This window comes from Sciurus vulgaris (genome assembly GCF_902686455.1).
Source record: "Sciurus vulgaris genome assembly, chromosome: 2".
Lineage (NCBI taxonomy): Eukaryota > Metazoa > Chordata > Mammalia > Rodentia > Sciuridae > Sciurus > Sciurus vulgaris.
In genome coordinates, this window is record NC_136462.1 from 101,967,473 (window position 1) to 103,120,905 (window position 1,153,433).

Sequence of the window (1,153,433 nt, forward strand, 5' to 3'; positions counted from 1 at the left end):
GTTTGGTTGTTTCTGACAAAGCCAGAATATATATCTACTCTATGACCCAGCCAAACCATTCCTAGATCTTACCCACAAGGGGAAAAAAAGGTCATGTTCATAAAAAGGATGCTGAAAACTGGAAATAACCTAAATGTCAGTTAATATGTAACAAAAAATTGTGGTATATCCACACAATGGGTTACTCTTCCAAAAAAAAAAAAAAAAAAAAGAAAAGAAAAAAGAGTAACATAATGATTCGTATAACATGAATCTGAAAATAATTACATTAAGTGAAAAAAGCAAACAAGCAGAATAAAACTGTATGGTTTTCTTTGTATAAACTTCTAGAAAACTTAAATTAGTCCACAGCAACAGAAAGCAGGTAAATAATTGCTTGGGATGTGAAGAAGGAATAGAAAAGAATAAGATTACAAATGGGAAGGAGGAAACTTTTAAGGGTGGTAAATGGGTTCATTATTTTAATTGTGCTAATGTGTTCCTTAGTGTATGCATATGTTAAAACTTATAGAATTTTGATTTTGAATACATACAAGTATCCTACATTCCAACTATACTTTGAGAAAGTTAATTTTGAGTTTTTGTTTTTAAAAGGCATTCTGGAAGACACTCCAATAGCCAAGACTGAATAAAATTTCAATAGAAACCAATAACTTCAACAGCAAATAAATTCAAAATCAAATTATGAAACATTCAAGAAAACAATAAACCATGAGCAAGCAGAGGGATAAGGACCTCAGGAACTAATGATAAGAGAATAATCTAAAAGTACTGCAAAAGAACAAATGTATTAAGTTATTATAAACTACTAAAATGACAAAAGAAAAAGGAAGATATTAAAAACCTTAGAAAATATGCAACCTATGAAAACATACAGGTAGATCTTTAAAAGAAATAAATGCTACTTCTAGAAATAAAATATAATCATTTTAATAGAGCAAATGTCAATTAAAAGAATAAATCAAAATAGACTCAAGTAAGAGAGAATAGAAGGCTTAGAAACAATTCTCAGGAAATAATCCAGAATATAGAAAGGAGTTAGTAAAGACATAAAAATTGCTGAGTAGAAAAACAATATTAAGAGTAATCAGAGATATTAAATGAGAAGAACCAATATTTATCTACCATAAAAAAAAAAAAAAAGGAGCTCATTCTCTTCCTGGGTAATTCAGTCTATAATCATCAGACTGAATAAGTGGGGTGACATGGCTGAGTTTGAGGAAGGCATCTGCACAGGATATTCAGAGTCAGAGGCTGTGGAAGTAGATAGGGTGCTCAAACTTGGGGCAGCCCCTTTTGAGTTACAGAACTCCTAACCAAGTGAAAAGGATTACAGGGCTATCTGGTACTAGGCATTAAAGCCATAGCAAGGAGAGGAAGTAGCTCACTCTATGAGGAACCTCCACATGGGGTATCAAGCAAAAGAGGAGCCAGGTCCCAAAAGGAGTGCTCTGGTGGGTTTGAGGGCAGAGCCTGTGCAGGGTGAGAAGGGAGATCCAGTGTAGAATGTAGAGCCCAAGTAGAGGAATGGTGGTGTTCACTGGAGGTAAGGAAGCATTGATATAGGGAGTCAGGACCCCGGAACGTTGAAGAGGGCATCCATCTATTTGATGGTCTGGCACAGAGTGTTGAAGTTCAAGGAGAATAAGAAAAGCATGTATACTAGGGGATGTTCAACACCCTGTATTAGAGCCCTGGTGGAGTAAGGAGAGCTACTACCCAAAAGTATAACCAGACATAGTAAAGAAATGCAGTGGGGTTAGCAGGATGTTCATACACAGGGCAGCAAACAGCTCTGCGGGAACTGTTGAAGTCATAAAAATCAACAAGTTTCCACATCAGGGAAAAAGTGGCAGAAATAACAAAATAATGGTTACATATAAAGTATTTGATCAATCACTATATTGATTACTTATAATAGAACCAGTTGTCTTCTTTTTTTTATTTTAGAACAGGGAGTTTGAAACTTGAAAAAGAATAAAACCAGAATGATCCAACTGTGGTATAGAGTGGAATCAGAGGAATTGATGTGAAATAAATGTAGATATAAATACACACACACACACACACACACACACACACACACACACACACACACACTTCCTATCTTGTTTGCTGAAGACCTAAGAGCAGCAACACTCTAAAAGCAATAAGTGTACTTGGCATCTTCTAAATATCCTCTACTAAAGGATGCAGTTTTTCTTGAAAAATGAAGATAATGGAACATGTTGTTAAACCATGAAGATACTGGAACATATTGTCAAACTCAAAGAGTGAGGTTACATCAAAAAGATGGAGGGCTGCTTGAACGGGCTCAAATCATGGATGATTTGGGCATCAAAGTAAAAAAATGCCAGTAATAGATTATAATTTCTTGAATAAATTAGGAAAACATGAGTTCATGCAAATAATTATTAATTTCAAAGTAAAAAAAAAAAGGAGAATAAATATGTAGTGGAGAAGCTTGGTAGTCAACTCCTTGATCAAGTGGTGAAAGGAAACATCATGAGTGATGGGACAAGTCCATGTGTCCCATGATTGGATGCAATAAGAACTCAGTGACACTTCTGTGATAGTCCTGCCAAGAATGCATAATCTGAATCCAATAATGGCAAACACAGATTGAAGAACACCTGACAAAATAGCTGTTCTATAGCCTTCAAACATCAAGGTGATGAAAGTCAAAGAAAGACTGAGCAACTGCTCCAACTAAAAGACTCAAGAGACATGACAACTAAATGTAGTATGTAATTCTAGACTGAACTTTTCAGGTATAACAGACACTAATGGGATGACTGGCAAAACCTGAATGGGGTCCACAGATTGGTAATAATCCACAGATGTTAATTTCCTACTTTAGATGGGTTTATAATGATTGTAGAGAGGAGAGTGTCTGTGTTCTAAGAAATATACACTGTTCTCAGAAGAAGATGCAAGAGAATGGCAAATTATTCTCAGTGTTCATGAACAGTTCCATGCATTATACGTGCTACTTATCTGTAAGTTTGAGATTATTTAAAAATTTCATGGCAGAAAATTCCCTAGGATGTATCAGAAATATGAAAATTTAGACTTCAGAATTTTAATAAGCTTTTGAGTGGAATAAAATAAAAATAAAAGGCCACCGAAATACATCTTAGGGAAAATGCAATGTACTAAAGGCAAAGCATGAAAAACATGAAAGGAAATGACCTAGAAGGGAAAGAGCAAGTGGGTTCATAGAGGGTTTCTCCACAGTCAATGAGGGGCAGAGTACATGCAAAATGCTGAGGAGCAAATGTCATCCTAGGGTTTCATGGGGGCAATAGGAGGACATTTTCCTCAACAAATAAGGCTTGACAAAATACATGTACAGGCCCTACTTAAAGAATTACAAAAGACTGTGCTTGAGTAAAAATATATTACATTAAAAAGAAAGAAATGAAGTGGAATACAAGACACAGAGGTGAGCAAAGAGCTCAGGGAACGCAATCTAAGTACATCAGTACAATAACAACATTAATAATGATGAGGGGGATTAATTGGGAGGCAAAAGAGAAAAACTAAGAGTTTAAATAGTAACAAGAAAGAAGAGGAAGAGGAACCTGTGTTAAATCACTCTAATGTTATTGCAGGTGTGAGAAGACAGCAAAGATGCTGGTTAACCTTAAAGGCAAGAATTTATAAGAGATAAGAGGACACTAAAAAAAAAAAAAAAAAAAAAGAGGGTGTGACTTCCAAATCCCTGAGGTGGTAAAAGGAAATAAAGAAAACTTACCAATCCTATAGAATGGGGGGTGGGGGAAGCAGCACAGTAGAAATAGAAACTGCGAAGTGAGTAAATTTACATCCAAAAAAACAGAAATTACAAGTAAATGGATTAAACTTAGAAGTTAAAAGACAAAGAGTCTCAGAATTTATCCTATTTACAAAAAGTTCCTAATCTAGTAACATACAGAGGCTGAGAATAAAGAGATGGACAAGGATGTGCAAATCAAACAGTAATGAATGAAAACTGATGAACTATGGGAAAAAATCAGTTCTAAAGCAAAACCACTATAAGCAGCTGAAAGGGTCACTATAAATAATCATTCACCAGAAAGGTTGATAGTCTCTAGGAACCCAATACCAGAGACTCAAAATCCAGAAAAAACAATCATATATGATTTACAAAGAAAAGTTAATGTTCACTATTAAAGAGGATGATGACTGTTATCTCAGTCAATAAAAAAGCAGACAAAAATTATTGTACAACAGTTGACCCAAATAATTTATATTTATAATATCATGGACATAAATAGGTCTCTGCATCCAGGTAACTAAAAAAGCACATTCAATTAAATTATTTGTAAAACTTTGATCATGGTAGACCAGGAACAAGTCTCAACAAATTGCAAAGGATTAATATTATATAAGTATCACTATTTGACAAAAATGAACAAAAACCTAAAATTCCTTCTTCTCCAACTGCTCAACACACAGAGTTTTATATATTCCCTCTCCAAATACTGGGAAACTTAAAAAAATATTCTATATGATACTTGGGCAACCAAGAAAATATAATAAAATTATGCATTATTAAGACCCAATGGGAGTAAAAACCTCGTCTAAAAATTTTTTGCCAGATTTAGATCTTCATATTAGAAGGGAAAGTATTTTTTTAAATGCATGCATTAAGAAAAGCATGAAAAATTAATAAGCTAAACATTGAAATTAGAATCTTATATAAAAGAAGAATAGGGTAAATCCAAAGAATGCAGAAAAAAAAAAAATGCAGACAGGATTTCACATTATAAAAAAACAACAATCTACAAAGTGAATCCAGTTCTTGGAAAAAATAAATAATGTCAATATGTCTATGGCAAATTTACTAAGGAAATAAAGACATTAGAAACATAAACAGAAAAAGTAATATTTTAGTAAGAATATTAATAATTTTATGTCAAAAATTTGAACTTAAGTGAAACAATTTTATATAAAATATAAATCACTAGAACTGAATGAATATAAAATAGAAACACAAATATACCTGTAACTACTGAAAATATATAAAATTATATGTAAAATGCACATACTGAACTTAGCAAAAACTTTTAATTGGGGTATCAGGGAATTAGCAGATACATTTTTATTAATACAAAAATTTTATAATTTATTATAAATTCCCCTAAGGAAACTGACAGCTCATTTAACAACTTGCATATTAAAATCAGCAGATTAGAAAGGCTGAGAGCAAGAAGCAAAAAACCAGGAACCCAGTGACTTCCAAGGGAAGCAAGCACAGGAAAACAAAAGAACCACACTGAAGCCAAAGGAGAACAAACACACCAAAAGGCTGACTTAGAGCTGCAACATCTGGTCATCTTGGGGCTCTTCATGTAACAGCAAATTGGCCTGAAATCTGACTTTTCAGGATTTCAGTCCAGGACAATTACTGCCCATCATTGGACTGATCTTGCTGAATAAGATAAGAAGCCCAAAACACTCTGTTTAAGAAGGCAAGAATGCAGAAATTTAAAATAGTCTTCAACAATTAGAGTTTAGTAGAAAATGTTTCATTTGCAAGGAAAAGCACTTTGGGGGAACAAGCTCACTACGGTGAAGATCAAATAAATGGGATATAAGTGAAGACTGCAGAACTGCTGCTACTAAGAAGGACCTCTATGGGGGGTGTCTTAATATCAGCTACTAAGAAAGACCACTCTTGACTTCTGCTGTTTTCACTACACACTTCTAGGATTCCTACAAGTCACCATTCAAAAATCACTTAGATTTTGACCTTCGCTCTTGGCTTTGCTAATGTGTGCTTCTGGGCACTAAGAAGTGGTTTAAAAAAAAAGGGGGGGGGGTGGGGAATGCTCATGGTCACACAACTCCAAAGAAGCCGGAAATTTCTGTTTATGGGCAATGTGCACTTGGGCTCTTGTCCAAAAACTTACCTGCCACCTTTCAAACTTTCCTTAGGAAACTAGTCAAGGACATTCATCATGCCTACTAGGCAGAACTGTAGGACAAAAAAGTATAGGGGAACACTTCCCAGGGAATTAGTGTATTTGTAATGAATAATATTATACTTAAGGTAATTCCTAAGGTGTATTATTCATATCCCTGGAAAATTAGCTTCTCTTATTTGAGTCATCACAACTTTGTCTAGCCAATAATTGGCCACCTGTTATTATTTGGGTTTTGTATCTCCTTAAAATTATCTACTTCATTGATGTCTCCTTAGTGGAATGATACAATTTTCCCAGAGTCCAGACCTCTCCCTAGAGCCTGGTCCAGAGGGGGAACTTGAAAAATATTCTTTTGACTGAGTTGATCTTGATGTTTCTTCCTTCTACATTCTTTGTGAAAGATGGAAATCATTTCTTAATCATTGTTATATTTCCTACCCTGCCCACAGCAGAGTGCTTTGAACACAAGGAAACAATAAATATTGGCTGAATAAATTATTTTCTTCATTTTATTTAAACTCTGTATCTGAGAAGGGAGAACATTAAGATTAATTTAAATCATATGAGATTTAAATCTGAGACACTTAATCCTCTTAGCTTCAGTTTCCTCATCTCTAACTTGGGAATAATAGTGATACCTATCTCATAGTGTTGCTGTGAGAATGAAATGGGGAGGGCAGAGAACAGTAAGTAAATCTGTGCTCTTATTTTTATCTTAGTTTCCTTACTTCAGGAAAATAGCAACTGTTACCCACAGATCACACACTTTTACCATTGCTCTGTACTTTATTCTCATACTTCTGCCTCATTTGACTACTGCTATATTTTTAGGACCCACAACAGGGTGAAGTACCAATAGGTCCTTAGTAACTTAGTACTTGCTGAATGAATGAATTAATTAATTAATGAATGAATGAAGCCTACCTGTTCAGTTTTAATACAGTCTCTATCCATTTAACTATTTACAAATGTTTTAAATATCTAGCAAAACACAAAGCACTTGGAGCTTACTAAATCAAATAAATCAAAGCATTTCATAGATTAAAATCCTTCATAGCCATGATTTCCAACACAGCCAAATTAGAAAACAAAACACACTAAAGCAAAAGTCATAGGAAATCAGATCCCAACCAGAATTCATCCTGAACAATTCTGATTGCAAAGCATAATGAAAACACTCTTGGAATGTGGAGACCTAATTCTAGGACTGCTTTTACCACTTTTCTCCTTTATTACCACATCATAAAGATAATATATCATATAATGAGAATACTATCACCTGCCCTATCTACATCTCAACATTCTTATGAGAAATAAATTCAATCACATAATTAAAGTAGATGAGTATTAGTATACAAACTACGCTATACTACATCTCATGTCTTTCACTCATATTACTTACTCCTATAATTCTAGAATTTGGATCAAAGATGGCCTTGGGGGATCATAAATCTAATTGCTTTCACTTATAAGAAAGGGGTTTATGATGAGAAATGTGGTCTAGATAACTCTTAAGATCTCTTCTGATTCTGAGAGACTAAGTGAATCATATGGTGGGATAAAGAATTATATCATTTATTTTATTTATTTATTTTTTTGCAGTCACTTTTTAAAAAATAACCCTGGAAAGTTAGTACTTTGTTATCAAGAGGTGAGACTAAATCCATGTTTTAGAGATTCCATATAATTCTCCAGAAATCTCTAATAAAAAATAAACCTAAAGAGAAAAAACAATTTTTATTCCAGAATCTCTTTAGTTAGACAAAAATCTCCGGTGTGGAAAGTTAACTCTCTGAAAGAAGAATACCTGTTTTGTTTTAAATAATTATGTGTCTAGACAAGTTTTAAAACCGTTGGTAAGGGATTACAAACCTCTATTTTACTGCCCTCAATTTATAATTATTGTACCTCAAGTTCAAGTGCCTGAATGATATTTTAGAATGTCTGAAACAGCTTGAAACCCTTCAGTGGTTTCTAAATCTGGTTTACTTAAATGCAATTTAAATCAAATATTTCTGCTGGAGAAAAAGATAAAACAAAGCAGACGTTTTAAGAGGCATAGTCTCAGGGATAAAATTACAGATTATACTGTAATGGGCAAATATCTTTCCCTCCTTGTGAATCTCCATTCACAGCACTAAGTACAACATTTGAGATTTTGACAATGTATAGTATAAACTTACATATAAGCAATGTAATCAGTATCTTATCATATAGTAAATATAGCTATGGAAATAATTATATAAACATGAACAAATACACACAAAAAGCTATACTCTTAAGTGAATCTCAAATAGTTTCTCCCAGTTTTCTTACCGTAGTTTACTTACATATCTCGATAGTAAAATGAGAAGATTAATGTCCTTCAAAAAGCTCACAGCAGCAGGCAGAATACTCATTTAAATGAATTACCCACTAGTTAAGTAGTTTTATACATATGTAATACTACTTTGTATATATTTATTTCTTTATATATATATATATATTTATTTATATTTATTTCTCCCAAAGAAGCTTTAAGACCATGTAACAAGTGCTCAGACTAACACAAGTACTCAAGTACCGTGGGAACATGGCATAAGTGTGTTGTGACTTGTAGAAAGTGACTGAGTCACTTAACCTTCCCACTCTTTTTTGATTTTTGCTCCCATCTTTAATAATAATATATAGTCTCTCAAAACCTCTTTTGTGTGAGTATGTGTATAAAATGTTATAATTTCTCAATGATATAATAAAAAAGCTTAAAGGAAAAAACTTTTAGATTCATTAATTAAAGGGTGTATTATAAAGCTGGTTTTGATATAATTTAATTATATATGAAGACAAGTGCAATTCATATATGATTTAAGTAAAAAATATTAAATTTACTTTTTAAAATATTAAATATTTAAATAGAGGTCTAAATTTAGGTACATGCCAAAGAAAACCAAATTTCATTTGTGACATGTTTGAATTTACTACCACTTATGGTTAATAAAGTCAAACTGCTTATTTTCCTAAGCTCCACATTTTGTTTCTAAACAAGAGAGGTTTTAGACTGTTGCTTGAACATGGTTTTGAATCTTTCTAGAAAAAGTGAAAAGCTATATTCAACAAAAGCACTCATTTCCCCCTTTCTACTACTGATTTTAAAAAAGTAATAGTCAATGTTCTGTATAAGAATCTTTATCAGAGGAAGGTACCCCACAGATGGAGAGTGGTCTACCTTCTTGTAGTGAAATCTGTAGAATCCACTGTTCTAATTCTCGCAGACACAGAATATCAACCACTGTGATCTACTATGATAAAAATTAAATAAGTTGGAACTTCTCAGCAGTGGGCCATGGCACATATGGGGCCATGAATAGTTTATATAAAGGTGTGTGAGAAATCGAAACTCTCAACCCTATAAATACAAAAATAATTATTTTCTCTTTTTCTCTGTTTATGCTTTGATGTGAAGAAGGATTGGAAGCACTGAATTAAGTAAAACTTAACAAGGGACATAAATGATTTAAAGGTAGTGAGAGTTTAAATCATTATAGAGTCTGCCAAACCATATGTGTTCCAAAGACACAGGCCTCCTGGTGATGCAGCCATGGTGGTAGCCGCTGACTGCTGGGAACCTACAGGACGAGCTCCTAGGGGCTCCCAAACTACTCAGATCCGAAGTGAAAATGTATTAAACAGCATGTTTTAAAGCAGAAATAGCAACCATCTACCTACTCTTAACAATAAGAATTTCTGGATGACAATCTAAACCCATAGGACTCTTCAGACATCAGTGAGGACGTGTTTGGCAAAGCTGTAAAGGTGCATCTGGCAAACAGTGGGTATTCCGATCATTGTTCCATCACTGGTCCCTAGCATACTGCCAGCCACAGAGGTGACATTCATTAAATATTTCTGAGGTGACTGTATTCAGCGTAGAGAAGTGGGAAGAGATTTGAAGAGTGTGGAGTTAAACTCCTATTTTGCTGACATGGCAGCAGAGGAAAGCTGAGGTGACTTTCAGAAAACCAGAGAGACTTCCTCTGTTGAAACTTTTATATTCTGGGGGAAGTAACCACTCTCTAATTCCTTACCTTTTTTCACCAAAGCAAATGGAAATCTAAGGTTTGGGATTCTAGATGGATCATTAGTTTGAATCCATCTCATTACCATCTCTATTACTATAGTTCAAAATATTCCTTCTTATGAAGAAAATAGAATGAGTCAGATAAACTTGGTCTTCTCTCCCTCCTCTACCTTAGTAGCTAGAAAATATTCTTTAAGTCTCGTTTTTCTCATAAACAAAATGAGAAAAATATTTACCTTGGAGGATTGCTGAGAGGATAAGCAATTCCATACAGAAAATTCTTATCATTATTCCTCATTCATAACCAGCACTCAATGAGTGCTACTTAATGAGTTATGGAGGTAATGGATCACTAGAGTTTGACACTATGGCTAGATCATGCACTATTGCTTTCTAGTGATACCTTCATGAACAGGAGAGTATTTCCTTTATTTTTACAAAGTTGTCACTATAATTTCTCTTCTCAAAAGTACTGTGTATATAATATTTGTGGCTATTACCTTGGTTCATAACAATGTATAACTTATTATATTACTTTCAAACTCTAATGGTCTTCAAGTCAACAACTCCAGGATAAACTGGGGTTCATAAATTTAGTAAATAAAAATATAAGATACCAGTTAAATATGAATTTCAGATAAATAATCATTTTTTAAAAATTTTAAGTGTGTCCTGTGAGTATTTGGGACATTCTTACACTACAATAACAATAGCAAAAATAAACTTAATTATTTTCATTGCATGGACTATTCTTATAAAAACATTTATTGTTTATCTGAAACTCAAATCATAACTGGGTCCTACAGGCATCCTAGGGCTTCTGGTAACCCTAGCCTAAAGACAAAAGTGAGACTTGAGATCACAATCACCTCTTCCTTCTTCTAAAGATGAAGAAACAAAGGCCTAGGAAAGTTGATTACATGGTCAAGGTGACCCAGGAAAGGAATGGCTAAGCCAGAACCAGAAACAGTTCACCTAACAACCCATCCAGAACTTGACCCCTGAACCAGGAAAAAGGTGACCCAGAATCCTTCACCAGAAAACCTTAGTGCTATTCAAAGGAAAACTCCATTGTTATTTTGGTTGTTCTTGGGGAAAAAAGAAAAAAGTCAAGCAAACAACAATAAAACCTGTTACTCATCCAGACTCCAACATAACCTCCATAGCTTTTTAAAGCTGGGTTAGCACTTCCTGATCTTCCTCCATAAACACAGTAGCCAGAAAGCCCAAGGAAGGACAGCACACCATTATAGCTCCTGTCCTCAAGTCCACCTTCACCTTCTTCCCTTAACAATTTGTTTTTACCTTTCTGACTTGTCTGGGGCCAGCAAAATAATGAGTCTGATGCAAATGTGGTTTTGTGGCTGGTGTCTACTGAACACTAGAACTTTTAATCTTGTCATAAATAGCTTTGTACAGGGACACACCCAGATAATGAGTCTCTCTACCTTGCCACCTTCAAACATTGACAAATCTAGAACCTTTGACCAGTGACAGTCAACCAGAAAATATGAAGGATAAATTTCCCAGTTACAAGGCATGGACTTTCACAATAATGTCTTGAAAGTAAACATCTTTGAGGAAAGTAAAAATAGTGTGGCCATTAATAATTGAGCTTTGGGATAAAACAGAGCTGAGTTTGAATTTTATATCTAACCCCTACAACTATGTGACCTCTCTGAATGCCATTGGTTAAGTGGAGAAGAATCTTGCCCATTTTCTTCAAAATGGTGAGTGATGAAAATCAATCACTTCAAGATTCTTTTCTTCAAAACAGAGAACTTGGTCATCTTGAGGCCAAAGGAAGGTTTGCTTTTGAGTTTAGGTGGGGATTGAAAAAGCTTAGATATTAAAATACACTGAATTACAAACTCTAAATAGGTGCAGTGTATTGTGTGTAAATTCTACCTTCATAAACTTGAAAAAAAGGGAGAGATGAAAGAGCAGAGCCAAGTGGCGTGCCAACACGACACAGCTAGCTATTAAATGACAATAGTTTGGGAGAGGGTACAGTAGAGCTCCATAAAGGAACAAAAAGCAAAAGTAAACTGAAGAAAGCTGAAGAAAGTAACTGGATATCTGTGTAAGCCAGAGTGAGATCTGCTTTAACCACATGGAAATGCAAGGCCAGCAGTCCCTGGAGTCCCTGGGAACTGGAGGTTCCCAAACGGTTCTCAGCAGAAGCCCTGTCCCCTGCACATGCTTCCTGAAGCAAAAGTTCTTATTTTATCAACAGACTACAATCAGATCATTCCTTAGAAAAGGTAAAAAACTGTTTCTACTAAGTCAAAGGCTGCCTGAGGCATATTTGAATAACACAAAAAATTCTGTCTAGTCTACCCACTGGAGCATGAATATATCAGAATTAACCCCTAACCAACTTCAAAGTCAAGTTCTTCAAAAATTATTATTATTAAGTGATTAACTGCTATTTAGGAATCTTCAGAAAGTAATGTGTTTTAGGCAAGGAATATCTTGGCAGGTAAATGTTAAAATAACCCAGAGATCAAGGGAGACATTAAACATATATGCAAATTAATCTTTGACCTGCAAAGAGTCATGACATGGAACATGTATAATAAAAGCCAGCCAAGAAATCACATCCTTATCATGACACAGATGAAGTTTCCATCACAGCACACAGCTCTCCCAGCATGTGACTCAAAGATTTTCACAAAGTGCTACCCTCAAGCATCACCTGCTTACTTATTAAGATGCAGTGTCCCTTTTATAGCCACAGTTAAAGAGATGGGCATTAGGGTGGCAAGGAAAACATGAGACTAACAGGGCAGTTTCCGGGTGCCACCTTTATTTATAACCTCAAAGTGTTAGGCTTTAAGAGGGCTTTTGGTTTGGTTTGGTTTTTATTGTTTTAGTCCATTTTAAATTACATTCAACACATAAGAGGACTAAAGAGACAGATGCAAGCTATTGGGTTGGGCTGTAGAGAACACAGAGTAGAAAAACAGAGTCCCCGCCCTCAAAGTATTCACAACTGAATCATCTTATGGTTAACTTTAACTTAAGTATTTGTATTAATTGGTAAAGCAGTTGTGTGTGTGTGTGTGTGTGTGTGTTTGTGTGTATGTGTGTGTGTGTGTGTGAGAGAGAGAGAGAGAATCTGTAAACCCATTTCCAGTCTTGAGTCATATATATTCCCCATATCCAAGAATGATCTGAAAAACTATGAGCCTAATATATTTCTTTAAATTAATGTGCTTTAATTATTAAACTAACCTATGTAAAAACAAATTGCTCTGGTTTCCTTTGGGTATGGGATCTTCCATCCATACACACCCCTGCCAGCCACCTCACTAGAGCTGACCTGATGCTAGTGGCCTTGAATCTCTATGCTGAACAAAATAAACTTCTCTTCATAAGTTTTTTAAAAATAATACATAAAGTTATATAAATGAGCATATGCTCTGGAATCATGAAGGTCCCTAAATTTACAGAATTTGATGTGCTGGTTATATTTTTCAAAATGCCCATTAAAATAATTTTTTGCCTAATTAACATAAATGCTGGCTGTATACCACCTAAAATAGCAATGGGAAAAATGGCTGCAATTAATTGCCATAGTCAAATCCATGCAAAACCTCACCCCAACTAAATGCATTCCATGAACCCCAACATTCTTAATTGATGATCCTTTTGTTATCAAGCAAATGAGCCACTTGAACTTGTACTTCCTCTCATCACTTTGTTCTCCTCCTTCATAAAATGGGAATAATATCTACTTCACTTGGCTGTACTAAGAGTGAGGAGCCAGCATGAGCCTTGGGTTACTCCCTGAAGGAAACCAGCATGGACTAAAAGGTCAACTGTATCACGTATGTCTTTGGGAAGGTTATTTTATGACAGCAGGTTAGATTCCTCATCAACAAAAAGAGGATAAATAGTATCAGTCTAATAGGATTAATGTGAGAGTCAAGTTAGACAATCCACAGGGATCATTAAATAGTAAGTATCCAATAAATACTAGATGCTATTATTGGAAGACTTTTTAAATCATAAAATGTGTATATAAATCCTGCTAAGTAAAATAGTACTAAGAGGAGCCTTGTTATTTATAATCCTTCATTTTATTTTTTGTAATTTATAGTAGACCCAGCTATTAAGTCAATTAAGGAAGAAATGAAGGTAAGACTTCAAAGATATCTAACTGGAAAAGTAAAATAATTTGAATTTTTGAAAACTGACTTAAGTTATCTACCATCTTTTCATCTTTTATGGGTTTTATTGAATCCACCTCAAAATTAATATGATGAAATTCTAACTGCGGGTACTTGAGAATATGACATTTTTTGGAAATCGGTTTTATTGCAGATATAATTAAGTGAAGATGAAGTCAAAAAGGCTTAGGGTGAGCTCTTAACTCAGTATGACTGTTGTTAAAAGAAAATGGGGAAATTTGGAGACAGACACAACAGAGAGAGAAAGTCATGTAAAGTTGAAGGCAGAGATTGGGATGATCATTTTATAAACCAAGGAACATCAAGATTGCTGCTACTAGGGAGGTTGAGGCAGGAGGATTACAAGTTCAAGGCCAGCCTCAACAAGTTAGCAAGACATTGTCTCAAAAAAAAAAAAAAAGGGCTGGGAATGTAGATTAATTGTAGAGCTTCCTGGGTTCAATCCCCAGTACCACTTGTGGGGTGCGGGGAAGACTGATTATAAACCACTGGGAGGTAAGGGAGAGCCAGGAACAAATTTGTTCTCACAACTCTTGATCTGGGACTTCTAGCTTTAGACTTTTAAAATAAGGTATTATTGTTTAAATCACTCAGTTTGCGTAATACTATTATGTACAATTCTAAAAATCTAGCAGACAATTGACAGATTTCATTACTTTCTAGTCAGAAGTTAGTTCTACCTTTCTGTGTATTCTTGAAACATATTTGATCTGAATTACAGTTGGTCACATAAAAAATTCTATTTTCTTCTTTTGTATAAAAAATCTCCTTTTCATGATACTACGGGCATCCTAAGAATATATAAATTTATTTATCAATAAATACTTATTACTTTCCTACTAAATGAAAGGTTCACAACTCCAAGTCCTACACATGAAAACAGCCAGTGGGAGGCTGATTGACATGAGGGTTCCTTAGGTACAACAGCCAGGGGGCTTCTCTCCCACAGTTGTCAGTGGCTCATTCCTATACCTTGGCTTCTCTTGGGGAAATTCTGGATTTTTCCAAGGGTCAGTTATCCCTTCCGTGATCCTGACACTCACTTCCCTTCTCTCAGCTCCAACACAAGTGACACTAGAAGTCAGTCCACACTCATGTCCATCCTTCTTTCCTCCCCAAGCAGATGACAGCACTCCGGGGGCAGGAATATGAGGTTATGTGGAGGAAGTCTGTCTGGAAAAACCTCCCCAGTGCCCATGATTCCAGTGTTTTCTGGTTCTGCCCATCAATTGGGAATACCTTCCAGGGAAGACTTAAAGCCGATCCCTTGCACTGGAGGTTTATGAAAGCAGAATCCCATGGCATTTTGTAGAGATGGTAAAAAAGAACAGGGCCTGAGGGTTATAATAAAAAAAAAAAAAATTAGCCTTACTGGGATATTAATTTTTTAAAACAATATTTTCTGGGACTCCCAGCTCATTCTAACACGAGTTCCAGACCCAGCAGTTGAACCACTTACAACCATCCTTATCTTTATGTATGTTCTGTCATGAGTCAAGACAAGCTTCATTTCCTGCTCATTGTCCCTGCCTCACCTCTTTATTACTCAGAGAATTTTCCCTGTCCTGGTTCTTCCCATTTTCCCTTATTTCAGAACACATCCCACCTCTGCCTTATTGTGTTTTCTTCTTTTTCCAAGTCTTAAGGCACAGTGCTAACAAATTTCACTGAAAAATGTTTACTAAACTCCAAATATGCACTGATGCTCTGTTGGGCTTTGCCATGCATTTTCTCATTGAATCCACATACCTCACGTTAGTATTACCAGGTTGCGTAAATCTGAATCCTTTGGCTAGGATTAATTACATCCTAAGATATGTCTGACTTCAAGGCCCCACCCACGTCTCCAAGGGCCTGAGAGGGAGCTAGCATCATGTGACACCCTCACCTGTACACAGTTCAGGCGGGCAAGCCAACCCATCTATTTCTTCAAAGAAAATGAAACAAAGCAAAACAAATAAAACTTAGATTCAACCACAGTGTGGTTAAGGTGCCAAATCACTCTTGTCTGTGGGTGAGCCTATAAGTAGATTTTTCTTAATATACAAAACCTATTTATTATACAGGTAGAAGAGCATGCATGGGCAGGAGTGTTTTCAAACATCAGACTTAATACAAAAACAGCAGAAAGCCCATTGTAACACTGGGGTCATGAAGCAAGAGTCATCATGCAAAGCAAGATTTCTACTCTGAGAAGATGTCAACTCACTGTATATCATATTAGGTAGCTGGGAGAGACAGGGAGAGTCTTCACTAGACCTACAGGCCAAGAGATACCAAACCATTTTCTCAGTTTCAGCTTGTTCCAGAAATAGTCCCCACCCAGTAAGGGAGATCCCTCTTGTCTCTACTCTGCTAGGTTTCTACTGACCAAAAAAGTCACTATCCATGATATCAAGAAATTATGTCCCTGGAGCATCAACAAATGGCCAAATCCTAAAGTTTGTGGGTATATGAGAGCCTTAGAGGCCTACAATTGATCCACCCCATTCTAACCAGCAAGAAACTACTTAGTAATACCTTGTTTGTATTTCTTGGAGGAGGGACACCAGAAACACTTATTTCATTCCGCACAATAATTCACCACAATCAGAGGGAGCACAGCAAGGGCAACGCCATCTCCCAGCTGCTGATTACATCAAAGGCTTGCAGCACAGATTCAATTTTATGATGTTAATCTCAGCCTGCCACTCAGAAATTTTCTCTGAGGGATATGATTTTTCTCAGAATTTCATTTTAAGAATGATTTTCTTCATCCACAATCAATAAAGATATGTTTTCATCAAAAGACTCTATCTTGGCAGAATTCAATTGGCTATTTCAATCCCTTTTGGTGACACAATATTAATTAAAATAGTTTATGTTGCACCTCAACTGGAAAAAGAGGTACTGAAAATAGCAGCTACTCAGAACACATGTTCTATTACACATCAACATGGAGGGCAGAAAATAATTTTCTCCTTCTCCAGGCGACAGACATTAGCTATTCAAGAGAGTTGCTCTATTTTGGTTTATCTCTGTGACCTCACTGGGAAAAAATAATAAAAATGAAGCTCTTTCTGTTCAAACACATCTTCAAATCCTCCCTTCCCAGAGCTTCAAGAAGAGGAATGATAATTATTGTGTGCCTCTGTGGCATGATGGGCTATTTAGAGTCAGTGTTTCTTATAACTAAATAAAGAAGAATAACAAGGCTACTAAAATTTTTATCTCCAATTTTGAAATAACGACTGCAAGTGAACATATATTTCTCAAAAGCAAGCACAGACAAAATTTTCACATTTAAAAAGAGAAGGAATTTATGAAATGTTACGGAAAATAAAGGAATTATGTTTTAATAGTCATTTGGAAAGTGGGTGTTACTTCACCTAACAAATGTTTATGAACTACCTGACTGTTCTCTACCTAAGATTGAAGACCCCAGTTTCTTTCCCCAAATTCTGTCAAATCATGTACCTATTCTCCCAGGTGAGAAAGACCAAGGCTGGTTCCTACAAGGTATGTGGAGAACCCAAAGCATGAGGTGCTTAACTCAGCCTGGAGAGCAGCTCAAGGAGGGAAGATAAGTTACTAAAATACTCAGTGAACAATTTATATCCACATTTTAAAAAAGAATAAAGCGACTTAATCTAATAAAACATGCAATCTTCATAAATCAAACGTTCTCATCTTCCTATCCTGAACTCATCCATCCATTATACTTAGGAAGGTGATAATAAAGAAAAAAGGTGTTTTGGATACCTTAAGAAGTCCAAGCATTTCACGGGACTCAAGAGACCACTTTTGTAAAGAGAAGCCTTAATCTAATTGTTCAAAGAACACTCTTTTAGATGAAACTGGATTTATACCATAAATAGAGAAAAAGCATCAAATTAAGGAACAGTATGGAAATGTATATAAATTTAGCCCAAGTCCATACTTATTATTAAAGAAAACAACCAGAAGGTAAGGCGACTTGCTTAAAAACAGAGTGGGCTGGGGTTTGGATTTGGTCAGTAGGTAATACATCCTAGATAGAGAAATGACACTGTTCTCCAAGGACTCTACATGATGTATAACACGGATACCAAAGTTGGGAAAAACACTGGTCAAAAACAGAAGAAAGCTTCAGTCAGGATCAGTATCGCCTTAGAGGTCTGTTAAAATTCAGATTCTTGTGCTTCACACTGTATGTAATGAACCAGAACCTCTAAAGGATAGAATACAGGAATTTGAATTGAGACTAATTCTCCAAAGACATCCACATTTGAGGCTAAGGAACTAGAATCAATCTCAGCATGCCTCCTGAACAGCACAATTAATGAAATATTCAAATTAACTGATTATATTTTTCAAATTCACTGAACAAAGAATGAGTAAATGATCAAAAAGAACAACTCCCCCCAAAATGTTCTTAGGCCAGGTATTCATGGCCCAGTAAGAATGCCAGTACTTGGCCTGATCTGGGCACTCCATAAAGAACAGGCCTGACCTGGCCCTTAGAGAACTCTTTTTTTCCTACAATGACCAAAATCTAACATAATTAAATTATTTTGCTATCTACTGATGTCTACATTCATAGAATTTTTCCATGCTTTGTAGGGTACTGCAACACAGTTATCTTTTCTTTGAAACCCACATGGGAGAAGAGTTAAAAAGGAAAAAAGTCTAGGTATAAAGTTATTCAGCAAATCTGTACAATGTTTGCAAGAAAGGTAACTCATGTGTGATCAAGTTAGAATTTTAAGACAAATTCTTCCAAATTTAAAGAGATTTTAAAAAAGCTAACAATGCCAAAGAAAAGTCAATGGAGTAAAACTGTATAATAAATTCCTCTCAAAATAGTCAGTTTGCATTTTGGTGCCCCAAATGAATCCATTTTCAATATCTCTTCCACACCAAAATATTTTCTAAGACTCACTTCAGTAGGTAAGACTGAGGCAATGACTTGGAGCAAAAACCTGGATGTAAAATGGCCAGAGATCCTATCATGCAAATGTAGGAATGCAAAACTTTTTCAGCAAGAAAACACTCAAAGTGGGTGGAATTCCTTTCACGAACCTGGCTCCAAAGCACAGGTTAACAATGCAGCCTAAGATGGAGGAAAGCCTGCAGTGGTTGAAGAAGAAGAGAGCAGTGGTTGTGGAAGTATATATAACCTCACCCCTCATTTTAAAGCAAGAAAATAGTTGAAAACATTTCTTGGTCTCCTTTTTGTAATATGCAAGAAAGCCATAAATGCCACCTGTATTCAAGTCTAGGTTAGTGCTCACCTGTCTCTAGTCAGGAGAAGGAGATGGGTGGAGGGTATTACATTGCTGGAATGCCTACTATACATCAGATGGGAAAGTGTTTTATATACAACTAAGTCTTCTAACCAAGCTGTAAGGGAGACACCCTCACAGGATACACTCAAAGATTAAACTAGTACCTAATAATGTAAAATAATAGTGAGATCCCCATTTTACATTTGAGGAAATCAAGATTCTGAGGTAAAATAATTTGCCAACATCTTGCCAGTAGCCAGTAAAGGATGGGACAGCTTGACATGATTGGCATTTGTAGGTGTCTTTTCACCCTACCAAACAAACTTTATACTTGGCTTGGGACACTTTCTCAGCATTTCCACCTGACAAATGCCCACAAAACTGGAGTCTTGAAAATTGGAACTAAATTTTAGTTGCTTTGAGACTGCTCTGGTTGATGTTTAGTACTTTTCAACTCTCAGCCTTCCCTTTTCTAGTTACCAGAGTATTTATCACTCTGCTCTAGTATTTTCTGTCTGTTACCTGAACTCTACCATGAATGCTTAAGGGAGGACTTGTAGATTTTCTTCTTTGCAATCTTTTGGCAGGGAATTTTATATATGAACAAAAGAACAAAATAGGCTGAGTGGTGGGATGGGGATGTGGCTCAGTGGTAGAACATTTGCCTGGCATGCCTGAGGTTCCAGGTTTCATTCCCAGTACTGCTGTAAACAAACAAACAAAAGTTTATACAGAGTGAACAAACAAACAAAATACTAAGTGGGAAGTCAAAGAATTAATTATTGTATCAGTCATGAGTCACCTCTCTTCTTCCTTCTTCCCCAGACAAATCAGTTTGTAAATGTTCATCTTAAAAGAATAACTGAGCTCTACACAAAAAGCAAAAGAAAGAGATAGAAAAATATCCTTGGCTGATGATGTGTATTCTGATATCTACCAAAGAAGCCTAAAACCATATGAGTTTTCTGGACCTTCACTGCTCACTGCTAACTCACAGGTAACACATCAATTAACCATAAGGTTAACTGGTTCAATAACACTTACTTCTCCTTCATCCTGTACTTGCTCATTTTTCTAAATGCATAGGACTTTATATTTATCCCAATTAAGTTTCATTTGGCTAAAATAAAAAAGCAGGAAAGTAAGCAGTAACAAAAATAATGCTACCCCTTATTGTATGTTTATTAAGTGGTAGACACTATGCTGCTTACTTTAGGTAATCACTTCACTGTATTCTTATGTCCCTAGCCATTATTATCACGTCTACTTTAAACATGAGGAAAATGAGACTTGAAGAACTTAACTTGCCTAATGTCAGAGATGGAAAACAGACCTGCCAGTCTACAAATCTCATCCTCTTGTACACTACACTGTACTGCTTACATGGGGCTAGGGTAGTGTCCAGCATGTTAGAACATTTTCTGCACACATTCTTCTAGGGTGATGATTCCTAGCTGTAGACCTTGGTTTGTATTTTCAAAACGAGTTCCAAGGAACCCAAATGTCTTTTCTGTTCAAAGACACGTCCCTTATTTTGAAGATTAAAAATGGCACATAAAAGGTAAGGGAATTGCTGAGAACCCAAAATTAATCACAGGACTTGTCAGAACTTCAAAGTTGATCTGGGGCTAGAACTCCATGCAGTTAAATATTTTTAGTCCAGGTTCCCATCATATGCCCCTACCTCCAATTTTGCCTAGAAGAAGAACTGAATTGAAAAATTTTAACCACTGGGAAACAATAACCATATATACAAAACAGTATTCCAGAGACATGCCCTTTATGACATGCCAAAAGAATTATTAATAAGAGAGCCCCCCCTTTTGCGAGCAATAATATTGAGCAGCATTATTAACTTTATTACTACATAACACAAAGAATAAGTGAATTGTCAAGTCCCAAAGTCATATGAACGTAGGCATCTTGAAACCTTGAAATACTCCTGATACTATTATTTCAAGGTTCCCTCAAGTTATTTCATAACTTAAATACACTCTTCTATTCCTGCAGGCCTCTATGAACTAGAACTTCAGGTTTCTAAAGTATTTCCTCTATTGGGTAGAGTTAACACACACAGGGAGACGTTGATATTGTCTTGATAAAATAATCATAATTCATAAATATCTAGCCCCCAAAGTGGAAATAGTGAAACTCAACTAAGAGTATCATTTTCTGTGGTATAAAAAAAAATTAATCACTTTGTCAGTGGGGTAGCACTCCCAACCACTGAGGAGGCTGAGGGGGTAGGACTGCAATTTTCGGGTCAGCCTCAGCAACTTAGGGAGACCCTGTATCTAAAAAAAAAATAATAATAATAATAAGGTTGGGGATGCAATTAAGGGGTTAGGAGTAAAGTGTCACTGGGTTGGATCAGTACTGGCAAATAATAAGCACTTTACTAGCCTATTTCAAGGAGAGTTCCTCTTTCTCCTTCAGCCCTTTGTATTCTTTACAGAAAACACTATGGCACATTTTAATATTCAAGGAACTAAAAGAAGGCTAAGTAACAAGTGATGTTTGCCAGAAAAGCCACAAGACCAAATTAACCACAAATACTTCCATGACAAAAGTGACTGCTTTCTTCCTTCCTGGTCTTCCGTGAGAATTAAGAAAAGTATAGAGAGGAAAAGTCCTGCGGATGAGCAGTGGGGGCAGGGGTGAGGGCGGGGTGAAAGAAAGAAAGGAACTAATAAATGTTTCCAAACACGTTCTTCTGGCAAAAATATCACCAACAGGTGACCCAGACGCCAACAGTTGACCTTGAAGTCATTTAGAATAATTCTGGGAGGAGGAAGAAAAGGTTTTATGTAGAGCAATGTTCCCTTTACAAACCATTGATAACTGTAGGCAAAATGCTATGATCTGTGAGGAGGGCATGTTAAGAAAGCACCGGCCCCTGAAGGTAATATTCCCAGTATGTCACCTTGCCAAGGTTTTTGTGAATGCAGACATCCCCATATGTTTTCCTGATCTCCATCCAACCTGACAAATGACAAGTCTTGTGCGGGCAGTGCTTATTGCTGGCTCAGCCACAGGTGCGCGCTCAGGGAAGTTTTCACCAGATCTCCGTCCGCAGCACCTCTAGACTGTCCCAACCGAGTACGTCCGTCCACCCGGTCTTTTGTTTCTTGACAATAAACTCAGTTGTAAAAGTAATTCAATACACTCCCGTTCCAGACAAAACTACTGACACCCAGTAAACTCCCAATAATGACAAGCAGGTCCCTAAAAGTACCCAGAACACGATGTAAGGATACCGACTCACCCTCAGCAATTCCCCCACCTCCCAACCAAAAATCAGTTTGACAGATGAGCGGCTTTGCAAAGTACCGCAAAGAGTTGAGGGATTTTCCACGTGCAAGAACTTGGAGCAAAAGGAAAAGGTTTTAGCAACAGCTACGCGCGCACGCCCACCTTCCTTTCGCGCCCTGTAGTCCCCGTTCTGCTCCGGGTTCTGAAAGAAGCAAGCCGAGGGGGGCACTAGCTGGGGGACTGCCGAGGACCCACCGCTTGGGACAAGGAGCCTGAGCCAAGCCCCCGGGCGTCCACCTGACGCGAGCTGTGGCACTGCCGTGTAGCAGAGGACCGGCAGCTTGACCGCGGAGCCGCTGAGCAGCTAGCGGAGGGCAGCTGGGTGGCCTTTGGGCCAGAAGGGAACTCTCCTCGGCCCCGCCCCGGCCCGCCCCCGGCCCCGCCCCTGTTCGCTCCGGCGGCAGCAGCTCTAGGCTGGCTCACCCACCGCCCGCTCCTCCCTCCCCGTGGCGCCGGAATGGGCCGGTCCGCAACCAGCGAATGCCTGGTCCTTTCGGTTCTGGCGAGTTGGAGTTCAGGTGAAGAAAATCAAAGTAGCTCAGGCGCACTGAACTCTTGGCCCCGGGCGTTGGGGGCGACCGGGAGCTCCGGGAACTTTGATGAGGAGGTGTGTGAGGAAGTTTTCCACCTGACTGCACTCCCGGAGCAGGCAAAGCGAGATTCCGAAACTGCAAGAGTAGGTAAAAAATTCACCATTGACGGAACCAGCACGGAACCTCCTACGGGTGGGCAAGCACCACGATTGATTGCTTTTCTCAGGTTTCTCAGTTACTTTACCTCCAAACCCTGAAGGCGCCTTTGGCTTCCAAGGCCCCTGGAAACAGGTGAGGAGATATGTTAACCCCTCAGCCCCCTTTATTTTCACGGACACCTGAGTTCCCAAGTTCTACGGTTCTTCTAGCCAGGCCCACGACAGAGCACAAGTTGTAGGTCTCCCCCAGTGGTCTTCCCCTGTGCAGTCTGACAGGGACACTCCTCTGCTTCTGCATCCTCTGTGCCTCCTTAGTTCCTGTTCTGGAGCCTCACTTCCCCAAACAGGTTAGGTGTGCGCTGTTCACTCCTAAGGTACCTCACTTCTGTCATAAACACTGTCACATAGTTTATGCATTGATTTCCCCTGCTACATTACAAACTGTGTTAGGCAGGGACACCAAACACAAAGTAGATACCCCCTAAATATTGTAGAATAATGATCTGCATGTGACAGTCAACTGTTAAGGCTCCCCCAAGCCCACAGCTCTCCAGTGAACTTCCCTCACCAATCCTGACTTTCTAGGTCTGCAGGATCTTACTTAAAAGGTAATACCCTCAAACATACCTCCTCCTCATGCCTTTCTCCTACCTCTTGAGCAAAGCCTTCTCCGGAGACTGAAAAAGGTGTGGAAAAAGATCAGGAGCTATTTTCGATTGTTTGAGCTCTACCATAACTGACTTAGTGACCTTCAAGACCCTCAACTTCTCTGGAACTCAGATTAAGGGTGATGTATTTATTAGGTGCAGTGCCTAGGACCTATGATATTTTTACAAAGAACAGAAATGTGGAGAAAAGGAGAAAGGGAGGGGAAAAAAAAAACTGCTGGATTGAAGAAAGTATTGTAAAAATATAATTATAGCTTATTGATCTTTAAACCAAGGTAGTCACTGACATTGTTGAACTTTATCTTTGCCCTGTGATCTTGGAAAACTGCAAAGGTTAAAGAAACCCTCCCACCCCTTGGAGTTCCAGGAAAAACTTACTACAAGGAATCATCCTTTACCATATGGCTTAGGTAAAACTCACCCATGCCCCTCTTGTTTACCTGTAACCAGGCTGGACATAGACCCTCCAATTCCTCATAAATGATTAACTGAATTACGGGTACCCAGTGACCAACCTGGAGAAAATACCACTTTTACTTGACCAAATTCTCAACCTTCTCTTGGCCCTGAAGTTTGATCCACCCTCAGCTCAACTGTTGCATAACCCCCTACCAATCCCTCCTGAAAATAAACTGACCTTTAAATAAAACTTTTTCTTTCCACTGTAATATCATACAAACTAGCTTGGCCCACTTTTCTACATCCTGCTCTGTCCAGTGTTGTTTACCCCTTCCTAGAAAATACTTTTTCTGCCTATTTTTTTGAGAGGTTTGCCTATCCCAGGATCAAAGCTTTCTCCCTGTTGCAATAGGCCCCCCTCCCTATTACAAGTCTCTTCCTCTCTTTTTGTAGAAATCCTTTCGAATAAAGTCTCTCCTTACCTAGGTATGAGTTTCTAAAATTTAATATTAATATTGCTTTTGAGGAAACAGGCTCCCCAAAATGAAAAAGCCCAAGGTTCAATAAAATCATACTGTGAACATATTTCAGACTCCTGTATGTAATATGGACACATTGGATACAAGATCCCTTGTGTCCTAACAATGAATGAATTCAGAAATACAACTGGCAACTTCTTAGTTTGTCAGTAGGTGCCAACTGAGAGCAACTTATTCACCTCACTTATTCCACATATTACCCATATAGTATGGTTTGTATTGATGGATTTGGAGCAGTTCCCCTGCTTGGTTCATGGGGTGAAGAGGTATTCCAGGGTTTTTTTTCTGTAAGTCCCACTCTGTGGGTAAGGATGTTTGATCCTGCACTGACTTACATACAGTTCTTTGCTTTTGACACAGTAGATATTGCTTAAGGTAATGGTATGGACTTCCCTCCGCCTTTCCCCATTTTTTTTCCGTTTTCTGCATTATATATTATAAGTAAGATGCTATAACTAAAAAAATCCTCTGTAATTCCTAGAGAACAAACCACAGGACAGGTATGCAATGTTATTTCTCAGCCATAAAACTAAAATTTCATAATTTCCCTAAATTCTTTTAAAGGAGCTGACTTGGCTGAATTTTTGGTATAAACTAATTTTTCTAAGATTTATACATTAAAATTAATATATGGAAGAGGGGGTCCATCTTTGTAGGTTGATTTCCAAGCGTTAAAGCAGTTGAGTTCCTTAGAGTTTAAGAGAGTCAGTTTCTCCACTCCTAGCACAGGGACTTGAGTAGGCATATCTTCAGTGTTTGCTATTTTGATATACTAGATGGACTGTTAACTCCATGAGAGGAGGGGCTGTGTCTGTTTAGTCACCATCCTATCTCCTTACTCAATAATAATTTCTTATTTTTAAATTGGATTTAAATGACAGAGACCTCACCACTTTCATCTGCATCACTTTTTGGCTCCTGATTGCCTTTAAGTTTGGGTCTCTAGAATACTTTTGTGCTCTAGGAAATGTACCTTAAATTACAAAAATATCTCCTCTTTTTCCTCCCACTACATCAATAGGGATAGCCAACCCAGTATGTGCTACTTTTTAATCTGCTCATCTCTAAACTGTGGGATTCAGGAATCTGAACAAAAAGAAGTACAAATATTTCATTTGCTGCTGAAATGTGTTTCTTTGTTGATAAGGTGCTATCCAGTGTGAACTCCTGTCTTTAAGAAAAAACAGATTTTTACTAGATACATAAAAATCCCTGGAGGTATGTTGTGATTTGACTTCTGACATGCTATAATGGAAAATGACTAAAAATAATAAGGAAATTAGATTGGACTATCAGTGATTTTTTTTAATACTTCTGATGGTGTACTGTATGTCCAAAAGTCCTTTGCCACTCTTCTCTTTGGTGGAGACTTAGCTCCCTTCCCCTGGAGTATGGGGCTTAACTAAGTGACTGCCTTCTAGCAAATAAAACATGGTGGAAATGATGGAGAATAATTATCAAATGTAGATCATAAAATGACATTGTAACTTCCATCTTGTTCTCACTGTCTGAGGAAAGACATGCTGTGAAGGCACATATGCAACTCTATGCAAAGACCCTGTGGTTAGGATCAGAGGCCTCTTTCTAGTAGCCATCAAGGACCTGAGGCCTCCCTGTGTGAAGGTGCCTGCTTATAAATCTGGCAAGTAGATCCTCTAGCCCCAGTCAGACTATCAACTCCAACTAGTACCTTAACTGCAATTTCCTGAAAAATCTAGCTCAGCCACTCCAAATCCCTGATTATACATACTCTGTAGTAATAAGTGTTTATTGTTTGTAAGTCACTAAGTTTTGTGATAATTTGTGACACACCAATAGGTAGTAATAGGGAACTCATTTAAGAATGTTCCCAGATGATGATATGTTGAAGAGGGTAATGCTAATAATATATGACATTTTAAAGTTGTCTGCATTATAATGTCTTCTGTATCTTCCAAAAACCTTTTGATAGTCTGAACTATTTGGGTATTGCTCCTCTTTTTTATTTTGACTGTCCAGTATTTGACTCTGTTCTCTATGTATACAAAATCCACCTTCCTCAGGAGGTAGAGCCGATTTCTTCCTGGAGAAGCTGTAAAATGGCATTATTGCTTACTGTTCAGTGCTCCATTAAACTTAGGACATGGATCCATGCTTATGTTCTTCCAATCAGATTCACAGCTTCAGACAAAATGTATCCTTATGAGGGAGCACCACAGCCACACCTGTATTCCAGAGTCAGTGTATAGTGTTTCTAGTGGTTGCCTCTAGAAGGACAAGGACCACTAGCTGAGTATCAGTGGTGCAAGCTCCAGTATCTGCACCTGGCTGGTGGCAGCGATGTTTCAGTGGGGCCAGTTCTGTGGTATAATTTTGGAATTTTTCATGACCTCATAACATCCAAATTTACATTTCAATCTCCTAAGAGAGATTGATATTCTTTTATAAAATCCTTTCTGTTCAGATTATCAAGTGTTGCTTTCTCTTATATACAAGTAAAAACCCTAAGACAGATATTATCCTCATTTGTACAGATGAGAAAATTTAGAATCAAAGTTGTTAAATGATGTGTCACTAGATACAAGTAGCAAGTGATACAGTTGTAATACATTGATTAGAATGGATTGAGCTAAACTGGCTGCAGTGGTGTACACCTGTAATCCCAGCAACTGGGGAAGCTGAGGCAGGAGATTACAAGTTTGAGACCAGTCTCAGCAATTTAACAAGATCTAAGAAACTTAGACTTTGTCTCAAAATAAAAAGGACTAAGGATGTAGCTAGTTCAGTGGCAAAGTTTCCCTGGATTCAGTCCCAGGTACTAACCCCTCCCCAACAACAACAACAACAATGAAACAATAACAGATTGATCTAAACAAACTAACATTCAAGTTTAGAATTTAAAACACAAGGTTTTCATTAGTTTTTTTTTTTTTTTTTTAAGAATTGTTTTTCTTTAAACCAGGTAAAATTCTAGTTCTCTTCCCTGACTCATGTATTAAGCACAAACATCATGACATTGAACCCCTTATTGTTTCAGAAATTGACCATCTTCTCCCAGCCTTTCTTTATTTTGCATAGATACTTGTTCCTGCAAATGCTTTTTTCTTCTCTGTCTCCCACCCACTTTTGTCAATTTTCCTTGTCTTCAAAACCCAGGTTTAGTGGTTCATCTTTGCTACCTCTTTTGGGTCTTCAAGAAAGGGTAATTATTCTCACCCACCCTGAGTTCTCTCTCAGAGTTCTGTTTCTGTCCAAGATAGAAATGATTATTAAGCCTTTTTGTCTACCTAGCCCATGCATCCCAAAGAAAGGAGTAGACTCTAGACCTTGCCCATGTGATAAAGGGAGTTAAGGATGAAGTTTACTTATTGAACAGGGACCCCAGAGCTATCTGCTGTAATACATTTTTTCAAAAGAAGATGTAATGAACACTGTGCAAGGCCTCAAGAAGATGCCATTTGCAAGTTCCTTGAATAGATGCTGAATACTACTCTGATTGTAAAAGTCATTAATTGCCAAGTCCAGCCCACTTAAATTTTACTACCTTATTTTTTACATTTAATGCAAAGTGTCTCTGGAATTATGTAGAAAACTTTCAAAGTTAAAGAGGTTAAAATGTATCAGTTAGAAAAGGGAAAGGAGAGAGACAGACAATTCAGGGAGCAGAATAAACTTTCAAATAAGAAAATGATATTCTCAGAGAAATTGAATTTATAAAACAAGAGTTAGATTAAACCTAAAATGATACTAAAATGTATACATTTTTATTGAAAGGTTGGAAAATAAATTTAAGGTAATCTTTCTGAAAGTAAAAATTAAATATAAAGAGATCAACAATAAGAAAGTAAAGATGAGTAAGCTAGAGGATGAATCCAGGCATTCCAGCACCTTAGCAATCACATCAGAAGAAAGAACAGAGAAGAAGATGGGAATGACTTAACAGAGAAATAATAGAACCACCCTACATGGTGGCACCTGCCTGACTCAGGAGACTGGGGGTATTGTTCACTGAGTCCCCACTCCCAGGACTGCAAAGAAATATCACAGGGAAACTTCCTGGAATAAAGGATATACATTTCTAGGTAGATGGAAAGGGCCCACTGAGTAACCAGATAAGTAAAACTTGTATGCAAATGTCCAAGTTTTATTCACAACCATAAATAATTTACATATCCTTTGACTAATGAGTATACGAACTTTGATATAACCAGAAATATACCAAGGAAGGACTTAATATTGTAAAAATTCTCCCCAAATGAATGTATAAAACTAATGTAATTTGAATCAAAATTCCATCCAGAATTTTTATGGAAATTGGCAAACTGATTCTAAAAGTATATGAAAAAGCAAAGAACTAGAATAGTCAACACTTTTAAAAAAGAACAGGTTTAGAGTATCATATTCTCTCATTTCAAAACTTACTATCAAGTTGTAGTAATCAGACAGATTGGTAGGAGCAAAAAGATGGATGTATAAATCAGTGAAACAAAAAATGTCCTGAAACAGACCAACACATACACAGTCGATGAATTTTTCCAAAGTTCAAAGAAAATTGAATAGAGAAAAAAGTCTTTACCACAAATAGTGGCTATTGTAATCCATATGCCAAATGAATGAATGAGCTTACACCCTGACTTGTGTCTTTCACAAAAATTAATTCAAAATGGATCATAGACCTACATGTGAAACATGAAACTTCAAATCATCTGGAAGAAAACAGTAAAGTATTTGTTACTTTGAGTTAGATAAAAAGCATGATCCATAGTAAAAAAATTTAAAAATTTGACTTCCTTAAAGTTAAGAACTGCAGACCTTTTGAAAAATACTGTGAAGACAAAGAAAAGCCACAGATTCAAAGAAATTATTTGTCAATTATATATCTGATAAATATCCAGCTATTTAAAAGAAATAGCCAAACTCAGTAACAAATAAACTATCAACTAAATTTTTAAAATGCCTAAAGATTGGGCTGCTTCACCAAAGATCATATTACAGATAGAAAATGAGCTTAAGCAACAATGTTCAAGCAAACTAACTCGTCTATCTCTATATTAGAATGCGACTCAGGAATAAAAAAGAACAAATTATTGGTCTGTGCAAAAACTTGATTAAATCATGAAAAAAAAGTCATTCAAAAGGCTACAAACTATCTTATTCCATTTATATGCCCTTCTGGAAAAACAAAACTGAAAACATGAAACAGATTAGTGATTGTCAGGGAGACGGGATAATTTGGGGTGACAGTGGAACTATTCTATATCTTGAAAATGTTTGTGGTTATGCCTTGACTCTATTTGCCATTTTTCACAGAAATATATTCCAAAAAGTGTTGATTTTACTATATATAAATTTTAAAAAGTAGCTAGGAACTGAAGAGTCTTTCATTCGACCTTGTAGCACTTACTATAGCTTGATAGTAAGTTTTGAAATGAGAGAAAATGATACCCATGTGCTTATCATGAGTGTAATGATAAGTCACCAAAAGAATGCAAAACTCTTCAGTGCCTACGGAGGTCAAGGATCTTTTTAAAGAATATCACATCAAGATAACATTTAACAAATAGAAAAATTATAGAGTCAGATGATTTATTTATGCAACTCTTACAATACTCATTTGAAATTTTTTGCAATTTTGGTGGCTCAGAATTAATCCCAGAGCCCTCTCTAAAACAGAACCTCTTTCTCTAAGCCAAAATTATATGAAATTTAGGAGTCAGAGATTTGTAATCTGTAAATTCAATGTTTGCTATTAACTATATGACCATAAACAAATCACACAGTCTTCAGAGAATGATTTTTATCAGTGAGGGAATCCTTTGTAAACTATAAGCAATATGCACATGTGAGACATGAAAATTGTTAAAATAATTCTTTATAACTTTTACCGGTAAATGGATGGATCTAGAGATTATCATGCTAAGTGAAATAAGCCAGTCCCCCCAAACACAAAAGTTGAATTTTCTCTCTCATGTGTGGATGTTAACACACAACAAGTATGTGTTGGGAGGTGAGAATAAAAGTTCAATAGATTAGACAAAGGGAAATGAAAGGAAGGGAGCGGGTATGGCAACAGGTAAAATGAATTGGACATAACTTTCCTATGTTCATACATGAATACCCCACTAGTGAAACTCCACATCATGTACAACCATAGAATCAAATCCTAATTAAAATGTAATACTCCATTTATGTAGTGTACATCAAAATACACTCTACTGTCATGTAATCTAAAAGTAACAAATAAAAAATAATTTTATCCCTGCAGAAGTTCTTTTTCTTCTCCTCCACCTTCCCTTCCTCCTCCTACACCTTTCTTCCCCCGTCTCATTCTGACTTGCTATTAGATGACTACAGAACCTAATAATGGGGTCCTAATAAGGAGCAGTACTACAACTGCAGAGCTCTACACATAATGCCTACAAAGAAGTGCCTTGTCCACAGGGCAGGATCTCTCCACTTTATTTATAAAGCTGTGTAAGATTATGATGCATGTACATTAATTTTTATTGACATGGGACTATGCTAGCATTGAGACAGAGGACTTGTTAGGAATTGTGACTCTAAGCAGTTCCCAAATGATAAGTTTTCATAGACATGTATTTCTTCTTTATCACAATAGGACAACTATTTTAAAAAACAATCTATAATACATTTCAAAATGTCTAGAAGAGTATGATTTCCCAAGTCATAAAAAAGACTGAAGAAATGGAAATGCATATTACCTTGGTTTTATTATTAAGAATTACATATATGTATTTAATTACTATAACTTACCCCATAAGTTATGTTAATCAAAAATGAAACATCAACAAAAAAATCATGGATATAAATAAAATTTTAAGGAAAATGAAGAAGAAAAAGCAGGGTGGCTAATTTTTCTTTTGCAGTTAATATCATTAAGAATAAAACAAATGAAAATCATTAAGCAAAAATAAAAACATCATTGGGTACATTATTATGAAGTTATAGAATGCCAGGGGATAATCAGATTCTAAAACCTTCCTGAGAGAAAAACTAAAGGTCAACTGCAAAGGAAGAAGTATCACTGTCTTGGTCTTCACTACAATGAGGATGCTAGAGAACAGGGCACTGAGACCTTCACAATTTTGAGAATTGATTTTTTTTCAAATTAAAGCTTTATATCCAGCCAAGTTATCACACAATTATAAGATGTCTTCTTTTCATACATGCAAGAACAAAAAGTTAAATCTGTACATACTTTTGTGGAAAACATGGAGGAAATTGTCAGTGAAACAGAGAAATGTACCTAATAGAGGAAAGCATGATATCCAGGAATTATGGGAACAGGAGCCAGCATGAGAAAGTGGTGAAGGGAAAATCCAGTATGAGACACCCGCCCAAATCCTGCAAAGTAGCCCATCTATGCAGGAGGAAAAGAGAAATGCAGGAGGGCATCTCTAGAGGAGAAGAAAATGGACTGGGAGGATTACTTGACACATAGTCATTTGAAAGTATTTGCTATACATTTGATGGTTCTATTTGAACTCTGGCATGAAAACCCGTAAAAAATTCAGCAAACCCAAATTAATACAAATCCTTAAATAAATTAACATCATTCAGCTATAGTTCTAAGAACTAAAAAATTCTAAACAGTAACAATACCACATTTTAGCTAGATGAAAAGAAATTGTAAGGGTTTAATTCAAAATTGTGTATTTTGTCATGAGAAACCTGGGCTCAAACATCACCCTCAATGACCACTCATCCTTCCCCACCTCACTTGGTCCTAGTGAAGACTTAGATCATGCTTGTAACTGTTTGTGCACTGCTCAAATCAAGGACTTAGTGTTTTTATAAATACATCTTTGAAAAAACATTTGAGTAAAAAAAAAAATTTAGATAGATAACCAATTTGTGCTGGAGTGTGTGTGTGTGTTTTCTTAACTGTGGGACTGAAGGTCCTTGGACTGACTTTTAAAGAAGTTATAAACCTGTATAACTTGGAGTTTAAAAAAATGATGGCAGATCCTTGATTATAGCAGTGCCATTGAGCAGCCCTATAATATAATATTTTAGGTGAAAAGTAACATTTGGACAGGCTATTTTTCTAATACCTGATTTCAAGGTCAAATACATTTCTTCCTCATGTTTTGGAAATACCTGCATTGAAAGAAAAATGAGAAAAGACAAGTCAACGTGTTTTTTAAATGGTGGAATTCTGGGCCTTATAAAAAGGTGAGCATCTGATAATTTGAAACTATTTCTACAACAGTGATTAAATCTAGTTGTTTTCCATGCTCTAAATGCTTCATATGAGAACAGAATAATTACCTGAGACCACGTGATAAAATGAATGACCCAGATGTGGCTTGGGTTTGGCAGTTGCTGTGAATTCTTCTCAGCTGTCTATATAAATGACTACAACATTGTGTATTTAATCATCAGCAAATGGAAGTTTTCAGAAGAAAAACTGTCCCATAGATTTTAGCACACTCTGACATGACTGAAAATTAATTCCCAGGATTTAATTATATTAACATCCCAGGAAGGATCAAGGAACCAGAGTAGTCTGTAGTTGGTATCCTACTGCTTTATTTGTTATCCTGAGATGATCAATCTAGAACTAGGAGTGAACTTCCATTTATAACAACAGAAAGGGGTTTCATTTGGTAATGCATCTTCAACAAACTCATATATATATATATATATATATATATATACACTCTATATACATATATAGATACTCTAATGAGAGGAAAAATGCATAAAAGATGAGGGATATAATGAAAATCATTTGCTTTTGACTGTAGTTTTTTAGCAATTTTGTCTGATGTCATCCTTTGGAGGTAAACTAGTGGCCTTTGTGGAAAGTTGTTTCCTTTGGGTTATCTTTCATGTCTTGATACTTTTAAATGAAGCTGGCTTATTCCATGGATAAACTTCTCTTCAGTTATCAATTACTCATTTCAGAAATATTTCAGATCACCTCCCATTTATCTACTCTCATCTGCTGATACAGCCTTTCATGTTCTCTAATTCTTCAATCTACTCTCACTCCACACCTTATTTGGTTTTAAGTTTCTATTCTCATTATTTCCCTTCTTGTTTTTTCATCACAGTTCTCATTTTTTGTCCTTTATAACAAATATCAAAATTGTAATTATGTTCCTTTGCTTCTTTATTTCCTCACTGAACTATTAGAAACTCAACAAATGACTGTGACCTAATCAGTGTCATTCACCACTGTACAATTACTGATTATCAGAGCATTTAGCAAGCACATCATATATATAATAATATTTGTTAAATAATAAAATGAATAAACTTCTATTACTAGTTAACTACCTACACATAAATTCAGATCCTAATTCATGTCTTATAAATTCCAAATAAATCTTTGGAAGTGAGAAAACAAGTTACAAATATTTCTGTGTTAAAATTCACTAAACATTTTAAAATATTGGTGTAACAGTGTTTTTTTTTATGTATATTTCTTCCATTTTCTGCCTCTGTTTTTTCATTACTTCTTTTTCCTCCTCTTCTTCCTTTACTTCTGTTTTTAGAAAGAAAACTTATAAGCATCATACACATTTGTTGTCTTTATAATATCTCAAAGATTACCAAGAAAATGATAATCCCCTCACAGTCCATTTCGCCTACCCAATCACTTCCCACCCTACACAAATCAAAGTAACATTTTTGTTTGCTTTTCATTTGAGAAGGGCATGTGGGCTGGGAGCTGGAATCATCTAGGAAAAGAATGATAAATTTTAACTGCATGTAATTTCAAATCATTTGTACATCAACTCCACTAAAAATAAAGTTAAAAGGCAAGTGACTAATCTGAAAACATGTTCAAATTGTGTTTAAACCATTATCAACTACATGGCATTAAAGATAGCAGCAGATCCTCACTCTTCTATTGAGAGATGGAGCTATTTCCCTATCTCTTTTAGTTGGGCCCACTCTGTGACTGCTAAGTTCTTAGAAGGTAGCACAAGTGACACTGCCTGTTTGGGTATAAGCTTTAAGAAGACCTTCTGGCTTTCCCTTGTGTCTTTTGAGCAGCCCTGAAATATCAGTCTTCACCCAAATTTAGAATAGTAATGAGGGGCTTGGGGTGTAGCTTGTGCAAGGCCCTGGGTTAAAAAAATGTGGTGATATTTCAGATATTATAGCAGTGTTTTAATTATAAGAAAGATTCACATTCAGAAAGAGAATCCAATGTGCTCATCTTCTCAGATGGCCCTGTGGAGACAAATAGAAGTGATGGTTATAAAAAACAATGCACATTAAGAGACTTCTGTTTAATATTCTGATTTCCTCGGATGTTATTTCTCATATTCTGAATCCTCCTTTGGGAATGATTTCAGTGATATTTCTAAAATCATGCACAAAAATCAGCCTCAGTATTTTATAGTTGTAATTTTTTGAAGACAGGGAACTGTTATGTTTTTTACCCCCTAAAAATGCTTTATCATTCATTTTACTTCTATTACTTGAAAAAAAATCAAACTTCCCTTTGACTATATAATGCTGTTTTTATGTATGGAATATATAAAATATGTTGTTTTTATGTACAGAAAGGAATGAGCATGTGGTTCTTATTTGACATATTTGTTGTAATAGGTACCAGGTTTTGTGTTAGATTCAGGGGGTGCAAAAGATATAATGTTAAAGTAAAATGTGTAGTTCCTGACTCAGAAAGCCCTCTTAGGCAGAACAGACATGAAAGAAAGCAAGTCCAATGTAGCAATCCTGAGATAGGAGGGCACTTCACTGCAGCATAATCAGAAAGCCCTGGGGGGCCGGGGTGGCATTCAAACTGACCAGATACATGGTAGTAAAAAGTGTGGGATAATATAAATAGGAAATAGTAATCTTGGCAGAGATAACAGAATTTGCAAAGTTTGTGTGTAAAAGAAAACCTTACATTTGTAGAAAAGCAAGTAGTTCGATTTGACGGAAACAGTAAGTTTGCATGTCAATCAGGGAATGGGGATCCAGGGGATAAGAAGCAAAGATGATACTGGGACAGACGGATCTTATAAACCAGGCCAGAGATTTTAGTTTTATTTTGAGAGAAATAAGTAACTGTTGAATGGTTTTAAGAAGAGAATTGGTTTTATCAAAACTAGAATTTTTATATTTTACTAGAATAAGTAATCAGCTTCTGGATATGAGGCCTTTAAAGGCAACACTTACTTGTTTCAGACTATATGGTGTGAATGTCTTGTTAAAATTTATCACATATCTAAGTTTATGAGTCTGGACTGAGTTTGTCAAAGGTCCTCTCCTCCCTCTCCACTCCGTAACAGTCCCCTGTTCCAACCTGCAGCCCAATTAGTGCTTATCAACCCAGGGAAGAGAATGTCATAGGAGAACACAAAGAAACATTATTTCATAGCACTTTGGGACAGTGTCAAAGAGGGAAGATTTACTACGTTATCACACACACAACATAGTAAAATGTAGATGAGAAATGTCACTTTTCCTGTCATCAGGTTTCTGTTCAGCAAAAATAATCTACTGGACCATAGAATAAATGCTGGAGATGTAATTAACAAGGTTTAAAAAAATGTGATTACACAATTTCTCAAGGGTAGATAAGCAAAAAGTGACCACTGGAGATACATAGGATTATTAAAGGGGAGTTTTTGATTGCTGCCCAAGGAATGATTTTATGTGCAACAATAGAAACACTATTGACCTTTTGCATTAAATTAAAACACCAGCTGCATGCATATTTGCTTCATAGGAGCAGTGAAATTTTGCACCCAAATATACAAGTGAAAATTCAGTTTGAGTCTCATTAGAAGAAAAGTAAGGATTCCTCCAGATGACTGACTATGAAAATAAAGTAATAAGCATGGTTATACTAAAAAGGCAAAGTTTCTCTGAATATAGAAGAGCCTTGTATTTCTTTAAAATCAGAGAATGACAAAAGAGGTGTTAAGAGACTAAAGATACTGGAGAAGGAAGAATAGGACTTTCTTTCAGAGACAACATAAAAGAAAGAAAATAAATTGAAACAGGAGAATGTAGAGGCAAATGGATAAGAAACAGAAAATCATTGTTCATTTATGCTTCATCTACCTTCTAAATAATTTAAAGTGGCCTGCAAATACACACACACACACACGCACACACACACACACACCACACACACCACACACACACACACACACACACACACACACACACCACACACACACATAGAATATAGTTAATAACCAGAAAAAAAAACAGAACTTAGAAAGGAAAAAAGAAGCAAATATGATAACCATGAGAGTTAGGATAGCTGAAATGACTGAGTATCAAATTTGGCTCTCAAATTCTTGGCTGTCAGAGTAAAGGGGAAACATATTTCCAGTTACCTCTATTGCATAATAAACCACTTCAAATCAGGGACGTAGAACACTGACAATCACTTCTTATTATCTTTTATGGCTCTGTGAGTTGCTTGTGGCTCAACAGGGAGTTTCTGGCTCTGGGTATTTGTGCAGTTGTAGTTAAACGGTGGGTGGGGCTTTGATCTTACAAAGACTTGCTCATTCTTACATCTTGTACCTGGCCTAGAAAAACCCAAACAGCTGGACTGAAGAGGTTGGTCTCTCAGATGTTTCTATATCAATGTAGTTTTTCCAACACCATATTTCCAAAGGCACCTGGTCTAAACAGAGGCAAGCAGAAGCTCTATTCCCTTTATGACTCAGCCTTGGGAGTCATAAAGCAGGTCTGTAGAGCTGATCTTTGTTAAAGAAAGGGACATCATTTTCCCTTTATGAAGGAAATAATCAAATAATCTGTAACATTTAAAACTACCACATGATGTAATGCCTCATTGTCAAAGGGTAGTAATATATCAAATTGTACAAGCTCACACCTGATGTGTCAATCATTTGTTTTAGGTAAACCATTAGGAAAGATCATCAAGCATTAAAGTGGAGGTAAAAGGAGAAAAAGATTAAGGAGAAACATTTTTGGAATATTTTCACAGAATACCTGTACCATATGACCTTGCTTCTTAAAATGTGACATAGGATCGGCAACATCAGAATACTTGGAGCTTGTTAAAAATGAAAAATCTCAGGTTGCATATGACGTATACTAAATACAAATTTCATCTTCACAAGAGTGCAGGTGATTCTTTTGCAGAGTAAAATTTGAGAAATACAAAAATAATTGATGGGTGCTGGGGAGTGACAAATTTTGCTGTGTACATACTTAGGCCACGTGTTATCCTTCATTGGATAAAAACAGAATATGTTGGGAATTAAAAAATATTAGAGTTCACCTAAGATTGAGAATTCCATGCACTCATTGACCAGGATATTTGGAATGAGTATTGTATCCTTAGGTAGAATTGAAATGGGAATAAGACTTAAATGAGAGGGGTTGCCATTATACAGGAGGAGGTTTGAAGAAATGATGGTTGGATGATATTGCAGAAATATGAACAATGGTATACAAATAAATGGTAGTCAAATGGGAAAACCCCAAGTGAGTTTTCAGAGATAAATATTATTCTGATATGTTGGAATTGTGTTATATAGAATGTTATTTAAAGCAAGTCAATTTTTGAGTGAGATATTAACTGTGTTTTTATAGAAACATTCAGTAATGACATTTGTCACCAGGGTAAATATTCCATATATAGATAGGTAAAGGTAGACAGCAAAAGAGAGTGATTTCAAATATTAGCTAATCTACTCTTACTCATATTTCAGACTGTCTTGCATATGTGGTTTGTATAAAGAGGGTGTGACTTGGAGAATGTAGAAATTCTTGGAGAGTTGGCCGATACCAGTTTTGGACTAGGAAATGTATAAAATATGCCTGAAATATCCTGTCATACTGAAAAAACAAGGAAGCTATTACAACAGTGCTCAGGTGAAATGGACACCACCACCAATTTGAAGAGAAAGGCATTGGATAAAGATGGGATCATATTAACAACAGAAAAGAATAATAATGATAATGGGCTAAAAATACTTCAAATATGCTAAAACACATTAATTCTTTTTTATTGTTAATTTCTTTTTAAAAATTATTTTAATTTGCTCTATTTTTTGTTATACATAAAAGTAGAGTATATTTTGCATATTTATACAAACATGGAGTACATCTTATTCTAATTAGGATCCCAGTCTTGTGGTTGTACATGATGTGGACATTCACTGTGTTGTATTTACATATGTACATGGGAAAGTTAAGTCAGATCATTCCACTGTCTTTCTTATTTCCTTTCTCTCTTCAGTTCCCCTCATTCCCCTTTGTCTAATCTATTGGACTAATATTCTTCTCCTCCCCCAGTTATTGTGTATCACTACCTATTAGTTTCTATTGGTACACACAGAAACTCTCATTGGTCACTTTCAGAAGATGTATGGAACCAATACTTTTTCTGAATACTGTTAAGTGAAATGATCAAGCTTTTATATCATGTATCTTATATGGCTAGTATTTCCAAGTAGTTAATTTGGAATAAACTTTCAAAGAATTGCAGCAGATAAATATGGAAGCAATGGTAGAATTAGAATATTACTGACTTCTAAAGAAATAATGGATTTAGGCTATGATCATTGATGTCTATTAAAACCATTAATTGAATTGCTAATGGGTAGCTTTATACTCATGGATTGGACTGACAAACCATACCCCCTGGTTAGTCTTATTGCCATAGAAGAGGGTAATAACTAGACATTAAGTGCCTCCCAATGGAGGTATACTGTACCCTATGCAATAGTCATGCCATAAATCTATGCTGAATCTGATCAAGGCTCCAACTTCACAGAAAACATAAGATCCAGAAGAATGTATAACTTCCAAAGGGAGGCAATCAGCCAATTTTAGAATATGGGAATCCACAATGTAATGGTCTACTTTCTTTAACAAATAATTTGTGAGGAAATTAATAAGAGGGAAAATTTATAGATTAAAATATATGTAAGACATTTCCAGTTTCAGCTCTGATGTGTACAAAGCTAAGAAATCACTTCTGTCCTTTCAACAAGGAAAAAATACTGAGTAAACTGAAAATAATTTCTTTTCTTCAATCCATTAGAGAACTGAGATCACAAGGCAAGCTCTACCCCTAAATATGGAGAGGCAGAAATAAAGAAAACCCCAGGCAAGATCGGTTTACCTGGAGCAAAACCTGCTGGAGCTACAAACAGGTAAGAACACTGAAATACTAATTTTGATGAATTCCTGTAGGCTGTGTGGACTAGCTTGATAGTGATGAATCCCTTGAGGCTCAGGCTTAGGGTCACCCTACACTTCTAGATTTTGCATCTACCCAGGAGGTTCTCAAAGTGAATATTTGAGGAGAAATTCCAATTTGAAAAGGGGTTGGGAAATTAGCCACTTGAAATACTCCCATAGTGGATTCTATGACAAAAGACTGTCCTCCTCAATTTAAGTAAGGGAATAATATTTTGCCTAGAGCCTTATTTGACCTGGGGGGCGGGCATACAATTAGCCAGTTCTGTATCCTTCCACTTTCCTGTCTCATTTAAAAGGAGGGAAAATAAAGGCTAAGAAACACCTGTGAAGGGCAAAGCCCAAGGAAACAATCTAGTAATAGCCTGAAATACATGATTATAGGATTTTTTCCCTTCGTACACCTTACCATCATGTTCTCAGTTGTCCACAGATCCAGAAATCTTAGAGAACACCAAATAGGATAAATAGAACAAATAAGCATATCACATCCAACAGAAAAATCAAAAACAAAGAGAAATCTTGAAAGTATTCAGAAGAAAAACAAAGTACTTTACTATTAAATAAACAATAATAAGAAATATAATGAAATTCTTACCAGAAATCATGCAAGCAAGAACAGAGCAGAATAAAATGTGTTGAACAAACAAAAAAACCCCAACCTAGAATTCTATATTCTTCAAATTTATCCTTCACAAAGTGAAGGATAGAAATAAAGACTCTCAGAAAAATAAAACTGAGAATGTCCATTAATAGTGGATCTGTCCTGAAAGAAGTGTTACAGAAATTCTTATGAGAAAAGGAAAATGGTTTACATCAGAGATAGATTTTTACTTAAAGAAAGTGAGTGTCAGAGAAGGAATGATGGTAAATAAAAATCTTCTATTTTTCTTATTTTTGATTGATCTAAGAGCTGTCCACAGTAATAATTATAACATGGTGGGTTATTATAGCATATGGATTAGTAAAATTAATGTCAGCACTGTTAAAAGAGGTAGGAAAGAGAAACTGGGAATACTCAGTTGTAAAGTACCCCCCTATTGATTAAGCAGCACAATGTAATTTGAAAGTGAACTTAGGCTAGGGCAACCACTAAAATGTGGGAAGCAGGGCCATGAAGTATAATTTATTTGCCAAGACAGGAAAGAAAATAGAATCCCAAAGAATGCTAAGAAAATAAAACAAAACAAAGAGCAAATGCAATGAATGGAAAATAGTTAAAAATATGGTAAATGTTAATGTCTATGTCAATGGCCACTTTAAAGGTGAATGTCATGACTATAGTAATCAAATGACAGAGTGATAGAGGATAGAAATGCTTGACCTAATTATATGTTGTCTGTAAGAAACACATTTTAAATGTAAAGACAAATACCAGTGATAAAAATGGGATGCAGTTGGACATACTATTCCAATACTAATCAAAGGAAAGCTATAGTAGATATATTAAAATCACACAAAACATACTTCAAGACAAGGAGCATTACCAGGGATAAAGATGGTTTTATATATTGTTAAATTCTCCAAGTAGACATAATAATACTTCATATGTATTCACCTAATAAAGACTACCAAATTTTGTAAAGCAAAATCTGATAGACATGCTAGGAAAAATGCAATAAATCCATTATTATAGATAATTCAAAGGATAAAGGATAGTATCCACAACAAAGGATTTCAGTGCAAGTGGATATCAACTTACAAAAAGAAAAACAATATAGACACAGACTTTTCATCTTTTGCAAAAAATTAAAACAAAATGCATGATAAAAATAGAGGTAAGGGGTGATCCATGATGGTGGACTAGAGGGTGACTGCATCTTCAACCACTCCAGAACCCAGGATTCAAGAAGGGGAGACATTGAGAGACTCGGACTAAAATAGAGACACGGGGTGAGTCTCCCCCACCCGGTGAAGCTTGGCCCGGGCGGCAGGCCCAGATTCGGGCAGCTTATTAGGGTAGAGCAGGGCAGCTAGAGTCTCCCCCAGGCAGCCCTGAGCACTCCAGCAGTGGGCTCCTCCCACAGGGCCAGATTCTCCAGCTTCTCAGAGCAGGCCCCCCAGTGAGAGCCTTTCTGCACAGAACCAGCTCCAAGTCCCTGAGCCAGCCCGCTGCAAGCTCCAGCCCGCCCACAGGTTGCTTCAGAGACCAGGACAGGGCAGCCAGGGACTTCCCTAAGCAGCCCGGCTCCCTCCAGCAGGAAGCGCCTTTCTAGGCTAGCTTCTCAGAGCAGACCGCCCAGTGAGAGCCTTTCTACACAGAGCCAACCACAAGTCCCCAAGCCAGCAGAGACCTCCGACCCGAAAGAGGCCTCTGGGACCAAGGCAGGGCAACCAGAGACCTCTCCAGGTGGCCCTGCCCCTCCGGCCACAGGCTTTTTCCATGGGGCGATCTAAGATGGTGGACTAGAGGGTGACTGCATCTCCAGTCGCTCCAGAATGCAGGATTCAAGAAGGGGAGGCATTGAGAGAGACTCGGACTAATATAGAACCACTGGGTGAGTCTCCCCCACCGGTGAAGCTCGGCCCAGGCAGCAGGCCCAGATTCGGGCGGCTTATTAGAGTAGGGCAGGGCAGCTAGAGTCTTCTCCAGGCAGCCCTGGGCACTCCCGCGGTGGGCTCCTCCCACACGGCCAGCTTCTCGCAGCAGGCCCCCCAGTGAGAGCCTTTCCACACAGAGCCAGCTCCAAGCCCTGGAACCAGTAGCGGGCTAGGGTCAGCTTTCTTCGGAAGCACTGCATTATCAAGTTACTCCAAGACTTCAGGCTACTGAAGGCTGGGAGGTGATACACTGGAAATCTACAGGGACACTTTAAGCCAATAGAGGAAATCTGCAATATGTCAGAGTCCCACTGACATCTGACCAATATGAGAAAACAAGGGAAGAAAATGTCCAAAACAAACCTAGATACTATATCAATAAAACCCAATGACAGCACAGCAGAAGAAATGTCAGAAAGGGAGTTCAGAATGTACATAATTAAAACAATCAGGGAAGCAAACGAGGAGATGAAAGAGCAAATGCAGGCATTGAAGGAGGAGATGAAAGAGCAAATGCAGGCGTTAAATGATCACACCAATCAACAGTTAAAAAAGCAAATACAGGAAGCAAGAGATCATTTCAATAAAGAGTTAGAGATACTGAAAAAAAAACCAAACAGAAATCCTTGAAATGAAGGAAACAATAAACCAAGTTAAAAACTCCATAGAAAGCATAACCAATAGGATAGTACACCTGGAAGACAGAACCTCAGATATTGAAGACAAAATATTTAATCTTGAAAACAAAGTTGACCAAACAGAAAAGATGGTAAGAAATCATGAATAGAATCTACAAGAATTACAGGATATTATGAAAAGGCCAAATTTAAGAATTATTGGAATTGAGGAAGGCTTAGAGAAACAAACCAAAGGAATGAAAAATCTATTCAATGACATAATATCAGAAAATTTCCCAAATCTGAAGAATGAAAGGGAAAACCAAGTGCAAGAGGCTTATAGGACTCCAAATATACAAAATTACAACAGACCACACCAAGGCACATTATTATGAAAATACCTAACATACAAAATAAAGACAGAATTTTAAAGGCTGCGAGAGAAAATAATCAAATTACATTCAGGGGGAAACCAATAAGAATATCAGCAGATTTTTCAATCCAGACCCTAAACGCTAGAAGGGCCTGGAACAACATTTTTCAAGCCCTGAAAGAAAATGGATGCCAACCGAGAATCTTATACCCAGCAAAACTTACTTTCAGATTTGACGATGAAATAAGATCCTTCCATGATAAACAAAAGCTAAAGGAATTTACAAAAAGAAAGCCCGACATTACAGAACATTCTCAGCAAAATATTCCATGAGGAAGAGATGAAAAACGATGCAAATCAGCAACAGGAGGAACTAGCCTAAAGGAATAGCCAAATAAAGGAGAAACCAAATCATGTCAAAAAACAAAAATGAGTCAAATGACTGGGAATACAAATCATATCACAATAATAACCCTGAATGTTAATGGCTTGAACTCATCAATCAAAAGACAAAGACTGGCAGATTGGATGAAAAAGAAAATTCCAACAATATGCTGCCTGCAAGAGACTCATCTCATAGAAAGAGATACCCATAGACTGAAGGTGAAAGGATGGGAAAAAAACATACCATGCACACAGACACAGCAAAAAAGCTGGAGTATCCATCCTCATTTCAGATAATGTGGACCACAAGCCAAAACTAGTCAGAAGGGATAAAGAAGGACATTACATACTGCTTAAGGGAAGCATAAATCAGCAAGACATAACAATCATAAATATCTATGCCCTGAACATTGGCTCATCCATGTACGTCAAACAAATCCTTCTCAAGTCCAGAAATCAAATAGACAACAACACAATAATACTAGGCGATTTTAACACACCTCTCTCACCACTGCATAGATCGTCCAAACAAAAATTGAATAAAGAAACCATAGATCTCAATAACATAATCAACAATTTAGACTTAACCGACTTATATAGAATATACCATCCAACAAAGAACGAATACACTTTCTTCTCAGCAGCACATGGATCCTTCTCTAAAATAGACCATGTTTTATGCCACAAAGCTACTGTTAGCAAATACAAGAAGATATACTACCTTGTACTCTATCAGATCATAATGGATTGAAATTAGAAATAAATGACAGAATAAAAAACAGAAACGTCTCCAATACCTGGGGATTAAATAATACATTATTATATGATGAATGGATAACAGAAGACATCAGGAGGGAAATAAAAAAAAATTCTTAGAAGTAAACGAGAACAAAGACACATCATAACAAAATCTCTGGGACACTATGAAAGCAGTACTTAGAAGAAGATTTATTTCATGGGGCACATTCAACAAAAGAAGTAAAAATCAACAAATAAATGACTTAACACTACAGCTAAAAACCCCAGAAAAAGAAGAGCAGACCAACACCAAAAGTAGTAGAAGACAGGAAATAGTTAAAATCAGAGCTGAAATTAACAAAATTGAAACAAAAGAAACAATTGGAAAAATTAACAAAATAAATAGTTGGTTCTTTGAAAAAATATACAAAATTGATAAACCCTTAGCCACACTAACAAAGAGAAAGCAGGAGAAAACTCTAATTACTAAAATTCAGAATGAACAAGAAAATATCACAACAGACACGAGTGAAATACAAAACATAATTAGAAGCTATTTTGAAAATCTATACTCCAACAAAACAGAAAACCTGGAAGACATCAACAAGTTTCTAGAGACATATGAATTACCTAAACTGAAACAGGAGGATATACACAACTTAAATAAATCAATTTCAAGCAATGAAATAGAAGAGGTCATCAAAAGCCTACCAACAAAGAAAAGTCCGGGACCAGATGGGTTCTCAGCCGAGTTCTACAAAACCTTTAAAGAAGAGCTCATTCCAATACTCCTCAAAGTATTCCATGAAATAGAAGAGGAGGGAACCTTCCCAAACTCATTCTATGAAGCCAATATCACCCTGATACCTAAACCAGACAGAGACACATCGAGAAAAGAAAATTTCAGACCAATATTCTTAATGAACATCGATGCAAAAATTCTCAACAAAATTATAGCAAATCACATACAAAAATATATTAAAAAGATAGTGCACCATGATCAAGTGGGTTTTATCCCAGGGATGCAAGGTTGGTTCAACATCCGGAAATCAATAAATGTCATTCACCATATCAACAGACTAAAAGTTAAGAATCACATGATTATTTCAATAGATGCAGAAAAAGCATTCGATAAAATACGGTATCCCTTCATGCTCAAAACACTAGAAAAAATTAGGGTAGTGGGAACATTCCTTAACATTGTAAAGTCCATCTACACTAAGCCCATGGCTAATATCATTGTAAATGGTGAAAAACTGAAAGCATTCCCCCTAAAAACTGGAACAAAGCAGGGATGCCCTCTTTCACCACTTCTATTCAACATCGTTCTTGAGAATCTAGCCAGAGCAATTAGATAAACTAAAGAAATTAGAGGGATACAAATTGGAAAAGAAGAACTCAAACTATCCCTGTTCGCTGATGACATGATTATATATTTAGAGGAACCTGGAAATTCCGCCAGAAAACTCTTAGAACTCATAAGTGAATCAGTAAATTAGCAGGTTACAAGATCAATGCTCATAAATCCAATGCATTTTTATACATACCTGATGAATCTTCAGAAAGAGAAATTAGAAAAACTACCCCATTCACAATAGCATCGAAAAAAATAAAATACTTGGGAATCAATCTCACAAAAGAGGGGAAAGACCTCTACAATGAGAACTACAGAACACTAAAGAAATAAATTAAAGAAAACCTTAGAAGGTGGAAATATCTCCCATGTTCTTGGATAGGCAGAATTAATATTGTCAAAATGGCCATACTACCTAAAGTGCTATACAGATTCAATGCAATTCCAATTAAAATCCCAATGACGTACCTTACAGAAATAGAGCAAACAATTATGAAATTCATCTGGAAGAACAAGAAGCCCAGAATAGCTAAAGCAATCCTCAGTAGAAAGAGAGAAGCAGGGGGTATCCCAATCCCAGATCTTCAACTCTATTACAAAGCAATAGTAACAAAAACGGCATGGTATTGGTACCAAAATAGACAGGTAGATCAATGGTACAGAATAGAGGACATGGACACAATCCCAAATAAATACAATTTTCTCATACTAGACAAAGATGCCAAAAATATGCAATGGAGAAAAGATAGCCTCTTCAACAAATGGTGCTGGGAAAATTGGAAATCCATATGCAACAGAATGAAATTAAACCCCCATCTCTCACCCTGCACAAAACTCAACTCAAAATGGATCAAGGACCTTGAAATCAGACCAGAGACCCTGCATCTTATAGAAGAAAAAGTAGGTCCAAACCTTCAACTTGTTGGCTTAGGATCAGACTTCCTTAACAGGACTCCCATAGCACAAGAAATAAAAGCAAGAATCAATAACTGGGATAGATTCAAACTTAAAAGCTTTCTCTCAGCAAAGGAAACTATCAGTAATGTGAAGAGAGAGCCCATAGAGTGGGAGAATATCTTTGCCTCTCATACTTCAGATAAAGTGCTAATTTCCAGAATCTATAAAGAACTCAAAAAACTCTACACCAATAATACAAATAATCCAATCAACACATGTGCTAAGAAAATGAAGAGACACTTCACAGAAGAAGATGTACAAGCAATCAACAGATATATGAAAAATGTTCAATATCTCTAGTAATAAGAGAAATGCAAATCAAAACTACCCCAAGATTCCCATCTCACCCCAATGAGAATGGCAATTATCAAGAACACAAGCAACAATAGGTGTTGGCAAGGATGTGGGGGAAAAGGTAGGCTCATAAATTGCTGGTGGGGTTGCAAATTAGTGCAGCCACTCTGGAAAGCAATATGGAGATTCCTCAGAAACCTTGGAATGGACCCACCATTTGACCCAGCTATCCCAAAGGACTTAAAATCAGCATACTACAGAGATACAGCCACATCAATGTTCATAGCTGCTCAATTCACCATAGCCAGATTGTGGAACCAACCTAGATGCCCTTCAGTTGATGAATGGATAAAGAAACTGTGGCATATATATACAATGGAATATTACTCAGCCATAAAGAATGATAAAAGTATGGCATTTGCAGGCAAATGGATGAAATTGGAGAATATAATGCTAAGTGAGATAAGCCAATCTCAAAAAACCAAAGGACGAATGATCTCGCTGATAAGCGATTGAGGACATATAATCAGGGGTAGGAGGGGTTAGCGTTAGGGTTAGGGTTAGGGATAAGGAGGGTGGTAACAATGGAGGAAGGAAGGACTGTATAGAGGGAAAAGAGGGGTGGGAGGGGTGGGGGGGAAGGGAAAAAAATAACAGAATGAATCAAACAACATTGCCCTATGTAAATTTATGATTTTTAATTAAAAAAAATAAAGCAGCATAAGGAAAAAAATAGAGGTAAAACAGAAAACTAGAAAACATCTACAAGATAACAGAAAATTTAGGTAATTTTGGATTTAGCAATGAGTTTTAATAAAAGACAAAAGGCATGATCCATGAAAGAAAATTTGATAGGTTGGACTTCATGAACATTTAAAACTTCTGCCTTGCAAGATACTAAGAGGATGAAGAAACATCATAGACTAGAAGAAATATGCGAAACATACTTCTAATAGAGGGCATATATTCAAAATATATAAAAGCTCCTAAAACTCAATAATAATGAAACAGACAATCTCATTTAAATGGGCAAAAATATAAACAGACACGTCACCAGCTGAGATATACAGATGACAAATAAGCATATTGAGATATTTCATATCACGTGTCATTAGGAAATTATGATTAAAAATAATAATGACATACCAGTTTATATATATTACAATGGCTAAAATTCAACACACTGTCAACACTAAATGATGATAATGGGAAGCAAGAACTCTCATTCACTCTTGGAAGTAATGAAAATTGAAACGGTCACTTTGGAAAACAGTTTGATCATTTACTATGAAACCAAGTATAATCTTTCTGTATGATGTGGCATTTGTGCTCCTGAATATTTACCCAATATGTTGTATTAAAATTTTTCATTCACACAAAGATTGTATGCAACTGCTTTTAGTAATTTTATTCATAATCACCAAAAACTATGACTAGTCAAGAGATCCTTCCATAGATTGAGTGACTGATACAAATAGTGATGTATCAATACAGTAGAATATTATTCCGCAATAAGATGAAATGAAGTATCATGCCATGAAAATAATTGATAAAACCTACACTGTGTATTTCTAACTAAAAGAAGCCAAATTGAAAATGCTTACTTATTCCATATATGACACTCTGAAAAAGCTGAAACTATAGAAACAGTGAAAAGATCAGTAAGTAGCAGGAGTTTGATGTGTGTGTGTATGTTCGCACATGTGTGGGTTGGGGAATGAATAGGTAAAATACATGAGATTTTTTAGAATGTTGAAACTATTTCATAGGATACTGTAATGGTAGATACATAATATGTACTTGTCAACATCATAGAACTTCATAGCAAAAGAAGTGCATGTTAATGTATGCAAATATGAAAAATATTTTAAGATGTTTTGGAATCACAGAAAAAATGCAGATTGTGACAAGAGAACCTAACTGCATTACAAATGTATTAAACAAACTCATAGCTGATCTAAGTAACTTTCAAGATGAAAGGAGTCTGTAAGATGAAAAGATAAAGGAATTGCATGTAAGCACTACACTCTAGTTAATAAATTTGTTTCCCTTGGGATTAGCAGTTCTCATTGTGCTATACATGTGTACTAGAATGGAACAACTCAACAGATACATGGTGGATGATGGATGTCAGTTTTTTCACTGCTGCAGGATTTTACAGATAAGCAGGGGAAGAAGGCTAGACAAATTCCTGTATACATATATTTCTTTGTTGTGTCAGTTTTGAAGGCCTAAAAGAAACAATATTCCAGTAAAAACAAGTATACCTAGCATCTGGATCATGGTTTCTAATACCATTCTCCAATAAAATAAACCAGAATTCCTTAGGAAAATGGCTTATTCTAAGACCATGCAAGGAAATGAATATACAGGATGCACCTGGAGTGTCCCATACTGTCAGACTATAAATGAGTCCTCATAACAAGCACACAATCAAAATAAAACAAAATCAAACTCCAAGCTATATTGAGGCATGCCAAAAGGTTACAGAAGCTGTAATAGTTGAAATAATGCCCCCCACAATATTAGATTCTAATCCCTGGAACATGGAAATGTTAAGAAGACATGAAGAAAAAGGGTCTTTGCAAATGACTAAGGAAGAAAGATTATCCTAGATAATTTCATTGGACCCTATATGCAACTACATGTATCCTCATAAGAAGGAGGCACAAGGAGATCTAATTCAATAAGAGGAGGCAATATGCTAGTGGAGGCAGAGGTTGGAGTGAGGAAACTACACATGAAGGATTGTTGGCATTCCTCAGAAAGTAGAAGAGGCAGGGAGTAGACTCTTGTCTCCAAAGATGGCATAACTTGACCTGTTTTTTTTTTTTTTTTTTTTTTCTTTTAGCCCAGTGAAACTGGTTTTAGAATTCTTGCCTCTGGAATCCATTTTTATCATTTTAGCAATCAAGGTTGTGATAATGTGTTATAGCAGCTTCAGGAAACTAATACAGGATCCAATTAAAAGAGCTCTTAATGACCAAAATTGGAAAAATTTGAGAAAGAAAACAAGAAGTCTCCAACTTGTGATGATTTGACTTGTTATTTTTCAACTTTCTGATGGTGTAAAAGTGACACATATTCAGTAGAAGCCACATTTCGAATTTTGAATTTCGGTCTTTTCCTGGGCCAGTTCAATGTTTCGTTGCCATGCTGGGCAGAGCAGAAACCCCAGCTCCCAGTCAAAAATGCAACCACAGTGGTAAACAAACTGAAACTGCAGTGTTCTATGTTGCTAGGCTACGGTGTTCAGCAGATTAGTTGCACTAAATGTATTTTGACTTATGATATTTTCAACCATGATGGCTTTACTGGGATGTAACACCTTGTAAGTCAAGGAGCATCTGTGTTGGGTTATAACCTAAAGAATAAAATAAATACCTATAAGTGCATACTGATATAAATAAATGACTGAATAAATATATATGAATGTGAAAGAAGAGATAAAGTTCCCATGTAGAAGAATTCCAAATAAATTGTATAGATATTTCCCCATTCAGTGAGGTGGAACTTAACTGCATATACCTTAAGGTTGAGTGTGCCTGGTGATTTCCTTCTAAAGAGTACAGTATTTAAGGGAGGAAGAAAGAGTAGCCTTTCAAATGCTTTTTCAGCAAATGACCAAGGTCAACATTAACAGTCATAAACCATGTTAACATTATGCATCCTTGATATGATGTAATGAAAATGATCCTTGATATGATGTAATGAAAATGACACTTTACCCGTTACTTGTGGAAGCCTATAAGCCTCCTAAAATCTTGTGAAAAGGCATCAGACAAATTTCTAATAGAGCACATCATACCTGACCAGTACTTCTCAAAAATATTAGGGTTATGAGAAACAAGATTGTTTAAGAAACTGTCCCAGTCAAGAGGTTATCTGTTATATTTTTCCCTTTAACTTCTGTGCTAACTCTACTATTTTATCTATCTTGAGATGGATTATCTTTCCTTTCTATTCCTGGGCAAAGTTCACATATTTCTTTGTATGTCTATGGAGTTTTGATTGGATACCTGATATTATGCAGTATACATTGTGGACACATGGATTAGTGACTTACTCTAGTCAACAGTCAACTTAGCTGGGCTCAAACTCCATACTCTGTCCTTCCCTTGAGGTCAGTAGCTGACATTTTACTCAGATGTTTAGGTTCTAGATGATGCTTTCTTGCTAGTTCTTCTGAGTATCCCCTATGGATATTAGTTAATGGTCAGAGAACACATCAGGGCAATATTGGCCACAAATTTGGGGATTCATTCCATATATGACTCTTTTTTTTTCTTTTAATTTATTTTTATTGTAAACAAATGGGATACATGTTGTTTCTGTTTGTACATGGAGTAATAGCATACCATTTGCGTAATCATATATTTACATAGGGTAATGATGTTTGATTCATTCTGTTATTTTTTCCTTCCCACCCCCCCTCCCACCCCTCTTTTCCCTCTATACAGTCCCTTCTTCCACCATTCTTGCCCCCCTGCCACCCCCCATTATCTGTCATCATCCATTTATCAGCGAGATCATTCATCCTTTGGTTTTTTGAAATTGGCTTATCTCACTTAGCATGATATTCTCCAATTTCATCCATTTGCCTGCAAATGCCATAATTTTATTATTCTTTATAGCTGAGTAATATTCTATTGTGTGTGTATATATATATATATATATATATATATATACCACAGTTTCTTTATTCATTCATCAATTGAAGGACATTTAGGTTGGTTCCACAGTCTGGCTATTGTGAATTGAGCAGCTATGAACATTGATGTGGCTGTATCTCTGTAGTATGCTGATTTTAAGTCCTTTGGGTATAGGCCGAGGAGTGGGATATCTGGGTCAAATGGTGAGTCCATTCCAAGTTTTCTAAGGAATCTCCACACTGCTTTCCAGAGTGACTGCACTAATTTGCATCCCCACCAGCAATGTATGAGTGTCATACATGACTCCTCTTCCAAGATATCTGGTTACTTTCCTACCAATGAAATCTGGCCTCTTCTGTAAACCTGTGGTTTTCTGCTACTCTTATCTGCTGTGTAGATTGGAGAGTGTCTTCAGGCAAGGAGCTGTAAATTCCCAATTTCACCAGGTACAATTCCTGTTTTTCAAGGTTAGACGTTCTTCCATTTTCTATCTGTTTCTGATCATTCTCCAGAGCCACAAAATAAGTTTTCTTCTTAAGTAATTTGTTCAAAATTTAAAACTTTAAACTTTGGGCACTTCATCTATCTGAGAGAGAACAGTAGAACAGTTAGTTGGTTAATGAACTCTTTCAGAATGTTCAGCAAAGTTTAGTCCAGTTTAGACCATTGACCTATTCCTTGCTGATTTTTATTCCACAAACATTTGTTTAGTTCTTACCAGAATATTCTGCATACTTTGGAATTACTCTTTTAGTCAGCTTTCTGTTACTGTAACAAATACCTGAGATAATCAACTTATTAGAGGAGATGTTTATTCTGGCTCATTTTCCGAGGTTTTAGCCCATGTTTAGTTGGCTCTTTTGCTTTGGGCCTAAAAAGCACAGCACTTTATGGTGGGAGCAAGTGCAGAGTATGTCTGTTTGCTTCAAGGTATCCTGGAAGCTAAGAGAAAGGAAAGGAACGGGGTCCAGATATCCCTATCAAGGCCCCACCCTCAGTGGTGCCACGGCTGGGGACCAAACCTTTAACACATGGAGGACATTCAAGTACCAAACGTAGAAAATACTCATTTATTTCTTACAGAATACCCCCTGTGGAGAGTGCTATTATTATTTGCATTTGTCAAAAATAAATAAATAAAGAAAGAAAGGTCAAGTTAATTCTCAAAGGTCACACAGCCAGTAAATGGTAGGGCTGGGACTCAAAATCAGGAAGTTTTATACCAAACTTTGCACTTTTAACTTCTGGCACTGTGCTTTCTCTCAACTTTACTTTCATTGAAGTTGAAACCCTAAGGCTAATTAATGAACCCAGCTTACAACTTTAGTCATAGGTCATTTTTTTATTTCATTAAGAAGAGATAGGGGCTGGGCATAGTGGCACATGCCTGTAATCCCAAAGACTGGGGAGGCTGAGGCAAGAGGATTACAAGTTTGAGGCTAGCCTCAGCAATTTAGCAAGACCCTAACAACTTATGGAGACTCTGTTTAAAAAAGTAAAAAGGACTGGGAATATAGCTCAGTAGTAATAAAGTACCCCTGGGTTTACTCCCCAGTACCAAAAAGTAGCAGGAGGAGGAGGAGAAGGAGGAGGAAAGATGGGTGGAGGAGAAGGAACAGGAGGAGATGACACAGGGGATTGACATGGGGATTGTGAATGTCTCTCAAATCACACCATAATGCTTCCTTTTATAGCCTATGTGAATAGACAATGTAGAAATCTAAACCAAGATATCCTGATTGTAGGGCCAGCTCTGCTATTCACTTTATATGGGGCTTTGGTGAGTCATTTCTCTCTCAGCTCCAGTTATATATCTATAAAATGGAGCAGTAGTATGTTTTACTATAATAGTAGGTATATTCCACAAAGACCAGAAGACAAAAATTCATTTACCTGTGTGTTTCCTTTTTGTCTCCACTAGAGGGAGAAGCAATACCAGATATACGTGTTTAAAAGCCATTCCAGTGGTTTTTTTTTTGGTTTTGTTTTGTTTTTTTCCTGATAGTTTAATGCTATTGATTGGTAGAAAATGGAGAATATATGGGAAGGTATCAAGAAGAAAAAAAAATCATGTAAAATACCACTGTTGTAAACATTTCCATCGCTTCTGGTTACCTGACATCCTTCACAGTAAAGGTGGAAATACCTGTTTTTCCAACCTCTCCTTAAGCCTGAAGCACGGGCACAATAAGGAGGTTACACCCTAGAGTTGTTCTGAAGACTCAGGAAAGCACACTGGTGTGACTCAATCTGCCCTCACACTGGAGCTAGAAAGACTAAAATCTGAGGGTGAGTGTAGCTTACATGCCCTCCCAGTCTTGAGAATTCTGGAGGTATCCAGCTTCTCAGATGTCTCCCAGATTTGTCTTTTTCTCTCTGCTCCCCTGCCACTGCTTGCATTAAGCCTTCATCCCTTCTCACGGAGACCACTGTGCCAACCTCTTAACCTGGATCTTGCTTCTCTCTCTCCTCAAGTTACAATCCGTTCTCCACATGAATGCCAAATTGATTTTCTAAGGCACAAATTAGACTTATGTTACTCTTCTGCTTTCAAGTTCCAATGGCTCTCCATTTTCTTTGGAGAAGTATCCAATCTCCAATGTTAATTTAAAACCTTTTCCCCATGTTTTAACTTCAGTTGTCCTATGTAAACCTTTCTTTCTGCCCTCCTATCTTTTACCTTATGCTTAGTCATACTTAACTGTTTGCAGTTTCATGAACTGAACATGCGTTTTACTTTTGTGCATTTCAGTGTCCTCTTTGTAGACAATGAAGGAATTAAATCAAATCATTTGATGTACATTTACTTTATGTGTGTATAAGAATCATGGTTTTACCCTTTTTCAAAAACGTTTTCAGCAAGACAAGCCAATGCTTCTTTATTCACAGCCATGCTGTTTCCTGGAAATGTGCATTATCAGTATATGTGGCGTCTCTAGATCCAATTCTTCAATTGGGAGGGCTCTTCTTGAGTCGTTTGTGTTTGGCATTAAGCATCGAACTTTTCTGCCCAGTTGAGGCCCAAATTCCTTTTCAAGTTTTCAATTCTTTTACAACGTTTAAAGAAGTGAAAGTCAGGTACAAACGTACACTGTCTTGCTAGATGTGTTAGGACTGTGTCCACCAGATGTCGCCCTTACATCTTAGGCTCCACAAAAACAAATCTAACCTTCCTTTTATAGGTGAAACTGGGGCAGAGACAAACCCAGGTTTTTTTGTGCCTCCATGTCCCTGCTTACCTGAGAGAGGCGCTTGTCTGGATAAGCCTGTGGATTTTTCTCTCACTCTTTAGTTATAATAGAATTCTTAAAGTACTCTTAATTAAACTCACAGCTTAAGACGAAACCTCTAAAAACAACCTGGGACACATGGCCGTTTTCTGGATCATGTAAAGGTCTTCACTTGGTAGTATCATCCATTCAGACATTATCCATGGTGGGACTTTGGATAGAGGACATTTTCACAATGAAGTCAGCATTCTGTACCATGCCACACAGACGCAACATGTATTTTGCTACTGTTAGTCTCTGTAATTTTCAATAATATATTCCACTGTCAAAAATTAGTATTGTTTTACTCTGCCCCATTTTCCCCTTTTCTGAAACTTTGTGTGTGTGTGTGTGTGTGTAATGATAAACTACTACTATAATGATAAACTAGTACTGCCTTTTCTCTTCAGAGACTTTTCCACCATCTTCCAAAGTTTGTACTTTGATGTTCTAAGATTTTACATGAATATCCTGGATTTTAAAGGCAGCTGATTAAATAATTTGTTTGTTAAAGATTATTCCTAAAGAAAAAATAGAAAATGTGTTCAGAGAACCAAAATTTATATAACATTTAGAATATATCAGGTAATTTATATATATGATCTAGATATTGGTCAAAGTCTATTTGGTTTTGAGATTTCTAAGATCAATAGAAAATCCCATGCCATACATAATGAGAAAGCCATCTGCCTCAGGGTTTTTGTGATGAGGGGGAGAGTTAGGTGACTCATCTTTCTCACTTTTCTTCTTTCTTTTTTAAAAAAAAAAAAAAAGCTTTATCAAGGAATAATTGATACATATGATACATAAAATCTGCATATATTTAAAGTATACAATTTGATGACCTTGGATATAGCCACATATGAGAAGCCATTACCAAAATCTAATAAGAGAAATATTTATGACTGCTGACAGTTTCCTTGTGCCTTCTAATTTTATTTTGTTGCTTTTGTTGTTGTTGATGATACTGTGGTAAGAACATTGAACATGAGATCTGCTTACTTAACATTTTCTTTCTTTTAAATTTAATTTTATTAGTTCTTCTTAATTATACATGACAGTAGAATTCATTTTGATAAAATTATATATAGGCTGTATCTTATTATAATTAGGACCCCATTCTTTTGGGTGGGCACCATGGTGGGGTTCACTTAGGTGTTTTCATAGGAAAATTATGTTAGATTTATTCTACTGTCTTTCCTATTCCTATACCCCCATCCCTTCCTTTCATTCCTCTTTGTCTACTCTACTGAAATTATCTTCTTCCCTTTCTCCCCTCTTTATTATGATTGAGCTTCAACATATTGGCAAAAAAATTCAACCTTTGGTTTGGGGGATTGGCTTATTTCACTTTGAGTGATATTCTCTAGATTCATCTATTTATAGTCAAATGTCATGCGGTCATTCTTTGTGGCTGAGTAGTATTCCATTGTGTATATATACCACAATTTCTTTATTCATTCATCTGTTATTTTTAAATTTATTTTTATTGTAAACAAATGGGATCCATGTTGTTTCTGTTTGTACATGGAGTAACAGCATACCATTTGCACAATCATACATTCACATAGGGTAATAAGGTTTGATTCATTTTGTTATTTTTTCCTCCCCCCCCACCCTCCAACCCCTCTTTTTACTCTATACAGTCCCTCCTTCCTCCATTCTTGCCCCCCCTCCCACTCCCCATTATCTGCTAATCAGTGAGATCATTCGTCTTTTGGATTTTTGAGATTGGATTATCTCACTTAGCATGATATTCTCCAATTTCATCCATTTGCCTGCAAATGCCATAATTTTATTATTCTTTATAGCAGAGTAATATTCCATTGTATATATATACCACAGTTTCTTTATCCATTCATCAATTGAAGGACATCTAGGTTGGTTCCACAGTCTGGCTATTGTGAATTGAGCCGCTATGAACATTGATGTGGCTGTATCTCTGTAGTATGCTGATTTTAAGTCCTTTGGATATAGGCCAAGGAGTGGGATAGCTGGGTCAAATGTTGGGTCCATTCCAAGTTTTCTAAGGAATCTCCACACTGCTTTCCAGAGTGGCTGCACTAATTTGCAACCCCACCAGCAATGTATGAGTGTACCTTTTCCCCCACATCCTCACCAACACCTAATGTTGCTTGTATTCTTGATAATCGCCATTCTCATTGAGGTGAGATGGAATCTTAGTGCAGTTTTGATTTGCATTTCTCTTATTACTAAAGATGGTGAACATTTTTTCATATGTCTGTTGATTGCTTGTAGATCTTCTTCTGTGAAGTGTTTGTTCATATCTTTAGGCCATTTGTTGATTGAGTTATTTGTATTCTTAGTGTAGAGTTTTTTGAGTTCTTTATATATTCTGGAAATTAGTGCTCTATCTGAAGTATGAGTGGCAAAGATATGCTCCCACTCTGTAGGCTCTCTCTTTGCATTGCTGATAGTTTCCTTTGCTGAGAGAAAGCTATTTAGTTTGAATCTATCCCAGTTGTTGATTCTTGCTTTTATTTCTTGTGCTACGGGAGTCCTGTTGAGGAAGGCTAATCCTAAGCCAACAAGTTGAAGATTTGGACCTACTTTTTCTTCTATAGGATGCAGGGTCTCTGGTCTGATTCCAAGGTCCTGGATCCATTGTGAGTTGATTTTCATGCAGGGTGAGAGACAGGGGTTTAGTTTCATTCTGTTGCATATGGATTTCCAATTTTCCCAGCACCATTTGTTGAAGAGGCTATATTTTCTCCATTGCATATATTTGGCACCTTTGTCTAGTATGAGAAAATTGTATTTATTTGGGTTTGTGTCTGTGTCCTATATTCTGTACCATTGATCTACCTGTCTATTTTGGTGCCAATACCATGCCGTTTTTGTTACTATTGCTTTGTAATAGAGTTGAAGTTCTGGTATTGCAATACCCCCTGTTTCATTCTTCCTGCTAAGGATTGCTTTAGCTATTCTGGGTTTCTTATTCTTCTAGATGAATTTCATGATTGCTTGCTCTACTTCTGTAAGGTACATCATTGGGATTTTAATTGGAATTGCATTGAATCTGTATAGCACTTTAGGTAGTATGGCCATTTTGACAATTTAATTCTGCCTATCCAAGAACATGGGAAATCTTTCCATCTTCTAAGGTCTTCCTCAATTTCTTTCTTCAATGTTTTGTAGTTTTCATTATAGAGCTCTTTTACCTCTTTGGTTAGATTGTTTCCCAAGTATTTTTTTTTTTTTTTTGAGGCTATTGCAAATGGGGTTGTTTTCCTCATTTCCCTTTCAACTGTTTCATCGCTTGCATATAAAAATGCTTTAGATTTACGTGTGTTGATTTTATAGCCTGCTATTTTGCTGAATTCATTGATGAGGTCTAGAAGTTTTCTGGAGGAGGTTCTTGGATCCTCTAAATATAGAATCATGTCATCCGCAAATAGTGACAGCTTAAGTTCCTCTTTTCCTATTCGTATCCCTTTAATTTCTTTGGTCTGCCTAATTGCTCTGGCTAGAGTTTCGAGGACAATGTTGAATAGATGTGGTGAAAAAGGACATCCCTGTCTTGTTCCCGTTTTTAAAGGCAATGGTTTCAGATTTTCTCCATTAAGAATGATGTTGGCCATGGACTTAAAATAAATAGCCTTTATAATGTTCAGGTATGTTCCTACTATCCCAATTTTTCTAGTGTTTTGAGCATGAAGGGGTGTTGTATTTTGTCGAACGCTTTTTCTGCGTCAATTGAAATAACCATATGATTCTTATCCTTAAGTCTATTGACATGATGGATTATGTTTATTGATTTACAGATGTTAAACCATTCTTCCATTCTAGGGATGAACCCCACTTGATTGTGGCGCACAATTTTCTTAATATGTTTTTGGATACGGTTTGCCAATAATTTGTTAAGGATCTTTGCATCTATATTCATCAAGGATATTGGTCTAAAATTTTCTTTCCTTGATGTGTCTTTTCCTGGTTTGGGTATGAGGGTGATATTAGCTTCATAGAATGAGTTTGGTAGGGTACCCTCCTCTTCTATTTGCTGGAATACTTTGAGAAGTATTGGAATGAGTTCTTCTTTGAAGGTCTTGTAGAACTCGGCTGAGAATGCGTCTGTTCCTGGGCTTTTCTTGGATGGTAGATTTTTAATGGCTTCTTCTATTTCATTGCTTGATATTGATCTGTTTAAATCACGTGTGTCCTCCTGGTTCAGTTTGTGAGGAGCGTATGTCTCTAGAAATTTGTCAATGTCTTTGGTAGTTTCTATTTTGTTGGAATACAGATTTTCAAAGTAGCTTCTCATTATGTTCTGTATCTCAGTGGTGTCTGTTGTGATATTTCCTTTTTCATCACGAATTTTAGTAATTTGAGTCCTCTCTCACCTTTTCTTTGTTAGTGTGGCTAAGGGTTTGTCTATTTTGTTTACTTCCTCAAAGAACCAACTTTTAGTTCTGTCAATTTTTTGAATTGTTTCTTTTGTTTCAATTTCATTGATTTCAGCTCTGATTTTAATGATTTCCTGTCTTCTAATACTTTTGCTGTTATTCTGTTCTTTTGCTAGTGCTTTGAGGTGTAATCTTAGGTCATTTTGTTGTTGACTTTTCATTCTTTCTGGAATGCGCTGCATGTAATGAATTTTTCTCTCAGTATCACTTTAATAGTGTCCCAGAGATTTTGATATGTTGTATCATTGTTCTCATTGACCTCTAAGAATTTTTTTTATCTCCTCCCTGATGTTTTCTGTTATTGCCATGTTTCATTCAATAGCATATTATTTAGGCTCCAGGTGTTGGAGTAATTTCTCTTTTTTATTTTGTCATTGATTTCTACTCTCAGTCCATTATGATGTGATAGAACACAAGGCAGTATCTCTATTTTTTTGCATTTCCTAAGGGCTGCTTTGTGGCATAACACATGGTCTATTTTCGAGATGGTTTTATGTGCTGCTGAGAAGAAAGTGAATCTGCTTGTTGATGGATGGAATATTCTATATATGTCCATTAAGTATAGGTTTTTGATTGTGTTATTGAGTTCTATGGTTTCTTTGGTTGGTTTTTGTTTGGAAGATCTATCTAGTGGTGACAGTGGTGCGTTAAAGTCACCCAGAATTATTGTGTTGTGGTCTATGTGATTCCTGAAATTGAGAAGGATTTGTTTGATGTACAAGGATGCATCATTGTTTGGGGCATAAATATTTACTATCATTATGTCATTCTGATTTATGGTTCCCTTAAGCAGTATGAAATGTCCTTGTTTATTCCTTCTGACTAACTTTGGTTTGAAGTCCTCTTTATCTGATATAAGGATGGAAACCCCCACTTTTTTTACTGAGTCCATGTACGTGGTAGTTTTTTTTCCCATCCTTTCACCTTTAGTCTGTTGGTGTCTTTTTCTATGAGATGAGTCTGTTGCAGGCAGCATATTGTTGGGTCTTTCTTTTTAATCCATTCTGCCAGTCTATGTCTTTTGATTGATGAGTTCAGGTCATTAACTTTCAGGGTTATTATTGAGATATGATTTGTATTCCCAGTCATTTGGCTTATTCTGGTTTTTAAGTTGGCTTGGTTTCTCCTTTGAGTGGTTTTTCTCTAAGGTAGTTCCTCCCTTTGCTGGCCTACATTGTTGTTTTTCACTTCCTCCCCATGGAATATTTTGTTGAGAATATTCTGTCACACAGGATTTCTATTTGTAAATTCTTTTAAATTTTGTTTATCATGGAAGGATTTTATTTCATCTTCAAATCTAAAGGTTAGTTTTGCTAGGTATAGGATTCTTGGTTGGCAACCATGTTCTTAAAATACATTGTTCCGGGCCCTTCTAGCTTTTAGAGTCTGGGTTGAGAAGTTGGCTGCTACCTGTATTGGTCTCCCCCTATATGTAATCTGATGCTTTTGTCTCGTGGCCTTCAAAATCCTATCTTTATTTTGAATGTTAGGCATTTTCATTATAATGTGCCTTGGTGTGGATCTGTTGTAATTTTGTGCATTTGGTGTTCTGTAAGCCTCTTGTATTTGATTTTCCATTTCATTCTTCAGGTTTGGGAAATTTTCTGAAATTATTTCATTGAATAGTTTGTTCATTCCTTTGGTTTGTATCTCTGTGCTTTCCTCAATCCCAATAACTCTTATATTTGGTCTTTTCATGATGTCCCATAGTTCTTGGAGATTCTGCTCATGATTTCTTACCATCTTCTCTGTTTGGGCAACTTTATTTTCAAGATTAAATATTTTGTCTTCATTGCCTGAGGTTCTGTCTTCCAAGTGGTCTAGTGTTTTGGTGACGCTTTCCATTGAGTTTTTTATTTGGTTTATTGTTTCCTTCATTTCAAGGACTCCGGTTTTTGTTTGTTTGTTTGTTTGGTTGGTTTTAGAATCTATATCTCTTTGTTGAAATGATCTTTTGCTTCCTGCACTTGTTCTTTCAGCTTAGTGGTATTATCATTCATTGCCTGCATTTGCTCTCTTATGTCATCTTTTGCTTCACGAATCATCGTAATCATGTATAATCTGAAGTCTTTTTCTGACATTTCTTCTAACTACTGTCATTGGATTCTATTAATATAGAATCTAGATTTGTTTGAATCATGTTCTTCCCTTGTTTTTTCATGTTGTTCATGTATCTTCCCCTCTAGCAGTGCAGATCTGGGGTATTGCAGATTTCCCCCTATAGGCTTATAGTAGCCCTATAGGTTTCCAAAACCCTTTCTTCAAGGGGAGATAAATATTAGCAGTGCCCAATTCAGACAGTATGCAATCCTAGACCAAATAGCCCCTATGAGGACAATAACAAAATTGTCATAATAAAGAGAATGAGTTCAAATATTATCTTCAGTAAAACAAACAGATTTGCAATAAGGTCTTCTATTTCAAATGGAGGACAAAGAGGATGCCGAGGGATGTAGAATTTGGCTATTATGGAATAAGAAAAGAATATACAGAAGTTCTAGATGATAGAAAGGGTGAGAGTGTAATCAAAAGATATTGGATGTTAGCATGCAAAAAAGGGAGAAAAAGGCTCTGAGGGAACAGTTAAACAAAAGGAAAAGAGAACAAGAAAAGTAAAGAAATAAAAACTTAAATTTTCTCAATTAGGAGAAAAAAGATAATCTACAGGATAACACTCATATAGTAATGAAACCTCTCAGAGTTCAGTAGCCTGATGCATGAGAGGTACCTGACAATGAGCTTCAAGTCTCCAGCAGGCGTCTCAGGATGGGTTTTGCCCCACTAAAGATCGGAGCTACGGCTTCCAGGATTATCCAAAATGGTCACTCTGGCTTCGAGTTTTGTTGGCAAATGGGGGGCTGCAGCTCAGGGTGTGGGCATGGTTGACAGGAGGTCCTGGAGGCGGTATGTGGTTGGTCAAGCAGATGTCCTGGAGGTTGGGTGTGTTTGGTGTGGTTGTGGTATCCTGAATGCCGGGTGCAATCAGTCAGTCTAGGGTCCTGGTGATAGGGCGCAGTCAGTTGGTCTAGGGGTCCTGGCGCAGGGAGCAGTCAGTTGATGTGAGGGCCCGAGAGGCAGGGAGTGATCAGTCAGGCTGAGGGATCCTGGAGACGGGGCTCAGTCATTCCGGCCAGGGGTCCTAAGGGGCCTGGCTGTTGTCTCAAAATGGTGGCAGCCACGTGTAATCAAATCTGCAGGTACTGTAACAGTGAACTTCCAGGCCATAGCAGGCAGCTGGTGCTCCACTAGAAGTCATCAATCAGTTTGTTGACTGTTGTCGGACGATCGGGAGGTCAATCTCATGCGTTGGGTGATGGATAGGTGTAAGGCAGGCAATGGACAGGTGAGAGGCAGGCAAATGGTGGATGATAGGCACCTGATAGTGAGCGATCTGCACTCAAAAAACGTGTCGATATGCTGGCAGACTGCAGATGATCACAGCAGACAAATTGGGTAAACAGCAGGGGATCGATAAGCAGCAAAATCCGTCTTACCAAGAAACAGATATCCTCTGCTTGAAACCAGAGTTACAGAGAGACAAGGAATGCAGCCTCCCTCTAGTCCGCCATCTTGGATTCCCCCATTCATCTATTGATGGGCATCTAGGTTGGTACCATAGCTTAGCTATTGTAATTGTACTTCTGTAAACATTGTCGTGGCTGCGTCACTGTAGTATGCTGATTTAAAAGTCCTTTGGATATATTCCAAGGAGTGGGTAACTCGATCAAATGGTGATTCCATTCCTACTGCTTTTAAGAGCAGTTGCACCAGTTTGCAGTCCCACCAAAAATGTATGAGCATTCCCTTTTCCCCACATCCTTGCTAATATTTGTTATTACTTGTATTCTTGATAATTGTCATTCGGACTGGAGTGAGATGAAATCTCAGTGTAGTTTTAATTTGTATTTCTCTAATTTCTAGTAATGTTGAACATTTTTCATGTATTTGTTAATGGTTCATATTTCTTCTTTAGAGAAGGGTCTGTGCAGTCCCTTTGTCCATTTATTGATTGGGTTATTTGTTTTTTATTTGTTTGTTTGTTTTTGGTGTTAAGCCTTTTTGAGTTCTTTGTGTATCCTAGAAATTAACACCCTATCTGAGGTGGAAAAGATTTTCTCCCATTTTGTAGGTTCTCTCTTCATCCTCTTGTTTTTTCTTTTGCTGCAGAGAAGCTTTTGAGTTTGATGTCATTCCACTTATTGATTTTATTTCTTGTGCTTTATGAGTCTTATATAGAGAGTCAGTTCCTGTGCCAATATGTTAAAGTGTTGGACCTACGTTTTTCTTCCAATAGGTGCAGCATTTCTGGTCTAGATCTTTGATCCATTTAAAGTTGATTTTTGTGCAGGATGAGAGAGAGGGATTAACTTTCATTCTATTACATATGGATTTCCAGTTTCCTAGTACCATTTGTTCAACAGGCTATCTTTTCTCCAGTATGTGTTTTTGGTACCTTTGTGCAGTATGAGGTAACTGTATTTATGTGGGTTTTTTCTCTGTGTCTTCTATTCTGTTCCATTGACACTCTTGCCTATTTTGGTGCCAATATCATGCCTTTTTTTGTTACTGTAGCTCTGCAGTATAATTCAAGGTCTGCTATTGTGATGCTTCCCGCTTTATATTTCTTGTTAAAGATTGCTTTGGCTATTCTGGATCTCTTATTTTTCTAAATGCATTTTATAACTGCTTTTTCTATTTCTATGAAGAATGTCATTGAAATTTTGATGGGACTTGCATTAAATATGTATAGCTCTTTTGGTAGTATGACCATTTTTACATTATTGATATTAACTTTAGGTTCTTTGTTGCACAAAGTTTCTCTAGAACTTATTCATTTTACATAACTAAAACTTTTTACCCATTAAACCATTCCCCTTCCGTCCAGCCTTTTCTACTTTCTGCATTTGTTATAACTATCATTCACATAGTGGATTTATACAATATTTATCATGTTGTGACTAGCTCATTTCACTTATCACAATAACCCCCAGGTTCATCCATGTTGACACAAATGGCAGGATTTCATCTTTTTCAAGACTGAACATTCCATTGCATAGATACACTACATTATTTACTTATTTATATGTCAATGGACATTTGGTTTGTTTCCATATCTTGGCTATTGTGAATAATGCTGCAATAAATATGGGTATGTAGATATTGCTTTAAGAACCTATTTTCAATTCTTTTATGCTTAAAAGTAGGATTGCTGGATCATATAGTAGGTCTATTTGTAGCCTTTGAGGCACCTACATGCTATTTCCACAGCAGTTCCACTATTTCACATTCCTGCCACAATGCACAAATGTTCTCTTTTCTCCACATCTTTTTTATTATAGTAGCCATACTAAGAGTTGTGTGGTGATATCTCATTATGGTTCTGAGTTATATTTCTCTACTGATTAGTGACGTTGAGCACCTTTTAATGTATCTGTTGACCATACACTGAAAAACGGATAGACTTCCATAAATTACAATGGAAAAACTAGATATCTACATGAAAAATGATTAAATTGAGCCATTACCTTACACCACACAGAATAATCAAGTCATAATGAATTAAATTTTTAAACATAAGCTCTAGAACTCTAAAACTCCTCAAAGCTATCGGAGAAAAAGCTTATTGACATTGGTATTGGCAGTGATTTCTTGGATATGACCACAAAAGAGCAGGCAACAAAAGCAAAAATAGACCAGTGGGACTACATTAAACTAAAAAGCTTCTGTACAGCAAAGGAAACAATGACCCCCATGAAAGGGCAATCTAAAGAAGGGAAGATGTCTGAAATGCAGATAATATCTAAAACATATAAGAAAGACCTGCAACTCAGTAGAAAAGAATCAAAGGTCAAATTTTAAAATGGAGTTAAATGGGTATTTCTGCAAAGATGTCACATTTACTCATCTCTGGATCCATTTTTCTGCTTCCTGCTGATGCCCTGATCTCACTTGTATCTTCTTTTCTATGATTAGTCTTCTCCATAGTCTTCAAAGACCTAGATATGGAACAGAAAATATTTTCCTCTAAATGCTAGTCAGAGGAGATACAGGGGAAAAGTTTAAGATATTGATGATGAACCAGGGACATATTTCAAGGTTTTCTGTCTCCAAAACCAGAGCTGTTTCTATTCACCTTTATTTCTGAAATATTTACCAAATACTTAGGGTGGACAGGGAACTAGTAAGGTGAATGAATTTTATTTTTTTGTGAGATAGCAAAATATTTCAAATGGTGAAAATTTATGATTTTTTTCCAAAGGGAAAATGTTTACTGTTTAGAGTGTTAATACTTTTACTAATATCCATTAATTGAGGATATTGATCTCACCACCAATTATGTAAGAGTAACTTCATATAAAATTATCTGACATTCAACATTTGCCACAGTGTGTGATCTGTCTCTCTCTCCATAGAATTAGTCACTTCCCTCTATCACTGCCTACACCAGAACTGACCACTTACATGTGAGTTTGGCACTGAAATTATCCAAAAAGGTTTTAAAATATAACAAATGAGCTCACTTTCAAGATACAAAGATATTCTCAAACACATACCTGACTTTTGTGTTCAGTCACTTTTGGATATCCATCTACCCTGGGGGGAATAATTAAAATTATACTGAAGTGTGGCAAGAGAAATGACTTTTGGCATTTTAAATGGGAGCTATTTGCAACAGATGTAATTTTTTAAAAATCTCTTTTCATACAGCAACAAAAAAAGACAACATATTTAGGAATATACCTGACAAGAATATGCAAAACCTATGTCAGGAAAACTGCAGCAATCCTGAAGGACACAACGACATGAACAAATTGAAAGACATCCCTTCTTAGGTAACACGTCTTAATGCTCACCTCATGAATACATAGTTTAATACCATTAGTTTTTATGGAGTGAGATAAACATGAAACAAAAGTGCAGGAATAGCTGTCAAAGCTCAGCTTCAAAAATGTGAGGACTAGCCTTCTTAAAACACACTGTAAAACCTCTCTAACTAAAACATTATACAAATGGATAGTAGACAGCCTATTAGAATATTATGTCTAGAATTAGATTCAAATGCATAGAAAAGAATATTATAAAGATAAGGTGACTTCTCACATCTCTGGGGGTAAAGATTAGCTTTTGTATAAATGATATTATGACAACTTGATAGTCATTTGGAAACAGATAAAATTTTATCACACACAAAACCAAAATCCAAATTAATCAGATATATCAATTTTAAAAAATCATACAAGTTAGAAGAAAATTGGGGTGAATCCCTTCAAATTTTGTAATTAAGATAACTTCCTGTATAACTTCGTAATTATGAATTTTTTTAAAAAAATGAGATTAAAAATCCAGGTGAATTTTTTCAGAAAGATAATTTGAGTTCAAAAAAAATGTTTTGCATGCCAAAAAAGAAATCACAGATAAAATCAAGTGACAAATGACTCACTGTGATAAACTGGTTACAAATATATTATAGTTTGTTTAGATACGAAAAATGTGTGTGTGTATTCGTATGTTTTCTATAATGAAATACATGAGACTGAGTAACTTTATAAAGAAAAGAGGTTTATTTAGTTCACAGTTCTGGAGGTTCATGTGCATGGTGCCAGGTGTGTGGTGAAGGTCTTCTGGCAGATGGCATCACATGGTGGGAGCATGTGTGGGGATATGACTGGACAGGGAGCCAGAGAGCTGTTCAGGGGTCAGGCTCAGGTTGTCTCTCATGAGAACTCAGAGTTCCATTAGAACTACCTTAAAGCCTTCCAAGGGCAGGCCCCCAACGATCCGAAGACTTCCTTTCAGGCCCCAGGTCAATATTGCCACACTAGGGATCAAGTTTCCAACACATGAAGCCTTGAGGAACAAACTCAAACCATATCCAAACCAAGGCAATGCTATTTTCTGGATATATGATAAACTTCTTAGTATATAACAGAAAAATATTTTTAAAAAATGCCAAACATTTAGTGGAAATATGAGGAAAGGACATGAATACAGAGTTCATAGAAAAGTATTTACAAATGCCTGTATATATGGCATATGTTCAAATTCACCCACAATGAAAGAAATGCAAATTAAAAAATGTTATATATTATTCACCATTAAAAATGGAAAAGATTGACTAGGTACTTTGTTGGTAAGGCTGTAGATAAACAGACACTTAAACGTTACTAACAGTAATGTAAAATGGTCAAACTCTTATGAAAGGCAATTTGACAATATTGAATAAAATACACCATCTTCATGTATCTTTTAACCCAGAAATCCTAACTTCTAGGAATTTACCCTGAAGTTCCCATTAATTTGAAAAAAAAAAAAGAGAAATGATTATTCATTTTACAATTATTTATAAATATAAAATTTCAGAAATGATTTAATGCACATTCATAGGAAAATGAGTGAATAGACTATGGCACATCTGCCCAATGGGTAACGGGTGACTAAAACATGAAATAAATTCAATTCCACAGAAACCGATATGGTATTGTTGTGCCCAGCGGCTCGAGACCCCACAAAGACCACCAGAGACCACGATCAATGCAGGCAACAAAGAGTCATTTATTAGCAAGCTCGAGCCTGGTCCTCCGCGCACTTGGTAACCAGTGACGCTAAGAGGCCCTGAGCCTTTGTTCAACAGGCCTTTTATAATGAAAAGCAAACAGTTTTACAGTGTTCTTTTTAATTGGTTAACATTTGAACAGCTAAACATTAGTCCTCCTCTGGTTGGGTCCTGCCAATCTATTTGATTCTCATTGGGTCCCACCAGAACTGAAAGGTCCTAGAGGAAGAAGGGAGGAGGGAAGGGGTGAACTGTGCAGGAGATGAGTTGGCGTTAGGCCCCCCTGTCCTTGATAGATAAGGTTTCTAGGCAGCTGCACATTTCTCAGGCAAATATTTCTTAACAACCTCGGTAAGCACGGGGGCCCAGCAGTCCTGTTTGCACTGAATTGGCTTTTGAAGGCGTAGTCGCAACTGCCTGCATCCTGGTAATTAAGACAGTTAGCTGCACAGATATCACCCTGTTCTCAACAGTATGGATTCTAGATACATTAAATTGAAAAGAAGAAATGAAAAGAATATATATAGAATGCTAAAAAATAAGGGGGAAATGGAGATAAATATATTTATATCTGTTTAAAAAGAAGGAAAAAGAAATTCAGGAATTACAAACAAGAAAATAATGAAAATGGTTGCCTAAATTCAAAGGATAATAAAAAGATAAAAATTTGACTTTCAGATGTTTACATTTTTAATTAGTGTTTGCTTTTTTTTTGTAACAGGAAAATATTTTACACATTCAAAAAAATAAATAAAGCAAATTTTATTAGAAATTTAAACAAGTGCATACCTATATAAAAAGTTGATAATATAACCTAACTCATTTAATTTAAAAATAATTTAATTTGAATACTATGACTATATATACTTAGTGAGTTAAATTCTAAGGACACAAAGTTACAAGTATATCTTAAATTCAACTTAGTACATTTATTTTGGTAATGATAGCAGAATAGTAATACTAGTTATGCTTTGTGTATATTGCTGGATAGAGAAAATGAGCAAATTGTGAACTATAGGGGTCTTGCTGTGAGAGAAGAGAAAAATGAATATGGAAAAGGGAATGGAGAGGAAGAACAGATTGGTATTGGATTAGCACTGGAGGTATCAACATGTATCACGCATGTCCCATTTCTATCCACTGAAAGTGCCTTGAAACAGTGGCATCCTAACAGTAGTATGCAAACCTAGCATCCAGTTTTCAATTTTTAAAGACCATTCATTACTTAAAAGGACTCACCTTGAAGAAATAGTTGACTCTAGGGCTCTGACTGAGAAAGCACAGAGAAAGTTCAAGATATTTTGTAGTTTCATAAACTAGGGAAATGCTCAAGAAATGAGGCAGACAGGCAAAAGGACTCAGCATTAGTTTAAAGAACTCCCACTACCCAGATATGGGACAATTGGAGAACCCAATGACAAAACCTAACCTTATCACATGGACTATATAAAAGAATCCGTGAGTCCATATTTACATTAACATTATAAAAATAAAAGGGGAGAAGTATGACAGCTCTTCTTTAGAGAAGAGTGCCAATAAAATGTAGACGGTATGACAAATTAAAAATCACAACTAATGTAGTGAAACTGATTAAAAAAGTCATCAGCAGAGAGTAAGTCATTGGGTCAAAGTTTGTTCAAGAACAGGGTGTTATCCTACAGGCTGATTATTTAGTATAAAGACGGCAAGTTACTGTAAGCTCAGGGGCACAGTTAGCGGCCAAATAAAATCTGACAGAAAGGGGCGGAAGCAAGCTTTACTGGAACTTGGCTCCCAGGCGAAATTTCCAGCCCCCTGGGGTACAGGTAAGGGTAGGGAGCTGGAGAAAATCTGCACATGGCTCTGGCTGCCCAGGGTCTTTATGGGCCAGAATGGGCGGGGGTCCTGCTGAGTGACAGGTAGATGTAAGGGTCAGTGGAGTTTTCCTGCTCATTTGATTGGTTGCTGTGTGGCGTGCTGCCATTTGCCTCAGTTGCTCCACTCTCTGACCAAATTCTGACCTAACAGTTACCATTATAAGAAATCTGACAGATATCACCTTTACAAATGACCAGACTTGACATCACCAATATAGGTGCAAACCGGCATCACAGGTTGCTTGAGATACACTAAGAAGGGCATGATATAACCTGAGTAGAAATTCTGCCAGTCTTCTAATCTGACTCTACACTTGAGGAAGCAATCAGACAAATCCAAATTAAGGGAGATTTTGCAAAGCAATTGATATGGGTTCTAAAAATATCAATGTCATTCGAAATGAAAAAAGAAAAAAGGCAGGAGAATGATTATAGCTTAAGGGAGATTATAGAATAACCTTTGAAAACCAAATTCGTAGTTTATAAAGAAGAGCTGTCCACTTTTGATTTATGTACTTCAATGAAAATTTAAACATAAAAGATATAAAAATATATGAGTTCTTTATGATGCCTCCAGAGAATACTCTTAAAAAGGTTTAATAACCTTTCTCTTATTTTGCTGGTACCTTTAACTAGTTATCGGTTCTGTATTAAGGTTAGGGGGCATGAAAAATAATAAGAAAAAAATACAATAAGAGAAATTGCTCCAATAAGAAAAAACACAACGGTGTGTGTGGGGGGGGGGATGTAGGATTCCATCTTCTCAAATTTGACCTCAATTTGAAACTCAATCAGTTAATTTAATATTTGAAAGTTAATCATGTTCATTGGGAAATAAAACCATGTTGGAATTATTTGAGTTGAAGATAGAAGAGACATCTAATTATTAAAAAAAAAAAAAACACTAGTTCAACAAAAATACTTGTGAATACTTCTAAGTTTTCTCAAATGAAAAACATATTTTGTGTGAATTTTGGAATAAAAGTACATAACTGGAAAAATGGGGCATATATTTAAAGAGTTTGGTAAATTACAGATAACATTTTTTAATACTTCAGAGCTCTGAATAAAGTTAAAGACAAAGTTTGTTAAGATGATGGTATTTATGAGAGAAACTTTCTACTTTGGAAGAGTATTGGAAATCAAGATGTTAAGTTTATAATAGTCATAATAGATATTCCTTTTAGTTGTCTAATCTATCAAATTAAATGTAAAGTATGCTTCTTAATTAAATATATTAGAACCCCAAAAGGAAACTGTAAATTTTATGAACTCCATTTAAGAGTTAAAATTATGTATTAACTTTTAAATTATGATAAATTTCAAACATTCACACAAGTAAAGATAATAATATCATTAATCGACATGTACTCATCACCAGCGATAATATGCATTAGCTAATGGATGCTCTTATTTTGTCTTTACTGACATTTATATCTCCTCTAACTTATTATTATTTTTTTAAATTTATTTTTATTATAAACAAAATGGGATCCATGTTGTTTCTGTTTGTACATGGAGTAACAGCATACCATTTGCATAATCATACATTTACATAGGGTAATGATGTTTGATTCATTCCGTTATTTTTTCCTTTCCCCCCACCCCTACCACCTCTCTTTTCCCTCTATAGAGTCCCTCCTTCCTCCATTCTTGCCCCCTCCCACTCCCCATTATCTGTCATCATCCGCTTATCAGTGAGATCATTTGTCTTTTGAATTTTTGAGATTGGATTATCTCACTTAGCATGATATTCTCCAATTTCATCCATTTGCCTGCAAATGCCATAATTTTATTATTCTTTATAGCTGAGTAATATTCCATTGTATATATATATACCACAGTTTCTTTATCCATTCATCAATTGAAGGGCATCTAGGTTGGTTCCATAGTCTGGCTATTGTGAATTGAGCAGCTATGAACATAGATGTGGCTGTATCTCTGTAGTATGCTGATTTTAAGTCCTTTGGGTATAGGCCAAGGAGTGGGATAGCTGGGTCAAATGGTAGGTCCATTCCAAGTTTTCTAAGGAATCTCCACACTGCTTTCCAGAGTGGCTGCACTAATTTGCAGTCCCACCAGAAATGTATGAGTGTACCTTTTTCCCCACATCCTCTCCAACACCTAATGTTGCTTGTATTCTTGATGATCACCATTCTAATTGGGGTGACATGGAATCTTAGTGTAGTTTTGATTTGCATTTCTCTTATTACTAAAGATGGTGAACATTTTTTCATATGTTTGTTGATTGCTTGTAGATCTTATTCTGTGAAGTGTTTGTTCATATCCTTAGGCAATTGTTGATTGAGTTATTTGTATTCTTGGTGTAGAGTTTTTTGAGTTCTTTATATATTCTGGAAATTAGTGCTCTATCTGCAGTATGAGTGGCAAAGATATGCTCCCACTCTGTAGGCTCTCTCTTTGCATTGCTGATAGTTTCCTTTGCTGAGAGAAAGCTATTTAGTTTGAATCTATCCCAGTTGTTGCTTTTATTTCTTGTGCTATGGGAGTCCTGTTGAGGAAGTCTGATCTTAAGCCAACAAGTTGAAGATTTGGACTTACTTTTTCTTCTATAAAATGCAGGGTCTCTGGTATGATTCCAAGGTCCTGGATCCACTGTGAGTTGATTTTCATGCAGGGTGAGAGACAGGGGTTTAGTTTCATTCTGTTGCATATGAATTTCTAGTTTTCCCAGCACCATTTGTTGAAGAGGCTATCTTTTCTTCATTGCATATTTTTGGCCCATTTGTCTAGTATGAGAAAATTATATTTATTTGGGTTTGTGTCCATGTCCTCTATTCTGTACCTGTCTATTTTGGTACCAATACCATACCATGCCGTTTTTGTTACTATTGCTTTGTAGTATAGTTGAAGATCTGGTATTGCAATACCCCCTGTTTCATTCTCCCTGCTAAGGATTGCTTTAGCTATTCTGGGTTTCTTATTCTTCCAGATGAATTTCATGATTGCTTGCTTTATCTCTGTAAGGTACGTCATTGGGATTTTAATTGGAATTGCATTGAATCTGTATACCACTTTTGGTAGTATGGTCATTTTGACAATATTAATTCTGCCTATCCAAGAACATGGGAGATCTTTCCATCTTCTGTCTTCCTTAATTTCTTTCTTCATTGTTTTGTAGTTTTCATTGTAGAGATCTTTTACCTCTTTGGTTAGATTGATTCCCAAGTATTTTATTTTTTTTGGAGGCTATTGCAAATGGGGTTGTTTTCCTCATTTCCCTTTCAGGTATTTCGTTGCTTGCATATAAAAATGCTTTAGATTTATATGTGTTCATTTTATAGCCTGCTATTTTGGTGAATTCATTGATGAGGTCTAGAAGTTTTCTGGAGGAGGTTTTTGGATCCTCTAAATAGAGAATCATGTCATCAGCGAATAGTGATAGCTTAAGTTCCTCTTTTCCTATTTGTATCCATTTAATTTCTTTGGTCTGCCTAATTGCTCTTGCTAGAGTTTTGAGAACAACATTGAATAGAAGTGGTGAAAGAGGACATCTCTGTCTTGTTCCCATTTTTAGAGGGAATGGTTTTCAGTTTTTCTCCATTAAGAATGATGTTGGCCATGGGCTTAGCATAAATAGCCTTTATATTGTTCAGGTATGTTCCTCCTATCCCTATTTCTTCTAGTGTTTTGAGCATGAAGGGGTGTTGTATTTTGTCGAACGCTTTTTCTGTGTCAATTGAAATTACCATATGATCCTTATCCTTAAGTCTGTTTTTCATGATGCATTACGTTTATTGATTTATGAATATTGAACCGTCCTTGCATTCCAGGGATGAACCCCACTTGATCGTGGTGCACAATTTTCTTAATATGTTTTTGGATAAGGTTTGCCAATATTTTGCTAAGGATCTTTGCATCTATATTCATCAAGGATATTGGTCTAAAATTTTCTTTCCTTGATGTGTCTTTGCCTGGTTTGGGTATGAGGGTGATATTAGCTTCATAGAATGAGTTTGGTAGGGTACCCTCCTTTTCTATTTGCTGGAATACTTTGAGAAGTATTGGAATGAGTTCTTCTTTGAAGGTCTTGTAGAACTCAGCTGAGAATGCGTCTGTTCCTGGGCTTTTCTTGGATGGTAGATTTTTAATGGCTTCTTCTATTTCATTGCTTGATATTGATCTGTTTAAATTGTGTATGTCCTCCTGGTTCAGTTTGTGAGGAGCATATGTCTCTAGAAATTTGTCAGTGTCTTTGGTAGTTTCTATTTTGTTGGAATACAGATTTTCAAAGTAGCTTCTCATTATGTTATGTATCTCAGTGGTGTCTGTCATGATATTTCCTTTTTCATCATGAATTTTAGTAATTTGAGTCTTCTCTCGCCTTCTCTTTGTTAGTGTGGCTAAGGGTTTGTCTATTTTGTTTACTTCCTCAAAGAACCAACTTTCAGTTCTGTCAATTTTTTGAATTGTTTCTTTTGTTTCAATTTCATTGATTTCAGATCTGATTTTAATTATTTCCTGTCTCTACTACTTTTGCTGTTATTCTTTCTTCTTTTTCTAGTGCTTTGAGGTGTAATCTTAGGTCATTTTGTTGTTGACTTTTCATTCTTTCTGGAATGCGCTGCATGTAATGAATTTTCCTCTCAGTATCACTTTAATAGTGTCCCAGGGATTTTGATATGTTGTATCATTGTTCTCATTGACCTCTAAGAATTTTTTATCTCCTCCCTGATGTTTTCTGTTATTGCCATGTTTCATTCAATAGCATATTATTTAGGCTCCAGGTGTTGGAGTAATTTCTCTTTTATATTTTGTCATTGATTTCTACTCTCAGTCCATTATGATGTGATAGAACACAAGGCAGTATCTCTATTTTTTTGCATTTCCTAAGGGCTGCTTTGTGGCATAACACATGGTCTATTTTCGAGATGGTTTTATGTGCTGCTGAGAAGAAAGTGAATCTGCTTGTTGATGGATGGAATATTCTATATATGTCCATTAAGTATAGGTTTTTGATTGTGTTATTGAGTTCTATGGTTTCTTTGGTTGGTTTTTGTTTGGAAGATCTATCTAGTGGTGACAGTGGTGCGTTAAAGTCACCCAGAATTATTGTGTTGTGGTCTATGTGATTCCTGAAATTGAGAAGGATTTGTTTGATGTACAGGGATGCATCATTGTTTGGGGCATAAATGTTTACTATGGTTATGTCATTCTGATTTATGGTTCCCTTAAGCAGTATGAAATGTCCTTGTTTATCCCTTCTGACTAACTTTGGCTTGAAGTCCTCTTTATCTGATATAAGGATGGAAACCCCTGCTTTTTTACTGAGTCCATGTATGTGGTAGTTTTTTTTCCCATCCTTTCACCTTTAGTCTGTGGGTGTCTTTTTCTATGAGATGAGTCTGTTGCAGGCAGCATATTGTTGGGTCTTTCTTTTTAATCCATTCTGCCAGTCTATGTCTTTTGATTGATGAGTTCAGGTCATTAACTTTCAGGGTTATTATTGAGATATGATTTGTATTCCCAGTCATTTGGCTTATTTTTGGTTTTTAAGTTGGCTTGGTTTCTCCTTTGAGTGGTTTTTCTCTAAGGTAGTTCCTCCCTTTGCTAGCCTACATTGTTGGTTTTCATTTCCTCCTCATGGAATATTTTATTGAGAACATTCTGTAGTGCAGGCTTTCTGTTTGTAAATTCTTTTAACTTTTGTTTATCATGGAAGGATTTTATTTCATCTTCAAATCTGAAGGTTAGTTTTGCTGAATATAGGATTCTTGGTTGGCAACCATGTGCTTTCAGAGCTTGAAATGTGTTGTTCCAGGCCCATCTAGCTTTTAGAGTCTGGGTTGAGAAGTTGGCTGCTATCCGTATTGGTCTCCTCCTATACGTAATCTGATGCTTTTCTCTTGCAGTTTTCAAAATCCTATCTTTATTTTGAATGTTAGGCATTTTCATTATAATGTGCCTTGGTGTGGATCTGTTGTGCTTTTGTGCATTTGGTGTTCTGTAAGCCTCTTGTATTTGATTTTCCATTCCATTCTTCAGGTTTGGGAAATTTTCTGATATTATTTCATTGAATAGGTTGTTCATTCCTTTGGTTTGTATCTCTGTGTCTCCCTCAATCCCAATAATTTTTAAATTGGTCTTTTCATGATGTCCCATATTTCTTGGAGATTCTGTTTATGATTTCTTACCATTTTGTCTGGGCAACTTTATTTTCAAGATTCAATATGTTGTCTTTATTGTCTGATGTTCTGTCTTCCAAGTGGTATAGTCTTTTGGTGATGCTTTCCATTGAGTTTTTCATTTGGTTTTTTGTTTCCTTCATTTCAAGGATTTCTGGTTTTTTTTTTTTTTGAGAATCTCTATCTCTTTGTTGAAAAGATCTTTGCTTCCTGCACTTGTTCTTTCAGCTTATTGGTATTAGCATTCATTGCCTTCATTTGCTCTCTTATCTCATCCTTTGCTTCACGAATCATCGTAATCATGTATAATCTGAAGTCTTTTTCTGACATTTCTTCTAACATACTGTCATTGGATTCTATTAATATAGAATCTAGATTTGTTTGGAGATCATTTTCTTCCCTTGTTTTTTCATGTTGTTCATGTGTCTTCCCCTCTAGCAGTGCAGATCTGGGGTATTACAGATTTCCCCCTATAGGCTTATAGTAGCCCTATAGGTTTCCAGAACCTTTTCTTTAAGGGGAGATCAATATTATCAGTGGCCAAATCAGACACTATGCAATCGTAGACCAAATAGCCCCTATGGGGACAATAGCAAAATTGTCATAATAAACAGAATGAGTTCAAATATTATCTTTGGTAAAACTAAGAGGTTTGCAATAAGGTCTGCAGTTTCTAATGGAGGACAAAGAGGATGCAGAGGGATGTAGAATGTGGCTGTTAATGGGATAAGAAAGGAATATACAGAAGTTCTAGATAATAGAAAGGGTGAGAGTGTAATCAAAAGAAATTGGATGTTAGCATGCAAAAAAAGGAGAAAGAGACTCTGAGAGAATAGTTAAATAATAGGAAAAGAGAGCAAGAAAAGTAAGGAAATAAAAACTTAAACTATTTCAATAGGGAGACAAAAGAAAATCTACAGTATAACAGTGATATACTAATGAATCCTCCCAGTGTTCAGTAGCCTGATGCATGAGAGTTACCTGACAATGAGCTTCAATCTTCCAGCAGGCATCTCAGGATGGGTTTTGCCCCACCTAAAGATCGGAGCTATGGTTTCCAGGATTATCCAAGATGGTTGATCTGGCTTTGGAATGTGTTGGCAAATGGGGAGCTGCAGCTCAGGGTGTGGGCGTGGTCAGCAGGAGGTCCTGAAGGCAGGGTGCGATTGGTCAGGCAGGGGTCCTCAAGGCCAGGAGTGTTTGGTGTGATTGTGGGATCCTGGAGGCTGGGTGCAATCAGTCGGTCTGGGGTACTGGTGATAGGGGGCAGTCAGTTGGTCCGGGGGTCCTTGCGGCAGGGAGCAGTCAGTCGATGTGAGGGCCACTGAGGCAGGGAGTGTCGGTCCGGCTGAAGGATCCTGGAGACGGAGCTCAGTCAATCTGGCCAGGGGTCCTACGGGGCCTGGCTGTTGTCTCAAAATGGCAGCAGCCACGTGTAATCAAACCTGCAGGTACTGTAACAGGGAACTTCCAGGCAACAGCAGGCAGCTGGTGCTCTACTGGTGGTGGGTGAACAGTTTTCTGACTGTCGTTGGACGATCGGGGGGTGAACCTTGTGTGTTGGGTGATGGATAGTCATAAGGCAGGTGATGGACAGGCGAGAGGCAGGCAAATGGCAGATGATAGGCACCTGACAGTGAGCAATCTGCACTCAAAAAAGGCATCGATATGCTGGCAGAGTGTAGGTCATCACAGCAGACAAATGGGGTAAACACCAGGGGATCGATAAGAAGCAAAAACTCTCTTCTGAATTATTTTAAAGCAAATCGCAGACATATATTTTAGGGATTATACTGATATTAATATCTTTATAATTATTCCTATGATTATAATATATGTTAAATCTAGGACATTAACCTTAGTAGGCATCTGTACAATAGTAATTCATTGCTAGTTTACCACACTTTCCTACTACCTTGTGTTATATGCCAGGTGAACTTAAACAACTTCTAAAATACTTAGATGCTTTTCCAGTGTGATCTGTAGTGATAATAACAAATCTGATTTTTAAAATATTATATAATGAAATGTGTCAGTTTTTTGAAGATTTGCATAACTTTTTGGATTAATGTTACAAACGAGTAATGTATGATATTATAAAATCATGCTGAGTAAAAGATATTCAGAGTGTAAGATAAATAGTTTGGTGGGTTTTAAAACAATAAATTATGATATATATATATTCGTATTCTACATTTCAGCGGAGCTAATATTTCCTATCTGTTGACATTGGTACAATATGACAAATGAATATCCAGAGGTATCTGAAAAGATTATTAAAATGCTACTCCCTTTCTAACAACGTATCTTTGAGAGGTTGTATTTTCATTATATACCCAGCTGCAATAGCATATTAAAATAGACTGAACATAGAAGCAGATGTGAATATTCCTCTATTAAGCCTGACTAAGGGAGTTTCCAAAAGTATAAAACAATACCACCTTTTCTACTAACTTTTCTTGAAAAATAAGGTGATTTTCTAAAACTAAGTTTTTAAATTGCTAAAACCTATTATGATTTTTTGAAGTAAAAAATTACATTTTAGTTTTACTTCCTTATATGATGAATGTTAATAGACATAACTAATTTTAAACAAAATTCTGTGTAGATTTCAATAACTTTCAAGAGCTTATTGTGGTCATAAGACCAAAAAGTTTGAGAACTGCTTCCTAGCTGCTACTGAATCAAGGTTTTCAAGAGAATGGATAGAAATGGATACTTAATGATTTCTTGCCTCATACCAGAGATTTTACATATTTTCTCATGTCGTATGTATTTTCTCTTTTCTAAATTCTCCTAACAACATTGTGAATTTTATGCCCATATCATAATTGAGGAACTCTAGATTTGGAAATATTACTTAAAATTCTAAAGCTACCCAAATAGCAGAGGAGAATTTCACACTAAATCTGAATGATTCTGTCTTATATTGCATTTAACTGTGTAGAGTTACAACTGCAATGTGAAATGGATGGAGTTCAGACACTATGTACAGATCTAGAAAAATTTAAAATAATACTAGAGTCCCAAGCTTAGCAACTGTGACTCAAACTGAATGCAAACGCTTCTTATACTGACTTTTTTTTTCTTTTTTCTTTTGGGGGGTACCGGGGATTAAACCCAGGGATGCTTTACCACTGAGCTACATAACCAGAACTTTTTATTGTTTTCCTTTTGAGACTGGGTCTTGCTCAGTTGCTGAGACCAGCCTTGAACTTGTGATCCTCCTGCTTCAGCCTCCCAAGTTGCTGGCATTACAGGCTTATAACTTCATTCTCAACAAAAAGATAAAAAAGAATCTTGTTTGGAATAGGAAGTTACTTTGGATGCATTTTGTGGTTAGGAGGACAAATGGGAAAGCTGGGTAATCATTTTGTTTTATTTCTTCTAGTTCTGCAGATTTTCACTAGAGTATATGGGCAAAGGATACAGTTCGAACTACCTTGAGTTTAAAATTCCTTTTCACATTTTACATTAAGAAACTGTGAAAGAATGGACATCTTTTTAAGCTGTCTGTTTTATCTCAACTCCCTAAGGTCTCCCTCCCAGTGACGGGAACAAAGCCCTTAAAGCTGTTCCAGGAATCAGCCCCAAACAGGGAGTAAAAGGGTAAATTGAGCCAGATAGCCAGATAGTGCTCAGACAGTAGGATTACCAGAAACTATTGACCAGAATCTATGCCCTGTTGTAAAACATTGTGAAACATGTTGTATGTTATCAGCAAACCCAGACCCCCTTTGGAATTTCCCGGCAGCTTTGTTCCCCATTTTTCCTTTTTTCCCCCCTTTTCCCCCTTTCATGTGTGACCCCTCCCGATGTGTGGTTTCTGCCTTTATAAACCTACAAGATTTTCTGCTAGGGACTCGACTCCTGGACTCCTGCGTGAGTCATGAGTCGGGTCCCAGCGCGCTGGAATAAACACCTCTTGCGGTTTGCATCAAGTGACGCCTCTTGCGGTTGATTGGGGTTGCCGTCGATCCATGGGACAGAGTTGGGGTTTCCTTTTTGGAGGCCTTACAACTGTTTCTTGCTAGACATGGTGGTGCATGCCTGTAATTCTATGGGCTCAGGAAGCTGAGGCAGGAGATCACAAGTTCTAGACAAGCCTTAGCAATTTAGGGAGGCCCTAAGCAACTTACTGAGATCCTGCTTAAAATTAAAAAGTAAATTAATAAAATAAATTCTAAAAAATGGGGGGCTGGGGATGTAAAGAACCTGAGTTCAATCCTTAGTACCCAAAAAAAAAAAATTTTTTTTTGCTTGTTCCTGTCCTATGTTTTTACTTTATTACAAAACTACTCCTTCAGGACTGAGATACATAGGAATATTTTCCATTTTAGTTTCTTGCTTAGTGTTTTAGTATCCCTTAATATCATAATTGGAAAAACACTAAAAATATGAAATAAAAGTAAGGCGATTGAAAATACAGGTAGAATAATAAATCATCTCTCAGATAGTTAAGCCATTCCTGTTAGCACGAAAAGACCAGGCCGGATGCAAACCTCAGGTGTCATCTCAGCTCTTTATTCAGGGTAAAAAATGGTGCTCATGGACCCACTCATGGAAAATGAGTCACTGAACAAAGAAAGGGACTGGGTTTATATAGGTTATGTTGAGGGGAGGTCTAGTGAACATATATCAGTTTGCTTAGATACTCAGAAATGTGAGATTTTTTGGTCAAGGTCTGCAGGAAGGATCTGAAGAGGATTTACTTTGGAGATGGTGAACACCTCCCAGAGACGGTTACCTTTAAGGGTGATAAAAACACCTCCTCCCTGTCTGCAGCTGGCTGGCACCTGGAAAATATTTGTCCTGGGAGACAAGGCTATCAGTGCATGAACTTCATGTTTTATTTCTTTTTCTCAGGCCTCATTATTTTGGGAATTTCTTATTCTCCATATCCATTAATTCCTGCTTATTACTTTTTATATAGAAAAATCTTTGTATTTTTATATATACAATATTTATATTAACAAAATAGTTAATGCAACTATTGCTTAGCTATATACGTATATGTACAAAATCAGTTAAAAGTTGTAACAGACCTCTTCCCAGCTAGACCCTGAGCACGGTCAGAATAGGCTGTGTCATTCTTTCTGGTTAGCCCACTGTCTGCTCTGCAACTGAAATATCAGAAGAACTTTGCTTAACTATCAATTATAATTGATATTATTTAAAAAGCACTTTGAATTTAAATGACTTTTGTTATGGTTTGGTATGAGGTGTCCCCCAAAAGCTCCTGTGCTAATGTAGGAATATTCAGAGGTAAAATACTTAGATTATGAGAGCTGTAACCTAGTCAGCCCATCCACCTGTGATGGACTGATTAGGTGGTCACTGAAGGAAAGTGGGGCACAGCTGGAGGAGGTAGGTCACTAGGGGCGTGCCCTGGAAGGACTGTTCTGTGTTCCCTTTCTCTCTGTCTCTCTCTCTTTCTCTTTCTGCTTCTGTACCCTATCATGAGCTGAGCAGTTTTTCTCCCCTGGGTCTCTCCCTGATGTGCTGCCTGACATTGGTCCCAAAGCATCTGGCTGAGACTGAAATAGGAGAGAAGAGGCTGGACACCTGAAAATTTTTCAGGAAGCATGTTTATTGACTGCAGGGTTCAGAGAGGGTCTCACCTAGAAATTCATCCTCTGAACAAAGATTTTGGAAATTCTTTGACCTTTATGCTTAGTGGGAGGAGGGGCTCAAAGGTTTGCATGACAAGTGTTTTTGTTCCATCCTCTGGACCAGACAGAGGTTTCACAGGTTTTTTTTTTTTTTTCTGTAAACTTGGCATTTACAAAAAGAGGAAACTACCAACCTTAATATCCTCAATACCCTCTGCAGAAGTTTTTGCTGATAGCTGATATCTTCTCTGACAAGATGAGGAACTTATATATTACAAATATGGTGGGAATTTTTCCTTAATTATGGTAAGGGTCTTCTGGGTGGGGTCTCTGGCCTGCTTCAGAAAAGACCTCTAAATACGTGATCTCCCAATAAACTTTTCCTCCTTAAGCTTTTCTGTCAGGTATTTTGATCACAGAAATGTAAAACCTGACTAAAAACACCTTTATTTTCTATATAATTTATCTCATTATATAGCATAAATACTCATTTCTATGTCACTTAATTATTTCAGAAAAAGAATAAGGAAAGCTGTCTGCTCAGGATCAATGATTTGAAAATTCGTAGTTTTCTTGTCTATAATCTAGCTTCCCTAAAAGTCTTTAAATTTTTCCTGTATCAATTAGTAAGAATTTTTAACAAATAGAAAAATTTTTATTTTAAAATTTAAGTAAAGCAGATGGTTAGTGTAAATGTTAATGGTTATCATTGGAGAAATATAAGTAAAATCAAGATCTTTTCCCTATCCAGAAACTCTTACTAGTACTGTAAGCTTGGATGGGCGTGGCGGGCACAGTTAGCCGCCAAATAAAATGGGACGGAAAGTGGCCGAAGCAAGCTTTATTGGAATTTGGCTCTCGGATGAAATTCCCAGAACCCCCACCCCCACTATAGGGACCAGGAGAAAATGGCATGTGGCCCTGGCTGCCCAGGGTTTTTATAGACTAGGATGGGAGGGGGTCCTGTTGAGTGATAGGTAGGTGTGAAGGGTCAGCGGAACTTTCCATCCACCTTGCTGCAAACTTTCAGATCACCTTTGGCGGACTGGTCTTTGTTCCAGCTGCTCAGCTTTTTTGTTATGGCTGCTCAGCTTTGTCCCCTATAGTTGCCTAATTTCAAACCTAACAAGTACAAAGAGAAAAAAAAAAAAAAAAAAAAAAAAAAAACCTTTTATTTTTGAATAAGCACTAAAATAGAATTAATGTGTTTTACAGACAATCCTCTAAAAGATCGTTAAAACAAAGAAGCCACACCCTTTTATGAGCCAAGCAAATACAATCCATTACATGCATGTTTTCACTATAAACAATAACTTAAGAGGACTTAGAGCACTATTTGTCACACATAGTTCATCCTAACTTTACCTGTTAATTAGGTCAGCCATCTCTGCTAATCAATTTGCTATCCAGAGCAAATTCTAACTCTTCCATCTTTAGGACAGGAAGTAGTTTTACTCCTGGGAGCAAGGCAACTACCACCTATGTGAGTTAGGCTCTTACCACAGAATTAGGAGATAGAGGTATCTCCCTTGATATTTGCATTTCAAAGAAATGACTCTTGAATCCTTGAGAAGGACCTTCAGATATCACTAAGGTGACAGAAGCTCTATTTAGTCTTCAAGAGGTTTCATATACATTTCAAAGAGAGCAGAAAGTACTTACAACATGTTTCCTAAAGAAGATGCTCAAGAGATAAAAGAGGAGGAAGAAATATCTGGCCCCCTTTTTTTTCAACAGCCAGGAAAAAGCTTCTTATTTAAAAATTGACCTTACAATAGTTGCTGTTTGATTGCTTCACACAAATCATGGTAATTGATTGGAGTGTGAGGAAAGGGAGCACTGCTTGGCCTATTCATGAGTTAAGTACTGCTATGCAAGTGAAGATTCCTTTAACTTTGTTCTTCAAAATTGTGGGCCTGCTGAGAGACCTGTAAGCAGCTTTCTTGACCTCCTACCTGGACTCATTCCACAAAATGTTTAAAAAAATTACGTACAAAGGAACCTGGGTAACCATGGGGGTTTTCCAAGACACTCCCTCCCGCCACCACCACTGTGGATGCCTAGGCCTGGGGATACTCAAGATGATTGCATAAAATGGTATAGTATCTGCATAGTACCTATACACATCCTCCCTGTACTTTAAAACATATTCAGATTACTTATAATAGATGACACAATGTAATACTATGCAAATGCATGTAGCTTAGTTGTTATGCTATATTGTTTGAGGGAATGATGACAAGAAAAAAAGTTGTACATACTCAGTAGACCTAGTTTTTTTCACAAATATCTTCTGTCTGTACTTGTTGAATCTGTGGATGCAGAACCCATGGATACAGAGGGCTAATTATACTTCATTATTTTTAATAATACAAAATTAACAAACAAAGTTAAATTTAGCCTTTTTAGTCATTACCCAGATGATTTCTTTTTTCCTTCTTTTCTTTATAAAATAATTCTGTTATAATTTCCTACTTTAAACTTTTGTGGTAGGGGCTATAACTGGCACATTTCTGGTATAGGCTCATGGGAAGTCTGGGTAAGATAGGTACTTCAATGAATGTCTAGAGATTCTTGATTCTCTGGCCTCCTGTGACACTCAGCTCCCTGGTGTTCCTCCTGCTTCACTGACTGACACTTAATTCAATTTCCTTACAAGATCATCCTTCTCCGCTTGACTCCAGTATGCATCAGACATAGTCAGGAGTTCTCTGCTCACCATAACTCGGTAGGTTTAAATGCCATTTGAGATTGATGAATCCAAACTTAGACCTTCAGCTCTGACCTCTCCTGTCAGTTCCAAATTTTAGTAGCCAAGTCATGCAAAATGTAGAAGTGGAATTCATGATGTCTCCAAGTCCATATTCTTCTAGGCTTTTTAACTGAGTAAACGTCACTAAATGTATCCATTCACGTCATGAGCAGTGAGTAAGAGAGGAATCAAGTTTGGTTCCAACAAGTGGATTTTATTCATGCAATGCACACTCAACATTTCTAATAGCAAGTCACAAATACATTGAAGATTCACTCCCTTGTTCACCTAGAGTTCACTCCCCATGGACTTACTCAATGCAACGTCTCTTAGCCAAGAAGTCAGTCAGCAAGACCCAGGGGATTCTTCTCAGCCCTAGCCTCTCTCAGCTCCTCAGATGTCTTTGGATGTCCTTTGGTGTCCAATAAGCCTGAGGCTGGGTGGCAGTTGTCGCCGTGAGAGAGGTGATCAGTTCTCTGGCCTCAGTGACAATGGTCAATCAGCAATCAGTGATGGAGTGGACAGCAGCCAGGGCAGTCAAGAGACAGAGCGACGTGGAGTCCTCTGGTCACGGTGCTGCTGACAGTTTGCTCCAAAATCCAGGGATTTAAATAGTGATTTTCAGCCCAGTCATGCTCTGGTCTTCATTGATAAAGACCAGAACACAATAGATAAAGGTTCATATCAGCATTGTTCAGGAGTGTCATCCTGCCACACAGCAAGTTTGTCACCCGGCACCTTTATTTTAGTTTTACAAGTCCAGGCAAATACCAAAATACAAGACAAAAAAAATTATTAAGACCAAACAGAAACAAAAATCTTGGAGTCATTGACTTACATGGTCTGTGTGAAACCCACAAGTGAGTACTGTAGATTCTGTCTCTAAATTCCATATCCTCTTCCTCCCTCTGTCCTTATAGCCACTATCCCAGTCTACACCACCAGCCTTTCTCATGAAAACTACAGTTGACTGGCTACCAGTCTCTTTGCTTTCACTCTTCAAACTTCCTCCCATTCTTTCCCCATGTATCAACCATCCTGACACTTTGAATATATAAATCTTATTAGTTCAACATTCTCCAGGTAATACTTTAAGGATTTTCCATTGACTTAGAATAAAACTAAAACCTTTATTGAAATGTTCATCACGCTTTTTATTCAAATGCCCTAGATTTTTAAAAATGGACATCTAAAAGTTATTAACATTTAAAAGTATTAATGTTTTAAAATAAAATGTTTGCATGATTCTTCTAAATATATTCAATTATGTATAACAAACAAAATTATTTTGTAATATTGTCTCGGTGAGATGCATAGGACTTTTTCCCCCATTAGATCCTAGCTTTATAGATTAACATTTTTAAATAAATTCTAAATGAAGAAAATAAGACAGGGTTCAGGGGTCAGCATTAGTTTGGTCCCTAATGTGTACTTTTGGATTTTTTATTTTTTGTATAGCCAAATTTCAAATAGGTTATTCAGATATGCCTTAGTGAGCTTAATAAAAAGATAAGCCCTTGATAATTATTTCATATGATTGATTATGTTTGCAATTTCATTTCATGATTTAAATGATTGGATTTACAACTATGCATTTGACTGAACAAGCACATCCTATGAGCATCCTAGATGGAGGAGTTCATTGTAATTGAACAAAACTGGTTTTCTATAATCCAGAGCATAACATTCTTGGTTGCAAATTTAGAAACATTTTGTTCTACATGTACACTTAAATGAATATTTAAAATGTGATTTAATCAACTTTGTAGAAATCAACAGCAAAAAAAGGGGAAAGCATTAAGTATGTGCTTGCAAAAGGTGTGCTGTTTACTTACAGTAGAACCTACACATTCAAATAGATTACTAACTTTATATGTAAAATGAAATCCAAGTAGTGAGTCATGAAGTACATAAAATAAATAGCAGATGAGTGGTTGAATGACAATAAGCAGGAGGATTTTACTCAAGTAAAACTAATAAGGATGGCTTTAGAAAATCCAGTGATCTTTTAGTAACAGTTAATGAGATGTATCTTTTCCAACTCTGACTGTATTAAGAATTTTAGAAACCTCAATTTTATCTGTATTCCATGCATATTTTGCTTATGTTATAATATTGACTGGAGGGAAGTAAAAAATATTTTCTTGACTAACTCCTGGACAGTAGCAGAATATAATCTTGCTTGCATGTATTATAAGAATCACCCCAAATTATGACCTTGCTTATATTGGTATATGAACTGGGTAGTTTGTAAGATGTTACTTACATTCACTGATTCTCAGAATATACACCAGATAGAGATTCCAAGTCACTCCTTTCTTTTTAGGTTTCTTTCTAATAAGTTTTATAGTTTGAGTGTCAATTGACAAATGACACTTTGTTTAATTTATCCTACTAAAAAAAGTTAAATATCTCATTCAGGAAAGTATAAGATTTTAAAAATATGTAATTCTTAAAAGATGTATTTTCCCCAGAAAAAAATATTTAAAAATTTAAAGAGAATTGAATAATTATTTTTAACTGGATAAGATGGTTTCACTATTTCTTTTTCTAAATCAAATGTTTCATGCCATTATTGTTTCCTTTTTATTATTTAATTCTTTTGAAAACTATGATTCAGATTTCAGGTGCAGTCACAGCAGGCTACCTTTCTAAGGCATGGGTCATTCCATTAGGATGTGTGCATTTGCCTGTTCTCTAAAAACAGTCTCAGCAAGAAATGAGCCATGGCATTTTATTCATGCAAGGCAGAATTCCATAAATCAGATTGTACTTTTATGAATATATTTTCTATATAACCTTGAATATGGCATTTTGGTCCTTTAATGCTCTGTGGTTTCTCTATATGAAAAATAAGAAATATGGAGAATCTTCATCATAAAAAGAAATCATATTTATCATATAAAAATGGGGAAGAAGAAAAAAAAAAGTATCATACCTTTGGCAGTAGGGGTAAAGATTTGGAGCACAGTCCCTATGTCTAATTGGCCAGATTAAAATCCTATGTCTTTTACTAACTGTATGCATTTGGAAATGTTGACTTGTCTGGGCCTCAGTTTCTTTAGTTGAAAAACAGAGATGGTGTTAATAATACCTGTACCATACTGTCATTATGAGATGAAGTAAATATTCAGATTAGCCATCTGGCTCCAGTCAGCATTCACTAAACACTGGTCATCAGCATCCAAGAGTAACTCTGTTGGTGATTTGTTGTTAAACTTTTTCCTCAAATAACTTAAACATTTGTTATAATAACATGGTTATGTGCATTCTGATTTTCTTTCTTTTAAAATTTATTTTTAATAATGTTTGTTTTTTATGACTAAAAAGTTCTTTGAGTGAAAAAAATTCTGGCTACACATTGGCTCAAAAATCTTGTTCCGGACTGGGATCTAGCTCAGGTGGTAGAGTGCTTGCTCACATGCAGAAGACCCTGGGTTCAATCCCCAGCATGAAATAAATAAAATAAAATGAAATGAAATGAAATGAAATGAAATGAAATGAAATGAAATATAAAATAAAATAAATAAAATAAAATATAAAATCTTGTTCCAGTCATGTCTTGGAACACTGATATAGTGCTTGCCTCACATGCACAAGACTCTGGGTTCAATCCCCAGCACCAAAAAAAAAAAAAAAAAAAAACTTGTTCCAATCATGTCTTGGAACACTGATACAAGCCACTGAGTGCAGCCCTGCATATCTCTGAGAAGGACAACATAACTGAGAATTGAATGCTTGTCCCAAGGGAAATTATACATCCCTCCCCATAACGCAGCTTCTGAGGGCACTTACATTGGGGTCTTTATGCTGGTTGCCTCTGTGATAGGTATGTGACTACAAGTCACCATCTCTAAGGGAGACAGTTCCATTTCTTCCTTTCACCAGTTGCTGCCATGTTTCCTGTAGGGTAGACTTTTCAGAGGACTCCCTGAGCTGGGAGGCTCTAATTATCAGAAGGTAGTTATATTCTGTATGAATGAAAAGGAATTCAGAGGGACCCAATGGTGAACTAGGGGGAGGCTGTGTACCTTGTCACTCCCTAACTTGAGTTTCAAGCAGAGGATATCTCTTTCTTGGTGAGGCAGTTTTTGCTGCTTATCGATCCCCTGCTGTTTACCCCATTTGTGTACTGTTATCGCCTATAGTCTGCCAGCATATCAACTATTTTTGAGTGCAGATACTCCCTGTCTGGCACCTTTCATCCGCCATTTTCCTGCCTCTTGCCTGTTCATTGCCTGCCTTTCACCTATCCATCATCCACCACCCAAGGTCCACCTGCCGATCATCCGCTGGTAGCCAGCAGATCGACCACAGACCACCAGTGGATCACCAGCTGTCTGCTGTTGTCTGGAAGTCCACTGTCACAGTTCCTGCAGGTTTGGTTACATGTGGCTACTGCCATTTTGAGACAACAGCCAGGACCTGTAGGACCCCAGCCGGACTGACTGAGCCCTATCTCCAGGACCCCTCAGCCCAACTGACTACTCCCCACTACCAGGACCCCCAGACCACTGACCACACCCTGCCTTCAGGACCCCTCAACCAGACCAACCACACCCTGCCTTCAGGACTACTACTGGACCAACTGCACCCCACCTCCAGGACTCCTGCTGGACCAACTGCACCCCACTTCCAGGAACCCATTTGTCAACACATTTGGAAGCCAGAGCAGCCATTTTGGATTATCCTGGAAGCGGTAGCTCTCATCTTTAGGTGGGGCAAATCCCATCCTGAGATGCATGCTGGAGACTGGAAGCTCATTGTAGGTACCTCTCATGCATCAGGTTACTGAAGACTGCAAGGTTTGAATATTATATGACTGTTATTATTTTTTCTTTTCTTTTTTTCTCCATTTTGAAAAATTTTGTTTTTATTTTATTACTTTTCTTGTTTTCTCTATTTTCCTTTTGTTTACCTGTTTTCTCAGAGTCTCTTTCTCCCTTTTCTCATGCTAACAACCAACTTCTTTTGATTATACTTTCACTCTTTCTATGATCTAGAACTTCTATATATTCTTTTCTTATTCCATTAACAGTTAACATCCTACACCCCTCCCCATCCTCTTTGTCCTCCATTAGAAACTGTAGACCTTATTGCAAATCTATTTGTTATTCTGTAGATAATAATTGAACTCATTCTGTTTATTATGACATATTGTTAATGTCTTCATAGGGGCTATTTGGTTTAGGGTTGCATTTTGTCTGTACTGGTTGCTGCTAATTTTGATCTCTCCCTTAAAGAAAAAGTTTTGGAAACCTATAGGGACACTATAATCCTACAGGGGGGAAACTACAATACCCCAGATCTGCAATGCTAGAGGGGAAGATACATGAACAACATGGAAAAAAACAAGGGAAGAATGTGATCCAAACAAACCTAGATTCTATATTAATAGAATCCAGTGACAACATGGTAGTAGAAATGTCAGAAAAGGAGTTCAGAATATGCATAATTAAAATGATTAGTGACGCAAAGGATGAGATAAGAGAGCAAATGCAGGCAATGTATAATCACTCCAAAAAGCAATTGAAAGAGCAACTGCAGGAAGCAAAAGATCGTTTCAACAAAGAGATAGAGATTCTCAAAAAAAAAAAAACTAAAAAAAAATAAAAAATAAAAACCAAAAAAAAAAAAAAAACCCAAAAAAACAAAAACAGAAATCCTTGAAATGAAGGAAATAATAAACCAAATAAAAAACTCAATGGAAAGCATCACCAAAAGACTAGACCACTTGGAAGACAGAACCTCAGACAATGAAGACAAAATATTTAATCTTGAAAATAAAGTTGCCCAGAGAAGATGGTAAGAAATCATGAACAGAATCTCTAAGAAATATGGGACATCATGAAAAGACCAAATTTAAGATTATTGGGATTGAGGAAGACATAGAGATACAAACCAAAGGAATGAATAACCTATTCAATGAAATAATATCAGAAAATTTCCCAAACTTGAAGAATGAAATGGAAACTCAAATGCACAAAATTACAATAGATCTACCCCAAGGCAACATTATAATGAAAATGCCTAACATACAAAATAAAGATAAGATTTTTGAAGACTGCAAGAGAAAAGCATCAGACTACATATAGAGGAAAACCAATACAAATATCAGAAGATTTCTCAACCGAGACCCTAAAAGCTAGAAGGGCCTGGAAAAACATATTTCAAACTCTGAAAGAACATGGTTGCCAACCAAGAAACCTATACCCCGCAAAACCTTTAGATTTGAAGATGAAATAAAATCCTTCATGATAAACAAATGTTAAAAGAATTTAAAAATAGAAAGCCTGCACTACAGAATATTCTCAGCAAAATATTCCATGAGGAGGAAATGAAAAATAACAATGTAGGTCAGCAAAGGGAGGAACTACCTTAAAGGAAAAATAAATCAAAGGAGAAGCCAAGTCAAGTTGAAAACCAAATATAAACCAAAATGACCAGGAATACTAATCATATCACAATAATAACCCTGAATGTTAATGGCCTAAATCATCAATCAAAAGACAGATGGCAGATTGGATTAAAAAGAAAGACCCAACAATATGCTGCCTTCAAGAGACTCATCTCATAGAAAAGGACATCCACAGACAAAAGGTGAAAAGATGGGGAAAAACATACCACACACATGGACTCAGAAAAAAGCAGGCGTTTCGATCAGTATTTCAGATAAAGTAGACATTGAATGAAAGTTAAAAGGTATAAAGAAGGACATTTCATACTGCTTAAGGGAACCATAAATCAGGAAGACATAACGACTATAAATATTTATGCACCAAACAACAGTGCATGTACATCAAACAAATCCTTCTCATTGCCAGGAATCAAATAGACAACAACACAATAATTCTGGGTGACTTTAACACTCTGCTGTCACCACTGGATAGCTCTTCCAAACAAAAACTAAACAAAGAAACCATAGAACTCAATAACATGTAGACTTAACAGACATACACAGAATATTCCATCCATCAACGAGCAGATTCACTTTCTTCTCAGCAGCACATGGAACCTTCTCAAAAATAGACCATATGTTATGCCACAAAGCAGCCCTTAGTAAATGCAAAAAAATAGAGATACTGCCTTGTGTTCTAGCAGATGATAATGGAATGAAATTAGAAATCAATGACAAAATAAAAAACAGAAATTACTCCAACACCTGGAGACTAAATAATACGCTATTGAATGAAGCATGGATAACAGAAAATGTCAGGGAGGAGATAAATTCTTAGAGGTAAATGAGAATGACAGTACAACATATCAAAATCTCAGGGACATTCTGAAAGCAGTACTAAGAGAAAAATTCATTGCATGGAACACATTCAAGAAAAGAATAAAAAGTCAACAACTAAATGACCTAACATTACATCTCAAAGTCCTAGAAAAAGAAAAACAGAACAACGCCAAAAGTAGTAGAAGACAGGAAATAATTAAAATCAGAGCTGAAATCAATGAAATTGAAAACAAAGAAATAATTCAAAATATTGGCAAAGCAAAAGGCTGGTTCTTTGATAAAGTAAACAAAATAGACAAACCCTTAGCCACACTAACAAAGAGAAGGAGAGAGAAAACTCAAATTACTAAAACTCATGATGAAAAAGGAAATATCATGACAGACACTACTGAAATACATAATATAATGAGAAACTACTTTGAAAATCTATACTCCAGCAAAATAAAGAAATATCGAAGACTGACAAATTTCTAGAGACATATGATCCTGCCAAACTGAACCAGGAGGACATACAGAATTTAAATAGATCAATTTCAAGCAATGAAACAGAAGAAGCCATCAAAAACCTACCAACCAAGAAAAGTCCAGGACCAGATGGATTCTCACCTGAGTTCTACAAGACCTTCAAAGAAGAATTCATTCCAATACTTCTCAAATTATTCCAGGAAATAGAAAAGGAGAGAACCCTTCTGAACTGATTCTATGAAGCTAGTATCACCCTCATACTCAAACTAGACAAAGACACATGAAGAAAAGAAGATTTTAGACTGATATCTCTGATGAATACAGACACAAAAATCCTTAACAAAATTCTGGCAAATTGCATCCAAAAACATATTAAGAAGATAGTGCATCACGATCAAGTGGGGTTCATCCCAGGGATGCAAGGTTGGTTCATCATCCAAAAATCAATAAATGTAATTCATCACATCAGTAGACTGAAGGTTAAGAATCATATGATTATTGCAATAGATGCAGAGAAAGCATTTGACAAACTATAACACCCCTTCATACTCAAAGCGCTACAAAAAATAGGGATAGTAGGAACATACCTCAACATTGTAAAGGCTATTTATGCTAAGCCCACAACCAACATCATTCTTAATGGAGAAAAACTGAAACCATTCCCTTTAAAAACTGGAACAAGACAGGGATGCCCTCTTTCACCACTTCTATTCAACATCATCCTTGAAATACTAGGCAGAGCAATTAGACAGACTAAAGAAATTAAAGGGATACAAATAGGGAAAGAGGAACTCAAGCTGTCAGTATTTGCTGATGACATGATTCTATATTTAGAGGATCCAAAAAACTCCACCAGAAAACTTCTAGACCTCATAAATGAATTCAGCAAAATAGCAGAATATAAAATCAACATGCATAAATCTAAAGCATTTTTATTCATAAGTGATGAAACATCTGTAAGGGAAATGAGGAAAACAACTCCATTCACAATAGCCTCAAAAAAATAAAATACTTGGGAACCAATCTAACCAAAGAGGTGAAAGTTCTCTACAATGAAAACACAGAACATTAAAGAAGAAATTGAAGAAGATCTTAGAAGATGGAAAGATCTCCCGTGTTTTTGGATAAGCAGAATTAATATTATCAAAATGGCACTTCCAAAGGTGCTATACAGATTTAACACAATTCCAATTAAAATCCCTATGACATTTCTCATAGAAATAGAGAAAGCAATCATGAAATTCATCTGGAAGAACAAAAGACCCAAAATAGCCAAAGCAATCCCCTGGGCATGAAGAGTGATGCAGGAGGTATCACAATACCAGACCTTAAACTATTCTACAGAGCAATAGCAACAAAAAGAGCATGGTATGGGCACCAAAATAGACAGGTAGACCATTGGTTCAGGATAGAAGACACAGAGACATATCCACATAAGTACAGTTATCTCATACTAGACAAAGGTGCCAAAACTTACAATGAAGAAAAGATAGCCTCTTCAACAAATGGTGCTGGCAAAACTGGAAATCCATATGCAGTAAAATGAAATTAAACCCCTATCTCTCACCCTGTACAAAACTTAACTCAAAATGGATCAAGGATCTGGGAATTAGACCTGAGACCCTTCACCAAATAGAAGAAAAAGTAGGCCTGAATCTCAATCACATTGACTTAGGACCAGACTTCCTTAACAAGACCCTCATAACTCAAGAAGTAAAAGCAAGAATCAATAAATGGGATAGATTCAAACTAAAATGCTTTTTCTCAGCAAAGGAAACAATCAATAATGTGAAAAGAGAGCATATAGGGTGGGAGAAAGTGTTTTCCACACACACCTCAGACAGAGCACTAATCTCCAAAGTTTATAAAGAACTTAAAAAACTTTACATCAAAAATACAAAGAACTCAATCAATAAATGGGCCAAGGAACTGGGCAGACACTTCACAGAAGATATGCAGATTATCAACAAATATATGAAAAAGTGCTCATCATCCCTAGTAATTAGCAAAATGAAAATTAAAACCACCCTAAGATTTCATCTAATTCCAATTAGAATGGCTATTATCAAGAACACAAGCTATAATAAGTGTTGGCATGGATGTGGGAGAAAAAGCACACTCATATATTGCTGATGGAGTTGCAAAATTGGTGCAGCCACTCTGGAAAGCAGTATGGAGATTCCTCAGAAAACTTGGAATGAACCCACCATTTGACCCAGCTATCCCACTCCTCGGTTTATACCCAAAGGACTTAAAATCGGCATACTACAGTGATGCAGCCACATCAATGTTCATAGTAGCTCAATTCACAATAGCTACATTGTGGAAGCAACCAAGATACCTTTCAATCAATGAATGGGTAAAGAAACTGTGATATATGTATACAATGGAATATTACTCAGCCATAAGGAAGAATAAGATTATGGCATTTGCTGGTAAATGAATAAAGTTGGAAAATGTCATGATAAGTGAAATAGACCAAGCCCCAAAAACCAAAACCAAGGTTTTCTCTGATAAGTGGAAGACAATACATAAGAAGGGGGAGTGGCAGGGGGAAAGAGAAGAATGAAGGACCTTTGGATGGTGTAGAGGAAAATGGGGTGGGAGTGGGTGGGGATCGGAAAGATATAATGAAACAGTATTACATGAATGGTGTGAATCTACATTGTGTACAACCATAGAAATAAAAAGTTGTACCCCCTTCGTGCATTTTGTGAATCAAAATGTAGTCTATAAAAATGAAAAAAGTTTAATAAAAATGAAACAGGAATTCAGAGAAGTTAATTTTATAGTCTGGGTAAGTGCATTTTCCTTGTTCTGGTATGGAACAGGAAAGGGATTTCTTCATTTTGTTTGGCACTTAATATCATGTCATCATAAGATATTTAAAAAACACCTACTGTGTTCTATGAACTATTCTGGGTCCTGGGGATTAAAAATTTAGAAACTCTAGCACCTCCATATCCAGACTCATTCCATTTTTAAAGTTTATCAATGATTTGGCTTTGCCTGAATCACCTCCTACATAATACTCAAGGGTGAACCAGTCACTTCTCTTCATTGTTCATTCTACAAGTGGTGTTGAGGACTTACCACATGCTGGGAATGTCAGAGATAAGAAGACCCTGCTTAAAACCAGAGTGGAATTCAGATTGTATGTGAATAGCATGATATCAGTTATTAACTTTTAATGTGAAGAAAGAGTAAAATAGAAGGAGAGAGAACAATCATATATGCACTATTTCGGGTAGGGTAACCAAGAAAGTGTTCTTGGATCAGGGGTGTATGAGTAGCGACTTGAATAACTGAGGACAAGAATTGTGTCAATATTTAGGGGAAGACCATTTCAGGTGTGCTCCACTATAGAGCAAGTGCAAAGGTTTCGGAAGTGGGGGCATGAATGAGGTATTTGTGAAACAGCCAGCTGATAAGCAGAAAAATCTAGGAAAGAGTGGAAGGAAAAGTAAATGAAAAGATATCCAGGGACCAAACTATACAAGGACAAGGAGCATAGTAAAGTAAGTCTTTGAGTTTTCTTTCAAGTGTGATGGGACGTCCTTGGCAGGGTACAGAGGGGGTTGGTGACTATGTTGGGAATTGAAGGTAAGGGGTGAATGTGGAGGCAGCAGGCACTGTTGGTTATTGCAGTCGTCCATCTCAGAATGACATCTCCTAGTTTGGCAGAAGACCCATCTCTGTCTCAATATTTTGTAGGCATACATTCCTCCTCCTTCCCCTTTTTTCTGATTCTCTTTTTCCGCCTTACCCCACACCCCTCTCTTTATTCAGTCTTTTGTGATCCACTTATGTTACTGACTGATTTCTTTCCTGTTCAGTGTATCTTACACTAGGAAAACTATTGCAGGTGAATTATCTTCAGATATTTCAAATACTTTAACATTCCTAGGTTCTACCAACTAAATCTGTAATTTTGAAAATGACTTCTTTTTTTCACTTCAAAAAGGACTGGAAAAATTTTTCATTATAGTAAATTGAAAAGAAATACAAAACGAGTTTAAATGAACTTGATGCTAAATGTTTCAAGTTTAACCAAATATCTGTTTCTTTTTTCACCTCTATGACTTTTAAAATATTTTTTACTTTATTTTTTTATGATTTTATCTTGCTAAAATAACATTTTTTTTAACCTGGAGATTTCTGATTCCAAAACCTTATGCTGATGGAATCAAATGAGAATTCTGAAGAATATACCTATGGGTCATCAGAAAGATGATCCAAATCCATGTCCTAATGTACACATACTTTCTTCTGACAGCCTCATTTCTGCAAATGACATTTATAAGTGGTACATGATAAATGTGGTAGGAAGTTTTCCTTTTTGCTTATTTCTGGGGATCCTTTTTTTTTTTTTTTTTTTTTTTTTTTCTTTTTTCCTTTTTCTTTTCTTTTTTTAATAATTCTGGGGACTGAACCCAGGGCCTTTCACATGTTAGGCAAGTACCACACCACTGAGCTATGTCCCTAACCCTTGGGTATTCTACTTATTATTCTACTGGGTATGAGGGGCCCTGTGTCTTTCCCTAGCTGTTGGGATGGAGCACTTGGCACACTGAGCATGATGTAGAGTGGCGTCAGTTCCACTCTGTCCCAACCACTCAGGAAATAACTGGGGACACCTGAAAGAGCAGATTGGGATGTTCTGACTGGAAAGAGCAAAGGAGATTGTAGCATTTCTTTTTTTAAGTTTAGAAGTTAGAGATTTTGGGAGAACCGTGGTGAACAAACCAGCATTTTTAACTCTCAAATTTTCTGTTATTCTCCTCTGAATATGTTTCTTTTTCAAAAATATGTTTTGTAGTTGTCAGTGGATCTTTATTTTATTTGTTCATAATGCTGAGAATCAAATCCAGTGCCTCACACATGCTAGGCAAGCGATCTACCACTGAGCCACATCTCCACAGCTCCAGCCCAAATTCTATATCTTTTTACCATCAATCTTCATCTTTGTCTGTTTCCTTTCTATCTCCCTTCCTGGGGGATGAGAAGCTTGGTTTTGTATAACATCCTATCTAATCTATCCACAAGAACTAAAGAGAAATTTCTAGAAAGAATGGAAATATACAAAATGCCTACAAGTATCTCAGGGATTCCTGCTAAAGCATTACTGTTTATAATGGTTTCTGCACGATGCCTTTACATACATTTAGCATCTATTTTTTATGCTGCAGAGCTGGCACCTGAATTAATGAAGATTAATGAGCTGGTACTGCAAATAATGAGTGGTGTCTAAATGACTGTGGCGTAGGTTCTCAATGAATGCCTATCAGATTGGATACAATTTCAATAATAATCTATCTCATTAAATGGATGACACAAATCTTGAAAGAGGCAACTTGTATATTCTGTTTGTAGTCAGGACAGCTGTAAGCAGGTATCAAGGTCCTTGTGGACTCTTTTGGGCATTTTACTGAGGTTTTCAAAAGGAGGCAATGTATCCTAATAGTAACAACGTGGCTTTGAATTTTAACACATCTGGACAGAGCCTTGCTATTATTAGTTTTCAGTTGCTTAAGATATAGCTTCTCTAAGTCTCAATTTTGTCATCTATAAAATGGTCATGATTGTTATTTCTCTTAGACTTCAACAATAAGATCCTATACCCTTGTGCATGATGTGAAGAGTTAGTAGGGCCAAGCAGATGTGCCTACTGAGAGGTTAAAGCACGCCATCCTTCCCTGCAGACCAGCCTTGAGTATCTGGGATCTAGAATTTCACATTCCCAGGGTTTTGAGCTTGTTTTCACAGCTTGCAGGAGGTAGCCAAGGAGGGTCTGCTTGATAGGCAGAAGGGGTATGGTTCTGCAGATATGGTCATCCACAAATGTGTATTTCAGACACCTTGCTCCATTAGGTGGAGCCTGAGGAAGAAAGGTACATCCAGGTAAGGTAACCACACACCTATAAAAAGACTCAAGGAGTCAGAGAGCTTGAAATTTGAACATGGAATTCTAGGCAGTTATGAAGTGCATTTCTCAATGTGGGAGTTTATAATATATTTTATTTAGCAGATTGTTAGATTGGTTTTTGAAGATCCAAAAAATGAGATTAACTATAGATTAACAGACAGTTATAAAAAACAGTACAGAGAGCTCTCGTGAACATTTTGCCTCATCTTCCCTAGTGGTAATGTGTTATAAAACTACAGCACACCACCACAACCAAGGTTTATACAAGCCAAAGATCTTATTTCAATTTCACCAGTTTTATTTACATTAAGTTCTACTACATTTTATCACTGGTAAGTTCTTATATTTGCTATCACAGTCTAGACAGAAGAGTTCTAATACCATGAGGAGTCTTTGTGAATTTATTACTTTTAAATAGATAGACATACAGAATGTTCCAGCAAATGAGAGAGAATAGTGTTACAATTAAATGTTTGACTTATGTTGAAATAAGAATAAAGTATTAGTTCAGAATGGAAGACCCTGTTCAAGGGGAAAATCTTCCTGAAGCAGAATCTTTGTATTAGCCCATGGATTCTACTGAGAGGTTTTCTTCCCACCTGCCTTTAGAGCTGGGGATTTGGGAAGGGTTGTGCTTCAAACCATTGCCTCTAATTCCTGGAACACGTTATTTCTCTGTCCCTTGATTCCTCAATACCCACATCTACATATTGTTTGCTCGATGCTTTTATTCTTTATCATTCACTATCCCACATCTATGAATACAGGGAAACTAACCTTAGATAATCCTAATTTTTTAGCCAAGCCCTTTGGCTTCCCAGGGGCTCTGATTTCCATAGAATTTGTAGCAGTGTGTAAAGCCATTCTGCCCAATCTTCTCAGGTATCTCTGTACATCTCAGTCTTATACTCTCTATTTAGACAATGGGAGCAAATAGGCCCACTTATGTTCTGCTGGGGCAGTTAACAAGGCAGAAAGGAATTTTGTTACCTTTGAATAGTGGGAGTTATTATCAAAGGATATGAAAATGTACACAGCACCATGGGAGGAGTGGATCGAAGGTTAGATATCCGTGAGACAATCAAATGAAAAGACCTGCAGGTAGGATACAGTCAAGATTCAGGTTTGAAACAGTCTTGTGTTGAACTCCCCATAGCTTGCCCCAGATGTCTGTGCTCCACCCTGGAGTCCCCTTCATTGTTGGCAGGGACTGTTGTTCTGCTTCTCGTCACCAAATCCAGCCTGTTAGCTAGTTGACAGGCTGGCTCACTTGGTAAGCTCTTCTTTTCCAGTCTTTTGGCTGTGAGTCTCTGCATTTTCCACAGTTGGTTGACTCCTAGCAGGAGCCAGCATCTAATCCGGGAATGAAGCCAGCACCCAAGGCAGCCAAAAGGCAAACATTAACTGTGAAGATAAATCTAGTATGCCTTCAAAGACTCTGGGATGTTTAGTGATGCTATAGAAACAAACCATTTATTTATTTTAGGGTTCATAGTCTTGGTGTATGCATATTTGGGGTGTGTGTGTGTGTGTGTGTAAAATAAATGACTAAACCCCAAATTTAATACAGAATTTCAAATATGTCATGAGTAGTTCCTCAGGATATTGTTTTAGGTAGCAGAATTATATTGGGCAGAATGGGGAAGAACAGGTTGTTAAAGCATAATTTGGGACAGTTTAATTCATCTCAGTCTCATAAGCCTTTCTGATTTGTTTAATTTTGAAAATAAAGCATGATTATTAATAAATAAGTAGCATATTATTTTGCCATACAGAGAAAAGTCACTATTAATATTTTGGTTTACTTTCTTGTATTTTATCCATATACTTAACACAAATTATATTTGTAAGAATTTTAAGAAATATATAATTATTGAAAACAAGAAAAAAATAAAAGTGGAAGAAGCAAAAATAAAATCATTCATAATTCTATTACTCATAGCACTACCATTGGCATTTTGGGATATATTCTAAACTTCTGTGTTCCTCTGTGTGGATAGCCTTTACTAAAATATAGGCAATATATACTTTAATAAAGTTAGGATCATAATATATTTCCTTTGCTTCCTTTCTTCACGATACATCTTGAATATTTTCCCAGATTTTATAAAACATGACCTTTAATGACTAAATAATATTATATAAAATAAGTATGCCATAATTTCTTTAACTACTTTCTTATTTTGAATATTTACAGGGATTCTCATTTGTCACTGTGGAGTGGAGAATGGCAGGAATTCAGCACTTCTGCATTCAGTGTCAGATGGCCTTGCTAAAAATGACTCTTCATCCTGTCCGTTGCTTCCAGCCCCTGCTGGTTTTGGAAACTCACTCTATCAACCTTCTCCCCTTCATCCATTAAAAACACGGATCTTATTATGAGATGGTATAGCTTAAGGGCTAAGAGTGCAGCTGCAGCATGGCAAGGCAGACCTGGGCTCAGATCTCAGGCCTACTATTACCTACCTCTTAAAGACCCAGTTATCTTATGTTTAAAATAGAGTCGTTGCGAGGGTTACATGAGACGGTTCATTCATATGCTCTTATAGGATAGTGGTATTACAAATTATTGGTTTTCTGTTTTAGACATTTACTTATTATTTTTACAGACTGCATTTTGATTCACTGTACACAAATGGATACATCATTTCGTTTCTATGGTTCTACATGATGTAGATTCATACCATTCCTGTAATCATACATGTACATAGGCTAATGATGTCTGTCTCATTCCACTGTCTTTTATACCCCTGCCCCTTCCCACCCTCAGTTCCCTCAACGTAATCCAAAGTTCCTCCATTCTTCTCTCACCCCCCCACCCCCATCATGTATCATCTTCCACTTATGAGAAAACATTCGGCCTTTGTTTTTCTGGAATTGGCTCAGTACAATATTTTTGTAGACTTTAAGAACTGGGTTTTACAACATACTTGTGAGTGAGTGAATTAAAAATACAAACCAACTCTATCTTTTAAAGTCTGCTTGTGAACTAGAACCTGGTCATCTATTTTTGCTGTTGAACAAAAGTCCAGTATTTTTATCTGTGTTTTATACTTGGGTTTTAATTTTTTACTTTTCTGATGGGTCACTTTTATTATTTTTTATTTTTACAGACTGCATTTTGATTCATTGTAGACATATTTATCGAGCATTTTAATGTGGCAGGCATTATATCAGGTGCTGAAGATACAAAGCTGGGAAAACAGAATAGCCCTACCTTGTGAGTTTTACAGTCTAGCATTTTAAGAAATAAAGAAATGGCTGGGCACGGTGGCAAATCCCTGTAATCCAAGCAGCTTGGGAGGCTGAGGCAGGAGAATGGCAGGTTCAAAGCCAGCCTCAGCTGTTTAGCGAGACTGTAAGCAACCTAGTGAGACTCTATCTCAATATAAAAAATAAAAAAGGACTAGGGATGTGTTTCAGTGGTTAGTGCCCCTGGGTTCAATACGTGGTACAGAAAAAAAGAAAGGAAGAAAGAAAGAAATGGTCATGATCTTAAAATTTCAAAATTATAGCTATTCTAGATGCTCAGAAGGAGAGAGATTGCATGTAGTATGGAAGGTCTCTTGCATTTAATAGGGAATGTGCATCTTTGCCTTATATATTAGGCAAGCTGAGAGGGCTACAGGAAGATAGTTATCTACCAGAGAACACACTACTGGCTCTAAGATGATTTGTGTCTTCTTTCCTAAGTGAATACAAAGTGTATGAATATGACTGAAATGAAGCATGGGAAATTAGTACCAACAAGAAATGTCCTTAACTGCTTCCTGCTGTGGTATATGGTTGGTGATCATCTTTCTGGTTTGTAGCATCTGTGCTCTTTAATCCTTTGGTTCATGCCTACAGGATGAACTAGTGGCATATACCTCTTTCCCCAAGTGTCTATTGCCTCCCACCTTCTTTACTCTCACCCACGTATTGCCAGGGCTTAGGAGGCTACATATCACACAGTGATTCTCACAAAGGGCAAAGCCAGGTGATTTAGAAGCTAATTTAGAAGCCACTTCAGCGCAGAGCAGCCAACACGTGTCCTGGAAGATGTTGGAAGAAAGGAAGGGACCTCTGGTCCCTGAATATATCAGAGACATGAGACAATTCAGTGTGAAAAGGAGTGGAAAGAAAGTATCAGGGAGTTGTTGCTAGGAAGTTTGGTGAATCACTTTTTGAGGAAAACATAAAATATTTTTAAATGTCTCCGAGAAGGGAGAAGACATTCCAGGTACAGGAAGTATCAGGTCTACAGGAAAGTCAGGAAGAATGACATTACCTACAATAGAAAGTATCAAGATGTGACTGCCAGGAGCAGCAGGAAGGTGAGGAAATCTTGGAATAGGACAGGACACCGGGGAAGTAGCTGGAGCTGAGTCGTAACATGATTTCTGTCAATAATATTAAATTTTTAATATTAGAAACAAATACAAAACACATGGGAGAAGAGCACAGTGTTTCACAAAATAAAATTTGACAATATAGATATTTGGTAATATTTGCTAGAATAGAAAACCAACAGTTAGTAAAATAAATCTTCCCAACTGAATAAGCATGATTTAGGATCTTGAATTTCACTCTGAGGATACCTACATGATCTGGTACCTTTTCTCCTGACCTTGTGCTCACAGACATAACACAATCTTCACTGTCTGAAAGTAGACAGGTCTTGGCACCAATAAAATATAGCATCTTTCTTGTTGTTTTGTTTTTATTGGTGCACTATAGTTATGCATAATAGTGGGATCTTTATGCCATATTCATACATACACGTAACATAATTTGATCAGTCTCATTCCCTGTACTCTTCCCACATCCACTTGCTCTACTCTACTGATCTTATATTATTATTATCTTAAATACAGCATTATAATTTCATACACATAAATTATAAATATATATCTTTATGTGTGTATATATATGTATATATATACATATACATATGTGTGTATATATATATATATACATATATATATATATATATAGAGAGAGAGAGAGAGAGAGAGAGGGAGGGAGGGAGAGTCAGGTTTATTCGTACATGGATATTGTATAATTTGGTAGATTTTGTTGTCCATATTTCTCCATGGTCTTCCCACCTCTCCTTCTCTAGATCCTCTTCCTCTGCTCTATTGGTCCCCTTCTATTATTATCAGATTCCTAATTTTTATTCCTATTTTTCCTCTAACATTCACATATGAGAGAAAATAACACTGAAATTTCTGAGTCTGGTTTATTTTACTTAGCATAATGTTCTCCAGTTCCATCCATTTACCAGCAAAGACATAATTTCAGTATTATTTGTGACTGAGTATATATTCCATTGTGTGTGTGTGTGTGTGTGTGTGTGTGTAGGTGTATTACATTTTCTTTATCCATTTATCTGTTGACAGCCACTTGGTCCAGGTTGTGCTCATATCAACATGTTATACCTGTATCAGTATAGTATGCTGATTTTAATTTTTTTTTTTTTTTTTTTTTTTTTAAGACAGGGTCTCGCTAATTTTCTCAATGCTTTGATAAGTTACTGAGGCTGGTTTTGAACTTGAGATCTTCCTGCCTCAGCCTCCCGAGTCCCCTTACAGGCCTGGGCCACTGTACCCGGTCTGATTTTGAAATACCAAGGAGTAGGATAGCTGGGTCATACAGTGGTTCCAGTCCTAGTCTTTTGCGGAATCTCCATACTGCTTTCTAAAGCAATTATACCAAATTGTATTACCATCAAAAATGTAAAAATGTGCCTTTTCCCTCACATACTCACCAGCAATGATTGTTATTTGTATGGATAGCTGCCATTCTGCCTGGAGTGAGATGAAGTCAGTAGAGTTTTGATTCGCATTTCCTGGTTGCTAAGGATGTTGAACATTTTTTCATATATTCGTTGGCCACTTGTATTTATTCATTTGAGAAATGTCTACTTAAATCATTTGCCTTTTATTGATTAATTTGGTTTCTTTGAATTCTGGATATTAATCCCCTGTCAGAAGAGCAGCTGGCAAAGATTTTCTTTCATTCTATTGGCTCTTTCTTTATGCTCTTGTTTCCTTTGTTTGAAAACCTTTTTAATTTGAAGCCATTACACTTATTTATTCTTGGTTTTATTTCTTGAGCTTTAGGAGTCTTGTTAAGTAGGTTGTTGTCTGTGCCAATATGTTGTAGTGTTGCCTTTTGTTTTCTTATAGCAGTTGCAGTGTTTCTGGTCTAGGTTTTTGATTCATTTTGAATTGATTTTTTGCAGGGTGAGAGAGAGAGAGAGAGATCTAATTTCATTCTTCTACATGTGGATATCCAGTTTTCCCAGCACCATCACCATTTATTTAAAAGGCTGTCTTTTTCTCCAACATGTTTTTGGCACCTAGTCAAGGATCAGATGACTGTATCTCCATGGATTTTCTCTTTGTTTCTTGTATTTTCCATTAGTATTCATTCCTATTTTTATGCCAGTACCATGCTTTTTTTTGTTACTTTAACTCTATGGTATAATTGGAAGATTGGAGATTGTGATACCTCCAGCATCATCCTTATTGCTTAGTATTACTTTGGCTATTCTGGGTCTTTTATTCATCCAAATGAATTTCAGAACTTTTTTTTCTAGTTTTGTGAAGAATGCCTTTGTTATTTTGATGGGGATTTGTTAAACTTGTAGGTTGCTTTTGGTAATATGGTCATTTTGACAATATCAATTCTGCCTATCCAAGAACATGAGAGATATTTCCATCTTCTAAGGTCTTCAATTTCTTTCTTTAGTGTTCTGTAATTTTTGTTGTAGAAATCTTTCACCTCCTTGGTTAGATTTATTGTCTTTCTCTTTCTTTCTTTTCTTTCTTTTCTTTCTTTCTTTCTTTCTTTCTTTCTTTCTTTCTTTCTTTCTTTCTTTCTTTCTTTCTTTCTTTCTTTCTTTCTTTCTTTTTTTGAGACTATTGTGAATGGCATTATTTTCCTGATTTCTTTCTCAGAAGATCCATTATTGGAGTGTAGGAAAGCTATTGGTTTTGTATGCTGATCTTGTATTCTGCTACTTCACTGAATTTGTTTGTCAGCTCTCAAAGTCTTTCAGTAGATTTTTTTGGGGGGGGGCGGGTTTTCTAGGTATAGGATCATGTTGTTAGCAAACAGATAATGTGACTTCTTTTCCTATTTGTATCCATTTAATTTATTTATCTTGCCTTATTGCTGTAGCTAAAGTTTCAAAATTTATATTGAATAGGAGTGACAAAAGAAAACACACTTGTCTCTTTCCTGATTTTAGAGGAAAGACTTTTAATTTTTCTCCATTGAGTGTGACATTGGCCCTGGGTTTGCCACCTATAGCCTTTATGATGTTGAAGTAAGTTTCTTTTATCTCTAGTTTCTTCACTGTTTTTAACATGATTGGGTGCTGGGTTTCCTCAAAGACTTTTTATGCATTTATTGAAATGGTCATGTGATTTTTATTCTTAATTCTACTTATGTCATGAATTACATTTATTTATTTGTGTATGTTGAACCAACCTTACCTCCCTTGGAGGAACTCAACTTGATCATAGTGCATAATCTTCCTAATGTATTTTGAATATAGATCGCTAATATTTTATTTAGGATTTCTGCATTCAGTTTATCAGGGAATTGTCCATAGTTTTCTTTCCTTGATGTGTCCTTCTCTGCTTTTGGTATTAGGATGATAATTATCTTCATATAATACCTTTGGGAATGTCCCCTCCTTTTCTATTTAATGAAATAAGATGAGGGGAATTGGCATTAGTTCTTCTCTACAGATATGGTGTAATTCAGCTGAGAATCCATCTGGTTCAGCTCTTTTCTTTTTTGGAAGACTATTTATCATGGTTTTAATCTTGTTGCCTGATATTGGTTTGTTTAGGGTTTTTAATATCCTCTTGGTTCAATTTTTGTAGGTCGTATATGTCTAGAAACTTGTCAGTGTATTTTAGATTTTTCAACTTATTGAATATAAGTTTTAAATAATCCCTAATTATCCTCTAGATTTTAGAAATGCCTATGGTGATATCTCCTTTTCATCTCTAATCATGTTGATTTGGGTCTTCTCTCTTTTTTGGTTAGTTTGTCTAAAGGTCTATCAATCTTATTTATCTTTTCAAAGAACCAACTTTTTGTTGTTTATTTTTAAACAACATTGTTTTTTGTTGTTTATTTTATTATCTATAGAATTTAATTGGGTTCTGATCTTAATTATTTCCTGTCTTCAACTGGTTTGGGCATCTTATTTTTTATTAAATCTGGTTAGTTTTCATATTTTTGTTTTACAATGTATAATAATAGATTTTGAAAACTTCCTCATGAAGTAAGTAGCAAAGTTATTGTTATTATATTATTCATTATTAACAAAGTTATTCATACATGAACAGACTAAAATTTTTATTTATATCCACTATGAAGTTAGTACAAGAAAGCAAGAAATCTGTTATTGAAATAAACAGGAGCCTAATATGCCTGTTCATGGGTAGCTTTATGTGAACATATTTCTGTGTGTGGAACAGTGGTCCCTGAAATCTCTCTTCATCACCTCTCACTCCAATCCTGAAAATACACTTAGGGACTCATACTGGCAAGGCTGTCAGAGTGCCAGGTATCTAATTCTCCTTTACTCTGAGAGTTCATGATTTCAGACCTCAGGTAGAACAGATTACACCAATTTGTGAACTCTTATGTAGATTTTGCCACCAAACATTCTGATTTGATACCATGCCTGGGAAAAATAGGTATATAATTCATACTAAGTGCCTTATCAACTTTGAGGTGGGCCAGCTTTTTGTTTAATAAGGAAGTTCCTTCTATTTTATCCCTATAAGGACAATAACTTTGAGATGACCAAACTGTTTTTAGTTTTGTTCTGTATTTCTTCCTAAAAGAAAAACAATAAAAGAGGAAAGAAGAAATAAAATTGTGATTTGTGATCACTATACAATAACTCCTCTAATAGATTGTCTTTAGCATTTATTTTATCTCTCTTCACTTTAGTTGTACATAAAGTAACTGATGTATGGTTTATAGGTGTGAAAGCATTTCTTAGCTGTTTTACATCTATAAACCCAATCTCTGTTTCTCAGCTCATTGGGAACACTCACTCTGTTTTATAGAACAAGATGTTGCTCTGTTCTGGAATCACAAATAAAAACCAATTAGATCTTTAAACCAAATTTGTAATTTTGGCCTCTTCATAATATTGTTTACTTGGAAATTAAAAGGCAACATATCTGCATGCATATATCAGTTACTTTATATAGAAAATCTGATATGGCAGTAAGATTATGTATGTTGACCTGTTGACCACAAATAACATCTTTATTTCTTCCTTCCTTTTTGTTTTTTCTTTTTGTTCCTGGGGATTGAACATGGGGCCTCAGGCATGCACTGTACTATACCACTGAGCTACACCACCAACCCCAAATCATAGTTTTCTAATTTAGAATATATCATCTTCCACGGGAGCAGAGTCCAAGTGGAAAGCAGCAAGTTTTTTCCTCTGTTGAGTAAATACCCATGTGCTGCTGGAGCAGACCATATGTCATTCTCCTTTTCCAGCTCTGCATATTGAAGGCTGCCCACCAAATCAGGAGCTGATTTGCCTTATTGAAAAACCCCAAGGTTCCAAATTGTTTTCAGTAGTGTACTAAGTGTTATAAACCTCTTAAAGTGCATGACAGCACCTGCCCTGACACTTCAAATGAACTTGATACTTTTTCTCATTCTTGATGCAGTACATGGGCCTTTCCTTGGCCAAGGTAAATGATAGGGTGGTTTCAGCTGTTTTATATGATCAGTGCCAGTCAGAACCAAACTAGCAGAAAGACAACATTAAGAGATAGTAGGAGAGAGAGGTAATGTTGTCTTCTAAAACTCTTATTATTTTGCTTTTACATATTTAGTATAACTGGAATTGATTTTTGTGTATGGTATGATATGGAGATCAAATTATATTTTTATAATTTGGTATTTCTACCTAGCACCAGTTTCTTCATTGATTTGCAATACCACAAGTGTTAGATATCACATATATTTATATATTGATCAGTTTCTGAGCTCTGTACTGTGTTTTATTGGTCTGCTTTAATAAAATCAGTGCATTACTTTTATTAAAACTATGCAACACTACTGACTCTAAACAATTTTAGTTAAATAAATCTTACTACTTTGTTTGATAACATTCCCTGGCTTAATCAGTTTTTGGAATTAAAAGAAGTTGCTGTTCCATAAAATTAGTCTATAATTTTCCGTGAAAAAAACTTGTTAGAATTTCGGGTGTAATTAGATAAATTTGTAGGTCAATTTGGGAAGGAATGATACATTGATTTTCTTCTTATATAGAAATTTAATATATTTAAACATTATTTATGTCTTTAATACTTTTAGAATTTTCATAATTTTCTGTATGGCACACATATCTTTATTTTACTATTTATTCACTTCTTTATAAAATTTGTCTACATGACAATAGGATGCATTCTGATACATCATACATAAATGGAGTATAATTTCTCATTCTTCTGGTTGTACATGATGTAGAATCATGCCAATTGTGATAATGTCCAATTCATTCTTCTATCCTTCCTACCCCATATCCCCCTCTTCCTTCACTCCCCTCTTCCTAATGCAAAGTACCTCTGTTTTTCCCTAGCCTCCACCCACCATCTTATTGTGAATTAGCATCCATTTATCAGAGAAAACATTTAGCCTTTAGTTTTTTCAGATTGACTTATTTTGCTTAGCATGATATTCTCCAACTTCATTTACCTGCAAATGCCATGATTTCATTCTTTTTTAAGGTTGAGTAATATTCCATTGTGTATATGTACCACATTTTCTTTATCCATCTATCTGTTGAAGGGCACCTACATTGGTTCCACAATCTAGCTACTGTGAATTAAGCTGCTATAAACATTGATGTGGCTACATCACTGTAGTATGCTGATTTTAAGTCCTTTGGGTATAAACAGAGGAATATAACAGCTGGGTCAAATTGTGGTGCATTCCAAGTTTTCTGAGGAATCTCCATACTGCCTTCCATAATGGTTGCACCAATTTTCAGGCCCACCAGCAATATATGAGTGTACCTTTTCCCCACATCCTGGCCAAAATTTATTGTTTCTTGTATTCTTGATAATTGCCATTCTGAATGGAAATTTTAGAGATTTTCATTTCTCTAATTGCTAGAGATATTGAACTTTTTTTTTAATATTTGTTGATCAATTGTATATCTTCTTCTGTGAAGTGTCTGCATAGTTGCTTAGCCTGTTTATTGTTTAGGTTTTTTGATTTTTTGGTGTTGAGTTTTTTGAGTTCTTATATCCTGAAGATTAATGCTCTGTCTGAGGTGCATGTGGTAAAGATTTTCTCCCATTCTGTATGCTGTCTCTTCACATTATTGATTGTTTCCTTTCCTGAGAAGAAGCTTTTTAGTTTGAATCCATCCCACTTATTGATTCTTGATTTTAAAACTGTTTGCACTTTTGGTATTTTGTTAAGGAAGTCAGTTCCTAAGCTGACATGGTGAAAATTTGGGTCTATTTTTTTTTTTTTTTTCTTCTATTAAGTGTAGGGTCCCTGTTCTAGTACCTAAGTCTTTGATTCACTTTGAGTTGAGTTTTATGTGAGTTTTATGTAGGGTGAAGATAGAGGTTTCATTTCATTTTGCTACATATGGATTTCCAGTTTTCCCAGCACCATTTCTTGAAGAGGCTACCTTTTCTCCAATGTATGTTTTTGCGACTTTGCCTGGTATGAGATAACCATATTTATATGAGTTTGTCTCTGTGTCTTTTATTCTGTACCATTGGTCTATGTGTTTGTTTTGGTGCCAATACCATGCCATTTTTGTTACTGTGGCTTTGTAGTATAGTTTGAGGTCTGGAATGGTGATGCCTCCTACTTTACCCTTCCTACTAAGGATTGCTTTGGCTATTCTTGGTCTCTTATTTTTCCAAATGAATTTCATGATTGCTTTTTCTAGTTCTACAAAGAATGTCATTGGGATTTTTATTACATTAAATATGTATAATTTTTTTGGTAGTATGGCCATTTTGACAATATTAATTCTGCCTAAGAGCTTGGGAAATATTTTCATCTTCTAAGGTTTTCTTTAATTTCTTTCTTTAGTGTTCTGTAGTTTTCATCCACCTCTTTTGTTAGATTGATTCTCAAGTATTTTATTTTATTTTTTGAGACTATTTTGAATGGAATATTTTTCCTAGTTCTCTTTCAGTGGATTTATCACTGATATATAGGAATGCATTTGATTTATGGGTGTTGATTTTATATCCTGCTACTTTGTTGAATTCACTTATGAGTTCTAGAAGTTTTCTGGTGGAAGTTTTTGGACCTTCTAAACATAGAATCATGTTATTGGCAAAGTGATAGTTTGAGATCTTCTTTTCCTATTTGTATCCCTTTAATTTATTTCATCTGTCTGATTGCTGTGACTAGAATTTCCAGGACTGTGTTGAATACAAGTGGTGATAGAAGGCATCCCTGTCTTGTTCCAGTTTTTAGAGGGAATACTTGAAATTTTTCTCCATTTAGAATGATGTTGGCCTTGGGTTTAGCATAAATAACTTTTACAATGTTGAGGTATGTTCCTACTATCCCTAGTTTTTCTAGTGTTTTGAACATGAAGTGGTGCCATATTTCATCAAATGCTTTTTTTTACATATATTGAACTGATCAAATGATTCTTTTCTTTAAGCCTATTGATGTGATGAATTAGATTTATTGATTTACTCATGTTGAATCAACCTTGCATTCCTGGGATGAACCCCACTTGATCATGGTGCACTATCATTTTAATATATTTTTGTATGTAATTTGCCAGAATTTTATTGAGAATTTTTGCATCTATGTTCATCAAGGATATTGGTTTGAGGTTTTCTTTCCTTGATGTGTGTTTGTCTGGTTTTGGTATCAGGGTGATACAGGCCTCATAGTTTGGAAGTGTTCCCTCATTTTCTATTTCATGGTATAATTTGAGGAATATTGATGTTAATTCTTCTTTGAAGGTCTCGTAAAACTTGGCTGAGAATCCATCTGGTTCTGTGATTTTCTTTTTTGGTAGACTTTTGATGGCGTCTTCTACTTCATTGCTTAAATTTTGTATGTCTTCCTGATTCAGTTTGGGTAATTCATATGACTGTAGAAAATTGTTTATGTCTTTGACATTTTCTATTTTATTGGAGTATAAATTTTTGAAATAGTTTCTAATTATCTTCTGTATATCAGTAGTGTTCATTGTGAGATTTCCTTTTCCACCATCAATTTTAGTAACTCAGGTTTTCTCTGTTTCTCTTTGTTAGCATGGCTAAGGGTTTACTGATTTTATTTTATTTTTCCAGGAACCAACTTTTTGCTTTGTTAATTTTGGGGGGTGCAGTTATTTCTTTTCTTTCAATTTCATTGATTTCAACTTGGATTTTAATTATTTCCCATCTTCTACTGCTTTTGATGTTGATTTGTTCTTCTTTTTCTAGGACTTTGAGATGTAATGGTAGGTCATTTATTGGTTGACCTTTTATTCTTTTAATGAATGAGCTCAGTACAGTGAACTTTCCACTGCCGTCATAGTGTCCCAGAGATTTTGATACGTTCTATTGGTGTTCTCATTTACCTCCAAGTATTTTTTTTTATTTCATCCCTGATTTCTTCTGCTATCCATTTGTCATTCAGTAGTGTATTATTTAGTTCCAGGTGTTGGAGTAACTTCTATTTTTTATTTTATCATTGAGTTTTAATTTCATTCCACTATGATCTCATAGAAATCAGGATAGTATCTCTATTTTTTTGTATTTGCTTAGAGTTGCTTTTTGACATAAGATATGATCTATTTTAGAGATGGATTCATGTGCTGCTCAGAAGAATGTGTATTTATTTGTTGATGGATAAAATATTCTATACATGTCTGTTAAGTCCAAATTATTGATTATTTCATTCTATAGTTAGTTTGTTTAGTTTTTGTTTGGAAGATCTATCCACTAGTGAGAGAGGTGTGTTAAAGTCACCCAGTAACATTGTGTTGTGGTCTATTTGCTTCTTGAAATTGAGAATGGTTTGTCTGATGTACATAGATGCTCCATTGTTTGGGGGCATATTTATGATTATTATGTCTTTTTGTTGTATAATTCCTTTAAGCAGTGTGAAATTTCCTTGCTTGTCCCTTCTGATTAACTTTGGCTTGAAGTCCACTTTATCTGATATCACAACAGAAACCCCTTCTTGTTTACATGATCCATGTGAGTGATGTGTTTTTTCCCATCCTTTCACGTTCAGTCTGTGGATATCTTTGCCTATGAGGTAAGTCTCTTGGAGACAGCATATTGTTGCATCTTGCTTTTTAATCCAATCTGCCAGTCTGTATCTTTTAATTGATGAGTTTAGGCCATTGACATTCAGGTTTATTTTTGAGATATGATTTGTATTACTGTTCTTGTTGGCTTATTTCCAGTCTCAATTTGAATTTTTTTTCCTTTGATTATCTTTTCCTTTAGTGTAGTTCCTCCTTTTGCTGGTTTTCACTTTTCTTTTTTTCATTTTCATCTCATAGAATATTTTGCTGAGAATGTTATGAAGTACACACTTTCTAGTGGTGAATTCTTTTAACTTTTATTTATCATGGATGGTTTTTATTTCTTCCTCAAATCCAAAACTTAATTTTGCTAGATATAGGATTCTTGGTTGGCATCCATTTTCTTTCAGAGGTTGGTATATGTCATTTCAGGACCTCCTAGCTTTGATGGTCAGAGTTGAGAAATTGGCTGAAATCTGAATTGTTTTCACCCAGTGTAATGTGATACATTTGTCTTGTGGCCTTTAACATTCTACTCTTATTCTGTATGCTAGGCATTTTCATTATAATGTGCCTTGGTGTGGATCTGTTGTAATTTTGTACATTTGGGGTCCTGTAAGCCTCTTGAATTTGATTTTCCATTTCATTCTTCAGGTTTTGGAGATTTTTCTGATATTATGTCATTGAAAAGATCGTGCATTCCTTTGGGTTGTATCTGTGTACCTTCCTCTATCCCAATAAATCTTAAATTTGGTCTTTTCATGTTATCCCATAATTCTTAGAAGTTCGTTTCATGGTTTCTTACCATCTTCTCTGTTTGCTCAACTTAATTTTTTATAAATCTATTTATTTTGGTCAACTTTATTTTCAAGATTATATATTTTGTTTTTATTGCCTGATGTTCTGTCTTCCAAGTGGTCTAGTCCATTGGTGATACTTTCCATTGAATTTTAAATTTGTTTTATTGATTCCTTCATATCAAGGATTCCTGCTTTTTCTTTTCATAATCTCTATCTCTACTGAAGTGATCTTTCACCTCCTGAAATTTATCTGATTTCACTCCTTACATCATCCTTCATGTTGTGAATCAGTTTAACTATGTTCATTCTGAACTATGATATTTCTTCTACTGTGTTGTCAATGAATTCTATTATTGGAGCATCTTGGTTTATTGGGCACTTTGTTCCCTTGTTTTTCATGTTCTTTGTGTGTCTTTCCCTCTAACAGTGTGGATCTGAGATAGTACAGTTTCTACCCTGTAGACTTATAGTGTCTCTGAAGGTTTCTAGGACTTCACTGTTGAGGAGGAGATCAATATTAACAGCACCAAATGCAAACGATATACAACCTTAAACCAAATAGTGGACTAGTGCCAGGGTCCAGTGAGTGCTGGACTGAGTGGGCCCCAGGAACCTGGTGGGTGGTGAACCAGTTGGCTGGGTGAACTGAGAGCAAAATGCCCTCACACTCTCCTGCAACCTTCTGGCCCACTTCAGCCAGCCCTATCCATCTGTCTGCACTTCAGGACTCATGGAGTTGGGGAGAGCCCAGCTATCTTCTGCCTCTGCAGCAAGATGATGGTCACCAGCACACTGAGCAGGAAGACCCCAGGTACCACAAACCTGCAGGCACCTTGATAATGAACTTCCAGTCCCTGGTAAGTATCCCCAGATGGAGGTGGTTGGACTTGGAGATGGGGTAGTGGCAACAGGTGGTGTGGTGGCAGGCAGTGCCTCATTGACTTCTTTATTATTTTTAGAAAACTATCACAAAATGGAAAAATTGAGAGACTATTTGTCTAATATTGATTTTTTAAAAAAATTTAAAAATTGTGATGGTCACTCTAAGTTTTTATAAATGTGATTTTGTCAGGGTAAGTAAATTTTTTTTAGACAATTTTTAATATGAATAGATGTCCAGTTTTCCTGAATACTTTAACTCATCTGTTGAGGTGGCTATATGGTTTTCTTCTTCAGATTTAACATAGAAATTATACCAATTAATTTTCAGATATTAAATGTTCTTTGTTGCTGTTTGCGTGTGTGCTACTAGGGATTGAACCCAGGGGTGGTCTCCAATAAGCTACACCCAAAGCCCTTTTAAATTTTCATTTTGAGATGGATTCTCACTAATTTGCTGAGACTACCCTCAAATTTATAATCCTCTTGCCTCAGCCTCCTGAGCCACTGGGATTACAGGTAGGAACCACCATGTGGGAGTTAATATTAAATGTTCTTAAATCCCTTACTCTACTTTCAACTTGATAATGATGAACTATGTTTTAATATATTTAAATTTGACTTGACAACCTCTTTTTAGGACATATGTGGTATTTTTATAGAGAGATTGACCTATAATTTTCCATTATCATAGTGTTTTTGTTTCTAATTTTTGGTCATTTTGGTACTCTAATAAAACAATTAATGGAAATTTCCCACTTTCTGTTCTTTGGAAAAGTATGTTAAAACATTTGCACATTCATGGGTGTGAAGCTGGGATTACTGGCAACACAGAGAAATCCTGTTTCAAAATGCATACAGATGTACACAACACACATATAGACAACAAAAACAAAACATTTGCACATTAATATGCAGAGTCTTAGCTCTTTTAAAAGTCAGTTACTCTTAAAAGTATTGGTAATTTTCTGATGAGGGAAGAGCAGAAGTTTGGGGTATAACCTACTCATGCTCAGGTTAACATGATCTTGGGTATCAGGATCCAGAGTGCTAAGCATAAGCATATGCCCACAGGGGCAGTCCAGCTCAAAACCATCTGTGAGTCCTGAATACTGCAAAGTACAGGAGTCACAGAATTATAAAATAATGCACAGAAGTTCTCATAAACAGTGATGGTTTGCTTTCATTTGCCTCTTTTGATCACCTATTGTGTGACAAACAATTCATAAACATTATCTCTAATGTTCCCAAGAAAGTTGAAAAATTGGGATACTACTGGTTCCTATTTTATTAGAAAATGAGACTGTAAGGTGTTAAAAGACTTAATCATTTTATAATTATCAGTGCAGCAGAATTGATATATGAGTTTATTTGACTCCATAGTCTATGCTTTTCCCTCTGCAACCTGTCATCTCCCAATGAAATTAACTCCTGTTCCTTCCAGTTGGGTCTTGAGATCTCCATCCACCAGTGAAGCTGAAAAACACACATTGTACTTTTTAAAGATGTAATGGGTAGATTTTCTTATCGTGCACTCTTATTTTACAAAAATAAGACACATTAGCTCAGAACCACTATGTGAAAAGATTACCTACTTTATGCAATTAAATAAAAACTATGGCTTTTTTGATGAATGAATCTTTCCCATAAAGTGGCCCAGGAATAGAAAGTTTATGATTTTGTTTTGGGTTTCCTAAACATAGACCAGTGGTTTTATTTACTGAAAATGGACTAGAGCATTGTCAGGGGTCTTATTGGGATTTGCACTACTTGCCAGAGATAGTAAAAAAGATTGCTACTGCAGCTGATTAATTTTCAGGACAAAATTTACATCTCCTTTCTTCAGGGTTATTGTTGCCATGGTAATATTATGACATCAAGCTTTGCACAGAGGGATTCTGCTCCCTGCCTGTTGACTGTGATAAGAGCTGAGTAGGAAAGGTTTTTGGACCATAAGGGGAAGATCGTTATATATTAGACAGAATAAGGGTAAAGTGTCAGCTAAGATATTGACTCTCACTGTGTTAATACCTCTTTTTATTTCAATGTCCATTCTAATATTCCAAACATGAGTGAGTATCAAACTATACTTGGATTTGCAAAATGTGAAGGTTTCAGTAAACTCCTTTTCTTTGACACTGTGTAAAATGGAGGGTCTCATTCCCACAGAGCAGGAGAATGGAAAGCATTGCCTAGTGGAGACAATCTTGTCAACTGATTCTGAGTCACAAACTCAGTCAATGATGTGAAGAAATTGTCTGACTTGATGTCCTATGCCCTTTAGATGTTTCTCAAAATTGAGTATTTTTTTTTCCTGTCATCTTAATATTTCTTTTTCAAAAAAATGAATGGGTCAGTTATTTGATAGATCTAGTTCATTCTTTAGGGTGGATGCTTTTTTATTTGATTGTGTTTCATTTATATGTTTACAATAAGCAATGGATCCATGAGATCAGTGCTGTTGCTCATGGAGGGACCTGCATGTGAGAAGGGAACCAAAATAGAAGCCTGAAGATAATAATATGTGTACATGGAGAAAGAAAAGTCCATTAAGGTGATTGGAAATGAAGTCCAAAAGTGTAGCCCAAGATCAAGAGGTAAATGAACACGTTCGGAACGCACCAGTGGTTGGCATATTAAAATGCAGCACCGAGGCCCACTAGGATGGGAATGAAAAGTTTCCCATTAAGGAAGCCATGAGTAATTAGTGAGAAAAATTCCATGAGATTTGTCAAGAGGCTGTATTGCAACGGAGAGAAAAACAGGTGAATATTAAAAAGTGGGAGTCAAAAAATAGAGATAACTGAAGAATCAGAATAAGAAGAGAAAGAGATAAATGGAAATAAGGAGAAGAGTGTAGGATAGGGTGGGGGGGAGAACTTAAAATCTTTTCAGAATGAGTCTGAGTCTATTGATAGGCTGAGAAGCCAGTTTAAAGGGGATGTTATATCAGAAGGAAGGAATTGGTAAAGGTAGGCCCCAGTGAAGGGAAAATGAATAAGTGCAAGGCAGCATCCATGACCAGCAAATAAAACCAGGTTTGGCCGAGCTATCAGACACAGAAATCTGGCTCTCAGGATCTGACAATCACGAGAGATTGTTCCAGATTGCCTGGAGTATGTGCTTTCCACGCAGTGGCTCACCGCTGGAATTTGTAGGGCCTGCTGGGATAGCCCGCTGGTGCAAAATGGCTTAACTCCACCCCATCCTGTTTCTCACGGAAGAAGCTCCTCCCAATCCCCCATTTACCTGCCATACTATAAATAAAGAAAAGGTGGGCTTCTCCATTCTGTTAGAGTCAGACTCTTTAGCATGGTTCAACCCCTCAAGCCCCCTGATTCAAAAGATAATTGTCTCCTGTGGTTTTTTCTATTAAGTAAATTTCTTAGTAATTAATTTGCAGCCTGCCCATCTTTCCAACAGGAACCTTTTCTCTCACCCATGTGGGACATGGGGCAAGAAATAAGAGTGATGTGAATGTGTTGGTCTTGAACAGGAGAGATACCTCTTCTGAAATCACTGGAGAGAAAAGAAAGCAAGTGTGTATCACTGTGGACACGCTTGTCGGTTGGGAAGTGGGAAGCTGGGGGAGATTCATCACTAGTCATTTAATTTTCTTGGTGAGGCAGAAGACAATGTTGTCAATGAGAAGAGGAAATTTGGCCACTGTCAGAAGCAGAGCTAGGAGTTTGTTAAAGGCAGTGGGTAAATTTAATTCGGGCTACTAAATAGGAGAGAGACTTAAGTATTAGCGGAGCTCAGTTCTGGTGAAACAAAAGGTGGGAGACTTCTGAAGTGCTGGAGTGTGCTAAAGAAAAGTGCAGAAGGACCCTGGGGGTGAAGGAGGTTGGAAATGGGGTTGCATCATCTGTTTGTCGACTGGTGCTTCCTAGTCCAGTGCTCCTGTCCTTTTCACAGAGACTGGGAGACAGAAGCATTATCTTCCCTGATGACTACATCTCAAAGTCACAAAGAAAGGTTTTACAATTGTTAAGTCTTCTAAAGAAGACTTTTCTAAGAAAAGAATGGTCAGGGGAAGAAGCAGTAAATTCTTTTGGCAGCACTGAGCTTTCTCAGACAGGCATGTTAAGGAGTATGGGGCTGTCATCTGAGGGTACAGCCTTGAGTGACAGTTTGCTAAGGAGAGAGTGTTTGTCACCAACTGAGTTCAACTTTCTCAAGATCATACTGATGATACCAGTGATGAACAGTAAGCTTGAATGAAGGGACTCAAGTTTAAACAACCTCAGAGAAAATTCTCTAGTCATGGAAATTGATAACAGAAGTTTCAGTTAAGAGCAGTGTGAAAAACTGTTAAGACAAGTAAGTAAAAAAGAAAACCACACAACTTATGATTCAGGTTTTATGAATCATAAAAGCAGACATTCTGGAGCGGAGCTGGAGGACTGGCAAAATCCTCCCACTCATCCTCTGGCCTTCAATAAAATGTCTTGTGATATGAAGTTGGCTTTAACACCACAATGCATTATTTCATCAGGCATTCAATGTTTCCGTCATTCATGAAATTTACTGAATGCCTACTGTATGCCAAGTATTGGCCTCGGTATGCAAAATTCAATATAATTGTGATGGTTTATTGGGTGCTACTTGCATTTATGCTTAATTTGACTGTGGATGTGATTCAGTCCATGAAGTGCATTATTCTATTAATGAATCTTTTTCTTTCCCATAATATCCTATATTCAGAGAGCTTATAGATATTTATTAGTGAGTTGGATTTGAACAGGGACTAACACAGCTGATATTTGCAGGCAGAATCCTCTTTCCTTTATTGGGCAGAATCCTTATACTGAAATGGTTTGATCAGACTTTTGTGTTCATTGAGTAATGTGAGGTTTGGAACACATGGCTAATGAATCTATGAGATTAGGTATGCTCTTCATTTGATAAATAAAATTCAATTTTTACTATAGACTGTGTTTTAGTTTGTTTACATGCATTTCACTTAGTTATCATCACTAATGTGTCCATGAGATCAGTGATGCCACCAACAGGTTTATATTTCTGCAGTGTATAAATGTAGGCAATTTACTTAATTTGCAAATTTATAAAAAGAGTTTGAGTGTTCACTTTCAGATCCGTATGTTTGTTCAGTGAAACGGTTTTTTAGGTTACTCAGACAGCCAAAGATGAGCATATTAATGTATTAATATGGTAATATCTTTTTGCTTTAAAACATTTTAAAATTTAAGTTGGCACTTTTAATTTTTCCCCAGATTGTACTATATAGAAGAGATACTTCATCCTATTCAAATTTATTTTCAGAAATAATAAAATAATATTTCTGGAAAGATATGTCATTTAAAATTTCTAAGGTCCTTTAGGAAGAGTCTTTAGTTATATCATGGTGATGCATAATGTGCAGACTACAAGGAAGAACCAGGGATGTACTGGAGCCTTCTTGTGGGAGAGCAAAGCTCAGTAACTTTAAGTACCAAATATGGGGGCTGGGGAGATAGCTCAGTCAGTAGAGTGCTTGCCTTGCAAGCACAAGGCCCTGGGTTCGATCCCCAGCACCCAAAAAAAAAAAAAAAAAAAGAGTAAATTTAAGTACCAAATATGGCTTCACTTGAGTCAAATCTCACAGGGTGGGCCCAGCTAGGGATCTTAGGGCTTCTAGAGAGCCCAAGGCAGAGCCATTGTCCTGGCCTACAGAAACTTAAGCACAGTATTAGTCTATGTCAGTAACAATAAAACTGTGGTATATATACACAATGGAATATTGCCAAGCCATAAAGAAGAATGAAATTATGGCATTTGCCAGTAAATGGATGGAAATGGAGACTATCATGCTAAATGAAATAAGCCAATCCCAAAACACCAAAGGCCGAATATGTTCTTTCTGATATGCAGTTGCTAATACACAATAAAGGGGGAAAGGAAGAATAGAAGTTCATTGGATTAGATAAAGGAGAATGAAGGTAAAGGAGGGGAGATGGGAATAAGAAAGACAGTAGAATGAATAACTTTCCTGTGTTCATTTATGAATACACAACCAGTATAATTCCACATCATGTACAAACAAAGAATGGGAAGTTATACTCGATGTATATGTAATGTCAAAATACATTCTGCTGTCATTTATATTTAAAAAGAAAAATTTTAAAAAAATTTTAAAAGGAAGGTGAATCTGGATCCCAGTTCAGAAAAAGATAAACCACTAAAGAGACATCATACTAAAATTCCTGACTTTAAATTTCTACTGACAAGGTTCAGGATTGATCCTAAAATTTAAAGTACAGCTGAATTTGCAGGTTTTTAACTCTTACCATTTATCAATTTGTGTATCAAGAATTGTGGAAGGGAGCTGGAAGGTAGCTCAGTGGCAAAGCATCTGCCTTGCATTCACAAAGCCCAGGGTTTGACTCCCAGTTCCAAAAAAAAAAGAAATTAAAAAAAAAAAAAAGCTGTGGATGGTGTCAAATAACCTTTACTAGCAAAAAGAAAAGATGGAATATGATCTAGGTAAGGCATTTCATTAGCTGATTATCTATATCCTGCCTAGACCTAAAGAATATGACCTTCAGACACAGGAAAATCAACTATAGAACAGCAACTAGGTAATGCACAGATGCCGCAGATGGAGTAGTGAGGTTAAACGTGGACCACAGTAGGCATGTATTTTCTTTGCTTACTCTGTACCACTCTGCCATTAATAGTCTATATGATTGGATGAATTTGAACCATCAGTTCAAAGGTAAATATGTATCCCAACTTGGACCAATCAGAACACTCCAAAATCTTGATGTGATTAGTTGAAGAGAAACACGTGGGATTTCATCTCAATTGTCTTGTTAATGTTCATAAAGTTGCTCATAATATTCCCTTAAAACCCTTTTAATGTCTGTAGAATTTCTAGTGATGTGCCCTCTTTTGTTCTTGATATTGGTAATTTATTATTCTCCTAATCCTCATTGTCTTTTCTTGATCAGTATACTTTCTTGTTTATAATTTTTTTTTTCTTGAGAATCCAGAGGTGCTTTACGATTGAGCCACATCCCCAGCTCTTTTCATTTTTCTTTCGTTTTGAGACAGGGACTCACTAATTTGCTTAGGCCTCACTAAATTGCTGAGGCTGGCCTTTAACTTGTGATCCTCCTGGTTTAGCATCCAAAGTCACTAGGATTATAGGTGTGTGACACTGTCCTTGGCTAATTGGCCTTTTCAAAGAACTAGGTTTTGGATTGATTTTTTCTATTACTAAGATTTCATTGCTTGATGCTTTGATTTTTTTTGTCTTTTTTTAAAATTTAAAAAAAACTTTTTACAGACTGCATGTTGATTCATTGTACACAAATGGGGTACAACTTTTTATTTCTATGATTGTGCATGGTGTAGATTCATACCATTTGTGTAATCATACATGTACAGAAGGTAATGATGTCTGTCTCATTCCACCATCTTTCATACCCCCACCCCCTCTTCCCTCTCATTTCCCTCTACATAATCTAAAGTTCCTCCATTCTTTTGTCACACACCCCCACCCCCATTATATATCATCATCCACTTATCAGGGAAAACATTGAGCCTTTGGTGTTTTGGGATTGGCTTATTTCACTTAGCATGATACTCTCCAATTCCATCCATTTATCTGTAAATGCCATAATATTAGTCTTCTTTATGGCTGAATAATATTCCATTGTGTATATATAGCACAGTTTCTTTATCCATTCATCTGTTGAAGGGCATCGAGGTGGGTTCCACAATCTAGCTATTATGAATTGAGCTGCTATAAATGTTGACGTGACTGTGTTACTGTAGTATGCCGATTTTAAGTCCTTTGGGTATACCAAGGAATGGAATAACTGGGTCAAAAGGTGGGTCCATTCCAGATTTTCTGAAGAATCTCTATACTGATTTCCAGAGTGGCTGCACCAATTTGCAACTCCACCAGCAATATACAAGTGTGCCTTTCCCCCCCCATGCCAACATCTATTGTTACTTGTGTTCTTGATAAATAGCCTATTGGAGTAAGATGAAATCTTAGAGTTGTTGTAATTTGCATTTCTCTAATTACTACAGATGTTGGATACTTTTTCATATATTTATTAATCGTCTATATATCTTCTTCTGTAAAGTGTCTGCCCAGGTCCTTGGCCCACCTATTGACTGGGTTCTTTGTGTTTTTGGTGCAAAGTTTTTTAAGTTCTTTATAAATTGTGGAGAACAGTGCTCAATCTGAAGTGCATGTGGAAAAGATTTTCTCCCACTCTATAGGCTCTCTTTTCACATTATTGATTGTATCCTTTGTTGAGAAAAACTTTTTAGTTTAAATCCATGTCATTTACTGATTCTTGCTTTGATTTCTTGTGCTTGGGAGTCTTGTTAAGGAAGTCTGGTCCTAAGCCAATATGATGAAGATTTGGGCCTACTTTCCTATTTGGTGTAGGGTATCTGGTCTAATTCCTAAGTCATTGATCCATTTTGAGTTGAGTTTTGTGCAGGGTGAGAGACAGGGGTTTAATTTCATTTTGCTGCCTATGGATTTCCAGTTTTCCCAGCACCATTTGTTGAAGAGGCTATCTTTTCTCTAATGTATATTTTTGGCACTTTTGTCTAGTACCTTCATAGTTTCTTATAGTGCAGGTATGTCTTAGTTTTCTACTTGCCTTCATTTCTCAAAGATTTTTTTCTGGATATAGAATTGAGTGACATCCCTCAAGTCACCTTAGTTTCTTTAAAGATTACCATTTAAGTTTCATATACCATATAGTTTCTGATGTGAATTTTCAATAGTTCCTTGTTGCCCTGAAATTATTTGTCTTTTTTTTTTTTTACTGCTATTTTTCTTTTTTTTTCTATCACTGTTTTTAGCAATTTGATTATGATTACCTTTGGTATGATTATATTTATGTTCATTCTACTTGAAATTAATTCAACATTTTCATCTGTGGATTTATCATTTTCACCAAATTTGAATAAATTTTGACCATTATTTCTTTTATTATTTTGTGGTGCTGGGGATTGAATCCAGGGCCTTGCACTTGACAGGCAAGCACTCTATGAACTGGGCTATATACCAAGCCCTGACCATTTTTTCTTAAAAAAACAAACAAAAAAAAAACTTTTTTTTTTTTTTTTTAGTTGTAAATGGACACAATACCTTTATTTTATTCATTTATTTTTATATGGTGCTGAGGATAGAACCCAGTACCTCACATGCGAGGCAGGCACTTTATACCACTGAGCTACAACCCCAGCCCTTGACCATTATTTCTTGTTCTTCATTTTGTGTTATGCCTTTTTCTTTTGGCAGCTTCAATTCCTTCTGCATTAAATCTTTTCATATTTTTCCACATATCACAGAGGCTGTGGTCATTTTACCAATCCTTTTTTTCCTCTGCATGTTTCATTTTGGGAAAACTTATTACTAAGTCTTCAGGTTGATAGGTCTTGGCTTCTTCAGAGTCTAATCTGCTGCTAATTTTATCCTATGATGTTTTATTTTAGAAAATTTATTTTATATCTTTTGATGTTTTCTTTTAATATCTTCTAATTCTCTCATTGTTTTCATACTTTTTGAGTATATTTTAAATAAAAAAATTTTTTTTTGTAGTTGTTGATGAACCTTTATTTTATTTCTTTACTTATTTACTTGCAATGCTGAGAATCAAATCCAGTGCTTCACACTTGCTAGGCAAGCGCTCTACCACTGAGCCACAACCCCAGCACCATATGTAGCATTTTTAAGTAAGCTTTTCAACACCCTTATCTGTTTATTCAATCATCTCTGCCAAGGCTTAAGTGTGGTTATGGTGTTTTCTTTTCTTTTTTCTTTTTCCTGGTTATTGGCCACAGAGTTTTTCTTCTTTATGTTTCTAGGTTTTCTAGGTTGGTGGGTTTTTATTGTTGTCATTGCTATTGTTGAATGCCAGGCATTTTAAATCTGTCTTTGAATGACTGTGTTTTGTGGCTTTCCCTGTAAAGAGTACTGGACTTTGTTCTGAAAAACAGTAAGGTTAACTGATTATCATTTTGATCAATTTTGAAGTTTGTTTTAAAATCTCCTTTAGGATGAGTTTAGAGTAACTTATTAGCCCCAATTCTAATGTCTGACTTTTATACAGTTTCTAATTAAATACTGTTTGTGTTTACTGAAGCTTTTTACCCTGCTGATGGGAACTTGAAAGATTCCATGCCATATGTGACTCTTGAATTTTTCATTTACAGCTTTCTGCAAATTGCTCCTTCCCTTGAAGTTTTTTTGGTTTGGCATCATGGGATTTCCCCGTACATATGCACATATTACTATGCAGCTACAGACTTAACGTTTCCTCAAGATAAATTTCTAGAACTTTTTCTCTGCATATACTCTCTCTCAGATCTGCCCTGGAAATTTAGCCAGTTCTCCCTCCCCAGAATCCAGATTCTTTCTTGAGGCTTTTTTGGATTCCCTCCACCTATGCCACTGTCTGATAATCACCTCGATGTAGAACATATAGACAATTATAGGGCGTACCTCACTTATTTTCTCTTTCTCTGTCATCACAGCACTGCACTACCCATAGTCTAATGTCTGAAAATAATTCTTATTTTCTGTAGTTTTTCTACTCTTCTGTTGTTTATGGAAGTAGTTTATTTCTGGGGTCTGGTATGCTTTCATGATTGGAAGTGAAAATCTTCTTACCTATTTTTTGGTGGGTACCTAATTGTAAATATAAAAAATATATTATACATCTGAGTAAATTTCTGTATAGCTCATTAGAACATTAAAGGACAATTTTAATAAGTAGTTTTCCCTACTATGCTTGGGCATATAAAGAAGTGGTACAAATATTTAACTCAGATGGATACATATACCAAACACATCCAGAGTTTGTGAACCTTGCTTTCTGCCTACACACTCCCTTGGCTTATTTCTTCAACTCCCTGGGGTACTGTCACTCTTTCATAGGGCCTAATTGCCTGAAGTCATCTCCAGAGGAATATAATAACTTTAGGCTTTACCATACTAAGTAATTTTGAATTTTAATGGGAGACTTTAAACCAAGAAACACCTTTAAATCCTAAAAAAATGCCTTTTTGATGTTGGTTTTGTTAGACACTGTGGAAGGCAGCACTGTTAAGAGGAACTTGAGTTAGTCTGCTTAAAAAAATGTAAGCTATTTATATTTTACTTTCTTGAGGGTCAAACATGACAGGAGTATAGCATAGATAAAAAGAAGAGAAGGGAAAAATTGAGGCTAAAACATCATGGTGGGAGACTGGAGCTCAAGTTATTGATTTCTACAAGTGGAAAATAAGTAGTGGAAGGAGAAGAGGAGAAGAATACAGAACAAGGAAGCATTTAGCAAATGACAAAGCTTAATATTAAGTTTTGCACTGTTTATGTTTCTGTGACATAAATATTTCAAATATCTCAAATCTTTAATAGAGTTTGCTAGACACAGGCATAAATAGGTGAGTGGATCTTGTAGAAATTAAGGAATTGAGTTGGTTTGCACATTTGGATTGGCACAAGGGAGAACAGGAGTAGCACACATAAGATGAAAAGGTTACCCTAACATGAGCTAGTACTACAGCAGGAGCTGAGAGTCAAATTTGGGAAGGTAAACTTTCAGAAGTCTTTGGGAAGACATTAAGTTTTTCAAACTCCAAGGAATAGAGATTTAACAAAAGATTATAGATCTGTTCAGCAGAATGACACTAAATGACCTCTGTGTTAACCCCAGGCTCTCTGCTGCCTAATACTAGGAACATTCTCAGAATCGCAGAGCAACTATTATTAACCTAAAACTCCTGGCAATGGCAGTCTGCTGGGGGAAAATTATGCAGAGAAAAGATTCCATTTTTTTCCCTCAGATTTTGGCAGAGGATTAGTAAGAAAATTATCTAAAAAATGAAATGGTTTAATATAAATGTTTTGTGATAACCTAACTTCTTTTCAGTGACACTTGAATTTATTAGGCTCAAAGTACTATGGTGAGCTGGAGTTAAGATTTTTGAATATTATTTAAAATAATGAAGGCAAAGTTATTTTTAAAACAACTTAGTCACCCAGAATTTATTTTATTCCCAAAGGCAGTTCATATATTCAGACTTATGCTTAACATGCTGCTTTCTTAATTTGGAAAATGTGAGTATAAGAAAATGACACATTATTTTGGAGGTTTCAATATAGCTCTTGCAGAAATGGTATTTTTATACTCTGTATGAATGTCATATGTCATATTTAAGTTTTTATTTTTGATATTTACATCTGTAATATGGTAGCTAGATGGAAATGAAGATAGGCAATATATTATCTAGAATTCTATTAATTGGAACTATTTTATGCATTTATACATGCAATGAAAATTGAAGATAGTAATTTAAAACATTAAGATTTTGATATGCACTTGAATCACTTGCTTGGGAATGTTATTTAATTAAATTATGCTTGACTTCATTTAGTATTGTGACATGACATATAATTTTCAATGATAAAAATAACTTACAATTGTATATAATTTTTTCCCATAATGAGATTTAGAAACAGGCTCAAAAAATATTCTTGTCTATGGCCTAATGGCTAACATATTGCCTTTTAAATGTTACGAGTGCAAATATGCATATTATTAATACTCATGATTTATTTTAATCCTCAAAAAATTGGCACATGGGTTAGATTAAGTACCCAGCAGGGTGCAGTCATAGTTGTATGATTCCAGCTAACATTTTATGCCAAAGGCACATTTTATTTGAGAATGAAATATTAAGAGTTCTTGCATGGGTTTAAAATACCTATGAAAAATGGTATTTAATATTTGAAGTCTGCTAAATTTAAATATTGAAAATTTTTAACTGATTTCTTTCTTTTTTCTTATTTGTATGTTGCAAATGAGCATGTACAACTCACAGAACATTAAAAATAGTTAGCCAGTATTAATCAAAACAGTTAATAAATAGTAATAAACAAATGAAATGAAAAATTCTTATGCAGTCTTTATAATATTTTGATAACAATTTTAAAAATTTGAATATTTAAATGTTAATAAAGTTTTATTTAAAAATTAGAACATTTAAATGTTAATAAATTTTACAGCTATTGATATTGCACTTGAAAGATGAGTTAATTTTTTCTAAACTTTATCCTGATGGCCTTGCAAAAGCAAGTTGTAAGCACAAATGGATATGCCCAGGCCAATTGTCTTCAGATTTTTAACTTTTACAGACTAGGGAAATTAGAAGGGAAATGAAGGAAGCCATTGGCCCAGTTTGTTAGTAATTCCTTCAGTAAGAATGTTAAACAGAATAAAGTTACATGTAATTATTATTTCAGAAGAGAGAGGAATCTAAACACCAAGAAAAATAAAATGAGAAAAAAATTAATAATCATATACTCAAGAAGTGTTGATAAGAACAGATAATTGTAAAAATGCTACACATCTGCTCTCTTATTTTTGTGTTTAATTTTTCACACAGTGAAATATTATAAGACTCCAGCCACATATTATTAGACTTATCTGTGTGGGTATCCAGAGAACACAGTTCTTGAATGTTGCCCAGATCCCACCTTTATCACCTTGGCCAGATTCTAGGCTCTGCATCTGATTTCCCCCACCCATTCACGTTGTCTCTTCATTGATTCGTTTTTCTGATTCCACTCCTGGCTTTAGAGACCTAGGTCTTGTGTAAGGCTTTCAGACTGTGCACACTGCCTTGGTTTTGTCCTTGTCTGCTGCTTTACAGAAATCTCTTTGTGAATGTTTTCTTTTTGTAATCTTCACTATAGTTGTGATGGTCCCAATTTTGATAGAGAATCCAGACATGGTTTTTTCCACATGAATTAAGTTTTATTTCTTGTAGTTATATCAGCAAGGTGCAACTTTTCCCCGGATGTTAATGCTTCCTTGTGTTCACTGACACTTATAAGAATGCATTTCATTCAGTTATATAATAGCTGTCTAAAGCTTTGAGGATACATGTGAAGTTTTTTTTTAACTAAAACACACTTATGGGCAGAAGTAAAGGCCCATCTAGTATGTGTGAGGCCCTGGGTTCAGTGCCTGGAATCACAAAACAATCTAATTAATTTAAAAATTTTTATTAAAATAAGATTCACATGGTGATGTACTTTTAAATGATATAGGGTAGTTGTTTTGACCTGAAAATCTCAAATATTTAAAATTTTAAAAAGACTGTTTTGAGGATTATCCAGCAGATAACTTAGGATTGAAGGGGGCCACAGAAGTCATTGGTCCACTGTCACAGGCACATTACAGGATTGGACAATGGTTAAAAAAGAAAAAAAAATTTACAAAGCTGAGCATGATAAAATATCACACTTGGGTCATCTGGATAACATGTTTCTGGTAATATATTTCTTTAAGAATATGTTCACATGAATTTTGTGATCAACTAAAATCCTATGATTAAATTTTTGATGCCAAGATAATTCTCTTTGTACCCAGTTCTTGTAATATGAATCAAAATGTAGGACTTTGGATTTTTTTTTCTGTTTACCAGTTTATTTTAAAGTATATCTCAAAGGACATGGATGAAGAGATGCATAGGACAAGGTTTGGGGAGTGGTATAGAGAAGAACCTCCAGTGCTTAGCTTTCCTGAAGCTCATGGAGACTTCAGGGCATATCTGATGCCAATAGATGGGTGGGGGAGGCCAGCAGGATCCTGGCCTTTAGCATCCCTCCCTCCTGGGCACTGGGCATTGGGGATAGTCTATGACTATTGGTAGATGAGGTTGGTCTGGGAATTTTTTTTTTTTTTTTTTTTTTTATGGGCAGCTAAAGGCAAAGGAAGACCTGCCTTGGGGAAGAGAAATTCTAGTTTTCACAACCACCATGGGCAGAGGGTAATGAACCAAGAAACATGGATGAAAACTAAAGGATAGATCATGATATCAAAGGCCCTGATCCTGTCATGAGGGCTCATGATCTAATCACTGTTTTTTTTGTTTGTTTGTTTGTTTTTTTTACAGTCCTGGAAATGGGACTCAGGGCCTCACACATGCTAGATAAGTTCTCTACCACTGAGCTGCATTCCCTAGCCCTTAATCACCACTTGAAAGCTCACCTCCTAATAGTATCACATTGTTGATTAAATTTCAACATGAATTTTAGGGGGGACACTATTCATTCAAACTGTAGCAGTGGACTGGTTTGTACGAGTATCTATGACCATGTGTGGTTATCTCAAGCACATGCTACTCAAATGTCACCACATACACCATAGCAGTTTCCCAAAGTCTCCCCTCCTATCCCACTTGAACCCACAGGATCTCCGGTTCCTATCCCAAATGACACATATTCTAGTCAGGGTTCTCCTGTGTTTTAGTCATTTTTTTTTTTTTTTTATTTTCACTACCATAACCAAAAGACCTGACAAGAACAATTTTGGAGGAGGAAAAATTATTTGGTGGCTCATGGATTCAGAGATCTCAGTTCATAGACAGCTGGCTCCATTCCTCATTGCTCAAGGTGAGGCAAAATATCAAGGTGGAAGAGGGTAGTAGAAAAAGTGGCTCAGGACATGATGACCAGGAAGCAGAGAGAAGGACTTTGAATTTATTATTGATAAAAGAAACCTTGTTAATACATGTTTTTATTGTACCAGAAATTTACCCCAGGAGCACTTAACCAGTGAGTCACATTCCAACACTGTTTTGTTTATTTATTTTTATGTTTTATTTTGAGACAGGATCTTGCTAAATTTCTCAAAGTCTTGCTAAGTTGCTAAGGTTAGCTTTGAACTTGGGATCCCCCTGCCTTAGTCTCTGGAGCTACTGGAGTAGAGGCGTATGCCATTGTACCTGCCTTGTCAATACATTTTCAACTTTATTTAAAATAGAGACTTATCAAATTATATGAGATCATTCAGAAAATTAATTTTATTTATAATTATCTTCATTAACTATTATTTACACAAATTTAGTTTTTAAAATAAATCTATTCAATGATAACTGTAAAATGAATATGTTGAAGATTCTATATTTAAAAGATTTTAACAAGTTAAACTTCATCATTAAATTGCATTATTTGGGTATAGTTGTCTAAAAATCATGAATTTGGTTAAGTATGTTTTATTATTCAGTTTATGATTTTGTGCAGGGATATTATTGGAAACTTTATCACTTGCTTTCTAAAAGGTAACGACATTTGAATAGCCATATCAAACATGAAATGACCCAACTCGATAATTTTTGCATGTCACTTTTGTTTTTCACGGTTACTGGATTTTTTGTTACAATAAAAATTTATTATTTTTACAAAAAATATGTTTTTTAGCATAGTCCTCTAGAAAGCAGAGCCTTAGGCCACAATTAGTGTTGCTGCCTGAAGAGCTGTAAATATATGAATGTTAATATAGAGGAAAAATGAGAAGCGAAGCAAAGACAGACATGAAACCCCTGAGCTGGAAACAGATCCAGCAGTTTGTTCAATGGGTATGTTTGCTTGGCATTTAAAATTTCTCCACAAGGAGTGTAAAGAGGAGTCATACCTCAGAATAATCCACAGAAGAGCGTTAAAAGCAAAAAGTACATTTGCTAACTTCTCTTTTTTGTAATAGTTAAGGTTCACCTACACTAACTTCCTATATTCCCATTATTCTTCTATTTTCTACCTGCAGCTCAGCCTTGCTTGGTATATTTATAGCAGCTTATATATTGTTAGGAGACATCAAATCTTCATTATGGAATTATACCAGATATACTAGTTTTCTTGGATTGCTATAACAAAATGCCATAGACTGGGAGGTTTAAACAATAGAAATTCATTTATCAAGTTACAGAAGTTGAAAAAGCTTAAATCAGGGTGGCAACATGGTTAGGTTCTGGTGAGGGCTCTCTTCTTGGGTTGCAGAACACACTCTTTGTGTGTTTCCACATGAAGGAAAGAAGGGAAGGAAAGGAAAGGGGAGAGAATGAGAGAAAAGAGACAGAGAATACTCTGGGGTATCTCTTCTTATAAGGCCATCATCAGGTATGGATGAAACCAGAGGTATAATTTATCCTGAGATGAAGTTCTCAGCTGTTAACCTGTGAAACCAGACAATCTATGTGCTTCTAAATACAATGGTGGACAGTCCTGGGGTAGATATCCATTGACAAGAAGTCAGAAGAAAGGGATGATAAGTCCCTAAGCAAGTTCAAAATCTAGAAAGGCAAATTCCTCTAGACCTTACAGCTCTAGAATATTCTTCTCTTTCTCTGCTCTGCAGTTTAGGCCCTCTGGGATGGCACTGATGCCTTCAAGTCTCTGTGGGGTGTCCCTGTCCCTTTTGCTCAAAATTGGACAGGAAACAATAGAAATGATACCTATGCTAAGTGTGTAAATTAGTACAATCTATCTGAAGATTGATTTTGCAATGAAAATCAAAAACCATAAAGTTTTGCATATCCTTTATACAATATTTCTAATGCTAGCTGTTTATCATAATGATATTGCTTATATGCATAAAATATTTCAATACAAGAATGCTTCTCACATTTGGAACATTATGGTAGAAAATGCTGAAACTCCAAATGTCAACAGTTGGAGATTTATATAGTCATTCAGTAAACTAGTATGTAGCCAAAAGGAGTGATAATTAATATCATACTCATGATTTAACATCAAGTAAAAGATTCAAGGTACAATAAATTACAGATTTAGCCAGGTGCTGTGGTGTATGCCTGTAGTCCCAGCTACTTGGGAGGCTGAAGTAGGAGAATCACTTGAGCTCAGGGTCCAGGAATTCAGATTAGCTGGGACATCATAGTCATGTAACTTATCAAAGACATAAATGAACAAATTAACAAAGCAAGCAAGTTCCCAAACAGCATTGCCATTGTGATAAATGCTGTGAACCACACTCACACATCTCCACCTTTACTGCATCATATGCTTGCTGTACTTCCAAATGCCAGCATCCAATTCTTCTCATGTTTCTTTTCACCCAATTCTTTTCAATGTTTATACTTATGCATTTAGGAGACTGGAAGTGCCCCTGGGTGAGCACCTATTCAGAGATTAATGAAGTTCGTGTCTAAATACCCAGGTTACTGTCCTGTTTGTTAAGAGAACTTCTAGGTCCAGGTTTGATATTGGCTTCCAGAATTCCTCACTGGGTTGCTTCTGTAACCTGCAGCAGACACTTCCACAGTTATTTTCCCTTTTGTCTCTTTCTTTCCATGTTTTACATTTCCACTTTCCTACCTGCATTTCCTGACACCTGCACCTAAATGGACTATTAGCATTTGAATCCTTGTCTCAAGGTCTTCCAGAGAAACACAGGCTAACACACCAATTCAAATAGAATTTTATTTAAAAAACTATACTTATAGAAGACTGACTGGAAATATATATATTTAATTAACACTATTGGTTATTACTAGGAATGATGAGCTTATAGGTGCTTATTTTGTTTCCTTTTGCTTATCTCCATTATCTTTAATGAACCTGGAAGATGGGGAAAATAATACAAGTTGTTTCAAACAGGAAAAATCAATCAGTGCCTTTTACTCTGTTCACTTTCTCAATCTCATGCTTTTTTCAACTTCTTCAAAAGAAAACTACTTAATATGAATTCCATTGATTTATATTGCAAAACTGTATTGCATAATTATATAATGGCTCTCAGTCAAAGGAACATTAAAGGAAATACAGGCCTCAAGCAGTTCCTGTATCAAGTGAATTTCAATTTTAAACTTTCAGTATTCTCTCTGCCTTGGCCACCTCCTTAAATATTTCAGACGTAAGAAATCATTTATTTTCACCAGAAGAGGATTGACTTGTAGTAAATACAGTATTTGCAGAATTGTAGGTATAGATATATGAAGAAGCATTCTCATACTAGATTGTGTTATTTATTATAGTGTAACCTCAATTCCTTCTAGATAAAAATGTCATCAAACCCTATGATGAACTTCAGAAATACTAATTTCACAAAATTTTGAAGACAATTGTTTGTGTATCATGTAATTCTGCTGTGGTAATAAAAAAGTACATTTTCTAGACAAAACTCAAGTCTATATATATTGAATAGTGTATTGTGCAAGAAAAGATGATCACCAGGTGTCTGAAGGCCTAAAATTTATCCTTGAAATGTTACTGACCTCAGTGTGTTTAACTATGGGGTGGTAAATTTTAGGCAGAAAGACAAGAATGAGCAAATTGAAGGAAAGTTAGTGTTTGTTGGCAACAAGTTACATAAGCGAGTAAAGTGATCTAACTTAAATCATCTTTTGTTTTTCAACTTTTGATGGAGACTTCGATACTGAGAAATAGTTCTTCAGCTTAAGAAGATCAACAGGGCAGGTGTGTCTGAAGAACAACGAATGTACTTGACCTCAGATGTAAAGGTGTGGAGGGATTGTCTTTCCATGAGTGACTGTGTTAGTCTGAAAGAGCTAGCATAGCAAAATACTACTGACTGGGTGGGTTAAGCAAACAAAAGTTTGTTTTCTTGCAGTTCTGGGAACTGAAAATCTAAGATCAATATATCTGCAGGTTTGGTTTATCTAGGACCTCTCCTCTTGTCTTACTGATGGCCACCTTCTCACTAGCTTCTTCTCTATGTGGCTGTGCATGTGCCTCTGGTCTCTTCCTGTTCTCATAAGGACATAGTATTAGGTTAAAGACTCAGCCTAATGGCCTCTTTTTAACTTAATCACCTTTTTAAAGACCTTAACCCCCAAAGGGTAATATTTTTGAGGTACTGAGGATTGGGACGTTGAAATGACATGTGAATTTTAGTAAAATACAGTTCAGTTTAAACAGTGTCATTAGTAGAAAGGTGGCCAAATCCTGAAGACTGAAGTAATGAGATCCACTGAACTCCATGATTCAATGTCAATAACAGTACAGTTTGAATCACAGGGTTTATTATTTTTGATGTAGCTATTTACCTAAAATTGTTTCTATTGTATGTTCATTTTCTTTTCAATTGTGAGTACAGAAGTTCACTAAAAATTGTCTCCTAACTTCATAGTAAATATACTGTGAGACATTCACATAAAGAATTTGTTTACTATGTATTAGACAAAAAGAAAAAAAAAAAAAAAAGTCACTAAATCCCCCATAGTAGAAATTCTGAACCTACAATGCAATGGAGTAGGAAATACATTTATAAAAGATGGTTAAAACAAAATAAAGCAAAGAGGAAAGTAACTGCAAAGAAATTATTTTAAAAACAAAACCTCTTAATAATTCAGGTTAAAATAGTGAGCAAAAACTATGTGGTGGACAGGGATAGTAAAGAAAACCTTTCAGCTGCTGTTTTTTCAGTACTCAGATTACTTATGAGATATCACATTTATAACAATAAATTAACAAATACTTAAAACTTTCAGGCATTAAAGTTTATCTTTTTTGAAAGAAAAAGTAGGTTAAAAATGAGCTATACATTCTATTTCGGAAAACGTATTAAGTGCAATGCTAAAGAAATAAAAATATAGGAGTTAATGGCAATCGGAGCTGAAATTAATGAAATGGAAAACAAAAATATTGTCTCTAGAACTTTTTCCTTGAAAAGACCATATAGACCACACAAATATATAACATCAATAATGAAGAGACATTTATGCAGATAATGAAAAGATTTAACCATTTCAAATGAATACTAACTACATATTTATACTAATAAATTTGAAGAAATACATAAATTTTCTGACAAAAATATAATTTGGGTTAAAGAATAGAAAGCATAGATACCAAAAAGTTCTCTCCTTCACTTCAACCCTGACCACAGATACCAGATCCAAATATTTGGACAGTAAATACAATCCAGTTTCAGTGCACAAAATTTTTGAGACTTATTAACAATTACAAACCATACATAAGTTAGGTATTCACAATTCAATCAACTCATATTACTTAGCAATGAAAGTGGTCTGTTATGCCTTACAAAAGTATTGAAGAAGAGCATCAAAAAAGACATTTGTATACTTATGTCACCTATGAGCATAATAATATCAAAATATCCATCTAACATAATTTAGCAGACTATTAAAATAACACTATACTGTATTTCAGAAATGCAAGGATAGTTCAACATTCATAAACCTATTGAGGCAATTCACTTCTTAGTAATTTAGGAGACAAAATATATGATAGATGCTAAACAAGCCATTTGATGAGGTTCATTATCTCTTTCTGAGGAATGTCTTAGTAACTTGGAAATCAAAGGTAATATGCTCAACTTAAAAGGGATATTTTATCAGCAATTAATGTGAGAAATCATAGTACATGAGGAAACAAGAGAGGAACTCCCAATAAATATTGGGAAAGTCCAGGATGCCCACTGTCATTACTATTGTCTAATTTTGTACTGAAGATTAAAAGATACAGAAGGGCAGATGCAGAAGAAGAAATGCAGGTGAACAATAAACATGAAAGAAAACTTGCTCATCTGTACTAAATAGGAACAAAAACTAAAACTACAATAAAATACAATTTTTACTTCAGATGAGACATCAGCAATGTTCAGTTTTGATGAAATTGCTCCTATTACTTAAAACCTCCTCATGTCTTAGGAGGTTACCACATTCTGCCCTTCTCTCTTGACTCCAGCTTCTCTATGGATTAATGAAAGTCATCCTGTAACTGGTTCTTTATTAATTTTGGAGCCTCAAGCCATTCATTAAAAATCAATTGTTTGACTTTCTGGAAAACACTCTGAAAGTAGGAAAGTTCCAAGTAATTGAAAGATGGAAAGAGAGTGATGGGCAGAGACCACTGGTGATGGTGGCTGTATTTTTTCTTTAAGACATATTTCCTGTAATATAATAAACTTTTTACATTTTTTGCCAAAGTTTGCTTTTGCCCACTTTCTTTATGATTCTATTTCAAACCAGTGCTACATTCAGCTACCAATGAACAGAAAATGGCCAAGGTACTGTTTTCTAATGCCCAGACATCTCCAATGACTTCCTGGATGAATTCTCAGGCATGCATGCAGGCAGTGAAAGACAATGTAATAATGCACTCTGACATCATAGCAAGTGGAGGAGCAACTGAAGTATATTCTTGGACTGGTCAACCAAAAGCACAGTCTGGGGCCATTTGGAATGGTAGTCTATGTTCCTTTATATGATCATTCCGTCTGTTATCTTTCCTAGATCTGGAGTTGAACACTGGGCTTGTGTTAATTGACAGAGGGGTCAGAAGAGAGGTACCCTGGGGGACCTGACAGCCTTTGCAGCCTGCCCCAGCAGGGTTATTATTAGCTCTTATTGCACAAGGTTTTCCTGTTTAGGAAAGTGTTCTATATGCAATAAGTCATGTATCTCTTCTTGTTTAAACCACAGGTAGCTCAAATGGTTAATTTTACTTTTGGCTAATGCTTAAAGAGTAAAAATTACCCCAATGAGTCTGGAAGAATGAGAATAAGTGAATTCTAAACCAGAGATTTCATCATTCATAGATGTGAAAGTGCTATTTGAAGTTTTCTATAGCATTGTCACTTGAAGCCATGTTTGAAAACAGTAATAGTTATCAGGACAGAAAGCAAACCGATGACCCAACAACATTTTAGTAGGGAGAGACAGAGACCTTGCATCAGTCTGGGATTTGAAGGAATAAAGTTTAAGGTAGTGGTTGACCTGCAGCTAAATGGAGTACCGCATGGGGGCAGTAAACCCTTATAATCATGGACTGTCCAGTGCCACTTGCTTCAATAGTTGAATGACTTAGTAAAGAGAAGAATATAGCTCATGAGCTACCTAATAAGTGTTCATAAACTAGCATAAACATATACAACTTTGTTTTCTTTTAAAGACATTTTATGAACAGAAAAAACTCATTAATATTCCCCTCAATGATATCAATAAAAAGGGTAATTCCTGGAAACTCCCTTGTGGGTTTAATTATTTTTCTTTCAGTAATATTAGAAGATATGTATTCCCTCTCCTTGAAACAATTCCTTAATAAATTCATGTATTCCCATAGCTTTTATACAAATACTCAAACTGATTCTCACAATTCCTCTGGATTTGTGAAGATGAATCCTTTGGGTTTCTTATTATCTTATATAATGTCAATTTTTAAAATAATTTTCCTTTAATAAAATTAGAAACATATTACAATTTCAAACATTCTTTTGATTTTAGTTTACCAATTCTCATTCACCAGAAATACATTATTCTTACTTCTCTCTTATGACTAGTCAGTTTCTATCTTTATAAAATATTTATTTTGAGTACTGTTTAGTGGATAAGAATTCCCCTGATGTGTATTCTCCCCCTTTCTATAATAAAGGACACAACACCTGAATTTTAGGTGGCAATGCTATACTCATTCGTTTTATTTTTTCTATTGCTCACCAGCTGGAATTGAATTGTCTTGGGCCATGTGGAGGAGTATATCATCCTGATGATGACAGAATGGCAAGGCTGAAAGTCCTGAGCCACCCAGATTGCCTTCCTACTACTGCTTACATGTGGTTATTAAAAAAACACATTTATATCTTATTTAATCCACTGGAATTTGAGGCTTCTATGATAGCAAATGATACTATGTCCTAATAAAACAAGCATCTAAATTTTTTCAAGCAATGGTTCAGTACTTTATGTGCTTTATCACATTTAATATTCACAGTTCCTCTGCTCAGTGGATCTGATGATTATTTCCATTTTACAAATGAATAAACCAAAAGACAGAGGTTTGAGAAATTTGACCAATTCTAATTCCTTCTCATTTAGCCTTTAAATTATCTGCTTCCCCAATTTGATGCAACAGTTAACTAGGAGAACCAGAGCATTTGCTTAGACCTACTCTTTATCTCTACTCAAGGATGACTCCTTCCATTCCTTCATTCTTTACCTACGTAATGAAGCCCTGAGAATCACTCCTGACAACAGTGTTAGTCTCTTCCTTCCTTCTCAGCTCTGCTATTGCCAGAGCTGTTCATTGCCTCTAATTGGTTTTCTAGCTACCCATTGCATTCTCTTCTAATTCCTTCTCATTTAGCCTTTAAATTATCTGCTTCCTCAATGAATTTGATTGCTGTGTGTTGTTCCTGATTTTTTTCTGAAATTCATTTACAAAGTTCTTCATTTGTTTTACTTAAGGATGTCTACACGACTTTCTTATTCTCACAGATCTTTTTCTGTCAAGCTTCTCTGTCTCCCATTCTCTAGGCTCCAGGGATACTAATTGACCTTACATGCTCATGCCTTGTTGTGCCACTTTTATTTTATTCTTGCCTTGGGGATTTTGCATAGGTCTGGAATTTTTTATCACTTCTCGATTCCATTTGGTTGGCTCATCCTTTCTCCTTCAGGTTCAGTTTGCATCTGATTTCTGGGAAACATTGCTTGACCTTCATCAAGACTGGCTGACAACTTCCATAGTAACCTATACTTGTTTATATCAGATATAAATGTGTATTTCATATCTTTGACATCTTCATTATGATTCTGTGAGCAACTTTCTATTAAACAGTATAGGTCTAATAATAAAACCAGGCCTATTTTGCTTATTTCTGTATTCCAGTTGAGAAAATAGTGACTGGCACATTTTAGGCCTTTAACAAATATATTTGGAATGAGCAGATGAATGAATGATATGGAGAGGGGACAGCATGCATCCTTAAGTTTCCCTGGACCTGAGCCTGTGACCTTAGTTCAGCTTCAAAATTGTGAATCTTAGAAAATGAAAGTATTGGTTTCTCATGCCTTCTTCAACCTAGGGTGTCTACATCTATTCCAACAGTAAATATGTGGTGGGCTCATACAATTAACCCTAGGAATCCGATAGATCTACCACTTTGATTCAAGCAAGTACTTAGAATGGCGCATCCCAACATCAAGTGCTATCAATGGGAAACAGTACAGTGGATTATTGTAGAGTTGGGTATTTGAACTTTAACTCTTCAATTCATAATTATGCACTTTGCTCCCTCCTCCTGACAAAATGTTATACAAGGAAAAAGTTCCTTTGTTTCCAGTTTTGACAGCTGGAGGCATGGGAGAATGTTCCTGCAGAGAACATATAGAGTAGATGGAGCCCCGAATCACCCATATATGGGAGAAGCCACAACGAGCAACTATTGTGATGTGTCGTGATGACCTCTCATCTACAATACAGGAAATCTGGCTCATGGTTCGTGTCTCTGGAACTCAATCTCTTAGACAGCCATGTGTCTGCACCCCCTTTGCCTCATATTCAGGAACTTCCGTCATAATGCACCAGCTTGGGGAAAGGGAGAACTAGTGGTGATACTAAGAGCATCTCTGGGAAGGAGATGTTAGACAGGGAGTGCTGAAGTTTTCAGACTTGAAAAGGAAAAATGGCTCTAGACCACACAATCTCTTCATATTTCTCTTAAAATGATCACTATTAATATATTATGTATTATTTTCTTTGGGGAAAGGGGTTGGAGGAGTGGGGAGGTAAGTAGCCAAAGGTAATCATGATGTAGCTTTAATAACTAAAAAGCAAGTCAGAGTTATCTTTTATTCTTACTTCCTTTATTTGGATAGCTGTCAAGATCTTTAAATCCTACACATAAAGAACCACTGCTATCTGTCCCCTACATTCCATTTCAATAGTCATCAATCTGGTGTAGGCTTCAGCGACTATGAATTATCAAATTATTGTGACAACTTCCTTGCTGGTCTCCATAGCTCTAGGCTCTGCATCATCTCATTTGCCCTAAACAGTACAGTTTGAGTAATTCTCTTAAAAGTATATACAATCTGGTCTCAGAACTTAACTATTCCCCATTACCTTCAGAATACATATCAAGTGCTAATAATTCAAGGTTCTGAAAATTTAGACACATTTACCTTTTCAATGTTATCTCTCATTATTCCTCTAGGCCAACTATACCTAAAACTTTGGCACGTATAGGAAATCATCTTGTTTTCTCTAGTCACTTTGTTTAGCAAGTTTTAAAATCTCTAAATGATAACTTCATCAGGTTCCATGGTTTTTGGGCCCTTTGGTTGCTCCAAGTGTTTAAAATACTTTGAACTCTCACTTCCTTCTTTCCCTTCCATGAGCTTCATGCCCTAGGAGATCTTCAGGATGGTAGGGTATTGCCTACTGTTGTCTTCCTTTTCCCTTCCTCCTGAGGTTCTAGACCCTTTGGTATGTTAAGGAGGAAGAAGGACAGGGAGCAGTCTCTGTTTCTTTAGTGGTCAGTGTTGTAGTCATCTCTCTGAGAGTGTCCCTATTTCTCTGTGTAACTCTAGTTCACTGTCAATAATCTGAGTTCCAGGCTTCCAGTTCTACAGGGTGAGTTGTGAGTTTCTGGGGTGTCCAGTAAAGGCTTGGGTTCTTATAGAAGATCTATTCTGGACCTATCTCTTTGTCCTTTTACCAAAATAGTACTTCCATAGCTTCCTGCTTCTGGCATATTCTTCCTTTGTTGCCTGCAAGATGACTCAACTCAACTCCTCTTCAGTGATGTTTATATGACCCATAGTAACTTATGCAGCAACTTTGATTTGGCAATTTGTGGTGGACTTGTGAATTGACCACAACCAAATCCCTTATTATTTCCCTCCCTCTTTGTTCTTTTCCTCAGCTCAAAGAGATTTGGAAGGTAAAGAGTCTATATAAAAAATACTTCCCATCATGAGGTGAGATATCAGTTACTTTTATGTACTCTTTAATTCTTTTGGAGACCCACTCATTTGGTGTTGGGTAGTTTGGGGGAGTGAGCACACTCCCTTCCATGGGGAGGAGTGGGAACAGTATTACTTTAGTATATCACTTATATTTTTGACATTTCCTCTACCCTTCTCACTCCTTGCTGCCATCACACATTTCTCTGCTTGTGCTGATTGGACAGGAGAGTTGGAATGAGTTGCTGGCTGTTGTATAGATGAGATTGCTTCGACTTCGTCACCTCTAAAAATCCTCAAAGGGATGTCTGATCTTCTAAGAATTTTCAGTAATAAAAGATAGCTAGATTTAAAAAAAAAATTTAGATGTTGATAGGCCTTTATTTTATTCATTTATTTATATGCAGTGCTGAGAATTGAACCCAGTGCCTCATGTTTGATAGGCAAGTGCTCTACTACTGAGCCACAACCCCAGTCCAGATATCTAGATTTTAATAAGCATTTATTCTGTTAGATACCATATAAAGTACTTTAATGCACTGTCTCATTTAACCCTTCTGATAATCCAATGAGACATGCATCATTAGTTCTATTCTCATTTTATAGATGAAAGGAACTGTGGTTTAAAGAAGTTATAAACATTTCCAAGACTATGGTTGTCTGACTTCTATGTCTGTGCTCTCCACCTCTATGACATATTTTCTTCAAACACACCATGTACTGTCTTTACTTACATTATTGAAATTGAGTCTCAGAAATTATCCAGTTAGATATTTCCATCACACAGATGAGAGAAACTTCACCTAGAGAGGGCAGGTAAATAATAAGATCACACATCAGATCTTTCCTGAAATAACTCCTTTCACATCCTACATATCAGACTTAATTCCTGGTTCAGGTCCCCTTCTACCCAAAGTCTTTCCTGTCCAGCTTGATTCTCCATGGTCTCATATTCATCTGAATGTTATACCACTTACCATGACACCACTCATTAGACAATTCCATGTATACTGTCTTGGCATTTTTAATTGCCATGTAACTAATTTAAACAATAATTTCATATGAGCATGACTTTCTCCCCTCACATTTATTGTAAATGCCTCATGTAATACTTTAAAATATTCTCTCCTGGGGCAATTTCAATTCAGTTTAACAAAAGTATATTGAGCATATACTAAGTTTAATACCATATACACAGAGTTAAAAAATACCCAATTTTAAGGAAATTTCTACTTAATAATGAATTTAAGTGCACAGATATTATTTTAAAAAGAATCAATTATGTAATTACATAACTATGAAAAGGCAGAATACATTGATTTGAGGGGATTTGGCAGGATTCTCAGAGGCAGTAGATTTAAGATTGGCCTTAAGGGTCAGATTAAGCAGTCAAGTCCAAGAGAAAAGCAAAAAATAATGAGGGGAAAGAAAAAAGAAATGAGGACGAGCACTCTGTCTCTCTCTCTGATGTTGTATGGTATCTCACCAGGTAGACTGAACCACACACTTGTTTTGTTTGACCAACAGAAGATTGTGTTTGCCCAGTTGTGATCCAGATACTTTTATATGCGTCCTGCTTGGTCTTTCTAGTCCCTGTATTTTCATAGCAAGCTGCTGCACATTTTATCTTGTCTGTCTAGACAGTGAAGGTGCTTTAGTGAGAAGAGGAGGTTGGTGGCAAGGTGCCCAGGCAATCAGTGTTGTTTTAGGGTAAAGATTACCAAACAAGTCACTGGGGAGTGACTCAAGCTTTTGACCTAAAGGATAATGTGATGGGGGCTGCATTTTAGGATGTTAGGTCTGGCAGTGGTCTGTAAGACTGTGCAGAGAGGTAGAAATCAAGTAAGAAAGCAATGCTTCCTTTGTTCCTTATCAGGCTATGGTCCTGTAGCTATACTTCTTCAGTGGTTCTTATGGTTTTCAAAATACAATTCAGCACCTCCTGTGTTCTCCAGATTTTCTGTTGTGGCACTCTTTACTCAGGCACAAGCTCTCTGGGGTTGTGCTGCCAGTGCTGATGCATGGCAGACATTCTGTGGAGAGTTGTTTGGATGATGCTGGAGAGTCAGTGCTACTTTCCTAGAACAGAAAGTGGCAAGGAAGTGACACTAATTCATGTGCCATGTCAATTTAAATTAGAATATCTATCAGATAGTTGAGCACAGGGCATATATTTTAAAGTGCTTTTATTTGGCTTTGGTCTTGATGACCATTTATGCAAAATAATCTGTCCTGTTCAAGATAAAAATCTTCTCTTTTCTAGTCTGACCTAATGATGTGATATGAATCATTCATGATTTTAGTTTACCAGCATTTCACAGGTAATCTTTAGTACAGCTAGAAAAGCCTCCTGTTCTCCTTCATCTTACCCTCTGCATCTTACTTCCCCCACCCCATCAGTCCCTTCAGTGCCCTGTTGCTTCTGGAGTGAGCAGAAGCTCTTGGTTCATGGGCTAAGGGAAGACACATCCTAGTTCAGGGAAGTTTCTGCTGGGAGTTTCTGAGGGCTATGTATCATTAATCTGGCCTAAAATCTAGGTCAGTGTTCATAGAAATTAAAGAAGAAAAACTTTAACTCCTCAGGGACTAGGAAAGGTGATGGGGGTAAAAAAGTGGAAAGCTCTTCCTTTTATCTTGTAAGAATATATTGAGGTAAAAGGTGCATGTAGAAAAGGATACTGATCTTCAGTGTAGAACTGGATGAGGTAGGCACAGGTGTACACCTATATAAACTTCACCAGTAGAGACAAGTTCTCTGCCTCCTTCCTCTGTTCAGTGCAACCCTCTTGCAACTATGCTGTTTTCAGGCTCTATAATTAGTTTGTTCTTGAGCTTCACACAAATGAAATCGTATGGTATGTTCTCTTTTGTGACTTATGTTTCATTTTGTTCAATATGAAGCTGTTTTAGATTGATCTATATTCTTCATGTCATACTTATTTCCTTTTCAGTGTGAATTGTGATTTTTCTTTCTGAATATATTGCCTTTATTGGTCATGAAACTTGCCTTGTTGTTTTGTTTATGTCTTAACTTGTTTGTCTCATTTTGTTTTCTGGTTGCTGCCATTTCAGTCTTTGAACTGAACACAACGGAGTTCACAGTGACCATTTGGAAATGAATAATCACTGAAATTCCCAATCAACTTGGCAACCTCATCTGTGCCCACTACTATTGCCTCCTTACCACCAGAATTTAAACCAAAGCAGTGCCATCTGAAAAGCCTGACCTACTTGGTAATAATACTTCACCTCTGTGCAGGACTAAACAGTGGATGGCACATCCTCATATACACTTTCCTTAATCTTGAAAGCACTGTTCCTTTATCTTGAAAGAGGAAGAGTTTCCAGGTACTAGATTTTGAAATAGAGAATCAGGCCTATGGCCTTTCTCCGCCAAGAGTTCTAATTGTGTGATGTGATGTTCTGTCTGATTTCTTTGGATTCGTCATAGGAATTATCAATTCCCTGTGTTGCCATGGGATTCAGCTGGGATTTCAGTGCAGCTAAACCTAATGTCCAGTGAATAGTTCCTATAGCAGCCACGTGGTTCTTGTCTGGACCTTTCTTGCCTACTCTTGAACTTTACAAAATACTTTTAAAAGTAATGAGTCTTTAGAAACTTTTCTAAAACAATACATGAAAGAGCCGGTTGCTTTAAAAAAATCAAGAGATTTTTAATTCGCCTTAGTTTTGAAATCACTTAGGGAGAAAACAGCATTTATTATTAGTTCCCTATAGCATTGTTGAAGGATTTCTATTTTTTTTTAATGGAAGCAGCTGAAAATGAGCTTCTGAAACAATGAATGTATATGTGAAAGTCTTTAGACAGCTGACATGGCAAACTTCAAGAAGTTTACTATATTGCATTATGTGCTCTTCAATTTCACTTGTTAAACAATTTTTGCTTGAACAATTAAGTTGAATCTGGGTATAAGTCCCTAAAAAAGAGTAGCTCCAAATTCTCATTATAAAGAAGATACACCTGTACATTTTGATTTCTTGGTAAAAACAGCATATCTTAAAAGTAGATTCTTCCTTTTTAGCAAAGAAAGTAGTCTTATGAGGTTTTAAAATATGTTCAATATTCTTCTTTAATTTTTATATCAAATATATGTGTAGAAATAGCATTTATGTTAACAGATATATATAGACTCCATCAGTATGAATTAACTTTGTGCTTATAGCCATTTTAATTGTGCTTAATGTGTCCAAAAGTAAATGCTGACTCTATTTTTAAATTACAAAGAAAAACAGATGCAAATCATGGAATCTAATGATAAAATATAATAAAAACATTTAAATAGATTTCTCATTTTGCATATATGTGTGCATTCTTGTGTGTTTGTGTGTTTATATGTGTATTTATACAGATGTTTATATGTAATTTAATTATATATAATTAAAATATGTATTTTATATATATAGTTTTTCAGTTTTGTTTTCAGTCAATACAGTTTATCCAGGATCACTGGTTTTTGTTTAAATCCTGTATTTACTCTATGAAACTGAAATGAGCAGGGTAAATTGTGCCTGTTTTACAAATATGGGATGATGATCCTTCCCTATTTAATGACTAGAAAGAGATGAAGTAGGAATTAAAATACAGGCCCTCTGAAGGACATTTTCCAGTGTTCTCCCTGCTACAAAGAGGGTTTGCAAGTGACAGAATGAGAGCTCTTGAGGAACTCTAATTTTACTCAGACCTGAGAAATACAAAGTTGGATGGAAAATTGTATTATAAAGATTTTAAAAACTAGATAGTAAATCAATATTCACACAGAGTAAACTATAATGACCAATTACTCCAATTTCAAAGAAGTTAATTTGTGTTGCAGAAGCTTTGCAGATATTTTCCTTTAGAGCTGAAGAACTAGCCCAATTGTTTTTGAACTGTGTGTTTAGTTGTCAGAGAGGACTGTGTGCAATATGTTAGAATACAACCTTGGATCAACATTTTGGTGACAGAATGAAAGACTCAGCTTCTAGAAGATTTCTGTGAGGTCACTGGGGGCTCCCATGGGACCAAGTCCTGATCTATGATCTGGATTACCTGCTCTGCTCTGGAAATAAGTGGATTTCTAGCAGGAATTCCTCTTTTCTTCTCTTTAAAAGAAAGGTGTTTTATTATTTTGTTTTTCTCCATTGAAATTATCACAAGAGTTTGAGCATTTTTTCTGCTTATGATATTGTAGCAATTAATAGATGAAATAAGATGCAAGGTTTTCCTTTTCCCTCCAATACTATTGCTTCTTTTTCCCCTTCTAGAATACCCAACTGAGTTCAAGGAGTACTGGGTTGGTTTTCACATCCAAGAATAAAAGAACCCTGTGACGGTCTGAATGTGGAAGGCAATAAAGGAACATATAAAGAGAGAAAAGAGGGCTGGGGTTGTGGCTCAGTGGTAGAGCACTTGCCTAGTATGTGAGGCACTGGGTTTGAGTTTCGGCACCATGTGTAAATAAATGAATGAAATAAAGGTCCATCAACATCTAAACGAAGATTTTTAAAAATTTAAAGAAGAGGGAGAGAGAGAGAGAGAGAGAGAGAGAGAGAGAGAGAGAGAGAGAGAAAGGAACTTGGGACTGAGTTGGAGAGGAATAGAAAAGAAGCAATATTTCAATACTTTTTCAGTATTGCCTGAAGTAACGTTGGCCTTGTCAAAGGGATCACAGCTTAAGTTTTCAGCTGTGGTGGAGGCATAGCAAGAAAATTGGCTCATCATTGAAGAGCTGTGTTGATGCCTCCAAGCTTCTTGAAGAAGTTGGAGATGTGTGTGTATGTGTGTAAATTTAAATCAAATTGCTTTGTTATTTGTACTTGATTGAAAGGGGAGAAGTTGAACTTACTAAGTGTGTTAAGTTCTTTATTCAGAGCCTCAAAGTAGTTAGGTAATTTAAAGAGATTGTTGCTTACCCAAGTTTCCATGGTTAGGGAATTTTTAGAGCTGAAATTTGTGTCTAAGTCTGTGAAATGGTACTCTATCCCAATATTGTCAAAGTAGTCATTTAAAATATCTTAAAATCAAGCACTTTGTTCTGCATCAGGATAATAACTTCTGATTTGAAGAAATTTTGAAATCAAATTCGTGAGCATTTTAAAGACATTCTGAATAACCACACCTCACTTTCACCCACTTTAAACCAGATTGACATGCATGAGAAATACATGAAGAGGGGTACTTCAGAGCATGAATCAGGGTTGGTAACTTCATCCCAACCCTGTTCCCTGGTCACTGTTTAATCATCCAGAGGCAGGCATCTGATTTCAGTCAGCAATTGGACACTTTAAATACCTGATTAGGAAGTCTTAAGCCAATTTTGCTTTTTCATGGAAATTGTAAGATGTGGACATTGAATTTTGCCACTTCCAGAGTCCTGGCCTATACTTTTAATGTGCAGGGGTTCATTATTTGGAGGATTCATGTTTTCATGTTTTCAAAAACCTCTCAGCGACATTCCAAAAAGTGGAATATTATTACATTAGTTACATAAGACCATAAAGGATATTGTTAAAATACAGACATTTTCAGGAAGAACTACACATTACAGCTTTAACCCTCATGATCATGTTAGCATGTGAATTATCTTCTGCTCTGGAGGCAGCGTCTCCATAAGCATTAACAGAAAAGTCAGCATAGATCAGTTTTGAAGGATAAGAAAGACTTGAAATGAGTATCATAGGATGTATGGTCAGGACCTTAAGATTTGAGGACATTCAGAACATATAGCATTGTGGAAAATTACCCTCTTTAAAATGTGTATAAATGGTATTTACCTCTATATTATAGGATGTAGGTTTGGACCTCAAAAATGAGGAATTTGCTTTTTTTCATGTAATACAACAAATGTTGCTGTTTGCTTGAAAGATTTCCTCACAGTATCAGTCATGGCTCTGCAAGGGCTGACAAGGAGAGCACATGTCTTAGGATTTGGGATGGAGTCACAAGTGAAAATCTTAATAACTGTCTTTTTGCATCATGTTCAAGAGTTACTTTAATTTCCTTAACCTAGGAGGAAAGAGCCAATGCAAATTCAGGTCTATCACATGTCCTCACAGAACTGTTGCTAAAGCAATTAAATACCTAAATGACAGAAATGATAGATGTTGGTTCCATTATTGCTATATAATGCAGGCAGGGTAAGCGTTTTTCCATGATTAGAATTTATGACTCGATTCTTTTTTAGTCATCATATCATGCAGAACTGTTATTTGTCAAAGAAGTTCTATTTGTTTTTGGCTGTTGCAGAAATCTCAGAGGAAAAACTCCCAGGTTCCATTTTACTTTTAAGAAGTACATAAACCTAAACAGTGAGTTCTTTCTCTTAAAATAGGTTTTATTTTGAATTTGAAAGCCTCAGACTTCCTCAAAGAATTCTAATATTTGGAATAAACATATAAGACATTTCAGGGCACTCACATTTTTCTTCCCTCACAATTCTGGGCAAACATTCATGGGTAAAGTCAGAGGGTAAGTCTTTTCCATTTTTTCTCCACTATTTGTAGTTTTTCTTAGTTGTTTTGGAAACAGAATTTGGTTCAGTGCTCTGCTGAGTCAGGGTGTCTACTAGACCATTGAGATCATCATAGTTATTATGGTGATTAATAAAAGAAAGTCACAGAAGTGCTTAATGCTGGAGTGGAGAGTCCCGTCAACTACACAATCCTGTCACTTTTCAAATGGAAAACTGAGGTGCAGAGAGATGACAGGATTTGTCAGTGTCATATGATCAGCTGGTGTCATGGTTGTGATCAGGCTGACTGGTCCTCCACAGGGTACTTTTCTCAGTGATTTTCCAGGATCCATTTTACTTCATTATTGACTTGCTTCCTTTCCATTCCATTCCATTCCATTCCATTCCATTCCATTCCATTCCATTCCAACTGACCTGGGGTCTAGACCACATTACTGCTTTGCCATCAGTTCTGCCCACTGGGCTTATTGACTAATGGTATTTCCCCATCTCCAAATTTGCATACTCTGGAGCAAGTTTTGGCTTGAACTTACTCCTTTGGGGGCTTGGTTCCTCTAACTCAAATCCTGTTTTCTTTTCCTCTGCTGCTATAGCTGTTGCTACCACAATTGATTCATTTAAATTTTCTGTTGGACACTGTGCTTAGCATTTTATAAAATCAAACTAATTTACTTCATAGAAAAACTCTTTTTTTAATTAAAATCTTTTTTATTTTTACAGACTGCATTTTGATTCATTGTACACAAATGGAGTACAACTTTTCATCTCTATGGCTGTGCACAATGTAGATTCACAACATTCATGAATCATACATATACATAGGGTAATACTGTCTGTTTCATTCTACCATCTTTCAGTCCTCCACCTGCTTCCACCCCATTTTCCTCTACACCTTCCAAAGTTTCTTCATTCTTCTCTTACCCCTTCACCCCCCTCTCATTATATATTGTCATGCACTTATCAGAGAAAACATTTGGCTTTTGGTTTTTTGGGCTTGGACTATTTCACTTATCATGATATTTTCCAACTTCATCCATTTACCAGCAAATGTCATAATTTTATTCTTATTTATGCCTGAGTAATATTCCATGTGTATATATACCACAGTTTCTTTATTCATTCATAAATTGAAGGGCATCTAGGTTGGTTCCACAATCTAGCTATTGTGAATTGAGATACTATGAACATCGATGTGGCTGCATCACTGTAGTATGCTGATTTTAAGTTTTGTGGGTATAAACTGAGGAGTGGGATAGCTGGGTGAAATGGTGGGTTCATTCCAAGTTTTCTGAGGAATCTCCATACTGCTTTCCAGAGTGACTGCACCAATTTGCAACTCCACCAGCAATATATGAGTGTGCCTTTTCCCCCACATCCATGCCAACAATTATTACTGCTTGTGTTCTTGATGGTAGTCATTCTAATTGGAGTTAGATGAAATCTTAGGGTGGTTTTAATTTTCATTTCGCTAATTACTAGGGATGATGAGCAGTTTTTCATATATTTGTTGATCATCTGTATATCTTCTTCTGTGAAGTGTCTGCCCATTTCCTTAGCCCATTTATTGATTGGGTTCTTTGTATTTTTAGTGTAAAGTTTTTTAAGTTCTTTATAAACTTTGGAGATGAGTGCTCTGTCTGAAGTGTATGTAGAAAAGATTTTCTCCCACTCTGTAGGCTCTCTTTTTACATTATTTATTGTTTCCTTTGCCGAGAAAAAGCTTTTTAGTTTGAATCTATCTTATTTATTGATTCTTGCTTTTATTTCTTGTGCTATGGGGGTCTTGTTAAGAAAATATGGTCCTAAGCCAATGTGATAGAGATTCAGGCCTACTTGTTCTTCTATATGGTGAAGGCTCTCGGGTCTAATTCCTGGGTCCCTGATCCATTTTGAGTTGAGTTTTGTACAGGGTGAGGGGGTTCAATTTCCTTTTACTGCACATGGATTTCCAGTTTTGCTAGCACCATTTGTTCAAGAGGCTATATTTTCCTCCATTGTAAGTTTTTGGCACCTTTATCTAGTATGAGATAACTGTACTTCTGTGGGTATGTCTCTGTGTCTTCTATCCTGTACCATTGGTCGACTTGTCTATTTTGGCACCAATACCATACCATTTTTGTTACTATTGCTCTGGTATTATGATACCTCCTACATCACTCTTCATGCCCAGGATTGCTTTGGCTATTTTGGGTCTTTTGTTCTTCCAGATGAATTTCGTGATTGCGTTCTCTGTTTCTATGAGAAATGTCATAGGGATTTTAATTGGAATTGTGTTAAATCTGTATAGCACCTTTGGAAGTGTGGCCATTTTGATAATATTAATTCTGCCTATCCAAGAACGTGGGAGATCTTTCCATCTTCTAAGGTCTTGTTCAATTTCTTTCTTTAATGTTTCGTAGTTTTCATTATAGAGATCTTTTATTTCTTTGGTTGGATTGATTCCCAAGTATTTTGTATTTTTTGAGGCTATTGTGAACAAAGTTCTTTTCCTCATTTCCCTTTCAGATATTTCATAGCTTATGTATAAAAATGCTTTAGATTTATGTGCATTGATTTTATATCATACTATTTTGCTGAATTCATTTATGAGATCTAGAAGTTTTCTGGATGAGTTTATTGGATCCTTTCAATAGAGAATCAGGTCATCAGCAAATAGTGACAGATTGAGTTCCTCTTTTCCTATTCATATCCCTTTAATTTCTTTAGTCTAATTGCTCTGGCTAGTATTTCAAGGACGATGTTGAATAGAAATGGGAATGCTTTCAGTTTTTCTCCATTAAGAATGATGTTGGCCGTGGGCTTAGCATAAATAGTCTTTACAATGTTGAGGTATGTTCCTACTCTCTGTATTTTTTCTAGTGTTTTGAGCATGAAGAGATGTTGCATTTTGTTGAATGCTTTTTCTACATCAATTGAAATAACTATATGATTCTTATATTAAGTCTGTTGATATAATGGATTACATTTATTGATTTATGGATGTTAAACTAAACTTGCAGTCCCAGGATGAACCCTACTTGATTGTGGTGCACTATCTTCTTAATACAGTTTTGAATACAGTTTGCCAGGATTTTGTTAAGGATTTTTACATATGTATTCATCAAGGATATTGGTCTAAAATTTTCTTTCCTTGATATGTGTTTGTCTGGTTTGGGTATGAGGGTGATATTAGTTTCATAGAATGAGTTTGGTAGGATTCCCTCCTTTTCTATTTCCTGCAATACTTTGAGAAGTATTGGAATGAGTTCTTCTTTGAGGTCTTGTAGAACTCAATTCAGAATCCATATGTTCCTGGGCTTTTCTTTGTTGGTAGGCTTTTGATGTTTTTTCTATTTCATTGCTTGATTTTGATCTGTTTAAATTGTATATATCCTCCTGGTTCAGTTTGAGAGGAGCACATGTCTCTAGAAATTTGTCAATGTCTTTGGTATTTTCTATTTTGTTGGAATATAGATTTTCAAAGTAGTTTCTCGTTATGTTATGTATTTCAGTGGTGTCTGTTGTGATATTTCCTTTTCATCACAAATTCTAGTAATTTGAGTTTTCTCTCTCTGTTTGTTTGTGTGGCTAAGGGTCTGTCTATTTTGTTTACTTTTTCAAAGAACCAACTTTTTGTTTTGTCAATTTTTTGAATTGTTTCTTTTGTTTCAATTTCATTGATTTCAGCTCTGATTTTAATTATTTCCTGTCTTCTACTACTTTTGTTGGTGTTCTGTTCTTCTTTTTCTAGGGCTTTGAGCTGTAATGTTAGGTCATTTAGTTGTTGACATTTTATTCTTTACTTGAATGCACTCCATGCAAAGAATTTTCCTCTTAGTACTGCTTTCAGAGTGTTGCAGAGATTTTGATATGTTGTATTGTCATTCTCATTTACCTCTAAGAATTTTTTATCTCCTCCCTGATGTTTTTCTGTTACCCATGCTTCATTCAATAGCATATTGTTTAGTCTCCAGGTGTTGGAGTAATTTCTGTTTTTAATTTTGTCATTGATTTCTAATTTCATTCCATTATGATCTGATAGAACACAAGGTATTATCTCTATTTTTTTGCATTTACTAAGGGCTGCTTTGTGGCATAACATATGGTCTATTTTTGAGAAGGTTCCATGTGCTGCTGAGAAGAAAGTGAATTTGCTCGTTGGTTGTATATATCTGTTAAGTCTACCTTATTGATTGTGTTATTGAGTTCTATGGTTTCTTTGTTTAGTTTTTGTTTGGAAGATCTATCCAGTGGTGACAATGGTGTATTAAAGTCACCCAGAATTATTGTGTTGTGGTCTATTTGATTCCTGGCAATGAGAAGGATTTGTTTGATGTACATGCACTGTTGTTTGGTGCATAAATATTTACAGTCATTATGTCTTCCTGATTTATGATTCCCTTAAGCAGTATGAAATGTCCTTCTTTATTCTTTCTGACTAACTTTGGTTCGAAGTCTACTTCATCTGAAATACTGATGGAAACCCCCTGCTTTTTTACTGAGTCTGTGTGTATGATAGGTTTTTTCCCATCCTTTCACCTTTAGTCTGTGGATGTCTTTTTCTATGAGATGAGTCTCTTGCAGGCAGAATATTTTCGGGTCTTTCTTTTTAATACATTCTGTTAGTCTGCCTTATGATTGATGATTTAGGGCATTAACATTCAGGGTTATTATTGAGGTATGATTTGAATCCCATTGATTTGGGCTTATTTTTGGTTTTTAACTTGACTTGGTTTCTCCTTTTATTGTTTTTTTCCTTTAAGGTAGTTCCTCCCTTTGCTGACCTCCATTGTTGTTTTTCATTTCCTCCTCATCGAATATTTTGTTGAGAACATTCTGTAGCACAGGCTTTCTATTTGTAAATTCTTTTAACTTTTGTTTATCATGGAAGAATTTTATTTCATCTTCAAATCTGAAGGTTAGTTTTGCTTGGTATAGGATTCTTGGTTGGCAACCATGTTCTTTCAGAGCTTGAAATATGTTGTTCCAGGCCCTTCTAGCTTTTAGGGTCTGGGCTGAGAAATCTGCTGTCATCCATATTGTTTTCCCCTTATATGTAATCTGATAGTTTTCTCTTGCAGTCTTCAAAATCCTATCTTTATTTTGTATGTAGGCATTTTCATTGTAATGTGTCTTGGTGTGGATCTGTTGTGATTTTGTGCATTTGGTGTTCTGCAAGCCTCTTGTATTTGATTTTCCCTTTCATTCTTCAGGTTTGGGAAATTTTCAGGTATTATTTCATTGAATAGGTTGTTCATTCCTTTGGTTTGTATCTCTGTGCCTTCCTCAATCCCAATAATTCTTAAATTTGATCTTTTCATGATGTCTCATAGTTCTTGGAGGTTTCATTCATGGTTTCTTACCATCTTTTCTGTTTGGGCAACTTTATTTTCAGTTCTAAATATGTTGTCTTCATTGTCTGAGGTTCTGTCTTCCAAGTGGTCTAGTCTTTTGGTGATACTTTCCATTGAGTTTTTTTATTTGGTTTATTGTTTCCTTCATTTCAAGGGTTTCATTTTGTTTTGTTTTTTTTTTTTTTTTTGAGATTCTCTATCTCTTCGTTGAAATGATCTTTTGCCTCCTGCCGTTGCTCTTTCAACTGCTTATTGATGTGATCATTCATTGCCTGCATTTGCTCTCTTATCTTATCCTTTGCTTCACAAATCATTTTGGAAAAACTCTTGAGTGTTAAGATTTTCATGTCCTGCTTTCAGTTAACAGTTAAGGAAATTAAAGCTCAGAGATGTTAAACTATGTCCCCATAATCTTATGAATCAAAGGGTGGATATAATATTAATACTCAGGGATGTCCAAAGCCCATTTTCTTTCTATAAAGCCTTTAATCCCGATTTGAACTGCTTAAAGCCCAGATTTTAAGTAATAAATTATTGCCAATCAAATGCTTAGGGGACTTTGGTTTCTACTTATATTCTCTGCAAAGTATCTTTATTATTCATTGATAAATGAGGCTTTCCTTTTTCAGTTTGTGTGGTGCTTGAACATCCCATCTTTTTGTTCTTAGGCTTCTGGTATTTGCTGTTCTGTCCTGCTGTATGTTCACGGTGTGGGCATAGACGCAGTTCTATAATAAATGACAGATTTGGGGTTTGTTTATTCATTTATTTATTTGCTAAAACAATAAATCCCTTTTGCTGAACCTGTAGTTTTTTGATTGAGGCTGGAGTTGAAAGCACCCACTCCACATAGTGATATTTTAGCATGCCCTGCTAAATTTGATATATACTACGGCACATTTCCATCTTCCTCCCTACTTCCCATTTCTACAGTTTAACAAATCCCTCTTTAACCATTTCATATCCAACATCACAAAAAAATCATGGTCAGAAGGGGTTGGGGTAATCTTTTTTTCCTACAGCTACCAAAAGTTGTGTACTATCTTGTCAACTAAACCAATTTTCCTCCATCTACTTTGCCACTACTCATTACCAACTACTCAGATTGAAAAGTACTTAGAAGGGTCTCTTCTGGCAGCCTGACATACATTATTTCCTCATAGGGTACTTTACTACATGAATGGAAAAGGAGGAAATGTATGTGTGGAGTGCATATTATATGCACAGAAATATGCCAGAGAATTTTACATATATTGCCTCAATTGATTCCCACAGTAATTGTATAAGGTATGGAATATTACCCTCACTTTAAAGAGACACTAAAGGGATTATTCAAGATCACATAGTTATAAATGGCTTGAGATGGCACTTGAATCTAGATGAGATAACTCTATCTACTAATTATATTACCAGGCTACCCTGAATATTCCAGAGTTCTGGGTCTTAGGCCTCCTGCCTCCTACCTGTCTTTCACTTATAAGGATGGGACAGGGATCCTGGCCTCAGAATTTCTCCTAAGAATTTTTACCACTCTTTGAAAATCTTATCAATATTTATTAAAGAATGATGGTTTTGGGCTGGGGAGATAGTTCAGTTGGTAGAGTGCTTGCCTTGCAAGCACAAGGCCCTGAGTTCGATCCTCAGCACTGCAAAAAAAGAATGATGGTTTTAAATTTACACGGAGACTGAATTAGAAAACTGTGCCTTCCAATAGTTTCCATATCCCTACCCAGCTGAGGGGCTATAGGATTTTAATGAGGGTACCCTTGGTCTAGTATGCCCTGGTGGCTTAGGGAGGGTGGCACATTTTCTTCTTCACCTTTGGCCAGACCTAGCAGATTCTTCAACCTGGGGGTTTAATAAAACAAACAAACAAACAACAACAATAACAAACAAGGTGACATCCCAAGGCAGTGGGTAGAATTAGCCAACTAGCATATTTGATTGATTCTGCTTTCTCTGGTTTAATAGCTTCAAACTTGAACTTGAAAAGGAATCCTCTCCCTAAGGATTGCTTGTTTAGGACTGTCTTTCTTGCTGTCACCCTGTATGGCAACTCTTGCCATCTCAGCAACACCTTAGCCCATACACACTGCCAGCATGCACTAGTTCCTTTAAAAAAAAATGTTTCCATGAAGCTGAAGATAGGTCATACAATTTTCAAATAACTCAAGTCACCTTTCTAAACTTGGGTTCCTTTATCTGAAAAATAACAGGGTTAAATGTACAGTATTTTAGGATTAAATACATTTATTAGAATGCTTAAAATAAGTGAAACTTAATGAGCACTATTTGCTATTTCACTCTCTGTACAATTTTATCAGTGACCTGCTCCAGCTAGCCTTGTGGTGACTGCCTCTGTCCACCACTGTGAGGTACCGACTTGGCCCATTGCTCTCAGCTTCAGTTTGTGTGAATCTTCCTTTCTCTTCTCTCTTCATGAACACACTGTTCTCCCCATAGTCCCCTTACTTATTTCTCGGTCACCAGTAATTCTTCCTCTACCCTCAGGGCTAATTGGGCAGCGGCTCTGTCCTAAACTTTCCCCTAGATCCCTGAGTAAGGCCACTCCTGTCCAGACTCTTTACAGATCTCCCTAGACCATAAGCAATTCATGGCTATTTTCTGGGGCTGACTGTGTGCAAGCCTGTGATGGTTGCTGTTTCCATTCCAGGAGGCCAAAGCCACCAAAGGGGGAATTTGATAGAGGGAAAAGCTGGAGATAATTCTTTAAATTCTTCTCCTCTTTCAAAGAACATTTATATTTTTCTCAATATCCAAATAAAATATGCTTGAAAATAAAATATTCTATATTATAGAAATCTTAAGAAAAAATATATGCCATGGGTTACTTTAGTTAAAAATCCATATAGGAAAAATAATCTATTTGTATATATTTTACATATTTTTCAAGTCTATAGCAAAACCCATTTTATTTTTTAACTTTGTTTGAAGCATAGCAGGCATGAAGAAAAGGGAAAAACTCCTGACCAAACGGCTCAGTGAATACCACAACGTGAACTCTCTTATAAACAAAAGCAGGTCATTAAATCAAATATTTTAACAGCTGGAGGGTCTTTTGTGTCTCCTCCCCATCACTAACCCTTACTCTTCTCTAAAAAAAATAGCTATCATAAACCCTAAAATAGAGTTTACCTGTTTATGACTTGAAATAAATTGAATCATAAAATTGTAATTCTTTTGTGATGAGGATATTTTAGAAAAGATTTTGAGATTATTTAAATTATTACATGTAGCTATCATTTTTTTTCTTCCAAATGTTCAATAATAAGCATTCCATTGCACTTCTAATTAACATTTAGGTACTTAATTTGGTTTATTGTTTCCTTCATTTCAAGAATTTCTGTTTGTTTTTTTTTCAGTATCTCTAACTCTTTATTGAAATGATCTCTTGCTTCCTGTATTTGCTCTTTTAACTGTTGATTGGTACGATCATTCAATGCCTGCATTTGCTCTTTCATCTCATCATTTACTTCCCTGATCATTTTAATTATGTACATTCTGAACTCCCTTTCTGTCATTTCTTCTGCCATGCTGTCATTGGATTTTATTGATATAACATCTAGATTTGTTTGGGGCATTTTCTTCCCTTGTTTTCTCATATTGTTCAGGTATCAGTGGATTGCTGAGATATTACAGATTTCCTCTATTGACTTATAGTGTCCCTGAAGATTTCTAGTATATCCCCTCCTAGCCTTCAGTAGCCTGAAGTCTTGGAGGAAGTTGATATGCAGTGCTCTACAGGAAGCTGCCTCTCTAGGGGTGGTGGCCTTCAGGTGGGATATATTCCCTGCTAGTGGGCAGAGGTGCCTCCACTTACTGACCAATGGTCATGCAAAGGGGAACTAGGCTGAGGCAAGGCCTGTTTGGGCATGTGTCTCTGGTTTTACTGTCCTTGTGGGAAAACCTCACCCTGCAGAGAAGACTCACCCAGTGGGGAGGTCTGGCTGGTCAGTTCCCCTCCTAGAGGTTCCCCTTAATCCACAACTTACACCTGGGCTGAGCAGCCTTCGTCTGCAACATTCCCAGGTGCCCGGACCTACCTCTTGGGCCTGGGAGCTTCGCCCTGGGCAGAAGAGTCTCCTTAGACCGCCCCTCCTCAGAGAAGTTGCCTGCAGTCCTGGAACCTTCGCTCTGCCCCTAAGCGTCTCTCTGTGTGGCTCTTCCACCAAGAAGCCGCCTAGGTCCTGGGACTGTGCTCTGCACCTAATGGCCTGGCTGTGTGGCCCCTCCTCTGAGCAGCCACCTGGAGCCCTGGTACAGTTGCTCCCAGTCTAAGCGACCCGCCACCTCCTCTGGGCAGCCCCCGGGTGTTCTGGTGTGGTCACTCTGAGTCCAAACAACTCACCACAAGCCTCCTCCTCTGGGCAGCCACCCAGTGCTCCGGTGCGGTTGCTCTGAGTCCAAGCATTGTGCTAGTGGCCCTCCTCTACAATGCTCCCAGTTGTCCAAGTTCACTGCTCCGGGGCGGGGGGAGGGGTGTCTTGTTGGGCAACTCTACTTCACAAAGTTCCTTGCGTTCTGGGACTACCGCCCCATCCGGGACACCTCCCCAATGGGAGAGACTCACCTGGCAGCTTTGAGTTGGTCCCAAGTCACTCAATATCTCCTCTTCTTGAATCTTGAGTCCCGGAACAGCATGAAATGCAGCCACCCTCTAGTCTGCCATCTTGAAACTCCCCCTAGGTTCTTTACAGTACTTGACTACTGTGAATAATTCACCAATGAACAATTTTGTGCATATGTCTTGATATATGCGTGCATTTTAACATTTTTGTTAAAACATATTGATGTGTAGAATTACTAGGTTTCCACATATAATTATGTGCAATCCAGGATAAACTGACTGACACATGTCCTTCAAGCAGTTGTATCAATGTGCATACTCACGAGTTGTATGGGAGAGATTTCCTGTTTTATCATTTTGCAAATCATAGGCATGGTGAATAGTCTTTGTCTTTAATCGTTCTGGGGATATATAATGATAATGCCTGTGAAATGTATTGATCACCTTTGCAGTTGCTCATTCAAGTGCTTTCGTCTTTGAGTATTGGATTGTCTGTATTTTTCTTATTGTTTGGGAGCATTTAATTATTCTGGCTATGGGCCATTCTTCAGTTATATGTCTTGCAAATTGCTTCCCTGGCTCTGTTGCTCACCTTTTCAATTTGTTTAAGGTGTTTTTATTTTTGATGAAGAGAAGTACTTATTTTATATAGTTTAATCTAGCAGTTTTTCACTTTACCAGTATTTTCTCTATAGTGTAACTTCTTTGTCTTTTAAAGTATATAATTATGCATTATATGTATTATAGATAACAGTGTGGTTCATTGTAACATATTTATGTGTGCACAGGACGTGATTTGTTCCATTTCATTCCCTAGTATTTCCCTTTCCTTCCCCTTCTGCCTCTCCCTCCTCTCCTTTCTATACTCTCCAGTCTTCCCTCTATTTATCTATATAAATAAATGAAAACAAACACATTTCATTGGTGAATTATAGCATAATTTGGTCAATTTTATCCCCCAGTTCTTTTTTGTTTCCTCCATTCTCTTCTTTCCCTTGATCCGCTCGCTACCTCTACTCTACTGATTTCCCTTCTATTTTCATCAGATTTTCCTTTTCTATTCTTTTTTCTATCTTCCACATATGAGAGGAAAACATTTGACCTTTGACTTTCTTAATCTTGCTTTTCACTAAGCATGACGATTTCCAGTTTCATCCATTTATCACTGTATGAATAAGTAGAACTCCATTGTGTATATTTACCACATTTACTTTTTCTATTCATCTGTTGACAGACACCTAGGCTGATTCCTCAACTTGACTATTGTGAATTGTGCTGCGATAAATATTTTTATGCATGTATCACTATATTATGCTGATTTCAGTTATTTTGTATAAATACCAAGGAATGGAATATCTACATCATATAGTGGTTACATTCCTATTTTTTTTTTTTTTTTTGGCACCAGAGATTGAACCCTGGGTCACTTAACCACTAAGCCACATCTCCAGCCCTCTTTTTAGTTTTTAAGGCAGGGTCTCACCAAGTTGCTTAGGGCTTCACTAAGTTGCTTTGCTGAGACTGGCTTTGAATTTTTGATCCTCCCGCCTGAGCCTGCTGAGCCATTGGAATTACAGGCATGAGCCACCACACCTGACCATTCCTAGTCTTTTGAAGAAGCTTCATACTGATTTCCATGGTGTTTGTACTAATTTGCAGTCCCACCAACAATGTAAAATTGTTCCTTTCTATCCATATCCCCACCAGCATTTACTATTATTTATATTCTTAATGGTTGCCATCATAAGAAATCTCAGTGTAGTTTTAATTGACATATCCCAGACTGCTAATGATCTGGAACACTTTTTCACATATTTCTTGGCCATTTGTATTTCTTGTTTTTAGAAATGTCTGTTTTATTTGCCTATTTATTGATTAGGTTTTTGTTTTTTGATATTAAGCTTTTTTTTTTTTATTTTTATTTTTTGAGTTCTGTATTATTCCGGATACTAATCTTTTGTTGAAATAGTAGCTGGCAAAGATTTTCTCCCATTCTGTAGGTTTTCCTTTCATGTTCTTGATGATTTCCTTAGAGCTACAGAATCTTTTTAATTTAATGCCATCCAACTTATTGATTCTTGTTTGTATTTTTGAACTTTAGGGGTCTTATTGAGGAAGCTGATACTTGCACCAATATGTTAGAGTGTTGACTATGTTTTTTCTTCTATCAATTGCACAGTTTTTAGTCTAATTCCTTGGTCTTTTATCTACCTTGAATTCTTTGTTTCTTAAGAAACAGTTTTCTTTGCCAGCTCATCAAGTTATTCTATATTTTTTAAAAAGTATGTGTGCGGATGTATATGTGTGTACACACTTTTTTATTTTTATGCCTGTGTCAGGATTTCATATCAAGACTACACTGTGAAAAAGAAAAATATTTGTAGAATATTCACTATTTTAAAGCAAATTTCTTAAAGAGATATTTAAGATTGACATAATTTATTTCTTAAATGTTTACTTAGATCTCAAAGTCATCTGCACCTCCGTGAATTTCTTTGTTGTGAGATGTGTAAGTATACATTCTATAGATTATAAATCATTCAAATTTCATTTGCTCTTTGATAAGATTTTATAGATTTTCTTTGTCGATAACTTCAGTTTTCAAATCTATGGGTAAATTATTTTGGTTTATTTTTATTTATTTTTGTTTATTTTGATTTATTTTGGCTCTTGGATTCAGATGACTCAGTCTGTGGTTAGCAACTTCATTGATCTGGCCCTGAGGTGAGGCAGAATATCATGGTGAAAGGGCATTCCAGCAAAAAGCTTCTCTTGCCATGGCAGCTAGGAAGCAGACAGAAAGAGAGGAAGGGGCTAGGGAGAAGACAACCCTTCCAGGGCACACCACCAGTGATCTACTTTAACTAGGACCCACCCCACAGTCATTCATTCAAGTATCAGTGGACTGCTCTATCAGATGACGTAATCCACTGAACATCAGGGCCCTCATGATCCAATCATTGCCTAACAGCCAAACTGAACCTTTCTGCATTGGGAACTGTTAATATTTGGATACAAGCTATCCTTTAAAAGTGCCCGTGTTAATGCAGGAATGTTTGGAGATAAAATGGATTGTGACAACTGTAATCTAATCAATGTGTCCTAGTTTGAATGGATAACTGAGGGGTAACCAAAGGCATGTGGGGTGTGGTTGAAGGGAGTGAGTCACTAGGGGTGTGCCTGGGAAAGGTTCATCTTCCTGTGGCCCTTCCTCTTGCTCTCTCTCTGCTTCCTGACTGCTATGAATGGAGGAGGGCTTCATTACACCCTTCCACCATGATGTTATACCTGATCTTAGGCCCAGAGCAATGGAGTTGGCGCACCATGGATTTAACCTCTGAAACCATGAGCCAAAATAAACTTTTCCTGTTCTAAGTTTTCCCTGAAAGTTTTTGTTCACAGTGACAAAAGTTTGACTAACACAGGGACTGGTATCAAGAAGTGAGGTTTTTGCTGTGACTAACATGACTATATGGTACAAAATCCTTTGGAATTGATTTCTGGGAGGAGTTTGGAAATGTATTGAGGTCCCGGCTAGAGAAGCTTTAGAAGGTTGTAAACTAATCTCTTTTTTTCCATTATAAAAATTTATCAAAGGAATCATTTGAGTTTCATAGGTTTGGTGTAGCAAGGTAAAAGACTAAAAAAGCAAGCAAGCAAGCAAACAAACAAACATTAAAACCATTTAAATTCATTTTCAACCTTCCAAGTAGAGTCTAAATTAAATAAAGCCTCTGTTATCCTAGGTAAGAGACTGCTTTTCTAAATATGAAAAATTGATTTCTAAGCTATACTCTTACCTCACTGTCTTATAATCTTAAGAATGAAACCTATCAATAGTGGCTCTTCTGGAAGTTGGCAGTTAGTATCCTGGCAGGCTGGATGCAGACTCTGAGCCAAAAGTAGAGTCTGGTATAAGTAATGTGATCATACATTGAGTATCCAATCAAGACACTTTGAAACTGAGAGGATGCTGTTAATTACTTGAGAATAAAAAATGCTGAGTCCCAGCTACTTAAGAAGCTGAGCTAGGAGGATTGCTTGAGTCCAGGAGTTTGAGGCCAACCTTGGCAAAACCCCCACACACCCATCTCCAAAAAACAAGAGACATATGACAACACTAGTGGTAAGTCAGTGTGGGAAACTACATTTGCAGGTATGCCCTGCCCTAGAAATCAAAACAGCACCCTAGGACCCGAGGTTATCACCATTTAAGATAAGGGGTCTAGGGCTGAGGAGACAGCTCAATTGGTATAGTGCTTGCCTTGCCAAGCACAAGGCTCTGGGTTCAATCCCCAGCACCACAAAATAATAATAATAATAATAATAATAATAATAAGAAGAAGAAGAAGAAGAAGAAGAAGAAGAAGAAGAAGAAGAAGAAGAAGAAGAAGATAAGGAGTCTAGGGCTGGATTCTGACATGGAGATGTCCCCCTTCCATGGGACACTTAACTAGATACAGGACACAAGACTTGAGGTGAAATTTCAATGGATATTAGGTCTGGGGTAGAGTTTTTCTCCCCAGAAAGTCTAGTTTCCACAGGTGTGAAGGTGGTAGAGACTGCCTTGTTTCTCCTGAGTGCTTCCTCTGTCTCTCCACAGCTACAGTTGGCCTTCTGGTTGAGGGGGGACATTTGGAAGGTGTCTCAGGTAAGGGACTTGGGGTGAAAGTACTATAGGGTTTTGAAGTCTTTGTGAATAGCATGTCCCACCATTATCTTCCCAAAGAGTATCTTCAAGATCTGGCTCTGAGCAATCTTGAAGGGTGTAGTATTCACCATGGCTCCTTACAGATACTGCTCCAATTGGTCTAGTAGTCCACATTGTGGCAGGGGAGAAGGATGTACTTGTCGTAAAGCACATCTCCATTGTAGTTGACAATGCTACTTTGAACCATAGAACTAATATGCCCTTTGGTCCTGTGCCCACCATCTCACAATTGCTACCAACTTCCCTGGCAACTTCTGGGATGCTGCAGATCACTTATTCTCTTAGTGAGCTCTGGTAGAATGCTGTGTAGCATTGTTCTAAGGAGGGTTTTTCTTCTAGGTGCCCTTCCTCTGGCAGCAAGTTGGGTGGCTCTTAATCTTTAGAAGGGTACTCTAGAACTCCCCCAGAAAATCTACTTTAGCTGCAACAGAATAAGCCTTCTTTGAAGGGGTAGGGGTGAGTCAAGACACTGCAACTTTCTTGTCCAGGGACAACCGTGGCCCATTCCTGGGTGCAGTTGTCTCTTTTTTGAAAGGGGAATGATCTTCCAAATGCCATTTGCTCTCACATTTCCCCCTTTCTTTTGGAGGTTCTGAGTGCAACTTAGGCACCTTGCTAGAAGTCTGCTTCTTTTTATTGAGAAAGCCCCTCTGTTCCAAGAGCCACCACTTCTTAACAAAATTTTTATACTTGACATTTCCTTCTGACGCCTTTTTTGGTGGAGATTCCCCAAATCCAGAATCAGAAGTATAGCAGATATGAAGATGGTAGATGATGGAAGAACATTTGGGAAGAGTGGCTCATGGATAGGAAGAGAATGAGGGACTCTTTCTCTGATGAATCACATTGTCCAACATGAAAAGGTCTTCAGAAAATCCTGGGAAAGAAAGTGATCCTGGTAATTGTATCCCCTGGCCTAGGGGAAAAATGAGATAAGACCAATCTCTGCAGGATATAAGAGAGCAAAGACATCAAAACAACTTCTCAGAGGGGCAATGAAACTTTACCATGAAAATGATGGAAGGATACTGATATGAGCCAGGAATCCCCACATTAACCAACTGCACAGTCTTAGTAATGTCATATCCCTCTTTAGGTCTCAGTCTATTTGTAAAGTGAAAGGGCTGGGCTCAGTGGTAGAGTGCAGTGCTGACCATGACAGATGTCCTGGGTTCCATCTTCATCACCAAAGAAGATCAAGGACCCAGAGGGCCCATCAAGTTTGAAGCCTGAGGTTCAGGAAGCCAGAACAGGTGAGCTCTGTAATCTGATTAGAAAAAGAATGTCTAATATGCCTGAAAGCAGTAAGGAGTATGGCACAGGTGGTATCCAAGTCATGGGTCATGAATAGAGACGCAAATCCAGGCACCACTCCATCTCAGATTTGCTTGGGGGAGGTAATCTCCACATGAATCTTACCCGAGTCCTCCCAGGCAAGACCTTTGACACCACATGCCAGAGGTGCTGGGTGGAAGGGAGTTAACTCCAGGCAGCCCACTTTGCAAGCACATTTTGGCTGTATGCTAGGTGGGGACTGTCCCCACAAGCCCACATACATACCTCCAAGATGGGCTCCACTAGAAAGAGTAAACTGATCTTAAAGGACAATTCTAATGGGAGCTCAAAAGACCAGAATGCCAGTAAGGATGAGGAAAGTAAAGACTGTGCCCATGAAATTTTGGAGTGGAACAGGGGCTTGATTGGGGGTTGGCATAGATGCCATTTGTGTTATATTCTGGCAAAGAACTTGTCTACAATTTCTGAGGACATAGGAATTTAAAAGTGATAGATTAATTAATCTGGCAGAGGAAATTTCAAGGCAGCATAGCATTCAAGTGGTGGCATGGATATGGCTGTCAGCCTTTAGCCAGGTTTACTGTGATAATTAGGAGCAGAAAAAGAAAATAAGGATTTTAAAAATTCACATTTGGCTAGAAGAATGTCTAAACGGGACAAGAAAGATATGGTTGTTGAAGAGATTATAGTCACTATAGAGATGAAAAGTGTTTTGTACAGAGATAGTAGGAAAGATGCTTTAAGGTCACCTCATTATTTGGCAAGACCACAAGCATGGCAGGCTCAAGGTTGTAAAAGTAAAATTCCACTGAGTAGACTGTGAGGGAACCTTGCTCAGAACCTTGCTTAGGAAGCTGTTTCAGCATACTCAGATGCTATTGCTGCCATGATCCAAGTAGGCCTACCTTCTGTATGAGCTGGTAGCAGAACTTGGCATCATCCAACATGATACAGGTTCTGCAGGAATGCAGAATACTAAAGTTAAAGGGTTATGGAGGCTTTCACCAAGATTTAAAAGAAAGGCCAGAGAGGTCAGGCAAAGTGTAGTAGGGTCAGAATTCTGTAGGATGTCCCTGAGAGGTCAATGCATGATACTGTGGGATGGAAGCTGAAACTGGAATGGAGATCCCAGGAATTAACTTATGACAGTTATGTGGACTGTCTGCTGGAGAAAATTGCTGACTATGGAGAGTCAGGCTGAGAGAGGCTATGAGTGCTGTAACCAGCAAGGACAAAGGTATGGAACTTATCAAACCCCTTTGAGAATATATCTTGCCACCATGCATGATAGATGCCATACATTGAGTTACAGAACCTGTTTGCCTGACTGGGTTTTGGTTTTGTTTTGGTTCCATCCTTCCTTTGTCTTGCCCTATTCCCTTCATTTGGAATGAGAGTGTTTGCTCTGTGCCACTATATATTTGGGTATATATCCACTATATATTTGATATCTCACAGCCAAGAATTTGCCTTGAGTCTTAAACAAGACTTTGGACTTAGTAGTGCAGTACTGGGACTGTTAAGACTATGAAGATTCTTGAAGATGATCTAAATGAGATGGACATAAGCATTTGGAGGTCAGGGGTGGAATGTTATGGAGTGGATATGAAGTATCCCCCAAAGCTCCTGTGTTAATGCAGGAATGGTTGAAGGTCAAATTACTGGAGTCTGAAAACTGTGATCTATTGTAGTTTAAATGAACTGAGTGGTAACTGTAGACAGGTGGGACGTGACTGGGTCGGGTGGATCACTGGGGATGTACCCTGGAAGTATTCATCTTCCTTGTGGTCCCTTCCTTTTGCATTTTGCTGCTTCTTGACCTGATCTGAGAGACACAGATACTATCTTTTCAAAGTCCCAAGAAATAATAACAAGCGATCCCAGGGTGTTTTTTGGCTCAGCAGCTGTGGTGTGAAGTCCATGGTCTGTGGAGGAGACCCTCTACCCCAGGTCCTGTCGGTTAAGCACAGGTGGTACTGGGGCTTCTGTTTCTGGTATCTATAATCCTGGATCTGGGGCAGTGATGGAGGAATCACTGTGGGGCAAGCTCTGGTGGTGACCAGGCTGGTAGCATTGGAACCTATGATAGAGCAGTTATAGGACATGGATAGGACCTTCCTCTGATCCCAAGGGACCAACTTGGGTGATGCCAAGGCTTTTTGCACTGGAAACTAGAGTCCTGGGGCTGTAGTTTAGGAATGAGACCTTCTCTACATCCTGCTGGGTGAATGCAGATGGTGCCAGAGATTGGAGATTGGTAGCCACACTTCTGGAGCTATGAACAGTACCTAGGTCCTTTCTCATCTCCCAGTGGACAGGTACAGGTGAATCTAGGACTTGGCACTATTGGCTATAGACTGAAGGATGTGACTTTGGCAGAGACACTCCCTAATTCTCAGCAGACAAGTGCAGGTGGGACTCAGGCTTGTGGCTCTAGCGGTCACTTCTCCTAAAGCTGCAGTCTGCTGAGGGACCCTGTCTTCTCCCCACTGAAGTATGTATCAGCTGAAGACTTCTACTCCTAAGGCATGATGGTATCTAGCAGTGGCTGTTGTAGTAGCTTATGTCTGAGGGCTGAAGGTCAATCAAAATAAGTTCCTTCTTTGGAGCAGAGCAGTCCTTAGACCACCTAGCTCCCCAAACTGGATTTAAAGCCTATTGAAACTTTAGCACTCTTCTGCAATTCAGACTGTCAGTCCACTGCTTTGATGGGTTCCTAACATTTTCTTCTTACCTTTACCTGGTGGTACTGGGGTACTCTCTCAGTCAGGTAGCTGGTATCTAAATAATAATTTTCTTTGTTCCTTTCAAAGTCTTTATGCTATTTAGAGTTCCCATCACTTCATGCTGACTTAGAGAGTTCTACATTGTTTTAAAGAACATTTAAATCCTTATCATGAGAATTAGAGTTTTGAAACCTCCATTTCATGCTTAAGGAACTTGGTGAATTATAGAAAAATAGAGTTAAGTGAGTGACACTCTGTGTAAACTATGAAAGGATTTATTAGTATATTTGTTCACTAAAATTATACCATACAGGCAGCCTATTAAATAAAGAGAAAGTTGACTATAGTTCCCTCATCTTTAATTAGAAGTAAGGGATAATATGCCATTTCTTGTTTGAAGAAACCTATTTTAGAACTTTACTCCCACAAGTTTTAATTATATAAATTATTTGGCTTTGGTTGAATTTATGTGGGGTATGCCTCCTGAATTTGGCATTCATTTCAAAAGTTATAGAGTGAATTTTTTGATTTTTATTTTCAAGTTCCTTACAGTGATTCCAGAAACAGAAAAATTAACACAGTATATGAAATAAACAAGGCATTGGAAAATTCCTTAGTATAGCTAAGTAGGCATGACTCCACCTTGATAGGTCATCACTCTTTGCTATGGATTGAACTATTTCTACCTCACATGCATATGTTGAAGCCCTAACCCAATTTTAAAAAATCTAAAGCAATTCATTTCACTGTCAGAAATGTGAAGAAATAATGTAAATTAAGGATGAAATTACACCCCAAATCATTATAATAACATAACTCTTTTGACACTATAGTGTGGATTTTAGGATTTAGTGCGTAAATTAGGATTTATTGTTTTTGTTTTGAACTAGCTACAGTAATATTAGGTAGATATAAAGTTAACATTAGGCTATTGGTATTTTCCCCCTGTTATTGCATGATGATTTTTGTTTTCCTTGTTCCTTTTTTCCCTTGCTGTTGCATTTTTAATCATTTAATAATAATCACTTTAATGAATTGTACCAAATGTTTGCCCAATTATTTTTTATAGTTGCTGTAGACACTACAGGTTTGGCTTACCCAGCATTCAAATTTAACCTCATTCTCCCTTTCCTGATGCTAGAGAGAATGTAAAATCCATATATGAACTTTCCCAGCTTTTCTTACAGCAAAGAGTGGTCATCCAGCTGACCTGGAATTGTAAGCACCACCACTTTCCCTTCCTATTCCTTCAATGATGGTATAATGGTTGAGATAGGAGCAGCTGTTGAAACAATAATGAAGACAGTCATGGAGACCTAAGTGTCTTCAGATCCTCTTGCCATAACAGAAATAAACCCCTATTTAGATCGCTTCGATTGGGTTTTATTTTGTCCCTAAAATATTAATTTCTAAAATAGTTAGAAATTTATTTATTAATTTATTTGATTGTTTGATTTTTCAAATTATTTTGTAGAACTTTTATTATAGAAAACTTCTACATTTGCTGTAGAAGACTAATATAAATTAATTCCTGTGAACCCAGTAAGAGTTCACTGATAATACGTTCATGGTCTACCTTCTTTAAGAATTCTCCCTCACATTTTGCAGTACACAGTATTATACTAATATTCAACTTTAAATCTGATATAAAATTATCTAGTGATTATTTTAATGAATAAAGCTTTGCTGCTAATAGAATTATTTGCTGTAAATGAAATCATTGGGTCAATATGTAATGGTCTTTTTCTTTTGGAAAGTAGGTGGTAAAAGACTCACCTGTGGTCTGATACTGATTAAATCTTAGATGAGATCATTAAATATCCATAGACTAACAAAATAAAAACATATTTTCTATAACATATTTCAGAATGCTTTTATAAACATAATTAAAATACATTAAGGCATAAGGAAGCCGTAAATCTAACTGATAATGTATGTAATCCCTTGTAGATGAGTTTTGTATACTCCAGCTGCCTGAGAGATTATAGTGTGTACAGATAGCTCAAGAATGAATAGTGCTTTCTGTGTTTCTTAGGAGCTACAGATGAGAAGGATTTACCCATCTCTGAATTCATTATGTTATTAATATTTCTACCAGTTGTACAATATCTGTACCAAATCATTCAAAAGTTTGAGAAATCACTGCTCTTTGATGAGCATTGAAATCATAAATTAAGACTAACATTAATACATTTCTTAAGGTCTTTAACAAAATTGGACTCCCCCAAAATGAAAAAAATTAAGCATTTCTGAGTCTGTAGATGAGGTTGAGGCCATTCAGTCCAGCATTTTTTTTTTTAATTTCTCATTTCTCTGAGTTTTTTCAGAACTCTGAAAGTATTTATTTGACCTTTAGTTAAAAATACACCTCAAGTAAATTAAAATTATAATTAATAGATAAATGGAGTACCTGAACTTAAACATGCTGGTATCAAATATGACACATAAGTAATCATTATCAATTTAACTTGAGTTGCCAACATCATATACTTTTGTGGAGTCCCTAGAATAACATTTTTCCAGTCATCTCCGGTAATTTGTTTTAAATGTTATAAATGTGTTCTTTGGTTGAAAAGCATGTAACTATCATTGTTTCATTTGGTGTTTTATTTTTTATTTACTTGTGACAAATGTGAAAATACACTATTTTATTTCATATGTGCCAAACACAATAAAGCAACAGTAAGGCTAGATCTAGTAAGGGATTATACTGTAGTCTTCCATTATAATGTTAGTGCTTTGAGTGCTGCTTTGCACTTCTGGTTCAGTTTGTTTACTCTAAGAATGACCAGTAGAAGCATCAAAGGTACCCAGAACACTGACAACATCATGAAACCACCCTATCAGCCCTACATAACATACCTTTTAACTTCTTGTCAAATGGGAAAAATAAACTTGTATAGGTTTATTGTATAGGATGTTGGGATAGTCTATTACATGCAATTACTTAAAAACTAAAAATTGCTGAAATTTCAGAGATGACAAGTGATTCCTTTTCTTCTCCTTTTAATAATACTTCATCCAAATTTATTTTCTTCCTGATGCCCATGATCAGGTGATATTGTATATTTCTTTATTTGTTCATTCTCTGTCATCCACAGAATGTGATCTCCAAGAGGTTAAGGACTTGGTCTTTCCCTAGAATTTGGAAGACTGTCTCACATTGAAGAGATAATTGATGTTCATTGACTGACTGAGTCATTGAGTCCTCAGGGCCTTCAGGGACTAAAGCAAGGGAATAGTGCAGTAGGGATCGAGATCTGGTCTTCTGATTGCCAGCTCAGTAGTGTTTCATTATGTTACTTGATGCTTTGGGGACTTTTTTCAATTCCTTAGATAGCGACATTTAAGTAGCAACCCATTATGATCCAAGTGGATCTGCTCACAAGGTCATCGAGCTCATATGGCATCACCTGCTAGGTTGTCCCCTTACACAATGCCATTTTTGCCACTTTTTCTGAGTTGCCGTGATTATAAGCTATCCCTTAAATGACTTTGTACCTGGCTTCAATTCTTAGAATTTTATAAGCACATCAGCATACAAAAGGTTCTGATATGCCTACACTAAGAAATTCATTTAACTTTACTGTTAGATTTTCCAAATTTGTTTTTCCTCAGAATTCCCATCCAGCCTTCATTTTCTCTCTAATCCCTGCTAAAAATTCCAAGAGATTAATATACTTTGAAAAAAAAATCTCAGGTCTTCACCACATAGTTCTAGTTGAGTACCTTAAGTCCTTCTATTTCTATTTCCTTTTTTATTAGAGCTTTATAATTAGTAGTTTGGTATAATAAAAACCTGACTGAACATTGAGTCTGATGTTAAAAACAAATGTTCTCTTGCTCAGTTAACTCTTCCGGCTGTGAGACTCCTGCTCGTGGGTTCAATATAAGAGCTTGGATATGACTTCCTTCTACTGAAGCATACTGTCCTGCAAATGTAGCCTATTCTCCTTTAATACTAAGATGATGACCACCATCACCATCCCAGCATCATCATCATCTCTTCTTCCTCCCCTCCACTCCTTCTTTTAGTGTGAAAGTTGGGACTAGGCAATTATTTTTAAACTACTAATGCTTATGTTTTAACTATGGTGTTAATAAAATTATTTTAAATGGAGGATGATATTATAAAATTATGAGCACAGTTTTTTGGTACTGGGAATTGAACCCAGGGATGCTTAACTACTGAGCCACATCCCCAGCCCTTTTTCTCTTTACTTCGAGACAGGTTCTTGCTAAGTTGCTGAGGCTGGTCTTGAACTTGAGGTCCTCCTACCTAAGCCTTTGGAGTTTATTGGGATTACAGGCATGCAGTTTTTTTTTTTTTTTTTCCAACCTAACAGATTTTGAAAGTATATCCTCCATAGACACTCTCTCTCTCCCTCTCCTCTTTTCTCTCTCTCTGTCTCACTCACATTCACACACATTCTTTTTCCTCTAATAGCCATATATACATATGATGATATGTATACATGTATAACTATTAGCCTAAGGAGGGAATTCACCTTGGCCTCTTCTGATTCCCTAGTAAACAGGAAAAGAATCAAGAGGCATCCATTCCCTGAGGGAGCACACTATTGACTGCTCCACTTAAGCTAATAGAGGCTTTTCCAACTTTGCTTGTGTACAGTTGATTAATAAAAATGTACATATTGAAGGGTACAACATGATAATTTGATATATGTATACATCGTGAAAGGATTACCACAATGAAGCTAATTAGTATGTCTATTACTTCACATGTTAACTTCTGATGGTGAAAACAATATTCTCATAGCAAATTTCCAATACACAAAATGGTACTATTAACTTTAGTTGCCTTGTTTTATTTTATATAATTTATTTATCTTATAACTGAAGATTTGAACCCTTTTATCAACATCTTCCCATTCCTCTACCACAACTGCTGGTAACTTTCTGCACTCTGCTTCTAAGAGTTTGGCTTTTAAAAGATTCTTTAAATAAATAAATTTGTCTTTCTGTGTCTGGTCCATTCACAGGTTATCTGTGTTGTTTCAAATGGCAGAATCTCCTTTTTTATGGTTGAATCATATTCCTGTGTGTGTGTATGTGTGTGTGTGTGTGTGTGTGTGTGTTTGCATGTGAGGGCAAGTGTACGTTTGTGTGTACCACATTGTCTTTATACATTTATCCACTGATAGACACTATAGTTTTCATTTTTGGTTAATATGGATAATGATACTATGAGCCTAGCTCACCTTTTACCACTCTTAAAACTTTCCAGCGGCTTCACAGGTAAATTAGAAGAAAATCCAAGTCCTTGCCCTGGCCTGCAAGTCTTTACACCACCTCGTTCTGCTTACCAATCTGATCACATCTCCTGCCATTCTTCACTGTTCTCATAAAGCTGCTGCCGACTTGGTTATTTATTTATTTATTTATTTATTTATTCATTTATTCCTTAAGCATAGCATGCTCTTTCTTCCTGGGCCTTTGTGCTTATCCTTTCAGGCTGATGTGTTTTCATCGTCTCATTTTCATCACTGAAGAGATCAGTGTCATTTCTCCCATAGTTCCTCTCTGATCACATCAATTCCAGCAGGACTCTGTGCACTCTGTCCTGTGCATGTGGATCACCCTCCTGCTGCACTTATGTGCTTGATTATGTGCATCTTCACCTGCACAGTACATGGCCTCTTGTAACAGTGCTCTGTAAGAATCTCTTTATTGTCTGAATAATCTAAACTGTGACACATACTTCACTGTCCTCTCTGATATTTCTTTCAAACCATTCTTCTTCCAAATTAGAGTTCTTCAAACATCAGTTTCTTGCATTCAAGTTCCAAGCTCCTCTTCCTAAACATCTAGACACTAATTTTCTTAACCTATTCTTCTTATATGAATTTTTAGGTATTATTTCCTAATGAACCTTTAGCTAGAGGACTCACTTTCCTATACTTAATAAAAATCCCTTTTTAGACTCTAGCTTTGTTATTGTCCTTTCCACTAGGAAATCTTACCAAATTCCACATGGTTTACGGCCCACCTCCTCCAAGCTTCTCCACCCTCTAGAAAGCGTTTCCTTTCTCCCGTATGTATCTTATGATTGATATTGTTTTCAGGTTGATATAATCTATTCCTATCCTACTTCATCTGAGTGTAGGTAATCCTCTGCACATAAAGACTAATCCTAATATTGAAATGCCCTCCTTATTTTCTAGCACAATTGTCCCACAGATAGTCTATTTAATTCATAATTAATGATGAGATAGAAATTATAACCTATAGGTTCAATTAAAAATTATAATTTTAATATTATAATAAAATAAGCATTGATGTTATTAACAATAATGTAGCCTCATACTTAGTGCAGTAATGCAGGCACAAGCTCTTCATCTATTGAAGTTATGCAAATTAGAGAAGAGAGCTTGGTGTGTAAATATCAGACATTTAGAAATATTCTGAACCTCCACAGATAAACATGCTCTTTACTTTTCTTAAAACATGTGGACCTTTCAGGTTATTTAAAAAAAAATTTTAGTGTTACTAGAAATGGGAACAAAAAATTACTTGCTGTCAACAATATTAAGAAAGCAAGGGTGATGACATTTGACAACTGACATTTGCTCTTTCTGAAGGCAAGGGATATTTAGATTCATTGTAGAATAGCAGGAAAATACAGGGGGATTCTGGATAACTACTGTCATCCAATTCATCTAAGAAAGGCAGCCACACTGCACTTCCAGGGCATCATTACTGTATAAGAACAAAGGCCCAGTGTTCATTGAGCTGCTGCTTCTTCCTTTTTTTCTCCAGCATGATTTAGAAATGAGTATTTTCTATGCTTAGTGACAATTTTTAAATGTTCAACATATCTGATCCCAAATCTTCAACCTTGATTTTGTACTTTTATAATGTAGATTCAGTACATACCCTATGTTATTAATTAAGCTGAAGGAATCTGCACTCCATTCTCTCCTTTTATCTTCACTTTCCATAGGTGCTTAGTAAATATTACTTTTTTCTCCTTTCCAACATTAGTCTTGATAAATCACCAATGATTGAAAAGGATTGGTATGTGTTTTCCTGATGACAAAAGTAATGTATACCTCTAGAAAACTTGAAAACTGCTAAAAAGTATATATCAGGAAACTTCTATAAGTTGCTATAACTTTCTTTTTTTATATTAGCGAATGATATGTTTACTTAGCTTAATAAAATCCTTGGTTATTTTCATCAGAAGAATTTTTCCATGAAATTAAAAATTCTTGTAGGCATCATTAGAATATTTGCACAGATTTGTATTACTTAGGTGCAACTCTAGCCTCTTTTCTATCATTGGACAATTAAGTAGTTTCCAATTTTTTCTCATAATGAATAATGTTGCAATGAACATTTTCTGCATAAACTCTGTCTGTAATTTTAATTATTTCCTTAGAATGGAATCAATGCATTTTTAAAAAATGTGAATGTTTTTGAGAACAAGTTTATTTCCAAAAGATTTTGCAATTTAAATATTTTGCCCACAATTTGAAAGCATATATTTTCCTGCATACATAATATTTGGAAAAGAAATTTAAAGCTAATTGATTTTCTTCCTGCTTTGCTACATCTTGTCTTTATCTCTGTCTCAGCAGATGACCTTTAGTCCTACTTAAAAATGAAGATTCAGGATTTTCATTTATTCATAGCCTCATTCCTTTGGATTTACCCTCGATGGCTGATATTGCCACATGTGCTTAATCTTTCATTTCTTTCTCCCTTGTCCAAGATTTTGTTTTCCCCAACCATTTCTTTTGTCTTCAATGTTTTAAATATCTACCACTCTTCTGGTTCATTCCTAACAGCTTATAATATATTCATATATTTTATGTGCAAAATGCTTTCCTCCTTTTAGTTTTACCTTTTACTCTTACTCTTTCTCTTCTTTCTTTTATAGCCAATTTTCTGAATGAGCAGTCTTAATCCATTACCTTTACTTTTCTACTTCTAATATCTTCCTGGGCACGAATGTATTATTTCTCTGGGAAAAAATTTTCTCAGATCATCAGGGATATACTATCTGTAAATTAAATGGGCTCTTTTAAGACGCAACTACTTGTCATTTATGATCTTTTAATGCCCTCAAATCCTAATCACCACCTAAGTGTACTTTCCATAGAGATTGGAGTCATTTAGAGTGAAGGAGGTTGCCTCCAGCTTTTTACCTCAATTTCCAGTTGTGAGTAAGACTTGACTATAGTAGAAGAGAAAGAAGACTGATGTGGTCGAAAAAATGCAATGAAGGCTGGTTGCGGTGGCACATGCCTATCATCCCAGTGACTCAGAGGACTAAGGCAGGAAGATCACAAGTTCAAGCCAGCCTCAGCAAATTAGCGAGGCCCTAGCACTCAGGGAGACCCTGTTGTTAAATAAAATATAAAAAAGGGCTTGGGATTTTGCTCTGTGTTTAAGTATCCCTGGGTCCAATCTCTGGTACCCCCCCCCCCAAAAAAAAAAAAAAGTGCACTGAAGAAAGGAATAATCTATCAGTTAATGATCATGGAATATGAGAACCTCACATAAGTAGTTTGTGGCAGCAGAAACCTAACATGGTAGCAGAAAGAGTAATTAGGGAGAAAAAGACAATAGTAATGATAGATGGACATCAGAAAATAATTGAGACTAGAAAATCTGTTTTTTCATTAATTTTTTAGTTGACTCATATTAAATGCTTCCTACATGCTAGAAACAGAGACTGTAGTGCTTAAAGGGAATAGATAATTGTCCCTATAGGCCAGAAGCAAAATATTTGTAATAATAGAAGCTAGTATGAAACAAACTGGTAAAGTATTTTCAGGAAGTTCAGGGGGTGAATATTCATAGTGACTATAGCATCAAATGAATACAGGTAGAGAAGGTCATCGAAATTTGTCTTCAAATAATATAAGGGCTGAAGGAAGGAATGCTGTAAGAATGGATGATAGGAAAGACGGAGGGGAAAATCAGAAGCAGTAGAAATTTCAAAGTGTTAGCATAAATAGTGGTGAGATTGCAAGACTGGGGAAGGGGTCCCTGATGAATGTTTCTTAGGAAGATGCCAATGATGATCATAGTCAATCTGAATACTGGTTATGTTTGAAATAAAGAGAAGATAAAGCCAAAGCAATTATTTGTTTTTCTAAATAGTGTTCTGTAATATAGGGGATAAAATCTTCATTAAAAATTAAAACAGTTCATGTTGATATATGACTTTTAGCCTTTTTGCTTGAGGGAACTGAACTTTTTTGGCTGAGATGGGTATTGGATTTTTTTTCAGTTTAGAATAGTTTAACATTTATCAAATATTACTTTAATTAGCATTTCAGAATTTATGGATCATGGCTTTTCCTCATTTGTAAATATGGAACCCATATAGTCAACAGGTTCTGTAAAATAAAAGGATATTATAAAGCATAATAATTTAAAATAAAAACATTATAATGGGACAATTCATTTTATTTTTTCCATATGCAATATGCTCTTGCAATGTGCAAATGCAAAAAAAAAACCTTGTAAATAATTTCAATAATTTCAATAAAAACAAAATCACTTCTGTGTTTGCTGGATTAACTCTAAACTCTTGTTTACCTTTAGGTAATGATGGATGTCACCATATTACTTTCAGAAGGTAATATTATATTTTGAAGAATTCAAGATATATTTGCAGGTTATTTTGAACTTTATAGTGAAATCACAAAATCTTAATATCTGTTTCTTATACTTAAATATGATGTTCTTTTTCACAAACCTGTGGTCATATAATTGAGAAAAGACTACATTTCTTGGTCATGAGCAAAACCTTTGTAATGAACTTCACAGTAGATGATGTCTGAAACAAGGAGAAAGTAAGGATTTGTGCTTCTTCAATTTTAATTCAAATATGGAACTTTCCTCTGTTCGTTTTTTTTAAATTTATTTTTATTATACACAAATGGGATACATACTGTTTCTCTGTTTGTACATGAAGTAAAGGCATACCATTTGTGTAGTCATACTTTTACATAGGATAATAGTGTTTGATTCATTCCGTTATTTTCTCCTTCCACCCACCCCTCCCAACCCGCTTTTCCCTCTACTCAGTTCCTCTTTCCTCCATTCTTACCTCCTTCCCACCCCTCACTGTGTGTCATCATCCACTGATCAGGGAGATCATTCGTCCTTTGAATTTTTGAGATTAGCTTATCTCAGCATAATATTCTCCAATTTCATCTATTTGCCTGCAAATATCATAATTTTATTATTCTTTATAACAGAGTAATATTCCATTGTATATATATATACCACAGTTTCTTTATCCATTCATCAATTGAAGGACATCTAGGTTGGTTCCACAATCTAGCTATTATTAATTGAGCAGCTATGAACATTGATGTGACTGCATCTCTGTAGTATGATGATTTTAAGTCCTTTGGGTATAGGCCAAGGAGTTGGATAGCTGGGTCAAATAGTGGTTCCATTCCAAGTTTTCTGAGGAATCTCCACCCTGCTTTCCAGAGTGGCTGCACTAATTTGCAGCTCCACCAGCAATGTATGAGTGTACCTTTTTCCCCCACATCCTCGCCAGCACCTGTTGTTCCTTATATTCTTGATAATCGCCTTTCTAATTGGGGTGAGATGGAATCTTAGGGTGGTTTTGATTTTCATTTCTCTTATTACTAGAGATGTTGAACATTTTTTCATATGTCTGTTGATTGTTTGTAGATCTTCTTTTGTGAAGTGTCTGTTCATTTCTTTAGCCCATTTGTTGATTGGTTTATTTGTATTAGTGTAGAGTTTTTTGAGTTCTTTATAGATTCTGGAGATTAGTGCTCTATCTGAAGTATGATTGTCAAAGATTTTCTCCCACTCTGTCGACTCTTTCTTCACATGCTGATAGTTTCCTTTGCTGAGAGAAAGCTTTTTAATTTGAATCTATTCCAGTTGTTGATTCTTGCTTTTATTTCTTGTGCTATCGGAGCCCTGTTAAGGAAGTCTGATCCAAGCCGACATGTTGAAGATTTGGACCTACTTTTTCTTCTATAATATTCGGGATCTCTGGTCTGATTCCAAGGTCCTTAATCCATTTTGAGTTGATTTTTGTGCAGGGTGAGAGACAGGGGTTTAGTTTCATTCTGTTGCATATGGATTTCCAGTTTTCCCAGCACCATTTGTTGAAGAGGCTATCTTTTCTCCATTGCATATTTTTGGCACCTTTGTCTAGTATGAGAAATTTGTATTTATTTGGGTTTGTGTCCATGTCCTCTATTCTGTACCATTGATCTACCTGTCTATTTTGGTACCAATACCATGCCGTTTTTGTTACTATTGCTTTGTAGTATAGTTGAAGATCTGGTATTGCAATACCCCCTGTTTCACTCTTCCTGCTAAGGATTGCGTTAGCTATTCTGAGTTTCTTATTCTTCCTGATGAACTTCATGATTGCTTGCTCTATTTCTGTAAGGTATGTTATTGGGATTTTAATTGGAATTGCATTGAATCTGTATAGTACTTTTGGCTTCTGTTCTTTTTTTTTTGTGGAGAATCTTGTCTGAGTCACTTAACCTCTATTTATGAACCACTTTCCTTGTCTATAACAAAAAGATAATAATAGAATACTTTTGTGGAAAAGTTATTGTACTTATCAACTCAGCTGATGCTTATGAAAGTGCCTGGTAATCTCATACAAACATTTTGTAAATAATATTCATTTATTATTTTCCATTTAATTATTCATGTCTTTCTCCTTTACCGGAGAGCAGGGCTATGGTTATTTTCTTGGCACTATTGGACTAGTGCTTGATAATGCTTGATATAAGTGGTTCAAAATATGAACAAAAATTCAGTGGAACCCTTGAAACACTAGGGCATAATTCTCACACAAATACAGATCTAACTCCCTGTTTTACAGATAGAGGTGATGTTAAAGTGAAATAGTAGCAGAGCAGGGACTAGAACAGGTATTCTGGTTCTCTTTCTTCTGATTTTGCATCGTACCCTAAAGGTATGTTCACAGAATATTTGCTGGATTAACTCTAAACTCTTTTAAAACACTTTAAAAAAAGAGATGAAAAAATTCATGAGTGATAATTATGGTGAGCCATTCACACTGTTAAATTAAGAACAGTTCAGAGGTCCTCTGCAAAATGTTTGGTCTGGAGTGGCCTGTATTTCTGACTCAGTTACTGATAAAAACCTGGAGCAGATATTTAGAGACCCCTGGAGTTTTTCTGTGGTTTGGGTCTGCGTGAAATGAAACTATGCTACAATACAAATTACTCAAAGACCAGCCAGCTAAAAGGAGAGGAATTCCGTGTTCCTCCTAGCCCTACAACTGTCCCTCTGACTGGATATGCCTAACTTATACAAAAGTGGGTCAAAGGATCTTCACTGGAAGCAATAGAGAGTCTAGGCTGATTCCAATAAGGGTTGCTGAGTTCAACCTGAGCCATGGGCCCCAGTTCACCCATTCACCAATTGGAACTTCAGGGGCTCTTTTCATAGGCATACTCTAACTAATTATGCAAGATATCTTGTAGGTTTATAAATCTGTGGAGATGCTGCTTTATTATACACATTGGGAGACAACCATTCTCTGTTATTTTTTAACACCTCACTTTTCTTGTAGGCCAAATGAAGTCTCCCATGGTATGTAATTTCTATCTGGAAGTGTATCTGTTTTCTACAGAAAAGACAAACTTATAAGGACACTTTTCTGAGCTATCTTTAGCATCATACCATTTAAATTTACATCTTAATGTAAATTTTAAGGTACAAAAATTTTATAGAGTACTGTAGTTTACTAGAGTTAGAAATTAAAACATTGACAGTATTTAATAAAGACAGTGGATACTAATTTCTGTTTCAGTTTTGTAAATATACTTTTAAGCCCATAGCTAGTATATATAACAAGTGAGGTATGTTCTGGAGGTCCCTGTTCTGGGGTGCCAACTCTTCTATTACCATTCCTTGCACTGTCTAGTTGTGCTCTCAGACTGTATTGTGGGGTGCTGTTCCCTGCCCACCACAATAATCTATGTCTAATTTACTACATTTAGGCAGCATGGTTGGGTAGGGTGAATGATCAGTGTAATCTAGTTTCTGCCCCAAGGAACCCACAGTCAAGCAAGGAGTCCAATCCAAGCACAAGTAACTATAACACAAAGCACACTTGAATTATCACTTATGCTTTTTGAGTTTTCAGAGGGGAATACAATAACCAGGCTCTAGAGAAGGCAGTGTCTCAGATATTATAGAGACCTAAAGAGCAAATGTGAAACAGATATGAACCTTACTTCAAATTCTAATAGATTTAATATTAGTTAATTAACATAGTAACTGTGATCAACAATTAATACTAAAACATTAATTTTTAATATGTAAAATATCCATATAACTAAAGCTCTCAAAGGCCTCATAAGACAAATGAAAATAAACAGCATTTGAGTGGGTACGTCACAAGTGAAGGAATACAGTCAATAGACAAGTATTTGGAAAACATGATCATCTTCACTACCAGGAAAAGAAAGGCAAACAAGGTTGTATCATATTTTGCTTATTACATCAACAAAGTTTTAAAAGAATAGTATACATGAATCGAAATATCACATTGTACCCTAAAAGTGTGTATGTACAATTTTTATGTGCCAATTTAAAACAGAAGTAAACTTTAAAAATTAAAGCTGTATTGTTAGGAAAAAATGGTTACAATCCAGTTGAGTCATAGTATAGTATAGTAGTAAATATTGTTAAATAAATAAATGGAGAGATGGTTTGATAAATACTGGAGAAAATGTACCCAGTTATTGAAACAAATTATCATCCCATTGTTGAAATCTAGGGATATAAATATGAAAAATATTAATGGAACAATATTCATTACTCTTATCTCAGTTTTATTATCTATACAATGAGGAAAAAGCAATGCATTACTTAAGATTCTTTATTTTCCAAAACCTTTTTCCTCAAATTTCTGTTATAGTATTATATTCATTAAGTTTTTGACATGAAAATCTGTGAAATGGGACTTTTAAAAAAACATGGTAAATTGGACATAGATTATTATGGTGGATGAGAGACTAGATACAATAAAGGGAATGGATTTAAAATGATAGCTGGGAATCTAGAGCAGGGGCTTGTAGTACAATTTGTCATTAGCTATACCTGAGTGTGGAAGGCAGACTAGGGTGAGCTGGGTCTAAGACTATAATCCAAATGTCAGGATCTGGTGGCAAGGCCCCCATGTCATTTGGGAGTATTACAGCATAGTACTCCATGAACCTTACTTCATTTGAGAAGGAAATCCTGAACAATGAATAATTAATATTTTAATAATTATTTTAATATTAATTATTGGTCACAGTTGCTATGTTAATTAATATTTAATCTATTAGAAGGTCCATGGAGTACTACATTTGGGAAGGACATCCTAAACAATGAAACTTCTTTTGGTGATTTATCTTTACAGTAGCATTATTTCCTGAAATATTCAAACTCTACGCTTGAATCTAAAGAGGAAGCTGGCCTGGAATGGGAAGGTTGGGGGCATGGAAATAACTCTGGAGAAGGAATCAAAGAGAAATTGGGAAAGGCCAGTACTTACAAAATATAAGAAACCTGGGACTCATCAGTAATCAAAGAGCTGGGAAGTAGAGCTTCCTGCATTTTCAAGTATCTAGAAACTCTACATAGTGAAATTAAGAATGTACTCCTATTACAGAACTATCAAAATTTGCTTTCTAAAAGTGCAGATTGTTTGGGCTTAATGCTGACTGCTGAAATCCAGTTCCTAAGAATGTGTGTTTTTTCTCTTTCCATTTTTTGTTGGTTCTTTTGAGTTATACATGAGAGTAGAATCCATTTTGACATAATTATAAAAGCATGGAATATATCTAGTTCTAATACAGTTTGCAGTAATTTTCCCCTTCTCTCCCCCACTCCTTGAGTGCAAGAAGTAAAATCAATAATAAATAAATGGGATGGCATCAAACTAAAATGCTTCTTCACAGCAAAGGAAACAATCAATAATGCGAATAGAGAACCTACAGAATGGGAGAAAACTTTGCCACCTGCACATCAGATAGAGCACTAATCTCCAGGATGTACAAAGACCTCAAAAAACTTAACACCAAAAAAAAAAAAAAAGAAACCAAATAACCCAATGAATAAATGAGCAAAGGAACTGAACAGAACCTTCTCAAAAGAAGAAATACAGTCAACAAATATATGAAAAAATATTCAACATTCCTAGCAATTAGAAAAATGCAAACCAAAACTACACGGAGGGGCTGCAGTTGTAGCTCAGCGGTAGAGTGCTTGCCTACATATGTGAGACATTGGGTTTGATCCTCAGCACCTCAAAAAAATAAGTAAAATAAAGGTGTTGTGTCCATCTACAACTAAAAAATAATTTTAAGAAAACTACACTGAGATTTCATCTCACTCCAGTCAGAATGGCAACTATCAAGAATACAAGTAACAATAAATGTTGGCGAGGATGTGGGGAAAAGGGAATGCTCATACATTGTTGGTGGGACTGCAAATTGGTAGAACCCCTCCTGTAAGCAGTATGGAGATTTCTCAAAAACTAGGAATGGAACCACCATTTGACCCATTTATACCACTCCTTGTTATATATCCAAAAATTTGGATATATGCTACATACTACATCCTACAGTGATGCAGCCATATCAATATTTATAGCAGCTCAATTCACAATAGTAAACTATGGAACCAATCTATATGCCTTTCAACAGATGAATGAATAAATAAAATGTGGCATATATGTACAATGGAGTATTTCTCATCCACAAAGAAGAAAAACTTTATGATAAGTGCCAATAAATGGATGGATCTGAAGACTACCATACTAAGTAAAATAAGCCAGTCCCCAAAAGCCAAAGGTTGAATGTTTCCTCTGATATATGGAAGCTAACAAAGTGCATTTTAAACATCTTCTCAAAGTGATTTTCATACACTTTAGAAAAGTTTGAGAACCAACAAATGTTAGCATGCAACAGGACAGGCTTACTTTGTTTTGTTTTTGGTCATGAAAGCCACTTAACTGCAGAAGCAACAGGGACTCAGAGTCAGTGGAGTAATGAGGCCCTGTTAGTGCTTGCTCTCACAGGCTGAGCTGCAACTCCAGGGAGATGAGTAGGTATTTGGCTTCAGGCCCAGTTGCCTTCTTCCCACTGTCAACAAACTGTTTATTTCCCTACTCAGATTCTTTCTGTATTTCTCACCATTTTGTTACAAATCACACTTATTAACAGCTTGTTAACAGTCTTTTTGGTTAAAGCAGAAATGAAAGTATTATCACAACTTCTAGCCTTTCATAGTTTGCAAATTCTTCCTCTTCCTTAGTGCATTTTTGTCCCTGATTGGCAAATCTTTTTATGTTCATCTCCTGCTATGACAGCCAAGTCAAAGCTAAAGCACAGGGACTGCCCTAGTCCCTGCAGCTGATGTTACATACTGACAGGCTAGTAGAAAACTGCACTTCCATGGTCTTACGCCTTCTGGGTCCTGCAGGGACTTAGGAATTGGCTGTTTCCCAAGGCATAACTAGAGGTAAAGTATGGATCATGAAGCAAGGTACTTCCTCCCGCAAATGCCTGTCATCCCAAGAGTCTCTGTCCCATCTACCATGAAATTTGTTTGGTGGTATACTTCATGGACTTGTGAATTTGGTCAGCACATTGCATAGAAATTTGGAGTACTTTTTATAAAGATGAGGGCATGAGCAATTTTTTTTTTAGTCATATTATATGTGCTTCCTTGGTTATGCAGCAGGAAGAAGTGAAAAATGGAATTTCCTTTTCTTTCCCATCTTTGTTATGATATATGGAGACAAAGGAAGTTCTGTAATTGTGTGGATTTAACAATATAGAGTTGAAGCAAGTGTTTTTTGACTTGCCAAATTTTTTCTAAAGTTTTGCAAATCTCACATTCTTTTAGATAAGTGCAATGATTAAATACATGGATTTTTAATTCCTTTACTGATTTTCACACTTACTGGCTATGTGACATTGTGCATGTTACATAATAATTACAATGTCTCAAGCTTGTAATTAAAAAGTGGGTGTTAGACCAAGTGTCATGGAGCACACCTATAATCCCAGAAATTTAGGATGCTGAAGCAGGAGGATTGCAAGTTCCAGGCTAGCCTAGCAACACAGAGAGAGATGTCTCAAAATTTAAAAACTGAATTTAAACGGTGGACTGGGATGTAACTCAGTGATAGAGCACCCCTGAGTTCAATTTCCAGTACCAAAATAATGTAAAATAAATTGGGGAATGAAATGAATTAGCATATTTTGTGTGCTCAGAGATGTGCCTGGCACATCATCAATGAACATAACAGTCATGGGCATGGAGATTAGAAAAGCCTGCTTGTTTCCTAGGAGACCCTTTGTGCCTCAGTGAATCATGCTTTAAGGGTAGACCATCTGGTTGAGTAATGAATTAAATCCCTGATTAGAATCTGAGAATAGTTCTGAGAGCTCAGAGAACAGATCCTTAGAGCTGCTTGGATGCTGATTTCTCAACAGAACACAACTGAGCTCATCTACAGTCCAGGCAGCACATGTCCATCTTCAGCACTATGGTATAATTGGAGGTATACTCTAGCATGCAAGAAGCTGACAACCATCTTTTACTAATTTTAGATTATAGTCAGGTATACTCCATAGTTATAAGTCACAGAGTCTTCAAGAGTAATATGAAGAGTCTGTTAGTACATTCTTCATTCAAAAGCATAACTCAGTGGTTCTTTACGCTGGAAAATATGCTGCATGTACCATGATAGAGCATTCTCAAGAGAGATACCTAAGTGCTGGTTCAAAATATTCCTCAATCAGCCTCTGACTACTTTCACATATTTTCAAACTATACAAATGATATCACAACAACAGTAGAAATAATATTTATTATAATCTTGTCACAGTGCCATATTGTTTTATTTTCCATGTTCCTCTCCAATTCATATTTATAGATCAACTTTGTATATTAGAAGGTAATTATAGGATTTTTCATTTTTATCCTTATTCACTCAGTCTTGTTTTATGTATTCTTTTTCATAAGAAAGTCTTAATATTTATTTTTTTCAATTCATAGGTAACATTCTACTGAATAGATCTATCTTTTTTTATCTTTTCCTTCCTTTTGGATAGTAAGATTGTTTCATATTATTATTATGACAACACTGCATTATGGAAATTTGCATACAAACTCTTCATATTCTTTTGCATTCCTTCTCTAGGCAACAATTTAAAGCAGTGATATTATATTCATATTTGTTCATTTGATTATTATGAAATATTATTTCCTTGATATATAGGCCCTTTAGGAATAATGACTCCAGAAATAGAGTTTGGAAGAGGGTATATATGAAGTATGGTAACGAAGAGCAGGTAGAGTCTTCTCCAGAGAAAACCATTTATTTTTTTTAATTAGCAGTATTTTGCATATTTCAGGCTCAATGGTAGGCCCTCCAGATAGAATGGTGAGCAAAAAGACATGGTTTCTATTCTCTTAGAGTGAATATATTGAGGCAATTATTTTTAAACAGATAATTACACAAATAAATAATAAACCACACTTCTAATAATAGCTTCAACAATAACATGTGCATATGCCAGGAGGGGTTAACCATGGGGAGTTATCAAGACAAGAGGCTCAGGAAAATTCTCTGAGGAAAAATATTTGAGTTGAATTTTGAAGGTTAAATAGTAATTAAATTAGAAGACTGGGATGTTTTGTTGGCATTGAGAGAGCACCTGAACTGGTCCTGTGGCAGAGGGGAAAAGCTCATTGGAGATAAGGAAGACATGCCAGGATATCCATAATTCAGACATTAATTTCTTTAATTTTTTTTTGTAATAGGAAGGCATGTGGTTCTAGAACACTGAGTCCAGATGTGAATGAGGCAATTGACTCAATGTTTTTATTACTTGTTATTCTGTATGACTTTCAGCACTACTGTAACTGGCTCTTATATTGGTAAAAGTCTTCAAGTTGTTTGGTGATCTATTTATGCCTATAGGAAATAATATTCAATTTACAACCAATATTAAAAGAAGTTGGCATATATTTATATAACTCTTTTCTAGAGAGGGAATTCATACCTTTTAAGTCAGTAAAAGTCATTTCATTTCCAAGATAACTTTTTTTTTATTGTAAACAAATTGGATACATGTTGTTTCTCTATTTGTACATGGAGTAAAGGCATACCATTTGTGTAATCATAAATTTATATAGGGTAATGTTGTTTGATTCATTCTGTTATTTTTTCCCTTCCCCCCCACCCCTCCCACCCCTCATTTCCCTTTATACAGTCCTTCCTTCCTCCATTCTTGCCCCCATCCCTAACCCTAACAAAACCTAACCCTAACCCTAACGCTAACCCCTCCCACCCCCCATTATGTGTCATCATCCGCTTATCAGCGAGATCATTCTTCCTTTGTTTTTTTGAGATTGGCTTATCTCACTTAGCATGATATTCTCCAATTTCATCCATTTGCCTGCAAATGCCATAATTTTATCATTCTTTATGGCTGAGTAACATTCCATTGTATATATATATATATACCACAGTTTCTTTATCCATTCATCAGTTGAAGGACATCTAGGTTGGTTCCACAATCTGGCTATTGTGAGCAGCTATGAACATTGATGTGGCTGTATCTCTGTACTATGCTGATTTTAAGTCCTTTGGGTATAGGCTGAGGAGTAGGATAGCTGGGTCAAATGGTGGTTCCACTCTAAGTTTCTGAGGAATCTCCATACTGCTTTCCAGAGTGGCTGCACTAATTTGCAGCCCCACCAGCAATGTATGAGTGTACCTTTTTCCCCACATCCTCTCCAACACCTAATGTTCCTTGTATTCTTGATAATCACCATTCTAATTGGGGTGAGATGGAATCTTAAGGTATTTTTGATTTTTGATTTGCATTTCTCTTATTACTGGAGATGTTGAACATTTTTTCATATATCTGTTGATTATTTGTACATTTTCTTCTGTGAAGTGTCTGTTCATTTCCTTAGCCCATTTGTTGATTGGATTATTTGTATTCTTGGTGTAGTGTTTTTTGAGTTCTTTATATATTCTGGAAATTAGTGCTCTATCTGAGGTATGATTGGCAAAGATTTTCTCCCACTCTGTAGGCTCTCCCTTCACATTGCTGATAGTTTCCTTTGCTGAGAGAAAGCTATTTAGTGTGAATCTATCCCAGTTGTTGATTCTTGCTTTTATTTCTTGTGCTAGGGGGGCCTGTTAAGGAAGTCTGATCCTGGGCCGACATGTTGAAGATTTGGACTTACTTTTTCTTCTATAAGATGAAGGGTCTCTGGTCTGATTCTGAGGTCCTTGATCCACTTTGAGGTGAGTTTTGTGCACAGTGAGAGATAGGGGTTTAATTTCATTCTATTGCATATGGATTTCCAGTTTTCCCAGCACCATTTGTTGAAGAGGCTATCTTTTTTCCATTGCATATTTTTGGCCCCTTTGTCTAGTATGAGAAAATTGTATTTATTTGAGTTTGTGTCCATGTCCTCTATTCTGTACTATTGATCTACCTGTCTATTTTGGTACCAATACCATGCCGTTTTTGTTACTATTGCTTTGTAGTATAGTTGAAGATCTGGTATTGTGATAACCCCTGCTTCGCTCTTCCTGCTAAGGATTGCTTTAGCTATTCTGGGTTTCTTATTCTTCCAGATGAATTTCATAATTGCTTGCTCTATTTCTGTAAGGTATGTCATTGGGATTTTAATTGGAATTGCATTGAATCTGTATAGCACTTTAGGTAGTATGGCCATTTTGACAATATTAATTCTTCCTATCCAAGAACATGGGAGATCTTTCCATCTTCTAAGATTTTCTTTAATTTCTTTCTTTAGTGTTCTGTAGTTCTCATTGTAGAGGTCTTTCACCTCTTTTGTGAGATTGATTCCCAAGTATTTTATTTTTTTCGAGGCTATTGTGAATGGGGTAGTTTTCCTAACTACTCTTTCTGAAGATTCATCACTTATGTATAAAAATGCTTTGGATTTATGAGCTTGATCTTGTAACCTGCTACTTTACTGAATTCACTTATGAGTTCTAGAAGTTTTCTGGTGGAATTTCCAGGTTCCTCTAAATATATAATCATGTCAACAGCGAACAGGGATAGTTTGAGTTCTTCTTTTCCTATTTGTATCCCTTTAATTTCTTTGGTTTGTCTAATTGCTCTGGCTAGAATTTCAAGGACGATGTTGAATAGTAGTGGTGAAAGAAGGCATCCCAGCCTTGTTCCAGTTTTTAGGGGGAATGCTTTCAGTTTTTCACCATTTAGAATGATATTGGCCATGGGCTTAGTGTAGATGGCCTTTACAATGTTAAGGAATGTTCCAAGATAACTTTTGATCCAACTAAGGCAAATATAAATATTCTGGTTGATATTTAAGTTTGACAAGTCTCTGTAGAAACTTTATATTGCATAATGAAAATAAATAAAATTGCTTAAAAATCTATTATTTTCAGTATTCTTCAAACTAAAATCTTCAGTGAGATATCAACTTTCTAAATGTCAGGACAAATTACAGCTATTTATGATTTAATCATCCCATGGGCTATAAAGGACTCAAAATGCCTGCCCTCTCACTCTGGCATATAGCCAGTGATGGGTGGACTGCTGAGAGTCCACACAGACAGAAAGACATGATTAATAGCTATGTTATGGCCACCCTCATATTTTCATGGCACTTTAAATTTACTTAAGCATTTTCATGTTTCTTATTTATTAAAAGTCCAGTTTTCCATACATGGTAGACTTTATGTCTTTTCATGGAAAAAGCCTGAGTACCATATAACATAAGGCAGTATTTGATAACTGTACATCATGAAATTTTTTGGTCACAAAAATCAACTTGCTGGGTTGTGACTATCATTATAAAAAATAGACCAGACTATATCAGAGTGTAGTGAGAATAATGTAGCTTTCTGAGACTTGCTTCAGTAGAGTTTATATTCATAAACATGTAAGTGATTTATTTGGCCATGCTTGGAAACAAATGCCATGATAAAGTAAATAAATGATAGTATTGATTTTTAAAAAAGCAGTGGGCTTGGTGAACCACATTCAAACTGCAGTTCTGCAACCTACAGGCCAACTACCTTTGAGAAAGTCACATAAACTCTCTCCTAAATAGGCTAATTCCAAGGGTGTCAATTTGGCTTGAGTAATAATTGAGGGCCTATATGAAAAAGGTTCCCAGGAGATGTTTAATCTATATAAATCTTTTTAGAAATGCAGCACAGGTTCATAAACAGAGGCACAGGAAGACATACAAGGAAATGGTCAGGTTTAGTGGACTTAATTTTACATGTGATTAAAAGGAAGCTAACGGGGGCAGACAACTTGTTCAAGACCACTAGTAAGAATGAGTCCCAACAAATCCAAGTCTCCTGACTCTTGACCTTTCATATTTACCTCTATTCCTGACCCTTCCCTTTGGAATTTCTTTCTCTGCCTCAGATTCTCCTCTTCAGGGAACATTTCTTTTTTATATTAAGTAGAAAACAATCCTGTGGGTTTCAGTCACCTCACTCTCTGACTACAGACTATCAATCTCTTATGTCTTACAAAGGACATCCTTCACTATACACTATTAACTTAAAGCAGCAAGGCAAACTGAAGAAACAACTAACCTAGATGTCACAATATGTAATTTTGAATCTTCTTAATTTCAGTGATTATGTGATGTTTTAAATAAGACTGTCTTCCTATGGCTTATAAAAAAGTGATATTGGATTAGGCTTTAGCTAAGAAGTTCTCCACGTGTCATATTTTGAGACTCCATTCGTGGAATTGATGAATTACCTGTTACTTACCAGACGTAATTATTAACAGTAAAATATATGACGCGATTTGCAGTCCTTTTTAATAAGTTGTTCTATACATTGTTCTGGAGGTTTTGCCTTTCTGTTAAGTTTACCTTAAGTTGATAGAAACTTCACATGGAAATTGATGTGTTCATTTGTATTTTTGTTTGTGAACATAAGGCAGGAATAAAATACTACCCTTTGCATTTCTTATTACTGAGCTAGTACTTCTATAAGAAGCAGATTAAATGATATGAGTTCTGTGAAACTTTTCCACTCACATCGAAAAGATATCACACCCAGAGCACTTAGTTACCCTGTCCACTGAAAAGCAATGCAAATATACATTTTTCTGACTCTTACACAAGGTAGTTGTGCCCTCAGCATGTAGTGTGGTGTCTGGCACGTAATAAATGCCCAATTATTTACTGCATAAAAAAAGACTGGAAAAATAGGTAAGTCTCTGTGTGTATGTTAGTGAATGTACTTGACAGAATAATTTTTCAAATTTTCTAGGATGTCTTCATTGACGCTGCTATGTTCATGTAGAAAAAATAGTGACTACTAATGTGACAACCTGAATAACCAACATTTGCAGTTAGTTGCTTCTATGACCCTTGACTCATCTTCAGAAAACCATTCTGCAACCCCATATATTGCATCTGCCTTCTAGATAAACTATCACTACAGAGCTTACATTGTTTTTATGCTTCTCTGGTGAAAATTATTAATGTCGGGCTGCAGAGAGTTGGATTCATTTGGAAAGAGGAGTATACAGAGAGCATCAGACATATTGGGGGAGAGTATGGTTCTTCCTTGGAATGGAACTATCAACCCGAGTATCATCTTTCAGTTTATAAGTGCTCCTCAGCTGCTTCATGGGAACTCTTTACCCAGGCTTACCAAACTTGTAGAGCTATTGCTAGGGTTAATTTACAGCAAATGAGCAGCCTGCAGCACTTTGGGCACTAACTTAAATTCTCTAGATAAGGACAAGTTTATTCAAGAGAGGCAACATGGTACAGTTCATGGACCATAGGCTAGATTTGTTTCCAGTTCTGCTGTTTACAAACTGTGTGACTTTGCAGAAGCCAGCTAGTTTTCTGAGACTCAACTCCTCATTCATAAAATGGGAGGAAGGACCCCTTCCCATTGTCATGAGGCTCAATTTAAAATAAATAGATAAATGTTTATAAGATAAGATATTATTAGTAACTTCTCCTATTTTTTATTTTCATGCGTAAATAAAATAATGACAGGATGCACTATATTTTAAATATGTATATAAGGAGAAATTAGTTTGGGATAACACTGTTTTATGGTCTTATGCTTAGCTTACTCTCAACAAATATTTAATTTTCATGCAAATTTAGTAGACTTGATGTGCCATATGTACTGCCTTTTAGTTAGAAGAACAAAAAGAAAGACACATTCTTTTCTAATCCCGAAGAAAGCCTATGTTTTGATTGACATCACAGAATTTTGAATACCGAGTCATCTAATTATTATCACACTCAAAACTTATTTAAGCAAAAATAAACAGATCCTGTTGATTACAAAAATGATGTCCTCTTCAAGTTGAATGTTGTTTACAAACTGTGTGTCGAGAATGTGTGGCTTTATGTGCTTTTGAGCCTGCCTCTAAGAATCCCAAGGTGAGAGGAAAATTAAGCTATCAATAGAAAATTGTGCTTTCACAGCTGTTCTGAGCCAAATATTGAGTCAGAATATTGTTTCAGTCAATAGTTTTTATAAAGAGAGCAGCACTTAGTTTCATGGGGAATGTCCCAGAACAGGAGAAATTTGTTTGCATTATTCTTTTTTCAGTGGAGGGGATAAATGTCACTAGGTGATTTGATTGGGTATTCATGGACTTTTATAGTGATTGCATTAGAATTTATTTCAGATAGTTTCCTATACAGTATGCATCACTCTAAATAAAATAGTGTACATCTATTGTATCTTTTCCTGTTGCAAAAAGTTAAATGTTGCATTCTATGAAGAGGAAAAAAAACCACAAGACACTTTTGTTTGGGCCTGTCAACATTGAAAATCCCTCTTTAACCATTTCATATCCAACATCACAAAAAAATCATGGTCAGAAGGGGTTGGGGTAATCTTTTTTTCCTACAGCTACCAAAAGTTGTGTACTATCTTGTCAACTAAACCAATTTTCCTCCATCTACTTTGCCACTACTCATTACCAACTACTCAGATTGAAAAGTACTTAGAAGGGTCTCTTCTGGCAGCCTGACATACATTATTTCCTCATAGGGTACTTTACTACATGAATGGAAAAGGAGGAAATGTATGTGTGGAGTGCATATTATATGCACAGAAATATGCCAGAGAATTTTACATATATTGCCTCAATTGATTCCCACAGTAATTGTATAAGGTATGGAATATTACCCTCACTTTAAAGAGACACTAAAGGGATTATCAAGATCACATAGTTATAAATGGCTTGAGATGGCACTTGAATCTAGATGAGATAACTCTATCTACTAATTATATTACCAGGCTACCCTGAATATTCCAGAGTTCTGGGTCTTAGGCCTCCTGCCTCCTACCTGTCTTTCACTTATAAGGATGGGACAGGGATCCTGGCCTCAGAATTTCTCCTAAGAATTTTTACCACTCTTTGAAAATCTTATCAATATTTATTAAAGAATGATGGTTTTGGGCTGGGGAGATAGTTCAGTTGGTAGAGTGCTTGCCTTGCAAGCACAAGGCCCTGAGTTCGATCCTCAGCACTGCAAAAAAAAAAAAAAAAAAAAAAAAAAAAAAAAAATGATGGTTTTAAATTTACACGGAGACTGAATTAGAAAACTGTGCCTTCCAATAGTTTCCATATCCCTACCCAGCTGAGGGGCTATAGGATTTTAATGAGGGTACCCTTGGTCTAGTATGCCCTGGTGGCTTAGGGAGGGTGGCACATTTTCTTCTTCACCTTTGGCCAGACCTAGCAGATTCTTCAACCTGGGGGTTTAATAAAACAAACAAACAAAAACAACAATAACAAACAAGGTGACATCCCAAGGCAGTGGGTAGAATTAGCCAACTAGCATATTTGATTGATTCTGCTTTCTCTGGTTTAATAGCTTCAAACTTGAACTTGAAAAGGAATCCTCTCCCTAAGGATTGCTTGTTTAGGACTGTCTTTCTTGCTGTCACCCTGTATGGCAACTCTTGCCATCTCAGCAACACCTTAGCCCATACACACTGCCAGCATGCACTAGTTCCTTTAAAAAAAAATGTTTCCATGAAGCTGAAGATAGGTCATACAATTTCAAATAACTCAAGTCACCTTTCTAAACTTGGGTTCCTTTATCTGAAAAATAACAGGGTTAAATGTACAGTATTTTAGGATTAAATACATTTATTAGAATGCTTAAAATAAGTGAAACTTAATGAGCACTATTTGCTATTTCACTCTCTGTACAATTTTATCAGTGACCTGCTCCAGCTAGCCTTGTGGTGACTGCCTCTGTCCACCACTGTGAGGTACCGACTTGGCCCATTGCTCTCAGCTTCAGTTTGTGTGAATCTTCCTTTCTCTTCTCTCTTCATGAACACACTGTTCTCCCCATAGTCCCCTTACTTATTTCTCGGTCACCAGTAATTCTTCCTCTACCCTCAGGGCTAATTGGGCAGCGGCTCTGTCCTAAACTTTCCCCTAGATCCCTGAGTAAGGCCACTCCTGTCCAGACTCTTTACAGATCTCCCTAGACCATAAGCAATTCATGGCTATTTTCTGGGGCTGACTGTGTGCAAGCCTGTGATGGTTTGTTTCCATTCCAGGAGGCCAAAGCCACCAAAGGGGAATTTGATAGAGGGAAAAGCTGGAGATAATTCTTTAAATTCTTCTCCTCTTTCAAAGAACATTTATATTTTTCTCAATATCCAAATAAATATGCTTGAAAATAAAATATTCTATATTATAGAAATCTTAAGAAAAAATATATGCCATGGGTTACTTTAGTTAAAAATCCATATAGGAAAAATAATCTATTTGTATATATTTTACATATTTTTCAAGTCTATAGCAAAACCCATTTTATTTTTTAACTTTGTTTGAAGCATAGCAGGCATGAAGAAAAGGGAAAAACTCCTGACCAAACGGCTCAGTGAATACCACAACGTGAACTCTCTATAAACAAAAGCAGGTCATTAAATCAAATATTTTAACAGCTGGAGGGTCTTTTGTGTCTCCTCCCCATCACTAACCCTTACTCTTCTCTAAAAAAATAGCTATCATAAACCCTAAAATAGAGTTTACCTGTTTATGACTTGAAATAAATTGAATCATAAAATTGTAATTCTTTTGTGATGAGGATATTTTAGAAAAGATTTTGAGATTATTTAAATTATTACATGTAGCATTTTTTTTTCTTCCAAATGTTCAATAATAAGCATTCCATTGCACTTCTAATTAACATTTAGGTACTTAATTTGGTTTATTGTTTCCTTCATTTCAAGAATTCTGTTTGTTTTTTTTTCAGTATCTCTAACTCTTTATTGAAATGATCTCTTGCTTCCTGTATTTGCTCTTTTAACTGTTGATTGGTACGATCATTCAATGCCTGCATTTGCTCTTTCATCTCATCATTTACTTCCCTGATCATTTTAATTATGTACATTCTGAACTCCCTTTCTGTCATTTCTTCTGCCATGCTGTCATTGGATTTTATTGATATAACATCTAGATTTGTTTGGGGCATTTTCTTCCCTTGTTTTCTCATATTGTTCAGGTATCAGTGGATTGCTGAGATATTACAGATTTCCTCTATTGACTTATAGTGTCCCTGAAGATTTCTAGTATATCCCCTCCTAGCCTTCAGTAGCCTGAAGTCTTGGAGGAAGTTGATATGCAGTGCTCTACAGGAAGCTGCCTCTCTAGGGGTGGTGGCCTTCAGGTGGGATATATTCCCTGCTAGTGGGCAGAGGTGCCTCCACTTACTGACCAATGGTCATGCAAAGGGGAACTAGGCTGAGGCAAGGCCTGTTTGGGCATGTGTCTCTGGTTTTACTGTCCTTGTGGGAAAACCTCACCCTGCAGAGAAGACTCACCCAGTGGGGAGGTCTGGCTGGTCAGTTCCCCTCCTAGAGGTTCCCCTTAATCCACAACTTACACCTGGGCTGAGCAGCCTTCGTCTGCAACATTCCCAGGTGCCCGGACCTACCTCTTGGGCCTGGGAGCTTCGCCCTGGGCAGAAGAGTCTCCTTAGACCGCCCCTCCTCAGAGAAGTTGCCTGCAGTCCTGGAACCTTCGCTCTGCCCCTAAGCGTCTCTCTGTGTGGCTCTTCCACCAAGAAGCCGCCTAGGTCCTGGGACTGTGCTCTGCACCTAATGGCCTGGCTGTGTGGCCCCTCCTCTGAGCAGCCACCTGGAGCCCTGGTACAGTTGCTCCCAGTCTAAGCGACCCGCCACCTCCTCTGGGCAGCCCCCGGGTGTTCTGGTGTGGTCACTCTGAGTCCAAACAACTCACCACAAGCCTCCTCCTCTGGGCAGCCACCCAGTGCTCCGGTGCGGTTGCTCTGAGTCCAAGCATTGTGCTAGTGGCCCTCCTCTACAATGCTCCCAGTTGTCCAAGTTCACTGCTCCGGGGCGGGGGGAGGGGTGTCTTGTTGGGCAACTCTACTTCACAAAGTTCCTTGCGTTCTGGGACTACCGCCCCATCCGGGACACCTCCCCAATGGGAGAGACTCACCTGGCAGCTTTGAGTTGGTCCCAAGTCACTCAATATCTCCTCTTCTTGAATCTTGAGTCCCGGAACAGCATGAAATGCAGCCACCCTCTAGTCTGCCATCTTGAAACTCCCCCTAGGTTCTTTACAGTACTTGACTACTGTGAATAATTCACCAATGAACAATTTTGTGCATATGTCTTGATATATGCGTGCATTTTAACATTTTTGTTAAAACATATTGATGTGTAGAATTACTAGGTTTCCACATATAATTATGTGCAATCCAGGATAAACTGACTGACACATGTCCTTCAAGCAGTTGTATCAATGTGCATACTCACGAGTTGTATGGGAGAGATTTCCTGTTTTATCATTTTGCAAATCATAGGCATGGTGAATAGTCTTTGTCTTTAATCGTTCTGGGGATATATAATGATAATGCCTGTGAAATGTATTGATCACCTTTGCAGTTGCTCATTCAAGTGCTTTCGTCTTTGAGTATTGGATTGTCTGTATTTTTCTTATTGTTTGGGAGCATTTAATTATTCTGGCTATGGGCCATTCTTCAGTTATATGTCTTGCAAATTGCTTCCCTGGCTCTGTTGCTCACCTTTTCAATTTGTTTAAGGTGTTTTATTTTTGATGAAGAGAAGTACTTATTTTATATAGTTTAATCTAGCAGTTTTTCACTTTACCAGTATTTTCTCTATAGTGTAACTTCTTTGTCTTTTAAAGTATATAATTATGCATTATATGTATTATAGATAACAGTGTGGTTCATTGTAACATATTATGTGTGCACAGGACGTGATTTGTTCCATTTCATTCCCTAGTATTTCCCTTTCCTTCCCCTTCTGCCTCTCCCTCCTCTCCTTTCTATACTCTCCAGTCTTCCCTCTATTTATCTATATAAATAAATGAAAACAAACACATTTCATTGGTGAATTATAGCATAATTTGGTCAATTTTATCCCCCAGTTCTTTTTTGTTTCCTCCATTCTCTTCTTTCCCTTGATCCGCTCGCTACCTCTACTCTACTGATTTCCCTTCTATTTTCATCAGATTTTCCTTTTCTATTCTTTTTCTATCTTCCACATATGAGAGGAAAACATTTGACCTTTGACTTTCTTAATCTTGCTTTTCACTAAGCATGACGATTTCCAGTTTCATCCATTTATCACTGTATGAATAAGTAGAACTCCATTGTGTATATTTACCACATTTACTTTTTCTATTCATCTGTTGACAGACACCTAGGATGATTCCTCAACTTGACTATTGTGAATTGTGCTGCGATAAATATTTTTATGCATGTATCACTATATTATGCTGATTTCAGTTATTTTGTATAAATACCAAGGAATGGAATATCTACATCATATAGTGGTTACATTCCTATTTTTTTTTTTTTTTTGGCACCAGAGATTGAACCCTGGGTCACTTAACCACTAAGCCACATCTCCAGCCCTCTTTTTAGTTTTTAAGGCAGGGTCTCACCAAGTTGCTTAGGGCTTCACTAAGTTGCTTTGCTGAGACTGGCTTTGAATTTTTGATCCTCCCGCCTGAGCCTGCTGAGCCATTGGAATTACAGGCATGAGCCACCACACCTGACCATTCCTAGTCTTTTGAAGAAGCTTCATACTGATTTCCATGGTGTTTGTACTAATTTGCAGTCCCACCAACAATGTAAAATTGTTCCTTTCTATCCATATCCCCACCAGCATTTACTATTATTTATATTCTTAATGGTTGCCATCATAAGAAATCTCAGTGTGTAATTGACATATCCCAGACTGCTAATGATCTGGAACACTTTTTCACATATTTCTTGGCCATTTGTATTTCTTGTTTTTAGAAATGTCTGTTTTATTTGCCTATTTATTGATTAGGTTTTTGTTTTTTGATATTAAGCTTTTTTTTTTTATTTTTATTTTTTGAGTTCTGTATTATTCCGGATACTAATCTTTTGTTGAAATAGTAGCTGGCAAAGATTTTCTCCCATTCTGTAGGTTTTCCTTTCATGTTCTTTGATGATTTCCTTAGAGCTACAGAATCTTTTTAATTTAATGCCATCCAACTTATTGATTCTTGTTTGTATTTTTGAACTTTAGGGGTCTTATTGAGGAAGCTGATACTTGCACCAATATGTTAGAGTGTTGACTATGTTTTTCTTCTATCAATTGCACAGTTTTTAGTCTAATTCCTTGGTCTTTTATCTACCTTGAATTCTTTGTTTCTTAAGAAACAGTTTTCTTTGCCAGCTCATCAAGTTATTCTATTTTTTAAAAAGTATGTGTGCGGATGTATATGTGTGTACACACTTTTTTATTTTTATGCCTGTGTCAGGATTTCATATCAAGACTACACTGTGAAAAAAAAATATTTGTAGAATATTCACTATTTTAAAGCAAATTTCTTAAAGAGATATTTAAGATTGACATAATTTATTTCTTAAATGTTTACTTAGATCTCAAAGTCATCTGCACCTCCGTGAATTTCTTTGTTGTGAGATGTGTAAGTATACATTCTATAGATTATAAATCATTCAAATTTCATTTGCTCTTTGATAAGATTTTATAGATTTTCTTTGTCGATAACTTCAGTTTTCAAATCTATGGGTAAATTATTTTGGTTTATTTTTATTTATTTTTGTTTATTTTGATTTATTTTGGCTCTTGGATTCAGATGACTCAGTCTGTGGTTAGCAACTTCATTGATCTGGCCCTGAGGTGAGGCAGAATATCATGGTGAAAGGGCATTCCAGCAAAAAGCTTCTCTTGCCATGGCAGCTAGGAAGCAGACAGAAAGAGAGGAAGGGGCTAGGGAGAAGACAACCCTTCCAGGGCACACCACCAGTGATCTACTTTAACTAGGACCCACCCCACAGTCATTCATTCAAGTATCAGTGGACTGCTCTATCAGATGACGTAATCCACTGAACATCAGGGCCCTCATGATCCAATCATTGCCTAACAGCCAAACTGAACCTTTCTGCATTGGGAACTGTTAATATTTGGATACAAGCTATCCTTTAAAAGTGCCCGTGTTAATGCAGGAATGTTTGGAGATAAAATGGATTGTGACAACTGTAATCTAATCAATGTGTCCTAGTTTGAATGGATAACTGAGGGGTAACCAAAGGCATGTGGGGTGTGGTTGAAGGGAGTGAGTCACTAGGGGTGTGCCTGGGAAAGGTTCATCTTCCTGTGGCCCTTCCTCTTGCTCTCTCTCTGCTTCCTGACTGCTATGAATGGAGGAGGGCTTCATTACACCCTTCCACCATGATGTTATACCTGATCTTAGGCCCAGAGCAATGGAGTTGGCGCACCATGGATTTAACCTCTGAAACCATGAGCCAAAATAAACTTTTCCTGTTCTAAGTTTTCCCTGAAAGTTTTTGTTCACAGTGACAAAAGTTTGACTAACACAGGGACTGGTATCAAGAAGTGAGGTTTTTGCTGTGACTAACATGACTATATGGTACAAAATCCTTTGGAATTGATTTCTGGGAGGAGTTTGGAAATGTATTGAGGTCCCGGCTAGAGAAGCTTTAGAAGGTTGTAAACTAATCTCTTTTTTTCCATTATAAAAATTTATCAAAGGAATCATTTGAGTTTCATAGGTTTGGTGTAGCAAGGTAAAAGACTAAAAAAGCAAGCAAGCAAGCAAACAAACAAACATTAAAACCATTTAAATTCATTTTCAACCTTCCAAGTAGAGTCTAAATTAAATAAAGCCTCTGTTATCCTAGGTAAGAGACTGCTTTTCTAAATATGAAAAATTGATTTCTAAGCTATACTCTTACCTCACTGTCTTATAATCTTAAGAATGAAACCTATCAATAGTGGCTCTTCTGGAAGTTGGCAGTTAGTATCCTGGCAGGCTGGATGCAGACTCTGAGCCAAAAGTAGAGTCTGGTATAAGTAATGTGATCATACATTGAGTATCCAATCAAGACACTTTGAAACTGAGAGGATGCTGTTAATTACTTGAGAATAAAAAATGCTGAGTCCCAGCTACTTAAGAAGCTGAGCTAGGAGGATTGCTTGAGTCCAGGAGTTTGAGGCCAACCTTGGCAAAACCCCCACACACCCATCTCCAAAAAACAAGAGACATATGACAACACTAGTGGTAAGTCAGTGTGGGAAACTACATTTGCAGGTATGCCCTGCCCTAGAAATCAAAACAGCACCCTAGGACCCGAGGTTATCACCATTTAAGATAAGGGGTCTAGGGCTGAGGAGACAGCTCAATTGGTATAGTGCTTGCCTTGCCAAGCACAAGGCTCTGGGTTCAATCCCCAGCACCACAAAATAATAATAATAATAATAATAATAATAATAATAATAATAATAAGAAGAAGAAGAAGAAGAAGAAGAAGAAGAAGAAGATAAGGAGTCTAGGGCTGGATTCTGACATGGAGATGTCCCCCTTCCATGGGACACTTAACTAGATACAGGACACAAGACTTGAGGTGAAATTTCAATGGATATTAGGTCTGGGGTAGAGTTTTCTCCCCAGAAAGTCTAGTTTCCACAGGTGTGAAGGTGGTAGAGACTGCCTTGTTTCTCCTGAGTGCTTCCTCTGTCTCTCCACAGCTACAGTTGGCCTTCTGGTTGAGGGGGGACATTGGAAGGTGTCTCAGGTAGGGACTGTGGGTGAAAGTACTATTAGGGTTTTGAAGTCTTTGTGAATAGCATGTCCCACCATTATCTTCCCAAAGAGTATCTTCAAGATCTGGCTCTGAGCAATCTTGAAGGGTGTAGTATTCACCATGGCTCCTTACAGATACTGCTCCAATTGGTCTAGTAGTCCACATTGTGGCAGGGGAGAAGGATGTACTTGTCGTAAAGACATCTCCATTGTAGTTGACAATGCTACTTTGAACCATAGAACTAATATGCCCTTTTGGTCCTGTGCCCACCATCTCACAATTGCTACCAACTTCCCTGGCAACTTCTGGATGCTGCAGATCACTTATTCTCTTAGTGAGCTCTGGTAGAATGCTGTGTAGCATTGTTCTAAGGAGGGTTTTTCTTCTAGGTGCCCTTCCTCTGGCAGCAAGTTGGGTGGCTCTTAATCTTTAGAAGGGTACTCTAGAACTCCCCCAGAAAATCTACTTTAGCTGCAACAGAATAAGCCTTCTTTGAAGGGGTAGGGGTGAGTCAAGACACTGCAACTTTCTTGTCCAGGGACAACCGTGGCCCATTCCTGGGTGCAGTTGTCTCTTTTTTGAAAGGGGAATGATCTTCCAAATGCCATTTGCTCTCACATTTCCCCCTTTCTTTTGGAGGTTCTGAGTGCAACTTAGGCACCTTGCTAGAAGTCTGCTTCTTTTTATTGAGAAAGCCCTCTGTTCCAAGAGCCACCACTTCTTAACAAAATTTTTATACTTGACATTTCCTTCTGACGCCTTTTTTGGTGGAGATTCCCCAAATCCAGAATCAGAAGTATAGCAGATATGAAGATGGTAGATGATGGAAGAACATTTGGGAAGAGTGGCTCATGGATAGGAAGAGAATGAGGGACTCTTTCTCTGATGAATCACATTGTCCAACATGAAAGGTCTTCAGAAAATCCTGGGAAAGAAGTGATCCTGGTAATTGTATCCCCTGGCCTAGGGGAAAAATGAGATAAGACCAATCTCTGCAGGATATAAGAGAGCAAAGACATCAAAACAACTTCTCAGAGGGGCAATGAAACTTTACCATGAAAATGATGGAAGGATACTGATATGAGCCAGGAATCCCCACATTAACCAACTGCACAGTCTTAGTAATGTCATATCCCTCTTTAGGTCTCAGTCTATTTGTAAAGTGAAAGGGCTGGGCTCAGTGGTAGAGTGCAGTGCTGACCATGACAGATGTCCTGGGTTCCATCTTCATCACCAAAGAAGATCAAGGACCCAGAGGGCCCATCAAGTTTGAAGCCTGAGGTTCAGGAAGCCAGAACAGGTGAGCTCTGTAATCTGATTAGAAAAAGAATGTCTAATATGCCTGAAAGCAGTAAGGAGTATGGCACAGGTGGTATCCAAGTCATGGGTCATGAATAGAGACGCAAATCCAGGCACCACTCCATCTCAGATTGCTTGGGGGAGGTAATCTCCACATGAATCTTACCCGAGTCCTCCCAGGCAAGACCTTTGACACCACATGCCAGAGGTGCTGGGTGGAAGGGAGTTAACTCCAGGCAGCCCACTTTGCAAGCACATTTTGGCTGTATGCTAGGTGGGGACTGTCCCCACAAGCCCACATACATACCTCCAAGATGGGCTCCACTAGAAAGAGTAAACTGATCTTAAAGGACAATTCTAATGGGAGCTCAAAAGACCAGAATGCCAGTAAGGATGAGGAAAGTAAAGACTGTGCCCATGAAATTTTGGAGTGGAACAGGGGCTTGATTGGGGGTTGGCATAGATGCCATTTGTGTTATATTCTGGCAAAGAACTTGTCTACAATTTCTGAGGACATAGGAATTTAAAAGTGATAGATTAATTAATCTGGCAGAGGAAATTTCAAGGCAGCATAGCATTCAAGTGGTGGCATGGATATGGCTGTCAGCCTTTAGCCAGGTTTACTGTGATAATTAGGAGCAGAAAAAGAAAATAAGGATTTTAAAAATTCACATTTGGCTAGAAGAATGTCTAAACGGGACAAGAAAGATATGGTTGTTGAAGAGATTATAGTCACTATAGAGATGAAAAGTGTTTTGTACAGAGATAGTAGGAAAGATGCTTAAGGTCACCTCATTATTTGGCAAGACCACAAGCATGGCAGGCTCAAGGTTGTAAAAGTAAAATTCCACTGAGTAGACTGTGAGGGAACCTTGCTCAGAACCTTGCTTAGGAAGCTGTTTCAGCATACTCAGATGCTATTGCTGCCATGATCCAAGTAGGCCTACCTTCTGTATGAGCTGGTAGCAGAACTTGGCATCATCCAACATGATACAGGTTCTGCAGGAATGCAGAATACTAAAGTTAAAGGGTTATGGAGGCTTTCACCAAGATTTAAAAGAAAGGCCAGAGAGGTCAGGCAAAGTGTAGTAGGGTCAGAATTCTGTAGGATGTCCCTGAGAGGTCAATGCATGATACTGTGGATGGAAGCTGAAACTGGAATGGAGATCCCAGGAATTAACTTATGACAGTTATGTGGACTGTCTGCTGGAGAAAATTGCTGACTATGGAGAGTCAGGCTGAGAGAGGCTATGAGTGCTGTAACCAGCAAGGACAAAGGTATGGAACTTATCAAACCCCTTTGAGAATATATCTTGCCACCATGCATGATAGATGCCATACATTGAGTTACAGAACCTGTTTGCCTGACTGGGTTTTGGTTTTGTTTGGTTCCATCCTTCCTTTGTCTTGCCCTATTCCCTTCATTGGAATGAGAGTGTTTGCTCTGTGCCACTATATATTGGGTATATATCCACTATATATTTGATATCTCACAGCCAAGAATTTGCCTTGAGTCTTAAACAAGACTTTGGACTTAGTAGTGCAGTACTGGGACTGTTAAGACTATGAAGATTCTTGAAGATGATCTAAATGAGATGGACATAAGCATTTGGAGGTCAGGGGTGGAATGTTATGGAGTGGATATGAAGTATCCCCCAAAGCTCCTGTGTTAATGCAGGAATGGTTGAAGGTCAAATTACTGGAGTCTGAAAACTGTGATCTATTGTAGTTTAAATGAACTGAGTGGTAACTGTAGACAGGTGGGACGTGACTGGGTCGGGTGGATCACTGGGGATGTACCCTGGAAGTATTCATCTTCCTTGTGGTCCCTTCCTTTTGCATTTTGCTGCTTCTTGACCTGATCTGAGAGACACAGATACTATCTTTTCAAAGTCCCAAGAAATAATAACAAGCGATCCCAGGGTGTTTTTTGGCTCAGCAGCTGTGGTGTGAAGTCCATGGTCTGTGGAGGAGACCCTCTACCCCAGGTCCTGTCGGTTAAGCACAGGTGGTACTGGGGCTTCTGTTTCTGGTATCTATAATCCTGGATCTGGGGCAGTGATGGAGGAATCACTGTGGGGCAAGCTCTGGTGGTGACCAGGCTGGTAGCATTGGAACCTATGATAGAGCAGTTATAGGACATGGATAGGACCTTCCTCTGATCCCAAGGGACCAACTTGGGTGATGCCAAGGCTTTTTGCACTGGAAACTAGAGTCCTGGGGCTGTAGTTTAGGAATGAGACCTTCTCTACATCCTGCTGGGTGAATGCAGATGGTGCCAGAGATTGGAGATTGGTAGCCACACTTCTGGAGCTATGAACAGTACCTAGGTCCTTTCTCATCTCCCAGTGGACAGGTACAGGTGAATCTAGGACTTGGCACTATTGGCTATAGACTGAAGGATGTGACTTTGGCAGAGACACTCCCTAATTCTCAGCAGACAAGTGCAGGTGGGACTCAGGCTTGTGGCTCTAGCGGTCACTTCTCCTAAAGCTGCAGTCTGCTGAGGGACCCTGTCTTCTCCCCACTGAAGTATGTATCAGCTGAAGACTTCTACTCCTAAGGCATGATGGTATCTAGCAGTGGCTGTTGTAGTAGCTTATGTCTGAGGGCTGAAGGTCAATCAAAATAAGTTCCTTCTTTGGAGCAGAGCAGTCCTTAGACCACCTAGCTCCCCAAACTGGATTTAAAGCCTATTGAAACTTTAGCACTCTTCTGCAATTCAGACTGTCAGTCCACTGCTTTGATGGGTTCCTAACATTTTCTTCTTACCTTTACCTGGTGGTACTGGGGTACTCTCTCAGTCAGGTAGCTGGTATCTAAATAATAATTTTCTTTGTTCCTTTCAAAGTCTTTATGCTATTTAGAGTTCCCATCACTTCATGCTGACTTAGAGAGTTCTACATTGTTTTAAAGAACATTTAAATCCTTATCATGAGAATTAGAGTTTTGAAACCTCCATTTCATGCTTAAGGAACTTGGTGAATTATAGAAAAAATAGAGTTAAGTGAGTGACACTCTGTGTAAACTATGAAAGGATTTATTAGTATATTTGTTCACTAAAATTATACCATACAGGCAGCCTATTAAATAAAGAGAAAGTTGACTATAGTTCCCTCATCTTTAATTAGAAGTAAGGGATAATATGCCATTTCTTGTTTGAAGAAACCTATTTTAGAACTTTACTCCCACAAGTTTTAATTATATAAATTATTTGGCTTTGGTTGAATTTATGTGGGGTATGCCTCCTGAATTTGGCATTCATTTCAAAAGTTATAGAGTGAATTTTTTGATTTTTATTTTCAAGTTCCTTACAGTGATTCCAGAAACAGAAAAATTAACACAGTATATGAAATAAACAAGGCATTGGAAAATTCCTTAGTATAGCTAAGTAGGCATGACTCCACCTTGATAGGTCATCACTCTTTGCTATGGATTGAACTATTTCTACCTCACATGCATATGTGAAGCCCTAACCCAATTTAAAAAATCTAAAGCAATTCATTTCACTGTCAGAAATGTGAAGAAATAATGTAAATTAAGGATGAAATTACACCCCAAATCATTATAATAACATAACTCTTTTGACACTATAGTGTGGATTTTAGGATTTAGTGCGTAAATTAGGATTTATTGTTTTTGTTTTGAACTAGCTACAGTAATATTAGGTAGATATAAAGTTAACATTAGGCTATTGGTATTTTCCCCCTGTTATTGCATGATGATTTTGTTTTCCTTGTTCCTTTTTTCCCTTGCTGTTGCATTTTTAATCATTTAATAATAATCACTTTAATGAATTGTACCAAATGTTTGCCCAATTATTTTTTATAGTTGCTGTAGACACTACAGGTTTGGCTTACCCAGCATTCAAATTTAACCTCATTCTCCCTTTCCTGATGCTAGAGAGAATGTAAAATCCATATATGAACTTTCCCAGCTTTTCTTACAGCAAAGAGTGGTCATCCAGCTGACCTGGAATTGTAAGCACCACCACTTTCCCTTCCTATTCCTTCAATGATGGTATAATGGTTGAGATAGGAGCAGCTGTTGAAACAATAATGAAGACAGTCATGGAGACCTAAGTGTCTTCAGATCCTCTTGCCATAACAGAAATAAACCCCTATTTAGATCGCTTCGATTGGGTTTTATTTTGTCCCTAAAATATTAATTTCTAAAATAGTTAGAAATTTATTTATTAATTTATTTGATTGTTTGATTTTTCAAATTATTTTGTAGAACTTTATTATAGAAAACTTCTACATTTGCTGTAGAAGACTAATATAAATTAATTCCTGTGAACCCAGTAAGAGTTCACTGATAATACGTTCATGGTCTACCTTCTTTAAGAATTCTCCCTCACATTTTGCAGTACACAGTATTATACTAATATTCAACTTTAAATCTGATATAAAATTATCTAGTGATTATTTTAATGAATAAAGCTTTGCTGCTAATAGAATTATTTGCTGTAAATGAAATCATTGGGTCAATATGTAATGGTCTTTTTCTTTTGGAAAGTAGGTGGTAAAAGACTCACCTGTGGTCTGATACTGATTAAATCTTAGATGAGATCATTAAATATCCATAGACTAACAAAATAAAACATATTTTCTATAACATATTTCAGAATGCTTTTATAAACATAATTAAAATACATTAAGGCATAAGGAAGCCGTAAATCTAACTGATAATGTATGTAATCCCTTGTAGATGAGTTTTGTATACTCCAGCTGCCTGAGAGATTATAGTGTGTACAGATAGCTCAAGAATGAATAGTGCTTTCTGTGTTTCTTAGGAGCTACAGATGAGAAGGATTTACCCATCTCTGAATTCATTATGTTATTAATATTTCTACCAGTTGTACAATATCTGTACCAAATCATTCAAAAGTTTGAGAAATCACTGCTCTTTGATGAGCATTGAAATCATAAATTAAGACTAACATTAATACATTTCTTAAGGTCTTTAACAAAAATTGGACTCCCCCAAAATGAAAAAAATTAAGCATTTCTGAGTCTGTAGATGAGGTTGAGGCCATTCAGTCCAGCATTTTTTTTTTAATTTCTCATTTCTCTGAGTTTTTTCAGAACTCTGAAAGTATTTTATTTGACCTTTAGTTAAAAATACACCTCAAGTAAATTAAAATTATAATTAATAGATAAATGGAGTACCTGAACTTAAACATGCTGGTATCAAATATGACACATAAGTAATCATTATCAATTTAACTTGAGTTGCCAACATCATATACTTTTGTGGAGTCCCTAGAATAACATTTTTCCAGTCATCTCCGGTAATTTGTTTTAAATGTTATAAATGTGTTCTTTGGTTGAAAAGCATGTAACTATCATTGTTTCATTTGGTGTTTTATTTTTTATTTACTTGTGACAAATGTGAAAATACACTATTTTATTTCATATGTGCCAAACACAATAAAGCAACAGTAAGGCTAGATCTAGTAAGGGATTATACTGTAGTCTTCCATTATAATGTTAGTGCTTTGAGTGCTGCTTTGCACTTCTGGTTCAGTTTGTTTACTCTAAGAATGACCAGTAGAAGCATCAAAGGTACCCAGAACACTGACAACATCATGAAACCACCCTATCAGCCCTACATAACATACCTTTTAACTTCTTGTCAAATGGGAAAAATAAACTTGTATAGGTTTATTGTATAGGATGTTGGGATAGTCTATTACATGCAATTACTTAAAAACTAAAAATTGCTGAAATTTCAGAGATGACAAGTGATTCCTTTTCTTCTCCTTTTAATAATACTTCATCCAAATTTATTTTCTTCCTGATGCCCATGATCAGGTGATATTGTATATTTCTTTATTTGTTCATTCTCTGTCATCCACAGAATGTGATCTCCAAGAGGTTAAGGACTTGGTCTTTCCCTAGAATTTGGAAGACTGTCTCACATTGAAGAGATAATTGATGTTCATTGACTGACTGAGTCATTGAGTCCTCAGGGCCTTCAGGGACTAAAGCAAGGGAATAGTGCAGTAGGGATCGAGATCTGGTCTTCTGATTGCCAGCTCAGTAGTGTTTCATTATGTTACTTGATGCTTTGGGGACTTTTTTCAATTCCTTAGATAGCGACATTTAAGTAGCAACCCATTATGATCCAAGTGGATCTGCTCACAAGGTCATCGAGCTCATATGGCATCACCTGCTAGGTTGTCCCCTTACACAATGCCATTTTTGCCACTTTTTCTGAGTTGCCGTGATTATAAGCTATCCCTTAAATGACTTTGTACCTGGCTTCAATTCTTAGAATTTTATAAAGCACATCAGCATACAAAAGGTTCTGATATGCCTACACTAAGAAATTCATTTAACTTTACTGTTAGATTTTCCAAATTTGTTTTTCCTCAGAATTCCCATCCAGCCTTCATTTTCTCTCTAATCCCTGCTAAAAATTCCAAGAGATTAATATACTTTGAAAAAAAAATCTCAGGTCTTCACCACATAGTTCTAGTTGAGTACCTTAAGTCCTTCTATTTCTATTTCCTTTTTTATTAGAGCTTTATAATTAGTAGTTTGGTATAATAAAAACCTGACTGAACATTGAGTCTGATGTTAAAAACAAATGTTCTCTTGCTCAGTTAACTCTTCCGGCTGTGAGACTCCTGCTCGTGGGTTCAATATAAGAGCTTGGATATGACTTCCTTCTACTGAAGCATACTGTCCTGCAAATGTAGCCTATTCTCCTTTAATACTAAGATGATGACCACCATCACCATCCCAGCATCATCATCATCTCTTCTTCCTCCCCTCCACTCCTTCTTTTAGTGTGAAAGTTGGGACTAGGCAATTATTTTTAAACTACTAATGCTTATGTTTTAACTATGGTGTTAATAAAATTATTTTAAATGGAGGATGATATTATAAAATTATGAGCACAGTTTTTTGGTACTGGGAATTGAACCCAGGGATGCTTAACTACTGAGCCACATCCCCAGCCCTTTTTCTCTTTTACTTCGAGACAGGTTCTTGCTAAGTTGCTGAGGCTGGTCTTGAACTTGAGGTCCTCCTACCTAAGCCTTTGGAGTTATTGGGATTACAGGCATGCAGTTTTTTTTTTTTTTTTTTCCAACCTAACAGATTTTGAAAGTATATCCTCCATAGACACTCTCTCTCTCCCTCTCTCTTTTCTCTCTCTCTGTCTCACTCACATTCACACACATTCTTTTTCCTCTAATAGCCATATATACATATGATGATATGTATACATGTATAACTATTAGCCTAAGGAGGGAATTCACCTTGGCCTCTTCTGATTCCCTAGTAAACAGGAAAAGAATCAAGAGGCATCCATTCCCTGAGGGAGCACACTATTGACTGCTCCACTTTAAAGCTAATAGAGGCTTTTCCAACTTTGCTTGTGTACAGTTGATTAATAAAAATGTACATATTGAAGGGTACAACATGATAATTTGATATATGTATACATCGTGAAAGGATTACCACAATGAAGCTAATTAGTATGTCTATTACTTCACATGTTAACTTCTGATGGTGAAAACAATATTCTCATAGCAAATTTCCAATACACAAAATGGTACTATTAACTTTAGTTGCCTTGTTTTATTTTATATAATTTATTTATCTTATAACTGAAGATTTGAACCCTTTTATCAACATCTTCCCATTCCTCTACCACAACTGCTGGTAACTTTCTGCACTCTGCTTCTAAGAGTTTGGCTTTTAAAAGATTCTTTAAATAAATAAATTTGTCTTTCTGTGTCTGGTCCATTCACAGGTTTATCTGTGTTGTTTCAAATGGCAGAATCTCCTTTTTTATGGTTGAATCATATTCCTGTGTGTGTGTATGTGTGTGTGTGTGTGTGTGTGTGTGTGTTTGCATGTGAGGGCAAGTGTACGTTTGTGTGTACCACATTGTCTTTATACATTTATCCACTGATAGACACTATAGTTTTCATTTTTTGGTTAATATGGATAATGATACTATGAAGCCTAGCTCACCTTTTACCACTCTTAAAACTTTCCAGCGGCTTCACAGGTAAATTAGAAGAAAATCCAAGTCCTTGCCCTGGCCTGCAAGTCTTTACACCACCTCGTTCTGCTTACCAATCTGATCACATCTCCTGCCATTCTTCACTGTTCTCATAAAGCTGCTGCCGACTTGGTTATTTATTTATTTATTTATTTATTTATTCATTTATTCCTTAAGCATAGCATGCTCTTTCTTCCTGGGCCTTTGTGCTTATCCTTTCAGGCTGATGTGTTTTCATCGTCTCATTTTCATCACTGAAGAGATCAGTGTCATTTCTCCCATAGTTCCTCTCTGATCACATCAATTCCAGCAGGACTCTGTGCACTCTGTCCTGTGCATGTGGATCACCCTCCTGCTGCACTTATGTGCTTGATTATGTGCATCTTCACCTGCACAGTACATGGCCTCTTGTAACAGTGCTCTGTAAGAATCTCTTTATTGTCTGAATAAATCTAAACTGTGACACATACTTCACTGTCCTCTCTGATATTTTCTTTCAAACCATTCTTCTTCCAAATTAGAGTTCTTCAAACATCAGTTTCTTGCATTCAAGTTCCAAGCTCCTCTTCCTAAACATCTAGACACTAATTTTCTTAACCTATTCTTCTTATATGAATTTTTAGGTATTATTTCCTAATGAACCTTTAGCTAGAGGACTCACTTTCCTATACTTAATAAAAATCCCTTTTTAGACTCTAGCTTTGTTATTGTCCTTTCCACTAGGAAATCTTACCAAATTCCACATGGTTTACGGCCCACCTCCTCCAAGCTTCTCCACCCTCTAGAAAGCGTTTCCTTTTCTCCCGTATGTATCTTATGATTGATATTGTTTTCAGGTTGATATAATCTATTCCTATCCTACTTCATCTGAGTGTAGGTAATCCTCTGCACATAAAGACTAATCCTAATATTGAAATGCCCTCCTTATTTTCTAGCACAATTGTCCCACAGATAGTCTATTTAATTCATAATTAATGATGAGATAGAAATTATAACCTATAGGTTCAATTAAAAATTATAATTTTAATATTATAATAAAATAAGCATTGATGTTATTAACAATAATGTAGCCTCATACTTAGTGCAGTAATGCAGGCACAAGCTCTTCATCTATTGAAGTTATGCAAATTAGAGAAGAGAGCTTGGTGTGTAAATATCAGACATTTAGAAATATTCTGAACCTCCACAGATAAACATGCTCTTTACTTTTCTTAAAACATGTGGACCTTTCAGGTTATTTAAAAAAAAATTTTAGTGTTACTAGAAATGGGAACAAAAAATTACTTGCTGTCAACAATATTAAGAAAGCAAGGGTGATGACATTTGACAACTGACATTTGCTCTTTCTGAAGGCAAGGGATATTTAGATTCATTGTAGAATAGCAGGAAAATACAGGGGGATTCTGGATAACTACTGTCATCCAATTCATCTAAGAAAGGCAGCCACACTGCACTTCCAGGGCATCATTACTGTATAAGAACAAAGGCCCAGTGTTCATTGAGCTGCTGCTTCTTCCTTTTTTTCTCCAGCATGATTTAGAAATGAGTATTTTCTATGCTTAGTGACAATTTTTTAAATGTTCAACATATCTGATCCCAAATCTTCAACCTTGATTTTGTACTTTTATAATGTAGATTCAGTACATACCCTATGTTATTAATTAAGCTGAAGGAATCTGCACTCCATTCTCTCCTTTTTATCTTCACTTTCCATAGGTGCTTAGTAAATATTACTTTTTTCTCCTTTCCAACATTAGTCTTGATAAATCACCAATGATTGAAAGGATTGGTATGTGTTTTCTGATGACAAAAGTAATGTATACCTCTAGAAAACTTGAAAACTGCTAAAAAGTATATATCAGGAAACTTCTATAAGTTGCTATAACTTTCTTTTTTTATATTTAGCGAATGATATGTTTACTTAGCTTAATAAAATCCTTGGTTATTTTCATCAGAAGAATTTTTCCATGAAATTAAAAATTCTTGGTAGGCATCATTAGAATATTTGCACAGATTTGTATTACTTAGGTGCAACTCTAGCCTCTTTTCTATCATTGGACAATTAAGTAGTTTCCAATTTTTTCTCATAATGAATAATGTTGCAATGAACATTTTCTGCATAAACTTCTGTCTGTAATTTTAATTATTTCCTTAGAAATGGAATCAATGCATTTTTTAAAAAATGTGAATGTTTTTGAGAACAAGTTTATTTCCAAAAGATTTTGCCAATTTAAATATTTTGCCCACAATTTGAAAGCATATATTTTCCTGCATACATAATATTTGGAAAAGAAATTTAAAGCTAATTGATTTTCTTCCTGCTTTGCTACATCTTTGTCTTTATCTCTGTCTCAGCAGATGACCTTTAGTCCTACTTAAAAATGAAGATTCAGGATTTTCATTTTATTCATAGCCTCATTCCTTTGGATTTACCTCGATGGCTGATATTGCCACATGTGCTTAATCTTTCATTTCTTTCTCCCTTGTCCAAGATTTTGTTTTCCCAACCATTTCTTTTGTCTTCAATGTTTTAAATATCTACCACTCTTCTGGTTCATTCCTAACAGCTTATAATAATATTCATATATTTTATGTGCAAAATGCTTTCCTCCTTTTAGTTTTACCTTTTACTCTTACTCTTTTCTCTTCTTTCTTTTATAGCCAATTTTTCTGAATGAGCAGTCTTAATCCATTACCTTTACTTTTCTACTTCTAATATCTTCCTGGGCACGAATGTATTATTTCTCTGGAAAAAAATTTTTCTCAGATCATCAGTGATATACTATCTGTAAATTAAATGGGCTCTTTTAAGACTCAACTTACTTGTCATTTATGATCTTTTAATGCCCTCAAATCCTAATCACACCTAAGTGTACTTTCCAAGAGATTGGAGTCATTTAGAGTGAAGGAGGTTGCCTCCAGCTTTTTACCTCAATTTCCAGTTGTGAGTAAGACTTGACTATAGTAGAAGAGAAAGAAGACTGATGTGGTCGAAAAATGCAATGAAGGCTGGTTGCGGTGGCACATGCCTATCATCCCAGTGACTCAGAGGACTAAGGCAGGAAGATCACAAGTTCAAAGCCAGCCTCAGCAAATTAGCGAGGCCCTAAGCAACTCAGGGAGACCCTGTTGTTAAATAAAATATAAAAAAAGGGCTGGGGATTTTGCTCTGTGTTTAAGTATCCCTGGGTCCAATCTCTGGTACCCCCCCCCCAAAAAAAAAAAAAAGTGCACTGAAGAAAGGAATAATCTATCAGTTAATGATCATGGAATATGAGAACCTCACATAAGTAGTTTGTGGCAGCAGAAACCTAACATGGTAGCAGAAAGAGTAATTAGGGAGAAAAGACAATAGTAATGATAGATGGACATCAGAAAATAATTGAGACTAGAAAATCTGTTTTTTCATTAATTTTTTAGTTGACTCATATTAAATGCTTCCTACATGCTAGAAACAGAGACTGTAGTGCTTAAAGGGATAGATAATTGTCCCTATAGGCAGAAGCAAAATATTTGTAATAATAGAAGCTAGTAATGAAACAAACTGGTAAAGTATTTTCAGGAAGTTCAGGGGGTGAATATTCATAGTGACTATAGCATCAAATGAATACAGGTAGAGAAGGTCATCGAAATTTGTCTTCAAATAATATAAGGTCTGAAGGAAGGAAATGCTGTAAGAATGGATGATAGGAAAGACGGAGGGGAAAATCAGAAGCAGTAGAAATTTCAAAGTGTTAGCATAAATAGTGGTGAGATTGCAAGACTGGGGAAGGGGTCCTGATGAATGTTTCTTAGGAAGATGCCAATGATGATCATAGTCAATCTGAATACTGGTTATGTTTGAAATAAAGAGAAGATAAAGCCAAAGCAATTATTTGTTTTTCTAAATAGTGTTCTGTAATATAGGGGATAAAATCTTCATTAAAAATTAAAACAGTTCATGTTGATATATGACTTTTAGCCTTTTTGCTTGAGGGAACTGAACTTTTTTGGCTGAGATGGGTATTGGATTTTTTTTTCAGTTTAGAATAGTTTAACATTTATCAAATTATTACTTTAATTAGCATTTCAGGAATTTATGGGATCATGGCTTTTCTCATTTGTAAATAATGGAACACAATATAGTCAAACAGGTTCTGTAAAATAAAAGGATATTATAAAGCATAATAATTTAAAATAAAAACATTATAATGGGACAATTTCATTTTTATTTTTTCCATATGCAATATGCTCTTGCAATGTGCAAATGCAAAAAAAAAAACCTTGTAAATAATTTCAATAATTTCAATAAAAACAAAATCACTTCTGTGTTTGCTGGATTAACTCTAAACTCTTGTTTACCTTTAGGTAATGATGGATGTCACCATATTACTTTCAGAAGGTAATATTATATTTTGAAGAATTCAAGATATATTTGCAGGTTATTTTGAACTTTATAGTGAAATCACAAAATCTTAATATCTGTTTCTTATACTTAAATATGATGTTCTTTTTCACAAACCTGTGGTCATATAATTGAGAAAAGACTACATTTCTTGGTCATGAGCAAAACCTTTGTAATGAACTTCACAGTAGATGATGTCTGAAACAAGGAGAAAGTAAGGATTTGTGCTTCTTCAATTTTAATTCAATATGGAACTTTCCTCTGTTCGTTTTTTTTAAATTTATTTTTATTATACACAAATGGGATACATACTGTTTCTCTGTTTGTACATGAAGTAAAGGCATACCATTTGTGTAGTCATACTTTTACATAGGATAATAGTGTTTGATTCATTCCGTTATTTTCTCCTTCCACCCACCCCTCCCAACCCGCTTTTCCCTCTACTCAGTTCCTCTTTCCTCCATTCTTACCTCCTTCCCACCCCTCACTGTGTGTCATCATCCACTGATCAGGGAGATCATTCGTCCTTTGAATTTTTGAGATTAGCTTATCTCAGCATAATATTCTCCAATTTCATCTATTTGCCTGCAAATATCATAATTTTATTATTCTTTATAACAGAGTAATATTCCATTGTATATATATATACCACAGTTTCTTTATCCATTCATCAATTGAAGGACATCTAGGTTGGTTCCACAATCTAGCTATTATTAATTGAGCAGCTATGAACATTGATGTGACTGCATCTCTGTAGTATGATGATTTTAAGTCCTTTGGGTATAGGCCAAGGAGTTGGATAGCTGGGTCAAATAGTGGTTCCATTCCAAGTTTTCTGAGGAATCTCCACCCTGCTTTCCAGAGTGGCTGCACTAATTTGCAGCTCCACCAGCAATGTATGAGTGTACCTTTTTCCCCCACATCCTCGCCAGCACCTGTTGTTCCTTATATTCTTGATAATCGCCTTTCTAATTGGGGTGAGATGGAATCTTAGGGTGGTTTTGATTTTCATTTCTCTTATTACTAGAGATGTTGAACATTTTTTCATATGTCTGTTGATTGTTTGTAGATCTTCTTTTGTGAAGTGTCTGTTCATTTCTTTAGCCCATTTGTTGATTGGTTTATTTGTATTAGTGTAGAGTTTTTTGAGTTCTTTATAGATTCTGGAGATTAGTGCTCTATCTGAAGTATGATTGTCAAAGATTTTCTCCCACTCTGTCGACTCTTTCTTCACATGCTGATAGTTTCCTTTGCTGAGAGAAAGCTTTTTAATTTGAATCTATTCCAGTTGTTGATTCTTGCTTTTATTTCTTGTGCTATCGGAGCCCTGTTAAGGAAGTCTGATCCAAGCCGACATGTTGAAGATTTGGACCTACTTTTTCTTCTATAATATTCGGGATCTCTGGTCTGATTCCAAGGTCCTTAATCCATTTTGAGTTGATTTTTGTGCAGGGTGAGAGACAGGGGTTTAGTTTCATTCTGTTGCATATGGATTTCCAGTTTTCCCAGCACCATTTGTTGAAGAGGCTATCTTTTCTCCATTGCATATTTTTGGCACCTTTGTCTAGTATGAGAAATTTGTATTTATTTGGGTTTGTGTCCATGTCCTCTATTCTGTACCATTGATCTACCTGTCTATTTTGGTACCAATACCATGCCGTTTTTGTTACTATTGCTTTGTAGTATAGTTGAAGATCTGGTATTGCAATACCCCCTGTTTCACTCTTCCTGCTAAGGATTGCGTTAGCTATTCTGAGTTTCTTATTCTTCCTGATGAACTTCATGATTGCTTGCTCTATTTCTGTAAGGTATGTTATTGGGATTTTAATTGGAATTGCATTGAATCTGTATAGTACTTTTGGCTTCTGTTCTTTTTTTTTTGTGGAGAATCTTGTCTGAGTCACTTAACCTCTATTTATGAACCACTTTCCTTGTCTATAACAAAAAGATAATAATAGAATACTTTTGTGGAAAAGTTATTGTACTTATCAACTCAGCTGATGCTTATGAAAGTGCCTGGTAATCTCATACAAACATTTTGTAAATAATATTCATTTATTATTTTCCATTTAATTATTCATGTCTTTCTCCTTTACCGGAGAGCAGGGCTATGGTTATTTTCTTGGCACTATTGGACTAGTGCTTGATAATGCTTGATATAAGTGGTTCAAAATATGAACAAAAATTCAGTGGAACCCTTGAAACACTAGGGCATAATTCTCACACAAATACAGATCTAACTCCCTGTTTTACAGATAGAGGTGATGTTAAAGTGAAATAGTAGCAGAGCAGGGACTAGAACAGGTATTCTGGTTCTCTTTCTTCTGATTTTGCATCGTACCCTAAAGGTATGTTCACAGAATATTTGCTGGATTAACTCTAAACTCTTTTAAAACACTTTAAAAAAAGAGATGAAAAAATTCATGAGTGATAATTATGGTGAGCCATTCACACTGTTAAATTAAGAACAGTTCAGAGGTCCTCTGCAAAATGTTTGGTCTGGAGTGGCCTGTATTTCTGACTCAGTTACTGATAAAAACCTGGAGCAGATATTTAGAGACCCCTGGAGTTTTTCTGTGGTTTGGGTCTGCGTGAAATGAAACTATGCTACAATACAAATTACTCAAAGACCAGCCAGCTAAAAGGAGAGGAATTCCGTGTTCCTCCTAGCCCTACAACTGTCCCTCTGACTGGATATGCCTAACTTATACAAAAGTGGGTCAAAGGATCTTCACTGGAAGCAATAGAGAGTCTAGGCTGATTCCAATAAGGGTTGCTGAGTTCAACCTGAGCCATGGGCCCCAGTTCACCCATTCACCAATTGGAACTTCAGGGGCTCTTTTCATAGGCATACTCTAACTAATTATGCAAGATATCTTGTAGGTTTATAAATCTGTGGAGATGCTGCTTTATTATACACATTGGGAGACAACCATTCTCTGTTATTTTTTAACACCTCACTTTTCTTGTAGGCCAAATGAAGTCTCCCATGGTATGTAATTTCTATCTGGAAGTGTATCTGTTTTCTACAGAAAAGACAAACTTATAAGGACACTTTTCTGAGCTATCTTTAGCATCATACCATTTAAATTTACATCTTAATGTAAATTTTAAGGTACAAAATTTTATAGAGTACTGTAGTTTACTAGAGTTAGAAATTAAAACATTGACAGTATTTAATAAAGACAGTGGATACTAATTTCTGTTTCAGTTTTGTAAATATACTTTTAAGCCCATAGCTAGTATATATAACAAGTGAGGTATGTTCTGGAGGTCCCTGTTCTGGGGTGCCAACTCTTCTATTACCATTCCTTGCACTGTCTAGTTGTGCTCTCAGACTGTATTGTGGGGTGCTGTTCCCTGCCCACCACAATAATCTATGTCTAATTTACTACATTTAGGCAGCATGGTTGGGTAGGGTGAATGATCAGTGTAATCTAGTTTCTGCCCCAAGGAACCCACAGTCAAGCAAGGAGTCCAATCCAAGCACAAGTAACTATAACACAAAGCACACTTGAATTATCACTTATGCTTTTTGAGTTTTCAGAGGGGAATACAATAACCAGGCTCTAGAGAAGGCAGTGTCTCAGATATTATAGAGACCTAAAGAGCAAATGTGAAACAGATATGAACCTTACTTCAAATTCTAATAGATTTAATATTAGTTAATTAACATAGTAACTGTGATCAACAATTAATACTAAAACATTAATTTTTAATATGTAAAATATCCATATAACTAAAGCTCTCAAAGGCCTCATAAGACAAATGAAAAATAAACAGCATTTGAGTGGGTACGTCACAAGTGAAGGAATACAGTCAATAGACAAGTATTTGGAAAACATGATCATCTTCACTACCAGGAAAAGAAAGGCAAACAAGGTTGTATCATATTTTGCTTATTACATCAACAAAGTTTTAAAAGAATAGTATACATGAATCGAAATATCACATTGTACCCTAAAAGTGTGTATGTACAATTTTTATGTGCCAATTTAAAACAGAAGTAAACTTTAAAAATTAAAGCTGTATTGTTAGGAAAAAATGGTTACAATCCAGTTGAGTCATAGTATAGTATAGTAGTAAATATTTGTTAAATAAATAAATGGAGAGATGGTTTGATAAATACTGGAGAAAATGTACCCAGTTATTGAAACAAATTATCATCCCATTGTTGAAATCTAGGGATATAAATATGAAAAATATTAATGGAACAATATTCATTACTCTTATCTCAGTTTTATTATCTATACAATGAGGAAAAAGCAATGCATTACTTAAGATTCTTTATTTTCCAAAACCTTTTTCCTCAAATTTCTGTTATAGTATTATATTCATTAAGTTTTTGACATGAAAATCTGTGAAATGGGACTTTTAAAAAAACATGGTAAATTGGACATAGATTATTATGGTGGATGAGAGACTAGATACAATAAAGGGAATGGATTTAAAATGATAGCTGGGAATCTAGAGCAGGGGCTTGTAGTACAATTTGTCATTAGCTATACCTGAGTGTGGAAGGCAGACTAGGGTGAGCTGGGTCTAAGACTATAATCCAAATGTCAGGATCTGGTGGCAAGGCCCCCATGTCATTTGGGAGTATTACAGCATAGTACTCCATGAACCTTACTTCATTTGAGAAGGAAATCCTGAACAATGAATAATTAATATTTTAATAATTATTTTAATATTAATTATTGGTCACAGTTGCTATGTTAATTAATATTTAATCTATTAGAAGGTCCATGGAGTACTACATTTGGGAAGGACATCCTAAACAATGAAACTTCTTTTGGTGATTTATCTTTACAGTAGCATTATTTCCTGAAATATTCAAACTCTACGCTTGAATCTAAAGAGGAAGCTGGCCTGGAATGGGAAGGTTGGGGGCATGGAAATAACTCTGGAGAAGGAATCAAAGAGAAATTGGGAAAGGCCAGTACTTACAAAATATAAGAAACCTGGGACTCATCAGTAATCAAAGAGCTGGGAAGTAGAGCTTCCTGCATTTTCAAGTATCTAGAAACTCTACATAGTGAAATTAAGAATGTACTCCTATTACAGAACTATCAAAATTTGCTTTCTAAAAGTGCAGATTGTTTGGGCTTAATGCTGACTGCTGAAATCCAGTTCCTAAGAATGTGTGTTTTTTCTCTTTCCATTTTTTGTTGGTTCTTTTGAGTTATACATGAGAGTAGAATCCATTTTGACATAATTATAAAAGCATGGAATATATCTAGTTCTAATACAGTTTGCAGTAATTTTCCCCTTCTCTCCCCCACTCCTTGAGTGCAAGAAGTAAAATCAATAATAAATAAATGGGATGGCATCAAACTAAAATGCTTCTTCACAGCAAAGGAAACAATCAATAATGCGAATAGAGAACCTACAGAATGGGAGAAAACTTTGCCACCTGCACATCAGATAGAGCACTAATCTCCAGGATGTACAAAGACCTCAAAAAACTTAACACCAAAAAAAAAAAAAAAAGAAACCAAATAACCCAATGAATAAATGAGCAAAGGAACTGAACAGAACCTTCTCAAAAGAAGAAATACAGTCAACAAATATATGAAAAAATATTCAACATTCCTAGCAATTAGAAAAATGCAAACCAAAACTACACGGAGGGGCTGCAGTTGTAGCTCAGCGGTAGAGTGCTTGCCTACATATGTGAGACATTGGGTTTGATCCTCAGCACCTCAAAAAAATAAGTAAAATAAAGGTGTTGTGTCCATCTACAACTAAAAATAATTTTAAGAAAACTACACTGAGATTTCATCTCACTCCAGTCAGAATGGCAACTATCAAGAATACAAGTAACAATAAATGTTGGCGAGGATGTGGGGAAAAGGGAATGCTCATACATTGTTGGTGGGACTGCAAATTGGTAGAACCCCTCCTGTAAGCAGTATGGAGATTTCTCAAAAACTAGGAATGGAACCACCATTTGACCCATTTATACCACTCCTTGTTATATATCCAAAAATTTGGATATATGCTACATACTACATCCTACAGTGATGCAGCCATATCAATATTATAGCAGCTCAATTCACAATAGTAAACTATGGAACCAATCTATATGCCTTTCAACAGATGAATGAATAAATAAAATGTGGCATATATGTACAATGGAGTATTTCTCATCCACAAAGAAGAAAAACTTTATGATAAGTGCCAATAAATGGATGGATCTGAAGACTACCATACTAAGTAAAATAAGCCAGTCCCCAAAAGCCAAAGGTTGAATGTTTCCTCTGATATATGGAAGCTAACAAAGTGCATTTTAAACATCTTCTCAAAGTGATTTTCATACACTTTAGAAAAGTTTGAGAACCAACAAATGTTAGCATGCAACAGGACAGGCTTACTTTGTTTTGTTTTTGGTCATGAAAGCCACTTAACTGCAGAAGCAACAGGGACTCAGAGTCAGTGGAGTAATGAGGCCCTGTTAGTGCTTGCTCTCACAGGCTGAGCTGCAACTCCAGGGAGATGAGTAGGTATTTGGCTTCAGGCCCAGTTGCCTTCTTCCCACTGTCAACAAACTGTTTATTTCCCTACTCAGATTCTTTCTGTATTTCTCACCATTTTGTTACAAATCACACTTATTAACAGCTTGTTAACAGTCTTTTTGGTTAAAGCAGAAATGAAAGTATTATCACAACTTCTAGCCTTTCATAGTTTGCAAATTCTTCCTCTTCCTTAGTGCATTTTTGTCCCTGATTGGCAAATCTTTTTATGTTCATCTCCTGCTATGACAGCCAAGTCAAAGCTAAAGCACAGGGACTGCCCTAGTCCCTGCAGCTGATGTTACATACTGACAGGCTAGTAGAAAACTGCACTTCCATGGTCTTACGCCTTCTGGGTCCTGCAGGGACTTAGGAATTGGCTGTTTCCCAAGGCATAACTAGAGGTAAAGTATGGATCATGAAGCAAGGTACTTCCTCCCGCAAATGCCTGTCATCCCAAGAGTCTCTGTCCCATCTACCATGAAATTTGTTTGGTGGTATACTTCATGGACTTGTGAATTTGGTCAGCACATTGCATAGAAATTTGGAGTACTTTTTATAAAGATGAGGGCATGAGCAATTTTTTTTTTAGTCATATTATATGTGCTTCCTTGGTTATGCAGCAGGAAGAAGTGAAAAATGGAATTTCCTTTTCTTTCCCATCTTTGTTATGATATATGGAGACAAAGGAAGTTCTGTAATTGTGTGGATTTAACAATATAGAGTTGAAGCAAGTGTTTTTTGACTTGCCAAATTTTTTCTAAAGTTTTGCAAATCTCACATTCTTTTAGATAAGTGCAATGATTAAATACATGGATTTTTAATTCCTTTACTGATTTTCACACTTACTGGCTATGTGACATTGTGCATGTTACATAATAATTACAATGTCTCAAGCTTGTAATTAAAAAGTGGGTGTTAGACCAAGTGTCATGGAGCACACCTATAATCCCAGAAATTTAGGATGCTGAAGCAGGAGGATTGCAAGTTCCAGGCTAGCCTAGCAACACAGAGAGAGATGTCTCAAAATTTAAAAACTGAATTTAAACGGTGGACTGGGATGTAACTCAGTGATAGAGCACCCCTGAGTTCAATTTCCAGTACCAAAATAATGTAAAATAAATTGGGGAATGAAATGAATTAGCATATTTTGTGTGCTCAGAGATGTGCCTGGCACATCATCAATGAACATAACAGTCATGGGCATGGAGATTAGAAAAGCCTGCTTGTTTCCTAGGAGACCCTTTGTGCCTCAGTGAATCATGCTTTAAGGGTAGACCATCTGGTTGAGTAATGAATTAAATCCCTGATTAGAATCTGAGAATAGTTCTGAGAGCTCAGAGAACAGATCCTTAGAGCTGCTTGGATGCTGATTTCTCAACAGAACACAACTGAGCTCATCTACAGTCCAGGCAGCACATGTCCATCTTCAGCACTATGGTATAATTGGAGGTATACTCTAGCATGCAAGAAGCTGACAACCATCTTTTACTAATTTTAGATTATAGTCAGGTATACTCCATAGTTATAAGTCACAGAGTCTTCAAGAGTAATATGAAGAGTCTGTTAGTACATTCTTCATTCAAAAGCATAACTCAGTGGTTCTTTACGCTGGAAAATATGCTGCATGTACCATGATAGAGCATTCTCAAGAGAGATACCTAAGTGCTGGTTCAAAATATTCCTCAATCAGCCTCTGACTACTTTCACATATTTTCAAACTATACAAATGATATCACAACAACAGTAGAAATAATATTTATTATAATCTTGTCACAGTGCCATATTGTTTTATTTTCCATGTTCCTCTCCAATTCATATTTATAGATCAACTTTGTATATTAGAAGGTAATTATAGGATTTTTCATTTTTATCCTTATTCACTCAGTCTTGTTTTATGTATTCTTTTTCATAAGAAAGTCTTAATATTTATTTTTTTCAATTCATAGGTAACATTCTACTGAATAGATCTATCTTTTTTTATCTTTTCCTTCCTTTTGGATAGTAAGATTGTTTCATATTATTATTATGACAACACTGCATTATGGAAATTTGCATACAAACTCTTCATATTCTTTTGCATTCCTTCTCTAGGCAACAATTTAAAGCAGTGATATTATATTCATATTTGTTCATTTGATTATTATGAAATATTATTTCCTTGATATATAGGCCCTTTAGGAATAATGACTCCAGAAATAGAGTTTGGAAGAGGGTATATATGAAGTATGGTAACGAAGAGCAGGTAGAGTCTTCTCCAGAGAAAACCATTTATTTTTTTTAATTAGCAGTATTTTGCATATTTCAGGCTCAATGGTAGGCCCTCCAGATAGAATGGTGAGCAAAAAGACATGGTTTCTATTCTCTTAGAGTGAATATATTGAGGCAATTATTTTTAAACAGATAATTACACAAATAAATAATAAACCACACTTCTAATAATAGCTTCAACAATAACATGTGCATATGCCAGGAGGGGTTAACCATGGGGAGTTATCAAGACAAGAGGCTCAGGAAAATTCTCTGAGGAAAAATATTTGAGTTGAATTTTGAAGGTTAAATAGTAATTAAATTAGAAGACTGGGATGTTTTGTTGGCATTGAGAGAGCACCTGAACTGGTCCTGTGGCAGAGGGGAAAAGCTCATTGGAGATAAGGAAGACATGCCAGGATATCCATAATTCAGACATTAATTTCTTTAATTTTTTTTTGTAATAGGAAGGCATGTGGTTCTAGAACACTGAGTCCAGATGTGAATGAGGCAATTGACTCAATGTTTTTATTACTTGTTATTCTGTATGACTTTCAGCACTACTGTAACTGGCTCTTATATTGGTAAAAGTCTTCAAGTTGTTTGGTGATCTATTTATGCCTATAGGAAATAATATTCAATTTACAACCAATATTAAAAGAAGTTGGCATATTATTTATATAACTCTTTTCTAGAGAGGGAATTCATACCTTTTAAGTCAGTAAAAGTCATTTCATTTCCAAGATAACTTTTTTTTTATTGTAAACAAATTGGATACATGTTGTTTCTCTATTTGTACATGGAGTAAAGGCATACCATTTGTGTAATCATAAATTTATATAGGGTAATGTTGTTTGATTCATTCTGTTATTTTTTCCCTTCCCCCCCACCCCTCCCACCCCTCATTTCCCTTTATACAGTCCTTCCTTCCTCCATTCTTGCCCCCATCCCTAACCCTAACAAAACCTAACCCTAACCCTAACGCTAACCCCTCCCACCCCCCATTATGTGTCATCATCCGCTTATCAGCGAGATCATTCTTCCTTTGTTTTTTTGAGATTGGCTTATCTCACTTAGCATGATATTCTCCAATTTCATCCATTTGCCTGCAAATGCCATAATTTTATCATTCTTTATGGCTGAGTAACATTCCATTGTATATATATATATATACCACAGTTTCTTTATCCATTCATCAGTTGAAGGACATCTAGGTTGGTTCCACAATCTGGCTATTGTGAGCAGCTATGAACATTGATGTGGCTGTATCTCTGTACTATGCTGATTTTAAGTCCTTTGGGTATAGGCTGAGGAGTAGGATAGCTGGGTCAAATGGTGGTTCCACTCTAAGTTTCTGAGGAATCTCCATACTGCTTTCCAGAGTGGCTGCACTAATTTGCAGCCCCACCAGCAATGTATGAGTGTACCTTTTTCCCCACATCCTCTCCAACACCTAATGTTCCTTGTATTCTTGATAATCACCATTCTAATTGGGGTGAGATGGAATCTTAAGGTATTTTTGATTTTTGATTTGCATTTCTCTTATTACTGGAGATGTTGAACATTTTTTCATATATCTGTTGATTATTTGTACATTTTCTTCTGTGAAGTGTCTGTTCATTTCCTTAGCCCATTTGTTGATTGGATTATTTGTATTCTTGGTGTAGTGTTTTTTGAGTTCTTTATATATTCTGGAAATTAGTGCTCTATCTGAGGTATGATTGGCAAAGATTTTCTCCCACTCTGTAGGCTCTCCCTTCACATTGCTGATAGTTTCCTTTGCTGAGAGAAAGCTATTTAGTGTGAATCTATCCCAGTTGTTGATTCTTGCTTTTATTTCTTGTGCTAGGGGGGCCTGTTAAGGAAGTCTGATCCTGGGCCGACATGTTGAAGATTTGGACTTACTTTTTCTTCTATAAGATGAAGGGTCTCTGGTCTGATTCTGAGGTCCTTGATCCACTTTGAGGTGAGTTTTGTGCACAGTGAGAGATAGGGGTTTAATTTCATTCTATTGCATATGGATTTCCAGTTTTCCCAGCACCATTTGTTGAAGAGGCTATCTTTTTTCCATTGCATATTTTTGGCCCCTTTGTCTAGTATGAGAAAATTGTATTTATTTGAGTTTGTGTCCATGTCCTCTATTCTGTACTATTGATCTACCTGTCTATTTTGGTACCAATACCATGCCGTTTTTGTTACTATTGCTTTGTAGTATAGTTGAAGATCTGGTATTGTGATAACCCCTGCTTCGCTCTTCCTGCTAAGGATTGCTTTAGCTATTCTGGGTTTCTTATTCTTCCAGATGAATTTCATAATTGCTTGCTCTATTTCTGTAAGGTATGTCATTGGGATTTTAATTGGAATTGCATTGAATCTGTATAGCACTTTAGGTAGTATGGCCATTTTGACAATATTAATTCTTCCTATCCAAGAACATGGGAGATCTTTCCATCTTCTAAGATTTTCTTTAATTTCTTTCTTTAGTGTTCTGTAGTTCTCATTGTAGAGGTCTTTCACCTCTTTTGTGAGATTGATTCCCAAGTATTTTATTTTTTTCGAGGCTATTGTGAATGGGGTAGTTTTCCTAACTACTCTTTCTGAAGATTCATCACTTATGTATAAAAATGCTTTGGATTTATGAGCTTGATCTTGTAACCTGCTACTTTACTGAATTCACTTATGAGTTCTAGAAGTTTTCTGGTGGAATTTCCAGGTTCCTCTAAATATATAATCATGTCAACAGCGAACAGGGATAGTTTGAGTTCTTCTTTTCCTATTTGTATCCCTTTAATTTCTTTGGTTTGTCTAATTGCTCTGGCTAGAATTTCAAGGACGATGTTGAATAGTAGTGGTGAAAGAAGGCATCCCAGCCTTGTTCCAGTTTTTAGGGGGAATGCTTTCAGTTTTTCACCATTTAGAATGATATTGGCCATGGGCTTAGTGTAGATGGCCTTTACAATGTTAAGGAATGTTCCAAGATAACTTTTGATCCAACTAAGGCAAATATAAATATTCTGGTTGATATTTAAGTTTGACAAGTCTCTGTAGAAACTTTATATTGCATAATGAAAATAAATAAAATTGCTTAAAAATCTATTATTTTCAGTATTCTTCAAACTAAAATCTTCAGTGAGATATCAACTTTCTAAATGTCAGGACAAATTACAGCTATTTATGATTTAATCATCCATGGGCTATAAAGGACTCAAAATGCCTGCCCTCTCACTCTGGCATATAGCCAGTGATGGGTGGACTGCTGAGAGTCCACACAGACAGAAAGACATGATTAATAGCTATGTTATGGCCACCTCATATTTTCATGGCACTTTAAATTTACTTAAAGCATTTTCATGTTTCTTATTTATTAAAAGTCCAGTTTTCCATACATGGTAGACTTTATGTCTTTTCATGGAAAAAGCCTGAGTACCATATAACATAAGGCAGTATTTGATAACTGTACATCATGAAATTTTTTGGTCACAAAATCAACTTGCTGGGTTGTGACTATCATTATAAAAAATAGACCAGACTATATCAGAGTGTAGTGAGAATAATGTAGCTTTCTGAGACTTGCTTCAGTAGAGTTTATATTCATAAACATGTAAGTGATTATTTGGCCATGCTTGGAAAACAAAATGCCATGATAAAGTAAATAAATGATAGTATTGATTTTTAAAAAAGCAGTGGGCTTGGTGAACCACATTCAAACTGCAGTTCTGCAACCTACAGGCCAACTACCTTTGAGAAAGTCACATAAACTCTCTCCTAAATAGGCTAATTCCAAGGGTGTCAATTTGGCTTGAGTAATAATTGAGGGCCTATATGAAAAAGGTTCCCAGGAGATGTTTAATCTATATAAATCTTTTTAGAAATGCAGCACAGGTTCATAAACAGAGGCACAGGAAGACATACAAGGAAATGGTCAGGTTTAGTGGACTTAATTTTACATGTGATTAAAAGGAAGCTAACGGGGGCAGACAACTTGTTCAAGACCACTAGTAAGAATGAGTCCCAACAAATCCAAGTCTCCTGACTCTTGACCTTTCATATTTACCTCTATTCCTGACCCTTCCCTTTGGAATTTCTTTCTCTGCCTCAGATTCTCCTCTTCAGGGACTTACATTTCTTTTTTATATTAAGTAGAAAACAATCCTGTGGGTTTCAGTCACCTCACTCTCTGACTACAGACTATCAATCTCTTATGTCTTACAAAGGACATCCTTCACTATACACTATTAACTTAAAGCAGCAAGGCAAACTGAAGAAACAACTAACCTAGATGTCACAATATGTAATTTTGAATCTTCTTAATTTCAGTGATTATGTGATGTTTTAAATAAGACTGTCTTCCTATGGCTTATAAAAAAGTGATATTGGATTAGGCTTTAGCTAAGAAGTTCTCCACGTGTCATATTTTGAGACTCCATTCGTGGAATTGATGAATTACCTGTTACTTACCAGACGTAATTATTAACAGTAAAATATATGACGCGATTTGCAGTCCTTTTTTAATAAGTTGTTCTATACATTGTTCTGGAGGTTTTGCCTTTCTGTTAAGTTTACCTTAAGTTGATAGAAACTTCACATGGAAATTGATGTGTTCATTTGTATTTTTGTTTGTGAACATAAGGCAGGAATAAAATACTACCCTTTGCATTTCTTATTACTGAGCTAGTACTTCATCTATAAGAAGCAGATTAAATGATATGAGTTCTGTGAAACTTTTCCACTCACATCGAAAAGATATCACACCCAGAGCACTTAGTTACCCTGTCCACTGAAAAGCAATGCAAATATACATTTTTCTGACTCTTACACAAGGTAGTTGTGCCCTCAGCATGTAGTGTGGTGTCTGGCACGTAATAAATGCCCAATTATTTACTGCATAAAAAAAGACTGGAAAAATAGGTAAGTCTCTGTGTGTATGTTAGTGAATGTACTTGACAGAATAATTTTTCAAATTTTCTAGGATGTCTTCATTGACGCTGCTATGTTCATGTAGAAAAAATAGTGACTACTAATGTGACAACCTGAATAACCAACATTTGCAGTTAGTTGCTTCTATGACCCTTGACTCATCTTCAGAAAACCATTCTGCAACCCCATATATTGCATCTGCCTTCTAGATAAACTATCACTACAGAGCTTACATTGTTTTTATGCTTCTCTGGTGAAAATTATTAATGTCGGGCTGCAGAGAGTTGGATTCATTTGGAAAGAGGAGTATACAGAGAGCATCAGACATATTGGGGGAGAGTATGGTTCTTCCTTGGAATGGAACTATCAACCCGAGTATCATCTTTCAGTTTATAAGTGCTCCTCAGCTGCTTCATGGGAACTCTTTACCCAGGCTTACCAAACTTGTAGAGCTATTGCTAGGGTTAATTTACAGCAAATGAGCAGCCTGCAGCACTTTGGGCACTAACTTAAATTCTCTAGATAAGGACAAGTTTATTCAAGAGAGGCAACATGGTACAGTTCATGGACCATAGGCTAGATTTGTTTCCAGTTCTGCTGTTTACAAACTGTGTGACTTTGCAGAAGCCAGCTAGTTTTCTGAGACTCAACTCCTCATTCATAAAATGGGAGGAAGGACCCCTTCCCATTGTCATGAGGCTCAATTTAGAAAATAAATAGATAAATGTTTATAAGATAAGATATTATTAGTAACTTCTCCTATTTTTTATTTTTCATGCGTAAATAAAATAATGACAGGATGCACTATATTTTAAATATGTATATAAGGAGAAATTAGTTTGGGATAACACTGTTTTATGGTCTTATGCTTAGCTTACTCTCAACAAATATTTAATTTTCATGCAAATTTAGTAGACTTGATGTGCCATATGTACTGCCTTTTAGTTAGAAGAACAAAAAGAAAGACACATTCTTTTCTAATCCCGAAGAAAGCCTATGTTTTGATTGACATCACAGAATTTTGAATACCGAGTCATCTAATTATTATCACACTCAAAACTTATTTAAGCAAAAATAAACAGATCCTGTTGATTACAAAAATGATGTCCTCTTCAAGTTGAATGTTGTTTACAAACTGTGTGTCGAGAATGTGTGGCTTTATGTGCTTTTGAGCCTGCCTCTAAGAATCCCAAGGTGAGAGGAAAATTAAGCTATCAATAGAAAATTGTGCTTTCACAGCTGTTCTGAGCCAAATATTGAGTCAGAATATTGTTTCAGTCAATAGTTTTTATAAAGAGAGCAGCACTTAGTTTCATGGGGAATGTCCCAGAACAGGAGAAATTTGTTTGCATTATTCTTCTTTTTCAGTGGAGGGGATAAATGTCACTAGGTGATTTGATTGGGTATTCATGGACTTTTATAGTGATTGCATTAGAATTTATTTCAGATAGTTTCCTATACAGTATGCATCACTCTAAAATAAAAATAGTGTACATCATATTGTATCTTTTCCTGTTGCAAAAAGTTAAATGTTGCATTCTATGAAGAGGAAAAAAAACCACAAGACACTTTTGTTTGGGCCTGTCAACATTGCAAACCCCAAAAGGTCTGTTTGGCAAACAGCCTCTTCTTCCCAAGGGAGAGGCTTGTTTTCTCTGTGGCAATGAACATTTGCCATACCCCTGAATTTGGAAGGACTTTAGAGGTGAGAGAAAACTCATTTTAGAGCTTTGATAGAAAGCCCTTTAGTCAAGCAAATAGAAATGTTTTTGCATGTTAAATTCTGGCTTTTTAAAAATTGCCTGGAAAGGCAGGCTAGTCCTTTCGTTTAGATTTTAAACACACAGCTCTCCCAAGCCAGTCAAATTGCAGGTTCTGAATCTGGCTGCCTCATTTCATTTGTGGTGTCGGGAGAAACAATCCCTGGTGAAAATGTAAACACCAGACCATTATTTACCTGTGACTCTAAGCCTAATCTTCAGGTGTCTCCAAAGACTTTTTTTTTTTTAAACATTTTCCTTGTTTAGTTCTTAGGAAAAATCTTCATGCCTGGCCAGATACTTTGTTTTTGTGGCCATTTCTGGCTAGGTCTGTAAAATATTACATTTCAGGTGAGACTTCCTTATCTGACTCCAAGGACTTGGTACCCTTGAATAGCAAGCATTTGGGTCACACTCCGATGGGAGTACATGTTTTTAAAAGACATCTGTCTGGGAGTTTACGAGACATATTTGTAAGTAATGAATGCATTTGATCAGGAACAATACTATTCTTATTAATTTATATGAAATGTTTGTTGTGTGTAGTTTTTCAGTTTTGTTTATTTGTTTTAATATATAAGGAAAGTGAATCTTGCAGACATATTAAGGCAGAGATATTTTGTAAGGGGGTATAGGGAATAGTGTCATTCATTTTCTAGAGTTTAGTATAAAATGGTCATCTTAAAGGGAGTTTCCATGGCTGTGGAGAGAAAAAAAAGCACAGGATTTTTAACTGAAAATTTTGGAGTGTAACAGTGGAAGTATGATCCTAAGCAAACCACTCAATTCCTGAGACCCATTTTATCACCAAGAAAATATATTTAACTTTTTGTGTCTTGTATCCTGTACATCAAAATACAATTATGTGTTCCATAGGGTTTCATATATATTAAGACAGTATGATATTATTACTGCTAATCCTACTGAGAGAGGAAAGACAGAACATAAAAAATAATTAAATAAAATATCTAATTTGTAGGACTGGGAGTTAGGTCAGTGGTAAAGTGCTTGACTTGCATGTGGAAAGACTCTGGATTTGATTCCTGGCACTGAAATGAAAACCAAACAAATATTTGTTATATCCAGCTTTCCATGCTAGGTATTCCACTGTGTGTTGAAGATATAGAAATGTAGGAAATTGTCCCTAATCCCATGTTTGTCATAAATGATTGCAAGGCAGTGTGGTAAGTTACATAATAGAGATATCTGCTAGATTCCACAACAGTACCAAAAAAGTAATTTGACTTGAGTGAGTTTAGAATGCTTTTTAAAGAAGCAGATACCAATCCTTTCCTGCTTGAAGGATTGATGGAAGTTCAACCTGCATTCCACAGGGAAGGGGAAGAGACAACAGAACAACAAGACAGATTGGGAAGTATGCCAGTGGTTTTCCATGTGTACAGCTTTGCGCTTATATGCGATAGAGTGTGCAAAGCTAGACATCTAACAGCTTCCATATTATGGAGGGCCACCTTCTCTGAGGAAGCACTTTTTCTCTAGAGAAATGTTGTAAGCAGATAAATGGCATCCCTTTATTTAACATATTCTTCTATTGCACTTTCTATGTCCCAGGCACAGTCCCAAGAGCTTTGTAAATGTTAATTTATTTCATTTTCATAACAACCAGGTGAAGTAGACATTATTTTTATTGCCACTTAGCTTTAGAGGAAAGCAAGGCATGGAGAAGTTAAGTAGCATTCCCAAGGTGACACAGCTAGTAAGTGATGGAACCAGGATTGCACTCAGCTCTGGAGTCTACATTCATAATCATACTACTGTGCTGCCAGTCAAGATTAGTTCCATGTTTCAGAAAGATCACCCTGGCTCCTATGCAGGTGATGGATTGGAGAGGAGGCATGACTACAGGCAGGAGAACAATTGGGATGTGGGTACAAGAGTCCAGATAAGAAAAGATGCATCAGTGAGGTAAGAGAGAGGGAATGGATACATTTAAAGGATAGGTTGAGAGGACTGGGGATGTAACTTAGTGGTAGAGCATTTGCCTAAAACGTGCAAGGCCCTGTATTTAATCATCATTTCTAAAAAGAAAAGGTAAAGAAAATGTTTGGAGACAGTTTGTAGTGACTGGTATGCACTGACTATGGAGTGTAAAGGAGAATGAATTAAGGGTCTCAGGTTTTAGAGTTGGGGGATGATTCTTCTAATGGGACAAGAAGTGCAAGAGTATGAATGCAAGCAGAATGCTTATGTGAATTTTAAAGTAGCTTTGGAATCTGTAGGTGGTCATGTACTGAACAGAGATGATTATATTATGAAGCTGGAATTCAAAGGAAGGGTCTGAGCCTGACGTTTAGATTTGGGAGTAACATTAGAAGCTGTGGGTGTGTATGTGATTGCCCGAGGAAGTTTTAGAAACAGATTCATGTTGGTTAGATCCAGCTTGCAAATGTAGGTATTTGATTTTCCCTCATTTGGCATAAAGTGATAAGAGCAGAAGGCTTGGAAGAAAACTCTAGGGAGACCAGCTATCATGGTAGCTTTAAGAGTAGAAGAATAAAAAGCATAGGAAATGATAAAATTAGCAAAATCACATTTATCTGTTCTGTCCAGTTAGTTGAAATGCACATGTATGACAACTCCAACTTCAGAAAGTATAGTTTATAAAAGGAAGTCATAAAGTATGTCTTCATGTTGAGTATTCAGCATAGAGATAGAATATCTGGATATTCAAGAATAAAGTTCTTTTTAGAATCTCCTGGGAGAACACTGGATCATATCTGCTACCAGTTTGATTATGAGAAAGTGTCACTGTGACTCTTGCTGCTGGGATTTATAGTACAGTTTGGTTTACAGTAAATTGCTTTCTAGGGGCAGGCTAGAGTGTATTCCTGGGGCACTGCATTCTTATCAAATACTGGAAGTTCTGGCTTACTACATAAGCATTGTGTCTAAGTAATATTAATATACAAATGATTCTTTAAGTCAGTGGAAGAACAAACATTTTCAGGAGTGGGTCATGCACTTTATGTTCCCATTGGGAAGACTCCAGATTGAAATTTGCCCTGAAGAAACAGGTGAGGACTTTATCATGATAGAAATTATTGAACAAAAGGACCATAGTGTTTGCTGGAAGGTTTTATAAGAAGTTTACCTCATTGTACCATGTTATTTTGAAATGCCAGTAAGTAAAATGCAACTAGATAATTTTTTGATGAGTATATCTACCCATGGTAATACCAAAGCACCTAGTACTGAAGTTTTGAATGATATGAGAAGAAGCCATTTCTGTTTGTAAAAAATTTTAATATTTAGACATATAGTTAATTACACAATAAATCAGAACAGAACAGGTTTTTAAAGTGCACGTGGAGGGCAGGCTACATTAAATTTGGTCATTGCTTTCTTGTACTCACTACTTGAATATCAGCAGAAATTTAAGAGTAAAACTTCCTGTGCATTTGAATGTTTCAAATACAGCAAATTTGATTATAAACACTTTAGAGACAGACTGTCTCTATAATAAAAGTCATGTTATCTGGCACTGTACCCATTGGAAAGTTTTAGAAACCATCCTTTTCCAAGTACAGCTATTTATGCAAGAAAGTGGTTTCAACACTCCAGTGAAAGTAAACAGGGTAGAATTTCTTTGAGAAAAATATGTTTTTAAAAAGATACTAATGGTGATATAGAAGGGGCGAACTGTAATGTCACTTGTTTTAGTTATCTATTACTATGTAATGAATTACCTAAAACATGAGGGCTTCAAACAACAGTGGCTTATTACTTCTCACCATTCTATGGGTGTTCTGGGGATCCTTCTGCTGGGGTCAATGACTCATAGGACTCAGCTGTCAACTGGGCTGGACTGGGGACAACCAAGATGGCCTTTCTCAAATGTCTGTGACCCTGATGCTGACTATCAACTGGCCAATTCTGTTATCCTCCAGGGTCCCACATATCCTTTTCCATCACCACTTTCTAGCAGGAAAGCATGAATTTCCTTAAAGCATAGTGATTGAGAGTCAAGACAACAGGAGTGGATGCTACCAGCCCAGCCCTCTCAGTGTCTTAATCCTGAACTCATGCAAGTCCCTACCACTGCATTATTTTGGCCACAGCAAATCAGAAACCCAGCTCAGATTCAAGGGAAGGGGAAATTATTCCCACCTCTTGATGGGAAGTGGCCCATAACTAAAAGGATGAGCAATTATCTTTGGAGATAATCAGGTACATCTTTGAAAGAAGATTTTCTGGGAAGAGGCCTGCTTTAGCTACTTCTAGGGCAATGGCAGACTAAATATGGAACTCTGAGATTTAAGAAGAACTATACTGGAGTGGAACTGTGTCTCAGTGGTAGAGTGCTTGCCTAGTACATGTGAGGCACTAGGTTTAATCCTCAGCACCACATGAAAATAAATAAGTAAAATAAGCAAAATAAAAGTATTGTGTTCATCTACAACTAAATATGTATATACATATATGTGAAGAAGAACCATATTGGTTGCCTATATCTTTCCCCTCTATACCCACATTATATTCATCACATGACAGAATCATTAAAATGCACCAATTTTTTAAAACTTCAGTTTTCATTTGGAAATTATTAAGGGCCTACTAAATGTTAGATGCATATTGGGGAAATAATCATGAACAATGAAGATTGCGTTTCTTCTCTCATGCATTTTAATACTAATATCTTACTATGCTTTTTCAGTGTTCAAATTTCTAGAGTAAGGAAATGGAAGTAAGATTTAAACCCAAATAAAGTTATTGTTACTCTCTGCAGAGAACACTTAGTCCTGTCGAATGAAAAATGCTCTCTAGCTATTATTTAATGGGTTCTTCCGAAATTGAATGTTCTTAATTGAAAAGGACATTTTAGAGATTTTTCAGTGAATAAAAAACTAGGTGACAACTGTCTAACTCCATTTAATGACAGGGACTTAGAGAGATGAGCTCACCATTTCAGTAGGAAGTTTATTTTTCTCATTGTTTTTCTTATTAATAATGAAATTTGCATTACAAAATGTGTGCATGTGTGTGTGTGTGTGTGTGTGTAAATTATTTGATTCTTTGATCCTAATCATATATGTTTACCTAGGTGACTAACAGTGAGGGTTTGATTTAGAGGGCCCTTGACTTCTGGCTTATGAATCTAGCCTAAGGTTTAAAACACATTAAGGCACATAAACCAAGGAAAATACTCAAATGAGTTTTGTGAGAGCCTGTGACTCTTCTCTTAGGAAGAATGAAGATGATGAGTTGTATTTTGGTTAAAACCATGCCCTATAATTTGGTAGTAGTAAGTATGCCTAATGCCACATATAGTCTGTGTGTTTTAAGTCAAGTGAAGTCCCTGATGTCAACCATGTTGTGAATGATTATTATAAATCAACTCTTTAGTTTCCACATACAGGTGAGATCATGTGATACATGTCTTCATGTGTCTAGTTTATTTCTCTTAACGTAATGATCTCCAGTTCCACCCTTGTCATTGCAAGTGACAGGATTTATTTCTGTTTTATGGCTGGATAGTATTTCTTTGTATTTATGTATTATGTTTTTTTCATCCTTTCATCAATCAATGAATATTTGGGTTGCTTCCTTTTCTTGGCCATTGTTAATACTGCTGCAATGAACATGGGAATATAGATGTCTTTTATGCATACTGATTCATTTCCTATGGGTATATATCCAGGGGTGGGAATGTTGGATCATAAGACAGTTCTGTTTTCAACTTTTTGAGAAACCTCTGCACTGTTTCCATATAGCTATATTAATTTACATTTCTGCCAACAATGTACATAATTTCCCCTTTCTCCACATCCTCACCAGTACTTGTTATCATTAATCATTTTGGCAAAAGTCATTCTTACTTGGTCAAGGTGATGTCTCATTGTGGTTTTGATTTGCATTTCTCTGACGATTTGTAAGGGTGGGCATTTTTCCTGTATCCATTGCCTAAATGTCTACTTAGACATATTGTTCATTTAAAATTTTTCTTTGGTTTTTATGATATTGAGTTTTTGGAGTTCTTTATATATTCTGAATATTAACCCTCTATCAAATAAATAATTGGCAATTATTTTCTGCCTTTCTGTAGGTTATATATTCATGATGTTGATTGTTTCCTTTGCTGTGCAGAATCTTTTTAGATTGACAATCCCATTTGTTTATCTTTGCTTGTTGTCTGTGCTTTTAGAGTTCTTGTCTAAAAAAACCCTTGCCCCTTCTAGTCTCTTGAAGTACTTGCCTGCTTTTTTCTAGCAGTTTCATTGTTTAAAGTTTTACATTCAAGTCTTGAATGCATTTCCAGTTGATTTTCGTATTTGGTGAGAAACAGAGTCTACTTTTATTCTTGTGAATGTGTATATATCCAGTATTATTACTTGAAAAGACTATCCTTTTTCCACTGGGTATTCCTAGCACCTTTGTAAAAACTCAGTTGGCTATATAGATGAGTGGGTTTACTTTGAGACTCTCTGTTCAGTTCCATTGTCTACATGTATGTTTTATGCTGATCCATGCAGGTTGATTATTGCAGCATTATAGTATGTATTTAAGTCAGGAAGCATGATGCATCCTGCTTTATTCTTTCTGTTCAGAATGTCTTTGATATCTTTGATAATTCGGTGTTTTGTTCTTTTTTTTTTTCTCATTTGTGCTTATGTTTCCATTTAAATTTTAGAATTGTTTTAAAATTCTGTGAAGGATGCCATTGGTATTTTGACAGAGACTGAGTTAAATCTGTAAATCAATTTGGTCAATATGAATATTTTTAAAACAATGATTCTTCCAATCCATAAGAATGGGATGTAACTCCACTTTTTGTGTTTTTTTCAGTTTCTTTCATCAATGTTTTATAAATTTTGTTGTAAAGAGCTTTCACCTCTCTAGTGAAATTTATTCCTAGAAAAATTTTTGTAGTTTTTGTAAATGGGATTGACCTGTTGTTTTTTATTTTAGATAATTCATTATTAACATGTAGCAACACTATTGTTATTGTTTGTTTGTTTATTTTTTTGTTTTGGGTACAGGGAATTTAACCCAGTATGTAACTGAGTTACATTCCCAGCTCCTTTTATTTTTTATTTTTTATTTTGACATAGGGTTTCACTAAGTTGTTTAGAGCTTCACTGAAATACTGAGGTTGACCTTGAACTTTCAGGCCTCCTATCTCAGCCTCCCAAGTTGCTGGAATTACAGGTAAACTATTGACTTTCATATGTTAGTTTTGTGTTCTGAAATTTTGATGTACTCATTTACCTCTTCTGGGAGGTGTTTTTAAAATTTTTTTGAGGTGTCTATGTATCAAATCATATCTTTTTCAATCAGAAACAATTTGACTTCTTCTTTTTCAATTTGCTTTTTATTTTTTTGCTGTTGCCTGATTGCTCTGTCCAGGACTTCCAGAGATACGGTAACTAAAAGTGGTGAAAGTGGGCATCCTTGTCTTGTTCCAGATGTTAGAAAGAAAATTTTCAGCTTTTCTCCATTCAGCATAATATTAGCCATTGCCTTATTATAAAAAGCCTTTATTATATTGCAGTGTATATGCTTAATTGTTCATCATTTTTATCATGAAGGGATTTTGAATTTCATCAGATACCTTTTCTACATCAATTCAAGTGAACATATGGACTTTTGTCCTTCATTCCATACCCTAAACCATCCTTTCAATATGTTGAACCATCCTTGCATCTCTGGGATGAATTCTGCTTGATCATGCTGAATAATATTTTTGTTGTTGGATACAGTTGACTAGTTATTTTGTTGTAAGTATTTGTATCTGTCCCTATCAAGGTGAAGGACTAAAGTTTTCTTTTTCATTGTGTCTTTATCTAGTTTTGGTGCCAGGGTAATGCTCTCCTTGCAGAATGTGTTGGGAGAATTCCTTCCTCTTCTATTTTTTAGGATAACGTAAAGAGAATTGGTATTAGTTTGTCTTTCAGTGTTTGGTAGAATTCTGGTTGTGGGCCATCTGGTTGTGGGCTTTCTTCGATGGAAGACTTTTTATTACTGATTTAATCTCATTACTTGCTTTGGATATGTTCAGATTTTCTCTTTCTTTATGAGTTGGTCTTAGTAACGTATTTGTGTCTAGAAATTGTCCATTTCTTCTGAATTATCAATTTTTTTAATATATAATAATCTCTAATGATGCTTTTTATTTCTGTGGGGTCAGTTGTAATGTCTCCCTTTTCATCTATGATTCTATTTGAGTCTTCTTTTTCCTTTTCTTAGTGTAGCTAAGGGTACATCTATTTTATTTGTTTCTCAAAGAACCAGCTCTTTGTTTCCTTTATCTTTGTATATTTTTAGCATACATTTTAAAAATTTATGTTCTAATCTTTATTATTTCTTTCTACTAGTTATTTCTACCACTAAATTCTAATAATTTCTGGTAGTTCTTTATGCTACTGTATGTCTTTCAACTTTGGGTTTGGAGTGTTCTTTGGTGTTCTTTTTTCCCCCTATTTTCCTTGAGATTCACTGATAGTTTGCTTATTTGAGAACTTTTTATTTTTATTGTTGGGTTGACTGCTATAGAGATCTTTTTTTTTTTTTTTTGTGGTACTGGGGATTAAACTCAGGGGCTCTCAACCACTGAGCCTCATGCCCAGCCCTACTTTTTTTTTTTGTATTTTTTTTTAGAGACAGGGTCTCACTGAGTTACTTAGTGCCTCACTTTTTCTGAGGCTGACTTTGAACTCTCAATCCTCCTGTCTCAGCCTCCTGAGCTTCTGGGATTACAGGCATATGCCACTGCACCCAGCTACAAATGTCACTATTAAGAGTGCTTTGACTGAACCACATAGGTTCTGGTACATTGTATGTCCATTTGAAGTTGTATGTCCATTGTTTTTTAAAAATTCCAAATATGAGAGAAAATATAGGGTACTTGTCATTTCGTTTCTGGCTCATTTCACTTAACGTAATGTACTCGCTTCCATCCAATTTCCTTCAGATGACAGGAATTTATTCTTCTTTATGGCTGAATAATATTCCATTGTATGGGCACACATTTGCACACCCCCACCCCACATATACACATACCCCACATGTTTATGATTCATTCTTCCATCAATTGGCATCTTGGTTGGTTCCATATCTTGGCTATTATGAATAGTGTAACAATAAACATAGATGTTCAAATATGTATTTAGTATGCTAATTTAATTTCCTTTGGATATATACCCAGCAGAAGAACTGTTGAATTATATGGTAGATCTATATTTAGTGTTTGGATAAAACTCTACACTGTTTTCTAGAAAGGTTGTATAGTCCCACTAACAGTGTACAAAACTTTCTTTTTATTACCATATCTTCACCAACATTTGTTTTGTTTTGTTTTTATAATAGCCATTCTAACTGGGGAAACGATGTCCCATTGTGATTTTGACTTGCATTGTCCTGATGACTAATTATATTGTGTGGTTTCCCACATATTTGTTAACCATTTGTATTTCTTCTTTGGAAAAATGTCTGCTCAGATAATTCCCATTTTCTAATTGGATTACTTAATTTTCTTTTGTCAAGTATATTGAGTTCCTTGTATACTCTGGATATTATTTCTTTGTCAGGTTAACAGTTAGTAAATATTTTCTCCTGTTCTGTAGGTTGTCTCTTTTCCCTGTTAATTGTTTCCTTTGCTGTTGTAGAGCTTTTTAGTTTGATAGGATTATTCTTATTGGTTTACTTTTGCTTTTGTTTCATGGACTTTTGGGGTCATATCCAAAAAATCATTGCCTATATCAATTTCTTGAGGAGTTTCCTTGTTATAGTTTCATAGCTATAGATCTAATCTTTAGGTCTTTATTCCATTTTCAAGTTGATTTTTAAAACAGGTAAGAGAGGGGGTCAAATTTCGATTTTCTGCATTTGGCTATCCAGTTTTCCCAGCACCATTTATTGAAGAGGCTGTCTAGCCTCCAATATATATTCTGTGTGTGTTTGTGAAGAATCAGTTGGTTGCAGATGCATGGGTTTACTTTTGGGACATCTATTTTGTTCTGTTGGTTTATGTGTATGTTTTTATGTCAGTACCATGCTGTGTGGTTACTGTAGCTCTTTAGTATGTCTTGACATTAGAGGCAATTCCTCCATTTTTGTTCTTTTTGTTCAATATTTCTGTGGATGATCAGAGTCCTTTGTGCTACAACATTAATTTTAGGATTTTTAAAGTTCTGTAAACAATGTCATAGGTATTTTGATGGGGAATGGATTCAATCTGTGTGTTTCTTTGGGTTGTGAGCTCTTTCCAATTTTTGCATCTTTTTATTTTTTTCCCTTAGTGTTCCATAATTTTCATTGTAGGGATCTTTCACTTCCTTTGTTAAATTCATTACTACTTGCTTTTGTAAGTATGGTTAATGGGATTGCTTTTATGATTTCTTTCTCAGCAAATTCATTATTGGTGTGTAGAAGTCACTGAGTTTTTGTATGTTGATTTTTATCATAGAACTTTACTGAATTTATAAGTTGTACTTGTATTTTGGTGGACACTTTAGGATTCCCATAAATAGTGCCATATTATCTGCAAGCAGATAACTGTTTGCATGCCTTTGATTTCTTTCACCAAATTGCTCTGGTTAAATCTTCCAGAATTATATCAAGTAAGAATGGTGTGAGTCAGGTGCCCTTGTCTTAAAGGAAACACTTCCAGTTTTTCTCCATTTACTATGATGTTGGCTGTGTGTTTTTAATATATAGCTTTATTTATGTTGAGGTACAATCCTTATATACTTCATTCATTTAATGATTTTATGGTGAAGGATGTTTAATTATATTAATTGCTTTTCCTGTGTCCGTTGAGATGATCACACGAGTTTTATCCATTCTGTTGGTGTGATATATTACATATATTGATTTCTACATGTTGGTCCATCCTGCTATCATGGAATAAGTCCAACTTAACCATAGTGAATGATCTTTTTGATGTGCCATTGTATTTTATTTGCTTATATGTTGTCAAGAACTTTTACATATATACTTATCAAGGATATTGAGAAGAATTCTTCTCAACTACTCTAAAGTATTGAGAAGGTAGGAACCCTTCCAAACTCATTTGTTGAGGGCTTATTACACTGATAACAAAACTTGTTATGGAGATAACAAAAAAAAAAAGAAGAAGAAAAAGGAAAGAAAACTACAAACTAATATCCCTGTAATACAAACTAAAAAATACAAAAAAACGAATGAAACAAAGTGGGTTTTTTGAAATGATAAACAGTAATGACAATCCTTTAACTAAATTAACTATAAGTAGTGTTGAAAAGAAGATAAAAAGACTCATAACATACATTTCATTTACTTTTAGTTTAATCCTTGTTATTTCTTTTCTTCTACATTTTTTCTAGGTCTTTGAAATGACTAGTTACATTTTTATTTTAAATCTTCCTGATTCTTCAATGTAGGGATTTATTGCTATAAACTTTTCCTTTATTAATATTTTTGTTTTATTGCTTAAGTTTTGGCAGGTTTTGTTTTCATTTTCATTGGTTTCATAGAGGTTTTAAACTTGTATTTTGATTTCTTCAATGACCCAATGTTCATTCAGTAGCATGTTGTCTTTTGTTGTTATAGTTTTATTCCACTGTGATCGAGGAAGATACACAATATGATTTAGATTTTTTTAAAAAATTGTTGACTTGTTTTGTGGCCTATTATCTGAACATTCTAGAGGATGTTCCATGTGCTAAAGGAAAAAAAAAAATGCTTTCTATAATTGTTGAATGCAAGGTTCTACAAAGATTAAGTTCATTTAATCTACAGTATATTTTAATTCTGCTGTTCCTTTTTTGATTTTCTATCTTAATTATATGTCCATTGATGAAAGTGCAATTTGAAATCTCCCACTATTATTGTGCTGATTTTTATTGTTCCCTTTAAATCTGATAATGTTCGTGTTAGGCTTTTTGGCATTAGTGCATATATATTTACAATTATTATTTGCTCTTGTTGAACCAATCCCTTGATAAATATAAAATAATATTTGTATCTTTTTACAGTTTTTGTCTCTCTCTTTCTGTGTGTGTGTGTGTTTTGCTGGGCATGGAACCCAGGGCCTTGTGCATGCTAGGCATGTGTTCTACCATTGAATGACATCTCCAGACCATAGTTTTTGTCTTTAAGTGTGTTTTCTCTAATATAAGAGTGGCTACTCCTGCTCACTTTTGGGTTCCATTTGTAAGGAATAACATTCCTACCTCTCATCTCCAGTTGGTACATGTCTTTACTTGTAAAGTGATTTTCAATATTTTATAGGCAGTATATCATTTTTTTTATAGTTTTTGAATATTCTTTGTTCTATTTATCCTCTCCATCTTCATGATAATTTATTTACAGTATCGATAAGATTTGATTCTTTTGTATATTTTTCCTTTGTCTACTTTATTAGGGGTTTTATACTTTCACGTTTTCATGATGGTAGTTATCTATCTTATGCTTCTGAATATAGGACTCTTCTTTTAAGCATTTGTAAAACTGATTCAGGAGTGATGAATACAGGTTTTTCCTCTAACTGCCTTGCAAGAATAAGGTAGCTTTTGAAGCTTTCTGTTGGCTAGGGTTGCCAGTGTTCATGTTTATGGAGTTTGCTTAGATTCACCTATTCACTTTTCCTCTGCAAAGTGTGGTCTCCACTCCTCCTGGTTTGTGAGCTGGGGGGTAGTCGCCTGAGCACATTGTTCCTCTTTATGTTTTTTTGGCTATTGTCCCAGATCCCTAAGTGTTATAAGGTTTAAGTCTTTCAGTTATTAAGTTCCAGAATTCTTCCATAGTCACTCACTTCAAGCTGATCTTTTGGTTGCTTGTGGAGGAATGTGTGAGTATTGGGCTCTTTTAATCAGCTATCTTTGAGATCTGTAATGTCTTAAATTGACATTATCTCAAATTCTTGAAATGATCTCAGAAAATATGTATCTTCATTCATTTGGGCAGCTATAGGAGAATCCCAGAAACTAGGTGGCTTATAAACAACAAAAAATTATTTCCCATAGCTCTGGAGGTTGGGAAATCCAAGATTAGGAGACTACTAGATTCAGTGTCTGATGAGGCCCTACTTTCTGGTTCATGGAAGGCCACTTTCCCACCATATCTTCTCATAAGAAAGGGGATGGGGATCTCTCTGTGGCCTTTTTTATGAGGACACTAATTCCATTTATGAAGGTCAACCCTCATGACCAAATCTCCTCTTTAAGATCCCATCTCCAAATACAATCATATTAGAGGTTAGAAATTGAACATATAAACTAGGGAATGGGTAGCACAAACATTTAGTCCATAACAATATATATTCTCATTTCCATGTTATATATGAATGAACTGAGATGCATTGATGGGAGGAGCAACCTCAACATCCTCCAAGAAATCTAACTATACCTATTACTGGTGGTAGTCACTGTTAGAACTTTTCTTGTTTTAACACTTTTCTCCACCATTTTGGAGAAATCATAGTGAATGTGAATAGTACTCAGTCATTAACTATATCCTCCTCTGTTCATTTATATAGGAAATATTAAGTGACTTTTCCAATGAACTAGGACTTTAATTTGTTTTTATTTTCTGCACCCTGATCTATATCCATAAAAATTGCTTTCTCTAGATTAATGTTCATATAATGTATCCATTTATTAATCATTTTCTTCCACTGTGTATAACTGGTTATATTTGAAGTTAATTTCTTATATAACTGGGTCATGTCCTAAAATCCACTTTATCAGTCTGTCTTTAATTGGATGATTTACATTTAATATCAGTATTTATATTTAATATAAAGTGACTTATGTCTGTCATTCTAAGATGGCTCCAGTCTACCAATCTATTGTTCTAAAATTTCAGAAAGAAAATAAATTAATTAGTTATTTGATTATTTTGATAGCTTAATTTGTTTGACTTGCTTTTTCAAAAGTCATTACACTGAACATAATAGGCTGAATGAAGATTCTAGTTTGTTATGCTTGGTATGTGAGCAAACAAATGAAACTTTTTTTGTCTTCTTTTCCCTGTTTTCCCAAATATAAGTATAAAGTTGGTCTCCAACCTACAATGATGACTTAGGTGCAATCAATCAATCCATATGACTGCCTACACTCATGAATCTAAGCTCTGATGAATTCTAGAAATTTGTACTCCAACAGACTTCTAAATGAAACAATAAGACCTAAGAAGGGTGGATAGAGGATATTGGATTTCAAGTTCCAAATTAGAGGCCGTGTCTCTTTTGTTCACCACTATGAGCTTAAGGCATAGCATAGTGCAGCAAATGGAAGACATCTGATTATTATTTCTCAAATGAATGAATAAGCAAATGAGGTAGAAAACTGATTTATTGGGCCTCAGCTTAAGAGCAGTCCTCAGTTCAGTCAGGATACCTTTCTTACATCCTCTGTCCATACCCAGTCACCATCCTCCAAGGCACAAATTAGAATCCAAGTCCTTTATAGACTTTTATACTTTCTTCCAACTTAAAGTAGCCTCTCCTTTCCTAACTCTTACTATCCCTCTTCACGCCTCTGATCACTTTCTACCTTTTGTTGGAGTTATTTATTCACATTTTTTTTATGATGTGGGCCTCTTTTTTCTTAAAAGGGACATCTATGTCCTTTTAATATGATCAGTCTTGTCCCTCACATAGTTTTGTTGTAGTCACTTGGAGGCTCTTACATGTCTACTGCAGACGCATGACTACAGGAGGTGGATATGGCTGTCATCCGGGAATTGTTCCATGATGCTGGTGGAGAGTTGTCAAGGTTAGAAGGTGATCCTTTAGGCTTCACTGCAGAAAAAAACAGATGGGCAAAAAATATCTAGAACCAAAACTTCAGAAGTATTTTATAACAGATTTCAGAAGGGGCCATGAATTACTTCTGAGTAAAAATCAGCCATTGTTTAAACTTTGTGAGTAATTTAAGAACAGCAGAAATTCATTATATTCTATCAACCTGGGTCCTTTTTATTTTCTGAGCATTAATAAAAAAACATGTGTGGGAAACTGAAATGACCCTAGAAAGATGCATAGAAATCATCCAGTGGCAGTGATAGTAGTCTTTCAAGCAGAGGAAAGTAGAATGAAGGCACACAGTTGATACAGAGAGTTATGTGGAGAGACTAGAGGCTGAAGTGAAAGGGAGGAGAATGGTTAAAATGTACAGCTAGAGAGAATTCAGATCCTCAGTCATACTGTGCCTACAGAACTGGAAGTGTATTCTTATCTAGGATAAACCATTAAAGATATTTTCCATTAATTCATTCATAACTGATTTGGTGCTAGATGTAGGAGATAGAGCAACTGGCAGGACACCTGCAGGGACTTCCCTGCAGGGACTCATGCTGTAGTGAGGGAGTCAGAGAATTGGACAGGTGATTAGAATATAGTAAAGGTAAACCATAGTCTTCAATGGAGAAGCTTGGTGCATATTAAACAGTTATCAATATTTTTGGTGTTCTCTCATGGTTTAGTTTGGAGGATAGCCACAGGCCACCAGATACAGTGCCTTCTTACTTAGCAGATGTTTAGTCATTTTTCTGAATTATTGATCACTTTCAACTTCTTGGAAAGGAGATGGACAGATAGGTTTAAAAATTTAGCATCTATTTGGGAATTAGTCTTTGAAGTAACCAGGAAACCTGTGGAAGATTCATTTGGATTTGTGCAGTGTTTATTGTTTTAAGAGAAAAGTAAGAAAGTAAGTTGCATATTATCTAAAGTATTTTGCACAGAATAATTTTTGTTATGGTTTAGATGTGAGCTTTCCCCCCCCCAAAAGCTCATGTGTGAGACAATGAAAGAAGACTTAGAGGTGAAATGACTGGGATATGACAGTCTTAACCAAAAACATCAAATTAATCCCTGATAGGGATTAACTAGATGGTAACTATAGACAGGTAGGATGTTGCTGGAGGAGGTGGGCTTTTGGGGTTGCCTTTTGGAGATATATTTTATATCTAACAAGTGCCATCTCTCTGCTTGCTGATCATCATGTGAGCCACTTCCCTCCACTACACTCTTCCACCATGATGTTCTGTCTCATCTTGAGCCCCAAGGAATAGAGTTAGTTGTCTATGGATGAGACCTCTGAAACCATAAGCCCTGAATAAACTTTTCCTCCTCTAATTGTTCTTGTCAGGTCTTTAGGTCACAGCAGCAAAAAAAAAGATTAAAATAGTTTCTCAAAGATTGCTAATTATGCTGTGGAACACTTTGCCATTTCCCCCCCCCCTTTTCTCCCTAGCACCCTCTGTATACCTTCATCAGTACTTATTTCTGTGTGGTAATCATCTAATTATACAAGCCAAATCTGGAAGACAGTGAGTTTAGGATTCTGAGTGGAATCCTAAGGCGTAGACTTGGCACATCAGAGATTTTTCTCAAAGCATCTTCCCAGGGCACTAGAGGGACTTGCAGAAATGCAGATTCCTGTAGCTCTATTCCAAACATATTAAATCAGATTTTATTCATAAGGTTTGGGAATTTGCATTTAAATATCTCTCTCAAAATGATTCTTCTATACACTTTAGCCTGAGAAGACTCAATCTGATGTTGGCTGTTGAACTGATATTTAAGAACTTAATTCTTTTTGAGTGGAGAAGGCATCTTATAATAAGGTTTAACTAACATTATATTTGACCTTAAAAACTCCACTATCTATTTTTGTTCTTTTCATATTTTTGGAACCACTATCCTCAATGTCGGAAATATGAGCAGGAAGAAGATATAAATGTCAATACAGAGAAATGTATCCAGAAAAACATTTCCAACACTCTTGCCTTAATACATTATATCGAAACACGTTGGAAAAAAAATCAACATAAAAGCCAGTAAGACAACTCAAGGTCATCTCTATGGCAACTTTTAAAACTTCAAACACAGGGAATGGTGCTGGATACTAATCAACTATCAAGAGCTGTCACGTGGTATACACCTTATATTTATGAATTTGTTTAATATTCACAACAGTGGTGTGAAGTGAACAATTTTGTTCCTGCGTTATACACACCAAAACAAGGATTAGAGAGGTCAAGCAATTTTGCCCAGAGGTCTCTTTGATTTTTATTTCCTTTTTTGTTAAGTAAGTTGTTATTTTTACATTTTCCTTTGGTCAAAATAGCATCATCAGCAACAAGAACAGAAGCTAAGATTTTTGCTTCTGTAGAATGTTGTCATGTTTATTTAATGTTTAGCAGTTGATTTAATGAATATAATTCTTCAGTACTAAATTTTATAGTAATTTTTCATATTAGCAAATGAAGACAATGGTTGGTGATTCACAGGTGTCAACAGACATTCCAGGGTTTTTATATTTAATTAGGGATCGTGTTCAGTAAGTCCTCCCCTAGCATCCAGCTGCACTATAAGACATGCAATGTAGAAAGTCAAGTTGGATTCTGAATTCAGTACTGATGATAGAAACAAGGTAGCAGACAATGATTATGCATTTTCTTCTAAGTGGGGAGAGCAAGCTCAGGGTTGTCATTAGGCTGCAGCTCTGTTATACTTAAGTAAGACACATTTGTGCTCAGAAGGCTTTTAGGAAACCTGCTAAGGCAAGGCAAGTGCATTTCTTCATAAATATTTCCAAAAGTTTTAGGTCTTTATGTAATAACATTTTGAGTATATTACAGAGAAGTTTAATGTAATAAGCTGGTGAAAAGCGTCCCGGAGTTATATACTCTGTTCTCTGATGCTCATGTTGAGGAGAACATGGGGAGATAGATGATGCCTTTTCTCTGAAGCTATTTTTTTTTTTTTTTTTTTAAGTACCAGGGATTGAACTCAGGGGCACTCAACCACTGAGCTACATCCCCAGCCCTATTTTGTATTTTATTTAGAGGCAGGGTCTCACTGAGTTGCTTAGTGTCTTGCTTTTGATGAGGCTGACTTTGAACTCTAGATCCTCCTGCCTCAGCTTCTGGAGCAGCTGGGATTACAGGCGGGCACCACAATGCCCAGCCTGAAGCTATTTCTTGAACTGTAAAAGATGAGTAGTGGACTGAATGATTTTCTTTTTCTTTTTTCTTTTCTTTCTTTTTGGTACCAGGGTCTGAGCCCAGGGGTGCTTAACCACAGAGCCACATCCTCAGTTCTTTTTTATATTTTATCTCAAGACAGGGTCTCTCACATTGCTTAGGGCCTCACTAAGTTGCTGAGGCTGGCTTTGAACTTGCAATCCTTCTGCCTCAGCCTCCTGAGCCGCTGGGATTACAGGTGTGTGCAATTGTGCCCAGAAGAGTGAATGATTTCTAAGGGCTCTTGCTAAATCTCTTTTAATGGTTATTTTATATATGTCTGCAACAAGTGCAAAAATTTATAATTTGTGTCAATCCTGATTCAACTCAATACATGGATGGGCAACTTGGCAGCAGGAATGCTCTGTAGAGAAGTCAACTTACCTGCTGAATTGAGTCTACTGAACTCTAATTCTCATATTTTACCCTGACTTTGCATCTGTCATGCCTAAGAGGGCTTTTTTTGGTATTTGTCACAATAATGTGCATAACCAAACCATTTTTGGGGGGGACTGCCCATCTGGCTTAGGTTTGCCAGGGACTGATCTAGTTGAACTCTGTCACAGAATAATTACAACCTGTTAATTATTGTGATGGCTCTTTTCACTCTCAAAATTGTCCTGGTTTGAATAAATTATACAGTCACCTTATTCTTCACAAAATCTTGTGAAACATGTATTGACCTCTAATTCCACAAATAAGAAAATGGTAGCTGCCTTTGATGGGTTAAGTGACTTGCTTAAGCTATTAAGTTTCAGAGGTAGGATGAAAACTCAGTTTTATTTGATTCCCAAACTCCAAACTCCTGGTCTTAATGACTTTTTTTTTTTTTTTCCTAGCAAGCATGAGGAAAAAAAGTTACTTGTAACATAACACAAAAATGAACATTACATCCTTTATTTTTAAGTGCAAATAACCTTCATTCCTAGGACATTCCTACGTTAAGAGCAAATCTATCTTGTTGCAAGTTCAAGTGATTCCTTTGGCTATGTCCCAGCAGAGCTGCAGACCAGCTGGTCACGAGGATTTTATCTTTGTCCAAAGTGTACTTACCCTGTAAGTCTCAGTAAATGGAAAACTTTGCAAAGAACAAAGGACAGAGGTTGTATAGGATGATATGTTTATGCATCTACCATTGAATGGTGTGAGGGTTGGGGCAACGTTTAGGCTTGTAGTGGTGGGCTAAGGTGATATTCCGGTAAATGGCACAATATTCCTTAAGCAGTCATTGTCTTGACAAGAAAAGAAGAATTTTCCCCAAAGAGTAGGTATTCAGAGGGCCTTGAACATAGCCTGGGGATATGTGGTCATTACTCTAACATGTGTAGATACGGATCAAAACAGGGTGGTTAAGAAATAAATATAGTACTGGTGGTTAAGATGATGATGTTACATGACAGTAGAATGAATTTATAAATTTTGATAGATTATACATAAATAGAGTGTAATTTCTCATTTTTCTGATTATACATATTGCAGGATCACCTTGATCATGTAGTCATTCATGCACATGAGGTAATAATGCCTATTTCACTCTACTATCATTCCTTCCCCTCCCTTCTCTCCCCTCTTCCTAATATAAAGTAACTCTATATTCTTCCCTATCCCTCATCCCTTATTGTGAATTAGCTTCCTCATATCAGAGAAAACATTCGGCCTTTGGTTTGTGGGCTTTGGTTTATTTCACTTAGCATGATATTCTCTAACTCCATCCATTTACCACTAAATGTCAGAATTTCATTCTTCTTTAAAGCTGAGTAACATTCCATTGTACCTATATACCACATTTTCTTTATTCATTCAGCTGTTGAAGGGTATCTAGGCTGTTTCTATAGTTTACCTATTGTGAATTGAGCTCCTATAAACATTGATGTGGCTTTAAAAAATCTATGCTGTTACTTGCTGCTCTTTGATAACCTTTTATTTATGATAATTAATGTGATTAGTGTGCTAATTTTCTACAGTTGCGCCCTGGGGCAATCGTGCAACAGTTGTAATTTGAAAAATTGGGCAAATAAGTAAATGTCAACCTGTAATAAAATCCAAATGAGTCCTTAAAAAAAAGATGACTTGTTAGGGCACTCTCATCTTAAATTGTACAGCAAACAAAATAGATGCATACAGCTTTTGACTTGCTTGCTCAGTGCTGCACAGAAATAAACTAGATTTTGAACTAGGACTTCGAAGTATAAATTATTCTCCCATTCATTTCTCTTCCTTCAAATCATCTTCTCAACTAACTTGTATTTCCAGCAATTGTACATAATATTATCAAACATTTGAGTGCCACATTTGGCTTGGCCAGGGGTTTCCAAATTTTTATGCCCATTTTGAAACATCTTGGAGTCTTTCAGAAACACTGATTCCTGCCTGGCTGCTAGACTAGATGTTCTGATTTAATTGACATGGCTCCTGATCTGGTCTTCAGAATTGTTTTTAAGAAAGCTTCTCAGATAATTTTAATGTGTAACCAAATTAGTACTATAGTGTGCTGTCACTTCATTAGGAGCTAGATGACCAAGGCAAACTGATGACCTTTAAAAATTTAAATGAAATTGGAGATTCAAAGTCCTATTACTCAAAGTATGTAGAGTAATAAGGAACCTACAATGCTACAATATTAAAAAATACTTAAAAGTTGTTGAAATTTACAGTCTCTTACAGTATCAGATTTTTTTCTCAGAGGTTTGGGGAAGAAAATAGCAAACTGTACATAATATTTCTGGAGTGTCTTGCATTTCTGTGAAGTACAAAATGTGAAATGTATATCCCTTCTATGTTCAAAACATTAAGTGAAGTAGTAGAAGTGAGGAGACCAAATTGTTACAGAATTAGCACCTCACAACAACTGTTCTCAGGGGGTAATTTAGGCGTCTTTTTATATTGTGTTTCAGACTTTGATATGTTGAAAATATTTTGAAATGTACTTTAAGAATTATTCTTTTTCCTCAGATTCACATAGCTAATAAGAGAGCACATTTTATTTCTATATGTAGAACCTCCATTAATTTGATGCACATCGGATGCTTTTGAATCTAAGGGAAATAAATTGATGGTTGTCCTTATACACACATGAGGGATAAGCAGGAAGCTAGGCTGTGCCAACAGGCATCTGCTGAGTGGCCCTTCCCATTTCCCTCCTGGGAGGGGCTTCAAAAATCAAGGCACATTAGCAATGAGTCTCCAGTTCCTGTCCAACTCAACCCTCAGGAATCTTTAGACGTAGGAATGTTTCTGGAATAGCAATATTAAGGCATAACTCAAGTATTACAAGACCAGCACGATAAAGATTCTCCTTTATGGACTTGGTTAAAGTTTGAACAAATTTGCTCTAAAAATGGATGACTTATAAATTGGTGGTAGTTGCTCTATGGCAGTGACTAGAGGCAATGACCCAGAGGCAGAATGCATATTTAGATAAAATCTTCATGTCCCGTTTCATTTGTCATTACAGATGCCACTGTATTAGACACTAATTTTGCCTGTGCAGTCATAAAATTGAGCTGGATATGAAGAGATCTTAGGTCTTTCTGGTTGCCTGATAAATTGCCTGTAAGTCAAGTAGAGTTGATAGCTTTCCTCATCACCAGTCACTCCTTGCTCTTACATCCCCTAGAAGCAATATCAGAGCAGAATCCAGAACTTCTTAAGATACTGTGTGCAGTTGGGCATGAACAGACACGTATTGTGACTCTGAGGGACATGCAGCAGACAGGGAAGGATGCATGTGCAGCAGAGCAGCACAGTCCTCCTTATTGAGCCCTGTCTCCTTTCTTTGTCATCTATTACTTCTACCCATCCTTAAAAGAGCCTGGGTTTCTTATAGCCATGGATTGTGGGAGGAATGACTACTATGTATCCATTCACTTTCTGTGCACCATCTCACTTAATTCAAACTGTCAAAAACTATTATCATCACTTCCTTAGCTAAAATCTGGGCTACATTTTTCCCTGCTGCATTCTTGTAGCATGCTCCATGTCAGAATTTATGATAACCCAACATTTTGACTCTTTGTCCTACTAGATTGTGTTTCTTGAGGCAGTGCTTCTCTTCAAACTTACTATTGCTTAGCACACATTTTCACTTTATGATAGGTGCTAAGCATGATTATAAATTTATTTAGAAGTTCAGTGCTTGACATTTGATAAGGAAGTAAATATTGAGTGAATAAAGGAAACTAAAATCCAGTGAGTTCAAAAGTGGTTTGCACTTGGTATATACAGTTGTATATTTGGTCAGCCTGGGATGCCAACCCCAAAGCTAGCTTCAGTACCAGGGCTCTTCCTGCCATCGCATGGTGTCCTTTGATGGTGAGAATGATATTCTAAATCACATGTCAGCATTCAATTTTACAATTTGCTACTGTGTGGTCCAGGTTTCATCTGCTATCTGTAGGCTTCAAATGGCCTATAGTTATGAATCAGATTTGCCTGTTTTAGAACTAAAAATTTAGACAGTTCCCAGGACAAACTTAGGGAAGAACAGTATGATTTCTCCTCAATGTTTTGGTTTATGTGTAAGAGAGAGGGTATTCTTACTCTCTCAGATTTAAGGAGGAATTTTATATGAATGCATATAAAATGCTATGGCTCTTTATATTTCAAAAACTTATAACAAGCAAACTGTATGTTTTTAGTCAGTGTACTGATCTTGTTACCTGAAGACTTTCATACTTTGTGGTGATATCAAAGTCAAGATTAAAGGTCAATGCTAAAGATCAAAATGACTGAAAAAATAGCATATTCAGAATCCACTTATAATGCTTAAAAGTGAGCTGGTTCATATACCTAAAATTCATCTCATGATTTAACTTATGATATTTTGAGTAATATAAGAAGATAATTAGAATGTATATGATGAGAGAAAGAAGCACCAAAATATCAGTGCCATTAAGTGCAAAGCAATTTCAGACAAATATATATTTTTGGTGTAAGTTTCTGGATGTTATTTTCAATTATGTATAGTATTTCCCTTACCTAGACAATGATCCAAACTGCTTTGGAAAGATATCTGCCTCTTTTTATTTTATATCATTGATTTGGATTTTTACACACACACACAAACTGTGAAAAAAGTCGTAATGAGAAAAGAACAACCTAGAAATATTTTTTAATATCAAAGATGAATTAAGGAATACAAAATTATCAGAGACAGCGTTAGTAAGAGACATGACTTTCCAATTGCTGTATTCCTGTTATTTCATTAGAATGAAAGGAAGTGGGAAATAAGAAAAATTGAAACAGTTCCAGCCAAAATAATGTGAGTAATTAGAGCACTCTACATTTGGCTAAAATACAATCAAAGAGACAGGGCTGTTGAAACTCCATCTCCAAAACACTTAAATACATTTATAGTATTCTCTACAGAAATTTGGGTCATTCCTGATGTGGTGGAGTGTAAATGGATGGTGGCAATAGCTCAAGAATACATGGAAAGTGATGGAGTGCACAGAGACAGAGTTGGTTCTAAAAATCCGGAGGTTTTGTTAAATGCTGTCAACTTGGTGATCTAGCAATGGCTCGGCCAGTTACCTTCCCCATCCTGATGTCTCCTCATGAAGATCATTTTCACTAGATCTTGCCCATTTAAGAATATTGAGGATATGTATTTGCAACTTACAACATGGAAGTACTATGCTAGGTACTTAGAATATTCAGTGATCAAAAACAGATATGCACTGTCTTGATCCAAACTCCTGTTCTTAACTATTATGTGACAACATCTTAGATGGGGTTTGTCTGCAAAACAGAGAGACAAAGGATAAGATATTGACCAGAATGTTAATGAGATGATAGGCTTTGGAATTTAAGTTGTATTATGGTTTGGAGATGAGGTGTCCCCCCAAAAGCTACTGTGTTAATGCAGGCAGTATAATGATTAGGTTATGAGGGCTGGAACCTAATTAGTGGATTAATGCATTTGATGGATTAATGACATGAGAGGACTACTGAGTGGTAACTGCAGGTAGGTGGGGCATGACTGGAGGAGGTGGGTCACTGCAGCATGCCTTGGGGATGATATATTTTGTCCCTGGGTCCTCCCATTCTCTCTCTGCCTCCTGGATACCATCAGGTGAGCAACTTTCCTCCTCCATGCTTTTCTGCCTTGATCTTCTGCCTCACCTTGGGCCCAGAGCAATGAAGGCAGCTAATCATGGTCTGAACCTCTGAAACTATATGCTCAAAATAAGCATTTGCTCCTGTACGTGTTCTGTCAGATATTTTGAACACAGTGTCAAAAACTAACATAAACTGCATATGTTGGCACATGAAAAATAGGAGAAACTTGTGAATTTGGGGAAGATGAGAGGCTTGAAGGGATGGGTAGCTTATTTAGTTTGCAAATTTGATACACACAAAGCAGACCCATCCTCTAGGAAATCAGTCTATTGATAAGGGATGAAGTATCAGTAAATCTCTCTCTTAGGAAGCAAACTGTTGCTAATGTTTGCTGCTTGGTCTCAAACATTTTTCTGAGAGAAGAATGAGGAGTCTGAGAATAATCTTGTTTCTGATTTCCAGAGCATTTTAAAGAGGTAGTAAGAGTTATGTTTCCTATATAAATTAATGGGACCATGAAAATCTGTAGAGATACTGCCTAAAGAAAGCTGATGACCTAAAGAATAATAAAATTATGGCATTTGCAGGCAAATGGATGAAATTGAAAAATATCATGCTAAGTGAGATAAGCCAATCTCAAAAAACCAAAGGACAAATGATCTCGCTGATAAGCAGATGATGACAGATAATGGGGGGTGTGAGGGGGGCAAGAATGGAGGAAGGAGGGACTGTATAGAGGGAAAAGAGGGGTGGGGGTGGGAGGGGTAGGAGGGAAGGAAAAAATAACAGAAGGAATCAAACATCATTATCCTATGTAAATGTATGACTACGCAAATGGTATGCTGTTACTCCATGTACAAAGAGAAACAACATGTATCCCATTTGTTTACAATAAAAATAAATTTTAAAAATTATGGAAAAAAAAAAAAGAAAGAAAGCTGATGACCTGCAGAGAATTTTAGTTTGTCACCCAATCCAGTTTCTTCTCCCTAGCTATGACAAAGTTTGAAGAATTGGGATCAGGTTACTATAATTCGAACAGCCTCACCCTTGGGCAGCTCTAGAAGTACATTTTACATTCTTTCTCTCCAAAACTTCATTCTCTGTATTTCAAATGGACCCAACCTCAGGATTCCAAATGACTTCTTGATTTAGAATATTGTTTTTCTCCCTGTTACTTCTGCTGCCAAAATCAGAGTGAATGAATACCTGTTCTCACCACTGCTGCCTTTTTAGCTGTTCTTGAAGACTTTGTGCTACCTTTCTTTCAAGGATAAAGAGCTGAGACTCCAAGGAAGATTAGCAAGTGTTGAATGTAGATGCAAGTCCTGACTTGCTGAGAGTTATATCCATGCTTTGATGGTGGAGTAATGAATGATAAGACTCGGGCTCCATTATCCATCCCAGCCTCCTCCTGCTGCCTTTGCTTCCTGTCTCCCTGTTACCCTTGCTGGTATTCATGCTAGTGGCAATCTCAGTTTAACCCCCATCATTGATTTTCTTCCCTCACCTACTAGCTTGCTCACAATTTTGTAAGGCTCCAGGTGCTCTCTTTGGTTTTCAGGACTCAGAGATTTTCTGACTCAGTTTGATAACTTATCACTTGCAGTGTTACTTGATAGAGATTTCATGTGTGTGTATTAAGTTTCACAACAGAAAACAGATCCAAACTATAATAGTAAAGTGGGATTCTCAGTATGATATAGATGAACCATGTTGAGCAGAATAAATTTTACAGACAAGTTTTTCATAAAGTGAATTTCTATTTATACTTTTCTGTGGACTTTATTACAATTTCTGATCTGAGTATCACTGTAATCAAATTAAATTTAAGAAGAGAATCTTCTCCAATTGTATTTTAGAAAAGAAAATAATGGCATTTTAATAAATGTAGTGAAATGGCTAAAAGGCAGCATTTAGGACTCTCTGGATAAGTATTTTTTTTTCATTATTAAAAATTTGCAGTCTTTATATACTTAAACAGAACAATGGGATCACTCTCTTACCCTGGCTTACTGAAAGCAACCAGGAAGTGTACTGTCTCTAAGTTATTGTGCCATTTTCTCCCATTTCATGCAGTCATTTCCATTTGAGTAGAACCAGGTCTGGGTTTGGATCTCCATTCTGCCATTGTCACCTGGGGTATATAAGTAACCTCTGTGTGACTGTTTCTTTGTGTAATGAGTCAGTGCTTGCCTTTGAGGGTTGCTGTAAGAACTGTATGTGATCCTGTGGCAGACTAATCAAGTTTGTAGTCTAACCACTCTCTCTCCTCTAAATGGTAACTTGGGTTTCCTGGGATCCCAGGAGTGTAACCAGAGTGTCCCTATTCTTTAGGAGATAGTTTGTATTATTTGTCTTGTCTAAAGTTTAACTGACCTTTAAGGCCACCAGTGTACCATTTAATGAAAAGTTTGTAAAATAAGAAGCCAAGAGCTCTCTCTTGGAATGTACACATAAACTGACAAAAATATAACTTCTTATTTGCAACTACTATGAATGTGTATTGATACAATATAAAATAAGGATGTGGTCTGGATGTGATGCAAGTTACTAGTTGAATAGTAAACAACCATTCTGACAACCTAGATCCTAAAGTAAACTCTTTTTGGAAGGTAGAGCATAATTTGGTCAGTAGAATCATTTTAATAGTTTTAATACTTTCATATCTATTCCAGCCAATCCCAGATTCAATCATACCAAGTTTTTCATTAAGTTACATTTGATGAATACTTTTGTCTTCTCTGTAGCCAATGTGTCACCCTCTTCTCAACTTTATACCTAGTGAATTACTTTACCCCTACATATCTTCCCTAGTTTTATATATTATATAACAGGCAAAAACTATAATGTGGGTATTAGAAATAATTCTTAGGTAATGAGTAAATTATAAAATTACAAAATTTTAAGTTGTTTACTGTGTGTGTGTATTCCTTTATCTAAAATGTATATATGAGCAAAATTCACCTTTTGAGTAACTGCCTACTTTTTAATGGTCCCCAGGTCTCCTGTTCCTAATCCCTGAGGTGTTGTGCAACCAATAGTCAGTGACCGATTCTATAGAACTCCCTGGGGACGCTCCAGACGCTGCAATACTACTCTGCAGAGGGATGTCTGCTCCTCCCATGACTTGCCTGTTTGCCTGGCACCTGGCTATAAATCCCTTGAGAGTTTAACACTTGTTCCTTCCCTAGAGGACTCCACTCTTGCTGACCTCCTCTCTGAATTGTTCTTACCACTTAGGAAATTACCCTGTTTTCACTTGATTTTGGCCAAAAGGCCAAGAAATGATAGGAAATTGCCCTGATTTCAAAGAGGGCTATGGAATATAGAAGCTAGGCGTCTAGATCTTTCATCTGAAATATACTGCCCTTGTCTTCATGATGAAGGATCAGAATGTAAGTGGTCATTACAGTGTGCTCACCACTGCCACCTTGGAGGGTGTGGTGCACAGTGGTTTAGAACAAGTTTAGAATCAGAAAGAGCAACGCACTGTAGTTAAGAGTTCAGAAATTCTTTGAATCTTGATTTCTTTACTCTGTGACATTGCTAAGCCTTCATTTTTGTAAAAGAGAGAAAAATTAGGTTGTTGATAGTGTATTAAATTGGTTAATGCATGTAAGTGCCTAGAATTAAAGGTTGTTTTAATCGTCAGATAATATTACTGCTATAACAAAATAGGCATCCCTAAAAAACCTTGTGACTCGATCCTATCTGCCACACAGGTAAGATGATTCATCTTACACAAATACTTACTGTAACAGAACAAACTGCTTTTCTGGATGGCGCATCAGCCTGAGAAATCTCACAATGTCAAGAAGTTTGGGGAAAGAAGAAGGCATAGAAGTTGCAAACATCTTTCCTACTATTCACTTATCTTTCTTCAATGCTTTCCTTTCATTTCTTCACTTCTGTTTATATTATCACATTTTAGGAGTTACTAAGTTAATGAGGTATAAGTGTCCTCTAAGAAATAACCCTCCCTTTCTTCTTCAAGTAACTTATGAATTTTGAAGATTGTTTACTATTAGATTATTTGCATTTTTAATATCCGACATTAATGACATCAATAGTCTTTGATCACTGCTTACATTTTTTTAAATCAGGTATCTAGTTAATATCTGACAATACTAAGCATTTTGCTGACTGAAGGAATGTATTTTTTCATACTAATGACTTTAATAAGGATATAAGACAAATGAATCATTATATGAGAAACAGAACAGGCAGCAAAGATTTGAATACAATAATATTTAATATATTCATATCTCAATATAAAGTTACAGTTTCCTTCCAGTATCTTTGAAATTATTTTCAAGTGTGTGTGTGTGTGTGTATGTGTGTGTGTGTGTGTGTGTGTGTGTGTGTGTTTGAGTGTGTGCTTATTGTATTCCAGGACCACTCATTTCTTGCAGAGCACAGGTCTGGTTTTGTAATCATGTCAAAAAGAAAATTATGATCCTCTAAGTTCTAGTGGATACCACAGCAAACTTAGTGAGTCATCTATCTCAAGCAGCACCCAGACTTATATGGTGCTGACTGAACCATTTCAGTGTTGCAGTACTTAGCAAGTAGTTAGATGCAAAAAATAATACTGCATCAGTAAAGACAAGAGGAGAATGGATCGGAGCAAATGCCAAGATTTCTTTTCCTTCAGACATAAAACGGAATCACAGAGGTGAGCCTCTGCTCTAATTAATTCTTTCCTCAGAATATCGGCTTTCTCCCCTGCCTCATCAGAACCACCTGAAGGGAATAGTTAATAAGAGTTCATCTGCCACCTTTTGTACATGAGAAAATTTCAACTCCTTTGAAATCAAAGGTAGCAAGTTATACCCAATGCAAAGAAATTACAATAGAATATATTCATGTCATTCTCTCTATGGCATGTCCCCCTACCAACTCACACACATTGACTTGTGGAGATCAGAAAGTAGATTTTCTAAAACTATAGAAGTAGGTTATGTTTTAATGTCCCTACAGAAGTGTTCTGATCTTGCAAAGAATGCTTGCTTACTTATTCATTTCACACACATAATTGTATGTATCCATCATATGCAATAGGATACTTTAAAGTTCATCTGGTACTCCGTATCCCATGGGTTCCTCATCCCTAAAGTCAACTGATTACAAATATTTGCGGGAAAACCTGCATCTGTACTAAGCACATATTCATTTCTCTTTTCACTAATGCAGTATAACATTTACATAGAATTTACATCATAGTAGGTATCATAAGTAATCTAGAAATGATTTAAAGCATACACAATATGTGCATAGTTCATATGATACACTGTGCCATTCTCTTTAAGGGATTTGGGCATTCACAGATTTTAGTGTCTGTGGGAATCCTGGAACCAATCCCTCTTAAATACCAGATCCTCAGGGGATGTCTATGTACATATTGTGCAATGATTAAATCAAGTTTATTAGCATATTCGTTACCTCACATAGTTATAACTTTCCGTGATAAAAACATTTAAGGGAGACTATTAGTGTAAAAGAAGAGAACCAGAAGGAGGAGGTAGAGGTGGGATGGGGAGGCAATGGGGAATGAATTTGATCAAACCATGTTATAAGCATGTATGAACATTCCACAATGAAATCTACCATTCTGTATGATTCATATGCACCAATAAAAAACATTTACCATCCACTCTCTTAGCTTTTATCAAGAATATATTTCTTGTTATAGTCACCATGTTGTATAATAAATCTCTAGAACTTAGTTCTGTCCTTTTGTATTCTTTGACCCAAAATTTCCCAGTCTACCCCTGATCAATATTCCCAGCCTCTGGTGACAACCATTCTACTTTCTAGATCTGAGAGATCATTTTTTTTGGAGTTTCTATATATGAGTGAAATCATTCAGGATTTGTCTATGCCTGGCTTATTTCATTTAACATCATGTATTCCAGGCTGTTTGTGGTAGATGACAGAATTTCATTGTGCAGCACAAATTAGATACTCCAGCAGGGGGCAAGCATCAGCCATGAGAAAGGCCTGGGTTTCCATCAGGGTTTACAGAAGCAAGCACACATCTCATGTGCACTCACATCTTTATATTTAATTCTTCTGGGAACTTTATTTGAAAAGGTTAAAAAATTAAAAATTATTGTATTTCTTATGCAATAAGAAGACCAACTGCTGTCTTCACAGTTCATCGATATTATGCCCTGGCTTAGGTTGAAAAACCAACAACGTTTAGAGTTGGGAAAGACAACCTGGCACAATGTAATGCACTAAGCTTTGAAATAAGTCAAGCAATAAGTGAACTGCAGCAAATGTGTTGGCTTTTCTGAGCTTTGTTTCTTCATGAGTGAAATGGGGATGAGAAGGATACCAAACATCATTGTGTTGTAGAGATACCTATATGAGATAACATGGAAAGGATTTAGCTTAGTAACAGCCATGCGATAAACTCCTGATAAGTATTACATATCACTAACTCTTAGAACAAATCCTAGGAAAGTGTACACCCTCAAAAAATAATACTATCTATTAACAGAAGCCCTGCTCAGAGTATATTTTGGAAAGTTTATTACAGAATGTGTCTCCAGAAAAGATGAGATGCTCAAAGAAGAGAGATGCACATTTCAGGTAGCAGAGGTGAAACTCCTAGAGCAAGGAGCCAATGACTAAAGTTCACGGTTCACAAACCTAAAATGACTAAGAAATTGTCAGGGGAATTGAATGTTACACTTGGGAATGGAAATCAAATAGGCTGGATGGTTTTATATCCAGAAATATAATTTACAGTCAAGCAATTGTGTCAGGACAGAGGGATTTGCTGCAACTATTTTAGTGCCCAAGTCCTTCCTGGCAGGATTCAGGGAAGATCGTATCTTCTGGACTTTGGCTAATCACAAGCAGGTCCATCTGTCCGTAGAGGAATGGTCTTCACCTGTTATTCATTTATAGCTTTAGTTTGGCAGATGAAAGATATGACCTTGATGAAAAAAATATGAATTACAATTTCTGAAAGTAAAATTAGAAAGGACCAACTTGTTTTGGGAGTAGAATGAGCATTGAGAAATTGCCTGACGAAGACTGTACTTTTCATGCATAACTTTGTACTGGGGACTACTAAGTCTAAGAACATGATGAAAAACGTTTGAAAGCAAATTAACAATTTTGTTAGGATGCAATCTATTAACTGGAAAGAGTCAATATGGTTGATCTGCTCCCTGAATCCTAAATACTCTTTGGATGTAGTATTTTAAGTCTCAAAATATTTTAAGTCTTAGTACAAACACTATATTTTTACAGCTATTTGTACAGACAATAAGATCTATGAAAAGTAGATAAAATGGTCTTTTTCAAATAATTAGTGAGTAGCCCATAATTCTTTATACTCCAAGGATATGTAATACATCTCAATAAGGTAAAATAAATTTTACAGTGATGCTCAGATATTCTACTGAGATGTTTAAATTCACATCTAAATAAAACAGATCTGAATACATACCTGAGTTATCTATGGCATCATTATTAAAGATGATAAATGAAAGTATGAAAGTAAAAACCCATTTTTTTTTCAACTCCAAGTAATGTTTTTTGAAATAGCATCCCATCTAGAATTGGATGACGATATGACAAGCAGTAAGACAACTTAAGGTCCTTTGGCCCCTTAGAGGCTCTAATAGCAGCCAGTGTCACTGGAGGGACATAACAGCACAGCTTCAAGCCATGTTGTCAGTCACAGTCATTCACGGATCTCAGGAACCAAGGTGATTTCTGATTTGCCACGCTTTTTATGGAGGCAGCACCTTGGAAAAGACATTTTCCCCAATGGTGGAGGTGCATTTGTCATTCACAGTGTAGCTGTCACAACAGAGTTGTTGTCGTCAAAACTTGTCTATGTGAGGCTTGTTAAATATTGCACTAGGTCCCTCCAGTCACATCTCATCAGCACTGAGAAGTAGTTTCTGATCTTTTGAAGGCTGAAGTAGTGTTGGCTATGTTCTGCCCCCATCTTATGGGCAAGGACACCCAATTGTGCAGGAAAGAAACACTAATGACATTTTAAATTATCATCTCTGAATATGCTAATAAACTCAGATAATTTTTACTTATAGTGGTCTAGAAATACTTGGCATGTTACACTCAGATGCGGGCAACATAACACAAGGGAAACTAGTTCCTTTATGGTGTGATTATTTGTCATGACTTGAACTATATTTTATTATACATAATTTTAAACATAAAAAAGTAGGCAGATTATTCAGATGAACTCCTGCATATCTATCAGATGACTTCAGTGATTATTAACCTATGACCAGCCAATCATTCATCTCTATGCCTCTACCCTACTCCTTAGTCTATATTAATTTAAAATCATCTGAAATATTATACCATTTTACCTGTATATATTTTATTATACATCTTAAATATGTCAGCTATTTTAACACAACTTTTTATATAATTACTTAATAATTAGCAACAATTCTCTAATTATCAAATATTAATTTCAATATTTAAATTTAGAATTATTTCCCCCAAATTCTCTTTTTCTCCTTTTTAATCAGAATTACAGAAAATATCTAACTAAGGGAATCTGTTATGTTTTTTACATGCACTTTTATCTTTGGGTTCCCCTTTCCCTCTCTTATGTTTCTTATTTTTTTTTTTTTTCTTCTGAAATGTATTTGTTGAATATACTGAAGGGTTGGTTATTTTATAAAGTCCCCACATTCAGAGTTTGGCTGAGCAGATTCCTGTGGAATAGTTAACATATTCTTCTATTATTTAAATTGTCTTTGAATCACTCGTTGAATCTGCTGACTTGATTAGTTTAAAGTTCAATTTTCATTGGTGGAACTATTTCACAGGTATCTTTAAATTATTCTGTAAGAAGGTAGAAGACATCTGGCTATTTCTCTTTTTCTTTAACAACCATCAGTGCTCAAGGTCACCAGTTTTTTTATACGGGCATGTCCTCATTTGCATTGGTTGTCTCAAGTTCTTTTTAGAGTGTATTCCTCAGGAAGAGATCACAGAAATAATATTCCTTTAGTTTCTCTCTGTTTATTGCAGATTACACTCTTTAGCCTTCAAAGTCAGTTGGTCTGAATATCAAATTTTTGACTCATATTTTCTTTGTTTAAGTACCTTATTCTTGAAACTGTGGCTTTCTGGTATAAAGCTTTAAAAAAAAAAAAAAACCAAAAACACTGAAGACCTTCTGACTTTTTTCTTTATAAGTAAGTTGGTCTTTTTGTCTGGAAGTCCAGACAACTTGCTAGAGTTATTCTGGAATTGCTCTTTTATTGATTGTTTTTTTTTCAGGCATGTAGTATGTGCTTTCATAACAACATATTCCAATTACCTTTTTTTGTTTTAAATTTCAGTAAATGTCCTTTGAATTAAAGTTTTACCTTTTTTTCTTCCTTGCGGGTTCCCATTACGTGTATGTATGTTAAATTTTTTGCCTCACTTCCATAATTGTCATTTTGTCATAAATATTTTTTATCCTTATATATCTCTTACTTAAACATTTTACTTATTTTTAACATATCTCTTGAAGTGACATCAGCTTTATCTATAAACTTTTGCCTTCTCCAATTTCTGAAACAATTTTGCTTCTAATTATTTTTCTATCACCTTATTTATAGTTTTTCTAATTCTAATTTATGCTATTCTTTTATATTTTATTTTCTATGAATTTCCTTAAGTTTTTAATGCTTATTTCAAGTATTTTGTTACTTTTTAATCTGTTTTATGGTCTTTTTTATGTTATGTTTCCATTTTCTGGAGGGATATTTATACTTCTATAAACTCATTTTTTTTCCTCTAACAACTTTGTATGGGATTTGAATGTGTTCCTTTCCTATTCCTTGCTTTTATATAAAATTAATTTTGTAGGATACAAACACTTTGCACATCATACTGAGTTGATGCTCTTCTCAAATGGCCACCCTGCTTTCAAGAAAACATGTTTGCTTAATCATTTTCTTTTTACTTTGAATTTTCCTGTTCTCAAGTCTTTCACGTTCCTTATTGCTTCTTCCTATTTCTTTACAAAAGTGCACATTAGGTTCAGATAGCTATATTCGGCCCCAATCTGATTATGTTAAGGATTGGTGAGGATCTCTTGTCAAGTACTTTTTACTTGTTATCTGTGGATTTGTTTGCTCTCCTACTTAATCCGACCAGCTTCAAGAGATGCTTCCTTGAACTACTATTAAAGACAACTCATCATGCAGTTCAAGGTGGTGGAGGCAGGGAAGTAAGAGGAAACATAAATTACATGAAGCTGTTTTTCTTTAATGAAGTATTTGTCTTTCTTGGGTATTAATAAGATTATCTGACAAAAGCCAATTTGTTGAAATTGATTTGTGGGTTCATGAGTTAGTAAAATGTGAAACAGCATTGATTGGTTTAAAAAAATCTGCCCATAGATCCTGTGAAGATTTTGTTCTTGAACAGTTGGCTTCAACTTTTTCGTGACTTCTCTCTCAAAACCTTTTTCATTTTAACTAAATTTAGAGAGGTTAAAAAATTTAACTAAAGTCAGAATAAAGTACTTGCTAGAGCCCAAATTAGCAACAGGAACCCTGATGCATACATAGTATGAGCTCTCTGATGTTGTGCTATATTGCTAATCATGGTTTCCTGAACCAACACAAGTGAAAAGAGTAAGAAAAATGGAACAAATTCAACTTACTACTGTCCAAATGTTGTATCTCTTAAAAAATTTAGATATTCTTTTAGAATACCTTCATTTGATGATTTGCTGGAATACAGTGCTGACTCTAATTTTACTAAAGGAAAAAAGTAGCTGAAGAAAATTATAGATGCTATTACACTCAACAACATTCAACATCTAATGATCATTACCCAAAGTCTAATAATGATCATTACCCAGGCAGAAATATTCTACGAGTGTCTTCTTGAATAATTTCACTCCCTTTAATAATTAAAATTTTTAACAAAACTTACAAATTGTGCCATCTATCATAATGTCAGATTTGCAGTGGAATCAATTTTGAAGTAGAAGTTTTTTATCCATTCTCTAACATTTACTAGTTCTGTACAATCAGATGCACTATACAACCTGAGCCTATTTTATCACTATTGTGTGGAACAGTAAAAATGTCACTGTAATCTTTTATAGGTTTTTAAAGATCAGTATCAAATAAAAAATAAATGTAAAAGCATTGCTAAGGTTGTTGAACTTTAGATATTATTGTGATACCAGTGACTGTTGGAATATGTACTTAGTTTGTTCTCATTTATGTGTGAGGCAGCTGGTGAGAATTTAGGGTGCCATTTGGACCAATAAATAGAAGAAAGCTAATAGGCTACATAGAAATTCAACCCATGTCTTAAACCTCATTAACTTTGTGCTTTTATAAGCACAATGTTACTCACTTAAACTACCTTTAATGAGTCTGATCTTCAGCTGGGTGTTGGGAATACAAAGATGAGTGGACCATAGTCTCCGCCCTCAATGAGCCCACTGTCTAGCAAGGAAAGATAGACAGACAAGTAAATTAATGGTTTAACATACATGATAATAAACCAGTGGTAAAATAGAGATTTATAAAACTGCTAAGAAATACACAGACAAGAGTGCTGCCAAGCATAATTAGAGAAGTACGACACTGTCATCTTGTGAATGAATTTGTTGAACCTAGATTTATTTAACACTTAGGTGCATTGAAATCCCACAGTTAAATAATAGGCAACCTAATTCCTCTTTTGGAAATTTCAAAAATACTGTTTCTTTACTTCAATAGTGAAAATTTATTATTTTAGTTTTTCTTGGTCAGCGATAGCTTACATAAGTATCTCTACCTTACAGTTTCTTGTACTCTTCCATCAAGTGTGTCAGCAATGACTTTGGTCATTTCAAAGTTTGAATGTATTTCGAGGGTCATCTTCTGAAATGGCTCGTTCACTTGACTGTGTCTAGGAGGGCTCTGTTTCTGAGTAGCTATCTTAGGAGATCTTAGTTCCATGCCAGGTGGGCTTCCTCCATGAAGTCACCATGACATGAGAGCTGACTTTCCCAGAATGAACAAACAGAGAGAGTGGGCAAAGAGGAAGCTGCACTGCATTGTACTACCTTATCTCTACAGTTTCACACTCTCACTTCTGCTCAAAGGTGAAATCTTTAAAGGACCCATAATTTAATGGAAAGTTTTAATAATAGAACTTAATGTGTGTATTGCATCATGCAATTCTCATTAATTACATCTTTCAAATTTGTTAGATGATTTAGTCCCAAATATTTGCTTCTCTATAAATTATCTACTTATATAGATTTGACAACTCAGCTTGCTACTTTAAAAGTAACTATGGTTTTTGTTCTCAATTATCTTGAAAATGAACCATTTTGCCAATTCATTTACATAGATACAGAAAGGCAGTGACTTTCAGAGAGATTTTTGTTTGTTTAAAGAGTGAGCCGCAAGAATTGGTTATCAGTTCTCCAAAAGAAACAGAGAGGTCTTCTAGAAAGGTGAAAATCTAATTCAGTGCACACAGGTTTGATGTATGCTTTTTCAAGAATTCCTTGGTTACTTAAATTCAGGTACACAGATAATATCAGAATTCTACCAGAATTTCTTTATCCTTTTGGTTTTGTGGTTTTACTAATAAAAAATGATCAATGATCTGGACACTTACTTTTTCCCCCCAAACCATACATGAGATCAATGATATGGCCCAATTTATGCCTTGGGATATGAGAGGTGAATAATGCCCCAAGGTTTTATTCTTCCTGAAATTACTGCTGAAGTTTGGAGGATAAATGATTTTATAATTTAATCAATCTTTTTAGTAAGTTTGGGGGCACGTGCCTGTAGAGTGAAATGTAAGTAAGTGGAAATTACTCATTTCTTACACTGTATTGTTTGGTGTTACTAATCTGAAAAGCTCTTTGCAGAAATGGAATGTATGTGTTGATAAGAATATGCAGGATTCTAACTTGTATTTGCATCACTGTAATTATGTATCATTAACCTCAGGTACTCAGCAAGTGAAAGCTACCCATCAAGAGCCAAGGAAGTCCTGTTAGGAATTTCAGTGTCTCCAGAGGTCAATAAAGTCGTAAATTCCTGTTACTCTTTCTAGAAGTGAAATTTTAATAGCAGTCAGTGTCCCTCAAGTATATGATTCCTACCACTCGCAGAGATGCAAACAATTTCCATTTTTAAATATAGGACCGGAATCCTGATCATTAGGGCTAAGGAGTGTATTAATTGGAACACACATTGGCATTGCAGTGTCCATGAAGCATTTCTTCTTACCAGTAAAGATGGATGATCACCACCTCTGGTGTCATTGCCTTTATGTGAATATTTGAATTACAGCAATATTTTCACAACTTTTCATATACTACAGACATATTCTATAGACCACATATTTAGAATCATCTTACTTATATTCCTTCAATCAGCTTAAATCCTGAAATCACTGATATTATACTCAGTGTACCGAGGACTCACATATATTGCACAATATTGGGTCCTGGGTGTTCTTGGCCTAGCACAGCTTCAGCATTTTGATTTTGTTATTGAAAACCAAAAACAAAACCATGAATACATGCTCCTTCCTCTATGTATTAGAGGATCTTTTTCAAAATAGTGTATTAACTACCATGAATTTTTCTGTATAAAAATGTCAAGTTTTGCCCTATCTTGTACTTTTAGGTCTAAAGAGTTTTCCTTTCCGACTCTCAAGTGCTTACAGCCGGGGGCAGTAGAGCTTTTTCCTGGTTGGCCACTCTGGTGAGTACTGAAGGCAGGGATCACACTGCCCCAGAGTTTGCCCCCTGATGCAGATCATTAGACTGAGCAGCTGCTCAAGTCCTTAACAGTCACTTAAGCAGCAGGTTGGGAAAGCTGTGCTTCTATGAGCTAAAGTTGGGGCTGAAAGCTAGGGATGGAGAATGCTCAGCTGTCAGTACCTAGACCAAATATTTTATCAAATTTGGGGACATTCTTTTTTAAATCATGGAGAAATTATTTATGGTAAGTATGGTAGGTAGAATATGTTTTGGCAACGTTTTTGTCCCAAAATGTTCTATTTGTTTTATTGGCAGCTATTCTATATTAAATGTTTATGGAGAAAATAGAGTCAATTCTAAAATTGATCTAAACACATTCATCCTTAAATGTACTGAAAAAATGTCATGCAAATCTGAAAACATGCTTCTTATACTGTTTAATCTCAGCTACTAGTTGATTGTTCTTTAGTCCTGGAAACATCCTCCCATTTTCTACAAAGCAAAGAAGAAAGAACTAAGCCAGTAGACCAGATGCAGCTTAAAACCTACAAATTATTCCAGGACTTGAGCTTCTTTAAGACTCTATTTTAAGATTCAGTGCTTTTTATATTTGTTTCAACAGGAGGGTTAGAGGATTGAAAATGCTTAATTGATGGAAGTAGGAGCTGTTACTCCCCCACCTCCTCTACTCAGCAAAACTAAAAAAGAAAGCAAGCCCATTCAATTCCTAGCCAGATCTTTAAAATGTTAACATCAAATGGGAAGACATTATTCCTAAGTGAGAAGCAAAACCTTTGTATCACTATGTCTTCACCTTTTCCTTCTTTGATATGGATATGTGTTTTTAATTCACATCGTTGAGGAATCACCTTCAAATGTAATTTCACAAAAACTACAAGAAAAAAGAAAAACCACCTGGGATGGGATATCAGTATCTCCCTCATCTAAATAAGGAGTTCTTCAGCAGTTTCTTGTGTCTAACTGGGAATTATACTGAAGACTGAGTACTTTTCATGATTCCAGGCACAGTCAACTAAATCTAAAACAGTTATTATTAAATAGCATAGTTAATTTAATAATTGCCCATGTTATTCTAATGCAGCTAGCAGAATTGGGTATATGATTGTTTCTTAGGTCAGCTTCCAGTGATAAAGGGAAGATTAGGCATTCAGGCATTTCCCCAAAGATGATGTGTGCCCCACACAGTTAGTTGTCAGTGCAGTGGTGATGGCCACACCTGGCAGCGTCCACTGTGTATATCTTCTGTGAGCTAGGGCTGTGGCTCACTCTCACAGAGCAGAGGGAGCTACAGCAGCAGCAGAGGGAGCTGAGCCGCTCTCCATGCAAGAGGCTGGGAATCTCTCCGTGTCGCTGCTGCATTCCGAAAAGCAGTGGTCTCTGCGATGTGTGAAGTTCCTCGCACGCACTGAGCCAGGCTGCTCTTCACCCTCAATTGTTGATGAGCCTGTGTACTCCGGAGAGATCTCATTTTGCTTTCTTAGAGAAAGGGATGAGAAATGAGCTGCCCAAGGAATTTGGCAATGGGAAGAGTGAAAGGCACTTTCGTGCCAGCAGCTAAGTTGTAAAATTGCTTTGGAGGCTACCCAGGGAGCACGAAAGAATTGACAAGAAAAGAACAGACACCGTTGCAGACCAAAGGCATGCCTGGTTGCTCATAGTCGGGTTGCTGGGACGCAGCCTCTGCTCCTGCTCTAACTATTTGTGGCTGAATAAAGGAAAGGAGACTAGAAACACAATTGCAAGTGGTTTTTCTGAGAGAAAAGCACATACACCCCAACAGGAGAGGAGGAACAACCCAGCTGGCGTGCACATTTTTTTTTTTTAAAAGGAGAATCCCTCAGGTATGTTCTGTATCCTCACTGTCTGTGCTGCCTTATCTGCATGTGATTTTGCGTCTGTCTTTTCTTGTTGATTCTTTTTGTTTGCACTTTCAACCACAAAACTGGGATTTTCTTAGAGTAGTAGATGCATTTGTAAAAGCTCAGCTGTCCTGCGTTTATGATAATATGACTGTACTGAGGATCACCTCAGTTTCCTCAGTCATTCCTTTATTTTAAGTGCAGAATGACAAATGCTTGCTTAATTCCCAGTCAACTTTCAGGGGAATATCTGCATTGGGATGAAAAGGGCTGGGATAGAAGGCTGAGATATTCCCTAATCTCTTGAGTTTTGGTGGGAAAATTAGAGTCAAACAGAGAAGAAAAGTTAATGGCTTCTAGAAAAGGGTTAAAAGTCAAAATGTCATGGATGAGTGTTATGTCAGCCAAGTGTTTTTCCAGCTCAAAATCCAGTCTGGAACAAATTGAGCTTTACTGTGGTTCTGCATTTATAGCTCTTGATCAGTCCTTCAACATGAAGATCCTGCAGATTTACTTTCAGATGAATTGCTTAAATTATGTGCTTCGTTCTTTTTTACAACTGTTCTATGGGGCTGAAGGAGGCAGTCTAAAAAAATCCTTTTAATCCAGCAGCATGAATAAACCTGAACTTCTGCAATTACATCATCAATATACTTGTATAATAAAGGGAAAGACAGATATGGCAACAATAGTAATGTTGGCTGCCTTTACTACCTAGGCTGAGATGACAATGCTTAAAGTCAATTTTCCTTATTAGGCTTTTAGAGAGAAAAATGAAAGAAGTGGGTGGGTAACCCACATAAAAATGAGTTTTTTAAAAAAGAACTCTGTATTTCAATAAAAATTAAGAATATTATATGATTGTATAATCATGTAATGATTTTTTAAAAATAATCTTGTCATCTATTACTCTTTAATACTTTATTTTCATAAAAGTGGGTTAAATTGGCAATAAGTTATATGTTCGTGTATTTAAATAAACTTTTCTGAGGGAAAGAAACAAGAATATAAAAAACTTTGTTACATATCCGTATGTATAAAATACTTTATAGATTTTAGTGTTTTGTTAACACAAATATTTAATACTAAAACTCTTGGAACCTGATTTTTAATTATTGTTGGTCCTACTTTTTTATGATTTAAAAGTCCAAATGGAATAGTGATTAATGGTATTTAAATAATCATTTATGTTTACTATAAAGTAAATCACCACCCTGCTCTTTTAAAACTAAAATCTCATTTTTGCCAAATGGTAGAGACCTGGAGCATTGAATTGGCTATACAATGAAATGACATATCATTTGTTTTAAAATTTTACACATTATTATAATAATAACAATGTCAAAATATGGTAAGTCATTACAGGCAACTTTTGAGACCATAATAATGATAGAAGATGGACAGATGATAAGTTTGCATTCATTAGTAGAAAGTAAAAAATATTGTATTTTTCTTTCTTCTATGTTGGCATCTTGTATGGGGAAGGTAACTGTAAATGAAACACTACAACAATAATACAACAATAATTTTACAGAATCCTATAAAGGATTATTTTTGAAATTCAGAAATTGATGTAAGATAATCTAAAAGGATATTTGAAACTCTCATTGACAAATGAGAGTTGCTTTTTTGAACTATAAAAGTTTATCTTTTCAAACGTCTATGAAATTTTCTTGAGAAAGTAATTTCAGCAGAATTGTGGACTGAATGTGAGGGTGGATAAGTAGATAGAGGTTTAGTTCCTAAGCATTCAATTATTTGGTTTTAGACTTCCATCAGAGAGATTTGGAAACTTTTCTATAGATCATCATTACCATATGCTTGGTAAACCAATGCCCAGGTGAAACAGGAAGTAAACACATTAGATAAGCCTAGAGAAGTCACTTTTCATGTGCTCATTATTAACAATGTAGACTGTATTCCTTCCTAGATCCTGTAATAGCGTCTATCACTGCTAGTCTTTAAATATCAAGCAATGAAGTATGTGAAGCACAGAACTAGCTGCTTAAGAGTGCATACATCATTGCAGACAGATTAAAGTACAATAAATTTCCTTTCAAAGAAAAATTACACCAAGTATATGTGTGTGTGGTGGTAGTGGAGTCAGTGGAGAAGGGAATGTACTTTGATGTCTTCATCATGTAGAACAAACCTGTGTCTTTGAATATCAGCTCACTTTTGGTGAGATGATATCTTTTCTCCAATGAGATGCTTTGAGTACTTTCATTTTGGTTGACCTTATCAGCTATACAATGTATAAACCCTATCATGAGCTCTTTGAGGCATTATGCCACCTGTACCTTGTCTTCTGATTTTAACACCATGTACTTATCTTATGCATTCTTCCCATCCCGTATTTCCTTTTTTTTACTACATAAGGACTTTCTCCAGAATTTTTGAAGATATTGAAATCACCTTGCCACCTGACAAAAGTACTCCTACTTCTATGTGAGAAATTTTAGGAATTTCAAATGCATGCTTAAATTTGTTTCTAAAATATGCTTTTACATATCAAAAGCTGCTAACTATATTATAACTTATATACCTAGTAGCAACTTACTTGGTTTTAGAATAACATAATTCAAACTGTAATTACAAATTTAAAGAATCATATTTTCATCTTTTTGTTGTTGTTACAAATTACTTCTGGATATCAAATTGTATTTCATGTGTAAGACTGCAGTTCCTTTCCAACTTTAAAAAAAAAAAAAAAAAGGATTTATTAATAGCTCTCTCAGCCTGCAGCTTTTGAGTGTGCAGAAGACTGAGTACCTAGTTCTGTAGTCTCCACAGAGATAATGGATGCCACAGCAGTATTCACTTCATTGTGGCCTTTTAAGATACAGTTAGGAAGACAGGAGTAAGTGTTCTAGCCTCCAGAGCAAAAGTCCTGCAGAGGAAAATGAACATGAAGACACACTGAGTCACAACTCCTTCACTTGAAAATCCGGTTCTGATCCAAGAGATATATGTGTTTACTATCTCTTGTGTACTCTAGTTATATTGTATAGTTTAGTCTCAACATACAGAATTTATTATAGTTTTGATATATGAGTTTTATATTGCTCTTCCTATATATAGAGTTAGAAAAATATTTTGTAGAAATAAATGTTGGATAGGAATATAAATTTAATGTTATAAATTTTACTCATGGTTTTTAAAGTATGTTTAAAATGTAATCGAAAGAGATGGGTTTTCCTTCAAATACTTTCTTGTCTGTCCTAGGCTTTTGCTATCCCATCTTTAACCTGTCTCTACTACTAACAGTCAGTCTTCATTGGCTCATGTCTTGTGTTCAGGATAAAACATATTTTGTTTCTGAGCATTCTGGCTCTTGAGAATCTGGGTGCAATATGTCTTTTTGATAGAGGAAAAATATTTTTCATGGAAATATTTTGCTTCATGTGTTTTATAACTGGAAATAACATACTCTAGAAGTAGTTTTTCCATTCATAAACAACCTAAAAATTTCAATTAAAAAAGAGAAAGGGAAAGAATAATTGATGGACAGGGTCACCTTTTCTATTTCACAGGAGAAGAATGGATGACTGAGGCATGTTCCTGGCTAGGACACTGTTGACATGATCCCATGAAAGAATGGACATGTTTTGAATCATAAACTGTTAAGTGTCATGCAGTTGAAAAAATAGAAAAGATTGTTTTATCAATGAGAAATTGTAAGTAAAATTTGGTAGTGAGTTAATTCTAGAGAATGAAAGCACACAGTTCTAAGGAGCCAGAGTTTTTGCTATCTAGTAGAAAACACTGACATGTATAAAATCCTGGCTCAGTCTCCAACTTGCTAGGTAAACTTGGGCTGTTGCTTTCCCTGGAAGCCTTGGTATTCTCATCTGTAAGTCTGTCTAGATGCTCATGCAGATAGATCCTTTCTAGTTCTTTGACTCAGAAATTTTATAAAATCTACATTATACAGACTCTGCAGGATGGGCTTCATTTGAAATGTAGCTACAAAATTATTTGGCTCTGATTAACTTCTCTTGAGAGGCTAGAAATGTGTAAATAGCACTTGCTTGCCTGATAAACTAAAGAAATTATATTCATCCTTTTAGAATTGAGCAAAAATGTGTTAACTTGTTTTCCTTCAGACAACTACACAAAAATATTGGCTTAATCAAATTCCATGTAACGATATACCATCATCCCCAAGTTTCTGATGGGGGGTTGTTCCAAAACCCCCCCCCCCCCCGACACACACTGACATCAGAAATATGTAGATCCTCAGGTTCCTTATTTAAAATGGTGTAGTATTTTTATATAGTCTAAGCACGTCCTCCTGAAAACTTCAAACTATCTATAGATTACTAATAATACCAATACTTTAAAAATGCTACATGAATAGCTGCTATACTAGATTGTTTAGGGAATAAATGACAAGGAAAAATTTGTACAACTCACTACAGGCAAATTTTTAAAAGATAGTTTTGATATGCAGTTGGTTGAATCCACGGAAGTGGGACATGTCAATATCAAGGGTCAACTATGTACTGTAGAAGGCCCTTTATCTGGTGAGTCTTAAAATATTTGCTGCAGTTTTGATAGATGTTAAAATGCTGCTGTTTGGTTAACAAGAAACAAATGGTGTTAGGGTACTTAGCTGCTCCCAATTTCACAGTCATGCATAGAGCACTGTTTTTAAAATTAAAGTGTATTCACATACTCTACTTAGTAATTACACTAATTTCCTCTCTCTTCCTCCAGCTTTCTTCCTCTCTGGATGGTCACACTCAATAAGAACATGCTAGAAAAGAGGGTCTCTTGGCTGAAGAGGCAAACTAAACTAGGGAAACTCCTTAAACCTAAGGAGCATTTATATTTCTTTTAATTTCAAAGGAGTTTAATTGGCAGGAAGCAAAATATATAGCTAATTTCATATATATATATATAAATAAAATTTTAATTTATTCCTTCTTAAAAAGGTAATCCATAGGAGATAGTGCTTAATTACCCAGTAAAGTGCCACAATATTATTGGAGAAATATTGCAGAACATAGTTTTAAAAATAATAAATGGTAAGAAATAGAATGCTTAATAAATAAATACAGAAATTATAGTAGATGCACAAACTCATTGTTATCTTTCTCCCTTTAGCTTTGAATCCTACTCGAGCATTCCCTGTTTCTATCTGCTGTCTTGGTGACCTGAATTTTGTCAGTGACTACCTCTTTGGAGGGCTTTCCACTAACATGTCTCATCAAGTTAAGAGATTTCGACTCCAGCAGTTTTCCCCCAAACAGCTACTCTTCCTGATTTCCTCCTTCTCTTAGTCTCTAACCTCAAGGTGTTTTCACTGTCCTTTTCTTCCTCATGGCTTGTGTCCAGTTAATCACCAACTCTTTTAGCTTCTTTTTTATACATCATCTTCAGCCATACCTTATTTACCTTCTCTTCCTATTGTCACCACGATAGTTGACTTTCTTATCAAGTTATGCCTAGAATACTGCTGGAATCTCCCAAACATTGTGCTTGTTATGAACTTCTCTGAGCATCTGACTGCATGTTACTGCCAAACTCGTTGTCATAAAAAAATCATGACTAAAACTTTCAAGAATAGCATATTGTTTATAAAATAGAGCCTAAAATCCTATGCACAGCAAGAAACACCTTTTACAAGCAGATCCAAGACTGTCTTTCTAGCTTTACACTTTTCCCTCTAGTCCTTTATCCAGTCTCTGCCCGAATTACACAGATTACTTGTAGACTCCAAATATTCATGTTATACAATTCCATAGTACTAAATGAATTTCCCAGTTCATTTCCTAATACATTCTCCCATGGTGTTGACCTTCAGTTTAAACCTTTAATGTTGCATGCAACTTTTAAAAACTAGCTAAAGTTTAAACCACTTAAGTACAGTATTTATGCAAACTTGCTCACTTATTTAAAATTTCTACATCTTAATTCTCAACCAGAAAAATAGCGACACCATAAAGATCATTGCTTCACAGATTTTTCATGAGAATTAAGAAATAATATAGAGTGAGTGTTCAATGAATACCAGCTAGAATTAATTGTAGTTATATTTGTATTTGTAACTTTTGGCATGTAAAAGGTGGTTACTCAGTAAATATGTGTTGGATTTTATATTTACTCTTTATTCTGTGCTCTTACCTATTATTAGAGGCAAAGAGTGGTTGGTGAAGGAGAGAGTCTGGTATACCAAGTAGAAAATAACTAGAAGGAAAAAACTCATTAAATTCAGAGGGAAAACTTAAACCTTTCCTATGTCCCGAGATAGTAATGATCTCACAAATTACATTTAAGACACATTGAAATAGCTTTTAACAGCCTATTTTTGATGAAATCTAGTGCCCTGAGATCCCAGGATAAGCTTATGTGTGCTTTCCTTAGAATTATGGCAGCAAATTTTAATGACTTCATATATTCAGTTGATGTAGGCTTCATGAAGAATCTACCACTGACAAATGCTTCTGGGAATTAAGAGAGATTGAAATTGACCAGCAGCTTTGATTTATTCTCCGAGTTCAGAGCTCCTGATCTCAGGAGACACTCACTGATTCTACCATGAATTCCCATTCAACTCATGGGCACAACCATTACAAGCAGAATAGGTAGAGCTGCAAGGGAGGTGGAAAATTGACATTTAAAAATAAGGGAGCTGAGCCAAATGATAATAAAATTCTTATGTCTTAAAAAAATAAGGGAACTGTCTACCTGATGTTATCTAGATCAGATAATTTTGTCACAAGGGAGGTCCATGTCAACTTCTTTCTTCTTGGTCCAAGCTCTACTCTTTTTCTGAGTTTGGTTTAGGTAGTAACAATGTTTTCTTCATTGATTCTATATTCCATAGCCTTCCTGACTTCCTCTGATGTAAATCTTCCCATTTTGACTTCAGCTGATAATCAAAATTGTAATCTAACTCTCTCCTATTTTATTTATTCTACATGCCCCCATTACTGGTCTCTATCAATGTGTCTCCTGTCCTATGGCACCCAGTTCCCAAATAGATTCACCAATATCCATAGTTACAGAAATAAGTACAGCAAACATCCAATGATCTTTTAGTTTTCTGGAAGGAATTCTTGGAGCATCTGCTTATTTCAAAATAGAAGGCAATGTGCTTGATTATAGATAGGTGCATTCATCTGTGAAATTTCATAGGGGAAGGAAATTTGTCAAAAAATGGTGAATGAGGAATCTGAGCAAAATAAGCCTTGAATTCTTCCTTTGAGATCGAAAGGGCAAGGAATGTTGGCTAGGAGAGATGAAGTATGGACAATTCTAGAATCTACAGAGAGATAGCTTGATCTTAGCTTTGTAAGCTTTTCTTGTGAGTTTCAAATCCTCACGGTACCTTCTTCTTTAGACACTGGGCATGATAAGCCTTGATAAACTTCTTTTACAGCTGGATCAAGTTGTTTGTAGTTCAGGCCATGTACACAAGATATTATTTGCTGGTTGTTGTAAACATGATATAAAACATCTTTATATGAGAATGAAGAAGATATTTCTTAAAATTCAAAAAATTTTAAAAGTCACAGGGTGTGATGCAAATTCCAAATTTCAAATTGAGTTAAAATCATAAAATACCAGATATGGCTTTTAAGATTTATACAGCACCAAGAAAGTTTTTGTCAAAGTCATTAGATTCTAGATGTCTATTTTTCATTTGCTTCTCAGTTAATCCACAGTTTGTCTCATTTTCCATTGTGAACTGAGTCTCAGTTCAGTTACCTAAAACTTATAGAGGAGAGATGATTTACTGTAATACTTAATACCAAATGAAAATGGACCAAAAATCAATACCTATTTATATTCTAATGCAAAAAAATTCTGCTGCTATATGCTTATGAAAATTACTGTTGAAGACAACTAATTTGGAATCTAATAGACATTATGGACTCCTGCTTATCAGGCATTCAAATACTAGTGAACATTTAATTTATGAAGTTATTTTAGAAGGAAGATAAATGTACTAGTGATAGTTGAGGATATTATTAATATATTAAATTAAGACTTGCCATCTTTTGTCTGCAATATTGTATAATAATTACATATTCATTATGATATCATGAATACTTTTTTGCTTCCCCTTAATAATTTCTGTATTATAAAATATTAAATTATGTTTATCATAATTGTTTTTCAATTTAAAGCTTTTGATTATTTGAAATGCATAAGCAGATATTTTGGATAAATAGGTATTTTCTGTTTGGTAAATAATACAATGCTAATGATAAGGAATGGTTAGTGGATAATTATAATTTTGTTTTATTTATTTTGGGAAGTCATAGAAGTGATCCTTTGGAAAGTAAGTTAATTTCTACATGTATTGATTATCAGCATTGAGGGAAATATTCTATACTAATATCCCATACCTGTATCCAACCATCCTTGAAAAGGAATAAGAAAGAATAAAATTATTCAAGAATAAAATTATTATTTTTCCCAGAAAAATAACTCAAAGCCAGCATCCTACTGAAGGGAAACAAGAGCTGAAAGACAGTGCATTTTTCATATTCCTGCGTACTATTAGATTTATCTTAACTGCATTTTGCTTAGGTTAGTACTGAAATGTGTCTGTGGCTCCTGAGGACTCAGCAGTTGGCCATGGAAGAAGGTGGACAGGAGTGTTACAGACAACAGGAGAAAGTCCAGCTTGGATCAGAAACATGACCACAAAGTTCACACTGTAGCATACCAAGGTTGACTGTTCACATTTTCTGTCCTTGCTGTATGCCTTAGGCTATCTAAGGGACATCTCTCTATGTTTCTGTTTGAGAAGTGTATCTCCAGTCCCTTGACCTAATGCTTTTGTCTTAATTAGATTACTTATAAAACACTGGGAGTCTGTGGGTTCTTTCTGGGTTAATTACAGAGCTGTGAGCAGCTTTTGCTGGCAAAATGAAGTTCAATTTCAGACCAGATGTGTCTGGGTAGGTTTAATGTGTAGTCACCTGTGCGGAGGCTCAAAGGTATGACTTTCCAGCACCCCTCCCTCACCATCCAGTGTGGTTTGAATTTCTAGTGCCTGTCCATGTCTTCTCCTTTACTCTGCGCTAGATTGTGAGATTCTAGAAAGCCTGGCCTTGTGCTATTTTTCCTCTTACTGTGAAACTGTATTAGCTACAGGGATGGGTGATTCAAGTAAAATGTTTCTAAGGGGATACAATATAACAAATTTCCTGTGTTTAACACTCCTAAGAAAAATAGTTCTTGATATTTTAAATAAGAGGGGATGACCTTTATTATACCATTTGGACAGAGAGAATATTCCAGACAGAAGAAATGCTTGTGGGGAAGAAGTTGTACATGGAGCACTGGAGAACATTTTTGTCATTATGTAAGAGCCTTTGGGCACTTTTTAAGGCTTTTCGGAAGAAGTGTGGAAATGAATAAAAGGAAACCTATGGTCAAAAATTCTTAGATCTGTTGTGGGAGGGAAGCATGAACATGGAAGGACTGAATTATAAGATTCCATGTTGCAACAGTGATGGTCCAGTGAGGAGGAAATGAAAATACCATCTATCCCAGCAGATTGGTAAAGCGATGTCTCAGATTAGAATAAAGAATATTTGGTAAGGACTTAGGGCTATTGGTAGGTCTGAAGTTCATGGAGCAGACATCAAAGAGCCATAGTATTATTTATTGAATTGTTCCCTTAAATAACTCTGTTTGGATATTACCAAGGGAAGGAACTATTGCTATTTTGCTCACCATGTATCCCCCAATTCTATGATAGTTCACAATGCATAGATGACACCCAATAAATAGTTATCAGATGAATGATTAAAGTATTGCTCTCTTCATATTCTAGTACGTTTAAGAGCTTTTGATTTAAAATCTATATTTTGGGCTTGTTAGATGTCTCTTGAGTCTACCTTTGTCATCACTAGTAACCTACTTTGCACTGACCACCATGCAGGTACTGGGGTTACAAAGTATTGTTTCTTAAATGAAGTGTTTATGGGCTTATGGAGAGAGGAAGACAACGATGCCATGTATGGTCTCAGGAAAACCTTACAAGGAAGTGTGAGCTATTTCTGTAATATTAGCATACTGTTTAATATTTTGGAATCTGTTAAATACCTCCTCTCAAATGGGATCAGATATTTCTTATCTAAACACTGGCTCAGTTCACACTTATCAATGAAGACATGGTTCTGCCACCTCAATTACAATCTATCAACAAGCTATCAACAAAATCTGATTAATGAACACTACTTAATTGCTTTTAAAAAAATTGAGGCAATCTTTTTTGGTTTCTGCCTGAAAAAATAGCCTGGTAGAAAATTCAGGAATAAAAATAGGAAAAAAAAATATATATATACATTAGTACAAACAGTTCCTGAAGATAACACAGCAGGGCAGTAAGTAGTCTTAAATTAAAACTACCATTACTCATGCTTCACTTATTTTGCCATTAAGCATATAGATCTAGTTTTGTGCAAATATAAGATGTTTATGTTTTGTTTATTATATCATATAGAACCTGTTCTTTTGTTCTACTGTTGGATACAAAAACAGCCAAATACCCACCAAAGTGAGTGTTATTTCTTATATTTTGTTTGGATGTTTCTTAATTGATATAATATATGGATTTCCAAAATAAGTGCAAGTTAAAATCAGTGTTAAATTCCCTAGGGAACTGACTTTTGTTTTTCTGGAGAATTGTGCTAAAAATGTCTGTAAATCAGTACCCATGTGTTGATTTACCTATTTTTTTTAAGTATGAAGTTGCTTATGTTAATGTATATCTGGACTTAAAAAATATATTTGGCAGCATGGCTACTCAGTTAGCTGGTTGGCTTTAAAGGAGCTGAACCTTGTGCTAACAGGTTGCACTATCTTGGTCTTGCAACTAAGTTTTGGCAAGGATTTCTCATACTGTCACAATAAAGAAAGGAGAGGAAAAACTGGCTTGAGAAATCTATTGATATTCTGTATCATGTTTCTTTTGGTGATCTTGGCCATTATCCCTAAGCAGGGAAATGAGGCCACGGTTACTTGGTTGGGGAAGAACTAGTAAATGAAATGCAGACTCACTTATCTGAAAGACCAACAGTTCATGATAACTATATCTCTGCTGAACTTGCCTTCTTACCTTAACCCAATTCTTCATGACATTTTTTAAAAACTAATTTTCTATTAAAACATATCTGTTTTTATATCCCATTCTCTTATTTGATACTTTTTAATTGATTCTAAAAATGCAGATAATTATTCCCTGTATTAGTGTGGCCATTTACGAAAGAGAGGCCATTGTTAAAGAATTATAGGGCTTCTATTGAACTGAACAAAAAATTAGGAAGAAAAGTGCTGAGCAGGAATGAATGGAACCAACTGTCTTGCCCTCTGTTGGCCCAGAAATTGGTGACAGAACTTCAGCTTCAATTGGTATATTTGTATTTGTGTATAAAGGATATTTGGAATCATACCTAAGTGGCATATGATGAAATTTTAAAATCTTTTGTTCTATTATTTTTTCAGTAGTGATAGATAAGCATGTTTTTCTACCTCTTATTCCCTTCCCCAAATTATAAATTGTCTTTATACTTCCTCTTCTATAGTTTGGATAAATTCTAGTAAAGTCTGAACCTCTAATGAAAGAAAACTGTCTTAAAGGGAAATAAACTAGATGTGTTAGGAGTAGCAAAATAATTTTTGCTTTCTCAGAAAGATTTCAGGCCTATGAAGTTCTTATGATTGGGATAAAATTAAAAACACCCAAACACCCTTATCCTCCTTCTCAACATGCTGATGCTTTGTTACTTTCAAAGTCTTCCAATATCTCAGTAATGAATTTAGATTGCATAAGTTATTAATATCTCTGGTTATCAGATTCCTCCAAAGAGTTGCAGTAGGTTAGAGAAGACCTGAGTATATTGAGCACTGGAGGCAGAGAAAAGAATCATCAAGGTAGAAAAGATATCTACAGAGGAGGGTAGGGTTTGGGTAGCAAAATTCATTTCACAAACCCTTGTATTTTCAGGGATAAGCATGTCTGTGTCCCATAATTCCAAGATTCAGGCCAACTGGGTAAGCTACATTTGATACTAGTAAACCTTTCATTTAGGATGGTGTTCCATAATTGAGATACCATTTTCCAATTGGAAAATGGAGAATCTGCCTTGAAGAAACAATTTATAATAAGGATCCATCAAGAATAATTTCTTAAGTTTTGGACAAAATAGCAATGCAGGGCCTTTAGAATATTTAGTATATTTATATTTAATATATTTAGTAGTATAATTAAGGGGATAAGTAGGCAATTTAGATTTAATTCCCTAGTATACATAGGTACTTCTTATATTTTTCAGCTTAACCGTGCAATACAATGAAATATAGGTTTATGATCTGTATTTTAGAATTGTGACAGGCTAAAGATATTTTCCTCTCTACAATAAGTATAGTGCATTTTGTAGATTATTGTCATGATTAAAAGATAAACATTTTAAATGTTTAAGATGTACCTCAAACAGAGCAAATAAATATTACAGGACAATTATAATTATTCTTCATTAATCTTTAAACTATGTATGCTACTTATGATATGTTGTGAAAGTAAAATATATTTTGTAGATCTAGAGTCACTTAACCTTGAAACCCAAAACTAGGGCATGTTCAAGAATGAGAATGGAAAAACTGAACTAGTATCTGTGCCAGTTCCCCTCATTTGAAGGCGATTCCTAGAGGTTGACTCAGCAGAATGAGCACCTTCATCCTAAAGGCATTACACACTGGCATTCATTCCATCCACTCTGGGTGCCTCTCAAACCCACTTGCTTCTCTCCTCCAAAATCTGGCTGTTTTATTTTCCTGGGGAAATTCACATGAAGATGAGTATTGAAATAAACTAAAGCCCTCTCTAATTGTAGATGATCTCAAGGCCACAACTATTATACTTTCAATTCTAGATACCTCACGCACACCTAAGGCTAGTGTCTCTGCTGATCTAGATGACCTACCTGATGGGGTGAGCTATATTATGATCCCAGAAAAATCTGAGACTTTGGTCATCTTGCTCTTCTTGTCCATTTACACTCAAATTGGGAAAGAAGTTCTGAAGAGTTTTCTCAGTGGCTTATCTGAGTGTCAAATGGATTGATCCTTGTCCCCATTGTGCATTTTTTAGCCCTACCGTCTCTTAATAATCAGAGTCAATTCTTCCTGCTTTAGAATTACTAGTGATGACCATATCTTAAGGTGGCATGTATTTTCCTCATGTCTCTTGAAAGACACAGTCTCTTTCTGGGATGCAATGCAGGTCACTTATAAGCACAGAAAATGAAATTGTGGGGATGGGAAATGCAAAAATTCCAACAATACATGATAATGAGAATGATAAAAAGTAGGCTCATTCCTACTTTCACACCTTGGTTCCTAAATCTATGTATTCTATCTTCTGGGTATCTGATAGACACAGATTTAGAGTAGACACTGCATTCTGAATTATGGGACTCATCATCAGGGTATCATTTATAAGTTGGTGCTTCAAATGTGCTTTCAAAGGCTACTTCTTTATCAGGCTGGAATCTTCTAGGCTTTGATGTGACAGGACTAGTAGAGTCCATGGTCATGGACTCAGTACTGTATGTCTACTACTGTTCAGTAGACCCTTAGTGCTAAAGTAAAGTTTTGTGAGTGGGAAAGTCAAATTTTCATCTGAAATTCTGTTGATGTCAATTAAAACAAGGCATTGTCATTTTCAGAGTAGAAGTCCAGTGAAATCATTTGCTACCAAATAGCTGCCCAGTCTTCTCGGAAGGCATTGTATCATTTGTTCAGCATTGGTCTCAATTGCTGGCAGATTGTATATTTTGCAGCATCGCCCCCTAGGTCAGCCTTGTAAATATCTTTAGGGAGGATGTACTCAACCTCCTGATCATTCATCCATTATTTCTTTCACTTCTATAAGTTAAACAAAATCTGTGGATATAGGAACAACTCTCCCCTATTTAAATTTGTATAACTCCTATTCAGTCAAATAGTAAAAAGAATCCAGAGCATAAATACTCTCCCAGTTCCCACTTGTGCATATATGTTGATGAAATCCTACAGCTTCTTCAAGATGTTGTCTCTTCCTTCTCTTAACAGACTCTGTGATTCATCAATAGGATTATGCTATGACTTTTATCCTAGTTATTGGTCTGGAGGTCCAGGGGATGTTTGTGGTAGATCTTGATGGTAGATTAACAGATTTCCTTTCAAATAAGGTAAAATTATGGCATTTGCAGGCAAATGGATGAAATTGGAGAATATCATGCTAAGTGAGATAAGCCAATCTCAAAAAGCCAAAGGACGAATGATATTGCTAATAAGTGGAGGATGACACATAATGGGGGGGAGGGAAGGGTTAGTGTTAGGGTTAGAGTTAGTGTTAGGGAGGGGGGCAAGTATGGAGGAAGGAAGGACTGTATAGAGGGTAAAGAGGGGTGGGAGGGGTGAGGGGAAGGGAAAAAATAACAGAATGAATCAAACAACATTACTCTATATAAATTTATGATTACACAAATGGTATGCCTTTGTGCCATGTACAAACAGAGAAACATGTATCCCATTTGTTTACAATAAAAAAAAAAAAAAGAGATCTTTATAGGGTTTTCAAACAAGGATGGATTGCTAGCCCCTAAGAGGGGTGAGAGGACCACTTTAGTGTCTCAGAGGATTAAGAGAAATTTACCCAGATGTCTCATCCAATGATGCACAGTCCTATTTTTCCATTTAGGGCCCAACCTCAGCATAGCCAACCTGTTTGAATTGAGAATTAATCCTTGTCTGGAGTTATGTACTCTTATGATTAATTCCTAGGCCTAGTGCTCAGCTTTTCCTGTACCTGCAATAAGAAGTGATAATCCATTTGTATGGTAACATGGTAGTCTGCCATCTTTGCATTTACCCCTAAATTAATGATTACTCACTCTTGGCCTTTCATTGTCTCTCTCCGCTCACCAACAATTATTCTATTTCACAGTGCCAATCACTCCTTCCCATGAAACTCTCAAATACCTGAGATAAGTATACATTAGTTCATTTCTTTCTCCAAGTATCCCATCCCAGTCTATACCAGGAAAGTACTAACAATTACACTATTACAATATGCCACAGGCATCAGTTTTCTACATAGCATCAGTGGTTAAATCCTCATAGAGATGAAGTAACTCATTTAATGTCACCTCCTTAGTGTTCTCTTGGTACCAACTTTCTTAGGTCATCTTCCTTCGGAAACAGACTATGAGACAGAATTATATTTCTGTGCATAGCTTCTTTTGGAAAATACAGAGAAAGAAGTTGAACTGCAATGCATTTGCAGTAGAATTCTCTTCCAGTCTTCGTAGGAAGCTCTGTCGCTGGAGTGGTCTCTGCTAAAGCAAGAGGGCCAGGAATTTGAGTCCCCTACATCAATTTGTCACTCAAATGTGGGTTGCCCTTGAGGAGGGAAAATGACCTCTTGACCAAGGATTATCCTCAGAGAGTGACTTAACTATGAGCCCTTAGTAACCAGTACAACTCTCTTGGAAGTAGAAGCAATGAGTAACTAAATCTTGATGATATTATTTGAGTGGCACACCACAACTATGCCACATCATATGTTTCCATTGATTCTGAGGGTAGGCTCAGATGGGAGAATGAAATGCAAATATTGTGATTGACATTACACTAAATTTAATTCCATGGTGTTCAAAAAGTCTACAACCTCAGAGCTATCCCTTCCTTGTCCTTCTTTCTTCAAAGACACATTTACTCAGAGGATCTTCTCTTATTTAAAAAAAAAAAAAAAAAAAAGCTGTTGTACTTTAGAAAATTAGCAGATTGTGATCCCTGGGTTGAAAGACAGTCTTTCTAAGTTCTCGTAGCTTTCTTGTGAGTCTTTGATTTATAGTTATAGACAAGACCTAGGTAGAGTTTAGGCTGAGTAAGAGGACCAGAAATACATAGTACAATCAGAGGCTTAACCTTAAAGCAGTTTCATGAGAGAGTTTACCTTCTTGGTGAGAAGGGGCTTCATATAGGTGAACATTGTATATTGTTACCTTTGTGGTAATTATAGATATAAAAATTTTATATTGCTTAATTTCTATTTTCTTATTTCAATTATCTGAGCACCTAGTCTTGCCATAGATCAAGCTCTAGTCATGATTATTTATTCCAGGGTATTCTTTGAGGTAAAAGTTGGCTGAATGCCAAGCATGTTTTAAACTAAAGAAATGTTACATTTATTATTCAGTATTCCATAATAAAAATATCAGAAATTTTTAAAGAATTGAACTCTATATTTTTTATTGGGGGGTATGCATTATATGAACTAGGCTATCTTGCCTGAAAAATTTAAAAGATGTCTATTTGGTATTTTGAAATAATATCCTGTCATATTTACTTTAAAAGCACTCTGTGATATAGGAAAAAGGATGAAATTGTAGCTCTGTTTAGTGACACTAATTTAAATTTTAGTTAGAAGTGCCACACCCATTTTGCTTGAGTGCCTTGAAGCAGAAGTAATTGACTTTCATCCCAGAATTAGAATCAAATGCAATTTCATTGTGTGAAGAGAATGGCACCAGGTCTAATAGTCTAAAGGGGAAGAGAGGGAGGAGGATATAATTATGCAAGCATTTAAGTTCTGGGCTGTTGCCATGCTGTACAACATTCATGAAAATTTAAAATTCTCACTTTTACTACCCAACAAGGACACATCTAGAGATTGCTGTGAGGTGAGAAGAACAACTAGGAAGCTATGACAGTACTCAACTGTGAAAGTCTGTGGTGAGGGTGAAGTGAATTTGTGTTTTTCAAACATGTACAGTGCAACATGTGGAATATTTTAGAACCAACCTAAAACGTTTTATTTTTGTGGACTTTATTTGTTAAAAGAAGATCATAACATTGAGTGAACATTGATGAGGGACTGAATCAATGCATATCTGGGAATGAAAAGGAGGTGTGGGGAATGAGAGAAATAGTAAAGCCATAATATTTAGAAACTGGTTAGATGTGTGGGACAAAAAATGGAGGAATCAAGGATAAAACTGGAGTTCCAGTCTGTATAGCAAGCAGAATGTTGGTTCTGTTAATAGCACTGTACATGAAATTTAGAGAACAGTGTAGCTCATGGATGAAAATATATTTGAAAATTTGTCTCCACTTATTTAAATACCACAATTACTACAGCTATTAGTAAATTCTGAAATTAAATATTAATACTCCAAAATTGTTATTTTAATTCTGTTTTAACTATTCTAGATTCTTTCAAATTTCACATAGAGTTTAGTATTTTCTTTCCAAATTCAGACATGCAAATGTACTGTTATTTTGGTTGGAATTGCATTAAATCTATAGATTAATTTGTAGAGAATCAACGTAATATTAATATTAAATTTTTCAACTTATGAACCTATATTATCAGTTTTCATGAGGTTCATTCTTCTTTAAGTTCTCTCACAATATGTTATAATTTTCAGTACAGAGATCTTGTGCTTGTTTTGGTAAATTTATTTCTGAGAATTTCGTTATTTTAGTGGTATCATAATTGAATTTTTTTAAAGATGTTTTATTATTTTTTGTTGCTTTTAGCAAGAAACATAATTGATCTATTTTGCACTTATGTTTTGTGAATTTGCTAAATTTACATTTTAGCTCTAATAGCTATTTTGAAAATTCCTTATGAATTTCTCAGAAATAATATGTTAGCTGTGAAATAAAGCACTTTTTTCTTTTCCAATGCTTATGACTTTTGTTTCATTATCTTGATTCCTTGAGCTATCTAAATCCTTCATTTAAATATTGAAAACAAGGGGTAAGAATGAATATACTAGGCTAGATATCATCCTGGCTAAGAGCATTAAGTATCTTACCAGTAGTTATAATCTTTGTACTAAGACTTAGTTGTAGATTTCATTTTATCCATTAGAGAATATTTTCTTCTATTGTGCTAATAAACTTCTATGACATAAATAGGTGGTTGATTTTGACAGTGCCTTTTTTCTTTACCTGTATTAAGGTGATTATATGTTATTTTCCCCCTCTTAAATTTTAAAATGTTTAGTTACATGAGTGATTTTCATAACTTTAATTAGCCTTACATTCCTAGAATACACCATACTTGATCATCATGTAACAACCTTTTTACACATTTCTAGATTTTGTTTGCTAACATTTTGTTAAGGATAATTCACCTGTGATCATGAGGGATGCTAATCTGACTTTTATTCTTTAATAACATTTTTTGTCAGATTTTGAGATCATGAATTTGCGATCAGGTAAAACAAGCTGAACAGTGTTCCTTGCTCTATTTTCTGAAAATTTTAATTGAATTACAATTTTTAAAAATGTTTGCTAGAATTTTCTGAAGCTTCCCTTATGGAAGGTGTTTGAAAAAATATACATACCTGTGTATATTTTATCTATTTTCTCAGTAGTCTAGATCTAGATTCTCTCTCTCTCTCTAGAGAAATTCTTCCTGAATTTGTATGATTTATAGTTTTCAAGAAATTGGTGTACTTTTTCCGTTATTGAATTTATCGACATTGAGATTGTACAATAGTCTCCTTGTCTTGTTATACCTATATGATTTGTAGCTATAAACCCTCTTTCATTTCTGACATTCCAAATTTATGTTTCTCTCTTATTTTTTCCATTGTTTTTCCTAGGAATTTATCCATTTTTATTTTTGTCTCTCATTTCTATTATTTTCTTGATTTTTACTTGCTGTAATTAATATAGTCTTGCTATCTTCTAAGTGTGAAACTTAAAGATTTTCAGAGTACTTAAAGCTATAAATTGCCTTTTAGCATTGTTTTAGCTATTTATCATAAATTTTGTTATGTTTTTAAAGTATCAATCAGTTCAAAACATTTATATTCTCCCTTGTTTCTTTTTTGACTCATAGTCTGTTTACAGGAATGCTGCTTGACTTCAAAATATCATGGGGAGCGGTTAGGCATAGTGTAGTATTAATTTTTAATTTTATTTTATTAAGGTCACAATATATGTTCTATAAAATATCAGTCTTTTTGCAAATGCTGTTTGTTTCAAGACCCAGTATACAGTCTATTGTTTAGTGGGCTATTTGCACATGAAAAGAATGTGTGGCTCTCATTTTTTTGTATATAATGCATACATGATTTTTTGACAGAAAAAATTAGATGATTTCTATATATTTCCAATTTAAAAGATAGGCAGACTGACTGAGATAATAATGTTGAGAGAGAGGTTATGAACTATAATGGAGATTGTTTCCTCAAATAGAGTCCCAAACTATGATCCACAGACTTAAAAAATGTCCTATAGCTATCAGAGGTGAAGAACAGCCCTTGATTATAGTAAGAGTCAGTTTCCACAAGTCAGGACTACAGGAATTTAGCTCTGTGATTTTGGCTAAGTCAACTAATTCCTCCAAAGCTTGATTTTGGGGGATAATCCCCGCCCCCCAGTAAGTGTTCTAACTATTCTTAGAATCAATAAGAGAATATATATGGACACACTTTGAAAGTTATGTCATATAAAACTCAGGTGGTGATATTATTATACCATAATATAGTAGAAATCCATAGCTAGTTTTAGTCTAATCAATTTTAGATTATCCATCAAGTGCTTTTAACATTGAAAGAATTCCTAAGTCAGAATCTTGTCCTTCACAGTCTTAGATAACCAGTTAGAAATCAGTCTGAAATTGCCACTAATTGCTAAATCAGTGTATTGCTTTTAAGGGTATGCTCTTGGCATTAGAGTGAATTTATGGACAGATCAAAAGTAATTAAACTTGGTAAAATGAGCAAGCAGCACCTAATCATCTATGAAGACTACCTTGTGAATAGATTTTTACTGAGACACCCAAAGTGCTGAGCTCTTTAGATTTCATTAATTGGACATGTGGACATCTAATCAATGTACCAATTTGCCAGCAATATTCATAATTTGTTATAGATATGTTTAGTGTAGCTTTAGCATAAGATATTTTTGGCTGAAGTATTTTATCATATAGGCAACTTGTAAAATTATAGTAAATATTATAAATGTGAACTTTACTCTTTCAGAATATAAGATAATTCCTACAACTAGGTGGGTAATAGATTTGCATTAAGAACAGGGTTACTTTTGTCCTTTTCCATCCTAACAAAAAGGTCAAATTCCATTTACAGTTGAGCAAATTAGTGATAGTTCATGATAGGTTTTGACACATTTGTTCATTACTTATTTTTTTCAATGAAAAGTAATTGAACAGCTATTAAGATATGAGATACCTTGATACATTCCATTAGGGAAAACAGATGCAAAAAATGAGGGCTTATTTTACCTCATATTATATGCCATAATACAGTCACTGCAGTATGTAAAGGTGTGTGTGTGCTGCAGAGGTGTCATGATGTTCAAAATGAACCCTGGACACAGATAGAGTGTGTAAACTCCTGTCTGGGTTACCAACCAGACTTTTGTAGGAGGAATTTCTTGATCTGGATCTGAAATCCAGCTTTCCAAGTAAGGAATTCAGGACCCTTGGGCTGTCTTAGTGAGTTTTGATATAAATAACATTTTTCCAGGGTAGAGAGGGAGAGAGAAGGAAGAAAATAGATTTAATGACACCAATGTGCTGCACCAAGAAACGCGATAGTTATGTTCACTCCCATTACCTCATCATCTGACATCCCTCACAAACACCCCCATGACATAGATCACGTCATTTCTGGTTTCTGGGGAAGGGGAGCAAAATTCCTGTGGTCCCAATCCCAGTTTCTGAAATGTTCAAATGTGCTAGTACGTCTTGGAGTCCATAAAATACAAATAATATACTTGTCATGAGTTTATCTACACCTTTGGAGTATGTAGCATTTTAAAGGATATAACTTTTAATTACATGAAACACCCCAGTTTTTATCTTCCTCCAAACTTTCACAATTAAATTGAGAAAGATATTGAACAATTTGTATTAGTCTAAATAAACACAAAAGAGAGGCAGAGAGGCTGTTTCACTGTGAGGTTTTTTTTTTTTTTTTTTTTTTTGGCTGCCCTGCAGTTGGAAAAGAACTGGGAGTAGAGGAGGGACTGCTCAGATGCAAATCTTATTATTTATTAATAATGATAATAATAACTCATGTTTATTGCTTCTGTCTTAGTTATCTTTTACTTAATCCTTAAAACAACCTGAGGAATTTGGTACCATTATTGTCTCATTTGTCAGATAAGGAAATTTAGGAATAGAGAGATTAAATAATTTGTTCCATGCGTACAGCTGGTACACGGCACAGCCATGATTTAAATCAGGCAGTCTGGCTTGATTCTTCCCCATGCATTATCTCCTCAACCCAAGAATGGTGTATCTTGGAGCTAAACTGGGCTCCAAAGGACATATGCTGCTTACTCAAAAGGATGGAAATGCTCCTTGATTTAATTGATATTATTCCACTTAAATAATATGATATAGTATGTTTTGGTATCCACACAGAAATTGTTCACATCCTAATTCTGTCATTTGAATAAGTGCTTTGGATCTCAGAGTGTAGATTTTCTTCTTGTCTTTAAAGTGAAAGTGATGTTTGCCTGTGGGTTTTTTTTAAAGGTATAGATTAACCCCTCATAACATACTGAAAACACAGCATTGCTCTTATAGGATGATGATAGTAAAATGATATACACAGGAGGGACTAATTATTCTCACAGAAATCTGGGACCTCTGTCTTGGCACAGAACATTGAGGTGGTAATATGTTCAACATGGTGGGACAAAAAACAGGAAACATTTTAACTAGTAGTGACTTTTGCTCCAGAATAGTGCTATTCCTCCGTGTCTTTACTTTATGCAGTCAACTCTCTAGTAATACTTATAACAGATGTCAAAATTGCTACAGGATTTCCTTTCAGAATCCCTTTTAATCTCAAAGGACTTTCCATTTCTGGAAAATTACAGACATTGACTACAGAGACTCAAAGTAAAAGTCAAATTATTTAAGGATAGAGTTAGATTGCCCTATCAAAGAATACTGGACACAGATTATGTCCCAACCCCTGGATGTGATTGCTTTAGAGAGAAGGTAGCACAGCAAGAAAAGAAGAGTGAGATGGGGAGACCTGCATTTCTGTTCAAACTCTGCCATATGAACTCTAGCAAGTGTTTTGACATTTCTTAGTTTACCTTTCATGATGTGCACAATTTGAGGATTAGTGTTAATAAAACTGTACTCCTCAACCCCCAGGACTCTGTCAAGGGCTAAACAGGCTGTACTTCATGTGGGTGCAGCAGGATAAAGTGGGACTCCAGCCCTGCTCCCTTAACTCAAAGTAAAGAAGCTCTGTTTTTAATCAATCATTTGCACTTAGTTTCTACATCTGAATCTGTTGAGAATGAGAAGGAGGGGAGAGGTCAGTGGTGGTTTCAGAGGATAAAAACAAAGAAACTCAAAACAAACAGTTTGGGTCTACAATGATGTCATTCTAAATGACTCCTCTGTAAGCTGTGATAATCATGTTCTGATTTCTGAGAAATGATTTGTATTCCCAGTCATTTGGCTTATTTTTGGTTTTTAAGTTGGCTTGGTTTCTCCTTTGAGTGTTTTTTCTCTAAGGTAGTTCCTCCCTTTGCTGACCTACATTGTTGTTTTTCATTTCCTCCTCATGGAATATTTTGTTGAGAACATTTTGTAGTGCAGGCTTTCTATTTGTAAATTCTTTTAACTTTTGTTTATCATGGAAGGATTTTATTTCATCTTCATATCTGAAGGTTAGTTTGCTGGGTATAGGATTCTTGGTTGGCAACCATGTTCTTTCAGAGCTTGAAATATGTTGTTCCAGGCCCTTCTAGCTTTTAGAGTCTGGGTTGAGAAGTCGGCTGCTATCTGTATTGGTCTCCCCCTATGATAATCTGATGCTTTTCTCTCGTGGTCTTCAAAATCCTATCTTTATTTTGAATGTTAGGCATTTTAATTATAATGTGCCTTGGTGTGGATCTGTTGTGATTCTGTGCATTTGGTGTTCTGTAAGCCTCTTATATTTGATTTTCCATTCCATTCTTCAGGTTTGGGAAATTTTCTGATATAATTTCATTGAGTAGGTTGTTCATTCCTTTGCTTTGTATCTCTGTGCCTTCCTCAATCCCAATAATTCTTAAATTTGGTCTTTTCATGATGTCCCATAGTTCTTGGAGATTCTGTTCATGATTTCTTACCATCTTCTCTGTTTGGGCGACTTTATTTTCAAGGTTAAATATTTTGTCTTCCTTGTCTGATGTTCTGTCTTCCAAGTGGTCTAGTCTGTTTTTGATGCTTTTTTGAGTTTTTTATTTGGTTTATTGTCTCCTTCATTTCAAGGATTTCCATTTGGTTTTTTTTTTTTGTTTGTTTGTTTTTTTTTGTTTTTTTTTTTTTTGAGAATCTCTATCTCTTTGTTGAAATGATCTTTTGCTTCCTGCAGGTGCTTTCAGCTTATTGGTATTATCATCCATTGCGTGCATTTGCTCTCTTATCTCATCCTTTGCTTCGTGAATCATCTTAATCATGTATAATCTGAAGTCCTTTTCTGACATTTCTTCTAACATACTGTCATTGGATTCTATTAATATAGAATCTAGATTTGTTTGGATCATTTTCTTCCCTTGTTTTTTCACATTGTTCATGTATCTTCCCCTCTAGCACTGCAGATCTGGGGTATTGCAGATTTCCCCCTATAGGCTTATAGTGGCCCTATAGGTTTCCAAAACCCTTTCTTTAAGGAGAGATCAATATCAGCAGTGCCCAATTCAGACAGACACTATGCAATCCTAGACCAAATAGCCCCTATGGGGACAATAGCAAAATTGTCATAATAAAGAAAATGAGTTCAAATATTATCTTTGGTAAAACAAACAGGTTTGCAATAAGGTCTGCAGTTTCTAATGGAGGATAAAGAGGATGCAGAGGAATGTAGAATGTGGCTGTTAATGGGATAAGAAAAGAATATACAGAAGTTCTAGAAAATAGAAAGGGTGAGAGTGTAATCAAAAGAAATCGGATGTTAGCATGCAAAAAAGGGAGAAAGAGACTCTGAGGGAACAGGTAAACAAAAGGAAAAGAAAGCAAGAAAAGTAAAGAAATAAAAACTTAAATTTTTTTAAAAAGGAGAAAAAAGAAAATCTACAGTATAACAGTCATATACTAATTAAACCTCCCAGTGTTCAGTAGCCTGATGCATGAGAGGTACCTGACAATGAGCTTCAAGCCTCCAGCAGGTGTCGCAGGATGAGATTTGCCCCACCCAAAGATTGGAGCTATGGCTTCCAGGATTATCCAAGATGGCTGCTCTGGCTTCGAAATGTGTTGGCAAATTGGGAGCTGCAGCTCAGGGATGGACGTGGTCAGCTGGAGGTCCTGGAGATGGGATGCAGTTTGTCCAGCAGGGGTCCTGGAGGCCCAGTGTGTTTGGTGTAGTTGTGGGATCCTGGAGGCTGGGTGTAATCAGTCGGTCTGGGGTCCCGGTGATAGGGCGCAGTCAGTTGGTCTGGGGGTCCTGGCGGCAGGGAGCAGTGAGTCAATGTGAGGGCCCCAGAGGCAGGGAGTGATAGGTCAGGCTGAGGGCTCCTGGAGATGGGGCTCAGTCAGTCTGGCCAGGGGTCTTACAGGGCCTGGCTGTTGTCTCAAAATGGCGGCATGCTCTGATTTCTGTGCATGTGAATGGGCAGAAGTCAAGAAGACAAAAAAAATATATAGTGCTTATCATCAAAGAGTGTGCTAGTGACTGGAAACAGCTCATTCCACAACAAGACGAAGTGAACCAAGCTTATTCTAGGCTCCTCAGTCTCTCACTTCTGGACTACCTTCTTACCTATATATCTTTTCATGGTGGTCTCTACCTATTTTTCATTTATGTTCTCTCTGTTCTCCCTTCTAGTCTTGACACTTATACCAAGGTATAAAATTTTATAAGCCTTAAAATATGAGGGCTCCATAGTGAGACTTTCATTTCAACAAGGACCAAAACTTTAAATGAAAGGAATAAAAATTGAATAGGAGAAACTACTATAGAGTCTTTTTCTTTTTTGGGTATTAATTAGAGACTAATGGGTTTCACTGTGTTTTATTTGTGCATGCAATAAAATACATTGATTGCATCACCCTCTTACCTTCTTATGGCCTCTCTTCCACTCCTTCCTTTCTCTAATATTCTCTGTTACTTTCATATCCCCCCCACCCACCACACACACACATAGTCCAGATTCTACATATAAGGGAAAACATGATATTCGCCTTTCTGAGCCTGGCTCATTTTAGTTAACATTATTTTCTCTAGTTCCACCCATTTTCCTAAAAATTACATAATTTCACTTTTTATGAATGTCTGAATTATGGTGTACTTTGTATATATACCATATTCTTTGTTTATTCATCTGTTGCTAGGCATCTAGACTGATCACATAACTTGGCTATTGTGAGTTGTGCCATGTTAAACATGAATATGCTGGCATCTCTATTCTGACTTTAATTTCTTATTAAAGGTATATCCCCAGGAGTGGTACAACTTGATCATATGGTAGTTATTTTTAGCCTTCTGAGGAACTTTTGTACTGATTTCTATAGTGGTTGTACTAATTTACATTTCTCCCCACAGTGTATAAGAGTTCCTTTTCCCATACTTCCTCATCAGCATTTATTGTTTTTTATTTTCTTGATGATTGCTATTCTGACTGAGGTGAGGTAGAATATCAGTGTAGTTTTGATTTGCATTTCCCTTATGATTAGAGTTCTTAAACTTTTTCCTATAATTATTGAATTGTTGGCTCTTTGAGAATTATTTGTACAGTTCCTTTGCCACTCCATGATTGGGTTAGTTTGCTTTTGTGTGTGTGTGTGTGTTATTTGAGTTCTTTATATCTTTATATATTATGAATGTTAATCCTCTGTCAGAAGAGCAGGAGCTGGCAAATATTTTTCTCCCATTCTGAAGGCTGTCTCTTCACCATGTTGTTTTCTTTGCCCTGAAGAAGCTTTTTAATTGGATAAGTTTCATTCATTGACTCTTGCTCTTTCTTGAGCTATGAGAGGCCTATTCAGGAAGTCATTGCCTGTGTTATGTATGTTCACCTATGTTTTATTCTAGCAGTTTCAAAATTTTGAGTCTTTCATTAAATCTTTGATCCATTTTGAGATTTCTTTTGTACTGGGTGAGAAATAGGAATCTAGTTTTAATATTTTACATATGGTATCCAGTTTTCCCAGCATCATTTGTTAAAGAGTCTCTTATTTCCAATGTATGTTTTTGACACTTTAACAAGAATAAAATGGCTGTAATTATGGGGGTTTGTTTCTGTGTCCTCAATTCCATTCCATTGGTCAAAATGTCCATTTTTGTTAGTATCATGCTGGTTTTTGTTACTATGGCTCTCTAGAATATTTTGAGATCAGTATTTATAAAATCTCCTGCATTTCTGTTTTTGCTCAGAATTATTTTTGCTATTTGGAGTCTTTTTTTGCCTTCATATGAATTTGAGGATTGCCTTTTCTAATTCTGTGAGGAATGTCATTGGTATTTTGATGTGGAGTGCACTTAATCTGCAGAATGCTTTTAGTAATATGGACATTTAAAGAATATTAAGCCTTCTGATCCATAAAGATGGCAGGTATTCCCATATTCTGGTGTCTTCCTAATTTTCATTATCGAGGTCTTTCACCTTCTTGGTTAAATTAATTCCTAAGGTTTTCTTTGAGCTAATTATGAATTGAATTGTTTTCCTGATTTATTTCTTAGTGGGCTCATTATTGGTACATTAAAAAATTATTGATATTTGTATGTTGATTTTATATCCTGATATTTTGCCAACTTTGTCAAATCTAAAGACTTCTGTCTGTGTCTTAAGGTCTTCTAAGTATAGGATCACATCATCTGAAAATAGGGATAATTTGACTTCTTTTTCTTTGCTATTTTTGTGTCTTTGATTTATTTCTCTTACCTAATTGCTCCGGCTAAAATTTCAGTTACTATATTGAATATGAGTGGTACGAGTTGACATCCTTATTAAAGTCTTTCTCTTAAAGGAAATACTTTTATTTTTTCCCCATAGTATGATGTTAGCTATGGGTTTTTCATATGTAGTCTTTATCGTGTTGTGAAAAGATGTTTATTTACCTAGTTTTTTTTTTTTAGGACTTTTATTATGAAGGGATGTTGAATTTTGTCAAAGGTTGTTTTCTTTTTTTCTGCATGTTTTGAGATGATCACATGATTTTTATCCATGGTTCTATTTATGTGGTGTATTATGTTTATGTGTTGTTGTTTAGTAGTTTAGTAGTGATTCTTTGCACTCATGGAATGATTCCAAGTAGATTGTGGTGTAATCATTTTACTGTGTTGCTGAATTTCATTTTGCAAGCATTTTATTGAGAATATTTGTGTCTGTGTTCATAAAGAACATTGTGTCTCCCCCATTTCTTCAGTGACCTACTGATCATTTGAAAATGTATTATTCAATCTCCACGTGTGCATATAGTTTCTGTAGTTTCTCTTGTTGATTTCTAGTTTCTTTGCACAGTAATCTTACAAGATAGATATGTTGCTTTGTGATGTATTTTGGAGAAAGTTCATGAGTTATGAAAATTTGTATACTGCTATTGTTGGATGGAATTTTCTGTATATGTCTGTTAAGTCCATTTCATCTATGTTGTACTTTAAATCTGATTTTTTATGTTAATTTTATGTTTTTATGTTGATTTTTTTTGTTTGACCTATCTATTTGTGAGAGTGGAATATTGAAATCACCTGCTATTATTGTAGTGAGGCTTACCTGTTCCTTTATGGTAATTAGTGTTTGTTTTGTGGAATTCGGTGCATTGATATTTACAATTGCCATATCTTCTTTGTGGATTGTTTCCTTACTAATATGTAGCAACCATCTTTTCTAATTTTGCTTTAAGTTTTCTTTGTCAGAGATAAGTGTAGCTATTTCTTCTTACTTTTGGACTTCATTTGCCTAGAATATAATTTTCCTTACTTTTACTTTAAGTCCATGTATGATTTGCTGGTGAGATGTGTTTCTTGTAGGCAACAAAAGTTGATTATTGATTTTATATCCACTCAATCAGGATTTTTTTTCATTAAGGTGATTTGTATTCAAGGTCATTATTGAAAGTTATTAGTTTGTCATGTTGTTGTTTAGTAATTTGATTCTTTCCTATTTCTCTTTTACAAACCTACTCTCCTATTAAGATTTACTCTTTTCTGAGGTCTTGTGGTTACTTATTTTTCTATTCTATGTGTGGAATTTCTTTAAGTATCTTTTGCAATACTGGCCTAATGGTCATGGATTCCTTTAATTTATGCTTATCTTGGAAAGACTTTATTTCTTCTACAATTCTGAAAATGCCTTTGCTGGATATAGCAATCTAACTTGCAGTTTTTTCTTCCAGGGCTTGAAATATATCATTTTATGCCCTCTTGGCCTTTAGAGTTTCTTTTGAGAAATCTGATATTATTCTGATAGGTTTTCCTTTATGGCATGTATTTCTCTCTGATGTTTTTACTATTCTTTATTTTACTACAATATGTCATGGGGAGTTTCTTTTCTAGTCTATTTGGGTTTCTAAATGACTCTACTGCTTGGGTGTCCATTTCATTCCTAAGATTTTAGAAACTGCATTAAATAGGTTTTCTGTTTTGTTGGCCTATATTTATAGTCTTTCCTCAAGACCTACAAGGCTTAAGGTAATTATTTTAATGTTGTCCCATAGACCTTGTATATTTTGTTTCTTTTCTCCTTTGTGGTATGAATTTTCTAGTTCATTCACATCATCTTCAAGCTCTGAAATTCTGCCTTCTGTTTGATCTAGTGTACTTGATAGGCTTTCCATGGATTTTTTAATTTGACTTGAACTTTTAATTTCTAATACTTCTATTTAGTTGATTTTCAAAGTATCTATTTCCTGATTGAATTTTTCACTCATATCCTTTATTGTCTTCCCTAAACCATTCACTTATGTTTCTATATTCTCTTGGAATTTATGATATTTTTCATAATCTTTAATTTGAAAAATTTTGTATGATACTTCATCCACTTTGATATCTTTGGAGTCAGTTGCTAGTAAATTATGAGCCTTAGGAGGAGTAAGAGCAACTACCCTACAAATTCAAGTGTCGTGCTCAATCCCCTCTGTCTTGAAGAAAATGAGAAATGAACAATAACAATAACAATAAATAGCAGTGAACCAGATACAGCAATAAAGTAAAAGCCAGGTACCAACTAAAACATCCTCAACACTTACAATCACAACGATTAGAATGGTGGAGGCAGAAAAATCCTGTTGTTTTAAAGAGAAGATAATGGTGGTAGAAAGGCATAATAAAAATTAGAATATTCAACAAGTGAGAAGAAAAAAAGCAAAAGAAAAGTAGAGAGTGAAAGCTGTGATGAAAGAAAAATAATTTTAAAAGAAAATAAAAACAGAACAAGAAAATTTGAATATTAGAAGGAAAATAATAACCAAGAAAGAATAATAAAAACAAAAAATGATAAAAAAGAATATATATGTGAATATATGTATGAACCAATTGGTAAATACAAAAAAAAAGTCTTAATAAGAAATGAAAGAATTATCTCCACTAAAGTGATCAAAACTGCAGACAAGAGTGACTATTCACTATCCATGCCAATCTGCACTTCTATCCATGTCCTTTTGGGCTATGCACCATTTATAGAGAGCAAGGGATCTCTCATTAACCCTTCCTCTTATTTCATTGCTTGCCAGGCTGCCAGCTCTGTCTAAAGCTGGTTGAAATGGCTCTCAGCTTCCCTGATCACCTCAAGGTAGTGTGGAATGGGAGATACTAGAGTTTACTCTAGACGGATCAGATTAATACACTTCCAAGCCTTGGCTGATACTGAGCTTTGAACAGGACATTCTGTTGATTGACACTGGGTTCTGGATGTGTCAGCTGGAGTCTACTCTTCACAGGTTAGATTGATGAAACCCCAGAGTCCAGCTGACTGCTGAGTGTCTGGGTCTTATTTGCCCTCAGTCCTGAGAATCCTATTTAGAGGGTAGGTCAACCAACTACCCTGGTATGCAGGACACGGCCAGTCCTATACATGCTACCATCCATGACTATGGCCTTTCTAGACCCAGTCCTCACATGTAATCATGCATGCCTGTCTTTAGCTAGTGAACTCAAAGGGAAATGAACTATACTCCCTTCCATATTATGACCTGAATCTCACTGCATGTAATCGTTATGTCTGCCTCAGTAGTGTTCCACCTGGACCACACCTGTCCCCTAGGTATATGCTGGTGGGGACAGCTTGGCAATAATTGCTGCAATATACAGGGTTCCTCCAGTAGCAAGCTCCACCTCACAGCCCTCTACTTGTAAGTTAAGAAACACAGAACACTTCTCAAGTACCAGCCTGTTGCACAGCTCCCAGGCAGCTAAGTTAAGACTACCTTTTTGTTCTACAGCTGTTTCTTAAAATTTATACATTTTATCTGTTTTTCTTTCCCCCCATATTACCCTCCCCTCCTCTGTGCCCTGGCACTGTTACAGCAGACTCAGTGTGGTTGTAGTCTTTCTTGCCCTAAGTCAGAATTTCTGGATCTAAGTCTCTCAACTGTCCAATATTGAACTTCAGTGAATTTTCTCATTCACCCACATTTCTGAGAATCTGTTCTGCTGATTTAATTCTGAGCCTTGAGGGAGCTGGAAAGTATAGCTTACAATGACTTTGCCATCTTGGCTCCTCCAGATTCTCCTTAAGGAGGAAGCTCCTGAAATATACTATATCAGTGACCACCTGCTCCTTAAGGTTTATCCTCCTAGGAGTAGTACTATAATGTGGTGTTTATGAGAAAGGACTCAGAACCAGTCAAATTGGGTTGCAATTCTAGCTGCATGACTTCTTAGCTACGTGGTATTGAGAAGGTAGTGAGCTTTAGTCTCTTCATTTGCAAAATGGAGACTAACAACATAACTTACTGCATAGATAACTATCCAATATTAATGTAGTAACATATGCAGATCCACTCAAGGCAATGTCTGACATACAGTAATCATTAAAAATGAAAAAAAAATTAGTAAACAATTATAAAATAAAAGACTTAATATCATGGTTTGGATTATAATGACTAAAAAAAGAAGATAACAGTGAAGAAACTTTTGTGGAGAAAAGGTCTTGATTTTTCCATTGAATCATTTGAGAACATATTAGGGGATATTTTAGGCAGGGTGAAGAATAAGAATAAAGAAACAATGAAGCAATAAACATAGTACATCCATGGGACCAGAAATGCCCTAGAGTAGAGGGTATATGATCCTCCAACATGGGAAAATGAAAAGAAGGAAATATTTAAGGAAAATTAGATGAAAATCAGTTCATGGGATAGTTGGAATTAGTGGGAAATATTACTTCAGGGGTTTAGTAAATTATTGGAATATTTGATGTCTAAGGTAAGAAGTGTTTAAATTATTTTTTTCTTTTTTTTCCTTTTGATTCATTTTACACAAATGGGGTACAACTTTCATTTCTATGGTTGTATGTGAAGTAGAGTCACACCATTTGCATAATCATACATGTACACAGGGTAATGATGTTTGTCTCATTCTCTTATCTTTCCTTCCTCCCACCTCTCATTTTCCTCTATACAATTCATCCTTTCTTCATTCTTGCTTCCCCCCACACCCCGCATTGTGTATCATCATCCACTTTTCAGAGAAATCATTTGGCCTTTGATTTTTTGGGATTGACTTATTTCACTTAGCATGATACTCTACAACTCCATCCATTTCCCTGCAAATGCCATAATTTTATTCTTCTTTATGGCCAAATAATATTCCATTGTGAATATATACCAGTTTCCTTGTCCATTCATCTATTGAAGGGCATGTAGGTTGTTTCCACAATTTAGCTATTGTGAATTGAGCTGCTATAAACATGGATGTGGCTGTGTCACTGTAATATGCTGATTTTAAGACCTTTGGGTATAGAACAAGGAGTAGGATAGCTGGGTCAAGTGGTAGTTTCATTCCAAGTAGTCTAAGGAATCTCCATACTGCTTTCCAGAGTCACTGCACAAATTTGCAACCCCACCAACAATATATGAGTGCACTTTTTCCCCACATCCTTGCCAATACCCATTGTTGCTTGTATTCTTGATAATAACCATTCTAATTGGTGAGATGAAATCTTAGGGTAGTTTTGATTTACATTTCTCTTATTACTAAAGATGATGAACATTTTTTTTTTCATGTATCAGTTAATTGCCTGTAGATCTTCTGTGAAGTGTCTGCTCATTTCCTTAGCCCATTTATTGATTGGGTTATTTGTATTCTTGGTGTAAAGTTGTGTGAGTTCTTTATAGATCCCGGAGATTGGTGCTCTATTTGAAGTGTGTGTGGCAAAGATTTTCTCCCACTGTCAGCCCTCTGTTCACATTGTTGTTTCCGTTGCTGAGAAAAAGCTTTTAAGTTTGAATCTATCCCAATTATTGATTTTTGCTTTTATTTCTTGTGCTTTGGGAATCACAAATTCAATCCAATTCCATTTAAAACGTCAATGAAGAACTCAGGATTCAAGAAGGGGAGGTATTGAGAGACTTGGACCAACATAGAGCTGCAGGGTGAGTCTCTTCCACAGGGTGAAGCTCGGCCCGGGCGGCAGGCCCGGACAGGGGCAGATTCTCAGAGCAGGGCAGGGGAGTGAGTCTTCCCCAAGCAGCCCTGCTCTCTCGGGCGGCAGGTGCGATCCACAGCCAGCTTCTAGGAGCAGGCCCACCCAGTGAGAGCTTTTCCGTACAGAGCCAACCCCAAGCCCTGAACCCAGCAGTGGGCCCTGGCCCGCACGCAGCTACTGGGACCAAGGCTGGACAGGGAGAGGCTTTCCCCTAGCAGCCTGGCTCCCTCAGGCAGGGGCAGGCCCTGTCTATAGTCAGCTTCTAGGAGCAGGATTGCCCAGTGAGAGGATTTCTACGCAGAACCAGCGCCCAGCCCTGGACCCAGTAGCAGGCTAGGGGCAGCTTTCTTCGGAAGCACTGCATTATCAAGTTACTCCAAGACTTCAGGCTACTGAAGGCTTGGGAGGGATATACTGGAAATCTACAGGGACACTGTAAGCCAATAGAGGAAATCTGCAATATCTCAGAGTCCCACTGACATCTGACCAATATGAGAAAACAAGGGAAGAAAATGTCCCAAACAAATCTACATACTATGTCAATAAAACCCAATGACAGCACAGCAGAAAAAAATTCAGAAAGGGAGTTCAGAATGTACAAAATTACAATCAGGGAAGCAAACGAGGAGATGAAAGAGCAAATTCAGGCATTAAATGATCGCACCAATCAACAGTTAAAAGAGCAAATACATGAAGCAAATGATCATTTCAATTAAGAGTTAGAGATACTGAAAAACAAACAAACAGAAATCCTTGAAATGAAGGAAACAATAAACCAAGTTAAAAACTCCATAGAAAGCATAACCAATAGGATAGAACACCTGGAAGACAGAACCTCAGACATTGAAGACAAAAAATCTAATCTTGAAAACAAAATTGACCGAACAGAGAAGATGGTAAGAAATCATGAACAGAATCTCCAAGAACTATGGGATATCATGAAAAGGCCAGATTTAAGAATTATTGGGATTGAGGAAGGCACAGAGAAACAAACCAAAGGAATGAACAATCTATTCAATTAAATAATATCAGAAAATTTCCCAAATCTGAAGAATGAAATGGAAAACCAAGTACAAGAGGCTTATAGGACTCCAAATATACAAAATTACAACAGAACCCAAACCAAGGCACATTATTATGAAAATACCTAACATACAAAATAAAGACAGAATTTTAAAAGCCGCGAGAGAAAAGAATCAAATTACATCCAGGGGGAAAACCAATAAGAATATCAGCAGATTTTTCCAGACCCTAAAAGCTAGAAGGGGCTGGAACAACATTTACCAAACCCTGAAAGAAAACAGATGCCAACCAAGAATCTTAAACCCTGCAAAACTTACTTTCAGATTTGATGATGAAATATAATCCTTCCAAGATAAACAAAAGCTAAAAGAATTTACAAAACGAAAGCTGGCATTACAGAATATTCTCAGCAAAATATTCCATGAGGAAGAGATGAAAAACCATGATGCAAATCAGCAACGGGAGGAACTAGCCTAAAGGAACAGCCAAATAAAGGAGAAACCGAGTCGTGCCAAAAAACAAAAATGAGTCAAATGACTGGGAATACAAATCATATCACAATAATAACTGTGAATGCTAATGGCCTAAACTCATCAATCAAAAGACATAGACTGGCAGATTTGATTCAAAAGAAAACTCCAACAATATGCTACCTGCAAGAGACATATCTCATAGAAAGAGATACCCACAGACTAAAGGTGAAAGGATGGGAAAAAATATACCATGCACATGGACACAGCAAAAAAGCTGGAATATCCATCCTCATTTCAGATAATGTGGACATGAAGCCAAAACCAGTCAGAAGGGATAAAGAAGGACATTACATACTGCTTAAGGGAAGCATAAATCACACATAACAATCATACATATCTATGCCCTGAACATTGGCTCATCCATGTATGTCAAACAAATCCTTCTCAATTCCAGAAATCAAGTAGACCACAACACAAAAATACTAGGCAATTTTAACACACCTCTCTCACCACTGGATAGATCTTCCAAACAAAAATTGAATAAAAGAAACCATAGATCACAATAACACAATCAACAATTTAGACTTAACGGACATATATAGAATATACCATCCAACAAAGAACGAATACACTTTCTTCTCAGCAGCACATGGATCCTTCTCTAAAATAGACCATATTTTATGCCACAAAGCTACTGTTAGCAAATACAAGAAGATAGAGATACTACCTTGTACTCTATCAGATCATAATGGATTGAAATTAGAAATAAATGACAGAATAAAAAACAGAATCTTCTCCAATAACTGGAGATTAAATAATATGCTATTATATGATGAATGGATAACAGAAGACATCAGGAGGGAAATAAAAAAATTCTTAGAAGTAAACGAGAACAAGGACACATCATATCAAAATCTCTGGGACACTACGAAAGCAGTACCTAGAGGAAGATGTATTTCATGGGGCATCAACAAAAGAAGTAGAAATGAACAAATAAATGACTTAACACTACAGCTCAAAGCCCTAGAAAAAGAAGAGCAGAGCAACACCAAAAGTAGTAGAAGACAGGAAATAGTTAAAATCAGAGCTGAAATCAACAAAATTGAAACAAAAGAAACAATTGGAAAATTAACAAAATTAAGAGTTGGTTCTTTCAAAAAATTAACAAAATTGATAAACCCTTAGCCACACTAACAAAGAGAAGACGAGAGAAAACCCAAATCACTAAAATTCGGAATGAATAAGGAAATATCACTATAGACACAAGTAAAATACAAAACATAATTAGAAGCTATTTTGAAAATCTATACTCCAACAAAACAGAAAACCTGGAAGACATCAACAAGTTTCTAGAGACATATGAATTACCTAAACTGAATGAGGAGGACATACACAACTTAAATAAATCAATTTCAAACAATGAAATAGAAGAGGTCATCAAAAGCCTACCAACAAAGAAAAGTCCGGGACCAGATGGGTTCTCAGCCGAGTTCTACAAAACCTTTAAAGAAGAGCTCATTCCAATACTTCTCAAAGTATTCCATAAAATAGAAGAGGAGGGAACCCTCCCAAACTCATTCTATGAAGCCAATATCACCCTGATACAAACCAGATAGAGACACATCAAGGAAAGAAAATTTCAGACCAATATCCTTAATGAACATCGATGCAAAAATTCTCAACAAAATTTTAGCAAATCGCATACAAAAATATATTAAAAACATAGTGCACCACGATCAAGTGGGTTTTATCCCAGGGATGCAAGGTTGGTTCAACATCCGGAAATCAATAAATGTCATTCACCATATCAACAGATTAAACGTTAAGAATCACATGATTATTTCAATAGATGCAGAAAAAGCATTCAATAAAATACAGCATCCCTTCATGCTCAAAACACTAGAAAAAATTGGGGTAGTGGGAACATTCCTTAACATTGTAAAGCCCATCTATGCTAAGCCCATGTCCAATATCATTCTAAATGGTGAAAAACTGAAAGCATTCCCCCTAAAAACTGGAACAAGGCTGGGATGCCCTCTTTTACCACTTCTATTCAACATCGTCCTTGTAACTCTAGCCAGAGCAATTAGACAAACCAAAGAAATTAAAGGGATACGAATAGGAAAGTAAGAATTTAAACTATCCCTGTTCACTGATGACATGATTATATATTTAGAGGAACCTGGAAATTCCACCAGAAAACTTTTAGAACTCATAAGTGAATTCAGTAAAGTAGCAGGTTACAAGATCAAAGCTCATAAATCCAATGCATTTTTATACATACGTGATGAATCTTCAGAAAGAGAAGTTAGGAAAACTACCCCATTCACAATAGCCTCGAAAAAAATAAAATACTTGGGAATCAATCTCACAAAAGAGGTGAAAGACCTCTACAATGAGAACTACAGAACACTAAAGAAAGAAATTAAAGAAATCCATAGAAGATGGAAAGATCTCCCATGTTCTTGGATAGGCAGAATTAATATTGTCAAAATGGCCATACTACCAAAAGTGCTATACAGATTCAATACAATTCCAATTAAAATCCCAATGACATACCTTACAGAAATAGAGCAAGCAATTATGAAATTCATCTGGAAGAACAAGAAGCCCAGAATAGCTAAAGCAATCCTTAGCAGGAAGAATGAAACAGGGTATTGCAATACCAGATCTTCAACTCTACTATAAAGCAATAGTAACAAAAACAGCATGGTATTGGTACCAAAATAGACAGGTAGATCAATGGTACACAATAGAAGACATTGACACAAACCCAAATAAATACAATTTTCTCATACTAGACTAAGGGGCCAAAAATATGCAGTGGAGAAAAGATAGCCTCTTCAACAAATGGTCCTGGGAGAATTGGAAATCTATATGCAACAGAATGAAACTAAACCCATATCTCTCACCATGCACGAAACTCAACTCAAAATGGATCAAGGACCTCGGAATCAGACCAGAGACCCTTCATCTTATAGAAGAAAAAGTAGTTCCAAATCTTTAACATGTAGGCTTAGGATCAGACTTCCTTAACAGGACTCCCATAGCACAAGAAATAAAAGCAAGAATCAAGAACTGGGATAGATGCAAACTAAAAACCTTTCTCTCAGCAAAGGAAACTATCAGTAGAGAGCCTACAGAGTGGGAGAAAATCTTTGCCATTCATACTTCAGATAGAGCACTAATTTCCAGAATATATAAAGAACTCAAAAAATACTACAGCAAGAATACAAATAATGAAATCTACAAATGGCTAAGGAAATGAACAGACACTTCACAGAAGAAGATGTATAAGCAATCAACAGATATATAAAAAAGTGTTTAACTTCTCTAGTAATACGAGAAATGCAAATCAAAACTACCCTAAGATTCCATCTCACCCCAATTAGAATGGCGATTATCAAGAACACAAGCAACAATAGGTGTTGGTAAGGATGTGGGGAAAAAGGTACACTCATACATTGCTGATGGGGTTGCGAATTAGTGCAGCCACTCTGGAAAGCAGTATGGAGTTTCCTCAGAAAGCTTGGAATGGAACCACCATTTGACCCAGCTATCCCACTCCTTGGCCTATACCCAAAGGACTTAAAATCAGCATAGTACAGAGATACAGCCATATCAATGTTCATAGGTGCTCAATTCACAATAGCCAGATTGTGGAACCAACCTAGATGTCCTTCAATTGATGAATGGATAAAGAAACTGTGGCATATATATATATATATATATATATATATATATATATATATATATATATATGTATACAATGTATACATACATACAGTGGAATATTACTCAGCCATAAAAAAATAATAAAATTATGGCATTTGCAATTAAATGGATGAAGTTGGAGAATATCATGCTAATTGAGATAAGCCAATCTTACAAAACTAAATGATGAATGATCTTGCTGATAAGCGGATGTGACACATAATGGGGGGTGGGAGGGGTTAGTGTTGGGGTTAGGGTTAGGTTTAGGGTTAGGGTTAAGGAGCAGGGCAAGAATGGAGGAAGGAAAGACTGTATAGAGGGAAAAGAGGGGTGGGAGGTTGGGGGTAGGGAAAAAAATAACAGAATGAATCAAACAACATTACCCTATGTATATTTATGATTACACAAGTGGTATGCCTTTACTCCATGTACAGAGAAACAACATGTATTCCATTTGTTTACAATAAGAAGAAAGAAAGAAAAGAAAAAAAAACCTCAATGATAGAATTTCTCATTGAATACAGAAAGCAATCATAAAATTCATTTGGGAGAATAAGAGACCCAGAATAGTTAAAGCAATCCTTAGCAAGAAGAGTGAAGCAGGTCGTATCACAATACCAAACCTTAAACTATACTACAGAGTAATAGTAACAAAAACAGCATGGTGTTGATACCAAAGTAGGTAGACCAGTGGTACAGAATAGAGTACACAGAGACAAACCCACATAAATACAGTTACTCATACTAATCAAAGGTGCCAGAAACATACAATGGAGAAAACATAGCCTGTTCAACAAATGGTGCTGGGAAAACTGGAAATCCATATGCAGCAAAATTAAACTCTCTCACCCTGTACAAAACTCAACTCAAAATGGACTCAGGACCTAGGAATTAGACCAGAGACCCTGCACCAAAAAGAAGAAAAAGTAGGTCCAAATCTTCATCATGTCAGCATAGGAACAGACTGTCTTAACATTACTCCCAAAGCACAAGAAGTGTTTGAATTATTTTAGTGAAAGAGACTTAGATTCAGGAGAGTCAGGCGACTCTATTAGTATTTCTTAGACCCGGCGTCCTAAGCATAGACAGGAGGTAATGTCCTTATGATGTTTCCATGAAGATTATATGAACTGATGGATGCAAGAGTACTTTGTAGATTCTAATGTGCTGTAGAAGCATTAGTGATGTCAGTGTTCATTCTTAAACCAATGTAGCAGCATTAGAAGTAAGACTATATGTAGGTCATAGTTTTAAAAATCCAGAAACTACCTTATTAGCAAGAATGAACAGTCATTTGGCCCTGATTCCACATTAAATGTATCTTTGTTTCCTTAAGAAATCTGTTAGCTTAGGATAAGTCTTTTAAAAACGTCTTGGTTTGATCATTTTTGTTGAAGTATTTAATAGGTATTTACCTGGTATCTTTATTTAAAATAAATCAAAAAACTAATAGTTTCCTTCAGCATTATTTCATGTGTTACTGCGTGTGTTAGCCAACTTTCTGTTACAATAACAAAATATCTGACTAATTAATTTATGAAAAGCCTGGGTCATTTGGGTTTGGATGCTCCAGTCTGATTGAGTGACCCCCTTTGCCTTGGGCCTCTGATGATGAAGCATATTATGGCAGGAGTGTGTGGTGGAATAAATCCCCTCACCACATGACTAGGAAGCAAGGAAAGAGGAAGAGACCAGTGTCCCACAGTCCTCATCAAGAGCATGTCCCTAATGATCTAAAGACTCCCAGTAGACCCCACCTATTAAAGGTCCCACCACTTCCCAGTGGCACCACTTTGGGGACCAAATCTATAACACATGGACCTTTGAGGGACATTTATACAAACCTTAGCTGTATTCATTTTCATTGCCACAGTCATCCTTGTGATCATCAGTCACATTTTATACATCATCTTTTTACCCTTTTATATGTAAAAGACATATAAAACAGGTATAAATTTTCAGTGACCCAGTAAAGACATTTTAGAAGTTTCTTTTTAAAACTTGATCTTTATTATCAGCTTACTCAACATCTGTGTCACCTCCATTTGTTCTTTCTCATCAGTGCCTGTAGCTTATGGCACTGGATATGGGTATGGCTGGCTTGCTCTTCCATCTCCAGCTACTCTTCTTTTCACCTTTGCTGTGCCTGCAGGACCCTGCTGATAAAGTCACCTGGCCAACATCATGGTCAGTACTGCTTTCCCTCTGGTCCTTTCTTGCTCACATGCACCTTCTCTGCACAGTTAGGTTTTTTTTTCCCTTCTCTGTTCCAACAACTCTGCCTTCCCATCTGATGAAAAGTGTCTTTGAGTCAACTATTTTCCAAATCACCAAGAATTTACTATTAAACAGATATTTGGTGAAACTTATTTATGTAACACTCATATTTAATTTTGGAATAAATTATTTTAAGTCAGCAATCGTAATATGTAGTTTAAGACATTTTCCTAGTGATGAGCTACTACGGAAATAAGAATCAGGGGCTTTCTTTCTGTGTTCTGTGGAAAATGCATTACAATCCTAAATGCAGTGCAGGATGCTTAACATAAACTTAGTGCAACTGAAGGAGTAGTTAAGCATGAAGATACCCTACTATCCTATTATGTTAGGATTAAGCAGATAATACAGAAAGAAACTCAGGTGGTAAGTGTAAGGTTCCTATGCCAAGGACAGAAACCCAGGAAGTCAGAGTCAGGGCCCTTGAGACAAGCATCACATTCAAGTCCAGAGGGCAGGACCTAGGGAGGTGGGCTTGCTGGTCTGCATGATGGCAGGTCTTGTCTCTTTGTCTTGAAAATTTACTTCTAATTACTTTGCCCACCTATTTCAATGCATTTGATAAGGAACATGGAATCGCTTATTGATCTGAAAGTGCTTTAACTGAATTCTGGTAGTGATTTTGCAATAAATTGCTGACTAGTTAAAGGTTAATTAGCTCCTTTAGTCCACTGGGACACCTAGTTTTAAACCTATTAAATAGTTCTTTTACAAATGGATTTGCTAACAAAAATAGAAAAATAAAGATTAATTTACCATTAAATGCTAATACTATTTTCAGAGCTCACATACTTGTAGTCCAAATCTGGGGCTCAGAGTCAAAGAGATGTTGCTTGTTAACTGCATGATGTAAGACAAGTTGCCCAAATCTCAAAACCTCAGCTTCTTTTTCTGGAAAATGAAAATACTTTTTTGATCCAATTATTATGGGAATGAAATGAGGTAAATTTCAGAAAATTACATTAACAATGTTTGGCACAAAGTGAGTAATAATTAAATGTTATTACTAGGGCTTCCCACAATAACATGTTTTAATCTCCTTCAAAGATTTCATTCTAAAAACCTTAATTCTTACTCTGAAATTTCCCTACTGAATGCAATGTGTGGTTGTGTAATTAAAGTTAACACAACTGGGGAGTGGGTATGACTTTTGAACTCAAGTGGTTGCTAAGTAGAGGTTGCTATCCGGGTGCGCTGGTCCTCTCCATGCCCCCTAGCCATACTACTCCTATTATATAATTTTGCTGTGATATGAGCTCTTTCCTTTTAAAAAAACATGAACTGCAGAGAGAAGAGTAAGTATGTGGGTTTGCATGGGTGGTGTAAGAACATATGTCAATCATCACTGGTAATATTCACTTTACATACAAAGTGAAACACTTCAGAGACTCCAGGACCAAGGACCAAGCTGTGTTTTTACTTTATTTATATGTATGGTTTTAGGCCATGTCCCATTTATCTCTTTGAATCCATTGTCTACTTATCCTACTAACAGGCATAATAATGTCTTATTCAGGGTTTCCATGAGGATTATTGGGATAGTTGTTTCTGTAGTATAGTAGGTGTACATTAAATGTCAGATTCCTTCACTATCCCAGTCAATTGTCTGAAAGAAGTACCACAGTTGGGACATTGTTTCACTATTCCTTTTCCTAAGGCAGCTGTGTTTTTATGATGGGATTATAGCACACACACACACACACACACACACACACACATACACACACACACACAACCCACCCTGTGTTGTCATTTGGATTGGAGGCATCTCCCAAAAGTTCCTGTTTTAAAGGAGGAAGTTTCAGAGGTGAAATGATTAGATTATAAAAGCTGTAACCTAATCATCATAAAAATCAATTAGATGGCTTAGTAATTTGAATGGACTAACTGGGCGATAACTGTAGGCAAGTGGGGCATGGCTGGAGAAAGTAGGTCACTGGCAGTGTGTCCTTAGAGATTAAGTCTTCTCCCCCTGACTCCTCTTTCAAACATACTCTTTCTCTGCTTCCTGTCTTCCCTGAACTGAGCAGTTTTCTTCCACCATAGCCTTCTGCCATGATGTCCTGCCTTATCTCAGACCCAGAGCAATGGAGTTGACTAATTATGGACTGAAATCTCTGAAACCATGAACCCCAAATGAACTTTCCTCCTCTAAACTGTTCTTGTCAAGTATTTTGGTCACATCAATGCAACACGCCCAATAACTGAGAAGGTGAGATTTTAGTATCAGAAATTTGTCACTCACTAAACCATAGAGAGCTAAGGCATTGTTCTTTGTTTTCCAACTGCTTCTCTAGAATGTATGTATTATTCATCTTTCAACTGAGAAGGATTCCTAAATTGCCTTCTGCTTTTCACAGAAAATATCACCCAATTCATCTGTAATTGCTTTTAACTACCCTTGTATCTTTTAACTATCCTTCTTAGTAACAATGATAATGAATATTTGGGGGCTGTACTACATTCTAGATGCTGCTCTAAGAACTTCATGAATGTTAATTCATTTAAACAAATACCCTATGAGGAGATATTCTTCCTGTTCTGATATAATGAATGTACAAGAGAAGGCAGTACAGAATTCAAGTATCCTTCTCAAGATCATATACCTGGGGTGTCTGAGTTAGATTCCCAGTTCAGGTAAGATGGATCTAGGGACCATGCTGAAAGCCAGTAACCATTGAGGTGTCCTCATCAAATGGAAACCCTTAATTTAAAGTTAACATTTTCTTTTTTAAAAATTTAAAAAAAATTTTTATTGTTTATTGTTTTTTAATTTTTACAGACTGCATTTTGATTCACTGTACACAAATGGGGTACAACTTTATGTCTCTATGGTTGTACACAATGTAGATTCACACCATTCATGTAATCATACATGTACGTAGGGTAATGATGTCTCTCTCATTCCACCATCTTTCATAGCCCCACTCCCTTCCCCCTCTCATTTCCTTCTACATAATCTAAAGTTCCACCATTCTTCTCTTACCCCCAACCCTCCCACCCCCATTATGTAACATCATCCACTTTTCAGGGAAAACATTTGGCCTTTGGTTTTTTGGGGGATTGGCTTATTTCACTTTGCATGATATTCTCCAATTCCATCCATTTATCTACAAATGCCATAATATTCTTCTTTATGGCTGAATAATATTCCATTGTGTATATATACCACAGTTTCCTTGTCCCTTCATCTACTGAAGGGCATGTAGGTTGGTTCCACAATCTACGTATTGTGAATTGAGATGTTATAAACATTGATATGGCTGTAGCACTGTAGTATGCTGATTTTAAGTCCTTTGGGTATAAACCAAGGAGTGGGATAACTAGGTCAAAAGGTGGGTCCATTCCAAGTTTTCTGAGGAATCTCCATACTGCTTTCCAGAGTAGCTGCACCAATTTGCAACTCCACCAACCATGTAAATGTGTGCCTCTTTCCCCACATCTACGCCAACACCTATTATTGCTTGTGTTCTTAATAATAGTAATTCTAATTAGAGTAAGATGAAATCTTAGAGTTTTTTTAAAATTTGCATTTCTCTTATTACTAGAGATGTTGAACACTTTCCTCTATTTGTTAATTGCCTATATATCTTCTTCTGTGAAGTGTCTGTCCAGTTCCTTGGCCCATTTATTGATGTGGTTCTTTGTATATTTGGTGTAAAGTTTTGTAAGTTCTTTATAAATTTTGGAGATTATTGCTCTATCTGAAGTGTGTGTGGCAAATATTTTCTCCCACTCTGTAGAATCTATTTTCACATTATTGATTATTTCCTTTGCTGAGAAAAAGCTTTTTAGTTTGTATTTATCACATTCATTGATTCTTGCTTTGATTTCTTGAGCTTTGGGGGTCTTGTTAAGTAAGTCTAGCCCTAAGCCTACATGATGAAGATTTGGACCTACTTTTTCTTCTATTTGGTGCAGTCTCTGGTATAATTCCTAGGCCTTTGATCCATTTTGAGTTGAGTTTTGTGCAGGGTGAGTGACAGGGGTCTAATTTCATTTTACTACATATGGATTTCCAGTTTTTCCAGCATCGTTTGTTGAGCTGGCTAGTTTTTCTCCATTGTATGTTTTTGGCACCTTTGTCTAGTATGAAGTAACTGTATTTATGTGGGTTTGTCTCTGTGTCTTCTATTCTGTACCATTGGTCTTCATGTCTCTTTTGGTGCCAATACCATTTCGTTTTTGTTACTATTGCTCTGTAGTATAGTTTAAGGTCTGGTATTGTGATACCTCCTGCTTCACTCTTCCTGCTCAGGATTGTTTTGGCCAAATTTAAAATTTTCTATATTCTGTTTACACTTTCCCATCCTTTAGTCTCCATCATAGGTATTTTTTGGCCAAAGTAGAAACTCCTCTATCTATGGATATAAATTGAGCATCTGTGTTACTTGCCTTCTGCTTACAGTTCCTACTCTGGGTTTCTTAAGACCCAGTTCAAGATTTTTGGGACCTTTATTGTTTACCTGTTAATTCATGGAATTGTTATTTGTGCACTAATTTATTTGTTTCTACATTAATTCATTTATTCAACAAATACTGTGAGTGTATTATGTGTCAAGCAATGGATATTTAAAGTTAAGTAAAACATGGCCCCTACTCATCAAGAATTTAGTCAGATTGGGAAGGCAGAGGTAAGGTATTTCATGTGACTAATTATTGTGGGCATTACTTTAACCAAATTACATTCAGGATATTGTGGTAGCAAAGAAGTGTTGGAATTTGAAGAGGTCTAATGCTGTCCCATTGCTGCATCCAAGATGCACAGGTATCATATAGATATTCATCACAGCGATATGTGTATGGAAAGGGGAAGGGGAAAGGAATTGGAGGCAGAAGGAAGACCATGGGAAAAGGTACACTGTTGAGACAAAAATATGGTAGTCAGGGAGCTGCTATCACCTGAATCTCACTGGGGCAGGTATGCTTCTGGGAGTGACAGGAAGTGGACTTCTAAGGTAGTGTTTTAAGTAGATGGGTTCATGTATTTTTTAATATATTAATTTTAGAGAAATTTGGTATTTGAAACAAGGGTCAAATTAGCGTTAGGAAGACTATTTAGGACACAATAGTAACAGTCCAGATAAGAAACTATGAAGTTTGAAATTGCTTCAGTAATGGGATGTGACGCAGTCACCTCAGGTGTGGATCTGGATGGATCCTATGGAATCTGAAGTGTGTCCTGGGTAAGTGGATGATTGTGGTAACATTAATAGTGATCAGTAATTCAGGAAAATGACCAAGTTTTAAACAGTTTAATTTTGGGCGACGAGGGAGAAATACTTAGCAAGTAGAGGAAATGTGCTAATTCTTCAATAAAAATTTGAGTGTTCATTAAGTGCGCTGAATTTTTGATGTTTAAAATTTGGGATGTTTGTTACAACATAACTTTTACCTTCAAGAGGACATAGTCCACTGGAGGGAGGCAGATATTGGATTGCAGTACAGAAGAATAGTGACCAATCAATAGGGTCTTTGGAGCATGTGGCTGAGGAGAGCTCAGTATGGGTGGTGGATGAAGTGTGCACTGGGCAAATGATGTTAGAGTTCAAACACAATTTTTACAGAAAAAGAAGGCTGGATATGAATGATATTCTAGTTGAGGGAACATCAAAATTACTGAGGTGTGAGAAAATGTAGGGCCTTTAGGGAGGTCATTCTGTGGCTGGGATGTAGACATATATGCAATTGTGGACAGATGCTTGTGGATTTGGTTTGTTACAGCAGGGCTTCACCTCAGATTCAACTTTCCTGCTCAAACTTTTTCTAACAGTTATTGCCCCAAATAGTAACTCTAAATTAGTAATGCAAGTCAGGAAGTATAGACATGAAAACATCAGAAGCATTAATAGGATTGTCACTTTCATTTAAACAAAAAAGCAAATATGTATTTCTAGGTTTGGGAAACCCAGGATTTTTGATTGAGTGGTTGGTGGAATGCTTTCCTGTCAAAATTGTCTTTAAAACAATTTATTTACCCCATTGTTGTCCCACTTTCCAAAACCTTTTCTTTATAAGCAGCAGTTAAAATGGGCTATAATAAATGTCCTTGGAACTTAATCTGGGAGTCAATTTCATGACATTTGCATTAGTAGAAATCAGGTCCTAGGTTGTAATTGCAAATGAATTGCAAATTGTTGTAGAGAAGAGGAATTACCTTCTGACAGCTTACAAAACCAAGAAAGACACAGGCTTTTTTTTGTCAGCCTCCTTCCCTCCCCCACCTTTCCCCCTCCCTTTCTCATTTACACTCCCCTGTCTCTTGAGAAGCTTGGATCTTAGCCAGAGCATGTGTTCTCCAAGTCCCTGCAGAACCTGATTGAAGTGAAATTGGCAGATTTCCAAGTGGAAGGAGCTGATAAAGAAATTACGTTTTATGCATATAGAAATATGCCACAATGAAATGCATTATTCTGTATAATTATTATGCACTGATAAAAAAGGGTCAGTAGACTCCTAAAACAATTTGTGATTTATGATTTATGCTTTGGTGAATTGGGCAGATGGTTTACCTACCCAAATGCATACTTCAATACCAGCAAGGCTTTTGACTGTTACTTTTATTCTGGGAGTCATTTCAGTGATAAAATATTCAGTTCAAGTCAACAAAACTCTAGTACCTGAAAGGCACTGTACTAGTAAACCAATAAACCTGTAAAAAAATATGAATTTATTTTTTTCTTCGAGAAAGTAGCCATTTTAATGATTATGTAATTGTGCAATTACTTGCATTTCAATACAACAAATTATAGAGTTAACTCTGGTCAACTAGTTCTTGATTACCTGTATGCTTATTTTATCCATAGCACAATTATTTTATATGTGTGATTTGGTACTCCATTTCCTATCATGGCTCTGACCCCCAGCATGGGTTTTCAGCCATCCCGACAAGTTTGAACTGGGATTAGCTGGTTTCTGCTGCCTCAAGTCACCTATTTTTAAAATTTGCACGTATCACCTGTAGTTTCAAGTATATTTTGCTATTGTATTTTTACTATTTTTACGATGCCTAATCTGATGTAACCCAGAAATTTTTTTAAGTCATGATATTCTGTTGAGGAGTTTGGTAGCTATATAAGATCTATTTTCTCTTGGTACTTATTCATCATATGAAGTATGTTTATTTGGGTTACTTTAGTCATTATTTAAGAGATTGCCAACATTAAATAGCTAGAAGAGATTACTTGTGTAAGAAAAAGTCTTTCATACATGAATAATATAAATTTGTTAATTAAAAAAATCTGGGGGAGGGAGAATATACTTAAATTTAAGTCTCTTTGTTTCTGTGAGCAAAAACAATTTTAGGAAAGGAAATAAAGTAGAAATGGCATTACAAAGTTAATATGACTATCTGAATTGTCATTTGAAGTTTTTCTTTTTATTCTTTTTAGCTATGAATTGTCATTCTATTAGCATATTTTTAAGAATAGTCTTTATCGCCTTTTTTTACTACTTCAATTATGCCCACCCATAAGTGATTTAGGAAAAGAAATAAAAATCTCTAAGTAAATTTGTATTTAAATTCAGATTATTCCCTTGACCCCTCTGCAATTTTTCAAGCGTTTTGTGTTATAAATACTTTTGGAAAATTTTGAAAGTGGGATGGAATTTATATATTCATTTTAACATTCCTTTCTTTTCAAACAGTACATGAAGACATGTGGAAATGAGAAAGATTCGGGAACCCCTTCCTCCAGGAATGTCTTTCACAAATGGAGCTTCGCTTCGGGTTTTCACTGGACACTGACCTTGTGGCAGAGCCACAACTGCCTTTCCTGCTATTTCCAGTGATTCACAGAACATTTGAATAGTGATGCTTGCCTTGGCTTTACCGATTTTCATCCTGATACCTTGTTTACTTTGTTGGGGCAGAAAAGCTTGCACTAATTTCTCTCCATGGTGGCTAATCTTATCAAGAGCTTGATTTTATCTTATATACATAAGCTTTGCAAAGGAATGTTTACAAAGAAACTGGGAAATACAACCAAAAAAAAAGAGAATCGTCAGCAAAAAAAGGATCAAGATTTTCTTACTGCTGGCCACACCAAACCCCCCAAATTTTCTAATACCTTGAAAAGCACTGTAAAGAAGATTGCAAAGTGTTCATCCACTCACAACTTATCTACTGAAGAAGACGACGCAAATAAAGACTTTTCCCTCTCACCAACATTCAGTTACCGAGTGGCTATTGCCAATGGCCTGCAAAAGAAAATTAATGTAACTAACAGTGATAATGAGGATCTATTTCAAGAGCTATCTTCAGTTGAGAGCTCTTACTCAGAATCATTAAATGAACTAAGGAGTAGTACAGAAAACCAGGTACAGTCAGCACACACCATGCCAGTTAGACGCAATAGGAAGAGCTCGAGCAGCCTTGCACCCTCTGAGGGCAGTTCTGATGGGGAGCGCACCCTGCATAGCTTAAAACTGGGGGCTTTACGAAAGCTGAGGAAATGGAAAAAAAGTCAAGAATGCGTCTCCTCAGATTCAGAGTTGAGCACCATGAAGAAGTCCTGGGGAATAAGAAGCAAATCTTTAGACAGAACTGTCCGAAACCCAAAGACAAATGCTCTAGAGCCGGGGTTCAGTTCCTCTGGCTGCATCAGCCAAACACATGATGTCATGGAAATGATCTTTAAGGAACTTCAGGGAATAAGTCAGATTGAAACAGAACTTTCTGAACTACGAGGGCATGTCAATGCTCTCAAGCACTCCATCGATGAGATCTCTAGCAGTGTGGAGGTTGTGCAAAGTGAAATCGAGCAGCTCCGTACAGGGTTTGTCCAGTCTCGGAGGGAAACCAGAGACATCCATGATTATATTAAACACTTAGGTCATATGGGTAGCAAAGCAAGCCTGAGATTTTTAAATGTGCCTGAAGAAAAATTTGAATATACTGAAAGTGTGGTGTACCAAATTCTAATAGATAAAATGGGTTTCTCAGATGCACCAAATGCTATTAAAATTGAATTTGCTCAAAGGATAGGACACCAAAGGGACTGCCCAAATGCAAAACCTCGACCCATACTTGTGTACTTTGAAACCCCTCAACAAAGGGATTCTGTCTTAAAAAAATCATATAAACTCAAGGGAACAGGCATTGGAATCTCAACAGATATTTTGACTTATGATATCAGAGAAAGAAAAGAGAAAGGAATTCCATCTTCCCAGACATATGAGAGCATGGATATGAAGTTATCTACTCCAGAGCCCAAAACCAAAAAGAACAATTGGCAGTCACCTGATGACAGTGATGGAGAGCTGGAATCTGACCTCAATAGAAACAGTTATGCTGTGCTTTCTAAACCAGAGTTTCCAACAAAAGGAAGTACTTCCAAGTCAAAATCACACAGTGCCAGATCTAAGAATAAAACTGCTAATAGCAGCAGAAGTTCAAATAAATCAGATTATGATAAAATTCCCTCACAATTGCCAGAATCAAATAACTTGGAAAAGCAAACCACAACCCAATATGCAGATGCAACGCCTCTCTGGCATTCACAGAGTGATTTTTTTACTGCTAAACTTAGTCGTTCTGAGTCAGATTTTTCCAAATTGTGTCAGTCTTACTCGGAAGATTTTTCAGAAAATCAGTATTTTACTAGAACTAATGGGAGCTCCCTCCTGTCATCTTCAGACCGGGAGCTTTGGCAGAGAAAACAGGAGGGTGTACCTACCTTGTATGACAGTCCTCAGGACCAGCGTTTGAATGAGAGTGCTCAAGGTGTCCAAGTACAGAGTGAAATTGAGAACACAGAAACTGTGGATAGTGGAATGAGTAATAGCATGGTGTGTCCATCTGGAGACCAAAGTCATTACAGTGATTCTCAGCTCTCTTTACATGAGGATCTTTCCCCATGGAAGGAATGGAATCAAGTAGAGCAAGGAGCTGATTTAGGTTTAGACTCATCCACCCAGGAAGCTTTTGATTATGACACAAACAGTTTATCTGACCAACAGCTGGATGTCTTCAATAAAGACCTAGAAGACTTGGGAAAATGCCACAGTGACGTTCAAGATGACTCTGAAAGCTTTGATTTAACCCAAGATGACAACTCTTCTCCGTGCCCTGGCTTAGATAATGAACCACAAGGCCAGTGGGTTGGCCAATATGATTCGTATCAGGAAACTAATTCCAATGAGCTGTACCAAAACCAAAGCCAGTTGCCCATGATGTATCGAAGTCAAAGTGAACTACAAAGTGATGATTCAGAGGATGCCCCACCCAAATCTTGGCATAGTCGATTAAGCATTGACCTTTCTGATAAGACTTTCAGCTTCCCAAAATTTGGATCTACACTACAGAGAGCTAAATCAGCCTTGGAAGTAGTATGGAACAAAAGCACACAGAGTCTTAGTGGGTATGAGGACAGTGGCTCTTCTTTAATGGGAAGATTTCGTACGTTATCTCAATCAACTGCCAATGAATCTAGTACCACCCTTGACTCTGATGTCTACACAGAGCCCTATTACTACAAAGCAGAGGATGAGGAGGACTACAGTGAACCAGTGGCTGATAATGAAACAGATTATGTCGAAGTCATGGAACAAGTCCTTGCTAAGCTAGAAAACAGGACTAGTGTTACTGAAACAGATGAACAAATGCAGGAATATGATCACCCTTCATATGAAACACCCTATGAAACCCCACAAGACGAGGGTTATGATGGGCAGGCAGATGATGTGGTTAGTGAAGGAGAACTGGAACCCTTACATGACCCAGCATCTGAAATGGAAATAAGGGAAGATGAAAACCAAAACATCCCTGAGCAGCCGGTGGAAATCACAAAACCAAAAAGAATCCGTCCTTCTTTCAAAGAGGCAGCTTTAAGGGCCTATAAGAAACAAATGGCAGAGTTGGAAGAGAAGATCTTGGCTGGAGGTACTCATGTTTAAATGCTACTTTATGAATTAATAGTGTTTTGCCATTGAGTGTTGCTGTTTAGAGCGTGGTCTGTTTACCTGGATGAAGAGTGTACTTGTGATGAATTTGCATGTCTTTTTTGAGAAGGATTGGATTTCATGCAACTAACTCTCTCAGCAAGTTGGGTTTGATAATCTAAAGTAAAAACATATTTCAAATAGATCAGATTAAAAGGGCTCCAAATTTAACCCTACTCATTGGAGTATGATTCTTCTGCTAGGCACAAACCCCATTTCATATTAACCGAGTGTGGTATCAGTTGTCAAGAAAATGAGGAGTGAAATGAAAGGATAGCCCCTTAAGACAACAGCTGGATGTCTACTCCTTGGTTCCATTAGGCTTATAGGGATGGGGAGAAAGGTGCAGTTAATCTTTAAAAAAAATTGAGAAGACGAACTCTCTGACTTAACCACTCCTCCCATCCAACTCACCATTTGGAGCCTGATGATAGGAAAAGTTGGGTTTCCACTGTCAATCTTAGCCAGTCCCACCAGAAACTTCCTTACCATCTGCTGATGCAGCTGAGGGAGGACAAGAAAGCCAAAGCCCCAGGCAGTGCCTGAGTGGTCACAAGTCATTCTCTGAGGATAAATTAATAAGGGAATAGAACAGTGAAGCTTCCTCTTTGAGAGAGGAGTAGAAGTCTCTTCCCCATTATGGAAATGAGAAAAGCACCTTATCTAACACTTTTTCTTAATTTCCTGGGGAAACAATTTTGAATAATATACGTGGTAACTGTATATAAATATGAGTTTAGTGATTTTTTTTTTTTTTACTTCTCAAACTTTATCAGTATCCACAGCCTTTATTTGCATGCTTTTCACTTAATCTCAAATATTTATTCAACATACTATTTTATGAAGGTGTGGATTTATGTGATCAAGTTTACTTGATTTGGGGCAATAATGTCATAATATTTTACTTTGTAGTTTGCAGCTTCTTTGCCTTGACCAATAGCCTCCAAACTAGCTATTTTCTGGTTAATATGGGTGGATTATTGAATAATCAAGTATCTTTATTGTTAAACTGTTTCAGGCCCTAAGAAAATTGAAATCATAATTAGTCTTCTCTGTTCTAAAAATCCATCTGTGTAGCACAAGACAGCCTACGTAATTTAAAGAACAATATAAGTCAAGGGGATCTTGGGTGCATTGGCTAAGACTCTGTTTTTTTTTTTTTTTTTTTCAGTGAGGGGGTAGTTAACTATCCTTAAAGTTGATTTGAAAATGAAAAGTAATTAAATTTTATGTAAATAGAACTTAGAAGAATATCTATCTCATATCAGAGTAAGTTTTGGTGGTTAGCTGTCCTTATTGTTGAAATTAAATTGATAATTTCTAGGGATAGAAGCCAGAAGTTTGACATTGTTTTTTATTTGCTATTGATTCAGAAGAGTCTACTCAAGGATAAATTAAGTCTAAACTGTGTGTGTGTGTGTGTGTGTGTGTGTGTGTGCGCGTGCGGCGCACGTGTGTGTGTGTGTGTGTGTGAGTGTGTGTGTGTTATGACGTAATAGTTACATGTTTTAATGTCAACTAGTTCAGGGATCTTTTTGATATATCAGTCAATATCATAAATAGCACTGGACCACAAATTTTAAATAAATAAATAAATCTTCAAATTTTAAGAAAGAAACTGATATAAATAATGGATCATTGTTTAACTTTTAAAAAGAAGAAGATCCTGCCATTTATTACAGTAAGGGTGAAATTGGAGAATAGTATGTTAAGTAAAATAAGCCAGACACAGAAATAAATATTGCATGATCTCACTTATATGGAGAATTGTTTTTTTTTAAAGGTTAAATATATAGAGGTAGAGAATAAAACAATGGTTATCAGGAGTGGGATGGGGGGAGATATAGGTGAGAGAATTCTAAACAGCAGATAGGTAGGATGAACCAAGTCGAGGGATATAATGTACAATATGAGGACTAGAGTTAATAATAGTGAGTGTACCCATGTTATATGAGTAAATTGTAGCTGTTTCTTACACACACACATACACATACACACACACACAAGATAATGTGAGATGATAAATATGTTAATTTGTTTATTATATTAACCATTTTACCACCTATATGGTTCTCATTATGTTGTAAGCTTTAAATATATACAATAAAATTTATTAAAAATTAAGAAATAAAAATCCCAAATTAGCAAGTCTCTACAAAGTAGATTATTACTTGTGATGAACTTCAACTAGCTAACAAACCTAGTCATGCAGTGGCACTTTTTGAAAACACAAATGTACTTGGTTAACTATGTACTAAAAATGGAAGAATTCTAAAGTAGAGACAATAATCTTCTACCATTGTCCTGACACAGTAGACCTGGCAAGAGAGGTCCTAGGTCCCTCTACCATCTTGGAACTTGGATTGTTGTCATCCTATGTACCAACTTTGAATGGAATGTTGGATATCATCTGTCCTAGAGGAAATCAGCACACACATCTTTAAGATGCTCTCTGTTACTGAAAGGCACCAGATTGACTACCCAGGAGGCTACAGTAGCCTAGATTTTAAAGGCCATCTCTGCTCTCTTTGGCAGCAGTCAGGCAGTTTTCCCATCCTGTGCTACCAATATGCTTCAGAAGGAAGGGCGGCCAAAGAAGGACATTTTCCAGGCCCTTTCTCTGCTCAGAGCATTCCAATGAGATGCCAATTGTCATGATGTTTTTTGTGCCCATGGCCATCTGCTTGTTGAGTGTTGGGCAGGTGCCAATAGATTTTTCTCTCCATGGCTACCCAGTTGTCATTAGGTAGCAGTGCTATCTTTTCTTCTTAACTAACCTGGCCAGATTGGTCCATAAAGATCTTGCTCTAAAATTCTCTGTGAGATTCTGTTCTCTTGACTTAGCTTTATGAAATTATGTTCAGATATTTGAGTTACTTATCTCAACTCTTGTCTTAGGGTTTGGAAGACAAGAAAATAATTTTTTGTAGATGTGGGTAGTAAGTGAGTGTTTTTGAGGACTTTTACTTTGAGCATCATTACAGTAGGGTAAGAGATTTTAGAATGTGGATTGCCACAGACTTATCTATGAAGTAAAATTCTTCCCTTGTTGTTGGGCCTTGTTGAATGGAACCACTTTTATAGCTGGCCTAAACTGAACAGCATGATAGAAACTTTCTTATCCTTACTTCCAGTTGGATACCACCTACCATGTAGGATTTACTCTTGTCTCAAATTTCCAATGTCCCTGCCTCTTATGGCCCTGGATTCCACCTTATATTTATGCACATTTCTCATTTTATCTTCTAAACTTTTAACTAGAGTCAGCAGGGGGTGGGGTTTGTCTTATTCATCTTTACATTTGCACTGTGCTTAGAACAGCACTTTATTCAGAGATTACAGTGAGTTAATATGTGTTGGATAAATATCTGAATGAAGGTTGGAAGGATACTAAATAAAAAGCACAAATTTCAAAGTCAAATCCAAATTCAAACTGTGACCTTTCATGGCTAAGGCTATGACTGTATTCTGAGAACTCAAGAATGCTAGAGATAAAAACTTAATTAGCATTATGATGTTCTAGCACACTTCAGGCAGTTTACCTGTTTTCATTCTTCTACCACCACTGTGAATTTGATTCTGTTATTATTCCACTTTACAGATAAGGAAGCTGAGATGCTGAAAAACTTGCATAACTTACTCAGCATCATACAACTAATAGGTGATGCATCCAGAATCAAATGGATGGGTATTTTGGTTATTTAGAGCAGCGATATGCTCGCTCACGTCCAAGGTTGCATTTTACTCATGTTTTTAGTTGGAAAAACATAATAAAAGATGGATAAAAGTGTCAGCCATGACATCTATTTCAATTTGGGATTTTCATGAGAAGCCAGTACTAATATGAAAAATCACTAAATTCTCTGGAACACTGAGATTTTGATATGAAATGGCTCATTCTGTTTTTCTGCTTCAAATATTTGGTCCACTTTATAAATGAAAGTTTGAAGTACTCAATTAATATTATAGAACATACTTCCTCAAGGATGATATAGTTCAAGTGTGAGTATGCTTTACCTGGATTTGAAGCCTAAAGTCAGTTAAAAGTAATTTTTTCTTAGCAGAAAATCAAATATCTTATTCTTAAGAGACTGTGACATTTTAATTATCATGATTACTAATTTTTTCCATGGTGTGTATTTTGTCTTCTAAGTGCCTATAGGACTTTGTGAGAATATTCTGGTTCCCACATAAGAATATGACATTGAATGTAGAACAATTTCCCAAGGTTGGCTCTTTCTTATGCTGAACCCAGTAGATCTCAGTCTGACTGGTTGTTAGAATCATCTGGGAAGCTTTTGTGGTAGTTGTTGCTGTGGTGGTATTTTAAAATTACCAAATCACTGAACATTATGATTTGGTGATCCTGTGTAGGGCCAGAGATGTGTATTCAAAATTGTATGAATTACTTATAAAATAATATATGCCATTGTAATAAAACCACCACTACCACACAATGCATGACTAAAAACATAATGAAGACCATCTAAGTGAAAAGTACAGTATAGTATATAGAAGAGACATTTATACTCCCGTGTTCACTGCAGCACTATTTATGATAGTCAAGAAACGGAAACAACCTAAGAGTCTATGAGCTGATGAATGGATACAGAGAATGTGGTACTAGGTAGCAAAATATTGATTTACCTGACAGCAGATTTGTCAGCAGAGCTGCAATTACAAGCTGTTCTCCCAAATCATAAGCCGGTGTTCAAGCTCTCAAACCATTCTCCCCCTTTACATGATACCACGGGCAACATGATTATTCAGGTATCATTTCTGTGCAACCTGAAATAAAAAATTGTTTACTACATATAATAGTGACAATAAGAAATGACAGCATGAATATTATTTTTATTTTCCAAAGATGTAGGTTAAGCATCCCTTTTTCTTAGTACCTTTACTGATTGCTTCTATGTCTTGAGTATAGCCCATGGTTTTAGGTTTTATATTTTTATTCCTCAGTGATTAAAGTGGAAAGTACCCACACATGCAAACACAAAATGGAAATTTACTTAGTGCTTAATTTAATGGTATTTTACAATCTAAAAGAACTGAATAGGAAATTCTCAAGTTGATAAACATACTTTGCCAACATTAACGGATTACATTAAAATGTTCGCTATCATATATGTTGAATCCTCATAAAATATCAATGAGAGGGACTATATCCAAAGTCCCCAGATTTCTCTTTTCTCAAAGTAATTACCAGTAGTTGTGTAGGTTGTGAAACTAGCGTGAGATAGGACCCAGTTTCTGCCTCAGTGTTTTGAAATCCTCCTCTGATATTCTCTGCATAACATGTTCTTAGCTACCTCTGCATGTTTCATAAAGAACTAGAACACCTATTCTGTAATACATGCTTTTGAGAATGCTTCAAGAATATTTCTCTGTTGACTTCTACAAATAGTGACTTTCAGATGTTAGAATGCATGAGACTCATCTGGGTTCACTTGCTGAAAAATATAGATTCCTTGATGCTATCTCCAGTTGATTCTGATACAGGGTGACTCCTGGATCACATTAAGAATGCTTCATATTCGGTAGTGAATAACGCGTCCTAAGTCTTCTTTTCATTCTTTCTTGTGTGACATAATTTACTCCTTTGACTTGAGTCACCATCTGTGGTGATGATTCCAATCAGTGTCTTTGGGCTGACTCTTCCCCTCTTCAAAACACAACTATTACATACAATATTGTTTCAGTTTTTAATTCATGGACTAATATTAATATTAAATATTAATAAATATTTAATTTTCTGGCTGGGCATTTGGGATATAGTAATAACAAATCATATTTGGTCTTGTCATTATTAAGTAGATGAGGTGAAGCTTATTTCTAAGAATTACATGAATATATAATTTTAAACTTTGATAACTGCTATAGAAGTAAATGTGACATGTTAAGAGAGCATTTGATAGTTTAGATGTTAGAAAAGGCTTCTTTGAGGCAATGATATTTGGTCTGAGAGCTGAAGAACGAGTACACTGAACTAAACTAAGACAAAGGAAAAAGAGCATTTGAGGCAGAGTAAATGGTGCAGGCCCAGGATCCTGAGACCAAAAATTACATGATATGACAGATTTCAGGAACTAAAAGAAAGCCAGGTATGGTTGGAGTAATACAGCAAGGCAGAGGATGGTGTGAAAAAAAAATCTGATGCAATGATTAGAGGCAGATTTTTCTGAGTCTGGTGGATCTCTTGGAGATTGTTTTTCTTTTTCCCTCCTAGAAGCCATGAAAAGCCAGTAAAGTGAGTGGCATAATAAGTAGTAAGAGTTATATCAAATATAATATTCTACAGGCCTCAAAGCCAAAGGGTCTGATGCTAAATACTTTTCTCCCACCATATCCTTAACCTGATTCTCTTCCTGGTTCCTCTATATTGACAAATGTCACTACCATCCCTCTGTTTACTCAAGAATCACTCTCCTTGGCTCTTTCCTTGCCACACTGTATGGACATTTGCCCTTTTATTTTTGGCTGCCTAGGTTCTGGGTTCCTTATTGGAAGTACTAGGTAATCCATGGAGGGAAGTAATATGTTCTTCTACAAAAGCAAGGGAGCTAGTAATCTCTTTCTGTCCCCTGGCAGCCATGCCTTGAGCACATGGCAAATTCAGCTACCTGAAAGTTCCTGCCCAGAACTTTGAATTTGAAGGGAGTGATTGGAAATAGGGTTGATTAGGTACATGGAGACATGAGTCCAGGCCAGGGTGGCATTGTTTAGGTGTCAGTAGTGGGCAATCAACCATAGTGAGCCTTGGTTGGTTTCTGTGTCTCTTTGACTCCAATATCTCAAATCAAGTTCTTCAAACTTACAGCTGATTCTCTCTATGATCTACTCAAAGATATTCTTTATTTTTCCTTTTATTAGTCAAAGTTAATTTTGTTATGTGAGACACACATCACTACAGATTCATTCATTTAAGACGTCCTGGCATTTTAACCTCCTAATTATCTTTCAAAAACAGTAAATTCTCTTTTTTTGTGTATCTGTATGCCTAGAGAGATGTTTATTTTAACAAGGTGACTCATATTATTATGGAATCTATCAAGTCCAAATTCTGTACAGTGACCCACATGCTGGAGAGCCAGGTGAGAGACCATGTTACAGTTCAAGTCTGAAGTGTGTCCTTCACTCTTGCTCAGCAAAGTTAAAAACAGGAAATTCTTAACCTCCATTGCTTCTACACTAGTTCTAGCAACCTCCATCTCTAATTAGTTCTGAGTAAATTCTTCTAATTAGTCTTCCTGTCTCTTTGCCCTCCCCTCTCTCAAACTTTGACTTTGCTGTATCCATAGATAAATATAAATCTACAAAATTTTTTTAAAATATCTTAGTATTACTTTAAGGGTTCCAAGCAAGCAGTGAGCCTATGTTACTGAAAAGATCTCCTTCCTTGTTGCCTCCATCACCAGCTGCAAGCTCCTGCAAGGTAGGTTCAGTGCCTAGGACCACAGGCATCTTTACCCCTGTACCAGTAGTTAACAACAAGGCCACATGGCAATGGTTATGAGCATGACCTCTGGAGTCAGCCTACAAGTCATGTGATTATTGGCAACTTAGTTAACTTCTTTGGCCCAGTTACCTCATTTTAAAAATGCAGATAATAATAGTACTTCTATGTGATTAAAATAAAATAAATATATAAAATTATGGTAAAATTTCAGCCAAACCAGTAAATCAGTGGGGAGCCAACCTTTCTAAAAGGCACAGTGACTTTTTCTGTTGAAATTAAACTATTTCTGAGAAATATGATCCAGAAGCCAAATGCTGTAGTTATCTTCCTATTTTTTAGCTGAACTAAAATAGCCATCCAGAATGCATTCTGGGAAGTGATCAATTATGTTATTATTTCTATGGTTTCAATCCTTGAAAGACTCTGGGCACAGGCAGCTTGGCAGAACTGGACATAGCATTAATCACTACTGTTATTGATATTTTCATGAAACATAAAACCATGCAATTGCCTGAACTCTCTTGCTTGTTAACTGCTTTGCCTAGGGGAGTACCAATGCAGAGAACCAAATAAGTCCATGAAGATTTATCAAGTGTCCAGTAGTGTGATGAACTCTTGATTAGGGCATGACCATGATAAAAAATATATGGATTACTTCCTTCATACCTTTACAGTGTGATTCAGGTTAATTGAAAATTATTTCTTTAGCTGACTGTTGAGAGGCATGTGGATAAGTATATAATATAATTCATATATTTATTAGCATTTACCTGAATCTACAGTGTGAAAGACATAATGCTTATAATTAGAAGACAGAGTAAAATAATTAAATCATTGGATGGCTAATGGTATTACAATTTAATTGTTATTTATTAGCTATTAATTATTAATAATAAGCTTAGAAATAAACAAAGTCATAAAATAACTAACATTTATTCAGTCCAAACTATGTGACAGACAGAAGTGAATACTTTGCCTGTATTTTTCCACTAACATCTCCATACGACTTCAGGAGATTCAGCAGATGTCTCCAGAACCCCATGTGGTCCCATTCAACCTTCCTCTGATTTCAGCAGCAGCTGTGGTAAACCATACCATCAATCATGATCAGCTCCATCTTTCTCTCAAATGGGCACCTTCCTCTTTTCAGATTTCTGCTTCAGAGTCTTCCCTGATGTTGAGGAATTCCCTGCAGCAAACATCATCCAGTAGAGGACAGTAGATACTGCACAAAACCTGCACTTTTTCACCCTTCTGAGGTCAGTTCAGGGCTGCACACTGAACACACCTCTGGAGGGTGTAGCCCAGTCAAGCCCTTATTGATAAGTCTGCGGTAGCCACCTCAATAATGTACTCTTATGTCGGCCTTGTTTCTTTCTCTGCCTCGTTCTAGACCCTCATTCCTTATTCCAGGGACTACTTCCCCAAAATACTAACTACCATTTTGCCCTTATCCCAGGTCTTATTTTTAGCAGGACCCAAATTAAGACCTGAAGTCATGACTATTAATATGCTTATTTTGCTGATGAGAATACAGAGCCATAGGCCATTAAACTGAAAGTCAGTTACCTTGTTGATGCAGTGAAATGAGGTTCAAATATTAGCCCTTTCTGTTAATTTTTATACAACTGCTTATAAACAATAAGAAGCAAACTGTGAAAAGGTCTAATTAATTGCTATCCATATGCCCAGATTTGAGAGCATTTAATTTCAGATAGTAAGACCAATTATGTTAGAAATTTTTTTTTGTATCTGTAGTAAGTGAACAAAAACACATTTGTATATGTTAAAAAGCATTAAGGTAAAATTGACTAGAAAAAAGTGGGATGTCCATCATCTTTTTCACCTTCTGTTTTAGTTTGATAGTACTGCTATAAAAGGTACTAAGTATATGTAATTCATAAGGAACAAGAATTTATTCTTCACAGCTGTATAGGCTGGGAATTCAAAGATCAAGTAAATGGCAGGTTCAGTTGCCTGCTTTGTACCTCTAAGATAATGCCTTGAACATTTTGTCTTCCAAAGGATAGGAATATTGGGTCTTCACATGGTATAAAGAAAGAAAGAAAAAAAAAACATAAAAAGGAATGTATTCCCATCAAACCCTTTATTACAATAATGGCATCTAATCTGATTCATGAGGGCCCTGCCCTGATGACTCAATCACCTCCAAAGATTTCTATCCCCCACGGGGTTACATTGGGATTAAGTTTCAACATAAAATTTAGAGGGGGTGAAAGCATCTCCTTTTCCCTTCCCTCTCACCCCAATCTCCTCTGCAGCAATGCTATGTCTTCTAGCTGTCAGGCATCTGGTGGACCAGTTGCTCTTTACTGTATCCCTCAATCCTATATCATTACTTTGTAAAATGACTCTAATATTTATTATAATTGATTTTCAGCTAATAAGCTGTATCACCCGGGGATGTTTGCATTTTTTTTTTTTTTTTTTTTTTTTGCTTTTTCTCTTCCCTTATATAATGAAAGACAAAGACTTTCCTGCTGATAAAAGCAATTCAGTCATTGACAAGTCTGTAGGAAAACAGTTTATGGCTATAAGAGTTTGTATAGATAGCCTGAAATCACATCATTTTAGCAACTAAATGCATGTAAGGTTAGGAGTGGATGAAATAATCTTTAAACAATTTGAAGTCTCTACTTTTTGAGGTAGAGTTAGTTCTGATAGAAGGACATAGAAAAAAACAGAACATTAGTTTTGCACCAAATGTTTGGGAAGGGGCAAATATTGGGTGAGGTAAGAGATTGGGAAAAGGGAGGTTCCATGGTTCGAATGTTTTTAAAATTCATGTGAAACTCAATCACCAATGCAGCAGTATCAGGAGGTGTATTCTTTGGGAGGTGTTTGAAATCATAAGGGATCTTCATGAAAGAGATTGGGTGCTCTTATTAAAGTCTCTCTGTTTCCCTGTGTACACACTGCATGCACCGCATAACGACCTAACTGTACTTACTGATAGCTGGGCATGGTTTTCACTGATGCCTTTTGTGGATACAATATTAAGAAAGATCAAATACTGTAAAATTTTGATATGGTTGCATAAAATTCACTATGATCATGGTCAAGGATTCATTATTTTACATGCTCACATTATTGTCAAAACCAATTATTACACAGACCAATTTTTGAATATTACTAATGAATTTTAATGTCAATTTTGTTTGTTACCATACTGACTCTTTACACAGGCACGGGATTCTTATGATCTGAGGTTTAAGCAACTCGTTTTTCTTTCCCTGATATAGTCATTGTGAGTATTAATTAGAAGGATTTTCTTTTCATATGGCAAAGACATGACTCTGTATAAAAATGAGATGATTATAGAAGGAGAAAATAAATCCACATTTCAGTTCAGGTCAGATAGTTACTATATCTCGAGTTTAAGTCATTATTGTGATTGGATTTTATTGGTAGTTTTACCATCTTTGGCATTATTCAATTTTATTTTTTAATTTTTTCCATATTTTTATCAGAGGATTATAGTTGTATATAATGGTGGGGTTCGTGTTAGATATTCATTCATACACACAATACTAACAAAATAATTTGGCCAACATTATTCCCTAGTATTTCCCCTTTCCCTTCCCTCCTCCCTCTATTGTTTAGTTTCAGTATGATTGATTAAGAAAGGAAAGCAGTTTGTGTAGAAGGCAGTCATTTCCATGTCAAGAAAAATCAAGTCAATTGATGAGAAAACACTCCTTTGATTATCTGCTTGAATGAATGTGAGGAATGCTCGGACAGGCTAGAGGCCAGCTCCTGAAAGAAACTTTTTCCACCTCCTTGAGCTTCCTCATTGTGTTGTGAAGTTGAAACCCACATTTGTCACATTTGTAAATAACTATTAAAGTTGTTTACTTGTCATACTCTGCTTAGCAGAAGTTATTAGGTTTTGAAGATGCTTTTAATGTACAACAGCAGACAAGGGAAGACATGTAGATTTAATATGGGTTTTTCTTAGACTCATGGGTTTTTAGATTGTAGGGCACCTTATAAATCATTTAGGTCAATGCTGTCATGTTGGTCAAGATTACACAGGTAATTGTGTTCAAGAACTTACTAAAAACTGATTTTCCTCATGTAGTCAACTGTAGGAATAACTTTTTAACTGCAATGAAAGGAAGCCTATATTAAAACAACTACTTCCTTAGGGACTGGGGATATAAATCAGTGGGTAGAGTGCTTGCCTTGCAAGCATAAGGCCCTGGGTTCGATCCCCAGCACCACAAAAAACAAAACAAAACAAAACAAACAAACAAAAAAAAAAAAACAAAAACAAAACAAAACAAAAAAAAATAATGGCATAAATAAAGTTAATAATAGGAATACAATAGGAATACAATAGGAATACAATAGGAAACAAAAAAAAATAATGGCATAAATACAGTTAATAATAGGAATAAGTACCTCAGAGCTTGTCTCCTAATTTATAGAATGAAACACAAATGCAAAATAACCAGTGCTCTTCTATTTACCAATAATAGATGAAAATCTGAAAATGCAAAGAATTAAAAAAGAGGACAAATTAAAATATTTTTGAAAGAAGTAAATATTTCAGAACTTTTAATTTTCTCTATTGACTGATGAAAAAAATGATCCTTTAGTTTATCTTTCTGAATTTATCGATGTCTTGGAATTTGGAAGCTGGGCTGGGTCTTGGAGAACACTGACTACAGTTGAATTCAAGTCTGGATCCATGGCAGCATCACCTAGAGAAGATTTTATATACTAAGGTTCTGGGATTTCCCATCTGAGGACTCAGATTCAGTGGATCTGGGGAAGGACTTCGGGATATGTGTAAGCGCAAAAGGATGGGAAGCAGACCTGGATGGATTCAGAGAAGCCTTTATTCCTTCACAGACTCGGATGCCATTGGGGCCCATTTTCCAGATGGGGAAAAAGACCATCAGTTACAGAGGGGATTTGGTTTTATAGGGTACAATGATGTAATAATTGGGAGCTGTGCACATGCAGTCTTGACAGTCGGGGGCTAGTTGAACAGGTAAAAACTTTAATTTAGACAGGTGGTTGTTAAAAGCTTGAAACTCAGTTTTGTCTGGGGAGATAAGAGTCCAGATCTCAGGAATGAGTCCACACATCTTGTCCATTGGTATTTGCTGTGTCCGTTCAGAACTAATAAGCCATGGGAGAAGGTCGTGGTTTAGGGCCCAGCATTTAGTATGCGCCCCTTACCCCAGGGCCCATTGTTCCTTGGCTGGTTTCCCCTCTCTCCTCTGGAGCCCAGCCTCTCTCCGTTTTTCTTTGGGGGCTGTGTTTCAGGGATATTATTTTCCATAAGCCTTCGATATATATTGTTGGTAGGATCCCCTAAGTTTCTGAAATTGGTCAAGTTGGAGAATCCCTGTCTAATCCCATCCCCTTGTTTCACAAAAGAAAAAAGCTGAAATCCAGAGATAATGCATGCCTGAGTCATGGTTTCTCCTTCTACTGCTGCTGCTTCTCCTCCCCATGCACCTTACCTTCCTCGCCCCTCTCCTCCCTCTTCTTTCATTATTTCTTCTTTTTCTTTTTTTGAATAGCACATGGAGTGTGAAAGAGAGACGTAGCATATAGCACCTTTTCAGAAACTGACCCACACTTAAACTTCATGAAGGCTTTCACAATGAGTCTCTTGAACCTATGACACATCTTTTCATTTTTATTTTCATGGGCTCATAAAATAATCCAATAGCAATGAGGTTTCTAAGTATGATCCTCTATTATATGCAGTGGACTCTCCTCACAAGACCATTGAATTTAGTTCAACTCCACTGGCAAAAGGAAGGAAGGGAGAGATGCAGAGAATAATCGAAATTGTGCCAGAGATGATTCCTATTGCCAATCCATTCAGTGAGCTTTTGTCCCACAATGGACTTCCCTGGCTTCTCTGCTGCTATAGGCTGACCCCTGCCTAGTGCATCACTGGGTCATCTATTCAGCAGGTTTCTGGGCAGGTTAGCAGGAGGTTAGCAGGCAGACGGGAAAGGTCAGAGTATCTTTTCTGGGTCCCAGTTTCTGCCTTAACTCTAGCTGGAACTGCATCTCCACTGTTCTCTCAGCCTGCAAAACAGCCTGCACTGGCACACCCCTTCTCTTTTGGTTCTCTGATGCTGGCAGGGTTACCATGTCCTGGGGGCTGGGCTCTGGGGTTTTGCCATCCCTTTTTGTTCCTCTAACTCAGCTCATACCTCTGAAATGTATCTCTTTCATAGGAAGCTCGTTTTAACTACTGTTATTAATTGTTTCCTTTAAGCATCTAGATAAATATAAGATGGAGAATGTAATTATTTGTTTCTCTTAGTAATTATGTTTTTGAGTACCCTTAAAGTGACAGTATCTCCTTCAAATGAAAAGGATTAATCTTTAAGGATACAGTAATGTGAGATTCTACTTTGTATGTTTACTTAATGTACATTGTACATTGCTATAAATTTTATCATTTTTGCATACATATTAATGTCAAATTTGTTGATACAAAATTATATGCAATGTACTTCTGAGCTATTTTAGGACATTTTCTAAGATAATTTTGACTACATGGTCTTTTCTCCTTAGAAAGTACTTCAAAACCTTCTCCAATGGCTAAGTGCAACTTAACCATTTGCTGTAGGTATTAAAAACATTTTAATGATTGGAGGGAGACCATAGAGCAAGAGGACAAGAGCAGAAAGAACCCAGTTTATCTAATTCCTATAACCTGCAATTTGCTATGACCCATAAGTCTGAAACTTTTCTTCTCACGGCTGCCTCAGAATGCCCCCAGAAGAGTATAAATTGGTGCAACCACTTTCAAGGACAATTTAACATTCATTACCAGTTTTAAAGAAATATACCCTCTCTTTCATTTGAATGATTCATCAGCTATACATGTGTAAGTCTGTTCATCACAGCATTATCATATGAAACACAAAACTTAAACATCCATAAAAGGTACTTGTTAAAAGTGTATAATGTGTTTGGATAAAGGATTATTCCACTTTCATCAAAAAGATGAGGAATATCCAGCTGCTTGAGCTATTTTAGGTTGAAAAAGCAGCAAGTCCTGTGACTCTGTATGTGTGTGTGTGTGCTGTGTACACATACATAGAGATTTTACTTTATATCCCTTATGTTTTGATTTTGAAAATTCTCATAAATGTATTAAGTAATAAAAACAAACAAAAATATTTTGGTGATGGTGATGAGAATTTAGAAACATTCAGTAAATACTAATTGCTAATTTACTGACTAACTCCATAAAAGCTCATTATCTCTTATAGAGACACTCCTGTATTTGGGAAGCTCTCTTCAAATTCCACTGACCTTATTCCATTTACGCTAAATCTAAAACCCAATGCTGGATACACACATCTTTGTCACTTGGGAGGTGACTGGAGCTCTGATTTTATTTACAGAGAAATGCCTTTGCCACAGCTCCATCACTCAGAGAGGAATGTGGGAGCACATTTCCACAGGTGATGAGAAGCTTTTCATCATCCAAGATGGCAGCAACACAAATGAGAATGAATGAGAGCATGAGACTAGGAATCAGAGACTAGTTTCCAAAAGCCAAGCCACTCACAGAGAGGTTTCACACAGGGAGAAGGTATTAAATCAAAGAGAGGAGGATTTAGATTCTTAGATGAAGCCACTGGATGTCAGAAAGAGGTAGGAAAAATGATGAAGCAGTCATAAATTCCTCTGTCTTAAGAAACAGGTCCCTTTGCAATACTTCAGTGATATTATAGTGTGGCCCTCTGAGACTTATGGTTATAAAGAATTATTATCATGTTGAGGGCTCTGCATGCTAAATTGAGAGATTTCCCTAAAATATAACCCCTTTCTTTTCTAAGGACACTAGCTTATCTCTATCTAACTTTGCTCTTGTGTGCTTCTTCCAAAGGAGCTTAGCATTTGAGAATTTGATCAACTAATCAAAAGTTTTCCCAGAATATAAATATTTCAAAACTGAAGGGGCCTCAGTGATGTCTCATTCAGTGATTCTCCTCTGTGAATGCTAGTAGTGCTAGTGAAGAGAGGCCAGGGATGCTCTTAATTCTGCCAGAGCACACAGGACAGATACCCTAGAAAATAATTATCTGCCTCTGGTGGAAAAGTCCTCCTCTAGTTCAAATCCTTCAAAGGATGGAGAGAGAAATGAACCTCAAGGAAGTTATGAATTTCCTAAAGGCATCAGTGATTCTATCTCTCATTTGTTAACATTCAAAAGTTGATTCAGTTCTTTAGATGCTTCTTTAGGGGGCACATTTCAATGTGCTGTTAATATGTTGCTCAGTCAGGAATCTACTCTAAACTTGGCTTCAACAGATATAAAAAGAGGGGAGAGAGGGAACCTAAATAAATTTCTTGCCTTAGTGTGAACCTGCCCAGGTAAATGTTCAAATAAATAATGACTCGCTCTACTTAAGCTAATGAAATCTGTCTTTACTTAAGTCACTAGAAGCAGGCCACTCTACCCACATAGAGGGAAAGACCTCCAAGACATTGAGCTTTATTTGAAAACAAAATATGATTTATTTTATTTTGTTTGAGCTACCAAAGTATCAAACCAGGGAGATCTATTATGGATACTCTGCTTTCCAGTTAAAACCACATCCCTAAGTCTTAAAAAACAAATACCTGACTTGAATATAGTATCACTTCTTCTATCTCTTTTAAGTACCAGCCACCCTATTTAGTATCCACATAATTTTTCAGTTTTCCTGTTTAGCAGAAGTCGCACTTATATACCCTGCATGATGTGATTAAAAGCAGGTGCTTCATAGTCCAAAAGATAGAGTTGTTCCATTCTGAGCTTCTCCACCATGTGCCCTTGAAAATAGTGTAAACTTTCTATTCCTTGCTTTCCTTAGCTATAAAATTGGAATAATAATATTTTTGTCATTAAGTTATCATGTAAAAATAAAAATATATCTAAAAAGCTTAGCATATTGCTTATCATTTGGAAAATAATCAGAATATGCCAATAACTATTTTGCTATTTTAGCATCTATTAATTACAGGAAAAAAACTTTGAATTTATTTATACTTTAAAATGAATATACTTTTTTTATTATACTATTAGCATCTATATACGTTAGATAGGTAGTAACAGCTATCACTTTGATGGAGTAACCACTAAACTGAATTCCTAAAGGAAGATATTAATTTGATCTCTTTATGGATGTGGTGTTCACATTATAAAATAGTTGTCTGATTTATGCAAGACATTCCTAAGAATTTGCTTATATGTGTTCTAACACTAACTGGTTAGCATTTAGAGGGAAAATGGTCTAGATTTATCAATTGTAGAAGTATTTAGGAATATATTTATCTGGTGGAATTCTTTTTTGTATCCTATAAAAGAAAAATTTTTTTTCCAAATAAAATTTTTGTATGTGTCCTATGTAAAGTTTAACCAATATAAGAGAATTTGTGTTCATTTATCAAAGACTGGGAAGTATAAAAACAAGGGTTGATATTTTTAAATATCTTTGAAGGTAACTTTTGAGTGAAGGCATTCTATTTAGATATAATATTTTAAAATTAATATACAATTTGTCACAAGCATTTAAAATACAGATTATTTTTATGCTTTCAAGTTAACTTGTATATCTTACTCTCTTTTAGATGTAGTAAATTTTTTAACAATCACTTGTTAGAATCAAGAAGGCTGTGAATTACTTATATATCCCATTTATAAATGAGATTAGTAAAATTCTGAAGTTTAAAAACTACATTTATACATAAAACTATTTGGTTTTCTTTTTAACAATTGTAATTGACTAATAAGCAAAAAATTTCCTAAGTAATTAATTGATTTTTAAAGTAATGACAAGTTAAACTCTTAAATATTTAGGCGACTATCAGATTTTCTTAGATAGTCCAACACTGTTCCAACTCTCTTTGAACAAGATCACAATTCTAAAATTAATTATCTTTAAATTTATAATTCTAAACTCATGTTAGTTTAATAAATCATTCTAAATATTTCTAATTCTTTCCTAAATGGAAGTACTTTCCAATTTCACAGGAACTGTGTTCTGGAACTTACTAAGTATGGATCTGATTTATCCTATGATATCATCTCAGCCTTCCTGTTTAAAGGACAATTGTTCTCTCTCAGGCCTGTGGAGGTTGAAAATCAAGGGAGGTTTGGGGTCTAGGCTCAGAATTTGGATTTCCCCATGTCCTTACTTATATAAACACCTGTTTTTTATTGTTCTATAATAATGGAGTCCTTGTAGAAGTCGTAATCCTCTCCTGGGTTCAGGTTATTTTTAGGCATCATTTCTGTCCACTGAATTGAGGTTGTGTATATTTTTCTTCTTGATTAGGTTTTATACTTACTTGATTTTCTTCATGCAACTTAATATTTTCTTATCTGGCTCAAAACACATTTTATTTCCATTCCATCAGATATCTTACTTACTTATAATACTTTTGAAATTTCATTTAATTTTATTGCCTGATTTGAATTGTCAGAATTCTTTATTCCTTTCATATGGTTCCCAACTGGCAGGGCCACAGTAAGACAGAATGACAAGTCATTGGATGCTGCATTTACCTTGGGTCTTTGGCTCCACAGACATAACACTGGAGACAAGATAATGACAGTTAAAAAAATAATAATAATAAAAAGAAGAATAAGAATAACAACAACAACAACTACCTAAAATCTCAGCACACAGACATTGCTACTGTTGAGTTGGAACATAACCAACCTCCAGTTCCTCAGACTGAAGTTTAGGGCTCAGTTCTTAGACTGTTTCTTTTTTTTCTATTTACACTTACTTTCTGTTTCATGATCCCATGACTTTAAAAGTCACTAACGTGCCAATTTTGACCACTTTCATATTTCCTAAACCCTGTTAGATACAATTGTTTACTGCTTCATTTGGATGTCCAGAATCTGATCACTGGCATACCAAGAGAAAACAGATTCAGTTTTCTTCTCAGCCCTTCATGTTCCTCCTTCATCTCACCTTGTGTTTCTGTAGTAACCTCTAAACTGATGTCTGCTTCTACCCTTGACCTCATTGGTAGCCAGAGGATATTAATGTCAGAGCACATTGTCTTGTCATCCTTGGCTCAAAACTCTATTAAGAGCCCCTTGTTTTACTGTAGCAAACTCCAACACTTATGGTTGTCTTGTATGATTTTCTCTTATTACCTCTGCAAATTCTTTTCCTTATCCCACTACTTAACCTACTCATTCAGCTCCAGGCCCTTGTATTGATTATGTTCCTCTAGCTCACCAGGTACATTCCTATCCTAAGGGCTTTCCCAAAAGCAGTGCCTAAGATAAAATGAATGCAACTAGCTTATTTTTGAAGGTGATGCCAAGATAACACTTTATGGGAGAGGGGAGATAGCTGATAAAAGATTTGTTTATGCTATGTGCAAGGGAGCCCAATCCCACTGAATAACTGTGTGACCTTGCTACTTAAGGTATGACTGGGAGACTGAAGCATTGACTTTGCCTAGGAGTTTGTCGAAATGAGATTGCCCAGAATTGCAGGTCCTTACCAGATAGGGCTTTAGGGAATTTGTATGCCCCAATTAATATTTGACAAACATTGCTCTAAATGACAGTGTAGAATTTTGAATTTACCTACCAAATTTTGGTATTGAATTATCCTACCAAAGACAGGGAGCTGGGGGTGTTTTCTTCAATTCCTTAGCTGATCAAGTCCTTAGCTGGTCAAGTCCTGCTTCTGAGGCCATTAATTTTCAGCTTGCCCTGTGTATTGGTTTAGCATGTTCTACAACCTGGATATAAAGGGTTTATAGTTTGTAGTAAACTGCCTCTGGTGTGTTCATAGGGAAGCATACAGTACCAATAACATCTGCTACTGAGCCTTTCCTCTAGCTTTTCTCTCTCCCTAAAATGCTCTTTCCTCAGATGTTCACTTAGCTAAACCTCCTACCTCCTCAAAGTTCTTGCTCAAATCATAGTAACTCAAGGATGCTAATATCACACTATCACAGTGATGCATCCTTCATGTGCCAACCTACCATTTACAGTTCCCATTATTCTGCCCTTTTCTTTCTCTTTTTAATTGTACTTAGCTTTCTAATTTTTGTACAGTTCATTTATTTAATATGTTGTTTGCCTGCTCCATTGGAAAGTTAGTTTCACCGGAACAGTGGACTTTGTGTATAGATACCACAGAGGAGATCTTTAATATGTAAATTTCTGTGATTTTAAATAAGTGAGTAGTATGCATAAAACTTTGTATTCTGCATTCTGTTTAACATTATAAATGTTTCCTGTCATGGAACTTGGGTGATGTCCTGAATAGGCCATCACAAAGACAAAGAGAAGCAGCAATTAGTAGAGTTTATTGAAGTAAGATACCCTGTACCCTCATAGCAGGGACATGACAAAGATATCTGAAGCAGACTCAGAGGCTGTCTGGGCTTGTATGTATTTCTGAGTTCTTTGTTCAGCTTTGGGGGGCTTTTTCTAGGAGTAGTTTATGTTTAAACAAGGGTTGACAGACAGATACCTGTGCCTTGCCCGTAATGCTTATTGCACATGTACCAAATATTTTTTCTCAAGTTTTACATTGGATGCATGAGATGCAAATAATATGTATAAAGTTTTAAATAGGGAATTCTCCCTTCTATGTTATTATAGGTCAAACTGGTGGTTCTCTGAGCATACTCCATGGGATGTGCAGGCAATCATTTTGAAAAAAAAAAAAAAAAAAAAGGATTCTATTTACACTTTGGAAATGTTAGCTTCTTGGATAACAGAAATGGGGCAGGATGAAAAGGAGGTCATTAGCCTCATGTCAGTTCTGCGGATTGAGGTAGCATGGGACCTGGGACAAAGGTTCCTAATCTATCCTGCCTTATTTTCCATCTCATGAAAACTCTGAAATGTTACCTTCATTTGCTGCTAAATATTTCCTTGTTTCTACAAATCATAATTAACATAAAAATTCTCATAACAGTTGGCATTTAGATTGTTTCCTATTTTTGTTATAAAAATATCGTCACGAGTGTCTTCTGTTGCTAAACCTGTTTCACTTTAAATATTACTTTTAGGGTAGATTCCTAGAAGTCAAAATATTGAAACAGAAACTAAAAATTAGTTGAGATTATTGATAGATACACATAAAATATATTTCAGAAATTATGTCTCTATATACTTCTAAGCAGTAATGAATGAGTATGCCTGAAATGTCATATCCTTTCTATCTACCTGAGGCAATGGAGCTTAGTGGTTAAGAGAATGATTTTGGAAATGAACCACCTTAAATATTAACTTAAAGTTAAGTTAACTTATCTGTACCTTTCATCATTTGTTCAATTGTAATGATGAAAATAATATTGCTTACCCATAGGATTATTGTGAGGCTTAAATTTATAAATAAAAAAGAGAACTAAGATGAATAATTGAGACATAATAAGTACTATAGAGTTGTTAGCTACTAGGATACTGAAGCCTTTTTAAACTGATTAGTGAATAAATGGTACTTTGGTTTGACTTCATTTGCATTTTGAAATTGTAACTTAAGGAAGTTGAAAATGTAATACTCAGCATTTGTATTTTCTCTTTTGAGAATTTCATATATAGTAAGATATTAAACTTGCACATTTGGAACAAAGATTTTCCTAATGTTATTCATCTTTGCTATTCATAGATTTATATATGCCATGTGATAAATTTCCCTGTGTGATATCTTCATTTTTTAAATTTGGAAGGTTTTCTTCATTCAGATAATCAGAGATATGTTTACCTATATTTTAGATTTTATCTTTATTGTTATAGTTTTACTTTTTGCTTCTTTCTTCTCACTAAAATGCATTTTACTGTTTTTGTTTGTTCATTTGTTTGTTTGGGTTTTTTTTTTTTTTTTTTTGGTATCCGGAATTGAACTCAGGGGCACTCAATCACTGAGCCACATCCCCAGCCCTTTTTTATATTTTATTTAGAGACAGGATCTGAGTTGATTAGTGCCTTGCTATTGCTGAGGCTTGCCTTGAACCTGCAGTCCTCTGCCTCAGCCTCCCAAGCCACCATGCCTGGCTCATTTTAATGTATTTTAAGAGCTAAATTCTAACTTGACTTAATTTGTGTCTAATACAAATTAGCCTATGGCTCCTGAAGGAAATTTGATTAAGAGCAGAGAGGAATTCAGACCAATTCTCTAATTCAGGCACCAGAAGCAATGGTAACTTGAGTCTTTCAAAATTTTTGCCAGAATTCCATGACATTCCTCAGAGTTGAGATGTGAAGTCTCTCATGACATTTCCAATTGGCAGGAGGATTAATTCTACGTCCTTGACAGTTGAGACAGTGGTACCCATATAGTTTAACTTGAGGGTAAGTTTGGAGGAAGCTGTGAAATAATGGTTCTCAAATGCACATGTGACATCTGATTCCATATGAATAATTTCATGTTATCTGTCAAAGAAGGCTATCACTGGGCACAGTTCTGGAAGTTGGAATATTCCTAGCACTTCATCCCTGATGAAGTGTGTCTGTCCTGGGGGGATAGTGTTGTCAGTGCTGAGGAGGATTAGTTGGTAACATTTATGGAAGCCTAATGTTTCACAACTGGGTCTTGTACATCTCAATTTAGCATGATGGAGTTGGGCTTGGCATTATAAGAAATCATAAGCCTGCAGAGTCAAATGTTGGAGCCTAGATTCAAATAATTGCCAGAACATTTATCTTATTTTCTAAAGTTTTAATTTTTTACATAGAGCATCAAATGAAAGTAAATAAGAATTTGCCAGTGATAAGTTGTGAACTCCTCATTGAAAATGTGAGTTTGTAAGTGTAATCTTAACAGAGGTATTTCAATCCCAGCACACCTACAGGTTTGAGCAAATGGGTCAATATGATGATATTGCTAAGAACCAGAGTTATTCCTGTGAATGAGAAAAAATATAAATACCAATGATAAAATGAATGAAGGAGAGCTTATATCTCAGAGAAGGACAACAGATTAAACAGTAAACACATTCACTGTTCATTCACTTAGTGGCTTAAATTTTTTAAAATTTTTTTTAGTTGTCAATGGATCTTTATTTTATTTCTTTATATGCAGTGCTAAGCATTGAACCCAGTACTTTACACAAGCTAGGCAAGCACTCTACCACTAAGCCACAACCCCAGTCCCTTAAATTTTTTTAGTAAGTATCTGCTCTTCATAGTGCTAGACATGGTGCCTATAAAGTGGGTCTATCACAGCTTCTGTTCTTAAGGAACCCACTGAATGCTACCTATTCAGTTTGGAAACATGGCTGCTCCTCTGTGCTGCAGCACAATAATAGCTTCATCCCAGAAAACTACTGGGGTAAGTTTTTGGTGAATTTATTCTATCTTATCTCTGTATGGAAACTGGAAATCTACTTTTTAAAATGGTCATTGTTTAAGTATCTTTATCATACAGTGGCTAAATTCATTTTGGACTTGGAAATTTCTTTTAATGTATTTACACTGTACAGGAGGAAGGTTTATGTAGTATGTGAATTTCATAATGAGAACACTACCTAGCAGACAGAATTTGAGCAATACTTACTTACATTGCAGTTTGGGGAGAGAAAAATAATCAGGCACAGGAATTTGCATCTCTTCAGGCCTGGCTACTGAGATGTGCAAGGACTTTGAATTTTAAAGCCCAAGTCAAGATTTCCAAGTTCTTTTGGTATCAGTTTATTTTCACTCTGAGTTAATCCACAGCTTAAATCACAGAAATAGAGGCTGGCGAATTGTGTCTTCTCTAAGCAAGTTTGAACTTCTTTCCTGTTCTGGCTTCTCTCTTAGGAAATAGCATGGGGAAGAGTCTGTAAACAACTAGTTATTTGGGGTGGCTCAATTGGTTCTTTTGAAGGGAAGCAGATTCCTGTTGGTGCCAAAAGATCTGTACAGCTCTAGGTTCTTACTTGCGTAGACTTGCAGAACTTGGGCATGAATACTATCATTGGAGTTGCCCTATCCTGGGTTTTCTTCAAGAATGTTTCCTCTCTCCATTGAGGGTTCTCATCTTTTCTTCTTTCCTTTGGGCCTTATATCACCTACAACTTGGTCTTCAATTTCAGAGTGCTTTCTTTTTAAATTGTAGCTTTATTGAAATATAATTCATATATCATAAAATCCACCATTTTAAAGTGTACAATCAGTAGGTTTTGTATATTCAGGGTTGTGATATCACCTGATTTTAGAAATTTCTTCATCCTAACCCACTACACATATTTAGCAGTTACTTCTCATTGGCCCCTCCTCTCAGCCTCTGGAAACTACTGTTCACCTTTTTCATCTCCACAGAGCTAACTATTTTGAACATTTCATGTTAATCCATATTGAAGCATACATCTGTACTACATTTCTTTTTGTGGATGAATAATATTCCATTCTATGGATATACCAGATTTGCTCATTAGTTGATAGACTGATGGAAAAATTGTTTCTATGGTTATTGTTAACACTGCCATTATGAATGTTCATATGTAGGTTTTTATGTGGACATAGGTTTAAAATTCTCTTGGTTATATATCTAAGAGCCGAACTGCTCAGTCATATGGAGCCTTGTTTTTGTTTGTTTGTTGGTTTTGTTTTTTATACTGGAGATGGAACCCAGGGTCACTTAACCACCAAACCACATCCTCAGAACTATTCTGTATTTTATTCAGAGACATGGTCTCACCAAGTTGCTTAGGGCCTTGCTAAGTTGCTGAGGCTGGCCTCGAACTTGCGGTTCTCTACCTCCACCTCCCAAGCTGCTGGGATTACAGGCATGCACCACTGTGCCTGCCTCATATGGAATTCTATATTTAACTTTTTGAGGAATTGCTAAACCATTTTCCAAAGTGATTACAGAATTTTCAAATCCTTCCGGCAATGTGTGAGAGCTCTCATTTGTTCACATTCTCCCCAAATCTTATTATTATCTGATTGCTTCATTATAGACATCCTGTTGAGAGAGAAGTAGCATCTCGTTGTGTTTTTAAACAAATAAATTATATATTTAAGATTTACAATGTGTTTTGGGATTCACAGAGATAGTGGAAATTATTATATAGTGAAGTAAATGAACTTAACTCTCATATCACATAAGGTAAATTATTGTAGTAAATAATCTCTGGGAAAATATTTTTGAGATTCAGGGAATATTCTTGTCAGTCTTCTACAAACTAGTTTTAGCATTCTTTAATAAATCTTGCTTGAATTTATAATTACCATAATGATCACAAAAGATGATTTTTCTGTCTTTTGCCTTTATTAATGAGCATTCTTCAGTAAAGAAGAGCTTCTTTTCTCTTTTTCCTTTTAACCCCCTTAAAAAAACCATCATATTGACTTTTTGACTTAAAAAAACTTCAGGTGGCATTTTATGTAGATTGCAATAAATATAAATGAATTGAATTATAAATGACATTGTTATGGTATTGAGATATCCAAGAAGGATGACACTTCCATCTTAAATATTGGTATTTAAATCTTTACATGCTAAAGTCTATGTTATGGGTTGTTCACCTTCCTGAACTGTAAAGGCTATACTTTTCACTTCTATTTAGGACAATGTCTTTGCTATAGATTGGGTTTTTTATTTCCTCCAAAGTGTTCAAGTCTTGGTCTCCAGCTTGGTGCTGTTGCAAGGTACAGGAATGTTAGGAGGTAAGACCTAGTGAGAGGTCTTTAGGCCTTAGGGGGTCATAACCATGAAAGGAATTCCTTTCTCTCTGCTGCCTAGTTCTTTTTCTCCCCATGGAAATCCTCCATGAATGTATGTATTTTGGTTAGAAAGGACACTATAGAAATATCTGGTAAACTCTGAATAAGGTTTTTGGATTAGATATTAATTTTGAACCAAGATGAGTTTCCTGATTTCAATCATTACACTATAGTTATATAATCCCCTTCTTTTAAGAAATACAAGTATTTATCAATAAGTAAGCTTCATGTTTGCAATTCACAAATAGTTCAGAGAAAAGAAACTTTGTTCTGTACTATATTTATATATTATCTAGAAAAAGAAGAGGAGAAGGGATAAAGCAAATGTAGTAAACTGTTAAAATTTGGGGAATGTTTCCTAGGAATTCTTTTTACTACAGTTACAAATGTTCTAAAAGTCTGAAATTGTCAAATTAGAACATTTCGAGGAAAATGAATTTTAAAAATTATCTTAAATAAGTCACTCAATAGAATAAAGCATGGATCCATATAGATACAATTAAATGAATAAATTGAAAGTTGGATGAGGAATAGAGAAATTTACATAATCTCAAATTATCTCTCTATAGAACACTAACTAAATAATTACAAAGAGAAAAGGCAACATCACAGAACAGAAACGCAGCAGATCCCGCCTTAAGTGATCAATGTTAACATCATCAATAATGGGAAATTAAAATTATAGGTCACATGATGGTTTTCAGAGAGTAAATTTGAGAATCACTTCTGTGATATTTTTGTCACAAAACATGTAATCTGGTTGCGATCGTGAATAAATCAGAAAAATCCATCTGAGTTACATTGTACAAGCCTTTTCCCTTGAAAGATTAAAAGTCATGAAGGTCAAAGAAAGACTGAGGAATGTTTGAGTCTGAAGGAGACTACAAAATACAATTAAGTGCATTTCAGAGATCTGAATGAGATGCTATTGTTATAAAAGACAATAATAGGAAAGTTACAAAACTTGGAAAGAATCTGATAACTAAGTGGTAGAATGTATTAGTATTAACTTTTCAATTGTGAAGCTTGCACTGTAGTTAGGTAGCATGTTCTGACTTGTAGAAAATATTAAAGTAATCATGAATGATGGCAAATGTCAGCAATTTACTCTCAAATGGTTCAGGAAAAAAGGTTCTTTATATTAGAACCTGGAACTTTTCTTTAATATTAAAACGATTTCCAAAAATATAAATCAAGATTATCCAAACCAAGAGAAAAGGTATAAGTCCTTAGACAAATGTTATTTATCATCAGGATAACTCTATAAGTTAATATGATGTTTAGATTCACCAAGGTAGTATTGCCCACTTGGTTATTTGGATGCTATTTAAATAACTGGCATTGGGCAGTTTGAATACATAAAATTAAATAATACTGGCTTGTACTTAAACTTCAAATTTAGCTATACATAAAAAGAAACAGTTTCAAGTGTTTATGAATTTCAACCTACATATATGATACATTTTCCTTCAATAAAGTTTTCATATCACACATTTAATGGGACTTGGAGCTGGTTGTATGCAGAAAGGCTCTCACTGGGGGGCCTGCTCTGAGAAGCTGGAGTATCTGGCCCTGTGGGAGGAGCCCATCTCCGGAGTGCTCAGGGCTGCCTGGGGGAGACTCTAGCTGCCCTGCCCTACTCTAATAAACTACCGGAATCCGGGCCGCAGGCCCAGCCGAGCTTCACCAGGTGGGGGAGACTCACCCCATGGTTCTATTTTAGTCTGAGTCTCTCAGTGCCTCCCCTTCTTGAATCCTGGGTTCTGGAGCGACTGGAGATGCAGTCACCCTCTAGTCCGCCATCTTGGATCACCACACATTTAATGGGAAACAATTAAAATATAGATATGTCAACAGTCAGAAAGATAATAACATTATTTTTCAGATCAATATTCTTTTCCTTAAAATCTCTGTGTTTTCTTGTGAGTCTTCCAAAAATTGATGTGTTTTTTGACTTTTTAGTAGATCTAAGGTCACAAGTTTTAGCAGGTCAAGATTCAAATTTTTATTTTAGTTATCTAGTTAAGCTATTCTCCATTTCCTGCTTCATCCGAAGGCTCATGGTTTCAGAGGTCTTGGTCCATAGCTGGTCAACTGTGTTGCTTTGAGCCCAGGTAAGATAGAACATCATGTGGAAGAGTGTGATGGAGGAAAGCACCTCAGGACATGGAACCAGGAAGCAGAAAGAGAGAGATTTCTACTCTGATTATGGACAAACTATATATCCTGAAGGCAAGCCCCCAATGACCCACCCACTCCAGCCACATCCCACCTTCCTACAGTTACCACCAGTTAATCCCTATCAGGGGATTAATGCACTGATTAGATTAGACTCTCATAACCCAATCACTTCTCCTATAAATTTTTTTTCATTGTCTCAACACATGAGCTTTTGGGAGACACCTCATATCTAAACTATATGGGGGAAAAAAAATAAAAATAAACTATATGGGGGGAACACCTCATATCTAAACTATATCACAAGATATTTGATTTTTATATTCGTTTCTTATTTTTCTTATTGAGTTCTTAATGAAGGGTAGGCATATACAGAATTGACTTTTACATGGCTGATTTTTATTTTTGTTCAGTATTCTTTATTTATATTGCCCAATGATTTAGATCAGCTGCTCTAAGATCTGAATGAATCAACTGTGGCTTATGTTGTTTGACCAAGTTGTTAGATTGCATTATCTATTTTTCTTTTTAATTATAGTCTACAGATAGATAGGCTTTTTATATGTGTGTGATACTAGGGATCAAACCCTGGGCCTCATGCATGCTAAGAAAATGCTCTACCTTGAACTACAACTCCACTCCTTTTTATTGTATTTTAATTTTATATTTTGATTCATGATTTCACTGAGTTGCCCATTCTGGCCTTGAACTTGCAATCTTCCTGTTTAAATCTCCTGAGTTAGCAAGCATTACAAGTGTACACCACTACACCCAGTGAGACATTGTATGAGAAACTGAATTTGGTTATGCAACATATTTGGTTCTGCAACTGCCAGAACTACTCTGTCTCCAAAGGCAAATTAATTTAATTAAGTTCACAAAGAGGCAATACCAAATTATTTATTTATTATAATCAAATACTCATGTTTGACTTCTCAGTTAGAACAACTCAAAGTAATGCTTCTGCATATTTAGATTTCTTAGAAAACTAAATTAGCTGCTTAGAAGCTGGTCTTTGCCAATTTGATCATCATATCTTTGTCCTGTATTCTATCATTTCCCTGATGAAGTTATTATACCAAACTGACCATTCAATTAGAAGTTGGTAATTGTTCATTTTGGGAAAATATGTTTTTTGAGAGTCTATTATTTTATTTTGATATTCCTTTTTTGATATGTACTGCTACAAAATATACAACTGAGTGTTATTGTACTGATGTCAGAGATGTAGCTTGCAGCTGATCAACAGGGATTTTCATCTGTAATCGTCTAGACTAAATGCAAATGTGGGAATTTGATTTTTTTTTTCTTACTGTCAGTATGCATTTGAAAAGTTTGGAGCATACTTCTCTGAGTTGTTTAAAGAACAAATTATGAAGTCTTTTAAACATCTTTACATGGATGGTATTTTAGTCAACTTTTCTGTTGCTGTGATCAAAAGACCTGAAAAGAACAATTAGAGGAAGAAAAGTTTATTTGGCACTCATACTTTCAGAGTTTTTGATCCACAGGAGACTGACTCCATTGCTCTGGGCCAGAGGGGAGTCATCATGGTGGGAGGGTGTGGAGGAGGATATCGCTCAGGATATGGCAACAAGGAAGCAGAGAGAGCTCTGTTCACCAGAGACAAAATGTGTACCCTGAAGGTATGCCCTCTGTGACCTATGCCCTCCAGCTATATCCTATGTGCCTATAGTTACCAACCAGATAATCCATTCAGGTGGATTAATCCTCTAATTAGGTTAAGGCTAAACCAATCATTTCACCTCTAAAAAATTTCTTGCATTGTCTCACACATGAGCTTTTAGGGGACATAGCTAAACCATTAACAGATGGCATTTTATTTTTTAGAATAAATTTATTCCTGCATACGTTTCTAAGAAGACATTGATATAATTTATTAACAGGATAAAATACAAGTAAGGTGGCACTAGTAGAAAGTTAAACACCATGAAACTGAAATATGTTTAACTTCCCATTGGTGCAATTTATTACTGACACCTAAGATTTAGGACAACTGAATGATAGAAAAGGAGAAATCCCCTATGGACTATGAGAAATTTGTGAGTACTCTTGACATATCAATCAGACACATTCACTTAGCGTCTGTGAATCTTTGTATAATTTCTCTGATTATAAAAGCATGCATGGCCCTTTTCAGAGTAGGTCAGAAAAATCAGTAAAATTAACACCCTGAGAGCAAACCTTAACTAATAACTATAGGGAATTGATAGATATGTTTCCTTACACTTAAGTCAGGAAACTCAAGGCATGTCCTATGCCATTTTCCAGAGATGGTCCTTAGTTCCTCATGGATCTAACATTTCTCTGTTGGTTTCCTTCTTTTCTCTTTTCTACTTTCAACTCCTCTGTCAATATGTTCTCTGAAATAAATTAACTACATATACCTCTTAGTTCAGAACCCAACTTAAGACTGTGACCAGGGACTGTACTCTCTCAGAATTTAGGTTGCTGGAAGAAAAGTAGTGCTCTATTCAGTACATTTTACGTGTACAAATGAAGAAACAACTTTGCTTTGCTACTGGAATCTTGCCTGCCTTTTCTCTTGGATGAGAGATTTTTTTTTTTTTCACTAATTGGATCACTGCCCAGTGTCCCTTCATACCTGATCTCTCTGTCTGAAAGCAAGTTTGGAACACAAAGACCACATTAAGACTGTCAGAAAGTATACTGTACCCTGTGCACAAATCCAGATCTTGGAATATTACCTCCATTATTAGCAAAATGCCATGGCAATCCCGTGCAGGCAAGCTGAAGTGGGAGAGAGTAAAGGTGGAAAGATAGTGAAGAAATGAGGGTATGAACCTCTCAACTCAGGAATGAGAGAGCATAGAGGAAAGAGATCCCTGTCTACAAAATCCTTCATGTGCAGTGAGGTTGCTCAGAATAAATGCTCAGTATAAATGCCTGATAAAGGTTACTCAATGTCTTATTGTTTGGAAGGATCAAGGAGAAAGGAAAACGAAGGGAGTGGAAAGTGAGTGGGCAGAGAGGCTTTCTCACCCTTTCCTTCTTACCACAGGTTTGCCAGTCAAATCTCTTCATACATTTTAAAGGTGATCTGAGAATTTGAGCAACCCGTATTATTTAACCAGTAACTTATTCTTAGTTTATGTCTAATGGGAAGTGATTAAGATGACTTCCTGCATGTTTTATTCCTCTAATACCACAGAGGTCACAGTTTTCTCTAGAGGAAAACTACAGTTCCACATTCTAAACCAAAATGATTTTTCACTTGTTCCCTCAACTCCATGTTCCTTGTCCTTCTTTTCACAAAACTCAATCTCTGGGGAAATCAAAATGCCCCTAGCACTAAACAGAAAACTCTTTTCCACATCACTGTTTTGTATGCCTTCTCTCTCTTTGCAATATTCTTTCCATTCTGCATGGAAGGGAAGTTTAGTATAGGGCAAGGGTTTTTAATGTGTTTCCCTAAGACCAGCATCACTGGGGAATTTGTTAGTCATGTAAAATCTTGACCTCACCCAAACAGACTGACTCAGAAGCTCTGTGGGTTTGAACCCATTAATTTGTGTTTATCGAGCCCTATAGGTGATTATGATCCACCATAAGCTTTGAGAAAAATTGTATAATTGTTGTTAATTGCAAATATTGGGAAGTTAGGCAAGGAGGTCCTGCTCTAGCTTGTTATAAAAGTAGGCTATCCCAGGCTGGGGTGTTCCTTAGTGGGACAGTGCTTGCCTAGCATGTGTAAGGCCTGAGATTAGATTCCCCAGCACCTCAAAATAATTTCTTTTTCTTTTTAAGTAGGCAACCCAAGTATTCTACCCTAATGTCTTTTACTGAGAGACAAAATTGTAATTAGGGAGGCTCATTGATCTTGACTCTTAAGTTACTAAGAGGAGAAGAAAAGGCTCATAATTACCATCAGAACAGGCCTGGGGAAATGTGGTAGGAAGAGAATAGGTCCAAACCTGCAGTTTTGGTTTTCTCCTTCCTGAAAGAATGCAGATGTCTTCCTATCCCAAAAATATCTCCTCCACACCAACTGAAATTTCTCCAATCAGAATTAATAAGAAAACATTCCTGAGTAGGTTAAGGTTATGTGGGGAGATGATTAGTCATAAAATTAATGGGAATCAGCCTAATTAACTTTCTGTCTAACCTGGCTGAAATACCTAATGATAGTTTCAATTTAGGGAAATGACATGCATGAGGTTGAGTAAGAGGCACGTGGAACTTCTTAAGGGTGTTTGTGCTATAGAAGGGGTACTGGGAACAGATTTAGGCAGCTAGAGTCCTTGGTGGGTTTGGAGAGGGCACCAAGAGGAAGGAAAGTACTGAAGGTATGCCAAAGAAAATATCATCTGTCTATTGTTTTTATTTTACATATCTTTTTAGAAACCATTGGCTCTTAGTCAAGGATTGTGATCATTTGATCATTTTTTAATATCTCCATTTACCTCTACCTCATTCATTTTCATTCTCCTGAATTCAGATTTTTAAGTGTATGGAACAGACTAGCATTTTATTTTTGTCAATAACATGGAGGGAAAATGTTAAAGAAGACACTATCATGGATTAATTCTATGAAGTCATATGATGTCCAATAAATGCTACAAGAATAACATGTTTGAACATGGCTGAGTGTTTGAACATAGCCATTAGCAATGATGGTCTCCATCATTCCTTTTATATTTCAATTTGATCAGAAATTGGACAAGGAAAAGGGATGCTTTTGAGGAGCCTCATGAAGGCTACCACATGCCCCATAAATGTAAGTTCCTTGAAGATAAGAATCATGTCTGTCTTGCTCACCAGTGCATTCCCAGAATGGAACTTAAGCCCCCCAAATGAATAAATGACACAAATAGTGTCACTTAAAAGCACATAATGTGTCTGTGTGTGGTGACATAAATGTGATTTACTTTATAGAGAGGAAGTAGTACAGAAAGTGGCCTTTTCCATGCAAAACTACTGAAATGGTTTGGATTTTCTAACCATCTTAATAGTATTAGTTATTCGATAGTTAGAAACTAGCTATGTAAGGTTATTGGGAAGCATAAGTAGCTTTGTGTTCTGCTTTATACTTTCTGGATTAAAATAAACATTTTAAGAGAAATCCTCACTAGAAGGAAAAGGAAGGAAGGAAGACCCATGGCAAATCCTTTTGTAGAATGAGTAATCACTCAAAAGTCAGGGTTCGTGGTCAAAAGAAAAAAAAAATTTCTAGCTTCATTGAACAGAAAGGGAATTCATCTAAGGCATCAAACAGTTCACAAAATAGATGGGGAGGCTGAGGAGCCAGCTAAAAACTGGGCAGGGTGCAAGGCAACCGGGAGCTGCCCCAGGAACTTAGGACATTACCACAGATGGCCACTATGAATGTCCCACTTAGTCACATAGCCTTAACTCTTTGACACTCCTCAAGGTTCAAAGTTCAGGACAGGAGCAGTTGGTCAATCCAGATGAGGACATCTGCCCAAGCAGAGGGTTTGGTCTTGAGTAGGATTAGGGACACACCACACCTTATTCCCTGCAATAGGAGGGTAGATAGTTTGGGTATAGATGCTGACAGGAGGTGGGTTTGGGTGGCAGGGGTGGTGAAGGAATCTGATCACTTGCTTCTGTTCTCTCAATGGATTATGAGAAAAGACAAAGTGTGAAATAGTACTTCTGAAGGATGATGTTCCCATTATCTACTGCTATATAATAAATCACCCCAAAACAGTGACTTAGAAAAATAACCATCACTTATTTTGCCCATGAATCTGGGGGTTAAGTGTGCCCAGCTAGGTGGCTCTCATTCAGGGTCCCTCATAAGTTTGAACTCAGATGGTGGGTGGGGATGGGGTCATCCTGAAGGGTTATTCACACACAATTCTGGCTCCTGGGCTGAGAAGGTAATAGCTGGCACTCCTCAGACATATCTTGTTTATTTTTATTTATTTAAATTTATATACGTTCATATATACAGCATACACACATATGTATACATGTATGTGTGTATACATGCATATAGATAAATAATCTGTGTTTGTATAGATATAGACAGGTAGATAGAGAGATAGATGATAGATCGATAGATAGATAAATTCACATAGTTGAAGGTTCTTATTGTCCCAATGAGTAATCAGAAGAACCTTCATGGCCCTTTCTAAACTGGCCTCAGAAATCCTATGATGTCCATTCCGCTAGCCATGGAGGACTAGAAAACAAAGTTCCATCCAGATTCAAGGGCAGTGAATGTAGACCCTATCACTTAGTTGGAGAAATGTCAGAGTATTTACAGAGATTTATAAACCAATAAAGCATAAGGCTCCATTGGGGTTTACTTGGAATAAGTGGTCATGGATTAGAGAGATCACCTGGCAGAGTTCTGCTTTTGTACACTGACTCTGGGCTGTTTGGGTTCACACCCAGGGGAGACGATGGCCTTTGTACTGTGGGTTCGTCCCTTCCTCTGGTCTCTATGAGAAGGTAAGTACCTTGTCTGTCTGATTTATGACTAAACCCTGGAGATTAGAGCTGGGCCCCCTACAAAGGGGTCCCTTGATATATCTGTATTGTGGATGAACCTGGCTCTTTTCCACAGCTTTGGTTCCAGCTGTTCTTTCTAATCAGATGCCTCCCTGCCTCCCTGCCACCAATTTCTGTGTAAGACTTTGCACACAGCAGCTGACTGCTTAGAGCTTTAGTCTTCACACGTATAAAATGAAAATTTTTTACGATATTTAAGGTCTCTTTCAGGCATAAAAATCATATCTTGCTATCGCACCCCTATCATTTGGTGACTTCCAACAATGATGCCAAAGTGCATCAGCTCAGACGACGGCACTAAGTGCCGGTGCCCTCGGGTTTTTCCCTCTCAACTGATCCACTTAAGACGCAGCCTCTGGAAATATACTGAATCTAAAAGCAAAGTCTCCTACACCCAATAAATCCTTGTTGGATTTGAGCATGAGCCCACAGAAAGAGAAGTATTGATGGTGGAGCTGTAAAGTATCTAAACAAAGACAGATCCAGCCCATTCTTTGCCCTCTCCAGTGTTCACACCCTTTCTTAGCCATCACCCGCCCAGTCAGATGAATATATCTCTTTTTATCTTTCCACATACATCAACCCTTTCTTTCCTGAATCATTTTTGTTGCTTTTCACTGAAACTTCCCCACTCTGTCTCTGCCTCTCCAATACTTAATGTCGGGGCCATCCACGGGGTAGGTTGGGGGAGTGGGGCGCTGCAGCAATGGAGGAGTCAGGGAAATAGAAACAAACAACATTTAGAAAGGCAGCAATATTGACTGAGTATTCACCGTGCCCTGAAGGCTGCGGCAGACCCTGGAGTCAGATGTGCAGAGCTGGAAACTGCCTGTGAAGTGGATTTGGGGGCCTGAAGTGAGGTCACCTACTCCAAATGGCTAGCTGGGGTTCAAATGCCTGCTCCATCACTAACTAAATATGTGTGTGAGACCTTTGATATGTTAGTCCCTAACCGTTTTGTTCCTCAGTCTCCTCTAAAAAGTGAGAATGAAGCCAGGCAGGCTGGCTAATGCCTGTAATCCCATCAGTTTGGGAGGCTGAGGAAGGAGGACTGCAGGTTCAGGGCCAGCCTAGGCAACTTAGGAAGACCTTCAGCAACTTAATGAAACCCTGTCTCAAAATGAAAAATAAAAAGGACTGGGATTATTATGCATAATTTTAAAAATGTGGAAGAAAAAATGTCTTTTTTAAAAAAAATTTAAAGGATGGTTGTACATAGGGTGGTTGTGAGGATTAAATGAAATAAAACATATGAAGTGCTTTGAATAATACTTAGCACTCAAAAAATGCAATATATTATTTATCTTTCATGGTGCCTGAAATTCTACCATCATTCCTTGGGATTAAGATAAGAGATCTGGCCTTGCATATTTCAAGCCCAGATGTGCTCCTGCATTATTCTGCATGAATAAGATTCCTACCTGGACCCTTGTAACTGATCCTGTCTTGATAAACCACCCAGTGTCCAATTATTATACCATCAGTTCCATCCCTTGGGTCTCCTTCTTGTGATTAAAATCCAGCTCCTAAAATGAATGGAGTTCTGCCATGTTTGAAGTAGCTACTCAATAATTACTATTTGGTTAGCTGACCAGTTAACCTTCTGCTGGTCTTCTTGATACTTCCCCCCAGCAAAAAAAAAAAAAAAAAAAAAAAAAAAAAAAAAAAAAAAAAGAATAACTTAACCTCTATAAGAATGATCTCTTTCTTATGTTATGTGTGTGCTATACTTCCACTGAGTTCTACAAATATTTTTGTGGGGTACATGCAGAAAAATCACAGTGGGATGCAGCACAGATACTCAAAGATGGGAGACTCAAGAGCTACCTGGAGCATATGTGTTTGAGGAGAAGGGGAGAAGACCAGTAGGCAAAAGATGTAATTCTGGAAATAAGGGAATTCAGTGACACTAAGGTCATGGAAACTCCTGTTTGTGGCCACCCATGAATTTCTGAGACTTGTTCTGTAGTCAGGCTAAAACAAAACAAACACAAACAAAAACAATGGAACCAGATGGAGGCCTTCTTGCATCACTATAGATCTAATTTCTTCCACCTGCCTCAATTTTTCTCCTACTTCATATACATATATTTATTTTTTTCTTTTCTTTCTTTCTTTCTTTCTCTTTTTTTGGTAACAGGGGTTGAACCCGGGGGTGCTTAACCACTGAACCACATCTCCAGCCCCTTCTATTTTGTATTTTGAAACAGGGTCTCACTAAGTTGCTTAGGACCTCTCTAAGTTGTTGAGGCTGGCTTGGAACCTGTGGTCTTCCTGACTTAGCCTCCAAAGATGCTGGGATTATAGGCGTGTGCCACAGCACCCAGGGCCTTTATATTCTTAAGATATAACATTTTGTGTGCAACTCTTGGTGAAATCACTCTCACAAAGGCTGTTTAACCTATAAAGGCACAGATAATTCTTTGGAGAAACTCAAGGACGACGGACTAGTTTATGAAATACAGAGATCCATGACTCTATCATCTTGCTATGATTTCATTTCTCTTATTACTTTTGCCTATAAATAGGCTTACTGGATCCACATACATGTAGTCAAATTTTTACTAAAAAGCCTTTAAAGAAATTATTGCAAACTTGAAGTTTGATAAAATGTAGTTCTCTGAAAAAGAGGGAGACTATGGTGAGGCCTTTCTTCACCATACAGGACTGGCAGGCCAATGCCTGACGTTTTCACTGTGTTTCCCTTAGTTAGAATCAGTATAGAATACATTCATAATGAGTCTGCACAGTTTCATTCAATATGCAGGTGGGAACAGTGAAACAAATGCACTGTGGCTGATTTCCCAAGAGATGTTGCTAACGCAAAACAGAAGCTCATTCAAAAGAATTAAATGGAAATCTTCCAAATACATATTTATTCACATCCTTCACTTCCCTTACCCATTTCTGGTCCTTCTCACTCCTATGCACTCAATCTATCAGCAGGAACCACCACCTAAAATCTTGTCAGGAGCAGTTAAGTAGGAACAACTAGACATACTGTTTAATTTGCCATCATGAAATAGAGCTTAATTGAAGACTTCCCATCTCTTTAGATGTGCTTGCTGAAATCTTAGAGGTTTTAGTTTGTCTTTGCTGACCATCATCAAGACTTTTGAAGAAAGTCTTATATTAAGTTCTCAAAATTGGAAAGGGATAAGTATACTTGAGAAGTAAAATAAGTGAAAAAAAATCACTGTACAGTATTTCTAGCCTTTATTATTCTTGTTATAGAAAACTGCCTGAATTTAAGATTCATTCACTCCAATTTCATGGTACTCAGAATTCTCAGCTAATATCTAGGTCTCCAAATTAGATATGCAAACCACACTTTTTCTCAGAGCTCTCTTTGGCAATATGCATTTCAACAGGTCTGGCTACTCAGGAGTTTATCTTTTAACCTGGACCTGAGAAATAGGTACTAGGTATAGCCTGTAGAGTCCTCAGGGGCTTTACTCTCTATTGGTGGCCTGTCTTGCCATTCCTAACAAAGGAGCCAGCTCTAGGCAATATTTTTCATCTCTGCCTTTATTTCTGCTATTTTTGCATTTGATTTGCCAAGTCTCATATTCTGTAGGTTCCTAACTCAATTCTCTGTTTTGTTTTTTTCTGCATTGCATGAACTCTGCTACCAATTCACACTAGTCACCATTTCCCTCCTTGCTCCCTTTTGGATCTGAGACTACTTTTCATTGATCGTGAACCATGCTAAGGTGACACAGAATATTGAATCCGAACCACTTCCTTGATATAAAAGTAATGCTGGTAAGCTCCTTTAACAACACCCAAATCACAATGGCTTAACACAACAAGGATTTATTTCTTGCCCACATCGTATCTCAATATAGAGTAGGAGGATATTATCCAAGTGAGGATGTGAAGATGCAGGCATCTGGGCTTTTGGTTCAGGGTGGCTTTACCATCTAGATATTCTTCACTTTCAGTTAGTAGGGAAGAGTTGAGGATCTGACAGGAACTTTCAAGGAGGAGGCCATTCTATTGGCTAGGGCTAGTCCTATGACCCAATTTTAACTTCAAGAGAGACTAAAACAGGTACCCTTTCTATGCGTATAGGAAGAGGAAATAGTATTGGTGAATCTGGCTATACTCTACGGCATCTATCAGTAATGACTTATTGACTTCCAATAAAGGGACTACTATTAAGTAATTATAATACTTGTACCATAATTATAATTTGAATGTGTCCCCCCAAAGTTTATGTGTCATATGTTGATTGTATTAGGAGGTGGGGCTCTTTGGGAGGTAATTAGATCTAGATGAGGTCATGAGGGTGAACCTCCAAGATGGCATTAGTGGCTTTTTAAAAAGAGGAAGAGAAATGTGTGTTTGCACCTTTGCTGTGTCTCATGTGACACCTCCCACCGTCATAATGCCACTTGAAGCCCCGCAGCACATGCCAGCACCTTGATCTTGGACTTCTGAGTCTTCAGAACTGGGAGAAATAAATGCATTTTCTTTTTAAATTACCTTGTTTGTGGTAGTCTGCTATACCCATGCAAAACAGACTATGACGAGATGATATATAATGGGGGTGTGGGGATGGGGAGTGAGAGAAGAATGGGGGAACTTTAGAATACATAGAAGGAAACGAGAGGGGGTATTAAAAATGGTGTAATGAGACAGACATCATTACCCTATGTACACGTATAATAACATGAGTGGTGTGAATCTACATCGTGTACAACCATAGAAACAAAATGATGTACCCCATTTGTGTACAATGAATCAAAATGCAGTCTGTAAAAAATTAAAAGCTAAATAAAAAAATAAATATAACTTCCTATAAAAAATAAAGTAAGAACTGTTTGCATGATTAATTAGCCATATCCATAAATGTTACTGTTAGTATAAACATCCATGTAAAATTCTGGAGATAAGAATTAACTTTTCTCTATGACTTTAATTCTACTTGAGAAGTGTTAAATAGAAAAATAATTAAAGCAAAAAACAAAAACAAAAAACAACTCAACCCAATCAGCAAACATAACTCCAGAGCAACTTTTGGGAATAATTTATTTTGCTTTTATAGTTAATGTCAATAAAAGATACTCATGGATCTAATTTAATAAGTAATTGTAGAGTGATTAAGATTATATCTAGGGCTTTTCCTGCCTGCTATCATGATGGTAAGTAGCCTAGCACATAATCAGTACTGTATATGTCTTTGACCCTGTTCTGATGAGTAACTTCTCAAGTCAATCTGGGGATAGACTTTTGAAATCCTTTATTAATAAATCATTACTGATGTTTGTTTAGAGTCAAGTCATCTTGTGCATACTATTTTCAAACATTTTTTTCTAGGCTTGGAGGTCCATGTTCAAATTCAATGTCATCTACACAGTTAAGTAAAACAGACACAGGGAGATGTGCTATAAGCTGAGAAATTTTGTTCAGCTCCAAGCCTGATCCCTACCTCTGGGTGGCCACAGGCTTCTCAGAGAACTTCACACCTGAGGAAATTGAGGCCCACCAAAGTGGGATTTGTGATGATCAGAGGAAGTCACATGTTATAATTAAGATGATTTCAGGAAGTTGAAGATCAAACTGACAGACCATTTCTCTATTATGAGGAGTAGAAACCAAAAATGAGGCCAGTGGCATATGTGAGCACTCAAAATTGAGGAACTGGGAGAGAAAGTCCTGGGGATGTTAGTGTCAAGATGTCTATCAGATTTTGTGCAGTACAATATTCTGGGAGGCAAAATATTCGCTCAATATCCAAATTTAATGCCTAGATTTTAAGGTCAGTGTTGAAAGAAAACAGAAACTTACATTTGGTTATTTTAAATCTTGACAGAATAGATTTTTGCCATGCCAATTCATGAAGTGTTAACCATAGTCACTCTATCTAATGCTTGGCTTGTTTTGACAGTCTTTTAGCCTAAAACCCTGATCAATGCTGATATTTTTCAAGATAAATGAGTTACTTAGATTATTAACAATAGCAATTCTTCTCCATACCCCTATTTACTTCAATTCAATGATTATTAGCTCAGTCATGGTCGAGTCTTCCTGAAAGTAATGTTGCCTAAAGTAAGAACATTTACCTCAAGGAAAACTGGCTTCTCTTCACATAGACATCATTGAATATTTATTTAGGTCAATACTGTACTTAAAATGCCTTTTAATTATTGTGTCCTGAAAGAACAACTGTGACTATTAGTTTGTCTTTTAGGGCAACAAAATCCACACCTAACTCTGTATTCTCTATTCTCATATGTAATTAATGTGTTTATAAAATTGTTAAATGTTTGGTTTCAATTGATTTTTTTTAAAAAAAATTGTTTTCTCCAGAAAAGAAGAATTCATTGTTTCAGTCCATAAGTCATACTGTGACAAGAAAAAAAAATGCCCCTATGATGAATCATTTGAATATTGTTTTAGGAAATAGTGTTTTATTTATGCTGCATAAATAAAACAGAAGGGTAAGTGGAAGTTTACACTTTTGACAGGCATATCTGTATGAGTGCCTGTTGTACAAAGTAGACAGCAATTCCATAATGAACTAGGTGTTTGTGTCTCTGTGAAGTTACTAGTGAATACTTAGCTTATTTGTCATTAACTCTCTGAGCCTGCATTATTCATAAATCCTGGCACCTCAGCCCTTACCTGATTAGAATGAAGATAATGTTCCCAGTGCTCCACAGGTGGAATGCTATGAGACATAATAAGGTCAAATACTTGTGAAAATACTTAAGTAGAAATGTATACAGTCTGACTTCTTTCCCATATTAAAGAATTGGAGTAATATGTATTGCCAGATAAAATACAGAATGCTCAGTTAAATTTAAATTTCAGATGGAAAACAAGAGTTTGTATTTGGTAAACCTGGGATTCTTAGATTGGAGTTATTGAGAAGCAGGCTCCATCACTTTCCCAAGGGAAGAGAAACTTCTTGTTTCTCTTCCATACTAAATATACAATTTTCTTTTCAAAAATGACAATGAATGAACTATAGAAATACATGAAAGACTATAAAGACTACTAAAAATATAGTGGCCACTGAATTTCAAAAAAAGTACACTAGAAATGTCAATTTTTTTTCTTGTTACATATCGATCCCATAATAAGGAAGAATATAATTGAAGGATAATAAAGTTAGTTGTACAAAAGGCATTTTGTCTATTTTAGGTGTTCTCAAATAAGGCACAATGCATGTGTTTTGTCATCAAATAATGATGACTCATTTAACAAAGTGCATTACATTTATTCTGTTTTATCTCTCATGCATAAATAATTCCAGAAACACAACAGGATATCCAGTACTTATGCATACAAATATGCATGTTACATTAAGCTATTTTGTGTGTCTACGGAGATCAGGCTTGGGAGAGAAAAGGAAACAGCTCTAAGGTCTTGTCTAAATTTTATTCCTTTTAGTGTGGCAAATATTATAACTAGAAGGACTGAGTTCTCCTTGGGATTGAAAGTGAGTAATTCCAGATTAACCATCAGGAGGTTGTAGAGATAAAGGTTGGATCACATGGCTGTTAGTCCCCATTTTCACCATATTTTTATTGGTTCATAATAAACATATATTACATTAGGATTAAATTTGATATGACTATAAATATATGGAATATAATTTGCTCCAATTCACACCCCAGTATTTTAGAGGCATTCTGTGATGAAATGCCTCTGCCATTTTGGAAGCTCTGTTCATAAGCCTCCTTTTTATCCATCACTGGCAGTCTTCTGCTCACGCAGCTCCCGTGCATAGACATTTGGAAGTTCAGAGTGCACCTGTGAAAACCAAAACACTGTTTACGCTTTCTTAATATGTCTTTTTATTTTTAATATTTATTATATTTGGCATAAAACAATCTTGGGGACCATATAGTTTCTCTCAAACTTTTCTTTATTTTCTTCAAAGCTACAAACATGTTCTTGCCACAGACCATACATTAGCTGAAGTATTTTGATTGCTTCGAAGAAGTATTTTTCAAGTCAACTCAGAAAACCATACTTGATTTGAAATCACAAGTTAGAGTGTAAAACCAGTGTCTTGGACTATGGTTACATAGGTGTACTTGATCCCTGGGTATTCCACAGCAGTTACTACACTTGATTTTCTATCCATGATGAAGAGCAATATGAGGAATAATCTTAAATCTCCTGTAAGAACCCTTCTCTTTCCTTGGTCAGAGAAGCAAGGAAAAGAATCAGTGGTTATTGGCACATCCTGTATGCTATATACTTTAAGCATCATTTTATTTAATACACCAAATCAGGTGAATGTGGTTAACATTTTGTTTTACAAATGAGCTAGGTGTTTCTTGGTCAGTTCTATGATAACTTCAAGGTCATATAGCTTCAAGAGCTGACATTCCTGCTTAGGTTTTAAATTTTTTTTGATGCATTATAATTATACATAATAATGGGATTCATTGTGATTTACTGGTACATGCACATAACATAATTTGGTCAATTTTATTCCCCATATTTTCCTTTCCTCACCTGATCCCCTTTATATATTCTGTCCCCTTTATATGCTCTACTGGTCTCCTTTCTATTTTCATGAAATATCTCTTTTCTCTGTCTCTCTCTCTCTCTCTCCTCCTTCTCCCCTTTATTCTCTAGCTTCCACATATGCGAGAAAACATACAACCTTTGATTTTCTGAATCTGGCTTACTTCATTTAGCATTTTGTTCTCCAAGTCCATCCATTTTCTTTCAAATGACATAGTTTTGTTCTTCTTTATGGTTGAGTAAACTTCTTCTTTTATATAAACTACATTTTCTTAATAGATTAATCTGTCAACAGATGCTTAGGCTGGTTCTGTTATCTTGGCTACTGTGAATTGAACTGCTATAAACATGTATGTGTATTTATGTTTTGCTATAGTCTGCTGACTTTCATTCTTTTGAGTAAATACTGAAGAGTGGTATATCTGGGTCATATGATAGTTCCATTCATCTGAGGCACCTCCATAATGATTTCCATAGTGGTAGTACTGATTTGCAATTCTGCCAGCAGTATATAAATATTCTTTTCTCCCTACATTTTCTCTAGCAATTATTGTTGTTTATATTTTTGATGGCTGCCATTCTAACGGCAGTGAGATGAAACCTCAGTATAGTCCTGATTTGCATTTCCCTGATTGAAAAAGATATTCAAAAATTTTTTAAAGTATTTGTTTTACCATTTGTATTTCTTCTTTTAAGAATAAAATGTGTCTTTTTAATTCATTTGCCCATTTATTGATTGGTTTATTTGCTTTTGTTGTTAACTTTTTGAGTTCTTTATATATTCTAGATGCTGATCCTCTATTGGAAGAGTATCTGGCAAAGATTTTCTCCCATTCTATAGACTCTCTCTTCATACTCTTACATTTCCTTTGCTGTGCAGAAGCATTTTAATCAATGCCATCCTGTTTACTAATTCTTGGTATTATTTCCTGAGTTTTAGGAGTCCTACTAAGAAAGTCATTGCCTGCACTTGTATGTTCAAGTGTTAGCCTTACGTTCTCTTCTAGAAGTTGCAAAGTTTCTGGTCTAATTCCTAAGTCTTTGATCCCTTCTGAGTTGTCTTTTGTGTAGGGTCAGAGATGAGGATCTAACTATGTTCTTCTACATGTGAATATTCAGTTTTCCCAGTAATATTTTTTAAAAACCTTTCTTTTCTCCAATGTATGATTTTGGTTCTGTTGTCAAGGATCAGATGACTGTATATATAGATTTGTCTCTGTGCCTTCTATTGTATCCCATTGTAGTCTGTTATGAATGAAATTGTTTTCTTACTTATTTTTCAGATCTTTCATTATTGGTCTATAAAAAGTTATTGGGGATCATGAACTGAAATTGATTTCCATGCATGTATGACTTTGTCAGGATGAACTCACGTGCTATTGTATAGACATCCCATGTCTATTTTTATGCCTGTATCATACTACTTTTATTACTACAACACTGAAACTTGATTGGAAATAGGGTATCATAATGCCTCCAGCATTGCTCATTTTGCTCACAAGTATTTTGATTATTCTGGGCTTTTTATTTTTCCATACGAATTTAAATCATTTTTTTCTTGTTTTCTGAAGAATGTCATTTATATTTTCATGGGGATTACATTAAGTATGTAGATTGCTTTTGATAATATAGCCAGTTTTGTTTATCCACGAATATGGGAATTCTTTCCTTTTTCTAGCATTTTCTTCAGTACTCTATAGTTTTCATTGTAGAGGTCTTTCACCTTGTTGGTTAGATTTATTCCACCATATTTTTTGAGTCTGTTATGAATGAAATTGTTTTCTTACTTATTTTTCATATCATTCATTATTGGTCTATAAAAAGTTATTGGGGATCATGAACTGAAATTGATTTCCATGCATGTATGACTTTGTCAGGATGAACTCACGTGCTATGTATAAACAGAAAGTGCTAACAAAATTTTTTAAGAAACAAAAAATGTTATTGATTTTTGCATGTTGATTTTGTTTCCTGCTACTTTGATGAATTTTTAAATCAGTTTGAGAAATTTCTGGTGATTTTTGGAGCTTCTAAGGATAGGATCATTTCATCTGCCATCAATGATAATTTGATTTCTTCCTTTCCAATTTGTATCCATTTTATTTCCTTCCCTTGTCTAGCTTAGGCTTGCTGTATTCCAAAGTCCCCATTTGGTCAATTTTATTAGTGTGTACCACTATCAATGAAGAATCCAAGTAACTCAAAATTGGTCTTTCTGACTTATCTAGGGCTATTTATAACATATTTCTACATCAATCCAAATGATTTCATTAAGCCCTTACTGTGTTTGAGGCATTGAGCCAATTGTTATGGAAATTGAGATATTTCACCATGCTCAAGGGTCCTCAAGGATCTTATAATCTAGTTAGGAATACAGGACATGAAGAATGAAAAACAATAACTGAACATGGAAGGCAGTCTATGCCAAGAGCTGACTGAGTGGAATATATGTGCTACAAGCATTTAAAAAAAGGCAAGTCACTGCACATGGACCTCAGGGGGAAAAGAATTTGAGTCTGAATACATATATATATATATATATATATGTATATGACAATATTATATCCCATCAGTCAGTTGAGGGCTATGGCCTGTACATCACACTCACTTAGCCTACAGACCTACATTTTTTTAGACTGTATAGGATTTCATTTTTTCATCTGTTGTTTTTATAAAAAAAATTTAGGTATATTCACATGAAAATCAGATGTTTTATTTTTCTCAAATAAGTTTTATAATATTTGAAACATGCATGTCCATGGGACAAGTTTCAGGACCTGTGTTTTTCAGTTTGCTGCAGCCTCTACCTTCTAGGGGCTCTAGTTTCTCTCCTTCTTTGCTTAGATTTCTTGCCTGACCCTCTGAGTATTTGAGATGATAATCTCAAAATGAAGAACCTGAGGTTCAGAGAGGGAGGAATGACACTTTCAAGGTCCCAGTTGATTAGTTAACAGGCTGAATTAGATTCAAGGATTTATAACTATTAATCTAATATTTTTGTTTCTGTTCTGATTCTTTTTTTTTTTTTTTTTTTTTTTGTTTGGCTTGGTTTGGTTTTGTTTTTGTTTGAACCTAGAAGTGCTTTACCAATGAGCTCTATTCCCAATCATTTTTATTTTGAGACAGGGTCTAAGTTACTGAAGGTCTCACTAAGACCCTAAGGCTGACCTCAAACCTCAAATCCTTGTACCTCAGCTTCTCAAGTCACTGGTATTACAGGTGTGTGTCACTATACCTGACTAATATAGTTTTCTTTCATAAACTGCACTATCATTCATGAAGATCAATACAAAATTTGGCAGTGAATATGGGGGTAAAACGGAGTACAATATATTGACCAATATCCATACATTTAGATATATTTGGAAACTCAGAGTGGTTTAGACCTTTGAAAAGTAATACTATTAATATATTAGCTATTATGGAAAAGCATGGCAGGGTCTAGAATTACATTTGATAATAAAACAAATTAATATTTATGCAATGGAATGTATGAATACTTCCCCTAATTGGGTAAAGTAAAGACTACATATATAAACACCAATTCAGGTCAGATTTAACTAAAAATTTGCAGTATTATTTTTTGTTGGTAAACTTCTAGAATTCCAGAATTACAGATAAATTATAAACAGCTAAAAATCTTAATGTTTTGTCTGTTGCTTAGTTTCCTTATCTATAAATGGAGTAATAATAATTTCCACTTCAAAGATAATGGACTGAGACAGACATTATTACCCTATGTACATGTATGATTACATGAATGGTGTGAATCTACATTGGGTACAACCATAGAAATGAAAAGTCGTACCCCATTTGTGTACAATGAATCAAAAGGCAGTCTGTAAAAATAAAAAAAATAATTTCTACTTCATCAAATATTCAATATATATAAAAAATAGTGCTCAATCTGGGTGCAAGTGGCACATGCCTATAATCCCAGCAACTCAGGAGCCCAAGACAGGAGGATAGCAAGTTCAAAGCCAGCCTTAGGGAGTTAGGGAGGCCTTAAATTTAGCTAGACCCTGTCTCAACATAAAAGTTAAAAAGGGTTAGGAATATTGGTTAGTGGCCAAACACCCCTGGGTTCAATACCTGGTACCAAATAAATAGATAAACAAACAAACAAACAAACAAACAAACAAAGCAGTGTTCAGAACATAGTAGCATCTAATAAGTAATGGTCATTGTTAGTATAATTTTCTATTTTTGTGTAAAATGTGCATTTCATGAATCAGATCCTCGGTTTATTCATCTGCCATCACTTCATAAGCAACTACTTTTAAGCATACAGAACCACAGCAGAACAAGGAAAGATGGGAGGGAGAGGGAGGGAAGAAGTAAAGGAAGAAGGAAAAAAGAAAGGAAGGAGTGAGCTCTATACAATTCATTCTGAATGATTTACGCTGAACCAGGTGTCAACAAATAATTTCCTATGGGCCAAATGTGCCCCGCCACTTCTTTATAACTGCAACAAGGTAACAGTGGTCTTTATATTTTAATATAGTTGAAAAAACATAAAAAGAATATATCATGAAAATTACATTTCAGGGTCCACACGTAGTTTAGAACACAGCCACACCCATTTTCATGTTGTCTATGGCCAATATAATGGCAGAGTGAGTAGTTTCATCAGAGACCACTTACTCCCACAAAGCATAAAATATTTATAATCTTGCCCTTCATAGAAAATGTTTGTCACCCTCTGTCCTGATCTATTCCTGGTCACCTATTCCCTGCTGTTCTCAGTGTTTGTGGCTCCTGACTTATTTGCCCTTCACCTCGAGTGTCTGACCTTGCAAAGGAAATTCATTTCACTCCAAATTTCCTGAGACAAAATTGAATTTATTTCTGTTACCATTAGGGTCTCCCTCCTTCTCTGTTGCAGAATTTGATCCTCTCTGTCTTTCATTATTTCTTCTCTCAGAGACTTTGTATCTCCTAGCTTTCCCAATTCCAGAAGTGGAAACCAGGAACTTGATATATGTCTGATCTATAATATTAATCTGTAGAAGATGGGGCTGGGAACCTGGAGTGTATTTCATAAGAGATAATACATGCAGTCTGAAATATCAATTGTTATTTTAAACTTGTCCAAGATGCCAAAGCCCACTCCCAAATAACTCTCCTAGATCTTTTTTTTTTTAGAAAAATTTATTATTTTCATACTATAGGTAGTTTGTCCTAAAGATTACCTGTAAATAGATGCAATTGGTGATAAACTCAAATATATGGCAAGCTGAATTTTCCATTAGAGAGCCTAGCAAAGGTTCTGCTAACTGCTGAGGCTATCCTTTATATTCATTTTTTCTTAAATACAGGCAATAGGGCATGAGAAGGGGGAAATTATGCATATCACTCAAAGAGCTTGGCAGTTTGCCATGTTACTATTGCATGGGTCTTGATTTGCATAGACAATACAAGGCCTTTTTGTTTCTCCTTTCTTCCAAGCCACTACATTTTCTTTTTTTCAAACTGCAGTGATTTTAATTGAAAGTTCAGCTTGGGCTAGGTGGAGGTAAATTGAGAAAGGGATTTAAATTATCTAGGAACTCTTAACAAGAGAATTTTGTCCTCATTTCTCTTGGGTAATATGCACTTTTGAATCTTTCAGAATAATCTATATAAAAAGAACATTTTACTACTTGTGGGTGTAATTATATGTGAATAATGGTTTTACTAGCTAAACCTTGACCTTGCCAACAGTTTAAACTGCAGTAGATACACAGCCTCTTCCTATTCACAGTTCTTTTAAGAACTGGTCACCTGAAAGGACTGCCATCAATGTTGTATAGCTGGAATCAGACTCATACCTGTGCTCCAACACTTATTAGTTGTTTGAGCCTCAATTTCTGTATCTGTAAAGTATCTTAATATTCAAAGAATAATAAGAGAGTTAAGGAAGAAGACATATAAACTAATTTGTTCAGCATCTAAGGCTTTTTGAGCTTTCCACAAGCAATGGCTATTAGCACTATTAAAAGTCTTAAACCGGAGGTTTCAAGATGGCGGCCTAGAGGGTGGCTGCATTTCATGTTGCTCCAGGACTCAGGATTCAAAAGAGGAGATATTGAGAGACTTGGGACCAACTCAAAGCAGCCGGGTGGGTCTCTCCTGTTGGGGAGGCGTCCCGGATGGGATGGTAGTCCCGGAACGCAGGGAACTTTGTGAAGTAGAGCTGCGGGCGCGACACCCCTCCCCCCGCTGGAGCAGTGAACTCGGACAACTGGGAGCGTTGCAAAGAGGGCCGTTCAGCACAGCGCTGGGACTCGGAGCAACCACTGGGGCTCCGGCGGCTGCCCAGGGGAGGAGCAGGGAGGAGAGCTGTGTGAACTCAGAACACCGGGGCCTGCCCTGAAGAGGAGGAGGAGGAGCGCGGCCACTTGGATTCGGAGTGGCTATACCAGAGCTACAGGCGGTTGCCAGAGGAGGGGCTCTGTGGTGAGCTGTTTGGCTCAGACCACTTCTGAACACCAGGGCCTGCCCAGAGGAGTAGGAGGAGGAGGAGGAGCGCGTCGGGTCGTTTGGACTCACAGTGACTCCATTAGAGCTCCAGGCGGCTGCGCAGAGGAGAAGGCGATTGGTGAGTTGTTTGGACTTCAAGCAACTGCTCCTGAACACAGGGGGGCTGCCTGGAGGAGAAGCGCGGTAGGTCGCTTGGTCTTGAGTGGCTGCACCAGAGCTCTGGGCGGTTGCCCAGAGGACGCGTGCAGCAGGTCACATGGATTCAGAGCCACTCAAAGCGACCGCTCCTGAACACCCGGGGGGTTACCAGGAGGAGGAGGAGGAACGGGGAGGGTCATTTCAACTTGGAGTGATTGATTGCCCAGGGCTATGGGTGGTTGGTGGGAGGAGGCACGCAATGAGTTGCTTGGACTCCTAGTGACCGCACTGGAATACTGGGCGGCTGTCTGGAGGAAGAGGTGTGTGGTGGGTCTCTGGGACTCAGAGCGATTGTACGGGGCCCCAGGTGGCTGCTCAGAGGAGGGGCCACATAGCCAGGTGATTAGGTGCACAGCAGGGTCCCAGGATCTAGGAGGCTTCTTGGTGGAAGAGCCCCACAGAGACACGCTTAGGGGCACAGCAAAGGTTCCAGGACTGTGGGCAGATTCTCTGAGGAGGGGAAGCCTAAGGAGATTCATCTGCGAAGGGTGAGGCTCCCAGGCCCAGGAGATAGGGCTGGGCCCCTGGGAACTTTGCAGAGGAAGGCAGCCCAGCCCAGGCGGGAGCTGTAAATTGAGGGGAACCTCTAGGAGGGAACTGACCAATGAGACCTCCCCACTGGGTGAGTCTTCCCTGCTGGGTGAGGTTTCCCCACAAGGACGGTAAAACCAGAGACTCAGGCCCAAACAGGCCTTGCCTCAGCCCGCAGTCTAGTTCCCCTTTGGATGACCATTGGTCAACAAGTGGAGGCACCTCTGCCCACTAGCAGGGGATATACCCCATCTGAAGGCCACCTCTCCTAGAGAGGCAGCTTCCTTTTGGAGCACCGCATTATCAACTTCCTCCAAGACTTCAGCCTACTGAAGGATAAGAGGGGATATATGTAGAAATCTTCAGGGACATTGTAAGTCAATAGAGGAAATCTGCAATATCTCAGCGGTCCTCTGATACCTGAACAATATGAGAAAACAAGGAAAGAAAATGCTGCAAACAAATCTAGATGTTACATCAATAAAACCCAATGACAGCATGGCAGAAGAAATGACAGAAAAGGAGTTCAGAACGTACATAATTAAAATGATCAGGGAAGCAAACGATGAGATGAAAGAGAAAATGCACGCACTGAATGATGAGATGAAAGAGCAAATGCAGGCATTGAATGATCGCACCAATTGACAGTTAAAAGAGCAAATACAGGAAGCAAAAGATCATTTCAATAAAGAGTTAGAGATAATGAAAAAAAAAACAAAGAAATCCTTGAAATGAAGGAAACAATAAACCAAATTAAGAACTCCATAGAAAGCATATCCAGTAGGATAGAACACCTGGAAGACAGAACCTCAGATATTGAAGACAAAATACTTAACCTTGAAAACAAAGTTGAACAAACAGAGAAGATGGTAAGAAATCATGAACAGAATCTACAAGAACTATGGGATATCATGAAAAGGCCAAATTTAAGAATTATTGGGATTGAGGAAGGCTTAGAGAAACAAACCAAAGGAATGAAGAATCTATTCAATGAAATAATATCAGAAAATTTCCCAAATCTCAAGAATGAAATGGAAAATCAAGTTCAAGAGGCTTATAGGACTCCAAATACACAAAAGTACAACAGACCCACACCAAGGCACATTATAATGAAAATACCTAACATTCAAAATAAAGACAGAATTTTAAAGGCTGTGAGAGAAAAGAACCAAATTACATACAGGGGGAAACCAATACGGATATCAGCAGCTTATTCAATCCAGACCCTAAAAGCTCGAAGGGCCTGGAACAACATTTTTCAAGCCCTGAAAGAAAATGGATGCCAACCAAGAATCTTATACCCAGCAAAATTTACCTTCAAATTTGATGATGAAATAAAATCCTTCCATGATAAACAAAAGCTAAAAGAATTTACAAAAAGAAAGCCAGCATTACAGAACATTCTCAGCAAAATATTCCATGAGGAAGAGATGAAAAACAAAGAAGCAAATCAGCAAAGGGAGGAATTATCCTAAAGGAATTGACAAATAAAGGAGGAACCAAGTTGTGTCAAACAAATAAATGAATAAAATTTAAAAACTGAACCAAATGACCGGGAAACCAAATCATATCTCAATAATAACCCTGAAGGTTAATGGCCTGAATTCATCAATCAAAAGACATAGACTGGCAGATTGGATTAAAAAGAAAGATCCAACAATATGTTGCCTACAAGAGACTCACCTCATAGAAAAAGATACCCATAGACTAAAGGTGAAAGAATGGGGAAAAACATACCATGCACATGGACTCAGCAAAAAAGCTGGAGTATCCATCCTCATTTCAGACAATGTGGACTTCAAGCCAAAGTTAGTCAGAAGGGATAAAGAAGGTCATTTCATACTGCTTAAGGGAAGCATAAATCAGCAAGATATAACAATCATAAACATCTATGCCCCAAACAGTGGCTCATCCATGTATGTCAAACAAATCCTTCTCAATTTCAGAAACCAAATAGACCATAACACAATAATACTAGGTGATTTTAACACGCCTCTCTCACCACTGGACAGATCTTCCAGACAAAAATTGAACAAAGAAACCATAGATCTCAATAACACAATCAATAATTTAGACTTAACGAACATTTATAGAAGATACCATCCAACCAAGAGCGAATACACTTTCTTCTCAGCAGCACATGGATCCTTCTCTAAAATAGACCATATATTATGCCATAAAGCTAATGTTAGCAAATACAAGAAGATAGAGACACTAGCATGTATTCTATCAGATCATAATGGATTGAAGTTAGAAATAAATGAAAGAGTAAAACACAGAAACTATTCCAACATCTGGAGATTAAACAATATGCTATTATATGATGAATGGATAACTGAAGATATTAGGAAGGAAATTAAAAAATTCTTAGAGGTAAATGAGAACAAAGAAACATCATATCAAAATCTCTGGGACACTATGAAAGCAGTACTTAGAGGGAAATTTATTTCATGGAGCGCATTTAATAAAAGAAGTAAAACTCAACAAATAACCGACCTAACACTACAGCTCAAAGCCCTAGAAAAAGAAGAACAGAACAGCACCAAAAGTAGTAGAAGACAGGAAATAGTTAAACTCAGAGCTGAAATCAATGAAATTGAAACAAAATAAACAATACAAAAAATTGACAAAATAAATAGCTGGTTCTTCGAAAAAATAAACAAAATTGATAAACCTTTAGCCACACTAACAAAGAGAAGACGAGAGAAAACCCAAATCACTAAAATTCGGAATGAACAAGGAAATATCACAACAGACAGGATTGAAATACAAAACATAATTAGAAGCTATTTTGAAAATCTATACTCCAACAAAATAGAAAATTTCGAAGACATCAACAGGTTTCTAGAGACATATGAATTGCCTAAACTGAAGGAGGAGGACATATACAATTTAAATAGACCAATTTCAAGTACTGAAACAGAAGAAGTCATCAAAAGCCTACCAACATAGAAAAGTCCGGGACCAGATGGGTTCTCAGCCGAGTTCTACAAAACCTTTAAAGAAGAGCTCATTCCAATACTTCTCAAAGTATTCCATAAAATAGAAGAGGAGGGAACCCTCCCAATCTCATTCTATGAAGCCAATATCACACAGATACCTAAACCAGACAGAGACTCATCAAGGAAAGAAAATTTCAGACCAATATCCTTAATGAACATCGACGCAAAAATTCTCAACAAAATTTTAGCAAATCGCATACAAAAACATATTAAAAAGATAGTGCACCATGATCAAGTGGGTTTCATCCCAGGGATGCAAGGTTAGTTCAACATCAGGAAATCAATAAATGTCATTCACCATATCAATAGACTTAAAGTCAAGAATCACATGATTATTTCAATAGATGCAGAAAAAGCATTTGATAAAATACAGCACCCCTTCATGCTCAAAACACTAGAAAAAATAGGGATAGTGGGAACATTCCTTAACATTGTAAAGGCCATTTATGCTAAGCCCATGGCTAATATCATTCTAAATGGTGAAAAACTGAAAGCATTCCCCCTAAAAACTGGAACAAGGCAGGGATGCCCTCTTTCACCACTTCTATTTAACATCATTCTTGAGACTCTAGCCAGAGCAATTAGACAAACCAAAGAAATTAAAGGGATACGAATTGGAAAAGAGGAACTCAAACTATCCCTGTTCGCTGATGACATGATTATATATTTAGAGGAACCTGGAAATTCCACCGGAAAACTTTTAGAACTCATAAGTGAATTCAGTAAAGTAGCAGGTTATAAGATCAATGCTCATAAATCCAATGCATTTTTATACATAAGTGATGAATCTTCAGAAAGAGAAATTAGAAAAACTACCCCATTCACAATAGCCTCGAAAAAAATAAAATACTTGGGAATCAGTCTCACAAAAGAGGTGAAAGACCTCTACAATGAGAACTATACAACACTAAAGAAAGAAATTAAAGAACACCTTAGAAGATGGAAAGATCTTCCATGTTCTTGGATAGGAAATATTAATTTTGTCAAAATGGCCATACTACCTAAAGTGCTATACAAATTCAATGCAATTCCAATTAAAATCCCAATGACGTACCTTACAGAAATAGAGCAAGCAATTATGAAATTCATCTGGAAGAATAAGAAACCCAGAATAGCTAAAGCAATCCTTAGCAGGAAGAGTGAAACAGGGGGTATTGCAATACCAGATCTTCAACTCTACTACAAAGCAATAGTAACAAAAACGGCATGGTATTGGTGCCAAAATAGAAAGGTAGATCAATGGTACAGAATAGAGGACACGGACACAAACCCAAATAAATACAATTTTCTCATACTAGACAAAGGGGCCAAAAATATGCAATGGAGAAAAGATAGCCTCTTCAACAAATGGTCCTGGGAGAATTTGAAATTCATATGCAACAGAATGAAACTAAACCCATATCTCTCACCATGCACGAAACTAAACTCAAAATGGATTAAGGACCTCGGAATCAGACCAGAGACCCTGCAGATTATAGAAGAAAAAGTAGTTCCAAATCTTCACCTTGTTGGTCTAGGATCAGACTTCCTTAACAGGACTCCCATAGCACAAGAAATAAAAGCTAGAATCAACCACTGGGATAGATTCTAACTAAAAAGCTTTCTCTCAGCAAAGGAAACTATCAGCAATGCGAAGAAAGAGCCTACAGAGTGGGAGAATATCTTTGCCAATCATAATTCAGATAGAGCACTAATCTCCAGAATCTATAAAGAACTCAAAAAACTCTACTCCAAGAATTCAAATAATCCAGTTGACAAATGGGCCAAGGAAATGAATAGACACTTCACAGAAGAAGATCTACAAGCAATCAACGAACATATGGAAAAATGTTCCACATCTCTAGTAATAAGAGAAATGCAAATCAAAACCACCCTAAGATTCCATCTCACCCTAATTAGAATGGCGATTATCAAGAATACGAGCAACAACAGGTGTCGGCGAGGATGTGGGGAGAAAGGTACACTCATACATTGCTGGTGGGGCTGCAAATTAGTGCAGCCACTCTGGAAAGCAGGGTGGAGATTCCTTAGAAAACTTGGAATGGACCCTCCATTTGACCCAGCTCTCCTACTCCTTGGCCTATACCCAACGGACTTAAAATCAGCATACTACAGAGATACAGCCACATCAATGTTCATAGCTGCTGAATTCACAATAGCCAGACTGTGGAACCAACCTAGATGCCCTTCAATTGATGAGTGGATAAAGAAACAGTGGTATATATATATATACAATGGAATATTACTTAGCCAAAAAGAATGATAAAATTATGGCATTTGCAGGCAAATGGATGAAATTGGAGAATATTATGCTAAGTGAGAGAAGCCAATCTCAAAAAGCCAAAGGACGAATGATATCGCTAATAAGTGGATGATGACAGATAATGGGGGGAGGGAAGGGTTAGTGTTAGGTCTAGAGTTAGGGTTAGGGAGGGGGGCAAGTATGGAGGAAGGAAGCACTGTATAGAGGGAAAAGAGGGGTGGGAGGGGTGGGAGGAAGGGAAAAAATAACAGAATGAATCAAACAACATTACCCTATGTAAATTTATGATTTCACAAATGGTATGCCTTTACGCCATGTACAAACAGAGAAGCAACATGTATCCCATTTGTTTACAATAAAATAAAAAAAATTTAAAAAAAAGTCTTAAACCGCTATTATGGAATATAAGTATGTTCTACCATGTTGCAAATTACTATAAAATAGCTCATGGGTAATCTGGATAAATCCATATATACCTCATCAGTGTATTCATGTGTGCCCACATTTAAAAATATTTTTGTGTCACTACTATCTTCAGATTAGTCCCAGAAAACAATTTTCAAATTTTTAGTGATAAAATGCTAATGAGAAGTTGTTTAAATCTGAAAGCTCAAAGGGTATTTAGAGATCATTCAGTTGATTGCCTTTGTCTTATAGATGGGGTGCTCAGTAATTTATTAGTACATGACAGGGTCCAGTTAGGCACAGGGTCTCAGAGTCTAGGACTCCACTTTCTACTTCCCCATTTAGATTCTTACATGGAGTTTAACTTCCATTTAAATACTCCCAACTCCTACCACCCTCTATTATCTGTACATATAGAAACATTCAGGTAAATACATTTTTCAGTGCTTTCAATTTCCTGGAAAACACCACATTTGTTGAATGGTACAAACGATAGGAGGCTGCTGGTCAAGTAGAGGTGGTTAGTTCTGCCTCATAATGACTTTGCTCAATTTAAGGACACTAGAGATTGGAAATTTTGCCATTACCTCCCATCCCCTCTTTTCCCCAACCCTGTACACACACACACACACACACACATACACACACTTTAATGTCACACACTTTAATGTCACTCACTCCAATGTTTTGGGTCTGGTTCCTGTGGGAATATTCTTTGCTATGGAATAGGAATAAAGGGGAAAGATAGAGAGCTGAACCAATATAGCAACTCACTTTTTTTCCTTGAGAGTTGAACTTAATTAGAGGGCTTTAAATAAATAATCATTAAAAATTCGCTTTGTATGGTGGTACTTACAATTTATTTGAATGTGTTTTTCTAATCCATAGAATGAACATTTTATCTTCAAGTTTTAGCTTAGAAAAGCAGTGTCTGAGAGAAGAATGCTTTGTCAAGGTCATATGGCTCCTCAGTGATGAAACTGAATCTTGGGTTCCCACCTTGAAGCCACAAGTGCAGGGTTCTTCTGAGAACACAGTCTTTTACTTCCCTGTACTCATGATTCCAAAAGCCTTGGAGGCAAAGGAAAAGAAAGAAGGGGAAGGACTGCCCATCATGAATAGACTATTTCTCACTGCACACATTGCTAAGGAAGTTCTAAAGATGCATTCTTAATATAGATTATTAAGCATGCTGTTTGTCCTATGTTGCATTTCAATGCATTTTCTTATTTGAAAATTATATTTCTTCAGCAAGACTCTCATTCTTAATACAGCTTATTCTGTATATGACACAAATAGTTGCTGTTTTATAGTCCCATAATATCTTTTTAAATTTAATAACAATAATTACAGACAAACTAGGTGAATAAGAAACTGCTACTTAAACAAATAAGTCTATTTAGTTTTCTTTCTTTGTTTAAAAATGTGTTGTTTTTAGATATACATATACAGTAAGGTTATTTTGACATATTATACATACATGGGGTGCAACCCATTGCAATTTTGACCCTATTCTTGTGGTTGAACATGATGTGGAGTTACACTGGTTATGTATTCATATGTGAGCTAGCAAAGCTATTTCCAATTCATTCCACTGTCTTTCCTGTTCCCATTGCCCCTCCCTTCTCCTCATTCCCTTTGTCTAATCCAATGAACTTCTGTACTTCCCCTCCCTACCCTCCCTTGTTATGAATTATTATCCAGATATCAGAGAGAACATTTGACCTTTGGTTTTTTGGGGATTGGCTTTTTTTGCTTAGCATGATATTCTCCAGGTCTATCCATTTACTGGCAAATGCCATAATTTCATTCTTCTTTATAACTGAGTAATATTCCATTGTGTATATATACCACATTTTCCTTATCCATTCATTTGTTGAAGGGCACAGAGGGTGATTCCATAGCTTGGCTATTGTGAATCGAGCTGCTCTAAACATTGAAAAAACCTCTGGGTCTAAGCTGAGGAGTGGGGTAACTGGGTCGACTGGTGATTCCATTCCAAGTTTTCTAAGGAATCTCCTATTGCTTTTCAGAGTTACTCCAATTTGAAGTCCCACCAGCAATGTATAAATGAATCATTCCCTCAAAATCCTTGCTAGCATTTATTGTTACTTGTGTTCTTGATAATTGCCATTCTGACTGGAGTGAGATGAAATGCATTTTTAGAATTTCCTAAGCAAGTAGTTTTAATTTTTGTTTCTCTAATTGCTACTGATGTTGAACATTTTTTCATATATTTTTTTGACCATTCATATTTCCTCTGTGAAGTGTGTGTTTAGTTCTTCTGCCCATTTATTGATTGGATTGTTTTGTTTTGTTTTTTTGGTGTAGATGTTCAGAGACAGGTTTGTTGAGGTGAGGACAAACAATGCCTACCTTACCTGGCCTTACCCAACCCGCTTACTCAGGCACCGGAGATGGAGCTCTGAAGGCATGGATCTAATTTTATTTAGGGTTGCACAGGACCTATATAGGCACATTATCCAATCAGGTTAACACACTTGTTAAAGTATAACAGAGTCAGCCTATAGGCGAACTATACGTCAAGGGCCCAGGTAGTGTAAACAAACCAAGCACGCCTAAGCAATTCTGCCCAGCAACAGGTCTGAGACCAAGGACTTGGGGAATGGCAAGCTCCTGCTCACAGCATGAGGCAAGGCAGTGCGGGCGAGCTCACAACACAGCTTTCTGTGATGCATGTCAGAATGAGGCCTCCCCTCAGCTCAAACTCAGCCTCAGCAAATGCAAAGACCTTCATTCCATGGCGAGTCTTTACCATTACCTCAGTTTCTCTGTTCAGACTGTTTGGCTTATTTAGACCATGGTGTCAGTGACTGCTGTCTGATAAGCTTGAGGAATGTTCCCTACATTTTGGTGTTAAGTTTTTTGAGTTATGTGTATATCCTGGAGATTAGTGTTCTATCTGAAGTGCCAGGTGGTAAAGGTTTTCTCCCACACTCTATAGGCTCCCTGTTCATGTTCTTGATTGTTTCCTTTGCTTCTTTCCCCTGACCTTTGTTGTTGTTGTTGTTCCCATATTCTTCCTACTCTATTTCTTTTAGTCAGTTTGGTCTTATTTCATTCTTTGCAACAGAATGCATGAAGTAGTATTCTCTCAAAGACCCTTTTGGCAACTGAATTTTATGGGTTCATGAATTATCTTTATAACTCAGAAGTCATAGATATTGGGGATATCTACCTTCCTTCCTTCTTAAATGACTTTCATTTAAACTATTGATTTCTGGCTTCACAAATCCCCAGGCTCATGTTTAAATTATTTTTACATACTTTTCTAAAGTCACAATTTCTGGGTCTGTATCTGTTCTCTCTGTTATCATTGCCATTTGGAGGCATGTATCCTTGGGTGGGTTAGGTGACTCATCTGAGATTTACCTTTCATACTAATAAAAGAGGAATAATACTAGTTCAGATGTATTATATTTATTAGAGAAAGTATAAATAAAACAGGTAGCACATTCAGTTTATATGCTAAGGCATCTACAAATTTTATTGATAGTCAAGTGACTTGAAAAGATTACCTTCTCTGTCAAAAGAAATTCTCTTCTCTACTATAGGTGAGATGATAATGCCATCCAGGTACTATTTATTATTTACAATCAAGGACCCTAGCTTTAATATCATAGTTGGAAGAATTAACAAAACCATGCTTTGTTTTACATTAAAAAGTAGTAGTGTGTTTGAACAAGTGCATTATAATTATTACTTACAAGTAATTTTAGTGTTTGGTAGGTATATACCTATTTTAGGCAATTTATAAAAATAATTTATTACTTATAAAGGTAAATAATTCAATTCATCCAAATTATAATTATTTTAAGTAGACTTTTAAGTGTGAGTTATGGAGATTTCTGCTATTATTATTGGTGGGTTAGAAGTTTGGACTAACTCTTCTATGACAGCAGATAAAAAAAAAACTTAGAATCAAAGCATCAAAGAACTAACAATTTGGTAAAGAAATATAAGACTAAGTTTCTGGAGAAGACAAAAATTCACAGAGATGTGCCCAGAATTTTTTTTATCTTATTATAAGAGCTTTCCATTTCATTTATAGGTTCTTTTTTTAAAATTTTTAAAAATTTATTTAGCTTTTAATTTTTTACAGACTGCATTTTGATTCGTTGTACACAAATGCGGTACATCATTTCATTTCTATGGTTGTACACAATGTAGATTCACACCATTCATGTAATCATACAAGTACACAGGGTGATGATGTCTGTCTCATTCCACCATTTTTCATACCCACCTCCCTCTCATTTCCTTCTACATATTCTAAAGTTCCTCCATTCTTCTCTCATTCCCCATTCCCCAACCCCCATTATATATCATTCTCCACTTATCAGGGAAAACATTCGGCCTTTGGCTTTTTTGGGCTTGGCTTATTTCACTTAGCATGATATTCTCCAATTCCATCCATTTATTTGCAAATGCCATAGTATTCTTCTTTATGGCTAAATAGTATTCCATTGTGTATATATACCACAGTTTCTTTATCCATTCATCTGTTGAAAGGCATCTATGTTGGTTCCATAGTCTGCCTATTGTGGACTGAGCTGCTATAAACATTGATGTGGCTGTGTTACTGTAGTTTGCTGATTTTAGGTCCTTTGGCTATAAACTGAGGAGTGGTATAACTGGGTCAAATGTGTGTCCATTCCAAGTTTTCTGAGGATTCTCCATACCTAGGTATGTTTATTGATTCACGGAAAGTCACTTGTAGATTTAGTTGCACTTTTTACAGGTTCCTATGGCAAGGGATATACAATACTGTCTCAAGGAGGGATTCCAGCATTTTAGTTTGGGATCCCTCAGAATTTGGCTTTCAAAAGACTTGCCCATGCCTCCAGTCATCTCAGTTGCTGAATTTGGATTAAGGAGATTCTGGATTACCTGTGCCCAAATGCCATAGCAGACAAAAACATAAATCTCTTAAAGAAAACATACCATCCTTTGCCTCAAATTATTTCTACAATTTTTTTCAAGTGCAATATTTATCACACAGTAAAAAATGACTAGACACATGAAGAAAAATGATCATGCGAACCAAGGAGGGAAAAGTCAACAATAAAACATATCCATTGAGATTTCAAATGGTAGAGTTATTAAACAAAAACTTCAGTATGCTTTGATGCTCATAAAAATAAAAGACAAGATTGAGAACTGGGAACTATAAACATGAAAAATGAGATTGGAAGCAGGATCAAATGGAAATTATAGAGTTGAAAAATATAATACAAATGGTTTTGACTTGTGAATTTTTCAACTTTATGATGGTGTGAATATGATATACATTCAGTAGAAACCACACTTCAAATTTTGAATTTGAACTCTTCCCAGGCTAGTAATGCATGATGTGATATGTTTTTGGAATGCTGAGCAGCAGTAACAAGCTCTAGCTCCCAGTCAGCCATGCAACTCTGGGGTTGAAACAATGATTACTCTACAGAGTACTGTGTTGCTTAGCAAGTTATGATGTTTAGTAGGTGAGGTGTATTAAATGCACTTTTTTTTTTTTTTTTTAATGGGGCCTCACTGTATTTCCCAGACTGGTCTTGAACTCATGAATTTAAGTGATCCTCCTGCCTCACTGTCCAAGTAGAAGGAACTGGGACTACAGGTGTATGCTCCTATGCTCAGCTTAAATACAATTTTGACTTGTGATATTTACCACTTACTAAAGGTTTATCTGGTCTTAACCCAAAATAAGTTGGGAGCATCTGTATGTGAAATTAGTGATGCAGTGGATGGTTTCCAAGAAGATCAGACACAGCTGGAAGGAAAAGTTGTGCATTGAAAGGTAGATATTAGATTTTTGGCCAAAAGAAGTAACCAAAATTGAACACAATAAATGGATAAAAAGAGAAAATTCAGAACTGATAATATTAGTTATTAAAGGGTCAGTGAGCAAGACAAAATGTTAAGAAAATTTGAAGAAGAAAGAATGCGACAGAAGTAATATTTAAAAAGATAATGACTGAGAAATTTCAGAAGTGATGAAGTTATTAAGTCCAATTTCCCTCTTTTAAACACCTCATAGTATGTATGAAATTAATTCCAATTTAGGCATATCATAGTAACATTGCTAAGAAAAAATAGGAGCTATTGAACAAGATATTTAAATGAGCAGTATACTAACATCTGATCCCCTCAACATAAATAATAGAAGCCCCCAAACAAAAATATACCTTTAGTGTACAACAAAACAAAATCTTCCAACCTAGTACTAATACCCAGTGAAAATATTCTTAAGGACAGAAAGATGCATAGATAATTGTAGACAAAATAAAAGCAAATAGAATTCATTACCACTAAGAGAAATGAATTTCTGCATGCAGTTTGAAACAGAAAAAAAACCCAAATAGAAACACAGAGATAAAGAAGGGAATAATGGTAAATAAAATATTAAATATAGGGTTGATTTATAAGGATTACTACTAATATGGTATTTTTTTAAGGGATTGAAGATACACAACAGTAACATTGAAGCTGGGTAACAGTGGGGATTGTCAATGAAGTCAAATTATTTGAAGTTTCTCAGAATTTTAGAAAGATAGTAAAAATAATAATGAAGACCTGAATAAGCTAATGTTCTAATTGGGATTGGTATAAAATAAAGCATTCCAAAAGTTAAGTGAAATAGAATAACTTTTCTTATGCCCATAGATTCTAACAATGAGGAATTCTAGCCAATCTCTGTTTGGATGGGTGACATCTGGGTTCTTTTCTTCCTTCTTTTTTTTTTTTTTTTTGTACTGCGGAGCCACATTCCCAGTCCCTTTTTTACTTTTAATTTTTAGACAGGGTTTTGCTAAGTTGCTTAGAGTTTCACTAAATTTCTGAGGTTAGCTTTGAAGTTGTGATACTCCTACCTTAGCCTCCCAAGTAGCTGGGATTATAGGCCTACACCATTGCACCTGGCTGCAATCCATTTCAAGCTGTCTCATTCATGCATCTGACAAAATGGTACTGAATGTTGGCTGCAGATCAGTTAGAGCTATGGGTCAAGGGTAAGTTTTCTGTTCCTGTAAGACTCTTCCCAAGCTTTCTCAAAGTCTGGCATCTGGGTTCAAAGAACAAATATCTCAAGTGATTAAATCAGAAATACATGATATTTTTACTACTTAGCCTGAGAAGGCATATAAAATCATTTCCACAAACTGTATTATTGAGTCATGAAAGCTTGCCCATGTTCAAGGTGATGGTATATAGACGCTGTTTCCTATTAATTATTTAGCAAGATTCTAGAAAGAGCACATGAAATGGAAGATATTATTGAGGCCATTTTGTTTAAATAAAATCTGCCATAGTAAAGAATCCCTAGTAGAGTAACAACTATCTGAAAGAAGAGTGAAAACATCAGTATATTTCAGTAACTCGGAAATTTTAGTCTATTTAAAAACAGACAAGAAGACAAGGAAAGAAAAAAGATCAGCCAGAAAACCTTCAAGATAAAAAGTAACACAACAGATAAAAAAGCAAATATATGAGAGTCTAATGACAAAATCAAAAGGTAAAAAATATTACCCTTTATTTTTTTAAAAAAAACACCATCACAGAGACACAGCTAAAATAAGACTCAGATAGTTTAAGAGTAAAGGCATGGAAAAAGCAGTATCATGCAAATACTACTCAAAGGAAAGATGTCATGGTTTCATTGATATCTGGTGAATAGTCATCCAGGCAAAAAAGATTATTAAAGCAAAAGGAAGATAGTCCATATTGACAAAATGTTCTACACACCAGACAAATAATCCCAAATTTGTATGTACATGATACCTTTAGCTTCAAAATATACAAAGTAAAATCTGATAGAAATATCAGAATAAATATACAAAGTTACAGTCAGAATGGTAGATACTGAATATGTTTTCTTCAATAACTTATAGAACTAGCAGAAAACAATGAGGAAGTACAATGAAGATTTGAAACGCATGCTAGGTCTAATGCATATGTTTAGATTTCTCTAACCCCAAACTTTAGAATACACATAGAAATTCTTCTCAAAAACACATGGCATATTTCCAAAAGTTGGCTGAATATAGGGCAAATCTAATCAAATTCCAGAGTAATAAAATCAGAGAATGTTCTCTAATGCAATTAAGTAAAAATAATAGTTAGAAATGAAGAAATAAAATTCCAATATATAAAGAGTTGTGAAATAAGGACATCACAGCTTATCTGCAGATAAACAGATAAAGAAACTGTGGTATATATACACAATGGAATACTATTTAGCCATAAAGAAGAATAATACTATGGCATTTGCGAATAAATGGATGGAATTGGAGAATATCATGCTAAGTGAAATAAGCCAAGCCCAAAAAAGCCAAAGGCCAAATGTTTCCCTGATAAATGGAGAATGATATATAATGCGAGTCTGGGGGCGGGGTGGGGAGTGAGAGAAGAATGGAGGAACTCTAGATTATGTACAAGGAAATGAGGGAGGGTATGAAAAATGGTGGAATGAGACAGACATCATCATCCTATGTACTTGTATGATTACATGAATGGTGTGAATCTACATTGTGTACAACCATAGAAATGAAATGATGTACCGCATTTGTGTACAATGAATAAAAATGCAGTCTGTAAAAAATTAAGAAATAAATAAATAATTTAAAAAATAAATTTACATATAAGTAGGAAAAAAGCATAAACATCTAAAACTAAAAAAAAATTAAGTCACGAAAATTGAGAATATGTAAACAGACTTGATGTTGTGTTATATTAAAGAATTATTGTGATTATGTACTTTAAAATAATCCTTATATATTAAGCTATTTACAAATGAAATATTTACAAATGATTTCTTTCAATCTAATCATGAGGGGGAAGGTGTAGATGAGTACTAAGATGAAAAAAAATATGCCAGTGAGGTGTAAATCACTGGGTCTGGATTTCGTGCAAGGTGGATTTGTTAAGCTATTCTTTCAATATTTGTATGTTTTTGTTTTGTTTTGAAAGTTTTTATGATAAAAAATTAAGAGGAATGCATTTAGAAATAACTCCTGAATCAAAGAATAAATTTCAGTGAAAATTAGCAAGTATTTTAAACTGTTTAATTTAAAATGTGATATGAAAATGGCAGAAGGTAAATAAAACCAGATTTAGAGAGAGATTTATGATATTTAATGGCTACATTAGAAAAGAACTATGGCTAAAAATTACTGATATAAGAATTTCAAAATATGTGGGAAAAACTACACACTGAGAAAATGAGTAAAGGAAATAAAGATAAGAGGAGAAATTAATGGCTACAAAGCAAATATAAAACAGGATTAAAAAATTCTAAGAGGTGATTCTTTTAAGAGACTATTAAAAATTCTAAAACCTAGTGAAATTGATATTGTTCATATTATAAATATATATTGTTCATGTATTGTTCATATACTGTTCATATAAAAGATGATAGTAGTGTAATATATATATTTATATATATATCTTATATATATTTATTTATATTTTATATATATATTTATCTTTATATATATATATACATATATATATATATATATATATATATATATATATATATAGTCAGCATCCATCACTGGAAAACCCTGCCTAACTTTTAAAGAATTATACTAATTTTCACAAACTCTCCTAGGTTCTTAAAAAAGAGGAAACATTCCAACTGATTTTATGAGGACAGCACACACAGTATTGATACAAAAACCTGATAAGGGCAATATAAGAATAAAATACAATAATAAAAATCCACGAATATTAATATACCACCGTGAATCTCACCATCATGCATATTCACAAGAAATTAATTAAAAAATAACTGTGGGTAAATAGCAGAAAGATCAGAAAAGTAGAGGGAAGGGAACGTGGGGTAGGGAGAGGAGAGAGGAAAGAGATACTGGAGATTGAATTAGAACAATATATATTACATGCTTTCATAATTATGTCAAAATGAATGCTGTCATATATTACTGAAATAAAATGATAAAGAAGAAACTATCAAAAAATCCAGGAATATAAATGCAAATATTCTGCATAGGTATTAGCAAATCAAATCTTGCAATATATAGAAAGGATAATATCATACACAAGTTTGGTTTTTTCTAAGAATACAAATTTGGTTGTTGTTCCAATACTAAGCCATGGAACTCATCATTACTAGAATGAAGGAGAAAGGTTATATAATCATCTTATTAAAGAAAAAGTATGAGATAAATATAATCTTTCATTTATGCTTATAAGTGTCTAGTGAAATGGTAAAAATAACTTCCTCAGGGTATCTATAAAATGAGATACAAAGTGTCATTTTACAGGCAAAATGCTGAAAAATTTCCTAGATCAGGAACAGGACAAGTATATTATTGCCACTGCTATAGTAAAGCAAGAAAAAAATAATACATGAGCATCCCTCAATATCTGTGGGGGACTAGTTCCAGGGCACCCAAGGATTCCAAAATGCACAGATGCTCAATTCCCTTATATAAAGGTCATAGAATTTGCACATAACCCTAGCACATGTATACTTTAAATCATCTCTAGATTACTTATAATGCATTATACGATGTAAATGCTGCACAAATGCTTTATTATTTAGAGAATAATGAAAAAGAGAAGTGTCTACACATATTCAGTAAATACACAATATTTTTTCAGTAAAGTTTTTATTTATTTGCTTTTCTTTAATTTTCCATTGTGTTCCAGAAAGAGTTGTATTTTGTTTTTTAATTTGTTTTAATTAGTTATACATGGTAGTACAATGTACTGTGACACTATGTACATAAACAATATTAGAAATATTTTTGATCCATTTTTAGTCAGATCTGTGAATGCTACAGATACATAGGGCAATTGTATATTCAAAAATAAACTAAAATAATGTTGTTACTCACAGAAGCTGTCATTGTAGAAAATGTAAAATACATTAAATTTTCAGAATTTAAGACTGAAGTTAGGGCTGGAGGTATAGCTTAGAGATAAAGCACTTGCCTAGCATGCACAAGGCCCTGGGTTTAATTCCCAGCACTGCAAAAAAATAAAAAGCTGAATTTAGCAAAATTAGTGAACACAAGACCAATATATAAACACAAAGGTAGTTATTTCCTTATTCCAATAATATATAATAAATAAAGTGAAAATGCAATATAATTTATGAACATTAAAAGAATCACCTAGAAATAACTATAGGAAATGTTGCATAGAACCTACATACAGAAAACTGTAAAATATTATTAGGAAAATTAAAAGATTACCTAATTACTATAGCCACATAATGTAATTTAGAAAACTCAATATTGTTAAGATTTTAATTTTCTCCAAGAGGTCTGTAGATTTAATGCAATACAATCAAATTCAAATACCAACAAGTTTATTTATGACTTTAACAGGCTTTCTTTCTTTCAAACAGCTTTAGTGAGATATAATTCACATATCATACTATTTACCCATTTTAAATGTACAATTTGATGATTCCCAGTTAATAAACTCTTATTAAATAAGCTCTCTTTAAAGACTTTTCAACATATCAATTTGGTTATACATAAGATAGTTTTTAATTTTAACTTATAAAATTTTGAAGAATATAGAACAGTAAAAAAATATATTATTGCCCATTCACATACTTCCTAGATTCAACAATTATTTTAACACTTTACTGATTTTGTTTTGTCCTCCTACCCTATATCATTTTGCTAATGTATTTTTAAAGTACTCAGTAATCAGACAATTTCACCTTGAAACATTTATTTATACCTCTGACAGATTAAGACTTCCAAGACAATGTGTACAAAGGAGAATAAAGGAGGATTTGTTTCTAACTCAGAGATAAAATATGGTTATAGTACTTAAGTTAGAGTAGTATTGATCCCAGAATTAAAATATAGATCAATAGGTGAGACTCAAGAGCCCAGAAATCAACCAATGAATCATAAATGCTTGATAATAACAAAGTCCTACAGAGCTATGGGGAAAGGACAATATTTTTCAATAAATGGCAGTGGTTAACATGAATATTTATGTGGGAAAAATAAGCTTCAATTCCATCCTCACATCCCACACAAAAGTCACTTGTATTATACATACAAATGTAAGAGGTAAAGCAATACAATCCTGAAAGATAATATAGAAAATTACCCTTATGACTTTCGAATAGGAAAAGAATTCTTAAAACACAAAGAAGCATTGATTATAAAGGAGAATTCTGATATATAGGTCTACCACTAAAGTGAAGATATTCTTCTCATCAAAAGATAGTATCAAGAGAGTAAAAAAGTGAAGCCACAAAGTAACAAAATATTTGGAATGCATGTGATGTGGATTGAATTGTGTCCCTCTAAAATCCATTATGCTAAATCCCTAACCCTCAGTGTTATTGTATTTGAAAATTAAGGAAGAATTAATATTAAATGAGGTAATAAGTGTGGAGCTCTAATCCCAAAGAACTGGTGTCCTTATAAAAAGAAGAGGAAGAAGCAGGAGTGAACTTTCCTTGGGGAAAGTCCAGATAAGAATGCAGTGAGAAGCCATTGCTTCTCCAGCCAGGAGAAATTTCACCTGAAACCAGTGCTCTGGTATCTTCATCTTGGACTTCCAGCCTCCAGAGCTGTAGGAAAATAAATTTCTGTGATTTAAACTTCCTAGTTTGTGGTATTCTGTATGACAGCCTCCATAAACTGACACAGTATGTAATTATCAATCTGTATTCAAAATAGGTAATGAATTTCTACAAATCAAATAACCCAGTAGAAAAATGGGCAAAACATATGAATAGGCACTACACAGAAAGGATAGCCACTTCATCAAAAATCTTACCAAAGAAGGTATACAGCCTTGTTAGTAGGCAGTAGTGTGCTAGTTTTAACTACAGCATACAAAACTATTTTTATGCTGCCTGCAGAGTTAAAATGAAAGCAAGTGTTGGTGAGAGGTCGAAGCGGCAGGGGCCCTCATGCACTGCTGACCCACATGCCAATAGGTTTAACTGGTCTTTATGAATCACAATTAAAGAGTCTCTGTGATGTTGTGAAAATATAAAGTTGCTCTGTGTCCCCATTTTCTGACATGATTCCTGCCTCTTGGGGAATTTCAGCAGTGAACTTTTGTATCTCAGTGTCTTGTATGGTAGCAAGATGACTAGACTCTGGCAGCCCCCAGATAGCATCTGGATGGGCCGGGCTGGACTAGAAGCAGAAAAGACCAAGAAGGCTGGGACTTCCAACCCCACCTAAACCCAACCTCCTGGGAAGGAAGGGGGACTGAAGATTGTTGATCTACAATGGCCAGTGGTGGTAATTGATTATACCTAAGTAAGGAAGCCTCCATAAAACCCCAAAATCATAGGTTTCAGAGAGCTTCCAGATAGAGGAACACTTTGAAGTGCCTGGAGGGTGGCACACCCAAAGAAGGAATGGGAGCTCTGTGTCCCTAAGCCTATACCTTGCCCTGTTAGTCTCTTCCATATGACTGTTCATCTGTACCCTTTGTTATATCGTTTATAAAATACCAGTAAACTTAAGTATGTGCTCCCTGAGTTCTGTAAAACACTCTAGGAAGTTTATTAAACCTGAGGATGGGGTCTTAGGGACCCCAATTTATAGCTGTTTGATTATATATTCCTGAAATCCCAGAATTTTCAGGTGACATCTGAAGTGGGCAGCAGTCTCCTGATAGTGAGCCCTCAACCTGTGGGATCTGATACTACCTCCAAATAGTGCCAGAATTGAATTTCAGCCAGTGTCCCCTGAATCTGCCACAGAACCAACTGGTTCCTGGTTGGGAAAAGACCCCATTTTTTTTTTTTTTTTGTGATCAGAGGTCACAGAAGTATCATGTGTTGGTTGTGTATAAAAAATAGGAGAAAGGTTTTTTTTTTTTTTTCCCAGTAACTTTACACTCACACCTTATGACACACTAATTTTTCTAGATATGCATAAGAACAAAAATGGTGGAATGAGGCAGACATCATAACCCTATATATGTGTATGATTACACTAATGGTATGAATCTACATCATGCACAACCATAGAAATGAAAAGTTGTACCCCACTTGTGTACAAAGCATCAAAATGCAGTCTGTAAAAATAAAAGAAAAATTTTAAAAAGAACATTCCTAGACGTAAAATGGGTAAGAACATTCATAGTAGTTCTATTTTAATAGTTAAAGTGGAAACCACCAGATGTCCATGATCAGTAGAATGAGTAAATTATGGTATACTGAAACAGAAAATATATATATATATTTTGTTCCTGAAATCTTCCTGTTCCCTGTTCTTTTCTTTTTATTAAAATTCATAAATTTACATAGGGCAATGTTGTTTGATTCATTTTGTTATTTTTTCCCTTCCCCCCCACCCCTCCCACCCCTCTTTTCCCTCTATACAGTCCTTCCTTCCTCCATTCTTACCACCCTCCTTATCCCTAACCCTAAACCTAACCCTAACCCTAACATTAACCCCTCCTACCCCCCATTATATGTCCTCATCCGCTTATCAGCAAGATCATTTGTCCTTTAGTTTTTTGAGATTGGCTTATCTCACTTAGCATGATATCCTCCAATTTCATCCATTTGCCTGCAAATGCCATAATTTTATCATTCTTCCTGGCGGAGTAATATTCCATTGTATATATATGCCACAGTTTCTTTATCCATTCATCAACTGAAGGGCATCTAGGTTGGTTCCACAATCTGGCTATGGTGAATAGAGCAGCTATGAACATTGATGTGGCTGTATCTCTGTAGTATGCTGATTTTAAGTCCTTTGGGTATAGGCCAAGGAGTGGGATAGCTGGGTCAAATGGTGGTTCCATTCCAAGCTTGAAACAGAAAATATTTTACAGCAGAAATTCCTAGTCTGGACCTCCAGAGGACATTTGACAATGTCTGGAGAAATTTTTCTGTTGTTATGCCCGAGGGGGTTGATTACTGGCATCTAGCATGTGGAAGTGAGGGATGCTGCTAACCGTCCCACAAGGCTCAGGATAACCACCTAACAAAGAATTATCCGACCTCGAATCTCAACAGTGTCAAGGCTGAGAACACTTGTTATATATTTACTGAAATGAATGGGGAGCAGCAGCACAAACAACTTGGATGACTGTCACAAACATAATTTTGAGGGAGAAGCCAATCTCTAAAGAATGAATGCTGTATGACTCCGTTTATATAAATTCAAAAACTAAATACATTAAAGGGCTGGGGCATACCAGGTCACATAGTGAAACTAAAAAGAAAAGCAAAGAAATGATTAATGTAGATGTCAGGATTGTAGTTACCTTTGGGGAAGGAGGTGAAAAGATATCTGGATGAGACACAAGGTGAGTTTTAGGCCTGCTGGCAATAATCTACTTGCTAACCTGTGAGGGGGTTGCGAGGATGTTCACTCTGGGATAAATATGGAGCTTTTCAAACACTTTTGTGTGATGCACTTTTCTGTGTGTACAATTAAAAATGGTTAAAACATAAGAAATCATGATGAAATTTTTGATGGTGAACTCTGGGGATATGTTTAGCTTGTCCTTTTTCTCCATCCCATGAGATGATCTGATTTAAGAGACTGAGTGGAGACGGATACGTAGATAGTAGGGAAATCTGTAAAATACAGGTATTTTTAAGATTCTCAGAAATTGTGTTCCCTGTCTCCTTAAGGGCGACATGCTATGACCAAAACTCTTTCAGTAGGATCACAAAATCAAAGCTGTTAGGTGTCTCAAAATAAAATGCTCATCAAAGGGGTTGGAGCACAGAAAATGTGTTTGATACTCTGCTAACAGAGAACAAATCTCTTCTCAGCTGTTGTGTTTGTTTTGTAATTTTTTTAAGATGAGAATTCAAAAGAAGAAGTGGTTAAAAAAAGAATCTTAAGTCTGGTTGAAATGTAGCAATGTACTGCCATAGAAATGGTATTATTTTTGTAGATTTGAAATATCACTTTTCAACTCACATGTACTGTGTGTACTGCTAATTTTCTACCTCAGTGCTTATCAGTTGCTGGAAGTGCTGTTTTCCTCTTCTCCTAGCAATGTAAATTGAACTTACCTGATTCAGACAAGTGTCACTATTATGTGTTTTTAAATTATTCCCACACTAAGAACCTTTTTTTTTTTTTTTTTTTTTTTTTAATGAACTCCACTTCAGAAAGTGGAACGAGATTTAAGTTAGGATGTTTCTGTATTAAATATAATGTAAATCTCAATTCTGGGTATGTATCACTTGTCTTTTTGCATGTCATACTTTGGCAAGAGGGCAAGAAATCAATTTAATTTCTTTATAAAATCAAAAAAGAATCTTCAGATTTAATCAGCCCTTAGAAATTACTAGTTCATCACTGAAGGTCTCTTTCAATAACACCAGTGGCAGCTGGGTTTCTAGCCTACACTTGGGCATAACTGGAGTCAGGGAACTCAGGAAAGCTCTCTGCACTGTTGAGAAGCTTTGTTTATGAAAAAATTATTTTCTATAAAATTGGAGTGTAAAACCCTGTATTTGCAACTCATTCTTACCCACTTCATTTTATCAGTAGTATGACGTGATCATTGTGATCATTTTCATTTCCTTTCTCAGTAGTAAGCATATGCTAATTTGTGTATAAACTACCAAGGATTCACTGAAGTCCATCGCTGTGCAGGTTACAGAATTAAATTAGTTTGATGTATGTTTCTGCTACAGGTATGCTTCCTGTGCCATAACCCTCCTGTTGCCACTGAGAGATCCTTAGGGAGTACTTGGTTTAGACATTATTCTTGTCTGTGTCACAAAGGAGAATTATAATAGATGAGCTAAGAAGCTGGATTAAAAATGACTTTCTGTTTCATTTTCTTCCAGGACATTTTCTCTAGTGACCAAGATTTTATCCCTGCCAGGGGCTCTCTTGACTAAGGAAATTATCAAATAATTTATAGCTACATCTGTTTAACTTGGGTATTAGGAAGAAAAGAGTTTGAAGACACTCTCCAATGTTATTTCAAATGAAACGTCATATGTAGACCTTAATGGAAAAAAATGTAATTTTACTTATTTATAATTGCATCCAATATTTAAAAACTCATTTATGTGTTCTAAAAACACTATTGAAATGTATACAAATAACAACTACATGATGTAGGAATCTAGAATAATACACATGTCCCTTAATTTTAAAAGGTCTTAAAATACTCTGTTAAAATGGGCTTCCACAGTATTTGTGTAAATGAACTATCTTGCACACACACACAGACATCTTTTCTTTTCCTAATCTATTAGACAAAATGTAGAAGCAGACACAAGAACCCTCGTTCTTCTTTTTCCTCATCCAATCACCTGCTTCCTCTCATTTCACAGTCCTAATTTTTCAGGACACTGGCCCCAGGCATCAGCACATGCTTACTCCTGCTTATATCCTTCATGTCCAGTTTAAGGCAAGTCATTCACTTTCAGGAGAGGCTGGCAGGAGGAGGCTATGTTATTCCAACTGTGAAGGGAAAGAAACATTTTAGTCAGCTTTGACCAAAATGTCACTGCAGATATAGTTCCAAATAATAGATGCTTTTAAGTGGGTAGGTTATTGTGCCAATTGATAGGAATTTTAATCTCTTCCTGCCAAAGCACTATTATTGTTGTTGTGTGTTGTTGTCGGTGGTGTTTGAAGCAGAGCTCATCTACGGACAAGTGTATTTACTCCCAGGCTGTAGCTCTTATCAGTGCATGCTGTTTCCTTCCTCTCAATATTTTCTTAAGGTTAGAATTGATGTGGAAGTTGAAATCATAGGTTAAGCAGAAAGTGACTGCTCTCTGTGTGTCCTTTTATCTCTAATTTTATAGAGGGTGGAGACCATGTCATGTGTAATTTAGTAAATGGAGATATGAGCATTTTCTGCTTTTCCTTGCATATTTTTTTTTTCTTCCAGTGAAGAAAGAGGTTTAGAGGAAAGGGAAAACTTATTGCACATTAGTGAAACAGAAGAAAACTTGGGATTGGTCACCCCTGGCTTTGAGGCCTGGAACTAGGGAGGAAAACATCACAAAAAATTCTGGGCTTAGTAACATTGAGATCCCATCATATCCCACACACCCCTGGCCCTGGACATTCTCAGCAACCCTGTTCCTACTATATTTTCCTGTGTTACATTCCTATGCCTCTCTCTCCTGCCTCTTTTCTGCTCCTGCTTTACAACTCCTTTTCCATGTGGTTCATGGACCTGCCAAGGGTCTGATTTTGGGCAAACCACTTATCTCTCTTAGGTGAATAAGATGGGGCAAAGCTGTGCTTTGCTCAGCTCTTGTGAAAATTAAAGGAGAGGTTGCCCAGAACAACAACAAAAAGCTCATTCCGTAAACTGAAATTCATCATTGAAAGAATGTGTCCACAGTTATCATTTCCTCTGATATTTTAAAGAGGATAAAGAACCTGATATGTTAATGGGTTTCCTGGGTTTAAAATGTGATAAAGAAGAGGGGAAAGAGAAGCTAGATTTCAAATTCATCATGTACAGATGTTAGATTGTAGCACTTTTCTGATTGTTCCCTCTCTGAGGCTAGAAGATTAAGTGTGTATGTGTGTGTCATGGTATATGCACGTGGGTCTACTTTGAAGGAGGTGCTGAACCACATGGAAAAGATGTATAGTCTTTTCACATTACTTCTAATTCCTAGATTTTGAATTAGTTCAAGGAAAGAACTTCAGGTTATTGCTTTCTACATTTTTTTTCCAATCTAGATACCTAACCTAGTTGTGTGTTTGATGTACTTCACACATGAATTCAGAGTAGAATATTAATTTCTGCTGTCTGGAGAAAAAACTTAAAAATATAGCTCTAATTTCACTCAGAAATCCAACTCATATTAGAGATAATTATAAAGGTATAAATAAAATACCTGAAAATGAGATTTGGTCCCATGTTTTCCAGACTGACTGTCAGAATGGGACCAAGACAAGCAATAGGACTTGTAAATGTGCTACTTCAGTCCTCAGGGGAATGTATGACACAGAATGTGTGTTGCATCACAGCTGACCCATATTATTGGGAAGGACTTTGAACTCACCCAAATAGCCTGGAGCTTACATGTGTTTCCTTTGCGGATGTACAGAGGAACTCTGACATTGGTTAAATTTTTTTCTCTGAAGACATGCATCACCTATAAATGTCAAGTGATTATTTTGTGCTAGCTAAAGGGAATCAGCTCACTGGAAATGGACCTATTTCAGGAATGTTCAGGAGGATTTATTCTGTATGGGCCTTCTCTTGGGGGTCTTTTAAGCTGTGCTAAAGGTTTTTTTTTTTTCAGGTGCTGTTAGAGAACAGGTCTGTCAGTTATGATTCTGTCATTTCTATAGAAAACAAAACGTGTTGAAAAAAAGCTTATGGATGAGGGATAAGTCCTGTCTACCCAATACCAAATGTCAAATTTAAAATAGGAATAAAAGAAAATGCTTTTAAGTGCTATTTTATAAGCATACTTCTAAATGCTTTATATTTTTATATTTTTTTTTTGTAACAACAATCTTATAAGATATTGATCCCGATTTCCCAAAAATAGGCCCAAGAAGTTAAGTGATAATTCTCACTTAAAAAGTAGTAAAGTCAGGATTCAAATCCATACATTCAGGCTCAAGTTCATCCTCTTAACTAATTATGTTACATTTAGCCAGTCATCAAGAGGTTTATCCTGCATACTGCCAAACAGTGATCTATTTGAAAATATCTGAAGAACTGTAGTTACCCACCTCCTTTTCCCATCAGGATGTTGAACTTCTATGACGATGTTGGGTAACGCAGCATATGATACCTCTTTATACAGGGGCTCTCAGCCTGGGAGCCTCTGTTTGGGGGTTAAGATGTCTGAGATTTTAGCAAGTGCATTTCTTCTGTGAAGCATCAACTTGGTTCTGTCCCTCCATGGCTGGGAATGCTTGGGGGACCAGTACCTGTCAGTAGTGGACCTGATAATATGATTGAGGAGCACTAAGAGAAATTTGAAGTTTGCATAGAAAGGTGAGAATGCATTGTGTGTCCACTTAGACTGAATTCAGTAAGCTCTAAAATCCATCCCCAAATGCTTGTCAATCACACACCATCCTTAGGGCCAGCAGGGGTTGCCATCCTTGGCCCTTCTCAGTCAGTCTTCTCTAATGATCTCCTCTGGCTCATGCTGAACTTCTTTGTGATGCTAGCTAGTTTGATTTTGCCTGTCATTTTAGCTTAGAATTTATTTTGGTCCTCTGTGCTTGGGACCTCCTGTTTTCCTAAATGACCCTCTCTTGACATATCTTCCTGTTTTTTTGTCTGTTATTGTCTCAGGTAAAACCTCTCCCTCATTCTGCTAGGGAGCTTCAGTTCCATTTTTTAGATATTTTTTTCTATTTATTCTTCCAGGATGATTTTAGAATCCATTCATAGGTTCTAAATCATCAATTGAAATTTGAATTGGGGATACTTTATATTTGTGGATTGATTTGGGAATAATTGATATGTTTATAGTGATGAATCCTCTCATACATGCTATTCTATCCTGTACACTTGTTTTCTGTTTATTTTATATCTCTGCATTTTTATATAAATTTAAATGTAGTTCCTATATGTTTCTTGATGTATTTCTATATATTTCATGTTTCTTTTGTTTCTTTGAATAGGATAGTTTTGGCATATCTTTTCTAACTGAATACTACTAGCATGTAGAGAAACAATGTGTGAATATTTATTTTTTAACTAGTTCTATTTCTGAAAACTTTTATTAGATCTTACAGTTTTTCAGTTGATAGACTTTGTTCCATGAACCTAAAGTTTTCCTTTTGGTTTGGTTTCTGCTAACAGCAGTTTCCTGTTGAGATTTATCCCTTAATTTTAAGTGTTCTCGCTGGTGGAACTTTGTTTATTATGCACCAACCATTTTTCTTTCTATAATATTATCAAAAATATGAAAACATATTTTAAAGTTTGATATCAATATTGGCTGGTATTGCAGCCACATTGACTGTACCTCTGGGACTTAGGAATTTAGCTGTGTTTCCTCCCTTTCAGGAACTGTACAAAGAATTGTTTTTTAAAATATTTTCCTCCATAATTCCAACTTTTTGAGGCCTTTGTTATGATTTGCATGCCTCACCTCTGGGATATAAGATTCAAGAAAGCTCCTTACCTGAGGCTATGCAGTTTAAGAATGAACTTGGCCCAATCACCTCCATCAACTCAACCAATAGACAACCAACTTTCAAAAGATCATCCCGGATCAGCTAGTCCTCAACTGACTCCAGATGCATGAGTGAACCCAGCAAGGCTCAGATCAGCAAAACATGATTTACTCACAGATATTTGGGTGATAATAAATACTTGCTGTTAAAAAAAAGAAAAGGAAAGGAAAAAAATGCTGCCTGAACAAATACATCAAGGATGACAGGGTATGGTATTATGGAGTTGAGTGTTTAACATGATATATTTTTATTGTGAACCTCTGTGATGTCCAAATTTGGGACTTACCCTTGGACTCATTGGGTCACAAAATGTATTTGTTTAACAGATATCCACAGAGCACCTAATTTTTTTTTAAATTAAAATTGTGTAGTAGTAAAAGATAATAGAACAATTTTATAATTATCTGGTACAAAGTCTTTGCATACATTATTCCATTTATCCTCACAATGACACATTTAAGTAAGTCTTGCACCCTCTCCTCTAAAACATATCTTGAGCAGGCATACTAACTAGCTTGAGAAAGCACATTTTCATGTTGGAGAAAAGATATGCATTTAGCACAATCTTTCCTCTCAATCACCAAGAACAATATTCTTGCCAGTTATGGAAAAATGTCAAGAACTACTTAAAACCTTCAATATGTTTAAAGTGTATTGGGGAGGTAGACATTCAAATAACATGTTATAATTTAGATATGAAGTAACCCCCTAAAGCTCACATGTGAAACAATGTAAGAAAGTTTGGATGTGAAATAATCGGGTTATGACAGTCTTAATCAATATGCTAATCAACTAGAATGGATTAAGTGGAATGAGGGTAACTGTAGGCAGTTAGAGTGTGACTGTAGAAGGTAGATCATTATGGGGTGTGCTTTTGGAGTTTATATTTTTTCTTCAGTAAGCAGAGCTCTCTGTCTGTTTCCTGATTGTCATGTCCTGAGTTATTTTCCTCTTCCTCTATGATACTCTGCCGCACTTTGAGCCCAGAACAATGCAGTCAGTCATCTATGGACTAAGACCTCTAAAACCATGAATGCTAAGTAAACTTTTCCTGCTATAAATTGTTCTTGTCAGGAATTTTGGTCACAGAGTGAAAAAGCTGACTAAAACAATATATGATATGAAAACTATTCATATACTATAAACATATACAAGATGCACTGGGACTATTGGGGCATAGATCACTGCAACATCACTTCATCTTTGTACTTGAACATGAATCTTCTATATTACATCACTGAATACAGCCCAAACATATATTTTTAAAAATTTTCATTTATTCTATGAAAGAGGTGAGTTTCTTTGCCTAAAGATTAAGATCTGAAAATGTCATCCTCTCAAAGGAAGATGAAGTAACATAATTTGGCAAGAATCTCCTTGCTTTTAAGATTGAAGTGTCCCAGTACACAGATCCTTCTCTAAAATAGACCATATCTTATGCCACAAAGCAACTCTTAGTAAATACCAAAAAATTTAGATAATACCCTGCATTCTATCAGATCATAATGGAATGAAATTAGAAATTAACAATAAAATAAAAAATAGAAATGACTCTAACACCTGGAGACCAAATAATACACTATTGAATAATGAATGGACAGCAGAAGAAATCAAGGATGAATTTAAAAAAATACTTAGAGGTAAATAAGAATAATGATACAACATATAAAATCTCTGGGACACTATGAAGGTAGTACTAAGAGGAAAATTCATTGCATTGAGTTCATTCATTAAAAGAATAAGAAGTCAATGAGTAAATGACCTAGCTTTACATCTCTCAAAGCACCGGGAAAAGAGGAACAAATCACACCAAAAGCAGTAGAAGACAGAAAATAATTAAAATCAGAACTGAAATCAATGACACTGAAACAAAAAAATTTCAAAAAATTTATAAAACAAAAAGTTGGTTCTTTGAAAGAATAAGAAAAATAATAAACACTTAGCCATGCTACCAAAGAGAGAGAGAGAGAAAAACGCAAGTTACATTTGTGATGAAAAAGGAACTATCACAACAGACACTACTGAAATACAGAAGATAACTAGAAACTATTTTGAAATTTTATACTCCAATAAAATAGAAAATCTTGAAGACACCAACAAATTTCTAAAGACGTATGGTTTACCTAAACTGAATCAGGAGGATATACACAATTTAAACATATCAATTTTAAGTAATGAAATAGAAGATGCCATCAGAAATCTACCAACTAAGAAAATTCCAGCACCAAACAGATTTTCAATCGAGTTCTACAAGACCTTCAAAAAATTAACACCAATCCTCCTCATATTATTCCATGAAATAGAAAAGGATGGAACCCTTCCAAAATCATTCTATGAGATAGTATTACCCTGATACCAAAACCAGACAAAGACACATTAAGGAAAGAAAACTTCAGATCAATATCCCTGATGAACATAGATGCAAAAATTCTCAACAAAATTCTGGCAAAGTGCATACAAAAACACATTAAAAAGATAGTGTACCACGATCAAGTGGGTTCATTCCACGGATGCAAGGTTTATTTAACATTCGAAATTCAATAAACGTAATTCATCACATCAACAAACTTAATGACAAGAATCATGTTATCATCTCAATAGATACAAAAGCAGCATTAGACGAAATACAGAACCCATTCATGTTCAAAACACTAGAAAACTAGATACAGTAGGAAAGTACCTCAATATTATAAAAGCTATTTATGCTAAACCCAAGGTCAATATCATTCTAAATGGAGAAAAATTTAAAGCATTCCCTCTAAAAACTGGAACAAGACAAGGATGCCCTCTTTTACCACTTTTATTAAACATTGTCCTTAAAACTCAAGCCAGAGCAATTAGACAGATTATTAAAGGAATATGAATTAGAAAAGAAGAACTCAGACTGTCACTATTTTTGGATGACATGATTCTATATTTAGAAGGCCCAAAAACTTCCACCAGAAAACTTCTAGTACTCATAAATGACTGCAGCAAAGTAGCAGAGTATAAAATCAACACCCATAAATCAAACATGTTCCTATATATCAGTGATGAATCCACTGAAAGAGAAATTAGGAAAACAACCCCATTTGCAATAGCCTCAAAAAAAATTAATTGCTTGGTAATCAATCTAACTAAAAAGATGAAAGACCTCTACAATGAAAACTACACAACACTAAAGAAAGAAATTGAAGAAGACCTTAAAAAATGGAAAGATCTCCCATGCTCTTGGATAGATAGAATTAATATTGTCAAAATGGTCATACTGCCAAAACATTATACAGATTTAATGCAATTTCTGTTAAAATTCCAATGGCATTCTTCATAGAACTAGAAAAAGCAATCATGACATGTATTTGGAAATATGAGACTCAGAATAGCCTTCTCCTTAGCAAGAATATTGAAATAGGAGATGTCACTACCAGACCTTAAACCATACTACAGAGCCATAGTAACAAAAACAGCATGGTATTGGCACCAAGAGACGTGTAGACCAGTGGTACAGAATTGAAAACACAGAGACAAACCCATATAAATACAATTATCTCATACTAGACAAAGGTGCCAAAAACATACATTGGAGGAAAGAGCCTCTTCAACAAATGGTGCTGGGAAAACTGGAAACCCATATGTAACAAAATGAAATTAAAACCCTATCTTTTACCCTGCACAAAACTCAACTCAAAGTGGATCAAAGACTTGGGCAATAGAACAGAGATCCTGCACCTAATAGAAGTAAAAATAGGCCTAAATCTTCACCATGTAGGCTTAGGAGCTGACTTCCTTAACTAGACTCTTAAAGCACAAGAAGTAAAATCAAGAATCAATACATGGTATAGATTCAAACTAAAAAAAAACTTCTTCACAGCCAAGGAAATATCAATAATGTGAAGAGAGCACCTACAGAATGGGAGAAAATCTTTACCACGTGCACTTCAGATAGAGCACTAATCCCCAGGGTATATAAAGAACTCAAAAATCTTATCACCAAAACAAAAAAAAAAAAAAAAGGAAAGAAAGACAATAACTCAATCAATAAATAGACTAAGGAAATGAGCAGACACTTCACAGAAGATGATCTACAAGTAACCAAAAGATATATGAAAAAATGTTCAACAACATCTCTGGCAATTAGAAAAATGCATCTCAAACTACTGTAATACTTCATCTCACTCCAGTAAGAATGACAATTATGAAGAATACAAGCAAAAATAAATGTTGGCAAGGATGTGGGGGAAAAGGTACACTCATACGTTGCTGGTGGGACTGTAAATTGGTGCAACCATTATGGAAAACAATATGGAGGTTCCTCGGAAAACTTGGAATGGAACCACCATTTGACCCAGCTATCCCACTCCTCTGTTTACACTCAAAGGACTTAAAATCAGCATACCACAGTGATGCAGCCATATAAATGTTTATAGCCGTTCAATTCACAATAGCTAAACTATAGAACCAACCTACTTGCCCTTCAACAGATGAATGGATAAAGGAAATGTGATATATATATATATATATATATATATATATAAAAGGATACTATTTAGCCTTAAAGAATGAAATTATGGCATTTCCAGTTAATGGATGGAGCTGAAGAATATCCTGCTAAGCGAAATAAGCCAATCCCCAAAACGCAAAGTTCGAATATTTTCTCTGATATATGGATGCTAATTCACAATGAGGGTTGGGGGGCATCTAGGGAAGAATATAGTTACTTTTGATTAGATAGAGGGGAGTGAAAGGAGGGGAGGGGACATAGAGGTAGGAAGGATAGGAGAATGAATCAGATACTATTACCCTATGTACATATATGACTACACAACTGGTGTAATTCTACATCATATACAACCAGAAGAATGAGAGGTTACACTCCATTTATGTATGATGTGTCAAAGTGCATTCTTCTATCATGTATAATTAATTAGAACAAATTTTAAAAAATGATCTTAGTGTCCCAATTCCCTTTGCCTCCACTCATTCTTACCTTCTGACACTAGGTTCCCAGGGGTCCTTCCTTTTTTGGCAGTTATTCTTGATTATCTGTTCTCCGGTTTATACTTAAGCTTCTTTCACTCATCCCTAAAGCTGTGTGAATCTTGTCTATTTTGGAAATACAATTGAAGGCTTATTCCAAGCAAAATTTGAGCTAGTCAAATGTCTTTGTCCTACTTATTCCTTAGTGCACAGATAAAATGACTGATAGGATTTTTTTTTTTTTTTACTTTTCAGGGGTCCTTTACTTTTATACTGGTTTATACAGAATTGACCTAAAGATTTAAAGTATTTGTGTTTGCATCATTCTTAATCATTAAATTGTTCTTTGCTTTTATGCAAAGTTGTGGTTTAATGATTAGCAATTTAATAAAAAGCATGAATTAGAAATTTGTTGAACTGAATATTAATGTTGCCTTCTTGAATAACTTAATGAGAATCTTTTATTTTTAAATGAGCATTCATCTTAAGATATTTATATCAATGGATAATTTCTAACTGCTATATAGGAGCTTCAATTGTCTGGAAATAGCAGATAATAGAGAGTCCTTAGAGAGCCATACTCTTCTTCCTGCTGCAATTTAAGTATCTTTTGGACCTACTGTGACTACCTCTTTCTATTGTTGATTTAATACCCATATTTATTTTATTGAGCCATAAAATTATCATTATGGAGTACATTATGGTAATTTGACACTTGTATACAATGTGTAATAATCAAATCAAGATAGTAAACATTTGCAACTCTTTGAACATTAATCAATTTCATGTGTTGGGAATTTCATGCACTTTTAGTATTTTGGAAAGATAGCATAGGTTGTTCTAAACATGTTTACCCTACTGTGCTAAAGAACTACTTTCTGAGTTGGTACTCTTACTTAGATTCCTTCAATTCCTCTGCCCTCCTGCCCATCCCAGTCCCTAGTGATCACGATTCCCCTCCTTTATTTTATAAGATTGACTTCTTAGTTTCTGCAAATGAGTGAGAACATGTGGTATTTGTCTTTTTCTGTTTGACTTAGTTCATTTAAATGTAATGACCTTGGGTTCCATCCTTGTTGCCACAATTCATAAGATTTTATTTTATATGGTTAAATATACCCCCCAGTGTGTGTGTGTGTGTGTGTGTGTGTGTGTGTGTGTGTGTGTGTAGGTGTATAAAATGGGCAAAACAAATTTATACGTATATATTATACACATATATATAGCCGTATTTTAGCTATTGTGAATAGTGCTACAATAAACATGAAAATGCAAGTATCTTTTTGATGTACTGATTTTGTTTCCTTTGGATATATAGCTAGTAATGGAGTTGCTGAAGGTTTTAGTCAGTTTTTATGCCACTGTGACCAAAAGACCTGGAAAGAACAATTTTAGAGGAGGGAAAATTTATTTAGTGTTCACAGTTTCAGAGGTGTTATTCTGGGTCAGAGGTGAGGCAGAACACCATGGCGGAAGGATGTGGTGGAAGAAAACAGCTCAGGACATAGCACCAGGAAGCGGAGAGACATCTTCACCAGGGACAAAACATAAACCCCAAAGGCAGAACCCCAGTGATCTACCTCCTTCAACCACACCCTACCTTTCTACAGTAACCACCCAGTTTTTCCATTCTAAGTGCACTAATGCACTGATTAGATTAAATCTGTCATAAATGGGTTATTTAATGTTTTATTTAGCTTTCTTTCATTGTCTCACATATGAACTTTTGGGGGACATCTCATATTTAAGCCATAACACTAGATCATATTGTGGTTATACTTTTAGTCTATTGAAGGTCTACATATTGCTTTCCATAGTGACTATACTAATTTACATTCTAACTAACAGTACATAAGATTTCCCCTTTCTCTGCATCTTTATCAGTATTTGTTATTGTCTTTTTGATGATTGCCATTCTAACTGGAGTGAGATGATATCTCATTGTGGTTTCGATTTGCATTTTCCTAAAGATTATTGATACTGCATTTTGTTTCACATGCTTATTGTCCATTTATAAGTTTTCTTTTGAGAAGTGTCTGTTTAATTCTTTAGCTCATTTTAAAATTGGAGTATTTGCTTTTTTGGTGTTCAGCTTTTTGAATTCACATATATTTTTGGATATGTCTCTTGTTAGATGAATAGTTTGCAGATATTTTCTTCCAATCTGTAGGTTGTCCCTTAATTCTATTGATTGTTCCCTCTCCTCTACAGAGCTTCTTAGTTTGATATGATCCCCTGTTTCTATTTTTAGTCTTGTGACTTTGCCTTTGAGATGAGGTAAATGGAATGAACTAGAGAATATCGTGTTAAGTGAAATAAGCCAGACTCAGAAAATATAGGGTTGTGTGTTTCTTTCATATATGTAATATAAAGAGAGATGAAAAGGGGCAGACAGTATTTTCATGAAAGTAGAAGAGACCAATAGAGTAGAGGATGGGTATTTGGGCCTGGTGAGGAAGAAACACGGGACAGGGAAAGTGGTACTGGACAATAAAATTGACTAAATTATGTTATATGTATATATAAGTGTATCACAATAAATCTCACTATCATGTATGATTTTAATGCAGTAATAAAAATAATAATTGACTAAACCAATATCTTAAATTGCTTTCCTCATGTTTCCTTACAGTAATTTCATAGTTTTAGATTTAATATTTAGGACTTTGATCCATTTTAAGCTGATTTTTGTGTAGGGTGAGAGGAGAGGATCTAGATTAATTTTTTAGCATATAGATATCTAGATATTTTAGCATCATTTGTTGAAGAGACTACCTTTTCTCCACCATATGTTCTTGGTGTCTTTGTCAAAAAATCAGTTTGCTGTATAAAAGTGAATTAATTTCTGGGTTTTCTATTCTGTTCCTTTGGTCTGGACCTGTATTTCTGATTTTATGCCAGTATGATGCTGTTTTTGGTGTTATAGCTTTGTAATATGTTTCAAAGTTGAATACTGTGATACCTCCAGAATTTTGAGTCTCCCCACCCTCAGAATCCCTTGATTATTTTGAGTGCTGTGGTTCTGTATGAATTTCAGGATTCTTTTTCTATTTCTATGAAAAAAGTCATTGCTATTTTGATGGGAATTGCATTAAATCTATAGGTTGCTTTGGGTGATATCATCATGTTAATTATATTAATTCTTGTAGTCCATGAAAATGGCTATCTTTCCTATTTTGTTTATCCTCTATAATTTCTTGCATCAGTGTTTTTATAATTTTCATTAATAGAAACCTTTCCTTTCTCTTTCTTACATTTATTTCTAAAATTTTATTTTTTCCAGCTACTTTGAATGGGATTGATTTTTTAATTTCTTTTTTAGGAAGTTCATTATTTGTATATAAAAATGCTCCTATTTTTTATTTGGTTTTTGTATCCTTCAATTTACTGAAGTCATTTACAAATTCAAATAATTTTTATAGAGTATATAAGATCTTTCTATTTATAAAATAATGTCAACTTTAAACGGGGATAATTTAACTTCTTCCTTTCCAATTTGGATGCTTTTAATTTTTTCTCTTGCCTAATCACTCTAGTCAAGATTTCCAATTATATATTCATGTTGACAGTGGACATCCTAGTCTTGTTTCTGAGCTTGAAGAAAATACTTTCAGCTTTTCCCCATTTAGTATGATATTGGCTGTGGGGTTATCACATATAGCTTTTAGTATTTTGATCTAAGTTCTTTCTATACCTAATTTGTTGAGAGCTTTAAGCATGAAGGGATGTAGAATTTTATTGAATGCTTTTTATGCCTTTTTTGAAATGATCATATGGTTTTTGTCTTTCACCCTGTTGATATGCAGTGTCATGTTCATTAGCTGATTTGCATATATTGAATAATTCCTGCATCCCTGGGATGAATACCACTTGGTAGTATATGACCTTTTTGATGTCCTATTGAATACAGCTTGTTTGTATTTTATTGAGCGTTTTTGCATTTATGTTCATCAGGGATAAGGATCCATAGCTTTCTTGTTGTTCTTTGGTTTTTGAATCAGGGCAATGCTGGTTTTGTAAAAAGTTTGGCAGAGGTTATCTTTTGTAGAAAAAATATTTTTATATTTAAATGGGATACAGGATCTCAATTGTATACATATCCTGAGTTTAGTTACAGGGGAGCACATAAGCAGAGTTTCTGTGTGATTCCTTCAGTTGTGATTGATGTCAGCAGTGTCTAGGAGTGCCTCAATAGCCTAGACTGAGGCAGTTCATGAAGGTAGTTGCATGACTTCATAGAGTATGTAAACTTCCAAAGGAGTGTGACTTTAGGCTTTGCAGAGCTGAGCCCTGATGGCACTGGAGTTTGTTGTGACAGCTGCCACAGTCTTTGTGTTGTAGGATGTGAACAGGACTGTTCCTGGCTCCTTCAGGGCAAAAGTTGCCACCAAGGCTGTGGTACCAGAAGCCACCATACCTGAATCACAGGAGGTGAAGGAGAAGTTCCCTAGGACCCTCTGGATGAATGTGAGAGATGATAAGCCAGGTACCAGTAGTCACAATTTTGGAGCCACAAGAAGTGATGAGATAAGCATAAGTGATACTGGGTCTGTCATACCAGTAACTATGAACTTGAGGTTTTGAAGTACAAAAAGGACCCATGGGCCTATTGCACTTGGTTCCAGGGCTTATAGCACAGTTATCCACTTTTCTGGAGCTTCAGGATTCAGATGATATCTTCCCAGATGCCAAGGTGCAAGCACAAATGGTATGAGTGCTTTTTTCACCAGCAGCTGTAGTCTTAAGTCTGTAGGCTGTGAAGGATACCTTCCCTAGGTCTTCTGGAGAATGCACAAGTAATGTTTGGGTTTACAGTGCTAGTATTCATGTTCCTTGAGGTGTGGGACATGGAGGAGACCTTCCCTAGATCCCATGAATTGAGCACACAAGGTGCTGGAACTTTTGGTTTTGGTATCTGTGGTCATGGGGGCCACAGAATATGGACGAGAATGTCCCTAGGTCATATGGGGCACACACCAGTGGGGTGAGGCTTATGGCATTGCTAGTCACAGTCCTGGAGCTGCAGTACATGATTAGGACCTTCCCTTAGTCCTCAGATGCCAATTTGCATAATACCAAGGCTATCTGAACCAGCAGCTGAAGTCCCAGGGTTGAGTAGATTTTCTAAGAGCAGCACAGATGGTACTTTGGATCAGGACCACTGGCAGTGGCATTCCTGGATCTGTGGAATGCAGCTGGAATGTTTCCCACCTCCCATTGGGTAGGAATGAGGAAAACTTGAACTTTACACTAGTAATTATACTCCCAAAGGTATGGGCCAGGGAAGGAGACCTTTCCTGAGTCTATGCCTTTATTAATAACACCTTTTCAATTCTTATGAAAAAAAGTAGTCACATTAATCAATAAATACATTGTCCAAGAGTGATTTCATAACACCCAAAAGTATAACAACACGGACCATGAATCATCCTCAAAATGCTGGTTTTTGAGTTCAAGGTCTCTAGGCAAAAATTAGTAAGTAAAGTAAAAGTCAGCATATCACTGTAGCAATCATGAGAATTCACCTCTTATATGCAGGGAGCACAATGGATCTGTATATCCAACTGCTGAGCTTTGAATGCATTACTGTATTTCTGCTGAGAACCTGCTTCCATGGACTGTGCCCACCAGTGACTGACCAGGGCAAAGATGCAAAGGCAGACCTGTGCTGGGTAACAGGGAACTTCTCTGACAGGTAGCTTTGGTATCCAAACTCTCCAAAGAAATTGCCAAACTCCTAGAACTGTACTAAGAAAGACACTTGTACCCAAACTTCCTTCCCTTTCTCCTTCACCCAGGGTGGGAGTCAGTTCCCAGTTCTGTACAGTATTTTGACAGCTCTCCCAGCCCCTCCTGTCTCCCTTTTAATTTTCCCTTACAGATGCTGCCACTCATTAATCTTTATGCAGCTAATCCCCTGTTGACACCTGCCTCTTGGAGGACCTGATCCAGCACTCCCATCTTTTAAGTCATGCTGGCTTAATTTTAAGACCAACTGAGACTCATGGATTTGTGCATTTTGTATTGTGCTTTGAGGTAACTGTATAACTATATCTTTAAATAAACTAGACTCATAGTGCAAAACTTTAAGACAAATTTATTTTTGTCTTTTGTCATTTCAAACTTTTTTTTTGTGGTTTGTTTTTGTGACCTCTCAAATGTGAGCAGATTCCATTGTCTTTGATGTTATTCTCAGACAACAAAAAAGTTCTTGGAAATTTGAGTCTTAGTTCATCAGTTAAAGGGCTCACTCCAAGTAATAATCAAAAGGTATATTAGAGATTTGCCAAAATATTTCTCCCTTCCATTTCAGTTCTATGGAGCCATCTTGGATTTGGTAAGTGTTTACAGCTGAGCCCTTCTGTCTTGGATTGTTAAGGAAAACTGTCTTTGTTGCAGGTCCTTCATTTTTGTTTCAATGATAGAGTTAAATACAAAGTGATGCTGGTTGTTGATCTAAATTCTCCCTCAGTCCTGAAGGATGCACCCCGATAGGTTTAACATCTTTCTGATGAGGTATTTATGTCCATTCTGATGACCATCTTGGGCAGATTCTAAGAAAACCCCACAAAGACTTACTCATGATTGTGGCCCTCATACATTCCATAGGATAAACTCACATATCCTTTTGTCTAGTGAACTCCAGACATGTGGGCTAGCCCAACACAGAAAACTTTTTGCCAGTCACTGTCCACCCAGCAGGCAGACTGTTAGTCATTTTTTTCCTCTTATGTTTCTCATAAATTGTTCCTCATGAACTCTAAGAGATACTAAGCAAGCTGTGTATCAGACCCATTCAAGATCTTTTCTCTAAATTTGAAGGGTGAAAAAGCATCAACTCTCTATTGTCCACATAGCTTAGGGTAGTAAGGGCCTTCTTTGTGCAACATACTCTTTAAAATTCCTCTACACTCCCTACCCCTGCTTGGTCACTCCAGCCTTTCTTATGAGCTGGTTATGCATTTTCTCCTCTGTGTCTGTGTCACTAAACTAATGCCAAACAAATGTTTTTATAATTTTAAGTATCCTTCTCCCCTTTTGTGTACCCACTTTGGAACATGGGAATAATTGGTACCTCTTCAAGATATTGGTAATCAGAATATAGTCCAAGTACCAGCAGCATCTTCACCTGGGAACTTGAAGAAAATGCTGAATTTCAGGCTCCATGACAGACCTATTGAATCACTGTTTTGAAGAAGTATCAAGTTTTCTGCTCTCCTTTGCAGCAACATTTTTCTACTTGCCTATATTTATTATCTCCAGTTCTTCAACTCTTTTTCTGTCTTTAACCTGGATTATATCCATTCAGAGATAGTCTCCGCTCTGTTACCAGAGTTGTTAGACATATTTAGATCATGGCAATTCCCTGCTTTAAGCATTTAAAAACAACTCCTAGTAAATGCTAACTTACTTACTATTTCCTGTTGTTTAGCATGTTCTGACTTCTGCTGTTCTGTCCAAACTTCCCTCACACTCTTTCACCCCTCATTCGCTGTCATCTAGACTCGTAGGCCAGAGACAGGCAAAGAATAGCATGAAGAAAGAGATATCTGGAATAAAAAACACAATCCTGTCAATTTCTAATCTCTCTCTCTCTCTCTCTCTCTCTCTCTCTATATATATATATATATATATATATATATATATATATATAAAATGATTGATAATTATGTTCATATTAGGTGTAGGGGAGAGAATATTGAGATTAAATTGGGAAACTTTTATCTATAATATTTGAATCCAATTTTCTAAAATATATGTTCATATATTGGTGAGTAAACTTTTGGAGTTTAAAAGAGGTTGCTAGGCTAAAGCCTTTTCCTTCTCCAAATGCCCCCAAGTAAAGATAATTTCATCAGTTGTTTCTGCGTTCTCCTCGTAGTGTGGTTATAGCTCTTTTCTAACATTCTACTAGTCTACAGATTTTCATGGAATAGTCCCTGCTCATTTCTCATGGAGCTTACATTGTATAATTATTTTAATATTCAGTTCTTCTTTAAAATTATTATCTCTTTTACCACATGTGCTGTTTATTAATCTGTTTTTCTTCATTTTAGGAACATATCTCAGAGGTCTTTTTCATTCTTACCAATGCATGGGAAAATTAATTGTTTTAATGGAAAACTTTAGATAGTTCTTTGTAAGACTATGAGATGGTGATAAATTGCAGTAACTGGTATTTTGTATAGCTTAATGACTCTCAGACACTTTTTCACTTATTCTTTAACTTGTGAAGGAATCTGAGCCTTAGCAAAATAGATTATTTTTTAGAAAGGAAATATTTGAGGCATAGAAGTTTAAACAGCCTCATCTTCTTGGTATCTTCTAGGAATGAACCCAAAGAAGGGGTGGTCTCACGTCTATTTGTAACTCATCTAGTGCTGAGTCACTCATCATTTATTTGTCTACCCTCCCATCCCCCTTGGTCCACCAAGGATTCAAAATGGTTATTGTGTCTGGTTATAAGACATATTCTTATATGATTTGTAAACCATCTTTAAAAGGAATGCATCAAAATATCATTGAGATGGAATCTTAGGGTAGTTTTGATTTGCATTTCTCTTATTACTAGAGATGTTGAACATTTTTTCATAATCTGTTGATTGCTTGTAGATCTTCTTCTGTGAAGGGTCTGTTCATTTCCTTAGCTCATTTGTTGATTGGGTTATTTGTATTCTTGGTGGAGAGTTTTTTTAGTTCTTTATTCTGGAAATTAGTGCTCTATCTGAAGTATGAGGATAAAGAAACTGTGTGTATATATATATATACATATATATATACATATACATATACTTACATACACATGGAATATTACTCAGCCATAAAGAATAATAAAATTATGGCATTTGCAGGCAAATGGATGAAATTGGAGAATATCATGCTGAGACAAGCCAATATCAGAAAACCAAAGGATGAATGATCTCACTGATAAGCAGATGATGATACATAATGGGTGGTGGGAAGGAGGCAAGAATGGAGGAAGGAGGGATTGCATAGAGGGAAAAGAGGGGTGGGAGGGGTTGGGGGGAATAACAGAATGAATCAAAAACTATTACCCTAGGTAAATGTATGATTACACAAATGGTATGCCTTTACTTAATTTACAGAGAAACAAGTTGTACACCATTTGTTTACAATAAAAATAAATCATTGAGATCATTGTTAGAATAACTTGTTTGAAAGGTAAGTATTATGAACCCAAATTTATATGTGGACTGTGATTTTAAGAACAAAATTATCTCCCTCCTATAAGTCATTTTACATATGCTAATTGTAAGGAATCCCACGGAAACCACGCCGGACACGGGTAATCACAAGTTTATTAAGCAAACAGAGTGTCTCCCTGCAGGGTAAGAGAGAAAATGAGAGGAAAAGAGAAAGGAAAGAGAAAGGGTACATGCTAGAGAGAGTGGAAATCGAGGAGGAGAAAGAAAGCAAGTCAGGGGAAGAGAAAAGCAAGTAAGAGAAAAGATAGCGGTGAAGCTATCTTTAAGAATCCCTCCGGGCTAACAGGAGACCAATAATGGAGACGGATACTTGCAAGCTGACTGATGAACCAATAGCTAGCTAGGATGTTCACAGACTCACAGTAGTTGGGAGGTGGGGAAAATGGCTGCACCGGAAAAGGCGGGGAGAGCAGCTTTCAGACTGGCAAGCTAGGTTGTGATGCAACGGAAAGGGTGGGGGAGCAGCATTTTTTACACTAATGATTATGAAAGTTTCTGTTCTGTACCTGTTTCATTTTTCACAGACTATTAGAGAAGAATACACTTGAATGTGCTTTTGCCAGTGCAGAGGTCCATAGGAGTCATGGAGAACTCAGTGGACTCAGCAGAACAGGGTGGCCAGGGCAGGTCCTTCTAGAGATAGTGTATGCCACTCTCTTGTCTCTCTCTCTCTAGTTTCCCTCCCTTCCTCTCAACTTCTAGAAACTTCAAGAAGTATCTGACCCCCCAGTCTACTTTAATGCACATGCCTCTGTATTGTTGCCAGGGAAAAGGCATTAAATTTTACCTTACATGGATTTGTTCCTGACAATGGATTATAAAGAAAGGCACAGTGGCATAAGGTGTATGTGTCACAATGAATTACACATTTCCAATTTATAATGCAGCAGAAAAATATCTGCTCTTAAAACTTTCCACACGTCCATTTTTAAAATATTTATCAGGAAAATATTTAACCAAGGTTTTAATGTGTTATATTTTTGATAACTTAAAAATGATCATGATAGAGATTTCCATCTTTATCAAATGTCAATGGATGTCTAAAGAATATTTTTATTCTTCAACACTCTGCTGAAGTGGGTCAGCCAAGTTTAAGGCAGTCAAGGATAGAAGATCTCACCACAGCTGCCTCTTTGAGAGGGCCAGGAAAATCTATCATCATTTTACAATTTGTCACTGCTTTATGTATTTTATTGATCTAAATAATTCTTCTGAGGGAAGACTGACCAAAGGCTCAGCAGTACCTTTGCTTTTTAAATCAAAGATGTTCAAAGATCTTGATACCACTTGATGAACTCGTAGAGTTTTATACTTAGTAAAGGGCAGTTTCGTCAGAGTAGAACCATGAAACTTGATAGTAAATTCAGATTTCTCATTCCCAGCTTCTCCTTGTCTTGAGGTGACAAAACTTTCCAAGGTACTTCAGTGTATGTAACATCTAAGATGGATGAAATACCCTGCTTTCTTTCCATCTTTATGGGTGGTCTTATTATAAACCTATGGCCACACCTCTCAGAGGGGCTCTCTCAAAGAATTTTGCTCCCTAACACCCACTATGAACACATTTTCCAATCCTGGTTCCTCTGACACACTGCTCACCTGGCTTTTCTCCTTCTCATTGGCCAGTCCTTTTCAGGAGTGCATCTAGCTCTTGCCTCCAAATTCTAAATATTGGCATATTTCAGGTCTTAGACCTGGGTCCCTTTCTCTTCTCCATTTGTATTCTTTCCCTGCATGACTTCACCCTGTCTTAATGACTTTATCATTTTCATGCTGCGACTTGGATCTTCAGCCTACATCTCCACTCTGAGCTTAATACCTACATGTTCAATTACTTATGTGGCAGATGTTACACACTAGTATCAAACTTAACAACAAAAAAAAAACCTCTCAAAGCTTACAAATATGCTAATGATCTAATTAATGTTATTTCAAAACCTTGACACTTGTCATTTTCTGTCTTTTCCACCTAATCCATTCTGTCACCCCTTCCATGACATGATTTCTTAACTGTTCTTCCTGTTTCACTCTCGCTCATCCTTCTCATTCCACAGCTCATTTCCCACAGAGTAGGAGGAACACATTTACAAGTACACTTATTGAAGTACTATGTATAATATACATAAAGTGCATAAATCTTACATGTACACCCAAGTAATCAATATCCAGATTAATATCTATTTTAAATCCTTTTCATTTTTATGATTTTTAATTTTAGAATGTCATTTGGCTTGGTTAATTTAAATGTTTATTTATTTTTAGTGAAATCCTCCATCTTATGTATTTCAGCATATTATAGTTTTAAATCTAATATCTACATAACTGGTTTAGGTCTATTTCTCTTTTTTTACTTTGGTTTTTAGTTATTTGACTGATAGCACAGGTCAGGAATAAAATTCAAGTTTCCTAATTTACAGATTGTTACTATTTTTACTTCTTCTCTATTACTATTTTTCTGTCTCCCTCTTTTGCTGCCAAATTATTTTCTGAGTGAGAGTCCTCATTCTTTCCCCATTTTTTCATGGCTATATTCTTTATATTTTTAAAGCAGAAGAACCTATATCCTTTTCTAAATAAAAAAAATTACTCAAGTATCTAATATATAGACAAAAATGTAATTCCTCCAGTTCAAGTATGAATCATGAAAGTCCATTTCATTTGCTCCTCCTAATTCACCACCCCTCCCAGTACCATTTTTACACTTCTCCTTGGTAACCTACAGAACTAAAGAATAGAATTTGAAAAAAGAAATGATATATTGAATCAGTTTAAATTAGTAAGCCATTTGTCTTTGCATTATAAATTCTTGTGCATATCATGTCATTTAATGCTTGATATATCCTATGTGAGATATCTTAAGACATAGAATTTGAATAACCCATGGTATAGGTGAGAAAACTAAGACTTAGGTAGAGCAAATATCTGTGCATCATAAAAATAAAGAAATGAAAGAAGTGAAACCAAAGTATTACAACTTAGAATCCAGTTTATTTTCTTCCACATTTAATGCGTCATATAAACTCTTGCCATATAATTCCTAATATAATTAAGATAGTGCTAGAGGCACTGTCTAACCTGAGAATATTTGTATTACTTTCCAGTGTTTTTTGATAACATTCACTTTTAAAATTTTCCAAGAAGATGTCAAGGACTATGCAGAAGTACCTGGAGGGCCTCATGTCCTGGCTGAAGGATTTTCAAGTGAAAGCTTTCTTGCCACTATAGAGTTTGTTCATGTGCTTTACTCCCAGAATACAGAGCCATTACCTACCCACCTCTGTCCCCTTACCTCTTGAGGCAGTTCTGCAGAACTGTGAATATAGAGATTGTTTATTACCCTTTTTTGGAGAATGCAGGAGCAAAAACAAACAAACAAACCCATAAATAATTATAGTAATTATTTTCTGTGTTTACATTCAATATTTTCTACTTTCTTAATATGAAGTATTTTTTGAAAAGCTATATCTTGTTAAATGTTTAAATTATATGTTTCTGAGTGTCAATTCTGATGTTCAGAATGCTGCCAAATTGTTTTCTGAGTGAGAGTCCTCATTCTTTCCCCATTTTTCATGGCTATATACTTTACATTTTTAAAGCAGAAGAACCTATATCCTTTTCTAAATAAAAAAATTACTCAAGTGTCCAATATATAGACAAAAGTGTAATTCCTCCAGTTCAAATATGAATCATGAAAGTCTTTCCTTACCTGGACTTTCCTCACATTCTAATAACATGAACCCTGATGGTGGTCACTCATTCCTGGTAACTCATGTCTCATGGGCAAAACAACAACAACAACAACATCAACAACAACAAATCTGATTGGTCCTTCTCTTGGAGCACAGCATTTTCTGCAACTGTTGTTGCCATTGTACTGGTCAACTGTCAGAAATAAGTGGTCCATTGGCCATATCCAGTATGTGTCTCTTGCTGGAAGCCTGTTGGTAGCTTTAGCAAATTAATACTCCCAGCCATAGCATTTGTTGGAATGAAAATGGAGTCTATGACTGAAGTTCATGGTCTGCTAGATATTTAGTGGGCAAATCAGAGAATGAAAGCCCTCCTTTCAATAGTGTATTGCACAGAAAAGTAGTTGTTTTAGGCTCACTGTAGTCCATTCATTACAGCTATGTAGTGATTGACTCACACACATACGCACTCATAATACATTCTTACAATAGACTTTCTATTGTCTCTCTCCCTTCCTCCCTCCACACACACACACACATGCACACACACACACACACACACACACACACCTACCTATCTACCTATACTATCACACTTTTCCTTAAGAGTACCAGGACAATTGAGCACAAACTTCATTACTGTAATATCCAAGCCTTTTGAAAGCTGAATATTTTTTATTGTCACTATATATGACAAAAGAATTCATTTTGAAATAATTATAAAAGCATGGAATATACGTTGTTCTAATTCAGTCCCCAGTATTTCTGCTTCCCCTTCCTTCCTCCCTCCCTGTTCCCTTCCCTTTTCTTTACTGGTCTTTCTACTATTTACTTATTTTTTTTTAATTAAGAGAGCTGAAAATTAATCTCCTTAGACCCAAAGTCTACTCTGTTTCCTGAAACAATATGGATAGTATTTCTTCCAAGAAAAAGTCATATGTAGCGATGTGTACAGATCATTTTATAGGTCAGAAATTTAATAATCTGATCAAGTTTGGTTATAAAACACTGGATATTTTGAACCTTATATCATTTTCACAACTCTATATTGCTCTTTTGGTGCAATAGAACCCTTCATTCTTTTCATCAACTTTTTCTCAGACATAGGACTATGTGATTTTGATCTCTTCAATGAGGCCCATTTGGCATCTTGGATTTGCTTTTCAATCTATTTAGGCCTGAAGGTCTAGGATATTGATTTAGGAGCTCAGATACCTAAAACCATTATTCCCATCAGAATTAAAATAAACTAAGGAAAGAAAAAGGACATCAATTCACTTTAATTGATTAATATTAGGAAACATTCCTGATGTGATGCACACACTAAGGACTGATAGTCTTAAACATGGCGCGGGCTCTTTCCTTGTCATAAGAATAATGGGACAAAGTTGAAACAACAGTGTTTTTGCAATCATTTGATAGATGGGGGAATTCTCACGTATTTGACTTGAATTTTTTCAACTGTAATAGAGAATAATGTAGAATTTAGGTTTCAGTAAACATAGGTAATAGGTAATAAATATGAACAATATACTATCTGGAATGCTATAGATTTTTAATTATGTAATAATTTCCTTCCTCTTTAGAAAAACTAATTTCAGAATGTCTTGCCCAAATCTTTGCTGCAAATGATTTAACTATTGAAATACCAACAGTAATGGCTCAATTAATTATTAATGACTACACTAATAGCTCAACTAATTTTTAATACATTTTCTTTTTTAGTATATAAAGCTTTAAGAAAATGTTAGGCTTTGGAACTAAATGTTCCTTTCTTAGAATTCTTACTTTACTGTTTATTTAAGTAGTAAGTGAACTGAAGAAGACAGTTTTCTTATTGGTAATATGGAGATGATTCCTTTAAGATCTTAATGAATATTGGAGTTAGTAGATTCAAATCTCCCCCTGCACTGCCTGCTATAAAATTGTGTTTAATAATTAGTAGTTACTATTTTTACCATTTCATAGTATTAAGTCTTCAAATGCATTGGCATAATTACAGGAGGAACTTCTAAATCTTCTTACCTGCTTGAGAACAGTCTCACTGAGATAAATTCCAGTGAATAATAATTCATTTTTCTCTCATTAATGAATGGAGACCTATGGCCTGAAATTTTCATAGTATTTTACACAGTTATCATTCAACAAGTGCACATAGAATAAATGGGATCATGAAGAATAGATGATTGTTTACCTAGTTGTTATTATCAGATATACATTAGTTATTAAACAACAGTCTCATCAGCATAACTGCAAAGATTAGCATATGCATCAGTGTTATAATACTTTGACCTCTGGAATTCCTACAGTAGGAAATAAAGAAGAGATTTTGGACTTCTTATTGGAGGAACATTCTAATTGACAAAGAATCATCAGCAGGAATTCAGGAAAGGGACATGGGCACATTTTTATAACCTCTTTCATAGAAAAGAAAAAAAGAGACTTAAAATTCAAAAAAATGGTATGGAATTTTCCCACTTTTTCCAGAACACAAACAGGAAGAAAGCTACAGCAAGACATATAGTAATCACACTGCTCAACCCAGTTTTTAAGAAAAATGAATTTGGCATGTAAAAAGACTGAGCTTCCAAGAAATGTGAACAGAAGTCTTTCAAGAAACACAAAAAAATTATACTGGTTAGAAATCTAGATTAACACAAAGGAATAAAGAGCACCAGAAGTGCAAAGTACATGGGAAACTTAAGATACTGTCCTTGCTTACAAGAGATTTGAATCTATTAGGGGAATAAAATCCTGGGTTGAATATGTTACCACTCAATAAAGCTTTATTGTCATCAAAATTTATATTTTAACTTAAAGTATATTTTTAATCAGTAGCCTGTTTTTGTCAGTTTTTCACTGTTGTGACCAAAAGACTCTACAAGAACAACAGAGAAGAGGAAAAGTTTATTTGGGGCTCACAGTTTCAGAGGCCTCAATCCATAAATAGATGATTTCATTCCTTGGGTCCCGAGGTGAGACAGATCATCATGGTGAAAGAGTGTGGTGGAGGAAAGCAGCTGGACTCATGGCACCAGGAAGCAGAGCAACTCCCCTCACCACAGATAAAATACACACACCTTAAAGGAATACCCTGCCATGGGCCTACAGGTACCACCCAGTCAGTCCCCATCAAGGGATTAATTCACTGTTTAGGTTAAGATGCTCAAAATCCAATCAGTTCTCCTCTGACACTTCCTGCATTATCTTATACTTGAGCTTTTGGGGTATACTTCACATCTAAACCATAACATAGCCTAAAAGTTTTTTAATGAAATAGAGTAGGCCCTTACTCTCTCTTTTCTTTTCAGAAGTTTACTGCATAGCAACCTCTTGAAAGTACTTCTCAAGTATACTTCCATATATCAAAATAATGTGCTCATAGTGCCATTCCTTAATTCTCAATTTTAATCATATTTATTGATTTTTATAGTAATGTAGATTCAAATATTCACCATCTTTCTCCTCTACTCATCTATCCCATTACTCTATATTTTACATTTTTATTGAAATAGTTCTTTTTCATGTTCATCATTATGTTTACATTTTTCCTGCAAACCCAGTAGAATCCTTTTATCAAGTTTACTTACTTGAATACTTTTGATTTTCCCTAGAATTATTGATTGACTTGTTCTGTCATTTGTTTAATTTTCTGTGCCTATTTTATTTCTATATGTATTATTAGAATTATCAGATTATTCTCAATATTTTTTTCCAAACTCATAGATCTTCTGAGAGATTATTATCAAATTATTTGAGTCCCCAGGCCTCATGAATCAACCAGTGCTCATCACTCAAGAAACATACTGTACACACATCCTTTCTCTTTCGAGTTTTATTGGCAGCTATTCAGGGAATGCCCTTCACTATCCTCTTAGGATACCTGAATTCCATCTCTTGTATTTGTCTCTTTGTTTTCATGGAGGTTAGTAACGTTCTGAGGATGAACCTATGTAAAGCTTACTATTTCATATTTCCCTTTTTTTAATTGGAAATGCTTTTATCTATGGTTACTTTTTTTTTAACTGGGGCTTGATCTCAGGGGCACTCAGCCACTGAGTCACATCCCAAGTCCTATTTTGTATTTTATTTAGAGGTAGAGTCTCCTTGAGTTGTTTAGAACCTTGTGGTTTCTGAAGCTGGGTTTGAACTTGTGATCCTCCTGCCTCAGCCTCCAGAGCTGCTAGGATTACAGTCCTACACCACTGCACCTGGCTTATCTATGGTTACATGTTTTAAAAGTAAATTTTATTATGTATGTTGAGATTTACAAGACAAAGACCAAAGTTTCAAAACAGCAGTTATGTAGATGTATCTGTGGTAACCTTTTTAAAAGTCCCCATGTTGTCTTTTCTCCCCCAACCCCAAGTTTCTTCAGTCTTTTTCTCTGAATTTCCTATAATTTGAGATTCAAAATTCAGGACCAACCTCTAATTTTCTCATCTGTTTTATTTCCCATCTTTTTTGTTATTATGTGTTATAACTGGTAAGAAATTCTCTGCACTGTTTTTCAGTCCTTTATACATTTATTTCAGCTACCAGATTTTTAATATCCAAGAGCTCTCTCTTATTTTCAGAAAGGTTCATTTTAATAATATCTTACTCTTATGTTTTGATGTGATATTACTTACAGTTTCGCTAAAGAATTATATTTATTGTTTTTATTGTTAAATTCTACATCCTGACCATTCGATATATTGACCATGGTTCACCTGGGTTCCTTTCTAATTCAGTTATGTTCACCTGTTTTATTAGCAGTTTGTTCTTCATTGTCTTCCAATCTTTGTCTTTTGGTTCCTAGGTAAGAATGAGGCACTGGGAAGATGCTACAGGCCCTGTGTATGTGGGTGGGGGTCAGTAATTTGTGGGTTGCACTATAGGCTTATACAGTGGCAAGCCTAAGTGTTCATTATGTGTAAGTGGGTGTACAAAAGCATTCAGAGGTCATTTTCTGAAATCTTGTCTCTGAAGCTCTTTACTTTATCCAGAGGAAAATCCCCAGTTACCCTACCTGAGGGTCTTCTGTAGTTCTAGTATGAGAGAGAGAACAAGGTGAACTAATAGTTTGTCTCCGTAATCATACATAACTTTTTAATTTTTATCTTATTCTCAACATTTACCGGGAGTTTCTGGGTCCATAGCTTCTTAGATTCAATTTCTCATGAGAATTAACTTTTGGCATCCTTTCTGAAGCCATGGGAACCTTGCATAGTGGTGAGAAGAACTTGGGGTCCAAGCAATATATTTTGATTGCCAATCATTCTTCTACCTTAAGCCCTTCTATCTTGTCTACATTTTTTGGCAACTGGTAACTCACAGTGTGGAGGCTGACAGGGTTCTTTTGTTATGAATAAATACACTTCTTGAAGTAACTGCCCACTAATGGCTTTTTCCTATAGCTTTCTTAATTCCTTTATCTTTTTGTGTATTTTAATTTTTAATTACCATTTTGTGAAGTCACAAAGAACAAAAGAAATGTATGTATGTGACCAACATATCTGGTTTAAACAAAAGCCCCACGTTGCATGTGAGAGCCCCAGGTGAATAACAAACGGAGAGCTATACACCACCTCAAGTGGCAGGGACAGAGGAGTGGCTGGAAGAGTTTGAGAAGTATTCAAGAGGAAGTTTCAGCCAGACTGGTAAAATATGGCAGTGGGAGTAATTGGAATAAAAATTTTAAGATAACTTCTTGGCTTTGACTTGAGGACTGGGTGGAAACACTGCCATCTTTTAAACAAAGAGAATGAAGGGGAAGACTGGCAAGGATCCACTCAGTTCCAGAGAAAACTTACTGAGTCTGAGATGCCTAGGGTTATCCCAGGTAGAAATGGTCACGGGGTGACGCTTTCCTCTGGAATCTTGAAAAGCTGCACCTGCCAGGTGCACTGGAGTCCTCTTCAAAGCTGTAGTTATAATGAGCCCCGTTTTCATGAACTTTTACAATAGTAGGCCCAAAATCCCTTACAAGAACAATGTAGAGAGGGAAAAGTTTGTTTGGCATTCCCAGTTTCAGAGGTCTCAGTCCATAGACGATTGACTCCATTGTTCTGGGTCTGAGGGGAGCAGAACACCAGGGCAGAAGGTTGTGGTGAAGGAAAGCAGCTCGGGTCATGGCACCTGGAAGCAGAGGGAGAGAGAGGAGAGAGAAAGAGAGAGATCTCGCTCGCCAGGAAAAATATAAACCCCAAAGTCAGAACCCCAATGACTCGCCTCCTCCAGCCACACCCTACCTACTTATAGTCACTACCCAGTTAATCCATTCAAATGGATTAATGCACCAATTAAATTAAGGCTCTCATTACCCAATTATTTTACCTCTAAACTTTCTTGAATTGTCTCACAGGTGAGCTTTTGGGAATACCTCATATCTAAACAATAACAAGGCCCTATAATTCTGTTTGTTGGTACAACTGTCGTTCTGGATCCCTTGACTCATTAAGCAGATCTGAGTAATGTACTGATTACAATTCAGCAACATCTACCTTTATTTGAAATGAGAAAGATTTATAAGACTTCTGAGACTCATGTTTATAGAAGCAGGGAATAATATATGAAGAGCAGGCTCTGAAGCCTAGAGTTGGGTCTTGTCAGAATGGATAATTTTCTTTCATATAAAAATGAATTATTACTGATGCTCAAGTCATCTTGAAGAGAATAAATATTGAAACCAGAACTTGAAATACCCTAATGACTACCTAAACTCCTCTAAACCTTAAAAAAAGTCACATCAAGTAAGAATATTTTCAGTTTTGCTGTTTAAAAGTGATTCACATTTGAAAGTTTACACAGAATGACTTTCAGTGAACTTGGCTCAGAATAAAATTAGCATAAGCATCATTTCACACATATTTCTGTTGTCTTACTTTTATTCTTTAGTTTCAGCAGAAAAGTCATTTCTTCTTCTTTCTTCAAATAAAGTTAATCCTTTCTGCTTCATGTGTTATCTCTTAATTCTTTCCCACCAGTTTCTTTTTCTGCAGTCATTCTTTTCTTCCATCCCACCTCTAAAAAGACATTTAGTAGATACCTGCCATAGGATTTAGATTTAAACTGGCAATAAATAAATATATAAACCCATGTGTTAAATGGTAATTGGATTATAGTAAAAGTTGAATAAAGAGTAGCACTGGCAACTGGCAGTCAGGCAAGAAAGGAAAAGTATTGTCTTGTTTCTGACTTTTCATACTAAAATCCACTTTGTAAAATACTGACTTGTGGGGACCTCTTGTTCTTGTATGTCCCCCTCATGTGTGTAACAAAGGATATTTTTTAAGGTGAAGTTGCATTCCTGAAAACAAATTATCTTATTTGTTTCACAGGTTAGTATACAGTAGGAATTATTCAACTATATAGAAATTAAATGTATTTTTAACAGAATAATATCAGAAAGTTGGCAAATACTTATTTGTTGGCATTAAAAGAAAATTGTGACTGACTTTATTGACAGTTTTATTTCAATACTTAATCCCATAATGCAATTATCCTTTGGTCTTTAACTTAATTTTAATATGCCAATAAGTCAGTAGAATACAGATGAAAAATAAGAACTATTGAATCGCATGGGAGAATAAAAGGCTACAATAAAAAGGACCTATATTTGTATTTTAAATGATAATCATTCAACCAATGCAAACATTGCCAAGTCAGTATCTTAATTTAGGTTTTGACACATGTAAAGTACTTTTTTATGTTGCTTGATGAACACAAATATGTACCAAGCAGTTAATTAGTATTTGGAGTCTGATATGAAGATGTACCTGGTTCCCATCCTTCAAGGAGCTTACAACAGAAGAGGCAGTGAAAAGAGGCAGTCTTTCCAATTTGTGATACAACTTTGGAACCCAGCTGAAAACAGAAGCAGTACTGATTTTCAGCAGTGCTACACTTTTTACAGAATAAGGACTCAGCTCTTAGTTTAAAGGGAATTAGTGTAATATGTAACACTGAAGGTAAAATGACTCTTCTATCAAGTTTTATGTTAAATAGTCTCATTCCCATTACCTTAGCATAGTTTTGCTGTCTACCTTCAAGGAAACAGGGAAATAGATGTGATCATCTTTTAGGGACCCTTTATTTTCATTCTAGAATTATATAAACAAGGGAAAAGCATCCATTAGAATGAAACTCCCCACTGAAAGATTAGAGTTGAGTTTTGAGAGGATTGACATTTTAATTCTTTACTCTAAAAGTTCCTGAAGATTGGTCTGAGCAAAGGTAAGAGAGTGATGGTTTCTGTGACTCTGAGATCACAGTTTATAAAATAGGAAAAAACAAACTTCAGAGAGAAAAATCTTCAAGAGGTCAAAAAAGTGCAAGGATTATCTGGGTTTTTATTCTGTTTTGTGGTGATGCTTGTTTGGGGACTGTTGCAAGTATTTAGAGATAATGGCTTGATACTAATTTTTTTTTCCTGTTGTTATTTCAGTAAAATGTATTTTACTAAATAATACCTTAAAATCACTAACCAATGCAGGTAAAGCAATTGGTAGAATAATTATGGCATTATGGTAGCTTTAAATATCAAACCTCAAATTATAGCAAGTGAAAGCAAATGAAAGAGAATACAAAAAGAAAAAGAAACAGAGATAGACCTTGATGGATCAGTGATGCTTTATTAAACAATGGAAGGGTACATTTTCAAAGAAAAATGGAGATGTCTACAACAAGGGTCTGAATTTTATAGGGTTAGCAGGGCCAGAGAAAAAGGAGGAATTTTGTCTGCCCACTGGTGGTGGGTTCATTTAGGGTGGAGCCGGAGGGGGACAGGGGGACAATTGTAGATAAGAGAAGTTCCCTGGGGCCTATTGTTCTCCTTTTATGGTGCGGGCCAGGTTCAGTCCCTTCTGTGCTCTCCCCATTTTCCCTTCATGCCTTCCCTCTGGCTGAAGCCTGGGCTTCTATTTTATCCCACTGCCATGACAAAAGCTCCAATTTACCACACACATCTTCCCACACACATGGCAGGAGGGTGGGTAGGGGAATAGCTGCAGATAAGGGAAGTTCCCTGGGACCTATTTTCCATATCCTCCATCAAATTCCTATAACTTTTTTTTTTTTTTTTTTTTTTTTTTTTTTTTTTTAACTATAGCAGATAGGTTTATCTCTAGGGCCAAACAAGAATTAATGACCATCAAAGAAAGAGACTTGTCTACTCTAAGTTGTAGTTTGACATTTTCACTCTTTTCCTATTATTTTGATTGGAATATAGGGAAGACAGATTAAAAAGAGGTGAAGATATATAGTGAGCTGGATTTCTTTCCATTGTTTGATTTAGTGATAACCAGGAGGAGTTTGTTACTGAAAAAAAATGTGCAGATTCAAGCTACTCCTTCTATGTAATCACTCCTCAGCAAATTCAGAGGCAAAAGCATTTTCTATTGCTTAGAGTGGTTTGCTCTTGTATGCTGGGGTAGGAGACTTCCTGACAAAGGTATGAGAGTCAGAACCTGGAACATAGGTGGAAGCCTTCAGTGCTCTCACCTAGTGTGGGATTCCTACATTCCCCTCCTCCTCGCCGGGATGATTCCTTCTTTCTCTTCCTCACCCAAGCATTGTTCCCTACTGAGGATCACAGATGTTTTTCATCAGTGGCTGTCTTAGCCTCCAACTAATGCTTATAAAACTGAAAGCAAAAAATGCCTAGCAACCTCTCTGCCATCAGAGGTGAACTTTTTACAAGCTATATTTTCCAATATAAATAACTATTTTACTTTATAATCTTCATCTGGAATAATAATTCACACTACCAAAATTATATGTGTATGGTCTCTCTTGATAAGAGGCAGAATCATTATAAAATAATGTGGGCTGTGCATGGCTGGGATAGGAATGGAGATATTATGCATGAGTACCTCTCCACCCCTGCAGACAGAACAGACTTGGTGATCACCCTTTCACCCGTCACATTCACTCCAAAGGAAGTGAACATCATCTTCAGGTTGGTTGCAGGTCCCTCTGTTTATAGTATGAATATTAATAGATAACTCCTAACTCAACCTAGGAAGTTCTCCAGGAGACAAGCAGTGTTCTTCAAAGATTCTATACTAAGAAGAATGGATGAAAACATTGTTATCATCTGTTTGTGAGATGGAATGAGACCTGAATATACAATCAAGTTCTGTCTATAGTTTATAACCTTGGGAGTAAAATTGCTTCCTGTGTTTAGAAGACTTATAGTGAGGATATTACGGGAATAAAACAATGAAATTTTTTGGCAGTTGGCTTCAAAGAAGCTTCCACTTATTAGGAAAAATATACAATTGCATATTGTTTGAACATTATAGCTACAGCCATGTGACATCTTTTTTTTTTTTTTTTTTTTTTTTTGACAATTAATGGTTATGAGTTTTCCAGACCATTAAGCCAGACCTGGAGTAGAGATCAAAGGTGGTTTTAGTGATTTTCTTCCTTACTAGCTACAGGGTCTAATATAATTGTCCCTGTCTTTTCAGTGATTTCCCTGTACAGAACTGACAGCTTCGTGCATGACCTCCATAAGAGGTCTAATGGAAACACGAATGGAAACTTGATGACTTAGTCCTTCCTACTGGTACAGACTAAACAATTGCCTTCTAAAAGTTCGAATGCATTATTGTTCTTCTTTTGATGAACAGTACCAATTTTCTAGCATATGCTTAGGCTCAATGATCTGAAAGTTATCTCCACACACTTGATGGCGACTCCCATTCTTCTGACTTACAGCAGAAGGTGATGCCCACTAAAAATCTGTGGGAGTGAATTCGAGCTTCTCCTTGATCCCTGACTTTATTCCAGAATTTGTGAATTGGAAAAGTAGGCATAATTATCCTTTCGTGTCTGACTTGACACTTGGAGGATCATCCTCATGCTAATATGGTATGACAATATGGATGACAGAAACCTAATTCTCCCACATATCTTCCTAAACAGCTTCCCAGAGTGCTGAGAATTCTTCTCTGAACATCAAATGGGTTAAACATAAAGAACTTTGTGACCTTTTTATAAAATGATTCACTTAACTTTTTATTTCCTCATTAAAAATAAAATTGATGCTTAAACTCAATGGTTATATCTTCCTTTTTAAGAGAGGTGCTGTTTTTATAAACAAAGTCTTATTTGGAACCCTAATTATAAAGCAAATAGTATCATAACTGCTATACTTGAATCTCTACAAGAGGTAATGAATGCACAGCCCTAACTTCCAGGACCCTGCTTCACTTCTGAAACCTGGGGTTTCTAAGGTTCATCAGAACACAATTTGAAAACCATTGGGCAGTATAATCTCTAAAAGACCTTTTATTCTGAGGTACTACAATTTCAACAAGTAATCACTAAATGTTTCCATGTTATCAGCACTGTGCTGTGCTGTAACTCATGGGTAATTGATAGAAAACCTGCCTGTCATCAAAGAATGGCATATGGCATGATTTGGGCAAAGAGAAAGTCAAGAATACTTGAGGGTGTGCAGAGGCCTTTCCTAGGGACCAAATAATAGTATTGTGTTTAGCAGTGAACAGTGAAACATGAAAAGAGATATTGCTCTTTCTTAGAACTTAAAGCAAGAATCATCATTCATTCAAAGATGGCAGTTTTGGATTTATAGAAGTGGTAGTATCACTTTTGCTTCAGAGGTTGAGATGGTGGGTGGGGTAGCAGTGAGGGTGCAAAGTATCAACAAAGTTTCACTTCTTACACTTAAGCCACTGTGATATAAAGCCATCTGCCTAAAGCCAATGGCACAGGTGTTATTAGGGAATCTAGATATGAAAATTCTCTCTTAAAGCTCTACTTTCTACCAGAGTGATGAAGAGTTACTATTTACACGTTGCCTCTTCCACAAACTGGATCTCACTGCTCAGGACTTACTTGCTTAGTTATAAGTAGAAACAGTGCCATGCTCAAGTCTGGTTTTTCCCTCACTCCAAAAATCAGAAATAGAATTAAAATATTCTGAGAAAAAGTCACAACTTGACAGAACATGCAAGACCTCAGACTCAATAGTGGATGGGAACCAGAGTATGAAAGAATAGTGTTGTAAATATGCGTAGTAAATAGTGTTCTTCAAGTTAAACCAATGCAAATGTTTGTTTCTTGATAAATATTGTTGTATTTTATATTTCATCATGTTCTCTTACTTTTTGCCACCATTCCTTTGCACTAATCCCAACATACACCCCCATCCCTGAAAATGCAAACTTTGGAGTCCTTTGGAGAAAGGACTATTGCATACATAGACACAATGAATGCTGGTTAAGAGAATGAATGAATAAATAATGAATGAATGAATTTTACAGCAGCTCTCCTCTGTTTCTTTTGCATTTGTGATCGCCCAACTTCTAGCTTAGTTAGAGATATTAGGAAGACAAATAGTGGGTAAATCTGTGGGCTTTAACAGCTAGTTAGAGAAATCAAAGAGTAGCACCTGCAAAGAAGAGAGAAGTCAAGTCAGGTATCTGTGGCTCTGGGAGGAAAGAACCATTCTTAACAACTGACTTAGTCCTGGGAAAACTTCCAGAGAGTATGTTCACAGGAAAAGCTGTGAGTTACAGACTGTTGCTTGTAAAAATATTAAAACTCTATTAGAAATATATATAGTTTTATTTTTAACAATATTTTTTAGAATTCATTTTGATATAATTATACAAGCATGAAAGATATATGTAGTTTTTAAAAGTGATTCATAACAATTAATTATATATCTACTCTTGGATTTTTGAAGCTTCCTTAAAATCCCTGTTAGATAATTCTAATATCTGTATGGCCATATTGGCATGTATTGATTAATTTTTCCCATTCAGTTTACAACCATACTTGTTCTTACAAGTTCTCATGGAAACCTGAATATTTTAAGTTTTTAAGACTTTGCATCTTATTTAAATCTTACCTTCTTACAGGCCTTGTCTGACACTAATCTACTGGTTGAAGGGGAGTTCTGACCCATTTTTGTCAGGTGGGCCCGAAAGTCCAGTTTCTCTACTCCTCCTCCATAGATATCTAAGAGAAGGGCCTTCTTATTACTATTTAAGGTGGCTGGGAGTTGGGACTTTCCATTGTTTATCTGCTTTTACCAGTCTAGTTGGAATTCGAAAGGATGTCTGACTGCTGCTTCCCATGTGGCTACCACTGACTTCATGGAGGTGACCCCCTTACCATTATGAAGTGGTGAAAGTCCTCAGTGAAACCTTTCCAATAGTATTCTGAGAAGAAGGGAAGGGTGGAAGTTCAAGCTTTGGATCCCAAGATCTCTTAACGAATCTGCCTTCTCGCCTCTAGTGTTCAGGGTTTCTTATGTTTATCTTATTTGTGATGACCAGGCTTTTGTGCATTTAATGAGAATAATAGGAAGACTAGGTATATCCATTTTTACCGAGAACAGAAGTCTCACTAATAGATTTTATATTGTTGAAGTGCTATTTTATTTATTAGAAAAACATAACTTGGTTAAATGTGCATACACTTGCACATGGATGAATTAATTGCAAACATTATATTTAGGATTTTGCTCATCTGTGATATGGTTGTATAAACTTAGCATGTGCTATCCTTTTCTGATTCCTTTATCTTGCCTATACTGCCCTTAGAAAATTAACTGCATACATTTCCTCCTCTTTTATTCTGTGTCCATCCTACTTTTATAGTCACATTTGTAAAAAACTGAAATTATTCATTTTGTATAAGCTTGATAAATTTTATTTTTAAAACTATTTGGTATCTTTCTTAGGGAGCTTATTCTACTGATTCTATTTCTTTAGTAATTTTTCTTTAGTAAGTCTTGGAAATCTGCATCTCTAAGAAAACTTATTTTTTTGGTAATTTAATGGTCTCAGAAAATTATCCATTCATTCCCTTTAAGTTTCAGTATAAATTGTCATAAACTTAGAATGTTTCAAAATCCCTACTACATCTTTAATTATATCCTTATAATAATATTGTTGACATATGCATTCTATCTTCTTAATCAATCTTGTTAAAGATTTTAAATTTTATTAAAGTTTTAAAAAAACTGTTCTTTGTTTTGCCCATCATAATTTTACATTATTTTTTTATCTCTTTACTACCCTGATTTTTACTTTCTTTGCCTTTATACTGTGATTATGGTTTAGACTCTTGAATTGTATTTTAACTTTATCTACTTTAATTTTTTATAATATTTAAAGTATGTATTAAAAGCTATTTTCTTCCTTCTGTTACATTAGCTTTAACTGACTCATACATGTATATGTGATGTTCATGTTTATTTAATTTTAAATTAATTCTAAACGTGATTTCTACTTGATTTTTCTCTGTAAATTATCCTAAGGAATGCTTATAAGTTTCCAAATGTAGTTTTTAAGTATTTGGACTTGTTGTCTTTTAATTTGCTAATCAATTGTTGATTTCTTACTTAAATGGTATTTTTGGTGTCACTTAAGTGGAATGTTTTGAGACTTCTTTTGTGGCCAGGTGCATCATTTCATTTTAGTGTTTTATGTGAAAATCATAAACGAATTTCAGTTTGGTATTAATTCTGAACCATACATGTACTTATGCACTTTGCACAGGCTTGAGTTTCCTATTCTTCATTGGTAAATATTTCCATTTATGTCCCTAGATGGATGCACAGTTTCCTTGTTTATTCTCTATTTTCATATTGCTAGTTTTTGACCTCATACATTTGCAGTGAATGTGTAACTTTCTGCTTTATCCAGAAAGTTCAAGTTTTTCTGGTTTATAGATTCTGTCATGTGGGTTTACCTTTAATATAAAAGTTTTTTTGAGGAACAGTGGCACTTATACTTGTTTCCCAGTGTCTCATTCCCAGTCCTTAGCAAAGTGCCTACCTCTCAGGGGACAAGTGGATGATGAATCAATGAATGAAATGTTCCACATCCACGTAAGCAATTTTGGCTTTTTCTCTACTTTCTCTTAATTTTGAACTGATTGGAAGATAATGGAATTTTCTTTTTGGAGCTTAGATATATTTTAAATATAAAGAAAGTCTGATACCTAGCATTTGTGTGTTTTTATTATGTTATATATGAACCAGAAGGCAGAACCTTTCTCTATCATCTTATTCTGACTTATTTTCCAGAAGACTGAAATGGATGTTTAAAAGCAGAAAATAAAATTTTCATCATGTTATATGTTATTCTCTTGCTTGAAAGCAATCTTGATTACACATTGCACTTAAGGTATAATTTAAATTTCTTAATAGGATTATGAGGACTTTCAAGTTATTTACCTTGCATTACTTATAATTCATCATTGTTGTATTCCCATGTTTTGGTTTCTAATATTCTACAGCCTTCCAAGCTTCAATGCCTTTTTAAATCCTTTTTCCTTGACCTTGAATACCTTCCCAAACTGAGAAGCACCTACTCACACATCAACTCTCTCATGAATCCTTGCCAAACCTAATGTCCTCTCTCACTGAAGAGTTAAGGGATCCTTCTCTGAGCTCTCTTGTTACTTTGTATCTTTCACAAATCCTTTTTCTATTATATTGTCATTATGAACTGAGCTTCATATTCTATTGTTGTTGTGAACTGAGTTTTTCAGTTTACTTCCCACCCAACCCCCAAGCCATAAGTGAGCAATCTGATTTGTGAGATTCCACTTATATCAACATTAACCTCTCAGTACCTACCTATTGCTTCCTTAATCATGACTGAAATATGTGCCATGCCAAACTGCTTCCTCTGTTCTGGCAGCTTGTAATGAATATTGATACTTCACAAGACAGTTGAATATAGTTTAATAAAACGATTTTCAGATTATCTAGCACAAAATAGATACTTTCTGAAGGTTCAGCAACTCAACAATCCTCTGAAAAAATGAATAGTTTTTCTTTCTACTGTTTTCAGTCCCCAGGAGATAACTTTCAGGTAGGTATACTGTACAAATTCTAAAGCCATGTCTAATTTACGTTTTTGTAAATAGAGCAAACTATGTCCACAGATAGTGAGCAATATTATCATCAGTGAGACATTTAGGTTATCATTGAAGGACTTTAAAGAAAAGAAGTTAAAGGAAGTTCTTAAGCTAGATTGAAATCAAATTATTTACAAACTTAGAAATTTCTTCAGTCCAAATAGGTGTAAAATATCAAGAGATTTCTAACTTTTGTCTTAGAAGATTGAAAATTAATTATATATATTTATATCTAAAATTTAAAGCTTAGGTATGACTTCTTAACATTTGGTGTTAATGGATGAATAAATACTTCTTGTTATAGTGAAACTTCACTATATGTATCAAAATAAAGTCATAGAGTTGAGAGCGACGAGCTTCAAAAGCCAGTGAAATCTTGTGAATTTTCTTATAAAAGATGGAAAACTGAGGATTAGTTTTGAATTTTCTTCTCAGAGAGGCTCACTCACTCAAGAACTTCTGATGGATCAGGAAACACACACGTATTTATTTTAGGCAATCCTACCCTCAGGATTTAGTTATGTAAGTTCCCATGTGGCATGATTGAATAGAATAATGTTGTCACTCGGTAAGTATTTTAGCAGCTTTTAAAATTATGAATAACTAGTTTATGGAATTTGGGGGCATTAAAAATGTACAATAAAGTCCCAGGAAGGATCCAAGATGGTGGACTAGAGGGAGGCTGCATTTGTTGTTTCTCCGTAACTCTGGTTTCAAGCAGAGGATATCTGTTTCTTGGTAAGGCAGTTTTTGCTGCTTATCGATCCCCTGCTGGTTACCCCATTTGTCTGCTGTGATCACCTGCAGTCTGCCAGCATATCTACCCATTTTTTGAGTACAGATTGCTCACTATCAAGTGCCTATCATCTGCCATTTGCCTGCCTCTCACCTGTCCATCACCAGCCTTACACCTATCCCTCACCCAACACACAAGGTTCACCTCCCAGTCGTCCTACAACAGTCAGCAAACTGATCGCCGACTGCCAGTGGAGCACCAGCTGCCTGCTGTTGCCTGGAAGTTCACTGCTATAGTAATTGCAGGTTTGATTACACGTGGCTGCCGCCATTTTGAGACAACAGCCAGGCCCCTTAGGACCCCTGGCCGGACTGACTGAGCCCCATCTCCAGGATCCCTCAGCCTGACGATCACTCCCTGCCTCTGGGGCCTTCACATTGACTGACTGCTCCCTACCACCAGGACCCCCAGACCAACTGACTGTGCCCTATCACTGGGACCCCAGACTGACTCATTGCAACCAGCCTCCAGGATCCCACAACCACACCAAACACACTCGACCTCCAGGACCCCTGCCTGACCAACCACATCCCGCCTCCAGGACCTCCTGCTGACCACGGCCACACCCTGAGCTGCAGCTCCCATTGACCAACACATTTCGAAGCCAGAGCGATCATCCTGGATAATCCTGGAAACTGTAGCTCCGATCTTTAGGTGGGGCAAATCTCATCCTGAGATGCCTGCTGGAGGCTTGAAGCTCATTGTCAGGGACTAGTTGGTCTAGGATTACATAGTGTCGAATTGGGCACTGCTAATATTGATCTCCCCTTAAAGAAAGGGTTTTGGAAACCTATAGGGGGAAATCTGCAATACCCAAGATCTGCACTGCTAGAGGTGAAGATACATGAACAACATGAAAAACACAAGGGAAGAAAATGATCCAAGCAAATCTAGATTCTATATTAATAGAATCCAATGACAGTATGTTAGAAGAAATGTCAGAAAAGGACTTCAGATTATACATGATTAAGATGATTCATGAAACAAAGGATGAGATAAGAGAGCAAATGGAGGCAATGAATGATAATAACAATAAGCTGAAAGAGCAAGTGCAGGAAGCAAAAGATCATTTCAACAAAAGATAGAGAATCTCAAAAAAAAAAAAAAAAAAAAAACAAAAAAAAAACCAGAAATCCTTAAAATGAAGGACACAATAAACCAAATAAAAAACTCAATGGAAAGCATCACCAAAAGACTAGACCACTTGGAAGACAGAACCTCAGACAATGAAGACAAAATATTTAATCTTGAAAATAAAGTTGCCCAAACAGACAAAATGGTAAGAAATCAATGGTAAGAATCTACAAGATCTATGGGACATCATGAAAAGACCAAATTTAAGAATTACTGGGATTGAGGAAAGCATAGAGATACAAACCAAAGGAATGAACAACCTATTCAATGAAATAGTATCAGAAAATTTCCCAAACCCGAAGAATGAAATGGAAAATCAAATACAAGAGGCTCACAGAACACCAAATGCACAAAATCACAACAGATCCACACCAAGGCACATTATAATGAAAATGCCTAACATTCAAAATAAAGATAGGATTTTGAAGGCCACGAGAGAAAAGTATCAGATTACATATGGGGGAGACCAATACGGATAGCAGCTGACTTTCAACCCAGACCCTAAAAGCTAGAAGGGCCTGAAACAACATATTTCAAGCTCTGAAAGAACATGGTTGCCAACCACCTCCAGAAAACTTCTAGACCTCATTAATGAATTCAGCAAAATAGAAGGCTATAGAATCAACATGCATAAATCTAAAGCATTTTTAAACGCAAGCGGCAAAAAACAGCTGAAAGGGAAATGAGGAAAACAATCCCATTTGCAATACCCTCAAAAAAAATAAAATAAAATAAATAAAATAAAATACTTGGGAATCAATCTAACCAAAGAGGTAAAAGATCTCTACAATGAGAACTACAGAACACTAAAGAAAGAAATTAAAGAAAATCTTAGTAGATGGAAAGATCTCCCATGTTCTTGGATAGGCAGAATTAGTATTGTCAAAATGGCCATACTACCAAAAGTGCTATACAGATTCAATGCAATTCCAATTAAAATCCCAATGACGTACCTTACAGAAATAGAGCAAGCAGTCATGAAATTCATCTGGAAGAATAAGAAACCCAGAATAGCTAAAGCAATCCTTAGCAGGAAGAATGAAACAGGGGGTATCACAATACCAGAACTTCAACTCTACTACAAAGCAATAGTAACAAAAACGGCATGGTATTGGCATCAAAATAGAAAGGTAGATCAATGGTACAGAATAGAGGACACGGACACAAACCCAAATAAATACAATTTTCTCATACTAGACAAAGGTTCCAAAAATATGCAATGGAGAAAGGATAGCGTCTTCAACAAATGGTGCTGGGAAAACTGGAAATCCATATGCAACAAAATGAAACTAAACCTCTATCTCTCACCCTGCACAAAAATCAACTCACAATGGATCAAGGACCTTGAAATCAGACCAGAGACCCTGCATCTTATAGAAGAAAATGTAGGTCCAAATCTTCAACTTGTTGGCTTAGGATCAAATTTCCTCAACAGGACTCTCATAGCACAAGAAATAAAACAAGAATCAATAACTGGGATAGATTCAAACTAAATAGCTTTCTCTCAGCAAAGGAAACTATCAGCAATGCAAAGAGAGAACCTACAGAGTGGGAGAATATCTTTGCCACTCATACTTCAGATAGAGCACTAATTTCCAGAATATATAAAGAACTCAAAAAACTCTACACCAACAATACAAACAATCCAATCAACAAATGGGCTAAGGAAATGAACAGACACTTCACAGAAGAGATCTACAAGCAATCAACAAACATGAAAAAATGTTCACCATCTTTAGTAATAAGAGAAATTCCAATCAAAACTACACTAAGATTCCATCTCACCTCAATTAGAATGGCGATTATCAAGAATACAAGCAACAATAGGTGTTGGAGAGGATGTGGGGAAAAAGGTACACTCATACATTGCTGGTGGGGCTGCAAATTAGTGCAGCCACTCTGGAAAGCATTATGGAGATTCCTTAGAAAACTTGGAATGGACCCACCATTTGACCCAGCTATCCCACTCCTTGGCCTATACCCAAAGGACTTAAAATCAGCATACTACAGAGATACAGCCACATCAATGTTCATAGCTGCTCAATTCACATTAGCCGGACTGTGGAACCAACCTAGATGCCCTTCAGTTGATGAATGGATAAAGAAACTGAGGTATATATATACAATGGAATATTACTCAGCTATAAAGAATAATAAAATTATGGCATTTGCAGTCAAATGGTTGAAATTGGAGAATATCATGCTAAGTGAGATAAGCCAATCTCAAAAATCCAAAAGATGAATTATCTCACTTATAAGTGGATGATGACACATAAGGGGGGGTGGGAAGGGGGCAATAATGGAGGAAGGATGTACTTTATAGAGGGAAAAGAAGGGTGGGAGGGGTGGGGTGGAAGGAAACAATAACAGAATGAATGAAACATCATTACCCTATGTAAATGTATGATTACACAAATGGTATGCTGTTACTCCATGTACAACAGAAACAACATGTATCCCATTTGTTTACAATAAAAATAATTTTTTTAAAAAAGTACAATAACTGGGACCTTACTTTAATTCCATTTATAGAAATAAAAAGTATAAAGTAGGTGAGTACATCACTTTCTGGCATTAATGACATTAAGTCAATGAGCTGGCCATGTTGAGATGATATGATTTTCAGGACAAAGATAACAGGGTGCCAGCATTAAGGATATTTTAGTATAAAATTACAGAAGTTTAACTGCAATTTAATTAAACAAAACAATTTTAGGAAGAATTAAAGGTAACAAAGCTTTTGTATATTAGTACTTCTGAAGTAATATTCAGGACTTTGCCTATTATATCAACTTTATTTTAAATTTTTTCCTCAGAATAATTTGCATATGATTGATATATAAAAGTTGTATATATTCAGGGTCTTAAAATATATTGACTCTATATATATATATAAATATAGTGATATATTTTTTATATATATATATATATATATATATATATATATATATATATAGTGGAGTGATGGAGTGATTACCACAATAAAATTAAATTAACACATCCATCAGCAGACTGAGTTACCATTTTTTGTGTGTGGTGAGAACATAGAAGATTTACTGTCTTAGCAAATTTCAAGAAAACATTATGGTATTATTAACTGTAGTTACCATGCTCTACATGAGTTCTCCAAAACTTGTTCATTTAATAAATGAAAGTTTGTACACTTTGATCCAAAATTCCCCACTTTTCCCACCTCCCAACCCTGGGAAACAACCACTGTAAGTTCAACTATTTTCTTTAGATTTCCCACGTAAGTGAGATTGTATTTAATTTGTCTTTAATTGTCTGGAGTACTTTAAAAAAATTTTTGGACATATTCTTTTTGTTTATTTACTTATTTATTTAAACATTTTAAAATCAACATGTGTTAATTCTACATATTAATGGAGTTCAGTGTGATATTCTTTTCCATGCAGGTAGCATCCACCAATCAAATTCAATCCTTCCTTTTCTCACCCAACTCCTACATACCCGTCTCAATCTCTTATACTCACTCTTCTACTTTTTGGTCAGCTTGTTTTAGCTTCCACATTAAAAGAACACGTGGTACTTGTTTTTCTGTGTCTCCCAAATTTGACTTAACATAATGTCCTCCAGTACCATCCGTTTTGCTGCAAATGACAGGATTTCATTTTCTAGATAGTTCAATAATACTCCATTGAGTATATGTTTTCTTTATTCATTCACCTATTGATGGATCCCTAGGTTGATTTCTTATCTTAGCTCTTGTGAATAGTGTCACAATAAACATGGGCTGCAAGTGTTTCTTTGTTATGCTGGTTTATTTTCCTTTAGATCTCTATGCCACAGTTTCTTTATCCATTCATCAACTGAAGGACAGCTAGGTTGGTTCCTCAATCTGGCTATAGTGAATTGAGCAGCTATGAACATTGATGTGGCTGTATCGCTGTAGTATGCTGATTTTAAGTCCTTTGCGTATAGGCCAAGGAGTGGGATAGCTGGGTCAAATGGTGGGTCCATTCCAAGCTTTCTGAGGAATCTCCATACTGCTTTCCAGAGTGGCTGCACTAGTTTGCAACCCCACCACCAATGTATGAGTGTACCTTTTTCCCCACATCCTCGCCAACACCTATTGTTGCTTCTGTTCTTGATAATCGCCATTCTAATTGGGGTGAGATGAAATCTTAGGGTAGTTTTGATTTGCATTTCTCTTATTACTAGAGATGTTGAACATTTTTTCATATATCTGTTGATTGCTTGTACATCTTCTTCTGTGAAGTGTCTGTTCATTTCCTTAGCCCATTTGTTGATTGGATTATTTGTATTGTTGGTGTAGAGTTTTTTGAGTTCTTTATAGATTGTGGAAATTAGAGCTCTATCTGAAGTATGAGTGGCAAAGATATTCTCCCACTCTGTAGGCTCTCTCTTCACATAGCTGCTCAATTCACTATAGCCAGATTCTGGAACCAACCTAGATGCCCTTCTGTTGATGAATGGATAAAGAAACTGTGGCATATATATACAATGGAATATTACTCCGCCATGAAGAATGATAAAATTATGGCATTTGCAGGCAAATGGATGAAATTGGAGGATAGCATGCTAAGTGAGATAAGCCAATCTCAAAAAACTAAAGGACGAATGATCTCACCGATAAGGGGAAGAGGACATATAAGGGGGGGTATGAGGGGTTAGCGTCAGGGTTAGGGTTAGGTTTAGGGTTAGGGATAAGGAGGGTGGTAAGAATGAAGAAAGTAAGGACTGTATAGAAGGAAAAGAGGGGTGGGAGGGGTGGGCGGGAAGGGAAAAAATAGAAGAATGAATCAAACAATATTGCCCTATGTATATTTATGATTTTTAATTAAAATAAATAAATAAATTTAAAAAAAAACTCTATGCCTAGAAATGGTGTAATTCAATATTATGGTAAATCTATTTTTAATTTTTTTGCGGAAGCTCTGTTTTGTTCTCTATAATGGCTGTACTAGTTTACATTTCTCTAACAGTGTAGAAGTTTCTTTTTCTCCACATCATTGTCATTATTTATTTATATATGTATTTGTTTTGATAATAGCCATTCTAACTGGAGTAAGATGGAATCTTGTAGTTGTGGTTTGTATTTCCCTGATGTCTAATGATTTTGAAGACTTTTTTCATATATTCATCAGTCATTTGTATTTCTTCTTTTGAAAAATGTCTATTCAGATCATTTGTTAAGTATTTTTGAGTTCTTTATATATGTGTGGAAATTAACCCTCTGTAAGATGATTAGCTGGAAAATATTTTCTCCTGTTCTAAAGGCTGTATCTTTACCTTGTTAATTGTTTTCCTTTGCTGTGCAGAAGTTCTTTAGTTTGAGGTAATCCATTTTTCTGTATTTGCTTTTGTTTCCTGTGCTTTTGTGGTCCTATATAAAATTATGACCTGTACCAATGGTTTGAAATATTTTCCTTGTATTTTCTTTTAGTAGTTTCAAAGTTTCTGGTCTCACATTTAGATCTATGTTCCATCTTGGATTGAGTTTTGTACAGGGCGAGAGATAGGGATCAAGTTTCAATCTTCTACATTCAGTTTTTCCTGCACCATTTGCTGAAGAGGTTATCCAGTTATGTTTTTGGCACCTTTGTTGAGAATCAGTTGACTGTAGATGTATTTATTTCTGGGATTTCTGCTCTGTTCCATTGATCTATATTTTTCTTTTTATGTTAATACCAGGTTGCTTTGCTTACTGTAGATTTTTAGTATGTTGCAAAGTCAGATATTGTGATGCCTCCAGCTTTGTTATTTTTGCTCAAAATTGTTTTGGCTGTTTGGGATCTTTTGTGTTTTCAATGTGAATTTTAGGATTGCTGTTTTTCAGCTCTGTGAAGAATGTCATCAATATTTTGGTGTTAATTGCACTGAATCTACAGATCTCTTTAACAATATTAATTCTTCTAAATTTAGGTATGAACATGGGGAATCTACCCATCTTTCTGTGTCTTCTTCAATTCCTCTCATCAATGATTTTGTAATTTTAGTTGTAGAAGTCTTTCATGTCCTTGGTTAAGTTTATTCATATTTTGTGGCCATTGTTTTCATGATTTCTTTCTCAGCACATTTGTTGTTGGTATATAGAAATGGTACTGATTTGGGTATGTTCATTTTGTACCCTGCTACCTTATGAAGTTTATCAGTTTTCCTGGTCTTTTGGTGGAATTATTGGAAATTTCTATGTACAGAATAATATCTACAAACAGAAATAATTTGATTTTCTCTCTTCCTATTTTCATGTCTTTTATTTCTTTCTCTTGCCTAATGCCTCTGGCTAAAATTTCTAGTACTACATCATTTAAGTATGATCTTTCACTGATCTTTACAAATATTTTTTATTCTCTTATTTATTTCTTCTCTGAATTTACTATTTCTTTCCTTCTGTTAATTTTGGGCCTGTTTTTTTTTTTTTTTTTTACTTTTCTAAATCCCTGAGATGCAGTCTTAGGTTGTTTTCTTAAATTTTTCTTTTTTATTTTAAGTAATCAGTCACATTGCTATAACTTCCCTCTCAGTACATCTTTTGTAGTATTTCATCAGTTTTGGTGTTGTGTTTGCATTTTCATTTGTTTCAATAATTTTTTAAAACTTTCCCTTTTGATTTTTTTGGATGACTCGTTTCAGCAGTGTGTTATTTGTCTCCATATCTTCATATAATTTCTAAAATTTCTTTTGATTTTTCTAATTTTATTCCATTGTTTTCAGGAAGAATATATGATATGACTTCAGGGTTTTTTTAATTTCTTTCTTTTTCTTTCTTTTTTTCTTTTGTCATTGTTAAACCTTCCTTTGTAGTCTAATATATGATCAATTCTAGAGAAAGTTCTATGTATTGGTGAAAAGAATTTGTAATTTGTAGCTGTTGGATGGAATTGTCTGCATTTGCCTATTAAGTCCATTTGATCTGTAGTATGGTTTTATTCTCATATTTCTTTGTTGAATATTTTAATATGGATAATATGTCCACTGAGAGTATACCAGTAATTATCCACTATTGTATTGCAATTTATCTCTCCCTTTTGGCCTAATAGTGTTTGTTCTATAAAATTGGGTGTTCTGACATTTGGGATACATAGATTTAAAATCCTTATACTGACTCCCCCAAGCAGCCCAGCCCAATCTGGTGGGAAGCGCCTCTCTAGGCTAGCTTCCCAGGGCAGACCGCCCAGTGAGAGCCTCTCGATGCAGAGCCAGCCACAAGTCCCCAAGCCAGTGGAGATATTCGACACTCAAGCAGCTTCTGGGACCAGGGCTGGGCAGCCAGAGACCTCTCCAGGCAGCATTGTCCCCCTCCAGCTGTAGGCTTTTTCCATGGGGCGATCCAAGGTGGTGGACTAGAGGGTGACTGCATCTCCAGTTGCCCCAGAACCCAGGATTCAAGAAGGGGAGGCATTGAGAGACTCAGACTAAGATAGAACCACGGGGTGAGTCTCCCCCACCCAGCGAAGCTCAGCTGGGTGGCAGGCCAGGATTTGAGTGGCTTATTAGAGTGGGACAGGGCAGATAGCGTCTCCCCCAGGAAGCTCTGTGCAGTCTGGTGGTGGGCTCCACCCAGAGGGACAGATCCTCCAGCCTCTCGGAACAGGCCCCCCAGTGAGAGCACTTCTGCACAGAAGCAGCACGGCCAGCTCCGGCCCGCCCTGGCCAGCTCTGGCCCGCTCCGCTGCCAGCTCCAGCCCACCCGCAGGTTGCTTCAGTGACCAGCACAGGGCGCCAGGGACTTCCCCAAGCAGCCCAGCCCCCCTCCGGCGGGAAGCGCCTCTCTAGGCTAGCTTCTGGGGGCAAACCGCCCAGTGAGAGCCTGTCTACACAGAGCCAGCCACAAGTTCCCAAGCCAGTGGAGACCTCCGACCTACAACCAGCCTCTGGAACCAGGGCTGGGCAACAAGAGACCTCTCCAGGTATCTCTCCCTGGAACCAGTAGCAGGCTAGGGGCAGCGTTCTTTGGAAGCACTGCATTATCAAATTAATCCAAGACTTCTGGCTACTGAAGGCTGGTAGGTGATACACTGGAAATCTACAGGGTCACTATAAGCCAATAGAGGAAATCTACAATATCACGGAGTCCCATTGACATCTGACCAATATGAGAAAACAAGGGAAGAAAATGTCCAAAACAAACCTAGATACTATATCAATAAACCAATGACAGCACAGCAGAAGAAATGTCCGAAAGGGAGTTCAGAATGTACATAATTAAAACAATCAGGGAAGCAAATGAGGAGAGAAAGAACAAATGCAGGCATTAAATGAACGCACTAATCAACAGTTAAAAGAGCAAATAATGGAAGCAAAAGAGCATTTCAATAAAGAGTTAGAGATACTGAAAAAAAAAAAACAAACGGAAATCCTTGAAATGAAGGAAACAATAAACCAAGTTAAAAACACCATAGAAAGCATAAACAATAGGATAGATCACCTGGAAGAACGAACCTCAGATATTGAAGACAAAATATTTAATCTTGAAAACAAGGTTGACCAAACAGAGAAGATGGTAAGAAATCATGAACAGAATCTACAAGAATTATGGGATATCATGAAGAGGCCAAATTTAAGAATTATTGGGATTGAGGAAGGCTTAGAGAAACAAAACAAAGGAATGAACAATCTATTCAATGAAATAATATCAGAAAATTTCCCAAATCTCAAGAATGAAATGGAAAACCAAGTACAAGAGGCTTATAGGACTCCAAATATGCAAAATTACAACAGACCTACACCAAGGCGCATTATTATAAAAATACCTAACATTCAAAATAAAGACAGAATTTTAAAAGCGCGAGAGAAAAGAATCAGATTACATTCAGGGGGAAACCAATAAGAATATCAGCAGATTTTTTAGTCCAGATCCTAAAAGCTAGAAGGGCCTGGAACAACATTTACCAAGCCCTGAAAGAAAATGGATGCCAACCAAGAATTTTATACCCAGCAAAACTTACTTTAAGATTTGACGATGAGATAAAATCTATCCATGATAAACAAAAGCTAAAGGAATTTACAAAAAGAAAGCCGGCATTACAGAACATTCTCAGCAAAATATTCCATGAGGAAGAGATGAAAAACAACAATGTAAATCAGCAACAGGAGGAACTAGCCTAAAGGAATAGCCAAATAAAGGAGAAACCAAATCATGTCAAAAAACAAAAATGAGTCCAATGACTAGGAATACAAATCATATCACAATAATAACTGTGAATGTTAATGGCCTGAACTCATCAATCAAAAGACATAGACTGGCAGATTGGATTAAAAAGAAAAATCTAACAATATGCTGCCTGCAAGAGACCCATCTCATAGAAAGAGATACCCATAGACTAAAGGTGAAAGGATGGGAAAAAACATACCATGAACATGGACACAGCAAAAAAGCTGGAGTATCCATCCTCATTTCAGATAATGTGGACTTTAAGCCAAAACTAGTCAGAAGGGATAAAGAAGGACATTACATACTGCTTAAGGGAAGCATAAATCAGCAAGACATACCAATCATAATTATCTATGCCCCGAACATTGGCTCATCCATGTACCTCAAACAAATCCTTCTCAATTTCAGAAACCAAATAGACCACAACACAATAATACTAGGTGATTTTAACACACCTCTCTCACCACTGGATAGATGGTCCAAACAAAAATTGAATAAAGAAACTATAGATCTCAACAACACAATCAACAATTTAGACTTAACCGACTTATATAGAATATACCATCCAACAAAGAACAAATATACTTTCTTCTCAGCAGCACATGGATCCTTCTCTAAAATAGACCATGTTTTATGCCACAAAGCTACTGTTAGCAAATACAAGAAGATAGAGATACTACCTTGTACTCTATCAGATCATAATGGACTGAAATTAGAAATAAATGACAGAATAACAAACAGAAATTTCTCCAGTACTTGGAGATTAAATAATACACTATTATATGATGAATGGATAACAGAAGACATTAGGAGGGAAATTAAAAAATTCTTAGAAGTAAATGAGAACAAAGACACATCATATCAAAATCTCTGGGACACTATGAAAGCAGTACTGAGAGGAAGATTTATTTCATGGGGCGCATTCAACAAAAGAAGTAGAAATCAACAAATAAACGACTTAACACTACAGCTCAAAGCCCTAGAAAAAGAAGAGCAGACCAACACCAAAAGTAGTAGAAGACAGGAAATAGTTAAAATCAGAGCCGAAATCAACAAAATTGAAACAAAAGAAACAATCAGAAAAATTAACAAAATAAATAGTTGGTTCTTTGAAAAAATAAACAAAATTGATAAACCCTTAGCCACACTAACAAAGAGAAAAAAGGGAGAAAACTCAAATTACTAAAATTCGGAATGAACAAGGAAATATCACAACAGACACGAGTGAAATACAAAACATAATTAGAAGCTATTTTGAAAATCTATACTTCAACAAAACAGAAAACCTCAAAGACATCAACAAGTTTCTTGAGACATATGAATTACCTAGACTGAACGAGGAAGACATACACAACTTAAATAAATCAATTTCAAGCAATGAAATAGAAGAGGTCATCAAAAGCCTACCAACAAAGAAAAGTTAGGGCCAGATGGGTTCTCAGCTGATTTCTACAAAACCTTTAAAGAAGAGCTCATTCCAATACTTCTCAAAGTATTCCCTTAAATAGAAGAGGAGCGAACCCTCCCAAACTCATTCTATGAAGCCAATATCACCCTGATACCTAAACCAGACAGAGATACATTGAGGAAAGAAAATTTCAGACCAATATCCTTAATGAACATCGACGCAAAAATTCTCAACAAAATTTTAGCAAATCGCATACAAAAATATATTAAAAAATAGTGCACCAGGATCAAGTGGGTTTTATCCCAGGGATGCAAGGTTGGTTCAACATCCGGAAATCAATAAATGTCATTCACCATATCAACAGACTAAAAGTTAAGAATCACATGATTATTTCAATAGATGCAGAAAAAGCATTTGATAAAATACAGCATCCCTTCATGCTCAAAACACTAGAAAAAATTGGGGTAGTGGGATCATTCCTTAACATTGTGAAGGCCATCTATGCTAAGCCCATGGCCAATATCATTCTAAATGGTGAAAAACTGATGGCATTCCCCCTAAAAACTGGAACAAGGTAGGGATGCCCTCTTTCACCACTTCTATTCAACATTGTTCTTGAGACTCTAGCCAGAGCAATTAGACAAACCAAAGAAATTAAAGGGATACGAATTGGAAAAGAGGAACTCAAACTATCCCTGTTCGCTGATGACATGATTATATATTTAGAGGAACCTGGAAATTCCACCAGAAAACTCTTAGAACTCATAAGTGAATTCAGTAAAGTAGCAGGTTACAAGATCAATGCTCATAAATCCAATGCATTTTTATACATAAGTGATGAATCTTCAGAAAGAGAAATTAGGAAAACTACCCCATTCACAACAGCATCAAAAAAAATAAAATACTTGGGAATCAATCTCACAAAAGAGGTGAAAGACCTCTACAATGAGAACTACAGAACACTTAAAGAAAGAAATTAAAGAACACCTTAGAAGATGGAAAGATCTCCCATGTTCATGGATAGGAAGAATTAATATTGTCAAAATGGCCATACTACCAAAAGTGCTATATAGATTCAATGCAATTCCAATTAAAATCCCAATGATGTACCTTACAGAAATAGAGCAAGCAATTATGAAATTCATCTGGAAGAATAAGAAACCCAGAATAGCTAAAGCAATCCTTAGTAGAAACAGCGAAGCAGGGCGTATCGCAATACCAGATCTTCAAGTCTATTACAAAGCAATAGTAACAAAAACGGCATGGTATTGGTACCAAAATAGACAGGTAGATCAATGGTACAGAATAGAGGACACAGACACAAACCCAAATAAATACAATTTTCTCATAGTAGACAAAGGTTCCAAAAATATGCAATGGAGAAAAGATAGCCTCTTCAACAAATGGTGCTGGGAAAACTGGAAAACCATATGCAACAGAATGAAATTAAACCCCTATCTCTCACCCTGCACAAAACTCAACTCACAATGGATCAAGGACCTTGGAATCAGACCAGAGACCCTGCATCTTATAGAAGAAAAAGTAGGTCCAAACCTTCAACTTGTTGGCTTAGGATCAGACTTCCTTAACAGGACTCCCATAGCCCAAGAAATAAAAGCAAGAATCAACCACTGGGATAGATTCTAACTAAAAAGCTTTCTCTCAGCAAAGGAAACTATCAGTAATGTGAAGAGAGAGCCTACAGAGTGGGAGAATATCTTTGCCAATCATACATCAGATAGAGCGCTAATATCCCGAATCTATAAAGAACTCAAAAAACTCTACACCAAGAATACAAATAATCCAATCAACAAATGGGCTAAGGAAATGAACAGACACTTCACAGAAGAAGATGTACAAGCAATCAACAGATATATGAAAAAATGTTCAACATCTCTAGTAATAATGAAATGCAATACAAAACTACCCTAAGATTTCGTCTCATCCCAATTTTAATGGCGATTATCAAGAACATAAGCAACAATAGGTGTTGGCGAGGATGTGGGGAAAAAGGTACACTCATACATTGGTGGTGGGGTTGCAAACTAGTGCAGCCACTCTGGAAAGCAGTATGGAGATTCCTCAGAAAGGTTGGAATGGACTCACCATTTGACCCAGCTATCCCACTCCTTGGCCTATACCGGAAGGACTTAAAATCAGCATACTACAGCGATACAGCCACATCAATGTTCATAGCTGCTCAATTCACTATAGCCAGATTGTGGAACCAACCCAGATGCCCTTCTGTTGATGAATGGATAAAGAAACTGTGGCATATATATACAATGGAATATTACTCCACCATGAGGAATGACAAAATTATGGCATTCGCAGGCAAATGGATGAAATTGGAGGATATCATGCTAAGTGAGATAAGCCAATCTCAAAAAACTAAAGGACGAATGATCTCGCTGATAAGCGGATGAGGACATAAGGGGGGGTAGGAGTGGTTAGTGTTAGGGTTAGGGTTAGGTTTAGGGTTAGGGATAAGGAGGGTTGTAAGAATGAGGAAGAAAGGAATGTATAGAGGGAAAAGAGGGGTGGGAGGGGAGGGGGGAAGGGAAAAATAACAAAATGAATCAAACAACATTGCCCTATGTAAATTTATGGTTTTTAATTAAAATTTAAAAAAATAAAATAAAATCCTTATACCTTTTCTTTGAATTGATCCCTTGATCATTATAAAGTGACTGTCTTTTTTTACTATTTTTCTCTTAAAGGTTCTGTTTTCCAATATGAATACAGATATTCCTGCTCATTTTAGATTTCCATTTCTTGGAATATCAATTTCAATCCATTTATTTCCAGTCTCTGTGCATTTACTGGTGATATGAGTTTCTTGTAGGCAGTATATTGTTAGTTTCTATTTTTTTATCCTTTCAATCAGTTTTTACCTTTAAATTAATTTACATTCAAAGTTATTATGGTAGGTAAATACACATTTCTGCCCTTTAAATTTCATTTTCTGGATGTTTTGAATATTCTTTGTTTTTTTTCCTTTCTCCCTTATTCCTCTTTTTGGTTTGATGGCTTACTATACTGATAAGATTTGATTCTTTTTTGTTTCTCTTTTATATATCTGTTCTTTGAGTGAGATTTACATTTCACATACTTTACCAATGGCAGTTAACTGTCTCACTTCTGGATATAGATGCCATAAGCATCTTTTATAAGACTGCTGATGTATTCTTAATGTAGGACTTTAGCACTATAAATTTACCTCTTAGAATGGCTTTTGTAGAATCTTACAAGTTTTGATATATTACCTTTCTACTTTTTTTGTCTCAAGATATTTTTTGATTTTCCTTCTGATTTTTTCTTTGACACATTGGTCATTTTAGGAGTACACTGTTTAATTTCTACATAGTTTGAAATTTTCTAAATTTCTCCATTACTACTAATTTCTGGTTTCATACTTGGTAGTCAGAGAAGATACTTAATATAACTCAATCTTTAGATTTGTTAAGATTTGTGTGTGTGTGTGTGTGTGTGTGTGGACCAATATAATGTATCTTGGAGAATGCTCCATGTGTACTTGAGAAATATATATATATTATATTGCTGCTGGATGAAATATGTTGTCATTTTTATGTTTTTAAATAATGTTACAAAATGCAAAAGACAGTAGAAATGAATATTTTATCCTACTACTGAAGATGAACAATTGTTGACATTCTGGTAATGCTCATTTCAAAATTTTATCTGTGTAAAATGTTTGTTTTATGTAGATAAAACAAAATTAGTTTTATAATTACAATACTACTTCTTTAAGTTTTATTTTGTGTGCTATAAACATTCCTTACATTTAATATATTTCTTTTGATGCATTGGTCTTAATGGCCACAAATTATTGATCAAGATTGGGGAACATAATTTTCAACCTATACTTCATGTGTGTTTATCCGATTTTTTTGCTGTGATTAATGAAGCAGTGCTCATCTTTGCCATGAGTTATTTTTTGATATTTAAGGTTGCATTAGTTTATTAAGGCTACCATAACATCATAACATAGTGCCAAAAACTGAGTGGCTTAGAATGGTGAAAATTTATTTTCTCAGAGTTCTGGAGGTAAGATGCCTAAGATCAAGATGTTGGCAGAGCCATACCCTGAGGCAGTAGGAAATAACCTGCCTAGACCTCTCTCCAAGTTTCTACTGTTTTTTTTGGTTTGTGGCAACATAATTCCAAGCTTTTCATGATGTTATTTCTGTGTGTACATCTTTCTTCATATTTTCCCTTTTAATAAGAATACTATTTTCATTGGATTAGGAGTCTACACTTCTTGAATACTGCTTCGTTTTAATTAATCACACCTATAATGATCCAATTTGCAAACAAGGCCACCTCCTAATATATTAGAGGTTAGGACTTCAACACATTAATTTTGGGAAGACACAAATTAACCCATAACAAAAATAATTTCCTTAACATCAACGTTCAAAATATCACTAAAATTTTGAAACTTTAGTTACAATTTTCACTCTTATCAACTATTCATGATAGAGTTTGATTTATGATATCCTCAACAGCCTTAGTAATTATTTTTACTATTAAAATTAATGTATTTGTTCTTTGTTAATTTTATAATAATGATTAGGCATAGTTTTAATAAGTCGGATAATTTTTTTTCACTTAATTACCATTGTTGTATTTTAATTTGTAAATTACCTATTATCTTTAAATTTGAAGATTTGTTCTCATTCATAGGTTTAATTAATATTCCCTTCTCTTCACTTAATTTTTCTTTAGTTATTATACATTTAATTTTAAATACACATGGAGCTTTGTGGAATATATATGAAATGAGTATGCAGACGGATATTATAGATACTCAACTGGTTGTCAAAGCACCATTCACTGACTAGTGGTTCTCTGTGTCTCTGATAAAAAGATGTCCTTTCTTGGTGGTTAAATTCTTAAGTATATAGTATATTAGTTTCACTTATGTCTCACTCATATTCTCTCTACTATTTTTCTGGGACCATAGTCCTCATAATGCTCTCTTTTATAAGTTGAAGATGTTTCACTTATATGTAATCCAGTTATACTTGAATTAGCATAATTTCAAGTTGCAATGACTGCCATTAGTATTCCGATTATTAAACCTATTGGATAACAGTCTATTCTCCCTATGTAGGAAAATGAAATAATATTTTCCTTTATTCATATTTTTAGATATTCCATAAATTTGTTCATTATTAAATTTGTTCATTAAATTGTCAGGAAACATTTATTGGTCATCTACTGTATTTCAGGAATGTGGTAGAAATTTTAAAAATGAGATTAAAAACCTACTAATATTGAGGAGCTTAATATTCTAGGATTGTGGATGAGGAAACTGGCAGAGATGAGGATTAGCAGAGAGAAATGCTCAGTGTGCAGAGCTCTGTACAAGGACCATGAATCCTTGATAAATGACCAGTTTCCAGGAGAGGGGCTTATGAGTTAGGTGAGTTTTAGAGGCTCACAGTCAGTTTGCAAGGTGGGAAGGGGAACAACTGTTACAGAGGATGGAAACAGCAAATGCAAAATACATTTTAAAAAGTGTGGCACAGAACTAATTTAATTCTGACTCAAGTTTAGGATGTGAAAAAAGAATGATGAGCCATGAGCCTATAGTACCCCTGGATCTGATTTTCTTTCATGAGGGCATTGAATATCATTGGTGGGCTATAAAAAGGGGAGCAACTGATCATGTCTATATTTCAGAACATTGTAGGGGTAGAATATAACAGGGAGATAAGAAAGAAGTCACAGTGAATAAAAAGGGCTCATTGATAATAAATGTGTTGATCGAATGAATGGAACCTTGAATGAATCAATGTATTGACAGATTAAGCAGCTTAATAATAATTGATGATGTTCATAAAATTACTTTACTTTTATTCAGTGGAATGATTGAGATAGAAGATAAATACCTACAGGAAATAATGAATACAAATTGCCCCTACAAAATATTGAATATTTGAAATAAGATCTTATTTCATTGTTTTAAAAATAGTTATTGTATTAACAATATAAGAAATATTATTTTATATTAGAAATGATATTTTATTGTTATAAAATATATTACTAAATTGATTATATATTATTATTATTATTTTATTTATAATAAAATATTTGCTTTGTTAGCTATTTTATTAGCCCTTACAGTATTCCAGGTGATTTTGATTTTGTTTTCTGGATGTAAAATTATCATTACTGAAAATAGCAACTTTGTATTTTGACTTCTAATATTTATGTTCTCCCTTTCTGTTCATGATTAAATATATTGGTCAGAACTTCTGGATATAAGTTAAATTATGTAGTGGAATGTTTAGCGTTGTCCTTGATAGTCGAAATGTGCTAATAAGTCACACTTAAGTTGGCAACTATGAAATTAAGATTTTTTAAACATATTAAATTTAAGGCAGACCCATTCAAATCCATTTTAAAGAGGTTTTTAATAATTCTTTGAAGGCTTGAAATTTTATCAAATGACTTTTTGTACCTATTAAAATTCAGGTATATATTTACTGACCAATTGATGTATGATCAATTGATATGTCATATTAAATTGGTCATTTCATGATTTTAAATGATTCCTAGGGTAAAATCTTCTGGATATAACCTATTAGTCTTCCAAAATAATAGTGAATTTTATTTGCTATATTTTATATAGTATTTAAAATAGTTATGTCAATAAGATCCATCTTTTATTACTTTATAATACATCTTTCCATGTTTTATATTTGAAGATTAAATTTGAGATATTATAAAATGTGTACAAAGATGTTAAGTTATGAAACTCAATCATTCTATACCTAGTGATGGGTCATGGTTGAGCTACATGACATTGCATAAATTATCATGCTGAGGCTCATCTATATTTTAAAAACAGGGAGGGGTTAAACTGAATTCCAAGTCACTCCAACTCTAGTTTCTTGCTTATTTGTAGCCCTAGAGATGTCCTTCCAGCAGTGAACTAATAAGCAAAGCTGAATACATTTAAGAACAATAGTTCTATATAAGGTGAAAATATTCGCTTAAAAGTAAAAATAAACCATGTCTTATGACCTGGAAGTTTAAAGTAAAAATAAACCATGTCTTATGACCTGGAAGATTTAGACCGGAGTTTGAAAACAGCCACAATAACAACCACCACCACTACAAGCACACAGCAGTCCATTGTCCATCTACCTGGGCCCATACACACTCAAAAACTGAAAACTATTGTACCTATGGTTTATCTGAAATTGCATTGTCAGACTCTGGGCCAACCACCCCATGCTGGTTTGTGCAAATCACATAAAGCATTGGATCTAAAAAGCACCAAGTGGAGCCTTAGGAGACCTGGCTTCCTGTCTCAGTTCTGCCATTTACTAACTTTGTGATTTTAATCAAGGCTCTTAATGCTTTAAGTCATCAGTATTTGTAAGATGAAATCATTTAAATTATTTTTAGTTTTAGTTCTAGATAAGGAACCATAAATAAGTAATCTTTTAATAAAATTAGTTTAGTTTTATAGACAGCTGAGGTATACTTTAAAAAATATTGTTAGTTGATCTTCTCAACAAAGTTGTGAGGTAATTAGGGAAAATCTTTCTGACTTTATTTCAGAGCTGAGTGTAGACTCTAGAGAATTTGGTAGTTTGCCCGGTGTGCTCAGTAAGTGGCAGAGCCCCAGCTAGAGCCCAGGACTTCTGGTTCTGCAACTGTCCTTTTTTTAATATGATACATTTTCATTCATTAAATCCAGCAATACTTTTCAAGCATTCTCTCACATTTCTCCAGCTCTTTAAATTATGAGGACTTACTCTCCCTATACCCATGGGGTTTAGCCTTGAAACTGTTCACTTATGATTTTTAACAATGTAACAATAACACTTTGTTCATGTATATGTTTAAATGGTTTCTCGAAAAGTAATCCATCTAACATTTATCCCTTCTTTTCCTGATTCTCTTTCAGATAGCAGTTCTGTGGATGAAAAGGTTTTAAATCATACTTTTTCTTCCCTCCTGAGGGATCTGTCTTTTGTACATGTTTGTTTGTTTACATATTAGACCTGTTTGGTTTCTCTGTTTTAGTTGTGAAATGTGCATGTCACCCCAGCTTTCCATTCTTTGGTTGTCCTTTAAGTGTGCCCTAATCTGTTGCATTTATGAAGAGGTTACACATTGCCAGCTGCGCTTACTTTAGCTTACCTTGCCAACCCTAGGGGTCTGCTTCGGTCAAACACAGCATCTGTTCTTAAGTCTGGCTAAGTCATGACCTTCCTGACTGATTCATGAACTTCACTGCACATACCAAGTTTTAAGGGCAATGGTATTTGGAATATGATGTATTATCCTGGACTCTGCCAGTGCTTTTTTTAAAATGCTGACAGCTAATTTCAAAACCTCCACTCACAAAACACAGCTTTGACTTGGAGCTGACCCTGCTTAGCATCTGTCCATACTAGGTGTTACGTGTGTAGTGCAGTTGACCTGTGTTCCAATTTCACTTACATATGCTACGGTATGCTAAAATACTGTTTGTTTTGTTTTGTTTTCTCTTATTCTTCATTTAAGGCTCGAATAGTAAGTGGCAATGATTTGGATGCTTCCAAATACTCTGCACTCCAGGTGTTTGGTGGGTAAGTAGTTCATAATCTTTCTAATTCATTCTGTTCATCCATAGCACTTGACTGTGCTTCTAGCACACATTTTGAATTCAAAGTATTGCATGATGGTATAGTTAACCTCATTGTTGCTTTATTTCTTTCAGAATAAAGTAGCTTTTATACTGTTTTCTTAAAAAGTAATAAGACACATGCTCATGACAAAAGGTTCTAACTTGAATGTGTATGTATATAATATATATATAATATATATGTAAACAGCTATATATACATATGCATATATATGTGTATGCACATGAAGAAGATTGAAATAATCTAACCAGTTAGCTTTTAACATTATTCCATATACAAATGCAACCACACAATTTTACATAATTAAATTTATACTAACACAATGCTGTTTTGATTTGCTTATTTGCACTTAGTGATATGTGCATGTACATCTTTCTGTCAATAACTCAATGAATGTAATCTATATTGTTTTTCATACTTGCATAGTATTACATTTAATGGATATATCAAAATATGTAACATTTAGTCACAAAAATAATATATGAATTGTATTCTCCATGTGAAATGTTGAAACAAGAAGCATCCTCTCTATAAGGCCTAAAATTACAGACTGGTATCACTTTGGCATGTATGTTCATAAGGCCTCTTTCTGTGTGCTTGCATTCATATCTATGTTCATATAAAATCAATAGTTTTGTGATCTCAGTGCATTTTAGCATAAATTAGTCTAAATTGCTTTCTATATGCAAATAAGTAAGCACTAACAATGCAGATCTTATACCAGCAATTGTAACTGTTTCATATATAATGACTCATTTGATCCTCATAATGGCCTGTGAGGTAAGTACTATTTTGACATTCATTTTACAAATGAGAAAATCAATGCACAGAGCACTTAGAAAATTCTCCCTTAATACAGCTAGTAAGTGGCAAAGTCAATAATTCAGCTCAGATAATCTAATTCAAAGTCTATTATCTTAATCGCTGTACTATATTGCTTTTGCAACTTGCAGTTTTCTTTTTTCTTTACTTTTTTGTTTAACACTGTGCCTTGCAAAAACTTTCTCTTCATTATATCTAAGTAATCCAAGTGTTTCACAATACTTATGCAACATTTATTAGTAAATGATTTCTAGGTGCCATTATTGTAAATACTATAATAAACCCTGTGGTAGTTTTTTTAAAGATATGATTTGTGGACTAAAGTTTATACATAGGTCATATATCTGTATGTATATTGATAGAGAGATAAAGATCTATATTAGGTGATATGTGAGTATTGAAATTTGAATATATTTTTCTAATATAAGTAGAAACAGGTTATATGCATACTTTGGGGTGTTTTGGCAAAAAGTTTTACAATTCTGTCTTATGATACTCTCATACTTTTAAAATTAATATTTTGTTAAATATATCCATATGTTCCTTATTTTAAATGAAACATTGGTAAGATTTAGAGCTTCAAATTTAAAACTCCTGAAAAATTATACACATACACATAATTTTTATTCTTATTTCCCAAATAGAAGGGATTAAGAGGTAACTTCTGTTATGATTTTAATGTCGATATCCTCAAATATGTGAAGAATTCCTCTCATTTCTATTATAATGTCATAGTGATTTAAATAGCTATAAAAACAGACATGTTGAAAAATCACTATGAATTATCCACAAAAAATTATGTGATAAATCAACTATTTTTACACTATCCCACACATACTCTTTCAGTTTACTAAGAATGATAACTCAAAAAATTGAATAAGATGGCTATCTTAGAAAATAATTGAGTTGAATTTCAATTTAATTATGAAGAAATGTTGGGACATAGTTTCATGATGTTGGAGGTTTATCTGAGTTTATGATCTTATAGACCCTTTATCTTCTACCATAGCATCCATCACTTTGAAACAACTTGATTTTTTAACTCATGTCTAAATATGAACCTTTATCATTGCTAAAGCAACAGATTTAATCTACATCAATGTGTTTCTCAAATGCACTCTGAGTAACCTTCTAGCTGAACATGGGTCATTTTTGTATTTCCAATAGATACTTTCCACATCCTTCTTTTTTTCCAGAAAATGCCTATTTAAAAGGACTCTCCCAGGGATTTTAGAATTGTGATTGCATGAGAAGGGGATAATTTTCAGTCTTAGAGAATTTGTCATAATACACATGCTTTGACATTGGAAGCTTCATGCACAGAACAAAATGACATGAGACCTGGAGAAAATGTGAGAGAAGAGTGAGATTGGGGTTGAATCAAAGAGACAGGCCCTGGGTAATCAGGTACTGGGGTTAAAAAAAAAAAAAAAGAAGTAGCGAGTTACATTTATAATACTGACTCCAATCTGGTAGACAGAGACCTTCTTTACATGCAGATTGCACATTGTTTTTGTTCATTTATTTGTTTCTTGGCCTTCCTGGTAGGTGTCACCAGTTTTTTTCTGTCTTTTCTATGCCTTCTCCCATCCCTTTCTACTCTCATCTACATCCTGGGGAACCTGTTTCACATGCTGAATTTATGACATGATTTCACTCTCATTTCATCTTTGGAGGAGTTTAACAGGTACCTGTAATAGATCCCCTCCCCACTCCTATATTCACACCTACAGTGCCAGGGGACAGCAAGGGATCACCCAAAAGCAGACACCCATAGAAAGAAACATGAATATCTGAGTCCTTAGTTTCCTGACTAGCTCAGATGGAACTGGAGGGATATTGTATGACTGTTCCATCCCTGGTCTCCCTTGAGGGATAGACAGGACTCAGATTCTGCTCTGGAGGTAGGCAGGTGGTTGGAATGCTCTTTGTGGCACAGTCACTGTTATATATTTTTAGTTATTTTAAAGCAACTTAAAGGAGAGGGGTATCATTCTGGGTTCCAGGTAGTTGTCAGTTCTTCACCAGAAGGGGACCACACTCCTCTGCAACCACTCGGTCCTCTTTGGCTACCCCTACCTTCCTCCAAGACAAAGCAAGGCCTGTTTTTGGCTTCACATTTAATTTTTCTTCATTACTTTCTTTTTGTGCCTAATTTACTAAAATATTGCTGCATAACTTGTTCTCATAAACTACAAAAATTTACTAAATCATTAAAGTAGATTTGCAAAGCCAATCTTAAATGGGGCGAGGGACGGCCCTGAGTGTGGAATGGAAAAGGGAAAGATGATTTGGTATAAATAAAACAAATACACTAAGGTGTGTTTTGGTATTGTTCTAGGGTTAGAGAGGTATGTGTTGAAATGTCCCTGTTGGTTAGTCCCCAAATGGAGTGTCTGGCATGTTTGATTCTTTAAAAGAGATTAGTAGCCACTGTAGGTCCTCTTTGGAAAACCCATATACAACTCCTGTGGTTGGTTTGTTTGTTTGTTTGTTTTGTTTTTGGTGTCAGTGTGGAGATAGTTGACAAGATTCTTGTAACGTATCTCCTTTGTATCTTCCTTTTATGATTGCTACTGACTCATGTGTTTTTGGGAGAAGGGTTAAAGGAGATTTGAAATAAAAATGCTCAGTAATTTTCTTAAAAACAGATAATTTATCATTGCAAAAATGCTTATTTTCTCTTGAAGAATATGAAAAGAGCATCTATAAATGAACTTTGGATCATAAGCTTTTAGAAATATTTGCTTATGACTGGGCACAGTGTTACATGCATACAATCCCACCAGCTCATCTGCCTGAAGCAGGAGGATCATAATTTTGAGGCCAGCCTCAACGATTTAGCAAGATCCTAAGCTTATTGGGACACTGTCTCAAAATAAAAAGTATGAAGGGCTGGGAATGTGAGTCAGTGGTAAAGCACTTCTGGGTTCAATCCCCAGTGCCAAAAAAAAAAAAAAAGAGAGAGAGAATTTTTTTTATTATGCTTTTCCTATTAATATTTTAAATATTATTAAAATAATTATTTAAAAACAATATTATAAATATCTGTCTTAATAAATGGAAGTATTACTATCATTCCTCTAAAAAATCACTACTACTGTCCTAGAAAACTGAGATGGGAAAAAAATTAGAAAACACAGCAACATTGCTCCTTGGTGACAGTAGACCTCATCTTTCACTTTTCCACCTTCACCATCTTTAACCACTGCAAAGTCATACAGCATTCATACCTCCCTCCTCTTTCTTGGGTATCAATGAAAAGAACAACCTGAACACATGGAAAAGTAGATTATGGAGTCAATGATTCTGCTTTCTAGTTTTTGCTTAGCTCTCTGTACATTTTTTTATAAGAATTTCTGGAAACAACATGCCAAACTTCATTCTATTTTTTCCCATCAGGTTCTGGGGGAAAAAAAAAAACCTGGAGAGGGAGAGAGAAAAGGTAAAGAGAAAAAAACTGTGAAAAAAGGCTAGAAGGATGTATATTTCAGTGAAATTCATAACAGCATTTCACAATTTTTAGCGATTTTAAAAGATTTTGATAATTTTTGTCCTATGTATAAACAATGAAGCATACACAAAGACATTACTAATATCCAGGAGATTGATTGGGGGGAATACCTCAGAGATAGAATGGAGAAAGAGCAGGAATATGCAGGAGGAACCCATGATAGGGATCTATCATCTGTGAAAGAATAGAGGAAAGGATGGAGGATTAGGTGTAAAAGCATTAAACTAAATGTAAGAACAAAGTGTCAGGTAGACCGATGGGAAATCCTAGAGAAGAGTCCAAAGGGAGTCCTGCATTTGGCATAAGGAGCCAGTTTTCTTACCTCTACCATGTTCAGTCATGGTTGGGAGCAACTTGTAGAGAATGTGGCCCCGGGATGAATGCCATGGTGGATTCTGGAGGGTAGCAGCTGGAGGCTATCATCATACTATCCTGCTCTCAACAGTCACTCTCTAAGGGATATGTGAGTCTTACACATCTATGGAAAACTGCATCAATTCAATGAAATGACTTTGATAAATGAAAGTGAATGAAGTGATTTAAGAAACTTACATGAATCATCTTTTACATGAGAATGATACCTTTTGAGGCTTTGAGCACATCTAAGTTTACCCTTCCCTGGACATTTATAGTCAGAATTCCACTGGTTGTATTATAGGGGACATTGGAAAACTCCCATATATTTTATTCTCTTTCTAATTCTAAAGTACAAACCTTATCAGCACCAGAATTAAGAAAGGTCTATAAAACAGCGGTGGAGTTAGAGAAAGGCATCTTAGGAATGGGGGTTATCATCTTCTTTTCTCCTTTTCTCTGCCAGTCCAAGCTTGTCTCTGTAGAGTGGTTCTCAAGGGCACCAACTCTCTTTGGCCTGGATGAAGGAGGGTTTAGCCCCGTCCATGGTTCTGCACTAGGCTGTGGCTGCTTTTCTTAAACCCAGGAACTGGGTCCCTCCTGATTTACCGTCACCAGGAAGATTGAAACTTATCAGGAAAGAGTTGGTGATGAAAGGGGAAACCCTAAAGCAGAGACAGAGAAAAATGGAGAGAGGAAGGAAGGACCCTGAGGGATTGCAATGGACCAAAGAAAGAAAAAAAAAACTCACCTGTTCTGACTTCATTTTCAAATAGGTACAATTGCCAAAAAAAAAAAAAAAAAAAAAAAAAAAAAAAATATATATATATATATATATATATATATATATATTTCCAAGGTTGTTCAGTTATTGCCATGAAAAATAACTTAGTGAATGTGAACAAGACAATTATCAAAGTTCTTCATAATTTGTTTTATAATTGATCTTGATTGAAACAGCAAATTTGTTATTGTAGAATCTAAAAGGGGTTAAGTCGCATAAGGTATGAATATAGCTGGCTTACTTTACTTGATATTTCTGGCATATCTCTGACATTGCTTTTACATTCTTCTAAAAAGTTTAGGAGGTCGCATACTATCTTCACGCCCTCGTCCTAACCTTAACTTACGTTTAGCCAGGGCCTAAAATAATTCATGTAACATTGAGGCTAAGGTGGCTCTTACTTTCTAGGGGCTCTTAACTTACTTTTTCTCATGGCATTGGTCTTCTCTCTAGTTGCTGAGAAAGTTTAAATTTAGTTTTCCCAATCAAGTTAGTTCCACAAACTTAAAGGTTCTTGTCCTCAAACAAATCGGATCTATCCCAGTCCCCTTAATTAACTTCCCTCCTTTGGAACAGTCAGAAAACTTCCTCCACCTAGAAAATGGCTGTTTTCGCTGCTATAATCCCTTCCCCATGGGTCAACAATTGACCCTGCACAAACATCTTTGCAATCTCTGGACCAAGTTTGCCAAGTATTGAAAAAATGACACCTCTCAAATAACACATAAAAAAGTTATCAGATACAAACAGGGCTCACTTTCACAATGTATTACTGCATATAATTTAGTCACAGGGTCCATGTATTTTTTATTTAATTATGTTCACACTCACATCAACCTTAACTAAAACTTAGTTTTAGTCCTCAGTGCCTGTTACCTAGGCAATTGCAAACTGATCTTCTTACTAATCTTCCTTCAATTTCTTGCTCCATGTTAAATCCAATCTCTATATTCTTAGAGATTAGTCTCTTTAAAACCTATCTTTGCTACTTAAATGTATTTGACATAAGCTCTTCTTTTCCTGGGGTGTAAAATACAGATCTTTCCACATAAATTTGAACATCTTTCTCCAATTTCCATTTCTCTCTCTTTTATGATGGATAAGTATTATCTCCCTCTTCTGTGTGGCTTCTGTCATTTCAACATCATATTCATTACTTAAGTTCCACAAACTTAAAGATTCTTGTCCTCAAACTTAATCTCTTGCGATATTTAAGGGAATTTGACTTGCTGAAACTATTATAGGAAAGCAACCCCTATCATCTCCTAGGTAGTGTCAGGCACAACCAAGCTGGAATGTAGTGACAAACACTAAAATAAGCTCAATCCTCTCCTGGACTCCTGATCATACCAGACCTATTTATTAGTTCTCAGCATCCTCCCTGCAGTCTTCCCACAGAGCAGACACATTACATCCTAAATGCCAATCACACTCTTACTTCCATTATTTGATAATACATAAGAATATGAAACTTCAGGTAGTTTTGTGTTGTGGGCAAAGGCATCCCCAAAGCAACTCTTCACTCTTGGGGAAAATAGATTTACTCTTTAGATCCTGAGAATGCAGGTGACCCCACATCCACATCAACCTGGGATGCAGACAATGGTTTCACTTCAGGAAAGGAAATTATAGCCATTATCAACTCTGCCAACTGTTTTCTAACCACTGCTGGCTCCGAAGACTTTCATGATTGATGAATAGCATTGGCTAGCTCCTCTGAAGCAGCCTGAAGTTGGCTGCCAATCAAAAGCACACCCAACAAATGTTTTCTTTCATATGTGGAAGAAAAGGGAAAAGACAGTAGGGAGATCTCCTTAAAATCAAAGGTAAATCAGTAGAATAGGGGGAAAGGGACCAAGGGGTGGAAGAAGGGGAGGGAGAGGAGAAGTGCTCAGAGCAAATTGGTCAAATTATGTTATATTGTGTGAATGTACTAATATGTAATGACAAATCCCACCATTATGTACAACTATAATGCACCAATAAAAATTAGAAAAATTTTAAAATTTTAAATTTTTAAAAATCATACCCAATAAGAAGTTGCCATTCTCCGTTTTCTATGAGTCACTAACTCTACCTCTTACATACTTTAAAGGAATACTAAATAATTTACTTTAAAAAGACTGGCATTTGTTAAGGTCAACATGGTGTTAATGACTTAAGTTATATCATACATTCCAATTCCTAAGGCTAAACTTTCATCTGAAAGTTAAGGCTATCGACATAAGCCTAAGCACAGTGTTACTTTTATTTACAACATCATGACTCTCAATCAAGTTTTCTTTTCTGACGTGGTATATATATATATATATACAATAGAATATTACTCAACCATAAAAAAGAATGAAAATTATGGCATTTGCATATAAATGGATGGAAATGGAGACTGTCATGCTAAATAAAATAAGGCAATCCCCCAAAACCAAAGGCCAATGTTCTCTCTGATATATAGATGCTAATACACAATAGGCAAGTGGTGGGGGCAAGGAGTGGAGGTTGACTCAATTGTACAGGGGGAAGGAGGGGGGAGGGAAGAGGAACTGGGAGGAAGAAAGGGGGAGTAGAAATGGGAAAGACGGTAGAATGAATCGGACATAACATTGCTATGTTTATATATGAACACATGACCAGTGTAACTCCACATCATGTACAACCACAAAAATGTCCATGTATGTATGATATGTCAGAATACATTCTACTATCCTGTATAACAAAAAGGAACAAATAAAACATTTTTTAAAGTATTCTTTTTTCACTCCAGGATCTACCACATAAAACCTCTCAATCCAGTGCTAGTCACCTTCCCTTCTAGCTTGGAGAATCACCAAGGGCCACAGGGGACAATCCAACCTCAGAAAAATAAAATTCCTAGTTGAGAAACCTGAGAGAAAGTATATTTGTAGAAACACTACATTTTTCTAAAGCCTCTGTGTTCAGCTTGCTCATTGGTCATTCACATATGACTATATATTTTCAGTTCTTCTAGATTCTTAATCATGATTTTTACATTTCTGCCTTGGTTTAATTTTATTAGGAAATCAATGAATCTTAACTACATCACACAAAATCAAGTTTAATCTTATAATGCTTTCCAGATATCCTATGAGTTTGAGGATACATTCTTAATGACAATAACTGTCTTAAAACAGTACAAGTTCAGTCACTAGAGAAAATATCATATTATATTAACCAGAAATATAATGTTAGAAAACTCCCAGCTATTTAGGCAAAAACCATTGAAAATAGTCCCACTCACCAAGATGAAACTTAAAATGAATACTACAGTTACTAAACCCATAGATTCTTTCCAAAAGGTAATGAATATGGCTATTATGTCTAACATACACAAAACATCTTGTGAAAAAAATGCATGCACTGAAGCTGTTGCGTGATGAGTGTATTTTCCAAGAAAGCATATATAGAGTATGTTTTTAAGTTTCTTTTAATAAATAATACCACATACCACATTCTATGAAGGTAAATAATAGATTGTGTCTTATAGGGAAGATTGTATAAGCATGAGACAGAAAAATAGCACAATCACTACTAATAAAATAGATGCTTCCATACCTCATAATTTCTCACTCCTTCTTACTCACTTAAAATAACAGTTTTGCTCAATACATAATGGTTTCTTAAATATATAACAGCATGCTGCCAGAACTGCACTATAATTCTCAGACACTATGAATTCTAAATCTAAGACTAGAAGATTAATATATTTCTTGGTTTTTAGTCTTGCTTAGCATTTAGAAACAGCAAGAAATATAATAGGGGGTGAATATGAAGAGGTACTTTAAATGCTATTTTAAAATAGAATTATGTCTCATAATTATTACATATAACTAATACTTGTTGAAATGTTAAATTAAGCTAATATCTGAATATTATGCATTTATTTCTTTAATCCTCAAAACAACTTTTTGAGGTAGGTAGTAACTATAATTTTATGAACAAGGTAACTGAAGCTTAGAAACATTATGCATGGTCAAGGTCAAATAATGACCAAGTATCAGAGCTGAGATTTGAACTAGTTCAACCTGATTCCAGGACTTAATTGTTTCACTCCATGCCAAAAAAAATAAGGTGTATTTCTGGACCTGTTTTTCTATATGTTACTATAACTGCTCAATTCAGGACATACTTGAACAGAGAGCAAAGAAAAGAAAAAGCTTACAGATTGAACCAATAGATTGTAAAGGGATCTCAGACAATAGCAATCGCAAATAAAGAACAAACAAGATGTTGAATCTGAAAAATAGAAGGTCAGAGAAGATTCTTTATCTCTTCTTCCACTCTTAAGAGTCTAGTACATCATATTCTAATATCCTATCCTATCCTAACATAATTGCTGTGTCTTTTAGATGTTGCTGTGTAATGAACCACTCCAAAACTTGGTGTCTTAAAGCAATGAATCTTCTGGTCTCATCTGCATTCACTCAGGCATGTCAGCTAAAGAGGAGCTGGCTTTCACATGCATTGTGGTTGTCTGACTGTTGTCTGAGGCAACAGGGAGGAATTGAACTGTGTGCCACTCATCCTTCAGCTGGCCAGACCAAGCTTGTTTATGTGGCAGAAACAGGATTCTTAGGCAATAAGTGGAAGCATACAAGATCATTTGAATCCAAGGCAAGAGCTAATGCCTGTCACTCTTCTGTGCAAAACTAATTGTAAGTCCATCTGGGACTCACAGAATGTGAAAATAGACTTTCTCTGTATGAGAGAAGTGCATAGCTATACCATATTTTTATGATCTAACGTAATCATGGCTATCAACAAATATTCTTCAAATTATATATTTCTATATTTTCAAAAAAATAGAACATTATTTAATGTTTTTATTTCTACTTACAATTTAGCATTCTTTATGTTTGAAATAATAAAAATGGTGATTGCTACAAAAATATAAGTATTTCATTTTTGATATTTATCCAGTTAGCTCAGTTACAATACATCGTTGAGAGTGATTGCTTTCCAGATGATTGGATACAGTGCTCTAGATTTAAGAAAGGAGATATTTTTAATTTGGCATTATCAGGGCAGACTATTGAAAAGAACTATGGATACAATTTGACATGAAGATAAACAAAAGAAAATGCAAACCAAGCTAATAATCAGTACCAAAACTTGTATAGCATCATGAGCAAGAAAATGTGTTGGGCGATATTGTCAGGACACAGAGAACAGAGAAGAGGAAAATGTAAGAGGTAAGTTGGAAGTCTGAATGCCTGGCTAGCAGTATTAAGTGTACATGTCAATCTTTGAATAATATATCTATTACTTGGAATACATGTAACTTGTGAAATACAACTCAGGCGTTCTGGGAGCATAGTGGTTGAACAGTCATTACCACGTGGTGATGACATGAGAGAGAAGAAGCTGGTGGACTTGTATCATCAGATGGTATAGTTTCCATTAGTAGGCACAGAGTCATTTGTTAAATGCAAAGAAACTTAATTTTTGGAAAGACACATCTCAGAAGCAAGAGCTCTCAGGCATAGCAGGCATCTCTTTTGGTTTGAGGACTTTTACACAACTCTGTCAACCATGATAAACATCACTGTAACTCCTGGTCATTATGTTGATGTTTAGACTCTAAAGTGCCAGCCTGGAAAAGGCCTGAGATCTGTAGAAACCATCACTGCTAGAGTGATCTGAGTACAAATCTTTTCACACAAGGTGACACCCCATCTGTGATATAATCTTTACATATAAGGTCCCTTCAGGAGACAATACTTGAAAAAGTTGTTTCAGATTTACAGAGTGACAACTACAGTCTCTCTTGGGTCTGAAATTCTCTTTTGAAAAATGTGGATAATAATCACTTTACATTATAATATAGTCACAGGATTATTTAGTTTGTCTCAACTTTTTCCTGTAGCATACATTATAGAAAATAATAGTTTAGACACATTATAGAAAAAGCAAATCTTTGCTCATTATGATCAGAGGTAGGGTTTTCTGGATACAGAAAGTGGTTTACCCAGGATGCTGAACTTGCAGTGATAAAACTGGCGAAATTCTGAGGAAACAGATGATCTGATCACTCTCAGGGATCTAGGAAACTCTACCTGCCCCAGATGACCACTGGAAGAGTCCCTCCGAGATCAGCATACCTGCAACATGAATATAGCCCACTGAATCCAGAGAATTCAATTAAGCAGTATACTTCTATTCATGCAGCTACAAAATGCATGGATTCAAGCTTGGAAAAGAAATTGCCTGTTCCAGCCCCCTACTTGGCATAACTTCATTAGTGTAATTGTTTGCCCCTTTGTGGCAGTCTTTTTCTTCCTATTACTGCAAACAGGAGCATGAGCAAAGTTTTATTTCACTATCTTTGGCAGGAGGCCCCACTTTTTGTTGTTTTCAAAGCTGAAAACCTCTTTCTACTGCCTGGAAGCCTGACACTCACTGCATCACACCATTAAACATTTCCCTACTGGCAATGTGTCTTTCTTAGTATACTTTAGCTATTTTATTATCACTGTTGAATGGGCTACAATAGAACTGTCTAGTAAACATGCTGATATAATAATTTCTCAGTCTCTCTAAGCATTTAGATTCTATTTAGACCAGTGGTCCATACAGAATGAACAGAGTAGAAGTCTGACACAATATTAATATTTGAACAGAAAGGAAAACTGAAGAGAGAGGCCTGCATTGTTTCAATCAAGTCGACACATTTATTAAGGGCACACCAAGTGTGAAAGCACTGTTCATTCTGTGGGTCTTTTTTGATTAGAGTAGAGGGTGCAAAGCAGAAAGCCCTCTCTCTTCTTGTATATGTTGTTTACAGCTAAGATAGTTGAGAAGATGAGACAGACAAGGGACCAAGGGAACCAAAAAGAAAAACCAAGTGACCTGTGACTAGAATGAGCCTCAATGAGATCCTGATATTGAAGGCTTTACTTCAGATCTCAACACTCACTTGGACACATGAGTTAGTGGTCCAGTTTGAAAGAAGCATTGGGCTCATGAGAGGTACTATTAAAATAAGGATTTTGTGGGGGGGAAGGGAAAAAATAAGAATGAATCAAACAACATTACTCTATGTAAATTTATGATTACACAAATGGTATGCCTTTACGCCATGTACAAACAGAGAAACAACATGTATCCCATTTGTTTACAATAAAAAAAAAATAGAGAAAAAAAAATAAGGATTTTGAAGTCAGATTCATGCCAGTTATGAAGGGCCTTAAACACCTGCTAAGAAGCATGGGGTTTTTTTGCCTATATATTTTTTTCCTGTAGTTTTTTAAACTCCAAATACCTTAGGAATATTTTGGTTCTCCATTGTGGCAGTGGTGCCCTCGAGAAAGTACAAGAATTGTGGAAAAGCAAAGATTCATGTGTACCTTCCTCTTCCTTTAGATTATATCACCTGCATGTCTTGTCCTTCCCCAAGCAAAATTTGGAATACTTTTGACAAAAAGAGAATACAGGGGCTACTGTGTCAGAATAAATGATGACCTCAGCCATTAATTATTCATCCATATCTTTAAATATCGTTCTGTATCTATTTTCACTTGATTGATTTCTGATCATGAGGTTATATTTTAAAGATCAAACTATATTTTAATAAGAGCTTAAGTGCTCATACCCATGGGAACAGAAAAAATATCTAAATTTGAGTAGTTAGATCAGACTATGATTTTTCAGCCTAAGGGAGGCAAAGAAAAGCCAATGTGAACAACAAGTTCCTCAAGTGTACAAGAGAGCTCCACCAATTCATTTTCAGTAGCTTGTCATGAACAACTACTTGATCTGTATTTCATCTCCACATCATTCCACAAATTGAATAATAACCAAGAGCACTAAGTTGGCTGATCTGGGCACAGAAAGTGGAATTCCTGCATTTGCATGTTTGTCATAGGGCTGTGACTGACTGTCAGGCACATGTACCCAGTTTGACGATGGTAGAAGACATCCTGAGGCTGATAATTTTCTCCAGCCAAAGAGCAGGTAGAAAATTTAAATTTGTATTAGTATAATCTGCTTTCAGTTAATAATGCTACAGTTTCCTTGATGGAAATAAACATTTTAATATTTAATTTTATAAATTTAGAGTTCTTCTCTTTCTGTTTTCGTGTTTTGTTTTCTATTGGACACAGTAAGCCTTTTTTCAGTTATCATTGAATATTTGACATTTTCTAAGTAATTACATCTTTGTGTTTTGGAAAGATTTGTGAATTTGCTGAAGCACAAATTTTAGTTGGTTATCCAAAATTCTCATTTCTGTGTTTTCTTAATCTCTCATAATTAAGAAGTTACATATGATAGAGCCATATTGTTGCTATTGCTTATATATCTGTGTATATGGATGTGTGTGTGCATATGTGTGTATGGCAAGTATCTAATGTTCAAGATCTATTTTTTATAGCAGATAACTATAATATATAGTTGTCTATCTATAAATATATACATATTTGTAAATATAAATATTTATAACTACACTTATATACTGAATCCTATTTAGTGGATTTATAAATCTAATTATTTTCACTTAAATGTATTAATAAAAATAAATAATAACTAATCCCAAAAGAATTTTTCAAATCCTTTTGGAAAAGGATTAAGGCAAGTAACTAGCATAAAATTTCAATAAAAAGCAGAGACTTATCTATTTTTCTCTTTGCTTCACTCCTGGGCTTATCCCCTGTGATTGCAGAAATCTAGAGACCTGACTACTTTGGCTTGTCTCTTGTGAATCATGGATGGATAGACCAGAAGATATCCAGAGACATTACCTGGACTAACCCTTGCAATCAGAGAGAATATTTGAAATACTGTGACCTCATTCTGGAAGGTCTCCTAGTAATAAGATTTAAAAACTATCTTCTTCTCAAATATATTCTGATATTTAATCATCTTCACTGATGAAGATTCTTTTTGTCAAAGCAGATTCTGGCTTTTAAATCAATTTCTGTTATTAAGTGTTCCATCCTTTGAGACTAGTTCCTGGAAATAGTTTCTAACCTATTGGTCAGAAAGTTTAGCAGATTATTTTTACCATCCCCTTTCATTGCATTCAAGCAAATTAGTTTATAGTTTGGTTAACATATATTTAAATTTGAATTTAATTTATTATGTATCTAAACTCTTACACAGATATACTCTTAAAAACTTCTAATCTAGGTTAAAGTAGTTCCCTAAATAATGCTTATTAGAACTCAGGATTGAGCATGAGGGAGAAATCAAGAGATCAACAGATATTGAACGAATCAAGGTCACTGAATTTAACTTTTTCATGGTCAATGAACAGGTGAAACAAGAAAATTGTAGATGAAGTTATACTGTGTTTTAGGATTTTCTTTTCTTTTCTTTTCTCTCTCTTCCTGTCTTCTTTCCTACCCAGTGTGCTTTATATTATAACCAGACTCTCTCCTGTAAATTCCCAAGCATCTCATCTTAAAGATGGGGATTGTTTCTATCATCAACCCAGCAGTATCTACTAGGTGCTTAATGTTGTGCTGTGTCATTTTAATATTTCCATTCCTCTGAGGAGTAACAATCTCTTTTTAAATCATGAGTTGAAGAATAATGTTGGTAAGTGAAATTACTTGGAATCTGAAAAAAAAAATATTTTCTTTTCAGCTACCTGGCATAGAATTTTTTTATAGCTGGAAAATTATGTTCCAAGAATGTAAATTACAAGTCTGATTTATTTTGAAACTTGTATAATGAATAAACTTAGAGATCTAATGTACAACATGGTGAATATAGTTATAATATTTTATTGTACACTATAAATTTGCTAGGAGAGTAGATTTTAGATATTCTTACCACCAAAAAATGTAATTGTGAGTTGATGGATATATTAATTTGTTTGAACATAGTAATTTCACTATGTGTATTAAAGCATGTTGTACACCTTAAATATATAGACCAAGAAAAAGAGGAGGAAGGAAGGAAAGCTGGAAAGCAGGAAGGTTAAAGGTTAAAAAATTAGTCTTTATGTATAATTAAATTTTAAATTATGTTTAATAGATAAACATGGAATTTAACTGTATAAATACACTTTAAAATATGTCTATACCCTGTTTTTAAAAAAATATATAAGTAACTATGTATGAATACAGTTTTTTGTTGTTGTTGTATTCTTTTTTTTTTTTTTTAGTACTAGGGATTGTACCCAGGGACACTTCACCACTGAGCCACATCCCCAGCCCATTTATTTTTTTATTTTGACATATGGTCTCTCTAAGTTGCTTAGGGCCTTGCTAAGTTTCTGAGACTAGCTTCAAACTTGAAATTCTCTTGCTTCAGCCTCCAAGTCACTGGGATTACAAGCATGCACCACTGCACTGGGGCACATATAGTTTTTACTTAAATGTGATAAATCACAGATAACAGGTTTTTAATTATGGCAAATAACATTGCTACTGATTTAAACCACGTTAAAAATATTGTCTTCTTAGAAATGTGGTATGACCAAGTCTTTATGTGAATTCTAAAACTGAGAAATCAAGAAGTAAACAGAACATCAGTAGTACAATGTTAAAACTGAAAAGTCAAGGATCATGGATCTAGCATCTAAATTAAAACAGGTATTACAAGTGGCTGCAGCCTGTTCTGTCAATATCTCTGGGTTTGCAGAGCTATTAGCCCTTTGGGAGGCTGCTTTCACTAAATGATTTTGGAATGTATGCTTGTTATTAAATTTGAAGTTCAGTGTCAAATACTCTGGATTGATGTCAACTATGTGGTTTAACTTAGAATGTTGGTTGAAACTAAAGAGCTAGAAAACAATGAGAATTCTATGGTTTTCAAGCATAAAAAAATAATATGCAGTTCTAGTGTAGAATAATTTCATCATAGTATTTTATAACTTGATATTTTAACTGATAGAGTAGTAATTTGTTTATATTTAGGCTTTGGTACATCTCATCATATTATAAAATAATTTTCAAATGGAAAGTATAAATAAGTTTTAATCAGAATCACTTGTAAAAATGTGATCATCTAAACTGGAATCAATAGTTTGGGATGTGTGTTGGGGGTCATTTTCAAATAATACGTGCTCATTTAAAAATTTTGAAGAGCCTCAAGAGTGAAATAAGTAAAAACTTCTCTTCTCTGTACTTTCAGCATCCCATTTCTCACTTCCCACAATTAAACCACTGTTTATAATTTTGAATATTCAAAAGAAATACCAGTATTTGTGTATTTATTATATATGTGCCATTTTATTAAAAACATGAAATTAGGCAAATTAAAACCATCCTAAAATACTACCATACAGTCACTAAAATGGATAGATTTAAACAGAGTACAGCACGAAATTCTGACAAAGATGTGGAACAATCAGAAATCTGTGGATAGAGGGAGCATTGTTCCATGGATAGTGAGGTGGACATATGGATAAATATGAAGTCAAGCAAGTGACAAAAATGATATTGGTGGACTCTCAGTTTTGCATACAGTGTATTTTCTTATACTTTTTTCATCTTTAATAAAATTTAAAATATTTCATAATAAAATATAGGAAAAGCATATCTTTAAAATGCATTTTAATGTGCTGTCAGTTACTTGTTTATATTACCATTCTCAAAAAATATCATTTAAAGATTTGTTGGACTTTTGTTTATTCAGATTACTGTGACAATTTCTTCAAACCTTAGAAGGTGAAATATGTAATTTATAATCTGTGTTTACATTTACTGTTAAGTTTGTTGCTAGGTACTGAATATTTTTTTCTTTCTTATTTGCAATTTCACACTAAATTTTTATTATAATTGTTTCTTTTTAATATAGACATTCTTTTATCTAAGAATTCTCAGCTTGTAGGCTTTATTGCTCCAAAAGTGGGTCTCTCTGTCCATTGACTCAGATAGAGGGAGATTTTGTCCAGTCATTATTTTCTTAGACAGTTTAGGGGTGGATTTATTCTTATGTTTCATTTTATTTGAGGTAGTTCATGAATAATATAACCCCAATAGTCTTGTTAAATTCAATAATAGTGAGAGAATCAAAAAATTAAGACCTCTAGAAAGAGTTCTAGGATTAATTTGGAAATTAAATCGAAAAATCAGAGAAAGCTTTTAAAAATATAATTATTATAAATGCATATGTAATAATTTTTTGATGAGATAAACATTTGGAGAAACATGAATCCTAAAAAATAACAAGTGCTATGTCTATGCAATTCATAGTGATCATCAAGAATTGATAAAAGTGCATAATGCAACTTTTGTCACAGGCTGAACAGGCTAATGTTCCAGCCAAATAGATGGAATATCAAACGCCAAGTGAACTTTTGTAGTTAACCCAGACATTAAGGAAAGAGAATCTGATTGACACCATCAAAGACAGTGGACAGTTAATGAAATTTTTCAATATAGATGAAAATTAAAATTAAAAAGCCAAGAAAGTTTTTAGAAGACCATTCAAAGTTTAAACACTTAAATGAACTACTTCACAACCTTGTTGAATACAAATGCATCTAATGACTATAAGCTTAAATTTCTCTTAGCCATTTTGAATTTATGAACTAATGGAATTAACAGATTTTTAGAACCTAAATTATTCCTAAATTTGGGATTTTCTCTATGTAGACTAGAATAGCTACTGTTTTTTTTTTTTTTCCTTTTTGTTTACCTATTATTGCCCTAATTACTAAGCTCTGTAACTGATTTCAGTAGTTTTTGACTACAGGGGATATTCTTTGTGAATAAGCACCCCATGGCACTTAGAAATAAGCTGACCCTGGAAAGCCTAGGCTACTTCTGCAACTTCATCTCATGCCTTTCCTTCCTTCCTACTTTCCTTCCTTCAGAGCACTGCCTGCCATTCGGGTCTGTTTTGTTTCCATGAACATAACAGTTGCACTCTGTAGCATCAGGACTTTGAACTTGCTGTTTCTGCTGCCCAGGTGCATTTTGGCATGCCTACCACACTCCTCACCATCGTCTGTCTACACTTTGGGTCTCTGCTTAGGAACCCTTCTTCCGAGTGTCCCTCCTGGCCTTATAGTTTATAGTAAGTTCTTCTACTTGTTCTTATAGCAGCTGGTACTTTTCCTTCAGGGAAGAGTTCTTTCTTTGTGTCTGTATCTTTTATGTGATAATGTGTTTGATATCTAAACCCTTAACCAAGGTTGCAAGTTTCATATCAGCAAGGACAATAAATTTCGTCTTAAATCACTATATTCCAACACATATTATGGTACATGGTATATAGTGCAAGATACATAAGCATTTTGTAGAAAATTGAATGCTATCAAAATGTGTTCCTGTTTCTTTCAGACAAGATTTTGCTCCCACATATCTGTTTAGAAAGAAGTACTTGTCTCTATCATGCTATTCATGTCTGAGAATAGCTTAATAGATTTCTACTTGACAGGCATTTGTGTTTGAAAAATATACAGCATGTTAATGGGCTAGAAAGTCTTTCTCTTGATGGAATTCTCAGGCATAAAACTACAGGATACTAAGGAGAAAAATAGGAATACAAAATCATTTATTTCATGGTACACAGGGGATTATCAATTCTGAGTTCTACATTTGGTTAAAGACAAATATCTGGTACAGAAACAGTACAGAGGGAGTATAAATAAGTAGAAGAAAATGGTCTACATATTTCAGGGAATTTCAAACATCATTATTATATATAGCACTGATATACTGTCAGATTTCCTGTTTTTAAATTTACAATCCTGGTAAAAATGTTTGTTTGTATTTTTAATCTTTTTTGAAAAAAAAAGTTTTATTTTTATGAGAAAGAGACAGCCCTTTAATTGACTGGTTTACAGGAGATTTTTTCTTCTATCTTCTTCTTTTTTTGGTTATAATATGTAGCTTGCACCTTAAACTGCATTAGATTAGAGATGGTGCTTGGCAGAAAAAATAATCTTTTACAAAGGGATGTATAGGGAGTACTTCACAGGTGATTCCTTTTCAGTGAGTTTTTTTTATTTATTTATTTTTTAACAGCAAAGACACTTCCTTTCAAGAATTCCTATTTCCCCACAAATATCTAATGAATAAATTATCTTAAGGAGTTAAATACCTGATGCATTTCTCTCAAGTTCTTAACAAAAACAGATGACATCCACAAAGTAGAGGTGAGGTTTAAGAAGGGAGTATTTACAAAGTGTGAGTACAGGAAAGTCACAGGGACAGGGCACAGTGCATTATATACAGTAATACAAAACCATTTCAAGTGTACAACTTAATGAATTATTAGAAATGTGTGCATACTTCCATAATCAGCAACCTGATAAAAATTCACACAATTGCATTATGGCAAAATATTGTATTCCTTTATGTTCAACCCCATGCCTTGGGCTCTAGACAATCACTGACCAATTGGGACTTTCTGTAGGTTAATTTTGCCTATTCTTGAATTTTCTATAAATAGGGTAATACAATAAGTATTCCTCAACTACCAGCTTCTTCACAATACTGTTGCTCTTAGGAGTAGTTGGTCATTTTGCATTGCTGAGAAGTATACTCCCATTTGAATATATCATAGATTATGAGTCCTCTACTGAAACACACCTGGAATGTGTCCAGATTAAGTTTTGTATTTCCCATCCTAAGCTTGTGAACATTTTCTCCTATGGTGTCCATACTATGTATAGCTTTAGCTTTTATAGTGAGAACTGTGATCTTTTTATATCTAATTTTGGTGTATCTTATAAAGGTAAGAGACAAATTTCCTTATGTCCCTGTGAATATACAGTACTTCCATGATGGTTTGTGGAAACTATTAGCATTTCTCAGCGGAATTACCTAGATTTTTGTGTCTGTGTTCATGCAAATAATTTTCCTTTCAACTGATATCTGTTTGGGGGTTTAGGGCTGGGATTATGCTATCCTTGTAAAATAAGTAATGACATATTCTTTCTTCATTTTGAGTGTAGGTGGTGTTGTTTCCTTCTTCAGTGAATGCAAAGCAAAATATAAACATTTCTGCTACTAGTCAATTGGCTCATTTGTTAGGTCAACTTAATTATTTGTGAAGGAATTATTCATAGCAAATATTACTTTTGATTTTTAATGATAAATTTGCGATTTCAACTGATATCAAGAAAATTCAACACATGGTTTGGTAAGCATTGTAGTCTCAGTTATATCTTACAGTAGCATCAAAAAAATAAAACTATGAAATGAGTGGACAAAAATCTATTTGTATTTAGAACATTCCAACTTCTTCAGATACTATTAATATGATTCACTTTGTCCTAAATTCTCAAAGTAAAATGAAGCCTGGACTATACATTAATTCCATCAGACTATGAAAGAATTATTTCCTCTGAAATAACAGCATCTCACAGTAAAAGGCTATGCCAATGATGATGTCTTTTCCACTCTACTAATTTATAATACCAGCAACAGTGTATAAGGCTTCCTTTTTCTCCTGCATCCTCACCAGTATTTGTTGTTTATTGTGTTCTTTATGATAGCCATTCTGTCTCTGGTGAAATGGAATCTCAATATATTTTTGATTTGCATTTCTTTGATCACTAAAGATGCTGAACATTTTTTCATATAATTATTGACCATTCAGATTTCTTTTGATTCTTTTGGCACTTACTGATCCCAGGGGCACTCTACCAGCAAGTTATACCCCCAGCCTCCTCTCCCCATACCCCAACGTCATCTTTATTTATGAGACATGTTCTCACTAAGATGCTGAGGCTGGCTTCAAACTTGCAGTCCTCCTGCCCCAGCTGGGATTACAGGTGTGCACCACCTTGTACTACTTCTTTAGAGAAGTGACTGTTCAGTTCATTTGCCCACTTATTGACTGTTTTTGCTGTTTTTATTGTGGTTGAGGTTTTTTAAATATATTTTGTCTATTAATTCTCTGTTAGAAGAGTAGTTGGCAAAGATTTTCTCTTATTCTGTTGGCTGTCTATTCACTCTGTGTTTCCTTAGCTGTGCAGCTTTTTAGTTTGATGTAATCCCATTTGTTGGTCCTTGCATTATTTCCTGAGTTATTGAAGTCCTATTCAGGAAGTCATTGCCTGTGCCTATATCTCAAAATGTTTCTCCTGTTTTCTTCTAGCACTTCAAAAGTTTTGAGTCTTACATTTAAAGACCTTCAATTTTGAGTTAAGTCTCCCCTGGTATTAAAAGAATCCTCTTTTTTATGCTATTGATATCAATTATACCTGTTAGATTACTTAAGTCAAAGAATTGTTCTTTCAGTCAGGCACTTTGTTATCAAAGGCAGTTCATCAACTAAGCTCTCAAAGGTCTCCCTTTGTTATTTATTTTTAAACAATATTTGATGGTATAATAACCAGTAGTTGCCAAAATTTCTAGACCCCATATGTCAGTATTTCTTTATATGGAATTCCAAGTTGCTAATATAAACAAAATATTGCTTTCTTAATATCCAGATCAGTGTTTGATACTACTATAATGTACAATTCTTGGACCAACCTGAAATAGAGCACAGCTCTCAGGCCAAAGATCTGTTTTTCCACCTCCCCTGTAAAGCCTAAATATTAATATTGAAATAATTTTGTTGACTTCAGAGGAACTTCACCAATGGTGTTCAAATAGATAGAAGGTGATAAGTTGTGTAGAACTTGAATCCATCAACTTTCATGGAGTAGAAATTGGGAGGAGAGTAGAAGGAAGAGGAGAGGTAGAAAAGAAAGGAAGAAAATACAACCTTTACATAGAAGTCGTGATTTCTAACCCAAAATGATCCTAGCCTACTATGAATGTAATTGACCTTATACCTTGATCATGACCAGTTGGGATAGGATTCCTTTTAGAAGGAAATGAAGACAGAGTTGAGCAAAAAAAGAGGTCAGAGGAAGAGTGTCCCCTAAAACACTGTTTTGATTCAAGAAATTCTAAGGAAAGAAATATGCAGAAACTGAAAGTAAGAATACAGAGAATTTTATAGTGATTTCAAACTGCTTTGATGTTCAAACCCATGATCAGCTAGTTGATTCATCTGATTAAATAAGGGTGTGGATCATGTGTTACAAATGTCATATAATAATTCAGAGTATGATAACATACTGATCTACCAAGGATAGGAGCAACAACAACAAAATAACCCCACCCTTCACCATAGTTTGTGAAGCATTAATATAGAATAAATTTTTAGTGCCTAAATGTGTGTGTCATACATAGAACTGATTTTTTTCCCATCTCTTAGACAAACTTTGTGCCCTTATGATTTAGTATAGCTGGGTGTGGTGGTGCACACCTGTTAACCAGGAATGGGAGAGGCTGAGGCAGGAGAATCACAAGTTCCAGGTCAGTCTCAACAATTTAGTGAGCCCCTCAGCAACTTAGTAAGACCTTGTCTTTAAATAAAAAGTAAAAAAGGCTGAGGATGTAAAGTACCCCTGGGTTTAATCCAAAAAGAAAGGACTAAGTATAGCTGTTTATCCTTATAAAAAGGTGGTATTTATATTTTTATAACATACTCCTTTTCATTTCAACCTCATGGAATCATAAAATGAAACATCCTGAAGTGAATCCGGATGGACACAGTCTAATATTCCTCTTGCTACAGTCTTCAAAGCAGATTTTTGTTTCTCTGTTGAATTTTTATGGTTGTTGTTTACAATCATGTACATGAACGTGTTCCCTGCTTTTTAACAGCAATTTTATATCACATTGTGGGCCAGTGGCTTCTAGATGTTAAAAGCCAATTTAGGAGGAGGCACTGGATTTATTGTCTTCCAACAAAGAAACTATATGCCTATTTACCTGGTTTTTAGTTTTGTAGGGTGGCTTGCCTTGGTTTTTGCAATCTACAGTCATTGTTTCTAATAACTCCTTTGACCCCTGTTCACCTCTTATAATGTTTATACAAATATCATATATCAAAAGCAAGGTTGGAACATTATCAAAAGACTTGAGCCTTTTATCAAAAAGTTCTTAAGGCTGAAGTTATAATTCTAATAAATCATATCCACAGTAAGACTAGAGAGATTGAAAAAAAAATACCATAGCCTATAAAGCTATCTTTCATGAAAGTCTGGCATTGAAGAATAAATTTAATATTACCAGATAGTACCTTAAAAGCACAAATATGATATGGGCTTAATATATGAGGACTAAGATATAGATCTTAAATTATGTTTTTTTTCCCACCATGAGTCATGATTTCCACCCTGTTCTGTGGAGCAAAAAGACTAATCATTTATGGGATACAACTTATAATGCTATAAAAGAAGCATGAAAATGCTACCAATGATGAATCACCAAATTAAGATGAAGAGAGTTTGATATTCTTCATCAAATGAACACCACTAGCATTGAGATTGATATTATCACACTGTTTTTAAAACAGGCAGATTGCAGATGTGAATGGGTTGCGTAACTCTAACTTTCCAAATGAACACTTTTCTCTTATTAAAGCCTAGAAGTCTGAGAACCTAAATTGTTTCAAAGGCATTCTAAAGAACCTTTTTAAAAGTAGCTATATTTAACAGTATGCACACATATTTTATTACTCCACTATGCACATTTGGAAGGGGTAACATAAAGAAAATTAATCCCATGCAGGTACAGTTCTATAAACCATGTCTATCTCTATCACCAACAGTAGTAAAAAATGATGGTGATAGTAATCATTACCAGAGATACTGTCGTCTAGACTCAGGTAACAACTACATAAGTCATTTAGTTCTCCTTTTAAAATACCCAAAGAGGTTCTTTATAGCTTAGGATTATTTTTAAGTACTTGCACTCAAAAATCCCATTTATTGGGGAAGACTAATGCAACTTGCTACATAAATATGTATGTGATCATCAAGTACAACATGACTATCACCACAGTCGTTCCCATGTGTCCGTAAGTTCTGCATCCCTGAATTCAAGCAACTACAAATCAAAAACATTTGGGAACAAATATTTTACCCATATTAAACATGTGCAGACTTGCTTTTGTTCTTCCCAAAACAATGAAGTATAACGACTATTTCAATAGCATTTATGTAGTATTAGGTATTATAAGTAATGTAGAGATAATTAAAAATACCATGCCATTTTATGTAAGGGACTGAGCATGCATGGATTTTTGCTTCTGTGGTTGTCCTGGATCCAAATCCAAACAGATGACTGCACACTATAGTTCTGGAATGAGGCACCAGTCTCATTCTGGAGGTTAAAAAGAGGCCATAGACCTTCTCAGGAAAAGCAGAATACAGACAGACCCTTAATTTTCACTTTCACCTCTGTATACAATCTTCTATGGGTTTGTTTTCTGATAATTACTTTCAAAGTAAGTTTTTTTTAAATGAAAGTAAACTGTATATAATTTCATGTATCACAATTTTTAAATAAAACTTGTAATTGATGTACTCTCTAAGCCAGTTATTATAATACAATAATATATAGATATAATATGTGAAGTACAGATACATGACAATGTATCTATACTTATTACTATATATTTATCCTCTTTTTGAGTTAATAAAGAATAGCCACTGTTATTTCATTTCCAAGAAAGCAATTTTCTATTATTAAAAGACAGAATCCTGCTTTCTTCATTTTTATGTTAGTAGTATTAAACATTCAACACTCTTTCTATCCTTCTATCCTTTTTTGGGGGGGAGTGGGTATCGGGGATTCAACTCAGGGGCACTTGACCACTGCCACATCCCCAGTCCTATTTTGTATTTTATTTAGAGACAGGGTCTCACTGAGTTGCTTAGTATCTCACTGTTGATGAGCTGGATATAAACTCTCGAACATTCTGCCTCAACCTCCCAAGCTGCTGGGATTACAGGCATGTACCACTGCACCTGGCATCTTTCTGTCCTTTTTAAAAATATTTTCTCAAAAGTTTCTAACCTGTGATCCTACAATAATTTATCAGTCTGAATTTTTTGTTTATGTAACATTTCTTTTTGCCTGCTGTTTTTATTTTTTAAAATACAAATATTACAGTTTCTTCAGTCTTTAACTTTCAACTTTCACCATATTTTTCCTTTAAGCCAAAAGGAAGCAAAAAAAAAAAAAAGAAAAAAAGTTTTAACTCCAGAAATCCAAGTGTTTGATCACCAAGCACGATTTTCAAGCTTTTGAATCCTATATTAAGTGGCCCACTGGCTGTAAATTGAATATGTAAAACCACTTAAAGCAGAACTATTTTGTTTGAAGTAGAATTTAAGGAGGTAGGTTCTGCTTTCTCCCCATTTCTTCTTGCCACACAGTCTTTCTCTATCCAAATCAGGATAGCCTTCATAAGTCTCCCAGGAACTTCTGATGACTTTTAAAGCTATTCATAAGTTATTCCAATGCCAAAATAAAATAAATCAAGAAATACACAGAAGATTAACTTTTGGAATCTTAAATAACCTGTATGTAGTAAGTAGTCTTTGAAAGGACAGAGTTGAAGAAATCAGAGAGTTTAATGAACAGAAATTCCAAGAGGGGCAAGACTTTCCAAGTTGCAAAGTGGAACATCTATTGTTTTTCTCCCTGGGAGTAATTACCAGTTATTATTATGAATTAAGGGTCAGGGATTTGCTCCAGAGGAGAAGTTAAATTAACAAAATTTCTATGCAAGGTTCACAACATATTAGAAACGAAGTGCCCAGAATCCTATTGTTTTTTCACAAGATCTAATTTGGGGGCCATGCTGAAGGCTTTATAGGGAATCATCATTCTATGCTTTCACAGAATTAAGGAAATACAATCCCACTTGAGGAACAGGTTTTCTTTAAACACTGTTTGTCTCTTCTGAAGACATTTACCAGATTTGGAAGAATCATGAATGCAAGGCCAAGGTGCAAAACACAAAATCTACAAAGGCTAGTTAATTTCCATAGTCATTTAGAGATAAGGAGAAAGAAACCTGTTAATCTCTCAGGCAAAACCCTGGGACATGCCTGAAGAACAAGAAAGATACAAGAAACAAACAGAAAGAAAAAAAAATTCTACTAAAACACAAACTCAGCCAATGATCACTGCAATCCACAACTGAGTAGAAGTAATTAGCACTGCCCCCACATTAGTCCTGCCTTACTTACAGAAAAAGGAAGAAAAACAATTAACCTTTATGTTTCCTTAGTACATGATAATACACATACAATAAAAAAAAAAATCACTGGACATGTGAATAGGCAGGAAACTGTGGCCAATAAACAAAAGAAACAAACCAAATAAGCAGACCAACAGATAGCTCAATACTGGAGTTAGTGGGTAGATACTTTAAATAAAAAGTATTATGCATATATTAGAGAACAGAAGTATAGGTTCACTAAATATTTGGAAATGTGAAGAATTTCACCAGAGAATTGAAATATTGCAAGTTGACATTCTAGAGTTGCAAAATATAAAATTTGAAAACCTCATCTTATAAGATAAACAAATGAACAGACCCAGAGAAAATATTACAAATGTACTTAAAGGTAGACTGATAGAAAATATCTATCTAAAGCTCTGGGAGAATTAAAGAATTATAATTTTAAAAAGAAAGCCTAAGTTAGCTACAGTGAGAAATTTAAGTTCACATACAATATATATAATTAAGTTATTGGTGGGAATGTAAAACAATATTTTTATTTTAGTCAACATTTTTACAGCTGAGACTAAAAGACTTGATAAGAGCAATTATAAAGAGGAAAAGTTGGGGGCTCACAGTTTGGGAGGTCTTATCCATGTACATGTCTTATCCATGTACAGCCAGCTCCATTCTTTCAGGCTTCAGGTGAGGCAGAGCTTTTTGGCAGAAGAGTGGAGCAGAGGAAAACATCAGGAGACATGGCACCAAGGAGCAGAGAGAGAGAGCTTGCTCAACAAAGACAAAATATATACCCCAAAGGACCCACCTCCTCCAGCCACACCCTACCTATCTACAGTTATCACTCAGTTAGTTAATCTATATCAGGGATTAGTGCACTGATTAGGTTGAGGTTCTCATAACCTAATCTCTAGACCTTCTTGCATTGTTTCACAAATGAGCTTTCGGGAACACCTCACATCACAACCATAACAATAGCCATTGTGGAAAATAGTATGGAAATTTCTTTAAAAACTACAAATAGAACTATCATATGATCCAGCAATCCCATTCCTAGATGTATTTCCAAAGGAAATGAAATTAGTCTGCCAAGACATCCACTCTCCCAGGTTTGTTGCACCATTCTTCACAATTGCCAAGCAATAGAGACAACTTAATTGTCCAACAACTGGTGAGTGGATAAAGAAAATGTACATATACATAGTGGAACACTCTTTAGCCATGAAAAGAATGAAATTCTGTTACTTGTGCCAAATGGATGAAACCGAAGATCATCATATATAATGAAATATGTCAGGCCCCAAAAGACAAGTACCACATGATCACAGTCATATGGAACATAGAAAAGTTGATCTCATAGAAATGGAGAGTAAAATGGTGTTGCCAGAGGTCAGGGACAGTGCATGAGGAGAGTGAAAGACTGACCAATGGATTCTGTAGTTAGGGGAAAGAAATTCTGCTGTGCTATTGCACAGTATGTTAACCATAGGCAACAATAACATATTGTACACTTCAGAAAACTAAAAGAAAAGGTTTTAAATGTTTTTACTATAAAGAAATAACAAATGTTGGGAAGATATATCTAACATGCTTTAAATATTACATAAATACATAAAACTTTTAAAACATTGTGTTACCCTGTCAATATGCAAAATGTTCATTTTTTATGTGTCATTTTAAAATAAATTTAACTGAAAAATTGGGAGTAAGTAGATTCCTAATTTGTAAAACATAAAATTATCTGAAAATAGATGATTCAATTTTTAAGTGTTATAATCTGTGGAATGCGGACTGTACATTTTCATCACATGAAGTTTTATCTGGTTTAGTTTGTTTTTCAGGCTTATTTTGTTTCTGAGTGTTTGTAATTAACTGGTGCTAATAAGAAAGTTAAAAAGAAAGTACATTCAAATGCCTTCCTATGTTCACATATTTGGTATTTATTTGGCTTATTGCTTATTTACTTTTCAATTTAAATTTCTTTCACTGAGTATGTGGAGAAGAGAAATTCTGACGTATACTTGGCACTTTAAGGACATATACTATGTCTTTAAAATATTTCCTTCCTAATATATTATATAGTACATTTTGGGATTCTAAAAACAAATTGATCTCTTAATTTATTGTCACACAATATCATTTTTCTCAGGGGGAAATAAATTATATTATCATTATATATTATAAGAGAGAACAAATTCACCCTTGCTATGGAAAAACAAATTATAATGGATTATAGTAAGGACAGATCAATGCCTTCTCCATGTAAGCACAGCTTAATACCTTTAAGCTTTGAAGAAAAATTTCATTAGTGTCATTGAGAAATAAGTGTGCTTTTTACTTGCACATTATTTGTTGTGCATTGCCCTTAGTCACCAAACTATTAGGTTTGATAATACACACACACACACACACACACATACACACAAGCATACATACATGGTTGGTATCATTTTTACAAATAAAAGTTTGTATGAGCTCACACACATACATTTCTAAGAGTGATTTTTCAAGTAAACCAAAGGCCAAGTGTTTTCTCTGATATGAGGATGTTTACTCTCAAAAGGCAAGGGCTTGAGGGAGTGGAGGTTCACTGGATTGGATGGGAGTGGGGGTAAGGAAGGGAGGATGGAAATGGGAAAGATAGTAGAATGAATCAGACATAACAGTCCTATGTTCATATATGAATACATGACCAGTGTAACTCCCTATCATGTATAACCACAAAAATGAGAGGTTATACTCCATGTATGTATGATATGTCAAAATACATTCTACTGTCATGTGTAACTAAAAAGGACAAATAAAAAATTTAAAAAAAAAAAAACAACATCAACCCTAAAGCATAGTTTTAAATACCTCTTAGACCTCTGTTTTTCTCCACCACTGCTCCCCTACCCTGACTTGGACCTTTATCTAGTCTCCAAAATAGCAGCTCTGCATCCATTCTTTGTCCACACCAAGGTGTTCTATATACCATGACCAGAAATGGGCTATTTCAAAATGCAATTATGATCATATCATTCTAGTATTTAAAAGTCTTTAGTGACTTTCCATTGCTCTTAAAATGAAGGTCAGTACAATCCACAAACATCTTGACACTGCTCCATAACTCCTTATGCAGTTTGTGTTCCAGTCACATGAATTTTCAGTTTCTAAACTGTCTAGTTCTCTACTACAAGTCTTTTGTGTCTAATTCCTCCTCTGCTCTCGGTAGTCTTTCTACTTTTCTCTACATAGTTGACTTCTGTTCATTCGTTAAATCTCTGTCAGAACAACTCCAGGAAATGCTTTTCCCGACCATCGTAACAATGGTCTTCTTTTATAAGAAGTTCTCCTGATACCATGTGTATCTCCACAGCACTCAGTCAGCTGTATGCATACCTTCTCGGTGTAGTGATTCAATCTTCTCTCTCCACCAGAATCAGCATGTGGGTTTTTTGTTTGTTTGTTTGTTTGTTTTGTCTCCTGGCTCTTTATGATCTAGCAGAGTGAGCTCAGTGCATAGTAGAACTCAATTATTTCATCTTCTTCTACCACTTAAACTAAGTTTAAAGTCTTCATATTTACAGTTAATTTAAATAGTCTAAGAAGGCACAAACTGACCTTGTCGTAAACTAAAAATTTATTAAATGATTTTCTAGTTGTGATTTCATTAAAGTATAGAAAAGTAAACTACATGTTGAGCTCAATAATGATGGTACCAGATAATAATTATTTTAAATTAAATTATTTTTATTGTCAGAATTACACAATTTTGGTAGAATTGCATAAATATGTTTTATGGTAATGATAATTCGGTATATACAATTATTTATTTCAATTCATGAAATGGGTGGGCCTCTGCTAAACAATTTGCAAACTTGTTTAATTTAATCCACTTAAGAGTAACTTGGGGATTCAAAACAAGATTTTTCTGACCCCAGAGCCTAAGTTCTTAATAATTACATTACTGCTTTGCTATGGGAATTTTATGTACATAATGTTAGCTCTCATTTGCTAAGTAACTTCTCTGTGTCAGATGCTGCTAAGGGCTTTGTGTACATGACTGCACTTGATTTTAGCTGGATAGGTATGTATTACTAGTGTACTTATTAGATACCCTCTTTGGGTAATTGCATTTATTAGACATTAAAATTTATAATTACAAAGAGGGGGAAATCACTAATACTTGGATATTGCCTTCTCCAAATAGGAGCTTTTCTCAGAAAGAACTGCAAGCTTCCTTTGTTACAGCTTCCCAATTCCCCAGCAACAAGCATATGTTTCCATAATACTGTTTTAGTAAAATTGCATTAAAAATTAAAGCCATTGCTTTTCCTGTTGTTTTTGGTTAAATGGTATTCCAAAAAGTCAACTGTTACTGGTAAGTTGAGATCCATGCAATAATAATAATAATAACAATAAAATAGCAAGGCTATCCCATTGGCTATTATAAGTACGGATCATCTGTCCTCCTATGAGCAGATCTGAGAAGATTGTTTTCTTCATCCCAGAAGTCAGCATCTGGATCAGAGTGGGATGTATAAAAGTGTCTCAGGAGATTATGTCTTCTCAACCAGAAAATAAACACTCCCTGTGCACAAAAAGGAGAGACAAGTTGGAGGATGTGGGTGTTCAGTTTGCCTGTTCATATTCTATTTAGAATTTCTTATAAAGTGAGCCCCTTGATGTTACCATTTTTAAAAATTCAATTTATTTTAATAGCACTTTCAAGAGAAGCAGCACCTTCACAGCACCAGTTGCCTACTGAATCTTTAATAACTATTAGGAAAATGAGCTCCATAAGTAGTAACTAGTTCAGGAGAAGTTATTAGGAAAACTTTAAGAGTGTATTGGGGTGTGTAGCTGTGTCTGCAGAGACAAAATGAAAGAGACAATTGAAGCCATTTCTAGGTGTGTTACATAAATGCAAACTATAATTAAGGTAACTTGATCAACATGGATTATGTTTGAGCTTATGAAGTTTAATGGTCATGAGTCAATGTCAGTGGTGGCAATCATCATAGGACAGGTTCAGATCAATTTTCACAAAGGGAGAAATGCCACCAATGGCTGTTTCATTTGGCATCTTTATTCTTTGATGCCACTTAAAACCCATTTCAGATAAAATCCTGTTTTGGAAAGAATGCTACTGAAAAGGATGGAATGGATTTAAATAATTTGGAAAAATAGAAAAACATTATGTAATAGTTCAGGTAGATAGTCCTATTTCAGATAATGTTTTTGCATTTGTAAGAAGGCCTCAGGAACTGAACTGACTCTACAAAATTGTCTAATGAGGTGATTGATGCTTTACATTTAGGGGAGATTTATAGGGTAATAATGAGTAAGGTCAGTCTTCCTAGCCTCCTGGCCCCTTCATGTGGCTTAATCCTATCCATTGGTTGATATTCTTACCCCCATTCATGTAATAAGGAAACTGACTCAAATTTGCACAACCAGTAACTGACACAGTCATGGCTCAAATCCCAGAACTTACTAACTTTATAGTTATTGCTTAGGAAGAAAAAAATTAATTAACAAGACAGGTGATTAATATGCTTAAAAGAAAAGGTGAAAAGAGCATATGGTGCAGTTGGGTTCTGGGTCTGCAGGTTCAATCAATCATAGATTGAAAATATCCTGAAAAAACTGCATCTGCACTGAAACTGTTTAGCCCTTTCTTTTTTTTTTTTCCTTGTCATCACTCCCTAAACAAAACAGTACTAACATTTATTTGAATACTGTTTACATTATTTACATTATATTAGGTAACCCAGAGATGATTTAACATATACAGGAGGCTGTGCATTGGTAATTTAAAATACCATGCAATTTTACATAAGAGGTGTTAGCATCCCTGGGTTTAGGTATCCATGTTGGGGATGGAGTGGATCCTGAACCAATCCCCCATGTGTACTGAGGGAGGAGTAATATAAAAATATCTCCCTTTCACCTCTACTTTCAACTACCCATTCCATTTCCATAGAATCATTCCCATTTACTAACATATCTTGCTAGTGCTATTCTGTGCACTATAGACATTTTTTAATTATGTTAGTATGGTTGCAAAATAACAAATGATAGAATCCAATATAAATTATTCTGCATTAATTTTTAAAAACTCTACTTAACACATCATAGAGCTCCTTCAATATTAATGGAGAGCTTTTATAGAAGCTATATTTCATTGTATATCATAATATCCATGAGGGACATTTAAGTTGTTTCCTTTCGTATTTCATTACTGATAATGCTGTGAAGGCACTTATTTCTATTTATTCCATTTAGTAATTGTTTTAGGTATATATTTTTGAATAGTGCATAATTGTGATTTGCTTTTCTCCCTCTCTTTCTCTTTCTCCCTTTTTTCTTTCTTCCTCCCTCCCTTCCTTTCTCTCTCTCTCTTTCTTTCTTTCTTTCTTTTTCTCTTTCTTTCTTTCTTTCTCTCTCTCTCTCTCTCTCTCTCTCTCTCTCTCTGTCTCTCTCTCTCTCTCTCTCTCTCTCTCTCTCTCTCTCTGTCTCTCTCTCTCTCTCTCTCTCTCTCTCTCTGTCTCTCTCTCTCTTTCTTTCTTTCTTTCTTTCTTTCTTTCTTTCTTTCTTTCTTTCTTTCTTTCACTTTTTAAGTACTGAACATGGAACTTATGGCCTCATACTGCAAGGCAAACTACCACTTACGCTACATCCCCAGTCCTTTTTATCTTAATATTTTTTAAAAAAATTTGAGATATGGTGTCACTAAATTTCTGAGGCTGACCTTTAACTTGAGATCCTTAGCCTCCCAAGTAACTTGGAATACAAGTGTTTGATTACTGAGCCGGGTCCAGCAATTTCTTTTGTTGACTTAGTGATACCATGTTGAAACCACTTATACTTGTTAAAATAACAGGCCTCCTTCTATAATTTTCACTCATTTTATGTTTTCACTGTTTATGGTCTTTATTTCCCCTCTTGTAGTCTCTGTGTAATTTATTTTAGTAATTTGGAAAGTCAGTTTTTAAAATCTATGAAATACTTATTTTTTGATTTGAGACCTTACCTATATTTTTCCCATGATAAACAATGATGAAATTAGCTTATCCTGTATCGTTTTGGTCCCACAATTTTCTCTTGTTCACCACCCAAATGTAATACATTATTTTCCTTTCAAATATTCTTCTTTACTTTTATTTAGCTCTAAGTAGTAGATCTGCTCCTGACTATAAAAATAAGAAAGTCAGCATACTTAAACCACTTTTCACTTTCTATTTCCCTTCCCCTCCCAACTTTTGTGAGCTACATCACTTTTGAGTAGTCATTCATTCTTTTTTCAATCTTAGTGTTAATACTCATTAATACTTATTGGTTTTTTTCTTTGTATACAATTAAAATGATTCCCTTCTAGTTTGTTTTTAAATATGTATATATAGCTTTTCCATTGACCTTTTGGTTAGTTGAACCAAATTTCATGAAGGACTACAATTTCCATGAAGGACGCACGTAACTGTATCCCTAACTTTAAAAAATGTTTGTTTATTATTTTTATACTTGTTTGTTTGGTATTTGCACAATCACACAGGGCTGGGGACTCGAACCTGGGTCTCCAGCATGAGAGTCAGGCACTCTACGAGAGGAGCTATACGGCCAGCACTTATTATTTTTATACTTGACAAAAATTTAATCAAGAGTTCAATACAGGATAACGAAAGCCACTGTAATTACTTTATGGAGTCTTAAGAAATGTTTCATTCAGTGGTGCAAAACTCTTGCAATGTTGCAGAATGTGTGTGCTGGTGCTTGCTAAAAAAGCAGAATGATGAACTTGGCAGCACCTCTCCTTTCCAAATTTCATATGAGTATACCTAACTTGTGAATCCTCATTTGAAATGAGAACCATATCTGTACATGAGTCTGGGAAATACAGTTCACCTTTACCTCATTTATACTATTGGGATAAATGCAAAAGGAATATGAAATTCCAACTAACAGTACTCAAAATCTGGGTATACAATTTTGAGATCATATTTTCATTTCTCAAAGAACTTATAAGCAATTACATATTCTCAATGTTAAAGTGAAGGAACCTGAAAGATAATAACCTCCTTTCCCCAAATAGGTGTACATTAATATCTTCGCCTTTATGCTCAAAGCATGCTTTAAATTTAAATAATTCTAGTAAGCTTTATCTTAATGTTAATCTGAGTCTTTTTAATTCTGAAGCATAATGCATTTTCAACATGTTTAAATTTCATTTGCTTCAGGAAAATTAAATTTACTTTTATTGTGATTATTCCTTTACCTTTGAGAATTGAATATATTTAAGTGGGATCTCTAGTCATTGTTCTTTATTATATGCCTTTTATTTGTAATTCTTTAATCATTTAAATCCATTTCCACCTTCCTTTGCTCACTCTTCTCAATCTGATCTTACTTCTCTCTTTATTTTCAGCAATATCTGCTCCCTTTTGTTCTAGTTCATTTCTATGAGGGTTTTTGTCCTTTTTTTTAACTTCCTCTTTTCCTTACTTCTGCCTACCAATGATTCATCTCTAGAAGTTACTACATTATGTGTTCTGTAAGCTCATGTATGTTTCCACTGAGGTCTTCTTTTGTAATGGCAAATGCTTTATTATATTCTTAAATTATTTCTTGAATGTAATTTCTTGCTTATAACAATGTTTACTTCTTTAAGGGAAACTTTATATTTTATTAAAATTCTTTCTTGTTAATTGTTTTTCTTGTTCATTTTCTCCTTTATTTTTATAGTATCTTTGTACCTATCTTTTATTGGTTTGTTATTGTTGTTGTTATTATTATTTGTTCTTTTTTTAAAAAGAGACGAATTATTTGTGTATGATCTACTAGTAGAGGAGCATCCCTGGCAAGAATGGATTCATTATGATCCACTAGTGGTATCTGATGATGTAGGACTGTGTGTGCATTAATTCTTTTCCCTTCACCTCTCCCCAGATAATTTAGGTTGAAAGCCGCCAGTGTCCTCAAAATGCAGCCTTTTTTCTTCACATCAAATCTAACACATTCCTCAAATTATTATGTGTGGGTAATTCCCCCATTTGTTAGTTCTTCCTTGATTTACTCTGTCATCATACAGTCTCCACAGCATGTCTTTCATCATTCCCAAGAGTTACTAGTTTTATAACATGGAGTGGGACGTTTAGTCTAGGACACTATGTCCTATTCGCTTCACCTGAGATTTGTAGACAGCTACTTGCTGTGCCTTTTTATCTTCATTGCATTTGGCAGTCCTTTCTCCTATTGCTGACTGAATTACAGATACCTCCTGTTTTTTCTAAAACAAGCCCCACCCCCATGCCTTTAGTTCTACTCCACAAAGTCTAAGTGAAATATTGCTGAATATGTGGTAAATGAGAAAGAAGTGAAAGATTTGTGCCTTTAAGACACTATTCAGAGTTCAAGGTCTTCACTTATCTTCTTAGATATCAGAAATTCAACCTCAGATACCAATGGCTCCTAATGACTATGTGGTATGCTCCAACAGTCATGACTCACTTCTCTAGGAAGCTGAGGATACAAAGCACGTGCTTCCTCTATGTATCCAGTGCACATCCACAGTGTCTCTGCATTGAGACGGCTCCTTGTTTCCAAAACCTTAACCTTTTTCATTTTTGCCCTAAAACCTGCCACTCCCCATAGCCTTTTTATTCTTTCTCCGTATTCCCCATCCACTTCTACCTGGAAGCCTCTATGTAGAGGTACCTATCAGCTTTACTGTTTGTCAGTGTTCCCTCCTGTTCTATCCACCAAAACCTCTCACCCACATTTTCTGGCCCTGAAGTTTACTCTGCCATTCATTTAAACCCTATTCAAAGTGTGTAAAAGCAGGCAATCTGCTCCCATTAGCTCCATTTACTGATAAGGATTTGAGGCAGTAAGAGGTTAAGTGACCTGGCCTTACCTTAATGAAAGTTCCTAAGGAAAAGTCTGCCTGCAGAAGTTTCCCGGTTATTTGGATAGCACCGATCACTGAACGTATGAATCTTTACAATATGGGGTAGAGAATTTGATTTTGCAGTCCTACTTAAATCTACTTTATTTTTAATGAATTAATAATTAGCTTTCCCACAAACAAAATGATCATTTCTTCATTCTATTTTCATGCACAGAAAATAATTTATAATCTTACCCTTTCTCTCCCAGGTACAACCCTTCTTAACCTGTTTCCTAGAGGTTCAGACCCTACTTCCAAATTGTTCAATGACAATACAGATTCTCTGAGTGAACTTTCTTTATTTAAATTCACTGTAATAATGCAAACTACCGGGATTTCTGTTAGCCTATAGTGTTAATCTCTTTCCAGTCTAAACATATTGTTATCCGCTGCTCAGTGTATGTGAACAATGTATCACCCCCTCCTCAAAAAGCATAGGTTATTTCTCCATGATTCTTGGAGGATATTTTTTTAAAATTACCATTCAACAAATAGTTATTAACCTCCTACAATGTTTTAGGAACTTTTCAAGGCCCTGGTAAAGCTGTCAAATAAGATAAATAGGATCTCATTCTCATGGAACTTAAATTCTAATACATTGAGAGGAAAAAATAAACAAGAAATTTATCAGATATAGCTAAATGTCGTGGAGGAAATAAGAAAATAGCAGAGAGTGCCTTTTGTTGGAATACTTTTCAAGATGGTGTTGAAATAAATACCTGGACAATGAGATCTGGAGCCAATAAGGCCCTAGCAAAGAAGACAGAAGTGAGAATAAGCATATCCAAGTAGGAGAACAAAAAGAAGGCTAGTAGGGTACAAATGCAGTGACCCAAGGGGAAGAGTGGCTGAAATTGAGTGTATAGAGACATAAAGGTGAGATCACTGAGAGTCAGGCAGGACTTTATGCAGGGTGTGAACTTCATTCTAAGCAGAAAGCAAGGAGGACAGTTTGGAGAATTTGGTATACAATTGTAGGGATCACTCAGACTGCTCTGTGCAGACCTGCTAGGAGATTAGCAATAATCTGACCTGCAGTGACAGATGTAGAAGTTACATTCTGAAGACCCTTCAGGATCTTTAGCCAAATCCTGTTTTATCAATCTCATTTCTTGATTTCCCTTCTACATGCTTCTGAAACATCCTTATGTGAAGGGGTAAATTATTGTATGTGGTAGTAATAACATCTTCCCTTTGTAGCATATTTTTATTCTACAAAGTTCTTTCACACCTTTTGTGGCAAAAACATTGATCCATATTTTAATCATGAAATGCTTTTAGAGTTAAAAGTGTTCAAACAAGTTTTAAGACTGGCACTCTTGGATCAAGTTTTGTCATGGAGAGTGAACCTTTAAAAGAACATTTCTATATCAACTGCCATGGAAGATTTAGAAAACATTGGTTGATCCTATAGCTGAAAACAAAATGATTTAAAAATCTCCCTTGTAATTATATGATTTCAAATATAGTTTGTGCTATTTAAATGTGAAGTCTAGGTAAAACGCAATGAATTGCATCTAGAGGGAGATGAATGTCGAAGTGAAATGAGCCAAATATTGCATGGGAACATAGGAACATGTTCCCACATGTTGGAAAAATGATACTCCCTTCCTTGTGAGCACCAAGCCAGCCACACAGATGGCTTGTTGTCATAAACAGAGTTGCATGCCTCTGGGAATGATGCTCTGAAGATTAGGTTTAAAAGCTTTTAATAATATGTATTTTTGAAAGCAATAGTAAGCATGTTTAATGAGAAAGGAAACAAGAAAACAAAAATCCCCAGTGAAACACAAGCAGGAAATGATGATAGAATCTATAATTTAAAGTTCCTATTCATATAATTTGTCATCTCTAATCAAAAAATACATTTCCCTATTGACCTTCTATGCATAAAATATTGAGTTCAGTTAGCTTGTTGGAAATGGAGTTTTGTGTGCATGCATTTACAATTTTTTTGGTTCTTTTACTAATCTCTGATATTGTGCATAAAAGAAACATAAATTTTCAATTCTCATTATTCTCTAGTAACCATTCAAAAAAAAAAAAAAAAAACTCCATTAGAAGAGTGAAAAAGTACATGGTAGCCCGGCATGGTGGTGCATGTCTGTAATTCCAGTGGCTTGGGAGGCTGAGATAGAAGGATTGGGAGTTCAAAGCCAACCTTAGCAAAAGTGAGGCACTAAGCAACTCAGTGAGACCCTGTCTCTAAATAAAACACAAAATAGGACTGGGGATGTAGCTCAGTGGTTGAGTGCCCCTGAGTTCAATACCAGGGTATTGAGTATAAAAAGTATATGGTTATGGTAGGAAGTAGGTTTATGCTCTACATCTCTAAGTGGAAGCCTGGCTGGCAGACAAAATGTAAGTAGAAAGAATAGTAATTTGATAATTTAATGATTCAAACACTACCATTCTAAGATTCTAAGATCACAGCTTTGGTAGGGAATCAAGGTATACAACAAATAACTGAAGAGCGTCAAGGGTATAACCATCCTTTATTCATTTGGTAAATAATATTATGTAGCCAACTCTGTCCTTTTAGATCAGAGAGGTGGTATAGTGGCACGAGAAGCCCCCTTATGTACAAGAGAGACAACAGAGGGATCAAGAAATACAGCATTAATACTCTGTTAGTTAGGTTTTCATCACTGTAACCAAAAATACCTAAGAATAACTTAGAGGTTGTTCGTAGAGGGCTCACACTTTCAGAGGTTCAGCATGTGGTCAGCAGACTGTTACTTTAGGCCTGATGTGTGAGGCAGAACATTATGGTGGAAGGGCAACTTGAGCAGAGGAGAGCTGCTCACCTCATGGCCACCAGGAAGAAGAGACAGGAGAAAGGGCTGTAGGGCAGATGCACCCTTCCAGGACAGGCTCCCAGTGACCCACCTCCTCCAGCCACACTTCACCGGTCTACAATTACCACCCACTTAGTCCGTTCAAACTAGGATGGACTGATTAGGTTATAGCTCTAATCCTTCCACCTCTGAACATCCCTGCCTTAGCACAGGAGCTTTGGGGGAGCACCTCATATCCAACCATAACAAATACTTTGAAGTTTCTCAGGTAAAAGATAAGTCAAACTTGATGCTACCTAAATTCCTCCTCTGCATACTCAGAATTCTCTGCCATTCTTCAATTTTCATAGTCACCAGATCAGTCTCTTATTATACTTCTATTTGTACCTTCTTTTCTGCAATGATTATCAGTATTGTTTGCTCTAAGTTACACAATATGAGGTTTTAGGTAAGTGAAGCAAAAAAATAGTGTGCTGCTGAGAGAGAATCTTATAGGTTGTTAAAATTGTTCAAATTAACCTGTTGCTTCAAAGTACATTGAAAGTGAGTTAATTTAAAATGAGCCAACCAGCTTACTTTATTACAGCTCTTATTTTGTCCAATGACTCCTACCTTGTATTACACAAGGTCTTCCCCTTTCTCATAGTGCCACATGGTCATGGCCATCTTACTCTCATCTCAAACTCACCAACTCTATGAATACTTCTCTGTAATCATTCAAATACATGATGTCTCCTCATGTGGGAAAGCTCTCCCACAAATAGAAGATAATGTTTATATTTGCCCCTACAAAGAGTATGTGCACACTCTCCTTTCCTAAATAAAATATAGAAATCATTCCCTTAAATGTCTGGCTGAACAAGAAAATAACAGAAATTCTCTTTGGTCAAAGAGGAAGTGGGAATGTAAATACCAAGAGACAAGCAAGCATAAAGCTGTCAGCTGCCCCGGGGGCAAATTATGGTCCCTAAAGCCTAGATCTTCTGCTTTAGCAGCAGGCAGGTCAAAAGATAAAGAACTATGAGGTCTCTAAAAATGAGATTTGTACTGGAAATCCCTGAGGAAAGCAAGATTCTAGATGGATCCATCCTACACTCATTTTTACACACACACACACACACACACACACACACACACACACACACACACACACAAAGAAATATTCACTAACATAATTATAAACTTGTATGTCCTGAATTCTTATCTTATAAAGGAAAAGAATAAATAGGAAAGTTGTAGATTATGCTCACTTATGAGTGTAGATAGAAAATTACTAAGTACAATATTAAACAACATTCAGAAATACATTAAAAGATAATATATCTTGATCAAGTTATTTATTTCAGGATTGCAAGTTTGATTTAACAGTAGAAAATATGCTAACCTACATTAGCTGATTAAAGTATGAAAAGTACAAAATCATTTAAATAGATGATAAAAGTCATTCAATTAAGATTAAAACCCATTTGTAATTTTGGAGGAAAAATATCCTTGCAAACTAGAGAGAAATTATGTTAACCTGATGGATTTATATAACAAAGACCTCTAGTAAATGCCATGCTTAATGGTAAAGAACTGAAATATTTAAGACCATAAATATGAAAAGATATCTATTATATCATCATTTCCATTTCTCACTACTTTGGAGATTCTAAGCAACACCATTTAAAAAAGAGAATATATAAACGGTATACTTTTTGGAAAGTAGTAAGCAAAACTTTTATTATTTTCATATGATATGATGATCTACGTGTAATGCTCAAAAGAAATTTCAGACCAGAGTATGAAGGTTTTATGAATAAAGTGAACTTGTGGATATTTATGCCACTTATGAAAAATAATATTAAACAATTGAACTCACTTAAGAAGACACAAATAAACGGAGAAACATACCGTGTTCATAGATACAATGAGCAAATGCAAAGATATCTATTTTCTCTAAGTTGATCTACAAGTTCAATGCAGAGACAATTATTACTTCAATAAGTTTTTTTTAAAACTTGAAATAATGATCTAAAAATTTTATGTAAGACAGAGGATAGAGATGATTAACACATACTATAGGCAAAGAAACAAGTTAGAGGTACCTGATCAGATAAATAACATATCTTAATGCTTATAATTAAAATGGAACAATGTTGAGGAAGACAAGGGAATTATTATCACAAGATTCAAGATGATGATTTCCTCTAGAGGAGAGAGGGGAGAAAAGACTGGGAAGAGCCAATAATATTGTAATTATTTTTTGAGCTGAGTAGTAAATCCATGAGTTATTATAATTTGTTCCATACATACATCACCTACATAATTACAGGTAAATCATTTCAGAATAAAAGAGCTAGATGACACATTCAATAATTTTAATCTTCAAATATGCTTTACTCTTTTTGACATTTTCTCAGAGTATGATTTAAAATGCAAACACCTCACCTTTCAGAGCACCCTTGTCAGAGTGTACTATAGGGTACAAAAGTCATATCCCTCCAAAATTAGTCACTAGTGAGGTGACAAGGAAGAAATGCAGTGAATTGAAATGTTATCTGTGCTTTTGAGAATTAATAGCTGGCATAAGATTAAACTGGGTTTAGCTAACACAACGTTGCCTACCTGAACTATTAAGCTGTTTCTTTGAAGGGTGAAGACAAAATTAATTTTTAAACAAGAAATTGCTATTTTTAAAGAGAGTATAATGAAATCAAATATTTTATGAGTGCATAACAAATTGTGGATTTGTAGTACATATTCAATCCTATGAGGGTACCATCTCCTTAATGTCATGCACATCCCCCAAACTCAAAAATTACCCTCCTAAAAATATTTACTAACGATTTGTTGTTTCCCCCATGATAGCACCTTTCCCTCCTATTTGCTCTGTTTATTTACTACCCATTTTCTCTTGCCTAAAGAGCTTCATAAGGCTCCAGTCCCTCATCCTCTAATTAAGTGATCATTTACATGAGTAGAAATTATTTTCTACAATATTGAAGATTTGGGTTTTTTTCCACTGAATTATTTTGAACTTGTCTACATCTTCTTCAAGCAGTTCAAGAAGACCTAGCATTCCTAAGAGAAAGTGGTGAACAATTGGAATACTAAATCATTCCTCTTTTGAAATTTAAATGGCTGATGGTTACTGTAGAATGGGCCACAAATCAATGTCCACAGTATTTGAAAATTCTCTCACCTTGCTTCTACAAAGCAGACAAAGCAGATCATCCTCACAGTTGGGCAGTAAACCGGGATCAAGTGAAGGAAATTCCTGTGAGATATGATTCTGTCTAGACCAGACAATAAATTGTGTTAAGGTATTTGTGGCACTTGTCAGGAAGTGTGTTGTGAAAATGGGAATCTTACGGTGCTTCTAATAGATATATTTACAGTCAATATAAAGAGTCAACTCTGGGTGTTGTCAAAACAATCATATTCCGGAAATTACAACAAAGTGAAACTGCAAGGCAAGGGCTCTGGGTTTATGAAATTGCTCTGGCAAGATCACAATTCTTGAATGTCAGAAGTCTGTAACATGGTGACCTCCGGTTGTGTTTACAACTCCCAATAAAAACACATTGTGCTGGGGTTGTTATATAACCCACTCCTAATGGAAAATAAAACCCAAGGTATCTGACTTAGGGAGAATTACTTGGGTCTTAAATAAAAGTTTATACCTTACAGTCTCAGAAAGGAAGCATCTTTATTCAGTGCATTGTGCCAGTTTAATGCTGCACTATGGAGGTCATGTTGGTGGTGATATGAAGATGATGATATTGATGATGATGATGATGATGATGGGAAATTAGAGGAGAGGGAGGACAGGAGTGAAGCTGGAAAGGAGAATGATTGGTGGGGGGAGAGAAGGAGAAGAAACTATGGAAACAACTATACCTGCTACATTCTATAATTAGATTTTTGAGGGAATAGGGTACTCTATGCAAGTTAACTATCCAGATAAGTGCCCATTAAAGATATATAAATAATTAATATTTTGTCAGGGTACTTTTGATCATAAATCTTTCTAAAGTATACTGCATGGATCTTGTTTTCTTAAATGAAATATTTAAAATGTAAGGTGTATATTTTCTAAAAATGATCCAGTCCCCATTATGAATACAATCAGTACTCTGGTAGTCAAGAAATGTGCTCTGAAATCAACTAGGTTTAAAACTCAAATCTGTATTTTCTAGTTGTATAATTTTAATATCTAGTAATTCAGTATGCTAACCTATAAAATAAAGAAAATAAAAGCTTTGTCCCTTAAATTTTCTGTGTGAACTCAATGAGTTAATAAATATACATATTGGTAACAGTACCTGCCTCATAATGTGTTTAACAGTTTATTATTATTGAAGAGTTTAAGATTGCTGATTCATCCATTCAAACTTGTGACATTTATTGAGCAACTGCTATATGCTAGTTGTTGTTCAAAGCACCTGGAAATAAAACAAAGATCCCTGCCTCATGAAGCTTGAATTTTAGTAGGGTGACAGATAAAAGTAAGTAAAGATGGTCATAGGAATGGCAGAAATAGAACAGGTAAACGTGGGATGAAGGGATTAGGAACAATGAGTTCAGGTGAGTTTGGCCGAGGAGAGGGCAAAATGTAGGCAGCAGTACTAACTAGGGTGTGAAGGTTATGCAAGGCAGATAAAAAAGATGTTATTTAAACAAAAATCATACATACACAGTAAGTGGCCCTAAACGATAGGACCTTTGAATTTTGTCTTTGATTTTGCTCCAAATACTTTTACATTTATCAGTGTTTGTCTATACAAACAAAATGAAGCAAGGATCCCTTACCCTGTGTGATTCATGGCAGCCAAAAAGAGCAGTGACCCTTTTTCTGCAATGTCAATTTTTGTTAACAAGGCAAGTCCTGGACCTTGGGCACCTTGCCCTAGCCTTCCTTTGGCTCAGGGTCCCTGTATTGAAAGCAGGTGTCTTTGGGGTACTCCTCTTCTCATTCCATTCCACTCTGTTTGGCTACATAAAGATTAAAGTGCCAGAGAGGGCTTCAGGAGAGAACTGAAGGAGTGTGTGGCAGAACTCCAGGAAACCCTCAAGATGGAAAAGGTATTTCCTAACTCTTTCATTTGAAGTTCTTATTCATTTTATTTGAGTAATTAGAGGCAACCTGAGGCCAGAATTCTATTCTCCAATTATAAATCAGCCTAAATGGTTCAAAGATAGACTGACACATTTCCTCAATTAATATGTAAGTATTTTATGTGTACAAATATCTAAAAGGTCCTACCACTGGCTATTTTTGTTTAAGCATGTGTTATATGCTTTCCATTTTGCTGTCAGGATGATCAGACAAATCTGTGTAGCTACTTTAGAATTAGACATCCAACTTACTCACCAAATTTAATTAAATACAATAAAATGAGACAATGTGGGCAAATGTTAGTCAGTATATGTTTATTTCATTTAAAATATGTATAAGACTGTTTCATAAGTACTTTATTTTAATCAATTTTATGCTATTTAATAGCTAAATTAATATTAATCACACTGTCTTCTTTGAGCCAGTTTCCTCTTCTATAAATTAAAAACAATAATTCCTACTTGAAAGGTTAGTATGAGTATTACAAGAATACTTATAAAGATCCTTGTACAGTACCTGACATACTTGGTGTTCGGTAAATGGAAGAAATGCTTATTGTAATTTAACAATATTAGGCAAAGAAAAACTTAGAAACTATATGTTTTGACTAGGAAAAAAAGTGATAATTTTCTATTAGTGATTTTGTTTGAAGGTTATTTCCATCTTGGTTCTTAAATTAGTTGGTTCTACAGTAATTAGATGATTAATACTTTCTTCTAAGAAACATGATTGTGAATAAGAATTCTGTGACTTAAAATATTTATGTTTATACTGAAAGGCAATGGTGTAGGACTTCATCTATTTCAGTTTTATTCAACTCAGTGTTTTATAATTACATACATCATAAAATATTTTAAGTTTATGTCTCCTAAAGTGCAAGAAATAACTTGTTTTGGGCTTTTCCTGTCAAAAACCTGAATGGCTTTGGTACTTTACCCACTTGCAGACTGAGAAGTTAGCCTATTACAGTTGCATAGCTGTCAGAAGATAGCAGTCTCTTGGGTCAGAGACAAGAGATTTGATTACTCATGCCACAGCAGGCAGCATGAACTTCATGTTTGCATCAGTTTTCCCGTCCCCTAGGTCTCACAGTGTCACTTGGAGGTGGACCTAGGTTGACACATAGGTAGGTGGTGGATTTGCATTAGTTTCTAAGCCTGATGTACTTACATTCTTAAAAGCAAATGAAGCTGGACTTTGACTCACAGAGAGAATCACATTTTTATACTGCTGAACAAATAAATCCAGAATAGACCCTACAAAAGTCCAAAAGTCAGTGATTCCATGAGCAAGATGCACAGAAACTCAAAAGGTCTTTCAGAATAATTGTCTTTCACTACAGCACTTAGTCTATATATATACTAGTAACTCAATTAATGCTGAAGTGAATTAATTTGACCACAGAATCAAACCAAAAGAGTCCCAAATTGAAGTCATCACTGTAAAGTATATGACTCTTTCTGGATACATATATTCTGACTTCCCTTTCAATTGAGTTTCTGAGAAAGATGCCTATTTTTAAGAACTAAGTCATTTGTACAAAGATAATTAGAAAGATGCTAAGAGATCATGTCAATCAAAGGCAGAGATAAAGGGGAACAAAGGAGTTAGTTCTTTCAGTGAAGTGGCAAATTGCAGAAGTTATTATTGGGATATTAGCAAGAGTTGTGGTTAGTACTGTGCTGGTTGATTTTTCACAACCAACTGTCCAGTTAAAAATGAAGGAATAAGGGATCCTAAAAATAAAAGGCCTATTTGACTGGTCTAAATTATCTAACCATGGTCAATTGAAAGCTATCAGTGTAGCATCTCTGAACATGGAAATGAGGAAATACATGCAATCTGCTCTCCAGAGTCATGGGACTGGCTGTACTACATAGGATCAATGCACTACTGTCTGTGTTTGTACAAAGTGGAAGTGACAGCACTGAGGAATCATTCACCTCAATCTCTCTTCCTTTTTCCAAATGTTCTTCCTCAGTTTGAACAAAATGGTGGGTGCATTGCTACTGGGGTTTCTTGTAATATATCATCTTTGGCAGATCCCATTGGAGTTGCTTTTTCTACGTGAAGATTAAAGGGAATCAGTTTGCATCACAGCTGTCTAGCCTCTGAGCAGGACCTACATTGGATCAAACCGTAGTTTCCATCCCCTACAACACTATTATGATCAGAAGCAAGGGATTACTTCTTATTGGCTCATTCACCCTTAAAACCCAGTTATTTTATGTGGGGTCCTAATTTTCATTGGCTCAAAAACTTTAGCTTGCACCAAGAGACAAAGTGGTTAATTTGTGATTCCAGGAACTTTTTTTTTTTTCCAGGAACTTTTATATTCTGTGACCAGCATTGGCAAACTGGTGTAAGTTTGCTACTTTTGTTTGCTTCTATATTGTCTCCAGTTTATTTTTTAAATTTGACAGTTGATCTCTCTACCTTGTTTCCCAAGGTGAATTAATCACAAAAAGGTAAGTAGGTAAGCTTTCATCATGCCAAACTGCTCAAGAGAGATACAGGTGATAGATGTTGTAGACAAATCAGGCAGGCATGCACCTAAGGGAAAGGTTTATATATATATATATATATATATATATATATATATATATATATATATATGTTTGTGTACATATATAAAAATCATTTTGTGTTATTGATCACATTCATAAACATGCTGTTTTCACGTTACCATACTGGCCAGGTGATTGTTACCTGAATCTGGAGAATCAACTGAGAATCAACTCCAGTATCAAGATAACATTGAAAGAAGATAGAAAATTATATATGTGATAAGCTGCATCTTATAGGATCTGAGCAGAGTAAATGAGGTCTTCCCTTTTTGTGCTTTCTGAGTCAGAACAGCCAAATCCTCCAAATCTGCATAGTCCAGTTCCCTCCTTTTACTTCACCCTAATTAGATCTAGGTTTGTTTGTTTGTTTGAAGTATTGTCTTTAAAAAAGGTTTCGTAAAATACTAGTTTGACAGTCTGCAAGCAGGGTTGATTACACATTAAGTTAAACATAGATGGATTTGTTTGTTTTTAATAGCTGTAATTACTTTTTGGTTGTGTGTGTGTGTTTAATAAAGCATCATTTTAGTTGCAGCCGCTGTACCTGAAAATGCAAGGCATATCCACTAGGAACAAATAGTACTTATTCTGTTTAACTCCTGATTTCCTCAAGGAAGCAAAATTGCCCTTATGCTAAGAACAGTAAGAAAACATTTGCATTCAAGAAATAATGGATTTGTTTGTTTTCCAATTTTCAGAGACTCATACCTATTAAAACAATAATCTTCATTCTAAACCATGAGGCAAAATACTGGGACAATCTTTAATTTCTAATTACTCAAGATTTCTGTGCGTGTGTATGGGTGTGCACAAGCATATATGTGTGTGTTTTAGTAAGGAGTCTTTCATGAAAGAAAGGGATTCTATTCATTAATTTTATTATTTATTTACTAGGTAATATTTGCAAAGTCCTGTGCTAAATACCAGAGAAAAAAATTATATTGCACATTTTTTCTGTTTTTGAGAAGTCCATAATCTAGAGGAAGTCATATATGAGCAAACACCTTTAGCTACCTGTATGTTATAAAAGGAATAAATCAAGTGCAGTGATAGCATGGTTGAATTGGTCCTTGGCTATTAAATAAAGTTATTTAAGAGCATGCAGTTGAATCTTGTTAACTTTGTAAGCTTCTGATCATTCGCACAATTCTGGGTAATCACTCCCTTGAGTATCTTTGTGGGTTGCAGACAAATTATTTTGTAGCAGGTAATTATTTTGTAACTTTCCAAGCATAACAGGTAGCCATGCTTGACAGTTTCAGAGGTGAATGTTCTCTTTAAAACGTGCCAGAAGGCTATCAGTTGTAGGAGTTGAGATCACATATCCAGGGAAGAAAAGGTGCAGGATGAACTATTGAGCGATCTAAATTACAGAATAGGAACAGTGGTTAGAGAATCTTTTAAAAAATACAATTGATACTATAATATTCTAATATTCTATCCTTGAATGTTTGGATCATTTAGAATCCCTATCACATCCATTCATTGTTTGGCAATTGATTAAGGCAATATCTAGTATGTATGTTGCTTTTGCAAAATCAGATTTTAATTTTAAGAATCCCATAATTTTCTTAAACTAACAAGCAATCATGGGATAGCATACAACCAAGATGTGAGTCAGTTGTCTCAGTGGTAAATGCAGTACTTACAGAAGGATACAGAGTACAAGTTGACTTTACTCTTCTTCACTCTTTATCATTTGAGGTGAACCGGGCCTGAAAGGCCTTTTTTGGTACTATCCAGTGATGTTAAAACCACTGGGTCAAATGTGACTTGAGTCTGTATTAAAGCAAGGCTTATGTTTTGTGTTCCTGTCAGCATGGAAGAGGGTATAGGGGTTGGAAGGGTAGTAGAGTGAATAGATCATTATTACCCTATGTACATATATGACTACATGACTGGTGTGATTCTACATCATGTACAGCCAGAAGAATGAGAAATTATACCCCATTTATGTATGATTGGCCAAAGTGCGTTCTATTGTCATGTAAAACTAATTTGAACAAATTAAAAAAAATACAAAAAGAAAAAGAAAAAAAGAAACTTTGTCTAATAATTGGAGGTACTTGGGCTATGAAAATCTGTGAACTGCCTAATAGCCTTATTCTCTGCCATTTAGTGCTGATAATTTTCATTACTGGTAGGAGGGGCATTGGGGCATTGTTAAAAACTTCAGGAGTTTGGCTATGCAGCAAACTTCTAAATAACAGCATAACTAGAAGAACTGTACTTTGTGAAATAATAGTTTTTTTTGCTATTGGATATTTGATTCTACTTATTGACATTTCAGTCAAGCCTATTAAGAAGCTGGTTTTTGTTAATTATGAGTGATTATGCTTTAAAAACTATGTGTAAATGGATGGTGAAATTTTCTAGAGATTACTAAGAAAATTAGCTCTGAACCAAGGATCATTTATACATGCAACTGTATATTTACTACAGAAGGTTAAAAACTAGCATCCTAAATCAAGATCTGACATAGCATGAATTTTAATTAAAGAAAAATGCTTTCAAATAATAATTAGTCCTTAATTATGAGAAAGCTTGGGGACTGCATTTTTATTTGTTTTCTTTTCTGTGGCCTATGATAATGGCTTCAAATACATGATACTTATATGGGAGGGATAAAATAGGTTTTGGGCATTTCAAGCCTAAAAAGGCTATATTGTCTACTTGATAAATAATTTGTTAAGGAAAAGAATCCTTGTAGGTATATATTGTAATTGTATTGTTAGAAGCCTATTCCTCCTGACATCTGACCTTGTCCCCAGGCCTAACATTGAGAAAAATTTCAGAGAGTGTTAAAAACTGCACTTAGGTTTTTACTTCCTTAACTCAGAAAAAAACCTTGAACAATTTGGTTATTTGTCTCACTATGAAATTTTTTTTAATCATTGGAAATATAATTTGCAATCCCCCCTTGCACCAGAATAGATCTTTCACATCCCCCTTATCTCTTTGAAAGTTTTAAAAAGGCATTTAGCTTTTTAAAAATAAAGTTGAAAAATGAGATAGTCAGTACTTCTGAAACCATGTTTCAAAGGAACAAGCATTGGGAAAAAGAAAAGAAAGAAAGAAAGAATGAATGAATGAAAGAAAGAAAGAAAAGAAAGAAAGAAAGAAAGAAAGAAAGAAAGAAAGAAAGAAAGAAAGAAAGAAAGAAAGAAAGAAAGAAAGAAAAAAGAAAGAAAGAAAGAAAGAAAGACTGCCTAAAGTGTTAAAAGCAGTATGGAGCTTTAAGAGGTCAAATGCCCAAGAAAGGAGAAAGTAATTTAGTAGAATACAAAGCCTCTCTTTGACAACAAGGCCATTTACTCTTTAAAATATTATAGCAGCTTGAATTGAGAATTTTACTAAGGTTCAAAAAGTGGAATAGGAGGTTTAAAAAGAAAGTGGTAAAGCCATCCCAGTCAAGACCCTTATTAGAAACCCATTAAGGAATCCAGGATTACTTCAACAGTCTTTGAGACCATCTCTGTCTCCTTTATTCGTCCTCCAATCCATCATGAACAGTGCTACCAGACTGGTCTTCTTAAAACATTGCTTTCACCATGTTAGTCTCACGGCTAAAAACCTGGAAGATGGATGTGGCAGTTTTGTTTAAAATGAATCAAAACTGATAAAGCAGAGTTGGGGAAATTGGTTAGTAGAAAGTCAATGAAAATAATTCCAGGCATAGCTCTATAAAATTCACAACTAATATATGTGATGATCCCAAAATAAAAGAAGGTGCAAGTGAGAGACTGAGATATTGAGATCATGAAGTAAGATAGATAAGGCTCAATTCCTCTTGGATATTAGGGACAAAGAAAAGGTCAGAACTGAAGTAGATGTCTGGAGGCCTGAGTATTTCTAGCTTGTTGACAATAATCCAGGTATCTTACATGAACTTTTAAATTCATTGTAGTTCAGTTTTCACATCACTAAAATACAAAAATTTAGAATATATAATTCCCTTGGTTGCTTCATTTTTGACACAGATTAACTGTTACCTAGAATTTTAGAACTCTTTGTTCAAGTGATATTCAAAACAGTGAAATCAAAAGGAGACATTTTAAAACATGCAGGGGAAATAATTGGTTCTAAAATTGATTCATTGCCTCGAAAGTGCTCCTAGGTTTGTGGAAATGTTTTAAAACATTTAAAAACTAATTATTGATGTTTGCTATATTCCTAGCAGTCAGCAGAATAGATATGCTCCTTTATTTCAATGGCATCACTTCATATACAAATGTGCTACGTGAATTAGAGAAAGGGCAAGAGAGGGAAAACAAGACAGTGAGAGAAAAGAAAACATTTTTGAATGATGGGTCATGCCTGTTCACTATTCTATTAATACATGCCCAGAATGCATGAGATAAAAGATATGGATATGCTGTACCCTCTTTAAGTTTCAATTTTGTCTTGCTCCTCAGGCATGAACAGTATTGTTCAACTAAGCATAATTTTATTATATATTTTCCATATAACCATTGTCTCTAAATGCATGCCAATTAATTCACTTTGTGTTCAGCCAAGGAACTAGTGATTACTCCATGGAAAGAGGAAATATGACCATGCTGCTATTATTGAGAGATAGCACATTTGTCTCTAATCAAGATTATTTTAGAGTACTGTGGGTGATTTACAATGAAAAAAAAAAAAAAAAAAACAACCTACTTTATGATCACAGTTAAGAAAATCTGGGAGCTACTGAGAGAAAATGGGGAGTCTAGAATGGTTAATGCTGGAAAGAAACTTTATTCCTTGAAGTTTATTTCTATTTTGATACCAATCTCAAAAAAATATTTGAGTGAATAAGAGCAGTGTTTTTCAGAGATTAGAATTAACAGAAAAATGAATTTACTTGAGTCATCCATGAAACTTGCTTGATAAAAATTAAATGACTGACTAGATGATAGATAGGGACTTTGCAAACAACAAGCTAAGGAACAATGTTGCATTTTTAAGGCTAAGGTGATAGCCAAAGACCAGCAGAGAAATAAGTCTGGACCAAAGCTGAATCAAAGAGGACGTTAACAGCTCAGAACACAATGTAGGGCACTATTATAACCTTGACTTTCTGCTCCTCTCTTTCTTTTTTATGTAAATAGCTACCACAATTTCATGTCTGCCAGAGACTCAGTTGCTAATCTAATCCTTAGTTTGGAGGGATGTGACTAACTCTAAGGCTGCAGAGCACCAGCATACATTCAATTAAATTCAGTATTATTCTTGTCTACACAATCCTGTAATAAAATAATTGCTACCAATATTACAGTCTACTTACCTGCATTATCTCAATGTTCTCAACAATGCTGTAAAGCAGGTATTGTTCCATTTTCCATAGGAGATAACTGAGATTCATAGAGGTTTAAAAATAATTTGCTGCCCTAGTCCATCCTAGGTTGTCTTTTTCCCTGTGACCAAATCCTTGCTAATAATCCCCCTTTAGTTTGAGTCCCCTGACTTTATTCCTGATCCACAGACTTCCTTCTTGCTCTTTCCAGATATTATTTCAGAGATAAAAATCCTAATTTTGGAACAAAGACCTTGATTTACTTACTGTGAAATTTCGCTGGGTCAAGGCTTGTTTATTTACCCTATCAGTTTCCATTCATCCCTTCTACATGCCAGAGTTGGTTCTAGGGAAGGACAGATGAGTAAAATATATTTCTTAATTTTTTGAATTATCTATTTTAGTGGGGACATTTTTTGTAATCAAATAAATAGAATGAAGTATTCCAGAAGCTGTTACAGAAGACTTAGAACAATTGTTCTCAGACATTTTGGGCCTCAGTTCAACTAAAATGTAGGACATTCTCCTGTCAATAACAGATACCATTCAACCCTCATGGGAGCTGAAAGCACTTTGGAGAGTCAGGAGCCTTCATTTCTCCTTCCTCTCTTCCCATTTCCTCCCACTGAGAATGCCTGATGTTAAAGCATACTCAGAGGATACTTGGTTGTAATGGGGAGAAGGTACTTACATGTACAATATGAATCAATGAATGTTATGTTTTGTTTGAGAAATAAGTTGACATTGTCCTATGCTAGTGTCAATAGCGGGGACCCTGTAGTACAAACAGCCAAGTGGAACAGTATGATACCTCAGAGAATCTGCGGGGAGTTCAGAATGGCTGCAATAGGGAGTAGAAATCAGAGGAGATGAGACTATAGAGGCAACCCTACCTCACTGGGATGTACAGGAATTTGTTCTAGTTCCTGTAAGCAATAACACATATTAAATGTGAAAAAGACATGCTTAGATTTGTTTTATAGGGAAAGTCTTTCTGATGGCAATTGGGAAAAAGGTCTAGCAAAAAATTTAAAAAAGGAGCGATGGGGCGTGCAGACAAAGCTTAGAGATTAGGACCTGGGATAGGGCATTAGTAGGGCTCAGGAGGGAACAGATGCCCAAATACTCTATTTTAACAATTCTGCAACATACATCTTTATACATTGTAACAAACTAAGATGCATCTTAGTAACCGATGTGTTTTAAATTATCAACAACCAAGCAACAGTTGTCAGAGTGTCATTGCCTGCACATCTGCAAACTCAGGTAAAAATGTCTTGGAAGATGTATTTACTGGTGGCATAGCCAGCCAGGCAACTCCGGTGTCCTAATATTTTAGTTTTAAGAAAAAAGGATGATGTGAGGAAGCATAGGAGTCCATTTTGTCTCCTTTGGGCTCTTGGTAAGATCAAGAGACTTCCAGCATCAAAACCAGCAGCACAGCTATCTGCTGCTTGAAGCAAGGAACACAGGGGCATAATACCAATGAACAATGCTTTTAAGGACTTAGAAGACATTGATTTAGAAAATTTCCCACACATTGAAAAATCTGATTTGAAAGTTACTCCAAAAGGTTGGATTCTGAATGAGAACTAAAGGAATAAAAATTAATTTTGTTTATACTTTGCTTTACATAAATATGCAAAATGATTAATAAATGACAAAAATCTGTTTCATAGATTAGGTAGCTTTAAAAGTACTCTAAATTTGAATTAAAATTGCTAAGAAAGCCTGGTGTTATAATTTAATTGGATTTTTCATAATAGTATATAAACAAATGCTGTATTGTACAACAGATGGTATCTTAGCTTTGATGAAAATGGAATAAAAAAAACTTCAGGAATTAGTGATTAATCCCATGTTGTGTGGGTGAAGCATCAATTATACAGACACAGATATTCATTCAGTTTTGATACTAATAGAAAAAGTGGGGTGGGTTGGAAGAAAACATTTTGATTAGCTAATATTTGGCAGGTGAATAAATAAAATATATAAAGATCATCAGGAAAATCTTGCTAAGTGTTGGTAAAATATGTGAAGTAAAATGAGGTATTGTGTGTTTAGCACTAAATAACTAGATGGATACAAAGATTTGTCTTCAAAAGTCTGAAATAAATAGCTATTTAAAAAGGGTTGTTTTCAAAATATAGTTGTATTAAGGGAAAACGATTTAGAATGATTCATTATTAATCTTTTACAATGCCTTAGTGTTCCATAATGCTAAAAAGATTAATTGCACAGCCCTATCTGATTGACTTGTAACATAGAAATAAACAAGTGCATATAAACAATACATTTGGTATTTTAGGACTGTATTCTTTGATTAGCTTGACAACTATTTTGAAATAAACAGAGTCTACCAATTTTCGGATTTCCAATGGAAATTAGCTGTCTATGAATATTAGCCAATTCATCATTAACCATTCACTTCTGGAAATAAAATAACTTTGTCCCATATGCAGAAAGATTGACTTTGAAAAACCTGCTTGACTTTTTTTCTTTTTAAAATCATCTCATCTTTGGTTCATTTTCATTGCTTCTTAAATTGAGAGATGTTTGTACGTATTTATAGTGTGCAACATCATGTTGTCAAGTGCACATACATTGTGGATGACAAAATCTGCTGATTAGCATAGGCATTACATCATTAGCATAGGCATTACATCGTATAGTTATCCTTTATGTGTTAAGAACACAAGGTCCACTTAGTATTTTTTAAGAAAACAATATAATATTTATATCACCATGTTGTAGAATAGATCTCTTAAATGTGTTCTGACTAACCGAAATTTTAGGGTAATTTTATGGGAATCTGGGCTGGTTCCATAATTTGGCTATTGTGAATTGTGCTGCTACAAACAGCAATGTGGCTGTATCAGTATAGTATGCCAACTTTAGTTCTTTGGGATAAATACTGAAGAATGGGTTAGCTAGGTCATTATGATGGTTTCATTTCTAGGTTTTGAGGCATCTTCATACTGCTTTGCAGAATGGTTGCACTAATTTTCAGTCTCACCAACAACACACGAGAGTACCTTTTCCCCCACATCCTCACCTCATTTATTATTATTTGTACTCTTAATCATTGGCATTCAGACTGGAGTAAGATAAAATCTCAATGTAGTTTTGATTTCAATTTACCTGATTAGTAGAGGTGTTCAGCATTTTTTTGTGTATTTATTGGCCATTTGTATTTCTTCTTTTGAGAAGAGTCTGCTTAGTTCATTGCCCATTTATGATTTGGGTTATTTATCTGTTTGTTTTGGTGTTAAGTTTTTTGAGTCCTTTATACATTCTAGATATTCGTCCCCTGTCTGAGGGTGCATGTGGCAAAGATCTTTTTCCATTCTGTAGGCTCTTTCTTCACACTCTTGTTTCCTTTGCTGTGTAGAAGCTTATTAACTTGATGCCATCCTATTTATTGATTCTTGTGTTTGTTTGGTTTTTTTTTCCCCTTGCACTTTAGGAGTCTTGTTAAGGAAACCAGTGCCTATGCCGATATGTTGAAGTGTTGAGGGCAGGCATCTCTTTGACATATTGATTTCACTTCCTTTGGATATACTCCTAGTAGTGGACTGCTGGATCATATCATAATTGTAATTTTTAACTTTCTGAGGAAACTCCATATTTTTCATAATGACTAGTATTTTATATTCCTATCAGCATGCAAGGGCTCCTTTTCTCCACATCCTCACTGTTTTGTCTTTTTGAAAATAGTCATTCTTCAGGTATGAAATGCTATCTCATTGTGGGTCTCACTAATCCCTGCTGATTAGTGATGTGCACTTTTTTACATACCTACCTTTTTTGTATGTACTATCAATTTTCATGTGATACTATCCTAGTGCCTTCTTGGAGTTCTTTTCCAATCTCTAAACATTCAATAGGTTATCAGATCAATTTTGATTGAAAATAATTAATATGTGCTTTAATCAGTAAAATAATCCTTTTGTTATCTAAATATTGTATTTTTAAAAATTTGCAGAATATATTTAAAGAATTTGCATTATGTTTATTTGTACCAAGATGACTAATACTCTAAGTCAAGCATCATATTTTATTGAATTCTGTACATTATGCTTAATATTATGAAAAGAACAAAGAAATAAAAAATACTGAAAATACTAATATTGGGTGAGAGTTCATTTTAAAGGTCTCACCATGAAAATAATAAATGAATGAGATGATGGACATATTTACTAGCTTGATTTAATCATCCTTCATTGTATATGAATCAAATCATCACATTGTATACCATAAAGGTGAAACTATGGTTTTTTAATTAAAATATTAATTTCTAAAAACTAATAGAGCAAATATTGAATTAGAACTCATCTTGATTCATCTATAAAATAATATCCATTTTTTTCAATTTTACGTGATTCTTGTCTTCTCAGATATTTCCATAGATCTCCTCACCTTTTTACCCATTTGTGATGCCTGTAGTCTGAAAGTCCCTTTTAGATTTGTTCCTAGAGAGAACAGTAGAGTAGTTGGAGGAGAGTCCTCTGGGGAGAATTGTAACCACTTACACAGTGAAATAGGAGTTCTGATGAGAAAGTATTACTCTATTGAAATATTGAAAAATAACCAAATGATAGCAGCACCCCTGGATCAACTGGGCATGCCACTTATTTCCTTCTAGCAAAAATCTTACTTGCTCTTAAGAACATTAGATTTAAGACAATGTAATCCTGCAATGGAAATCTGCCATATTCTGGGTGTTTGATTCAGACCTAGATATGTTGTTTAACTTTAGTCTCATTAAATGTAAAATAGGATTTTCAGCCCCAATGCATACCAATGTCGTAGATATTGGATGATCCAATCATTTAAGCAGTGGCGCATGAGGAGCCATAGAGCATAGGTTCAAATCCTGCCACTGCCATTTCTAGGTAGTGCCTTTTAGACAGTTCTGAAGGATTCTGTGTCTCCATCTCCTCATTTATAAAATGAAGGAAATAATTGTTCCTGCATTTCTTTGGAATTTTATAGAATAAACTGAGGCAATCCAAGCAGAGTGCTTAGAACAATAAGTATTGGGTCAATGTTTACTATGATTGTTAACATTTTATTTGGTACCTGGTAAAACTACATAAATATTAACCATTTTCAGCTAGCTTGTTGTCTACAATCTATAGTATCCAATCTATATCAAAAAGGGCTGAAATAAAACAAATTCTTCCCAGAAACAGACCTCACCTTCAGAGTTACTTGTCTACAATGGCTGGTTTTTATGACTACCTCCTGACCCCCTCATCATTAATCCTAGATAGTTTCTTCTAGATTTAACTAAGTGCATGAATCTGACCTCTTGCTTACAAAGTCAATGATTTATTTATCTACTGATATTTCCAGATTTCACCAATTTTTACTCTTTCCCATATTTCTCCCGATTAGAAAGTATCATAATAAATATTACAAAAGACAGTTTTACATTTGTGGAGAGCTTCACAATACTTATCAGTGCTTCTCTACTCATGAGGTTTGGCCAGTAGGGAAGACTTTTTTAAGGTCTAGGTTTGCAATAAAAGCTTTATTATTATTTGATGGTCAGCCTTGGGAAAATGTTTATTTCAACAATTTATAGTAATGATGAAAATGTAAAAGAAAGAGGGAACACAACCTGATTTTTTTTTTAAAAAAAGGGGGCATTTTTGAGCCTGTGATGGTTAATAGCACATTTTTATTGTGTTTCAACTTTCCAAGATACAAAATTTAAGTGAAATTAAATGGCAAGATCAGAAAAGCCAGAGGTGAATTTTGGATGCCTGCCTTCCAACTTGGGCTCCTTCTCCCATTCAGCTCAAATTTAGCCTTGGTCCTTGAATATCTGTGCTCTGATGAGACAAACATAGGTGTGATATGTCAGGCTCATGAAAACACATGTGTGCAATTGTTTGTATAGGACTGGATCAAAATTCAGAGGACACTTTTGGAATCTGAATTAAGTTCAATGAAAAGAAGGAAATGATGAAAGAAAAAATTATCAATAGAAAGGAAACAATCACTTAATTTATATAACACTTTACAGTTCATAAAATCACTTTCTCAATCATTATCTCAATTGATTGTGTTTCTTTACATAGCTATAAAAGTTACATTAAGAGTCAAAACATTTCAAAATACTTGACAGCAAATTATAATTGATATGCAATGTAGTGGAAGGATATTTGTTAATATATACTTAATATTATTAGTATTATTCACAGACCGGAGAAAGTAGAAATTAACTGGAATCTAGACTAAGAGTGGAGCAAACAATACTGGAAGAATCATTCCTTAAACCCATTCACATAACTGACTTCCCACATGCTTGATGTTTTAGATGTGAGAGTATCAAGCCTTGAATTGGTGTGGAGAGGACAAATATGGAAAGAAGACAGGAGTGAAGGAAGAGCTTACACTAATGGGTTGTGGGTGTGCTTTCTGAAGATGGGTGTTAAGAAAAAATAAGATCATTTGTTTATTTCCCTTTCACAATCTGACAGTTTCTTGAAGTTCAGAAGAGCTTTTAACATTCTTAGCACAACATGATGATTAGTTGGTGAAATGAAGGATGTGTCATTTAGCTTGATTGAATCTTTCCACAATGTGTACATAGATTAAAACATCACATTCCACCCCATAAACATACACAATTATTATTTGTCAACTAAACATGTAATAATGATAAAATGGAAACTATGAAACACAAAACTATTATCAAAAGATGAAAAAAAGGGGGAAAAAGACAAAGAAATAGTTCTTTTTTGTGACCCAAATTCTTAAGCTTTAACTCCCTGTGATTTTTAACAGCACTTGGCTTAGTGTGCCCATTGGCATTAATCTGGGCAATGAGAGGAAAAAATATTAAATTCATTTTTTTCTTTATTTTTTGAGAAAGGGTCTGTGTTGCCCAGGCCAGCCTCTGACTCCTAGCCTCAGGAAATTTTTCTGTCTGAGCCTCTCAAGTAGCTAGGCATACAGGCATAGTACAGAGCCTGGCTCAAGCATCAGCTTCTTTAGCATGCAATAATGGAGTGTTTGTTAAATGTCGTCTCTACTCACTACACATGTTCTCATCCCTTCTTTTCTTCTTTCTCTCTTTCTTTCATCTTTCATAATGTCTGCTTCACATTTGCTCCTCTCCTTTATCCTGTGATCTAAAGGCAGCTTTCTACTGAAGTGCATGAATGTAGGAATGACTTGTTGAACATCGACATCCTTCTTACACGTCTGCAATAGTTTTAATATTTCATGTTTGATTTTGCATATCCATAATGACACTTTACTACTCATGCATTACCATTTTCTTCATTACTATTGTTTTCATTATATTATTATTTTATACAAGTTGTATGATGAAGTTAGTGATTTCTCCAAAATTACCAATCTAGTAGTACTTGAGACCACAAAAAGTAGTGGAGTTAAGGCTATAGCTACAAAGAAAAATCCAGTAAGAAAAAAATGTTGCCCTTTATCAAGATAAGCAGCAGCAACATAGAGGCCATCTATGGAAAATTGGAGTCTAAAATACTGATAAGTTGTTGTTGCTAGTTATATCCCATTACAAAGGCAGAACTCTCCAGCTGCCACCACGAGGCATGAACTGTTGCTCATGGTGAATAAGCTGATCCTGAGCAAGAGATCTGCAAGAGGTTTGCATATCAAGTGGAATAAGGAGAAATTACCTGTTATTTTAACACCTTCTTGATCGTACAAGGTGGCTAGATTGATGCAGTAAAATAATTAAACTCGGTTAAATTCTCTTCTCAAGAAACATAAAGATTCATCTTTTAAAATTCTTTTATTTGCAAAATGACACATTTATTCCACATCTATAACATAGCAAGAGTCTTCTTTATTTCTTATCCTATTTTACTCCATGGAGGTTAAGTACAGTTTTAAGTTTGATAAACATCCTTTAATACTTTTGCATTTATATAACCATACACACATGTGATCTTACTAAAATTATTAAAATGCAAATATTGTTTTCTCTGTTAGGAGTATTTTTCATATACATGCGTAAATTTTCACCTCATCCACTTTAATTATTGCATTCTTCCCATAAATGTATTTAATCAATGTACTATCAGTGACTATTAGCTTTTGTTGCTATAATGAAAAAAATGCTTTAGTGAACATCCTTATACAATAAATTATCTTAATCCCATGCATTTATCCATGAGATAAATTCAGGTAAGTGGATCTTCCAATTTAAGGGCAATCACTAATATTTTAAATTTGTCCATGGCTCCTTGAAATGCCATTTTGGAATTGAATCTGTGAAGATGCAGCACACAGAAAAATGTTATTTTTATAATAAAGGTAATTTCCATTGCAGACAGACCAAAGTTGCAAAGGATGCTTTGATTCTGTTTCATTCTGGAGCTGTAGACTTCTATATGCCTAACAATTTTGATTCACCTCTGTGATAATGAAGAAAAAAAAATAGTGTATCTAACTAGGCTATGTACATCTTAAAATTCTAACACATTGAGCTCCCTAAGCAAGAAAGTTCAGCTTACATGGTAGTTAGAGTTTCTCTCAGACACTGCTTAAAGTCCTGGAGTCTGTTGGATCTGTTACTTTAGGAATTAATTGAAAACCATGGCATCCATGTGACCTTTTTTACAGCCTTTATACAAATAACAGTGGATTTTTTTCTCATACAAAGTCATTGTACTCATTAAAATCACTTCTTTTTGCCCTCTTTCAGGGCTGGGAGGGGACTTTATGGTATTGACAGTATGCCAGATCTTCGCAGGAAAAAAACTTTGCCTATTGTACGAGATGTGGTAAGTTACTCCTGTTTAATTTTTTTCTGATTGCATGTATTGACTTTTTCTTTATTAAACTATAATGTTGTCCTTCTTGTTTAACTATCTAGTTTGTAAATACTTCATGGAATAAAATATATGAGGTCAGAGTCTACCAAGTCTTTCATTTATTATTTCTTTAAAATGTATTTAATGGGAGAAATAACTCTAACCTTTCAACTACTTTTGATATTAGTTAGAATTACAAATTGAGTTAAAATGACTCTAAAATTGAGTTAAAGGAAAACACACAGCATGCCAAATGAGTTGCTGGACTTTGATGTGTTCAGTGTTGTGAAGGACTACAAGTTTAGTAGGCTAAGTCTAATGGTTGATTTAAACTTCTTCAACTTAACTCAGTAGACTTGAATACTTTGTAAAGGAAGCAGATAATATTAATCATTTTTTATAATATATTAAAGCCAATTCTAGCCAAATTAATAAGCTCTTCTCCTATGCCAAGAAAACCATGGTTCCCAAGTCATTAACATTTTTATTAGCTCTGAACATGATTCTGAATAACTTACTCTGCTTTATTGAAATATTCTGGGGAACTAGTAGAAAAGCAAAGAACTGATAGTGGGATAGTGGTCTGTATTAGAGTATAAAGAAAGAAGCCCATCAACATGGAAAAATAGTATTTATTTTCTATCATTCAAAATGTTGCCACATTGTATGGTCATATAGTATTCTTAATAGTTTATGACATGAAAAATGTATTTTCCCATAAAGAAACATAAATATACATGTAGGCAATAATATGCACAATTTTTTGTACCAGCAGTTTTTAATTTTCTAAAAATACCTTTATCTGAAAGCCTTCAATTTGATTTTAAAATAAGATCCTGCCTGGAAAGCATGATGTGTCAGTACAATTATCCAAGATTCCTGTCATTATAGTGTAGACATAATTTTAAAGAGTTAAACTAATTTAACATTGTTATAATCTTCTTATCTTTTCTATGTTTAATTATTTAAACTTTTTTCCTTTCACTCCCGGAATCTTCAGGCCATGGTAAGTGCTTTTCAATTTATTTGATTACTATTTGACACTCTTCTCACATATACTCTGCCCTTACTAGAGGTAAAAGAGGGAAAGATGGGAAAATAAAAGACAGAAACCTACAAGAATCAAAAATGTGGGTTCTCCAAGAATTTAACATCTAGTTCAATTCTGAGAAACTCAATTATGTATACAAGAAAGGCAAGCAGACTAAAATAGATTACAGACATAAATTTAGGGGCAATTACTGATCAGAGATGAATATTATCTTGAATAAACCTTTAGAAATAAGCCTTCTCTAGGTTGACACAGTATGGGGGAAGAGTGACTTTCTTACTTGGATACATGCAGAACTTTAGGACTTGGCTTCATAACCCTTAGGAGATATATTTAAGACCAGGTGGTACTATAGGTATGATCAGCAATGTTTTATTCCACTATGACTTCCCTTTGCTCCTAAAGGAATAGCCTATTTAACATACCCACTTGGAACTTCTGATTTTCAAAGTTCTCTATGGCATTGCTGAGTTACTATATCACACATATTTTGGATAGGAGCAGTTAATGATGGCTCTAATTTAAAGGTGTGGAAACTAAAGAAACTTGACTTATTTAGGATTACTTATATTATCAGCATTAAGTGAGGAATGTGAATCTGGGTATAATAACTCTTGGTAAATAAAATGGGCAACTGGAAGAAAATTTCCTGGCTACATATGGAGGAATATTCTAGAGAGCTGTAAAGAACTCAAAGAACCACCCAGAATCAACTATGATTCAGGCCCATTCCACAAGTCGGGCTAGCTCAGTTTACATGGTCATGTTTTATAAGAAATGAGACCATGAATAGGTTGAGGAATAACAGGTCTAGAAACTAGCCTGGAAACTTTGGGCAAATCACCTGGCCTTGTTGGTCCTGAGTTTCACATGTACCAAGTAGAGGTTGTGTTTGATGATCTACAGGGTTCTTTCCAGCTTCAATGTCCTCTGAGTGCATGTTTTGAATGAACGAATGAACTAATGAACTACTGAGCAAGCAGGTCCTTGTTGACTAAAAAGTGAACAGAGATACCTTCTATTCTTGCATTTTCACATTCTGCTGAGCATGATGTCCGTGACAACCTCCCCATGTATTAATAAGTCATAATTCTGTTTATTTTAGACCCTGGCTGCGCGGAAATCTGGTCTCTCCCTGGCTATGGTAATTAGGACATCACTAAACAATGAGGAACTGGTAGGTGCAGTATCAATTACTAATTATATATTGATCTTGGTCACAGGAGCAAAACCATTCTGCTTGAATCACTCATTTGTAATGTTTATTCCAATGTTTCGGGAATAACTGGGGGCTTGGAAAGCCTGTCCCAAAATATCGCCTTAGGACTTTAGCTTTACTATTATTCCAGTTCTCCTCTGCTTTTCATATATATATGAAACCCTAATAACATTATATTTAGGGTTCAAATTTTACCTCTTTTATGACGCTTTCCCCAAATACCCCCCTACCCTCCTGGTTGAGTTATTAGTTTCTTCCTATGGGCTTTGATAGCATTTAATCATGACCTTCATAGTATCAGTATGGTTACAAGTGAAGGCTGCTATATGTGTGTCCTCCAGTGCATTGTTGTATCCTACAAGTTTGCAAGTTCTGAGTCTGAGTTACGTCACCTATAAAGTGAGGTGATAATAAAACTGAGAGGATTAGGGTGGGATGCTTAATGCTTGGCATAGTATAGGGCATAGTGAACAATACCTATGAGACACTGTCTTTATTTTTATTATATTTAATTTGATTATTTTACATAATATTTTGTTCAGGGTAGCACTGAATCTTTTTTATTGCTCTTATGAAATGCTTTCATCATCATTGCTTAGTATACTGTCAGGCATGAGGTCAATGCTTTGTAAATTCTTACTGAATGAAAGAACCAGGCTGATTAGAAGATAAAGTAGGCTGCAAATATCTAGGTCAGCAATTCTTAAGTTTGGCTCATTAGAACACCTGAGGGAGCTTTAAAACATATCAATGCCTGGGTCTCACTCCCAGCAATTCCAATTTAATTGGCTCCAGGTATAGCCTGGGCATGAGGGATGTTTTTAAAACTCCCAGTATTTGTGCCTTGTGTACTGTGCAGTGGTAGCACCATCCTTCACACTCAGATGGGGATTTATTTACTCAAGACGATTTATCTGTGAACTCCCCTCTGGGAACTAATGTCTCCTACCTTTCCCAATTTTAGCAACTTTGTCATTTTTATAGAATAAAAATGCTGCCAATATTGCATTTCTTGTTTGAACTTTCTATATGCTTGTCAACCTAAGATAATTATTTATATCTGTATTTCTCATTCTCCCCTCCATCAGTGTCACCCACCATCCCAAAGTCAACCTCTCTTAGTTCTTTCTATCAACAAGATCTCCCTACCCCAATACATGCAAACCTGTTCAGAAGTAGGAAAGGACTCTGGGTGTGGTGGCACACACCTTTAATCCCAATCACTTGGGAGGCTAAGGCAAGAGGATCGCAGGTTCAAGGCCAGCCCCAGCAACTTAGTGAGAACCTAGACAACTTAGTGAAATCCTGTCTCAAAATAAAGTTTTTTAAAAGGGCTGGGGATGTGGTTCTGTGGTAAAGTACCTCTGGGTTCAATCCTTGCTACCAAAACCAAAACCAAAAACAAGTGTGAAAGGATGAGGAGGCCCTTTATATTCATTGATCATGTCCATTTGAATATTCAGGGTCTACATCGAGTTAATATATTATCTATTGTGCGAGAAGATTATAAAAAGTGACCACATTCCCAGGGTTTCAGTCTTATGTATGAGATTTATGATGCCTTACAATATTTTGAGTATAGTTTGCATACAAGACAATGATGCATCTTCTGGTGTAAACCCCATGGTACATAGTTGCTGAATCTTGAAGCATCTGTTCTTTTGTTTCTGAGGAAATAATCAAAATTCAAGAATTTTATTGATAAATGCCTGTACATTTTCTTTCTTATATTTTGAAATATGGCATTTGAACTATGAATACTGATCCCTATGAAAAATTAACAGGAAAGCAGTATAAGTTGGTGGAATGCTGCTACATTTTCTGAGTCCCTGAACAGGGAATATATCCTCACATCATGGGTAAATTAGCTACTGATACACTTAACAGCAACTTAAAAAACATCACTTTACTTGCTTAGTTTCAGAAGACCTAACTAAACAACATCTCTGTGGGTGTTGGTTGGATGAATAGAGTCCATTAGCTCCCTCTCAGATTCACAAAGCCCATTTTCCTGGGGCCCATGTCTCAAAAAGTAAATGAAATATGACTTCTGTACAACAGGCATATTAAATGTCACTTTTGACAAGCTGTCATATTCAGTCATTATATGGGCAGCTAGCTCACGCAAATGCTGAAGTGAACAACTTCCACACTTCAGTGCTGAAAGTCTTCCTAGGTACCCTCGAAGTGAAAGCATGAAATATTTGCCTTTACATGAAGAAAAATGACTTGGTCATGTGAGAAATATCAAATGATTGCAATTCAATTTTAATTAAAGAAATAGATGATAAAAACCTCAGTCATCCTTTTCAAGGAAAGAAAGGGCTCTCATGTCAAATGTCAGATGTGGGTCAGTACTGCCTTCATGAATGCTAATGTGTCACTCTGTCCTTTGAAGTTGAGGCTTAGGTTCCTGTTCAAGGATTGCTGACATGGAAACCAGCAGTAATCATGCCCAGTGTAAATATTATGTCTTGTTTATAAATATTGCTCTTGATCCTAATTCTATCTTTCTTCATGAGCATAGTCTTTGGCTTGAGGTTCATGTTGGTTGAATTCCACCATTAATTAGCAGTGAGGCCTCAGTCAAGTTATGGAAACTTTCTTGGCCTTGATTTGCTCTATCATTACTAACAATACAATTTTTTAACTCTATGTGCATAAGTAAAATTAGCATATGGTTTGCTGTATCTTTGAATAATTTTTACATCAATATTAAACTAGTTTTTGTAAAAGAAGCTGGGGAGCTTTTCTTTTTTTGAGATTCTCTGGAATGGTTTGCATAAATAAATTGCTGTACCTTGAAGGGCTGGCAAAACTTGCCTCTGAAACCATCTGGACTTGATGTGTATTCGATGCTTAATTTGAGGGTGGTTATTTGACTACTGAATCAATTCATTTGGTATAGTGATTATAACCCATGTTCTTTAAACATTTGCTCTTGAGTTAGTGAATTCATTTCAATCATTTACATTTGTTCCAGAAAGTCATCCTTTTTTCCCCTATTTGTGTGTGTGTGTGTGTGTGTGTGTTACTGGGAATTGAATCCATGCCTTCATGCATGTGAGGCAAGTACTTTACTACTTACCTGCATACCTATGCCCCTTTTCCTAGACTTTCAAATTTAAGATCACTAAATTAATATTATAAGTGTGATTTCTAAAATACTTGTGCCATTTAAATCGTACTCTTATTTATTTGCATTTCTTCCTTTTCCTGCAAAATCAGTGCTATAAGAAATTTTTCTGGTATTTACTTTGTTGACTCCAGATTGTTCCTCCATTTTCTGTCATATTTATTTTTCTTTTGTCTATTTAGATTCATTCTTTACTCACCTGTGTTCACCCTAAAACTGGTTTTCTAACATATAGAGTTGAATATATAAATTTTTATTTTAATTGTTCTCATGAATTATACACAAAGGATATTTACAACATAAATGAAAGGGATAAATAATAGTAATTATACACTCATGTATCCATTGTGGACACATGATAAGTACATAGTAAATATGTTATTTTTATGATTGACTGTTTTTCACTGTACAATTTTCTAGCTCCATAACTGGCTATGCTACCTATGCTATTAATATGACAAAAGTTTCCCCTGGTAGAGGAATTCACATAATTTTTGTTTTTTTATATTTACCAAGTGAATTATCTGACACCATCCCCATTCATTACTCTGAAATTTTCGTTGAAAGTTTGAATTGGAGAAAAAAGTGACATTTATAGTACATGAAAAATCTATAATAGTCTGCTTTCAGAGCATGTACCATGTCATAACAGATGGCATAGGCTGTTGTGCTGTTTTTGAATCAATGAGTTAGCCACTTTATCATTGTTCTGTCCTCTTTACTTGGACTCACCCCATTAGAAAAACGATAATTAGCATCCATTATGAAGCAATACAAGTAAAATCAAATTACTTACATTCTTTCATGAATAGGCATATAACTTTTAGTTTTTATTTGTACTTTCTGCTATTGGAAAAATGTACCTGAATAATTTTAGCTTTTAGAGTTGGTCTTACATAATGATTATTATGAAGACTAAATCAACACTGAAATTATATCTGTTTTTAGACTCAGGAACTTTTCTAGTATTTTTGTCTTCATGCTTAAAACAAATTTCAAAGGTCACACTGTACCTAATATTTGCTCTGCATATCTCTCTGATGCTTTTGTCCAGAAATAATAAACTATACCTACAGAAAAGTGAATATATTTTTTTCCTAAAACTGTGTATCAAGTATATAAAAAAAATGCTTCTAAACCAGAATAATATTTTTGTTGAAATTATTCAAATGTGATTAGTTAGGGTATGAGAAGTAGTTGGTTTACATAATCCTATGAGAGGAACATACAGGATGTGGGGGAGAAATAGACCTGCATTGGGTGTGATCACTGGTTAACATGGTAGGTGAAAAAGAATGGGTATGGCAGATGGAGGCAGACAAACTTTGCTGCTAATATAATTATTAGCAGTATTATTAACATATCATTACAATTTCAGTGGTCTAAAAACATTTGTCATTGCTTTTGGCAGAAAGTCTGATTGATTTAACTTTCAGACTCTAGTTTCCTCAGACAGTTATGAATAGAAAAGGCAGTTTATTTCCTTCCAGGGTCCTAATTGTTCAAAAAGTGATATGTCAGTGAAAGTCAACTTAAATTCATTTCTTGGAGCAAGAATTTTAAAAATATCCATTTGTCTGGGATCTGAGCATCCACCCCTTTGTACTCTATGGTTTGCTCTTGCCTAGAAAGGCTTGTCAGAAAGTCAAACATCCCTTACTCTCATTTCAACAGTTTAAAGCAGTATCTACACACATTAAAAATTGTTTTCTTTGTTGGAATCATCCAGCAATGTAAAATTAATATTGCTCTTGATTTTCCTAGTTACAAAAGTTTTATATCCAATTTATACATAGGAGAAATATTGAAAGGATATGCAACAAACCTTACTTAACTTTGAAACATTATATTGTATATTATTTTATATTCATTCTTTAGTACATTTCTATTTGATAAATTATCTTTTCAATAAGCATGTGCTTTATCATAATCAGAAAATGCATATCTTTTAGAAAAGAGTTTGTTATAGAAGTTTTGAAAAGTTTAAAAACATTTAAAATAGATAGGCAGCAAGTCACTCATGTTGCCAAATCCTTTAGTCTTTGAGATCTGATGACAGTAATTAGAGGTCTGGTTATTCTTTTGACAGCCCCTCCTACATTCAGTCATCCTGTAGTGTCCATGGGGCATTGCACTTACTCCAAATCCACCTTATACCAAAATCCTCAGATGCTCAATCCCTTATATAACATGCCATGGTACATGCATAGAACCTACACAAACCCTCCCATATACTCTGTCATCTCTAGATTACTTGCAATACCTAGAACAATATTAAGTACTGCATAAAAAGTTCTTATATAGGTTCAGTTAGGGATTTACAACCAAAAGAATGTTGTATACATTCAATAAGGATGCAGTATTTTTCCAGGTACTTTCACTCTGTGGCTGGTTGAATGTATTGCTGCAGAGTCCAGGGCTGTGAAGGGCTGTCTGTCTGTTCCAGCTGTGCAGTAAGGTACAAGATCTGCACTGGATGAAACCCCAATCCAACTCTTTCCCTTCACCAACTACCTAGTATCTGTAGCCAATTACCTATCTGCCAGCTTTAACTTCTACATTAAAATAAAAAAAAATTGTTTCTAATTCTTACTGATGAGCAGCAGATTTCCATTTGCCATGATCCCTTGTTGTTTTCTGCTGTGTTTTTTATTCAGTGCTACTTGATCTTTTTTTTTCTTTTCCTACAAAATTCCCACATTCTCTGTCTTTCTTACAATCTTGTTTGAATTTGGTCTGATTTTGCTGCTGAGAAAGTACTTTCTTTCCAGGAGATGCGGTATTCTAAGATGTCAGACTCCTATTCTATCAAATGACTTTTTAAATATTTTTTAATTTTTAATTAAATGAAATGTATCATATATGCTTTCCTTGGTTATAAAACTGATGATCTTTCTATTTTATAATCATCATATGCTATTTATCTCAGAGTAATTTTCAGCTTTGATAAGCACAGCCCTGTATCCCAAAAGTCCAGATTGAAAAAGATACTATCATTTATTTGGGACTGAAATAAGTTATCTGAAGCTTTTCTTTAGCATCTATACTGTTAAATATTGGGATTTGTTTCATGTTCCCATTCAGTTGGTTTCCAATATGCTATTAAATTTTTCCTATTTCTTAGTTTTTGAATCCACTTTCTTTCTCCCTTTGCATGAAATGGATCATGGCTCTTTAACAAAACCAAGCAAATGAAACATGTCAATGAACTTCCTCAAATATATGTTCAGCATGTTTTCTTCTACAAATATTAATTATACTTACTGTTTCTACTGTAGACTAAGATTTATAGGACTGACTGTACATTAAAGAAACAGAAAATAGATATAGAATATTAGATAAAATAGATTAATCACTTATTTAAATTTGAAATATGTACATAAACTCATGTTCAAAACAACCCATTGATCAGCTCTACTTTTAAAATTCATATTTCTTGTTTTTCTTGAGCTCAGTAGCAAACTGCTCTATCCCCATAATAGAATAATGGTTCTTTTTCCTAAATTCTGAAAACTAACAAAATGCCTGATGCAATTATTTCAGGATTACTGAATTTTCTTCTAGTTTTTAAGGTAAGCCAGAAATTCTATATTACACACACACACACACACACACACACACACACACACACACACATTCCCTAGTCCCTCAAACCACTAGAACAGGAGACTATGAATGGCTGTAGAAAATCTGTTATGCCAAAGATCATTCAATTCACTTTAATGATATTGCAGATACTCTGCTGGGCAGCAAAGGGGAGGAAAAGATGAATAATACATGCTCCTAATTCTCAAAGGATTCTCAATGCTTTTCTGTAAAACATCTTCATTCTGACATGAAGCTAAGAGCTTTACTTGGTTCAGATTATCATTATTGAAAAGGGGTACATCCAGTTCTATCTGTACAAACCCTGACACTGAGGCCTCCCACTTAATTAATTCCCATATTCAACCATGCTACTGTTCTGTAGATTCATTTGAAGTATTAAAAGTTTTGGATTGACCAGACCCTCCTGTAATGGTAAGAAAGGATCTAGCCATTCAAAGTTAGAAAATTTTGAAGCAAAGCTTAATTTCCCGGTAGGGGACCCCCAAAACCATTATCAAATATATTCTGGGAATACAGTGAGGAGAATTACTTATAAAGTAAAATAATGTTGACATTGAAAAATAATGTTCAGTTGGCCATTTCAACAGAGTAGGAAAATATTCTGAAATGAGTCTTAAGGATGATTAATGCAAAATATGAATGCTTCCTTTCTAGCATTCCTTATCAGTTAGACTCCTCTGGGATTTATGTAAAAGTCTATTCATTTTGCAACAGAGAGGCATGAGAAATTATCAATAAATATAACCATGAAGAGTACTGGTGTGTTTCAGAAAGGCATTTGCATAATGGGCTGTGAGAAGAATACAGAAGCACTCATCCAATCACTTCTCTTTTATTGCCTCTGTTTTTTAGTTTTTGAAAATCTCCCATCAATACTAATACTTAGTATATTTTTATTTAGTGTTTTGAAATCTGGAGAACAGTTTCGTTATCATTATATAATTTAATCTTCAAAATAATACCCTGTGAAAGGCAGGGTGCATGAGGAAAGCAAGTCTTAAAGACGTTATATCTCACTCTAGATTAAAAGACTGGTAAATGGCAGGACATTTATTCATTTATGAAACAAAACAAAAAACATACCTCCCTTCTATATACCAGGATTCTATATGTAGAGGATCCAAGAAACATCATCAGAAAACTTCTAGAACTAATAAATGAGTTAGCAAAGTAACAGGATATAAAATCAACACTCATAAATCTAAAGCATTTCTATTCATAAGTGATGAATCCTCTGAAAGAGAAATTAGTAAAACTATCCCATTCACAATAGCCTCAAAAAAATAAAATATTTGGGAGACAATCTAACAAAAGAGGTGAAAGACCTCTACAATGAGAACTACAGAACACTAAAGAAAGAAATTAAAGAAAACATTAGAAGATGGGAAGAGCTCCTGTGTTCTTGAATAGGCAGAATTAATATTGTCAAAATGGCCATATTACCAAAAGTGCTATACAGATTCAATGCAAATCCAATTAAAATTCCAATGATGTACCTTATAGAAATATAGAAAGCAATTATGAAATTCATCTGGAAGAATAAGAGACCCAGAATAGCCAAAGCAATCATTAGCAGGAGACATCACAGTACCAGATCTTCAACTATACTACCAAGCAATAGTAACAAAAATGGCATGGTATTGGCACCAAAATTGACCAGTAGATCAACAGTAACAGAATAGAGGACACAGAGAAAACCCCACATAAATACAGTTATCGTATACTAGACAAAGGTGCCAAAAACATACAATAGAGAGAAGATAACCTCTTCAACAAATGGTGCTGTGAAAACTAGAAATCCATTTGCAATAAAATGAAATTAAACCTCTCTCCCTATACACAGAACTCAACTCGAAATGAATCTAGGACCTAGGAATTAGACCACAGACCCTGTACCAAATAGAATAAAAAGTAGGCCTGAATCTTTATCATGTTGGCTTAGGAACAGACTTCCTTAACAAGACTCCCAAAGCATAAGAGATCAAAGCAAGAATCAGTAAATGGGATGGATTCAAAGTAAAAAGTTTTTTCTCAGCAAAGGAAATAATTAATGATGTGCAAAGAAAGCCTACAGAGTGGGAGAAAATCCTTTCCACACACACTTCAGATAGAGTGCTAATCTCCTGAATTACAAAGAACTTAAAAAACTTTACACCAAAAACCTAAACAACCAAATCAATAAGTGGGCTAAGGAACTGGGCAGACACTTCTCAGAAGAAAATATACAAACAATGAACAAATGTATGAAAAATGTTCAACATCTCTAGTAATTAGAGAAATGCAAATCAAAACTACCCTAAGATATAACTTAACTCCAATTAGAATGGCTATTATTAAGAATACAAGCAACAATAGATATTGGCAAGGATGTAGGGGAAAAGGCACACTTGTACATTGCTGGTAGAATTGCAAATTGGTGCAGCCACTCCGGAAAGCAGTGTGGAGATTCCTCAGAAAACTTAGAATGGACCCACCACCATTTGACCCAGCTATACCACTCCTTGGTTTATACCAAAAGGACTTAAAATCAGCATACTATAATGACCCAGCCACATTGATGTTTATAGCAGCTCAATTCACAATAGCTAGATTGTGGAAAAGACCTAGATGGTTCAATAGATGAATGGATAAAGAAACTGTGGTCTTTATACACAATGGACTATTACTCAGCCATAAAGAAGAATACAATTATGGCATTTGCAGGAAAATGGAAGGAGTTGGAGAATGTCATGCTAAGTGAAATAAGCCAATCCCCAAAAACTAAAGGCTGAATGTTTTCTCTGATAAGTGGATGCTGATACATAACAGGAGTAGGGGTAGGGGAAGGGTGTAAGGGAAGAATGGAGGAATGTTGGATTGTGTAGAGGGAAATGAGGGGAGGGAGGTGGGTGGGGGAAGGGAAGATGGTGGAATGAGACAAACATCATTACCCTATGTACATGTATGATTACATGAATGGTGTGGCTCTACCAGAAAAATGAAAAGTTGTACCCCATTTGTGTACAATGAATCAAAAAATGCAATTTGTAAATATAAAAAAATGATAAAGAATATTAGAGAAAAGAAAAACTCATGATATTGGGGGAGAGGAAATGAGAACTATATTTTTCATTTTATAAAATCATTATTCATGAAATATTTTAAAAGAATCCTTTCCTTATACCTCACAATTTTACTAAAAGTCATCTAAGACTAAAAATAGTAATATAAATTGATTTTCTTGAATTATTTCCTGAATACCCATATTAAGCCAGGAGCTAGGTTGAGCTATAAGGATCGGTATAGTAATGAGTGAGATGCTCATCACCCTTCGCCTCGAGGAGTCAGCAGTGTAGCGGGAAGTGGGCTTTATTAAGTAATCAAAGCTGCTGGCTGCTATGAAGGAAGCTGGGTGACGGTGGCGCCCAATCCAGGTTGGAAAGTCAGGGAGTCCTTTGTGTTCAAATAACTGAGGTGGGTTCTAGAATACAGAGAAGAGTAAGTGGGCTCTCTCAAAATAGCATTTTCAAGGAAAAATTATAGACTAGTTTGTTTTATATTGAAATTCTCCAAATCTACTGACATGGCTTGCAATGGTAACTTTTCTCATCCTCACAGAAAATGCACGTCTTCAAGAAGACCTTGCAGGCCCTGATCTACCCCATGTCTTCCACCACCCCACACAACTTCGAGGTCTGGACTGCTACAACACCCACCTACTGTTATGAGTGCGAAGGGCTTCTGTGGGGCATTGCGCGGCAGGGCGTGAAGTGCCTGGAGTGTGGAGTGAAGTGCCATGAAAAGTGTCAGGACCTCCTGAATGCTGACTGCTTGCAGAGTGAGTACTTGGCTAGGCTGAAAACATGGTACGCCTCCTCCACCTTATCCCATGTACTTCCTGGTGGGATTTCTTCAGCTCTCATTTTCATCACATCCCAGCTACCTCCTTCCTACCAGTTACACAAAAGATTCACACTTTGATCATCAGGTTGTGTCGTTGATAATGCATTTCTACAGTGCCGGACTTGTTACTATTGGAATCTTGGAGTGAAATTGCTTCCTCATCGAGTATAAAACCTCATGGTGACTTCCAATCTGTTTTCTTACTCAGATCTCATAACAGCCCTTTGCAGGAAGTGGGAATAGATAATGCTCTAACTGGAGCCAGCACACCCCTGCAATTACAGTAACTGAAATTCTTTCCTGAGCCTGTTTGATGCAAGCCTGACAGGAACATCCTTCTAGAGCCCCTGACAAGCCTTGGAATTGAGGGTCTTGTTTTTGAATGTTGAAGAAAAATGTGACTTAACATATATGTCACTCGGGTGAATGTTTTTAACTTCTCAGGCCTCTGTTTTCCTCTAGTGAGTGAAAACAAATAATAAAATTTATTTCACAGTCATCAGGAAGGCTAAATGAAACATTTTGTACTTAGAGTCTGGCACATAGTAGATGCTCTAATATGAATAGCCTCTCTATCCTTTCACATTTCTGCATAGATACATCCTACTGTGATTTTTATTATAATTTTTCTTAAATTTTCTATTTCCAACAAACCCTTTGTCTGACTTTAGGTCCATAAATGCCAAAACATTATACTCTAAAATACATATAATTGAATTTTCACTACTTATCTTCTAAGTGTTCCTAAAAAGGCATTCCATAGAAATCTGTTCATGCATGGGTATTCACTTGCAAATAATGTGGTTTTTTTCATATCTGAATATTGTCTCCTCTGTTGTTGATATGAATACAAACAATGTAAGGTGTATGGATTGCCTGAAATTGAGTAGGGCAGAAGAAATTGTCACAATAAACATGGTCAGAAATGTTGTCAGAGCTGGCTTGTTGCAGGCACAAAGTCTCTAGCTTTCTTTGCTGATTAGCATTCTTCCAACACACTCACATCAGAGTGAAGCTATGTTAAGGGTAATAATGCTTTTTTTTTTTTTTTAAAGGTGGTATCACTTCATTGAAAAAACTTTTTAAAAGTTTATTTAGGAATAATTGCTTAAAAAGTAAAAGGATTGACAATATTACTTATCAAACATAATTATAAAATCCAATTGAAATTTAATCCATGTATTTAAAAAGTGAATTATAAACAGATATGTTAAGAAATATATCTTAATATGCCTAAGGCATATTAGGCAGATATTTGAGAAGGCAGATAGAAAAAAATATTGCTAACTAAAAACAAATGGCTTACATTTCTTACAGAAAAAAAATGATGTAGTTCCTAGCTAAGAAATGTAGTCATTCCTTATTTCAGTTTTCAAAAAGTAGAGATACCACCTACCCATGAAACTTTAGAAATATTTTTAGTCTATTTCCATTTTCTAATCAGCATTTATTATTTGATATTGGCTAAGTCAATTATATTATCCAATATTTTCATTGAACTTATTCAATAAAATTCACATGGAAATTGGAAGAATCAAAAATAGTGCAGAACAATGAGGGTGGATATGTAGGCATTTTCTTTAATAATCCTTATTTTTTAAGTGAAAGTAACGCTCTCACATTAATGTGAAAGAAATTCTGCAAATATATGTATTTAACTTCTTAACTTTTCATGAGAACTATCAATGAAATTTGAAATTCTTCCTTTTGAATCAATAACCTTTCTTTAAGAAATTTTTCTTCATTGGTCTAAGCAAGACATTTGTAATAGTAACATGGTGTATGACATGTCTCTATGCAGACCAACAGTGAAGAGGAAAGAATAAAAAATTAAGAGAAATCAGAGTAGAAGGTACACAAATTAAGCCACCATTACATTTAAGAAGAGTCTATATTATTGTCTTATTTTTTTTATTGGTTCTTTTCAGTTTTACTTAACATTAGGATTCATTTTCACATAATTATAAAAGCATGGAATATAATTTGCTCTAATTCGGTCCCTGTACTTCCCTTTTTCTTCCTCCTGCCTCCTCTGTTTCCCTTCCTTTTACTGTGCTGATCTTTTTGCTAATTACTTACAGTTTTTCTTTTTAATTAGTATCTTTTGGACATACGTGATGGTGAGATTCACTGTGGTATATTCATATATGTACATAGGAAAGTCAGATTCATTCCACTCTTTCCCTATCCCATTCCTCCTACCTCCCCTTCATTCCCCTTTGTCTACTCCACTGATCTTTCTTCTACGTTCTAAACAACAGCCCCCACCCCATTTTGGATTAGCTTCAGCATATCAGAGAAAACATTCAACCTCTGACTTTTTGGGACTGACTCATTTCACTTAGCATGATAGTCTTTAGTTCTATCCATTTACCAGTAATACTATAATGTCATTCTTCTTTACGGCTGAATAATGCTTCATTGTGTATATATAACACATTTTTCTTTATCCATTCATCTCTTGAAGGGCACCTAAGTTAGCTTCTTTATGAACACCTTTTGAATACTGTGCAGCTTAACTCATTTTTAGAACATTTGAATGCATAAATTAAAATCTGTCTTCTACTCAGTAAGGCATATCTTACCTCTTGGAGAAAATATTTAATAAATTGACTTCCCCATTGTGTATGACAATTTTTCAAAACTTGACAATAATGATCTATTATTTGGATTACTGGAACCCTCATTATTCTAGTAATCCTTTTCTGAAATCATTGCAGTCTATCAACACACATACACTAAAACAGAAGAAAAGAAGTTCTCTACCTGTGGTCTTGAGAGGCCATGCAAAAGAGAGAAACTTAGAGTTACTTCAAATTGATTTGAGTTTGGTATTACATTTTCATGGAGTCTTGGGTTTGTGACTTGCATACTTTCCACCAAGTGTATTTACAAGGTGGTTGTACTTGCTGGTTTGGTGCTTCCTTGCATGTTCAGAGATGCATGGAAACATCCAGTACTCTCAGTTCCTGTATAGTTGGTCATGCTTACTGGTGGTTCCTACACTTTGCTCTCTTCCTCACTCAAGGCTGACAGACTGTGTGGTGGGTAGAACAGAGGCGGGTCAAAGGGAAACAGAGAAAAGGGAATTGATTTGCTTTATCCTTTCAGTTCCAAGTCAGTGGCAGCAGAGTCCACCTACTTTTCCTTTTAAAAAAAATATATATTCCATTCTTTTCAGGAAAAAAAAAAGTATTTAGTCATGGAAAAACTGAATTAGAGAAAATGGAGGAGCAGATTGTGACCCTGAATGAGGTTAACAAGGGATGGGGATTGTGTACAGAGTGAGGCATGCATAAAAGAGAGATCACATGTAAAATATTTCCCTTAATCATCCTTTCAATGTAGAAGAGACAACCAGAGAAATTTGGGAAATGTGCAAATACTAATGGCATCTAACTCAACTGGCCTATACTTTCTTACATACCTCCAAGAAAGAATCTCAGAGTCCCATATAAGCATCTTGCCTAATTTTGATTCCTAACTAAAAAAGTCAAGTAAGTGCATAAGGCTAGAGAGTTCTTTTTCCAAGAGCACAACAAAACAAAATCTTGTGTGTCTTCCCTGCTGGTGTTATACATCAAGTTTGGGTGTCCTAGTGTAAGCTATTGCAAATTCATAACATTAATAAAATCTGGCTAGCATACTTTTATTTGCAAATTGAATATTGATTCCTCCTTCTTGTCCTAATAGCACATTTTGCAGCCATGATATTTTAAAGCAGTTAGTATTTGTACATATTGAATACCTACAGTGGCTGGGAGCTTTATTCCAGGCCTTTAGAGCTAGGAATAAAGTATGCAAATTTTTTTCTAAAACCTAACTGATGAATAGGTATGAACATTTATCTTGGAAACTTTGAATCTTCTTTTGAAAGGAATTATATGAAATGTGTTTATGTAATAAGTACTAAGGAAGCTTCTAAATAGGGTTCTGTTCAGGCATTGCTACAGGGTGAGACCAGATTACGTTCCTAGAAGTTAGCACACATTTAATCCCTGGAGCTGCTTAAAACATGGGTATATGATGGATGAAGGCACAAAAGCTATGATCACCTGTCCATATGAGCATATACTATTAGGGAGCTTCAGATTAGTGGATTGGAGAACCCAGTGGACTTATTTTACTGAGTTTACAAGATCTAGTATTCTGTCAAGAAGAATCAAATAAATAGTACAGTCAGGGTCAGAGCCCAGGTCTCTGAACTCCTAGACACGTTCTTTCCTAATTTACAAATAAATAAGTTAAATTGGTCCTAACACAAAATGGAGTTGTTTAATTTGCAATGCTTTCAGAGTCCCATTTAGACACTGTCACCAGCTTTGACTTTGTAGAGTTCTCCGCCATGGCTTCTCAGGCCCTGCCATCCATAGCCACCCCGCAATATACTCTACTCCGCCAGCCTGTCTCCATGTGAGCATTGACTTTTCAACAGTACTGAAAGTAATAAGCTGATAAATGAATGTGTGTAAAAATGGAATTAGTTAAGTTACTTCAATACAATGGTCAGTTCTGTAACCCAAAGAAATAGACTAATAATGGAGCGTTTTCAGGTGTTGAAGCCAGCCACTGAAGAGGGACAAGGAGGAAGCATATGGCTTTACATGATGCCTCAGAAGTATTCTATGTACATATGCAATGTTTATAAATGTATACATTTTCACAGCCTTGAGCTATTTTTAAAAAGTCTGACTTCCTCTTGCTATTAGACTTTTTAAAAAACCTTTCTGACATCATTTTCCTAATATATGAAGAGAGTTAATAATACTTGTTTATGCCCTCCAGCTAAAGACCACCAGGAACACACATGCAGTTTTAAAAATTTTCATTATTACTTATTACTGTGAGGGATCATATCCCAGGGTGAACTGTAGGATATCTCAGCAAGTAGTATGAGAAAACAAAGTTCACTCTAAATAGGATGCTGTCTAGAAGTAAGGATAATTCTATGGCTGTTCCTCTTTAAAACTCTTATCTAGCAAGCACCCTTGTAATTCCAGCTATTTGGAAGACTGTGGCAAGAGGATCTCCTGAGTCCTGGAGTTCAGGGCCAGCCTGAGCAATAGATATAGCAAGACACTGTCATTTAAACAAAATAAAACAATAACAACAAAACTTATCTGGAAAGAAAGCAAGCAAACTATAGAGAAGCTATAATGTACTTGGTGAAGAAACAATCGTCACTTTCTTATGAAGGGAATGTTTGGTATTTGTTGGTTTGCATTGCAATCTTGTTTTTGTGCTTAGAAAAAAACAATGAAGTGGCCTGCCTGTATTACTTCAATGTTTTCACAGAGCGACCAGTCTGAGGTTGGTGTTCTGTCAGAATTTTATGTTCCACAGGAGGATAACATGACCTTGGTCCAAGCACCAGGCTGGCTTCCAACAGCAGGGTGAAATAGTTGTGTCAGCTAAGCTGCCAGATGCTACTTAAAAGAAAACATAACGAGAACGAAATCTTGTGCTTAAATTTTGTGTCTGTGTTATTTTCTTTCATTTATTTTTTAATAAGTGAAGTAATCTATATAGCTATATGTGATAAGAACATAATTATCTTTCCTCCTACCATCTCTTTCTTGTTTTCTTGTTTTCCTTGCTTGGTAAAAATAGTTTGAAAATTAAGCACATACTTTTATTATCCATTTTTTCCCTCAATCCTTTATGACTGGAAAATCTCTAGAATGTAATGATGAGATACAACAACTTTAACATACAATTATAAGAGTATGTTTCAGTTTCCATACTTTAGAAAATATGTACATGTTCACAAACTCTTTCTGAAAGTTTGCATTTACCACTGATGAGGTATGATTGAAGACCATGGTGATGGTCTAGCCAGAGGAGCAGGAAAGACGTAGGGGTTTTATGTTCTTTGTGGGTGGCAGGCTTACTGACAGTGTAGTCACTTTAGAGAAGATGGTGGTTCCTTGGAGGGGGCTACCTGCCCACACTCCCCCACTGTGATGACGAGTCACCTACAGAAGTGGGAGATGATGGTACCTCAGATCTATGCTCCTCCAATTACCCTCCTGCTAAATGTCAGTCCTTTGTTGTTTGCAAGAAATGTGGAGTGTGTAGCTTTGATTGTATGAGAAAAAGGAGGCGGTTGACTTGAAGGCTGGGGGAGTTGCAGGTCTGTTCCTTGAAAAGATTGAAGACATGTTAAAAGAGGAGGGTTAAAGTTATCTTGAATGTAAAACAACTAATGGAAAAGAGTACAAAATGCCAACTCTATGCCCTCCTACATGATTTCATGGGAAAGAAAAGCAGGCACGCAAAGCAGACCCACCTACATGGTTTTAGTGAAAAATAAAGGAAAAGGACCCATTTCTATGCTTAAGACTCCTAGAGAGGAAAAGCAATATTCAAATGCCTCAGCATCAGACCCTCTGCTTGCTTTCCATGTGTGTTGCTCACATACCTTCTCTGGGCTCATTAGTCTCAAATATAGATGAGGGTTTGTGAATGTTTAAAAAAGAAGAAGAAGCAAAGAAAAATTATTTTCAGTTTTTTTAAACTCTAATTTCTTTTGTCTTCAAGGATTTCATTGCTCCCCCCCATTTGGCAAATAATTATAGAACATTTAGCAAGTGATGCACTGGGTATGGTCAGGTCCATAGGACTCTCAAGGAGTTGTTCCATAGTGATTGTGAAACTCAAAGTCTTAAAATTACTCATTAAGGAGAAATTCTTTAAAAAATGCCTCTGTCTTCACTTCTTTAATTTTCTGAAACCATTACACTTGATTATTATCATTATACCTAGATGAACTATGTCCTTCTATCCCCAGACAATACTATTAAGGGGGGCATTACTGTTGTTCCTTTTTGTTTTTCATATGAGGCTTAGAGAGATGAAAGCTAGCCCAAGTACAAATGGCTAGTATCTTAGTCCATCTGGAATGTTGTAACAAGAACCATAGACTGGGTTAATGAACAACAAAAATTTATGTCTCAGTTCTGGAGGTGGGGAATCCAGATTAGGGTCCCAGCATAGTTAGATTATGCAGATTGCATACTACTGACTTCTTGCTCTGTCCTCACACAGTAGAAGGGGAGAAGAGCTCCCTTGGGCCTATTTTATAAAGGCACTACTGCTATTCTTGATAATTTTGCCCTCATGACAGTCCTTCATTCTGAAGGCTTCACCACCTAATATTATAACCTTGGGGATAGGTTTCAATACATGAATTTTAGGGATCACAAAGATTCAAATCATATCAGATAGATAAATTTACATTCAAGATTGTCTCCTCCAAAACTAAGGCATCATTAACTACCATGCACTTTTGCCTTATTTAAAAGTAATTTTCTTAATGTGTTTCTTCAATTTATAGTTGCTTTATGCTGACTATGAAATCCATGTAGTATGTAGGTCAAACAAATTCTGCTTTCTAATGATGGGCAAACAATATTTGTTTTCTGAGAACTCCAAGGAAAGAGCCAAATATATTTTGTATCTTCATGATATGAATTCCACAGCATGATTATACTTTTAAATTGATGTATTCTTGTTTCTTCCAGAATTGTGGCCTTAGGGTCAAAGTTTGCAACAAGTACAGATGAAATTAAATTAAACATAGAGCCAAATTAAACACTCAGTTATGGTCATCATTTTATCTTAAGTTCCCCCAAGAAATAATTTGGCTTCTCTACATATTGAACGTAAGCTATTATCCAAATAGTGTGCTTGGAATACACATTTAATAGAGGTTGGCCTTGCAGTCTAGCATGAGAGATGTTCATGTAGGTTACTGATGATTGTTTAATCCCCAAGAACTTTGTGAGATAATTGCTTAAAATCAGTCAAGTGATTTTAAATTAGGAGTATTTACATCATAGAAATCTCCCAGTGCTACAAATCAAGTTAGGGCTTCGCATTTTTTTTTTTTTTCCTTCTTCTTATCTGTAACAGAAGAGAGAAAAGGTGACCATTGAGTTTATAAGGCCTCTGCTTTTTTGCTAAGGAGGAATACATCATATGCTGAGAAGGAGGGTAAAAGGATTGAGTTAGATGAATTGAACAGAATAGAAGTGTTTTGGATCAGCTAATGAGGAAAATAGGAAGGAAAAAGATTGAGAACAAAGGAGAATATTGAAATTGTTATGTACATCTAGATGCTTTTTTGGAAAAAAACATGAAAATCATAAATGGTCATGGAAAGGTGGTAAAATTATGAATTTCACATGAAATTTGGATGTTTTGGCTAATACATAATAAGTAAAGAACATGGCAGGTCTGGTTAATTGGTTATCCCATTAAATTTTATAAAAGGGAAGCTGATTTGCCCTGCCTGTAATAAGTTTGCTTCTTTCTAAGGCTGAGTAATCTTACAGTTTTGTTGTTCATGATTGTGTTATCTGATCTGTCAGTTAAGTGTTTTTAAAAATAACAATGATACAGTTCATTTGGGCAATGTGTTACACTTTACAAAGTGCTTTCACTGTACATTATCTCTTTTCATCTCATTTGTTGTTGTTCTCCAGTTGGCATATTATTGTATTTCAATGAAAATACTAACTATATAGCACACATTTTGAAGGAAGACTTATATAAATACAAACTTAAAGTTATCTCTGATTGCTTTGGAATAAAATGAATAGGACTAAAGGAAAATATTAAACCCAAAGGACTTGAAACTCATGAAAAATTGCAATTACTTAAGAAATAGTTCAATTATAAAAATCAGATGAGTTATATGGGTTTAATAAACAATGGAATGTACTTGTAAATCGGTGACAAAAAAATAAGAATTTGTGTCTGTAACGCTGAGCTAAACAAATCCAAGTCAAATCATTTTATTTTCTTTAGGATAAAAATATTTTTAAAAAATTTTTTGAAAAGCTAAATATCTTCTCTGCAATGATAGACAAAAGGCTTAAACTTAAGTCCTTGTCAACCTGCTGTCCCTAAATTGACAATTTCAGCTCATGGATCTTTCTGTTTTCTGTGCACACTGGAATGCATACTCTGTTGCAACATTCAGCGGATAGGTGAAAGATTCCAAACTCAATTGATAAGATTTTCTAATTAATTTTAAATGATTCAAGAGACAGTTATTAAGGTTAGAGATTTGATTCCTTTGTATAAAAAAAAAAAAAACTTTCAATAGTTGAATTTGAATTTGGTAGTTATTTGCTTCTGTCAGTATCTATTGTATGAGTAGCTGGATACTTCCTGAATTTAGAAAAATAATCCAAAGTATATATAATTCTATAGGAATGTAGCACTCTTTCCTAGAACCTTTTGTGTACAAATAGCCACAATAATAACATCATAACATAACCATTTAGAAATTTTGGGGAGAGTCAAAGATTTTATAATCATTTTAATATATTCAGTATACCTGTCAAAACCCAAACTTTTGGGGCATTTAAATCCTGGAGATAATGTCTTCTAGACATAATTACCCTTTATATTTAATGACTATTCCAGTACTTGAAGCAAAATATGCCCACTGAGTAGTTGCAACTATTTAGTACCACCTAAGCAATTTTTATGAAGAATTATGAATGGTGTAGTTAAACCATTATTATAAATTTGCAAACATGTTTAATTACTGAAGGGTACATAGTTTGCATATCTGTAGCTGTAATAGTGCATCTTTCAACAGGTGAGTAGGGCATTTAGAATATTCTTTAAAGCTGCCTTACATAGAATTCATTTCTTTTTAAATTTTCTTTCATTTAAATGAGATTTAGATCTTTCAACTAAAAAATAAATAAATAAAAACAAGTAATGTGCTCTTTCTATTTGAGCTTTTGTTTTCTCACTTCAAACACACAAGTTGTGAGACTTGGAATTGTGGTTCATGATTCACTTGTGTAATAGTGTATACCTCAGGACATCACACACAGAGGTGAATATATCTGGCTGGTAGATGGAGAAGGTTAAGGAGGGCCCAGAAATTAAATTTTGGAAATTCTTCACTGCCAGAAGGATTTGTTTTGCAAACAAATACCCAGAAAGTTGAGAGCAATCACAAAAAAACAATGTCCTAGAAATCAAGAAAGGTTTTTGAGTTGAAGGTGAAAAGTCAGCATGTTTAAAACTATGGATATGTAAAAGAAAGAGAGTTCGGGTCTGTGGTCTGTCAGGTACTACATAGGTCACCCAGCCCAGTGATTTCCATATCTTTTTTCAATAGCAATAGCACTTGAATTTCAAGTGAAATATTACCCTATTTCAATGTATAATGTGCAAAAGAGAAAATTTAAAAATAAAAATTTTTGTACTATTTATTTGTAGGAATTCCTCTAGAAAATTAGATAAGTTGGATGAACTCAAGTGTTTGAACTATCAATTTATGAGCAATATTTACCATTTATATTTGATCTTTTGCTCAATTTTGTTTTGAATACTCATCGAGTAAATACATGGTAAAAAACATGTTTGTGTGAACTTTATTGTTTTTAGAATTTTATTTTTTTGAAATTCAAATCAAATATTTGTGTATTGCCTAATTTATTCCAGTATGACTTATGAGAAAACCAGGAATCACGGAGGTCCCTTTACCAGTGAAGTTTAATTGTTCTGTATCTCAGCATAGTTTTCCCAAGAATTGCTGCCCCCAACTCCTCAGAATGAAAGCATTCATTCATTCCCATATTTCTTCTTCTTTATCTCCCTCATTTGAACCATCAAAAGGTAGCTCATGAGCATTAACACCACCCTTGATCTCTCCATTATAGGAGCAGCAGAAAAGAGTTCTAAACATGGCGCTGAGGATAAGACACAGACCATTATTACAGCCATGAAGGAAAGAATGAAGATCAGGGAGAAAAACAGACCAGAGGTATTTGAAGTAATTCAGGAAATGTTTCAGATTTCTAAAGAAGATTTTGTGCAGTACACGAAGGCAGCCAAGCAGAGTGTACTGGATGGAACATCTAAGTGGTCAGCAAAAATAACCATTACAGGTAAAAAATCTTCCTCAAAAGTTGTATTCTATATTGAGATTTCTTTGTGTCTCAGAAATCACCTCTAAAAGTAATTATAGGTAAAATATACAGATTTTTTCCATCTTGTCAATATTGACAATTCTGTGACTTTGTCTTTCCAAAATATATACTAAATAATTGGAGCAACTTCAGTCTGTCTTCTTCTAATATACTAATCTATACCCTGAAAATTAGAAGAAATTAGCTTTGTTACTGCCTGCTACTGACAAATTATAAGTGTAATAACCTCTTCAGTGAGTTTTTTTTTTTTTTGATATATCATTTTAGTTACTACTCACATATCCCCATTTGATCCTTGAGTAGAGGTCATTTGCATTAAGTGATATCTAGTAATTGAAACTTGTGAAGTTTCTTGTGATGTTAACAGCAAGTGCCTATGTATGTTAACATTTACAAAATTTCTTAACTCACTTGTATTTATAAGGTAAAATACAGATCCATCTTTTACTGGATTGAATTGATCATTACTCACAGAACATTGTAAATCACAGGCCTTTGAATTATAGTAGGTAACTTTTCACATATTATACATGTCTCATCATCTTCATATATGTGTATATATAATAATATGTATATGAGTATAGAGATATGCTTTGGTAAGCTATTATTATTTTAGCTATTATGTAATAGCTATTATTCTTTAGAGGCAGAATCAAATATTAGTCAAAGAAAGATATTTACTTTTTAAAAAATTCACAGGTAATGTATGTTTTTAACTATACAAAACATGGTATTTTTAAATATAATTAATTATATATATCTACATATATTTATATATATATATATACACACACACACATATACATATGTTATGCACCAGTTAACTCTAGCTATTTAAATGCTTTACCTCACATCATTATCATTGTTGTGGTAAGATCATATAATACACATTCTCTTTACATGTTTTAAGAACATAGTATATTGTCATTAACTGGAGTCACCTTCCTGTGCAATATGTCTCTTGAAATGCATTTCTCCTACCTCACTATAAGTGTATATTCTGACAAATTTCCCATCCCACTTTCCCCAGCCACCTAGATTCTAGTAATCACTATGGTTCTCTTCTTCTGTAAGACCAAACATTTTAGATTATACATATGCATGACTTCATATGTTATTTTTCTCTTGGTATCTGGATTATTTTCATTTAACGTAATTTATCAATAATTTATCATAATTTATCCTCCAAATTTATCAATATTGTTGCAAATGGCAGACTTTTAATCTTTTTAAATTTCTATTTAAACTGAGCAAAAGGACCTAAATGACATTTCTCAAAAGAAAACTTACAACTGACCAACAAGTATATGAAAAAAATGCTCAGTATCACTAATGATCAGGGAAATGCAAATTAGAACCACAATGTCATATTATTTCATAGATATTAGAATGCCTATTATCAAAAAGAAAAAGATAAGTATTGGCAAGAATGTGAAGAAAAGGGAATACCTATATACTGTTGGTGGGATGTAAATTAATACAGCCACAGTGGAAAATCTTATGAAAATTCAAAGGAAAGAAATCAAGTAGAGCTAACAAATTATCCAACAGTCCCATTACTGGATACATAGCCCAAGGAAATTAAGTCTATGTATGGAAGAGACACCTGCATTACCATATTTATTGTAAAGTCCTATTGGTTGTGGGAATGAAAGCAATGGGGATGTATCTGCAAACCCAGGAGACAAAATGATAGCAAATAATTTCCTTAACTTTGTTTCAGAAAATGTCATTATATTAAAATGTTTATTTTGGTTTATTTCAGTGGTTTCTGCACAAGGCTTGCAAGCAAAAGACAAAACAGGGTCAAGTGACCCATATGTTACAGTTCAAGTCGGAAAAAACAAAAGAAGGACTAAAACCATTTTTGGAAACTTGAATCCAGTATGGGATGAGAAATTTTATTTGTGAGTATATAAATGTAAAGCTTTTACACATATTAAACTCTTTGAGGAAAAATTTAAGACAGTCATGCAAAGAATGCAAATAAATATCTTATATTTTAATAATCATTTATGTGGAAATTACAAAAAGTAAAACCAATGTTATAAGCCTACCTAATATTCTCATAACATTCATTATTTATTCTTCATCTTTAGAACCACATGAATAAAAGGAATACTTAGGCAAAAAGAAGATAACACAGTTAGATGACTTTGTAGAGGGAAAACACAAGATTCACAGCATCATCTATAACCTGGGAATGACCCAACATAACTAGGAATTTTCAGGCTTCCTTGGGCAGTATCTTAACAATGAAGGTTTATGACCAATGACAGTAAAAAGGTTTTGGACATCACCTTGCCTGTCAGCTGGGAGAGAACCATACCTACATTAGCCTGCACTGATGAGATGGCTGATGAGAACCTTTATAATCTCTTGTTTTCTATGAGCACATTTATTTTTAAACCTCTTATGTCTTGCACCTAAATGGCAAGATATCATTTTTCTCTCAAGGGTTCTTTGCTTTCTATCACTAGACTTTTGGGAGCTAAAACAAAAAAACAAAAAAAGTGAAAAAAAAATCTCCAAATTATGGTTTGGTAGAAATAGGAATCTCTAAGTGGATGTAAAGGCAGATCTTTTTATTTCATCCTCTCTTTGCAAATGGTTTAAACAGGAATCTCATTAACTTGCTAAGTAAACAAACCCAAAACGCAGCTTATTTGGGAGTGTGGGCAAAGTGGGAAAGAAGTAGAGTCTCTTGTGGATATGGGCTGATGAAAGAAAGTGTTAAGAAATAGGTCTAGGAAATTAGTTGGAACCAGGAAACAATGGAGTGAGTTACGGGATTTAGATGGCTTCTCCCTTCAGAATGATGGTAGAGACCACTTTAATATTCCTTTGTTTTAAAACAGAAGACAGGAAATCAATTGGTAGTTGTAAATTCAGATTCCTACTGGAGTCAAACAGATGAATAAAGCAGGGTAAGGGCACAAAGGGGGAGGAATGGAAACCATGGTAAACAGGGAACATACCTCTGAGAAAAGAGACGACTTGTGTTGCCATGCCATTAACAATGCAGTCAGAACGCCCCGATTCTCAGGAGAAGCTAGATAGTTTAAAAACAGCTTTATTGAGGTATAATTGACATAATATAAATTCCACATATAAATATACAATTTGTTAAGTTTTGATGTATGTGTAACTCATGATAACTTCACCACAGATGAGATAATGAACATATCCATCACTCCCCAAAGATTCTTCCTGTCCCACTGGAAGTCACCCCTCCTAACTTCCCTTGTGCAAGGCAATCCCTGATGTTTCCCGTTGCTGTGGAATACTTTCCCTTTTGCATTTTCTAAAATTTTTATAAATGCAATCATGACATATGTGCTTTTCTTTTGTGTGCTTCCGTTCTCTCAGCATAATTATTTTAAGATGGGTCTAAGTTGTATGACATATCAGTAGTTCATTTCTTTTCATGCTGTGTAGCATCCCAAGTGGGTTTATTTATACTACAAATGTGTGCAAGTTCCAGATCTACCACAGCCTTCCAATATTTGGTAAGGCTAGTCGTTTTAATCAGCCTTTCTAATTGGTGTACAATGGTATGTAAGGTTTTAATTTGCATTTTCCTAATAATTTTAAACATCTTTTTTTCAATGTGTTGATATGCTGTGTATCTTCTTGGATTGTCTGTTCAAAGCATTTTGACTATTTTGTAATATTTTTTATTTGGTACTTGCATAAGTTTTATAGTTTTAAATTTTACATTAGGCTTATGAACATTTTGAAGTAATTTTAATATGCTGTAAGCTATAAGCTCATTTTATGCATATGGATATACAATTACTTTTGTCATTTTTTTAAAGCTAAATTCCTTTCTCTGATAAATTGCTTTTGTACTCTTGATAAAATTTAGCTTTCTGTATATGTGTGGCTAACTTTCTGGGCTAGTATTCTATTCTATTAATCTGTTTATCTGTATTCTAATACCACATAGTCTTGAATATCATATCTTTGTAAGGCTGAAAATAAAATAGTATTCATCTTCCAACTTTCTTCATTTTTATCAAAATTATTTTGACTGTTTTAGGATCTTTTAATTATGTCTATACTAAATTAAAATTGGTTTGCCATTTTTCTACAAAACAAAAATAAACAAAAAATACCTGATAGAATTTTGACTACCTTATATTACTGGCTAAGATTTTCAGTAAAAAGTCAAATGGGAGTGATCAGATTAAACATTTTAGCCTTGTCCCTAGTCTTAAATGTAAAAAATTCTTTTCTTGATTGACTATGAAATAATCTGTAGCATTATTGAAGTTGCTCCTTATTAAAGTAAAAAAGCCATCTTCTATTCCCAGTGTGTGGAGGGTTTTGATGAGGAATGGATATTGGATTTTGTCACATTTTTTTCTGCATCTATTGAAATGATCATGTGATTTTGATGTTGTTTTTTTTTTAAAAATGTTTAAGATCTTGCTGCATTGTCTTTGATTTTGTGCATTGTTTTCTATGAGAAGTATACTGTTTTCTTCATTTTTCTTGCCCCTACATATGACATGTCTTCTTCCTCTTAGCTGCTTTTAAGATTTTATTTTTTCTCATTAGTCACACAATTTTATTAGGATATGACATGATATAATTTTCTTTGTGTTTCTGATTCTAAGGTTTTGTTGAGCTACTCGAGACTATGGGTTGTTATTTTCTTTCAAATTTGGAAAAATTTCAGTCATTTTTTAAATAGCCTTTTTGCTCCCCCCACCCCACTTGGGAGACTCTACTTAACCTATACATTAGGCCTCTGGAGCTTATACCACTGCTCACTAATGTTCTGGGTTTCTTTTTTGTTATTGTTAATGTCATTCTTGTTCTTGTTTTGTTTTTCTTTATTTCTCTTTCTCTTTATTTCTGTGTTTCACTTTGATTTCTATTCCTATGTGCTTAAACTCACATTTATAATGTCTAATATCTACAAATCCAAGCCCCTTTATTTTTTTATATTAGATTTTTCCATCTTTGGAAACTCAAACTAAGTCTTTTCATCTTATGTATCAAATTAACTTCTTAAACCCATACAGTTCTTCATAGTAAATGTTTCGATGCCCTTGACTACCAATTTGAACGTCTGTATCTGTCCTTGGTCAGCTTTGATAGGTAAATTTTATCTTCATTGTACAATATGTTTTTCTATATGTTACATGCCTGGTAATTTTAGATTGTGTGCCAGATATCACAAATATTGCTGTGCTGATCACTGGATGATTTGGCATCCTATAAATATTCTTTATCTTTTTCTGTATAGAAAGTTACAGGGAAACACTGGTTCCTTGGATCTTGCTTTTAAAATCTGTTAAATATGAATAAAATCATGCTCAGTTTCAGCTAATTTTGTCCCACCTTGGAGGTGAGATTCTTCAATATATTCTGCCTACTGACTCATGAATTATGAGGCTTTCTAGTGTGCTCAGTATTTCTGATCCTGTATGAACACTGGACACCATTACATCAAATTCGTTAGATGCTCTCAAGTTAGCCTTGGGTAGCTTCACCACATGCATGCACTTATCATTATGAAACTGACAACTGACTTCTCAAGGGGAAGCTTCCGCAGATTGTTAAAGGCTACTTCTGTTCAGTTCTCTCTCTTTTTTTTTTTTCTTCCTTTTTTTTTTTTTTTTTAATATTATGCCCTTTGACCTCTAGCTGTCTTTGTCTCCCCAGACTCTAAGTTTTGTCTTCTAAACTCAGAATCTAGTGGACTCCACCTGGATTCCTATTCCTTGAACAGTATAGGTGAAACTCTCATAAGGCTGTTCTCTGAAGATATGGTAGATTACACTTAGTTTTCTGTCTCTCAAGAATCACCGTTCTGGGCTGGGGATATAGCTCAGTTGGTAGAGTGTTTGCCTCGTAAGCACAAGGCCCTGGATTCAATCCTCAGCACCGCAAAAAAAAAAAAAAAAAAAAAAAAAAGAATCACTGTTCTTCATTGACAAATTTCCACATCAGAAACAAGTATTTCATATGCTTTTAATTTTTGATTTTTTATATGTGAGGATATTCTTACCCCTGTTACGTGCCCTTAAATGGAATAGAAAAATCTGGTAATCTGAATTTAATTGATAAACCAAAATAAAATAATATGAAACCTAACCTGAACCTACTAGTGGCAAACTATAAAAGAAAAAGTTCATTCAGAGGAGTACAGTAATGAAAATAGTTGTTGAGTATTTTAATCCTGGAAGAATCAGCAGAATAGTAAATGCAGACACAGGAGGAAGCCACCCAAGACCAAGGTAAGGTCCAGCCAAAAGGCCTAGATGTGCTAGTGACCAGTGTTTGTCTGAGTTAGACAAGCCAGAAAGAATCATGGTTCATGGGACAAGTACACAGAAGTACCTTGGAGTGGACCATTGAAATATGAATTATCTATGTTCTAATTGGCAGCTTTTAAAAATATTTTTATACCATATGCCTTTGTTTTCCTTCTGATAGGAGGTACCATCTGTACTGTCAATAACAACACATACATTTTTAAAACAACATTATTTTCAATAAAAATAATTCAAATATAAATCCATTGTACCCTACCATGCATGAAATATATATAACTCATAAGTTTTTCACAATATTTTTTATTTTATTGGCAGAATATTTGACCTTTAAGTAAAGTTACACTCACAATTACTTTTTTCTTCTTTCTATAACATCAAAAATGAATATAAAATTTTCTTTGATATTAATTTTTTTAGTCATCACTTTCTTGAACTCTGAAATTCCATTCTTATTTTAGAAGTGTTGGGTCACTGGTTCCAGAAATACCATGTTGAAGCTACCTGTGTGTGTTTTCATTTTACCTTGAAAATGATAGGATAAGAGAAAAATTATCTTTCTTTTAGAAATGGTTCTCTTTTGTCAGAGAAAATTAGTTTATTATGAATTTATGTGCAGATTTTTAAAAATGCATACATATCATAGATAAATTAATCCATGCCTACCCCTACCCTAACAATTCTGCCTATGAACTGTGGCTTAAAAATGTGTTCTTCCATTCTAAAACTAGAATGTCTTATAGTATGGCTTTTGTGTCCTTTGGGACAATTTATTTCCAGTTTTTTGTAATATGAAAAATTAGGATAGTATTTCACATACCACAGAATTATAATATTTGTTCTGATTATATACATAAATCTCATGACATGTGTGTAATTTTCATTAACATAATAAGATAATAACATCCTATTTATTTATTTTTTTGAAAATAACATAGCTACTGTTTTATTGAAAGATCCTTGTGTACATTCAAATTGTGTGCTGAGAGCTTTTTAAAAATTTTTTTTAATTTGTTCCAATTTGTTGTACATGACAGTAGAATGCATTTATACATTTTGATAGATCATACATAAATGGAGTATTATCTCTCATTTTTCAGATTTACTTATTTATTATTAGAGCTTTATAGTTATACACAGTACTTGGGTTTGTCCCAACAAATTCATACATGCATGGAAATCCATTTCAGTTCATGATCCCCCCTTTTCCCTTCCCCTTTTGTGTCCCGTCTTCCCTCCCCTCTCCCATTCTCCTTCCTCTACTCTATTTGACCTTCTTTCATTTGTCTATTAATTTATATTTGATTGGTTCTTTACATCATTTTATCATTCCCTCCCCCTTTCCTTTATTTTACTCTAGTTTTCACATATGAGAGAAAACAATCTTGGAGTTTCTGAGTTTGGCTTATTTCACTAAGCCAATGATATGCTCTGTTTCCATCCATTTACCAGCAAATGCTATAATTTCAATCTTTTTTATGACTGAGTAGAATATAATTTCTTAATTCATTCAGCTATTGATAGGCATCTGGGTTGAATTCGTAATTTAGTTATTAGAACGCATCCTTCTTTTGAGCTTCAGGACTTTACAGTAAACATGACAGTAATATTCTAATGTCAGAAAAATTCTAATCTGATTTAGTGAGGCGAAGAGAGGATCGATGACCAGGGTTCTGTACAAAGAAAAATAAAGTACCGGTGAAATAGAATTAATGATCTGAGATTGGGCAAAGGATCTGAAAGATTGCTTTGCCTTGCTCTCTCATTTGTCTGAGGAGAGAACTGAAGCTGGATGGGTTACAGTAGAGTCAACTCCACAAAGTAACCTTCTGCTGTGAAGCCACACATGAGAGACAAGAAGCAACTAGGAAGTGTGATTTTTCCTATATCCAAATTCTTTGCTGAAAAAAGTCCTATTAACCTGAACAAAACAAGTAGACACAAAGCTGGTAAAATGAAAATGCAATTAAAATAACTTTCAAGTTTTGGATTTAGTTTAAAACTTTAATTGTCCCTCTATTAAAGGCAATTTGATGCCCTTCAGAGATTTAATAGTAGTTTCAATTTTAGTTTTACTTCTCTTACCATAGGTTAAAACAAGAATTGTGAAATTTTAATCCTCAAAAGACTGTAAATGTTGTGTGACCCCACAATGGGACACTCTGGAGAGCATTTGCAAAGAACAGAGGCATGACCCACCAAGCCCTTCCAGGAGTTGGGGATGGGAGGGCATGTAAACACACCTCTAATTTCTAAAATACCACATGAAGATTAGTTAAGATAATGTCTGTTAATGTGCTTTGAAGATAATAAAGCATTGTATAAATCTAAGGTGCTCATTATCTTTGCTCTTTGATCCTAATACACTTTATGGTTGATCATTTCCTGATTAATTATGACATTTGATTTCATTTTCCTAAGCTATCACTAATGAAATGTTTTATGCTTCTCATAAACCATTTCCTCAGGAGGAAAAGGAGTAAATTTCTCACAGTGAGTTTTATAGAGAAAATTTGAGAGTTAGGAGGACCTACATTTTATGTATATGTTGATGCTGTGTTTCCTGAGGGCTCTATATTAGATCCTTGGTGCCTCATTTTTGCCAATTTCTGAAATAAAAACAAAATTTTGTGCTGATTCTCTCCTAGAGGTCATAAAGTTGATAGTAGGGGGTGTTGATTAATATGTTTCCCATCAGTATTAACCTTTGAAATAGAGAACCGTACTAACAGAAATCTAGTCAATAACTGTGGTAGAAGTGCAAACATGCACTTATTGTACTGAATAAGCATGGCACCAGTGTTTAAACATTCTGTTTGTGTAACTGACTAGACAATTTCACTTTCTCCATGGGCTATCACTTAGACACCACCTACTTTGCCCAAATGACCATTGCATGCAAAACACTGTGCTTGATGCCAATGGAAATAACCAGCCACATGTTTTACAAATTGACAAATATGAGTTCCAGCACTGTTCTGGATCTAACATGCTTCTTTACTTCTAGGAAACCCTTTAGGCTCTTTGAATCTCAGTTTCATAATGGGAATGTACACAAAAATTATTTCCCATCTTACTTTAATAAAGTTATTGTAAAAAGCAGTGCAAAACTAAGGCACCATAAACTCATAATGCTCTTTGGAAGCATGATTGCCTTGGCCCCTTTGAGGAGTCTGTCAGCCATGTTCAATTCCCAGCTACCCAACTGTGGTGGCAGACAGTGCCTCAGGCCCATGACTTTCCACCCTGCCATGTGCTGAGGGATGAGCCAGGGATGAGCATGAATTAAACATAAACTAAGCACTATAGGAGATAGGTTACTTAACACTACAATTAAATAAAAATGTCTGCATAGCACAGTAGGCTAATATTTTAAAATGACAGTCTGAACATAATTAAGAATTTGATTTATTGCCTAGATCACTGGCATTGTTCCTTCTTGGGATACATGGAAAGGGAGCATTTCCTCAGTTACCTGAGGCCGATTACAGTGATTGTATCAGCAACAAGTTGTTTGTCATAGAAAATGGTCAAACAATTGTTTAAATCAAAGAGGAGTTTAAATAAAATACTTCATGACATTAGAATCTCTATTGTTTGTGTTAATCATTGTCTACTTTAGAAATAGTTAGCATAAAGAGATCTAAAAGGAATACTTACTAAATGACCTTGAGCCACTACACAGTGGAGCCAAATAGGATTGACTTTATTGTTGCTTCACCCTAGAACCTAAGGACTTTATAAGGAGAGGAAGGGAATATAGAATGTCTACAGTGAATGTCATGAAGTATGAACTTAGGGTCACCAAAGAAAATTAATTCACAGTCAACAAGCCATAAAATATCATATCAGAATGTATCTCTACAGATAGCACTGTGATATTTGATAGGCAGAGCTACAGGGTGCCATCAACTTTAATTAATTTTATGTTGAAAATCAAGTGGAATACGAACAAAATCCTGTAAATATTTAGGGATCAGTCGAATTACAAATAGTAATTCTTGGAGCAATGAGAATTATTCTGTAAGGAACTGTCTTGATCAGAAGAAAGATAATCTGCCATACTTGAACTATTTCATGGAAAAGGGATGGAGAGGGGACAAATTTTATTATAAATTTATGTGTGGAGGGAAAATTAGAGAATCCTGAGGGTCATTCATTTATGGATTAAAGTAATTTTCCTTCAGTTTTATATGTCTAGTGAGAACACTACAACTAACATGATCTAGTGAGCATTTTCAGGATCCAAGCACCACACTGCCTATTGATTTCTATTTAACTCATTCCTCCATCTCTTGTATGTACCCCATGTGTGGACCAACCATTTGACAGCAGTATGAGATCAACATGCTACCACTACTCCGAGCTGAAAATCTGAAGATTTCTATTGACTCAGATCCATAGAATACAAAATCCAGCTTCCTGGGCAAAATTTTCCCCTACTCTTCAGAGAAATAATTTATTGAACATGAATACATGAAACATTCTCTTAAATGCTACTGACACTTAGGTAAATGTAAAAGACAAGTGCCTTTCTTTCAGAGCTTTCATTCTAAATGGAGTAGGGATGAGAGACTAATATCAGGAGTGAGGGAGAGCCAATCACAGGAAGCAGGGGTTTGGGGGAGAAGTAGGCAGTTCTGCTTGGTGCTGCCATCTTGGATGAACTTATCAATTGAATAGGTGTTTGGTCTAAATAGTGTTTATAGCAAGGTAATACTTGAAGGCTGGGAAAAAGAAATTCTAGATCTGTCAGCAACTTGTTGAAGATTTATTATTGCTTATGAAGAAAATCCTAAAGCCCAAGTCACTACAAGTTTTGTCATAATTATAAGCACTGATATTTGTGTGGCCATGTCCTCAAATCTTGTCACATGTATCAAACTTCACAATTGACTTATGAAAAATTATGATGATCATTGTTAGCATCGTTTTACAAATGAGAAAGGTTTTTGCTAAAGAAGCCATCCAAAAAGCAAAACAAAACACAACTCATTGGTATCTATCTTCTCTTACCAAAATAAATGCCCTTTCCACAGTAATTCCTATTGTGGTGTGAGTTGTTCAAAACAGCCACTAAAAAAATTAGTACATAAAGCTCCCACAAAAAATGGATAAGTGGGAGACATGGAAGCTAGAAAACAGATGAAAATTGAACCTCAAGAGATTGAAACCCACAACATATAAAATGAAAAGCACACAGAATAGAAATGACAGATTAGACATTACATAAGAAAATACAATAGAATCCATAGAATTTACAAGAGTAATAATAACAACAATATGAAATGAAACACAAAAATAGTTTTATAAAATAAACAGTAGCAACGAGACACTTCCAGCAGCCTAATAAATGTCTTATTGGAGCCCCTAAAGGAGAGGAGAGCAAAGACTACCAAAAAGTTATTTCAGAAAGGAATGACCAATTTTTTCCAAATTTAATCAAAATTATAAACCTGCAGACCTAAATGTGTAATGAATCCCAAGCAAAAGAAACCCAGAAAAAGTTACACCAAGACACATCATAATCAAAACCCATAAAGAGAAAATAGCTCAAAACCTCCAAAAGACTTAAAATCAGCATACTACAGAGATACAGCCACATCAATGTTCATAGCTGCTCAATTCACCATAGCCAGATTGTGGAACCAACCTAGATGCCCTTCAGTTGATGAATGGATAAAGAAACTGTGGCATATATATACAATGGAATATCACTCTGCCATGAAGAATGATAAAATTATGGCATTTGCAGGCAAAAGGATGAAATTGGAGAATATCATGCTAAGTGAGATAAGCCAATCTCAAAAAACTAAAGGACGAATGATCTTGCTGAAAAGCGGATAAGGACATATAATGGGGGGTAGGAGGGATTAGCGTTATGGTTAGGGTTAGGTTTAGGGTTAGGGATAAGGAGGGTAGTAAGAATGAAGGAAGGAAGGACTGTATAGAGGGAAAAGAGGGGGGGTAGGGGTGGGGGGGAAGTGAAAAAAATAAGAGAATGAATCAAGCAACATTACCCTATGTAAATTTATGGTTACACAAATGGTATGCCTTGACTCCATGTACAGAGAAACAACATGTATCCCATTTGTTTAAATAATAAAAAAAATAAAATAAAAATAAAAACAATGTTGAGTATGAAAAAAAAAAAAAAAGAAAAAGAAAAAGAGCAAGTCCTGAAAGCAGCCAGAGAAAATGGACACATGATAGAGAGAAAAATATTATTGATGGAGAGTTTTTGTATTACTTGATATAAGCAATAATACAGTAGGGGGCAGCACACTGACTGACAGGGTCAAACTAGAATTCTATATTCAGAGAAACTATATTCTAAAACCGAAGATAACAAATAGATTTCAGAAAACAAAATGCAAAATAAAGACTTTTTCTTAAATAAACTAAAAGTTCCTGCACTACAAAAAATTTTAAACTCCTTTAAATGTAACAAAGCTAATATCAGATAAAAATATAGATGTATGTAAAAGCATGAATAGAAATGACAAATATGGGAGAGTAACTACAATGGTAAATATAACAGACCATTAAGTCATTATAAAGATTTCTGTTAAAAAATTGGTGAATGTTAAGCAAAAATAATAATGAATTCCTCGGTTTATATCACAATGTAATCATTAAAATGTGTGATAATGATTGCATAAATGCCTAGAGGACAAACCCAGGAATATATTATTTTAAGATTCTTTTATTATACACAAAGAGGTATATTTATAGATGATGAAAATTTAAAGATACATATTATAAGCCCTAAAAAAACCCAACAAATTGATAAAACAAAAAGTTATAGCTAAAAATTTAACAAAGTATGCAAAATCTAATTCAAAATATTCAATAAATCCAAGTAACAAAAAAAAAGTTCAAAAAATAGATGAGGAGCAACAACAAAAAAGCAAGAGGATATATATTAAGCCCAAATATGCCAACGTTCATATTAAATGTAAAACATCTAAAAACTCCACTTGAAAGATAGATTATCAGACTGAATATAACTCAAGACCCAACTATATTCCACCTATAATAAATACACATTAAATATAAAGACACAAATAGGTATTCTGCTACTTAGTAAACTTCACCCAACAGAATACACATATTCTTAAGTCCACATAAAACATTTGCATAGCTAGCAAATAAATACAGGAAAATATGCTCAATGTCATTAATCATTAGAGAAATGTAAATTAAAACACAGTGAAAACCATTGTGAATAGGGGTGTGATTTTTATTCCTTATTATTGTTTCTGTCACTTTTGGACAATTTGAGTATTTTTATAATTTAATTTGATCTGCTTTTTGAGTTATTACTTATATATATATCATTATTTTGTTATTTCAGTGAGTACTCTGTGGTTTCTAGTACATATCTCTGAATATCACAATCTACCAGTGATATTGTACCACTTATCACACAGTAGAAAGAACTTCCTATTTTCTTCTCTAGGCCCTTATGGTATTGGTGTGAATTTTTGGTAAAGATATGGCATTAATATGAACTGTTGAATCTGTAACTCATTACTTGTTGGAATAGAGAATGGGAGAACCACTTGGGAAGACAGTTCATTTGTTTCTTAGAAAGAAAGCAAATGTCCACAAAAAAATATACAAATATCCAAACTGCTTTCTTTGTAATACCTAAAAATTGAAAACAACCCAAAACATTCAATAGGTGGATAGATAGTTAAGTTTTGGTATATTCATAAACTATAATACTACTCAATAATGAAAATAAATGAACTATTGATATACATAACAAAGTGGATAAACATTAAAATAACCACACTAATGGAATTCATAAAATTATAGAAAATACTAATATATTTTGTAGAAAATCAGATCAGTAGTCATCTGGGAAGGGAGGGATAGAGTGGATAAGAAGATACCATTACAAAGAAGTCCAAGGAAACTTTTGGAATGATGGATATAAAAATGATATTGCTCATGTGATGGTTCCCTGGGTGAATATATATGCCAAGTCTTAACAAATTGTACATTTTAAATGTGTGCACTCAAGCATATGTCAGCTATACTTCAATAAACTGTTAAGTTAAAAATTCATGGAAAAATTAACTTCATTAGGTGTTAATAGAGTCAGCGTTCCATTATTTTTTCATATTCCATAAATTCAAGATGGTATAGAATTGCTGCTTCTAGCGTATAAATGATGACAAACAACAGCACCACAACAATGGCGTCAATGACTCCCACCAACAACAACCTTTGTGTTCCGGCAGTTTATGGTTTCCAACATTCTTCTACATATCTAAAGCTACTTAAACCTTAGAAGAATCACAATGTTACAGACATTTCTATTCTCACATTTATAGATGTGAAAAAGTAGTCTTTTCAGACTTTCCTGAAAATACAGGTGGAATACCAGAACCCCAACTTTTGTCTTCTTCTTCTAAATGTTTGATTCTCACTAAAGGTCCCTGAAGAGTCTAATTGGTACATAATAATGTTGTAAATTTTTCACATCTCACTTCTATATAAAAAGACATTGCTCAAAATAATGTGCTATCTTAGTATACATGTGTTTATCTACTTGCATCTACCATTTTTCCCATTAGTCTTACAACATTTTTGAGCATTTTAAAATAGCTTTATCTCGATTTTCATGTTTTTGTATATGTTGGTGTTGCTTTCTTACCTAAGTTTTGGATTAGCAACCTCCTGAAATAATTTTGGGTACAAAGTAATCCTAAGAACCTACTTCATGACTGTTTTGAAATGAAAGTTTCTCAAGTTGATTTCTTACCAATGAAAGTCTCCATTTGCTTGCACCATTGCTTCACCCTTATTTTTCCCTTTTTTCTATGACATTCTTCTGAGAAATTCCAAAGGCATGTCTTTCTTCTCTGTGCATATTACCTTCACATTACTTTGGTGAACTCAGATATTAACTTTTAATTAGTATTCCTAGAATGTTCTCTTGCCTGATGATATATTAACAGTGCCTTTAGTCTTCACAACATGTTTGCTGATTTCTTTCAATTTTGTCTCGATCCAATAAACTTGGATGATGTTTTTGACTGGAATTGAACTTGGAAGAACAATAGAAAGGATGAAATTTATTCTGACTTAGTTGAAGCACTGAAATAAGTGGTAGAAAGTAACATCTTGAACTTTTTCTATAACTAGATCCATCATTCTTTTTCAGTGTGTCCTCTCAGAACTAAGTATAAGACTAAGAAAACATGGTAGAAAACTAACACTAACACCGGGGAGACATTTGGCATGTTCTTTCATCTCAGGATGATTTCTAAGGTCCTCTCTGACATCATAGGTTTATTAATTTAAGAAACCCTAGTATTGAGAGATAAGTATATCTGTTGGTAAAATTCCATCATAAAAGAGACTTACTTTATCTTTTTAACATTGCCAATACAGGGGTAATATTTAAAATAGTTTAAAGTACGCTTTATTCAATGCTTAATTTTAAGTTATTGCTTATTTATGCCTTGTTTTGCTCCAAAAAGGAAATGAAACAACTAATCTAGTTTTATTTTTCAGTTGTATATTCACTTGTAAGGATTGAAATGAAAGTAAATGATTCGAACACAAACTATTTGTAATACAGGAGTAAATGGTATATTTTTAGAAAATTAAGGTGCTGATACTTTTTGAATTAACTCTCTAGTGGTTTTCAGAGCTTGAAGACTACTCTAAAGTGAGGTCTTTAGGTCCAGGTAGTTGCCAGTGAACAGTCAGACAGAACAGGTCCCCTGAGAAGACTTTCTATTCATGGCAAAGGGATCATATGACATTGCTGATACTTGTCTCTTTTGAAGTGCAAAAATGGCAATTTCAAATAGTTCAACCCAAAGTAATATCTTTTATTAAAGTGAATTCTTCCTGAATAATCAATCCTGTATGTTTTTATCATCTAAATCAAAGTATTTTTGTACATTTTAAAATTGAAGCTATGTTTATATTTGGTCAAATTTTATTGTTACTTTCATTATATAAACTTACAAAATTATCAAATATATTCAAATAGATGTTTAGTAAACTTTTCATCCAGATGTTCACAATTATATATATTCAATTTGTTTTTATGGCATTTAAGTTTGCATTTTGATGATAAATAGTAACTATTCTAGCAGATAGATACCAACACCAAAATCACAATGGGTTTTTTTTTTTTTTGTTGTTGTTGTTGTTTTTTGGTGGTGCTGGGGATTGAACCCAGGGTCTTGTGCATGCGAGGCAAGTCCTTTACCACCTGAGCTATATCCCCATCCCTTATCATGGAGGTTTTATCACGTATTTTGTCATATCTGTGCAGTGACTTGTTTGTTTTCTTTTTGTATTCCATGTATTTGGATTTTACATAACATCCAGCAAGTGTTCTAGAAATGAGTAAAGTATAAACAACATTACTGTTTATGAATTCTTAAGCACAGTTGCTCTATTTCTATTAATTTGTTGAAGTTCAGATTTAAGTGAAAAAGTTAATTGGAATGTTAGATTTCCTAATATTTCTTTAGCAATTCCTTGATGATTAGTGCTAAAGTTTTCTTTGAGTTTTTGCTGTGTTGGTTTACTGATGATATTTGGGATAAGAGGGATGCTTGTTAATAGTGTTCACCCTTAAGATTACCTATAGATGTAAGTTTGGTGGTCAGATAAATTCTGATCAGAAAAATGATACAACTGCAACTTGACTACTGACACTTCTGTTATTGCTTCAGTTTTTTGGGGGAAATGGTACATTTTCTTTTCTACCAAAGAATGAGGGGGAGAACCTAAGAGAAAAGCTGGTTGGGTGACAGTAGAAATGATTGCTGATTGATTTATTGCCAGAGATAAGTTCTGGCTACTTATTTACTTTTTAACTCTTTTTCTGTACAGAAAATATTTGCCAAGTCTTTGGAGGTCTCTTGAATATGAGAGGAGGCTTCTTATTAGTTTCTTTTCTTTTCAAGTCCTCTGGTATGACACAGAGCAACTCATTGCATCAATACTGCACACACATATACTAGTTCATGTATCATATGCTCCCTAAAAAAGTCAGTATAACATAAAAAGGTCAGTTTTTTTCATTTTACCTGATTAGAAAAGATTAAATTGTGATAATTCTTATATTAATGAGAATATAGAAAATCAGGTACAAGGGTAAGCTAAACATGCTTCCTAGAGACAATTATTTAGTAGCATGTGTGTGTATCTGTATGTACATGTACATGCAATCACTATACACACCATTCAACCTAGAAATCCACTTTTATCAATTTTTCTGACTAAAATATTTTCAGATATTCATTAAGATACACATACAAGATGATATGTATAAGATAATCTGTATAGTACTGTTTGTTATAGTAAATAACTAGCAACCATCTAAATGTCAATCTATTTTATATAGGTATTGAATGAAATAAGTTCAGACACATTCATACAATGAAGTATTATATAATAATTAAAGAGTGTTGTGAATGTATTTATGTCAGAATGTATGTGATATATTAAATATAAGAAGTCAAAGCACCAAATGGATATAGAGTATCATCCCATATTTATCACAATTTTAAGCAGATACATGTAACTATTTTGAAAACAAATGTTCCAACCTTTAAAATGTAAATACTAATGCCAAACAATAACTTTTTGCTAAAATATTGACAATAATGTTCGGTGAGCTCAGTAGTTATTATTGTGATATCTGTATGCAATAATAATTGTGATATTATTAGGGAAATTGAGAAAGTGTGCTCTTTCTGAAAACATTCAATATTTTTCAGACTTTTTAAAGTATCCATGTGCTTATCCAGCGTGGCTATATAAGTATAAAATAATGATAATAAAGTAGACTATAAAGCACTATTATTTTCCCAAAGCAGTTTTATGTATTATCCAGTGCAACAGAGGGTTTTTTTTGTTTTTTTGGTTTTTTTTTTTATTCTTTATCAGTATTCTTTCTTAAGAGGTTTGGATGATAGGCTCTAAAAAATTGCTTGTAGCATATGAGAATTTTATCTATCAAGATGCACATGCTTTCAGGGGATTGAAATGGAGCAAACTGTTATATGCATTTATGAATATGTCAAAATGAACCTCACTATTATGTATACTTATTATGCTCTAATAAAATATTTTTAAAATATTCAAATGTTAAGACCTTCCCAGGAAGGACAAAGAAATATTGAAAAGTTCTGTCTAATTGTATAGCTTTATATATCGCTCCATAGTAATTTTTGTATGAATCTGGCCTATGTCCTGGTCATTTTCCTGTTTCCTCTTCTATTTATTCTCTGAAGCTAATTTTCTGTTTCTCGGGGAACTGAACTCTGCAGGCTACCTTTTGCAGACTTCCAGCTTGATAGATCTAGCCATGGTGAGCACATGCAGTGAGATTAAAATTGGAAGGAGGAAATAAGCCAAGGTTATTCCTTCTCTGCCCACTCTGCCTTGGAGGCCACCACCAGCAATGTCTGGTTCTCCTCCATGACTCCAGCTCCCATTACATGGCCTTCCTCTGTGGGGCCAACCCCCATCTTTCAGCTCCTCCTATGGTTCCATTCCCTGCATCCAAGCTCTTGTAACACTACCTCTTCCCAGCATTCCTCCAACAGAGACTTAGTGTCAGTTTCCAATTGGTGCTAATCTTTGAAGTCCTTTATACCATCATTTGGCTACTCAGCTATTTTATCGTAGTGTGAGCAATTTCCTGTATTCAATTCCCTGGAGAGTTTTCTGGTATTGGCTGAATCTTGACTGAATTAATACATTCTGTAGTATTTATACAAGTGTACTTTTTCGTACTTTAATTGGGGTCACAAAATCAGGCAGAGGCAGTGTCTGTTTCATCAATTCCTCATGGTTTATGACCACAAAGGAGCGCTAAGGTACATCTTTTTCTGTGTTAGTTATGTTTCACTTAACACCAGTCCATAAAAATACTGTAGTAATCTGAAATGATTATGCAACTGAACAGCTTAGATTGAGTGTCTTGAACTACATTCATTTGTCCTGTGCATCTGATATCTTTGTTGGTAGGTACTCACTCATTTCTATACGCCTCAAGTATGGGGTACAGAAATGAGGGATATAGAAATGAGCCATTGGGTCCTGCTCAAATAGTATTGTCTTAATTCATTTGTACAATACATGCGGTGAATGTGCAAGCAGGAATCAGAGTCTTCCCATTTAGAAATCATCACTTATCTGAAACTCTGAATCTGCTAAATAGGAGCACAAATCTAGAACAATTGTCCACCAAACTAGAAAGAGCAGTACTGACTGTTGCTGTCCTCACACCCAGGATGCTTGGACTTTCTGTCCCTTGATGAGACTTCTTACCTTCCTGGCCACAGTGCATTGAGTTTACAAAAAAATTGTGCAAAGTTCCATATTCTCCAAATAAGCTTGTACAATTATTCTAATTTGACTTTTTACTTTAACAAGGATGAATTAACTTAACAAATAACTAAGTTATAGTTAACAAAACTTATCAATTGAGGCAAACTGAATATACATTTTTTAACTGTACTGGGGATTGAACTCAGGGCTTCATGCATGCTAGACGTGCATTTTACCACTGAGCTATAACCCCGGTCTTTTCAAAATTTTGTTTTGAGATAGGGCCTGGAAAAATTGCCCAGGCTCTCCTTGAACTTGTGATCATCCCGCCTCAACCTCTTGAGTAGCTGGGATGACAGGTGGGTGCCACCACACCCAGTGTACAAAATTATGTTTTCTTAAAAAATAAATTTCTTTCTTGGAAGTTAATTGCTTTTACAGATTCCATGTAATTCAAAGAATGCAGTAATGGAATAAAGTTTGAAAACACAGACTTTCATCAGTCAAATATGAGACTGAAAGAATGCACTCTACAGATATTTACAATATATATGGTACCTGTACTTTCCTGAGTGCTGTTCCAAATGGCACACATACACACATTAATTCATTTACTTATTATGGAAGTATTATAACATAGGTACCATTGTTATAGTCATCATTAAGTAGAATTATAAAACTAATACATGGAGATGTTAAATAATATAATAGTTAATAAATGGCAGAACCAGAAATCAGTTCTCATTTTTTGTAGCAATATTATTGTGGCATAATTTACATAGGATACTGATCATACATTCTAAGTGTAAAAATCTGGATTTGTTCTTTTAACATCATGATTTTGAGTTTTATTCATTTTATGGCATGTCTCATTAGGTTATTTCTTTTTACTAGTAAATGATATCCCATTGTGTGGTTATACCACATTTTTTAATTCCTCATTTGGTGAATTTGTATTGATTCCATATTTATGACATTATGAATTATGCTACAGGAGCTCTCATTCTTAATCAGTGCTCTGAATTGCTTCTCCATAGTATATCCATGCCATTTTATATAACCACCATAAGAATAACCACTGTAAGAAATCTTGATGTCATTATCTCTCTAATCATACATGTAACTAAATGTGTAAAATCATATATCTATAGGCACACACATACGTACACACATGTGTATGTATGATCATATATACATATACAAAAATATGTATGAATATATAGTCATGCACTGCTGAATAACAGGGATATGTTTCAAGAAATGTATCCATAGGTGATTTTGTTTTTGTGTGAGCATCATAGAATGTACTTATGCAAACTAATATGATCACAATGACCACTGCCATATATTTGGTTATTGTTGCCCAAAACATCATTATGTGATGCATGACTATATATAAAGTATGTGAAATTTAAAAATTAAAATTATTACTACTGTACTTCCTGCACTGATATTTTTTCTTAATGAACTATAGTAAAAATTCCTACATTGCAAAATATATCCCTAAAACAGCATTATTAATAATTACATAAAATATTTTTGTATTAGTTTACATCAACTATTTAATCAATTTCTTGTGTTCAGATAATTAGGCTAATTAAAAATTTCCTTATATAACTGCATTGGCTTATCCTTTGCTGTTAAAGGCAGAGGACATTATACATTTTAAAATATATAATTAGCAACAATTTAGTTAGCTGTGATTAAAACCCTACGAAGTGCCTAATACAAATATGAATATTTTGTATATATTATCTTTAATCATCTTAAAGTTAATTATTTGTATTTTAATTTTATTAATTGGCAATAGAGGCTCTGTGGAAATGAGTAACTTGCCTAAAGTCATATCGCCAGTAAGTGACTCAAATGAAATTTGAACAAGCAGGTACTTTCTTACAGATTTTATTATTCCAACACATGTACTGCACATTAACTTTGAAAGTAAAATGCAGTCAGGTAAGTGGCGCACACCTGTCATTCCAGTGACTTGCGAGGCTGAAGCACAGGATTCCAAGATACAGGCCAGCCTCGGGAACTTAGTGAAGCCCTAAGCAACTTGTGAAATCCTGTCTCAAAATAAAAAATAAAAAGGACTGGGATGTAGCTCAATGGAAGAAAACACCTGTTTTTTTTTTTTTTTTTTTTCAGAAAAACTATAGATAAATAAATAAGAAAAAAGTAAAATGCAAAAGGGCATAGTTTATAGTATGAATCACGGATGTTGATATATTAAAGATACAAGAGGATAACCACAAAACAATATCAGTGTATACTGTTCTGGACCCCTTAGAATTATATTATCTTTTGCTCCTCATTACAACTGGGAACTTTAGAGATCACTGATATGTAACTCTTCATTTCTTGGATAAATTAGTTTAAGTAAAGAGTACATATCACAACTAAAAGAAAACTCAGATTTTGGATGATAAAGTCTTTATTACAATGTTTAATGAATGCCAAACATATATTCAAAATTGACCTTATTTCCAACTTCAGATAAATGATCCATTTTTTTCTACAGTATTTATTCCCCTAGTTGGGACATGCATATTTGTAACATTTAAAAAAGGAACAAAATGAAGGGCTTGGTTCCTCTTTCCTATGATATTTCTCTTAACTCTTTAGTAAACAAATTTTAAATAACACTGGCAACAGGTACTAGGAGCTGAAAAATGAAAAAAACAAAATCAAGAGCTCAAAGGGAACTTTGGGAATGACTCAAAAATGACTTTTTTTTTTCTGGATTTCGAAAGACAGGTAAGTGTTCACCACACAAAAGAATAGTGAAAGACATCCTTATTTTAAGAAACACTATTAATATAGATTCTGAGCTGGGAAAATATATGGTGAACCAAAAGTAGTGGTGGATAGAAACCACCCCACACTGTGTGCATACACGCTTCTGGGCAGACACACACACACACACACACTCTCTCTCTGTCCTATTTTCTTCAGAGAACAATTTGATTCTCCTATTTTCTGATAACACTTTTCCTTTCTTGTCTTTCTTTTCACAGCAAAATGAGCAATATTTTCTTAAACAATTTGCTTGTTAATCTTTATTTTAAATATTATTTTTATGAATTCATGTAATTTTACATTTCACCTTACAATTTTATGATACTGTTTTAATATTTTAGTAATTATTTTAAATTACTATTTTTATCCCTATTTTTTAGTATTTAAATTTTAATATTTATTTTTAATAATTATCAAACTGTTAAAAGTTAAACAACAGTGAGGTGCTGAGAACAGTTTATCCTAACAGTCATATAAATGTCCTTGTTAAATTCAAATGGGAAAGTTTCTCTGCATTGTCACTGAGTGTGTCCATCTACTGTAATAGAATTCAGAGGTAACAGGGTTAGGGATCCTGATTCAATAACAAGTGAGACACCAATATTGCAAGGGAAGTGGGTTACATAATTTATAATAAATCACTAAGAGGAAATGTAGAAGTTGAGCATCTCATAGTATTTCCATTTAGTGGGTCAGAGTTTAAGGAATTAAGCTGTAACTAGAGAATTTAAAGGCTGCCTTAAAATGGCTTTTAGAGGAGGTTTCTGGCTGATGATTTTCTGAATCAATGCCCTGCCTTCCAGCCTAAGTTGAAATGAAATTATTTACAGTTGCTAGAAGATATTTTAAAGTATTTTTTATTATAACAGAAAACTATAAAGAATACAATACGAATTTTTCCTAAATCTATCACTTATATTTTGGCACATACCCATATAGCTCATTTGAATGTATATACATAGGTACGAGTATTCAAATATGTTTAATATTTCAGTCATCAATGCGTCTTTAATAAAGCCTGGTACAATACAAATTAAAATATTACAGAATCTTATTTGAGCCACTTAAAATATGTAACTAGAAATTGTACATATTCTTAAGTAGCATGATTTTTTAATGAATATTTTATTTATTCTAATTAGTTCTACGGACAGTAGAATACATTTATACATTTTGATAGATCATACATGGAGTGTAATTTCTCATGTTTCTGATTGTTCATATTGTAGGATCACATTGTTCAAGGGAGCATGATTTTTAATGGTGACTTTATTTACTAATTTTTCTGATGTAGTTGCTGTGTGAAACATATTTTAATTGCAACTTTATGTCTATCTCTGATGTAAATGCAGTGTCTATTTTTCTGTTTTTTCATTTGAACAGTTGATCCCTAGTACACTACTTCACTGATAACTTTGCTTTGTGGAGGTTACTTGAGCAGGACCTTATTTTTGTCAATGGAAACTAGACAATCAGGCTTTATTATTTTGTGTAGTTTATAGACATCTTTCTAAGAATAATTCGCCTCAGATTGGGTTAAACTCTGATAGCTTAAATAAGGAAAAATTTTTCTTTAATAATGAAAGATACATACGTGGGTCACATCTAGAAAATGAAATCTAAAAATATTTGCAGTGAGATCATTTGAAAACTTGGAATAAATAAACTAGTTAAATGGATGAGTAACAAAAGAAAACTGGCCAACTATCTCTTTAAAGAAATAAAGTAACTGCAAATTAAAAAACAAACCAAAACACACACACACACACACACACACACACACACACACACACACACACATACATACACACATACAAACCCTGAGTCCAGAAAGGAAAAATGTGTTCTTTTAATTTGGGAAAGAAGAAAATATCTTAATTCTATAGGAACAATATCAGGCCTCTCTTTAACAATGAAAACATATAAAATTAGACATGTGAATGCATGTCGATGTATGTATGTCGATGGAGTGTATTTTTAATTAAAGGAAATCTAGAAAGCAAATCACTTGGGTCTAGCAGTACATATTTTTAAATGAATCATTTGTGCTGTAAAATATTTTATTTTCTATTAATTAAAGAGCCAAAATCACAAACTGGTAAAGTAAGCCAGAAGTCATGGCTAGTTGATTAATCAAATGGAAAAGGTCTAATAGAGGAAGATTTATTGAGAAGTTGCTTTCGCTCTCTAGTATATATGGATGGTAGATTTTTTTCTCTTATATGTGGAGATGTTTCTCTTGCTATCAAATTCTGCTTACTATTTTTATTTAATTTCCCTGAAATGCAAACATTTCTTTTTTCATTAAAGTCGAGGTTTGTATAACACATTTTAAACAGTTAAGGAACTCCAAAGAACACATCAAGTTTAAGAAGTGATAATGGTTCATAATTTAAATTTATTTTAAATCATTTCAGATATTATAAAACAAAATGAACATACTTTTTATGCTTTTCATATTTTACTCAATTAGAATTTTATTCAGTTTCATATTAAACCACAATTGTGACTTAATTGAAAAAAGATTCATTGATTTCATTCAAGAATAATTCCAGTATAAGTATTTCTGATATTGTTTGGAAGTTCAATAATTCTGTAAGTTTATCCCATCTTCCTGATTTCACAATTTTACTTAAGGCTGTTCACACCACTTTCTAGGGTGGTGATATTGGTGTTGAGAATCAGGATCAAGTTCCATTCCCCCTGTGTTGAAGGCTGAATATCAGAAATGCCTAGGTGAGAGCAAAAAGTTTTATTTAAAGGATAAAACAGAGAGAAAGAGAAAGAGAGAGAGAGAGAGAGAGAGAGAGAGACTCCGCTGCAGAGGGGAGGGGGTCCAAGTCAGTGCCCAAGGGAGTGGAGGTATCCTGCCCCTTTTATAGATTTTAGATTTCTTTTATTCTCATGCCTCCCTCCTCCCCTTATCTTGCCTGTGTGCTGGAAAGGTAAAGTGATCCAAGGGCTGCCCAGGGGTACAGGCAGGAAGGGAGCTGACCATGGGGCATTCAATAACCTCCTTGCAGGGAGGAACAATTCCCTGGAGGCAAGTAACCTTGGCAACAAGTTGGAGGAAGAGGAGGTGCTTTGGAGGTATTAGCATTATATTTCCTCCTGAAGCAGTCCCCATATTCCTTACCCAATCATTCATTACCTACACTGACTGTCCTTTTGCCCCACCCCCACTTTCTCACCCCCATCCCAACCCCCACCTCACTAGTAAAGGAGAAAAGAGAACAGACTGCAACACAAGACTCTTGCTTATATCTCATTCGCAGATCTTCGTCAAACGTCCATCCCTTGTTGCAAGAGTGATTGGGGAATTATGTAAAATTAGGAAAGGAAAGGGATGTGGTTTGAAAGATTATTATATGAGCAGACACATAGTGTCTGCCACCTTGAACTCTTTGACCACTCAGTATTTATATGCAACTTTTCTACTCCTCTGTTTAAGTAAAATAAATACCTTTCCAAGATAAGTGATCTCAAAATTACATCTAGTGTGCTCTAATTAACTTGAACTCCAGGATCTCTGGGTAGTCTACTCATAAACTCCAGATTTGGTTCTTTGTTGAATCTGTGACCTATGAATTAAAAACAAATAATCCTTCTCCAACACTCCAATATATTGTAGAGAGAGAAGATAGGACAACAGCAATTTCTTATTCAGTAAGAGAGAAAATGGAAACTACAGGACAGTTATTACTACATAGAAAATAAAGAGTTCTGTTGAACAGGTATACTCAGTACTTCTTGATCCCACTAGCAGAAGTGGTTATTTGAGTAACTAGTCTGGCAGGCCCTGGTACTTCTTTCTGGGTGAACTTCTTTTATTAATTTTCCTCCAGATCCTTGAATCCACATCTGCATAGACTTCCTATGCCTATTTTGTTAGTGCCTACATTCAAGGTGGGTACTGTGTAAATTAAAGTAAATGAAAAAGTCTCTAAAAATAACTAAAAGGCATTACGTTCTTTATGATACCCACAAATGGGGACCTTCCCAGGAAATCTGGGCACATAATCTTCCTAGTTAGGAAGACACTCCATTTGAAGCCCACTTCTCATTGCTATGAGTTCAGAGACTCAGGAAAATAAGTTCAGCTGTAGCCAAACATTTGACAATATAGCCAAACATTTGACAATAATGTTTCCCAGAAAATTTTCCAGGCTTCCAGGAGATGGGCTTTAAAAACAATTTTATGAGTGAATAGACTCATAAACCTGGAAAATTTAACTCTAAGCTATTAGCTGAAATTCTTCTCCTTTAACCTAATGGTTGTAGCTTCAGGCCCTGCAAAATAATATGCTAGGTTGAAGACACCTTTAATTTGCTCTTTGTTACCAAACTCTGCCTTATCGTTATTTAGAGACCCAGGAAAGGAAAGTGCTAGAAAAGTCTGGGGTAACGATTTTCTCTATTTGAAGTTGCACTTGGTCACCTCTGCTTATATAGGCATATTTTTGGATACAGAAAAAAAAAAAAAAAAGTCTTTTTATCAACCCTGCAGGGTTCTAAATTATGATATTCTCAGTCAATTTACATTGAAGGACATGAGCAGAGTGAACCTCTTTTGGTACAGTTGTGCTCCCTTGCATCTCTCCTTTCACACTGTGGCTCTAGTTTGCATCTCTATTGCTGTAGGTATTTGAAAGTAGCAAGATTTAACAAGCACATGCCAACATTCTGGATTTTATTCCCACCATTCTCACTAAAGAAAATGCCTAGCTGGCCTGTCATTGGAAATCATAGGTATAGCAGGCAAAAGGTTGACCAGCTCTTCTGCTCTGGCATATCAAAACGCATTGTCTTTCCATCCTGCAGTAATTAAATCTTTCCTATCTGTCTCATTATCTCCTCCAGAGGCGATTCCACATTTTAGGTTGTTTTAGTTGTAGCTTACTTCATACTTTAAAATTTATTACAGTAGTCACAGCGGCAAACAACAGTCTACTCTGGTTACTTTATGCAAAAAAAGATTATTTCATAGACAATTACATTGTTCAAGAATTGCTAGAAAGGTCAAAGTGCCAGTTGCTGAAGCTACTATATAGGAACAATGTCCAATTATGTAATGTGGTTTCTTTGGGAGAAACACCATGACTACCATTCATCAATACTTTTGCCCCTCATGACTAAATACCAGAAATTCCATATCAAAGTCCCAAAGCTTCCACACCATGGTTGCGAAAAAAGTAGGTCCTTAGAATATGGCCACTGATCACTTTACACAATTTGAGGCCACATCTCGTTGGACTCCAAAGAAAATATGTGAACCTTATAAGAAATCTAGGAAGGTGGGTTATCTAACTTCTTAAAAAGGAGGAGCTTCAGGAAGTATTCAATCAAACAGGAAGCAGAATGCTGAGAGATGATGGGCATCCCTATTTGGTGACTCTTTACACCATCTTAAACTAAATCTCTAGTATTAATCACAAAACCCTCGTGCAATTCCTAGTACTTGAAACAAGCTGCCCCACTATTGTCTTTATTCTATGGAGATAAAAATACAAGTTTCTGATGACAAACATGAAACACGTTGGCAGCTTTGTTTAAATAGTCCTCAAAATAGCTCTGTGGGAAAAAAAAAGAATGTAGGACCTGGCTGTCTTTATAAGGAAAAAAAAAATGTTAATTGTATATGAGCAAATAGAAATAAATATAAAACATATATATTTGACAATTTTAAAGATTGCCTTTTACATGAAGAACAAGAGCCTCAAATTTGTTTTCTTCAAAATGAGACAGGATATTTTGTTAAGGAACAGATAGTAATGTTTACCAATATTTATTATCTAGAACTTGCTATACATTGTACTTCCTATTTACAGGTAAAAAATATATTAGATCCTTGTCCCCTGTGGTTTTTATGAACTCTGCTGAGGCATTTTATCAAAAGGTGACATAAAATTAGGGTGGCACATGCCTGCAATCCCAGCTATGGGAGAAGCTGAGGAAGGAGAATCCCAAGTTCAAGACCAACCTCAGCAATTTAGTAGAATCTGTCTCAAAAGTTAAAAATACATAAACAAAAAGAAACAGAGAAGTAGTTCAGTGTTAGAGTGCCTTTAGGTTCTACTCCTAATACAACAATAAAAGATGAAAAAAGGAGATATCTTTCTGCTTTTGTAATGGTTTAAGGGTTAAGTTTATAATAATGGTAATTAAAATTTTCCTGTTGTTCTAAAATTTTATTTCATCTCTTTATAAGATAACACTTAAGAAAATAGACTGGAAACCGGGTTTTAGTTTCTACCTAAACTTTATTTTTTCTTTTTGATAGCAAAGACATTAATATATTAGCCATTTTTAATATAAATTCTTGGGCGAATTATCCAAAAGTTTGGCATACAATTATTCTTGTCACAGCAATTTCAGGTGTGTCTTTATGGAGTTACTTGGCATTCTAAGTAGATGGGTGAGAACTGGCTATCGTCATCCATATTGTTCTCCTTGTTGACAGTGGTCTTTGTCACCTGCTATCAACACAGTATCCTGAATCAATCCTTCCCACCTCACTTTTCCCACCACCACATTTTACTAATAAAATAACTTTCAAACTTAGATTTATTTTGATGAACACATTTCTGAGAATGACAAAACATATTTTCCTCAAAATATAATAAAAGGGATTTTATTATGATGAAATTTATAATTTTTAATGTGTATTTATTGAAAGATACCTGCTATAATTGTCAAGAACAGCTATATAAACAAACAGGCTTTATCTTCAAAGAGAACTTATGGAATAGTAACATTAAAATAATGGGTAATATGAATCAAATACTATGTGTTTGACACTATGCTATTATATTGTCTCACCTTTTTCCCATAATTATGTTGTAAGATAGATGATACCCCCATTTTATAGTTAAAGACACTGATATTCAGTGTAGTTAAATCAGGTAGAAAGTCATTACTAATTCTCAACCCTATTGGACCAATGAAATATTTTATATAAAATAGTTCATAATAACCCATTTATGCTAAACAAAACATAATTTATCATATCTATATAAATATATACACATCTATATATAATTTGAAAAATCAGTAAAATGTTCTAATTTTTATATAAAGGAAAAATAAAAGTATCTTAAAATGTATTTTGATATATGTAAGAACTCTGAGACTACTACCCTAGAATACATAGACTGTTTGATACAGGCTTTTTATTAATATTTGGTTAGGTCTTTATAGTTACACATAGTAGTTGGGTTCATCCCAATGAACTCAGACATGCATGGAAATCTATTTCAGTTCATAATTCCCCTTTCCCTCCCCCTTTTCTCTTCCTTCCTCCTGTCCCCCTTCTCTTTCTGCTACTCTACTAGACTTCCTTTCTCTTATCTATTAATTTGTATTTGATTGGTTCTTTACATAATCTTATCGTTCTCTCCCCTTTATTTTATTTTACCCTAGCTTCCAAATATGAGAGAAAACATTAGACCTTTGAGTTTCTGAGTTTGGCTAATTTCACTTAGCATGAAATTTTCTATTTCCATTCATTTACCAGCAAATGCCATAACTTCGTTCTTTTTCATGGCTGAGTAGAACTCCATTGTGTGTGTGTGTGTGTGTGTGTGTGTGTGTGTGTGTGTGTGTATACCACAATTTCTTAATCCATTCATCTATTTACAGGCATTGGGTTGATTCCATAATCTATCTGTTGTGAATCGTGCTGCTATAAACACTGACGTAGCTGTGTTGCTACAGTATGGTGATGTTAGAATTTGGGGAAAATATTCAGGAGTGGGATCCCTGAATCACATGGTGGTTCCATCCCTGTGTTTTGAGGACTCTCCAAGCTGCTTTCCAGAGTAGTAGTACTAGTCTTCAGTCCCACCAACAATGTACAAGTGTTCCTTTCTCCCCACAGCCTTGCCAACATTTATTGTTATTTGTATTCTTTTTTTGGGGGGAGGGGAGGGTACTCGGGATTGAACTCAGGGGCACTTGACCACTGAGCCACATCTTCAGTCTTATTTTGTATTTTATTTAGAGACAAGCTCTCACTGAGTTGCTTAGTTCCTTACTTTTGCTGAGGCTGGCTTTGAACTTGTGATCCTACTACCTCAGTCTCCCAAGGTACTGGGATTACAGGGGTGCACCACCAGGTCCAGCTTGTTATTTGTATTCTTGATCATTGCCATTTTGACTGGAGTGAAATGGAATCTTAGTGTAGTTTTGATTTGCATTTCCCTAATTGCTCAAGATGTTGAACAATTTTTCGTGTATTTATTGGCCTTTTGTGTTTCTTCTATTGAGAAGTTTCTGTTTAGTTCCTTTGCCCACTTATTTATTGGGCTATTTTTTTTTTTTTTTTATTCAGTGCTAAGCTTTTCGAGTTCTTGTATATTCTGGATATTAATCCCCTGTCAGAGCAGTAGCTGGTCAAGATTTTCTCCCATTCTGTGAGCTCTCTCTTCATGCTGTTAATGGTTTCCTTAGCTGTGCAGAAGATTTTAGTTTAATGGCATCCCATTTATTGATTGTTGGTTCTATTTCTTATACTTTGGGGGTCTTGTTAAGGAAATCTGTGCCACCACCTATATGATGGAGTGTTGACCCTGTGTTTTCTTCTAGCAATTTTATGGTTTCTAGCCTAACTCCTAAGTCTTCGATCCATTTCAATTTGAGTTTTGTGCTGGATGAAAGCTAGAGGCCTACTTTTATTTTTCTACAAATAGCTATTCAGTTTTCCCAGTACCATTTGTTAAAAAGGCTGTCTTTTCTCCAAGATACATTTTTGGCACCTTTGTCAAATATCAGACTGCTATAGGTTTGTGGGTTTGTCTCTGTCTTCTTTTCTATTCCATTGGTCTTCAGGTCTACATTTGTGCCAATATCATGCTGTTTTTGTAACTACAACTCTGATAATTTCAGATCAGGTATTATGATGCCTCCTGCTTCACTTTTCTTGCTTAATATTGCTTTGGCTATTCTGGGTTTCTTATTCTTCCAAATGAAGTTAATATTTTTTTTCTAATTCTGTGAAGAATGTCATTGGCATTTTGATGGGGGATTGCATTGAATCTGTATATTGCTTCTGGAAGTATGACCATTTTGACAATATTAATTCTGCCTATCCAAAAACATGAGTTGTCTTTCCATCTTCTAAGGTGGTCTTCATTTTCTTTCTTCAGTGTTCTATAATTTTCATTGTAGAGCTATTATATCTCTTTAGATTAATTCCCAGGTAGTTGGGGTTTTTTTTAGGTTTTTGTAAATGGGCCAGTGTTCTTGATTTCTTCCTCAACTGAATAACTGTTGGAGTATAGGAAAGCTATTGAATTATGGATGCTGATCTTGTAAATACAGGCTTTTAACCTATTCTTAGAATTAGAAAGAATAAGCAGACCAATACATCTTCTTTGATTCAAATACTTGAGTAGTTTCGAGATTGGTGATACAATTTCTCAAAATGGAACAAAACCTTACTTTGGTAAAGTTCTGAACAGTAACACAAAAAGGAAAAAAAAATCCTCTTTTGGTTTCCATGAAATTTCAGTGTCTAGTAAAACATGCAAAACACTTGAAGTTTTTGTGTAAAAGAGTTAGTTCCTGAGCGGAGATCATTATTAATGGGTACTCTGCTTTAATTAATGCCTAGTAGGAAATTTTAATTCACAAAGATTCTCCTGCATATGACAGGGTGTCTAAATCTCTGGCCTAGCTCACTGAATGCCAATAGTGCCCTCAAAGTTTGTGACAACCAAAAAATGTTCCAGAAATCACCAAAATATTCTGTATAGAAAATTCCTTCATTACGATGAACTATTAGGACTACAATTTGCACAAGGCATTTATACTCCAACTATTTATTATATGTCCTCATATCTTGCCTCAAAGTTAAATTGGACAGTTATTTTACTGTCAGGAGTTTTTAAATAATTTTTTTCCATGAACCTGTTTCACAGTTTAGTGAATGCTGTGGATTTCTTTATAAAATTAAGTGTATTTTTAATGCATAAAATAAAAAACAGATTTGAAAAGAAAAGCAATTATGTTGAAATATGGCTTTAGAATCAAAATAATAATATATTTTATATATATATAGTTTCCTAGTATTTGTAATGTTACATGTAAATAACTATAATTTCATTAATAACACAATATTGCTGGGATTTGTTGCCTTTATTCAAAGTTGAAAAAAATTATGATGGGTTTGTTTGCTTGTTTTTAATCCAAGTTCAGGAATGCCCAGGACTATCCATAAACACCAAGTTAAAGACTCCAGTTCTAAACAGGACACACATGTACAATGTTTTGGAAGCACACAGCTGAACATGACTAACTGGTTCAAAAAGCAATGGGAAGAGAGCACATGACTAGCTGATTCTTAAAGAATGCTTACCAAATAGAGAAGGATAGGGAAGAATATATACAAAAATCACAGTGTCAGGAAAGACCACAATATGTGTGGACAATACCAAGTAATTTGCTTCAATAAAAGAAGGTAGAGGAAGCCTAGAAATGAGATTGGACTAGAATGTGCAGTTTCTTCTTATTTTTTCTCAGTTAATTCCTAAAATCAGAAATAAGTTACTTAACATATTTAACCTTATCTGTGTGTATACTTGGATTTTTATTTTATCAAGTACCTGCACATAACTGTATCATTTTTTTTTACTGTGAAGTCAACTTTCTCAAAGCCCATTGCAATAAAATCAGGTTTATATTTTTGATAAAGAATTTTCTGAGCATGAATATGTTGTCCAAGATAACTGTTGCAAATAGGAAACATGGCACAAATGAAAATATACAAAACAAAGTTCTGTCCTACATTTGACCATATCTAGTTGAATTAAAAGAAGTAGAACAGTAGGAGACAGGATTTTAGCTTATAACATCACTTAATTAATCAAACTTTTGTTCACTATATACCTACAATATCCCATGGTAGGATGGGTCAGTGGGATGGTAGGATGATCTCATTTATCATGTGATATGCTATGTCTTTCTGAATTAGATAGATTTACAATAAGGTGCTAATATCAGATGTCCCTTAGAACTGTTTTCAATGGTTGCTAATTTATTCACATTTATTTTCAGTGAGTGCCATAACTCCACAGATCGAATCAAAGTCAGAGTGTGGGACGAAGATGATGACATTAAATCCAGAGTCAAGCAACATTTCAAAAAGGAGTCAGATGATTTTCTGGGACAAACAATTGTAGAAGTAAGGACATTGAGTGGAGAAATGGATGTCTGGTACAACTTAGGTGATTATCTTTACATCTACTTGAAAACAAGTTTAAAAAGTTCCAGAATGTCATCTATTATATTCCCATGTAGATAAAAATAAGCAATGCCTAAAGATCATCCTGTTGGACTTTCAGGTGGGGTAGTTTATTGGCAATTAAAAGGTAACTATTTATTCAAATTCAGTATTACTGAAAGACATTTTAAATTGGAGATGAAAAGAGAAAACTCAAAGAACCGACTGAATGTCTTCAGAGAAAATTCTTCATCTGTAATTCATAACATGGTTTCGGAAACCTCTGCTCAATGTTTGGGGGAAAATAATCTAGTTTTGACTTAGTGCTGTTTGACTGGTTTCTTCTGGTTTATTAATGGAATTTTGGCAATAAAAATACATTTTTGATTTCTCTCAAACAATAACATAAAAGAACACTTTAGTTGATGAAGTCAAGTATTCATGTGGATTCAGTGATGACTCTGATGATGAAGATATTGAGAATATGTTTATTTCATAATTTTAAATTAAATTTTATTATATAAATAAAGACAAGTTTTAATTTGACTTTTACTAGGCTTGACTATTACCCTAGAATCTTCATTGATGGTTTAATAATAGTAAAAATACATTGATTATCTCAGTTTCTACAAAGAACATGATACAAAGATCTTTTATTGATATTTTCTGACATGCTTTAATTGAATTTTTGAGGACTGGCTGCTCATGAATCAAAGAGTTGACATAGTTCCAGGGTTACAAAAAGTTACCACCCACGATACCCATTTACTTTGGCAAATTAAAATGTGATTTTAGCTCTTTAAAGCATGCTAACTGAGTTACATAATAGTTGACAAAGTAAAGGAAGAATGTCATAGAATTAACAAAGCTCTAAATTATATAATAATTTAAAGAAATTTAACCTATCTGGACACAAACAATTCAAGCTATACTTCATTCAAGCTAAACCATTACCGTTAAAAATATTTTCGAAATCCTCCTTAAAGAAATTGTTATTTCTACATTATTGGGGTAACATTTTAAATCTAAGTTATAGTGAGCATCCTACTACATCTTGTCTAAATTATTAAGTGACTTTATATATGAAAGCAGATGTTAAGTAAGGGTAAATTTCAGACCATTAACTGGGTGCAATAGTTATAAATTATATTTTTATTTAAGAGGCTTACGTGTACATGTGGACTTTTATTTTTCTGTAGTAACAGCATGCCCTTGAGTTGAGGCAGTGAAGTTATAAATCAGACTAAAACTCCCTAATTTGTTCTTTTGGCAAAACATATGAGAATATGTTCAGTTTGCTAAGGAATATGAATGTGCTATTAGTGAAATCAGCCATCCAGTTTTCATGCTGGAACTGTTCTTTAGTCTATGAGTGGATTATGTCATGTAACACAACCTCCTCTGCCCAGTCACCCTCAGGAAGTTCTTTTGTTCCCTCATTGCTGATCCCTTATTGTTGATATGTAATCTCAGGGAGGGAGAAGGTGGAGAAAGAGAAACAGGTTTCATTTTTCTTAGCACTTTGTAAAATCTCTCAGTAGTTTCAATCTCTTCATTCTTTGTACACCTTTCTTCCTTCTTCATGACTTAGAATTCATTTCACCAAAATGAGACTTGGCCAAAAGTTCTGGGTGTCCAAGGGCTTCCCGTGGATCTGATGGGATAATGATAGTTAAGAATCAAAGACCCAGAAAGCTCCCCTGGAGCTCTGGAAGAAGTGGATGGCAAGAAGATTCCAGGACTTCCATTTCTCTAAACACCAGTAGAGAACTTTAGTATTTGTTGAGAATCAACCAGTTCTCAGCCAGTAGGAAAAAACTATCATGATCCTGGCACTAAGAGAAGGATCTTCACAACAGAAGGACTATTGAATGATAAGGATGAGAAATCAGCAGGCATTCTACAATGAGAAAGGAGTTCTCTTGATTTAACTCCATCTTGTGTAGCTAAAAAAATAAGTATGTTGAGATAAGTACCCCCGCCCCCGGTACTGGAGATTGAACTAAAAAGATAAGTATGTCTCTACCACTGACTTGGTGCTACCTTACTTAGATCCTATTTTTCATTCGTGAAGTGGGTTGGCATGCCGCTTCATATTTTGTCTATGAAATAGGTATCATATAGGTCCCCACTTAGATTCACACACTAGAAATTTTGTGACTAAGACTTTATTTTTTTCAAACCTATCAATCAGTTCATATTGTACATGCTCATACACATACATTATTTAACTCAATTCATTATATGTTGAAGCCATTCAAACAAGCTATTAACCCAGTATTATAAATAAACACAGATTATAGACAGACTGTAGGTCTTACGAATTACTGACAGTGGAAAGTGTCAACTGATTTTTGTTGTAGTTAACCAAAACTTTGACTATCTTTTCAAGCCCAGAAAGAAGAAACTGAGAAGTAAGAGCTTTTCACCCACCCTGGTACTGGAGACTGAACTCAGGGGCACACCACTGAGCTATGTCCCCAACCCTAGTTTTGTATTTTATTTAGAAACAGGGTCTCACTGAGCTGTTTAGCACCCTGCCTTTGCTGAGGCTGGTTTTGAACTTGGAATCCTCCTGCCTCAGCCTGCAGAGCCACTGGGATTATAGGTGTGTGCCAGGGTGCCTGAGAGCTTTTAAGTGAAATAATTTCCTATGTAATATTATATTTCATTAGTGATTAGACAAAGGGGAATGAAGGGAAGGGAGGAGGATGAGAATAAGAAAGAATAGAATGAATCAGACATAACTTTTCTATGTTCATATATGAATACACAACCAGTGAAACTCTACATCATGTACAACCACAGGAATGGAATCCTAATTAGAATAATTTATACTCCATGTATATACCATATGTTAAAATACACTTTACTGACATGCAAATTTGAAAAGAACAAACTAAAATAAAAACTATACTTTAGCCATCTTACTTTTGATTGCAAATATTGTATTTAATTTCATCGTATAAAGTGATCAATTACACAGAAATTTATATCAGAAGAGTAGTGTCTTCTGATTGACTTTTTTCTGTTTCTACAGGGCAGTTTAACAAGCAAAATGATACAACTAGCAAATCTTTTGAGTTGTATTTAGGGGAATCATGGCTATTTACTCAAATCCGACCTAGAAAAGTAGATTTTTAGCCACATAAACCTTTTTTTAAGCTTTTGAAAACTTGAATAAGAAATATGATTTTTTTGCTTTATCAGAGAAACGGACAGATAAGTCAGCTGTATCTGGGGCCATTCGATTGAAAATCAATGTGGAGATAAAAGGAGAGGAGAAGGTTGCTCCATACCATGTACAGTACACATGTTTGCATGAGGTAAGTAAATTATATTTTATTAAGAATAAAACCTAGAAAAGAAAGTTATCTTGATTGTGGGTCATAAAATGGTATTATGTTTTAAGAAAACATAGAATTGTGTTTGTGGAGCAGTTCCTAGAGTTGACTTTCTGTTATAACAGGTAACGTGCTCAGGTGCTGTATATCCCAGGTATTAACCCTGAAGAATTTTTCCTCTAACAAAACTTCAGAACAAGCCCATGATGCAGATTTTTTAAAGGGCAGACTCGCCAGTTTCCTATGTGCCTCTGTATAAATAAACAGACCAGTAACCTTGGGCTTCTATTGGATGTTTTGCATTGGAGGAGTTAGTTTGAGGTGACACTAAAGACTTTCTTAGATCCAAATGATACTTGTCCCAAATATCACAAAAGATAAGGTGAAACTGAGAAACGTATCATTCCCCATATTCAAAGTGCTTAAATACTCTCCTAGTGACAAAAAACATTTGAAAGACAGTTTTGCTTTTCTTGTATACTATTTTTTCTAAATATTTCTATGAAATTTATACCTATATATATTTGATAAATATAAGCATTTGCACCCAATTTTACTAAAGTAAAAATGAATGAGAAAGTCACTTGTCTTTTATACAATGATTAGCCATAGGGCCTAAACTTCTTCACCTCAATCCAATTAGTGATCTCATTCCTTCAAGAAAAGTCATTTAGTTTTCAGACTAGTAAAAAGAAATACATTGAATTAGCATGATGGAGGAGTCTTGCCTTAAAGTATAGGCAGAGAATATTTGGGTTCAGAGAAGCAGCATTGTGTTTCTCTTTTCAGAGTCTTTTCTAGTGGTTCAAGAATCCGAAAAACTGAAATCTAAGAAAAGTTTCTTCAGTTGATTCATGCTGCATCTATACAGTAGTTCCGAAATTGTTAGAAGCAAAAACTAACCTGAGGGTACTGATTTTTTTTCATTATTAAGTTCTCAAACATTCATTTTCAACCTCAATTCATTGCCCATTGGTATCATTATGCAACTACATTCTGTATTAATGTAGCCAAAATTACATTCTTCCAGAGCACTCAGAGTCTATGAATGCAAATTATGTTCTATCATGTACCTATGCTTACATGCAAACATATTTATTTCCTTCTGAAAATGGTTGGGTATGTACAAAACATGTGGATCATTGATTCTCTGCAGTCCTAAGCAGAAGTAAAGGTATATTTTGAATAATAAGTGAAGTGAGTTAAAATAAAAATCTAAGCTCTTCCTCTGCTTTTAGATGTCGATGAAACATTAGAAAAGATGGCAATGCAAGTTTATTTTACTGAAAGTTATAGTTAAATATTTCTAGCTTATTCTGAGGAGTCACTGAACAACTGAAAACCACTTGCTTTTAGAATCTGTTCCATTACTTAACTGAAGTGAAATATAATGGTGGAGTGAAAATCCCAGAGGTCAAAGGGGATGAAGCCTGGAAGGTTTTTTTTGATGATGCATCCCAAGAAATAGTTGATGAATTTGCCATGCGCTACGGAATTGAATCCATTTATCAAGCCATGACGTAAGTACTGTCTAACTCTTACATGGTGAGCAATCCCTGTTGAAGTCTAAAGAAAAAGAAAAGGAAGAGAGAGAGAGAGAGAGAGAGAGAGATCATTCATCTCACTTCTAATTCAAAGGAAACGTTGCCTAAGAAGATGGTCAGTTTATTGTGTATGATTGATACGGGCTACCTGCTCCTATATATATGGCACTGAGGATTTGGTAATGCCCTCTCATCATCCTCCGCCTTGATTCTGTTCTCACAGTGTGGTCCCTTGACAGCATACACAGCACCCAGGACCTTGAAAAAAGCAAATTCTCTACCTGAATCAGAAATTCTGAGGGTGGAGCCCAGAAGTCTGTTTTAACAATCCTTTCAGTTGCTTCTCACAACTTTAATGTTTAAGAAATAGTACCTGATTTGATATTTGAGGAAACTAAAGCCCTGAAGTATCCAAAGTTATACAGGAGGTTAGTGTCATGACCTATCCAGAAACATCGTAATATTTTGTATCAAATATTAGAGTAATTAATCCTCCCTTTGTTACTTAGTTCAGTGTCCCTATTTCAGTAGGACAAAGATTTATTGAGTACTAATAGAAGTCAAACACTTCAGTAAGTACAGTAAAATAGAATTGACTTTGATACTCCTAACCCTTTCTGAGGAACTCAGTCAGGATCCAGAACTGGGTCATTACTTCCTGTACTTACATTCTGATATCTAGTCCAAGTTTGTACATGCATTTGGTTCACATATCTACCATGTATAATATATAAACTATGTGCATATATTAGATAATTTATCTTTTTTATTGATGACAGGGTCATACTTACATGTGAATTGAACAGATGTTGGCCCAGATAATCAGTATCATTAATTTTAATGAGAGGTGAATCAAACCCAAATCAGTATTCCTCTTTAAAGTTTATTGTTCATAATACTTAATCACTATTTATCATTCCTAAATAGCATAACTTAAGAATAAATGAGTTTTTAAAAAGTAGTGATAGAGAAATTGTGTGTTTTACAGTTTTCCGAGTGCCTGATGCTAAATAATAAAGAGAAACAGGTTCTTAGACATGAAGAATTTAACCTCCAGGTCAAATCTGGAAACTCTGTCATTAGATCTCTGACTGATGGTCATTGTCCATTAGCTTGCCCATATCCAGTAACGAGGGCTCACATTCCATGCAACCTACCTTGTAATGGTGTAGCTATAAGGAAATCTGTGACTTTGCCATCTGTTTTGTCCCATGCCAATGGTTATAATTCAGCAGAATACCTAGTATAAAATTTGAGTGCGATTAAAATGAAACTGTGATTAACAGTATAAAGTAAATGAGCTGTTCTTTCCAAGTCATTTGAGGTTAAAACAATCAAAGCAACCTGCATCTGGAAAGAATTTCAATAAAAGATCGAGTTGAATTTATTACAAACTATTTCTAATGATGTCAGATTCCTTCATTTCTATGTTTTTTATATTCTAAGAAGCACAGTCATGTTAATATAGAAAAATGGTTAATATATGGTAGTTGAAAAGGGAATCAGACCTCATTCACATTTCTCTTATCTCTCAATCTAAATAAATAATAAGAATAAAAATATTCATTACACTTATTTGATATTAAGTGACATGCAGGTAAATTGAGTTATATTATATTTGTAAAACTCAGGTTTGACAAAGTCCCTGGTCACACATGTGATGATCTAAAACAGATCAGCAAAAAACTTTTTCTGTGAGGGACCAGATAATAAATACTTTGTGGGCCCTACTGTCTCTGTCATGTTTGCTCAACGCTGTAGTCCTACTCCAAAACAATCTTAGATATAAGCAAACAAATAGGCATGAGTGTGTTATGATAAAACTTTTTCTTTAAAAAATATATATATATGATCAGGATTTGATGAAGACCTTAGATGGCCAACCTTTGGTCTATGTATAACAAGGACTTAGACTCTTCACTTTTGCCTGCAAATAAATATCCAGCAGGTAGTTACAAGCAGAATTAAAGACTTGGCCTCTCTGCTTCCACTTGCCCTTATCTCCGTTGCTTTGAACTACCTCGGATTCCTAGAACAAAGGCTGCTCAGATAAATTTCTTGGGATGAACAGAAGCTACCACTCCTCCCCAGTTCCAGATAACAGTAACTTTCTTATCTGAGAAGGTCTCACCTGACCAGTGCTGGGATAATAATGGACAGACCACACTTATCAAAATCATCTGCTTTGGTTGCTAATGAAAATCTCCTCGTTATGTAACCCCCAATCCTTGCCCTCATTCTCCTTTCTATGTAATCTCAAAGGCATTGTCAGTGCCTCCAAGACAAGGTTAAGGACATAGGTCCCCTTGTCTTCCCAGAGTAGTTGTACTGATCAAAGTTCCTTTCATGTTTTTCACCATTACCTATTTTATTTGGTTTTTGAGGTGAGTTGTATACCCAATTTGTTCAATCCCTAGAATCAGGCTTCTGGCTAGGATCCCATAACATAAGCAGTGAAAGCAAGGCAGAGAGACATAAGGAAAAAGAATGTATCGTTTTTAATGATAAATTGACTAACACTTCAATGATAACATGATATGGTAAATTATACCTACATGTGGTTATACATTTTATTTTATATTGATACTTTATTTATTACATATTTTAGCATTATGACTGATCAAGAGAGCCATAATTTTTCCCCAAGCTTGACAAAGCTTTAGATAGTCTTCTTTTGCCTCTAGTTTCTTGATCTCCCTCTCATCCTGACCCTTGCAGAGTCCAGATGGCCTAAACCATAGGAGCCCCTGATCCCCTTTCTTTAGAGCATTTATTTTAGAAAACTTGCAATTATGATTTCTTTCTCTCCTCCTTTGAGATGTTAATTTTTAAAAAAAATATGTTGCCTATTGTCATAATCTTTCTAAAAATTCCCCTTGCCTAATAAACTTTATCCAGAACGATTTTTGCTTTGATAGTACTGTTTGCCATTACCTTGCCAGAAGAAAAAAATTTTCTGTTGTTTGACAATTTGATAACCCCTTTATAAAATTTCTACCAACATAGAGGCAATGTCTTCATTTACTGCTTATTGATAATCATTAGTTGTTGGAAATTAGTGATTTTATAGAAAAATGTGCATGTATGCATTTTAAATAAATAAAATATGTTAATATGATTTTATCTCTATGTTTAAGCGAGACAATGTAATAGAATACCTTAGAGGTGCGTTTGAATTCTATTCAAGGATTCACAATTGAAATCCTGAGGAGAAGAGTTGTAACTTTCGTTTCTGCTTTTAAGAAGTTTTGGGTACAGGATTTAAACTCAATACACATTTGTAATTGAATCAGAAGTTGTTTATCAGAATTATATTTATCTCAACTTTTCCTTCTGTATCTTTGGATGTCAGACATCTTCAGTTGCCTAAAGCAAATAAAGTAAATATGAAAGTTTTAATTAGGCTGATATAGGTATCTGCTTCATCATTTATGTTGTATTTCACTGCTATGGCACATACCACATTGATCATTTCTAATAATCTGAAGAAGTTCAAATACGAGCATTTTTTGGTTAGGTATTGAAACGTGTTTCACAGATGATTAAACCACACTTGCAAAATGATATTTCTGCAACTGAACTGTAACTTGATTCCTAACCTATTGTTGGCCAACAATACACCTGTTCTGACACTAAATTTGTTACCCTATAACAGTATTTTTCTGTTTTGAAACCTTGCTTCAGGGAAACAAAAACAAAAACTAAAAACCAGAAAATCAACTAACAAACCATTACTACCACCACCACCATCACCACCACCAAAAATGTAGAACTAAGTATTTCAAGCTTATCTCAGAATTACTTTCTCTTAGTTTTGAAAAACATGAAATGGGGGAACTCTGCTTGAAGGAAGAAAGCATGTCCTTTCTGTTTCATATGGATACTAACAAGTTTGGGAAAGGATAAACATACTTAGTTCTTGTAGATTTTTCTAGATACAATATTGGAACAAAAACAGAAATCAAGTCACAGTTTCTTTTCATATTTAAATACCCCAAGTGCTTAGCCAAATTCCCAAGTACCTTCATAGTCCTCGTATTATTAGAGATTGATTTTTTAAAGTATATTCCCATTTCTTTGAAGATGGACTTGGAGAAGAAATAAACACAGGGAAGTGTGTATTAAGACAGAGAGTCTGACAGTGCATTATTACATTTTTCTCTTGTGTATTTCTCATCACAGAAAGGAAACTGAATATATTTTGCTGGTAAATAACCCAAACATTAAGACTCAACTTCCCAGTCCTGCAGGATGCCTCCTGCTTACTGTAAATGCACTCCCCTTCTACCACAGACATTTTCTGGGGGCACGATTTGTTAGTTCTATCTGTTCCATAAAAGTGTGTCCTTTCTTCTGGAGTCCCATGAGAAAGGTAGGGATTATAGTTTCCTGTTTATACAAGTGATTGATCAAGATCAATTTATACCCACATAGTGAATAACATCAACCATTTGAAATAAAAACAACTTACTAATTTATTATAGTAAGAATGAAAGTCTGTTCCCTTTTTGCAAAGAGCATGATATTCCATATATTTTGTGTCATGGGATCAGACATAGAAATTGTCTCCATCATGAGAATTTGAGGAGTTCATGGTAATTTTCGTCTATTCATGCTAACATATATATTCCTAATAATGTTGTAATAGACTAATTGTCTATCTCTGAACACATACAGGAAATTTCATGGCAGGCATTAAGGATTAAATTGTCTTCCAGAAGTGACTTTTATCCAACAAATACATTTTAATTGAGTGTTTAATTAGTCATTGTTTTATTAATTGAAGCTCAAACTGTCTTACAAAATGCAAGATTCCATTAGACAGTGGTCTTGTGTCTACCATACCAAATGAAAAAAAAAAAAAGCCCTAGGCCAATGTCTTTTACTTTGGTCTGCTTAACAAATAACCACTTTGGCACTTAATCAATAATTTGGCACTTAATCACCTTAATCACTTAATCACCTTAATCAATTTATCTTTGAACCAGAAATTTTGGGATGTAGTTTACTTTGAACCCAGTCTATTTTAGCTGCTTGAATCACAAGCCTATTTTCAAAGGAGAGCACTGCTTAATTGTTTTATTTATTCATTTAAGAAATATTTACTAAGGATCTGCCATGTACACAAGCATTTCTAGAAATGGAGGATACAGCAGCAAACTGGAAGTCAAAGGTTAGACTCTTATGGAGCCCACATTCTAGAAGGTGAAATGTATTCGTTCAGTAGATATTTCTACTGTATAAAAATGAGGACTTACACGGGGAGTCTTAGACTATAAATGCTACCATAACAAAATACAATGAACTGGATGATTTATAAGTTATAGGAACTTATTTCTCTCATTTACATAGGCAAGGGAACCCAAAATGATGGTGCCCACAGATTTGGTGTCTAGTGAGAACATTTTTCTGGTTCATAGATGGCTATCTTTTTACTGTGCCTTCATATTGCTAACAGGGTGAGAAATTTCTGGGCCTCTTTTGTAAGGGTATTCAAATCTCAATCCTGAAAATTCCACCTTCATAACCTAATTGCTTACCATGGGCCCTCCCCCAATACTATCATCTCAAGGGCAAACTTTTAATATGGTAATTTTGTGGGGACACAAAAATTCAGATCACAGTACAGAGTCCTTAGGATATAGCAATAAAGGACAGCTCTAGCTTCCAATGGGTTCCTAATTTAGAGGAAAGAGAAAGAAGAATTAAATATTAATAAGACAGTATAATACCTATTTGGGAGTTTTGTAAGCATAGAAATGACTGAACCCCATCCAGATACAGAAGAGGAGAGATATGAGAGAAATTCAAAGTGCAGCCTGAGGTCCCACTAAAACTGATGCTTTCTGTTCTCTTCCTTTTCCACATCCCTGCTCTTTGTAGTCAAAGTCCCCATAATTGAACTCCAGGAATCCATAGCATCTATGAGCAGCTATTATGCCTGGGCCTAAGGAATGTGATCTTTAATTCTCCAAGTCCCTCTTTAGTGACAAGAATGAATAAAACATTTATTTATCACTGAAATACACACTGATCTGAATTTGGGGAGTCAATTTTTAGTGTATATTTTAACATCAAGAATGCAGGTAGTCTTCCCTTTCATCTTACTTTATATTTTTCACTGAACTCTCTTCCATAGATGTAAGAATGTCTTCTCATTGCTTCTTTCCAATCATTTGCTGCTCTATTCATTAATTTATTTTTTAATTTTTGAAACAAAAGCATGTCTATCCCTTAAAAACTAAAAATTAATGTGATTATGAACAATTTTTCACAACATGGCATGTAAGTTAAATGATTATTTTTTCGTATCATGATGCTTATAAAACAATAGCAACTGAGGTAAATCCAAATATATAATTTGATACACATGACTTCCCAATATTTACCAATTTTTTTTGAGATTTAATGGTCAATAAACATTGTAGTGATTGCTTCAGCTGTAAACATTCCAGAAGCTCTATCATCAAATAATTATTTATTTGTTATTATAATTTGTTATATACAAATTGTTATTATTTTATTACATTTTAATTAATAAAATTTTATGTATTTTTTTATGTATGTGGTGTACAACATGATGTTTCGAAGTATATACATTGAGGAATAAGTACATCTAGCTACTTAACATATATATTACCTCACATAATTATCATTTTTTAATAAGAATATTTGACATTTTTTAAGAATAACTTAAATACAGTCTCCATGTTGTGCAACAGAACTCTTGAAATTATTACTCCTAAAAGTTTATCTCCTTTAGCCAACATCTCCCGACACTCCACCCCTCACCAACCATTCCCAACACCAGCTACCCTACCATTCTTCTCTTAGAGATGCATGATCAACTTTAGATTCCACACATAAAGTGAGATCATGTGGCATTTATCTTTCTGTGACTGCCTTATTTCACTTAAGATCATGTCCTCCAGGTTTATTCATGTTGTCAGAAATGACAGGGTTTCATTTTCCTAACTGAGTAGCATTCCATCGTATATATGTGCCACGTTTTGTTAGCTTTTAATGTCTTTATGAATGCTTAGGTTGATTTCATATCTTGTCTCTCATCAATAGCCCTTAAAAGAACGTGGCAGGGTGGATGTCTCTATGCATATTTTAGTACTGGAATTGGTGGATCTTATGGTAGTTCTATTTTTGAGAAACCTCCATCCTGTTTTCCACAGTGGCTTTGCTAATTTACACAACAGCCTGCAAGGGTTGCCTTGTGTCCATACTCTCTATTCTTATCATCTTTCCTCTTTTTTGTAAATGCATTCTAACATGTATGAGGTGATATCTGATTTTGGTTTTCATTGCATTTTCTTGATTATTAGTGATATTGAGCATTTTTCAATACAAATGCCTATTTGTCATTTGTGTGTCTTGCTTTTGCTCTCTGTTCTTTTGGGTTCATATCCAAAAACAAAACAAAACAAAAAATGCTCCCCCCCAAAAAAAAAAAAAATCACTGCCCAGATCAATGTCATAAAGATTTCCTCGTATTATCATTTAGTAGTTTTATAGTTTGGGGGTCTTATATTTAAGGCTTTAACCCATTTGATTTTGTATGTAGTGTGAGATAAAGGTCTAAGTTTATTGTTTTTCATGTGGATTCCCAGTTTTTCAAGCACATTTATTGAAAAGACTATCATTCCACAATTGTGTGTTTTTGGCACTTTTGTGGAAAATCAGTTAGCTATAAATGTGCAGATTTATCTCTGAAGTTTCTGTTCTGTTCCTTGGGCCTATTTGTTTTTATGCCAGTACTATGCTTCATTATTCACAATTTAAACATTATTTGTGGGGCTTTGTTATTCTAGCTTTTCCAGTGAAACTGAAATTCCATTTGTTAAATTGTTTTGACACTAACCCCATTTACTTGCAAAAGTAAAGTCAAGTGCTCTTAGCATTATTAATCCATTTTTTTAATCTTGTCCTGAGGGGAGAATGTTAAACATTTCTAGTGATTGCTGGAGTAACTTTTGACCTAGATTTTTTAAAGGGGTACCTTTTGAAGGGTTGGTTTGCATCAGAGATCTACTTGGTCATTTTAAATTGCTGATTATACTTTTAATCCAGTTCCCACCTTTAAAATAGTTTAAGTAATATTGGAACTGTAGCCTTTGAAAGCAAATTATTTTTAACAAATAAAAGCAAGAACTTTGCCGTGGCTATAGCTTCACATAAAGAGAGGACACATAAATGCAGAAGCAAAGATTTTGCAAATTGCATACTGTGTAGAAGCCCTTTAACTGAGAGCTCTGTAAAAAGCAAGAATTGCCTCAGGCTGACTTCCCTTGCTCAGTGCCTTTTTATTATCCTTTCAAATCCTAGATTCCAACACAATTGTTAGTGGTAGTAAGAAGTGATGCATATAACTGGACACACCCAATGTGTTATCTATATTCAGAGATTGATAGCATGGGGGAGCTTATAAGAATTTTATTTTCTAATGGTGTTTTCATTTTACACGTGGAAAATGGAAGGTAAGTATGGTGAATTTACTTTTCTAAGTTCATAAAAGAGGGTCAAGCTTAGAATGAAATCTCTTTTGCCTTGGTGTCTTTAACTCTAAACTGGCCAATCAGACTCTATCCCCCTGCAGAGCTTAAAAGAAAGAAAAGAGAACTAAAGAAAAGAAGAAGAAAAAGAAGAATTAAAAGCACTTGCTAAACATTTCTTCAAATTTCTTCAAGACTTCCAGTAGCCGCTAACCCAAATTAATACTTCTCCTTTGAAATTTAAATCTTTTTGCTTTAATTCTTTGATCATCTAAGAAATGTGTCCAACTTTATCATATCAATTTCCTAATTGTTTTCTATTCGGGGTTACAAGTGAATGTAAAAAAGGCAAGTTTAGTATATACTATTTTTTGGTACCAAGAGGTACTATCTTTGACTCGCCACACTCATACATAAAAGTACAATTCATTGTGATATGTTTACAGATATACATGTCATAGTTTGGTTAATTCCATTTTGCTGTTCCTCCCCTTTCCCATCCTTCCTTCTTCCCCGTCATTCCCCTTCCTCGACTCCATGGGTCTCCCTTCTATTATTAAGAGTTCCCCACCCCTTCTTTAAATTCCTTATTTTGCTGGAGCTTTTGCATGTAAAGGGAAACATTTAATCCTTGAATTTCTGATTTTGCCTTATTTCACACTGAACTAGTCTCCAGTTTCATCCGTTTACCAGCAAACAACATAATTTCATTTTTCTTTATGGCTGAATAAAACTCCATTGTGTATATATGTCACATTTTCATAATACAGTTGTCTATTGAGGGACAACTAAGCTGGTTCCATAACTTGGCTATTGTGAACTGTGCTGCTGTAAACATTGGTATGATGTATCACTACAGGATGGTCTTGCTAAGTTGCTGAGGGTCTTGAACTTGCTATTTTCCTGCCTTAGGTTCCTGAGTTTCTGAGATGACAGGTGTGTGCCACTGTCCCTGGTATCTTCACCATTCTCATACCTACAGTTTGTCTTATGAATTTACACACAAAGATCATTCCATTAGTATCTTAAAAATTTATTCTTCATATGTTTAATTTTGCAAAATTAAATTGGCATTTACTTTTTAGAAATTTTATAATATTTGGAGGGCATATTAACTCAATATTACTAAGGTCTATGATAAATCTTGAAAAAAATAAACCATTTTATGGGTGATTTGTTTGCCTTTTTTCCACAATTTTTTTTAAATGGTACTTTAAATTATCAGTACAAGTTATATAATTCTACATTATATACTTCAAAGGTTATATAGTTTTCATTAAAAATGAAAAATGTTTTTATAGTTTAACATCTTAAATGGTCCCAAAATTCATGAGTTGAAAGTTTGCTTAGTGACCTCCTTATGGTGCTATCATTAGGTGGTGGAACTTTTAGGAAGTGAGCCTAATGGAAGGAATTAGATCACTGGCAGCATGCCCTTGAAAGGGTATATTGGAGTCTGTCCACTCCTTTCTCTGACTTTCCTTCCTGGATGCCAAGAGGTGATGGGGGTTTGCACTACTAAATGCTCCCACCATGATGTTCTACCTTATTATAGGCCCAAAGCAACAAGGCCAAGCAGCCATGGACTGAAACCTCTTTAATGGTGAGCCAAAATAAACCCTTCCTCCTGTAAGTTGTTTTTCTCAGGTATTTTGTTAAAGCAACAGAAATCTTAACTAACATCCATATAAAGGAATTTTTACTTTAGTTACTCAAACAAGAATTTAATAAAGTTGAAATATCTTTGATTCTCATGAGTACCTAAGTTTATAAAAGATTTTAGCAACAATAGTAAACAACAGGCAAAATCAATAATAGGTCAAAAGTTGAACTAGCAAAACTTAAAATGCAATTTTTTTTTCTGATTAGGATAATAAAATATGCTAATAGTATATTTCTGAAACATAGTGTACTTTTTATATTTTTATTAGCACATTATAGTGATTCGTAATATCATGGTTCCTTTTGACATAATCAGTCAAGCATGGAATACAATTTGTTCCACTTCAGTTTCCAGTGCTTCCCCATTCTTTCCCTTCCTTCCTCCTCCATTCCCCTTTCTCTACTGTACTGTTCTTCCTCCTATTTATTTACAATTTTTTTAAATTATTGCTCTCTCTCTCTCTCTCTCTCTCTCTCTCTCTCTCTCTTTCCATATATATATATATTTAAAGGTGAAATTCACCTTGGTATATTCATATACATACATACCATAATTTGGTTAATTTCATTACATTCTCTTTCCTGTCCCTCTTCCCTCTCTCTCAGTTCCCTTCCTCTGCTCCACTGATTTCCCTTCTGTTTTCATGGGACCACTCCTACGCCCCATTTTCTTATTTTGGTCTTGCTTCCAAATGAGAGATGATATTCAATCCTTGACTTTCCCAGTCTGGTTTATTGCACTTAGCATGATATTCTCCAGTTCCATCCATTTGCTGGAAAATGCCATAATTTCATTCTTTTTAATGGCTGAATAAATCTCCATTGTGTTATATACCACATTTTCTTTATCCATTCATCTGCTGATGGGCACCTGAGCTATCTCCATAAGTTGGCAATTGTGAATTGCCATGCTGTAAACATTGATGTGGCTATAGTACCGTAGTATGTTTTCTTTAGTTATTTTGGATAAATATGGAGGAGTGGGATAGCTGGGTCACATGGTGATTCCATTTCGAGTTTTTTGAGGAATCTCCATACTGTTTTCCAGAGTGGTTGCACTAATTTTCAGTCCCACCAACAATGTATGTGTGTACCTTTATCCCCATATCCTTACCAACACTTAGTATTTGTATTCTTGATAATTGCCATTCTGACTAGAGTAAGATGAGATCTAAATGTAGTTTTGATTTGCATTTTCCTGATTTCTAGAGATGTTGAATGTTTTTTCATATATTTGTTGACCATTTGCATTTCTTTTGAAAAATGTCTGTTTAGTTCATTTTTTTCCATTTATTAATCAGATTTTTCTGATCTTTCTTTATATATTCTATATATTTCCTGTTCCAGAAGCAGGTGGCAAAGATCTTCTCCCATTCTGTAGGCTCTCTCTTCATGCTCTCAATTATTTCCTTTTCTGTGCAGTATTTTTTTTTTAATTTGATGCTGTCAAATTATAGATCTTGGTTTTATTTCTTACATTTTTAGGATTCTTGTAAGAAGTTGGTGCTTATGCCAATATGTTAAAGTGTTGAGCCTATTTTTGTTGAACAGTTGCAGAGTTTTTGGTCTAACTACTAATTCTTTGATCCACTTTGAGTTTTGTGAAGGGTGAAAGACAGAGATCTAGTTTCATTCTTCTATATGTGGATATCCAATTTTCTCAGGCTCTTTTCTACTATGTGTTTTTTTTTTTTTTTAACATCTTTGTTGAACATCAGATGACTATATCTAGGTGAATTTGTCTCTGTGTCTTCTATCCTACTGGTCCTCATGTCTGTTTTGATGTGAGTATCATACTGTTCTTGTTACTATCACTCTATATTACAAAAATGTACAGATCCATCCAGAAATAATAACATGACCATCTAAGTTAGTTGTGTTTCCCACTAGGTATTATTTTTGCTATATGTACCTATGTGCTGTGCACACCCATGTGTATGTGTTTTGAGCTAATAACACAAAAATGTTTACATCTGCTTATTTTGGCAACTTGCAGAGTACCTTTGAATCCATATTTGCTGACCATCTGAGTGTTGTCAGCATCTACCTTCAAACTCAAAAGGCAAACCCCTAAAAATTTTCCACTCTTTGCTATATCTTTATTCAAATGAAACTCTCCTTTAGTCAGGGGAAAGATATTCACCTGTTCCTTTTGAGTAGATTATCTCATTCTTAGATCATTTATAATAGGAAGAACAATGTAAACAACCTTGAATTTTTTCTTGCAGAACATAAACAGTAATAATATAATCCCCAGGGTACACTGTTCCCAGTGTTCTTCCAGTCCTTTCCTCTAACTAACTCCATATTCCATTGCCCATTCCCCCATTGCACAAGCTGTATTGCAACCTTGGGAATTGTATACTCTCTAATGGATACAGAATAAGAAGGTGTGGGAAGTGAAAAACATCTTACTGCCTCTGGAGGCCATTACATGGAATAGGGACTGATTGACAGTAATGCCGGGCATCAGCCTTAGTCACATATCTACAATGCAGAGGCTTACCATGAAGGTTCCTGGAAATATCCTCCCTTTTCTCTTTTCTGATAAATGTTTTAGAATTTTATACACACAGCCACTGGATATTTCTAAATCTAGCCAGCTGCTCTAAAATTAAGGAAAGTTCTCCTAGATATCAAGAAATATTTGATTGGTAGTTTTTCCTTCCAAAGGTGTAGTGATTTTACATCATCTTTGACTTTCTTGGAAGTTTCCATGGGAGGCTTAGATGGATGACCTATGCAGCTGGCCACCACCCATCATTTCCCTGAAAGCACCTCAATTACCTTTTAATCAGAAAGTAAAATATTTCTGTCAGTTCTCTAAGACAAATACATGCCTAATGCTCTGGAAAATTTAAAATACTGCTCTCAGCATACTGATGTTAAGTAGAATACTATTAACCTTCAAAGTAGCCATCATTGTTATAGTATTACCTGCTATATACTTTGGCCAAATGTTCATAAAGTAATTGGATATGGTAATATTCTGTCACATTCAAGGTAACCAAGCATATGTCCTGTACTCTTTAACTCTACATAAATACCTTGACTCATATTGCTTTGTTTTCATTAAGAAAAAAATTATTGGTCAATTCCGGGGTTCAGGAAATATCTATGCTAAATGTACACTGGATAAAAGGACAATGCATAGTCAAACATATTTCCAAAGAAACAGGTACATTCACAATATACAACCTTGAAAAGAAGGGAGGTGATCCAAAGGAGATAAAACTCAGTGTGCAGAAGAGATGTCTGCACTCACATGTTTATTGCTGCATTATTCACAATGATCAAGACAAGGAGTCAAACTGTGTCCAACAACAGATGAAGAAAACATAGTATATATTTATAATATAATATTATTCAACCTTGAAAACAAAAAGAAAGAAATCCTGTCATTAATGACAACACAGTTGACCCTGGAGGAGACTGTGTTAAATGAAATAAGTCAGACAGAGAAAGGCTAATACTGCATGATCTCATTCAATTGTGGACTCTAAAAAAGTCACACTTGTGCAAGTAGAGAATACAATGGTGGTTACAAGGGGCTGCTTGGAGTGGGAGGGTTGTGGAGAAGTTGATATAAAATTTCAGTTAGATAGGAGGAATGAGTTCAAGAGATCTATTGTACAACATAGTGACTATAGTAAATAACAATATATTATATTCTTGAAAATAGCTAAGAGAGTAGTTTTAAGTATTCTCATCACATACAAATGATACGTATGTGAAGCAGTGAACATTCAGTAATATGACCATTCTGTAACTGTCATTATTTAATGAGTAAATAAATATATCATTATAAACATATGTATACATAATTTTATTTTATTGATTAAAAGTAAAGAAGGAATGAAAATTAGCATAGTCACTATGGAAAATAGTATGGAGGTTCCTCAAAATCTTAAAAATAGTGTTACCATATGATCCAACAATCTCACTACTACATATATGTACCCAGAGGATATGAAATGCCTGCCCAAGGGACATCTACTCTTCTATGTTTGTTGTAGTACTGCTCATGATAGCCAGGAAATGGGAACAACCTGGGTACAACAAGGGAAGGGTAAATGCAGGAAATGTGGTACATGTACCCCATTGAATTATTGTTCAGATGTTAAAAAAAGTTGGTGAAAACCTGTCATTTGTGACAACATAGATGGAACTGAAATAAACCAGGCACAGAAAGGCAAGTGCCACATAAACACCCATGAATATAGTAGATAATACAGTGATTTCAGAAATGTTGAAAGAATGGTGATTACCAGAGGCTGGGCCAAGTGAGGAGGGAGGGATGGGGAGAGGTTGATATGTGGGTGCTTAGTTATGGTTAGGTGGGAATAGAATGTTCTCTTGTGCTGTTGTGCAGTAGGATGGCTAGAATGATAATGTGCTGCTTATTTCAGAAAGCTAGAGGATTTTGAATATTTTTACCATAAAGAGATAAAAGTGAGGAGATAGATAATGTTTAACCTGATTTACACATTATGCATTGTATATGTGTATCTAAATATCACATGGCATACTATAAACATGTAAAATCTTTTTTTTTTTAGTTTTTAAAAATAATTCTTATTGCATATAATTGATATATGATGTTGTGGGATACATACAAATAGTAAAATGGTCACTATATAATTAAGCAATTAACATAACCATCATCTCAGTTACCTTTTTGTTGTTTTAAGAGCAGCTAAAGTCTACTTATTCAGCAAGAATCCCAAATACAGCCCTCTTTTTTATTTTTTTTTTATTTTTACAGACTGCATTTTGATTCATTGTACATGAATGGGGTACAACTTTTCATTTCCATGGTCGTACACGATATAGATTCACAACATTCGTGTAATCATACATATACATAGGGTAATGTTTGTCTCATTCCACCATCTTTCATACCCTGCCCCCTTAATACTTACTTAAATAAATTTAAATTTTAAAAGACAGGGAGGCATATAAATTTTAATTTTTAAAAGGTATACTTCGTGGTTAGAAGAAATTGTTCTCAATTTGACATTGCCTCAGCTCCACGCCTTGAGCACCCTACTAGCTTTAGGCTCTTGGGGGACGTAAGTTAGGAAAAGAAAGAATATGTTTAATTACAACAAATATAGGGAGGAATGTCGGACTTCAGAAACAACAATAAAAGTTTTAATAACAACAATATTAATAATAACAACAACAAGTAAAACCAAGCAAGGATTTAAAAGAAAAACTGTAATTTTTATGGTCATTTATTTAGCATGGTGTTTTCATGCTGTTCCTTGTGAAAATAGCAACTTTCCCAGCTGCTTTTTGCATTTTGAGATCACAATAGATTTTCGCTTATAACATGGTCAAAATGAGGTTTAAAACTATTTTGTAAGGAATGTGTACTCAAGGTTTTTGGAGATCAGAAGCAACAGCATAATTCTATGACTTTTGGATTATCTCAGGCTGTAAAATTGTTACTTCTGACTTTATGGAAAGAATTTATCCATGTTGGAAGCAGGGCAGGAGTGTCAGTTTTCAGTTTCCCCTCCTAAATTGTTTCTCTGCTTCCAATACCTATGCATCTCAATCCAGCTTTATACCAGTTTGAGAGACATTTTTCCGGATTCATGCTCTACTACTAGTTCCCTCTGCAAAGATATAAGGTAAATGTTAAAACTGATGCAAACCTCTAGAAAAATTCTAATTCTAATCAGTTTTAATAAGAGAAAATATAACTGCTATCAGTTTCTAAATTAAAGTTTTTTATTTTAAACAAAAGTTTAATTTGTAAACCAAAGTTTGACTTCATTGTTTTCCCAATTTTTCTGTGGATGCTGTACATTAACAGGATTGGTGAATGCATAGCAGAGATTGCATTCAACTAGATAACGTTGCATTCATTTACCTGGCATTCCTGTCATCCATAAATTTTCATATGTAACCTATAAACTATTTGCTAAGCCTCCCATTTTAGTTGTGAAAGCCATAATTTCTTAGGGTATTTTCATCATCAATTTATTTATGCTTCAAAATATCATGTTGTGCATGATAAATACATACAATTTTACCCGCCAGCTTATAAAAGTGACCTATTAACAATTAACAAAATTGGTCTTAACCAAAACCAGGAAACCCTGCAGGTTCTGGATAATTAATGCCAGATTTTGTGTATCTTAACAGTTTGACAATTACCCTTGACATTGCCTCCTCTGTGTTTCTCCTCCTTCAACATTTGCCTTTCACAGTCTTCCATTATATTTAAGCATTGCATATTACAAAACCATGATTTAGATCTAACAATTTTAATAACTTATGATTTATTGAAAAAACAAGAAACATTATGGCTTAGGTCTAGAGTTTTAAAATTTCTTCTCAAAAATAATTTTATATTATTGCGACAATCTTAACAAATTCATTATAAAATGTTCAGTATATAATGAAATCGCATTCTATATCGTTTATATTAAAGAAGGTAAGCAATCAGTGATGATCTCATTACAAGTCATGTATTTCTGTGTATGTAAATGTTATTTTTGACTCTCAAAGATCGATGTTTAAAATTTTAATTTTCATTAGCGAGTATCATGAAGAGCTGGGTGGCAAGATAGCCTGGCTGAGTTCTAAGAACCACAGTTTTTAGGAGTACTGTTCACTAACTTGTGTTTGTACATTCTACGTTGCTATTCAGTAGTTAAAATGGGGGATGACTGGGTGGAGGATAAATTACTAAGATGAGAGAAAAATAGGATCAGATTATATACTGAAAATTTCTTTTCTCCATGAATATTTGATCTTCTACTTTTCTACTTTTATCATAAGCTCTGCTTTCAATTTCCAAATCTTTTGTTACAGTTCAAATGAAACAGGTTTCCTTGAGAGAAGTAACAGAATTGAACATTTGATGCTTTTGATGATTATAAATGGTACTATTATTTGGGGTTTAAAAGAAATGATTTTTAAACAGAAAGCTGGCATAATTCAGTGTGTCCTCACTATTCATCTGTTTGTCTAATTAATTCCTGTCTGTAACACAGTGCTCAGAAAACAGAACTGCTTATAGAAAGTAGGCCTTTTTGAAAAAAACTCACAAACTGGACTCTAGTCAGATATGGAGTTGAAACAACGTGTAATAAGAGGAGGGCCTCTTGGTATTTCAGTGAGGGGAATACAAAGGCAAAAGAACATTTTGGCTGGAATGTGGGATTTTAGGAACTGAAATAGAGTGGGGGGGGCAATATTAAGTGAGAGAAAGATTTCTTTGGCATTTCTTTCCGGCAATGCTAAATTCCACTGGAAGCCCTTTAGAGATGTGCACACAACATTCTTAGAGTTGAAAGGAATTATACATAACAATGTTTCAAATCACATTCTGATTAAGCAACTTCATATTTGTGAATGAGAAATTTTCAAAAGGCTGAAATTGTTTTCTCTTTTCAGTTAGAGATTGTGGGAGTTCTCTTTTCTTAGATACAGTTGAGGAATGATTTAATTGCTGACAATAGAAGATAGGCTGTTATGTGAATTAATTAGTGTGTTTTAAAAGCACTTTATATTTTTTCATCTTGCAGGCACTTTTCATGTCTGTCTTCTAAATACATGTGCCCTGGTGTTCCTGCTGTCATGAGCACCTTGTTGGCTAATATAAATGCTTTCTATGCTCACACGACAGTTTCAACAAACGTACAGGTTTCTGCCTCAGATCGATTTGCTGCTACTAACTTTGGCGTAAGTATAATTTCTTTTTTCTGAAGTACTTGGGATCAAACCCGTAACCTCATACATGCTAGACAAGCCCTCTCCCACCGAGTTGCATCTTCAGTCCACTATAATTTCTTTAAACTTTAAAATTCTAAGTAGCTTATGGGCGTTACATTTTAAAGGGACTTTGGATTGAAAATATTCTTCAATGATATTGCATACAAGATATCTTAGGAAATGTCTCTCGTATAATGGATTGCAGTTCAAGTTCATTTGAACACTTTATTTATTTAGATTGAACCTCTATATCTGGAATGATCTTTTTCAGTGGGGAAAACATACATTCTATAAGAAAGAACACAGTGGGATTCTATAGGTAATTTTGCAAGTATGCAAATTTGGGATTTTAGATACAGTTCTCTGGTAAGTATGAGTTTGGCTGCCTTCTCCAGAGCCTGGAAGGCTCTATTTGTACTCCCTAGTGGTACTGTTAGTACTGCTAAGTAATAACATGTCTTCTAAGTTAAAAAAAAAGTAGCTGTATAAAGAGCCCAAGAGAATTACCTGTATCTAATTAAAGTGGTCTACCTGAAGTATTGAAAACATCAGCAACACATGAAAAGCAGAAATACAGGAATACTAAGGAGTCTGTTACACCCATCCCTGAAACTCTTTCTTTGCAAATGTAATACAAATTGAAATTGACAAGACTGGAAATAGGATGTAAATGAACAGTAATTCCAATAAGGTGGTAAGAATCTAAACCAAGACAGAATTGGTGGAGATGGAGAACAAAGAGCAGATTCCAAGCTTCTCAGGGCATAAAATCAGCAGCATCTACAGCACTTGTTGTCTTTGTGTCACAGCCAGTGAGAGGATGAAAAAGGTGCCTGGCAAGATTCCGGGGTTTCTGGCAAGGGCCACTGGGTAGGCAGTAGTGCTGTTTAGTAACCTTGTGAGACAGTTATTTTTATTCTGATTTTTTTTTTTTTTTTCATAGAGGAAACTGAGATCCCTTGTAGGAAAATGATTTCCAAGATACCATAGTTGATTTTTCTACTGTACTTTCAGTTTGGTTCACTGAATAGATTTTTATTTAGTAATGCTATTAAAAATCAAGTTTTGGAATATGTGTCACAGAATAGAAACAACTAAGGCACAGCAAGTGAAAGGTTGAAAACCCAGTCAGAAGGAAAATGTGCTGCTGTGTTTACTCTTGTTCTGTGCTTTTCATCAAAGATAGTGCTCATGAGGTGCATAAGGAAAACGTAATTGCTGTTTAATAACAAGTCAACAGAAATACTAATAACAGAACACTTTTGGGACCAGAAGTCATAAAAATTAAGATTTTATTGTAATTTAGCAAATCAGTTCAGTCGTCTAAACCTGAATTTCTCCATCTGCTCAATGAATATAATAGTTCTTGCTCTAACAGGTTTCTCAAATTTAACATGAAAATCAAACAAGATTTAAAAATGGTAAGCCAATCTGTCAAAGTTGAAAGTGAAAGAATTAAATAAAGTATGAAGAGTTTGTCCCTCTTGCCCTACCTGTAATATAAACAGACCACCAGCTACCTTTGTCAGACAGATGACTCTTGTAGGACCTGGGACCAAAAACCATTCCCTAGCCAGTTCAACAAAATAGTATTATAACCAAATACCAAATCATAGAACACTTTTGCTATAAAACCCTCAACTTGGTAACAGAACTCATTGGCTTGGGATTTCACCTATAACACAAAACATTTTGTGTTACGAAATTGTTTTGCTTCTGACACTCTGCTGGTGTACATTGTGGGGAATGAGCCAACCTTGTAGAACACTGAGCCTTTTTACCTCTGAGAAAGAAAATGTGTTTATATGATTAATACCTGCCAGAGAAGCTACCTGGAGGGAAATTAGATAACATGCTCCTTTACTCCATGCTGACCCACAGAAGAAAAAGTGGGTTGATTTCAACACTTTTCAAGTTTCAGTGGCATCATGATTATAACAAACTTCATTTCATAAATCAAATAACTTCTTATAGAATAGGGATTTTTAAAAAATGTTCTGATCAAATTCTTGCTCGATAAGTTGGTAATTTGGCATGTGAATTTTTATTTTTCTCTAAGTGTTGAAAATAATGCTATTTGCAGAGTTAAGTATATTACATATAGTAACTCCCACCTCCACTTTGGAGCCCCAGCTTTTTATTGCACCTCACTACTGAAGCTAATACGTGACTTGGGACCCAAGGATAATCACTTGGTCTTTTCTTCACTTTTCTTAAAGCTGTAACCCAGACATGTAAGTCTTCTGCAAAAAATTGAACTAATAGAAAAAGCTTTCTTACCTAAGATAATTGTTAAAACAAATAAAAACTTAAACAAACCATTACTTTCACAAATTTAGACTTTTTGCATGTAAATGTTATTTAAGTCATGGTGTGGATGAAAATGCTCAAGAAGAAAAGAAAAAAAAAAGGACAGAGCCTTGAATGTACAGAGGAAAGACAAGCAGCGCTTACTGAGGAAAGTGGCTAGAGAAATTGAGTGAGAGTGATAACAGAAATGTGATATTGTGACAGTGGAGATCAACTGTTTGGGGAAAAGGGGAAGGCACCACTAACTGTCATTTTAGATAGTTCAACTTAGTTGGGAAAAGGAATGAGCACATTGGATTCAGTGAGTAGAAGGTCACTGGAGAAGCAGTTAAGGCTGAAGGCTGATTTCATGGGTTGGTTAGTGAATGGCATAGATGAACAGTTGTATAAATCAGGGTTCATGTATTCACCAAAATATAAGGCAGTCATCAAAAATCAAGTTTTAAAGGGGAGTTTGTGTAATTGAATAATAGCCATATAGAATAACAAATGGAAAAAAAAATGCTACAATTCTACAATCTAATTCCAACATTAAAGACACACACAGGATTATTAGACTGGAAAGAAATGTATAAAATGCCAATACATCCATCAGGTAGGATTAATGCTAGTATTTTATTGGTATTGTTTTGTAGTCATTTTACAATAAAATTTGAAATTTTTCATTATTACATTTTTATTAATTTTATAATAATGGGAAAAGCCAGTGAATGAGATAAAAGAAATAAAACTGTTCTTTCAAGGAAATTAGAAATGAAGGAAATACGAGAAATTGGGCAAGAATAAGAAGATTTTGTCTTGTAAAAACATTTTGTTTCTACTTTCTGACAAAGTAGGATTTTTAAAATTATTTAATCAGGTAGATTTGAACATATCTATAGACGGCTAGGAAAGGAGTTAGATTATGGTTCACATTTACCAGGAGGGAGATGAGGGAGATGTGGTAACATCACCGAGCAAAAAGAAGGGAGTGGTCAAGAGGACAGATGCAGAGGTTGTCCTTAAGAACAAGACAGGAAGAGCTCTATTCTAAAATTTGAGGAAATAATATGAGGGTCCTTGCAAAGAACATTAAGTTTTTGATAAAGGAGTGCAAATTTTTTTAATCTTCCTTACAGTTGTCTACAAGGACAAGGAAAGCTCACCTACAATACTAGGGCTATGTTTTTAGATGCTGAGGTGAGGGAGGGAGGAAAGGTTTTGGTAAGCTACCGATGGGAATACAAAGACGAAAGTTTCAGAGGCATGGAAGAAGATTTTCTAGTAAAGGTAGCATTTGCTATTGGGCACCACAAATTTGTTGTCACAACAATTCCTGTGTTGTGAGGTTTTGTCAGAGTTTGTCAGCATTCTGATGCTGATGTAGTAAGAGAAATGTCAGGTGGTTGGATGAACTCTGGGTGGATTTTGCAGAAGAGAGGCAGCCTATGTAGATAGTGCGGAGAGGAGAAAAATGATTCTCCATGGAGCCTATATTTGATAAGTGGCAGCAGGAGAAACATGGGGAGCTGTGGAAGAACATCATACATTTCAGTTAACACTTCACAGGGGAAATCTGGGGTCCAAGTATTATTTCTGAAAACAAGTTGAATTATTGAAAAGTGAATGTGAAGAATACCACTTTAACATACCTGCTCACAAGAATTGACTGCTCAATTTTCAGGAATATTGAAAACTGATTGTTAAATACAGATATCATTGAAATTGAACATATTGAGAACATTTACAACATATAAATTGACAGATGATAAAAATCAAAGCATTTGACTTCCAGAGAACCAGTTCACCAGCACATCATTGTTTGGAGTAATGATCAAAGAATCTTATTGGAGAAAATGTCTTCATGAGTGTTAAAGAAACTCCTGGGTTGGAAAGGGAAACAATTCCCTGAGGTGGTGGCGAGAGGATAAATATTTCAATTTTTCAGATATCTTTAGGAAATTTATTTAGTGAGTTATGATATAAATAGTAAACAAATTATTAGTAAAATTGGTGTTTATCTAGCTCTGTTTTTTCCCTGAGGGTATGCTCTCTCTTTGACAGAGTCAGAGCTAGGCAAATGCAAATATGCTAGTAAGTATTTATTTATATTATGCATGTTCTTTCTTTGTCCATTTATTCTTTCAAGGCACATTTATGTGATATTTCATGTATGCTACTATGGCAGGTAATAGAAATACTGAAAGACAAATGTTGACCTTACTCTTTGAGGCTTATACTCTAGTAAGGTAATCACATAAACCTGTAAAAGCAACCATAAATCACTCCCAATATGTAATAAGTCTCAAAGGAGTTCATATAATACTCATAAATGGTTTGAGATTAAAGAGGAAGAAAGGACTGATTCTCTTCAGGAACTCATGGTATCTTGACAAAGGAATGACAGATAGTATTTTCAAAATCAAAGCTGTAGTAGAAAAATTACCATATTTCTAGGAATGTATTTGAGTGGACAAGTAGAACCAGAGATGCAAAATAAGTTCAAAAAAGTATGGAATGCAGCCTGCCTATTGAGTAGGACAGATAGAATAAGAGATGGAAGTTTAAGAGGAAGCTTTGTTATTGGATTGGCATGAGAATATTGAAGACTTCAGTACTCACTAGAATGTTTGCTCTTTAATCTTAAGATATAGGATATAATAAAATAAATTTTCTGATTGAGAGTGATTATTCTGTAGAGAAAATGATGGAAAGGGGTAAACAGAATGTGTATTAGTGTTCAGTTGTAATAATAGAAGGCATCCTAGTCATTGAAAGTAGAAGGGAATTTAACAGAGAATTAGATGTTTACAGTATCATCTGAAGGACTGCAGGAGAGTCTCTCCATAATAATTTGAAGAATATTCAGAATATGAAAGTGAAACTGATTTGCAAGACACATTATAAACTTTCTTACAATCAGAAATGTAGGGATCCAGGAGACTGCCTCTATTGTCAATGCAACCATCTTTTCAAAACCACAAGAGACTGGAAAACAAAAGTCTCCATTACTTGACTTAGTAGTAGAAATAAGCCAATTAATAGGCAGCGAGCCCCCATCTCAGACCTGTTTCCTAAATAGAGTTGTCACTGCACATGCATCCAATAGGCAGAAACTAAGGTAATTATGGCAAACTGAGGGTAAAGTATGAGAGAGAATGATGTTTAGTGTTCCAATCAGAGCTACAGGGAACCACAGAGCAGGAAGGAGGAATGAGTAAACAGTCTTTGGAATTGATCACAGGAGGACTAAATGGAAGCTAGGGAGAGGGCTGATGTGCTTGTCCTAACATGGCAATGTGCTGCTGAATCTAGAAAATAGTTTACAGGGAAAATGTGGTGTTGTGAAAGAGAGAATGAATATGGGAAACATTTTGGAAGACATTATTTGTTCATGACTTGACAAAGGATTAGTGTGGGCAGAGGCAGTGTTGCCTGAACCTTCTATAGTTTGAGAGGATGGTCTTTAGGAAGAATGCAAGCTTCTCAATGAATATTTTGGTTAAAATTAGTATGTATGGCAAACACCATAGGAATTACAAAATGCAAGAAAACAACAGAATATTTTCGTTCCCTACCCCATGTACCTCTTCTTTTACTTTTCTATAGTTTGGGGGTATCGAATTTTCTTTATCATTTCTTCATATGACAAAAGTCCTGACAAGTTTTACAGAAGGAAAAGAAAGATAATTCAGTCTTTTTTCTACAGAGTTGATAAAAAAAATTGATAGCTTAGAAAAGTTTGTTTTAGCTTCATTGTTCATTGATAATGACGCATGCTTTTTAATGTCTATTCTCAAATTTGGGAAAGTATTATTATATTTTTATACATGATGTCAAAGAAAAACAGCACACAACAAAATTAAACAAGTAAGAATGACTTTATTCAAGGCTGCTGCAATAGAGGAGAGAGAAACACCGGACCTCAGTCTGACTCAACTCCACTAAAGCAAAGGAGGGAGGGTTTTAAGGGATGTGAAAGGTTAGGGGGAACATTCTGGAGGCTGTGAGGTGAGAGGCTTGATGTATTTTTGGAGGTGAACCTTTTGTGTTTGCTAATGGACATCCATCAATGTTTGGCTCATATCCTCCCAAGGACACAGGGAGATAGGGGTGCTCCCTCCTTGATGAGGACATTTCAAAGGGACGGCTGCCTACTCTTTCAGGAACATTCATGGATTACAAGATTTGTAAGTGGCTTTAAAGAAAAGCTTTACATATCGAGGGATAGAGAAGGAACATATAGTTACAAGTTTCCAAAAAAGATTCTCCAAAAAGAGGGTGATCAGGGCCTAGGATCAGGGAGATGCCTATGAAAAGTCTAGCCAGGCTGAGGGGAACTTTAAGTATCTTGGTGAGTGAAGAATAACAATTTAGTTACCCCAGGTTTTCCTATCAAGAAACTCTAAAGACACAGAATTGATGTAAATTAGTAATTGATTTGAAATTTCAAACATCCTTGTAGTGGCATTTAATAATTTTGAAGTATCTGTTGGTATCAGTATTAATTTCAAATCAACAAGAAATTCAAATAATTTCCACTATGTTCACAAGATTAACATTAATTGAGTTGTCAAAATTTATTAAAGTAGCCTCTGCATGACTTCTATTTGAAATGTGTCTCTTTGTAATGAATTTCTATTTTTGGTACGATCTGTAAAAACTGTTAAAATTTGCTAATCAAAGAATACTTTTTATCTCATTTCTGAAATTTTTACAAAAAGATCTCATGAATAAAATGGCTAGGCCTCTTCCCAGGAACACTGAAGCAAATGAGTACCCAGAGCTTGTGCATCATTAATTTCTGACAGAGAGAAAGATAATAAAGGAGAAGATGTGAAAGTTTTCATACCTCTTCTTTACTAGAGCTTTTCTTTCCTCAGTTCCCAGGACCCTGGGGGAAATTTCCTGAGCATGTACTTGTCCGGTAGCAACTGCCTTTGCCCAGGTCAAAATCCTCCCTCTGCCTGCCCATGAGCCCAATCCAACCCACTCAATGGTTTTGTATAGACCATTAACCAAGAATGGTTTTTATTTAAAATATTGAAAAAAATTCAAAAGAAGATTATTCTTTGGTGATATTTGAACCATACATAAAATTCCAATTTTAGTGTCCATAAATAAAGTTTCATGCCCATTTATTTATGTATTTTCTATAGGAGCTGTCTTGCTATAGTGTTGGGGCTGAGTACTTATGACAGTCCCCAAAGTCAAAACATTTTCTTTCTGGTCTTTTGTAGACAGTTTGCTGACCCCTGGCCTACTTATTCCAATCAACAAATAAAACATAAATTTTTGATAACTGATAATACTTAGCATTATTATGATTGATTTGTCTCCTACTTGACATATGTGGCCTTCACCTGATATAAAGAACTGAATAATGTGGCAGTTTCCAATATGGTAACATGCCCTTCAGGGGAAGCATGTTTTAATCACTCAGTCGTCTTCACTCTTCAAATCATGCCATGCAGACAGTAGGCATCCTCTGTTTTTGCAAAGGCAATCTCACTCTAGTTAAATAGAAATATGGTAAATAAAATTACATCTCAAGCTGTCCCTGCTGTTTAAAGAATCTCTTTGAAAATTCAATCAGCAGCACACTTTTAATTTCACATCATCTGATATTGTTTGGATTTCTTTGACAACAAGCCCAGCAGTCTTCTCCACAGCTTTCTATTTTCCTTGAATGTAAATTTTCCAGCTGGGCCCCAAAGACCTAGGTGGGGAGACAAAATGAGAGATCGTATCAGTCAGAATTTTGTTCAACTGCATGAAACAGAAAAATAAATAAGCTTAGGTAAGTAAGTGCACTGCCCCGCCATGTAACCCATGTCTGAAGTCTACAGATAAGGAATTCAGGACTAGTGTACTGCTCAGGACTGTAATTTTTAATAAGGGTGGGTAAATGTGGGAGCTCCTTATACCTTGAGGCCTCACCATTCTTGCCATTTGTTTAGCTTTTCACCTTATAGGAATGATAGGCTCTGCCCTCCAGCATCTGTTTGAATTGAAGATGAGAAAAAGGGAGACCCACAAAGGGCAAAAGGAAAAAAGCCTGAAAGTTGTATTTAACAAGTAATTCCATAGCAAATACTAATCAAACAAACTATCTGCCAAGAACTCTTTTAGGATCTTTTCAAATCAGAATTGAGTCCTTCCTCCTTAATAAGATGTATATATCTCATTGCCCAAAAACATGCTTCGTGGTCATACCAGGAAGAAAAACGATTTGGGAAGGTAAGCATTTCCAATTGACACATGAGGCTCTATTATAAGGAACTGTGGAAGAACTGACACTGGGCAGCTGGCCAGAGTAGTTGGCCCCAGTGGGCATAACAGGGTCAGTGATTTGGGTCATGGCATGGTTGATAAGAGTCACTTCAGCTGTCTGGATGATTTGTGCCAATCACAGAGGTCAGGTCCAGAGACATGACATGAATCAGACTGACTTTTACAATCATCTGAGTGATTAACTTTACTTAGCCCTAAACTGATTATTGGTGTGGCTCTTTTGCTTTTTTCATTTTGATGGAGAGCCATTGACCCACATGGATGGAAGCTGAGGAGTTAGCAAAGGGCAACATAGGTTGCCTCCACCCCTGGCAAGGTATGATGGCGAGTGGAAAGGAAAAATCCAAGACATCCAGCTCATCCATGTATTTTCAGTACCTTTGCTGGGAGAGAGAGTCTTAATCTGCCTAACAAGATTGTAAGTTTCTAGAAGGCAAAGTTCATCCCTCAGACTTCTTTATGTCCTCTATAGGGATTAGCACAGAGGCATGCTCCAATTTTGTTCAGAGATGTGTGAATCTCATGAAGGAACTTAACTCAGAAAAATGAAGTTCCAATTTAGGAATAATTCACCACTTCCTGTTAATACTCAGCCCACTCCATTAAGATCAGTAACATCAAGGAATAAGAGATCCATACCCTGTAAACCCGCCTTCTGTGCAAAACTACTTAGAAAATAGCCCATTTTTGTTCATATCTTCCAAATGAAATTTGGTGTTTATATAGTATTACCGTGTGCAGAGAACTTTTCTCCCAATCCTCCACCCCTTGTTTTTTAGTTTCAATTAAAACGTAGAATAGTGGGGGACCACTTATAGGGTCTCTGTATGACTTTGATGTTTTTCCCTTGTTTGTCTTTAATTCACAAAATTTCAACCTTACACTTTTCAGCAAAACTCTTTATTCTCACAGTCTTCGAGTACTTAGCAAGAGGACAATCCAACAATGATATTGCATTGAAAGTCGGCAGCAGCAATCTTGCAGGGCTTAATTTTTATACTACTTTTAGCACTAAATCATAAACATCCTTTAAAAGTAATTGATCTTTCAGATTAAGTCTGTATTTGCTTCCAAAAAGAAAATGGTTTTTGAAATTGTTTTTAACACAAAACAACAGCTGTTCCCCCTTTCATAGGCGGGAGAAGTTTGGAAATCTAATTCATTTTCTGGAGGGCCATGATGGTGTGCTGGAATAAAATGAGGGGTAGGTTGTATTTTCTCTTGCTGACACATTATATTGCTGTGAGTCATTACATATGGAGAAGTATAGCTGCAATTCATTTGTATGAGCTCTTTGTATGGAACACAGCTCTCTAGATAATTTTGTTAGAACATTTACTCTTTTTTTCATTCATTATAGAAAGACTGTGTGATTTTTAGGGAAGAGCATAGATTTGATGTGAAAGAGACTTGAGTTTGAATCACTATGATGCTACGTACTAGCTCTGAGGTCTTGAACAAATCTTTGATCTTTCCTTTCTATTAAAAGAGAATAGCACCTTATATAGAATAATTGCAAAGACATTTAGAGTGGCCATTTATTTACCTTCTATTATTTTGTGTTTTCTTGGTACAGAGGGAAAAGTTCATAAAACTACTGGACCAGTTGCATAACTCTCTAAGGATTGACCTGTCAAAATATAGGGTGTGTACAAAATTATTTTCCTAAAGGTAAACTGTTGTGTTTGCTCCAGATGATTTCTTGCCATATTGTAAAGTTATCTATTGTGTAATGGAAAAGTAAACATTTTGATTTCAGGTGCCATCACACTAGAAGTAACTTACAGATTTCCTTTGTTGTTTGTATGTTCTGCCCCACTTAAACCTACAGCAGTCATTATACTCTGTGTATACAGCTTTCACTGTATAATTTTTAAAATAATCATCAGATATGCTAGCACATGAATATGACTCAGTTCTGATTTTGAAAATTCACTCCTTGTTACTGAGATAGTCTGCTGATATTTCCCCAAATTTTGAGATTCCTCTTGGTATTTACTGTTCAATTCTCTTTTCCTAGATCAGTATGCTTGTTTAACACTGTCCACAGTTCATTGTCAACAATTCTATTATTTTACCTATAGGTGAAACAGATACACCTGTGCATATGTATTCATGAATTAATGTGCATAAACACACACACATGCAATTTTAATTTTAAAATGTCTTACAAAAATTGAGTTATAAATTTTAGTTTCAAAAAATATATAGTCACAACTATATAGATGCTCTTGTACCTCTTCACTCTTTTTGTTTCTGTGTGAGTACTGCTGGGGATCAATATCAAACTAGGTAAATGCTTTACCATTTTACATTCCTTAACAATTTATCCTAAATCTTTTTTTCATATTTGCATACATGCATCTCTTCTGCATCGTTTTTAAATTAGTCTCTTACTGACAGTGTCCTTAATTGCATAGTTCTGGAAATTAGAACCCAAATTCTATTAAACATACATTTCATGTTGGAGCTGGGGTAAAACTATGAGGAAAGAATTGCCACACCAGCCATTGAAAAGATAATTTGGGTCAAGAAGGGTCTTGGGGCCACCACATTCAACCATCCTTTAAACACACCAGCTCTACTTGAGTTCATGAGAAAGTTAGTTGTGGTTTACCTGTGGCTCTTTAGAAAGCCAGTCTGAGAGCAAGATGAAAATTTTTTCAATGTTTAAATAAATTCTTTCTTTAAACATTTTCATACATATACATCTTCTTTTCTTCAAAATTCTGAACATCTGTGTTTTTAATGATACTTCTCACCAAACTTCACTAAAACTTCATTTTAACTTTTTAAAATGATACTTAACTTTTGTAAAGGAGAGACTATGCAATGCAATCTTATTCTTTAAACTTTTAAGTTTCTTTGTGACAAAAAGTAAATAGATGTACAGTGCTCAAAGTGTTTTTGAAAAATGTACCTATATTTAGAAAATAATGAGGATATTTTCAAATATATACCAATCTCTTTTCTTTTAGTGGTAAAATAATTTTATGAGCAAGGATTGACATCATAATATTGCCATAATGATATTGTTTTGTATGTTTTTATTGAATTGTGATTATAACTAAAAGGGTATGCTTTCTAATATGAAGAAAATTATTTTTATATCTTCCATTTTCTATAATACTTTATGATAAAAATATTTTGAGAATACTTTAGGGATCTTTTAAAATTTTATGCAATTTGACTTACCATTTTCTTTCACAGTAAGCTAGTTTTAGTTTATTTTCCCACTGAAGGTGTAATGCTGGCAACTTAACTCTTTTTTCTTTCCCATTTCTTCAGGAAAACTTTCCTGCCAGTAATAGTGAAAGACTTCAAGACCTGAAATCAACTGTTGACCTGCTAACAAGCATCACCTTTTTTAGGATGAAGGTATCTCATTTTATTTCTGTCAGTGTCTTGGTGTGACATACGAACATATTTATTCCCTGGTAAATTCTCTTGATCGGCACTGTTCAACATCAGCAATTAAGTCTGAGCTAAATGAATCTTCCAGCATAAGTTGTAATTGAAGAAGGAATTCTCCTAGTCACAACATATTCTGATTCATTTGGTTCAAATTTAGTCTTAAATTAAATTTATTTTAAACAAAGCTCTCTAGTAAGTGGACATGGCACTTAAGAAAAAACCCCAAAGAATGTTAAATGGAAATGGAGTTCATTTGTTTTAGTTTTAACTTAAATGTTTTTCTGACTTTTCACTGCAAGAGAGTAACTGACTCTTACCTACCTCAGTGCGGCAACTTCTGTTTTCAGCCTTAGCAATGTTTATGTTGGAATATATCTGATCATCTAATTCATCAAACTATCCAGGCATTTCTTTTTGGACATATCCCCTCTGCTTTAATAGTAAGATATCTGTAATCATAATTTTGCCCAGCAACTTAACATAGGTTTTCCAAAAATAGTTTGCAAGGCTGTGGACTAAACATTTTTACTCTGAAACACAGCATTGTGACGGTTATTCAGAAGCCTCCTGGATGGAAGCTGTCCGTGATTTTTTTTTTTTTCACTCAAAGCACTAAAAATGGCATTTTATAAGAGATATAAAACAAAAACATACTATAATAGTAGCCATTTATATTCTTTTGAATTTAATTAAAGTCATTTGACTTAAAATCAGGATAAATTGGGTGACTGGGGTAAATGAAACTGGTGTCTATTCTGATCCACTGGCAGTAGCTGTTGGAACAGTGTGTAGAGGCAGTTAAGGATCAGTGGGAAAGTTGACTCAGATTGACAAGTGACACCTGCCACTGACACTGAGGGGTGAGGAAATGGGAGTGAGGGTTGGGAGTGCTATGCATCTGCCATGCTTTGGTCACAAGCCTTTCAGTGCTTAGAAAACAAAGTGTCCTAAACTTGCCACTCTTCTTCCCACACCCTCACTACCAGCTGATGACTTTGCTTCCTATGTCACTAAAAAAGATAGGAGCATCATCAAGTTCCTTGCATAAAAGCCCACCTCCTACTCCATCTTGCTACTTGTCTGACTGCATCCATATATTCTTCCTTTTTATTGCCATTGATGATCCATTCATTATCTGAGAAATGGCTGTCCCTTCCACCTTTGCAATTGATCTCATCTCCTCTTGTGTATTAGCAACATTGGTGCCGCAATCCTTCTGAATCTCCTGAATTATAAATTTTCCCTTCTCTGCTGAATATTTCTATTACCAAACATGCTGTAATTTCTTGTTCTTCAAAATACTGCTTGACTTCACTTTCTTCTATAGCTGCTACCATAGCTATTTTCCTTAATGAAAGTTCTCAAAATAGTACTTTACACGTTTCCTTTCTCTGCATTCTTTTAAATAATTGTTCTCATCCCTTTATCTTTTCCCTCATTATAGCTAATAAAATAACTCCTTTTGTTGCATAATTATGTTAATTTTGACAAATGCATAGTTGCATAACTACCATCACAATAAGATACAGAACAGTTCCATGAGTCTACAAAATTCTTTTGTGCTGCCTCTTTATAGTCAATACTCTCTACCACCTGGCAACCCCTGATATCCTCTGACTAGTTTACTGTTTCCAGAACATCATGAAAATGAAATAATATTCTAGGTAGCATAACATATCGGAGATCCATCCATGTTGAGTGTATCAACAGTTCACCCTTTCGTGTTGCCGAGTGGTAATTCTTTGTTATGTATGCACAGGTTGTTTATACATTCAATAATGGACAGACATTTGGATTGTTTCCAGTTTGGAGGTTACTAAGAAGAACTGTTATAAATATTCATGTACAGGTTTATTGTGTAAACATAAGTTTTCACTTTTCTTGGGTAAAATCCCCATTCACAATGTATGATATAGTTCTATCTGTTCTCCATCTTCTAGAGAAGCTTTTAGTATTTTCTTAAATCATCTATCTATCTATCTACCTATTGATCTATCTATCCATCACCTATTTTTTCTTACAGGAATGAAATTACATCATATTGTAGCCTTAATTTTCTCTCTAAAAATTAATAATGTTGACCATCATTTCTTGGACTGATTTTCTATCTGAATAAATCCTTCTGTAAGAATCTTTGGAAATTTTGGCCCATTTTCATCAACTTATTTTGTTATTGTTTAGTTTTTAATTTTTTATTAAAAAATTAATTTAATTTTTTATTAAAAATTAATTTAATTTTTTATTAAAAATTAATTTAATTTTTTATTAAAAATTAAATTAAAACTATTTATTAACTACATGTTTTTTTAAATAGGTATACATTGGAAATGGCTAAATCTAGCAAATTAGCATTTGCATTACCTTATAAAGTTATCATGATAACCCTTAAAAAAACTGCCCTGTTGGCATTTTTCAAGACTATAATGTTCTTGAGTTTTGACAGTTCTTTGTATATTCTGTACACAAGTCTCTTGTCAGACATACGATTTACTAATATTTTCTTTTTATTCCCAAGCATGACATTAAACAGTGAAAATTTTTTAAATTCTGTCTAATTTGTCAATTTTTCCATTCATGGATAATCCCTTGGAGGAATAGAAATCACAGTTTTTCCTATGCTTATTCTAAAAGTTTTATTTTAGAAAAAATAAAGTAAAACAAAAAGCAATGATCAAAATTTTTAGATATTTATATTTAATTTTTCCAATTCCATTTATTGAAATGATTTTCCAATCCTCATTAAATTGCCTTTGTAGTATCGTAAAGTAATGAGAGAAAGGGGGTATGAAAAATGGTGGAATGAGACAGATATCATTACCCTATGTTCATGTATGATTATACAAATTGTGTGAATCTACATCATGCACAACCATAGAAATGAAATGATGTACTCAATTTGTATACAATTAATCAAAATGTAGTCTGTAAAAAATAAATAAAATTAAATTAAAAAATAAAAAACACAATTGACCATGTGTGTTTGAGTCTTTTTCTGAATTTTATAATCTTTATACTGTTCAGAATAGGTCAGGCTCAGAGTTCCACCGCCACCATACTGTCTTGATTACTGTGGCTTCATAGCAAATCTTAAAATCACAAAGTATGAATCCTTCACCATTTTCTTCACTTTCAAAATTGTTAAGATGATTTTAGCTTTTGCTGAGATTTTGGTTGATACTGTGTTAGATCTACAGATCAATCTGAAGAGGGTTGATATTTTTAACGATAAATAAATCTTCAAACCCAGCCTCATTTTTTTAACTTACTACAATAAGACTTTTATCTCATCTCTTCATCAAATTTTTTTTTTTTTAAAGTCACCAATGGCTACCGCTTCACCAGCTCTAGTGGTCAGTTATGGATTCTTACCTTACAATATTCAGCATTTGCCACATTTTGTCACTTTTTCTTCCAAGACACCCTCTTCTCCCTAAATCTTCAAGACACCCATCTTGACTTGACTTCTATTTCACTAGATAATTCATCTGGTCACCACTTCTTTGTTCTTTCTTCTTTGCCAGATACCTTAAGATCAGAATCGCACAGGTTTAGCTCTTGGTCCTCTTCACTGTGTGTGCTCATCTAGTGTTGTTTCCTTAAATTTTCCCGTAAGCCAATAATTTCCAAATTTATACCTTAAACCAAGAAACTGCCATAATTCCAGGCTTATTTATCTAAATGTTGGCTTTAAATCTGCTTATATACCTATTATTCTTCTTAATCTTAAAATGTCCAAAACCGAGCTCTTGATCTCTCTACCACAGTCTTCCTCACTTAAGAGGAAACCACCTCCATTGTATCAGTTGCTCAGACTGAGAACTTGGGACCAACTGGACTCTTCTCTTTCTCTCACATCAATCATCTAATTTATCAGCAAATCGTATGTTTTTTTTTTCCTGATGTAATTCATCAGAATATGATTTCTTCAAGCAGTTTTTCCTCAATCACTTTGACCCAAGACACCTTCTCTGGCCTGCATTTTTACATTATTCTCATGGCCTTTCTACTTTTTCATAACTCACCTTAAGGCATCATAAGGGAGACTTTTTAATTTAGAGTTTTAAAAATAAATGCATAATAGTTATACATATTTAGAACATACAGTGTGATATTTCATTATATGTATATTATGTGAACTGATCAAATCAGGGTAATTAGCACTTCTCTCTCCTTATCATGTCTTTATATTTGATGTCTTTGAGCTCCTCTCTTCTAATTCTTCATGAAAAATAAAATAAGTTATTGTGATCTAAAGTTCCTCTATTGTGCTGTAGAAAACTAGAACTTATTCCTCCTGTATAATTATTATCCAACTCCCCTCTCTCCCTCTGTCCTCCTCCCTTTCCTAGACTCTAACAATTATATTTTATTTTCATTTTAACTGTTTTAACTTCCACATATGAGAGAGAGAACAGGTGGTGTTTATCTTTTTGTGTCTTGTTTGTTTCACTCAACATAATGTCTTCCATGTCAATCCATTTTACTACAAATGACAGAATTTCATTTTCTTGTTTGGCTGAATAGTTCATCATATATAAATCACCACAATTTATATATCCATTCATCCATCAATGGACACCTAGATGATTCCATTTCTTGGTTATTGTCAAGCATATAGGAGTGCAGACTTTTCAACATACCTATTTCATTTCCTTTGCATAAATACCCAGAGTAGTATAGCTGGATTCTATACTACTTCTATTCTGAAGAAAACCCAGACTGTTCCTCATAATGATTGCACTAAATTACATTACCCCAGCCACATATAAGAGTTCCTTTTCCTCTGCTTCCTCACCAGTATTATTTTTTGCTTTTTGACAATAGCTATTCTGACTGGGTTAAGTTGATATTGTATTGCAGTTTTGATTGACATTTTCTTAATGGTCAAAAATGTCGAGTACTTTTTCACATATAGGGCCATAAGTATTTCTTCTTTTGAGAAGTGCCATTTAATTGGATCATTTGAATTTTGAGTTCCTGTGTTTCTTTCATATTCTAGATAGAGCTCTCTTTTCAGATTAATTGGAATTATAAGTTTTTCCTCCTAGTCTTCTTTTCAATCTGTTCATTGGTTTCTTTCTGCACAAAAGCGTCTTAGTGTGATATAATCCCATTTATCAGTTTAAAAAGTCATTGCCTATACTAATGTCTTGAAATGTTTACCCATAGTTTCAGGTCTTAGATATAGGTCTTTGATCCACTTTGAGTTGATTTTTATATAAGGTAAGAGATAAGAACCATGTTTCATTCTTCTGTAAGTGTTATTCATTTTTCCCAGCACTGTTTACCAAAGAGGCTGTCCTTTCTCCAGTGTATGTTTTTGGTGTCCTTGATAAGTGTCAGTTGGTTATGAGTGTGTGGATGTATTTCTGTTTTCTCTATTCTGTTCCATTGGTATGTGTGTCTATTTTCATGTCAATACTATGCTGTCTTGGTTGCTATATCCCTACAGTACATCTTGAGTTCCAAGTATTGCAATGTCTCCAGCTCTTTTCTTTTTGATTGAAAAGTACATGAGTATTTGGGCTTTTTGTGCATCCATATGAATTTTGGAGCTTATTTTCTTGTTCTGTGAAGACTTACTGATATTTTGAGAGGAACTGCATCAAATGTAGAAATTGCATTGGGTGATATGAAAATTTCAATAATATTATTTCTTTTAATTTATAAAAAGAGGAGGCCTTCCCATGTTTTTGTGTCTTCAATTTATTTTATCAGTGTTTTGTCATTGTAACTATAGAGTTCTTTACTTCCTTGGTTAAATTTATTACTAAGTATTTTATGTTTTTGTACTATTGTGAATGGGATTACTTTTATGATTTCTTTCTCAGCAAGTTCTGAGAAAAAGCTACTGATTTTTTTATGTTTATTTTGATCCTGCTACTTTATTGAATTCATTCATCAGTTCCAATAGTCTTTTTATGGAATCTTTAGGTTTTCTATATTTAAACATGTCTTCTGCAAAAAAGAACATTGTGACTTCCTCACTTCCTATTTACATGCTTTTTATTTCTTTTTCTTGCCTAATTGTTCTGGCTAAAACTTCTGGTCCTATGCAGTTAGAGTGGCCATTCTTATCTTCTTCCAGATCTTAGAGAAAACACATTCATCTTTTTGATGGTTTCTGTGTGTTTCTCATGCTTGGCCTTTATCATATTGAGGTACATTCCTTCTATATCTAATGTGTTCAGAGTTTTATCCATGAAAGAATTTGGAAATGTATTCAATACTTTTTCAGCATCTATTGAGATGATCACATATTTGTGTCCTTCATTCCACTGGTGTAATGTAATATATGTACTGATTTGTATATGTTTAATCATTCTTGCATCCCTAGGACAAATCTCACTTAATTGCAGTGCATGATCTTTCTGATGTGTTGTTGAATTCTATGTGCTATTAGTTTGTTGAGAATTTTTGCATTTATGTTCATTGGGGATGTGGCTCTGTAATTTTCTTTTATGTTGTATCTCTTTTTGGTTTTAGTATCAGAGTAATGCTGACCATGTAGGAGAAGTTTTGAAGAGTTCCCTCCCTTTTAATATTTTGGAAAACTTAGAGAAGATTTGGTATTAGTTCTTTTTTAAAAGTTTGGTAGAGGTTAGCAGTGAAGCCATCTGATTCTGAGCTTTTCTTTGTTGAGAGACTTTCTACTACTAACTAATTTCAGTCTCATTACCAATCAGTAGTCCATTCAGCTTTTCTGTGCCTTTGTGCTTCATTTTGATAGGTTATATGCGTCTTTATCCATTTCTTCTAGATTTCAAGTTTGTTGACTTATACAGGTTCATTTTATTTCCTAATGACTGTACTACTATGGTATATGCAATGTCCCTTTTTCATCTTTAATTTCATTTAATTGGGTTTTTCTCTTTTTCTTCTTCATTCATCTAGGTAAAGTTTGCCAATTTTGTTTATCTTTTTTGAAAAAACCTCTGTTTCATTGATCTATGTTTTCTAAACTATTTTGTTTACTTCTGCTTGCATCTTTGTACTTTCTTTCCTTCTACTAATTTGGAGTTTGACTTGTTCTTATTTGTATCCCCTTGAGATGCATTGCTAGATTGTTTATTTGACATCCTTCTGTTTTGTTTTTGATGTATGTATTGCTATAAATTGCTCCCTTAGCAATTTTTGCTATACTTCATAAATCTTTGTTATGTTTTGTATAAATTTTCACTTGTTTCAAGACAATTTAATTTCCCTTTTGATTTGTTCAGTGACTCATTTTGTCTTTCACTGTATGCTGTTATTTTCCTTGTATTTGTATAATTACTAAAATTTCTTTGTTTTTTTTTTTACTTCTAGTTAATTCCATTATGATCAGAGAATATATGTAGTTTTTTTTTTATTTTTAAACATTTGTTAAGACTTGTTTTATGGCTTTGTATATGGTCTTATAGAAAATTATACATGTACTGATGAGAAGAGTATGTATTCTGTAAATATTCTATTAATGTCTGCTAAGTCCATTTTATCTATTGTATTGCTCAATTCTGATGATCCTGTGCTGATTTTCTCTCTGGATCTGTACACTGATGAAAGCTAGGTTTTAAAGGTCCCCTTATTATTATATTAGAGCCCATCTTTCCCTTTAGGTTTAACAATATTTGTTTTATAAAACTAGGTTCTACAACATTGGCTATATGAGTGTTGGTGATTATTATATATTCTTGTTGAATTGGTCTCTGGATAATTATATAGTAGTCTTCTTTATTTCTTTTTATAGTTTTAGACATAATATTCATTTTATCTGATACAAGTATAGCTATTTCTGCCTGTTTTGGATTTCCATTTGTGTGGAATGTTATTTTCTATTCCTCTACTTTCCATCTGTGTGTCTTTACTGATGAAATAAGTGTCTTATGGGAAGCATATTTTGTGTCTTTGTGTGTTTGTTTTGTTAATCCATTAATCCAGTCTATCTTTTAATTGAGAGAGTTAATCCCTTTCCATATAGTGATTTTATTGATGTGTAAATATTTCCTCCAATCCTTTCATTAATTTTCTTCTAATTATTTTGATTATCTGTCCTTTTTTTTTCTTCCTCTATTGTTTTTCTGGTGTTTAGTTGACTTTCTGTATTCATAAGGTCTGATTATTTTCTTTCTCTTTTGTGTATTTGATCTAGTGAGTTATATACTTTGTGTTTTCAAGATAGTATTTATCTTTCTTCCCTTCTAAATAAAGCAATCCCTTAGGCATCTTTTATAAGACTAATCAAGTGATGATAAAATAGGGAAGTTTTAAAAAGACAATTAGTTTAGTTCGCTTTGCTATTAAGCTCTAAGTATCCAATTCTTTCCCACCTTAATCAAAACTAGATTTATGCAGTGATGTATATGTGATTTTTCACATTACCATTATCATTCTGTTATTCCTCTGATTTCCTCTACTATCACTGTCCCTTGTATTTATTCTGTTTCATTGAAACACATCCTATCCCATCTCCACTATTTTATTTTTGGTTTGCATTATCATATAATTTATTTTGCTTACTTATTTTATGCATTATCTACTAGAGTTTAAGACAGTGACAAAAGGAGTTTTTGTTTCTTTTGCTCATTGTAGTATCACTACTGCCTATCATATAGTAAGTGGTAAATATTTGTTAAATAATTAAATAAATGGTGTTGCTACTGATTACATTTAGTGTTACTATTTGAATGTTTCTAACAAGGAATATTCACAATGGGTTTTTATCATCAGAAAGTTAAAATGAATATGTATACATTTAAAAGATTTGTAAGACTATGTGTCTTGAACACAGACAAATCAACTAAAAGCATTTATTGAATATTTTTAAGTTGTTTTATTGGATTATGGTATTCTACTTTGTTTAAGAGAAATAATTTTCCTGTTAGGTTCTGGAGCTGCAGAGTCCCCCAAAGGCTAGCACAGTAGTGAAGGACTGTGTCAGGGCATGCCTGGATTCTACATACAAATATATTTTCGACAATTGCCATGAACTATATTCCCAGCTAATAGATCCGGTAAGAAAATATGTGTGTCTTTTATGTGCTCCACTTTTCTGTTTCTAATGTCCGTTTCAATAAATTTAGAATGACAGTAGATGGGAAAGTATGCTCATCTAATTTCACATTAAATGAAGGGTTGAAAATTTCCATACAATTTCTTCATAAACATCATTTTGTATATATAAATCAATTCACTCCTCACAATAACTTTATGTAGTGAAGGCAGATGATATTGTTCAGGTTTTTCAGGTGAAGAAACAGTTTTAGAAGAATTGAGTGATTTTCTCAAAGTCATACAGTAAGTGGTATATTTGGGATATTAGGATGCCCAAATCCTGTTCCTATGTTCTTACCCTAAATTAATACTTCAATTTTTATCATTTGATCTCATAAAAGTGGTAAGTAGAGAAATTTTATTGAACATGACAGTAAAATAACTATAATGTTTATTTGTTATTAGGAAACATTTCAAAAATACAAAAGAAAGTAGAAGATATATCAAGCATATATATAATTATCACCTACATTATCAAATGTGAACACTTAGTAATGTTTTCTCTTCTCTTGATTGCTTAAAGGTGCAAAACATTCGATGAAAAGTAGCATTTCACTTTGTACTCCTTCTGCATTCTATCTCCCCCCTCATTTTTCAGAGATGAATATGGTTGTGATACTCATGATTTTGAACATCCTTTCACACATGCTCAGAGAACTTGAATTTTACCTTCTGTGAACTGCCTGTTGATACTTTGCTATTGTTTTTCTTTTGACTTACTTGTCTTTCACCTATTGATTTGTAGAAAATTCTAAAACATATTCTGGGTACTTCTCCTTTGTAGGTTATGTGAATTTCACATAATATTTATCCCTTTATGAGATATCTTTTTTATTTTTTGCACTGGAATTTTTAAAATATATTGCTATTATTTCTATAAAACTCACATTTAGGTTTGGCTTTTCATAGTTTGTTTAATGCCTACCTTCTTTTCTGAAGAATGCAGTTTTTCAATGTGTTGAGAACTATGTGATTACCCATGAAACTTTCTGGTTACTTAAGTGAAACAACTTCTAGAAAGCAAAGAGTAGATGAAAGCAAGAAGGACTCCTCCATGCTGAGTTTAAAGCTAGATTTCATATAGTCCTGTAACATTCTGGGATCATTGATTCCTTTGCCTAATAGGAGAAAAACATTAAAGCTGGAATCTGGCATTATATAAACAAAGCAACATATAACCACATACTTGTTCATAATTTTAGTTTACAAATTGTGCTAAATTTGCTCTAGTCTAGAAACTAGATTTTCTTGGTTTCCTACAGATTAGAGTGGCTCTTACTTTTATTTTCCTAGTGGCTTGCTTTCTAATGGCGTACCTTTTTCTGTACTCTCTCTCTCTCTCTTCCTTTCACTACACTTTATCAATGATTTTTTTTTTTTTTTTTTTTTTTTTTTTTGGTACTGGGGATTGAACCCAGGAAGGCCTTACCACTGAGCTATATCCCCAGGCCTTTTTTATTTTTTATTTGAGACAGAGTTTCACTGAATTGCTGAGAACCTTGAAAAATTGCTGAGGCTGGCCTTGAACTGTGATCCTCCTCCCTCAGCATCCTGAATCTCTGGGATAACAGACATGCACCACTGTACATGGAAGCTTTTTCAATTATTCTACATTTTTAACATCATTGTCCTTATTCTACCTAAAGGGTAAAATTCCAACAGGAACTGAAGCAGGGGAGTGATAGGTCGAGTTTGGGATCACTGAATGGAAATAACTAAGAGGTAACTCAGGGGTAAGGGGGGACTCTGGCTAAAACTGACATGCCAATGTTTGCTGAATATAGACCAGAGTGATCAGATATCAACTAGGGGTCATAGAAAAAGGAACTTTGATTGGATATTAGAGGATAATCAAAATATCAAGGATAGGGTATTCTGGCTAACCAGAGTTAGCAGAATTATTGCTGAAATTTGATAATGAAGAAACTACATGGAAGCCCCAAAGTTGAGGCCTATTTACAAGAAACCTCATAAAAATCCAGCCAAATTTTGGTCAAAGAAAGGATCTTTGTTTAATTACTTCACAGAGTGGATGAATCAAACTTCCTAAATACACTGGCATACCTGAATTAGTGTCTTCCTAATATACAAATAATTATAATAATAAACTAACAAAGCAGTTTCTCTCTGTAAGAAATACTTATAGTTTCTATAAAGCAAACATGCCCCTTACAAAAAATAAAGTGTCATATAAAAATAAATTAAAATAGCTTAATATTTTCTGAATCAGCCTTCAAAAGATGTTTACTTAAAGACATTTAAATTTCTTTGTAAATAGTTTTTAGGTAAACAATTCTGTGGATTTTATATGAAATCTTGCAATGTAGAGAATGTTAGCTTTACATTTAAGGAAAAGATTTTTTCACAAACATTATTATCATTCAAAGAGGAAGTACCTATCATACCTATGGAATATGAATAATTTAGGAGACTGATAATCTCCAGAGCCTTTCTGAAGCCATCTAGGCATAATCCAAATGATGAAAATCATCTCCCCTCTGTTGACTTCATCACCCTCCTCATGGGAGCTCATCCTATACATCTGACCAAGATGCATCCAGAGCCTGACCATGTTTACCGGTTACATGCTTCACCCTCCTCTAATCCACCAGCTTGCTCACTTGATCTCTCCGTAACTTTCAAAGAGACTCAGTCCTCTTACCCTACACCTTTCCTATGTTCTCAATAGAGAAGCTGGAGTAATGCTTTAAAAAAGTAAATCAAGTCATTCTTCACAGAATGCTCTAAGTACCTTTCATTTCCATCAAATTCAAACTCTTTATGATGACCTCCAATCCCCCATGTGATGGAGCTCACGTTATGCTGTCCACCTGCTAACTCTACATCTCTCCCTTTTGGATCTATCACCAGTGACTAAGAAGCCAATGAAGAATTTTCCCATCAGGAATTTTGGCCCATAGTGCCTCACCCCTGGTACTCATGACCATATTTATGACAGTGCTTTGTAGGTGCTCAAGAAACTATTTTTTGAAAGATCGAAAAACGAATAAACGATGATTTGTTCAGACAAAACATAAGTATTTATTGGCGTATGTGCCCTTTATAAGCAATACTGAAAAAGTTCCCTTTTCTGTAGGGGATGCTTCATGCTTGCCTAATGCCTCCTGCAGAGGTGACACTGGGACATGTGGCAAGGTCCTGGGCAATGAGAAGGGGGAAGAACTGATGAAAGTCACTTCTAGTCCCAACCTGTTAAACCATCCTACAGTATCCTCTGGCTCTCTCTTCTGCTGTAGTAACACAGAAGGAAACAAATTCCAGAAGGATTAACTACCAGATGGAGAAGGGCTGCAAAGCCAGCTTCAGATTTTAGACGTTTAAAACATAATCCTGTATTTTATTAAGTCACTGATATTTAGAGATTTATTTGTTACCATGGCACAAGCTGGCTTATATCAATTTCTAACCTGCCACCCAAAGTATTTAAAATATATCATTGTTTATGTGACTCCTATTTGAAACATTTGACTGGTTCTTCATTTACACATGAGATTAAGTCTGACTCTGCCATTATCAAAATGATCTGTGATGTCTCAGCCCTGACCCTCTTTCCTTACTTCTACATCATCTCCACCTTACATTCTTTGTTTCAGCACTCCACACTCTATAATGTCTTTGCCTGCATTATCTTTATCTGCCTAGAGAGTGCCTCACTCTCCCATATGCCCCTCCTCATAGCTAACTCCAGCTAATCAGACCTTTATAACCTCTCCTTTCTAGAGAAGGTGTTTCTGTTTTCTGTTCTCATAACACTCTGGCAGGTCACTATTCATGTACATACAGGCTGAATTAGGCACATATATGATATTCATTACACCTGTTTTCTTCATTGGAGTGAGAGTTTCCTCTTTGTATCCCCAGTGCACAGTGGTAGGTTGATAAAGTAATTATCTAAAAACAATTTTAAATAAAAGCAATATTACCTTACTTATTTATAGTCTCCTTCAGTGACTCCACTTGAAAATCTGTGGTAAAGAACATGATCTCTAACATCAAAACCCCTGAGTTCAAATCTCAACACTGTTGCTTAGTTTTGAGGCATTAGATGAGCTGTTTAATCTTTTCATGGCTCAGTTTCTTCATCAGTACATATATTTTATATTCATGCTACTCTTCTTGATCTGTGTTCTTTTTAGATGATACATAGCCTATAATCAAAAATTAAGAAATCCAGGGCTGTTAGATATACTACGATTCTGATTATTTAAATGTAGAAGCCTTCTTTTTCTCTCCAAAGGGATTTTGAAGGACCATGAAAAAATAAAATACTTGGAATAAAAAAGTGAAACACACTTATTAGAAAAAGTTGAAATAGCTGCAGTTAGAATGAGGTCTTAATGTGGTCTCCACAGACTGACTGCATTCTTGACTGATGGCTCACATTTTGGCTGAACTGTATGGCTCCATATTTGTCCTTCAATTCAGCATGACACTGAGAACTCAATGTGTCAACAAGTACAAAGGTGATTGGTCTTCTTCACAGAGAGATGTGAGAGACAGGGCTATACACTAGCCTAGATATTCAATCAGCTGACATAAATTCAGTAGTATTTTATACCAGGCACTGGTGTAGATTCTGAGAGGCCTCAAGGAACCAACAAATGGTAGATGCTTTTCAAAATAATAGTAATAAACATTTCAAACAAAACTGAAAATGTTTCAGCTTATCCTCTCCCACAACAACATTTATGTAAAAAGAAAATCTGTAATTTGAAGGCGGCTTTAAGAACATGAAACAAGCAGAAAAAAAATTAGTTGGATAAGTTAAATAGTGATATCTCTAAGCTGGAACACATCTATTTTACTAAAAATTTACATAGAGAGACCATCTACTGTGGAATGCAGAGGATGTAGAAATTTCTCCTTAAATACACATCTAAAGGAATGATTCTAAGCTAATGCCACAGCAATAACTCAGCTCCTTGGAAATGAGTCAGTGAAAGAACTTACTCTGTAGACCAAAGAAAAGGTTTGTCAACTGATTTCTGCTTTCTCCTCTCACCCCATCCTGGGATGGAAACCTCTTTATGCCCAGTTAATCCACAGGAAGACAGAAACCAATACCCTTTTTTTGACTAAAGATGTTGCTCTATTAACTTTAAATGTTTTGTTAAATTTATATGGTTCTTCAAATGCATACAGAAATTGTACTGAGATACACGTTTACTAAAACTAATCTACACTTTAAATTTTAAAGCACATTTAGGGACAAATTTCTTCTTAATCTGATTTTTAATATGATTGAAAGATTTGACTAAAAATCAAATAATCTAGAGTGCTTGCCATTTGAGTGATAATTTCTTTTGAGACTCATTTCCCTAAGTGACTGTTTTGTTACAGAGAGCATGAATATAAGAAAACAGAGAAAAATGTGTTACCTAACAGAGAGAGACAGATGTAAAGTCAGTAGGAACACATTTTCCCCTTTATTATACCATCATACCGTGCATGTGTGTTAAAAATTACATGGATTAACTTAGTCTCTTTGGTCTCTGTTTCCCTCCCAAATCCTATTCCCTTACCTCTTGCTTCAGAGGCAGTCTCTACTATGAGTTTGATAGTAACTTTATGATTTATCTTTGTGTACATTTATTATACATGTTTCTTTTCCATTTGTGACATAGTCTTTATCATCATCAAACTGTGATATACTACCAATAGAACTAGGCAGTACAATGGCACAGTGGTGTGGTTGTACGTATTAATTCCAGAACCAGAATGTTCAGATGTCATTATTTGTATGGATTGCTTTAGAATTTTTAAAGTTCAGTATAACTTTTTGAGTAGGGCAGCTTTCTATGCTAATACATATAAGCACAGTTTATTGATTTTTAAAATATTTTTTCTTACTTATTTAATTATTTATTTTGTACCAAGAATTGAACCTAGAGGTGCTTAACCACTGAACCACATCCCCAGTACTTTTTATTTTGAGACAAGGTCTCACTAAGTTGCTCAGGCTGGCTTTGAACATAGGATCCTCCTGCCTCAGCCTTCTGAGCTGCTGGGATTATAGGATGTGCCACTGCACCCAGCTGCCTTTTTATTTCTTATCTGATACATTAAAGCATAATACTAGTTATGTGATAGCCCTATAGCATAAACAAACTTCAATTTCTACATCAGCTGTAACTTTTCACAAATAAGGATGCAATGAATATCTGTGTGGAGAACTGATGAGTGCAATCTCCAGTCTCTTAAAGGACAGGAGAATGTCCTCTTTTCCTCTGATTTTCTCTCTCTACTGGAAGAATGTGTTTGATTTTGAGCCATCCTATACCATGTGAATGAGAGCAGCCTCTTCTACACACGCAGTAAGCAGCTCTTTTTAAGTATCTGATTCTCAGAGTAAACATTCATTATAGCGAGGACAGAACTCCATGTGTCTTCTTATTGAACTCAATGCTCAAACACTGTGCCTCAGAGAGTAGCAGAAATCAATAAATGCCTACTGAATGGAACTTCTCTCCAAAACTATTTCTTTGTATTATTCAGCATGTGATATGTATACCACTATATAAAATTTTGGGTATTTTTTGGTAATTCCTTGAAAAAAATATACTCCTAGAATACTTTAAACTGTCAATTTACATAAATTTAAATATGAAAAATTTTAGAAAATCTATGTTTGGTTTGTGGTTTTAAGTTTTCTGCTCCTGGATCTCATGCATGCTGTGCACTTGCTTTACCACTGAGTTATGCTCCTATCCCTTTTAGTTACTTGAACCAAAATAAGGATTTATCCATTGATCTTTTATTTTTTTCATTTTGTTTTTTGTTGCTTTTGTGGTTCTGACCAAGGTCTAAACAATTTGGTAATAAAAGGAAAGTTAAATAAAACATGCCCATGAAATTTATAAACAGAAAAAATCTACCTATGTAATTCTTAACTTAAAAGATAAGATAGTTATGATTAAGAAACTGGTTACAAAGTGTCCTCTACTTTTCCTAGACATTTTCCCCAGAAATTGACTTCTTTATGTAGTCATTAGACTAGTTAGGGCATGATGTTCTTCCTGAAAGGAAAGTGCATTTCCATGACTTCGTGTGATTACTGTTTAGGAACTAGATCTGAGTAATTATAAACACATTTTAGAGTTAATTTTATTTTATAATTGAAAATGTATAGAAAAAAAAGTCATGAATGGGAGATTACTTCTTAAATATAAAATCTTGCAAAAAAAGAAATTGCCCCAAGTGATCGTGTATTTGCTATATCTTGTATGTTGTGAAAAAGAAAGAAATATGAAAATTTGAAGCCCCCCCAATTGTTTCCACTAAGGTATATTTTTAATTTTTCTAACCAATGAAGTCAATAAATCAAGCCACAAATGAAACCTTAATACATTCTAAAAGAATCAATTACATAGTGAACACATTGTGCCAGTGAAACCAGTGCAATTTTTGTTCCAAAACTGGCAAAGCCAATACATAAAAAACTTTTGTAAAACAATTTTGTTAATGAATGTTGATGAAAAATGTCTAAATAAAATAAAATAATATATTTAAGGATATACCCTGGTCAAATAATTTTGCAAGGATTGTTCAGCATTAGAAAACATCCTTTAATATAATTAATTCACTACAGTCATCAGCTATAGAAAAAAACGTGTATTTTTTTTTGCCCCAAATATAGAAATAAAATACAGTAAAATTTGATTCTTCTTTATGATTAAAAACACACTATCACTTTTAGGCATACACTGTTGCCAAAGGAAAGGAAGGGGAAGCCTTGGCTATAGTTATCACCCCAAACCCAGGACACACAGCCAAAGGGGACCTGAGAGACACTTGGCCCAACTCAAGTTGTAGCACTTCTTTGGGCATGCATTGCCACCAAAGAGACAAAACCACTACCACCTCATCTACATAGTTACTGCTACTGACCTGCCCTATACCTTGTTATACCATGCGGCACTAATAGGACTGGTCTGTGTAACACAGAAGGGGTGCTGTCATTCCTTTCACCTTCTCTTCCTGTGCATGTCTGGGTTGACTGATCACAGGGCAAGTACTTAAGACCCCTCACCACTGCTGGGACTGCCAGTGCCAGAAACTATTGCTAGTAGCAGAACTAGCATCAACAGTGCCTGAGAAAAATCCAACCAATAGAGGACACCACTCACATAGGGCTAGCCACACTGTGGGTACCACACACACACTACTGTCTGTGCTATGCCTGATGAACTGCTAGAGTGTCCCCATTCTTCCATAGCCTGAAGAGACACTGGGTCTCTCCAGTTACACTATAGAAGTATGCACTATGCCCTAATTCATTATTCACACCAACAAAGCTATAAGGAGACTTCATTATTGTGCCCAGTTGTAAATGGAGTTAACATTGCATAACAAACCAGCACCCCAGAACATATCTTCTGAAAAAAAGTAATTAAGAAAGCTACCCTATAAAATTGGTAAAGACTACTGATCCACCAGATGTGCAAATCTCAATGTAAGATCACAGGAAATATGAAACACAAGGTAATATGATGGCTCCAAAAAACAGTAAGAACTCTCCAGCAACAGATCTCAAAGCAATTATTATGGATGTAATGCTGATAAAGAATTTGAAAGAATGGTTTCTTAAAAATATCAAGACCTAAGAAAATACAAATAAACAGTTAAATGGAATTAGGATACAACATAGAATATGAATGAGAAATTCAGCAAAAAGAGAATCTGAAAAAGAACCAAACAGAAATCCTAGAAAGGAAGAGCTCAATAAGTCAATAAAAAATACAATTGAAAACCTAAAAAATAGACTCAATCAACAGAATAAAGAATATCTGAACTCGAATGCCGATCTTTGAAATGTCCCAGACAGAAAGAAATAAACAAAGAATGAGGAAGGAATTCAAGGCCATTGAAACATCATTAAATGAATGAAATATCCATGCAATACCTGAAGGTGAGAAGGAAAACAAGGTTAAGGCATTAAAAAAAAAAACCTATTTAATAAAATATCAGAAAGTTCCACCACTGTTAGTAAGCAGATGGCCATCCATGTACAGGAGTCTTAGAGATTCCAAATAGACATGATTAGAAAAGATTTTCACTATGTTATATTATAGTCAAACTGTCTAAAGAACAAGACACATAATTCTAAAAGCTGCAAAAGAAAATTGCCAAGTCCCATTTAAGGGTATCCTCATTAGACTAATATAAAGATTCCTTACAAGAAAACCTATAGGTAAGGAGGGAATGCAATGACTTAATCCATGCCTTGAAAGAAAATAATTGCTAACCAAGAATACTATACCCAGCAAAACTATCCTTTAGAAGTAAGGAAAATCAAAATCCTTTCCAGACATGCAAAAACTGAAGAAATGCATGACCAGTAGGCAGCCTTACATAAGGGACTATGTTCAGAAGTGAAAGAAAGATAACTACAATCATGAAAGCATGTGATAGAGAAGAAAAAGAACAAAGAATATTGAAAACCACTAAAAGAAAATCAAAATACAGTGGAAGAAATAGTTCCTTACCAATCAATAATAGCCTTGAATATAAATGGACTAAGTTCTTAAATTAAAAGATACAGAGTAAATGGATAAAGAAACAAGATTTAATATGCTGCCTGTAAGAAACTCAATTCATCAGTAAAGATGAATAAACTGAAAGTGAAAAGATGCAAAATGATATTCCAAGCAAATGGAAAAATGGAAATCTAAACTGGAGTGGCTATACTTGTATCTAACAAAACAGTCATTAAAACAAAAACTATAAGAGAAAAAGAAGGTCACTATATAATTATCAAGGGATCAATTAAATAATAAGATACAACTATTGTAAATATATAAGCACCTAATGTCAGCACACCCAATTTTATAAAACTAATTCTATTAAAGAGAGAAATAGTTGGAGACTGCAACATCCCATTTTCATCAATAGATTATCCAGACAAAAACCTCAACAAATGACATCAGAATTGAGCTACACCATAGATCAATTGAACCTGATAGACATTTATAGGACATTTCATCCAATAGTTACAGAATACACATTCTTATCAGAATATATAGCATTTTCTAGTATAGATCATATATAAAGTCACAAAAAAGTCTGAATGAATTCAGAAAAATTTGAAATCATACATTTGCCTTTTCTGATCACAAAGGTTTAAAACTAGAGGTTGGCAACAGCAAAAATTTTAGACTTCATACAAATACATGAAGACTGAACAACACTTTTGAAAAAACAATGAATCATTGAGAAATCAAAAGATAAATTTTAAAAAGTTGTCAAAACATGTGAACTACAGAAACAACATACCAAAATTTATGGGATATAACATAAGTAGAGGGAAGTTTACAGCAATGAGTACCCACGTCATAAAGAAAAAGTAGAAAGATTTCAAATAAACAACGTACCAAGGTATCTCAAGGTCTTAGAAAAGCAAAAACTAACTAGACCTGAAATTAACAGATGGAAAGAAATAAAAAAGATTAGATCAGAAATAAATGAAATGGAGACTAAAACAGCAATACATAATATCAATGAAACAAAGAGTTGGGTTTTTTGAAAAGATAAGTAATACCCAGAAAATCTTTATGTAGATTAACCAAGAGACAGAAAAGATAAGACTCAAATAAATAAAATCAGAGATGCAAAATGACATAGTACTACTGATACCACAGAAATACAAAGGCTCATAAGGGAGTAATTTCAAAAAACTATATGCTAGCAAATTTGAAACTCTAGAAGATGTGGACAAATTTTTGGACACAAATTACCTATCAAATTGAACCATGAGAATATAAAAATCTGAATATATAAACACCCCATAATGAGATGAACCAATAATAAAAGATCTCCCAACAAATGTAAACACAGGACTGAATTGCATCACCACTGAATTCTACAAACATTTTAAAGAACTAACAACAATTCTTCTCTAACTACTACAAAGAATTAAAAGGAATTGAACTCTTCCAAACTCAATCTACAGATCAGCTTTACCTTGTTATCCAAACTGAACAGGGACACACACACACACACACACACACACACACACACACAAGCACTATAAATCAATCTCCCTGATGAACATAGATTTAAAAGAAAAACCCCAAGGAAATACTATCAAAGCAAATTTAACCGAACATCAAAATGATTACTCATTATGATCAAGTGGGTTTGTTCCACAGATGCAATGGTGATTCAACATATACAAATCAATCAATATAATGGATCACATCAACAAACTGAAGGATAAAAATCTTTTGACCATCTAAATAGGTGCATAAAATTCATTTGATAATATTCAACATCCCTTCATGACTTAACAAATAGATAATGAAGAAATATACCTCCACATAGTAAAGACTATAAAAGGACAAATCCATAGCCAACATCCCAGTATTTGGAGAGCTCAAGTATTTCCTCTATGATGAGAAAAAATACCAGGGTATCCATTCTCATTGCTCTTATTTAGTATAGATCTAGAAGTTTTAGCCATAGCAGTTGGGCAAAAGAAAGACAAGAAAGGCATACAAATAGGAAGAGTGTGAAATTATCTCTCATTGTAAATACTATGATTCTGTATAGAAGGAAATGTAAAGCCTCCACAAAAGACTGAGATTTGAATAAATAATTTGGTAAAGTAACAGGATAGAAAATCAACATACACAAATCAGTAGCTTTTATATATACTAGTAAAGAATTTGTTGAAAAAAATCATGAAAACAATGCCCTTCACAGTAGGTACAGAATAGCTACAATACTAAGCAATAAACTTAAGCAAAAAATAAATGAAAGACAATGACAAAAGACTGAAGACATACATACACGGAAAGACTTCCAATGTTCATGGATAGGAAGAAAAAATATTGTTAAAACACCTATACTACTCAAAGCGATCTACATATTCAGTGCAATCCCCATCAAAAGACTGATAACATTCTTCACAGAACTAGAAAAAAGAATCTTAAAATTCATATACAAGCACCCTGAATAGCCAAAATAATCTTGAGAAAACCAACAAAGTGTTAGGTATCACGATGCCTGCTTTACAAACATATTACAGAGCCACAGTGACCAAAATATGATACTGGCATAAAAGCAGACATATACACCAATGAAACAGGATAGAGATTCCAGAATACACCTATATATTGACAGTTAATTGACTCAAGAAAAAGACCCCAGAAACATTTTGGAGAAAGAACAGCCTCTTCAATCAAATGGTGGTGGGAAAATAGGTATCCACATGCAGACAAATGAAATTTGACCCCTGTCTTTCACCCTGCACAAAAAAAAATCACTTCAAATATTGTCAAAGACCTAGACTTGAAACTCTGAAACTACTCCAATAAAACAGGGTAACACCGTAAGACATTGTCATAAGTGATGATTTTCTGGATAGGACTACGAAAAGGAAACAAAAGCAAAAAGTTGACCAAAGAGTCCCTTCCATACTTTTCTCTGTAGTGGCTATACTAATTAAATTCTCACCATTGTATGAGCTCCTGTTTCCTCACATTTCCTGCCAACATTTGTTATTTTATTTTGTTTTACTTTTTTATATTTGGTAAGAGACATTCTAACTAGGGTGAGGTGGTATTTTATTGTAGCTTTGATTTGCATCTAAAAATAAATGTACCATGATTCAGCTATCCCACTTCTGATTTTATGTCCAAGACAAATTAAATAAGCATATTAAAGAGATACCTGAATGCCTACATGTATTGTGGCAGTGTTCACAACTGCAAAGATATGGAATAAGCCAAAGTGCCTATCAACACATGAATGGATTAGGAAAAAGCGTCCATATGCCCATATAATATAATGGAATATTATTTAAATATTATTTATCCTCCAAAGTGAAATCCTATCATTAGCAGCAAAATGGCTGGAAATTGAGGACGTTATGTTAAGACGTTATTACAAGTTCTCCCTCATCTGTGGATACTAAAACAAGTCTAACTGAAAGTAGAATAGGCTTTATTAGAGATTGGAAAAGATGTGGGGCCTTTCAAAGAAGAAGGTTGCCTTTGATCAGTGCATACTACATGCATGTATGGAAATATCTCAATAAACCCCATGAATATATAAAATTGACACATGATAATAAAAATAAAGACTCTAACTTTCAAGAATGCTCACTACATGCTAGGATTTACACATATTGCCTTTAAAATCAACAAAGTAGGAATAGAGCAATAGAATTTGGGTAAGGTTATTTTTCCAAAAATGCAACTGTCGTTAATGTTTAACAGATAAAATATAGATGCATTCTTAAGAAATCTACAAAATGTACAAAAGCAAGCTGTTCTTTTTTTTTGCAAAAGAAGCAATTTCATTCAACAACTAGAATAGCATTTCTTTGCACTAGAAATTGTGGCATACATATTAGTAGAGAAAAGAACAGACAGTTCAGCATATTAATGATAGGAAAATTGTCTCACCATATAGAAAAGGAAAAAAACTGAAATTTTACTAATACCACACGTGGTGTGAAGTAAAGGGTCAAATGTGAATGTTAATTATAATGATAGTATAGAATAATAGCTTTCTGACATAGGTTAGGAAAATTTTCTAAAAATCTCACAGTATAAATTTTAAATAGAAAAATTGACCCATTTGATTAAATAAAAATTGAGGACTTTTTATAAATATAAAATTCGACTAAAGTATAGGAAGATGACACATCATGATACACCTTTGCCATGTCAAAACTGAACAAGGGACTGAGAAACTCCAGTATCAACCAGAAAGAGAGATTTTATTTGAAAAATAACTATATACTATGAACAGGCAATATACAAGTTACCCCCAAAAAGCTGCCAATCTTATGAGAAGTTTCTCAAACTTATTAAATAATTATAAATAAAACATCCTTAAGATATTATTTTATATCCATCGAGTTGGCAAAAGTTAGTAAATTAGATAATGCTGATTTTCCTGGGGATATGGAAATCAGAGCCCTCATCCTCTTTTAGTGGCATGCATCCAGGAACTAGCAAGTGAGAAAAACTTAGAGAAATCCTCACCAGTTTCATAAGGTATTCCTGGGATTTTCAATACGGCACTGTTAGCAAAATTGAAGAGTTTGAAAGAACCTGAAGGTCCTCCACAGAAGACTAGATAACTAATATTCATGTTGTGAAATATTGTCTCACAAGTAAAATGGGTTATGTATTTACATAGTAACATGGGTACAAATTAAAACATCATGTTGAATGGGAAAAAAAAAGGATGAAACAGAAAGTCACATACAGCATAATACCATTTATGAAAATTTGAAATAGACATACAAAACTTAATAAGCATTTTATGAGTAGAAAAATTGGCAATTACCAAGGATAGTATGTGGTCCTGCGCTGGGTGAGGAGGTGGTGGAATTGCAGAATGCTGGTAAAAACACAGGCAGGTAGGTAGGTAGTAGATAGATAGGTAGACAGACAGATGAATAGATGACAGTATTGATGAATAATGAATGAATTTATAGGCATAGGGAGAACTTACAAGTTCTAAACCTCTGTATTTGAGGTTCCACCATCTCACTGCAAATATTTTTAAAAGTCAGTTTCTGGAGCCAAATATGCTGAATTTGTGATACATTTGGAATCAAGTGCCTAGTCTTCACAGAAGTTTTTAATTAGTATAAATTTAACATCTGACAAGTATAGAACTGGGTTAGATTCTTTCCTTCTTCACATATATATGCACAATAACTTTCATTTGAACCACTAAGGTTGTACAAAAGTGTACCCATAAAACCACTGTAATAGAGTCAAGAAATAGTTACTATAGCATCAAGTGATTTTTGTTTTACTCTGTTCTCACTTTAGAAACCTTCGTTTTTAAAATTCTTCATTCAAAAGTGATATCAGGCAAAAGTGAAACAATACATGACATGCTTCTTTGTGTTTGGAAAATACAGTGTGTTGTCAAAAGTTATATATTAAGTCCTCTCATTTAAAATCTATTCTGTTACACTGTAGCTTTTGCAGTTACTCGGGAAGTAAGCCGGTCTCAATTCTGTTAGTGTTAAAATATAATTGATTCAGGTGGAACATTTTAGTAAGTCAAATTATTCCAAATTCATGAAAAGTTCAGAAAATGTAAAGAAATAGAAATATACAGTTCCATTTAAGTGTTTAACTATAGGCAAGTGCTTCCCAAACTTCTTTTTTACTAAGTATCACTTAGAGAACTTGTTGAAACACAATTTCTTAGATACTTCAGACCCAACAAAATAGGATGTCCAATTAAAAAGTCCCAGGAAACTGTATTTTTAACAAATTCTTCAAGTGATATTTGATATTATATCTATTTAAGTATTACCTTAAATAGAACTTTGTCACTACTCTAATTTCTTGCTTTCTTTTCATTTTTTCTTTTAAGTAACCATAACGAAAGAATAATAGAAACTTCTACTGAAAGTTGAGTTGTGCAAGACCTATATATAGTACGTGAAAAATCTGCTTGAGGACCATTTTGGTGTAGCAATCTGCATTATTTTCTAAGGCTTAGGCTTCTCCTTCCCAGTTTCACAAAATTTACACAATTCTTAATTTAATTATTTTCCAAAATAAAAAAAGAGGTAGTTAGTATCATTGATATTATTGAATCCTTGATCAAATAACACAGAAATTAGGATCCAGGGAGGCAATATGGCAGACCAAACTGTGAACCATCCATACCAGACCAAGAATTTTGCCTCTCTGCCTCACCAATGAAGTCTTCATATGCAGTACTCACACATAAGAGGTGTTCTATACATAGTGGATATAGTGTGAGTGATTTGCATTTATATGTAAATCAAAACCACAAGACTTATTTCGATTTGTGATTCTGCTACTTACTAATTTGAAAGAATTAGCAAAGAAATTGCTCAGCCAGTTTTCTATCTCTAAAATAATCATAATACCTTTCTTATGTACTTCAGAATTAATGGGTGCTAAAGTCAAAAAGATATGTATGAAAGTACCTAGTAAATTGAAAATGCACTTAGAAGCATAAGTAAGCAGAAGAGAGATGTATGAGGAAGATAAAATTCAAGTTAAAAAATATAACTTAGTGATCTCAGTGAAATATACACACTGTGGGTTGAAAGGTTAATGTGAAATTTTAAGAGAAGTCAGGAACTCTGAACCATCTAAAAGAATTCCTAAATGATTATGTTTGATATATATTTTAAAAACCACTATTTATAACCTTCCATGAAATACTGACATTGTTGTTATCTTCCTTGATTTGATTTTGTTTATAGGAACATAAAAATGTATAAAATTTTAGAGGCAGGTTATACTCTCCTAAGAATATTCTAATCTATAATCAGCAAAATCAACTTCTTCAGCAACATCTTGGCTATACTCATCATCAGCAACAATAAAATATATGAATAAAATCATGCCACATTAATAAAAATGGATTTAATATTTTGGACATGGTCACTTTTATTAGAAGAGTCTTATATAGCCCCAGAGTCTTTATTAGCAGTTTTGTTCTAATGATCCTAAATCTTCACAAGTGTCAGATAAAAGACATAAAACAAAAGTACAACAATTATCAATTCTACTACCTTCCAGAACATACATATATATATATATATATATATATATATATAGAGAGAGAGAGAGAGAGAGAGAGAGAGAGAGAGATTAGCTATCACCTATAAATGGTGTCTCTATATATTCTCTAACTGGTGATTATGAAGGCAGAGTAGACTGCAATATCCAGTAATCCAATTTCCCCATGCTGTTCCCAGAGCAAGTTGAAGAATAATGGAATCTCACAAATAAATAAATTGATCTTTTTCTATTTCCTTGCTGCAATTTTTTGCCTCAAATATGCTACATGACTCTCCATAGAGGTGTTTGGTTTCCTTAGCATTCTTTCAAAAATGCAGTTTGTGTATCCTGCTTCATTGTTTTTTAAAATTTCATCTAGAGTAAAATTCTATCTTTGAGGTTTCTTTCTTTCTTTCTTTCTTTCTTTCTTTCTTGGCAATGGTAAAAATGGCAACAAGAAACATTTGAAATCATATAAGAAGACTGGTTCTCAATTCTCTATCCTACATAGGTAAAATGGTTTATTAGTTCATTCATAGATGATAATAATTAAAATTTGTTGAGTGTTTGTTCTATGCCAGACACTGTCAGAATAAGGCAAAGTGAAATAAACAAGGCAACTTCAGTCACCATCCTCAAGGGGCTCGCAGTCTCGCCAGAGAGAGACATTAAAACAGTAATTACACCAATGATTCAAATAGTGTCAGATGCCAGCAGGGGAAACGGCAAAGCAGTATTAAAGGACATGAAAAGAACCAACCTAGTCTGGAAGGTAGGGAAAAGTAGAACTTCAAATCATATGGTTTCTGCCGAAGCTGTGTCTCCAGAAAGGTAAGGGAAATCTTACAAAACAAAAACTAAATAAAACCTCATCTTACCTTCATTCGATAAATAGTACCTGGAATATATAAACAGTACTGGTTTTCACCTCAACAAAAGTTGGGCTTGAGATTTCCACCCCTATGAAAGCTTTCTCCCCTATGAAAGCTTTTTCCCCAATGAAAGCAGGGTCACCAGTCACCCACTTTGTCCAAACCCGAAGCTTCATAGCATTTGTTACATTTGGTCACTCCATCCTTCCTATTAGCTTTTTTATAAGTATCCACTCACCATCCTTACTTACTTTCTTTTGCTCTCACTGGTTATTCTCTTTTGAATTTTTTTTTTTTTTCAAAATCCCCTCTTTTTCTAGTCCTTAAACTGATAGTATCCCCAGGGTTTTGTCCTTGGCTTTTATAGCTATACTTAGTGCTTCAAAACAAGACATTCCTTTAAAACCAACCAACCCACCAACCAACTAAACAAAACAAAACCTGGAGATGCAACCTTTTAGAAAACAGGGATTATATGTGATCTGGGTTGAAGGAGCTGCATACAAATTTTTCTTTAATTTTGGAGGTAGCTCTCATGAATCCTATGGAAGAGTAGGTTATCCTGCCTACCTTGTATCAACAAAGAACTTTGTTTCATTTGAGTTGGCATTAGGAATGTCTTAGGAAGAGATGAAGCTTTGAAATAAGATTCACTTGGATTCATGTACATCAATCACATAGGCAGATTTGTTCTTCCTACATGAAGAACCATCAGTCAGGAAGCTATTGAGTCTTGGATATTTTATTCAATTCCTTTAAGTCTCAATTTCTTCATTTGAAAAAATATATAGTAACAGTTACTTCATAAGATTTCTGTGAAGATTAAATGAGAGAGTACTTATGAATCACCTTAGTTATAATCAGGAGGTAATCTTTTCTTTTTTTTTTTTAATTCCATCAATACTTTCCTTGTTCTTGTGCTATGATCATAAAGGGCCTGGGAGTTGACGCTGCAGCATCACACACTGAAACAGTATTTGGTTCAGTGCTTCTTTTACTGATTCTGTTACCCTTATAAGGAAAGAGATTTTAACACACAAAATACAGTTTGCTGTACCCATCAGGCTTTGAAATGCATATGCTGTTACTTTCCATCTGCTGGCAAAGCAACTTTCAGGTATTTGAAAGCACTGAAATGTGTTCTGTAATTAAACTTGGCACCAAAGCCCTGTCAGAATCACGACTGCTGGAAATGTACTTTACTGTTCTTTCCTTCTTTTTGGTGGCTTAGTTTATGGCTTAGGTTTCTCTCTAAACTAGTAACAGCAACAAAGTTCTACAAGCCAAAGTATCATTCTCAAATAAAGGAAAATCTTAACTCTGCTCTTCTCCCAGGAAAACCACTTAAATTTTTGCATAAGATTATGATACTATGATTTTGCTGTGTATCGTTTCAGGGACACTGCATTTATAATTGAGTTTATATACTTCCTAGGTACACATGTCTTATAGATGCATATACAAATGAGTTTTTGTACATATACAAGCAGATACACAGATATATGCATAACTTTTAATACAAATGGTAGCATTCTATGCATATTGTACTGAGCTTTGTGTTGCTTAGCACATCTTTGACATGGTTTCTTAAAACATTAAAATATTCTTTTTTTATGCTTGTATTATATGCCATTGGATATTTCACAATTTGTTTAGCCCACATCTATTAATGGAAATTCAAGTCATTCTAATGCTAGGTTATTACAAACAATGCTGAAAAAAAAATACATACATTTTGTAACTTGTTAAAGTATATCTGCTAGATAAAATCGTAAGAGGCATATTTGATTGGTGGAACACAAGACATAAAGATTTGAAATTTTAATAGACACTTAGTAAATAATCTTCCCAAGAGGTATAAATTTTTAGTCACTCCAGTATTCTATAAAAGTGCCTTTTCTAGATATCTCCTCCATATACTGTTCTACCAAAGTTGTTGTCCAAGTTCACTTGGATTACTGAATTTTTAAAAATACCGTAGACTAGGCAATTAATAAGAAATACGGTTTTATTTCTCACAGCCCTGGAGACTGGAAAGAACCAGATTGCAACTTGCGCATGTTAGGTACCTGGTGAGGCTTGCTGTCTGCTTCCAAGATGGCACCTTCTTGCTGTGTCCTCACTTGGCAGAAGGGCAAAGCAACTCCCTTCACCCGCCTCCATAGACACTAGTCTCACTTATGAGGGCAGAGTTCTCTTGTCTTACACTTCCCTAGAGGCTCTACCTTCAATACTATCTCACTGGGTACTAGATTCCAACATGTGAATTTTAGCAACACTAACATTCAGGTCATAGCGTTTTTAAAAATTATTTTCTTAATTGAATAGATGTAATTGCTTACAAGTGTCAATGTACATTTCTATCGTTGATGTATTTAAATATTTTAAGTATACTAAAGTCAATTGTTGATCAAAATTTTGTACAGATTGTTTTTGGTTAATGGTATCTTGTTAAATAGGATATTAATTATATTAAGGAGACTTGATTTTTGTCTTTAAAGGTGCTAGAAATGTAATTTCTTTAGGTTATCCTTATGGCAGTTTTTCTTTTTTAAAAATTTTATACCATCAATAGTATCGACTTACATCTTAGAGGATTTATGTCATATTGAGAACTACCAACCATAATTTGACATTATTTTAAAATTTTTATCCCAATTTTCTATCTAGAATTTTTATAGATTTTGTTTAAAACATAAAATTTCTGGCACAATGGAATTTATTTTGATATATGGCACAATGTAAACATTGTCACAATGTATTACTGAGACTTTGGAAATAAAAGTTAAATATGAATAATAGAGAAGAATCAAACCAACAAATTATGCTTTTGCATTGCATTTCAACCTCCTAAAATATAGCCTGGAGTACTCTAAAAAGACTTTCTTGTCTTCTTCCACTATCTAACAGACCCTTCTGTAAACAGTTTTCATGAAATATTAAATTTGAAAATAGTTGTCAAGCTTAGCTTTAGGAATAAAATGATTTTTTTTTTCCATTCTACACTTACTACTTGAAATTCTAAAAAAGTAAGAGCTAAGTTTTATTACTGTACATTTCTACATACTTTTTCGTAACATTGATTTTTTTTTTAAAAAAAGCAGGAATTAGGACAATTTTAAACAAACTCACTTATTAAAAAAACTTTCAGTGTCTAAAGTTAGCATAAAAATTAACAAGTATAAACTGGACATAGTTACTGAGAAAAACAAGGGGAAAACATGAACAAATAGTTCATTCACCATGTAATAAACTATTCTTTAGTTACCATGTATCTTCCCTTACTCCTGTAATAGCCCTTCTTATAAAACACATCTTTCCTTTTTAAAAAAATGTTAGTCTTTCCTTGATTTTCATCAAAAAACATGTAGACTTTTTGGCTATGGTAATCATAGTCTTGCTCAGACACACTTCTAAATTTTAAAAGTGAAAAAAAAATGATCAAGATGATTTGTATTTATTTCATAAAAAAATCTAGATTAGTCTCAAGATTAGCTTAAATGCTGAAAATTTGACCATGTGAAGATATAATGGTGGTAGTGATAAATTATATTTTTATCAGGAAATATGCTCAGTTGATATTGAGCTAAGGAGGGCTGCAAACATAAATTTTTGCCTACTTCATCATTATCTTTTTATGTAAAGTGATATTTAACACCACCCCCCAATTGTGAATTGTATTGTGAATTCATACAATAAATACTTGGATCTTTCCTCTTGCATATAAAACTTTAGGCTAGATGCTAGCTGTTGGGTGAATAACTCAAAGCCTTGCCTTCAAAGTTTATTTTCTGTTGCAAGATCACAAAATGGAGCCACTGACCCATAGTATCATCATCTCTGGGAACTTTGGAAAAATGCACATCCCCAAGGCCCATCAGGAGATCCTGAATCACAAACTCTTAGGGACGATGCACAACAATGTGTGCTTAGGAAGCCCTATAGGTGAAAATCACAGACTCAGAAAAGTGAAGGGGGCAGTTATAATAAAGGATGAGAAGTGCTCTTCAAGGAAGAGATGAGGGTTCTGTGAACACATAGGTGACTCATGATGCCCCACTGGGAAGGAGATTGTGAAAGGGTGAATGAACTCCCAGAAAGATGTATCAAGGCTAAGTGAGTTAAGTAAGGAGCACATGTTACAGAAAATAATTCTCCAACAAGGTGAGGATCACAGGGCCAGACGTATCACAGTAAAGGAGAGCCCCACATACACAAAATCCCTGAGACAAGAGAGGGCACATCAAGGATGAGGGTGTCACAAGGCCTTTGACATAAATAACAGTGAAAGTCGTAGAGACTACCAATGGTTTCCTTTTACTGGTGAGAGATTAAGGATGAAAAGGAAAGCAGATGTTTTAGAAAGGAAGTTAAGGAGTTTGGATTTGTCTTGAAAGAAATGTGCAGCCACTAAGAATTTTAAGCAGGAGTGTGACATGATTGGATTTGTGTTTATAAAAATGAATCTAGCTACAAAATAGAGAATTAATTGGAGGGGTGAGACTGGAAGCAAGGAGAGCAGCTAATAGGCTATTTAGGTAATCTGACTTCACTACATTTCCTAATAGATCCTGATTTGTTCTTGCTCGAAGAATTCATTTACAAAAATGTGACCTAACTCTTTGGTGTATGTGAGTAAGAATAATATATATACAGAAAGATTAATATCTTATCTCTTAAGTGATATTTTCCAATTTGGATCCTGGGCAACTATAGGTATAGAAAGCAGGGAAAAATAAGCTATTTTTAGTATATTAAAAAGTGTAACAAGCATCATACATTTGTGTAAAAACAAGTTAAAACTTCATGTTTCTTTCATTTTGACTGAAATTATATCCACTTGGTGTAGGCACTCTGTTCATTTAATGCTGATTAGAAATTCCAGCTTGACCTTTACGTATCACTGAAGGACAAAAAATAAAATAAAAAGAGAAAATGAGGTTTTTGCTTAACTGATGTGGTATGAAAGAAAAAAAAGTAGGACTGAATAGAAGGAAAATAAGTACACGTATCTGTAGTTAAATATTACAACCCATGGCATGTTATCTATTATATGATGTATTTGGACCCAAGTGAATTAGGTGATCACTCATGCGTTTAGGCAGAAAAATGACCTGCAATGAAAAGAAAATTAAATTGCATGAAAATAGTCCAATTTTTGAGGTAAAGTCATGCTTTATTTGTAAGTAATTATACTCAGAGCTGTTATGAGAGCAAAAGGCATCAGCTTTCAAAAACAGCCCCTTACCCTCAGAATTGAGCAGAATCCCAAATCAGTGTTCATTTTTGGAAAGCATAGGGGAACTACTGGAGTTTAAAGACATTTCATACACATTCAAATTCAATTCGGTATTATCTTCTAACTGGCAGGATCTTTTGTAATTTGATTGAGCTGATGACAGTTCATACTTTTAGTAAGGAACAGTAAGATTTTAGTTTTGTAAGACTTTTTTTTTTTTAATGTAAACAAACACATATAAATCTAAATAAAAACTCCAAAACCTTTATGAACAATATAGGCCCCTTATTTAAGGTTCTCTACAGGCCACTAACGGGGTGATACAGCACTGATTGTACTTACTGTGTTCCCATTAAATGACATAATGCACCTCAGTCAATATAATTGGTGTCTAGAAAGTGTTGGAAACACATTTATCTGGTGATTGTATTCTCACTGATCAACAGTTGTCTGAATTAGAATACCATGAATGAGTCTAATTGTGGCATGCTAGAGCCACTATTGGCTGGATGTGAATAATGCCATCCAACCAGATCATAACTACTATGCAGGCTACTGATTTCCATACGTTGCTACTGATGCTGATTAGCACTGTGTTTGGGGCAGTAGCTCTGATTGGATTCAAAGAATCCAGCCCCAGAGTGTCTTGCAGAGGACATTCCATTCAGAGGACATTCCATTCAGAATTAAACTGCTCTTCCAAATCCACAAAACTGAAGAAGCTGGTCACAAGCCTGGACTGTTTGCATGGTTTTCTCAGCATTTTTCTGTGTTTAAACTGTTTCTGACTCCATTGGAAGGAAGTAGACTCTGTACTGAGAACCTTCCCTCCATATTACTCTCCCGCTTCTGGCCAGCTGGTCTTCTACACAGACTTGAGTTCATTGTATCCAGTGGAAGTCTTCCCCTTAACTTCATGGTATCTTGGGGAAAGCCGTTTCTCTGATTACTGCCCATTAACTGATACCGAAATAGCCTTCTTTTTTTCAACCATTGTATTAAGGTGTGATCAATATATTTTTTAAATTGTACATATTTAATACATACAACACAATGAATTTGGGGATAAGTATACACCTGTTAATCTATCATCACCAACAACACCATAAACATATCCACCACAGTCCCCAAAGTTTTCTTTTTATATGCCCAAATCTATTTCTCTTGGATTTGCAAAACATTGTGTGTATTACCTAGGAATCAGGGATAGCATAGAGATCAGTGTTGATTTATAATTTTACATGTTACCTGTGAGTTTTGGGAGATTCAGGCTTTATGATAGAAGAGGTTGAGTCATCCCGATCAGTCCTTACATGACAATTTTCTAGGCTCTCCACCTGCCTTGTTCTTATCCCCCAAACAATATCTAACCACAGGAAAAAAAAAAAATCCCATTTTGTGAGCATTACAGAAACATTCTTTAGAAATTCTTATGTTACACTGTCTTCTTGGAGCCTCAGAACCTGGACTATTCATCTTATTTATCTGTCAACACATCATGGGCTTTTATAAGGGAAAAGAAAAATAAGAAATATAAAATTTTCAGTTTCTCATCATGGAAATATTTAGAACTATCTTTTCTGATCTTTTTACCACTTTAGGCAGACATGTGCTAGGAAATTTTGTGATTGTTGAATCGCTCCATAGAAGAAATGCAATTTGGGATATTGCCTAGTGTGTTATTTTATATCCTATTTTTATTAATGACTCCCTTTAAAATTAAACAACTCTTAAGCACAAAGGCTTTATTTTAAAAGCATGTGCTTATTATGATTACTGTTATTCAGAATTAATTATTAATGTTTCATCTGCATAATATTTTGATGATGCATTTTTACCTGTTATACAACAGATTTTCTGATTTTGTTCCATCACATGGCGAAATGTTAGAAAGCAGCCAGCAGCTTGTAGTACTTATGTTCAGGCCTTTCAGATTTCCCTATGGCTTTACAGATGTGTATTTTAATCCTGCTTTATATTTTGCCTGAGGTTCATTTTCTAGCCCAATTTCAGATCCCCAGGATAAAGAACACCCTCATCCACAAGCATTTTATTATATTTACTTATGATCACATGAACACTCACCAACACAGACATACATATACTCATGCACACATGCACCCATGCCTGGTACATTTAACCCACTGTAGTTTTTTTTATGTTGTTTGATATCTTCAGTTTAAATGTTTATGTGCTAAAATGATATTATTTATTAAATCATATTGTTTTGAAAATAACCATTGGATTCAGGATACTAGCTGTAATTGAGAAAAATCAGGGTTTGCTAGAAGAAACAAATTTGACATATTGATGGAAAGAGAAGTTTCTCAATGATATTTCTATTTAAACAATATCTTAGCAACCGATGGTGTTTTATTATTGCAGTGTGCCTGAGTGTTCGCAGATATTTTACAGAAAATACATAGAAGACATTTTCATTTTTTCCAGAAAATGTCTAACCAGTCTTTGAAGTATATTTGGACAGCTCTTGTTTATAAGCATAGAATACATCCAGTCAACTAGTGGCTGTAGAGTAATACATTCTGGTTAAACCAGTGCAGCGCACTATGCCCTGAGAACCAGTTACATCAGGAATTATTGGATCCTAACACCATAATCTTGTCAGAAAACCTGGCTAGCTGTCAACAACATTCAGTGTACAAAAGGGACATTACATTTATGGAATTTAATTATGCATAAGTTCAGATATTAGTGACATGATCATTATTAATTTTAATCTATTTACATTAAAATCTATTTATATTAAAGTTGTTTCTCAAAAACTATTAGAACAGGAGGTACCAATAAAACATAAGAGATATGCCAACCCCACATACACTATGTTTCAAGCAATTCAAACAATTCGTTGCATCCTTGGCTCACATTTTCCTTGAACTTCACCTCTCTCTACAGACTCTCTCTGGGGCTAACATAATCACCTTTCCCAACCCTACCTATCCCCAAAGCACAACTTCGATACCACCTTTTAAGACTTCTTAACAGAAAATAACTTCTCCCATTTCTAAATTCCTATTTGGAAATATGTTCCACTTCATATTTATTTTTGCACTTCATATTATTATTACTTTTTCATACTATTACATTTATTTTATAAGACTTCTTGGCTCATCTGTTCTGCCTCAGCCCCTTTGGAGGGAGGATTTGAGTCTGATTCATCTCTAAGAATCCCTTTCTCACCCTGGCTCATACACAGTGCCTTGTACATGGTATCTTCTCAATAAATACTAGTTAGAATTAATGAATTAAAAATAAACTTTTAATAATTTCTAAAGTGAATATGCAAATGGCTCAACAAATTATAGCATAGTAAGAGCTGCTCTCATCATCTCCTTCATTTTGGAACCCATTCTAGCATCTATTCTCAAATAAAATTAAGACATTTGCTCAGATTGTGAACTGAGCCCAGCTCTAAACAAGAGCTTTCTGTAATGATATAAATATTTTATATCTGTATGTCTTATACTGTAACCACAAGCTACATGTACCTGGTAGCACTTGTATCAATGTAAAAGAAATTGAAGAAATTAATTTATATTTTATTTAACTTGTTTAGCCAGGTACGGTGACTTAAACCTATAATTCCAGCACCTCCAGAGGCTGAGGCAGGAGGATTGCAAGTTCAAAGCCAGTTTCAGCAAAAGTGAAGTGCTAAGCAGCTCAGTGAGACCCTGTCTCTAAATAAAATATAAAATAGGACTGGGGATGTGGCTCAGTAGTCGAGTTCAATCCCTGACACCCAAAAATTAATTAATTAATTAGTTAGTTAGTTAATTAAGTTTAAATTAAATCAACTACATTTGGCTAGTGGTTCTTGTATTGGAAAACACAGCTCGGGAACTCAGAGCAACTGATGACATTCACACTGTGCTAAAAAACTTCATCTGGGCCAGGATCAAGGTCTTCTAGTGTGAAACTCTCCGAGCCATTCGAGTACGTGGTCAAGTCTTAATTCTACAATGAAAGCCAGATTCTACTCGCAGACTTGAGTTTCAGTGACTAATAACTAGAGTTTCTTATCACTGACAATTTACCTTGTGATTTGGGGCCCATGTTAAGCCACCGATGGCACTGGGACCCCATGACTGACTATTCAAGAGCCACATTATCAATAGAATAGATTGTTCACAGACCTAATATCCCCTCTGCTATTGTGAGAATCAAAACATGTGTCCTTCTATCCCTTCTTTTACCTAATAGAGTCTTAAAAACCCCATTCTTTTTTTAAATAGTCAAATCTAATATCAACTTCTGTGCGAAGTGACTTTTGGAGCTTTACATATTCACTTCTGACAAAATTGAGTTTAAACAGTGCATAAGCAGTGTGATCTACACAAGTTATTAACTTTTCTTAGTCCCCCCCCCCCCATATGGTGATGCTAACATCTAATTCATGCTGATTTTCTTAAGGGCTATTTAAAGAGTGCTTGCTCTTTTCCTGGTATTTGCACTAAAAATGCAGTGATTCCATTCAGCAAGGAAGATTCATTCTTTGTTTCACATAATATGCCCAGATAAATAATTGAATAAGCAATTCTAATAAGTATCTATCATAACTGCAAAACTCTTGCTTTAGTAATCAAAATAGAGTTGATGCTCATTAAGTGCTAATTTTAGCACTGTCCTCCCTATTATTATTAAGGTAGGAATTCATTTCATAAAGTCTAAAAATATGAATTAGTATGGCACATCTGTGTTATTTGTAGATTCATTTCACCATAGTTTGTTGATACAGGAAGAACCACTAGAATCATCTGCTCCAGGAAGTAATGAGCTGCTCAATATAACTTATTAGATCTTCCAAAGTGACACATAAAGGGAAAAATAAATTTTATCACAATTAAAAAAATTGAACGACCCTGTACTTTTACATCTACATATAGAGTACAGGCATAGCTTTTGTGGGTTGAAGGATCGTTAATCAAAGAAACATTGAAATTTGAATCCTGGCAGACACCAGTTAAATGATAGGATGAATATTCCATTTTAATATTGAACTGCAATTATTTGGGGTAAGGTTAGCTTGGAAATTTTCTTTCTCAACTGAAGTGTTGACTTTGCTGAAGTCTTCTTTTCTTCCTCATGTATTGCAATCCAGCCCAATAGTCACATTAGAAATTAACTATTTAGATCATTGTTCCCCATGCAACACTAAACTCACCAGGGATGATTCGGGCATTGATAAGAAGCCATACATTTCAAAGAATGCACCACACATTTTATGCCTACCCAATGAATTGATCGATCCAGAAGGAAGTTCTAGATGGGTGTTTTAAGCCATAAAATTAAAACCAGGGTATTAAGAAACACACCCTGTTTTTGGTTATTGACAGATGAGTTACCAAATTTCAAAGGTCTTTAGTTTCCCCTTTTTTCTATCACAATTTCACTGATTTGTTTCCACTGATGGATGGACGAACAATGAGGAAAAGTGACACTCAGCTCAGTCAGCTCGGATGTCTATAAGGAGCTTGCAGTGTTGTGGAGCATGAGACAAAGAGGAGAGCCAAATGGAGCCAGGGACTGTGCTCTTCCAGTCACCCTTCTTTCTTTTTTCACTGCATTTAAGGAAATTTCTGTTCAATCAGGGGTCCTCGTTAGTATCGACTACATACGCTTCTTGTGTCTTTAAGGGTCATAAGAAAAGAAATAATAGGTGATAATTGTTTCTTACGAGCTCATTAGACTTATCTGATTTCATTTGTTGAGCTTATCTGTACCATTGGCACTGATGGATTGTGATTCTGCTACAGAACTAACACTTGGTATTTATACAACACTTAATATTTTCTTAGGACTTTAAAATTAACTCTCTTTCATCACTCTCTATACACAGATGGAAAAGAAATTCCAATATGCTTATTTATTACACCTACTCAGTACATGTCAGAAGTGAGCAGATGTCCATTCGGTTGACTGATTCAGCATGTCTAGGAAGCATTGAGAGACAGGTTAAAAAAATCAAGTCCTACTGACTGTGTCTTTGCTGACTCTGACATAAATTCTGGAAACTTCAAAGATTTAGTTCACTGTATAAAATCAAGAAATTTGATTTTATAATGATATTTCATAATGAAATAACAGCATTTAGGCATACATATAAAGCTCACTTGTCTTTAAGCCTAGAATGTGGGGGGGGGGGGGAACTTGACATCTTTTTTTGTGTGGGGGGGGTCTTGCTATGTTGCTCAGGATCGACCTTCTGAATAGCTAGCATTACAGGTATGCTCCATGCTACACCCTGTCTAAGACTTGAAATATTTAAGGCCCCTTTCAACTCTAAAATTGACCACAAGCAATCTGACGGTTATATCATGATATGATAATGTCTGCTACTACCCTGGTAGTAATTCACATCCAATTACTGCTGCTGACATTTTTGTTTTCAGTCTACTTTTGATGAAACAAGAATGTGGTTTTTTCTAGTTGACCATTCTGATTTCTAACTTAACATCTTGTCATGTTTTTATTTATAGATTTCAAGTCAGCCTTCCAATTATTTATAACTTTCTGGTCCTTTGGCCTTCAGTAAATATCACCTTCAGATACTATTTGAACAGAGTATAAATACCTAAATTTCTCATTGTTATAAGAAAAATAATATCTTAAAAATTCCTACTGAATTATAACTCTAAAAATTAAAATATGATTCTTCATTATAATGTAAATTTTAACTAATTATTTTTGGAAATTTTTTAAAACTTTGACAGGTATAGTCGTATATATTTATCATGTACATAATGTTTTGAATTATATGTACATCATATCATGAAAAAATATAACCAGCATTTATATGCATTACCTCTCATAGTTATGAGTTTTATTTTACTTTTTTATGTTCATGTAATGACAAAATCTAGCTAACTAGCTTATGCATTACTTCATATAGTCATATTTTTAAAATTTTTCATTTGTTGTTTTGCAGCAGAAAATTTTTTTTTATTGGAGTCATAGAGTAAAAGGAGGCCAAGATGGGGGGAACATATAATCATTGTCAGTACCATGAATTGGAATCTGAATTTCACACTAGGAAGAGTTGACACATCGTATTTGAGCATGTGGGTGCCCGTGATGAAATGGTTATAAGCTTCTGAAATAAAATTGATGTGGGTGTCAGATAGTGGTTAGCAGTCCCTATATAGTAACTTCAAGGTGTTTTATCAGCTGTGAAGGCAAAGCACCTACTTATGCCAATAGCCCCCACGAAGCCATTATCCAACTGAGTCCTCTTAAAATATCCAATTGTAGAAATGAGAAAACATAGCCTTCTAGATATCAAATGGCTTCCCAGCAGCATGTCAGAACTGAGAACTGCCCCAGGCAGAACTGTATGAAATTCCTTCTAAGGAAGGTTTGCTTGCTCCTGATATAGGGGATGTCCAACTGGAGAAATATTATTCCTTCCCATTTTAAAGAGAGAGCATGGAGAAGACATCCCAGGAGGTTAGTTTGACTTGAGAGACTATTGTTTATCCATACATCTTTCATGTTAAGAGAAGTAGTTTTTAATTTGTTTTTTGTAGTTATCCATGGCAGAATGTATTTTGACATATTATACATACATGGAGTATAACTTAATTTGGATCCTATTCTTGTGGTTGTACATGATGTGGAGTTACCCTGGTCATGTATTCAAACACATGGCTAGGAAAGTTATGTCCCATTAATTCTACTACTGTCCTTCCTAATCCCCTCCCCCCCTTCCCTCCCTTCACTTTATTTCCTTTTGTCTAATCTGATGAACTTCTATTCTCCCCACCCCCTTGTTGTCAGTTCTCATCCACATATTGGAGAGAACATTTGGTTTGAATTTTTGGGACTGACTTATTTTACTTAACATGATATTCTCCAGTTCCATTCATTTACTGTCAAATGCCATAATATCATTCTTCTTTATGACTGAGTAATATTCCATTGTTTATGTCTATCTATCTTTATATATAAGTAATATATATAAAGATATAAATATATAAAGGCATATATATATATATATAGAAAGAGAGAGAGAGAGAGAGAGAGAGAGAGAGAGAGAGAGAGAGAAAACAAGAGAGCACATTTTCTTTATCCATTGATCCATTGAAGGAAACCTAGGTTGGTTCCATAGCTTGGTTACTGTGAATTGAGCTGCTATAAACATTGATGTGGCTGCATCACTGTAGTATGCTGATTTTAAGTCCTTTGTGTATAGACTGAGGAAATTTTTCATATTTTTTATTGGTGAGTTATAGTTGTATATAATGATGGGATTTGTTGTTACATACATGCACACAATATAACAATATAATTTATCCAATATCATTCCCCAACTCTTCCCCCATAATTTTTATTTTATTTTTAATTTAAAAAATTTTGTGGTACTATGGATCAGACATAGGACCTTTGCAATTTAGGCAACTTCCCACCATGATCTATATCCCTAGACTCAATTATGATTTTTATAGTGAGAATACTTCTACCCTCTTAAACATTTTCAAATATACAATTTGTTGTTATTAATTATAGTCACCATGATTCTCAATAAATCTCTTAAACTTATTGCTCCTAACTGAAATTTTGTAACTTTTGGTCAATAAATTCCCAGTTCCCTCCATTACACCCCACCTCCTGCTATCTGCCTTTCTACTCTCTGCTCACATGAGATCATCATTTTTTAGATCCTACACTTGAGTGAGATCATGCAGTATTTATCTTTCTGTACCTAATTCATTTCACTTAGCATAGTCTGAATTATTATCAAGTATTTGAAGGAAATATATGGATTATAAACTCTTAGGTCCAATTAAACACATGTACTACTCATCCCCATTCTTGCTACAAACAAGGTACCCTAATAAGTTTTCAAGTTGAACAAAGTGTCATGTCAAACTCATCTCAAAACTTTTTTTTCTGACCCAACTGGCTTATCAGCAGTTCTTAGTTCACTAGAATATTTTGAGATTATACCTTTTTTTCTGTTCTAGAGTCTGAACCCAGGACCTTGTACATGCTTAGCAAACACTCTGCCACTGAGCTACATCCCCAGCCTTTCACTAGTATATTTTAGATAAGAAACTTTACTACAAAAGGTTTTAAAATGATATGATTAAGTGAAAGATCTTGCAATTCTGTTTTGTTTATCTAATATTTTTCCCTGGTATAAACAAACCTATCAACAGTGGTTATACAAACACACACACACATACATACATACACACACAGAGAGACAGAGAGAGAGAGAGAAAAGGCTATTGAAACTCAAAAAATAAGGAAATCTAATTTTTGTAACAGTATGGATGAATCTAGAAGATATTATTTACATGAAATAAGCCAGGCACAGAAGGATCAATGCCACATGCTCTCACTAATATGTGGAATGTAAGAGTCAAACTGATAGAAACCAAGCAATATCATAGTAACCCAAGGCTGGGGAATGGAGAATCAGGGAGATATTGGTGAAAGGCTGCACCAGTTCAGTCAGAGAAGGAGGAGCCAGTTCAAGCAATCAACTGCACATCATGTAACTACAACAAATAAAAATATATCATGTATTTGAAAACCATGAAGAGAATAGATTTTCAGTGTTTTCACCATACACATGTGCTAAATATATGACATAATGCATTTATTAAAAAGCTTGATTTAACCATTCCACAGCAAATAAATATAACATGCTATACATCATAACTATATATAATTTTTACTTATTCAATTTTTTAAAATTACAAATGATAATAATGTCATATTAGTATACTCTATCTTATTTATATGTAACTATTCTCTAATAGAAAATGAATCAATATACTTTTCCTTAAAAGCCCAGATTATTTTTAATTCTTTATATTACACCATGTCCTAAGTAAATATCAAGAATATATTTTTTTTAAAATGGTAATGAAATGAACTCATAAATACTTATAACTAGGTTTAGAAAGATATGGTGAAATCATGTAGTCCCCATAAATAGCTACTTAATGATTCCTGAGCTTTTTATTATAGTTCTACCCCATATAAATATTTTTCTCTAAAGTTTATTGTCTAATTTTGTTTTCAGATTGGTATAAATGGGATAATTCTGAATAAATTCTTCTGTATTATGTCCTTTGACTTCAGCATGATGTGAGATTTTTCCATGATTTTCACAGTTTGTTTCAATTTGGATTCCCTGAAGACAGATTCTGAAGTGAACAATTGTATCCTAGCATACTCTAAGCAGTACTGTCCAAAGGAACTGTGCACAGTGATGCGGGTATTCTATACCTGCTCTGCCTGATGGACTAATCTTAGCTACCAGCTGAATGTGACTGTCACTTGAATTAACTCAATGAAAAAGCAAATTTAAATATCTGCATGTTGCTAGTGAACTATGGTGTCCAACAGCAGAGCTCTAGAGAGATACATCTGTAAGGAAGTAGAAAAGCAGATCTGGCAGAGGCAGAAGCTGATTCATCCAATCCTCCAGGAAGGTCTGGAGTCAGCGTGCTCCTTCAGAGCTGTCCCCAACGAGGGCAAAGCAATTGAACTTTAGCATCACACCATCAGCCAGTTAGTGGTGCTGACTCCTTGGGTGATTCAGTTCCGTACCTCTAAACACAACTGTAAGTCATCAGCAGCCACTGTTCCCAGCAGCAAGGGCATTGGCCCAGGTCCATGACAGGGAATCTGAGCAGAATACCACAGAGTCAAATGCATAGTTGGTCAATCACTTCTACTGCACTGTAGGGATCCCATTATATAAATAAAACACAATTTATCCATCAATAGATAATAAAGTGTTGGGTTATTTTCACTTTGGGGAGGTATGGGTTTGGTAAACAATATTTCTCTAAATAGTCCTACATATCATTCCTGGTAGATACATACAAAAATTAATCTAGAGTGTAGGCATATAAATGGAATTACAAAAAGTTAGAACGTGTGCATAATTTACTCCCCTTGACAATACTAAACTGTTTTCCACAAAGATTTTCTATTTTATAGATTCTAACCACTTATTCAATATCTCCATTGAGATTTGATTTGGAATTTCTAATCTAGTATGCAGAAAATAAACTATAAACTTGAAGTTTTTGATATCATTTTTCCCTGAAGAAATTGTGTGTGTGGTGGGTGTGCTAGGGATTGATCCCAGGACCTCACATATGCTAGGCAGCCACTCTATCACTGAGGTACATCCCCAACACCCAGAATAAAGTTTTAAAATAAGTTTTACCCTACTACTATCTGCAGGATTCTTAAATAATGCCGAGTGAGTCATGTTCCTGTGTAATGCTCTTCCCTTGGGTATGAACAGAACCTGTGACTTGCCTCTAGCCAGTAGAACATTGCCAAATCATAAAACAAAAATCAGAACTTACATTTAGATTACGTGTTAAGGTCCCCACTCAGTGTTAATTGATAAAAAGACAAACAACACTGGGAGGGACTGACCTAATCAGGTAACCTTTTAAAAAAGAAGGCTCCAGACATTGTTTAGATTAGGAAGAATGTTCTGCTGACTTTAAGAGGTCAAGTTTCCACGAAACCTACAATCACAAGGAAAATAATTCTGCCAACAACCACTTGAGTTGCATGAGAATTCCAAGTCACAGATAAATCCCCAGCCCCAGCCAGTGCCCAGGTTGCAGCTTTCTGGATCACAGAGTAAAGAACCCAGTGGGTCTGTGCTTAGAATCCTGACCCATGAAAACTGAAACAACAAACATGTGTTGCTTACAGTGGCTAAAACTGTGGAATTTGTTATACAGAAATAGAGAACAAAATTCACATATCAATAGCTAAATTCTCTTCTTTTAATGACGATATTTCATTTTTTCCATCTGACTGTTTCACTTCCCTGGGTCATTTGATTTGGAGTAAAATTTTTATTTCTATCTTATTTAAGATAATTATTAATTCCTTGAAAAGAAGCAGAATATCACTCAAATAGCTACAGTATGATATCTAGACTTAGGGACTGTATCCTTTCAAAGAAATTTCATTCTCTTTCCATGGATGAGTGTACCTGTAGAAACTCAAGGCTTAGAAAGAAATTATGCATGTCAATTTCAAGGAAAAATACCTAAAAATACCTAAGCTTGTGAAGAGGAAAAGTAAGGGTTACTCACAGTTTTTCAAGACTCTCTTAAGGACAAAAAGTAGATTTGAGCAGATAATGGTGACAGAATCATATAAAAAGTGTAAGTGACACCTGAAATATAGCCAGAAAAAGCCTGTAAGAGTTAAAGTTTATAAAGAACAATGGGCTGGCTTTATTTTAGATTAAACAATCTGCTAAAACAAATAAACCTAAACTTAAATGTGATTGTTAAGTTTTATTCTCACTCATGTAAAGTCTTTAAAAATCAGTCTGCCTGCTATTCAAGTGGTCTTCCTTTTAGAGTGTGAGTTTTCTGAAAGTAGGGCCTGTGGAAAAAGACTTATAGTCTATGTGAAATATAATCCCAGAAAACAGAATTTGAATATATAAAGAAAAAGTGATTAGGAAGAGAGGAAATCCACACCAGTTTATTTAATGAGATAGTTACTTGCATGGTCAACTGAGTCATTCACGGTTCCTGAGAACCTGCTGGAAAACCACACACAGAATGTTTCTCAGATCTGACCCAATGGAGAATTGGGAAAGTAGTGGGTTTAATACTGTCCCTCCCAAAACTCATCCATCCAGAACCACAAATCATGTTCTAAAATGGAATACAGGTCTTCGTGAATGCAATTAAGGTAAGCATCTTGTGGTGAGGTCATTCTATTAAGCAGGTCTCAAATGCACTTGCATCTGTTCTTAGAAGAGCCAGAAAAGTAGCAGATACATGGACAACAGAGAAAAGACAGCCATATGAAGGTGGAGGCAAAGATTTGTTTTACAGCCACACTCTGAAGAATATCCAGGATTGCTACCAGCACTTAGAAGTTAGAAGAGGTATCAGCTGAATTCTCCCCCAGAGCCTCCAGAAAGAACCTAACCCTAAACATCTTAATTTTAGATTTTTTTTTTACATCCATGACTAATGAATTTTTTTATGTTGTTGCAAGTCACCAACTGTGTACTAATGTGTGATAGCAACTTGGAAACTAATACAAGGGTGCCAAGCTGCTAACTTCCAATCTTCCGAGTCCCACCTGGATGTGACATCATGATCTTCTGTGACTTTATATTTAAAAGTCCCCTGTAGCAGAACAAAGAGCAGTTGCAGCCAATGCTTGAGGTGGGACTGTGAGAACATGCACTGAAATCAGGTTTGCCAAATGGACGTGACACAATTTATTCACAAACAACAGATTCACAAAGCCAGGTAGACATTTACAATTCCAGTTCCCTTTTATCTGTGGTTCTGTCATCTTAAACATAGTACCAAGGTTGTAGTCTTTTCACATGTCAAATTTAAAGAAGGAACAAAGGCATGGACACTTAGGTATGGCAGATTTAAAATCTGGAGCTCTTCAGCTCACATTCTGTTGGCTGAAACTTAACACATTTTGGCAGCTACCTGTAAAGGAGCTAGGGAGAAGAGTTCTGATTATATATTGCTGTTTAGTAAACAACACAAAATCTCAAAGTCTCAGAAAAAAATCAATACTTTATTTTACTCATGGATCTGCATTTGCAATTTGAACAGGGCTAAGTTGGGATGGCCTATCTGCTCCATGCAGCACTAGCTAAAGTAACTCATCTAGATGGGACTTCTAAGGTGGCTTGTATGACATGGCTTGAAAATTGTTAACTCGGTCTAGAAACTCAGTTGAAGTTGATAGCCAGAGGCCTTAGTTCATTTCTGTGTAGGCCCCTCCATAGACTCTTCAGGTTTCTGTGAAATGCAAAAAGCACTTATTCACCCCCAATGCTTCACCAAATTCTCAACATATTACAGCATTAGGCTCATACTTGAGGTTCAGGATTGCTCTAAACAGATCCAAATAAAGATGAGGCTTCTTGTGTACAAATGTCTCAAATATGGTTCCCTTTATCTGAATATCCCAAACCTCTAGAGCCAGGTTGTCCCAACCAATTCCATATCAAGTAATGTGACAGAAAGGACAACTGCAGTAAGCATTTCTTTTCATAACAGAAGAGAATAGGAGATGTATAACAGTTCTTTTCCATAGAAATTCTGAATTCTAGTCAGGAACATGATGCCAGTCCTGCTGTCAATAAACGATTCTTCTTGACTCCTGGTTCAATTCTCTAAGCTTTTGATCTTAACTTGAGTCTCTCTCTCTCTCTCTCTCTCTCTCTCTCTCTCTCTCTCTCTCTCTCTCTCTCTCTCACACACACACACACACACACACACACACACACACACACACACAAACAGACTCATGATTACAACTAAGTAGTCGGCTAGCCTATTCATTGCCCATAGATATTTAGAGAGTCAAATATTTGTTTTCATTTTATATTGACTTAATCCCTTTCAGTCCAAATTTGATATTTTTATTGCAAATATCTGTGTAAAGTTAACTAGATAAAAGCAACATCCATATTTCTTTCTGAGATTGACTACTATCTAAGATTAAATGTCATAAGCCTGTACACTTGAGATTATTATTCATTCTACCAGATATACATCCTAGACATTCATGAACCTCTCAGAAACTATCCTTTGGACCCAGACATATTACAAGGATTTTACAACTATGTAGGTAAAGCACCTTGGATTTGATGTGCTTCTTGGAGAACCTTGCCTTATGGAGAGATTGAGGACAAGAAAAAATAACTTTTGAATCCAAGAAATTCTGGTACTTTCACATTCTTCTGAATTCTGCTTTGAAAATGATCCTTTTGTTTTTTGGTTGTTCTCTCCCTACAGCTGTATCTTATTCTACATAGCTATGAAGAAACAGGTGGCAGTTTTAGCATGTTGCCGAATTCCCATTATATTTTCTGCTTTCCACACTTACTGCAGATGACAGCGTTCATATTTTCCCCACTAAATAATGGGCATCACCCTTTATCTGGCCTAAGGAAACAATTTCTTCACTGTCCTTCAAGTTCCCACCACAAGTCTTGTGATTTCACAAGTGATCTTGAAACTCTTTGAGCTTTGACTAGTCCCAAATCATTGTCACATGTTTTTAGGTTTTTATTATAATTATGCCACTTCCAGCATCCATTTCTGTCCCAGTTATCCATAGAATAACAAACCACCACAAAACTTAAAGTTTTAAAATAATAACAGTAGCTAACTTGGCTTGCAAATATTGAATTTGGGAAAGGTTGGTAAGGGTCATTTCTGTGGCTTTGGCTTGTAGGGCTGGGCTGGCACTGGAAGTCAGACTTTTTTTTTTTTTGTGGTACTGGGGATCCAGTCTTCTGATATGGCATACTCTGTTGGTTCACAAGTAAAACTGGCTGTTGGCTGGGAACTCCACCAGATCTGACCTTACTTCTCTACATGACCTCTTCCCAGGGTTACCTGTGCATTTTCAGAGCATAATGATTGCACTGTAGGGTCAGATAGTCCAAGAGACAAAAATTAAGAGTTGCTATTTTCTTAAGATTTTAGCCTGGAAAGAGATATGTTACTTCTGTTGTATTCTACTGATTCAAGTCACCCATATTCAAGGGAAGGAAACAAACATACTTTTCAACAAAATATCTATAAAAGGATTTGAAACTGTCACTAACCCTCCACAGTAGTGTACCTATGTATCCAAGAAAAAGGGAACAGATTTGGTGAGCAAATATCCATTCTTTGCCACAATGCATTTTGAACTTGTTTATACTTTTCAAACAGTAACCAATTTTTTTCATCAATATCTTATCCGTGAGGGTTATTGATATAATCACCCGCAGAAGCACCTCCTTCTTAATCCTATTGCACTGACAATTAAGTATCAATATATGAATGGTGGGGTTGTGTGTAGCATGACACAAACATCCGGACAATAGTACTTGTGATAATTTACTTTTAAACATATAATCATAGAATGTGTACTAAGAAGCTAGCAGACATGTGGTCAATGTTTAGATACAATATAGAGAAGAGAATAGTTGTTTAGCACTTCCTGACCATGAATGGGGTATCTCTATGTTGTTTTATCTCTAAGTGACAAGGGTTGGGAGTGAATATAACTTTTAGAGACATATGATATTTTTAAATATCCTTTATGTTGTATTGAAATTTTCCCTAATTGAAAATTTTACTCACAAGTATTAATTTCTTGACAACATAAGACAAATCCAATTTATCCTTTAATCTTTTTTCTACATAATAGCCCATCAGGTATTTGAAGTCAGCTACCATGTTAGTCTTGTTTTTCCTATCTTTGGTCCAGTTCTTTTAAAGATATAATATCTCAAGTGGAAAATAAGTGCCAGCCAGATGTGAACCATTGAATATTTCTTTTTTAATCTCAGTTTTCTATAGAAAGAGAAACATCAAACCAAGAGTTTACTTATGAAAATAGCAGTGTTTTATATTCAAGAAACTTTAATATGCACCTGTCCTGAGATACTAATAACTGTGTCACTGGGTGCTATGGCACACGCCTGTATTCCCAGTAACTTGGGAGGCTGAGGTAGGAGGATCATATGATCAAAGCCAGCCTCAGCAACCTAGTAAGGCTCTACGTAACTTAGCAAGACCCTGTCTCGAAATAAAATATAAAAATATTGGGAATGTGGCTCAGTAATTGAGTGCCCCTAGGTTCAATTCCTAGTACCAAAAAAAGCACACAAACACAAACATACACACACACACACAAAAAAAAATCTTCTCAATTAGTTAGAGCATATGCCATAATTTTTTAATGTGATTAGTATTCATCTATTTATCTATTATAATAAACATCTTATTAAAATATTCTATAGATATATTTGCTAGAATTTTAAGAAATAAAGAAGTATATACATATTTATAATATTAATTTTAATATTAAAAATACTAAATTTGAAGAGATTAATTCCATGCTCAAATTTATATAATAAATTAATTGTAAATTGAGAGCAGAATGTAAGTTTCTTATCCCATATCCATGTAGTATTTTTTCTGATATATACCATGCTATTACATGATTTGTATTTCTAAAATTCCATATTCAGAATTGTGATATTTTATAGTTACATAAAGATTACATACTCAGGTATGGCCTATTCAAATTCAAGCATATTAAGAGCTATTAAGAACTGCTTACAGTGTCCAAACACTTTGGAATGAAGTTCTGACAATGTAAATGTCAGGATACCTCTGACTTGTCGAAACTGAAAAGACCCAGTGAATGTTCTTTGAATAGTATCAAAACTGAAAAGACCCAGTGAATATTCTTTGAATATTTTGCTGTCATGAAAGTGAAATATTCTAATGTATGAACATTTCTTTTTTTCTAACCAGATCACTGTAATTTTAGTTTTGAATGGTTACTCTTTTTAAAACCTGCTGTTTGCTCAATAATTTTATTGTTCCCAATTAGCAACAGTATATTATTTGAGAATATCAAGAATTTCCTAGTGAATGTTCATTTAAAATCTAATGCTTTACAAAAGATCTGGCAACGGAGTCTATCAACATCTGGAAGGAATACCACGTAAATATCCAGTAGCATATTCCACCTTCTGTTAAAATTAAGGAACTGTGTATAGTTGAAAATTTGTCAGATATACTGGCGAAAACAAAGTCTTTTATTATCATGATAGAATGCAAAATCTAGCAAATCCATTACTGACACTGGCATCCAGGAGAAATTAGATAGTTTTTTTCTAAAACTTGAGGCCTATTTTGACCTGATTTAATTACAGGTTAATAGTGACTTCCTATGGGCATGAGAATTCCATAAGAGCAGAGCAGAGATTACCAGGTAATGTTTCTAGTCATCCTGATTTAAGGTGGTCTGGAATAAGGGATCTAAAATCAACTGTGTTTCTAACAGGTGATTCTGATGTAGATAATACCTGTACCAGACTTGGACAAATACTGATAAGTAGAGATTTGAACACAGTCTCAAATATCAGTCCTTGGTATGTTTCTCTTAGATTCTCTGTATAAGTTGCAATTCATGTTTTCCTAAGGCATGTTTGAAATGAATTCTAAAATCCAATTTTAGAATAAATCAGCAATTGGAACATTGACCCTGCCCCTACTCTTCCAGAAAGATTAAGGTGCCACTGCTTTATCTATAATAAAAGTAAGTCAAGATTTATCTACAGGATCAGAACAGGAAGTGCTAACCATTAAGCGTATATGATAAAGAGTCAGTCAATTATAGAATTCAGGCACCTAACTTCATTCATCCTAGTTTCCTAAATCCCTCCCATGCCTGGGCACCACTGAAGTGTCTTACCATGTGTCAGTAAAATTCACTGGGTAAGAAAAGCAACTTTGACAGTGGCATTAAAGATTAATAGTAGAAGCAACCATTGATGTGAGGAGATCAAATGGTCTAAGTAAGAGATGGAGTGAACTTTTCCAAAGACAAAGAAAAAATTAAATAAAATATTGGCATGATCTTTAAAGGATGCCCCATTGATTTTACATGGTATAGAGGGAGACTTGTTCAGTCATCAATTAAAAAATACTATTGTTTCCATTCAGCAGTAGTTCTCAAACTTCTTAAGTGGTGTGTGTCGGGGGAGGGTCATAAACCCCCATAAGCAATACCTTAATTTCCTTCTTTATCTGTTGACAAACAAAATATGACTATATTTTCTATCAAACTTCAGTAATCTTTAACTCTAGGAGAAGGAAGATAGAGTGAATAGGCACTAAAGAACATTTAAGTTTTCAAGGTCTGTTTTCCTGACCTTGTATGACCTTGAATGGCCCACTCAGTCTTAGTTCCTTTATCTGTAGTGCACAGAAATTACAGGAGGTGTTGTTGGTAGTCTTTTTACCCACAGTGTAATTAAAGAACAAAGAAAAGAGGTACAATGCTGTGGGTGAAGCTAAAAGGTGTTGGCAAAAGTTGAGACGGGTGAGGGAAAAAATGTTTGCATTTAATTATTGTGTTGGTATTTTCTCTTCTTTTCTTGTTTGTGTACAGTCCCCTTGATTCATTACAGATTCAAGATCCTGGAATCTAGACTGTCTATCTTTTTCTGAGTGGAAAAAGAGTAGGTGTTGTGTACCTAGTGTGATACCAAGGTACTCACATAAAGTTAATACATCTTGATTATACTTCTTCCTCTTCCACTTTTTTGTCTGCTAAGTAGAAGCCTCCATAAGCACTTTCATACCCTGTTTTTTTGGTCTTCTGTTCACCCTTCACACTGAAAGCAGATTCATGTCACTATGCTTAAGTATAATTAAACAATTGAGCTTTAGACTTCTAGGATTTCAAAGAAAGGCAATTTTCACATGGTCACTCTAGAAGCCATCTTACCATTTTGATGACTTTCTTTTTGGTGGGAGTCTGTGAAGAACTGAAAACTGAATTCCCTGGGTCATCCCATTGTGTCCACGTCTGGCAATTTATAGTGCCCCAAACTGAGCAGAATGAAACCAACAGTAGTTGGGAGAAGCAGATAAAACAGTTATGGTGATATGAACAATAAAATTAAATAATTTAGTGGGAGACTTTGGGATAACAGGGAACTGAAGATAAAACAGTGACAATAATTAAGAATGCTCTAAAACTGGGGGAAAATCAAATGGAAACAAATTTAGAACTAGATCCTGTTTGTACCTATAACTCTCAAACTACAAATGAATGCTCTGTAATTCTGGCAGTCAGGAGCATAAGGAGTGCTTAGAGATTTCACATAAGCATGGATAACTTTGTTTAATGAAAGATTTCTTTCTCATGCAAGATATATAACTCCAAGAAAAAATTATCTTAGTGTTATTAGTGTGGAGGAATAGTTTCCATCTGGGTCTATAAATCTTATAACTAGGTCTTGGCAATGAGGCTAAAAAGTAAGAAATGAAGACTATTTATTTTTAAATATAGTCTACATGTTTTGTTATCTGTTAAGAAAAATAGGTGGAAATTAAGGCAATCCTCAATTTTCTTATCTTTAAAATGAAGATAATATTTGGCATTAATATTTGGAAATATATGAAGACCATCCAAACGGGAACAAAGTAATTTTTTTTTCCTTTTTCATTCAGTTCTTGCTATAGCAAGTCAATTAGCTACATCACTTACCTTTCGCAAAGACTCAATGGCAGATAGGAAGTAGCAAAGTCTCAAAGTAACAAACAGGGAGGGCTTCAGGTATATCATTATATTAGTCAGGGTTCTCTAGAGGAAAAGAATCAACAGGAAGTATGATTATAAAAAGGGAATTTATTAGACTGGCTTACACAGCAAGAAACTAGTTAGTCCACAATGGCCATGGACTGACTATCTGCAGCTGGAGAACTGGAAAAACGAGCAGCTGCACAGTCCAAGATGCAGAAGCCCCAGAACAAGAAAGATCAACAGTGCTACCCTAGTCTTAGATGAAGACTTCTGGAAACTACCTGGAGAATCACTGGCTCCACTTTGGAAGAGTGAAGAAGTGAGAGTCCAATATCCTCAGATGATCCAAGCAGCATTCAAGAACCCATTCAGGAGCTCGCATCTGCATCTCCTTCCTTGTTTTTCCATCTTTTATTCCATCCTATTGGGCAGTGCTGCTCATGCTTAGGGAGGGTCTCCAGTTCGCTATCCCACCTTCCAATCATTCCTAGACACACCCTCATGGACACACCCAGAAGCCTCTTAATCATAGGCATATCTTAATCCAATCAAGTTGACAATTCAAATTAACCATTACAACCATGATTAGAGGCTGTAGGCATAAGGAAGCGGGAATTCAGTTAAACAGAAGTACACTCTGTGATTGGTTTGGAGAGCATATTGGGCTTTCTCTGGCTGATCCTGAGTTGGAAGTGAGGACAAAAAACAAGGAATTGGAAGCCATTGACCAAGTCGTGACCATTCTGGGTCAATTATATCAGCTGTCATTTGTCTTTTTAGAATGATCTCTGCAGATTTTGAGTCAGAATTCTGTCATATATGGTCTCTTCAAGGATAACCTGGTGTGTGTGTGTGTGTGTGTGTGTGTGTGTGTGTGTGTGTGCACGTGTGCATGTACGTATTGAACTTGGAATGTGTTGAACAGATGCCTGTTGCTGGTTTTGGAGGTAAGAGAAGTATGATTGGGCAATAAGGGGGAAGTTGCAATCTCTGGAAGACTGAAGCAGGAAGGCAATTCCTCTGATGTCACGAATGTCCCCCAGATTGCCTTGAAGCAGTAAAGGGCACTTGGAGAAATTCTCTTCCTCAATCCTGTCTAAATATAGACTAGGATAAATACTCTCCCTTTTCCTCACTGACAAACTGACCATATCAACCTTTGCAAGGATATTAGATCCCTGAGAGTCTGAAACTTTGTTTGCCTCTTAAAGCAGTGACAGAGTTCCTTTTCTCTAATCTATGAAGTTTTAGGACTAAGATTTCTTTATCTCAGAAGTATGAGGAGGTAAATCACCAACTCAGGGCCTGAGGAAGTTACAAAACACATTACATACAGAGCCATAGAGTTCATGGTTTAAAATTGATTTATCTTGCCATATTTTATTATATTTTAAAGTTTATTTTATTTCTTTTTAAATGTTCAGGTTCAGCTATTACCTCATTGTATTTCCTTTGTATCCATGCTGTGCTGACTTTTCAAATTGTTAGCATCAATAAACCTTGTTGTCAGACCTTTCATCATTGCTTTCTAAAGCCATCTCCATTATGCACATGTCAGCAGTCACCTAAACACACACACACACACACACACACACACACACACACACACAGATTCTGGAAGTCCTGTTCAGAGACATTATAGATTTACCTTACCTCGAGGGTCACTTCTCTCTGCTCTCCTAGATCTAACTCCACAGTCCTTCATCTAACCTCTCCTTGCCTCCCACTCATGGATTGAATGCCTAAACACAAACGACCTGCTGACTACAACCACCTGCCTACCTGACCTGCTGACTACAACCACTTGCTCACCTGCCCACCTGCCGTTCTGCCCTTCTCATGCCTTACTCACCTCTGGATCTGTTTATCCATCTTCTTTCCAATTCCTATCTTCCTTCCTTCACCTCATCCCCCTTTCCTGCTTTTATTGTGCACTACCATACCAACTCCAACACTCTGTTCTTTGGTTTCTAGATCCAATACTCAAGAAAATCCATGATGGTCCAGAGTAGTATCATTGTAAGTTCTCTAGAGCTGGCAAGGTGCCTAGTAGGGCCACTATGGGTACAAATCAAGACTAACTCTTATTCCTTTCAGGTGCAATACCTCCAGAACCATGTCTTAGCACCTCTTCTCTTAGATGAAGGTCCTAGCTGTGCTTCCTGACCATCAACAATATTTGCCTCTGTCATCTGACTCAGAGAAGAAGCCAGCTTCTTCATTTACTCTTGAAGCTAATCCTCCTACCTGTACTCTTGAGTCACATTCCCTTCTATCTCAGCAGAAGACTTTCTCCATCACTTATTCATCTCTTTTATAAATTTTTTTTCTTTTTTAGATTTTTCCCCACGGTTTTTTCCACACCTGTGTGTTCTTCTCCCTCTCTTTGAGTAAACTTTTTTACTCCATAATTTCAGCTGTTTCATGCATTACTCCTGGAATTCTTTCTACAGTTCAGAATGATTTTGAAACTTCAGACTTTCCTACCTTTTGGATAGCTCCACTCAATTCTTCCATTTCTCTCTCTCTCTTTTTTTTTTTTTCTTATCAACAAATCAACCTGTTCTTCCAATTTCATTTAATAACTCTTTTCAAAATGTTTCCCTTCCCTTCAATTAAACTTCTGCTACTGCCATGTCATATAACACAAATGTACCCAAGTACTCCCATGTTTAATGATCCCTATCAAGTTTGGTTAAAATGAAGCCGGCTTGACATGACACAAGTTCCTTTAAGATTTGATCACTGAGTTTTTTTTTTTTTTCCCCCCCCTCAGTCTTTCATTTCCCAAGTATTTTCAGAGGAATACTTTCTCTGATATGTGGATAGTAATCCATAATGGGGGGACGGGGAGGAAATGAAGGAACTTATTTTGTGGAAAGTTTTGTAAGATAAGGAGAGGAATAGGTAAGAGTGGAGGATCTTACCAAATTCATATACATTTGAGAAATAATGTTCTAGTGTTAGCTCTTTGAGAAGTAGTTCTTGAATCCATTCCTGGACCAGCAGCATGGGCATTACATGCAGATGCTCAGACTTCATCATAGATCTGAATCAAGAACTCTGCGAGTGGGATGGAGACTAGAAATCTGTGTTAACACGCTTTACCAGGAATGATTACACAAAGCAAATAGAGAATTGCAATGTATGTTAGCATATTGAAGGCTTCAAGAAGTCTGGAAATAATTAACTTCATTTAAGCAAATGTTTTCTTGAGTTATTTGAGCATGGACTATGTATGCATTCTTGTGTGTGTGTGTGTGCATGTGCGTGTGTGTGTGTGTGTGTGTGTGTGTTTATATGGAAGAGAGAGACAGAGAGAAATACTAGGCTGTTTTTATGCATCTTCCTAGTAATTCTCCAAATACACAACTGGCATGTGTTTTTGTATTTAAATTATGCATCTTTGCATTTCTCTCCCCTTGGCCATTTTCCAATCAACTCCGGAGAAGAGGTATTTCAAAATTGTATGTTCATTGAACAAATCTATGAAATTCCACAGAAATATTTTATACCAATTTTCATAGTGTTGCATTAAGACCCATTAAGGTGAAGATGTCATCTGTTACTTTAGTATTTTTTTTCTGCATGTCATGGTTCTCTATATTGATCTTTTCTTGATGGGATATGCTTGTATTTTCATATTTGGTGTCATGAAAGTGTAGTGTACATCTTATCAGCTTGTCTGCATATACTATTCAGTAGTAAAATATCCTTTGTGAACAACCATTGAAAGCCTTCGTCAGCCAATTCTAGACCCTAGCAACATTCTACTTCAAAAAATTCTCTCCCCATTGCACCCTCACAGACTTTCTTTCAAATCTCTTATCATAATAATCCTTCAATAAAATAATTTTTAGCCACTATTAATAATAATCACCTTAACTTCAATTGATCTAATAAGCTATATTTTATGAACATGTTATAAACTTTTGTTGTATTTAAACAGTCTATAATGGCTATATATTCTTTTTATGATAAATATTAATACAGAGGAATTTTAGTAAATATGAATATACTTATTAGCTTTCCTAAGTTTTCTTATCATCAATTACCTTAATTTTTCCAATGATAAGGTGAAATATCTAAGAGGTTTGTAGGCTATATTAGTAAGTTACTTAGAAAATTTAATTCTTAAGAAACTCAGTAAATATCATAATACACCTGATTTTAAACATGCCATCTCTTAAAGTGGAGAAAGCCTGATTTATGCTGCTGCAGTGTGCTGTGTATAAAATTAATGATTCAGCATCCAGTTTGGTTTATTCTGATGCAATATATATGGAATTTGATGCAAAAAAATTGCACTATTAATAATCCTCTGGTGTCATAGAAAAGAGCAATGGAAGTACAATATGTGACACCTAAGGGGATTTAGAATTAATGCATATTCAATTACGCTGTCTCTACCCTTTTCCATATCAGTCTTTGCAGTTGATGATAAGTGGTATGATGTTAGACATATCATTTATAATAATTTCCTTTTATTTAATCATACTACTTAAAATTTGTAAGACATGTTGTTTGGCCATGTACACATCATAGTGATTAATGATAGTATCCTAATATAGCCCACTGTGGCCATCAGAACTAATTTTATTTACAGCCTTCACAACTCACCAGGTTGTCCAAATTTCTAAATGCTTCAGAGAGAGAGCAAGAGAAGACTGTGAGCAAGTGAGTGAGAGAGATATATTGGGTTTAATATAATGAGTCAGTAATTACATCACTGTGGCAATAATAAAGTTCTGTTCACAAAATAAAGATAAATTTTGATTTAAAAAATCTAACTTAAAAGTCGGACAAGCTGGGTATTTTGTAAACCTGCCTCGTTCTTCTTAAAGACCCACTGATAGAACCTGATATACCTCAGGAGTTGAAGGAGGAATCCTGCCAAGGAGTTTCAAGTGGTTCTCAGGGATAAGATATAAGCAAAGTTCTTAATATTCTGAAGATTTCTTATGGTTCATTTTGGCCATTTGGAGTAATTTATGTCGACAACTAATTTTTTTTACCATTTTAATTTAGCTCTGCAAGTTTTAACATCCTTTGTTTTCACCATAAATAGTTTTTGGAAGTGCCCTAGAGAAATATGTGTCCCTAAAAGTACATTCTAATCTGTGTTCAAGTCTGTAGTAATAAGTAAATGCACTATGGGGCCATATTTTAACTTAAGTGAGAATAATAATAGGGTGAGGATTTACCCAGGTGTATGTTTTAGCTGACATTGGAAGATATACATATATAGTCATTCAACATAGGTGATTGATCTAGTCATGACAAAAGACATGGCAATTAAATGGGACAATAGATTGGGCCATATAAAACTGAATATGCCATTTTCATCAGAGTCTTTGTGTTTTCTTAGCCACAAATTAAAGTTTTCAGATGTCTTAGACCTATAGGCTTGTAGATGATTTAGCAAAAATAGTCATATAAGCCATATGCTTCCCACTTATTTGCATACTTGAGTAGAAATTATCTCTGCCTATATTTTTCACCAAATTTTAACAGTAAATGTGAAAAAAGTGCTGTAAGAAAACCCACCAAAATAAATAACCAGAATAAATTTTCTGTATATTGAAAGGAAGTGTATAGGTTGAGGTAAATTCAGATCATGCCAGGCCACATTCTACTTTCTAGAGGTGAGAGTTAAAGAATTCAGGAAGTATAGTAAATTGAGCATTCAAAGATTATTTAAATGAATAGGAAAAAAGAAAAGGATAGATATACTAAATTTTAGTTAACTGGATAAATTTGTGGGCATACTGGGAAAATTCCAGATGTTCATGTAATAGGTATACATTGTAGAATTTTGCAGTATGATTTTGTAACCAGGCAGTTTTGAATTCTGCACACTCTGTGACTTTGGATAAAATATTTATGCATGATAAGTTACACGCACACATACACACACACACACACACACACACACACACACACACACCTTTACATACATGAAGTTCAATCTCTATTTGTGAAAGAAGCCACATTGAGGGGATACTTTCTGCAATAATTTCTAAGAGCATAAATCACAGTAGTTCGAGGGAAAAGAAATGTTTATTCTAGAACCAAATAAAAAAGCACTTGGAATGTAAACCAAAACAAAAGAGTGATTAGAAATACAGGCCTGGCCTCTCTGAATTTATCCTGTGAGATGCCATTCAAATGAAGAAAGGAAACCTGAGTTTACTAGCTTTGTCTCAGATGATGTAGGAGTTTCTCATAACATTTTTATCTGATCCCCCTATTTGACAGTGACATTTAACTGAAGTCATCCCATTTAACCTTTTCTTTTGTATGTTGTGTGCCTTGTGAGCAGAATAAGAAACAGGACATTCCTCGGGAAGATCAGGGGCCAACCACCAAGAATTTGGATTTTTGGCCCCAACTGATTACATTGATGGTCACTATCATTGATGAGGATAAAACAGCCTACACACCTGTGCTGAATCAGTAAGTACTCTGTTTTAAAAATGAATGGGTTTCATTCCACTAAAGTTTAAAAATGTACATTTTTAAGCACAACCTATATTTTGATGTCAGTGACAAACTTTTCTAAAATTAAGCTTCAGAAAACAGTACTTATCAATTCAGGAATACTATGAATTTTTCAGTTTCAACCCTGTAGAGTATGTCTGTTTGGACATAGGGACAAATATTTCTCAAGACTTTATTTTTATTTCATCTAGATAAGTTCCCTCTTTCCTCTGGTTCTTTTCATAACCATTCCATTGTTTCCAAAGATAAATAAAAAGTACACTGCTCCCCAAACTGAAAAGAAAGATAATATTAAACATATTCCATTGTGGCTTTTTAATAATAAAGATTTGGCTAAAAGATGCTTTCAAAGTAGTTGTGCATGTTGAATATAATAAAGTCAATGCAATATTTAGTAGAACAAGTCCACTTTTGCAAATTACATCCTGTGGTCCTATTCCTCAAGATAGGGTAGATGGGTTAAATTCATGACCATTCCTCTATTCTTTAAAATAATCATGACCTCAAAATGCCACTGTTTGTGAGACACTGGGCAGATTGTCTAATATTCCTTGAGTTTTTTTTTCTATGTGAGATAAAGACATATTACTAGATAATTTCCAAGATCCAGTTCCATTTAATGTCGAGGGTGAAAAGTAACAGACTGAGAACCAGGTTGTGTTAACTGGAGTAGGCATCTAACCTATTGGTAAGACATGAAATGATGTGGGCAGCAAGGAGAGCAGAAGTAGGCAAACCATGAAGTAGCTCCACAGAAAACTGGTTTTATAGACTTAAAATAGTCAAGGGATCCAATTATAATTCCAGTTACAGGAAAAATTAAGTATCCCAATTTTCATCCTATCTGCCTCTCAGTCATCCATCGCCACCTGCCTCAGTTTCCTCCTAACTGTGGAGGAAATAGTCCTATCTTCTGTATGCAACCACGGTAGCTTCCCACTTGCCTTTTCACTTTTTTCCTCCTCTTTTCTCCAGACCTAATCCTCTACCCACGTTTGCTTCCTGCTCGCCGTAATTTCTCCTGATCACCACCTGTAGAAACCTCACTCTTTTATTCTGCTCTGTTTTGACCGGTGACCTCTCTTAATTCACGGCATGTCTTTCTCACATCATGGGGCCTGGGAAGTACTTTGTCTACTGGATCTCTACTAGTTTCTTGGAATAGATTTACTTTCTCATTCACTCTTTGGATCTTTCTTGAGGAAGAGTAGGTTGTTCTAAAGATTGGGAGAGCAATAGCGTAAAAACAAACATTTTCTGAGAAACACAAATTAAGCTATTTGATTATATTATGACTATATTGGATTCAATCATGATATAAAAGTTATATAACATAAAACATATAAAAGTGATATGATTGCATTTGTTCAGATTTTAAGGATATTCTAAAGCCTTTTTGCTTAATTGAGATCATTCAATTTTGTTTCTTACTCATTTTTAATCAATGCCTTATGGCAAACTCAACTGGATATTGACATGTGGTCTTGGTGACCCATGTTGCATTTGTATAATTTGATGAGATTTTTGTTCACATCTGTTTTATTTACATGATGCATTATCACATCAAGCTTCATTACTCATCTCATTGGCTACTTGGCCTGTGTTTCAGCGTAAGAAATACAGACCACAGGTCTGGATCGGCAGTGGCACTGAAGTCTGTAATATTAATGAAGAGTCTCTCAAGTGCCCTATGTATACTAACACATGAGGGCACGAACCAATTTGTGAAAGATATGTCAAGCTAAAACAGTTTTGGGTTTTATTTTGGAAGACATGGCCAGTAAATAATTCAAAAATACAGGACATTTTAAAATCTTCTTCTGTGTTTTCTGGGATTATTGATATAAATAATGTATTAACTGCAGTTTTTATTCCTTTTATGACTGAGAAATAATCGTAAGCTTTTGCTAGTTCAAATCCTATAATAAGTTTATAGTAATTGTATAGTGTAAACATGAAGGAAAGGATTCCTTCTATTTCAATCACTGTATATATCCAGGAATATATACTTATTGAATAACTAAAGTAAAATCCTTATATGTTTTCTCTGTTCCTACTCCATTGATTTATCAATCAGTTCACTTTTTGAGTAGTAGTCTCTCAATTTTAAACATTATTTTTTATGAGGTTGCTTTTTAGAGGCTTATACAAATTTTACTGAAACTGAAAAATATTAAGCGGAATATTTGCAGATTTATTTAGATATAGGGTTCTCTCTCCCTAACAAGTTTATTGAGGTACTATTAAATATAATAAAACTGCACATTTTAAAGCATGTAATTGACTAGTTTTGATACATGAATTTAGCCACAAAACCATAACCACAATTGAGATAATGAAGAAATCTCTTCAAAATTTCCCACATGCCTTTTTCAATCTATTCCACCCATCCCGCCACCATCCCCAAGCAATCACTGATTTGCTTTCTGATGCTATAAATTCATTTGGAAAGTTCATTATTACACAAATATAATCATATATTCTATGCACTCTAAGATCTGTCTTCTTTATCTCATTTTATCTATTTCAAAATTCATTCATATTGTTTTGAGTTTTTCTTTCTAATATTCCATTGTATAACACAATATATTTACCTATTCACCTGTTAATCACTTTTTGGATTTTTTTAAGATTAAGTTGTTGTGGTTATTGGTATACAAGTCTCCTATAAACATATTATTTCATTTCTGTTTAGTTATTTGGCAGGTATGTACTTAATATTTCTAAAACCCGCCTAAGTGCTTTCCAAAGTTGACTGTACCTTTCCAACACTTGGGACTATTAGTCTTCTAATTTTACCCTTTTAAAAAGGTGTAGAGTAGTATCTCATCATGGCTTTAATTTGTTATTTCCTGAATCCTAATGTAATTGACATTCTTTTCATGTGTTTATTTGTAATTCATATTTTTGATGATTTCTGTTCACATCATTTTCCCACTTCCAAATTGGAGTGTTCACTTGGTATTGTATTGTTTTGCTGATTTATATATTCTAATGAAGGTCTATTGTCAGATAAAAATATTATAATATTTTCTCCTCCTTCGTAACTTTCTTTTCCACTTTTAATTAGTGTCTTTTAAAGAACAAAGTTTGTGTGTTTTATAAAAATTTTGATTGAGTAATCAAATTGATTAACAGGATTCTTTTGTTGTTTGAATTTTTCATATTCTATTTAAGAAATTCTAGCAACACCCAGAATCAACTTGCAACATCACAGTTGTATCCTAGATATCTCATGTTGAGGTCTCTTGTTCATTTCCAGTTAATTTTTTTGCATATGTATGACAAGAGATGTTAGGTTTCATTGATTTGCTTGCATATTTTTAACTCAATTTTTTAGTTCCACTTGTTGAAAAATTATCCTTTTTTAATTGAATTGGTTTGACACCTTTGTCAAAAAGAGTTGACTATTTACAAAAGAGTCTAATTCTGTTCTTTCTATTCTGTTCTGTTGATTAATCACTACATTAGTACCACACTTCGTGGTAAAGGTGGTTTTAAGCTATGTCCCCAAATATTATAAGTTCATTAAATTTGTATTTTAAAAAGCTGTTTCATTATTCTAGCTCCTTTGCAATTCCACTTAAATTTTGGCTTGTCAATTTCTAAAAGAAAAATGCCTGGTGAACTTTTGATTGTAATTATGTTGAATATATAAATCAATTTGGAGACAATCAAAACTATAAATATAACAATTCTTATGGTCCATAAGCATTGCATATATCTCCACTTATTAACATCTTAATTTCTCAAGGCAATATTTGTCATTATTAGTGAATAGGTTTTACATATCTTTTTCCAAATTTGTTTCTAAGTATATTATATCTTCATTGTTAATTAAAATGATATTTTTTTCAATTCCCTTTGTTGGTAAAAAACAATTATTTTTATATATTCCTTTTGCATTGTCAGCCTTTCTAAATTTACTTCTTTTTTGTAGATTTCTAACGATCTTCTTGTCAACAATAAAGACAACCTAACTCATTTCTTTCCAATCTGGATGTCATTTGTTATTTTTCTTGCATTATTACTCTAGTACAATAAAATCTCTAGTATAATATTGGCTAAAACTAGTAAGAGCAGATAAGATATCCTTGCTGTATTTCCAATCTTATGGGAAAGCATGGTATTAGTCACTGTTAAATATATTGTTAATTGAGGGATTTTCACACATAATTCTTCATCAAACTGATGAAGTTTGGTCCTATATCTATTATTCTGAGAACTTTTATTATGAATAGTTATTTTACTTTGTCGAATATCATTTCAACTTAGAATAATTATATAATTTTTCTCTTTGAGTCTACTAGTATGATGAATTGTACTTAATGATTTTTAAATTTTAAATTGAGATTACATTTCTGGGGCATATTTCCCATAGTCTTATTAATTAGATTACAACTTTTGCGTCTGTGTTCATGAGGATATTAGTGCATGTGTTTCTTCTTATATCCCCTGCTTGGTATCCAGCCAGGGCCCCACACATGGTAGGGAAAGGTTCCACTCATAAGCTATTCTCCCATCTTTTCTTACAATGTCTTTTTATGGTGTTTATATCAATATAATTATGGGTTTATAGAATGAGTTAGAAAGTATTGCCTTCTTTTTGATTTTTCAGAGGAGTATTTAGAGAATGGGAAATCTGTTTCTTGAGTGTTTTGTAGGATTTACCAGGAAAGTCATCTGGGCCTGAAGTTTTCTTTGTAGAGATTTTTCAGACTTAAACTCCAATTTCCTTATTAAATGCAAGGATAATCAGATTATTCATTTGTTCTTCATTAAGATTTTGGAAGTCATGTCTTTCAAATAATTATTTTCACTACATCTTAGTCTTCAGATTTCCTATCATATAATTGCTCATGACATTCTCTTATTATCCTCTTAATGTCTATAAAATCTGAAGTGCTTTCCTCTCTCCTCATCCTTAATATTGACATTTTATATCTTACCTCTTTTTTTGTTCTACTGGCTAGATCAATTTTATTGATCTTTTTAGACAAAAATACAGTTTTTGGTTTTATTAAATTTCTTAATTATTTTTGCTATTAAATTTATTTCTTTCCTTTATTACCGTCTTTGTTAGTGCAGATAACTACTAAGTAACTACAGCAGGAACCCAGTGAGAAAATGTGAGAGCCTTGTACGTAACGATGCAGTATTTGGGTCAAGTTTATGAAGTATTGAGAAGATAAATCAAGTAATATTTCTGACTGTATTGACTGGAGTGTTAAGGAAGGAGGTCCAAAACAATGGAAGTGCTGTATTTATAGATATAACATTAATTAAGATAATAAATACAGAAGGACCTATCAATAAAAGAAAATACTGAGGGACATAAACTTAGTTGTAGAGATCTTTATTTTTTTTCAGTATTTTTTATTGTTTGTTCTATTTAGTTATACATGATAACAGAATGCATTTTGATTCATTGTGCACAAATGGGGTACAACTTTTCATTTCTCTGGATGTACACAGTATAGAGTCACACCATTCATGTAATCTTATTTGTAATGATATTTGTCACATTCCACAATCTTTCCTTCCCCCACCCCTCCTCTCCCCTCCCCTTATTTCCCTCTATACAATCCAAAGATCCTCCATTCTTCACTTATGCCCTCCCCCCACCATTACATATCAGCATATCACCTGTCAAGCTATCAGAGAAAACATTCTGCCTTTGGTTTTTTGGGATTGGTTTATCTCACTTAGCATGATATTCTCCAGCTCAACCCATTTCCCTGCAAATGCCATAAATTTATCCTTCCTTATGACTGACAAATATTCCATTGTGTATATATACCACAGTTTCTTTATCCATTCATCTATTGAAGAGCATCTAGGTTGGTTCCACAATCTAATAATTGTGAATTTAGCTGCTATAAACATTGATGTGGCTGCATCACTGTAGTTTGCTGATTTTAAGTCCTTTGGGTACAGACCCAGGAATGGAATAGCTGGGTCAAATGGTGGGTTCGTTTCAGGTTTTCTAAGGAATCTCCATACTGCTTTCCAGAGTGGCTGCACCAATTTGCAACTCTATCAGCAATGTATGAGTGTGTTTTTTCCTTATATCTTCGCCAACACCTATCGTTGCTTGTATTCTTGATAATAGCCATTCTAATTGGGGTGAGATGAAATATTAGGGGAGTTTTGATTGGCATTTATCTAATTACTAGAGATTTTGAACATTTTTCATATAGTTGTTGATTACTTATATATCTTCCTCTGTGAAGTGTCTGTTCAGTTCCTCAGCCCATTTATTGATTGGGTTCTTTGTGTTTTTGGTGTAAAGTTTTTTGAGTTCTTTATAAATTCTGGAGATTAGTGCTCTATCTGATGTGCATGTGGTAAAGATCTTCTTCCACTCTGTAGGCTCTCTCTTCACATTATTGATTGTTGCCTTTGCTGAGAAAAAGCTTTTTAATTTGAATCCATCCCATCTTTTGATTCTTGCTTTTATTTCTTGTGCTTTGGGACTCTTGTTAAGGATGTCTGGTCCTCAAAGGGGCCAAAAATATGCAATGGAGAAAAGATAGCCTCTTCAACAAATGGTGCTGGGAAAACTGGAAAACCATACACAACAGAATGAAATTAAACCCCTATCTCTCACCCTGCACAAAATTCAACTCAAAATGGGTCAAGGACCTTGGAATCAGACCAGAGACCCTGCATCTTATAGAAGAAAAAGTAGGTCCAAACCTTCAACTTGTTGGCTTAGGATCAGATTTCCTTAACAGGACTCCCATAGCACAAGAAATAAAAGCAAGAATCAACTACTGGGATAGATTCAAACTAAAAAGCTTTCTCTCAGCAAAGGAAACTATAAGTAATGTGAAGAGAGAGCCTACAGAGTGGGAGAATATCTTTGCCACTCATACTTCAGATAGAGCACTAATTCCCAGAATATATAAAGAACTCAAAAAACTCTACACCAAGAATACAAATAATCCAATCAACAAATGGGCTAAGAAAATGAACAGACACTTCACAGAAAAAGATATACAAGTAATCAACAGATATATGAAAAAATGTTCAACATCTCTAGTAATAAGAGAAATGCAAATGAAAACTACCCTAAGATTTCATCTCACCCCAATTAGAATGGTGATTATCAAGAACACAAGCAACAATAGGTATTGGTGAGGATATGGGGGAAAAGGTGCACTCATACGTTGCTGGTGGGGTTGCAAATTAGTGCAGCCACTCCGGAAAGCAGTATGGAGATTCCTCAGAAAGCTTGGAATGGAACCACCATTTGACCCAGCTATCCCACCCTTGGCCTATACCCAAAGGACTTAAAATCAGCATACTACAGAGATACAGCCACATCAATGTTCATAGCTGCTCAATTCACCATAGCCAGATTGTGGAACCAACCTAGATGCCCTTCAGTTGATGAATGGATAAAGAAACTGTGGCATATATATACAATGGAATATTACTCCACCATGAAGAATGATAAAATTATGGCATTTGCAGGCAAATGGATGAAATTGGAGAATACCATGCTAAGTGAGATAAGCCAATCTCAAAAAACTAAAGGACGAATGATCTCGCTGATAAGCGGATGAGGACATATAATGGGGGGTAGGAGGGGTTAGCGTTAGAGTTAGGGTTAGGTTTAGGGTTAGGGATAAGGAGGGTGGTAAGAATGGAGGAAGGAAGGACTGTATAGAGGGAAAAGAGGGGTGGGGGGGAGGGAAAAATAACAGAATAAATCAAACAACATTGCCCTACGTAAATTTATGATTTTTAATTAAAAAAATACTGAGAAAAAAAGTGAAATGAGTATATTAATAGGATGAAACTGTCAATCCTGGGGAAGATTTGTCATATTCTGTTAATATTTGAATCTACTGCTGTGTGGTGTTGAGATCTAACTTACATAAAGTTTTCATGTTTTAATTAAAAAAAAAATGCCACTGATTCCCAAAGGTAAGCCAGGATTGCAATTAACATTCTTGTACATGTCATTTAGTGTTCATATATATGCATTTTTATTTACCTAATAAAAGTATCCCTGGGCCATAATAAAAAAAAAAAAAAAAGAAACTGTGGCATATATATACAATGGAATATTACTCCGCCATGAAGAATGATAAAATTATAGCATTTGCAGGCAAACGGATGTAATTGGAGAATATCATGCTAAGTGAGATAAGCCAATCTCAAAAAACTAAAGGATGAATGATCTCACTGATAAACGGATGAGGACATATAATGGGGGGTAGGAGGGGTAAGCATTAGGGTTAGGGTTAGGTTTAGGGTTAGGGATAAGGAGGGTGGTAAGAATGGAGGAAGGAAGGACTGTATAGAGGGAAAAGAGGGGTGGGAGGGATGGGGGGGAAGTGAAAAAAATAACAGAATGAATCAAACAACATTACCCTATGTAAATTTATGATTACACAAATGGTATGCCTTGACTCCATGTACAAATAGAGAAACAACATGTATCCCATTTGTTTACAAATAAAAAAAAAAAGGATGTCTGGTCCTAAGCCAACATGATGAAGATTTGGGCCTACATTTTCTTCTATTTGGTGCAGGGTCTCTGGTCTAATTCCTAGGACCTTTATCCATTTTGAGTTGAGTTTTGTGCGGTTATAGAGATTTGATTACCTATGTGATAGTTAAGTGTTATATGCAGGAAGCAATTGTATATTTAGATATGAAAGCATTTTACATTGATATCAATTAAATACATAATGTAAGAGCACTTTACTGTATATGCCTAAAGAAATAATATTCTTCCAATATATTCATAAAATTTTACTTCATTTAATGTATTATGATTTTAATTTCTTTTTATAATCCTTATCTAAACATAAGCCAAAACATATCCCATCCATTTCATTATCCCTTTGCTTTACTCATTGTACTATCTGTGGTTTCCTTTTAGCTTCCTTCAAGACTTTACATACGGTGAAATTGTAGCTTATTTAAAAATATATATTAGAGTATCAAATGCATTGAGTAGAAAATGAACAAACTTTAAAAGATTTACTATTTCATTTACAAAGAAGTATGCTGCTTTTCTTTTCTTGGGGTTATGGGAAAAACCAGAACATTCTTTTCAAATTATATATTTTAAAGGGTAATGTGTTTCATTTATTGTGGTGAGGGAGGGGTATGTATAAGTTACTTTGATCAGAGATTTGCATTTTGTTCTTTCTCTTTTGGAATGTTGTTTAGTATGTTCCTCATACTAAAAAATACAGAGAACTGTACAATAGAACATCATATATCCATCTCTTAAATTCAACAATTATCAAATTTTGTCAATTTTTTCAAATATACTCTTGATGTTTGTTTTTTCTGAAATATTTAAACAAAATTCAAGACATATTTCATTTAATTCCTCCATATTTCAGAATTTATCTCTAAAAATCATAACTAATTTTTTTGCAAATCACAATAGCATATCACAATTGATAATGATAAAGTTGTTATTGCATAATCCCTGTTCCATAGTTAAATGCCCTTGGTACTATTTCCTATTTGGTAATCAAATGTCCCCAGTTTTCATCAAAAAATGCCTTTTTATATTTGACTTGTTTCAATCAGGACTCAAGTCTACACATTGCATGTGGTTACTATGGGTCACAGGTCTCATTGGTTCCAGTTCACGTGTCTTGTGTCCATCCATTGACTCTTAAAGAAGCTATGTTCACTGTCCTCTAGAGAATGCCGCTTTCTGGATTATTCTTTTTCCCTCTTTGTTTACCTTGTTCCTGCATATTCAGCACTTCTTAGAGTTGAACACCAACTTTAGAGGCTAATGTTCAGTTTTATTTCTTCCTTCCTTTCTTTTCTTTACTTTTTTTTTTTTTTAAAGAATACTTCTTCATGGTGGCTCCACCTACTTAGACCCTGTCACATCAGGTAATATAGTTAATCTTGTTGTTCCCCTGTTTTGATGTTAGGATTGATCAGTGCTGACAACTGATCTCTCCATTTCATCCTTTGCACTAATGATTTCATTTATTGATAATGTCAGAATCAGTTATTTTACTAGGGACTACAAAATGATGGTTTTGTGATGTTATAATTACTTCAACATTTGTTAGAATTTTTTGCAAGAAGAATTTTCTTTTATTAATTAGGACTATTTGGTTATCATTATATATGGAAATATAGAAAAGATAGGGTAAATATTCTTTCTCTTAACCTAGAATATTTTTATTCCATTCTTTTATTTCCTGTTCCATTTACTTTTTTATTTTTCATTTCAACTCAATAAAAGCTAGACACTAAAATAATGCTAGAAGACTTATGGCTAGACACCAAAAGTTGGGGTCACATGGATTTAATTAGAAAAAGAGATATGTACAGTGTTAATCATGAGTCTGAAACTGGTTAATCATTTTGACTGCCACATTCAAATGTTGTTCTAGGATTAAACTCCCCTACATACTTGCTTAGACAACTTTTTGAGAAAAATTTTACATGAAAGGAAAAATTATATTCAGGGGATGGGATTGTAGCTCAGTGGAAGAGCACTTATCTAGAATGCACGAGGCCCTGGCTCATGATCCCAGGCACCAAATAAACAATGAAAAGAAAAACTAGATTCACATTCTATACTCAACTCAAAATCCAGAGAATGAAATAGTTGACAGGGAGAAGAGACATCAAAAGGTCACAAATTTGAGGATGACTGTAGTGAGTGATCCAAAATTATGAATAAATAACTGAAGTATATAAAGAAGCCAGGAGAAAACAGAATTGAAGGAGAAGAAGGTAGTTGATAGTTTAAAGGAGAGAAAGGATGGCTAGAAGGAACAGAAGTGTCAGTAGCAGCATCATGGCATTGGTGGACTCTTGGAGTAAAGATTCCCATTTTCAGTGCTTATTGTACTCCCCACAGTGCCCTTCAAATCTGAAGAAGCTTTTGTCCAAGATTCCCGGAGGCTGACTCCACTGGCTGCCATGCCATCCTTTAAGTCAACTTCAGCTTTTCTTGGGTTCTACTACAAACATGGCGAGTCAGTTTAGTTTGCTTTACTATCACCAAGAATCCTCTTGAAAATAATCTTTTAATTATTTGTAGTTACTCAGGTCTCTGATTCTTACACCCCAGGTAACATAGCTACCCCAGTGTGATACTATCTGGAATGACACATATATTCCAGTCTCTGATTACTGTTCAAGTGTAAAGAAATGCATCAATTTGACTTCACAGCATCTAAACAAACCGTTCAGTTCTTGCAAGTATACACTCCTGAAGACTTAGGATTTACAGTGGGGAGAAGGGATAGCTTCCCAAACCCAAATATTTGTACCAAAAAGATACTTGACATAAATGGTATAAAAGAGACCATAACCAATTTTGAAAGTTTTGACTCATGCCAATTATAGTCATTTAAAAATAGATCAATTGTTTCTCTGTAAATTCCCTAAACAATACATCATATGAAAAGAATAAGAATATTTTTCTAAATCCTTAAGGGTATGATCATGCAAATGTTTACTAAGGATTAGTATTAATTCAAACATTTGTGAAATTTTCAATTTTTGCCTCCCTAATTACACATCACAGATAATAGAAAAAGTTGGTCCTGGATTTTTTTAAGGTTTTGATTTGCTTGTTAGAAAATTTAGACACGAGTAAATACTTATATGTTACATACATCATCATCTTCATATAGGAAACTATGAGAATTGAATGGAAATAGGCATTGTATTAAGCATATTCATAGTTTATGTAATTTAACACAAATAACATCAGTACCATTATTTTTCCTGAATTGCAGATGATGAATCTGAAGCACAGAGTGGATTAAGTGACTTTTCTTTCTCTAGACCACACATCTAGTAAGAGGCAGATTCAGAATCTGAACACCCTTTGCATCAACAAAAGTATTGATTATAAGGAAAATGATTCCAGGAGTAAGATGATGGACATTGATCATTTAGTCCAACCCAAACATTTTCTGATGTTTAATGACTAATCTAGATCTGGTTATGATTATTTATAACACGATTTTTTACAAGATGTTAAAAATTCAGGATTTTATATGGCACCAGTTGCAATGGGATGTAAACGAATAGAAAAAAGGTATAAAATGTGTTATCACAAGAATAAATAGCAAGTTATGTAGGCTGCCCTTGTCCATCTCCACCTCCTTTCCCACTTCTGGAAAGCATTTCTGTTGTTTTACAAAATGTAAATTTCAGTAGTTAAACTAAATTCATTCCAATTTTATTTTTCGTATTAAAATTAAATATGTTCTTAAAGATTCAAGTTTATTAAAATAATACCTTAAGTCATAAATGCAAATAAAGAGAAAAAAGATAAAAGGGTGATTGGCTTTAAATAGTGTTCAGAATTGACTTGTTTTATGACAAGAGAAACCTAACTGGAAATGGAAAGCTCGTCAATATAGTAAGTGTCCAATTTGATGAGCTCAATCACCAATCCATAAGCTCATTTTCAGCTTTAATTGCAATGTTATGATGTTTTAGTTTCTCTTTGATGCAGCTTTCACTTACAAGATTAGTTTATAATAAACTAGTAGAGTCCTGCTCAGTAAAATTCATCCTTCCTGGCTGTTCTCTCTCTGTTCATGATAATGTCAGTTAATTGCATTCATGTATGTCAAGTGTTCATAAATGCAGAACATACTAACAGAGCCTATTTTAATAAGGTGAAAGAGCATAGCAAACTAAATGTCTCTTGAGTTCTAGCTTCGATAATAAAGTTTCCATTGCATACAGAGCACAGACCCACTGCTTAGTCATCTGTTACAATGAACATCCTTCTTCAAAGACAACTTTGCATATCACAATAATACTTCACATTTAATGGATTCTAATTTTATCTGTTGTGACTAATGAATCAGAATGATCAAATTTGGCAGTGGTAGATTATGTTTTCCTTATTTCACTAAGAGATTTGCAAGATAATAAATTGGTTTATTAAATTGTGTCTCATATGATTCAAGGTTTAAAACATTTATGCTTTCTGTTAATTGCTGCAAATTAAAACCAGGAGATATACTTATAATGGTAGAATGGATCAGTTATTTAATTAAACCTCCTTTTTATAAATTATAGATTAAGTTAAGCTATGACTGCATGGAAAATGAAGAAGTGGGCTTTAAATTAGAGAATTTGATTTGTATATAGAAAATGTAACAAATTCAGATTAGTGTTGTACCAGAAGGGGGTTCAAGGAGGTCCCTGGGCAGAGGAGACCTCTACCTGGGCCTTGCAAGCTCTTGAGACAGAAAAGAATTTAAGAATGTATCAGGTTTTATCATAGGAAAAGTTTTATTAGACAGTGAAAGGTGAAAATCTACAGTCACAAAGCAGAATACCAGCTATCTGAAGAGTGGGAAGCAATGTTTTTGGGGTCACAAGTTCTTCTTTTAAAGAAAACTTGTGAGGGTTGGTATAGGGAGGTACGTGGGGGTAGAATCAGCCTGGTGACACAAGACAATTTATGGTGATCTGGCAGGTCTCAGGATCCTTGGGTCTATGTGGTCTCCCCTACTTGGTCCATAGGTAACATTGCGAATGTACCTATATTATAGGTTCTTAAAATAGCCTATCTTTATACAAAGAAAAAAGATTACATTATCCTTTGTTCCGCCTTTCTAAAAGAACAGTGTTAGTACATTGTATAGGCTCATTAACAGTACAGAAGGCAATCTTCATAAAGGAGTGAATTTGTAGTCACATTAAGATTCACAGAGTTTTTGAGTTTGGTAGTGACAGGCCTAGGAGAAAAACTGGCCTCCAGAGAAAAAGTTCAGAGGAACTTCAGCACAAGGCTTTTGGATTAAAGTTGCAGTCTCCTCTTTTTCCTTTTTGTCACATTTCTACCTATATTTCATCTTTTTCCTATCCTACCTCAATATATACACACACGTGCACACACACACACACACACACACGCATGCATATATATGTATACATTATATAATGGAATAGGAGCATTAATACACCATTTTTATGTATACTTTTTTAACTTTTAAATATGTATATATAATAATTCCTCTGAGTTGCAAATAGGAAATGGTTGCAGAGAGTTAATAGCTTTTTCAGTTCTGCTTCTATAGCAGTTTGGAATTTATTTCTGATTAGCATATGAACTGCTAGTGTGTCAGTGAGGATTTCTGAAGCTGTAAAACTAGTTTACTCCTATGAGTACATAAAACATTTCCTCTGCAATCAAGTTTTTTGCTATTAATTCTATTAACATTTTTTTCCTGGAGACTAAAAAACAAGAAAACACTAATATAAACTTCCATTCATTTTGTGTGATAATTATGTTTTCATTAGAAATCAATGGAATCTGAATAAGATGCTCCTTTATATCTCACGTATAATTAAATTTTATTATCAACAGTCACAGAAATTTATTGAATGCTCACTATGTGCTAGTGAGTATACAAAATATTTACATATAAAAATCTCATTTAATCCTAACAACTGCCCTAGAAAAACTAATAATAAAAATAATAATAGTCTTGCCCATAACACTACCACGAACATGGTGAATGTTCCTAAGACCCACTGGACGTTCTGTAAGAAGTGTGGTAAACACCAACCCCATAAAGTGACACAGTACAAGAAGGGCAAGGATTCTCTGTATGTACAGGGAAAGTAGCATTATGACAGGGAACAGAGAGGTTATGGTGGGCGGACAAAGCCAATTCTCATGGAAAAGGCTAAAACAACAAAGATCTTGGTGAGGCTTGCGTGTATTGAGCCTAACTGCAGATCTAAGAAAATGCTGGCTATTAAGAGATACAAGCATTTTGAACTGGGAGGGGATAAGTAGAGAAAGGGCCAAGCAATCCAATTTTAAGCTTCATTGTTTGTTTTGTTATGAAGATAATAAAATATTGAGGTTATCGTCACTTAAAAAATAATAATACAATTATTATCATTCCCATTTGCAGATGAGATCATTGAGATTTAAAGAGACTACTAACTGTTCTGCTGGGTAAATTAGTTAAGTAGCCAAGGTAATATCAAATATTTCTCTTCTGAACTTCATTGAGGTTTAGCCACATGCTCTCACCATTGTGGATTTTATAGAAGAAATAGTCAGAAAGGTGTTAAATTGTGGAAAATTAGCCCCTAGCAAATATGTAAATGATGTAGACTTCTTAGCTACCAAAAAAAAAGGCAGTAGTAATCAACAATGGATGGAGTTGGAAGAAAACAACTCTACTTTGGAACTGGGAATGAAGCATAAATTAAGCATTTAAGATTTGGTGCCAAACTGAAAGCATATATTTACAAATCTATGAAGGAAATTTGAACACAGTGCAAAAAAAAATTATTATGAAAATATAATGATTTGTGACCTCTTAAAATTTGGAAACGTAAAGCCTAATCAGCAGTTACTAGGTACTTGACAAAAATCTACATTGTGAGAAAAATAGGATGTCTTTCCTTTTCAAGCACCAATTTTCTTTACTTTTTAATGTCGTATTTTGCTCACAATTTTGATTTCTTTTTCTCCATTTTTCCGTAGGTGGAATAGAGTAAAGAAATTGTTTTGGAAACAGTTTTGTAAATATCACCAGGTTATGTTCTGGCTTTGGAGATTACTTAAACCATTTGGGATCACTTAAACCATACATAAACACATATATGTGTTTCCTCTCTGTGTTTCCTCTCTCCTCTCCAAATGTGTGTGTGTGTGTGTGTGTGTGTGTGTGTGTGTGTGTGTGTGTGTGTGTGTGTGTGTAATGTTGGTGATGTAGAGACACTAAGTGAAAGAAGTTCAAGGGAAGGAAAATAATTTTTCCTTCTAACTTTCTGAGTTCTTAGCCAAGATCCCCGTAACAAAAGACAGGTTAACAAGAGAAAAGCTCACAGATTTATTTACTGTCAGTATTATGGGACATAGGAGCTTTTATAAGAACATGAAGAGCCAAAGAAGTGGTTAAATTTGAGGTTTTTTTGTGCTAGATTTGGTGAAGAGTACAATTGTGGACAGCTGTTTCAGAAAAAAAAAAAACTATACTAAGTATGAGATAAGTGTAGTCACGGGGAAAATAGAGAGGCCTGTTCACTCAGATTCCTTTTCTTCCTTATGTACTCAGACATAGGATGCTCCTTTCCTCTTGGGGGTGGGGATGACTCCTCTCACCTCTCATGTGAGGGAGAGCCTTCAGACCTGCTTCAGGGGAAAATCCAAAAGTCCTCCCTGCACATGCCATTTCTCAAATTGCTTCAACTAACAGTATTCAATATTTGAAGGTCTCATATTTTGGGGTAGGATGTTCTGAGCCCTATCAAAAAATGTTTTATAATGCTAGGGAAAATTGGCTAAAGAGATAAAATGTAGTTTTGATCAGTTCTAAACCCTAAAGCAAATGTCAATAAAATCATGCTAGGTAAGTTAAATCCTGTGTCAAGAGAAATTATGAATTTACACAATATATAACACTGTTGCAAACTTAATATTCAATGAGTTATGATCCAGTTTATAGTGACTCTGCACTTTTCTATGCCCTTATCTGTTCTAGTAATCTAATCATTGCTAATTTTCTTTGAGTACTGCAGACAGTTTTAGAGGGAGGTGATACCTGGGCTGTGTTTTGAAAAGAGAAAGAGTACTTATAATTACACAGAAATTAAGGAGGAGAGAGAAGAGAAAAGGTGAAATGACCAGAAGATGTATCATCAGACATATCAAGAAATAAAGTAATGTGGGTAGTTAAGTGTTGGGGAATGGAGATGGAAGAAGTGAGATTTGGAGTCAGATGGTCAGGAGCCTAGATAGTCATGTTAGGAGTAATTGATGGTTTTACAGGAGTGGTTTGAAATATTATGGTCTTTGTTTTTAAAAGATTAAGTAGGTGGTACTATGGAGGGTTCCATATATTGAAAGTAGAAGACATAGAGTCAAAGAGATGACCTAACAGTCTAGGTCAATTCTTGAGGCAAATAAGGACAACACCTGGAGTTAGGACTAATGGAAAGACAGAAGCAAATTCCATAGGTATGCCAAAGAAGAATCCACAGGAGAGCAGAAGGAAGAGAAGCTGTGGAGTGTGGCAGAGGTTGATGACTACAGGGGTTATCTATATTCACAGGACAAATAGTGTTGCCTTTCATTTAACTAGAGTATATATTAGAAAGAGTCACAAGTATTTCCAAATTCACCCAAAATGCCATAGACAGGCAGTAAAATAAAAATATAGGATTTAGAAGAACATTTGTTTAATTAGATAAGCAAATTAAGGAACTTTGCAATTTTTTTAAATTTCATCAGTGGATGTCTGTTATCTCCATAGGTAACAGAAAGCACAGCTAAAGTTGAAACAGCTTATCATAGGATGCTATATTGGAGTAAATGTTCTACAACAGCAGAAAGACATCTCAGACATGAAAAGTTTTTTTCTGTATTAAAGTGTATCGTAGCAAAAATTACATTTTGATATTTAAATTTAAAAAGGATATGACACAAGAATTGGAGGTCTATGGAGAATCATCAGATAACTATGAGAAAATCAGGTTCAAAAAAGGCCTGAATGTTCATCAGGAGGTTTTTTAATGGCTTCTATTTGGATAAGTAATAATTTTTCACTGTCATTTTCATTGAAATATCTGATATTTGAGTGGGTGAACATCTTTTTTCCTATGATTATTAGGTTTTTGTGTTTTCTTCTTTTTAAATTGCCCATTTATCTCATCAGCCACTTTTCTAACATATATCTCCTTCCTGTAGACTTATTTTCATATGAATAACATGATCATATGAATAACATGATTACTTTTTTTAGAGACTGTGTGTATTTTTCCAGTGTGTTGTTTTTATTTTAAATGGTGGTTTGATTTTGGTTTAGGTTTTGCCATGTTAAGGCAAAATGATGATAAGAACCCTTTAACCACAGTTTTCCAAGAATGAAAGTCAAACTTGACAGTGCCTATGTAACTGAGAAAACCCTGAGACAAACTCCTTATTTTTAGATTCTGTTTTGAAATTATCCAGTTGAAGCTTCTAGATTAAAGAAAAAATATTTCAGAAGTCACAGGCAGAGTCTTTTGTATAATAATTACAATCATTAATTGGAGTGCACAGTTTGTCTCTTCTACTCATTAATCTTTATTTATCCTCCTTCAAAAGTCCACACAAATCTCACTTTCTTCAACTAACTTCTGTGAATGACCATACCAGTATGTTCTGCATTTTATATTTTGGGCTTTATCATATTCAGTAGTTTCCACTTACTTCTGCAATACATCCTTTTCAATTGTAAACCATGTTTCTTGTTATCACATCAACTCAAGATTGGGAAACAGAATGTAAAAGCAGCCCAAAGAATATCTTTGGCTCCTGTAGCTTGAGCTTTTGGGCTAATCCTCCAGTGTCCCTCGGTTACATCAGACATTCTTCATTCTCCCTTTCTATTCTCCATGTTCCTACTCTCTGTGTTGATCTTTTTCTGATCCCCTTTGATATCACTGTGGGCACCCTACAAGCACCCTACCATCACCTACAGCACCCTCCAAGTTCCCTATCACTACTGGTGCCTCATAAATGAAGCTTCAGAATCCCTTGTTGCCAAAATTATTCTCACTGCTGGCCATTTCTGTAGACATTATAGGAATCATTCTTAGTGACTGCTGTTACTTCTGGTGAGAACCAGTCATGATCACTGTTTTTCTAAAATTTGATGTAATAAAACCGCTGTTTCCCACAACCATTTGTATCCTTTCATCTTGTAATTTCTTTCATAGCACATATCCCACTTTTTAAATTTTGGGTGTGTACTTATTTTTTAAATTTCTGGTCCTATTAGATTGTAAGGTTCAGAAAGCCAGAGACCCTGCCTATTTTATTTAGTAGCAAGTAATCTGCCCTCAGCACTTGCTGGGCTTTGGGTAGTAGCTACTTGTTATAGGGATGAACAAATGACATTAGCAGTCATTTGTTCATCAGTCATTATCAGTCAATTATCAGTCATTGCTGATAGTTTCCTATGCTGAGAGAAAGCTATTTAGTTTGAATCTATCCCAGTTGTTGATTCTTGCTTTTATTTCTTGTGCTATGGGAGTCCTGTTAAGGAAGTCTGATCCTAAGCCAACAAGGTGAACATTTGGACCTACTTTTTCTTCTATAAGATGCAGGGTCTCTAGTCTGATTCCAAGGTCCTTGATCCATTGTGAGTTGAGTTTTGTGCAGGGTGAGAGATAGGGGTTTAATTTCATTCTGTTGCATATGGATTTCCAGTTTTCCCAGCACCATATGTTGAAGAGGCTATGTTTTCTCCATTGCATATTTTTGGCACCTTTTTCTAGTATTAGAAAATTGTATTTATTTGGGTTTGTGTTCGTGTCCTCTATTCTGTACCATTGATCTACCTGTCTATTTTGGTGCCAATACCATGCTGTTTTTGTTACTATTGCTTTGTAGTATAGTTGAAGTTCTGGTATTGTGATACCCCTGTTTCATTTTTCCTGCTAAGGATTGCTTTAGCTATTCTGGGTTCCTTATTCTTCCAGATGAATTTGATGATTGTTTGCTCTATTTCTGTGAGGTACATCATTGGGATTTTCATTGGAATTGCATTGAATCTGTATATCACTTTTGGTAGTATGGTCATTTTGACAATATTAATTCTGCCTATCCAAGAACATGGGAGATCTTTCCATCTTCTAAGGTCTTCCTTAATTTCTTTCTTCAGTGTTTTGTAGTTTTCATTGTAGAGATCTTTTACCTCTTTGGTTAGATTGATTCCCAAGTACTTTATTTTTTTTGAGACTATTGCAAATGGAATTGTTTTCCTCATTTCCCTTTCAGCTGTTTCATCGCTTGAGTATATATGAGTATAAATGCTGTAGATTTATGCATGTTGATTTTATAGCCTGCTATTTTACTGAATTCATTGATGAGGTCAAGAAGTTTTCTGGAGGAGGTTTTTGGATCCTCTAAATATAGAATCATGTCATCAGCATATAGTGACAGCTTCAGTTCCTCTTTTCCTATTCATATCCCTTTAATTTCTTTAGTCTGCCTAATTGCTCTGGCTAGAGTTTTGAGGACAATGTTTAATAGAAGTGGTGAAAGAGGACATCCCTGTCTTGTTTTTAAAGGATATGGTTTCAGTTTTTCTCCATTAAGAATGATGTTGGCATCCCTGTCTTGTTCCTGTTTTTAAAGGGAATGGTTTCAGTTTTTCTCCATTAAGAATTATGTTGTCCATGGGCTTAGCATAAATATCCTTTACAATGTTCAGGTATGTTCCTATTATCCCTACTTTTTCTAGTGTTTTGAGCATGAAGGGGTGTTGTGATTTGTTGAATGCTTTTTCTGCGTCAATTGAAATAACCATATGATTCTTATCCTTAAGTCCATTGACATGATGGATTACGTTTATTGATTTACGAATGTTGAACCATCCTTGCATTCCAGGGATGAACCCCACTTGATCGTGGTGCACAATTTTCTTAATATGCTTTTGGATACTGTTTGCCAATATTTTGTTAAGGATCTTTGCATCTATATTCATCAAGGATATTGGTCTAAAATTTTCTTTCCTTGATGTGTCTTTTCCTGATTTGGGTATGAGGGTGATATTAGCTTCATAGAATGAGTTCGGTAGGGTAACCTCCTTTTCTATTTCCTGGAATACTTTGAGAAGTATTGGAATGAGATCTTCTTTGAAGGTCTTGTAGAACTCGGCTGAGAATCCATCTGGTCCTGGGCTTTTCTTGGATGGTAGGTTTTTAATGGCTTCTTCTATTTCATTGCTTGATATTGATCTGTTTAAATTGTGTATGTCCTCCTGGTTCAGTTTGGGAGGAGCATATGTCTCCAGAAATTTGTCAATGTCTTCAGTAGATTCTACTTTGTTGGAATACAGATTTTCAAAGTAGTTCTAATTATGTTATGTATCTCAGTGGTATCTGTTGTGATATTTCCTTTTTCATCACAAATTTTAGTAATTTGAGTTTTCTCTCTCCTTCTCTTTGTTAGTGTGGCTAAGGGTTTGTCTATTTTGTTTACTTTTTCAAAGAACCAACTTTATGTTTTGTCAATTTTTTGAACTGTTTCTTTTGTTTCAATTTCATTGATTTCAGCTCTGATTTTAATGATTTCCTGTCTTCTACTACTTTTGCTGTTATTCTGTTCTTCTTTTGTTAGGGCTTTGAGCTGTAATGTTAGGTCATTTAGTTGTTGACTTTTCATTCTTTTCTGGAATGAGCACCATACAATGAATTTTCCTCTCAGTACCACTTTAATAGTGTCCCAGAGATTTAGATATGTTGTATCGTCATTCTCATTGACCTCTAAGAATTTTATCTCCTCCCTGATGTTTTCTGTTATCCTTGTTTCATTCAATAGCATATTATTTAGTCTCCAGGTGTTGGAGTAATTTCTGTTTTTTATTTTGTCATTGACTTCTACTCTAAGTCCATTATGATCTGATAGAACACAAGGCAGTATCTCTATTTTTTTGCATTTCCTAACACTGATTTCTGGCATAACATATGGTCTATTTTCGAGAAGGTTCCATGTGATGCTGAGAAGAAAGTGAATCCGCTCATTGATGGATGGAATATTCTAAATATGTCTATTAAGCCTAGATTTTTTGTGTTATTGAGTTGTATGGTTTCTTTGTTTGATTTTTGTTTGGAAGATCTATCTAGTGGTGACAGCAGTGCATTAAAGTCACCCAGAATTATTGTGTTGTGGTCTATGTGATTCCTGAAATTGAGAAGAATTTGTTTGATGTACAGGGATGCACCATTGTTTGGGGCATAAATATTTACTATCGTTATGTCTTCCTGATTTATGGTTCCCTTAAGCAGTATAAAATGTCCTTCTTTATCCCTTCTGACTAACTTTGGCTTGAAGTCCACTTTATCTGATATAAGGATGGAAACCCCCGCTTTTTTACTGAGTCCATGTGTGTGGTAGGTTTTTTCCCATCCTTTCACCTTTAGTCTGTTGATGTCTTTTTCTATGAGATGAGTCTCTTGCAGGCAGCATATTGTTGGGTCTTTCTTTTTAATCCATTCTGCCAGTCTATGTCTTTTGATTGATGAGTTTAGGCCATTAACGTTCAGGGTTATTATTGAGATATGATTTGTATTTCCAGTCATTTGTCTTATTTTTGGTTTTTAAGTTGGCTTGGTTTCTCCTTTGAGTGGTTTTTCTCTAAGGTAGTTCCTCCCTTTGCTGACCTACATTGTTGTTTTCCATTTCCTCCTCATGGAATATTTTGTTGAGAACATTCTGTAGTGCAGGCTTTCTATTTGTAAATTCTTTTAACTTTTGTTTATCATGGAAGGATTTTATTTCCTCTTCAACTCTGAAGGTTAGTTTTGCTGGGTATAGGATTCTTGGTTGGCAACCATGTTCTTTCAGAGCTTGAAATATGTTGTCCAGGCCCTTCTAGCTTTTAGATTCTGGGTTGAGAAGTCGGCTGCTATCCGTATTGGTCTCCCCCTATATGTAATCTAATGCTTTTCTCTTGCGGCCTTCAAAATCCTATCTTTATTTTGAATGTTAGGCATTTTCATTATAATGTGCCTTGGTGTGGATCTGTTGTGCTTTTGTGCATTTGGTGTTCTGTAAGCCTCTTGTATTTGATTTTCCATTTCATTCTTCAGGCTTGGGAAATTTTCTGATATTATTTCATTGAATAGGTTGTTCATTCCTTTGGTTTGTATCTCTGTGCCTTCCTCAATCCCAATAATTCTTAAATTTGGTCTTTTCATGATGTCCCATAGTTCTTGGAGATTCTGTTCATGATTTCTTACCATCTTCTCTGTTTGGGCAACTTTATTTTCAAGATTAAATATTTTGTCTTCATTGTCTGAGGTTCTGTCTTCCAAGTGGTCTAGTCTTTTGATGATGCTTTCAATTGAGTTTTTTATTTGGTTTATTGTTTCCTTCATTTCAAGGATTTCCGTTTGTTTTTTTTTTTTGAGAATCTCTATCTCTTTGTTGAAATGATCTTTTCTTCTTGCAGGTGCTCTTTTAGCTTATTGGTATTATCATTCATTGCCTGCATTTCCTCTCTTATCTCATCCTTTGCTTCGCGAATCATCTTAATCATGTACAATCTGAAGTCCTTTTCTGATATTTCTTCTATGATACTGTCATTGGAGTCTATTAATATAGAATCTAGATTTGTTTGGATCATTTTCTTTCCTTGTTTTTTCATGTTGTTCATGTATCTTCCCCTCTAGCAGTGCAAGAACTGGGGTATTGCAGATTTCCCCCTATAGGCTTATAGTGGCCCTATAGGTTTCCAAAACCCTTTCTTTAAGGGGAGATCAATATTAGCAGTGCCCAATTCAGACACTATGCAATCCTAGACCAAATCGCCTCTGACTATGAGCTTCAAGCCTCCAGCAGGCGTCTCAGGGTGGGATTTGTCCCACCTAAAGATCGGAGCTATGGCTTCCAGGATTATCCAAGATGGCCGCCATGTCTTCGAAATGTGTTGGCAAAAGGAGAGCTGCAGCTCAGGGTGTGGACATGGTCAGCTGGAGCTCCTGGAGGCGGGATGCGGTTGGTCAGGCAGGGGTCTTGGAGGTCGGGTGTGTTTGGTGTGGTTGTGGGATCCAGGAGGCTGGGTGCAATCTTTCGGTCTGGGGTTCCGGTGATAGGGCGCAGTCAGTTGGTCCTGGGGTCCTGGCGGCAGGGAGCAGTCAGTCTATGTGAGGGCCCCAAAGGCAGGGAGTGATCGGTCGAGCTGAGGCATCCTGGAGACGGGGCTCAGTCAGTCTGGCCAGGGGTCCTACAGGGCATGGCTGTTGTCTCAAAATGTCGGCAGCCACATGTAATCAAACCTGCAGGTACTGTGACAGAGAACTTCCAGGCAACAGCAGGCAGCTGGTGCTCCACTGGTGGTCGGTGATCAGTTTTCCAGATGCCCATTTTTAAATTGAATAAATATTTTCCTGTAACTGAGACTTGAGCGTAATTTGTATATTCTGGATGCAAGTTCATCAGACTCATTTACTTGGGTTCATCTCAAAAAACTCATACATGTATGGAATTTGATTTCAGTTCACAAACCCCCTCTTCTGTCCCCTTTTCCCTCCTTTCCTCCTTCCCCTCTCCCGTTCTTCTTCCTCTACTCTACTAGACTTCCTTTTATTTGTCTATTTATTATATTTGATTGGTTATTTTTACTTATGCATATAGGTGAAATATCCTGTGTTATATTTATTTATGTGCATAATTATGTGCATGAGTTTTTAAGTGTCCCTTCTGCATTGCCTCCCCTTACCCATCCCTGCACTTTGCCTCTTGATCTCCTTCTTCTACATTACTGATCTTCCCTTCATCTTTATGTTATCCTATTCTTCCCTCCCACTTTCCTTTATTATACTCTAGCTTCTGCATATGAAAGAAGATATTTGACCCTTGATTTACTGAATCTGGTTATTTCACTTAGGGTAATGTTCTCCATTTCCATCCATTTATGGCAAATGCCATAATATCCTTCTTCTTTATGACTGTGTAGAAGTCCATTGTATGTATATACACCACAATTTTTTAATCCATTCAACTATTGATGTTTGCCTGGGTTGATTTCATAATTTAGCTATTGTGAATCATACTTCTATAAACATGGAGGTAGCTGTATTGCTATAGCATGCCAATTTTAGTTCTTCTGGATAAATACCAAGGCGTGGGATAGCTCGGTCTTATGGTGGTTCCATTCCTAGTTTTTTGAGGAATCACCATACTACTTTCCAGAGAGGTTGTTCTAGTCTCCATTCCTACCAACAATGTAAAATTCCTACCAACAATGTAAATGTTTTTGCAATCATTTTTCTCCTGATCCATGTCATTCTCTCCATTTTCTCAGTAGTATCTTTTGAAAATTAAATTTTATCTAATTTATGAAGTCCAATTTATCACTATTTTATTTTGTGGATTGCACTTTCTGTGCCACATCTCAGGAAATTTTGTCTAATACAAGGTCACAAACAATTTCTACAATGTTATCTTTTAGAAGTTTCATAGTCTTAGGTGTGGTAAATAGATCCATGATCCATTTTGTGTTCATTTTCATATATTATAAAGTAGGGCAAAGGTTCACTTTTCTTTTATGCACGCAATACCAAATTATTCTAGCATTACTTCTTGAAAAGAGTGTATTTTCTCTATTGACTTACTTTTGCATCTTGTTGAAATTTGATTGATTTTGTATTTGGAGATATACTGCATTGATTGCCATAGTTTAAAGACATAGAAAGCTTTAGAAAGCTTTAAAGACAAGTGATGTGAGTCTATGTGATGTGAATTTTTTTTTTTTTTTATTTCATCTTGACTCTTCTAGTTGTTTGAGTTCACCTTGTCAGTTTTAGAATCAACTTGTCAATTTCTACAAAAACTTCCTCTGGAATCTGATTGTGATTGCATTGAATCTATACATCAATATGGAAAATTGATATTCTAATAATATTAAAGTACCAATCCATGAAATTCATGAGTAAAATATTTTCCTCTATGTAGGTCTCCTTTGATTTCTTATATCAATACTCTGTAGTTTTCTTCATTTGTATATCTTGTATATATTTTTATATTTATACCAAGTGTTCAAAACATTTTTGCAATTATAAATAATACTATCATTTTATTTTTATTTTTTTTATTTTTTTATTTTTTTAATGTAAACAAATGGGATACATGTTGTTTCTCTTCTTGTACATGGCATAAAGGCATACCATTTGTGTAATCATAAATTTACATAGAGTAATGTTGTTTGATTCATTCTGTTATTTTTTCCCTTCCCCCCACCCCTCCCACCCCTCTTTACCCTCTATACAGTACTTCCTTCCTCCATACTTGCCCCCCTCCCTAACCCTAACTCTAACCCTAACACTAACCCTTCCCTCCCCCCCATTATGTGTCATCCTCCACTTATTAGCGATATCATTCATCCTTTGGCTTTTTGAGATTGGCTTATCTCACTTAGCATGATATTCTCCAATTTCATCCATTTGCCTGCAAATGCCATAATTTTATCATTCTTTATGGCTGAGTAATATTCCATTGTATATATATACCACAGTTTCTTTATCCACTCATCAATTGAAGGGCATCTAGATTGGTTCCACAGTCTGGCTATTGTGAATTGAGCAGCTATGAACATTGATGTGGCTGTATCGCTGTAGTATGCTGATTTTAAGTCCTTTGGGTATAGGCCAAGGAGTGGGATAGCTGGGTCAAATGGAGGGTCCATTCCAAGTTTTCTAAGGAATCTCCACACTGCTTTCCAGAGTGGCTGCACTAATTTGCAGCTCCACCAGCAATGTATGAGTGTACCTTTCTCCCCACATCCTCGCCAGCACCTGTTGTTGCTCGTATTCTTGATAATCGCCATTCTAATTGGGGTGAGATGGAATCTTAGGGTGGTTTTGATTTGCATTTCTCTTATTACTAGAGATGTTGAACATTTTTCCATATGTTTGTTGATTGCTTGTAGATCTTCTTCTGTAAAGTGTCTATTCATTTCCTTAGCCCATTTGTCGACTGGATTATTTGAATTCTTGGAGTAGAGTTTTTTGAGTTCTTTATAGATTCTGGAGATTAGTGCTCTATCTGAAGTATGATTGGCAAAGATATTCTCCCACTCTGTAGGCTCTTTCTTCGCATTGCTGATAGTTTCCTTTGCTGAGAGAAAGCTTTTTAGTTTGAATCTATCCCAGTGGTTGATTCTAGCTTTTATTTCTTGTGCTATGGGAGTCCTGTTAAGGAAGTCTGATCCTAGACCAACAAGGTGAAGATTTGGACCTACTTTTTCTTCTATAATCTGCAGGGTCTCTGGTCTGATTCTGAGGTCCTTAATCCATTTTGAGTTTAGTTTCGTGCATGATGAGAGATATGGGTTTAGTTTCATTCTGTTGCATATGGATTTCCAATTCTCCCAGCACCATTTGTTGAAGAGGCTATCTTTTCTCCATTGCATATTTTTGGCACCTTTGTCTAGTATGAGAAAATTGTATTTATTTGGGTTTGTGTCCGTGTCCTCTATTCTGTACCATTGATCTACCTTTCTATTTTGGTACCAATACCATGCCGTTTTTGTTACTATTGCTTTGTAGTAGAGTTGAAGATCTGATATTGCAATACCCCCTGTTTCACTCTTCCTGCTAAGAATTGCTTTAGCTATTCTGGGTTTCTTATTCTTCCAGATGAATTTCATAATTGCTTGCTCTATTTCTGTAAGGTAGGTCATTGGGATTTTAATTGGAATTGCATTGAATTTGTATAGCACTTTAGGTAGTATGGCCATTTTGACAATATTAATTCTTCCTATCCAAGAACATGGAAGATCTTTCCATCTTCTAAGGTGTTCTTTAATTTCGTTCTTTAGTGTTGTATAGTTCTCATTGTAGAGGTCTTTCACCTCTTTTGTGAGATTGATTCCCAAGTATTTTATTTTTTTCAAGGCTATTGTGAATGGGGTAGTTTTCCTAATTTCTCTTTCTGAAGATTCATCACTTATGTATAAAAATGCATTGGATTTATGAGCATTGATCTTGTAACCTGCTACTTTACTGAATTCACTTATGAGTTCTAAGAGTTTTGTGGTGGAATTTCCAGGTTCCTCTAAATATATAATCATGTCATCAGCGAACAGGGATAGTTTGAGTTCTTCTTTTCCAATTCGTATCCCTTTAATTTCTTTGGTTTGTCTAATTGCTCTGGCCAGAGTCTCAAGAACGATGTTGAATAGAAGTGGTGAAAGAGGGCATCCCTGCCTTGTTCCAGTTTTTAGGGGGAATGCTTTCAGTTTTTCACCATTTAGAATGATATTAGCCATGGGCTTAGCATAAATGGCCTTTACAATGTTAAGGAATGTTCCCACTATCCCTATTTTTTCTAGTGTTTTGAGCATGAAGGGGTGCTGTATTTTATCAAATGCTTTTTCTGCATCTATTGAAATAATCATGTGATTCTTGACTTTAAGTCTATTAATATGGTGAATTACGTTTATTGATTTCCTGATGTTGAACCAACCTTGCATCCCTGGGATGAAACCCACTTGATCATGGTGCACTATCTTTTTAATATGTTTTTGTATGCGATTTGCTAAAATTTTGTTGAGAATTTTTGCGTCGATGTTCATTAAGGATATTGGTCTGAAATTTCCTTTCCTTGATGAGTCTCTGTCTGGTTTAGGTATCAGTGTGATATTGGCTTCATAGAATGAGTTTGGGAGGGTTCCCTCCTCTTCTATTTTATGGAATACTTTGAGAAGTATTGGAATGAGCTCTTCTTTAAAGGTTTTGTAGAACTCGGCTGAGAACCCATCTGGTCCCGGACTTTTCTTTGTTGGTAGTCTTTTGATGACTTCTTCTATTTCAGTACTTGAAATTGGTCTATTTAAATTGTGTATATCCTCCTCGTTCAGCTTAGGCAATTCATATGTCTCTAGAAACCTGTTGATGTCTTCGAAATTTTCTATTTTGTTGGAGTATAGATTTTCAAAATAGCTTCTAATTATGTTTTGTATTTCAATCCTGTCTGTTGTGATATTTCCTTGTTCATTCCAAATTTTAGTGATTTGGGTTTTCTCTCGTCTTCTCTTTGTTAGTGTGGCTAAAGGTTTATCCATTTTGTTTATTTTTTCAAAGAACCAACTGTTTATTTTGTCAATTTTTTGTATTGTTTCTTTTGTTTCAATTTCATTGATTTCAGCTCTGATGTTTAACTATTTCCTGTCTTCTACTACTTTTGGTGCTGTTCTGTTCTTCTTTTTCTAGGGCTTTGAGCTGTAGTGTTAGGTCATTTATTTGTTGAGTTTTACTTCTTTTATTAAATGCGCTCCATGAAATAAATTTCCCTCTAAGTACTGCTTTCATAGTGTCCCAGAGGTTTTGATATGATGTTTCTTTGTTCTCATTTACCTCTAAGAATTTTTTGATTTCCTTCCTAATATCTTCTGTTATCCATTCATCATATAATAGCATATTGTTTAATCTCCAGATGTTGGAATAGTTTCTGTGTTTTACTCTTTCATTTATTTCTAACTTCAATCCATTATGATCTGATAGAATACATGCTAGTGTCTCTATCTTCTTGTATTTGCTAACATTAGCTTTGTGGCATAATATATGGTCTATTTTAGAGAAGGATCCATGTGCTGCTGAGAAGAAAGTGTATTCGCTCTTGGTTGGATGGTATCTTCTATAAATGTCCGTTAAGTCTAAATTATTGATTGTGTTATTGAGATCTATGGTTTCTTTGTTCAATTTTTGTCTGGAAGATCTGTCCAGTAGTGAGAGAGGCGTGTTAAAATCACCTAGTATTATTGTGTTATGGTCTATTTGGTTTCTGAAATTGAGAAGGATTTGTTTGACATACATGGATGAGCCACTGTTTGGGGCATAGATGTTTATGATTGTTATATCTTGCTGATTTATGCTTCCCTTAAGCAGTATGAAATGACCTTCTTTATCCCTTCTGACTAACTTTGGCTTGAAGTCCACATTGTCTGAAATGAGGATGGATACTCCAGCTTTTTTGCTGAGTCCATGTGCATGGTATGTTTTTCCCCATCCTTTCACCTTTAGTCTATGGGTATCTTTTTCTATGAGGTGAGTCTCTTGCAGGCAACATATTGTTGGATCTTTCTTTTTAATCCAATCTGCCAGTCTATGTCTTTTGATTGATGAATTCAGGCCATTAACATTCAGGGTTATTATAGAGATATGATTTGGTTTCCCGGTCATTTGGTTCATTTTTTAGATTTTATTTATTTATTTGTTTGACACAACTTGTTTCCTCCTTTATTTGACAATTCCTTTAGGATAATTCCTCCCTTTGCTGATTTGCTTCTTTGTTTTTCATCTCTTCCTCATGGAATATTTTGCTGAGAATGTTCTGTAATGCTGGCTTTCTTTTTGTAAATTCTTTTAGCTTTTGTTTATCATGGAAGGATTTTATTTCATCGTCAAATTTGAAGGTAAGTTTTGCTGGGTATAAGATTCTTGGTTGGCAACCATTTTCTTCCAGGGCTTGGTAAATGTTGTTCCAGGCCCTTCTGGCTTTTAGGGTCTGGATTGAAAAATCTGCTGATATCCGTATTGGGTTCCCCCTGAATGTAATTTGGTTCTTTTCTCTCACAGCCTTTAAAATTCTGTCTTTATTTTGTATGTTAGGTATTTTCATTATAATGTGCCTTGGTGTGGGTCTGTTGTAATTTTGTGTATTTGGAGTCCTATAAGCCTCTTGAACTTGATTTTCCATTTCATTCTTCAGATTTGGGAAATTTTCTGATATTATTTCATTGAATAAATTGTTCATTCCTTTGGCTTGTTTCTCTAGGCTTTCCTCAATCCCAGTAATTCTTAAATTTGGCCTTTTCATGATATCCCATAGTTCTTTAGATTCTGTTCATGATTTCTTACCATCTTCTCTGTTTGTTCAACTTTGTTTTCAAGGTTAAATATTTTGTCTTCAATGTCTGAGGTTCTGTCTTCCAGGTGTTCTATCCTATTGGATATGCTTTCTATGGAGTTCTTAATTTGGTTTATTGTTTCCTTCATGTCAATGATTTCTGTTTGGTTTTTTTTTCAATTTCTCTAACTCTTTATTGAAATGATCTTTTGCTTCCTGTATTTGCTCTTTTAACTGTCGATTGGTGCAATCATTCAATGCTTGCATTTGTTCTTTCATCTCATCATTCAGTGCATGCATTTGCTCTCTCATCTCATCGTTTGCTTCTCTGATCATTTTAATTATGTACATTCTGAACTCCTTTTCTGTCATTTCTTCTGCTATGCTGTCATTGGGTTTTATTGATGTAACATCTAGATTTGTTTGCAGCATTTTCTTTCCTTGTTTTCTCATATTGTTCAGGTATCAGTGGACCGCTGAGATATTGCAGATTTCCTCTATTGACTTACAATGTCCCTGAAGATTTCTATATATATCCCCCCTTAGCCTTCAGTAGGCTGAAGTCTTGGAGGAAGTTGATAATGCGGTGCTCCACAAGGAAGCTGCCTCTCTCGGAGTGGTGGCCTTCAGGTGGGGTATAATCCCTGCTAGTGGGCAGAGGTGCCTCCACTTGTTGACCAATGGTCATCCAAAGGGGACCTAGGCTGCGGGCTGAGGCAAGGCCTGTTTGGGCCTGAGTCTCTGGTTTTACCGTCCTTGTGGGGAAATCTCACCCGGCAGGGAAGACTCACCCGGCGGGGAGGTGTCGCTGGTCAGTTCCCTCCTAGAGGTTCCCCTCAATTTACAGGTACCGCCTGGGCTGGGCTGCCTTCCTCTGCAAAGTTCCCAGGGGCCCGGCCCTACCTCCTGGGCATGGGAGCCTCACCCTTCGCAGATGAATCTCCTTAGGCTGCCCCTCCTCAGAGAATCTGCCCGCAGGCCTGGAACCTTCGCTCCGCCCTAAGCCTGTCTCTGTGCGGCTCTTCCACCACGAAGCCTCCTAGATCCTGGGACCCTGCTCTGCACCTAATCGCCTGGCTATGCGGCCCCTCCTTTGAGCAGCCACCTGGGGCCCCGTACAATCGCTCTGAGTCCCAGAGACCTGCCACACGCCTCTTCCTCCAGACTGCCGCCCAGTATTCCGGTGCGGTCACTAGGAGTCCAAGAAACTCACTGCGTGCCTCCACCTCCCACCAACTTCCCGTAGCCCTGGGCAATCAATCACTCCGAGTCGAAGTGACCCTCCCCGTTCCTCCTCCTTCTCCAGATATCCCCCCGGGTGTTCAGGAGCGGTCGCTCTGAGTGGCTGTGAATCCACGTGTCCCGCAGCACGGGTCCTCTGGGCAACCGCCCGGTGCTCTGGTGCGGCCACTCAAGACCAAGCAACCCACCACGCTTCTCCTCCAGGCAGCCCCCCTGTGTTCAGGAGCGGTCGCTTTAAGTCCAAACAACTCACCACTCGCCTTCTCCTCTGAGCAGCCACCTGGAGCGCTAATGCAGTCACTGTACGAGTCCAAACGCCCCGCCGTGCTCCTCCTCCTACTCCTCCGGGCAGGCCCCGGTGTTCAGAAGTGGTCTGAGTCCAAACAGCTCGCCACGCAGCCCCTCCTCTGGCAACCGCCTGTAGCTCTGGTGTAGTCACTCTGAATCCAAGTGGCCATGCTCCTCTTCCTCGTCGTCCTCAGGGCAGGCGCCGGTGTTCAGAAGCAGTCGTTCTGAGTCCAAACTGCTCGCCGCGCGGCTTCTCCTCTGGCAACTGCCTGTAGCTCTGGTGCAGTCACTCCAAATCCAAGTGGCCATGCTCCTCCTCCTCCTCCTCAGGGCAGGCCCCGGTGTCCTGAGTCCACAAAGTTCTCCTCGCCACTCCTCCCCTGGGCAGCCGCCGGAGCCCCAGTGGTTGCTCCGAGTCCCAGCGCTGTGCCGAGCGGCCTCCTTTTTGGCGCTCCCAGTTGTCCGCGTTCACTGCTCCAGCGGGGGGAGGGGCGTCTCGCCGGCAGCTCTACTTCACAAAGTTTCCTGCATTCCGGGACCACCGTCCCATCCGGGACGCCTTCCCATCGGGTGAGAGTCACCCGGCTGCTTTGAGTTGGTCCCAAGTGTCTCAATATCTCCTCTTTTGAATCCTGAGTCCTGGAGCAACATGAAATGCAGCCACCCTCTAGGCCGCCATTTTGAAACCTCAATACTATCATTTTAATTTCAATTTTAATTGTTCATTGTTGATATATAGATTTTATATGGTTTATATTTAATATAAATTTATATGCTAAGAAATTATTTTAGTAGCTTTTCTTAGTAATTTTTTAAACATTTTCAAAGAAGACAACATTTCAGCAGTATTTTCACCATTTTCTGTGTACAAAATCATGGTGATCACAAAATGCTATCCATAGGTCATTGGACCTATCCTCAAAATCAAGACATAGAAAAATGGAGAGTTTATTAAAACTTAAGGGGCTCTTTAGGCACAAATACAAGAAATTCATGGAGAGGCCTGAGCATCATTACTTTGACACTAATATAATAAAATAACAACATAATAAAATCTATTTTCCCATCACCCAATACATTTTTTCACAGTACACTGGGGTGTGTGTGTGTGCATGTAGTTTCTTTACCTTGACCTATGAAAGTCCATAAGGAGAAATTTCATAAGCAAAAGTATTTAAAAGTATTTATGAACTGCTGTGAGATACTTTTGCTTATGAAATTTCTCACAACAGGTATCTCACAGCTGGTTATTTTTATACTAACAAAATAAAATGTAATGCTAAAAACTAATGTGTATGTATTTAGTTTTATTAAGTTTCAACCATAAGAAAGAGTTCTGAGTTTAAATAGTTGATCAATGTAAAACTTCTGCATTTGTTTTAAAATACGAATTGAGACCATATCTGTGTGTGTGTGTGGTGCTTGTTGTTTTTGTTGCAGGCATGTTCCTCTTTTTGATACACTAATCAAATGTACTTCATTTTAGGTTTCCTCAAGAACTAAATATGGGGAAAATAAGTGCTGAAATTATGTGGACTCTTTTTGCTCTAGATATGAAATATGCACTAGAAGGTAAGTACAAATGTCTATAATTATTAGAATATTTGCCTTAATTAAGCTGTGATTTACCTTCTTGACTTTAAACATGAGGAATTAGTTCATTTAAACATTGACTGTTGTGATCAGCTTAGTTTGAAAATGTAATTCCCAGTGGTAGGAAGATAAAGGTCTTGGAGTATTTGAAAGTCCTAAAGAAGTAGTTACATGCTTTAATCAGGTGGCCTAAATTGCAGGATCATAATGGATAATTTGCTGTAGGACAATGATCAGACAGGAATATTTTATGGCAGCTTATTTACTAAGGCTGCCATATTGAGAAGTGGGTAAATAGTACAGGTTTAGGTATTTATCTATATGGACTTGGAAATAGTATCCATGGGAAGCAGGTGAAAGTATGATCAAAGCTCACACAAGACAATAGCAAGGCTTTTCATCAAAACATTCCACCCTCAACAAGTTCAAGTCATACAATGTAACACAAGAGAAATATAGCTCTGAGTTCAAATGTTTCTATAAATATTCTTTGAGCATCTACACTGTTTAGGGTTAGTGATAAAAACAAAAACCAGCTTCCTGTCTTCTAAGAACTCACATCCTATAGGAAAAATTTCTTTGTACTTTCTCAACAAACATATATTGAGCCCATAGATACTAAATTATTGTAGATGTACTCAGTGTGTGGGATACAGCAGTAAATAAGAAAGCCACAGTCCCTGCCTCCAACAAGACTATGGAGAAAACTGCAAGTGTTGCTGCAAGCAGGCAGCTGCAATGTGGAGTAGTCAGGGCTAATGATGATGGAGTGTCCAGAGGAGAAGAACCTACATCAGACTTCAGAGAAGAGGGCAAGGCAGGTTTTCTAGAAGAACTTCCTCTAAGAAAAGTTTATCTTGAAAAAAGCATAAATGAGAAGTAGGAGCAAGAAACCTTCTGGTAGAGGACAAAGCATTAACAATTAGTACAAGCACAAGATGCATCTGAGAACAGAGAATGCAGTAGACCTGAAAGAAAGAGGTAATATGAAATGAGTCTGGGAAAAATGGCAAGGATCAGCATACCTATAAGCATACCTTGTGGGCCAGGGTGAGGAGTTTAATTCTCCCCTAAGAGAAATGAAAGACCATGAACAGTTTTCAGCAAGGGCATGTCTTATTTAGATGTGCAGCTTCATTTTGATTGGTAGGGTAAGCCTGGTTGGGAGTTCATGCTCCCTAGGCTATTGCTTTTTAACTTGGCTCAAATGTAAGCTTGAGGCTATCAGATGCAGAGGGAACATTCAAAAGTTTTCCTTGATTGAAAAATAAGATACGCAATAGTTTATAAACTGATATTCTGGTCAAGTCAGGGTCTCCCACACACAAATAGAGAGGTTTATCTAATCTTTAAAATTGCACCAGTATTGCTCAGAGGTAGAATCTCCTTATTGTGCAACAAGGGGAGGTGTTCCTTCTCTAGTGTGTAGATGGCCCAACCCTCTCTACCTCTGCTTCCATCTCTGCCTCCTAATAACCACATCCTTTTACACCACTCTGCTTTTTAACTGTCTCTTGGAGATCCAAAAATTCTCCAAAACATCAGCAAGAATCACCAGACCACTAAGCCAGGAAGTTTCTTAAGATGACATGTATTCCCCTGAGTCTATCCCCTGTACACTCCCACCCTCCTTGAATATCTATCAAGCATCTCTAACATTATAGAATCAGCATAGAAGTCTTAATCTCCTCTGTCAAAAACTACTTCCTCTTCCCTACTTCCTACTGGAGTTAGGAGCACAACATTCACCCAGTTACTTAAGCCAGCATATGGGGATAGTCATCGATTCCTCTCTTGTCCTCACCACATTCACAGTTCACTCCTCCATTAGGGTTTTTACACCAGCTGTTCCACTGCCTGGCTTTCTCTTCCCACCAACCTCCACAAGCAGCTGTGCAGAACTCAGCAGATGCTACAGAGTATCTATAACTGCCAAATAACTTTATTTTAATCTTTCGTAGAGCAACAAATTATTGTCTCTTATTTGTTTATTTGTGGTTGTTCCTTTCATTATTTCTTGTGTGTCTTCCTCACCATGTTGCCAAAATCTTGTCTATGGTTTTTACTGATATAACTATGTTGTTTAGAGTGATGCCTAGAAAGAAAAGCTACTCATTAACAACTACTCATTGAACCGAGACTTTACCAGATAGTTCCTTCTTAATGGAGTAGTGGACAGGGTAATAATGAAGTAGATGTGCATTCGGGATCTTTTGCTTCATGATCTTGGAAATCTTCAAGTATTGTGCTTCATTGACTTCACCTGAAAAGTGAAGGGTGCCTGTGGGATCAGAGGACTAGGTAGGCGCAGGATGGCTCCCACCACATTACAGAGGCACCTGACTACTTGGAACTGTTATAAACAGGTGCTGGTTGCTAGTACACATTTGGCTGGGCTGAGTCCCTGTTTTGTTTACATAGAAATGTGTGCACAACTATGTGAATATGTTATGTTATCCTTCTTTTAAAAGAAGTAGTAATTTTAGACAAGTATACTGCACTCAATGAAATTAGGAATGCTGCAAATGAAACACCTGCAATTTTGATTGGTTACTTATTGATTATGGGTTAATTCTGTACTAGGTACAAAAAAATAAAGGATGAGGTTGTGTGATCAAAAACTGGCACAATTTCAAGGAGTAATTAAGATTTTGTGATTTTTTTTCTTGGCCTTTTGGTTCAGAATTTTTATTTGTTGACTTCTTCACAAATAATATGTCACGTACTAGTACAATTCAATAGCTGTTACATTTGCACATTTACACCTATTTTCAGGAAGGCATATTAGTAATATGAGGGAATAACTTGGAATGCAGTTCATGGTTTAACCTTCTTCCATTAGAAGAGAAGGCCTTTTTTTTTTTTTCGGGGTTGTATGTCACCTTTGTATTCACTGAATCTTAATAGAAATTCAATATGTATTTATTTATTTCAGTCGAATTGCAATTGGGACAACCCTGCACAGAGAATCATGCAAACAAACCCAGAATACTTACCATGTTCCAACTGAACATGTGTAAAGATTTGAGAGTCAGGGAACACAATTCAGAAAGCTTTTTCATTTAACTCGCTGTACAGTTTGGGCAATTCGTGCATAACCTTTCCAAACATTAGTTTTCTTATCTATAAAATGGTGATAATAGTTCCCAGGTTTGTGTGAAGGTCAAATAATATTTTAATGAACTTTGCAAACTCTGAAGCACTGTGTTAATGGAGGGTGATGTTGCAGTTAAGCCAAAGTAGGAAGACATGTCATAAAATGATCCCCTATAGGGGTCATTGAAGGTTTTACCTTCTAGGAGGAGGTTTACAACACACAGCAATCTGATCACTTATCTCATTGTCTTCCTTTATGCCATTTCAATCTAGGTGACTTTAAGAAATATGTCTTTATTTTAATGTAGAATGAACAATAATTATTAGAGATAAATGAGAACTAAGAGTATCTAAGGAAGTGGAAAACATAAACTTAAAAACAGTCCTCTAGCAAGCTGTTTTATGCATTGATAGTAATGTTCTTACTCTGCCAATTTGCCTTATAGAACACTGTAAAATTAATTGACTGTAGAGCAGTGCTTCAAGCTGCTGACCTAGAAAGACTGTGTTGTTATTATATAATTTGGGCTACATAATTCGTCTTGTGATTAAAGCATTTGAGTCTGACTCGTGAGCAACCTCTGATGAAGTCAGGTCAACAGAGCAGTGCTGGCTGGAAGTCATGGACTTGTCGCTTTTGGGTGTAGCTTTTTGTTTTACTTCATACTCTTCAGCTGCTACAAAAGAAATAATCTGATTAAAAGATAAAATGACCTTACCCACAACTTTGTTCAACCTATATGAGCCCACTTTGTTTTTATACTTGAAATTAATCACTGTACAAATTTGATAAACAATAAGTGATATGATCACTATGAAGTTAAAATTTACTGAGTGAAAATATGATAAATTATCTTATGGAAAAAAATATTTACTCATGAGAGAAAAATTATAGGAAGGAAAAAAATTCCTATAAAATGTCTTATTTTATATTGAAATGGAGTTGGTTATACAGACTTTCTAAAGAATTTATTCTGAAGATTTCTATAGTCTTTCCCCTGCAGGTGTAACTATGGGTTTTGCAGTTATTTAGACCAAGATTTGACTTCAGGCTCTGCTACTTTTCATTCACTTATTAGTGATAATTTTGGACAATTTAGTCAATTTACTAATCTTGTTTTTGCATTTGCAAACTAGGGACAAAAATACATAATTTAAAAAGGATTTGTAAGAAAGACAGTTATGCGGGTTAGGGAGAATAATTTTCTAGCACATAATAAATATTCAACAAATACTAGTCATTATGGTAATAGTGTGGATTATAATTTTCTAAACAAGAACTTGGGAACAATTGATAATAGCCTCATAATGTGTAGATGCTTATAAGTGACTAAAATGTTTCACTGGTAACTCCTGCAAACATTATATTTGTCATCTTGGTATCTCCCAAACTTGGTTGCTTGGTGATTCTTAAGTTGGTCACTTCCTTATAGCACCTTATTTGTGTAACATATCTGTTTCTTCAAAGTCTTTATAAAGTCCTGAGAAGTACCAAGATAGTGGCCAGATGGTAGGTTGGGTTCACAAGGATTTAGGGGTTTTCTAATTAACAATTGTGTAACAGTGCTTGAGATTCCCTAAAACACTCATTCTTAAGTGGGTTTTTGACTGAGCTTCAAGTCATATTCTCAAATTGCATCCATGTTTGAGTATTAGTAGGGTGAGGGAGGGGGGCCAATTATACTTGCCAAATTCTCAGATGATTTCTAAGTAAAAGAAAACAATTAAAAGTCACTGAAAACAAATTATTTAAAAATGACTTTTACTTGAATAACTTAGACAGAAATTAAATTAGTTGTCATATGTACAATACAATCATCTTTCACCTGGCATTATTAAAGTCTCTCAGATCAATGCTCCTCAAACTTCAACGTTCCCAGGAATCACCTGGGAATTTCATTACAATACGGCTTCTTACTGAACAAACTTAGAATTGAGGGGGAGAATGATTTTCTCCATTTCTAATAAATCTTGAGGTAATGGTCACCACAGGTTGAGTAGCATCAAGGTTTCAACACTGTAGTTAGATGTAATATCTAAATTCAGGTCATTCTTGTCTTCTAATCACTAATCTGTCATCTGTTGCTTAGGTATCCTGTTGGACCTCACCACATGGTAGTGATTGTCAGACTGGCTCCTTAATGTTTTTAGCAGCTCACCCTCCTAACATGCACAGCTGTTGCCATGAACTTTGTATTTATTGCTTCATGCACAGTCCTTTTTTGACTTATGAATGTTTGTGTACTGTGTGCCTTAGGAATGTGCTTTCCTCCCCTCATATGTATGTTGGGGGTGGTTCTCTAAAAACGCTGTGATCTCTTTTGATTGCCATTTACCCACATACAGGTCTCAGATCACCCACTGAATTTAAGAACATTGCTCTTGACCATGTCACCACAAAGATAATGGGCCCCCAAAGGCATGGTCTGTCTCTCCTTGTCTTACTGGCCACCCTAGTTATAGAACTGACCTTTTGCCACATAAGTTTCTCTAGCCTCACTTTTAGTATTCTCAGACCTAATATCTTTCTGGTCAACCTTATACTTGGTCAGCCTCAGGGTAGTATTTTTATATGTGACATCTTTTTGGCTTACATGCTGATCCTCAGGACTACCATCACAAATCACTCTCAGAAATTTATCTTCTCCTCATCTTTTGGTAGAAAAAAATATTAATTTCTACAGTTAATATTACCTCATTGGTAATAACTGACATTTCTTATTTCTATACACTGAGAAGTATGATACTGAGGAAAGAAAGGAAGAAGACATGAGTACATGGGAGGATATCCCATTTTCACGGATTGGAAGACTTAATATTGTTAAAGTCTTCATATTAAATATTTTAAACATTTTAAAATATTAGTTTTATGATATTTATAGAATTAATGCAATCCCCACCAAAAGTCCAAAGTCATGCTTCACAAAAATAGGGGAAAAACAAAACAAAACACTAAAATTTGTATGAAGCCACAAAATATCCCAAAGAGCCAAAGCAATGCTGAGCAAAAAAGAACAAAGCTGGAGGCATCACAAGTCCTGACTTTGAAATCTACAAAACTATAGTAATAAAAAAGTGGCAATAGAATTTTTCAAAAGGCACACAGACCAGTGGAAAAGAATAAAGAGCCCAGAAATAAACCAACACATATGTAGTCAGGTAATCTGATAAATTCACCAAGAATATACAACAAGGAAAAGATAGTCTCCTCAAAAAATGGTGCTGGGATAACTGAATATTAACATGAAAAAGAATGAAATTGGACTCTTATCGTACATCACATAAAGACTCAAATGGATTAAAGACAAACATGAGGCCTGAACCTCTAAGATGCCTAGAAAAAAATAAAAGATAAAAGGAAAAAAATCCTTGTCTTTGGTTTTGGCAATTATTTCTTTGGATATGACCCCAAAAGCATAGAGAATAAAAGTAATAATAAACAGGTAGAAGAATACAAAGAAAACAAGCAACAAAATAAAAATACAGCATATGGAATGGAAAAAAATATTTTCAAACACATATCCAATGAGGTGTTAATATCCAAAATATATAGGAAACTTATATAACTCAATGGCCATAATACCCTGATTAAAAAAGGGCAAAGGACCTGGACAGAGATTGTTCTAAAGAAGGCAAAATACATACCCAAAAGGAATAAAAAAGGTGCTCAGCATCACTAATCTTCAGGAAAATCAAAATCAAAATCTTAATAAGTTATCACCTCAAACACATTAGGAATACCGTTGTCAAAAAGACATGAGGTAATCTTTGATGGGATGGAGAGAAAGAGAACCCTTGTGAAAAATTGAAAACAGAATTTTCATATGACCCAGCAAGAAAGAATTAGTATCTCAAAGAGATACCCAGCTGCCACAGTTTTGTGTCATTATTTGCAAAAACCAAGATGTGAAAACAACCAAAGTGTACACCTACAGATGAATAAATAAGAAAATGTACACACACATACACACACACACAAACAGAATAATATTTAACCAAAAAAAGAAGAAGAATCTGTCATTTACAACATGGATAAAGCAGAAAGACATTATGCTATGTAAAATAAACAACACTCAAAAAATATTATGTGATTTTACTTATATGTGGAACCTATAAAACTTTAATTCATATATACAAAGACTAGATTGGTAGTTGCCAAGGATCGGGGGTTGGGAAAAATATGGAAATGTTGGTTAAAGAGTGTGTAATCTTTCGGATATGAAATGAAAAAGTTCTGTGGATCTAATGTACAACATGGTGACCAGATTTAATAGTACCATTTGTATGCTTGAAATTTTCTAAGACAGTGGGTCTTAAGAGTCGCTACCATACACACCACCGACAAACACAATTTTAACTTCATGAAGTGCTATGTGTTAGTTAACTTGATTGTGGTAATAATTTCACACTGTACATTATGCGCCATTACATTGTGTACCTTGAATATATACAACTCTTATCATCAATTATACCTCAGTAAAAACGAAGAGAGAAGCAAGGAATCTATTCCTATTAATTAGTGTTAAAATGGAAGAGCTGGAATGAATATGTTAAACAACTGCATAGGGAAATAGAGGTTAGTGCAAATGAATATTGAGAACCAAGCTAGATAAGTGTATTTCAGCCCCACCTTCCTTGGTTTGTTCTGTTTCTTATTTGTTTTGTTCTATTTTCTCATCTTCTACTTGCTCCACTGTCCACGCCCATCTCCTGAACACCTGGTACACTCAGGGATTTTGAGCCAATTGCATGCTCTCTGGTGTTGGGACATCCTGGTTACTGCTTTCAAAAAAATCCAAAATCAGAAAAAGAAAGGTAAAGTATTTAAATTTAAAAATATGCCAAAATACATTCTACTGTCATGTATATCTAAAAGGAACAAAAAGTCAAGCCAATGAAAAATGTTGAAAGCATAGTACAACAAATACCTATATACTTTTTACCTGATTAAAAAAAAACAAACAAACTGGGAGAGTGAAAGTGGAAAATGAACCCTGTGTGCACTGGTAAGTTGGACATGTCCACAGGGGAATAAAAGTCGAAGACAGTGGAATAGAACTAGGATTGAGCTACCCTCTGTATTTCAGAAACTTGGGAGAGTCTTGTCTCCTTTCCTTCCTACTTTGAAGGAAAAGCTTCTGCGTTCATTCAGTTGAACTAACCTGAGCAGCATAGAGCCTCTTTCACACGTTCCTCCTCTGGCAGGTCCATTTCTTTTGTCTCACCTCCCTTCCACCCCAGACCTGGTAATTAAGTTGAAACTACTTGTATTATACTCTGGGAGTAGATAGAGATTGCAAGCCTTGTGTGTAATTGATCTACAAACGTGCTGATATAAATATTTGGCTTCTAAATAACAGGAAAGAAAAATAGACATCCAGGAGTGCTGACAATGCTATTATTCATCTTAGCCTTTAATAATTTACCAATTCACCTTATTATCTATTTTGGTAGGGTAATTAAAATATTTTGACCTGAGTAATATACTGTGTTCCTTTGATAGAAATTAGAATAAGTATGTACTTAACTCACTTATTCTGAATCCAATTCAAAAAATAATTAACAGTAAAAAACAGGGCCAAGCTAACTTCTCAGATTATGAATGTGGTCTCACTAGCAGTATAAACAAATCCATTTCCTGAACACACCCCTGTGTGTTCTGAAATTAAGAGCAATGGCTTTTTAAATCTGTTTTCCCATGATTGTGAACCTTAGCAAAATCTCAAGTAAATGGAGATGAGTTTCCAGAAGCCCAGTGGCCTCCTTTGTTAAAACTGGGAGATGCAGCCTTGCCTCCCAGATATTTCTCATTGTTACATGGTCAGTATATAAATAGTAGATCAGTATATAAATAGTAGGTCAGTATATAAATAAAGGTTTTGAGGAACATTTTCTCTATGCCTGAACTCAGGCTCTAACAAGAACATTCTAGTTATATCTCACAGAATTTTGCTTTTTTATTTGGCTTTGAAATAAAGAACAGTGAACATGGACAATTCAAGGGTTTAGTTATGCAAACCTGCTCATCAGTACTAACAAACAAGGGGCTAGGGATATAGCTCAGTTGGTAAACTGCTTGCCTTACAAGCACAAGGCCCTGGGTTCGATCCCCAGCACCAAAAAAAAAAAAAAAAAGAATGGGTCACAGTACTAAGAAACACTGAACTTCACTGAACTTCTTACAGTTTTCCATTTGAGATGGTATTAGAATTTAAACTCCTTGTTAGCTCAGTTCAGATTTCTTGTCATCATGAGCACAGCTGGCCTCTGACTTTTGAGCTTGGTGCTATTGAAGAGTCACTACCTTGTCTTCCTCTCACATGTGAGGCACTAGGAGACAACAAGGCAGGAGACTGGGTTCCTGTTCTCTGTCCCTTCTACAACATGCCCACCATACCAGCTAATCATTTCACTAGCTGATCATCTTAGGCAGGCTTAAACAGTCAGGGAAGATTAAAATGAACAGATCACCTGCAGTAGCGCTGAAACAGTAAGAAACTGTCAAGTCAGATATCTGAAAAAGCACACAAGTTTGGGATTTTACATTGGTTATCTACCCTGATATAACTAATAATCCCAAAATGTGGTGGCTTACAATATAGTTCATATATATAGTTCAATATAGTATGTAATATCTGCATCATTTCTGTAGATGGGATGTTCTGGGATCTCTTATATTTTACAATCAAGATATTGGCCAGGTCTACAGTCACTAAACACCAGACTAGCTAAAAGATCCTCTCCCAGGTACTGAACCCATGTGCCTGCCAAGAAGTTGTGGGCTGTTTGTGAGAGACCTCAGCCATTCTCAGCATAGATCTCTCCACAAACTGTGATTATTCCCAAGGCTGGGCAGCCAGCATCTCCCAAAGTAAGCAAGACAAGAGAAAGGGCATGTCTTTAGTGGCCTAGCCTGGGAAGCCACTTTCCACCACTTCTGTAGCACCTTGTTGTTCATACATTCCTCTGTTCAGTGTGGAAGGGAGTATTCAAGGACACAAGCTCCAAAAGCCAAAGGTCACTGGTGTCATCACACAGCCTTATTAGCACAAGTAGTAGTACATCCCCCTCTGGTCATTTCTTTATAATATTAGCATATGCTTATATTAGGACAGGTTTTGTTTTCTACATTGGTTTTAAACAAAAATAACAACATGAGTAAAGCCAATTTTCTTCCTTTTGTTTCTTCCTCTCAGTTCCTTCCTCTACCTCAAGAGAAGGAGGTGAGCATGAACCAAGTTGAAATTGTACAAAGATAAATTCTCTTCCAGGATACTAAGGTTCTTGTTAGCCTCTCCAGTTTTTCTAGCTAAGCTCCTCTGAGAAGGGAAGTGTGGTTTACCAAGGAAGGTAGCTCCCACTCTTCAGAAAGGCATTCATTCATCTCTCCTGGTCTCTTCATTTCAATTTCAGAACAGTGGTTTTCAACTCTAGCTGTATGTTAGAATCACCAGAGATAGAACCTAGGCTTTTAAAAAATGTTCCTGGATTTTAAATCTCACTTAGAAACTACCTACTTAGCACTTATTAGGCACTATTCTAAGTGATTTATAAGTATTAACTTATTTTAACTTTATAGCAAGCCCATGAAGTAGCTATTATTTTTCCTCCACTTAAAGATGAGGAAATAAGGCACAGAAAGTTTATTTTGCCAATACCAGACAGCAATTGAATAGAAGAGCAAAGATTCCAGGTAGTTTTAATATATTCCATGACTGGGTACTACTACTCTGTTAATTAAATATTGAAATATGCAGACTCTATTACCAAGAAAAAATGCACATAGAAGGTACATAAAAATGTTGCATATATTCTCTCAAGAAAGTGTACACACAAATGCCCTGTAGCCCATTTTTAGATTCTTCCAACGGTTCATGAAACTCAGGGTCAGAACCTTTGCTTGCTAGAAGAGTGGTTCTCTTGGAACCAGCAGCATCAGAATTACCTGGGAAGTTGGTAGAAATGCAAATTCTGAGGTCCCATCTCAGGTTTACTAAATCCAAAATTCTGAAAGTGAGGTTCAGCAATCTGTTCTAAAAGAACTTCCAAGTGAATATAATATGCACTTAATTTTTGATAAACAATTATTTACATTTGGATGTGAAGTGTCACTCAAAGCTCCTTTATTAATGCAGGAATGTGGATTGTGAGAAGTGTAACTTAATCAGTCCATCCTCATTTGAATGACTAAGTGGCAACTGTAAGCAGATATGGCAAATAGGGTACAGCTGGAGGAGATGGGTCACTGGCTCACTGGTTGTGTGCCCTAGAAGGGTGCATCTTCCCTATGGCCCCTTCTCTCCCTCTCTCTGTCTCCGTCTCTGTCTCTCTCTCTCTCTCTGTCTCTCTCTCTCTCTCTCTCTCCTTTCTGATCCCACCATAAATTGGAGCAGCTTTTCTCTGCTAAGCCTTTCCCCCATGATGTGCTGCTGCCTTACCTTGGACCCAGAACAATGGAGTTGGCTTTCTTTGGCCATCTATGGATGGACACGTCTGAAACTATAAGCCCCAAATAACCTTTTCATCCTCTAAGTTGTTATTGTTTGGTATTTTGGCCACAGCAACACAAAAGCTGACTAAAACAACTGCCATAGAAGGCTTCTGTGTAGAATCAGTGGTTTAACTAGTGAATGAACCTAGCTTCATGGTTCTTTGCAGACTTCTCATTGCTCTTAGATCACAGAGATGCAATAGAAATTTTCTTGCACTAAAAATGATTTCTTTAATAAAAAAGATCATCAAAAGATAGTCAATCACAACTACTTGTTCAGTGTTTCATTAATATAAACTTGTGTTTCCAGAATTCCTGTTCTGTTTCAGGCATCATGAAAGCAAGTCTCAATTGAACATACAGAAACAACAAAATAAGCATGACCCTGCCTTGAGGACCTTTTGACTTTACAATAAGCAAATAATTATACCACTAAATATAAAATTATAAAATTTAATCAGGATATGAATGAAAAGTATCTTAGATTTCTCAAAATTACATGTTAAAAAAATACACCTCTGTAAATAAAATCACCCACCCAAATCCTATTCCTATCCTGGCTTTCCAGTGGCAGCAAAACATGCTGTCAATTATGTAGTGTCAGACATTGTCTTTGATTCATTTATTTATCTTATTCTACCCCATCTGCAAACACACAACATGTACAAATCCATAAATAAATTATAACTATTCTATCTTTAAAATGTGTATGACTCCTTTCTCTCCATCTCTACTACCTCTAGCCACATACCCACTTCACTTTAATATCTCTAATAGCCCACTAAGTAGTTTACACACTTCCTCTCTTGCTATCCTATAAATCAATAGCTCAGAGCATGCAGATTGATATACATAAATGTAAACTAAATCAAGACATTCTTTATAGATAAAAGCTTCCAAAGGTTTCCTCTTTCAAAATCCAATATTTATTTTTTTTTGTGCCTGGTTTACATTACATCATGAGTTCTGGACTTTACCCATTCCTACAAGTTCATCTCACTCATTGTCCCTCTTACTCGTCTGTACTCATACTGTCCTCAGCCATGTTCCTCAAGTAGTCCAACTTTTTCAAACACCAGAACGTTCATACAAGATCTTTTTTTTATTTAGTTTATTTTTTTGAATCTGTTATACATGACAGCAGAATGCATTTCAATGCATTGTACACAAATGGAGCACAACTTCTCATTTCTCAGACTGTACACAAAGCAGAATCACACTGCTCAAGCAATCATCATGTACATATGGTAAAAATGTCCATTTCACTCCACCATCTTTTCCAGCCCCCTCCTTTCCCCTCCCCTCACACCCCCCTGCCCCATTCTAAGTTCCTCCATTCCTCCCTAGCAGCCCTCCATTATGTATCAGCATCCACATATCAGAGAAAACATTTGGCCTTTGGTTTTTTGGAATTGGCTTATTTTACTTAGTATGATATCCTCCAACTCCATCCATTTACCTGTAAACGTCATAATTTCTTTCTTCTTTAAAGTTAAAGCAATATTCCATTATGTATATATACCATATTTTCTTTATCCATTCATCCTTTGAAGGGCATCTAGTTTGGTTCCATATTTTAGCTATTATGAATTGAGCTGCTATAAGCATTGATGTGGCTGCATCACTGTAATATGCTGATTTTAAGTCCTTTGTGTATAAACCAAGGAGTAAGAGATTTAGGTCAAATGGTGGTTCCATTTCAAGTTTTCCAAGGAATCTCCATACTGCTTTCCAGAGTGGCTGCACCAATTTGCATTCCTGACAGTAATGTATGAGTGTACATACACTCATATGTATGAGCTATTGTGAATGGGTAGTTTTCCTAATTTCTCTTTCAGAGGATTTATCACTGATATGTAGAAATGCATTTGGTTTATGGGTGTTGATTTTATATCCTGCTACCTTGCTGAATTCATTTATTAGCTCTCAAAGTTTTCTGGTGGAATTTTTTTGGATCTCTAAATACAGAATCATGTCGTCAATAAATACTGATGGTTTGAGTTCTTTTCCTATGCATATCCCTTTATTTTCTTCATCTATCTAATTTCAGGACCATGTTGAATGGAAGTGGTGAAAGAGGGCATCCCTTTCTTGTTCCAGTTTTTAGAGGGAGTGCTTTAAATTTTTCTCCATTTGGAATGATATTAGCCTTGGGCTTAGCATAGATAACTTTTACAATGTTGAGGTATGTTCCTACTATCCCTGGTGTTTTGAACATGAGGGAGTACTATATTTTGTCAAATTCTTTTTTTTTTTTTTTTTTTGCATCTATTGAGAGGATCATGATTCTTTTAAGCAATTAACATTCAGGGCTATTACTCAGATACAATTTGTATTCACAGTCATTTCAGTTTTTAACTTGACTTGGTTTGTCCTTTGATTGGCTTTTCCTTTAGTGTAACTTCTCCCTTTGATTTTTGTTGTTGTTGTTGTTTCCTCCTCATGGAATATTTTGTTGAGAATATTCTGTAGTGTGGGTTTTCTAGTTGTAAATTCTTTTAACTTTTGTTTATCATTGGATGTTTTAATTTTATCATCAAATCTGAAGCTTACTTTTGCTGGATATAAGATTCTTGATTGGCATCCATTTTCTTTAGAGCTTGGTATATGTTGTTCTAGGATCTCCTAAGCACTGAGAGTCTGGGTTGAGAAATCTGCTGAGATCGAAATTGTTTTCTCCCTATATATAATCTGATACTTTTCTCTTGCAGCCTTTAAAATTCTATCCTTATTCTGTGTGGTAGTTATTTTCAGTATAATGTGCCTTGGTGTGGATATATTGTAATTTTGTACATTTGGGGTCCTTTAAGTCTCCTATATTTTATTTTCCAATTCATTCTTTAGGTTTGGGAAATTTTCTGATACTATTTCATTGAAAAGATTGTACATTTCTTTAGTTCATATTTCTGTGCCTTCCTCTATTCCAATAAATCTTAAATTTGATCTTTTCATGTTATTCCATAATTATTGGAAGTTCTGTTCATGGTTTCTTACCATCTTCAATTCAATTTTATTTTCAAGATTATCTATTTTGTCTTTGTTGCCTGAGGTTCTGTCTTCCAAGTTTGTTGGTGATGCTTTCTGTGAGTTTTAAATTTGGTTTATTGTATCCTTCATTTCAAGGATTTCTTTTTTTTTTTTTTTTTCGGAATCTCTATCTCTTTATTTAAGTGATCTTTTGCTTCGTGTATTTGTTCTCTAACATCATCCTTTTCTTCATGGATCAGTTTAATTATGTACATTCTTAACTCTTTCTCTGACATTTTTTCTACTGTGTTGTCAATGGATTCTATTATTGCAGCATCTTGTCTTGTTTGGGCACATTCTTCTCTTATTTTTGCATGTTGTTCATGTGTCTTCCCATCTATCACTGTAGGTTTGAGGTATTACAGTTTCTATCATATAAACTTATAGTGTTCCTGCAGGTAATATCTCAGCTTTAAGGGGGAGATCAATATTAACAGCATGCAATGCAAATAATATGCAACCTTAAACCAAATAGCTCCTATTAAGATGTTTACAGTTTTCTCACAATAAACAGAAATGATGTGTTCAATTATTGTCTACAATATAAACAATAGATTTGCAAAAGTGTCCACAATTTCTAATGGTAGACAAAGAGAGAACAATGGTGATATAGGATGTGATATTTATGAGGTGGGGGGAAAGATAGAAGTATTAGATCATAGGAAAAGTGAAATAGGAATCATCAGAAGTTGGCTGTTATCATGAGAAAAGAGAGAAGGAGAATCCAACGAAATAGATAAATGAGAGGAAAATAGAGAGAGAGAGAGAAAAATGAATAGAATTAAAGAATAAAATAAAAAGAGAAAAAAATTAAAAAGAAAAATATAAAAATAAGAGAATATACAACAAAACTTTAATATACTATTCAGACATCCCAGTCCTCAGTAGCCTGATGCATGAAAAGTACTTGGTTTCAAAAATGGTGGGGATGTGAGAGTGGGAAAAGAAAAGGAAAGAAAAAAAATCTCAAAGAAAAATTGAACAGTTATTTCTGAGTTCAGTAGTTTCTCTGCTTTCCTTCTCATCTAATAGGTGGGGTTGTCTGGAGTTTGCTGGTATCTCTATCCTCAGGAAGATGAGGGTTACTAGAGTAAGAGGGTTAGTTTTGGAGGCAGAACTCCTAGAGGTGGGGTATAGCAATTGCCAGTCCCCATTGGAATACTGAACCTCAGGAATCTCCTTTGGGGTCCACTCATGTGTTGTAGGAACCTGGTCTTAGCCCCTTATGTCACTTGCAGACCCCAAAATTCCTCATCTCTAATTTAGTATCTAAACAGTATCTCTCCTGCTCCTCCCATTTTGACTTCCCAGAGGTCTGAGGTCTGAGTGCCAGGACCTGTCAGGGAGAACTGTTTTTGAATCAGGCAGATCAGGACTGGGAAGTGAGATCTTCAGACCAGCCACAAAGCTGTAAGCCTTGGGCTGGATTGGTGGCTAGGGATGGGTTGGAAGACTGGGGATTGGAGAATTGGAGGGCCTTGTTCATTGCCAAACTGGTAGGACTAGGGGATTGGTGGATGCTGGACTGCATAGGGAGTTGGGTACTAGCAAATACTGGTCCTAGTTGGCCCTGGAAATCCTGTGGGTGCCAGACTGGTTGGCTGGCAAGCCAAGAGTAAGATTCCCTCATGCCCTCTTCCAATCTATTGTCCCTGTTCAAGGCTCTCTACTGCCTCTGCAGCAAGATGGTGGCTATACGCATACCTAGCAGGGAGAAGCCTATAGGCACCTTGATGATGGTTTTCTAGACCCTAGCTGTTGCCCCCAGGCGAAAGCGGTCATGTCCCTAGATGGTAGCGGTGGCAGTGGCAAACCTGTAGGTACCTTGATGTTGGGCTTCCAGGACCTGGCCAGCATCCGAAGATGGAGGCTGCCTTAGCTAGAGATGGCAAGGGCAGTAGCAGCAATAACCCAAAATGGCAGCAGAGGTGTCCCAAGATGAAGGTGACTACTTTCAAAAATGCATCAGTGAGGGCTGGCCATGTACTAATGGTGGGTGGCCACATTTGGACATACAGCACTGTAGTAGTGGTAGAAGGCACTGTGGCAGGTGGTTGCCTCCAGGCCCTGTCTGGTGTCCCAAGGTGGAAGCTACTACATGGAGGTGGCTATGGTGGCAGCTGCAGTGTCCCAAGGTGGAGGTAGCCACATTGGGAGATGAGGCAATGGTGACAGGTGACTCAGTGTTGGTGGGTAGCTGTGTTGGTAGATGGGGAGCCCACAGCACAGTATGTTCATGGAGGGCCAATGCTAGATCTTTCTTCAACCTATGCACCTCTTTCCTGCCTTGTTGTGGCCAAGTCCGTCCCATCCTTCAGGTCTCATTTCACATCATGTCCTTTAACGACCCTATCCTGACCACCCTGCCCCTCACATTCCCACACATCTCCACTTCCCTTTATCCCCCCAAAAGTTACTAAATCTGAATCATGTTATTTAACCTGGTTTATTTGCTCACTTATTTGCTCATTTTTATTTGTTTTTAGAACAGTATAAATGTTTTGATTACACTCCAAAATAAAAAGTATGTTTTTATAGTCATTCAGTACACATACAGATACAAATTAAATCAATTAAAAATTTTATGAGATATGGAAGAAGAAACATCTTGATAAGGATTGGGTGATAAATTCTAAAACTTTATTGCTGTGTGTGTGTGTGTGTGTGTGTGTGTGAGCATATGTGTGTGTGTGTACACATGCAGGCATGTTCATATGTTGTAAAATCTATACAAATGATATACATATATTTAAATTATAGTCATAATGCTATAAATTTATGTCATGACCCACTGATAGGTTGAAGCCAGAATTTTAAAAGCATTGCTCTTAATATAATAGGCTTCACAAAATCTGAACGATTTCAATTCCATTTACAGCTGAGTACTTACTCCTATGTAAAAAAAAATAATCATTGAATAATTCAAAAATATACTATGTAGTAGTACATTCTTAAGTATTACAAAATATATAATCATATATATTTCCATACTCATAAATTTGCAAAAATAATAGAGCATATATATGATTTTCTCAATAATATTTGATAAATTGATACAATTTATAGATTTTTATATATTTGCATCTTTTTAAAATATATATAATGAGAATTTACATTTAAAAATATTTTTCTCTTAAGATTAATTAAGATACTCCTGGCTAATTATAATATCCCTTGGGCAAGGTATTTGAAGGAAGTATTCCAATATGGAAATCTGTAATAGGTGATAATTTCCAGAAGGAAAATGTAATATTAAGAGTATAATGAAGAAAATAAAGTTGGCACTTCCTGTAAGAAAGGCAATAAAGGTAACAGCAATTTTCATATGTCAATATAATAGTATATGATCATTTATGTGAAAAGTATATATTTAAATTTTCATTTTCCCTCTATTATTTTTCTGCAACTAATCATTCAGTCATGTCCCATTTGGGAAAGATAAGGGGAGAAAGGATTAAAAAGAAGTGATAAAACCTCAGTAACATTTTTGTTCCTTAATAGTGATCTCTGGGGAAAAAGAATTTAGAGAAATAACAACTTGAAAGTTATTTTTAAAATTAGTTTAGAAAAACTCAGTTTAAACAGGAAATTGAAATATTTAAATGCCATTGTCTTAGATACTAATTGCTGCCTTGCTGCCCCTTGTGAATATTAAGGAACACAAAATCATGAACAAATGAACAATATCTAAACTACTTGAACTTTAATTGTGAAACTTGTAAATTTAGTTATCTTCTCATTAAATCAAAGCAATCATAAGCCCAGCAAAGCATATGGATATGCAGACGCAGTCAGATACTAAAAATAGCCATGACTATTTTTGTAATACTTTGGTGAAAACTTTGTCTTTGGAGATTGCTAATACCCAGCCAGTTAAAATATTTTGGCAACAAAGGAAAACTGAAAGAAGTCAGTTGGCAAAGCATCAACTTTCCAGAAGTTTCTCCTGACCAGGAGCCCAGGAAACCATATCTTCTGTTCCGTTTTTGTTTTTGTTTTGTTTTGGAGGCCTTCCAGGAAGGCTCTGAAGTAATAAACCTCCTGTGGGTCCTCTTGGGGTGATGGTCCGGTATGTATGTTATAAACACAACTTGGTACATGCATGTGTGTGTTATAAAATCAAGAAATATGCTGAGAAGCACAAGTACTACCTGATCTCATTCTTATGTGGAATGTAAAAAAGTTAATCTCATGGAAGCTGGGAGTGAAAAGGGAGTTACCATGGGGGACAGGAGTGAGAGGAGTAGGGAAAGGTGATCAGGGTGAAAAGTTACAGTTAGATAAGAGTAAGAAATTCTGGTGCACTATTGCCCTTCAGGGTGGCTTTAGTCAGTCAGTATGAACACAAAATCTGTCTATACCACTTACCAGCAGGCAACATTGAGCAGTTGTCATGTCAACTCTATGCTTCAATTTTCTCCACTGAAAAATCAGATTGCTATAAACAGCAAATGAAATCCTACATTTAATATGGATATAGAATTTATTTGTGCCTAGTTAAAAGTGCTCGGTACATGCTAGTTTTTGCTATGTCCTTGAAATGATTATTCAATGCTAAAAATTTATCTGAAAAAGATTCAATTCCCTGTGCTCTGAAGCCCCATGTAGATTAATAATCTATGTGTTTCATTAATAACCTAAAAACTCAATTTTTTAGCCTCTTATAAATACACAATATGTGAAGCAACATTTTACTGAACTTCAAAGGATATGACTGGGTGATTTCTTCTTTTTTGATAAAGAAGTGTATATTATTTTTTAGACAAAAATAATTATAGGAAATTGAAAGACCCAAAGATGTAGAAATAACATTAATATCACCCAGACTATCCTAAAATTATATTTGTGTGTTTTAAATTTGTACCTAATTTATATACAACTTCAATTTTTACGTAATAAAAGAATACTTTTGTAGAAAAATAATGTATTGCATTGTAATCTACTAGTGTTTTATTATTTAGTTCTATTCAGTCATACTTATTCTTGATTTAGTTTATTGACCAGCAACTATTTGCAAATAATATTTTATTAGAGCATTATAGTTATACCTAAGAGTTGGGATCATTTTGACAAAATCATACATGCATGGAATTTGATGACCCCATTTCAGTCCCTGGTGCCCCCTGCTTTCTTACTTTCTTCCCTTCCTTTAGTCTCCTTCTGCCTCTCTAATGATTTTCCTTTTACTCACTTAATTTTTGATTGGTGCTTCATGTACACATAAAGGTGGAATTCCTTGTGATACATTTATATATGCATATAGCATGATTTGCTTAAATTCATTCTGCATTTCTTCCTTTTTTTTTTTTTTGTCTCTCCTCCCTCGCTCCCTTCTACTCTACTGATCTTAACCCCTTTTTCCTTTAGTTTACTCTAGCTTCTGTAAATGATAGAAAACATTTGACTCTTGGTTTTCTGAGTCAGACTTAATTCACTTAGCATGTTGTTCTCCATTTTCATATATTTATCAGCAAGTGCCATAACTTCACTCTTATGTATATGTACCACATTTTCTTTGTCTTTTCATTTATTGATGGGCATCTGAGCAGGTTCTATTATTTGCCTATTGTGAATTGTTACTGTAAACATTGATGTAGCTATTTCAATGTAGTATGATAATTTTATTTCACTGGGGTAAATACCAAGGAGTGGGATAGCTGGGTCACATAGTGGTTCCATTGCTGAATTTTTGAGTAATCATACTGCTTTCCAGAGTAGTTGTACTTATTTGCAGTCCATCAACAATGTTTGAGCTTACCTCTTTCTCCACATTCTTGCCAGCATTTATTATTATTTGTATTCTTGATAATTTCCATTCTGACTGAAATGAGATGAAATCTTAGTGTAGTTTTAATTTGCATTTCTCTAATTGCTGGAGATGTTGATCATTGTTCCATATAATTGTTGGCCACTTGTGCTTCATCTTTTGAGAAATGTCTGTTTAGTACTTTTCCAATTTATTTGTTCATTGGTATTTTAGTCTGTTTTTTTTTTTTTTTTTTTTTTTTTTTTTTGTCACTCTGACCAAACAACCTGACAAGAACAATCAGAGGAGAAAAATTTATTTGACACTCATGGTTTCAGAGGTCTCAGTCCACAGATGGCCAACTCTATTGCTTTGGACATGAGGTGAGGCAGAACGGGATCACAATCAGGAAGCAGGGGAGGGGAAGTGCTCTGCTTACCAGGGCCAAAATATATACCCCAGAGTCACATACCCAGTTACTGGCCTCCTCCAGCCACACACTTCCAGCACAGTTACTACCCAGGTAATCAATTCAAGCAGATTAATGCACTGATTAATTTAAGACTTTCATAACCCCAATCGTTTACTGCCATAGTTTCATACATTGTCTCACAAATGAACTTTTGTGGTACCCCTTATATCTAAATCATAATATTGTATCCCTGGTCCCTCAAAGCTATGCCCATCTCATGGTGCAAAATAGATTTGGTTCATTTTCAGGAGTTTTCATAGTCTTGACAGTTCCAAAATTACCCAAAAGTTCAAGTCCAATGTCTCCTCTGAGACTGAAGGCAAGCTCTCAGTATGAGCCCCTGTAAAAATCAAAAGCAATTTACATTCAATATGTAATGGCACAGAGCAAACATTCCTATTCCACAAAGGAGAAATAGGGACATAGAAAGAAGGGATGGAACCAAAGAAAGACTGAAAGTCAACTTGGAGCAAACAAGTCCTATAATTCCACAACTAGGGCTCATGTTATCCTGATGTTCTCTCCAAAGGGCTTATATAGCTTCACTGCTTTGGATTTGCTGGTTGTAGGCCACATGACCTCTCTTGGCTTGTTAATGCTCAATTCCTGAAGCTTTCCTCAGTAGTCATCTGGAGGTACTGGTATCTCTTAATCTTGGCGCTGTGTGCTGAAGCTCCAGTTTCCTTCTCTCATCTTCCCACATCACCCTCTCAGGGGCAGTTTCTAGGGACTCCAACCCTGCTACCCTTAGCCTGGCTTCCCAAGCCTTCCTTTGAAATCTCAGTGAAAAACTCCTTGACCATTTAACTGCAGCGTACAGCAATCCTGCAGAATTGGTACCACATAGTTGACACCAAGGTCTGCCGCCATCTTGAGAAGTAGCCAAGCCTCCTGGGACCATGACTGCAGCAGCCTCTGAGTGCCTGGGTGGCTGAGTATGATGAAAACAACTTCCAAGGCCCCCCTGTGCAAGCAGGGTCCCCCATGTTCTCTTCTCCAAAGAAATGTTTACTTTTACAACCTTGAGCCTAAGGTAGGTGTGGTCTTCCAAATTCCTGAGATGCCCTCAAGTCATCTTTCTTATTGTTTCTGAGAGAAGTATTTAAATTTTCTTAAGTGACTCTAATGTCTTTAAATCACAACTTCCTTAGGCTCAGCTTTACTCACACTTTTCTGACCAAAATGCAAGTTTTTCAAATCTTTCTGTTGTGCTCTCTGTTCCTGATTAACAAACATAGTAAACTTGGCAAACACCAGCAACATCCACGTCAACTCATGAATGCTGTGCTACCCTGAAATTTCCTCTGCCAGATAATTAGTTTATCACCTTTAAATTCAGTCTCACCAAAAGTCTCAGGACATGGGCAAAATGTAGAAAACTTTTTGACCAGAATGTTACACAAATGGCCTCTAGTACAATTTCCAGTAGAGTCCTCCTCCTCTAAAACCTCAGGAGGCCAGTCCTTCACTGTCCTGAGTCCTTTCCATATTATTTTCTTCTAAACTTCTACCAGAATAACCCATTAAGCTCCGCTTAAAACAATCTAAAACTTTTCCAGCTTGCATCTTTAAACTTTTCAAAATTCCTTGCCCCACAAACCTGGGCTTCTGAACCACATGGTCAGATTAGTCACAGCAATGATCCTTCTTACTCTTGGTACTAATTTTTGTTTTAGTCAGCTTTCTCATCACTGACCAAAACAATGGACAAAAGTTTAATTGGAGGACAAAAAGTTTTTCTGATGCTCATGATTTCAGAGATCTCAGTTCATAGCCAGCTGATTCCATGGCTTAGACTCAAGGTGAGGTAGAACATCATGACAGAAGGTATGCAGGAGAAAAACAGTTTAGGACATGGCAATCAGGAAGGATAGAAAGGGAAAGAGGGGGAGAGAGAAAGAGAGAGAGAGAGAGAGAGATCTTGCCACTCGTCAGGAAAAAAGTATAAACCCCAAAGCCATATCCCAATGACCAGCCTTCTCCAGTCATACCCTACCTGCCTGTAGTTACCACCCAGTCAATCCATTCAAGAGGATTAAAGCACTATTAAATTAAAGTTCTCATAACCCACATTTCAACTGTAAACTTTCTTGCCTTTTCTCACACATAAACTTTTGATTGGAGGACACTTAATATCTAAACTGTAACAACTGGGGTTTTGTTTTGTTTTTTGGTGCAAAACTTTTTGAGTTCCTTATATACTCTGACTATTAATCCTCTTTCTCGGGAGTAGCTGGCAAAGATTTTCTTCCATTCTGTAGTCTCTGTCTCTTTGTACTCTTAATTATTTCCTTTGCTGTGCAGAAGCTTTTTAGTTAGATGCCATCCCACTTAATGATTCTTGGTTTTATTTCTTAAACTTTTGTAGTCTTGTTAAGAAAGTTGGTGCCTACACCAATAGAATGGATTGTTAGTCCTGTGGTTCCTTCTAGCAGTTGGAAAGTTTCTGGTCTAATATCTAAGTCTATGATCCATTTGGACTGCATTTTTTGTGCAGGGTGAGAGAAATTTTATTTCATTTTTCTACATATGAATACCCAGTTTTCCTGGCACCATTTGTTAAAAAAGCTATCTTTTCTCCAACACATATTTTTGACACCTTTGTCAAATATCAGATGACTTAAAGTATGTGGGTTTGTCTTTGTGTCTTCTTCACATCTCTTTTGATGCCAACATGCTGCTTTTGTTACGATAGCTCTGTAGTATAATTTGAAGTCAGGTATTGTGATGCCTCTTGCATTGATTGCTTTTCTTGCTCAGGCTAACTTTGGCTATTCTGGGCCTCTTATTCTTCCAGATGAATTGAATAATTATTTTTTTTTTCTATTTCTGTGAAGAATGTACTTGGTATTTCGATGGGGATTGCATTGAATTTCTATATTACTTTTGGTAATATGGCCATTTGACAATGTTAATTCTGCCTATCCAGGAACATGGGAGGTCTCTCTGTCTTCCAAGGTTGTCTTCAATTTCTTTCTTCAGTGTTCTATGATTTTCATTGTAGCAGTCTTTTACCACTTTGGTTAGATTAATTCCCAAGTATTTTATTTTGAGGGGACTAGGGTTATTATGAATGGGAATTTTCCTGATTTCTTTCTCAGAAAATCACCATTGGAGAATAGGACAGCTGTTTGTTTATGAATGTTGATCTCATATCCTGCTACTTTCTGAATTCATTTTTTAGCTCCAGAAGTCTTTCAGTGGAGCTTTTTGGGTCTTCTAGATATGGGATCATGTCATCAGCAAACCAGAGATGGTTTGACTTCTTTTCTTATTTGTATTCATTTAATTTCCTTCTCTTGCCTGATTGCTCTGGCTAGATTTTCAAGAACTATAATGAATAGAAGTGGTGAGAGTAGACATCTTGTCTTGTTCCTGAATTTAGAGAAAACACTTTCTGTTGCTCACCATTTAGTGTGATGCCACCATAATCTAAACTTAGAACATTATTATCATTACAAAAAGAAATCTGTTCCTTTTAGCAGTCATTTCCTCTGTCTCCACCCTCAGTGAATTGGACACTTTCAATAGGTGAACCTCATGATAGTAAACTATACCTCAAAAAAGCTGTTATAAAAAGTAATTTATAAAGTATTATGCAAATATTTATGAATATTATGATTAAAAGAAGAATAGAGAAACCTCTGAGGATAACAGATTAAAGTATTATTCTTTTATAAATGCCCATATTTTACATGTCATTCTCTTCTATAACAATTTAATGACTTTTTACTTTATCATATTGTTCATTATTTCTTTAGAACAATTGCAGTTATTTCATGCAAACTATAAAAGGCAGTTCCATGTAAGTAAAATATGGAAATCCATAGTAATATTTAGCCTTAAAATATTAACTGTAACTATAATTTTCCCCTAATTTCTCTTTATCAAGTTCATCCATGTACAGCATAATACAGATGAATAATTTCCATTTTAAAAGACATTGGTATGTGTGAATATTTATTTATTTGTCATTTTAATTAGTTTGGTCCTTAATTGAATTCTACCCAAGTTTATTACTTTCAGATTTTTATCATGTACTAATTCTTATTCTTTATCTCTTTGGGAAATTGATATTGACACTTTGAAGACAATGTAACAACAGCACTGCTATTTTGCTATTCCTTTAATTTGTGTCTATTTGCCTACAGAGAGATATGTCAAATCCCTTTAGAAGTAAGTATCAGAAAGTGAAAAGCAATGTATTTCTGGATAAAATGTAAGAGATTTGATTTGGATAATAAAATTGAAATTCAATGGCACTTTATCTTTCATAGTTAAAAAAGGCACTGAAATGTGTACTTGTCACTAAGATACTTGATTGTCAAAATAATATGGCAATTTGAGAAAATAAACATAGGAACAAAGGTTTACTTGATACCACTTCACTTTTTAAAGAATATTTCACTCTCAGAAATATCTTTAACCATAAAACAGTCTCTGATCGAATAGTATGTCAACATATTTTATAAGTGAAAGTCTCATATTCAATATTAACATTTTTGTAAATAAGGAAAAATAAAATACCTGTTCATTCTCCTGTCCTATATTATGGTTTATCAACTTTTATTCCACTTAACCTAGGGTGATAAAGCATTATTACATTCTGTTTTTTACTTTTCACATTATGATGTCCTAAGCTTTTGGTTAGTGCTCAACACCAAAACCCAACTGGTATCAGTTAACAAATGGATAGATAACTTGTGGTAAAATGTAAAGAACTCTTAAAATTTTATTATTACTATTTTTGTCTACCTTTTTCTTATTGTCTTTGCCTTCCATTTATAAGTTTAGACTTTTTAAAAATATGCTAATCGCTCATACTCATTGGCTTATTAAGTTTCTTGATATCCCATTAGTTAAATCAGTGTTACACATTATTAATAGAAATGACGGTACACAGTGAATGACTTGTCAAATCACATTTCCTAAGCCATTGATTTTAAAGAAGTTATCTTGTTTCAATTTGCACTAACTGCATGAAACTGTTTACCTGGGAATTTAAATCACATTTGCTTTCCACAACATGGAAGAGGGAGCCCGTGAGATTGATAACTACACTACCATCTCAAGAATTTCAAGAAGTAGAATGAGCCTGCTAGATGCTGGAGGTCTTTCATTCATCTAATCTCCCCAGAAGTTCTGGTATTTGGTAACGGAATTCAAATAGCTAACATAACTGAGGGAATGGTTGGCATGTGGGTTTGAACAGACACTGTCTACTAGAGATCCAGGTCTTCCACTGGGAATATTAAGACATCATGAATCCCATTGCAGATTCCCCTTAGAAGAAACCCAGGCAGGGCATGATGATACTCAAGGCAGTGTTGTTCGCATTTTTTGCTTCCAATCCTCTTGCAAACTGGATTCAAAGCTTTATTTTTATGAATATTTAGTTTTGTTAAATTGTATACTCAAGAAAAGTAATATGTAAAACAAATTACATGCAGATTAATACTATGATCAAATTTTTTGACACAAATAAATTTTTAAAATCTTAGATATTGAATGTTGGATCACCATTTTGGAGGGCCACCACTGCCAATTTTAGTTCTTATAATCATAAGTAGGTTTTTGTTGTTGCTGCTGCTGTGTGTTTTCTTTCCCCTTATGGGGATCAGTACTTCCCTTCTCTCTTCCTAGGAGCTCTCAGGACTCTTTCTATAATGATTGAATATATAGAGTGTCTAATAGATTATCTCATATGCAATGTCACATCTTGCCAGTGTATGCCAGTAGAGTAATATAAACATTTATCTGGTATTATTTATTTTAAATTCTAAAGTTTGATGAGATTAAATTTTATTTTTCACTCTTCTTGTAAAATACATATTCTATAAAACAGATTTACTTACAGAAAGATAGGTGCTGTAGTCTATATAATAGGAATTGATTGCAACGGTGAAAGTAGTTTTGAAGGCTATTGTTTTTGGATTCACGTTTTTTGTAAAGTAGCATTTTCCAGAATTCAGAATATCCTGTAGTTATGGTGACTGTATCTTTTAAACATAGTAACAGGACACATGGCCTAACAAATAAGAGACATTTTTATATAAACTGAATAATATATAGAAATATATATATATATATATATATGTTTTTGTTTGTTTGTTTGATTGATTTTTTTGGGTACCAGTAGAGAACCTAGGTCATGTGATTTTCATAGCTTTAATATTACTAAGTATCAATTAGTCTATAAAAGGTAAGTATAAATATTTACTGTAAAATATTCATAAGATGTGAAGTGATCTGTAGTTTATATTAAACTACACTCCTAATAGTCACAAAAGAAGTTATTTATTTGGAGACTTAATAAGCTAATATTTAAACTTCTTGTCTGTGTCAGATACTGTGCTAAGTACTTGGACTAAAAAGACAGAAACTCTGTCCTTACCTAGTTCATAATCTTGACCTGGAGGCAAGTCTTAATCAACTATTCACGTTCACTTAGGTTATAGTAACTGTCATACCTGCTACAAAAGATGAGACTATGGTGCTAGAAGACTATTTGAGACTATTTGAGAGTGGTATTTTATTTTTTCAGGAGATTCAGAAAAGTATTCCTAAAGGAAGTTATTTTTGAGCTGAGAGTTTGAGGACAATCACATGTTAACCATTAAAAAGGGATGGGAAAATTTGTTTTAATGAAAAATTTTTAGAAGAATAAATACATAGCAAAATTTTTTTTTTTTTTTTTTTTTGAGAAGATGCCAGAAAAATTTTATTATGGTTGAACATATGTCAGGAGACAAACTTCTACGAATTTTATTCATAACTTTTTCCATTTTATCTGTTTTCCATTTACATGGATTTGAACACGTGGTACGACTTTTAATATTCTCTCTTCCTTCTCCTTTTCTGCACTGCATTTAATGCCAAGTGAGCAAACTCAATCTTTTTTTTTTTTTTTTTTATTGTAAACAAATGGGATACATGTTGTTTCTCTGTTTGTACATGGCGTAAAGGCATACCATTTGTGGAGATTCCTTAGAAAACTTGGAATGGACCCTCCATTTGACCCAGCTATCCCACTCCTTGGCCTATACCCAAAGGACTTAAAATCAGCATACTACAGAGGTACAGCCACATCAATGTTCATAGCTGCTCAATTCAAAATATTTTCTTTTAAACCACCAATTTTAAATATTCACCATTGATCCTGTAAGTACATAAACTGCAAAATCTGGAATTTACATTTCTCAGTTGGCTGACTAGGATAAGATTATTTGGTTCACATGTATTCACCAATTTGGCTCATCCTATAACAAACCTAGTTCTTCCTCATTGTAAAATTAGCTTTGCCTTGAACAATTGCTCTCACTGGTCACCATTTAGCCTCAACTATTTTTTGTTTTGGCAAGACCCCAGAAAGTTCCAGAAAAGGAAATGCATGTCCATCTTTAGCTGTTTGATTATGCTTATGATATTTTAGTCACGAAACCATTTCCAGCTGGCAAGCTTGACATACATATTCAGTAGCATCTAAATATTGTTGTTGCATCTATTACATAAGCTGCAAAGAAACTCACTCAACAGATGCTCCAAAATTTATAAAACTTGTAATTCTCAAAACACTTGGTATTTTGCCATAAAATCTAAGTCTCATCTATGATTGATTTGATTGTTCACATAGCAGCCTTTCCCTTCCTCAGATCTATCTCGTTTGTTTATTCTATGGGCTCCCATTTGGATGGGGCCACTTTCCTGGAAATCAGGCCACTGGTGAGGTTTAGTACTAGGGAAGATTTTGTGGGGGCAGCACTTAAGACATCAGAGAGAGGTCAATTAGTCCAAATCAGTCTTATTGCAAACAAGAACACTAGTGACAAAGAACATCAGTGATCTCAGGGTCAAACAGGTAGTGAGGACACAGTTGAGGAGCTGAGTCCTCTTTTTCAAGATCTGTCTAGTGTAGCTTCTATTATACATTTTGTCGGGTCATGATTAAAATCACCTTTAAAAAACCCATGACATTAAATACTGTTTTTAAGTAAGATTCTTACAAGCAGCTTAAGGTATCACTACATTTAGGGGTATATGATGAGAGTAATATATTGCTCTTAGGTCCTCACCTCTGCTCTTTTGCATTCTTTGACTATCTAAAACTCATGTTTCTTTAGTTAGCAGGGATTCATAGGTAAATAAGGGGAAAAGAAATTAAGAGCAATCACCAGTTTGACCCCTTTAAAAAATAGTTGATGGGGTTCCACTTAAGGAAAACCAACAGACTCTACTCCTCAAAATAGACAAAAATAAATGACTGCATTATTGGTCCAGTTCGGGTCAGTTTTTCAAGGTCAAATCACCCAACTGACAGCTACAGCCCCACAGAAAAAAAATATGAACTATACAAACTTTGTGTCTAAATCCTTCTAAACTCAATTGATTCCTTGCATGTCTCCTAATGGCCCTGATTTGTTTAACTAAAATATAATGATAGGGGATCACAATATTAAAATGCTATTTGCTTTCTTCTATTAAAACCCACCATGTCTACAAGGGAATTGGGATTGAAACAATGAGTTTCCTTATTTCTAAAGCTTTGTGAGCATCATATATAAACCTACACATTTTTAAAATACAGGCATAAATTGAGGTTGACCCCTCTACTCTTGTTGGCACAGGAATCCTTTAAGTTCCTAGATTTGTATGACTGGAATCCCATCACTAAAATGATAGAAGAACGTACGTACCTTGATGTTTAAACCCTTGCCAGAAAGGCATATATTTTCTGATTTGATATTGTCTAGGTACAATATCGCCATGTTTTTAGATGTTTCTCTCTCTCTCTCTCTCTCTCTCTCTCTCTCTCTCTCACACACACACACACACACACAGTTGCTATTAATGTCTCTGGAGAGATGATGGTAGGGAAATAGTCTGAATCCTTATAGCCCATCAAGAATTTATCCTTTCTGTGAGTAGATAAAGGAGATGTGGTATATTTACACAGGGGAGTTTTGTTTGGCCATAAAGAAGAATGGAATTATGTCATTTGCAGGAAAATGGATGGAGCTTCATACTGTTATGTTGAGCAAAAGAAGCCAAACTCAGAAAGTCAAGAGTTATTTCTTCTCCCACACGTGGAAACAAGAAAGGAAAAGGAAAAGAAAGGTCAAGGGACATCTCAGTGAAGGGACATCAGTAGAGTAAAGGAAAGGGTCCAGAGGAGGCAGGAGGGGAGAAATAGGGGAAATACTAGGGAACAATTTTAGCCAATATATTGTTATCTTGTGTGCATTATGAATAGATAGCAATGAATCCCTTTGTTATGTATAATTATAACTCACTAATAAAAGTGGAGAAAAAAGCATTTATCATTTCTCCAAAACTAATCTTCATTCTCTTTCTCTGTCTATGTAATGGCCTCACTTACCAGTCAGAACCCCAGTCAGACTAGGTCTTCCCCTCCCCTCACTCCTCACTAGCAGAATTAAAGCTCTGTCAGTTCTCACCTGTAAGCATGTTCTTCCCTTCCCTCCTCTCATATCCACATCACTGCATAGTTAGACACAACATAATTTTTTCTATGTAATATTAGGTTCCAAGACTCTCAACTTGCCTCTCTCCTGCTGTTTAAACTCAAAATATCCCTCTCCCCTTCCCTACTGTGTGCAATGGTTCTAAGTGCAAAATACCTCACTAGAACCTCATTAGTTACTAAGCCCAGCATCTTTGAAGTTAATAATTACCTAATCCTCCATAAAAGTGTCAATTATGTGTAGGTATGTTATTACTTCTAAAAGCACAGAAAGAATCCAATGCCTTTGCCAATTTTCATTAGAATAGATACTCCAAGGTTTGAATTAAAAATCTATAAAATAGAAAAAAAATACTCTTCTTCAAGGATTATGAAAACTGGTTCATTTTTTAACAATTTTGAATAGATTTATTTGATTTATTTTTATTGCTCAATTATCATAATAAATTTTCCAATAGTTGTGATCCCACCACCCATTTTCTAGTGTTTATATATGCATTATTATGTAGGATTTTATATAATTATAATAGTATTTTTTCACATTTAAAAATTTTTCATGTATTGATACAAAGTCTCAGAGTAATTTTAATAGTTATGTGATATTCCAACAAATCTACAAACCTCACCTTTTTAACCACTTCCTATTCTGGATAATTAGGTTGTTTGCAGTTTTTAAAGTATTACAAATTATGCTATAATGAAAATGTTCTTGAATTTTGCTTTTTCCTCATTTTATTTATATTTTTGAACTAATTATCAGGAGTGGGATTTTGAGTCCAAGAAAAGTAACACTATATGCCTTTTGAAATGTATTACCAAATTATTTCCTATCATTTTAAGGGGTATGCTCTGCCACCAAGCAATAGATGGGCATTTAATTTCAGCACAACTCTGACAGAACAAAGTGTCATAAGATTTTAAGTTTGCCATTATAATAGTTATAAAGTGGAACCTCACTGATTTTTCTATTTCAAATTTCTGTCATATTGAGTTGAACGTTTTTCATCTGCTTGTTGACCTGTTCTCTTTTTTTCTAGTTTTTTTTTTTCCTTCATGCTCTTGCCCTTCATTAAACATTTTTAAACTTTTTTCAGTGGTGCTTAATGGTCATATATAGTAGTTGGGTTCATCCTGACAAACTCATGCATGCATGGAAATCTATTTCAGTTCATGATCTCCCCTTTCCCTCCCCTTTTTCCCTTACCCCTCCCTGACCCTTCCCCTTCCTCTACTATACTAGACTTCCTTTCACTCCATCTATTAATTTGTATTTGATTGGTTCTTTATGTAATATTATTCTTCTCTACCCCTTTCCTTTATTTTACTATAGCTTCTGCATGAGAGAGAACATTCGACCTTCAAGATTCTGAGTTTAGTTAGTTTCACTTAGCATGAAATTCTCCATTTCCATTTATTTACCAGAAAATGTTATAATTTCATTCCTTTTAATGCCTAAGTAGAACTCCACTGTGTTTTTCTGTATATATACATACACACACACACACACACACACACTATATCACAATTTCTTAATTCGTTCATCTGTTGACACGCATCTGGTTTGATTCCATAATTTAGTTATTGTGCTGCTATAAACATGGATGTGGCTGTGTTACCGTAGTATGCCCATTTTAGATCTTTTGGGAAGATATCCAGGAGGGGGATAGCTCAGTCATATGATGGTTCCATCCTTAGTTTTTGAGGAATCTCCAAACTGCTCTTCAGAATGGTTGTATTAGTCTGCCGTCCCACCAACAATGTGCCTCCCCCGCACACACCGCAACCTTGCCAGCATTTATTGTTGTTTGTATTCTTGATCATTGCCATTCTGGCTGGATGGAATCTTAAAGTAGTTTTGATTTGCATTTTCCTAATTGCTAGAGATGTCGAACATTTTCTCATATTTATTGGCCTTTTGTGTTTCTTCTATTGAGAAGTTTCTGTTTAGTTCTTTTGCCCAGTTATTGATTGGATTATTAAATATTGGTCTTTAATGCAGTTAATACTGTTTTAATTTTTAATTTATATGTTTTACTTATAAAACATAGATTTTAATCTTTAAAACCTTCCTGTATATATTTTTCTACTTATGTTGTAAAGATTTATTATATTATGGACTCTCCCTGCATTTTTGGTTTCTCTCAGCTTAAATGTTATCTATAAAAATATTTTGTGAGTTTAATTTATGTATGTATAATAAGAATTTTTTAATGCTTCTGGTCTTCATTTTGTCACTAAAGATTCATTCGATAATGGGGAAATACCATGGGTTTTTTATGATTATTGGAATGATTCAGTAGATGTAGAAAAATTGAAAGACCTTGTAAGGATTCAGAAGGAAAAGTCACACAATTCCTAAAGATGAGTCTTTGAATAGAAGCAGCTGGATCCAGGATGCAGGTGGAGTGGTCAGCCTTAGCTGGTGACACAGGGACGGGACAGCAGCAGAAGGAGGCAAAGCATGAGGCTACAGGAGAAAGCAGACTGGTGAATGAGGCAGTGGGAGATGTGGTCAGAGTAGAGAGTGAGGAGAAGGAAGGGCTTACTGGGTAGATGAGGAAGTGAAGAACCTGGAGTAACCTCGGAGAGTAGAAGGCGAAGCAGTGTAGAGAGCACTATCAGTACTGAGAGCCCTGCTCAGGTTTGGGGCCTTCACTTTAAGGGAAGACCCTTCAGCGTGGTTGTTTTCCCAGTTGTGCTGAAACACTGCTATACTGGCTCAGAATAGATGAGGAGTGGGGTTTACCCAAATTAAGCATCTTCCAGATGGGTATGACAAAGACAAAGAGAAGCCAAGTGATTGCAGGTGTGTGTAAAATAGAGATGTCAATCACGAGGGCATGTTTAAAAATTTTAATCAAAATTTTATTTGAAAAAGTTTAGAAATAAGAACCTGAGATTCTCAGTAGTAACCACATACCAATGAGAGTTCATACTGCCCCAGGAAAATTTAGATAGTCCAGTAGATAATGAGACTAAATTAATTTAATTTAATGTTAATGTGAATTTAGTTTTTCCTAAGAAAAGGTATTAATAACTCACAAGTGGAATGCTTTTAGTTTTGTTGTTGTTGTTAATGTTGTTGTTGTTGTTTTATTACTGGGGATTGAACTCAGGGGCACTAGACCACTAAGCCAGCTCCCCAGCCCTATTTTGTATTTTATTTAGAGACAGGGTCTCACTGAGTTGCTTAGCACCTCGCTTTTGCTGAGGCTGGCTTTGAACTCATAATCCTCCTGCCTCAGGCTCCCAAGCAGCTGGGAGTCCAGGCATGCACCACTGTGCCCAGCTAAGTGGAATGCTTTTAAAGGATAGTTTCAAAGGTATTCATCTCTGAATCTTGAACTAACATGCTTCACTAAAATTTTCTTTCAGGGTCTAGTGCTAAGAATAATAGAAAGAGATTTGCAATGTAATACAGCTACAATTTTTCTGTTTATTGAACTGGTAATACATATTGGATGGCAGTGCTCAGTGTTATACAATTCCAATATGTACTGAAGCTATTATCTGCTTTGGGAATGCAACTGGGGAGGATCATAACTTGAAAGATTCAGGAAATGAACAAAAAGGAGACAATCCATGAGACCTCAAAGAGAATAGGACACAGCCTAGATATCAAATGAATTGTGCTATTTTGTGATTCCACTCATCATCAAATTATCCCATATATATTCAGTTTGTCAAGAATACATATAAGCAAACTAATTGTATATTATAGTATTCATAGTTTATTTGGCCAATCATTTTGGTCTTTGAATGTTGACTTCCAACTCATTTATTTAAAATTTTCTGACCTCTACTCTTTGCAAATGCAGATGTAAACACTGGGAAAGATGTGATTAAAAATAGGAAACTGAGAATTATAGCCTGTTTAGGGGAAAGGTTAATAAGAAAATACAAAGAGGCTTTAGGATGACTCTTTACTGAAAGGTCAACATGGAATCTCACTAAATGGTGATAACTTAATAAATTATTGGAATGTGAAGCTACATTTAAATAAGATGATTACTTGGCTGAGACTAGATGAACTGGGAATTCATTCAAGATGGGAGAAAATAGCCAACAGGAACGCATGGAAGCAGGAAGAGGCGGCTAATTCCACAGAAAAATGGGGAAGCCATGGCACAGCAATATGACAGAACTTCAGCTGGCAGAATAGAGGTATGAAATGAGCATCAGATTCAGGGACTAACGCTGAAACATCTGAATAAATGTATCAGATTAGCACTGTACAAGAAACACTGTAAGAAGTATGGTATTGCATACATTTTAGCTATTTTCCCCTGAAATCCCTTAAAGCCTGGAAAAATTTTTTCAAACTTAAATATTCAAAAATATCATCTGGGAGTTTGTTGAAAAGACACCTGCTCTCTAGAACCCAGAATACTGATGCATGTGACAAAAGGGCATGTTAGAGGCCAACTGAGGGCTGCAATCTGTCTATGGAATTCGGTTGTCATTTGGAGAGGTTAATATCAAGTCAGAGAACACTGCATCTCTAAATAAAAAGTTTCATATGTGATTCTATTTTGCAGATTCAAACAGATGATGTGTGTTCACATACTTCCTTGGGAGAGATGTATATCAGTGTTCTAAGACCATTCAGTGGAGAGTGGTTAGGGATTGGGAGAATGTTTTTTTCCATTTGTTACCGTAACCATGTATTACTTTATTAAATTGAAAAATGCAAAATAAAAATTTAAAAATACATATTAGCATCTATGCAAATTAAAAGTATTTAAGTATGACAACAAATTAATAAGAGATACTGATGTGATCATTTGGGAAGTTATTTGATTCTAAAGTAATCAGGAGATTACTGAATTTCTGGAGTTACTGTATTTAATGGCATTATCATAGAGAAGTAGTTCCAAACCTTAATGTGCATTAGAACCAGCTGTGACATCTGTCAAAATAATTAGATTTCTGGCCCCACTTCAGAGCTTCCAAATGAAAATTTCTGGACCCAAAACCATATAATCTATTTTTAATAAGCCTTAGAAATACAGCTGTGAACAAGACAGACATGGTCCTTCATTCACGGAGCTTAAAGTTTGTTTTTTTTTCCAATCCTTCCTTGCAGTATTTTTCTTCTTTTTTTATATTTAAGGTTTTTTTTTCATGACAATATAGTTTATTTTGAAATATTATACATGCACAGAATAAATATAAATTGTTCCAATTAGGATCCCATTATGTGGTTGTACATGATATGGAGTTACATTGGTCATATATTCATATATGTGGGTAGGAAAGATGTTCAGTTCAACCTGTCTTTCCTAATCCCATCCCTTCTCCCTTCCCTTCATTCCCCTTTGAGTAGTCCCATGTACTTCTAACCTTCCCCTCCCTTGTTGTGGGTTAGCATCCAAATATCGGAGAGAACATTCTGCCTTTGGTTTTTGGGAATTGACTTATTTCACTTACCATGATATTCTCCAGTTCCATCCATTTACCAGCAAATGCTGTAGTTTCATTCTTCTGTATGACTGTATACATATACCATCGTGTATATATACCACATTTTCATTATCCAGTCATTTGTTGTAGGGCACCTTGGTTGGTTGCATAGCTTGGCTATTGTGAATTGAGCTGCTATAAACAGTAATGTGGCTGTGTCACTATAATACACTGATTTTAAGTCCTTTGAGTATAAACCAAGGAGTGTGATAACATGGTTAAATGGTGGTTCCATTTTCCAAATTTTCTAAGGAATCCACCAATTAGCATTCCCACCAGTAATGTGTAAGTGAACCTATTTCCCCACATCCTCGCCAACATATGGAACTTAAATTTTAAGTGAAATACATTAAAATAACTCTATAAGAATTTGGCAGTATATGTTGAAGATTCTAAAAATTAAGTTATTTGATAAAACTATGATAATAATGGCTACTTCAAAATCCAAATCTTATCAAATATTTGCCCCAAATCCCTGAAAAAAGCAAGAAAATACAAAAGCCTTATATTGAGCATAATTAGAAGATAGAGACACAATACATTTCCTTTTATAAAGATTTCAATTTTTAATAATTTTTAAATCATTTTTATTTCAATGCCTCTTATTTAAAGTTTTAATATGACAGAACTTCAGCTGTTGTAATTGAGGTATGAAATAAGGATCAGATTTGGGGGCTAACTAATAAACAGAATTAAAAACAAATAATAATTGCATTTCTTCACAAGGTACAATATGATGTTTTGTTGCATTTATCCATTGTGGAATGGTTAAATTAGGTTAATTAATATATCTATCACCTCAAATTTTTATCATTTATTTATAATGAGAACATTTAAAATCCTTTTTTCTGGCTATTTTAAAATATGTAATATAGTAGTTTTTGCTATAGTCACCCATAGTATACAAGAGATCACAATAACTTCTTTCTAACTGAAACTTAGTACCCTTTGACCAACATCCCCTCTCTGCCCACCAACTCCTCCCCTCCCTCTTCTGGTAACCACCATTCTACTATACTTCTTTGGGTTCGACTTTTTTACATTGTATATATAAATGAGATCATACAGTGTTTGTCTCTTTGCTTATTTCACTCAGCATAATGCCCTCTAGGTTCACCCATGTTTTAGCAAGTGACAAAACATCCTGCTTTCTAAAACTGAATAGTGTTTCATTATATATATATATATATATATATATATATATATATTTATATTTATATTTATATATGTGTGTGTCACATTTTAAAAATCAATGTGTCTCTTGATATGGGTACTTTGGTTACTTCCATGTCTTGGCTATTGTGGATACTGTTGCAATGAACATGGAAATGCAGACATCTCTCACATATTGATATCAAGTCCTTTGGATATATACCCAGAAATGAGATGGGTGGATCATATGGTAGTTCTAAGTGTTTAGAGAAAACTTCATATTATTTTCCAAAGTGGATCTACTCAATGAGAATACCATCAACAGTATACAAGGTGTTGTGGTTTAGATATTAGGGAACCCCAAAAGTTCACTGTGAGACAATGCAAGGGGGTTTAGAGGTGAACTGATTGGATTATGAGAAACAACCCAATCAGTGAATTAATCCCCAGATAGGGATTAACTGAGTGGTAACTGTAGGCAGGTAGGGTGTGGCTGGAGGAAGGAGGTCCCTGGGGTGTTCTTTTGGAGTATATATTTCTCCTTGTCACGTGGAGCTCTCTCTTTGCTTCCTGGTGCCATCTTCCCAGCTGCTTTTCTCCACCACACTCTTCTCTCATGACATTCACCTTGAGCCCTGAGGAATGAAGTCAGTTCTCTTTGGATTGAGAGTTCTGAAACCATGAGCCACAAAACAAACTTTTCCTCCTTAAAATTATTCTCAGATCTTTTGGTCACAGTAGTGAAAAACCTGACTAAAACATAAGGGTTCCCGTCTTTCCACGTCTTCACCAACATTTGTTATCTTTTATCTCTTTGATAATAGCCAATCTAATAGGTATGAGGTGATAATACCATTGTGGCTCTAATTTGAATTACTCTTCTGATTAGAACTTTTTAAAATGTATTTATTCACCACTTATGTGTCTTTTTTTTTTTTTTTTGAGATGTCCATTCAGATCTTTTGTCTGATTTTTTTTTTAAATAGAGTATTTTGTTTCCTTGTTCTGAGTAGTTTGACTTCCTTAGATGGTTAGATGTTTTGGATATTACTTTACCTTACATGATGTACTATTTGCAAATATTTTCTCTAAATCGATTGTCTCTTCATTCTGATGATTGTTTCCTTTACTGTGCAGAAACTTAATAATATGATGTGATCCATTTGTCTGTTTTTGCTTTCATTGCCTGTGCTTTTGGGATCTTATCCAAGAAACCACTGCCCAGGCCAATGTCGTAAAGCCTTTCACTTAAGTTTCCCTCTAGTTGTTTACAGCTTTAAGTATTACATTTAAGCCTTAAAAATTGGAGTTGATTCTTGTAGAAGGGATGACATAAGGGCCCATTCCCATTCTTTTGCATGGATGTCCAGTTCTCCCAGCATCATTTATTGAAGAGTTTATCTTTTTTCCTTTGTATGTTCTTGGCAACTTTGTTAAGAGTCAATCGACCAGAAATGTATAGATTTATTATGGGTTTTTTATTCTACCCCTTTGGTCAGTGAATCTGTTTAATATCAATACCATGCTATTGTGATTGCAATAGCTTTGTAATATATTTTGAAATCCAGTAGTGTGATACCTCCAGCTTCAGTTTTTTTTTTTTAAGTTTTAAAAATTTTCCACAATCTTATTGGTATATTATAGTTGTACATAATGGTGGGATTTGCTGTTACATACTCATACATGCACACAATACAACAATATAATTTGGACAATATCATTCCCCAATATTTCCCCTTTCCCTCCCCTCTTCCCTTCATCTGGTCCTTTCCTCTATTCTAGTGTTCTCCCTTAATTTACATGAGAACCCCTCAACCTTTCTTTTCCTTTTTCCTTTCAGGTTTTCACATGTGAGAGAAAATATATGACCCTTGGCCTTTTGAATTTGACTTATTTCATTTAACATAATATTCTAAAGTTCCATCCATTTTCCTGCAAATGACATAATTTTATTTGTATTTATGACTGAATTCACACACTTTATTATGTGTATATACCACATTTTCTTTATCCATTTATTTGTTGAGGGACACCTAGGCTGGTTCCATAGCTTGGCTATTGTAAATAGTGCTTCTATAAATAGGTATGCATGTATCACCAAGTATGATAACTTTAATTCTTTAGGATAAATACTGAGGAGCAGACTTTGTTCTTTTTGATCAAGTGGTTTTGGTTTTGTCTATTAGTGGTTTTTTGTGGTACTACATACATTTGGAATAGTTTCTTCTGTTTCTACTAAAAATGACTTTGGTATTTGGTAGTGGTTACACGAAATATATGGATAACTTTGGGTAGCACAGACATTTTAACAATATTAATCCTTCCAATCCATGAACACAGAAGTTACCTTTCCATTAATTTGTGTCATTTTCAATTTCTTTTATCAATGTTTTATATTTTCAGTGCACATATTTTCTTTTAGATTGTAAACTGAGTTTTATTGTAAGATATCCTAGTTATTCCTTATACAAATGTGTTCTCAGGAGAAAACATATTATAGATACAGATATGTAAAATGTAAACTTTGAATTTGAGGTCCTAGTTGAAAAAATTTTCAATGCTGTCAATTTTTTTATCTCCTCAGTTGGATTTATCTCTCAATGTTTTATGCTATCATAGTATTGTTTTCTTGCTTTTTTAAAAAGATAGTTTAAGGTTAATATATAGGAATGGCACTAATTTTTGTAAGTTGGTTTTGTATCCTGCAACTTTACTGAAATCCTTTCTAAGTTCTGAGAGTGTTTGGGTTGAGTCTTAGTGTTTTCTATACAGAAGATCATGTTGTCAGAAAGCAAAGACAATTTCTCTTCTTCCTTTTCTATTTGGATAGTATTATGTCTAGTACTATTTGGGCTGCTTTGTCTTATTTCAGATTTTAAAAGCTATCAGCCTTTCACCACTGAATATGATGTTAGCTGTGGACTTGTCATGTATCTTTATTGTATTGGATATATTCCTTCTGTACCAAATTTTCTGACTGCCAGAAAAGGATGTTGAATTTTGCCAAATACTTTTCTGAATCTATTGAGATGGCTCTTCTTTCATGAGTCATATTTATTGACTTTTGTACATTGAATCATACTATATCCCAGGGATGAATACCCCTTGATTATGATGAATGATTGTTTTAGGGCACTGTTGAATATCGCTTATTAATACTTCATTAATGATTTTTACATCAATTTTCATCAGGTATATTGGTTTATTTATTTACTTTTTTAGTATCTTTAGTTTTGGTATAAAGGTAATACTGTCTTAATAAAGAGTTTGGAAGGATTCCCTCTGCTAACATTTTTTTGAAGTGTTTGAGAAGAATTAGTATTAGTTCTCCTTTAAATGTTCGATAGAATTCAGCAGTGTAGTTTTTGGTACTGTACTTCACTTTGATGGGAAACTTGTAATTACTAATTTAATCTCCTTACTCATTACTGATCTTCAAATTTCCTATTTCTTCCTGGTTTAGTCTTGATACATTATTTGTTTCTAATAATTTATCTATTTCTCTAGGTTGTCCAATTTGTTGGCATATGGTTGTTCATAGTTGTATATTATCATGCTTTGTATTTCTGTGCTAGTAATTTTAATATTCCATTTTTTATTTCTTATTTGAGTTTACTCTTGTTTCTTATTTAACTGTCTTTTCTTTTTACTTTCAAAACAAGACTTAATTTTTTGACCTTGTTATGTATTATCTGGACTCTATTTAAGGTAATTATTCCTTGATTTTTGATGTTTCCTTTTTTATCCTAATTTTGGGTTTAGCTGGTTCTTTTTCTAGTTTGTCAAGGTGTAATGTTAGGTTGTTTATTAGGATCTCTTTTTGACATAGACATTTATTGCTTAAATCTTTCCTCTTAGAATTGCTTTCATTGCATCCCATAAGTTCTGTATATTTTGTTTCCATTTTGCTTATTTCAAGACATGTTTTTTTTTAATTAAAAATCATAAATTTACATAGGGCAATATTGTTTGATTCATTCTGTTTTTTTCCCTTCCCCCCCACCCCTCCCACCCCTTTTTTCCCACTATACAGTCCTTCCTTCCTCCATTCTTACCACCCTCCTTATCCCTAACCCTAAACCTAACCCTAACCCTAACGCTAACCCCTCATACCCCCCTTATATGTCCTCATCCGCTTATCAGACATGTTTTTGTTTCCTTTTTTATTTCCTCTTTGATGCAATAGTAATTCAAGAGTATATTTTTAAATTTCTACATATTGGTTATTTTTCCATTATTCCTCCTATTATTGATTTCTAGTTTTATACCATTGTCAGAAAATACACTTGCTATGAATTAATCTTCCTAAATTTGTTGATTTGTGTGTGTGTGTGTGTGTCTTAAAGTATGATCCATCCCAGAGGATAGTCTGTGTGTGTTTGAGAAGAATGTGTATTTTGTTCTGGGATGGGGTGTTCTATACAAATGGGATGTTTATTAGGTTCATTTGGTCTAAGGTCTAACAACTTCAAGTCTGTTGTTTCTTTCTGTTTATTTGTTTATTCATTTTGAGATTTTTTTATTGGTTCTTTTTAGTTATACATGACCATTGAATATATTTTGATAAAGTTATACATGCATAGATTATATCTTATTCTAATTAGGCACCCATTCTTGTGGAAGTACATGATAGTGGGATTCACTTAGGTATTTTCATATATGTACATAGGAAAATTATGTCAGATTAATTTCACTGTCTTGGTTAAGAGATAGCCTTGTCAACAAATGATCCTGGGGAAATCCATGTGTAATAGAATAAAAATTAACCCCTATCTCTCACCCTGCACAAAAATCAACTCAAAGTGGATCGAAGACCTAAGAATTAGGCCAGAAACACTGCACATACTAGAAGAAAATTTAGGCCCCAAACTCCAACATACTGGCTCAAAAACTGACTTCCTTAAAAAGACTCCTTAAGAACTCAAAATAAAATTAAAAAATCAATAAATGGAATAGCATCAAACGAAAAAGCTTCTTCATAGCAAAGGAAACAATCAAGAGCATGAAGAGAGAGTCTACGAATTAGAGAAAATCTTTGCCACCTGCACCTCAGGTAGGGCATTAATTCCAGTATACATAAAGAACTCAAGAAACTTAACACCATAAAAAGCAATCCAATTTTTCTTTATTGATTTTCTCTCTGGATGATTTTTCTATTGTTGAAAATAGTTATCAAAATTCCCTATACTTATTGTGTTACAGTATATTTCTCCCTTTACATGTTTTAATATTTTCTTTACATATTTAGGTGCTCCTCTACTGGGTACATATATGTTTATAATTGTTCTATTCTTTTGCCAAATTAATGCTTTCATTTCAATATTATAACCCTAGTTAAATCTTTTTCCAGTTTTTGACCTCAAGTCTGTCTTTTCTGAGATAACTAAAGATATTTCAGTTCTCTCTCTTTCAGTCTCCACGTGTATGGAATATCTTTTTCCATCCCTTTTAGCCTGTGTTTAATCCTGTCACAAGTGAAATGTGTCTCATATACAACTTATTGCTGGGTCTTGATTTTTTCCCATTCAGCCACTCTAAGCATTTTGATTGGATAATTTTATTCATTTATATTCAAAGTAACAATTGATAGATAAAACTTACAAATGCCATTTTGTTGTTTTCTATTCTCCTATAGATCTTCATTTCTTTCTACTTCTCTTGCTTCCTTCCTCTGTGTTCTCATGGTTTTCTGTAGTAGTATGCTTTTAGATCTTTTCTTTTTACTGTTTGTATGTCTATGATAGGCTTTTGCTTTGTGGTTACTCTGAGACTAATGTAAAATATCTTATACTTGTAACAAGCTATTTTAAGCTGATAGCAAGTTAACTTTGTATACACAAATTCTACATCTAATTCTACCATGCTTTATTTTTTTTTTATGTTAAAATGTATCCTTTGTGTGTGTGTGTGTGTGTGTGTGTGTGTGTGTGTGTACATATACTGGGGATTGAACCCAGGGCAGCTCTGCCACAAAGCTATGTCCCCATTTCTTTTCATTTTGACATGGAGTCTCACTAAGTTGCCCAGACTGACCTCGAACTTGGAATCATCCTGCCTTGCCTCCCGAGTTGCTGGGATTAAACATGCACCTGGCTTATCTTTTTGCAACTTGCATCTGTTAAAAATCATTGCAGCTTTAGTTGTTTATAATAGTTTGGCCTTTTAACTTTTATGCTGAAACAATAATTGACTTGCCCCTGTCATTATAGTATTAAAATTGGATTTGACAATGTATTCTCTTTTAACAGTAGGTTTTAGACCTTCATATTTTCATGTTACTAACTGACATCCTCTTTCTTCAGCTTGAATAACTTGTTTTAGAATTTCTTATAAGACAGGTCTATTGGTAATAAACTGTCAGCTTTTGTTTGTCTGAGAAAGTCTTCACCATCATTTCATTATTGAGAGACAGGATTGCTGAGTACAGGGCTCTTGGTTGGCACAGTTTGTTTCAGGGTTTTGAACTTATAATCATACTCCCTTCAGGCCTACAAGGTTTCCACTGAAGAATACGTTGACACTGTCATAGACCTTCCCTTCCCTGTACATAAAAATTTGCTTTTCCCTGGTTCATTTCAAGATTCCCCCTTTGCCTTTAAGTTTTGACAATTTGATTATGATATGTCTTATGTTGAGTCTCTCTGAATTCATCTTGTTTTGTGTTCTTCACACTTCCTGAATTTGGATTTCTATTTCCCCATGATTGAGAAGTTTTCTGCCATTATTTCTTTGAATATGTTTTCCATCCTTTCTCTCTCTCTCTCTCTCCCTGTCTCTCTCACTCTCTCTTTCTCCTTGTGGCACACCATTAATGCTTAATTTATTCCAATTAATGTTATCCCATAAGTTTCTTAGATTATCTTCACTTTTTTGTTAGTTTTTCTTTTGCTCCTCAAATTGATGACTTCCAGTGACCTCTCTTTAAGATTACTGAACCTTTTCTCTGCTTGAGTGAATCTTCTGTTAAACTCTTACATTAGATTTTGATTTTTTTTCTGTTCAGTTATAATATTCTTATGCTCTATGATATCCATTTGGTACTTTTTTGATAGCCATTATTTTGAATTCCCTGTTGGGTAAATCACATATCTTTTTAATTCACTTGGATTGTTTTCTGCAGATTTATCTTATTCTTTTATTTGGAATATATTTTCTTGGTTTTCATTTTCCTTGACTCTCTCTGTTGGCTTCTGCACATTAGATAAGACAACTGTCTCTCCTAATATCAGACTGGCCTCATGTAGGAAATATATCTCACCAATTGATCTCAAATTGACTTGTACATTTTTAAGGTACCTATCAATTTTTTGTCCAAACCACTATCTTCTGATTTTAGTGGCATTCTGAAAATTAAGATGTACCACATCTTAGTAGTCCCTCAAGTTATTAAGGTAGAAGCCAGACCTTCTAGATATAGCTGGAAAGGTTGAGATTTGGATGCATTCCACACCTCTTTGTTTTCTCTGATCTAGGACCAATCAAGAATACAAAATCCCATTGACTCTCAGAGCTAGGTCATTAAGGAAACAGTCCCTTGGTTAAGAGTTACAGAAGTTGTGGCACTGGTTATTTGGACTAGCTCCTTCTAGAAAAAGTCAGTAGACCTGAATTTATCACTGCAGTGAGCCAGAAAGAAGCCTTGCAAGGTGCCAACCATCAGCTCAGGTTGGCATCAGCTCAGAGCTCCTGTTTGTCTCTTCTGCTAGCTCCCCACTGCAAGTTCATTAGAAGGCAGGTCATCAAGTTGCCACTGGAATAATGTGCAGGAAACCCTTTTCAGATTAAAAACAAGCAAACAAACAAAAAAACATGAGTTACATGTTCCAGTCTCTTTTCCAGAGCTCCCACGGGCAAATCCCATTTAAAATCACTTTTTCAGTTCTGTAATTAGGGAGATTCATACCTAGTACCTTCTACTCCCAGAGTTAGGGTTTTTTTTAGAATGTAGTCACTCAGGTGAACTCTGTAAAAGTTGGGGCACTCAATATGAGGACAGAATCCTTCCAAGAGACTATGGTCTTGAATTTATTACTAGGCAAGCCAGGAGAGAAGTCCTGGGAGGTATGGGTCTGCTTCTCAGTCTGCCAGTGGGTTAGTATGTTTCTGTTCCTTTAATTTTATGATGTAAATTAGTTAGAAGTGAGTCCACCATGTAGCCACTGGAAGAGTGGGTCAGAAATCGCCCCCAATGAGAGGCATGAGTCATTTCTTCAGTCCCTTCTCTGAATTGCATTCAGGGGATGTCGCCGCCGGCGGCAAACAATCCTGTGGATATTTGTTACCGCCTGCAGCAACAATTGCGCGGGTATTTACCGGAGGTGGACTGGGAATAAATTACTTTTCCTACATTCATTAATTTATAGAGGAAGAGAGACTTTGAGAGGAGAGAGGCTTTGCTTATAGAGGAAGTTTTAGAGAAAGACAGGCTTCTACGCTTATCAGGAAGAGAGACTTTGCTTAGAGGAAGAGAAACTTGGCTTAGAAGAAGAGAGACTTTGCTTTTAGAGGAGGTTTTTAAAGAAAGAGAGGCTTGCTTGATTTTAGAGGAAGAGAAGCTTTGAGAGAAAGATAGGCTTTGCTTATAGAGAAAGTTTTAGAGAAAGAGAGGCTTGCTACGCTTATCAGAGATCTATTTCTTCTTAGAGTTCTGCTGCTTCTTTTAGCTGGTTCTTCTCTCTGCTAGCTGCTTGCTTTTTGCCTTCTGCCTACTGCCCACTTATATTCCCTCCAGGAGGCGGAGGGCGGAGCCACGCCAGTTGAGATCAGGCGAGGAGCCAGCTGCCCTATCACCGCAAAGGTTAAAACGAGCAGGCCTGAGCAGGAGCACTCGGGAACACCTGTGCACGCGATGTGTGTGTGGACTTAATTAAATATGGCCAATGATAAATCACCTGGGTGTGCTTATATCAATCAACCTCCTCACTGCCGATGTGATCAAAACAACCTCCAGCTGGCCGCCAGGCGCCATCCCAGTACAGCCCACATGTCACAGCCCCCAACAAGGGGATGAGGCACCTGGAAATGGTTGCACACATATTAAACCACTGTTTTTTTCCTGTGGTCTAGAGAGACTTGTATGTGTCAAGAACCACCACTCCTATAATTAGTGAATTACAAGCCAAATCAAGGGGAACCTTAGAGTCAGAGTGCTGCATGTGGGCTCAAACCCTCCCTATTCTCTGTGAGGAGAAGCAGGTGTCAGGGATTATTTCCCCATTGCATGCTGAATGCCTGGGGCAGCATCTGTGCTGCAGTGGGTCTCAGCTTCTCTTACTGGTTCTTTGCACATGTTTTCATGTGACTGAAATGAATGTCAAGTAATAGGAGTCTCTAAAACTGTTTCTGACTTTCACAAAGAATTGACCATAAATACATGTGTATTTGTGCATTCACGGGTGGAGGGAGTTAGGAACCTCTTCTACCATCTTGCTGCTGTTAGTACCTACAAATTCAAAACTCAAAATATCCCATCCTAGGTTTTCCTTATATGAAGGGAGAGCAAAGAAGTGTGGGGGGAAAAATCTGCATAAGAGAGGGAAGAAGGGAATGGAGAGCCAAAAGACGAGTTTAGTTTCCTAATGAGAAAGACTACCTACATGTGAAAAGGAAGGGGAAGGACTATCATAAGTACTTATGAGGCAGAACTGAAGGTGGAAAGATGTCTACAACGCTATCATACCATGGATGAGTTCAAAAGAAATAGTCTGTTTTTCTGGGCGGTAAGAAGTAAAAGGAGTAGAGAAAGCTAGGATCCTGAAAGATAAGAAAGTATCACAATATAAGAAGACACATAACCCCTCCTATCGCTGCAAAACATATCGTCTATTAAAGAACCTACAGTTTCTGACACCCATTCTCATATAAGTAGTAGGCTTATAAAGTTCTGAACTACAGTTTTTTTCAAGAAAAGCAGTAGGCAATAGACCTCTATTCCAAGCCACTCTCAAAAGAAAATCACCAATAGCAAATGAGAACCACAACATTTCAAATTATGAAAATCGCCACCCTCAACTTCCCTTAGTCAAACCCGTGAATCAGAATAAATGATAACGCAGTACTACAAACTGAATGAAATGATCTTTAAGCAAATACTGAGGGATATGAAAAATCCTGAATCAGAAATTCAAATTTTTCTTTTTAAAAAGGAAGTGTACCAAAAAAGAAGGAAGGGGAGAAAGGGAGGTAAATGACAGAAGGGGGGGAATGAAAATTGAACTCAAGGAAGAAATGGAGAAAAAAAAAAAAGAAAAGAAAAATCCCCTCAGAAATAAAATTAAAATTGCCAAGAACCCAAAGGAAAAAATAGATCAAATGAAAACTGGTACATTGCAGAAAGATGGGAAAATAACCAAAAGAATGAAAATAAAATTTACAAAAACAGCAAAACAGGTGATCAGCAAATATATGAAAATTGCTCATTATTCCTAGTATTTAGAGAAATGCAAATTAAAACCACTCACAAGATTTCATCTAACTCCAATTAGAATAGCTATTATCAAGAACACAAGCAGTGATAAGTGTTGGTGAGAATATGGGGGAAAAGGAGTTGCAAATTGGTGCAGCCACTCTGGAAAACAGTATGGAGATTCCTCAGAAAGCTTGGAATGGACCCACCATTTCACCCAGCTATCCCACTCCTCAGTTTATACCCAAAGGACTTAAAATCCGCATACAACAGTGATGCAGCTACATCGATGTTCATAGCAGCTCAATTCACAATAGCTAGATTGTGATATCAACCTAGATGCCCTTCAATAGATGAATGGATAAACAAACTGTGGTGTATATACACAATGGAATATTACTTGACTATAAAGAAGAATAAAATTATGGCATTTGCAGGTAAATGGATGGAGTTGGAGAATATCATGCTAAGTGAGATAAGCCAATCCCCAAAAAACAAAACCAAATGTTTTTTTCTGATAAGTGGATGATGATATATAATGAGGGAGGTGATGGGGGGAAGAGAAGAATGAAGGAACTATGGATGGTGTAGAGGAAAATGGGGTGGGAGGAGTCGGGGATGGAAAGATAGTAGAATGAAACACAGTATTACCCTATGTGTATGTATGATTACATGAATATGTGGATCTACATTGTGTACAACCATAGAAATGAAAAGTTGTACTCTATTTGTGTACAATGAATCAAAATGCAGTCTGTAAAAATAAAAACAAATTTTAATATTAAAAAACAGCAAAATGATATTTTTCAGTTGTTGAAAGGGAAGAAAGTTAAGGACTATCTAACATGTATAATTGGAATCTCTGAAGAAACACAACAAAGGAATAGAACTTCAATCTAAACTGAACCAAAGAAAACTTTGTGGAAGCAATAAAAAAAAAAAAGAAGTCCCAAGGCTGCATACTATCAGAGACCACTGAGTAATGAAAAAATCAACCTGAAATGAGCAAATCTGAAAATGATCCTGCCAAATTATTACAGAATTCTTGGGCTTTCTAGGCACAACTGAAAAAGCAATTTACAAGGTCAAACATTTAGATTTCCCTCAGATTCCAAGGAAAACATGCAAAGAAGACAACAATCAATACAGCAGTATTTTGAAGACATTCAGATGAAAAATGGTGAACCAAGGATTTAATATCCAGCCAAATCGTCCTATAAGTATCAAAGCTATAGGACCAAAAGAGTCTTTAAAATTCAAGAACTCAGAAACTATTTGCACTCATGGCTCCTTCATGAATCATAAAGTGTATGAGCTTTACCTAATCAAGAGATGACTGTGGAAACTCCAGCCAAAGGATTGATGGTGGATGGATGCTTACTAGGTTTAGAGTGGAAACTACAATAAAGATGTTAACGCTCATGACAGCAGTAACACTGTTTCATTCTTTGTTGTATTTTTCATACATAGGATAGTATCTGGTTCATAGTAGATAATCAATAAATATATGTTGCATATATGAATGAAATCCACATTTCAGTTCCCAGTTCTAACTCTCATGGAAATACCTATACTGCACCTATTCCTAGGATTCTGAGTGAAAATGCAAATAAACAAAATTTATTTTTATTTCTTTCTTAATAGCCCTCCTTGCTTTGTGAATTGTCAGTTAATGGCTCTAGATTCTTTGGATGCCTAAATGTTCTCATTATGTTCCAGCCTTTTGCCATCTTTGTTTTTGAACACAGTTTCCCTCCCCATCTCATTTCTTTCCTTGTAATTATTCACCTCTATTTCCTAGCACAGTTATATGGCCCTGCCTTCTTAATGCTCCTGATTTCCACAGTCTGTGGCTCAGAAATGTCATACAGCATTTTCTTTGGAGTGATTTCTCACTCTAAACACACCAGTCTAGCTTTGTATTTAAGCACTAGACCAGAATTCTAAGTAGGTATATCAGCGAGTGTAGGTATGAAGCATGTCTAGCTCCCATCATTTTTAATTTAATGAACCCAGATCCTGGGTTTCTGTGACTAGGAACAGGACTGCCAACTACTACTCTTGAGGGAAAAGCTTTTTCTGACATCATTTTCAGTGGTAATGGAAAAATGCAATGTTTTCTTTGGTTTTGTTTCTTGGCTTCTTTTTTCCTTGTTTTTCTAAGACTTGATTATTAGAAATGTGTCATGAAAGAAACTTCTTTATGTTCTTTCTTGCCCTACAAAAATTAATGACATTTCTTCCTCAATAGTCAGAGTTTCTTAAGAAATTTTATTACTGTAATTTACTATTATGATTAATTTTTCCTTTTTGCCCATTTTCATTTATTAAAGATTCACATTAATTCAAATTAGTTTTTTTTTCAAATATGCTATGCATCATTTGTACAATTTTTTAATTTTATTTCTTCAAGCTTTATAGCTTGTTAATGTTGCAGTTAACTTTTGGCATCCAGAATTTTAGATAATCTCTCACCTTCAAAATATACTGTTAAAAGACCTTCATAAAACCTATCTAAATGGAAAAGGGTAACTCTTGATCTACCTTGTTCTTTTCTTGTACTTACCTGGCTTGGCATTCTCAGGAATAAAGGAGAACCCATCCTGTATTTACCCATGTTAATGCAAATGTATAGTACCTTGGATTGAGGGATGTGTGTGTATGTGTGTGTGTGAGTGTGTGAGAGTGTGTGTGTGTGTGTGTGTGTGTGTGTGTATTTATAATAATCTGATACACTGATACACTCTTATTTTTGGATCCAAGTTTCTGGATGGTATTTTATTTTTGTGAGCATTTGTCATCTAGCAAAACATCACACACCTTGAATCTGAGTACTTTTTAAATTTGATTTTCCTTTCAGACATTCCATATTGCCACCTAAAAGAGATAGAGTATGCTGTCAAACACTAAGTTTAAGATAGTACTTGCCAAATTGTATTCTTGACTACACTATAAAGTAGAGTGTTTATGAAATGAAAGAACATCACAGATTAAAGAATGAAAAATGACAACACATTTGCTTTGGCATGAGAATGGGTTGAATGTATACTATCCATACCATTTCAATCAACACATAATTGTACATTTCTACATTACACACAAAACCCTATATATGTGAGTTAGCTTTGCATCTCTGTAATCAAAATAGCTGACAAGAACAACTTAAAAGAAAAAACGTTTATTTTGGCTCATAGTTTCAGTGATTCAGTCCACCCTCAGTCAGTTCCATAGCTTTGAGCCCAAGGTGAGGGTAGAATATCATGGCAGAAGGGTGTGGCTTATGGTGATCAGGAAGCAGAGAAAGAAAACGGGGAAGAGACCAAAGGGAAAATGAACCCTTCCAGGGCATGCCCCCCGTGACCTACCTCTTCCAGCCACATCATACCTATCCAAGTACCACCCAATCCATTAAAACTAGAATAAAATAATTAGGTTACAGCTTTCAATTATTTCATCTCTGAATATTCTTTCATTAACACAGGAGCCTTGGGGAACACCTCACATCCAAATCATAACACCCATGTATAAACACTAACTTTCTGGGGGGAAAGAAAACCTCTTGCAAGTAAATGCTAATGAGTACCTTCTAAAGGAAAATAGTCATATGCTCCTATATTGCCAAGCATTTTTCATGTATAATTTTAAGGAAATATTTTTGTTCTGGTAATAAAATATTAATATTTCTCATTGAATTTCAAATATTAAATTTTGTACATATTATTATGCTGCAGTTCATAAAACTAATTCATTATTTTAAATGCAATGAGACAGTTGAATCTTTGTTGCCAGATTAAAAATGTAGGAGAGTTAATGGGTAAATAAATTCTAGGAGTCATTTTTATCATGTGAGTTTGATACAAATTTGTTAACATATGTAAATCATTAAGCAGAAATAATTTGAGCAAATATTAAGTTAATTGGAAGTATATTTTTGAATTTGATATTATAATCTCTTACATTGATATTTGGCAGGCAGTTCATAGAATACAATTGTAGTTTATTTGAAATATCTTCATATATCTAATATGGGATTATGCGTTTTGAGAAATACAAAGGAACACATGAGAATAATAGATACAAAGATTTTGGAACAATAACAGCTAACTTTTCATAGAATCATTTAAGCAATAATAACTGCTCAGAATATAACTGAGAGCCCACAATAGGAAATAAGTTTGTCAACATATAAAAAGTGGTATCAGTCTATCCACAAAGACTGCATATTTTATTTCTATGAGTATTTCTCACTCAGCCTATACACTTCATCTTCACAAGTTTACTTAGCTGTTTTTTTTTAATGTGATGAATCATTGCACAATATGATCAGCTAGAGGTACTTAGACTGATATAGTTCCATAAAACAAGGGGATGGCCTAAATACATACTTATGTTATATATGTAAGCATGTATATTAGTCAGTTTTTCATTATTATAACAAAATTCCAGAGATAGGCAAATGTTACAAAGGAAAGATGTTTATTTATCTCATAATGTTAGAGTCTGAGAGTCTAAAACAGCATGGTTCAGGTGCTGGTGAGTGAGCCCCCTTGGCTGCATCACATTTTAGCAGTTTGTGTGACCATGTGTCTGCAAGGTCTCTCTTCTCCTTATAAAGCCACCAGACTTCAATTACAGAATAATTGACCTTACCTATTTTATTCCCAAAGTCCCCACCTCAAAACACCATAGTTTAATTATGTTTCCATCTTCTTAATACCTCAAAAATGGTGACTTTATAAATATAAACACATGAAGCCTTGGGGGCCACTTGAATTACATTGAAACCATAGCAGTATGAATCTCATCTTTAAAAAAAAAAAAAAAAGACAAGAAATTAGAAAGCAAGGAGGATAATTAACCATGAAGAATAATTAATGTGTGAGTCTTAACTTTTGAAAAACTTTTTTGTGATACAACAGAATATACCATGTAGCCTTACTCCACAATAAATAGTTTTTCTCAGTACACAGTATTTGTCTAAGTCTGGCTTTGGGTAGCTCTCCTGTGAGAGGAGACCCAGCCTTAAGGGCCCAGCCTTCTACCATTCCAGGCTTTGTTATCCTCTAGGGCCTTGGAATCTTTGTCTGTACCTTCTACCTTTGTCCAACAGTTAAAAGGAAGGAGAGTACAAGGGACTTCCCAAGAGGTGTTTCAGGACAAGACTAGAATTGACATATGTTTCGACCCCAAATTCACACAGCAGGGTTGACTGGAAAAATGTAGCCTATTTGTAGGATGAAAAGGACATGGTTTGGTAGCAAATCAGTTAAACCTGCCACAAACACTGAAGTTCATAGTGATTACTCTAAGTCATTGCTTAATAAACAAACAAATAAACAGAGCTTGTATTTGTTATTTGCTGCTCAGGACAAATTTCAGAGGTGGACAGCTTTTCATGGATATGACAAAATAATTGAATACAACAAATTAAAGGAGGAAAGATTTATTTTGACTTTTGTTTCAGAGTTTTTAGTCCATGATCAGCTGGCTCCATTGTTTCTGGACCTGTGTTGAGGCAGAGCGTCAGGGCAGAAGGGCATGGTAGGGCATAGCTGGCTACCTCAGGGTGGCTGGGAAGCAGTGTGAGAAAGAGGAAGGGATTAGGGACAAGATATAGTTCCCAAGAGCACATGCCCCAAGGACCCACTTCCTTCAATTAGGTTCTACTTTCTATGGTTTACATCACCTCCCAGTAGTCCATTCAGATACGTGCATCACTGTTAGAACCCTGATCCAATCACCTCCCGAAGGCACCACCTCTGCATTGGGGACCCAACCTTCCACACATGAATCTTTTCCGTTCAAACCATAAGAATAGGAGGAGTAGACCATTTCTTTCCACTTTTGTTTGCACTTTCCTCAAGATCAGAACCTCATCATCAATTAACTCAATATACTACAAGTCTCTTGTTAGCTGAAGACCATAATACTTATAGATATGTCAATTGTTCATTTGTTGAATTAATAGAAGATAAAGAACAGGTCTCCTGTTTCTGTCTAGTAACAGCAGTAAATATCAGTTCATAATCCATGATAGAAATGAATCTTAAAGGACTTCAAACTAATTCTTATGGTTTTGCAAGCAATTCCATGAGGAGGAGGAAACTAGTAGTTATTTCTAAGTTTTTTGTTTATTTGTTTTGCTATTTTTTTGTTTTGTTTTATGTTAAAAGGGGCTGGTCAAAACCTAGTAGTTTGAGTCATCATACCAGCTAAATTCTTAGAAACTAAAATACAGCATGTCACGGTGGTGCTTACTGTCCCACCTACTTGGAAGCTGAGGCAGGAGGATCGTGAGATGAAGCCAGACTCAGCAATTTAGCAGGATCCTGTCTCAAAATTAAAAAAAAAAAAAAAAAAAAAAAAAAAAAGAAGTAGGGTCCTAGCTTAGTGGTAAAGCACCACTGGGTTCAATCCTTAATACTTAAATAAATAAGTAAAATGCATACTTCCCAGACAAGAACAAACTCAGATCCAGTCTTCTAGAAAGAGATCCCTGGCATTCTTTTTATCTACTGTCCTATGTCCATCCTCACTGGGGAGACTTGGTAGGTACAAAGATGAGGCAGTGGCCTGGTCAAGGTGCAGTTACAGTACATTAGACACATAGAAGCGTTCTTTCCTGGAACTTTGTGAATAGCAGGAATGAAAGAACTGTAAAAGAATAGGAAGTTTGCAGAGTCCAGGAGGATGGATTTTGGAAGGTTTGTAAGTTCTAAGTAGAGTACCCAAATAAAGAAAGAAACAACAGTCACAGTTTTGGAGAAGTGCAATATGCATGGTCCATGTAAATAAACTAAAAATCCTGCCCGAAAAAACTAGCCTTTACTGTGTTGCGAGGGACAGGGATTGGTGAAACCTGTCCCTTTTAGGGTCAACATGCATTCGAGGTTTGGCCATGCATACCATCGAAACATTTACAAACCGGAGTAGAGGAAAAAATAACCAAAGATTTTATTCTGAAACATAGGTACTAATTTCACAAAAGGCATGCATCTGTCTAAAGTAGTATCTCTTTTAAATAAGATGAAGTCTTGTTCCATGTAATATTTTTCCTCTGATACTAATTCCTCTTTAGGTACTATCACTACCAGCAGATCATTTCTCTATTTAATTGTTCTCTTTAAGCAAAAAATTGGGCTAAATTCACCTCCTCCAGGGTATAATAACATCCTGTTCAACCTGCAACTTAAGATACTTGTCATATTGTGTTGAATGGAGTGATGATATGTCACCCTTCCTTCCTATTCTCAGGGAACTCAGATCACATGTGGCCTCATTTTAGATTTCCTGTGCCTCATACATGGCCTTGCACAAGACAGGACTCAATAAATACTTTTGGTATTAAATGAAACTGTGTTGTCCTTCCCTTCAGCATTCTGACAATGTGCAAATATTCTTAGAGAATAAATATTCTTAAGTCAGACTCATTTCTAACATTTACAGAACTAAGAGCATACATAGAATAGACTTAAATATTTACAGTTTACAAACCATACTCCCAAACTGTTAAGTAAAATGTTCTTTCTACATTAATGAGTATACCTTCTTACAAACAAGATAAAAATTGTATGTAATACCATTTATGTTTTAATATTTTGAAAGTTGGCAAAATGTCAAAGTTAAAATTTGATTTTCAATATGTTTATTTGAGTCTTCTACTTGGACTGATAATATTTGGATACTTGAATAAAGATATCCATAAATAAGAAATTATATTTTTCTTGTAGAAAATGCGCCTTTCCATTTCTGTATCAGAAAAAAAACACTATGCAGTTATAATTAAAGTTTTCAAAATATTTTGCATTCTGTAACAGTGATACCAAACAACTCAGTCTTTCCTGAGTCATGCCCTGTCACACCATCCATATTTTTTAAAAAATAAAGGACACCTTCACTTTGACATTGTTTGCACTTTTTGTGTCTTTTCTCTTTTCTGAACTCCAGCTGCATTTTTTCTCTTTCAATCCAATCTCCCCTTACATGCATTCTCAGTATTTATTAACAATAAAATGTTTAGTATTCAAAGTAAACATGATTTGAATACTTTATAAATAGATGTAATTTAAAGTAAACTTTAAAATATAAAACAAAAGTTTATTATTTGATGTATTTTATAGTTAAATTTAATTAAAGTTCATGCATATAAATTTTAAATAAAACTACGCTTCTAGCATTCAATGTCCATTTAATTGGCAAAAAATCAATATCATATTTCATGTATAGTATCTGGACTACACATATACAAACCTAAGAATAATATGAATTATGTTTTATTCAAAATATTCCCCATCTATCATGTGTACCTGATTTGATTCATGAATACCTTCAGAAGCATAAGTTGGAACCAAAGAAAAGAAAATGTATATTAATTAATTTGAAAATTATAGTTTATTATACAATAACATATCACATTTCTGCTGTCCAGGGTAGAACTTGGCTTGTTAGTTTGCCCTATCCCTCATCCATGTACTTCCCCAGTACAAGTGTCTCCCCACACTCCAAAGCAGTGTTTCCACTGGTCAGCAGTGGAGCAACTTGCCAAGGTTGATAGCATTTGGACACAGTTACCTTTTGTTTTTAGAACTTAGGGCAAAAGATAGTCCAGAATGTTTTTTCTGGGGTTCAGAAGGTGTTAATCATAAATGCAGGTGTTGCTAGTCATGAGAGAAGATATTTAGCATTCCAGCTTGATCTGCAAAGTCCCAAGATGGGATCCCAGGTGACTGAGGAGCCCATGAGCCACTTAATCTGTGATATGTTGAGACCTCTAAGTGTGTGGGTTCAGGGCAGGGGCCTCACCATGTTGTGTTTCAGGGTAGTATTGTGGTAAGTTCCTATATACAAATTTTTCCTCTTAAGGAGTGAAGGTAAACTACTTATCTGACAGGACAGGCTAGGAGAAAACCAACATCAAAAAGTGAAAAAGAATGAAATGAATTTGGAGATAGCTGAAGCAAAGCATCTTGTTTATAATTTTGCTTGGTGGTTAGCCTAGAAGTACTAGTTTATTACTTTTGTTTCTATGTGAATGCATACATCTGTGCTTCTCTTTCCTCCTACATATTATCTAGAATTAATCATTGTTGAGATAATCGTAAATGTTTGATTTGGGATTGTAATCTTTCTTTTGTATACCATTGGGATATAAGTCCCTCTATAGACAGGTTTTAGAAAACAGGGATAAGCTAAATTTCTTCATAACAATTTAATTGCTTCCAATTAGTATTTTCAGAATTTGGCCCAGAATGTGGTGTGGAATGTTTTTACTATGAATCAAAGCCTCAAGCATAGTGGAAACTCAGAGATCTCAACTAGAACTTCTCAGAGCATACTGTCAACCTGAATATAGCTAGGGATATTTTGAGTTTGTGTTTATAATTTAGCCAGAATTGGCCAAGATATTAAGATGTGGTGGGGAGTGGAAATCAACATGTTTGGTAGCATTATTACGTGTCTATCCTCCCTAGTTTTGTAAGTCCAGGTTATAAAAAGTTTTAAGTTATACTTTTCAAACAAGATGGGAAAAAATGCCACATATTAGAAAAACTCTTCTAACAAAATATCAAAAAGAAAAAAAAACTATAGGGTGCAAAATAATTTTAGCTGAACTAAAAGGTAAAGAAAAAAATCATATGGCTTAGAAATGAGATATCTTTTCTTTTAAACTTTCTTAATTTTTAAAGTATTAAATAACTAGACCAGAAATGTTATATACACATTTACATCATGTATTAATCAGTGAATATGATGCCTAGTGTGAATTATGTTTTATCCACGCTTAGATGTTTAAAATACGAACATTTGCAGATAGAAAAGTCTTAAGTATGCTATATTATTCTTTAAGTCTACCAAAATTCTCACTTTTTTTAGTAAGACACATCAGAACATTCAAGTTATTTCACATTATTGCTTGAGATACCATTTTTTTGCATTTTATAAAATGTCAGGTCTGCCTCTAGCAATTCACTTTGCCATTCCCCCAATACACTCTTGTCTTCTTGTAAATACCACCAATCTACCACTAAAGGTAGATTGGCATACAGCAGCATTGTTGGCAAACCAAACTTTATTAATTGTTTGATGTTATCTGTTATAGAACATGAGAAGCAGCGATTATGCAAGAGCACTGATTATATGAATTTGCATTTCAAAGTGAAATGGTTTTATAATGAATATGTGCGTGAACTTCCTGCCTTCAAGGATGCTGTTCCTGAATACTCCTTGTAAGTACTGATTTTCAACCCCCCCAAGTTTGTTCCCAATTCACAGTTCTGTAAAATTACAGCTGAATTGTGTTGTACTAAAATCTCTTCACAGTCTTCATTTGAAAGCAGACAGTTCTGTCATAAAGTTAACGTTAAAAGATTTGCATGGCTTTGAGCCATATTTAATTGAATTGTGTTGCATTTTTCAAGTATCACTTATTTGGATACAAGTAATATCCAAATCACTTCCTATGGAAGTTGTTTATATGATGAAATTACTTCCTAAGAAAGTGCTAGAATGCAAGATTTTTAAATAAGGGTGTTTATATATTAATCTATATCATCAGATTTTTCTCTTTAACTTGAGCCTATAACTATCTTAGAAATTCACATTTCTAAAATGGAAATCATTAGTTAGCCAGCAAATTTTGATATGCATTAGAACTCTATTTCATTCCATTAAAAGGTTCTTCCTTGCACCAGGCACCGTGCCAAGTGCTACAGGGCAATAATGCAAAAGAGGAAGAGTTCGCTCTCTAGGGAGCTGATACTCAGGAGATAGAAGTAGAAAAATCATGATAAAGCAAGGCAAATGAAATAAGTATTAATATAAGAAGCACAAAAATATCATAGGGTCTCAAAGAAGAGAGACTTTACCCCTGTTTGGGAACTTCGCATGATATTTGTGAATGGGTTAGCATTTGATGTAGACTTTGAAAAATTGGTCAGGTTATAGCAAGAAAGGGGAGAAAAACATTAAGATGTAAATGAAAGTTGTGAGTATAGTCATATATTTTGAAATATGTGAGCTATGATTCATAGGAAATAGTGTTATTCTAGTGAGAAAGGGTATTTCATGAAAGCAGTAGAAAGTAATATAGGAAAAGTAATGTTGAACAAGATCATTGTAAACAGATTCTGGGAAGCTTGTACTGCATTCATTAAACATTGTGGGAATTGGAAGAGAGAATGAGGGGGCAGAATGGGGCCAGAAAAGAGATTTAGAAGGTAACGAGCAATGTAATGATGACATATTAACAGCCTCCAATATGACTGTAACAGACATGGATAAGGTGAAGAAGGACAGTAAGAGAGGTTAAAAGCTAAAATCATGAAGGGGAAGAGGGAAGATGTTTGTCAAAGGACACAAAACTTCAGCTAAATAAGAGCAATGAGTTTAAAAGATCTATTATACCACATAGCAACTACAGTTAATAACAGCATATTGTATTCTTAAAAAAAAATTGCTAAGAATCAATTTTATGTGTTCTCAACATATAAAGTCTTAAGTGTGTGAGGTAACACACATGTTAACCAGCTTGTTTTAACCATTCCACGATGCACACATATTTCAAAACATTTGCACATAGTAAATACATACAATTTCATAAATCAAAAATATGAAACAAAATAAAACCATATACATTATATTTTAAAAGATTATATTAATAATATAGAGTGATCAAAGTGAGAATGCAAAGAGTGAAGTTGTGGCTTAGAAATTTTAAAAATAGAATTTCTAGAATTTGTCAACTAAATACATATGAGGATAAAACAATGAGGACTTAAACTTGAAGTATGTGCACATAAGCAGTTGATGGTATCACTGGGGATAGGGAAGTTAAACAAAAGAGCTATTTGCCAACTATTTGCTTCTGGCTCTGCCTAGACACTACACTAAACTAAAAGCTAACTAATAATGCTAACTAATAATGCACTGAAGAACAACTATCAAAGCTGAATAAAATTTAAAAAGCATCACAAAGCAGCCCAGGATGGAAATGTTAGGGTCCCTGAGAAAACAGAAGTGCAACGAGCAGGCAAGTACAGGGTGCAGCTTCTCCCCTGAGCTCCCCACCCACGTACCTTTCCCAATTTGCAATAAGGATCTCTGGGCCAAAAAAGAATTTGGAGCAATCTCCTTGGGCTGCCAAAATAAATAATGCTGTACAGGGTTGTGAAGGCTGCTTGGACTCGTGGGGTTAAGATGTGAAAGAAATGGTAACTACAGACACAGGAACATAGGATTGTACATGTAGTTTCCCCTTGAGGTATTTTCTGATCCCTAAGCTGCCTATGTGTAGAGATTGAAGCAGAAAAAAATCAAGTAGAAAGAGAGAGATTGAAAACTAAAAGAAGATTTTGACTGTCTCTCAGCACTATGGGGACAAAAGTTACAGTCTAGCCTTATTAGAAAAGAAGGAATATTTTAAACACTCAGGGCCTCCAGGTGAAATCCCTGGTGGGCTTTGTCCTAGAAATAAGGGCAAACTGGAAATAGACCACTAAACCCAACCTGTCTAGATCAAGATATTGTCCCTGAATTCTGTCTAAAAGGAAAAAATTAAACCCTCTCTGGAGGAAATGATCAAGAAAAGATCCACAGTTTTTCATAGACAACATATAATATTCAACAAAAAATTAAAGGCCACAGGATCTGAATGACTAGAATCTAAGAGAAAATACAGCTATTAATGAGACTTACCACAGATTCCAATCTTTAATGTATACTTCTTAAAATGTTAGAAATTTCAACAGAAAAAATTGAACTTATAGGAAAAATAAAATGGAAATTGTAGAACTGAAATAAAATGCAATTAGGAATATAATAGATGCTCTTAATGGCAGATTTTAAACAGCAGAAAAGGACAAAATAACTAGAAGCTAAGTTTGAAGGAAATATCTATGTAAACACAGAGAGAAAAACAAGAAGTTCAAAGTATAGAAAAAAGAAAAGGCTATCTGGTACAAAGTATAAAGGGCTAATATGCAAACAATTAAGTCCTAAAAAAGAACAGAGAAGACATGAGACAATCATGCACTACAAAAAAATTGTTTTGGTCATTGATGGACTGTGTGCATAGTGGTATGTCATGCAACCTAGGTTTGTAGTGGACTACATTAGGATCTTTGTACAATGAAGAAACTGCCTGATCACTTCTTGAAACATGTCCTCCTCATTAAGCAAATCAGGACTGTACTAGTGCAATGTTTAAAAAAATACTAAGTGTGAATTTTGTGAAATTGATGAAAAACATGAAGCCACAATTCAAGAAGTTCTATAAATCCTAAACAAGATGAATGCAAAGAAAACTGCCTAAAATTGCTTAAAACTGAAAAACATGATAAAAACCTTAAAAGGTACCAGGTTCCATGTGTTAAGAAAAAGTTAGAAACAATAATTGAAAGAAAGTTCATACTAAGTTCGTACTAAGCTGTACTAATATTGAACAAAGTGTACTTTAAAATAAAAATGATTTAAGAGCCGATGCTGTGGCACATGCCTGTGATCCCAGTGATTCAGTAGGCTGAGGCAGGAGAATCACAAGTTCAAGGCCAGACTCAGCAATTCTCTGCAATTTGGTGAGACCCTGTCTCAAAAAAGGAAAAAAAAAAAAAAAAAGGAACTGGCAATGTAGCTCAGTGGTAAAGTCCTCTGGGGGAGGGGGATGATTAAAAAAATACATTGAGAAAAATATTTCATGATAATCAAAGGGGCAGTTCAACAAAAGATACGTCAATTCTAAATTTTAATGAATCATATAACATTAGCAAAATACATTAAGCAAAAATTACCAGACGTAAAAGGAAAAACATCAACGGATTCACCCTTCTATTTGGGTATTATGTTTCTTCAGTAATGGAGTGAAGATTCAGACCAATAAAATCATGAATAAAGTCTAAACGATAAGTTGCCAGGAATAGTGGTGCACACCTGTAATCCCAGAGACTCAGGAGGCTAAGATAGGAGGATTGCAAGTTCAAAGCCAGCCTCAGCAAAATAGTGAGGCCCTAAGCAACTTAGCCAGTACCTGTCTCAAAATAAAAATTAAAAAGGACTGGGGCTGTGGCTCAATGGTAAAGCACCCCAGGTTCAATCCCTAGTACTTAAAAAAAAAAAAAAAAAAAAAAAAGAAGTGCTTACTTGGAGATGTCATCTATACAGCTATATGCTAATACACTAATATCAATGTATCTATACCTAATTATCCAGAGATTTCACAATATTTGTAGACATTTTTGCAAACACAGACATACACCTATATAAAATTTAATAACCCACAAAGACAAACTATACAATAAAATCAATAACATAGGTTTACTATTGGAAGAAATTTTGAAAGCAAAATTAAATGAAAAAAAAGTAAAAGAAAGTAAATAATCAATATGACCTGATATAAAAATGATATGAAAAAAATAGGAGAAATTAGTTCAGCCAAAAGCTGGTTTTTAAAGACTAATGAAATTGAAAAAGTCTTAGCAAGGACAATGGGAAAGAGAGGCAATGTCACGAATTGCCAGTATTGGAAAAGGGCACAATAAAGGTCCTAAAAAAAGAAAAATAGAAAATATTTTTTCTAGTACACTTAGAAATTTAGACAAAATGTACGAATTTCTTTTACAATAAAACTTGTTAAACTGACATGAGAAAAATGTAATATCTGAATAAGACTAACTATTTTAAAATTTGAATACTTAACTAAATCATGTCACAAATAAAATCTCAGGTCGAGGTAGCTCCAAATGCCATTTTTACTAATGTTTAAGGAAGAAATATCACCTGTATTACAAACTTCTGGAGAACACAGGAAAACTCAAATCATTTTTCTTTTTTGAAAACAGCATATTCTTACTATTAAAAAGTATTGAGAACACAAATAATGTGGATAATAACAGGACAATTTATCTCATGAATGTAGTTTTAAAAATAACTTTAATGAGATATGAGCCAATAGAATCTAATAATTTATAAAAGGCTAATATAACACCATTACAGAAAATTTATTCCCGGGATATGAGATTAGTTAAACATTGAGAAATCAGTGTAATTCACCCTGTTTTAAAGAGTAAAGGAAAAAAAGTCTCTGTAATCATTCATTACAGTAGACCCAGAAAAATAATCTGATAAAATAAAAATTTATTGGTTATAAAAATATTTTAGGAAGTTAGGAATGGAAGGAAACCATCTTAATCTAATAAAAGTCACCTGCCTCAAAATAATAGCTGCAAGAAAACACACCTGATGTTTATTGATTAATTTTTGAAAGCTTCCCCTTAAGATCAAGAATGAGACATATGTGGTCAGGCATGTTGGCACATGCCTATAAACTCAATCAACTATTGCAGATCACAAATTGCAGACCAGCCCCAGCAACTTAGCAAGACTTTGTCTTGAAATAAAATTTAAAAGGCTACGGGTATAGATCAGTGGTAGTGTTTTCCTAGCATGCATGAGGCGCTGTAGGCTCAATCCCCAGTACTTCTAAGAAAAGAGAGACATATCTGATAATATTAGCTTATTTAACATTGTAGTAGAAATAATAGGCAATACAATAAGACAAAGGAATGGAAAAGTATGATTGTGGGGCTGGGGATATAGCTCAGTGGGAGAGTGCTTGCCTAGCTTATAGGAAGCCCTGGATTCAATCCCTAGCAACAAATAAAGGAAAAGAAAATCATGACTGTAAACAACAAATAATGATGCTATTTTATTTGTATATGAGATAGTTGTTGATCTAGAAAATTCAAAAGAAAGCATAAGAAAATTATTAGATGTAGTAAGTGTAGTAAGTCTAACTTGATAAAATTTCTGTATTGTGGTCACAATTAGAAAATTATATGTAAAGCATACCACTCAAATATCATTGAAAGCACCAGAAATAAATGTGAGGAAAGGTATGCAAACACTTTTTTTCAAGCAACTATAAAATGTTACTGAGAGAAATTTAAGACAAACTGAATAAAATCTACAATGTTCCTAAATAGTTCAATTATTATAAAGATGGTAGTTCTCCCACATTGACAAACAGATTCAGTGCAATCCTATAAAAATTCTACAGTGCAAATCATTACATTCATTCAAAAATGCATGTAAAAAGCAAAGGGCAAAGGACTAAGAATTCTCAGACATCTGAAAGATGACGTGTGAAAAGCTGGAAAACTACTCTTTGGTTATCAAGGCTCATTAAAAAGATATAGTAAAACTAAGTGTGGTGTTATCAAACTATGGAAGAACCAGTGAACAAGCTAGATCAGAGACATGTGCCATCACCTGACTTCCATCAAAGATATTCATTCATTGAAAGATATTCATTCATAGAATGGAGCGTGTTCAATGGTACTAGATCCACAGGGCATGCATATGGAAAAAGAACTTGGAAACAAACCATTCACAAAAACCAATTGCAGATGGATTCTGGATCCTACCTAAGAAGTCAGAATATTACATACTACAGGAGACCTTTGGGTAAGTATATATAGATGCACCCCACAAGTGGACACTACAGGAGTTTGAATTGTAGGAAATTGCAGGGTAGGTTTTGAAAAACTCAGCATATTTGAGGCAGCATGGGAAGAACAATGAAAGAGACAGAAGTTGAAGATAGAAGAGAGGATGTATTTGATGAAATAACGGTAGAGACATCTGAGGAAGCAAAATTGGAAAAGGAGAATGAGGGAGGTTTTTGATCCTGAATTATTGTCATACCAGAAAAGAGTGGCATTCCTGTTGATCATATGCAAATGGTGCCCTGTGTGGTATGTAACATCATTAATATTTTTTAGGTGGTTTGAGCCTTTTGTTATGCAGTGGCTAGATGAAAATGAAGATGTGTCAATGGAATTCCTTCATGGAGCACTGGGAAGAGATAAAAAAGATGGAGTAAGTTTAAATTACTATACATTTGGCGTAATGTAACTTTAAATTACTTTACTTTGCTGTAATTCCATCACATTGCTCACCTTTAAGCTGACGGGAATTGTTAGGTTTATTATTATTAGTTGAGTTTCCTTTTAATACCCCAATGAATAAAATAATTTTAAAACAATTTCAAAGGGTTGGTCTGAACTCTAGGAAATGGCTTAAATTAAAAACCAAATGAAAAAAATCAATCACCCTTTTTCCCCCAAGATTCTTCTTTACTTCTTAAACAGGTCTGACTACAAGTTTCCCAGGCTTGTACTAACCGTCCCTGTCATCCTGTAACCCTTTCAGGATTTTGTAGATTAGGAACACATGTTCTCCCATTCCTCTGCAACAACTCTCAAAAGTCCTGAGCCACAACCAGTTCTTAAAACTCTTCTAATGACCCTGAAGAGAGAAATATTTGAAAGAACCAGATCCTCAATTCGGCAATGGAAAAACCAATTAACAGTAACCTATCCCATGATATTAGTACTGGTGTACTTTCCAGAAAATTAGTTGAACTATTTGAAATTGAGTAAGCATTTTATTCCTGGAAAATGTTGATGCATGATTTGGGAGTTTCAGTTGTTTGTGTGATGTAACTCCCCACTGTGCTTACTGACGACTTCACCTCCTCCCTCTGCAGTTCCAGCAGACATCTGATCACGCGCTCTTCTCTTGCTCTGTGGTTGACGTCTTTGCTCAGCTTAATCAGAGCTTCGAGATCATTAAGAAACTGGAATGCCCTAATCCTGAAGCATTATCTCACTTAATGAGAAGATTTGCAAAGGTAGGTTGAATGGAATGAATTTTTCCTGGGGTTATGGCAACCTGAAAAATGTGGCAGTTTCATAGTATTAGTCTTGTTTGACACCTCTGCCTCAGTTCAATTTGTAATTGTCTACTAACAGGTTCAGCTGTTTCCACATTTTTCATCTGAACTCATACACTTCCTGTTTCTTTAGTACCGATTTATCATCTTAAAAACCTGTTTATTATTCACATGGATGACTTAGTCATTTATAAATGAAGAGATTATCAGGGATGGCCAAATTATTTCTGTTTCAAATATAATGCTTTCTAGCTGAAAGTAAGCCTTGGCATTTTATGTATAAATGGGCACATATATTTTAGCAGATCCTGTTGTATAGTGAAATGTATGGTGAACTTGGAGTCCTAAAAACTGAGTTCTGATTATAAATCAGACAATAAGTGTCATGTGAATCTGAAAAATTCTATTCATTTTTATGAATTTAGTTTTCTTATGTGACAGATTGATTTTGGTCAACCAAATTTCTCCTAAGGCCTTTTTTTGCCTCTTAAAATGTAAGGCAGCTTACTATGTGCTTGTAAGTTGGCCAAGATTTTCAATATTTTCTTTTATATATATATATAAAAGAAACAACTTCTATCAAATCTTGTCCCCCGCAAAAAAATTATATACCATAAAATAATTGGAAGATGACATGAAAAGGGACACAATTTAGCTTTAAGCATGGTGGGATCTACAGTAATTGAGTGGAAGGAAATTTGCCAACAGCTGAAATAAAGGCTTCGTGGTAAAAGTGGGGCTCATGAAAGCCTTAAAGGTTAGAAAAGTATTCTAAACCAGAAGCATAACAAGAATAAAACAAGAGGTAAAGCTGAACGTGAGGGCAAGAGCAAAGGGAAAAAGTTATTTTTTGGAAGAAGCAGAAGGAAAGTTTCGGAGAATGAAGATAGACCCTGATCTTGAAGAGCTCTGTGGTATAGCTGAAGTGTAGACTTCATCTTTGGTGGATTTAGGAAACACTAAACATTAGGGGATATTTGAGCAGGATAGGAATTTAGGGGAATTGACTACACAATCTTGTGTCTGACCAACCTAGGCATAAGTCTGGCACCATGGATTGAATGATGACTGAGGTTTTGGATGTTCATTCAGCAAGTGCTTACTAATTACTTGAACACTTAGTGATGCTCTAAGGGTGTAGTAATGACTAAACATAATCTCTGCCTCAAGAAAACTTACAGTAGGAAGACCAAAACTCTAAACAACTATGACAAAGTCAGATGCTATAATCAGAGTATCAGAGAAGTTGGAATATATATATATATATATATATATATATATATATAATTTTTTTTGACATGTTAGAAAGTAGGGAAATAGCAAAACCCAGTTTAAATTTTGTAATTTTGAAGATGTATTAGTTCTTAGAGCTGCTATAACAAAATGCCACATACTGAGCAGCTTAAACAACTAATTTATTTTCTCCCAGTTCTGAAGGCTAGAAGGCCAAGATCAAAGTGTCCACAGGTCTGGTTTCTTTTGAGGACTGTAGTTTGTAGATGCCCTGGCTTTTCACTATGTCCTCACATGGTCTTTCCTCTGTGTACAAGGTGCCCCTGGTGTCTCTGCGTATCCAAATTAAGGATGACAGTCAGATTAGATTAGAGCCCACCGTGGAGGTGTCATTTTTACCTAAATTGCCTTTCTCTAGCTGGGTGTGGTGGTACACGCCTATAATCCCAGTAGTTTGGAAAGCTGAAGCAGGAAGATCCGAAGCTTGAGGCCAGTCTCAGCAATTTAAAGGGGCCCTAAGCAATTTAGTGAGACCCTATCTCTCAAAATAAAAACAGGACTAGAAATGTGGCTCAATGGTTAAGCTCCCCTGGGTTCAATCCCTGGTACCAAAAGAAAAGAAAAGTCTATTTCTCCAAATACTGTCACATTCTGAGGTACTGGGAATTAGAGAGGGGTTCAACAAAGAAGTTTTGAGGGAACACATTTTAGCTCATAACTGATGTGTACAGTGAGCATGCTACTGCTTTTGACCACAAACATACTAACTACATAACTTCATTTGACATTGTCATTGAAAAGTTAAGGTCTATTGTGAATGGCAGGTTTGGGTCTGAACCTGTCCTTGACGTTAGAAATACGCTTATCTTTTTAAAAAGTTTAACCTGATTCACAGATAATTAGGAAGGATGTCTTGCAGGAGATACTATCTTTATTAACTGTGATAAGACAGATTTATGTTAAGATAATAATTAAATCCAGAAATTCTGTAGTTTAACACAACAAAGATTTAATTCTCAGTCATAAAACATCAAACATTTTTTGGATGACCCTGTAAGGGAGATCTTCATCAATCTTTGACAAAAGGAGTTTAGCCCAAGAAGTCCCCACAAAGAGAAAGCATGGTGTAAGTCTAGCCCAGAAGGTTCACAAAATAATGTGGGAGAATTAGGTCCAAATTTTAAAGATCCTCAAAGAACAGGCTAAAAGGATAGCCAGCAGAAAATGAGCAGCCATGAAGATTTTTTAAGCAAACTGTCAGCCTAAACTCTGTTACAATATTTTTTGCCATGGAATATGTTAAACTCAAATCCTTGTACCTGTTAATTAGGAAGACTTAAGTAACCTTCTGCTTTTTAAGATAATAGCTAAAAACCATTTATTTGGATCATTCCTAGAGAGGACTTTCTTGGTATTAGATGATTACAGTCCCCCCAACAGGGTAAAATCTACATTAGAATTATTCTAAAAATTATCTCTTTTTTTGACTAGCAGCTGAATGTTGGGTAAATACCAAAAAAAGAATGAAACAAGGTCATTAGGAATATAGTGTTTGAGAAAGTATGGCATACTCTATTCTTGGAACTCTGTAGAACCTGTAGCAGAAGCAGGATTATATGAGAATTCAAAACTCTGAGTGCATATTTAGTAACATACCATTGTAGTTGTACACATCAGATAAGTAAGTTCAGTTGACAATTCATCATCAGAGGAGCCAGGCAGCAGGGGACATGGGAGTACTGTGAGAAAGGAAGAATGCTAACCAGACCAGGGCCCTAGGCTCCAACCCACTCTATCCTGAATAACTCTGAACTTTCTGAAGCTGCCAGGCTGAGCCCAACCCAGCAGTGTTGAGACTGCTGGGTGTAGAACTAAGTGGACCCAGCAAAATACCAAGGGGTGGGAGGGTACAGACACATCACATTAGAGTCACACTCAGGAAACATTCACCGAAGCAAGAAGAAAAGACTTAAGTTCCATGTATGTGCCACCGAGAAAATGTGTGCTTTTGGGCACAATAAAAAATTCAATTAAGTAAAACATTTTTAATTTATAAGAATTCAACAGTATCTAATCATTAACACAGATAAATAATGTAATAATGAAAAACACTCCCTCAGAAAGGAATTGGTGATTTGCATTGAAATAGAAATTCTATTTTGTGAGAATGATTTTAATAAATCATGTCAGTATTTTTTTAAACTCTCACAGTATCTTAAAATGCAAAATATATTAAAAAGAAAAATTCTTAAACAAATGAAAGAATACCTAAACATCATTCAGATTCTTTTTTACCAGTGTGAGCCTTTTTATCTATAATTTGTATTTATGTAAAAAATCAGATAAAAATGAAAGTTCGTGATTAATATTATTTGCTATTTTATAACTGAAGACTTGGAGTTTTTACTCTATTTTATTTTTTTCTAATTCCATCAGATGTGACTATTAGTCTTGAAAACTCTACCCTCTTAGGATTCCAATCATATTAAAATACACTGAAAGTGCATTCATTCTCTTCTTGGGATTTATACTGATTTAAACCATTTGCTAGAAATTAGACATAGTAATGATATCTGCAGACATTTTAGAAGATTTAGCACTCAAAAATGGGACTTACAGGGATGATTTGTTCTTCTAAAGAGTATATAAGGCTGAGTAAGATACCAAACAAGATGCTACAAATTTCATAGAAGGGACATTCAGAAGCTGTGCTGAGTCACAAAGTGGGTGGCTACTCCCACAACTATGTTGCTGCTCCTGACCAAGTATGGGGAGTTTAATTTTAAAAGGCAATATTAGATAATGATACCATTAACATTACTTAAAAACAACACGTATTAACTGAGTGTCCTGGATATAAATCTTTCTGTTTTCCAGGTGAAGATACTATGGTGAACAAAAGCACATATATACCTATTCCTGGTTTTCTGTAACCCTAATTCTAACTTAAAAAAATAATAATAATAATTTATTAAGTCTGTAAAATACTAATCATTGTATATATGGTGTCCCACTTATTCTTCACAAAACAACCCTGGAAAATGGGTACTATTATCTTCCCTAATGTTTCAAACGATGACACAGACTCCAAATATTTGAATTATTGAAACAAAGCACCCCCTAGAAATGATATGGATCCCAATACTTTAAACCACTGAGCTGCATTCTCTCCTTATCCTGAAGTGATCAGAAGTCAATTGGTGAGTTGGAGAGGAGAATCTCACCATTTACTTTTACCCTGAAGGCCACACCTGGCCATCTGTGGTGGAAGAAATGGGGTGCCCTATCACATCTTGGATATGTTAACAGACAGGACATAAAGCATCCAAATTACATTTCTGCTATTGGTGAATTGATGTGGCAGTCTTCCTGTCCTCCCTTGCATTGATCTAATACCATATTGTTACATGCATAAAATATGAATGAAAGATGCATTTTGAACCAGAATTCTTAACTTACTGATAAGAGTAATGCAATAGATGGAACTACTGGAGTGTTAACAGGATACTCAGCCCACTACTCCTAGTATGGTGGTATTAGTTCAGAAAATCACAGTGCCTTTGTCTGAGTAATTGATGGCTATCCCACTCAGTGCTGCACCAGTAGTTGCATGTCAGATCAGAACTGATTGAGGCTGGGGGATATTTTAGTCACCCTGTGTGATCCTTTAAATGCAGTAGAATCACTCCCTTCACTGCTACAATCCTATTAGAATTTCATCATTTTTAATCTGAAGCTCTTTGAATAGCAAATTTTTTTTCTGCATCCATTAAAGAACCCTCTACTACTCATGATTATTTCTTCATATATAAACTGTATTTTATTATGGAACAAGATGCAAACATACCCACTAGGCTGTGTGCGGTCTCTCTGCACTGACCTTACTTCTATAGTCCAGCAGTCCACCAAAAATAATCATGACCTAGGCTCATATACAGACAGGTCTTACTAAGGATCCCTTCCATCGAGTTCTCTCTGAATAGTTACCTTGCCTTGCCATGTATTAGTTAGGACAGTAATCTCAAACTAACATGCTCATAATAACCTGGAAGTTTGTTTAAGACCCAGACTACAGGGGCTCAACTCCAAATTTGCTGACTCTGTAGATCTGGGATGGGACCAGAGAAAATGTATTTCTGTTTCCAGGTGATGACTATGGTGCTGCTGATTCCAGAGCTGCACTCTGAGAACCAATGAATTAAGAGGCATTTCCTACATATTTGTATTAGGAGACAACTGTCTGGTTCTGATTTTATTTCACTGAAAAAATTAAAATGAAATTGAAGTTGCCTCTAAAATGTGCACTGCACATTTTCATTCAAGTATACTTTGCATATTAGTAAGGAACACCTAGGGACTATTACAGCAGTGTAACTGCAACTCTGCAGGCACATGGTCTTAAACTATATTCTACAAGACTGTGCACTTTTCTTTACGTCCATTCCATCCTGGCTTATTACCACTGGCATTTTTCGGCTAAAGTGAGATCCCAGGATTGTTTGTTTCCAAGCATAAATTCAAGGGACTAGGAATTTTCTATGAAGTAAAGGAAAGTGGTAGAACATGTGGAATTCACTGAGAATGATTATAAATCAGGTCTAGATTCTCCTTTCTTCCCAGAAAAACTTTTAAAAAAATAAACAAACACTAGCTTTTCAGCAAGTCACCCAGCAGATGTCTAAATAACACTGGATTGTAAAGGATTTTGGGGCATTCCAAACTTTATCCTGAGCAAGTTATAATGTCTGACTTGCAACAAGCTCCTAAAGTCAGGAATATGACTTATGTTTGTTTTTGTAATATAGTGATATGATTCCTACAGTTGACACTGTCATTAAGAAACTGTAACTTGAGAGTAATGTTCATACGTACAAAGGAATGAATACTGATTAAGAAAGCCCATAGTAGTTCAACATTATGTCTAAAGTAAAATTTGAAGATATGTGTTTAGAAGATGTTTCAATCTGATCAACCATCTGTTTTTCCAAATATGTTGGTCTGTTACTTGATAAGCTCTTATATTTCTCAAGACCAACTTCCTATTTAAATTGATGTATATTATCACATTACCACATACTTCTAGAAAATATCAATTTTCTGTCTACATATTGTCCCAATTCTAGGTTTTCATTGTGATTTTAAAAGCCTATAAACAGACTCATAGTCACATTTGATACATTCATTTGGTTTATAGAGTAAACATTTTCCATTAGCTTAACTTTGGAATATCTGTCAGTTGATTTTGAATTAAAAAAAATGAAAAATACCCCAGACATTATATATTGTTCAAAAAGGGAAAAAAATGTTTATTATTTATTTTATTTATAAATGTCTTCCTTATAAAAAGAGATGCCATGTTTCTACTGTTATTTTTGCTTTATCTTTTCCAAGAAAATCACATCCACCTTTGGCTTATGATGCTTCAAGCTATATGTTAAAGCAGTAGGATCCAAACTCATTGATACATCTTTCCATAATTGTAATAAAATTTGATGAACATAGTTTGTTCATTTTTATCTGTTTTGCATAATTAATGAAAGCAGAGGGCATCCTTAAGTTCAGAAATAGTTATAAATAACATAGTAAGTGTGTTGGTCAGCTTTTTGTCACTGTGACCAAAATACCTGACAAAAACAACTTAAAGGAGGAACAGTTTATTTTGGCTCATGGTTTCTGAGATTTTCAATTCATGGTCAAATGGTTCCATTGTTTTAAGTCTAAGGGTGAGATAGCACATCATGGTGGAAGGGCATGGCAAAGCAAAGCTTCTTAACTCAGACCAGCCAAGAAGCAGAAAGAGAGACAGAGAGATGGAGAGACAGAAAGAAGGGAAGTAAACAGGAGGCTCTAACAGGAAATACCCTTCCCTGTCACAACCCCAGTGATCTACTTCCTTCAACCAGGTCCTACCTCGTACAGTTTCCACTACCTGTCAGCAGTCCATTCATCTGTCAGTGGTTTAATCTCCTGATGAGGTTAGTGCCCTCATGATCAAATTGCTCCCCCAAAACATTGCTGCATTGGAGACCAAGTTTTCAACACAAGAGCCTTTGGGGATGCTTCACATCCAAATTATAATAGTGAAAAATGGTAAATGTACTGCGATATAGAGATAGTACAATATCACATAAGCTAAAATTTAGGTTTTAAGGAACGGTTTTTGGTAGCTCTCAGTATGATTAACTATCACTGAAATAGTCACCGCTAAGTAATGTGTATAGGAACACTCTGACCTCACTTACATAAATCAGATATTTAGAAACAATGGAGAAAGTTGATAAAATGAACACCATAAATAATTTTGGCATGATAGGTATAGGCTGGGATAAGAAGTTAGTAACTAGAAGCCATGACAGATAATACAGAGCATAAGGTATCTATTCAAAAATGGAAAGGGGGAGCATTAGAGATCATGACATAATAAGTGTGCAAGCATAGTGGAGGCTGCCACAGATGGTCAATGTATCTTCTGAGTAAAGTTAGGAAATAAAGCATTTTGCAATGGAGCAAATTATATTAAAATAGGATGGATTCATGTGGAATCTTTCAAATGTACTCAGAACTATGACAAATTATCACATAAACGATAGTTTCATTAAGTTCTTTTGATAAGGATGTAGATTTAATCACTGTCACTGACTCCCTTCCGGCTGAAGACACTTGAGTTTGACCTTGCATTAGCCTGCATAGTACATGTAAAACTGCATACTTGCCTGGATAAATTTCATAGTGTTTTTCTTTCTAGACTATCAATAAAGTTCTTGTCCAGTATGCGGCAATTGTATCAAGTGATTTCAGTTCATATTGTGATAAGGAAAATGTGGTAAGTAAAACTGTTTTCATTTTCAAGTATCTCTTATTGAGATTTACTTCTTCCAGTCTTAAGGAAGCGAAAGAAATGATTTATTTCTGTTTTCATACTGGACAAAAGAAATGGGAATCCCAAGAAATTGTTTGAAAACATCTCTAGTAGTCTCAAACTGGTTTTCAATACAGGGTTCACAGGAAGGTTAAAAGTGTCTCAGCGTTAATTTCTTTGGGTTTTTCCATGTTGATAAAAAGCAAGATGAGCATATATCATTGAAAACTCACATAGTGTATGAACAATGGAATCTGAGAATTAGGAAATTAAAATTAGAGAAGTATTGACATCAACCAGCTTCACTTTAACACCAACACTAAAATAAGTATAATTTGATCTTTACAAATTTCAAGTAAATTGAGAAGAATGGTTAATTTATGGAGTGGTAAATTATTTTGATAATTGAGGAAATATTTATAAAATCCAAACCATTATCCCAACTTTCTCAAGAAAATGTATAAAGAGAAGCAAGATAAACTGGTTATTTGGAATATAATCAGTGCTGTTTTATGATGAAAGGTGAAAGGCTCCTTATTTACCGTTTGTATTATTAGGAGAAATATATTGACAGCACAGTAAGAATTTTCAAAAAAAAAAAAGTAGCATTGAAAAAAAGTGCTTAAGAAATGAGGACAGGATTTTTAAGTTAATTCTTTAAGAGTTTATTCTTTTCTTTTCTTTTTGAGGGGAAAAAACAAGGAATTTTTTCCCCTCAAAAAATTAGCCCTTGCTATCAGAAAAAATTTAAAAGAGAATTCTAAGAAAGCTGCTAGTCTGCTGAAAGCCCATTGACTTCTTACTGACAGCTCATTAAGTCAGTCCTGATGGTTCTTGAGGGTTCCAAAAGATGCCTCTTTCCCTTAAATTAATATGCTGCCCAAAAATTTTATTATAACTCCCAGATATCTCAGCAGTGATTTCTAATTGACACTATGAATATTCTAAAGGTAAGATAGAGTATTATTTATGGGACGAATATGCTTCTAATTAAAGGATAGATGATAATGCATATCTAAAGTATTACATTAAAATTTTAAACAATGCCTTATAATATCAAAAAGATTCTGTTCGTATTAAGACAGCAAAATGAAGATTCCAAAAGCGGTTGTGAAATACTAAAGGTAATTCCCTTCTTTCACAAAGGAAAATTCACTTTTAAAGCTCCTGTAGACTTTCACCTGATGTGTTATAGCACTCTATACTACATTTTATATTAAAAACCATAAGATAAATATTATGAATTAGTATTTATTGTATTATTCTATGTATTTCATGGTTTTCAAAATAATTCTATATAGTAAAATTAGAAAGAAAAGAAAAAAGGAAAAAATAAAGTTCTTGCAAATATTCTAGCTCAGGAACATCTTTCTCAGTTTTTCTTCCCTACTTACTGATACCTTCACCAGTCTTATACATGATTGCTTAAATACACACAATCATTTTAACATTTTCATGAGTACATTATAATTATGCATAATAATGGGATTCTTTATGCCATATTTGTCCATTTACATAATTTGATCAATCTCATTTCTAGAACCTTCTCTTTCCCTTTGTCCTCTCTCCTCCAATCCTCTTGCTCTATGCTACTAATGTTTCTGTTAGTATTAGTATTATTTTAACTTTTATAAAGAATATAATGTGTTACTTGATTTATGCTTTCACTTGAGACAAATGGAGTGCTTTTGTATATTTGCATGAATACCCGTAGCTATTATTATAAATTTATTTTCGTATTAACACCATTGAAATTTATTGTACATTTCTCCATGTGTTTATGGTAATATAGCAGATTATCTGCAAATTGAGCTAGAAACTTTTGAAGATAGACATCATTAAATGATCTTAAAGATAGCATCATACATTTGATTTGTTAGGGGTCAAAATTAAAGACTATAGTTAAACAAAATGTCCATGTCAGAATAAGTATTGTCCCACTGTGACATTCTAAATTGCAAAGGGGGTCAAAACACTTTAATATTTTTTATTCCATATTCCAAAAATATCAAAGCATCATTATCAAAATCATAATTGCTTTATTTTTGATAACTTTCAAAATTATTTTCAACTCAGAAATACTTCTCCCATGTTGAAATGGCCCCAGATTAAACAAAACTAATTTTTGTATTCATCATATTTCAGGTTCCTAACTGTTCAAGATTAAGATCAAATGCAATGTATTATATTTTTAAAGGGAAAGCCAAAATGCACAAATAAAAGGATACAATTTGACTTCAAACATAGGCTATTTTATCTTACTAAACTCCTCAACAAGCAATACCCCTAAATTAGATTAACATTTTTTTTTTTTTTTTCATTTACTATGGTGTGTTTAAACTAAAAGCCATTTCATGATTACATTTAAGGTAGATTTGTGTGATCTAGTTCTCATTAGTTATTTGATGAATTGATTTCATATACTGACATAATGAAAGTGAACTTTGGGTATATCAAAGCCAGGAAAAGCTTACTAAAAGAGGAAAATTTCATATTTATTTTTTTCTCCTTCTGGATAACTCCTATTTTTTTTTTCTTCATGGCAATCCATGGGGTCAGTAGCAATCCATGCCTTGTGAGCCCAACCATCCATTTTTATTTTGTTTTTAATAGCTTGGAAATGATCATGTTCAAAAGGTTTGGTGGTTAGTCTTTATTTATAAGCTGGCACTAGGATACTGTTATGTGTGCTAACAAAAATAGGCTTGAATGGTAATATCAAATAATCACATGAGAGTCCAGTTTACTCAGACCAATGGAAAGCAAGTGATTAAATCCTTCACCCATGCCAAGGGTTCTCATCATAAGCCATAGTCTTACTTCGACCTTGGATTTCTTTCTGGTAGGATTACCAAATTTATGCCAAATCTTCTCCTTCTGCAATAAGAATTATCACAATAACCCTATTTCCTAGTGGAAGAAAATAGCATACTGGCTCATTGTGTGGACATCAGGGCAAGATGCTGAATTCCCTGAAAATTTGGAAATTTCCATACCTGCTATGGAAAGGAGTGAGCCTAGATAAAGTAGTTCTGATCCTGGCTGGGGTCAGAATCATTTATGGAACATTCTAATTCAGCTTACTGGAATCTATGAGAGATAAATCTCAGTTATCTGTGCTAAAAACAATTAGTATTTAAGTGACTAGAATCAAGGGAACAGAACAGAAGTTTAAAATTGTTTTCATAAATCAGTTAAGATGTGGTCACTTTTAAAAAAAAGTCAGGTAGAAAGTTTTTCAAAGGTTAGTAATGTGGTTAAGGCAATAATAAAATCTTTCCACTGATTAGAGCTAGTACCTCTCTGACATCCTGTGAGTCCTTTGCTTGACTCTGATTCGTTATTGGCTCATTTCCCAGTAACTTGAAAGATATATCCATTTTCCTTTCTTTGTTGTCTCCTCCTCTGATATACTGGCTCTTTAGAATTGATATGCAGGAAATATTAAATGATTCTGTAGCTATTCCAAATTTTATTTTCCAATTAGAAATTAATTTTTACTCCTCTAAGATCACATCTAGTCCTGTCACAAAGTTTCACATCATTTTTATTGTTGTATCTCTGAGTCTTTGGAAACAAAAACAATGTTTTTGAAGCATATATTATGCATAAAGTAATGTGCAATTGTCTGCAAGTAAGAAAAATTAAAAAATACACAATTCAGCAAGTACAGTGTGTTTAAGGTTAGCTGGTGAGAGGCAACATAAATAAAAAGTAATATAAAGCAAATGCCAAAAGAGTGATAAAAAAGAAAGATAAAATCTAGAAAAGAAATCTCTAACCCAATTAGATATGATTCAAATAGGCAAAGAGGAAAATGCAAAGGGAAACACGGATCAGAGTCAGGTCACAAGGGGACCTGAATATTAGCATGTGGACCTTATCAGTAGCAAGGGAAATCCATTTAAAGTGTTTTTACTTTCCTAAAAATTTTCTTGGATTTAAAAATTTCAGGGCTGGGGTTGTACCTCAGTTGCCTAGCATGTGTCAGGCCCTGAGTTGGATTCTCAGTATCCCTAAATAAATAAATAAATAAATAAATGAATAAATGAATAAATAAATGTTCATTAGTCCATTAATAACTATACATCTAGATTTATAGATATATAGATATAAATTTTCAGATGGTACTTGGTCTTTAAACAGTGAAATTCAGAATTTAATCTGTTTTTCCCAAAACAAAAATTTGAAAACAATGTGGTTAATTTCTAAGCATGAAATGCCACTATATTGAGGATAAAAGAACTCTAGTAGCAAGTCTCCAATGGTTTATTGTGTAGTATGTTATTAAATGTCATTTCCCAAAATTGTAATTATATTTTTTCCTTTTCTATCCTTTGCTGTTAACCATATTTTGAAGGTTTTGTATTTGCCAAATATAATAGGACAGCACTGAAAGCTATATACTGCCACCTTTAAGGTAAACTCATTATATATATATATATATATATGATATTCACAATACTCTTTTTATTTTCTTTATTTAAAGCCCTGTATCTTGATGAACAATATTCAACAATTACGAGTCCAGCTGGAAAAAATGTTTGAATCTATGGGAGGGAAAGAGGTAAGTGTGTTTTTACTCCTGCATTTGCCAAATTAGAGATCATTAGCAGCATATCTCCTAAATCAAGTTTTTATATGGTTTATCAAAGAACATAAAGTGATGATAATCTACAATTCCATTAACAATCAAGGCAATTTTTACCTACAACAGAGTACTTTAGTAAAGAGAAGTGTGAATGGAAGAAGGGAGAGAGCCTTTTGTCTTGTATATATAGAGATAGTCATATATACACATGTATATCCATATATGCTAATGATCTGAAAAGCAGCACAAATAATAGATTTTTATTGTATTTTACCATGTCAGTTTAATATTGATGTTTGTTATGAAATACACATTGTGGCATGAATACACATTGTGGTTCTGGATACATCAGTAGTTTATTTTTCACATGGAAAAAGCTATGTCAAAATGTGTTGTGTGTTGTGTCTGTAATGTGTCATGTCTCTGTCCAACATCTTTGGCTTCCAATTCCATGAACAGAAGAAGGAAGGAGAGAGATTCTTTTATGAGGTTTGTGATAGTAAGCATTTTATCCTTTACCTGGCTGTTTCTCTGTCACTACACTGAAGGGCCATTGCATTTCCTAGTTAATTCTCATTTGCTTATTTGGATCAGGCAGAGTGAAACAGCTGTGCACTTGCCTCTTCCTGCCTGGCAGTCTTATCTTTTTTATGTTTATTTGTTTTTTGTTCACAAACATTTGAGTGTCTGAAGATTGAGAAATGGAGAAGGTGCTGAGAAGAAGAGTCCTGAAGCAGGGTTTCTCACTCACTGTCCCCTCCCGACAATGAAACAATCCTGAGAACAATCCCAAGAACAACTCGTTTTGAGTGTGTGGATATTTCTGTTCAAAGTTAGTTTACATTATCTATGGTAAAATGTATGAGACACATATGTAAGGCTCTGTTGAAGTTCAAAGCAAATATCCCTTTTATTTCTAAATCTGTGATTTCGGAAATGCTTTTTTATGATGGAGCTTCTTTGTGTACAAAGTTGCTTTTAACCCTAAGGAGATACTTATACATACCTCTCACTCAACTATGTCTGTTTCATTTTCAGTCTCTTAAAAGAAGTGAAGTTGCTACTTAACATCCTACGAATGAGAAGCACCAGAGTACATATGTGATGGTGCAAAACTTTAACATGAACTTTTATGAGCTGTGCTTCCCTTGCAGTCTCGGTTTAATTTGTATAAAATAAGGCTTAATTCCCCAAAGTGTTTTAATGCCTATTGCAAGGTTTGAGGGCATCAATCTCATTTCAGAATTCTTGTGCTGAATTGGGTGAGCACAAGCACTTGAGGATCATAACTTAAGATCCTTTTTTAAATTTTAGTGATGCTTTTATATTCAGACTTCTAAGTCCATTTACAAATTTGAAAAGTAGTAAAGAAATGGCTGATTTCTTGTGGGAAATACTAACTCCTTTTTGTTAATTTTAAAGACTAGGAATCATTTAAGAATGAAATTATATTTAAAAATATCATATTTCCAGAAATTTCTCCTCATGCTACTATTTCATTATTATTCTGTTTGTGAGCTCTGATATAACTAATATAGTGCTGAGCTGAATATTAACCAGACAAATCAGAAAAGACAGACCAAACAGATTAATCAAGCCTATACTTACAAGAAACTGTTTGGGCTAAGCCATCTGCTAACTAAACAAGTTGTACGGTGGCTCATTTGTCAGTTAAAAATGGATTCTTAAATTTCAGAAAAGATTACCGGTTTGAAATTTACAAGTTTCACACTATAAATTTAATTTCAAATAACTTACTAACGTACAGAACTCTTCTTTTTACTGGAGAAAATAAGGAAGACAGAAATGCTGAGTGTGGTGAATTCTCCTTTTATAACCATGCAATATCTATTTATTAAACTTCTCATACATAATTTAAATGGAAATTTTAACTTAATAAATGAAATGAATATCTAGCATCTAACTATATAATCTCTTGGATGGATAGCATTGACCTTAGTCCCCTTCATCTCTTGCATTTAAATACTTTTCCTTCCTTTTCTCACCATATCTATATCCTCCTGTATGTTCTCCTCTGTCTTTGTCTCTGTCTCTCCATGCATAGTTCCTTTTTATCCATTTTCTTCCATTTTCAACTTTTGTCTGTTTTGCTTAGAAAAAGTTTTAAGCAGGCTCAATCTGCATTGATGAAGCATCAGAAGAAAACAAGACCTGAACCCAAGTCTGAGTGTGTCACAAAACCTTCCGGGCAGAAATAAACAATTAATACATTAGGGTCATTTGTTGCTACACCCACTTTCCCCTGGGCACATGAATCTCAAAGTAACAGGCAGATTCATTACAACACCCTTACCTGAATATACTAGCATCTAAATGAATTTCTTAATGTGAGGATTTTAAAAAGATGAAAAAAGGTTTTTTAGGAATGAGAGGATTCACTCTTCAATATGAGAAGTATAAATGGCACTTGATACAGATGTTCAATGAACTTTAAAGGTTATAAATGTGGACTAATGCTAATTCCCAGATTTTTCCTCACAATGAAACTGATTACAAACACTAAGGCAAACTTTCCACACCAGACCTTATTCTCTTTTAGGAGTTTATTATTTTGTCCCATACCATCTGTGCTGTGATATGCAATTCTTGCTACAAAAATCTAATGAGCAAATGTATGTTAGTGCATTTGCTCCAAATATTTTTAATGCCATGTGTTTCTTAATTGGCTTCTAACAACACTGTTGCTTGCCTCTTGTACTCTGCAAAGTGCTGCCGCTTGCAGGCATGGTTGCATGATGCTGCAGCTCTCTGCTGCTTTAACCTGATCACTGCGTGAGGCCAGGTGCTCTTTCTTTTCAGGATTAACCTCTTTTCTCTCTGGAAACAGGATTATTTAAAATGATTTTGTAGTGGAAAACTCCACTCTGTGTGGAGTCTAGGATGGAAACATTGTTGAACACTAAGACTGTCTTGGGATTATGTTGTTCATGATGGCTTCAAAAGTAATCACTTGAGCTGCTTCATTAATGAGTGCACACACGATGTCCCAAAGGCCATGTCAACAGAGTTCTTTTCCAGTACCCTGTTTAAGAAGAAAATCAAAAACGAAAAGCAAGCCACTAAAGTTCTTCTCCTAGAAAGTGACTTTCTCTGTGTACAAATTAAGAGTATGTTTTACCATCACAACTGTGATTTCTCTAGGGAACACTATGTAAATTTTGCAAACCATGCAGAAAAAGTAACCTTTAAGAATGAAGTCATAAAGCACATGAGGTGGTTTTGTTTTTATGTTCATATAGTTTAGGAATCACTATATTAAAATAAAATAGCCATCCCAAGTTATGAACTGACTTCATTTAGATGTTAATCATTTACACCCCTATCCCCATTATTACCTCTCACTTCATCACACAACAACAGAAAATATCATTATCAGGATGCCACATGGTAATTGCCATTCACTGGTGAATGTTTATTTTATTATCCTGTAACAGCTTAAATAGCTCAAAAATAAAACTTTTTTTGCTTTTTATTATTTTAACAGCTTAATTATTTCATGAATATAATTCAGCATATATCCGTTGGAAATATTTAGTCTGCATTTATTTGGTTACAGAAACATGTGGTTACAGCCCATGAGAAGGACTTATTAATGTTTCCTTCATCTACAATCTAATTTGTACAATACGTGACAAAGAAAATGAAATAATTAAAAATTTAATTTCTCTTCAGGAAGTAATAAATATTGGTTATAAAACTCTGTAAAATGGTAATTTAGAAGAGTTCTGACTACATTTAAGCAAAAGGTGAATTACTTCTTTGCATTATTGTGTTGGTACAGTCATTTCAAACAGAAGACTCTAGTTTTCCATCAAACTGATAACGCTTTACACACCCTCAAACTCTGGAAGTTAGCCATAATGAAGATGTTTAGGGAGATATGGGATTGGTTTGTTCAGTTCTCTCATTCTTCTGACCACAAAGAAGACAAAGTCAGCACAATAGTAGTGCTATCTTTATTGATATGTCTCAAAAGCGATTCAACATTCTGACTCATCTCATGTTGGTAAACATTTATTTAAGAGTGACTTCTACATATATCCAAGCTGAATAGGGCCAAGAAATCTGTGGCATAACCCCCCTATCCTAAAATGTGTACATTTTTGGGGTGGGGGAGGGCTACCAGGTATTGAACCCAAAGGTGCTTACACTGAGCCACATCTCCAGCCCTATTGTTTTGTATTTTTGTTTAGAGGCAGGGTTTCACTGAGCTGTTTAGCACCTGTTTTTGCTGAGGCCAGCTTTGAACTTGCCATCCTCCTGCCTCAGCCTCCCAAGCCGCTGAAATTACAGGTGTGCACTACTGTACCGGGCTTATCATATTTAAATTTAATGATGAACTTAAAGTGCCAATTAGAAATTGCATTTGACTGCCCAAAAGAGTATATGAGCATGTAGCTCACTGAAATTCATTGCAGAACCTCTCGGTAAAATGGACTTGGTCATTAGACCAGAGAGGAAAGAAACTTATTTCTGTCATTTTCTACCTGGCACTACCCTCTTATTATGTGCCAATAGGTTTAAAGATCACTGCTTTAAGTGAAATAATCCTCCATGCCAGTAGTTGCTGAATTTCAACATGCATAAGAACTACATTGCAAACTCCACCTTCAGGGTATTAATTCAGTAGGTCAAGAGTAGGACCCCATGATTTTTTAACAAATTCCCAGGAGATACTGGTGCTACTGGGCTAGAGACTACATTTTGAGAATCACTGTTCTATGGTTTTAAGCCAATTAGAAAACAGCATAGAATACCCCTTTTTCTTATCGGTCCTCCATTCTTACCAGCCTACTTTCTGGTTGGACTTACTAATATTTCCTTCATCTACAATCTAATTTGTACAATATATTGAATCTTAATTTGATGTGTTTGAATGGTCATTGGGACAGCAAATGAAATCATGGACAAATATTTATATTAAAGATTAGGAAACTCCAAAATACAGGTAACCAATATGCAGTCATATAGAAAAGTCCAGCACTTTCCAAAAATGTTCTGGACTTTATGCTTACATTTTGTGTATAATCTTTAAAAAGTGGTTATGTAGATTTAAACTTAATGTTCAGGTTTCTGATCTAACTCAACTTCTCCCCCAAGGTACACAGAGATATAATTTAGTATTAAACAAATTAATGAGGATTGATTGGCTGTTTTATCTTTTTTAGCAACTATAAAATAAATTTTAAAATAAATCATACAGTCTATGTTAGACATAGTTAAATTAAAAAAAGACAATATCAACTAATTACATTATTTTACTTTCAGTTCTAAAATTGTTTCTTAAAACAATTTAAAAACTTTGTAAATGGCAATGTTTAAGTATCCATTGTTATCTACTTGTATTTTCAGGGTAGGAATGGGAGTAGGAAATACCATTAAAAAGATGTTTTTGGCCTCAAGGAATTACAAGGAGTAGATCTTGTAAACAATTAGAGCAGAGATACCTTTCAGCTTTTAATGAAAGAGATATCCAGAATCCTGATATCTCATGTCTGTCTGAACCATTTCAAACATTTCTTCCCCTTCAGGCTAAATGCTTTATAGAGGCTAGAACAGGTGGAATATGAAAACAGAATTTAGACCTTCATTTGTCATTCAACAAATATTTATTTGCTGAGCACCTATTACATGCTGTAAATTTTACTAGGCACTAGAGATACAATAATTAGTAAGATGCACTACTCGCCTCCCCCACACACACACAAAAAGAAAACCTTGAACTTTGTGAGGAGACTCCAAATGATTAAAGAGATAAGATTCATGAGAGAAAAATAACAATCTTTTTAAGTTTGAAAATATTCTTTAAATGAAGGTAATTGTTACACCTTAATCTGCAATAATCCAAATAAACTCCAATCTCTGGATTCTCCTTGTGTAAATAAAGCTCAAAGGTAAGACTTCATCTGACTTTATTTTTAATTCAGTAAAAGCAACGATTTATTTTTTCATTCTATAGTACCAGATAACAAGGAGAATTGAATGTTTGAAGTGCTAGCCATTTATTTTCAGCATGTAGTCATTGCTTGGTTTCTTTCTCTCCCTAACCATCTCTGCAATTAGAGTTAACAAATTGGATTTAATAGAAAATTAAAAGAATAAGAAGGACTAGAAGGGCAATTTGTATTGAGGCGATTTAATAAATATTATTAAGAATCCAGCAGTATTCCACATAAATTCTGGTTACAGCTTAGCTTGTGAAATTAAGGAAAGAAGCTACCAAGGTGGTTGAGAGGTTTCTGGACTAGCAATCCATGTCAAAATGAAATAGAGGTCCCAGCAGGTGCTGCTTGTTAACCTTGTTCCCTAGAGCATTACAGAGATCAGAGGGTCACTCACATACTGCCAAGTATCCTTTTAGAATAACCTCTCTCTGAACCTTGAGGAAACTTAAGAACAGATACATGCACAGCCAGGAGGGAAAGAATAGTTTCACAGTAACTGCCATCCTCTATAATAAGACAATGTCATTATTTTGTTGCAATCACTTTTAATTGCTTATACCTACCATAACAAACCATATTTCAATGTAGTCACTAGAAAAACCTCCTTTTCCACTTTTCTTGCTTTTTGGCCTTTATTATTTTCATTTTTTTGATTGACACATAACGCACATATTTATGGGTTACTATGTGATGTTTCAATTCATGTATGCACTGTAATGATCAAATCAGGATAATTAGCATATGTGACACTTATCATTTCTGTTTTTTAAATTTTTTTAGTTGTCAATGCATCTTTTATTTTAATCATTTATTTATATGTGGTGCTGAGTATCAAACCCAGGGCCTCACACATGCCAGGCAAGTGCTCTACAACTGAGCCACAACCCCAACCCTTTAATGCAGTGAAAAGTCTCTCTTCTAGCTATTTTGAGATACACAATGCATTACTGTTATTATTATATACACAGGCTGTGCTATAGAACTAGAACTTATGCCTCTTAAAAGTAACATTGTAGCCCTTAACCAGTCTGCCCCCTTTCCTTCTTCCTGCTACTCTAATCCTAACTTCTAAAACCCAGATCATCCTCCCTCAACTCTTGCTTGAGAGGTCCTCAGAGTCCTCAGGCATCTCTCTGGTCTTGTTTTTTGTTGTAGTTGTTGTTTTGTAATGGGGATTGAACTCAGGAGACGTTACCACTGTATCCCCAGTCATTTTTGTTTTTCTTGAAACAGGGTCTCTAACTAAATTGCTTAGGTCCTCGCCAAATTGCTGAAACTAGCCTTGAACTTGGACTCCTCCTGTCTCAGACTCCTAGCTTCTAGGGTCACAGGCATACAGTGCCACACCTGGCTTGGCTTCTTCAGGCATCTCTTTCAAATGTCTCACTGAGGTGTTCCCAAAACTTGATGTTCAACAGGTACTGATTTCAGTTCATTGAACATGTATTCACAGTGGTGAACAGTGATTCACTATGAATGCAGTCATGTGAAAAGCCAAAAGGGAAAGAGAGTGGGATGGGACAAGAAGGCAGTATTGAGAGGATAATGTTCTGACCATAGATTGTCTTATTTCTTCTATTCCCAACGTATTCCTACTTTGTACAGTTGGACAGTTAGGCAGCCCAAATATGCAGCTAATAAGCTCCAGATTCCTTTACAATCAAGTTATTTCTCCTCTTGTTTTCTCCAATTTGGTTTAGAATACAGTTGCTTAAGGCAGAAATGTGAAAGTCATCTTTGATTTCGGTCTTCTTCCTTCATATTTATTTGGATATCAAAAATGATTTATATTATCTCTGAAGCATTTTTTCTATTCGTCCTGTCCTTTTCACTTCCTGATTCAGAATTTTTCTCATCTAGTCTATTAACAATTATCTCTTTTTAATGGATATCTTCAGAAGAGAGTTGCTTCAAAGAAAATAACTTCTAAACGTGCTATACTTCAATCTCCCTGTTGCTCCCAAACCATGACACATCATGTAGGTGCTGGTTTTCCTCCCTTCAAAAAGAAGTAAGGTGCACTATGCTCTAAATTTCTGTAGTTAGAAGGACAAGAACCTTGTTAGCAATTCATAAAGTTAAGGGGTGGTATACGATATAGGCGAGAAGGGAAGAAAATATTTAAATTAAGAGAAAAGAATGACACGTCACTCATGAGACTTGAAGATGTAACTTAAAGTAAAACTGTACAGAGAAACAGAAATATGAAAATCCAGACTTTGCTACATCTTCACTAACTCAAAACTACACTGAATGAATTTCAAAAGAAGAGGCATTCTATTTTTCCCTTCAGTCCTCTAGGCTAAAGAAACTCACACATCTCAAAGGCATTTAATTGATTTGAAACACAATGACAGTTGAATTCACTGCATACTCTTTAATTAGGACGGGAGACAGTTACTGATGTTCTTCCATTTTTTGAAACCGAGTTAGAAACATCAATTTATGCACTGTAACTGATACTTCTAGCATAACATTCTTGCACATCTAAATGGGATAGGAAATATGCCATAGTCTATCTCTGAAAAATGGTCATCTAAGTTCTTGAAGAACTCTCCAAAGGGAATTTTTTAAAAAGAAAAAAAAAAACAAAACAGTAGCATTGTTAGAGCTGGGGCACATTTATCTGCAATAGAGAGGACCATGTATTTTATTTCTGACAACACACTGCATTATTCAAGTGAGTACCATAGCTCTATAAAGTGATTTAGGGCATTCAGGGACTTTACCTAATACTAGGCTCAGTAAGGAATTTTTCCCTGTTTCTCAAATTATATATTTTAGGTTTAACTGGGCCTTATAAGGTGAACAGATGCTAGTAAGTGGAAAGTTTGGAGAAAATTGATCTCTTCAAAATAAACAGTAAGAACCCAGAGAAGATTCTGAGAAATGTCTTGTAACACTTCCCTGATTGAAAGCCAGCTTGAGGGATCAGCAAGTGCTAAGATCAGATTTAGATTTATTAAATAACTCTGGGAACAACATTTAGAGGGTCAGAAGGGGAAAACAGGAAACAAGCGCACAACTTAATCAGAGATGATAGTAATACACTAGACCAGAAAAAGGAATCTGGAAGTGAAAAGGATAGGAAAAATGGAGAAAACATTTAAGAGATATTTTCAATCATACTTGGTATCCAAGTAAATATGGGAGGAAGAAGACAGAAGTAGAAGAAGGCTTTAACCATCATATGTCACTAACTAAATCAGCAAAAACAAGAGGAGAAATAATAAAGGATGGCCAGGTAATAAGTTCCGTTTTTGATATATACTGCTGTGACTGAGATTTGTGTGCACCATTGAAGTGCAAAAGTCTAATAGGTACTCAAGAACATAGACTTAATGCTCAGGCATTCTATTAAGGCTATGGATAATCAATCTGGGCATCATTAGCGTGCAGGTATTTGATGCCATAGTCATGAATGTGATTGCTCAAAGAGAGAATCAGGATGAAAAGAAGACTGGAAAGGAAAAGGAATATGTCAGGGGAACACAGAGGACTTAACGAAAGACACAAATCTTAGGTAGAGAAGCAAGAAAATACAAGCTTGAGAAATTGCGTAAAGCACAGTGTGAGATAAGGCTGAGTAGGATAAATAAGGTCACTGCATTCGACAATTAAGAGATCATTAGTGACCTATATGTGACTGTATCAGTGGTATATCCACAGCAGAAGCCATATTGCAGAGGATTAATGAATATTTAAGAGAGAAGGATGCGGAGTCAACAAATTTTTCGCTTAATGTCTTAAGCAGTTTCAAAGTCAAGTTATTAGCTACATGTCAATGAGTGGGAAGTTCCAAATAAGTTGGGTATTCTTTCATTACTTGTTCAGTATTTATATTTTAACATAAATGGTTTTGCAACTTATTTATATGATGAGTCATCAATAAAAGTAACAAAGAGGGATTGAGGATGAAGAGAAAAGGGATAATGGATAGAATGAAACCCAGAAGGAATCATGAGTTCAAGTTGAACATTTTTCTTAGAAATAAGGCTTTCTTTTTCATAGAAATAGTGATGAAATTTGCATTTATTAAAGTATTTAATTTAAAAATATTAAAATATCTAATACAAAAATTTTGAGGAATTTAGTGCAAAAGAATTAAAGTCTTCAATGCAAAAAATTAAAGAATTTAAGTTCAAAATATTAAAAAGGGTGGACCCACCAGACTAATGTATTAACTTTAGGCCCGTTTTCTGGGGAAATGAGGACTAGGAAGTGACCTTATTTTCTGATCTGCACTTTTTTAGATGAGCAGATAATAGCCTCCTAATACTGATGAGCTGAACACAAGGCAAGGCAGCAGCCTAGAAACCTAGAGGAAAGAAAGGAAATGAGATGGTAGTAAAAACTGTGGATAAAAAATAAAACTCACATTAAAGATCTTTAACTTCTTCCACGCAGATTCTGTTTCATAAGAATTTGTATCATGGTATCCGAAGAGTCTCAATGCCACTTTGCAGCCCACTGCCAATAATTCTAGCAAGAGCTTAATGGTCAATTTAGTAATTGCTATTTAAAGAAGATGACAGAATGTATATAGTCTTTAGATCCATAGGGAAACAATCTGTGCTGGGAAAGAGTATACACACACACACACACACACACACACACACACACACACACACAGAGTTGGTTTGGTAACCATGTTTTCTCAACCAAATAAATATCAGGGCATAATCTAACATGGTCTGGAAATAAGACAAATACTTGAAATCAACACTAACTTGGTAAGTCCACAGCACAGTGTTGCCAGGGAATAAGTAATTTCAAAGGCAAAAGGATCCTGTTAATAGTTGATGCCAGGTTATCAGTCCCAGGAGAAGCAGCTTTTGGAGACTAGGACTGCTCCTGTCTGTCCTCAACTCCTTCCTCAAACATTTGGTAAATTCCTAGGCCTACAGGACTTTGGGATAGACATCCTTACTAGAAGAGTAAGGTCAAGTTCTGTAAAAGAGAGATTTATAAGAAAACAGTTATAAGAGCATTATAGGCACATAGAAAAAAGTACAGTTAATGCAGAAGCTAAAGCTTCTCCTGACTGGGAGGGACATTTGAGGGAAGATTTGCAAAAGAAAATGATAAGTAATTTGCATTTTAAAGAAATTTTTCCTTAAGGAAAAAGAACTTAAGAGACACCGTGCCTACTGCTCTCTTTCTCAGACAATTTATTTCTATTCCAAAGTGCAGTGATGTAAAATATCTCAATGGTGTAAAAGCTCAATGACTCACTGTATATGACTATGGTTTATTTTGCTCATGAGAACCAGCCTAGATTTTGGAATTCCCAAACCTTTCATAGAGTGTGAATGAAGGCTTAAATTATAAATTTAGAATTTTACTCAGTATCTTTAAACTGTCATTGCATACATTCCTCTTTACATGGAAATTTATTTATTTAGCCAGCCAATTAAGTTGTTGAGGTACACATGCTAATTCAGTTTATAACTTAGAGTAAATGTATTAATAATGATTTTCAAATGATTGAAGATTTTTTCTGTTCTTTTTATTTTTAATAATAACCTTAAGTAATAGTACAATAACCCAAGTTTATTTCTATTATTAACGCTTCTATAACTTGGCTAAGTTTTCAATTTTCCTGGAAAATATTATGTAGTTTTTTACGCTTCCAAAGTAGCTAATAATTTTGAAAATATGCCATTGCTAATTTAGACAATGAAATCTTAAATCCCAGTATATTATTTCTTAAAACTATAGAAGGTTTGTAGAGTAAGGAATATTTCCTCAATTTGGGTACATAAAGAAATATAGAAAGACTCAAGTATTGGTAATTTTGCTACCTAACAAGATTATCTTATAATTATATAAATGTGATATATATGCCATTTTTCTCATTGTTGCAAAGACGTGTAATTTCCAAGAGTCATACATATTGGCCTCAGAATTGCTGTGCCTATTTTAGTGGTATTATTTGAATCAGAAACTGAAACTAAAAATTTTCCCTTTTGATTTGTTTTACTTTGCCCTGGTTATATGACTAAAGCATTCTGTTTGAACCTACTTAGAAACACATTAAAACAAAGCATTAAAACTGTCATCCAATGTTCAAATTACTGTCTTCTGACAATTTCAGATTTTGAAGTAATAACCAGTTATTTGATAAGAAATCTAGTCACCAAATACCTAGTGTAGATTAAATAATTTTATGGGAAAATAACAATTTCATCCAAGTGGCCTACATAACCTTGTTTGTATAACTTAAAAGTTATTATACTAACAGGTGAACAAATCACCTCTGTGTGTTTATCAAAGTAATATGAAAACCAAATACACACTTTAAATGAGAAGCAGCCCCACCCTGTGTCTTGTAGAAAATGCTATTTTCAGAGCCATTCTTTGGAGGTATAGGTAGGAAGCTGCTACCTATACCTGCAGGGATTCAAGGAGCCTGCAGAACACCTTTTCTTTAATTCCATTTTTCCTACGGTTTTATACAATTGAAATCAAGTTAAAGGTGGAATCAAAGTAGTAAGAAAATACAATAATAAACATCCATCTTATAATGGTCCCTAGGATTGGAAAGGGCAATCCACAAATGTTTTCTTCATTAAAGTTTAGGACGCCATGATTTACTAGGCTAATTGAATTTAAATGCTATTAGTCTTAGGTCTTTTAAAAGTAAGCATATACTCTCTTGTCAGAGTCCTCTCTGCCACATCCCACGTGGAGGAGGAAAGTGTTGATTGCCGGAGGAGGATGTTGGCGGTTTTTCTATTACCCAAAAACCTAACACACGACAGCCAATGCTCTTTTTATTAGAGAGGGGGTGTGACAGGTCTGGTCATCCCAGCTGTGTCCTACCTCTCTTTTATTCATAGACACACAGGTAAAGGGGGCAAGGACCGCGAGGAGCTTCTTCCGTGATGGACAGGATAGGGTGGAGTTAGGGGAGACATTCACTTAAGGAGTAATTCCATAAGGAGACAGGGAACCATTCCCACACAGCGCCATTTGCCTCCCAGCAGTTCCTAGAAGCCAGGCCTCTGCATCACATGGCTCAACCTCCTCTAATTCCACTAAATAAGAATGGGCTTCCCACACTGTCTATTTGTCTTTCTGCATCACTGTCCCGCAGCTGGTTATAGCTCAACAGAATTCTTGGAATATACGAGACTCCAGGTGTTATGATTTTCCCATTCTCAGGAAAGTCTGTGTGCTATTAGCCCATGTGTCTGTTCTGCAAGGGCAGTGAGCACATCTGATACTAGAAACAGATACAAGCTAAAGACTGAAGAATCACACTGGCTCTGATAGAGGGACAGAAACTGAGCAATCTTAAAAATTACCTGGATTTGAGTTGAAACTGACATCAAGGATTGGTGTGATATAATCAGAAAAGTCTCAGATGACAAATGCAATTTTTGATTTTCATTTCAATGTTTTTAGTCATGTCCCTAGAGCCTAGAGCTACCCAGCTGATGAGAATGTGAATAATACTTCCTCCTAACCAATTCTTAGCATTATAAAGTGCTCTTGGAGGATTACAGAATTTAGGTCAGGTGTAAACTCAGGGAAACTTCTTTGTCCTGGACTAGGTCCCGGGAGATTAAACTGACATTGGATCCTATATTTATTTGATACGCTTCTTAGATTGTCTCATTTACAGTAAGCCATGGTTGAATTTTTTTACTCTCAAAAGTAGTCTTTATCCCTTCCTCTTCTTTTCAGTAGTAGATCAGCTTGTGCAAGAACTATAGATATTAATGGTAGGATACTAAATTTCTGAAGGATAAAGGAAGGAAGATTGACTTGCATTTTAATTTCAGAGAATATTCCAGGTTGTCTCTCACATGAATTTCTCTCTGCTTGATACATTAAATCTATTATAAAGTTCCGTTTTGTTTACAAACAAAAATAGAAATTTCTAAATGCTTGGTCAAGTATATGTTAATCTTACACCATAATTGAAAAAATAACTTCAAGTTAATGGATTGGTGTGTCTATTATCTGTGTTTACTTATAGTAAGATATTTGGTCATATTTACTAACATTATTTTAAGAACAACTAAGATAAAAATAAAATTATTGTCTAAAGTTTGCACTGTATGAATGAGTATCAAAATTAAATTATTCGATTTGATTATTTTTTCTTTTACCCCAAAATTTGCTCATGAGCTTATCTTCAAATTTAAGTAATTGAGGTCCTGAAGAAAAATAAAATGTTAAAACTTGAATCTTGAACTCCAGCTTACAAATGATACCATGGAAGAGAAGTCAGACCTATTATCTCCAGAGAAACAGAAGTACTTGGATAATTTGTTTTTTCCATTACTTTAAAATTATAAAGTTGGCAAAATATACCTTCCAAGAAGTAACAAGATGACACGAGTTTAGCATCTCCAATCCAAAATGTTCCAAACAAAATTTTCTGAGTGTCATGACATTGCTCAAAAAGTTTTAGATTTTGGAGCATTCCAAGTTTCAAAGTTTTGGATAACAAATGCTAACACAATAAAATCTAAGCAAATCTTCTAAAATATGACAAACTCTGAAATCTGAAACATTTCTGGTCTCAGGCATTTTGGATTAGGTATACTCAACTTGTTCTCAAAAGTTACTTTTTAACTGAATTTATATTTTTAATGGATCTATGGGTTTACAGTGATATTGAAAATTGAAATATATTTTGAAGCAACACATGTTCAACTGTGAAAATACCATGCTCTCGAGGATGTTTCTGTCATGTCTTGAATCCCATTGCTGTAACCAACAAAACCTTTGCTATCTAGCCTTATTTGTGAGCATGCCATGCAATTAAAAATATTTTCCATATGCAAGAACCACCCCCCATTTCTTTATAATTTCCTAAACTTTTTTATTTGATTTCAAAGGTGAATAAAATGAAAAAATATGTATGTGTTGTTTGGATAGAAGAAGAAAATGCTTCTAATAGAAATAAAGGCATAATTCTCCAAAACTCCAAAGTAACATTGTTTATGATCTCTCTGCAGCTGGATCCTGAAGCTAGTACTATTCTCAAAGAACTTCAAGTTAAACTCAATGGGGTTCTGGATGAGCTCAGTGTCACATACGGTGAAAGGTAAGTGGCCTGAGTAGCCATTATCTAAACCTGTTAGATTTCATTTATAATACTCCTGCCTTCAGTACTGTTCCTCTGACTGGATAAATCCATTTAGCTTCCAGACCTGATCTAAGCATAGCCTCCTCTGGAAACTCTTTTGTGATCCCTCTCTCTAATAGTGATATCATGCCGAATGCTCCCCAGAACTCTATGCATCCTTCAGTTGGCTGCCACTTGGAACACTGTGCTGTGGGTTTTGATTTACTGGTCTGGTTTCCATCACTTTCTTCTGTGCTCCTTATGGGCTGTAATCATATCTCATACCTGTCTGCAATTCCAGCATATAGAGGTTGGCAACTGGCTATTGAAAGGATGGAGAAAGGGAAGGAGGAAAGAAAAAATTTTACATATGAAATAAATATGAGTTGTGCTCATGCCATACATATTGATGCAGTTGTACTTCAGAATGCCTGAACCCCTAACCCTATATCAAATGAAGTCAGGATTCTTGTTTTTAAGGCTTAGAGATATGACTGCAACTCTCCCATGGGTAGGAGTTTGGAAACTACTGACATATCTACATTTTTTCCATATTAAAAAAAATCAACTTAGTCTGTATATGGTATGGTTCTAAAGTAAGAGAAGTTCATCATAGACAAATTTGATTTTGGTCCTGTGCAAGAATCATCTCATTTTCAAATGTTAAAACAGATAGAAAGCAAATATATCTTTGAAGAAGTTCATTAATTTTATATAGAATTTACTTTAAATATTAGTTTGCTACATGCTGACTTACCAATTTAAACTATGTGTTCAGTTTTCCAATGAGATTATAAAGGTTGCTTCTATGACAGGGACTATGTATTTGAACACTACTCATTATTTATCACGTTTTCAAAAGATACATGATGAATAAACATTTGCTGATTAACAATGCCTTTCTTAATCAGAAAGACTAAACAGAAGCAACACTGAACACTTGTATTCCTCACATACAAGAATAAAGCACAATAAATAAAACACCCATATTATCCTTCTCTTAATGATCAGAGGTGCATTAATAACTCCCTTAGCCAAGTGGCTTCATTGTTATGGAGCCAACCTCACACCTCAAGTGCTGAGCAGGAGCCTCCAGCGGAAAGAGATCAGGGTAGTTGCTGCCTCTGCTCAGTACTATTAGCTTGTCTGCATGACCCTGCCTTCTTGGCCTGAATGTTAATCAGCAACCTTAAAGCAGTTATATGTGGAATTGGAGAGGAAGAAGTTGTTCAGAAATGTGGGGTTCACTGGCCCTGACAATTAGCAATGGGGCTATGGCTCAGCCATTTCAGGCTTGCCCCTGGTCTGCTTGCACATTAATGTGTGGCTAACAGAAATACTGTTGCCTTCAGCTACAAAGGCAATAGGAGGAATTATTTAGCAAAGTTAGAGGAAGAACAAATGAGTCAAGAGTAGCAAGACGTGTTCAGAACTTCACAAAAAATAAAAAGAACTAGAATATAAATAAAGCAAACTAAACTACTTTCTGAAAAACATTCTGATGAGCAAGTGCTTTTTCTTGTATTTTGTTTTGTTTGAGAGGGAGGAAAGTTTGGTTTACAAAGCTAAACTATGAATTCAGATTTGGAAAAAAAAAATTGGACAAATGTCAATTCTGAAGGAAGGTGTGGTGCCATTAGTAGGGCACCTGAAGTGATTATTTGTATGAAGTCAGATATTTTAGCCTAGATATTGAAACCTCTGGCTACCCAGGACCCATTCCTTCATTAGTTTTTAAGTATGAAAAAGAACTTAGTACTTCATTCAATTAGGGCTATTTGGATTATTAGAGTAAACAGGACACATGTCACGCTTCCCTTATAAAAAGAATGATTACTATATGCTTGTTGCTATGAGACATCACACATAGGATGAATGGCAAGTTCACAGCAATCATTGCAAAGTCAAACTGGATAACTTTAGCCTCAATATGTCCGTCCTTAGGTCTAAATTGGCAATATAAAGCTTTAAAAATAAGTACGTAATTAATTTCAAAAACCAGTTTAATGGTATATCATTAAAAAACACAATAAGTTATTCTACTGTGTGTACCAGCTAGGATGACTTTGTAATAAAACCAGAGAAGAGACAAACCACGCTTTTGAAACATGGATAACTGGGTTCCTGATGCATGACTACATGAGTTCACTTCAGTGATTTATTAAAGATGTTCTTTAAATTTTCAAAACTTGTGCCACTTAGATTTCTGCTTTCACACATAGTTTTCAATTTTTTGTTTACTGCCTCTCTCTTACTGATACCTTTAGTTCCAGAGGCTGACTGGATTAAATATGCAAAGAACTCAGGAATATTTTATAGGAATTCTTCTGAGTGTTTGGCTCCTTGGGTGCTCACAAAGTTTGTTATTATTTAGTTGCACTATTTCTATTCAAGCTATTAAAGACTTTTTAAAACATAAAAAAAAGGAAAAAATGGAAGGAAGGAAAAAAGAAAGGAAGGAAGGAAGGAAGGAAGGAAGGAAGGAAGGAAGGAAGGAAGGAAGGAAGGAAGGAAGGAAAAAAGGGAAAAAGAAAGAAAGAGGAAATACTTATTTGGTGAATTTACTAAAAAGATTGATAGAGACAAAGGCTTTATAGGTGAAATGTAGGTATTTACCCTGGATTCTTGCAAACATAGACTGTCATCGTCCATGATATACTGAGAACACTTCTTCCACATGCTTGAACCCACACACAGAGCTGGCTTCTGATTGAGTTTACAATATGGATCTATTTAAGAACCTGCTTTTCACATATTTGAAACATAAATTACATGCCCTTTGCTCAATCTATCATCTTATCCCAATGCCTTGATTTTGAGAATCAGTGTAAAAGAAAGCAGTCATTTCAAAGGTGATTATTATCAAAGCCAGCAGGATCATTGATGACCCAGTGGGAAATCAACTCATTAGAAACTTCTAACATTATTTGCCATTAGTTTCTATCTTGTCAAGTGTCTACTCCATTAGCCCCATTAAATACACACACACCTGCAAAGACTCAAACCTTCCCCACTTTTCCCATCGTCCCTATTCTCTCTCTCTCTTGCAACTGCTACCTGACAAGAGGCCAAACACAGGTGCAGCCAGATAAAAGCCAAACAGTCAGCATTTGGAATTCCTCTGGAAAAGAGTTTGAAAGAGCTTACTCCATTGAAACAGATAAATACAAAGATAGATAAGAAATGAGTCATACCCAGAAAGGAAGGGGTCAGCTGAGATCCAAGGATCAAGGAACTAATACAAATGGCAAGTCTAGAGGGGTAAGAATGATCTTCTCAACAGTAAAGAAAACCAAGAAGAAGTCAGGATCCAAAGATGGAGACAGGCTGGGCATGATGGTGCATGCCTGTAATCCCAGAGACTGGAGAGGCTAAGTCATGAAGAGGGCAAATTGGAAGCCAACCCCAGCCACTTAGACAATTAATGCTCAATAAATAAATAAATAGGGCTTGGATGTAGCTCAGTGATAAAGTACCTCTGGGTTCAATCCCCACAACAACAATAAAAAAGATGGAAGACAAGCCAAACATAATGGTAGAGGTAGAATCAAGTCTTGAATTTATGCCCCAAATTAAGGACCTGTTTACTAACCTGCTACTAATGGACTAGAAACCAGAAAAACATCTAAGTTGTGTAATTTAAAATCTCTTAAAGATCCATGGCACTAAGTAAAAGGAAAAACTAAAAAAAGGAAGATCTCATATATGCTATAAGAACAAGTAGTTCTGCTCATTTTGTTAATTGATGTATTTTCAGCACCTAAAATAGTGAGTGGCACATAGTAGACATTTATTAAATATTTATATGTGTGTACATGAATAAGCATGTATATTCTGTTTAATTCATTATGAGAGCATTATATAATGAAAATTCCTAAACTTCTATATAAAATTTGGGTAATTTACAGACTTTTCACATACCATTAAAATCATTGTGTGTGGAAGAAGAATAGGACTGACTTGCTCTTAGTACTTTCAAATACTAAGTGGAATTCCCTTCTTATTATCATTCCATTGACTTAACCATTTCCCAAGCTTTCATTTATTACCATTCTCATAAGTAGTTTTTTTGTGTGTGTGTATATGTGTGTGTGTGTATGTGTGTGTGTGCCTGTATATACTTATAATTATTCCTATTATCAGAAACATAGAAATATCGTTGGAAAAGTCTTAAAAATGAGACTGAGAGTCTCCACTACTTAAATCTGTTACTACTTGCCACACTTAGTTAAGAATCACCAAAACTGCTACTGAGGACCTACAGAAGGAAAGTAGACAATGCAAAGGATTACTCTTCACAGACTTGCTTAAATCCTGAGAGTGGTAAGCAGTCAAGGCAGGTGGAAGGAGATCATTCACTGTACATTCAACCAATATTTCTTTTTTGATAGCTTTATTGAGATATCAACATGCAAAAATTATAGATATTTAAGGTGAATGACCTTATGAAATGATCACAAAACTCCAGCTAATTGACCCATGTGTCACCTCTATGGAGTCATCAATTATGTGTATGGTGAGAAAATTTTATTGAAGATCTATCCTCTTAGCAATTTTCAATATACAATATTGAAAAAAATTTAACTACTGTCCCTGTAATTTCCTAAGCATGTGCTATGGTATCAGTAAATAACACTGAACAAAACAAAGTCCCTGCTCCTATGGAACGTATATTCTAGTAGAGGCAATAGGCAGCAAACAAATGAACTAAAAGTAGGCAGTGTGTCAAATGATGGACAATTAAGAAAAAATAAACAGTTAAGGAATGAGAATGATGGGAATGCCATTTTAGTTTGAGGACTCAAGGAAGACTTCTCTGAGTAAGAATCATTTGACTTGTGCCCAAACTGAAAGACCAAAATAGCCATGGGGATTTCCCTGGTGGAGGGTACATAACAGTGACTATAAGGTAAACATGCTCCTTGGAGCATCCAAGGACAGCAGGGAGACTGTTACAGCTGGACTGCAGTGAGGCTGAGAGAAGGGAGGCACAAAATGACATTATTGAGATCACCAGCACCAGCTCATATTGGACTTTGTGGTCTATGAAATGCTTCTATATTTGGTTACAATTCTGTTTGGAAGCTATTGATGATTTTTAACGAGGAAGAAGCACAATCCAGTCTCTTTTTAAAAGGATATCTAAAGAGAGTTGAACAGAAAGAAACTATTAGAAAATGACCACACCAGTTTAGGTGAAAGATGTGGGTGTGTTGGTCGTAGTAGTGTTTTGGGAGGAATAAATCTTTTGATTTAGGACAGTTTGTTGACAGATTGGCTACAGGGAACTCAGATTTCCAAGTGGAAAGTTTGCACAGTCAGTTTAATAAAACAGTCTGGAGTGTGGGGTATAAGTTGGGTCTGCACAAGTGAACTTGAGAATCACCAGTATGTAACTGGTATGGAAGCCATGGGCCTGGGCCATCTGGATGGGACAGTCTTGTGAGGGACAAGAGTGATCCAGAGATCAAGCCTGGAGGGTCCTGATGTAGGGTAAACAGAAAAAATGCAGTTGAATTTGAATTTCACATAAACAGTAAATAATTTTTAGTATAGTTTGTTCCAAATATTACATGGACAGACTTACACTAAAAATATTTACTATTTGAAATTCCAATTTAGTTATGCAACCTATGTTTTTATTTGGTTAAATTTGGCAACCCTACCACAGTGGGTAGAGGTCAGGCAATTGAGAGAGAGCAGCCAGAGATGGTGGTAGAAAGTCAGGAGGGTATGGAGTTACCAAAAGCAAGTGAAGAAGGTGCATCCCAATGCCAACAGTCTTTCTAGAGTAACATTTTTCCAAAAAATACTCAGAAAAGCATACCAGCTGTTGCTGTCAGAGATGGAGGCCAAATGAACCCCATTCAAATTAATTCAATCTGAAAAGCTTCACTTTTATCTGCTTCACATGTAACAGTACCAAGTAAGCTTAAATTGTAACCAATTTTTTTTTCTTTTTCACAGTTGAATATTAAGTTTGAGAACTAACAAGCAAGAGAATTCATGCTATGCTATTTGAAACAGATCAGACCCCTCATGGTAGAATTAAAACAGCCCAGGAAAAATGTTTACTTTTATTCCAGAATTTATATTCTTCTTCTTCAGTTTCCAGCTTATAATTGAAGAATGCATAAAACAGATGAGTTTAGAACTAAATCAAATGAGAGCAAATGGAAATAGCACGTCTAATAAGAACAGTGCAGCAATGGATGCAGAGATTGTTTTAAGACCACTTATGGACTTCTTGGACAAAACGTAAGTGTTCTGCCCACTTTTACCTTTACTTATTGCTCTAAATTCCTTGACTGATAAGGTCTTACAAAAAATAATTGTTTTCTTGTATGCACAACAGCTTTAAGAGCATGTCTATAAAATAAGTGCATTCATTAAAGAGCAACATTTTATTTTATTACCAGGTAGAAAATAAATGAACAACTTTGTACATAAAAGGAAAAAAAAAATGAGAGGAAACAAATATTGGTAGCTAAGAGTGTTGTTGTTCTGAGACACAGAGAGTTCAAATTTCATGGTCCTCAGACAGCAAATTGTTTTGCATGCTCCTGGACATAGAGAAAGATAGAATTGAGACCACAGTATTTGATTTCATGTCAGAAACCTGCTGAAGAAGAAAAAGAATTCAGTGGGAAGGCAATCTGCCTGACTCAAGCCTCAGTATCCATGCATTGAGTGTCTGTCTCCATCAAACCCTGTTCTAGACTCTGAAAAGCCAAGAAAACAAGGGTCAAAGTCCTGGTATGAGAGTGATAACAGCCTAGTGGGGATGGGAGTGGCTGGGAATGGAGGCCTTACCAACCAACTAGGACAAAAAGTCGGCTTCGTTGTCACTGTTTGAGATGATGCTTCTTTGTCCCTATCCTAAACAGTTCTAATTTAGTAAGTTTGGTGTAAGGTCAAAGCACCCATATTTTAAAATGTGTCCACAATTAAGAATCATGGCTCTAAAGCAACCTGAGACATGACTTCTTACACGAAGGTAGTTTGAGCAACTCTAATTTAAAAATCTGAAAACTGAAAGACTGCAAGATCTGAACTTTTTTAGTGCCAATACAATTCTCAAAAAGTTTTAGATTTTGGAGGACTTCAGATTACAGAATTTTACGTAAGGGATCCTCAGCTGATGAAGTATATGCAAGTATCCCCAAATCTGAAAAACTCCAAAACATAAAACAGTTCTGATCATAGGCATTTCAGATAGAAGAAGATTCAAACTGTACTCAAAACCAGAACTGAAAAAAGAGGAAAAATAAGTAATAATATTCAATTCCTACATGTGCTTGTCACATATGGTAGTTTACATGTATTATCTCATTTATTATTGTTGTGACAAATTAACAAGAGGAGCAAGATTTTAAAAAGAAGGATATAGTGCTCTTCCTCAAAAATAAGACCAGCAAAGAATTAGTAGGGATAATTTCTTCTGTATATTTAGAACTTCTATTTTAATTCTATTTCCTTTGATTATAATCTTACTGCATATATAAGACTAATATTCCTATCAATTTAATTTCAGTATTTGGCAGAAAGATTAAATCTTATTTTCTTCTGTCTAGAAATATCTGGAAAATAGGTGAATAGGTAGGTAGATAATGAGAGGTAGATCAGCAAGTGAGTAAGTAAGTGGAAGAAGGAAGAAGAGAAAACGAAGAAAGGACAAAGATGCAAAGGAAGAAAGGGAGAAACAGAAAGATGAAATGCTTCTCTATATCTTTACCTTCTTAATGCAGGCTGACGCTCTAACCACATCATTCCCTTTGCATTCCTTGGAACTTTCTTCTCGTTACTTGACTCTTTTCTTGGACATTACAGAATTGCATCACTATAAACAACAGCATTTGAACTGAGCAATCTTGATTACATCTTCCATGGAGGGCCTTTAATTTTTAGAACACCAATGGATAGTTTGCAGACATACCGTTTTCATTTTAAAAAATTTATTTTTGTTTAGTATTTTCTGTAACCAAAAAGTTGTGGAAGAGAAAGTATAAGATACTGGTAACATGTCAAAGTGTAAGGACTTAGAATGGATTTCACCACCAATAAAATGGGGTAATTGAAAAAGTGGATTGACCCTTATTTTCCATGCATTTAGATCCTTGTTTTACTCAGGCTTAATTTTCTACTTTTAATTATATTCTATTATATCATTGTATATGCCATTTTTTGTACTTTTTAGTAGAAAGAGATAATGTATATTTAAAAGTCAGCTACTGACTTTGTTTTCAAAGAGCTAACAGTTTAGGAAGAGCAATAAGAAAGTTACACAAATAAACATAATCAGTGATAAAGTGATAGTCTCTTGGGAGTGAGTAGAAATGTCCTTTGGGATGGTTAATTTGAAGGTGAACAGTATCTGGATATATGGAAATGAGGGATAGGCATTCCAGGGGGAGGGATAACATCTGGGTAAGTTTTTACATCAGCATCACCAACTATATTACAGTTGTTTCAGTTAGCTTTTTCTTTGCTGTGATCAAAAAACCTGACAAGAGCAATATTTGAGGAGGAAAGTTTTTTTGGGGGCTCATAGTTTCAGAGGTCTCAGTCCATAGATAATTGGCTTCATTTCTTGGTGTGCGAGAACATCACGGTGGAAGAGTAATAGAGAAAAGTAGCTCAGAACATGGCAACTGGGAAGCAGAGTAGGAACTCTGCTCAACAGGGAGAAAACGTATGCCCCAAAGGCAGGACCCCGTGACCCACCTCCCCCAGGTACAACATACTTGCCTATAGTTACACCCTGTTAATCTCTATCAGATTAGTATACTGATTAGATTAAGACTCTCATAACCCCATCATTTCACCTCTAAACTCTCTTGCATTGTCTCACACATGATCTTTTGGGGGACACCTCACATCTATACCACCACACCAGTTATACACATGGCATTTGAAAACCATATGGTTAATTGTCTCTGTGTTCAGTCAATTTAGGTAGCTCAGATCGTAAAATACATGCTTTCTGGTTTGCATGATCAAATCAGTTAATCTGGCTACATTAAGGAAGCAGTTACTAGGTTTCCCCTGAATTTTCAATTATTTTAAAAACAAACAATAGGGAACCAAGAGTCTTTAGAGTGATTTAGAGAAAATCCCCTTAGAAATCATGTTATAAATGCATAGGTTTTATCTGTCTTCGTTCAGCCTCTGTAAATAAAACATCTTATTTCTTTATGGCTTCACTTCATAAAATGAGCTGTAAACTCCATTTCCAACTAGCAGAAACCCCATGAAGAGCTGCATACGTGTCACTGATTTTACTCCTGTTCTGGTTACAGCCTAAGCAGGGTTATTTACCCAGTCAAATACATGAGCTGACCACATACAGAAGATCAGTTCTTAAACTCAGACCTTTAGAAAGCAGAAATGACATGTCTGCAGCAAAATTTGCCTATTTGTTATATCTCAAATCATCCTAAATCTATCTCTGAAGATAACTTTTGTCATTCTGCCATGACATATCTACTGGTTTCTACCCTGTCTACACCATACATTTGCATCAGCAAACTGGAAATACTCCCCTTGAACAATGGTTTTCAAAGCAGCAGAGATAAAGTTCCAAGGATATCCCTCAGGAATCTGCCATCTGGTAGTTGAAAAATATTGGTTCTGTCATCTTCTCAGCCCCACACCAAACCCTGGTGACTGATCACAGAAATTGCTCTTGACTGAACAGATTTTATATACAAATAAAAGGGATTCTTTGCCTTTAAATGTGTATTTGTGTATGTTGAATGGTATTTTCCTGTCTGAAGTCTGTCAATTTAGGAAACAACGTAAGGAAACAAATTCTCTGATTTCATTTTCTACCAAATATAGTGAGTTACCTAATGTATAGTATGATTAAAATTCTTTGGTATTATGAATCTTTTTAAGTAAGTGGAATTTACCATTTGAAAATTAACAAGGCCTGTTCAGGCATTTGAATCTTGTTAGTTAATATGATTCATAAAGTAAGTTGGTACATTGATGAGACTTAAAAGTGAGTATGTCTTATTTTATTCAGATTAAGTCTTTCAGCAAAAATCTGTGAGAAAACAGTCCTGAAGCGAGTTTTGAAAGAACTATGGAAACTAGTTCTTAACAAAATAGAAAAACAAATTGTTCTCCCTCCTCTGACAGACCAAACGGTAAGTATTCAAAATGTAGTTTTAATTACACATCTAATTGTCTTTTTCTATAAATGAGTGGTCTTGAACCAGATGAAGTACTATTTAAATCCATTTTGAGAGTGTTTGGTATACAATTTCTTATAACTATTTATCAAATTACATCTCTCTATCCAAATAAATTTTCAATAGTGGTAAGGGCAATCAAACTCCACATGTGCTTGTCACTCAAAACTTTTCTTTGAAAATGTGTATCCATGTTCCATTTGTAGTTGTCTGATCTACATATATGATTTTTATTTATTTTTGCTGTGGCCCCACACAGAAATAGATTTAGGATAGAATGTAGCCACTGTGTTTCTAAATTTTACAGCTTTAGAAGATAGTTTCAACCCTATGACATGGGAGTTTTTTTTCACCTTTTCTTTCTGCTTTCATCTGTTACCTCCCATCTTAGAGGTTAATAGAGGAGACTGCTCTTAGTGGATTTGAAGAATATGATTGTATTACACACAGTAAAATAAAAGAGAACCTGAAAGATCAATTGGCAGTAAAGTGAGACAATGGTCAAGAGGCCACAACAATGCCAGGTATTTCAGGTCACATATCCTGATAAAAGCAAGGAAAAAAACAAAACCCAACAAGTATTTGTTATGGAGTAATTGATTTTTTTCTGTGATTGAGGAAGATAAATTGATACAAATAAATGAATAATTATCAACCAACTAAAATACATATTGACACCATTGATCATGTACACTCAGTCCACATATAGCCAGTGGGATTATATGTGCAGAAAATATTTTCTTATAAAGTATACCATGATGCAAAGATAAATATGCTTTTGTTGATTTACTACCAGTGAGTGATAAAATATAAATTACTTTTAGTTTTGTTTAATGTCACGAATATGTCATTTAATCATTGACAGCCTATATTTGTGGGTGGTCAAATCATGTATATAAATACATGTACACACATAAAAACATGTTATTCTAATGCTATATTGAATACATTCTGTAATATCATAACACCAGTTAGCTTTCATGTAACTACTAATCAATAGGGAATGACGTCAGAATAATCTGAAATTTGGATTGTTTTACATGTAAATTTCCCTTGGTCAGAGGCTTAGAAATGTAATAGAAGTATAACTTCAGCAGCAAAGGAAAGAGCTCACACTTTGTCTACTGCACAGACCTATTTGAAGAAAAAAATTAAAAGGTAGGGGAGCTTCCCTGCACATAGACTCTTTCTCCAGATGGTTACATCTTGTGTGGCTGGCACACACAGCAGGCCACCACCTCCTGTGTTCAGAGATCCACTCGCATGGGCATTGCCTCAGCCCACAATCGCACTGTTGTTTTGTTGTTCTTTGTTTTACATTTTTAATATCCCTTGAGGCAGCCATCAGCCTCACTGAGCTCCCTGCCAGCTGTCTAAGCAATCTCTTAAATTATCAACTATTATTTTGATAGTTCTTTGGTAACAAAATTGCATGAGCTTTGTTTGTTTTGTCCACTAACATTTTGCCCATAAACCATACTATTTTTAGCCCACAATTTTGAAGCATATGAGGGTTTTCAAGAATGTATATATCATGTTACTTCAGAAATGCTCCACATAACATTTCATTCTCTATATTGAGTCTTTCCTAAGAAAATTTATCACCATGTGAATTTTCCCTAGCATTAATATCTACAAGTGGGAACCTATATCATTCATTCATTCATACATTTAATAAATATCCTTTGAGCTTCTAGAATGTACTGTGCACTGTGCTACATACTTAAGATAAAATATGAGCAAAATGAACCATGGTTGCTCTTTTCCTGAACCTTATAGTCTTTAATTCCCCAGTGACAAAAAAAAAAAGGAGAGAGAGAGAGGGGGAGAGAGAGAGAGAGAGAGAGAGAGAGAGAGAGAGAGAGAGAGAGAGAGAGAGAGAGAGAGAGAGAGAAAGAGAATGAATATTGGTCCAGAATAGCTGACTTTCCTTACTGTGAGAATATTCCATGCCACCAAAGAAGTTGGCTAAATTTGGTACTTTTGTAATTACATATGCCAATGGACATGCTTCATTCTAGTACTTCTTTGAGTTGTTTATCCCAATGTTTTACAAATTCTCTTTCTGGGAGCCTTGAGGGTTCTAGAGAAAGCCTCCTGCTACAGAAGGGATCAAGAGGCAGCATTTCAACTCCACCTTCTTCAGCCCAGTATAGATTTATCTGTGGGAAGTAAAATAAGAGAACTTCCTCTGCTAAAAGAGTCCAGTCCATATGCTACCTTAAACTGGTTGTGTCAGCTGCAACCCATTCAATAACCCAAACATAAGACTTTCAGAAGTGAGGCCTGTGAGGTCTGCTATGCTGGCAGGTTACTAGATATCTTCATTCTTAAAATAGACCAATTATGGGCATTGGACATAAAAGCCACAAATATAGTAAGGGAAATTAAAAAATTATCTCAATGACTATTCTTCTACTGTGACTAACACTGACTATCTGAAGACTGAGTCATCTGTCATTTTCTCTGCATGTTTTCAGGGACCTCAGATGATTTTCATCGCTGCTAAAGATCTTGGACAGTTATCCAAACTGAAGGTAATAAGAATAAGGAAACTGGTTGCCTGTGAAAAGTAATGAGCAACTACAGTTCTACAGGAAACCATCCTTCTGCTTGTAAGGATATCTAGCATGGTGGGATTAGAAAGATGTGTGTTTCTAATCTCACAATCTGCATTAAGAATTTCTAACTTTGTATTATGGCCCTTAGCATTATTGCTTTTGCAGCAAATTATTAAAGAACATATTTTCTTTCATATATTAAACTGTTTTGTATGCACAAAAACAAATGGATCACTACATAGAAATCTTCTGAAGCTTAGAGAAGTCTTCCAGTCAAAAACAAAAACAAAAACAAAAACAAAAAACAGTATAAGAAAACAAAACTCATCAAAGCAAAAAATGAACTCATGGACATGTTCAACCCCATTGAATTAAGTGAGGATTTGTTGATGAAATAACCTTACCCTTAATTATCACATCCCAAAACTTGAAATTTATACAGGGAACTTCAATCCCTATCACTCTAGGATAGGAACTTAGCTGATTAAAATGCATATTTTATTATTTGCCCACTAGAATGTAGTTATGGGGATGGTTTGCACACACAGACTACCTTGGTTCAAATTTATTGTGTGACATGGGCCAAAAAATTTAACCTTTCCAATTTTTATATGTGGCATTTGTAAAACACAGATAAGTTTAACATTTGGTTCACAGGATTATAAGAATAAGTAAGGTAATGCGTGCATCATCTTTGCTTGGCAACTGTCTGTGTGTGCAAACCATCCCCATAACTACATTCTAGTGGGCAAATAATAAAATATGCATTTTAATCAGCTAAGTTCCTATCCTAGAGTGATAGGGATTGAAGTTCCCTGTATAAATTTCAAGTTTTGGGATGTGATAATTAAGGGTAAGGTTATTTCATCAACAAATCCTCACTTAATTCAATGGGGTTGAACATGTCCATGACTTCAAGGAGTGCAAGGAGTATGCCACCTCCCTCTAAGAAAGAGAGCTATGTTCACTTGTCCCCAGCTGGTAGCTCATAGTTATGTATTATTAGAATTGTTTCAAATCTACAACACAGGGTGAGAGTAATAAATTTGCATTATTATTTACCCAGGTAAAATATATAACTTCTAATTTCAGTATCCTATTTTATCATCATATCATCTCCCTCAGGAAAAAAAAAACTTAAAACCAATAATCCATACAGAAGACATAAATTGTTTCTCATCCAGGGCTATTGATAGTTAAGAAAGAAGATAGAATATAGATATTACTACTAAACTGTTTTTTTTTTTAATCTTGTATCTCTTTCTTTATTCTTTTTATTACCTCTCCAGGATTTCTGAACCCTGCTTGAAAAATGAATTTATACAGTGTCAAAGTTTCTCATATAGAACCATGAAGGTGAAGCAGCATAGGTCTCATTATAAAAGAAATGAACCTGACCATGTATCTAGCATCCGTGTGATATTATGAAACATTCCTTCTCCCCAGGCTTCAGTTTCCTGAGTTGAATTTTATATCAGCTAAAATGTTTTCAATTTCAAGGGATAGAAGCCAAGCTAACATAAACAAAGCGGGAATTCATTGTTGCATGAAATTTTATAGTTCAGTGCTAACATTGATTTCCAAGACTGTTTGATTAGGGATTCAAGCAATGTTGCAAGACAGGGTTACTTTCTATCTCTCAGCTCTGCTCTTCCCCTTGTGTGATGTATCACCACAACCGACCTTCCTTCCTGGTTGTAAGATGGCTTTTTCTGCTCTTACATGCTATGAATGTCAAATCTTGTGGAAAAAACTACCCGTATTAGTGTTAGGAATCCCAGGAAAGTTTCTTGGTGAATCATTGGCTCTCAGGGAGTGTTTTCAACATTCCTAAGCTAATTACTGTAGCTTGGGAAAGAACATGGGCCAGTTGGTTCAACTCATAGCCAGACATGCACTGGGGGATCAGTAAGCCCTGTCCAAATCTTAGGAACTCTGCATAGGATAGAGGATGACTGCCCAGGGGATGTACGCCTTCTTGGTAGGAAAAATTAGAATCCATAGAAAACATGACACTCTCATACACTTTGTGGCTTCTGATATTTTGCACTTTGATAAGGTTCATTTTAATTCCTCAAGGCAATCTATGAATGAAATTATCTAAAGAGGTTATTTTATTGATGTTGAAATAATCTGAAGGACTAACATGAGAATCTTGCATTCATAGGTGATATGAATTCTATTATGGGTCTTTGATCACTGTTTTTCAATTATTAGTCCATATAATTATTACTTCCATTACAGCCCTATAAATGTTCTATAATTTTATGTGAAATACTGAAACTCCAGCTGGTATAAGGAACTTCACATTTTATAAAGCTAATTACTTTTGTTTTAGTACTTTATTTTACTTTATCACTTTATTTTAAAAGAATTTTCAACCACTTTACATTTTCAATATATTTATTTGAAAGCAAATTTGATCTGCTGTAAAGGCTCTATTTCAGATAATTGTGCTGATAGATAATTTCAGAACTCCTAAATATGAACATAAGATCAGAAATATAGAATAATGTGGGGATCTTTTTCTGCATTTGACTATGGATTTAGGATTAATCATTAAACAAGTATTTATTCAACAGTTGAGATATACTCTATTATTTCACACTCCAACTTCATAATATATGCAGATTATGTATATCTGACATTACTATTTAATGGGATTCAATTTATTTGACATAAAAATAAAAGTAAATATGCATAAATGGGCTGTTGATATACTAAAACACTTGAAAATACATCTGAGCCATGAATTTACTGCAAACCTTTCACTTGCTCAATAATTCTTTGCTGTCCTCCTCCAGAGATTCCCTTATTTGAATGAACTAATAAATCCCAGAGAGTTATTTCTTGAAAGAATTACATCTTATAGCACCAAAATATAGTATTTATTAGTAAACATTTTAAAATAATGTGATTGTATTATAAAAATAGTCAAGATCAGAAAATTCTATTTAATATAAAATATTTGTATTAATAGGTCATAAAACATTTTCCCCTATAATTTAACAAACATTTCCCTTAGCCTTTAAATATCAATGGATATTTAATATTCCTGTTTTAAAAAATGTTAAATGAACTCATATGTTCGAGTTGAAATTTTTGTATCAGAAAAAGATACAAAAATTACCTGTTTTCAACAACTATTTTGAACCCTATGAGATATGCTGAAGAAATTACAATTCAGCTATCAAAAAGATGTTCAATGTCCAGCAAGTGACAGTTGCCAAGGTAGACTCTGAAATGCTGAAGAAGTGAAACGGATAGATATTATCTCTGGGAACTCACAGCATCTCCTAAATAATAGAATAAGAAAAGGGACAGAATAGGACAAGCCCCTAGGTATGATTGCACACTTTGAGCATTGCACAGAAGTGCCCAGCTAAAGGAGCAAGTGAAGGCTGGAATCAAGCCCGTACTCCACTTGCCAAGCCCTGTGTGCTGACTTGGAGCTGACTCATAGAAAAAGGGATTCTTTTTACTCCTGCAGAGGCACAGATCCATTAATCAAACCACACATTCTCAGGGCTGTATCCACACATGGAACTTTAATTCACACAGGGGTACAAACCTGAACTCCAGGAAGACCAAAGTCTTCTTTTTACTGACTAATATAACTCAATCACCTAGAAGAGTGTGGCATGTCAATGTGTTGAAAGTTGTTAATGAATTAGTAGCAGCCCTGGAAGATTGTATCCTGGGAAGGGTCAGGAACTTTAAAATTTTTCTCCTGAATGAATTTCTATTTTCTTTATTATTTTCTCTAACTTTTTATGATTGTTTTCCTAAGTAAGTGTTGAATGATGGGTTGAGACAGACCACAAGGAACAATAAGGAAAATCCATTGTAAAGTAATGAAATCAGTTTTTAAATCATTTCTAAAATATTAAAATGATTACAAAAGATTGAACATCTCCACAGCCAAATTCAGTTAGTTCTTTGGGACTCTTCCCAGTAATGAGTAGTCATTAAGGGACTCAGAAAGAGAATAAAGTAGGGGCTCTGTACTTAAAGTAGACTACATAAGTATTAATTAGGAGAGGCTAAAAACACCTCTCAAGTCCCTTCTGTGTTTGAGATTCATCAGTATGACAATGCAAAGCAGGGACACACACTTCTCAGAATTCTCAGGCTTCTTCCTTTCCTTCTCTTTTTTCTACATAAACTTGGCAGTGAAAATAAAGCCACACCTCTACAAGTACTGCTTTTTAAGGACTCAGGTAGCATTTTCTTTGGTAGAATGAATATGTATTAAATATATGACAGGATAATCATTAGGAATGCACCCATATGAAAAAGATATTTCAAATTGCTTATGGGATCATACAGATTTTTTGAAGCTAAAGTAAATGAACTGATGTTTGTGTAAGCAGTTGTTAACCTGTTTTCCAGGAGCACATGATTAGAGAGGATGCCAAGGGTCTGACACTAAGACAATGTGCTGTAATGGAGGTGGTCCTGGCTACCATCAAGGTAAGATTATATGCCCCTGGGAGTGCACTCAGAGAGCTCATCAAGCACCCTAGAGTTAGGTACCCCCATAAATATCTGTAGAGCTATGCCAGTCAAGGATGTCAGAGATAGTTGAATAGATGCATTATCAAATGTTCCAGATGGAGTCCTTGATGTCTCCTTATTACATCCCTATGACACTCTTCCTATACTTGCTTCCTTCATCTCTTCCTGAAAGATGTGGATGAAACTTACATTCTATATTTGTTTTAAAAGAAAGAAATGTATATTCCCCAACCCAATTAAATAGATGGTTGAAGAGGGTTTTAGGTTAACAGAATTTATTTTTATGTTATCTATACTTGTTGAAATGATTTTTAAAATATCAACCTTTTATTCTGTGTAATACAATATTTTATTTTCTGCTGAAAATGCAAAGTCCTCATCTTACATGCATTAATTTTTCATAAACAAAGGTTGAGCAAAAGTTATTGTAGTGTGAGCTAAATGTGTGCAGGTCAAGAAGTCACTTAAATGTTTTTTTCAAATAATTTATGTATATGTATATATGTATATTTATAGGTATATGTATATACATATACACATATACATACATACATACATACATACACACACACTTCATGTGTGAAAGTTTTTGTTTTTGTGTTTTTGTTTTTATACCAGGGATTGATCCCAGGGTTGTGTAACCACTGAGCCACATCCCCAGCTCTTCTGAAAAAAAGGAAAAAAATCTTTTTTTTTTTTTTTTTTTTTTTTTTTGAGACAGGGTCTTGCTAAATTGCTTAGGGCCTCATAAATTGATTGCCAAGGCTGGCTTTGAACTTGTGATCCTCCTGCTTCAGCCTCCTGAGTTGCTGGGATTAGAAGTTTGTACCACTTCACCTGGCTGTGAAAGTTTATTTGTTAAAGAATTGTAAAGGGGGAATTTACCTTCTAAAGCCAAACTTTCTTCAGTATTTCCATTCTTCACCTGAAGAAACATCTATCATCAAGGATGTCTGAACAGTATAATGAAGAACTTTTAGCTAGGACTCATTTGCAGAGCATGGAATTAGTCCCCCTGGTTAGATACAGACATTGAAATAGTACTTATCAAAACAAAGTTCTACCTGAATAAAAACTGATATCTTCACAAAACTGTCACCACATGGACTTTGTTTTACTGCTTTATCATTTAACATGAGGCCATCTTGCTGTTTCAGTATTGAAAACCACAAAATGAAAGTTGTGAAATGAACTTTGTAGAATGTGGTGGAATTGAGTTTAGGTGTAAGATTACAAAAATGAGTTTTAAAGATGTAGCAATAATTTTGTATAGAAATATGATAATTTTGCAAAATAATTTTAAGCCAATCGCAAAACAATTTTGAGGTTAAAAATAGGAAATATAAAAATTCAGAAAAAAATTAAAAATCAATTCTCTTTGAAAATTATTTTCAAATATTTGAGTATGAATTGCTTAAACTTTGGAGTCATAGGAATACTAATGACTACACATAGGAATATACTGATAGAAAAGACTAAAATTTCTGGAGTGTACTCTGGAAAAGAAAATAAAGTAAAATTTTTAGAATTTGAATTCAGCTCATCATAATTTTATAGTTTTAGAAGTAGTCAGGAAATGTTTTATGTAGAAATAAGAGAAGCATTCAATATGTTGACTGACCTGGCTCCCATCTCCAACTTAAATATTTCTCTAATTCTTCTTGGTGGGACCAGGTAATCACCACCAGAAGCCGGAGTTCTCCCTAAATTCTGAGATAGTCTTGATTCCCAAGCAAATCCCTTTGATCCACATCTTGACAGCTCAAATATACCATCTTCCTGTTAGGCCATCTGTGAAAATCCTTTAATTTGGTCTCATCCTCTAGACATATGCCTTATTCTTTGGAAACACAACTACTATCTGATGTTCAAGACTCTGTAAATGGGTCTATATCATTGTCTCATTCTTTTAGGACAGGAGTCTAACTCTGGTCCTTTTGAGCCTGAGATCAGATCTACACTTCTCTTCATCCCTAAATTCTGTGATTCCAGTTCTCTAGGGACCTCCATGTTACGACTGTTGACCTATTTGCCATGATTTTTACTTGATTTTAGCATTTTAGAGCCCCTATCATCTGTTTTCTAGAGCTGAGACTCCTTTTACCTTGTCTGCCTCTGAGGTTTGCCAGACTGACTATCATATCAATCACTAACTCTGATGTTACTATAGTGGAATTCAGGAGAAGGAGAGACACTAGTTAAGAAAGTTGTAACTCCACAGACTAAAGACATAGTGTCTGCCTGGAGCCCAGCAAAGAGTAGTATAGCACAAGAAGAGACCTCACAAGGAAGTTCTTAAGACCAAAGCTTCAGATATTACCCAGGTTAATTCCCAGTGGTTGCCAAAGAGATAATCCTTAATTGTTCTTTTAAATCAAACTGGAAATGATAAATAGAGAATGATGAAGGAGCATTCTATGAAGTTTATAGAATATTGAATGAAATGGCATTTTGCATTTGTCAAATCTTTCTCATGTGTACACCATCTCATCTGATCCTTATAAATGTTTTGCAAGGTAGGTAGGTCAAGAATTATTACTTACATTTTACACATGAGAAAATTGAAGGCAGGAGAATGTAAGGTTTTATCTAAGGCCACAGTGCTGCTAGTAATTTTCAGAGCTAAGAAAGCACTCTGAACTCTAAAGTCAGTGTTCTTAATTCTATGTTACATATCTCACTAAATGTTTATGAAATGTAAGTAATATGTAGCAGACTACAATGGATAATACTTCTGCAAAGATTTTGTTTCTTCCTATAGTAGAATGCCAAATTCAATTACTTTATTTTCCAATTATTTAAAAATAATTTAAAATCATTCAACCTCTATGTAAGTATTGATGAAAATATTAATTCTCTTAAATACTAAAACTTCCATTGAGCTGCAACTTTTTTTTTTTACACCGGTCACATGTGGTTTCAATTATAAGTCAAGAATATAGAATATGACAGAAATAGCAGAAATGATAATGACCTGCTGTGGATAGAATGGTAATCTGCAAAAGTAACCAAATTCATAGTATTTGAAAGTAAAAGTAATAAGGTGACTACTAGGAGACAGTTAGCCAACAATCTATTTAGTATGTACAAGCAAATGGAACGACCATAGGCAATCCCTAGCCTGGGTACCAATTTGGCTTTTGAGTTCTAATCCCCTATCTCAGGAAAACTCAGGACTGCCACAAGAGTTCCTGAAATGTGAGTATCTTTTAATAAGAAACAGGAGATATTTTCCAAGCAGCAGTCACTCTGACTTGAGCATGAATCCAAAGACTGAAGAAAATTCTTAAACCCTGAAGAATCCTTAAATTATTTCATATGGAGTTTGACATATAAATAAAAATCCTGGCTGGTTCGATTTTTTTCCACCCTCCAAATTCACCAGATCATTTATTATGAATCTGAACATGACATTCTACAGTATATATTGTAGATGCATTGATATCATGTAGTGGCAACACAAAGTTTTCTCTGAAAATAAGAGACACATGGGTCAGAGCTCTCTAGAAATCTGCACTTCTTGATATAAAGGACAGACTTAATACTAATATAAATTCAGATATAGTTTTGGAAACGATTTATTCTTTTCTTATTCAATGCTAAATAACACCATTTTTTATGTAAGACTACAGACAAATAACTCAATATAATTTTGAACCACATCTTATGCCTCTGTTTCTGACCCTAAAAGAAGTCCTGTCTTATCCTACTCTCCTTTATCCAATTTTTGTGACTGCTTCTCAGCATATTCTTTTTTATCATTGTAAGCATAGTTTTGCATTATTTAAAATTCATCTGCTTATGGGAAGAACAAAATAACCTACCTAACTTGCAGTATTGCATTTCAAAAGCCATTATATGAGAGCTTACTGTATGTATAATATAGTGAATAATGAAGAAGTAGGTTAGAGATGTGAGGTCTTGCCTTTGACTTAAGAACAGAAACATCCCCACTCAATAAAATGAATTCTGGACAAAGTACTGGTGAATGCAGAGAAGGTGATAAACTATCTCTGGGTCTGGGGTAAAACCTCCCCAGGGAGGGACATGACAATTTGTGATTTAGAGAACAGAGAGATAAGACTATGAAATTAGGCCTAGAGAGAAAAGTATGAATGATATAAAAGGTGTCAGTCACCCTGAAAACTTCAAATAGTCTAGTAGAGGAATAAGTCATGATTATCTGAGTATCACAGGGTTTGAAAGAGGAATATTGGGTTGGAGCCAAAATGCTGGAGCTTAAACACCGAGGTAAAGAATTTCAATTTTAGTTTGTCAGAAAAAGGGCAACATTGGGATATGCTGTGAGAGGAAGTAGCATATTCTAATCTCCAGTTGTAGAAAACAATTTCTGAATATCTATCAAATGGTTTCTTTAAAAAGCCTTCATGGTTAAAGTTGGGTTCTGCTTGTATCTAAGTTTGCAGAATGAATTGTCTGCATGGATTTGCCAGAAGTATGACGTGCATGTTGGAAGTAAAAAAGTGATGATGGGAATTTGCTACCAATATAGTATACGTTACCAAAAAGGAAATTCTTCTTACAATCTTGTGGAGAAACATTAGCATGTTCCCCATAAGCCAGGAAAAAAAGACTTGGAAAGATCAACAATATATGACAAATAGGAAGGGTGTGAGGAATTTAGAGAATTTTATTGGGATTACAAAATGAATGGCTTGCTGAGCATGTAGACAATATTTATCCTGTTATTTTTACTTAGCAGTGTTATTTTCTTCTCACGAATCACAGCCAGGTCTGAAGTGCTTTATTTTCTGCAGTTTCATGAAGAATACAAGAAACAGGAAAAAAAAAATTTCTCCATTTACTTTTCAAATAAAGAATATGATGCTTAATTCTTAAGCTCTTTCCAACCCCATTCAGATATAACAGTGCTCCTCACCACACCCTGACATTAGTGAAGCTGGCCTATCAATGTGTCCAGGGTGGAAACCTTTAAAAATGGCAGAAATGAAAATAGACACATGTAAATGACTGTTTGAAACTATGTGGTAAATGATTCATTGATGCACACAGTATCAAGATAGTGGGTGACTGACAGAGAAAATAAGTACAAGCATGCAGATTACTCTCCTGTGGGAATACAACTACTACTTGGGATTACCATGAGAAAACTCAATGAGTTATCACATATAAAGCAATTAAAATTTTCCCTGTCATATAAAAAACTTTTCATTAATGTTAACCTTTATCTCACCTGAGGATTGGCTCATTTTGAGGAACCCTTTTCCACCTTTAAATGCAAGATCCCATATACTCCACTGGCAACCAGTGTTTTTTCCCCTCTTTCTTACTAAATTTTCTTTTTCCATGAAACTAGCTATTAGATTCAACTCTTTCCAGAGCACTTGTTTTAGTCCTGATGGCCTTGTCTTCTTGCCTTTCTGTTTACTGTGCACAGTACCTTCTCACTATAAGGAAACAAATCCTCCAAGATTCTTCAGCACTCTGAGACTCTTTTGGAAAGTAGCACTGTTCCTTCTCTCGAGAAGTTTCCAGTTGAGATTAAAACATGAGAGTGGCATATTGAAAGTTAAACAATATGTGTTAACTTATAAGACAACAGTGTAAGAGATGAAATGGGGTGATACAAATATTGATTGAAGGGCACAGACAAAAAGTGATAAGGATTTAGAGGAGGTGAGCAACCAGTAGAACTCAAGAAATCAGGGAAAGCTGGAATAGTCTTCAAGGGCACATGGGAGTTCATTTGCTGCATACGACATTTCTCTTTGGAAGACTCATGACATAATCATAAATGGGAAAAAAAGAATTTCGCCATTTCACAAGAGGTCCAGAAATCAAGACTAGACCTCAGTGTAGCTGGAGTGGACTTACCTGGGTGTTTGCATACTGAAGCAATGTAAAATGAGGTTGAAGGAGAATGCCTGGGTTGAACATACCAAGCTTCTTTTGGACCCTCAGTATATTCTACAAAAGATGATCCATTCCCGATTTTGGAAATCTAGTGTGCTAAAAATATCAGTTCTATAAGAATAAAATCATATAGAAATGTGCAAAACAGATTGCATAGTTCAAGAATATAGTCACAGAGATCAGAATTATTTAATTCATAAATGATAAGGGCTTTCACCAAAATCATGGTTACAGAAGTAGAAAATGAAAGATGGATATGAGTGAAGAAATAATGGGAGAGTCACTGAACTTGGCAATTGAATATGAGGCAAGAGGGAGAAGGAGCCCAGGTGAACTCAGTGGTTTCAGTGATGGGGAAGCATAGTTCTAAGAAAAATGATAATTCGGGCAGAAGGACTATCTTCCCTTTGCCATGTTGAAATTAGATATGGTGTTAGGAACATGGAAATAAATATGCATCTGCCTGAGACAGAGGCTTGTGCTGAGGAAACCAAACTAGGCTATAGTTTTAGAGATTATTACACGAATTAAAAATATTTTTTGACAAGTGAAAGAACTCTACCATTTAAAAGGTCTTCCAGTTATAGTATTTAATTACATCTTTATACACCACAGGCAATATGGATTTCTCTGCTACTAGTCTATAAATGAACGCACTGCTAGAGAGGTCAGATAACCTATATGAAAACTCACATTGTACAGAAGTCAGAAGAATTGTATATTCTGGCATACTGTAAAGAGCAACCAGTGAGGTAAAGAGAATTGTAGAATCTCAGAATTTCAGACCCAAGACTTAACACCTTGTCCATGCTACTTCTCGAGAGAGATGTCATCTTACAGGGCTGTTAGTCCTTGTTGGGCCTTAGTCATCTGGCCATTGCTGGATAATGACTGGTGGTGGAATCTCACTAACTCACACATAACAGTTTTGATTTTTAAGTTATACTATAATGAGAAAGGTTTTCTTTATAACAAACCAAAATCTACTTCCCTCCTACTTCTAGTTGTCCTCTTCCTGTCCTTTGAACTACTATAAAATAATTCTAATTCCTGTATCATGTGATGGTCTTTCAGACATTGAAGGAAACTCTGCAGATCAAACTGCAGAGTCTTAGATTATGCAGCAGATCATAAAGGAAAAATAAGAAACTGAATCTCCAACTTTTGTTTAGAACCAATGAAAAATAATCCACCTCCACATGCATAAGGGAACCATTCAGAAAGCTTCAAAACCCCACATTTACAAATTTCCCTCTAGTGTATACTTCTCCTTTAGCATATAATTTTCTTCTAGTATATAATTCATTATACTGGATGGAAATCAACTGAACTGTATTAAGCTGTGGATAGTGGAATTTAATACTTAAGACATTCAGTCCCAAACATCAGTCTCACATTTATGTTCCTCAAACTCAAGCCTCAGCAAAATAAAAATTTCTCTCTGCTGTTCCTTTAGGGTCAGTTGCAAAGAGTCAAAACTGAATGTGAAATTTCTGAGGGCCAAAATCCATGCATTAACTGCAGCCCCCTTTCTCCTGATTATCTGTGCCACAGAGATAACCAGACCAGTGATTTTGGGTGCTGTCACCCAGGATCTGAACACGCCGTAAAAGACTTCCCTGAAGTAGTATTCTCAGAGAGTTTGCATTTGCATAGCCATAGAAATCATTTCCTTTGCCATTTGCCTGAGGAGTCTATGGCATGTGCTATCTTCTTATGTCCACTGAATAGGCAACTTTCATTCTTAGCACCATGCAATTTGTTTTCTCTCCTGAAAGTATGATCCTCTGTCCTGGGTTTCTGTCTTGCAACATCTCCAATTATAAAACACACTCAAACGACAAAGGCATTTCTGCCCTTAAAGATCTTTTGTTCACCAATATCCTGCTACAGCTTTCAACAGAATGACTCATAAGACTCTGTGGCTAAAAAGAAGTCAGATACCAAACGTAAAACTCTAGGGAGACCCTTAGACTTTACTCAGGAACAAACTCACACCTTAATTTGTTTGTTTGTTTGTTTGTTTGTTTTAATTCATGATTAGTCCCTTAAGTCCCAGCCTCCTACAAAATAATGTCTTTATTGAAAAACACATCTTCCTATAGAGTTACTATAGATAAATGGATAAAAGGGCAAATGTGTAATATAAGCCTTTGTACCTTAACTCTTGTTCTTTCTTGCATCCTTATAAGTATCTCAATTACATGAAGTCCAGCACGTTCTTTTTTCCTAGGTTTTCCCAAATCATATTTCATGGAATACTGGCTTCCCCAAAATTGTTGATAGATATTCAGTGATGTATGTATCCTCTGGTCAAATGATATTAATAACTAGATAACTAGATATATTAATGAAAGGTTAGAAAGATTGCTTTACCACCATGGGTCACAGATGCTTTACTGTGCAAATAAGCATTGCCAATCTTTAAAAGTACAGTGTCATCTTTAAACTTGTCTATGTCCTCTACCCGCCTAGAAGCAGCATGTACTTTCCAGGCAACACAAATTTAGTGATGAGAATAGAATAACAATAGCAAGCAGTATTTTCTTAACACTGCATCAAAAAAATATACTGTGAGAATGGTAAGTACCTCTGCTCTTCCTAATTGGTGCTGAGATTCCCAGGGTTTCTCTGGTTACTTCATGGGATTATCCTCCCTGCCAGGTTCACTGCAGTTAATTAACTGGTGGCTGCTAAAGTTAAAAGTAGTAGTACTGAAAAATATCAAAGAAGCCTTTACTGACTCCATCTGCAGTAGAATAGCTGGGCACCCCACATTATCTGTATTTTCAACTCATTTCTATTACACCTGCAATGTGTTCTGTTATTGGAGTCATTTATTCACATGTTGGTTTTGTTTTCTGACTAGATTATAATCCCTCTGAGAGTAATCGCTGTACCTCTTCTGTTTTATTTCTTTGGATTCCAGCACAAGATCTGACTCATGGCACAGGATTAGTAAATAGTTTCATGGCTCAATCCTCACAAATAAAACAGTAAGAAATTAGGGTCACCCGTGCCAATGCTGTCACCTGTGCGACTTTGACACACTATAGAATAGTTTTTTAAAAGGAGCATAATAGTGCCATTATAAAATGGCTCAAAATGTTTTCTAACTCATCAGTTAATGAGGGAACCAGTAAGATGTTGCAGGTGGCTCAATGGAATTACAAGAGTCATTCATATATAAGCAGCAAGAGAAGTTAAAATAACTTTACAAATAGAGGTAAAACATGTCTATCTACAGAACAGTAATCAGTTGCATACCTCCACACATGACTTATTTACCTTTCTATGGATAAAAAAAAATCATTTACATTATTAAACATTTTCTATAATTTACAGGTTTTAAATAGCTCAAAAACAATAAAAAGTAAAAATAATCCAATGAATGCAGTAGAGAGAATACCCACCATTCTTTTTTGTCCATTTTTCCTGACAAATGGCAAAATATCACTTTGTCACACTTGGTCTCCCTGCCTCCTCACTCTTATTATAATCTTATAGCAGTTATGGTCAGGTTTATGAAGATTGGGCTCACCTGAGACACACAGACAGAGAGAATACCTTCCCATCCAGAGTCCCAATTCTTATCTTAAGATAAGCTATCAGTTCTGGTGGCTTCTTGGGTCATTAAGTAGACCTCCAGAGATACCCCAATCCAGGTGACACAGTCAAGACCAAGCAAAACCTTCCCCATCATACACCTAATCTTTTTCCCACTCTTAAATGCCCTGTTTCTTGATGAAAGGAAGTATATTTTTTCTATCCATCTAGGCTCTTGAAACAATTCTAGACTGACTACATGTGAGAATATTTTATCATTTTTATGAGAAAATCCAACAGTAGTAAGATTTTAAATATCATATTTTTGTCTCTTTTTACATTGGAAGAAAAAGCCTTTCCCATTTTTCTATGCTTTCTTTTCAGAGCCATACACAGCTATTGCTACAGCTTGTACTTTATAGTGTACTTGGCATCTTTAAGTCAAATTTTACACAATTATAAATTTTTCTTCTTGGGGAGAACTGTAATCGTAGCAATCTTTCTTATGGTTTATAGCACTATTGCCTCCCTCCACTGGCCTACACCCTGAATCTCTTCCAATTCTACTTTTTCAAAGTACATACAGATGCTTAAAAATTCCCAAAACAATTTTTTGCATCTCCCTTTGAATAGGAGAGAGATCTGAGATGATTATGATTTTTTAGCTCATTGAATTGTTCCACCTCAGAAATTCCTAAGGATTGGGACAAAAGGATGATATATATCCATTCAAGTGAGTGTATCTGAATCATTCATTTGTTGAGCATCTTCAAAATACTTCATTCTGTCAGAATTATAGGTCACAGAGAACCACAGATAACCAGCGAGTACTCGATTTCCTCTAGTATTATTGGTACAGAAAGAGAGAGAGAATCCTTTATCTAATCTTAACAAAACATCCATACTTCCATCACCTATTTCTAGACATTTTGCTTTTCAAAAAGTATTTGTGCTTAATACAACATGAAAAGCTAACATCCCCCAATGACCATATTTATAGGCAATGAGCATTTATCTTCTCTACTATCGTCTTTGTTTCCTTTGGTACTGGGGATCAAATCCAGGGGCACCCAACCACTGAACTATATCCTAGCCCTTTTTGGTATTTTATTTAGAGACAGGGTCTCACTGAGTTACTTAGGGCCTTACTAAGTTGCTGAGGCTGGCTTTGAACTTACTATCCTTCCGCCTTAGCCTCATGAGTCACTGGAATTACAGGCATGGGCTATGATGCCCAACTTTTCTCTACATCTTATGTACAAATATTGAAATGTTTTGAGCTTTTTTGATGACAACAGCTGTTTTGGTCAGTTTTTACACTGCTGTGATGAAAAGACCTAACCAGCACAACTGTAGAGAAGGAAAAGTTTGAGGTCTCACATTTTCAGAGGTCTTAGTCCGTAGAAGCCCAGCTCCATTCCTCAGGGCTCGAGGTAAGGCAGAACATCATGGCAGAAGAGTGTGGCAGAGGGAACCAGCCCACAGGATGATCAAGAAGCAGAGAGAGAAACTCAACTCTCCATGTACAACATATTTATCCCCAGAGCTACACCCCCAATTTAACCACTTTCTCCAGTCACACCCCACCTGCCTCCTGTTAATCCCGTCGGGGATGAATTCACTGATTAGGTTAAGGCTATAACCCAATCATTTCTCCTCTGAACCTTCTTGCTTTGTCTCACACATGAGATTTTGGGGGACACCTCACATCTAAACCACAACAGCAAGCAAACAACAACAAAAAAAAAAGAACTCAACATTCTATTATGGTCATCAGATACAAAGTTTGGGGAGTGTTGAATTTCCAAGGACCAGGCTGCTTCACCAGGTTGGCCTGTGTCTATATCATTATGTGATTAGAGGTTGGAAAAGATGGAGCAGTAGGCACCTGATCCTGAATTTTAAACTAGTGTCTGCAAATTGGGTGACCAGGAGCTACCTTTTCTGTGAAATTTTGATAGCCTTAGGTATTTTTCTCATGCTCTGGAAATTGAAATGAATAAGCAAGTGGACAGTTGTAACCCAGACCATTATTTTATAAGTATTCTGACCCCTGTAACTCCATGATCCATTCGTTTAACTAAAGTTTTGAATGAAAGGGAAAACCATAAACCTTCAAGAATCTCATTTCTTGGGAACCTGAATTAGATGATGATGAGTTAGCACTGTAGGAATGGTGGCATTATAGATTGCATCTACCTTACGCTAACCATATTGTATTATTATTTTGAGTTTCTCTATTAGAATAATAAAGTAATTTTATTATCCTCTAACAGTACTTCCCTCTGCTTATATGACTTTTTTTCCCCCCTTTTTAGCAATACTTTCATGCTGGAGGAAATGGCCTGAAAAAGAATTTCCTGGAGAAAAGCCCAGATCTTCAGTCCCTGAGATATGCTCTCAGTCTTTATACCCAAACTACTGATGCCTTGATAAAGAAATTCATAGACACTCAAACCTCACAGAGTAAGTTAACACATTCAACCTGAGAATAAGGTAAACTGAACACTAAACTAAAATTCAATCTCAGAATTTTTATAAATTGTATTTATATTTTTACTAAAGTAAACTGAAGCATCATTAGGAATGGGGAATTATGGTTAACAGAGAGTGCCAGAATTTTAGCATTCATTAATTATAACCAAAAGGAACAGGAAGGTGACAAATTAAGAAAGAAGGAAAAAGGAAGACAACCTCCATCTTCTCTATTTGAGACAACCCTGATGTATATTTTATACTCACATCAGTCCGGCTTCCCTGGGGAGAGGGCTCCAGTTGCCCTCAGAGGGCTGGCCTGATAGCATGTTCTTCTTTAGTATTCTTTCTTTTCCTTTTCTTACCTCTCACTCCATTATTACCAGTGTTTCCCAGATACTTCCTAAGTAGACCCATTATCTCTGAATGCTAGTCTTAGGTTATGCTTCTGGGAGAATTCAAACCTGAGGTCACATGGTTGAAGAGATTCTAATTCACCAAGTCCAGGTGTAGATTCTGAGTTCTCACCCACCTTGTACACATGTCCTTGACGATAGGTATAATGGCTAAATACCCTGAATGACTTTTTCCTGATTATTTGTGCTTTCTATCACAGTTCCTTAAATTGAGAATATAGAACTATTGAATGAAATCAGCATTTCTTTTTAAAGTTTTTGCTTCATCCTTTTCTATTTCTCCTTGTCTGTCTGTGTTAGATTAACTGTAGTAGTATATACAAGGAAAAAAGCCAATTAATTTTATTTAATAATTTCTTTTGGCTGTGTTCAAGTGAAAAAATACAAGTTCCTTTAAAAGTATTTTTTAGGGTTGGGGATGTAGCTTATTGGTAGAATGCTTACCTAGTATGGGAAAGAACTTGGGTTCAATTCCTACCACTGCAAACAATAAAATTATAAAATAGTCTTATTTGAATCTATTACCTAGAAGGGTTTATAATTTAGAGGATCCTGCTGTGGCTTGATCACTTATTCTTTCTTTCCTTCCTCTTCTATTATTTTTCCTGTTCCTTTCTTTCCTATTTTTACCCTCCCTTCTTCCTTCTTTGTTCTCATTTTGGAATATAATTAGATGTCATCTTTCTCTAGTTGCAAATAAATAAAAAAATAAGAAAAAAATTAAAAAGTACAAGGGCCTGCAAGTCTCATTAAAAATTTATGAACCACAGAGTTCAAATGAAATCTATCATATTTGAAAAACATTATCTTCTCTTCTCTCTCTATTCCAAACATAAAAAAAAAAAAAAAAAAAAAACAAACAAACAAATCCAAAATGGATGCAGAAGTTCTGAAGTTCATGAGTGAAACTGAGCTCAATATCTAAGTAATACATTTGTAATTTTAGAAATATACACCATCTTTTTCTGCATTCATTTAACAAATGTTTACTAAGCATCACCTTTGAACCAAGTCTCCTACAAGGAATATTCCAAGGTAAATATGAAGTTTTGTATACAAGTTGCTCTAATATGATGATACTGAAGCAGAAGTTATTTTGTCCCCCAGGGGAAATTTGACAATATCTGGGGAGCTTTCAAGTTCACATCTGGGACTGGTAGTTGCCTTACTGGCCTCTGGCTTCTAGTGGGTAGAGGCCAGGATGCTGCTAAGCATCCTACAATGCACAGAGCAGTCCCCAAAACACAACAAAATATCTGCCAATAGTGCAGAAGCTGGGACTCCTTTCTCTAACATAAGCTAAAAAGTGAGAAGTGACATAAAGTAGGTCACATTAGAAGAATGGAAATTGTGTCTTGAGGAGACAGGAAAGGCAGAAAAGCAAGTGAGTAGATTGGGTCAAGAGGATATAAAAAGAGAAAGGTGTTCTGGATGCAGAAGCTGTCCAGGAAGGTATAATTTATATTCTTTACTTCAAAATCTCAATGCAGCACACATCAACGATATATTTTTATGTTATATTGCTTTTAAAATAAAACTACTTACCGCATTAACACCTATTTCTTTCAATAAATATTAAAATCAGTCTTGGGTGTCTCTGCACCTTTAAAACATACAGATTAAAATATATGTATTGTGGTAGGTTTTTAGTAAAATTTGCAGAAATTATTTTACAATTTGCAAGAATTTTTACATATTCTTCCTTCAGAAATTGATTTAGTAGTTTAAACTGGGTAGTAAACTTGAAAAATCATACTTTTTGTTGTTGTTTCTCAAAGATGTATATTACTTACAGTTTTAGAAACCGGTATAAAATGCATTTCTTGCATCTTGATTACAATATTCATCAGGAAAAGAGAAGTTTTTCCTAATAGTTATTTCATTATATCAAGAGTTCTTTTAATATTTCATGCAGTTTCAGACAGTGAAAAATGTATTAAACTTTAACATAGTAAGTCACATATTTTAAAATGGGTAATGCAATGTGGAATGAAACAAAGAATAATTAATTGTTGAGCCCCTATGTGAGTTTTTATTAAAGCATAAGAAACTTGACTCACAAAATTTTTCACAGTAAAGAGATGTTTATAAGTCACAACTCTCATAAAGAAAATGAAACTTTATAGTTGATGACTCTATGAATTAAAATATATAAGCTGAAATGTTTTTATTCTATGATCTATTCTCTTTTTTACTTTTTTTTAATTAAAAATCATAAATTTACATAGGGTAATGTTGTTTGATTCATTCTGTTATTTTTCTCCCTCCCCCCACACCCCTCCCACCCCGCTTTTCCCTCTATACAGTCCTTCCTTCCTCCATTCTTACCACTCTTCTTATCCCTAACCCTAACCTAACCCTAACTCTAATGCTAACCCCTCCTATCCCCCATTATATGTCCTCATCCGCTTATCAGCGAGATCATTCATCCTTCAGTTTTTTGAGATTGGCTTATCTCACTTAGCATGATATCCTCCAATTTCATCCATTTGCCTGACAATGCCATAATTTTATCATTACTCATGGCAGAGTAATATTCCATTGTATATCATTGTATATATATGCCACAGTTTCTTTATCCATTCATCAACTGAAGGGCATCTAGGTTGGTTCCACAATCTGGCTATTTTGAATTGAGCAGCTATGAACATTGATGTGGCTGTATCTCTGTAGTGTGCTGATTTTAAGTCCTTTGGGTATAGGCGGAGGAGTGGGATAGCTGGGTCAAATGGTAGGTCCATTCCAAGTTTTCTAAGGAATCTCCACACTGTGTTCCAGAGTGGCTGCACTAATTTGCAGTCCCACCAGCAATGTATGAGTGTACCTTTTTCCCCACATCCTCTCCAACATCTATTGTTGCTTGTATTCTTGATAATCGCCATTTTAATTGGGGTGAGATGGAATCTTAGTGTAGTTTTGATTTGCATTTCTCTTATTACTAAAGATGTTGAACATTTTCTCATATATCTGTTGATTGCTTGTAGATCTTCTTCTGTGAAGTGTCTGTTCATTTCCTTGGCCCATTTATTGATTGGGTTATTTGTATGCTTGGTGTAGAGTTTTTTGAGTTCTTTATAGATTCTGGAAATTAGTGCTCTATCTGAAGTATGAGTGGCAAAGATATTCTCCCACTCTGTAGGTTCTCTCTTTGCATTGCTGATAGTTTCCTTTGCTGAGAGAAAGCTATTTAGTTTGAATCTATCCCAGTTATTGATTCTTGCTTTTATTTCTTGTGCTATGGGAGTCCTGTTAAGAAAGTCTGATCCTAAGCCAACAAGGTGAAGATTTGGACCTACTTTTTCTTCTATGAGATGCAGGGTCTCTAGTCTGATTCCAAGGTCCTTGATCAATTGTGAGTTGAGTTTTGTGCATGGTGAGAGATATGGGTTTAGTTTCATTCTGTTGCATATGGATTTCCAGTTTTCCCAGCACCATATGTTGAAGAGGCTATCTTTTCTCCATTGCATATTTTTGGCACCTTTGTCTAGTATTAGAAAATTGTATTTATTTGGGTTTGTGTCCGTGTCCTCTATTCTGTACCATTGATCTACCTGTCTATTTTGGTGCCAATACCATGCTGTTTTTGTTACTATTGCTTTGTAGTATAGTTGAACTTCTGGTATTGTGATACCCCCTGTTTCATTTTTCCTTCTAAGGATTGCTTTAGCTGTTCTGGGTTCCTTATTCTTCCAGATGAATTTGATGATTGCTTGCTCTATTTCTGTGAGGTACATCATTGGGATTTTAATGGGAATTGCATTGAATCTGTATAGCACTTTTGGTAGTATGGCCATTTTGACAATATTAATTCTGCCTATCCAAGAACATGGGAGATCTTTCCATCTTCTAAGGTCTTCCTTAATTTCTTTCTTCAGTGTTTTGTAGTTTTCATTGTAGAGATCTTTTACCTCTTTGGATAGATTGATACCCAAGTATTTTATTTTTTTTGAGACTATTGCAAATGGAGTTGTTTTCCTCATTTCCCTTTCAGCTGTTTCATCGCTTGCGTATAAAAATGCTTTAGATTTATGCATGTTGATTTTATATCCTGCTATTTTGCTGAATTCATTGATGAGGTCTAGAAGTTTTCTGGAGGAGGTTTTTGAATCCTCTAAATATATAAACATGTCATCCGCAAATAGTGACAGCTTAAGTTCCTCTTTTCCTATTCGTATCCCTTTAATTTCTTTAGTCTGCCTAATTGCTCTGGCTAGAGTTTCAAGGACAATGTTGAATAGAAGTGGTGAAAGAGGACATCCCTGTCTTGTTCCCGTTTTTAAAGGGAATGGTTTCAGTTTTTCTCCATTAAGAATGATGTTGGCCATGGGCTTAGCATAAATAGCCTTTACAATGTTCAGCTATGTTCCTACTATCCCTATTTTTTCTAGTGTTTTCAGCATGAAGGGGTGTTGTATATTGTCAAATGCTTTTTCTGCGTCAATTGAAATAACCATATGATTCTTATCCTTAAGTCTATTGATATGATGGATTACGTTTATTGATTTACGAATGTTGAACCATCCTTGCATTCCAGGGATGAACCCCACTTGATCATGGTGCACAATTTTCTTAATATGTTTTTGGATACGGTTTGCCAATATTTTGTTAAGGATCTTTGCATCTATCTTCATCAAGTATATTGGTGTAAAATTTTCTTTCCTTGATGTGTCTTTTTCTGGTTTGGGTATGAGGGTGATATTAGCTTCATAGAATGAGTTCGGTAGGGTATCCTCCTTTTCTGTTTCCTGGAATACTTTGAGAAGTATTGGAATGAGATCTTCTTTGAAGGTCTTGTAGAACTCGGCTGAGAATCCATCTGGTCCTGGGCTTTTCTTGGATGGTAGATTTTTAATGGCTTCTTCTATTTCATTGTTTGATACTGATCTGTTTAAATCCTGTATGTCCTCCTGGTTCAGTTTGGGAGGAGCATATGTCTCTAGAAATTTGTCAATGTCTTCGGTACTTTGTATTTTGTTGGAATACAGATTTTCAAAGTAGTTCTAATTATGTTAGGTATCTCAGTGGTGTCTGTTGTGATATTTCCTGTTGCATCATGTATTTTAGTAATTTGAGTCTTCTCTCTCCTTCTCTTTGTTAGTGTGGCTAAGGGTTTATCCATTTTGTTTACTTTCTCAAAGAACCAACTTTTTGTTATGTCAATTTTTTGAATTGTTTTTTTATTTCAATTTTATTGATTTCAGCTCTGATTTTAATTATTTCTTGTCTTCTACTACTTTTGCTGTTATTCTGTTCTTCTTTTTCTAGGGCTATGAGCTGTAATTCTTAGGTCATTTAATTGTTGACTTTTCATTCTTTTGTGGAATGTGCTCATGCAATGAATTTTCCTCTTAGTACCACTTTCATAGTGTCCCAGAGATTTTGATATGTTGTATCATCATTCTCATTGACCTCTAAGAATTTTTTTATCTCCTCCCTGATGTTTTTTGTTATCCATGTTTCATTCAATAGCATATTATTTAGACTCCAAGTGTTGGAGTAATTTCCTTTTTTTACTTTGTCATTGATTTCTACTCTCAGTCCATTATGATCTGATAGAACACAAGGCAGTATCTCTATTTTTTTGCATTTCCTAAGGGCTGCTTTGTGGCATAACATATGGTCTATTTTCGAGAAGGTTCCATGTGCTGCTGAGAAGAAAGTGTATCCGCTCGTTGATGGATGGAATATTCTATATATGTCTATTACGTCTAGGTTATTGATTGTGTTATTGAGTTCTATGGTTTCTTTGGTTGGATTTTGTTTGGAAGATCTATCTAGTGGTGATAGCGGTGTGTTAAAGTCGCCCAGAATTATTGCATTGTGGTCTATGTGATTCCTGAAATTGAGAAGGATTTGTTCGATGTACAGGGATGCACCATTGTTTGGGGCATAAATATTTACTATCGTTATGTCTTCCTGATTTATGGTTCCCTTAAGCAGTATAAAATGGCCTTCTTTATTCCTTCTGACTAACTTTGGCTTGAAGTCCACTTTATCTCATATAAGGTTGGAAACCCCCACTTTTTTACTGAGTCCATGTGCGTGGTAGGTTTTTTCCCATCCTCTCACCTTTAGTCTGTGGATGTCTTTTTCTATGAGATGAGTCTCTTGCAAGCAGCATATTGTTGGGTCTTTCTTTTTAATCCATTCTGCCAGTCTATGTCTTTTGATTGAGGAGTTTAGGCCATTAACGTTCAGGGTTATTATAAGAAATGATTTGTATTCCCAGTCATTTGGCTTAGTTTTGGTTTTTAACTTGTCTTGGTTTCTCCTTTGAGTGGTTTTTCTGTAAGGTCGTTCCTCCCTTTGCTGACCTCCATTGTTGTTTTTCATTTCCTCCTCATGGAATATTTTGTTGAGAACATTCTGTAGCGCAGGCTTTCTATTTGTAAATTTTTTTAACTTTTGTTCATCATGGAAGGATTTTATTTCCTCTTCAAATCTGAAGGTTAGTTTTGCTGGGTATAGGATTCTTGGTTGGCAACCATGTTCTTTCAGAGCTTGAAATATGTTGTTCCAGGTCCTTCTAGCTTTTAGAGTCTGGGTTGAGAAGTCAGCTGCTATTCGTATTGGTCTCCCCCTATATGTAATCTGATGCTTTTCTCTCGTGACCTTCAAAATCCTATCTTTATTTTGAATGTTAGGCATTTTCATTATAATGTGCCTTGGTGTGGATCTGTTGTGATTCTGTGCATTTGATGTTCTGTAAGCCTCTTGTATTTGATTTTCCATTTCATTCTTCAGGTTTGGGAAATTTTCTGATATTATGTCATTGAATAGGTTGTTCATTCCTTTGGTTTGTATCTCTGTGCCTTCCTCAATCCCAATAATTCTTAAATTTGGTCTTTTCATGATGTCCCATGGTTCTTGGAGATTCTGTTCATGATTTCTTACCATCTTCTCTGTTTGGGGAACTTTATTTTCAAGATTAAATATTTTGTCTTCATTGTCTGAGGTTCTGTCTTCCAAGTGGTCTAGTCTTTTGGTGATGCTTTCCATTGAGTTTTTTATTTAGTTTATTGTCTCCTTCATTTCAAGGATTTCTGGGTTTTTTTTTTTTTTTTTTTTTTTTTTTTTGTTTTTGGTTTTTTTTTTTTTTTTTGAGATTCTCTATCTCTTTGTTGAAATGATCTTTTGCTTCCTGTAGGTGCTCTTTCAGCTTATTGGTATTATCATTCATTGCCTGCATTTGCTCTCTTATCTCATCCTTTGCTTCATGAATCATCTTAATCATGTATAATCTGAAGTCCTTCTCTGACATTTCTTCTAACATAATGTCATTGGATTCTATTACTATAGAATCTAGATTTGTTTGGATCATTTTCTTCCCTTGTTTTTTCATGTTGTTCATGTATCTTCCTCTCTAGCAGTGCAGATCTGGGGTATTGCAGATTCCCCCCTATGAGCTTATAGTGGCCCTATAGGTTTCCAAAACCCTTTCCTTAAGGGGAGATCAATATTAGCAGTGCCCAAATCAGACACTATGCAATCCTAGACCAAATAGCCCCTATGGGGACAATAACAAAATTGTCATAATACAAAAAATGTGTTCAAATGTTATCTTCGGTAAAACAAACAGGTTTACAATAATGTCTGCAGTTTCTGATGGAGGGCAAAGAGGATGCAGAGGGATGAAGAATATGGCTGTTAATGGGATAATAAAAGAATATACAGAAGTTCTAGAAAATAGAAAGGGTGAGAGTGTAATAAAAGAAATTGGATGTTAGCATATAAATAAGGGAGAAAGCGACTCTGAGGGAACAGGTAAACAGAAGGAAAAGAAAGCAAGAAATGTAAAGAAATAAAAATTTAAATATTTCTTTTTTAAAAGGAGGAAAAAGAAAATCTACTGTATAATAGTCATGTACTGATGAAGCCTCCCAGTGTTCAGTAGCCTGATGTATGAGAGGTACCTGACAATGAGCTGCAAGCCTCCAGCAGGCGTCTCAGGATGGGATTTGCCCCACCGGAGGTCGGGTGTGTTTGGTGTGGTTGTGGGATCCAGGAGGCCAGGTGCAATCAGTTTTTCTGGGTTCCCGGTGATATGGCACAGTCAGTTGGTCTGGGGGTCCTGGCAGCAGGGAGCAGTCAGTTGATGTGAGGGCCCCAGAGGCAGGGAGTGATTGGTCGGGCTGAGGGATCCTGGAGATAGGACTCAGTCAGTCCGGCCAGGGGTCCTACAGGGCCTGGCTGTTGTCTCAAAATCAAGTTTCTCTTTTTTATTCTGTCATTTATCTCTAATTTCAATCCATTATGATCTGATAGAGTACAAGGTAGTATCTCTATCTTCTTGTACTTGCTAACAGTAGCTTTGTGGCATAAAACATGGCCTATTTTAGAGAAGGATCCATATGCTGCTGAGAAGAAAGTGTATTCATTCTTTGTTGGATGGTATATTCTATATAAGTCGGTTAAGTCTAAATTGTTGATTGTGTTATTGAGATCTATGGTTTCTTTATTCAATTTTTGTTTGGACCATCTATCCAGTGGTGAGAGAGGTGTGTTACAATCGCCTAGTATTATTGTGTTGTGGTCTATTTGATTTCTGGAATTCAGAAGGATTTGTTTGAGGTACATGGATGAGCCAATGTTCGGGGCATAGATATTTATGATTGTTATGTCTTGCTGATTTATGCTTCCCTTAAGCAGTATGTAATGTCCTTCTTTATCCCTTCTGACTAGTTTTGGCTGGAAGTCCACATTATCTGAAATGAGGATGGATACTCCAGCTTTTTTGCTGTGTCCGTGTGCATGGTATGTTTTTTCCCATCCTTTCACTTTTAGTCTATGGGTATCTCTTTCTATGAGATGAGTCTCTTCCAGGCAGCATATTGTTGGATTTTTCTTTTTAATCCAATCTGCCAGTCCAAGTCTTTTGATTGATGAGTTCAGGCCGTTAACATTCAGGGTTATTATCGTGATGTGATTTGTATTCCCAGTCATTTGACTCATTTTTGTTTTTTGACATGATTTGGTTTCTCCTTTATTTGGCTATTCCTTTAGTCTAGTTCCTCCCATTGCTGATTTGCATTGTTGTTTTTCATCTCTTCCTCATAGAATATTTTGCTAAGAATGTTCTGTAATGCCGGCTTTCTTTTTGTAAATTCCTTTAGCTTTTGTTTATCATGGAAGGATCTTATTTCATCGTCAAATCTGAAAATAAGTTTTGCTGGGTATAAGATTCTTGGTTGGCAACCATTTTCTTCCAGGGCTTGGTAAATGTTGTTCCAGGCCCTTTTAGCTTTTAGGGTCTGGATTGAAAAATCTGCTGATATTCTTATTGGTTTCCCCCTGAATGTAATTTGATTCTTTTCTCTCGCGGCCTTTAAAATTCTGTCTTTATTTTGTATGTTAGCTATTTTCATACTAATGTGCCTTAGTGTGGGTCTGTTGTAATTTTGTATATTTGGAGTCCTGTAAGCCTCTTGTACTTGGTTTTCCATTTCATTCTTCAGATTTGGGAAATTTTCTGATATTATTTCATTGAATAGATTGTTCATTCCTTTGGTTTGTTTCTCTAAGCCTTCCTCAATCCCAATAATTCTTAAATTTGGCCTTTTCATGATATCCCATAATTCTTGTAGATTCTGTTCATGATTTCTTACCATCTTTTCTGTTTGGTCAACTTTGTTTTCAAGATTAAATATTTTGTCTTCAATATCTGAGGTTCTGTCTTCCAGGTGTTCTATCCTATTGGTTATGCTTTCTATGGGGGTCTATAGAGTTTTTAACTTGGTTTATTATTTCCTTCATTTCAAGGATTTCAGTTTGTTTTTTGTTTTTTTTTTTTTTTTCAGTATCTCTAACTCTTTATTGAAATGATCTTTTGCTTCCCATATTTGCTCTTTTAACTGTTGATTGGTGCAATCATTTAATGCCTGCATTTGCTCTTTCATCTCCTCCTTCAATGCCTGCATTTGCTCTTTCATCTCCTCGTTTGCTTCCCTGATTGTTTTAATTATGTACATTCTGAACTCCCTTTCTGACATTTCTTCTGCTGTGCTGTCATTGGGTTTTATTGATATAGTATCTAGGTTTGTTTGGGACATTTTCTTCCCTTGTTTCCTCATATTGGTCAGATATCAGTGGGACTCTGTGATATTGCAGATTTCCTCTATTGGCTTATGGTGTCCCTGTAGATTTCCAGTGTATTACCTCCCAGCCTTCAGTAGTCTGAAGTCTTGGAGTAACTTGATAATGCAGTACTTCTGAAGAAAGCTGTCCGTAGCCCGCTACTGGTCCAGGGCTTGGAGCTGGCTCTGTGTGGAAAGGTTCTCACTGGGGAGCCTGCTCCTAGAAGCTGGCCGTGTGGGAGGAGCCCACCACTGGTGTGCCCAGGGCTGCCTGGAGAAGACTCTAGCTGCCCTGCCCTACTCTAATAAGCCATCCGAATCCGGGCCTGCCACCCGGATCGAGCTTCACCGGGTGGGAGAGACTCCCCCCGTGGTTCTATTTTAGTCCGAGTCTCTCAATGCCTCCCCTTCTTGAATCCTGGGTTCTGGAGCGACTGGAGATGCAGTCACCCTCTAGTCCGCCATCTTCCTCTTTTTAACTTTTTATCAGTAAATTCTTTGAGTTACTGCTTATCTGAAGTTTCTTAAAATTTAAATCATATCATTTTGGTCAATTTAATAACCTGTATCTGTCTGAAGTTGAGTTTAATTTGAAACAGAAAGCAGATAGCTACAGATTTGCGTTTTGGAATCTATTAATATACTTCAGTATAATCATGTTGCATTAATACAATGAGGGAATTGGTCACTCTTAATTTTTAATCATTTTTATAATTTAGTGGAAAATGTGTTATTCTGATATCATCCAGGTTAAAGTATGAAAAGTTTAAATGCCAGATTACATATCAAAGTACACTTGTATTCTTAACAGTAAAATTTGGAAATCTCTCAAATATAGTCTTTTGAGATCAATTTATCTAGAGAAAGTATTAATTATCTTTAATTGTGCTCCTCAAAATATAAAATATATACCCAGAAGTAGAAAAGAAACCATCCTCTGAAAAGGTTCACTGTAGGAAGTTTCTCTTTTTTTTATCAGAAATGTAAGGGAACTTAATATTAATCATATTTAGTTGGCAAAAGAACTGACATTAAAATTAAGTAATGAGACTTTGGGCCACTGACCATATCTGAAACTTCAAATGGATGGCCACCTATCGGAGAGAATGCTGAGGAATGTCTTCAGCTTATTTGGGGAAGCAGTGTTAAAATCCACTCAACCATTTTCAATTTAATGCTGATTTGAAAACCTAGCCGGAAAGTGGTTTCTCATTTTAGCTCGCAAGTCTTTTAGAAATAAGCAGAGATCCGGAATCCTGTCCAAACGATCTGTCACTGTCCTATCCCTGGGGACCACTGGACTAGCTAGCACAGCCTTCTAAGACCAGGGGTCAGCCTTTCTTTAAAGTCAGGAGTGAAAATAAAAAAGGAAAATTTGTGAAGTTTGACTCTTCGAACATTGCGGTCAGTCTGATAACTTTCACTTCACAAATTTGGGTGAGAATCTTCTGTGCAATCAAAAAGCTGTACACAAACAACTTGAATAGGAGGGATTATGCTTCTGAAAACGCTGACTCCCTTTCCAAAGTAGAAATGGCAAATGAATAAGGTTAACAGTAACGCTGAGCAAACATCTGTTGTGCACCAAGCAAGCAATCCACCTCTGTGCTCTTCCTTCCAATCATCCTGCAAAACCAGGAGCATCCTCACACCTCTCAGATGAGGGCATTAAGTCACAGATAGGTTCAGAAACTTACTAAAGTATGAGTCCCATAGGTAAGTGGCAGAGACAATTGCCCACCCCAACCTCACTCACATTTTCTTTTACTTTTCTGGCACCAGAGTTTGAGCCCAGACGTCTTAACTACTGAGACACATCCCCAGCCCTTTTTATTTTTTATTTTGAGATAGGGTCTTCCTAAGTTGCTTAGGATGTCCCTGAATTGCTGAGGCTGGCCTCCAACTCTCAATCTTCCTGCCTTAGCCTCTGGAGCCATTGGGATTACAGGCATGAGTCACTACTCCCAGCTCACTCTCATTTTCATCAGCAAAGAAATATGGTTAGTCTGACTCCAGCCCAGGCTTCCTTCTCCCTAGATTTGAATAACTGGGCATACTCCCTCCTTACTTTACATTTTTATGTGACTAATCTCCCTATATTCAGATTTTCTTTGAATTAATACTTTTATTTTTATGCCAGCAACAAACTCCTTCTAGAAGCTTCTAACTTCTTCCTTTTTCAAGTGTCATATCATTCTAACCCTAGTTGCTGGGCATGCTCAAGAGCTAGGAAACTTTGAATACTAATTAGAAGAATTTACACTGTAGGGATCCAAGTTGAATGCAAGAAAATGCATCCTGCTTCCAGGAAACCCATCAAACATAGCCTGATTCCATTCTTCTGGCATCTAGTGTGTGTGTAAAATATTGCTACTTTGGTCATCCCTCTTTGTCCTACTCTTCTCTACCCTCATCCCTACCATCCCAAGTGTTCATCTTGTAACCTCCCTGAGCACAATAAGTCATATCACGGTTGCTAACTTTAAATTGTGTAATATAATATGGCTCTTCAATTTTAATTTACGTGACCACAAACCTTTATTGAAAGCAACTATGTTCATGGCCTTGTGCTAAAAACTGGAACATCCCAAGTGTGTATGTGCTTGTGTGGCATCCTTAGAAAATAAATAGCTTATGATTCTATGGCTGATACTATTCATTAATTATCATATAAGGGAAGAAATATTAAATGACGCTAAAGGGGTATATAAAGTTAGGAAGAATAAGATTATTTTCATCTAACTCTTAAAATGATGATATTTATGAAGTCTGTTAAATGAAACTCAAAAGCAACTAGGAAAAAATGAAGTATGCTACTATGCTCAGTTTAGGTCATTGAAAAACTCATGTATCCTTTCATTTGCCTCATATTTAGGAGCATTTACCGTGCGCCAGACTTGGTGCTAAGTGCTAGGCACAGTACAAGGAAAGGCTGTGCTGAATACCTGCTTGTTTCTCCTAATCCACTCCACTCTCTTCCCAGGAGACTGAGCTGCGTGGATTATAGCTAGATGCTCTATTTTCCATTTGGTTCAGGCAGTAAGGATTCCTTCAGAAAGTCTATGAGAGTGAAGAGTGAGGTCAAATATTCATGCTCCAATCTCCCCTCTGGACATGAGAACTCCCTCCTTCCAAACTCCAGTAACTGTTTCCATCCCTTATGCCTTATGGGTGAGAGGTGATAGTAGCTCCATAATCCTTTGTAGTTTCCCTACTCCCTTGCCTTCGTACACATTTTCTTAAACCACCCTAGCATTACTCTGAGTCCTATCCGTTTCTGTTAATACTGACTGATATGAAGACAAACCTCTAGGGCCTTGCTAATTTATTTTTTAATTGACAACTCTTTTTCATTTGAATCATCAAAGATGGTCATGCTTAAATAAGTAGGTATGCATCAGACTATCTCTTCTGAGTGAGACAAAATATTGAATTTTGATGTCTGAGTTGTCCAGAATGAAAAAAAGAACTTTTAATAGGAATATTTCCATCACATTCTAGGCAGGATATCAAAATCCCAGATCCAATTCCTCACACTGAAATTTATCTTACTCACCATTTCATCTTTTCTGGAAATTTGAAATCAGATTGAAACAACTGGGAGTCATTGATGAAACATTTGTTTTCACAGCTTGGAATAAGCAGGTGTTTGATGTTTGTTATGCAATGGGAAAATTATCATTTTTACTGAACTAGTAACTGGCTATCCATATTTCTAACTCAAAACAGGTGTCATTCCATTGTATTTTCATTCTGTTTGTGACATGAATGTTTGAAAGTTTAATTTTTATCATAACACTACCCATATTAAATTAATACCTGTGTGTGTGTGTGTGTGTGTGTGTGTGTGTGTGTGTGTGTTACATTTGTTCATTTCTTTTATTGGGTGAGAGCCAGATCTTATGCCAATGGTATAGTGAGTATTAGTGGTATTGAAATCCCTGTTTTCTGACTTATGGTTTTCTCTGTTACTTGCTCTCAAAAGCTAAGACTGGCCTAAATAATTATGAAATTAAATACTGTATATGCATTTTTAAAAACAAAACAAAAATCTGACAGTAACCCATATTTGCAGTTTATTATAGTTCATAAGTGTCTTCACATAATTTTGTTCTCACCTGAGCCCCAGAACTGCTCTGCCAAGTCAGAGGGCTTCAGATTATTAGTCTAATATTCCACGTTGCTTCTTGGTGCCCTTTAGAGACAGTCATCACACCCAAGATCAATGAATGTCATTAGGTGATTTGAGGAAGAGTGCAGTATAGAAAACAGACTGATGGGACATGAGACACAAGCAGGCAGACAGACTGGAGGCTCTAAAAATTATTCAGGTGAGAGATGAGGTGGGCTTGGGTGGTAGAAATAAAGGTGCAGAGTTAAGGGCACATCTGAGATGAAGTTCAGCAATGGAATAGGTGAGAGTTGATAAATTAATAAAGATTGGGTTATAAAGTTTCTTTTAAAGGATTCAAAGGTAAAATAATTACTTCTGTACCGTAAGTATGATGGATATTTTTTCTTGCTACTTATAATTGTCCCAAATATTCAAATATCACCAAATTTTCAGTATTTATGAATCATATTTCTCTTTTATAAACATTTCCTTTTGTGTGTGTGTGTTTGTGGGACTGGGGATTGAACCCGGGGCCTTGTGCTATCCCCAGCTATATCCCCAACTATTTATGAGCTATATCCCCAGACCTCATATTTATCCTTTAAAAAATAAATATGAAAAACATTTTGCTATAAAAAGTAAATCAGATTAATTGATTAGCAAGATATTATTAGTTCAAAGCAATAGATTTTGAAGTCACTCAGGACCTTGAATTTTTATCTGTGGGTTTGAATAAACCACCCAATTAAACTTTCTCTTTAGAATTCAAAGGATCTCAAAATTATATTGTGGATAGTAGAGTTGTCCTGAATGGGAGCCAGGTATTATACCTAGACACATGTATATACACTACATTTGTATATGTAATTTAGTAACTTATGAAACTTAGGAAAACTACCAGTGATTATATGGTGCACTGATTAAAATGAAGCAATTCTGAAGATAAAGCAGGTGGGTTCAAATTGTGTAATGCTTTCTTAGGAAACCTGTGATACTTGTCAGTGTTTTTGCTATTGCTGCTACTTTTATTTTAAGTCTAATTAGAAAGTAAAGTAGAAGATAGAGTCAGTTGTTTGGAAATCTTATGGAAATGCTGACTTGTCAGAAAAACATTTCTTCAAATCTTTGAGTCTAGAAAGCTAACCAAGATACAATTTTCCTGGCCCCATTGAACTATCATGGCCACTTTTATTTAGGAGAACAGGTTTAGGGAATAATGGAGTCACTGCATTATTTGGAAACTGAAGATTATTTCCCCAGCAGCACATATCCTTTACAACTAACTTCCAAGAGAAGATACAGGATGTGTTCTCCTTCAGTTATCTTTTGGCACTGAAAGTTCAGCTTTGATATTAAGTGTTTAATTTATCTTAGAAAATGGAGAATGAACTATTCTAAGTAGCATATAAATAGTGAATCTACATCTTCAAAAGTTGGAAGTTAAGCTTGAATAAACCTCTGGCATTAAAGTCTGTTTATAGAGGAGTAGAAATAAATGGATGTATTAAGACAAAGAAACAGGGCTTTGTAGGCTTGCCTCATGGCCACACATTGCTCTACCTCTACCTTGCTATATGGCCTTGGGATAAGTCATTTAACCTCTGCACACCACAATTTATCCATCTTTAAAATGGATAACATAATTTTTACTCTGTTGGGTTGCTGAGAGAACTACCTCAGAGTAGTAATACCTATAAAGCACTTTGCACACAGCCATCTCTCAGTAAATGTTCATTCTTACTGTATTATTATAATTATCATATGTACTCTGTCTTAAGAATGCATCTTTCCACTACAAAATATTAAAAAAGAGGAACCCCATTATGATACAGCTGTCTCAGCCAGAAAGTCAGTAGCTGTTTGCTCCACTGTGAGCTATATCTCTGCATTCCTAAGAGGCTCCTAGAGTGATTGAGAAACCTGTGAAACCTTCAAGACTCAGATCTGCAGTCTCAAAGAACATGCCAGGGTTTTCAGATAATCCTACATTGATTAAACCGCTGCTGTTCACAAAGCACTATTCTAGAGACAAGAGGCAAAGTCTGTGCTCCAAAGAGCTTTACAGTAGAGCTGAAACTACCATGTGAAGAGAAAAGGAATCATACCAAATAATTTGTGCTAGATGACAGATGAGTCTAAAGACAGCCTGATAAAGGTTTTCAGAGGAAAGAGAGATTGTTATGGGCAAGGGAGTCAAAAGATTTCAGAGAAGAGATATGACTCAAAATTGGCTGTCGGGGATGTCTGAGGTCCAAGTGAGGACGGGGGAAAAGGAGGCATGTCAGCAAGATCTAGTTGCCAGGAGACCCATCAGAGTGGAGTAGAGAAGTGCTCTCAAAGTGTGGTCACAGGAGCAGCAGCACGGTCAGCTTCAGCTGCCATGACAAAACTCCAGACTGGGTGGCTTAAACACAGAAATCTGCTTCTCAGAGTCCTTCAGGTTGGGAAGTCCAAAATCATAGCCAATTCAGTTTCTGGTGAGGGCTCTCTTCTGACCTGTAGAGAGTCTCCTTTTCACTGTCCTTATCTAAGTGACCATGTGCACAGGATGGAGCAGGTTAGGGCAAATGGGAGATCTAGTTAAGAGAGCAGTGGATTCTGAAATTACATTTGTAAAGTAATTATTGGAACCCATGGAGTCAATGCAAGTTCTGAGAAAGTATGACAGGGAGGAAATATATGCAATGACACAGAGCAAGCCACTATTTAAAGAAAAGGAATGGTCCAGAAAGAGGTGAACATCAAGGAATGATAAATGCTCAAGTCATGTAAGCACTTTCCTGGGCTCATGCCTCCAAAGGTCTCTAGTTGAATTGAGCACTTCAGAATGGACAAGTGTATGTCTAGTTGCATTATCTTAGTAAATCATTGTACCTGTGAACAGGACCAACTAGTCAATGAATTATGATCACTACTACAATTAGCTTGACCCAGTGTTAAACAGGGTAATGGCCTTCAGCATCCTCTAAAGACTTACAAATATTGGCCATTTATGTGTACTTAAGTAATGTACTACCTCATTGAGGGTTTCAGTATCAATGAACTGGTAACTCTGTAATGTCAGTGCACATGAGAATCACCTTAGGCTGCCTTGGGAAACACAAAGGGCTGGGCCCCACTCTTAGTTTCTTACTCAGAAGGTCTGGGCAAGGTCTGGAAATTCATGTTTATAACAAGTCCCAGGTACCACTGATGCTGCTGGACGAGGAGGCACATTTTGAGAACTATTGTTAAGTATTATACAGAGACTGTAGTGAGGGCCACCTGTGGTTAATTCAGTGTTAATTTGTTGGCTGCAAAACTATAATCTCAGGCTGTTTTTTTTAGCAATGCCTTTACAGACCAAAGCCTCCAGATAAGAGAAGCACTCCAAAATCATAACAGCAAAACATAGTCAATAAAAATGTTCTTTTCCAAATAAAAGCATGTGTTTTATAGCCTCAGAAGAAGATCTTCATGAAGACTGCACTAAAACAAGCAAAAACAAAAGGTGAAGGTAGAATAAAGAAAAGCTTTTATGAAAGAAAATTATAAAGACTTCCGTGCTCACCGAAGTCAAGGTTTAGGCCAATATATATTGCTCTGACTTTTTCCCTCATAACTTTCATTTAAAATCACATTACCATAGCAAGGGGGTGTGGTGGTGCAGACCTGTACTCCCAACAACTGGGGAGGCTGATACAGGAGGATTACGAGGAGGCCAACCTCACAAACTTAACAAGACTCCGTCTTAAAATTTAAAAGGGCTGGGGATGTAGCTTAGTGAGAGAACACCCTGGGTTCAATCTCCAGTACCCCACTCCAATGTCATTGCCTTTATACATGTAAGAACCTAAAAATTTGATTCCTGCCTAGTAGTCTAAAACAAAGGGATTATTTTCACTTTAGTTTTTGTTCATGTGCAATATTATGTAAATAATTTAAAAGCCAGGTTCTATGGAAAAGTGTTATAAATGTGTTAAATGTATTTAGTGTCTTGGCATCCATTTTTATGCCTGATGCAAGTTGTTTGAAACCCAGCTGTACCCTGTCACCTTTAGTCTAGTTAAAATTTTCCCTCCTGAGTGGTTCTTTGGGATATAACCCCTCTGTTCCTCATCCCACAGACTCAGACCCAACACAACCCATGGCAGCTGACCATAACGAAACCTAATAGACAACCCATAAACACATTCCCCCTCTTCATGGTCTTACTTTAAACTAGCCAATATGCACCCCACATGGGAAAGCCTAAGGTATTAAAGCCCCAGATGTTAATAAAGGGTGAGCTTTCTCCTGCACACTCCCAGGCTGAACATCCTGCCACCTCTTTCTTTGGCACCAGAACCTTTCTAGGACCTGTGAGTAATGTCTGTTCTGTTTTGTGCATTTTACTTTCACCTTATTATTGTGCTTCCCCTCAGAGACATACCTAACTTTTCCCTGGCTAGGGCTCTCCTAGAGAGTGACTGTTCTTTCCCATGGCTGCTCTTAACAGACCGAAAGACCAAATTAGAAAACAATTCAAAACATATAAATTAGAACAAAAAGCTTGGCTGTTTCCTTCCAATGTGTTTATAATGTAAAATGTGTTTATGATAGATTGGGAACATACTAGACCCATCCAGCTCTAAATTGCATTGCTATCTTGTAGTATACAGTTACGCCTCGTTTCATTTTATTTTCTACTTGAAGTCATTTCATTCCTTGGTTTGTAAACACCTTGAATTCCCTTTCACTGAAAAGACAAAGTAACTTGATAGCACATCCCCCTTAGCAACCATAACCCCCAATGCAGAACCAAATTAAACAGCAATACTGTAAGCACCATGTCCTACATCATTTAAAAAAGAAACAAACTCATGTTGAAAGAAAGAAAAGCCCTATGAAGAAATTCAAGAATAGAATAGACAGATTAAACTGGAAATAGAAAAGAAGAAAGTCAGTTTCTTTTGTTTCATGGTAAGCCAGTTTGGAAATTAGCAGGTAACTATTACAGTTTATTTAGATGGCAAGGTTAGTAAGTACCAAGTAAACATTATGGTTCAATTTTCATAATACAAGGTATACCTGTGACATTATGCTTGATCCCCTAGTGACACAATAAGGAATATGAGACATTTTCAACTGAGACTGGTCCTTAGGGTATATAATGTGACTTTTAAGAGTCACATAGGTAGTAAGTAGTCGAAGGTGGCTCCAAATTCTTCCAACTATAAGCATAGACTTTTTCACTAACCAAAGAAATCTAATTTATTCAAACATTTAAAATTGTTCTGTAAGCATATGAGTAAAACTCATTTTGGTCTGAAATCTTTAAAATTCATCTTAGTCTATCATTGGTTATCTACTGTGAGCATCAGAATTAAAACGTAATAATCTCAAGTAGAATCCCTCATTATTTGTGTAAATGCAAATAACAGATAAGGAACCAAAAATATTAATTCAACAGATGTTTGTATATTGCCCAATATATCCTGATACTGGGAAGTGTTGGAGAAATATAATTTAAAACAAAATTTCCTCCCAAACCAGGAAACTTCACAAAGATAGAAAATGTTCTATTATTGAATAAGCATTAAACTAGAATGTAATGTGCATCACAGGCAATCCACTAAGAGACTGCAAAGACATAAAGAAATGTCACCCTTCCATATAGCCTAGGAAGAATGACCTGCTATATAAATATTCTAAAAGTGGGTAAGAACTTGTCCTCAAGAGGACTTAACATCCTCATTACAGATTGCATCCTAAACTCAAAAATTGAGGTAACCAGGTGTGTTAGATTGGCTTTATATAAAGAATAAACCTCTCATATCTTTATGAAGAAAATAGTTTTGCAATTGGTGTCTCTTCCTGTTCTTATAAGGAAACCAGTCCTGTTAGATCAGGGGTCCACCTGATGACTTCATTTAACCTTGACTGCTTTCTTAAAAACCCTGTCTCCAAATAGTCACATTGGACAATTGGGACTTTTCTATACAAATTTGGGAATGTGGAGAGACAGAATTCAGTCTGTAACTAAGGATTAAGCATCTTCATTTTCTTTTTAATCAGCATATAATTATATATATGTATAATACATATATATGTATATAATCTGTGAGGTTCTACATAATGTTTCAATACATGTATGCATTATGTAATGATAAAATCAGTGTGTCTGTACTGATGTACCATTTCTTTGTGGTGAGAGCATTCATAATACTACCTTCTAGCTATTTTGTATAATCATTTATGGTACTATAGTCATCATACTGTGCAATAGAACATCAGAACTTATTCCTAACAATAACATTCTTCTTCTTGACCAACCTCTGTCTCTTCCATCTCCAATACCCTCCTCACTCTCTGGTAGTCACTATTTTCCATGATCACCTTTATGGTGTATTTTGAAGTACTGTGATGCCTCTGGCTTTGTTCTTTTTATTTAAGATTTGGCTTTTTGAGGTTTTCTCTCTGTGTGTGTGTGTGTGTGTGTGTGTGTGTGTGTGTGTGTGAGATTCTACACAAACTTCTGGATTATTTTTTCAATTTCTGTGAATAATCCTACCAGTATTTTGATAGAAATCTTATTGAATTTGTAGATTGCTTTGGTGTCTACACCAAAGAAAACATAGCATGGATATTTTTACGATATTATTGCAGTCTGTGAACATGGAATGTCTTTCATTTATTTCATTTTAGACTTTTTCATTAATGCTTTAGTTTTCAGTGTAGAGATCATTCCTTCTACACCTAATTTGATTTTTTTTTTCTCATGACAAGATATTGGAATTTGTAAAATATTTTTGCTGCATCTAAAGAAATTATCATTTGACTTTGTCATTAGTTATGCTGTGATGTATCTTATTGATTTGTGCATATTGAACCATTCTTGCTTCCTTGAGATGAATCATTTGATCATGGTGGTGGATGATCTTCTAGATGTGCTGTTGGAACTGGTTTTAGTAATTTGCTGATTTTTGCATCTGTGTTCAGTGATATTGGTCTGTACTTCTTGTTGTCTTTGTCTAGTTTTGGTAACAGTGATATTGGCCTCATAGGATGTGTTTGGAAGTATTCTTTCTTTGATTTTTAATAGTTTGGGAAGAATTGGTATAATTAAATGCTTTGAAAATTTCAGTGAATACTGACTTTTTCTTTGATAGGAGACTTTATTACTGATTCAATTTTCTCATCTGTTCACATTTCCTCTTCGTGATTCAATCTTGACAGGTGGTTTTTGTCTAGGATTGTACTCATTTTTTTCTGGGCTATCTAATTTATTGGCATGTAATTTGTAATTCTTATGATTCTTTGTAGTTCTGTGGTGTTGATTGTAGTGTTTCCTTTATAATCTCTCATTTTGGAATAGTTTTTTCTTAGTCTAGCTAAATGTCAATTTTGTATATCTTTTCAAAAGTCCAACTCATTGATCTTTTTTGTATTTTTTGGTCTCCATTTATTTCTGTTCTATTTTTTACTTTTTTCTATCTTTTTACTAATCTGGGGTTGAATTTGCTCTTGTCTTCTAGTTCCTTGAGGTTCAGTGTTAGATTGAGATCTTTTTTGATTTAGAGTTTTATTACAATAATGTTCCTTCTTAGAATTTCTTTTGATATATTCCATAGGTTTGGGAATGATGTGTTTCCATTTGTCTCTAGGAATTTTAAAGTTTCTTCACTGATGCATTAATTATTCAGTACTATAGTCTTTAATTTTTATGTGTTTATTAACTTTCTGAACTTCTTCCTGTTATTGATTTCCAGTTTTATATCATTTTAGTCAGAAAAGTTAGTTGGCATGATTTCAATGTTCTTAAATTCAAGATTTGAATGTGCCCTAAAATATGATCTATTCTTCAAAGTATTCCATGTGTAGTTGAGAATAATGGCTATTCAGTAGAATGTTGACTTAAGTATTCTGTTCATTTGGACTAGAGTACATTTTAAGTTCCCAATTTTTTTAATTGATTTTTTTTTTCCTGGACTATCTGGCTATGGCTGAGAGAGGGGTGTTGAAGTTTACTTACTGTGTTATAGTCTCTCTTTATATTTATTTATATTTTCTGTCTATATTTAAGTGCTTTGTTGGATCCATGTATACTTATAATTGTTATCTTTTTCTGGATTGACCTTTTTATTTTACAATGGCCTTCTCTGCCTATTAGTTTTTAATTTAGTCTGTTTCATCTAGTTAAAATAACTATTCTTATTTGGTTTGGGTTTCAATTTGCATGGCATGCCTTTTTCTATCCCTTCACTTTGGTTTTTATGTGTTTGTCCTTGCAGGTGAGGTGAGTCTTTCATAGGCAGCATATGGTTGCGACTTCTCATTTGATTGTTTTTTGTTTTGTTTTGTTTTTCATTCAGCTACTCTGTGTCTTTTAATTGGAGAATTTAATCCATTTACATTCAAGATTGTTGATAGTCAAGGGCCTCTGCCATTTTTTTGTTTCCTGGGTTTTTTTTTAGATCATTTTTCACTTATTTACCTTTGTGGTTGGGTGGTTTTTCTGTAGCACTAAGTCTTAATTCCTTTCCCTTTCCCATGTGTGTATCTGCTGCCATTAATTTGTAATGGTTTGTGAGTGCAAGAGACTTACATGAGGAATTTTATAGTGATAATAGACTATTATAAAGTGACAACTTTGGTGTAGACATTTACCCTCCCACGTACACAATTCATATTCTTGCCTTGCTGTATTGCCTTTTTATTGTGTTCCTTAATAACTGTAATAAGCTTATTTTTAATTGGTATTTCCTCTTGTGGGAGAAATATGACAGGCTAAGCCTTTATCATTATGGGGTATGTATTCTGTCAGGGGAGACAAATCATAAATGATCATAATCGCAGGATCATTTATCAGAAATGATAGTTAAAAAAGCATGATGATGGGTAAAGGCCATTGGCTCAAGGATGAGACCTGCAAGTTCCGGTCACTCAGGGAGTAAACTTCCTGGGGATTTGTGAAGTAGAAAGGTAAATCTATGGAAATAGAATGATCTAGGCACTCAGTGATGTTGCTGAGTTGTACAGATTAAAGTCAACAATCAAAAATTTATTAGTACCCCATTTACTAATTCAGTTGTTCATTTGTTGAACATTTAATCATTTGTAGATTTGTTTTTATGTACCAATATGATTAGAAGCTCCTGGGATAATTTGTTTTCTTCCAGCAATAATTTACTATTTCTATAGATTTTATGGAACTATTGATTGGGATTGAAATTTATCTTTCAATGTGAGACTATAAGTCTTGTTGATGGAGTACAAATACATCATCTGTGAAATGGCAGGATTTTTCTATCAGTATAGTTCAAAAAAAATCCTATGAAATGCTATGTGACCTGGAACTTCCTGTGTGCTCAGTCTATTGTGAGGAACAGAGTTATCTACATCTCTTCCTGTTCTTAGAAACAATGAGCAACCAATTCATACTGTAAGATTCACTCAATGTGACTGATAGAAAAGTACGAAGTGAAGATTATGTAATACTGTAAGAATACACAGTTTTATAACATTACATTTATATATTAACCTTACAAGAGACCAGGACTTGTCCTAAGGCCTTTGTATACTCTCTGCCATTTACTCAGTTTATAATCATTTCTGGCAGGGTGGAAGTTTATCCCTAGAAATAGATACAACCCAGCTCCTCTCCTTCAGCAACCAAACTTGGAGCAAAGGCAAGGAAACATGATCATAAAGAGCCTCTCCATCCAGCTCCCTTTTCTGCCCTCTTATTCTCTGTCCTACACATCCCTTCTAAAATGGCAATTATCATTTTACTTTAGTCAAGGTACATATCTTCATATAAGATATTGTTATATCTAATAATAAAATATTTGACAGTCAATCTGAACATGTCTTAATGAGTAATTGAGTCACTTTTTTTTAAAGAAAGGAGATGATGATAATTCATTATGTATTTATTTTACTAAGTTTCAGAAAAAATAAGATTGGTTCTAGGTCCACGGGTAAATCACTTTAGTATCTGTAAGATAGGTTTTGTACTGTGATCTGGTCTGCAGGGGAGGTTAGAAAATCCTAGGAAAGGGGTGGAAAAGATGAGGACACCCTTTTCTCACCCCTGGCATTAACATCTGTGCTCTGTAGACAGCTTCCTCACTCCCACCAGTGGCATAGGGATGCTCTTGGTTTATGTAGAACACTGCCTCACCTTGCTTCATTCGGGGCCCTAGGGCCCAAAGCATTATCTGCTGAAATATCAAGAAAATATTACTTTATTTGAAATTTATTTTCTCAAGCACATTGAACTTCAAATATGGTCCTATTTCTTTAGGTTCTGGCTCTGCCATTTTTGTGCAATTTTCACTAACTTCTCTCTGCCTCCGTGTCCTCTCCTGTACAAAGAGGATATTGGTACCCCTGAGTAGTTACTGAGATTAAATCGTATTTATTAAAGTTCCTAGAATAATGCCTAAGGCAAAATACTGTGTAAGTGTATTCTTAATTATGGAATTAGTAATGCTGTTTTTGTTTAAATTATCTGAGGCAATTGTGTCCTCACCTCTAATTTTGTGAAGCAAACTATGTGGAAATACATTTCTTACTACTCATGAGTAAGGGTGGTGTTAGTATACAATTACATAACCTCTTCCCAAGAAATAATTTGAAATTCTTAAGCAACTGGCATCTTTCATACTTTTGTACAGACTCAATTTTCCAATGACTTGCACTTGACCTTGTGTATAAATGTTGCCAAATAACTGAAAAGTAATTTTCTATTCATTTTGTTAATCACTCAGTCTCCCAAATAAATTAGTCAACATATTTACTCAAAGCATAATAACATTAAGCATCAAAATGACTTAGAAATCTTTAATGACATATAACTTCAGTAGTAATTCTAATTGTCTTAGGGCTTGGGTTCCATGTTTTAACTGAATGAACTGGAAATTTTGGTCAAACACCCATTATGACTAGGTCTAGTTGAATTGAGAAGACTTAAACTGAAATATGAAAGTTCAACCCAGAAATATGTGAAGTTCCAACTTAGAGATTATATTTGTCAGAAAGTTGTATTTCTCATGCCATATAATTAATGTTGATTTCCAACTATGGGCTTCTTTTCTAGCAGAAGTACTACAGTACTTTCCTATATCACATGCCAAACAGGCCTTCCTGTGAATTTTAGATAACTCATCCACCATGAACAGACTGACTACAGAAGCTGACTGATTTTTGTGTTTAGTTTTGTGGGGGTTTTTCATCTATGAACTGGAATAGTAAATAGTATGATCACAATGCACACCTAAACGACTGTAAGTCCCAGACTTGCCCTCAGAAGCTGTTCTCTGCTGTGCATGGCATATGCATGGACAACTGGAGGGAAGAAAAGACAGTAGCCAGCAGGTTCCAACATGATCACGTCATGAGATGCTGCAAGGCCAGGAAGCCCAGTCCTCAGGAAAGCAAGAGCCAAGGGCAGCATCAGTATGCCAGAGGAATCACATCAGGTTCCTTAGGAGCTAATCAAAAAGATCCTTGCTTTTAGATGTTTTTTACCCCCCTTAGGACTCAGGGTTTTCTGGTAGAAAGACACTTTTCCACAACTCTAGGACAGAGCTCCTGCACACATAAGAGGTTTATCTTACTTAACTAAGGGATTTGATTCCTCTGCTTATAAATCCCACAGATGTGTCTGGAGAAGGAATAGAAGGGAAGGGAAGGTCTTCAGGCATGGAGCATCATCTCATTCCCTAAGACATTGCAGAAGGGTACAAGGGAAACCTTACTGTTTGACATGTTATTACTACAATAAATAAGGGAAAAGAAGAGGATTTTGATCTTTCTATGGCTGACATATACTAAGAACTCAAAATATTGATCAAATACATTGGTGAATAATGTCTGAACACATGGTGTCAGAGATATCAGACCACAACCATGATAGTTTCAATGTTAGAAAAGCAAATACATTATATGGAATTTTTATTTCAAATTATAAAAATACAAGTACAGGAATCCAAAAATATAAACCATTTTGCAGTTGAATATAATTTTCATGAAGTTTAATAATGACTATTTTTAAAAATTGAGACATTAGGCATATTTCAGGAATATAGATTTTGTATTAATATTAGGGGGAAAACATACTAACCCTTGGACCTATCTAGTAAAGGAATAGAATGACTTTTGGGATAGCAATGTCTACATGATGGAAAGTCGTCAAGCTAAGACTGGATAACATTTTCCAGGAATACCATACAAAGGACTCCAGTAATGAGTGGAAGAGTTTAAGCCTCTAAGATTCTTTTTAATTCTAAGACTCTATGATATCATGTTGGGATCTTAGAAATATAGATGGAACACATCCAGGACTGAGTACAGAGGCACATCCAGGCATAACACATATGATTTTGGTGCGTCTAAGTTCTGTTCAAGCTGAAGGAGAAAGCACTGGGAGGTAATCATTAAAGTTTCCATGAATTTAATTTATCCTGATTTAGCTAAAATACTTTGAAGTTTGAATTGTAAAAACTGAGTCTATATTTAACTGATACATAAAACATAATAATTGTATATAACAGGGTATCATATATTATTTTGATATATGTACACATATGTAGTGTTTAAATCAGATTAAACATATCTATCTCCTCAATCATTTCTTTATGACAAAAACTTAAGTTGTTTCTTCTAGCTTTTTGAAATGCACATTATTATCTATAGTTACCTGTTGTGCAGTAGCACACCAGAATTTTTGCTAGGAATTGAACTCAGGGGCACTTAACCACTGAGCTACATCCCCAGCCTTTTTAATTTTTTATCCTGAGACAGGTCCTCACTAAGTTTCTGACTTTGAACCCTTGATCCTCCTGCCTCAGCCTCCCAAGCCGCTGGGATTACAGGCATGCATTACCACACCCCACACACAAGAACTTCTTACTCCTTTTTATTGTAACTGGGTCCACATTGATGAAACTCTCTCATCCCTACCATACTCTACTCTTCCCAGTTCCTAGTAGCCACCATTCTACTCTCAGCTGCTATGAAATCAGTGTTTTTGGATCCCACAAGGGAGAAATCATGTGGTACTTGTCTTTCTGCACCTGGTTTATTTCATTTCATGTAATTATCTCCAGTTCCATTGATACTGTCACAAAAGCAGGATTTGTGTTGATAATTGGATAGTATTCCATTGAGGATTTGTACCACATTTTCTTTATCCATTGGTCATTTAATGGACATTTAGGTTGTTTCCATTTTTTGGCTATTGAGAAAAGAGCCCCAGTGAAAGTGGGATTAGGTGTCTCTTGGACAGATTTCATTTCCTTTGGAGATATAACTATCCAGTTGTGAGATTGCTGTATCACATGGTAGGTCTATTGTTAGATTTTTGAGGAACCTCTATGCTGGTTTTTCACACTGGCCAAACTAGTTTGCATTTCCACCAACAGTGTGCAAGCATTCCCTTTTCCCCACACCCTCGTCAGCACTTATTATCTTTAACTTTTTTGATAATAGATATTATTGGGATGAGATAATACCTCATGATGGCTTTGATTTACATTCCCCTGATGATTAGTGATGTTGAGCATTTTTTAGGTACTATATGGTCATTTGTATGTCTTTTGAAAATTGTCTATTTGGGTCTATTGACGAGTTTCTAATAAGGTTGTTAGTTTTTTGTCTTGTTTTGTTTGCTTGTTTGTTTTGGAGAGGGGTTATTTTGCTTTTGTTTTTCCTTTCTATTTTTTTTTTTTTTTTTCTCATGCAACTAAATGTTTGGAGTTCCTTATACACTCTGGGTATCAACCCTTTGCCAGATATTATGGTTTGATTATGAAGTGCGCTGCCCCCCCAAAAAACTCATATGTTGGAAACATGTAATATCCAATGTACTAAACCAAACTTGTGTCCCACCAGTGCACAGTCTCCATCTGATGCCAGGTCCTCTCTAGAGGCTCCATCTAGCCTGCTTAGAGGGTCTTCACTTTCTACCAGGTGTTGAGGTTCACTGCAGCAGGCTAGGTCTGAGCTCTAAGACAAAGTCCTATGAAAGCGTTTTGCCCTGCTCTGTAGCAGGTGGAGTCTTGCTCCCTGCTCAGCCACCAGAGGGGTTGGGGAAGCAGTCACCCATCTGGCCTCAGGTAGTTCCACTGGCTACATTTGCTGTACTGTCCTCGCATTAGAGGTTGAGGGGCTTTGCCCAGCATTGGTTTTATTGTGGTAGTTCTGGTACCATGTTTCAAGTCTAAGACTTAGATTTAATTCTCTCCCCTTCACTAGATATAGGTGTCTTTCTGCATGCTGGGTGCTTGGTGTTGGACAATTAAGTAAAGAAACTTCTTTCCTTCCTACTTTCTTCAGTATGTCACTTCATTTTTTTCAATTTTAAAAGCAGGCACTCTGGTTTCTCACTTGATTTACTTAGCTCTTGTTAAGCTAATTTGTTTGAATAATTGATCAAATTGTTGTGTTTATGAGGAGACAATCAATGGAGGAATCTACTTGGCTGCCATCTTGCCTGAATCATGAATCCATTTCTATTGATTCGATTATGTAATTTTTACTAACTATCCTAAATTTGTCCCTTTAGCTCTAGAACAACTGGTTGTTCCATTGTCAGACACTACTTTAAGCTCCTAGAGTTTATGTAAAATCATTTATGCAGCATGCCAATTCATCAGGCTTTCAGTAAATGTTGACTCTATTGAGACACAAATATGCATGCATTTGAAAGAGGCAATTGTTTTCCTTTAAAAATTATGACGGGGTATTTGTTGGCTTGTTAATAAGCTCTCTATCCCTATGACAAAATACCTGAGGTAATCAGTTTATAAAGAGAAACTGGGTATTTGGCAAAGCCATACATCTTGTCAGTGAGTGTTCACTGGAGCAAGATGCTCACTTCATGGTAGCTGGGAAGCAAAGAAGAGACAGGAAAGGACTGGAGTTCCAAAATCCCTTTCAAAGTCATGCTCCCAATGACCTAACTTCTTCCACAAGGTCCCACCTCCTAAAAGTTCTATGATCTTGCAAAAGTGCCACAGGCTGGTGACCAAGTCTTCAATATATAGGTCTTTGGGGAACATTTACGATTCAAACTATAGCAGTCAGTTTTATTTATTTCTAAACCCCTGATTCTCAATTATTGAGCAAACAATAAGCAATTGTGCTATCGTGAAAAGCAATATAAATGAGTAAAAATAAAATACCGTTATCACCATTTCACTTCTTCCTGTTTAATCCTTCTAATAACAATATCTTACAGTAATAGCAGATGTTAATTTATAAAACATATTCATGTTCATTATATTATTTGATCACAAAAGCATAGGGAAATATTCATATCTTATTAATGGGGTTCAAAGAAGTTCAAGAATCAAAGTTTTATCACTAGTGACTAGGATATGAATCCCTCTTTTAAGATTCTATATCCAGCACATTTTCTGCTAAACATGAATGTTTATGCCAGCTTGAGGGCTACAAATCAATAAGAGATAAAGCCTGAACAATTTCCTCTGCATTTGGTGCCTTTTCCTTAATTTTTATTTAACTTTGTATCTTCTAAAACTTACAATGTAATCTGTATTTTCTCAATATCTCCTTGAAATCATTTTTATCTGCAAATAGCATAAAAGATAAGACTCTTTTCTCTAACTTTAATGACTCTCCAAGTTTCAAAAAATAAGATTCTCCAATGATATTTGATCATAACGAATCCAGGCACTGCAGGAACCTCATGAGAACAGTTGTTCCTACACAGTCAAAGGCTTCAACCACCCAAAACACATGATTTTGTACACTGTTTTTTGGGTTTTTAAATTTTTTTAATTCTAATTAGTTATACATGATAGTAGAATGCATTTATGCATTTTTGATAAAACATACATTAATGAAGTAAAATTTCTCATTTTTCTGATTGCACGTGTTGTAGGATCACATCCGTCATGCAATCATATATGTACATGAGGTAGCATTCTACAGTGACACAGCCACATCAATGCTTATAGCATCTCAACACACGATAGCTAAACTATGGAACCAACCTAGGTGCCCTTCAGCAGATGAATGGATAAAGAAAATGTGATACACACACACACACACACACACACACACACACACACACACACACACACGATGGAATATCACTCAGCTTTAAAGAATGAAATTATGGCATTTGCAGGTAAGTGGAAGGAGTTGGAGAATATCATGCTAAGCAGAATAAGCCAGTCCCAAAAAAACAAAGGCTGAATGTTTTCTCTGACATGCAGATGCTAATTCACAATAAGGCTGGGTGGCAGGTGGTTCTAGGGAAGAAGAGAGTTATGCACCGTTTTTAACAATCTCCTTTAACCTATTTCCATGTTTAGTCACTTATCCAGTAGAAAACTCATTCTCACATCTAGAAAAATTTTCTTCTGAGTACTTGTTAAGCTCATGTTATCATGTTTCTATCCTTTGTGGACATGAGGAACATCTGATTCTCATAATATGAAGAAAAATATGGTTGTCTTCTCACACCTACACCCACCCATTGTTGCAAGTAAACCTTAAGAGATATAAGTATTTATGCTGTTAAAATTAGAGAACTCGGAAAAGTTAAATTCTCTTGCTTTTGAGATAGTTTTTATTTTTGTTTAGGAAGAAATTCCCTAGATATAACTTAACAGATATATATGATCATTTATTAAACCTTTTTTCTACTAGGTGCTTTGAAATAAAGAGAATACCAGATACCATTCCTACTTCAAAGTAGTTGATCCTATAATTCATCAGGCCATAAAATAAACGTGGGACAGGGAGAGGGTAATTTCAAGGTAGCATATATTTGTTGAGAGCATGGCAGGCCCTGGACTATTTCATTTATCTATTTAGCAATTAGAGTGAAATATCCCAAAATCCGAAAAGAATAGTCATTACCGAGGGAACACAGTATGGAGAAGGCCAACCTAGGGAGGGATTCTAAAGTAGGCATATAACTTGGGGAGAGGGGAGCTTCTGTGAACGTAAGATAGCATCACCAAAAGCCAAGAGTCCGGAATGATCAGGCTGTGCTCAGACCGTGAGGAAGAAACCCATAGCAGGTGGAACAAAGGTCCAGTTTGGGAACAAGATAAGATCAGGTAGATTGAAAGATTCGAGGATACCTTTAGGTCGATTTTCCTGGGTACTTCTGTACTGCTGGATGCACACTCACTGCAACATCTGAATACTTGTCATTCACTTTTGTGGTGCCTTGTTTTTCAGGTGTTTACTGATGACATTTCTGAATTAGACCATCACTCTTGCCTTGTCAGTGTTTGCTTGTCTTATACACACACGGACACAAAAAAACTACTTCTTTCTCTTTGGAAAAACCACCACCTCTTTTATACCTTAAGGTAACTCCATAGATAATTTGTTTATTCAAGAGACCAATGTCAGCTGAGTGTTTAACATAACCAAGCACTCTTCTAGATGTTGGTGATGCAGTATTCAATATGAGAGCCCCTGCGTCAGGTACGTTACATTCTAAGGGGTTAGATTAGATTAGAGTCAGCTACATTCTTCCCTGCAATATTTTGGTTCCAAAGACTACTTGCTGTATCACATAATGAAGAGGGGTAAAATTGGTCAAATAAGAAATTAACATGTTTTGAGGGTCTATATGCAGGGAATCCAGAGAGTAATAAAATATGGTCTCTAGTCAAGGAGAAGATAAGTGTTCTGGGAAAATGGGCCACATAAGATTACTTGGAAATCAAATCAGAATTATAAGTATACCTAGTGGAAGGAGAGCGCCCCTGGTTGTGGGAATGGACTAAGAAGTTACTGGGGAGCAGAGACCTAGCTTTGGTAAGACTTGGGTGGTCGTCAGTATAGAGAAAATAAAGATGGAGAAGGCAGGCAAAGTGGTGTAGCAGTTGCCTTGTTTACATTCATATTTTTCATAGGTAGCTAATAAAAACTGACTTTCACTGACTGTTGACTAAGAAAAGTATCAAACTTTGGGTGATCACAGAGAACATCTTTCTCTTTCACTGTGCTCTTGCTCTTTCACTTTGGGGCATAGTTGAGTGGTACAGACATCTATCGCCAAGGTGTGTTGTCAGTGAACTTAGCAACAAGCAGAAGGAAGGAAAATCATCCAAGTACCATCTCAGCACCACTATTCACTTAATACAGTGTTCCACTCAAATTGGGGAGCAGAAGGGGGGGAAATTTAAAAAATAGGGTTAGGCATCACCTGATCTCTGCAATCTGTTGCAGTGACTTCTTGCTTTCCCCACCCAGAGCCACATCTGAGGGGAATGGAAGGATTGACTTACAGTCTATCCTACTTCATTTCGACCTGCAATCCCATAGCCAGCTCCTTCCATCCCTATCTTCCTTACTAGCTCTTTTCTTGGATGGTTTATCCTGGCTTAAATTCAACAGGCAACTCTTTCTCCATCAATTAGCATCTGTTGAGAACAGATTAGCCCTTTATTGGCCTCCAAGGACAAAGAAGGCATCCAAAGGAAGCAAACCTGTAGGTGGTTTCCATGGAGCTTCCCAGCCCAGAGGTAGAGGGGATAACTTTATTTCTGAAATGTTTTAATTACCATAAAAGCTCATTAGCACACTATTCATGGTAGTAAACACAATTGTTTCTAGATTTCTATGAGAACAATAGATTAATTTCACTGAGCTGAATTGAAATGGTGTTAGAGCTAGTTTGGAGCGGGGAAAGGTCCTCATCCCCCACCACCTTTCCATAGAAGGAATATCTGTTAAGAGGCCACTACAGTGCCACATCAAGTAGGTAGAATAATTTTATTTTGAGATTATATTGTCAATAGATATTATTCTTAAGTATTTCACCTTTTTTTATAAGATAAAGCACAAGCATATTTTAGAGTACTTTGACATTTTTGAGATTGTATTATCTTTTCAGCTTTATTGTAAAATACAGCACAGAACATGGATTCACATAAAACAAAAGTAAGGATCACCAAAGTTGAACAAGGGGAATTTTGCCAGCCTCCCCAGAAATTCTTCCACATGCCCTATCCCAGCCATACCCCCCCACCTGCCGTCCAAAGGTTTCCCCTATTCTGACTTTTATGGTCATCTTTCTTGCATTTCTTCATAGTTTAATAGCCAGGAGTGGACCTTTAGACACTGTAGTTTCTTCTTGCTCACTTTTTAACTTGGTGTCTACATCCTTTCAACATTCAAGTTTCTTACCCATCTTATTTCTCTTTACAACCTACCTTTTCAAGAACATGGGTTGCTGAATCGTAGTCTCCAGTATACAGGATTTTTGTGATTGAGCATGGCTCTTCTCTACATAACATTTTAAATGTAGAAAGTATGTGAGTCAACATATCTTTCTTTGTTCCTGAAAAATGGTGTTTGGGTCCAGGGACTTGACTAAAGTTTTATCCCTTAGGTGAGAAAATGGGAGTAATCAGCGTGGAGACTTCATACAGACCAGCATGTCCTTTCTCTGCCCCGCTTGCTTCTCTGCCACATGGACACCAGTTACACAGACTTGAGGGCTGCTTGCGGTGTCTTCTGCATTAATGAATGTAATCAGCTATCTTCACATCTGTTTAATGGCAAATGTTTTCCTCATGCTTTAGTTTTACTGAATAGTTATATCTTTATATGGATTTGGGAAGATACAAAAATTAAGCTGTCACATCTGGACCGTCTTCCCAGAATTCTACTAAATATGACTCTCCGCTATCATGCTGTGTGCATTTTAAAGGAGTAGATTCTTAAATTTTCTGTTTTTAAGATTATTTATTTTTTATGTGGTACTGAGGATCACACACAATGCCTCACACATGCTAGGCAAGCGCTTTACCACTGAACAACAACCCTAGTCCAGATTCTTAAATTTTCAATGAGAAAAATATTTTATACTGAGAAAATCACTTTACTGGTGACTTTTAGAAAGCATGTTTATTCTGTATGGTGAGAAATGCTTAAACTTGTTGTTTATCATTTAAAAGTGAAATTGCTGCCAGGAACGTATTGTAGACTTACATTAATTCTTAGAAAGAGGATTTTCTGTATATGGCTAATATTTCCAGTACAGATTTATGACCACCACCACCCTAAGACACTTCACAGGATAATGAACTTCCATCTAGACAGACATTGTCAAAGTTCACTTTTGATCTTAGCTCTTTTCTGACTTTTTTTATTACGATTTTTTTGTTATTGATTTTTCTTTTGAAGTTTTTAATTTAATTTGTTCTAATTATACATGACAATGCATTTTAACATACATAAATGGGATATAATTTCCTATTCTTCTGGTTCTACATGATGTAGAGTTACACAGATCGTGTAATCATATATGCACATAGAGTAATAGTGTCTGATTCATTCTATCATCCTTACCCCCATACCCCTTCCCCTCCCTTCACTTCCCTCTGTCTAATCCAAAGTACCTCTTTTCTCCCCCACCACTTGTGAATCAATATCTGCATATCAGAGAAAACATTGAACATTTGGTTCTTTGGGATTGACTTATTTCACTTAGCATAATATTCTTCAGTTCCATCCACTTACCAGCAAATGCCATAATTTCATTCTTCTTTAGGCTGAGTAATATTCCACTGTGTATATATACCAAAATTTCTTTATTCGTTCATCTGATGAAGGGCACCTATATTGGTTCCACCGTTTAGCTATTGTGAATTGAGGTGCTATAAACATTGATGTGGCCATGTCACATCAATGCTGATTTTAAGTCCTTTGGGTATAAACCTAGGAATGGGATAACTGGGCCAAATGGTGATTCCTTTCCAAGTTTCCTGAGGAATCTCCATACTGCTTTCCATAGTGATTGCGCCAATTTGTAGTCCCACCAGCAATGTACAAGTGAACCTTTTTTCCCACATCCTCACCAACATGTATTGTTGCTTGTGTTCTTGATAATTGCCATTCTGACTAGAGTGAGATGGAATCTCAGTGTGGTTTTGTGTTATCAACTTTTTTATTGGTTCTTTTTAGTTATATCTGGCAGTAGAATCAATTTTGATATAATTATACAAGCATGGAATATCTTATTCTGATTAGATCTATCTGACTCTAAATGTAACCTTTCCAGTGTCTTCACTACCAAAATGTAAATGTTCACTCCCACTTATTTATAGATCTTTTGATCTCTCCCAGTCATGTATGTCTAATATCTAGATTTTTCAGGCCTTCGATCTCTCTCATTCTTTAAGCATCAGCTTGTGAATCTGAGACCTGAACCAATGACCGTCTCTTTATGGAATCTGCCTTTTCTTAATCTTACACCGGTCCATCTGGCTCCCATTTTCATCCCTGGCATTGTATTTATCATATCATAGCGTGGTCTGCTTTTTTCCAATAACATAACACAAAATCTTTACGTGTTCCTTAAAAATATTTTAAAATACAAGTCAGAGTATATAATTTTCCATCATATAAAGGAGCTAAAATATACTTATCAAGCTATGCATCTAATACGTGTAGGTCATTTTCAATAAGAAAAACAACTAAAAACTTGGAAATATATTTATTAAATCAGGAGCAGTTCACACCTTCAATACCTAAACTGAAGTGTGGAATTGCTTGTAAACACTTTGATAGGGATCACGGGTGTCTATCCTTAAGGGGTTCAACTTCCTGGGGATTCCCTGATTCCCCAAAAGGAGATCCAGTACTAAACACGGTTTCCAGAAAGAGGCCACTCCTGTGAGGGCAAAGTCCTTGAATCTTTTCATGTCTGAAGTGATCAATTCCTCCTAAGCCCATGTTATTTCTTCTTGCATAATATTTCCATCTCAACACTTCCTTCTAATGCCATAACAGGGCAGTACTGTGCCAGCAATGTCCTGCAGGCCTTTTAGTTATTATTTGAGGCTCCATTGAAAAAGAATGTCATTATAATTGCATGAGAAAGAGAGTCTTCCCTATGATTAATACATGCATACACATACTGACAAGCATAATAAACCCTTTGGACTTAAGCCTACCTAAATCAAAACAAGCTTTGTTCTCTGTTGAATAATTTCCTCATCTCCAAAGGACAGTGCATCAGCAGAACGTATCCTGGTGTTTGTCCCCAACTGGGGTTAGGATTTACTGCCTGAGACACAAGATTCAGCACCTGCTGGGTAGTGAAGCTGGGGGAAAGGGAATCCATGAAAAGCCCACCAGGAGACAGGAGAATATAGTCCCAGGGGAGGGCCAAACTGATTTCTGTTAGCCAGGCAGCACACTTGGCCTTAGTGTGCATAACTCCAAGAGGGGTCAATGTTGGGGAAATGTCAGCTTCAGCAGTGCAGAGTGGGATCATTGAAATTGGTTTTGGAGTTCTGGCTCTGAAGCCAAGTTCCTAGTTTGCCTACCCCATCACTTTGACCACCCCCACCCCACGCACATACACAGTCTAAGCTAAGTGCTCCTCCTGTGGAGCCCCTGTGTTTTCCATCACAGCACTGATCCCACTGAATCTAATTGCATGTCTATAGCTCTGCCCCTTCATGAGCACACAGGCTCTTATGAAAAGATTTATATGTATTGCTTGGGGGCTCTTAACCCAAGAAGCTATCACTAGAGATTTCAGCCTTGGCTGCATATTTATACCACCTGCAGAACTTTAAAGAAATGCAGATGCTTGAACTCCACCTCAGATATTTTAATATAATTGGCTGGGATGGGGTTCACACATGTTTTAGAGTTCTTTGGGTGTTTCTAATATACAGCAAGGGTCATAAATCACCAACCACTATGACTTTTAGTGCTAGAGATTTAGGAGCCTAGTAAATGTTTGATGTATGCCTAATGAATAAATGAACAACTAAGTCCTGGATTCCATCAACTAGAATGTTGCTATGACAGAGCAGGGACCAGTCAAACCCACATTACTCCATGGCCTAAATGCCCTGGAAGCAGTGTGCTCCTTTTCTCTCTTAACAGGCAAAATTCATAAGTATTGCCTCTAAGCAGAAGCATTATTCATGGACACTGGGCCAGTGCTGCCTGCAAGAATTGATAACAGGTCTTTGCAGACAGGGAGGATAAATAAGGACTGGCTGTCATATCCTGGGCAGAGCACTCTGTCTCCACTTTCTTTGGAAAGCAAAAATTGAGTATGTGAAAACACCGCATGGCATTGGTAGGCCTGTTTCACTATCCTTGTGAGGACACTGGTTAATAAATCAAATCTGTCTTTGGCTAATGATTTGGTATTTTGTTAAATTATAAAAGAGAAGCAGGTTTATTTTTTTTAAATATTTTTCGTTGTAGTTGGACACAATACCTTTAGTTTTGTTTTATTTTTATGTGGTGTTAGGATTGAACCCAGAGCCTCACATGGTAAAGCACTCTACCCCTGAGCTACAGCCCCAGCCAGAGAAACTCGATTAAGCAAACATTCTATTGTTCCTGGCAGGGTAATAGAAATCATTGAAGCCTTTCTAAACTCTAGATTACATTTCTCCAACAGAGTTGAATCACCTTTTTGTTTTTTTGTAGTTTTCAAACTCTGTAGACACATTTCCAATCTGAAGAAATGTGTTTAAAACACAACCTGAAAATGCATGTGCTACATACTTTATCGGTAGATTACTTCAAAGATTTTATCTTACTAATAATCATTTGAACCCAGAAAATCATTTGTGAGAACCTAGGGGATTAAACTTGTTATGCCGTCAGCTTTAATTTTAAAAAAGTAAATTTCAACTATGCAAATGTCTTACCCAACCTCAGAATGCTGAATGTTTCTGGTTTTTCGTTGAGTGTACCTTAGAGACAGTGTCAGTCATCACTATTTTAGTGCTTACTATGTGCCAGCCCCTATACTAAGTGTTTTACATTGTCCAATCCTTGCCATAATGAGGTAACTGCTATACCCTTTCTCAAGTGAGAAAGTAAGAGTTAAGAAAATTCAGGAAATGTCCAAAGTCACATGCTGATATAGTAGCTAAACTTCCAGCTTTGGGCGTCTGACCTCAAAAACTGTTCTTAAGCTGTCTGCCATGTTCCATTATTGAGCCCACCTTGAGTTCAAGATGCTGGGTTAGGCAAAGGGATTACACAGATGACTTTATCACAAATCCTGTTTTGGGGAACAATTTAACAATTTACTGAATCATAAATGTATTTTATAGAGATAACAAAAACCAAAGTAGAAAATACATAGAACTTCAAGTGAACTTAAGATGAAGTTGTATCAGAGATGTTTCCATGTGGAGGGATTAGAGAAGATGGCATTTGACCTCTACCTTAATTCTCAGGTTTATTTAAATTTTTAAAAATCATACATTAAGTTTCGCTAACTTTAAAGGGGAGTAGTACCCTGTTGGTGGCAAATCCTGATAATAAATGGAACCACTGTTGAGCTGTGACAGAGGTCTAATCCTTTACAGTTAAAGCAAAGAGAAAAATGAACTGGAAGAATGCTGGCAAGTCTCAAGTTAGGACCTACCTATAAGACACAGTGATATACTGAGGCACAAAAACAACTAGAAGCCAGCATTTCCACTGATTCAGAACACTGTTTCTTATCTTTTCTCTGTGCATGTTTGCTCCATTCAGAGTTGAGGTCAACATTCTCTTTATAAAGAGAAAATATTTTTAATGCTATTCCCGACCTGGGCATCCCTCAGCACCAAATAAACTTATGAAGTTGTTAGTGTCAGTAGTTGTAAAGAATGGATCTTTGGAAGTTATTTCTGAGTTTTTGCTTGTTTGTTTTCCCTAATGGCTTCAGATAGTTGCTTTTGTATTTGTGTGTTTACTTCAAAAACTTAAGGTCTCAAAAGTTATGCATTCTCCTTACATTCTTTAAAATAATGCCAATTTTTCTCCACATATCAGATGAAGTTCAAGATTTGAGGGAGAAAATAAGCTTTACCATATGAGTAGACCATTAAATCATTCTTTTTAATCAAATCCAACACTTGGCTTAAGTCAAGAAATTAATGTATTCTAGGTACTTTCCCTTTAAACAACATATACAGGTTTAAGTTTCCTGTAAATATAAAACAGGTTTTAAAAACCAATGAATAGATAATTTTATCCAAATCAAAACAAAAGGACATAAAAAGAATTAACATTTATGACCACCTAAAGGTTTACGACTATAGCCAGGGTTACTTCACTTTGTCCTCATAATCTCATGAAGGTAATGTAATTGTCTCAGTTCCACAGAAAAGGAAACTGAGTCCTAAATACTAAAATGATTGCCCAAGGCAATATCTAGTAAATGGCAACGCCAGGATTCAAACCTAAGTCTTGCAGATTACAAAGCAATATTTTCTAGTATAGTTACTTGTATATATATTTCTCTGGAGAAATGGAATGAAATGTATTCAGTTAGGATGTTTTCATTTCCCACAATACCTACTTATATGGTAGGCTTAATATAAAAATAAAGAGGAAAAAATCATGTTTCTTACATTTACTTTTAGTCTATATTTTATATATTCGAGATTCCAAAGTATTCCTTAGTACTGTGTAATAATCAATAAACAAAACTGACTAATAAAGGAAAAAATAAAAGGAAACAGAGGGTTTCTTACGATATGTTCTTTATGTTCACTCTATCAACAGGAAGGAGAGTCATATCTGTTCACCATTTCTCTTGTGATAAATGTTATTCTTCTGTCCATTACAATTCCTTTATCTTGTTTTGCTGTCCTTGCTAAATTATGTTGGCTTAGACCAGTGCCTGATAAAAAGGTCAGAGCACTTTATTACCATTGCCTTGTCTATAGAGGAGTGAATTTGTGGATGCCCACCTCCTGCAGAGCAGCAGCTTCGAAGTGCTGGTGAGAGTTACATTTTACTCTTTTAACATAAACAACTAATTTTTTCGGGATTTTTTTTCTTCAATAAAATCTTGTGTATTAAATAAAAATCTCAGCAATATGTTCTGAACAAGAGACCTACTGTTGGTAAGGTGGTCAGTCATCTTTTGTGTGCACTTGAATTGTGGCCCACAAAAAGCTGATTTCTTTATTTTTTTTGTTTTCTTCCCTGCTGCTGCTGCTTGGGCATTCTGCTGGGTGACCACTTTTGATTGATTACTGGAGGGAAGTCAATTCTGGCTTCTGCCGTCACCTAGGTACCTATTATCAGATCACTCTGGACACTGCTCAATCAACCCATCAAAGCACATTACCAATTTTCCTCAACACAGTTCAATTACTTGCTCACATGCTGCATTCAGCAATTTGAACATAATATCTGCTTGGCAGGGTGGATAACATCCTGGTCAGAGGGAGTGAGTCTCAGGGGGAACTGTGTACCCTTCTAGATAGGAAAAGCACAGGGTTTATTATCAGTGGTCTGAACTTGTCATCTCCATTTCCTTGCTCTGATTATCAGGTTCTTTCCTGGTATAATCAAGAATTTACTTAACAAACGGCTGCCAGTGAAAACAATTCAGTCAATATTAAAGTGTGAGAGGCAAAAACTGATCCATTGTCAACTCTGTACACATTCATATTTATTCTCCCAGAATAAATAAGTCTATAAAACTTACAGTGTTCTTTCTTCTCAAATTGGTAATGTACATACTGTTTGTTAGTTTTTAGTACATTGTTTTATATCTTAGATTTCTCTCACTCTCCCAGTGTGGATTCATAGTGTTTCATCAGATACATCATGATTTATTCACTATTTTACTACTTTTTAACATATAGGTTGTCTAAGTTTTTAACCATTGCAAAAATGTTAGGCATGTATCTTTGTGTAAGTTTTCTATAAGACTGGCTTATAGAAAATTGCTTTGTCAAAGGGGAAAAATGGTTTTAAATTTTTAATAAACCACCATAATACATTTATGGAGGACTTTCTCTATGTGATATAATTTTTAAGTTCTTCACAGGTAACAACTCATTTAATTTTTATAATAATCAAACAAGTGCAAGTACTATTATTCCTGTTTTAGAGATGAGGAAATTGAAACAGAGTTCATGTAACTTGCCCAGGGTTATCCAGCTAATATATGGCAGAGCCTGGATTCAGACCCAGGCAGCATGATGGAGAGACTGAGCTCTCACTTTCTATGCACACTGCTTCATGACATGTTGTATCTCTGTGATCATTAATTTGTACTAATTACCCCACCAACTTGGCAAATAATGAATATTATTAAAATTTTAAGAGTACTTTCTAATATTGAAATTATTTTAACCTTGGTGAAAATTCATGGTACAAGAAGATTTGGTCTGTACAAATAACACGGAAATACACAATGAAGCCAGACACTGACAAAACGGTGGTGTGGTTAAGAACACAGTGGCTCCAAGTGGTGGAGAACGATGCAGAGTGGAGGGACTGGGGCAGCGGCGGGGATGGTGCGACGGGAGGTAGGAGAGTGATTGAACTAATGGAAGGCTGTGGAAAGGGACGTTACTGGGCACTGTGAGAGAAAGACTTAAAGATTGATGAGGAAATAACTTCTAAGGCCTAGAATTAGGGAATTTGTAATTTCCCCTCAAAGCAGCCGTAGCCCATGATTTCAGGAAGAGTAGCTGAGTGGAATCTGTCTTTGGGAAGGTTAGTACTGCTGTATTATGTAGGATATAATAGAAGCGACAGGAAGCAATGTGACATCTTCAAAGATCTTTGGATTTGAGATGTTAATGACCTAAACTAAGAATATGGAATGGAGAGAGAATCAATTAGCTAGGTAAAAATAATAATAATAATAATGATAAATTTAGTTATTAGTTAGGATCAGCCAATAAAAGTGGAGGCTAACTTCCATGGTGTCTCAATTAGTTGGGCTTGGAGAGCAGGAAGAATACTATGATTAAGGTTGGAAATGGAGAACTTGAGAACTGGAGGAGTTTGGGGACCAAAAATTAAATTCAGACTTGAGGTTAAAGCTGAAAGGAAAACCTCAAGCAAAGATATCATTAGACAATTAGAATGTAATTTAGTTGCATTATTAGGATAGAGGCCAGAAATATATATTTACATAAGAGAATAAAAAAGGAAAAGAATGTTAGAGAAAGGAGAAAAGAGAGCTAAGAATTAAAATTGTCAAGCATCATCTAACAATAGCTAAAGTATGGAAGGGAAGGCTACAGAGACAAAGGAGAAACCTGGAGAAGTTGATAGTAGTGGAAAGCTGGGGGAAAGGACGGCAGGAAGGTGACCAGCCATGTCAAGGCCAAGTGCACACCAAGTGCACAGAGAAAGAGTCTATAACATTATCAAGTAAAGTTCACAACAAACATACCTAGCCCTGGAAAGGGGAACGTAGCTGCAGAGTGAGTTGACATGCCTGGCGGGGCCACCCCCTGAGAGCCTGATGCTTCCTCACCTGATGGGTACCGAAGAGCCTAACAGGAAGGAGGCCAGCTTTGGTGCTTCCCCTCAGTGGTTAGCTGCTCAACATGACTGTCCTCACACCCCTTTTTTGGATTTCTCTCCATAAATAGATGTCAGAAAAATATTAACTGGGCAAATATGCAACTTCTCCCTGCAGAACTTATGTTGAATTGGGGTAATAGGCAAAGTTAGAAATCTGGAGGGGAGTGCAGGGCATCTGGTACATGCCTGTAATCCCAGCAACTCAGGAGGCTGAGGTGGGAGGATTGCAAGTCGGAGGTCGGCCTTGGCGGTTTGGCAGGACCCTAAGATCCTGTCTTAAAAGATCAAAAGGGCCGGGGGTGTGGCTCAGTGGTGGAACACCCCTGGATTCAACCCCCGCCCCCACCAACCAACCAACCAACAAACTGGAGAGGAATTCAGTGGGAAAAATGAGAATCACTGATAATTACTGGAAAAAGAAAGAGTAAGAGGAAATGGACACAGAAGGTAGAAGGGGAGATGGAGACAAGACCAGCAGTTTGCCTTGTTTCCAACTAGTTTTTATTCAGAAGATTGAGTGGAGTGAGAGAAGAGGAGGACAGGTTTTTGAGGGTGACAAGAGTCAAGAAAGAAGTACATCCAGCTTTTCTGGGCGACTAAATAATTTTCCACCCTACCCTGACATTTCTGGAGATATTTTTAAAAATTTAAAAATCAAAATAAAGATTTTTAATTGTGGAAAAAAAAAAAAAACCAGAAGACTTAAGAATAAATGTAGATATGGACAATCATTCAAAACTGATTAAATATGAGAAATAATACCTAATTCAGAAGATTAATGTGTAGAGTGAGCTTTTAAAAGATCTGAATTAATCTCTAGAGGAACTTGTAATCCCTTGACCCAATTCTTCTGAAATAGTACATGAATATATTGTTACAAATATCTGTGTTAAAAATCTTTATTGATAACTTTTGTTTTAGCCAGTGTTAAATTCTGGTCTTGACAAAGCTTTAAAATGTTTGAACAGCATTTATTTAATTTTTGTTCTAGATGTATGTTGGAAAATAGCCAATTCAGAAGAGTATAAAAAGGAAAAAGAAGGCTCACAGAAATTGTTTATCTTTTAATTTCATCTTATAGTTTGGATATTTTAGAAGGTTTATATACAAGTATGTAGCCCTTACATGTAACATTTCAACATAGTGCTCTGACATATTATTGACAAACATCATATTTGCAGTTGCTATCTCCAGTCACTTGGATATTTCATAATTTATTGACTTCTTATGTACATAGTACTTGGGCTTCCCATTTTTAAATGAGCATTTAAATAACATGCATTTTTCTATATAGCCTTTTCCTGTATCTAAAATTATATTTTTAATAGAATTTCATAAGTGGGACTAGGTTCTGAGGATCAGAAAGTGTAATATCCAACTCGTTTTCCACCTAACTAGTTGTTCCAGTTTCCCTTCCCAACAGTGGACTAAAGTATTAGATTTTCACTAAATCTCTAGTATTAGATGAATAAATTTGTTTAAAATATGGGATAACATGATAGATAATGCTAGGCATCTTATTTCAATATACATTAATTTGATTACAAAAAGTTAGAACTAAACATTTTCCACATTTGTTAACAGGCTTACTCTTTGAGAATTATCTATAACTTGTTTGCTTATCGACTAGCATCTTAGAGTTTATTCTAAGATATTCAGCTTTTTTATACATTAATGGCAGTAGCCTTCTATCTCTAACAATCCGTTGCAAACATTTTTCCAGTTGATGAATTGCACAAAATGGCTACTGACCTACAAGTGATTTAAATGTACTTATCATTTCTTTGCTCTTGTTAAATTTTTTCTACATAAAGATATCAAATGAAAATCCATTTGTTTTCATTGTTTCATTTTCCAAAATTAAATTCCAGTAAATTAAAAGTTAATTTTTGGTATATATGGTGAGGAAGTTAAATGTTTTAATTAAAATAATAACCAATTAGAAGTTTATTGAATAATCCTGTCATTTCTCACCAATTTCTTTGTCATTGGTTATCTTAAGTGTATTGGAATTCTGATTTGGGCTATTATAGTCTACTTAGCCATTTATATTCCAAGATTAATTTATTCATTTAAGCATTGAACTCAGGGTCACTTAACCACTGAACCACATCCCTGGACCTTTTTTAGTATTTTATTTAGAGACAGATCTCACTGAGTTGCTCCTGGTCTTGCTAAGTGACTGAGGCTGACTTTGAACTCATGATCCTCCTGCCTCAGCCTCACAAGCTGCTGTGATTGCAGGAGTGTGCCACCATGTCCAGCATGTTCATTTCTTTTTAAAAATACTTTTAGTAAATGTTAAGATCTCTTTTTAATGTTCTTAGTTACTATTGTTAATGTGTTTCCAAATGAACTTTTGATTTTATTAAATTTTTAAAACCAATATATAAAAACATAAAATTTCCCATATTAATGGGACACCATGAATTGTGATACATGTGTGCATTGTACAATATCTAAATTATGTTAAACAATTATTTTCTCAAACATGTATCAGTTCTTTATGGAGAACACTGTCAGCATCCCACCTTACAGCTTTCTGAAATGCAGTCATCATTATCTATCGCGATCTGGGATCTATCTATCCCAGACCCCCACTCTTAGGTGTCTGGTAGCCACCATTCTACTATCAACTGCTGTGAGATCAACGTTCTTGGATTCCACATGAGTGAGATCATGTGGTATTTACCTTTTTGTGCCTTTTTCATTTGATGTATGAGCTTAAGTTCATCTTTGTGGTAACAACTGACAGGATTTTATTCTTTTCTGTGACTGAATAGTATTCTATTGTGTACATGTTCCACACTTCCTTTATCCACCCATCCTTCCATGGGTATGTAGGTGGTTTTCCTTCCTTGACTGTTGTGAATAGTGCTGCAGTGGATGTGGGAGGACCTCAGCATGTAGATGTCATTTCCTTTAGACATAGAGAGACATAGAGTCAGTAGTATGACTTCTGGATCCTATGGTAGTTCTGTTATTAATCTTTTGAGGGGCCTCACTTTAGTTTTATGTGTATACGAATGAACATTCCAACCAATATATACTCAAGGGTTCCTTTTCTCCACATGTAGACCAGTAATTGCCAGTTTTTCAGATGGGTTATTTTGGGGTTTGGTTGTTGAGTTTTGGAGTTCCTTATATATTCTGGATATTAACCCCTACGCAGATATATAGTTTGCAAATTTTTTTACCATTCTGTTGGTTGTCTTTTCACTTTTACTCTGTTGATGGTTTTGTTTGCTGCACAGGAAATGTATAGTTCATGATTGCATTTGTCTGTTTGCTCTTGATTTCTGTGCTTTTGGGGACTTATCCAAAATACCCTTGCTTATTCCAATGTCCTAAAGCATTTCCCCTTTATTCTGTACTTTCATAATTTCAGGTCTTATATTTAAGTCTTTTTAATCATTTTAGTTAATGTTTATAACTGGTGAGAGATAGGGACCTAGTGTCATTCTTCTGTCTATGGATATCCAAATTTCCCAGCAGTATTTATAGACAAGATTATCCTTTCTCCAAAGCATGTTAGCAACTTTGTCAGAAGTCAACTGGCATAGATGTGTAGGTTTACTTATAGGAATTCTGTTCCAATGCTCTGTGTCCATTTTTATGTTAATAAAATGTTTTGATATCTCGGCTTTGTTTTGTGTTTTAATGCCTTCTGCTTTGTTCTTTTAGATCAAGAGAGCTTTGGCCATTTGGGTTTTTGTGTGTGGTTCCATATACATCTTAGGATGTTTTTCTAGTTCTGTGAGGAATTTCTTTTGGTATTTTGATAGGAATTGCATTGAATTTGTAAATCATTTGGGACAGTATGGACATTTTAACAATATTGATTTTTCCAATCTGTGGACACAGGATGTCTCCAATTTTGTGTGTCCTCTTCAATTTCTTTCATCAGTGTTTTATAATTTTCCTTGTAGAGATCTTTCACATTAAACTATTTGTGTATTTTCATTTTGTAGCTATTTAAAATGGGATTGATTCATTGTTCTATTTCACATAATTTGCTGTTATCCTATAGCAATATCATTTTTAAAAATTTTGAAACTTTCCTGAATTTTTATTTCTAACAGTTTTGGGGGTTTTACTATGTATAGGATCATGTCACCTGCAAATAGTGATGATTTGACTTTTTTTCCAATTTGGATGCCCTTTGTTTCTTTCTCTTGCCTGTTTACTCTGACTAGGTCTTCTAAAATTATGTTGAATAAGTTGTGGAAATGGGTATCCTTGTCTTGTTCCAGACCTTAGAGAAAAAGTTGAAAACTTTTTCCTGTTTAGTACAATGTCAACTGTTAACTTTTTTTAAATGGTCTTTATTATTATGAGGTCTGTTATATCTATGACTAATTTGCTCAACATTCTTATCATAAAAGGGTATTGAATTTTATCAATGCCTTTTTTGCACTAATAGAGATGATCCTATGGTTTTTTGTCCTTTATTCTGTTGATGTGGTGTACCATGTTTGTTGGTTTGCATACATTGACCCCTCCTTGAATCCTTGGGATGAATACTACTTGATCATAGTCAATAAGTTTTGCAATGTGTTGTTTGATTCAGTTTGCCATAAATTTTGCACTTACGTTCATTAAGGATATTGACCTGAAGTTTTTTGGTGTATGTGTGTTTTATCTTTATTCACTTTTGGTGTCATGGTAGTGCTGGCTCTGTAGAAATGTGTAGAATTCCTTTATTTTTTAGAAATGACTTCAGAAAAATTGGTATTAGTTCTTCGAGTGTTAGGTAGAACTCAACAGTGAAACCATTTGGTCCTGGGCTTTTCTTTGATGAAACACTGATTCAATTTCATTGTTATTCATCTATTCATGTTTTTGTTTCTTCATGATATAATCTTGGTAAGGTGTATGCATCTAGGAATTTGTCCATTTCTTCTAGATTATCAAACTTATCATAGTTCATAAGACAAGAGATAATTACAAATTTCTGTGGTATTAGTTGCAATGTGTCCCTTTCTGACTTTTGAGCCGTCTCTATCCTTTTCACTGTTAATCTAGCTAAGTCTATCTTTTCAAAGACCCAACTTATTTGGGTCTTTTTATATTTGGGTCTTTTATATTTTTTAAACTCCTTTTATTTCTGCTTTGATCTCATTTCTTTCCTTCTAATTTGGGGTTTGGTTAGTTCTTTGTTTTCCTAGTTTCTTTAGATGCAATGATAGGTTTATTTGAAATCATTCTACTTTTTTTATATGGGTACAAATTGCTATAACTTTCCCTCTTAATATTGTTTGTGCTGTACCCAGTAGGTTTTTGTATGTTGTGTCTCCATTTGTTTCAAGAATTTTTAAAAATTTCCTTCTTGGTTTCTTCCTTGATCCATTGGTTTTTCAAAAGCAAATTGCTTAATTTTCCTTTATTTGTATAGCTTCAAAATTTTTTTCTTGTTATTGATATCCAACTTTATAATATTATAGTAAGAAATGACACTTGGCATTATTTAAGTTTCTAATTTTATCAGATTTGAAAAGTCCTGTCATTTATTCTGGATCATGTCCCATGTAATAAGAAAATGTATATTTAGAAGTTTTTGGATGAAATGTTCTGTAGATCTGTTATATACATTCATTCTTGGATGCAAGTATTTGCTGATTTTTATGGTTGAATGACCTATTGAAAGTGGGGTGTTGAAATCTATTTCTCCCTTTAGGTCTATTAATATTTGCTTTATATATTTGTGTACTCTAGTGTGGGTGCAAGTATATATAAAATTAATTTCCTCTTGCTGAATTCACCCCTTTAACATTATATAATCTTTTACTTTTGATTTAAAGTCTATTTAATCTGATAAGAATGGTTATTCCTGCTTTCATTCAGATTTTATTTGCATGGAATGTCTTACTGTATACCTTCACTTTGTCTTTGTGTATCCTTAGAAAAAAAGTGCGTTTCTTTTGAGTAAGATGTAGATGGTTCTTCTTTTTTAATCCAGTCAGTTACTATCTTTTAAGTGGATTAACTCATTTAATATAATTAGGTAAGGTCTTACTATAGCCATTATGTAGCTTGTTTTATAGTTTTTATTATTCCTTGCTCCTCCCACCCTGACCATCTTTCTTTGCTGCTGTGAATTCCTCTAATACTATATTTTGATTCCTTATTCTTTTTGGTTTGTCTATTACAGAATTTTGCTTTAGTGTTACCATGAGGCTTAAAAAAATATTTTGATGATTGCAAGCTATTTTGGAATGATAAAAACTTAACATAATTATAAAGAACATAAATAATAGAGCCAGAGAAAATATATTTATGAGAAAACTCTCCAGTTGCATTCCATTCTTTTCCACATTTTGATTTTTGATACCCCATTTTTACATCATTCTGATTTCTTTTAACATATTAATATATTTTAATAAAATGAATGCAGATATGAATGTTTTATGCACCACACTTGAATGTTCTAATATTTTATTCTGAATAAATTGTATACCTCTACCTTTCTATGTTTTTATTAATATTTCTTTCAGTTTGAAGAATTTCCTTTTAGAACAGATATTGTGGAGATATATTCTTCAAATTTTCATTTGTCTGGGAATGTCTTTATCCTTCTCTCATTAGTAAAGGATGGCTTTGCTGGCTGTAGTTCTTCTGTATCTTGGCTTTTCTTTCAGTACTAGAAAATCTCATGCCACTGATTTCTGCTGAGAAAGTCTAGCAAATCTGGATGCCCCTATGTGTTATTTATTTTCTCTAGCAACCTTGAAAATCTTTCACCTTTTAGAAGCTTGATTATAAGATGTCCTGGGGTAGACTTTGTTGAATTAAATTTGGTGACTTTTGACTTTGCTGTACCTGGCTATTTAATCCTACGTTGTGAAGTTTTCTGTTATTTATTTATTTTTGTAACCCGACTGTTGCTCTGATGGTATCACAACACTCTCGAGGCAGCAGTAAGGGTGAGCGCAGCCCTCCAGTCACAGGATTAGACATGGCCCTGGCTCAGCCAGCACAGGGTCAAATTGGACAATGACGTGATGCAAACAAACATTAGATGTAACAGTGCAGGGAACACCCGGTAAAGCTTTTTTTTTTTTTTTTAATTTATTTTTATTGTAAACAAATGGGATACATGTTGTTTCTGTTTGTACATGGAGTATCAGCATAATACCATTTGCGTAATCATACATTTACATAGGGTAATAATGTTTGATTCATTCTGTTATTTTTTCCTTCCCACCCACCCCTCCCACCCCTCTTTTCCCTCTATACAGTCCCTCCTTCCTCCATTCTTGCCCCCCTCCTACCCCCCCATATGTGTCATCATCCACTTATCAGCAAGATCATTCGTTCTTTGGTTTTTTGAGATCAGCTTATCTCACTTAGCATGATATTCTCCAATTTCATCCATTTGCCTGCAAATGCCATAATTTTATCATTCTTTATGGCTGAGTAATATTCCATTGTGTGTGTATATGTATATATACACATACACAGCACAGTTTCTTTATCCATTCATCAATTGAAGGACATCTAGGTTGGTTCCACAATCTGGCTATTGTGAATTGAGCAGCTATGAACATTGATGTGGCTGTATCTCTGTAGTATGCTGATTTTAAGTCCTTTGAGTATAGGCCAAGGAGTGGGATAGCTGGGTCAAATGGTGTTGTTATTTTTTAATGCTTTTCTACTTCTTTGCTATTCTTAGTTCTAGAATCTCAATAACTCAAATATCTCTTCTTTTAATATTGTACCCAATTTCTTATAAGCTTTCTTATAAGCGTCTTATACTGTACCAAATTTCTTATAAGCTTTCTCTATTCCTTTTAATTCTTTTTATTTTTTTCCCCATCTGTATATTTTCAAGTAGCCCATCTTTAAGATCACTAATTCTTTCTTCTGTCTGGCACCCTGCTATTGATGCTTTCTATCACATTTTTAATTTTCTCCAAAGTGTATTTTTCAGGTCAAGAACTTGATCTTTTCCAACTGTATTCATCTTTAAAGATTCTTTTAGAGTCTTGAACCTGTACGCTTAGGCTTACAATGTGGCATTTAAGTCTATGGTTCTGGGTCTCCCAGCAGCAAGTCTGGCACTGGCTTTAAGACAAAGCCATGTGCTAGCTTTCATACCCTGCTCCCTGTACCTGAGGTGTACTGAGGGGTGGTAAAAGTCATCAGCTGCCTGACCTAACAGTTCCAATGGCTCAATCTGAGAGTATTGACCTGGAAATAGGAGTTGTAGGGCACTGTTCTCATGAGTTTCACTACAACAAGCCTGGTAGTGACTGTCAAGTTCAAGGCCTAGACTTAATTACATCTTTCTCCATTCTGGGAGGCTTGGAGCTGGGGAAGAGACATCTTTTTTTCCCCTTGCCTTTTCCAGTAGGTTTTGTAATTTAAAAGCAGGCACCTTATTCTCTCACTTGATTTATTTAGCTTTTGTGAAGGTGGTCTGTTGTTGATAGCTGTTCAACTTTGTTTTCCTATGGAAAAATGATCATCAGAGGTTTCAGCTCTTAGTTACCATCTTGCTCTGTTTCCAGACTGTGGGGGTTCTGACAGAATTGCAGTACTCCTATAACTAAGTGTGCAAAGATGTGACATCCTTAATGTGTTTTTATCTTAAGTCCAGAAATAAACATTGCTTGCATCAATTTTCATGGTTTTATCACATTTTTAATTAGATTTATTTCAGTATATATCTTTTTTATTTTATTTTTTTTTTTTTGCTTTGAGAATAATATATGGTCTCACAAAATTATTGAGCTGTTTTCTCTTCAGATGAGAAAACTTGTTAAACTTTTCACTTGATAGTGTTTTTTACAAGTATGCTGTTACAAAAGAATCGATTGCAAATATTGTCATTTGCAAGATTCATACTCTATTTTCAGTTTTATTCACTGCTTTCGTATATATCTTCATACTAGAGTATTATTTTGCAATCTTATTTTCTCTATTTTAAAATAAATTTTCTAATGTTTTACATGTGTGCATGTTATTTTAAAATGGCCTTTATCATATTTAGATACCATCCTCCAAATCTACATAATCTAAACTTTTATTATGAGTTATCATTGGAACTTATCAAATGCCTTTTTAGAATGTGAGATAATTTTTGGTGATATATATTAGAGCTATATTTTAACCTTCTAATGTTATAAGCCCTGCTTGGTCAGAGAATTCCATTTTTTTAATTTTTTTATTTACCTTTTAATTTTTTACAGATGCATTTTGATTCATTGTACATAAATGGGGTACATAATTTCATTTCTAGATTTATACCATTTGTGTAATCATACATGTACAAAAAATTCCATTTTTATCAGTATTTCATTTAGAATATTTGATGTTTTGTGAATTATTTAATGGAGTCCTTTGTGTTCTCCATGACATTTTTATCTCAAGTTTACAAACACAAAATTAGTGAGATTATTTTTAAAAACCAAGAATTGAAAAACAATTATCCTTATAAGCAGACAACATAATTATTTGCATAGAAAGCAAAATAACTTCTTTATAGAAACTATTAGAAATAAGTGTTTAACATATCCATATTGTTATCCTATATAGTTTAAAATGAGTGAACTAAAGCAATATTTATTTAACAGATGAAATTCTAAGCTGATTGAAGTATAACAAGCCACAGACAATAATACCATTTGTAAACATTTTAAAATCCAAAGTTATGATATTCATGCATATATAATATGTATGGTTTGAAAATATAATTTCAAATATAATTTCTAAATCCATGATAACAGAGAATAGGACCAGGAAGAAGTAGTCTTGGGTTCTTGACTATTTCCATAATCTTTTAATAGCTGCCAAAATAGAAATGTAAATAGTGATAAAATTCCAGAATTATAAATTCAGTTTATTATTTCTGATTATTCCTTAAAACTTATCTTTTAAACAATATTCCTGAGATTTATTTAAAATTTTATACAAAATTCAATATAAAATTTAACTTTGTATATTTGGCAAATATATATTGAGCAGATTTATGTACTAGGCACTTTTAGCTGATCATTAAACATTTGAATCACAGCAAAGATCATATCCCCATGGAGCTTATGTTTTGGTGGGAGAGACAAACTAAAAGCAAATATATATTGTGACATCAGAGAAGTGCTTGAAGAAAAATAAAATGGGTTAAAACCTCCACCCCAATTTTATGGTGCTTCAACTTTTTTAAACAATAAGTAGATCCCTGGAGGGTCTTGCTGAAGCATAATTGTTGATTGATACATTGCTTTCCTCTTTTAATTCTTTTTTGTTTTGTTTTTGTTTATTTTAATTTTTAAAAATTTGTTATTCCAATTAGTTGTACATGACAGTAGGATGCATTTATACATTCTGATAGATCATACGTAAATGGAGTGTAATTTCTCAGACTTGATTATTTTCATTTTTCTATTTCCTCTCACAAAACATCACAGAGTGTCAATACCTCAGATGAATTTTGGATGAATTTTTGTATATCCTCTATCATTTAAAAACTTTCTTTCCAGAATTTCTTTTCTTCTCTCATTATTACTGGTGTCTTCCCCTCCTATTTTGGATACCATATTGAATAGAGCTGACCTAGTACCCATAACCACAAAACTTCATAATTAAGGGATTGCCATAAGCATATCTAAGCTCCTTCAAAGCAAATTTTAGACTCCATCAGCCTTTAAAAACAGTCAAAGGACTGTTTTTAAATATACATTTAAATGCACATGTTTTTTCTGCAAACATGGTAATTTGCTCCTGTGGCTATTATATTTCAAGAGAGAAATTCACACCTATGTATCACAGAAGCCAGCTGAAGATCAATACTCATTTAATTAAGGAAAATATTCATTTGAGATTCATTATTAAAGCCAGAAGAACAAAACTTTCAAAGACAATTTTCTGTTAGAGTTCATCCCTTCTTAGCACCTGCCCTTCTGTTTAGTCCACACATTATTAGTTCTGTACTGTCACCTCTTTAATGGAGCCAAGTGCAGAGCTAGGCACCTGGAATATAAAGCAAGGACTGTCCTTACCCTCATAAGCTCAAGTTCAATAGGTGAGACATGCCCATCTGATAGCCCCCCAGTAGTTACAACACAGCATATACTCATTAAATGGTACCAATACTCACACCATTCATTTTTGCAACATGAAATTTCCATCTTGGCTTCTTTTGGTTGAAACATGTGAGTCATTTTCTCTGGAAATGTATTAAAATTTCCTGAGATCTTACATCTTTGAACACGACTTTGTTACATTTACACATAACTGACTAGATTTAAAATTCTCCTTCTTAACTCCATAGGCATCATTCCATTTCCTTCTGAATTTTGCTGTAAGGAAAATTGCAGGCCCGCTGAAATCCTCTCCATTTTTTTTTTTTTTTTGGTATTTATTAAATTCTGATAGGACATTTTACCATTTATTTTGAAATCAAATCATTTCACCTACATGTACATTGGTGTGCTTTGTGCTTTATTCATTTTTCTGAAGTCAATTTAAAAAAAAAGTTAAGATTTTCAGCTCAAGAAATTTACTTTCTATTCTGGCTTCTTCAGTAACAGCATGAGATGCTGTTACCTTTCTCTTATGTTTTAAATTTTTTCAGAAGCCTCTTATTGAGTTTTATATTTGTTCATACTCAAATTAGAATATCTATTCAGACAGATTTTTCAACACAGAAGTAGCCTGGATTACCCTTGCCCACTTCTTAACTCTTTCTTACTAATAGGTCCAGTGGTGTGAAGCTAGAGGTAAGGGTGCAGAGCCTGACTCCACTCATCTGTACTTCCATTGTGATTCCATTGCTATACATATTGACTTCAGTGACTAGCAAAAAGGAAAAATGTATCCTGAAGCTCTCTTCCTCCCAGGTTCATCATCCCCAAGTCTGCCTATAATGCCTGATGGGAATGCACACTGCCAGGTGAATGTAACCCTTCTTATCCGGGTCCTCCCTGGTAATGGTGTTTGCTAGTACTCATGAAACATGAGTAGTTTTGGGGAGAGACAGAGTCAGGCAAAATAGATAATACTAGACACATTAGAAATGGTCTTCAGATACTAACAGGGCTTAAAATTTGGGTTTTTTGTTTGTTTGTTTGTTTTGTTTTTTTGTAACTGTCAGATTTCCAGTGATTGACCAAATCCACATGCTACCTACTTCCTGAATCCTATTTTTTGGCAGCCCCTCCCGCCATATGGGTTTCAAAAGACCTTTTAAGAGGCAAGTTAGTTTGTCAGTGAACAAAAATCCTTAACTAAAATGAAAGCTGTCACTGAATTCTGCTTAGATATGGGGATTTGTTCAACATGCTTAATGTCAACTTCTTTGTATCTGAAATAAGAGATTGGATCAAGATATCGTTTCCAAGATTCCTTCAGCATTCTTTAATTCTAAAATAATGTGTATTCAATCCTAAAATATTTCAACATGGGAAAGATATATTTTTCAAAGCAATTCTAAAATAATATCTAACTAGCATAGTGACTTACTTTAAGGATTTGACACTTAAGCCTTATTAACTACTGATTAATTTTTCAGCAATTTTTTCCACACACTGTAGCCAAGGAGAACCATTCATATTAAAGCAGGAAGTACAAGTATTTAAGGATAAAGCTTGGAAAGCTATGAAATATGAAGTCCAATGAGGCTATTAATTCAAATATTTGGATGATTGCTGTAGAATTTAATAAATAAAATGTCGAATTTAAAATATAATAATTGCAAATGTTATGTCATAAAAATATCTTAAGATATCTAGAAACCATCTATATCAGTGTGTTTATCTTTGAATTTATGTTCTGTCTGGCTATTCAAGTTTTTAAATGACATAGAAGAAAATGTCAGGCAGTTTGGATTTTCCCCCCTTGATGTGGAAAAAGAATGAAGTTATTCAATAAGGATCACAACATAGTATACACAATATAAGTCAGAAATCCAGGATTAAATCTGTTTTGCCCTTTATTACCTTTAACAGGGAATAAACACCTGGCTTGCTGTGTTCGTAAAATGTGCTTAATACCATCTAATAAGAAAGCAAGATCTTCTACCCAAAGCAATTAATACAGTGCCTGTACATACAGGTGGTCAAATAGTGTAGCCATGGTTATCTCATGAATTCCTGCAAATATATTTTAAGGATAGTAAATGAAGATGAACAAAGATGAGGGAAGAATTAGGGAAGTGTAACAAAGGATAAAAGGAAATAAATAGTGTAAGTCTCTTTCTGGTGTGTTCACCATCTTTGATTTATAGAACTAATGACTTACAGAACTAGACAGAGGTTCACTCCTCCTCAGGGTCCTGGACCTAAACCTGGAGGACTGCAGAGCTTTCAGTAACTGGTATCAAAGTCATCTTCTGGGGTTCCCAGAAAACATCCACGAGGCCAGATTGAAACCTCATTGTCAGAGGCTTATGCAATATAGTTCACCTGTAGAGGTCACTTGAGAAACTATGATATTTTAAAGGATGCTGATGGAGAATTTGGGGATAATTATCAAATGTAATGTGTAATCATTATAAAATTTTATGAGGTCAGTCACCTCACAAAGTATACTAAAATTGTGGTAGGTGAAAAACTCACTTTGTTAAGGAGCTGATTCAATGTTGTATCAAAATCTGATAGTAAGCAGGACCTTTTTATCTTCAAAAGATGCCCTTCTGAAAGGACTTCAAATAAAGCAGACAGTTGGTTCCTTCAGTTTCCTGCCTTTTGCCCATGTTGACTCATGAGCACTGCTCTTTCTTGAAGTACTCATGACCCAGTAATGCTATGACAAAGGACATATTCTAGATACCCATATGATGATTTCAGACATTCCTAGTCTAATTTTTATCAACTTAAATAGAAAGGATTATAACAAGCATAGCTTCCAAGTTTTCATTGTATTCATTTGTTAAATACATAAAGAGCACCATAGATGTTCCCACCCAGCAATTTGAGAAATAGAAATATCTTACATGTGTTTTATTTTAGCAAGTAACTGTGTACATACTTCAAATTTCCTTTGTCCCATTCCATTTCTATCCTGGAATGACACATTACAGCATGCACACATGCTGGACAATCATACCTCTCCAGATGGGAGATAAAATGTATTGCTTAGTCTAGCATATATTACTCATGTCTGACTGATTTAAACAACTTCTATAGTTTTTAGCATCTGCAAAACCATTAAATGAACCAACTAAAATAAATGTACCGTTTTCAGTTTGCATAGTAATGGAGGACTGTAAAAAACTGTAGACTGAAACTGCACAGCACTATTGATAAACCTAATAGGAAAAATTATGATTGTACCATGAACTTTAAAAACATCTTGTCAGAAACAAACACCAAACTTCTGTCAGTTATAAGTGCACAGGGAAATTGAAATGTAGTAAGATTAATACACAGTGTACTACAACTTAAATCATTAGAAACATTAGGAATTAAAGTGTTTTAATCTTACCAAGAATATTTTGAATGACACTTGCTTTTTTTCTTATTGTGTAAGGAACAACCATCTTCTGTGCCTTGGTATGTTGTCTCACTAATTCCTAGGTTTGGCATAGTTACTAACTTTCTATCCTTTATGCTTTCAATATTATTTCTTTATATTTCTTTTTTTGTTTTTATGGTACTGGAAATCAAATGCAGAGCTTGGTGCATACTGGGCAAGTGTTCTACCCCTGAGCTATGTCCCCATCTGTAACATAACTCTGAGAGACCTTTTTTATTTTTTAATTCTTTTTAGGTATACATGACAGTAGAATGTACTTTAACATATCATATATATATGGAATATAACTTCCCACTTTTGTGGTTGTATATGATGGTGGAGTTACACTGGTCATGTATTCATGTATGAACATAAGAAAGTTATGTCCAATTCATTCTACTGTCTTTCCCATCTCTACCTCTCTTACCCCCATTCCACCATATCCAATCCCATGAACTTCCCCGCCTCCACCTATTGTGAGTTAGCATCTGCATATCAGAGAGAACATTCCACCTTTGGTGTTTTGGGATTGGCTTATTTCACTTAGCATGATAGTTCTGAGAGGCCTTTCAATGTAAGGATTTTCTCTGGCATTTCTATTAGAATATCTTCACCTTTTCCCCATTTGTCAGTGGCCACAATGTCACTAAGTTTTAGCTGCTTATCTAGAGACTACAAGGGTAACAGTTAACATCCTTAGGGTCAGTAATGTCTTCTATTAACTATGCATATTCTATGCAAATTGCATACCTGGCATTATTACTTTTTTGTTTCTTTGCAGCACTTTGATCTTTTGTAATCCTTTCCCTCTTGCAATTATCCATGTTTGTAAAATATATGGGTTTATAACTGGGAAATAAGGTGGCAACACAACTACACACTTCATGTGAACTGCATAGACATACATTGACCAATCACTGATAACTTTAAAAGAGGTGATATGATTGGTCATTGAAAATGATGCTCACCTGTGATTTACATAGTGATTTTTGGACCAAAGGATCAGTCTATGAAGTTTGTACCTTATTAATATATCTGGGTAACTAAAACTTAAAGGTGTTGTTGGAAGACATTTTAAAATGTGGGAGCTGAAATTCAGGTATATAGAGACTGCAGGAAATGAAGACTTCTTAAACTAGCAAATATTTAATTGGTTAATATATACTAACAGAATAATTGTTTGTCTTAGAGATAAGAACTATGGATTATTACAGTACTCCCTCCCCTTCTTCATGGGGGATACATGTAAATCCTTGTGGTGAATGTCTGAATCTGGACAGCATTGAATTCTGTATGTATCAGATTTTCCTACATGTAGATATGATTAACCTTAATTTTTAAGTTGGACACAGTAAGATATTAACAATAACTCAAAATAGAACAACTGTTATAGTATGATGTAATCATTATTTAAACCTCATGAACTGTTTCTTTCTGGAATTGTTGATCTAGTATTTTTTGGATCATTGTAGACCACTGATAACTGAAACTGCAAAGTGAACCCATGGATAAGGGAACTCACTGGAGTTCATAATAGAAGTTTTCTGATGCTAGAGTACATGGCTAGAGAGGAAAATGTGCACAATCAACTACAACACTGGACATGACGTGGGCACTAGAGAGAGGCATAAACACCAGGCCACCAAAGCACCAACATATTGTTCTAAAATGGCAATTCCAAACAGCAAGACCCTTATGCAGTAAGAATGATGAACCCTTTTTAACTGGTTGATTTACTCAACTGTCATAAAACTATCACAGACCTGATTCCATCTTCAGGTATTAGAAGGAGCCACTTCTCTTAACTGAGCAGTAAATTTCGCATTTTTTGTTTTGGTGGAAAAAAACTTGTATTTTGGAAGTCTAGTAAATGTTTCCACCCAGGAATTTTCAGAAGTGTTCAGGCACTGCTGAGTGCACAAGTGTGACATTTAACACCCCAGTCCCCATACCACTCTATTCTTTAGGAAAAAACATACAACACACATAAAATATACAAGTGAAAAGCCACAAAGGAGCAAATTGGGAAAAACTTAACAATCTGTGTATGTACAGCCTACATTTTAAAAGGATTTGTTCATTTTCTTTTCCTCCAGTACTGGGGATTGACCCCAAGTCATGTGTGCTAGGTAAGGATTACCTCTGAGCTATGTCCCCAGGCCTTCAGGCACATTTATTTAGCTGTTCCATGTTTCATTTTTGTGATTTTTTAAATTAAAATGTTAATTAAACATATAAAAGGGGTTCAGTGTGATATTTCTGTACATTTTTACAGAGTATATTTATGAAATTTAACTACCTTTTCTCTACCTTTCCCCCACTTGCCCTTTACAATCTCTATTCTACTTTGAGATTGAATCCTTTGGGATTCCACATGTGATAACATATGGAAATTCTTTCTGTACCTGGCTGTTTTACTTAACATAATGTCCTCTGGTTCCATCCATTTTTCTTCAAGGGACAGGTTTTAATTTTTCTTATGGTTGACTAAAACTCCATTGTGTGTATATATGCTATATTTTCTTTATCCATTCATCTGTTGATAGACACCTAGTCTGATTCTACATCTTAGCTATTGTGGAAAGTGCTGCAGTAACTATGGGCATGCAGGTGTCCCTTTTGTATATTAATTTCATTTCCTTTGCATATATACCGGTAACTGGGATTGTTGGATCATATGGTAGATGGTTTTTACTTTTTTAAGAACCTCCATACTTTTCTCCATAATGGCTGCACTGATGTACATTCCTAATAACAGGGTATAAAAGTTGCTTTTTCTCTACTTCCTTACAAGCATTTTTTTTATAATAGCCATTTATTATTTTATAATAGCCATTCTGACTGGGGTCAGATGGTATCTTATTGTAGTCTTGATTTGCATTATATATATGCTTATGTGTGTATGTATATATATATATATGGCATATATATATATATACCATATATATGTTTATATATATATAAACATCTGTCCCCATTGATCAACCCTCTGCCTTCCTCTCCTCTACTCTCCCCAGCCTCTGGAAACCACCTTCCTCAATTTGTAAGAGATCAACATAAAAAATTCCACATGAATGAAGTCAAGAAGTATTTTTCTTTCTGTGCCTGACTTATTTCACCTAACATAATGATCTCTCAATTCCATCCATGTTGTTGCAAATGATAGGATTTCATTCTTTTTATGGCTGAATGGAATTTCATGATGTGTATTTGCATTTTCTGTCCATTCAACTGTTGAACACTTAGGTTATCTTTATTTCCTGGCTATTGTGAATAGTGCTTCAGTGAACAGGGGAATTCTGATGTCTTTTTGACAGATTGATTCATTGCCTTTGGCTATATGGCCAGTAGTAGGATTGCTAGATTGTATGGGAGCTCCGTATTTAATTTTTTAGGTAAACTAAAATACTGCTTTTCATAATGACTACTAATTTACATTTCTACCAAATGTGTAACGGTTCCCTTCAAGTCTTCATCAGCACTTGTTATCTTTTCTTTTTGATAAAAGCCACGAGCTGAATGCATTTTCTGTGTTTAGAGAACTTTTCTTGCTAACCCTAGTTTCAACACTAGTTTTTTAAAATGATCAAGAAAAAACATTTCACAGGATTGATAAGTTTAATGACAGTGAGAGGAGAGATTTTTCTCACTTGAGGGTCCTTAAATATCTGACATCCTTATTGTACTCAACCAAGGAAATTTTAGAGATAAAAAAATTATAAAGTTTTGGAGGAAAACTCTAGTCACTTCAAAGATTTCATATTATGTTTTTTTTTATTTAGATAACCATAATATCCATGAGGGTTTTACATAACTTTCATATGTGGTATTATTTGTGAATCTTTAAGGGATTTAAGTATTAAAAACCTTCCATTTATTAGACAGCTATTATGTGCATATAATCTATGTTTTTAAAAAAATTCTCTTATCCTTACAACAATGCTGCTATATAGTTTTCTGTCCATTTGAAAATAAGAAAATGAAAGACCAGAGTTTTAATTAACAGGTTTTAATGAGCAACAGAGAGCATCCAGGGTAGTCTTGTTTCATTGCCTCCAGTCTTTGGACCATGTTATATATTATGAGGCAATCAAGAATATAATTAAAGATTTATAATATGAAATGTAAGAATTTAATAGGATAGCTATTTGGACAGAACTTCATAGAATATAAAATGTTCCAAACACAGGTTTTGTTTTGTTTTGTTTTTAATAGGAGATTTTGAAGAATTAGTCAGTGATAGCAGCAGGTACCAGCAGGGGGATGGAATAAAGGGTAACTAAAGCCACCCTAGTCAAAGGTTGTGTTTTAAGGTTTGCTCCTTAGTATAGTGAGATGCCACTGTGAAGCTTTGCAGAAGAGAATGGAGTGAAAGTATGAACCATCTTTTATACAGTTGAGAGGATTTCTTAAAATCAATGACTATAACCTCATGACTAGAAAATTTTTCATCAGCTCTAGAATGAGTGCAACTTTCTAACATTTCCGTTTGCCACTCTGTCATCTAAGCTCCATCTATATTGAATTCTATTGAGTTTCCAGGACATACCTTTCTGCTTTATGCATCTACATTTGTGTATATACTATTTCTTTTGCTTTCTTTGTCTACAAGATGAATTCCAATTCAACCTTTAAGACCCTCCTCAGGCATTTACTGCACTGTGGCATCTATAACAACCATTGCAAAGAAGTGAATGTTCACATTTTAAGCCCTCCCAACTCCACTAAATATTAGCTTGTTGATCCTCAAAACACAAGACTATTGAAGAAATGCTAGAAGCATTTGTTATGAGTAAATCAATGACATTAACTCCAATCAGGACATTAACTCCTGTCCCAACAGGAATCAAATGGAACACCCAAATTCAGACTATTTGAAGAGAATAAAGTAGACACAAAGTCATGGGCAGGATATTAGAAAACCATAAGGAACAGTAGACATCCTCCCTATGACAAAAGTAAAAGAAGGGAAGAACTTACCAGGGTCAGAAAAGAGACTGTCACCTAACAATGGCTGCTTAGGGAAAATTTGGTTGCAGGATTCAGTCAGCAAAAGGGGACTTCCACAGGATGGAGACTAAATACCTAGCAAACAAACTGGATTCTAGAATAGAGGACACAACTGATGGTTCATACAGATTAGTCTCTGAGTGCAGAGAGCAGGATGGATGAGGTCGAAAATGAATTTAGAGAGCCCAATGGAGGATAACAAACCTATCCACTTTTAATAGTGTCATACATTACAGTCGAGAAGTGCAAGCCAATAAAATCAGCCAAAGCAAGAAATATCAGTTAATTTTTTATTGAAGATATGATTGCACCTGCATACATCAAAAGACTAAGTGAAAATATTTCATTAAAAACTCAGTTGCCTCAATTTAAAAAATTAAGTTAATAAAGTCTTAGTTTTCCTAGTATAAGTTGTAAAGAAAATAGTTCAATTTAAAATGGGATAAAATACCTATGACTAGAGTTTTCAAAAAGTATAATAGTTACATTAAGAAACCTTTCCAAAGTATACAAAGAGTTGAATAAAGGGAAAATACACACATTGTATTCTTGAATAGGAAGACTTTATGTCCTAAGGATGTCACCAATTCAGCAATGTGGAACTATTCCAAAGATTACTATCAATTCTCTCTTGGGAACCCCACTTTCTTTATTTTATTTATTTTTTTATTTTTACAAACTGCATACTGCATTTTGATTCACAGTACACAAATGGGGTACAACTTTTCATTTCTATGGTTGTACACAATGTAGATTCACACCATTCATGTAATCATACACATACATAGGGTAATACTATCTGTTTCATTCTACTATCTTTCTGTCCCCCACCCCCTCCCCACTTTCTACAAAGTAGACACCCCCTTACTATCATAGTCTGGTTTTACACTATTGTTAGCAATATTAGAAAATCTGGGCTTTAACGGTTTCAACCTCTCACCCAAGTTCTCCGCTTCTGTCCTAAAAGCAGGCTAAAACAGTGATTCTAGGAGAAGAAAGAGGAGTAAGGAGGGCTCTTCTCGGATGTATACCTTTGCTTCTCCTCCTGGGAGGTCTCTCTGGAAAGAAGTGAAAAGGAAGAAGACAGATGACTCTTATTTGAACTTTGATGGCAACTTTTAGGGGCCAAAGGTTGTTACCTATTTCTTAGTTCATGGACTTAGGGGAAGAAGAGCTCCACAGAGCAGATGGTGTAAGACTCATTTCTGAATAGCTCCCCTAGGTTTTGATGGGGTCTCCCAAGCCTCCATATTCGGCCACTTATTTCTTCTGAGCCTCATGTGTCAGCACACCACTGTCCTCTGAGGTGCCTGCCTCTGCCCCACCCTGCCCGGCCATCCCTGATGAGAACATAGCCTACAATTGCCTTTTCCCTTTCTCATCTCTAGCTCTGGCACATCAAGCCCATTTAGGAATCATCCCCCATACTTAGCAAGTACGGACTTCAGGTGGTAGTCTGGGTATACTCAATGGTGGTTTTTACCCATTTGGCTCTGCTGGAGTCAAATAGTCTAAGTAGACCACCAATTCAATAACAAAATGACTATCTTGCCTGCAATTCCAGTTTTCTTCCCTTCAGGAAAAGGGAACATTTCCCCCTTTTGTTTCCCCACCTTCCAGCAGAGAATAGCCAGCCCTTTTACTTATGCCCAGAGTGAGCACTTGCTAATTTCTGACTATTCTCAAATGGCTGTAATGGGGCTAGGGGTGGACTGGCTCCTCAGCAAGTTTTGTTGAAAGTTTCTGGACTAAATCCTGATGGTTTTCCAAAGTTAGGAACCTAAAGACTTTCAGAATCTTTTGTTTTCAGCTTTAGGAATTAATCATTTTATGAGAATTTTTAATGAAAATAAGATTCTTGTTAATCTCACATATTGCAAATGAGAATTTAAAGGGTTATAAACTAAGGTACAAAATTAAAATTTTGTAACTTTAACAAAGATATTCTCCTCATCATATTATGTTATTAATAATCTTGTATAAGTGAAATACTAATTCATGATAAATTGGAAACAATTGAAAAATGGTTAACTTGTAATATATTCATATTTTAATATTAAATATTTGCAAACATCTTGGTGATTCATTTTCAAGCATGTATCCATTCACCGTGTACTTTGTAGTTAGTACTTTCTATGCCAGGTCATAGAAAAGAATGTGACAACTTTATATATACTGAATAGAATGACTGTCACAATCCTTTTAGGTGAAAAGATAAAGGTAAGATTAGTAATTAGTACATGTGCCTTGATTCATGGGGAAAAAATGTTATGTTGGAGGTTGGTGTTATCCTCATTTTACAAATGAGAAAACTAAGACTGAAGAATGTAGTAAATTATACAGGATTTGACCTCGAGTTTACCTAACACATGTTTAACTCTGGGCTAATCTTCACCAGCATGGAGTTTACTACTCTTATTTATGTCATATATACACATTGCAAATATATCTATTATACATTTACCATATTCCAATGACATTTTTGTATTTGGGCTTCATGAAAGCAGGTGCTCTACAAAGTTGTCTTTGGGTCCCTACTACTCTGATCTGTCAAATCATAAAATTTTTAAAAGAATGAAAAGTAATGATGCATCCTTATATATAAGCAGTGACTAGAGCTTTATTAAGTTCAGAGGCGAGCAATTGCAAGTTCATGTATCAGAAATTTTGTAGACCCTATGAAATTTTTAGCCCAATGGGCTAAGTATAATTATACCCAAACCTGTATAGAAAACAATTTCATGGACATTTATAAATACCTATTATGATCTATTAATGGAAAGAATCATTCACTTCCAATAGTATATTTTAATTCATTCACAGAATGTAGATTCCCATTAAGTAGTCTGAAGTTCCAGGCCAGTAACCTTCTGCTTACTTGCAGGTCGCTCCTCCAAAGATGCAGTGGGTCAGATATCTGTTCACGTGGATGTCACTGCCACCCCAGGAACTGGAGAGCATAAGGTCACTGTAAAAGGTATAGTTCATGTTCAGATAAATTAAACAACCTATTGAACATCCACAACAATAACATGAAAATGTAATTTTTCTTGTATCTAGTTTTTAAAATATATAAAATTATTATAGGTCATGCTCTATTTATTCAAAAAAACAACTTTTATTTAAAAATCTGAATGGTTTAAATACATGGGTATCTAAATTTCCAAACTGTATATTCTGTGGTTGATATTATGATATTAGAAATTAGTACCATTGTTGGCTCTATAACTTCTCAAAGTTAAATGTTAAGTATATTATGTGAATAGTAAGAACTTACTAATATTTCTTTTTCTGTGATTTTTCAACAACTTCTTGTGAACTAATAGGTGGCTCACTCTACTAGTTTTACATTGTAAAAGCAGTCTCAATGCAGGGGTCATTTAAAAGGTGAAATTTGAGTTGACATTTTACTCCATATATTCATGATCAAAACTATAGTATCCTGGTATACTTTAAAATTGTTTTACATCGTGTATCTTATATTAAAAAAGAAACATAGCTATAGTCTATGATAGATTGCTGGTAAGGATACAGATAAAGGGACATACTTACAAAGTATCTTTGTATTAACAATTCCAAGACATTTTCCCGATTTAGCAAAGCATAAGCAAAAGTTTACAAGTAAGAACATGCATTTAAAATTATTTGCCCAAAATTAGGAAACATCCAAGTGTTTAAAGTGACTGGTTAAATATATACTGTAATATCCATACCGTGGATAATAATGATTTAAATGTCCATGATTCACTTTTTTAAAAATCTATTCTTTTTCTACTTAAATGTTAAATATGTACACCTAAAATATTGTCATTGCCTCTGAGAACTAAAATTGGAGTTTTATCTATTTCCTATATTTTATAAATATTTCATGAACATACCTTAATTTTTAAATTTTTATTATTTGTTCTAATTAGTTATACATGACAGTAAAATGCATTTCAATTCATTGTACACGAATGGAGCACAACTATTCATCTCTCTGGTTGTACATGATAGAGTCATACCATTCGTGCAATCATACAAGTACCTAGGGTAATGGTGTCAATCTCATTCTACCATGTTTCCCACTCCCTTGTCCACTTTCCTCCCCTCACTCCCCTCTTCCCAATCCAAAGTTCCTCCATTCATCCCTCCTCCCCATTATGGATCAGCATCCACGTATCAGAGAAAACTTTGGCCTAAGCAATAGCTTAGCAGTTATAAATTGAGCTTCTATAAACATTGATGTGGCTGCATCACTGTAGTAGGCAAATTTTAAGTCTTTTGGGTATAGACCAAGGAGTGGGATGGCTGGGTCCACCACTTAATGTTGCTTGTATTCTTGATCATTGACATTCTGACTGGAGTGAGATGATATCTTACTGTAGTTTTGATTTGCATTTCTCTAATAGAGATGTTGAACATTTTTTCATATATTTGTTGATTGATTGTATATCTTCTGTGAAGTGTCTGCTCAGTTCCTTAGCCCATTTATTGACGAGGTTATTTGGGTTTTTGGTGTTAAGTTTTTTTTAGTTCTTTATATATCCTGGAGATTAGTACTATATCTGATGCATGTGTGGTAAAGATTTTTTTCCCCACTCTGTAAGTGCTCTCTTCATGTTATTGACTGCTATGCTGAAAAGAAGTTTTTTAGTTTGAATTCATCCCCTTTTTTGATTCTTGATTTTATTTTTTGTACTTTAGGAGTCTTGTTAAGGAAGTTAGGTCCTAAGCCAACATGATGAAGTTTTGAGCCTGCTTGCTCTTTCCTCTATTAGGTGCAGAATCTCTGGTCTAATTCCTAGGGCCTTGATCCACTTAGAGTTTTGTGCAGGGTGAGAGATAGGGATTTAATTTCGTTTTGCTGCATATGCATTTCCAGTTTTCCCAGCACATTTGTTAAACAGGCTATCTTTTCTCCAATGTATGTTTTTGGCACCTTTGTCTAGTATGAGATAACTGTATTTATGTTGGTTTGTCTTCTGTACATGTCTACTTTGGTGCCAAAACATGCCATTTTTGTTACTGTAGCTCTGTAATATAGTTTAAGATTTGGTATTATGATGCCTCCTGCTTCATTCTTCTTGCTAAGGATTGCTTTGGCTATTCTGGGTCTTTTATTTTTCCAAATGAATTCATGATTGCTTTCTCTGTTTCCACAAGAAAAGACATTGGGATTTTAATTGGAATTGGATTGAATCTGTATAGCACTTTTGGTAGTGTGGCCATTTTGACAATATTAATTCCGCCTATCCAAGAACACAGATATATATTAGAAGATGGTATATTCCATCTTCTAAATCTTCTTCAATTTTTTAGTGTTCTGTAGTTTTCATTGTAGAGGTCTTTCACCTCTTTGTTAGATTGATTCCCAAATATATTTTGAGGCTATTGTGCATGGGACAGTTTTCCTAATTTCTCTTTCAGAGAACTCATCACTGATGCATAGAAATGCATTAGATTATGGTTGTTGATTTTATAGCCTGCTACTTTTCTGAATTCATTTATTAGTTCTAGAAGTTTTTGGTTGAATTTTTTGGATCCTCTAAATATAGAATCATGTCATCAGCAAATAGTGATAGTTTGAAGAATTCTTTTCCTACTCATATCCCATTAATTTCTTTCTTTTACCTTATTGCTCTGGCTAGAGTTTCAAAGATGATGTTGAATAGAAGTGGTGAGAGAGGGCATCCCTGTCTTGTTCCAATTTTTAGAGGGAATGCTTTCAATTTTTCTCCATTTGGAATGATGTTGGCCTTGGATTTAGCGTAGATAGCTTTTACAATGCTGAGATATATTCCTACTACCCCCACTTTCTCTTGTGTTTTAAACATAAAGGGGTGCTGTATTTTGTCAAATGCTTTTCTGCATCTATTAAGATAATCATGACCCTTTAAATATATTGATGTGATGCATTGCACTTATTGATTTCCATATGTTGAACCACCTTGCATGCCTGGAATGAACCCCACTGGATCATGGTGCACCATCTTTTAAATGTTTTTGTATATGATTTGCCAGAATTTTGTTAAGAATTTTTGTATCTATGTTCATCAGGTATATTGGTATGAAGTGTTCTTTCCTTGTTGTGTCTTTGCTTTTGGTATCAGGGTGATACTAGCTTCATAGAATGAGTTTGGAAGGGTTCTCTTCTTTTCTATTTCATGGAATACTTTGAGGAGTATTGGTATTAGTTCTTCTTTGAAGGTCTTATAGAACTCAGCTAAGAATCCGTCTGATCCTGGGCCTTTCTTGGTTGTATACTTTAATTTTTAATATGAAAAACACCACAGTTTTATCCAACAACAAGGAATGCTGATTTTTCATGTCAGTTGTACCTAACTTTTCACCATGCCAGTGCCACACAACTTAGAGATGAAAGTTCCATCAGGTGTGTTTTCCAGAGAATAAATTGTTTTTTCTTCAAGGACATTCCCTTGTTAAAGGGATTAGGATACTAACAAGTGAAACTTGTGACTTTGTAAACCAAATTTTTAGGATAAAAATTCAGCATAAGAACCAAATGGAGGAAACTAAGTTTCCACACATTTATTTGCTAACATATCACATTCTTTTCTCTTTTCCTTTTTGGATTTTAGTGATTGCTATTAATGACCTAAACTGGCAGACCTCAGCAATGTTCCGCCCATTTGTGGAAGTTTGCCTACTGGGTCCCAATCTTGGAGACAAGAAGAGAAAACAAGGCACAAAGACAAAAAGCAACACATGGTCACCAAAGTACAATGAAACATTTCAGTTGTAAGTCATAAACCTCACTTATTCAAGTAACCAATAGCTATTATAAAATAAAGCCTCTAGGTATAAGTATTCTGTATGTTGTAAAAGAAGAAAGCTGATTCTAGTTCCCTTTGTTCAGTGACTGTGTATCAGGCAATGTGTAGCTACTGGATACATGACAAAGACCTTCTGTTACATGTAAATTATAGATAAAGAACGTATTTTTGTTTGTGATTTTTATCATATGGTAGCAAATACTATGCAGAGAACTATGTAATAAGTACTGTGGCTAGTTGATTCAATGCAGTAGTCAATGAAGCTTCATTGAATCCTGAAAAAATATTCCTATAGGGAAGAGAGTCTAAAGTATTTCAGGTCACATGAAAGATCAAGGAGTTGAAGACAGAAGCAAGCATGGTATATTTAAGAAATAGGATAGAGTAGGAAAGAGTGAGGTGAGTTTGGAGAGGTGTTGAGGGTGTAGGTACCACTTCACGGAAGGGTTTGCAATTGTCAATCCATAAGAAGACCCACTGGAGGGGTTTCAGATGAAGGGATGAATATTGAATTTGTATCTTTAAATTATTAAAGGAACCAATTACAAGGAAGAAAGACCAAACAAGTAAAGGTAAATTAGAAGGCTATTACGATTATTATGGTATCCAGACAAGCAATAATATTGACTAATTCATGGTGGTTAAAAAAAAAAAACAAAACAATGGAAAGAAGTAGAAAAGTTCTAGACAATTGTTGAAAGTGCATTCTTGCCTGAACTGGAGGTGGAATGTGAAAGACTGTCATAGTCCTGGGAACATCCAATTTAAGATAATTCACGACAGCCTTACTTAAAAAGGAATTTGCATCACCCACTTACCAGGGAAAACATTTGGCCTTTGATATTTTTGAATTGGCTTATTTAACTTAGCATGATATTCTTGAATTCCATCCATTTTCCTGAAAATGCCATAATTTTATTCTTTATGGCTGAATAATATTCCATTGTGTAGGTATATTACAGTTTCTTTATCCATTCATTTATTGAAGGGCATCTAGGTTGGTTCCACAATCTAGCTATACATAATTGGGGTAAGAGAAAAATGGAGGAACTTTAGATTATGTAGAGGGAAATGAGAAGGAGGAGGGGGTGAGGATATGAAAGATGGTGGAATGAGACAGACATCATTAACCTATGTACGTGTGTTTACATGAATGGTGTGAATCTACATCATGTACAACCATAGAAATGAAAAGTTGGACCCCATTTGTGTACAGTGACTCAAAATGCAGTCTGTAACAATAAAAAATAAATAATTTAATGGGAAAAAAAGGAATTTACAAATGTGTGAGTAAAGGGGGACTATGGACTATAGTGATGGGATTTGGGGCTATCTCCACTTCTTGAGGGAAAGGGAGGAAGAGTCCTTAGGTCATTAGTAACACTGGGACAGAGGAAGCTCCATATGAAGTCGGCCACAAGTCGTGACTTTCCATGGACAGAAACAGCCTACTTGAGGCAAGGACTTGGTTTCAACTTGGTTTCTGACTTCACTTACAATGTTCCTGATGCCTTATGGGGTTTCATTTTGGCCAAAAGCAACTGGAAACCAGAACAAGAAAAAATGCTATCACTGTAGTCATACAGGTCAACATTCTATTGCAAAGTGAAAAGAGAAGGGTGCAGTTGGGACAAAGATACCTGACACTGACTAAAACAAGAATGACCCCTGAGTTTGGGGCATAAGCATCTGGGGAAATGGTGATTTATTGAAATGGGAGAATAGGGAGAGGACATGACATGAAGGATTTTGTTTGGGAGATGCCTATTGGACACCCAAGAGGAGATGTCAAATCCCCAGTTGGGTATAACTTGAGAGCTGTCTTTCTATAGATCTTTCGTAATTCCATTAATTTAAGTGAGCTAACATAGTGATAGAGAAGGGAACCCAGGACAAAGCCCTAGACATTTCCATATACCCAAACAGTTCCTTACTGGTTTGATTTTCTGGTAGGTTCTCTTGATTTTTCACATACCTTTTAAGAATTCTACGCTCTGAATACTTCACTCTCTTAACTCACTATTCTACAATGTATAAAGATTCTAATAGATTAATTATAATAATTCCTAGTAATAAACCAGCTCATAGGATTCCACCTATCTGTTCTTCCAAATTACACAAGTTTTCCAAAGTTTCTAAAAATTACTTGGATTGTGCAAAGGTCTAGATATCAACACTGAGTTACCAAGACCACTATTCTTGGAAAGGCAGCATTTTCATATACACAAAGATATGACTGCTATCAGATTTTGTTCTTCTTTTCTTACCCATCAGGCTACCAATTTCTTTTGCATTCGGACTCTCTAAAATAAATACACATTTAGTTATCAATGTCACCTGGGGACAAAATTTGACTCTGAAAAATGTTTCATCAGAAAAATGTCATCTTGAAAGTCTGGAAGGTGATACTGCCAACAGATAAAAGTGCATTCATTAGAAAGTCAAGAACATGTATGAATGAATTAAAATAATGGGTGGAAGAAGATTCTTCCCAGCATTCTCACCACTCAACCTTCTTCAAAATATGCAGTTCTATACTGACAAGTTGTCATAGGTTGTTGCCAGTAGGGGCCATCCTCAGCAACACACCTGACAGGCTTAACTGGAGGAAGGAATTGGCATTGAAGCAACAGACTCTGCTGGAACTAATTCACTCTGGTGATTTGTATCCAATTTAGCACCATTATTCCCCTGAGAAAAGGCTCCTAGATACAATAACTTCTCCCTGAGCCTTAGGTAAAGAAAAGAGAATAGTTGCTGGTGTTGAATTGGCCTAGAGATTCCTCCAAGAGTACCTCTAGCCCTGACCTAGCTCCCCAAGCCCCTAGCCACTCCATCCTAGCCATAGTCTTTATCAGTGAGGCCATGTAGAATCCTCCTTTTAACAATTAAACAACACAATATTTTACTTCTCATTTACATCACTATGCTTACATTAAGGCAGTAAAGCATATTTTTTTCTATCTAGGGAAAGAAAAAATGTTAGATCACTATCATAAATATTACTGGAAAATCTTAAGTAAAATTTAAAGGGTCATGGTTAAAATATGTTGCTTCTCTATTTGCCACCATAACCTTTCAAGCAATGTATACAATGTTAGTATTTCAAAACTATAAGTAAAATCTGCTCAATTTATTTTTAATTCACACAGCATTCTAGGTAATGAAAACCGCCCAGGGGCTTATGAACTTCACCTCTCAGTTAAGGATTACTGCTTTGCCCGAGAAGATCGAATTATTGGAATGACAGTAATTCAACTACAGAACATAGCAGAAAAAGGAAGCTATGGGGCTTGGTATCCTCTTTTGAAAAATATCTCCATGGATGAAACTGGTTTGACTATCCTTAGAATACTCTCTCAGAGGACCAACGATGATGTTGCTAAAGAATTTGTAAGACTTAAATCTGAAACAAGATCTACTGAAGAGAGTGCTTGAAACAAATACTGAGATATCTTTGAGAATCCATAAACTCTCATTGTGTGACTACTGCATGCATGTGCAAATACATGGGAATGTTTATTTCACTACGTTTCACTGTTTGCCAGTACTCAAGTACAATGTCTACAAGGTATGTGCAAAACCTGCTGAATTTTATACCAATTCTGGTCTTTGGGAAATCAATGTTCCATGAAGTGCCAAAATTACGATGTAAAGTGAAATATCAAGATTCTCTTTAAATGTTTATTTTGTCTCATTACCAATTTCTTAGCCATGAAACAAATGAAAAAAAAAAAGTTTAAGTTTGTCCATCGTTATCTTTGTTACATTAGTTTATATTGCCCCTATCAGAAAGCATTTGTTACTCAACTTCTGTTTTAGCCTTACCTCATTCATCAGCGTAAATACCCTTTTCTACCATAACTAGAAATGCAGTGACTTCTAGAAAGTATTTGTAATTTTATAGTTGCAGATATATTGTGATGATTTTTGCATACAAATTAAAATAGAAAAGGTGGGAAATATTTTATGCTGACCAGTTTCCAACCTTTCTGAAATATCACTGTGAAGAAATGCTATTAAAGCAAACTTACACAAAGCATTGCTAAATAGTTTGTTAACATTTGATATATTGACAAAACTATGTTCTTTAAAACTGCCAAGGTCACATCACATTTGTAAAAAAGGTAAGTTGATGCATTTGCCACATAGCATTATGTCTCAGCTTTACCATAATTCATTCTTTGGAAAGTCATAGGCTTAATGGTTTAGAAATGGTATGGAAGGTTTGTTTCTTTACCTGTGATAAGTAACTATACTGTTAGTAATTTCCCTCTGACAGTTATGACTATAATCAGTTAAATGTTTCATTTTAAAAAATGATTTATACTGAATGCAGCATTACTATATAGTGCAATGGAGCCAAAATTTATGCATTCATCTATTTAGTGAAAAGATGAAAAGTAAAATTGTAAGCAATTTCTTCAGTTTTTTTATAAGCCCAAAATGCATCAGATACAATAGGAAAACAACACAGCTCATACATTGACATCCCAGCATTGGTTTTTGATTATGAAATAGCTTATGAATACTGCATTTTTCTGGATTTTTAGGATTTGCCTTAGGTCTGTGCCTAACTCCTTGGGTACAGAACAATAATTGTAATTTATGGTCATAACTGTTAGTGGACTACCTACACATGCAGAGAAAAGAACCTATTACATCGATTGTGTTTTGTAAACAATTTGGTCTGATATGTTAAAGACAGAACTGAGTAGTATCATCTTTCTCAGAACTACTTTGCTACTGGGTGTGAAAACTCCCAGACCAGTGAGATTGGCTAATTTGTGTTAAACCCTTAGGCAATTGCTTTGTTAATGACTTTTCCAAATGCATAGTATGATGCGATCTCTGGCATATGCATTAATAAATGGATGTATACTAAGAACATGCAACACGTTTGCCTTCTTATTTCATCTATACAAAATCATTACTAATAAAAACACCAAGCTCTTTTTACCACATATAACACTCTTCATATTTAGTTCTAATCCTCATCCAAGAGGTGTTATGTTTATGGAAGCAGCTTGCCATTATAAGATAATGGCACTGAAAAGAAAGAAGAACTAACATATTTACCTATAGCTTGTAGAATACTGTTAAACCTATGAAGGAAATGCAACAATTTAAATTAAAAATTATAAAAGTTTTCATCAATTGAAAAATTCATATTAAAGATTCATCTTAAAATGATTTATGGTTTTATAGAATATGATGAGTTCTTTGGGAGCACATTAATTTTATAAAGCAGGAAACATTTGAATAAATGGCAGTTCAGGATTGCTTTAATTAAATTATGAGATTTTTGCAATATATATTTAGCACCTATATTTTATGATAGTAATTTTGGAATAGTTATAAATCCTGTAGACTTCTTCTCCAAAAACACAAGTGTTTTCTATTGTATGAGGAACAATACTTCTTGTTACTTCCAAAATCACCCTAAGGTTGTCAGTAAGTTCTGTCAACTCTAATGCTCCATTAACATATGTGGCAGTTTATTCATTCTAGATAAAGGCAAAATTTCTGTACATATAAACCTTACATTATAAGTACTTAAAGATATGCATCGAAATCAAATTAGGCCAGAATATTTAAAACCTTAATGGAGCATTTACTATTCAAAGGAATCCTGGAGAATTATTATTTAAGATAAGTAATCAAATATCCTTAGCCTCCATTTCATCTATTTTAATAATTTATATATTGAATTTATCTCAATGGCACATTTATAAATGCCAATCCTAGTTTAATGTCTTTCATTTGGTCTTTAAAAAAAATGTTTGTGTTAGGGTAGCGGGTGCAAAGTCCACGAGGAGACACAGCTCTGAGTTCAAAGGTTTATTGACGGAGAATATCTGCCAAGCTGCCCCTCTGCAAGGCACGACAGCCTGCTGGAAAAATCTTAACTATATAGTCACGTACAATGGAGTGTTAAAAAATTGGTCCTCTGATTGTTACTTGACGTCTTTGTGGTTTCGGTAGGGACTCTTTGGAAGGTCCTGCCTGGGTTGGCAGGTGATTTTCAAAATGAAGTTACTTTGACCTAAGGACCTAACAGCTTGAAATAAGGTTTATTTTCTCCTCTTAATTTCCTTAATAAAGATATTACTATACTACCTAGCCCAACGTAGCACCTATAATTGCCACATTCAAACAATGAAAAATAATCATATTTATACAAGACTCAGGGACTATCCCTGGATGAATGTCTGATTCTCTCTTCACTTGGAAGAATTCTTGAGCTTTCAGGGAAGGGACTGCCCTCCCTTGGTATTATCTGTGTCTATACTCACCCCAGGCTTTGAAACAGCTGGCCCCTTTGCTCTTTGCACTCTTGGATCTCCCAGGCCAATGATCTTTTTGGTTCAGGCTTCTAGTGTTTGTTTTACAGAACCCAAAACTAGGGCATGGCTCCTAATGCTAGATAAATCCCAATATATGAATATCATATATTTAAAGCTCATTTTTTTTTTCACTTTGAAATCAGGGTAGATTTTAAAAATCAGTTGGCATGTTATAATAATTGTTTCCCTCCTGTCTTTGATATATATTAATGGTCCTATTTTCTTTCATCGGCCTACCTTGGGTTTAATTTTCTTTCTGGTTTATTAAAGTGAGATATTAGATGATTATCTTTATTATCTTTATCCTTTTGTCTTTTTAAATATAATTGCTTAATGTCACAAATTTTCCTGAAAGCACTACCTTAAATTCATTCCACAAATTGTTATGCTGGATTTAGCTTTCATTTATTGAAAAGTGCTTGTAATTTCCTATATGACTTCTTAGATTGGTTATATGTAAGTATCTTAGAAAATCCTCTAAATATTTGGAAATTATGTAAGTATCTTATTTCCAGTTTGACTCCATCATGGTTAAAGAATTTACTTTGTATGGTTTCAGTATGAATGTTTCAAATGCATTAGAAAGGAATGTATGCTTTGCTGCTGAGTGAAGTGTTCTACTTCAGCGAAGTGAAGTGTTCTACTTCAGTGAAGTGAAGTTGGTTGATAGAGAATGATCCTCAATATCCTGATTTTTCTACCAGAACTGAGAAAAAAACTGTTGACATCTCCAACCATAATTTTTAATTTATTTCTATTGTTGTGCTTTAAATTGTGAAGCTGTTATTAGGTATAGATATTTAGGATTATGACAACTTCTTGTGACTTAACCCTTCTATGTAGTATTGCTTCTTGCTCTTGGTAGTTTTTGCTGTTCTAATGTCTAACATACCCCATTATTGGTATAGCTTTCTTTTGACTTTGGTTTGAGTTACCTATAATTTTTATATTTACAGTATGATACCTATAGAAAATATATACTTTGTCAAATTGGATCTAAAAAACTCTAAGGCCAATCTCTTCATGGTTGGTGTATTTAGATCATTTAACTATATTAGTTCTACTTTATTGTCAAAATTCCAAGCTGAAAAGACTAAAATAAAAAGCCCATGATGTATTTATTGTCTCCTTTATGGAAAGGCATTCAGGTTACAAGTATGACAAGTTAATACAGGTACATGTTTTCAGCATCTACCTTCGTATTTCCTAAGAATATGATTTTCCTTTTAGCTCTTATGTAATCGTTTTATTGAAATTATCTCTTAAGGTAATTTGTTAAGAATTGGAGTCCCAAAGGGATGAAATGACTTTCTAGTTACATAGAAATAAACAGACAATGAATTTGAATAGAGTCCCAAGAAACATATCTATTCATAGTAAGAAGTTGGTATCATGTGGGGTGGAATAGTTAAGTATATGTATTAATATATTATAAAGGTATATATTCTATATTCATATAAAAATAGACAAAATTAGATTTCAGTGTATAACAAAATGAAACCTAGATGAATTTCATACCTCATAATTGAGTCAAAATGTAATGATTCAGAATTACTGTCTTTATAACATAGGAATAACTTTTAATTAAAAAATCAATTTGACCATGTTAAAATTTAAAACTATCCTAAGACAAATGAAAATTATATGCATAGCCCAACTGAAAGAAAAATTCAGACTCGATGACACAGATTTATATAAATCATTTTTAAAAATCTAATAGAAAATGGTGGGAATCATGGATGTATTGAGGCACCTAATTCTCTCCTCCTTCACAATAAAGAACCAAAGCAATAGATTTATAACTGCACATCAAGGCAAGTGGTCAGAGGAGAAGACTGGAAATCAATGGTTAAATAAAAAAAAAAGGGAACCTTGTAATATCCAAAGACTTGGGACATGAGCATAGCAAGAGAATAAGCATCTGGCACCTGCAGCACGAGCAGGGGAAGGGGGAGTCTCCCATTTGCAGGGCCAAGGATGAAAGAATCCCAGCAGATTCGACCAGTATGGATACTGGCAATCCTAGCTACGACTAGATAAGTAACCTGAAATTGGTATAGTTACCTGGCTTTGGAAAAGGGATGCATATCCCAGGGAAACCCCTGGGACACTGCAGCCAGGAGCTGTCTTGAGTAGGACTAATTATCTGAATTCCATCTGTTCTAGGGGTCAGACACTCCTGCATTTTCACATCTCTGGGGCCACAGACCTTCCACCGTACTCAGGGGAAAGCTGCCTCAATAACCTAAGCTGGCTGGGTCGAGTGATGACACAAAACTGCCATGAGCACAGCACCACAGGGGACGAGCATCACATCAGGGAGGGAAAGGCAAGGACACCACCTTCAAGTACCAGAGGACCAGGATCCTGCCTTCTGAGGCCAAGGATGTGGCTAGCTGACTACTGATTTCACACCGGTGCCAGGACAGAGGCAGTTACCTGTGGGATTCCCATTGTTCCTGGCCCTCACCCCACCACCAGAGGCAAGCACAGGTGCCTATCACTAACAAGTTAGGGGAAAAAAACTTTGTGGTTCCACTGCTAACCTACCCACAAAGGTGGGCACCCTTAAAAGGTCTACAAAGTTTCTTTGGTGCCAGCCACATTCTGCTCCCACTCAATCCCTAGCAGGCTAAGGTCCCAGGCACTACAGCTGAATTGAGGGAAGAAAAAACCCCAGGTGTCAACCCAGCACTAGGTATGCATGACTTAGGAGGACTATGGCCCCACTCCTAGGTGGGCATGCCACAGTCTAAGGGAGGAAAACACTAGTACGATTACTGCTGCGGGCTACTCACTCCACAGCTTCTCTGATCATGCACTACTGACAAGACTTGGTGTGAATACCACAGAGCGGGTATTGTGATTCCTGTCTTCACCACTCCCCATGAAGTATGTGGGCATACATACCTACCTAGTCAGACGACATAGGTAGACACATCATTACAGGTGCTGCCAGTACCAGGGACCCTAACAAGTAACAGATTCAATATCAACAGTGCCTGAGGAAACCACCCTTACCCAATAGTGGTGACGAATCCGACTGCAGGAGTAGCCACACAGGGCATCCTTTATTGTCTACTCCACACTGCCTGAACTGCGAGAATGTTCCCATTCTTCCATGACCTACAGAGACAGTATGTGCTATGCCCGAACTCACAAAAACCAAAGCCATAGAGCAATTACATTGTGTTGAACCAGAAATAAACTCAACATTGCATAAAAAACTGATACCTTAAGACAAATCTTCAGGAGAAAGCCACTAAAGCCATCCCATAAAAGTGACAGAAATATCCAATCAGAGACCCAAATCTCAATATAAAAGCACAAGAAATCTCACAAACACAAAGCAATAAATAACGCCCTAGTAACAGATTCCGAAGATACAAAAATGGATAAAATGTCTGAAAAATAATTTAAAAGAATGATTACAAAAAAGCTTGATGAGATTCATGATAATGTAGATAAATAAAATTGGAAAATAATGCAAGTTGCGAATGAAAAATTTCACAGTTTCTGAACAAGAACCAAACAACTCAGAAATAAAGAGCTCTATAAATAAATTTTTTAAAAAGTCAGTTGAAATCCTCAGCAACAGACTAGATCAAGCAGAACAAAGAATATTGAAACCTGAAGAAAGATATTTCAAAATATCACATTCAGCAACAACAACAACAACAAAAACAGTATGAAGACAGGATTCAAGGTAGTTGAGATGCCATTACATGATCAAACTCCACATCACTGGTATATCCTAAGGGGGAAACCAGAGGTTAAGAGCACAGAAAACCTATTCAACAATAGCAGAAAACTTCCTTACTTTTGGAAAAGACAAGGAAATCCATATACAGGAGGCCAGTAGAACCCAAAATAGATGTGACCAGAAAATATCACCATGGCATATTATAGTCAAAATGTCAAAAATACAAGACCAAGAAAGAATTTAAAAATTTGGGAAAAGCCCAAGTCTTATTTAAGGGTAACCCCATTAGACTAACAAAAATTTTTAGCAGAAACCCTGCAAACCTGGAAGTTACAGAACAATATATTTCAGGTCCTAAAAGAAAATAATGGACATCCCAAAATACTATACTTAGCAATATATGCTTCAGAAATGAAATAAAGACCTTCTAACACAAGCAAAAGCAGGGAATTTATGCCACCATATCAGTCTTACAAAAAACTGCTTGGGTTTCCATTTAGAAGTGAAAGATAACTATGATCATGATACCACGTAAATGTATAAATCTCGCTAAAAGAGCAGATATACACAAGAAAACTAGGATAGAATCAAATATTATCTTTACAGTAAAGCATCAAACCACAAAGAGAAGAGAGGAATAACAAAGACTATTCAGAGGTAGAAGAAAACCAACAAAATGACAGGACTAAATCCCTACCAGTCAATAATAATCTTAAATGTAGCTGGACGCACAGTGGCACACCCTTGTAATCCCAGCGCTCAGGAGGCTGAAGCAGAAGGATGGAGAGTTCAAAGCCAGCCTCAGCAACAGCGAGGCACTAAGCAATTCAGTGAGACCCTGTCTCTAAATAAAATACAAAATAGGGTTGGGATGTGGCACAGTGGTCGAGTGCCCCTGAGTTCAATCCCCTGTTCCAAAAATAATAATAATAATCTTGAATGTAAGTGAATAATGTTCCTCAATTAAAAGAAACATCTTGACCAAATGGATAAAAAAAAGAAGACCCAACAACATTTTTCCTATAAGAAACTCACTTCACTAGTAAAGACACAGAGACTGAAAGTAGAAGGTTGGAAAGTGATATTCCAAGCAAATGAAAACACAAGTAAGCAGAAGTTGCTATCCTTATATATCGTTAAGACAAAAACTGAGGCAAAAAAGTGACTAGATAAGTATTAAAGGATCAAGAAGATATAATGATTTTACATCTATGTGTAACTAAGGTTAGAGCAGCCAATTTCATAAAACAAACGCTATTAGACCTAAAGTAAGAGACAGGTTCCAATACAATAATCATGGAGGATTTCAATATCCCACTTTCATCAATGAACCAATTGTCTAAATGATCAAATCTCAGCAAAACAAGTGAGTATTAGCAAATCAATAAAAACAAACCTGAAATCATATTCATCTTTTCTGATAATTGAATAAAATCAGAAGTTAGCAACAAAGTTTAGAAATTACTCAAATATATGGAGACCGAACAACACTTTTTACTAAATCTGTGACTCATTGAGCATGTCAGAAGGAAATTTAAAAATTTCTTGAAATAGACAAAAATGGTAGCCCAACATACCAAAACCTGTAGTAACAGCAAATGCAGTAATAGCAATGGGTATCTACATTTTTTTAAAAAATAGAAGTTGTTAAATAAGCATCCTAATGATATATCTCAAGGACTTAGAAAACTAAGAAGAAACCAAATCCAAAATTAGTACAAGGAAAGAAATAATAAATGTGAAAGGAGAAATAAGTGAAATTGGGACTAATGAAGCAATGCAAAAAGTCTGTGAAGCAAAGAGTTAGATCTTTGAAAAGTTAAACCAGATTGATAAACCTTGAGCTAGACTAACAGAAGACTGAAATAAAGTTAGAGATGAAAATAAGACATTTTAGTTGATACCTCAGAAATTCAAGGGATCATTAGGGCTTATTTTCAAAAACCATATACTAAAAACTTAGAAAATTCAGAAGAAATGGATGAGTTTTTGAAAACATATGGCCTACCAAAATTGAACCAAAATGATATAAAAAACCTGAATAGCAAGTAATGAGACTGAATCAATAATAAAAAGCCTCCCAACAAAAAGCCCAGGCCCAGATGCCTTCATTAATGAATTCCATCAAACTTTAAAGAACTAATGGCAAGTCTTAAAATAATTCCATAGAATTGAAAGGGAGGAAACCCTTCCAAACTCATTCAATGAGACCAGCATTATCATGATACCAAAAGCTGACAAGGACACAGTTTAAAAAAATCTATAGGTTAATAGCCATAATGAAAAAATGAACATAGGTCAAAAATAAAGTTATATATAGATATAGATATAGATATTTATATATATAAATATATGTATTTAATATTTTTTAAAATACATAAATAAAATTTGAGATATATATATATGTATATATCAAATTCCAATAGTGCATTAAAAAAATTTATCCACCATGATCTAGTTCTTTTCATTCCAGAATCACAAGGATGGCTCACCCTACAGAAACAGAGGACTAAAATCAATGATCATCTCAATAGATGTGAAGCATTTGACAAAATTCAACATCCCCTCATGATAGAAACCCTGAATAAATTAGGTATAGAAAGACCACCCCTCAACAGAATGAAGGCTATAGATGTCAAGCCCACAGCCAACATCATACTGAATAAGACAAACATGAAAACATTTCCTGTAAAATCAGGCACAAAATAAGGCTATCCACTAGTCTTATTCAACATAGTACTAGAAGTTTGAACCAGAGAAACGAGGCAAAAGAAAGAAATAAAAGGCATTCAAATGTAAAACAGGAAGTCTTAAATTGTCCTTGTTAGCAGACGATATGGTTACAGAGAAAAACCTAAAGATTCCACCAAAAGACTATTAGAATTGATAAACAAATTTGTTCAAGTAGCAGAATTCAAAAGCAACATTAAAATCAGTAGCTTCTTTACATACCAATAATTATTTTGCTGAAAAAGAAATCATGAAACCAATCCATGAACAGTAAACACACACACACACACACACACACATACACACACACACACACATATACATAGGAAGAAACTTAACTAAGGAAATAAAACACCTCTTAAAAGAGCTGAGACGCTACCCTCAAGTTTCTCAAGAGTGACCCTTATAATGATGGCTTTCACGTCTACCAGAAAAATTACAAAACAGTGATGAATAAAGTTGAAAAGACACTAAAAGATGGAAAGACCTCCCATTTTCATAGATTAAAAGAATAAGTGTTCTTCAAGTATGTTCATTCTATGCAAAGCAATCTACACATGGATGACATTCTTCACAAAACTACCAATAAAAAAAAAAAGTAAAGTTCACATGGAAGCACAAAAGATTCCAAATACTCAAAACTATCTTAAGACAAATGAACAAAGCTAGAGGTAACGTAATACCCGATTTCAAGACATAATACATATAGATCCATAGTTACCAAAACAGCATGGTATTGGCATTTTTTAAAAAAGACCAACAGAACAGGAGATCCCAGAAATAAACCCTCCACATCAAAGAATGAAGAGCCTCTCCAGCAAATAGGGCTGGGGAAAGAGGATAGGCACATGTAGAAATTTGAATCATGACTCCCATCCCTCATCCTGTAGCTATCAATTCAAAAGTGAATCAAAGACCTTAATGTGAAAGTAAAATCTCTGGAACCACTAGAGGAAGTCATAGGGAAACACTTCAAGACACTGACACATATATTGATTTTCTCAGTAGGACTCTAGAAGCACAGGAAACAAAAGCAAAAATTGACAAATGGAATTACAGCAAACTAAAAAGCTTCTGTGTAGTGAAGGAAACAATGAACAAAGCAAAAAGACAACCTACGGAAAAAGAGAAAATATTTCCAGTTATTCATCTGACAGAGGGTTAATATTCAGAATATATAAAGAACTCAAAAAACACTAAAAATGATTAATCCAATTTAAAAATAGGCAAATGACCTGGACAGATAGTTCTTCACAAGAAAAAAATATGAATAGCTAACAAATATATGAAAAAATATTCAGTATCAGAGAAATGCATATCAAAACTACAATAAGATACTATCTCACCTTAGAATGACTATTCTAAGAAAACAGAAAATAACAAATGCTGGGGAAGACATAGGGAAAAAGCAACTCTTAGACATTGTGGTGGGGATGTAAATTAGTACAGCTGCAATGGAGAACCACATGGAAGTTTCTGAAAAAATAAAAATACAGCTACCATATAATCCAGATATCCCTATCCTGGATATAGATCCAAAAGAAACGAGGTCATCATACAAAAGGATACATGCATACTTATACTTATTGTAGCACTCTTCACAATAACTAAAATATGGAAACAGCCTAGGTGCCAATCAACAAATAAATCAATAAAAGAAAATATGATATATATAAACAATGGCATATTATTCAGTCATAAAGAAGAATAACATTCTGTCCTTTGTACATGTGGATGGAATTGAAGGACATCATGTTAAGTAAAATAAACCAGATACAGAAAGGCAAGAATTGCATGCTCTTTCTCATATGTGATGAAGAGAGGGGAGATCAACCTAAAAACAGGGATTATTAGGGACTGGGAACTATGCTGAGGGGATGGAGAGTGGGGGTGAAACAAAGATGAAGGGATATTATCAATGCATACTGTATGCATGTATGGAAATGTCACAGTGAATCCATTCATATGTACAACTAATGTACAATAATAAAATATTCAACAACAGGAAAGAAAAGGGAAATTATGAATGAGCAATTCAGAGGAAGAACACAAATGGCAATATATTTAGAAATAATTACTCTTAAGAGAAATGAGAATGACAGATATCTCACACACAAACCAGCAAATATATGTAAAAGTTCCTTCAAAAAATAATATAATATTTGAGCCCATCTTTTCTCAATGTTATTAACAAGATTCAAGAAGACATTGCATTAATGAACTGTAATGTAACAGGCCAAGCTAAAGGAAATTATATTTTGAATGCAAGAGATAGCACACTTTATAATGATGAAGATAGTAGTAAGAAGGGAATAATGACAGGAAATGTTGCATTTCGGGCAGGATGATCTTTGTTCTGGAGGATGTCCTGTGCATTGCGGATGTTCAGCAGCATCAGAGGCCCCTACCCAATAGATACCAGAAACACACCACCAGTTCTTCAGTGATGACAAGCAAATTTGTCTCCTCTTCTGCCTTTGCTAGTTGTTATCTGTATTGCTGTAGAGGTTAAGGTCATATGTTTTAGATTGAAATTAGCCCAAGTTTAAATCTTGATGTCATCAGTAGCTTCATGAGATTCCCCAAGTTGCTCAACTCTCCTGAACCACATTTTTCTCATCAGTGCAATTTATTATTTTATCACACTCAACGGTACTGTGACATTTAAATAAGTTAATGCATATGAAATATTTATTGTTTCCATGTTTTTATTTGTACATAATGGTGGGGTTCGTAGGTACATATTCATACACACACAAAGCATAAGGGCAGTGATACTGGCCAAAGCACATTGAATATTTAGAATAGTGATTGGTAAGTACTTAAATAACATTTTCAATTAACTATTAAGCCAATGGAGCACAAAAGACAACTAAATTAAAGAACCTAATCGCTTGTGGGAGAAAGGTTGATAAAGTAAATAAAAATGATTAAAACAGATTGAGAAATATTTTGACTATTAAAAATCACATTTCCAAATGACAGACTTCTTTACTCCAGAATAAACTGATAAAATCTAGGAAAAGCTAGAAACCATATTTTTCTTTAAAATAGGAAATAAATGTGCTGCATTTCTTGACTTAAATGTCATGGTATGGTATTTGATAATGATTATATATGCATATTTGTGGGAAGCTATAGCTATTAATAACTGGTTGAATTTAAAATGGAATGTATTTCTAATAAATAAAAGAAAAAAGCCAACAAACTGTCAAAATAATAAAAGAAAATTGAATAGTAATACATGAGGCAATAAAATCAGAAAGTATAAGACCATGAGTGTGAAAATTATGAAAATAAATGTATAGATGATATATCTCCCAATAGTCATATAAGATTAAAACCAAATTATTTATTTTTATGAGAGCCATACAAATTTAAACTTTAAAAATTAAGATTGAATGGGGAGACACAGTTAAAATGATGGCTAGATTGAGATGGCTAGGTTAGATCACTAATATGATGGACTTGGAGATATTAGTCTTCATCCCTTGTTAGGGATTGAACCTGAAAGTCCCCCTAAAAGGCTCGTGCATTGAAAACTTGGTCCCCAATGCAGCAATGTCCAGATGTAAGATTCCATAGGAAGCAATTGGATCATGAGAGTTCTGACAACATCAGTGGATGAATCCATGCATGGATTGATTTGGTGGGAAGTGGTGGAAATAGGAGGTGGGGCCTAGTTGGAACAGGTAGGTCACTTCAGGTATGACCTAGAAGGATATATATTGTCCCTGGTCCCTTCCTCCCCTTCTTCTCCTCTCTTTGCTTCCCAACTGCCAGGAGGTAAACAGCTGTGCTCCAAGACACACTCCCACCATGTTCTACCTCAGCCCAGGCCCAGAATAAAGGGAGCCAGCTGACTGTGGACTAAAAACTCTGAAACCAGGAACCAAAATAAATCTTTCTTCTAAGTTGATTTTATTAGGCCTTCTGCTACAGTAATGGAAAGCTGACTTAACATTCTTCAAAATAAAATGAAATATAGACAGTTATGCAAGCCAGAATAGCTCTAAGAGTGCTCAAACACCAGCTAAGAATTTACAGCAACATGGTAGAAAAAAATTGCGATTATCCACCTGGAAAAATATGACTGCTTTACTTGACACACTGAGAGATACCTAGGAACAAAGAAGAAAGGCAAAGGCTCTTGATACCTTCCATGTAGCAGGAGCAAATGTACCCCACAGCAGGCTGGCCCACAGAAGAGACCAGCTTCTTTTGCCACTGAGGTACCCATTCCTGACAGGAAACTTCACAGAGAAAGAGTGTCCCAGATCTTCATTCACATAGAAAGACACTGTTATTGAGCTACCCTGGTAAAGGAATGGCCACCTCTCTCTACCCTGGGCATACTGGAAATCTTAACAGAAGTTGTCCCACAGGTACTCACACTTCAGATCCAGTCCCAGTGGCAGCTCTGTGTATGAAGGAGTCAAAAATCAGTTGTTTGAGGAGGTAGACATTTAAACTGATTTAAACATCACAGTCTATACACGTACAAAACATTATATGGTGCCCCATTAATATGCACATTTTTTTTATATATACTAGAAACTGAACCCAGGGGCACTTCATTACTCAGCTACATTCCCAGCCCTTTTGAACTTAAAATCCTCCTGCCTCGGCCTCCCCAGTCACTGGGATTACAGGCATGTACCACCACACCCAGCCAATTTGTGTTTTTATGTATCAGTTAAGAAATAAATTCAAATTAGTGTTGGAGAAATAGTTTAGTGGTAGAGCATGATGGAGGCCTGTTTCAATCTCCTGCCCCTCCCCTGCCATACACAGATAAATTTAAAGGAAACAAATGCAATGAGATAATACCTCACACTTGCAAGGATGGGTATTTTCTAAAAAAGATGAAAGATAGCTATTTCCAAAGATATGGGAAAATTACCATAGTAACTGTGGAAAACAGGATTAAGGATCCTCAAAAATTTCAAAAGAATTGCCATATGATCCCAGTGATCCCATTATGGGGTATATATCCAAAGGAAATGAAACTGGTATGTCGAAGAGAAGTCTGCACTTCCTGTTCAACATGGCATATTCACAATAGCCAAGGTATGGAATGGACCTAAGTGTCCATCATTAGATGGATAGGGAAAATGTAGTGTGTGTGTGTGTGTGTGTGTGTGTGTGTGTGTGTGTGTATACACACACACAAAATGAAGTACATGAAAAGAAAACACTGTCATTTATGACAGCAAGATGAACCTGGAGGATGTAGTGTTAATTGAATAAAACTGGGCAAAGAGAGACAATGAAAACTATAGAACATCAAAGAAAGAATTTGAAGAACTTAGAAGATGGAAAGATCTCCCATGTTCTTGGATAGGCAAAATTAATGGCAAAATGGCCACACTACTAAAAGCAATGTACAGATTCTATGCAATCCCCATCAAAATACCTATCACATTTTTCACAGAACTAGAAAAACTCAGTTCTTAAGTTCACTTGGAAGATCTAGAATAGCCAAAACAATTCTGATCAAGGACAACAATGCTGGCATCGCAATACCAAATCTGAAATTATACTACAGATCTAGACTAACAAAAACAGCATGGTACAGGCACCAAAACAGACATGAAGAACAATGAAGTACAATTTAAGACACAGAGATAAACCCACATAAAAACAATTATCTGACATCAGACAAATGTACTAAATATACATTGGAGAAAAGATAGCCTCTTCAACAAATGGTGCTGGGAAAACTACAAATCCATATGTAGTAAAACTTGATTCCTATCTTTCACCCTGCACAAAAGTCAAATCAAAAAGAATGACTTAGGAATTAGACCAGAAACTTTGCAACTGCTAGGAAACAACACCCAACATTGCAATGTATTGGTGGAGGTGTCAACTTTCTTAACAAAACTCCGAAAACAAAAGAAATAGAACCAAAAATTAATAAATGGAACAGCATCAAAATAAAATGCTTCTTCACAGCAAAGGAAACAATTAAGGACATGAAGAGAACCTACAGAATGGGAAAAGAGCTTTGCCACCTGCTTCTCAGACAGGGAAAATAATGTCCAGAACCTATAAGGAACTCAAAAAACTTAACACCAAAAAAATACCCCGTTAACAAATGTGCCAAAGAAATAAACAGACTTAACCAAAGAAGAAATACAAATGGTCAACAAATATATCAAAAAATGTTCAACAACCCTAACAATCAGAGAAATGCAAATCAAAACTACATTGATATTCCATCTCACTTGTGTTAGAATGGTAATTATCAAGAATACAAATAATAATAAATGCTGGAAAGAATGCTGGAGGAAGGTATTCTTATACATTATAACTGAAACTGCAAATTAGTACCACCACTTTGGAAAGCAGTAGGAGATTCCTCTAAATACTAGGAATGGGAGCACAATACAGTCCATCTATGCCACTCCTAAATATCTATCCAAAATACTAAAATCACTATACTATAGTTATATAGTCATTTCATTACAACATGAAATGCAGATAGAGAGGGTTAACTAACTATGGACAAAAGATAAATATAATAATAAAAGGAAATGATGGTCTGGCCCAGTGGCACACACTGTAATCCCAGTGACTCAGAAGGCTGAGGCAGGAGGATTATGAGTTCAAGGCCTGCCTCAGCAACTTAGGGGGGTCCTAATCAGCCCAGTGAGACCCTACCTCTAAATAAAGTTTTAAGAAGGGCTGATGTGGCTTAGTGGTAAAGTGTCCCTGGGTTCAATCCTGGTGCCAAAAAAAAAAAAAAGGAAATGATGGACAAATATACTCTAGTAAATAGATGATATGGATAAATTCCTAGAAAAATGTAAAATGGCAAAATTGGCAGAAACAATTACAAAATGAAATAAACTCTTAAGCATTTCTTAATTTTAATTTTATTTTTAAAAATCCATTTCTGAAAATGTGTGTGGGTATGTAAACTGGTGTAGCCAATCCAGAAAACAATATGGTAGCCCTTCTTTGGAGTTAACGAACTCAACAGACCACTCCTAGGCTCTATATGTCAACAGAGTCCTTGTGTAGGTCCAAATGAGGACATGGAAGAGCCTGCTTCAAGAGGTGAGGAAACAGGAGCCCCTGAGGAGGAGTTAGGTAACGGGTAGCCACAAAGCACGCCTTACTGTGGAGCATTAAAGGAACAGACAGCATGAATGTGTTGGCGCAGGGGCGGAGCTGCACACTGGTTGTTTTCAAAAGCATGAAATGACCTAATCCAGGGCGTAATATTATTTAATCAAAAGAATTGAAAACATATACTCAAAAAATACCTATTTTTAAAATCAATACCTTGGGATGAGAGGGGTTGGGACATACACTGGGACTAGAAACTGAAAGTTAAGGAAGAAATTTTTTAAAAAATCTTTCAAAAAGTAAACATGTTTTAGAAAGAACATGAAATATTCTTCCCATTCATATCTTTCTATTTGAGTCACAACATATTTACTAGACTCGATTGCCCTATTAAAGAAAACATCAAACTGTACCAGTCTTTTAATTTGAGGACTAATGCTCTTGAAAAAATGATTTAATCTAAAATGCTCTTTTACATATGCAAATTATTTGGCTCTCAAACATTCACTGACTTTAAGTAACATAAAAGTTAATGGCTTTCTTAGCCATGGCTTTATTATTTTGGAAAAAATTTCAAAAGTCAGTAAAATATTACAAGAGTTCACAGTTTCTTCGTGCTAATTCCTCTGTTGCTCCCTGATGGACCCCATTTGCACATTGTAGGAAAGTCCAGGCACAAAACTAGATCTGTGCTATTACTTCAGTTCTACAGTCACTAGAGTCAGCACAGTGGGGATCAATGTTATTAGATTAGGTTGCTTTTAAACTTATTTTTTAATCAAATGTCATTAAAGAAGTTGGATGTTTGTACTGTGTTCAAGGAAGAATGAAATAGTTGGAATAACAAAAATAATTAAACCTCTCTCCCTTTACTCAACTTCATTTTGTAACACTTCATAAAACCAATCTAATTACACACACACACATTTGTTTTTGGTGGAGGGTTATCATGGATTGAACCCAAGGACACTCAACTGCTGAGCTACATCCCACACTCCTTCTATATTTTGAGACAGGGACTCAACAAGTTGCTTAAGTTCTCACTAAGTTGCTGCGGCTGGCTTTGAACTCGTGATCCTCCTACCTCAGTCTCCTGAGGCTCTGGGATTAATGTGCTTGATGGAAATGCATTCTTTAACTTTTCGGTTTTTTTTTTTAATTTATTTTTGTTAAGTGAAAACAAAAACTCCTTATAGTCCCTACGTATAGGTAGGGCCCATGACACAAGAATAAATTTAGTAAATCCAGCAAATACTGATTGAATTTTCAGATATTCAGACTGAAATAGAATGGAAAACTATATAACACTTTATTAGTTTTATTTGTTTTTTTTTATTTTTACAGACTGCATTTTCATTCATTGTACACAAATGGGGAACAACTTTTCATTTCTATGGTTGTGCATGATGCAGATTCATACCATTTGTGTAATCATACATGTACAGAAGGTAAAGATGTCTGTCTCAGTCTACCACCTTTCATACCCCTGCCCCCTCCTCCCTCTCATTTCCTCTACAGTAATCTAAAGTTCATTACCCTCCCACCCTCATTAAGTTTCATCATTCACTTATCAGGGAAAACAGTCAGCATTTGGTCTTTTGGACTTGGCTTATTCCACTTAGCATGTTATTCTCCAGTTCCATCTATTTATCTGCAAATGCCATAATATTATTCTTCTTTATGGCTGAATAATATTCCATTGTGTATACATACCACAGTTTCTTTATCTATTCATCTGTTGAAGGGCATCTCCATTGGTTCCACAATCTAGAGATTGTGAATTAAGCTGCTATAAACATTGATGTGGCTGCATTACTGTAGAATATCGATTTTAAGTCCTTTGGGTATAAATCAAGGAGTGGGATGACTGGGTGGAGAGATGGGTCCATTCCAAGTTTTCTGAGGAATCTCCATACTACTTTTCCAGAGTGGCTGCACCAATTTGCAACTCCTTCCGCAATATACAAGTGTGCCTTTTTCCCCATATCCACGCCAATATCTATTATTGTTTGTGTTCTTGTTAATAAACATTCTAATTAGAGTAAGATGAAATCTTAGAGTTGTTTTAATTTGAATTTCTCTAATTACTAGAGCTATTGAACACTTTTTCATATATTTATTAATTGCCTGTATATTTTCTTCTGTAAAGTGTCTGTCCAGTTCCTTGGCCCATTTATTGATTGGGTTCTTTGTATTTTTGTTGTAAAGTTTTGTAAGTTCATTATAAATTTTGGAGATAAGTGCTCTATCTGAAGTGTGTGTGCCAAAGATTTTCTCCCACTCTGTAGGCTTTCTTTTCACATTGATTGTATCCTTTGCTGAGAAAAAGCTTTTTAGTTTGAATCCATCCCATTTATTGATTCCTGCTTTGATTTCTTGTGCTTTGGGGGTCTTGTTAAGGAAGTCTCGTCCTAAGCCAACATGATAAAGATTCGTGCCTATTTTTTCTTCTATTTGGTGCAGGGTCTCTGATCTAATTCCTAGGTCCTTGGTCCATTTTGAATTGAGTTTTGCGCAGAATGAGAGAGAGAGGTTTAATTTCATTTTACTACATATGGATTTCCAGTTTTCCCAGCACCGTTTGTTGAATAGGTTCTTTTTTCTCCAGTGTATGTTTTTGGCTCCTTTGTCTGGTATGAGGGGACTGTATTTATGTGGGTTTGTCTCTGTGCCTTCTATTCTGTACCATTGATCTGCCTGTCTATTTTGGTGCCAATACCTTGCCACTTTTGTTACTGTTTCTCTATAGTATAGTTTAAGGTCTGGTATTGTGATACCTCCTGCTTCACTTTTTCTGCTCAGGATAGTTTTGGCTATTTGAGGTCTCTTATTCTTCCAGATGAAGTTCATGATTGCATTCTCTATTTCTATGAGGAATGTCATTGGGATTTTAATTGGAATTGCATTGAATTTGTATAATGCCTTTGGTAGAATGGCCATATTTTGACAATATTAATTCTGCCTATCCAAGAACATGGGAGATCTTTCATCTTCTAATGTTTTCATTAATTTCTTTTAGTGTTCTGTAGTTTTCATTATAAAGGTCTTTCACCACTTTAGTTAGAGTAATCCCCAAGTATTTTATTATTTTGAGGCTATTGTGAATGGAGAACTTTTCCTCACCTCTTCCAGAAATTTCATCACTTATGAATAGAAATGCATTAGATTTATGAGTGTTGATTTTATATCCTGCTACTTTGCTGAATTCATTTATTAGTTCTAGAAGTTTTCTGGGGTAGTTTTTTGGATCCTCTACATATTGAATCATGTCATCAGCAAATAGTGATAGCTTGAGTTCTTCTTTTCCTATTCGTATCCCTATTTGTATTTCTTTGGTCTGTCTAATTGCTCTGGTTAGTATTTCAAGGATGATGTTGAATAGAAGTGGTGAAAGAGGGCATCCCTGCCTTGTTACAATTTTTAGAGGGAATGCTTTCAGTTTTTCTCCATTTAGGATGATGTTGACCATGGGTTTACATAGATAGATTTTATGGTGTTGAGGTATGCTCCTACTATCCCCATTTTTTCTAGTTTTGAGCACAAAGGGGTGCTCTATTTTATCGAACACTTTCTCAGCACCTATTAAAATAATCATATGATTATTAACTTTAAATCTATTGATGTGATGAATTACATTTATTGATTTCTGGATGTTGAACCAATCTTGCATCCCTGGGATAAACCCCACTTGATCATGGTGCACTATCTTTTTAATATGTTTTTGTATGTGATTTTCCAGAATTTTATTAAGGATTTTTGCATCTATGTTCATCAGGGATATTGGTATGAAGTTTTCTTTCCTTGATATGTCTTTGCTTTTTGTATCAGGGTGATACTAGCTCTGTAGAATGAGTTTGGAAAGTTTCCTTCCTTTTCTCTTTCATGGAATACTTTGAGGAGTATTGGTGTTAGTTCTTCTTTAAAGATCTTGTAGAATTTGGCTAAGAATCCACCTGGTCCTGGGCTTTTCTTTGTTGGTAGGCTTTTGATGGCTTCTTGTATTCTGGTGCTTGAAATTGTTCTGTTTAAATTGTGTATGTCTTCCTGATTCAGTTTGGGAGAATCATATGTCTCTAAAAATTTGTTAATGTCTTCAATATTTTCTGTTTTGTTGGAGTATAGATATTCAAAGTAGCTTCCAATTATCTTATGTATTTCAATGCTGTCTGTTATAATCTTTCTTTTTTCATCATGAATTCTAGTAATTTGAGTTTTCTCTCTCCTTCTCTTCGTTAGTGTGGCTAAGGGTTTATCAATTTTATTTTTTCAAAGAACCAACTTTTAGTTTTGTTAAGTTTTCAAAATCTCTTGTTTCAATTTCTTTGATTTGAGCTCTGATTTTAATTATTTCCTGTCTTCTACTACTTTTGATGTTGATCTGTTCTTCTTTCTCTAGGACTTTGAGATGTAAATGTTAGGTCATTTAGTCATTGACTTTTTATTCTTCTAATATATGAGGTCAATGCAATAAACTTTCCTCTTATTACTGCTTTCAAAGTGTACCAGAGATTTGATATGTTGTATTATTGTTCTTGTTTCCCTCTAAGAATTTTTCTATTTCCTCCCTGATGGCTTCTGTTATTATTGCATCATTCAATAGCATATTATTTAGTCTCCAGTTGATGGAGTAGTTTTTGTTTTTTCTATTTTATCATTGATTTTAATTCCATTCCATTATGGTCTAACAGAATACAAGGTAGTATCTCTATTTTTTTGTATTTACTAATGGCTGCTTTGTGGCATAATATATGATCTATTTTGGAGAAGGATTTATGAGCCACTGAGAAGAAAGTGTATTTGCTTGCTGATGGATGAAATACTCCATATATATCCATTATATATCATTGATTGCATTATTTAATTCTATAGTTTATTTGTTCAATTTTTGTTTGGAGCATCTATCCAGTGGTGAGAGCAGAGGGGGTTAAAGTCACCCAGTATTATTGTGTTTTGGTCTATTTGATTCTTGAAATTGCGAAGGTTTCATTTGATGTACATAGATGCTCCGTTGTTTGGGATATAAATACTTAAAAAAATTATGTCTTGTTGTTTTATGCTTCCCTGAAGCACTATAAAATGTCCTTCTTTGTCCTTTCTGACAAACTTAGGTTTGAAGTCCACTTTATCTGATATGACGATGGAGACCCCTGCTTTTTTCTGAGTCCATGTGCATGGTATGTTTTTCCCGATCCTTTCACCTTTAGTCTGTGGATGTCTTTTTCTATGAGATGAGTCTCTTGAAGGCAGCATATTATTGGGTCTTTCCTTTTAATCCAATCTGCTTATGTCTTTTGATTAATGAATTTAGACCATTAATATTCAGGGTTATTATTGAGATATGATTTGTATTCCTGGTCATTTTGGCTTATTTTTGGTTTTTAACTTGACTTGGTTTCTTCTTCGATTGGCTTTTCCTTTAGGGTAGTTCCTCCCTTTGCTGACTTGCATTGTTGTTTTTCACGTCTTCCTCATGAAATATTTTGCTGAGAATGATCTTGTAGTGCTTTCTATTTGTAAATTCTTTTACCTATTGTTTATTGTGGAAAAATTTTATTTCATCATCAAATCTGAAGGTTAACTTTACTAGGTATAGGATTCTTGGTTGGCATCCATGTTCTTTCAGAGCTTGAAATATATTTTTCCAAGTCCTTCTAGCTTTTAGGGTCTGATCTGAGAAAACTGCTGATATCCATATTGGTTTCCCCTTATAAGCAATCTGATGCTTTTCTCTTGTAGCCTTTAAAATCCTATCTTTATTTTGTATGTGAGGTATTTTCATTATAATGTGCCTTGGTGTGGATCTGTTGTAATTTTGTGCATTTGTTGTTCTGTAATCCTCTTATATTTGATTTTCCTTTTCATTCTTCAAATTTTGGAAGTTTTCTGATATTATTTCATTGAACAGGTTGTTCATTCCTTTAGTTTGTATCTCTGTGCCTTCCTCAATCCCAATAATTTGTAAATTTGTTTTTTTTAATGATATCCCATAATTCTTGTAGGTTCCACTCATGATTTCTTACCATCTTCTCAGTTTGTTCAACTTTATCTTCAAGATTAAATATTTTGTCTTCATTGTCTGAGATTCTGTCTTCCACAAGATCTATTGTATTGGTGATGCTTTCTGTTGAGTTTCTGATTTATTGTTTCATTCAAATATTTCTGTTTGCTTGTTCTTTTAGACTCTCTCTTTAATGAAATTCTCTTTTGCTTTCTGCATTTGCTCTGTTAACTATTCATTGGAGTGATCATAAATTGACTGCATTTGTTGTCTTATCTTGTCCTTTGCTTCATGAATCATTTTAATTATGTACATTCTAAACTCCTTTTTTATCATTTCTACTGCCATGTTGTCATTGGGTTCTATCAAAATAGGATCTTGGTTTTTTAAGGGCACTTTCTTCCCCTCATTTTTCATGTTGTTCCTGTATCTTCCCTTCTAGCAGTGAAGAACTGAGGTATTGCAGCTTCCCCCCACCCCGTAGGCTTTTGTGACCCTGCAGGTTTCCAATACCTCTCCTCTGAGGGGGAGATCAATATTAGCAGTACCCAATACAAACAATATGCAGCCCTAAACCAGATAGCTCCTATGAAGATGTTAGTAGTATTGTAACAAACAGATAGGATGAGTTCAACTATTATGTACACTATAGCCAATAGGCTTGCAATGAACTCTATATTTTCTAATGGTGGACAAAGAGGATGGGGAGGGGTTTAGGATGTAACTGTTAATGGGATAAGATGTGAGTGTATAGTTACTAGATCAAGGGAAGAGTGAGAGTGAGATATCAGTCGTTAGCATGAGAAAAGTGAGAAAGAGACTCTGAGAAAACAGGTAAACAAAAGGAAAATATAGAGAGTGAGAAAAAATAAAGAAACAAAAACTTAAAAATTAAAAAAAAAATCTATGGTACAATAATCATCTACCACTCAGACCTCCCATTGCTCAGTATCCCCATGAAAGCAAGGTACCTGTCAAAGAGCCTCCATTCTCCTGCAGCTGTCTCAGGAAGGGAGCAGCCGCTCCAAAAGATGGTGGCCACACACTTAGGGATAATTGAAATTGTCTGCACCAGCCTCCAAACACCCTGGTGAGTGGCACCTGAAGTCCACGTGGGGCGTGGTTGCAGGCACCAATTCCAGTGGGTAGTCACAGTTGCAGCTATATAATGCTTGAATAATACACTAAACCAGGAACAACTTGATAAACTCCTATTGAAATTGGCAAATACTATAAAGAACTTATTTCTCAAGACTCTAGAAAATTAAAAAATAATATTGATCAAATATTCTGCCACAAAGGAAATGTCATTAAATAGGAGGGAGGAAAGGAAAAGGGGGAAGGACAAGCACATGCCATGCTATAGCCACACTAAAAGGTAATAATTAAAATACTAGAACTAACTTCTCTGTAGCAGCATAAGAAAAATATTGGCAAAAAAAATATACGTAAAATTAAGAAAGGGAAAGCTATGATAATTTTTACAGAAATTATAACAATACAAAGACTTAAATTTTAAGAAATTTATAACCTATTAATAAATTTGGAAGTGTAGATAAAATGCCTACTTTCCTTAGAAATATTTTTAACTAAATATATTAGGGTAAATAATGTTACCTGCTGTAACAAGCAAGGTAAAAATCTTAAGTGGCTTAAAATAATAAAGGTTTATTTTTTTCTTTTTAAAATGTTTTAGACTTTTTTTTTTATTGTAAATAAATGGGATACATGTTGTTTCTCTGTTTGCACATGGCGTAAAGGCATACCACATGTGTAACCATAAATTTACATAGGGTAATGTTGTTTGATTCATTCTGTAATTTTTTCCCTTCCCACACCCCTCCCACCCCTCTTTTCTCTCTATACAGTCCTTCCTTCCTCCATTCTTGCCCCCCTCCCTAACCCTAACTCTAACCCTAACACTAACCACTCCCACCCCCCATTATGTGTCATCATCCACATATAGCGATATCATTCGTCCTTTGGTTTTTTGAGATTGGCTTATCTCACTTAGCATGATATTCTCCAATGCATCCATTTGCCTGCAAATGCCATAATTTTATCATTCTTTATGACTGAGTAATATTCCATTGTGTATATATATCAGAGTTTCTTTATCCATTCATCAATTGAAGGACATCAAGGTTGGTTCCACAATCTGGCTATTGTGAATTGAGCAGCTATGAACATTGATGTGGCTGGATCTCTGTAGTATGCTGATTTTAAGACCTTTGGGTATAGGCCAAGGAGTGGGATAGCTGGGTCAAATGGTGGGTCCGTTCCAAGTTTTCTAAGGAATCTCCACATTGCTTTCCAGACTGGCTGCACTAATTTGCAGCCCCACCAGCAATGTATGAGTGTACCTTTTTCCCCACATCTTCACCAACACCTGTTGTTGATTGTATTCTTGATAATTGCCATTCTAATTCAGGTTAGATGGAATCTTAGGGTGGTTTTGATTTGCATTTCTCTTATTACTAGACATGTTGAACATTTTTCCATATGTTTGTTGATTGCTTGTAGATCTTCTTCTGTGAAGTGTCTGTTCATTTCCTTAGCCCATTTGTCGATTGGATTATTTGCATTCTTGGTGTAGAGATTTTGAGTTCTTTATAGATTCTGGAGATTAGTGCTCTGATTGATTTGCCAATCAATCTGAAGAATGATTGGCAAAGATTTTCGCCCACTCTATAGGCCCTTTCTTGGCATTGCTGATAGCTTCCTTTGCTGAGAGAAAGCTTTTTAGTTTGAATCTATCCCAGTTATTGATTCTTGCTTTTCTTTCTTGTGCTATGGGAGTCCTGTTAAGGAAGTCTGGTCCTAAGCCGACATGTTGAAGATCTGGAGCTACTTCTTCTTCTATAATCTGCAGGGTCTCTGGTCTGATTCCGAGGTCCTTAATCCATTTTGAGTTTAGTTTTGTGCATGGTGAGAGATATGGGTTTAGTTTCATTCTGTTGCATATGGATTTCCAATTCTCCCAGCACCATTTGTTAAAGAGGCTATCTTTTCTCCATTGCATATTTTTGGCACCTTTGTCTAGTATGAGAAAATTGTATTTATTTGGGTTTGTGTTCATGACCTCTATTCTGTACCATTGATCTACCTGTCTATTTTGGTACCAATACCATGCCGTTTTTGTTACTATTGCTTTGTAGTAGAGTTGAAGATCTGGTATTGCGATACCCCCTGCTTCACTCTTTCTGCTAAGGATTGCTTTAGCTATTCTGGGTTTCTTATTCTTCCAGATGAATTTCATAATTGCTTGCCCTATTTCTGTAAGGTACATCATTGGGATTTTAATTGGAATTGCATTGAATCTGTATAGAACTTTTGGTAGTATGGCCATTTTGACAATATTAATTCTGCCTATCCAAGAACATGGGAGATATTTCAAGCTTCTAAGGTTTTCTTAAATTTCTTTCTTTAGTGTTCTGTAGTTCTCATTGTAGAGGTCTTTCACCTCTTTTGTTAGATTGATTCCCAAGTATTTTATTTTATTTAAGGCTATTGTGAATGGGGTAGTTTTCCTAATTATTCTTTCCAAAGATTCATCACTTATGTATAAAAGTGCATTTGATTTATGTGCATTGATCATATATCCCACTTCTTTACTGAATTCACTTATGAGTTCTTAAAGTTTTCTGGTAGAAATTTCCTGGTTCCTCTAAATGTATAATCATATCAGCAAATAGGGATAGTTTGAGTTCTTCTTTTCATATTCATATCCCTTTAATTTCTTTGGTCTGTCTAATTGCTCTGGCTAGAGTTTCAAGGACAATATTGAATAGAAGTGGTGAAAGAGGGCATCCCTGCCTTGTTCCAGTTTTTAGGGGGAATGCTTTCAGTTTTTCACCATTTAGAATGATATTGGCCATGGGCTTAGCATAGATGGCCTTTACGATGTTAAGGAATGTTCCTACTATCCCTATTTTTTCTAGTATTTTGAGCATGAAGGGGTGCTGTATTTTATCAATTGCTTTTTCTGCATCTATTGAAATAATCATGTGATTCTTGACTTTAAGTCTATTGATATGGTGAATTGCATTTATTGATTTCCTGATGTTGAACGAACCTTGCATCCCTGGGATGAAACCCACTTGATCATGGTGCACTATCTTTTTAATATGGTTTTGTATGCAATTTGCTAAAATTTTGTTGAGAATTTTTGCGTCGATGTTCATTAAAGATAATGGTGTGAAATTTTCTTTCCTCGATGTGCCTCTGTCTGATTTAGGTATCAGGGTGATATTGGCTTCATAGAATGAGTTTGGGAGAGTTCCCTCCTCTTCTATTTCATGGAATACTTTGAGAAGTATTGGAATGAGCTCTTCTTTAAAGGTTTCATAGACCTTGGCTGAGAACCCATCTGGTCCTGGACTTTTCTTTGTTGGTAGGCTTTTGATGACTTCTTCTATTTCATTACATGAAATTGGTCTATTTAAATTGTGTATGTCCACCTTATTCAGTTTAGGCAATTCATATGTCTCTAGAAACCTGAAGATTGATGTCTTCAAAATTTTCTATTTTGTTGGAGTATAGATTTTCAAAATAGCTTCTAATTATGTTTTGTATTTCAATCGTGTCTATTGTGATATTACCTTGTTCATTCCGAATTTTAGTGATTTGGGATTTCTCTCTTCTTCTCTTTGTTAGTGTGGCTAAAGGTTTATCAATTTTGTTTATTTTTTCAAAGAATCAACTATTTATTTTGTCAATTTTTTGTATCGTTTCTTTTGTTTCAATTTCATTGATTTCAGCTCTGATTTTAACTATTTCCTGTCTTCTACTACTTTTGGTGTTGATCTGTTCTTCTTTTTCTAGGGCGCTGAGCTGTAGTGTTAGGTCGTTTATTTGTTGAGATTTACTTCTTTTATTGAATTCGCTCAATGAAATAAATTTTCCTCTAAGTACTGCTTTCATAGTGTCCCAAAGATTTTGATATGATGTTTCTTTGTTCTCATTTACCTCTAAGAATTTTTTTAATTTCCTTCCTAATATCTTCTGTTATCAGTTCATAATATAATAGCATATTGTTTAATCTTCAGGTGTTGGAGTAGTTTCTGTGTTTTACTCTTTCATTTATTTCTAACTTTGATCCATTATGATCTGATAGAATACAAGGTAGTGTCTCTATCTTCTTGTATTTGCTAACATTAGCTTTGTGGCATAGTATATGGTCTATTTTAGAGAAGGAACCATGTGCTGCTGAGAAGAAAGTGTATTCGCTCTTGGTTGGATGGTATATTCTATAAATGTCCATTAAGTCTAAATTATTCATTGTGTTATTGAGATCTATGTTCTTTGTTCAATTTTTGTTTGGAAGATCTGTCCAGTGGTGAGAGAGGCATGTTAAAATCACCTAGTATTATTGTGTTACAGTCTATTTGGTTTCTGAAATTGAGAAGGATTTGTTTGACATACATGGATGAGCCACTGTTTGGGGCATAGATGTTTATGATTGTTATATCTTGCTGATTTATGCTTCCCTTAAGCAGTATGAAATGTCTTTCTTTATCCCTTCTGACTAACTTTGGCTTGAAGTCCACATTATCGGAAATGAGGATGGATACTCCAGCTTTTTTGCTGAGTCCATGTGCATGGTATGTTTTTCCCCATCCTTTCACCTTTAGTCTATGGGTATCTTTTTCTATGAGGTGAGTCTCTTGCAGGCAACATATTCTTGGATCTTTCTTTTTAATCCAATCTGCCAGTCTATGTCTTTTGATTGATGAATTCAGGCCATTAACATTCAGGGCTTTTATTGAGATATGATTTGTATTCCCGGTCATTTGGTTCATTTTGTTTTTTTTTTTTTTAATTTATTTGACACCACTTGGTTCCTCCTTTATTTGAAAATTCCTTTAGGATAATTCCTCCCTTTGCTGAATTGCTTCTTTGTTTTTCATCTCTTCCTCATGGAATATTTTGCTGAGAATGTTCTGTAATGCTGGCTTTCTTTTTGTAAATTCTTTCAGCTCTTGTTTATCATGGAAGGATTTTATTTCATCGTGAAATTTGAAGGTAAGATTTGCTGGGTATAAGATTCTTGGTTGGCATCCATTTTCTTTCAGAGCTTGAAAAATGTTGTTCCAGGCCCTTCTAGCTTTTAGAGTCTGGATTGAAAATGCTGATATCCGTATTGGTTTCCCCCTGAATGTAATTTGGTTCTTTTCTCTCACAGCCTTTAAAATTCTATCTTTATTTTGTATGTTAGGTATTTTCATTATAATGTGCCTTGGTGTGGGTCTGTTGTAATTTTGTGTATTTGGAGTCCTATAAGCCTCTTGAACTTGATTTTCCATTTCATTCTTCAGATTTGGGAAATTTTCTGATATTATTTCATTGAACAGATTGTTCATTCCTTTGGTTTGTTTCTCTAAGCCTTCCTCAATCCCAATAATTCTTAAATTTGGCCTTTTCATGATATCCCATAGTTCTTGTAGATTCTGTTCATGATTTCTTACCATTTTCTCTGTTTGTTCAACTTTGTTTTCAAGGTTAAATATTTTGTCTTCAATATCTGAGGTTCTGTCTTCCAGGTGTTCTATCCTATTGATTATGCTTTCTATGGAGTTCTTAACTTGGTTTATTGTTTCCTGCATTTCAAGGATTTCTGTGTGTTTTTTTTTTCAATATCTCTAACTCTTTATTGAAATGATCTTTTGCTTCCTGTATTTGCTCTTTTAACTGTCGATTGGTGCGATCATTCAATGCCTGCATTTGCTCTTTCATCTTATCCTTCAATGCCTGCATTTGCTCTTTCATCTCATCCTTCAGTGCCTGCATTTTCTCTTTCATCTCATCATTTGCTTCCCTGATCACTTTAATTATGTACATTCTGAACTCCCTTTCTGTCATTTCTTCTGCCATGCTATCATTGGATTTTATTGATGTAACATCTAGATTTGTTTGGGGCATTTCCTCCCTTGTTTTCTCATATTGTTCAGTTATCAGTGGACTGCTAAGATATTGCAGATTTCCTCTATTGACTTATAATGTCCCTGAAGATTTCTAGTATATCCCCTCTTAGCCTTCAGTAGGCTGAATTCTTGGAGGAAGTTGATAGTGCGGTGCTCCACATGGAAGCTGCCTCTCTAGGGCTGGTGGCCTTCAGGTGGGGTATATTCCCTGCTAGTGGGCAGAGGTGCCTCCACTTGTTGACCAATGGTCCTCCAAAGGGGAACTAGGCTACGGGCTGAGGCAAGGCCTGTTTGGTCCTGTGTCTCTGGTTTTACTGTCCTTGTGGGAAAACCTCACCCGGCAACCTTCTGTGGGGAGGTCTGGCTGGTCAGTTCCCTTCCTAGAGGTTCCCCTCAATCCACAACTACCACCTGAGCGGGGCTGCCTTCCTCTGCAACGTTCCCAGGGGCCCGGACCAACCTCCTGGGCCTGGGATCCTCACCCTTCACAGACGAGTCTCCTTAGGCTGCCTCTCCTCAGAGAATCTTCCCACAGTCCTGGAACCTTTGCTCTGCCCCTCAGCTTCCACCAAGAAGCCGCCTAGGTCCTGGGACCCTGCTCTGCACTTAATCGCCTGGCTATGTGGCCCCTCCTCTGAGCAGCCACCTGGAGCCCCATACAGTCACTCCGAGACCCAGCAACCTGCCGCATGCTTCTTCCTCTGGGCAGCCGCCAGTTGTTCCAGTGTGGTCGCTAGGAGTCCAAGCAACTCACTGTGCCTCCTCCTCTGGGCAGCCGCCCAGAGCTCTGGTGAAGTCACTCTGAGTCCAAGCGACCCACCTCACTCCTCCTCCTCAGGGCAGGCCCCAGCATTTAGGAGCAGTCGCTCTGAGTCCAAACAGCTCACTGCATGCTTCTTCTCTGGGCAGCCACCTGGTGTTCCGGTGCGGTCACTAGGAATCCAAGCAACTCACTGCGCACCTCCTCCTCCCAACAACCACCCATAGCCCTGGTACAGTCACTCTGAGTCCAAGTGACCCACCGAGCTCCTCCTCCTCCTCCTCCAGGCAGCCCCCCAGGTGTTCAGGAGCAGTTGCTCTGAGTCCAAACAACTCACCTCGCCTCCTCCTCTGGCCGCCCTTAGCCCTGGTGCATCACTCTGAGTCCAAGCGACCCGCCGCACTCCTCCTCCTCCTCCGGGCAGTCCCCCGGTGTTCAGGAGTGATCGCTCTGAGTCCAAACAGCTCGCCGCGCACCTCCTCCTCTAGGAAGCTGTCAGAACCCCGGTGGGTTGCTCCGAGTCCCAACGTCATGCTGAGTGGCCTCCTCTATAATTCTCCCAGTTGTCCATGTTCACTGCTCCAGCAGGGGAGGGGTGTCTCGTTGGGCAACTCTACTTCACAAAGTTCCCTGCATTCCAGGACTATCACCCCATCCGGGACGCCTCCCCAACAGGAGAGACTAATCCGGCAGCTTTGAGTTGGTCTCAAGGCTCTCAATATCTCCTCTTTTGAATCCTGAGTCCTGGAGCAACATGAAATGCAGCCACCCTCTCGTCCGCCATCTTGCAAACCCCCAATAAAGGTTTATTTTTATGTACAGTAAGGCCCTGAGGGGTTGGCAGATTCCTGAGCAGCTTTCCTTCATCAACCTGCAGCCATGAAGTCAAGAGAGATGACCTTGGAAGGCACAGGAATCAATGCAAGGCAGCCTCAGAATGGTGCCAACCACTTCCTCTCACATACCACTGACCAACTGGAGGGCCCCCAGTTGTAGCTCCCTGCAAGGGAGGTTAGCAGAGGAGGTGTTCAGAGTTTCCTGTAAGAAATGCAGCAGCCTTGAGCATCTTAGCTGGTGCCAGCATCTCAACATGGACCCATGAGGAAGCAGCAACAAATGGCAGGGGCTATAACCACCTGTGACCTTGAAATCATTTTAAAAGAATTGTCTCCAAAAAATGTTCTGGAGGAATTTGGTTTCGTACAATGAGTTCATTCAAGTATTTAAGAAACAGTACATTTCCACATTCTATGATTCTAGAGTATTAGGAAAGGAAGTTACTCAACTTATTTTATGAAAATAATTTAATAACCAACTGTGATAGTGTCTCAACCAACTCATCTTTAAACTGGCAATAGCTCTATTTCCAATGTTGAAGTTACAGAAAAAACTAAAAAGTGACCAGCACATGGTAAATAACATGTTACTATCATGTCACAAGTCAACAGACCAACATCGACTTTAAATAAAATTTAAATTATAAATAAAATTATTTCATACTGTATTTGATATTACATTAAGAAAATTATCTACCAAACAGAATAAGAGTCTGCCAGAAATACAAAAATCTAATAAAAAATCTATTTAAAAAGTGTATCACGCTGACATATAAAATTTAAATAATCATCATAGGAGATGCCATGAACTGAAATTTAACAAGTATATTAGAAGTTTAAGGAAAATAAGGAATAAACTAATAGTTCTCTTTAAAATCAGGAATAAGACAAAATTCCCTACCATCAGTAATATTTCATACTTTTCTCGAATAGTAAAATAGCACAATAATGCATGAATCAAAGATAAAAGGAAAATGGGGCCTCTGCTTCCCTCAGATAAATTACTGAAATAGCATATTTACAAAATAATCTTGTTGCATTATACAGCCATTAAAATTGATGGCTATGAATATTACATAGCTATATGAGACAATACTTGGAATGCAAAAAAAGGAAGATACAAAATTGTATTTTAGTTTAGCTATGGAAAAGCAATGCTCATCCATTTAAGAGAATAACTTATATTTATAGAACCATAATTTTGAAATCCAAGTAGACTTTCAATTCATATAACAAAGATTGAACTGTTTTTCAAGAACCCATAAAGCCAATTATACTGAAAATACTGATAGGTAACATTGTAATAATATTTATAAAATATTATTTTATAAATAATACTTTTCACATAGTATACCATTTATTCTTTATAGAGTGGTTTGTAAAGGTAACAAAGCTTATTAACAATATCTGAAATTAAACCTAGTCTCCACATGTTCAGAGAGGTCAAGTTGCATGTATGTGTGTGTGTGTGTGTGTGTGTGTGTGTGTGTGTGTGTGTGTTTATCTCCTTTTCCTCACTAACAGAAGAGGAAAATAGATATTTCAGGTGGCAAAGTGTCTTGTTGAAAAATAGTTTCAGCTTCCCTTGCAGATTTGGGTGCCCTTCTTCTGTTTTATATTTGCTTCCAGGAATGTACTTGTGATAGCTGAAACTATAGCAGGTATTATGGACCATGAAATAACCTTAATATCCTAAGCCATGTTCTAAACCTACAACCCTGATAACTGTGGAGCCAACATACTGAGCCCAGATGGCAATCCTTAGATTCTATTCATATGAAGAAAAACAGTCCCTTGTGTATGCAAGACACTGTTTTATGGAATAGAACCTAATCCTAACTGATACGTGCTATTTTCTCTACACCATAGGTAAGGTCATCAAACTTTACTGTAAGCATGGGACAAAAAATATTTTAAAATATTTAAAACAACTTTGATTGCCCTAGTCCTATACTCAGCCTTCCATACCTGAGGAACAGCAATATCTCTTGAAACAGATATGGAAAAATTAAATCTCATCAGACCACAAGCTTATTAGACATTCTTTTTTGGATACTATCACTGTCACTGAGGAACTGACAAAAGAAAGAAACACAGGAGAGGAGAGATCACAGTAGTGCACTTTTATTCAAACCATAGCTTTAATTCAACTGGCCCACAGGACCCCAAAATGTATTTACCACACACAAATGCTTACCTATATTTCAACATAAAAGTCTGAAGCATTCAATTAAGCATGCCCCAAACTGAGCTCAGTTTGAGCTTCCCTTCAAACCTTACTACTTTAAACCTCTCCTTTAGCAGCAATTACCTTTTGTTATGTTAAACAAGCCAAGAACTTCAGGGTCACTTAGGATGCTCTCCCTAACTTCCCACATTCAATCAGTTGAAAGCATTGTCTATTTAAGCTTCTAGATGTCTTTCAAGCCTGCCTACCTTTGATCTCTCCACTACCACCCAGGTCTACGCCACAGCCCTAGCTCTCCTGCTCTACCAAAAGCACAGAATCTTTCCACTGGAATCCACCTTGGCCTCCCCTCCAATCTCCTAGGCAGTTTTGCACCCAAGTATGGTTTTTTAGAAAGCCAATATCATCACCTAAGTACCTTGCTTAAAAAAATATGATGGCTTCCTATTGTCTTAATGATAAAAACCAAATTCAATAAGGCAACCTAAAAGAAAAACTATGGTCTGGCACCTGTTCAGCTTCATGATGGGGCTCCAGCATCTCTGACACTTGCGTGGTCATCAAAGGCACCTTCCTCATTTCCCACCTCAGAGTCTACGTAAGTCACTTCCTGTGCCAGGAATTTACTCTCCCCTCTCCTCTTTTAAACTCCACACTTCCTCTTCATTTCCTTATTTCTATTCATCCTTACAATCTCATCACAAATCCTCTTTGGTGAGGAACCTTTATCTGATTCCTAGTGATCAGATAAGATACAGTTTTCTCTTTCAATATCTTATTGTGTCATGAATTCTTTTCAAAGCACTAAATCACAGTGGCAATTGCCTACCTGTGTAAATATTTGGTCAATATCTTTCTGCCTGTATTCTCACCCAAAATACATACCAGAAACGGGGAGCATGGATTATATGTTTTTTTCATTTTTATATTCCAGTATGCTAATTCTTTTTGTTGTTGTTCCTTTTCTATTTATGTATTTATAAATTTATTTATGTATTAATTAATTAATTGTAGTGCTGGGGATTGAACCCAGGGCCTCATGCATGCCAGACAAGCACTGTACCACTGAGCCACATCCCCAACCCCTATATTACAAATTAGTAGTTAGCACAAAGTAGTGTTGATATATATTTGGAGATAGATTCATGAAGATAGAGATATTATATCTACATATAAATAATAGATAAAACAAATAACAAATACATAAATATTCCAGTTTATTAATAGGGACTGTCTTTTGGTAGGATCATTTGCTTTCTTTTACTTTTCTAAGTTTTCAATCTTCTACAAATAGGAAATAATAAAAGTAATAATAGTTTCTATATTTTTTTTAAATCTTGAAAAGCACAAAACACCTGGATTTTTGTCAAGGAAGTTACCTTAACTGAATCAATGCCATTCTTTCTTATTCCTTGGATATAGCAACCTTTGCAAAGGTTAAGGCATTCACAGAAAAAATGAACAAGTGACCAGAAGAAGACACAAAAACTCACTTTTCCTGGCCTTATGAACATGTTAGCCCAGATCTAAGCTACAAATAAGGAACTCCAGTTCTTTTCAAGCAAGACCTCCAGGATCTCTGTGTATACCATGATTCCATCTCCACCCAACATCTTAAGAGAGAAAAGGAGGGAAGAGGACTCTCCTGGGAATAGAAGATTCAATATAGCACTTAGATTTCAAAAGAAAAAAAAAAAAAGTCTTAATATTTGCAATTTAAATGTTATCTCACTTCAAGCTTTCCCAGAGAACTTGCCTATTTTGCACTAAATGTTCCTCTGTAGGTAAAGTCAAATCGCTTGTTTGGTTTTGGTTTCCTCCTTGACTAAGATTCTATTGCTGATATTGACCCCAGCTTTGCTGTTTTGAACGTTCTCCCTCTTACGAACTGCAGCATAGTCTTGCTATAAAAGGCATCTCTCTTAAATGCTCAGTAAACGCCTTTCATGGTGGGAAAATATGTTGCATAATTTCTTAATTTTTTTGACACATACTAATTGTATGTATTTATGGAATACAGTGTGATATTTTGATCCATGTGTACACTGCATAGTAATCAAGTCAGGGTATTTAACATATTTTTAAGTGCTGGTTATTATAATATTTAATCATCCATGTTAGGGGGAAAGCATCCCACAAGAGTGCTTACATAGCTTTCTTACATGTCTATAATTACTTTGGGGATTTTTAGCATTTGCAATTCTTATTATTAAATATGGTATGAGTTACTATTTTCAAAATGCCAAATAATTACATGAATCCTAGTGGAGAAAACTAATTGATTCAAAGACATTTCTCCCTTCTTTAAGTATTGTGAGGAATGAATATCATCATTTATTTGTTTTAATCATTTTATTTTTGTTTTTGAAATTAAAGCCCCATTGCTTTTGGTTGGTATTTTAAAACCATCTCCTCTTAACATCTCAGATCTCATTCTTTGTCAGACAGAATAAAAAGGTTAGGCTGGGTTTTGTGGCTTTTTTGTTTTGTGGTGGTATCTGTTGTAGTCATTTTGAAATGCTAGTTACCAAGTTGCTTCTTGAAACACAAATAGAAAAACAATTTTGCTCTGTAGCTTGAGATCCATGACATCCCAACATTTTAGAATTCCCTCCTATTTACAAATAGCAGAGTACAAAAGAATGACGAAGAACTGTGGCACCATGCAGACCCAAGCTCAGTGCAATTGTTTTTCCTCTTTCAGTTTTAATATCTACTTTCATAAACTGAGTAGATGCACCTCATGAGTTTGTTTTGAGGATTTATTAGAAACACACATGTAGTTCCTCCAGCACCCAGGAGGCATGCAATAAATACTAGCCCCTCCCCCTTTATAGAAAACTATGTTAAGAAATTTATGGGATTTTTAAATAGAAATTTGAATGAGTTTCTGTTCATCGTTTTATGAAGAAATGTTTGGTTAAACATGGAATGGCAAGTTAGAAAATAGGAGCGAGTTAAAATAGGAGCATGGTTCGAAGAACACTATGTGCCTGGAGACACTTCACAAATACCGTTGGAAGCTTGATGTGGAGGGTGTGTGAGGTACAGAATGAAGGAAAGCCTGCGGAGAGCAGAGCTCACATCCCCAACCGTCATCTCAAAGGAAAGTGTCACACAACACAACACTTTGAAGACAGCTTTCCATTTAGTATCATATTTCTAGCTGCTGTCATGGATTTATTGGGTCTTTCACTGCTGAACAGAGAAAACCCTAACGAAAATTTAACAGAATGCTAGCAATTGTCCATCAGTTAATTAGTTAAGTTATTCACTAAACAGACTTATCTGTTTCATCATACTGAAAACATTAGGTTCCTCTTTAATGATTCTTTTTTTTTTCAATGACTCCTCATGCAGATGAGTATGAGACTCTGATTTTTCATATATATAATTATTATTTATAAATACTGCATAGAAATCTGACACTAAGCCAGGAAGAGGGTGCAAGGTCCTGAAATAGATGTTCTTCTTATGGAAGATTGACTTTTGGTGGACTCTGATGCTGAGTGACATTTTATTAGGATAACAGAGTCACATGAATTTCCCACTGGACAGCCCACCCCCTTTCAGTGCTCCTGCCTCATTGCTGAATCACTGGAGAGGGACCTCACCCCTCCTCACCCAATAAACACCATCACCTTTGAAACATAAAGTCAGGCTGGCTTAAGGAGTCCACAGAGAATGCCAAGTCCTTCCTCCTTCAAGAGGCTTCCTTCATTAGCAGTGAACCTAGTCAAACTGCAGAGTCACCCATGCATCCACCATCCTGGAGGGTACAGTCCTATTACCTGTCACACCAAGTGTTTCAAGGAGCCCTTCTCCTTCAGATGGCATCTAAAATAGTCAGCTTTCACTTGGGGCCACAAGTCACTTATTTTTGTATGTGAGATAAAGAAAGCTTTCCGAGAGCAAAGGGCCTTTCACATGTACTGATGATATTGTAAACATCTCTCTGAACTAATAAAATGTCCAAGTACAATTTGACTTCAAGCTCTGTCCTGAGCCTAGAATTGCTTTGCCTTTATTCCTTTTTCTTTGCCTAACTAGCTCCTACTAGCCTTCCCTTAATTTACTCCCCAAAGCATTTCATTTAAGTCTCTATTTTGGTAGGAAACCTTACTATCTCCCTTGCCTCCCCATATGTGCACAGATACCCCTCTTCCATCCCATCTTCCTGTTTATTTGCCTATTTTTCCCAGGAAACCTTTATTTTGTACCTGGAGGGCTTGGGATAGCTCTCAGAGATTCTTGAATGTATGAACAAACATCCAAATAACAAACCAGAAGCTTCCATTAGATGTGGCTGCCCAGAGGACAGGACAAAGAAACCCCAGAGATTTGCACATTTTCTCATCCAAATACTGAATCTAGCAGTGACCTGACAAATGTCCTCTGAGAAATGTCCTAAGACTCATATTTGGCATTCAGTTATATAAAACTAATATGAGTCATACATTTCAGAAGTTTTATTTCCTTATTATATCTGTGGTTTTGTTGCCAAGTCTAGACCATTCAAACTCCCAGCTGCCAATGTAGTAGGGTTTGGATTCCAAGTGAGTGACCTACAGTCCTTCAGGATGATTCTGTCTCACCAGGATGAGAAGTCTGAGAGCTGAGGAGACCTCAGGTAGCTGTGGCCCAGCAGGGACAAAGAAGTGAGTTGGAAGAGCAAGGAAAACTTGTCTGCTTTCCTTCCCTCCCTTTCCAAAGTTCCACATAAGCTGTCCTCTCTGTGGTCTGCATTACATATAATAATATATTCTCCAGACACTGGCCACTTCCCCAATAGAACCTCATGTATCAGGTTGGATTTTAGTTCCTTGATCACAATGACAACTATCCTACTTGAAAATTCGAATCTAATAATATAATAAGGTGCATAGTACATATTGACTATGCATTGGTGATATGTGAACTACTAACTCTTGCTATTTTAATAAATAATAATAAATAATGACTTTAAATTTTTCTTTTACTTCTCAAGTCATAATATCATTATATCTGGCTTGTAATATGATATTTGTAGTATATTGGTCTCTCTATATATTTCTACTTTTTGGTTTTCCCAGTCCATCATAAGGGAATTTATTAAAATTTCTTATCTAGAATTTCATTCTGAATGAAATACAGCCCCCCCCAGTCCTAAGCCCTCTTCCCATACACTTATTCTTACTCCTTCCTCACTCCCCATAACTCATATGCCACTGAGTCCACCTCTGTACTTTTGTGCAAGGTGCTATTTCACATGGTCATCTATTCTGCAGGCCTCTTTGCTCATCTAAATCATGTCTACTGTCAAGACTGAGTACCCATCCATGCAGCTCAGTCAGGCTCATTCATGTAGGAACTGAGTGAGCATGTGGTTTCCATAATGGTGGTGACCAGGGAAGAGGTAGAACATCATGAGAAACTGAAGCGCTGACCAGAACACATTTCAGTCAGAACCACTGGGCTGGGTAAAAGTACCCTCCAAAGGGGGCCTCTCCTGCCTAATGGGCAGCATTTGGGACCAGCCATTCACAACAGTCTTTGGATCATGTGCTTCTAACAGATTACAGCAAAGAATGAAGTCAAGTCACACTCCCTTTCTCGCATATAAGCTTCACAATGTGTGTCACAGTCTCATCTAACCAGCCTGACCGCAAAATACTCAATATCTAAAACAAATGCAGAACAGGTATTCTAAATTCACAACCTGACAAAAAATGGGTCTCAGAGAGGCCACTCAGTTAAGGCCACTGGTACCACAAATACACATGGCAACCCAGCTTACACACTGACATTCATCACCCGAGGAGCAAGATTCAGTGCCACGAGCCCACTTTTCCCAAGGAAAAGTGTCTAGAAAACACCATCCAGCACAGTAATGTAATGTTCTCCACCCAGCAGACATCAGGATTACCTATGTGACAGTTGATATCACATATAAACCTGACAGGAGTCACAGATTTAAAGGATCTTCTTTATTATGTCAGTGGATTTTTTTCACTGATTGTGTCTCTGAGCAGCTCTGTACCTTGGGCAAGGTATTTACCTTCTCTCTGCATCAGCAAAACTCTTATCTCTGAAATGGAACATATGGTGATGGGGTATAGTTCCCTAGAGGCAAATTGCTGCTATTCTTTCCCCCTTTTCTTGGATTGTTACATTAACCAATATTGACTCTAGACTTCTATCTGATTATAAGCCATAATGGAGATTCCACCTGTTACCTTACTGGAAGACTCCCTTGATAACCTGGATTGACTGACAGTGTTATATAGTCTGCCTCCAGTCAAGATGTTCCATATATTACTTGAAAAACCACATACAAAAACACATTAAAAACATAGTGCACCATGATCAAGTGGGTTTCATCCTAGGGATGCAAGGCTGGTTCAACATAATCAAATCAATAAATGTGAATCACTACATAAACAGAGTTCAGGACAAGAATCACACCATTATACCAATAGATGCAGAGAAAGTCTTTGACAAAGTACAGCATCCACTTATGTTTTAAACACTAGAGAAAGTAGGAATAGAAGGAACTTAACATTGTAAAGTCTGTATATGACAAACCCAAAGAATATATCGAATGGAGGAAAACTGAAAGCATTTCTTCTAAAATCAAGAACAAGACAAGGATGACCACTCTCACCACTTCCATTCAACATAGTCCTTGAAAATCTAGCTAGAGCCATCAGACAAGAGAAGGAAATGAAAGAATATAAAAGGAAGAGGTCAAATTATTCCTGTTTGCTGATGACATGGTCCTATATCTAGAAGACCCCAAAAACGTCACCAGAAAATTTCTAGGGCTGATAAACAAACCTAGTAAAATAGAAGGATCTAAGATCAACATACATCAATCAAAGGATTTCCTATACTCCAATAATGAATCTGCTAAAAAATAAATTATAAAAACTATCCCATTCACAATAACTTTAAAATAAAATACCTGGGAATATAACAAAATATGTGAAGGACCTCTACAATGAAAACTATAGAACACTGACAAAAGAAATTAAAGACCTCAAAAGATGAAAAAAACTCCTATGTTCTTAGATAGGTAGCATTTATATTATAAAAACAGCCATACTACCAAAAACATTATACAGATTCAATGCAATTCCCATCAAAATACCAATGAAATTCTTCACAGGACTATAAAAGCAACACTAAAATTTATTTGGAAAAATAAGAGTCCAGAATATTCAATGCAATCCTGACCAGGAAGAACAATACTGGAGGCATCACAATACCTGACTTCAAATTATACTACAGGGCTATAGTAACAAAAACAGCATGGCACTGGCACTAAAACAGACATGAAGACCAAAGGAACAGAACAAGAGGCACAGACACAAATCTACATAAATTCACTTATCTGATACCAAAGGTGTCAAAACATACATTGGATAAAAGGTAGCCTCTTTAAAAAATGGCACCAGTTAAACTGGAAATCCATATAAAGAAGAATGAAATTTGACCCTTATCTCTCACCCTGTATAAAAGTCAACTCAAAGTAGATTAAGACCTAGGAGTGAGACCAGAAACTCTGTATATACTGGAAGAAAATATAGGCCATATTGGTACAGGAACTAACTTCCTTAACAAGACCCCTAAAACACAAGAAAAAAATCTAAAAATCAATAGCTGGTCACCGTCAAACTACAAACCATCCACACAGCAAAGAAAATAATTAAGAGTGTGAAGAGAGAGCCTACATAATGGGAGATTTTTGCCACCTGCTTCTCAGATAGGGCATTTATATCCAGAATATATACAGAACTCGAAAAATCGAAGACTAGAGAAAAAAATAACCCAATTAATAAATTAGCAAAAGAACTAAGCAGACACTTCCCAAAAGAAAAAATACAAATGGCCAACAAATACATGAAAAAAAAAACATGCTCAGTATCTCTAGAAGTCAAAGAAATGCAAATCAAAGCCACCTTGAGATTTTATCTCACTCCAATCAGAATGGCAATTATCAAGAATACAAATAATAAGTGTTGGCAAGGATGTGGGAGAAAATGTTCACTCATACATTGTTGGTGGGACTGAAAATTAGTGCAACTACCCTAGAAAGCACTATGGAAATTCCTTAAAAAACTAGGAATGGAACCACCATATGATCCAGTAATCCCACTCCTCAGTATATTTCCAAAAGATCTAAAATCAGCATATTACAGGGATTCAGCTACATCAAAGTTTATAGTGGTACAAGTCACAATACCCAGATTATGGAAATAACCTATGTGCCCTTCAACAGATTAATGGATCAAGAAAATGAGGAAAATGTGGTATATATGAAATTATGTCATTTGCTGGTAAACAAATGGAACCGGAGACTATAATACCAGAAATAAGCCAGACCCAAAAAGTCAAAGGTTTTCTCTTAATTACAGAAACTAATCTAAAATAAGAGAAATACCAGAGAGAGAAGGAGCAGGGGAGGGAGGGGAAAAGGAAGAGAGTGAGAAGAAATGAGCAGCAGGAATTCTATCAAAATTAAAGAAAGATCAGGGGAGTAGAAGGGGATTGATGGGGAGGGAGGAGAAATGGCACATTAAAAAAACAGTGGAATGAATCTGATTTAATATTCCAATGTATATATATTAATATATGATGGTGAATTTCACCACTATGTATATCCACAAGACACTAACATTAAAAAATGTAAATAAATAGATCAGTGGAGTAGAGGAAATGGAAAAGAAGGGAGAAGGGGCAATGAATTGAAGCAAATTATATTCTGTGTATTTATAATTATGTCAAAATTAATCCTAATGTTATGTATAACTGTTAAGAACCAATAAAAATAAATAAAAAAGATGTTCCATCTATTTCACTGTAAGTCACCATATAGGCATGAACTCAACATAGTGTTAATGTGCAAATGAGGAAACTTGGACTAATTTTTCTTGAGAAATAGCTGACATGTTAGAATCATATTTTTTTATGATTAAGCTAAATAATTACCCTGACCTTCTCACAAGGAACAACCTTATGAGTTTTTTAATACTACATACTTGGTGCACTGAAAGTCTATGTTTGTCTTGCTTCCAAAGCTCTTCAGGCTAAATCTTAGCTTTCTATTTTGAGAACTTACCATTTCAGTAATTTTCCAGTAAAATAACTATTCACTACTTTTTGAATGACCACACTGTGGTCAAAAGCTCCCAAAGTATAAAGTTAAATGCCCAATTAAACAGATTAATATTAATGAGAAATGGGATTTCTTTGACAATGTAATACAATTTTGCAAAGCTTCATCTACTTCTCTAGCCAATTCATTTGCATAAAAACAAAGGTAAGGTAAGGTAGGAATGGGCATCCTGAACAAAAAAAATTAAGATTTGTATAAATAATCAATGTGTATTATTTTGTTTGGAAAAATCAGTTTTGTCCTTATGAAATTTTAATATGATAATTCTAAGAATTAAATATCTTCCATCATCCTAATATTCCCACTTCTATGCACACAAAGCCTGATTTATAACAGTAAATAGTATTAGTATAGTGCCCTAGCACATATTTTTCACAGTTCACACAGCAACTGAAATAACTTAGTTCTTCCATGATGATGGATTCTCTGGTAAGAAAAAAGCAGTGTGGATTGATCTTGATAATCCTTCCACTAAAAATAAAGCACATCACGTTTGTGCAGTTGAACTGGCAAACTCATTTCTCTTGACTTATTATTTTAATTATTATTGTTTTAAATAAGACCATCCTTGGAATTGTAACTGAAATTTATGTACCATGTTGATTCAAAATTCAAGGAAAAGAAAGTTTGTGTTTACTAAATGTTTGCAGTATATAATAATAATAGATGCATTATTGTATTTAAACCTTAAAACAATCCTATATAGCAAGAATTGGCATCATTTACAGAATTATTCATTCATTTATTCCTTCATTAGCTCTTTATTGTATCTTTTAATGCATTAGGTATGGTTCTAGGCTCTGCAGACACACCAGTGAACTAAACCACAAAACTTACTTGTTTCATGGAACATACTCCAGGGTGAAAAAATGAGCTGGTTTTGAAGCTCAAATACATTATACAACTTACTCAGAACAACTAAGATTTCACGTATTTCATAAGTTATGGAACTTCTATTTTAAAGCCAATGAGGATGCTTATTTTAAAGGTAGAAAGTAGTGTGTCCCATCTCAAAATCATGTAGGCTAAGGAAGCCCCAGAGATTCATATTTTTTAGAAAATAACCCCAGTGATTTCCTTATGTACAAAAAGTTTTTGAAAGTCCTTGAGCAAACAACTGAAGGCCTTCAGGGTCAATCAGTACAGATTTCTACGTCAAAGATACAGACAATGCAAAAAACCCATAGAGTGAGATGGCATCAGGATAAGACCTTCCCATCATCTCCCCCAGACACACAAGCCGAACATCTACATATCCACAAATTAAGAGCTCAAGAAACCAGGTTAGAGACTATAGTGTCTACTTTCATGTACCAAAAAGAAAAGATGCACCAAAGAAAGGAGAGAGGGAGGAGTTGCCCTCATTGACCTTCTACAACTCCAAGCATCCCAGCTTAGACAAAGATGCCTTCTGCTGGGGTACAGAGGGAATGAAGTCCAGGACTTAGACTCCAAGCCCAGGTCGGGCCCACAACAGTGAAACACAGTGCTGGGAAAAGCCCCACAACCCTTATCCAAGCCAATACCTGCTATCTGAGCTGCTGGGGCAGCATTAGGCCAGAGGCAGCAGACCACCTCTATCACCCCTTTTCTATCCTTGGGTGGCAGAGTGAGGAGCAAGACTCCACTGGGGAGCAGGCAGGAGAGCTAGCACAGAGCTTGTCTCAGAGTCCAGAGCCAGGCCCACTGTGGCAATATCTAGATCCTGGTAGGAAGTGAAAGCTGTTCACAGGCCAGAGCTCACAGATGGAGCCTCTAGAACAGCCCCAGCATCAGGTGGAGACCTGTGCACTGATGGAAGAGACTGGAGTTTCATCCTGCATCACTTCCAGCTTTGGAGTGATGGGGCACATGGGGCACAGCTATGCAGGTTTCTACAACTATGAAATTCAGGAATAACCCAGCTTAGCATAAATCTTGGTAACAAAGGGACTGCCTCTATCACCTGTCCCCTGTTGGGGGCTATGCCGTGGGGACTATGCCAAGATGGCGCCTGGCAGCCAGCCAGAAGTTGTTTTGGTCACATCAGCAGTGAGGAGGTTAATTAACATAAGCACACTCAGGTGATTTGTCATTGGCCGTATTTAATTAGGTCCACGCATACAATGCATGCACATGTGTTCTCGAGTGCTCCTGATCGTGCCTGCTCGTTTTGACCTTTATCATGATTGGGCAGCTGGCTCCTTGCCTAATCTTCACATAATTGGCGTCAGCCCTACCCTTCACCTCCTGGAGGGGATATAAGCCAGCTCTCCTCGAGTGCCGGAGTCCCAGGTTCCAGGTTCAAGGTTCTAGTTCCCGGGTTTCCTGAATCTACAATAAACCCTTCTGATTTCAAGAGCCTCGCTATTCATTTGTCTCCCATGCCAAATTGACTCCACTGGATGGCGTCAAATGGTGGCCCATATGGGGAACTCTGCATTCGTATGGGGAACTATGGAGAACTCTGCATTCGTACGGGGACCCATAACATTTTATACAGCTATCAGCACCACAAGGATAAGGTAAGTAAAAGACAGTTTTGCTAGCATAATTAATGAGGTTTTCTTATTTGAGGAAACAGTAGCCTTAAGGTTTAGCAGAAGGTTCCCCTAGTGAGGGAACGTAACAGAAGGTTGTCCCAAGAGACAGCAAAGGACATCCTATAGTAAATGAATGTGTTTAAAGTGTTAGTTCTATTGCTTTTATTTGCTTGGTTACTGTTTGTTATTTTAGTAGCAGTTAGAGAAGCTATTCAGATTTTTAATCATGGGATCAGAAGTTTCTTGGCTCCATATGGAGGGTCCACTTAAGGCATTATTAAAAGAAAATGGAACTCCGTTAAAGACTAAAACTTCATGGGCATTCCTCAAAACCATAGAAACACTTCCCCTGGTTCCTAGATGAGGGACTCCTTAATGTTCCCCAGTGGGAGCATTTAGGAGAGGACCTACGTAGAAAAAATGAAAAAGCACCTCTCCCTCTTGGGATTTTGCCTCTTTGGGCATTAGTATGATCCTGTCTGACATCTCAAAAACCTAAAATTCAAGAACAGCTAAGAGAAGGGGAAAAGATACTAGAATCTGTAAAAGAGGAATGATCGAGTCGAACTTCTAAAAGAGGAAGTAGATTTTCAGACTCAGAACAGGGAAGTGACTCTGAAGAACAGGAACTATCTGGGACAGGGCTAGAAAAGAAGTTTTCTCAGTGGCATTTAGCCCCTACCATGCCACGCCCTCCAGCATATGATCCAGATCACCACTCTTTTCCAAGTTGTAGGGGCACATGTACTTGCTGCACAGGGGCAGCCCCCAGACAGTGGGCTGATGCAGAATCTCGATTAGTGTTCCCAATATTCCCGGTATTTGAAGATCAAAACAATCAGAGATATCATCAAATATTAGATATAAAATTATTAAAACAATTAAAAGAGGCAGTTATGTCCTATGGAGTACAAGCTGCATTTACCATTTCTTTATTAGAGAATCTTGCAAGTCAAAATCTTACTCTGACTGATTGGGGTAATTTAGCAAAAGCATATTTATCTGGGGGACCATATCTTATGTGGAAGGTGGCTAACCAGGAGTTATGCTCTGATATTGCCTGATGTAATGCAGTTGCGGGCAATCCTCAATGGGATCTAGACATGCCAACAGGCCAAGGACCATATGAAGGGCAAGGTAATCAGATTAATTTTCACCCCAGTGTATATCAACAAATTAGTACTGCTGCCACCAGAGCTTGGAAAATGCTGTCAGGTGCTGGCAATCTTCAAGGACAGTTATCTAAGGTTATTCAAGGCAACAATGAACCCTATGCTGATTTTGTAGACAGATTGATTCAAACAGTAAGATGCATATATGGAGGTGTAGATCAGGCTATACCTTTAATCAAACAGCTTGCATATGAGCAAGCAAATAAGTGATGTAAAGAAACAATAAGACCCTGGAAAAACAAAGACCTTGGAGCCTACTTAAAGGCTTATAGGGATATTAATGAGGCTTTTATTCAAGGTCAGGTGATGGCTGCAGCACTTGCACGGGGACTTAGAGGCAATGCCAACTCCCGCCCAGGCCAACAGTGTTATTGGTGTAAACAATATGGACACATAAAAAAAGACTGCCCCAGGGTCCTGTGCCAAAATTATGTCCTCAATGTAACAAAGGGAAACACTGGGCAAGTGACTGTAAATTAATTAGTGACAAAGATGGCAACCCTTTACCTCCAAAAAGTGGGAATCAGGGCCCCCGGCCTCGGGGCCCACAAATATACAGGGCTATCCAGTCCATGCCTCGGACCCATTACCCCTTGACTCCCCAATTAGACAAACAAGAGGAAGTGCAGGATTGGACCTCTGTGCCTCCACCAGAGCAGTGTATTAACTCCAGAGATGGGAGTACAACCAATACCAACTTCGGTTGTCGGCCCATTACCTAAAGGAACAGTGGGACTAATTCTGGGGAGGAATTCTTCTGCTTTAAAAGCATTAAATATTGTCCCTGGAGTTATAGACCCTAATTTTACAGGAGAAATAAAATTCCTTGCTTCTTCACCAAGAGGTGTAGCAATAATAGCTCAGGGTGATCGCATAGCACAATTGTTGGTCTTACCCAGCTGCCATGATCAATATCCATCAAAGAATATTATTAGGGGAAATAAAGGATTAGGTTCTACTGGCCAAAATATGGTCATGTTAACATTGGATTTAAAAGATAGACCTATGACAAAGTTAGTGATAGAAGGCAAAAGTTTTGAGGGCTTATTAGATACTGGGGCTAACAAAAGTATTATCAAAATTACAGAATGGCCCAAAACCTGGCCACTTCAACAGGCAGATCAGACTTTAAGGGGATTGGGTAGAGCTTCCAATCCTAACAAAAGCGCAGCCATATTAAAATGGAAGGATGAAGAAGGTCATAGTGGTACCGTCTAACCTTACGTCCTTGAACATCTTCCAGTAAACTTGTGGGGGGGAGAGATATCATGGAACAGATGGATTTACATCTCACATCCGAGATCCCATACAGTAATCCAAAAGCTAATCAAGTGATGTTAACCCAAGGACACATATGGGGAAAAGGTCTTGAGAAAAATAGTCAAGGACCTATTTCACCCATTTTAGTTACTCCAAAACAAGATAAAAAGGGATTGGATTTTCATTAGGGGCCACTGAAGCAATTAAAATAACATAGAAATCTGATAAACCTGTCTGGGTCCCTCAGTGGCCCCTCTCAAAAGACAAATTAGAAGTGGCCCAACAATTGTTGGAGGCCGCTGCCCTGTAGGGCCCCCAGTGGTAGATGGCCTCACCCTAAGATGGCACTGAGAATCCCAACCACAAACAAAAACAACTTTAAGGAAGCGTTTTCTATTGGCTGACTGATCTCTTCCGCATCCGTGCTTAGCTCGTGATCAGTACATGTCCTCATTACCCACCATTAAGTGTCCATGAGCCAAACACCTGACCCATTAGGTGATTGGCTGTTACATCCTATAAAGCTGCGTACTTTCCACGGCGAAGAGAGAGAGCTGCGCAGCGAGAAGAAGAAGAAGAGAGAGAGCTGTGCGGCAAGAAGAAGAAGAAGAAGAAGACGGCAGCGGAGAGAGAAGAACCAGGCACTCCGCTCAGAGCTCTCCCATAAAAATAAAGACCTTAAAACTCCATCTGAGAGCCGAGTCTTCATTGTACTCGCTGGACGAGACAAGTGGTGCCAAAACCCGGGACCTCTCACACCGCCACAAAAATGGGTAAGTAATATCCAGGTAAAACAGCTGTTAAAACTAAAACAAGTCAAGTAAAATAAGTCAAGAAAGGTTAAAGCAGTATACAGGGAGCTGGGTAAAGTAACCCCCAGTGGAGCTGGGTCAAAGAGGGCCCAGGTACAGGTAGCTGGGTAAAGTAATCCCCAGTGGACTGGCCAGGTATTAAAATAATAAGATTTTGTGTTTTTGTTATTTGTCAAGAGTTCATGTCTTCGGTTGCATTGTACTATCGCAGAGCATTATTGTTTTTAGTTATTTTAGTGTGGCTTATGGGATTAGGATGTATTTATACTACCCCAGGACTATGTGTTACTACTGTTGAGTGAAAAAATCAGACACATATTTCTAATCTCACAAGACAGCTTGGTATATACCTAACCTCAAATTGGTCTTATACTCTTGATAACCTTACCACTCAATTAGGATTAGAGATTATTAAACTGAACTCCACTAGATTTCACTCTGAACCTATTTCAGCAATCTTCAAATCACTCAAAAGCATCTTCAGTTTTACTAAAACATGGGCAGACATCATGGCTCTTGGAATACTTATGGTACTGGGATTTGGACTAATGATCCGATGCCTTATGCACGTAAGACACCAACAACAGGGAGAACGTCAGACCATCAAAATGGCACTTATGGCGCTTGAAACTGGCACAACTCCCGAGGTGTGGCTAAATATGCTGGATTGGTAGCCAATGATGGGTAAGCAAACAGAGACATATATCAACCTAAGACAGGTCCTCATCCCAAGATGGGTGAGTTACCAATGACAGGTAAGAATATGTTCTGCTGTTATGCAACCTAAGACAGGCACAATCCCGGGGATCCAGAGTCACAGATAGGCTCATGGGCACCCATACCAACCTAAGACAGGATTCTGACACCTGGAGGTCAGAATTTCGATGACGGGTAAGGATGGTGCTCGTCACTTGAGCTATCATGATGACCTGATCCTAAGCCCATTAATAAAACAGAAAGGGGGAGATGTTGGAGGCTGCTGCCCTGTAGGGCCTGCAGTGGTAGATGGCCTCGCCCTAAGATGGCACTGAGAATCCCAACCGCAAACAAAAACAACTTTAAGGAAGTGCTTTCTATTGGCTGACTGATCTCTTCCATGTCCGTGCTTAGCTCGTGATCAGTACATGTCCTCATTACCCACCATTAAGTGTCCACGAGTCAAATGCCTGACCCGTTAGGTGATTGGCTGTTACATCCTATAAAGCTGCGTACTTTCCGTGGCGAAGAGAGAGCTGTGTGGCGAGAAGAAGAAGAAGACGGCGGCGGAGAGAGAAGAACCAGGCACTCGGCTCAGAGCTCTCCCATAAAAATAAAGACCTTAAAACTCCATCTGAGAGCTGAGTCTTCATCGTACTCGCTGAACGAGACAACAATTGGTTAAAGAACTAGAGGCTGGACACATCAAACCATCCACCTCTCCTTTCAACACACCAATATTCATAATACAAAAGAAATCAGGAAAATGGAGGCTACTGCATGACCTAAGAGCAGTAAATTCTATAATGGAGCCCATGGGACCTATTCAATTAGGATTACCTACTTTATCCACTATCCCAGTTAATTGGCCCTCCACTGTAATTGACATAAAAGATTGCTTCTTTTCCATTCCCTTACATCCCTCAGACATCAAAAAGTTCGCATTTACTGTGCCCTCACTTAATAACAGTTCTCCTAATAAAAGATATGAATGGATAGTTCTCCCACAAGGCATGGCCAATACGCCACTATGTGTCAAATATATGTAAACAAGGCCATAGAACCCATATGCCTAGCAAACCCTCAACTTTTAATCTATCATTATATGAACGATGTTTTGTTAGCTCATAAAGAAAAAACTGTCTTGGAAAATTGTTATAGTTCCTTAATAACGTCACTAAAAAGGTGGGGCTTACATATTGCCATTGATAAGGTACAAATGACAGACACCAAAAACTTCCTGGGATCTATCATAAATGCAACTATGGTTAAACCCACAAAAATTAGTGTTCGAGTAGACCAACTTAAGACTTTGAATGACTTTCAAAAGCTATTAGGTGATATTAACTGGATTAGACCTTACCTTCACTTACCCACCTCAAGTTTGGGCCCCCTGTTTGACACTCTTAAAGGTGATTCTGATCCCCTTTGTAAGTGGGTGCTTACCCCTAAGGCTTGAACAGCTCTCAAGGTTGTTGAAGCAGCTATGGAAAAGGTTCATCTTGATCATATTGACCTAGCTAAGACTTCATCATTCATTGTCTTGGCCACAAATAAGTTACCCACAGGAGTGTTTTGGCAAAAGTGTCCTATTCTATGGGTTCACATGAATTATGCCCCTAGCAAGGTCTTATCTTTGTCTACTGAATCTGTGGCAGAATTAATCCTTAGGGTGTTAAAAGTATCCCTTTCCACCTTTGGATCACATCCCTCCACAATAACTACTCCTTATACTACTTATTAATAATTCAAATTCATGGGCTATGGTCTTTACTAGTACTTCTGCTGTGTTTGACAATCATTTGCCATCTGATCCTCTTTTCCAATTTTGGAGTCAACATCCTATAATTTTCCCCAAAGTCACACAGAAAGAACCTATTATAGGAGCTACCCTTATATTTACTGATGTATCAAAAAATGGTACGGTGCTATTACTATAAATAATGTTACAGAAACATTGCTGTTTAATACTCTATCTGCACAACAAACAGAACTATTACTAGTAATAGAAGTATTCAAAACCCACCATGAGCCTTTTAACTTGTTCTCTGATAGCAAATATGTTGTTAATGCTATTCAAAATTTAGAATTAACTGGTCTGATCTCCCTCACCTCCACTATTACTAAATATTTACAATCCTTACAAAAACTTACTTGGGACAGAAAAAATCCTTTTTTCATTGGGCATGTTTGGGCTCATACTGGCCTTCCAGGTCCTGTAAGTTTACACAATGATTTAACAGACATGGCCACCAAAGACCCACATATCTTTGATGCATTTGAAAATGCAAAAACTTTTCATTCCAAATTTCACGTAAATGCTTCTACTCTATGTACACACTATAAAATTACTAAGGCAACAGCTCGGGACATAGTCAAGTCTTGTGCTAAATGTGTTACACTTATTCCTAACCCCTTGTTAGGAGTAAATCCAAAAGGGCTTTAGCCCAATCATATTTGGCAAATGGATGTAACTCATCATTCAGAATTTGGAAAACTACAATTCATCCATGTGTCAATAGATACCTTTTCAGAATTTATTATGGCCTCTGCTCACTCTGGAGAAAAAACCAAAGATGTGATAACACACTGTTTACATTCTTTCTCCATCCTAGAGGTCCCCAAACAAATTAAAACAGATAATGGTCCTGGATATACGTCCCAGGCCTTTAAACAATTCTGTTCCACCTTTGGTATTCAACATGTCACAGGAATTCCCTATAATCCTACTGGACAGAGCATTGTTGAGCGTGCCCATTTAACACTTAAAAACATGCTTTATAAACAAAAAGGGGGAATAGGGGCATCATACAGATCCCCAAAAGACAAATTATCTGTTGTCTTGTTCATTGTAAATTTTTAAAATCTCGATTCTGAGGGCTGATCGGCTGCTGACCATCATTCAGAGCCTAATAAAAAGCATCTACCTCAAGTGCTCTGGAAGGACATTCTATCAGGACAATGGAAAGGCCCAGATCCAGTGTTAATCTGAACCCGAGGGTCTGTTTGTGTTTTCCCACAGGACGCACAATCGCCAATTTGGGTGCCTGAAAGATTAGTCAAGGCTTCCTCAATAGAAAACCAAGAACAACAAGAAGATGTGGAAGTTCCTCCAACTGCTGTTGTTGATGATCCCTCACCATGTTAATGGAAGAGCCGTGCGTAACCTATGGGGGATAGTAAAGGTGTGGCCTTGCCTTTTGCCCCTTACTAACTCTTTCAATTTATATCCTCCTATTCTTACCACTAATTTCACATTAGGGTTACTACTGTTACATGCCCAAAGCTATTAATAATAAGACTGATTTTCATATCTATTGGTATGTCCACTGCCAGTCCTTCAAAAGCCTATTACTTGATATCTGTTATGGGAGGCTTGTCAGCACCTAGGACCTGATAAAAGGGTCTCCAGTAATCTGGCTTTTGGTCCTTGGTATTTACCTAATCAGATATATATCACATCTTAAAGTACAAAAGATTTTATAGAAAATTTGGAATATAAAGGCAATTCCAACCCCTTATCCATCTGGTCCTTATGCGGACCTAAGGCATGTACGGATATAAGCCCCCTGGCTTTTGTAAAAGGAGGGCCTATAAGTAAAGGAAAGTGCACTGATCAAAAGGTTAATGGAGTTAATACTGAAATATGTAGAGAGAGTGAAATGATTGTTTTTTCATATACTCCTGTGTGCCTAGCTTTCCTTTTTGTGACTTTTAATGAGAACTTCTCTAGACAGTTATTTTCACAGATCGCACAACAATGGACAGATGGATTCGACAAGCTGATAATAAGGCTTCCATGGCAGATCCTCACCATGAGCGCCACTAAGGTGGAATTCAAACAGGGAGGGCTTATCACGGGAGCATTAGATAAACTAACAAAATTTGGCACCAAAATTGGGGGAGTCTTAAGTCCCACACTAATAAGCTTGGGTATGCTTGTGTTAATTCTATTCTACATCTACAAATGCCTCAAAGCCAGTCAACAGGCTTAAAATGTGATCATAAAACAGGCCGTGGCCACCCTTGGAGCAGGTCAATCTCCCAGTATATGGCTTAGTATGCTGGATCGGTAGTCAAAGATGGGTAACCATGGGAAAACAGTGTACCAACCTAAGACAGAAGGGCCAACCCTGCCTTGGTATCCTTTGATGATGGGTAAGGACAGGATGTTGCTTCCCGGGACCTAAGACAGACACGATCCTTGCTAGCTTCCTTTTCATTTCATATAAGGAAGGGGGAATTGTTGGGGGCTATGCCATGCGGTCTATGCCAAGATGACACCTGGCCACCAGCCAGAAGTTGTTTTGGTCACATCAGCAGTGAGGAGGTTAATTAACATAAGCACACTCAGGTGATTTGTCATTGGCCGTATTTAATTAAGTCCACGCATACAATGCATGCACATATGTTCTCAAGTGCTCCTGATCGTGCCTGCTCGTTTTGACCTTTATCATGATTGGGCAGCTGGCTCCTTGCCTAATCTTTGCATAATTGGCATCAGCCCTACCCTTCACCTCCTGAAGGGGATATAAGCTGGCTCTCCTTGAGCGCTGGAGTTCCAGGTTCCAGGTTCAAGGTTCCAATTCCTGGGTTACCTGAATCTACAATAAACCATTCTGAACTCAAGAGCCTCGCTATTCGTTTGTCTCCTGCGCCAAATTGACTCTGCTGGATGGCGTCAGTCCCCCAAGCTCATACAGCATAGCTATCCCCATGCCAATACTTTCAGAAAGAGTTTTAGATCCATCCTGGAACCAGACAGAGAACTGAACCCCAGTGGGACAGACTTGTTTTGGCCTGTATCACCATCAACTGTGGCAGGGCCTTGACGTACCCCAGGTTGTAGCCGTGGGACTCAGGCATGATTCAGCTTAGTGTCAACCTTGGTGGCCAAGGAATTGCCTTCAGAGACACTAGTCAATCCATGGGCAGCATAGTGTAGAGAACCCCATTTGCTGATAGCAGGACAGGATGGTAAGCTCAAGCCTGTGGTGAGAACTTCTAGAATAGCCCCAGAGTCAGAGGAAGACAAGGAGTCCTAGTCTATCAGAATTCAATTCCAGCCAGCAAAATGTGTGGCAGGTTATGGTGGTCTTGGACCATGAGTCCACCTCAACAGTAGGCACACAATAGCAATATGGTCCTATGGTGGTCTTGACAGACACAACACAGCTTGACAACACTGGTGGTCACAAGTGTAACACAAAAGCCTGTGACTGATCCATCCAAAGTGACTCTGGTCAGAGAGAAGCAGGATTGTTTGGTGCCTGACCACAGGCTTATAACTGTGAATGAGGCATCTAGACCTACTCCAGGCTCAAGCAAGTGACTTAAGGGGACAGACTGCTCTACCTAGGTAGTACTCTCTTGATTGACAACACACCAACAGTATATTTGGGACAAACCCGGACTTGGATTGCCATCTAGTGCTAAAATAGTAACAATACCCCACAAGTAGATTTCCAGCACACAAGGACCTGTGTGCCATCCAGTGCTGAAATAGTGGAAGTGATAACAGGATCCGTCTGTTTAGAATTTATGGAAAAGCAAGCATAAAAAAAAACAGTTTAGGAAAACTAGAATAAATACCTAAATCTTCAATGCCCAAACTACATCATATGCCAAAAAGCATACGGAGCTTTTGGGAAATCACAATCTTACCTAACAGTGAAAATAGGTACCAGACGTGGACCAGACAGTAATCAATATGGGAAAACTCTCAGACAAAGAATTTAAGGAAAGTCAACATCAAAATGATTCAGTATTCTAACAGAGAAACTTAAGACATGAAAGCAATTTTAAAAATCAAATTCTTGAGATGAAAAATACAATCAGTAAATTAAATAGTGATGGGAGGTAGCATCAATAGCAGCTCAAATCAAACAAAAGAAGGAATTAATGAGATCAAGAACAGACTATCTGAAAAACATAGCTGAAGGAGAAAAAGAAACAACAGGGAAAGTAGAAAACTTCCAGGAACTTTGGGACAGTGTTAGGAGAGCACATATTTGGTTATTGGGTTCAAGGAGGACTCAAGGAGGCCAAAGGGGGTTGAAAGATTATTCAAATAAATAATAACAGAAAAGTTCCAAATCTAGAGAAGGATACAGAAATCTAAGTACAGGAGGATCAAGTGTCACAAGTCATATTTAACTCATCTACCCCAAGATATCTAATAATCAAGTTCTCAAAGATGAGAGGAAAGAGAAGATGCTGAAGATTGCAAGAAGAAAGGTCATCTAAGGATGTCCCAATTTGCCTGAAAGCAAACTACTCACCATAGTGAGTAAGTAGCCAGGAGAAAGTAGCATACGATTTACACAGAACTGAAGGAAAATAAACTTTAAACTGAGACAACTGTATCCAGACTATTGTATCCTCCAGGAATGGAGGCATAAAGACATCCAAGAAAACTGAAAGCTGAGAGAATGTATCTCCACCAGACCCATTTTACAAAAAAACTAAGTAAGTTCTCAGTCAGACACAGTGGCACATGCCTATTGTTTCAGCTACTTGGGAGGGTAAGGCAGAAGGATTACATGAGTCCAAGAGTTCAAGACCAGCCTGGGCAACATAGCGAGACCCCATATCAAATAAATACATAAATAAATTAATTCAATGATATTTATTAAGCAGAATGAAAGGAATATAAAGAAAATATGAGAAAGTATAAAACTCACTGGTAAAAGCAACTATATAAACTTAGAATGCTTTTAATATTATAACTATGGTACATAAATTATTCATATATTGCTATGGTCTGGATGTGAGGTGTCCCCCAAAAGCTCATGTGTGAGACAATGCAAGAAGATTTAGAGGAGAAATGATTGAGTTATGACAGCCTTCACTCAATCATGAATGAATCCCATCGTGGAATTAACTGGGTGGTAATTGAAAGCAGGGGCATGGCAGAAGGAGGTGGGTCCATGGGGACATGACCTCGGGGTATATATTTTGTTCTAGCATGTGGAGTTTCTCTGCTCTCTGATCATCATGTGAGCCACTTCCCTCCACCATTTTCTTCCACCGTGATGTTCTGCCTCACCACAAGCCCTGAGGAATAGAGCCAGCACTCTATGGACTGAAACCTCTAAAACCATGAGCCCCCAAATAAACTTTTCCTTCCCTACAATTGTTCTGGTTGGGTATTTTAGTCACAGCAGCATAAAAACTGACTAAAACATATATTTAGTATGAAGACTAAAAGCAAGACAAATAAATAAAAATAACTACACCAATATGTTAAGAGAGGCAGATAGGCACTATAGAAAGATGTACAATGGAGAGGCTGGGAGAGCAACTTAGCAATAGATTGTGTGGTCAGCATGCATGAGCCCTTGGGGTCAAACCTTAGCACCAAGAAAACACTAAAATAAAATAAAATAAAATAAAATAAAATAAAATTTTTTCAAAATGTCAGGAGGAATGGACTGCATTAGGATATTAGAGAGGTGAGGAATATCTTCATGGTCATGTTAAATCGCTATCATTTTAAAAGAGTGTTTATAATTAAAAGATTTTTGTGTCATGTTAACAACAAAAATCTATAATACACAAACCAAAATAAATAAGGCAGGATTCAAAACACACTTTGTAAGACCAATCTCCTAACCACAAAACAAGACTCTAAGAGAGTGAGAAAAAAAGAGTTACAATAAAGCTACCCAGACTATAGTAAGACCTTAACTGTCAATAATTACCTTGAATGCAAATTAATGCATTTCTCCAATTAAAAACATGTCATGACAGAATGGATATAAAAACAGGAACCAACTATATATTGCTTACAAGAAACTCACTTCACCTCCAAAGACACAAACATATTAAAAGGGAAGGGAGGGAATAAGAGTCCCTGCTGATGGATTCAAAAGACAGCAGGAGTGTCATGCTTATATCAGATAAAATGGACTTTAAATCAAAAGCAATAAAAAGTAAAGTCATTATCCAATGATAAAGGGGTCAATTCAGCAACATGAAATACTAATTCTAAATATATAGCCATCCAAATTGGCACACCTAAATATATTAAGCAAATATTCATAGACCTAAAGGGAGAGAGAGACTACAGTACAATAACACTTGGGAATGTTAACACCCACTTTCAACAATAGATCATCCAGACATAAGATCAACAGACAGCAGAGTTAAATTGCATCCCAGGTCAAGTGGACCTAACCAACATTTACACAGTGGTCCATCCAATGACAGTTATGCCACACTCACCTGGACTGGTCACCAGTCATGCCAAACTCCAAACAAATTTTGAAAAAACTGAAATCCTATCAAGAATCCTTGCTGGCCACATATATATATATATATATGAAAATTTAACTTTTTAAATTTTTTTTTTTTTACAGACTGCATTTTGATTCACTGTACACAAATGGGGTACATCTTTTAGCTTCTATGGTTGTGCACTATGTAACTTATTTTTGAACAACAAACGGATCAAGTTAGATACGGACAAGGAAATTAAACTCTTTCTTGAAACAGGAAAATGATAACAACATATTAAAGATACAGAAATAGCAGCACAAAGAGGGAAGTTTATAGCAACCAATGTGTATCTCCAAAAGTGCAAAGATCACAAATAACCTAAGTAACTAGAAAAATAAGGGGAAAAAAGCACAAAATTAGTGGAAGAAAAGAATTATTAAAGATTAAAGCAGATTTTTATTCTTTTGAGATCTAGTCACCATATATAATAAATTAGGCTACTGAACAATGAGAAACTTAACATACAGAAAGAGGTCCTGGCTATCCCCAAACCTTTCCAGCCACACCAGCTGAGGCACCAGGTCTATGCTGGAGGAGGCACACAGCAGGTCGCTTGGACTCAGAGCAACTGCACCAGGGCTCCAGGTGGCTGCTCAGAAGAGGGGCCACACAGCCAGCCAATTAGGTGTAGAGCACGGTCCCGGGACCTAGGAGGCTTCTTGGTGGAAACGCCGCACAGAGAAACGCTTAGGGGCAGATTGAAGGTTGCAGGACTGCGGGCAGCTTCTCTGAGGTGGGGCAGCCTAAGGAGACTCTTCTGCGCAGGGCAAGGCTCCCAGGCCCAGGAGGTAAGTCTGGCCCCGGGGAATGTTGCAGAGGAAGGCTGGTCAGCCCAGGCAGTAGTTGTGGATTGAGGGAAACCTCTAGGAGAGGAACTGACCAGTGAGACCTCCCCACCGGATGAGTCTTCCCTGCCAGATGAGGTTTTCCCACAAGGACAGTAAAACCAGAGACACAGGACCAAACAGGCCTTGCCTCAGCCTACAGCCTAGTTCCCCTTTAGATGACCATTGGTCAACAAGTGGAGATACCTCTGCCCACTAGCAGGGAATATACCCCACCTGAAGGCCACCACCCCTAGAGAGGCAGCTTCCTTGTGGAGCACTGCATTATTAACTTCCTCCAAGACTTCAGTAGCCTGAAGGATAGGAGGGGATATACTAGAAATCTTTAGGGACACTATAAGTCAATAAAAAAATCTGCAATATCTCAGCGATCCACTGATACCTGTACAATATGAGAAAAAAAGGGAAGAAAATGCCCCAAACAAATCTAGATGTTACATCAATAAAATCCAAAGAGAACATGGCAGAAAAAATGACAGAAAGGGAGTTCAGAATGTACATAATTAAAGTGATCAGGGAAGCAAATGATGAGATGAAAGAGCAAATGCAGGCATTGAAGGATGAGATGAAAGAGCAAATGCAGGCATTGAAGGATGAGATGAAAGAGCAAATGCAGGCATTGAAGGATGAGATGAAAGAGCAAATGCAGGCATTGAATGATCGCACCAATCGACAGTTAAAAGAGCAAATACAGGAAGAAAAGATCATTTCAATAAAGAGTTAGGGATATTGGGGAAAAAAAAAACAGAAATCCTTGAAATGAAGGAAACAATAAACCAAATTAAAATCTCCATAAAAGCATAACCAATAGGATAGAACACCTGGAAAACAGAACCTCAGACACTGAAGAAAAAATGTTTAATCTTGAAAACAAAGTTGAACAAACAGAGATGGTAAGAAATCATGAATAGAATCTACAAGAATTATGGGATATCACGAAAAGGCCGAATTTGAGAATTATTGGGATGGAGGAAGGCACAGAGAAACAAACCAAAGGAATGAACAATCTATTCAATGAAATAATATCAGAAAATTTCCCAAATCTGAAGAATGAAATGGAAAACCAAGTACAAGAGGCTTATAGGACTCCAAACACACAAAATTACAACAGACTCACACCAAGGCACATTATTATGAAAATACCTAACATACAAAATAAAGACAGAATTTTAAAGACTGTGAGAGAAAATAATCAAATCCCATTCAGAGGGAAACCAATACGGATATCAGCAGATTTTTCAATCCAAACCCTAAAAGCTAGAAGGGCCTGGAACAACATATATCAAGCCCTGAAAGAATTCTTGCCAACCAAGAATCTGATACCCAGCAAAACTTACTTTCAGATTTGATGATGAAATAAAATTCTTCCATGATAAACAAAAGCTAAAATAATTTACAAAAAGAAAGCCAGCATTACAGAACGTTCTCAGCAAAATATTCCATGAGGAAGAGACAAAAAACAAAGATGCAAATCAGCAAAGGGAAGAACTATCCTAAAGGAATTGTCAAATAAAGGAGAAACCAAGTCGACCAAAAAAAAAAAAAAAAAAGAAATGAGCCAAATGACCAGGAATACAAAATATATCCCAATAATAACCCTGAATATTAATGGCCTGAACTCATCAATTAAAAGACTTAGACTGGCTGATTGGATTAAAAAGAAAGATCCAACAATATGTTGCCTGCAAGAGACTCACCTCATAGAAAGAGATACCCATAGACTAAAGGTGAAAGGATGGGGAAAAACATACCATGCACATGGACTCAGCAAAAAAGCTAGGGTATCCATCCTCATTTCAGATAATGTGGACTTCAAGCCAAAGTTAGTCAGGAGGGATAGAGAAGGACATTTCATACTGCTTAAGGGAAGCATAAATCAGCAAGACATAACAATCATAAATATCTATGCCCCAAACAGTGGCCATCCATGTATGTCAAACAAATCCTTCTCAATTTCAGAAATCAAATAGACCATAACACAATAATACTAGGTTATTTTAACACACCTCTCTCACCACTGGACAGATCTTCCAAACAGAAATTCAACAAAGAAACCATAGAGCTCAATAACACAATGAATAATTTAGACTTAATGGACATTTATATAATATACCATCCAACAAGAGCAAATACACTTTCTTCTCAGCAGCACATGAATCCTTCTCTAAAATAGACCATATACTATGCCACAAAGCTAATGTTAGCAAATACAAGAAGATAGAGACACTACCTTGTATTCTGTCAATCATAATGGATTGAAATTAGAAATAAATGAAAGAGTAAAAAAACAGAAACTACTCCAACACTTGGAGATTAAACAATATGCTATTATATCATGAATGGATAAGAGAAGATATCAGGAAGGAAATTAAAAAATTCTTAGAGGTAAATGAGAACAAAGACATATCATATCAAAATCTCTGGGACACTATGAAAGCAGTACTTAGAGGAAAACTTATTTCATGGAGAGCATTCAATAAAAGAAGAAAAAAATCAACAAATAAACAACCTAACACTACAGCTCAAAGCCCTTGAAAAACAAGAACAGACCAATACCAAAAGTAGTAGAAGACAAGAAATAGTTAAAATCAGAGCTGAAATCAACGAAATTGAACAAAAGAAACAATAGAAAAAATTGACAAAATAAATAGTTGGTTCTTTGAAAAAATAAACAAAATTAATAAACCTTAGCCACACTAACAAAGAAAAGAAGAGAGAAAACCAAAATTACTAAAATTTGGAATGAACAAGGAAATATCACAACAGACATGATTGAAATACAAAACATAATTAGACACTATTTTGAAAATCCATACTCCAACAAAATAGAAAATTTCAAAGACATCAACAGATTTCTAGAGACATATGAATTGCCTAAACTGAATGAGGAGAACATACACAATTTAAATAGACCAATTTCAAGTAATGAAATAGAAGAGGTCATCAAAAGCCTACCAACAAAGAAAAGTCCAGGACCACATGGGTTCTCAGCAGAGTTCTACAAAACCTTTAAAGAAGAGCTCATTCCAATACTTCTCAAAGTATTCCATAAAATAGAAGAGGAGGGAACCCTCCCAAACTCATTCTATGAAGCCAATATTACCCTGTTACTTAAACCAGACAGAGACACATCGAGGAAAGAAAATTTCAGACCAAAACTTAATGAACATCGACACAAAAATTCTCAACAAAATTTTAGCAAATTGCATACAAAACCATATTAAAAAGATAGTGCACCATGATCAAGTGGGTTTCATCCCAGGGATGCAAGGTTGGTTCAACATCCGGAAATCAATATATGTCATTCACCATATCAACAGACTAAAAGTCAAGAATCACATGATTATTTCAATAGATGCAGAAAAAGCATTTGATAAAATACAGCACCCCTTCATGCTCAAAACACTAGGAAAAATAGGGATAGTGGGAACATTCCTTAACATTGTAAAGGCCATCTGTGCTAAGCCCATGGCTAATATCATTCTAAATGGTGAAAAACTGAAAGCATTCCCCCTAAAAACTGGAACAAGGCAAGGATGCCCCCTTTCACCACTTCTATTCAACATTTTCCTTGAAACTCTAGCCAGAGGAATTAGACAGACCAAAGAAATTAAAGGGATATGAATAGGAAAAGAAGAACTCAAGCTATTTAAGGGCACAGAAAACCTATTTAATAAAATAATAGCAGAAAATCCCCCTAACTGGGAAAAAAACATGATATGTATATATAGGAGACTATAGAACCCTAAAGAACTTCATAAAAAAGAAAGTCTTCACATTGACATTTTATACTCAAACTGTCAAATTTATAGGAAAAAAAGAAAATTTAAATCAGCAAAAATGCCAAGTGACATTTAAGTACAACCCCATTAGACTAATAGCAGTGTTACCTGCAGAAACACCACAGGCCTGGAAGAAGTAGAATGATGTATTTCAAGACCTAAAAGAAAATAACTACCAACCAGGATTACAATACCAAGTATAGCTATCCTTCAGAAACAAAGGAGAAATATATTCCTACCATGACAGATAAAATTTCAGAAAATTTATGATTGCCACACCAGTCTTATAATGAATAAGGTAAATCCTATATCCAGAAGTGAAAGAAAAATAACTATCATCATGAAAGCATGTGAAAATATAAACCCATGAAAGAGTAGACAAAAGATAAGTAGAAAAGAATTAAATATTATCAATGTTGTAAATCATTAAACCACACTGATGAAGAAGAGAAGAACAAAGAATATCCAAAGCAACTAAAAGGAAATCAACAAAATGATAGGACTAAGTCTCTACCAATTAATAATAACCTTGAATGTAAATGGAATAAGTTCTCCAATTAAAAGATGCAGATTGGCTAAATGGACAAAAAGAAGGTCCAACAATATGTTGCCTACAAGAAACTCATATTAACAGTGAAGACACACAGACTGAAAGTGAAAGGATGGGAAATGATATTCCAAGCAAATGGAATCCTGAAGCACACAGAAATAGCTATATTTATACATGACAAATGAGACTTTGAGACAAAAACTGTACAAAAAGACACAGAAGACCTTATAAAATGATCAAGAGAACAATTCAACAAGATAAAAATGATTGTAAACCTATATGTACCCAATGTCAGAAGACTCAATTTTAAAAAATAAACACAATTATTAGAACTTAAAGGGAGAGACAGGCTCCAATACAATAATGGTTGGGGATTTTAACACCTTTTATCAATGGACAGATCACTCAGACAAAAAAGAAAAAACAAAAACAAAAAAAAAAAAACCAGTGGAATATCAGACCTAAACTACACCATATAACAAAAGATTTGACAGAAATTTGCAGACCACTTCCTCCAACAATTAAATTATACAAATAAATACTTTGCATCAGTGTATGGAAATATTCTACACCATCCATTAGGCCATAAAACAAGTCTAAACAAATGCAAAATCATATCCCCTAATTTTTTGAATCAAAATGGAGTGAAATTAGAAATCATACATATACAATGAGAATGAACAATACACATTGGAATAAACAATTCATAACTAAGGAAGTCAAAAGGGAAATTTAAATATTTCTTGAAATGAATGAAAATGGAAATACAACTTACCAAGACTTTGTGATGTAGCAAGATCAGTATTAAATGTTTATGGCAATAAATACCTAAAAAAAAAAAAGAACAAACTAGAAAGAATTCAAACAGACAGAACTCAATGACGCATATCAAGATCATAGAAAAGGAAGAATAAATCAAACATGAAATTAGTACAAAGAAAGAAATAACAAAAATAAGAACAGAATTAATGTGTTAATAAAAATATAACACTTAAAAAGTATTTAGAAATGGTTCTTCAATTTCTAAAAATTCAAAACAAAGATCAGTGCAAAGATTGAAAAGATTAAAATTGAAAACCTGAACTAGACTAACCAAAAAACAAAAAGAAGACAGAAATGAATAAAATTAAATGTGAAAAAGAAGTTAGTGCAGCTGACACCTAAGAAATTTAAAGAATATTTAGGAATTTTTTATAATTTATTTTTATTAAACAAATGGGATACATGTTGTTTCTGTTTGTACATGGAGTAAAAGCATAGCATTTGCATAATCATACATTTACATAGGGTAATGATGTTTGATTCATTCTGTTATTTTTGCCTTCCCTGCCACCCCTCCCACCACTCTTTTCCCTCTATACAGACCCTCCTTCCTCCATTCTTGCCACCCTAAACCCCCCATTATGTGTCATCATCCATTTATCAGTGAGATCATTCATCCTTTGGTTTTTTGAGATTGGCTTATCTCACTTAGGATGATATTCTCCAATTTCATCCATTTGCCTGCAAATGCCATAATTTTATCATTTTTTATACCTGAGTAATATTCCATTGTATATATATATACCACAGTTTCTTTATCCATTCATCAATCGAAGGACGTCTAGGTTGGTTCCACAATCCGGCTATGGTGAATTGAGCACCTATGAACATTGATGTGGCTGTGTCTCTGTAGTATGCTGATTTTAAGTCCTTTGGGTATAGGCCGAGGAGTGGGATAGCTGGGTCAAATGGTGGTTTCATTCCAAGTTTTCTAAGGAATCTCCACACTGCTCTCCAGAGTGGCTGCACTAATTTGTAGCCCCACCAGCAATGTATGAGTGCACCTTTTTCCCCACATCCTCTCCAACACCTATTGTTGCTTGTATTCTTGATAATTGCCATTCTAATTGGGGTGAGATGGAATCTTAGTGTAGTTTTGATTTGCATTTCTCTTATTACTAAAGATCATGAACATTTTTTCATATGTCTGTTGATTGCTTGTAGATCTTCTTCTGTAAAGTGTCTGTTCTTATCCTTAGCCCATTTGTTGATTGGGTTATTTGTATTCTTGGTGTAGAGTTTTTTGAGTTCTTTATATATTCTGGAAATTAGTGCTGAAGTATGAGTGGCAAAGATTTTCTCCCACTCTGTAGGCTCTGTCTTTGCATTGCTGATAGTTTCCTTTGCTGAGAGAAAGCTATTTAGTTTGAATCTATCCCAGTTATTGATTCTTGCTTTTATTTCTTGTGCTATGAGAGTCCCGTTAAGGAAGTCTGATCCTAAGCCAACAAGGTGAAGATTTGGACCTACTTTTTCTTCTATAATCTGCAGGGTCTCTGGTCTGATTTCAAGGTCCTTGATCCATTGTGAGTTGAGTTTTGTGCTGGGTGAGAGACAGGGGTTTAGTTTCATTCTGTTGCATATGGATTTCCAGTTTTCCCAGCACCATATGTTGAAGAGGCTATCTTTTCTCCAATGCATATTTTTGGCCCCTTTATCTAGTATGAGAAAATTGTATTTATTTGGGTTTGTGTCTGTGTCCTCTATTCTGTACCATTGATCTACCTTTCTATTTTGGTACCAATACCATGCCATTTTTGTTATTATTACTTTGTAGTATAGTTGAAGTTCTGGTATTGTGATACCCCCAGCTTCATTTTTCCTGCAAAGGATTGCTTCAGCTATTCTGGGTTTCTTATTCTTCCAGATGAATTTCATGATTGCTTGCTCTATTTCTGTAAGGTACATCATTGGGATTTTAATTGGAATTGCATTGAACCTGTATAACAGTTTTGGTAGTATGGCCATTTTGACAATATTAATTCTGCCTATCCAAGAACATGAGAGATCTTTCCATCTTCTAAGCTCTTCCTCAATTTCTTTCTTCAATGTTTTGTAGTTTTCATTGTAGAGATCTTTTACCTCTTTGGTTAGATTGATTCCCAAGTTTTTTTTGTTTTGTTTTTTGTTTGTTTGTTTTTTTTTTTTTTTTGAGGCTAATGCAAATGAAGTTGTTTTCCTCATTTCCCTTTCAGCTGTTTTGTCACTTGTGTATAAAAATGCTTTAGATTTATGTGTGTTGATTTTATAGCCTGCTATTTTGCTGAATTCATTGAGGAGGTCTAGAAGTTTTCTGGAGGAGGTTTTTGGATCCTCTAAATATAGAATCATGTCATCAGCATATAGTGACAGCTTAAGTTCCTCTTTTCCTATTCATATCCCTTAAATTTCTTTAGTCTGCCTAATTGCTCTGGCTAGAGTTTCGAGGACAATGGTGAATAGAAGGGGTGAAAGAGGATATCCCTGTATTGTTCCTGTTTTTAAAGGGAATGCTTTCAGTTTTTCTCCATTAAGAATGATGTTGGCCATGGGCTTAGCATAAATAGCCTTTACAATGTTCAGGTATGTTCCTACTATCCCTATTTTTTCTAGTGTTTTGAGCATGAAGGGATATTGTATTTTGTTGAACGCTTTTTCTGTGTCAATTGAAAAAACCATATGATTCTTATCCTTAAGTCTATTGACATGATGGATTACGTTTATTGATTTACGGATGTTAAACCATCCTTGCATTCCAGGAATGAACCCCACTTGATCGTGATGCACTATTTTCTTAATATGTTTTTGGATAAGGTTTGCCAATATTTTGTTAAGGATCTTTGCATCTATATTCATCAAGGATATTGGTCTAAAATTTTCTTTCCTTGATGTGTCTTTGCCTGGTTTGAGTATGAGGGTGATATTAGCTTCATAGAATGAGTTTGGTAGGGTTCCCTCCTCTTCTATTTCATGGAATACTTTGAGAAGTATTGGAATGAGTTCTTCTTTGAAGGTCTTGTAGAACTCAGCTGAGAATCCGTCTTGTGCTGAGCTTTTCTTGGATGGTAGATTTTTAATGGCTTCTATTTCATTGTTTGATATTGATCTGTTTAAATTGTGTATGTACTCCTGGCTCAGTTTGTGAGGAGCATATGTCTCTAGAAATTTGTCAATGTCTTCAGTAGTTTCTATTTTGTTGGAATACAAAGTATTCAAAGTAGCTTCTCATTATGTTCTGTATCTTAGTGGTGTCTGTCGTGATATTTCCTTTTTCATCACGAAGTTTAGTAATTTGAGTTTTCTCTCTCCTTCTCTTTGTTAGTGTGGCTAAGGGTTTGTCAACTTTGTTTACTTTCTCAAAGAACCAACTTTTTGTTTTGTCAATTTTTTGAATTGTTTCTTTTGTTTCAATTTCATTGATTTCAGCTCTGATTTTAATTATTCCCTGTCTTCTACTACTGTTATTCTGTTCTTCTTTTGCTAGGGCTTTGAGCTGTAATGTTAGGCCATTCAGTTGTTGACTTTTCATTCTTTTCTGGAATGCGCTCCATGCAATGAATTTTCCTCTTAGTACCACTTTCATAGTGTCCTAGAGATTTTGATATGTTGTATCATCGTTCTCATTGACCTCTAAGAATTTTTTTATCTCCTCCCTGATGTTTATTGTTATCCATGTTTCATTCAATAGCATATTATTTAGTCTCCAAGTATTGGAGTTATTTCTGTTTTTTATTTTGTCATTGATTTCTATTCTCAGTCCATTATGATCTGATAGAACACAAGGCAATATCTCTATTTTTTTGCATTTCCTAAGGGCTGCTTTGTGGCATAACATAGGGTCTATGTTCGAGAAGGTTCCATGTGCTGCTGAGAAGAAAGTGAATCCACTCATTCATGGATGGAATATTCTATATATGTCTATTAAGTCTAGGTTATTGATTGTGTTATTGAGTTCTATGGTATCTATGGTTGGTTTTTGTTTGGAAGATCTATCTAGTGTTGATAGCGGTGCATTAAAGTCACCCAGAATTATTGTGTTGTGGTCTATGTGATTCCTGAAATTGAGAAGGATTTTTGATGTACAGGGATACACCATCGTTTGGGGCACAAATATTTACTATAGTTATGTCTTCCTGATTTATGGTTCCCTTAAGCAGTATGAAATGTCCTTCTTTATCCCTTCTGACTAACTTTGGCTTGAAGTCCACTTTATCTGATATAAGGATGGAAATCCCCACTTTTTTACTGAGTCCATGTGCATGGTAGGTTTTTTCCCATCCTTTAACCTTTAGTCTGTGGATGTCTTTTTCTATGAGATGAGTCCCTTGCAGGCAGCATATTGTTGGGTCTTTCTTTTTAATCCATTCTTCCAGTCTATGTGTTTTGATTGATGAGTTTAGGACATAAATGTTCAGGGTTATTATTGAGATATGATTTGTATTCCCAGTCATTTGGCTTAGTTTTGGTTTTTAAGTTGGCTTGGTTTCTCCTTTGAGTGCTTTTTCTCTAAGGTAGTTCCTCCCTTTGCTGACCTACATTGTTTTCATTTCCTCCTCATGGAATATTTTGCTGAGAACATTCTGTAGCATATGCTTTCTATTTGTAAATTCTTTAACTTTTGTTTATCATGGAAGGATTTTATTTCATCTTCAAATCTGAAGGTTAGTTTTGCTGGGTATAGGATTCTTGGTTGGCAACCATGTTCTTTCAGAGCTTGAAATATGTTGTTCCAGTCCCTTCCAGCTTTTAGAGTCTGGGTTGAGAAGTCGGCTGCTATCCATATTGGTCTCCCCCTATATGTAATCTTATGTTTTTCTCTCGCAGCCTTCAAAATCCTATCTTTATTTTGAATGTTAGGCATTTTCATTTTAATGTGCCTTGGTGTGGATATGTTGTGATTTTGTGCATTTGGTGTTCTGTAAGCCTCTTGTATTTGATTTTCCATTTCATTATTCGGGTTTGGGAAATTTTCTGATATTATTTCATTGAATAGGTTGTTCATTCCTTTGGTTTATATCTCTGTGCCTTCCTCAATTCCAGTAATTCTTAAATTTGGTCTTTTCATGATGTCCCATAGTTCTTGGAGATTCTGTTCATGATTTCTTACCATCTTCTCTGTTTGGGCAACTTTATTTTCAAGATTAAATATTTTGTCTTCATTGTCCGAGGTTCTTTCTTCCAAGTGGTCTAGTCTTTTGGTGATGCTTTCCATTGAGTTTTTTATTTCGTTTATTGTTTCCTTCATTTCAAGATTTCTGGGGTTTTTTTGTTTGTTTGTTTGTTTGTTGTTTGTTTGTTTGAGGATCTGTATCTCTTTGTTGAAATGATGTTTTGCTTCCTGCACTTGCTCTTTCAGCTTATTGGTATTATCATTCATTGCCTGCATTTGCTCTCTTATCTCATCCTTTCCTTTGCAAATCATCTTAATCATGTATAATCTGAAGTCCTTTTCTCACATTTCTTCTAACATACTGTCATTGGATTCTATTAATATAGAATCCAGATTTGTTTGGATCATTTTCTTCTCTTGTTTTTTCATGTTGTTCATGTATCTTCCCCTCTAGCAGTGCAGATCTGGGGTATTGCAGATTTCCCCCTATAGGCTTATAGTGGCCCAATAGTTTTCCAAAACCCTTTCTTTAAGGGGAGATCAGTATTAGCAGTGCCCAAATCAGACACTATACAATCCTAGACCAAATAGCCCCTATGAGGACAATAACAAAATTGTCATAATAAACAGAATGAGTTCAAATATTATCTTCAGTAAAACAAGCAGATTTGCAATAAGGTCTGCAGTTTCAAATGGAGGACAAAGAGGATGCAGAGGGATTTATATTGTGGCTGTTAATGGGATAAGAAAAGAATATACAGAAGTTCTAGATAATAGAAAGGAGGAGAGTGTAATCAAAAGAAATTGGATGTGAGCATGCTAAAAACAAAGAAAGAGACTCTGAGGGAACAGGGAAACAAAAGGAAAAGAGAGCAAAAAAAGTAAAGAAATAAAAACTTAAATTTTTTCAATAAGTTGAAAAAAAAAGAAAATCTACAGTATAACAGTCATATAGTAATGAAACCTCCCAGTGTTCAATAGCCTGATGCATGAGAGGTACCTGACAATGAGCTTCAAAGCTCCAGCAGGCATCCAGGATGGGTTTTGCCCCACCTAAAGATTGGAGCTACAGCTTCCAGGATTATCCAAGATGGCCACTCTGGCTTCAAAATGTGTTGGCAAATGGGGAGCTGCAGCTCAGGGTGTGGCCGTGGTCAGCAGGAGGTCCTGGAGGTGGGATGCAGTTGGTCAGTCAGGGGTCCTGGAGGTGGGGTGTGTTTTGTGTGGTTGTGGGATCCTAGAGGCCAGGTGCAATCAGTCAGTCTGGGTCCCGGTGATAGTGAAGCCAGAATTAAGAACAGGTAGTTAGTGTAGAAATAGGGGATTGGGTTAAATCGAGGAAATGGAGGCCATAAAGCCATCTGCCTCTTGAAGTTGGAGACTGCCCCTGGAAGAATGGAATGTCAAGAATCTCCAGAGCCCATTGATTACCAAATTTACCTGCCTTTATCAAGGACTGTAAGCAAGGAGCTAATAATTGGTGTCCCCTGGGCCCTTATCTGCCTGAAGCACCCTGGCCCTCCCCCTGCCCATGGTTTCTCACTTAATGCAAAACCAGGCCTAGTCATGTAGGCAGGAAGGAGAGATAAGGGGGATGAGAACTGGAGAACAAAAGAGACTTTAACCTATAAAAGATGTAGGGTGAGCACACTTCTGGGGACTTTTAGAACATCAGCCATGGCCCCCTTCTTCCTGCCGAGAGAATTCCATATTATTACCTTTAAATAAAACCTGCTTAATATGCTTGCCTTGGCGTGCTTCTCTAGTGTTCAATCTTCAACATTAGAAGGAGCAGAACTCGTCACCGGTAAACGGCAGCATCAATAGGGTGCAGTCAGTTGGTCTGGGGGTCCTGGTGGCAGGGAGCAGTCAGTCGATGTGAGGGCCCCAGAGACAGGGAGTGATCAGTCGGTTTGAGGGATACTGGAGACGGGGCTCAGTCAGTCCAGCCAGGCATCCTACAGGGCCTGGCTGTTGTCTCAAAATGGCAGCAACCACGTGTAATCAAACCTTCAGGTACTGTAACGGTGAACTTCCAGGCAACAGCAGGCAGCTGGTACTCCACTGGCAGTCGGCGATCAGTTTGCTGACTGTTGTCGGACGATCAGGAGGTGAACTTCATGTGTTGGGTGATGGATAGGTGTAAGGCAGGCAAATGGCGGATGATAGGTGCCTGACAGTGAGCAATCTGCACTCAAAAAACATGTTGATATGCTAGCAGACTGCAGGTGATCACAGCAGACAAATGGGGTAAACAGCAGGGAATTGATAAGCAGCAAAAACTGCCTTACCAAGAAACAGATATCCTCTGCTTGAAACCGGCGTTATGGAACGACAAGGAACGCAGCCTCCCTCCAGTCCACCATCTTGGATCTCCCTTAGGAATCATTTTCAAAAACTATATTCTAACAAATTGGAAAACAGAAGAAATGGATAGATTTCTAGACAATATAATAACCTATCAAAATTGAGCCAAGTAAAACATGGTGGTGTACATCTATTATCCCAGTGGCTTAAGAGGCTGAGGCAGAAGAATCACAAGTTCAAAGACAGCCTTAGTAATTTAACAAGGCCCTAAGCAACTTATTGAGACCCTGTCTAAAAATAAAGTGGGAGTGTGGTTCATTGGTTAAGCACCCCTAGGTTCAATCCCCTGCTTAAAAAAAATAATTGAACCAAGTAAATTGAAAAAAAAAAACTGAATAGACTAAGATTGATTTATTAATTTAAAATATAGACAAATAACCTAAACAAACTCTTCTCAAAGGAAGAAATACAAATGACAAACAAATACACACAAAAAATTCAGTATTATTAGCTATCAAGAAAATGCAAGCCAAAACTACAATAAGATATTATTTCAACCTAGTTAAAATGGTTATTATCTATAAAATGGAAAATACAAACACTGGTGAGGTAGAAAAAAAGAAAGTAAATCAGTACAACCACTAAAGGAGAACAATATGGAGGTTCCCAAAAAAAACTAAAACCACAACTAGTATATGATCCAGTTATCCAACTCCTAGGTATATATCCAAAGTAAATGAATGGGCCCATAAACAACACATTCACAAGCCCATTTTTATTATGGCACTCTTTGAAATAGCTAAGACACAGAATAAACCTACATACAAATCAATGGATATATGGATAAAGAAAATGTGGCATACAGCCAGTTAGATATTATCCTTACACAAAGAAGGGAATCCTGTTATTTGCGGAAAAATTGATGGGACTAGAGGACATCATGTTAAGTGAAATAAGCCAGACACAGGCAAGTACCCCATGTGATTTCTTATATGTGGAAGTAAAAACAAGTTGACTTGAAAGGAAAAGAGCGGTTAGTAGAGACGGGAAGAGTGCCACTGGGTGGGGAGTGGGTGAGGGTGGAAGAGATGTGGCTGAATATGATCACCACATGCTACAAATAAATATGGGACTGTCACCCTGAATTCCATTTATATATAATTAATATGTGTTAATAAAAATATGACATTTTTAAAATATTTAGAAATGGCTCTTCAATTTCTACCAAAATCTAGCTGCCAAAAAAGACTATTCATGTTCTAACTGTCATGGTGATGAATCTGTAGAATATGTTTAGTATAAGCAACATATTAAAAATATTGAACCATCTGATCTATAAACATTTATATAGGTCTCCATTAATTTTTCTCAGACACATTATGTCAAACACATATTTTGTTCAATGCATCTTGAAACATTTGTTGGTTTTTGATGCCACTGTAAATGGTAATTTTGGTTTTTGTTTTGGTTTTATACTGGAGATTGAACCCAGGGGTACTTTACTATTGAGCTACATCCCCAGTCCTTTATATTTTGAGACAGGGACTCACTAAGTTGTTGAGGTTGACCTCGAACTTGTGATCCTCCTTGTCAGTCTACTGCATGCACCGCCTTAAAAATTTTTATTTGTTGATTTTCTTCTATGCTATAGAATGTAACTGATTTTTAAATGTGAAATGTAAAATTCATCCTATAAAAATATTAAAACATATTATGTTTTGTTTTCATTTTGACTCAATTAAAAATATTTTCTAATTTCACTCATGATGCCTTCTTTGTCCCTTAAGTCATTGATAAACGTGTGATTTTCCTCAGTTCTGCCTTTTGCACACTGCACCATATTGCCAATTATTCTGGGGTACCATCCCTTTTAACCTGTAACTCCAGAGTCACATGTGAAGTTGAGATCATCTATTTCTAACAGACATTTGGTGAAAGCTGATAGAAATCTATGGTTAAACTGAGCCATTCCTCTTCCATATTCAGCTTCTTTAGAAACGATGTCAGCTTCTATATAAACAGATGGTCCACTCCAAAAAGAGTTTAATAAAGGGAATACTTACAAAGAAAAAAAAAAAAAGAGTAGGCAGGGATAAGGGAGACCAGGAAGGATGAAAGCATTTTGTCAGAAGCAGTATCAGGAAGCAAGTGGAAATAATAGTTGTCAGACACACTGAACCATTCAACAGGAGCTGTGGCCATGGGTTGATATATACAGCCTGTGAACATCAAGAGGGGACAAGGCATAACACTCCCACCTCTCATTCCTATACTCCAATTTCCTTATGCTTCCTCCCACCGGCTAATTCCAACCCACAGCTGATAGGTAAAGGAGGCAGATCTACACAAACCTAAATTCCCATAACACAGAGCAAGATAAAGGTGGGGGTTAAATCCAGAGAGAAAAATTGAGAAGCCCCAGCAAAAACAACATGCTATGAATTTCTGTGCATCGGGTTCCAGTCCTGACTGTTGAATTCACCAGCTTTGACCTGAATGAGATCACTTCTGTGGATATTTCTTTTTCATAAAGATGGAACCCACAAACGACAGATATTGCTTCCCTTGGTATGAACAACATATATATTTCCTGCCTCAGTTCTTAGAGTCTGGTTAAGCCTGCCTGATTGACACAGGAATCTGAAATGTAATTCTAAATTGCATTTACTCATCCTTTAAAATCTGCTTAATTCAGTCTCCAGAGCTATTAGTTCTCCATGGATTCACAACAGAACCATGCCAGACAATCATAGATCAACTTCTAAAAACAGCTGGTTATCTACACTCAAGTGTTTTACAGGACATTGAGAATGTATCAGGACCATGATAGAATGTATCAATGTCCATTCTGCCATCACTGTGGCTTTATGAATGTCAAAAGCGGAGAAGAAATCCAGGAAGTCATCAGCATACATGATAGACTGTGGGCTGTCCTGTCATGCCTTTAGGACCATCCAGCCAGTGAATGGTCTAGCATTACGTCCAATCCATTCTGACTACTACAAAAGCAAACCTTTCAGAGAATAAGTGGGAAATTGTGCAATGAGGTACACTTGTAGCCTCTGTAAATCAAGTTTTTCCCAGTAATGAGTGTTAATCAACACTGGCTTTTTTTAAAAGAGGAAGGGGAATTAGCTTGCATGCCAGGAAGTTAACTCTAGCTCTAATTTGGGATGATGATCTCATTTAAAATATTTACTACTCCCAATGGCTTTGGTAATTTTGGGAAAATAAATATTTGGGATTTGGAAAATACGTTTTTAGAACTATGACCATCATCCATATCAGTGTGAGGTTCTCTCATTAATTTATAAGCTACTATAAACCAGGGCCTGGGAAATCTTGATTTAGCAGACTGAGCTATTTTTTTCTCTGATAATGATAGTTCCTGTTAAAGAATATTTACCACATATCGGAAACTGTGGTAAGCCTTTAGATATTTTATATCATTAATTTTCATGACACATGCATGAGAAAAACAGTTCAATCATCTGTAGTCAAAGACTGAGGTTTAAAGAGGTTATATAACTACCTAAAGTCATACATCCTGTAAAGTAAAACATGATTCATATTAAGTACAAAAGGTGCTTCTGAGAGATTGACCAGAGTTTTGCAGCATGGAGTTCAGAATGGGGTAAAATGGAAATAAGAGGCAGAGCCATTTATAATGACAATGACAGTAAGAAACTCTATAGATTCAGACACTTTTACCACTGGGATCCTCAGGGATCTCAAGGTCATGTGTGGGCGCAAACCAACAAAACAGTTATTGAATGCTGGCCTTGTAAATTTATCAACTGCATATTGGTATGATTCTATATATTCAAAAGAATGTAATATTGGGTTAGTTTCTGACCATCTTACAAACGATAGAAAGTCATATTGGTACCCCCACGTGACATATACATGTAAAGGAATAACCCAGAGGAGAGTAGCTGCCAGGAAATTTCTGAGTTAGACAGCTGCTGTAGATGTCAGATACAGTGTTTACTAATAAAGTGGTAGAAGGAAGGGGAGAAAGGAAAATCCATCATCTCATTTAAGTATATAAACAGGAAGACTCACTCCCAGTTGTTTCTAAAACTCCTTTAGGAAATCATCCTTGGTATCATTCAGCATTTCCCTGCCACTGCCAAACTTCTGGGGTTACAATCCCCCAAGAGAATGTTCCATGGTCATTCAGATGCTACCAGAGGTGCCAGTCGCAGTAAAATCTTCTGAACACACACTTTAGAACAAAATGAACATCACAGGGGCCCTGACACCCTCAGTACTCACAGTGCTGTATGTTTCTGATGACCAAGAATCACAGAGGTCAGAAATGCTACTAGGACTCAGGGCTGACCGTGACAGTGCCACATCACCACCATTTTAGCACATAAAATGCTTCTCTGTGACATTTGAGGTCACGCATAAAATATGGTAAAGGTGTTACTTTTTAAAAGTATGGACTGGGCAGACCAAACTGCTTACTTCCTCTCTAAGACCTTCAGTGACAACTTGGGAGATTTCAGACAAAAACCTAATTTCTGTTAGTGTGTTCTCCACATCGGAGGAAGTCTTTCATCTTAAACAAACAAGCAAGCCAGTGCAAACTGAGCAAGAATTCATACCCTGGTCTAACTTCAGTCTTTAGTGCTGTGCTCTGTTGCTTCAATAAATGAAAATAAATTATTATTGATTTTATTTAAAATGCATAATTTGAAGGTATTCAGTTTGTTGTCCCCCTTCCCATTCATAACGTCCCCTAAAAAGACAATTTATGAAAATGAATAGAAATCTAGGAGAATCAATGTAACTTTGTGAGTCAGTCCTCCAAAATAACAAATATGTAGAGTAATTTAAACAATAAAAGAAACAATACAAACCTATTCATTAACTCCTAGACATGGGACTATAAAAGCTATTAATCCTGGATTTAAAATAGTACTTATTTTGAGGCAAAAGTAAACTAGGAAAATCCATTCGAATCTGGTAGACAGTCAATGTTTCCACTCAGGTATCTCAGGGTCACTTAATCAGTAAATTACAAACATAAAATTCAAATGTAAATTATTATTATTATAGAGTATATTTTCTTTCCATTAGAATATAATATAGAAAATATAATACTCCAAAATAGAAGAGTTCCCTGCATTGTATTATAATTCTTAATAAACCATTAATTTGACTTACCTCTAGTTTAACTGATATATCAGCATGTTATTAATACATGTTCATATTTTAAATAGTTTTTAGAAGTCAGTTTTACTAAAAATCCATATGTATGTTTCATAATATAGGGATAGAACAAAGTTCTACCATATGTAAAATATAAGTGAGTTGTGATTTTTTTATTTTTGGCCTATTTGGCAAAGTCATAAATGATGGAATATCAAATAAGAAAGTACTCTAAGGACAAACAGGATCTTTTCCTAGTCATTGTTGTATGGGTGAACATATAAATGGAAAAAAGACCCACTGAGAAATGAGAAACACTATTGGACTCATGAAAGATTTTTCATGGAACTTCCTGCAACACAGATTTAGACCAACACACTCTCAATTCCCACAGCATAATAGGGGTCACATAGGAAAACAAAACAAAATGAACAAGACACTTTAATTGTTCTTCAGCACAGAATTACAAAATCCTAAGGATGACTGGTTAGTGGGAGAATGATTCTGATTCCTGTAGTACCCAAGAATGGGTTTACACATGGAATTGGAAATCAGAGGGAGTAAAAGAAACAGAACTCATTCTGTGACTTTGAATTCTGAATCAAATTTATAGGCTGTGTCTTTCAAAAGAGAGGTCTAGTAATACTTATAGAAATTAACATTCCAGCCAAAATCAATAACATTAATTTATTTAACAAATATTTGTTGAGCATCTACTATGTGCAAGGTACAATCCTAGGTACTGGTAATGTAAGAGTAAATAAGACAGTTCCTGCCTTAAGGTTCTAACACTAGTGTAGTATAAGAAAAAATTTTAAATATCTTAAAAAACAAGCACACCCCTAAAAACAAAAACAAAAACAAAAACAAAAAACCTAACTGCAAAATATGGTGAATATTACAAAGAAAACCAACAAGATATGATGAAAAATAATACCAAAGCCAAAGGGTTAGACTCAGATATAATTCAGGTGAGGTATAATGAGGTGGTGAGAGAAGAAGTTTCTATAGAAAAGACATTTAAGCTGAAAGACATTTAAGCAAAGAATACATGGCTTTCTTAAGGCTGTTGTTTGAAGTATTTTCCTCCAATGAAAACACCTGGGAGTAGAGGGCTCAAGACATTTGGTGAAAGGTCTGGTGTGAGAGGTGAGGAGGAGAAAGAAACTCGTTTATAAAGAAACACAGGAAGCCGGTAACGTAGTCCTTTCTAGGAAACAACAGAGAAATTATATTTTAAGTATGATGAAAAATCATTAGTGGGGACTAATGATGAAATTTCTTTGGTTGAATGCCTCTGTGTACCATGTTGGACTGCAGACTAGAGGGCTTTAGAGCAGAAGAGGGAAGAAAAACCAGTTGTGGGCTGTTAAAATAGTCTATGGAAAAAATGGTTATTTTTGTTCAGAGTCATGGAGAGAATTTTCTTGTAGATCTTTAGATTTCAAATTATACACTTGACCTAGACAGATGCATAAAAGGAAATGAAGGGTATGGGGTAATTCCCAATTGCTTGTGCAAGTAACTGAATGGATAGTGTCACTAAACTTGAGGATAGGAAGACTGAGGAAAACCCAGTGTGGGTAAGCAAATCGAATGCTCAATTTCAGATACATGTGAGATATCCCAGTGAAAACAATAACTAGGTAATTTATTATCTGAATGGGTGGTTCAGTAGAAGGTCTAATATGAAGTTTTTATACTGCTTATTATTCAGGATCTTGAGTTTTAGTGACCAAAAAGTGGATGAAGAAAGGTTGTTTTTGTTGTTGTTGTTGTTGTTGTTGTTATTATTATTATTATTATTATGTATTAGGGGTTGAACTAAGGAGCACTCAACCCCTGAGCCACATCCCCAGCCCTATTTTGTGTTTTTATTTAGAGATAAGGTCCCACTGAGTTGCTTAGTGCCTCACTTTTGCTAAGGCTGGTTTTGAACTCTTCATTCTCCTGCCTCAGCCTCCTGAGCCACTGGGATTACAAGCATGCACCACCATGCCCTAGCAAGTTTTTCTTATGTAAGGTGTAAATTACAGATCTAATTTTATTTTTTCCTAAATACCACCCAGTTGCCCTAGATTCATTTATTTAAAAAAAAAAAATCCATCTGTGTGACTTGGAATGCAACTTTTATTATAAACTAAATTCACATATGCACCATTTCTGGACTATCTATTTTATTCCACTGGTCTATTTGTCTATTCCATGTACAGTGTGCCCTCCATTCTGCTTATAGTGTTCATAGTATGTATTCGTGTCTGGTATGTTAGTTTACACCATAATTTTCTTGCATGTTTATTTTTTTCCCATAAAGTTCTATATCTCTATCTCCACATAAGAGCTTATTTCTATCTTATTTATAATGGTTAATTTATAAATATGATTATAAATTAACTCAAATTTTCCCTTAAATATGAGTTTATCACATTTTTCTCTAATATGTTAATATGCCAAATTACATATACTAAAATTCTGCATTTGCAGCGTGAAATCAACTTGGGGAGGTATCCAGTGTGCTCTACAAGCAGGAAGGAGACAGCCAAGTGATAATCTGAAGGATGGATGTGGGCAGAGAACTTCTCCTCTCTGAATACCCATGAGATGCCCCACTCTTCCCAGCCCTCTTACAGTTCATAGATGCTCTTTAACTTGCTCTGGTCAACGCACATGAGTAAAGATGTTACATGCCTGGGCCCAAGAATTTAAGAGATGATGTGGGATCTTCTATCTCTCTCTCTGCCTCCTGATCAATCAAGGGCACTCCATGCTACAGATGTTGACCATATCAAAGAAACACCCTGAGGTTCATTCAGGATTTGAATACAGACACTTTCATCTATGCAGAAACCCAAAGGAGACATCCATTCAAAGTAGGGAAGACTTGGGGGGAAAAAACTATAACAAAGAAAGATGTCAGAGAAATAGTCTATTATAACCTGGATACTAAGTGGAGGAGAAAAAAAAAAATAACTCCCAGGAAAATTTGTTTCCAAAAGCAAGCCCTCATGCAAGCTTAGATGAATTCACATTACCTACATTAATTTTAAAATCTATTATATTTCTATCTTGTAAACGTTATTTCTTTTGAGAAATTAGTTCTCATATTTATGACTTTATACTTTAATGGCATATATTTAAGGCATACAACATGATGTTTTAATATAAAACTATGCAATGAAATTGTATCTACAATCAAATTAACATTCCAACATCTCACAATTACCCACTTTTTGTAGCAAGAGCACCTAAAATCTGCTCCCCAAACAATAAAATATTAGCAACATGTACTAGAGATAAAAAAGGCAATATCCCTAATACATTAAGAACTCCTATGACTTGAGAAATACAGAATTTAAAACCCAATAAAAAAAGTAAATAAGAGACATGAACAGGCTATTCACAATAATAAAAGGACTTTAAGATGGCCTTTAAGGATGCAGCAACTGACCTTGAAGAAATCTCCCAAGGACCAAAGCTGGGACAACTTGAGTCACAATATAGATGAAGATAATATTGAATTATAAGATGCAGAATAAAATAAATATCCATAAGTCCATCATATAAAAATAAGGGGGAAAAAAAGGAAAGGAAAAGAGGAAGGAAGGACTAATACACTGAAAGAACCAGAGAGAAAGGGCAGGAAGGAAGATGGGTGAGCCCTTCTTTCCTTTAGAAGTCCAACTAAGCAATGCAGAAAGAATGAAGGAAATAGACAATACCCAGCAGTGAACAGCTTCTGCTGACTTGAACACGACATAATGTCTATCATATTCTTGCTGAGAACACAGAACTTGGATAAGTTCATGAGCAAACAAGGCAGGAACCCAGGTGGTGGGGCATCTAACAGATTCAGAGGCCTCCAGTTTATGTAATTTCAAGAGAAAGTCCAAGAAACTGTTTGAGAGAAACACAAACATGACAACTAAAATGGATTGAACCAAGGATCAGGGAGAAACAAGATACTCTGTTAGGACATTTGGTAGTGATAGTGTATTAATGTTGATTTCCTGGTTTGGATAAATGTCACAATGTCAGGTTTACTCAGTTTCCCCAAACTAGGGCAGTGAGTCACATTAGAAATATTAGAAATATTAAAGGTATGAGAAATTTAAGAAATAAAGACAAGACATAGAAATAAATGAAAAATGGGGGCACAGTGAGATGATTCAGCTCTGATGGAGACTGAATCTAACAGCAAAATGGAGCCCACATGCTTTGTTTAAATGGATAGGAACAGCAAGGGGATTCTGTGTAAAAGACTTCCTGAGAAAAACAGGATGAAGATGGCAAAAACAACTTGATTGGGGCTTAGCAGTTTGTGTCCACCTCTTCTACTTCCCGGCCGCTGCGTTTGAATCTAGTGCTGTCTGAGCCAGTGGGCAGAGTGTCAGGGTAAACTTAAATAGGTGGGATTTCACCGAGAGTTCTCACAAGAGCAAAGCCCTTGCCTTAAGGTGGTGCAAATAAACCCATAATTCATTCATGGCTAGCGAAAGATTAATTGTATTATGGCAGGGTGATAAAAAGACAAAACAGACAGATAATTTGGAGGAATTCCTGTAATTTGCTTTCAAATGGTTCAGAAAAAAATGAAAATATATATACATTCATATAAATATATTTGATAGGAGCCCCGAGCCATGGCTGACATCTGTAATCCCAGCAGCTCAGGAACCTAAGACAGAAGGATCACAAGTTCAAGGCCAGCCTCAGTGATTAGCTAGCCCCTATGCAACTTAGTAAGACCCTGCCTCAAAATAAAATATAAAAAAGATTGGGGATGTGACTAAGTGGCACAGTATCCCTGGGTTCAGTCCCCAGTACTAATAAATAAATACACACACACAGAGACACACACACACACACACACACACACACAAGAAAGAGAAGGAAAGGGCAGATGATGAAGCATATGTGGAAAAATGTGAATAAGTACCTCATAGAGGAGATATGGGAGGCATATGCACTGTTATCATGACTATAATGTAGTCTAAAATGTCTGAAGCTACATTGTGAAAAAAGTTATGAGGAGTAACTCAATATATAGTGATATAGAATGATTTTCATTCAGTATATAGTAAGTTAAAATAAGATATAGAACAGTTTTATGGTGGAATAAGACAAATATATCATTATGCTAATGCTCTAAGGAAATAAGACATTCATTTAAAGAGGAGATAAGTGTTTTTAAATCAAGTTAAAAACTTGCAATCTTAAATCTGAATTGTAAACATCTATATTAACTTATGTCTTTCTTCCTGTAAAATGTGCTTCCTACTCATGTTCACTGAAATAACCCAGAAGCAATAAAAACCCTGAAGCTGTGAGCTTCACAATTGCTCAGATTATGATCTGTAAACATCAGTCCACTAGAACCAGGGCTCCTTGGAGAAATAGTTAATTTCAGATACTGAACAAGGAATATACAAAATAAACCTGGTGCATGTTTTTGTGTAAGAAACAAAAATTAATTAAACAATACTTAACTAGCGTCAAAAAGACATCAAAATCCATCTTAAAGAAACAGTAGCAGAATGTAAAGGTTAAAAATCAAAATGAATAATGTTCTAGTCAGCTTTCTATCACAAAAACAACATATCTGAGATAACTTATTATAAAGAGAAAAGGTTCATTTTGCCTCATACATGGAGGTTTATTGACCATGATCTATTGACCCCATTGTTCTGAGCTTATGGCCAGGAAGCATGTCTTGGTAGGACTGTGAACACAGCAAACCTACTTATATCACGATCCAGGGAGCAAAGAGTAGGGAGAGGAAGAGGCCAGAGTCCCACACTCCCCTTCAAGGGCACACACTGACCTAAGGACCTCCTATTAGGCATAACCTTCTAAAAAGTCCACAACCTGCTAACAGTGCCACCATGGCACTGTTAATATTTGGACCTTTGGGGGACATTTATCCAAACCATAAAAATATAAGGTCTCTGACTTATTTAATATTACATAAATCATGAAGTCATAATGATAGTTTTGGGGAGGCAAAAGTTGTTAGTACCCTTTGAAGGTTTCCAGAATAGTAAAACTTGGTCTGAAAACTAATTAGAGCCAACAAATTAATTCTGCAAGCTAAAAGAATGAATTAAATGTTGATCTTATCTTTCCATAAGAAGTGTATTTCAGATTAAACAGTTCTTCCACTAATACACTGTGTCTGAGTTTCTTCACCTCTCTGAACCTTCTTATCCATCTATAATTTAAAATATCTACCTCATAGTGATGCTAAGAGGATTAAGAGAGACAATGTACATAAAGTTCCTAATTTATGGGCTTATCTCCTCTGCAAAGAGATTTTTGTAATACTTAAGGATAATTAGCCTGTCATATATTTCTTTTGTGTTCTCCAGCTCATTAGTTTATCATAAATCTTATCTATTCAAGGGTCTACTATGTATCAAGCATTTTGAGTGGAAGCATGGAGCTTAAGACATGCTCCTTGACCTCAAAGAACTTTTAATCTAGAAGAACAACACTCTAGAAGACAAGTTGCTGAATTAAAAAAAAAAAATGTTCTGATGTGTAGATGCAGGAAACCATCCAACTGGTCCTTTATCACCCAGGTTTCTTGTGCTATTAAAAAAGTACACACACACACACACACACACACACACACACACATATGTATATATGTATATATAAGTAATCTTCATAGAAAATAACCAAGAAAATAATAACAGAGCTAATTTAACAACAAAACAACAAAAAAATAGATTTAATATATTTAATATTACTTAGATTTTCAGGTATCAGTGTCTGGAGCATGTCAATACAATCTGCCTGCCAACACACAAGCACTGTTGTGCTATTCAAGTCACGTTGACTGTTTAGGACAAATGGAGCAAGAATGAAGATTAATGAAGACAAATAGCATTTGAAATGGCAGGATCTAATTTGAGGTAAGCTGCCCTGGAGATGACAGCTGAAATTCACTCATTCCCCAAAACTATATCCAACAGCAATTCATTATATGCATGAAATGAGATGAGAATCAATGACCCAGAGTGTGTGCTTGTCTTCTGGGATCCTTTGCAAGTATGTGGCAAGCCAGATGGAAAAAAAATATCTGGTTAGAAAGTTTTCTATTGTTTAAAAAACAACACATAAACAAGGGTAGTACCTACTGAGAAATTCTGAGCAATTGTGATGGAAGATGGTTGAGTGTCACCTGTTATGAACAGTTATGGATTAATGTTTATTTATGCACTATTTTTTAAAATATTATGAAGAAACCATGGAAAGGAGACAAGAAAGCAAGACAAGCTTGAAAATTTTTGTAACAATGCTAAAAATTGTTCATTAGTCTATTAATTGTTGAAATCTGTAACTGACTGAAGGACTGGTGATGTAGCTCCGTGGTAGAGTTCTTGCTTACCAAGTGCTATTTCTTGCTTAGCACTAAAAAACAAAAAGTTAAAACAACCAATACATCTAATCTCTTAGAACTGTGATTTCAACATTTTTCACATCATAACATAGGTATAAACTGGTTTGACAGCACCAAACTAAACCACTAGGCAATTGGCCAGGAATTGGTTTTTTAGGTCCTATACAGTTGACCCATTGACAGGGTTAAATGGCCAGATGTCTCACTAATGCACTTACTATACACCTTACACTGCTGCACACCCTAGCCTGGCTAAGGATGGTCAAATTGTACTGTGAGTGACCCTGTGAGTTGAGACAAAGCCTGAGGGATCCTAGTTAAGTAGAACTCTACACCCTCGCCCCAAAGAAACCCCATTATTCCCCATTTCATTAAATAAAATATTATACCAGAAAAAAATGTTACTTTGAAAATTACTTCCTTGATTCTAAAACCATTAAAATTAGATTTAAAAATAAAAATGAGCTTGGAGAATAGATATCTAATTACAGCAATGTTTCTCAACCCTGGCTAAATATTGGAATTATCGTGGAGAGCTTTTTAAAAATACAGATCCCTGGACTCTTCCCTCAGAGATTCTGAACTGAGTCTGGTATAGCTCAGGCATGTAGTATGGTTTAAACCTCTGTAGATTCTTCTTATAAGTAGCCAGGTTTTTCAGAAGCACTAAGTTAGAGAAACCTATTGGCCAGGTAGAAAAGTCCTACCATGGAAATCAGTTAACACTTGACATCTTCATTAGTCAGCAAATAACTTGTATGGATCCTAATTTTCTAATTTATAGGACAGTAAGAATGCTTGCACACTGTTGTGAATTTACCAAACCAACTAATTTTACCTGGAAAAAGCCCAAGTGATCTCCCTCTCTGATAGGGAGATTCAGAGGTTATAGTGTGATGTTTGTGGATTTTCTGTTTAAATTATTTTTTAAAAAAGAAAATCTGTAAAAACTTCTACAGGAGGAAAAAATCAGTTATGACACTATTTTTAAGACATTATGTGTTCGTTTTTATTTTTAAATCAGAATCCATTCAAAGTTCTCCTTTGCCAAAATAATACCAATCATTAGAACACTTTCAGTGGGCCAGATATTTTATGTGTATTATCTCTAGGATGTATATATAATATTATCATCCTTTACATATACTCTAACTTTTATAATTTCAGTGTCCTGAAAGGTATTGTTTGCATTTTATAAAAGAAGAAAGTGAGATTTGAGGAAGTTTCATATCAAAGCCTCATGATTATAACCCAGGACATTTTTTTATTTGTGGAGTTGCACTCTGTCCCCAATATCCAAAGTCTTTCCACAGCCTCAGAGAGGTTTAGGGGTTAAAACACTTGTCACAGCCCTGGATCCACAATAAACATACATGTAATTTTGGGAGCTGTAGCAAGAGGAAGAGAAAGCCCAAGGAGATTTCTTTTTTATTCTCTGTGAAATTAAAAGCTTGTTGTATGACTAGTAAAAAAATTAGTCACACAATAATGGCTTAAATAAAAGTTGTCAGGTTTCCATCTAGGAATATAAAGATGGAGTAAAATTGTGGCAAGACAAGGAGGGATTAATCAATGCTGGATGGTTTTCACTAAGGGCCAAATAAGGATTAGAAGACCATGCTTTATTATTATTTCTATTTGATTTGTTTTAAAATAAATATGTAACTAAAAAACACTATAGCTGTTTTAAAAACAAGTTTACTACTGTTCTTAATGGTGAAGAAAGGAGTGGGTGAAATCTTACACAATTCTGTGTTTTAAGTTGCCAAAGACCATGAAATAATAAAAGCAGGGAGGAAGATGCACATGTTCAGGATGCAGAACAGAGGAAGGGAAATAACCAATAAGGCAGGTAAAATTTGCCCCAGTAGATGCAGGACAGTCTCCTGAGGGACATGAAAATCTCAAGAAAGGACTTTAGAAAGAGATGGGAGGAATTAACAGTGAGGATAGGCATAAGGTATGGGAATGAGAGGATAAGAAAGATCATTAAACAGAAGATCTGAAAGATGATGATTCAGTAAAGAGTCATAGAAGTAGGTAGGTTTTAGAGGAAGAGGTAGAGAAAACTTCTTTAGAGAAAATGTTTGTTTATCCAACTACCATATGAAGGAACTTGGTGTGTATAATGGAAAGGTTTTTCTTTTTATTAAGATTGTTGTGATAGTTATATAACTATATATTTGTAAAAATACATCAAATTCTCTATTTAAAGTTACAGAATGCTTATGTATATAAATTATAACCCAAGAAAGAGCTGATTTGATCAATTAGGAATGAAAGCAAGTAGACAGAGAATATTCAGAGAGAAGATCCTGAAAGTATGAGAAGGGACCATTGCCACAACACTGCAAGCTTCAGGGAAGGAAGACTTCCAGAAAGTCAGGGGAAGAAATCAAGAAACAGAACATTAGAATATAAGGGACCACAAACAGAAAGAGAAAAAAACCATTTGTAACAACTTAAAGAACTAAAACCATTAAAAAATGAGGAAATCAGTCACAGAGTGATTTTTCTCTTCCCATGCAAAATGTCACGCTATCCTAAGATGCAGGCGTTGCTACTTATCAGCTGGCAAACCCACTGGGGCATTGCGGAAAACCACTGCTGTTTGCCAACGGTCTGCTTCAAGCGGCTCACGCCACTCTTACGAAAGACCGCAGCTTCTTTGTCTTTTCACTTACCGAAAACCGCTTGTGGAAAACCGCTTCTCAGGCTTTCCGCCCGACCAGTGGGACAGAAGACACGTACTCTTTAGAAGTTCATGAAGCAGCTTCCCCTTTATTCCAATAACACCCTCAATATATAAGCAGTCTCATGCATAAGCAATTGTAACCAGATATGTCCATCCAATCCTGTTAAAGGTCAAGCAGTCACTTGCTCGAGCATACATACAAAGTATATCTGGGCAGCTGAACTGATTATAATACAGCCAATTGTAAATGCGTTCTACTTTCTCCATGCATGTTCAGAACGCCATTTGCTCTCTGCCAGTCGCCATCTTTGGATGCACATGGCGTAACCCTGGGCCCTGGGTTCCGCCCGCCACAGGGCATGTGGGGAACTTCATACTGCCAACCACAGAAAGCAAGAATCCAGTGTTGTTGTTTATTAACACACAGTCTATATTTTCAACAAATAAACATATTAAGGGTGCCCTAAGTTAGAAGGTGATTTGATTCCCCCAAAAAATAGAAAGATAAGATGTTTCCACTAGCACCCTCCAAAAAAGTTGCAGCTGAGGATTTAAAAGGGGAGGTCTGGTAAAGAAATTAATGGGGATACAAATAATATAAAAACTTTTATCTGTTCAAAGAAACAACACAGTTTCCAGAGCAAAGTGACTCAAAACACTGGTAGCAAGCACAGGTGGGGGAAAACAAAGCTGAGAAAAATACTGCTTTTATGATCAGGTAGCAACAATGACTTTTTTCCCCCTCTAAAAGATGATGAATTTTACAGGAAGACATAGTATAAGGAAAGAACAAATTTATATGACTTGAGAGAAATTTTAACCATGAAGAATAATAATCTAAGAAAAATTGAAGGAGAAAACCCAACAATTCATGGAGCAGAATAAATACTGCAAGCCTCTACCTATATAAGAATTACACATTGTTCATTTGTAGAATGAACCAAAGTGGTGAATTAGGTTAGATAGACCATTCCTAATGAACAGAGTCATAGTGATTGGAGGAGAAAATGACTGGACTACATAAATGCTGTCCTTACAGAGCCTCACAGTGACACATACAGTGTTAGGTGTCACAAAGGAGCTGAAAGTAGCTGATTGTCTGAACTTTGGTAAAAATCACAAAACATGACAGATGAGCAAAATATGAAGAAAATGTCTAAAAGCTATTGATTGAACAGATGGTTTCCTATTCAAGATCTGTCAAAATAACCTTTGCCTGAAAAGCTGTTGATACGTGACCAGCATTCCCATACCTCTCTAGGTTGCATGTGAAGAAAGCTGAAGTGAAAGCGAACAGGTTGCTCTAGTAACCCCTTGAAGTCCATAGGAATACATGAAGTTTCAAGATCACTTCATAAAACATATTTATTAAAATTGAGACAAATATCAATATGCATACTGAATGGAGGTGTCCAGGTGCAAACAGTCCAAAAATGGGTCAGACCATCTGTATTTCTCTAGAAATAATCAAAAGAAGGGGCAAGAGATGGAAGGGTAAAATTCAAAACTACAAAGAGAAAAGTGCAAAGGAAACACAATGGCATCTATGAAGCAAAACCAGTAGACCAGCCAAAAATGATGTTTTCCTCTTTTGTGGTAGAAAAGAAATGGAAATGAGGGAAACAGAAAGAAAAGGATACTCATAGGAATTTACCAGATAATAGAAAGTATGAATATATTCATGTTCATCTTTTATTCTTGTGGGATTTTAGACATTGTAGATAACTTCTGCCATCAGGATGCTTTTTTATAATCTTTTGGAAATCCAGGAATCACCTGACCAGAAGATCCACCAGGCAACTGGAGGAAGAAAGACTGGACAAAACCAGTGTAGAGAAGCTCAATACTTTCTCACTAAAAAACTGGGGGCAATTGTAGGTCTTTCTCTGTAAAACTAGTACAGGTACTTTTCACTAAAGAGGGAATGTTTTTCCAGACAACATACAAAAGTGAAAGAGATGATGTATTTGAAATGAACCCTAAGATTTAGAAAGAGAAACCACAAAGGATTATAAAAAAAAAAATATTAAGGAGGTCTTCAACACTTATCAAATAGATATTGATTAGAATGTTCTTAGCAGGAAGGAAATTTAAGAAGTCGTTCAGGGCAAGGACGCTACATGGAGAATCTTGCTTTGAAAGTTCTAGTTCAAACCAGAAGAAGGTTCTAACTTTCTGAAATAGGAAGAGACAGCACCACTAAGAGGATGGGGTGGGGACGTGGTAGACTAAAGCACTGAATCAGAGTTGAAGATGAATCTGCTGAGATCCTGAAAGGGGAAAAAAAATCACTCAATTCTCAGCAGTAATAAAAGGCTTATGGGGAAGAGGTTCTTACATTAATCTTATTGATATTTATGATATAATGATAATAAAAATTCATGAATTAAAGAACTCCAGAATTTATCATTCTTAACATGCAAGTAATTAAATATGTATATAGGTTCAGAGGACTGATGTAAACTTTGGGGACCACTACTTAAAAAGTAAATAGGCAAACTTATAAAGTCAGGGGTCAAAATGCTTGGCTCACAAACTTCCTTCTGCTCACTCTGGTACCATCTGGCCTAGAAGAATGCCTCCTGTGAGCACTGAATGAATAAGTGGATGAACAAATGCATGGACTTAATGAACAAGCATGTTTTCTAGGGACAGTGCTAGTGATGATATAAAAAATATTATATTCTTTTACAAAGAAGAACAAAGGAATCACAACTTTGGCAATTTGGCAACAGCAGAAATGTAGAATGGTAAATGCATAACAATTACTTAGGGGGGTAGGAGACATAATCAAAAAAGAGGAAGATAAAAACTTGGAAAGATGAACATCAATATTTTAGGACGACAGAGTTGATCAGAATCTAATTTGCAATGTTTATGAATATACTTGGGTGGGAGAACTAAATGGTATATGAAGAGCTTTAAAGAATCCAAGATTAAATGTGCCACGTCTTGAGTCACTGGATTCTCTTGGGTGTCTGTGACTACAGGAATCTGTCCTATTAATGATAAGCAGGTAGTCTTGCTGGGGTGTTGCAGCAGTGACCAGAGAGGAGAAGACTTGGAGGATGGAAGGACAAGATGACCTCTGTTACCTTTCAGCCTTGGTTCTAGGATTTTATTCTCAAATCTCAGTATACATGAGATTACTATTATAGTAGAAAAGAAATGTGGGTGGTGTGCTAGGCCAATTTCTACCCAGAATAAGAAGTAACTTGTGTTACTGTTTGAATGCTAAGATTTCTTAAAGGAAACGAAGGAAGAGTGGGCAGGTGACTACATGTTAAACCCTGCCGAATGCCTCATGCTTCCAGTCAGAATACAAACGAATGAGTCTGAGTACACAAGATGCCTTTGCTCAAAAATATCTTTTCTCACATCATCTAAGAGTTAAAACTGCATCTTGGTTAACAACTTTTGTCTGAAACACAAACATCACTGTAGAAGCGTGTTACGAAGACTAGACTTTCACAGTGTAAAAGCACCTACTATTTTGTTTTTTTGTTTTGTTTTGTTTTTTGATGGGGTTGGGTACCAGGGACTGAACCCAGTGGTGCTCAACCACTGAGCCACATCCTTAGTTTACTTTTTTATTTTGAGACAGGATCTCACTAAGTTGCTTAGAGCCTTGCTAGGTTGCTGAGGCTGCTTCAAACTTGCCTCAGCTTCCTGAGTTGCTGAGATTACAGGCGTGAGCCACTACACCTGGCTTGCCTCAGTTTTATTTCAGTCCCAAAATTAATATGTTGGTGGTTTGAATGAGCATTTGCATGAATTTATATGAAAGATGTTTAATATCTGTAGGGTAGGACAGAAGAGTAATTGAAAGAGTCAGGACACTCTTCAATTTTTCCTAGAATGCCAATTGCAATCAACACACAAATGAGCAGTGTGTGTATCAGGTCCAAATTGGAAAACAAAAATGTTAAGAGTCCTAAACTTCACTTCATATTTTGTTTGTTTTTCCATATGCACAGTTACAGTGTGTTACCACCCCTTCTTTGCCCTGCATTTCAGGTCAGATACACTCATGATCCATGAAAATGAGCCAATGATAAAGGAACTAACATTTCTTGAATACACACTTTTTGAGTCTTGGGGTTATAAGATTTTGAATCTCACCTGACAGACCCTACATAATCTGACTCCTACCTCCCTTTCCAAACTTTAGTAGTGGAACCCCCCTCCTCCACCAATGAATCTTAATTAAGCTTCTCTAGAGACCCTTACCACAATTGCTCTTGTTAACAAAATATCAGCAAAGATCTCTGCAAAGGGGCTCAATGTGGTTAGACATCCTCTTTCCTGTTGCTCCGTTGTCTTGCAAAAACTAAATTTAACTGTGGATTTGATAGATGTTACTCTGATTTTGTGGTATACACTGTAAAATTCCCAACTGTTCTAAAAAGGGGGGGGGGGGGCATGGGAAGCAATTTCTGAGAACTCAAAGAAAGAAAAAAAAATTACTTTTATGTAGACCCCTGCAAAAATGTTAACCCTCAAGCCCCTCCTCCCACTGGGTATAAAATTCAAAGAAATTCCAGACTCCAGGTCCAGAGTATTTCAAACATGAGCCACAATTTGGATCACCTGGCTGCAGGCAATAAACCTGCTTCCTGAAAATTCTCTGGGTGTCAAGTATTTACTGTCCTACGTCTCTGTCACCTAAGCTGGGTTATCTGTTGCTCAAATACATGAAGCTTATTCCATCTCAGGACATTATCCTTGCTGTTCCCTAGACTAAAATGTTCCTCTCATCTCCCTGATTTTCTTAAGGCTTCATTTTCTCCTGACAAAACACAGGAGAAAGAGGCAACTGCCATGAAAGAGAGTAAGGAGAAATCACCAAAATAACGAATTAATTCTTAAAAGACAACTGGGGATTATTGTGACAGTGCAGAATTCCTGGGAGCTGGGAGTTTATCTATGTTAACTCACAAGCACTGATTCATAAGCCCCCGCTAAGGTCTCATCAGAGTCTGAGGCCAAAGGGTGGCCCTCCAAGAGCAGTTTCCTTGGGGTGCACAGACACAGAATGCACCAGTCTCTGAACCATTCTTTCTATACAAGAGATAAGGCAAGGATAAGGTTAGGAAATCCTATAGTCCCTAGCAACTAAAGAGGTTAAAGTTGCCACAGCTGAGGGACATACAAGGGTGTGGCGAGAGAGCTCCAGGTATGAGTGCAGGTATGCAAGTGAACAAGAAACGAGAAAAACTCTGTGATAGCCCGAACCCAAAACTAAGCACAGACAGGAACAGTCCACTGCTAGAAACATTTGAAGGCTGTGGGGCATTAAATACAACAACAAAACTCAAATCCAGCTCAACTATGACTAAACTGACTCAGCCCCCACATGAATGACCTGGCAGAGGGCAGGCACATGCCCAGAAATAGTGTTATTCATCCTATCCTTTACTATTCTTCTACACACTGTCTGACATTAACCGGAAAGTACGAGACACTGAAAAGGCTAGAATAAAAACAACATTGTCAAGTAAAAAAGCAGTCAAAATAACTAGAACCAGATATAATCCAGATATTGGAATGATCAGATAAGGACTTCAAAATATCAATGATTCATATCTTAAATAATAAGTAGAAAAGGCAGGCAATATATAAGAACAAATGGGAAATCTCATCAGAGAGATAAAACCTATGGAAAAAAAGTGAAAATGAAGTGCTGAAAATGTGAATAAACTATAGCTATAATATGCATTATTTTTAAATTTTCATTACGAACAAAATTCTAAAGTTATATACATACACTTCAATTTTTACATACCATTAATGATATATAATCAATTTCATGAACTAAATTTAGACTTTTAAGAATCAGTGCCTTTGTGTCTGGTATTGATGGTTTATCTGCTACCACCAGAAGTCTGATTCCCTCCAACTCTTCCATTATTGTACAGATCCTTACCCTGGTGATAGTTTATACATCTATAGACAAACTCTTATCTCTTCTTCCTCTGAACTCTTCTTCTGAAACCTTTAGAAACAGCCAGTGTCCATCTCGACTTAGCTACTTACTGTTTGTATGGATTTCAAAAGGAAAATTTTGTCTGAGCTTTAATTTCCCCATCAGTAAAATAAGAAACAATAACTCCCAGCTCACAAAGTTGTTGTTGGAATTATAAACAATATAATAGCATATAGAAGGCAATAAGTAGTGTTCATGTTTACTACAGTTCAGTGCTTTGTGTTCATAGTAATCCTCATACACTTGAAGATGGGGGATATTGCTCTGATATTTCACTTACTTTCTCTGTAAGTGAAACAAGAGATTTTAATTAGAGTCAGAACCAGATTCTTCCTGCCTGAAGTTGAAATAAATCTGAAGGGTCACATTAGGTCTCTGGAGGTTGGCTTCTTCTTCCAATGTAAAGTGGTCACACCAGATCATCTCTAAGGCCTCTTGAAGTCCTAAAATTTGATGGTCCTAAAACTAGAAGACCCATTAAATTATGAGTTTGGATGATTTTAAGAAGGTGTGTTTCTCTTTGTGAAAAAAATAGAATGGTGTTTCTACCATGAGTGAATATATAATGTGGTCAAGAAGCAGGCTGCACTCTGACATATACCTGTGGAGTGAATGAGTGATCCACAGGCAAGCACCTGAAGCTCAGATATACTTGTTCTAATAGCAGGCAACTGTGTTTTCTTCTCCTCTTTCCTGCCCACAGTTCTATTTTGTGTTCTATTTTGTGATGTAAATTTCCATTTTGTTCTTTGTCACATTATAAGAATTATGATCATTAAGCAATTGTTACCTAATATTCCCCTCAATCTCCACTAAAACTTTTCACCTGTAAGTTTGTTTTGTACTTTGAACAAAATAGTTTTGCAGCATCTGGCTTTATTTTAGAACTATTCATGACAAGATTAATGAAACTGAAATGAATCACACATTGAATTAACATGAAACATTTGGTGTTGCCATCAAGAAGGCGTGCTGAGCTGGAAATTAATGTAAACAAAATATTTCAAAGAGAGTTGATGTCAGAACATTTTGTTCTTTTTACAACTTCATCATTGCAGCTAACAAAAGACTTTTGTAGCTGTTTATTTTTTTTTCTCATTTGAGCGGCCGGGGATTTGAACCGCGGTCCTTGTGCACGCTAGGCGAGCGCTCTCCCAAAGGAGCTATCTCTTCAGCTCCAACAAAAGACTTTTGACTCGTATCCTTCCATATTTCAGAATATTATAGCAAAAGGAAAGGTTAAAAAATATTTTTTATTCACATACATTTTTCCCATTAATATTAAAAGCATCAAGATATTTGGAAATTTCTGGATTTTAGGCTAATTTTTTTAATCTTCAGGTAAATGTCACATAAGCTTAATTTCATCAGGGAAAACAATTTGATATCAACAAAGAGTAATAAAACATCCTTCTCCTGACTCAAAAAAGAGTTATAAGCACTAACGATTGTTAAGGAACAACTAATTATTCCATACAGTGGGAAAAAATAGTCAAAGAAATGTTCATCTGATAATCCAATAAGTTGTGAGCAGAGGATAGTTGGGATTTTAGCAGAAAATGTCTTCAGAACATTTCCCTTTTAGTTTCAAAGACCCAAGACACAATGCAGTGACATCCAATTTACAACTTCAGGCTAATTTCACCCAGGATCTTACTGTTGATATGCTGAATAATTTTATAGAGGTGCAATGATCAACAACATAAATCAGAAGTCATTTTTTCCAGGAACTATATACAATTTAAGAATGTGATTTCAAGAGTCAAATATCCACTTTCCTTGGATGAATTACCAAAAATGATAACATGAAATAGAACACAATAGAACAACTATCAAATTTTAACAATTTAATTTCTAATTTCACAATATCAGATGCTAAAAGTACATCTAGGAACCTAAAAGAATATATTTAGGCTCTGAGTACTCAAAGACTGGGAAAGAGAAATCGTCATTGCTTCAGATCTTCTTGTATATGGGGACCAGAAGGATCCTAGAAGACAAATGCATGTGAACAACAGACTGAGGTGGTACCCAAGGTCCAAAGCCTGCTGTGGCAGATGCAGAGGGTTCCTGACAGGGCTGTGTGCTACCGTTTACAGAGTTAACCTCCTTAAGTTAGAAGCAGTGGTCTACAGTGGTCTGGTTCTACAGTTTACAGAGTTAACCTCCGTAAGTTAGAAGCAGTGGTCTCAATCAGGAGTTTTTTAGTAGAAATCATCATCCCCAAGCTATGTTCAATATTTCAACAACCCAGCAGAAATAGTGTCTCAAATTATAATGGATATTTAGTAGACAAAACCCTCATGAAATGAATTCCTAACATGAGAAACACTAAAAATTATCCTTAAAAGTAAAAAATGATTAATTTTTTTTTTTACCATCTGAAAAGTTTCTAAGAAAATAAGGGTAAAAGGAACGTGTGATTTGTCCCTCCCCACCCTCTTTTCCCTTTATTTCTATTTTAGTGTTTTGTTTGTTCTCTTTCTTTCCCTTTCTCTCCCTCTTCCCTCCTTTCCATTCTTTCCTTTCTCTTTTAATTCTAGTTTTTACTAACTAAAAAAGTCAGCCATCCTTCTGAACCACTGGCAAACCCTGAAGGCAACTGTCCTTTTGAATCTAGCACAAGACCAGTAGCCATTGCTGTGTTTCCCCACAGCCCACAGTGATAAGTCAACAGCATCACAAAGAATGTTACTTTCACTTGCAAGTTGGTATTTTTGTCAAGGATTTTATGGCATGAGAAACAGGATCTTCCATAAAGGTCTTAGGTCTGCTGACTTAACTTGATCCACTGTCTTGACATCCTGCTAGCCTAACACCATTCACTCAGACTTTGCAACAATGTAGGCCTTAGCTTACCTGAAGGGAACTAGAGTCACCTGTTAGTCTGATAAGAAACAATAACAGATGCAAAAAAAAAAAAAAAAGGCCCAGTGCTACCCATTTTTCTCTTATTTCAAGTCTTGGGTATCACCATGTGTCCTATCAGTGCCCACATTTCATTTCATTAACAGATTGTTAAAATATGTAAGTCATGACATGATGCTGTGGTTTCCCAAACCATATCATATTTTCCAGTTGGAGAAGCCCCTTCTAGATTTAAGAGGTGATCAGAGGTTCTGTGCCAACATGCAGCTCTTACAATGAGAATGTAGTCAGTCAACTCCTTCAGATCATTCTCAAGGAGATAGATTTATGAGAGCTCAGCAAATAGCACAGACTTTTGGTGCTCGTCGTGAAGAGAATTTTCCTAATATCCCATCTCTTACAGAGTCTAAAGGTTTCACCATGTGTTGAAAATACATCCTAAGCACACACAAAACAACAGTATGTTGAAAGCCACTCATTTTGTTTGGTGCAATATGAGTCAACTGGCAAATTCATTGACCTCAGATCACTCAGTTTAAGTAAGGCTACCTATGTAATTTTAGCAGTGAGTGATGGACATGTTTTGCAAGCTGGTTTTCACCTTGTCTAAATTCTGCTGTGTTTTTCTGTCTTGCTTCTATACTAAGTAGTTCTTTGCCTTCCCAATACAATTTTGATTCACTACACTATAGTTTTATTTTTAAGTAAGATCTGATTGGTCAAATCTAATTTATGTGACTTTAGAAGATACCCGTAATAGACCAATACAAGCCAGTAATTAATATAAATTAGAAAGCTATCCCACAGAGTTCTAATTTCACAGAGCAAAATTATCAGCACAGATCCTGAGTGCTCTGTATTTTTCCATCATGCTAACTGTGCTGTTGGCTCTCCCATACATTCTCATTTAGGCCACTAATGTTTTGTCAGTTTGCTGCTCACAAAGTGCATTTGTTTAGCCCTTTTCTTTTTATAAAATCTCCTCTCTCTGCTCACAGCAATAAATGTAAAAATCCAAAGTGTTACCAAAAAGCACTTCCTCTTTGCTAGTAATAATTTATGAAAAAGTTTAAGTTAGTGATTTCTCAAATTTCCCAGGTCTAATGTGTCACCCAGCATTTAGCACAGGGCTGTGCCCATCTTGCTTCCTAATAGTTCAAGATCAATCATCTTCCATCTTCTTTCACTGTCTGATCAGTAATCAGAAGTCAGTGCTTTCACATTTATAGTCACAGTGAATATTAAGGCCATGGATATAGGATGTTATACGAGTAGATTAAAATTTGGAAGAAAGTGTTTCATGGATTGAGAAACATGAAGGACCAACAGCTTCATAGGGGGAAAAAAAATCCACTCTAAAAAGCAAAAGCTGAAGCACACACATTTCATCACATGCAGTGGGCCAGTGAGCGAAGACATACTCTTTTAATCATGTTCCTCCAAGAAACAAATACAAAGATGGGATGTAGCATGCAGTGATTTTATTAAGGGAAATGTCTATGTTGAAGGATATAACAAGGTGGCCAGAAAAGATCAGGTCAGCCTTTACACCATGATGATCCTGAGTCAGGGAAACAGAAAGGTGGGTGACAGTCATGCAGTGTCAGACACTTCCATAAACCTTTGCAAAGTTGTTTAACAAGGAGTTCCACATCTCTCAAAAACTGGTCTGCCTTTGCAACCAAGTCACTGGTGTGCAATGTCCTAACAGGGTTATGGTCTCAGTGCAAACACAGCCTTGGGTTTCAGAAATAGCAGCCTAGTCAATTACACTCCAGGAGGGTAAGTCTCTGCAAAACATGTGCTCAGGGCCATCACACCTACAGAATTTCTCATGATTGCCCAGTTTTCTTTAATTTCTCTCTGAGGGCCTGTGGTAGAAAACCAAGTTAAATGTAAAATAGTCTCAAGATGTCTAGAGTCAGGGGCATCAGCTTTACTAGTCCCACAGACGTGGGTCTCGGGATTCAAGAAGCTTACTTGGAAGAAGAGTTGTTTTAAGGGAGGGATGGATGTCACTGAATAAATTATTACTTGTAAATCCAATAAATTATAATTTTTGGCAAATCCTAAAAGCGAAGCATGGGTCCTTAAAACCGATAATGCAATATCATGTCACAAAATTCCTTTATTTGTTCAATATATATTTTGTGAGCATCACCTTGGTCTAGACACTCTGCTGTGATAGACCTCAAAGTGAACTGCAAAGCTGCTTGACCTGGGGACATCACCACCCTCTCTTAGCCTTTTGCAGCCTCCATGATAATGGCTACTGAAAGCAACCACAGTGCCCTCTGTGGTGACAACAGGCAGATTTAATGCCTTCATTTCAGAAACCAGTGTGGTCTGGACAGTAGGCCGGCAGACAACAGAGGCAAGACCTCAGACTTTGATGGCAGTGGCTATGAAGGGCATTGGCATCATGGACAAGTAGTCACCAATAAAACCAAGAAATATGAAAGTAACAAAAAGAGAGATGATCAAGAAGTAGCATTTTTGATGCTAATCATAGATACTGAGTAGGTAAACCTAAATAGAAAAAATATGATTTTATGTAGTTCTAATTTTTATAGCCTAACTGGTCTAACATAAGAAACAAACTACAGAAAATACTCATATATGAATTAGTAGAGTGGGATTAATAAGATAAGATAGTTTTACATAGGCGATGATTCCTCTGCACTGAGGGACACATGTCCGCAATTGACATGAAGAAGTATAAAATTAAAGTCAGAGTGGCAAATTTGGGGGTAAGGAATTTTCAACAAATCACACATCCTCTTTTAGGATAACATTCATAATTGTTAACAAGGATATCTTCTGTAGATTCTGTGCTTTAAGAAATATGTGGGTATAGCCAGATATGTTGGTGCATGCCTGTGATCCCAGTAGCTCGGGAGGCTGAGGCAGGAGGATCATGAATTCAAAGTCAGCCTCAGCAATTTAGTGAGGCCCTAAGCAACTCAGTGAGGCCCTGTCTATAAATAAAATATGAAAAAGGGCTGGGATGTGGCTTAGTGGTTGAGTGCCCCTGAGTTCAAATCCCAGTTAAAAGGTGGGGGTGTGGGGGAAGAAAAGAGAAAAGAAGAAATATGTGGATGCATTACAAGACTGGCTACTCCAAACTGTGATAGGAACCTCAGCAGTAACAAACTTATTGTTAATAGTTCAATGCACATGCCACTGCTCTTTCCCACACCAAGCTGTCTAGGCTAGGCATGTCTGAAACCAGGCTATCTCGTGTCATAGTGTTGGACAAGATAACACCTTATAGCTTAAGAAAGCATTGGAATTGTATTTCTATTTAAAGTTGTACTTGTATGAAAAATAAACACAGGACTATATTTAATTTATGGATCTATAACACATCTGTGTACAGACATCACATCTCTCACTTTATGCAACCAAGAGGGAGAGAAGCTCCCACACAGAGTAATGAGAGTGGCATCCTAACTTTGCTTACTTTCAATGTACTGCAACATATTTTATCACATCTAAGGCTGGTTAAATGGATTTTCAGTTTATGCCATCCATTTTTCCCAAACTGAACCACACAAAAAGGAATAAGTACTTTAAAGAATTCCTGCCAACCCCTACAAAACAACAACAACAACAAAAAAAAAAACCAGTTGGTATATAATAGTAATACAAAAACACAAGGAAACAATAAAAGCAGAGCTAATTTTTTTTTCTATCCTAAATGAAAGTTCTTTGTCAGCTCTGAAGTTTAAAAAAATGAAAATCTAAATCACATCAGACAAGAAGTAGTTTAAAGATCTTGGGATTATCAAGATTGTTTGAAATATGATCCACACATACATTCACTATTGTTAAAGAATGGACTTTGCCCTAATTACACAATTGTGTACTTACTTTTGCCTGGAGATACTAGTTAACAAATGTTTGAAGTCACCATGATTAACAAACACTGAAGAGCTAACATGCATAATCCAGACACAAATCTCCACAATGTTATAGCAAGTCATGTAATCCAGGATAAAACAAAAAATCATGAAATGCAATGAAAAGATAAAAAGCCTCTTTTGAGATTTCTTATTTCATAGTACAAGCCAAAAAGAGAACGTGGCTTTAAGGGAAGCACTTGTTCTACCAGAAGCAGTAAAAACAGCTACATGGCTACATCAACACACCAAATTCAATGCATCTCTTTACCAGATAATGATACTCCTTACCAGATAATGTACACATACTTTACTAAAATTTTGAAAAAACAAGCAATAGACTGAATTGCATGAATATGAAAGGACTGCTATACAATTTTTCTAACATCTCAGCATACAGTATTTTGAAGATTCTGTTTCAGTAACACATCAAGAACTATTGTTTGAGAATCACTAAATGTAAGTCTATATATATGCATTCATTTTCAAAAATAAAATAATTTTTTAGAAATACAAGGATTTATGAAAATGCACATATAACCACTGAAGATGGACTTTAAATAGAATCTTTAAATGATAAGGATAGCTAATTTACATTCACTTAGTATTCATTTATTCACTTGTGTCACGGTAATACTATATTTTTTTACCATACAAAAAGGTGCAGCAAATGGTTACAACTCCAAATGCACCAAGTGCTACAGGGGATCACGACTAATAGTATAAAAATTGGAATTTTAAAGTGTTGAACTTTAAAATATCTGATAACGAGATGAAGAGAAAACTAAAATGTTATACACACAGAATTTTTGCTCACAGCAAAGCACTTAAAAGAACTGAAGAACATATAGATAAGTTCCACCATTCTTTCAAATAGCTTTTGAGATTTTGTTTCTAAAAGTACTCCCAAGCAGTTTTTTAAAAATATATACACAATTAATCTGACCTTTCAAAATAATGATGATATTTTGACAGTGAATGAGAAAAGTCCTCATTCAAAAAAAGGGTTGGGGGGAATTTTTGGAAACTGATATTTGGAAAATTTTCTAGCATAGTATCATTTATTTTATATTTTTTATTTTTTTAATTGTAAACAAATGGGATACATGTTGTTTCTCTATTTGTACATGGAGTCAAGGCATACCATTTGTGTAATCATGAATTTACATAGGGTAATGCTGTTTGATTCATTCTGCTATTTTTTCCGTTCCCCACCACCCCTCCCATCCCTCATTTCCCTCTATACAGTCCTTCCTTCCTCCATTCTTACCACCCTCCTTAACCCTAACCCAAAACCCAACCCTAACCCTAATGCTAACCCCTCCCAGCCCCCATTATATGTCCTCATCCACTTATCAGCAAAATCATTCCTCCTTTAGTTCTTTGAGATTGGCTTATCTCACTTAGCATGATATTCTCCAATTTCATCCATTTGCCTGCAAATGCCATAATTTTATCATTCTTTATGGCAGAGTAATATTCCATTGTATATATATATGCCACAGTTTCTTTATCCATTCATTAATTGAAGGACATCTAGGTTGGTTCCACAATCTGGCTATGGTGAATTGAGCAGTAATGAACATTGATGTGGCTATATCTCTGTAGTATGCTGATTTTAAGTCCTTTGGGTATAGGCCAAGGAGTGGGATAGCTGGGGAAAATGGTGGTTCCATTCCAAGATTTCTGAGGAATCTCCATACTGCTTTCCAGAGTGGCTGCACTAATTTGCAACCCCAACAGCAATGTATGAGGTGTACCTTTTTCCCCACATCCTCGCCAACACCTACTGTTCCTTGTGTTCTTGATAACCGCCATTCTAATTGGGTTGAGATGGAATCTTAGTGTAGTTTTGATTTGCATTTCTCTTATTACTAGATGTTGAACATTTTTTTCGTATATCTGTTGATTGCTTGTACATCTTCTTCTGTGAAGTGTCTGTTCATTTCCTTAGCCCATTTGTTGATTGGATTATTTGCATTCTGGGTGTAGAGTTTTTTTACTTCTTTATAGATTCTGGAGATTAGCGCTCTATCTGAAGTATGAGTGGCAAAGACATTCTCCCACTCTGTAGGCTCTCTCTTCACATTACTGATAGTTTCCTTTACTGAGAGAAAGCTTTTTAGTTTGACTCTATCCCAGTTGTTGATTCTTGCTTTTATTTGTTGGGCTATGGGAGTCCTGTTAAGGAAGCCTGATCCTAAGCCAACAAGTTGAAGATTTGGACCTACTTTTTCTTCTATAAGATGAAGGGTCTCTGGTCTGATTCCAAGGTCCTTGATCCATTTTGAGTTGAGTTTTGTGCAGGGTGAGAGGTAGGGGTTTAATTTCATTCTGTTGCATATGGTTTTCCAGTTTTCCCAGCACCATTTGATGAAGAGGCTATCTTTTCTCCATTGTATATTTTTGGCCCCTTTGTCTAGTATGAGATTATTGTATTTATTTGGGTTTGTGTCCGTGTCCTCTATTCTGTACCATTGATCTACCTGTCTATTTTGGTACCAATACCATGCTGTTTTTGTTCCTATTACTTTGTAATAGAGTTGAAGATCTGGTATTGCTATACCTCCTGCTTCGCTCTTTCTACTGAGGATTGCTTTAGCTATTCTGGGTTTTTTATTCTTCCAGATGAATTTCATAATTGCTTGCTCTATTTCTTTAAGGTACATCATTGGAATTTTAATTGGAATTGCATTGAATCTGTATAGAAATTTTGGTAGTATGGCCATTTTGACAATATTAATTCTGCCTATCCAAGAACATGAGAGATCTTTCCAGCATCTGAGGTTTTCTTTAATTTCTTTCTTTAGTGTTCTGTAGTTCTCATTGTAGAGGTTTTTCACCTCTTTTGTGAGATTGATTCCCAAGTATTTTATTTTTTTCAATGCTATTGTGAATGGGGTAGTTTTCCTAATTTCTCTTTCTGAAGATTCATCAATTATGTATAAAAATGCATTGGATTCATGAGCATTGATCTTGTAACCTACTACGTTACTGAATTCACTTATGAGTTCTAAAAGTTTTCTGGTGGAATTTCCCGGTTCCTCTAAATATATAATCATGTCATCAGCGAACAGGGATAGTTTGAGTTCTTCTTTTCCTATTCATACCCTTTAATTTCTTTGGTTTGTCTAATTGCTCTGGCTGGAGTTTCAAGGATAATGTTGAATAGAAGTGGTGAAAGAGGGTATCCCTGCCTTGTTCCAGTTTTTAGGGGGAATGCTTTCAGTTTTTCACCATTTAGAATGATATTGGCCGTGGGCTTAGTGTAAATGGCCTTTACAATGTTAAGGAATATTCCCACTACCCCAATTTTTTCTAGTGTTCTGAGCATGAAGGGAAGCTGTATTTTATTGAATGCTTTTTCTGCATCTATTGAAATAATCATGTGATTCTTAACTTTAAGTCTGTTTATATGGTGAATGACATTTATCGATTTCTCTATGTTGAACCAAACTTGCATCCCTGGTATAAAACCCACTTGAACCTGGTGCACTATCTTTTTAATATGTTTTTGTATGCAATTTGCTAAAATTTTGTTGAGAATTTTTGTGTCGATATTCATTAAGGAGATTGGTCTGAAATTTTCTTTCCTCGATGTGTCTCTGTCTGGTTTAGGTATCAGAGTGATATTGGCTTCATAGAATGAGTTTGGGAGGGTTCCCTCCTCTTCTATTTCATGGAATACTTTGAGGAGTATTGGAATGAGCTCTTCTTTAAAGGTTTTGTAGAACTCGGCTGAGAACCCATCTGGTCCCGGACTTTTCCTTGTTGGTAGGCTTTTGATGACCTCTTCTATTTCATTGCTTAAAATTGATTTATTTAAGTTGTGTATATCCTCCTGGTTCAGTTTACATAATTCATATGTCTCTAGAAACTTGTTGATGTCTTCGAGGTTTTCTGTTTTGTTGGAGTATAGATTTTCAAAATTGCTTCTAGTTATGTTTTGTATTTCACTCGTGTCTGTTGTGATATTTCCTTGTTCATTCCGAATTTTAGTAATTTGAGTTTTCTCCCTCTTTCTCTTTGTTAGTGTGGCTAAGGGTTTATCAATTTTGTTTATTTTTTCAAAGAACCAACTATTTATTTTGTTAATTTTTCCGATTGTTTCTTTTGTTTCAATTTCGTTGATTTAGGCTCTGATTTTAACTATTTCCTGTCTTCTAGTACTTTTGGTGTTGGTCTGCTCTTCTTTTTCTAGGGCTTTGAGCTGTAATGTTAAGTCGTTTATTTGTTGATTTCTACTTCTTTTGTTGAATGTGCCCCATGAAATAAATCTTCCTCTAAGTACTGCTTTCATAGTCTCCAGAGATTTTGATATGATGTGTCTTTGTTCTCATTTACTTCTAAGAATTTTTTAATTTCCCTCCTGATGTCTTCTGTTATCCATTCATCGTATAATAGTGTATTATTTAATCTCCAAGTATTGGAGAAGTTTCTGTTTTTTATTCTGTCATTTATTTCTAATTTCAGTCCATTATGATCTGATAGAGTACAAGGTAGTATCTCTATCTTCTTGTATTTGCTAACAGTAGCTTTGTGGCATAAAACATGGTCTATTTTAGAGAAGGATCCATGTACTGCAGAGAAGAAAGTGTATTCATTCTTTTTTGGATGGTATATTCTATATAAGTCGGTTAAGTCTAAATTGTTAATTGTGTTATTGAGATCTATGGTTTCTTTATTCAATTTTTGTTTGGAGGATCTATCCAGTGGTGAAAGAGGCATGTTAAAATTGCCTAGTATTATTGTGTTATGGTCTATTTGATTTCTGGAATTAAGAAGGATTTGTTTGACATACATGGATGAGCCAATGTTCAGGGCATAGATATTTATGATTGTCATGTCTTGCTGATTTATGCTTCCCTTAAGCAGTATGAAATGTCCTACTTTATTCCTTCTGACTAACTTTGGCTTGAAGTCCACATTATCTGAAATGAGGATGGATACTCCAGCTTTTTTGCTGTGTCCATGTTCATGGTATGTTTTTTCCCATCCTTTCACCTTTAGTCTATGGGTATCTCTTTCTATGAGATGTGTCTCTTGCAGGCAGCATATTGTTGGATTTTTTCTTTTTAATCCAATCTGCCAATCTATGTCTTTTGATTGATGAGTTCAGGCCATTAACATTCAGGGTTATTATTATGATATGATTTGTATTCATTTTTGTTTTTTGACATGATTTGGTTTCTCCTTTATTTGGCTATTCCTTTAGGCTAGTTCCTCCTGCTACTGATTTGCATCGTTGTTTTTCATCTCTTCCTCATGGAATATTTTGCTGAGATTGTTCTGTAATGCTGGCTTTCTTTTTGTAAATTCCTTTAGCTTTTGTTTATCATGGAAGGATCTTATTTCAGCGTCAAATCTGAAAGTAAGTTTTGCTGGGTATAAGATTCTTGGTTGGCATCCATTTTCTTTCATGGCTTGGTAAATGTTGTTCCAGGCCCTTCTAGCTTTTAGGGTCTGGATTGAAAAATCTCCTGATATTCTTATTGGTTTCCCCCTGAATGTAATTTGATTCTTTTCTCTCGCAGCCTTTAAAATTCTGTCTTTATTTTGTATGTTAGGTATTTTCGTAATAATGTGCCTTGGTGTGGGTTGTTGTAATTTTGTGTATTTGGAGTTCTATAAGACTCTTGTCCTTGGTTTTCCATTTCATTCTTCAGATTTGGGAAATTTTCTGATTTTATTTCATTGAATAGATTGTTCATTCCTTTGGTTTGTTTCTCTGTGCCCTCCTCTATCCCAATAATTCTCAAATTTGGCCTTTTCATGATATCCCATAGTTCTTGTAGATTCTGTTCATGATTTCTTACCATCTTCTCTGTTTGTTCAACTTCATTTTCAAGATTAAACATTTTTTGTTCAGTGTCTGAGGTTCTGTTTTCCAGGTGTTCTATCCTATTGGTTATGCTTTCTATGGAGATTTTAATTTGATTTATTGTTTCCTTCATTTCAAGGATTTCTGGGTTTTTTTTTTTCCAATATCTTTAACTCTTTCTAGAAATGATCTTTTGCCTCCTGTATTTGCTCTTTTAACTATTGATTGGTGTGATCATTTAATGCCTGCATTTGCTCTTTCATCTCCTCCTTCAATGTTTGCATTTGCTCTTTCATCTCCTCGTTTGCTTCCCTGATTGTTTTAATTATGTACATTCTGAACTCCCTTTATGACATTTCTTCTGCTGTGCTGTCATTGGGTTTTATTGATATAGTATCTAGGTTTATTTGGGACATTTTCTTCCCTTGTTTCCTCATATTGGTCAGATGTCAGTGGGTCTCTGAGATATTGCAGATTTCCTCTATTGGCTTATAGTGTCCCTGTAGATTTCCAGTATATCACCTCCCAGAATTCGTAGCCTGAAGTCTTGGAGGAACTTGATAATGCAGTGCTTCCGAAGAAAGCTGCCCCTAGACTGCTACTGCTTCCAGGGCTTGGAGCTGGCTCTGTGCGGAAAGGCTCTCACTGGGTGGTCTTCTCTGAGAAGTTGGCCTTGAAAAGAACCTGCCGCCTGAAGGAGCAGGGCTGCTTGGGGAAGTCCCTGGCTTCCCTGTTCTGATCCCTGAAGCTGCCTGCAGGCCAGAGCTTGCGGCTGGCTCCGGGACTTGGAGCTGGTTCAGTGCAGAAAGGCTCTCACTGGGGGGTCTGCTCTGAGAAGCTGGCCATGTGGGAGGAGCCCACCACCAGAGGGAGCAGGGCTACCTGGGGAAGACTCTAGCTGCCCTGCCCTGCTCTGAGAAGCCGCCACTATCCAGGCCTGCCACCAAGGCCGAACTTCACCCAGTGTGGGAGACTCACCCCATGGCTCTATTTTAGTCTGAATCTCTCAATGCCTCCCCTTCTTGAATCCTGGGTTCTGGAGCGACAGGAGATCCAGTCACCCTCTAGTCCAAGATCTTGGATCACCCTGTGGAAAGAGCCTGTGGCCGGAGGGAGCAGGGCTGCTTGGGGAAGTCCCTGGCTGCCCTGCCCTGGTCCCAGAGGCTGCCTGCAGGCCGGAGCTTGCCCCTAGCTCTGAGACTTGGAGCTGGGTCAGTGCAGAAAGGCTCTCACTGGGGGGCCTGCTCTGAGAAGCTGGCTATGTGGGAGGAGCCAACCCCTGGAGGGAGCTTGGCTACCTGGGGAAGACTCTAGCTACCCTGCCCTGCTCTGAGAATCGCCCCTATCCGGGCCTGCTGCCCGGGCTGAGCTTCACCCAGTGTGGGAGACTCACCCCATGGCTCTATTTTAGTCCGAGTCTCTCAATGCCTCCCCTTCTTGAATCCTGGGTTCTTGAGCGACAGGAGATGCAGTCACCCTCTAGTCTGCCATCTTGGATTGCTAGCATAGTATCATTTTGATTCAAAAAACAATATAAGTACACTACCTACTTAAAATTTTGTGATATATGCTCACTTTTAAAATTTGGAAAGAGAATATACTGACCTTATTTCAAAGTCTTTCAGAAAATTTCAGTGGGTCCTAGGCCAACTTGTTTTAAAAATATGTAAAAAGGCAGCAGTTTCTGATTACTTTGTAAGAACAAGGAGCCAATAGACACAGAAGATGGAAACATACTACAGACATAAAGGCAGAAGTACATAACTGGTGTTTAAAGTTGAAATATAAAAAGGTATGGCCAAAACATTTTATTTATCAGAGTATACAATGCAAAATTTGAAGATTGTTATCTATATGCTGATCTGTAGACACAAATGGGAGATTATCTTTTTCTACCTCTTCCTTCTTCAGAAATGATCACCAGTCTCTGCTCTCACAGTGTATCTTTCTCCTTTGTCCTCCTACTATTTCTATTAAGTATCAGTTTTACTATTTCAATCATAATAACCTCTGTACCTCATTTTCATGACATGAAAAGGAAGAATGATTCCACTGTACCTACACCTCAGAGCTCTTGCAGGAATCAAGTAATCTTATGGCTAGAAATTATAGCTCACGTGGTAAAGTCTGATATAAACATGAGATATTAATAGACTGCATAGGACTAAGTTTTCCTGGTTGATGGTTTGTACATGCAAGTTAAAGAGAATGACAAGGATCAACTTGGCTTCAAGGAAGTTGACACATGTTGATGCACTCACACATCCAGTCTCAAAATTACTAAATGAGATAGATAAGGGGGGTCATTCTTCCCAAATGAGTGATGGAGAAAGTGAAGCTCATGAGCAGATGACAGACACACAGAGAGAGGCCAGCGCCTGACCCTAGCACAGTGAGTGCATGTCTCCCTCCACCACACAAACTTCCATGAAGTTTTCACAGGTAGTTATTTGTAGATTTACAACAACCCATTAAGACGTGATATAAGTGCATGTAATTTAAAAATACATTTGCTTAATTCTCTTTCTATAATTACTATTCCCCTGGCTCACTTAATTTATGATTCATGACACTTGTTGTAGACCAACCATTTAGGTAGAAAATGTTTTAAAACACACATGATTAGTAATAAGAAATTCCCTTAAATTTTGAAGCCATGGTAACACTTGAAGTGGGCAGGGAATATATCTATTTTATATATACTGGATTACATAAGATAACAGGTTAATGTATATTTTATTCACTTTGAAATGTAAAATATATTCATTATTTTGCTCATATTTGCTATTTTTCCTCATCTATTAATTAAATGGATTGAATAAAATTATGTCTAATATTACTTCCTCTAATAAACATCTATGTACAAAATTGAAAGTATAGTTTACATGTAGAAATTAGTTGAATTTTAAAATGAATATATATTATTTTTCTGATATTAACAACATGATTATTATCTATAATAAACTGAGACCAAAAACGTCCTGCTGTACTCCTATATCAGAGGAAAATACACTATTAATAGTTGGTTATATATCCTCCTAGGCTATTTTTAAAAATAACTTTGCTTGATTTAAAATTTTTATTCTAACTGAAACCATGCATAGAAGAACATTGAGAACTATATCAATACAACTTGTAAATTTTTAAATAGCAAGCAGAAATCCAAGCACAAAATAACTTCACAGCAACCAAAAATAAAGCCAGGTTAGAATATTCCAATGGAAAAATAGAACTAAATTTATAACAAGGACACTGCTGTGTCTCATTGGACAAGAAAACAGAAGACTTCTTGTCTGTTGCTTTTCAGTAGAATTTTATTAAGGGAGAAGTTTTAGAGACTGGGGCAAAATATGAAAGGAACCAATAAGGGAGGTCAAGAGATCCTGTATCTAGCAACAGGAGGAGGCCTTCAGCAATCCCATCCTGGAGAAGTCTGGGGAAGGTGTTTCCAAACAAGATAACATGACCACTGTAAGACATAGTAATGAGACACAAAGAAATTGAGGAAAGAAATATCCAGATTTCTGCCCCACCCCACATTCTCCAAAACCTACTGGAAGCCAGATAGCAAGTCACCCCAGTAATGAGGTCTACAGGGCCTGCCAATGAGTAGAAAGCAGGGCAGAAAAGGATGCAGGAGGAGGTAGGAGGGTGAAGAAGATGCTAGGGAATGGTGGTAAAGATATAAGAATGGGAAGAAAAACCACGTGCACTCTGGGTGGTCTACCCTGCTTGAATCCCTTCTTCCCCATTCAGTCAGTTATGATGTAGAGGTTGGATCACTAGGTGGTGATTCAAGGGTGCTCCTGTACCACCCTGTATTTGTTCTTTATAGCCATTGTCCCATTGATTTATAATTATTGGTTCACATAAATATTCATATACACTGTTCTTGGTTCCTTTGTTTTCTTGAAATGCTTTTCCACTGCTATCTTGTACTTTATGTAGTTTTGAGAAAGTCTGATGCCAGTCTAATTCTCCTGCCTTTGTGTTATCCATCTATTCATCTGGAGACCTTGATCACTTCTTTACTTTTCATATTTAACAACTTTACTCTCATGGGCTCTGGAGTTGATAATTTTAAATCAAGTTTCTAGGTGCCGGGGAGGCACATTCAAATGTAAGATTCAGTTTACTTTTATTCTAGGAAGTTCATTTAGATTATAGCTTTCTGCAGGGTCCCTCCCCACCCCCAGTACCGGGGATTGAACCCAGGGTACTCTACTACTGAGCTACATTCCCAACCCCTTCTATTTTTTGAGAAAGGATCTCACTAAATTTTCCCAAGCTGGCCTTGAACTTGAGATCTTCTCAAGTCTCTGGGATTTTATGGGTGTGCCTTGGACATTTAACATTGGCTTTAATCCATTGTTTAGTTTTTTTTCTTCAGAGAAGTGACTTATATATGTACATTGGACCTCCTATGTTTTATAGTTTAACAACTTTTTTTCTAACCCTTTTTTCTTCCTTATCTCATTATTAGTCCCTTTGATTTTTTTTTCTCTTTCCTTTGGACATTCATAGTTTAGCCTTCATTCTTAAACAATTTTGTCTTTTTCCTCTACTAGTTCCTTGAGTCCAATCAACTCTCATAACCATTCTTCCTTTTCTTACATTTGTCTGCCTCTGTTAATTCTTCTTCCAGTCACTTTACTGCTGTATCATAGAGAGGTAATCAAGAGGTATAACTACATTCATGTTACACAGAAAGAAACTGAGGCCATAGAAGTTCAACAAAATAGGCATGTGTAATGCTATATGTTGGATTTGCACTTGGACTGGACCTGGTTGCTGGTCCTGGTTCTCTTGACTGGTACCTCTGGACACTGCCCCAGTTCTCACCTAAACTCCTGAGTGACCTGTCTAGGAAGAGCACATGGCACTTCTACTCAACAGATGTGTGATGATCTCTATTGGTGGTTCTCGAAGTGTGGTCAAAAGGATGTAGTAAAGGGCATAACAGTGTCAAAGTAAAAAATAAAAAGGACTGGGAATGTGACCCAGTGGTAAAGTGCCTCTGTGTTCAATCCCCAGCACCACCACCCCCTCCCCACACACACACACACAAAAACAGATGTGTATAGTGCCTCTTCTCCAGCAAGGGATCTCAGGTGGAGAAATGGGCTTGTTGCATTTGTGCCTTTTTTAAATTGGCCTTGGATCAGAACTATTTTCAGGCTTATGGCTTAAGACTCTTCTCCTTGTCCTTACTCACTTAGAAAAGTTAGGTCTGGTTAATTAGAGATGAGAATACAGCCCAGAGAAAACAGTCTAACTTATGCCTTTAGAAGTTCATTCCAACTGCTATGGGAGAACACACTGGAGAGAAAGAAGTACATCTGGAAAGACTGGCTAGGAGACAATTTTAGTGTTCAAAAGGAAGGATAATGGAAACTTGGATAAAAGGATGATGGAAACAGAGAAGTTGACCATGAAACAAAGATTAGAGTTTAAAACTGAAAGCTTTGATGTAATTGATTACAAAAGGCAAAGAAAAGTAGAAATAAACTATTACTCCCAAACTTCTGGTTTGTGCAGCTGAGTAGATGACTACTTAATGAAGCGAGAAAAACTAAGGGAAACATGTCAGATAGGGCTTGTTTTTCATGGTAGCTTCCACTGTCAGTGTTGAAATGAGTCTACAAATGTGTGAAGAGATGGAATAAAAGGTTTGAAATGGAGAGTAGAGAGAGCTTGCCTGAAAATCACAGAAGAATTTGGATACTATAGTCATTCTCAAAATCAAAATCTCTCAGTTTAATCATTTATAAATTCAAAAATAACTGCAACAATTCTGTGAGTGCCTACTCTCACTTCACAGGCATCATGCCTTTTCATTTAAAGCTCACGATAGCCTTGTTGCAATAATCTTCTACGCTTTATATAAGAAGGAAACGGAAGCTCAGAAGGTCAGAAAGCCAAGCCCATAAGCGACAGGGCAGTGAACTGAATTCAGCTCTATTGAACGTGAAAGCCACCATTATTTGCACATCAGTGTTTCTCAAATTTGAATAGTGCAATTACACTTTAAAGGAAAACAGTTCTCATGAACTCCTAGTATCAACTTAAATTAGCTTTTATTTCATTTAGATATGTACAAATATCAAATTAACTTGGTACCTGTGGATCTTATACAACTTGAAATCATAAAAATTATAAATTAGCCAAAACCAAAAAGATAAAACCAATAAAATTCCAAATATCTTCACTATTTTAAAGTGTAATTTTATGCTTTGTTAAAACTGAATCATTTGTAATGAGTTTAATAGTGAGATGACATGTTTTAGGGTAATAAGTTTCATGATTGTGATCTTATTTCATTTTGAACATAACAGACCATCATTTGAGTCATTGCAATCATTAGCATTATTTTTCCTAACACTGAACTTATTTTTAACTACCACTATTTTTAATACTGAATTCTTTTAATGTATACTTCCAGTACTTAAAAAGATGAGAAAAAGTTTGTGTATTTACTATACTTACAACTAATTAACCATTTTAATATGGCACTTATAAAGGGGGAATATGGTTGCTGTGTTGAGGTAGCAGCCTGACTACCTGACTTCAGAGAGATTAATAAACTAGATACCCAGACATAGTCCTTGGTAATAACTGCTACTGTAAAACTCAGGACTATGAAACTCAGAACTATGAAACTCAGAACTGTGAAGTCATTTGGTTTTCTCTTGGCATCAGAAATTTGTAAATCAAAAACAGGATACTCACATTGTACATCTATAAGGTAATAATAACCTTAATTTCCTATCCTCTCAGGCTGACTCTGCAATCTTCCCCACCACCAAGAGATTGCTACACTGAGGAGGTAGCCAGCTTCGTACACAATATCTTAAGAAAGGGTAGTGAACAAACTCATATGAAAGAATTCAGGGCTCCAATGGAATAATGTACTGATTACCGCCACTTCTTGCCCGGGTTGCTTCAAGTGGCTCGCCGCCGCTTCTTGCTCTTTCGGCCCAACCAGTGGGACAAAAGACACGTACTCTTCAGAAGTTCATGAAGCAGCTTCCACTTTATTCAGATAACACCCTCAATATACAAGCAGTCTCATGCATAAGCAATTGTAACCAGATATGTCCATCCAATCCTGTTAAAGGTCAAGCGATCACTCGCTCAAGCATATATGTAAAGTATATCTGTCCATGCGTTAGGCGGCTGAACTGATTATCATACAGCCAATTGTAAATGCTTCCTGCCTTTCTCCAGGCATAATCAGGCCGCCGTTTGCTCTCTGCCAGTCACCATCTTTAGATGCACGTGGCGTAACCCTGGGCCCCGGATCTTGCCCGCCACAATAATGGCAGCCTCCTAAATCTAATCTCTTTACCTACCATCTAATCCACAAAGAGAAGCAAAGAGGGCAGGTAAGACTACCCATCGATGTCAAAGCCTAAGCTCAGAGACAAAGAACACAGGACAATATGATAAAATATATCTGTAAGTGATGCAATAATATAAATATCTGAAACTAGTGGGGTCAGCCTGGGATCCCTCTCAAAAGTAGATAGGTAGGGACCACATGTGTGGGAGGGGCTAAACCTGGCAGAATACAGATTAAAACCAACACCAGAAGGAGATGCACATTTAATGTAGGAAATCATTAAGAACAAGTCTGAGACTGTGGATCAGAGGATAAGCTCCTGAGGAACTGAAAGGAAGGAGGTTAAAAACTATGTAGGACTGATGGCAGAGAAAAGCTGCAACACAATATCCCAACCTAAATTAAATGTCTTTACACACACATGAAGACATTTTTAAAACTTTTGAATTAAATATTTTGATATCAAAATACAAATGGACCACAAAGAGAAGCTATGAAATGAGTGAAATGAACTCTAAAGAAATTGAAGAACAATACAAAATCATCTTAGAAATTAAGGATAAATTTAATTACAATGTGTGAAAAATACATACAACTTAAAATAGAATAAGGAGGGATGAGAAGAATGAAAACACCTAAGAACCCAAACAAGATAAGGATGTTAAGGAGAAGGGATGAAGAAGAGAAAGAGAAACATAAATAAATAAGCAGAGATCTAACAAATTATCAGAGTCCCTGAAGAAAAAGAAATGAAGGAAATAAAACTATAATCTAAGAAAACTTCATAGGAATGGTAGAAAATTCAAATCCACATGTTGAAAGAATCTTTAGATATTAAGAAAAATAATCCTTTGACTTCTAGACAGAAAAGACTGGATGACATAGAATTTAAGATGGAACTTAAGTTAGTTTGTTTGTTTTCGGTACTGGGAATTGAATGAAGGGTCTTGAGCGTGCTAGGCAAGTGCTCTACCACTGACTTATGTCCTCATTATGTACATATGTGAATAAATATACCACAGTGAATTTCATCTTTATGTATATCTATAAAGCACCAATTTAAAAAAATAAATAAATAGAAGACCACTGGAGTAGAAGAAAGGGGAAAAGAAGAGAGAAAAGGGGAGGGAAAGAGGAAGCACTGGAGACTTAAATTGAGCAAATTATATCCCATGCATGTATGATTGTGTCAAACTGAACACCATTATTGTGTGTAGCTATATTGTACTAAAACATTAACTTTAAAAGACTAGGTAACTATAAAAAAGGGTAAATCAGTTTATCATCATGTATCTCAATCACAAGAATACAGTAATATTTTCAAGCAAATGGAGGAAACTACAAGATGAAGAGTTTTTAATCTCTATTCATTCTATCAATCATCAAGATAAAGAAATGTAAGCATAAGATAATGCTAGCCATACAGCTAGAAAACAAATGAGCATGCCATACATTCTGACAATGTAGAAATAACAATTTACATCTCCAGCTATACCACCCTGAATGTGCCCCATCTTTTCTAATCACAGGAGAAATAACAATTAACAAGAAAGAAGGGAAAGAAAAAGAAGAAAAGCAAGTAAGTACAATGATTGCCCCCAAAGATACATGATGGAAACCACAATATATTCCTTTGCAACTGACAAACCAAAGATCCAACATACACCAATCTCAAATAAAAGTTCAGAACATGCCACAAAATGTATAATAGTAACAACTACAACGAATGTTCAAACCTGCCAATACAACAAAAGAAAGGGAGAACATACTTCATAGAGGTGATGAATAAAGATAGTAAAAATTAATACAAGCAGAAAACATAACATAAATATCATGAAGAAGTTGAGATCACACAAGCCATAACAATAACTGTAAATAGGCTTGACTCAAAACAGAAAAGATTTCCACGATGATTCTCAAAACCAAATGAAGCTCTATACTGTATACAAAAGATATGCCTATTCAAAATGACCAGAAACACTAAGTATAAGGACAATAAATAGATGTATATGAAATAATTGCAACTTTGAAAAAGCAGAATTTGCAATATTGTTATCAGATACACAAGTGTAATTCATACCAACAATGCTTCAGTGAAACAAAATAGAAAGCTTTACAATGCCAAACACCACAATTTACAATAAAGATATGAGTAGAAGTTACAAAGCAGAAACTACAGACATGCAAAGGGGACAGAAATGCACTCATAACCTTAGCCTGACACAAGTCAAATAGATAAAATATAAATATATAATATTTAAATGATATCATCAAGGTCTCATGAATATCTACAAAGCTGTACAAAATTAAAATTAAAACCACTTGTTTTTTTTTAAATATTGATAAATATTGTATATATTTAAAGTATATGATTTTATATACATATATATTATGTGATTATACATTCAAATTAATTAACAAATTAATAAGCAGTGTATTAGTCAGGGTTCTCTACAGGAACAGAATCAACAGGAAGTATGATTATAAAAAGGGGACTTATTAGATTGCCTTACATGACCAGAAGCTGGAGAGTCCACAATGGCTGTCTGCAGCTGGAAAGCTGGAAGAACCAGCAGCTACACAGTCCAAGAAGCAGAAACCCCAGAACAAGAAGGATTAAAAGTGGTACCATAGTCTGAGACCAAGGCTTCTAGAAACTACCTATAAAATCATTGGCAGAATCTGCTTTGGAAGAGTGAAGAAGCAAGAGTCCAATATTCTTAGACAATTGAAGCAGCAATCAAGAACCCATTCAAGAAGAGTCAAGCTTGCATCTGCATCTGCTTCCTTGTTTTTCCAACTTTTATTCCATCCAAGCCACCGTCCTATTGGGAGGCACTGCCCACACTTAGGGAGGGTCTCCAGTTCAGTATCCCACATTCCAAGCATTCCTAGATATGCCCTCATTGACACACCCGAAAGCCTCTTAATCATGGGCATCTCTTAATCCAATCAAGTTGGCAATTCAAATTAACCATTACAACCAGTATACGGTTCATTAGATGCCCAGACCATTCTCTTAACCACACAAGTCATGAAAACTGAATTCAAAAATCATCTTAAGTACAAAATAGAATACAAACATTATCTTATAACAATGCACAGAAATAGAAAATAAAAATGTCAAACTTCTCTCACCTCAAAATCAAAAATCTCTGTTAAAATTTTTGTTGAGTAGGGAGATAACAAAAAGTAGAACCTCTGAAATTAATGAAAATAGAACCTCTACACATGTATGGGATAAAATATAAGTATTGGTCAAGGAAAACTGTGAGGCCTCAATATATTTACAGAATAAAAATGAAAGAATAAAAATGTTAAATTATCAACTGAAAAGAATTTGTAAGGAAGAAAATTAAATTAAAAGGCATAAGGAAAGGAAAATGTGCAATTTAAAATACTTGGAAAATAGTAGATATTAGAGAATTATTGGTTCCTGGAATACATAAAATAGATAAGAAAGGAGAAAAGTATAAAAGCAAAAAATAACAATAAGAAAATAATAATTCATACTTTTTAATTATAAGGGGGTATTTTATATGACTCTATGCAAACGAATTTAAAATCTAAGTCCAGTGTTATCTAATAGAACTTCTGCAATGATAGAAAAGTCCTGAAACTGCATAATAGAATAGCTACTAGTCACGTATGTCTATTAAGCACTTGAACAGTTTAATGTGGGGGTTTTCCACATCCCACATGGATGAGGGGAAGAATTTCTATTGGAGAACTATGGTGCTAGTGATCAATTAATTACTAATAAACTTATCTACTCAATAAACACAAGAGCCAATACTCTTTTCAAATGGAAGGGGGTGCGGCAGATAGGGCCATACCAGATCTGACCTCCAACAAGATGGAGGACCCCACCTTCACCTTTATTTACAGTCCCACAGGTAAAGGGGCCAAGACCAGAAGGGGCTTTTTCTGTGAGGAACAGGATGGGGTGAAGTTAGGGAAACCACTTGCTTATGGAATTAGCATATCCCCAGGGGTGAGCCCCTCGGTACAGGGCCACTTACTCCTCGGCTGTCTGAAACAATCTCCCATGACTGCCAGCTCCTGGGAGTCAGACCTCAGTATCTCATGGCTCAGCCAAGCCTGATTCCACTAAACATGGATGGCTCCCCACTGTTTAATATGACTAGTTAGACTGAGAAACTTTTTATTTCATTGTAATAAATTCAAATTTCTTTTTTTCTTTTTTTGTTTTTAGATATACACGACTGTAGGGTGTGTTTTGACATATTATACATATATGGTCTATAACCCACTGCAATTTTGATCCCATTCTTGTGGTTGAATATGATATGGAGTTACTCTGGTCATATATTCATAAAAGAGTATAGGAAAGTTACGTCTGATTCTACTGTCTTTCCTATCCCATTCTCCCTCCCTTCCCTTCCCTTCATTCCCCTTTGTCTACACCAATGAACTTCTATACTTCCCCTTCCTACCATCCTTTGTGTTATGGGTTAGCATCCACATACAAAAGAGAACTGGGATAACTGGGTCAAATGATGCTTTCATTCCAAGTTTCCTAAAGAATCTCCATATTGCTTTCCAGAGTGGTTGCACCAATTTACAGGTTCACCAGCAATGTATGAGTGAAACTTTCCCCACATTCTCACCAACATTTATTGTTACTTGTATTCTTTATAATAGACATTCTGCCTGGAGTGAGATGGAATCTGAGTATAGTTTTAATTTTCATTTCTTTAATTGCTAGAGATGTTGAATACTTTTCCATTTATTTGTTGATCATTGGTATTTCTTCTTCTCTGAAGTGCCTATTCAGTTCCTTTGCCCATTTGTTGTTGCTGTTGTTGTTCTTGTTCTTTGAGGCCATTTTGACACTAAGTTTTTTGAGTTCTTTGTATATACTGGAGAGTAATGTTCTGTCTGAGGTGCAGGTAGTGAAAATTTCTCCTATTCTGTAGGCTCTCTTGATTGTTTTCTTTGCTCTGAATAAGTTTTGTAGTTTGATGTCATCCCATTTATTGATTCTTGATTTTACTTCTTGTGTTTTAGGAGTCTTATTGAGGAAGACTGTTCCTGAGCCAATATGATGGTAAATTGGGGCTACTTTTCCTTCTAGTATATGAGCAGGGCCTCTGGTCTAAAGCTAAGGTCATTGACACTTTGAGTTTGTGGAGGGTGAGACATAGGGATTCAATTGCAATCTACTACATATGGATTTCCAGTTTTCCCAGTACCATTTGTTGAAGACACTATCTTATCTCCAATGTATTATTTATGGCACCTTTGTCTAGTATGAGATAACTGTATTGATGTAGATATGTCTCTGTGTCTTCTATTCTGTTCCATTGGTCTTCAATTCTATTTTTGTGACACCACCATGCTGGTTTTGTTAGTATAATTTAAGGTTTGGTATTGTGATGCCTCCTGCATTATTTTTCTTGCTAAGGATTGCTTTGGCTATTCTGGACCTTGTATTTTGCCAAATGAATGTCATGATTGCTTTTTCTATTTCTATGAAGAATATAATTAGAATTTTCATGGGAATTGCATTAAATCCATATAGCACTTTTGATAGTTTGACCATTTTGACAATATTAATTCTGTCTATGTAATAACATGAGAGGTCTTTCCATTTTCTAAAGTCTTCTTTAATTTCTTTATTGTTCTGTAGTTTTCATTGTAGTGGTCTTTCACCTCTTTTGTTAGATTGATTCCTGGGTATCATTTTTAGGCTATTGTGAGTAGAATACTTTTCTGATTTCTCTTTCAGCTGATTCATCATTGGTGTATAGGAATTCAATTGATTTATATCCTGCTACTCTGCTCAATACATTTATGAGTTAAAGCAGCTTTTTGGTGGAGTTTTTGGGTCTTCCAAATATAGAATCTTGTCTTTGGCAAATAGGGATAGTTTGAGCTCTTCTTTTCCTATTCATATTGCTTTTGTTTCCTTCTTTTGTCTAATTGCTCTAGCTGGAGTTTCCAAGGACCGTGTTGAATGGAAGTGGTGAAGGGGGCATATCTGTCTTGTTCGTTTTTAAAGGGAATGCTTCTGATTTTTCTCCATTTAGGATGATGTTGGACTTGAGTTCAGCATATATAGCTTTTACAATGTTGAGGTATGTTCCTGCTATCCCTAGTTTTTCTAGTGTTTTGAACATTAATAGATGTTGAATTTTGTCAAATATTTTTTCTACATCTATTGAGATAATCATGTGGTTCTTGTCTTTAAGTCTGTTGATGTGATGAATTTTATTTATTGATTTCTGTATGCCAAAACCAACCTTGCATCCCTGGAATGAACCCCACCTGATCATGGTACACTATCATTTTAATATTTTTATGTGATTTGCTGGGATTTTATTATGAATTTTTGCATCTATGTTCATCAGAGATATTAGTCTGAAGTTTTCTTTCCTTGATGTGTCTTTGGTTTTGGTATCAGGGTGACACTAGCTTCATAGAGTTTGGAAGTGTTCCTCCTTTTTCTATTTCATGGAATAATTTGAGGAGTATTGGTGTAAGTTCTTCTTTGAAGGTAGGGTAGAACTCAGCTGAGTCAGGTGAGGTGGTGCATACCTGTAATTCCAGTGACTCCGGAGGCTGATGCTGAAGGATTATGAGTTCAAAGCCAGCCTCAGCAAAAGTGAGGTGTTAAGCAACTCAATGAGACCCTATCTCTAAATAAAATACTGTTTGGGGGATAAATATTTATAATTGTTATGTCTTGCTGATGTACAATTCCCTTTAGAGATCCTATCTCTAAATAAAATACAAAATAGAGCTGGGGATGTGGCTCAGTGACTGAGTGCCCCTGAGTTCAATCCCTGGTACCTAAAAATAAAGAACTCAGCTGAGAATCCATCTGGTCCTGGACTTTTCTTTGTTGGTAGGCTTTTTATGGCATCTCCTATTTCATTGCTTGAAATTGATCTGTTTAAATTTTCTATATCTTCCTGTTTCAATTTGGGTAGTTCATATGTTTCTAGAAATTTGTGAATGTCATCATGATTCTCTATTTTATTAGAGAATAGATTTTCAAAACAGTTTGATTATTGTCTGCATTTCAGTAGTGTCCATGGTGATATTACTTTTGTCATCATGAATTTTAGTGATTTTATTTTTTTCTCTTTGTCTTCTTTAGCTTGGCTAAGGGTTCATCAACTGTATTTATTCTTTTCAAAGAACCAACTTTTTGTTTCATCTATTTTTTAATTGATTTTTTGTTTCAATTTCAATGATTTCATTTCTGATCTTAATTGTGTCCTGTCTTCTTCTTTTAGTGTTAATTTGTTCTTTTTCTAGGGTTTTAAAATGTAATGTTAGATTATTTATTTGGTGCCTTTCTATTCTTTTTAAGAATGCACTCAGCGCAATGAACTTTCCTTTGAGAACTGCCTTCATAGTGTCCCAGAGATTTTGATAAGTTGTGTCACAATTCTAATTTCTCTTTTTATCTCATTCCTGACTTCTTCTGCTATCCATTGGTCATTTAATAGCATATTATCTTCAGGTGTTAGAGTAGCTTCTATTTTTATTATCATTGATTTCTAATTTCATTCCATTTTGATGATAAGATGCAAGGTATTATCTATTTTTTTTTTTTTGTATTTGCTTAGAGTTGTTTGTGGCCTTAAGATGTGTTCTATTTTAGAGAAGGATCCATGTACTGCTGAGAAGAAAGTATGTTCAGTTGTCGATAGATGAAATATTCTGTTAAGTCTAAATTATTAATTGTATTCATTAGTTCTATAGCTTCTTTATTTAGTTTTTGTTTGGAGGATCTATCTAGTCATGAGAGAATATGTTAAAGTCATCAGGTATTATTGTGTTGTGGTCTATTTGATTTTTGAAGTTGAGAAGAGTTTGTTTGACATACGTAGATGCTCCACTGTTTGGGGCATAAATATTTATAACTGTTATGTCTTGTTGATGTATAATTCCCTTAAGCAGTATGAAATGACCTTCTTGGTACCTTCTAATTAACTTTGGCTTGAAGTTCACTTTATCTGATATGAGGATAGAAACCCCTGCTCCTTTATGAAACCCACATGAATGATGTATTTCCAATCCTTTTACCTTCAGTCTGTGGATGTCTTTGCTTATAAGGTGAGTCTCTTGGAGACAATGTATTGTTGGATCTTGTTGTTTAATCCAATCTGCCAGTCTATGGCTTTTGATTGTTGAGGTAGGCCATTTACATTCAATGCTATTATTGAGATATAATTTTTATTCCCTGTCATTTTATTTCTGGTTTTTAATTTGAATTAGTTTGTCCTTTGACTATTCCTCTAGTATAGTTCCTCCCTTTGCTGGTTTTTGCTTTTATTTTGTTTTTGAATAACACCTTCAAAACACATTTCTTCTTCATTAAATATGTTATTGAACATGTTTTTTAGTGTAGGCTTTCTAGTTGTTAATTCCTTTATCATGGAAGGTTTTATTTCATCACCAATTATGAAGTTTACTTTTGCTGGGTATAGTATTCTTTGCTGGCATCCATTTTCTTTCAGAGCTTGGTATATATTATTCCAAGACCTCCTAGTTTTGAGGGTAGAGATTGAGAAATCAGCTGCGATCCTGATTGGTTTCCCTGTAAATGTAACCTGTCACTTTTCCTTAGCAACCTTTAAAATTCTATTTTGTATGTTAGGCATTTCATAATAATGTGCCTTGGTGCGGGTCTGTTTGTAATTTTGTATATTTGGAGTCCTGTAAGCCTCTTACATTTGATTTTACATTTCATTCTTGAGGTTTGGGAAATTTTCTGATATTATTTCATTGGAAAAATTGTTCATTCCTTTGGTTTGTATCTCTAAGCCTTCATCATATCCTGATAAATCTTATGCTTGGTCTTTTCATGTTACCCTACATTTCTTGGAAGTTCAGTTCATCTTTCCCCTATGATCAACTTTATTTTCTAGATTATATGCATTATCTTCATTACCTGAAATTCTGTCTTCTAAGTGGTCTAGTCTATTAGTCATGCTTTCCATTGAATTTTTAATTTGGCTTATTAATTCCTTAATTTCAAGAATTTCTGACTGATTCTTCTACAGGATCTCTATCTCTTTGATTAAATGATATTTCACTTCCATTTTCACTCTGATTTCATTTCTTATGTCATCTTTTACATTGTAGATCAGTTTAACCATGAACTTTCTGAATTCTATCTCTGACATTTCCCCCAATGTAGTGTCAATGGAGTCTACTGTTGAGGTAGGCTGGGTTATTTAGGATGGTTTGTTCCCTTGTTTTTCATATTGTTTTTGTGTCTACAAAACATCTATCTGGATGGGTCTGATGCTGTAGAGTTTCTACCTTATGAGTTTATACTGGGGACCAGACTGATGCTGGGACCCAGTTAGTGATGGTTACCCTGTGTTACTCATACATAACAGATTTGGGGGGAGCCCAATGATAGCAACAATGTATGCAAACAATATACAGCAGTAGACTAGGTCCTTAGTTCCTATTTTGATATCTAGTGTTAATTGGTATGATACATAGGGATCAGCAATTTCCATTAGGAAAAACAGTACATAATCATATATTATGTCTAGTTTAAAATTTTTTAAAAAGTGTTGTCTATGCCTTCTGCTGCATTAATTACTGCTGTGACATTGGTGGTAGAAACAGATGTTATATTCTTCAATTAGTATTAAGAAGTGTTATGGACAGAATTGAGTACAGATAAAGAAAAAGAAGTAGGATGGCAGAAAAGTGTTTGCAATTTCAAAGGTGACTATGCCAAATGCAGTTGTAACTTAGGATATGGTGTTAATTTGAACAGGGAAGAAAAAATAGAATATCAAGGAAAAAAGAGAGAATGGAATTTGGGTGTCAGAATTAGATAAAAGAGAGGGAGAAAGAGTAGTGATAAAGATGATACAAAACAAATCAAAAGAAGCTAATCAGTAACTCTAACCCTCAAAATAGAGAAAATGGGCAAATAACACCTTAAAAAAAAAACTATGACCACAACAAAATAAAGAAAAAGAAAAGAAAGAAAAAAATTTTGAAAGTTTAGAAATTAGGAGACAGAAGCAAAAATAAATATGTGAAGGAGTCTTTGAATCACTCAGTACACATTCAAATAAAACAAAAATCCAATATGGAAACCCAAAATCAAAGAGCAAATCAGAACTACTACCACAACAAATAAGCAACAACAACAAAACAAAGAAAAATCTTGGTGAAATTTTAAGAACTTAAGGAATCATATCCTCCATGGTAGACAAAATAGTGAGCATATGTATTCATTGTCTGCCCACTTGGTTTTCTTTTCCTTCCTTCTTGAGTTATGATCTAAGCTTGGAAGTATGGGCCATGGGTTGAGTGTCCTTCCTTTTATTGTGTTGCTCACTGTGTTGAAGGTTGGGGTTTAAGTCTTCCCAACTTCCCTTCTTGAGAGATTAGTTTGGGCAGCCTGGGTTGCCAGCCTGGAGGTAAAATGGCATGCAGGGGAAATTGGGTTGCAGGCAGGTGGCAAAGCAGCTGGCCATGTCCAGGTGGCAGGTGAATCAGGGCCTGGCACTGTATCCTGGGGACCGGTGGAGAGGCTGAGTGCTGGACAAGGTGAGTTTAGAGCAAAGAAGTATGTGAGGCCCAGCCACATCTGGGACCCAGCTGTTCTGTACCAGGTGGGTCAGAACCAGGCACCAGTACCTGCAGGCCAGCCACGAAGCTATACACTGAACCAGGCAGATCTGGCAGGCAGTGAAGCAGCAGCCTGGCATACATGGCTATGGGCCAGTGGCTATGCTGTGGGCCTAGTCAGTGGAGCAGTGGGCCAGGTCAAGGCCTAGGGACTGGGGACTAGGGAGCCAGAGGGCCCTGTTGGGTGCCAGACTGGTGCCAGACCTTGCAGGTCCCTGGGACTGGTAGATGTAGGACTGAGGAGGGAGCTGGGGACCAGTTAGTGATGGTTCAGGTGGGTCCTGGGAACCCAGTGGGTGGCAGAGTAGGTGGCTGGGTGAATTAAGAGCAAAATGTCCTCACATCCTCTCTTCCAACCTTCCAATCCCACTACAGTCTGCCCCATCAGTCCCTGTGAGCTGTGGAGATATTGGTTCTCTGTAGCCTCTCTAACCTGTGTTTCCCCCAGGGCAAAAACTTCCAGTTTCTGACTTTCCACAGGTTCACTAGGTTTTGACAGGCCCACACTGACCTGTCTGCAAACTCACAGATTGGGGTTTCCAATTTCTGTTGGCTCTTCTAAGTTGCAGTCCCAAGATGGTTCCTGGATCAGCTCTTCAAGGACAATTGATAAACTCCAGTGGAGAGGTTTTTGGGGGTTTTGTTTGTTTGTTTGTTTAAAATGTTTTGGGGTTTTGTTTGTTTGTTTGTGTGTTTGTTTGCTTAAAATATCCAATTAATGAGTCAAACAGTCTCTGGATCAACTAAGGAAGAATGCCCCTTCAGTCTCAGGATTTTTCACTGTAAGCCTTGGAGAGATCTTGTATTCCAGTTGTTTGAGTTCTGGGTAGCTGAGCTAAGAGAATTGCTGCCTCATGCTAATGCCACATCTTGCCCCCTTCCCAATTCAAATTTCAATAGCCTTCTACAGCTAATGGCTACCATACCTGAGGGCATGAAAGTAGATAAAATTGATATTTTCTGAAGAGACTGCTATTTATCACAGTGAATTATATTGTTTAAAATCTTAAGCTAACTCTAAGAAATGGAGGAAGCTATCACAGCATCTCAGTCTCCCTCCCTCTCTCAGAAATGCTGCAAGTAAACAGAGGAAAGCTCTTGTTCATAATTGAGGAATCATAAAATTTCTGCCCAGAGCCCAAATCTTGCCATTGCTTATTTTTGTACAGTCTATGAACTGAGAATATTTTTTTTCAATTTTTAAAGAAGAAAAAAAGAATATGCAACATAGCACTTATGTGGCCTATGAAACCTAAAATATTTAGTATGTGGTTCCTTACTGAAAAAGTTTGCAGTCCCCCTGAGCTAGAAGAATGATTGAATTTTTAAAATCACATTTTGCAACCAATGTAATGAGAGATAGAGGAAAGAAATTAACCTTAAAACCATAGGCGAAAGATTAGAAGAATTATGTTAATATACTCTCTAATTATCACCCATCAATTTTTTTGATTAATTACAAAGGTAGAAACTTAGTTAAAATGAAGAGCTCAAAACAACTTCACCAATATTAGGACAAACTGTCACCGAACCTCCTGATTTAACACAGTTGGAAATACATAGTGTTTTACCAAAATATTTTAACCATACTCTAACCCAAAGGAAACAACTAGGCAAATCATTGAGCAACACTGCAAAAGACAATTACCTCAGCCCATCAAAAAGGTCAACATTTGGAAGATGAGAGGGAAAGGTAGGAGGTGAGCAATGCTCTAGATTAAAGAAGAAATATGGCCAAAAAACTCAATGAGTGATCCCTTACTGAAATAAAGAATATTTGGAAACAGTTGGAGACATGTACACTTAGACTGCATATCACATAACATTAATCATCAGTGGCAAATGTCTTTTTACCACTGTAGTTGTACAGAAGAATGTGCTCATTCTTAGGAAAAACACCTGCGTGTTCCTGGGTGAATTATCTTCATGTCTGTCACTCACTTTCAAGGACTTCAGCTCTCCAAAGCATGTGTGTGGTCAGAGGAAACACACAAGGACAGAAAAGCAAATGGCAGAGAATGTTAACAATTGGTGTCTGTGGGTGAAGGGTTCATGTGTCTTCACTGTACTGTTTTTCAACTTTTCTATGGGTTTTAAGATTTGTTAAAAGTTGGAAAATGTTAAAGGCATTTATTTATTCAGAATGAGCATTATCTTCAAATTTATTTGCCAACTTTTGGTTTCCTGTAGTTCCTTAGCACTCTCATGCCTCCCAATTGTCTTACAAGAACCTTACCCACAAAAGAAAATAAGCCATCAGTACAAAAAAAAGAGCCAAAATATTTTTTCCAGTGAATAAGAAAAATAACACAAGAATTACTTATTGGCAAGTGATATTCTTATAAATTGTTATTCTTCTAATGCAAAGGAACCAATTATTGCCTTGTGTCAGCATCTACTAACAGGAAGAAACAAACAGGCAGAATTTATGGGCAATTACACTGAGGCGAATTTTTTATACTCTGAATATGTCAGACATTAATAAAAGGAGAGGCAGAGGTATTTTTTCATAATTTACAGGACAAGAAATCACATTATCTTTTTCCATTACATGATTAAATATATCAGGAAACATACTCAGGTTTATAGTTCTAATGGACAAGTACACAAGGCACATAAGAAATCCTGTCACTTCTAATCATTATGATTGCCTCAATCTGAAGGGGAGCAAAAAGATATCTGTAAGAAGGGACACTGGTCTAAGTACCATAAAACCACAGTCATGGCATTAGCTCAGCTCATAAATAACCCATTGTTTTTTATTAAGCACTCCCTTCACTTAGTTTCCTCATCTGTAAAAAGTCACAGGTGAACTAAATTAAGATGGAAAGTTCAGAATCAAAGGCTATTTTTCCTTTCAAAAACTGGGGGACAATATGGCAATTTAACTTTATAAAATATAAAAATTAAAGCTGGGGGGGGTTTCAAGATGGCAGACTAGAGGGTGACTGCCTCTCCTGGTGCTCCAGAACTCAGGATTCAAGAAGGGGAGGTATTGAGAGACTTGGAAGAACTCAGAGACACTGGGTGAGTCGCTACCGCCAGGTGAAGCTCGGCCTGAGCAGTGGTCCGGGACAGTGGGCAGCTTCTCGGAGCACGGCAGGGCGGCGAGAGGTTTTCCCCCAGCAGCCCGGCTCCATCTGGCGGCAGGCCCGTTCCATGGCCAGCTTCTCAGAGCAGACCCGACCAGTGAGAGGCTTTCCATGCACACCCAGTCCCCACTGGCAGGTCTTATCCAGTCTGCAAGCAGCTTCTTGGACCAGGGCAGAGCAGTGAGAGCTTTAGTGAACAGCTCTGATCCATCTGGCGGCAGGCCCAGCCCACAGCCAGCTTCTCCGAACAGACCCATCTATTGAGAGGCTTTCCTAGCAGCCCTGAGTCGCAAACCCAGCAGTGGGTCCGGTCCTCAGAACTTCTCAGACCAGGGCAGGGCTGCGAGAGGTTTTCGCCAGCAGCCCGGAGAGGCTCTATCCAGTGGCAGGCCAGGTCCACAGCAGGCTTCTCGGAGTAGGCCCACCTACTGAGAGGCTTTCTGAGCACACCCATCCCCCAATCCCATACCCAGCAACAGGCCAGGGGAAGCTTTCTTCTGAATCACTGCATTATCAAGTTCCTCCAAGACTTCAAGCTACTGAAGGTTAAGAGGTGATATGCTAGAAATCTACAGGCACAATATAAGCCAATAAAGAAAATCTGCAAATCTCAGAGTCCCACTGATATCTGACCAATATGAGAAAACAAGGGAAGAAAATGTACCAAACGAACCTAGATGTTATATCAATAAAACCCAATGACAGTATGGCAAAAGAAATGTCAGAAAGGGAGTTCAGAATGTACATAATTAAAACAATCAGGGAAGCAAATGAGGAGATGAAAGAGCAAATGCAGGTATTGAAGGAGGAGATGAAAGAGCAAATGCAGGCATTAAATAATCACACCAATCAACAGTTAAAAGAGCAAATACAGGAAGCAAAAGATCATTTCTATAAAGAGTTAGAGATATTGGGAAAAAAAAAACCAGAAATCCTTGAAATGAAGGAAACAATAAACCAAGTTAAAAACTCCATAGAAAGCATAACCAATAGGATAGAACACCTGGAAGACAGAACCTCAGGCATTGAAGACAAAATATTTAATCTTGAAAACAAAGTTGAACAAACAGAGAAGATGGTAAGAAATCATGATCAGAATCTACAAGAATTATGGGATATCATGAAAAGGCCAAATTTGAGAATTATTGGGATAGAGGAGGGCACAGAGAAACAAACCAAAGGAATGAACAATCTATTCAATGAAATAAAATCAGAAAATTTCCCAAATCTGAAGAATGAAATGGAAAACCAAGGACAAGAGTCTTATAGAACTCCAAATACACAAAATTACAACACACCCACACCAAGGCACATTATTACGAAAATACCTAATATACAAAATAAAGACAGAATTTTAAAGGCCGGGAGAGAAAAGTATCAAATTACATTCAGGGGAAAATTAATAAGAATATTAGCAGATTTTTTCAATCCAGACCCTAAAAGCTAGAAGGGTCTGGAACAACATATATCAAGCCATGAAAGAAAATGGATGCCAACCAAAAATCTTATACCCAGCAAAACGTACTTTCAGATTTGATGATGAGATAAGATCCTTCCATGATAAACAAAAACTAAAAGAATTTACAAAAAGAAAGCCAGCATTACAGAACATTCTCAGCAAAATATTCCATGAGGAAGAGATGAAAAACAATGATGCAAATCAGCAAAGGGAGGAACTGGCCTAAAGGAATAGCCAAATAAAGGAGAAACCAAGTTGTGTCAAGAAACAAAAATGAGCCAAATGACTGGAAATACAAATCATATCTCAATAATAACCCTGAATGTTAATGGCCTGAACTCGTTAATCAAAAGATATAGACTGGCAGATTGGATTAAAAAGAAAAATCCAACAATATGCTGCCCGCAAGAGACTCACCTCGTAGAAAGAGATATCCATAGACTAAAGGTGAAAGGATGGGAAAAACCATACCATGCACACGGACACAGCAAAAAAGCTGGAGTATCCATCCTCATTTCAGGTAATGTGGACTTCAAGCCAAGACTAGTCAGAAGGGATAAAGAAGGACATTACATACTTCTTAAGGGAAGCATAAATCATCAAGACATTAAAAATCATAAATATCTATGCCCTGAACATTGGCTCATCCATGTACGTGAAACAAATCCTTCTCAATTTCAGAAATCAAATAGACCACAACATAATAATACTAGGCGATTTTAAAACACATCTCTCACCACTGCAAAGATCATCCAAACAAAAATTGAATAAAAAACCATAGATCTCAATAACACAATCAACAATTTAGATTTAACAAACATTTATAGAATATACCATCCACCAAAGAACGAATACATGTTCTACTTGGCAGCACATGGATCTTTCTCTAAAATAGACCATATTTTATGCCACAAAGCTACTGTTAGCAAATACAAGAAGATAGAGATACTACCTTGTATTCTATCAGATCATAATGGATGGAAATTAGAAATAAATGACAGAATAAAAAAAAAAGAAACTACTGCAACACCTGTAGATTAAACAATATGCTATTATATGATGAATGGATAACAGAAGACATCAAGAGAGAAATAAAAAAAATCTTAGAGGTAAACGAGAACAAAGACATATCATATCAAAACCTCTGAGACACTATGAAAACAGTACTTAGAGGAAGATTTATTTCATGGAGTGCATTCAATAAAAGAATTAAAAATCAACAAATAAACGATATAACACTACAGCTTAAAGCCCTAGAAAAAGAACAGATCAACACCAAAAGTAGTAGAAGACAGGAAATAGTTAAAATCAGAGCTGAAATCAACAAAATTGAAACAAAAGAAACAATCGGAAAAATTAACAAATTAAATAGTTGGTTCTTTGAAAAAATAAACAAAATTGATAAACCTTAGCCACACTAACAAAGAGAAGAAGAGAGAAAACTCTAATTTCTAAAATTTGGAATAAACAAGGAAATATCACAACAGACACAATTGAAATACAAAACATAATTAAAAGCTATTTTGAAAATCTATACTCCAACAAATCAGAAAATCTTGAAGACAGGTTTCTAGAGACATATGAATTACCTAAACTGAACGAGGAGGACATACACAATTTAAATAGATCAATTTCAAGTAATGAAATAGATGAAGTCATCAAAAGCCTACTAAAAAGAAAAGTCCAGGACCAGATGGGTTCTCAGCCGAGTTCTACAAAACCTTTAAAGAAGAGCTCATTCCAATACTTCTTAAAGTATTCCATGAAATAGAAGAAGAGAGAACCCTTCCAAACTCATTCTGTGAAGCCAATATCACCCTGATACCTAAACCAGACAGAGACACATCAAGGAAAGAAGATTTCAGACCAATATGTTTAATGAACATCAATGCAAATATTCTCAACAAAATTTTAGCAAATCGCATACAAAAATATATTAAAAAGATAGTGCACCACGATCAAGTGGGTTTTATCCCAGAAATGCAAGGCTGGTTCAACATTCAGAAATCAATAAATGTAATTCATCATATCAACAGACTTAAAGTCAAGAACCACATGATTATTTCGATAGATGCAGAAAAAGTATTTGATAAAATACAGCATCCCTTCATGCTCAAAACACTAGAAAAAATAGGGATAGTAGGAACATTCCTTAACATTGTAAAGGCCATCTACGCTAAGCACATGGCCAATATCATTCTAAATGGTGAAAAACTGAAAGCATTCCCCCTAAAAACTGGAACAAGGCAGGGATGCCCTCTTTCACCACTTCTATTCAACATTGTCCTTGAAACTTTAGCCAGAGCAATTAGACAGACCAAGGAAATTAAAGGGATACAAATAGGAAAAGAAGAACAAAAACTTCCTGTTCGCTGATGACATGATTATATATTTAGAGGAACCTGGAAATTCCACCAGAAAACTTTTAGAACTCATAAGTGAATTCAGTAAAGTAGCAGGTTACAAGATCAATGCTCATAAATCCAATGCATTTTTATACATAAGTGATGAATATTCAGTAAGAGAAATTAGGAAAACTACCCCATTCACAATAGCCTCGAAAAAATAAAATAATTGGGAATCAATCTAACAAAAGAGGTGAAAGACCTCTACAATGAGAACTACAGAACACTAAAGAAAGAAATTAAAGAAAACCTTAGATGCTGGAAATGTCTCCCATGTTCTTGGATAGACAGAGTTAATATTGTCAAAATGGCCATACTACCAAAAGTGCTATACAGATTCAATGCAATTCCAATTAAAATTCCAATGACGTACCTTACAGAAATAGAGCAAGCAATCATTAAATTCATCTGGAAGTATAAGAGACCCAGAATAGCTAAAGTAATCCTTAGCAGGAAGAGTAAAGCAGGGGTATCGCAATATCAGACCTTCAACTCTATTACAAAGCAATAGTAACAAAAACGGCATGGTATTAGTACCAAAATAGACAGGTAGATCAATGGTACAGAATAGAGGACATGGACACAAACCCAAATAAATATAATTTTCTCATACTAGACAAAGGGGCCAAAAATATGCAATGGAGAAAAATAGCCTCTTCAACAAATGGTGCTGGGAAAATTGGAAATCCATATGCAACAGAATGAAACTAAACCCCTGTCTCTCACCCTGCACAAAACTCAACTCAAAATGGATCAAAGACCTCGGAATAAGACCAGAGACCCTTCATCTTATAGAAGAAAAAGTAGGTCCAAATCTTCAACATGTCGGCCTAGGATCAGACTTCCTTAACAGGACTCCCATAGCACAAGAAATAAAAGCAAGAATCAATAACTGGGATAGATTCAAACTAAAAAGCTTTCTCAGCAAAGGAAACTATCAGCAATGTGAAGAGAGAGCCTACAGAGTGGGAGAAAATCTTTGCCACCCATACTTCAGATAGAGCACTAATTTCCAGAATATATAAAGAACTCAAAAAACTCTACACCAAGAATACAAATAAACCAATCAACAAATGGGCTAAGGAAATGAACAGACACTTCACAGAAGAAGATGTACAAGCAATCAACAGATATATGAAAAAATGTTCAACTTCTCTAGTAATAAGAGAAATGCAAATCAAAACTACTCTAAGATTCCTTCTCGCCCCAATTAGAATGGCGATTATCAGGAACACAAGCAACAATTGGTGTTGGCGAGGATGTGGGGAAAAAGGTACACTCATACATTGCTGGTGGGGTTGCAAATTAGTGCAGCCACTCTGGAAAGCAGTGTGGAGCTTCCTCAGAAAGCTTGGAATGGAACCACCATTTGACTGAGCTATCCTACTCCTCGGCCTATACCCAAAGGACCTAAAAGCAGAATACTACAAAGATGCAGCCACATCAATGTTCATTGCTGCTCAATTCACATTAGCCAGACTATGGAACCAACCTAGATCCCCTTCAATTGATGAATGGATAAAGAAACTGTGCTATATTTATACAATGGAATATTACTCAGCCATAAAGAATGATAAAATTATGGCATTTGCAGGCAAATGGATGAAACTGTAGAATATCATGCTAAGTGAGATAAGCAAATCTCAAAAAACCAAAGGAAGAATGATCTTGCTGATAAGTGAATGATGACATATAATGGTGGGGGCAAGAATGGAGGAAGGAGGGACTGTATAGAGGGAAAAGTGGGGTGGGAGGGGTTGGAGGGTAGGGGGAAAAAATAACAGAATGAATCAAACAACATTACCCTATGTAAATATATGATTACATAAATGGTATGCCTTTAGTCCATGTACAAACAGAGAATCAACATGTATCCCATTTGTTTACAATAAAAATAAATATATAAAAATTAAAAATTAAAAAAAAAATAAAAAATTAATGCTGGGTGTGGTGGCACACACAGGTAATCCCAGTGACTCAAGAGGCTGAGGCAGCAAGATTGCAAGTTCCAGGCCAGTCTCAGCAGCTCAGCCACACCCTGTCTTGAAATAAAAAGTAAAAAGTACTGGGAACATAGCTCAGTGGGAGGGTGCCCTGGGTACAATCCCCAGTACCAAAAAAATTTAAAATTTACAATTCAATTTGATATAGATATTTTTCATTAGAATCCAATGTGATGAAGAGAGCAAGAGACTAGATGGGAGATAAAATTGATCAGCCTGATCAAGTAACTCCCTTTTATACTAGGGGTTGGCACCTTTAAGCAGTGTCACCTGGCCAGAGAGTCAACCTGTGAGAATTCTGGCCCCAGAGAAAGGGTGGGGGTTAGATTGGACCAGCAAGATTTCCATTGACACATAAGATGACTTCTTTATCACAGCCATAAAAATCCCTATGTATTTGGTATGATTAGATTAATAGGCTTTGTTTATTTTGCTTTATTTTGTTTTTACAAACTCTAAAAAGGACCAATATTTTGCAATAAGGTATCAACAGAAATGGAGAAGTCACCCACCGATAAGAAAAGAGTAAATTCTGAAGAAGAAATGCCCCGAAAAAAAATGGGAGTGGGGCTGTAAGAAAACTTTGCCTAAACTTTTGAGGACATGTCAGTCATCAAGTGAGTGAAGCAGGGATTAATTCAAACACAGACTAGAAGTAAGCAGAATGCTTGGGAAATTAATTAGTCAGTGAACTTTGAGTTAATGTAGAAAATCTTCAGTCTCTCACTTTACTATTCAAAGCGTTTTGGTTTTTTTGGTTTTTTTTTTTTTTTTTTTTGGTTTTGTTTTGTTTTTTTAATACACAAGCAAGTTTTCCTTCCTCAATAAGAAGTTACCTAAGTATTACTGAACCTTCCTTTGATCATTTTCTCTCCTGGGATAACTCGAAGTCATTATTTTAAGCATCATCACATCTGACAGGGAATGTAAACATGAGATGTAAACATTGAACCAAATCTATAAAGGGCCTGTGCATCCTTGGAAGATGACTTTTTCAGGGAGACAGATTTTAAGTATAATCTCTTTATTATGTGTCATCCCCCACCCCATTCCCAATCACCGTGATAAAATTCAAATGTGGTAAAACCAAAAGATGTTCAGGCAACTGGGCAGGGGCATTAGTTTAGGTTCCTGGGTTCATTTCACCAAGATTTTACTGTATTTTCTTTTAAATCAAAGTAACATAAGATCCACATTCCCTATTTCAGTCACCTTTAATAAGACTGCACTCTTTCAACAAAACAATCTAATAAACATTTCTCTGCCCTCACCATTGCAAGGAAGTTTCTGAAGCTTATAATAGCTGGGGCATTTTGTTTTTAAATGTAAGAATTTAGAGCCAGGCACAGGTGGTGTACGTCTGTAATTCCAGCAACTTGGAAGTTTAAGATAGGAGGATCTCGAGTTAATAGTCAGCCTCAGCAATTTATCAAGGCCCTAAGCAACTCAGTGAGACCCTGCCTCTAAACAAAATATTAAAAAGGACTGGGGATGTGGTTCAGTGGTTAAGTGTCCCTGAGTTCAATCCCCAGTACCCCCCCCCCCAGAGAAAAAAAAAAGAATTAACAAAGCAGAAATTCTATTCACAAGTGGACTTTCCTGAATTGGCAGACACACTTCTAAATTCTAACTCTCCTACAGAGCAAACCCAGATCGAAAAGTTTAGAACATATAAAGTATATTGTTTGCACTGGGAAATTGTGTCCATCAACGAAGTTTGTTTATATACTCTGGCAAGTTCTGTATATTTATGTTCTTGGGAACTTTATATGGCATTCTTCCATTTAGATTATACACACAGGGAGCCGTGTACATAAACTCCAAATAGCACTGACATCAGTATCTAGCAATGTAAAAACAAGTTCTACATATATAAATATTATCAGACTGAGAATAAATTTGATCCTGAATTAATATTTAATATTTAATATCTTCTTAAAATAAGATGCTTGCTTGTTTATCCAGTTTTTAAAAATAGAAATGGCAGATGAGTGGCCAACTGGTGTTGCTGTGACCAAAATACCTGACATGAACAACGCAAAGGAGAAAAGATTTATTTTGGCTCACAGTTTCACAGATTTCAGTCCATAATCAGCTGGTTCCATTGCTAAAGAACCAGGACAAAGAAAATCTATTATGTAGTAGAATTTCTCAGTATTTTAGCAAAGAAAGTGCTGTGCTGTTTATTGTACTTAATTGGTACCTAACAAATTGATCCAATATATCAGAAATGGAGAGGTTTCCATATTGCAATCAGATTGGATGCTATTTACCATCCTTTTTTTTTTTTCTTTTTTCCTTCCTACCCATTTCTGCTTATATCTGTCTCTCTCTGGAAACTGTTCTTGAGCCTGCGATTCTCTGCTCTGAAACCTGCTGAGCACCCTGGACATTCCAGCCTCTTGTTCTATTAGATATCAGCTGACTTTAAGCAACCACTGCCTAGTCCTACAATACCCAGTGGTAGATACTGCCTTACACTCCTTGTCTTAGATAACTGTAATATTACTTCTTCCTTTTAGCACAGTTTACACCTGGGTTTAATTCTGACATCAGTCTATATTATGAAACTATATCATTGATATTACTCTTGAAAATCCCTTAGGAATAGAAAAATATATATATTTCTCATAATAAGTGTATTGCTGTTTTTCCCTCCAGCATTTGAACCAACTGTTATGAATATTTTGGTTTTAACTGAAGGGAATACAGTGTCCAAAATAGTACTGTGTTTAAATACTGACATTCCACTTAGTTTTATGAGATACTTACACAGTGAAAGGCAGGAGAGACTCAAGATCCACTAAAGGAAAGGCCATTCTTGCCCATTGACAGAAACCACAGGTTGATTGACCTGCATGATTTAAACATTTATTTTTCCTTGATTGTTTTTCTTCTGTTGGTTCATTTATATTGGTTATGGCATATAATCTAATTCTTGAAAATTAAATGCATATATACAATTTGACTCAGTCAATTTGACATGGATAGGATAATCATGAAATCAATTAACCCTAGCAGGTGGGAAGACCTGTGCAAACATAGTTTGCTGAAACCCATTTCTGAATTTATTCCATGTGACTGTTTCAGTTCTTCCAGTCTGTTTACATATTTCCACATACCACAGTTCCACCCACCTACAAATTTAAACCTACTGCAATTTAAACCTATGTCTGGGGTCCAGCTTGGCTATTTTGTGTGGGTGTTGACCTCCAAAAGGGTGTGCAGTTCAATGTAGCCACTGGATTATGATATAGAAGAGAAAATGAAAAATAATATGGAATTCACATAAATATATTAGCATTTTACAAATCAAACCAACCCTGGCAGTGAAGTTTCACCACCCTTCTCTTGATTTATTAATGTTATAAGAAAATCCACCCTTCTATGCAGACTTTAAACATGAGAGGATTAACACAGTTGAACTAATTCACTCACTGTGTCAATTATAATATAAAGAAAGGAATTGGTACAGTACATTTTAGTTATACAGGTTCATTACTTTTGTGACATTTTAAAATTCATTCACTCAATAATTAATCTGGGAAAAGTGTTTTTAATAAATTATAATCAAACACATTATGATAGCATCAGTTTCTTTCAGTATACTTTTCACTATCCTATTGGACATTTGTAAAAAATATTTCTGGGGTCCGATATATTCAAATTCCTAAATGTACCAAGCTGTGTGGATGTTTTAAAATATATTAATTCAATATGTTACCAATGAGAAAAAAGTTACTCAGTAGGCAAATGGGTATCTGAAAACCTTATGTAATCATGAATTTCATATTTATTTCAAAGATACAACAAATGGAGAGATAACGAGTAGCTCAGAAAGTCAAAGCATGTTAAATTCAAGAAATTGCTGGATGATTTTTGGAGTTATAAAGTTGAAGATGCAAAATCATGTTCCCTTTTTTTTGTAGAAGACAAAAGAAAGTTCATGATAGGAACATCAAATATTTGAATGGATATATTTTTTCTATCATTTGTTTTCTGACAGGTCTAAATTCCATATTATTCATGTGCTTTTTTGCAACAATTCTAGTGATGAATCTCTTTTTAAAATACACATGATGGATTCAGCCTTTTCATATTCTGAAGCTGCCCAGGTTTTCTACCAAGCTGGATACGTGAGGAGGAATGTTTATAAGTCCTATAGACCACCAGTCCTTCGTAGTTTTTAAAAAAATCTTACATTGGCATTGTTCACTACAATGTACATCCAAACGTATCACCCTATCTTACATCTGAAGTTTAAGGTGTATTTGGTGAATGAATGATTGGAGAAATACCTGAATGACTGTTGATTCTATAAGCAACAGATGACATAGCTACCCTAAGACAGGGAACAAGTCTCTAGAGATCTGATGTACTTTAAATGATTCCTAAAACATGAACACTTAAGAGTCTCATTGTAAGTTCTATTTAAAAATGCTTATCTGTTGTATGCAAGTGAAGTTGTTTTCAGCTTCAAATAGTTTGGTACAATGATAAGATGCTTTGTATATACCTCATGGTAACCACAAAAGATAAAAATAAAACTAGTCGATATACAAAGACGAGAATGGATCAAAACATACCCTTGCAGATCATGTGTTCAAAAAACAAGACAGCAAGAAGAAGGAAGAAAAAGAGGATCTACAAAACAGTTAGAAAATAACAAAAGGTCAACAGGATATCTTCACCTATTAATAATTAGTTTAAATGTAAGTGGTGTAAATTCAGCAGTCAAAATATATAGGATATCTGAACAGAGGGGAAAAATAAAAAGACCCAATTATATGCTCATTTCAATGATATAGACATTTATAGATTGAAAGTCAAGAGATTAAAAAAAATATTCAATGAAAACAAAACTCAAAAGAGATCAGGAAATCTATACTTTTCAGATAAAATTGACCAAGTAAAAGAACAGTCAGAATAAACAAAGAAGTTCTTTATATAATGAGTCAATTAATCAAATATAAATATACATGCACCTGATATTGGAATAGCTAAACATAAAAAGTAAATAATATTAATAGACCTGAAGGGGAAAATGCATATCAATATAATAATGTTAGGTGAATTCAATATGCCACTTTCAGCAATGGGTAAATCATCTACAGAGAAAAACTAGTAAGAAACACTGGACTTGAATTACACTGTAGAGCAATAGACCTAAAAGACATCCGCAGAAGATTCTATCCACAGAATTCACATTTCTCTCAAGCCCACATGGAACATTCTCCAAGATATATCATATTTAAAACCATAAAACATACATCAAATACCTTTTCAAACCACAATGGTATGAAATTATTAATCAATAACACAAAGAATACTGGAAAATTCTAAACACATGGATATTAAACAAATGTTCCTGATGAATAATGGATCAAAAAAGAAATTAAAAGAGAAACTTTTAAAAATATCTTGAGACAAACATCAAGGGCAAATATTGTGTACCTGGGGAGTGCAGCAAATGCGGTTATAAGAGGGAGACTTATACTGATAAAAAATATATTTTTTTAGAAAATCTCAAATAACCTGACATTACACTTGGAGTTAATAGGAAAAAAACAAACAAAAACCAACTTAACAAAAGAAAGGAAATGATAAAAATCAGCACCGATAATTTAAAACTATATAAAAGTATTAACTGAGTTGAATGATAAAATTGGCAAAACCTTAACTAGATTGATAAATAGAGTATTTAAATAAATAAAATCATAAGTAAAGTATAAACACTACCATGGATGCCTTAGAAATAAAAAAGGATCATAAGGAGCTATTATAAACAACCATGTACCAATAAATTATTGTGGGGCGCAACTTAAGAACAGACCAATCACCACTGAGAAGTTAAAATTTGAGATTCTTTATTAAGTCAGTCGACTATCTCACACAATACCCCAAAAAAGGCTTTTGGGAGAACAGCCTGACCATAGGGTTGCAGAGGTTTTTATACCATAAATCAGTACATCAATCATAAGCATCTGTTGCTATGATGTAGAATTCCAAACTAACATCATGGGATCAGAAATCATTAGCAGAGGGGGAAGTGGGTCAAAATGACCTTACTTAGGTACAAACTAAAGAATGGTTACTAACATCTAAACAATCACTGTTGACATCACCATTAACATGGTACATTGTTTAGGAAACTAGGAATCAAAAAGAGAACAATTTTTCATTATACAAGAATTGCCATTTCATCGTTTTGTACTGCCAAACAGGTCATGCTAAGCAACTGTTGACGGGTACAGAGTGGGGCATTCCCATGGGAGAAGCATTTCCTACATCACATGGAGTCTCAAGGTAAAATGGATTTGTTTAGTCATTGCCCATATAGCCTGTTCTCTAACATTTCCATGGAGTCATATATGTCAGTCTATCACAAAATAACCTACTAAGTAGATAAATTACTAGAAGAATAAAATAAAAAGGGCTGGGGATGGTTAAGCATCCCTGGTACCAAATAAATAAATAAATAAAAAGTCTGCATAGTTTGAAGTAATAACTAAAAATGTTCCAGGAAAGAAAAGCCCAGGACCAGACAGCTTCACTGATGAATTCAATCAAATTGTTAAAAGTACTGACACCAAATAGGCAAGGGACCCAGATACACATCTCTTCAAAGAAGAGATCCAAATGACCAACAGGTAAATCAAAAGGTATTGAACATTACAAATGATCAGAGAAATATGTCAAAATCACAATGAGATATCATCTCACACCAGCTAGGATGGCTATTATCAAAAAGTTAAAAAAGAAGTGGGGGTGAGAGTATGAAGAAAAGGGAAGCTTTGTACATTGTTGGTGGGAATGAAGATTGGTACATCTGCTCTGGATACATACAGTTTTGTATGGAGGTTTCTAAAGAAAATAAAATAGAAGTATATTTGACCCAGTAATCTCTCTTCTTATAGCAAGATATGAAAACAAGCTAAGTGTCTGTTGTCAGATGAATGGAACACATATGCATGGAAATATTATTCAGCCTTTAAAAAGAGATTCTGCCATTGGCAATAGCTTGGATGAAACTAAAGAACATTACGCTATGTGAAATAAGCCACACAGAAAAAAATACTTCATAAACTCACTGATATGTGGAATACTTTTAGAAAACATAAGCAACAGAGTAGAATTGTTGGCATGGTGATGGGGAAATTAAGGAGATGTAGGTCAAAGGGTACAAAGTTATAAAGATGATTAAGTCCAGAAATCTAATACACAGCATGAGGACTACAATTAATAATATTGTATAGTTCAAATTTATTAAAAGAGTAAATCCTAGGTACTTTCACCACCAGTGAAAGGTAGCAAGGGAACATGATTAATATAATTTACATGACTGTAGCAATCACTTCAAGATGTATACCAAAACATCATTTGTACACTTTAAATTTATACAATAAAAATATTCATCAAGTATTTTTGTTTGGAAAATAAATTTTTTTCATAAAATTTTTATTGATCCACCATGTAATTTTTACATTATGATTTTTAAATAACTTTATAAATTTTTGAAACATTTAACTATTAATATAATGATATAATGATATAACTATTAATATGGTGGATATAAATAAACATAACACACATTAAGCTAAATACAAATAAAAAGAAAAGAAAAATGCCTGTTCTGTAATAATAGAAAATCTGTAGGGACAATATTCTAGAAGTCCAGGTAAAATTAAGGGGGAAAAACTAATTTGGGTGGACATAATTACCAAGGCATAAAAGAATCTGCCTTTGAATCATCAATTATTTTAGTGTCCTAGAAATTTCTAAAAATATAGCACTAGACAATCCAAACATGGAAAATTTTCCCATTCAAATGTGTAGCTTTGTTCACTAGTAACTGTAAGAATATTTTAGAAACTAGGATGAGTTTTATGTGTTCATAATATGCATTCAATAGTATGGATCTCATTAAAATGTTCCCAGATTTATGTGTACCTAATCATTAAATTTTGATATGAAGTAAATGCTCAATAATTCACTAGAAGTCTCTTCTCTAGTTACCGTGGATTTGACTGTATTTAAATGCCATCTAATGAGGCAGAGTGGGTTGACTGCCAATCACCTGCCCCTCTAATATATCCCTCATGACATGCGTCAGAACTCATAAGCTGAGAGATCAGAAGGATGATATAATTATTCCTTTTTACTTCAATAAAGTGTTCTCCAGTCTACTACTGTGAGCTAGGGAGGAGGGGAAAGCAAAACAGACAAAAATCTCTCAGAGAAACAAAGCAAAGGCCAAGGGCCTGAAGAGATCCAGCTGTGAAGCCACCTGGGCTCTCAGACACAAGGATCATGTTCTCTCCCATAGAAATTGATTTCCTCAGAGGTAGGGGGACATACAGGGATGAAATCACACATGGGAGATAAAGGGAGAATATAAGCTCTAACTCAAAAGGATCTTTCAAACTGATGTGAAATAAAACGTGATAGTTCCACCACAACCAAGATCACATATGCAATTAGAACAACACACGCTCCTCTCCCTCCTTGGCATCATCTACTGAGCTTTCCCTATGTGCAGACAACAGGTTGGTGCTTTGCATGCAACCTCACAAAACCTTTATGAGGCAGGTACTCATGAACCCCATTTTACAAATGAAACTAAAACTTAAAAAAAAAAATTAACTGGCCCAAGGTCCCTATGCTAATAAGCAACAGTTTCCTATCACTCCAAAGTAGTAGTCTTTACAAGCTGCAAAGTAAAGACTAAGGGACCTTGAAATATGTTAAGTAGCCTTTGGATAAGAGAAAATAAAAGGAGTTACAGGAAGAAGAGAAAATGGGCAAGTCCCATTTATGGTATAATTAGGAGGATAATTAGGCCAGTGGAGAATTCATATTGAAAAATGCTAGGAAGAAAGCTGAAGAGAGTAAACTGGAGACAAATTAGTCAAAGGTATCTGAAGACCAAGGTAAAAACTGGGGCAATTAAAAGTCACTAAACATTTTTGATTAGGAAGTCCAATGCTTGATTGGACAATCCCATGCTTTTTATAGGAAAATAAATCACACAGGTCCATCAGAATTTAGAGCTAACATGAATAAAATCGATCATCTGGTCAAATACCTTCAATTCAGGGATCAGATCATGAGTTATGAGCCAAAAATTTACATTCTTTGCTTGTATGATTAAACACCAAATATGTTAGCAGTTTAATAACCAGTAACTTCCTTTTCAATATGATCCTTTTAACCAAATCTATTTTGTTCTCTATGAATGGGTGATCTTAAAAAAAAAAAAAAAATATCCTGTCCATTTGTAGGAACCCTATTAATGCATGAACTGAGTGAAGAAGCAATGTAAGTGGTATGATCAGAGAAAACAAATTTGGGACAAGTAAGAGACATGAATTGGGAAAAAATCATAAACCCTACAACAATCACATGCCCCAAGACACCAAGAAAGCCCTTCAACCGTGCCTGCTTGCTAACATACAGTGGCTGTCCAGCTGATGGTATAAAGCTTCCAGGGCAATGAGCACTTAAGACAAAGATCAGACCCTCCCACGGTGAAATACTTCCCCTGCCAGGTCTTCCTGAGCTCTGCACTTTCCAGTAATCAGCTCCATCAGATCACCTTTCCCCCTCTCATTTCTGACCACTGACTTCTAGAATTTCCCAATATGTGCTTGTGTATACTCGCAGAGGCAGCCACAAAACAGTCCCAGAAGTGCTGTGCTCCAAATTTGAAAAGAGAATTTTGCTTCAGGTGCTATTCAATTTTCAGGCTGGCACTGCAAATGCATCCTTAAGGAGCACCTGGATCCTTCCTTCCTCTGGGAAGACTTCAACTACAGGCTCTTCAAACAGAGATTATATTTCTAAAATGGGCTAAATGTGTGAAAACTGTGACTGACAAATTCAAATTCTAATGACATAATGGTTAGGGAAAGAATTACGAAAATGGAATTAAATTCATGCACTTGCATGTGTGAGACAAATACAGAAATACAGATAAAATTTCTGAATGGTATCTACTGTCAAAACAGATTGACTTTAATAATTTTCTCTCTGCTGTATTCTTTCTCCTAAATCAGCTTCTTCAGATCTTTAAGAAATATTACAATATATTTGTTTTTGTAATTAGTACATTATACATAAAAGTGGAATTCATTGTGATATATACATATGCATATGTAACATAATTTGGTCAATTTCATTTTGCCATTCCTCTCCTTTCCCATTCTTCCACCTTTTATCCACTTTAACCCCATTTCTCCACTCCACTGTTCGCCCTTTGATTTTCATGAAATTTCCTCATACCCTACCCTTTTTATTCCTTATTTCCCTTAGCTTCTGCAATTGTAAGAAAACATTCAATCCTTGATTTTGAGTCTGGCCGATTTCACTTAGCACAATGCTTTCCACCTCCATCTATTTAGAAACAAATAAAATAATTTCATTCTTCTTTATAGCTGAATAAAGCTCCATTGTGCATAAAAACCACATTTTCTTTATCTGTCCATCTGTTGATTGGCACCTGGGCTGGTTCCATAGCTTGGCTATTGTGAATTGTGCTGCTATAAACATTGATGAGGCTGTATCACTACACTATGCTGATTTTAGTTCTTTTGGGTAAATATCAAAAAGTGGGATAGCTGGGTCATATGGTAGATCCATCCTAGTATTCTGAGGCATCTCCATACTGCTTCTGAAGCAGCTGTACTAATTTGAAGTCCCACCAACAATGTGTAAGTGTAACATTTCCCCACATCTTCACCAGCAATTATCATTATTTTTATTCTTTGTGTTAAAATCTTCTAAATTATGTGCTCCCCCAATAAACCTACCACTCAGTGATAAACACTTTTAGCCCTTTGATGTTTATATCTTAATGTATATAGTATGTTCTCACCCCAATTTTTTCATTTTGCTGTTTTTGAAAGCACTCAAACAAATGCTTGCTGATTTTTAAATTAATGTCCATTACAAGAGCATTTTCCTTTGTTTTGTTTCATATGTCTTTGCAAAGAAAGAGTTTTTGTCACTGTTTGACTTTCTAACCAATTAACTTGGCTCCTAAGGATATATTTCTACTGTTTTACCTATATTCTGAAAGGGTAAGCATTTCCTCTATGGACAACCCCCCAGTACCACTGTCATGTGCTCAAAGAATCATTGCTGTAACTTTTTATGTCCATATGCACCCAATTAAATGTGGCTTATTATATTAAAAAGAATACAAAATTTCCTTTGTTTATTTCAAAACCAAGATTAAGAAAAGATTACTGCAGCCAAATCCACATACATCTCTTTCATCATTTATTTCCTACCATCCTTTGGGCCCAGGTCTAACAGTGCCAAACATCTGTTTGTCTCTTGTTTACCATTTCCTTTTGGTGCCTCCTATGGTTTCTTTTTTGTTTTAGTTGTTTCACAGTACCCCACCACCCACAGGTACCATCACTCAAAGCATTAAATGAAGACCACCATGAGAGTAATCTTTCATGGATTTATTTAATTCTTACAAAAACCACTTTTAAAAGACCTTAAATTCATGGAATTTAATTTGGCAATAGGGAGCAATATGTTTGTAATTTTTGATCCATTAATTCTACTCTTGGTAATTTATCCCAAGGATCAAAATATGTGCTATTTTTATACAATAAAATAGGTATTAATAAAACCAAGGACCACAAAGTCCAGTAAGAGGAGATTGGTTATATAAGTTAGGATACATCTACCTGACGTAGTAATGTGTTCAATGCTCAAAGCGATGTTAAGAATCAAAGGAAGGTAATGTATATTGGAAACTGTACACATTAAGATATAAACAGATGTATATGTATGTAACATGTACATCAAAGGGCTAAAGCTGTTTATCACTGAGTGGTAGACTTATTGGTGTTTTTTTATTTTTTTTATCCTTTCCTTCATTATCTTTAATCATCAGTATCATCAGTATCACATGTATGTATGAATGTATGTATGTACATATCCTCCTGGATATGCTGCCCTTCAAACTAATACTTCATTTTTTTAAACTTCTCCTATCTATATACAAATTTATATATATATATTATATTATATAATATATATATTTTTATCAGAGTAATCACCATAACCTTACTTATAAAAAAAGCAGGGCTGTCTTACTATAAAAAGTGTAACCAAGAAACTTTACACCTAGGTATATACCCAAGAGAAATAAAAATGTATTCCCACACAACTTGCACACATGCAGTTGCAGCACCATTATTAGTAATAGCTAAAGTGTGATTAATAATTACATGTTCATCAGATGAGTGACCAAAATGTGGTAAACATACTATGAAATATTAATCAGTCATCAAGAGGAATAAAGTACAATATATACTATAACATGAATGAACCTTGAAAAAATCATGACAAGTGAGAAAGAAAGCAGTCATGGGAGATCCAATGGTGTAAAACTTTTTTTTTTTTATATTATCTTCCCAGAATAAACAAATCTATAGAGACAAAGTATGAGGGTTCGCTTAGGGATGGGAGGGATGAGGGTGTAAAGAATAGCTAAAGAGCAGTGTTTGTTTTTAAGGTGAAGAAAACTAAAATCAACTGTGGTGACGGTTGTGAGTATACTAAAAATCACTGAATTGTGCATTTTAAATGAATAAGTTGAATGGTATGAAAATTATAGTTCATTAAAACTATTTTTAAACACAAAAAAAATAGCACTTGCATTAGGAGCAGTTATCTTTCCCTGGGTAACAATGTTAATTTACCTTTCAAACAGACTCCTTTGAGGGAAAAATTGCACAATATTAGCTGTTTCAGTTACATAAATATAAAGCAAAATCATGAAATCCCAACAAACTTCAATAAAGAAACTGAAGGCTGAAATATTTTGTATGTGTATATAAATTGAGTATATTTATTTTTCAGGATCACTTCCCTTTGGAAACTCAAAACACTTTTCCCCATAAACATTTATTTAGTTTGAACTTTTACAATTACATGTAAAAATGAAATAGTTCACTTTTGGACTCATGCAAGGGCAAATATCTTGAATGTGTTTTCCATGCCAGGAAAGTCTAACCACACCACTGTCGGTGGGCAGTAGGTTTCTAGGAAAGAATGGGTGTTAGCACTATCCAACATCCAAGATTATTAAGTGAGTAAGGCCTCATCAGACCAGAGAAGAGTGAACCTGCATCTCCCTCTGGCATCCACATAGTTTGCTTCTTGGTATCCATGACACACACAGCTAAGATTAGTCACCAATGGGACTGAGATGGACCTGACCAAGTAGTGGTCTACCAGGACCAGGCTGATTGACTTCTTATGTACACAGTAAGAGAAACTAGTGCTAACAGCAGTGCAATATACATCCTTAATTATACTCTAACTATCTACAAACATTTTATAACACACTATAGCCTCATCCTAGATATAATCTGGGGAAATTAAAAAAGGAATTTGTATTCATCTTGTGAGTGAATTGATAGGAGGAAAATATAATCCAAAGAAGTCACTGGAGACAGTGAAGTGACCCGAGAATTACAGAGATTTAAAGCAAAACTAGGACACGACGCATTAAAACAACATCCAATATAACCAAAAGGTAGATACAATGTATAGTCTGCATACTCCATACATATACTTAGGGGATTTCCAAAATTTTCTTGGATACAAGAGTAGATCCAAGAATGAGTCTCAATCAACATAATGCAGATATTTAAAAGAAGCCATCAACTGTCAACTTTAAAGGACAGGAAGACATACAAGGACAAATTTATTTCCTTAGAAAAAACTACATGTTATGATTACCTCTGGATTATAAAGTAGGATTTTCTGTCTTCTCTTATATTGCAACTTAACTTTTCCAGCATGTGTTCTGCTTTCATAATCAAAATAAATCATATTTTAAAATTTTTATGCAAAAAACTGAAGAAAAATGTAAGTGCAGAAATAAAACTATTCCCAATGTTAGCGAATAAATAAGATAGCTCATTTGAATTTTACAAGGTTTAACCTTTAGAAGGCATTGAGATAAAATCTGTCCTACATCTAAATCTGTAGTTAATCTAAAACAAGTCAATCAGTCCTCCTGTAATTCAAACTAATTAAGATATCCTTCCTGAATCTTCTCTCCTTCAAACATTCATTTCTTTCAGATATTTGGGGTTAGAGTTCCTTTCTTTATTCAAGGTTGATATCAAAATTATTGAGCATATATGTTATAGATATTGATCAATCTGAACCAGATGGTCACTAATCAGAAAAGTTGCAGATCAATCAGAACACATGCCAACCAATCAAAACAGCAGGCGTAGTGCTCCAGCAGCATCCTGGGGGCCCCCTACAATGAGATGATGAGGCATCACCTCATCAGCTGCTAAATCATGACGGGTAAGCACAGTTCTCACAGAAGGTGTAGGGATTTCCATGAGGTTATAGGTTTGGGGTAACTGCTAATAGCCAACCTATATCAAAGTGTCTTGTCTTAATGCAGATGGGTTCAACAGTGCACACAGCCTGACATCCTGCCTTTCCTTCCTTCCAATGTCTTCAAGGGAAGCAATCATTGACTTTATGTAGAGGAGAAAGGGGTTGCCTAAGCAGATGCACTGCCTCAGCTTCTAGAACTGGACATTTTCAGACAATGGAGATTCCAGGTCTCTGTGACGATGTGGAGAGAAAGGATGATGCTGACTAAGCAGTGGCCTGGAAATCTGTACAAGAGAAATTAGACTCCATGTCTCTTTCCCTGAGCTTGGACAAGCAAGTGATTTCCCTTCTCTTCAATTCTCCAGGAAAAAATTGATTTGTTCTTTGGATAAATTGAATCAAATCATCTCAGAATCTGGGTCAGAGAGAGACAATAAAAGCCAAAGTGAGGTTCCATTAGAGAAACAGGAGAATTTAGTGAAAGCACTAGATCCAATCCCCTTCCCCCATCCACATTCTGAAGCATTCAGATTTATACCTCCAAGAAGGCCTCTGGAGGGCTAGTCTCAGGAGAAAACATTTGTGGCAGGTAAAATGATATGACTATTTTGTGAAGTATTTTGGTGGTCTCTTAAAAAGTAACCCACATGCTAACCATTTCAATCCATTCTATTCTGAAGTTCCAAAAGAAAAGCAGCATATCCATACAAAGACTTTACAAAGATTTGCACATTAATAAATGTCATAGCAGCATTATTTGTAAAAACCCAAAACTGGAAATACGGTGAATGTCCACCAAAGAGTGAACAGAAGCTGGGCTGGTGGTGCACACCTGTAATTTCTGCTACTCAGGAGCAATTACTCCTTAAAGTTCAAGGTCAGTCTGGGCAATTTAGTGAGACCCTGTCTTAAAATAAAATAAAAAAGGCTAGGGGATATAACTCCACTGTAAAATGCTTGCATAGTATGCATGAGACTTTGAGTTCAATCCCCAGCAAAATACACACACACACACACACACATACAAACTGTAGTGATTCTATACAATGGACTATTACTCAGCAACAACAGGAAATGAACTACTGGTACGAACAACAACATGAATGAATCTCAAACATTTTTTAAAACACTACATAAAGGGAAGTGCATTTTGTATGTGTGGGAATAAAGAACAAGGAAACATGGGAGCAAAGGATTATAGAGGGACATGTGGAAACCAGGTGAAGGATCTATTTACTATCTTTGTGTGAGGGTTTCATAAGTATGTAAATATGTCAAAATATTAACCTCTAAGTTTTAAATATAAACATTTACTGTACATTTTGAATATGTAAAGTCCTTATATATCAAATATAACTGAATAATAGAAGCAGGAATGGAAAACCAGAGATCCCCTAGGTCTTTGCATCTTTAAAATTTGCATAGCATTTTGAATCTTTACAAACCTAGGTTGTTCCCTTTAAATTACTAGGTCTTTGTCATTGTTATTTTTAAACTTAATTATTATAGAATTCATTTTTGTCGTTATATTCTTATTTATGCTTTGCTTTAAATACAAAAACTCTCAACAATGAACACAAATATAATAACAAACTGCAGGTTTTAATGTGCTTAAACATAAAATTTATTGAGAAGTCAAATATAAAATTTACAAGTACAGAAATGATGGTTCTGCCTAATTCATTGTGTAAATAATTTCAGATCATGCTAATGATTTTGTCCAAAGTTGCTTTACTTTCATTTGAATGCTTTGGTTCTTTTTATGAAGAGGTTCTTAAATTTTAATATATTTATGTCTGGCTTAAAGAAAACACAGGTGTACAGTGCTTGATACACTAGTTAATCATTACTGCTGGAAGAAGCAAGGATAATTTTATGCAGTCATTTGGAAAGGGTTGAAAACATCCCAATGGATGCACCATAATTCAGTTCCTTTACTACTTTATCAATTTCATTTTGAATAATTTGTCTTTGTCTGGATTTGTAAATCATATTTACCATATGCCTGGCACGTGTCTATCTTTACCCCAGGATTTTGTGGGGATTTTTTCTCACACATTATCTAGAATAGTAATTTAGAGGTTCATACTGGTTGCATATTAGCATCACCTGTTAAAACACCAATGCCCAAGCCCAATTAAATTGTTTCTCATTTAATTGTCTCTGTTAGGGCCTTTGCATAAGTATTTTCCAAAAAGTCCCAGGTGATTATAAAGCGCAGCTGGTGTTAAGAACTATTAACTATTTAACACTTTCTATATCTGAGTTCCCCAAACTTGCTTGAACATCACAACAACCTAAAGAAAAAAGAAGAAAACTGAATTTCTAAATTCCAGAGCTGCAAGTCAGATTCCCTGAATCAGGAGCACCACAGAAATAAGTGGGATCAAGAGCCCAACTTAAGAAATACAGAAGTACAAGACTTCAAGGACATTCTAGTGGATCCCAGAAAGGATGGGAAAGGAAAAAGAAAAAGAAAATAAACATACTTTGGGGCCTTTGAATCTCCTACCTTCTCCTACCTGCATCCTATATAAGATGGCTTTTTTTTTCTTTCTTTTTAGTTTTACCTCCTAAATACCTTTCAAATACCTCTGTTTATCTCCATCACCTCTCATTGCCACTCTGGTCCAAGCTCCTAACGTCAAGCCTCAGTTCGCCTCAGTTCTATGGCAGTACCCTCTGACCCAGTTTTTGGCTTCCACTCTTACCTTTCTCCAACCTATTTTCCCATTAGAGCCAGACCCATCTTTTGGGACATCAATCAGATCATGTCACTCTAGATTTAAAATATTGCCCATATGCGGATGTGGAGAGAGGGCACTCTCAAACACTGTTGGTGGAAATCTAAATCAATATAGCATTATGGAAAGCAGTATAGAGATTTCTCAAAAAATCTAAATAGAACAATCATGTGATGCAGTAATACCATTGGTAAAGGAGATGTAATCATTCCACCAAAAGATACTTACACTCCCATGCTTACTGCAGCACTATTCACAATAGGCAAAATATGGAATCAACCCAAAGAAGATGTGGTATATTTACACAGTGGAATACCATTTGATCCTAAAGAGAATGAAGTTCTATCATTTGCAACAATGTGGATAGAGTTGGAGATCATTATGTTAAGTTCAACAGACCAGACACAGGAAGACAAGTACCGAGTGTATGCCCTCATTTGCAGAAACCAGCAAGTCAACCTTGTAGAGTAATGGTCACTGCAGCCTTGGAAGGGCAGAGGTGAGGGGAGACAGAAAGGAAATTCAATAATGGGCATCAAACACAGAGCAAAGGAATCACTGCTAATTCTTCTTCAGCACAACAGGGTAACTGCCAGGCAAAGCAACCTATATTTCAAAATACTTGAAAAGTATGAATTCTCCCACATATCGATGATTAATGTTGGGGAGAGAGAAATGCTTATTACTCCCATTTGATAATTGTATACACATATTGAATTACCATATGAATTCAAATTTTTAATATTTTAAAATTTTTAAATTTGCTTCAAAAATTGATCAAATTTTGCATTTTCCAGAGTGATGTATCATTGCACTGACACTATATAACATCTTCATTTTCACTTTTCAGCAATATTCATTTACATTTCCTCCTTTTTCCAAGTTGACACCTCCTTTCTTTTATCCACTGAGTAATGTTTCATTTCATACATATACCACAGTTTATCCATTCAATGTTCACTGTTATTTCCAGATTTTGGTGATTAAAAGTAAATCTTAAAGATTGTGTGAAGGTTTTTGGTGGACCTGAATTTCAACTCAGTTAGGTACAGACATAGGGCATAATTTTTGAATCACACGGTAAGACTATGTTTGGATTTAAAACCAGCTACAAAAGTGTCTTGCAAAAGATTGAACCATTTTGAATTTCTACCAGAGTTTATATTGTTCTATAAATATCCACCAAAATTTAATGTTCTTAATTCTTTTTTGTATTCTAGTCATTTCAATATGTATATGATATTGCATTCGTTTAATTTGGAGATCCCTGACAGGTTGTTGAGCCTCTTTTCATGTGTATATTTGCCATCTCTATCATCTTTGGTGAGATATCTGCTCAGATCTTTTCCCCCATGTTTAAATTGCATTGTTTTCTTTTTTTTTTTTTTTTGTTTTACTTTATTTTTATTTATTTATTTATTTTTATTTTTCTTATTATTTACAGACTACATTTTAATTCATTGTACACAAATGGGGTACATCATTTTGTTTCTATGGTTGTGCACGATGTAGATTCATACCATTTGTGTAATCATATACATACATAAGGTAATGATGTTTGTCTCATTCCACCATCTTTCATATCCCTCCTTGCTCTCATTTCCTTCTACGTAATCTAAAGTTCCTTCATTCTTCTCTCACCCTCACTCCTGTCCCCTATTATGTATTATCATCCACTTATCAGAGAAAACATTTGGCCTTTGGTTTTTGGGGATTGGCTTATTTCACTTAGCATGTTATTCTCCAATTCCATCCATTTATTTGTAAATGCCATAATATTATTATTCTTTATGACTGAATAATATTCCATTGTGTATATATACCACAGTTTCTTTATCCATTCATCAATTGAAGGGCATCTAGGTTGGTTCCACAAACCAGTTATTGTGAATTGAGTTGCAACAAACATTGACGTGGCTGCATTACTGCAGTAATATGCTAGTTTTAAGTCCTTGAGGTATAAACCGAGGAGTGGAATAACTGGGTAAAAAGGTGAGTCCATTCCAAGTTTTCTAAGGATTCTCCATACTGCTTTCCAGACTGACTGCACCAATTTGCAACTCCACCAGCAATGCAAAAGTGTGCCTTTTTCCCCAAATCCATGCCAACATCTATTATTGTATGTGTTCTTAATAGACATTCTAATTGGAGTAAGATGAAATCTTAGAGTTTAAATTTTTTAATTTGAATTTCTCTACTTACTAGAGATGTTGAACACTTTTTCATATATTTATTAATTGCCTGTATGTCTTCTTCTGTAAAGTGTCTGTCCAGTTCCTTGGCCCATTTATTGATTGCGTTCTTTGTATTTCTGTTCTAAAGTTTTATAAGTTTGTTATAAATTTTGGAGATAAGTGCTCTATCTGAAATGCATGTCAAAAAGATAAAAGATTTTCTTCCACTCTGTGGGCTCTCTTTTCACATTATTTATTGTATCCTTTGCTTAGAAAATGCTTTTTAGTTTGATTCCACCCCATTTATTGATTGTTGCTTTGATTTCCTGTGCTTTGGGAGTCTTGTTAATGAAGTCTGATCCTAAACCAACATGATGAAGATTTGAAACTATTTTTTCATCTATTTGGTGCAGGGTCTCTTATCTAATTCCTAGGTCTTTGATCCATTTTGAGTTGAGTTTTGTGCAGGGTGAGAGATAGAGGTTTAATTTCATTTTGCTACATATGGATTTCCAGTTTTCCCAGCACCATTTGTTGAACAGGTTATCTTTTCTTCAATGTATGGTTTGGCTCCTTTGTCTAGTATGAAGTGACTATTTATGTGGGTTAGTCTCTGTGTCTTCTGTTCTGTACCACTGGTCTGACTATCTATTTTGGTGCCAATATCATGCTGTATTTTTTTACTATTGCTCTGTAGTATAGTTCAAGGTCTGGTATTTTGATACCTCCTGTTTCACTTTTCCTGCTCAGGATTGTTTTGGCTATTTGAGGTCTTTATTCTTCCAGATGAAGTTCACGATAGCTTTCTCTATTTCTATGAAGAATGTCATTGGAATTTTAATTGGAATTGCATTGAATCTGTATAGCGCCTTTGTTAGAATGGCCATTTTGACAATGTTAATTCTGCCTATCCAAGAACATGGGGGATCTTTCCATCTTCAAAGGTTTTCTCAATTTCTTTCTTAGTGCCCTGTAGTTTTCACTGTAGAGGTCTTTCACCTCTTTTGTTAGATTGAGTCCCAAGTATTTTCTTTTATTTTTTTAGGCTATTTGTGAAAGGAGTGGTTTTCCTAATTTCTCTTTCAGAGAATTCATCATTGTTGAATAGAAATGCATTAGATTTATGCATATTGATTTTATATCCTACTACTTTGCTGAATTTATTAATTAGTTCTAGAAGTTTTCTAGTGGAGTTTTTTGGATCCTCTAAATATAGAATCATGTCATCTGCAAATAGTGACAGCTTGAGTTTTTCCTTTCCTATTTGTATCCTTTTAATTTCTCTGGTCTAATTGCTCTGGCTAGTGTTTCAAGGACCATGTTGAATAGAAGAGGTGAAGGAGGGCATCCCTGTCTTCTTCCAATTTTTAGGGGCAATGCTTGCAGTTTTTCCCAAGAATGATGTTGGCGGTGGGCTTAGCATAGATTACAGTGACAATGTTGAGGTATATTCCTACTATCCCTATTTTTTCTAGTGTTTTGAGCATGAAGGGATGCTGTATTTATCAAACACTTTCTCAGCATCTATTGAAATAATTATATGATTATTTAAGCCTATTGATGTGATGAATTACATTTATTGATTTCCAGATATTGAACCAACTTTTCATCCCTAGGATAAACCCCACTTGATCATGGTGCAGTATCTTTTTAATATGTTTTTGTATGTGATTTGCCAGTATTTTGTTAAGGATTTTTGCATCTATGTTCATCAGGGATATTGGTCTAAAGTTTTCTCTCCTTGATGAGTCTTTAGTTTTGGTATCAGAGTGATACTAGCCTCATAGAATGAGTTTGGAAGGGTTCCCTCCTTTTCTATTTCCTGGAATACTTTGAGGAGTATTGATATTAATTCTTCTTTAAGGGTCTTGTAGATTCAACTGAGAGTCCATCTGGTCCTGGGCTTTTCCTGGTTGGTAGGCTTTTGATGGTTTCCTCTATTTTGGTGCTAGAAATTAATCTGCTTAAATTGTGTACATCTTCCTGATTCAGTTTAGGAGGATCATATGTCTATAACAATTTGTCCATGTCTTCAATATTTTCTATTTTGTTGGAGTGTAGATTTTTCAAAGTAACTTCTAATTATGTTATGTATTTCAATGGCATCTGTCATGATCTTCCTTTTTCATCACAAATTCTAGTACTTTGAATTTTCGCTCTCCTTTTCTTTGTTAGTGTGGCTAAGGGCTTATCAATTTTGTTTACTTTTTCAAAGAACCAACTTTTTGTTTTGTCAATTTTTTGAATTGTTTCTCTTGTTTCAATTTCATTGATTTCAGCTCTGATTTTAATTATTTCCTGTCTTCTACTTTTTTGATGTTGATCTGTTTTTCTTTTTCTAGGGCTTTGAGATGTAATGTTTGGTCATTTAATTGTTGACTTTTTTTTTAATGTATGAGCTCAATGCAATGAACTTTCCTCTTAGTCCTGATTTCATAGTGTCCCAGAGATTTTGATATGTTGTATCATCGTTCTCATTTACCTCTAAGAATTTTTTTAATTTCTTCCCTGATGTCTTCTGTTATCATTGCATCATTCAATAGCATATTATTTAGTTTCCAGTTGATAGAGTAGTTTTTGGCTTTTCTCATTCCATTATGGTCTAACAGAATACAAGGTAGTATCTTTTTTTTTTTTTTTTTTGTATTTACTAATGACTTCTTTGTAGCATACCATGTGGTCTATTTTGTAGAAGGATCCATGAGCTGCTGAGAAGAAAGTATGTTTGCTTGCGGATGGATGAAATACTCTGTAAATGTTCATTAAGTCTATATCATTGATTGTATTATTTAGTTCTATAGTTTCTTTGTTCAGTTTTTGTTTGGAAGATCTATGCAGTGGTGAGAGTGGTATCTTAAAGTCCACCACTATTATTGTGTTTTGGTCTATTTGATTCTTAAGATTGAGAAGGGTTTGTTTAATGTACATAGATGCTCCATTGTTTAGGGCATAAATATTTAAAATTGTTATGTCTTGCTATTTTATGCTTCCCTTAAGCAGTATGAAATGTCCTTCTTTATCCCTTCAGACAAACTTAGGTTTAAAGTCCATTTTATCTTATATGAGGAGGGAGACCCCTTGCTTTTATACTGAGTCCATGTGCATGGTATGTTTTTCCTCATCCTTTCACCTTTAGTCTGTGAAAGTCTTTTTTCCGAGTTGAGTTTCTTGAAGGCAGCATATTGTTGTGTCTTTCTTTTTAATCCAATCTGACAGTCTATGTCTTTTGATTATTGAGTTTAGGCCATTAACATTCAGGGTTATTATTGAGATATGATTTGTATTCCTGGTCATTTTGGCTTATTTTTGGTTTTTAGCTTGACTTGGTTTCTCCTTTGATCGACTTTTCCTTTAGGGTAGTTCCTCCCTTTGCTGACTTACATTGTTGTTTTCACTTCCTCCTCATGAAATATTTTGCTGAGAATGTTCTGTAGTGCAGGCTTTCTATTTGTAAATTCTTTTAACTTTTGTTTATTGTGGAAAGATTTTATTTCATCATCAAATCTGAAGGATAGTTTTGCTGGGTATAGGATTCTTGGTTGTCGTCCGTGTTCTTTCAGAGCTTGAAATATATTGTTCCAGGCCCTTCTTGCTTTTAGGGTCTGGGATGAGAAATCTGCTGATATACATATTGGTTTCCCCTTATAAGTAATCTGATGCTTTTCTCTTGTAGCCTTTAAAATCCTCTATTTTGTATGTGAGGTATTTTCATTATAATGTGTCTTGGTGGGTCTGTTACAATTTTGTGCACCTGGTGTTCTGTAAGCCTCTTGTATTTGATTTTCCATTTCTTTTTTGAGGTTTGGGAAATTTTATGATATTATTTCATTGAACAGGTTATTTATTTCTTTGGTTTGTATCCCTGTGTCTTCCTCAATCCCAATAATTCTTAAATTTGGTCTTTTCATGATATTCCATAATTCTTGGAGGTTTTGTTCATCATTTCTTACCATCTTCTCAGTTTGTTCAACTTTATTTTCAAGATTAAATATTTTGTCTTCATTGTCTGAGATTCTGTCTTCCACAAGATCTATTGTGTCGGTGATGCTTTCTATTGAGTTTTAATATGGTTTATCATTTCTTTCATTTCAAGTATTTCTGGTTTTTTTTTTTTCAGAATCTCTATCTCTTTATTGAAGTGTTCTTTTGTTTCTTTCATTTGCTATTTTAACTGTTCATCAGAGTCATGCATTGCCTGCATCTGCTCTCATCTCATCTTTTGCTTCAGGGATCAATTATGCAGATTCTAAAATCTTTTTCTGTCATTTCTACTGCCATGCTCTCACTGGATTCCAACAAAATAGCATCTTGGTTTGTACGGGACACTTTCTTCCCGTTTTGTCATTTTTTTCTGTATATTTCCCACTAGTAGTGAAGATCAGAGGTTGAAGTTTCCCCCGTGCAAGCTTATTGTGACCCTACAGTGTTTAGTTCCTCTCCTTTGAGAGGGAGATCAATATTAGCAGCACCCAATACAAAGAAAATGCAGCCCTGAACCAGACAGCCCCTATAAAGTTTTAACATTATTTTAATAAACAGAATGAGTTCGATTGTTATTTACAGTATTTGTAGTGGTGAACCAAGAGGATGGGGAGGGATGTAGGATATAAGTGAGTAAATAGAGGTACCTGTCAAAGGGCCTCCAGTCTCCTGTAGGTGTCTCAGGAAGGGAGCCACTCCTCCAATGATGGTGGCCAACACCCTCAGGAATAATTCAAAATATCTGCACGAGTCTCCAAAGAAGCTGGGGAGCTGCAGTTTGGGCACACCAAGTCAGTGTGGGCACCGGGCGTGGTGTCCAACATCCATCTGCAGTGGGCAGATGCAGCGTCTTGTTTCCTTATTGTTAAATTATGAGTTATTTGTTTACTTGGATGCAAGTATTTTAGGTTTTCAAATATTTTTCTCAGTCTATACTTCTTTTTAAAATCATTTTTATCATTACATATAAGAATGATATATATTTATGAGGTACAATATGATGTTTCACTATCTATACATTATATAATATTTTTAAAAATGTGGCCACCACTCACAGGTAAATACAAAATTTTAACACAGTCTCAGTGCCCTTTGAGGCTTGGGTCCCACCTTCTTTCCAGTCCCAATTTGGGCTTAAACTTCCCTTACTTCCTCTCATGTACAACAGCCTTTCTTCCTGTCCTCCCACACTAAGTACCCCTCTGCTACAGGTCATTGGCAGATGGGGGGTTTTATGCCTAAAACACTTGTTTGCCCCAACTTTATCTAGGTGATGCCTATGTGTTCTCCAAAACTTAGGCACGAGACAGCCTTCACATTGCTTCAGCCAACGCAGGTCTCTCAACTCAGCATCTTCAGGACTGTGCCCACATTCTAGACATTACCACGATTGAAACACTATTTTATGATTGACTTCATTATTATTTTCTGCATTTCCCCAACACCCATTTGACCATAACATGAACAGGACATTTTTGCTCTCCAAGTCTAGGTTGCCTGGATTCGACCCCTACCTTATTTGGTATTATAACATAGGGCGTGCTATTTGGTTCTTTTGTGTGTGTGCCTTATGTTTGAATGTGTTGGACATGTTTACATGGCAACAGATATCTATGCAAGATATGTGCCCCAGATGTAAGGCTCCCTGGAGATAAATTTAATTTTTAAATGTTTAATCACAATTAAAGGTGTTAATTGACACAGCAGAGATTTCTTTCCGGCAAAATTATTTTTGAGACTTGACTTAGAAATTAAAATGGAAATTAGAAGGAACAAAAATAAATGCAAAAGCTTGTTGGTATGCATTCAAAGCTAATTCAAATTATTAAAGTTATTTTAATGCTGTCATACTGCTATCATTTTACTTTGGTGTTTCTAACAAGAACCTGGGGACATTTTTAGTAACAATTTTGAGATGGTCTACTTTCATACAAGTACATACAGATAACCAGGCTAAAAATTGGCCTATTACATTTAGGGTAGACAAGAGATTCACCAACATGAATTATCTATCAAAAATGGTGTCTTATCTAAAATGTTTTCTGACAGTATACTCTCTCTTAAGAATTAGCAAAACTCAATTCCTCACCCTTACTACACTTGCTTTTTTCATTCCCTGTTCCCTTTGCCTAACGTGACTGCCTTCTTTACTCTTCTTGACAAATCACAGCTCAATGCTCTTGATTCAACCTGAATGCTGAATCTTCTAAGAAGATAACCAGGCACTTAGGACATTTATCTCTTTAAATGTCTCTACCATGAGCTAAGATCATCTAGAATTCAGAGACAAGGAAGTAGACATTTCTGAATCCCTGGAATATACACAGTATTGCACACAGTACATACTCCACCAACACAAAACATTGGCCAAGTGCGTGCTCTGGAGCCGAGTGTGTGACTGCATTTATTCATTCATACTTTCATTCCACAAAAATGTATCAAGTGCTTCTCAGATGTCAAACACTTAGTTCTCTACTCCAGATACAGAGGTAATGTCATGGCCTAGCCCTTAGGAGGTAGGCAGTCTTGGGAAAAGCTGTGAGGAAATTTCTATGGTGTGTGACAAGGTCCTTACTGGAGCTACTCTTATTGAAGAAAGAGTTGATTTAAAACACTCAATTGGCTCTTATGTGTTCTGGGACCTGGGGGAAGTTGGTGGGACCCCTTGAACCTCTGTTACTTATCTATAATGTGGCAAGAAGGAAAATATACTATATATTTTGGGTAAATATAAAGCTATTTACTAAGGGCCAGGAACTTTAAATGCTTTACTTTAGAAGTTCCATGAAGCTTGAAAGGTAGTATTGCTGGATGAATGACAGTGTTCACCTATGCCACTGTTGATGGTAGTTGGCAATCATGACAGCAAGTTGTGATACTGAGTGAATCTTTGATACATCGTGAGGAGTATACTTTTTTTCATAAATCGGTACTCTGAAATTGTTAAAAACAATTAGTGCTCTTTCATTGCAATTCTAATCTCCTAAAATCAAAAGGAACAGTTGTATTTTTGTAATTGATTTTAGTGCTAAAATGACATCAGACTTTCTTTCAGGTGAGAAAGATGATCATAAACCTTATACTCTAAATTCAACTACCTTTCATAAATCAAATTGTAGTACATTAAACTTGGTCTGAGTTAGCACTTAGCTACACATAAATTGTGAGTGCATTCGTATGCATAATACAAAGGGAGTAAAGAAAAAAAGGCACGTTTATGTTCAAATAAATTCAGATTTCTATAATATTTGTCAATAAATTATACAGCATGTTTTGGAAAGTATACAACACTCTCAAGCTACCTCTTCTCTTCTCTAGGCTATCACCCCACATTATAAAATCCTGCTTTTTATATTAATCTGTCCCCTAAAGTCAGTTTTATGTCTGGTACCTGAGGAGAATAAGACAATAGTTTTCAACTGTTTGATAGTTTTGTTCTTAAACCACACAGAGGGGCCATGCAAGATAAAATAATGACCATAGAAACTGAGCTCACTCTCCCTTTCCAGTAAGTTCTTTGCCCATGCCATAGAATGGCAGAGGGCTCCTGGTCCCCAGTGTATCCTGCACCTTTCTTTGAAGATAAGCAAAAAGACCATGTCACTTAAAAGATTAAATAATTGACACTTGGCATACAGAATAACTTCTTGTTGGATAAATAAATCTACACAGAGTTTTTTGATAATTGCCAGGTATGGTGGCACAAGCCTGTAATCCTAGCGGCTAGGGAGGCTGATGTAGTAAGATTGAGAGTTCAAAGCCAGCCTCAGCAAAAGCGAGTCACTAAGCAACTCAGTGAGACCCTGTCTCTCAATAAAATATGAAATAGGACTAGGGATGTGGCTCAGTGGTTGAGTGCCCTCGGGTTCAATCAAAAAAAAAAAAAAAAAAAGATTATTTTAGACAAAAAATAATGTCAACAAAATCTGGTTGTATTTGGAAAAGATTTTATTTTTCGTTTATGTAAAGTCAATCAAACATATGTATAACAGAGTAAGCTGTTAAACTTTTCTCTGACATTTAAATCTATATTTTTAATTTTACTTATTTTTCTGCTGATAAATAAAAACTATACATAATCATGGAATACTATGTGATGTTGTGCTTCATATGTTTATGGTGTAATGTTAAAATCAGGTTAAATATATAGTTCTCCTCAAATATGATCTTTAAGTGAAAACATTTAAAATGCTTACTCTGAAAGAAGAAAAAGGTGGAAGATGATAGAGTAGAGGAGGTTGCTTTCCAAGCTGCTCCACGGCATGAGACCAAGAAAGCAAATAAACAGCTTCTCAGTGAGCTGGGTGAAAGGTTTTTTCTGGGATTTAATACTTGACTCTCAGAACAGCTTGGAGACTCAGAGGTTGAATACAATAAAATAAAAAAAGAAAGCCCGCTATCAGTGTTCCAGCTGCCAGAACTGATCCACCATGAGCCAAGAGGGGAGAGGGACTAAAGGAACCCACAGTTCATGTAGCGCCATGGCATGTCTTGGTATGGAGAAATCAGAGATCAAGGACACTGTCAGACTGATTCGGAGGGTGTGCTACACTATATCCTTGTGCACAGACTCTCTGTGTTTCCCAGTTATCCCTGGAGAGCCAAGGCTGGGCTATCTTTCTGCCATGCTAAGATGGCCAGTGACTGTGGGAGCAAGCCCAGGAACCCAGAACTGGGAAATCTGAGTGGGTCTGAAAACCAGATCTGGCAGATGCCACAAGATTCAGAATATGCCTAGGAGACCAGGAGAAATTCAGACACAGAGAATGTTTTACCCAGGGAAATACAGGTAAGAGATCCCAGGTCTTAAGAGATTCCAGGTCCCTCCCTCCCTCTGAGTCTAGCAGCTCTCAGGACCAGCTAGGGCAGGCTGGGAATTCCATCTAAGGCGCAAGATTATGCGCTCAGGAACTGAGCCCAGTTGGGTGGGAAGGGCAGGATCCATGGGTGGAAGAGGAGGCCAAGAATTGGCTCCTCTGCCACAAGAATGGAACTCAGGGGAGATTCCTAGAGTACAGTCTCCCAGCATAGATCTGCAGTTGGCAGGTCCTGGAAATGCCCTGATTTTAAAATCCTCAGATCAATCGCCATTTGAGGAAACACCTGGGGCCTACTTAGACTTAAACCCTGCCTTCAGGAGCTCCACATACAGGAGCTCCTCTCACAGAACTCGACAAGGTCCACACCATAGACCAGAGCAGACTACACTCTCCAACCACCCCACCTCATACTGCCAAGAAGGGAAGCCAAGAATGTTTGAACTCCCACTTACAACTTGGTGAGCAACAGAAAGAGAGCAAGAATTTGACAGCCTGCAGCTACTACTCTTACTACTCTTGTACACAGTACATACCTCATTAAGAAAAAAAAAGGAAAAAAGACATTTGGGAACAGATAACGAACATATATTCTCATGGACAATTTTTGACCACTGCATTGGAAATAATTCCTTAGTTTTTTATAAGTAAACTTTTTCTCTCTCTCTCTTATTTTCTTTTGTTTTTTGTTTTTTGTGTGTTGAATGGTTCATGGACATTTACACATATAAATATTTGTCTCTCTTTTCTCATTTCTAGTATTTTTGAAGGTAGTTATTTTTCATGAGTCTGTCTTTTAAGAGCTAGGTTTTGTGATTAGTATATTTTGCTTTTGTTTTGTATTATTCTTATCTTCTGTTTCTCTTGATTCTTCCTTTTCTTTTGCTAACAGTCAAATTTTATTGTTTTTTTCACTCCTCCTTTAATTTTTAATTCTCTTTCTGTCCTCCTACTTCAAAATCATCACATTCTACATCTCTTGTGCATTCTTCCTATTCACCTTTTGAAACTGCAAACTCTTTTGCAAACTTACTGTCTCTATTCTTGGAAATTGCTTATCATACCATTTCTGTTTATTGTGCCAATTAACATGGTAGTTGTCATAGTATAGATTAAGTATTTAGCTTAATGCTGTATATTATTTGCATTAGTTGTTGCTATTATTTTTCTCCTCCTAAACCTAAGGTTTAGGAGGTACTAGAAACCTTTAGATATATTATAAGTTTATAGGGTAGAAAACTCTTGCTACTTCAGATTCATACTGATAAATAGGTAGACACGAATAACAGAATCCATTGACACCAAAGTAGAGGAATATCAGAGAAGAAACTTAGTTCATATTTAAACTGATGTGCAAGGTAAAATACAATGTAAAGAGTGAAATCAGAGAGGAAATACAGGAAGTAAAATATCATTTCAATAAAGAGAGAGATTATGAAAAAAGAGGCAAAAATCCTCAAAATGAAGGTATCAATAAACCAAATTAAAAATTCAATGGAAAGTATCACCAATAGACTAGACCACTTGAAAGACAGAGTTTCAGGTAACAAAGGCAAGAAATAAAATCTTAAAGATGGCAATGGAGAAAAGATGTTAAGAGACCATGAACATTTCCAAGAAATAAGGAACAACATTAAAAGTCCAAATTTAAGATTCATCAGTATAGATGAATACTCTGAAATACAAACTAAAGAAATGTACAATATTTTCAATGAAATATCAGAAGAGTTATCAAACCTTAAGAATGAAATGGAGCTCTACTTCCTAATCATCGTGTGAGTTGCTTCCCTCTGCCACACTCTTCCACCATGATGTCCTGCCTCACTTCAAGCCCTGAGGAATGGAATCTGCTGTCTGTGTATTGAGACCTCTGAAATGTTAGATTCTACATCACTTCTCCCTGAGGAGCAGTTGAGGTGTCTTCTGGATGAATACACATTCAAACAAAAGTCCATCATGAAGCTTTCTTCTGAAAGAGAAAAGGAAAATGTTGAGGATGTAAAACCTGAGTTACCCACACTTTCCAGATCCATTCTCTCTAAGTTACTAAATAGGTCAGAAGCAGAGGTCCAGAAAACTGAGGTAGAAGATGCAGATATGTTTGAGAATGTAGAATGTAAAGCTGCTGAATGTTGTGATCTCACTGAAGCCCTGACTGGGCATGATATGTCAGAAGCTTTTGTCATTGAAACAGAGAATATGAAATGCCTCCAGTTTTCCAAGGATGAGGCTATTAGTAACACAGAAGACTACTTTATGTCAAAGACTGTTGGCATTGGGAGACTAAAAAGACCTTCCTTCTTGGATGATCCATTGTATGGTGTCAATGTGAATGTTTCATCAGAAGACCAACTTCTGAAATTCAGTCCTCCAGGGAAACCAGCAACAGATGCAGATGAACAGGAGACTAAAGATGTAGTGGAAGAACGTATAGAATCTGAAGCAAGGACTTGCTAGGATGTACTCTGAAGAAAGTTGGTAATGAAGTTAAAGTCTATTTTTTCTTAATTCTTTGAATTCAATGAATGCATTATACAGATTATTTCTCAAATAATGACTTTGACATTTAAACTTTTGCTTTGTAAATTATGTTTCCTTGATATTTTTTCGAGACTTGGGGTATAATTGTTAAATGATTTTTCTTCACTGTAATTTCTGGGAAATATGTGTGTTGCTAATCTTGCAACATCAGGGAAATATTATAAAAGCCAACATTGTAACATATGGGTGTTATATTTGATACTTTTATTTTCTCTTTTATTTGCTTCTATTGTCAATTCTGTGTTTTCTATTAACCTCACTAAGGGTAGAAATATATTTCCATTCCATTTATGTTAGTATTGGGTTTTTTTTTTCCCCTCCATCCTTAAAGAGACAAAAGGCAATCAGTTCATGGAATAAAACGAATTTCCTCAACAAAGTGACATTAAAGGAGCTTAGAGTATCTTATTAGCCATAATACTTTTCTTAAGGTGTTTGATAAGTTATTTGATATATTGCTTTCAGTGTGTTCCATTCTTTCAGAGTTTGGACCTTTAAGAATTCAGCAAGTTGAGCTACTTAAAAGTCTGTGGTACTATTAAGAAAAATGTTTTGTCTTTTATAAGTCAGTTATCTAGATTCATGAATTTTGTGTGTGTGTGAATAGCCCATAAGCTGAAATGGCATTAAAACTAAAAATCTATTTCTGAACCAAAAAAGTGAGCTGCTTATTGTGTTGCTTCTAATAAAAATTTGGAGTAATATAAAAAAAAAATTTTTAAAAGAATGAAATGGAAAATCAAATACAGGAGGCTTACAGGACTCTAAATAAACAAAATTACAATGGACCCACACCAAGGCATATTATTATGAAAATGCCTAACATACAGAATCAGGATGGAATTTTAAAGACTGCTATAGAAAATGACCGGTCACATTTAAAGGTAAACCAATCCAGACTTCAGCTGATTTCTTAACTCAGAAACCTAAAGTTAGGAGGTTTTGGAATAAATTTTACAAGCTCTGACAGAAAATAGACGTCAGTCAAGAACACTGTAGCCATAAAAATTAATTTCAGAATTGAAGACAAAACAAAAACCTTCCACCATAAATAAAAGTTAAAAGAATCCACAACTAGAAATCAGCTCTATTAAATATAATAAAAAATTCATGAAGAAATTAAAAATAAAAGTGAAAATCAACAGAGAGAGAAATACACTTGCATAGTCAAAGGAGAAAGTAATAAATTAAAACTAAAAATTAATCAAAATGATACAAAATCATCTCTCAATAATAGCAAAATAATGAACGAAAACCATCTCTCAATAATAACATTCAATGTAAATGGCCTAAACTTATCAATTAAAAGACATAGGTTGGCAAAATGGATTATAAAAAAGACCCAAAATATACTGTCTCCAAGAGACTCACTCATAGGTAAAGACATTTACAAACTGACAGTGAAAGGATGGGGAAAATTTTACCTTTCACATGGATCTCCTAAAAAGCAGGTTGTTTCTATTCTCATATCAGATTAAAGTAGACTTCAAGTCAAAGTTAATCACAAGAGACAAAGGTCATTTCATACTGCTTAAAGGAATTATACAACAACAAGAAATAACGGTCCTGAATATTAATGCCCCAAATAATGGAACACCTACATACATTAATAAACACTTGTAAATATCAAGAATCAAATAGACCACAACATAATGATACTGGTTGAATTTAACACACTTATCTTCATCACTAGATAGATCTTTCAAACAAAAACTAAACAGAGAAGCTATAGAAACTAAAAAATACAATTAATTATTTAGACTTAACAGATGTATATAGAATATTTTGTACATGAATGACTGAATATATTTTCTTCTCAGCAGCACATGGACCATCTTCTAAAATAGACCACATCTTAAACTACAAAGGAACTCTTAGCAAATACAAAATAAATGGAGATAATACCTTGCTTTCTATCAGATCATAATGAAATTAAATTAGAAATCAGCAATAGGAATAAAAATAGAAGCTACTCTAACACCTGGAGATAATATGCTATTGAACGACTAATGGATAGCAAAAGAAATCATGGATGAAATAAAATGATACTTGGAGGTAAATCAGAATAGCAACACATATCAAAATCTCTGGGACAATATAAAAAGGCAGTTCTACAAGGGAAGTTCATAACATTGAGCTCATTCATTAAAAGAATAGAAGGACAACAAATAAATAATCTAACATTACATCTCAAAGGCCCTAGAAAAAAGAAGAACAAATCAACACCAAAATCAGAAGAAGATAGGAAATAATTAAAATTGGAGCCAAAAACAATGAAATTGAACTGAAAAAATATTTCAAAAATTGAACAAACAAAAGTTGGTTCTCTAAAAACATAAAATTGATAAATCCTTAGCCAAGCTAACCAAAATAAGGAGAGAAAAAAAACCCTCAAATTATTAAAATTCATGATAAAAGAGGAAAGAAATATCACAAACTACTGAATACAAAGAATAATCAGAAAATATTTTGAAAATTTAGACTCTAATAAATTAGAAAAATCTTGCAGACATCAGTGAATTTCTAGAGACACATGACCTACCTGAATTGAACCAGGAGGATATAGAAATTTCAAGTAATGAAATTGAAGATGGTAGGCATCCAAAGCCTACCACAAAGGAAAGCTCAGGACTGAATGGATTCTCAGCTGAGTTCTACCAGACTCTAAAGAAGAATGACCACCGATCCTCCTCAAATTATTCCAAAAGGAGGAAACCCTTCCAAACTGATACTGAAGCTAGTATTACTGATACCAAAAACAAAGACACATCAAGAAAACTTCACACCAAAGTTCTTGAAGAACACAGATACAACATTTTTTAATGAAATACTAGCAAATTGCATACAAAAACACATAACATAAAAGAGACAGCGCATCATGATCAAGTGGGTTCATCCAAACGATGCAAGGTCGGTTAAACATATGGAAATCAATAATTGTCTTCACCACATAATAGAATTAAAGTCAAGAAGCACATGATTTTCTCAACAGATGCAGAAAAAGCATTTAACAATATTTAGCACCATTCATATTTAAAACATTAGAAGAAACAGAGACAGAAGGAAAATCCCTCAACATTGTAAAAGCTACATATTACAAACCAAAGCCATATCATTCTAATGGATAAAAACTGAAAAAGACAGGGTTGCCCTCTTTCACCACTTCTATTCAACATAGACCTTGAAACTCTAGCCAGAGCAAGTAGGCAAAAGAAATAAATTAAAGAAATACAAATAGGAAAAGAAAAACTCAAACTATCTCTCTGTTTACCAATGACAGGATCCCGTATTTAGAAGACCCAAAAAAAAAAAAAAAAAACCAACAGAAAATTTCTAGAACTCATAAATGAATTCAGCAAAGTATCAGGATAAAAAATTGTATTCAATTGTATCCCTATACACTAGTGATGAATCAGCTGAAAGAGAAATTAGGAAAACTATCCCATTCACAATGGCCTCAAATACAAATACTTGGGAATCAACCTAACAATAACATATAGTTATGCATTCAACAAGTGTTAGTTTGTTAGTCATCGTTATTAATGCTGTTATAATGGAACAGGTTTTATCAGGTAGGGAAATCATACCATGAGGCATACTTGCAAAACTGTTGATAGGTATGGGAGGGTCAGTCACATAGTTGAACAAAATTGACTGGAAAAAGACAATTATTGATAGGAAACACTGTACAAAATAGAAATGTTATAGACAGGGCAGGGGATATAGCTCAGTGGTAAATCACTCACCCAGCATGTGTGAGGTCCTGTTGTTGATCGATCCCCAACACTACAAAAACAAACACACCAACACTAGTTGGCTCAGTAGCAAGCAATACTAACATATTTGTTATAAAATAATAAATAAAAAGAGTGAATGATTACATTGGGAAGATGAGAATAAGGATTTCAAATACACATATAAGGGGTGTGTGTGTGTGTATGTGTGTGTACAGAAAGAGGAGAGAGACAGAGGAGAAAGATAAATTTATTGTAGAAAATATGTCACAATTATGGAGACGAGAAACTTTGCAAGGAAGAAAGTCAGTGATGCGATTCAGCTCGAAGTTGAGGCCCCTGAGAAGGAAGGGATAAAGGAGCAGTGGTGTAAGTCTTAGTCCAAGCCCAGAGGACTAAGACCCAGAAGCACCAGTGTTTGAAGGAAGAGAAAGATGGGCATCTCAGTTCACATTAGTGGCTTGGTTTACCAATTCACATACTGATCTCTCCATAAAAACCTGAACAGACACATCCAAAAATAATGTTTTGCCAGTTAGCTAGGCTTCCCTTGGCCCAGTAAAGCTGACAAATAAAATTAACCATCACACCAACCACAGGGGAATGTACATTTGATTTTCCTCACCTCTATCATGATGTAATGTAATAAAAGATTATAAATAGCAGCCCATTTTCATTATAATGATATTTTTACTTCTGTTGCCTATTCTGCCTGTTGCTTTGGCTGGTTTTCAAGGAGTGAAAGGGGCAGAAACTATTTACTCACTATTACGAAACCCCCAACCTGAGCAACTTAACAAGGAATCGCACAGCACTTCCCTCTCTACCTGATACCAGTTCTCCATGTACATTCATCGCATTGCCACCATAGACCTCTTGCTTCCTCAGAGAGGCTTCTGTTTCTACTTCAAGGCGGGTGGTTGTGTCCTTCACAACCAGATTCTATATGTATTTGTGGAATGAATAAATGAAAAATTGAATAATAGGGGAATCAAAACAATATGTTTTTTTCTTAATTTTTTGTAAATTATTTTTTCATGGTGTTCAGGCTTAATTGTCTCAAATTTTTTGGAGTTAAACTAAAAAACAAAAATGATTAGCACTTGGTTTGGTCCTAGAAACCATGAAAATCTAAAATACAAAGCCAACAAAATAGAACAAGCAAATGTGCAATCATTACCCTCAAGGGAATTCCAAGTATTATGAAGTTTAAGCTTCACAAGAACATAATCACAAAATAATAGAAGATGGAATGTAATAAAGTGTTAAATATTTTGTCATGATATTGATGCAAGACTAGGGACACAGATCTAAGATTCCGTAACACAACCTATAGTTTTCTACTGTCTGCTTCTTTATGGTAGACCCACCTCTATCACAGAGGATTCTATCACCTTCCAGAATCAGTTTCCAATCAGGTTTAGGAGTCAGACTCTTCCTGAAGACACCAAAGCACCATTGATGGGCAGTAACTCCCTGGATCCCACAGATCCAACCTCATCATCCAGTTCGCATCTCCACTAGACTGCCTATTTATGCCTTTGTAAATGTTTCCTGCTATTCCAAGTATCTGACTTACCTGCATCAGTAAATCAATAAATCATGCCTGTCCTTTGGAAATTCTCCTTAGGTATTTATTAATGACAAGTCATTTACCAAAAAGCCCAAAGTTCAGAAATTCATCTTGGTCTTGGAACATTGAATTTTTTTTCCTAAAGCTTTAGAGAGTTACTAGACAAGTTTCTTCTAAGCCAACATTCCTGTGATTAGATGATAGACATAGAGGCCTACAAATAAATATAGATACCCATAAATGTACATATAATTTTACAAATTTCCAAGTTTGATCTAATAGTAATTTCAAGTTTCCATGTTAATGATCAATATTTGAATGACCAGGTCAAACTTCTCAAGTACTGAATCCCTTGAAATAACTTCAAAGAATCAGCGGGAATAATCCTAATGAATGTGTCAGATGTTTAAAGAAATGATGTTGTTTTGTTGAAATTGAGCAATGATTGATAGGGAGATGGCAAGCAGATAGATGGACAGTCACAAAAATCGATTAAATCTCAGCAGACAAGAGGTTGGCCTCTGGAAGTGGAGAAACTTTAATTTGAATCCCAGCTTAATTACTTGCTAAATATACAATGTTGGACAAATTAGTTTTTGTTTCTAAGCCTTTGTATTTCCATCTGTAAAGTGGGTGTGATAATTGTACTCACTTCTGAAAGGTGCTGTATTTAATGAGATAATGCATATTAAATATATAATTCTGGCACATAATGAGAGCTGAGTAAATGTTAAACCCTTACTTAAGAGCACTGAGTGTTCCAAAATGCAAATCTTTATGAAAATGATGCTCAAGACACAGAGGGTACCCTTTTCCTATCCTGGACCAAAGTAAATTAAGACATGACAAATATTTCTACCAGAAATAATGATCTTGGCTCTCCATCCCATGATCTCCTATCACTTCCAGCAAGTCTAATTTCTACCAACCCTGAAGTCCTTAGTGCTCCCTAATGTATGGTATCTCTTCAGGTCTTTATCTAAGTTTTCTCTAGTGAAAATTTACTTCTCCCACCCCATTAGCCCCATTTTTACCTGGAGAATTCCAGTCATTCCAGAGCCACTCAGGTGCCTCACCCTATGAACTCTCCCCATTACCTAGAAACAGAATCAGTTCACTTCCCTTTTCATTCTACATGGCACCTGTACCTGCCTGTATGGCTGTGGCTATCTTCTAGTGGTCTGTTCACATATCAGTCTCCCCTGCTGGTCTGCAAGCTTGTTGAGGTAAGCATTATGTTTTATTTATCTCTGCACTGTGGGCACATAGCATACAGCTTGACATCAAATAAGAGATAAGGAAATATTGAAATAATGGCAATAAAATCTAGTAGGTAGAAAATTACTCATATGACAGAAAACCCAAAATAACTGTGATTTAAGCAAGTTAGAAGTGGTTTCTTTTTTCTCTATGACAAAAGTCCAGTGTTAAGGACTCAAGGGCCAATAGAGCAAGTAGTTTTCCAGTAACTGACATCAGGAATCAGCCTCCTCCAAGCTCTCAGATGCACTGCATTATCCCTAGGATGTGACTCTTATCCTCATGGTTTAAAATGAAAGCCAGTGCTCCAACCATTATTTTAAGGTTTTGTGATATTCCGCAGCAAATGGAAAATGAAGAGAAAAAGCATTTCCCACTTTAAAGTACCTTATAAGTACGATACACCACTTTGCCTTCTTGGTTAAAAGTTAATCACATGACCACACTTTCTAAGGCATTTATAAATGGCAAGAGGAAATAGGGTATTTCCCAATATGAGTTCTATCAGTAGAGAAAAATTAGAGAATTCATATTAGGAGCAGTAAAGAGGTTACCAGAGACCAACTCAATCACTTTTCACATTAGTTTATTATAGGATGAAGAGGTTGGACCAGGAGATCTTGAAAATCCCTTGCCATTCTTTCCTATTTGTCTCTTATTGTAGAAAATTAAAATTGAAGATAGTAAAAATTAATTGTGATACATTTACTCAACAACTTTGTGTTTATTTTAGTCCCCTACACCTGTATTCCAAAGGATTTCACCATTGAAAAGAGAAAGAAAGCATAAAAAGAGTGGGACACACCAACATTTTAGAATAAGAACTTTAAAAATCCTCAAAGACAACATTTTTAATGTTAGCAACATGCCTCAGCCTACATCAGCAGCAATGAGGATGAGGTCAGCTCCTCATCTCCTTATAGCAGTGTCCCCAATACACACTGTTAACATTATTAGATATAGATAACTGAGGTCTCCTCATTTCTGTACTAAGCAAATTAGTATTTTTAATTGATCAATAACATTCTAAAAGGAATCTCCTCCAGCAACAAACACAACTTTTGAACAAGCCCCAAAACCTTCCTGGAACCCCAGCCTGCCAATGCCACCATTTTTGATGACCAAGTCCTCTCCCATAGAAATCCTAGAGACACCAATAATCTGGGCTTGAGGAATGGGAAATTCGCAGACTACCAAGAATCAAGTTGTTTCATAACAAGAATTTTAATAGTGGTCAGGTACTAAAAGCTCTTAACAATTTTTACATTGCACTCATTTTTAATCACTCACATTGGCTACTGCCAATTCAACATGGAAAGGGCTCTATTTCCAAATATAAACAGCACTCAAAACATTTCCAGTATGCTCTCTTTTCTAATCAGTAGAAAATTTAGTCATGACAACAGGTATTACCCGTCTCCCCCCAAAAAAAAAATCCCATATACCTCTTTCCAGAGCAGTCCTGTCCAAAATACTGCATTCACCTTGGGAAAACCACTCATAAGATTCCTATAATCTGTTAAATCAAATTCTAACATTTTATTCATTCATGCCTATTTTTGTACTGTGTAAATTTTTTCAGCCCCTGGATAATAGATTTATTATATAACTATACTTTAAATGCTTTGCTGAGTCTTACAAAGAGTATATATATATATATAAACACAAAATATATATATATATAAACACAAAAGTAGCAAAGAAAGAAAAACAGGGAGCTGACATAATAATGTTAAGTGATTTCATTCTCTTTGGGAAAAACTGATGCTAAAAACTAGAGATTCCCTGCCTAGAAGAAAATGAGAAAATAGGTGTAGGTTGGCCAACATGTATGAAGAGGTAGGGGGAAATGCTGAATCTGAAACCCCCAACCCTGTATCTGCAAGCTGGCCTAGTGTCCAGGGGCACTAGAGCCCACAGCAGGTTTGGCTGGGCCCCCCTGCACATCGGGGAAGAAGTTAAGGTGTTAAGAGACAGCACACTAGAGATTCAGGATGCTTTGAAACTCTCTAGACTCTCGTGGAACCCTCCCCTTCACTGCCACCATTCGTGATGGAATGATGGATGTGGAAAACAAAGGAAATGAAGAGAAGCACAAAGACAAATTTGAGGCGGAGGAAAGTTGGTTCTTAACGAAGGCACCCACCCCCTCACCTCTACCCAGCTTAATCAGAGTGGAACAACTCTCCATGGCAAAGGAAGAGCATTTTCACACAAATATCTGACATTACAAGTACCTGGATCTTGCCTCAAACACTGGCACAAAATGTCCACATCAGCTAGAAAGGATTTTCTTGTGCTATCGCTAAATTTTTATCAAATTCACTAACTCATCCCCCATCCTTCGAGGCTCACCACTAGACTGCATTTCTAAAACTCCCTTTAAGTTTTCGTTAGTCACAGGACCAAATGTTTCACAATGAAATGTGTTCAGTTGTGAATCAAACTCAGTACGAACCATAAAATCTTCTGTAAAATATCATTCCCTCTACTCAACACTGACTTAAAAGGAATTCAAAGATCAGTTAAAAAAAAAAAAAAAAAAAAAGCCACTTTCCAAGGTAGATTTTAAACGTTCTGAATTCAAGAAATGAACTGTACCTGAGGCAACAGATAGGTTAGCTGGCTAAATTTAATCATTCCATGATGTATACTTATATGATAACATCACAGTACACCCCACGAATAAACAACTACTGTCAATTCAAAATTCAATCACTTTTTCAAAAAGGAAACAGAACCACAAGATGAGTTTTGTTTTTTCCTAAAATTAATACTAAATACATTGTTTGTTACTCTTCCCAGTGTCTTTCATATCTTGCAATTTGGGAGAAGACAAAATTCATGTCATCTGAAGGGTTAGAATTCTTCTACTTACTGAACTCACATATTTCTTTGTCAAAAGCTAAATGTAAGGCCAATTCCTCACTGTTATTTAACACTATTTAGCACTGTTTTAAGTGGCAATAATAGGTACATTTAAAAATCTACCTCAATTTCTTTTGGAACTGGATAAGATAGAAATTCTGCATGATATAAATACAACTAGGGTTATGTCTATCAAAGTCCCCATCTGAAACTTCTCATTCATTGCTCTTTCTAATCCTATTCAATCTTTCAGACCCAATTCAAATGCCACCTGTGTGAAACTTCCCCCATGACTTCAGTTCACCTTGACCTATTTCCTTTATCATCTCATATTGAAATTTTATCTTAAAAACCAAAAGTGTTGTTTTCTATATGGAAGTTTCCCAATAGCCCATTTTACACCAAAATAAAATGATCTGAACCTGGCACAGTGGTACACACCTGTAGTCCTACCTACTTAAGCAGCTGAGGGAGAAGAATCACAAGTTCAAGGCCAACCAGGGCAACTTAGGAAGACCCTGTCTCAAAATAAAATTTTAAAAATTCTGACCTCACCCTATATGTAAGTAGTTATACTTTCAGCATTCCAGAAGAAATAAAACCTATAGGCACAGAGTTTGTACTTGAAATTTCCTCTACCATACACGCACAACCCACAAGAAAGGAAGCACAAATTCATTCCACTTCATTTAGCCAGCTTCTAATTCTAATTCTCTGACTCAAAAGAAAAGTTTCTAGAGATCTAATGCTAAGAACTGTCTCATTATGATGTATCCATAAGATCCTGGCAAGATACTGGGTATGAAGCTGGTTCTCAAGTAGCTTCAGCAGTTCATAGACTGACCCAAAAAGGGCATCATCAGAGTGAATAAAACCAAAGCCAAGAATTTTAACCTCCTTCCCAGGAAACTCTTTCCCCAAACTTTAAAATCCTGGTTCAACATTTTTTTTTTTTTTTGGGTGGGGGGGTTGTCTTCAGAGCTCTTCACCACAGGCAGCAGCATATGGTAAAAGAATGAGCTCTGGAATTCTGGCAGATAAGCCTACGAACCTTGGATCTGTTTGCATGATTCTGGTGATGTTCCCTAATCTTGCTCAACCTCACTTTCTATGGCACAAACAGAACGCTGCACAAGATACCGTGAATCTTGTCATTATGTACAGCCATAAGACACTAATGTTTTAAAAGAATGTAAATAGATCTGTAGAGTATAGAGAAGGGAGCAGAGGCAGGGCGGAGGACTTATTTGAACTATACCCCATGCACTTATAATTATTTCAAAATAAATCCCAATGTTACGTATAACTATTATGAACCAATAAAAAATAAGATGAACTTTTTTAAAAAGAAGCAAAGATATGATCTGCAAAGCATCTGACAGTGCTGGCACACAGACTCACTAAGCATTTCCCCTTTCCCAAAGAGTGAACTGCTCTCTATTCTTCATGCCCCCACTTCACTGTGCCCAGTGATCATATGCACTCAAATGCAGTTTCAATGCTTTGTGTCTACTTGTCCTCAGGTATCATTCTCCATTTGAAATTAGGACATGTACAAATTGGAACCTGATGATAATCAGGTTAAATGAACACCAGGTTTTAAACTTTTATAAAACTGAAGGAAATTCTGCCTTGAAAGAAACCAAGTTGGATCTGGATTGACTCCTGTCTCAGACCCAACAACTTACTAGAAGAGAACAGGTGGACGGTAAAGCCCTTTCTCAAAATTCAAAGCTCTACAGTCTATTCAGTGAGAAGTTTTTTACTTCATTCTGATGCCTAGGAAAAAAACACAAGGAAAGGAATAATAGCCATGGAAATAAGCCTATTAAAAACTCAGTACCCAAATAAATACAATTTTCTCATATTAGAAAAAGGGGTCAAGAATATGCAACAGAGAAAAGATAGCCTCTTCAACAAATGGTGCTGGGAAAACTGGAAAACCATATGCAACAGAATGAAATTAAACCCCTATCTCTCACCCTGCACAAAACTCAAATCAAAATGGATCAAGGACCTTGAAGTCAGACCAGAGACCCTTCTTATAGAAGAAAAAGTAGGTCCAAATCTTCAACATGTCGGCCTAGGATCAGACTTCCTTAACAGGACTCCCATAGCACAAGAAATAAAAGCAAGAATCAACAAGCAGGATAGATTCAAACTAAAAAGCTTTCTCTCAGCAAAGGAAACTATCAGCAATGTGAAGAGATAGCCTACAGAGTGGGAGAAAATCTTTGCCACTCATACTTTCAGATAGAGCACTAATTTCCAGAATATATAAAGAACTCAAAAAACTCTACACCAAGAATACAAATAAACCAATCAACAAATGGGCTAAGGAAATGAACAGACATTTCACAGAAGAAGATGTACAAGCAATCAACAGATATATGAAACAATGTTCAACATCTCTAGTAATAGAGAAATGCAAATCAAAACTACACTAAGATTCCATCTCACCCCAATTAGAATGGCGATTATCAAGAACACAAGCAACAATAGGTGTTGGCGAGGATGTGGGGAAAAAGGTACACTCATACATTGCTGGTGGGGTTGCAAATTAGTGCGGCCAGTCTGGAAAGCAGTATGGAGATTCTTCAGAAATCTTGGAATGGAACCACCATTTGACCCAGCTATCCCACTCTTGGCCTATACCCAAAGGACTTAAAATCAGCGTACTACAGAGATTCAGCCACATCAATGTCATAGCTGCTCAATTCACAATAGCCAGATTGTGGAACCAACCTAGATATCCTTCAGTTGATGAATGGATAAAGAAACTGTGGTATATATATATATATATATATATACACACACACACACAGGAATATCACTCCGCTATAAAGAATGATAAAATTATGGCATTCGCAGACAAATGAATGAAATTGGAGAATATCATGCTAAGTGAGATAAGCCAATCTCAAAAAAAACCAAAGGACGAATGATCTCACTGATAAGTGGATGACACATAATGGGGGGAGGGAGGGGTTAGTGTTAGGTTAGGGTTAGGGTTAGGGTTAGGGAGGTGACAAGAATGGAGGAAGGAAGGACTGTATAGAGGGAAAGAGCGGTGGGAGGGGTGGGAGGAAGGGAAAAGTAACAGAATGAATCAAACAACATTATTCTATGTAAATTTATGATTATACAAATGGTATGACTCTACTTCATGTACAGAGAAATAACATGATCCCATTTGTTTACAATTAAAAAAAAAAAAAAACCTCAGTAACAGCATGTTATGGCTAACTCATAAGAGTCAGCATATGCTGAACTGGCTGCCCATGTCAGATAAATGCTAATTCTGTGCATTCTTCCAGACTGGTCCTTGGAAATAGCCTACTCATTAAAACATGTATTTTCAATAGGTATTTTAAATATTTGTATTCAAATGTATAAATCTTTTATTTTGACTATACATTCTATTGTTTTCTGTTCTGAAACTCAACATTTTTTAATATATACATTGTCAAATTTGTACTTGTTTTACTTATATTTCAATTATTCTTAGCCTGTATGAAACCTCTGTGTTAATTTGATGTATTATAGATTCCTATGGATCTGGTATGTAAGTTAAAAACCACTAAGTATTACACTTTAAAATATGGCCAGACCAGTGGTGTGTGCCTCCAATTCCAGCTACTCAAGACTGAAGGTGCAGGATCATGGGTTCAAAGCCATCTGGGCAATCAAGCAAGATCCTCCATCTCAAAAACTGTTTTTAAAAATTAAAAAGTAAATTTTGGAAGTGCTACTTCAAGATATGGTCCTTGGGCTGGGGTTGTGGCTCAGTGGTAGAGCGCTTGCCAACCACGTGTGAGGTACTGGGTTTGATTCTAAGCACTACATTAAAAAAGTAAATTAAATAAAGGTATTATGTCCATATACAACTAAAATATGTTTTTAAAAGACATGGTCCTATACTACCTGGACACATTATTAATACGATGGTTTAAGAGTTACAAAAAGAATACAATTAAGTTATCCTTCTTTGATACATGTTTCAAGTTTAATGAAATATTCTGAGTCTTTACACATGTAATTACAATAACTCAAACGAAATGTATATTGGTATTATTTAAGCACAACTTCCAGCACCAAGGAGGATTTGGCATCTAAAATAGTATTAGACATTGCTGATGGGGTATCAAGCCAGGGAATTGCTGCCTAAGAGCAGAAGGAAATCTCATACTGACAAACAGCCTTTGTATCTGTGCAGTGGGGAGAGAGAGATTGGGCTTCCAAGAGAAAAAGTAAGAAAGGAGAAAAGGATTAAGGCAAAGATGAAGACAGGAAATTAGGGAAAGGAAAGTTACAGGACTATGTTTAAAACTTTTAGTCTTCTTGCAGTTACTTAAATCTTCTACTCAGCACACAACTCACATTCCCACCTCCTTAAACCCATCACCCAGTCCATTCGCTGGTGTGAACTAATTTCCCCAAGGCTCTGCTTAGCCTGTCCTCTACTTGTCCACCCCACGTACCCATTTGTCTCCTCATTTTCATTATCTCAACAGCAGCCAATATTTTTAAATCTTTGTGTTTTCCTATCAAAAACTTAGCAAGCCTAGTAAAGGATTAACCCAATCTGCTGCTTAGAAATTAACCTGTATACTGAATAATATGGAGAAGCCTAAGTTAAAAAGTAATAGGAGCAGAGAGAAAGGTTATATGGGAACTCTATACTTTACAGTTAATTTTGCTGTAAAACTAAAATTGCCCTAAAAAAAATAAGTAATAGAACTCGAAGTAGCAAGGACTGAGAGATAAGCAGAACCTCATTTTCTCAGACCTAAGCGCTTCTCTGCTAACTGTGGTCATTAGCAGCACTACCTGGCTGCAATACAGAGCCCTAAAAGCATCTTGCACAATCTAAAGCCAAATAAGACATGATAAAATGTAGCACCTCTTATCTCCTCCCAGGTGACTCAATACTTGCAATATTTTAACTCACTCCTTAGTTACCTATATAGAAGCAACTAGTGAGGCAAGAATTCAGAGTAAGGGGGAGATTCCTGTCCACCTCTGTTAAGACAATTGCCCTTTTATATAATTCAAAATACCTGGGTATAAGTGCTGATCTAAGATGCTTCTGTTATACATGTGTAGAGAAACAAAGTCTTTTTTTTTTTTTTCAAAATCCATCAATAGGATTAATTCCTCTAAATTCAGACCGATTAACTCATTAAAAGCACTGAATGCTATTGCATTCCAAGTAAAATGCTTCTTACTAAACATAGATCAATGAATAAGACATGATCTATACCTTCAATAAACTCATCTACTACTGATAAGGAGAAAAGTAAGATATTCACTGATTTAATTCATTCACAATACTAAAAGAAAATGCTATAGATTAGATATCTTATAAGAAAAAACAAATTTATTTCTCACCATTCTGGAGACTGTTAGTCCAGGGTCAGGGTGTCAAGCATGGCCAGGTTCTGGTAAGGATCCTCTGCCAGGTTGGAATTGCTAACTTTTCTTGTGTCCTCATCTGGCAAAAGGATGAGAAATGTCTCTGAGGTCTCTTTCATAAGGTCCTTGTGACCTAATCACCTCTCAATACCATCACTTATGAGTTATAACATTCAGACCATAGTAGCACAAATAGCCGGACTATAAGATGAAGACCACACCATGAAAAAGAGGAGAAAATACATGTGTCCCAACTTGTCACTAGAGGACAAGGGAGCACTTCATGGTGCCACTCGAGATAATATTTGAAGGACAGATCGAAGTGTTCACAGTTCATTTCCCACATCCCCCCTCTTAAGTGTAGAAATGTCTGCATGGTTTGCTTTTGCAACTGAATGGAAGTAAGGACTGAATGGAGGCTGCTCTATCAACCTGACAGCTTTTAAGGCCCTGCCAAGGGAATCAACCCAGGAGAAGATCATCTCTCAAGGCTGTAGACTGCAATTATTTCTCTTCATTTTTATTGCCCTCACTAGCTGGCAATATTCGTCAGCTATATTTGCCAACATTTTCCTCCTGTCAGGATTGGCCTTGACAAGCTCACCATAGGCCAAGGGGGCTTCTTCCTCACTGAATGGAAACAATGATGAGGCCAAATGGGCCTGTGGCATGACTGGAGAAATAAACCTGTGTTAATGTAAGTTATTGAGACGTAGGGTTTGTCACCACCATGGCATAACCCAACTGGTCTTGGCTGATACAGCATATAATTTGAATATGTAACATGGTAGTTACTACAGATGAATAAAGAGAATTCTAGAACTCTAGAAACATTTGTGAAGAGTAGTAGTTCAAAACTGTTACTGCTTAAAACATAAAAGAGTATGTGCTACCCTGCTGTGTTTAAACTGACATTTTAAGAAAATTTTAATTTCTGATACCCAGTGCTATATATTCCTAGCTTAGGCAATTTTTCTCTCAAATTTTAGTTGTTTCTCTACTTGTTTTTATTTAGACTCACATACACAAGAGTTGACTCAACACTATCCCTCATCTCCAGGTGACATTTGAAGATTGGTTTAAATCCAACAAACGCTGATTTATGTGCATCTGATAAACCATGACATTTCTCAAATGAGTCTATAAAAATTGCATAGATGATAGATTCTACTGATGCTGTGGGGTAATGATGATGATTTCTGTACAAAAGAAATACGTAAAGTCTGCTTCTTATATTATCATTATATACTATGGCTTCTTGCTTTAAGGAAAAAATAAAATCTAAGACATGTGCTGCTATTCAAAATTTAGGATCTATTCTCTGACCAGGGAAGCCCTTGGACAAGTAACCAGTTTCTCATGGTCACTTTCCTACCTTGTAATGAACATACTTAAAATTTACAATGATTTTGACAGTTTTATTGGAACCAAATGGTCACATACAAACTAAACTCATCATTCACATTTAATTTATAATAAATCAAATATGTCTTTCATATAGCCTGTTACTAGCCACAAAGGGTTTTCACATGATCATTTAATTCTCTTAACTCAAAATAATTTCATTATACTCATGTCACAAATAAAGACAGTAAGACTCAGAGGAGGCATGACTGTTGTATGAATGATTTATTGTAATTCCATGTCACAGAATTTAAACCCCCAAATCTGATTCTCATTGTTCCAGTAAGTTTAGTACACCTACTGTCCTTCCCCAACCTTGCACCTCCCATGGATGGTCATAGGTATTATATTAAAGGCTCCCTCCAGATCTGCTTTCTGCTGGTCTACTGACCTGTACTTGCTCTCTTGGCCTTGCTCACCCCAGATGCAGAGATTTCACAGCTGATAGTCTGTGCTTGGACATCTCAGAGGTTGTCCTGGGCTCCTGAGCCCTCCTCTTTCATCCTTTTCAGGCAACATCAAACCACACCTCTCCTCCTTAGCTTCCCAGGTACCCAAACCACCAAATGTTTCACTTGCCCAAGAATTCATCCTTCCATGTTCATATTTATATATTCTTTTCATGAATACATGCACATAACAGGCTTTTAAGCTAACCTCTTCCTCTCTCATTTTTTAACCTTCAACATATTTTCACATGAAAATAACTCACATTTTAAATCCAAAGCTAATGAAATGTTTTTGATGCATTCTTTCCATATAAACAGGTTGGGATTTGCTTTGCTTATTGCTAGATCATAAACACACTAATGGTCACAGTTACTCTGCAGCCCATAAACATATTTCAATACTTGTTTTTAGCTTTAAAAAGTCTCCAGCTAAATAGTAGGTGTCAACAGATGTCAATAATTGCAAACATTCCCTAGAACCAAAAGTATGCCATGGTGCAAAGGGAATTTGCATGTAGGAATGTCAATGATTTGTGCCTGACAAATGTAATTATTGATAAGACACATCCTGTACAGCACAGAAATAAAATGATTTTGTTAGTATTTATGTGACAAATTAGGAAAAGAACAAAATGATGAAGCAATTCATGTTTTTGCTTTGTTTGGGTAAACTAAATAATGGTAGTCACTAACTCTGGACCTAATCTAGGGGTTTGATAAGAAAAAGAATTATAAAATGCTCATGATGTTCTGTACATCTTGTGAAAAGATTCAGAGTGAGATAATCTGGCAAAAAAAATCTAAAGTTTTCCTAACTCATAAAGAAATTACAAGGGCCAGTGCCTTCTATGATGCTAGAGATTGTTTTTCTTTTGGTTCAAATATATAATTCTCAGAGGGCAAAGATTTTTGCCTCATACCCTCCCAGGCATAATGCTTGGGGCTAGGTCATCACAGGACAGTGAGACATCCCGGAACTCAGTCACACCACATACTTCCTGTTCCCAGTCCTGGCTCTGCCTTATCCAGTCTGTTACCTTCCCCTGCCCTCTGCCCCCTCTTCTATAACAAAAGGCGGATGGCCATGAGGACCCCACAGACCCTTCTAACTATTAACTGACGGCTTTTGTGACTTTTTTGAACCCATGATCATTATTGCAAATGATCCTCATCTTAAAATTCAAGAGTTAGGTAGAGTTTCTTCTGAGCAAATTTACCAATAGGTTTATCACAGATTGAAGTTACCTTTACAAAAGCAAAAGATCACTGAAAACATAGATCTGTGTAGAAAATGAAAATAGTCTCTCTGTTAAGCCAGACGGTTAAAACAGGCTTGGGGAATTGTTCATTGCAGCAAAACATGAACACCAACCAAGGTGAAACAAATTGAAAAGAAAAACAGAAATACTCCAACTCTGGACCACTGGCTTTCTTTATCAAACCCTGAGAAACCTCTGGATCTTAATCCTCATAGCCTCGACATGTTCACTGTGAAGAATTCAGCAGCCCTACCTGACAACTAAGGGACTGGGCTGACTTTATGAATGTCCATTTGTCAGCATTCACCACTCTTGAACAAAAGAGCTAGTGACTGTGGGACACTTGACTTTCTTGCCCATTTCTATTCTATTCCTAATTTCTAAAATAAAAACCAGTGCAGCCTAACACAATGATCGAGTGATATGCCCAGCTGTCCTCTCCTCGGGAGCCCTCATGAAGTCATTAATTCCAGTTCTCAACTTCTTTACAAACTATTGAATGTCAAACTAGGAGGAAACAAAATGCACACTTCTCCAGGTATGGGAACCTACCAGCACCTACAGAATCTTCTTGTCTCCAAAGTTCTTAGCTCCAAGTGTCCATGCTACCCTCCCATGACTGAGGCATGAGCCTCAACATCATTACTGAATTTTCTCTAGCCTCCAAACCAAGTCATTTGACACATCCTCATAATTACATTCAATATTTTCTAAGTTCACTTCACCTTCACTTCCACAACCACTCCTCTACTCATTCCATAATACAGCTTGCCTAGACCTTTAAAATAGGTTCCTACTTTTTCTTCCAGCTTACTCTCCCCTTTCTTCATTCATCTTACATATAGCTACCTTCAGAAAAATCTCCCCAAAGTACATGAGACACCTGTGCTTACAACTTAGAATTCTTCTTTACCTATAGAATAAGTCCAAGTCCCCTTAGCCTAACGTTAAGGGAATAAAAATACAAATTTTACATCAATTAGTGTGATGGTTAATGCTATGGGTCAATTTGGTTACGGCAAAGTTTTGCCCAAATAATTGATTTGACCAGATATTTGGTCAAACAGATATTTCTATAAAAGTATTGTTTGGATGGGTAAGATTAACATTTAACAAAACAGACTTGAGTAAAACAGGTAGTCTTCCATAGTGTGGATGGGCCTCATCCAATCAGTTGCAGGCCTTAATGGAAGTTAAAAAAAAAAAAAAAAAAAAAGGAAAAAAAAACTGACCTCCCCAAGCAAGTAGCAGTCTGCCAGTGGACTGAATTTGGACTTGAACTGTAACACTAGCTCTTCCCCAGTTCTTCAGGATAGCCCACTCTGCCACTCTGCAGATTTTGGATTTACCAGCCACCACAACTGTAGAAACCAAGTCCTTAAATCAATCAAAACCAATCAATCATCCATTTCTCTCTTTCTTCCTCGCCCCTTATTTTTTCTGTTTCTCTGGCAAATCATAATACATTAATTAGCTTAATGCAAAAAAAAAAAAAAAAAAATCCAGTGGGCAACTATATTCAGAAAATGGCAGTCTGAACAATATGGAACGTACTTCCTTATTTTCAGGTTTCTAAAATCTACGAGTATTCTGATGTGCATTCTAAGGCACCAAGTCATGTTAGTTTCCATCTCCAAAATATTTAGGGAAGAAAAAAAAAAAAAAAAGATGCCGGAGAAAGGATGGCAACAGACTGAACAGCTGGGAAGGGAAGCTGGCAGAATACTCTCAGGAGAAACACTGCTTGATCTGAGTAGTCACAGGAAGACAACTGGTCACAAATGGTGAAGCCACTGCCTCTAGGCATTGTTCAGATGTAAGAGGTTGAGACAATTAGTTAAACTGCTCTACATAACCAATGACTTGGAAACGCAGAGTTGCCTTTTGCTGTCTAAGACTTGAAAACCTTGGCAATAAGGTGAAACTGACAGTCATGAGAGACTCAAAAAGGTAGAAGGCCCAGGCCTGTAGAGACAGGTCAACACAAGTCTAGGTACCCCCAACCCCAAGCCTGGACAGGGTGAGGGACTCTTTCTCAGAATTCCAGCAGTGAAATAGGACCTACCAGTTCCTTACATGATTTTTTAGTAAACTGAACTCAAAAACCTCAAAGTGGCTTGTCAAGATGAACATAGTCAGAAGCAGACCTAGAATTAGAACTTGAGTCTTCTGACTCTGTGCCATGATGAACTCTGTCTGGAAGCCAAGGATGCAGCAGCATCTATGAATGGAGGGAGCCAGGTGAGAACAGTAAAGAGAGAGATGGGATCTTAAAAAGGGATTGATGGGACAAAGTCCAAGAGGAGGGGATTATCTATAAAGTGAAGAGTTCACCGGGAAGAGGGAAGGGGATACAAGAGAGATATGAGAGAAGGAACTTGGAGGTGGAATGAGTGGCATGAAATAGTTTCAGGTGAAGAGAAATGTATTAATCAGGTTTCTCTAGAGGAACAGAACCAACTATATATAAAATTAAAACAGGATCTATTAGATTGGCTTACACAACCAGAAGCTGCATAGTCCCACAGTGACTGCAGGCTGGAGAGCAGGAGAACCCATAGCTGCTCAGTTTAAGATAGAGCCTCGAAACAAGAGGGATCAATGATGCAACGCCAATCTAGGACTGAAGTCCTAGAAACTCCCTGAGGAGTCACTGGGCAGAGTCTGCTTTAGAAGAGTTTGATGTCTTCAGGCAACCCCGGCAGCAATCAAGAACCTCTTCAAGAAGAATGGAACTTGCTCTGCTGCTGCTTCCTCAGAGGCTGGTTGCATCCAAGCCTCCAACCTATTGATTGGATGGTGCTGCCCACACTTAGGGTGGGTCGCCACTTTAGTTTGCTGCTCCACGTTCCAATCACTCCTAGAAGCACCCTCACTGAGACACCCAGAAACCTCTTAATCTTTGGCATCTGTTAATCCAATCATATTGATTAGCCATTTTAAGGACAGAAGTTAGAGACACTGAAATTTGTTTCATTTTTATTAGGAAAGTGTTTCATTTTATTAGAATGAAGTAGATTAGGCTTCAGATTCAGGGTGTCTGATGTGAATTCCCTTACCATTAGCTACTTGTGATTTCCCTCTGCTGTTCTCTATTAAAGCATGTCATGTAATAAGAAATCAATGAAGATTTATTACCTTTGGTGGTGTTATAATGAAGCTCAAGTCATACTGATTTAACAAACAATTTATCGACCTTACTATATGCCAAGCACTGGTCAATGAGCTTTACAGGTATTATCTTACTAAATCATCATAGCAACTCTATCCATAGGTATTGTGGCATCTCATTTTACAGATGAGTAAACTGAGGCCAGAGAGGTTAAATATCTTCCTTAAGATAATGGGTGGCATATAAATCAAATAAGGATATAAACCACTAGATGTGCTAAAAGCTGAGTGTATTGTTTTCAACTGGAGGCTCATCAGATTTAAGCAGTTAATTGTACATTCTAGTAAGAAAAAGAATCTATAGATATTTTTTAAAAATTATTATAAATTAATCCTCTTACATGATGTCTAAAAGTCAAAACACAAGTAGGCATCTTACTAAAAATGTGAGATGTGAACAGAAATCCTCTTATAATATTAACTGTTGTTCAATTTTCGGGAGTTATGTAAGTTTGTAGAAACTCACAACATGTTAAAAAAGAGGGTCCTCTGTTATGCTAATGCATAAGACAATGAGGTTTATATTTTAGGACAAAGTTATCTGCTCAAAACCTCTTCAAAGTATGGCTATCTAAGTAGACTTTACCTACATGAAGTCCACCCATGCAGGAATCAAACATTTTTAGAACAAATTAAACTATTAACACCTGCAATAATTATCATCCTATGTTTTGCCACTTTGAAGATTATAGTACTTTCATACTCACATACTGCTCTCACTGATCCAGGACTGGGGATGCTCAGGCAACATGGGAAGGGTCCAGTTTTGGAATCAGGGAAATCGGGGTTGAGACCGCCTCTCCTGAGGCTAACCTGCTACAAAACTTTCAAAAATATTTTGTACTTAAATGTTCCCATCTCCAGAACTGAAGAAAACAATAACCACATCAGGTTTTAAAGTTTATAAATATTTCTAGCACTACATCTAGTTGATTTTAGGGAAAAGAAAAAGTACAATTTACTGGGAGCTGAATTCTCCTTGGCTGCTGTAGCCCAGTCAATTTTCTGTGTCTAGAATTTTAAAACACAGATTGACTCAATAAAAATGAGCCCAACAAAATGCTCAGGGATAATAAAGCCACCATTCATATTGCTGATGTTCTTGTGATGGAAATAATATTGGAATCTTAAAGTTTCATTCCTCACAAGAAAGAAATTACCTATTTTCCTTGCACTATGTCTTGACACCTCTAAATATCTTCTACTTCAAACTGATATCAAAATTCAGTTGTATTCATAAAGGCCATAAGGTTTGATTTTTCATATGTAAAAGGACACTGGAAATTGACTCAATACTTCCAGTACAGCTGTGGCTCCAACACTGTTTGGACAGCACCTTCAAAAATACTGAGAACTAAATGCCATGCAGAGTCCTGGTTTGCATCTTGGAACAGAAAAAGAGCATCAGTGGAAAAACTGGTAAATATGAATGTCTTAGTTTAATCATAATATACTGATGTTGATTTTTTTACTTCTGACCAATGTACCAGAGCTAGGCAAAATGATAACAAGAAGAGAGCCTGACTGAGAGGTCTGTAGAGAAATTCTGTACTATCTCAGCAACTTTTGTGCATGTGTAAAATTCATTCAAAATCCAAAGTTTATTTTTAAAAATCATTAAGGGGAATGAAATTTCTTTCTGCTGAAGGAATTATAAATATGGAAAGGATGTCTAGACTATAAACCATAGCATAGGATTAGAACTGGAGGGAAGATAATTTGTTCAGCCAACACCATGACTTGTTCATAATAAGAACCTGGATCTTTACTGTGAGACAACTACTCAAAGGCTGTGCTAGAGTTTCCTGGGTCTTTTGTCTCTGCCATCATCTTGCACATACCGGGCAAGCCCGGGAGGTTGACTGGGTACCACATGCAAATCTGGGAAACACTCAAGTCTTAGAAACACTTACGGAAGAGCCGAGTCCTCAAAGACTGAAGGCAGTGGAGGAAGGGGTCCAAGGGTTACACCTAATCAGGAAGCAGAAAAATATGGAAATGGAAATATGGTCTGTCACCAAAGCAGTATGGAGAGTGGGTTACAAACTGGAATTGAGATCATCAGATCAGAGGTTTAACAGAAAATACATACCAGCAGGCCCAGAGGCATCCTATGGGTACAGGACGGAGCAATCTCTTAAGGAGCAGGACAGAGTTGAGCAATGCACAAAATTCCTTACCAGGACTGAAGGTCAAGAAGTTTGTTAGACAAGCCAGAAAGCCTTGGAGATAAAGAACTCATAATTCTGAGCTAGTGTCCTTTTCAGTACCTTCCAAAAATCTCCATCCTACTTTAAACTTACCCAAAGTATTATGTGAATCCAAAGACATTTCTCCCCTCTCTACTTCAGGTTATACTTATAGAAGTATAAGGGGTATTAAGCTACCTCATTCTGAAGTCCCTTCTAACGTTGATACTCTGCATTCCATATTTGACATACAGGCCTGTGAAGCCATGAAAAATTGTGTCCATAATTACACTTGGAGATATCAGCTTTTTATTTACTTTTGTGTTACTTTGCTTGTATCAACTCACTTAATCTTCAAACAACCCCAGGAGGTTGGTACTTTATTACTTCCATTTTGCAGATGAGCAAGGTAGAGAAAGGTTGAAGAACTTTCCTCAGGTTGCACGGCTAGTGAGATGAGGAGCTAGGAAAGGAACATGGAAAAGCTTGAGTGAGAAGTGCTCAGGTCTGTGGTAGATTCAGCTGGACTTGCTGGTGGGTTGGCTGTGGAGTGGGAGAGAGAGATATCAACGATTAGGGCAAATCCCTGACCCCACCCCCTTATCTTGTCTGCAAACATCCCAGAGTGACTTACCCCAAGGTAGCCCACTCAAAGCTTCCTAACTTCTCCTTTGTGAATCAGACAGAAAAATTCATTCTTTTCCAAATAAACTAGGCATTGCTGCTAAGGACTAAACACACCAACAGTCTATCTTAGGAGAGGACTGGTTTTCTTTGCAATTGGTGCTTTCTTCTATACAGAACTCAATCAATATTGACAAGTCTTTCCCATCAGCTTTGAGAGAAACACAGCTTTCTCCCGATGTACAGACGTAAAGCACATCTAGAGGAGGTCTATATCCTGAGAGCACTAAGTCACAGCTGACTGTGAACCAGTCCTTTATCATATGAAAGTGTCTCATTATTTGTTGCTTTCCAAGTCCTAAAAGGTCAAAGAAAGATTGAAATCTAAATAATGTCTTGCTAATAAAAAATCCTTTAAGGGGGCTGTGGTTGTAGCTCAGTGGTAGAGTGTTTGCCTAGCATGTGCAACACACTGGGCTTGATTCTTAGCACCACAAATAAATAAGTAAAATAAAGATCCATTGACAACTAAATAATATTTTTTAAAAATCCTTTAAGCTACCACTCTATTCCTATGAAAAGACACAAAGTACATGGTACACCTAGGGGTAATACCTCAGAACACAGACATGTTGGCAAAAAGTTGAATAAAACTCCCCCAGAGAGACTAATGGCTCAGTGTCAGCAAGGACCAAGGCTGGCAAAGAAGTTTCATCCTGTGTACAAACTCCAAGTATGGTAGTGGTTGCCTAAAGGATCAGTGATAAAGCATCATGAGCAATCAGTGATGTTTGCCAAGGTGTGGGGAAGAAGAATGGATGCACATGTGTCAAGTATTTCTATCTATCTTTCAAAGAGAATTGTAGCAGCTAACGCTGTTCTGATAGAATGTGGGCAACTCTGTGATATGGTATGCCTTTCACTGGAAGCACGCACACATTAAGGGAAACTGCCTAATCAGTCACTGTTAGTACTTCCTGTGAGTACACCAACAGATGCTGATAGTGGGTGTCACTGGGGGTAGGAATGTGGGATAATTTTTTAACAATCCATTTTGTACTTTCATGAATGGCCTGAATTTAATTATGTATTATTTTTATAATTAGAACAAGGTTTTTTCTTTTTTCTTTTTTTTTTTTTTTTTTTTTTTTTGTTATTTTGGCAACACTGGGTTTTAAACCCAAGACTGCGTTTAAGTGCTCTACCACTGATCTACAACTCCAGCTCCCAACCCCTTTTCAATTTTTATTTTGAGACAAAGTCTCATCAAATTGCCCAGATTGATTCAACTAACCAAGTAGCTGGGACTACAAGTGTGTGCCACCAAGCCCAGAAGAAAAGCGAAATCCATTTGTATTTATTTTAATTAAGTAGTTTGAACAGAAGAGTCTTTTTAGAATATACGTGAGTGAGAAAATATCATCAGTTATCCCCTTTGATTTTAAATATTTCTTATATCAAATTATTTAATATAGAGTTTTTGCCTCTATACTTTTCATGAAGTATAATTCCATAATACTGTATAGGACCTAAGAGTCATTTCTATAAGATGTTGCTAGAAGAAAGGCAAATAATAAACTAGGAATTAGGACTACAAAAGAGGACCAAGGTAAAATTCTCAAGACTTTAAGAGAAGCACAGACATCTATAAGACAGCCAAGTTCAACCTAGAGGACCCTCCTGCATTGCTAGGAGAGGAGAAAGATGCCTGAACTCAGCAAATGGAAGGAGGCTGTGTGGGCCACAGTTAGAGCATGGTGCCCAGAGGAAATCCTGGGCTTGTCTCCTTGCCAACCTGTAGCCCTGCCTGAGCCACTTAACTTCTCTGTTCCTGTTTTCTCATCTGTAAAATGGGATAAGTACAATTAGCTCAAAGTGTTGTCATAAGGATTAAATGTGTTAATACATTTGGAACAGTACGTAGTACAGAGTAGCATAAATGCATTTTACGTTTTTATTTGAAAAAAATTTGAGAATCATTTTTCTGTAACAAGTAAATCAACATATCCAAAGTTTCCCATCTCAAATATCAAAAATGCTTTCACCTCTGTGGTCACTATAAGACTAGGAGATAAAGCAGCAACTCTGCCACAAAATAAGAAAGTCTGAATAATTAAACAAAAGAATCGACTACATTTTTTAAAACATCTGAGCTGCAAATTGCTTGAAGCAGTACTAAATGAACTCATAAACATGATATTGAAAGCAGAAATTATTATTCTGGCAAGCAAAGAAGAGTAGGAGGAATTTAATTGTGCTTAACCCATTATCACTAATCTAAGATGTGTGAAATGATATTATTTATTTTTATTTAGTTTGTTGTACTAATTGTTTTAATTTAGTTAACACATAATGCCATGCTGAAAGGGTTTCACACCTGAAAATTCATGACTTTGTCACTGCCCTATTTTTCCCATAATTTCTTTAGTTTATCTCCTAGCAAAATAGAGTTTTGCAAAGATGAGGTTCATGATGAGGTTCAGCTAGACCTAAATAGATGTTGAAGTCAAAGATTAAATTACAGCTAATGTAATGCAATGTGTGACCTTTAATTTTAGATTTTTAAATTAATTTTAAATATTCAGTTTAATTCCATAGACAAAGTACTTCACCAGGCTACCCCAGGAATGTCATTTATACTTATTTCTAAAGACATAAAAATGTCAGAAAATATACTAGAGGTCTCTTCAACTTGCTATTGGTCCTGCATTCTCCCTGATTCCAAATCCAGGGATTTTCCATTAACCCAGAGCTTGGGGTTGACAGAATTGAAGTCTGTTTCTCTGAGCCCCAATCTTGGATCACTTTTATTCACCATGTGAATTCAAATAAGTTTCAAACTCTTCCAAACTCTGTAATAGTTTTCTTTATATTAAATATAAAACATATTAAAGCCTAGTGCATGTGAAAATTACATGAACTCGTGTAATATAAATATGACTAGAGATATTACATAAATTAAAAATTATGGCCCCTAACACCTCCTCCCCAGAAACTGCAAACAGGCTAAAGAGTGAGAGGAAACCACTCTTGGTGTTTTGTGAAAAACAAAAAGTAAAAGAAAGTCTACCATGATCAAGGATTCAATCTTTCTTCCTTTGTTCTACTCCCTCTAAATTACAAGGCATGGGAATGGGAAGAATTTAAGGAGTTTAAGAAATGAGGACAGCTTAGGAGAGTTGGCTTCTTTCCCCTTCTCTTCCCACACTCCACTCTCTTGGCACGTATTTCTCACTACCCTCAGATATTTAAAAGAAGCCATCAACTGTCAACTTAAAGGACAGGAAGACATACAAGGACAAATTTATTTCCTTAGAAAAACTACATGTTATGATTACCTCTGGATATAGTAAGTAGGATTTTCTGTCTTCTCTTATATTGCAACTAAATTTTCCAGCATGTGTCTGCTTTCATAATCAAATAAATCATATTTTAAAATTTTTATGCAAAAAACTGAAGAAAAATGTAAGTGCAGAAATAAAACTATTCCCAATGTTAGCGAATAAATAAGATAGCTCATTTGAATTTTACAAGGTTTAACCTTTAGAAGGCATTGAGATAAAATCTGTCCTACATCTAAATCTGTAGTTAATCTAAAACAAGTCAATCAGTCCTCCTGTAATTCAAACTAATTAAGATATCCTTCCTGAATCTTCTCTCCTTCAAACATTCATTTCTTTCAGATATTTGGGGTTAGAGTTCCTTTCTTTATTCAAGGTTGATATCAAAATTATTGAGCATATATGTTATAGATATTGATCAATCTGAACCAGATGGTCACTAATCAGAAAAGTTGCAGATCAATCAGAACACATGCCAACCAATCAAACAGCAGGCGTAGTGCTCCAGCAGCATCCTGGGGGCCCCCTACAATGAGATGATGAGGCATCACCTCATCAGCTGCTAAATCATGACGGGTAAGCACAGTTCTCACAGAAGGTGTAGGGATTTCCATGAGGTTATAGGTTTGGGGTAACTGCTAATAGCCAACCTATATCAAAGTGTCTTGTCTTAATGCAGATGGGTTCAACAGTGCACACAGCCTGACATCCTGCCTTTCCTTCCTTCCAATGTCTTCAAGGGAAGCAATCATTGACTTTATGTAGAGGAGAAAGGGGTTGCCTAAGCAGATGCACTGCCTCAGCTTCTAGAACTGGACATTTTCAGACAATGGAGATTCCAGGTCTCTGTGACGATGTGGAGAGAAAGGATGATGCTGACTAAGCAGTGGCCTGGAAATCTGTACAAGAGAAATTAGACTCCATGTCTCTTTCCCTGAGCTTGGACAAGCAAGTGATTTCCCTTCTCTTCAATTCTCCAGGAAAAAATTGATTTGTTCTTTGGATAAATTGAATCAAATCATCTCAGAATCTGGGTCAGAGAGAGACAATAAAAGCCAAAGTGAGGTTCCATTAGAGAAACAGGAGAATTTAGTGAAAGCACTAGATCCAATCCCCTTCCCCCATCCACATTCTGAAGCATTCAGATTTATACCTCCAAGAAGGCCTCTGGAGGGCTAGTCTCAGGAGAAAACATTTGTGGCAGGTAAAATGATATGACTATTTTGTGAAGTATTTTGGTGGTCTCTTAAAAAGTAACCCACATGCTAACCATTTCAATCCATTCTATTCTGAAGTTCCAAAAGAAACAGCATATCCATACAAAGACTTTACAAAGATTTGCACATTAATAAATGTCATAGCAGCATTATTTGTAAAAACCCAAAACTGGAAATACGGTGAATGTCCACCAAAGAGTGAACAGAAGCTGGGCTGGTGGTGCACACCTGTAATTTCTGCTACTCAGGAGCAATTACTCCTTAAAGTTCAAGGTCAGTCTGGGCAATTTAGTGAGACCCTGTCTTAAAAAAATAAAAAAGGCTAGGGGATATAACTCCACTGTAAAATGCTTGCATAGTATGCATGAGACTTTGGGTTCAATCCCCAGCAAAATACACACACACACACACACACACAAACTGTGGTGATTCTATACAATGGACTATTACTCAGCAACAACAGGAAATGAACTACTGGTACGAACAACAACATGAATGAATCTCAAACATTTTTAAAACACTACATAAAGGGAAGTGCATTTTGTATGTGTGGGAATAAAGAACAAGGAAACATGGGAGCAAAGGATTATAGAGGGACATGTGGAAACCAGGTGAAGGATCTATTTACTATCTTTGTGTGAGGGTTTCATAAGTATGTAAATATGTCAAAATATTAACCTCTAAGTTTTAAATATAAACATTTACTGTACATTTTGAATATGTAAAGTCCTTATATATCAAATATAACTGAATAATAGAAGCAGGAATGGAAAACCAGAGATCCCCTAGGTCTTTGCATCTTTAAAATTTGCATAGCATTTTGAATCTTTACAAACCTAGGTTGTTCCCTTTAAATTACTAGGTCTTTGTCATTGTTATTTTTAAACTTAATTATTATAGAATTCATTTTTGTCGTTATTCTTATTTATGCTTTGCTTTAAATACAAAAACTCTCAACAATGAACACAAATATAATAACAAACTGCAGGTTTTAATGTGCTTAAACATAAAATTTATTGAGAAGTCAAATATAAATTTACAAGTACAGAAATGATGGTTCTGCCTAATTCATTGTGTAAATAATTTCAGATCATGCTAATGATTTTGTCCAAAGTTGCTTTACTTTCATTTGAATGCTTTGGTTCTTTTTATGAAGAGGTTCTTAAATTTTAATATATTTTGTCTGGCTTAAAGAAAACACAGGTGTACAGTGCTTGATACACTAGTTAATCATTACTGCTGGAAGAAGCAAGGATAATTTTATGCAGTCATTTGGAAAGGGTTGAAAACATCCCAATGGATGCACCATAATTCAGTTCCTTTACTACTTTATCAATTTCATTTTGAATAATTTGTCTTTGTCTGGATTTGTAAATCATATTTACCATATGCCTGGCACGTGTCTATCTTTACCATCGGATTTTGTGGGGATTTTTTCTCACACATTATCTAGAATAGTAATTTAGAGGTTCATACTGGTTGCATATTAGCATCACCTGTTAAAACACCAATGCCCAAGCCCAATTAAATTGTTTCTCATTTAATTGTCTCTGTTAGGGCCTTTGCATAAGTATTTTCCAAAAAGTCCCAGGTGATTATAAAGCGCAGCTGGTGTTAAGAACTATTAACTATTTAACACTTTCTATATCTGAGTTCCCCAAACTTGCTTGAACATCACAACAACCTAAAGAAAAAAGAAGAAAACTGAATTTCTAAATTCCAGAGCTGCAAGTCAGATTCCCTGAATCAGGAGCACCACAGAAATAAGTGGGATCAAGAGCCCAACTTAAGAAATACAGAAGTACAAGACTTCAAGGACATTCTAGTGGATCCCAGAAAGGATGGGAAAGGAAAAAGAAAAGAAAATAACATACTTTGGGCCTTTGAATCTCCTACCTTCTCCTACCTGCATCCTATATAAGATGGCTTTTTTTTTCTTTCTTTTTAGTTTTACCTCCTAAATACCTTTCAAATACCTCTGTTTATCTCCATCACCTCTCATTGCCACTCTGGTCCAAGCTCCTAACGTCAAGCCTCAGTTCGCCTCAGTTCTATGGCAGTACCCTCTGACCCAGTTTTTGGCTTCCACTCTTACCTTTCTCCAACCTATTTTCCCATTAGAGCCAGACCCATCTTTTGGGACATCAATCAGATCATGTCACTCTAGATTTAAAATATTGCCCATATGCGGTGGAGAGAGGGCACTCTCAAACACTGTTGGTGGAAATCTAAATCAATATAGCATTATGGAAAGCAGTATAGAGATTTCTCAAAAAATCTAAATAGAACAATCATGTGATGCAGTAATACCATTGGTAAAGGAGATGTAATCATTCCACCAAAAGATACTTACACTCCCATGCTTACTGCAGCACTATTCACAATAGGCAAAATATGGAATCAACCCAAAGAAGATGTGGTATATTTACACAGTGGAATACCATTTGATCCTAAAGAGAATGAAGTTCTATCATTTGCAACAATGTGGATAGAGTTGGAGATCATTATGTTAAGTTCAACAGACCAGACACAGGAAGACAAGTACCGAGTGTATGCCCTCATTTGCAGAAACCAGCAAGTCAACCTTGTAGAGTAATGGTCACTGCAGCCTTGGAAGGGCAGAGGTGAGGGGAGACAGAAAGGAAATTCAATAATGGGCATCAAACACAGAGCAAAGGAATCACTGCTAATTCTTCTTCAGCACAACAGGGTAACTGCCAGGCAAAGCAACCTATATTTCAAAATACTTGAAAAGTATGAATTCTCCCACATATCGATGATTAATGTTGGGGAGAGAGAAATGCTTATTACTCCCATTTGATAATTGTATACACATATTGAATTACCATATGAATTCAAATTTTTAATATTTTAAAATTTTTAAATTTGCTTCAAAAATTGATCAAATTTTGCATTTTCCAGAGTGATGTATCATTGCACTGACACTATATAACATCTTCATTTTCACTTTTCAGCAATATTCATTTACATTTCCTCCTTTTTCCAAGTTGACACCTCCTTTCTTTTATCCACTGAGTAATGTTTCATTTCATACATATACCACAGTTTATCCATTCAATGTTCACTGTTATTTCCAGATTTTGGTGATTAAAAGTAAATCTTAAAGATTGTGTGAAGGTTTTTGGTGGACCTGAATTTCAACTCAGTTAGGTACAGACATAGGGCATAATTTTGAATCACACGGTAAGACTATGTTTGGATTTAAAACCAGCTACAAAAGTGTCTTGCAAAAGATTGAACCATTTTGAATTTCTACCAGAGTTTATATTGTTCTATAAATATCCACCAAAATTTAATGTTCTTAATTCTTTTTTGTATTCTAGTCATTTCAATATGTATATGATATTGCATTCGTTTAATTTGGAGATCCCTGACAGGTTGTTGAGCCTCTTTTCATGTGTATATTTGCCATCTCTATCATCTTTGGTGAGATATCTGCTCAGATCTTTTCCCCATGTTTAAATTGCATTGTTTTCTTTTTTTTTTTTTTTGTTTTACTTTATTTTTATTTATTTATTTATTTTTATTTTTCTTATTATTTACAGACTACATTTTAATTCATTGTACACAAATGGGGTACATCATTTTGTTTCTATGGTTGTGCACGATGTAGATTCATACCATTTGTGTAATCATATACATACATAAGGTAATGATGTTTGTCTCATTCCACCATCTTTCATATCCCTCCTTGCTCTCATTTCCTTCTACGTAATCTAAAGTTCCTTCATTCTTCTCTCACCCTCACTCCTGTCCCCTATTATGTATTATCATCCACTTATCAGAGAAAACATTTGGCCTTTGGTTTTTGGGGATTGGCTTATTTCACTTAGCATGTTATTCTCCAATTCCATCCATTTATTTGTAAATGCCATATATTATTATTCTTTATGACTGAATAATATTCCATTGTGTATATATACCACAGTTTCTTTATCCATTCATCAATTGAAGGGCATCTAGGTTGTTCCACAAACCATTATTGTGAATTGAGTTGCAACAAACATTGACGTGCTGCATTACTGCAGTAATATGCTAGTTTTAAGGTCCTTGAGGTATAAACCGAGGAGTGGAATAACTGGGTAAAAAGGTGAGTCCATTCCAAGTTTTCTAAGGATTCTCCATACTGCTTCCAGACTGACTGCACCAATTTGCAACTCCACCAGCAATGCAAAAGTGTGGCCTTTTTCCCCAAATCCATGCCAACATCTATTATTGTATGTGTTCTTAATAGACATTCTAATTGGAGTAAGATGAAATCTAGAGTTTAAATTTTTTAATTTGAATTTCTCTACTTACTAGAGATGTTGAACACTTTTTCATATATTTATTAATTGCCTGTATGTCTTCTTCTGTAAGTGTCTGTCCAGTTCCTTGGCCCATTTATTGATTGCGTTCTTTGTATGTCTGTTCTAAAGTTTATAAGTTTGTTATAACTTTTGGAGATAAGTGCTCTATCTGAATGCATGTCAAAAAGATAAAAGATTTTCTTCCACGCTGTGGGCTCTCTTTTCACATTATTTATTGTATCCTTTGCTTAGAAAATGCGTTTTAGTTTGATTCCACCCCATTTATTGATTGTTGCTTTGATTTCCTGTGCTTTGGAGTCTTTTATGAAGTCATGATCCTAAACCAACATGATGAAGATTTGAAACTATTTTTTCATCTATTTGGGTGCAGGGTCTCTTATCTAATTCTAGGTCGTTGCTCCATTTGAGTTGAGTTTTGGTGCAGGGTGGAGAGATAGAGGTTAATTTCATTTTGCTACATATGGATTTCCAGTTTTCCCAGCACCATTTGTTGAACAGGTTATCTTTTCTTCAATGTATGGTTTGGCTCCTTTGTCTAGTATGAAGTGACTATTTATGTGGGTTAGTCTCTGTGTCTTCTGTTCTGTACCACTGGTCTGACTATCTATTTTGGTGCCAATATCATGCTGTATTTTTTTACTATTGCTCTGTAGTATAGTTCAAGGTCTGGTATTTTGATACCTCCTGTTTCACTTTTCCTGCTCAGGATTGTTTTGGCTATTTGAGGTCTTTATTCTTCCAGATGAAGTTCACGATAGCTTTCTCTATTTCTATGAAGAATGTCATTGGAATTTTAATTGGAATTGCATTGAATCTGTATAGCGCCTTTGTTAGAATGGCCATTTTGACAATGTTAATTCTGCCTATCCAAGAACATGGGGGATCTTTCCATCTTCAAAGGTTTCTCAATTTCTTTCTTAGTGCCCTGTAGTTTTTCACTGTAGAGGTCTTTCACCTCTTTGTTAGATTGAGTCCAAGTATTTCTTTTATTTTTTAGGCTATTTGTGAAAGGAGTGGTTTTCCTAATTTCTCTTTCACGAGAATTCATCATTGTTGAATAGAAATGCATTAGATTTATGCATATTGATTTTATATCCTACTACTTTGCTGAATTTATTAATAGTCTAGAAGTTTTCTAGTGGAGTTTTTTGGATCCTCTAAATATAGAATCATGTCATCTGCAAATAGTGACAGCTTGAGTTTTTCCTTTCCTATTTGTATCCTTTTAATTTCTCTGGTCTAATTGCTCTGGCTAGTGTTTTCAAGGACCATGTTGAATAGAAGAGGTGAAGGAGGGCATCCCTGTCTTCTTCCAATTTTTAGGGGCAATGCTTGCAGTTTTTCCCAAGAATGATGTTGGCGGTGGGCTTAGCATAGATTACAGTGACAATGTTGAGGTATATTCCTACTATCCCTATTTTTTCTAGTGTTTTGAGCATGAATGGATGCTGTATTTATCAAACACTTTCTCAGCATCTATTGAAATAATTATATGATTATTTAAGCCTATTGATGTGATGAATTACATTTATTGATTTCCAGATATTGAACCAACTTTTCATCCCTAGGATAAACCCCACTTGATCATGGTGCAGTATCTTTTTAATATGTTTTTGTATGTGATTTGCCAGTATTTTGTTAAGGATTTTTGCATCTATGTTCATCAGGGATATTGGTCTAAAGTTTTCTCTCCTTGATGAGTCTTTAGTTTTGGTATCAGAGTGATACTAGCCTCATAGAATGAGTTTGGAAGGGTTCCCTCCTTTTCTATTTCCTGGAATACTTTGAGGAGTATTGATATTAATTCTTCTTTAAGGGTCTTGTAGATTCAACTGAGAGTCCATCTGGTCCTGGCTTTTCCTGGTTGGTAGGCTTTTGATGGTTTCCTCTATTTTGGTGCTAGAAATTAATCTGCTTAAATTGTGTACATCTTCCTGATTCAGTTTAGGAGGATCATATGTCTATAACAATTTGTCCATGTCTTCAATATTTTCTATTTTGTTGGAGTGTAGATTTTTCAAAGTAACTTCTAATTATGTTATGTATTTCAATGGCATCTGTCATGATCTTCCTTTTTCATCACAAATTCTAGTACTTTGAATTTTCGCTCTCCTTTCTTTGTTAGTGTGGCTAAGGGCTTATCAATTTTGTTTACTTTTTCAAAGAACCAACTTTTTGTTTTGTCAATTTTTTGAATTGTTTCTCTTGTTTCAATTTCATTGATTTCAGCTCTGATTTTAATTATTTCCTGTCTTCTACTTTTTTGATGTTGATCTGTTTTTCTTTTTCTAGGGCTTTGAGATGTAATGTTTGGTCATTTAATTGTTGACTTTTTTTTTAATGTATGAGCTCAATGCAATGACCTTTCCTCTTAGTCCTGATTTCATAGTGTCCCAGAGATTTTGATATGTTGTATCATCGTTCTCATTTACCTCTAAGAATTTTTTTAATTTCTTCCCTGATGTCTTCTGTTATCATTGCATCATTCAATAGCATATTATTTAGTTTCCAGTTGATAGAGTAGTTTTTGGCTTTTCTCATTCCATTATGGTCTAACAGAATACAAGGTAGTATCTTTTTTTTTTTTTTTTTTGTATTACTAATGACTTCTTTGTAGCATACCATGTGGTCTATTTTGTAGAAGGATCCATGAGCTGCTGAGAAGAAAGTATGTTTGCTTGCGGATGGATGAAATACTCTGTAAATGTTCATTAAGTCTATATCATTGATTGTATTATTTAGTTCTATAGTTTCTTTGTTCAGTTTTTGTTTGGAAGATCTATGCAGTGGTGAGAGTGGTATCTTAAAGTCCACCACTATTATTGTGTTTTGGTCTATTTGATTCTTAAGATTGAGAAGGGTTTGTTTAATGTACATAGATGCTCCATTGTTTAGGGCATAAATATTTAAAATTGTTATGTCTTGCTATTTTATGCTTCCCTTAAGCAGTATGAAATGTCCTTCTTTATCCCTTCAGACAAACTTAGGTTTAAAGTCCATTTTATCTTATATGAGGAGGGAGACCCCCTTGCTTTTATACTGAGTCCATGTGCATGGTATGTTTTTCCTCATCCCTTTCACCTTTAGTCTGTGAAAGTCCTTTTTCCGAGTTGAGTTTCTTGAAGGCAGCTATTGTTGGTGTCTTTCTTTTTAATCCAATCTGACAGTCTATGTCTTTTGATTATTGAGTTTAGGCCATTAACATTCAGGGTTATTATGAGATATGATTTGTATTCCTGGTCATTTTGGCTTATTTTTGGTTTTTAGCTTGACTTGGTTTCTCCTTTGATCGACTTTTCCTTTAGGTAGTTCCTCCCTTTGCTGACTTACATTGTTGTTTTCACTTCCTCCTCATGAAATATTTTGCTGAGAATGTTCTGTAGTGCAGGCTTTCTATTTGTAAATTCTTTTAACTTTTGTTTATGTGGAAAGATTTTATTTCATCATCAAATCTGAAGGATAGTTTTGCTGGGTATAGGATTCTTGTTGTCGTCCGTGTTCTTTCAGAGCTTGAAATATATTGTTCCAGGCCCTTCTTGCTTTTAGGGTCTGGGATGAGAAATCTGCTGATATACATATTGGTTTCCCCCTTATAAGTAATCTGATGCTTTTCTCTTGTAGCCTTTAAAATCCTCTATTTTGTATGTGAGGTATTTTCATTATAATGTGTCTTGGTGGGTCTGTTACAATTTTGTGCACCTGGTGTTCTGTAAGCCTCTTGTATTTGATTTTCCATTTCTTTTTTGAGGTTTGGGAAATTTTATGATATTATTTCATTGAACAGGTTATTTATTTCTTTGGTTTGTATCCCTGTGTCTTCCTCAATCCCAATAATTCTTAAATTTGGTCTTTTCATGATATTCCATAATTCTTGGAGGTTTTGTTCATCATTTCTTACCATCTTCTCAGTTTGTTCAACTTTATTTTCAAGATTAATATTTTGTCTTCATTGTCTGAGATTCTGTCTTCCACAGATCTATTGTGTCGGTGATGCTTTCTATTGAGTTTTAATATGGTTTATCATTTCTTTCATTTCAAGTATTTCTGGTTTTTTTTTTTTCAGAATCTCTATCTCTTTATTGAAGTGTTCTTTTGTTTCTTTCATTTGCTATTTTAACTGTTCATCAGAGTCATGCATTGCCTGCATCTGCTCTCATCTCATCTTTTGCTTCAGGGATCAATTATGCAGATTCTAAAATCTTTTTCTGTCATTTCTACTGCCATGCTCTCACTGGATTCCAACAAATAGCATCTTGGTTTGTACGGACACTTTCTTCCCGTTTTGGTCATTTTTTTCTGTATATTTCCCCACTAGTAGTGAAGATCAGAGGTTGAAGTTTCCCCCGTGCAAGCTTATTGTGACCCTACAGTGTTTAGTTCCTCTCCTTTGAGAGGGAGATCAATATTAGCAGCACCCAATACAAGAAAATGCAGCCCTGAACCAGACAGCCCCTATAAAGTTTTAACATTATTTTAATAAACAGAATGAGTTCGATTGTTATTTACAGTATTTGTAGTGGTGAACCAAGAGGATGGGGAGGGATGTAGGATATAAGTGAGTAAATAGAGGTACCTGTCAAAGGGCCTCCAGTCTCCTGTAGGTGTCTCAGGAAGGGAGCCACTCCTCCAATGATGGTGGCCAACACCCTCAGGAATAATTCAAAATATCTGCACGAGTCTCCAAAGAAGCTGGGGAGCTGCAGTTTGGGCACACCAAGTCAGTGTGGCACCGGGCGTGGTGTCCAACATCCATCTGCAGTGGGCAGATGCAGCGTCTTGTTTCCTTATTGTTAAATTATGAGTTATTTGTTTACTTGGATGCAAGTATTTTAGGTTTTCAAATATTTTTCTCAGTCTATACTTCTTTTTAAAATCATTTTTATCATTACATATAAGAATGATATATATTTTATGAGGTACAATATGATGTTTCACTATCTATACATTATATAATATTTTTAAAAATGTGGCCACCACTCACAGGTAAATACAAAATTTTAACACAGTCTCAGTGCCCTTTGAGGCTTGGGTCCCACCTTCTTTCCAGTCCCAATTTGGGCTTAAACTTCCCTTACTTCCTCTCATGTACAACAGCCTTTCTTCCTGTCCTCCCACACTAAGTACCCCTCTGCTACAGGTCATTGGCAGATGGGGGGTTTTATGCCTAAACACTTGTTTGCCCCCAACTTTATCTAGGTGATGCCTATGTGTTCTCCAAAACTTAGGCACGAGACAGCCTTCACATTGCTTCAGCCAACGCAGGTCTCTCAACTCAGCATCTTCAGGACTGTGCCCACATTCTAGACATTACCACGATTGAAACACTATTTTATGATTGACTTCATTATTATTTTTCTGCATTTCCCCAACACCCATTTGACCATAACATGAACAGGACATTTTTGCTCTCCAAGTCTAGGTTGCCTGGATTCGACCCCTACCTTATTTGGTATTATAACATAGGGCGTGCTATTTGGTTCTTTTGTGTGTGTGCCTTATGTTTGAATGTGTTGGACATGTTTACATGGCAACAGATATCTATGCAAGATATGTGCCCCAGATGTAAGGCTCCCTGGAGATAAATTTAATTTTTAAATGTTTAATCACAATTAAAGGTGTTAATTGACACAGCAGAGATTTCTTTCCGGCAAAATTATTTTTGAGACTTGACTTAGAAATTAAAATGGAAATTAGAAGGAACAAAAATAAATGCAAAAGCTTGTTGGTATGCATTCAAAGCTAATTCAAATTATTAAAGTATTTTAATGCTGTCATACTGCTATCATTTTACTTTGGTGTTTCTAACAAGAACCTGGGGACATTTTTAGTAACAATTTTGAGATGGTCTACTTTCATACAAGTACATACAGATAACCAGGCTAAAAATTGGCCTATTACATTTAGGGTAGACAAGAGATTCACCAACATGAATTATCTATCAAAAATGGTGTCTTATCTAAAATGTTTTCTGACAGTATACTCTCTCTTAAGAATTAGCAAAACTCAATTCCTCACCCTTACTACACTTGCTTTTTTTCATTCCCTGTTCCCTTTGCCTAACGTGACTGCCTTCTTTACTCTCTTGACAATCACAGCTCAATGCTCTTGATTCAACCTGAATGCTGAATCTTCTAAGAAGATAACCAGGCACTTAGGACATTTATCTCTTTAATGTCTCTACCATGAGCTAAGATCATCTAGAATTCAGAGACAAGGAAGTAGACATTTCTGAATCCCTGGAATATACACAGTATTGCACACAGTACATACTCCACCAACACAAAACATTGGCCAAGTGCGTGCTCTGGAGCCGAGTGTGTGACTGCATTTATTCATTCATACTTTCATTCCACAAAAATGTATCAAGTGCTTCTCAGATGTCAACACTTAGTTCTCTACTCCAGATACAGAGGTAATGTCATGGCCTAGCCCTTAGGAGGTAGGCAGTCTTGGGAAAAGCGTGAGGAAATTTCTATGGTGTGTGACAAGGTCCTTACTGGAGCTACTCTTATTGAAGAAAGAGTGATTTAAAACACTCAATTGGCTCTTATGTGTTCTGGGACCTGGGGGAAGTTGGTGGGACCCCTTGAACCTCTGTTACTTATCTATAATGTGGCAAGAAGGAAAATATACTATATATTTTGGGTAAATATAAAGCTATTTACTAAGGGCCAGGAACTTTAAATGCTTTACTTTAGAAGTTCCATGAAGCTTGAAAGGTAGTATTGCTGGATGAATGACAGTGTTCACCTATGCCACTGTTGATGGTAGTTGGCAATCATGACAGCAAGTTGTGATACTGAGTGAATCTTTGATACATCGTGAGGAGTATACTTTTTTTCATAAATCGGTACTCTGAAATTGTTAAAAACAATTAGTGCTCTTTCATTGCAATTCTAATCTCCTAAAATCAAAAGGAACAGTTGTATTTTTGTAATTGATTTTAGTGCTAAAATGACATCAGACTTTCTTTCAGGTGAGAAAGATGATCATAAACCTTATACTCTAAATTCAACTACCTTTCATAAATCAAATTGTAGTACATTAAACTTGGTCTGAGTTAGCACTTAGCTACACATAAATTGTGAGTGCATTCGTATGCATAATACAAAGGGAGTAAAGAAAAAAAGGCACGTTTATGTTCAAATAAATTCAGATTTCTATAATATTTGTCAATAAATTATACAGCATGTTTTGGAAAGTATACAACACTCTCAAGCTACCTCTTCTCTTCTCTAGGCTATCACCCCACATTATAAAATCCTGCTTTTTATATTAATCTGTCCCCTAAAGTCAGTTTTATGTCTGGTACCTGAGGAGAATAAGACAATAGTTTTCAACTGTTTGATAGTTTTGTTCTTAAACCACACAGAGGGCCATGCAAGATAAAATAATGACCATAGAAACTGAGCTCACTCTCCCTTTCCAGTAAGTTCTTTGCCCATGCCATAGAATGGCAGAGGGCTCCTGGTCCCCAGTGTATCCTGCACCTTTCTTTGAAGATAAGCAAAAGACCATGTCACTTAAAAGATTAAATAATTGACACTTGGCATACAGAATAACTTCTTGTTGGATAAATAAATCTACACAGAGTTTTTTGATAATTGCCAGGTATGGTGGCACAAGCCTGTAATCCTAGCGGCTAGGGAGGCTGATGTAGTAAGATTGAGAGTTCAAAGCCAGCCTCAGCAAAAGCGAGTCACTAAGCAACTCAGTGAGACCCTGTCTCTCAATAAAATATGAAATAGGACTAGGGATGTGGCTCAGTGGTTGAGTGCCCTCGGGTTCAATCAAAAAAAAAAAAAAAAAAGATTATTTTAGACAAAAAATAATGTCAACAAAATCTGGTTGTATTTGGAAAAGATTTTATTTTTCGTTTATGTAAAGTCAATCAAACATATGTATAACAGAGTAAGCTGTTAAACTTTTCTCTGACATTTAAATCTATATTTTTAATTTTACTTATTTTTCTGCTGATAAATAAAAACTATACATAATCATGGAATACTATGTGATGTTGTGCTTCATATGTTTATGGTGTAATGTTAAAATCAGGTTAAATATATAGTTCTCCTCAAATATGATCTTTAAGTGAAAACATTTAAAATGCTTACTCTGAAAGAAGAAAAAGGTGGAAGATGATAGAGTAGAGGAGGTTGCTTTCCAAGCTGCTCCACGGCATGAGACCAAGAAAGCAAATAAACAGCTTCTCAGTGAGCTGGGTGAAAGGTTTTTTCTGGGATTTAATACTTGACTCTCAGAACAGCTTGGAGACTCAGAGGTTGAATACAATAAAATAAAAAAGAAAGCCCGCTATCAGTGTTCCAGCTGCCAGAACTGATCCACCATGAGCCAAGAGGGGAGAGGGACTAAAGGAACCCACAGTTCATGTAGCGCCATGGCATGTCTTGGTATGGAGAAATCAGAGATCAAGGACACTGTCAGACTGATTCGGAGGGTGTGCTACACTATATCCTTGTGCACAGACTCTCTGTGTTTCCCAGTTATCCCTGGAGAGCCAAGGCTGGGCTATCTTTCTGCCATGCTAAGATGGCCAGTGACTGTGGGAGCAAGCCCAGGAACCCAGAACTGGGAAATCTGAGTGGGTCTGAAAACCAGATCTGGCAGATGCCACAAGATTCAGAATATGCCTAGGAGACCAGGAGAAATTCAGACACAGAGAATGTTTTACCCAGGGAAATACAGGTAAGAGATCCCAGGTCTTAAGAGATTCCAGGTCCCTCCCTCCCTCTGAGTCTAGCAGCTCTCAGGACCAGCTAGGGCAGGCTGGGAATTCCATCTAAGGCGCAAGATTATGCGCTCAGGAACTGAGCCCAGTTGGGTGGGAAGGGCAGGATCCATGGGTGGAAGAGGAGGCCAAGAATTGGCTCCTCTGCCACAAGAATGGAACTCAGGGGAGATTCCTAGAGTACAGTCTCCCAGCATAGATCTGCAGTTGGCAGGTCCTGGAAATGCCCTGATTTTAAAATCCTCAGATCAATCGCCATTTGAGGAAACACCTGGGGCCTACTTAGACTTAAACCCTGCCTTCAGGAGCTCCACATACAGGAGCTCCTCTCACAGAACTCGACAAGGTCCACACCATAGACCAGAGCAGACTACACTCTCCAACCACCCCACCTCATACTGCCAAGAAGGGAAGCCAAGAATGTTTGAACTCCCACTTACAACTTGGTGAGCAACAGAAAGAGAGCAAGAATTTGACAGCCTGCAGCTACTACTCTTACTACTCTTGTACACAGTACATACCTCATTAAGAAAAAAAAAGGAAAAAAGACATTTGGGAACAGATAACGAACATATATTCTCATGGACAATTTTTGACCACTGCATTGGAAATAATTCCTTAGTTTTTTATAAGTAAACTTTTTCTCTCTCTCTCTTATTTTCTTTTTGTTTTTTGTTTTTTGTGTGTTGAATGGTTCATGGACATTTACACATATAAATATTTGTCTCTCTTTTCTCATTTCTAGTATTTTTGAAGGTAGTTATTTTTCATGAGTCTGTCTTTTAAGAGCTAGGTTTTGTGATTAGTATATTTTGCTTTTGTTTTGTATTATTCTTATCTTCTGTTTCTCTTGATTCTTCCTTTTCTTTTGCTAACAGTCAAATTTTATTGTTTTTTTCACTCCTCCTTTAATTTTTAATTCTCTTTCTGTCCTCCTACTTCAAAATCATCACATTCTACATCTCTTGTGCATTCTTCCTATTCACCTTTTGAAACTGCAAACTCTTTTGCAAACTTACTGTCTCTATTCTTGGAAATTGCTTATCATACCATTTCTGTTTATTGTGCCAATTAACATGGTAGTTGTCATAGTATAGATTAAGTATTTAGCTTAATGCTGTATATTATTTGCATTAGTTGTTGCTATTATTTTTCTCCTCCTAAACCTTAGGTTTAGGAGGTACTAGAAACCTTTAGATATATTATAAGTTTATAGGGTAGAAACTCTTGCTACTTCAGATTCATACTGATAAATAGGTAGACACGAATAACAGAATCCATTGACACCAAAGTAGAGGAATATCAGAGAAGAAACTTAGTTCATATTTAAACTGATGTGCAAGGTAAAATACAATGTAAAGAGTGAAATCAGAGAGGAAATACAGGAAGTAAAATATCATTTCAATAAAGAGAGAGATTATGAAAAAAGAGGCAAAAATCCTCAAAATGAAGGTATCAATAAACCAAATTAAAAATTCAATGGAAAGTATCACCAATAGACTAGACCACTTGAAAGACAGAGTTTCAGGTAACAAAGGCAAGAAATAAAATCTTAAAGATGGCAATGGAGAAAAGATGTTAAGAGACCATGAACATTTCCAAGAAATAAGGAACAACATTAAAAGTCCAAATTTAAGATTCATCAGTATAGATGAATACTCTGAAATACAACTAAAGAAATGTACAATATTTTCAATGAAATATCAGAAGAGTTATCAAACCTTAAGAATGAAATGGAGCTCTACTTCCTAATCATCGTGTGAGTTGCTTCCCTCTGCCACACTCTTCCACCATGATGTCCTGCCTCACTTCAAGCCCTGAGGAATGGAATCTGCTGTCTGTGTATTGAGACCTCTGAAATGTTAGATTCTACATCACTTCTCCCTGAGGAGCAGTTGAGGTGTCTTCTGGATGAATACACATTCAAACAAAAGTCCATCATGAAGCTTTCTTCTGAAAGAGAAAAGGAAAATGTTGAGGATGTAAAACCTGAGTTACCCACACTTTCCAGATCCATTCTCTCTAAGTTACTAAATAGGTCAGAAGCAGAGGTCCAGAAAACTGAGGTAGAAGATGCAGATATGTTTGAGAATGTAGAATGTAAAGCTGCTGAATGTTGTGATCTCACTGAAGCCCTGACTGGGCATGATATGTCAGAAGCTTTTGTCATTGAAACAGAGAATATGAAATGCCTCCAGTTTTCCAAGGATGAGGCTATTAGTAACACAGAAGACTACTTTATGTCAAAGACTGTTGGCATTGGGAGACTAAAAAGACCTTCCTTCTTGGATGATCCATTGTATGGTGTCAATGTGAATGTTTCATCAGAAGACCAACTTCTGAAATTCAGTCCTCCAGGGAAACCAGCAACAGATGCAGATGAACAGGAGACTAAAGATGTAGTGGAAGAACGTATAGAATCTGAAGCAAGGACTTGCTAGGATGTACTCTGAAGAAAGTTGGTAATGAAGTTAAAGTCTATTTTTTCTTAATTCTTTGAATTCAATGAATGCATTATACAGATTATTTCTCAAATAATGACTTTGACATTAAACTTTTGCTTTGTAAATTATGTTTCCTTGATATTTTTCGAGACTTGGGGTATAATTGTTAAATGATTTTTCTTCACTGTAATTTCTGGGAAATATGTGTGTTGCTAATCTTGCAACATCAGGGAAATATTATAAAAGCCAACATTGTAACATATGGGTGTTATATTTGATACTTTTTATTTTTCTCTTTTATTTGCTTCTATTGTCAATTCTGTGTTTTCTATTAACCTCACTAAGGGTAGAAATATATTTCCATTCCATTTATGTTAGTATTGGGTTTTTTTTTTCCCCTCCATCCTTAAAGAGACAAAAGGCAATCAGTTCATGGAATAAAACGAATTTCCTCAACAAAGTGACATTAAAGGAGCTTAGAGTATCTTATTAGCCATAATACTTTTCTTAAGGTGTTTGATAAGTTATTTGATATATTGCTTTCAGTGTGTTCCATTCTTTCAGAGTTTGGACCTTTAAGAATTCAGCAAGTTGAGCTACTTAAAGTCTGTGGTACTATTAAGAAAAATGTTTTGTCTTTTATAAGTCAGTTATCTAGATTCATGAATTTTGTGTGTGTGTGAATAGCCCATAAGCTGAAATGGCATTAAAACTAAAAATCTATTTCTGAACCAAAAAAGTGAGCTGCTTATTGTGTTGCTTCTAATAAAATTTGGAGTAATATAAAAAAAAAATTTTTAAAAGAATGAAATGGAAAATCAAATACAGGAGGCTTACAGGACTCTAAATAAACAAAATTACAATGGACCCACACCAAGGCATATTATTATGAAAATGCCTAACATACAGAATCAGGATGGAATTTTAAAGACTGCTATAGAAAATGACCGGTCACATTTAAAGGTAAACCAATCCAGACTTCAGCTGATTTCTTAACTCAGAACCTAAAGTTAGGAGGTTTTGGAATAAATTTTACAAGCTCTGACAGAAAATAGACGTCAGTCAAGAACACTGTAGCCATAAAAATTAATTTCAGAATTGAAGACAAAACAAAAACCTTCCACCATAAATAAAAGTTAAAAGAATCCACAACTAGAAAATCAGCTCTATTAAATATAATAAAAAATTCATGAAGAAATTAAAAATAAAAGTGAAAATCAACAGAGAGAGAAATACACTTGCATAGTCAAAGGAGAAAGTAATAAATTAAAACTAAAAATTAATCAAAATGATACAAAATCATCTCTCAATAATAGCAAAATAATGAACGAAAACCATCTCTCAATAATAACATTCAATGTAAATGGCCTAAACTTATCAATTAAAAGACATAGGTTGGCAAAATGGATTATAAAAAAAGACCCAAAATATACTGTCTCCAAGAGACTCACTCATAGGTAAAGACATTTACAAACTGACAGTGAAAGGATGGGGAAAATTTTACCTTTCACATGGATCTCCTAAAAAGCAGGTGTTTCTATTCTCATATCAGATTAAAGTAGACTTCAAGTCAAAGTTAATCACAAGAGACAAAGGTCATTTCATACTGCTTAAAGGAATTATACAACAACAAGAAATAACGGTCCTGAATATTAATGCCCCAAATAATGGAACACCTACATACATTAAATAAACACTTGTAAATATCAAGAATCAAATAGACCACAACATAATGATACTGGTTGAATTTAACACACTTATCTTTCATCACTAGATAGATCTTTCAAACAAAAACTAAACAGAGAAGCTATAGAACTAAAAAATACAATTAATTATTTAGACTTAACAGATGTATATAGAATATTTTGTACATGAATGACTGAATATATTTTCTTCTCAGCAGCACATGGACCATCTTCTAAAATAGACCACATCTTAAACTACAAAGGAACTCTTAGCAAATACAAAATAAATGGAGATAATACCTTGCTTTCTATCAGATCATAATGAAATTAAATTAGAAATCAGCAATAGGAATAAAAATAGAAGCTACTCTAACACCTGGAGATAATATGCTATTGAACGACTAATGGATAGCAAAAGAAATCATGGATGAAATAAAATGATACTTGGAGGTAAATCAGAATAGCAACACATATCAAAATCTCTGGGACAATATAAAAAGGCAGTTCTACAAGGGAAGTTCATAACATTGAGCTCATTCATTAAAAGAATAGAAGGACAACAAATAAATAATCTAACATTACATCTCAAAGGCCCTAGAAAAAAGAAGAACAAATCAACACCAAAATCAGAAGAAGATAGGAAATAATTAAAATTGGAGCCAAAAACAATGAAATTGAACTGAAAAAATATTTCAAAAATTGAACAAACAAAAGTTGGTTCTCTAAAAACATAAAATTGATAAATCCTTAGCCAAGCTAACCAAAATAAGGAGAGAAAAAAACCCTCAAATTATTAAAATTCATGATAAAAGAGGAAAGAAATATCACAAACTACTGGAATACAAAGAATAATCAGAAAATATTTTGAAAATTTAGACTCTAATAAATTAGAAAATCTTGCAGACATCAGTGAATTTCTAGAGACACATGACCTACCTGAATTGAACCAGGAGGATATAGAAATTTCAAGTAATGAAATTGAAGATGGTAGGCCATCCAAAGCCTACCAACAAAGGAAAGCTCAGGACTGAATGGATTCTCAGCTGAGTTCTACCAGACCTCTAAAGAAGAATGACCACCGATCCTCCTCAAATTATTCCAAAAAGGAGGAAACCCTTCCAAACTGATACTGAAGCTAGTATTACTGATACCAAAAACAAAGACACATCAAGAAAACTTCACACCAAAGTTCTTGAAGAACACAGATACAACATTTTTTAATGAAATACTAGCAAATTGCATACAAAAACACATAACATAAAAGAGACAGCGCATCATGATCAAGTGGGTTCATCCAAACGATGCAAGGTCGGTTAAACATATGGAAATCAATAATTGTCTTCACCACATAATAGAATTAAAGTCAAGAAGCACATGATTTTCTCAACAGATGCAGAAAAAGCATTTAACAATATTTAGCACCCATTCATATTTAAAACATTAGAAGAAACAGAGACAGAAGGAAAATCCCTCAACATTGTAAAAGCTACATATTACAAACCCAAAGCCAATATCATTCTAATGGATAAAAACTGAAAAAGACAGGGTTGCCCTCTTTCACCACTTCTATTCAACATAGACCTTGAAACTCTAGCCAGAGCAAGTAGGCAAAAGAAATAAATTAAAGAAATACAAATAGGAAAAGAAAAACTCAAACTATCTCTCTGTTTACCAATGACATGATCCCGTATTTAGAAGACCCAAAAAAAAAAAAAAAAAACCAACAGAAAATTTCTAGAACTCATAAATGAATTCAGCAAAGTATCAGGATAAAAAATTGTATTCAATTGTATCCCTATACACTAGTGATGAATCAGCTGAAAGAGAAATTAGGAAAACTATCCCATTCACAATGGCCTCAAATACAAATACTTGGGAATCAACCTAACAATAACATATAGTTATGCATTCAACAAGTGTTAGTTGTTAGTCATCGTTATTAATGCTGTTATAATGGAACAGGTTTTATCAGGTAGGAAATCATACCATGAGGCATACTTGCAAAACTGTTGATAGGTATGGGAGGGTCAGTCACATAGTTGAACAAAATTGACTGGAAAAAGACAATTATTGATAGGAAACACTGTACAAAAATAGAAATGTTAATAGACAGGGCAGGGGATATAGCTCAGTGGTAAATCACTCACCCAGCATGTGTGAGGTCCTGTTGTTGATCGATCCCCAACACTACAAAAACAAACACACCAACACTAGTTGGCTCAGTAGCAAGCAATACTAACATATTTGTTATAAATAATAAATAAAAAGAGTGAATGATTACATTGGGAAGATGAGAATAAGGATTTCAAATACACATATAAGGGGTGTGTGTGTGTGTATGTGTGTGTACAGAAAGAGGAGAGAGACAGAGGAGAAAGATAAATTTATTGTAGAAAATATGTCACAATTATGGAGACGAGAAACTTTGCAAGGAAGAAAGTCAGTGATGCGATTCAGCTCGAAGTTGAGGCCCCTGAGAAGGAAGGGATAAAGGAGCAGTGGTGTAAGTCTTAGTCCAAGCCCAGAGGACTAAGACCCAGAAGCACCAGTGTTTGAAGGAAGAGAAGATGGGCATCTCAGTTCACATTAGTGGCTTGGTTTACCAATTCACATACTGATCTCTCCATAAAAACCTGAACAGACACATCCAAAAAATAATGTTTTGCCAGTTAGCTAGGCTTCCCTTGGCCCAGTAAAGCTGACAAATAAAATTAACCATCACACCAACCACAGGGGAATGTACATTTGATTTTCCTCACCTCTATCATGATGTAATGTAATAAAAGATTATAAATAGCAGCCCATTTTCATTATAATGATATTTTTACTTCTGTTGCCTATTCTGCCTGTTGCTTTGGCTGGTTTTCAAGGAGTGAAAGGGGCAGAAACTATTTTACTCACTATTACGAAACCCCCAACCTGAGCAACTTAACAAGGAATCGCACAGCACTTCCCTCTCTACCTGATACCAGTTCTCCATGTACATTCATCGCATTGCCACCATAGACCTCTTGCTTCCTCAGAGAGGCTTCTGTTTCTACTTCAAGGCGGGTGGTTGTGTCCTTCACAAACCAGATTCTATATGTATTTGTGGAATGAATAAATGAAAAATTGAATAATAGGGGAATCAAAACAATATGTTTTTTTCTTAATTTTTTGTAAATTATTTTTCATGGTGTTCAGGCTTAATTGTCTCAAATTTTTTGGAGTTAAACTAAAAAACAAAAATGATTAGCACTTGGTTTGGTCCTAGAAACCATGAAAATCTAAAATACAAAGCCAACAAAATAGAACAAAGCAAATGTGCAATCATTACCCTCAAGGGAATTCCAAGTATTATGAAGTTTAAGCTTCACAAGAACATAATCACAAAATAATAGAAGATGGAATGTAATAAAGTGTTAAATATTTTGTCATGATATTGATGCAAGACTAGGGACACAGATCTAAGATTCCGTAACACACCTATAGTTTCTACTGTCTGCTTCTTTATGGTAGACCCACCTCTATCACAAGAGGATTCTATCACCTTCCAGAATCAGTTTCCAATCAGGTTTAGGAGTCAGACTCTTCCTGAAGACACCAAAGCACCATTGATGGGCAGTAACTCCCTGGATCCCACAGATCCAACCTCATCATCCAGTTCGCATCTCCACTAGACTGCCTATTTATGCCTTTGTAAATGTTTCCTGCTATTCCAAGTATCTGACTTACCTGCATCAGTAAATCAATAAATCATGCCTGTCCTTTGGAAATTCTCCTTAGGTATTTATTAATGACAAGTCATTTACCAAAAAGCCCAAAGTTCAGAAATTCATCTTGGTCTTGGAACATTGAATTTTTTTTCCTAAAGCTTTAGAGAGTTACTAGACAAGTTTCTTCTAAGCCAACATTCCTGTGATTAGATGATAGACATAGAGGCCTACAAATAAATATAGATACCCATAAATGTACATATAATTTTATAAATTTCCAAGTTTGATCTAATAGTAATTTCAAGTTTCCATGTTAATGATCAATATTTGAATGACCAGGTCAAACTTCTCAAGTACTGAATCCCTTGAAATAATAACTTCAAAGAATCAGCGGGAATAATCCTAATGAATGTGTCAGATATTTAAAGAAATGATGTTGTTTTGTTGAAATTGAGCAATGATTGATAGGGAGATGGCAAGCAGATAGATGGACAGTCACAAAAATCAATTAAATCTCAGCAGACAAGAGGTTGGCCTCTGGAAGTGGAGAAACTTTAATTTGAATCCCAGCTTAATTACTTGCTAAATATACAATGTTGGACAAATTAGTTTTTGTTTCTAAGCCTTTGTATTTCCATCTGTAAAGTGGGTGTGATAATTGTACTCACTTCTGAAAGGTGCTGTATTTAATGAGATAATGCATATTAAATATATAATTCTGGCACATAATGAGAGCTGAGTAAATGTTAAACCCTTACTTAAGAGCACTGAGTGTTCCAAAATGCAAATCTTTATGAAAATGATGCTCAAGACACAGAGGGTACCCTTTGCCTATCCTGGGCCAAAGTAAATTAAGACATGACAAATATTTCTACCAGAAATAATGATCTTGGCTCTCCATCCCATGATCTCCTATCACTTCCAGCAAGTCTAATTTCTACCAACCCTGAAGTCCTTAGTGCTCCCTAATGTATGGTATCTCTTCAGGTCTTTATCTAAGTTTTCTCTAGTGAAAATTTACTTCTCCCACCCCATTAGCCCCATTTTTACCTGGAGAATTCCAGTCATTCCAGAGCCACTCAGGTGCCTCACCCTATGAACTCTCCCCATTACCTAGAAACAGAATCAGTTCACTTCCCTTTTCATTCTACATGGCACCTGTACCTGCCTGTATGGCTGTGGCTATCTTCTAGTGGTCTGTTCACATATCAGTCTCCCCTGCTGGTCTGCAAGCTTGTTGAGGTAAGCATTATGTTTTATTTATCTCTGCACTGTGGGCACATAGCATACAGCTTGACATCAAATAAGAGATAAGGAAATATTGAAATAATGGCAATAAAATCTAGTAGATAGAAAATTACTCATATGACAGAAAACCCAAAATAACTGTGATTTAAGCAAGTTAGAAGTGGTTTCTTTTTTCTCTTCTATGACAAAAGTCCAGTGTTAAGGACTCAAGGGCCAATAGAGCAAGTAGTTTTCCAGTAACTGACATCAGGAATCAGCCTCCTCCAAGCTCTCAGATGCACTGCATTATCCCTAGGATGTGACTCTTATCCTCATGGTTTAAAATGAAAGCCAGTGCTCCAACCATTATTTTAAGGTTTTGTGATATTCCGGCAGCAGAATGGAAAATGAAGAAGAAAAGCATTTCCCACTTTAAAGTACCTTATAAGTACGATACACCACTTTGCCTTCTTGGTTAAAAGTTAATCACATGACCACACTTTCTAAGGCATTTATAAATGGCAAGAGGAAATAGGGTATTTCCCAATATGAGTTCTATCAGTAGAGAAAAATTAGAGAATTCATATTAGGAGCAGTAAAGAGGTTACCAGAGACCAACTCAATCACTTTTCACATTAGTTTATTATAGGATGAAGAGGTTGGACCAGGAGATCTTGAAAATCCCTTGCCATTCTTTCCTATTTGTCTCTTATTGTAGAAAATTAAAATTGAAGATAGTAAAAATTAATTGTGATACATTTACTCAACAACTTTGTGTTTATTTTAGTCCCCTACACCTGTATTCCAAAGGATTTCACCATTGAAAAGAGAAAGAAAGCATAAAAAGAGTGGGACACACCAACATTTTAGAATAAGAACTTTAAAAATCCTCAAAGACAACATTTTTAATGTTAGCAACATGCCTCAGCCTACATCAGCAGCAATGAGGATGAGGTCAGCTCCTCATCTCCTTATAGCAGTGTCCCCAATACACACTGTTAACATTATTAGATATAGATAACTGAGGTCTCCTCATTTCTGTACTAAGCAAATTAGTATTTTTAATTGATCAATAACATTCTAAAAGGAATCTCCTCCAGCAACAAACACAACTTTTGAACAAGCTCCAAAACCTTCCTGGAACCCCAGCCTGCCAATGCCACCATTTTTGATGACCAAGTCCTCTCCTATAGAAATCCTAGAGACACCAATAATCTGGGCTTGAGGAATGGGAAATTCGCAGACTACCAAGAATCAAGTTGTTTCATAACAAGAATTTTAATAGTGGTCAGGTACTAAAAGCTCTTAACAATTTTTACATTGCACTCATTTTTAATCACTCACATTGGCTACTGCCAATTCAACATGGAAAGGGCTCTATTTCCAAATATAAACAGCACTCAAAACATTTCCAGTATGCTCTCTTTTCTAATCAGTAGAAAATTTAGTCATGACAACAGGTATTACCCGTCTCCCCCCAAAAAAAAAAATCCCATATACCTCTTTCCAGAGCAGTCCTGTCCAAAATACTGCATTCACCTTGGGAAAACCACTCATAAGATTCCTATAATCTGTTGAATCAAATTCTAACATTTTATTCATTCATGCCTATTTTTGTACTGTGTAAATTTTTTCAGCCCCTGGATAATAGATTTATTATATAACTATACTTTAAATGCTTTGCTGAGTCTCACAAAGAGTATATATATATATATAAAACACAAAATATATATATATATAAAACACAAAAGTAGCAAAGAAAGAAAAACAGGGAGCTGACATAATAATGTTAAGTGATTTCATTCTCTTTGGGAAAAACTGATGCTAAAAACTAGAGATTCCCTGCCTAGAAGAAAATGAGAAAATAGGTGTAGGTTGGCCAACATGTATGAAGAGGTAGGGGGAAATGCTGAATCTGAAACCCCCAACCCTGTATCTGCAAGCTGGCCTAGTGTCCAGGGGCACCAGAGCCCACAGCAGGTTTGGCTGGGCCCCCCTGCACATCGGGGAAGAAGTTAAGGTGTTAAGAGACAGCACACTAGAGATTCAGGATGCTTTGAAACTCTCTAGACTCTCGTGGAACCCTCCCCTTCACTGCCACCATTCGTGATGGAATGATGGATGTGGAAAACAAAGGAAATGAAGAGAAGCACAAAGACAAATTTGAGGCGGAGGAAAGTTGGTTCTTAACGAAGGCACCCACCCCCTCACCTCTACCCAGCTTAATCAGAGTGGAACAACTCTCCATAGCAAAGGAAGAGCATTTTCACACAAATATCTGACATTACAAGTACCTGGATCTTGCCTCAAACACTGGCACAAAATGTCCACATCAGCTAGAAAGGATTTTCTTGTGCTATCGCTAAATTTTTATCAAATTCACTAACTCATCCCCCATCCTTCGAGGCTCACCACTAGACTGCATTTCTAAAACTCCCTTTAAGTTTTCGTTAGTCACAGGACCAAATGTTTAACAATGAAATGTGTTCAGTTGTGAATCAAACTCAGTACGAACCATAAAATCTTCTGTAAAATATCATTCCCTCTACTCAAACACTGACTTAAAAGGAATTCAAAGATCAGTTAAAAAAAAAAAAAAGCCACTTTCCAAGGTAGATTTTAAACGTTCTGAATTCAAGAAATGACCAGTACCTGAGGCAACAGATAGGTTAGCTGGCTAAATTTAATCATTCCATGATGTATACTTATATGATAACATCACAGTACACCCCACGAATAAACAACTACTGTCAATTCAAAATTCAATCACTTTTTCAAAAAGGAAACAGAACCACAAGATGAGTTTTGTTTTTTCCTAAAATTAATACTAAATACATTGTTTGTTACTCTTCCCAGTGTCTTTCATATCTTGTAATTTGGGAGAAGACAAAATTCATGTCATCTGAAGGGTTAGAATTCTTCTACTTACTGAACTCACATATTTCTTTGTCAAAAGTTAAATGTAAGGCCAATTCCTCACTGTTATTTAACACTATTTAGCACTGTTTTAAGTGGCAATAATAGGTACATTTAAAAATCTACCTCAATTTCTTTTGGAACTGGATAAGATAGAAATTCTGCATGATATAAATACAACTAGGGTTATGTCTATCAAAGTCCCCATCTGAAACTTCTCATTCATTGCTCTTTCTAATCCTATTCAATCTTTCAGACCCAATTCAAATGCCACCTGTGTGAAACTTCCCCCATGACTTCAGTTCACCTTGACCTGTTTCTTTTATCATCTCATATTGAAATTTTATCTTAAAAACCAAAAGTGTTGTTTTCTATATGGAAGTTTCCCAATAGCCCATTTTACACCAAAATAAAATGATCTGAACCTGGCACAATGGTACACACCTGTAGTCCTACCTACTTAAGCAGCTGAGGGAGAAGAATCACAAGTTCAAGGTCAACCAGGGCAACTTAGGAAGACCCTGTCTCAAAATAAAATTTTAAAAATTCTGACCTCACCCTATATGTAAGTAGTTATACTTTCAGCATTCCAGAAGAAATAAAACCTATAGGCACAGAGTTTGTACTTGAAATTTCCTCTACCATACACGCACAACCCACAAGAAAGGAAGCACAAATTCATTCCACTTCATTTAGCCAGCTTCTAATTCTAATTCTCTGACTCAAAAGAAAAGTTTCTAGAGATCTAATGCTAAGAACTGTCTCATTATGATGTATCCATAAGATCCTGGCAAGATACTGGGTATGAAGCTGGTTCTCAAGTAGCTTCAGCAGTTCATAGACTGACCCAAAAAGGGCATCATCAGAGTGAATAAAACCAAAGCCAAGAATTTTAACCTCCTTCCCAGGAAACTCTTTCCCCAAACTTTAAAATCCTGGTTCAACATTTTTTTTTTTTTTTGGGTGGGGGGGTTGTCTTCAGAGCTCTTCACCACAGGCAGCAGCATATGGTAAAAGAATGAGCTCTGGAATTCTGGCAGATAAGCCTACGAACCTTGGATCTGTTTGCATGATTCTGGTGATGTTCCCTAATCTTGCTCAACCTCAACTTCCTATGGCACAAACAGAACGCTGCACAAGATACCGTGAATCTTGTCATTATGTACAGCCATAAGACACTAATGTTTTAAAAGAATGTAAATAGATCTGTAGAGTATAGAGAAGGGAGCAGAGGCAGGGCGGAGGACTTATTTGAACTATACCCCATGCACTTATAATTATTTCAAAATAAATCCCAATGTTACATATAACTATTATGAACCAATAAAAAATAAGATGAACTTTTTTAAAAAGAAGCAAAGATATGATCTGCAAAGCATCTGACAGTGCTGGCACACAGACTCACTAAGCATTTCCCCTTTCCCAAAGAGTGATCTGCTCTCTATTCTTCATGCCCCCACTTCACTGTGCCCCAGTGATCATATGCACTCAAATGCAGTTTCAATGCTTTGTGTCTACTTGTCCTCAGGTATCATTCTCCATTTGAAATTAGGACATGTACAAATTGGAACCTGGTGATAATCAGGTTAAATTGAACACCAGGTTTTAAACTTTTATAAAACTGAAGGAAATTCTGCCTTGAAAGAAACCAAGTTGGATCTGGATTGACTCCTGTCTCAGACCCAACAACTTACTGGAAGAGAACAGGTGGACGGTAAAGCCCTTTCTCAAAATTCAAAGCTCTACAGTCTATTCAGTGAGAAGTTTTTTACTTCATTCTGATGCCTAGGAAAAAAACACAAGGAAAGGAATAATAGCCATGGAAATAAGCCTATTAAAAACTCAGTACCCAAATAAATACAATTTTCTCATATTAGAAAAAGGGGTCAAGAATATGCAACAGAGAAAAGATAGCCTCTTCAACAAATGGTGCTGGGAAAACTGGAAAACCATATGCAACAGAATGAAATTAAACCCCTATCTCTCACCCTGCACAAAATTCAAATCAAAATGGATCAAGGACCTTGAAATCAGACCAGAGACCCTTCTTATAGAAGAAAAAGTAGGTCCAAATCTTCAACATGTCGGCCTAGGATCAGACTTCCTTAACAGGACTCCCATAGCACAAGAAATAAAAGCAAGAATCAACAAGCAGGATAGATTCAAACTAAAAAGCTTTCTCTCAGCAAAGGAAACTATCAGCAATGTGAAGAGATAGCCTACAGAGTGGGAGAAAATCTTTGCCACTCATACTTTCAGATAGAGCACTAATTTCCAGAATATATAAAGAACTCAAAAAACTCTACACCAAGAATACAAATAATCCAATCAACAAATGGGCTAAGGAAATGAACAGACACTTCACAGAAGAAGATCTACAAGCAATCAACAGATATATGAAACAATGTTCAACATCTCTAGTAATAAGAGAAATGCAAATCAAAACTACACTAAGATTCCATCTCACCCCAATTAGAATGGCAATTATCAAGAACACAAGCAACAATAGGTGTTGGCGAGGATGTGGGGAAAAAGGTACACTCATACATTGCTGGTGGGGTTGCAAATTAGTGCAGCCAGTCTGGAAAGCAGTATGGAGATTCTTCAGAAAGCTTGGAATGGAACCACCATTTGACCCAGCTATCCCACTCCTTGGCCTATACCCAAAGGACTTAAAATCAGCATACTACAGAGATTCAGCCACATCAATGCTCATAGCTGCTCAATTCACAATAGCCAGATTGTGGAACCAACCTAGATATCCTTCAGTTGATGAATGGATAAAGAAACTGTGGTGTGTATATATATATATATATATATATATATACACACACACACACACACAATGGAATATCACTCAGCTATAAAGAATGATAAAATTATGGCATTCGCAGGCAAATGAATGAAATTGGAGAATATCATGCTAAGTGAGATAAGCCAATCTCAAAAAAAACCAAAGGACGAATGATCTCACTGATAAGCGGATGATGACACATAATGGGGGGAGGGAGGGGTTAGTGTTAGCGTTAGGGTTAGGGTTAGGGTTAGGGAGGGTGACAAGAATGGAGGAAGGAAGGACTGTATAGAGGGAAAAGAGCGGTGGGAGGGGTGGGAGGAAGGGGAAAATAACAGAATGAATCAAACAACATTATTCTATGTAAATTTATGATTATACAAATGGTATGACTCTACTTCATATACAGAGAAATAACATGATCCCATTTGTTTACAATTAAAAAAAAAAAAAAACCTCAGTAACAGCATGTTATGGCTAACTCATAAGAGTCAGCATATGCTGAATTGGCTGCCCATGTCAGATAAATGCTAATTCTGTGCATTCTTCCAGACTGGTCCTTGGAAATAGCCTACTCATTAAAACATGTATTTTCAATAGGTATTTTAAATATTTGTATTCAAATGTATAAATCTTTTATTTTGACTATACATTCTATTGTTTTCTGTTCTGAAACTCAACATTTTTTAATATATACATTGTCAAATTTGTACTTGTTTTACTTATATTTCAATTATTCTTAGCCTGTATGAAACCTCTGTGTTAATTTGATGTATTATAGATTCCTATGGATCTGGTATGTAAGTTAAAAACCACTAAGTATTACACTTTAAAATATGGCCAGACCAGGTGGTGTGTGCCTCCAATTCCAGCTACTCAAGACTGAAGGTGCAGGATCATGGGTTCAAAGCCAGTCTGGGCAATCAAGCAAGATCCTCCATCTCAAAAACTGTTTTTAAAAATTAAAAAGTAAATTTTGGAAGTGCTACTTCAAGATATGGTCCTTGGGCTGGGGTTGTGGCTCAGTGGTAGAGCGCTTGCCAACCACGTGTGAGGTACTGGGTTTGATCCTAAGCACTACATTAAAAAAGTAAATTAAATAAAGGTATTATGTCCATATACAACTAAAATATGTTTTTAAAAGACATGGTCCTATACTACCTGGACACATTATTAATACGATGGTTTAAGAGTTACAAAAAGAATACATTAAGTTATCCTTCTTTGATACATGTTTCAAGTTTAATGAAATATTCTGAGTCTTTACACATATAATTACAATAACTCAAACGAAATGTATATTGGTATTATTTAAGCACAACTTCCAGCACCAAGGAGGATTTGACATCTAAAATAGTATTAGACATTGCTGATGGGGTATCAAGCCAGGGAATTGCTGCCTAAGAGCAGAAGGAAATCTCATACTGACAAACAGCCTTTGTATCTGTGCAGTGGGGAGAGAGAGATTGGGGCTTCCAAGAGAAAAAGTAAGAAAGGAGAAAAGGATTAAGGCAAAGATGAAGACAGGTAATTAGGGAAAGGAAAGTTACAGGACTATGTTTAAAACTTTTAGTCTTCTTGCAGTTACTTAAATCTTCTACTCAGCACACAACTCACATTCCCACCTCCTTAAACCCATCACCCAGTCCATTCGCTGGTGTGAACTAATTTCCCCAAGGCTCTGCTTAGCCTTGTCCTCTACTTGTCCACCCCACGTACCCATTTGTCTCCTCATTTTCATTATCTCAACAGCAGCCAATATTTTTAAATCTTTGTGTTTTCCTATCAAAAACTTAGCAAGCCTAGTAAAGGATTAACCCAATCTGCTGCTTAGAAATTAACCTGTATACTGAATAATATGGAGAAGCCTAAGTTAAAAAGTAATAGGAGCAGAGAGAAAGGTTATATGGGAACTCTATACTTTACAGTTAATTTTGCTGTAAAACTAAAATTGCCCTAAAAAAAATAAGTAATAGAACTCGAAGTAGCAAGGACTGAGAGATAAGCAGAACCTCATTTTCTCAGACCTAAGTTGGTACAAGCTTCTCTGCTAACTGTGGTCATTAGCAGCATCTACCTGGCTGCAATACAGAGCCCTAAAAGCATCTTGCACAATCTAAAGCCAAATAAGACATGATAAAATGTAGCACCTCTTATCTCCTCCCAGGTGACTCAATACTTGCAATATTTTAACTCACTCCTTAGTTACCTATATAGAAGCAACTAGTGAGGCAAGAATTCAGAGTAAGGGGGAGATTCCTGTCCACCTCTGTTAAGACAATTGCCCTTTTATATAATTCAAAATACCTGGGTATAAGTGCTGATCTAAGATGTCTTCTGTTATACATGTGTAGAGAAACAAAGTCTTTTTTTTTTTTTTCAAAATCCATCAATAGGATTAATTCCTCTAAATTCAGACCGATTAACTCATTAAAAGCACTGAATGCTATTGCATTCCAAGTAAAATGCTTCTTACTAAACATAGGTCAATGAATAAGACATGATCTATACCTTCAATAAACTCATCTACTACTGATAAGGAGAAAAGTAAGATATTCACTGATTTAATTCATTCACAATACTAAAAGAAAATGCTATAGATTAGATATCTTATAAGAAAAAACAAATTTATTTCTCACCATTCTGGAGACTGTTAGTCCAGGGTCAGGGTGTCAAGCATGGCCAGGTTCTGGTAAGGATCCTCTGCCAGGTTGGAATTGCTAACTTTTCTTGTGTCCTCATCTGGCAAAAGGATGAGAAATGTCTCTGAGGTCTCTTTCATAAGGTCCTTGTGACCTAATCACCTCTCAATACCATCACTTATGAGTTATAAACATTCAGACCATAGTAGCACAAATAGCCGGACTATAAGATGAAGACCACACCATGAAAAAGAGGAGAAAATACATGTGTCCCAACTTGTCACTAGAGGACAAGGGAGCACTTCATGGTGCCACTCGAGATAATATTTGAAGGACAGATCGAAGTGTTCACAGTTCATTTCCCACATCCCCGCCCTCTTAAGTGTAGAAATGTCTGCATGGTTTGCTTTTGCAACTGAATGGAAGTAAGGACTGAATGGAGGCTGCTCTATCAACCTGACAGCTTTTAAGGCCCTGCCAAGGGAATCAACCCAGGAGAAGATCATCTCTCAAGGCTGTAGATTGCAATTATTTCTCTTCATTTTTATTGCCCTCACTAGCTGGCAATATTCGTCAGCTATATTTGCCAACATTTTCCTCCTGTCAGGATTGGCCTTGACAAGCTCACCATAGGCCAAGGGGGCTTCTTCCTCACTGAATGGAAACAATGATGAGGCCAAATGGGCCTGTGGCATGACTGGAGAAATAAACCTGTGTTAATGTAAGTTATTGAGACGTAGGGTTTGTCACCACCATGGCATAACCCAACTGGTCTTGGCTGATACAGCATATAATTTGAATATGTAACATGGTAGTTACTACAGATGAATAAAGAGAATTCTAGAACTCTAGAAACATTTGTGAAGAGTAGTAGTTCAAAACTGTTACTGCTTAAAACATAAAAGAGTATGTGCTACCCTGCTGTGTTTAAACTGACATTTTAAGAAAATTTTAATTTCTGATACCCAGTGCTATATATTCCTAGCTTAGGCAATTTTTCTCTCAAATTTTAGTTGTTTCTCTACTTGTTTTTATTTAGACTCACATACACAAGAGTTGACTCAACACTATCCCTCATCTCCAGGTGACATTTGAAGATTGGTTTAAATCCAACAAACGCTGATTTATGTGCATCTGATAAACCATGACATTTCTCAAATGAGTCTATAAAAATTGCATAGATGATAGATTCTACTGATGCTGTGGGGTAATGATGATGATTTCTGTACAAAAGAAATACGTAAAGTCTGCTTCTTATATTATCATTATATACTATGGCTTCTTGCTTTAAGGAAAAAATAAAATCTAAGACACGTACTGCTATTCAAAATTTAGGATCTATTCTCTGACCAGGGAAGCCCTTGGACAAGTAACCAGTTTCTCATGGTCACTTTCCTACCTTGTAATGAACATACTTAAAATTTACAATGATTTTGACAGTTTTATTGGAACCAAATGGTCACATATAAACTAAACTCATCATTCACATTTAATTTATAATAAATCAAATATGTCTTTCATATAGCCTGTTACTAGCCACAAAGGGTTTTCACATGATCATTTAATTCTCTTAACTCAAAATAATTTCATTATACTCATGTCACAAATAAAGACAGTAAGACTCAGAGGAGGCATGACTGTTGTATGAATGATTTATTGTAATTCCATGTCACAGAATTTAAACCCCCAAATCTGATTCTCATTGTTCCAGTAAGTTTAGTACACCTACTGTCCTTCCCCAACCTTGCACCTCCCATGGATGGTCATAGGTATTATATTAAAGGCTCCCTCCAGATCTGCTTTCTGCTGGTCTACTGACCTGTACTTGCTCTCTTGGCCTTGCTCACCCCAGATGCAGAGATTTCACAGCTGATAGTCTGTGCTTGGACATCTCAGAGGTTGTCCTGGGCTCCTGATCCCTCCTCTTTCATCCTTTTCAGGCAACATCAAACCACACCTCTCCCTCCTTAGCTTCCCAGGTACCCAAACCACCAAATGTTTCACTTGCCCAAGAATTCAGTATCCTTCCATGTTCATATTTATATATTCTTTTCATGAATACATGCACATAACAGGCTTTTAAGCTAACCTCTTCCTCTCTCATTTTTTAACCTTCAACATATTTTCACATGAAAATAACTCACATTTTAAATTCCAAAGCTAATGAAATGTTTTTGATGCATTCTTTCCATATAAACAGGTTGGGATTTGCTTTGCTTATTGCTAGATCATAAACACACTAATGGTCACAGTTACTCTGCAGCCCATAAACATATTTCAATACTTGTTTTTAGCTTTAAAAAAGTCTCCAGCTAAATAGTAGGTGTCAACAGATGTCAATAATTGCAAACATTCCCTAGAACCAAAAGTATGCCATGGTGCAGAAGGAATTTGCATGTAGGAATGTCAATGATTTGTGCCTGACAAATGTAATTATTGATAAGACACATCCTGTACAGCACAGAAATAAAATGATTTTGTTAGTATTTATGTGACAAATTAGGAAAAGAACAAAATGATGAAGCAATTCATGTTTTTGCTTTGTTTGGGTAAACTAAATAATGGTAGTCACTAACTCTGGACCTAATCTAGGGGTTTGATAAGAAAAAGAATTATAAAATGCTCATGATGTTCTGTACATCTTGTGAAAAGATTCAGAGTGAGATAATCTGGCAAAAAAAATCTAAAGTTTTCCTAACTCATAAAGAAATTACAAGGGCCAGTGCCTTCTATGATGCTAGAGATTGTTTTTCTTTTGGTTCAAATATATAATTCTCAGAGGGCAAAGATTTTTGCCTCATACCCTCCCAGGCATAATGCTTGGGGCCTAGGTCATCACAGGACAGTGAGACATCCCGGAACTCAGTCACACCACATACTTCCTGTTCCCAGTCCTGGCTCTGCCTTATCCACAGTCTGTTACCTTCCCCTGCCCTCTGCCCCCTCTTCTATAACAAAAGGCGGATGGCCATGAGGACCCCACAGACCCTTCTAACTATTAACTGACGGCTTTTGTGACTTTTTTGAACCCATGATCATTATTGCAAATGATCCTCATCTTAAAATTCAAGAGTTAGGTAGAGTTTCTTCTGAGCAAATTTACCAATAGGGTTTATCACAGATTGAAGTTACCTTTACAAAAGCAAAAGATCACTGAAAACATAGATCTGTGTAGAAAATGAAAATAGTCTCTCTGTTAAGCCAGACGGTTAAAACAGGCTTGGGGAATTGTTCATTGCAGCAAAACATGAACACCAACCAAGGTGAAACAAATTGAAAAGAAAAACAGAAATACTCCAACTCTGGACCACTGGCTTTCTTTATCAAACCCTGAGAAACCTCTGGATCTTAATCCTCATAGCCTCGACATGTTCACTGTGAAGAATTCAGCAGCCCTACCTGACAACTAAGGGACTGGGCTGACTTTATGAATGTCCATTTGTCAGCATTCACCACTCTTGAACAAAAGAGCTAGTGACTGTGGGACACTTGACTTTCTTGCCCATTTCTATTCTATTCCTAATTTCTAAAATAAAAACCAGTGCAGCCTAACACAATGATCGAGTGATATGCCCAGCTGTCCTCTCCTCAGGGAGCCCTCATGAAGTCATTAATTCCAGTTCTCAACTTCTTTACAAACTATTGAATGTCAAACTAGGAGGAAACAAAATGCACACTTCTCCAGGTATGGGAACCTACCAGCACCTACAGAATCTTCTTGTCTCCAAAGTTCTTAGCTCCAAGTGTCCATGCTACCCTCCCATGACTGAGGCATGAGCCTCAACATCATTACTGAATTTTCTCTAGCCTCCAAACCAAATCATTTGACACATCCTCATAATTACATTCAATATTTTCTAAGTTCACTTCACCTTCACTTCCACAACCACTCCTCTACTCATTCCATAATACAGCTTGCCTAGACCTTTAAAATAGGTTCCTACTTTTTCTTCCAGCTTACTCTCCCCTTTCTTCATTCATCTTACATATAGCTACCTTCAGAAAAATCTCCCCAAAGTACATGAGACACCTGTGCTTACAACTTAGAATTCTTCTTTACCTATAGAATAAGTCCAAGTCCCCTTAGCCTAACGTTAAGGGAATAAAAATACAAATTTTACATCAATTAGTGTGATGGTTAATGCTATGGGTCAATTTGGTTACGGCAAAGTTTTGCCCAAATAATTGATTTGACCAGATATTTGGTCAAACAGATATTTCTATAAAAGTATTGTTTGGATGGGTAAGATTAACATTTAACAAAACAGACTTGAGTAAAACAGGTAGTCTTCCATAGTGTGGATGGGCCTCATCCAATCAGTTGCAGGCCTTAATGGAAGTTAAAAAAAAAAAAAAAAAAAGGAAAAAGAAAAACTGACCTCCCCAAGCAAGTAGCAGTCTGCCAGTGGACTGAATTTGGACTTGAACTGTAACACTAGCTCTTCCCCAGTTCTTCAGGATGCTAGCCCACTCTGCAGATTTTGGATTTACCAGCCACCACAACTGTAGAAACCAAGTCCTTAAATCAATCAAAACCAATCAATCCATTTCTCTCTTTCTTCCTCGCCCCTTATTTTTTTCTGTTTCTCTGGCAAATCATAATACATTAATTAGCTTAATGCAAAAAAAAAAAAAAAAAAATCCAGTGGGCAACTATATTCAGAAAATGGCAGTCTGAACAATATGGAACGTACTTCCTTATTTTCAGGTTTCTAAAATCTACGAGTATTCTGATGTGCATTCTAAGGCACCAAGTCATGTTAGTTTCCATCTCCAAAATATTTAGGGAAGAAAAAAAAAAAAAAAAAGATGCCGGAGAAAGGATGGCAACAGACTGAACAGCTGGGAAGGGAAGCTGGCAGAATACTCTCAGGAGAAACACTGCTTGATCTGAGTAGTCACAGGAAGACAACTGGTCACAAATGGTGAAGCCACTGCCTCTAGGCATTGTTCAGATGTAAGAGGTTGAGACAATTAGTTAAACTGCTCTACATAACCAATGAATTGGAAACGCAGAGTTGCCTTTTGCTGTCTAAGACTTGAAAACCTTGGCAATAAGGTGAAACTGACAGTCATGAGAGACTCAAAAAGGTAGAAGGCCCAGGCCTGTAGAGACAGGTCAACACAAGTCTAGGTACCCCCAACCCCAAGCCTGGACAGGGTGAGGGACTCTTGTCTCAGAATTCCAGCAGTGAAATAGGACCTACCAGTTCCTTACATGATTTTTTAGTAAACTGAACTCAAAAACCTCAAAGTGGCTTGTCAAGATGAACATAGTCAGAAGCAGACCTAGAATTAGAACTTGAGTCTTCTGACTCCTGTGCCATGATGAACTCTGTCTGGAAGCCAAGGATGCAGCAGCATCTATGAATGGAGGGAGCCAGGTGAGAACAGTAAAGAGAGAGATGGGATCTTAAAAAGGGATTGATGGGACAAAGTCCAAGAGGAGGGGATTATCTATAAAGTGAAGGAGTTCACCGGGAAGAGGGAAGGGGATACAAGAGAGATATGAGAGAAGGAACTTGGAGGTGGAATGAGTGGCATGAAATAGTTTCAGGTGAAGAGAAATGTATTAATCAGGTTTCTCTAGAGGAACAGAACCAACTATATATAAAATTAAAACAGGATCTATTAGATTGGCTTACACAACCAGAAGCTGCATAGTCCCACAGTGACTGCAGGCTGGAGAGCAGGAGAACCCATAGCTGCTCAGTTTAAGATAGAGCCTCGAAACAAGAGGGATCAATGATGCAACGCCAATCTAGGACTGAAGTCCTAGAAACTCCCTGAGGAGTCACTGGGCAGAGTCTGCTTTAGAAGAGTTTGATGTCTTCAGGCAACCCCGGCAGCAATCAAGAACCTCTTCAAGAAGAATGGAACTTGCTCTGCTGCTGCTTCCTCAGAGGCTGGTTGCATCCAAGCCTCCAACCTATTGATTGGATGGTGCTGCCCACACTTAGGGTGGGTCGCCACTTTAGTTTGCTGCTCCACGTTCCAATCACTCCTAGAAGCACCCTCACTGAGACACCCAGAAACCTCTTAATCTTTGGCATCTGTTAATCCAATCATATTGATTAGCCATTTTAAGGACAGAAGTTAGAGACACTGAAATTTGTTTCATTTTTATTAGGAAAGTGTTTCATTTTATTAGAATGAAGTAGATTAGGCTTCAGATTCAGGGTGTCTGATGTGAATTCCCTTACCATTAGCTACTTGTGATTTCCCTCTGCTGTTCTCTATTAAAGCATGTCATGTAATAAGAAATCAATGAAGATTTATTACCTTTGGTGGTGTTATAATGAAGCTCAAGTCATACTGATTTAACAAACAATTTATCGACCTTACTATATGCCAAGCACTGGTCAATGAGCTTTACAGGTATTATCTTACTAAATCATCATAGCAACTCTATCCATAGGTATTGTGGCATCTCATTTTACAGATGAGTAAACTGAGGCCAGAGAGGTTAAATATCTTCCTTAAGATAATGGGTGGCATATAAATCAAATAAGGATATAAACCACTAGATGTGCTAAAAGCTGAGTGTATTTGTTTTCAACTGGAGGCTCATCAGATTTAAGCAGTTAATTGTACATTCTAGTAAGAAAAAGAATCTATAGATATTTTTTAAAAATTATTATAAATTAATCCTCTTACATGATGTCTAAAAGTCAAAACACAAGTAGGCATCTTACTAAAAATGTGAGATGTGAACAGAAATCCTCTTATAATATTAACTGTTGTTCAATTTTCGGGAGTTATGTAAGTTTGTAGAAACTCACAACATGTTAAAAAAGAGGGTCCTCTGTTATGCTAATGCATAAGACAATGAGGTTTATATTTTAGGACAAAGTTATCTGCTCAAAACCTCTTCAAAGTATGGCTATCTAAGTAGACTTTACCTACATGAAGTCCACCCATGCAGGAATCAAACATTTTTAGAACAAATTAAACTATTAACACCTGCAATAATTATCATCCTATGTTTTGCCACTTTGAAGATTATAGTACTTTCATATACTCACATACTGCTCTCACTGATCCAGGACTGGGGATGCTCAGGCAACATGGGAAGGGTCCAGTTTTGGAATCAGGGAAATCGGGGTTGAGACCGCCTCTCCTGAGGCTAACCTGCTACAAAACTTTCAAAAATATTTTGTACTTAAATGTTCCCATCTCCAGAACTGAAGAAAACAATAACCACATCAGGTTTTAAAGTTTATAAATATTTCTAGCACTACATCTAGTTGATTTTAGGGAAAAGAAAAAGTACAATTTACTGGGAGCTGAATTCTCCTTGGCTGCTGTAGCCCAGTCAATTTTCTGTGTCTAGAATTTTAAAACACAGATTGACTCAATAAAAATGAGCCCAACAAAATGCTCAGGGATAATAAAGCCACCATTCATATTGCTGATGTTCTTGTGATGGAAATAATATTGGAATCTTAAAGTTTCATTCCTCACAAGAAAGAAATTACCTATTTTCCTTGCACTATGTCTTGACACCTCTAAATATCTTCTACTTCAAACTGATATCAAAATTCAGTTGTATTCATAAAGGCCATAAGGTTTGATTTTTCATATGTAAAAGGACACTGGAAATTGACTCAATACTTCCAGTACAGCTGTGGCTCCAACACTGTTTGGACAGCACCTTCAAAAATACTGAGAACTAAATGCCATGCAGAGTCCTGGTTTGCATCTTGGAACAGAAAAAGAGCATCAGTGGAAAAACTGGTAAATATGAATGTCTTAGTTTAATCATAATATACTGATGTTGATTTTTTTACTTCTGACCAATGTACCAGAGCTAGGCAAAATGATAACAAGAAGAGAGCCTGACTGAGAGGTCTGTAGAGAAATTCTGTACTATCTCAGCAACTTTTGTGCATGTGTAAAATTCATTCAAAATCCAAAGTTTATTTTTAAAAATCATTAAGGGGAATGAAATTTCTTTCTGCTGAAGGAATTATAAATATGGAAAGGATGTCTAGACTATAAACCATAGCATAGGATTAGAACTGGAGGGAAGATAATTTGTTCAGCCAACACCATGACTTGTTCATAATAAGAACCTGGATCTTTACTGTGAGACAACTACTCAAAGGCTGTGCTAGAGTTTCCTGGGTCTTTTGTCTCTGCCATCATCTTGCACATACCGGGCAAGCCCGGGAGGTTGACTGGGTACCACATGCAAATCTGGGAAACACTCAAGTCTTAGAAACACTTACGGAAGAGCCGAGTCCTCAAAGACTGAAGGCAGTGGAGGAAGGGGTCCAAGGGTTACACCTAATCAGGAAGCAGAAAAATATGGAAATGGAAATATGGTCTGTCACCAAAGCAGTATGGAGAGTGGGTTACAAACTGGAATTGAGATCATCAGATCAGAGGTTTAACAGAAAATACATACCAGCAGGCCCAGAGGCATCCTATGGGTACAGGACGGAGCAATCTCTTAAGGAGCAGGACAGAGTTGAGCAATGCACAAAATTCCTTACCAGGACTGAAGGTCAAGAAGTTTGTTAGACAAGCCAGAAAGCCTTGGAGATAAAGAACTCATAATTCTGAGCTAGTGTCCTTTTCAGTACCTTCCAAAAATCTCCATCCTACTTTAAACTTACCCAAAGTATTATGTGAATCCAAAGACATTTCTCCCCTCTCTACTTCAGGTTATACTTATAGAAGTATAAGGGGTATTAAGCTACCTCATTCTGAAGTCCCTTCTAACGTTGATACTCTGCATTCCATATTTGACATACAGGCCTGTGAAGCCATGAAAAATTGTGTCCATAATTACACTTGGAGATATCAGCTTTTTATTTACTTTTGTGTTACTTTGCTTGTATCAACTCACTTAATCTTCAAACAACCCCAGGAGGTTGGTACTTTATTACTTCCATTTTGCAGATGAGCAAGGTAGAGAAAGGTTGAAGAACTTTCCTCAGGTTGCACGGCTAGTGAGATGAGGAGCTAGGAAAGGAACATGGAAAAGCTTGAGTGAGAAGTGCTCAGGTCTGTGGTAGATTCAGCTGGACTTGCTGGTGGGTTGGCTGTGGAGTGGGAGAGAAAGAGATATCAACGATTAGGGCAAATCCCTGACCCCACCCCCTTATCTTGTCTGCAAACATCCCAGAGTGACTTACCCCAAGGTAGCCCACTCAAAGCTTCCTAACTTCTCCTTTGTGAATCAGACAGAAAAATTCATTCTTTTCCAAATAAACTAGGCATTGCTGCTAAGGACTAAACACACCAACAGTCTATCTTAGGAGAGGACTGGTTTTCTTTGCAATTGGTGCTTTCTTCTATACAGAACTCAATCAATATTGACAAGGCTTTCCCATCAGCTTTGAGAGAAACACAGCTTTCTCCCGATGTACAGACGTAAAGCACATCTAGAGGAGGTCTATATCCTGAGAGCACTAAGTCACAGCTGACTGTGAACCAGTCCTTTATCATATGAAAGTGTCTCATTATTTGTTGCTTTCCAAGTCCTAAAAGGTCAAAGAAAGATTGAAATCTAAATAATGTCTTGCTATTAAAAAATCCTTTAAGGGGGCTGTGGTTGTAGCTCAGTGGTAGAGTGTTTGCCTAGCATGTGCAACACACTGGGCTTGATTCTTAGCACCACAAATAAATAAGTAAAATAAAGATCCATTGACAACTAAATAATATTTTTTAAAAATCCTTTAAGCTACCACTCTATTCCTATGAAAAGACACAAAGTACATGGTACACCTAGGGGTAATACCTCAGAACACAGACATGTTGGCAAAAAGTTGAATAAAACTCCCCCAGAGAGACTAATGGCTCAGTGTCAGCAAGGACCAAGGCTGGCAAAGAAGTTTCATCCTGTGTACAAACTCCAAGTATTGGTAGTGGTTGCCTAAAGGATCAGTGATAAAGCATCATGAGCAATCAGTGATGTTTGCCAAGGTGTGGGGAAGAAGAATGGATGCACATGTGTCAAGTATTTCTATCTATCTTTCAAAGAGAATTGTAGCAGCTAACGCTGTTCTGATAGAATGTGGGCAACTCTGTGATATGGTATGCCTTTCACTGGAAGCACGCACACATTAAGGGAAACTGCCTAATCAGTCACTGTTAGTACTTCCTGTGAGTACACCAACAGATGCTGATAGTGGGTGTCACTGGGGGTAGGAATGTGGGATAATTTTTTAACAATCCATTTTGTACTTTCATGAATGGCCTGAATTTAATTATGTATTATTTTTATAATTAGAACAAGGTTTTTTCTTTTCTTTCTTTTTTTTTTTTTTTTTTTTTTTGTTATTTTGGCAACACTGGGTTTTAAACCCAAGACTGCGTTTAAGTGCTCTACCACTGATCTACAGCTCCAGCTCCCCAACCCCTTTTCAATTTTTATTTTGAGACAAAGTCTCATCAAATTGCCCAGATTGATTCAACTAACCAAGTAGCTGGGACTACAAGTGTGTGCCACCAAGCCCAGAAGAAAAGCGAAATCCATTTGTATTTATTTTAATTAAGTAGTTTGAACAGAAGAGTCTTTTTAGAATATACGTGAGTGAGAAAATATCATCAGTTATCCCCTTTGATTTTAAATATTTCTTATATCAAATTATTTAATATAGAGTTTTTGCCTCTATCACTTTTCATGAAGTATAATTCCATAATACTGTATAGGACCTAAGAGTCATTTCTATAAGATGTTGCTAGAAGAAAGGCAAATAATAAACTAGGAATTAGGACTACAAAAGAGGACCAAGGTAAAATTCTCAAGACTTTAAGAGAAGCACAGACATCTATAAGACAGCCAAGTTCAACCTAGAGGACCCTCCTGCATTGCTAGGAGAGGAGAAAGATGCCTGAACTCAGCAAATGGAAGGAGGCTGTGTGGGCCACAGTTAGAGCATGGTGCCCAGAGGAAATCCTGGGCTTGTCTCCTTGCCAACCTGTAGCCCTGCCTGAGCCACTTAACTTCTCTGTTCCTGTTTTCTCATCTGTAAAATGGGATAAGTACAATTAGCTCAAAGTGTTGTCATAAGGATTAAATGTGTTAATACATTTGGAACAGTACGTAGTACAGAGTAGCATAAATGCATTTTACGTTTTTATTTGAAAAAATAATTTGAGAATCATTTTTCTGTAACAAGTAAATCAACATATCCAAAGTGTTTCCCATCTCAAATATCAAAAATGCTTTCACCTCTGTGGTCACTATAAGACTAGGAGATAAAGCAGCAACTCTGCCACAAAATAAGAAAGTCTGAATAATTAAACAAAAGAATCGACTACATTTTTTAAAACATCTGAGCTGCAAATTGCTTGAAGCAGTACTAAATGAACTCATAAACATGATATTGAAAGCAGAAATTATTATTCTGGCAAGCAAAGAAGAGTAGGAGGAATTTAATTGTGCTTAACCCATTATCACTAATCTAAGATGTGTGAAATGATATTATTTATTTTTATTTAGTTTGTTGTACTAATTGTTTTAATTTAGTTAACACATAATGCCATGCTGAAAGGGTTTTCACACCTGAAAATTCATGACTTTGTCACTGCCCTATTTTTCCCATAATTTCTTTAGTTTATCTCCTAGCAAAATAGAGTTTTGCAAAGATGAGGTTCATGATGAGGTTCAGCTAGACCTAAATAGATGTTGAAGTCAAAGATTAAATTACAGCTAATGTAATGCAATGTGTGACCTTTAATTTTAGATTTTTTAAATTAATTTTAAATATTCAGTTTAATTCCATAGACAAAGTACTTCACCAGGCTACCCCAGGAATGTCATTTATACTATATTTCTAAAGACATAAAAATGTCAGAAAATATACTAGAGGTCTCTTCAACTTGCTATTGGTCCTGCATTCTCCCTGATTCCAAATCCAGGGATTTTCCATTAACCCAGAGCTTGGGGTTGACAGAATTGAAGTCTGTTTCTCTGAGCCCCAATCTTGGATCACTTTTATTCACCATGTGAATTCAAATAAGCTTTCAAACTCTTCCAAACTCTGTAATAGTTTTCTTTATATTAAATATAAAACATATTAAAGCCTAGTGCATGTGAAAATTACATGAACTCGTGTAATATAAATATGACTAGAGATATTACATAAATTAAAAATTATGGCCCCTAACACCTCCTCCCCAGAAACTGCAAACAGGCTAAAGAGTGAGAGGAAACCACTCTTAGTGTTTTGTGAAAAACAAAAAGTAAAAGAAAGTCTACCATGATCAAGGATTCAATCTTTCTTCCTTTGTTCTACTCCCTCTAAATTACAAGGCATGGGAATGGGAAGAATTTAAGGAGTTTAAGAAATGAGGACAGCTTAGGAGAGTTGGCTTCTTTCCCCTTCTCTTCCCACACTCCACTCTCTTGGCACGTATTTCTCACTACCCTCTGCCTCCACCTAGACTTCCTCACATCTCTTCCTTTCCTCTTTTCACCCTTTCAACTTGGATAGAGGACTTTTGCTGCAGACAAGACAGTTTACCTTTAGGGAATTGAGAAGCGCCATAACTGGGGCCAGAGGAAGAAAAGGAAGGAGCTTGCTGACTGACACCCTCTTCAGGGTCAGGAGAGGGGAGGACAGAGAAAGACACTCCTGAGTCACTGAAGGCTCAGGAAGGTATTTTTCAAATTGAGCAGGAATAAATACAGTGAAATAAGTCATTCTACATTTTTACAAGTGCTTGGAGGAATATAAATCAAGAGAGATAAGATAATCTACTCACTGGATTGTTCTAGCCAACGAGATTGCTGTAAAACTAGATATTTTCATCTTCACTACATACTAGTATTCTATTGCTCCTTCCTGCACCCTAACCTCTTTCTGAAAGGTCAAATGCCTCAATTTCAAGTCCACTACTAAATGACTGAAGTTTTTGAGGATTTTAAGACAGCTTTATATACCTAGAAATAAGGACATTTTCCTTGATGACTCAATCTTTGCATTTAGTTTTTAAATTTTTAGCTACAGTGTGGTTCAGTTTTGTTCCCATTCACAGTGAGAGGAAGGGGTGGGAAATGAAATTTATTTTATTTCCTGTGATTAGGTAACTTTCAATATGAGCCAAAAGCCAATCCATTGTTGGTTCTAAAGTTGTAAGCCAAATCTCTGAGATTTGTGAGTTAGCATACAATCAGCAATATTGACAATGATACAAAATGCCTGTACTTCTCCCTGGAATTCTTTTTTATTTGAGAATTTGTTTAAAAGTAGGTCAAAACATCAGTGAGATTCATCAATTCAACTCACTAAAACTATTTAATTAGTTCTTAGAAACAGATGGATATTATACCACTGTTAACTCTCCTACGTCCTCTTCACTTATATTCTACTTTATTTTTGTATATGCTAACAGGAATTCTAGAGCTTTGAAAATGGGTTGAACTATCCATATTAGTTTTCCCTTCACTACTAAAATGAGAATATGGCCACAGCAATAACACACATGGGGTAGAGAAAAGTTTCTTAAACATATCCTAGAACACAAAAACCAGAGTGCAAGATATTTTACTATATTGAAGTTGAAAATTTCAAAGTCCACCGTAAAAAATAAAGGTAAAAGAGAAGCGATAGTTTGGAAGACAATGCTTGCAACATAATAATCTGTTTCTATTAGGAAAAAATGTCTCTATACAACTCTACAATTAAAAAATAGAAAAGAACTAAATACTAAAATGGGAACAAAAATGAGAACAGAAAATTCATAGAACAATCCAAATAACAAAAAAAAATATGAAACTATGCTCAATATCACTAGCATTTGTGAAAAGGTAAAAAGAGGGATCTAGTTTTATCCATGAATTTGGCTAAAAAGTTTAAAAGACTGATCATGTCAAATCCTGGCATATGTAAAGAAATAAGTATTTTCATCATTTGTTGAGGGAATATAATGGAGAATACTTTAGAAAGCAACTTGTCAGTATCTCTTAGCATTTTAATATTTGTTATATTCATTTTGATCCAGAAATTCCACTTTATGGTATCAATAGACTTGTACCTGTTTGCAAAGAGACATTCATCTCATAGATTTGTAACAGCTGGATAAAGATATATAATGGTTAAATAAATTATCGTGTATACAGTCTATGTACTCATACTATGCAGCATTAAAAAGAAATTAGACCTGGGACATAAAGTCGAGTAAAAAAAGCAAATTGCAGAACAACTCGTTGCAAAGTAATTATTTTTCTGTATTTTAAAATGAATGCAGAAAAGATACGGATGGCACTAATAACAGTGCTTCATTCTGAGAAAATAACTCAGATTAGAGAACTGGGAGGAAGGGTTTATAAGAGGAGATATTTATCTCATCTATTCCTGTTGAAATTTTTCACAGTGGCATAGTAGTTGTGTTCTACCTTTGCAATTAAAAATAGTTTCTAAATATTATAGAAAAAATTTAAACCAAAAATAAAAATCTTCCATCTTTATCAGATATGAAGGTATTTATCTGATTCTATTCCATCCCCTCAGTGCCCTGAAACTCCAAAAATGACTCATTTGGAATTTAATTTACCAAGCCTTTCTTAACTTATTCCTTATTAGAAATATGCTGACCCCACATGTGTCTAGTCCTCCAATTTGATAACCCATTGCTTTATATTAGAGTTGGTTTACCCTTCTATCTTTCCTAAAACAACAGAGCTTTTCAAGGACAAGGAATCTGAATCTAGGTTCTCTAATGCAGGGTCTGTTCAATGAAGGAATGAATGGTCAGTGTCTCTACCTCCTCATATTAAAATTTAATTGAGAGCAGCTATCATCTTGCTAGACTCCGAACAAGATTTTTGGCTCAAATCTTGCTTCTTGTTTCTGAAGCTCCGTCAACTTTTAAAATTCTCTTTAGATCCTAAATCCTGAATAGACTCTGTTTCCCATTCTATCTCCTTCTTCTTGATAACATCCTATCTTCACTCTCATATGTGACCCAACTGGAGTCAAAGAACACACTGTAGAATGAAGATAGAGAGAATGAAGAAGTCTTAATGACAACAGTGAACTCATATGAATCTTTCAAACTCTCCCACCCATTCCAACGTCTGTCTCCTGGCAAGTGCTTATGAATGAATAAAAGATAAATGACAACACCAAGGCTCAATTAAACACAGCCCAAGTATTATTACAGGTAGAAACTTATCCCTTAAGTCCCCCTTAATACTCCAAAACTCATGCACACCACCAACACCCAGCACCCAAAGCTCAGATCTGATAAATATGAGCTTGCAATTGTGAATTAGTAATAAACAAAATAGACTAAAACTTATTTTGTAGGAAAACCCCCAGACCCTTTCTGAAAAATTTACTTTCATTTTATGTACAATCTGAACTCAAAATGTCATAGTTAAAATAATGGATTCCAGAGTCAGATGCCTCTAAGTTTGTATACCAGCCTTTCTGCTTATTAACTTGTACCAGCTTGTTTGAGGGGAGCTATTAACCCTCTGTGCCTTCTTTCTATCATCTGAAAAAATGTAGGAGCCTCTATCTCAAGGATTGTCATAGGACAGTGCAAAGTGCTGAGCATAGTACCCAACAACTGTTCAAGTGATACCACCTATTATAGTTCTTACTGTTACTTGGTCTTCTGCTTTTACAGCAAAGCAAAAGCAAAATCAGAAGGAAGGGGAGATAAATATATAAGAGAAATCAAGGATCAAGGATTGAAAATAAATTATTAGAATTTATAAAGCAGTTGCATAGTTGAATTTCTTCTGGAAACTGGTAAAAACTTTAGGTTCTAAAATTGGAAGATGTGGGGACTGGAATTTGTAGAAGTCATGGTGAGACCATGGCTTCCCCCATCTTTGAACTGGGAAGGGGCTAGAATTTCAAGTAGAACACAAGGAACAGGGAATCTCTCCCCAAGTACTCAATTTGAGATAAGTAACAACATGTTTATAAAAGATGTTAATCAAAAACTGGTTCAAATCCCATTCTAAAAATGTCAACACTTAACATTATGTTTTCAGAATAACTCCTGTGGCTCCAGATAGAATTCCCACCACAGAGAAGAGGAAATCCCTGGAGGTAATGTCCCTTTCAGTTTTCCTAAGAAAAACTGTCTTTGTCCTCACGTCAAGGTGGGTCTATATTCTCCCTTTCATCCTGCATGTGGAGTTCAGCAACATTTGAGCCCTGAAAATTGAGAACACTCAAAGGAATGCATTTGGAGATATAAGAACAGGGTACCTCTGCCTTTCCAGGCTCCTTTTAATAGCTTCTTTCCAGAAAGTTCTCAAACTATTCTGGACCACTTTATTTCCAGATTATTCTTGAATTCATACAACAGAAATATACAAGCAGAAGCCAATTCTCCTATTAACTTCCTGGCATGGAGTAATAGGCTCCCACAGACCACATCTGAAAGAAGAAGCTATTAATGTCAAATTGTCACTTTCCTGCAAAAGCAGAAGTCCTGCCCCAGTGAAGAACCCTGTATCCTGGGAGAGGGGAGTAGTAGAAGTTCCACCAGTCTCTACAACTTCTCTTGCACACAGGATGGAAGGTAAACCAATTAAACATTTACTGAGCACTGATTATATGCCAAGTATTTTGACAAGCATTTAGCATTAAATCCTCACAAATAAATCTGAGTAGGATTTGCTCATATGTTAGAGGGGAGGCTATTCATTAGGATCCCTTCAACACTGCATAAAATCCCCAACAGCCAGAGGTTTAAATAATTTCAGGGCAGTGGTTAGAAGCACAAACTTTAAAGGCAGAATGCCTATTTTCAAATCCTTGCTTTTCTATTTAGTGCATGTGACTTTGGGCACCTTACTTAGAATGCTGTATGCTCTGGTTTCCTTGTTTAAAAAATGTAGAAATAATAGTTCTTTCACCCTAGAATTGCTGTGAGGATAAAGAACAGAGGTTGACAAGCACTAGTCTGGAGCAAGCCCAGGACTGGTTTACTACTTCTGTGACACCAAGTGAGGACTAAGGGCTTCCGGTACTGCTCTCCCCACAACCTCAGCACATTGGTTGTCAGTCCCACATGACAAGAAGGCAGCCAGATATCCAGGCTCTGTGTGCAGAAAAACCAAAAGGTCAAATGTTTTCTCTGACATGTGGATGCTGATCCATAATGGGTTTGGAGGGGGCAAGGGAAGAATGGAGGAACTTTAGATTGGGCAGAGGGTAGGTGGGAAGGGGTGGGGAGGCATATAGGGATGGGAAAGATAGTGGAATAAGACAGACATCATTACCCTATGTACATCTATGATTGCACGAATGTTGTGACTCTATATCGTGTACAGAAAATGAAAAGTTGTGCTCCTTTGTGTACAATGAATCAAAATGCATTCTGCTGTCATATATAACTAATTGGAACAAACAAAAAATTTGACCAAAACATGATTTTAAAAAGGTGACTTTTCCTTACCATATGCTTTTCATATTAAGAAGGAAGAAATCCTTCCCCAGCAAACTTTTCATTATGTTCTTCAGACCATACAGGGGCTTGGGAAAGCAAATATCTAGATTCTCATACACAAGCATAGTTAGTGCTAGTAAATAAAAAACAAGGAGTATGAAGAAATGACTAATGTTTAGGCCACTAAAGATGTAAGGGAACTGACTTCCAAAGTTGCTTATTTGCTTAAGATCATGCAGCTTAGTACATAGGAGAGCTGGAACATGAAAAATAGTCTGGAGCTTCTGCTTGAGATACCACTTTCCCAGATGACTGCACAAAGGCTGAATCAGTTTTCTGTGGCTGCTGTAACAAAGTACCATGAAGTGGGTGGTGTCTTGAACCACAGAAAGTTATTGTCTCTAGTCTACAGAGACTGGAAGCCCAATGTCAAGGTGTCAGCAGGTTGGGTCCTTTTGAGGTCTGTGAGGAAGAATCTGTTCCATGCCTCTCCCCTAGCTTTGGTGATTTTCTGGCACTTCTTGGCTTGCTTACCTCATCTAAAATAGTTTGAAATAGAAATAGCTATTTGTGGAACATATTTCTCCAAATAATTTACCTCACAGGGTATTGTGTGTGTGTGTGTGTGTGTGTGTGTGTGTGTGTGTGTCCATTTCTCCCTTTCATTAGGAACAAGTCATACTGGATTAGAACTCACCCTAATGACAGCATTTTAACTTGGTTACCTCTTTAAAGATCCTATCTCCAAAAGAGGTGACACTTTGAAGTATTGAGGGTTAGGACTTCAACATAGGAATTTGGGGGAACACAAATCAACCCATAACACAAGTAAAACCATTTTAAATGGAAACCAAAAATAATCTAGTGGTTTAAGATACAGACTCTTGCCAGAAAAAAAAAAAAAAAAAAAAATGGGGGTAGGAGGTGGGTCTTGACATCTTTCTACTTATCCAGTTGCTAAGGAATTAACATAAAAGGACTAGTTGAGACAAAGCCCTCCCTAAACATACTACAGGAAGAAAATAAGATTAATTGAGCTCCTAGTCCTAGTTACCTAACTACTATTTTGAGGAAGGAAAAAGATTGCTTTTTGGTTCTTTGCATCTTTTCTATCCCTGAAAAGGCATAATGCATTATTCACAATGTAATAATGCTCTGCTTGATGGAAGCACTTTAACTGAAGTCTTCAGGGAAAGAAAACATGAAACACAAAAATCTTATCTTCCTTCCTGCTTTATAAGAGGAATAGTCAAGTATTTAAGGATTCTAAAATTTAGTCCACTAAAAACAAGAGCTTTGGTCTTAATTTAGTTGGATTTCTCATCCCACTAAGCTAAGGTATGCCATTGGGTACTAGCGGACCAGCCAAGAACTCAAAGGACCATACCTTAAAAAAATCAGTTCATATTTTTTAATTTTAAATGACTGTTTTTAATATCTAATGTTAGATCAATTAAGTAAGCCAGTCACAAGACAAAGACTACTTGACTCTTCTTAAATGAAGCATCTAAAATAGTTCGAAGTAGAAATAGCTATTTGTGGAACATCATTTCTCCAAATAATTTTGAATAGACTTGTTGCCTTTTCCTCTTCTCTATATTCTAGAACAACTTTAATAAACTAAGAATTGACTGGTCCTTTCAGTCCTGGTAGAAGTCATGTAGAAAAACCACACTGGCTTGACGTTTGGAAGCAGAGAGAAGTCTCAACTCTATTACTTTTTCCGATATTTATAGCTCATTTCAAGTTCTATATTTCCTCTTGCATACATGATAAATTTCATCTAATCTTTAAAAATCATTGCAACTGTATTTTAGATATTTTCAATTTTCCCTTTTCAATTATTTATTTGCATTTTTATAGGCTTTCTCCCTGTTCAGTTTTGGTAGATGTCTATAATATTAATTTTTTTTCAAAGAATCAGGTTTTTGGGTTTGTTAATCTTCTCTAGGGCTTATTATTGTTGTTCTCTAATTCGCAGATTTCAGCCAGTTTCTCTTTTATTTCCATCTTTCCTATGCCTTTCAGTTGTTATTTTCTTCTAACTTACCAGTTGAATGTTTAGCTCATGTTATCATATATTAAATATTATTTATATTGTTAGTTTTAAGCATACTCAATTTTCATTATTTTCTCTTACATCCAAGCTTATTTTGTAAGATATAATTTTAAAACATATGATCTTTGGATGCACTCTTAAAAATGATTTCTAACTTGCTGGATGTATTATATTCTTGAAATTCACTAAAAGTAGATTTTAAGTGTTTTTACCACAAAAAAAGATATATTAGGCAGAGCATATATTTTCTCAATGTAGTCATTTCAAAATATATACATATTTCAAAACATTTGTACATGATAAATATACTTTTTAAATTAATTGTTTGGATGAAAGAGAAAAAAGAAAGGAAATGATCAGGAAACACATAGCCACTGAAGTTCTATAGGGACCTTGGTAAAGAATCTGTATTTCCTACATCACAAGGAATGAGGGCTCAGGCTACTCAAATATTTCAGGAAAAAAGCAATTCCAGCAGCCTGAAGAACTTAAGGGTGCCAGGAAATTAACACTTTACCAGGAAATTAACACTCCACCTTACCAACTCCTGACATGCATGGCCTAAGAATCTGGGTTTATTTTCAAATAGCCTTATATAAACTTCAATTTAAAATGATAAATGAAGGTTATTTTAAAGAGAGCTTGTGGAGCTGTAAAACCAGGAAGCCTTAATACTATGACCAAAAAATCAAAGCTCTCCATGAGATAGTCACTCAACAGTGTTTTGCTGAGGAGATAGAGGATGTAGCCATTCCTAATCATGATACTTCACTCATAATAACCCAGGATTGGTGATGTGGGAAAATGAATAAGTGCCTCAAAGTGTAATCTTCCCCCTGCCTCAAAAATGAAAATAGACACATGACCCTAGTGCCCTAAAAAGTATGCCCTAAAAAGAGTTTGGTAGCCTTAAAAATCCAAGGGCTTTTGGGGTACTAAAGAAAGAACAGGCAGTGTGCCTGGCTAAATACAAGATTTGGAATCAAGAAGCATCACCCATGATGCCCAGAAATCTTTGTTGTAAGTTAGATCAGTTCCAGAACTCCTGTTTTCTCCAGTAACTTCTTTTCTTCACACCAGAATGTTATACAAAGGCCATGTCCTCATGTTTATAAACACATCCCCTTGTCGGTGACTCAGATCTCAGCAATAAAAATCAGCAGAAATCTTCAAAGTCTTAGAATACTCACCCAATGAGTGGCAGCAGAAGAATTTGGCTTTTCAAACTGAAATAGAACCTTTTCAAATGAAAAGGGTATAGTGCAATAATTTCACAGTATAACATTCTTTTCCACCCTTTACCCACAACTACCACCCACAAACACACCCATCAGAACTCCCCAAAGACTGGTGACTGGTGGCCAGGCAGTGACCCCTCTGAAGGGATTTGGAAGAGGAAAACTGGGTCTTAACACTATGCATTTAACATTGTCTTTCCAACCTCTTACATGGAGTCACACAAGCTAATAACCAGAGAAAAGTACTAAATGAGAACTATCTTACTTAAAAACACAATGAAAACGAACCACATCTGAGCTTCTAGAACTAGAAGGCATCAAAGCTAAAGCCCTATCACTTGTTGTGTTTGTTGTTGTTGTTTTGTTTTGTTTTTTAATCTTAAACAGGGTTTTCTTTCCTGGTCTTTATTACTGAGAATCATACAATTTTTCCACCTGCCCCTGTAGCAAGTTGTCTTTCTTTTGGTCCTGCATGCTACCTGTTCAAAATGTGGTAGCTTCACATTTCTTTTATTTCTAAAAATGTCCATGGTGCCTCAAAGGCATCTTTGTTCATGCACACAATTTCTAAGACATTAAGGCACCCAAGAAAAGAATCATAATCGAGGCAGCCCCAGGGACATTGAGATTGAACAGGGAAAGTGTCATTTCCTGACCCCATATAGCCTCTTTGGAAGAGGTTCAATCACTTAACTTCAGCATGGTGTTTAGTTCTCTGCCATTGCTGGGGGTTAGACCAAAGCCGGAAGTCAAAAAGTCAAAGCTTGATGTAAAATTAATGGAAACTAAACTAGGTTAAAGGGGTACATTTGGTGTGAGAATCTTGTAGCAGGGAACCAGGAAGATGCCCAGAGGAGAAATGAGACAAAGAGCACAGGCCTGGAAGTCTAAAAACCTGCATCCAATCCCAGCCCTGCCAAGAGTGAGCCCATGTGACTCTGCACAGATCAGGACTTCTCTGAATCTCACTTTTCTTCTCTGTAGAGTGGGAATATCAGCATTTACCTAAGGGTTGCTATATAGATTAAATAGGGTTTTATGAAAACTCCAAGTATATAATAAGCATCCAACAACTGTCTGTGAATCTGAAACTTGTCTTTTGATGAGACCCCAGTTTTCATCTGTGGGTCAAGTGCCCTGTCACCCAACTCTCCATTTGAAACTGGCATCATGGAAATATGCCAAGCCTTCCAGAGACTTTCTCCTTTCTCCATCCTGTCCCTCATCTGACAAGCCTCACAGGTTTCTACCATAATTACACCAGTGGTCAGACTAGGTTACAACCAGAATTTTCATTTCTTAGTAATTTCCACATGGCTTACTTAGCATAATGCTAGCAGTACAAGTAGGATTTTGATGCATATAGGAAATACATGAAAATATTCTAGGGAAGCTGACAGAACTTTGAATTAACAATAATGATGATATATTCAATTCAATCAAATTGTTTGCCTCTTAGTTATCAATGAATTCCCTGGCAAGTATAATTCACATGTTAATGTAAAGAGCACCCATTTCTAGATGACTAAGAAATAAAGTATCCCTGAAAAGACAATAGAGATATTTTTCCACCTGGAAGTAGCTATCCAAAGAAATAAAATAAAAATAAATATTTGGGTTGTGCTCTACAACAGAGGTATTAATAAATGTAGTCTACCTAAAGTTTTACAAATTGAATCCAACTTCTGTTTTACTAATGATTTACCTGAGGCATTATAAGAGTCACATTTAAAAGAAAATATCAGATTTCTTGTTATAAAAGATTGTTTCAGAAATCATCCTAAAAAATAGTATTACAAGAAGCAAATGTAAACTATCTTTGATTAAAAGTCAGTCTCAGACAAATATATGAAAGAGCTTTCCAAGATCCTCACATCAAATAAACATATGAAAAAATGCCCAGAGAGCCTCTACAACCTCAAAGCTGGCAAGTCCAAGACCTCAAATAGGTGATTCCAGCAACACCTGGAATTTAGCAACAAGCAAAGAATCCAGAGGTTGTTGGCAGAAACTTCACTAAACCAGGGTGGACGCTGAAGAGAGGAAAGGCTGACTAAAACTGAAGGAAAGATAGTCCTTGCCATGTCTGCCAGACCCCAAAACTTCCCTCACATGGTGTATTATGGGAAACTTCTCATAAACCATAAGACTTCTGGCGGCCAGTCTAAAATGCAATCTTAGTTCTTTCCCAGCATGAACCTCTCCTACCAATAAGTAGGCCAGGAAGAATTCATCAGGTCCAAAGATGAATAATAAAAGGAATCACTCCATAGCTGCACAAGCATGTTACAATTTTTTTTTTAATGTTAGGAGTATAGAATAAGAATAAATGAACCACAGAATAATTATAAGAGAACTGCCCTGGAGAAAATGAAAATTATCAAAGTTGGCAAATGAGTTAAAAACACTGAAACAAGTGCCTCCTTAAAATAGTGTGATACAAATGTATAACTGCTATGGAAATACGTGTTAAAAACAACAGCAGGAGAAGATGCACATACCAAGTACAGAAATCAGCTAAGCGGGGAAAACTAAAACAATTACACAGATGAAGACTGTATTGGGAAAAAGCACAGGCAGAGTAAACACTACTAAAATCAGGACATGAAAATTGAGGAAAAACTGAAGTGACAAAGAAAAAAATCATTAAGATGCTAACAGATAAAAATAATGGACATTAAAAATATGCTCAATCCTTTGCAGATGATACTTTTATCTAAAAAAAAAAAAAAAGTTACAATGAAAATCTCACAGCCTTGTTAAATTATTATAAAAGTTCCCAAATGTTTTTTTCTTGTTTGCTGTATTTATCTCATGGATAAATAACTCAGGAGCCAGCACCAGTTCATTGACAACGCTTTGATTATCTGGCTTACATATAACTGAATAAATTGCCCAGAATGTAATACCGAGAACTAGACATAGAAACTATAAAAAGAAATATAAAGGACAATGGTGAGTGGAAAGAGAAATATCATATCATTAATCCAAGTTCCTGAAAGGGAGAAAATGATAACTTGGAGGCACTTGAAAGAGATGTGAACTTGGGTATTTTCCAGAATTGGTGAAACATGAATATTCTGATATGAATCACAAATCTAAAGTAAAGTGAAAATCAAGAAACCTACACCTGTCTAAATCACAATGAAAATGTACGACACCAAATACAAAGAAAATACCATTAAAGCAGGCATTAAATACACCAATGAACTACCATTACACACCCAAGGAATGGTCAAAATCCAGAACACTGACTTCATAGAGTGATGGCAAGATGTGTGCAACACGAACTCTGATTTGTTGCTGGTGGGAATGTAAAATGACACAACGGTTGTTTTACTCAGCTATTTTGCTGCTGTGACTAAATGACCCAACCAGCACAACTGTAAAGGAGGAAAGGTGTATCTTAGTGCTCACGGTTTCAGAGGTTCTAGTCCACAGAAGACCGGCTCCATTCCTCAGGGCTCAGGGTGAAGCCGAACATCATGGTGGAGGAGAGTGGCAGAGGGAAGCAGCTCACATCATCAGGAAGCAGAGAGAGACTCTACTTGCCAGATACAAATACATACCCCATAGCCACACCCCAATTCTCACCTCCTCCAGTCACACCCTATCACTTCAATTGATCCCATCAAGGATTAATTCACAGATTAGGTTAACACTCTCAAAAACCAATCATTTCTCCTCTGAACCTTCTTACATTGTCTCACATATGAGGTTTTGGGGGACACCTCACATCCAAACCATAACAACAGCCATTTCAGAAGACAGGTCAATGATTTCTTAGAAAACTATACATACTCTTACCATACAAGCCAGCAACCATGTTGATATCTCCCCAATGAGCTGAAAACGTATGTCCATAAAAAACCCTACAAACATATTTATAGCTTTACTCATACTTGCCAAAACTTGGAAGCAACCAAGATGTCCTTCAGTAGGCGAATGAATAAAAATTATGGGACATACAATGAAATATTATTCAGTGCTAGAAAGAAATAAGCTATCAAGCCATGAAAAGATGTAGATGAACCATAAATGCAAATTACTGAGCAAACTTAGCCAGTCTGAAAAGGTTCATACTCCATAATGCCAATTATATGACGTTCTATAAAAGGCAAAATTATAAAAACAGTAAAAAGATCACTGGTTGCCATGGGCAGTGGGTATGGGGCTAAACAATCAGAGAACAGAGGATTTTAGGGCAGTAAAAATATTCTAAGTGATAGTATAATGGCCGATAACTATCATTATACATTTATACAAATCCTAGAATATTCAACACCAACAGTGAACTCTAATACAAATTATAGACTTTGTATGAAATATGACATTCAGTGTAAGCTAATCAATTATAATAAGGATACTACTTTGGTTTGGGGGCTATTGATAATAGAGGAGGCTATGCATATATGAAGGCAAAGAAGTATATGGGAAAACTGTCTTCCTCTCAATTTTGCTGGGAACCTAAAACTAAAATGGTTGACCTATAGAGTATGTATAATTAAACTGACAGAAATAAAATTTAAGAGGACACCAGATAATATCTTCAAAAATTAATCCCAACATCAGGTAGCTTCATAAAACACTAATTTAAAAGACAGTATAAATTACAGAAAGATTAGCAGAACAGAGAGAGGAGAGTAGGGAGGGAGGGGGAGGGGGAAGTGCTGGGGACTGAATTAAAGCAAATTATATTCCATGCTTTTGTAATTGTGTCAAAATGTATCCTAGTGTTATATATAACTAAAATGAAATTAAAAATAAGCACATGCAAATGTGCTCTACATCCTTATTATGGGAAGACAAATTAAGATCACAATGAGTTATATAGCAAAGAGAATGGCTAAAGTAAAATTACTAAGTGTTGACAAAGTTATGGAGAAAATGGAACTCTCATGAAGCTCTGGTGGGACCATGAAATGCAAAACTGCTCTGGAAAGCAAACAACGAATGGATATCTTTAGGGTGTTAACCAAGGAAGTGCTATCAACTACAAATTCTATTACTGCCTAACTGATAATGAATAGTAGCAAAAGCTAAAATGAACTCAATAATAAATTACTAAAGGAATTACTAAAGACATACTTCTAGAAAAACAATTACTAAACTCTAAAGAACTGAAATGGAAAAGAAAAACACCTGATAAATGTGTCTTAAATAAAAGCATATACTACATACAATAATAATTTTCCTAAAGACTAATTTGAGAAATAAAAGAAAAACAAGTTGCAATTTAATCACTGGCCAAAAGTAACACACATATTAGTCTTCTTTCTACCACTTAAAAGTATATTTAGGACAGAGGATGTAGCTCAGTTGTAGAGTACTTGCCCACTGTGTGCATGAGACCCTGGGTTCCATCCCCAGCACTGTGCATGTGTGTGCGCACACACACACACACACACACACACACACACACAATTCTAGTTTAATATATAAAATTTGAAGTTACTTTTTTGCATTGGATGGCAGTTATGCAAATTCAAGATGATATGTTGGCCTTGTTTATTCTGGCTTTTCTAACAACCACTAGAAATTGATCAATAATCAAGCAAAAGCAGGAAAAGGGGAAAACAGAGCTGTTATTCAGATGATAATTTGTAAGTACATATGCTAAATTCAATATATTTCACTTTATCTTCTTTCAAATTACAGTGATTGAGTTAGGAGTTGGGTGGCCCATGTGAAGAGTGTCAGATACCATTACCTCTGCTATCCCTATACTGACTTTTGGAAATTATTGCCAAAATGTATGCTTGAATTTCAGCATATTAATTGTAGCAATTGCTTTCATAGTATTTCATAGTCATAGAAAGCTAGAGGTTTAAAAAAAGTCTGTAGACAACCTATAATCTAAAGATTTCTGATTTGTTTTAAATTTATTGAAACAGAATGAGGTTTAAAACAAAACAACTTTGACATAACCATAGAACTTCAAACATTTTATTCAATTCAATTATAAATAAGTCACTTTTAATCTCAAAAAGAGCAAGAAGGTGACCTTCCCAAGATGGAGGATCAGAACACCCAGCACTCCTCTGAGTCTCCACAAGATAGAATTAAAACAACTGGAATATAGCTGCTCACTGAGGTGGGTGATCATGGGGAGAATGCTGGAATTCTATAATGGACAAAGACTTGGAGAAATCCAGAGACAATGGATAGTAAAATAGAGAGTAAAATATACCAACACCAATGTGTAGAAAAGTGGAAGTGTTCCTCTGACAGAGGAGCAAGGAGGAGTGTCCTAGTGAACACTACTGGGAAGGGATGCAGCACCTTGGAGAAATGCAGGTTAAAACAAACAACAGTCCAAGATCTGCATGATGAACTGGTTCTGAAAAAGTTTTTTGTACTTCCCAGGATATGCTTATGGCACAATAACTGAGAGTCATCTTGAGAAGGTCTTTATTATCTTAGTTTACTGGTGCAGAAATTAACTTGTGGGAAAACAAAAGGTGCTTTCCTTTGGAATCTGTGGTTTTCCCCAACTATCAGATTATGGAGGAGTGGATGGTCACATATGATGGCACACAGGAGTCAGGACTTGGAACACCAGTAACCATAAGCAGTGGATCACATATGTAACCTTTTGCCATTCCCCCAACCCAGAACTGTGAGACTCCATAGCCTCTCTCCACCCTCAGGGGCTCTGTGTCACACAGAACCTGTTTGAGTGTCCTCTAAGTGCATAGCTCTGGAGAACAGCTTTGGGGGTCTGTACATTCTGACATGCCAAGGCATCAGAGTCTACCCTGCTTTCAAAGTGCACAACACATAAAGCTCCAGAGATAATTTGTTTCTAGAAATACCTACATTACACTGTAGTTTTTTCCAGTGTGCAAAGCAGCTGAGAGATATTCCAACTGACTCCAGCCACAAATCACTCCCACTAATCACCTAACTAGCACCACAAAGGAAATAAGGAGGTGAATATCCTCAAGCCTTTGTTCAGTACAAGGGATGCACAGTCTAAGACAACAGGTAAAGAAGCTAAGATCAGCATAATCTGCAAGTTCTCACTCTTGCCAGCTCACTCGAGCACTTCAATAGAAAGGAAATTGTTTTTTATTAATACTTTTTTGTTGTTGCTGTTTCACATTTGCTCTTTTCTCCTTTTCAATGTTTTTTCTTTTTCATATTTTCTTGCCTGTTCACTTTTCTCTTACTACTTTTTTCTTCTTTATTTTTATTTTTTAACTTTTTTCATCTATATTTTTCCATTTCTTTTTGGTTGTTGATGGGTTTACTGCTGTTGTTGCTTTTAGTTGTTTATTTTTTTCTTTTTTTCTCTCTGTGGTGCTGGGAATTGAGCTTGGCACATGAACCATGTTTGATGGGTGCTCTGCTGCTAAACTACACTCCCAGCCCAGCTGATAAGATTTGTACCTTACTCCAAACATAACCTAGTCCCGTTCAAACCTTGGTGGATACATCAACTTAAAGAATAGGGGGAGAAATCTGCCAGTCAATGACCCATCCCCAAGTAGTTATAAGTAAGTGGGGGAGTCTGAAGTCCTTCTCATGAACATTCATTCCCATGGCAACAATAGGGAAATAGCACAACTGCTGTGTGTATCACACCTATCAGGGGCCTCAGTAGGAGTCATTCACATACCCTATCAGACAGCATATCACTGACAAGACTGGACATGAGCGTCACAGAGGGGGAGCTGTGTTACTAGTCCCTACCTCTCTCCATGAAACAAATGGAGCATCACCAGTTGTCCAAAGACAGAATAAAAACTCCAGACCCATCAACACCAGTGGAATAGCCAGTTGCACAACTATTTTCAAGTAATAAAGACGAGATCAATAGAACCTGAGAAAACTCATAACACCTGATAGAAGCTTCTATTCCTACCATGGAAGTAACCACAGAGGATACACCCCATGTACATTGCTGTCTACCCCACACCTGCCTGAACGACCACTCTTCTGAGACCAACTGATAATAAGGTCCCTCAGGCTCCAACACAGTATGACTTGTTCCAGAACCCACTGATCACAGCCCAAGAAGCCATAGAGAAGCTCCACTATGAAGTCCAGGTGGAACTTAAGTCAATTCCTACTACACAACACACCAATATCCCAGAGCATGTTATCAAAAGAGGGCTGTTTGCATTAAAGTAAGAATAAACTGGAAGAGAGATCCATCCAACAGATGGGCAGATCTCAGTACAGAAGTATGGGAAATGTGAACAACAAAGGCAACATGACAGCTTCTAAAATTCAGAACTCTAATAACTGATTCCAAAAATATCAAGGTGGATGAAATGCCAAAGAATTCAAGAGGATGATTTTTAAAAGACTCCAAGTGTTCCAAGAGTATAAATAAATAGCTGAAGTAATTAAGACAATGCAAGATATGAATGAGCAATTCAACAAAGAGAGATTTTGACAAAGAACCAAACAAATATTGGAAACGAAAACCTCGGATGCATACAGAACCTGAAATAGACATAATTAGAAAAGGACTTCTCCATATACATTATAATTAAACAAAGTTAGAATAAAGAATATTAAAAGCTTCAAGAGAGAACTGCAAAGTCATATTTAAAGGCAAACCCATGAGAATATCAGAATTTTCAGCAGACATCCACCTGGGATTAACCTAACTAAGGAGATGAAAGACCTTAGCAAGGAAAATTAGAAAACATTAAAGAAATTGAAGACTTCAGAATATGGAGAGACTGCCCTATGGGAGAATAGTGTTAAAATGGCTATACTACCCAAAATGATCTACAGATGCAATGTAATTCCATCAAAATTCTAATGACATTCTTCACAGAAATAGGGGGTAAAAACCTTAAATTCAAATGAAAGCACAAAAGACTGCAAATAGCCAAAGCAATTCCAGGCAAGGAAAAAAAAAGGCTACCCTGAAAATATCATAATACCTGATTTTAAGGTATACTACAGAGTGGTGGTAACAAAAATTACACTATACTGGCATGAGAACAGACACATACACCAATAGAATAGAATGGAGGACTCAGAGAAGAAACCCAGAGCTTCTACCACCTGATTTTTGACAAACTTGTCAAAAACATACACTGGAGAAAAAAACAGCCTAACAAATTGTGCTGGGAAAAGTGGATAACCACATGTAGAAGACTAAAAACAGATTGTTCTCACTCTATGAAAATTACTCAAAATGGTTCAAACACCTTAATTAAGACCTGAAAATTTGAAACTACTGGAGGAAAATATAAAGGAAATACTTTAAGAGATTGGCACAAGTAACAACGTCCTGAAAAGGACTCCAAATAACTCAGGAAACAAAAGTATTGACAAATGGGATTATGTTGAATTAAAAAGTTTCAGAACAGCAAACTAATCAACAGAGTGAAGAGGCAATCCACAGAATGGGAGAAAATATTTGCCAGCTATTTATCTAAAAAAGGATTAATATCCAGAATATTCTCTACAGAAGTCCAATTAACAAACCAACAAGTAACTCAATTTTAAAAATGAGCAAATAGTCTGAACAGACATTTCTCTGAAATACAAATATTTCAATAAATGAAAAAAAAATCCTCCATACCTTTAGCCATTAGGGCAATGTAAATCAAAAGTACATTGAGATTCCATTTCACCAGAGTCAGAATAGCTATTATCAAGAAAACAAATATCAACAAATGCTGGCAAGGATGTGGAGGAAAAGGAAGACAACACACTATTGGTGGAAATGCAACTACTATGGGAAACAGCATAGAGGTTCCTGAAAAAACTAAAAATGGAAGTACCATATGATTTAGCCATACCATTTCTGAATATTTATCTGAAGGAAATGAAGTCAGCATACAAAAGAGATATCTGCATGCCCGTGTTTATTGTGCACTATTCACAATAGCTCAGATAAGCCTAGGTGCCTGTCAACAGATGAATGGATAAAGAAAATGTAGTATATAAACACAATGGAGTATTACTCAGCCATAATGAAAATGAAATTATGTCATTTACTGCAAAATTGATGGAACCAGAGGACATCATTAAGCACAATAAGACAGAAACAGAAAAACAAGTATCACTTGTTTTCTATCATATGTGAAAATTAAAACAAAATACTTCAAAGTAAACAAAGTAAATACTGTTTACTTCAAAGTAAACAGGAACTATTACAGAAAGGGAAGGGAACTGGGAGAAGAGGAAAAGTGTAGAGAGTAAGAGGATGGAAGAGAGAGTAGACATGACCATAATCAAAGCATAATATGTGCATGTATGAAAACATCACAGTGAAATCCAATTTATACAATAAATGTGTGTTAAATAATAATCCTTACAATGAAATTTTTTAAATGTCCTTAAAATTTTCATCTTCTACCTATGAAAATTTGATCACATTTAGGGAGAGTCTACTGAAAATCTAATATAACATGAAATTTGGGGATGTAACCTAGAGAATATATATGTAAAATATGAACTTTACTCATCCCAGGAAATGCAGAAGATAATCTACCAGGGAGTTGAAATAAAAATTCTTTCTGTAATGATTTTATGTCATTTTTTTTACTTATATTTGGGGCACACCTTGGCTAATGTATATAATTCACAAATAATCAAATAAAATATACTGAGGTATGCAAAAATTTTTGAATGTTAAAGCACATGGCCAGAAAAAATGGAATTTCATCATAGATATCACAGTTTCATGAACACTATTGTTTAATTTACAACTTTATTTTTAAAACATGTTGGAAAAACATCCCACTTTACTCAATTTTGAATAATGAGTTGGAACTGTAAGTCTTTCAAACACTGGACAGCACAAGGACATTCTGCTATTCTAACTTTCACAGCACATTTTAAAACTGTATTTTGTATAAAAATATGAAAGATTCTTACACCAAGAATTAGTACTCATAATATCATTCTGAATTAGTACTGACGCAACACTGCTTTGCTTGCAAATGAGGAGTAAGAATATGTTTCACTTGACTCACATTTACCAAATGATCCATTTCTATTATCTCTATTTACATAGAGGGATAGAATTAATCCTGCACCCTAAGCCCTTTAAATGTTTCAACCATCACTCAAATTGCTCCCGAATGAGCAAGAAATTTTCTTTCTATAGGCTAGGGATCCAATGAATTAATTTATATCTCTTGATGCATATATATATCTAAGTGTCTAATGAAAGGACTGCATAATGCAAGAATAACTTTCAACAATAGATTAAAATAGTTTTCTTGGAAAGCAATCTGAAGATAAGAGTCTGAGTCACAGCAACATTGTTTTCCTGGATACTTTCTATTGAATCATTAGTAGTGATTTTATTTCACATTTGTAATTCAATTCTTTTGAGTCATGATTATCACCATCAAGTGGCATTTAACGAGATCTTGATGATGAAAAAAATTACATATATATGTATGTATAAATCTATGTAAGTATATACACACACATGAATATATTTGCAAATATATATGCACATACATGTAAACATATATATAAGAATATATGTACATATATATATATGAAAGATCCTGTCTTTAAGAGATAAAGAATTTCATTTCCTTTGTAACTAAAACCTTATATTTTCAATGTATTCTTGGAAGTGGTAGCTTACACAGTCACACACACACCACACACACCTTCGAACATGAAAATGTAGGGAACAAACTAGTATCTATTTGGAGATTGTGCCAATTGTCTTATAAAACTTAAACTTTTATATAAAGGCACTTTCAGTTAAAGGGGGAAATTTGGCACCAACAGCAGGTGAAGAAGTGAATGTCTCTTTAGGTTCAAAGTACTTACATAATTTATGTGGAAAAAAAACAGGATATACAGCAGGGAAAAGGAACTAAACTCAAAGATCATTTTCTTTATTATTTAGAGAACAATACCACACCTCCTATTTGGAAACTAGCAGAAGCTCGGAAACAGGAAAGCTCTCTTTAATACCTGATTATAAAGGCACTAGTTGAGAGAGGACTAGATTGCATCCTTGACTATGGAAAAGAGAAATTCGCATAAAGAAACAGGGAAACCAAGTCAAGAAGTGGGAGCTGGGGTCATCAGAAATTGTAGAAAGATGACAAAGAAGGAGTATAGAAAAAATTTATATACAAAGAATTAGTTATAGAGTTGGAAAGAAACAAGCATCCACACAGGACACCCTTGGCCAACTCTGTAGCAAAGTGAACTTCAGTTCAGAAATAACTACAAGCATAAGAAACTATAACTGCTTTCCCTGATTCCTCACTCCATAGAATATCAAGGCATCAGCCAGGTGTGGTGGTGAATGCCTGTAATCCCAGCAACTTAGGAGGCTGAGTCAGGAGGCTCACAAGTTCAAAGCCAGTCTCAGCAACTTAGCAAGGCCCTAAGCAAATTAGTGAGACCCTGTCTCAAAAAAATAAAAAGGACTGGAGATGTGGCTAGTGGTTAAGCAACCCTGGGCTCAATCCTGATAACAGACAGGTGGAAGCAAGGAAGAGTATTGAGGCATAAGACCAGGGAGATGAGATTCTGCACATCCTCGCCACAAAGTTGTTATCAAGTTCCATGAGGCACATCTAGGAATGATGCCATTGTGAAACTAGTTATGGTACCTACTCATTCCCCTCTAAAACACATTAGCATTCCAAATCACTCTTTGCAAGAAACAATAATAAACACTGCTGCCAGTCTCATAATGATGTTAGCTATATTCAGGTCTATAATTATGTGCTAGGCAAACCACTGAAAGAGTTGATATCTGAGTTATGAAGAATAAAGTTGTATATTGGCCCAGAATGAAAAGTTAATGTATGGCTTCCGTCACATTTTTGTCTGATAGAGATACACAGAGGCAGTGTGTGCACAGGCAGGGAAGATGGGCTTCAGGGGTTTCATTAGGCTAGGAGAAGCCATATTTCCACATGTGTCCTCCTTTCCATATGCAACTACCCAACCAAGGCAGCACTGGAGAGACCATGCAGACTGCTGAGACAGAAACAAATGAATGTGCTGTGGGTCCCACTATCTAGGTAGGAAGCCTACTGCATTGAAAACCCATTAGCCTATCTACTTTCACGCCTGTATAGAGAAGCAGACTGTAAACTTCTATTCACGTGGCTAGGAGTAAATGCTTACAGCCTGCTCTGCACACATGGGCTTCCCCTAGGACGGCCCCTGCCACCCCTTCAATCTAAATTTACAGTTGAAAAGAATATAGATACCTAAGCCTCAAACCTAAATCACATCTTCCAATCCGAAACATTAAATTTTTTAAGTGTCAAAAAAATAATGTTCTTTGATTTCATGAGATTCCTTCAGTCTCTAATCCATTACTTCAAACTCAGAGAAACTGACATTTTTTAAAACACCTATTAAATACCCTGCTTGAGGGCTGAAAATTCTGCTCCTCCCCCAGCACTAATAAAAATAGAAAAAGGGGCCCAGATGATGCTAGCAGGCCAGGTCACCCATGCCTGAGTTACTACAAGACACACCCAAACAATTAGAGAAGTTGATTATATAATCAAAGGAAAGAAACTTCTAGTTTCTAGATTAACCAAGGAACTCCACCTGTAGGCAGCTGCTTAGGTTGCCTTGTACCTAGGCAAGTGTTACACTTCTGGGAGAACAGCAGCCAATAGCTGTTGGCATTCTGGTCTCGGTTCATGCTGACCCTGTACTGTTAAATATACCAGGATGTCGGCGTAGTTAAAATAATAATACTGATAATTACCTAGGGAGGCGGGGCAGGGGTGGAGGTAGGAGAGATGGGAAAGTCAACACCTCCTTCCTCAAAACCATCCAAATCTCCATTTTCCCCTTTCCAAAACTGGACATCAGACAATATAAAAGAGGAGAGAATATTAAGGCTTTTTTGTATGTTTTCCTTTGTACTATATTTTTAATGGCTATGCTATATGTCTCATAATATACCTGAGAGTATAAACTGGCTGTAATTCTTTTCTATGTTCATCACAACTACTAGCAGAGAGCCTGACATTTAGTTGGCTCACTGTGAGAACCCATCAATTATTAACAAATTAACACAAATAAGAAGGGGTGGTCAAAGTGCTGGCAGGTAATGAGGCAGTTGCACACAGAGCTGCAGACAGACACTCAGGGAAGGAACGAGAGCACTCCTACAAGCAGGATGCTGGGGCTTCCTATGCCATTCTGGCATTCTGGTCTCGGTTCATGCTGACCCTGTACTGTTAACTATACCAGGATGTCGGCGTAGTTAAAATAATAATACTAATAATTACCTAGGGAGGCGGGGCCACAAAGCATGAGGAAAGATGCAGAGAGACACAGACCTGGGATTATTGGAGTATGTGTTAGGGAAAAAGCAATATTTCCATGAAGATGGATAAATGCCAAATATCAGCAGAACTTCCTCTGGGTGACAGTCGAGAGCCTGGCTCTGAGTGAAGGAACTGGTGGTCAGGGAAGAAGACAAGCCCTGATCAGAGGCAGGCACAGCCCTGGGGCTAATACCCAATGGGGCACAGCACATCCGCTCCCTGTCTCCCTCCATGCTTTCCTCCCTTTCCCCCATCAACCTCACACAAGCCTTTTCTTCCTGCTCTGAAATTTTATTTTCAGACTATTCTCAATTTTGTCCAAATCTCTCATTGTGTTCTTATTTTCTGACCTTGTCAAACCTTTTGATTTTTAAGCTTTAGGTCCCAATCTACTTATATTTTACTCTACCCACATATGAAAGGAAAAGGAAGCAAGAAAAGAGACATAGAAACACTACAGGTTATAATAAACCATAATCTTGCCAAGCCTAATGTTCAAAACTTTTTAAAAATTAAAAATTAAACCTAGGACTGCAAGGTAAATAGGATCGGAAATGAAAGAAGGAACATTAAAAACTGATAACAGAGATGCAAGGGGTCATATATTGTGAGCAAGTATCTACCAACAAATTGGATAACCTTGAAGAAATGAACAAATTCCTAGACACATACAGCATTAGACTGACTCAGAAAAAATAATCAAATTGAAAAATCTGACCAGACCAAAAATGAGTAAAAATATTGTATCAGTAATAAAAAGGCTTCCATCAAAGAAAAGCCCAGGATGGAGCAGCTTCACTGCTGAATTACATCAACCACTTAAAGAACTAATACCAACTCTTGTCAAGCTTTTCCAAAAAACTGAGATGGAGGGAACATTTCCAAAATCATTTTATAAGACCAGTAGGGCCCTGATACCAAAGACAGAGAACACTGTAAGAATAGAATAATATAGGTCAATATCCCTGATGAACATAGACATAAAAATAAAAATCCTCGACAAAATACTAGAAAACTGAATTTAATAATACAGTACAGGAATCATTCAGCATAACCAGGCAGGATTAACCCTGAGATGTGAAACTGTTCAACATATACAAATCTATAAATGTAGATATAAATTAACAAACTAAAGAGTGAAATCATGATCATCTCAATAGATGCAGAAAATGCATTGATAAAACTTACCACCCTTTCATGATAAAAAAAAAAAAAAAACCTCTCAACAGATTAGGTATGAAGGGAAAATACCTCAACACAATAAGAGCCACTCCTGACAAACCTGTAGCTAACATCACTCTCCATGGTGAAAAGTTGAAATCCCATTCTGCCAAAGACAAGGACCCCTCCCTCCCACTACTTTTCAATTTAAGTTCCAGCCAGAGCAATTAGGCAAGAGAAAGAAATAAAAGATGCTCACAATAGAAAGGAGGAGGTGAAACTCTCTTTCTGCTAATGTCATGGTATTATACAGAGCAAACCCTCAAGACTCCATTAAACAACTGTCACAAATAATAAATGAATTCAGTAGATTTCAGACTACAAAATTCAACACACAAAAGTCAGTACCATTTCTATATACTAATAATGAACTATCTGAAAAAGAACTTAAGAAAAAATGTCATTTGCAATGTCAACACAAAGTCAAATACTTAGGTACAAAAGCAAATAAGGAGGTTCAAAAACTATATACTGAAAACTATGAAGCACTGATAGAGAAAATTAAAGAAAACACAAAAAGATGGAGAGACATTCTGGATTCATGAATTAGAAGAATTAATGCTGTGGAAATTTTCATACTGCCCAAAGCAATCCACAGATTCAGTGTAATTCTTTTTCACAGAAATAGAAAAAAAAAATCCTTAAATTCCTATAGGACCATGAAAGACTTTGACTAGTAAAAACTAAATAAAAATTTAGCAAATAAGGAACTTGAAGGCATCATACTCCCTGATTTCAAAATGTATTGTAACACTATTATAATCAAGAAATCCTGGTATTTGCATAAAAACAGACACATTAATCAACAAATAGAAAATCTAGAAATTAACCCATGCACTTATGGTTAACTGATTTTTTTCTCTTATGAGTGCATTATAGTTACACATAATAGTTGAGTTCATTTGACAAAATTATACATGCATGGAATTTGATTTACTCCATTTCAATTTCTGGTGACCTGTCTGCCCCCCTAATGCTTCCTCTCCCCTCCTTTCTCCACCTGATCTTCTTCCTCTACACTACTGATATTCCTTTCACTCATTTATTTTTTATTGGTATTTTATAGATATGCATAAAGGTGGAATTCACTGTTGTACAGGTATACATGCACATAGTATAATTTTGTCAAATTCATTCCCATTTCATCCCCTATCCTGTTCCTCCTCTCACCCTTTCTATCTCCTTCTACCCCACTAATGTTTCCCTTTATCTTTATGATATCCAATTCCTCTCCACCTTCTTCCTCTTCTTTGCTCTAGCTTCTGCATATGAGGGAAACAGTCAACCACAAAGGCACCAGCAGCACATAATGGAGGACAGTCTCTCTGATAAATAGTGTTGGGAAAACTGGATATCCACATGTCAAAGAATGAAATTAGACTCTTGTTTTACATGATATTAAAAGGTCAACTCAAAATGGATTAAAATCTTAATCAATCATAGGATCTGAAATTGTAAAATCACTGGAAGAAAAACGGGAAAATATTATGACCTGAGTTTGGCCAATTATTTTTTGGATATGACCCCCAAAACACAAGCAGCAAAAGTAGAAGTAGACAAATAGAATGGCATAAAATGAAAAAAAGCTTCTGCATACAAAGGAAACTATAAACTACAGAGCAAATCCACAGAATGGGAGAACATATTTGCAAACCATATATATGATAAGGGATTGATAATTAAACCATATGAGAAATTCAAACTGCATTGAAAGAAGACATTTTTTAAAGATTTTTTTAAATGGGCAAAAGACCTTAGTAGACATTTCTCAATAGAAGACATACAAATGGCCAATGTGTACTAGAAAAATTCTCAATGTGACTAATCATTAGGGAACTGCAAATTAAAACCACAATGAAACATACTACAAAACTATAGTAACAAAAACAGTATGGGTAATAGCATTAAAAAAATAAACACAAGGGCCAAGGGAACAAAATAGAGAAATCGAAAATTAATTCACATTTATATAACCAACTTACATTTGACAATAACACCAAGAACATACAGTGAATAAAAGATAGTCTCTTCAATAAGTAATGCTGGCAAAATTGGATAACCATATGCAGAAGAATCAAACTATATGCCTTCCTCTCACTGTACACAAAATATACCTCAAAATAGATCAAGGACCTAATGTAAAATCTGAAAATATGAAACCACCACAAGTAAATACGTGGGAGACACTTCAAGACTTTAGGGTAGGCAATAATTTTTTAGATAGGACCCCAAGAACAGAAACTACAAAAGTAAAAATTGACAAATGGGGACATGTCAAACTAAAATGTTTCTGCACAGCAAAAGAGATAATGGACGGAATTAAGAGATAGCCTACGGAATGGGAAAGCATTTGCAAGCTATTCATCTGACAAGGGATTTATATCCAGAACACATAAGGAATTCGAAAAGAGGAACATTGAAAGAACAAGTAATTTAATTTTAAAATGGGGTAAAGAACTAAATAAATACCTCTCAGAAGGAGGTTATAAATATCCAGCATGTATATGAAAATATTGTTCAACCTGACTAATCGTCAGTAAAACACAGACATAAAATCACAATGAGATATCATCTCATCCCAGTTACAATCAATATCATCGAAAAGACAAAAAAATAACAAATGCTGGTGAAGATGGGAAGAAAGGGAAACTTTTTTTTATTAAAAATCATAAATTTACATAGGGCAATGTTGTTTGATTCATTCTGTTATTTTTCCCCTTCCCCCCCATCCCTCCCACCCCTCTTTTCCCTCTATACAGTCCTTCCTTCCTCCATTCTTACCACCCTCCTTATCTCTAACCCTAAACCTAACCCTAACCCTAATGCTAACACCTCCCACCCCCCATTATATGTCCTCATCCGCTTATAAGCGAGATCATTCGTCCTTTAGTTTTTTGAGATTGGCTTATCTCACTTAGCATGATATTCCCAATTTCATCTATTTGCCTGAAAATGCCATAATTTTATCCTTCTTCATGGCAGAGTAATATTCCATTATATATATATATATATATATATATATATATATATATATATATATATACCACAGTTTCTTTATCCATTCATCAACTGAAGAGCATCTAGGTTGGTTCCACAATCTGGCTATGGTGAATTGAGCAGCAATGAACATTGATATGGCTGTATCTCTGTAGTAGGCTGATTTTAAGTCCTTTGGGTATAGGCCAAGGAGTGGGATAGCTGGGTCAAATGGTGGTTCCATTCCAAGCTTTCTGAGGAATCTCCATACTGCTTTCCAGACTGGCTGCACTAATTTGCAACCCCACCAGCAATGTATGAGGTGTACCTTTTTCCCCACATCCTCGCCAACACCTATTGTTGCTTGTGTTCTTGATAATTGCCATTCTAATTGGGATGAGATGAAATCTTAGGGTGGTTTTGATTTGCATTTCTATTATTACTAGAGATGTTGAACATTTTTTCATATATCTGTTGATTGCTTGTACATCTTCTTCTGTGAAGTGTCTGTTCATTTCCTTAGCCCATTTGTTGATTAGATTCTTTGTATTCATGGTGTAGAGTTTTTTGAGTTCTTTATAGAGTCTGGAAATTAGCACTCTATCTGAAGTATGAGTGGCAAAGATATTCTCCCACTCTGTAGGCTCTCTCTTCACATTACTGATAGTTTCCTTTGCTGAGAGAAAGCTTTTTAGTTTGAATCTATCCCAGTGGTTGATTCTTGCTTTTATTTCTTGGGCTATGGGAGTCCTGTTAAGGAAGTCTGATCTTCAGCCAACAAGTTGAAGGTTTGGACCTACTTTTTCTTCTATAAGATGTAGGGTCTCTGGTCTGATTCTGAGGTCTTTGATCCATTTTGAGTTGAGTTTTGTACAGGGTGAGAGATAGGGGTTTAATTTCATCCTGTTGCATATGGTTTTCCAGTTTTCCCAGCACCATTTGTTGAAGAGGCTATCTTTTCTCCATTGCATATTTTTGGCACCTTTGTATAGTATGAGAAAATTGTATTTATTTGGGTTTGTGTCCATGTCCTCTATTCTGTACCATTGATCTACCTGTCTATTTTGGTACCAATACCATGCTGTTTTTGTTACTATTGCTTTGTAACAGAGTTGAAGATCTGGTATTGCAATACCCCCTGATCACTCTTTCTACTGAGGATTGCTTTAGCTATTCTGGGTTTTTTATTCTTCCAGATGAATTTCATAATTGCTTGCTCTATTTCTGTAAGGTACGTCATTGGGATTTTAATTGGAATTGCATTGAATCTGTATAGCACTTTAGGTAGTATGGCCATTTTGACAATATTAATTCTGCCTATCCAAGAACATGGGAGATCCTTCCATCTTCTAAGGTTTTCTTTAATTTCTTTCTTTAGTGTTCTGTAGTTCTCATTGTAGAGGTCTTTCACCTCTTTTGTGAGATTGATTCCCAAGTATTTTATTTTTTTCGAGGCTATTTTGAATGGGGTAGTTTTCCTAATTTCTCTTTCTGAAGATTCATCACTTATGTATAAAAATGCGTTGGATTTATGAGCATTGATCTTGTAACCTGCTACTTTACTGAATTCACTTATGAGTTCTAAGAGTTTTCTGGTGGGATTTCCAGGTTCCTCTAAATATATAATCATGTCATCAGCGAACAGAGATAGTTTGAGTTCTTCTTTTCCAATTCGTATCCCTTTAATTCTTTGGTTTGTCTAATTGCTCTGGCTAGAGTCTCAAGAACGATGTTGAATAGAAGTGGTGAAAGAGGGCATCGAAAGGGAAACTCTTATACACTATTGTGGAATACAAAAATTAATACAAGCATTATGGAAAACAGGATGGAAGTATTACTCAAAAACTAGAAATAGAACTTCCACATGATGCAGAAATTCCACCTGTGGGTATACATCCAAAGGAGATGAAGTCTTTATGCCAAAAGATGCTTGTACTCCCATGTTTATTGCAGTGTTGTTCATAATAGCTAAGATATAGAATCAACCTAGATGCCCATCAGTGGATGAATGTATAAAAATAGGGTGTATATACTCAATAGAATGTTATTCAGTCATAAAAAGGAATGAAATCCCGTCATTTACAGCAATACAATACAAAAGGAACTCATTATGTCAATTAAGATACACACAGAAAAACAAATACCACATGTCCTCTCTCATATGTGAGTCAATACCATAGAAGAATGGAATGGAATAGTTATTGGAATTAGGAACAGCCTGGGGAGGAGTAATGGAAAGACATTCATTGGGGACACCAAAGGACAGGAGAAATTAGTTCTGGTGTTTCTATTTCATGGTGGGGTAACTACTGATTAAACTATATATATATTTCCAAATGACAAAAAGTATGAAAATCATAACAAAAATGATTAATGTTTAAAGAGTTGGAGTTGCTTACTTTTCTGATTTGATTGTTATATATCATATAACCATATCAAATTACCAGAATACACCCTATAAGGATATACAAATATTGTCTTGGTTTTTAAAAACTCACAATGAGTTACCACCTCACCTCTGTTAGAGAGGCTTTTATAAAAGGATAAAAGGTAAATATGAGAAAAGGGAATTCTCATACATTGTTGGTAGGAATATAAATTAATATAGCCATTATGGAAAATGGCATTACGTTTCCTCAAAAAAAAAAAAAAAAAAAAAAAAAAAAAAAACCAAAGAAATCGAAAGAACTTCGATGTGATCCAGTAATTACTGGGTGTATATCCAAAGGAGATGAAATCAGTATATCACAGGTGTGTCTGCAGGCCCATGTTCATTGCAGGACTATCAAGAATCACCAGGATACAGAATTAATCCAAGTGTT

General features: G+C 35.6%; 1 protein-coding gene, 1 long non-coding RNA gene and 3 pseudogenes across 6 annotated transcripts; 3 read left to right on the forward strand and 2 right to left on the reverse strand.

The window, feature by feature from the left end:
* Window positions 1–23,170: 23,170 nt before the first annotated feature.
* Window positions 23,171–892,284, forward strand: UNC13C (unc-13 homolog C). 2 transcript variants are annotated; one of them, XM_079129872.1, is made up of 34 exons: window positions 23,171–23,568; window positions 40,049–40,160; window positions 266,952–267,029; window positions 316,635–319,869; window positions 450,468–450,490; window positions 451,070–451,134; window positions 511,997–512,075; window positions 514,262–514,333; window positions 524,718–524,937; window positions 535,694–535,921; window positions 537,729–537,870; window positions 569,422–569,591; window positions 572,798–572,913; window positions 574,288–574,451; window positions 592,183–592,339; window positions 602,529–602,597; window positions 604,241–604,330; window positions 613,231–613,359; window positions 662,480–662,613; window positions 696,021–696,106; window positions 753,560–753,686; window positions 760,233–760,329; window positions 761,000–761,143; window positions 769,164–769,241; window positions 773,767–773,844; window positions 788,810–788,898; window positions 795,028–795,177; window positions 798,947–799,070; window positions 801,596–801,652; window positions 806,069–806,149; window positions 817,954–818,101; window positions 883,337–883,429; window positions 887,034–887,193; window positions 890,381–892,284. In XM_079129872.1, exons 4-34 carry the CDS (start codon window positions 316,884–316,886, stop codon window positions 890,664–890,666), a joined length of 6,642 nt encoding a protein of 2,213 aa, XP_078985998.1. In that variant the 5' UTR covers window positions 23,171–23,568; window positions 40,049–40,160; window positions 266,952–267,029; window positions 316,635–316,883; the 3' UTR covers window positions 890,667–892,284. The 2 variants fall into 2 exon arrangements, with proteins under 2 accessions (XP_078985998.1, XP_078985997.1); XM_079129871.1 differs by lacking the exons at window positions 23,171–23,568; window positions 40,049–40,160; window positions 266,952–267,029 and adding an exon at window positions 268,310–268,890.
* On the reverse strand, window positions 162,665–164,484 carry LOC306655323 (interferon-stimulated 20 kDa exonuclease-like 2; annotated as a pseudogene). The gene is made up of 2 exons: window positions 164,346–164,484; window positions 162,665–163,725 (listed from the first exon to the last, which is right to left on the reverse strand). The product of its transcript is annotated as an interferon-stimulated 20 kDa exonuclease-like 2 (transcript).
* On the reverse strand, window positions 200,064–201,723 carry LOC306655324 (interferon-stimulated 20 kDa exonuclease-like 2; annotated as a pseudogene). The gene is made up of 2 exons: window positions 201,585–201,723; window positions 200,064–200,967 (listed from the first exon to the last, which is right to left on the reverse strand). The product of its transcript is annotated as an interferon-stimulated 20 kDa exonuclease-like 2 (transcript).
* LOC306652937 (large ribosomal subunit protein eL42-like) lies at window positions 677,156–677,473 on the forward strand (annotated as a pseudogene). The gene has a single exon. The product of its transcript is annotated as a large ribosomal subunit protein eL42-like (transcript).
* Window positions 892,285–934,923: 42,639 nt separating the features above from the next.
* LOC306653509 lies at window positions 934,924–942,558 on the forward strand. The gene is made up of 2 exons (XR_013761741.1): window positions 934,924–935,451; window positions 942,432–942,558. It is a non-coding gene; the product is annotated as an uncharacterized lncRNA (long non-coding RNA).
* The last annotated feature ends 210,875 nt before the right edge of the window (window positions 942,559–1,153,433 follow it).

Coding starts and splice junctions, on each gene's coding strand:
- UNC13C (XM_079129872.1), top strand. CDS start 316,884: ATGGTGGCTAATCTTATCAAGAGCTTGATTTTATCTTATATACATAAG. Junction 569,592..572,797: donor GGATGTCTGGTACAACTTAG/GTGATTATCTTT, acceptor TTGCTTTATCAG/AGAAACGGACAGATAAGTCA. Junction 592,340..602,528: donor TTGCTGCTACTAACTTTGGC/GTAAGTATAATT, acceptor TTCTTGGTACAG/AGGGAAAAGTTCATAAAACT.